At 44.8% G+C, this 1,153,433-nt stretch overlaps 2 protein-coding genes and 3 long non-coding RNA genes across 12 annotated transcripts; 1 reads left to right on the top strand and 4 right to left on the bottom strand.

Moving 5' to 3' along the window:
• Positions 1-57,196: 57,196 nt before the first annotated feature.
• On the bottom strand, positions 57,197-739,347 carry RPH3AL (rabphilin 3A like (without C2 domains)). Of its 8 annotated transcripts, XM_069757353.1 has the most exons (11): positions 526,966-527,126; positions 526,540-526,684; positions 474,507-474,602; positions 449,487-449,569; positions 433,665-433,808; positions 431,806-431,935; positions 384,310-384,396; positions 258,963-259,134; positions 97,548-97,658; positions 94,774-94,962; positions 57,197-57,918 (listed from the first exon to the last, which is right to left on the bottom strand). In XM_069757353.1, the coding sequence occupies exons 4-11, from the start codon at positions 449,561-449,563 to the stop codon at positions 57,884-57,886; spliced, it is 945 nt and encodes a 314-aa protein (XP_069613454.1). In that variant the 5' UTR covers positions 449,564-449,569; positions 474,507-474,602; positions 526,540-526,684; positions 526,966-527,126; the 3' UTR covers positions 57,197-57,883. The 8 variants fall into 8 exon arrangements, with proteins under 8 accessions (XP_069613454.1, XP_069613453.1, XP_069613456.1 ...); XM_069757352.1 differs by lacking the exon at positions 474,507-474,602 and having other exon boundaries at positions 526,966-527,117; XM_069757355.1 differs by lacking the exons at positions 526,540-526,684; positions 526,966-527,126 and adding an exon at positions 473,911-473,945 and having other exon boundaries at positions 474,507-474,524.
• Positions 381,878-383,222, bottom strand: LOC138672140 (uncharacterized). The gene is made up of 2 exons (XM_069760171.1): positions 382,777-383,222; positions 381,878-382,640 (listed from the first exon to the last, which is right to left on the bottom strand). Exons 1-2 carry the CDS (start codon positions 383,121-383,123, stop codon positions 381,914-381,916), a joined length of 1,074 nt encoding a protein of 357 aa, XP_069616272.1. The 5' UTR covers positions 383,124-383,222; the 3' UTR covers positions 381,878-381,913.
• A 124,642-nt stretch (positions 739,348-863,989) lies between the features above and the next one.
• LOC138672141 (uncharacterized) lies at positions 863,990-864,905 on the bottom strand. The gene is made up of 3 exons (XR_011319603.1): positions 864,767-864,905; positions 864,441-864,551; positions 863,990-864,259 (listed from the first exon to the last, which is right to left on the bottom strand). It is a non-coding gene; the product is annotated as an uncharacterized lncRNA (long non-coding RNA).
• Positions 864,906-866,946: 2,041 nt separating this feature from the next.
• LOC138672142 (uncharacterized) lies at positions 866,947-867,852 on the top strand. The gene is made up of 3 exons (XR_011319604.1): positions 866,947-867,085; positions 867,291-867,401; positions 867,583-867,852. It is a non-coding gene; the product is annotated as an uncharacterized lncRNA (long non-coding RNA).
• A 57,772-nt stretch (positions 867,853-925,624) lies between these two features.
• LOC138672143 (uncharacterized) lies at positions 925,625-970,204 on the bottom strand. The gene is made up of 4 exons (XR_011319605.1): positions 970,043-970,204; positions 926,315-926,375; positions 926,175-926,231; positions 925,625-925,931 (listed from the first exon to the last, which is right to left on the bottom strand). It is a non-coding gene; the product is annotated as an uncharacterized lncRNA (long non-coding RNA).
• Positions 970,205-1,153,433: the final 183,229 nt, after the last annotated feature.

The following is a 1,153,433-nucleotide window of genomic DNA, read 5'->3' on the forward strand; positions in this document are numbered from 1 at the left end:
AAGGAACTTATCTAGATGCATATTGAGCACTTTAAACCCTCAGGTGCTTCACAAATTGATCTGTAAAAATGAAAAAGTACTTTTTTTTTTCACAAAAAAATTATTTTCGCCTCAGTTTTTCATTTTCACATGGGCAATAGGATAAAATGAATCCTAAAATTTGTTGGGCAATTTCTCCCGAGTACGCCGATACCTCATATGTGGGGGTAAACCACTGTTTGGGCACACGGCAGGGCTCGGAAGGGAAGGCGCGCCATTTGACTTTTTGAATGGAAAATTAGCTCCAATTGTTAGCGGACACCATGTCGCGTTTGGAGAGCCCCTGTGTGCCTATGCATTGGAGCTCCCCCACAAGTGACCCCATTTTGGAAACTAGACCCCCCAAGGAACTTATCTAGATGCATATTGAGCACTTTAAACCCCCAGGTGCTTCACAGAAGTTTATAATGCAGAGCCATGAAAATAAAAAATAATTTTTCTTTCCTCAAAAATGATTTTTAGCCTGGAATTTCCTATTTTGCCAAGGGTAATAGGAGAAATTGGACCGCAAATGTTGTTGTCCAGTTTGTCCTGAGTACGCTGATACCCCATATGTGGGGGTAAACCACTGTTTGGGCGCACAGCAGGGCTCGGAAGGGAAGGCACGCCAATTGGCTTTTTAAATGGAAAATTAGCTCCAATCATTAGCGGACACCATGTCACGTTTGGAGAGCCCCTGTGTGCCTAAACATTGGAGATCCCCCACATATGACCCCATTTTGGAAACTAGACCCCCAAAGGAACTAATCTAGATGTGTGGTGAGGACTTTGAACTTCCAAGTGCTTCACAGAAGTTTATAACGCAGAGCCATGAAAATAAAATAAAAATTTTATTTTCTCTAAAATGATTTTTTAGCCTGCAATTTATTATTTTCCCAAGGGTAACAGGAGAAATTTGACCCCAAAAGTTGTTGTACAGTTTCTCCTGAGTACGCTGATACCCCATATGTGGGGGTAAACCACAGTTTGGGCACATGTCGGGGCTCAGAAGGGAAGTAGTGACTTTTGAAATGCAGACTTTGATGGAATGGTCTGCGGGCGTCACGTTGCGTTTGCAGAGCCCCTGGTGTGCCTAAACAGTAGAAACCCCCCACAAGTGACCCCATTTTGGAAACTAGACCCCGAAAGGAACTTATCTAGATGTGAGGTGAGCACTTTGAACCCCCAAGTGCTTCACAGAAGTTTATAACACAGAGCAGTGAAAATAATAAATACGTTTTCTTTCCTCAAAAATAATTTTTTAGCCCAGAATTTTTTATTTTCCCAAGGGTTACAGGAGAAATTGGACCCCAAAAGTTGTTGTCCAGTTTCTCCTGAGTACGCTGATACCCCATATGTGGGGGTAAACCACTGTTTGGGCACACGTCGGGGCTCAGAAGGGAAGTAGTGACTTTTGAAATGCAGACTTTGATGGAATGGTCTGCGGGCGTCACGTTGCGTTTGCAGATCCCCTGGTGTGCCTAAACAGTAGAAACCCCCCACAAGTGACCCCATTTTGGAAACTAGACCCCCCCAAGGAACTTATCTAGATATGTGGTGAGCACTTTGAACCCCCAAGTGCTTCACAGACGTTTACAACGCAGAGCCGTGAAAATAAAAAATCATTTTTCTTTCCTCAAAAATGATGTTTTAGCAAGCAATTTTTTATTTTCTCAAGGGTAACAGGAGAAATTGGACCCCAGTAATTGTTGCCCAGTTTGTCCTGAGTACGCTGATACCCCATATGTGGGGGTAAACCACTGTTTGGGCACATGTCGGGGCTCGGAAGTCAAGTAGTGACGTTTTGAAATGCAGACTTTGATGGAATGGTCTGCGGGCGTCACGTTGCGTTTGCAGAGCCCCTGGTGTGCCTAAACAGTAGAAACCCCCCACAAGTGACCCCATTTTGGAAACTAGACCCCGAAAGGAACTTATCTAGATGTGAGGTGAGCACTTTGAACCCCCAAGTGCTTCACAGAAGTTTATAACACAGAGCAGTGAAAATAATAAATACGTTTTCTTTCCTCAAAAATAATTTTTTAGCCCAGAATTTTTTATTTTCTCAAGGGTAACAGGAGAAATTGGACCCCAGTAATTGTTGCCCAGTTTGTCCTGAGTACACTGATACCCCATATGTGGGGGTAAACCACTGTTTGGGCACACGTCGGGGCTCGGAAGGGAAGGAGCACCATTTGACTTTTTGAATAAAAGATTGGCTGGAATCAATGGTGGCGCCATGTTGCGTTTGGAGACCCCCTGATGTGCCTAAACAGTGGAAACCCCTCAATTCTAACGCCAACACACCCCTAACCCTTATCCCAACTGTAGCCGTAACCCTAACCACAACCCTAACCCCAACACACCCCTAACCCTAACCACAACCCTAATTCCAACCCAACCCTAACCCTAAGGCTATGTACCCACGTTGCGGATTCGTGTGAGATTTTTCCGCACCATTTTTGAAAAATCCGCGGGTAAAAGGCACTGCGTTTTACCTGCGGATTTACTGCGGATTTCACCTGCGGATTCCTATTGAGGAATAGGTGTAAAACGCTGCGGAATCCGCACAAAGAATTGACATGCTGCGGAAAATACAACGCAGCGTTTTCGTGCGGTATTTTCCGCACCATGGGCACAGCGGATTTGGTTTTCCATAGGTTTACATGGTACTGTAAACCTGATGGAACACTGCTGCGGATCCGCAGCGGCCAATCCGCTGCGGATCCGCAGCCAAATCCGCACCGTGTGCACATAGCCTAATTCTAAAGGTATGTGCACACGCTGCGGAAAACGCTGCGGATCCGCAGCAGTTTCCCATGAGTTTACATTTCAATGTAAACCTATGGGAAACAAAAATCGCTGTACACATGCTGCGGAAAAACTGCACGGAAACGCAGCGGTTTACATTCCGCAGCATGTCACTTCTTTCTGCGGATTCCACAGCGGTTTTACAACTGCTCCAATAGAAAATCGCAGTTGTAAAACCGCAGTGAAATGCGCAGAAAAACCGCGGTAAATCTGCCATAAATCCGCAGCGGTTTAGCACTGCGGATTTATCAAATCCGCTGCGGAAAAATCCGCAGAGGACCAGAATACGTGTGCACATATCGAAACCCTAACCCTAACCCTACCCCTACCCCTACCCCTACCCCTACCCCTAACCCTAACCCTACCCCTAACCCTACCCCTAACCCTACCCCTAACCCTACCCCTACCCCTAACCCTACCCCTAACCCTACCCCTACCCCTAACCCTACCCCTAACCCTAGTTCTAACTCCAACCTTAGTGGAAAAAAAAAAAAATTCTTTATTTTATTATTGTCCCTATCTATGGGGGACAAGTGGGGGGGGGGGGGGTCATTTACTGTTTTTTTATTTTGACCACTGTGATAGATTATATCACAGTGATCAAAATTCACATTGGAACGAATCTGCCGGCCGGCAGATTCGGCGGGCGCACTGCGCATGCGCCCGCCATTTTGGAACATTGCGGCGCTCGGGGAAGAAGACGGATGGACGCCGCCAGGATCGGTAAGTATAAGGGGGGGAGATCAGGGCACAGGGGGGGGAGATCAGGGCACGGGGGGGCGTCGGAGCACGGGGGGGGAGGGATCGGAGCATGGGGGAGAGTGATCGGTGTGCGGGCGGGTGGATCGGTGTGCAGGGGGGGTGGATCGGTGTGCAGGGGGGGTGGATCGGAGCACGGGGGGGGATCGGAGTGCGGGGGGGTTTGATTGGAGCACGGGGGGTGTGATCGGAGCACGGGGGGAGCGGACAGGAGGACGGGGGAGCGGAGCACAGGACGGAGGGGAGCGGGCCACAGATCGGGGGGCTGGGGGGGCGATCGGAGGGGTGGGGTGGGGGCACATTAGTATTTCCAGCCATGGCCGATGATATTGCAGCATCGGCCATGGCTGGATTGTAATATTTCACCATTTTTTTAGGTGAAATATTACAAATCGCTCTGATTGGCAGTTTCACTTTCAACAGCCAATCAGAGCGATCGTAGCCACGAGGGGGTGAAGCCACCCCCCCTGGGCTAAAGTACCACTCCCCCTGTCCCTGCAGATCGGGTGAAATGGGAGTTAACCCTTTCACCCGATCTGCAGGGACGCGATCTTTCTGTGACACAGCATATGCGTCACAGGTCGGATTGGCACCGACTTTCATGACGCATACGCTGTGTCACAGGTCGGGAAGGGGTTAAAGATGAAATATATCCACGGAGTACATTCATAGGTGATCACTAGGTAGAAGATCCATGATAGGAGGTTTTAACTTCAAGGGCAATCCAGAGGCAATAGTAATCAATATCAAGAGAAATATATCTAAAAAATAAGTAAAAATATAAAATTATAAAAGGCGTATGCACAATATTAAAATATAAAATATAAACAAGCAGGTATATACAATAAGTGAATGAACAAAGAGAATTTATTATAAGAAGGACGCAAAAGATACAGTTATATGAAAAAGTTTGGGCACCCCTATTAATCTTAAGCTTAATGTTTTATAAATATTGTTTTTTTTTGCAACAGCTATTTCAGTTTCATGTATCTAATAACTGTTGGACACAGTAATGTCTCTGCCTTGAAATGAGTTTTATTGTACTAACAGAAAATGTGCAATCTGCATTGAAACAAAATTTGACAGGTGCATAAGTATGGGCACCCCACCAGAAAAGTGACATTAATATTTAGTAGATCCTCCTTTTGCAAAAATAACAGCCTCTAGTCGCTTCCTGTAGCTTTTAATGAGTTCTTGGATCCTGGATGAAGGTATTTTTGACCATTCCTCTTTACAAAACAATTCCAGTTCAGTTAAGTTTGATGGTCGCCGAGCTTGGACAGCCCTCTTCAAATGATCCCACAGATGTACAATGATATTCAGGTCTGGGGACTGGGATGGCCATTCCAGAACAGTGTAATTGTACCTCTGCATGAATGCCTGAGTAGATTTGGAGCTGTGTTTTGGATCATTGTCTTGCTGAAAGATCCATCCCCTGCGTAACTTCAACTTTGTCACTGATTCATTATTGTCAAAAATCTGCTGATACTGAGAGGAATCCATGCGTCCCTCAACCTTAACAAGATTCCCAGTGCCAGCATTGGCCACACAGCCCCAAAGCATGATGGAACCTCCACCAAAGTTTACTGTGGGTAGCAAGTGTTTTTCTTGGAATGCTGTGCTTTTTGGCCGCCATGCATAACGCCTTTTTGTAGGACCAAACAACTCAATCTTGGTTTCATCAGTCCACAGGACCTTCTTCAAAAAATAAATTGGCTTCTCCAAATGTGCTTTTGCATACCTCAGCCGAATCTGTTTGTGGCGTGCTTGCAGAAACGGCTTCTTTCGCATCACTCTCCCATACAGCTTCTCCTTGTGCAAAGTGCGTTGTATAGTTGACCGATGTACAGTGACACCATCTGCAGCAAGTTGATGTTGCAGCTCTCTGGAGGTGGTCTGAGGATTGTCCTTGACTGATTTCACCATTCTTCTCTGCCTTTCTGATATTTTTCCTGGCCTGCCACTTCTGGCCTTAACAAGAACTGTACCTGTGTTCTTCCATTTCCTTACTATGTTCCTTACAGTGGAAATTGACAGGTTAAATCTCTGAGACAGCTTTTTGTATACTTCCCCTGAACAACCATGTTGAATAATCCTTGTTTTCAGATCATTAGACAGTTGTTTTGAGGAGCCCATGATGCCACTCTTCAGAGGAGATTCAAACAGGAGAACAACTTGCAAGTGGCCACTTTAAGTAGCTTTTCTCATGATTGCATACACCTGGCTATGAAGTTCAAAGCTCAATGAGGTTAGAAAACCCAAAAAAGTGCTTTGGTAAGTCAGTAAAAAGTAGGTAGGAGTATTTAAAACATCTGTTTTGCATTTGCAATCTCTCTTCTGGATCTCTCCATACCTTTGGGTAAAAGGCTGCGAACACGGTTCAAAGAATCCACATCACCAGTGAGTTTTCTGTTTTCTGTTTATGTCTGTATGAGAGTTGAATAATAGAGTTATAAGATTATAATTGTTATCTGTATTTTCTGTCAATATCCTAATTGGATGTGTATTTGTTTAAGTGTGTGTGCCTAATACAGAGCTGGAATAGGCTCCGTGCAGTGTTGTTATTTTGGTCATTTTGGATTGGCACTACATTATATGAAGCTGTATTTTATATAGGGCCGTGGTTTTTGTTGTTTGGCCTTAAGGTGCTTTCAGAGTGTCAGTAGACACTGCTGCAGTTTTTTTATATTGAGTTGTGTTTATTCCAAAGAGCAAAATATGCAGGCTGTATGATCCTTATATGTCTAAGAGAACCTTTGAATGAGATGAGAGGTGAGTAAATGAATATAAAGGATTTTCTTCTTGTAAAAATCAACTGAAAAGTGAAAGGAAAAGGGAAATAACAGTCCCTGAATGAGCATGTATGAATGAATGATCACATACTGTAAGTATCATTACTTATCTTACTGTTGTTGATTGTCCAGGATGAATGAGTTGTGGATATTTTTAATGTACATGCTCTGGATAGAGCTAAAAATATAGTTAAAAAGAAAAAGCGGAGTGATATGCTCATGCCAAGAGATGAGGTGAGGAGTGACAGTCAGGGTTTAAAAACATTTTGTTCCATCAAATATAGCCCCCAATACAATATGATTAAGTCTCTCATTTTAAAAAACATTCCCATTTTGTATGAGGTTGAAATTTTATCCACTATTCTATCTTCAGGGTGTCAAGTGGTTGCAAAAAAAGCCACCACTTTATCTGACATTCTTTCTCCAAGTTTTTTTGATACTGGGAATGTTTCGCGCACCTGGCTACATCACCCTGGCTTTTACCGCTGCGGTGCTCCTAGATGCCGCACATGCGCTCATTCCGTTGTCACACATTCTTTTTATGATAGTGATAATAGACAAGAATTCAAAATACAGCAATTTATTAACTGTAATAGCAAGAATGTAGTATATATGATTACATGTACAAAATGTAAATTGCGTTATATAGGGTGTACTACTCGCATGCTTAAGACTCGTATCTCTGAGCACATTACTGATATTCTTGTCTCCACTAATAGCAATCGCTCCATGCCTTATGCTTCAAAGCATTTTATTACCTGTCACCAGAGGAGCACAGCATTTCTTCCTGTTGTCGGCATTGAGAAGCTTGCGATGTCAGCCAGGAGAGGAGACTTCAAAAGACGCTTAATGACGCGTGAAGCTTATTGGATGTTCTGACCCAACACTTGCTATCCTGCGGGCTTAAATGCTCGCAAAGAAATTATGTTCCACTATTAAGATATCACTTCTGTATTTAGTTTTTTATGTTATTTTTTGTATCTTTGCATGTCAGTTTTCTTAATTGTTCGTTATTTTATGGTTTTTGTGATGTTTTTAACGTACGAATTTACTTATGTGTCAGGTGATAGATTCATTCATTGTGATTGGTTGCATCTGGTATTTAACCATGCTCTGATGCACAATGAGCAGCTTTGAAAAAGAACACACTGTTCGAAACGCGTAGCCTGTTGCTACTCATTCTCCTGTGAACCATGTCATTGGACTTTGGATTTTATTCTCAATAAAATTTGGATATTTTTGGAAGCTGGATTTTCTCTTTTCCGGTTTGCTACATTTAATTTATATCTGAGATTCAGTTAAACCCGTTTTATATATGGTTTGACATTGGATAGGTTTCTATATGTGTTTTGGCCGGATGCGGTCAGAATCAGCTTATTCAAGTTGTGCAGTGATCTGCCTGTATAGAGAAACTGTTTTTTATTCCGAGAGGATGAATGTTTTGTAGAGATTAAATCTGAAAACTGCTACATTCTGTTTCTGTGTGTAAGACAACAAGCTCTTATCTGTGTTTATACCTGATGGGAGGGGTGAGTCGAACCCCTGCGTGAATTGCTTGTGATTTCTCCTCTCTGTGCTGTGGGCCAGAGGAAGGGGGGCATGGAGCTGCACTGAAGAATATGGAGCTGTGCATATTCTGTCCTTGGTTTACTACGCGCTGTGAGATTTGAGTTTAAAGCAATAGTACTGTATGTATTGAAGTAGAAAGGAATATTGTAAGTTGAAGTTGGACATTGAAAGTAAAAGAACTGTGCCTATTTTAGAGGAAACTTGTAAGTGATTGAAAGATTGGTAAAAGATTCACCTGCTTCAAGTTAAGTAATTGATATGTATATATAGCAAACTGAGGATCAACAGAGGAGGTAGCCAACTGCACGGCTGATGTAGTAGGTGAGAGTCTTCCTGCTACAGTCAGCTTACGGCACATAGGTGGATGTAACCTTGCCGTTCCATGGAGCTGAGCTAGCCAGCTGATCTACCGGGTGATAGGTGGATGTAACCTTCCCCGCTAAATCCTTTAGGTCTACCGGGTAATAGGTGGATGTAACCTTTCCCACTAAATCTTAACACTCGCTCTGACTTGTCACGTGTGGCCTTCTGGTGAAGGCAAGGCACACTAAAAAGGGCATTTGCAGAATAAAGGTGAGTTGTCTGAGCGAATAAGTTGAAGCGATGGGCAACTTGTTCTGTGTGCAGTCAGGACCCTCAATGGGATCCAGAACGGCTGTACAGATTAAAAAAGGAAGCAGTGAAAGATGTGAGACCAATATTGAAAAAGGCAAAAATGCCAGAGTGTGGATGTTTGGATGCACAAAAATGCACAGACAAGGGAAGAAAATAGCAAGTGAATAAATGGCATCTGAGAGAGTGCAGCAGGACGGAAGTAAGGTGTATTATGAATGTTTTGATGCTCAAAAGTCCGACTATGACTGACACATTACTGCTGCGGTCATACCTTTGCATAACCAGAGACCCAGACAAGACAGATGGATTTGTAAACACTGTGGTCAGACAAACCCAGCCTGGAGAAATACTTGTATGATCTGTGCTACAACCCGACCTAAGTGAATTGCACTGAATCCTGTCCAGACAAGATCACATGTAGTGACATAAGAAGCTGATACAGGATAGTGGTTAGTGGGTAGTGGGGACATTAACTTTTGGGAGTAAGCTGACAGTAATCCTTTTGGGAAGGAGCTGTAGACCAGCATGTCATGTCACCCCCAACCGGTCATCTAGTCACCCCCACCACATCAGGTAGTGTAAGACAGATACAAGAGTATTATCCCTGGAAGCCCTCTGACTAGCTAGCTACGCTAAAACAATTGGCTGACCCTGAGAACCAACCTTTCCCATTTTACAGACAAAGAAAGACAATATGATAAACGTATAAGTGAACCTGAGCAGACCTAGAGAGTTATTGAGCACAAAAGCAGGTGACGTACCAGGACGCAAATTAATACTTTTACAGATGTGACAAAAAGAGAGAGTGCAGAGATGTACTTTGGACGGTTACAGCTGAAATGGGCAGACATGGGGTACAGTCCAGTAAACCCACTTGATGTTAAAATATTGGTAAATACATTCATTGACGGTATGACAAAAGGCTTACGAGACACAGTACAGACAGCCAGACCTGAATGGAGAAATGTAGATCCAAAGACCTCCTGAAGGTTGCTAAAGGAGTTGAAGAAACTAGGACAATAAGATGACGTGTCATGTATGCTGGAGTACAAGGAAAACAGTAGAGACATAGTAAGGGACCTAAGGACTTAGAAACAATGAAGTGCTGGAATTGTGAAGAAAATGGATACTCAGACCAATCTTCCACCTCCTTCACCTTCAGATTAGGAAACTGACAACCCAGTGACAAATGTGTGCCCTGTTCTTGTCCCCTCCGGACCTGGTCCTGCCTTGATGACCACCATACCAATGCTGGGAGGGAAAGAGACAGAATTCTTGACTGACACTGGGGCAGCCGGAACTGTGGTACACAAAGACTTGATACTGCCAGACATGATTACTGACGAGACTGTGAAATACGTGAGGGTAGAGGGACAAGCGACTAGACAAAAAAGACTAGAGTCACGAGACAGCCAAGAGGTGCTTACAAAATTATTGTTAGTGACAATACCCCTATGAATTTGCTGGGAGTAGAGTTGAGTGCTGTCTAGGCACTATACAGTACTCTCCTGAGGGTATTACAGTCACAAGTCCCCTTTCATATTAACACTTGGGGCAGAGGGACGCCAGGGTCTTCCACGTGCACGTTATGCCACAGGTAAATCATGCCCTATTATAGTTACACTTAATTCCATTCATTTGCCAGTTTAGTAGTTTTCCTTACACAAGATGGTATAGTTACCATATATTTCTAGGTTGTCTTCATATGATATATAGTTTTTTAGCCATTCATTATATTGGCTCAAACCATAGTCACTGTTTATTCGTCTTTTCCACTTCTTATACCTTATCGCAAGCAACTGACATCGATATTTGGTATTTTTCAAATCCCTTCTTTTTGTATTTGGAACTGTTAGTTATGGATTTACATAGGGCTGCTACTTTCTTAGAATTGTGCTTTGCTGTGGCCTATGGCATTGTGCTCCCCTGTTTTATGACTCAGTATCTTTCGTAATTATATATATATTTTCTTATATATAATTTTCTTTTGGCAACATTCTGACAATCAGTATCTTTTTTCTTTCACTCATGAAGGTAAACAATACTGTTGGACGGTCCTCCCACAAGGGGGAAAGAACTCCCCAACCATCTATTCAACAGTGATGGCAGGGGTTCTTGAGAAGTGGCAACCACCTCTTCCACAGATTGTACTATTACAGTACATGGATGACCTCTTGCTCTGCTGCCTAGACCAGACGTCCTGCAAGGAAGCTACAGTTTCCTTGCTGTGTTTTTTTTTGGCAGAAAGGGGTTGCAAGTAGTGTTGAGCGATACCGTCCGATACTTGAAAGTATCGGTATCGGATAGTATCGGCCGATACCCGAAAAGTATCGGATATCGCCGATACCAATACCCGATACCAATACAAGTCAATGGGACACCAAGTATCGGAAGGTATCCTGATGGTTCCCAGGGTCTGAAGGAGAGGAAACTCTCCTTCAGGCCCTGGGATCCATATTAATGTGTAAAATAAAGAATTAAAATAAAAAATATTGATATACTTACCTCTCCGGAGGCCCCTGGACATCACCGCTGGTAACCGGCAGCCTTCTGTGCTTAAAATGCGCGCGTTTAGGGACTTCCATGACGTCACGGCTTCTGATTGGTCGCGTGCCGCTCATGTGACCGCCACGCGACCAATCACAAGCCGCGACGTCATTCTCAGGCCCTAAACTCCTCATTCTAGGAATTTAGGACCTGAGAATGACGTCGCGGCTTCTGATTGGTCGCGTGGCGGTCACGTGAGCGGCACGCGACCAATCAGAAGCCGCAACGTCATTCTCAGGTCCTAAATTCCTAAAATGAGGAGTTTAGGGCCTGAGAATGACGTTGCGGCTTGTGATTGGTTGCATGGCGGTCACATCAGCGGCACGCGACCAATCAGAAGCCGTGACGTCATGGAAGTCCCTAAACGCGCGCATTTTAAGCACAGAAGGCTGCCGGTTACCAGCAGTGATGTCCAGGGGCCTCCGGAGAGGTGAGTATGTCAATATTTTTTTACTTTAATTCTTTATTTTACACATTAATATGGATCCGATACCGATTCCCGATACCACAAAAGTATTGGAACTCGGTATCGGAATTCCGATACCGCAAGTGTCGGCCGATACTTGCGGTATCGGAATGCTCAACACTAGTTGCAAGGCCTCACGTGACAAATTACAGTATTGCCAACAAAAGGTGACATTTTTAGGACACTGTATTGCTGAAGGTACAAGAAACCTGACTGAAGACAGAAAACAGGCAATACAAATCTCCCTTTACCTAGGTCACACCAGCATCTACGCACTTTTCTAGGTTTGGTGACCTACTGTAGGCCTTGGATAAGGTCTGCTTCACAAATGATGCAACCACTCTATGACTGTTTGCCATCAGACCCCTACAATCTCACTCAAGAAACAATTGATTCCTTCCACTCTCTCAAGCTGTTCATTGTGTCAGCCCCGGCCTTAAGGCCCCGTCACACATAGCGACGCTGCAGCGATACTGACAACGATCCGGATCGCTGCAGCGTTGCTGTTTGGTTGCTGGAGAGCTGTCACACAGACAGCTCTCCGGCGACCAACGATCAGGGGAAAGACTTCGGCATCGTTGAAACTGTCTTCAACGATGCCGAAGTCCCTGGGTAACCAGGGTAAACATCGGGTTACTAAGCGCAGGGCCGCGCTTAGTAACCCGATGTTTACCCTGGTTACCATCGTTAAAGTAAAAAAATCAAACGCTACATACTTACCTACCGCTGTCTGTCCCCGGCGCTGGGCTTCTCTGCTCTGGCTGTGAGCACAGCGGCCGGAAAGCAGAGCGGTGACGTCACCGCTCTGCTTTCCGGCTGCCCGCCGCTCACAGCCAGAGCAGAGAAGCCCAGCGCCGGGGACAGACAGCGGTAGGTAAGTATGTAGTGTTTGTTTTTTTTACTTTAACGATGGTAACCAGGGTAAACATCGGGTTACTAAGCGCGGCCCTGTGCTTAGCAACCCGATGTTTACCCTTGTTACCAGCGAAGACATCGCTGAATCGGCGTCACACACGCCGATTCAGCGATGTCAGCGGGACCTCAACGATCAAAAAATGGCCCAGGCCATTCCGACACGACCAGCGATCTCACAGGAGGGGCCTGATCGCTGCTACGTCACACATAGCGAGATCGCTACTGAGATCGCTGTTGCGTCACAAAACTTGTGACTCAGCAGCGATCTCGCTAGCGATCTCGCTATGTGTGACGGGGCCTTTAGGCATTCCAAACTATGATCAGCCATTTTTCTTATTTTGCACAGAGCAGGGTGGACATGCTACCGCAGTACTGACACAACGTGGAGAGAAACAGAGACTGATAGCTTACTACTCAGCACTATTAGACCCAGTGATTAGAGGGTCTCCTACGTGTGTACGTGCTGTAAGAGCTGCTGTATTACTGTAAGGCATGTGAGCTCACACTGACTTTTTCTTTTTGACAATTTGTTCCCCACATGACATTAATGCCATACTCATACAAGTTCAACCAAAACACCTGTCTATGGATAGACAGATCAGACTTGAATGTGCTCTAATACTAATTCCTGAATACGTCACCCTCAAAAGACATAATGTTCTGAATCCAGCCACTCATCTGCCTGTGGATTCAGAAAAGGGGGAATTAGTGACAGCATTGGCAGGTGGGAAAGAGAACATGACATGACGTTGACATGACGCACGAACATGACTGCATAGGAACTGATGAGTCAGGAGACAGTGGGTTTTACATATGTTCGTGGGAAAAAAAACTGTTCCTAATGCATATTTTGAGGTTTTTTATTTTTGTAGATGGCTCCAGATACTAGATGTCCTGAAATCCATCCAGCTGCCCAAACAGAGAAGGAACACAACACTGTGGAAGAATGGGAGATGAGCTGAACTCAGAAGGCGTATGGGAGAATAAGGATAAATTGTATATACCAATGTCCTTGTTCTTAATTATGGCTCAAGCAACACATGGCCCCACTCACACCTCAAAATGTCACATGTGTCCATGGCAGCTGACCACATTCACCTCAGTGAAACTTGAGGGAAAGCCCACCTGGATCCATGCCAGTCACTGCAAAAAGATCTTTTCACCAGCAGAATGACTGTTCTCCTAATCACCTTGCTGGCAGTGGTAGGATTTTTGCACCTTACAGAGACACTGGATAAACAAACTTATTCAACATCTTGCTTTTTTTATAAAGACGCGGAAGGACAGAAACTGTTGGACTGTTGGATCTGTATACACAGCCCAGTATCTGAAAGGACTATGCTGTACTTAGCCTTACCCCAGGAGCCAAGGAAGGTATTAACAGCACACTGCATGCACAAGTGAGACTTGGACTCAGATTTTCTTGGTTCGTTAAGGCTCTTAATGAGACTAATACAATATAGAGACTCCTTTTTAATCCAGCCAATTGGCTTAGCGGCCTAGCGGGATGGATTATTTTTGGTATTTTACAGACTTGTATGTAAATTTTGTTGCTTTGCTTATTGTTTTATGTAGCCATAAAAGCGCTAATATATGTATTACCTAAGCTATTGAAGAGTGTATGTTTAAGGAAGGAATCTAAGGCTGTGCCATCCATAGCGTATCATAGACCCCGGATAACCACTGCTGACTGAGGAAGTGAGTGTCCACACTGAGGGTGGATGGGTGAAGCAGGTAGAAAGCCCCCTTGTGGGTACTAGCCCCATGAGACAGTAGCTCCTTTGTGGACATCAGCTGACCCGGTGGCAGAGGTTATACCATTTACAAAAGGGGGAAATTGATATAGCAGGGAAAATAGTTTGCCTTCAAGTGCCTTTTGCCTTTAATTGCTAGAATTACTAGAATCTGTTGATGCAGTAGTCTCATGGTCTCCACTTCAAGGAGACTACACTTCTTATTATGTATGTTCTCAATAGTCAGTCACAACATGCTCCGGGTACGTGAGAGAATAAAAGTCAGTATGACCCTGGGTGATGGTGGGGGCTACATGAATTACATTGAGAGTTACATTTGTTGTAAATGGTATAAAATATTGCTTCTTGCTCTATTACTTCAGATAAAAGTGACTTGCTCACAGAATGTGTGAGGTGTCTTTTTGTCTCCAAGCGCGCTTGTAAAATGACGGGCGTAATTCCACAATTTGGCCTCACTGGTGATCTGTCAGCTGACATTGCGTCAGAACGAAAACAGCTACGACAAAGGTAAACTTGCCCCCTTCAGCAAAAAAATTAGCCAAACAAACCACACATCCATGATGTGATCACAAAATACAGTTTAAACATTAATTTTCATAAACCTGCAGTAAGGAAAAATGACCTGCAAGTGGCACCACACTACCCCAAAGCACACTACCACAAAGCTGCTTACAGACATCACAAACAAATCCTAACATTTGCCTTGGGGGCTTTCCAACTTGCTGAACTTCTTGCCCAGCCGATTTCAGGCACATTGGAGGATTGCACACTTCACTGCAGGTGAATCACATATGCAAACACATTTGTAAACATTCACTGCCTATTCAATGGCACACTTGCTCCATTTATACTCCACCAACACACACAAATGATACATCATTTCAAAGGTCAAATTACCTGCAGGTGGCATTTGCCTTGGGGTCTTCTCAGCTTGCCGAAGTGCTTGCCCAACCTTATTTCAGGCAAATTCGAGGATTGCACACTTCACTGCAGGTGAGTCACATATGCAAATACATTTGTAAGCATGCACTGCTTTTTCGGTGATTACTTTGCCGCACACAAACAAATAATACACCATTTGAAAGGTAAACTTGCTCCTTTCAGCAAGAAAAGACACAAACAAACCACACATTCACTATTTGATCAATAAATACAGTTTAAACATTCATTTTCACAAACCTGCAGAAAAAACAACCTACAGGTGGCATCACAACCTCAAGATAGTTTTTTGCCTCTACTTATCAAACCAATTTATTATATTACTAATCTACATATATAAATACTTCTCTGTGTTCATCATCTCATTAAATACAGTACTGCCAAAAGTTTAGACACACCTTCTCATTTAAATGTTTTTCTGTATTTATATGACTATGAAAATTGTACATTCATACTGAAAGCATCAAAACTATGAATTAACACATGTGGAATTATATACTTAACAAAAAAAACATGACTATCGCAGCTGACATCCAGCACTATGTGCCAGGAGCGGTCACGGACCGCTCCTGGCACTTTAACCCCAGGCACACTGCGATCAAACATGATCGCAGCATTCCGGCGGCATAGGGAAGCATTTCTCCCTGCGTGCTTCCCTGAGACCCTGAGAGCAATGCGATGTGATCGTGTTGCTCCGAGGGTCTCTTATCTCCTCCTCCCTTCAGGCCTGGATCCAAAATGGCTACGGGGGGCCTTCCGAGTCCTGCAGGGAGGTGGCTTCCAGGCGCCTGCTCAGAGCAGGCCCGTGAAGATTCCCTGCTGTGCCTGTCAGATCGCTGATCTGACACAGTGCACAGCAAAGTGTCAGATCAGCAATCTGATCCTATATAGTCATGTTTCCCCCTGGGACAAAGTAGAAAAAAAAATTACATGTAAAAAAAAAAAAGAAATTCCTAAATAAAGAAAAAATATATATATTGTTCCAGTAAATACATTTCTTTATCTAAATAAAAACAATAAAAGTATACATATTTAGTATCGCTGCATCCGTAATGACCCGACCAATAAAACTGTCCCCTAGTTAACCCCTTCAGCGTAAAAAAAAAAACAGGCAAAAAGCGACGCTTTATTATCATACCACCAAACAAAAAGTGGAATAACACGCGATCAAAAAGACGGATATAAATAACCATGGTACCGCTGAAAACGTCATCTTGTCCCGCAAAAAACAAACCGCACACAGCATCATCAACAAAAATTAAAAAAGTTCTAGTCCTCAGAATAAAGCGATGCAAAAAGAATTATTTTATATATAAAATAGTTTTTATCGTATAAAAGCGCCAAAACATAAAAAATGATATAAATGAGGTATCACTGTAATTGTACTGACCCGAAGAATAAAACTGCTTTATCAATTTTACCAAACGTGGAACGGTATAAGCTCCCCCCCCCAAAAGAAATTCATCAATAGCTGGTTTTTGTTCATTCTACCTCACAAAAATCAGATCAAAAAATGTCACGTGCCTGAAAATGGTACCAATAAAAACGTCAACTCGTCCCGCAAAATACAAGACCTCACATGACTCTGTGAACCAAATATGGAAAAATTATAGCTCTCAAAATATGGAGATGCAAAAGCTATTTTTTGCAATAAAAAGCGTCTTTTAGTGTGTGATGGCTGCCAATCATAAAAATCCACCAAAAAAAGCTATAAAATTAAATCAAACCCCCTTCATCACCCCGTTAGTTAGGGAAAAATAATAAAATTGTAAAAAATGGATGTATTTCCATTTCGCCATTAAGGTTAGGGTTGGGGCTAAAGTTAGGGTTAGGGTTGGGGCTAAAGTAAGGGTTAGGGTTGGGGCTAAAGTTAGGGTTGGGGTTAAAGTCAGGGTTGGGGCCAAAGTTAGGGTTGGGGCTAAAGTTAGGGTTAGGGCTGGGGCTAAAGTTAGGGTTAGGGTTGGGGCTAAAGTTAGGGTTTGGATTACAATTACGGTTGGGATTAGGGTTGGGATTAGGGTTAGGGGTGTGGTTAGGGTTGTGGTTGGGATTAGGGTTAGGGGTGTGTTTGGGTTAGGGTTTCAGCTAGAATTGGGGGGTTTCCACTGTTTAGGCACATCAGGGGCTCTCCAAACGCAGCATGGTGTCTGATCTCAATTCCAGCCAATTCTGCATTGAAAAAGTAAACAGTGCTCCTTCCCTTCTGAGCTCTCCTGTGCGCCCAAACAGGGGTTTACCCCAACATATGGGGTATCAGCGTACTCAGGACAAATTGGACAACAACTTTTGGGGTCCAATTTCTCCTGTTACCCTTGGGACAATACAAAATCGGGGGCTAAAAAATAATTTTTGTGGGGAAAAAAAAAGATTTTTTATTTTCATGGCTCTGTGTTATAAACTGCAGTGAAACACTTGGGGGTTCAAAGTTCACACAACACATCTAGATGAGTTCCTTGGGGGGTCTAGTATCCAATATGGGGGTCACTTGTGGGGAGTTTCTACTGTTTGGGTACATCAGGGGCTCTGCAAATACAACGTGACGCCTGCAGACCAATCCATCTAAGTCTACATTCCAAATGGCACGCCATCCCTTCCAAGCTCTGCCATGCACCCAAACGGTGGTTCCCTGCCACATATGGGGTATCAGCGTACTAAGGACAAATTGAACAACAATGTTTGGGGTCCAATTTCTCCTGTTACCCTTGGGAAAATGCAAAACTGGGGGCTAAAAAATAATTTTTGTGGATAAAAAAGAATTTTTATTTTCATGACTCTGCGTTATAAACTGTAGTGAAACAATTGGAGGTTCAAAGTTTTCACAACATATCTAGATAAGTTCAATAGGGGGTGTTCTTTCCAAAATGTTTCAATGTTTAGGCACATCAGGGGCTCTCCAAACGCGACATGGCTTCCCATCTCAATTTCAGTCAATTTTGCATTGAAAAGTCAAATGGCGCTCCTTCCCTAAGCCTACCACATCAACTACTTAGTAAACTAACTTTGTCCTGTTCCCTTCTTCCAAATATTGTCTGTATGTGAATCTGCACCCTACTATTCATCTGTCTCCACACCCTCCATGCACACGATAACTGCACTTGATACTTGACTATTGCACTTAAACACACGGGCTGATGACCGGATCATGCAGCTTTATATGAAAATCCCTATTTATTATAATTGCCAGACCTGAAATAACAAGCACTTTTCACCTATTGTGTACCCCCATTTCCTTGTAGATTGTAAGCTTGCGAGCAGGGACCTCACCCCTAATGTCACTGTTTAAATTGTCTTAACTTGTATTGAATTTATTGTCTGTACATGTCCCCGCTTAATTGTAAATTGCTGCGGAATATGTTGGCGCTATATAAATAAAAATTATTATTATTATTATTCCCTTCTGAGCTCTGCCATGCGCCCAAACAGTGGTTTACCCCAACATATAGGGTATAAGTGTACTCAGGACAAATTGCACAACAACTTTTGGGGTCCCTTGGTAAAATAAAACAAATTGGAGCTGAAGTAATTTTTTGGTGAAAAAAAGTTAAATGTTCATTTTTTTTAAACATTCCAAAAATTCCTGTGATACACTTGAAGGGTTAATAAACTTCTTTAATGTGGTTTTGAGTACCTTGAGATGTGCAGTTTTTAGAATGGTGTCACACTTGGGTATTTTCTATCATATAGACCCCTCAAAATGACTTCAAATGTGATGTGGTCCCTAAAAGAAAATGGTGTTGTAAAAATGAGAAATTGCTGGTCAAATTTTAACCCTTATAACTCCCTAACAAAAAAAATTTTGGTTCCAAAATTGTGCTGATGTAAAGTAGACATGTGGGAAATGTTACTTATTAAGTATTTTGTGTGACAGATCGTTGTGATTTAAGGGCATAAAAATTCAAATTTGGAAAATTGCGAAATTTTCAAAATTTTCACCAAATTTCCATCTTTTTTCACAAATAAATGCAGGTAATATGAAATAACTTTTACCAATATCATGAAGTACAATATGTCCTGAGAAAACAGTGTTGGAATCATCAGGATCCGTTGAAGCGTTCCAGAGTTATAACCTCATAAATGGACACTATCATTATTATTATTATTATTATTATTTATTTATTTATATAGCACCATTAATTCCATGTCATTAACGTACAAACCACCCTTGGGGGTAAAGGGGTTAAGTTAAAGCGGCCGAATAATATTGCATGCCTCACTTTTCAGTTTTTGAATTTCCACAAAAAATTAAAATAACCAATAAATTTCGTTCAACTTCACAATTGTGTTCCACTTGTTGTTGATTCTTCACCCACAATTTACATTTGGTATCTTTATGTTTGAAGCATATAGGAACAACACCGTATGCACTACCTGAAGAGGTGCCCAAGTAGGGTCCAACACCATATATCAAGAGAAAATAAACTTAGGCTCTCAACTTTGCGGAATTTTATGATTTAATGTAGTCATCAAATTAAACGTTTCGGCCACAATAGACGGCCTTCTTCAGTAACTACAAAAGAAAATAGATATACACCAGTAAAGACATTAACATTGGTGTCCCAACACCATAGAGATCCAAAACAAAACAAACCAAAACAATAATGAAACATAAAATAAATAAAGTATATACAAAATTGTAGGGAGTTCGCATATTAGGCCACAGAAACATTATGTACATTATGAACAACAGGGAAACTGCATACATTGCTCAACACAGCATTAGTGAAAATCTTTATTGCATCGAGAGATACTGAGAAAAAAAAAGATTGCAAGAAAGATTTTCACTAATGATGTGTTGAGCAATGTATGCGGTTTCCCTGTTGTTTATAATGTACATACTGTTTCTGTGGCCTAATATTTGAACTCCCTACAATTTTGTATATACTTTATTTATTTTATGTTTCATTACTGTTTTGGTTTGTTTTGGATCTCTATGGTGTTGGGACACCAATGTTAATGTCTTTACTGGTGTATATCTATTTTCTTTTGTAGTTACTGAAGAAGGCCGTCTATTGTGGCCGAAACGTTTAATTTGATGAGTACATTAAATCATAAAATTCCTCAAAGTTGAGTGCCTAAGTTTATTTTCTCTCTCTATGTTTGAAGCATGACATGTGGGAAAAGGTTGAAAAGTTCCAGGGGGACGAATTCTTTTGCAAGGCACTGTATATGCTAACAAGATACAACTGAATGCTGCGCTGTAACAAAGAACTGGATGTGGTTTCAACTGCAGGTTGTGGATTGGAGGACTCGGCGTCTCCTTCCTGGACAGCAGTGTGTGAATGACGTAACCCATGGGAAGGGCCAGTGGTTTCACCCTCAGACACAGATTTTGTACCCAAGTGTTCCACCCACTTACTGGGTTGCTGCATATATGAGCAGGATATGGCGTATGCTAACAGGTATTATGTCAAATTTCCCTTTATAAAGGGATATGTGGGTAAGATTTTCAAACTAGCAGCATATATAGAGAATGTTTCATTACTCATATTATTATTAAGGCTGAAACATGAAGAATTGTGAGGCGCATATTAATGCATTTACATTTCAAAATGTCTAAGTGCAGACCCAGAAACAATATCAGGCTACCAGAAAGATGCTTAAAGAGACAGTGAGAAGGGCAACACAATAAAAAAATATATAATATTAGAATATATAGAGATTGAGAGTGCAAATTTTACCATTGCATAATGTGCAAAGTTTTCCAAAAATTACCCAAGGGGTCTATACACACTGAAAGACACCTTGATGGGGATATCACAATACACTTTGCAGTTATTACAAGAGGTAGAGATAGAGAGTACAAGTTTCACCATTGCACAATGTGCAAAGGTTTCAAAAAGTACAAAACAATACTCACGTGGGGTATACATAGATGAACACTAAGTACTTGTTGCAGAAGCAGGAGGAGTTGTTGATTTCCTGAACAAAATGGCATTGGATGGCAAGGGATGAACAGCACCTCCCAGGCGTACAAGGAGAGGTTGGGCCAAGTGTGTGCTGCTTGGACAACCAATAGTTAAAGGGCACTGAAGAATCAGGAAGGACACTGGTATGGGCACTTAAGTAATCCTTCACCATCTTGGTCAAATTCTCCCTCCTCCTCATAGTTTCACCCAAAAATAGCCCTTGCTGATGTGATAGTATCATGAAAATGGCCCAGTTGGTGGACATTCTCCTCCCATTACTGAGTTGCACCTGGTGTTTGTGGACCTCTCCTGTAATCTTTATGGGTGAAAAGAGCCAGTACCTCTGCCAACAGCATTTAATCTTTTCAGAAAAATCTTCCACAATGGCCCTCTGGCATGCATGCAATGAAAATGGCACAACTGCCTCAGACATTAGAGAAGCAAATGGCTCCTTGTACCGTGGCTCAAGAAAGCTGCACAGCCAGTTTTTCATGATGGACAAAATGTCTTTCAAGTGAGGGTCTTGGGAAATACATCTGGACATGATGTGGCAGACTACAAAGAGTCAAACATTCAGTATCGTCACCAATAGGGTTGAGCGACTTTTCTTTTTATAGGATCGGGTCGGGTTTCACGAATCCCGACTTTTTCAAAAGTCGGGTCGAGTGAAATCGGCCGATCCTATAGAAAAGTCGGGGTCGGCCGAAACACGAAACCCAATGCAGTGCATTGGGTTTCTAATGGTTCCCAGGGTCTGAATGAGAGGAAACTCTCCTTCAGGCCCTGGGATCCATATTTAAGTGTAAAATAAAGAATCAAAATAAAAAATATTGATATACTTACCCTCGGACGCGCCCTGGTTCTCACCGGCAGCCTTCCTTCCTAAGAATGAGCGCCTGAAGGACCTTTGATGACGTCGCAGCTTGTGATTGGTCACGTGAGCTGTCACATGGGCGTCACGCGACCAATCACAAGCCGTGACGTCATCGAAGGTCCTTCAGGCGCTCATTCTTAGGAAGGAAGGCTGCGGGTTAGAACCAGGGCGCGTCCGAGGGTGAGTATATACCTATTAGGAATATACTCACCCTCGGACGTGCCCTCGGACGCTTCCTTCCTAAGAATTAGCGCCTGAAGGACCTTAGATGACGTCGCGGCTTGTGATTGGTCACGTGACGCCCATGTCACCGCTCACGCGACCAATCACAAGCTGCGACGTCATCGAAGGCTCTACAGGCGCTCATTCTTAGGAAGGAAGGCTGCCGGTGAGAACCAGGGCGCGTCCGAGGGTGAGTATATCAATATTTTTTTATTTTTATTCTTTATTTTACACTTAAATATGAATTCCGTTACCGATTCCCGATATCTTAAACATATCGGAACTCGGTATCAGAATTCCGATTCCAGATCAGAAGATCGCCGACCTCATGGCCGACCCCACACAGGGGTCGGGTCGGGTTTCATGAAACCCGACTTTGCCAAAAGTCGGCGACTTCTGAATCTGGCCGACCCGTTTTGCTCAACCCTACTCACCAAGAACAACACTAACCATCATCTCCTACTCACGATGCATAGCCTCCTCCTCCTCTTCAGGCCATCCATGCTGGACAGGCATAAAGTTGGGATTGGGAGTCCCCTTTGTAGTGCAGAGCAAATATCTCATTTCTCCTCCTCATCATCACCCAATGTGGCCTGAGAATACTGTGTGAGGCTAGGCTGTGTGGTATCAGCCTCTGTACAATCATGCTCCATAGCCACCTGCTCGGCATTCAAAGCTTCCTCTTTCAGATTCTGCAGCAAACATTTTAATAGACAGAGAAGTTGAATGGTTACCCTCATAGTAGCATCATCAGCTCTCACCATTTTGGTGCAGTACTCCAAGTTTTGAAGAACCTCACATAGGTATCCACACCCATTCTGCAATTGTTATGCGGGGGGCTGAGTGTTACTCTGACAGGCATTGAGAAGCTGATGTGATGTCCCAGAGTCTGTCCCAGCCTCCACCAGGTTAACCCAGTGTGCCGTCAGGGAAATTGTCACAAGAGCTTGTCCACGTGTCTATGGTTAGTAGGACCTTCCCTGTGACTGCATTGGCCAGAGCATGGCTGATATTGTGTAACACATGCTTATGTACCTCCAAGGGGTGGTGGAATGACTCAGTTCCCACAAGCCGAAACATTTCCAGGGCTAGCAATCTGGCAATGTGGGTGTTTAGCGGTTTGGCCTGTTGGTGGATATTTCTGCTTCCTGTGAAATGTCTGGGGCAACTAAACGCTGTGCTGGGACAAAGAACTGGTCATGGTTGCTGACTGTTGTTTGTGTGCAACCGCTGGTTGTGGGTAGGAGGTATCAGTGCCTGCTTCATGGTCAACAGATTGGGAAGGCCGTAACACAGGGGAAGGGGCAGTGGTTTCACCCTCAAATATAGATTTGGTACCCAGGTGTCTCGCCCACCTACTGGGGTTCTTGGCTGCCATGTGCTTTTGCATGCTGGTGGAGCTCAGGTTGGCAGTGTTCTTGCCTCTTCTGAACTTGGTTTGGCAGGTGCTGCAAATTACAGTTTTATTTGAAGGATTTTTAGAAAAAAAAATTGCCATAAAGGTGAACAACGCACCCTTGCGAGGTGCTCTGTGGAACAGTTGACAAAGTTATACCTCTGGACAAACCACTACCTCTTCTTGCCTGTTTTCTTGCTACGGATACATCCCTCTCTGCACTGCTGTGCTCACCAGGCATGCCATCGTACCATGTTGGATCAGTGGCCTTATCATCAACCACGTCGTCTTCCAATTCCTCAATCTGATCATCCTATTGAGCTGTGATTTGTGGCTGACCTGATGGGAACTGTGCCGCATGATTATCCTCCACCTCTTCAGACATCAATTGATCTTCCCCAATGTGCCTTTCTCCTGACCATGGGTGCTCAAATGTTTGGGCATCACTGCACTCCACCTCCTCATGACCATTTTTAACCCCTTCAAGTCGCGGCCCTTTTTCATTTTTGCGTTTTCGTTTTTCGCTCCCCTCCTTCCCTGAGCCATAACTTTTTATTTTTCCGTCAATATAGTCATGTGAGGGCTTATTTTTTGCGGGACAAGTTGTACTTTTGAAAGACACCATTGGTTTTACCATGTCTTTTACTAGAAAACGGGAAAAAAATTCCAAGTGCGGTGAAATTGCAAAAAAAGTGCAATCCCACACTTGTTTTTTGTTTGGCTTTTTTGCTAGGTTCACTAAATGCTAAAACTAACCTGCCATTATGATTATCTAGGTCATTACGAGTTCATAGACACCTAACATGACTACGTTATTTTTTATCTAAGTGGTGAAAAAAATTCCAAACTTTGCTAAAAAAAAAAAAAAAAAAAAAAGTGCCATTTTCCGATACCCGTAGCGTCTCCATTTTTCGTGATCTGGGGTCGGGTGAGGACTTATTTTTTGCATGCCGAGCTGATGTTTTTAATGATACCATTTTTGCGCAGATACGTTCTTTTGCTCGCCCGTTATTGCATTTTAATGCAATGTCGAGGCGACCAAAAAACGTGATTCTGGCGTTTCGGATTTTTTTCTCGCTACGCCGTTTAGCGATCAGGTTAATGCCTTTTTTTAGTTGATAGATCGGGCATTCTGAACACGGCGATACCAAATACGTGTAGGTTTGTTTTTTTTTAAATTGTTTTATTTAGGATGGGGCGAAAGGGGGGTGATTTAAACTTTTATATTTTTTATATTTTTTTCATATTTTTAAAAACATTTTTTTTTTACTTGTGCCATGCTTCAATAGCCTCCATGGGAGGCTAGAAGCTGGCATAGCCTGATCGGCTCTGCTACATAGCAGCGATCATCAGATCGCTGCTATGTAGCAGAAATGCAGGTGTGCTGTGAGCGCCGACCACAGGGGGGCGCTCACAGCAGACCTGCATCAGTAACCATAGAGGTCTCAAGGACCTCTATGGTTACCTTCCTGATGCATCGCCGACCCCCGATCATGTGACGGGGGTCGGCGATGACGTCATATCCGGCCGCCCGGCCGGATGCGGTAGTTAAATGCCGCTGTCTGTGTTTGACAGCGGCATTTAACAGGTTAATAGCGGCGGGTGAATAGCGATTTCACCCGCCGCTATTGCGCGCACATGTCAGCTGTACAAAACAGCTGACATGTCGCGACTTTGATGTGGGCTCACCGCCGGACCCCACATCAAAGGGGGAGACACGATATGAGCAGTGCATGTACTGCTCATGTCATGAAGGGGTTGGTGCACATTGAGAGGCCTGATAAGTTACAAGGGAATGTAAAAAGTTCCTCAGAGTTGCCAGCATTGGGGTCATTAAAGGGTCGATCATTATAGATTTCCCCTGATCCACTTATATTTATCACAGGATGATGAAACTGCACTTGTGTAATGAAATAAATCTCTATAGGTTACGAGCCAATTTGCAATTCAGAACTGATAATGGTCTTGATTTTACAGGTGCTGAAGTGGTGTGAGGTTTGATAATGGACCCAGTGGAATATAGAAAAGTCATCAAATTCCATTTTATGATGTAGTCATGAACTGGCATCGTCATTTCAAATGTGGTCGGACTTCGGTGCAAACAGCTCCGATTCCAGGATGACCCCACTCTGCTATTGATGAACACACCATCTAGCAAGTGGAGGTCACCATTTTAGAAAGTCGCCAATAACCATTCAACACCTAGCACAAAATGTCAGGATTAGTGTGGGGGCCGTGGAAAAAAATGATCCAACACCATCTTCACATGCTGTTAGGTGTCGAGTTCCCGCCTCTGCACAGGGGGAATCTCGAACCATCTCCGCTGCAGTCTCCCATTCTTCTCCAGCCGCAGTGGAGTCTGCTCAGCGGAGACATCATTCCCAGCGTCTAGCTCAGGCTAATACTGGATGACTGGTTACTATTGCCCTTCCAGGCTCTGTTCTTGCAGCCAGCAATGTTCAGCAGCGAGCAGGTCTTTCTGGGACTAAGTCCTGCTTTTCTCGTTCTGAGCATGCCCTGAGTGAGATCTCTCAGTGGAGATCGAGGGTCACATGGTCAGATGCTGCAGCTAAGTCCATTGGTCCTTTCATGAAGGTCCTGTAGGTGCTAGGACTAAGTCCTGCTTTGCACACACTGAGCATGCCCAGGGCAAGATCTCTCAGTGGAGATTTAGGGTCACATGCTCAGGTATGGCAGTCTCTCATTGGTCCTTCTGGGAAGGTCTTTTACTTACTGCAGCTATGTAAGGCTCGCATGGCCACATGGCCATGCGCTAGTATACAATTGTTATTGTGTGTGTGTTGATGAGTGCAAGTCGTTCCTTAAAAAACCCATCCCTTGTGTATGACTGTTCGCGTAAGGTGTATGGCTGCAATCTTGCGCCCCGGCTGAACTCACAGCTTTAACACACGAAACAGCGTCTAACTGCTGTGACCGCCAGTGCAGCGCCGTGCGCTATTAGAGGGCTTACCTTACCCAAGTCTGGGTGGTTAGTGGCGTCCGCTAGTGTGGCACAGCATGCACTTCTGTGCATATTAGTTACCTCTGATACCCCATTTGTGGTGTCGATCGCAAGAGGTCTACACTAACTCTAATCCTGTGTCCTGGGATAGAGTTCTGTGGTTCCTTGCTTGCGCTCTCTGTGCGGTACCACGACCCTGTGACTTAACAGGGATCACTTTCTTCATACAGGGTGAAGTTAACCCATGTGTGTATCCTCATTGTACTGCCATATAGTCCGTCATTACTTAGCAGCAGGTTCCATCTCTGCACGGTGGACCCCGGGCTGAGAACGCACCTTATTATATCTATTTAATTATTTGGTGCGTTCCGCTAGCCCTAACACATGCATAAGGTATCCGCTTGCCGTGTTTCCAGAAAAATCGCCACATAACTATTCGACACCTAGCTCAAAATGTCAGGATTAGTGTGGGGTCAATGAAACAAAATCATCCAAGACCATCTTCACATGCATAAGGGTATCTGATTGCTGGGTTTCCCGACTGATCACACCTTTCCAGAATCAGGAACGAGTCGAATGCTCTCAGGCTCTATTGACGATGTGCCATGGAAATGAGGAGGAGACTAAAGTCCAGTGCAATGGAAGCATCATGACTCACCGCTTCCAAAGAAGGCACATGCCCAACTCTCAGCAGGCAAGGTGTTGTGAGTTCTGTTGTTGGGCTCCCTCCTGTGGTCATGAATGGTACTTCGGCTGGTTCTGTCCATGGACTTTCTCTGGTGGCTGTGGGTGTTTCTGAGTTTCCTTCCTCAGGTGACGAGGTTAATTCGTTAGCTGGCTGTTCTATTTAACTCCACTTAGATCTTTGCTCCAGGCTACCTGTCAATGTTCCAGTATTGGTCTAGTTCACTCCTGGATCGTTCTTGTGACCAGTCTTCCCAGCAGAAGCTAAGTGACTGCTTGTTTTTCTCTGGTTTGCTATATTTCTGTCCAGCTTGCTATTTCGATTGTTCTTGCTTGCTGGAAGCTCTGGGACGCAGAGGGAGCGCCTCCGCACCGTGAGTCGGTGCGGAGGGTCTTTTTGCGCCCTCTGCGTGGTCTTTTTGTAGGTTTTTGTGCTGACCGCAAAGTAACCTTTCCTATCCTCGGTCTGTTCAGTAAGTCGGGCCTCACTTTGCTAAATCTATTTCATCTCTGTGTTTGTATTTTCATCTTTACTCACAGTCATTATATGTGGGGGGCTGCCTTTTCCTTTGGGGAATTTCTCTGAGGCAAGGTAGGCTTTATTTTTCTATCTTCAGTGCTAGCTAGTTTCTTAGGCTGTGCCGAGTTGCATAGGGAGCGTTAGGCGCAATCCACGGCTATTTCTAGTGTAGTTGATAGGATTAGGGATTGCGGTCAGCAGACTTCCCACGTCCCAGAGTTCGTCCTATATTATCAGTAACTATCAGGTCATTCCGTGTGCTCTTATCCACCAGGTCCATTATTGTCCTGAGCACTAGGTCATAACAGTACAGGTGGCCAAAAGTACTAATGCATCTCAATAGAGGGATAAGAGAAGTCCTGAGACCATTTTTTTTTCTTTGTAGTGTGTTTTGTCTCTCTTTTCCCCTTTACATCTGGGTGGTTCAGAACACAGGTGTAGACATGGACATTCAAGGTCTGTCCTCTTTGATGGATAATCTCACTATAAGTGTACAAAACATTCAAGATTTTGTGGTTCAGAATCCGATGTCAGAGCCTAGGATTCCAATTCCTGATTTGTTTTTTGGTGATAGATCTAAGTTCTTGAATTTCAAAAATAATTGTAAATTGTTTCTTGCCTTGAAACCTCGCTCCTCAGGTGACCCTGTTCAACAAGTAAAGATCATTATTTCTTTGTTACGCGGTGACCCTCAAGACTGGGCATTTTCCCTTGCGCCAGGAGATCCGGCATTGCGTGATGTTGATGCGTTTTTCCTGGCGCTTGGATTGCTTTATGACGAACCTAATTCAGTGGATCAGGCAGAGAAAATCTTGCTGGCTCTGTGTCAGGGTCAGGATGAAGCGGAGATATATTGTCAGAAGTTTAGAAAGTGGTCTGTGCTCACTCAGTGGAATGAATGTGCCCTGGCAGCAATCTTCAGAAATGGTCTCTCTGAAGCCCTTAAGGATGTCATGGTGGGATTTCCCATGCCTGCTGGTCTGAATGAGTCTATGTCTTTGGCCATTCAGATCGATCAACGCTTGCGTGAGCGTAAAGCTGTGCACCATTTGGCGGTACTATCTGAGCATGGGCCTGAGCCTATGCAATGTGATAGGACTTTGACCAGAGCTGAACGGCAAGAATACAGACGTCGGAATGGGCTATGTTTTTACTGTGGTGATGCCACTCATGCTATCTCCAATTGTCCTAAGCGCACTAAGCGGTTCGCTAGGTCTGACACCATTGGTACTGTACAGTCTAAATTTCTATTGTCCGTTACTCTGATTTGTTCTTTGTCATCCTATTCTGTTATGGCATTTGTGGATTCAGGCGCTGCCCTGAATTTGATGGACTTGGAGTATGCTAGGCGCTGTGGTTTTTTGCTTGGAGCCTTTGCAGTATCCTATTCCATTGAGAGGAAATGATGCTACGCCTTTGGCCAAGAATAAGCCTCAGTACTGGACCCAATTGACCATGTGCATGGCTCCTGCACATCAGGAGGATATCCGCTTTCTGGTGTTGCATAATCTGCATGATGTGGTCGTTTTGGGGTTGCCATGGCAACAGGTTCATAATCCAGTATTGGACTGGAAATCTATGTCTGTGTCCAGCTGGGGTTGCAGGGGGTACATGGTGATGTTCCATTTTTGTCTATTTCGTCTTCCACTCCTTCTGAAGTTCCAGAGTTTTGTCGGATTATTGGGATGTATTTGATGAGCCCAAAGCCAGTGCCCTACCTCCTCATAGGGATTGCGATTGTGCAATTAATTTGATTCCTGGTAGTAAGTTTCCTAAGGGCCGATTGTTCAATTTATCTGTGCCAGAACATGCCGCTATGCGGAGTTATATAAAGGAATCTTTGGAGAAGGGTCATATTCGCCCGTCGTCGTCACCATTGAGAGCAGGGTTCTTTTTTGCGGCCAAGAAGGATGGTTCTTTGAGACCTTGTATTGATTACCGCCTTCTCAATAAAATTACAGTCAAATTTCAATATCCTTTGCCGTTGCTGTCTGATTTGTTTGATCGTATTAAAGGGGCTAGTTGGTTCACCAAGATAGATCTTCGAGGGGCGTATAATCTTGTGCGTATTAAACAAGGCGATGAATGGAAAACAGCATTTAATACGCTCGAGGGCCATTTTGAGTACCTGGTTATGCCATTCAGGCTTTCCAATGCTCCATCAGTATTTCAGTCCTTTATGCATGACATCTTCCGAGAGTACCTGGATAAATTCCTGATTGTATATTTGGATGACATTTTGGTCTTTTTGGATGATTGGGAGTCTCATGTGAAGCAGGTCAGAATGGTGTTCCAGGTCCTTCGTGCGAATTCCTTGTTTGTGAAGGGGTCAAAGTGTCTCTTTGGAGTTCAGAAGGTTTCATTTTTGGGGTTCATTTTTTCCCCTTCTACTATCGAGATGGACCCTGTTAAAGTCCAAGCCATTTACGATTGGACTCAGCCGACATCTGTGAAGAGCCTGCAAAAGTTCCTGGGCTTTGCTAATTTTTATCGGCGCTTCATTGCTAATTTTTCTAGTGTTGCTAAACCGTTGACTGATTTGACCAAGAAGGGTGCTGATGTGGTCAATTGGTCTTCTGCAGCTGTAGAGGCTTTTCAGGAGTTGAAGCATCGTTTTTCTTCTGCCCCTGTGCTGTGCCAGCCAGATGTTTCGCTCCCGTTTCAGGTTGAGGTTTATGCTTCTGAGATTGGAGCTGGGGCTGTTTTGTCGCAAAGAAGTTCTGATGGCTCGGTGATGAAGCCATGTGCTTTCTTTTCTAGAAAGTTTTCGCCTGCTGAGCGCAATTATGATGTTGGTAATCGAGAGTTGTTGGCCATGAAGTGGGCATTCGAGGAGTGGCGTCATTGGCTTGAAGGAGCCAAGCATCACGTGGTGGTCTTGACAGATCACAAGAATTTGACTTATCTTGAGTCTGCCAAACGGTTGAATCCGAGACAGGCTCGATGGTCGTTATTTTTCTCCCGTTTTGATTTTGTGGTTTCGTACCTTCCGAGCTCTAAGAATGTGAAGGCTGATGCCCTGTCAAGGAGTTTTGTGCCTGACTCTCCGGGTGTTCCTGAGCCGGCGGGTATTCTCAAAGAGGGGGTAATTTTGTCTGCCATCTCCCCTGATTTGCGGCGGGTGCTGAAAAAATTTCAGGCTGATAGACCTGACCGTTGCCCAGCAGAGAAACTGTTTGTCCCTGATATATGCACTAGTAGAGTTATCTCTGAGATTCATTGTTCAGTGTTGGCTGGGCATCCTGGAATCTTTGGTACCAGAGATTTGGTGGCTAGATCCTTTTGGTGGCCGTCTTTGTCACGGGATGTGCGTTCTTTTGTGCAGTCCTGTGGGACTTGTGCTCGGGCTAAGCCCTGCTGTTCTCGTGCCAGTGAGTTGCTTTTGCCCTTGCCGGTCCCGAAGAGGCCCTGGACGCATATTTCTATGGATTTGATTTCTGATCTCCCCGTCTCTCAAAAGATGTCGGTCATTTGGGTGGTTTGTGATCGCTTTTCTAAGATGGTCCATTTGGTACCCTTGTCTAAATTGCCTTCCTCCTCTGATTTGGTGCCACTATTTTTCCAGCATGTGGTTCGTTTACATGGTATCCCGGAAAACATCGTTTCTGACAGAGGTTCCCAGTTTGTTTCAAGGTTTTGGCGATCTTTTTGTGCTAGGATGGGCATTGATTTGTCTTTTTCCTCGGCTTTCCATCCTCAGACAAATGGCCAAACCGAACGAACTAATCAGACTTTGGAAACATATCTGAGATGCTTTGTTTCTGCTGATCAGGATGATTGGGTGTCCTTTTTGCCGTTGGCTGAGTTCGCCCTTAATAATCGGGCCAGCTCGGCTACTTTGGTTTCGCCGTTTTGTCTGCAATTCTGGTTTCCATCCGCGTTTCTCTTCAGGGCAGGTTGAGTCTTCGGACTGTCCTGGTGTAGATACTGTGGTGGATAGGTTGCAGCAGATTTGGACTCATGTGGTGGACAATTTGACATTGTCCCAGGAGAAGGCTCAACGTTTCGCTAACCGCCGGCGTTGTGTGGGTCCCCGACTTAGTGTTGGGGATTTGGTTTGGTTGTCGTCTCGTTATGTTCCTTTGAAGGTTTCCTCTCCTAAGTTTAAGCCTCGTTTCATTGGTCCGTATAAGATTTCTGAGGTTATCAATCCTGTGTCATTTCGTTTGGCCCTTCCTGCTTCTTTTGCCATCCATAATGTGTTCCATAGGTCATTGTTGCGGAGATACATGGCGCCTGTGGTTCCATCCGTTGATCCTCCTGCCCCGGTGTTGGTTGAGGGGGAGTTGGAGTATGTGGTGGAGAAGATTTTGGATTCTCGTATTTCGAGACGGAAACTCCAGTACCTGGTCAAGTGGAAGGGTTATGGTCGGGAAGATAATTCCTGGGTTTTTGCCTCTGATGTTCATGCTGCCGATCTTGTTCGTGCCTTTAATTTGGCTCGTCCTGGTCGGCCTGGGGGCTCTGGTGAGGGTTCGGTGACCCCTCCTCAAGGGGGGGTACTGTTGTGAGTTCTGTTGTCGGGCTCCCTCCTGTGGTCATGAATGGTACTTCGGCTGGTTCTGTCCATGGACTTTCTCTGGTGGCTGTGGGTGTTTCTGAGTTTCCTTCCTCAGGTGACGAGGTTAATTCGTTAGCTGGCTGCTCTATTTAACTCCACTTAGATCTTTGCTCCAGGCCACCTGTCAATGTTCCAGTATTGGTCTAGTTCACTCCTGGATCATTCTTGTGACCAGTCTTCCCAGCAGAAGCTAAGTGACTGCTTGTTTTTCTCTGGTTTGCTATTTTACTGTCCAGCTTGCTATTTCGATTGTTCTTGCTTGCTGGAAGCTCTGGGACGCAGAGGGAGCGCCTCCGCACCGTGAGTCGGTGCGGAGGGTCTTTTTGCGCCCTCTGCGTGGTCTTTTTGTAGGTTTTTGTGCTGACCGCAAAGTAACCTTTCCTATCCTCGGTCTGTTCAGTAAGTCGGGCCTCACTTTGCTAAATCTATTTAATCTCTGTGTTTGTATTTTCATCTTTACTCACAGTCATTATATGTGGGGGGCTGCCTTTTCCTTTGGGGAATTTCTCTGAGGCAAGGTAGGCTTTATTTTTCTATCTTCAGGGCTAGCTAGTTTCTTAGGCTGTGCCGAGTTGCATAGGGAGCGTTAGGCGCAATCCACGGCTATTTCTAGTGTGGTTGATAGGATTAGGGATTGCGGTCAGCAGAGTTCCCACGTCCCAGAGCTCGTCCTATATTATCAGTAACTATCAGGTCATTCCGTGTGCTCTTATCCACCAGGTCCATTATTGTCCTGACCACTAGGTCATAACAGCAAGGTCATGCTCACAGTATTTTGGGACTAGCATGGAGTAATATTGATCAATTTCCTAGCTTAGGGTACCATGATCACTGGGGCATACTATCCTTCACTGCTGCGGAAATTGCGGGAGGCCATCAAAACCAAGAGATGTGGCATGCTCACCAAAGGTGTACACCTTCTGAAAGATGATACACCATTTCACAATTCACATGTTGCCCAATTGGAAGCATGCTCCTGTGGCTTTGAAATTCTACCTCATCCCCCTTATACACCTGAGTTCGCACCATCAGACTTCCACCTCTTTACAACAATGAAGTTATTTTTGAAGGGTGGGCATTTTCCAGACGATGAGACTCTGATTTCCGAAGGTCCAACGTGGCTTTTGGAGCAACCTGTCAGCTTCTAAAAGTAAGGTGTTTACAGTTGCTTAACCCCTTTACCCCCAAGGGTGGTTAATGACCGGGCCAATTTTTACATTTCTGACCACTGTTCCTTTATGAGGTTATAACTCTGAAACGCTTCAACGGATCCTGGTGATTCTGACAATGTTTCCTCATGACATAATGCACCTCATAATAGTGGTAAAAAATTTCTTTGATATTAGCTGCGTTTATTTGTGAAAAAAAACCTGAAATTTGGCAAAATTTTTTGAAAATTTCGCAATTTTCAAAATTTGAATTTATTTGCCCTTAAATCACAGAGATATGTCACACAAAATACTTAATAAGTAACATTTCCCACATGTCTACTTTATATCAGCACAATTGTGGAACCAAATTTTTTTTATTAGGGAGTTATAAGGGTTAAAAGTTGACCGGCAATTTCTCATTTTTACAACACCATTTTTTCAAAGGGACCACATCACATTTGAAATCATTTTGAGGGTTCTATATGATAGAAAATAACCAAGTGTGGCCCCATTGTAAAAACTGCACCCCTCAAGGTGCTCAAGACTACATTCAAAGGGGTTTGTTAACCCTTTTGAAGTGTTTCACAGGAATTTTTGGAATGTTTAAATAAAAATGAACATTTAACTTTTTTTCACAAAAAAATTAATTAAGCTTCAATTTGTTTTATTTTACCAAGGGTAACAGGAGAAATTGGACCCCAAAAGTTGTTGTGGAAACTAGACCCCCTAAGGAACTTATCTAGATGTGTGGTGAGCACTTTGACCCACCAAGTGCTTCGCAGAAGGTTATAATGCAGAGCCGTAAAAATAAAAAATCATATTTTTTCACAAAAATGATATTTTCGCCCCCAATTTTTTATTTTCTCAAGCGTAAGAGAAGAAATTACCCCAAAAGTTGCTGTGCAATTTGTCCTGAGTACGCTGATACCCCATATGTGGGGGTAAACTATTGTTTGGGTGCATGGCACAGCTCGGAATGGAAGGAGCGCCGTTTGAGTTTTCGATGCAAAATTGGCTGGAATTGAGATGGGACACCATGTTGCGTTTGGAGAGCCCTGATGTGCCTAAACAGTGGAAACCCCCAATTCTAACTGAAACCCTAACCCAAACACACCCATAACCCTAATCCCAACCACACCCTTAACCCTAACCACACCCCTAACCCCAACACACCCCTAGCCCTAATCCCAACCCTAACCACACCCCATAACCCTAATCCCAACCACAACCCTAACCACACCCCTAACCCTGACACACCCCTAACCCTAATCCCAACCGTAAATGTAATCCAAACCCTAACCCCAGCCCTAACCCTAGCCCTAACCCTAATGGGAAAATGGAAATAAATAATTTTTTTAAATTTTTCCCTAACTAAGGGGGTGATGAAGGGGGGTCTGATTTACTGTTTATAGCGGGTTTTCTAGCGGATTTTTATGATTGGCAGCCATCACACACTAAAAGACGCTTTTTATTGCTAAAAATATTTTTTGCGTTACCACATTTTGAGAGCTATTATTTTTCCATATTTTGGTCCACAGAGTCATGTGAGGTCTTGTTTTTTGCGGGACGAGTTGACATTTTTAATGGTAACATTTTCGGGCATGTGACATTTTTTGATCGCTTTTTATTCCGATTTTTGTGAGGCAGAATGAACTAAAACCAGCTATTCATGAATTTCTTTTGAAATACCGTTCCACGTTTGGTAAAATGGATAAAGCAGTTTTATTCTTCAGGTCAGTATGATTACAGCAATACCTCTTTTTTTATGTTTTGGCGCTTCTATACAATAAAAACTATTTTATAGAAAAAATAATTATTTTTGCATCGCATTATTCTGAGGACTATAACTTTTTTATTTTTTCGCTGATGAGGCTGTATTGCAGCTCGTTTTTTGCGAGACAAGATGACATTTTCAGCGGTACCATGGTTATTTATATCCATCTTTTTGATCGCGTGTTATTACACTTTTTGTTCGGCAGTTTGATAAGAAAGCATTGTTTTTTGCCTCTTTTTTACAGTGTTCACTGAAGGGGTTAACTAGTGGGACAGTTTTATAGGTCAGTTAATTACAGACGCAGCGATACTAAATATGTGTACTTTCATTTTTTTTTATTTAGATAAAGAAATGTATTTATGGAAACGATATAGATTTTTTTTTATTTGGAAATTTTTTTTTACACATCTGAATTTTTTTTTTACACTATAACATTGCCCGCGGGGGGGTGAAGGGCATCATATTATAGTGTAAGATTGCTGATCTGACACTTTGCAGAGCACTGTCAGATCAGCGAACTGACGTGCACTGCAGAGAGGCTTCCCGGTGCCTGCTCTGGGCAGGCGCTGGTAAGCACCTCCCTGCAGGACGCAGGCCCGCGGCCATTTTGGATCCATAGCCTGCAGGGAGGAGATGCTCGGTACAACGCAAGCACATCGCGTTGTACCGAGGGTCTCAGGGAAGCCTGCAGGAAGCCCCCTCCCTGCACGATGCTTCCCTATGCCCCGGAACACTGCAATCATGTTTGATCGCAGTGTTTCGGGGGTTAATTTGCCAGGAGCGGTCCGTGATAGTACGTGATAGTACATCACATGTCAGAAAGCAGTTAAGGAGATGAGAGAAGTGCATGTCCCTAGGTGGCACCTATGTAGAGAAGGACTAATAACTGTGCCAGGTTTCATTGCTCTCAGTCCACAGGAAGTGGGGCAGGATAAATCTTTAATGAACTTCTCTCATATGTCTCCTGGGACTCTTGATGGTGGGAGGAAGAAGGACCAGGTTGAGGATTCAGAGGCCCAGCCTCTTGGCAACTGAGTCTTTGTGGTGCAGTTTGTCAACACACTGGAGCCTTTGCCTGCCATCCAACCCACAACATCCTTGCACTTGTTTGGGTTTGTGAGTGGTGGTACACACTGACCAAATTTTGACAGGAAACTACAACAAGATACAGTCACCTTCAGATCTGTCACATGGCCTTGGCGGGCACTACCACATCCATATTCCTTAACGTCACCCTTTCGCATCTTAAATGCGTTATACTTATGAAACAAAAAAATACTGGCCTTATTTTTCACAAGTACCCTTACAAAGGTCTTATGTACAAATTGACTGTATCTAGCAATGTGTGGCTATTTTTTTGGAGATCGTCTTGCTGACACACTTCAAATGTGGAGTAATGAAGATTATTGCCCCTGCTAAATTGTCACGTACAATTATCTGTACCTGTATTGCACCAGCCGCACAACTGGTAGATACAGATATGCAATTTTCTAGAACAATAGAAAACTACAATTTTTTTTTAATCGTCTTGCTATAACACTGCAAATGTGGAGCAATGAAGATTGATGCCCCTGCTAAATTGTCACGTACGACTATCTGGACCCGTATTGCACCAGTTGAACAACTGCTAGACAAATGTTAGGTATTTTAAGTGGAAAATAGCAGAGAGCTGCCCCAAGTACCGTATTTTTCAGACTATAAGACGCACCGGACTATAAGGCGCACCCAGGTTTTAGAAGTGGAAAATAGGGAAAAAAATATTTGAAGCAAAAAAATGTGGTAAAATATTTAATAACATACTATTATATATAATAACACCACATATAATAGTATGTTATTATGTTGGAAGCTGCGGGACCAGTGTGGTGTCTGTACAGTACTATATGAAGATGCTGGAGGGTGAGTATAAGAATGGGGCCCCAGGGCTTATATTTAAAGCACCACTCCAGCACTGCAAAATAACAATGGAGTGCTGCTTTAAAATCCAATCGGAGAACTATAACTCCCAGCATGTCCTGCAGATCCTATGATATGCTGGGAGTTATAGTTCACTAAAGAAGTGGCAGAGTGTTTTATTGTGTTTTGGAAAGACTAACCTCTTAATTGTGGCAGCCAGCCACACTGTGGTGAGGTAAAAGCATCCCATGACTGCACACAGAGCCCTCCCTCTTGTTGCCTTTCCACAGCACAGGTAATGGAAGCAAGCAGATTCTAGTGTTGGAGTCTGAAGGACCTGTGATGATGTCAAGAAGAGGGAGGGCTCTGTGCTGTCATGTGATTCTCCAGCCCGCCCACTTCTGACATCATCACAGGTCCTCCTTGTGCACACTGCACAGCACTCAGCTCCAGCCCAGGAAGGTACAGAGATCTCCTCTCCCCCGGACCCTACTGCTGCTGCCTCCTCCTGCCCCGGACACACAGATCTCCCCAGCTGCTGCACGAATCAGCGCTGGGGAAGCCATGTGTGTCCCTGCTTAAGTGCAGTATTCATTTGCCTCTCCCAGCTCACCACTCAGCTGATAGGTGGGCGGGGAGTAGCTAATGTATATTCACTGCACTTAATCATCGGGACCACATGGTTTCCCCAGCACTGATTCAGGGCAGCAGGGACATCCTGAAGTGGGATAACAGTGCGATCCCACTCACTGCTGCCCCCTTCCCCACATGCTACATCCGTACCATAAGACGCACCCACACATTCCTCCCAAATTTGGAGGAAAAAAAGTGCGTCTTATGGTCAGAAAAATACGGTAATTGCAATGATCACAACACCCAGGTGCCTGAATATACCGAGGCAAATACCTAATTACTTGGCAAGTACCAAATAGTCCGAATATAGTACTACTAGCTATTGAACCCATTCTACGCCCGGGTGTCGAGCATCTATATTGGTATATGGTCTCCATCCTGGTATGTGCTGCTCCATCCTGCGTCCCCATCCTGTCATGAGCTGCTCCATCCTGCTTCCCCATCCTGTCATGTGCTGCACTCATCCTGCACCCCCATTCTGACATGTGCTGCTCCAATCCTGCACCCCCATTCTGACATGTGCTGCTCCATCCTGCGTCCCCATCATGTCATGTGCTGCACCCATCCTGCGCCCCCATCCTGCCACGTGTTGCACCCATCTTGCGCCCCCATTCTGTCATGTGTTGCACCCATCCTGCGCCCCCATTCTTTCATGTGCTGCTCCCATCCTGCGCCCCCATTGTGACATGTGCTGCTCCCATCCTGCGCCCCCATTCTGACATGTGCTGCACCCATCCTGCGCCTCCATTCTGACATGTGCTGCTCCCATCCTGCACCTCCATTCTGTTATTTGCTTCTCCCATCCTGCGCCTCCATTCTGTCATTTGCTGCTCCCATCCTGCGCCCCCATTCTGACATGTGCTGCACCCATCCTGCGCCCCCATTGTGACATGTTCTGCACCCATCCTGTGCCTCCATTCTGACATGTTCTGCACCCATCCTGCGCCTCCATTCTGTCATTTGCTGCTCCCATCCTGCGCCCCATCCTGTCATGTGCTGCTCCCATCCTGTGTCCCCGTTCTGTCATGTGCTGCTCCCATCCTGTGCCCCTGTTCTGTCATTTGCTGCTCCCATCCTGCGCCCGTTCTGTCATGTGCTGCTTCCATCCTGCACCCCCGTTCTGTCATGTGCTGCCCTATTCTGTCATGTGCTGCTCCCATCCTGCGCCACCATTCTTTAATTTGCTTCTCCCATCCATATGCCCCATAAGCTGCTCCATTATGGTTGATGGCCCCCATAAGATGCTCCATAGTATATGCCCCGTACACTGCTCCATTATGGTTTATGGCCCCCATAAGATGCTCCATAGTATATGCCCCCCGTACACTGCTCCATAAAGGTTTATGGCCCCCATATGATGCTTCATAGTGTATGCCCCCGTACACTGCTCCATAAAGGTTGATGGCCCCCATAAGATGCTCCATAGTGTATGCCTCCGTACACTGCTCCATAAAGGTTTATGGCCCCCATAAGACGCTCCAGTGTGTATGCCCCCGTACACTGCTCCATAAAGGTTTATGGCCCCCATAAGACGCTCCAGTGTGTATGCCCCCGTACACTGCTCCATAAAGGTTTATGGCCCCCATAAGACGCTCCATTGTATATGCCCCCGTACACTGCTCCATAAAGGTTTATGGCCTCCATAAGATGCTCCATAATATATGCCCCCGTACACTGCTCCATTATGGTTGATGGCCCCATAAGATGCTCCATTGTATTATATGCCCCCCATAAGATGCTCCATTGTATTATATGCCCCCCATAAGATGCTCCATTGTATTATATGCCCCCCATAAGATGCTCCATAGTGTATGCCCCATATGCTGCTGCCATATATATAAAAAAAAATACCATACTCACTTATGGTCGCTGGGCGCCGAGTGCTGGGGGCCTGAGCAGGCGGGGACACCGGCGCGCTGTGGGGGTCAGGTGCCGGTATCTCCGCTAGCTCAGGCCCCCAGCACTTGCTATACTCACCTGTCTGTCCCGTTCCACCGCTGCGCGCCGCCATCTTCCGGCTCCTCTGGCTGTGACTGTTCAGTCAGAGGGCGGCGCCGGCGCGCATTAAGTGTGTCATCGCACCCTCTGAACTGTGAATGTCACAGCATAGGACCCGGGAGACGGAGCCGCACGCAGCGCTGGAACGGGGGACAGGTGAATATACTTACCCTCCTGGCGGTGCCTGCTATCCGGTGGAGATCGCGGTGTGCGTTCAGTGTTTACGCATAGCGCGATCTCCTGGGAGCGTGACTCTGTGGGGGCCAGACTGCGCCGGCGCATGCGCTTGCGCAGTCTATAAAGGCTTTGGACAGAGTGACGCTCCCAGCGTTATATTATAGATTAGTGCAAGTAACAAATAGTGCCAGATGTATCAGCTCATCACCATATATTATGCAATCATAGCAGCTTGCACCTGTTCACACTTGCTGAATTAGTTTTGCTCATTCAAGATAATTCACTGTCAAATGGTCTTACAGCTTGAATGCCTAGGGGAGAAAAGTAATATAGCAAGTGTTTTGCTGCAGTGCATTAAGCAGCAATGGACAAGCTGACTGGATCCCATTGAAATTCAAAGTAGAATTGTCATGAGCGACAATGCACATAACCAGAAGGTTAGTGTCTGACAAAATAACGCATTCTCCATACATTGCCCACATCCTGAATTTACTTGTGCAACATTTCTCTTATAAATTGGCTACGTCTAGAAAAACGTTAGCTCATTGCAAATGATCTTATGTTCTGCTCCTACTGGAATTTGATACTGGATATATTGCAGCATGTGTACGAGCAGTTTACAGCTGTGACAGACTACATCATGCAGCATATCAACTAGACATTTACAGCTAATGAGGAAGGATTGCATGTTGACAATTGAAACCCTTGGAAGAGGTATTAAAATTTGTCAGTAGGGACAGGTATGGAAAAGATATAACCCGCTCATATTTATTGTGTTAAAAACGCTCACCAGAATGCAATAGGGGATGGAGGAAGAACAGCAACTTGCACTTGTTCATAGCCACCAAGTGTGTGCTGATGACCTGCAAGGTCCATGTTACACGCTGCAGAATTTGGAGAAGAAAATGAAGGAGAAAGAGGATGAGGAGGAGCAGCAGCAGGTGGATATGGAGGGGTTACAGACTTTGCAGGGGATGAGGCTGACAATTGGAGTAAAAATTATGATGATGATGACAATTGCCTTAATTACCAACCAATGTTGTGGGGTGATAAAAATTAAACAATGGGGACCTTAGTCATGCTGACTAGCATCGTAAACTGTATGAATACTTTCAGGATGACAGGTGCATTGTTAACATTATTGAGCATTGGATAACCACTCTTTTAGATCCTCTCTACAAGAATAAAATAAGCAATTAATTCCAGCTTCTAAAATGGAGTCCAGATTTGTTAAAGGGAACCTGTCAGCAGGATTGTGCTGATTAACCTGCAGACAGTGTCAGGTTGGAGCCGTTATACTGATTAAAATGATACCCGGGTTGATGAAATCCGTCTTATTGTGGTTGTTGTTTAATCTTTATTTTCAGTTTTGAGATAATGGCAAGCCCGTGCTCCGGGGCGGCCTGTGGGGAGGAGTTCTTCAGGTGGTGCTCTGATTAGGTATTCATATTTATAGTATAGCTTCTGACAGGTATCTCATCCCTCAATGACCAGTGACCAGTCCCCTTTTTTACATAATGTATATATATATATATATATATGCACATATATATATATATATATATATATATATATATTTATACACACACATATGCACACAGTATATATATTGATTTTTAAATGAATTTATGGCTACCAACAAAGAAAAACTTAAATATATATATTATAGATGCAATCATTCTGCAGCGTAGGTGCTGGCGCCTGCCTGAAGGGTATTTTTTTTAAACAAATAAATATGTATATATATATATATATATCTATATATATATCTATATATATATATATAGATATCTATATATATATACAGTGGGGCAAAAAAGTATTTCGTCAGTCAGCAATAGTGCAAGTTCCACCACTTAAAATGATGAGAGGCGTCTGTAATTTACATCATAGGTAGACCTCAACTATGGGAGACAAAATGAGAAAAAAAAATCCAGAAAATCACATTGTCTGTTTTTTTAACATTTTATTTGCATATTATGGTGGAAAATAAGTATTTGGTCAGAAACAAACAATCAAGATTTCTGGCTCTCACAGACCTGTAACTTCTTCTTTAAGAGTCTCCTCTTTCCTCCACTCATTACCTGTAGTAATGGCACCTGTTTAAACTTGTTATCAGTATAAAAAGACACCTGTGCACACCCTCAAACAGTCTGACTCCAAACTCCACTATGGTGAAGACCAAAGAGCTGTCAAAGGACACCAGAAACAAAATTGTAGCCCTGCACCAGGCTGGGAAGACTGAATCTGCAATAGCCAACCAGCTTGGAGTGAAGAAATCAACAGTGGGAGCAATAATTAGAAAATGGAAGACATACAAGACCACTGATAATCTCCCTCGATCTGGGGCTCCACGCAAAATCCCACCCCGTGGGGTCAGAATGATCACAAGAACGGTGAGCAAAAATCCCAGAACCACGCGGGGGGACCTAGTGAATGAACTGCAGAGAGCTGGGACCAATGTAACAAGGCCTACCATAAGTAACACACTACGCCACCATGGACTCAGATCCTGCACTGCCAGACGTGTCCCACTGCTTAAGCCAGTACATGTCCGGGCCCGTCTGAAGTTTGCTAGAGAGCATTTGGATGATCCAGAGGAGTTTTGGGAGAATGTCCTATGGTCTGATGAAACCAAACTGGAACTGTTTGGTAGAAACACAACTTGTTGTGTTTGGAGGAAAAAGAATACTGAGTTGCATCCATCAAACATCATACCTACTGTAAAGCATGGTGGTGGAAACATCATGCTTTGGGGCTGTTTCTCTGCAAAGGGGCCAGGACGACTGATCCGGGTACATGAAAGAATGAATGGGGCCATGTATCGTGAGATTTTGAGTGCAAACCTCCTTCCATCAGCAAGGGCATTGAAGATGAAACGTGGCTGGGTCTTTCAACATGACAATGATCCAAAGCACACCGCCAGGGCAACGAAGGAGTGGCTTCGTAAGAAGCATTTCAAGGTCCTGGAGTGGCCTAGCCAGTCTCCAGATCTCAACCCTATAGAAAACCTTTGGAGGGAGTTGAAAGTCCGTGTTGCCAAGCGAAAAGCCAAAAACATCACTGCTCTAGAGGAGATCTGCATGGAGGAACGGGCCAACATACCAACAACAGTGTGTGGCAACCTTGTGAAGACTTACAGAAAACGTTTGACCTCTGTCATTGCCAACAAAGGATATATTACAAAGTATTGAGATGAAATTTTGTTTCTGACCAAATACTTATTTTCCACCATAATATGCAAATAAAATGTTAAAAAAACAGAAAATGTGATTTTCTGGATTTTTTTTTCTCAGTTTGTCTCCCATAGTTGAGGTCTACCTATGATGTAAATTACAGACGCCTCTCATCTTTTTAAGCGGTGGAACTTGCACTATTGCTGACTGACTAAATACTTTTTTGCCCCACTGTATATATATATATATATTTGTTTAAAACAAAATCCCCTTCAGGCAGGTGCCAGCACCTATGCTGCAGAATGATTGCATCTATAATATATATTTAAGTTTTTTCTTTGATCGTAGCCATAAATTCATTAAAAAAATCAGTTTGAAAATGGCGCAGGCCGCACCTGCACAGTAGCAGCTATCGGCAATCCGTGCCACCAGTTTCTGCCACTACCACTGTGCAGCCACGCCATCTCCTGGCTGCCTTTACACTGTATTTTATAGTGTTAAACTGTACTGCGGCAAATGCTGCAATTGATGGTCCTACACTGCAACACACCTCCTCGCCTGAACTATCCTAGTTCTCTATCATACCATATGGTTTCTGCTGCTGACACTTCTACTGCACAGCCATGCCACCTACGCATTTCCTGGCTGCCTGCCTCTGTTTTATATTCTTAGACTTTATTGTTGATGCAGGACTGGGGTTGCCAGTCTTACACTGCCAGACATCACCTTGCCTGCACAGTTCTAATTCTGTACTGTGTGATTGGTGCTGCTGCCACTGCACAGCCATGCCGGCAACATTTTCTGGCTGCCTTACCACCATATTTTAAAGGGCTAGAGCATAGTGTTATTACCAGGGATGCCATTGCTGACCCTAAACTGATCCACATCTCTTTGCCCCATTCGAATTCTTTATTGTAAGGGTTTCACCGCTGCTTAAAAGCCAGGCACGGTACACATCTCCCAGCTGCCTGCCCACTGTATTTTATACTTCTAGACTGTACTGCAGCCACCAGGGCTAGAATTGCTGGCTTTACACTGCTACATACAGTGGGGGAAAAAAGTATTTAGTCAGTCACCAATTGTGCAAGATCTCCCACTTAAAAAGATGAGAGAAGCCTGTAATTGACATCATAGGTAGACCACAACTATGAGAGTCAAAATTGAGAAAACAAATCAAGAAAATCACCTTGTCTGATTTGGTAAGATTTATTTAGCAAATTATGGTGGAAAATAAGTATTTGGTCATTAACCCCTTCATGACCCAGCCTATTTTGACCTTAAAGACCTTGCCGTTTTTTGCAATTCTGACCAGTGTCCCTTTATGAGGTAATAACTCAGGAACGCTTCAACGGATCCTAGCGGTTCTGAGATTGTTTTTTCGTGACATATTGGGCTTCATGCTAGTGGTAAATTTAGGTCAATAAATTCTGCGTTTATTTGTGATAAAAACGGAAATTTGGCGAAAATTTAGAAAATTTCGCAATTTTCACATTTTGAATTTTTATTCTGTTAAACCAGAGAGATACAGTGGGGCAAAAAAGTATTTAGTCAGTCAGCAATAGTGCAAGTTCCACCACTTAAAAAGATGAGAGGCGTCTGTAATTTACATCATTGGTAGACCTCAACTATGGGAGACAAACTGAGAAAAAAAAAATCCAGAAAGTCACATTGTCTGTTTTTTTAACATTTTATTTGCATATTATGGTGGAAAATAAGTATTTGGTCAGAAACAAAATTTCATCTCAATACTTTGTAATATATCCTTTGTTGGCAATGACAGAGGTCAAACGTTTTCTGTAAGTCTTCACAAGGTTGCCACACACTGTTGTTGGTATGTTGGCCCGTTCCTCCATGCAGATCTCCTCTAGAGCAGTGATGTTTTTGGCTTTTCGCTTGGCAACACGGACTTTCAACTCCCTCCAAAGGTTTTCTATAGGGTTGAGATCTGGAGACTGGCTAGGCCACTCCAGGACCTTGAAATGCTTCTTACGAAGCCACTCCTTCGTTGCCCTGGCGGTGTGCTTTGGATCATTGTCATGTTGAAAGACCCAGCCACGTTTCATCTTCAATGCCCTTGCTGATGGAAGGAGGTTTGCACTCAAAATCTCACGATACATGGCCCCATTCATTCTTTCATGTACCCGGATCAGTCGTCCTGGCCCCTTTGCAGAGAAACAGCCCCAAAGCATGATGTTTCCACCACCATGCTTTACAGTAGGTATGATGTTTGATGGATGCAACTCAGTATTCTTTTTCCTCCAAACACGACAAGTTGTGTTTCTACCAAACAGTTCCAGTTTGGTTTCATCAGACCATAGGACATTCTCCCAAAACTCCTCTGGATCATCCAAATGCTCTCTAGCAAACTTCAGACGGGCCCGGACATGTACTGGCTTAAGCAGTGGGACACGTTTGGCACTGCAGGATCTGAGTCCATGGTGGCGTAGTGTGTTACTTATGGTAGGCCTTGTTACATTGGTCCCAGCTCTCTGCAGTTCATTCACTAGGTCCCCCCGCGTGGTTCTGGGATTTTTGCTCACCGTTCTTGTGATCATTCTGACCCCACGGGGTGGGATTTTGCGTGGAGCTCCAGATCGAGGGAGATTATCAGTGGTCTTGTATGTCTTCCATTTTCTAATTATTGCTCCCACTGTTGATTTCTTCACTCCAAGCTGGTTGGCTATTGCAGATTCAGTCTTCCCAGCCTGGTGCAGGGCTACAATTTTGTTTCTGGTGTCCTTTGACAGCTCTTTGGTCTTCACCATAGTGGAGTTTGGAGTCAGACTGTTTGAGGGTGTGCACAGGTGTCTTTTTATACTGATAACAAGTTTAAACAGGTGCCATTACTACAGGTAATGAGTGGAGGAAAGAGGAGACTCTTAAAGAAGAAGTTACAGGTCTGTGAGAGCCAGAAATCTTGATTGTTTGTTTCTGACCAAATACTTATTTTCCACCATAATATGCAAAAAAAATTATAAAAAAACAGACAATGTGATTTTCTGAATTTTTTTTTCTCAGTTTGTCTCCCATAGTTGAGGTCTACCTATGATGTAAATTACAGACACCTCTCATCTTTTTAAGTGGTGGAACTTGCACTATTGCTGACTGACTAAATACTTTTTTGCCCCACTGTATGTGACACAAAATAGTTAATAAATAACATTTCCCACATGTTTACTTTACATCAGCACAATTTTGGAAACAAAATTTTTTTTTGTTAGGAAGTTATAAGGGTTAAAATTTGACCAGCGATTTGTCATTTTTACAACGAAATTTACAAAACCATTTCTTTTAGGGACCACCTCACATTTGAAGTCAGTTTGAGGGGTCTATGTGGCTGAAAATACCCAAAAGTGACACCATTCTAAAAACTGCACCCCTCAAGGTACTCAAAACCACATTCAAGAAGTTTATTAACCCTTCAGGTGCTTCACAGCAGCAGAAGCAACATGGAAGGAAAAAATGAACATTTAACTTTTTAGTCACAAAAATTATCTTTTAGCAACAATTTTTTTATTTTCCCAATGGTAAAAGGAGAAACTGAACCACGAAAGTTGTTTTCCAATTTGTCCTGAGTACGCTGATACCTCATATGTGGGGGTAAACCACTGTTTGGGCGCACGGCAGGGCTTGGAAGGGAAGGAGTGCCATTTGACTTTTTGAATCAAAAATTGGCTCCACTCTTTAGCGGACACCATGTCACGTTTGGAGAGCCCCCGTGTGCCTAAAAATTGGAGCTCCCCCACAAGTGACCCCATTTTGGAAACTAGACATCCCAAGGAACTTATCTAGATGCAGCACTTTGAACCCCCAGGTGCTTCACAAATTGATCCGTAAAAATGAAAAAGTACTTTTTTTTCACAAAAAAATTCTTTTAGCCTCAATTTTTTCATTTTCACATGGGCAACAGGATAAAATGGATCCTAAAATGTGTTGGGCAATTTCTCCTGAGTACACCAATACCTCACATGTGGGGGAAAACCACTGTTTGGGCACATGGTAAGGCTCGGAAGGGAAGGAGCGCCATTTGACTTTTTGAATGAAAAATTATTTCCATCGTTAGCGGACACCATGTCGCGTTTGGATAGCTCCTGTGTGCCTAAACATTGGCGCTCCCCCACAAGTGACCCCATTTTGGAAACTAGACCCCCCAAGGAACTTATATAGATGCCTAGTGAGCACTTTAAACCCTCAGGTGCTTCACAAATTGATCTGTAAAAATGAAAAAGTACTTTTTTTTCACAAAAAAATTCTTTTCGCCTCAATTTTTTCATTTTCACATGGGCAGTAGGATAAAATGGATCATAAAATTTGTTGGGCAATTTCTCCCGAGTATGTCGATACCTCATATGTGGGGGTAAACCACTGTTTGGGCACTCGGCAGGGCTCGGAAGGGAAGGCGCGCCATTTGACTTTTTGAATGGAAAATTAGCTCCAATTGTTAGCGGACACCATGTCGCGTTTGGAGAGCCCCTGTGTGCCTAAACATTGGAGCTCCCCCACAAGTGACCCCATTTTGGAAACTAGACCCCCCAAGGAACTTATCTAGATGCATATTGAGCACTTTAAACCCCCAGGTGCTTCACAGAAGTTTATAACGCAGAGCCATGAAAATAAAAAATAATTTTTCTTTCCTCAAAAATGATTTTTTAGCCTGGAATTTCCTATTTTGCCAAGGATAATAGGAGAAATTGGACCCCAAATATTGTTGTCCAGTTTGTCCTGAGTATGCTGATACCCCATATGTGGGGGTAAACCACTGTTTGGGCGCACGGCAGGGCTCGGAAGGGATGGCACGCCATTTGGCTTTTTAAATGGAAAATTAGCTCCAATCATCAGCGGACACTATGTCACGTTTGGAGAGCCCCTGTGTGCCTAAACATTGGAGATCCCCCAGAAATGACACCATTTTGGAAACTAGACCCCCAAAGGAACTAATCTAGATGTGTGGTGAGGACTTTGAACCCCCAAGTGCTTCACAGAAGTTTATAACGCAGAGCCATGAAAATAAAAAAAAAAAATTATTTTCTCAAAAATGATCTTTTAGCCTGCAATTTTTTATTTTCCCAAGGGTAACAGGAGAAATTTGACCCCAAAAGTTGTTGTCCAGTTTCTCCTGAGTACGCTGATACCCCATATGTGGGGGTAAATCACTGTTTGGGCACATGCCGGGGCTCGGAAGTGAAGTAGTGACGTTTTGAAATGCAGACTTTGATGGAATGCTCTGTGGGCGTCACGTTGCGTTTGCAGAGCCCCTGATGTGGCTTAACAGTAGAAACCCCCAACAAGTAACCCCATTTTGGAAACTAGACCCCCAAAGGAACTTATCTAGATGTGTGGTGAGCACTTTGAACCCCCAAGTGCTTCATAGAAGTTTATAATGCAGAGCCGTGAAAATAATAAATACGTTTTCTTTCCTCAAAAATAATTATTTAGCCCAGAATTTTTTATTTTCCCAAGGGTTACAGAAGAAATTGGACTCCAAAAGTTGTTGTCCAGTTTCTCCTGAGTACGCTGATACCCCATATGTGGGGGTAAACCACTGTTTGGGCACATGCCGAGGCTCGGAAGTGAAGTAGTGACGTTTGGAAAAGCAGACTTTGATGGAATGCTCTGTGGGCGTCACGTTGCGTTTGCAGAGCCCCTGATGTGGCTTAACAGTAGAAACCCCCCACAAGTGACCCCATTTTGGAAACTAGACCCCGAAAGGAACTTATCTAGATGTGTGGTGAGCACTTTGAACCCCCAAGCGCTTCATAGAAGTTTATAATGCAGAGCCGTGAAAATAATAAATACGTTTTCTTTCCTCAAAAATAATTATTTAGCCCAGAATTTTTTAATTTTCCCAAGGGTAACAGGAGATATTTGACCCCAACATTTGTTGTCCAGTTTCTCCTGAGTACGGTGATACCCCATATGTGGGGGTAAACTACTGTTTGGGCACATGCCGGGGCTTGGAATTGAAGTAGTGATGTTTTGAAATGCAGACTTTGATGGAATGCTCTGCGGGCGTCACGTTGCGTTTGCAGAGCCCCTGATGTGCCTAAACAGTAGAAACCCCCCACAAGTGACCCCATTTTGGAAACTAGACCCCGAAAGGAACTTATCTAGATGTGTGGTGAGCACTTTGAACCCCCAAGTGCTTCATAGAAGTTTATAATGCAGAGCCGTGAAAATAATAAATACGTTTTCTTTCTCCAAAAATAATTATTTAGCCCAGAATTTTTTATTTTCCCAAGGGTTACAGGAGAAATTGGACCCCAAAAGTTGTTGTCCAGTTTCTCCTGAGTACGCTGATACCCCATGAGTGGGGGTAAACCACTGTTTGGGCACACGTCGGGGCTCAGAAGGGAAGTAGTGACTTTTGAAATGCAGATTTTGATGGAATGGTCTACGGGTGTCACGTTGCGTTTGCAGAGCCCCTGGTGTGCCTAAACAGTAGAAACCCCCAGAAATGACACCATTTTAGAAACTAGACCCCCCAAGGAACTTATCTAGATATGTGTTGAGCACTTTGAACCCCCAAGTGCTTCACAGACGTTTACAACGCAGAGCCGTGAAAATAAAAAATCATTTTTCTTTCCTCAAAAATTATGTTTTAGCGAGCATTTTTTTAGATTCACAAGGGTAACAGGAGAAATTGGACCCCAGTAATTGTTGCGCAGTTTGTCTTGAGTATGCTGGTACCCCATATGTGGGGGTAAACCACTGTTTGGGCACACTTCAGGGCTCGGAAGTGAGGGAGCACCATTTGACTTTTTGAATACGAGATTGGCTGGAATCAATGGTGGCGCCATGTTGCGTTTGGAGACCCCTGATGTGCCTAAACAGTGGAAACCCCTCAATTCTACCTCCAACACTAACCCCAACACACCCCTAACCCTAATCCCAACTGTAGCCATAACCCTAATCACAACCCTAACTCCAACACACCCCTAACCACAGCCCTAACCCCAACACACCCCTAACCCTAACCACAACCCTAATTCCAACCCTAACCCTAAGGCTATGTGCCAACGTTGCGGATTCGTGTGAGATATTTCCGCACCATTTTTGAAAAATTCGCGGGTAAAAGGCACTGCGTTTTACCTGCGGATTTTCAGCGGATTTCCAGTGTTTTTTGTGCGGATTTCACCTGCGGATTCCTATTGAGGAACAGGTGTAAAACGCTGCGGAATCCGCACAAAGAATTGACATGCTGCGGAAACTACAACGCAGCGTTCCCGCGCGGTATTTTCCGCACCATGGGCACAGCGGATTTGGTTTTTCATACGTTTACATGGTACTGTAAACCTGATGGAACACTGCTGCGAATCCGCAGCCAAATCTGCACCGTGTGCACATAGCCTAATTCTAAAGGTATGTGCACACGCTGCGGAAAACGCTGCGGATCCGCAGCAGTTTCCCATGAGTTTACAGTTCAATGTAAACCTATGGGAAACAAAAATCGCTGTACACATGCTGCGGAAAAACTGCACGGAAACGCAGCGGTTTACATTCCGCAGCATGTCACTTCTTTGTGCGGATTCCGCAGCGGTTTTACAACTGCTCCAATATAAAATCGCAGGGGCACATTAGTATTTTCAGCCATGGCCGATGATATTTCAGCATCGGCCATGGCTGGATTGTAATATTTCACCCGTTATAATAGGTGAAATATTACAAATCGCTCTGATTGGCAGTTTCACTTTCAACAGCCAATCAGAGCGATCGTAGCCACGAGAGGGTGAAGCCACCCCCCCTGGGCTAAACTACCACTCCCCCTGTCCCTGCAGATCGGGTGAAATGGGAGTTAACCCTTTCACCCGGCCTGCAGGGACGCGATCTTTCCATGACGCCGCATAGGCGGCATGGGTCGGATTGGCACCGACTTTCATGACGCCTATGTGGCGTCATGGGTCGGGAAGGGGTTAAAAAAAGTTAGTCTCAATATTTTGTTATATATCCTTTGTTGGCAATGACAGAGGTCAAACGTTTTCTGTAAGTCTTCACAACGTTAGCCACACTGTTGGTGGTATGTTGACCTATTCCTCCATGCAGATCTCCTCTAGAGCAGTGATGTTTTGGGCCTGTCACTGGGCAACACAGACTTTCAACTCCCTCCAAAAGTTTTCTATGGGGTTTAGATCTGGAGACTGGCTAGGCCACTCCAGGACCTTCATATGCTGAAAGACTCATCCACATTTCATCTTCAATTCCCTTGCTGATGGAAGGAGGTTTGCACTCAAAATCTTACGATACATGGCCCCATTCATTCTTTCATGTACATGGATCAATCAGTGGTATTTGTTGAAGAGTATGAAAAAATTCACCTTTTCTTGTTCTGCAGCTTTCTGAATTCACATTAAGTGCCATTAATGTATAAGTACAATTTCGCTACCACACCTCCATTGAATATACTAGGAAGTTTGTGAATGGAATGCTGATTTTTGTGGATTAATTCCCTGCTAACTGGAGTTTTTCTGGGTGTAAATGATAAATATTTTTTTTCTGAATTTTGTATGAATTGGTCAAAAAGCTTTTAAAAAGTTCTTTTTAGGTTTTAAAGTGACTAGCATTTTTTCATAGAGAATGTTTTAGTGTTTTAGCATCTTTAACCAAATTATTATTATTTAGTATTAGACTTTTATTGTGTTACTAGCTGAAGAGCCCGGCGTTGCCTGGGCATAGTAAATATCTGTGGTTAGTTATAGCACGTCACTTCTCTTATTTTCCCATCACGCCTCTCATTTTCCCAATCACATCTTTAATTTTCCCCCTCACATCTCTCATTTTCTCCCTCACACCTCTCATTTTCTCCCTCACTCCTCTCATTCCCGCCTAACACTTGTCTTTTCGACCTCACATCTGTCATTTTCCGATCACTACACTATTTTCCCTCACTCCTCTCATTTTGCACTCACACCTTTTCATTTTCACCTCACACCTCTCATTTTCACCTCAGTATATACATGTTTGTCATCTCCCTTATATATAGTATACACCTGTATGTCATCTCCTGTATATAGTATATACCTGTATGTCATCTCCCCTGTATATAGTATATACCTGCTGTGTGTCATCTCCCCTGTATATAGTATATACCTGTATGTCATCTCCTCCTATATATAGTATATACCTGTATGTCATCTCCTCCTATATATAGTATATACCTGTATGTCATCTCCTCCTATATATAGTATATACCTGTATGTCATCTCCTTCTATATATAGTATATACCTGTATGTCATCTCCTCCTGTATATAGTATATACCTGTGTGTCATCTCCCTTGTATATAGTATATATCTGTGTGTCATCTCCTCCTGTATATAGTATATACCTGTATGTCATCTTCTATATATAGCATATACCTGTATGTCATCTCCTCCTGTATGTAGTATATACCTGTAGGTAATCTGCTCCTGTATATAGTATATACCTGTGTGTCATCTCCTCCTGTATATAGTATATATCTGTGTGTCATCTCCCCTGTACATAGTATATACCTGTGTGATCTCCTGTATTAGACCTCGTTAACACGTTATTTGCTCAGTATTTTTACCTCAGTATTTGTAAGATAAATTGGCAGCCTGATAAATCCCCAGCCAACAGGAAGCCATCCCCCTGGCAGTATATATTAGCTCACACATACACATAATAGACAGGTCATGTGACTGACAGCTGCTGTATTTCCTATATGGTACATTTGTTGCTCTTGTAGTTTGTCTGCTTATTAATCAGATTTTTATTTTTGAAGGCTAATACCAGACTTGTGTGTGTTTTAGGGCGAGTTTCGTCTGTCAAGTTGTGTGTGTGGAGTTGTGTGTGGCGACATGCATGTAGCGACTTTTGTGAGATGAGTTTTGTGTGGCAACATGCGTGTAGAAACTTTTTGTGTGTCGAGTTGCATGTGACAGGTTAGTGTAGCAAGTTGTGTGCAGCAAGTTTTGCGCATGGCGAGTTTTGCACGTGGTGAGTTTTATGTCTGGTGCCTTTTGAGTATGTGCAAGTTTTGTGTGAGGCAACTTTTGCATGTGTTGCAAATTTTGTGCATGTGGCAATTTTTCCGCGTGTGCAAGTTTTGCGTGTGGCGAGTTTTCCATGAGGTGAGTTTTGCACTTGTGGCGAGTTTTGCGTGAGCCTAGTTTTTGCATGTGGCGAGTTTTGCGCGTGGTGAGTTTTGAGCAGCGACTTTTGTGTTTCGACTTTTATGTGGCGAGGTTGGTGTATGTGTGGTGAAATGTGTGCTGAGGGTGGTATATGTGTTCAAGCACGTGGTAGTGTGTGGCGCATTTTGTGTGTGTGTGTTCATATCCCCATGTGTGGTGAGTATCTCATGTCGGGGCCCCACCTTAGTAACTGATCGGTATATACTCTTTGGTGCCATCGCTCTCATTCTTTAAGTCCCCCTTGTTCACATCTGGCAGCTGTCAATTTGCCTCCAACACTTTTCCTTTCACTTTTCCCCATTATGTAGATAGGGGAAAAATAGTTTGGTGAATTGGAAAGCGTGGGGTTAAAATTTCACCTCACAACGTAGCCTATGACACTCTCAGGGTCCAGACGTGTGACTGTGCAAAATTTTGTTTCTGTAGCTGCGACGCCTCCAACACTTTTCATTTCACTTTTTCCCCATTATGTAGATAGGGGCAAAATTGTTTGGTGAATTGGAAAGCGCGGGGTTAAAATTTCACCTCACAACATAGCCTATGACGCTCTCAGGGTCCAGACGTGTGACTGTGCAAAATTTTGTTTCTGTAGCTGCGACGCCAACACTTTTCCTTTCACTTTTTTCCCCATTATGTAGATAGGGGCAAAATTGTTTGGTGAATTGGAACGCGCGGGGTTAAAATTTCGCCTCACAATATAGCCTATGACGCTCTCGGGGTCCAGACGTGTGACTGTGCAAAATTTTGTGGCTGTAGCTGCGACGGTGCAGATGCCAATCCCGGACATACACACACACACACACATACACACATTCAGCTTTATATAGTAGATTTTGAAAACTATTTTTTTTATGAAATAAAACAAACTTCCCAAGTAACTATTGTACTGTGTCTTTTTGGACATAGTTTGTCAGTGTTTTCAACATATGGAATTCCCTAGTTAAAGAGAACCTGCCATCTTATTCAGGCTTCCGAATTACAGGCAGTATGAATCAGGCACTGGCTGATTTATTCCAGGCATGTATATTTTAATCTGAAATGCTGTTATTTTTGAGAAAACATGTCTTGAAAATCCAGCCGGATTTTATGTATCGCAGTTGACAAGTGCTAGACTGGTGCTCGGCAGTTTCTCCCTTCTTCTATACCTTTGACAGCTTTCTTCCTATACACACAGGGAGAGCCTATTCAGTCTAGTGGATCAGGGACAGAAAGGGGTGAGGAGAAACTGATGACCGCCGTCAGATTAGTCAATTGAAATGCATAGTCCCCAGACAGATTACTTTTTTTCTTAAATACAACATTTCACCCCTATAGGATCTAGAGTTTGCTGGACTGTCAGTATTGTGAGTGACAGCCCATTTGTCTAATCTGATGCTGGGGCGTGCTGGGCTGTCAGCATTTTATTGACAGCTCTGTTGATCAATTTAGCCTAGCCTATGGGCGTTTCCAGGTGCCTTCCAGTCTTGATTATTTGCTAGCGGTTTACTGCTTCTTTCTGCAGACTATCAAAGTAAACTGCCTATGATTTGCCATCACAGAACATGGTTGCATCATGTTTTGTTTACTAACTGACACATATCAGTACAATCTGTTAGTAGGTGTTACATCTTATTTAGGTATGAATTTAATTACATTAAAAGGCAACTTGGCCAGTGGTTTCAGGCCAGAGGCCTGTTTATGGACTCTGGCCTGCTGGTAGACCGCCGAAATGCATTTCCTGGGATAGCTGCTGGCCCTGAAACGATCAGTCAGTTTCAAGGCTTAATGATGGAAGTCCTCATCCCTGGGACAATTCCTTGTGGTCCTTAAGAATTGTCCAATGGGCACCCCTAGTCTAGTGAGTAATGAGTGAAATCTGTGATATTCAAGAAGACAATTGGTGGCAGTGGATTTTCGATAAAGATTCGTGGAAAGAGTCCTGTCACTGACTGAAACTCTAAGATCCAAGAAGGTCACTGGAGAAAAAGACATGGAATAAGTCAAAACTATGTTATGTGAATTGTTGTTAAGACATTCAATGAACATCTTGCACTCTTCTGGTAGTGTGCATACATTACAGTAGTGCTTTCTCCTCCTTTCTTGCTCATGGCCTCTAAATTTCAGACTGCCCAAAAGTAGCATATATTCTTGAAATGCAGAATAACTTTCTAAATATATTTTCTGGATGAGGTTAGCAGTCTTTAAATTTTATCAGAATGTAATTCAAAATACTGTTTGAGCTTGTTGACCAATTGTCTTTACAAGTGTGGGTGCGAATTGATTCGCAGGACCCGCTCACAACGCAATAATTATATTATGCCAGGCCAGAAAATCGAAAGAGGAGTTAGGGGACCATTAGGTATCAGGCAGTTCTCCAGACTCCAATCTAGCAGCTTGAGATTACGGTCATGGCTGATGGACCAGGTTCTACAAATTGATTCATACTAACTCTAGTCATCAGCTCTCTTGTGACATGTTCTGATGCACTGCCGCTTTTGTAAGTTCTCAGAGATAAGGAAGACAGGGTTCCAAGACAAGACAGGATTGGATGAATATCACCATCACTCAGGGATGAGCTGGAGCAGATGTTCACCAGCTGAAAAGTATCATGTCTGTGAAAAAAATATGTGCAGTGATAATGCACTAAGTAATTATCAGCCCCATATTAACGTACCCTATCAGCCATAGCCATGAAAACCATTTCTGAAAACCGATGGACTGCCTCTGGACCTCAGCTTAAGACCCTTTCTGTTTTTATTTTAATTTTCTCAACATTGCATTGTAATACATCATAAGCAATGGTGATTACTTAGCTAAAGAAAAAAAAATAAATACAGGAATTGTATAATTTTATGTACTTGTGCAGCGTCCAACTCGCCCGCGGAGACGGACATGCGGCGCATCTTTCCAGACTACAACATGTCAGTTTCACTTGTGGAGATGCTGAAGTTCGCAAGATAAATTTCACCAGTGCAATGTATTGGATGTGGTGAGTCCACATAGTTCAGTGAACATCTGCGGATTCAGCTGCGTTCAATAGACGGCAGCGCTTTGGACGCAGCGAACATGCACTGCGTCAAAAATGCTGCCACTTCTGGATCATGTGCACCCGGCCTAAGGAAAAGGAATTTTTAAGTAGACACCAACTTTAATATATTAGTATATAGTAGATTTCTAGCAAAACTATCACAAGGAATAATTTTAAAAAGACAGGATGAACTAGTATTTCTTGGACTCCCTGATAGTTAAAAGGATACTGTATATCAACATTTCAAATGCTAAATAATACAAAGAAAGATTAGCAGCATTTCCTGAAGTCGGCTTGGTATTCTTTCCATACAACTGGAAAAAATAGCAAATAAATCTTTGTAATATAGATGTGTCTCAACAAAGGAAAATGTATTTTTATAACAGATGTATTAACTAAAATATACTTAGTATGTAGTATTTTAATACAAATAAATATATTAAAGGTACAAATTTATAAATACGTGTATAATGCTGTATTTTACATTGTGTGTATTTGGTAAATCAATAACACCCACTGAATGCCCTTGTTTCTCCATATTTAGTTCCATGAAGCTATAGTCACTTGGATTCAGGGTGTAAAGGAGAAACAGTCTTGCTTGTATTGCATGTATACTTTCTTTTATCATTTCTACAGTTTCATGGCACTAAGAAAATTTGTCCTATGAACCTTACTCTGAGAAATCTGACTTAGTGGTTTACAGAGATCGGATTATCTCTACATAAATTATTGTAATTGTAAAACAAAAAATTATTGTCTGCTTCCCTTTTTCTTTGTCCTGGTGATCTATACTACAAACACCTAAAAAATACTAAAAAGGCTGAATATCAGTGTGTCACAGCTTTTATGTTTTAGATATTTTGTTTTTGCAGCCAAGTTAATTATTGTACATATTTAACGAATTTTATTAATGAATACACGGAAACATACAAGTATCCATACAATTTAGTTTAAGAAACAAATATACAGCCTTCAAAAAAGTAAATACATACAAAATTCCAAAACACACAAATTTGCCTACAATATTACCTGTATGCAATTAGATAAAACTCACACATCACATTGAAATATGGTACTTTAGACAGGTTGTCCAGGTTTGTCACATAAGTCTGCAGTTACCTTATGTGTTTGCAGACTTCTGAATCCTCACATCTCCACTACTGGCGCTAGTTGGTTATGTGACCGCAAGTATACGATATGCATACTCCCGGCCACATTCTGATGAGACATGAGTTAGCTTGCTCAACACAAGTGAATTAAGCAAAGCTGCGCATGTCTAGTCAGAATGTGGCTGCAAGTATGCATATGGCATACCTGCGGTCACATGACCACCCACACATACTGCCGACACCACAGAAACAGAGCGTGCGCTATGCACAATATGAGGATTCCCAAGTCTGCAGTCACATAGAATGACTGCAGACTTTCGTGACAAACCTGGATAACCCCGGCAATGCAAATACTCATCCAATATTCAATACAATTTACACAACACATGCTATCTATAGACCAGAACCTGAAGATCTGATGACTTATTGAAAATTACAACTGGTTTTAAGGTACTAAAATTCAATTTGACCATATCAATAATATCCTTCTTTTACATCTTTGTGTTCAGCGGCGTAGATTCAGATTTCCCCGATGCTTTCCTTAATTGGGAAAAAGCATAAAAAGGACATTATACGATTTATTATGGTATTATATGTAATATCAGAACTTTCTATTTGAACAGAAGAGCAGGATAATGATCAAGTTCTAATGGATATTTACTTAATATAAGACATTCTACACAAGCAAAGAACTTTTGGCCTTATATAAAATGTTTTTAAAAACAACATAAAATGGACATACTAGGTAAAGCACTCTGGACACAACTTTTGAAGACAAACTCAGTGATGAGTAAAACAGGTATTTATTTTGACCCTTAAGGACAACTGTCTGTACTTCTGATACACGAGCAGTTACACAGACGAGATCCCACAAAGACCAAAGGCATATGTGCAATACTGACAACCCAAGCAAGGGGCAAGGTTTTGCTGCATTCTTATTTTATTAAGCGGTAAGACCCTGTGAAGAAGCCTCTTTTTGAAAAGCTTTAAACAACATTAAGAATAAGGTTTTAGGAAGTTAATGAAGTCAATTCAAAGGTTGTGAAAAAAATGTTGAAGTGGGACTGGTGGTCAAACAAGCAAGAAATAGGAGAGTTGAACATGTGGTACTGTGAACAAGAGGGCTGCATTTTAATCTGTCTAATGGTGTATCTTCCCTCCTATGGCACCATGTAAAGTCCCAGATACTGCAAACTAATTACTAGTAAAGAATTTGGGACCAAATATTGTTCACACCTATCTGACTGTCAGCTTGGTGAACTCAGACAAGAAAATCTAATTAGGTTGACATAGTTTCCTAAACTAGTGGCATGTTGCTATACACTGTGGTCATATAGCACTAAACATGCAGTTTGTTATATTCTAAGCATTAGAAGGTGTGATAAAACTTAACAGCGCAACATGCCACTTCTTCGAGTTATTTTTGCCTTGCTGCATAATTGACTTATTACAGTCTCCTAATTGTTATCACATCCATACACCTTTCTTGTTCATGCCACATAGCTTTACATTGAAATGGGATATATAATAATATAATAATAATTTTTATTTATATAGCGCCAACATATTCCACAGCGCTTTACAAATTATAGAGGGGACTTGTACAGACAATAGACATTACAGCATAACAGAAATACAGTTCAAAACAGATACCAGGAGGAGTGAGGGCCCTGCTCGCAAACTTACAAACTATGGGGAAAAGGGGAGACACGAGAGGTGGATGGTAACAATTGCTTTAGTTATTCGGACCAGCTATAGTGTAAGGGATATCAATCAAAACTCATTGTTGGGCATGCTAGCAGTGACGAGACATGTCACATGACTAGTTCTCCACTCACTGCAGCACAGGTCAGATTCCTGGAAGAATCGTCACATTGTCACATTTAAGAGTATATTTTCTCACGCCTTCTAATGCTTCCAACTTAACTAGTGGCATGTTTGGCACCATATTACCGTAGATTAGAGTGACATGCTGCTTCATTTGGCACCTAAATTGAGCCAGCACGTTCCATCCATTTAATGTCATTCTCCCAAATGTCCTTACTTTGGAGAAGCAAATTGAAATTTCATTTCACCCAATCTGTCAGCTTCTTTATGGTTTTTTTAATGTAGTGTACAGCAAAAATGTATTACTACATTGTCCTAGAAAGTGTTGGCCTGGTTCTTAATTGCACAGTAGACCTTAACTTGTATTACACTCCTCATTCCTATGATTTCCCTAACGCCATGACTTTTCTTTCTTGGTGTGACCATTTCAATAGTTAGGAGTTTATATTTGATGCTTTGATACAATTTAGAGCCCTTACCACAATTTTGAGAACCAGTTTATTTTCCTTTATATTATACTAATACTTTACATTTATAAACATTTTGTGTTTTATTTCTTCTGTGTTTCATTACAGTAGATACCATCAGCACAGAACCAGACACATGTTTTTAATGATTACAACCATTAGTCAGTCTGAAAAGTTCAGCTAATCATTGGGCGGTAAACACAGATAATTTGCACAGTTGCTCACAGCAGATCTATTTCTATGATCAATCCATCTGAAGAGAAAAAAAAACAATGACAGAAAAACAAACCCCATGGACTTGTAGGAAAAGAACAGACATGATGATGTAACTCTGGAGATTGGCAGAAGACGCAACACATTTACAGCAGCCAAATTATATTACAGGTGCATATTTTTATTTATATCTATTTATATGGCGGATTGGTTTTTCAAGTTATAACACTCAAAGATCCTTGAACAGCTTTAACCCCTTAGTGACAGAGCCAATTTGGTACTTAATGACCGAGCCAATTTTTACAATTCTGACCACTGTCACTTTATGAGGTTATAACTGTGGAACGCTTTAACGGATCCCACTGATTCTGAGACTTTTTTTTTCGTGACATATGGTACTTCATGTTAGTGGTAACATTTCTTCGATATTACTTGCGATTATGTATGAAAAAATGGAAATATGGTGAAAATGTTTTAAATTTTTTGCAATTTTCAAACTTTGAATGTTTATGCCCTTAAATCAGAGACATATGTCACACAAAATAGTTAATAAATAACATTTCCCACATGTCTACTTTACATCAGCAACAGCACAATTTTGGAAACAAAATTTTTTTGTTAAGAAGTTATAAGGGTTAAAAGTTGACCAGCGATTTCTCATTTTTACAATAAATCTTACAAAACCATTTTTTTTAGGGACCATCTCACATTTTAAGTCACTTTGAGGGGTGTACATGACAGAAAATACACAAACTTAACACCATTCTAAAAACTACACCCCACAAGGTGCTCAAAACCACATTCAAGAAGTATATTAACCCTTGACATGCTTTACAGCAACTGAAACAATGAGAAAGGAAAAAATTATGATTTAACTTTTGTTTGCAAACATTTTAATTCAGAACCAATTGTTTTTATTTTCACAAGTGTAAAAAGAGAAAATGAACAACAAAATTTGTTGAGCTATTTCTCCTGAATACGCGGATATCCCATATGTAGGGGTAAACTACTGTTTGAGCGCACGGCAGGGCTTGGAAGAGAAGGAGCGCCGTTTGACATTTTCAATGCAGAATTGGCTGGAATTAAGATCGGTTGCCATGTTGCATTTGGTGAGCCCCTGATGTGCCTAAACAGTAAAAAAACACAAGTAACACCATTTTGGAAACTAGACCCTTTAAAGAACTTGTCTAGATGTGTGGTGAGCACTTTAAACCCCCATGTGCTTCACAGAAGTTTATAACGTAGAGCCATGAAAATAAAAAAAATCCCATTTTTTCTACAAAAATGATATTTTGCCCCCAATTTTTTTTTACAAGGGTAACAGGAGAAATTAGACCCGAAAAGTTGTTGTGCAATTTGTCCTGAGTATGTTAATACCCCATATGTGGGGGTAAACCACAGTTTGGGAGCACGGCAGAGCTTGGAAGAGAAGAAGTTCCGTTTGACTTTTTCAATGCAGAATTGGCTGGAATTTAGATCGGACGCCATGCCGCGTTTGGAGAGCCCATGATGTGCCTAAACAGTGGAAACCCCCACAAGTGACCCCATTTTGGAAACAAAACGCATTAAGAAACTTATCTAGATGTGTGGTGAGCACTTTGAACCCCCAAGTGGTTCACAGAAACTTATAACGTAGAGCCGTGAAAATAAAAAATCCTTTTTTTCCCTCAAAAATGATTTTTTAGCTCGCAATTTGTTATTTTCTCAAGGGTAACAGGAGAAATTGGACCACAAAATTTGTTGTCTAGTTTGTCCCGAGTACGCTGATACCCCATATGTGGGGGGGACCACTGTTTGGGCACACATCAGGGCTCGGAAGAGAAGTAGTGACGTTTTAAAATGCAGACTTTGATGAATGGTCTGCGGGCGTCATGTTGCATTTGCAGAGCTCCTGATGTATTTAAACAGTAGAACCCCCCCACAACTGACCCTATTTTGGAAACTAGACCCCCCAAAGAGCTTATCTAGATGTGTGGTGAACACTAAGAACCCCCAACTGCTTCACAGAAGTTTATAATGTAGAGCCATGAAAATAAAAAAATCATTTTTTCCACAAAAAAGATCTTTTCACCCCCAGATTTTTACTTTCACAAGGGCAACAGGAGAAACTGGACCCCAAAATTTATTGTGCAATTTATCCTGAGTAGGCTGATACCCCATATGTGGGGGGGACCACTGTTTGGGCGCATGGCAAAGCTCGGAAGGGAAGGTGTGCAGTTTTGGAATGCAGACTTTGATAGAATGGTCTGCAGGCGTTATGTTGCGTTTGCAGAGTCCCTGATGTACCTAAACAGTAGAAACCCCCCACAAGTGACCCCATTTTGGAAAACTAGACCCTCCAAGGAAGTTATCTAGATTTGTGGTGAGCACTTTGAGCGCTCAAGTGCATCACAGAAGTTTATAATGCAGAGTCATGAAAAAATATATTTTTTTCCACAGAAATGATTTTTTTAGCCCCCAATTTTTTATTTTCCCAAGGGTAACAGGAGAAATTGGACCCCAAAATTTGTTGTTCAATTTGTTCTGAGTACGCTGATACCCCATATGTGGGGGGACCACTGTTTGGGCACATATCAGGGCTCGGAAGGGAAGTAGTGACGTTTTAAAATGCAGACTTTGATGGAATGGTCTGCGGGTGTCATATTGCATTTTCAGAGCCCCTGATGTACCTAAACAGAAGAAACCCCCCACAAGTGACCCTATTTTGGAAACTAGACCCCCCCAAGGAACTTATTTAGATATGTGGTGAGCATTTTGAACGCCCAAGTGCTTCACAGAAGTTTGACGCAGAGCTATGAAAATAAAAAATCATTTTTTTCCCCACAAAAATGATTTTTTAGCCCCCAATTTTTTTTATTTTTGCAAGGGTAACAGGAGAAACTGGACCCTAAAAGTTGTTGTACAATTAGTCCTGAGAACGCTGATACCCTATATGTGGGGGTAAACCACTGTTTGTGTGCACGGCAGAGCTCAAAAGGGAGGGAGCACCAATTGACTTTTTGAACGCAAAATCGGCTGTCGCGTTTGGAGACCCCCTGATGTACCTAAACAGTGAAAACCCCCAATTCTAACTCCAACCGTAACCCCAACACACCCCTAACCCTAATCCCAAACCTAACCCTAATCATAATCTCAACCCTAACCTCCAACCTAACCCCAACCTTAACCCTAATCCCAAACCTAACCCTAATCCCAAACGTAACCCTAATGCCAATCTTAACCCTAATACCAACCCTAACCCTAATCTAAACCCTAATCCCAACCTTAACCCTAATCCCAACCCTAACCCTAACTTTAGCCCCAACCCTAACCCTAACTTTAGCACCAACCCTAACCCTAGCCCTAACCCTAACTTTAGCCCCAACCCTAACCCTAGCCCTAACCCTAATTGGAAAATTGAAATACATACTTTTTTTTATTTTATCATTTTTTCCTAACTAAGAGTGTGATAAAGGGGGGGTTATTTACTATTTTTTTTATTTTGATCACTGTGATAGGATCTCACAGTGACCAAAATAAAAAAAGAGGAAGAATCTTCCTCTGCCGGCCGGCACATCACAGCGGGTGCACTGCGCATGCGCTCCCCATTTTCTTCCCGGAGGAAGAAGCCGGCGGCCAGGAGGGGAAGGAAGAGGACCCAGGGACACTGGTAAGTATGATAGGGTTCCCGAATCCCCCTATTTCTCTGTCCTCTTATGTGCGATCACATCACACATAACATCACAGGACAGAGAATTACACGCCGTTTTTTTTTCTCTTTGTGGTCGCCAGTAAATGGTTATTTACTGGCAATCACAAAACAGGGGTCGGTAAAAACTGACCCCGATCATATTCTTTCAGATCGCGGCTATCCCCGGTAGCCGAGACCCCAAAGATCCACCGGGTGCCGACCGGCGGGCGCATGCGCCCGCCATTGTTTTCCCGGAAAAAGATGGCGGCGCCCATCAGGAGCCACAAGGAGCATCGGTGGAGACGGGTGAGTATCGGGGGGCTATCAGGGACCCCATTTCTCTGTCCTCTGATGTGCGATCACATCGGAGGACAGAGAAATTAAATGGGAAATCGCTGGGTTTTTTTGCGGCCGCCGGTAAACGGTTATGTACCGTGATCGCAACCCTAGGGTCAGTAAAAACCGACCCGAATCATGTTCTCTGGGGTCTCGGCTACCCCCGGCAACCGAGACCCCAGAGAAATTCAGACTCTGGGGGGCGCTATACACTTTTTCCACAGCGCCGTTAGTTAACAGCACTGTGGTTTAAGTACCCTTAACTGCCACTGTTAAAAGGCGTATCGGCGGTCGTTAAGGGATTAAGCCACTTGCAAAATATGGCAGGCACCATCGGAGAACAAAGATTTACAGCAATGTCTATGCATATATCCAATTTTCAATCTCTCACTTGATGAAATTACTAGCGGAAAATTTAATAGTGCATTCTAAAATTAATCAATTTATTTGTGTTAGATCTCTTTTCCTCATCCTCACTTCTAGAGAAGTTAATATCTCTGTAGAGACAGTTTCAATGACAACTGTTAAATATTGTGCTATACTGCTGCATAGGTCATGAAATCCGAAAAAGCTTTCTTCCTTTCATTGATTTTCCCCTTAAGTTTTTAAAATCCTGTTATTATGTAATAGAAAACACTTTACATTTTTCTGAAGCAAGGCAACAGCTAAAGTTATTTTAATATTATAGATTAGAATGGAATGAATTTTACCTGATTATTATCATTCATTCAGGTTGAGACTACTTTCTTTTCTATTAAGATTTTTTATATTTTTTTATCCAAAAAATCCACTATATTCCTTCTCCAATAATAAAGATATTAATGGGGGATTGTAAAACAGTCATTCATTGCACAGATAAGCTGATAATCGTGTTCAGCATCTAGTACTTCAGACATTTTGCTGGGAGGACCTCTGACCATGTCATCTAGTTGTGACTTAAGGTACCTTCACACATAACGATATCGTTAACGATATCGTTGCTTTTTGTGACGTAGCAACGATATCGTTAAGGAAATCGTTATGTGTGACAGCGACCAACGATCAGGCCCCTGCTGGGAGATCGTTGGTCGCTGAGGAAAGTCCAGAACTTTATTTCGTCGCTGGATCTCCCGCTGACATCGCTGGATCGGCGTGTGTGATGCCGATCCAGCGATGTCTTCACTGGTAACCAGGGTAAACATCGGGTTACTAAGCGCAGGGCCATGCTTAGTAACCCGATGTTTACCCTGGTTACCAGCGTAAACGTTAAAAAAACAAACACTACATACTTACCTTCAGCTGTCTGTCCACCGGCGCTGTGCTTCTCTGCACTCCTCCTGCATCCTGTGTCAGCGACGGCCAGCCGGAAAGTACAGCGGTGACGTCACCGCTCTGCTTTCCGGCTGACCGGCGCTGACAGTGCAGAGGAAAGCAGAGCGCCGGAGGACAGACAGATGAAGTTAAGTATGTAGTGTTTGTTTTTTTAACGTTTACGCTGGTAACCAGGGTAAACATCGGGTTAATAAGTGCGGCCCTGCGCTTAGTAACCCGATGTTTACCCTGGTTACCGGGGACCTCGGGATCGTTGGTCGCTGGAGAGCTGTCTGTGTGACAGCGACCAAACAGCGGTATCGTTGTCGGTATCGCTGCAGCGTCGCTCAGTGTGAAGGTACCTTTAAACTCACCAATTCAGGTCTCCCTTCTGACTCATAGAAATGGTTATTGACTGACGAAACCCCCTCTATGACATTCAGCTGCCCTAACAGTGAATATAGAAAGCATAGAAAAAACTAAAAAGTGGGAAAAATGAAGACCTGATACACCACCACAATAGTTAGCTATGGGTGGTATTTACTTTTTTAATTACTTAGATGAGTATATAGTGGTGCTGACTGTTCTGCATTGTTTCATAAAATACTTTTTTGATTTTTCCATGTTCCCACTTTTAAATGGGATCAGGATCGCTCTGGCGTGGGTTGAAGCAAATACCTAAAAAAAAGTTGAATAAGCATTGCATCTTGGAAAATTTGTGATAGGTGCTAATCTGCCAATAACAAGGAGTAAGTGCTTCATTTTTTATGTATGATTTTGCTTATTTGTTTCTTCTGTCTGTCAGTCAGTGTTAGATTCATGGGAGTGAGGACTCAAGATAACATTTTTTTTAATCTTTACCCTGCATTGAATAGCAAATATAGGTGTTGTTGAGACCACGCCTTTTTAACAAATAATAAATGGGCGAATACCTCTAGACCTGAGCAAATATGCTGAGATTTGAATTCAGTAAATATGCTGAGATTTGAATTCAGCAAATCACCCAAATTCAATTGGTAGCAAATACATTTTGGTGAGCTAAGCTTTCTATTCCCTTTTCCCCTTTGCAAAGTTATTCTCTGCACATTGAATGTTCCTCATTATGCTCTTGGGTCTCAATTAGGATGTAAAAGAACAATTCTTAAAAATTAATACTCAACTCACCACTCACAAGAAGCCCACCATCAGGTCCTTCACACATCATCTTTTCCTCTTCACCCGCCACGCAGAGTACCTGCGTCAGCTTCACTCCAAAACTTGGCTTTCAACACGTCTAGGCCTCAGACATCACTGCACACCATGCAGTCACTTGGTCGAAGCATTTTGTAATGTCGTAACATCACAATGTGCACCTCTACTCCACAGCTTACAGGGACATCAGAGGCCTTGTCATGCTGGAAGTCCTGGCCTGGAATGTAAGTAACAGGGAAAAGGGGAAAAGGAGAGGTGTAGCAGGAAAGGAGGGAGGGGGAGCAGAACAGGTCAGCTGTAAGGTGAGTATTATTTTTTTGCTGTTTTTTTTAAACATTTGCCTGGCCCTCTCTGGTTCCACAAAACGGCAGCCACAGCTGACAGTTATTTTGCTGAATTCGCACCTAGCAAAGAATAAAATTTTTTGTAAAAATGTAACAATTCAATTCCACAGAAATAAATGAACTCATCTCTAGCCCGCACTCTAGATCATGAGAATATTCCTTATCATTAGTGACTAGTGTTGAGCATTCCGATACCGCAAGTATCGGGTATCGGCCGATACTTGCGGTATCGGAATTCCGATACCGAGATCCGATACTTTTGTGGTATCGGTATCGGATCCATAGGGATGTGTAAAATAAAGAATTAAAATAAAAAATATTGATAAATTCACCTCTCCAACGGCCCCTGGACATCACGCTGGTAACCGGCAGGCTTCTTTGTTTAAAATAAGCGCGTTTAGGGCCTGCGAATGACGTCGCGGCTTCTGATTGGTCGCGTGCCGCTCATGTGACCGCCACGCGACCAATCAGAAGCCATGACGTCATTCGCAGGTCCTAAATTCCTAGAATTAGGAGTTTAGTGAATGAGAATGACGTCGCGGCTTCTGATTGGTCGTGTGCCGCTCATGTGACCGCCACGCGACCAATCAGAAGCCGCGACGTCATTCTCATTCACTAAACTCCTAATTCTAGGAATTTAGGACCTGCGAATGACGTCGCGGCTTCTGATTGGTCGCGTGGCGGTCACATGAGCGGCACGCAACCAATCAGAAGCCGCGACGTCATTCGCAGGTCCTAAACGCGCTCATTTTAAACAAAGAAGCCTGCCAGTTACCAGCGTGATGTCCAGGGGCCGCCGGAGAGGTGAATATATCAATATTTTTTATTTTAATTCTTTATTTTACACATTAATATGGATCCCAGGGCCTGAAGGAGAGTTTCCTCTCCTTCAGACCCTGGGAACCATCAGGATACCTTCCGATACTTGGTGTCCCATTGACTTGTATTGGTATCGGATATCGGTATCGGCGATATCCGATATTTTTCGGGTATCAGCCGATACTATCCGATACCGATACTTTCAAGTATCGGACGGTATCGCTCAACACTATTAGTGACCAAATGAAAAGCCTAGGATACAAGCCGAGTGCATTTGTAAAGGGTACAGGTCACTGAACTAAAAGAACCACAAGATATCATTTAAAAGAAAAAGATCATAACATACTTAGAATATAATCAAAATTATATCAGCCAATAACTTTCCTCTTTTATAAACAAGTAGACAATTAAATGAGAAATGGGGTCCTGTAGCAACAGAAAATTACTGATAAGGCACAGATGTGTCCTTCCAAAGTTGTCTCTAAACCTAACTTGAAAAATACATATGGATTTAATGAATGCCCCAGTGGATGATATCATTGCCCTTAGTCTACTATATTAATTTTAAAATCTATATATTTAATGTATACTTTTTTACTAGAAGGCTGGAATGGATGCCTCTAACAAATAATGGTATATGTGTTTTACTGTAGAATTTTTATCCTGAATGGGATAATGACAAATTGCATAATGTAACATAATAAAAGAAAAGTTAAGGATGGACACATCTGTCATGGATCAATAAATCTACAGAAATCACTTTGATAAACAGTATCCAACACCAACAAACAAGACACAGATGGGTTAAATCTTCAGAGTACAAAAATGTAAAGGGTACAAACATAGAGGAAGAGATGTTACATACCGTACATTGTTTACTAGATATTTTAATGTTAATATTAAAGAAAATGTTAGCAATTACTGGCTTGTAAAGTGTGTTAGTGCACCGTCATAAGGCACTACCTATTACATGACGAGCAGCATTTCTTCTTTTCAGATAAGTTGCCATCTTCTCTTCTGACAGAAATACATGCATATTAAATACTCTGGCATTTTTTAAATGTATCTGCCAACGTTGGAAAAACAAAATAACCTGCACAAATTACATACAAAATATCATCTTGTAAAACATGGATGAGTACTATACTATACTACCCCTGGTAACATGATCTGTTTACATCATTTTGCTCACTGTAAGTTTTAGTGTCATATATTTAGTTTGTGTTGACACTAGTTGCAAATTTCTATAAAACAAAGAAGGCAGCGCTTCATAGGGCAAAACATCTGTAATGAATATGGTTTAATTAGTATCCTCTTGCCCCCAGAATCGTCTCTCACCTAGGGTTGTTGCATTTAGAACACAAAATCTCAAAGCTTCCAGAAATAATGTGGAAGTTACTGCTGGTGCCCACTCACCCAGCACAAGTTTGTCCATTTAGGAATTCCGAATCAGAATGAGAAAATCACTGTGTGTACATGCCGACCTCTTCGTTGAGCGTTGAGAAAATCCTTTACTTTTGTGTATGTATAATTAATGTTTATCTCCACTGGTTGCATATACATATATATATATATATATATATATATATATATATATATATATATATATATACACAGTGGGGCAAAAAAGTATTTAGTCAGTCAGCAATAGTGCAAGTTCCACCACTTAAAAAGATGAGAGGCGTCTGTAATTTACATCATAGGTAGACCTCAACTATGGGAGACAAACTGAGAAAAAAATCCAGAAAATCACATTGTCTGTTTTTTTATCATTTTTTTTTTGCATATTATGGTGGAAAATAATTATTTGGTCAGAAACAAACAATCAAGATTTCTGGTTCTCACAGACCTGTAACTTCTTCTTTAAGAGTCTCCTCTTTTCTCCACTCATTACCTGTAGTAATGGCACCTGTTTAAACTTGTTATCAGTATAAAAAGACACCTGTGCACACCCTCAAACAGTCTGACTCCAAACTCCACTATGGTGAAGACCAAAGAGCTGTCAAAGGACACCAGAAACAAAATTGTAGCCCTGCACCAGGCTGGGAAGACTGAATCTGCAATAGCCAACCAGCTTGGAGTGAAGAAATCAACAGTGGGAGCAATAATTAGAAAATGGAAGACATACAAGACCACTGATAATCTCCCTCGATCTGGGGCTCCATGCAAAATCCCACCCCGTGGGGTCAGAATGATCACAAGAACGGTGAGCAAAAATCCCAGAACCACGCGGGGGGACCTAGTGAATGAACTGCAGAGAGCTGGGACCAATGTAACAAGGCCTACCATAAGTAACACACTACGCCACCATGGACTCAGATCCTGCAGTGCCAGACGTGTCCCACTGCTTAAGCCAGTACATGTCCGGGCCCGTCTGAAGTTTGCTAGAGAGCATTTGGATGATCCAGAGGAGTTTTGGGAGAATGTCCTATGATCTGATGAAACCAAACTGGAACTGTTTGGTAGAAACACAACTTGTCGTGTTTGGAGGAAAAAGAATACTGAGTTGCATCCATCAAACACCATACCTACTGTAAAGCATGGTGGTGGAAACATCATGCTTTGGGGCTGTTTCTCTGCAAAGGGGCCAGGACGACTGATCCGGGTACATGAAAGAATGAATGGGGCCATGTATCGTGAGATTTTGAGTGCAAACCTCCTTCCATCAGCAAGGGCATTGAAGATGAAACGTGGCTGGGTCTTTCAACATGACAATGATCCAAAGCACCCCGCCAAGGCAACGAAGGAGTGGCTTCGTAAGAAGCATTTCAAGGTCCTGGAGTGGCCTAGCCAGTCTCCAGATCTCAACCCTATAGAAAACCTTTGGAGGGAGTTGAAAGTCTGTGTGTGGCAACCTTGTGAAGACTTACAGAAAACGTTTGACCTCTGTCATTGCCAACAAAGGATATATTACAAAGTATTGAGATGAAACTTTGTTTCTGACCAAATACTTATTTTCCACCATAATATGCAAATAAAATGATAAAAAAACAGACAATGTGATTTTCTGGATTTTTTTTTCTCAGTTTGTCTCCCATAGTTGAGGTCTACCTATGATGTAAATTACAGACGCCTCTCATCTTTTTAAGTGGTGGAACTTGCACTATTGCTGACTGACTAAATACTTTTTTGCCCCACTGTATATATTGTAGTGCAGCGGATATATATATATATATATATATATATATATATATATATATATATTAAATACAGATACAAAAGGCAGAAATAACCAAAGTTTATTAAATAAATAAAGTTAATTAATTAAAGTTTATTGAGAATTAATTTAAAAATTGTGTCCACTCCCCTTGAAGAAGCACGTGGGCGAAACGCGCGTCGGGGTGTTCCTGTGCAGCGGTACACAACAATGGGTAAGCACTGAATCTATTTCTAATACTTTTACAATGCCCTTTATGCTGAATTCTCATCATCCGGGAACAATATATTTATAATTACCGTAAAGGATGTTTTTGGGAACCTCATATTGGACTGGTACCTATTATAATGTGTTTCAATGCTAAGTAGTATGGCTATATGTGTTACTTCTGCTCCATATGGAACATTGTCATATTCTCTTTGAAGATTCTCACATGGTATTATGTACAATTTTTAAATTAATTCTCAATAAACTTTATTGATTTTATGATATTTGTGCTATAGTGGTCTGTGGGTAGTTTATACTCATTTTTTGGTAGTTATATATATATATATATATATATATATATATATATATGTATATATATATATATGTATATATATACTGTAGTGCAGCGGTAGCACACTTATGCAGTGATGAAGTAGTGACCCAGCAGAGACAAAGATCTCTTTAATTTTTAACTCACAGCAAAGCACAGTACACGATATCCACGGTGGCGCAGTGGTTAGCACTGCAGCCTTGCAGCGCTGGGGTCCTGGGTTCTAATCCCACCCAGGACAACATCTGCAAAGAGTTTGTATGTTCTCTCCGTGTTTGCGTGAGTTTCCTCCGGGCACTCCGGTTTCCTCCCACATTCCAAAGACATACTGATAGGGATTCTAGATTGTGAGCCCCATCGGGGACAGTGATGATAATGTGTGCAAAACTGTAAAGCGCTGCGGAATATGTTAGCGCTATATAAAAATAAAGATTATTATTATTATATCCTCAGGATCGCAGTCGGGAACCATATCCTCTATCCTTGCAGCCAATAAACACGCCAGTCCACCTCTGAGACCAGTTGCTGTGGGCGACTGCACTGCTGTGTACGTTGTGGGTGCCAGAATTCTCAGCTCCCTTGGCTGTTTGGCTCTGCTGGCCTGTGTTGCCTCACACAGATGGAACTCTGCAGAGCCGACTGCTCTGCACTCTAGCAAACACCAAACTGGCTCTAGCCCTGACACACAAAGCCCTCTGCTTCAGGGTTTTTTACAAGCAACCTGTGGCCTTCAGCCAAATGAAAAACCCAGCCAGGAATGAAACGGACTGCACCACTACCATCCTGCCTGTAGTTTGATTCAAAATACAAAAGGCCAGCAGGTTTTCTTAAATCTGCCCTGGACAAATAGCCTGTCCAGGACTAACACTTTTTATTTTGCACTGCAATCACAGCAATGCCTGTGACTGCAATGCACTCCTATGGCCTCAATATGCCTCCGTGCACACCCTGAGGGGAACATACAGCGACCCCTACCTGTAACACCAGTCACTGCCTCACTGTGTTCAAACCTGTGGGGCTCAACACTTGTCACCCCACATGGGCATGTGACAGGGCATCCGCATGTCCTTGTGACACCCATGCCCGACACTGTACTGAGAAACCAAAGTAGGGAACGGAACCATCAGTTGATTCAAGCACCCCTCCCCTTTTCATTTCTCCTCCAGACTTTGTTACGTGAACACCCATTGCAAAACACATGCCCACTTTCTTGACTAACAGTAGATTTGTGCCAGTTTTGGGTGGTCTTGACCTTGTTTATTTGGGGTTTACTAGCACCGCAGATCATCCCGTGACCTAAGTACCTGCTTTCGGGCATTTGGTACCATTTCTTCAGCACCCTTGCCTATGGGGTAACCCAAAAGTGAAGGTGACAAAAGTCCTGTGTTCCCTAAAATGCCCCCAAGGTATAGTCGTGCTGCAGCGATCAAGTGTTAGTGGTGTCAAGGACCCAGACATGTGGCTGCCAACTGCCCACTGATATCTGAACCCATGGACTGTGGGTATACTCGCCATATGTCTATGTATGCCCAGCCAGTCTGTACTGCCACTACAGTCACTTCCGACAGCAAACCCCAGCTGTGCCAGGTATTCATGAACGGGTTCTAAACAGAGGCTCTCCTGGATTTGGGTAGCTTAATGAGTTTGGTCCATGGGACCCTTTTTGCCAGAGACAACCCCAAAAGACAGAAAGTGGAGGTGATGGTATCCATGGGGAAATCTGTGAGTACTCGACCACGGAGGTTAATTTTTCCACACCATGTGGGGACCTTAAACATGTGATGAGAGTGGTGAAAACCCTTCCATATGGGACTGTGTGGGGAAGAGACTTGTCCCTGTTTTGGTCCCTGTGGGAGACCAATGTTAACCTTCCCATGGTAAATGTAGTGCTGGGTGCAGATCCCAAAGATTCCAAGTCAGGGATACCTGCCAAAGGGGTCGCCAACCTAGGGACAGAGTGTAACCCCAATAGGTTCCCCTAGAGGTTGTGGCAGGAGAGGTCGAGGATGTTGTTCCAGGCATAGAACCCAAAGATCCCAAGTCAGGGATACCTGCCATAGGGGTCATCAACATAGGGATAGAGTGTAACCCTGATAGGTCCCCCTAGAGGTTGTGGCAGGAGAGGTCAAGGATGTTGTTCCAGGCATAGAACCCAAAGATCCCAAGTCAGGGATACCTGCCATAGGGGTCGCCAATCTAGGGACAGAGTGTAACCCCAATAGGTTCCCCCTAGAGGTAATGGCAGGAGAGGTCGAGGATGTTGTTCCAGGCATAGAACCCAAAGATCTTGAGTCAGGGATACCTGCCATAGAGGTCATCAACATAGGGATAGAGTGTAACCCTGATAGGTCTCCCTAGAGGTTGTGGCAGAGGAGGTTGTGGAGACCCCACTGAACCCAGAGTTGGAAATGTCCCCTGGTAAGTTTGGGATAGCTCAGTTCCAGGGTCCCATGCAGAGACGAAGGAATAAAAAACAACTCGCAAGAATAGAAAGCCTGGAGGAATCAGGAAGGTGTGGTCACAGAGGCAAATATGGATGTTCGCATGAGGAACCCACCGGCCAAGGATGTGGCTGGGGGTCAGGGAAAAATGGACAGAGCTCTCGCTAGACAGCAGCGTCGGGGGGTTCACGTTTGTGTGCGACATAGCACGTATGTATGCCCGGAGATGCCGGGGCAGACCTCGGTGTTTCGGTGGGATGTAGTCCAATACTAAGGATATCCTGAAAATTTTAGTTGGTGGGTCTTGTGGACTAGAGTAGAGAAACACTGCTCTATGCAATACAGGTGTGTAAGGTTGAACACAGAGCCAAGGAAAGCATAGCTGTACTCAAAAGCGATATGGCAGTGCAGTCGCCCATGGCAACAATTGTTTTGACGACTCGGCTGCCATCCGAAGGACCATAACACTCACCACAAATTTTGGAGTGCAAAGTAGGAAAAACATTTTCTTAAATAAATTGTCCATTTTAACATTAGCTTACACAGGGGTGTTGGCGGAGCAGGGTAACAGGAGGCAGGGTCATTTGTTCAGGAGGTTGGCGGGGGCAGGAATGGGACAATGCTCTGGGCCATGAGCAGAGTCTCTTTTCCCATAGCTTTTCTGGAGCATTGGGAAAAAGGCTGCCAGAGGTGACAAATGCGCAGTTTGAGATCTCGGGAGATGAAATCGTGAACTTTGTCCCCTGGTCTTGGTGTGGCCAGTCCTGAATCCGAATTCCTCTGTTCCCGATGCGGCCAGTGCCTGAACATTGTCCCCTGGCCCTGGAGCAGTCAGTTGTGTCCCAAGTTCCTCTGGTCCCTGTGTGGCCAATCGTGTTCCAGAAATCCCCTGGTCCCAGTGCAGTCAATGCCTGTTCATTGTCCCAAGGACTCTGTGTGGTCAGTCCCTAATCCAGCATCCTATATCAGTGTGTCTGAAAATAACCTTAATCCATTTCAGCAATCTTGATCCCTGGCCTCAGCAGCTGCAGTACAGGGATCTGCATAGGAGTGGTACCTGGTGGCTACCTGCAGCCCAGTTTGTCCACCACGATGGCTATTGGCATTACTGTGATTGGCCAGCCCCATTCAGTCATCAGGTCTATCTAAGATGATGCTCTGGGTCATAAATTAGCCAATTGTCTCTTGACTTTGCAGCCAATGGACTGCAGCATAGGCTGGCACTACTCCTTATTCACCTTCCCTGCCTTCAGTGCTTTTCCTCATCCTGGCGAGGGGTCTCAGGAATGACAGGTGACTGAATGGTATTCAAGCGACAGGACTTCTGGAGTCAGAGTTTGGTGACCCGGGAAAGGGATACACTTGCACATGTGCTAGTCCCTGTAAAGGGGGTCTGGGTAAGAGATGTACATGGAAATGCCAAGAACTATCCTATGGCCCAGACTGACATACGAGCAGACTGTGTGTTCCATGTTCTATTAACTGGGAGTGGTCAAGGACTGTGTTACAGAACCCCCAGCACCAAGAATATGTTATGCAGTATATATTATGTATAATAGGTTCCATGTGAAATGCATCAGTCCACAGGCTGCGCCCCTGGTCAGAGGGGACAAGATACTCTCCTTCTGACCTCCCTCACCTTTGTAATTCCCACAGTAAATATCAGCAGGCTCCGGGGAACCCAAGAGCAGAATTCACAACAAAATATCAGCAGGCTCCGGCCCCCTGCAGCTATTGTAATGTATGTCTCGCCTGCTTTTTCTATTGGCCTGCCCTGTGTATCTGTGTTATATATTCTGTGTGCTGTGAATAAAGTGTGTTCTTTTAGACTGGAAATACATGGAGTAGCAGTCAGCTTTTATATGCTCTCACGTAATCAAGGAATTCCAGCCAGCGTCCTTCATTCAGAATCCAGCAAAAGCAGAGTGGACCTCCTGAAACACGGGGGGTGCTGAAAGAGGTACTACAGCACAGTAGACCCCGTTATAGACAGGATGCATATAATTATTATTGGTTGAGACTTTATTTGTTTTGGGACTTATGGGTTAAAGCTGTAGCACCCAGTAGTTTGACTATGATATCAAAGATCCATGATGTAAATGGTCAATTTCTAGAAAGGTGAATGAGGAAGCATCCCCTGAAGCCAATATCCCTGACTTGGAGGAGTACTCAGGAAAATGTAAATGGGGATTGTCACGGATCCCTCTCCGTGCTTCCACTAATTCGTCACATGTCTGCTCTCAGCAAGTGACTTGGGGTTGTGCCTGCAAGGGTTAATCTATCTCCCCACTCAGTCCAGCATTCAACCTCTGTCATATGCTGTAATGGGAGCATAAATCACCAACCCAGACCACACAACCGCTCATACATGCTGCCACTGCTCACGGAATACACGGGCAATGAGTCCCAGAAATATTACTAATACTGTCTACCACTCATAAGGCTCACACACCTTAGGCTATGGATTCTTTAGAACATTTAAGGTTCAACTTGCTAAAGTTTTATGCTTTAATACAAAAAGATTCAGTGCTTACAGTAAAGAAAAATGTGTAAAAATATGGTAATAAAAAGACATACAGGTATGCAAAACAGTATAAAATAAACAGGAGAAAACTTACAGAAATAGCTAACGTGTAGTCTACTTCTGCTCCCTGAGGGGGGTGAATGGACTGGATCAAATCAGCTTCCCAGGCTGCCCTCACCTGTGAACACGATTCTATGTATACAGGCCTAATTTATAGATTTACTCTGGAGGTCAGATTTCTAGACAAGCCCCTCAGTTTAATACCATAATTGCTTGTTTTTGATTGGACCGCGGCCGCTCCCCCAATGAATATATTATTTGCTCTGAGATTCCCTGTGTAGAAGTTCTCACAGAAAGATAGAGTCAGGCTGTAAGTGACATCTCTCTTCAAAGAGCTAGGAAGTGTCAAATGTTCCCTTTCTTCTTGGTTCCCAGCACGACTCCCTGGTGAGATGGAGACAGAACTCTGCTGTCTCAGGAAAATGCACATTAACACCTGGGTGAGACCTGCAGCCTTCAGGACAGATGTTAAATTATTACTAGTCACTAGTGTTGAGCATTCCGATACCGCAAGTATCGGGTATCGGCCGATACTTGCGGTATCGGAATTCCGATACCGAGATCCGATACTTTTGTGGTATCGGGTATCGGATCCATAGGGATGTGTAAAATAAAGAATTAAAATAAAAAATATTGATATATTCACCTCTCCGGCGGCCCCTGGACATCACGCTGGTAACCGGCAGGCTTCTTTGTTTAAAATGAGCGCATTTAGGGCCTGCGAATGACGTCGCGGCTTCTGATTGGTCGCGTGCCGCTCATGTGACCGCCACGCGACCAATCAGAAGCCGCGACGTCATTCGCAGGTCCTAAATTTCTAGAATTAGGAGTTTAGTGAATGAGAATGACGTCGCGGCTTCTGATTGGTCGTGTGCCGCTCATGTGACCGCCACGCGACCAATCAGAAGCCGCGATGTCTTTCTCATTCACTAAACTCCTAATTCTAGGAATTTAGGACCTGCGAATGACGTCGTGGCTTCTGATTGGTCGCGTGGCGGTCACATGAGCGGCACACGACCAATCAGAAGCCGCGACGTCATTCGCAGGTCCTAAACGCGCTCATTTTAAACAAAGAAGCCTGCCGGTTACCAGCGTGATGTCCAGGGGCTGCCGGAGAGGTGAATATATCAATATTTTTTATTTTAATTCTTTATTTTACACATTAATATGGATCCCAGGGCCTGAAGGAGAGTTTCCTCTCCTTCAGACCCTGGGAACCATCAGGATACCTTCCGATACTTGGTGTCCCATTGACTTGTATTGGTATCAGATATCGGTATCGGCGATATCCGATATTTTTCGGGTATCGGCCGATACTATCCGATACCGATACTTTCAAGTATCGGACGGTATCGCTCAACACTACTAGTCACACAATAAACATATACATAGTTCACTGCACACATATATTTATTACTCCCTTGCACCACTCTAGTCTGTCCTCAACTCTGCTGCTCGGCTAATCCACCTCTCTCCTCGATACTCCCCTGCTTCACCCCTCTGCAAATTCCTCCACTGGCTCCCAATTCCCCAACGAATCCAGTTCAAACTACTAACAGTGGTCTACAAAGCTATCCACAATCTGTCCCCTCCCTATATCTCTGAACTAATCTCCCACTATCTTTCCGCACCACGTAATCTTCGATCCTCCTAAGACTTCCTACTCTCCTCCACACTTATTGATTCCTCACACAACCGCCACCAAAATTTCTCCTGAATATCTCCCATCCTCTGGAATTCCACGCCTCAACACGTCCGATTATCCACCACCCTCGGATCCTTCAGACGGAACCTGAAAACCCATCTCTTCAGGAAAGCCTACAGCCTGCAATAACCATTCTGCCTCCTCACCAACCACCCGAGCTGCCGCCTCACCAACCACCCAAGCTGCTGCGTCGCCACTGTCAGAGCTGCCGCCCCACCAAACACCAGAGCTGCTGCCTCACCACCACCAATGCTGCAGCACACAGACCTCCTGTCTCCTCCCCATTATCCCGAAGAATGTAAGTCCGCAAGGACAGGGTGCTCTCCCCTCTGTATCAGTCTGTCATTGTAAATTTGTTTACTGTTAACGATATCTATAACCCTGTATGTAACCCCTTTTCACATGTACACCACCATGGAATTAATGGTGCTATATAAATAAATAATAATAATAATACATATTTCACTACAGGGATCAACAGATGACAGCAGCTGATTGACGGCTTCTGAAAAATAATGATTTATGTCATGGAACAAAGTGAAGCAAAAGGTAAAAAAGCACCTCCTCAAGGCTCAAGAGGGACGAAAAATCCAGAGTCTATAATCGGTCAGCTCGAGAAAGATAATTTAAGCCTGGGATTGGATACTTGTGTTAGTGCCCACAGGAGAGATCAAGTTCCTTAGCCAGCTGCAGGGACCTTATAGGGTGGTTGAAAATGTGGGAGAGGTCAACTATAAAGTACGCAGTGACTAGGAAAAAGAAAGTGTTTCCCATATATTATGGCAACCTACTACCAAAATCAGTAAGACCGAAAATCAGTACCCAAAAATAAGGGCAAGTTCTTGGATGTTCTAGGTCACCCTCTTGTCATCAAGCATAAAGACTGGCCAATTTAAATCCCTGTAGGCTCTGTGTTTTGGCTGATGGTGCCCAGACTCCAGTCCTGGGCAGAGAGAAGTTGTAAGAAAGCCAGGGTTAATATAGAGCTCTGGAAAAAATAAAGAGACCACTGCACAATTTTCAGTTTCTCCGATTTTTCTCTTTATTTATATATTTTTGAGTAAAATGTAAATTGCTCTTTTATTCAATAAATTACTGAAAACATGTCTTCGAATTTCCAAGTGGAAAATTTTTTCATTATTTTCAGAAAATGAGAAATGGTCAAAAGAACAAAAAAAAATGCAGTGCTTGAGGACCTCAAATAATGAAGAAAAAAAAAAAGTTCATAATCATTTAGAAACAACAATACTAATGTTTTAACTCAGGAAGAGATCAGAAATCAATATTTTGTGGATTAACCATGATTTTTAATCACAGCTTTCATGTGTCTTGGCATGCTTTCCACCAGTCTTTCACACTGCTTTTCGGTGACCTTATGCCACTCCTGGTACAAAAATGTAAGCAGTTCTTCTTGGCTTGATAGCTTGCGATTATCCATCTTCCTCTTGATTACATTCCAGAGGTTTTCAATGGGTTCAGGTCTGAAGATTGGGCTGGCCATGACAGAGATTTGATGTGGTTGTCCTTCATCCACACATTGATTGACCTAGTTGTGTGGCATGGCTCATTGCCCTGCTGGAAAAAACAGTCATCAGAGTTAGGGAACATTGCCTAAGCAGAAGGAATCAACTGTTTTTCCAGGATAACCTGGTATGCGTCTTGATTCATACGTCCTTCACAAAGATTAACCTGACCAACTCCAGCCTTGCTGAAGCATCCCCAGATCATCACCGATCCTCCACCAAATTTCACAGTGTGGCTTGTATGCCTTTCCAGGTCTCCGTCTAACCATTAGACGACCAGGTGTAGGGCAAACCTGAAAATTAGACTCATCAGAGAATATTGCCTTACTCCAGTCCTCTATGGTCCCATCCTTATGGTCTTGGGCAAACTTCAGCCTGGCTCTCCTTTGCTTCTCATTGATGAATGGCTTTTTTCTACCTTTACATGACTTGAGCCCTGCCTCTAGGAGCCTGTTACGAACTGTTCTTGCCATGCACATCACCCCAGCTGCCATTTGCCATTCCTTTTGTAGGTAACTTGACGTCATCCTGCAGTTGCTGAGTGACATTCGAATAAGATGACGGTCATCCCAGGTAGTGGAAAGTCATTTTCACCCTCTGCCGGTCTGTAGCTTTCTTGTTCCCAATGTCTGCTGCTTGACTTTGTTGTAATGGACTGCCATCTTAGAAATTTTAAGGATGGAGGCAACGTGATGCTCACTGTATCCCTCTGCCAGTAAAGCCAGAATTGAGCCCTTCTTTTCCTCACTCAAGACTTTTCTTTTCAAATCCTTTGGCATGGTTAAAAGTTATTTTTTCATTACTATAACTTTTGGATATTACTAGCACTTGTTTTGCCATCCAGCTTGTCCTATTGCAAGAGGATTGTGAACACCACAGAAGGGTTTTTTATACTTTCCTTCGTTAAATAAGATTCTGTTCAGGTGATCACCTAATCAGAAGCACGTTAAGTAGAATGTTTTGTACTCTGGTTGGAATTCAACTGACACTGGAAGGGAATGGCTATCAGACATGTAGAGAAGCTGATTTTTATAAAATTGTGCAGTGATCTCTTAATTTTTGCAAGAACTATATATATATATATATATATATATATATATATATATATATATACATATACACACACACACACTATATATAGTGGGTAAGTATTCAGCCCCCTTTAAATTTTTCACTTTCTTTCATTGCAGCCATTTGGTAAATTCAAAAAAGTTCATTTTTTTCTCATTAATGTATACTCTGCACCCCACCCTGACTGAAAAAAACACAGAAATGTAGACATTTTTGAAAATTTATTAAAAAAGAAAAACTGAAATATCACATGGTCATAACTACTCAGACCCTTTGTTCAGACATTCATATTTAAGTCACATTCTGTCCAATTCCTTGTGATCCTCCTTGAGATGGTTCTACTCCTTCATTGGAGTCCAGCTGTGTTTAAACTGATAGGACTTGATTTAGAAAGGCACACACCTGTCTATATAAGACCTCACAGCTCACGGTGCATGTCAGACCAAATGAAAATCATGAGGTCAAAGGAATTGGCTAAAGAGCTCAGAGACAATAGTGGCAAGGCACAGATCGGGCCAAGGTTACAAAAGAATTTCTGCAACACTCAAGGTTTTTAAGAGCACAGGGGCCTCCATAATCCTTAAAATGAAAGAAGTTTGGGACCACCAGAAGTCTTCCTAGCCCTGGCCATCCAGCCTAACTGAGCAATCGTGGGAAAAGAGCTTTGGGGAGAGAGGTAAAGAAGAACCCCAAGATCACTGTGGCTGAGCTCCATAGATGCAGTAGGAAGATGAGAGAAAGTTCCACAAAGTCAACTATCACTGCAATCCTCCACTAGTCGGGCCTTTATGGCGCAACATATATGAAAGTGTTTGTGAAAAAACACATGAATGACTCCCAGACTATGAGAAATAAGATTCTCTGGTCTGATGAGACTAATATAGACCTTTTTGGTGATTACTCTAAGCGGTATGTATGGAGAAAACCAGGCACTGCTCATCACCTGCCCAATACAATCCCAACAGTGAAACATGGCGGTGGCAGCATCATGCTATGGGTTTTTTTTTCAGTTGCAGGGGCAGGATGACTTTTTGCCAGTAAAGGAAACATGAATGTGGCCAAGTACAGAGATATTACGTATGAAAACCTCTTCCAGAGTGCTTTGGACCTCAGACTTGGCCAAAGTTTCACCTTCCAACAAGACAATAACCCTAAGCATACAGCTAAAATAACAAAAGAGTGGCTTCAGAACAACTCCGTGACCATTCTTGACTGGCCCAGCCAGAGCCCTGACCTAAACCCCATTGGGCATCTCTGGAGAGACCTGAAAATGGTGGTCCACCAATGTTCACATCCAACCTGACGGAACTGGAGAGGCTTTGGAAGAAAGAATGGCAGAGGATCCCCAAATCCAGGTGTTAAAAACTTGTTGCATCGTTCCCAAAAAGACTCATGGCTGTACTAGCTCAAAAGGGTGCTTCTACTTAATACCGACCAAAGGGGCTGAATACTTCTGACCATGTGATATTTCAGTTTTTCATTTTTATTAAATTTGCACAAATTTATGCATTTCTGTTTGTTTTCAGTCAAGATTGAGTGCAGAGTGTACATTAATGAGAAAAAAAATGAACTTTTTGAAATTTACCAAATGGCTGCAATTAAACAAAGTAAAAAAATGTAACCCCTTCACCCCAAAGCTTTTTTTAGGTTTTGCGTTTTCGTTTTTCACTCCCTTCCTTCCCCTTCCCAGTGCCATAACTTTTTAAATTTTCTATCAATATGGCCATTTGTGGGCTTATTTTTTGCTGGACGAGTTGTACTTTTGAACGACCTCATATGTTGTGTACTAGAAAACGGGAAAAAAATTCCAAGTGCAGTGAAATTGCAAAAAAGTGCAATCCCACACTTGTTTTTTGTTTGGCTTTTTTGCTAGGTTCACTAAATGCTAAAACTGATCTACCATTATGATTCTCCAGGTCATTACGAGACACCAAACATGTCTAGGTTCTTTTTTATCTAAGTGGTGAAAAAATTGCGCAATTTTCCAATACCCGTAGCGTCTCCAATTTTCGTGATCTCGGGTTGCATGAGGGTTTTTTTTTGCGTGAAGATCTGACATTTTTAAATTATACCATTTTGGTGCAGATATGTTCTTTTCATCGTCCATTATTGCATTTTCATGCAATGTTGCGGGGACCAAATAAACGCACTTCTGGCGTTTTGACTTTTTTACGCCGTTAAGAGATCAGGTTAATCCTTTTTTTATTGATAGATCAGGCAATACCAAATATGTGTAAGGTTTGGTTTTTTATTGTTTTATTTAGAATGGGGCAAAAGGGGGGTGATTTGAACTTTTATTTATTTTTTTGGGATTTTTAAAAACTTTTTTTTTTTACTTTTGTCATGCTTCAATAGGAGACTAGATGCTGACACAACTAGATCGGCTCAGCTACATATAGGTGATGATCAGTTCACCTCTATGTAGCTGAATTGCTGACTTGCTATGAGAGCCGACCAATGGGTGGTGGTCATAGCAATCTGGCACTGACAACCAACTGGTTGTCATGCTGATTAACCAATGACCCCCGATCACATGACTGGATCAACAGTGCACGTATTTCCAGCCTGATGACCGAAAGCGCAATTTAAATGCCGCTGTCAGAGTTTGACAGTGGCATTTAACTAGTTAATAGCCCCGTGTGGATCACGATTCTACCCACGGCTATTGCGGACACATGTCAGCTCTTCAAAACAGCTGACATATCCCAGAAAATATGTGGGCTCACTTCCGGAGCCCACATCAAAGCGGGTGATACCGACATTGGTGTAAATGTATGCCAATCTCTGTAAGGGGATAAAGGGGTCTGAATACTTTCCGTATCCACTGTATACAAATTTATTACACACACAACCTGCAGTAAACGCCCTTCTACCATATAGCTGCATGTCCAGCTCTCCCCTGACCTATAGTATCCTCACACATCCTTCACAGCAGCTAGTTCTCAGCCTGGACGGTTGCATCTTGGAACCATCCAGGTTCAAAATGGTTTATCCCCCAGACATGAGTTCCGTTGTGGGACAGAACAACGGACAGATTAGGAATTTTTTTTTATTTTTGTTTCATTACAGGAGACAAGGAATTTAATGAAATGGGTGTTAGGTGAGTATCATAGCTCCCAACCATCCCTCATACTGCGGGACTGTCCCGATTTTGAGGCTGTGCCCTGAAGTCCCGCATGGGACTGTACTTCTCCCGCACAGCCAGGAGAAGAAGCAGCCGACACGCCCCCTTGTATTAGGCCACATCGCCTCCATATCTTCTTCTACTGGGGCAGTGGTTCAGAGAGGGAGAGAGGACATTCTGAGGTGCGTGTGTGTGTGTGCATGTGCGTGTGTGTACATACATGCAGCTGGCCCTGCTCTGCTGTGCTTACAGTACAAGGCATTATAACCAGGAGTAGTGGCAGCAGTCAGAGCAATCCAGTGCAGTCTGTTAGTCATAGGCACTATAAATATATATATATATATATATATATATATATGTATATATACAGTGGGGCAAAAAAGTATTTAGTCAGTCAGCAATAGTGCAAGTTCCACCACTTAAAAAGATGAGAGGCGTCTGTAATTTACATCATAGCTAGACCTCATCTATGGGAGACAAACTGAGAAAAAAAAATCAAGAAAATCACATTGTCTGTTTTTTTATCATTTTTTTCCATATTATGGTGGAAAATAAGTATTTGGTCAGAAACAAACAATCAAGATTTCTGTCTCTCACAGACCTGTAACTTCTTCTTTAAGACTCTCCTCTTTCCTCCACTCATTACCTGTAGTAATGGCACCTGTTTAAACTTGTTATCAGTATAAAAAGACACCTGTGCACACCCTCAAACAGTCTGACTCCAAACTCCACTATGGTGAAGACCAAAGAGCTGTCAAAGGACACCAGAAACAAAATTGTAGCCCTGCACCAGGCTGGGAAGACTGAATCTGCAATAGCCAACCAGCTTGGAGTGAAGAAATCAACAGTGGGAGCAATAATTAGAAAATGGAAGACATACAAGACCACTGATAATCTCCCTCGATCTGGGGCTCCATGCAAAATCCCACCCCGTGGGGTCAGAATGATCATAAGAACGGTGAGCAAAAATCCCAGAACCACGCGGGGGGACCTAGTGAATGAACTGCAGAGAGCTGGGACCAATGTAACAAGGCCTACCATAAGTAACAGACTACGCCACCATGGACTCAGATCCTGCAGTGCCAGACGTGTCCCACTGCTTAAGCCAGTACATGTCCGGGCCCATCTGAAGTTTGCTAGAGAGCATTTGGATGATCCAGAGGAGTTTTGGGAGAATGTCCTATGGTCTGATGAAACCAAACTGGAACTGTTTGGTAGAAACACAACTTGTCGTGTTTGGAGGAAAAAGAATACTGAGTTGCATCCATCAAACACCATACCTACTGTAAAGCATGGTGGTGGAAACATCATGCTTTGGGGCTGTTTCTCTGCAAAGGGGCCAGGACGACTGATCCGGGTACATGAAAGAATGAATGGGGCCATGTATCGTGAGATTTTGAGTGCAAACCTCCTTCCATCAGCAAGGGCATTGAAGATGAAACGTGGCTGGGTCTTTCAACATGACAATGATCCAAAGCACCCCGCCAAGGCAACGAAGGAGTGGCTTCGTAAGAAGCATTTCAAGGTCCTGGAGTGGCCTAGCCAGTCTCCAGATCTCAACCCTATAGAAAACCTTTGGAGGGAGTTGAAAGTCTGTGTTGCCAAGTGAAAAGCCAAAAACATCACTGCTCTAGAGGAGATCTGCATGGAGGAATGGGCCAACATACCAACAACAGTGTGTGGCAACCTTGTGAAGACTTACAGAAAACGTTTGACCTCTGTCATTGCCAACAAAGGATACATTACAAAGTATTGAGATGAAATTTTGTTTCTGACCAAATACTTATTTTCCACCATAATATGCAAATAAAATGTTAAAAAAACAGACAATGTGATTTTCTGGATTTTTTTTTTCTCAGTTTGTCTCCCATAGTTGAGGTCTACCTATGATGTAAATTACAGACGCCTCTCATCTTTTTAAGTGGTGGAACTTGCACTATTGCTGACTGACTAAATACTTTTTTGCCCCACTGTATATATATATAGTTATATATTTACTAGATTGTGGCCCGATTCTAACGCATCGGGTATTCTAGAATATGCATGTCCCCGTAGTATATGGACAATGATGATTCCAGAATTCGAGGCAGACTGTGCCCGTCGCTGATTGGTCGAGGCAACCTTTATGACATCATCGTCGCCATGGCAACCATTATGACATCTACGTCGATACTGTGCCCGTTGCTGATTAGTCGAGGCCTTGCGGCCTCGACCAATCAGAGACGCGGGATTTCCAGGACAGACAGACAGACAGACAGACAGACAGATGGAAAAACCCTTAGACAATTATATATATAGACATATGTATCCTTTATATACTACAGCAGTTAGTGAGTTAGTGATTGGAGCCAGTAGATAATGGTGTCGTCTGAGTGCACACAGAGTTTGCAGAGCTGGACTATATTGCAATGCGCAGGATCTGTGAGGCAGCAGTGTGGACAGCGACAGGTGGTGAAATCTTTGCCTGCATTGTAAGCAGAGCTGCTCGGACACATCTACAGCCCTGACTGTACACTGGCATTGTCATGTGTGGCCATTATACAGTATTAAGCATCATGTGTGGCCATTATACAGTATGGAGCACTGTGTGGCCATTATACAGTATTGAGCATCATGTGTGGCCTGTTATGATCTGGTGGCCTAGGAGCAGCATGAGACGTACTCTGGAGAAGGTGGTACCTGTACTGACCACAAACCCTGAACTAGCAGCGCAACTAGAAGTAGCCGTGGGGGGTACCTAACACTCCCTAGACCCCTCGACACAGCCTAAGAACTAACTACCCCTAAAGACAATAACAAGAAAACTATCTTGCCTCAGAGAAAATCCCCAAAGGATAGATAGCCCCCCACAAATATTGACTGTGAAAGGAGACGGAAATAACATACGCAGATATGAAATCAGGATTTAGCATAGGAGGCCATACTAGCTAAAAAGGAAGAATAGGACAGAGTACTATGTGGTCAGTATTAAAACACTAGAAAATATCCACCACAGTAAATACAAAACACCACATCTGACTAAAGACATGGAGGGTATATCTGCGTCTCCAGAGACACAGCTTGGCTGCAAAAAATCCTTCACAGACAAAGCTGGACAAAACAAAACATGAAAATTCACAGAACTATAAGGTCCACAGCAGGGGGACAGAAAAAACAAGGCCAGAACTTATCTTTGAAGAAATGAACAGCAGACGAGGAGAGACTAGGAATGAACGTGAATCCTCCAAAAACAATGGACAACTGGCACTGACTAAAGGATAAAGCAGGACTTAAATAGCCCAGCCCAAATTGCAAAAAATGGATACACCTGATAAATGCTGCGATCCAACTACCGCAGCACTACCACTCATAACCACCGGAGGGAGCCCAAGAGCAGAATTCACAACAGTACCCCCCCCTTGAGGAGGGGGCACCGAACCCTCACCAGAGCCCCCAGGCCGATCAGGACGAGCCAAATGAAAGGCACGAACCAAATCGTCAGCATGAACATCGGAGGCAACAACCCAAGAATTATCCTCCTGGCCATAACCCTTCCATTTGACCAGATACTGAAGCTTCCGCCTCGAAAAACGAGAATCCAAAATCTTCTCAACCACATACTCCAACTCCCCATCAATCAACAGCGGGGCCGGAGGATCAACAGAGGGAACAACGGGCACCACATACTTCCGCAACAAAGATCTATGGAACACATTATGGATGGAAAATGAGGCTGGAAGGGCCAATCGAAAAGACACCGGATTGATAATCTCAGAAATCCTATAAGGACCAATAAACCGAGGCTTGAACTTAGGGGAAGAAACCTTCATAGGAACATGACGGGAAGACAACCAGACCAAATCCCCAACCCGAAGCCGGGAACCAACACACCGACGACGGTTAGCAAAACGCTGAGCCTCCTCCTGAGACAACACCAAATTGTCCACCACATGAGCCCAAATCCGCTGCAGCCTGTCAACCACAGAATCCACACCAGGACAATCAGAAGGCTCAACCTATCCTGAAGAAAAACGAGGATGAAAACCAAAATTACAAAAAAAAGGCGAAACCAAGGTAGCAGAACTAGCCCGATTATTAAGGGCAAACTCGGCCAATGGCAAGAACGCCACCCAATCATCCTGATCAGCGGACACAAAGCATCTCAAATAAGTTTCCAAAGTCTGATTAGTTCGCTCGGTCTGGCCATTTGTCTGAGGATGAAATGCGGAAGAAAAAGACAAATCAATGCCCAGCCTAGCACAAAAGGCCTGTCAAAACCTAGAAACAAACTGGGAACCTCTATCGGACACAATATTCTCCGGGATGCCATGCAAACGAACCACATGCTGAAAAAACAATGGAACCAAATCAGAAGAGGAAGGCAATTTAGGCAAAGGTACGAAATGAACCATCTTAAAAAACTGGTCACAAACCACCCAGATAACCGACATCCTCTGGGAAACCGGAAGATCTGAAATAAAATCCATAGAAATATGCGTCCAAGGCCTCTCAGGGACCGGCAAAGGCAAAAGCAACCCACTAGCGCGGGAACAGCAAGGCTTAGCCCGCGCACAAATCCCACAGGACTGCACAAAAGAACGCACATCCCGCGACAAAGAAGGCCACCAAAAGGACCTACCAACCAAATCTCTGGTACCAAAAATCCCAGGATGGCCAGCCAACACAGAACAATGAACCTCAGAAATCATTTTACTAGTCCATCTATCAGGAACAAACAGTTTCCCCACTGGACAGTGGTCAGGTTTATCAGCCTTAAATTCCTGAAGAACCCGTCGTAAATCAGGGGAGATGGCAGAAAGAATCACCCCTTCCTTCAGAATGCCGACCGGCTCAAGGACCCCAGGAGAATCAGGCAAAAAACTCCTAGAGAGGGCATCCGCCTTAACATTCTTAGTACCAGGAAGGTACGAGACCACAAAATCAAAACGGGAGAAAAACAGGGACCATCGAGCCTGTCTAGGATTCAGTCGTTTTGCAGACTCGAGGTAAATCAGATTCTTATGATTGGTCAAGACCACAATACGGTGCTTGGCCCCTTCAAGCCAATGACGCCACTCCTCAAATGCCCACTTCATAGCCAACAACTCCCGATTGCTGACATCATAATTGCGTTCCACAGGCGAAAACTTCCGAGAAAAGAAGGCACACGGTTTCATCAAGGAACCATCAGAATTCCTCTGAGACAAAACGGCCCCTGCCCCAATCTCAGACGCGTCAACCTCATCCTGAAATGGAAGAGAAACATCCGGCTGACGCAACACAGGGGCAGAAGTAAATCGGCGTTTAAGCTCCTGAAAGGCAGAAACAGCCGCAGAGGACCAATTCGTCACATCAGCGCCTTTCTTCGTCAAATCGGTCAGAGGTTTAACCACACTGGAGAAGTTGGCAATGAAACGACGATAAAAATTAGCAAAGCCCAAGAATTTCTGAAGGCTCTTCACAGATGTGGGCTGAATCCAATCATGAATGGCCTGAACCTTAACCGGATCCATTTCTATAGATGAGGGAGAAAAAATGAAGCCCAAAAAAGAAACTTTCTGCACTACAAAGAGGCACTTCGACCCCTTCACAAATAAAGCATTATCACGAAGGATCTGAAATACCATCCTGACCTGTTTCACATGAGACTACCAATCATCGGAAAAAATCAAAATATCATCCAAATATACAACCATGAATTTATCAAGATAACTCCGAAAGATATCATGCATGAAGGACTGGAACACAGATGGGGCATTAGAGAGTCCGAATGGCATCACTAGGTATTCAAAATGGCCTTCGGGCATATTAAATACAGTTTTCCATTCGTCACCCTGTTTAATACGAATAAGATTATATGCCCCTCGAAGGTCAATCTTAGTAAACCAACTAGCCCCCTTAATCCTAGCAAACAAATCAGTAAGCAAGGGCAAAGGGTATTGAAATTTGACCGTGATCTTATTCAAGAGGCGATAATCAATACACAGTCTCAAGGAACCATCCTTCTTGGCAACAAAAAAAAAAACCTGCTCCCAATGGTGAAGAAGATGGCCGAATATGCCCCTTCTCCAAAGACTCCTTAATATAGCTCCGCATGGCGGCATGTTCTGGCACAGACAGGTTGAAAAGTCGACCCTTAGGGAACTTACAACCTGGAATCAAGTCAATAGCACAATCATAGTCCCTATGTGGTGGAAAGGAACTAGATTTAGGCTCATCGAATACATCCTGGAAATCTGACAAAAACTCAGGAATTTCAGAAGAGGGGGAAGAGGAAATTGACATCAAAGGAACGTGATCATGAACCCCCTGACAACCCCAACTAGTCACAGACATGGATTTCCAATCTAACACCGGATTATGTAGCTGTAACCATGGAAAACCCAGCACAATATCATCATGCAAATTATGCAACACCAGAAAACGACAATCTTCTTGATGGGCTGGCGCCATGCGCATGGTCAGCTGTGTCCAAAACTGAGGTTTATTTTTAGCCAACGGTGTAGCATCAATGCCCCTTAAAGGAATAGGGTTCTGCAAAGGCTGCAAGGGGAAACCACAACGTCTGGCAAATTCTAAGTCCATTAAATTCAGAGCGGCGCCTGAATCCACAAATGCCATGACAGAAAATGACGATAATGAGCAGATCAAGGTCACAGATAACAGAAATTTTGGTTGTACAGTACTGATGGTAACAGAACTAGCGATTCTCTTTGTACGCTTAGGGCAATCAGAAATAACATGAGCAGAATCGCAGCAGTAAAAACACAACCTATTCTGACGCCTAAATCCTTGTCGTTCAGCTCTAGACTAAATCCTATCACACTGCATAGGCTCAGGGTTCCTCTCGGAGGACAACGCCACAGTGTGCACAACTCTGCGCTCGCGCAAGCGCCGATCAATCTGAATGGCCAGAGACATAGAATCACTCAGACCAGCAGGCATGGGGAACCCCACCATAACATCTTTAACAGATTCAGAAAGACCCTTTCAGAAAATTGCCGCCAAGGCATCCTCATTCCATTTAGTCAGTACAGACCATTTTCTAAATTTCTGGCACTACAATTCTGCCGCTTCTTGACCCTGACACAGGGCCAACAAGATTTTCTCAGCTTAATCCACAGAATTAGGCTCATCATACAATAACCCCAATGCTTGAAAGAAAGAATCAACATTAAGCAAAGCAGGATTGCCAGATTCCAGGGAAAATGCCCAATCCTGTGGGTCACCACGCAGCAAGGATATGATGATTTTAACCTGCTGAATGGAATCACCAGAAGAACGGGGTGTCAATGCAAAAAACAGTTTACAATTATTTTTGAAACTCTAAAATTTGGATCTGTCACCAAAAAATAAATCAGGAGTGGGAATCTTAGGTTCTAAGGCAGGAGTCTGAATAATAAAATCTGAAATACCCTGTACCCTAGCAGCAAGCTGATCCACCCGAGAAACTAACTCCTGAACATTCATGTTATTACTAGATTCCGTAGCCACCCAGAGATTAAGAGGGAAGAGAACACAAAATAGACTGGAGAAAAAAAAATGGCTCAAGAGCTTCCTTCCCTTCTTCTGAGATGCAATTAACTTATTTGTGGGGGCCAGTTGTACTGTTATGATCTGTTGGCCTAGGAGCAGCATGAGACATACTCTGGAGAAGGTGGTACCTGTACTGACCACAAACCCTGAACTAGCAATGCAACTAGAAGTAGCCGTGGGGGGTACCTAACACTCCCTAGACCCCTCGACACAGCCTAAGAACTAACTACCCCTAAAGACAGAAACGGGAAAACTATCTTGCCTCAGAGAAAATCCCCAAAGGATAGATAGCCCCCCACAAATATTGACTGTGAAAGGAGAGGGAAATAACATACGCAGACATGAAATCAGGATTTAGCATAGGAGGCCATACTAGCTAAAAAGGAAGAATAGGACAGAGTACTATGCGGTCAGTATTAAAACACTAGAAAATATCCACCACAGAAAATACAAAACACCACATCTGACTAAAGACATGGAGGGTATATCTGCGTCTCCAGAGACACAGCTTGGCTGCAAAAAATCCTTCACAGACAAAGCTGGACAAAACAAAACATGAAAATTCACAGAACTATAAGGTCCACAGCAGGGGGACAGAAAAGAACAAGGCCAGAAGAACTTATCTTTGAAGAAATGAACAGCAGACCAGGAGAGACTAGGAATGGATGTGAATCCTCCAAAAACAATGGACAACTGGCACTGACTAAAGGATAAAGCAGGACTTAAATAACCCAGCCCAAATTGCAAAAAATGGACCTGATAAATGCTGCGATCCAACCACCGCAGCACTACCACTCATAACCACCGGAGGGAGCCCAAGAGCAGAATTCACAACAGTGGCCATTATACAGTATGGAGCACTGGGTGGCCATTATAAAGTATTGAGCATCATTTGTGGCCATTATCCCCTTTCTTATCTCGGACGGGATAGTATGTCCGAGGTCAGATCCCCTGCTTTCATGTGGGCTCCGGCGGTGAGGCCATATCAAAGCCGCAACATGTCAGCTGTTTTGAACAGCTGGCATGTGCATGCAATAGTGGTGAGTGGAATTGCGATCCATCCGCTGCTATTAACTAGTTAAATGCCGCTGTCAAACACTGACAGCAGCATTTAACTACCGCTTCCTGCCGCGCGGCCAGAAATGCGCTCATCGCCGACCCCCGTCACATGATCGGGGGTCAGCGATGCGTCGCTATAACAACCAGAGGTCTCCTTGAGACCTCTATGGTTGTTCATGCCGGCTTGCTGTGAGCGCCACTCTGTGGTCGGCGTTCATAACAAGCTTGTAATTCTACTACATAGAGGCGATCTATGTTTCGCCTCTATTTAGCAGAGCCGATCCAGTTGTGCCAGCTTCTAGCCTCCCATGGAGGATATTGAAGCATTGTAAAGGTTAAAAAAAAATGTTTAAAAAAATATGAAGTAAACAAAAAAATATAAAAAGTTTAAATCACCCCCCTTTTGCCCCATTCAAAATAAAACAATAAAAGTAAAATCAAATATACACATATTTGGTATCGCCGCGTTCAGAATTGCCCGATCTATCAATTGAAAAAAAGGATTATCCTGATTGCTAAACAGCGTAGCGAGAAAAAAATTCGAAATGCCCGAATTACATTTTTTGGCTCGCCGCAACATTGCATTAAAATGCAATAATTGGCGATCAAAAGGACGTATCTGCTCCAAAATGGTATCACTAAAAATTTTACCTCGGCATGCCAAAAAGAAGCCCTCACCCGACCCCAGATCACGAAAAATTGAGACGCTACAGGTATCGGAAAATGGCGTAATTTTTTCTTTTTTAGCAAAGTTTGGAATTTTTTTTCACCACTGAGATAAAAAATAACCTAAACATGTTTGGTGTCAATGAACTCGTAATGACCTGGAGAATCGTAATGGCAGGTCAGTTTTAGCATTTCGTTAACCTAGCAAAAAAGCCAAACAAAAAACACACATGGGATTGCTCTTTTTTTGCAATTTCACCGCATTTGGAATTTTTTTCCTATTTTCTAGTAAACGACATGGTAATACCAATGATGTTGTTCAAAAGTACAACTTGTCCCGCAAAAAAAATGCCCTCACATGGTCATATTTACGGAAAAATAAAAAAGTTATAGCTCTGAAAAGGAGGGGAGAGTGAAAAACGAACACGGAAAAACAGAAAATCCCAAGGTCATGAGGAGGTTATACAGTATGGAGCACTGTATGGTCATTATACTGTATTGAGCATCATGTGTGGCCATTATACAGTATGGAGCACTGTGTGACCATTATACAGTGTTGAGCATCATGTGTGGCCATTATACAGTATGGAGCACTATGTGGCCATTATACAGTATTGAGCATCATGTGTGGCCATTATACAGTATGGAACACTCTGTGGCCATTTTTTTCTTTCTATAATTATTGTTTATGGAACAGTGTAATCAGCAGTGCTAAATGGGTGTGGATGGGGTGTGGATATGGGTGTGACTAGTTGTGAATTGAGTGTGATCAGGGGTGTGGCTTAAAATGGGGTGTGGCTTAAAATGTGCAGCTGCAAGCACCGCTACCTTTGTCTCTCTATCCCTTCTTCAACTGTTGGGAGGTATGGAGTATAGCTCTGTTTGTTATTTTTAAATGAAAAAAATAAATGTGTGTTTTGTTTTATTTCAAATAAAGGACTTTATTCTGGCTGTGTTTTTATTTACCATACAACTATGGGATTAGTAATGGATAGGTGTCTTATAGACGCCTCTTCATTACTAATCAGTGGGCTTGATGTCAACCGGACAATACAAAGGTGACATCAACTCCACAAATATGAACCCCACTTTCCACCGTTACAAGGCAAGTAGGAAGAGCCAGGCAAAGCGCTTGCTCTCGCTTTTATTAACGGCAGCAGGCTTCGACTGATGGGAGTCCCATCAGCTGACACCACTAACCGGAGATAAACTTTATACCTCCGATCACAGCTGCGAGCTCACACTGTCTTTTAACAGCATGGGAACTGCAGCTGTCTGACCGGCCATGATGATTTTACCGACGATCAGAAGCACTGTTTGCCGCGCTACTATGCACATAACAGCACCACAAACATCTGGTGTTTGGGTGGCCAAACCCAAACAGTAACATGGCTTTCCTGGTGAAGTTCATGTTCAGCGTCCATGCCCATACACAGAAAGTGTTCGATACGGACGCCAAACTTTACTATTCGGGTTCGCCCATCTCCAATGTCAAACAAAAAATGTGTAAACAGTTCAATTAAGAGACTTTATTCATCAAATTGAATGGATCTAGCATAGCAATTGTCACCTTGGTTTTCTCATCTTGATTAGGAATATGTATAATTCGTAGCACTTTTACACCTTGCTATTTTGTTGTAATCTATATTCACTTAGATCTAAATATTTGTCAGCCACATACTAAGTATGGTTCAGCTGGCTAGTCAAGATTAACACTCAATTATATAAGCTGATACCAAATGACATCATTTTCACATAAAGAATTAGAACAACTAGAAGAGAAGCAAGCTATTATTAAAAGTATCAAGGGAATTGCTTATTGCTCTATAACAAAAGTGACTTTAGAAACCCTCACCTGGTGCACGCCTGCTGATGTCACTATCATAGCCTTCAATGAATTCTCCAGGACAACTCTCTGTAGCACTTACAGCACCTCGATCACTGCCAAGACTGGTCAGACTACCTGATAAACCACTGGAGAGCATTCCACCAAAATGTTTCTTGTGATTACCAACTGTAGTTATAGTGGGTTCAGTACTTGAAACTAACAGGAAAAAGACAGATTAATGTTTATACATACAGTGCTCAGCATAAATGAGTATGCCCCTTTAAAAAAATAGATTTTAATGAATACCTGTCTGAACGCAAAACAATTTCCAAAAGTTTGACAAGGTTTGAGTTTCTTAGAACATTTTTTTTTTTACTCAAAACATGAGGATAAGGTTAATAAAATAACTTTCATTACAAAATCTTCAGTTTTACTCAAATTAGTTTATGCAAAAATCAATGCACCCCACATGAAAAACTACTACATCTGGTATTTTGTAAGGCCCCCGTCATTTTTAAGAACAGCACCAAGTTCTCTAGACACAATAAACAAATTGGCAACAGATTACATCATTTTTCAAGAATGACCTCTTTTAGAGCTTTGATGGAGAGTGATGCTCAACTTGTCTCTTCAAAATTCCTCATAGGTGTTCGATTGGGTTCGGATCAGGAGACATACTTAGCCACTGACATAATTTCACCCAGTTATTCTTCAGAAATGCAACAGTGGCCTTAGATGTTTCTTTTTGATCATTGTCATATTGGAAAGTGCATGTCTGCCAAGGACATGGAGTGTTGGTAGCATCTTCTGTTTCCATATAGAGCAGTACATCTGTGACCTCATGATACCATCAATGAAATGTAGCTTACTAACAGCAGCAGCACTCGTGCAACCCAACATAAGGTTAAGTAACACCCTTTTATAGTAAACTGTCAGCTGGACACCTGATTAATGAATAATTAGACATACCTGTGTTCGCATTCTTGGTAATTAGAATTTTAGTGTCGGAACTTTAGCTTTGCTCCTAAGAGCAAATTGGGGTGTACTCATTTTTGTAACACTGACTGGAATGAATTTATTAAGAAAATTACTTTTTGGGGTGTGCCAAATAACAAACTTTGTTAGCATAATGTTACAGGTTATATACACTAGTTTCCTTGATAGGGAGTTGATCCAGGGAACTAGTCTGATTGCCGTATATGGAGTCGGGAAGGAATTTTTTCACCAATGTGGAGCTTACTGTTTGCCACACGGGTTTTTTTTTTTGCTTTCTTCTGGATCAACATGTTAGGGCATGTTAGGTTAGGCTATGGGTTGAACTAGATGGACTTAAAGTCTTCTTTCAACCTTAATAACTATGTTACTATGTCAAACTATGTTACACTGTTGTTTGCAATCAATGGTCCACATATGTGGGAGTATTATGTAGAATAGTATCCCACAGATTCTGAAACTAAAGCTTTTCTGACAAATCTGTTGGTATGTGTTATGACAAAGCATTTATTCTTAGTTATGCCAGAGGTATATATAATACACCTAGGGACATGAACTATTTGAACAATAGAATAATTTGAACACTATTAGTCTAAATGTTGACTCTTGTTGTAGAGTGAATGGATTTTTGTGAATTGTTGAACTGCTGCTATTTACCTATTGTATCAGTTCTTGCAGCTTATTGTCCTACTATCCTTGGGAAACAAAGGCACATGATCATTGAACAATTCAATGTTTGCTAATATGTTGATTACCTATGGTATAAGTCCATGTAGCTTGTTGTTCTGCAAATATTGAAGGATAGACTATGCAGGTTATTTGAACACTAGAACAATGAGAGATGATCTCCCCCTACCTTCCTCCAATATGTCTCTGTTTTGAGAGACTCTGCATGACAGTAGCCAAGGAACCATCAATCCAACCGGAGGAATACAGATTTGACTCTACAGGACATCAGATTAAGGGACCATGTCCCCAGCTGGAGGAATACAGATCTGCTTCATTGACAATCACTGAATCCTCAAACACATTTGGAGAATGCAGGTTGGGAAAATCAGGTCACCTAGCCAAATACCTCAATGCAGTTGATACCTCTCTGTGGGTGCCCGCCAAAAGCTGGTGCCATTTGCTGGGTGTAGCTGGCTCTGAAAACTCAAAGTCACAGATGTTGCTGGCTGAAGTGGGATACACGTGCTATGGTCATGCTATCCATTGTCTGGAGGAACATAGGCTGTGATGGCAAACTATTCTGGCGCGTGATATCAAAAGCTGTGAGCCAACCAAAAGTTGAGAGATCTTGGATATCACCTGGTACAGGGGCAGTGGAATTACCGATTCCAGGAAGGGATCTTGTGTATTAAAGGCATTGTATTTTGTCCATCTGCCTGGAGTTGCTGTATGACCGTAGATGGAAGAAATAAAACTAGCTGCATCATTAAGCAGCGTAGGTGATTATTACAATGCACAACCTCAAATCTTCAAAGTATGTACTCATAATGCACTGTATATACACACAGAAGAAGTAGAATTTAATCCCTATTAGAGATATACAGTATATTGCTGTCCCTAGTGAAAAGTTTTAAAGGAATTGCCCAGAAATAAAAAAAACATGGTTTCCGTTTCCCAAAAAAATTACACATCTGTCCCATCCAGGTTTTGTGTGGTATTGCTGACACCAATGGTCAGGTGTGGCACTACACACCACTATAATAATAATACTACTATATGTCCCCATATCAGTAAGAGCTACTAGAGCAGCTGGTATATGTATGTAATATATATGTTTGTAATTTACAATTACAACTTACCAGAATCAATTCGACTTTTTCTGTATTTCTCATTTTTGGAATCAAGTGACATTTTCTCATCCAAACTTGAAGAACTTACATCAGAGTCACTTTCACTGTCACTGGTAGCCACTGAAACAACAAGACAACATTTCATGGTTCTAGTTAAACTACTCACAAGTCTGATTGTAATGCAATAAACAATTATCAGAAACGTAATTCAGAAAATGTTCTTATGTTTTCCCCTGAGCAGCCAAATTATCACTTTACTGATTGAAGAAATTGACAGTAAAAAATCTCTTTGTGATTACCATATTGGTGACTATTTTTAAATGATATTTCTTTGGCAACTAATACCTGGGCTCTTTAGTGGAATTTCCTCAATTTTTTAGTGATTCATCACTATTTATTGTGCCGGAAAAATACACTTTAAAGGTATATTCCTCCTATACTCACCTCTGGTTTCAGTGCCATTTCAGCGGTGATGGTTTATGGTGATAGACAAGTGAAAACACGCCCAACATTAATGCATAACAGAGTGTCTGTAAGCGAACACCACTATCTGCTGGTCCGAGATGATAGCAAAAGGAAAAGCATAAAGAATTGCATTTTCAGGAACTCAAGAGTGAAGTGCATGTTCCCTTGGGAAAGAGATTGGAGGAGATGCCATTACAGGTGACAGCTGTGGTGCAGTTAATAATTATAATAGGCCCGGGAGGGTTTAGAAGGGAAGGACCCAGCACCTGGACCTGTATCAGCGCAGTTAGCTTACAGCTCCCATTACAAGAAACCAGACCCGAGTAAAGACCCAAGAGAGACCAGAACCGAGTGGAAACCTGAGAGAGACCAGAGCCGGGTGAGCTGAGCTGTGTGAGCAAAGGCAGGGCTGATAGAGGGACAACTAGGCCACAGCAAAGAGATGTTCGTGTGAGCCATCGCTTCCAGTGTAACATACAGTACAAAATGGGGACTGAGTCTGCTCTTCAGGAAATGAAGGTGACCAGTGTGCTGATTGTGAAGAGCCACATGTCTATCTGGGACTTGCGGCCTAGTGAGTAGTATTGTCTAACCTCAGTTTGGGCCTGTGTGAAGTTGTTAAAAGTTTAGCAGCAATTCTCATTTTTTCAACAAATTCACAAAACCTATTTCTTTAGTGATCTATTCAGATAGGAAAAATAAGTTTTATTATACTCAGCCGGCGGGCAGTCTGGTCCGATGGGTGTCGCAGGTCCGGGTCAGGCGCATCCCTTCTTCTTGCGATGCTGCCCTCCTGCTTGCTTCACAGGCTCCACGGCATCGTGATCCTGCGCAGTCATACTTATCTACCCTGGTGACAGGTTCCCTTTAAAACTTTTTTATTTTGAGGATATTTATGGAAATCCATAAGCGGGAATGAAAGGCAGTGGGTTTTTGGGAAAGTATTATAAATTTGTTTGGTGGGCAATAATCTAACACTAGTAAACCTAAACCTAGTCTAACCTTACTATTTTTTTAATTTTTTAATTTTATTATTAATTTTTTAAATATTTTATCTGCAATGTTCGAAAAAAACAATAATCCTAACCCTAGTCATAAGCCTAACAGCAAAGAATGAAATAACTAAAAATTATAAAACATAAATTAAGATCTAATCTGACTAGGGGTTGACACGGGGGGAGGAGTAGAAGTGATCTACATGATTGGGTATGTATTTATTGGAATTGATATAGAAATTCGATTTTTTTTTCTATAATAACTGGACAGCACTTGAGCATAGTGTAGAAAAAGGTAGAAAAAAATATAGATTCTCCAGTGAAAAGTAATCAGATAAGAAAAAAAAAGTTTATTTCACAAGAACACTAAAACCAGGATAGCACATAGCAGACCAGATTTTGCCTTTGAATGACCATAACCACAACAAAATGTTACTTTCTGTCTTGGGAGGGACCCTAATCATTTCTATCAGATATGCCTTTCCAGGTCAAAAGCCTACAAATTTAAAACACAGAAAGGATTCAACATAAATACAAACTTACAAAAAACAGCCTTTTCCTGCATAGGAGTGCTATCTGTGTTTTTTACTAATCGCACTTGTACCTGTGAAAATCTATGGTGCCATTCATATCTCTGTGACTTTTCATGGACTATGTGATGTAGGATTTTTATCCAAGGATCAGATCAAAATTTCGAAATACAAGTCTATCTCCGAGTGCAGTTCGATTTTCACAGACTGCAAGATAGAAGAGTAATAGAGATTTTCTTTTTTTTGACACTCAAACCAAACTCTGATGACACTGAAATGAAACTCTATGGAGATACCCTTCTCCTAAACTGGTTTATTCTAAAAAACTGTCCAACATCTCTCAACAGAATGAGACAAGTGTGAACAGATGTAAGTTGCTACAACTGATTTATTAAAACTGTAGGCTTTTGACATGGGATAAAAAAAAAATGTTGTTTCAAAAAAGTTGTATCAAAGAAAGGTTGCCTTAATGTAGCTAATTAGCACAGAGAAAATTAACTTATTTCCTCCAGAAAGCTGGTGGCTTTCAGTCATGGGGGTGGCACAGAGCAGCCACAGTCATAGTTTACAGTACTGTGAGCGGCAGCTGTAGGCATGTCTTGGGATTTTGATTGACAGCTCACTCTGCTCATTTGCTATGCAAGCCATCAATATGCATACAGACAACACTCACACTGCGGTGAACTGAGTGAGGACTGTAGCCACTTCTGTGCATTTCCCATGACTGACAGGCAGAAGCTCCTATGAGGAAATAAGTTAATTACTTTCCTGACAGCCGCACTTTCAGTATGGTGGCCAAGCGGTATTATAATGCTATATTGTATATAATGCTATATAATGGGGAGAACATCCCATGTATCTGAATGGAACTTTCAGAAATCTTTGTGCTTCCTGCAAAATCAATCCCTTTCCTAACTTTAAGTCACAGAAGTGTTCTTGGAAACCCCACTGCCACTTTTTAGCCTCATTGACCTTCACAAATACTTCACATATTATGGATGGGACTATAATAAATCTGCTATGCACATTTATTTATACTAAATTCCATTACCTTAATGAATATGTTTACTGATAGATTATCAAAGGACCTGTCTGTTATGTTGGAAATGGTGTTTGATCTACAGTCTGGAGGTAATAGACAAGGATGAGCTGATCAGATTGACTTTTTTCTGGGGAAAAAGTTTTAGTAAAACTTGCATTTTATTCTTTGAAATCCCTGGTGTTTGTTGCACACGAGTGTAGTTGGCATTCCTATTCAGTGAGTGTCAGCCCTCTCTATACATCTGTGCATACTGAAATAGCTGTCCATCACTGAATAGGAGCACCTTCTGGACTCATATACATAGAAAACACCAAGGATTTACTTGAATAAAATAAAGTTGCACTGAATCTTTTAAAACAAGTGTATATCTCCTTCTCCACAGCTTCTCTCTCTCAGTAGCATGCAACCCACAGATCCGACTTTCTTTAAGATAATTTACTTGAAAAAACAACCTTAAAACATGAATCTATTGACATTATACTGTAGTGTATGCTCATTTTTACAAGTAACAGCACTTACTTTAATATTGCTATATAGAAACTTTTACATTTTAATTGCCCACGGCTATATTCTTAACAGAAATTTGTGCAATCAATCATCCCTAGAATAGTTTACACAGTACGCATTTAGGGCTGAATGATCTAAGAATGGCTCCCGACTTAATCACTGATTAGCAGGGTGACCTTTTCTAACAGTCAATTTTATAAGCAAGGTTAGAGTGGAGCTTTATATACAGAGTGCAGCTGTTAAAATCATTTGCCACCTTGTGTACATAATTGCAGGCGTCTGCATGAAGATTTCTAAGTAGTAAAACTCAACCAATCGACCTGTGTCTGGCAGAGAGCATTTGTAAATGAGTAAGATGTGTAATCTTCAACCACATTTTATTACTTGATGCAGTGTGTGGACTGCATTAACCTTTAGCATAGCTCACCCTATATCTTGAAATAATAATCCTTTATTCTGACACCGACTTGTTTCATGTGCAGTTGACAACATCTCTTTTTGTTGATCAATCACTTAATTTATTTATTGGAGAGACTGCTTTAACCTATGCGCTACCTTGCCGTGTCTTCACTTTATTGATTTAGTTTGGACGTTTCCTGCACAGGTCAAGTTAAAGCAGCAGAAAAAAATTAGAACATCCTTTTAGAGTAAAAAAAAAAAAGGTAAATCTATTAGTAATACAGTATCTTGCCACTATACTAAGATAGGGTTGACTAAAGTGATAGAATTAATAAAAGATTTTGACGACAATTTGTCTTCTCCTGTCAGGTGCAGTTTCATGTTTCCAAATGAATAAATAAAAAACAGTTCTGTATATATAAAGGAATATCAGTCTGCAATAAAATCCTGTTTATAAATAACTGTACATACAGTGGGTACGGAAAGTATTCAGACCCCTTTACATTTTTCCCTCTGTTTCATTGCAGCAATTTGGTAAATTCAAAAACGTTCATTTTTCCCATTAATGTACACTCTGCACTCCATCTTGATAGAAAAAAAAGAAATGCAGACATTTTTGCAAATTTATAAAAAAAAAAACCCTGAAATATCACATGGCCATAAGTATTCAGACACTTTTCTCAGACACTCATATTAAAGTCACATGCTGTCCATTTCCTTGTGATCCTCCTTGAGATGATTCTACTCCTTCATTGGAGTCCAGCTGTGTTTAATTAAACTGATAGGACTTGATTTAGAAAGGCACACACCTGTCTATATGAGACCTCACAGCACACAGTGCATGTCATACCAAATCAGACTCATAAGGTCAAAGGAACTGGCCAAGGGGCTCAGAGACAGAATTTTGAATTGTGGCAAGGCACACATCTGGCCAAGGTTACAAAATAATTTCTGAAGTACTCAAGGTTTCTAAGAGTACAGTGGCCTCCATAATCCTTAAATGGAAGTTTGGGACCACCAGAAGTCTTCCTAGATCTGGCCAAACTGAGCAATCGTGGGAGAAGAGCCTTGATGAGAGAGGTAAAGAAGAACCCCAAGATCACTGTGGGTGAGCTCCAGAGATGCAGTAGGGAGATGGGAGAAAGTTCCACCAAGTCAACTGTCACTGCAGCCCTCCACCATTCGGGCCTTAATTGCAGAGTGGCCTGATGTAAATATTTCCTCAGTGCAAGAGATATGAAAGCCTGCATAGAGTTTGCTAAAAACACATGAAGGACTCCCAGACTATGAGAAATAAGATACTGTAGTCTAATGAGATGAAAATAGACCTTTTTGGTGATAATTCTAAGCGGTATGTTTGGAGAAAACCATGCACTGCTTATCACCTGCAAAATACAATCCCAACAGTGAAACATGGCGGAGGCAGCATCATGCTATGGGGGTGTTTTTCAGCTGCAGGGAGAGGACGACTGGTTGTCATTGAAGGAAAAACGAATGCGGCCAAGTAATACAGAGAGATCCTGGATGAAAACATTTTCCAGAGTGCTCTGGACCTCCGACTTGGCCAAAGGTTCACCTCCCAACAAGACAATGACCCTAAGCACACAGCTAAAATAACAAAGGAGTGGCTTCAGAACAACTCTGTGACCATTCTTGACAGGCCTAGCCAGAGCCCTGACATAAACCCAAATGAGCATCTCTGGAGAGACCAGAAAATGGCTGTCCACCAAAGTTCACCATCCAACCTGATGTAACTGGAGAGGATCTGCAAGGAATAATGGCAGAAGATCCCCAAATCCAGGTGTGAAAAACTTGTTGCTTCATTCCCAAGAAGACTCATGGCTGTACTAGCTCAAAAGGGTGTTTCTACTCAATACTGAACAAAGGGTCTGAATACTTACGACCATGTGATATTTCAGTTTTTCTTTTTTAATAAATTTGCAAAAATGTTTACATTTCTACATTTCTGTTTTTTCCAGTCAAGATGGGGTGCAAAGTGTATATTAATGTGAAAAAAATTAACTTTCTTGAATTTACCAAATGGCTGCAATGAAACAAAGAGTGGAAAATTTGAAGGGGTCTCAATACTTTCCGCACCCACTGTAAATATGTATTCAAACAATTCACAGATATTATTTTTCCAACAAGTGGATCCTATACTGGGCATGATCATAGCCCCCTGATTTATACAACTACATGCATACAGAGTTATACTGATGTGGTCAAAACTCAAAAAAGATTCCTGAAAAAATTTGAAGCATTTTTTAACAGTTTTTTTTCTAAAGGAAACGTGTCATGTAAAATAACACTAATAACCTGCAGATATGGAGCTAATCTGCAGGTCAATATATCTCAAAAGTTAAAAACAACAAGAGTACACTGGTGCTGTCCTAATAAACTATATTGTGTGAGCTGCTGGCACCCTGGCAGGTGGGATGTGCGAACCTGCCCAAGCAAATGTCCAAAACAAAAGTAAAACAGAGGGCTGCCGCGCTAAAACACATATAAATATGTAACGATGTCCACCTTGCTGTGCTTGCGATCACACGTGCCTGCACAATCCCGGAACTGTTGGAGCAGCACTGACTGGTGTGTGCCCGAAGTCACTGGTGCATCTGCTACCTGAGCTGGATCTACAGATGGGGAGCGTCCTCCCTTTGCACCATAGGTGGCTCCTGGATTCCCTTCCGTGACAACCGATGGTTTACCTCGGCCGAAGGCGCCGCCGTGTAGTAGCGAGGTGTGCAAGGGGCGTGGCTTAGCGGTGACGTCACCTGTCCGTAGAAGACGGACATGTACAGCGGCCAATGACCGACACGTTTCGAGGGAACCGTCCCTCTTTCTCAAGGTTGTTGTCCCTGTACTAACGCTGAACCTTTATACCCCCGTGCTTTCCCTGCTGATATGCCGGTTTTCCTGATTGGCTTACAAATGGCATAAAACTTATGACACGCTACTAACAAGGCCACCTATGGTGAATTGTACACTACCGCTGCACACATGTTAGAAAGAAAAATATCTCCATTAAAATAAGCAGTAGTGCTACAAAGGGGGCTATTTGTTTCTCCAGTCTCCCAAAAGCCCATTCTAAAATACGTGCCATAAAGAGATCACTGCTCATTACCCACAAATCATATATATGCAAAAATACCCACATATTGCACAATTTATACGACCCCCCCTTTTTTTCACAAGATAAAAATTCTAATTTATTAATCGCAAAAAATATATATAAAAAAATGAAAAAATGTATATAAAATTGTGTATAAATATATATATAAATATGAATAAAAACTGCTAAAATAACCCCAACCCTATATACAATTATTCATGAAGAATCTTATAAACAAACAAAATTTTATTTAACAAAAAATTATATTTAAAAACATCTGGACTGTATATATTTTTTATATATGAAATATACAATTTGTAATTGCATTAATCCAAAATATACACCCATACTTAGATTGGATCCCCCTTATACAACGTGCATTGAAATGATGGTACCACCTAATGCTACATTAAAGGGCATACAATTCTATTTCATAATTTAGTCCCTTCGGGGCCAGGCTATCGAGTGTAAAAATCCACTTAGACTCAACCTGTCATGCCAATTACGGCGATAAAGGGGCAGGACAGCGTATTTGGAACCCGCACCTGTCCCTGCCACTATAAGGGGCCCTGGCTTTCCCTTATCTTGGGGGTACCTATGAAGGTTAGGAGGCCTGAGCCACCAGCGTATCCTTGTCTCTTATGCAGGCCCTATAGTGACCCCAACTCCCCCCAAGGGAGGTGGACTGCACCAGTGAATAAACAAGAAAACAGACAATGTAAAGGAAAACCAAACTTAGCTTAATGATGCAAGGCACAGCACAGCAGAAAGAAACACAAAATACAACGGACACAGCTGTAGAACAGCAGTTCCCAGCTAGCTCCTACTCCTGGCTTGGTCGCTGAAGAATGAACTAACACCAACAGTCAGCTGATGAACCAGGTGACCTCTTAAAGGATGGAGGGAGTGGTCATCACAAGCATCAGCTGAGCCAGCAGCAATGCAGTAACATCAGCGGCCACCAGGGGGAAGAAACTGCATTAACCCCCGATGACCAGAAAGGAAAAAATGTCTTAAACTGAGGCAAACCAGATCTGCCACAGATCCAAACATGGATCGTGACACAACCCTTGACATGCTCCTCAAATAATCCCTGCCTCTAGGATTTTTTACGTACAATCTGGATACCACAAAAAGACGTTCCCTTACACGTCCGCCCATGTTTTTCTGCATAATGGCGTGACAAGGGGTGACCCCCAAACCCCTTAGTAATGTTATCCAGGTGTTCCTTTATCCTGTCTTTCAATCTCCTCTTCGTGCGGCCTACATATAGTTTGTCGCAGGGACATCTAATTGTGTAGATGACCCCCTTTGAATGACAGGATATATTATCCTTAATGATGAACGTTTCGGTCCTTTGTGTTCCAAAAACTTGTTTGGACCGACTTTTTACATTTTGTCCGTATACAGCAGGGGCAGGTTCCACAAGTAGTGAACCCCCCATTGTTCGGTCCTACATTACTTTTGGTTTGGTGCGTCCATCAATCATTCCCATACTGGCCGTCGGGGCTATAATGTTCCCAATATTCTTAGCCTTTCTGAAAACAAATCTTGGCTTGTCAGATAATAATTCTCCCACAACTCTATCGTTTTTTAAAATAGGCCAATGTTTTTAAATTATGTTAGTGAATCTTTTCCGGTTTGCATGATATTGAGTAATGAATGGTATTTTCCCAATCTCATGTGCTACACTCAAGGGTTGCGGTCTTATTTTTGTTACATGAATCAAATTCCCTCTGGGGACGGTCCTAACCTCTTGCCTGACCTTCTACAGGGATGTCTCACAGTACCCTCTTTCTAAAAATTGATTCTTTAAATAATTGGATTCCTCATCATAATCCCCATCTTTTGTACAATTCCGTCTTATGCGTGTAAATTGGCTTTTTGGAATGTTTGAAAGCCACGATGGAAGGTGGCAACTGTCTGTATGGATGTAGCTGTTACAATCTACTTCCTTTTGATAACATTTGGTGAATATAGTGTTATTTTCTATGTAAATATTCAAATCCAAAAAATTAACATTGGATGTACTTGTGATGGGCGTAAACTCCAAATCATACATGTTACCGTTCAATCCCTTAAGAAAGGTACTAAGGTCAAACGGTGTCCCTTCCCATATAAACAACACATCGTCAATAAAGTATTGCCACAAATTAGGCCTTTCCGTAATTGGCAATTCTGATAAATTTGAGACTCCTCTCACTTCCCCACATATAAATTGGCATAACTTGGGGCAAATTTTGTACCCATGGCCGTGCCCCATGTTTGCAAATAAAACTGTTTACAATAAATGAAATAATTATGTTGGAGAATGAATTTCATACTCTCCACAATCTATGCAATTTGTGTAGGGTTGTAGGAGTGTAGTTGTTCTAAAAAATATTCAGCTGATGAGCAACCCTTCTCTTGGTTGATGACCGCATAGAGAGATTTGATATCCAATGTACCAAGTATGTAATTACTCCCCCAGCTGGTGTTTTCTAAAACACGTATCGTGTCCCCTGTATCCTTTAGGAAAGCTGGAAGAAGAGTAACGCATTTCTGCAGGTGTACATCCACGTACTCTGATAGATTAGCTGTCAGGCAGTTTATGCCTGATATGATAGGTCTTCCCGGTGGGCACATGGAGTTCTTGTGCAGTTTCGGGATATGATAAAAAACTGCCACACTTGGTGTTTTATTGTTAATAAATTGAAACTCCTTTTTATTCAAAATACCCATGGACTTGCCCTTCAGGGCTAAAAAGTTCAATTTTTTTACATATTAAGCAGTTGGATCACCTAAAAGCTTCTTATACGTAACGGCATCATCTAAGAGTCTCAGTGCTTCCGTATGGTACATACTACGGTCCATGATGACTATGCCTCCCCCTTTATCGCCACCCCGGACCACGATATCATTATTGTCCTGAAGATTGACTAGAGCATTTTTTTCCTCTCTAGTAAGATTGCTTGGGGCATACCTAGGATTCACACCTTTCAAGTCACTTCTGCTCCAGATCACTCTATCCCTTTTCTCTCAAACTATGCTCACTTAGAGACACCCAAATTGCGGCACTGCTCATGTGGCACCCCAGGAGTCCGGATGCCACAATGAAGGGATCCCTTAATCAGGTAATACTGACATGCAACACCGTCCTGACTCCAGACCACAAGGGGGAGCTCTAAACCCGGTTTCACGGCAACTTCCCTGTAAAATGATGGCCTGGGGAGGGGTTAGACAGTCTGCTAGGGAGTCTGAGGGTTCACCCCAGATGAAAATGCCAAGAGACCGGACACCGGGTCCGTGGTGGTGTGGGATTTCCAGACCTAGCCACTGAACCCGGAGGGCAGGAGATTGCAAGTCTCCTTTCCCATCCAACACCTGCAAGTATTACAGCAAGTAAGGAGCCTGGGGCTGCCGGAGAGAGGACAGTGCTCACGAAAGGTTCAAGTTGTCAGCCATACAGTTTGAGAATACAGACACAGAGGACTCGTGCAGAGCTTCAGGCAGCAAGGGTCAGATATACAGCACAGAGGGAAGGCCTTCGAACTCACCTGGCTAAGTGGATCTGAAGCGGTTTTCAGGCTGCCAGGATCCCACCATCACTTGTTACCTGTATCCTGGACTGTACCTGAATTATACCAGTAAAAGGTAAAGGAAACGGCTATCCCTGTGTCCTGCAATTATTTCCTGCACCTTCAGTCCTGCACCAGACCGTCAATCATCCCTCTTACCAACTACACCAGGAGCCCTGTGGACCAAGTTCTACCTGTTGGGAGCTAAACCAACTCTGCTGCAATACCATCAGCCCCAGAGGACCCCTTTAAGCAGTATCGGTCACCTCTGGCCGAATACCACAGGTGGCGTCATGTACATACTACATTAGACTTTATTCCCATTTCCATTAACCCCCTTTTTACTGGACGCCCAGGACCACGGACCAGGTCACTGCCACCGTGACCACCCCTTTAAGAACAGAACCAGCCCGGTACCAAGTACCCCACGGTCTTAGCGGGTGCTCCAACTTGGCATCACAAACAGGATACGTACCCCGGCATTGCCGGGTGATGTGTGCCATAGACTTTGTTACACTGAGTGATAACTGCCATTGCTGTGCCGCGTGGCGCATGAGGAACAGAGGAGGTATGCCTTCTTGGACAGAGCTAGAGAAAAGAGTGTGAAAGGAAGCTGCGCTCCTTGCTCTGTGGTTGTGCGGATGAAAAGCAGGAGGCCCCAGGCTTGGGAACTGGAAGGAACACCATCCAGATCGCTGGTGGAGCAAACACTCACGCCGGTAACGGAATGCAGGGCCTGGCTGAGGTTAATTAGTGGGGAGAAGGAACATGTCCAACCCAGGTGGAGATACAGAGCCGGCGGCAGACGCAGCCACAGCCCCATAGCGCAGCAAGATTCACTGGCAGACACAGCCGCAGCCCTTATAGTACAGCAGAATCCAGCGGCAGATGCAGACGCAGCCTCCAGAGTGCAGCAAGGACTCGCCGCTGCAGTCCTCAAAATGCCGCTATCAATGCCGTATATTCCGGGAGCGGCATGGTTACCACAGTATTCAAGGGAATCACACATCCTGAGCTGAGAGATTTTAAGGAGAGACTCTGCAGTATGTTTAACCCCTTTCTACCATTGGACATACTATTTTGTCCATGTGGGGTGGGCCCTACTTCCCAAGGACGGAATAGTACGTCCAGCGCGATCAGCCGAGCTCACGGGGGGAGCGCGGCAGGTCACAGCCGGGTGTCAGCTGACTATCGTAGCTGACATCCGGGACTATGTGCCAGGCACATTAACCCCCGGCACACTGCGATTAAACATGATCGCAGTTTTCCGGCGGTATAGGGAAGCATTGCGCAGGGAGGGGGCTCCCTGCGTGCTTCCCTGAGACCCACGGAGCAACGCGATGTGATCGCGTTGCTCCGAGGATCTCCTACCTTCCTGTCCCTGCAGGCCCTGGATAAAAAAATGGCGGCGGGGCTGCATACGAGTCCTGCAGGGAGATGGCTTCACAGCGATTTATTATCATACAGCCGAACAAAAAATGGAATAACACGCGATCAAAAAGACTGATATAAACAACCATGGTACCACTGAAAACGTCATCTTGTCCCACAAAAAACGAGCCACCATACAGCGTCATCAGCAAAAAAATAAAAAAGTGATAGTCCTGAGAATTAAGCGATGCAAAAATAATACATTTTTCTATAAAATAGTTTTTATCGTATAAAAGCGCCAAAACATAAAAAAATTATATAAATGAGGTATCACTGTAATCGTACTGACCCGAAGAATAAAACTGCTTTATCCATTTTACCAAACGTGGAACGGTATAAATGCCCTCCCAAAAGAAATTCATGAATAGCTGTTTTTTGGTCATTCTGCCTCACAAAAATCAGAATAAAAAGCGATCAAAAATGGTCACGTGCCCGAAAATGTTACCAATAAAAACGTCAACTCCTCCCGCAAAAAACAAGACCTCACATGTCTCTGTGGACCAAAATATGGAAAAAATATAGCTCTCAAAATGTGGTAACGCAAAAAATATTTTTTGCAATAAAAAGCGTCTTTTAGTGTGTGACGGCTGCCAATCATAAAAATCCGCTAGAAAACCCACTATAAATAGTAAATCAAACCTCCCTTCATCACCCCCTTAGTTAGGGAAAAATAAAAAATATATATTTTCCATTTTCCCGCTAGGGTTAGTGCTAGGGCTTGGGTTGGGGCTAGGGTTACAGTTAGGGTTGGGGCTAAAGTTAGGGTTACGGTTGGGGCTAATGTTAGGGTTAGGATTACATTTACAGTAGGGAATAGGGTTGGGATTAAGTCTAAGCATTTGTCAGGGTTAGGGATGTGGTTAGGGTTAAGGTTGAGATTAGGGTTAGGGGTGTGTTTGGACTAGGGTTTCAATTATAATTGGGGGTTTCCACTGTTTAGGCACATCAGGGGCTCTCCAAACGCGACATGGCGTCTGATCTCAATTCCAGCCAATTATGCGTTGAAAAAGTAAAACAGTGCTCCTTCTCTTCCGAGCTCTCCCGTGCACCCAAACAGGGGTTTACCCCAACATATGGGGCATCAGCGTACTCAGGACACCCCAACAACTTTTGGGGTCCAATTTCTCCTGTAACCCTTTGGAAAAACTGGGGGCTAAAAAATAATTTTTGTGGAAAAAAAAAGATTTTTTATTTTCACGGCTCTGCGTTATAAACTGTAGTGAAACACTTGGGGGTTCAAAGTTCTCACCACACATCTAGATAAGTTCCTTGGGGGGTCTAGTTTCCAATATGGGGTCACTTGTGGGGGGTTTCTACTGTTTAGTTACATGAGGGGCTCTGCAAATGCAACGTGATGCCTGCAGACCAATCCATCTAAGTCTGCATTCCAAATGGCCCTCCTTCCCTTCCGAGCTCTGCCATGCGCCCAAACAGTGGTTCCCCCCCACATATAGGGTATCAGCGTACTCATGACAAATTGGACAACAACTTTTGGGGTCCAATTTCTCCTGTTACCCTTGGGAAAATACAAAACTGGGTGCTAAAATATAATTTTTGTGGGAAAAAAAAGAATTTTTATTTTCACGGCTCTGCGTTATAAACTGTAGTAAAACACTTGGGGGTTCAAAGCTCACATAAACACATCTAGATGACTTCCTTGGGCAGTCTACTTTCCAAAATGGTGTCACTTGTGGGGGGTTTCAATGTTTAGGCACATCAGGGGCTCTTCAAACGCAACATGGCATCCCATCTCAATTCCAGTCAATTTTGCCTTGAAAAGTCAAATGGCGCTCCTTCCCTTCCGAGCTCTGCCAAGCGCCCAAACAGTGGTTTACCCCCACATATGGGATATCAGCGTACTCAGAACAAATTTTACAACTTTTGGGGTCCAATTTCTTCTCTTACCCTTGGGAAAATAAAAAACTGTGGGCGAAAAGATCATTTTTGTGAAAAAATATGATTTTTTATTTTTATGGCTCTGCATTATAAACTTCTGTGAAACACTTGGTGGGTGAAAGTGCTCACCACACATCTAGATAAGTTCCTTAGGGGGTCTACTTTCCAAAATGGTGTCACTTGTCAGGGTTTCAAAGCAACATGGCGTCCCATCTCAATTCCAGTTAATTTTGCATTGAAAAGTCAAACGGCGCTCCTTCCATTCCGAGCTCTGCCATGCGCTGAAACAGTGGTTTACCCCCACATATGGGGTATTGGCGTACTCAGGACAAATTGTACAACAACTTTTGTGGTCCATTTTCTCCTGATACCCTTGGTAAAATAAAACAAATTGGAGCTGAAGTAAATTTTTTGTGAAAAAAAGTTAAATGTTCATTTTTTTTAAACATTCCAAAAATTCCTGTGACACACATGAAGGGTTAATAAACTTCTTGAATGTGGTTTTGAGCACCTTGAGGAGTGCAGTTTTTAGAATGGTGTCACACTTGGTTATTTTCTATCATATAGACCTCTCAAAATGCCTTCAAATGTGATGTGGTTCCTAAAGAAAAATGGTGTTGTAAAAATGAGAAATTGCTGGTCAACTTTTAACCCTTATAACTCCCTAGCAAAAAAAAATTTTGGTTCCAAAATTGTGCTGATGTAAAGTAGACATGTGGGAAATGTTACTTATTAAGTATTTTGTGTGACTTATCGCTGTGATTTAAGGGCATAAAAATTCAAATTTGGAAAATTGCAAAATTTTAAAAATTTTCGTCAAATTTCCTTTTTTTTCACAAATAAACGCAGGTAACATGAAAGAAATTTTACCACTATCATAAAGTACAATATGTCACAAGAAAACAGTGTCAGAATCATCAGGATTCGTTGAAGCATTCCAGAGTTATAACCTCATAAATGGACAGTGGTCAGAATTGGAAAAATTGGCCCGGTCATTAACATGCAATCCACCCTTTGGGGTTAAGGGGATAATCAGCATGCCCCTGCAGTTCCCTTGTCACCTGTAGAACAAGTTCTAAAGAGTAAAAGAAGGATGCACAAATTACAACCCCTGGCAAAAATTATGGAATCACCAGCCTTGGAGGATGTTCATTCAGTTGTTTAATTTTGTAGAAAAAAAGCAGATCACAGACATGACACAAAACTAAAGTCATTTCAAATGGCAACTTTCTGGCTTTAAGAAACACTAAAAGAAATCAAGAACAAAAAATGTGGTAGTCAGTAATGGATACTTTTTTAACCAAGCATAGGGGAATAATTATAGAATAATGAAAAACAAACAAAAAAAACACTCCAAAACATCACTAGTATTTAGTTGCACCACCTCTGGCTTTTATAAGAGCTTGCAGTCTCTGAGGCATGGACTTAATGAGTGTCAAACAGTACTTTTCATCAGTCTGGCTCCAACTTTCTCTGATTGATGTTGCCAGATCAGCTTTGCAGGTTGCAGCCTCGTCTTGGACCATTTTCTTCAACTTCCACCAAAGATTTTCAATTAGATTGAGATCCAGACTATTTGCGGGCCATGAACTTGACATTATGTGTCTTTTTTCAAGGAATGTTTTCATAGTTTTTGCTCTATGGCAGGATGCATTATCATCTTTAAAAATGATTTCATCATCCCCAAACATCCTTTCAATTGATGGGATAAGAAAAGTGTCAAAAATATCAACATAAACTTGTGCATTTATTGAAGATGTAATGACAGCCATATCCCCAGTGCCTTTACCTGAGATGCATCCTCATATCATCAATGACTGTGGAAATTTGCATGTTCTCTTCAGGATGTCATCTTTATAAATCTCATTGGAATGGCACCAAACAAAAGTTCCAGCATCATCACCATGCCCAATGCAGATTCGCAATTCATCACTGAATATGACTTTCATCCTGTCATCCACAGTCCACGATTGCTTTTCCTTAGCCCATTGTAACCTTGTTTGTTTCTGTTTAGGTGTTAATGATGGTTTTCATTTAGATTTTCTGTATATAAATCCCATTTCCTTTAGGCGGTTTCTTACAGTTTGGTCACAGACCTTGACTCCAGTTTCCACCCATTCGTTCCTCATTTGTTTTGTTGTGCATTTCCTGTTTTTGAGATATATTGCTTTAAGTTTCCAGTCTTGACGCTTTGATGTCTTCCTTGGTCTACCAGTATGTTTGACTTTAACAACCTTCCCATGTTGTTTGTATTTGGTCCAGATTTTAGACACAGCTGACTGTGAACAGCCAACATCTTTTGCAACATTGCATGATGATTTACCCTCTTTTAAGAGTTTGATAATCCTCTCCTTTGTTTCAAATGACATCTCAAGTGATGTAGCCATGATTCATGTCAGTCCACTTGGTGCAACAGCTCTCCAAGGTGTGATCACTTCTTTTTAGATGCAGACTGATGAGCAGATCTAATTTGATGCAGGTGTTATTTTGGGGTATGAAAATTTACAGGGTGATTCCATAATTTTTCTTCAGAATTGAGTGATTCCATAATTTTCCCCCTATGCTTGGTTAAAAAAAGTAACCATTACTGACTACCGCATTTATTGTTCTTGATTTCTTTTAGTGTTTCTTAAAGCCAGAAAGTTGCCATTTGAAATGACTTTAGTTTTGTGCCATGTCTGTGATCTGCGTTTTTTCTACAAAATTAACCAACTGAATGAACATCCTCCAAGGCCGGTGATTCCATAATTTTTGACAGGGGTTGTAGATGATCAGTGGGAGGCTGAACCATACACTGCCATACCCTCAAACTTTGATAATACTAAGGTGTGTCTCATCAGTAAAGATGGAGGAGAAACCTCAACAGCAGTATCAAGGGATCATCTTAAGGTATGCCCTGACCAACTGAGAGACAGAGAGAAAGACAAAGATACACCTCAACCCATGGAAGAGAAGGAAAAGAAAATCCATAATGTTCTTGGAGATTTTCCTCAGTCATGGACACAGGTAAAGAAAGCCATCGTAGTACCTGTTCTGCTCTTTCCTTAACCTACAGCACCTGACGCAGCAGAGACTCAAGATCAATATGAAGACCAGCAGGCTCAAGCAGCAGATCAGATGCTACACCAGCAGGGGAGCAAGAGAATCCACCCCCTGCTATCGGTGAATCTGTTATGCCCACAGTGAGCAGGAGTAATCAGATATACCTGTGCTACGTAGAGTCACCAGTAGCATAGCTAATAGTGAGCACACTACACCAGTGGTAGCAAGCATAGTAAATCCGGTGAGATCACTATCAATACCTGTACTGCGTAGATCTACCCGTAGTGCCAGTGGTCCGATCCCAGCATGGTACAGGGACTAAAAGGGACCCCTTTAAGCAGCATCGGCCACCCCTGGCCAAATTCCACAGGTGGCATCACGAACATACTGCATTAGACTTTATACCCATTTCCATTATCCCCCTTTTTACTGGACGTCCAGGGCTACGGACCGGGTCACTGCCACCGTGACCCTTTAAGAACAAAACCAGCCTGTACCGAATACCCAACGGTCATAGCGGGCGCTCCACTCACAATGGACCTTAGGTCCTTTTTATAAGCACTCCAGGCCCTATCTGCCTGTATGACAGGAAATTGTCACTTTCCCTTCAACTTATCCCCTTGCACTCAGGGCTAGTCTCAAATATTAACTCTCACTATTTCTATTGTATAACTACAGACATTATCAACATTTCTAAAATATTTAACGCCCATCACAATTCACATTACATCACATAACATTACACTTGTTTCTTCAAGGGGCAATGTGAGCAGCATGTCCATCTCCTTATACATATGATTTGCTCCTTAAAAAGTACATCTTGTAAAACAAGAAAGTATGATGGTTTATAAAAAGAAATTTCCACAGCAATATTAAATAATACAGAACGTCTACAGTAGTGAAAGGGATCACATCAAACTAATTCTATTAAGACTTCAATTTCGGAAACAGTCACAAAATAAAAATCTTCATGAAATATTAACTTTGTGCTTGCAGTACGCTGAGATTAATTTGTGTGATATAAAGCAGAAACCAATTGACTGACTAAATAAAGGAGGATTACAGGTACTAATATCAAATAGAAATTACTTTTATACATTTTCAAGGTGAGAAGGAACACTAAAACTAGTGTAAACTGTATGCACATACTTACTTTCCATTTTACAGACAACTTTAGCTTAATTCAGTAAGGACCCGAATTGAAACAGCGAGTATTCCTTTTGCAGTGATGCCATTCCCAGCAGTGATATGACATTGTTGTGTCATGTGCCAGCTACAGTCAATGAGCGGCCACTTGTCAGCTACATCCTCTATTATATTATTTCAGTGGACATGCACTCTGATTGAATGATGAGCTGCCGCTAACAAGCAGATGCTCATTGGCTGCAGCCAGCAAGTGACACAACAATGTCAAGTCATCACCGGGAACAACGTCGGGTGCTAGCATTGCTAACAGAAGGTGAGTGTGCACTATTTTAATTCGGGTCCATAATTGAATGAACTGGAGATTTTCAGTAGTAGCCAAGCATTTGAGAAGTCCATATAAACATAATATATATATTTATATATATATATATATTATGTACTATATATATATATATATATATATATATATATATATATATATACTGCTCAAAAAATAAAGGGAACACTTAAACAGCAGAATATAACTCCAAGTAAATCAAACTTCTGTGAAATCAAACTGTCCACTTAGGAAGCAACACTGTTTGACAATCAATTTCACATGCTGTTGTGCAAATGGAATAGACAACAGACAGAAATTATTGGCAATTATCAAGACACACTCAATAAGGGAGTGGTTCTGCACTTTTGAATGTTGGTTGTGCTTTCACACTCGTGTTAGCATGACACGGACTCTACAACCCACACAAGTGGCTCAGGTAGTGCAGCTCATCCAGGATGACACATCAATGCGAGCTGTGGCAAGAAGGTTTGCGGTGTCTGTCAGCATAGTGTCCAGAGGCTGGAGGTGCTACCAGGAGACAGGCCAGTACACCAGGAGACGTGGAGGGGGCCATAGGAGGGCAACAACCCAGAAGCAGGACCACTACCTCAGCATTTGTGCAAGGAGGAACAGGAGGACCACTGCCAGAGCCCTGCAAAATAACCTTCAGCAGGCCACAAATGTGCATGTGTCTGCACAAACGGTTAGAAACTGACTCCATGAGGATAGTATGAGTGTATAACACCTTGCAGGACGCTTGGCATTTTCCACAGAACACCAGGTTTGGCAAATTCACCACTGGCGCCCTGTGCTCTTCACAGATGAAAGCAGGTTCCCACTGAGCACATGTGACAGACGTGACAGAGTCTGTAAATGCTATGGAGAGCGATCTGCTGCATGCAACATCCTTCAGTATGAGCAACTTGGCAGTGGGTCAGTAATGGTGTGGGGTGGCATTTCTTTGGAGGGCCACACAGCCCTCTATGTGCTCGCCAGAGGTAGCGTGATTGCCATTAGATACCGAGATGAGATCCTGAGACTCCTTGTGAGACCATATGCTGGTGCGGTTGGCCCTGGGTTCCTCCTAATGCAGTACAATGCCAGACCTCATGTGGCTGGAGTGTGTCAGCAGTTCCTGCAAGATGAAGGCATTGAAGCTATGGACTAGCCCGCCTGTTCCTCAGACCTGAATCCAATTGAACACATCTGGGAGATCATGTCTCGCATCATCCACCAACATCACATTGCACCACAGACTGTCCAGAAGTTGGCGGATGCTTTAGTCCAGGTCTGGGAGGAGATCCCTCAGGAGACCATTGGCCGACTCCTTAGGAGCATGCCCAGGCATTGTAGGGAGGTCATACGGGCATTTGGAGGCCACACACACTGCTGAGCATCATTTTCTTGTTTGAGGCATTTCTACTGAAGTTGGATCAGCCTGTAACTTCATTTTCCACTTTGATTTTGAGCATCATTCCAACTCCAGACATCCATGGGATATTAGATGTGATTTATGTTGATCATTTTTAGGTTTTATTGTTCTCAACACATTCCACTACGTAATGAATAAAGATTTGCAACTGGAATATTTCATTCAGTGATATCTAGGATGTGGGATTTTAGTGTTCCCTTCATTTTTTTGAGCAGTGTATATATAAATATGAAATATTCGCAAGCTAACTGTCGAGGCTGTAATCATTGTTGTCCGGGGGAAAGCTTTCCAAAGCAGACTGACCTTTGCACTTGTGAGAAGGGGGCGTAACTAAGATAAAAGGTCCTGTGCATGGGAAAAAGAGGGCAGACTTGGCAGGAAGATGGAGTGCGCAGCAGGGAGAAGTGGATTCCCTGCATTAAGGTACACTGACTGCGAACAGAGATCTGCCAGGTACCCATTTCTTCCCGTGACTGAAAGCTACAGATGCTCCTGGCTGGTGGTTACTGCGCGCATTCTGCCTAAGACAGACCGGGTGACTGATCTAGAACTGTGTCATTTCTCACTTGCATACTACGTTTGAGCTGAGTCACGCTCCGGCATTGTTACAGACTGTGATGCACCCTGTGCAACGAACCTTGGATCCAGGACCACTCTTAGTACAAGAGGACTCACCGCTATCGCTGGGAACCGGACCTCCAGCTTCTTCAGGACGATAAGGGAGTCATCACGCGCCAGTTGCCTGGGCGTCACCATTGGTACTAAGGTCCCTGCAGCCAGGAAGCTGGTGGACTATTAAATTAACCCTTTCATGAACAGTTGCTTTATCTTTTACCACACCCAGCACTCATTCCATGCTAATATCACCTCCCACACCCCCTGCTGAACCCATTACCTCCCTGCATGGAGTATACCCCTGTTCATAAATCTGTCAACTCTTGCTCTGCCTCCTGTCTATCACTGCATCCCACGACCTGCTCACACAATCACTATATAATTAAAATAACCATCATCACATTTCCGGGATTAATAAAAAACAGCCACACTCAAGGTGTAGATTTTCAAATGTAAAAATTAAATGACATTTTATTGTATTCACCACATTAGCATAAAGGTATCAAACCTTTATCAAACCTAACTTGTTGTAGAATCAATTAAAGGGAGAAAATATTGCAGTGGAAAAGCGAAGAAACACCACAGTAGGCAAACAATAATTTGAGAGAGGCTCCTAGGTAGAGCTACTGGCACTGTATGTAGGAGTATGGTAGGGTTTGGAGAGGGAAGCGGTCCCAGGCACCTGCCTTTTCTTGTCTGAGGGCATGCCATTTTCACTCTAATTATCACATTTCCGGGAAGCAGGGATTGATAGGGTGAAAGAAGAAATTTGAGCCAGCTCACCCGTGATGCATAAACCAAACTTCAGGAGCACGGACCCGCTGTGTCCAAACTTATAAGGTCCAAAAAGAAGAGAATGTCCAGCTTCACTGAATCCGTAAAAAAGAGTTTTCTTTGTTCAAAAACTTTAACCATAGAGGATACAGACTTCAGCACGAACCATATGGGTAAGAATCTCAATGTGTTTCTGGAGACTAAGCTCCCTTAATCATGACCATTGATAGGGTGACCCAAGTGTTAGAGATAGATAAGGAGCTCCTGGCTCCAGGTATTCTGACAACAGAGTTGAGACACTGCTGTTATAAATCTTGCAAAGTCACCAGCCTGCAGCATTGGCTTATTCCTGAGCATGTCACCTAATCATGGCTATCATTGTTCTTGTTCAAATTCCATTATTTCTATTTTTAAAGGGAACTTGTCACCCCGTTTTTTCAAGATGAGCTACAAATACCGTTAAATAGGGGCAGAGCTGTGCTTTACATTAGTGTATTTTGTGAGCCTTTATTCCCCACCTATGCTGCCGAAATACCTTTGTAAAGTCGCCGTTTTGGGCTGTCACTCACGCTGGTCAGGTCATATGGGTGTGGTGACAGCGCTGTTTCTCCCCCAGATCTCCGTTGGTGGCGTAGTGGTGTGCGCATGTCCAAGTGGCGAATCCACTGCGCAGCTTCAAGGAAAATAGCGCGATCTGCGCTATTTAGCCGTTTATCGGTGGGCGCGGCCATCTTTGTGAGGCCGCGCGTGCGCAGATGGTTCTTCTCGGCTTCCCGGGGCTTCAGGAAAATGGCCGCGGAATGCCGCGCGTGCGCTGATGGAGATCGCGGTGGCCATTTTCTTGCAGCCCAGATGCGAACTCGGCTTCAGGAAAATGGCCGTCGAGATCGCCATCTGCGCACGCGCGTCATCCCGTGGCCATTTTCCCTTTAAATATTGTGATTATAGTGTAGACTCCAGAATACATTGCTTATAGCTGAGTGTGTTACAGCAAAATCTGTGCTGAACTTTAATGTTCTACTAATATTAAAATTCTGATGCTCATCTAACTCATCACTCAAGGAGTAGCGCCCAACCAACTAGAAACCAGGAAGTAAGGAGACTGCGTTGGTCAGAGAAGCTCAATACCCAACGAGAGAATACATATTTAATGTTTTGCCTGATCATTGAAACAAATCAGAGCAATGCATAGCTATAAGTATGCTTTTTGCTTGTCCATTACTACTCTTTATGGGTGGTGTCATGCTGCTGCAATGCAGGTAGGTGCAGGTTCCACTAGATGGCAGTGGAGTGGAAGCAGGACTACATCTAAACAGAGCTGGCCTGCAGTGCAGCAGTGAGACTACCACAGGTGGCAGCAGAATGTCGAGCAAGCAGGGTCAAATCGTAGACTGTAGCGCAGTACCATAGGAATAAGCAAACTCATGGTCAGAGACAAGCCAAAAGACAGAAGCAGGTCAGGATACAAGCCAAGTCAAAACCAGGGAGTCGGCACACTAACGGGAAACATGGAGTCAAGACGGGAATAGGGGAAAACAGAGACACGGGTTCAGACAGCAAAGCAGCAGGACAAATCAGAGCAATCAGAGTCAGCTACAGCAGCACTAGGCAAAAACTATAACTGACATCGCCTGCAGGAAGCAGCGGCGATAAATAGCCAACCTGAACCCAGACAGAGGCTAAGAAAAATTAACTCTTGACATGACCACACCGCGAAAAAGGGAAAACAGGACTCAAAACCAGGTCTGGATCATGATAGGTGGTACAGCAAGAGAAGCCTTATATAATGTGCTCATTGTATCCAGTTTCTGTCATTAAAAGAACTGGGCAGCAAATAATAGCTGCATGGTTTTCTTTCTCTTTGACCATCAATGATCCATATGAGCAGCTGTATATCATATCCAGCTTGGTGAGAGAAGATTACTGAAACCCAGGGAGGTATGTAAAATCTCAGACCACCAGATATACAATGTGTCCAGAGAGCATGTGGGGTGGGGGTCAAAATGCCTAATGCTTTATGTAACTTGGGAAATTAAAAGCTCTGAGGATGGGGCCCAACTGTGCACACTACTCATATTAAATCCACCATATCAAATGAAATATTGGAGGCCAAATGACTAGTGGACACATACGATACGATACGATACACTTTATTGATCCCGTGGGAAATTATGGATTATGGAAAATATAGATTAGAATCAAACTGTAACAGGTCACCCAATACAAAACATGGTTGGACCTACATTTCCACAACACATAGCTAATATTAAATATAAACCTATAGTATATGTAGTTGGCAGTGGCGGCTGCATAATTTTTTTCAGATCAGTGAACAGATCATCTGCAAATGGATATTTGATTATGCAAAAATAGCGCTCTTCAGAAAATTGAGACTAACAGTCTACCAAGGAAGTTATAATTGTTAATTAACTTTTTTGTTGTCTTAACTAATGTTGAGCGATACCTTCCGATATCAAGAAGTATCGGTATCGAATTGGATCGGCCGATATCCCAAAAATTTCGGATATCGCTGATACCAATACCCAATACCAATGCAAGTCAATGGGACACAAATATCGGAATGTAAATAAGCCCTTTCTATTCTTCTACATCCTGTTCTGGAGGGGGGAAGAGTGTGGGCGGTGCATGGGCAGACACTGTACGTGTCTGTGTGTGCAGGCGGGGTCTGTGCGGGCCTGCCGGGGATCTGTACTGGCCTCTCGGGGCTCTGTGCGGGCTTGCCGGGGCTCTGTGTGGGCTTGCCGGGCTCTGTGTGGGTTTGCCAGGGCTCTGTGCGGGCTTGCCGGGGCTCTGTGTGGGCTTGCCGAGGCTCTGTGCGGGCTTGCCAGAGCTCTGTGCGGGCTTGCCAGAGCTCTGTGCGGGCTTGCGGGGCTCTGTGCGGCTTGCCGGGGCTCTGTGAGGGCTTGCCGGGGCTCTGTGCGGGCTTGCCGGGGCTCTGTGCGGCTTGCCAGGGCTCTGTGTGGGCTTGCCGGGGCTCTCTGCGGGCTGCCGGGGGTCTGTGCAGGCATCGTCCGATGGGACTACAAGTCCCATCGGACGATGCCTGCAACAGTGACAGTGAGTGACACATTAGCCAATGATGGGAGAGTTGTAGTCCCATCATCTGGTTAATGTGTTGAATGTAAAAAAAAAAAAATACTACATACATACTACATACATACTACATACAATAATAATAATAATAATTTTATTTATATAGCGCCAACATATTCCGCAGTGCTTTACAAATTACAGAGGGGACTTCTACAGAAAATAGACATTACAGCATAACAGAAATCACAGTTCAAAATAGATACCAAGAGGAATGAGGGCCCTGCTCGCAAGCTTACAATCTATGAGGAAAAGGGGAGACACGAGAGGTGGATGGTAACAATTGCTTTAGTTATTCGGACCAGCCATAGTGTAAGGCTCAGGTGTTCATGTAAAGCTGCATGAACCAGTTAACTGCCTAAGTATGTAGCAGTACAGACACAGAGGGCTAATAACTGCATAAAGTGTATGAGAACATGTTGCGAGGAACCCGATTATGTTTTTGTTTTTTTGAATGGGCCACACAGGGATAGTTAGGTTAATGCGTTGAGGTGGTAGGCCAATCTGAACAAATGAGGTTTTAGGGCACGCTTAAAACTGTGTGGATTGGGGATTAATCGTATTTACCTAGGTAGTGCATTCCAAAGAATTGGCGCAGCACGTGTAAAGTCTTGGAGATGGAAATGGGAGGTTCTGATTATTGAGTATGCTAACCTGAGGTCATTAGCGGAGCGGAGGGCACGGGTAGGGTGGTAGACTGAGACCAGAGAGGAGATGTAGGGTGGTGCTGAGCCATGGAGTGCTTTGTGGATGAGGGTAGTAGTTTTGTACTGGATTCTTGAGTGGATGGGTAACCAGTGTAATGACTGGCACAAGGTAGAGGCATCGGTGTAACGGTTGGTGAGGAATATGATCCTGGCTGCAGCATTCAGGACAGATTGGAGAGGGGAAAGTTTGGTAAGAGGGAGGCCAATTAGTAGAGAGTTACAATAGTCCAGACGAGAATGAATAAGTGAAACAGTAAGGCTATGTGCACACATTGCAGATTATTTGCGTTTTTTAGCATTTTTGCGCTATAAAAACGCTATAAAACCACAAATAATCTGCATACATTAAGCATCCCATCATTTATAATGGAATCCGCAATTTCTGTGCACATGATGTGCGTTTTTCCGCATGAAAAACACATTGCGGAAAAATAATGAACCTGTTCATTAATTTTGCGGGTTTTTTTTGCGGTTTCCCACTTTCTAATGCATTGGGAAATGTCTGGGAAAAAGCGCGCAAAAAACGCGTAAAAACTGCATCAAAAGTGCGTCAAAACCGCGCAAAAAATGCGCAAAAAAACGTATGCGGATTTCATGCGGAAATCTGGCAGAAATGTCCGGATTTCCACAGGAATTTTCTGCATGAATTCCTGAACGCGATCACATAGCCTAAGAGTTTTTGCAGAGTTGAAAGAAAGAAAAGGGCGAATTCTAGAAATGTTTTTGAGATGCAGATAAGAAGAGCGAGCCAGTGATCAGATGTGGGGGGTGAATGAAAGCTCGGAATCAAGTATGACCCCAAGGCAGCGGGCATGTTGCTTTGGAATAATGGTGGAACAACACACGGAGATGGCAATGTCAGGCAAAGGTAGGTTAATAGAGGGAGAAAACACGAGAAGTTCAGTTTTTGACAGGTCCAGTTTCAGATAGAGGGAGGTCATGATGTTAGAGACAGTGGTAAGACACTCACTGGTGTTTACTAAAAAGGTCGGCATGATAACAGGAGAAGAAGTGTATAATTGGGTGTCATCAGCATAGAGATGGTACTGGAAACCAAATCTACTGATTGTTTGTCCAATAGGGGCAGTATACAAAGAGAAAAGGAGGGGGCCTAGGACTGATCCTTGAGGAACCCCAACAGTAAGGGGAAGGTGAGAGGAGGAGGAACCAGCAAAAGATACAGTGAAGGATCAGTCAGAGAGATAGGAGGAGAACCAGGAGAGAACGGTGTCCTTGAGGCCGATGGAGCGGAGCATAGTGAGGAGGAGCTGAGGATCCACAGTATCGAATGCTGCGGAGAGATCCAAGAGAATTAGCATGGAGTAGTGACCATTAGATTTAGCTGTTAGTAGGTCATTAGAGACTTTAGTGAGGGCAGTTTCAGTAGAGTGTAAAGAGCGGAAACCAGATTGAAGAGGGTCGAGAAGAGAGTTATCTGAGAGATAGCGGGTAAGACGGGAGTGGACCAGGCGTTCGAGGAGTTTAGAGATGAAGGGAAGATTAGAGACAGGTCTATAATTAGCGGCACAGTTTTGATCGAGGGATGGTTTTTTAAGTAATGGATGTATGATGGCATGCTTAAATGAGGAAGGAAAAATACCGGAAGTGAGAGAAAGGTTGAATATTTTTGTTAGGTGAGAGGTGACAGCCGGGGAAAGGGACTGGAGGAGATGTGACGGAATGGGGTCACTGGTGCAAGTGGTTGGGCGAGAAGATGCAAGGAGCCTGATTACTTCTTCTTCTGTAACTGGTTCGAAGTCAGAGAGTGAACTAGATGCAGTGGGGGAGGGAGGACAGTGCATGGTATGAAGAGATTGGGAGATGATTTCCTGTCGAATGTGATCAATTTTTTCTTTGAAGTAATTCGCCAGATCTTCAGCGCGGAGATCCGTGGTTGGGGCCTGCACTCTTGGGTTGAGTAGGCACTGGAAAGTGTCAAAGAGACGTTTAGGGTTATTGGACAGTGAGGTGATGAGGGTGTTGAAATAGGTTTGTTTGGAGAGGTGTATGTTTTTAGCATGAACTTATAATGGATAAAATCTTCGGGTAGATTAGATTTTCTCCACAGACATTCGGCGCACCTGGAACACTGCAGTAGGAAACGTGTTTGCAGCGTGTGCCATGGTTGTCGCCGTCTGTGCTGAGTTGTTCTATGTATAGGAGGTGCAGCTTCATCCAGGGCACTTTGCAGGGTTTCATTGTAATGCTTAAGAGCAGAATCAGGACATGAGAAGGAGGAGATTGGGGCCAATGAGGACTGCAAGTTCTTCATAAGTTTCTGGGTGTTAATGGCCTGTATGTTTCTATAAGTGTGGAAAGTGGGGGTGACCTGAGCGGGATGGCAGTTCTTGATAGAGAATGAAAGAAGGTTGTGGTCAGAGAGTGGGAGAGGGGAGTTTGTGAAATCATCCACTGAGCAAAGCCGGGAGAAGACCAAGTCGAGGGAGTTTCCATCTTCATGCGTTGGAGAGTTAGTATGCTGCGAGAGGCCAAAAGAGGAGGTTAGAGATAAAAGGTGAGAAGCAGATGGGGAGAGGAGAGAAGCAATGGGGATGTTGAAATCACCCATGATGAGGGTGGGGTGTCACAGGAGAGAAGGTATGGAAGCCATGCGGCAAAGTGATCCAGGAACTGATGAGAGGGGCCGGGAGGACGATACACCACTGCCACTCGCATGGAGAAGGGGATATAGAGTCTGACGGCATGGACCTCAAAGGAAGGGAAGACAAGTGAGGGCACTTGGGGGATAACTTGGAAGGTACATTTGGGTGAAAGGAGCAGACCAATGCCTCCACCTGCTCTGTTGTTCGATCTTGGGGTATGAGAAAATTGTAGTCCACCATATGAAAGAGCAGCAGCAGCAGCGGTGGTGTCTGCTTGCTGGATCCAGGTTTCAGCAAGAGCCAGGAGATTAAGAGAATTAGAAAGGAAGAAGTCATGGATGAAGGAGAGTTTAATACACACAGAGCGAGAATTCCAAAGGGCACAATTGAAAAAGACAGAAGGCATGCATGGAATATTAATAAGGTTAGAGGGGTTTCTGAGTGTAGCAGTTGGGAGGTTTGACTGGCTATAACATGGGGGGCCGGGGTTGGGAGAGATGTCTCCAGCAACTAAGAGAAGGAGGATAGAAAGAGTGAGCAGATGGTTAAGTGACTTGTGAGAGCGTCTCTTGTGTTGGATGGTGGGACTGAATGGATCTGCGCTGTTAAGCAATGTGAACAGTGCATGAGTGCTCTACATAGGAGAGGGAAGGACAGAGGGGCCGATATGGATGGAGTGTAAAGAGTTTATGCAAGGGTGGTGAATGTGAGTGAATGTGGCAGCCAGGATATAGAATATACAAATACATATGGTGAGTATTTGTTCTATGCCAAATGAACAGGGAATAGATTTAGATTGTCTTACCTGTCTACTGCCCTGTCTAACTGCCATGGTATAACTGCCAGCACTTAGAAAAAGCACTTTGAATAAATGTACACGAATAATAGTGCACGAATGCACCCCTGCACGAATACTTCCCCAAAGTATGTCTACATTTACTGAAGGCTAGCTCTTAGAACTGATTTCATTTTTTTGGGGGGGGTTTCCCTCTCGTTCGCAGTCAATCTAACTCAGTTGAGACAGCAGGACACAATAAATGTAGTGAACAGATAAACAAAAGTCCAGGTCTACATGGATCATAAACCGCTTTGAAACAGTTATGTGATCTCTTTGCATGAGGACAAGCAGAAGTGAGTTAAATATCTATCAACAAAAACAATTGCATACTAAGATGGCTGTTGTGAATTCTGTGGCTGAGTTCACTTCTGTGGTCACAAGTGGTATTGCAGTCTCTGGGCTTCCTCCCTCAGGTGTTTTGGTGAGCTCGTTGGCTGCCTTGCTATTTAGCTCCACCTGAGTCTGTCTTCCTTGCTCCTTGTCAATGTTCCAGTGTTGGATCTGAGCTACTGCATCTTTCCTTGGGCCTGCTGCTCTGCTAGATAAGTGCTTCTAGTTTGTTTTCTGTTTTTTCTGTCCAGCTTGCTATTAACTTTTGCTGGAAGCTCTGAGAAGCAAAGGGGTGCACCGCCGTGCTGTTAGTTCGGCACGGTGGGTCTTTTTGCCCCTTTGCGTGGTTTTCGTTTTAGGGTTTTTTGTAGACTGCATAGTTCTCTTTGCTATCCTCGCTCTGTCTAGAATATCGGGCCTCACTTTGCTGAATCTATTTCATTCCTACGTTTGTCTTTTCATCTTGCTAACAGTCATTATATGTGGGGGGCTGCCTATTCCTTTGGGGTATTTCTCTGAGGTAAGTCAGGCTTGTATTTCTATCTTCAGGCTAGTCAGCTCCTCAGGCAGTGCCGAGTTGCATAGGTAGTTGATAGGCGCAATCCACTGCTGCTTATAGTTGTGTGAGGATAGATCAGGTACTGCAGTCTACAGAGATTCCACGTCTCAGAGCTCGTCCTATTGTTTTTGGTTATTGCCAGATCTCTGCATGTGCGCTGATTACTGCACGCTGTGTTGCCTGATTGCCTGCCATAACAGTACAAGGAGCCATCCAATGATTTCCAATAGAGGGAAAAAAGAAATCCTGACATTTTTTTTTCTTAGCTCTGTCTTCAGTCTTTTTTTTCCCCTAGACATTAGAGTGCTTCAGGACACAGCTGTGGACATGGATATTCAGGCTCTGTGCTCCTCAATGGATAATCTCGTTGTAAATGTACAAAAGATTCAAGATACTATTGATCAGAAATCGATGCTAGAACCAAGAATTCCGATTCCTGATTTGTTTTTTGGTGACAGAACTAAGTTCCTGAGCTTCAGAAATAATTGTAAGCTATTTTTGGCCTTGAAACCTCATTCTTCTGGTAATCCTATTCAACAGGTTTTGATTATTATTTCTTTTTTGCGCGGCGACCCACAGGACTGGGCGTTTTCTCTTGCACCAGGAGATTCTGCATTGAGTAATGTTGATGCATTTTTCCAGGCGCTGGGATTGCTTTACGATGAGCCTAATTCAGTGGATCAAGCTGAGAAAAATCTGCTGGCTTTATGCCAGGGTCAGGATGATGTAGAAGTATATTGTCAGAAATTTAGGAAATGGTCAGTACTCACTCTGTGGAATGAATCTGCACTAGCGGCTTTGTTCAGAAAGGGTCTCTCTGAAGCTCTTAAGGATGTAATGGTGGGATTTCCTATGCCTGCTGGTTTGAATGAGTCTATGTCCTTGGCCATTCAGATCGGTCGTCGCTTGCGCGAGCGTAAATCTGTGCACCATCTGGCGGTATTGTCTGAGAGTAAGCCTGAGCCTATGCAGTGCGACAGGACTATGACTAAAGTAGAACGGCACGAACACAGACGTCTGAACAGACTGTGTTTCTATTGTGGTGATTCTACTCATGCTATTTCTAATTGTCCTAAACGCACTAGGCGGTTCGATAGCTCTGCCGTTATTGGTACTGTACAGTCCAAATTCCTTTTGTCCATTACCTTAATGTGCTCTTTGTCATCATATTCTGTCATGGCGTTTGTGGATTCAGGCGCTGCCCTGAATCTGATGGATTTGGATTATGCTAAACGTTGTGGATTTTTCTTGGAGCCTTTGCGGTGTCCTATTCCGTTGAGAGGAATTGATGCTACACCTTTGGCCAAGAATAAGCCTCAGTACTGGGCCCAGCTGACCATGTGCATGGCTCCTGCACATCAGGAAGTTATTCGCTTTTTGGTACTGCATAATTTGCATGATGTGGTCGTGTTGGGGTTGCCATGGCTACAAACCCATAATCCAGTATTGGATTGGAACTCTATGTCGGTAACCAGCTGGGGTTGTCAGGGAGTACATGGTGATGTTCCATTTTTGTCTATTTCGTCATCCATTCCTTCTGACATCCCAGAGTTCTTGTCGGACTTTCAGGATGTATTTGAAGAGTCCAAGTCTGATGCCCTACCTCCGCATAGGAATTGTGATTGTGCTATCGATTTGATTCCTGGTAGTAAATTCCCTAAGGGTCGTTTATTTAATTTGTCCGTACCTGAACACACCGCTATGCGCAGTTATGTGAAGGAGTCCCTAGAGAAGGGACATATTCGCCCATCGTCGTCACCATTGGGAGCAGGGTTCTTTTTTGTAGCCAAGAAGGATGGTTCGCTAAGACCGTGTATTGATTACCGCCTTCTTAATAAGATCACTGTTAAGTTTCAGTATCCCTTGCCATTGATTTCTGACTTGTTTGCTCGGATTAAGGGGGCTAGTTGGTTTACTAAGATTGATCTTCGTGGTGCGTATAATCTGGTGAGAATCAGGCAGGGAGATGAATGGAAAACGGCATTTAATACGCCCGAGGGTCATTTTGAGTATCTGGTGATGCCGTTCGGACTTGCCAATGCTCCATCTGTTTTTCAGTCTTTTATGCATGACATTTTCCGTGAGTATCTGGATAAATTCTTGATTGTTTACTTGGATGACATTTTGATCTTCTCAGATGATTGGGAGTCTCATGTGAAGCAAGTCAGAATGGTTTTCCAGGTACTGCGTGCTAATTCCTTGTTCGTGAAGGGATCAAAGTGTCTCTTCGGTGTGCAGAAAGTTTCATTTTTGGGGTTCATCTTTTCCCCTTCTACTATCGAGATGGATCCGGTTAAGGTTCAGGCCATCCAGGATTGGACTCAGCCGACATCTCTAAAAAGTCTGCAGAAATTCCTGGGCTTTGCTAATTTTTATCGTCGCTTCATCTGTAATTTTTCTAGCATTGCCAGACCATTGACCGATTTGACCAAGAAGGGTGCTGATTTGGTTAATTGGTCTTCTGCTGCCGTGGAAGCTTTTCAGGAGTTGAAGCGTCGTTTTTGCTGTGCCCCTGTGTTGTGTCAACCTGATGTTTCTCTTCCGTTCCAGGTCGAGGTTGATGCTTCTGAGATTGGTGCAGGGGCGGTTTTGTCACAGAGAGGTTCTGGTTGCTCAGTGTTCAAACCATGTGCTTTCTTTTCCAGGAAATTTTCTGCTGCTGAGCGTAATTATGATGTGGGCAACCGAGAGTTGCTGGCCATGAAGTGGGCATTCGAGGAGTGGCGTCATTGGCTTGAGGGTGCTAAGCATCGCGTGGTGGTTTTGACTGATCATAAGAACCTTACTTATCTTGAGTCTGCCAAGCGCTTGAATCCTAGACAGGCCCGTTGGTCGTTATTTTTTGCTCGTTTTGATTTTGTGATTTCATACCTTCCGGGCTCTAAAAATGTGAAGGCGGATGCTCTGTCTAGGAGTTTTGTGCCCGACTCTCCGGGGTTATCTGAGCCGGCGAGTATCCTCAAGGAAGGAGTCATTGTGTCTGCCATCTCCCCTGATTTGCGGAGAGTGTTGCAGAAATTTCAGGCTAATAAACCTGATCGTTGTCCGGCCGAGAAACTGTTCGTCCCTGATAGGTGGACTAGTAAAGTTATCTCTGAACTTCATTGTTCGGTGCTGGCCGGTCATCCAGGAATCTTTGGTACCAGGGAGTTGGTTGCTAGATCCTTCTGGTGGCCATCTCTGTCACGGGATGTGCGTGCTTTTGTGCAGTCCTGTGGAATTTGTGCTAGGGCTAAGCCCTGCTGTTCACGTGCCAGTGGGTTGCTTTTGCCCTTGCCGGTCCCAAAGAGGCCTTGGACACATATTTCGATGGATTTCATTTCTGACCTTCCCGTTTCTCAAAAAATGTCGGTCATTTGGGTGGTCTGTGATTGCTTTTCTAAAATGGTCCATCTGGTGCCCTTGGTTAAATTGCCTTCCTCCTCTGATTTGGTGCCTTTGTTCTTCCAGCATGTGGTTCGTTTACATGGCATTCCTGAGAATATTGTTTCTGACAGAGGTTCCCAGTTTGTCTCGAGGTTCTGGCGAGCCTTTTGTGGTAGGATGGGCATTGACCTATCTTTTTCCTCGGCCTTCCATCCTCAGACTAATGGCCAGACCGAACGAACCAATCAGACCTTGGAAACATATCTGAGATGTTTTGTTTCCGCTGACCAGGATGATTGGGTGTCATTTTTGCCGTTGGCTGAGTTCGCCCTTAATAATCGGGCCAGCTCGGCTACCTTGGTCTCTCCATTTTTCTGCAATTCTGGGTTCCATCCTCGTTTCTCTTCAGGACAGGTTGAGTCTTCGGACTGTCCTGGTGTGGATTATGTGGTGGACAGGTTGCAGCAGATCTGGACTCAGGTAGTGGACAATTTGACCTTGTCCCAGGAGAAGGCTCAGCTTTTCGCTAATCGCAGACGCCGTGTGGGACCCCGACTTCGTGTTGGGGATCTGGTTTGGTTATCTTCTCGTCATATTCCTATGAAGGTTTCCTCTCCTAAATTTAAACCTCGTTTTATTGGTCCGTATAGGATTTCTGAGATTCTCAATCCGGTGTCTTTTCGTCTGATCCTCCCAGACTCCTTTTCCATACATAATGTATTCCATAGGTCGTTGTTGAGGAGATACGTGGCACCTATGGTTCCATCTGTGGAGCCTCCTGCCCCTGTTTTGGTGGAGGGGGAATTGGAGTATATTGTGGAGAAGATTTTGGATTCTCGTGTCTCTAGACGGAAACTCCAGTATCTGGTCAAATGGAAGGGTTATGCTCAGGAAGATAATTCCTGGGTTTTTGCCTCTGATGTCCATGCCCCAGATCTTGTTCGTGCCTTTCATGTGGCTCATCCTGGTCGGCCTGGGGGTTCTGGTGAGGGTTCGGTGACCCCTCCTCAAGGGGGGGGTACTGTTGTGAATTCTGTGGCTGAGTTCACTTCTGTGGTCACAAGTGGTATTGCAGTCTCTGGGCTTCCTCCCTCAGGTGTTTTGGTGAGCTCGTTGGCTGCCTTGCTATTTAGCTCCACCTGAGTCTGTCTTCCTTGCTCCTTGTCAATGTTCCAGTGTTGGATCTGAGCTACTGCATCTTTCCTTGGGCCTGCTGCTCTGCTAGATAAGTGCTTCTAGTTTGTTTTCTGTTTTTTCTGTCCAGCTTGCTATTAACTTTTGCTGGAAGCTCTGAGAAGCAAAGGGGTGCACCGCCGTGCTGTTAGTTCGGCACGGTGGGTCTTTTTGCCCCTTTGCGTGGTTTTCGTTTTAGGGTTTTTTGTAGACTGCATAGTTCTCTTTGCTATCCTCGCTCTGTCTAGAATATCGGGCCTCACTTTGCTGAATCTATTTCATTCCTACGTTTGTCTTTTCATCTTGCTAACAGTCATTATATGTGGGGGGCTGCCTATTCCTTTGGGGTATTTCTCTGAGGTAAGTCAGGCTTGTATTTCTATCTTCAGGCTAGTCAGCTCCTCAGGCAGTGCCGAGTTGCATAGGTAGTTGATAGGCGCAATCCACTGCTGCTTATAGTTGTGTGAGGATAGATCAGGTACTGCAGTCTACAGAGATTCCACGTCTCAGAGCTCGTCCTATTGTTTTTGGTTATTGCCAGATCTCTGTATGTGCGCTGATTACTGCACGCTGTGTTGCCTGATTGCCTGCCATAACAGATGGCTAACAAATATAGATATATGCAGGGCAGGATTCAATGCCGAAGATAGAATGACTCAAATACCATTCAGACTGCTTGCTGTCAGGGACTGGAGCAGTGGACATGCAGGGTATTTCAGTTCAGAGAATGAATGATAAGTTTACCATTCAGACTGCTTGCTGTCAGGGACTGGAGCAGTGGACATGCAGAGTATTTCAGTTCAGAGAATGAATGATAAGTTTACCATTTAGACTGCTTGCTGTCAGGGACTGGAGCAGTGGACATGCAGAGTATTTCAGTTCAGAGAATGAATGATAAGTTTACCATTCAGACTGCTTGCTGTCAGGGATACAATACATTCATACATTACATACAATACATACATATAGACATACAGTACATTAAATATAGAGTTCATACTCATGATTACTTGTCACTATGATCCCCGAAGCCAGTGTCATCTGTAAAAAAAGATTAAAATAACAAACAACCAATATACTACCTGTCCGCAGAAATCCACGAGTGTCCCACGACGATCTCCCGTGGAGAACGGCAGCATCAGCTGTTGCGACCGTTCTCTAGGGGCCCCAGGAACACAATGACTGGAGGAAGGTATCCTTCCGCACTGTATTCCTCCGCCGCTGTAAAAAAATAGTCCCTAGTCTCACTTTTGGCTTTGCTGTATGAGAAATTTTCCCATGCAGCAATTGCCATAAAGTGAGACTTTGTCCTAAGGTAACCTCTCAGTGATGCCCTGCAGGAGCCATTGTCTCCTGTCAGTGTGTCATTGAGGGTCCTATAGAGCAGTGACATCACCCGATGTCACTGTTCTATAGGGGAGATCGCCGTGGGACACTCATTATTAATTGGACTATGGCGGACAGGTAGTGTACGGTTTATTATTTTACGTTTTTTGCAGGCGCTGAAGTATGGTAAGCATGGTTAAATGAAGAATATTAAAATACTTTTTTCTTAATGTGTGTGTGTTTTAGTAACCCTTTATTACTATTGGATTAATAATGGATAGGCGTCTTATTGACGCCTCTCCATTATTAACCCGGCTAAATGTCACCTTACAATAGCAAGGTGACATTAACCCCTTATTACCCCATATCCCACCGCTACAAGGGAGTGGGAAGAGAGGGGCTAAGTGCCGGAATTGGCGCATCTTACAGACTTCAGAATGGGCAGTGGATGCGTTGAAAAATTGCATCCGCTGCCCACGTCGTGCACAAATTTCACATCGGGTGATGTCACTGCTTTATAGGACCCTCAGTGACACACTGACAGGAGACAATGTCTCCTGCAGTGCATCACTGTAGTATGTATGTAGTATGTAGTATGTATGTAGTATGTATGTAGTATTTTTATTTTTTTTTACATTCAACACATTAGCCGGATCATGGGACTACTACTCTCCCATCATTGGCTAATGTGTCAATCACTGTCACTGTTGCAGGCATCGTCCGATGGGACTTGTAGTCCCATTGGACGAAGCCTGCACAGACCCCAAGCAGCCCACAGAGAGCCCCGGCAAGCCCGCACAGAGCTCCCGCAAGCTGCACAGAGCCCCGGCAAGCCCGCACAGAGCCCTGGCAAGCCCGCACAGAGCCCTGGTAAGCCCGCACAGAGCCCCGGCAAGCCCGCACAGAGCCCCCGCAAGCCCGCACAGAGCCCCCGCAAGCCCGTTCAGAGCCCCCGCAAGCCCGTACAGAGCCCCCGCAAGCCACACAGAGCCCCCGCAAGCCAGCACAGAGCTCCCGCAAGCCACACAGAGCCCCGGCAAGCCCGCATAGAGCCGCGGCAAGCCCGCACAGAGGCCCCGCAAGCCGCACAGAGCCCCAGCAAGCCCGCACAGAGCCCCGACAAGCCCGCACAGAGCCCCGACAAGTGGCACAGAGCCCCGGCAAGCCCGCACAGACCCCCGGCAAGCTCGCACAAAGCCCTCGCAAGCCACACAGACCCCCGGCAGCCCGAACAGAGCCCCCGCAAGCCGCACAGAGCCCCGCAAGCCTGCACAGAGCCCCCAAAAGCCGCACAGAGCCCCGGCAAGCCCGCAAAGAGCCCCGGCAAGCCTGCACAGAGCCCCGGCAAGCTTGCACAGAACCCTCGCAAGCCGCACAGAGCCCCAGCAAGCCTGCACAGAGCCCCCACAGGCCGCATAGAGCCCCGGCAAGCCCGGAGAGCCCCGAAAGCCGCACAGAGCCCCCGCAAGCCGCACAGAGCCCCGGTAAGCCTGCATAGAGCCCTGGCAAACCCACACAGAGCCCCCACAAGCCTGCACAGAGCCCCCGCAAGCCAGCACAGAGCCCCGGCAAGCCCGCACAGAGCCCCCACAGGCCGCATAGAGCCCCGGCAAGCCCGCACAGAGCCCCCACAAGCCTTCACAGAGCCCCGGCAAGCCCGCACAGAGCCCCCACAGGCTGCATAGAGCCCCGGCAAGGCTGCAGAGCCCCCGCAAGCCGCACAGAGCCCCCACACACATGCAGTCTCCACCCACGCACCGCCCACACTCTATTATAGTGCATCATTGCACTATGGGAACTTCCGATTCCGGTATCCGATATCGCAAAAATATCGGAACTCAGTATCGGAATTTCGATACAGTGAATATTGGCCAATACCCGATATTTGCAGTATTGGAATGCTTAACTTTAGTCTTAACCTGTCTGTGTCCTACTGTCAGGCTAACTAATAATGTGAAAAATATGAAACATCTTTAACTCTGGCTCGCCATGTGATGTTTTAAGGGTAATTTTACACTATCGTCCAGTGTGTTCATTAAGAAGTGGGTTTCTGTTAGTACAGTTGATCAGAATCACACACAAGTGATGTGATTCATTAAAGGGAACCTGTCACCCCCCTCAGGTGTTTGTAACTAAAAGATCCACCTTGTGGAGCGCTAATGCTGCATTCTGACAAGGTGGCTCTTTTAGTTATGATGCCTGCACACGCTGAAAAAAAGTTTATAAAATGTGCCCTCTCATACCCTTGTACGCGCCGGGCGCCGCCTCCTCTTGCTGCATTATCGTCCCCGGCGCCTGCGCATTAAGTTTTTTTTTCGGGAGTGCGCAGTTGCGCTGCCCTTTGTACTTACTGCGCTGGCGCCGGGTACGATAATGCAGCAAGAGGAGGCAGCGCCTGGCGCACACAGGCCTGGAGTGATGGCTGTGCTGCATTTGATTAGGAAGGAAAGACCCGCTTCCCTGGCGATTTCAGGGTATGAGGGGGCACATTTTATAAAAGTTTATTTCAGCATGTGCAGGCATCATAACTAAAAGAGCCACCTTGTCAGAATGCAGCATTAGTGCTGCACAAGGTGGCTCTTTTAGTTGCAAACGCCTGAGGGGGGTGACAGGTTCCCTTTAAGACTGCCATTTCGTATGCTAGTCTTTATGACGGACCTGCAGGAGAAAGATGCAGCTAAGCTATTAAGGCAAGCACAGAATTAATGAATTATGAGCATTTTATCACCTATCTCTGTATGCCTTGCTTGAAATGTCACTCTAGTCAGGAACTAGGATAACATTATTGGCATACTGTATGTCACAACTTATAATTATTTTGTTGGGCAGACGTTGCAACACCCCATACTCCCCCAACTCCTACTCCATTTTAGCAGAGATGGCTGAAACTACAGTAGAGTATTTTTGCAAACCATTATGTTGCACAAACATTTTTTTGTGACATTTGAAGGTGTTTTAAATCAGAATTCTGGTATAAACACCTTCATCAATCTGGTTCAAAGTCTCTATTGATTTTGCTATATCCCTACCCTCTCCCAACTTACTGGTGACTAATAGCATTTGTTTTGTTTTATATGCAACATGTACAGTTTTCTTGAATGTAGATGTTAGTATACTAGTTGAGTACATTATATAATGTTTGTATATTTTAAATATATTGCTTTATTTTATTGTGAACTTTCTGTGTTAAAAAAAATTACAAATACATAAAATATCCCGGAGCCCTGTATTGCAACACATTATGCTGTACCTATTAGTGGAAAACTATTGGTCTTGAGTCTCTTGACCTCATCAGTAAGAATATACTAACCTGTAGCGACAAGCTTTATCATAATAGCTCAAAGAGCTGCATTTCAGGCTGTCGCACACTTTTCCCCTCTCACCATCTTATTTTAAGTGGCATCATCTTTTAATGCATTTTTGATTCATTTAGGTTGTCAAGCCTGAACATTGCCATTTTAACATCTACCTGGGAGCATCAGACATCACATTTCTAATCTGGTTTAACAAATCTGGCTGTGAAAAGAGCGTTATCTATTTGCTACTGTGAATGAAATAATGTTACAAACGGGAATAATATATCATTGCCAGGAACTTTAACATAGAGACCTCTGAGAGATTGCTTGCTCTGTAAAGAGCCGTTCATTATTTAGTGCCCCATCTACTCTCAGCATCCATTCACTGACTGAAGTTAATTGTGCCTGTCATTTCTTTTATAGCATGCTGACTCGTATATTTTTTTCTTTGCAACGTCATAATTTGCTAAGATCCACTGTAGAAATTAGTATTATGTAAGCTGTGGGTGATAAGCTATATTTTAGTAGTGTGATGGTCTTCTGTATTTAACCCCTTCATGACCCAGCCTATTTTGACCTTAAAGACCTTGCCGTTTTTTGCAATTCTGACCAGTGTCCCTTTATGAGGTAATAACTCAGGAACGCTTCAAAGGATCCTAGCGGTTCTGAGATTGTTTTTTCGTGACATATTGGGCTTCATGTTAGTGGTAAATTTAGGTCAATAAATTCTGCGTTTATTTGTGAAAAAAAACAGAAATTTGGCGAAAATTTTGAACATTTCGCAATTTTCACATTTTGAATTTTTATTCTGTTAAACCAGAGAGGTAAGTGACACAAAATAGTTAATAAATAACATTTCCCACACGTCTACTTTACATCAGCACAATTTTGGAAACAAAATTTTTTTGCTAGGAAGTTATAAGGGTTAAAATTTGACCAGCGATTTCTCATTTTTACAACAAAATTTACAAAACCATTTTTTTTAGGGACCACCTCACATTTGAAGTCAGTTTGAGGGGTCTATATGGCTGAAAATACCCATTGACACCATTCTAAAAACTGCACCCCTCAAGGTACTCAAAACCACATTCAAGACGTTTATTAACCCTTCAGGTGCTTCACAGCAGCAGAAGCAACATGGAAGGAAAAAATGAACATTTAACTTTTTAGTCACAAAAATTATCTTTTAGCAACAATTTTTTTATTTTCCCAATGGTAAAAGGAGAAACTGAACCACGAAAGTTGTTGTCCAATTTGTCGTGAGTACGCTGATGCCTCATATGTGGGGGTAAACCACTGTTTGGGCGCACGGCAGGGCTTGGAAGGGAAGGAGCGCCATTTGACTTTTTGAATGAAAAATTGGCTCCACTCTTTAGCGGACACCATGTCACGTTTGGAGAGCCCCCGTGTGCCTAAAAATTGGAGCTCCCCCACAAGTGACCCAATTTTGGAAACTAGACGCCCCAAGGAACTTATCTAGATGCATAGTGAGCACTTTTAACCCCCAGGTGCTTCACAAATTGATCCGTAAAAATGAAAAAGTACTTTTTTTTTCACAAAAAAATTCTTTTAGCCTCAATTTTTTCATTTTCACATGGGCAACAGGATAAAATGGATCCTAAAATTTGTTGGGCAATTTCTCCTGAGTACACCAATACCTCACATGTGGGGGTAAACCACTGTTTGGGCACATGGTAAGGCTCGGAAGGGAAGGAGCGCCATTTGACTTTTTGAATGAAAAATTATCTCCATCGTTAGCGGACACCATGTCGCGTTTGGAGAGCCCCTGTGTGCCTAAACATTGGCGCTCCCCCACAAGTGACCCCATTTTGGAAACTAGACCCCCCCAAGGAACTTATCTAGATGCCTAGTGAGCACTTTAAACCCTCAGGTGCTTCACAAATTGATCTGTAAAAATGAAAAAGTACTTTTTTTTCACAAAAAAATTCTTTTCGCCTCAATTTTTTCATTTTCACATGGGCAATAGGATAACATGGATCATAAAATTTGTTGGGCAATTTCTCCCGAGTACGACGATACCTCATATGTGGGGGTAAACCACTGTTTGGGCACTCGGCAGGGCTCGAAAGGGAAGGCGCGCCATTTGACTTTTTGAATGGAAAATTAGCTCCAATTGTTAGCGGACACCATGTCACGTTTGGAGAGCCCCTGTGTGCCTAAACATTGGAGCTCCCCCACAAGTGACCCCATTTTTTAAACTAGACCTCCCAAGGAACTTATCTAGATGCATATTGAGCACTTTAAACCCCCAAGTGCTTCACAGAAGTTTATAATGCAGAGCCATGAAAATAAAAAATAATTTTTCTTTCCTCAAAAATGATTTTTTAGCCTGGAATTTCCTATTTTGTCAAGGGTAATAGGAGAAATTGGACCGCAAATGTTGTTGTCCAGTTTGTCCTGAGTACGCTGATACCCCGTATGTGGGGGTAAACCACTGTTTGGGCGCACGGCAGGGCTCGGAAGAGAAGGCACGCCATTTGGTTTTTTAAATGGAAAATTAGCTCCAATCATTAGCGGACACCATGTCACGTTTGGAGAGCCCCTGTGTGCCTAAACATTGGAGATCCCCCAGAAATGACCCCATTTTGGAAACTAGACTCCCAAAGGAACTAATCTAGATGTGTGGTGAGGACTTTGAACCCCCAAGTGCTTCACAGAAGTTTATAACGCAGAGCCATGAAAATAAAAAAAAAAATTATTTTCTCAAAAATAATCTTTTAGCCTGCAATTTTTTATTTTCCCAAGGGTAACAGGAGAAATTTGACCCCAATATTTGTTGTCCAGTTTCTCCTGAGTACGGTGATACCCCATATGTGGGGGTAAACTACAGTTTGGGCACATGCCGGGGCTCGGAATTGAAGTAGTGACGTTTTGAAATGCAGACTTTGATGGAATGCTCTGCGGGCATCACATAGCGTTTGCAGAGCCCCTGATGTGGCTAAACAGTAGAAACCCCCCACAAGTGACCCCGTTTTGGAAACTAGACCCCGAAAGGAACTTATCTAGATATGTGGTGAGCACTTTGATCCCCCAAGTGCTTCACAGACGTTTACAACGCAGAGCCGTGAAAATAAAAAATCATTTTTCTTTCCTCAAAAATGATGTTTTAGCAAGCACTTTTTTATTTTCACAAGGGTAACAGTAATTGTTGCGCAGTTTATCCTGAGTATGCTGGTACCCCATATGTGGAGGTAAACCACTGTTTGGGCACACGTCGGGGCTCGGAAGTGAGGGAGCACCATTTGACTTTTTGAATACGAGATTGGCTGGAATCAATGGTGGCGCCATGTTGCGTTTGGAGACCCCTGATGTGCCTAAACAGTGGTAACCCCTCAATTCTACCTCCAACACTAACCCCAACACACCCCTAACCCTAATCCCAACTGTAGCCATAACCCTAATCACAACCCTAACCGCAACACACCCCTAACCACAACCCTAACCCCAACACACCCCTAACCACAACCCTAATTCCAACCCTAACCCTAAGGCTATGTGCCCACGTTGCGGATTCGTGTGAGGTTTTTCAGCATCATTTTTGAAAAATCCGCGGGTAAAAGGCACTGCGTTTTACCTGCGGATTTCCAGTGTTTTTTGTGCGGATTTTACCTGCGGATTCCTATTGAGGAACAGGTGTAAAACGCTGCGGAATCCGCACAAAGAATTGACATGCTGCGGAAAATACAACGCAGCATTTCCGCGCGGTATTTTCCGCACCATGGGCACAGCGGATTTGGTTTTCCATAGGTTTACATGGTACTGTAAACCTGATGGAACACTGCTGCGAATCCGCAGCGGCCAATCCGCTGCGGATCCGCAGCCAAATCTGCACCGTGTGCACATAGCCTAATTCTAAAGGTATGTGCACACGCTGCGGAAAACACTGCGGATCCGCAGCAGTTTCCCATGAGTTTACAGTTCAATGTAAACCTATGGGAAACAAAAATCGCTGTACACATTCCGCAGCATGTCACTTCATTGTGCGGATTCCGCAGCGGTTTTACAACTGCTCAAATAGAAAATCGCAGTTGTAAAACCGCAGTGAAATGCGCAGAAAAAACGCGGTAAATCCGCCATAAATCCGCAGCGGTTTAGCACTGCGGATTTATCAAATCCGCAGCGGAAAAATCCGCAGAGGACCAGAATACGTGTGCACATACCGAAACCCTAACCCTAGCCCTAACCCTAACCCTAACCCTACCCCTAACCCTATTCTAACATTAGTGGGGAAAAAAATACTTTATTTTTTTATTGTCCCTACCTATGGGGGTGACAAAGGGGGGGGGTCATTTATTATTTTTTTTATTTTGATAACTGAGATATAATCTATCTCAGTGATCAAAATGCACTTTGGAATGAATCTGCCGGCCGGCAGATTCGGCGGGCGCACTGCGCATGCGCCCGCCATTTTGGAAGATGGCGGCGCCCAGGGAGAAGACGGACGGACCCCGGCAGGATCGGTAAGTATGATGGGGTGGGCGGGAGCACGGGGGGTGGATCGGAGCATGGGGGGGTGGATCGGAGCGCGGGAGGGGTGGAACGGAGCACGGGGGGATGGAACGGAGCACGGGGGGGTGGAACGGAGCATGGGGGGTGGAACGGAGCACGGGGGGGGATCGTAGTGCAGGGGGGGTGATTGGAGCATGGGGAGGGTGATTGGAGCACAGGGGAGCAGACAAGAGCACGGGGGGAGCGGAGCACAGAACGGAGGGGAGCCGGAGCAGTGTACCGGACAGATCGGAGGGCTGGGGGGGCGATCGGTGGGGTGGGGGCACATTAGTGTTTCCAGCCATGGCCGATGATATTGCAGCATCGGCCATGGCTGGATTGTAATATTTCACCAGTTATAATAGGTGAAATATTACAAATCGCTCTGATTGGCATTTTCACTTTTAACAGCCAATCAGAGCGATCGTAGCCACGGGGGGGGTGAAGCCACCCCCTCTGGGCTAAACTACCACTCCCCGTCCCTGCAGATCGGGTGAAATGGGAGTTAACCCTTTCACCCGATCTGCATGGACGCGATCTTTCCATGACGCCACATAGGCGTCATGGGTCGGATTGGCACCGACTTTCATGACGCCTACGTGGCGTCATGGGTCGGGAGAGGGTTAAGTTATGTCGTTTATGCATTACAGAACATACTTTCACTTATGTGCCATAGAGTGTGCTAATTAGTATTTGATTGGACTAGAAGTTTGATACATACATTTTTGTGTTAAAAACTACTTTTATATTTAATAAGTTTAACCTCTCATTGAAATTTAGACTAGTTTAGATAAATAGTTGATAAGGTTGGGGAGAAGACACAGGTATATCAAGTTAACTTCCTAATGCCTGGCAGGGATCAACTGTTTTGTTCATCCGGATCAATCCTTCAGGAACACTTTCTGATATTTTGTAATAAAGTCCTAACGGCGCTCATGCTGATGTCAGTGTGTTGAACGGAGTTCATTGGCTGTGAACTTGCAGGACCTTTCTGACGGCACAGCGAGCGTGCAAACCTTCCCACGCTCGAGGTGACATCAGTGAGGTGAAAGGAGGTCACCACGAGGCACTGAGCTAAGCAAGGACAACCAAGCTCAGTATCTCTGCTGGATGGCAGGCTATATGGTCGCATCATGCAACAATGCAGCCTGCCATATAGATGTAGCAGAGCTAGATGTGGCACCCCAGGAGTTCGGGTACCACAGTAGTGCTGTCTTCCTCACGGGGAGGATAGTGCAATGTCCAGAGACAAGTGAGGTTCCATTTGGTAGGTTTACAATCACAGAACACCTTCCAATTCTAGGCCAGGAGGGGGAGCTCCAAGCTCTGTTTTATGGCAGCTTCCCTCAATAAAGATCCTGGTTTGGAGGCGGAGACAGCTCAGTTTGTAGCAAAAGTCTGAGTGCGAGGACAGACAGGAGTGGAGCACAGAGGAAAAGAGAGAACTCCAGGAGGCCTTGAGCAGGCCTCTGAAGAGTATCAGCGCAAGAATCTGGGTACCGGGAGCCCAAGGCTTTTGTGGATTATAAAACACTGAGCAGAAACGGAGGGTATTGTTCTACAAGGACTTTGCCCAAAATTACCTGTGTCACAGCAGCACCTAGGAGCCTGGAGTCACCCAGAACAGACCCCAGTTCACACGGCTCGAGCTGCCGGCCATACAGGTACCTGTTCTAGGACAGCAGAACGATTAAAGACCTTGTTGAGACATTTAGTGGCAGCAGGGACTTAGAGACAGAAAGCGCAGAGTGGTAGGCCCCCACCTGACTTACCCAGGGGAACTTGCTCGTCTCTGGACTGCCCAGACTTCTCTGCCTGCACTGTGGTCTGGTGCCCTGGACTGTGGATGCTGAGGTCTTCAGTAAAGGTAGAGGCTGCAACCTTATGTCCTCATTCTTCTCTGCACCTCTCACTATACCACCATCTACACACCGGGAGCCTACTTCACCTGTGGGAAGATTTAGTTGCCATAACATCACCCCAGTGACCCCTTAAAGCAGCATCGATCCCCACTGATCGAATACCACAGGTGGCGTCACGAACATAAACCTTATCCCTTTAAAGACCTTTCCCCTTTTACATGGGCACCCGCCCTGGGTGACAGCCACCGTGACATCCCCCTGTGAACACCAGACCCGGTACGGAGTAACCCCTAGCCTATGGGGAGACTCATCTTGGGGTCACGAACAGGATGTACTGACCCTGAAAATTGGGTCATGCGCGCCTAAAGAACTGTGCCTAACTGTTTTGTGCCGGAGACTGTGTATTGTGAATTGCCGCCAAAAGCCGCCATTGCCGCGCTGCGTGGAGCGCGAGGACGAGGAGACATACCTTTGTGGGCGGTGCCAGACAAAAAGAGCGTGAAGCAGGAAAACGGGTGCTGCGCTGCTGAGAAGGCCGGAAGTGAAGACGTCGTACAGCAAAACCAGAAGAAAAGATGCTGCAAAGTGCTGAGCGGAGCACCAGAGGAACCGCCGCAGATTCTGGAGAAGAGATCCAACTTCTATCAAGTTAGAGAGTGGGAAAAGCCATGTCTAATCCGGGAGGGGAGGTGGTGGCGGTAGCAGCCGCGGACCTCATAGCACCCCCAGGCCTAGCAGCGGACGCACCTGCAGGCCCAGTGATGTCCCCGGACCCCGCGGTAGACGCAGCCGCAGGCCCCGTACTGCAACACGCCTTGCAGAGCCCGCAGCTCCTATAAGCCGGCCGGACACCACCACAACTACTGCGGCCATCATGCCCCTCTCCATGCCATACATACCTGGAGCAGCCTGGCTCCCGCAATATTCTGGCGACTCACATATGTTCATCGATTTAAAGAAAGACTCTGTAGCCTATTGGAAGTAGCAGGTGGCGAAACGTACGACGGGGTGAGTGGAAGCCGAACGGGTGTACTTGTGAGATGCGGTAAGCACTATTAAGTTTAGCTCTCTTGAGTGGCATATAGGACTACTAGTATTTGGTGACTGTCTCTATTGGGATTAGATATAGGGATCATCCTTTGTGCCCCCTCCACGGTTGAGGTAGAGTGTGTTTATATTTGTTACACATCTTGAGATATGGGCAGTATGGAATGATATCCTGTTATACCTGTAGGGTTTGTATAGCTATGGTTTTAGCCTGTATTTATGCCATGATCTATGAGTGTTACTAATTCATATTACCTATTTACATTTATGTATGGTTCTTTTCCTGTTCGACTTCCACTGAATGGTATTGTTGCTTTTTTAATTGTTATTTTAATTATGGTATAATAAAAGTTACATTTTATTCGTATTTTTGTGGGATCTCTTCATATTTCCATTTATATATTGTATAATATGGAAGATTGGTATATATAGCCTATTGGAAGTGTATCCCCTGACTGTGCATCAGAAGATTCATACTCTAACTAGCCAACTGTCTGGGGCGGCCTTGAGGGAGGTAAAATCCTGGCCGGATGTGGATAAAGGGACTGTGCAGCAGATCTTTGCTAAGCTCAGTTACTTTTGACTCCCACACCGCTGCAGAGATAAAAATGAAGTTCTTCGGATGTAAGCAAAAAGCCCAAGACAGTATACGGGACTATACACTTAATTTGCAGGAGGCACTCCGGGCTGTTGAACAAGTAGATCCTAACAGCATACAAAACGCAGATAAACTTTTGAAAGAGCAGTTCATTGAGGGGCTTCTATCTCATACCCACAAGGCTCAATTACGTATTCTGGCTTTGCAAAACCCCAACCTAGACTTTGACGCAATTTAAGGACAACGCCATCCAGGTGTTGAACGAACCTCCACCCAGCTGTGCGGTACCTCCTAAGCGGCCAGCCCTCACATACAGGAGGTGGCGTCATATCGTCAAGTCCCTGATGAGGCCGATGCCCAGGTCCTCGATTATTCTCCCGCAGGACTACGCCTCCAGATTAAAGAGCTGACCAAGAACTTTGCTGCATTAGCTCGGACCATGCAGTCCCTACAGGAGGCCCCCAAGGAGAAGATCAAGCTGGCTGCCAGACCAGAGGACGTCCCCTGGCGACGACAGAAGAGGATCCCGCCGACCAGAGGAAGGGACGATGATCGCTATCATCAGGATGGATGACCCACCTGCCGCCGCTGCGACCAAGCAGGACACATTGGAAGGTACTGTCATTTAAAACGGGAGACCCCTGGGGCAGAGGGCCAATCCCCAGGAATAGGATGACCAGGCCCAAACAATTGGCGAGCCAAATACGTTGGAGGACGACCTGTTCTCCCCATTGTAATCGACAGTATCCCCATGAATGCTTTGTTGGACACTGGTTCTCAGGTGACAACTATGCCTTACATTCTATTTAAACATTATTGGGTTGACACAGACATTACTCGTAGCCCTGATGATGATGATTTCACCATAGTAGCCAGTAACGGTCAGCCATTACCACAAGTGGGATACAAAGAGGTCACCATTAAAGTGGGACGGGTAGAGTTAAAGTCCCAGGGGATTGTGATTGTTGATATTGATCGACGTGAATGTAATCCCATGATGACCATTGGCACTAATGTTATTGAAAATTGTCTGTCCGAGGTTATTGTCTTGTTACAGCAGGTGGCTGAAACAGCTGGTTCCAGTGAACAGAGTGTCCTACAGAAAGAAATCAGGGCTCTGGTCCAAAGACAACAGGTAGAACTGTCTGGTGGAGAAATTGGCAGAGTCACAGTGAGTGATCCAATCCCCATTGCAATACCCCCCAGAAGTGAAATGTTGATATGGTGTCGGGCATCAATAGGTATCAGAGGTAAAGACTACCAGGCGCTAGTAGAACCTGTGTATTATGATAGTAGGTCTATGATCCTGATAGCCAGAGGGGTGGTTGAAGTCTGCAAAGGGAGAGTACCAGTATGTGTTCTCAACTGTGGAAAGAAAGAAGTTCACCTAACCAGATATGCCACATTTGCCAAAATGTTTACTGTTGATAATAATGTGATACAGGCGGCAGAACCCTTGGTCCCGTCGACCCAGGCGGAGGACAATGGCCCTGCAGGTCGAATGGAAGATTGGTGTCAAAAATTGCACGTGGGCACTGACTCTACACCTTCATACCAGAAGCAAGGGGCTTACAGGGTGGTTCAAGAGTATGAACGAGTCTTCAGTAAACACCCACTAGACTTCAGGCAGGTAAAAGGGGTACAACATCACATCCCCACGGGTAGTCATCCACCCATCAAGGAGAGATACCGGTCTGTACCTCCAGCTCATTACCAGTGTGCCAAAAGTATGTTGTGAGAGATGAAGGAGGCTGGGGTAATCAGAGATAGTTGTAGCCCCTGGGCAGCTCCATTAGTCCTCGTTAGAAAGAAAGACGGCACCATGAGGATGTATGTAGATTATAGGCAGATAAACCGCATTACACACAAGGATGCATACCCATTGCCCAGAATAGAAGAGTCCTTAGCTGCTTTAAAATCTGCTAACTACTTCTCTACCTTGGATCTCACTAGTGGGTACTGTCAGGTTCCCGTAGCAGAGGCGGACAAGGAGGAGACAGCCTTCACAACACCGATGGGTCTCTCCGAGTTCAATTACATGCCGTTTGGACTGTGAAATGCCCCAGGAATGTTTCAGAGGATGATGGAATGCTGTCTCGGACACAAGAACTTTGAAATTGTCTTGTTGTACCTGGACGATGTCATGGTCTTCTCCAAGATGTATGAGGATCATCTGAAACACCTGGCCGAGATGTGTTTGAAGCCCTGTCCAACTTTGGCTTGAAGGTAAAACCCTCAAAATGTCATCTGTTGAAATCCAAAGTGCAATACCTGGGCCATGTGGTGAGCTCAGAAGGAGTGGCCCTAGATCCAGACAAGGTCACACTCATCAAGAACTGGCCAAAACCCAGTAACCTCCATGAAGTGCGACAGTTCCTCGGGTTGGTAGGCTATTACCGAAGATTTGTGAAAGACTTCACTAAGATAGCCGCACCACTGCAAGACCTGTTAGTGGGTCAATCCAAGAAAACCAAGGGTTAGAATACCCCATTTGACTGGTACGACGGGCTGGAGAGATCCTTCACTCAATTGAAGTTGGCTCTCACGGGAGAAGAAGTACTGGCCTACCCAGAGTACGACCAACCGTTTGTGCTGTACATGGATGCAGGCAACGAGGGATTGGGAGCAGTACTGTCCCAAGTACAAAAAGGCAAATAGAGAGTAATCGCGTACGCCAGCAGGAAGCTGCACCCAGTGGCGGATTATAATGAGGTCAATCTGGGCGGTAGCCCATGGCCCAGTGGTGTGGGGGGGGCCCTGGGCAACTGCTCGGATTGACCGGGTGTATGGACCTGGTGGGCAGAGGGGGCCCACATCAGGCCCCATCTCATTTGCTCTCGGGCCCCTTCCAGCGCTGCGGCACGCTATTAACGTGCGGGCGCACGCTGCACGTCAATAGTTAACAGCCGCCAGCCAATCGGAGGCTGGCAGCTGACATCAGCAGCAGTGTGCACGTCGCCGACATCTGACGTCATTGCCAGTCGCCGGCGAGTGAGCGCTGCTGGAGGGAGCTTCGCCGCTGGAGCACGGACAGGTGAGGACAACTCGGGTTTTTTTTTATTGCGAACGGCAATCTGGGGGGTCCAGGGTAGAGATGCTGGACACACTGGGGGCATTATGCTGGACACACTGAGGCAGATTGCTGGACGCACTGGGGGCAATATGCTGGAGACACTGGGGCAGATTGCTGGACACACTGGGTGCAATATGTTGGACACACTGGGGCAGATTGCTGGACGCACTGGGGGCAATATGCTGGACACACTGGGGCAGATTGCTAGACACACTGGGGGCAATATGCTGGACACACTGGGGGCAATATGCTGGACACCCTTGGGGCAGGATGCTGGACACACTGGGGGCAGCATGCTGGACACATTGGGGGCATAGATGCTGGACACTGGGGGCAGAGATGCTGGACACTGGGGGCAGAGATGCTGGACACTGGGGGCAGAGATGCTGGACACTGGGGGCAGAGATGCTGGACACTGGGGGCAGAGATGCTGGACACTGGGGGCAGAGATGCTGGACACTGGGGGCAGAGATGCTGGACACTGGGGGCAGAGATGCTGGACACTGGGGGCAGAGATGCTGGACACTGGGGGCAGAGATGCTGGACACTGGGGGCAGAGATGCTGGACACTGGGGGCAGAGATGCTGGACACTGGGGGCAGAGATGCTGGACACTGGGGGCAGAGATGCTGGACACTGGGGGCAGAGATGCTATGACGCCGGTACAGTTGAATGCAATGATGAAGGAGAGAGTGTCTAACGATGCTCCCTCTCCCATCATTCTCCGCTCTGCCTCACGCTGACACTGCGGGTGCGCGATGACGTCATATCATCGCGCACCTGCTGTGTGGCCGGGCAGTGAAGCTGCAGCCGCCGAGACCGGAGCAGGGAGCAGCGTGGGCACGAGAAGAGGTGAGAAGTGTGTTTTTTTTAAACTGGACTGTGGAGCCATTCTCAGGGGGGCTGTGCTATATACTACTACGTGGGCTGTGTGTGCTGTATACTACTGCATGGGCTGTATACTACTATGTGGGCTGTGTGTGCTGTATACTACTGTGTGAGCTGTGTGTGCTGTATACTACTGTGTGGGCTGTGTGTGCTGTATACTACTGTGTGGGCTGTGTGTGCTGTATACTACTGCGTGGGCTGTGTGTGCTTTATACTACTCTGTGGGCTGTGCTGTATACTACTATGTGGGCTGTGTGTGCTGTATACTACTGTGTGGGCTGTATACTACTATGTGGGCTGTGTGTGCTGTATACTACTGTGTGGGCTGTATACTACTGTGTGGGCTGTGTGTGCTGTATACTACTCTGGGCTGTGCTGTATACTATTGCGTGGGCTGTGCTGTATACTATGTGGGCTGTGCTATATTATGCAGGCTGTGCTATATACTATGTGGGTTGTGCTATATATACTATGTGGGTTATGCTATATACTATATGGGTTGTGCTATATACTATATGGGTTGTGCTATATACTATGCGGGCTTTGCTATATACTATGGGGGTATATTATAGTCTATGGGAGAGGCCGTATTATATACTATGTGGCTGTGTTATATACTATTGTGGGGGTATATTATATTCTATGGGGGAGGCTGTGCTATATACTGTGGGGGGCTACATTATATATTATGGGGAGGTGGGCTGTATTATATTCTATGGGGGCTGTATTAGATTTTATGAAGGATGACTGCATCATACTCTTTGATGGGGCTGCATTATATTCTATGGGGAGGTGGCCTGTATTATATTCTATTCGGGGCTACATTATATTCTATGGGGGGCTGTTTTATATTTATATTCTATGAGGGGTGACTGCATCATACTCTGAGGGAGCTGCATTAAACTATGAGGGGGATGCATTATTTTCTATGGGGGTTACATTATACTCTGTGGGGGGGTAGCTGCATTATACTATATGTGGGCTGCATTTTACTGTATCAAGGACTATGGGGAATACGTTATACTATATGAAGAACTATGGGGTGCATTATACTATGGGAAGTGAATTGTACTACATGGATGACTATGGCGGGGCATTATACTATATGGAGCACTATGAGGAGTGTATTATGCTATATGGAGCACTATGAGGAGTGTATTATACTATGTAGAGAACTGAGCAGTGTATTGTAATATATGGAGGACTATAGTGAGTGTATTATACTATATGGAGGACTGTGGTTCACATTATAATATATGGAGGACTATTGTTTTGCTAAACAAGTAAAATGCTGCATATTCAGATTGTTTTTACCGGAACAAAAAATACAGGTCCTTCTCAAAAAATTAGCATATAGTGTTAAATTTCATTATTTACCATAATGTAATGATTACAATTAAACTTTCATATATTATAGATTCATTATCCACCAACTGAAATTTGTCAGGTCTTTTATTGTTTTAATACTGATGATTTTGGCATACAACTCCTGATAACCCAAAAAACCTGTCTCAATAAATTAGCATATTTCACCCATCCAATCAAATAAAAGTGTTTTTTAATAACAAACAAAAAAACCATCAAATAATAATGTTCAGTTATGCACTCAATACTTGGTCGGGAATCCTTTGGCAGAAATGACTGCTTCAATGCGGCGTGGCATGGAGGCAATCAGCCTGTGACACTGCTGAGATGTTATGGAGGCCCAGGATGCTTCAATAGCGGCCTTAAGCTCATCCAGAGTGTTGGGTCTTGCGTCTCTCAACTTTCTCTTCACAATATCCCACAGATTCTCTATGGGGTTCAGGTCAGGAGAGTTGGCAGGCCAATTGAGCACAGTAATACCATGGTCAGTAAACCATTTACCAGTGGTTTTGGCACTGTGAGCAGGTGCCAGGTCGTGCTGAAAAATGAAATATTCATCTCCATAAAGCATTTCAGCCGATGGAAGCATGAAGTGCTCCAAAATCTCCTGATAGCTAGCTGCATTGACCCTGCCCTTGATGAAACACAGTGGACCAACACCAGCAGCTGACATGGCACCCCACACCATCACTGACTGTGGGTACTTGACACTGGACTTCAGGCATTTTGGCATTTCCTTCTCCCCAGTCTTCCTCCAGACTCTGGCACCTTGATTTCCGAATGACATGCAAAATTTGCTTTCATCAGAAAAAAGTACTTGGGACCACTTAGCAACAGTCCAGTGCTGCTTCTCTGTAGCTCAAAAGTGGCTTTACCTGGGGAATGCGGCACCTGTAGCCCATTTCCTGCACACGCCTGTGCACGGTGGCTCTGGATGTTTCCACACCAGACTCAGTCCACTGCTTCCTCAGGTTCCCCAAGGTCTGGAATCGGTCCTTCTCCACAATCTTCCTCAGGGTCCGGTCTCCTCTTCTCGTTGTACAGCGTTTTCTGCCACATTGTTTCCTTCCAACAGACTTACCATTGAGGTGCCTTGATACAGCACTCTGGGAACAGCCTATTTGTTGAGAAATTTCTTTCTGGGTCTTACCCTCTTGCTTGAGGGTGTCAATGATGGCCTTCTTGACATCTGTCAGGTCGCTAGTCTTACCCATGATGGGGGTTTTGAGTAATGAACCAGGCAGGGAGTTTATAAAAGCCTCAGGTATCTTTTGCATGTGTTTAGAGTTAATTAGTTGATTCAGAAGATTAGGGTAATAGGTCGTTTAGAGAACCTTTTCTTGATATGCTAATTTATTGAGACAGGTTTTTTGGGTTATCAGGAGTTGTATGCCAAAATCATCAGTATTAAAACAATAAAAGACCTGACAAATTTCAGTTGGTGGATAATGAATCTATAATATATGAAAGTTTAATTGTAATCATTACATTATGGTAAATAATGAAATTTAACACTATATGCTAATTTTTTGAGAAGGACCTGTATTGTTCTCAGCAGCACATCGCCGGAGTAAACTGTAGATGTGCTGCTCATAAAATGATACTGTATGGTGACCTGTTAGTGACCTATTAGTGATCGTTCTGTCCCATCATTATTCCTCAGCTGGTGGAAAGAGGCCGGGAAACAAGCGTTGAACAACTTCAGTATTGTCGATCAAACTCATTTAGTGGCTTGAACTCAGCGCATGTAAATACAACCAAAATGCTTTTGTGTGATGTGCAGTATTTGCCTAAAACCGGCCCTGCCTACAAGTGTACAAAGATATTATACAGTCACCATGAGACAGGTGGGCCTGTGTAAAGGTACCGTCACACTGAATGATATCGCTAGCGATCCGTGACGTTGCAGCGTCCTGGCTAGCGATATTGTTGAGTTTGACAGGCAGCAGCGATCAGGATCCTACTGTGCCATCGTTGGTCGGCGCAGAATGTCCAGAACTTTATTTTGTCGCTGGACTCCCGCAGACATCGCTGAATCGGCGTGTGTGATGCCGATTCAGCGATGTCTTCACTGGTAACCAGGGTAAACATCGGGTTACTAAGCGCAGGGCCGCGCTTAGTAACCCGATGTTTACCCTGGTTACCAGCGTAAACGTAAAAAAAAAAAATAACCACTACATACTTACATTCCGGTGTCTGTCCCCCGGCGCTGTGCTTCTCTGCACTGTGTAAGCGCCGGCCAGAAATCAGAGCACACCGGTAACGTCACCGCTGTGCTTTCCGGCTGGCGCTCACAGTCAGTGCAGAGAAGCACAGCGCCGGGGGACAGACACCGGAATGTAAATATGTATTGTTTTTTTTTTACGTTTACGCTGGTAACCAGGGTAAACATCGGGTTACTAAGCGCGGCCCTGCGCTTAGTAACCCGATGTTTACCCTGGTTACCAAGGGACTTCGCATAGCTGGTCGCTGGAGAGCTGTCTGTGTGACAGCTCTCCAGCGACCACACAGCGACGCTGCAGCGATCTGGATCGTTGTCTAGATCACTGCAGCGTCGCTAAATGTGACGGTACCTTAACTTGAAATGCCAAGGCTGAATTTTAGTCCCAGTCCGGCCCTGCCCTGTAGTATAAGACAGCACCCCATAGGCACACCCTCTAGTATATGGCAGCAACCCATAGGCAGACCCTATAGTATAAGACAGCACCCCACAGGCAGACTCTGTAGTATAAGGCAGCACCCCCCACAAGCAGACTCTGTAGTATAACGCAGCACCCCCCAACAGGCAGACTCTGTAATATAAGGCAGCAACCCCCACACAGGCAGACTCAGTAATATAAGGCAGCACCCCCCATAGGCATCTCCCCACAGGCAGACTCTGTAATATAAGGCAGCACACCCCACTCACAGGCAGACTCTGTAGTATGAGGCGGCAGCACCCCCCACAAGCAGACTATATAGTATAAGGCAGCACCCACCCATAGGCAGACTAGATAGTATAAGGTGGCATCCCCCACAGGCAGACTCTGTAATATAAGGCAGCACCCACCCATAGGCAGACTATATAGTATAAGACAGCACCCCCACAGCAGACTCTGTAGTATAAGGCAGCACCCCCCACAGGCATACTCTGTAGTATAAAGCACCACACTGTTGTGAATTCTGTGGCAGAGCTCCCTCCTGTGGTCACAAGTGGTACTTCGGCTGATTCTCTCTGTGAGCTTCCGTTGGTGGAGGAAAGTGGTACTGCGGCTTCTGAGTTTCCTTCCTCAGGTGATGTGGTGAAGTCGTTAGGTGCTGCTCTATTTAACTCCACCTAGTGCTTTGATCCTGGCCTCCAGTCAATGTTCTAGTATTGGACCTGTTTCCTCCTGGATCGTTCCTGTGGCCTGCTGCTCTGCATAGCTAAGTTCCACTTTTGCTATTTTGTTTGCTGTTTTTTCTGTCCAGCTTGTTTATTTGTTTTTTCCTGCTTGCTTGAAGCTCTGGGACGCAGAGGGTGTACCTCCGTGCCGTTAGTTCGGTACGGAGGGTCTTTTTGCCCCCTTTGCGTGGTTTTTGTAGGGTTTTGTGTTGACCGCAAAGTTACCTTTCCTATCCTCGCTCTGTTCAGAAAGTTGGGCCTCACTTTGCTAAATCTATTTCATCTCTACGTTTGTCTTTTCATCTTAACTCACAGTCATTATATGTGGGGCCTGCATTTTCCTTTGGGGTATTTCTCTGAGGCAAGGTAGACTTATTTTCTATCTTCAGGCTAGCTAGTTTCTCAGGCCGTGCCGAGTTGCATAGGGAGCGTTAGGCGCAATCCACGGCTGCCTTTAGTGTGGTTGGAGAGGATTAGGGATTGCGGTCAACAGAGTTCCCACGTCTCAGAGCTAGTTCTTGTTTTTTGGGTTATTGCCAGGTCACTGTATGTGCGCTGACCTCTATGTCCATTGTGGTACTGAATTACCTTTCATAACAGCACACCCAAAAGGCAGATTCTGTAGTATAAGGCAGCACACCCACCACACAGGCAGACTCTGTAGTATATGGCAGCCCCTATAAAGAAAAACAATAAATAAATACACACCTCTCTTCTTCCTGGTTCCTGCGCTGCTCCCGCTTACCTCCGGACCGCGGGCGCCGGGCAGTGACGTCATCACGCCACCTGCCAGTGTCGGCATCGGTGACGTCAGACACTGACAGGGGGATGATGGGAGAAGGAGCACTGCCGCAGAATTAAACTATCAGCGAGCTGTGCGTGACAATACAGTTACAGTAGCATAACTCCAGGTGGGCCCCCTCTGAGCACCAGGCCCGTTGGCCCCCTCTGCCCCTCCCAATAGCTATGCTACTGCGCATACCGCAATCTCCTGGGCCACAATCCTCATCCCCGACCGCGTACCTCTGTGGGGTCCAGACTGCGCAGGCGCGTTGCTTGTGCAGTCTATAATGGCTTCGGACAGAGTGGCGCTCCCACCATTATATTATAGATTATAATATCACTTAATATTAATCAGAATTAATTATGCTGACATCCACCTATATGCCGTATGAGTCCACACACAGCCCCCTATATAACATATGACCCCACACACAGCCCACTACATACAGTATGAGTCCCATATAGCCTCCCATATACAGCATTAGCCTCACATAGCCTCCCTATATACAGCATGAACCCAAATAGCCTCACTATAAACAGTTTGAGCCCCACATAGCCTGTTATATACAGCATGGGCCCCACTTAACTTCCCATATACAGCATGAGCCTCACAAAGCCTCCCTATATACTGCATGAATCCTATATAGCCTCCCATATAGAGCATGAGCCCCGCATACCCTCATTATAAAACAGTATGAGCCCCACATAGCATCCCATAAACAGTATGAGCTCCACATAGCTTCCCTATATACAGCATGAGCCCCACATAGCCTCACTATAAACAGCATAAGCCCCAAATAGCCATACTATAAACTGTATGATGCCCACATAGCCTGCCAAATACAACATGGGCCCCACATAGCCTCCCATATACAGAATGAGGTCTACATAACTTCCTATATACAGCATGAGCTCCACAAAGCCTCAATATAAACTGCATGAGTCCCATAAAGCCTCCCATATACAGCATGGGCCCCACATAGCCTCCCTATATACAGCAAGAACCCCACATAGCCTCGCTACAAACAGTATGAGCCCCACATAGCCTCTCATATGCAGCATGAGCCCCACATAGCCTCATATATACAGCATGGGCCCCACATAGCTTCCCATATACAGCATGAGCCCTGCATAACCTCCCTCTATACAGCATGAGCCCCACAAAGCCTCCCTATATACTGCATGAGTCCTATAAAGCCACCCTTATACAGCATGGGCCCCACTTAGCTTCTTTATATACAGCATGAGCCCCCACATAGCCTCACTATAAACAGTATGAGCCCCATACAGCCTCCCATATAGAGCATGAGCCCCATATAGCCTCCCATAAACTGTATGAGCCCCCACATAGCCTTGCGTAGCCTCACTATATACAGCTAGAGACTCACATAGCCTCCCATATACAGCATGAGCTCCACATAGCTTCCCTAAATACAGCATGAGCCAAACATAGCCTCACTATAAACAGTATGAGCCCCCACATAGCATTCCATAGCCTCCTATATACAGCTTGAGGCCCACATAGACTCCCATATACAGGGCGAGCCCCACATAGCCTTCCTATATACAGCATGAGCATCACATAGACTTCCTTATACAGAGTGAGTCCCCCATAGCCTCCTATGTACATACAAACATCCCATACACATGAATAAAAAAAAACGCCACATACTCACCTCCCTCCCGTTCCTCTGGCACTCTGCTCCTGCACAGACTCTCTGCAGTCCACAGCTGAAGTGATATGACGTAATTGCATCAGCTGTCTCACATGCCAATTAGTGGAAGCAGGTGCCGGCGTGCCACTTCTCCAATGTATTCACCGCTGTCTGCATCCATAGGATGCAGATATCTGTGACCAGTGGCGCATGGACGGTGGGTCGAGGAGGGCACTATGCGGCCTGTGGGCCACTGTTTAAGCCCTTCTGCTGTCTCGGTCTGTGGACCAGACTGGAACAGCCAAAGGGCTTGATGTGGCCCATGGGATGCACTTTACCCAAGTCTGAGTTAAAGAATTTTATCTTTACTTAAATGGATGCAATTGTAATTGCCACTAAAAATAATTTTTTACATTGGGTTGCATTAAAGGGAATCCGTTAGCAGGTATTTTCTATGTAATATGATAGCACCATGGTGTAGAGACAGAAACCTTGATTCCAATGATGTGTCACTTTGTGAAGCAGTTATGATAGAATCAGTTTTCTTGTTGCAGATTTTGGGTAACCCCGTCCACACCACTGACTGGCAGCTTTCTGTGTACACTGTATATTGACAGAAAGCTGGTAATCAGTGGTGGGATGTAACATAGTAACATAGAAACATAGTTAGCAAAGCTGAAAAAAGACATTTGTCCATCCAGTTCAGCCTATATTCCTTCAGAATAAATCCCCAGACCTATGTCCTTCTAAAGAACCTAATAATTGTAAGAAACAATATTGTTACGCTCCAGGAAGACATCCAAGCCTCTTTTGAACCCCTCAACTGAGTTCGCCATCACGACCTCCTCAGGCAAGGAATTCCAGATTCTCACTGCCCCAACAGTAAAGAATCCTCTTCTATGTTGGTGGAAAAACCTTCTCTCCTCCAGACGCAAAGAATGCCCCCTTGTGCCCGTCACCTTCCTTGGTATAAACAGATCCTCGGAGAGATACTTGTATTGTCCCCTTATATACACTGCTCAAAAAAATAAAGCGAACACTAAAATCCCACATCCTATATATCGCTGAATTAAATATTCCAGTTGTAAATCTTTATTCATTACATAGTGGAATGTGTTGAGAATAGGGTTGAGCGAAACGGATCGAACAAATTCAAAAATCGCCGACTTTCGGCAAAGTCGGGTTTCATGAAACCTGACCCGATCCTAGTGTGAGATTGGCCATGAGGTCGGCGATCTGCGTGCAAAAGTCGCATTTCGTATGACGCTTTCAGCACCATTTTTCAGCCAATGAAGGAGGAAACAGAGTGTGGGCAGCGTGATGACATAGGTCTCGGTCCCCACCATCTTAGAGAAGGGCATGACAGTGATTGGCTTGCTTTCTGCAGCGTCACAGGGGCTATAAAGGGGCGTGCACGCCGACCGCCATCTTACTTCTGCCGATCTTAGCATAGGGAGAGGTTGCTGCAGCTTCATCAGAAGAAGGGATATAGTTAGGGAGGGAAGATTAACCCCAAACTGCTTGTGCTGTAGCAATTTCCACTGTCCAACACCACCATTTTTTTGCAGGGACAGTGGAGGCTATATTTTTGTGCATCATCTCTGTAGTTTATTAGGCTGCCTTATAAGGCTCCCTGATAGCTGCATTGCTGTTTGCACGCTGCTGTGCAAACCAACTGCTTTTTTAAAAGCAAAAATCCCGTTGCTCCTTTCTGCACAGTTATCTTGTTTATTTGTCCACACTTTTGTGTGCAGCAGTCCTTTTTATTGCTGCCATACTTTTCCTGAGATCATTGTAGGGAGATTGAAATTGTACTACAGTCCTTGTATTTTTTTATATATCTTCCAGCCACTTTCTGCCACTTACATTGTGTTGTTTTAAACACTGGGCCTGAGTTTTGATTCAGTCTCCCCCCCCCCCCAAAAAAAAAGGGAGATTCTAATTCTCACAAAGTCTATATTCTTCAGTCCTGTTAGTTTGTTGTGTATCAGCCAGCCACTTTCTGCCACTTACATTGTGTTGTTTTATGCACAGGGCCTGAGTTTTGGTTCAGTCTCCCCCCAAAAAAATGAGATTCAAATTCTCACAAAGTGGATATACTTCAGTCCTGTTAGTTTGTCGTATGTCAGCCAGCCACTTTCTGCCACTTAGATTGCGTTGTTATATACACTGGGCCTGAGTTTTGGTTCAGTCTCCCCCCAAAAAAGGGAAATTTAAATTCTCAACAAGTTTATATACACCTTCTACCTTGTTTTACAGTACCATATAACGGTTGTTATTTTGGTTAGATTTTCCAAAAAATGAGGAAGTCTGGTGGAAGAGCCCGTGGGCGGTGGTTGCCAGCTGGTACTGATGGTGGTGGTGGTGCATCTGGTGGTAGTGGCAAAAGCACAATAGCACCTAAGGCTGGAGGTGCTGAGCCAGCGTCATCGTCTGGCTACACAGCCTCGAAGGCTCCCTTATCTACCAATCCTCTCTCAATCCGCCATGTCCACCACCACCACCGCTAGTTCCTCCATATGCAGCTCTCCAGTCCAGCTCACCCTACAAGAAACTCTCATTAGGAAAAGAAAGTATTCATCCTCTCATCCGCGTACACAGGGTTTGAACGCCCACATTGCTATACTAATCTCGTTAGAGATGATGCCCTGATGTTCGTCCTTCGTTTTCGAAGATGACCATGACTTCAGGGTTAGAAAAGAATTAATAGTTATGGGTCCGGAGGTGGCTGATGAGTCCATTCCGGGCCCTGAAGGTTCGCCCACATACTTGACATACGAAAGCAGATGTGGTCAGTACACCAGATTCTGCTTGTGCATTGCGTACAGCACGCTTTCTTTTTGCGTCACAGATTTTCCTATCTTCAGCTGCACGTGCTCCTTAGGCGATCCTGCCCCACCAACCTGGACGATCCAGGGCAAGCTCTTCCCATTCATTGGTGTTGACTTCCAGGTTTTTGAGAGACACCTTAAGGCAGTCTTTATAGCGCTTCTTCTGCCCCCCAACTGCTCGCTTTCCTTGGCACAGTTCTCCGTACAGCAGTTCTTTCGGTAGTCGGATGTCTGGCATTCGGACAACTTGTCCAGCCCACCTGGCTTGGACTTTCAGCAGGAGAGTGTAAACGCTGCAGAGCCCAGTTTGTTCCAGAATTGCCGTGTCTGGGACATTGTCTTGCCACCTGATGTGGAGAAGTCTGCGGAGGCAACTCATGTGGAAATGATTAAGCTGTTTAGCATGCCGGCTGTACACTGTCCAGGTCTCGCTAGCATAGAGAAGTGTGGTGAGGACCACCGCACAGTAGACCTTCAGCTTCGTGGTAAGGCTGAGTCCCCTTCGTTCCCAGATGTTCTTACGCAGTCTCCCGAAGGCGGCACTGGCTTTGGCAATTCTGTTGTTAACCTCAGCGTCTATGGTTACTTCACGGGAAAGTGTGCCGCCTAAGTAGGTGAAGTTATCGACTGCTTTGAGGTTTTGCTCCTTCACCGTGATACGTGGCTCCTTGTACAGTTTTCCTGGAGCCGGTTGATACATAACTTCAGTTTTTCTAATGTTGATCTCGAGCCCAAAACTGTCGCAGGCTTGCGAAAAACTGTCCATTTCATGCTGCATCTGCTGTTCCGTGCTAGCGTTAAGTGCACAGTCATCAGCAAATAGTAATTAACGGATAACAGTCTCATGCACTTTCGTAACCGCCTTCAGGCATTTTGGGTTGAATAGCTTGCCATCAGTCCTGTACCTAACCTGGATTCCATCTTCACAGTTGTTAAAGGCATCACTTAACATTGCAGAGAACAGCATACTGAACAGGGTTGGAGCCAGCACACAGCCTTGTTTTACGCCATTTGTTACTGGCAAAGCCTCAGATACGTCTCCATCGTTCAGAACCTTCACCATCATGCCATCATGGAACTGCCGGATGACTGAGATGAACTTGCTCGGGCAGCCAAATTTTGCCATGATCTTCCACAGGCCATCTCTACTGACTGTGTCAAAAGCCTTGGTCAAATCAATAAAAGTTACAAATCAATACAAGTTGCAATCAGTCAATGGAAAGGTGCACCTCACAACAGATGCATGGACCAGTAGGCATGGCCAGGGACGTTACGTGTCCATCACGGCACACTGGGTTAATGTGGTGGATGCAGGGTCCACAGGGGACAGCCATCGTGGGACAGTTCTGCCTAGCCCACGGTCTAGGAAACAGTTGGCTGTAGGCTTTCGCCACCCCTCCTCCTCCTCCTCCAGAAGCGAAACCTCGTCCACAGAGCGCAGTCGCACGACCACTCCATCCGCAGCTGCCGGTGTTGCACACGAGGTGTCCCATTATCGAACAGCTAGTGGTAAGCGTCAGCAGGCTGTGTTACAAATGAAGTGTTTGGGCAACAACAGACACACCGCGGAAGTACTGGCCAAGTACTTGAAGCAACAAACTCAGTCATATCTGGGCAGTGTACATCTTGAGGCAGGCAAGGTAGTCAGTGATAACAGAAGGAATTTTATGGCTGCCTTAGCTCTTTCAGAACTTAAACACATACCTTGCCTGGCTTACACCTTGAACCTGGTGGTGAGGTGCTTCCTCAGAAATTATCCAGAGTTACCAGCCCTGCTCCTGAAGGTGTGAAGACTTTGCTCGCACATCCGCCCGTACACTCCAGCCGTATGCTGAACCATCAGTGATCGCTGAATCTTCCCCAGCACCGCCTAATAATTGATGTTGCAACAAGGTGGAACTCCACACTGCACATGGTTCAGAGGCTGTGCGAACAGAGGCGTGCTGTAATTAATTTGTGGGAGGATACACATACACGGGCAGGCACTTGGATGGCAGACATGGAGTTGTCTGGTGTGTAGTGGTCGAAGGTACAAGACCTCTGTCAAGACCTTCAGTGTTTTGAGGGATGCACACGGCTGGTAAGTGCAGACGATGCCATCATAAGCATGAGCATCCCACTAATGCGTCTGCTGATGCAAAGTTTGACGCACATCAAGGAGCAGGCGTCTGCAGCCGAGGAGGAGGGAAGCCTTGATGACAGTCAGCCATTGTCTGCTCAGGGAACTCTCCTCGATGAGGTGGCGGATGAAGAGGAGGAGGAGGAAGATGATGGGGATGAATATTTATGGGAGGAGGATGCTTCTCAGGGGGCTATACAAACTGGTGGCGTTGCAAGGTCAGGTACAGGGTTTTTGCGGGACACAAGTGATGTTGATTTGCAAGAAAGTGCTCTTCAACCCAGCAGAAGCAATGAATTGACACCTGGAACATTGGCCCACATGGCTGAGTATGCCTTGCGTATCCTAAAAAAAGGGACCCCCGCATTATTAAAATTATGACCGATGACGATTACTGGTTGGACTGCCTCCTGGATCCACGATATAAAGGAATATTACAAAATATCATGCCACATGAGAACCTTGAGCAAATATTGGCTACCAAACAAGCAACTCTTGTAGACCGTTTGGTTCAGGTATTCCCAGCACACAGCGGCGGTGATAGTTCTCACACGAGCTGTAGGGGGCAACATGGCAGAGGTGTTAGAGGTGCACAAATCCGAAGTGGCGTTGGAAAGAGGGGTTTTATGACCAGTTTGTTGTGTGATTTCGCAATGACCGCTGACACGACAGGTACTGCTGCATCGATTCAAAGTGACAAGAGACAGCATTTGTCCAGTATGGTTACGAACTACTTTTCCTCCCTTATCGATGTTCTCCCTCACAGGTTATTCCCCTTTGATTACTGGGCATCTAAAATAGACACCTGGCTTGAATTGGCAGAATATGCATTACAGGAGCTCGCTTGCCCTGCTGCTAGTGTGCTATCAGAAAGAGTCTTCAGTGCTGCTGGTTCAATACTGACCGAAAAAAGGACACGTCTGGCTACCCAGAATGTTGATGATCTAACCTTCATTAAAATGAACCAATCATGGATTTCAAATTATTTTGCCCCACCTTCCCCTGCGGACACGTAGCTTGCCTGAAAAATGTCTTGCTTTTGGCCTCCTCTTACTGACTGCTCAAATTCCTCCATTTCCAGCTGCTGAATGTTCACCATAGGCCATTTTTATACCTCCCTAAATGGGCTGACTCACCCCACAGGGCTGTGGTCACCACCTGGCCCAAGCATCCATGCGAGTGCCGTTTCCCTGGACAGGTGGGTGGGCCCACTCTTGGGCGAAGGCATTTGGCACAGGGTCCCTCATAGTACAATGAAGTGTCTCTGACGGTGGTGGTGCACAACCAACGTCAGACACACCGTCGTAATATGAGGGGCCCTGTGCCGCTCACGAGAGTGTTCCCCCCAGCGGTATGAAACGCTTAGGAAAAATCAAGATATACCATGTCCAGTCTATAGCTTACCTCTTCATAAAAACTGATTAGATTGGTTTGACAGGAGCAATTCCTCATAAACCCATGCTGACATGGAGTTAAAACAGTTATTGTCATTGAGATAATCCAGAATAACATCCTTCAGAAACCCTTCAAATATTTTGCCAAAAATAGAGGTTAGACTTTCTGGCCTATAATTTTCAGCTTCACTTTTAGAGCCCTTTTTGAATATTGGTACTACATTTGCTATGCGCCAGTCCTGTGGAACAGACCCTCTTGCCAAAAAGTCCCTAAATATAAGAAGTAATGGTTTGTCTATTACATTGCTTAGTGGGGTGGGGTTGGACTAGGAGGCAGTTTGTCTTCTAGTGATAATATCCTGCTGATAAGACACTGATTGCATTGAAATAGCAAAGCATAGTCCCGTATGGGACACATTGCTGGAATCAGGTTCTCTGCTCCTACATTATGGTGCTCTCAGATTACATTATGATTATTAATTTATATTGCACCATTAATTCCATGGTGCTGTACATGAGAAGGGGTTACATCAAAATACAAATATCACTTACAGTAAACAAAACTAACAATGACAGACTGGTACAGAGGGAAGAGGACCCTGCCCTTGCGGCCTTACATTCTACAGGATTATGGGGAAGAGGGCAGTAGGTCGAGGGTTGCAGTAGCTCCGATGGTGTTGAGGCGGCCGTGTGGTCATTACAAGCTGTAAGCTTCTTTGAAGAGGTGTGTTTTTTCAGGTTTCTTTTGAAGGATCCAATTGTGGTGGATAAGGCTACTTTCACACTTCCGTCGGCCCGACGTACCGACGGACGTTATGCTAAATTTAGCACAACGTGGGCAGCGGATGCAGTTTTACAACGCATCCGCTGCCCATTGTAATGAGCGGGGAGGAGGGGGCGGAGTTTCGGCCGCGCATGCGTGGTCGAAAATGGCGGACACGTCGCACAAAAAAGTTACATTGAACTTTTTTTGTGCTAACGGTCCGCCAAAACACGATGCGACGTGTGGCCATACGTCACAATGCATCGCTAATGCAAGTCTATGGAGAAAAAATGCATCCTGCGGGCAACTTTGCAGGATGCGTTTTTTCTCCAAAATGACACATTGCGACGTAGCCCAAATGACGGAAGTGTGAAAGTAGCCTAATCGGACGTGTTGGGGCACAGAATTCCAGAGGATGGGGGATACTCGGGAGAAGTCTTGGAGGCGATTGGGTGAGGAGCGAATAAGCGTGGAGGAGAGGAGGTGGTCTTGGGAGGACCAGAGATTACGTGAGGTAAGATATTGAGAGACTAGTTCGGAAACATATGGAGGAGAAAGGTTATGGATGGCTTTGTAGGTCAGCGTCAGTAGTTTAATCTGGATACGCTGGGAAATTGGTAGCCAGTGAAGGGATTTGCAAAGAGGGGAAGCAGGAGTGTAGCGAGGAGAGAGATTAATTAGTCGGGCAGCAGAGGTAAGGACGGACTGGAGGGGTGCGAGAGTGTTAGAAGGTAGGCCACAGAGGAGGATGTTGCAGTAGTCGAGGCAGGAGATGATTAGGGCATGCACAAGCATTTTGGTAGAGTGAGGGTTGAGGAAAGGACGGATTTTGGAAACATTTTTGATTTGGAGGGGACAGGAGGTGGCGAGAGCTTGGATGTGCGGTTTGAAGGACACGGCAGAGTCAAGGGTTACTCCGAGGCAGCGGATTTTGGGGACAGGGGAAAGTGTGATTTCCTTTATTTTGATAGATAGATCAGATAGGGAAGATATGCAAGATGGAGGAAAGATAATTAGTTGAGATTTGTCCACATTGAGCTTGAGGAAGCGAGAGAAGAAGAAGAAGAAGAAGAAGGAGGATATGGCTGATAGACACTCTGGGATTCTGGAGAGCAGAGAGGTGACACCTGGGCCAGAGAGGTAGATCTGAGTGTCATCAGCATATAGATGGTACTGGAAGCCATAGGACCTTATGAGTTGTCCCAGGCCGAGTGTATAGATTGAGAAGAGTAAGGGCCCAAGGACGGAGCCTTGAGGGACACCAACAGAGAAGGGGCGAGATGAAGAGGTAGTATGGGAGTAGGAAACGCTAAATGTGCGGTTGGCAAGGTATGAGGAGATCCAAGATAGGGCAAGGTCTTTGACACCAAAAGAAGAGAGGATTTAACTACCCGGATATTAACTGGGAAACAGAAACCTGTGAAACCCATAAAGGCAACAGGTTTCTGCTAATAACCAAGAAAAATTATCTTTCACAATTGGTGCAGAATCCAACCAGAGGAGCAGCACTTTTAGACCTAATACTATCTAATAGACCTGACAGAATAACAAATCTGCAGGTGGTCGGGCATCTAGGAAATAGCGACCACAATATTGTACAGTTTCACCTGTCTTTCACTAGGGGGACTTGTCAGGGAGTCACAAAAACACTGAACTTTAGGAAGGCAAAGTTTGACCAGCTTAGAGATGCCCTTAATCTGGTAGACTGGGACAATATCCTCAGAAATAAGAATACAGATAATAAATGGGAAATGTTTAAGAACATCCTAAATAGGCAGTGTAAGCGGTTTATACCTTGTGGGAATAAAAGGACTAGAAATAGGAAAAACCCAATGTGGCTAAACAAAGAAGTAAGACAGGCAATTTATAGTAAAAAGAAAGCATTTGCACTACTAAAGCAGGATGGCACCATTGAAGCTCTAAAAAACTATAGGGAGAAAAATACTTTATCTAAAAAACTAATTAAAGCTGCCAAAAAGAAAACAGAGAAGCACATTGCTAAGGAGAGTAAAACTAATCCCAAACTGTTCTTCAACTATATCAATAGTAAAAGAATAAAAACTGAAAATGTAGGCCCCTTAAAAAATAGTGAGGAAAGAATGGTTGTAGATGACGAGGAAAAAGCTAACATATTAAACACCTTCTTCTCCACGGTATTCACAGTGGAAAATGAAATGCTAGGTGAAATCCCAAGAAACAATGAAAACCCTATATTAAGGGTCACCAATCTAACCCAAGAAGAGGTGCGAAACCGGCTAAATAAGATTAAAATAGATAAATCTCCGGGTCCGGATGGCATACACCCACGAGTACTAAGAGAACTAAGTAATGTAATAGATAAACCATTATTTCTTATTTTTAGGGACTCTATAGCGACAGGGTCTGTTCCGCAGGATTGGCGCATAGCAAATGTGGTGCCAATATTCAAAAAGGGCTCTAAAAGTGAACCTGGAAATTATAGGCCAGTAAGTCTAACCTCTATTGTTGGTAAAATATTTGAAGGGTTTCTGAGGGATGTTATTCTGGATTATCTCAATGAGAATAACTGTTTAACTCCATATCAGCATGGGTTTATGAGAAATCGCTCCTGTCAAACCAATCTAATCAGTTTTTATGAAGAGGTAAGCTATAGGCTGGACCACGGTGTGTCATTGGGCGTGGTATATCTCGATTTTTCCAAAGCGTTTGATACCGTGCCGCACAAGAGGTTGGTACACAAAATGAGAATGCTTGGTCTGGGGGAAATTGTGTGTAAATGGGTTAGTAACTGGCTTAGTGATAGAAAGCAGAGGGTGGTTATAAATGGTATAGTCTCTAACTGGGTCGCTGTGACCAGTGGGGTACCGCAGGGGTCAGTATTGGGACCTGTTCTCTTCAACATATTCATTAATGATCTGGTAGAAGTTTACACAGTAAAATATCGATATTTGCAGATGATACAAAACTATGTAAAGCAGTTAATACAAGTGAAGATAGTATTCTGCTACAGATGGATCTGGATAAGTTGGAAACTTGGGCTGAAAGGTGGCAGATGAGGTTTAACAATGATAAATGTAAGGTTATACACATGGGAAGAAGGAATCAATGTCACCATTACACACTGAATGGGAAACCACTGGGTAAATCTGACAGGGAGAAGGACTTGGGGATCCTAGTTAATGATAAACTTACCTGGAGCACCCAGTGCCAGGCAGAAGCTGCCAAGGCAAACAGGATCATGGGGTGCATTAAAAGAGGTCTGGATACACATGATGAGAGCATTATACTGCCTCTGTACAAATCCCTAGTTAGACCGCACATGGAGTACTGTGTCCAGTTTTGGGCACCGGTGCTCAGGAAGGATATAATGGAACTAGAGAGAGTACAAAGGAGGGCAACAAAATTAATAAAGGGGATGGGAGAACTACAATACCCAGATAGATTAGCGAAATTAGGATTATTTAGTCTAGAAAAAAGACGACTGAGGGGCGATCTAATAACCATGTATAAGTATATAAGGGGACAATACAAATATCTCGCTGAGGATCTGTTTATACCAAGGAAGGTGACGGGCACAAGGGGGCATTCTTTGCGTCAGGAGGAGAGAAGGTTTTTCCACCAACATAGAAGAGGATTCTTTACTGTTAGGGCAGTGAGAATCTGGAATTGCTTGCCTGAGGAGGTGGTGATGGCGAACTCAGTCGAGGGGTTCAAGAGAGGCCTGGATGTCTTCCTGGAGCAGAACAATATTGTATCATACAATTAGGTTCTGTAGAAGGACGTAGATCTGGGGATTTATTATGATGGAATATAGGCTGAACTGGATGGACAAATGTCTTTTTTCGGCCTTACTAACTATGATTTGTAGTAGGAGGCAGTGGTCAACTGTGTCAAGGCAGAGGACAGGTCTAAAAGGAGGAGTATAGAGAATTGTCTGTTAGCTTTGGCTGTAGGTAGGTCGTTAGTAATTTTGGTCAGGGCAGTCTCAATGGAATGGTGGGGACGGAAGCCAGATTCAGCAAAATCCTGCTTAAAGACTCCCTTTAAAAGTTTTGCACCGTTTCTCTTCTATAGCCTCTGTGTAGCACTTTCTATTGCTGGCTGCAGAATATAACTTTTATCTATCTTTCCTTGAGCTTGTGTCAGCTGATTTATGATCACATACCACATCAAAATTCAATGGACAGGGAAACAAAGAACCTGTAAAAGCCAAAAGATGCAACATTTTTAATGAAATCCAACTGCAAAAAGTTTTTAGTATTTTTTTTTATTTTTTTATAAATACATGCATTTAAGTTAAAAAAAAAAATTGTCCTTAGCAATGAGCAACCCATATAATCAGTTGCCAAGTTAAAGGAATGCAGCTGGCCAACACTTAATGTGCGGCAGTATGAGAAACGCACATAAGGTAAGGGCACACTAAAAAGCACAGCAAAATTAAAGATACTCCCTATACTGTTTTCAATGTAATTAATATGGTACTTTGTTACATAAAACTTTTCTTACTTTTAAGCTTTTATATTTATTAATCATTGCTTTGTTAGTAGAAAGCAACATAATGGAGTCCACTGACTATAAATTCACACAATGGCTATACAACCACTATGGACTAAGGTTTCCATGGTACTCTAATTCATATCTACTCAGCAGGTGCTTACGTAGTAATCATTTGACCTTGATAAATATGCTTGTATCAAGCTTTTCAGTTGCCATGAATAAGTCACTAACTGCATCTATTGTATTTAGAAAATGAATTTTCTGCACAGATAAGAAAAGGCATTAGCAGGACAAAAGTAGGCAAAATCACTTTCACCGGTCAAATTTTAGATCCTTCATTTTTTATTTCTCTTTAAACCTTGCTATCTATTGTTATTTTTCAGATTGGTATAAAAATAAATAAATAAATGTCTTGGTGTTTTTTTAAACTTGTTAATATGCAGAAATTAGGAAAATTGAAATTACCATATATACTCGAGTATAAGCCGAGATTTTCAGCCCAAATTTTTGGGCTGAAAGTGCCCCTCTCGGCTTATACTCGAGTCATGGTGGGCGGCAGGGTCGGCGGGTGAGGGGGAGAGAGGGCTGAGGCATACTCACCTAGTCCCGGCGATCCTGGCGCTGTCGCTGCAGTCCCACGGTCTTCGGGTGCCGCAGCTCTTCCCCTGTTCAGCGGTCACGTGGGACCGCTCATTAGAGAAATGAATATGGACTCAACTCCCATAGGGGTGGAGCCGCACATTCATTTCTCTAATCAGCGGTAACGGTGACCGCTGATAGAGGAAGACGCTGCGGCACCCGGAGACCAGCTGTCCGGGAGAAGGAGCGGGATGCCGGGAGCAGGTAAGTATTACATATTCACCTATCCCCGTTCCACACGCCGTGCGCCGCTCCATCTTCCCAGCGCCACTCCATCTTCCCGGCGCCGCTCCATCTTCCCGGCGCCGCTCCATCTTCCCGGCGCCGCTCCATCTTCCCGGCGTCTCTCCGCTCTGACTGTGCAGGTCAGAGGGCACGATGACGCATATAGTGTGCACGCCGCCCTCTTCCTGAACTGTCAGAGCGGAGAGACTTCGGGACGAGACGCCGGGAGCTGCAAGCAAGAGAGGTGAGTATGGCATTTTTTTTTTATTGCAGCATTATATATACCGGTAGCACAGCTTTATAAGGAGCATCTATGGGGCACAAATGAACGGTGCAGAGCACTATATGGTAGAGCTTTATAAGGAGCATCTATGGGGCAATAATGAACGGTGCAGAGCACTATATGGCACAGTTTTATATGGCGCATCTATGGGGCAATAATGAACGGTGCAAAGCACTATATGGCACAGCTTTATATAGCACATCTATGGGGCAATAATGAACGGTGCAGAGCACTATATGGCACAGCTTTATATGGCACATCTATGGGGCAATAATGAACGGTGCAGAGCACTATATGGCACAGCTTTATATGGCACATCTATGGGGCAATAATGAACGGTGCAGAGCATATATGGGGCACAGCTTTATATGGAGCTTCTATGGGGCAATAATGAACAATATGGAGCATTATATGTGACACAGCTTTATACAGAGCATCTATGGGGCAATAATGAACGGTATGCAGCATTATATGTGGCACAGCTTTATACAGAGCATCTATGGGGCAATAACGAACGGTATGGAGCATCTATTTTTATTTTTGAAATTCACCGGTAGCTGCTGCATTTCCTACCCTAGGCTTATACTCGAGTCAATAAGTTTTCCCAGTTTTTTGTGGCAAAAGTAGGGGGGTCGGCTTATACTCGGGTCAGCTTATACTCGAGTATATACGGTAACAATCTCTAGGTTGTAGACTAAGACTACACATGTGCAGTATGAAATAGAGCTGAGCAAGTCCATCTGTGGAGGATTGAGCAAGTCGAATTTCCTGATATTCATTAATTTGCACGCTGCAACAACTGCCCCTGGAAAAATACCCGACTCTATTTCACACACTACTGAAGGCCTAGAGAACTCGTCAATAACATCAGGTTTGGCCCACTGGACTTCCCCATAATGCTATGCTGCTATCACATCATAAGATCTAGTTCAGCCAGAGTGGACTATTACAGCCACTATGAAAGATCGGAAAGACTGCCATTTTTGGCTTTACAAGCATAGGAATAGAAAGGTAGTGTGGACAGCTAATTTCCCAATAACATAAAAAAAGACCCAGTCTGATTGTGGTGTACGACTGCAATACTGAATCAAATTGAAAATGGGAGCGATAGTCTTACTCTGTGAATAATAATCCAAAGATTCAAATAACACATATTGAGGTGCTGGACCTGTACAGTCACTCATTCTGAGGGATGGGTCATAAGACCATTTTCTCCACATTCAAGAAAAATGGTCAGATTACTATGAGGGGAATCAATTTTTTTCAAATGTTGAGAGAGAAAAAAAAGTTTTTTACCTTTTCTGTTAGTTTGTAAAAATCGCACAACACTCGGATATCATGCAAGTGCTATCCAATTTTTGTCATGGACTTGCATTGCTGATTTTGATCCAACACTCAAATGAAAACTGGACATGTATCTGACTTTTTCCATGGACCATTTTGTTCGAGGAAAAAAATGGCTCATGTGCAGAGCCCCATAAAATATTATAGATATGAGTGCTTCCCATGAAAACCACAGAAAGAATTTTGTCCAAGAAAATTAATTATGTGCACAAGGCTAAACTGTGAATTGATGAGTTATATCCTGCAGTAACAGAACCTGAATTATAGCATTTCTTTATTTTGAAGACACTGAAAACAATGAGGGCAGTATTAAATCCCTCAGTGCTAATTTGGCTACAAAACCAAAATCCTGCGACTCAGCCTCATATACAGAGAGAGTGCTTCCTGCATTATGAGCCATCATTTTTATTATTTCTTTTTAAAAGTCAAAAGAAAATATTCCAAAAGACCTCATTCACAAATCTGCGATTAAACACAAACATGAAAAAATGTTACCAGTATCCATCAGTGTTGTACATCAGTGTATCATCAGGGTGTGTGTTTTTGCCATAAGTGTATGATACGTGAATCCATTCTTACCATTAGTGTGTCATCAGTGTTCTTCATGGATGGATAAAGAAATAAATAAATTACAAAGCTTTTTTTTATACATTGCAATGTTAAACGCAGACAGCACATGGGTGGCACACTGATGCCATCCATGTGCTGTACATGTATTTCATGGACCCATAGAATTGTATTGGCCCTTATCCTTTACGCTGAAAAAAATGATCATGTCTCTGTGTGTTTTGCAGGGACACAAGGTTCATAAAATAACATGGACATGTAAATAGCACCATAGATTATAATGGATATGTCTGGTACCTGTGAAAAAATGGATACAACACATATGAGCAACACTGATGTCTGAATGACGCTTATCTCAGAAATTTAAACACAACTGTCTACCTCACCAAGTGTGCAGGTTGTAAAAATATATATACAGTATAATTTTTGCAAACATCCTTGCAGTAGTCCAATCTTAGACTCATACATGCCACCCAAATACCCATAAAGGTTACCACTGGTTACCATTCATTTTCCCCTAGCCAGGTAGGTTGAGGTATATTGGACATTAATAAAGTTGTCTTTGCATTAAAGAGTTCAAACATTGTTCAATACACTCCTAAGAGAACTCGGAGTGTTTACACACATAAAAAAAAGGCTTCATTCAGAAGTCAGTGAATTTTCATATACACAAAAAAATACCAGTATCATCAGTGTTTTGGGTTTGATTTCTATCAGTGTTGTCAATGCACTTCTACAGGATATCCTGTGGCTAGGGTTTTTTCCCTATTCCTAAGGCTAGGGAGGGCCCTAGCAATTGCTGGTCTACGAGCTACTTATGATGGCGAAGAGGCCATGCTGAGCTCGTAAATCAGCCCTCATCTCTCTCCTCCGCCACCAAAAAAAGTGGAGAGTTGTAGTGTATAAGAATACACAAACTAGACTAACAAGGGAAGACGTACAGTGATAAATGAAAGTACCAATCATATAAATATGCACTCACAAACAACATAGTGGAACAAAGGGAAGTAAAGGGAAAAAAACATATAGGAGAGGATGAGGATATGCACACAGACAAGTTACCAAGCAACAGTCTTCTGTACAACACTCCAAATGCCTTCTCAAACATCTAACACCTTCAACTCTAGAACCAGGGAGTATGAAGCTAACACTGGCAATCACTGATTGCCAGAGGCGAGTATATATAGCAGAGGGGAATTGCCAACACTAAACAGCTGAGACCGTTAAGGAAGGAAATCTCCAGGAACTCTCAACTGAACAGATTAACTCTTGCACTGCTAGCAGAAACCTGCACTGTTTAGTATGTTGGTCAAGTGCTCCTACTTAATGCAGGAAAACATGAAAACAGACACCACAGTCTTCTGGCCCCTATCAGTCATTTTAAACTTGTGACAAGTGTTTGGTCAGTGGGTCAGTTTTTGCCATCAGTTTTTCATCCATAATATTTATGAATAAAAAAGCTTCACTTATCCATTGCAATGTAAATCACAGACAGCACATGGACTGCACACTGACATTGGTGGGTGGTCTGTGACTTTTACGAACCTATAGACTTGTAAGGATAATTTTGACGCATGATGCTGATGAAAATCATACTCGTTTCCATGACATTTTGCAGACAGTCAACAAAAAACACAGACATGTGAACGGCTTCATAGACTATAACAAGCACATGTTCTATCCATAAAAACCACAGAAGAGCACATATGTGAAAATTGGACATCTGAATGAGGCCTAAATTGACACATGAAGATGTAGTTTGTGATGCCACAGTCAGTAGACCATAGCACATAACCATTGTTCCTGTGTGACCTATGAGTTCCTCTGTTTCGGTGTTCAGATAAAAATGTAAACATTAGTGATGAGCGAACGTGTTCGCCACTACTTGGTACTCGCCCATGTATCACTGTGCTCGGTGTACTCGGCGAGCACCGAGCATTTCCAGGATTATTCGGCGGGAGCTCGGGTCTCCGCATTTAAATTTTGGCACTTTTTAGAGAGCCATTGAACATGCAGGGATTGTCTGCCATGTACTGTAATTCTGCAGCCACTTTTGTTGTGTTATTACAATGATTGGCTGGCTGCACAGCATCATCAGGACTATAAGACCTGGCGCTGCCCTGTTCTCTTCCTTCAGCTCTGGACTCAGCTAGCGTAGGGAGAGCTGCTGCTGAGATAAGGTCAGATTCTTTCTTTTATTAGTTAGTGTGGGTCTACTATTGTTCAATCCACAAATCCAGATAAATCAACAGTCCTTTTTAGGGCTAAGGGTATGTGCACACGTCAGGATTTCTTGCAGAAATTTCCTGAAGAAAACCGCATTTTTTTTTGCGTTTTTTTTTTCCCTTTTTTTCGCGTTTTTTTTAGCATTTTGCAAGCGAAACTGACTGACAGGTTGGTCACACTTGTCAAACATAGTGTTTGAACAACCAGCTAAGATAATATAAGGATATAATCAATTAGACAACCAAAAAAAACACAATATCCTAAAAAAATGTTTTATTAATAATATTTAAAAATCTCATTGATACTTAAATGTATAACTACCAACATCAAAAAACACCTGAGTCCGAGTGGGGTAGAAAAAATTCAGCAGGCAATAGTAGCCAATGTATTCCTGACACAGTCCCTGTTAGTGGCCCTATAGTAGCTCACACCTACCTAACAGCGGAGGTTGGCACCCTAAAATTTGATGTGGCGCCCCCGCTCCACGTAGACTGTTTCTTCTTGCCCTACTGGGCCCTACCGACTACCCACGCCCGGACCACAACATCATACACACAAATTGACCTAGGTCAAACTAACAAGTGAAAAAGTTAGACATGCAGCATCAATAGTAAAAGATAGAATGTTTAAAAATAATAAAAAAAATTAAAAAATGGTTATACTTACCTGCAGACAGCCGATCTCCTCAGCGGCGTCCGTTCCTATAGATGGTGTGTGTGTGCAGGACCTTCGATGACGTCACGGTCACGTGAGCGGTCACATGAGCGGTCACGCAACCAATCACAAGACGGTGACGTCATCGCAGGTCCTTCACACAGAGCATCTATAGGAATGGAAGAGAGAGCATGCACCGATGAGAGGCGGGAGGACTCCGGGGCCATCAGAGGGTGAGTATATCACTATTTTTTATTTTAATTCTTTTTTTTTACCAATTATATGGTGCCCAGTCCGTGGAGGAGAGTCTCCTCTCCTCCACCCTGGGTACCAACCGCACATGATCTGCTTACTTCCCGCATGGTGTGCACAGCCCCATGCGGAAAGTAAGCAGATCAATGCATTCCTAGGTGTGCGGAATCCCCGCAATTCCGCAAATTTAATGAACATGTTGCCTTTTTTTCCGCAATGCGATTTTTTCGCGGAAAAAAAAACAACATTTGCACAAGAAATGCGGAATACACTTTAAATAATAGGAGGCATATGTAAGCGTTTTTTTCGCATTTTTTCGCTATAAAAACGCGAAAAAAACGCGAAAAATACTGAATGTGTGCACATGGCCTAAGGGTATGTGCACACGTCAGGATTTCTTGCAGAAATTTTCCTGACAAAAACCGGACATTTCTGCCAGAAATCCGCATGTGTTTTACCGCGTTCTTGACGCGTTTTTGGTGTGTTTTTATGCATTTTTTCCCAAATGCATAGACTAGCAGGAAAAACGCAGAAAATCTGCAAAATTAATGAACATGCTGCTTTTTTTTACCGCGATGCGTTTTTTTCGCAGAAAAAAAACGCATCATGTGCACAAAACATGCAGAATGCATTCTAAATGATAGGATGAATAATGTATGCGTTTTTAATGAGTTTTTATAGCATTTTTACCACGAAAAAACGTGAAAAAAACGCAAAAAAACCTGAACGTGTGCACATAGCCTTATTCTGGGGCAGGGGAGTCTATGTGCACATATTCACATCAGTGCAAGGCATGCAGGCACTGTATATGAGTATATACAGTAGATCTCACTGCATATATCAAAAGGCTCCGTTACGGTCTGCTGCTGCGTATTTTATATATACCTAGCTGCAGGTATCAGTGGCTAGGATTTTTTTTTGCACCTCATACCCGCTAATTTTATTACAAAGCAATACATAGCCCCCTTTTTTTTCTACATTTATTTGTTTTGTCACACGACAGACTACAGCCAGGTCATTTTAAAACAACAGTGTGAAAATCTAACAATTTAAAATGTTTTTTTTTGTCCCATCAGATGTGAGTGAGCAGAAAATGTTGGCCTTTTTTTTGGTACTATAGTATTTTTTGGAGTGTCTTACAACATTTTTGGACACCATTTTGCTGACCAAAACATCTTTAGCTGGTCCAAAAATAATTAGCTACAGTTCTTATATTTATCACTGTGATTTGTATGCCACACGCATCGCATATCATTGCGCTAAATATTTTACAATTTTAGTACTCTAATTTTTTTTTAGTGTCATAGCCTACTTATTGACACAATTTTTGTGGGCCCAAAAAAATCAAGGCCACATTTTGATCAGTCTGTTATCTCCGTCAGATACCCGGTCTATCTGTGGTCAACAAATACTTGCTTTTCAAGCATACATTACACTTTTTCATCTGTCTGCTACCCAAGGTGTAAACAGTATTTTGAGATAAAAATTTTTTTTTAAAAACTCCAGGCCACATATTAAAACAGTCTGTTATCTCCACCGGATGCCTGGTCTATCTGTGCTGTACAAATACTTGCTTTTCAGGCATACATTCCACTTTTTTGTCTGTCTGCTACCCTTGGTCTATACAGTATTTTAGAGTAAAAAAAAAATTTAAAAACTCCAGGCCACATTTTGAAACAGTCTGTTGTCTCAGTCAGGCGCACAGTCTATCTGTGGTCTAAAAATACTTGCTTTTCAGGCCACATATTAAAACAGTCTGTTATCTCCGTCGGATGCCTGGTCTATCTGTGCTGTACAAATACTTGTTTTTCAGGCTTACATTCCACTTTTTTGTCCATCTGCTACCCTTGGTTTATACAGTATTTTGGGGTAAAAACAATTTTAAAAACTCCAGGCCACATATTGAATCAGTCTGTTACCTCCGTCCAACGCCTGGTCTATCTGTGCTGTACAAATACTTGCTTTTCAGGCATGCATTCCAATTTTTTGCCTGTCTGCTACCCTTGGTCTATACAGTATTTGGGGGTAAAAACAATTTAAAAAACTCCAGGCCACATATTGAATCAGTCTGTTATCTCAGTCAGACACATGGTCTGTGGTCTACAAATATATATTGAAACAGTCTGTTATCCCCATCCGACGCCTGGTCTATCTGTGCAGTACAAAAACTTGCTTTTTAGTAGTGATGAGCGAACGTGCTCACCACTACTCATTACTCGCCCGAGTATCACTGTACTGTGTATTCGGCAAGCACCAAGCATTTTCGGGATTATTCGGCGGGAACTCGGGTCTCCACCCTGCATTTTTGCCGTCTTTAGAGACCCAATCAACAAGCAAGGGTTTGTCTTCCAGGCACTGTAACATCACAGCCATCTTTGTTGTGGTCTTGCAGTGATTGGCTAGCCGCACAGCATCATCAGGGGTATAAGAGATTGGACGCCACCTTGCTCAGCACATTCAGCTCCAGAAGCAGACAGTGTAGGGAGAGCTGCTGCTGAGATAGGGTCAGATTTGGAGATTTTTTAGTCAGTGTGGGGTCTACCATTCTAAACTAATAAAATCCAGCTAAACCAACAGTCATTTTAAGGACGAATTCCACAGTATATAGGTTGCAGTGTTAGGTAGGCAGGGGAGCGTACGTCACGCTATACATATCAGTGCAAGACCTGCAGGCACTGTATGTGTGTATATAGATATCATTGCATACATTAAGAGGGTCCATTCCATTACTGTCTGCTGCTACTGCTACCTATAGAATTTATTGACTGTGTATACCTAGCCCCAGGTATAATTGGCTAGGAAATTGTTTTTTGCCGGGTTAATAGAGATAATTTTATTGCAAAGCAATCCACGGCCCTTTTTTTTCTCCATTTGCGTTTTGACACTGCACAATACAGCCAGATCCTTTTCCTAGTACAGTATGAAAATCTAGCAATTTTAAAGGGGTCACAAAAATTACTTATGAGTGCACAGAAAAATTTTTCATTTTTTTGTGGTATGGTAGAGTAGAATTTTTTTTTTAGTGTCTTACACAATTTCTTGAAACCATTTTGCTGAACCCCCCCCCCCAAAAAAAGGAAAAGGCCACATATTTTACAGTGTGGTATAGCTGTGATGCACCTCATACATCCCTGTGCTAAATATTAGGGTATTTTAGGTCGGTATTCCATTTTTTGACTGTCTGTTACTCTAGTTATATATAGCACTATTTTTCATTTAAAAAAATAAAAATACAGGCCATATATTTGTCAGTGTGGTATTTCCGTGACAGCCCTCATATATCTGCGTGCTCCAAGTTTGGGCATTTTAGGCCGTTATTCCAGTTTTTTCCTGTTTGTTACTCTACTCATACACAGCACTATTTTGCATTGAAAAAAATTAAAAAATACGGGCCACATATTTGGCAGTGTGGCATCGCTGTCAGACGTCTGATGTTTTTGTGGCCTACAAATTGTGGAAATTCAGGCCTACATTCCACTGCATTTGCTGTCTCTTACCCTAGTTCGGTCCACTATTTTGGGTTAAAAAATTAAAAAAATACAGGACACATATTGAACAGTGTTGTATCTCGGTAAAATACTTGTGTTTCAAGTTGTTATGGCTGCTTCATGACTGTCTTAAATGCTCCAACTACTACTACCATCATCATCTTCTGCCAAGAGAGTCACCGTGCAGATAGAAAGTCTGAGGAGCAGAGGTTGAACGCTTGGGTGGTGTTGTACTCGGTCTCTGAATTACGAAGGCAAAATCTTCTAGATTAAATCATGACTGGGAGAGAAAGAGAAGGTGGAAAAGCACATGGCCAGGACTTGCAATTACTAAAGCCTGGTGTTCCTGGGCTGGATTTTGACAATCCATCACCTACTAAAACTGATCTGGTTGGACGAGGATGTCAAAAAGGAGCCCCTGCATTTTCTATAACAGAAGCTAGATATTTTGACATTTCAGCTGTGTTTCAAGAGCTGTCAATTGGAGAATGTGGTGGTAGTAGATGTGACTTCTACACCACCACCCGAGCTGCCGCCTAACCACCACCTGAGCTGCCGCACCCCCGACCTTCTGTCTCTTCCCCTTATCCTATAGAATGTAAGTCTGCAAGGACAGGGTTCTCTCCCCTCTGTATCAGTTTGACATTGTAAATTTATTTTACCGTAAACAATATCTATTACTTTGTATGTAACCCCTTCTCATATACAGCACCATGGAATTAATGGCACTATATAAAAAATGAATAATAATAATTCTATATGGGTGTTTCCACAAGACAAGCCATCCAACATGTCATTGCATCAAAATCTTGTTTTTCTGACAACTCTGTTCAGCTGTGCACAAACTATGTCAAATTGGTAGCTAGACCCCAGTGGGTCTTGTCACAGTGTCAGGTTGACTACAGTCCACAGATGTTATCTAGATCCCTAATCTCACCTCTACTTTACCAGCATGATGAATTAATTGGAAAAGCACGTGGTATTGATGGAGCTGTTGTTTTCTTGCCAAAGAAACTCAATAAGATCAATGAGGTGGTTAGCCACACACGAAATGGAGTAAAAATGACAATTACATTCACATTTGAGTTAAAACGACTTCACCAACTTGCTTTCACTTTTACAACATTATATTCCGAAGCCTTGAAGAAAAATATGAATATATTGTGAAGCAAATACCGTATTTTTTGGACTATAAGACGCACCGGACCATAAGACGCACCCCAAATTTTCAGAAGGAAAATAGGGAAAAAATTAATGTGTCAAATGGGGGTCCGTCTTACAGGAGTGGAGGAGTGGTCACAGAGGTCGTTCGGTGGTCCAGGCTGGTGCAATGAACTCCGGGAAATCCAATTCCAGGCTGGTGCGGTGGCGGCGGCTCTGTGCTGGGGCAGGGGTGGTGTCTCTGTGAAGGCAGGGGCTCTGTGCTGGGGCAGGGGGGCTGCGCTGGGGTAGGGGGGCTGCGCTGGGCCAGGGGGGCTGCACTCCAGGGCAAGCTCTGTGGTGTGGTGGTGGCAGGTTGTGCTCCAATGTAGTGGCAGCGGCTCTCTGCACTCCGTGGGGGGCTCCGCCGGCATTTCGTCAAAGACCAGAGGCACCCACACATCCCTTGCTGTCATGTTGCGGTGGCCTCCGGGAACATGATCGCCGGGCCGGGGGTGATGCATGCTCAGATTCAAATCTTGGCAATGAGATCTCGTCCAGAGATCTCATCTCCCGAGATCTCAGGATGAGATCTGAATCTGAGCATGCGCTGCACCCAGCCCGGCGGCCATGTTCCCGGAGGCCTTGTTCCTGAAGGCCACCGCAACATGGCAGCAAAGGATGTGCAGGGGCCTCCGGGCTTTGACGAAATGCAGGCGGAGCCCCCATGAAGCACAGAGAGCTGCTGCCGCTGCCCTGGAACAATGCCCACCACCTCCACACCACAGAGCCTGGCCGCACCGCCTCCACTGCAGGATTAGTAAGTATATTGCGACCATAAGACGCACCCCCATTTCCCCAAAAAATTTTTGGGGAAAAAAGTGTGTCTTATGGTCTGAAAAATATGGTAGGTATGAATAATTATCACCAAAATGATGTAACATAAGTCAGAACATACACAACTAGTGTTGAGCATTCCGATACCGCAAGTATCGGGTATCGGCCGATACTTGCGGTATCAGAATTCCGATACCGAGATCCGATACTTTTGTGGTATCGGGTATCGGTATCGGATACATAGAGATGTGTAAAATAAAGAATTAAAATAAAAAATATTGATATATTTACCTCTCCAGCGGCCCTTGGACTCAGCGCGGGTAACCGGCAGGCTTCGTTGTTCAAAATCAGCGCTTTTAGGACCTGAGAATCACGTCCCGGCTTCTGATTGGTCGCGGGCCGCCCATGTGACCGCCACGCGACCAATCACAAGCCGCGACGTCACCGCAAGCTATTAGCGCGCTCATTTTTGAAAAATGAGCGCGTTAATGACTTTCAAAGACGTAGCGGCTTGTGATTGGTCGCGGCCACGCGACCAATCACAAGCCGCGACGTCACCGCAAGCTATTAACGCGCTCATTTTTAAAAATGAGCGCGTTAATGGCTTTCAAAGACGTAGCGGCTTGTGATTGGTCGCGTGGCCGCGACCAATCACAAGCCGCGACGTCACCGCAAGCTATTAACGCGCTCATTTTTAAAAATGAGCGCGTTAATGACTTTCAAAGACGTAGCGGCTTGTGATTGGTCGCGTGGCCGCGACCAATCACAAGCCGCTACGTCTTTGAAAGTCATTAACGCGCTCATTTTTAAAAAATGAGCGCGCTAATAGCTTGCGGTGACGTCGCGGCTTGTGATTGGTCGCGTGGCGGTCACATGGGCGGCCCGCGACCAATCAGAAGCCGGGACGTGTTTCTCAGGTCCTAAAAGCGCTGATTTTGAACAAAGAAGCCTGCCGGTTACCCGCGCTGAGTTCAGGGGCCGCCGGAGAGGTAAATATATCAATATTTTTTATTTTAATTCTTTATTTTACACATCCCTATGGATCCCAGGGCCTGAAGGAGAGTTTCCTCTCCTTCAGACCCTGGGAACCATGAGAATACCTTCCGATACTTGATGTCCCATTGACTTGTATTGGTATCGGATATCGGTATCGGCGATATCCGATATTTTTCGGGTATCGGCCGATACTATCCGATACCGATACTTTCAAGTATCGGACGGTATCGCTCAACACTATACACAACCTATCTGTGGGGAAATGATTTACCACCGAAATTTTGAAGTATGAGACTAGTGTCATCTTGTGGATTGATATGAGCCACAAAGTCCTTCAAAGTGAAACTGTTCTGGATGTAATGCACAATTTTATCTTGAAAATTAGAAGAACATACCTTCTATGATACTTGAATTAAAGAACTGATTCGCCAAATATGTACGGACTCAGGATGACCGGGCTGTCGGTACCTGTGCTGCACCGGGAATTGTCAAGTCTGCGTCCCCTGTTTCCTGGGTGAAGGAATAGGGGAACAGACAGGCTCTATTACCCAGGAAGAGGGGGTGTGTTTAGACAGGGAACCTGGCCGTAAGCTGAGGGAAAAAAAAGCAAAGCAGTAGTGATTCCCCAGCTGTCAGCATGTGAGCAGCAAGGAGGAAGTGCACTATGCTCCTGAAGCATCGGCGCTGTGAACAACTGCAGCCGACAGACCCGGTGACCTAGAAGCAGGGGGGTCAGCTTAAGAGAAAGCTGGCATGACAGCAGAGATTTTTGGTGTGGACAAGCAGCGCATAAAAGGCTGGGCAGCGTGCTCCGTCCTTAGAGCACTGGCGCTGCAAAGGACTGTTCCTGTTGGCTTCCACCACTAAAAGCAGTACTGCCAGAGAGTGAGGTGCCGTGTGCCCAGTGACCACCAGAGAGCGGGGCGCTGTGCGCTCCATGACCGTGAGTACAGTGCATGTGCGCAGTAGAGAGAGACAGTTCATGCTAGATGTTCAGCTTTGCTAGCAAGTAATTAAAAGGCACAGTGGAATGACAGAGGATGTTGGTACGGTCAGCAAGGTACTCCCTCAGCATTTTCCCAAACTTTGCACTCCTTGTGAGAGTCCCCCCGCGCCTCAGGGCTAGGGCGATGGGAGGGTCTGAGAAAACTCTCCCCGAACTTTGCCAGTGTTCCACTGCCTCTGCTGGATTGGAGTTGTGTCTCTCTTACCTGTACTCCTTGCTTGGCCAATGAACTGTGACCTCTGCTGCCAGTGTTTTCAGATGGGAATTTTTTAATAATTCTGCAAGAAGGACACTCTGGTCCTCCAACATTTTAGTACACCTGTCTGCCTCTGGAATAAGGGATATAAAGTTGTCCTTGTAGTGTGGGACTTAAAGTATCACCAATCAGTATTGCCTCTCACCCAAAATGTTGAGAACGCGAGGGTGACAGGAAGGGCATAGTAACATAGCAGTCTTGCACACATGGCTGAGTTTAACAGTCAATACTTCTGTGTCCTTACGAAGAGGATGACTGACCATGCTCTCCTCCTCCTCCTTGTCCTCAGGCCTCCATGACTTTCTTCAAACCTCAGTAATATCATTGTAAATACATCATTGTAAATACATTATTGTAAATACACTCCTGTAGCTTTTATCTCCCCCACCTCATTGTAGATTGTAAGTTGTCACGAGCAGGATATTTTTTGGGGGGCTTAATTATTGTTATCGTTGTTGCTTAGTGTAGATTGCAAGCTGTCATGAGCAGGCTAGTTTTATTTCTGTTTAATTATTGTATTATTGTTATTGTTGTTACTTAGGACTGTTGTGTTTGAAACTGTTAATATGTTGGGGCTGTATAAACTATAAATATTAATATTAAAACACAGAAAAGCAGGATGGAGATGTTAATTATGGCGTCATTGCTGCTTACCTTGGTGGATTTCACAAAGTTTTGGAGGATGGTACATATGTCTGACATCCATGTCCACTCCTGAGATCTTATGTGTGAAGTCAGAAATGAATACCGACGGCATTGTTGATGCTGGTAGACACCAACTGCCCTCTTCTGCTCACAAATCCTTTCCAACATCTGCAGTGTAGAGTTCCAACACGTCGGGACATCACACACCAGTAGGTGAGCCAGATGCTGCAAATGCTGCTGAAGCATGGCAAGGGCGGATGAAGCTCTAGCTGACTTTCTAAAACGGGTACGCAGAGCCTCGTACTTTTCCTAGCAGATCTGGCACCTCCATGTCGCTTTTCAGAAAATGCTGAACAGTGAGGTTAAGCATATGGGCCAGGCATATGTGAGCTGGTTTACCCACAGAGCAGCCACCAGGTTCCAGCCATTGTCATGCACGACCATGCCTGGCTGTAGATTCAGTGATGTCAGCCACAGATCTGCCTGCTCTTTCAGAGCTGTCCACAACTCTACATCATTGTGCAGTTTGTCACTTAAGCATATTAGCTTCAGCACAGCCTGTTGCCGCTTGGATGAGGCAGTGCTGCAGGGCTTCCAGCTTGTGACTGATGTGCTACTTTTGGAGATGGAGGCTGAAAAGGACACGGAGGAGGAGGAGGTGCAGGAGCTGTGGAGTGTGGGGGCAACCCACGTGTCTGTGGTTATGTGGACTTTCCCAGCAACAGCATTGTGGAGGGCACGGGTAATGTTGTGGGACACATGCATGTGTAATGCCGGGACAGCACACCAGGACAAATAGTCCCGCATATTTGTGGCCTCGGCGTGATCCTGGACTCTGCCCTCTCTTTCAAGCTACACATCCAAGCCCTTGCATCATCCTGCCCATTACAACTTAAAAACATTTCCTGGATCGTTACATTCCAAGAAACTGCAAAAATGTTTGTGCATGCCCTCATGATCTCCCGCCTAGACTATTGCAACCTTCTACTCTCTGGCCTCCCCTCTAGCACTCTTTCACCACTCCAATCTATCCTGAAGTCTGCTTCCCAAGTAATCAATTGTCCCTCCATTATTCCCAAGCCTCTCCTCTATGCCAGGCCCTTCACTGCCTTCTTATTGCTCAGATGCTACAGTTCACTATGACATACAAAGCCTTCCGCAACCTCTCCCCATACATCTGTGACATGGTCTCCCAATGTCCGACTGAGTCATGGCTTCCTCTACGCTAACCCTGCGTGCTGTCAGCAAGATGTACCATCCCTGCCCACAAACACTTGTCCACATGTCCGTGGTTTGGTGCACTTTCCCTGTAACAGCATTGTTGAGGGCCCAGGTAGTGTTGTGGGACACGTGTTTGTTTGTGTAATGTCATGACAGCAGACCATGAGAAATTGTTGTGGCTGGGGAACGAGTACGTTGTGATGGTCAAAAGCCATCAGGTTGCAGAAAGCTTCCGTCTCCCACAAGACTAAAATGCTAAATTTCGAGCGCAAGGAGATGAGAAATGTGTGAATTTAGTACTGTGGCGTTGGCTGCGTATTTCCGCTTGTGTTCCAAGGACTGGGGTATGGACAACTGAACTCTGCGCTGGGACATGGACGTGTACATGCTTGTTGATGGTGCTAGTTGAGTTTGTGTGCAACTACAGATGCAGGACATGAGGCATCTTTGCATGCACCAAGGAGAGGGAATTGGCTTGCAACAACATCAGAAGGAGAAATGGTATCACCTGCAGACACTGTTCATGGAGCCTTGCGTTCAGCCAACAAAGTCGGGTGCTTTGCTGCCATGTGCCTGATCATGCTGGTAATGGTTAGGCTGCTAGTTTTGCTAGCCCTGCTGATGCGGACATGGCCGGTGGTGCAAATGGCCTTTTTGGGGTTATTGGCAGTGTTTTAAAAAACAACCAGGCTGTTACGGGGACATTCAGTGTCTCTCTCCCACACCACCTCCTCACCTCGACCCCTGTCTTTCGGTGTTCCCCAAGGCTCAGTTCTAGACCCCCTACTCTTTTCCATCTACACCTTTGGCCTGGGACAGATGATGTAATGGCATGGTTTGCAATATCATCAGTACACCGATGACACGCAGATCTACCTATCTGTACCTGACATCACCTCCTTACTGACCAAAATCACACATCTTCCCGCTATTTCATCCTTCTTTTCTGCTTGCTTTCAAAAAGTGAACAAGGACAAAACAGAATACATCATCTTTCAACCATCTCATGCTAAATAGACATGAGAGCTGTGTATGCATCATTCGGTACCACTTTAGTAAGAGGGAAAGTTTGCCCAAGAGAAAATGATTTTCCAGACATTCACGTCATTTTCTGCACATTTTTTGCAGCTGTGATCTTCATCTTCTTGGTGTGGATGTGGAAAAATTTCAAAGTCGTCATTAATACCATCATTGTCCATATCTTGTAAAAAGGAAATCAGGTGTTTCCCAGGTTTGTGGTTATCTACGTTTAGTGGCATTCCTTTAACAGTGTTCGTTACACTAGAATAAATAATTTTTGACTGTGACATTTGGATATTATTGGGTGAAGATGAAGCAACTTGTGCCACGGGTGTGTTTATAGTTATGGATGGTGCACTCCTCTTTAAACTTAGTTTTTCAAAAGCATCCATCAGTTTGTTTGGTTTTCCTCCAACACTGATCTGCTTTCTGTAAGGGTGCGTTTCCACGGTCAGGTAACACTGTGTGTTTGACGCTGCGTAGAGCCGCAGCGTCAAACATGCAGCGTCCAGACGTTACAGCATAGTGGAGGGGATTTCATGAAATCCCATCTCCACTATGCGTTAAAAGACGCATGCGGCATACCCGCGAAAACGGACATGTGGTGCGTCTTTTTAGAACGCAGCATATCTGTTTACAATGCGGCAACACTTCGTCTCCGCACTGTAAATTTACCATACAGTATCACTAGATGCGGTAAAACCGCATCTAATTATTCGTCACATGCGTAGAAACTGCGTAAACACAGCTTACTACGCATGTCTACTAATTTACTTGCGGGCTTACCTGTCCCATCGACGGATGTCCGCGTCCACTGCAATTCTCGTGATAACTTAGCTGTGCCCTATATGCTCTGCACCGTTCATACTGCCCCATATCTGTGCCCCATATAGTGCTCTGCACCGTTCATACTGCCCCATATCTGTGCCCCATATAGTGCTCTGCACCGTTCATACTGCCCCCATATCTGTGCCCCATATAGTGCTCTGCACCGTTCATACTGCCCCATATCTGTGCCCTATATGCTCTGCACCGTTCATACTGCCCCATATCTGTGCCCCATATAGTGCTCTGCACCGTTCATACTGCCCCCATATCTGTGCCCCATATAGTGCTCTGCACCGTTCATACTGCCCCATATCTGTGCCCCATACAGTTCTCTGCACCGTTCATATTGTCCCATAGTAGTGCCCCATATAGTGCTGTGCACCGTTCATATTGTCCCATAGTAGTGCCCCATATAGTGCTCTGCACCGTTCATATTGTCCCATAGTAGTGCCCCATATAGTGCTCTGCACCGTTCATATTATCCCATAGTAGTGCCCCATATAGTGCTCTGCACCGTTCATACTGCCCCATATCTGTGCCCCATACAGTGCTCTGCACCGTTCATATTGTCCCATAGTAGTGCCCCATATAGTGCTCTGCACCGTTCATACTGCCCCATATCTGTGCCCCATATAGTGCTCTGCACCGATCATACTGCCCCCATATCTGTGCCCCATACAGTGCTCTGCACCGTTCATACTTACCCATATCTGTGCCCCATACAGTGCTCTGCACCGTTCATATTGTCCCATAGTAGTGCCCCATATAGTGCTGTGCACCGTTCATATTGTCCCATAGTAGTGCCCCATATAGTGCTCTGCACCGTTCATATTGTCCCATAGTTGTGCCCCATATAGTGCTCTGCACCGTTCATATTGTCCCATAGTAGTGCCCCATATAGTGCTCTGCACCGTTCATATTGTTCCATAGTAGTGCCCCATATAGTGCTCTGCACCGTTCATATTGTCCCATAGTTGTGCCCCATACAGTGCTCTGCACCGTTCATACTGCCCCAGAGATGCTCCACATAAATCTGTGCCACTGCTGCAATAAAAAAAAAAAAAAGCCATACTCACCTCTCTTGATTGCAGCTCCCGGCATCTCGTTCCGGCATCCGGTCCCGGCGTCTCCGCACTGACTGATCAGGCAGAGGGCGCCGCGCACACTATATGCATCATCGCGCCCTCTGACCTGCACAGTCAGAGCGGAGCGGAGCGACGCCGGGAAGATGGAGCGGCTCCCGGCGGCTGGAACGGGGACAGGTAAATATGACATACTTACCTGGTCCCGACGTCCGGCTCCCTCTGCCTGTCCCACGGTCTCCGGGTGCCGCAGCTTCTTTCTCTATCAGCGGTCACCGTTACCGCTGATTAGAGAAATGAATAGGCGGCTCCACCCCTATGGGAGGTGGAGCCGCCTATTCATTTCTCTAATGAGCGGTCCCACGTAACTGCTGAAGAGGGGAAGAGCTGCAGCACAGAAGACCATGGGACGGCAGGGGGAGCGTCAGGATCGCTGGGACTAGGTAAGTATACCTCAGCGCCCTCACCCGCTGACCCTGCCACCCACCTTGACTTGAGTATAAGCCGAGAGGGGCACTTTCAGCCCAAAAATTTGGGCTGAAAATCTCGGCTTATACTCGAGTATATACGGTATATTTGGGGGTTCACCTTGACAGTATACTCGATTGGAGGTGTCATACAGAAAAGGTTTACAAGAAGGGAATGCGCAGACTGTACTTTCTTCGGAAGCTCAGGCCCTTCAATGTGTGCAGTAAAATGCTGGAAATGTTCTACCAGCTCGTTGTGGCAAGAGCCATTTTTTTCTATCACATGCTGGGACAGTAGTGTGCGAGTAGCTGACGCTAATAAGCTCAACAAACTTATCAAGAAGACAAGCGCGGCTGTTGGCCTCCATCTGGACTCTTTTGAAGAGGTATTGGAGGATAGAATTCAGAAGGGCTATTATGAACAATAATACACACCCACTATACGAGCTGTTCTTGAAGCAGAAGAGCACATTAAGCAGCCGTCTAATCCTACTAAGGTGTTGGAAGGAGAAATTCAGGAAATCATTTGCAATGTTACTGGAGTAACAAAAAGCACAAGGTATGCGATACTCAGGGACATGGCCAAGGTAAGGAAGACTGAAAAACTACCACCTTTCAACAAGAAACATAAGATAAAACGTCAATACTGGGCCAAGAAATATCTTAAGACTGACTTTTCAAAGGTTTTATGGACTGATGAAATGAGAGTAACGCTTGATGGGCCAGATGGATGGGCCAGGGCTGGATCAGTAAAGGGCAGAGAGCTCCACTCCAACTCAGACGCCAGCAAGGTGGAGGTGGGGTACTGGTATTGGCTGGTATCATCAAAAATGAACTTGTGGGACATTTTCGGGTTGAGGATGGAATGAAGCTCAACTCCAAGACCTACTGCCAAGAAAAACATGATTTTCATGCAGTACAATGCTCCATCACATGCCTCCAACTACTCCACAGCATGGCTGGCCAGTAAAGGTCTCAAAGAAGAAAAAATAATGACATGGCCCCCTAGTTCACCTGATCTGAACCCCATAGAGAACCTGTGGTCCCTCATAAAATGTGAGAGAGGGAAAACAGTACACCTCCCGGAACATTGTCTATGGATGGAAGGATGTTGAGTGTCATCATAAAGAAAGGTGGCTATATTGGTCACTAATTTTTGGAGGTTTTATTTTTGCATGTCAGAAATGTTAATTTCTAAATTTTGTGCAGTTATATTGATTTACCTGGTGAAAATAAGCAAGTGAGATGGGAATATATTTGGTTTTTATTAAGTTGCCTAATAATTCTGCACAGTAATAGTTACCTGCACAAACAGATATCCTCCTAAGATAGCCAAATCTAAAAAAAAAAACACTCCAACTTCCAAAAATATTATGCTTTGATATGCATGAGTCTTTTGGGTTGATTGAGAACATAGTTGTTCATCAATAATAAAAATAATCCTCTAAAATATAACTTGCCTAATAATTCTACACAGTGTATAATGGCCCCACATGATGCTGCATACAGTAAAATGGCCCCATGTAATGCTCCAAACAGTATAGTGGGCCCACACGATGTTGCATACTGTCTAATGGCCTCACATGAAGCTGCATATTGTATAATGGCCTCACGCGATGTTACGTACAGTATAATGGCCCCACATGATGCTGCGTACTGTATAATGGCCTCACGTGATGCTCCATACAGTATAATGGGCCCACATAATGCTGCATACTGTATAATGGCCTCACATGATGCTTTGTACAGTATAATGTCCCACATGATGCTGCGTACTGTATAATGGCCCCACATGATGCTCCATACAGTATAATGGGCCAACAATATGCTGCGTACTGTACACTGACCCCACGTGATGCTGCGTACAGTATAATGGCTTCAATGATGCTGCATACAGTATAATGGCCCCACATGATGCTATGTACAGAATAATGGCCACACAAAGTTACCCCACCCCCATCATTGCCTTCTCTCCAACCTCCATCATTACCTTATCCATCACCACACACACACTTCCTCTCCCGCAGCGCTGAATGTTATCCAGCTGCGCCACTGACTGCTCAGGTCGCTGCAACTCTGGTACGCCACTGATAAAGACATCTCTGTGTCTCCTGTGCCAGTCAGTGTCAGAGCGAAGAGCAATATCTGCTCCGATCTGACACAGCTAGCGATCGCTCTAGCAGTTTTGAAGTGGCGGTACATTTGGTCTGAGGCCATGCGGGAAAAGGACAGCAGGACAGAGTCTCAAAATCGGGACTGTCCCACTGGATCCAGGACATATGGGAGTTATGCACATGCGACTCCGCCCCGTACACACACATGGCCCTGCTCCGTACAGCCCGTACACATGCGGCTCTGCTCCGTACACATGGGGCTGCACTCTGTACACCTCGTACACATGCGGCTCTGCTCCGTACACATGCAGCTCTGCTCTATACACCTCGTACACACGGGGCTCCGCTCTGTACACCTCATACAGACACGACTCTGCTACATCTACAATGTGAACCCCTCCTGGCCCCACACATAAACCTACCCTCCCCAGCACCATGACAACCAGCACAGCAGAGTCCTACATACACGGAGGCACCTGATCATGTGACCCCTGGCTCCTCCCCTCCTGTGAACTAATCACAGGTTCTGTGCGCACAGAGCAGCCATCCAGATGTTTTACAAAAGCTGCAGAGGAAGTTTCCCGACATCTCTTAGCAACCAGTCCAATGGATCACAGTGCAGTGCAGGGAAAAGTAAGATCCCGACAGTGACAGCGGGACAGAGTCTCAAAATCGGATTGTCCCGCTGGATCTGGGATGGTTGGGAGGTCTTCCTAAACGACTAATCATTGCAGGCTGTATCCTGGATCTCATACCTCCCATAGCCACTGCTGTTATTAATCATGTACGTTCCCATTCCTGTCATCACCATGGCCCTTTTCCTGATCACTTCATCCAACAATTCATCTGCCATATTTTTACTAAAAACCTGCACCTTCCCAGCAGGAACTATGTTGGAAAACATGTTACAGTTTTGCAAGATGTTTAGATGCCTGTAAACAATTTAAAAAAAAATTGACCCCTCGTGGGGAAATGTTTGTCAGCCCATACACTTAGTGTATGGGCATTTCAAGTCTAGAAGACCCGCTCCTTTAAATTGGGCCTATTTTTTTAATGAAGCCTTCCTCCACGTATCTTCATCCACTGCCACTAGAACACCAGGGTGAACGTGCTCTATGCTGCTACAGCCAGTCAATTTTTGGCAAGGGTGTCTATGATCCTCATAAATTTTTTTTTTTAAATGTACCCCCCCATGGGGAAATGTTTGTTAGCCCATGCACTTAGTGTATGGGCATTACAAGTCTAGGAGACCCGCTCCTTTAAATTGGGCCTATTTTTTAATGAGGCCTTCCTCCACGTCTCATCATCCACTGCCACTTGAACACCAGAGTGAACATGTTCTATGCTGCTACAGCCAGTCATTTTTTTGCAAGGGTGTCTATCATACCTATAAAAAAAATGTTTCAATGTACCCCCCATGGGGAAATGTTTGTCAGCCCATGCACTTAGGGTATAGGCATTACAAGTCTAGGAGACCGCTCCTTTGTAATGGGACAGTTTTTTTTATGAGGCCCTCCTCCATGTTTTTTCCAAGGGGAAATTGGGGTGCATGCAAATTTTTGTCAAGGCGGCCTTTGCATTCAATGCATAAGGTAACAGGAAGGCAGGGCCAACTGAAAAATGTGATGTGGGTTTTCCTGTGGCCATCCAGTACCTGGGTTCAATGGCTCCTTGGGGTTCACATGACTTGGCAGCAGGGCAGACCTTGCAATCAATACATAAGAAAACAGTATGGGAGTACAAAATGAATAATGTGAAGTGGATTTTCCTGTGGCCATCCAGTACCTGGGTTCAAAGGATTCTTGGGGTGCATATGACTTGATAGCAGGGCAGGCCTTTCATTTAATGCAACATTTTTTCAGGAAGCCCTTCTGTACCTCTTGTGAAAGGAGTATTGGGGTGCGTCGTAATTCTTGGCAGCCAGGCTATTCACTGCATAGGCAATAACAGCATAGGAAACCTACTGTTTAATAATGGCCCTTTAAGAATATTAATGCTGCCCGATGCCCCTCTAAAAATAGGTTTTGTGACTTTAACCCCTTTACCCCCAAGGGTGGTTTGCACGTTAATAACCAGGCCAATTTTTACAATTCTGACCAGTGTCCCTTTATCAGGTTATAACTCTGGAACAGATCCCGGTGATTCTGACAATGCTTTTTCACGACATATTGTACTTCATGATAGTGGTAAAATTTCTTTGATATTACCTGCGTTTATTTGTGAAAAAAATGGAAATTTTGCAAAAATTTTGGAAATTTCACAATTTTCCAACTTTGAATTTTTATGCAATTAAATCAGAGAGATGTCACACAAAATACTTAATAAGTAACATTTCCCACATGTCTACTTTACATGAGCACAATTTTGGAACCAAATTTTTTTTGTTAGGGAGTTATAAGGGTTAAAAGTTGACCAGCAATTTCTCATTTTTACAACACCATTTTTTTTAGGGACTACATCTCATTTGAAGTCATTTTGAGGGGTCTATATGATAGAAAATAACCAAGTGTAACACCATTCTAAAAACTCCACCCCTCAAGGTGCTCAAAACCACATTCAAGAAGTTTATTAACCCTTCAGGTGTTTCACAGTAATTTTTGGAATGTTTAAATAAAAATGAAGATTTAACTTTTCTTCACAAAAAATTTAATTCAGCTCTAATTTGTTTTATTTTACCAAGGGTAGCAGGAGAAAATGGACCCCAAAAGTTATTGTACAATTTGTCCTGAGTACACCGATACCCCATATGTGGGGGTAAACCACTGTTTGGGCGCATGGCAGAGCTCGGAAGCAAAGGAGCGCCATTTGACTTTTCAATGCAAAATTGACTGGAATTGAGAAGGGACGCCATGTTGGGTTTGTAGAGCCCCTGATGTGCCTAAACATTGAAATCCCCCACAAGTGACACCATTTTGGAAAGTAGACCCCATAAGGGACTTATCTAGATGTGTGGTGAGCACTTTGACCCATTAAGTGCTTCACAGAAGTTTATAATGCAGAACCGGAAAAATAAAAAATCATATTTTTTCACAAAAATGATCTTTTCGCCCCCAATTTTTTTTCCCAAGGGTAAGAAAAGAAATTGGACCCCAAAAGTTGTTGTGCAATTTGTCTTGAGTACGCTGATGCCCCATAAGTGGGGGTAAACCACTGTTTGGGCGCATGGGAGAGCTTGGAAAGGCAGGAGCGCCGTTTGACTTTTCAATGCAAAATTGACAGGAATTGAGATGGGACGCCATGTTGCGTTTGGAGAGCCACTGATGTGCCTAAACATTGAAACCCCGCACAAGTGACACCATTTTGGAAAGTAGACCCCCTAAGGAACTCATCTAGATGTGTTGTGAGAGCTTTGAGTTCCCAAGTGCTTCACTACAGTTTATAACGCAGAGCCGCGAAAATAAAAAATCTTTTTTTTTTCCACAAAAATTATTTTTTAGCCCCCAGTTTTGTATTTTCCAAGGGTAACAGTTGAAATTGGACCCCAAAAGTTGTTGTCCAATTTGTCCTGAGTTCGCTGATACCCCATATGTTGGAGTAAACCCCTGTTTGGGCGCACGGGAGTGCTCTGAAGGGAAGGAGCACTGTTTTACTTTTTCAACGCAGAATTGGCTGGAACTGAGATCGGACGCCATGTCGCATTTGGAGAGCCCCTGATGTGCCTAAACCTGTTGAAACCTCCCAATTATAACTGAAACCCTAATCCAAACACACTCCTAATGCTAATCCCAACGGTAACCCTAACCACACCCAACCCTGACACACCCCTAACCCTAATCCCAACCCTATTCCCAACTGTAAATGTAATCCAAACCCTAACCCTAATTTTAGCGCCAACCAACTCTAGCCCTAACCCTAACGGGAAAATAGAAAAAAAAACATTTTTTAAATTTTTTAATTTTCCCTAACTAAGGGGGTGATGAAGGGAGGTTTGATTTACTTTTATAGCGGGTTTTTTAGCGGATTTTTATGATTGGCAGACATCACACAGAGAAAGACTCTTTTTATTGCAAAAAATATTTTTTTGCATTACCACATTTTGAGAGCTATAATATTTCCATATTTTGGTCCACAGAGTCATGTGAGGTCTTGTTATTTGTGGGACGAGTTGACGTTTTTATTGGTAAAATTTTCTGGCACATGACATTTTTTGATCGCTTTCTATTCCGATTTTTGTGAGGCAGAATGACCAAAAACCAGCTATTCATGAATTTCTTTTGGGGGAGGCGTTTATACCGTTCCGCGTTTGGTAAAATTGATAAAGCAGTTTTATTCTTTGGGTCAGTACGATTACAGCGATACCTCATTTATATTTTTTTATGTTTTGGAGCTTTTATACGATAAAAACTATTTTATAGAAAAAATAATTATTTTTGCATCACTTTATTCTGCGGACAATAACTTTTTTATTTTTTCATTGATGATGCTGTATGGCAGCTCAATTTTTGCGAGATAAGATGACGTTTTCAGCAGTACCATGGTTATTTATATCTGTCTTTTTGATCGCATGTTATTCCACTTGTTGTTTGGCGATATGATAATAAAGCGTTGTTTTTTGCCTGTGTTTTTTTTTTACGGTGTTCACTGAAGGGGTTAACTAGTGGGATAGGTCGAGTCGTTGCGGACGCGGTGATACTAAATATGTGTACTTTTATTGTTTTTTTATTTAGATAAAGAAATGTATTTATAGGAACAATATATATACAGTCATGGCCAAAATTATTCACACCCCTGCAATTTTGTCAGATAATACTCAATGATTGCAAACACAAATTATTTGGTATTATTATCTTCATTTAATTTTTCTTAAATGAAAAAACACAAAAGAGAATGAAGCAAAAAGCAAAACATTGATCATTTCACACAAAACTCCCAAAATGGACCAGACAAAAGTATTGGCACCCTCAGCCTAATACTTGGTTGCACAACCTTTAGCCAAAATAACTGCGACCAACCGCTTCCGGTAACCATCAATGAGCTTCTAACAATGCTCTGCTAAAATTTTAGACCATTCTTCTTTGGCAAACTGCTGTAGGTCCCTGATATTTGAAGGGTGCCTTCTCCAAACTGCTATTTTTAGATCTCTCCACAGGTGTTTTATGGGATTCAGGTCTGGACTCATTGCTGGCCACCTTAGAAGTCTCCAGTGCTTTCTCTCAAACCATTTTCTAGTGCTTTTTGAAGTGTGTTTGGGTCATTGTCCTGCTGGAAGACCCATGACCTCTGATGGAGAACCAGATTTCTCATACTGGGCCCTACATTATGCTGCAAAATTTGTTGGTAGTCTTCAGACTTCATAATGCCATGCACACGGTCAAGCAGTCCAGTGCCAGAGGCAGCAAAGCAACCCCAAAACATCAGGGAACCTCCGCCATGTTTGACTGTAGGGACCATGTTCTTTTCTTTGAATGCCTCTTTTTTTCTCCTGTAAAGTCTATGTTGATGCCTTTGCCCAAAAAGCTCTACTTTTGTCTCATCTGACCAGAGAACATTCTTCCAAAACATTTTAGCCTTTTTCAGGTAAGTTTTGGCAAACTCCAGCCTGGCTTTTGTATGTCTTGGGGTAAGAAGTGGGGTCTTCCTGGGTCTCCTACCATACAGTCCCTTTTCATTCAGATGCCGATGGATAGTACGGGTTGACACTGTTGTACCCTCGGACTGCAGGGCAGCTTGAACTTGTTTGGATGTTAGTCGGGGTTCTTTATCCAACATCCGCACAATCTTGCGTTGAAATCTCTTGTAAATTTTTATTTTCCGTCCACATCTTGGGAGGTTAGCCACAGTGCCATGGGCTTTAAACTTCTTGATAACACTGTGCAAGGTAGACACAGGAACATTCAGGTCTTTGGAGATGGACTTGTAGCCTTGAGATTGCTCATGCTTCCTCACAATTTGGTTTCTCAAGTCCTCAGACCGTTCTTTGGTCTTCTTTCTTTTCTCCATGCTCAATGTGGTACACACAAGGATACAGGACAGAGGTTGAGTTAACTTTAATCCATGTCAACTGGCTGCAAGTGTGATTTAGTTATTGTCAACACCTGTTAAGCGCCACAGGTAAGTTACAGGTGCTGTTTATTACAAAAATTAGAGAAGCATCACATGATTTTTCGAACAGTGTGAATACTTTTGTCCACCCCCTTTTTTATGTTTGGTGTGAAATTATATCCAATTTGGCTTTAGGACAATTCTTTTTGTTTTTTCAGTTAAGACAAATTAAATGAAGATAATAATACCAAATAATTTGTGTTTGCAATCATTTTCAGGAAGAAACTGAGTATTATCTGACAGAATTGCAGGGGTGTGAATACTTTTGGCCATGACTGTATATATATATATATATATATATATATATATATATATATATATATATATTTTAGGATTTTTTTTTCTTACACATGTTAATATATTTTTTTTACACTATAACATTGCACCAGGGTGGGGGGGGGTACATCATGACGGGGGGGGGCATCATGACGTGCACTCCTGCAGGCTTACCAGTGCTTGCTCTGAGCAGGCGCTGGTAAGCCACCTCCCTGCAGGACCCGGATGCAGCCCCGCGGCCATTTTGGATCCGGGCCTGCTGCAGGGAGGAGGAGGTCAGAGCAACGCGATTACATCGCGTTGCTCCGGGGGTCTCAGGGAAACACGCAGGGAGCCCCCTTCCTGCGAAATGCTTCCCTATACCGCCGGAACACTGCAATCATGTTTGATCACAGTGTGCCGGGGTTAATGTGCCGGGGGCGGTCCATGACCTCTCCTGGCACATAGTGCCGGATGTCAGCTGCGATAGTCAGCTGACACCCGGCCGTGCTCACGGGGGGAGCTATGACATACTATCCCAACGGTGGGCATACGGGCCCACCCCACCTCGACGGGATAGTATGTCTAATGTCAGAAAGGGTTTAAAGGGAACCTCTCACCCCCCCCCCCCAGGCATTTGTAACTAAATGAGCCACCTTGTGCAGCACTAATGGTGCATTCTGACAAGGTGGCTCTTTTATTTCTTGTTCCTGCCACTGCTGAAAGAATAATTGAACTGCTGAAAGAATAAAAAACTAATTAAAGCTGCCAAAAAGGAAACAGAGAAGCACATTGCTAAGGAGAGTAAAACTAATCCCAAACTGTTCTTCAACTATATCAATAGTAAAAGAATAAAAACTGAAAATGTAGGCCCCTTAAAAAATAGTGAGGAAAGAATGGTTGTAGATGACGAGGAAAAAGCTAACATATTAAACACCTTCTTCTCCACGGTATTCACGGTGGAAAATGAAATGCTAGGTGAAATCCCAAGAAACAATGAAAACCCTATATTAAAGGTCACCAATCTAACCCAAGAGGAGGTGCAAAACCGGCTAAATAAGATTAAAATAGATAAATCTCCGGGTCCGGATGGCATACACCCACGAGTACCAAGAGAACTAAGTAATGTAATAGATAAACCATTATTTCTTATTTTTAGGGACTCTATAGCGACAGGGTCTGTTCCGCAGGATTGGCGCATAGCAAATGTGGTGCCAATATTCAAAAAGGGCTCTAAAAGTGAACCTTGAAATTATAGGCCAGTAAGTCTAACCTCTATTGTTGGTAAAATATTTGAAGGGTTTCTGAGGGATGTTATTCTGGATTATCTCAATGAGAATAACTGTTTAACTCCATATCAGCATGGGTTTATGAGAAGTCGCTCCTGTCAAACCAATCTAATCAGTTTTTATGAAGAGGTAAGCTATAGGCTGGACCACGGTGAGTCATTGGACGTGGTATATCTCGATTTTGCCAAAGCGTTTGATACCGTGCCACACAAGAGGTTGGTACACAAAATGAGAATGCTTGGTCTGGGGGAAAATGTGTGTAAATGGGTTAGTAACTGGCTTAGTGATAGAAAGCAAAGGGTGGTTATAAATGATATAGTCTCTAACTGGGTCGCTGTGACCAGTGGGGTACCGCAGGGGTCGGTATTGGGACCTGTTCTCTTCAACATATTCATTAATGATCTGGTAGAAGGTTTACACAGTAAAATATCGATATTTGCAGATGATACAAAACTATGTAAAGCAGTTAATACAAGAGAAGATAGTATTCTGCTACAGATGGATCTGGATAAGTTGGAAACTTGGGCTGAAAGGTGGCAGATGAGGTTTAACAATGATAAATGTAAGGTTATACACATGGGAAGAAGGAATCAATATCACCATTACACACTGAACGGGAAACCACTGGGTAAATCTGACAGGGAGAAGGACTTGGGGATCCTAGTTAATGATAAACTTACCTGGAGCAGCCAGTGCCAGGCAGCAGCTGCCAAGGCAAACAGGATCATGGGGTGCATTAAAAGAGGTCTGGATACACATGATGAGAGCATTATACTGCCTCTGTACAAATCCCTAGTTAGACCGCACATGGAGTACTGTGTCCAGTTTTGGGCACCGGTGCTCAGGAAGGATATAATGGAACTAGAGAGAGTACAAAGGAGGGCAACAAAATTAATAAAGGGGATGGGAGAACTACAATACCTAGATAGATTAGCGAAATTAGGATTATTTAGTCTAGAAAAAAGACGACTGAGGGGAGATCTAATAACCATGTATAAGTATATAAGGGGACAATACAAATATCTCGCTGAGGATCTGTTTATACCAAGGAAGGTGACGGGCACAAGGGGGCATTCTTTGCGTCTGGAGGAGAGAAGGTTTTTCCACCAACATAGAAGAGGATTCTTTACTGTTAGGGCAGTGAGAATCTGAAATTGCTTGCCTGAGGAGGTGGTGATGGTGAACTCAGTCGAGAGGTTCAAGAGAGGCCTGGATGTCTTCCTGGAGCAGAACAATATTGTATCATACAATTATTAGGTTCTGTAGAAGGACGTAGATCTGGGGATTTATTATGATGGAATATAGGCTGAACTGGATGGACAAATGTCTTTTTTCGGCCTTACTAACTATGTTACTATGTTTATCAAATTTGTCCCTGATACCTTGAAATCGCCAGGGGGGCAGGTCTTTCCTCCCTAACACAGACAAACCAAAATGAACTTACAGCGCAGGCGCCGGGGACGCTAATGAAGGAAGAGGAGGTGCACAGAGGCCCTGAGTGATGGCTGTCGTGCGTCTGTGTTAGGGGGGAATGACCTGCCCCCCTCCTTCATAAATGAAACAAGATGTGTCTGCTTATGTGTCACACAACACATGTCCAGCTAGGGCTGTTAAATGTTACAATGACTTTACCCAGTGAATGCATTTGTATTGGTTGAAAGCAATGCTAAAGTTGAAAAACGCATAAAAAACGCTGCGTGTGAACATAGCCCAAGTGGTGGAGGAACATTTTTGGTTGGGGGTAGTTATTTTACTTTATTTAATTCATTACCCCGGAAAAGATGTTCCTTGACATATTTCCCAGCAAAATCCATTTTGCTTTCGCTTTTGTATGTTTTTTAGTGCACAGAAACTATGACATTATTTACAGCTGTGACCTAGGAGTCAGAACTGCTTCCAGGGGCAATCCCCATGATGGTCCCGTGTCATTTGAGCAGTGTTTCCATCATTTTCAGACATTTTTAGACCTTAAAAGGACCCCTAGGGAGGATCGCGGTTAAAAATGCTCGGGTTTCCCATAGACTTACAGTGGGCTTGGTGCTCAGGACAAACGAAAAGAGAAAGGGTAGACTAAAAATAGTATGCACAACCCAAAATATAGAGACAATCGGTAGTACTATAAAGCAAAACACCTTTATTAAACACCTCAAAAAACATGTTAAAAACATTTAAAAACAAATGTACAAATCCCTATACCCATCATATCCCATAATAAATGACAATCCCATAATACAATAGGAAAACAGTAATATCCTACCCTAGATGCACCTAGTCACATATGCTCTCCTGCAAAAATGTGCCTATACAGGCCGCAAAGGACTCGACCACAATATGTCAGTATCCACTGCTAATAACCAAAAAATGAAACATCCATGCAGGGTGACTTCCCCTGACGAAGCTGCGGAGGCAGCGATACGCGTGGGGTGCGCTCCCACCTTATCCTTCTCCTACCTCAGGGCCATTTTGGGGCTGTTATGTTCCCTGGCTCTATGTGGATTTAACCCTTGTGGTGCTCTGTGCCCTTTGACATTGCTGCATCTCCATATACCAGAATTGACGCAGGACAGGTTGTATCCACAGCTGTTATATAGCATGCTATCACATTCCAATCTTAGGACCATGTATTGCATGGATGTTTCATTTTTTGGTTATTAGCAGTGGATACTGACATATTGTGGTCGAGTCCTTTGCGGCCTGTATAGGCACATTTTTGCAGGAGAGCATATGTGACTAGGTGCATCTAGGGTAGGATATTACTGTTTTCCTATTGTATTATGGGATTGTCATTTATTATGGGATATGATGGGTATAGGGATTTGTACATTTGTTTTTAAATGTTTTTAACATGTTTTTTGAGGTGTTTAATAAAGGTGTTTTGCTTTATAGTACTACCGATTGTCTCTATATTTTGGGTTGTGCATACTATTTTTAGTCTACCCTTTCTCTTTTCGTTTGTCCTGTTCTATTTATAGACTAAGTATTGCACCCCTTGATGGTGACTGTGACATTATATATTGGTGCGCCCCTTTCTATCTTTACTCGTGGCTTGGTGCTCAGGTCGAGTACCCAAATATTCCAATTTGCTCCACCCGAGCAATGAGCACCCGAGCATTTTAGTGCTCGCCCATCACTAGTAGACATACTTTTCTGCCAAAACACAAATGTAAATTACTTTATTTTAAGGGTAATAAAAACAAAAGCAAAGAAACAACATTATGTACTCGTAGGCTCTAAGTTAATTAGAACCAATCACCTTTAGTATCTTCTTTCTTTCATTATTCTAGATGATGAAGACTTGTAGAACGTAAATCCACTTAAATTAATGAAAGCACCTAATCAATTGTAATTAACATTGGCAATTAAATTTAAAATGTCAAATATTGGCTTGTCACATTTGCACATTTAAGAAAATAAAGATTGCCAATTAATGTAGAATAATTCCTATTAATGAAAATAAAAATGGTTTAACCTAGCAAATTCACATTTAAATTAACCCTCCAAAAATGTGTTAAAGAGATATTCACTCAAATTTGAATGAATAGGTCAATAAGCAAGAATAGCTTATATGTTGCATATGTTTATTTACAAGCTCGTATCCATAATAAAGTAATTCCATGGACAATACAGTTGAGGCCAAAAGTATTGACACCCCTGCAATTCTGTCAGATAATACTCCGTTTCTTCCTGAAAATGATTGCAAGCACAAATTCTTTGGTATTATTATTTTCATTTAATTTATCTTAAATGAAAAAATACAAAAGAGAATGAGGCAAAAAGCAAAACATTGATCATTTCACACAAAACTCCAAAAATGGGCCAGACAAAAGTATTGGCACCCTCAGCCTAATACTTGGTTGCACAACCTTTAGCCAAAATAACTGCGACCAACCGCTTCCGGTAACCATCAATGAGTTTTTTTACAATGCTCTGCTGGAATTTTAGACCATTTTTCTTTGGCAAACTGCTCCAGGTCCCTGATATTTGAAGGGTGCCTTCTCCAAACTGCCATTTTTAGATCTCTCCACAGGTGTTCTATGGGATTCAGGTCTGGACTCATTGCTGGCCACCTTATAAGTCTCCAGTGCTTTCTCTCAAACCATTTTATTGTGCTTTTCGAAGTGTGTTTTGGGTCATTGTCCTGCTGGAAGACCCATGACCTCTGAGGGAGACCCAGCTTTCTTACTCTGGGCCCTACATTATGCTGCAAAATTTGTTGGTAGTCTTCAGACTTCATAATGCCATGCACACGGTCAAGCAGCCCAGTGCCAGAGGCAGCAAAGCAACCCCAAAACATCAGGGAACCTCCGCCATGTTTGACTGTAGCGACCGAGTTCTTTTCTTTGAATGCCTCTTTTTTTCTTCTGTAAAATCTATGCTGATGCCTTTGGCCAAAAAGCTCTACTTTTGTCTCATCTCACCAGAGAACATTCTTCCAAAACGTTTTGGGCTTTTTCAGGTAAGCTTTGGCAAACTCAAGCCTGGCTATTTTTATGTCTCGAGGTAAGAAGTGGGGTCTTCCTGGGTCTCCTACCATACAGTCCCTTTTCATTCAGACGCCGACGGATAGTACGGGCTGACACTGTTGTACCCTCGGACTGCAGGGCAGCTTGAACTTGATTGGATGTTAGTCGATGTTCTTTATCCAACATCCGCACAATCTTGCGTTGAAATCTCTTGTCAATTTTTCTTTTCCGTCCACATCTAGGGAGGTTAGCCACAGTGCCATGGTCTTTAAACTTCTTGATGACACTGCGCACGGTAGACACAGGAACATTCAGGTCTTTGGAGATGGACTTGTAGCCTTGAAATTGCTCATGCTACCTCACAATTTGGTTTCTTAAGTCCTTAGACCGTGTTAGGGTTGGCGGAACGCACTGAATATATATTTATTAGAAGTTGGTGCGTTCGCAACCCAGGATCCACCGTGCAGGAAAGCACCTGCAGCTAGATATGACGGTACAATTTAGTAGTATAAACAGACTCTGTTACTTCACAGAGTCTGTTAGCAAAGATAACGCTGTGCCCTGTTTGGCTCACAGAGGTACACAGCTACTTAGTAGAGCAGATGGTGGTCATGCAGTCAAATGCAAACATGAAACTCCTCGCCGGAGGTGCCAGCATCCTAGGGGCTTATTTCAGCCGAGTACCTAACTGCATACAAACATGACCACACTGCCGCTGAGCTCATACATAAATTGATACTAGCGCATGGCCGTGTGGTCATGCGCACCTCTTATAGCTGCAGCACGTACAGGACCTTCCTAGAAGGACCAATAAAAGGCTGCCACAGATGTTAAACACCTTCAGGACCTTCCTAGAGGACCAATAGGATTTGCTGCAGTACCTGAGCATGTGACCCTTGATCTCCAATGAGAGATCTTACACTGGGCATTTTCAGAGGTGGAAAAGTTGTACTTAGTCCCAGTTACGTCTGCTCGCTGCTGACCAGTACTGGCTACAATGAAGAAGCTGGAAGGACAGCAAGAACCCTTCGCACAGTGTCAGACTGAGCATGATGCCGGGACCGATGCCTCCGCTGAGCAGGCTCCACTGCGGCAGGAGAAGAATGGGAGACCGCGATGGAGATGGCTCAAGATTCCCCCTGTGCAGAGGCAGGAACTTGACCCCTAACATTACCCCCCCTCCTAGGCCCCCCTCATTGGACCTCGCCCTGAGAGATCTTACCCTGGGCATGCTCAGAAGGAGAAAAGTAGGACTTAGTCCCAAAGACATCTGCTCGCTGCTGACCAGTACTGGCTACAATGGCAGAAGCTGGAAGGACAGCAGTAACCCTTTGCATAGTGTCAGACTGAACATGACGCTGGGACCGACGCCTCCGCTGAGCAGGCTCCACTGCGGCAGGAGAAGAATGGGAGACCACGGCGGAGATGGCTCAAGACTCCCCCTGTGCAGAGGCAGGAACTAGACCCCTAACAGACAGTTTTTTGGTCTTCTTTTTTTTCTCCATGAGAAATGTGTTACACACAAGGACACAGGACAGAGGTTGAGTCAACTTTAATCCATGTCAACTGGCTGCAAGTGTGATTTAGTTATTGCCAACACCTGTTAGGTGCCACAGGTAAGTTACAGGTGCTGTTAATGACACAAATTAGAGAAGCATCACATGATTTTTCAAACAGTGCCGATATTTTTGTCCACCCCTTTTTTATGTTTGGTGTGGAATTATATCTAATTTGGCTTTATGACATTTTTTTGTGTTTTTTCATTTAAGATAAATTAAATGAAGATAATAATACCAAAGAATTTGTGTTTGCAATCATTTTCAGGAAGATACTGAGTATTATCTGACAAAATTGCAGGGGTGTCAATACTTTTGGCCACAACTGTATATGTATGGGTCAAACATTTGAGTCTAGCATACTTTACATACTATATTATAATTTGATAGCCATCACTCACTTCTATGCATGCAGCAAGCCTACAGAATGCTTACAGAGTAATCCCCAAGATTCAGGACACCCAATAATACACAACAAGCTGTTTGGCTGTTTAGTAAAACTTAAAAGTGGTTTTCCATTATTAATATTATTTTTATGTTTTTGTATTATTGTATAAGCTTGAGGAAGGTAAAAAATGCAAAATATGCTAATGTCATCCATCAGTGCTTCATTGATGTCTTTCCATCACTGCCCCTGGTCTTTGTTGACAGACTGCAGTGGTTGCATCATGACTACATCGTATTTGACTGCTGCAGTCATTCACTGTCCTCTGCAGTCAGGCTGATGTAGATGGCACAAGACTGCTGAGCATAGTAATTGCCGGTATCCACGCACCCCGTCACCACTGTCGTCTCTCAACAAATAGGCATCATTGGAGTACTGAATGATGCATACAGCAGATTTTCATATTTGTAAACAAGACTTTAGAATCATAACATGTAATCATGAAAAACCCATTGTAGTAGTTCACTCACGTGGCGGGACAGAGAGGTAGGAAAAATGGGAACACCGTCTCTTTATTGTCAGGCAGCATACATCAACTAATGGGGAAAAAAACCTCAGCTTTCTGGCTTAAACAGGAACAAAACAACAAAAGGATAACAGCATGCTGCAACACAGTCCGTATATTGTGGGTGGCACCCCGCTATGGGGCAGCACAGGTTCAGTCTGTGCTTGACAAGTCACAAAGCCTCCTGGAGACTCCTCTGTCCAGGCTAGCTGAACCCAGACTGTCTGTAAAGCTCGGTTATTTAAACCCAAGCCTGTGACTTTCCCATCATGTGATTGATCACAGGATCATCACCTCACACAGATTCTGGCAGGTCTGCCAGGGGAGATAAAGTGGACTTTCTCCCACCCGCTCTATGAAGGTCCACATAAAACCAGCGCTTTTTAACCAACTTAAATCTCACAACATGTAGTGTACTGGAGAAAAATGCTCTGGTTTCATATCACTGACGCCGTTAAACGCAATGACACATATCTCCCCTCCAATGACGCTGTCACACCATTTAAAACATGACTGTTCTACCATAAAAGGTTTTTCCATGAAATAAAAATAGTTTTTGAAGGACTCAATACTACACTAAGTAAATAAAAAGGTGGTAGGTAATACTTCCACTCACAGAACTACTGCAGCTCCTATTCCGATGCTTAGTAACTCCAAGTCTCTACATCTTGGGTCTATCTCGCTACACTAGAAATGGTTACTTGACCAATCATTGGCTGAGTCAGATTACCTTGACTTTTAAATAGGGATGTGTGAACATGATCAGTGACACTCGGTTATCACGGGAGCATCACGGTGCTCAGATGTACTCATTACTCCGCAAGCAATTTGTTGTGCTCTACGTAAAACTTAAATCCCTGCCCCGCAATTTTGGCACCTATTACTAGTGATGAGCGAATATACTCGTTGTTCGTGTTTTCCCGAGCACGCTCAGGTGGTCTCCGAGTATTTATGACTGCTCGGAGATTTAGTTTTGCTTGCCGCAGCTGGATGATTTATGGCTGCTACCCAGCCTGAGTACATGTGGGGGTTGCCTGGTTGCTAGGGAATCCCCACATGTAATCAAGCTTTCTAGTAGCCGCAAATCATCCAGCACCGGCAAGGAAAACTAAATCTCCAAGCAGTCATAAATACTCGGAGACCACCCGAACGTGCTCCGGAAAACCGAGCAACGAGTAAATTTGCTCATCACTACCTATTACACATCCAATAAGTATGTGTTAATTGCCTGAGCATCACTGTAATGCCATAGCCCTCTTGGTTGTCGCATTACTGTGATTGGCTGGCCGTGTGACATCATCATGGGTTATAAAGAACAGGCGCTGCCCAGCTCCGCACACTGACACCATTGCACAGTTTTGTGATACTTCGTACTGGAGGGAAAAACGGTTTGTCTAAGCTTGTGTGTGCACAGTACAACGAATCACAAGCCTGTAGTGTTGATACTGGTGTTGAAGATGAGCCATTATACTAACAGCCCTTCTAAGGGCCAATCATTTGCTTTGCTTTTTGTATCACACACAATGTGCATTTAGCCTTGGGATGGAGAGAGACTAGTAGGAGCAGAGAGAGTGACATATTCTAGTCTGTAGATATGGATTAGGGCTGTGTAGTCTGTTGGCAAATATATAGCTGCAGGGTTTTTTTTGGGGGGGGTAAAGAAAGTGAATATATTTTGATCCATCGAACATTATGTGATGTGCGTTACTTTTTTGTATTATGAAAAACTCCAAAAAATCATAAAACATTTTTACAGAGTTAAATTTCCAACCCATACACTGTTCTGTGTTCTGGATTAAAAAATATAAATATTTAAATAAAAATAAATATTACTCCAATACAGTATTACATGGTCTGGAGTACATTTCCTGTGGTCTATGAAAATGAAAAAAAAAACGGTTAAAATTTTTTTCAGACATAAATTTCTCAGCCATACAGTTTGATGTGTTCTGTGCTATCTAATACACCAAAAAAGCATTAAAAAAATAGCTGGATTAAATATCTTACCCATACAGTATTCTGTCATCTGGGGTAAATATCTGTGATATTATCTAACACTGCAAAAAAGGTTACAAAATACTGGCTGGATTACAGTTCTCATCCATCGTGGTCTGAGGTCCATTTTCTGAGATCAATAAAACTGAAAAAAGGGTTACAAATTTTTGCAAGTTTACATTTCTGAGCCATACAGTATTACGTGGTCTGGGGTACTGTTGTGAATTCTGTGGCTGAGTTCACTTCTGTGGTCACAAGTGGTATTGCAGTCTCTGGGCTTCCTCCCTCAGGTGTTTTGGTGAGCTCGTTGGCTGCCTTGCTATTTAGCTCCACCTGAGTCTGTCTTCCTTGCTCCTTGTCAATGTTCCAGTGTTGGATCTGAGCTACTGCATCTTTCCTTGGGCCTGCTGCTCTGCTAGATAAGTGCTTCTAGTTTGTTTTCTGTTTTTTCTGTCCAGCTTGCTATTATCTTTTGCTGGAAGCTCTGAGAAGCAAAGGGGTGCACCGCCGTGCTGTTAGTTCGGCACGGTGGGTCTTTTTGCCCCTTTGCGTGGTTTTCGTTTTAGGGTTTTTTGTAGACTGCATAGTTCTCTTTGCTATCCTCGCTCTGTCTAGAATATCGGGCCTCACTTTGCTGAATCTATTTCATTCCTACGTTTGTCTTTTCATCTTGCTAACAGTCATTATATGTGGGGGGCTGCCTATTCCTTTGGGGTATTTCTCTGAGGTAAGTCAGGCTTGTATTTCTATCTTCAGGCTAGTCAGCTCCTCAGGCAGTGCCGAGTTGCATAGGTAGTTGATAGGCGCAATCCACTGCTGCTTATAGTTGTGTGAGGATAGATCAGGTACTGCAGTCTACAGAGATTCCACGTCTCAGAGCTCGTCCTATTGTTTTTGGTTATTGCCAGATCTCTGTATGTGCGCTGATTACTGCACGCTGTGTTGCCTGATTGCCAGCCATAACAGTACAAGGAGCCCTCCAATGATTTCCAATAGAGGGAAAAAAGAAATCCTGACATCATTTTTTTTTCTTAGCTCTGTCTTCAGTCTTTTTTTTCCCCTAGACATTAGAGTGCTTCAGGACACAGCTGTGGACATGGATATTCAGGCTCTGTGCTCCTCAATGGATAATCTCGTTGTAAATGTACAAAAGATTCAAGATACTATTGATCAGAAATCGATGCTAGAACCAAGAATTCCGATTCCTGATTTGTTTTTTGGTGACAGAACTAAGTTCCTGAGCTTCAGAAATAATTGTAAGCTATTTTTGGCCTTGAAACCTCATTCTTCTGGTAATCCTATTCAACAGGTTTTGATTATTATTTCTTTTTTGCGCGGCGACCCACAGGACTGGGCGTTTTCTCTTGCACCAGGAGATTCTGCATTGAGTAATGTTGATGCATTTTTCCAGGCGCTGGGATTGCTTTACGATGAGCCTAATTCAGTGGATCAAGCTGAGAAAAATCTGCTGGCTTTATGCCAGGGTCAGGATGATGTAGAAGTATATTGTCAGAAATTTAGGAAATGGTCAGTACTCACTCTGTGGAATGAATCTGCACTAGCGGCTTTGTTCAGAAAGGGTCTCTCTGAAGCTCTTAAGGATGTAATGGTGGGATTTCCTATGCCTGCTGGTTTGAATGAGTCTATGTCCTTGGCCATTCAGATCGGTCGTCGCTTGCGCGAGCGTAAATCTGTGCACCATCTGGCGGTATTGTCTGAGAGTAAGCCTGAGCCTATGCAGTGCGACAGGACTATGACTAAAGTAGAACGGCACGAACACAGACGTCTGAACAGACTGTGTTTCTATTGTGGTGATTCTACTCATGCTATTTCTAATTGTCCTAAACGCACTAGGCGGTTCGATAGCTCTGCCGTTATTGGTACTGTACAGTCCAAATTCCTTTTGTCCATTACCTTAATGTGCTCTTTGTCATCATATTCTGTCATGGCGTTTGTGGATTCAGGCGCTGCCCTGAATCTGATGGATTTGGATTATGCTAAACGTTGTGGATTTTTCTTGGAGCCTTTGCGGTGTCCTATTCCGTTGAGAGGAATTGATGCTACACCTTTGGCCAAGAATAAGCCTCAGTACTGGGCCCAGCTGACCATGTGCATGGCTCCTGCACATCAGGAAGTTATTCGCTTTTTGGTACTGCATAATTTGCATGATGTGGTCGTGTTGGGGTTGCCATGGCTACAAACCCATAATCCAGTATTGGATTGGAACTCTATGTCGGTAACCAGCTGGGGTTGTCAGGGAGTACATGGTGATGTTCCATTTTTGTCTATTTCGTCATCCATTCCTTCTGACATCCCAGAGTTCTTGTCGGACTTTCAGGATGTATTTGAAGAGTCCAAGTCTGATGCCCTACCTCCGCATAGGAATTGTGATTGTGCTATCGATTTGATTCCTGGTAGTAAATTCCCTAAGGGTCGTTTATTTAATTTGTCCGTACCTGAACACACCGCTATGCGCAGTTATGTGAAGGAGTCCCTGGAGAAGGGACATATTCGCCCATCGTCGTCACCATTGGGAGCAGGGTTCTTTTTTGTAGCCAAGAAGGATGGTTCGCTAAGACCGTGTATTGATTACCGCCTTCTTAATAAGATCACTGTTAAGTTTCAGTATCCCTTGCCATTGATTTCTGACTTGTTTGCTCGGATTAAGGGGGCTAGTTGGTTTACTAAGATTGATCTTCGTGGTGCGTATAATCTGGTGAGAATCAGGCAGGGAGATGAATGGAAAACGGCATTTAATACGCCCGAGGGTCATTTTGAGTATCTGGTGATGCCGTTCGGACTTGCCAATGCTCCATCTGTTTTTCAGTCTTTTATGCATGACATTTTCCGTGAGTATCTGGATAAATTCTTGATTGTTTACTTGGATGACATTTTGATCTTCTCAGATGATTGGGAGTCTCATGTGAAGCAAGTCAGAATGGTTTTCCAGGTACTGCGTGCTAATTCCTTGTTCGTGAAGGGATCAAAGTGTCTCTTCGGTGTGCAGAAAGTTTCATTTTTGGGGTTCATCTTTTCCCCTTCTACTATCGAGATGGATCCGGTTAAGGTTCAGGCCATCCAGGATTGGACTCAGCCGACATCTCTAAAAAGTCTGCAGAAATTCCTGGGCTTTGCTAATTTTTATCGTCGCTTCATCTGTAATTTTTCTAGCATTGCCAGACCATTGACCGATTTGACCAAGAAGGGTGCTGATTTGGTTAATTGGTCTTCTGCTGCCGTGGAAGCTTTTCAGGAGTTGAAGCGTCGTTTTTGCTGTGCCCCTGTGTTGTGTCAACCTGATGTTTCTCTTCCGTTCCAGGTCGAGGTTGATGCTTCTGAGATTGGTGCAGGGGCGGTTTTGTCACAGAGAGGTTCTGGTTGCTCAGTGTTCAAACCATGTGCTTTCTTTTCCAGGAAATTTTCTGCTGCTGAGCGTAATTATGATGTGGGCAACCGAGAGTTGCTGGCCATGAAGTGGGCATTCGAGGAGTGGCGTCATTGGCTTGAGGGTGCTAAGCATCGCGTGGTGGTTTTGACTGATCATAAGAACCTTACTTATCTTGAGTCTGCCAAGCGCTTGAATCCTAGACAGGCCGTTGGTCGTTATTTTTTGCTCGTTTTGATTTTGTGATTTCATACCTTCCGGGCTCTAAAAATGTGAAGGCGGATGCTCTGTCTAGGAGTTTTGTGCCCGACTCTCCGGGGTTATCTGAGCCGGCGAGTATCCTCAAGGAAGGAGTCATTGTGTCTGCCATCTCCCCTGATTTGCGGAGAGTGTTGCAGAAATTTCAGGCTAATAAACCTGATCGTTGTCCGGCCGAGAAACTGTTCGTCCCTGATAGGTGGACTAGTAAAGTTATCTCTGAACTTCATTGTTCGGTGCTGGCCGGTCATCCAGGAATCTTTGGTACCAGGGAGTTGGTTGCTAGATCCTTCTGGTGGCCATCTCTGTCACGGGATGTGCGTGCTTTTGTGCAGTCCTGTGGAATTTGTGCTAGGGCTAAGCCCTGCTGTTCACGTGCCAGTGGGTTGCTTTTGCCCTTGCCAGTCCCGAAGAGGCCTTGGACACATATTTCGATGGATTTCATTTCTGACCTTCCCGTTTCTCAAAAAATGTCGGTCATTTGGGTGGTCTGTGATCGCTTTTCTAAAATGGTCCATCTGGTGCCCTTGGTTAAATTGCCTTCCTCCTCTGATTTGGTGCCTTTGTTCTTCCAGCATGTGGTTCGTTTACATGGCATTCCTGAGAATATTGTTTCTGACAGAGGTTCCCAGTTTGTCTCGAGGTTCTGGCGAGCCTTTTGTGGTAGGATGGGCATTGACCTATCTTTTTCCTCGGCCTTCCATCCTCAGACTAATGGCCAGACCGAACGAACCAATCAGACCTTGGAAACATATCTGAGATGTTTTGTTTCCGCTGACCAGGATGATTGGGTGTCATTTTTGCCGTTGGCTGAGTTCGCCCTTAATAATCGGGCCAGCTCGGCTACCTTGGTCTCTCCATTTTTCTGCAATTCTGGGTTCCATCCTCGTTTCTCTTCAGGACAGGTTGAGTCTTCGGACTGTCCTGGTGTGGATTATGTGGTGGACAGGTTGCAGCAGATCTGGACTCAGGTAGTGGACAATTTGACCTTGTCCCAGGAGAAGGCTCAGCTTTTCGCTAATCGCAGACGCCGTGTGGGACCCCGACTTCGTGTTGGGGATCTGGTTTGGTTATCTTCTCGTCATATTCCTATGAAGGTTTCCTCTCCTAAATTTAAACCTCGTTTTATTGGTCCGTATAGGATTTCTGAGATTCTCAATCCGGTGTCTTTTCGTCTGACCCTCCCAGACTCCTTTTCCATACATAATGTATTCCATAGGTCGTTGTTGAGGAGATACGTGGCACCTATGGTTCCATCTGTGGAGCCTCCTGCCCCTGTTTTGGTGGAGGGGGAATTGGAGTATATTGTGGAGAAGATTTTGGATTCTCGTGTCTCTAGACGGAAACTCCAGTATCTGGTCAAATGGAAGGGTTATGCTCAGGAAGATAATTCCTGGGTTTTTGCCTCTGATGTCCATGCCCCAGATCTTGTTCGTGCCTTTCATGTGGCTCATCCTGGTCGGCCTGGGGGTTCTGGTGAGGGTTCGGTGACCCCTCCTCAAGGGGGGGGTACTGTTGTGAATTCTGTGGCTGAGTTCACTTCTGTGGTCACAAGTGGTATTGCAGTCTCTGGGCTTCCTCCCTCAGGTGTTTTGGTGAGCTCGTTGGCTGCCTTGCTATTTAGCTCCACCTGAGTCTGTCTTCCTTGCTCCTTGTCAATGTTCCAGTGTTGGATCTGAGCTACTGCATCTTTCCTTGGGCCTGCTGCTCTGCTAGATAAGTGCTTCTAGTTTGTTTTCTGTTTTTTCTGTCCAGCTTGCTATTATCTTTTGCTGGAAGCTCTGAGAAGCAAAGGGGTGCACCGCCGTGCTGTTAGTTCGGCACGGTGGGTCTTTTTGCCCCTTTGCGTGGTTTTCGTTTTAGGGTTTTTTGTAGACTGCATAGTTCTCTTTGCTATCCTCGCTCTGTCTAGAATATCGGGCCTCACTTTGCTGAATCTATTTCATTCCTACGTTTGTCTTTTCATCTTGCTAACAGTCATTATATGTGGGGGGCTGCCTATTCCTTTGGGGTATTTCTCTGAGGTAAGTCAGGCTTGTATTTCTATCTTCAGGCTAGTCAGCTCCTCAGGCAGTGCCGAGTTGCATAGGTAGTTGATAGGCGCAATCCACTGCTGCTTATAGTTGTGTGAGGATAGATCAGGTACTGCAGTCTACAGAGATTCCACGTCTCAGAGCTCGTCCTATTGTTTTTGGTTATTGCCAGATCTCTGTATGTGCGCTGATTACTGCACGCTGTGTTGCCTGATTGCCAGCCATAACAGGGTACATGTCTGTGATATTATTATGTGCTTTGTGGTGCATTTCTGTGGCATATAACACTCCAAAAAAGCATTTAAATATTTTTCTGGATTGAATTTGATTGTCATCCACACATTTTTGTCTTTTTTCTATTACATTATGGTGGTATTAAACTTGGAAAAACTGCTATGACTGCTGCAGCTGATCTAATGGTTTCTTTTATTAAAAATAAACTTGGATTCAAAAGACCTAGCAATTATAAAATGCGTAAGGCGTGTAGTAAGGGACGAGGAAGTGGAAGTACTTATGATGGTACATGCAGATGCAGATGCCAGGGATGTGGGGCAGGTGCGACTACATCTGTTGATGGAGTACAAGAAACAACAGACCAAACAGATCTGTGGTATTTGCTGCTGAACCTTCAACCAGGAATGGTTGTATATGGTAATGAGCATAACCTGGTGGTGGCTGTGAAGAATGGCCAGCTCACACATGTACCATGGTTGGCACTTGTGCTCAACTTGAAGTTCAGCGGTTTCTGAAAACCTACCCAGATTTGCCAGGGCTTCTGAGCAAGGTACGCTACATCAGCACCCATTTCCATAAGTCGGCTACAGCTGCCACCACTCTGGCAGTACAGCAGCAGCGCATGCAAGTGCCAGTTCACCGTCTGGTGTGCGACATCCCCATGAGCTGGTTTTCCATACTGCACATGCTGGCAAGATTTTGTGAGAAGCAGAAGCCAGTGGTTGAGTACCAGCTCCAACATGCCTGTCGGTATTCTGGTCAGAATACACACAACAACTGAAGAGCAGGCATGAATGTCTGACATTTGCGCAGTTCTCCAAGTCTTTAAGGACTCCACAAAGTTGGTGAGTGGTGATGACATCATAGTCAGCGCAACGGTCCAGCTTCTGTGCCTACTTAAACAGTCACTGCTCACAATTAAACATGAAGCTTTGCATGCGGTGGGGATGGAAAAACAAAACAGAGATATTCTAGCCAGCCCAGCACATCTCATCTGCTCAGTGCAGATTGGGTAACAATAAGGAGGTGGATGCTGAGGAGGAGGAAGAGGACTAGCAGGAGCTGGTGGCTAACAGAGTTTAGTATCCACACAACCTTTGTACTCCAACGTGGTTAGGCTGAGAATGGGAATGAGGAGGAAGAGAGGGAGGAGGAGAGGGAGTTGTCATCATGGTGGAGACAGGGAAGTGATGGCTGTATGGAGTTTGGCACATATAGCTGACTTTATGGAAAGTGGCTTTTCTCATGACCCTTCAGCTACATTCATCTTGGCCAAAAAAAAAAAAAAAGTACTGGTTGTTCATCCTGCTAGACCTATGCTACAAGGAGAACTTTGCATCTTTCCTTCTAAAGGTAGAGAGGTCTTCTAAAATGGTGTTATACCAGAAGGCCATTGCGGAAAATATGTTGAAAAAATTCCCATCAAACAACACTAGCAGCAGGGGGCAAGCTTCCTTCACAAACAAGGAGGAGAGGCCAAGGAGACACACAGCAAAGGCAAGGGTACACTGTCAAAGGTGTGGGCCAATTTAATAACACCAGTACAGTGTCCAGGGCCTGATGACTGGGTATTTTTGACAAGGAGGGAAAAGTTTTTAAAATGATGGTCAAGCAATACCTGTCCAACCAAACCAGCGTACTTCTCAATTACTCTATTGGGTCTCAAAGCTGGACACCTGGCACAAAGTGTCCCTCTATGCCTTGGAGGTGTTGTGCTGCCTTGCTGCTAGCATCTCTTCTGAGAAGGTTTTTAGTGCCACGGGGGGGTCATGGCAGACGCTTTCACCTGTCAAGTGAAAATGCTGACATACTCACTCTCATTAAAATGAGCAATGCTTGGATTAGCCCAAACTTTTCCACATCACCACATAAAGTATTCTTAATATTCAATATTTGAATAAGGCCTGCAAGTTGTTTCCTTGCAGGGGTCTAGAGATGGCACATAATTTTTGCCTGGCTTTGCACTTTCTGCAAAGCCTATAGGTATTGGACTGTATAAGTACATCAACTACACTTTCAAAATATTTATGCTCTAATTTTTTTCAAGGATTCAATGAGTCATCCATGCAGTTTAACACAATTATTATTGTATTACGGTGGTATGCAAAACTCACAAAAAGCAATGAAAATTATTTCTGGACTAGATTACTCATCCATAAATCATTATGTGCTTTCTGACACATTTTGGTGGTATATAACAGTACAAAAAATGTTAAAAATTTGGTTTGGTTACAATTTCTTACCCATATACTATTCTGTGGTGTGGGTTACATTTCATGGATACATAACACTCCTAAAAATCATTTAAATATTTTGATGGGTTATATTTTTTACCCATACACTATTCTGTGAGCTGGGGTACATGTTTGTCATGTATAACACTTTAAAACAGTGTTAAACTTTGCTGGGTTAAATTTTGCAGCCATAGTGGTCTTGGGTACATTTCTATGACATACAGTGGGTACAAAGATATTCAGACTCCTTTAAATTTTTCACTAGTTTCATTGCAGCCATTCGCAAATTCAAAAAAGTTCATTTTTCTTCTCATTAATGTACACTCTGCACCCCATCTTGACTGAAAGAAACAAATTTAGAAATGTTTGCAAATTTAAGAAAGAAAAACTGAAATATCACATGGTCATAATAAGTATTCAAATACTTTGCTCAGTTGGGAGTAGAAGCACCCTTTTGAGCTAGTACAGCCATGAGTCTTCTTGGGAAAGATGTAACAAGTTTTTCAAAACTGGATTAGGGGATCCTGTGCCATTGTTCCTTGCAGATCCTCTCCAGTTCCATCAGGTTGGATGGTGAATGTTGGAGGACAGCCATTTTCAGGTCTCTCCAGAGATGCTCAATTGGGTTTAGGTCAGGGCTCTGGCTGGGTCAGTACGTAATGGTCACAGAGTTGTTCTTGTTGGAAGGTGAACCTTTGGCCAAATCTGAGGTCCAGAGCACTCTGGAATAGGTTTTCTTCCAGGATATCTCTGTATTTGGCCGCATTCCTTCAATGGCAACCAGTCGTCCTGTCTCTGCAGCTGAAAAACACGATGTTTCACTGTTGGGATTGTATTGGGCAGGTGTTGAGCAGTGTCTGGTTTTCTTCACGCATGATGCTTAGAATTATCACCAAAAAGGTCTATCTTCGTGTCATCAGATCAGAGAATCTTATTTCTCATAGTCTGGGAGTCCCTCATGTGTTTCCTGGCAAACTCTATGCAGGCTTTCACATGTCTTGCACTGAGGAGAGGCTTCCGTCGGGCCACTCTGCCATAAATAATTAATAACTAAATCATGAAGCAACACGGTAGATGATGAAAGAGAACAAACCAAATTAGCTCTCCCAAAATGCCCAACGGGCGACAAAATGTCGGGACTGCTCCAAGCAAAATACAACACAAAACCATGGAGCAAAAATGTCCAAAACCACATAATTGTAAAAATATATAAAGTCTTTATTTATTGTAGAAATAACACACTTACAACAATTGCAATAAAGTGCTATATGCACTATGCATTTAAAAGAAGACCACATGAAGGAGACATGACGATAGCCAAGCATAGGTGGGGGTACAATGGTAAATATACATCCCTTTTCATTCAGCAAAAAAGGTTAAGCAATGATCACATGTGCAGGGTTCAGCCGGTATCCCCTTAGAAGAAGTAGCGCAAATGCAATACATTAAGTGCAGTAGATCAAGGATCAAGCTTACCCATTGCAGTCATTTGAATAATGTGCCCCCTCCTTGCCTGGCGCCCCAGGACATGCATTTTGCGTATTCACTTTCTCAGCGGGGTACACAAATAGCCAGTCTCGTGCTGTTTAAATGGCCATGGGACCGGAAATGGAGCCGCGCATGCGCGGTGGCGTCCGGGGCGCGTCACCGCTGGAGCCGTCATAGCAGGGCGGGCGTGAGGTGGAAGTCCGCCCATAGACGTAATGTGACGCACGCCCTGCTATTACAGACAGCTGCAGCAAGTGATGAGCACTCCGGGCGGCAGCGGGCATGCGTATCTCCGGCGGCCATTTTAAAGGAGACCACGGCAGCGGCCATATCTAAATGGATTGAAAGGCTGCACACTCCCACCCACCGGATTACGTGACCAACAAATGTGATAAAAACACAGTGATGTGCAATGGTGAGCTGAGTGTGTAGAGGAGAGGCAAATATATGAACAAATAGCGAATAGTCATAAAAGGCATAAGCCAGAATATATGGTAAGAGCACAATCGGAAATATATACAAATCCAAATTATCGGATTGAAAGTGACAAGTACAATAAATATTATGCAAATTCACATAAACAAACAAAAACAAAAAACAATTATAGTAAGAATGTGTTTATTCTTTTTTTCTTTTTCACTTTTCCTTTTCATTTTCTTCCTTTGTGAATACCGTATGGGGGAAAGGGGATATAATGCAGCCTAAATATCATCCAAAGCTGTGGGCAAAAATAAAACATCGCTAGAAAATAAAAACAAACACAAGACAAAATAATAATACAAATACATTAAAAAGAATGGTGGATCAATGTGAGTTACAGAGAGAAAATAGTTGGACAAATTTGTCCAGTTTTCAATAACATATCCAATGCCGCACAGGCACGACAGAGAAGACAGTAAAATACACTAGTTCCCTCTTTTCCTGGACGCGTGAGCACATACGTGATATTTTGGCGCGAAAGAAGCGGTAGATGTGTCGGGTTTAAAAACCCTGCCAAGACACTTTCGGACGTGTCATGGATCTGACCCCAGAGGCCTGAAAGTAAGAGGCATTGAGAGGATACATAGTGGGATCAGGGGTGGCAATATGGCCAAATTACTCGCACAACACGAATGTTGGTGGATTGTCACCCTTGATACCCTGGCCCCGAAGGGGCTTAATGAAAAATTAAGCTTTGCCCCGTTTCTATGAGTAGTAAGGTCTTGTACATACAAAAGAGGGAACTAGTGTATTGCACTGTCTTCTCTGTCGTGCCTGTGCGGCATTGGATATGTTATTGAAAACTGGACAAATTTCTCCAACTATTCTCTCTCTGTAACTCACATCGATCCACCATTCTTTTTAATGTATTTGTATTAATATTTTGTCATGTGTTTGTTTTTATTTTCTAGCGATGTTTTATTTTGTGCCCACGGCTTTGGATGATATTTAGGCTGCATTATATTCCCTTTCCCCCATACGGTATTCACAAAAGAAGAAAAAAGAAAATGAAAATAAAAAGTGAAAAAGAAAAAAAGAATAAACACGTTCTTACTATAATTGTTTTTGTTTGTTTATGTGAATTTGCATAATATTTATTGTACTTGTCACTTTAAATCCGATAATTTGGATTTGTATGTATTTCCGATTGTGCTCTTACCATATATTCTGGCTTACGCCTTTTATGACTATTCGCTATTTGTTCATATATATGAGGCGCGTTGCCTCTCCTCTACACACACAGCTCACCATTGCACATCACTGTGTTTTTATCACATTTGTTGTTCACGTAATCCGGTGAGTGGGAGTGTGCAGCCTTTCAATCCATTTAGATATGGCCGCTGCCGTGGTCTCCTTTAAAATGGCCGACGGAGGTGTGCATGCCCTCTGCCGCCCGGAGTGCTCGTCACTTGCTGCAGCTGTCTGTAATAGCAGGGCGCGCGTCACATAATGTCTATGGGCGGACTTCCACCTCACGCCCGCCCTGCTATGACAGCTCCAGCGGTGACACGCCCCGGACGCCACGGCACATACGCCGGCTTTCCGGCTCCACTTCCGGTCCCACGGCCATTTAAACAGCACGAGACTGGCTATTTGTGTACCCCGCTGAGAAAGCGAATACGCGAAATGCGCGTCCGGGGGCGCCAGGCAAGGCGGGGGCACATTATTCAAATGACTGCAATGGGTAAGCTTGATCCTTGATCTACTGCACTTAATGTATTGCATTTGCGCTACTTCTTCTAAGGGGATACCGGCTGGACCCTGCACATGTGATCATTGCTTAACCTTTTTTGCTGAATGAAAAGGGATGTATATTTACCATTGTACCCCCACCTATGCTTGGCTATCGTCATGTCTCCTTCCTGTGGTCTTCTTTTAAATGCATAGTGCATATAGCACTTTATTGCAATTGTTGTAAGTGTGTTATTTCTACAATAAATAAAGACTTTATATATTTTTACAATTATGTGGTTTTGGACATTTTTGCTCCGTGGTTTTGTGTTGCACTCTGCCATAAATGCCCGACTGGTGGAGTGCTGCAGTGATAGTCGACTTTTTGGAACTTTCTCCCATCTCCCTACTGCATCTCTGGAGCTCAGCCACAGTGATTTTGGGGTTCTTCTTTACCTCTCTCATCAAGGCTCTTCTCTCACAATTGCTCAGTTTGGTTGGACGGCCAGGTCTAGGAAGACTTCTGGTGGTCCCAAACTTCTTACATTTAAGGATTATGGAGGTGACTGTGCTCTTAGGAACCTTGAGTACTGCAGAAATTCTTTTGTAACCTTGGCCACATCTGTGTCTTGCCACAATTCTTTCTCTGAGTTCCTTGGCCAGTTCCTTTGACCTCATGATTCTCATTTGGTCTGACACTGTGAGCTGTGAGGTCTTATATAAACAGTTCTGTGACGTTCCAAATCAAGTCCTATCAGTTTAATTAAACACAGCTGGACTCCAATAAAGTAGTAGAACCATCTCAAGGAGGATCACAAGGAAATGGACAGCATGTGACTTAAATATGAGTGTCTGAGCAAAGGGTCTGAATACTTATGACCATGTGATATTTCAGTTTTTCTTTTTAATAAATTTGCAAAAATTTCTACATTTCTGTTTTTTTCAGTCAAGATGGAGTGCAGAGTGTATATTAATGAGAAAAAAATGAACTTTTTTGAATTTCCCAGATGGCTGCAATAAATCAAAAAGTGAAAAATTTATAGGGTCTGAATACTTTCCGTGCCCACTGTATATCTATCTATCTATCTATATATCTATATCTGTGTGTATATATATATATATATATATATATATATATATATATATATATATATATATATATCTCAATTCCAAAAAGTGTTAAAAAATGTAGCTGGGCTGCATTTCTCACCAAAACACTATTCACTGTTCAGGGGTCCATTGTTTATGATATACAATTGAGGAAATAAGTATTTGATCCCCTGCTGATTTTGTAAGTTTGCCCACTGAAAAATCATGATCAATATATAATTTTAAGGGTAGGTTAACTTTAACATTGAGAGACAGAATATCAAAAATAAAATCCAGAAAATCACATTGTATAAATTCTATAAATGTATTTGCATTTTGCAGTGAGAAATAAGTATTTGATCCCTCTGGCAAACAAGACTTAATACTTGGTGGCAAAACCCTGATTGGCAAGCACAGCAGTCAGACGTTTTTGTAGTTGATGATGAGGTTTGTGCACGTCAGGAGGAATTTTGGTAAAATCCTCTTTGCAGATAATCTCTAAATCATTAAGTTTTTGAGGCTGTCGCTTGGTTAGGCTGTGTGCATACGTTGCAGATTTGGTGCATTTTTTGTTGCATTATTTCAGCGCTGATTTGTTACAAAACCTGATGCCAGCAAAGTGAATGAGAAAGGCCGGAGTCACACATGCGAGAAACACATCTGTGTCTCGCATGTGAAAAGCAAGCTCTGGCGCCGGCACCTCAGAGCGGAGTATGCGGCCGCATAGCAACACATGGAACCGCACGCTTTGCTCCCAAGTGCCTGCGCCAGAGCTTGCTTTTCACATGCGAGACACGGATGTGTTTCTCGCATGTGTGACTCCGGCCAAAGTCTCATACACACGTTAAGACTTTTTGACTTGCAGATTTGGTGCAGAAAATAATCTGCAGCATGTCAATTCTCCGTACATTTTTTCTCTGCGTATTTCACCATTGACTAAATGCAAATCAATCAAAAACACATGTTTTTGCAACTGCGTTTTTCCTGCTACGAGATGCAGAAATAGTGCAGAAAATTAACATTACATATTCATATACAATTATCGGTATTATATTGCTCACCCATAGACTATTCCATGGTCTGGAGTACATTTCTGTAGAATATAACTCTCAAAAGTGTATAGCCTTTAGGAGTCTAGTAGTACCAATACATGACAATCAAAACAGAATGTGCATGAGGCTGTACTTTGTCTATTATAGAGTATATCTGAGTCCCTAATTTTCGGCAGCTCTTTCCGTCATAAAATTAAACTGAAATTACCTATTTTTTAATTAAAAAAATCAATTTTGGTTTACTCCAATTATATTTTTTTAAATCCTATTTAAATGTTGCCTTACATACAAGTCATTATACAGGAAAAAATGTTTTGTTTGCATTTTTTTCGTTTTGCGTTATTAAAGTGGCATAAAAGTGTGACACCATTGTTTTCAGCAGCCATCTAGAAGTCAGATGCTTCCAGGGGTCTTCAACATGGATATGGAGAGGGGAGCATGAAATGGGGGCACAGTATGAGACAGGTAAGCATGATGGGTGGACATTGTGGAGATTTAGAGAGAGTAAAGGAAAAGAGCAGAGAGGAGACAGAAATGGTATAGGCCATGGTTCATAAGGGCGGACAATGTGGCACTCATAGCTGTATGGTGGTTAAAGCTCCTTAACCCCTTTGTGACCTTAGACGTACTATGCCGTCGAGGTGCCCTGGGCCTATCTGACCCTCGATGGGATAGTACGTCATATGCGATCGGCAGCGCTCACGGGGGAAGCGCCGCCAATCGCGGCCGGGTGTCAGCTGCTTATCGCAGCTGACATCCGGCACTATGTGCCAGGAGCGGTCACGGACCGCCCCCGGCACATTAACCCCCGGCACACCGCGATCAAAGATGATCGCGATGTGCCGGCGGTGCAGGGAAGCATCGCGCAGGGAGGGGGCTCCCTGCGGGCTTCCCTGAGCCCCCCGAAGCAACGCGATGTGATCGCGTTGCTGCGAGGGTCTGACCTCCCTCCCTGCCTGTTCCAGACCCGGATCCAAGATGGCCGCGGATCCGGGTCCTGCAGGGAGGGAGGTGGCTTCACAGAGCCTGCTCAGAGCAGGCACTGTGAAACCTGCAGTGCTGCAGGTCAGATCGGTGATCTGACAGAGTGCTGTGCAAACTGTCCGATCACCGATCTGTGATGTCCCCCCCCCCCTGGGACAAAGTAAAAAAGTAAAAAAAAAAATTTCCAAATGTGTAAAAAAAATAAAAAATATATTCCTAAATAATGGAAAAAAAAAAATTAATATTCCCATAAATATATTTCTTCATCTAAATAAAAAAAAAAACAATAAAAGTGCAAATATTTAGTATCGCCGCGTCCGTAACGACCCGACCTATAAAACTGGCCCACTAGTTAACCCCTTCAGTAAACACCGTAAGAAAAAAAAAAACACGAGGCAAAAAACAACGCTTTATTATCATACCACCAAACAAAAAGTGGAATAACACGCGATCAAAAAGACGGATATAAATAACCATGGTACCGCTGAAAACGTCATCTTGTCCCGCAAAAAACGAGCCGCCATACAGCATCATCAGCAAAAATAAAAAAGTTTTAGTCCTGAGAATAAAGCGATGCAAAAATAATTATTTTTTCTGTAAAATAGTTTTTATCGTATAAAAGCGGCAAAACATAAAAAAAGATATAAATGAGGTGTCGCTGTAATCGTACTGACCCGAAGAATAAAACTGCTTTATCAATTTTACCAAACGCGGAACGGTATAAACGCCTCCCCCAAAAGAAATTCATGAATAGCTGGTTTTTCGTCATTCTTCCTCACAAAAATCGGAATAAAAAGCGATCAAAAAATGGCATGTGCCCGAAAATGTAACCAATAAAAACATCAACTCGTCCTGCAAAAAACAAGACCTCACATGACTCTGTGGACCAAAATATAGAAAAATTATAGCTCTCAAAATGTGGTAACGCAAAAAATATTTTTTGCAATAAAAAGCGTCTTTCAGTGTGTGCCAATCATAAAAATTCGCTATAAAAGTAAATCAAACCCCCCTTCATCACCCCCTTAGTTAGGGACAAATTAAAAAAATGTATTTATTTCCATTTTCCCATTAGGGCTAGGGTTAGGGCTAGGGTTAGGGTTAGGGCTAGGGTTAGGGCTAGGGTTAGGGCTAGAGTTAGGGCTAGGGTTAGGGCTAGGGGCTACAGTTAGGGTTGGGGCTAAAGTTAGGGTTTAGATTATATTTACAGTTGGGAATAGGGTTGGGATTAGGGTTAGGGGTGTGTCAGGTTTAGAGGTGTGGTTAGGGTTACCGTTGGAATTAGGGTTAGGGGTGTGTTTGGATTAGGGCTTCAGTTATAATTGGGGGTTATCCACTGTTTAGGCACATCAGGGGCTCTCCAAACACGACATGGCGTCCGATCTCAATTCCAGCCAATTCTGCGTTGAAAAAGTAAAACAGTGCTCCTTCCCTTCCGAGCTCTCCCGTGTGCCCAAACAGGAGTTTACCCCAACATATGGGGTATTAGCGTACTCAGGACAAATTTGACAACAACTTTTGGGGTCCAATTTCTCCTGTTACCCTTGGGAAAATACAAAACTGGGGGCTAAAAAATAATTTTTTATTTTCACGGCTCTGCGTTATAAACTGTAGTGAAACACTTGGGGGTTCAAAGTTCTCACAACACATCTAGATGAGTTACCTGGGGGGGTCTAGTTTCTAATATGGGGTCACTTGTGGGGGGTTTCTACTGTTTAGGTACATTAGGGGCTCTGCAAACGCAATATGACACCTGCAGACTATTCCATCTAAGTCTGCATTCCAAATGGGACTCCTTCCCTTCCGAGCCCTCCCATGCGCCCAAACAGTGGTTCCCCCCACATATGGGGTATCAGAGTACTCAGGACAAATTGGACAACAACTTTTGGGGTCAAATTTCTCCTCTTACCCTCGGGAAAATACAAAACTGGGGGCTAAAAAATAATTTTGGGGGAAAGTTTTTTTTTTTACTTTCACGGCTCTGCGTTACAAACTGTAGTGAAACACTTGGGGATTCAAAGCTCTAACACCACATCTAGATGAGTTCCTTAGGGTGTCTAGTTTCCAAAATGGTGTCACTTGTGGGGGGTTTCTACTGTTTAGGTACATTAGGGGCTCAGCAAACGCAATGTGACGCCTGCAGACCATTCCATCTAAGTCTGCATTCCAAATGGAGCTCCTTCCCTTCCGAGCCCTCCCATGCGCCCAAACAGTGGTCCCCCCCACTTATGGGGTATCAACGCACTCAGGAAAAATTGGACAACAAATTTTGGGGTCCAATTTCTCCTGTTACCCTCGGGAAAATACAAAACTGGGGGCTAAAAAATAATTTTTGTGGGAAAAAATTTTTGTTTTATTTTTACGGCTCTGCATTATAAACTTCTGTAAAGCCCTTGGTGGGTCAAAGCGCTCACCACACATCTAGATAAGTTCCTTAGGGGGTCTACTTTCCAAAACGGTGTCACTTGCTGGGGGTTTCTACTGTTTAGGTACATTAGGGGCTCTGCAAACGCAATGTGACACCTGCAGACCATTCCATCTAAGTCTGCATTCCAAATGGCGCTCCTTCCCTTCCGAGCCCTCCCATGCGCCCAAACAGTGGTTCCCCCCACATATTGTGTATAATCGCACTCAGGACAAATTGGGCAACAATTTTTGGGGTCCAATTTCTCCTGATACCCTTGGGAAAATACAAAACTGGGGGCTTAAAATATAATTTTTGTGGGAAAAAAAGGTTTCTTTTATTTTTACGGCTCTGCATTATAAACTTCTGTGAAGCCCTTGGTGGGTCAAAGTGCTCACCACACCTCTAGATAAGTTCCTTAGGGGGTCTACTTTCCAAAATGGTGTCACTTGTGGGGGGTTTCAATGTTTAGGCACATCAGTGGCTCTCTAAACGCAACATGGCGTCCCATCTCAATTCCTGTCAATTTTGCATTGAAAAGTCAAACGGCGCTCCTTCCCTTCCGAGCTCTCCCATGCGCCCAAACAGTGGCTTAACCCCACATATAGGGTATCAGCATACTCAGGACAAATTGTACAACAACTTTTGGGGTCCAATTTCTTCTCTTACCCTTGGGAAAATAAAAAATTGGGGGCAAAAAGATAATTTTTGTGAAAAAATATGATTTTTTATTTTTACGGTTCTGCATTATAAACTTCTGTGAAGCACTTGGTGGGTCAAAGTGCTCACCACACCTCTAGATAAGTTCCTTAGGGGGTCTACTTTCCAAAATGATGTCACTTGTGGGGGGTTTCAATGTTTAGGCACATCAGGGGCTCTCCAAACGCAACATGGTGTCCCATCTCGATTCCAGTCAATTTTGCATTGAAAAGTCAAATGGCGCTCCTTCGCTTCCGAGCTCTGTCATGCGCCCAAACAGTGGTTTACCCCCACATATGGGGTATCTGTGTACTCAGGACCAATTGTACAACAACTGTTGGGGTCCATTTTCTCCTGTTACCCTTGATAAAATAAAACAAATTGGAGCTGAAGTAAATTTTTTGTGAAAAAAAGTTAAATGTTCATTTTTATTTAAACATTCCAAAAATTCCTGTGAAGCACCAGAAGGGTTAATAAACTTCTTGAATATGGTTTTGAGCACCATGAGGGGTGCAGTTTTTAGAATGGTGTCACACTTGGGTATTTTCTATCATATAGACCCCTCAAAATGACTTCAAATGAGATGTGGTCCCTAAAAAAAATGGTGTTGTAAAAATGAGAAATTGCTGGTCAACTTTTAACCCTTATACCTCCCTAACAAAAAAAATTTTGGTTCCAAAACTGTGCTGCTGTAAAGTAGACATGTGGGAAATGTTACTTTTTAAGTATTTTGTGTGACATATCTCTGTGATTTAATTGCATAAAAATTCAAAGTTGGAAAATTGCGAAATTTTCATAATTTTCACCAAATTTCCATTTTTTTCACAAATAAACACAGGTACTATCAAAGAATTTTTACCACTATCATGAAGTACAATATGTCACGAGAAAACAATGTCAGAATCACTGGGATCCGTTGAAGTGTTCCAGAGTTATAACCTCATAAAGGGACAGTGGTCAGAATTTTAAAAATTGGCCTGGTCATTAACGTGCAAACCACCCTTGGGGGTAAAGGGGTGAAGGCGGGCAGTTTGGTGGGTGTAGCACATACAGGCAGACAGGTTGGAGGCTATATACCATATTAGGCTTATTTAGGGTACAGCACGGAGAGATATTTTTATGCAGAGGGCATTATAATGACACTCTGACCAGAGCATAGGAAGTCTGCATAAACAAACTGTGGGTGTAAAAGTCATAACGGTATCTGTATCTTACAACTTAATATGTGAACAGGTGAATGTCTAACTGCTTACCTAAAAAAAAACACCTAAAATGTAAATATCTTTATTAAATATACCAATGCTAAGAAAAACCTAAAAAGGGGATCGTTCCTAATTGAAAAAATTGCCTGATAACCTGGGCCCAAAAGACGACAAGTGATGCTGAGAATAATAGATTAAAGCTCAGCTATCTACATAATTAGTAACCAAAACATTGGAATACTAAAAAGACCCCTGCCATAATAAGGGTAAACAGGGGTATGCCCAGAAAAATACCTCAAAACTATTGACAGTACCTTTGATATAGAAGTAATAGTGAAAATATTCTTTGGGTGGATATACACACTCTCAACCGATGTGCAGTAAAGAGTGACTTAGCCCTAGGTGTAATTACTGTCTGGACACCTACCTAGGTGCGGAGGTTGGCACCCTAAGAAAATTTGAGAATGGCGCCCCCGCTCGTGCGATGGCTGACCCAATCTCCTGTTATAACCTATGAATATGCATTTTAATTTTGGATTTTCCCATAGACTTGAATAAGATGAGGAAAATCTGAAGGTAAAAAAACTTCTATGGGTTTTTAAAGCAGTTACCGCAATGGATGTACCGCACATGTAATGAGCACATGACTTTATCAATAAAGTTTTTATCAAAGCTAAATAACTGGAATTATCCAAAGCAAAGCAGTTTATGTAAAACATGATATACCAAGAGAAGACAAAAAACGCAAAATAAAAAACGTAATAACATAAGCAAAAAAAAACGCACTCAAAACACTATGAAAAAAAGGACATGTACCCTAATTTAATCAGTGCAGAAATGCTGTTGGAAATCTGTCACAAACAAATGAACCAAATACTCATCATAGGAATGTACACTGAAGGAATACAACATAAATAACAGCTGGTCTAATGGCCATTGTGATGGTTTTAGGCATTTTATATATATTTTACTTCTTGTTTTCAAAACCATCAAGACTACTCTGGCTACTTTTAATCTTTAAAGTGACTCACGAAAAAGGTAACAGCAATGTTCTTTATTCCATATTTAATGTTAATGTGTGGGCTTAGCTATAGCCTCAGAATTGGCATATTCTCCTCAAATGCAATCTTTCTTAGATAATTGACCATTATTCAAGGCTGCATCTGTAATACCGCTTTTCTAATTTAAAACTTAATAAATAGATGATTCTAAGAAAAGTTTTTGAATAGAGTGTCAAAAAAGTCATTCATGTTTTCTTAGGATTTGGTATGCTAATGTATTCAAAATTAAATCTAAAATCATAGGCATAAAGCTGTTAAAACTGGTTTTAGCATAGAAACACAGAATGCACACATTTTTAAATAATTTCTTCCACCTCTAACATTTACATGTACATGAAAAAGGAGCTAATTTAAATAACTATTGCATTAAAATGTTACACAAACAAGAATTGAAGGAATAACAATAAATAAATTATTTTTTAAGTAATGACAGAAATGGGAAAGCCACAAGTTTGTTTGGTCATTTTTAAAAAAAGTAATTTGGCTTAACCCCTTAGTGACTAAGCCAATTTTGACTTTAAAGTGAATCTGTCACCTAATTTTGGCCCTATAAACTGCAGCCACCGCCATCATGGGCTTATCTGTAGCATTCTGTAATGCTGTAGATAAGCCCCCGATGTAACCTGAAAGATAAGAAAACCAAGTTATATTATACTCACCTGGGGGGCGGTCCAGTCCGGTGCGATGGGCGTCACAGGTCCGGATCTGGCGGCTCCCATCTTCATGCGATGTTGTCATCCTCCTTATTTCTGTTGTGGCTCCTCCGCAGGCATACTAACTTGCCCTGTTGAGGGCAGCGTTAAGTACTGCAGTTCGCAGGGGCCAGGCCTCTTTGACCTTTCCCGATGCCAGCGCACTGCAGTACTTTGCTCTGCCATCAACAAGGCAGAGAATTATGCCTGCGCAGGAGCCACAACAGCAGCAAGGAAAAGTACGTCATCATATGAAGATGGAAGGCGCCAGACCCGGACCTGCGATGGCCCATCGGACCCGGACCGCACCGGACCGCCCCTAGGTGAGTATAATCTAACATCAGAGGCTTATCTACAGCATTACAGAATACTGTAGATAGGACCCTGATGGCGGTGGCCGCAGTTTATAGGGCCAAAATAAGGTGACAGATTCCCTTTATCAACCGGATTTTTGAAATCTGACCTGTGCCACTTTATGAGGTAATAACTCTGGAATGCTTTAACAGATCCCACTGGTTCTGAGACTGTTCTTTCGTGACATATTGTACTTCACGATCGTGGTAAAATTTCTTTGATATGGCTTGCATTTATTTGTGAAAAAAAATGAAATTTGGCAAAAATTTTAAAAAAATGTTACAATTTCCAAACTTTTAATTTTTTGCCCTTAAAGCAGAGCATTTTGTCATTCAAAATTGTTAATAAATAACATTTCCCACATCTCTACTTTACATCAGCACAATTTTTGAAATATATATTTTTTTGTTAGGAAGTTAGAAGGGTTAAAGTTGAAGTTGACCAGTGATTTCTCATTTTTCCAACAAAATTTACAAAATCATTTTATCAGATTTTAAGTGACTTTGGAGTGCCTATATGACAGAAAATATCAAAAAGTGGCACTATTCTAAAAACTGCAAAGTTCCCAAAACCACATTCAATAAGTCTATTAACTCTTCAGGTGCTACACAGGAATTAATGCAATGTGGATTGAAAAAAAATACATTTTAAATTTTCCTCCTATACAATAACAAATTGTATTGTGGTACCGTGTTTGCCAGAAAAATAGATGTGAATACTTTTCTGCCCGATGATGAAAAAAGTATTCTAGGAGTGATACCTTTATTTAGCCAATAAAGGTATCACTCCTAGAATACTTTTTTCATCATTGGGCAGAAAAATATTCACATAAATTTTCCTCCAAAATCTTCATTCAGCCCCAAATTTCTCACTTTTGCAAAAGGAAAAATCAAAAAGTGGACCCACAGTTTGCTACCCCCTTTCTTATGAGAGCAGAAATATCCCACATGTAGTCAAAAAGTTCTGTTTGGAGAAACGGCAGGGCTCGGGGCAGTAGGAGCAATATTTTAATTTTTGAACACAAATTTGGCTGAAAGATGGCGGGCATCATGTCCAATTTCAGGGCCCCTAAGATGCCTAAACAGCAAAAAACCCCAACGGACCCCACTTTGGAAACTATATCCATCAAGGATTTTATCTAGGGGTATTGTGAGCACTTTCAACCTAAAGGTACGACAAAGGATTTGATAACATTAGGTCGACATATTGAAAAAGTTAATTTTTTTCACAAAAATCTTGATTTAGTCACAAATTTCTCATTTTTGCAAGAGGTGACAACAAAAAATGGACACAGTTTGTTAATCATTTTCTTATGAACGTAGCGATACCACACATCTAGCCAAAAAGTTCTGTTTGGACAAACTACAGTGTTCGGAAACAAAGGAGCAATATTTAATTTTTGGAACACAAATTTGGCTCGATTTGGAATAGATTGTCATATTTGCAGAGCCTGTGTTGTTCCAAGAGCAACAGAAATTCCCCATAAATTTATTTTTTGTAAATTATATCCTCTAATGTATTTATCTATGGAGGTAATGAGTAGTTTGATACCACCATTTTTTATGCAATTTATACAACAGAATTTTGAAAATTTACTGCACAATTTGTAATTTTTTTCACTGTCGCTTTTATGAAACTTTTTTGAACGTTCTGAGAAACCACAATTTTTTTTACAGTAGTTTTTCAGTGTTCAGAAACACATGCAATATCAAACCAATGTGCCTATAATAATGGGTGGTGCACCATTTGGTCTTTAGAATAAATTGACGGAATTCCAGGACCCATTCAAAGCTTACAGAGACATTGAGCTACCAAATAAGAAAATCCTTCTAGGAATTATTACTCACAGAAGGAGGCATGCCCCTAAAACAAATTTGCTGATTATAAAACTTGGTCTTGCTAACAAAATGGTTGTCTTGCAATTGTGTATATTGTAGCAGGAAGAATAGACTGTGGCAGAAAATGATGCCAACTATGTGGCAAACATGAGTTTGATCCAGAGATGAAAGAATACCAGCAGGGCTAGAATGAATGACAGGTTTATCTTTCAGAGACTGGTCGTACATCGTCCATTTAGCTCCATCAATCCCTATATGAGGGACGAATGTGCCAATAGACGTGGTACACAATAGCAGGCTCCCGCCCACCAAAATAACATTCTAATATGCTCCCGATCTGGCCTGCAACAAAAGAAAAACACCTTTTATCATGCCCATCTGAAGGTGATCCACTCCAATGGGCAACTCTGCCTTGGTAAGATGCCCCCTTCTTCCTCCTCCTGTGATTCGTGTGGATAACACGTAATATGTCATCCACACAGTGTTCCTCAGCATCGCGGTCCTGCACAGGTGTACTTCTAGACCCTGACCAGGGTAGAGCAAAGTACTGCAGTGCACATGTGCCAGTAAAGTTCAAAGAGCCCCGACGCAGGTGCAGTGCAGTACTTTACTCTGCCCTAAAAATTTTACACTACAGAAAATTACAAAAGTGCTTGGTTTTACAAGCACTATCCAACAACACTTATTTATAAAGATGGGAATAGCCCTTTAAGCAATAATATACAACCTCAATTCTCCAAAAATTGTGACACTGTGTAAAATGTAAAGAAACCTAAAATGTAATAATTTCAAAATCTCTAATAGCCTTCTTTTATTCGCAACAGAACATAGAGTATAGATCAGAAGGTGAAAATTAGACATTTTTTCAATTCATTTGAAAAAAAAATAACGCATTTTAGAATTTCATGACAGGAACATATCTCAAACAAGTTGGACCAGGGTCATGTCAACCATGGTTTCCATTGTCATAGATGTAATTGTAAAATAAGACCAATCTATAAAGCCATCTCTTGAGAGCAGATGTGTCACCCTCATACTGAGGACTGAAACTTCATCACAACTTGGAAATGGAACAAGAGCTATGACTCTAAACACTCCCAATGACCCTCTGTTCAGTTATGACCCTCTGCTGTGAAGAGGTAATTGAAGTGGGTTATTCAATTGAGAGCAGAGACAAAGTCTATACCAAAGGCTGGGAGCCTACACTTTTAGCATCTGTGGAGATAGGGGTTATTATGTTCAAAAGAACTACAAACAGCTATGAAAAGCCGGATTACTCACCGGTAATGCTCTTTTAGTGAGTCCACGACAGCACCCTATTGGAGAGAGGGATCCGCCCCGCAGGAACAGGAAACCTACAGAAAGATAAAAGGGGGGCGGTCCGCCTCTCCTCCTCAGTTTTGATTTCAGAGTACCCGGAAGACCTCCAGTATTAGGCAAATATCATTTATTCCATTTTCAAACTTATTTGCTTATGTATGATTAAAAGAATTTTACTCAATAGTATACACTATATTAATCTAGGGAGGGATGTAAGAGGGTGCTGTCGTGGACTAAAAGAGCATTACCGGTGAGTAATCCGGCTTTTTACTCTTCACCACGACAGCACCCCACTGGAGATCTTACAGAGACCTTCACCTAGGGGGGGACCACCGTGCTGAGGACAGTCCTGCCAAAGTCTAGGTCAGAAGTTGACGATAGATCAAGCCTATAGTGGTTATAGAAAGTAGAAGGATTTGACCAAGTTTCCGTCTTAGATATAGTTTCAATTGGGACCTCTCCCCTTTCTGCCCAGGAGGATGCCATATCTCTGGTAGAGTGTGCTGTTATGCCTTCCGGAGGGTTTTCTTTCCTCGCGGAATAAGCCACTCTGATAGAGTCTCTGATCCACCGGGATAATGTGCTTTTTGTTACTCCATGACCCTTCTTGTGACCCTGGAAGGATATAAACAGAGCCCTACACTGTCGCCAGCTGCTGGTCCTTTCAATGTACTTTAACACTACTCTTTTAACATCTAGAGTGTGGTACTTCTGTTCCTCAGGAGTGGAAGGATTACTGAAGAAAGTGGGCAAGATTATTTCTTGTGACCTATGGAATTTCTTTGCTACTTTGGGAAGGTAGGAAGGGTCTGGTTTAAGAATCAACTTATGCTGAAAAGTTAGCAGGAAAGATGGATCTATAGAGCAAGCTTGGATGTCACTGATTCTCCTAGCTGAAGTCAGTGCTACCAAGAGGGCCGTTTTTAGTGATAAGCTTTTGATGAGTATTGAGTCTATTGGTTCGAATGGAGAGTCTGTTAGGGCTTGTAAAACTAAATTTAGATCCCAGGGTGGAATTCTAGGTATGTTAACTGGATTTATCCGTTCGCAGGCTGTGATAAATCGGGATACCCATCTATTTCCCGCAATGTTATGGCTATAGAGGGCTCCTAGTGCTGAAACATGAACCTTTAAATTGTTTACTGTTAAACCTAGTTCTCTCCCTTTTTGAAGGAATTCCAGGTTAGATTGTATCGGAATTTCTGACGTGTTGGGAGATGTATGGAATTGTAGGAATTTCTTCCATATCCTTGTACAAATTTTTGTGGTGGAATGTTTTCTACTTTGGAAGAGTGTGTCAATCAATTCCTCCGAGAACCCCCTTAATTTTAGCATCTGCCTCTCAAATTCCAGGCCGTCAGATGGAGATTGTCCACCTGAGGGTGGAAAAACGGTCCCTGGAAGAGAAGGTTGGGTGTCGAGGGGAGGACCCAAGGGTCTGAGACCGACATGGTTTGCAGCCACGAGAACCATGGTCTCTTGGGCCAGAATGGAGCTATCAGTATAACTCTCGCTCCTTCTCTGATTTTGCGTATGACCTGTGGTAGTAATATCATCGGAGGTAAGGCATATGCCAGGCTGAACTGCCAAGGGACTTGGAGAGCGTCTAGAATGTCCGGATGATACGCTGGAGATAAGGAGGCAGATCTCCGGACTTTCTTGTTTTTTCTTGTGGCAAAGAGATCTATTTGAGGCTGACCCCATAGGGATACTATATCTTGAAAGATATGATGGTTTAGGCACCACTCCCCTTGTCTCAAGGTGTGTCGACTTAAGAAGTCTGCCTGCTGGTTGCTTTCCCCTCTTATGTGAAGCGCAGTAAGGGATGTCAGGTGACTCTCTGCTATATCCAAGATTTCCCCAGCAGAAGACATCAGAGTCTCTGATCGAGTGCCTCCTTGCCTGTTTAGATACGCCACTGTGGTGGTGTTGTCGGAAAGAATTCTGACGTCTTTTCCCCGAAGCTGTGGGAGAAAATGGTATAAGGCGTATTTTACTGCATTTAGTTATTTAACCCCTTAATGACAGCCAATATGCCTTTTAACTGACCTGACATATAAGAGAATAGCCTCCCCATACAGGTAACAATCCAGCATCTGTCGGTTGTGCACTATAGCTGACAACTTTCTGCATCAGCCGCGATAAGTGTTTGCACCGTCCAAATCTGTTTAACCCCTTAGATGCTGCTCTAAATAGTGACTACATCATTATATATGGTTAACAGAGTGTGGTAGCTCCCTCTTTATCGCAATTAGTGCAGATCATGATTCTGTGGTCTTGAAGTGCCATGGCAAACATCAGGACCAAATAGTGGCCTTAGAGTCTGTCGGCTGTAGTAATCTGTTCAGAAGTTAGAGGCATTTAGGTGGTAAAAATACACATTTTCATTTCTGTCATACCACTTTGCATTAATTCCTGTAAAGCACCTGAAGGGTTAATAAACTACCTGACAGCCATTTTCAATATGTCAGGAGGTGCTGTTTTTAAAATGGTATCATGCTTTGGGGTTTCCCAATATATGAGACCCCTAAAGTCACTTCAAACATGGATAAGTCCCTAAAAAAATAAATTTTGTAAATTTCCTTGAAAAAATGAAAAATTGCTGCTACATTTTTAAACCTCCTAAAATGCTAAAAAAATAAAATAACATTTTACAAATGATGCTGATGTAAAGCCGACATGTGGGAAATGTTATTTATTAATGGTTTGCTGTGGTATGACCATCTGGATTAAAGGGATAATCATTCAAATTTTGAAAATTGCTAATTTTTTAAAATTTTTCTCAAATTTTTGATATTTTTTCTAAATAAACACAAAACATATTGACCTAAATTTACCATTATCATAAGGTATAATGTGTCACGAAAAAAACAGTCTCAAAATCACTGGGATTTGTTGAAGCGTTACAGAGTTATTACCACATAAAGTGACACTGGTCAGATATCAAAAATTTGTCTCAGTCACTAAGGGGTTAAGGTTAGATGAGTTGTAGTGTTCTTCCATGTCCCATAACCCTTGGCAAAAATCATTCCCCATATGAGCGCCCCATCCGTGAGGACTGGCGTCAGTGGTTATAGTATAAGATGGCGTTATTACCCATGGAACACCACTCATCAAATGGTCTGAATCTAGCCACCACATTAAGGAAGTTAAAACCTCCTGGGACAAGGTTATTTTTGCATTTAGGCGACCAAGTAACAGTCTTTCTTCTTGTAAAATCTGGTGTTGCAGTGTTCGGGTATGATATTGGGCCCATTTCACTGCAGGTATACAAGAAATAAGGGATCCCAGCAATGACATAGCTTGTCTTAGGGAAATACGTGGACTATTTATTGCAGCTATGACTTTGTCTCTGAGGAGTAGTATCTTTACCTGAGGGAGAAGACACTTTTGGGTTATAGAGTCTAGATGGAACCCCACGAACGCTTGACGGGAAAGTGGAGTAAGCCTGGATTTGTTGGTATTGATGATCTAGCCTAGATCCTGAAGAGAGGAAATTGCGTGAGCCAAGCGGTCAGCACATTGAGTGATTGAATTTCCGATGACCAAAAAGTCATCCAGGTAGGGCACAATTAATGTTTCTTTTTGGCGAAGATAGGCCATCACCTCTAGCATTATTTTGGTGAAGATCCTCGGCGCTGTAGATAGGCCGAAGGGCATGGCTGCGTACTGGAAATGGAATTTCTGGTATCTGTCATGGATAGGGAGATGGTAATAAGCATCTTTTAGGTCAATGCCCCCCATCATACAGTTTGGAAAAAGGAGTTTTATAGTGGACCTAATAGACTCCATTTTAAATGTATGGTTTTCAATAAATGAATTGAGTTTTTTAAGGTTTATGTTTGTCCTGAATGAACTGTCGGGTTTGGAAATCAGGAATAAGGGAGAGTAGAATCGCCTACTTTCCTGTCCTTCAGGAACCTGGACTAAAACCTTTTTTGATAATAAGGTTTGAATTTCAAGCTCAAGTGCCTGTTGTTGTGCAGGCGAGCTGAGGGATGTTATAATATATGATTCGTGGGGAAAGCGAGAGAATTGTAATTTAATTCCATCTCGGACAATATTTAAAATCCACGAACTAGATGGTATTTTTTCCCATTGGTTGGCGAAAAATTTCAATCTACCCCCTACTGGTATGTCATCAGTATTTGTTTTCTCTTGTGGGGTTGGGTCTTCTAAACATGGTACCTCTCTGTTTGTCCTCTTTAGTGATCCATGTTGTCGACCTATCCGTTTGCCTTCTTTTGCCAAACGGCCTCCTCTTAAAGGCCCTCCTGTAAAAGGGAATAGAGGAGTCAGGAAAAGCTTTTTTCCTGTCTTTTGCCTTTTTGAGTAGTTCGTCTAAGGTCTTACCAAAGAGTTACTCACCCTCACATGGGATTGCGTATATTTTAGATTTTGACTGCGCGTCCCCTTTCCAGCTTTTCATCCATAGCGCTCGTCTTGCATTATTTACAAGGCCTGCATATCTTGCTGCCAAACGGAGAGAGTCGGCAGATGCGTCCGCCATAAAAGCTGCCGCACCTCGTATTAAGGGGATGGCCTCAATTTGCTGGTCTAATTGGTCAATCCAAGTGAGCATTGACCTGGCAGCGCAAGTGCTGGCTACTGCAGGTTTGAATATTCCTGTAGTCGCTTCCCAGGATCTCTTAAGGGATGACTCAGCCTTACGATCTAAAGGGTCGACAAGTAGTCCCGCATCCTCCACAGGTAGAGTGGACTGCTTAGAAGTAGAGGCCACGGCTGCGTCGACCTTGGGGATTTTTGTCCATGCAAGAAGTTCTTCGTCACTAAACGGATATTTCCGTTTTGACGCAGAGAGTAGAAAACTTCTCTGATCCTGTTTCTCCCACTCTCTTTTAATTAATGCTTTCACTGCCAGTATGACTGGAAAACATCTTCTTTTTCTCTCTGCTAAACCCGCAAACATTATATCCTGCGTGGTTTGCGCACACTTTGTCTCCTCACACCCCATGGCATTTCTAATTGATTTTACCAAATTGTCCACACTGTCTAAGGGAAAACATGAGCGTCCCTCGATATTTGATGAAGATCATGATGATGGCGATGATGATAGGGAGGCTTCTGAGAGTACAGCTTGGTCACTTTCGGAATCTGACACAGGTGTTGGAATTTTGGATTTACTTTTATGTGGTTTATCCTAGGTCCGTAATGGACACTGCCGCTCCATGTGTTGTTTCCTTAAAACAGTCCTTGCAAAGTTTTTTGGGGTATGAGTCTGGAAGGGGCTGGCTACATAAGGCACATTCCTTATGTTTCGTCTTTTGTCGTTTTTTAGTCTGATCGTAATAAGACATAGCGAGAGAAGGAGAAAAGAGAGAGAAAGAAGGGAGACGTCAGCTTAATAGGCAGAGTTAAAAACTCACCCAGTGAAGCAATTAGTACTGGATCAGAAGGCCTAGATCCTGTCCTGGATCCGTCGCTTTTATGAGCGGTCTCAGAGGATCCTCTAGGGCGATCTTTGGCAGGAGGTACTGGATCTTCTGCTGTGGGGTCCATGGCACCTGGGGATGACATCTTGCATCGCCGAATTACCCAGGGTTAGTGATTTAAATAGTGCGCCCTTTCCGTGCGGCACTGCGCATGCGCAAGTCCGCGCTTTCTCACCCACCGCTGATGCCGGCCTGGACGCCCCCGGAAGTTCACCATCCATTTCCGGGGCAATCTAACTTACAGCGGTCGGCGCATGGGCGGTCCGGGATTTCGGCACCGGACCACAATGGGAATGCTGCCCTTACTCACCAGACTCCTGCCGGCCAGGGCTTCCTCCCGTACCACCGCCGTGTGATGCAGATGATGCCGGGCGGCCCTCCCCGGAGCCAGCTGTCTGCATGGTTCACCAGACGAGGAGGGAGCTGTCTAGCGGAACTCCCCTGACGCTGCTTCTAGGCTGCAGCCCCTGCCGTTCTCGCGGATACTGCACAGGCAGCATGCATAGCCCAGGTATATTCCTCTGTAGAAGTCCTGCTGTTCTCGCAGGAACAAGAAACCTAAACTGAGGAGGAAAGGCGGACCGCCCCCTTTTATCTTTCTGTAGGTTTCCTGTTCCTGCGGGGTGGATCCCTCTCTCCAGTGGGGTGCTGTCGTGGCGAAGAGTAAAAATTAGAATTTTTGTAATGGCATTGATTCTATAGTTTAGGGAGACATATGTTTCGCGTTGTTACGAAATGGGAAACATAACACATTTATCTATATCACTGTTTGATCAGCGCATCAGCTTCAAATTAATATCAGCCAGATGGACAAAGTTTAATTTGCTATGTCTCCTATCTATAGAAAAAAATGATGACATGGACTTATGGCATTAATATTTTCCACCTGGGAACTCTAGGAAGGCAGATATCCCATAATTTGTGGGGACCTAGCAGCATCCCAATGACCAGCCCCAATTTAAGGTAACCAAAAGGAGGTATGTGGGTGTGACATAATAAAAGCAGATTTTGAATTATTGTCCTTGTTCAGTATTGGGAGAAACAACTTTCTGTAGGACTGTAACATTTTCCAATCGGAAATTATTGTTATTCCCTTTTATTCTATGTAATTTATTTACTATATTGTTTTGTCCTCTTTTGCAAAATCTTTTGAATATATTTTAGATACCCTGCCTACTTTTCAGATTAAATATATAAAATGTAATAGCTTTCTTCCTCTTGCTCTATAAATCACATCCCAGGAGCCTCTGAATTTTGACCTAATTTTTGTAAAATAATTATATGGTATAATTTGTCATGTGTTGTTGTTTATCAGTTGTTAAATTTAACTAATTCTATGACTTTTTAAAACAAGATTTTTTATTATTATTTATAGGGTGCTCTTAGTTTTTCTCATAATTGTATGTCAGATAGATAAATACCTAAAGGGAAACTAAAGAAGGATGGCATTTAACAGAATTTAAAGTGGAGCTCAGAAATTTGCAAAAAGGTAAAAAGAGATGATGTGTTCAACTTTATATTGGTCACTCATAACTGGATTCAGTAGAGTAGTACAATGAAATGTAAACATATGGTCATGAATATTAAAAACTATATAAATAAAAAAAAGCTTTAGTCTTAACCCCTTAGTGACAGAGCCAATTTGGTACTTAATGACCAGGCCAATTTTTGCAATTCTGACCACTGTCACTTTATGAGGTTATAACTCTGGAACGCTTCAACGGATCCCGCTGATTCTGAGACTGTTTTTTCGTGACATATTGTACTTCATGTTAGTGGTAACATTTCTTCGATATTACTTGTGATTATTTATGAAAAAAACGGAAATATGGCGAAAATTTTTAAAATTTTGCAATTTTCAAACTTTGTATTTTTATGCCCTTAAATCAGAGAGATATGTCACGAAAAATAGTTAATAAATAACATTTCCCACATGTCTACTTTACATCAGCACAATTTTGGAAACAAATTTTTTTTTTGTTAGGGAGTTATAAGGGTTAAAAGTTGACCAGCAATTTCTCATTTTTACAACACCATTTTTTTTAGGGACCACATCACATTTGAAGTCATTTTGAGGGGTCTATATGATAGAAAATAATGAAGTGTGACACCATTCTAAAAACTACACCCCTCAAGGTTCTCAAAACCACATTCAAGAAGTTTATTAACCCTTTACGTGCTTCACAGGAACTGAAACAATGTGGAAGGAAAAAATGAACATTTAACTTTTTTTTGCAAACATCTTAATTCAGAACCATTTTTTTTATTTTCACAAGTGTAAAAACAGAAATGTAACCATAAATTTTGTTATGCAATTTCTCCTGAATACGCCAATACCCCATATGTGGGGGTAAACCACTGTTAGGGCGCACCGCAGAACTTAGAAGTGAAGGAGCGCCGTTTGACTTTTTCAATGCAGAATTGGCTGGAATTGAGATCGGACGCCATGTCACGTTTAGAGAGCCCCTGATGTGCCTAAACAGTGGAAACTCCCCACAAGTGACACCATTTTGGAAACTAGACCCCTTAAGGAACTTATCTAGATGTGTGGTGAGCACTTTGAACCCCCAAGTGCTTCACAGAAGTTTATAACGTAGAGCCGTGAAAATAAAAAATTGCATTTTTTCTACAAAAATGATCTTTTTGCCCACAAATTTTTATTTTCACAAGGGTAACAGGAGAAATTAGACCACTAAAGTTGTTGTGCAATTTCTCCTGAGTACGTCGATACCCAATATGTGGGGGTAAACCACTGTTTGGGCGCACCGCAGAGCTTGGAAGAGAAAGAGTGCCGTTTTACTTTTTCAATGTAGAATTGGCTGGAATTGAGATCGGACGCCATGTCGCGTTTGGAGAGCCCCTGATGTGCCTAAACAGTAGAAATCCCCCACAATTGACCCCATTTTGGAAACTAGACCCCCCATGGAACTTATCTAGATGTGTGGTGAGAACCTTGAATGCCCAAGTGCTTCACAGAAGTTTATAATGCAGAGCCGTGAAAATAAAAAATATTTTTTTTTCCACAAAAAAGATTTTTTAGCCCCCAAGTTTTTATTTTCACAAGGGTAACAAGAGAAATTGGACCCCAAAAGTTGTTGTCCAATTTGTCCTGAGTATGCTGGTACCCCATATGTGGGGGTAAACCACTGTTTGGGTGCACGGCAGAGCTCGGAAGGAAGGAGCGCCGTTTTGGAATGCAGACTTTGATAGAATGGTCTGTGGGTATTATGTTGCGTTTGCAGAGCCCCTGATGTACCTAACCAGTAGAAACCCTCCACAAGTGACCCCATTTTGGAAAGTAGACCCCCCAAGGAACTTATCTAGATGTGTGGTGAGAACTTTGAATGCCCAAGTGCTTCACAGAAGTTTAGAATGCAGAGTCGTGAAAATAAAAAATATTTTTTTTTTCACAAAAAAGATTTTGTAGCCCCCAAGTTTTTATTTTCACAAGGGTAACAAGAGAAATTGGACCCCAGAAGTTGTTGTCCAATTTATCCCGAGTACGTTGATGCCCCATATGTGGGGGTAACCCACTGTTTGGGCGCACGGCAGAGCTCAGAAGGGAGGGAGCACCATTTGACTTTTTGAGCGCAAAATTGGCTGTCGTGTTTGGAGACCCCCTAATGTACCTAAACAGTGGAAACCCCCCAATTCTAGCTCCAACCCTAACCCCAACACACCCCTAACCCTAATCCCAACCTGATCCATAATCCTAATCACTAACCCTAACCATAATCACAACCCTTACCCCAAAACAACCCTAATGTCAACCCTAATCATAACCCTAATCAAAACCCTAAATCCAACACACCCCTAATCCTAATCTCAACCCTAACCTCAAACCTAACCCTAATCCCAATACACCCCTAATCACAACCCTAACCTTAACCCTAATCCCAAACCTAACCCTAATCCCAAGCGTAACCCTAATGCCAACCCTAACCCTAATACCAACCCTAATCCAAACCCTAACCCTAATCCCAGCTCTAACCCTAACTTTAGCCCCAACCCTAACCCTAGCCCTAAGGCTACTTTCACACTTGCGTCGTTTGGCATTCCGTCGCAATCCGTCGTTTTGGACAAAAAACGGATCCTGCAAATGTGCCCGCAGGATGCGTTTTTTTGCCCATAGACTTGTATTGCCGACGGATCGTGACGGATGGCCACATGTCGCGTCCGTCGTGCACTGGATCAGTTGTGTTTTGGCGGCGCGTCGGCACAAAAAAAGTTCAATGAAACGTTTTTTTGTACGTCGCATCCGCCATTTCTGACCGCGCATGCGTGGCCGTAACTCCGCCCCCTCCTCCCCAGGACATAAATTGGGCAGCGGATGCGTTGAAAAACTACAGCTGCTGCCCACGTTGTGCACAATTTTCACAATGTGCGTCGGTATGTCGGGCCGACGCATTGCGACGGCCCCGTACCGACGTAAGTGTGAAAGAAGCCCAACCCTAAATTTAGCCCCAACCCTAACCCTAAATTTAGCCCCAACCCTAGCCCTAACCCTAGCCCTACCCCTAACCCTACCCCTAGCCCTACCCCTAACCCTACCCCTAACCCTACCCCTAACCCTACCCCTAACCCTACCCCTAACCCTAACCTACCCCTAACCCTAAGCCTACCCCTAACCCTAACCCTAATTTTAGCCCCAACTGCTGTTCTCCTGCCGGCCAGCAGATGGAGACAGATGGCGGGCGCACTGGGCATGCGTCCGCCATGTTCTTCTGCCGGCGGCCAGGAGGAGCAGCAAGAGGATCCAGGGACCTAGGTGAGTATGCTAGGGTCCCCGAATCCCCCTATTTCTCTGTCCTCTGATGTGCGATCACATCAGAGGACAGAGAATTACACTTTACTTTTTTTTTTTTTTTTTTGCGGTCGCCGGTAAACAGTTAATTACCGGTGCCGGCCGGCGGGTGCACTGCACATGCGCCCGCCATTTTGAAGATGGCGGCGCCCACCGGGAGACACGAGGAGCATCGGGGGAGCTAGGTGAGTATTGGGGGGCCACCTGGGACCCCTTTTCTCTGTCCTCCGATGTGCGATCACATCGGAGGACAGAGAAATTAAAAAGAGATCGCGTTTTTTTGTTTTTTTTTGCGATCGCCGGTAAACTGTAAATTACCGGCGATCGCAAATGCGGGGTGGGTTAAAAAACCCCCGAATCATGTTCTCTGGGGTCTCGGCTACCCTCGGCAGCCGAGACCCCGGAGAAAATCGGCCTCTGGGGGGCGCTATGGACTTTTTCCACAGCGCCGTTAATTAACGGCGCTGTGGTTTAAGTACCCTTAGCGTTAAAAGGCGTATCGGCGGTCGCTAAGGGGTTAAAACAACTTTACAATCATAAAATAAATGTTAGACTAAATTAAAGTTACCGTATAAACTCAAGTATAAACCGACCCGAGTATAAGCCGAGACCCCTAATTTTGCCCCCAAAAACTAGGAAAACTTATTGACTCGAGTATAAGCCTAGGGTGGGAAATGCAGCAGCTGCTGGTAAATTTCAAATATAAAAATAGATACCAATAAAGTAAAATTTATTGAGGCATCAGTAGGTTAAGTGTTTTTGAATATCCATATTGAATCAGGAGCCCCATATAATGCTCCATACAGTTCATGATGGGCCCCATAAGATGACCATGCCTAGAGTAGAACCTGTAGCCAACTGAGAAGTCGTCCCAGTTCTCCGGGAACCAAAACCTTTCCTTCCTATACCAATTCTCAAGCCACTTATTTATCTCCCTAATCTCCCATTGCCTCTCTGGCGTGGCACTTAGTTTAGGCAGTATTTCAAAGAATACCACCTTGGAGGTCCTTGCTTTCAGCTTGCAGCCAAATTCCCTGAAATCATCTCTAAGGACCTTCCACCTACCTCTAATGGTGTCATTTGTGCCAATGTGTGCCACGGCCTCTGGGTCCTCACCTGCCCCTCCCAGTAATCTGTTAACCCGATCAGCGATGTGTCGGACTAGAGCACCAGATAGGCAGAACACTGTTCGACGATCCCTGTCTTTGTGACAGATTGCCCTATGTGTTCCCGTCTGGCCTGCCCTGCTCGCCTCCTTCCCCCCTTACTGGAGCAGTCACTGCTCCGGCTTTCAGAGGACATGCTTTGCTGCAGCAGTGCTACCCCTGTACTGACACCCTGTACTGTACAAACTTTAGCTCTTTCCTTAATAAAAAAAAAATAAGTCATGGCTTATTTTACAAGCCAAGAAGCACATTTTTTACAAAGAAGCCTTGGTTTTAGTATTTTTCTGTAGTAGCAAAATTAGAACAGAGGGGTAATAAAACTTCCCTATTTGTTTGTGAAGAATAAAAAATAATGTTATTAAGGTGCTGTTATTGCAGTATATCACAGATCAATCAGTTCACAATCTCAATGACTATGCAAGTCCAGCCACTCAATCACTTGAATTTTTATTATTATTCACAGACTAGCACTCCCATTTTGAATGTGCATTGGCAATGCAATAGTACATCACAATCAGATTTAGGCCTTTTTCTATTCATATGTGTAATTAGATCTGACCTTCTATCCCTACACTGTAAAATCTTAAAATGGCACTCCTTGGCTGGGCTCCATCTTCTTTAGTCCCTGTGATATTTCTGCCTGATTGGCTGCATTACACAATGTGAAGTGATAGCTGCAAGGAAATTTTGGGAAAATTAGCCTGTTCTCTGACAATTTAGCTGTGTGTGAAATGGTGGTAAGAATATTTTTTTGTGTGTGTTCAGCAGGAATCCTCTGTGGATCAGTCCACTCATCTCTACTAGTTGCCGTATATCTCACTCAAAATACTAACTTGGAAAGATACTTCACTGTCCTTCCTATCCTACTCTAATATTTGCTATCTGTAGCTTTTTAGCAGCATTGTAGTACTCCTGAAGGAACAGTGGCCCCTACAAATTGAACAGAGCTATGCTGCTCAGCGTAATATAATGTTTAGATCCAAACGCCACCAGTGCTAAAAGACAGACGATCAGTGGGGGTGTTTGGTGTTGGACCCGGACAGATCTGATATTAACCAGGCTAGATCATCAATGATTTATGTCTGATATTTCAGAAATATCAGATCCATGGTGGTCTGACACTCAGCACCCACACTGATCAGCTGCTTGCTGCGTCAGTTGCATTCAGATGTACACAGAGCTGGAGTAACACAACTCTGTTGACTATGTTGTGGCTGTTCTCTGGTACTGCAGATGAGCTCGGCCTCAGAGAATGGCCACTACACTGCATACAGATGAGTCATTTCTTCTCTATTAATTGTGCACATGTTGCTTGAGGTGAACCCGAAAATGCCTCATCATTGGTGATCCAGGGTGTCGGCCCTCCACCAATGTGATTTTGATGTACAATATCGAAAGCTTAGAAAATCCCTTGAAAACACATTACAAAATATTTATATGACAGCTTTGTGTGTGTGTGTGTGTGTGAAACAGCATACATATGCCATTTATAACATTTGATTATAAGCCTAAACAAATACGACACTTGGTTAATAGCCAATACTTTGCAGATATGACCTGTGTCATAAATTCCAGTGTCTAGATGAAGCTGACAAGTAATGTGCGCAAACACTATGTTAAATTACAGCTAGAAAATGCAAACAGGAATTGTGCCCGAACCAACCTCTAGAGGCGAATGGATGAATCAATGAGTGGTGTTTGTCTTTCAGTAATTATTCTATGCCTAGTTCCCTGCTGGCAGATGATCCAGGTTAAAATGAATGACCTGTCACCTTGCACGACCACAGCTAACTTTCATTTAATTTCTGCCATAAAACAACAGCTGCAGTGTAGCAGTCAGTGGGAGAATAATTAAATCTCACTTTACCAAACTCGATAAATCAGCCTGGAGGAGTATTTTAATTCTACTCTTCTTGGCTGTTTTTATGTTCACATATATTTGCTGTAAAATAGTAGCTAAATGTACTTACATTTCTTACTGCAATTTAAAATGTAATAGCTATATTGGTTACCTGTGGACTTTATTTACTTACAGATTCTGTATAGGTAACATAGTAACATAGTTATTAACCCCTTCAAGTCGCGGCCCTTTTTCGCTTTTGCGTTATCATTTTTCACTTCCCTCCTTCCCAGAGCCATGACTTTTTTATTTTTCCGTCAATATGGTCATGTGAGGGCTTATTTTTTGCGGGACGAGTTGTACTTTTGAAAGACACCATTGGTTTTACCATGTCTTTTACTAGAAAACGGGAAAAAAATTCCAAGTACGGTGAAATTGCAAAAAAAGTGCAATCCCACACTTGTTTTTTGTTTGGCTTTTTTGCTAGGTTCATTAAATGCTAAAACTGACCTGTCATTATGATTCTCCATGTCAGTACGAGTTCATAGACATCTAACATGTCTAGGTTATTTTTTATCCAAGTGGTGAAAAAAAATTCAAAACTTTGCTTAAAAAAAAAAAAAAGTGCCATTTTCCGATACCCGAAGCGTCTCCATATTTTTCGTGATCTGGGGTCGGGTGAGGGCTTATTGTTTGCGCGCTGAGCTGACGTTTTTAATGATACCATTTCGGTGCAGATACATTCTTTTGATCGCCCGTTATTGCATTTTAATTCAATGTCACGGCGACCAAAAAACGTAATTCTGGCGTTTCGGATTTTTTTATCGCTACGCTGTTTAGCGATCAGGTTAATGCTTTTTTTTTTATTGATAGATCGGGCGATTCTGAACGCGGCGATACCAAATATGTGTAGTTTTTTTTTTTTTTTATTGTTTTATTTAGGATGGGGCGAAAGGGGGGTGATTTAAACTTTGATATTTTTTATATTTTTTTCATATTTTTAAAAACATTATTTTTACATGTGCCATGCTTCAATAGCAGCTATGTAGCTGAAATGCAGGTGTGCTGTGAGCGCCGACCAGAGGGTGGCGCTCACAGCAGGCCGGCATCAGTAACCATAGAGGTCTCAAGGACCTCTATGGTTACCTTCCTGTTGCATCGCCGACCCCCGATCATGTGACGGGGTCGGCGATTACATCATTTCCGGCCACCCGGCCGGAAGCGCCGGTTAAATGCCGCTGTCTGCGTTTGACAGCGGCATTTAACACTAGAAGTCCCAGAGACAGGTCATTTGACATTTCTACCTTTGAAACCCAGAGAAGGGTCAAATGACCTAAAGGATTTTATCTGTAGCTTATCTTATCTCTATTCACTGTCTTTTGTTCTATAATTAAGGCCATTACTGTTGCACCACAGGAGGTTGTTTGCTGTTTTCCATCCAGTTTACCCATGTAGTTTCAAGTTTCAAGTTAGTTCTGTTCAGTTTATTGTATTTGATAATATAAAGACTATACATATTGTACTTAGTTTAGTATTATTTGTGCAAAAAAGCGCTGAAACAATTAATTATTTTTTATATATTTTAAATAGAGAATTAGAAATTTTAGAGCAAGGTACAGCTGTGAGTAATGACCAGAAGCATTTGTGTCTAAGGCTATGTGCACACTTTGCGGATTCCACTGTGGATTTTTCCGCAGCGGAATTCCAAAATCCGCAGTGAAAACCCGTTGCGGTTTTACTGCGGATTTATCGCGTTTTTTACTGCGGTTTCTTCTGCGGATTTTCATCTGCAGTTTCCTATTGGAGCAGGTGAAAATCCGCAGGAAAGAATGTAATCCGCAGCGTTTCCACGCGGATTTTTCCGCAGCATGTGCACAGCATTTTTTGTTTCCCATAAGTTTACATTGTACTGTAAACTCAGGGGAAACTGCTGCGGATCCGCAGCGGTCAAAGGTACCGTTACATGTTACGATCTCGTCGACGATATAGTTAGAAATGTCACGTGATCACATCGTTCGTGCAATCAGGTTCACATCGTCCAAGAGGCGTCACATGCAACTATCTTGTTAACGCTGTAAATTTTGGCTCCGCGTTAGCCTCATTGCAAACGTTTGCAGAACGATTTTTCACAATGGCAGGAATAGGAGAATTTACACCAAAATCGTTCATCTCAGCGTTACACTGAACGATGCTGCACATCTTCTGACACATAATTGGACGAGGATCGTCAGATTTGAGATCCTGACCTCAAATCTGTGATCAGCGATCCAACGATGTGTTCGTCCGATATCTTCACGTTACACGCAACGATGTGAAAACGACATTGCATGAACGACGTGATCATGTGACGTTTTCAAACGATATCATCAACGAGATCGTAACGTGTAACTGTACCTTTAGGCCTCAATCACACTAACGAAAAAAAAATCGCAGCATGTTCATTCTTGTGCAAATTTGGCGCGAAAAAAATTCCCACAAGAGGACTGAAATTTTAGTGTGAAAAATAAACAAAAGAACAACTGTTATTTGTTTTGATGCTTTTAATTTTTTTTTAAAAACCAATAAGATTTTTTTCTCACTAAAGGGTTATTTCACACCAACATCAAACAAATAGTCACATTTTCAAGATGAGCAGTGTATAAGCGGCATGGCCAAGCAAATGCGATAAAACAATGAACAAGAAAACAATATAATCAAATTATACAACAGGGAGGGATGTTGGTGGAGGAGTGGGAAGAGGGGAGGGGGGAAAGGGTAAAGACAAATACATGGGGGTAGGGGAGTAAAGGAGCACGCATCAAAGGATGCTTTTTATTTTTGATATAAAAATGTTAAAAAAAAAACAAGGAATAAAACAATTCCACACATATTTTCCATAGGCTGCAGTGGGGGGCTGTGTGTGTGTGAGTGGCATGTCCTTGTGTGACTAGCATTTCAGCACTCACTCGGCAGTCTGTCTGAACATGTCGGAACATACCTGGCACTGCCTGGGTATGTCCCTGGTACATTTGCCACACGTGTATTTGTAGCAGTCAACACATCTCTCAGTTGCACAATTGTTCGTGCATCGATGGTTTACCTGACACTTCACCCTTTTTCCAGGGCTGGGTGTGGAAGGATGTTGCCAAAGGAGTTTCTCCTTGCGTGCCTTCTTTTCAGTCACATGACGGCCACCTAACTCTTTTGCAAGCTCAACCAGGAAGTCCACCCGTCTCTCCCGCACCCCAGTGCATGCCTGATAAAGTACATGAGCATAGAGTGCTGCCATGTCAATCATGTTGTAGAACACGGCGACTGGCCATCTCTGTGTTCCTGCACGCATGCTGTACTCCCGCACCATTTGGTCCATTACATCCACACCGCACTTTGTGTGGTTGTATTGTGTGACCGTGTTTGGCTTCCTTTTGTTGGTATCCTCAGTCTCAACCATGCTGTGCATGCTGCTGAGAATGTAGACGGCCTTCTTTCGTTTGGGTGCATACACTGTCAGTGTGGCACCAGTGGTTGAAAACACCTGAGTGGTGAATTCAGTGCGGTCCATCTGTCTAGCGGATTGAGGAATTTCCCGGCGACTCTTGTTGACTGTGCAGAGGATAGTGGTTTCCCGGCTAAGCAGTCGTTGTGCAAGTGACAATGATGCAAAGAAATTGTCCGTGGTTACAGTTCTGCGGTTTCGGGTCATAGTGGCAATGATCCTTGGGTTTCCCAGGTTTGCTGACCAGCTGTCACGTAGTGATGGAATCTTGGTCACCCCCCGCAAGATAATGACTGAAATAAATGCCATTAGTTCCGGGAGACCCATGAACTAATCCACCTGCTCCGTGTGACGTGCATGTTGAGTAGTCCATTCTTCAATGCTACGAAGCATGTCAAGACTGATAAAACAGAGGAAGCTCGGAAGGCGACTCTGGACACTTCGTCTGGCCTTAGCACTTGGCTCTCCATCTGTAGGGTACGGTTCTATTGGGGTCAAATGGAGATGTTTCCTCACTTGTACTTCATGCCACACTGTGCCATCTTTTGCGGTCTCTGTCGGCTCACTCGCCAACCGAGCTCTCTTTTTTGGTAGAGGAGGAGTCTCCTCATCTGCAAGATAAATAATTTCAAATAAGCATTTTGTTTTGGTTCAAAATAAAAAAGATAGTCAGGAAATAAAGTAGGTAACTCACACTGCCTTTTTTGGCATCCTGTTCCGTCCGTTTTTGAAACAAGCAGAACAGGATCCCTTTTGGCCCCCGTGCACCGTGGGTGATGTCCGTGTGCTATCCGTGAATCCACAGATAGCGCTGTCTGCTGTCACGACATACTCACCTCCCTCCAGCGCCTCTTCTCCTCTCACTTCCGGTTCATTCTTGGGCTCAGTGAAGTGAATATTCATAGCCTAATGAGCGGCACCGGAAGTGAGAGGAACTGTCAGCACTGGACTGAGGTGAATATGAAATTCTTTATTTTTAGGCTTTTCACTTTCCTCCGTTGTCCGTGCACACGGAAGTCACACGGATGACATCTGTGTGCATGGATGTTTTCGGCAAAAAGCGGTCCGTGCTTCCGCAAAACAACGGACATGTCTCTGTGTGGAGCAGACGGACACGCATGTGCTCCACACAGAGACACAGTTCGTGCGGAATGGGGCCATAGGGGAACATGTGTCCCGTATGTCCGTGCCTACGGCATGTGTCAGCACAGACCCCACATGTGCCGGTTGAAGGACTATGACTTCTCCATCTGAGTCTGAAGGGTTTGTGTTGCTCAGAATCAGTTCCAATGTCTCTTCAATGGTGTACCTTCTCTCCATTTTCTTTCCTGTGAACAAAATAGGTTTCTCCCCCACACTCAGTGAGAAACCAAAATAGGTTTTTCTTGTGAGCAGCAACCCCCACACTCAGGAATAGCTTGCATTATTCTGTTTACACACTCTTATCTTAGATAATCCCCCCTGCAGATTCCTCAGGCAAGAGCACATTTACAAATGAAAGGATGCTAATTAAGGTGTCACTATGGACTGAGGGTCATTTGACCCTCTCTCAGGACTTCTGGGGGGATCTTGAAATTCCCGGGACTTCTAGTGTTAACAGGTTATTAGCGGCGGGTGGATAGCGATTTCACTTGCCGCTATTGCGCGCACATGTCAGCTGTGCAAAACAGCTGACATGTCGCGACTTTGATGTGGGCTCACCGCCGGAGCCCACATCAAAGGGGGTGACACGGCATGCGCAGTAATAGTACGGCGCATATCGTGAAGGGGTTAAGGTTGAATGAAGACTTTAAGTCCATCTAGTTCAACCCATAGCCTAACCTAACATGCCCTAACATGTTGATCCAGAGGAAGGCAAAAAAAACCTATGTGGCAAATAGTAAGCTCCACTTTGGGGAAAAAAATTCCTTCCCTACTCCACATACAGCAATCAGACTAGTTCCCTGGATCAACGCCCTATCAAGGAATCTAGTGTAAATAACCTGTAACATTATACTTTTCAAGAAAGGTATCCAATCCCCTCTTAACTTTAAGTAATGAATCACTCATTACAACATCATATGGCAAAGAGTTCCATAGTCTCACTGCTCTTACAGTAAAGAACTCGCGTCTTTTATTATGCCTAAAACTTCTTTCCTCCAGACGTAGAGGATGCCCCCTTGTCCCTGTCTTAGGTCTATGAAAAAGATCATCAGAAGGGTCTTTGTACTGTCCCCTCATATATTTATACATTAGCGGATGGATGACCATTATTTCCTATTATGAGCCAAGGAACCCTTGCCTCTTAGCGTGGGTTCAGATTGCATTTAGCACAGTCCGTTAGACGGACTGCGTTACATCGTGACATAATGCGATGTAACGCAGTCCGTTAACGCTCCCATTTAGCTCAATTTCGGGCGCATCGCTAGTGCATGCCCGTAATGGGCGTGCGCTAGCAATGTGCCGTCATTGAGTGACGGACCCTGGGACGCGGGCTGCAGCATTTCCGGATCCGTCACCTCTAGTGCAGATAGAGCATCTGCTAGCTCTATCTGCGCTAGCAAGTCGGCACTTGCGTTAACGCAGCCCGTTTAACGCATGTGTTGAACGGGCTGCTGTTAACGCAGTGTGAATCCAGCCTTAGGCTACTTTCACACACATAATAATAATAATAATAATAATAATAATAATAATAATAACAATAATTAATAATAATAGTGTTTATTTTTCAAAATTACATACCTCATGGTCACCAACAGACGTTCCTCAGCAGGAATTGCTCTACGTAATTGTGTGTCCTGCCTGGTGATGGATCCTCGTACATGTTGCTGCAATTCATCGAAGCTCTGTTCACACATCCTCGTGTATTGGAAAAACTTCTCGTAGCTCAGTGTATAACGAGTGGTAGGCTCCACAGCTCTCTCGGACTTCAACGACAGGGTGTTGCCAGTAGCGTCAGGCCCGGATTTAGGGGGGGGGGGGCCCAATGGGCCTGGGCCCTGGGCCACCCACCATGCGGGGGCCTCCCACCAATATAGGGGGATAAATATCCCAAAATTTCCCCCGGGATCAATAAAGTGTATCATATCGTATCGTAAAATACACGTCTCTTTACTGTGAACCATTTCTAATGATAAGGAACATTTAACAAAAGAGAAACTATTTAAAGTGTAGGGACCTGGCTACGATCCTATGTGAAGCCCCAGGGTCCTGGTTGTCACAGTAGCATTGCTTTCCTCACGAGGAGAGTGATGTTATGTTTGGAGGCAAGAAGGGATTACTGTCACCAGGTAAACACAAGCATGCAACACATTCACACTCCAGGCCACCAGGGGGAGCTTTTGATCCTATTTACTAGGTGACTCCCCATATATATGGTAGTTTGTAGGGAAAGTGAGTCAGTTCTTGCCAGTAAGCAGACTGGAGCAGTCTGAGGCAGAAGAGGGAGTACGGAGCTGTGTAGCCACAGTGCTGTAATTCCTGGAAAGAGATTATACGAAAGCCGAATATATTGCAATGAGTGTGTAGGAGAGAGAAGCGCAGGACAGTAAGACCAGTGGGAGACCAGCCACGAGCAGGCTGCCTCCTTCTGAGGGGCAGACACCGGTAGACGGAACACCGAGGACTGTAAGGGCCTCCACGACTTACATCAGAGACCGTCAGGACAGGTGAACTGCAAGTTACCTGTCCGCCTTAATACTCAGGAGGCACGGTGACACCCTTAGAGCCCGGGGCGTGCTGGAGTCCCTATAAACAGGCTCAAGTCACCAGCCATACGGGTTGTGTCCTATCCTATACAGGGGACAGAGAGTAAGGGGGCAGTAAGAGACTACAACACCACGGCGCTAGAGGAAGGCTTTGATTTTCACTTGGATACGGGGACTCCTAACTTGCCTCCAAGCCCTCCGGACCCTGCCTGCCCTGTGATCTGGTGCCCTGGACTGTGGCTGCCTAACCGAATACCACAGGTGGTGTCACAAACATAAACTTTATTCCCTTTAAAGACCTTCCCCTTTTACATGTGAGAAAACATACTCAGAAGGGAGGTAAGAACATTTCTAAAACAATCCACAGTGAGGAGATTGGAACAAAACAAAATCCTCTAAACTGCATGCTCGCAAACGCCAGAAGCCTGACAAACAAGATGGAAGAACTAGAAGCAGAAATATCTACAGGTAACTTTGACATAGTGGGAATAACCGAGACATGGTTAGATGAAAGCTATGACTGGGCAGTTAACTTACAGGGTTACAGTCTGTTTAGAAAGGATCGTAAAAATCGGAGAGGAGGAGGGGTTTGTCTCTATGTAAAGTCTTGTCTAAAGTCCACTTTAAGGGAGGATATTAGCGAAGGGAATGAGGATGTCGAGTCCATATGGGTTGAAATTCATGGAGGGAAAAATGGTAACAAAATTCTCATTGGGGTCTGTTACAAACCCCCAAATATAACAGAAAGCATGGAAAGTCTACTTCTAAAGCAGATAGATGAAGCTGCAACCCATAATGAGGTCCTGGTTATGGGGGACTTTAACTACCCGGATATTAACTGGGAAACAGAAACCTGTGAAACCCATAAAGGCAACAGGTTTCTGCTAATAACCAAGAAAAATTATCTTTCACAATTGGTGCAGAATCCAACCAGAGGAGCAGCACTTTTAGACCTAATACTATCTAATAGACCTGACAGAATAACAAATCTGCAGGTGGTTGGGCATTTAGGAAATAGCGACCACAATATTGTGCAGTTTCACCTGTCTTTCACTAGGGGGACTTGTCAGGGAGTCACAAAAACATTGAACTTTAGGAAGGCAAAGTTTGAACAGCTTAGAGATGCCCTTAATCTGGTAGACTGGGACAATATCCTCAGAAATGAGAATACAGATAATAAATGGGAAATGTTTAAGAACATCCTAAATAGGCAGTGTAAGCGGTTTATACCTTGTGGGAATAAAAGGACTAGAAATAGGAAAAACCCAATGTGGCTAAACAAAGAAGTAAGACAGGCAATTAACAGTAAAAAGAAAGCATTTGCACTACTAAAGCAGGATGGCACCATTGAAGCTCTAAAAAACTATAGGGAGAAAAATACTTTATCTAAAAAACTAATTAAAGCTGCCAAAAAGGAAACAGAGAAGCACATTGCTAAGGAGAGTAAAACTAATCCCAAACTGTTCTTCAACTATATCAATAGTAAAAGAATAAAAACTGAAAATGTAGGCCCCTTAAAAAATAGTGAGGAAAGAATGGTTGTAGATGACGAGGAAAAAGCTAACATATTAAACACCTTCTTCTCCACGGTATTCACGGTGGAAAATGAAATGCTAGGTGAAATCCCAAGAAACAATGAAAACCCTATATTAAGGGTCACCAATCTAACCCAAGAAGAGGTGCGAAACCGGCTAAATAAGATTAAAATAGATAAATCTCCGGGTCCGGATGGCATACACCCACGAGTACTAAGAGAACTAAGTAATGTAATAGATAAACCATTATTTCTTATTTTTAGTGACTCTATAGCGATAGGGTCTGTTCCGCAGGACTGGCGCATAGCAAATGTGGTGCCAATATTCAAAAAGGGCTCTAAAAGTGAACCTGGAAATTATAGGCCAGTAAGTCTAACCTCTATTGTTGGTAAAATATTTGAAGGGTTTCTGAGGGATGTTATTCTGGATTATCTCAATGAGAATAACTGTTTAACTCCATATCAGCATGGGTTTATGAGAAATCGTTCCTGTCAAACCAATCTAATCAGTTTTTATGAAGAGGTAAGCTATAGACTGGACCACGGTGAGTCATTGGACGTGGTATATCTCGATTTTTCCAAAGCGTTTGATACCGTGCCGCACAAGAGGTTGGTACACAAAATGAGAATGCTTGGTCTGGGGGAAAATGTGTGTAAATGGGTTAGTAACTGGCTTAGTGATAGAAAGCAGAGGGTGGTTATAAATGGTATAGTCTCTAACTGGGTCGCTGTGACCAGTGGGGTACCGCAGGGGTCAGTATTGGGACCTGTTCTCTTCAACATATTCATTAATGATCTGGTAGAAGGTTTACACAGTAAAATATCGATATTTGCAGATGATACAAAACTATGTAAAGCAGTTAATACAAGAGAAGATAGTATTCTGCTACAGATGGATCTGGATAAGTTGGAAACTTGGGCTGAAAGGTGGCAGATGAGGTTTAACAATGATAAATGTAAGGTTATACACATGGGAAGAAGGAATCAATGTCACCATTACACACTGAATGGGAAACCACTGGGTAAATCTGACAGGGAGAAGGACTTGGGGATCCTAGTTAATTATAAACTTACCTGGAGCAGCCAGTGCCAGGCAGCAGCTGCCAAGGCAAACAGGATCATGGGGTGCATTAAAAGAGGTCTGGATACACATGATGAGAGCATTATACTGCCTCTGTACAAATCCCTAGTTAGACCGCACATGGAGTACTGTGTCCAGTTTTGGGCACCGGTGCTCAGGAAGGATATAATGGAACTAGAGAGAGTACAAAGGAGGGCAACAAAATTAATAAAGGGGATGGGAGAACTACAATACCCAGATAGATTAGCGAAATTAGGATTATTTAGTCTAGAAAAAAGACGACTGAGGGGCGATCTAATAACCATGTATAAGTATATAAGGGGACAATACAAATATCTCGCTGAGGATCTGTTTATACCAAGGAAGGTGACGGGCACAAGGGGGCATTCTTTGCGTCTGGAGGAGAGAAGGTTTTTCCACCAACATAGAAGAGGATTCTTTACTGTTAGGGCAGTGAGAATCTGGAATTGCTTGCCTGAGGAGGTGGTGATGGCGAACTCAGTCGAGGGGTTCAAGAGAGGCCTGGATGTCTTCCTGGAGCAGAACAATATTGTATCATACAATTATTAGGTTCTGTAGAAGGACGTAGATCTGGGTATTTATTATGATGGAATATAGGCTGAACTGGATGGACAAATGTCTTTTTTCGGCCTTACTAACTATGTTACTATGTTACTATGTTACTATGTTACATGGGCGCCCAGGGCCACGGACCCGGTCGTCACTGTGACATCCCCCTGTGAACACCAGGCCCGGTCCAGGTACCCCACGGCCCTGGCGGGCGGCTCATCTACATCTCAGTGGCTGGCACAGAGCGGCAGAGTCATGGCACCTGACCTGTGTCAGCATCCACTGACCTGGCTAGCCTAGGCCAGACTTCCTTAGTACCTTCCCTGTACCTAATGCATAGCTTATGGCATGCGGCAGCCTTCTCTGATCCCAACAGAAGCTTATAGGTGCTACCTATTCAGCTATATGATCACTCCTTCGGATTAGATCAGATGAGAGTTTGTTCAGCTACCTTCGAAGAAGGAGGTGGAGCCATGATGTCGGTGCGAGAAGAGGATTCTCCACTGGGGAGCACGGCAGGACTTCACTCTGGATCTTCAGTCACTGAAGATCCAGAGGGGAAGTGGTTCAGTCTTCACAGTGTCGCGGTGGGTGAGTATGATCTCTGTCTGTCTGTCTGTGTATCTTTCTTGCAGCTCCTGTCCTACACAGTACCATACTGTATATACAGGTCCACACTATATCCTGCATTATAGTGTGTCTGTGTATACTGTATGTATATAGTGTGGACTTGTTTACAGTATAGTGCTGTGTATACACTTTATACAGCTCTTCAGCCTCTATTCTATATACAGCCAGTACAGCAACAGCCTCTGATATATACAGGTAAACAGCCTCTGATATATACAGCCCGGCAGCAGCCCCATATTATATATATATATATATATATATATATATATATATATATATATATATATATATATGTCGCCCGCCAGGGCCGTGGGGTACTTGGTACCAGGTCCGGTACTTAAAGGGGATGTCACAGTGGCTGCGACCCGGTCCGTGGCCCTGGGCACCCAAATAAAGGGGAAAGGTCTTTTAAGGGTTTAATAAAGTTTGTGTTCGTGACGCCACCTGTGGTATTCGGTCAGTAGGGGCCGACGCTGCTTAAAGGAGTCCTCTGGGGTAATGTTATGGCAGCCAAGATGGTGTAACTTCCCACAGGTGAAGTATATCCCCAGGGCTCCCGGTGTATAGATGAGGATGGTGAGTGGTGCAGTAAAGAGCGGAGGACACAGGTTTGCTGTCTCTTTACCTGGTTTACTGAAGGCTTCAGGCAACCGCAGTCCAGGGCACCAGATCACAGGTACAGGCAGGGTCCGTCCGGCTTGGAAGCAAATTCAGAGTCCCCTTTACCAGGTGGAGTTAGAAGCCTTCCTATTAGTGTGGTGATGTTGTAGTCCCTTACTGCTTATTGCTTCTGGCAAGGTCCTCACAGTTCTCTCTGTCCTCCATGAAGGTTAGGACACAAACCGTATGACAGGTGGCTCGAGCCTTTTTATAGGGCCTCTATCATGGCCCGGCCTCTATCATGGCCCAGGCTCTATGTGCCACTGTGCCTCCTGGGTATTAGGGTGGACAGGTTACTTGTAGTCCAGCTGTCCTGACGGTTTCTGCTGTGCCTCCTAGAGTCCGACACAACCTTGGTCTTCCGGCTACCGGAATCTGCGCTCGGCCAGAGAGGTAGCCCAAATGCTGCTATGCTCCCCTGGTGTCTCTCTCCTGTGCTTCGTTCTCCTGCACACTCACTAAACACTGTTCTTCTTTCGGTATCTCACTATCTCTGGCTACATTGCCCCTTCAGTCCTTCAGACACTCACTGTCTGACTGCTCTCTTCTCTGTCCTCCTGACAGACTACCCCCTCACGTCCCCTCCAGACAGAATATATCTCTAGGGAAGTTCCCTTAAAAACCGGGTTCAGAGCTCCCCCTTCTGGCCTGGAGTGCGAACATGTTGTGTGCTTTGTGTTTACCTGATAAAAGGAATCCTTCATCGCTTCCAAGAGTGACATCACTCTCCCAGTGAGGAAAGCAATGCCACTGTGACAACCAGGACCCTGGGATGTCACATATACAGCGCAGCAACAGCCCCCTATATATATATATATATATATATATATATATATATATTTATATATATATATACAGCCAAGCAGCAGCCCCTCATATATATTCAGCCCAGCGGTGTGAAGCAGAAGGAGTGTTAAGACAAATTAATCAGCTTGGAATTGGTCTTAACACCACCTTCTGGAATGATGTCCTGCAAAGAACAGATGCTACTAGTAAAAATCTACAACACGCAAAACTCGATCTAAACACTGCTGTGGCATCACTGGCCAGCCTAAAAAACTATGTCGCATCAAAGCGTGACACCTTCAAAATTTATGAGAAGCAAGGCGAAGAGCTGTCTGGTTCATCTGAGTATGTTTAGAAGATAACTAGACACAGGCCGAAACGCACTGTGTCTCAATCCATTGGATTATGGCCATACAGAACAAGTAAAACTTAGCCCTTCTGAAAAATGCAGAACAGAAACTTTCCTGCCTATCATTGATCAGTTTATCGCTTCTCTTGACCAACGTCATCAAACTTATAAAAATATATCAAGCAAATTTAGCTTTTTTAGCCATCTTAAAGAACTGTCTTCAGACGAGCTTAAGGCCACAGCAGAGAAACTCGTTAGGTCTTATTCACATGGCTTGGATATTATATTTATCAATGAACTGTGTCAGTTTGTAACATCTGCCAATTTATTCACAGACGAGGAGCCAAAAGATATCAGCACTGAACTTCATGTACAAGCTTATCATGGAAAAGGGTGTGCAGGACACTTTCCCAAATATTGAGATAGCTCTAAGGATTAGTGATGAGCGAGTGTACTCGTTGCTCGTGTTTTCAACCAGGCAACCCCTGCATGTAATCAAGCAGGCTAGTAGCTGTAAATTATTCAGCTGCCCCGATGAAAACTAAATCTCCGAGCAGTCATAAATACTTGGAGGTCACCCGAGCGTGCTCAGGGAAAACCCAAGCAACGAGTACACTTGCTCTTCACTACTAAGGATATATCTAATTTTGATGGTAGCAAACTGTAGTAGTGAGCGTTCCTCCTCAAAACACAAATTAGTTGAAAACCAATTAAGGACATCTATGCAGCAGGCACGACTTGTAACTTTGGCTTTCATGAGCATTGAGTCAGATATAGTGTGTGAATTGGACTTTAGTGACATCATTAGTGATTTTGCAGTATGAAAATCAAGGAAAGTGCCTGAATTGTTAAAAATAAATCCTTGAAAAATGGGCCTCCCTCCAAAATGGGCCTCGGGCCACCCACCTCTTAAATCTGGCTCTGAGTAGCGACAACAATTTCTACTTCATCTTGCTCTTCTCCTTTCTTCTCCACAAGCCACAGCAAAGGCAAAAGCCAATTTCAATTCCAAATCCTGACTACGATAGAAGCTCTCCATGCCAAGGTCCATCTTGCAGCTGGATACAACAGCAAAAGATGAGGATTTCATCTGTGTAGGGTCTATATGTACAGAATCCCCATGAGACATGGCCACTGGGTATGACTTTTGTCAAGGAAATTCTCCTGGAACAGCATTTGCCGCATAACAAAATTCTTTGAAAATTCGAACACATGCGCTGAAAAAATGCAAAAACGCATGCACATGCATTGTTTTTTTGGTGTCATGCGCAAGCTGATGCGGATAAAAAATGCAGCATAACCATGAGTTTGAATGCGTTTTGGCATGCGTTTCCGCATGCAGATGATACGCTGTGCACAGAGACGCTAATGTGAACTTAGCCTTAGAGGGATTTTCCACTTTAAGAAATCATTTCCGGCATTGGCACTCTACTGCAGTAGGCACGAGCTGCTGAGCTCAATGATTGGCTGCAGCGGTGATGTTTGCTGGTTTACACACACCCTACAGCAGCCAATAAGTAAACATCATTATGCATTTAACTTTAGAAATCCTGTTGAATAATATTTGATAACTAATTACATAAAAAATTGTAACATTGCATGTACTAGAGAAAATAAGAAATAAAAGTTTAGTGAATGATGACTAGCAAGCCATTATGCAGGAAATCCTGCTAAAAACAGTACCTTTCTACTAGCTTTCACAGGTAAGCTTTCACATTGTATCACTCTGGTTTGTAGCTGGACTGATCAGGTACAGCATAAAGAGGCAACCTGTAGTGTAAGCACTTAATTTTTTTTTTTGTTAATTGTATCTTTGTGCTAGAAATATGTGGCATAGTTAAAAAGGAGCTTTCACCTGGTGAAAAGTGGACCGTTTTTCCACTTATTTTATTCCTGCAGCTTTCCCAATTATTCTGTTTTATTTGCTATTTTTTTAAAATCCTTCATACAGCTCCAGAGACATGTTTTTTTAATTTAGTTCCAATTTTCATGGTCTGTCGCCGGCCCTGACCTGTGGTATTCAGTCAGTGTGGACCGACACTACTTTAAGGGGTCCTCTGGGGTGATGTTATGACAGCTAGATGGTATAACTTCCCAGAGGTGAAGTGTATCCCCAGGGCTCACGGTGTGTAGATGGAAGATGGTGGAAGCGCAGGAAAGAATGAGGACACAGGTTTGCAGTCTCTTTACCTGGTTTACTGAAGACTTCAGGCAGCCACAGTCCAGGGTACCAGATCACAGGGTAGGCAGGGTCCGGCCAGCTTGGAAGCGAATTCAGAGTCCCCTTTACCAGGTGGAGTTAAAAGCCTTCCTGTAGTGCAGTGGTGTTGTAGTCCCTTACTGCCTATGGCTTCAGATAAGGTCCTCACAGTTCTCTCTGTCCCCCATATAGGATAGGACATAACCCATATGACTGGTGACTTGAGCCTTTTTACAGGGACTCTAGCACGTCCCGGGCTCTATATGTGTCACTGTGCCTCCTGGGTATTAAAGCAGACAGGTAACTTGCAGTTCAGCTGTCCTGCCGGTCTCTGATGTAAGTCGCAGAGTCCTTACAACCTCGGTGGTCCGCCTACCGGTTATCTGTGCTTCAGAAAGAGTCAGCCTGCTCTTAGCTGGTCTCTCCTGATGTTACTCTACTGTGCTTTGCTCTCCTGCACACTCACTGAACAATGTTCGACTTTCTGTATGTCTCTTTCCAGGAGCTGTAGTGCTTCAGACTACATGGTCCCTTCAGACTTTCTGACCCTCTAGGTTGGTCTGCTCCCTTCTGTCTCTCTGACCATCTGATAATCTTGCTTTCCCTCCAAACCACAATATATATAGGGGACTCACCTAGTAAATAGGATTAAAAGCTCCCCCTTGTGGCCTGGAGTGTGAACATGTTGTGTGTATGGTAGTTACCTGATAAGACTTATCCTTCATCGCTTCCAAATGTAACATCACTCTCCCCGTGAGGAAGGCAATGCTACTGTGACGACCAGGACCCTGGGGCGCCACATAAGCCTACCCCCCTAAAAAATAATATAGGTGCAAATAATCCAGTGACAGTTTAACTCATTGGTAACTTTAGATTGTCAATTCATAGGGGGAGCAGATCAAAGCTGACAATGTATGAGAGCTGGAGCAGTGTTTGTAATGACACTGATGTCTGCTCTCTCTGCCCCACACTAAGATTATAATCAAATGAAGAGAGGCATCAAGAATGTTAAGGAGGTAGAGTTTCCTTAAGTGCTATCTCCTGCCCTCTGCACTTAGCACCTCAATTGCATACTGCTAAAAACTTGGATTTATCGAGATTCAGGCATGGACAATATAAATGAGTTCATCTTTCACTGTATGTGTATATAAATGATTTTGGGATGGGGATCAAACTTACAGAGTAATATTTAATATATGGGTTATCTTGGTGGAAAGTACATTCTATAGTTAAAGATATTAATTACAACATTTTATGAGTGCATAGATTTTATAGAATTGTAGAGTATTACTCTAAGGGCTTGTTTCCATTTGCGAGAAACATGTCCGTGTCTCGCATGTGAAAACTAAGTTCTGGCGCCGGCACTCCAGAGCGGAGCATGCAGCCACATAGCAATACATGGAGCTGCACGCTCCGCTCCAAAGTGCCAGAGCTTGGTTTTCACATGCGAGACACGGACGTGTTTCTCGCAAATGGAATAGAGCTCTAAGTATGAAAAACTTTCCAGTAATATTATGACACCGGTGTGCTAAAGATTTTTCATGACTGCCCTCAGGGTTATAATAACAAACCACTGACCTCTTCCTTTTGCCCAAGTATATGTTCGATTTGTTACAATGGCCTTCAGATCTTGAATCTGAGGTTCGGCTTGTGCATGCCTCAGGTGAAGTTCATTCGTCTTTGAGACTTTTAACGGTAAAATATATTTTGGGATAGCTTTGAAAAACCAAGCTCCTGATCTCTTCCAAACCTGTAAAATAAAAAACAAAACAAATTTTATTATGCTTAAAGGAAACCCTGTTAGTGGATAAAATAGATCATTTAGTTTGCTTTGCATGTAGGATGTCCTGTGTTGGTTTAAGAGCGTACTACCACTTGATTCTGGGCATCCACTTTCCTGCTTGTTTCGGTTGCAGACATGAATCTTTGTGTGCCTCAAAGTTAACCATATGCTCAATGTACATTGCACAAAGCTGACAAAGTACTATTTGTTTATTTCTGATATATAAAACACGAAGAACAAGAATAATAGTGTTTCAAAACATCTGATAATTGATACAGAATCCCATCAGTACATGGAAAGAACATGAAAGCGACAGTTATTTTAATTGCCAGAACATAAAGAATATTATGGATTGAAATGCATATTATATTACCAAACCAAATACTTAATGTCCACTGCAGTCTTCAAAATATATGGAAATGTCACATTACAAGAGCAATTACAAGCACAGGCAGACTATCAAAAATGTATAATTATGCTTTATATTCTTTGACAAACAACAGTCTGTCAACTTTGAGAAACATAATAAGCACAGTTTATGCCAGTCTTTCTGCACAGCTGGGAAAGATTCAATCAAATCTCCAATATTACAAATCTCAGCCAACAGAGAAAGATGACATTTTGCAAGCAGTATGATATCAAACCTTCAACATGAAGTGGAGTTATCTGAAAACATAGCACAGTTATCATTGACTTGGATGCACCTTAAAAGCAAATTATATATAAAAAAAATTCAATTATCATTTAACATTCTACAATTGAAATATGACGTATGCTTATAAACTTGCATCAATCATATAATATTTTTAAAAGAATATACGGTACTAACTATAAATGGAAATCTGGTCCCAGACTGCAGGATTTGGCTTTGTTAAATTCCACCTGAATGGAATAGGGAACCAATGATAAGAGAGTAAATGAAGCTAAGCGTATAGCAACATGACTTGATCAAAGCTAAAACACAGTATTAAAGTATTAACCAGGAACAAGGTCGGGATCCAAACTTCTAGGAAGCAAGTATCCCTGTTCTGTAAAATGTTTTAGAAACACAATTTACAACAATATCATGTATGAGTTCACACACATTTCAAGAGCATACAAAACATCTTGGTCATGTATTTATAAGAAGCACTCTTTGGTCACAGAAAGCTTTGACTCCTACTGTATAAACCTATTATATAATTGCCAGGGTCTAGGATCTTTCCATTAAAGGGAACTGGTCACCTCCTGAAATGCTATTTACCTGCAAATATAGTGGCAATCTGCAGCTAGGTAAATGGTAATTAAATTGTGCCTAGCTGGCTTTCTGGAACAGCAGCCAAAGGGAAAAAATGAATCTATATTCTCCCTGCATCAGTTTTCTTACAGTCATTGGGATAGTGCAGTGAGCTGTTACACCACCGATCACTATACAGTAAGCAGACTGTAATCTTGAGGGAACAGTCAGAAGGGACAGGAATCCTGCAGAGTAGCCTTCTCGGAACATCCAAATAACGCGAAAAAGATGAAATGCCGGATTATCCGGTCAGCAGCACTTATTTTGAGGTCTTGATTTCTTCCAATCCTTTAACCGGGAACGGATGAAAATAAAATATAGTCCGCAAGTAGTCCTGTAGCGATCCGGATCGCAGGCACTGCCCCGGCCGGTGGCAGCGCACGTCTGCGTGCAGAGAAGTGTATCCACGTTGCTGGACAGAGCCGTTAGGTCATACTGCTCTAGCAGGACCTAGTGTGACGTCACAGTCACGTGAGTAATCACGTGACCGGCTATGGAAAGAGCTTAGGACCAATTCCAACGCGTTTCGGAGAAAAAAACGTTCTCCTTCTTCAGGGATGGTCCTCTCCAGGTATTACGCTCTTATATAGCAGACCGTGGACACACACCCCCATTTATGAGTTAAAAGCAAATAACTCAATTTCGCTATTCAGACCTCTCGGGATTAGAGTATCCAGTTTAAAGATCATCTCCGTCTCTTCCCTGGACATTTTCTTGATAAAATCCCCCCCTCTCCAACATCTTTGTACCACTTTAAGACCAGTAAAGGTGGTTCCACATGTTAACCCTTTATGTTGTGTCAGGAAGTGTTTGGAGAGAGGATGCCCCACAAATTTATTCTTTATATTTCTGACATGTTCGTTGATCCTTGTATGGAGAGCTCTTTTGGTCCTACCTATATATACTTTATCACAAGGGCATGTGATTGCGTATATAACCCCCTTAGTGTGACAAGAAATGAAGTTATTGATTTTCCAACTGATGGTCCCCTTCTCAAATAAATGTTGTTTCCTGCTTCCCAATAATTTACATGGTTTACATTTTAGGCAAGGATAAAAACCTTGCGGTGTCTTTCCAAATAGATGTTTTGTTGGGAGAAGGTTACGTGGGACTGTGGGAGCTATCTTACTACCTAGATTAAGGGCTTTTTTATATATGAACCATGGACGTTCTGGGAGTTTCTCTCCAATAATCTTGTCCTCTCTCAGGATGTCCCAGTGTCTATTTACAATTTTCTTAAACAAGTGGGTGTTTGCATTATATCTAGTTATAATAGGCACTTGATCTAACCATTCTTTCTTGTTGTTTTTTTCTTTTGTTAGCAAGAGGTTTGATCTTGGTAGTTTTTCTACCTGATTAATAGCAAGGGACAAAGAATTGTGGGAATAACCTTTCTTACTGAATTTCTCAATCAAAGTTTGGGATTCCTGCATGAAGTCCTGCTCACGAGAACAGTTTCTACGTGCCCTGATCATCTGACTTTTGGGCACGTTCAATAGCCAGTTCGGAAGATGGCAGCTATCCAAAGCAATATAGTTATTGCCATCTGTCGGTTTGTGGAATGTCCTGGTATGAATAATACCCTCCGCGATAAAAATGTTGAGATCTAAAAAGTTAATAGAAGTGGAACTGGTGGTTCCCGTAAAGTTTAAAAAATATGAATTTTTATTTAAATTATTAATAAAATCAAACAAGGATTCGGGACCACCAGACCAAATAAAAACAATGTCGTCGATAAATCTTTGCCAAAGTACCAGATTCGCACCCCAATGGGAGTCCCCATAGATAGTATCAGACTCCCATTTACCCACATAGAGATTTGCATAACTTGGTGCGAATCTGGTACCCATCGCAGTACCCCACTGCTGGGTGTAGTAGTGCGCATTGTATTTAAAATAATTGTGAGATAAAATGAAGCGCATACAGTCTAAAATAAATTGAATTTGACTCTTGGGTAATAGGCCTTGTTTGTTTAAAAAGAATTCTGCCGCTTCACAGCCTTTGTCATGCTGTATAATAGTATATAGGGAAGTAATATCCAACGTACCCAGATGTGAAGATGTGAAGGAAGTTCAGGGACCAGTTTTTTTCATCTCCAAAAACTGGTCCCTGAACTTCCTTCACATCTAAAAGACAGTACACATATTCTAAAAAAATTAGAGAATATAGAATGGAAGGATCATTTCATTATGGGTACGTTGGATATTACTTCCCTATATACTATTATACAGCATGACAAAGGCTGTGAAGCGGCAGAATTCTTTTTAAACAAACAAGGCCTATTACCCAAGAGTCAAATTCAATTTATTTTAGACTGTATGCGCTTCATTTTATCTCACAATTATTTTAAATACAATGCGCACTACTACACCCAGCAGTGGGGTACTGCGATGGGTACCAGATTCGCACCAAGTTATGCAAATCTCTATGTGGGTAAATGGGAGTCTGATACTATCTATGGGGACTCCCATTGGGGTGCGAATCTGGTACTTTGGCAAAGATTTATCGACGACATTGTTTTTATTTGGTCTGGTGGTCCCGAATCCTTGTTTGATTTTATTAATAATTTAAATAAAAATTCATATTTTTTAAACTTTACGGGAACCACCAGTTCCACTTCTATTAACTTTTTAGATCTCAACATTTTTATCGCGGAGGGTATTATTCATACCAGGACATTCCACAAACCGACAGATGGCAATAACTATATTGCTTTGGATAGCTGCCATCTTCCGAACTGGCTATTGAACGTGCCCAAAAGTCAGATGATCAGGGCACGTAGAAACTGTTCTCGTGAGCAGGACTTCATGCAGGAATCCCAAACTTTGATTGAGAAATTCAGTAAGAAAGGTTATTCCCACAATTCTTTGTCCCTTGCTATTAATCAGGTAGAAAAACTACCAAGATCAAACCTCTTGCTAACAAAAGAAAAAAACAACAAGAAAGAATGGTTAGATCAAGTGCCTATTATAACTAGATATAATGCAAACACCCACTTGTTTAAGAAAATTGTAAATAGACACTGGGACATCCTGAGAGAGGACAAGATTATTGGAGAGAAACTCCCAGAACGTCCATGGTTCATATATAAAAAAGCCCTTAATCTAGGTAGTAAGATAGCTCCCACAGTCCCACGTAACCTTCTCCCAACAAAACATCTATTTGGAAAGACACCGCAAGGTTTTTATCCTTGCCTAAAATGTAAACCATGTAAATTATTGGGAAGCAGGAAACAACATTTATTTGAGAAGGGGACCATCAGTTGGAAAATCAATAACTTCATTTCTTGTCACACTAAGGGGGTTATATACGCAATCACATGCCCTTGTGATAAAGTATATATAGGTAGGACCAAAAGAGCTCTCCATACAAGGATCAACGAACATGTCAGAAATATAAAGAATAAATTTGTGGGGCATCCTCTCTCCAAACACTTCCTGACACAACATAAAGGGTTAACATGTGGAACCACCTTTACTGGTCTTAAAGTGGTACAAAGATGTTGGAGAGGGGGGGATTTTATCAAGAAAATGTCCAGGGAAGAGACGGAGATGATCTTTAAACTGGATACTCTAATCCCGAGAGGTCTGAATAGCGAAATTGAGTTATTTGCTTTTAACTCATAAATGGGGGTGTGTGTCCACGGTCTGCTATATAAGAGCGTAATACCTGGAGAGGACCATCCCTGAAGAAGGAGAACGTTTTTTTCTCCGAAACGCGTTGGAATTGGTCCTAAGCTCTTTCCATAGCCGGTCACGTGATTACTCACGTGACTGTGACGTCACACTAGGTCCTGCTAGAGCAGTATGACCTAACGGCTCTGTCCAGCAACGTGGATACACTTCTCTGCACGCAGACGTGCGCTGCCACCGGCCGGGGCAGTGCCTGCGATCCGGATCGCTACAGGACTACTTGCGGACTATATTTTATTTTCATCCGTTCCCGGTTAAAGGATTGGAAGAAATCAAGACCTCAAAATAAGTGCTGCTGACCGGATAATCCGGCATTTCATCTTTTTCGCGTTATTTGGATGTTCCGAGAAGGCTACTCTGCAGGATTCCTGTCCCTTCTGACTGTTCCCTCAGGTAGCTATATATATTCTTTTACTTTACTTGCGGTATGAGGTAGTTTGAGCACCTTGGTCCTCTGACGGGTTTTTCAGCGCAGACAGTCTGTTTTTTATTTGTTAGATTTTTCTATTTGCTTGCGGTGGGTGGCACCGCAATTCTGTTTGCTGCAGGCATAATTTGTTGTGAGCGCTACAGGTTTTGTTTTTTAGTACAGACTGTAATCTTGCCCATTGATTGACAGCTTGCTTTGCACCCAAACGCGCTGGAGAGCAAGCGGTCAATCAAGGTGTAGAAGAGTTATAAGAGAGCTCAGTGTATATCGGTCATTGTAATAGCTCCATGCACCACTCCGATGATTGGAAGCAAGGGACTACAGAGAAAATAAAACTTATTTTTCTCCTTGTAGTTACTGCTCCAGTAAGCCAATCAGGATTTAAACACCATTTACAAATAGATCACTTTTTATATCTGCAGGAAGTGTTTCTGGAGGTGACAGGTTCGCTTTAACTGAATGTACCATTTTACCGGTGACCCAATCAAAGACTGTGGGATCCGACTGCACTCAGACCTGCAAACCTACAAGATGAGTAGAGTGACACAGATCATAATGTGCAGTACTAGTATATAGCAGCATACTAATATATTATACAAGGGATGTATCTACCACAACATGTTTTGTCAGTATTAGAGAGCTAAACTTTTCTGTGCATGTACAGACATGTCTTGACATTAAACAGATACTATAGAAAATTAGTCTTATGAAAGCACTAGAAGTGACAACATGACAAGTGCAGTACATGGTTGCTACAAACAAAGAAAGGGAATTGGAGCTATGTTTTGTGATTAAATTCCATACAAAAGGAAGAAAATAAGCTTAAAGAAATCAATGACAGGATGATTGCTGTATATGGTAGTGCTGCACCTTCCTGTTACCAAGTAAAATTTTGTGCCAAGTAGTTTAAATGAGGTAGGGAATCAAAGATTATACTGTTCAGTGCGACCTGTCAAAGCATCTTCAGAGGAAATATGTTGAAAGTGAAGGTCATGATTTTTGAAGATTGTCAAGTGGGGAGGCCTCAAACTGTCTCTGGAACCCTATCCTTGTCCAGGGATACTCTTGAAGGTAGAGAGGCCAAAGTCTCCAACCTTACTATGCTCCTGTAAAGCCATGATCTGTCCCATCCCCTAACCCATAAAGCATGGGACAGAAATGTAATGTAATCAAGACGAAGACAAAACAGGGAAAAGCCGGATTACTTACCAGTAATGCTCTTTTAGTGAGTCCATGACAGCACCCTCCAGGAGAGAGAGATCCACCCCACAGGAACCGGAAACCTACAGAAAATAAAAGGGGGCGGTCCGCCTCTCCTCAGTTTTGATTTCAGAGTACCAGGAGGACCGCCAGTATTAGGCAAATTCCATTATTTTATGTTCAAACTTATTTGCTCTATATTTGGTAAAAATTTAACTTATTAGTGCACACTATATTAACCTAGGGAGGGATGTGAGAGGGTGCTGCCGTGGACTCACTAAAAGAGCATTACCGGTAAGTAATCCGGCTTTTTACTCTTCGCCATGACAGCACCCTAATGAAAATTTTTCAGAGACCAACACCTAGGGAGGGACCACTGTGCTGAGGACAGTCCTGCCAAAGTCTAGGTCAGAAGTTGATGATAGGTCAAGCCTATAGTGGTTATATAAGGTAGAAGGATCTGACCAAGTTGCCGCCTTCCATATAGTTTGAATTGGAACATCCCCTCTTTCGGCCCAGGAAGATGCCATAGCTCTGGTAGAATGTGCTGTTATGCCTTCTGGAGGGTTTTCTTTCCTCGTGGAATAAGCCAGTCTGATAGACTCTCTGATCCATCGGGATAAGGTGCCTTTTGTGACTCCATGCCCCTTTTTGCGACCCTGGAAGGATATGAACAGTGCCCTATACTGTCGCCAGCTCCTGGTCCTTTCAATGTAACATCCTAACATCTAGAGTGTGATGCCTCTGTTCCTCAGGAGTGGAGGGATTACTAAAAAAGAGGGCAGGAGTATTTCTTGTGATCTATGAAATTTCTTTGCTACCTTGGGAAGGTAGGAGGTGTCTGGTTTCAGAATCAACTTATCCTGAAACGTTAGCAGGAAAGGTGAATCTATGAAAATAGCTTGGATGTCACTGACTCTTCCAGCAGAAGTCAGTGCCACTAAGAGGGCCGTTTTGAGTGATAGGTATTTTAGGGGTATCGAGTCTATTGGTTCAAACGGAGAGTCTGTTAGGGCTTGTAGAACTCAGGGGGAATTCTAGGTATGTTAACAGGATTTATTCGTTTGCAGGCTGTGATAAATCGGGACACCCATTTATTTCCTGCGACATTATGGCAATAGAGGGCCCCCAGTGCCGATACGTGGACTTTTAGAGTATTTACAGACAAACCTAGTTGCTTCCTTTTTTGAAGGAATTCTAAGATAGGTTGCATTAGGATTTCTGAGGTTTTGGAAGATGTATAGAATTGTAGGAATTTCTTCCATATTTTTGTATATATTTTTGTGGTGAAACGCTCTCTACTTTGAAGTAGTCTATCGATTAAACCTTCCAAGAACCCCCTTAATTTTAGCATTTGCATTTCAAATTCCAGGCCATCAGATGAAGACTGCCACTTGAGGGTGGAAAAAGGTCCCTGGAAGAGGAGGTTGGGGATCGAGGGGAGGACCCAAGGATCTGAGACCGACATGATTGTAGCCACGAGAACCATGGCCTCTTGGGCCAGAATGGTGCCATCAGTATAATCCTCGCTCCTTCTTCTCTGATCTTTTGTATAATCTGTGGTAATAATATTATCGGAGGGAAGGCATATGCCAGATTGAATTGCCAAGGGGCTTGGAGAGCATCTAGAATGTCCGGATGATCTGCTAAAGATAGGGAGGCAAATTTCCGGACTTGTTTGTTTTCCCTTGTGGCGAAGAGATCTATTTGAAGGTGATGGTATTTAGTAATGTTTAAGTGTATATGTTTATGTACTAACTCAATGGCGGTGTTCCTTATACTCTGAAACACAAACTGGAGTGGTGAGGGGGACCGCCCCTTTAAATCCTGTAGGTTCCTGTCCGGAAGGTGGGCGGATCCCCTCTCTCGTAGGGGTGCTGTTGTGGGCTCTGTAAAATCCTATTACCGGTACGTAAAAACCGGTTTCTGGGGCGTCTGCGGACTGGTATTTGTAGCCGAGGGGCAATATCCATGGCCCCTCTGTAGGCTATGAATATCAGCCCGCAGCTGTCTGCGTAGCCTTTCTGGCTATAAAATATAGGGGGACACCACGTCATTTTTGGGGGGGGTCAACCTATTTTAATAGCCAGTAAAGGCTACGCAGACAGCTGTGGGCTGATATTCATAGCAGGCTACAAATATTGGCCCCCGGCCGTCGGCTTTCTCCCTCTGGCGCAGAAAATTGTGCGGAAGCCCACGCCGTTTTTTTTTGTTTTTTTTTAGTTAACCCCTTCATGACCCAGCCTATTTTGACCTTAAAGACCTTGCCGTTTTTTGCAATTCTGACCAGTGTCCCTTTATGAGGTAATAACTCAGGAACGCTTCAACGGATCCTAGCGGTTCTGAGATTGTTTTTTCGTGACATATTGGGCTTCATGTTAGTGGTAAATTTAGGTCAATAAATTCTGCGTTTATTTGTGATAAAAACGGAAATTTGGCGAAAATTTTGAAAATTTCGCAATTTTCACATTTTGAATTTTTATTCTGTTAAACCAGAGAGATATGTGACACAAAATAGTTAATAAATAACATTTCCCACATGTTTACTTTACATCAGCACAATTTTGGAAACAAAATTTTTTTTTGTTAGGAAGTTATAAGGGTTAAAATTTGACCAGCGATTTGTCATTTTTACAACGAAATTTACAAAACCATTTTTTTTAGGGACCACCTCACATTTGAAGTCAGTTTGAGGGGTCTATATGGCTGAAAATACCCAAAAGTGACACCATTCTAAAAACTGCACCCCTCAAGGTACTCAAAACCACATTCAAGAAGTTTATTAACCCTTCAGGTGCTTCACAGCAGCAGAAGCAACATGGAAGGAAAAAATGAACATTTAACTTTTTAGTCACAAAAATTATCTTTTAGCAACAATTTTTTTATTTTCCCAATGGTAAAAGGAGAAACTAAACAACGAAAGTTGTTGTGCAATTTGTCCTGAGTACGCTGATACCTCACATGTGGGGGTAAACCACTGTTTGGGCGCACGGCAGGGCTTGGAAGGGAAGGAGCGCCATTTGACTTTTTGAATCAAAAATTGGCTCCACTCTTTAGCGGACACCATGTCACGTTTGGAGAGCCCCCGTGTGCCTAAAAATTGGAGCTCCCCCACAAGTGACCCCATTTTGGAAACTAGACGCCCCAAGGAACTTATCTAGATGCATAGTGAGCACTTTGAACCCCCAGGTGCTTCACAAATTGATCCGTAAAAATGAAAAAGTACTTTTTTTTCACAAAAAAATTCTTTTCGCCTCAATTTTTTCATTTTCACATGGGCAGTAGGATAAAATGGATCCTAAAATTTGTTGGGCAATTTCTCCCGAGTACGCCGATACCTCATATGTGGGGGTAAACCACTGTTTGGGCACACGGCAGGGCTCGGAAGGGAAGGCGCGCCATTTGACTTTTTGAATGGAAAATTAGCTCCAATTGTTAGCGGACACCATGTTGCGTTTGGAGAGCCCCTGTGTGCCTATGCATTGGAGCTCCCCCACAAGTGACCCCATTTTGGAAACTAGACCCCCCCAAGGAACTTATCTAGATGCATATTGAGCACTTTAAACCCCCAGGTGCTTCACAGAAGTTTATAACGCAGAGCCATGAAAATAAAAAATAATTTTTCTTTCCTCAAAAATGATTTTTTAGCCTGGAATTTCCTATTTTGCCAAGGATAATAGGAGAAATTGGACCCCAAATATTGTTGTCCAGTTTGTCCTGAGTACGCTGATACCCCATATGTGGGGGTAAACCACTGTTTGGGCGCACGGCAGGGCTCGGAAGGGATGGCACGCCATTTGGCTTTTTAAATGGAAAATTAGCTCCAATCATTAGCGGACACCATGTCACGTTTGGAGAGCCCCTGTGTGCCTAAACATTGGAGATACCCCAGAAATGACCCCATTTTGGAAACTAGACCCCCAAAGGAACTAATCTAGATGTGTGGTGAGGACTTTGAACCCCCAAGTGCTTCACAGAAGTTTATAACGCAGAGCCATGAAAATAAAAAAAAAAAATTATTTTCTCAAAAATGATCTTTTAGCCTGCAATTTTTTATTTTACAAAAGGTAACAGGAGAAATTTGACCCCAAAAGTTGTTGTCCAGTTTCTCCTGAGTACGGTGATACCCCATATGTGGGGTTAAACCACTGTTTGGGCACATGCCGGGGCTCGGAAGTGAAGTAGTGACATTTTGAAATGCAGACTTTGATGGAATGCTCTGTGGGCGTCACGTTGCGTTTGCAGAGCCCCTGATGTGGCTTAACAGTAGAAACCCCCCACAAGTGACCCCATTTTGGAAACTAGACCCCGAAAGGAACTTATCTAGATGTGTGGTGAGCACTTTGAACTCCCAAGTGCTTCATAGAAGTTTATAATGCAGAGCCGTGAAAATAATAAATACGTTTTCTTTCCTCAAAAATAATTATTTAGCCCAGAATTTTTTATTTTCCCAAGGGTAACAGGAGAAATTGGATCCCAAAAGTTGTTGTCCAGTTTCTCCTGAGTACGCTGATACCCCATATGTGGGGGTAAACTACTGTTTGGGCACATGCCGGGGCTCGGAATTGAAGTAGTGACGTTTTGAAATGCAGACTTTGATGGAATGCTCTGCGGGCGTCACGTTGCGTTTGCAGAGCCCCTGATGTGCCTAAACAGTAGAAACCCCCCACAAGTGACCCCATTTTGGAAACTAGACCCCGAAAGGAACTTATCTAGATGTGTGGTGAGCACTTTGAACCCCCAAGTGCTTCATAGAAGTTTATAATGCAGAGCCGTGAAAATAATAAATACGTTTTCTTTCCTCAAAAATAATTATTTAGCCCAGAATTTTTTATTTTCCCAAGGGTTACAGGAGAAATTGGACCCCAAAAGTTGTTGTCCAGTTTCTCCTGAGTACGCTGATACCCCATGTGTGGGGGTAAACCACTGTTTGAGCACACTTCAGGGCTCGGAAGTGAGGGAGCACCATTTGACTTTTTGAATACGAGATTGGCTGGAATCAATGGTGGCGCCATGTTGCGTTTGGAGACCCCTGATGTGCCTAAACAGTGGTAACCCCTCAATTCTACCTCCAACACTAACCCCCCCACACCCCTAACCCTAATCCCAACTGTAGCCATAACCCTAATCACAACCCTAACCACAACCCTAATTCCAACCCTAACCCTAAGGCTATGTGCCCACGTTGCGGATTCGTGTGAGATATTTCCGCACCATTTTTGAAAAATCCGCGGGTAAAAGGCACTGCGTTTTACCTGCGGATTTTCCGCGGATTTCCAGTGTTTTTTGTGCGGATTTCACCTGCGGATTCCTATTGAGGAACAGGTGTAAAAAGCCGCGGAATCCGCACAAAGAATTGACATGCTGTGGAAAATACAACGCAGCGTTTCCGCGCGGTATTTTCTGCACCATGGGCACAGCGGATTTGGTTTTTCATATGTTTACATGGTACTGTAAACCTGATGGAATACTGCTGCGAATCCGCAGCGGCCAATCCGCAGCCAAATCCGCACCGTGTGAACATAGCCTAATTCTAAAGGTATGTGCACACGCTGCGGAAAACGCTGCAGATCCGCAGCAGTTTCCCATGAGTTTACAGTTCAATGTAAACCTACGGGAAACAAAAATCGCTGTACACATGCTGCGGAAAAACTGCACGGAAACGCAGCGGTTTACATTCCGCAGCATGTCACTTCTTTGTGCGGATTCCGCAGCGGTTTTACAACTGCTCAAATAGAAAATCACAATTGTAAAACCGCAGTGAAATGCGCAGAAAAAAACGCGGTAAATCCGCCATAAATCCGCAGCGGTTTAGCACTGCGGATTTATCAAATCCGCAGCGGAAAAATCCGCAGAGGACCAGAATATGTGTGCACATACCGAAACCCTAACCCTAGCCCTAACCCTACCCCTAACCCTAGCCCTACCCCTAACCCTAGCCCTAACCCTAGCCCTAACCCTAACTCTAGCCCTAACCCTAGCCCTACCCCTACCCCTACCCCTAACCCTATTCTAACATTAGTGGAAAAAAAAAATTTCTTTATTTTTTTATTGTCCCTACCTATGGGGGTGACAAAGGGGGGGGGGTCATGTATTATTTTTTTTATTTTGATCACTGAGATATAATCTATCTCAGTGATCAAAATGCACTTTGGAACGAATCTGCCGGCCGGCAGATTCGGCGGGCGCACTGCGCATGCGCCCGCCATTTTGGAAGATGGCGGCGCCCAGGGAGAAGACGGACGGGACCCCGGCTGGATCGGTAAGTATGATGGGGTGGGGGGGACCACGGGGGGGGGGGATCAGAGCACGGGGGGATCGGAGCACGGGGGGGGAATCGGAGCGCGGCAGGCGTGGAACGGAGCACGGGGGGCGTGGAACGGAGCACGGGGGGGCTGGAACGGAGCATGGGGGGGTGGAACGGAGCACGGGGGGTGGATCTGAATGCAGGGGGGGGTGATTGGAGCACGGGGGGGTGATTGGAGCACGGGGGGAGCGGACAAGAGCACGGGGGGGAGCGGAGCACTGGATGGAGGGGAGCCGGAGCAGTGTACCGGCCAGATCGGGAGGCTGGGGGGGGCGATCGGTGGGGTGGGGTGGGGGCACACTAGTATTTCCAGCCATGGCCGATGATATTGCAGCATCGGCCATGGCTGGATTGTAATATTTCACCCGTTATAATGGGTGAAATATTACAAATCGCTCTGATTGGCAGTTTCACTTTCAACAGCCAATCAGAGCGATCGTAGCCACGAGGGGGTGAAGCCCCCCTGGGCTAAACTACCACTCCCCCTGTCCCTGCAGATCGGGTGAAATGGGAGTTAACCCTTTCACCCGATCTGCAGGGACGCGATCTTTCTGTGACACAGCATATGCGTCACAGGTCGGATTGGCACCGACTTTCATGACGCATACGCTGTGTCACAGGTCGGGAAGGGGTTAAACGCTCATTAAGGCCCATTTCACACTTGGGTCCATACAGGTCCGTCGCTATGCATCGGGCTGACTTACCGACGCATGTTGTGAAATTTGTGCACGACGTGGGCAGCAGATGCAGTTTTTCAACGCATCCGCTGTCCATTCTGAAGTCCGGGGAGGATGAAGTGGAGTTTCGGCCACGCATGCGCGGTAGAAAATGGCGGACGTGACGGACAAAAAAGTTTACTTGAACGTTTTTTTCGTACCGACAATCTACCAAAACACGACGGACGCGTCGTGTGGCCATCCATCGCGATCCATCGCTAATACAAGTCTATGGGTAAAAAACGCATCCTGCGAGCACATTTGCAGGATCAGTTTTTTTCCCAAAAAGATGGATTGTGACAGATTGCTAAAAACGCAAGTGTGAAAGTAGCCTTAGAAACATCGGCCTTTCTATTATATATCTATGGATATATCTATCAATAGATATATTTATAGATTGATATATCTATAGATACATAGATGTATCTATCCATATATCTGGCTGCTTTCAAGCATCAGTTTTTTTGCCATCAGGCACAATCCGGCGAGTTTTCAAAAAAATGGACCCAGCGGAAAAAAATGGATTTGGCGGGAAAAAAACGGATCCGGCGGAAAAAAACGAATCTCGCGGAAAAGAATGGATCCGGCGAAAAAGAATGGATCCGGCGGAAAAAAATTGATCCGGTGGAAAAAAATGGATCTGGCGGAAAAGAACGGATGCGGCGGAAAAAAACGGATCCGGCAGAAAAAAACGGATCCTGCAAATGTGCTCGCAGGATGCGTTTTTTCCCCATAGACTTGTATTAGCGACGGATGACGATGGATGGCCACATGTCGCGTCCATCGTGCAACAGATCCATTGTGTTTTGGTGGACCGTCGGCAGGAAAAAACGTTCATGTGAACATTTTTTTGTCCCTCGCGTCTGCCATTTTCTACCACGCAAGCGCGGCCGAAACTCAAAAAAATGATGTGGGGTCCCCCTATATTTTATAGCCAGAAAGGCTACGCAGACAGCTGCGGGCTGATATTGATAGCCTAGAGAGTGGCCACGGACATTGCCCCCCCCCCCCCGGCTACAAATACCAATCCGCAGCCACTCCAGAAATGGCGCATCTGTAAGATTCGCCAGTTCCGGCACTTAGCCACTCTCTTCCCACTCCCGTGTAGCGGTGGGATATGGGGTAATAAGGGGTTAATGTCACCTTGCTATTGTAAGGTGACAGTAAGCCGGGTTAATAACGGAGAGGCGTCAATAAGACGCCTATCCATTATTAATCCAATAGTAATAAAGGGTTAATAAAACACACACATTAGGAAAAAAGTATTTTAATAATCTTCATCTACTATTTAATTGTCTAAGGGGTACTTCTGTCTGTTCTTCTGTCTGTGTCTGTCACGGATATTCATTGGTCGTGGCCTCTGTCTATCATGGAAATCCAAGACGCTGATTGGTCACCGCAAAACAGCCACGACCAATCAGCGACGGGCACAGTCCGGAAGAAAATGGCCGCTCCTTACTCCCCGCAGTCAGTGGCCGGCCCCCGCTCCATACTCCCCGCAGTGTCCCCAGCGCTCCGCTATATACTCCCCGCAGTGTCCCCGGAGCTCCGCACCATACTCCCCGCTCCCCGCAGTCAGTGTCCCCGGCGCTCCGCTCCATACTCCCCGCAGTCAGTGTCCCCGGCGCCCGCTCCATACTCCCCTCCGGTCACCGCTAACAAAGGGTTAATGCCAGCGGTAATGGACCGCGTTATGCCGCGTGTAACGCACTCCGTTACCGCCGCTATTAACCCTGTGTGTCCCCCAACCTTTTACTATTGATGCTGCCTATGCGGCATCAATAGTAAAAAGATAATGTTAAAAATAGTAAAAAAACAAAAAGCCAGCTATACTCACCCTCCGATGTCCGCTGAGGCTCTCGCTCCTGCTGCAATCTTCCTTTCCCAGCGATGCTTTGCAAAATTACCCAGAAGACCTACATCTGGGTAATTTCGCAAGGCATCCTAGGAACGCAAGATGGCGGCAGATGGGGGTTCATCATTAGAATTCTTGGATGTGTGGGTGGAGGTGGTAGAAGGGAAGGTCTGCACTTCCATTTTTCGGAAGCCCTCTGCGGTGAATTCCATCTTACATTTTAATAGCTTCCACCCTTACCACACCAAGAAGTCCCTACCTTACAGCCAGTTGCTGAGAACACGTTGAGTAAATAATACACAGGAAGGCTTCAAACGACAGGCAGGGGAGCTTTGTGGCAGGCTCCGTGAAAGAGGATGTCCGGAGGAATTGTTAGTTTCTGCATTGGAACGGGTAGAAACTGCACATTCTGGTTCCAGAGAGAGATCGCCAGGTTCAGCGTTACAGCGTTTTTCTTTTTGTTTTCAGTATAGCCCCTTAGATAAGGAAATTAGAGCTACCCTCCGTAAGCACTGGCATGTTCTGGAGAGGGACAGAGAGCTAACCGGCAGAACAACAGGAGGTCCGCTGGTTTCTAATAGGCGGGGGATTCGTGTAAGAGATACTCTAATACAGAATCGAGTCACAAAAGACAGAACCAATTGGTTAGAGCGAGCCGTTCCGATAGGCAATCATCGGTGTGGACATTGTCAATATTGTCGGTTTCATCTATTGGGCCAGACACTGCATATCGGACCCGTGACTCATCAGGTGCGACAATTTATTTCCTGTAAAACGGAGTTCGTGGTGTATGTAATTTTTTGTCCCTGCGGGCGATTTTATATCGGTAAGACTATCCGAAGGTTATAAGTGCGGTTTAGAGAACATTTTAAATCGGTCACCTCTGGCAAAGGTGTTCCGAGATTAATTGATCATATAAAAGAGAACCATGATAGCAACCCAGAGGTTTTAACCTTTGCGGGTATTGAGAAAATAGTCTTACCAGTACATGGTGGTGATCTCCATAAGTTACTTCTAAGACAGGAGGCAAAATGGATTCTACGAATGAAAGCGACTGGTCCAGCTGGCCTCAATGACAGAATTGATATGTCTGTATTTTTGTAGGTCTATGGTTATTGAATGGTTTCTTTTCGTTTCCTCTCTTTTTTTGTTATTTTCTCTTTCTCTAATTTTCTGTTGAAATTATTTGCTATATCGTTTATATGTTCCCTGAATATAACGCCGGAAAAAGGCAAACAGGATCATGGGGTGCATTAAAAGAGGTCTGGATACACATGATGAGAGCATTATACTGCCTCTGTACAAATCCCTAGTTAGACCGCACATGGAGTACTGTGTCCAGTTTTGGGCACCGGTGCTCAGGAAGGATATAATGGAACTAGAGAGAGTACAAAGGAGGGCAACAAAATTAATAAAGGGGATGGGAGAACTACAATACCCAGATAGATTAGCAAAATTAGGATTATTTAGTCTAGAAAAAAGGCAACTGAGGGGCGATCTAATAACCATGTATAAGTATATAAGGGGACAATACAAATATCTCGCTGAGGATCTGTTTATACCAAGGAAGGTGACGGGCACAAGGGGGCATTCTTTGCGTCTGGAGGAGAGAAGGTTTTTCCACCAACATAGAAGAGGATTCTTTACTGTTAGGGCAGTGAGAATCTGGAATTGCTTGCCTGAGGAGGTGGTGATGGCGAACTCAGTCGAGGGGTTCAAGAGAGGCCTGGATGTCTTCCTGGAGCAGAACAATATTGTATCATACAATTATTAGGTTCTGTAGAAGGACGTAGATCTGGGGATTTATTATGATGGAATATAGGCTGAACTGGATGGACAAATGTCTTTTTTCGGCCTTACTATGTTACTATGTTACTATGTTAGGATCGTCTATGATGTTACTCTCTCCTCCCGTTGTCTAGATAGACATTGCGGTCACTGGTTGTGAGCAATGCCTTAGTCGTGGCATTATATACTAACATTACATATTGATTGCAGGATTGTATATATATGTATCTTCTATATGTCAGTAATATGCATTTGTTTTTAAATTGTTTTTATCGCACTGTGCACTTTTCTTATTGCCCGACGGGTTGATGACACAGGTGGAGTTCGTATTCACTTACCTAGTTAGCCTGTCGTCACTTCCCTTTTGGCTATGGACCCGTAGAAGCGCCCTGGTGTAGCGCAAAACGGCCGTCGTCTTGTCTGCCGCACTCTCCTCTGTTACCCTCTACTCCCCCGTGCCGTGAAGTATGTACCGTTTGGTGTTGCAATAAAGGACACTTGAAACTGCATCTTGGTGAGTGCATCTACGTTTCTTGTATTGCTGGATCTCTCTTGGACTTTTTTCACGCAGATAGCACCTCCATTTTTCTCTCAGACTGCCGTACACATTATTTATGTGCCACTTTTTCTCTGAATTGAGGGCTGTGCTGCTCTTTTTCTTCTTTTTGTGCTCCGCGCGCCCATCGGCACAGCTCCGTTGGATCCCAGGAGGCGCAGAGACAGGACGCTGAGGAGCAGCGACCAGAATGGTAAGTATATAAAGCCACGAATGATTGACCTCATGGAGACCAAAACATCCAACACCGCAGAGACACCATCACGTGTTTCTCAATGCAGTGATCCAGAACACTGCCCCCAAATATGCAAATGCATGTAGAGGAGCTGTGGAGACACCATCACGTGTTTCTCAATGCAGGCAGTGAATAGCCAAGCCTTTCCCTGGGAAGGAATAACCAAGGGAAGAGCAGCATCCAATAAAGGAAAACATCCAATAAAGGAAAACCACCCATGCCAAGCATGGTATCCATCCACAGACAGCTGTTTCGGGGTTTTTGCCCCTCATCAGTGTGGAATAGGAAACTGGCTGTCAGGAGCAGTGCCTAGTAGAAAGTCTATAAAGGCACGGATGATTGACCTCGTGGAGACCAAAACATCCAATACCGCATTCTGGATCACTGCGTTGAGAAACACGTGATGGTGTCTCCGCGGTGTTGGATGTTTTGGTTTTGGCTCTGTGCTGCATACTACGTAACTGGGCAATATACTACGTCACTTGGCAATATACTACGTGGCTCTGTGCTGTATACTATGTCGCTGTGCAATATACTACGTGGCTCTGTGCTGTATACTACGTAACTGGGCAATATACTACGTCGCTGTGCAATATACTATGTGGCTCTGTGCTGTATATTACGTTGCTGTGCAATATACTAGATGGCTCTGTGCTGTATACTACATCACTGGGCAATATACTACGTGGCTGGGCAATATACTACGTGGATGGGCTACATACTACGTGGCTGGGCTATATACTATGTGGCTGGGCTATATACTACGTGGCTGGGCAATATACTACGTGGCTGGACAATATACTACATTGCTGGGCAATATACTACGTGGCTGGGCTATATACCACGTGGCTGGGCTATATACTACCTGGCTGGGCTATATACTACGTAGCTGGGCAACATACTGCGTGACTCTGTGCTGTATACTACGTAAATCGGCAATATACTACGTTACTGGGCAATATGCTACGTGGCTGGGCAATATACTACGTCGCTGTGCAATATACTACGTGGCTCTGTGCTGTATACTATGTCGCTGTGCAATATACTACGTGGCTCTGTGCTGTATACTACGTAACTGGGCAATATACTACGTCACTGGGCAATATACTAGGTGGCTGGTCAATATACTACGTTGCTGGGCAATATTCTACGTGGCTGGGCTATATACTACGTGGCTGGGCAATATACTACGTCGCTGGACAATATACTACGTGGCTCTGTGCTGTATACTACGTGGCTGGACAATATACTATGTGTCTGGGCATATACTACGTGTCTGGGCAATATACTACGTGTCTGGGAAATATACTACGTGTCTGGGCAATATACTATTACTATACTATATACTATAGTTCAAAGTCTCACTTTATGACAATTGCTGCGTGGGAAAATTTCTCACACAGCAATGCCAAAAGTGAGACTAGGGACTATTTTTTTTACAGCGGCGGAGGAATATAGTGCGGAAGGATACCTTCCTCTGTCATTGTGCTCCTGGAGCCCCTGGAGAGCGGTCGCATCAGCTGATGCTGCCGTTCTCCACGGGAGATCGTCATGGGACACTCGTGGATTTCTGCAGACAGGGAGTATATTGTTTGTTTGTTATTTTAATCTTTTTTACAGATGACACTGGCTTCGGGGAACAAATTGATAAGCAATGGTGAGTATGTACTCTATGTTTAATGTACTGTATGTCTGTATGAATGTATTGTATGTAATGTATGAATGTATTGTATGTAGTATGCATGTTGTATGTAGTATGTATGTAGTATGTATGTAGTTTTTTTTTTCTTACATTCAACACATTAGCTGGATGATGGGACTACTACTGTCCCATCATTGGCTAATGTGTCAATCGCTGTCACTGTAGCAGGCATCATCCGATGGGACTTGTAGTCCCATCGGACAATGCCTGCACACACGCACAGGCCCCGGCAGCCCGCACATAGCCCCGGTAGGCACGCACAGAGCCCCAGCAGCCAAAACAGAACCCCGGAAGGCACGCACAGACCCCCAACAGCCCGCAGAGCCCTGGCAGGCACGCACAGATCCCCGGCAGGCACGCACAGACCCCCGGCAGCACGCACAGAGCCCCGAGAGGGCTGTACAGATCCCCGGCAGGCCCACACAGACCCCCGGCAGCCCACACAGAGCCCCGGCAGGCACGCACAGACCTCCCCATGGTCACGCAAGACCCCGCCTGCAAACTCAGACACGCAGTTTCCGCCCACACTCCATTATAGTGCATCATTGCACTCTGGGAACTTCCGATTCCGGTATCCGATATCGCAAAAGTATCAGAACTCGGTATAGGGATTCCGATACAGCGAATATCGGCCGATACCCGATATTTGCAGCATCGGAATGCTCAACACTATTTACAACATAGTGGATTGAACTTAAAAATCCTTGAAACCTTATATGCCTGCTCATAAGCTACCATGTTTATTTTGGTCACTACCACATCTAAGAGCAGCAAGATGTATGGGTCAGAGACTCCGATTCCAGCAAGGTATTATTTACTGAACTGCTTGCTGCAATTTCGATAGAGATCATTGTTTCATCTGCTGCAGATCTACCAGTTTCTCTGAAGGCTGAGCTCTGTATAACCTCGATCATATCAATGATTGACAGTTTTCTGTGTACACTGTGCAGAGGCAGAAAGCTGCCAATTGATGGTAGAGGCGGGGTTAAACATAGCTCATGAATATAGAGAACTACATAACCGCAAGCTTTCAAGTCGTCCACTGATAATCTCCTGCTGATAAAACAGTGATTTTATAAAAACTACAGCAATCAGCCCAATAAGTGATACCGCTAGAATCAGAGTCTCAGTCTCTACATCATGCTTCTCTCAGATCAGGTGGCAAAAACCTGGTGACAGACTTCCTTTAAAAATGTCTCATGCAATAATGTAAATGTTCATTTGAAATGTCAAATGTAATTCACACGTAATACACATGTGCACTACCTTATTTTCTTGTAAGCAACCAGAAAAAGTGCATTATGATTTTTCTTTGCATCAAAGCTATTTAATTATAACCTATAACAATTTTAAATAAATACATAAACTTGTAAATTTATGTATCTATAACAGTGAAATCCAATGACATACGATATTAAAATATAAATAAACGGATTGACCTTTTTTGATTTTGATTTGCCAACTTCTCACCCAAGGAAACAATACAGTACTAATACATACAATTATAGATACAGAAAAAAATGAGACATGATGTCTACATGTGATGAGGCACAAAAAGATGCCCCCAATTTCAAGAATTGTTAATATTACCCATAAAACGGATTTAATTCTCGCATGTTATTCTTGAATTTGTCTTAATTGATAATAAATAAAAAACTTTAGTTTATAATGCATCACACATTTTGTTTGTTTTTCTATACCCATTTAGCTCTCATGTAAAACCTTGATTCCTTTTGATCTTTGCAAAGTTTATGGAAAGATTGTACATTTTCTAAGGTAATACATCTGAATAAAAATTCACCCAACAGAAATGCTGCAGGAAGGATCATAGTGTCAGATTATGCTTTGAAGTTGAAAAATCAAAGCTTTGCATGGCTAGCCGAACTGATTTAATTACAGTATAAAACATAGTAGGATAATGTCTATTTGTATAGTAGTATACTATCAAACTAATTTGGACATGAATGGTGCAATTCATTGATCCTCGGCTTTTAGGTCAATTTATTCGTAAAACATACCAGTAATTAAAAAAAAATCAAATATCTTGTGTGTTAAGAAATGGTAAACAAATTAATAGGAACAAATTCCTCTGTCAAAGTTTTGACAATATGGACTGATTATACTAAGCATAAAGTAAAGAATGTATCGTCCACTATTGTACGTACCATAAGACAAGCTTGGCCATAATAATTAGCCCAGGTTTAGAAAGTAAAAAGTAGGAAATATATATATCACAGAGTATAAAATAAAATTTCCCTGATAGTCCAGTTTGTTTTAGAAGTGTTCTAGAGGCAATTCGCTTGAGAGTTTTGTAAAAGGTAAGATACTCAAAAATCTACTTGAAAAGTGAACTAGTCCCTAAAAAAAAGGTTTTGTACATCTCCTTAACAAAAAAAAATGTGCCCCTAAACTTTTAAGCCATCCTAAAATTAAAAATGATGTAACCATATGGGAAATCTGCTTAACTATTTTGTGTGGTTTGACTTTCACATTTTGAAAACTGATAATTTTTCTAATATTGGGGAAAATTTCATACATCTATGTAACCTAAAAATCTACTACTAATAAGTATAATGTGTCATCAGAAAATAATCAATCTTAGAATTACTGGGATGAGAAAATGTATTCTAATCTTATTACCATATACGACCAGCCAGATATGAAAAAAAAATGGCCTTTGTCTGGAAGGTCAAAAATGGTTATGGCAGGAAGGCATTACATACTTACGGTATACTTTTCATATGCCTTATTATGTTCTTATATCAGAGGCATCACATAGCACATAGTAATAAAAATTTCTATAAAATGGAAAATAAAAAAAGGACAGCAATGTATAAAGAAGGGAACTGAAGGAGACAACTGTAGCTCTTCTAGAGGTACACACTTAGGCTGTAGTAACATTATCGAACAAAACGGCAATATAAAACATCACATAGCACTCGGCCCAGTGTTATTCTATGGGGCAGCTCAGACCTGCAATTATTTTCTCATGCAGAATCAGCATGAAAGAACAATGGCAGCATGCAGCAATTGGCAACGAGACTCGGCTCACTCACACCAATATAAGTCTATGAGTGGGAGTGACAACACACAGCACTTGGATATCACCCGAGTGCTGTGCGATATACGCTTACGCCGGCAGCAAAGGAGATGGAGAAATTGATTTCTCCACCTCCCCTGCAGCTATGCTCCAATCCTCTCTGTGCGAGAGGCTCGGAGCACAGTAACATGACACTTGGCTCCCACATTGTTCTGGATCTCTTTGTTCTGCAACCTCTTAAGGTACTGTCACACTAGACGATATCGCTAGCGATCCGTGACGTTGCAGCGTCCTCGCTAGCGATATCGTCCAGTGTGGCAGGCAGCAGCGATCAGGCCTCTGCTGGGAGATCGCTGGTCGGGGAAGAAAGTCCAGAACTTTATTTCGTCGCTGGACTCCCCGTAGACATCGCTGAATCGGCGTGTGTGACACCGATTCAGCGATGTCTTCGCTGGTAACCAGGGTAAATATCGGGTAACTAAGCGCAGGGCCGCGCTTAGTAACCCGATGTTTACCCTGGTTACCATCCTAAAAGTAAAAAAACAAACACTACATACTTACCTACAGCCGTCTGTCCTCCAGCGCTGTGCTCTGCACTCCTCCTGCTCTGGCTGTGAGCGTCGGTCAGCCGGAATGCAGAGCGGTGACGTCACCACTCTGCTTTCTGGCTGCCCGGCGCTCACAGCCAGACCAGAGAAGCAGAGCGCCGAGGACAGACGGCTGTAGGTAAGTATGTAGCGTTTGTTTTTTTACTTTTTAGGATGGTAACCAGGGTAAACATCGGGTTACTAAGCGCGGCCCTGCGCTTAGTTACCCGATGTTTACCCTGGTTACCGGGGACCTCGGGATCGTTGGTCGCTGGAGAGCTGTCTGTGTGACAGCTCTCCAGCGACCAAACAGCGACGCTGCAGCGATCCGGATCGTTGTCGGTATCGCTGCAGCGTCGCTATGTGTGACGGTACCTTTATGCTAGTCCTAAATTTTAATTATTCTCCAGTGTCTATTGCTTTTGTTTTTGTTTCAGTTTTTGAACTCTGTGCAAATAAAGGCGTGGACTCCCTCTTCTTTGAGCTGGACATTATGTTTACATAGCACCCCACTGCTGGTGTCCATTAGTCGGAGTCCTGGTCCTCCCACGGCCCTTATTCACATATACGTCATTAGACACATGGTAAAGTTTTAATTAGACATTAGTACCATCCCGAACAGGGTCACCGTGATGTGGAGAGACGGCTTTTATGTTTGTTTGTTTTTTATCAAAATTATGTTAACTAAGTACTTTATATTATTTTCATGCACAATCACTATTTATTTTCCCATTTTGTTTTTATCTTAGGTTCTGTCCTTTTAAAACACACAGAAGCAAGTCAGGTGACTAAAAGAGTCTGACAGTCGTATAAACAGGAGATGCATGGATGATTTCGTAAGAATGTTTCTTACCTTAAAAAATTAATTTACGGTATATCCACTTTGTGAGAACTTGAATCTCCCCTTTTTTTGGGATACTGAACCACAACTTAGGCCCAGTGTATATAACAACGCAATCTAAGTGGCAAAAAACACAATATATACATCCTCACCTGTTGCAAGCAAACAGGTCACAGGTCACAGGTGAGGATGTTCCCTTTAGCAGCCATTCAAACCCATTTGTGTCAACTTCTGTGCATGTTATCAGGCCAAAATCACCAGGGGATGTTAACGTTTGATTAGGGTCATTTGGATGTTCTGGGTTGTCAATATGATTTAAAAAGAAAAAACACTGTAGTTTGACAATAAATGGCTTCACCCAACCACTAACCATGAGTGGAGAAAAAGTTTTGGTGTTATCATAAATATGCTCTGAAAAAAGGCCAAAAAAAGCAAAACTTCTGCTGTGGTATGTAAACTTTTGAGCATAACCGTAGTATATACCATAATTAAAAAATATATTGATAGTTATTTTTTCTATTCTCTATGTTCATATTGAAGATTTTTATTCCTTTTTTCTTTGCATGGTTCTAATCAGAAAAACTACACGTTAGAAGAGACATTTGTTTGCAGAAAATTATTTTCTCTGAAACTTTCTATAAATAAAAAAGGAAAAACTGCTTAAATGTCATGAATCTTGATTACCAGCAAGATATCTGGTAGAATTAATACATATTTAAAATGACTGTATATTGGACTGATTGCTTGAGGGTCATCACATTCAAAGCAAATTGTAATAAAGAGGGGTATGCATATTATATACGCTATCTGCCTTGACATTATGATTTGACAATAATAGATGTCGAAAAAGGCTATCCATCACTGTGGTAAACACAGGGGAAATTATTTAAAATACTGAAAATTGTGTTTTCGTTTTTTTAATAATGTATTCATATTGTGTTATATGAGCAGGAGGCCATTGCATAGCAAATGTCAAACCAGCACCAAGGACAGTAGCTCTATTCATATGGGAGCAATGCCATGAAATCATTTTGCAAATAGCGCAGTATAAATATTAGTAAATAAAAACAAAGATTTAAAATATTTAATGTAAGAATATGAGAGAAATTTTTTTAAAAAGGAGATTTTAATACACGCACACACACTTTGTCACACTTTAGAGCTGAAATCCATAAATAATCATTCAAAGCTCAAAATCTGAGCAGTTTTATTTTATTATTTGTATTCTGGGAAGTGTAGCCTTTAAAATTGGCTCTCTATCTAGTTTAGCACCTACAGTTAGGCCCAGGGATGTACCTAGAAATCATGGGGCCCCATAGCAGAAGTTCTATTTGTCTCCCTCACTCCTCAAACAAAAAACCTTAATATTTATTGGGGTCACAGAAGAGCATAATTCACAACTTTGTAGCCCTTACAAATATCATTTTCCACCTATACAGTCCCCCATACAGTATTATGGGCACCAGACAATCCTTGATACAATATTATGGACAACACAATCCTCCGTACGTCATTATTGGCAACAAATAATCCTCCATACAGTATTATGGGAACCACATAGTCCCCCATACAGTATAATGTCCCGTATAAAGTACTCCATGCAGTATTATGGGCCCCATATACTGCTGCTTCATACAGCATAATGGACCCCATATAGTTCTCCATACCGTATAATGGGCCCCATACTGTGCTTCAATCAGTATTATGGGCCACACATAGTCCTCCATACCGTATTATGGCCACCACATAATCTTTCATACAGTATTATGGGCACCACATAGCCTTCAATACAATATTATAGTGGTGCGCCCCAGGGTAATAGTCATCGCAGTGGTATTGCTTTCCTCTCGGGGAGAGTGATGCTACATTTGGAGGCAAAGAAGGATAACTGCATCCAGGTATCACAAACATGCAACACATTTCACTCTCCAGGCCACCAGGGGGAGCTCTTGCTCCTATTTATTAGGTCACTCCCCACATAGGTAAAACTGGTCGTCTGTAGGGAATGTTAGTCAGTTGCTGGCTGAGCTCCGCTCAGTTAGTTGGTCCCTGACAGGGGTGGGATCCTGTCAGAGAATGAAGGAGAAGGACATGGAGCTGTGCATGCCCTCAGAGCTGCAGCTCGAAGAAACAGACACAGAAAGGCAGAATTGTATTGCAGCGAGCGTGAAGGAAGTCATAGCAAAGGAGAGGAGTTATGACCTGGTGGTCAGGACAATAATGGACCTGGTGGTTAAGAGCACACGGAATGACCTGATAGTCACTGATAATAAGGACGAGCTCTGGGACGTGGGAACTCTGCTGACCACAATCCCTAAACATATCAAACACGCTAGAAATAGCCGTGGATTGCGCCTAACGCTCCCTATGCAACTCGGCACAGCCTAAGAAACTAGCTAGCCCTGAAGATAGAAAAATAAAGCCTACCTTGCCTCAGAGAAATTCCCCAAAGGAAAAGACAGCCCCCACATATAATGACTGTGAGTAAAGATGAAAATACAAACACAGAGATGAAATAGATTTAGCAAAGTGAGGCCCGACTTACTGAACAGACCGAGGATAGGAAAGGTTACTTTGCGGTCAGCACAAAAACCTACAAAAAGACCACGCAGAGGGCGCAAAAAGACCCTCCGCACCGACTCACGGTGCGGAGGCGCTCCCTCTGCGTCCCAGAGCTTCCAGCAAGCAAGACAACAAATTAAATAGCAAGCTGGACAGAAAAATAGCAAACCAAAGAAATACAAGCTGGAACTTAGCTTCTGATGGGAAGACAGGTCACAAGAACGATCCAGGAGAGAACTAGACCAATACTGGAACATTGACAGGTGGCATGGAGCAAAGACCTAAGAGGAGTTAAATAGAGCAGCAGCTAACGAATTAACCTCGTCACCTGTGAAACTCAGAAACACCCACCAGAGGAAGTCCATGGACAGAACCAGCCGAAGTACCATTCATGACCACAGGAGGGAGCCCGACAACAGAATTCACAACAGAGAGGATACCAAAAGGGGACCAGCCCTACACAGGCTGCCTCATTCAGAGGTGCAGAATCCCAGTAGCCGGAACACTGAGGGAGTAACGATCTTTATGCTTTGCTCCAGAGACCGGCAGGACAGCTAATTTCACGTTACCTGTCCGCCCTACACCCAGGAGGCACGGTCGCACCCCTTAGAGGCTGGGGCATGATAGAGTCCCTATTAACCGCCTCAAGCCACCAGTCATATGGGTTTGTCCTATCCTATATGGGGGACAGAGAGAAAGACATTACATCTGTGAGGACCTTATGTGAAGCCTTAGGCAGTAAGGAACTACAACACTGCAGTGCAAGGAAAGGCTACTGATTTGCACCTGGACAAGGGGACTCTGGACTTGCCTCCAAACCGGCCAGACTCTGCCTGCCCTGTGGTCTGGTGCCCTGAACTGTGGATGCTGAAGTCTTCAGTAAAGGTAAAGAGACTGCAACCTTTTGTCCTTGTTCTTCTCTGCGCCTCTCACCATCCATCATCTACACACCAGGAAGCCCTGGGGATATACTTCACCTGTGGGAAGGTATACCATCTAGCTGCCATAACATCACCTCAGTGGACCCCTTAAAGCAGCATCGGTCACCCTGACTGAATACCACAGGTGGTGTCACGAACACAAACTTTATCCCTTTAAAGACCTTTCCCTTTTACACGGACGTCCCAGGGCCACGGACCGGGTCAGCCACCATGACATCCCCCAGTGAACCACAGGACCCGGTACCGAGTACCCCACAGCCCCATGGGGGCGCTCCAATTGCACCACAGTCTTCCATACAATATTATGGGCACCACATACATAGTCCTCAATACAGTACAATGGGCCCCATATAGTGCTACATACTCTATAATGAGCCCCATACAGTCTTTCATACAGTATTATGGGCACCACATAGTCCTCCATACATTATTATTATTAGAAAAGAGAGAGCATGTTCGGATAACGTGCTATCTATGCATGGGTGCTAACAGAGTATCTTGGGCGTGATCGAGTAATATGTTCGAGTCACTGCAGATGCATGATTCGCTGCTTTTTGATAGTCTGAAACTATGAGGGGATTGCCTGCTTGCTAGGCAACTTTAGGAAGGTGATAAAGATCCAAAGGCATCAAAGGCTCTAGCAGCTTCAGAGGTTTTGGAAGTGCTTTGAGCAGCAAGGTTGATTGCAGCTGAGGGGAAAAAGAAAAAATATCTTTAAATCTCCAGCTTAGCGAGTTGAGTGTGAGCTGAGCGCAAGTGTGAACGGCGGTAAGTGTGACTTGTGATTCAGTGACTTTGGATTCAGGGAGTTTCCAAGGGAGGAATTGCTGTCTGTTTTTTATTAATACTTGGTATTTATTTTTATTTAAAGCTTTTGTCTGGTGCAATCCCCATTAGGAAATGTGCTCCACTATTGTTAATGCCATCCAGTGCACATCTTGCCACATGTATGCAGTACTTGATCAGACGGTCGAGGGCGCATACTGCTGTGCGAGATGTGAGCACGTTGTGCATTTGGAAACCCAGATTCTGGATCTAAATGTGCAGCTGGCAACACTGAGATCCATAGAGAAAATGGAGAGGAGTCTTCTGCTCACTGAGCAGACGCTCAATGGGATAGATGAGGGAGGGGATGGTAGGATGGAGCCGCAGGACAGTCAAGTAGCAAGCTGGGTGACAGTTAGGAAGCGGGGTAGAGGGAAGAGTGCCAGGGAGGCTAGTCCTGATCTGGCACACCCCAATAAGTTTGCTAAGTTGGCAGATGAGAGGGGTGCCAGTACAGGGGTAGCACTGCTGCAGCCAGGCATGTCCTCTGAAAGCCGGAGGAGTGACTACTCCAGTAAGGAGGGAAATAGGAGAGCAGGGCAGGCCAGACAGGTGCTTGTAGTGGGCGACTCAATTATTAGGGGAACAGATAGGGCAATCTGTCACAAAGACAGGGATCATCGAACGGTGTGCTGCCTACCTGGTGGTCGAGTCAGACACATCGCTGATCGGGTGGACAGATTACTGGGAGGGGCTGGTGAGAACCCAGCGGTCATGGTGCACATTGGCACAAATGACAAAGTTAGACGTAGGTGGAAGGTCCTTAAAGATAATTTCAGGGAATTAGGCTGCAAGCTGAAAACAAGGACCTCCAACGTGGTATTTTCTGAAATACTGCCTGTACCACGTGCCACGCCAGAGAGGCAATGGGAGAATAGGGAGGTTAATAAGTGGCTCAAGAATTGGTGTAGGAAGGAGGGGTTTGGGTTCCTTCAGAATTGGCCTGACTTCTCAGTTGGCTACAGGCTCTACGCTAGGGACGGGCTGCACCTCAATGGGGAGGTTGCAGCTGTGCTGGGGGAGAAAATGGGTAGAAGGTTGGAGGAGTGTTTAAACTAGGAATTGGGGGGGAGGGTATTCATTTTATAGGCGGGGAAGATAGTGCAGATAGAGACCTGGGCACAAATAAGGAAGATGGGGGTGGCGGTGGCATGGGGGGTGGGGTTAGAACAGTTAATAATTTAAGAAAGAATAGAGGTGCAGAGAGATACATAAAATGTTTGCATACTAATGCAAGAAGCCTCACCAACAAAATGGATGAATTAGAATTAATGTTGTTGGAGCATAATTATGACATGGTCGGGATATCTGAAATGTGGCTGGATGAGAGCCATGACTGGGCTGTTAATTTACAGGGTTATAGTCTGTTCAGAAATGATCGAATGGATAAGCGAGGGGGAGGGGTGTGTCTGTATGTAAAATCGTCCTTAAAACCCATCCGGCGTGATAATATAGGTGACTTTAATGAAAATGTAGAGTCCCTGTGGGTGGAGATAAGGGGAGGGGGAAAAAATAATGAATTACTGTTTTTTTTATAAATCTCCAAAAATAATGGAAGCAATGGAGAATTGTTGTGAATTCTGTGGCAGAGCTCCCTCCTGTGGTCACAAGTGGTACTTCGGCTGATTCTCTCTATGAGCTTCCGTTGGTGGAGGAAAGTGGTACTGCGGCTTCTGAGTTTCCTTCCTCAGGTGATGTGGGGAAGTCGTTAGGTGCTGCTCTATTTAACTCCACCTAGTGCTTTGATCCTGGCCTCCAGTCAATGTTCTAGTATTGGACTTGCTTCCTCCTGGATCGTTCCTGTGGCCTGCTGCTCTGCATAGCTAAGTTGCTCTTGTGTTATTTTTGTTTGCTGTTTTTTCTGTCCAGCTTGTTTATTTGGTTTTTCTTGCTTGCTGGAAGCTCTGGGACGCAGAGGGTGTACCTCCGTGCCGTTAGTCGGTACGGAGGGTCTTTTTGCCCCCTTTGCGTGGTTGTTTGTAGGGTTTTGTGTTGACCGCAAAGTTACCTTTCCTATCCTCGCTCTGTTCAGAAAGTCGGGCCTCACTTTGCTAAATCTATTTCATCTCTACGTTTGTCTTTTCATCTTAACTCACAGTCATTATATGTGGGAGGCTGCCTTTTCCTTTGGGGTGTTTCTCTGAGGCAAGGTAGGCTTATTTTCTATCTTCAGGTTAGCTAGTTTCTCAGGCTGTGCCGAGTTGCATAGGGAGCGTTAGGCGCAATCCACAGCTGCCTCTAGTGTGGTTGGAGAGGATTAGGGATTGCGGTCAGCAGAGTTCCCACGTCTCAGAGCTCGTTCTATGTTTTTGGGTTATTGTCAGATCACTGTATGTGCTCTGACTTCTATGTCCATTGTGGTACTGAATTACCAGCCATAACAGAGAATATCCTCGTAAAGCAAATAGATGAAGCTGCGACTCAAGGAGAAGTCATTATTATGGGGGACTTCAACTACCCTGAAATAGATTGGGGAACAGAAACCTGCAGTTCCAGCAAAGGTAATCGGTTTTTGACAACTATGAGAGACAATTACCTTTTACAACTGGTTCAGGACCCAACAAGAAGGGGGGCACTGCTAGACCTAATATTAACCAACAGGCCAGACCGCATATCAAATATAAGGGTTGGGGGTCACTTTGGGTATAGTGATCACAAAATAATAAGTTTTCATGTATCCTTTAATAAGATGTGTAGTAGAGGGGTTACACGGACACTAAACTTCAGGAGGGCAAATTTCCAACAGATGAGAGATCATCTTGGTGCAATTAACTGGGACGATATCCTGAGACATAAAAATACACAAAGAAAATGGGAGACATTTATTAGCATCCTGGATAGGACCTGTGCACAGTATATACCGTATGGGAATAAACATACTAGGAATAGGAGGAAATCAATATGGCTAAATAGAGCTGTAAGGGGCGCAATAAGTGACAAAAAGAAAGCATTTAGAGAATTAAAGGAAGTAGGTAGTGATGAGGCATTAAATAAATACAGAAAATTAAATAAAGTCTGTAAAACGCAAATCAAGGCAGCAAAGATTGAGACAGAGAGACTCATTGCCAGAGAGAGTAAAAATAATCCCAAAATAGTCTTTAACTACGTAGATAGTAAGAAACTAAAAAATGATAGTGTCGGCCCCCTTAAAAATAGTCTGGGTGAAATGGTGGATGAGGATGAGGAAAAAGCCAATATGCTAAATGACTTTTTCATCAGTATTTACAAAAGAAAATCCCATGGCAGACAATATGATCAGTGATAACAAAAATTCCACATTAAGTTTCACCTGCTTAACCCAGCAGGAAGTACGGCGGCGTCTAAAAATCACTAAAATTGACAAATCTCCGGGCCCGGATGGGATACACCCTCGAGTACTGCAGGAATTAAGTACAGTCATTGATAGACCATTATTTTTGATCTTCAAAGAGTCCATAATTACAGGGTCTGTGCCATAGGACTGGCGTATAGCAAATGTGGTGCCAATATTCAAAAAGGGGAGGACAAGTTTATATTACAGGATGATTTATGTAAACTAGAAGCTTGTGCTGATAAATGGCAAATGAGCTTTAATGGGAGTCATGCACTTGGGTAGAAGTAATAAGATGTATAACTATGTGCTTAATTCTAAAACTCTGGTCAAAACCGTCAATGAAAAAGACCTGGGTGTATGGGTGGATGACAAACTCATATTCAGTGGCCAGTGTCAGGCAGCTGCTACGAAGGCAAATAAAATAATGGGATGCATTAAAAGAGGCATAGATGCTCATGAGGAGAACATAATTTTACCTCTATACAAGTCACTAGTTTGACCACACTTAGAATACTGTGCACAGTTCTGGTCTCCGGTGTATAAGAAAGACATAGCTGAACTGGAGCGGGTGCAGATAAGAGCGACCAAGGTTATTAGAGGACTGGGGGGTCTGCAATACCAAGATAGGTTATTACACTTGGGGCTATTTAGTTTGAAAAACGAAGACTAAGGGGTGATCTTATTTTAATGTATAAATATATGAGGGGACAGTACAAAGACCTTTCTGATGATATTTTTAATTATAGACCTGAGACAGGGACAAATGGGCATCCTCTACGTCTGGAGGCAGTAGCGTAGCTACTGGGGGGGCAGAAGGGGCCATCGCCCCGGGCCCTTTCACATGAAGGGGCCCACTGGGAGCCAGGGAAGGGCCACTTCTGTGAGGAGGCAGAACACCGCATAGGAGCAGAGCAGTATAATGTCTGCTCCCGTCTGATGTCTGCAGGCTGCTAGCACAGTGGCCGGCTGCAGTCTCCCCCTCCTGCAGTGAATGGTTTCACCTGTCTGACTCTGACCTGATCCTGAAGCTTTTCCCAGGCTGCAGTTTTCTTCACTCTGTGCACGCTGGGTCCTAGTGCCCACGCCTTGCATTTCATTTACTTCCTGGTCCTGCCTGCAGTGCAAACTAGTGGGGATGGAACTTATTAGATTTATTAAATTCAGGTATGTCACTGTGAGACTGGGGTATTGTGGGGGCTGAAAGTGAGTGAGGGGGGACAGGGTACTGGGGGGTGAATGTGAGATGATGGGGGTTTTGTGGGGGAGGGGAGACAGGGCACGGGGGTGACTGTGAGACCATGGGGGTATTGTGGGGGAGGGGAGACAGGGCACTGGGGGGTGACTGTGAGACCATGGGGGTATTTTGGGGGAGGGGAGACAGGGCACTGGAGGGTGAATGTGAGACCATGGGGGTATTGTGGGGGAGGGAAGACAGGGCACTGGGGGGGTGACTGTGAGACCATGGGGGTATTGTGCGGGAGGGGAGACAGGGTACTGGGGGCTGAAAGTGAGACCATAGGGGTATTGTGGGGGAGGGAAGACAGGGCACTGGGGGGTGACTGAGACCATTTGGGGGTTGTGAGGGCAGAAGGTGGGTGAGGTGGGACAGGGCACTGAGGGGTGGATGTGAGATGATGGGGCATTGGGGCTGAAGTGGGGGAGGGGGGACAGGTCACTGGGGGCTGAATATTATAATATTGATACGTACCACCTGGGTCTTTTATGAGTATTAGTATACGAAGCCCCCATATAGTAACCAAGAGCTGCAGCACATTTACAGCACCACTCCGGCATTATTTTTTATTTCATTGCTGGAGCGGTGCTGAAAATCCAAGTCCGCTGCCCCCAGTCTGATACTCACCTTCTGGCATCTTCATCTGTTTTTGTCTCTGCTCGGCTCCGTCGCCTGCAGTTTGTGACCTGTCCGTGCCCCAGTGCTTCATGGAGCAGCGCAGAGGTCACTAATCAATGTGAGTCTATGGGAGCCTCATTCTGGCCTCTTTCCCACGCTTAGGCTATGTGCACACGTTGCAGATTAGCCACTGTGGATCCGCAGCAGTTTTCCATCTGGTTTACAGTACCATGTAATCCTATGGAAAACCAAATCCGCAGTGCACATGGTGCGGAAAATATCGCACGGAAATGCTGTGTTGTATTTTCCATAGCATGTCAATTATTTTTGCGGATTCCGCAGCGTTTTACACCTGCTCCTGTATAGGATTCCGCAAGTGTAAAAATGCAGGTGAAATCTGCACAAAAAAAACACAGGAAATCCGCGGTAATTCCGCACACGAATCCGCAACGTGTGCACATAGCCTCATAGTCTTTCATTGAGCGCTTGTGACATAGCTTCTAACTTCTGGCCTCTCAGAAGGCACTCATAAGTTTGAGCCACGGGACTGCAGCAGTGCCACAAAATTGTGAATACGCCAGAGGATGAGTAAATGACCGGGACATCCAAATCATGACAGGGAGCTGTGAGTCCATCACACTGTGTATAAGGAAGCTGCGGGCCCATCATACTGTGTATAAGGAAGCTGCGGGTCCATTATACTGTGTATAAGGGAGCTGCGGGCCCATCATACTGTGTATAAGGGAGCTGCAGGCTCATCATACTGTATATTGGAGCTGCAGGTCCATCACACTGTGTATACGGGAGCTGCGGGTCCATCATACTGTGTATAAGGGAGCTGCGGGTCCATCATACTGTGTATAATGGAGCTGCAGGCCCATCATACTGTGTATAAGGAAGCTGCGGGTCCATCATACTGTGTATAAGGGAGCTGCGGGCCCATCATACTGCGTATAAGGGAGCTGCAGGCTCATCATACTGTATATATGGGAGCTGCAGGTCCATCACACTGTGTATACGGGAGCTGCGGGACCATCATACGGTGTATACGGGAGCTGCGGGTCCATCATACTGTATATAAGGGAGCTGTGGCCCCATCATACTGTGTATACGGGAGCTGCGGGCCCATCATAATGTGTATAAGGAAGCTGTGGCCCCATCATACTGTGTATAAGGGAGCTGCGGGCCCATCACACTGTATATAAGGAAGCTGCAGGTCCATCATACTGTGTATACGAGAGCTGTGGGTCCATCATACTGTGTATAAGGAAGCTGCGGGCCCATCACACTGTCTATACAGGAGCTGTGGGTCCATCATACTGTGTATACGGGAGCTGCGGGTCCATCATACTGTATATAAGGGAGCCCGCAGGCCCATCATACTGTGTATAAGGGAGCTGCAGGCCCATCATACTGTGTATAAGGGAGCTGTGGGCCCATCATACTGTGTATAAGGGAGCTGTGGGCCCCATCATACTGTGAATAAGGGAGCTGTGGGCCCATCATACTGTGTATAAGGAAGCTGCGGGCCCATCATACTGTGTATAAGGGAGCTGTAGACCCATCATACTGTGTATAGGGAAGCAGCGGGCTCATCATACTGTGTATAAGGGAGCTGCGGGCCCATCATACTGTGTATAAGGAAGCTGCGGGCCCATCACACTGTGTATAAGGGAGCTGTAGCCACATCATACTGTGTATAGGGAACTGTGGGGGACATCATACTGTTTGACAGGAGCTGCAGGCCCACCAGCTGTGGGTCCATCATACTGTGTATAAGGAAGCTGCGGGCCCATCACACTGTGTATAAGGGAGCTGTGAGCCCATCATACTGTGTATAGGGAACTGTGGGGGACATCATACTGTTTGACAGGAGCTGCAGGCCCACCAGCTGTGGGTCCATCATACTGTGTATAAGGAAGCTGCGGGCCCATCACACTGTGTATACAGGAGCTGTGGGTCCATCATACTGTGTATACGGGAGCTGCGGGTCCATCATACTGTATATAAGGGAGCCCGCAGGCCCATCATACTGTGTATAAGGGAGCTGCAGGCCCATCATACTGTGTATAAGGAAGCTGTGGGCCCATCATACTGTGTATAAGGGAGCTGTGGGCCCCATCATACTGTGTATAAGGGAGCTGTGGGCCCATCATACTGTGTATAGGGAACTGTGGGGGACATCATACTGTTTGACAGGAGCTGCAGGCCCATCATACTGTGTATAAGGGAGCTGTGAAGGCATATTGTGCATATGGGAGCTGTTGGCCCATTACACTGTATATAGGGGAGCTCTAGGGGGCATTATACTTTCTATAGTGGAATTCTGCCAGCATTATACTGTGTATAGGGGAGCATTGGGCTCATACTATCTATAGGGGAGCAGTGGGATCATACTGTGTAAAGGGGAGCAGTGGGAACATCATACGGTATATTGGGGACTTATAGAATCATCATACTGTGTATAGGGGAGCTGTGGGGGCCTTATACTGTGTATATGGAAGCTTTGAGCTCACCATACTGTGTATAATGGAGCAGTACATAGGGGAACTTAGGGGACATTATTAAATGTTAAGTGGGCACTTAAGCATCATTGTTATAGGGGCACATATTGTGACCATCAAAGTTGCATATGGTCACAATAAGGTGTTAAAGTCAATGTTCGTTTTTGTATATAGATTTATTTTCAATAACAGCGCGGTCATATTCTGAGGTTCCACTATAGTCATAATTAGAGTGCGCAACCGTCACTGTAATCAGGGTTAGCTGGTAAGGGGCCCACTCAGATGTTTCGCCCCCCCTAAGTTGAAACCCTAGCTATGCCTCTGTCTGGAGGAAAGAAGGTTTAAGCATAATAACAGACGCGGATTCTTTACTGTAAGAGCAGTGAGACTATGGAACTCTCTGCCGTATGATGTTGTAATGAGTGATTCGTTACTTAAATTTAAGAGGGGACTGGATACCTTTCTGGAAAAGTATAATGTTACAGGGTATATACATACTATATTCCTTGATAGGGCATTGATCCAGGGAACTAGTCTGATTGCCGTATGTGGAGTCAAGAAGGAATTTTTTTCCCCAATGTGGAGCTTACTCTTTGCCACATGGTTTTTTTTTGCCTTCCTCTGGATCAACATGTTAGGGCATGTTAGGTTAGGCTATGGGTTGAACTAGATGGACTTAACGTCTTCCTTCAACCTTAATAACTATGTAACTATGTTTTACCTGACTGACACTAGTAGGGATGCCAGGATAAGTGAAACACTCTTAAGCCATGTTCACATGATGAAGAATATTTCTACTTGGTCACAAGTCTACAGTGAATCAACAACAGAATTTGCACGTTTCTTGCAGACTTTGTATTGGAATTAGCAGTGGAAGTTGACACACTATATTACTATCAGTGTATAAGGTGAACTCAAAAACTTGCACAAGAACAAGCATGCAGATTTGCCTAAAGAACATCTTGGGATTGTTCACTCTTCGCTGGCTCTGTTGATTGTGTGGTACCAGAGAAGGACCCCATGACAACTAGTGGCAGTGGTGGGATCAACAGAGCGTAACCTAATGGAGAACAACCCACATAGTGAGTACAGAAATTGGACTGTATCCAGTTTACAGGAGAAAGCCAGAGACCTAGGCCTGAACTACCAGGGACTGACTAAAGAGGTATTAATTGACCTACTGTTGGGTGCCAGCCCGGCCACCTCCTCCCATATGTCTGAAGGACGAGCACTAGAGATGAGGACCCCCACCCCAAAGTACGGACTTTGCCAACAGCAGGATGTCTTACTTGATGGATACAAAGTGTCGGGATTTAGAGACAAGGGGCATTCCTGACTATCGCTGACCCTCGTGTGGTTCGACCAGAGGCAATTCAGCAGGGCCCGGGAATTCCCATTGTCCTGGCGGGGGGTGTTCGCAAATATATACAGCGAGCTTTGGTACATTTGGATTATGGTTTTGGAGAAAAACTGTGTTGGATTGGAGTTATGGGAGGACTTCCTACAGATATCCTGCCTGGAAATGACATTGGGGAGTTACAAAGTCACTTTGTGGGAGCAGAAGGTCCGTGGGCCTCACTCTTCTGAAAAAACAATTGGAGGGAGATATCGCAGATACTGAAATGCCCATCATTCCCTACGTTCTATAGTTCAGAGACTGTCTCGCCCAGCTAGCTACCTTGGCTAATGAACATCAGCGAATGGCCCAGTCCAGTCAAAAAGCCTGGTATGACCATAAAGCCAGGACCCTGGAATTTATGGACAAGTGCTCATGATTATTGCAACCCCTGCCAGTGTACAAGGAACTATACACTATTGAGCAATGTGGACTAAAGTGAGCAGGCCAGAGGTCTGTGTAGACCTCATAGCGTGCTCACTTATTATGAGGGAGGAGAGGTTGTGATGGTGTGATATGCTATGTGGGTATCATTTTTGTGTATATTTCTATTTTACTTATTTTCATGGTGTTCTCTTGTAGAAGGAGTTATTTGCTAATTGATGAATGGCTGTTGCTGCCATCTGATATCAGCTCCCACAGTACTATATTGTTTGCTAATATGCCAATGACATGTTGACCTAGCTTGTTGAAGCAATGAGCCCTTGCAACCTTCCCCCTCCTGACCTGTGAATGAGGGAGACTTTTAAAAAATATCAGTGAGGTGAGACACAGTTAAGGTACCTTCACACATAACGATATTGTTAACGATATCGTTGCTATTTGTGACGTAGCAACGATATCGTTAATAAAATCGCTATGTGTGACAGCGACCAACGATCAGGCCCCTGCTGGGAGATCGTTGGTCGCTGAACAAAGTCCAGAACTTTATTTCGTCGCTGGATCTCCCGTGGACATCGCTGGATCGGCGTGTGTGACACCGATCCAGCGATGTCTTCACTGGTAACCAGGGTAAACATCGGGTAACTAAGCGCAGGGCCGCGCTTAGTAACCCGATGTTTACCCTGGTTACCATGCTAAAAGTAAAAAAAAACAAACACTAGATACTTACCTACCGCTGTCTGTCCTCCAGCGCTGCGCTCTGCACTCCTCCTGTACTGTCTGTGAGCCGGAAAGCAGAGCGGTGACGTCACCGCTCTGCTTTCCGGCTCCCAGACAGTACAGGAGGAGAGCAGAGAAGCAGAGCGCAGCGCTGGAGGACAGACAGTGGTAGGTAAGTATGTAGTGTTTGTTTTTTTTTTACTTTTAGCATGGTAACCAGGGTAAACATCGGGTTACTAAGCGCGGCCCTGCGCTTAGTTACCCGATGTTTACCCTGGTTACCGGCATCGTTGGTCGCTGGAGAGCGGTCTGTGTGACAGCTCTCCAGCGACCAAACAGCGACGCTGCAGCGATCCGGATCGTTGTCGGTATCGCTGCAGCGTCGCTAAATGTGAAGGGGCCTTAAGTCCTGTGTCGAATGATGATGTGTTCACAGCATCTCAGAGAGAAAGAAGAGTGTATGGACTATGCTATCCTCTGTCTGCTGGATTGTTGGACTTTTATCCTGTTACTGAACTGCATTCGTGTTCTGGACTATTTTATCCTTTGTGTGGTGGATAGTATATGGACCTTTTGTATTTTTGCCTAAATAACGTCTTGGGAATGTTCACTCTTCGCTGGCTCTGTTGATTGTGCGGTACCGGAGAAGGACCCTGTGACAATAATAATAATAATATATAGTACACGTGTTCTGATTGTTGATCCAGTCTGACCAACACTAAAGATCAGAACGCAAAATCTTTGGTTCAGAGGAATGTTTCACCTTTCTCTAAATCAATACTTCTCTAATTATGAGGCTGTCCTCATTGAGGCTACTTTCCTCTCCCACTTGTAACCATAGCAGATGTTGGCTGTGAGATTAGTGAGGAGAGCAGGTCTGTGTGTCATTTCATGTCTCACACAGAGAGAGACGGGTCTAAACAATTCATGGGGAGTATTATTTTTCTTTCTACTTCAGGATGCTTACAATAATTGGTCAACTTTATGTAGGGAATAAATACACGCCCCTAGAGAAGACTCTCTGCTAAAGCCCCTTTGGTCTAAGTGGAAAGTAGATTTTAAACTTTAAAAGCCAATATCTCTGTAAAGGAAATTAAAAATTAAAAAGAAAACATATATTTTATTCAACTCTGCAGCCACTATTCCATGATGTGGACAGTTTCACATGCTAAACTCTGTGAAAAAAACCTTTTTTTAAGGCCACGTTCTTATGTTCCGTATTTCGTCAGTATTTTACATCAGCATTTGTAAGCTATAATCAGCAGAGGAACAATCAGAGGAAAAACATATTAGAAACACGTGACCACTTCTGTATTTGTCACCCACATCTGGTTTTGGCTTACAAATTCTGACGCAAAACACTGACCAAATACTGAATGTGTGAATGTGGCCTAAGGGATATTTGTCAGAAGCAGTATAGTAGCATGATGCAAAAGCAGGACTTGGGAGACATTTTGCTATACTACTGAATGTGTCCTTTTCCATTTAGTTTGCGCATCCAGATGCATACTTCTTGAATGTGTTTATTTATAGTATTTATACATGTGTATGTTTACTGTATACTTATAATTGTTGGCTGCTGTCATTTGCAAACCATGACTTTTATTTCCACTGTGGCCATAACAATTACTGGAAAACATTCCTTAAAACCGCAGAGACCGTGTCACAAAATTAGGGGCTTCCAAAATACCCACTTTAGGAATCAATACTCTGGACATAGCGGATGCGCTTTTGTTTTGTATATAGCCTGAATTGACCTTTACTTTATTTATATATAATGGTTTGGTCATTTCGATCTGTGCGTTGCAATACAATCACTCACTTCAGAGTACTGTTTAGTATTGCTTTATCCTCATACTCTTTATTGTCATGAGAAGTTCACACATCTTTATAAATATCTGAGCAGTTAAGCAAAATTGAATACTTCCTTTGCAGTATAGAGCAAATGTGAAAAGTAAAAAATGTATTTTTATTAGTTATGCTAAATCTAATTTATGAATTCATGAAAACAACCATGTAGCTATATATTTACGGAATTATATTTACTTATATTGCTGGCATAAAGTTTACAGGTGCATAGAGAAAACTGTTTAGCGAACAGCATGATTTCCTGTTACTTCACGGTTGCTTTGTTAGGAAATTGCTCTTGGTAAATAGAACTCTTGTAGAACAAAAATTCAGCTTTTGCCCGGAAAGTATTCAGCCACATTTAATAATTGCAAACTCGGTGAGGTTATTTGTTACACAGCAGGGAAGAGATTTTTAAAGCTCACCTATAAAAATAAGAATATAACTTCTAAGTTCTTTCTACCTAGAGTAATTAACATGAACAAGTGCAGTAACACGTTCGTGATATTGAGAAGTCGAAGGAGGCAGAGGATGGGGAACAACTAAAGACCCTCCCAAGACACTTCAAAAGATTCCATAACTCTGAAACGAATGGCCTTAGACTTATTTGTATCGACCAGGTATCGCTGGGTATGAGGGGAGGGAACTTGCTTAAAGTTTTGTCGCAAGTGGAAAGTCGATGGATTTATAGGCTCAATACCATGGTCCCTGCGGGTTTAAATGAGAATCATGGTTTTGGATTCTTTTTTATGATTCCTGGGTATATGGTTTTAATGTGTTTTTCTATTTATAGATATGTATAGGTTGCTGGTGCTATGGGACACACGTGATGGAGACTAGAACTGGTCTTCAAGGGAAAAAGGATTCCTGTATTTTCTACTGGGGACATTGAGGTTCTACATGCTGAGTTGGCTCTTCTACTTTAAAGCACGGTCTTCAGGAAACAAGAATGGACAATCTTTGATTGGATTTTTTGTGTTTGGTTCAAATTTTGGCACAGGTCATGGCCATATATTGTATTCTGTGTTTTATGTTCAGCTAATGTACTTTATATGATTATTTGGTATACTGCCAAACGTTAATATTTATGTATTCACTATTTGGGCATATGTGCGTGTAAGTGCACATGGTGCCCTTTGCTTGCAGTGTACAATTTTTGTTTCTACATTCTGCCATTTATATTATTGTTATTGGATTATTTTGGTACATCCTTTGTTCACTTCATATTATTTATTTATGTTTCAATATTTTTCTTTTTCTTTTTTTGCACACATCTTTTTTCATTTTTTGGTCATTTCACTTTTATCTATTTTTCCCTTAACATATTTTTTCACAGGGATTACACTTTTTTATTTTTTTACCATTTTTTATTTAATTTTGTATTTTTATTATTCTTTGCTTCATCTCTCCAATCCAAGAAAATGGTGTGCGGGCATAATTATTTTTCCTTTATTGTCTGACTGCAGTCTATTGACCTCAGATTATATAAATAGCCATCTTCATACCTTTAGTCCTCTTGCTTATGGGGTAATTCCACATTTACTCCCTTTTCATGTCTAGTGCATATGCCTGGAATCGGCCCAGTCTCTAGGTCTTCCTGATGCATTCCACAGGAGTGGCAGGCTATCCGTGTTGCCAAGCAACGGCGAATTGCGTGCGCTCCAGGAGCGCAGGAGGAAGTACCCATCTTGAAGACGGCCCTGCTTTCACACATGCGCCGGTTATGACCCGACACTTTTACTATGCGGCGCTCCTTGCGCTTGCGGGCATTTATACTCACGCTGGAGCAAATTAAGCCACATCTCCTGACGAAGAAGTTGCGACATGTGCATAGGGGAGGCAGGTCTGGGGAATCCTAACCTACTGTCATCATTGTAAGTACTTTTCTATCGCCCCATGTGCTGCCATGGGACAATTTACATGTCCAACACTATTAGCCTAAGGCTATGTGCAGACGTACAGGTTTTTTTGCGTTTTTTTCGCGCTAAAAACGCTATAAAAACTCATTAAAAACGCATACATTATGCATTCTATCATTTAGAATGCATTCTGCATGTTTTGTGCACATGGATGCGTTTTTTTCCGCGAAAAAAACGCATCGCGGTAAAAAAATGAGCATGTTCATTATTTTTGCGGATTGTCTGCGTTTTTCCCGCAATTCTATGCATTTGGGAAAAAACGCACCAAAAACGCACCAAAAACGCGTCAAAAACACGTCAAAATCGCGGTAAAAACGCATGCGGATTTCTGGCAGAAATCTCCGGTTTTTGTCAGGAAAATTTCTGCAAGAAATCCTGACGTGTGCACGTACCCTTATGCTTCTCATCAGTTAGTACTAATTGAATCCCTATATGGGATAATAGGATTTTGACTTTGTGGTGTCTGCAGACTGTGAGCCCTCGCGGGCAGGGTCCTCCCTCCTTATGTACTCGTGTGCCTTGTTATCTGCTCATGTTTAATGTATTTGTCTATATTTGCCCCGTATTCACATGTAAAGCGCCATGGAATAAATGGCGCTATAAAAATGTATAATAATAATAATAATAATAATAATAAAAGGCATAATTAATAGGTTATCTATCTATGTGCTCCCTGTGGCTAATTGATTAGTTGTTTTAGGTGGTGACTTATTATATTAATCATGGATTCCCCTTCTCTTTTCTTGCCTGCTTAGCGAGTGTTCTGTTCATTGCATTTTAATCAAGTGTTGCATTATTTTTTTGTGATGAAATAAAGCATGGTTTTTTTTTGTATCTAAAATACTATTTGACCCTTCTTGTCTGAATTGACACTTTAGGGTAATTACTGATCATTCCCAAGAAGACTCATGGCTATACTAGCTCAAAAGTGTGCTTCTACTAAATACTAAGGAAGGGGTCTGAATACTTTATGAACATGTGATACTTCAGTTCTTTTTTAATAAATTTGCAAAAATTACTACATTTCTGTTTTTGTTCAGTCAAGATGGGGTGCAGAGTGTACATTAATGTGAAAAAAAATATTTTTGAATTTATGAAATGGCTGCAATGACACAAAGAGTGAAAAATTTAAAGGGGTATAAATACTTTCCATACCCACTGTATGCAGAAATGAAGAACAGTTTAGCAATTCTGAGTTCTATCATCAGTGACCAACTCCAAATTATTTAGGGGATCTAATTATGTGGACTTTGTTTTTTTGTATTTAAGTATGTATATAAATAATTTGTTGGGTTTTGTCTAGCTTTCCCTGGCCTCCCAGCTAACTCTCTTCCACCACTCCAGTCTGTCCTCAACTCTGCTGCCCGGCTAATCCACCTCTCTCCTCGCTACTCCCCTGCTTCTCCCTTCTGCAAATCCCTCCACTGGCTCCCAATTCCCCAACGAATCCAGTTCAAACTTCTAACACTGATCTACAAAGCCATCCCCAACCTGTCCCCTCCCTATATGTCTGAACTAATCTCCCAATATCTTGTTAGGATTTGAACCTGCGACTCTTATGTTTGCTAGTCTGTTCCTTTGCTTGGTTAGCTATTTGGAACTTGCTTGACTTCTGCCTGAAAACATATGATCTTCGTCTGAGATAGAGATCATCACCTGCCCTGCTGATTTGTCCCCACCCTGATTGAGCTTGATTGGACCTGCAATATATACCTGGCCCTGTGCAGCTTCCTGTTGCTGAGTATTTTGTGTGCTCAGTCTAACTGAGTGAAGCAATCTCTGAGCTCCTGGTTGGAAGGTGTCTTGCTGGCATTGTTCTGCTTCTTATTGACTTTCTGCTGCTACTACCCTGAACTCCTGCTGCTCATATGGACTTTGTGCACGTGTGTGATCCAGGCCGGCCCTGGCTCGGGCTGGTCCCTGCATCTGCGGATATATTGAACTGCCACTGCCATATATTGCATCTCCCGAGGTCTTTCCACAGTCCGGTCACTTGTATACATCTGCTTCGGCCATTGACCTTCAGTCCTGTATCGCCAGTAACATGACATATCTTCCCTCACAGAACCTTCCATCCTCCCAAGACCTCTTACTCTCCTCCACACTTATTCATTCCTCACACAACCGCCTCCAAGATTTCTCCCGAATATCCCCCATCCTCTGGAATTCCATGCCTCAACACGTCCGATTATCCACCACCCTCGAATCCTTCAGACGGCACCTGAAAACCCATCTTTTCAGGAAAGCCTACAGCCTACAATAACCATGCCGCCGCCTCCCCACCGCCAGAGCCGCTGCCTCATCGCCACCAGAGCCGCCGCCTCACCGCCACCAGAGCCACTGCCTTACCCCTATCTTCTGTCTCTTCCCCACTATCCCATAGAATATAAGTCCGCAAGGACAGGGTCCTCTCCCCTCTGTACCAGTCTGTCACTGTAAACCTGTTTACAGTAAACGATATCTATAACCCTGTATGTAACCCCTTTCTCATGTACAGCACCATGGAATTATTGGTGCTATATAAATAATAATAATACCTGCCATTCAATTTGTACTCTATTACGTCCATTCTCAAAAAGCCATCCCTCGACCGACCGCTATTGTCCAGCTATCGCCCGATATTGCTGCTGCCATTCACTTCCAAACTCCTTCAGCGGCATGTTTATGCTGAACTTTCCTTCCACCACTCATCCAACTTGCTCTTTGACAACCTAAAATCTGGCATCCACCCTCACAGTTCCACTGAAACTGCCATGACCAAAATTACTTACAGCCAAAGATCTATACTTACAGACAATTCTCTATACTCCTTCTTCTGAACCTGCCATCTGCCTTTGACACAGATGACCACTGTCTCCTACAACAGATCTTCTCTTCCTTTGGCATCAAAGACCTTGCCCTAGCCTCGATCTAATCATACCTTTCCAACCGCACCTTTAGAGTCTACCACTCCCACACTACCTCCTCTTACCACTCTCTTCCTTTTCATGTCTCTCAAAGCTCTGTCCAAGGACCCCTACTGTTCTCCATTCTTCATTTATACCCTCGGACTTGGACAACTCAAAGTCCCACGGCTTCCATTACTACCTACATGCTGATGACACTCAGATCTACTTCTCTGGCCCAGACATCCCTTCTCTGGTTTACAGAATACTGGAGTAGCTATCAGTCATATCCTCCTTCGAGAATGCTTTGTCCACAAGCTCAATGTGGACAAATCTGAACTTATTATCTTTCCTCCATCTTCCTTACTTGATCCATCAATCACAGTAAATGTGTTCTTCCCTTAACTCTACATCTACTAAAATGCTTGTGCATAACCCTCATCATATCCCACCTTGGCTACTGCAACTTCCTCCTCTGTGGCCTACCTGCTAACACTCTCACACCTCTTCAGTCTGTCCTTAAGGCCGGAGTCACACTACAGCGAGATACAGCTGAGTCTCGCAGGTTAAAAACAAGCTCTGGCACCGGCACTCCGGAGCAGAGCGTGCAGCTCCATGTATTGCTGTGCGGCCGCACGCTCCGCTCTGGAGTGCCGGTGACAGAGCTTGTTTTTAACCTGCGAGACTCGGACGTTTCTCGCTGTGTGTGATCCCGGCCTAACTCTGCTGCCCGACTAATCCATCTCACTCCTCACTCCTCAGCTTCTCCCCTTGGCAAATCCCTTCAGTGGCGCCCAATTCCCCAGTGTATTCAGTTAAAACTACTAACACTGATCTACAAAGCCATCCATAACCTGTCTCCGCCATACATCTCATAACTAATCTCTCAATATCTTCCCTCACGTAATTTCCAGTCCTCCCAAGACCTCCTTCTCTCCTCCACACTTATTCCTTCCTTGCCCAATCGCCTCCAAGACTTTTCCTGAATATCCCCCATCCTCTTGAATTCTGGGCCCCAACATGTCCAATTATCTACCATACCTGGATACTTTAGATGGAACCTGAAAACCCATCTCTTCAAGAAAGCTTACAACCTACAATTATCACACTGCTACCTATACACCACTGGAGCTACTGCAACCCCCCCAACCTACTGTTTCCTTCCCGATCATACTGTAGAATGTAAGCCCACAAGGGCCGGGTCCTCTTCCCCCTGTAACAGTCTATCATTATTAGTTTGTTTACTGTAAGTGATATCTGTATTTTGCACATAAGCCCTTCTCATGTACAGCTACACGGAATGGTGCTCTATAAATAATATAATAATACTCTAGCTGATTTGATATTTTTTTTACAGATTCTATTCAGCAGTTTGCACTATTAATGGTAGAGGTGACCCTTTAGACTTGTATATCTTAAATGCCCTTTTTATCATTATTGGTCTTTCTAGCAATAGATGTTAACCATGTGAGGTTATATTTTGCTGTCTACACTATTACCTGTAAGAATACATTTTACAGTCTGTAAGGGCTGATTTTTTGCTGGACAAGTTATATTTTTGAACGACACCTTTGGTTTTACCATGTCGTGTACCAGAAAAATGGAAAAAAAATTCCAAGTGCAGTGAAATTGCAAAAAAAAGTGCAATTCCACACTGTTTTTTTGTTTGGCTTTTTTGCTAGGTTCACTAAATGCTAAAACTGACCTGCCATTATGATTCTCCAGGTCATTACAAGTCCATAGACACCAAACATGCCTAGGTTCTTTTTTATCTAAGTGGTGAAAACAAATTCCAAACTTTGCTAAAAAAAAAATGTGCACAATTTTCAGATACCCTATGCGTCTCCATTTTTCGTGATCTGGGGTCGGGTCAGGGCTTATTTTTTCCGTGCCGAGCTGGTGTTTTTAATGATACCATTTTGGTTCAGATAGGTTCTTTTGATCACCCGTTATTACATTGTAATGCAATGTTGCGGTGACCAAAAAAACATAGTTCTGGCTTTTTGACCTTTTTTTTTTTTTTTTATCGCCACACTGTTTAGCGATCAGGTTAATCTTTTTTTTATTGATAGATCAGGCGATTTATATCAAATATGTGTATGTTTGTTTTTTTTTGTTTTATTTTGAATGGGACGAAAGGGGGGTGATTTGAACTTTTATTTTTTTTATTTTTTTTTCCATATTTTTAAAAACATTTTTTTTTTACTTTTGCCATGATTCAATAGCCTCCATGGGAGGCTAGAAGCTGCCACAACTTTGATCAGCTCGGCTACATAGAGGTAATGCTCAGATAGCCTCTATGTAGCAGAATTACAGACTTGCTATGAGCGCCGACCACAGGGTGGCGCTCATAGCAATCTGGTATCAACAACCATAGAGCTCTCAAGGAGACCTCTGGTTGTCATGCCGATGCACCGATGACCCCCGATCTGGTGACGGAGTCACCGGTGCGCACATTTCCGGCCAGATGTGCGGGGGATACTGCCATCAGACGTGCTATTCCATCCGATTGCAGTAAGGCGCTAAATCTGGCATCTTCCACAAGCTGGTCTATAAAATTATTCTGCAACAAGCTGAGGAATTTTCTCCCCTTTCCAGCTGAAGCAGAATCATTCAATCAATATCTGGGTATGTAAATTCTCCCTTAATCACTGCTTTACCAGCCTTTGGAGCCCACTCCATCTAATTATGCAGCCGAACTATCAGCTCATCAGTGATGTTGGAAGGTCTATAGATTCTACCAAAAACTAATTTTTCAGCATTTTCCCTCATTGTAATTTCATCCACAAAGTTTCAACTTCATCACAATCTCCCCAGCCCATTACCTCTACTCCACTCGCTCTAATATCACTCATAACATACAGACTTACTCCTCTTTCTTAACTCTATTTGATCAGTCTTTCTAAAAGAGCATAAAGCCAGGAAGATTTACAAACCAGTGTAGCGTAGCTAAAGGTTGTATAGTCGACAGGAGGTATGTGTTACATAGGTGGCTTGTCGCTGTGATGTAACCCAGAGTGTTTTCTTTGATGCACATAAAGCAATGAGTGGGTCAGACTACCCATATACCTCACACCTGGGTAAGGGGCATAACCATGCCTATCTATATGTGTTTCAGGACCTGTGGTGATGTCATAACCACATGACTAATCATGTGATGGGTTCCTGGGTGTGGTTAGATCTATAAAAGAAAGGCTAATGCTTAACACAGGAGGTGTGTGTGGAGGTGAAAGCCTCCAGATTGTGTTAAGGCTCCAGGACTGAACCTGAAGGACTGGACACTTGATTTTCTTTTCCGGAGCTAAAGGCTATTTGTTTTCTGTTTTTGCTATGTGGTTTATGGAGCAATAAACCTCGTGAACTTTTAATGGAACGTGCCTCCTGAGTGTCAGCCTTCGCACCTGAGCGAGTAAAACCTCTACAATTGGTGGAGAATGCGGGCAGCATTCCCAGCAGAGACGTAAGTCTGTTATTGAATGTCTTGGGTCAAGTCTGTTGCAAGCCAGCAAGCATTGCCAGGGAAAATGGAGGACCTTCTGAAACACTTGGTCCAGTCGCAGTCACAGCAGCAAGAGACCAACAGGCTGTTGCTGCAGCAGATACAACAGAGCCAGCAGGAGCAACGGCAGCAGATGCAGCTTCTGGCAACTGCCATCCAGGGAAGGACAAGCCCCCCAACCCCAGGTCTGGCTGATGACACCCACGTCCGGAAGACGGTAAGACGCGCATTGCAGAAAATGACCCCCGGGGATGATGTTGAGGCCTTCCTGACGGTGTTTGAGAGGGTCGCTGAAAGGGAAAAACTTCCGCAAGAGCAGTGGGCAGAGGTACTGGCACCATACCTGACAGGAGAACCCCAGAAGGCATACTATGACTTGACCTTGCAAGATGCCAAGGAGTATCACAAACAGAAAGCCGAGATTCTCACATGTTTGGGGTGACACTGACTGTTAGGGCACAGCGAATTCACTGCTGGGCCTATCACCGGGACAAACCGCCTCACTCCCAAATGTTTGACCTGTTGCACCTGGTCCAGAAATGGCTGCAGCCAGAGTCCTCTACGCCTGCACAGATGGTAGAACGAGTGGTGATGGATCGGTTTGTGCAATCCCTCCCGAGGCCCATACAGACTTGGGTTGCCCGGGGTGATCCCCAGAATGCTGACGAACTGATCGGACTGGTCGAGAGATACCAAGGGATGGAAGGCTCCTTCAGGAGGCAGCCCATGCCGTACTGGGGGTCCCAGAAGGGCGTTGAGTCCCAAAAAGGGGTGGGGCGTCCAAGGTCACAAAGGGTGGGGGAGGTGGTGTCCAAGGTCCCTACGGGTGATATTATTTGCTAGAGGTGCCACGGGCCAGGACATATAGCTGCCCGTTGTTCCCAGACCACTGAGCAGATGGACTGCAGCATGGGACGCCGTAGTTCATACTATGCATATCCAGCCTGCAGTGTGAACTCTCCGCCCAACGAGGGGCCTCAAGCGTGTCCCGTAAAGGTGAACGGTCGAGCAGTACCGGCACTGTTAAAATCGGGGAGCTTAGAGACCGGGGTGAGGGACACTTTTCCTCTCCACCTGCTCCCGGGAAAGAAGGTTGGCGTGCGGTGCATACATGGTGATGCAAAGGACTACCCTATGGCCAGGGTGGATATTGAAACGGCATGTGGCACTGACTCCCATGAAGTAGAATCCTATAATTATTGGGCGGGATTTCTGTTTGTTTTGGGATTTGTGAGGAAAGGGTTCTGAGGTTGCTAGCAAGAGTAGGGAACCAATGAACCCTAAAAAGGTATCGCCACACCCAGAGACAGACAGGTTTCCTTTTTGTGTCCTGGTAGGGGATGAGGAGGAAGTGTCCCCTGCATCTGACATTCTGGAGTTAGGGATGACCGGTGAAAATTTTGTGACTGCCCAACATAGGGACCCTACTCTGAGGGAAGCCTTTAATAATGTCACAGTTATTAATGGGGTTGTACAGGAGTCGGGGGCAGACACAAGATTTCCCTATTTTTTGATGAGTGGGGAGTTGTTGTTCAGGTCCCAAAAATAAGGGAGGAGTAGGTAGAGAAGTTGGTAGTGCCGGGTCCATATAGACAGAAGGTGTTGGACATGGCCCACCTAGGGGTGGAAAAAAAGCAGGAACGGGTTGTGCAGAGGTTCTATTGGCCTGGGTGTCACCGGGAAATAGTGAACTATTGCAGGTCCTGCCCTACATGTCAGTTAACTGCCCTCACTCCTCATTTCTGGAGCCCTCTTGTGCCATTGCCCATTATTGAGGTGCCATTCGAGAGAATTGCCATGGACTTGGTCGGTCCCTTAGTTAAATCAGCCCGGGGCCATCAGTATATATTAGTCATCCTGGACTATGCCACATGCTATCCTGAGGCAATTCCCCTGAGAAATTCTTCCTCGAAGAGTATAGTCCGCGAGTTGGTCCATGTGTTTTCCCAGACAGGTTTGCCGAAGGAGATCATTACTGACCAGGGGACACCTTTTATGAGCAAGGTGATGAAGGAGTTATGCAAAGTCCTGAAAGTCTCCCAGTTGAGGACTTCAGTGTACCATCCTCAGTCAGATGGCCTTGTTGAGAGATTTAACAAGACACTGAAGAGCATGCTGAGAAAAGCCATAGAGAAAGATGGTAGAGACTGGGACTGTCTCTTACCATATCTGTTGTTTTCCATTCATGAAGTTCCACAGGCCTCCACAGGGTTCTCACCGTTTGAGCTTCTGTATGGCCGACATCCACGAGGTCTCCTGCATATAGCCAAGGAAACCTGGGAAGCTGAAGTCACGCCCCACAGAAGCGTCATTGAGCATGTGGCCCTGATGCAGCAGAGGATTGCAAAGGTGATGCGTATCATGAAAGAACACCTCTGCCAGGCACAAGAAGCTCAGACCAGATTACAACCGGTCTGCAAGAGTTAGGCAGTTCAATTCGGCAGACCGAGTTCTTGTGTTAGATGGTGGAGAGCAAGTTCTTGGCCAAATGGCAAGGGCCACATGAGGTGGTCGAGAAGCTTGGTGAGGTAAACTATAAAATTCATCAACCAGAAAGACGGAAACCAATCCAAGTTTACCATGTCAACCTCATCAAACCATGGCAAGATAGAGAGCCAGCAGTAACTCCATCTTTGCTGGGCAACCCAGAAGGTGAGGTTGGAGGGGTTACTTGTTATGAACAGGTGATTCAGAACCACAATGGACCTAGTGGTTAAGAGCACACAAAGTGACCTGATAGTTACTAACATAGGACGAGCTCTGAGACGTGGGAACTCTGCTGACCGCAATCCCTAATCCTATCATACCACACTAGAGGTAGCCGTGGATTGCGCCTAACGCTCCCTATACAACTCGGCACAGCCTGAGAAACTAGCTAGCCCTGAAGATAGAAAAATAAGCCTACCTTGCCTCAGGGAAATTTCCCAAAGGAAAAGGCAGCCCCCCACATATAATGACTGTGAGTTAAGATAAAAATACAAACACAGAGATGAAATAGATTTTAGCAAAGTGAGGCCCGACTTACTGAATAGACCGAGGATAGGAAAGATAGCTTTGCCGTCAGCACAAAAACCTACAAACAACCACGCAGAGGGGGCAGAAAGACCCTCCGCACCGACTAACGGTACGGAGGTGCTCTGTCATGATCCCAATGGCAGGGGATCACAAAAAGGACAAGCACAGATACAAACAAGCTCTAGGGCGATGGAACCTGAGCTGACCGCGACCCTGAACCTAACACACAAATAAAAGTAGCCGGGGAACGTGCCTACGATGATCCTAGACGTCTCGCTCCAGCCAAAGATCTAACTTCCCCTATCAGAAGAAACACAGACCTCTCTTGCCTCCAGAGAAATACCCCACAGCAAATAGCAGCCCCCCACATATAATGACGGTGAAATGAGAGGAAAGCACATACGTAGTATGAAAACAGTTTCAGCAAAATGAGGCCCGCTAAAGCTAGATAGCAGAGGATACAAAAGTGAACTGCGCGGTCAGCGAAAAACCCTTCAAAAAACCATCCTGAAATTACTTGAACTCATGTGCCAACTCATGGTACATGAAAAGCAATTTCAGCCCACTAGAGCAACCAGCAGCAGAGAATCACATATCTGCAGGCTGGACTAAAAACCAAATTAAGCAATACACAACACAGGAAAATCCAAACTTAGCTTGTCCAGAAGGTTCTAGGAGCAGGGAGCAGAGGTAACAAGACACACTGGATACATTGATAACCGGCGAGGAAATGCCAGCAAAGCCAGGTTAAATAGGAAACTCCCATATGCTGATGGAACAGGTGGAACCCAGAAACCCAGGAAAGACAAGTCACCCAGTACCATCAGTAACCACCAGAGGGAGCCCAAAAACAGAACTCACAACAGTACCCCCCCCTTGAGGAGGGGTCACCGAACCCTCACGAGAACCACCAGGGCGACCAGGATGAGCCCTATGAAAAGCGCGAACCAAATCATCAGCATGAACATCCGAGGCAACCACCCAAGAATTATCCTCCTGACCATAACCCTTCCACTTGACCAAATACTGGAGTTTCCGTCTGGAAACACGAGAATCCAAGATCTTCTCCACAACATACTCCAATTCTCCCTCCACCAGCACTGGAGCAGGAGGCTCAAGAGAAGGAACAACAGGTACCTCATACTTCCGCAACAACGACCGATGAAACACATTATGAATAGCAAACGATGCCGGGAGATCCAAACGAAACGACACAGGGTTAAGAATTTCCAAGATCCTATAGGGACCGATGAACCGAGGCTTGAACTTAGGAGAAGAGACCTTCATAGGAACAAAACGAGAAGACAACCACACCAAGTCACCAACAAGAAGTCGAGGACCCACGCGGCGACGGCGATTAGCAAACTGCTGAGCCTTCTCCTGGGACAACTTCAAATTGTCCACCACATGACTCCAAATCCGATGCAACCTATCCACCACCATGTCCACTCCAGGACAATCAGAAGGTTCCACCTGACCAGAGGAAAAACGAGGATGAAACCCCGAATTACAAAAGAAAGGAGAAACCAAGGTAGCAGAACTAGCCCGATTATTAAGCGCAAACTCGGCCAGCGGCAAAAAGGTAACCCAGTCATCCTGATCAGCAGAAACAAAACACCTTAAATAAGTTTCCAAGGTCTGATTAGTTCGTTCAGTCTGGCCATTCGTCTGAGGATGGAATGCAGACGAAAAGGACAAATCAATGCCCATCTTAGCACAGAAAGTCCGCCAAAATCTAGACACAAACTGGGATCCCCTGTCAGAAACGATGTTCTCAGGAATCCCATGCAAACGAACCACATTCTGAAAAAACAGAGGGACCAACTCAGAGGAGGAAGGCAACTTAGGCAAGGGTACCAGATGAACCATTTTAGAAAAGCGATCACACACAACCCAGATGACGGACATTTTTTGAGAGACAGGGAGATCCGAAATAAAGTCCATGGAAATGTGCGTCCAAGGCCTCTTCGGGATAGGCAAAGGTGACAACAATCCACTGGCCCGAGAACAGCAAGGCTTAGCCCGAGCATAAACCTCACAAGACTGCACAAAAGAACGCACATCCCTCGACAAGGAAGGCCACCAAAAAGACCTGGCCACCAAGTCTCTAGTACCAAATATTCCAGGATGACCTGCCAACGCAGAAGAATGGACCTCGGAGATGACTCTACTGGTCCAATTATCCGGAACAAACAGTCTCTCAGGCGGACAACGATCAGGTTTAGCCACCTGAAACTCCTGCAAAGCACGTCGCAAGTCTGGGGAGACAGCAGACAAAATCACCCCATCCCTAAGGATACCAGAGGGCTCAGAATTTCCAAGGGAGTCAGGCACAAAACTCCTAGAAAGAGCATCCGCCTTCACATTCTTTGAACCTGGCAGGTATGAAACCACAAAATTGAAACGAGAGAAAAACAGTGACCAACGAGCCTGTCTAGGATTCAGACGCCTGGCAGACTCAAGGTAAATCAAATTTTTGTGATCAGTCAAGACCACCACACGATGTCTAGCACCCTCTAGCCAATGACGCCACTCCTCAAATGCCCACTTCATGGCCAAAAGTTCCCGATTACCAACATCATAATTCCGCTCAGCCGGCGAAAACTTTCTAGAAAAAAACGCGCATGGCTTCATCACTGAGCCATCGGAGCTTCTCTGTGACAAAACCGCCCCCGCTCCAATCTCGGAAGCATCAACCTCAACCTGAAAAGGGAGCGAAACATCTGGCTGACGCAACACAGGAGCAGAAGAAAACCGGCGCTTAAGTTCCTGAAAGGCCTCCACAGCCGCAGGAGACCAATTAGCAACATCAGCACCCTTCTTAGTCAAATCCGTCAAAGGCTTAACAACACTAGAAAAATTAGTTATAAAACGACGATAGAAATTAGCAAAGCCCAAGAACTTCTGTAGACTCTTAAGAGATGTAGGCTGCGTCCAGTCACAAATAGCCTGAACCTTGACGGGATCCATCTCAATAGTAGAAGGGGAAAAAATATACCCCAAGAAAGAAATCTTCTGGACTCCAAAGAGACACTTTGAGCCTTTTACAAACAAGGAATTGGCCCGCAGGACCTGAAACATCTTCCTGACCTGCTGAACATGAGACTCCCAGTCATCAGAAAAAACCAAAATATCATCCAAATACACAATCATAAATTTATCCAGATATTCACGGAAAATATCGTGCATAAAGGACTGGAAGACTGAAGGAGCATTAGAAAGTCCAAAATGCATTACAAATACTCAAAATGGCCCTCAGGCGTATTAAATGCGGTTTTCCACTCATCACCTTGCTTTATTCGTATAAGATTATACGCACCCCGAAGATCAATCTTAGTGAACCATTTAGCCCCCTTAATGCGAGCAAACAAATCAGTCAACAATGGCAAAGGATACTGATATTTTACGGTAATCTTATTCAAAAGACGATAATCTATACAAGGCCTCAAGGAACCATCTTTCTTGGCCACGAAAAAAAAACCTGCTCCCAAAGGGGACAAAGATGGACGGATATGTCCCTTTTCCAAGGACTCCTTAACATAATCCCGCATAGCAGTATGCTCTGGCACTGACAGATTGAACAAACGACCTTTAGGAAATTTACTGCCCGGAATTAAATTTATAGCACAATCGCAATCCCTGTGAGGAGGAAGCGAACTGAGCTTAGGCTCCTCAAAAACATCCCGATAGTCAGACAAAAACACAGGAATCTCAGAAGGAGTAGATGAAGCGATAGAAATCGGAGGTGCATCATCATGAACCCCCTGACAACCCCAGCTTAACACAGACACTGATTTCCAGTCAAGGACTGGATTATGAGTTTGTAACCATGGCAGACCAAGTACTAGAACATCATGCAAATTATACAGTACCAGGAAGCGAATCACCTCCTGATGAACGGGAGTCATACGCATGGTCACTTGTGTCCAGTACTGAGGTTTATTCATAGCCAAAGGTGTAGAGTCAATTCCCTTCAAAGGAATAGGGACTTCCAGAGGCTCCAGACTAAACCCACAGCGATTGGCAAATGACCAATCCATAAGACTCAGGGCAGCGCCTGAATCCACATAGGCATCGACGGAAATGGATGATAATGAACAAATCAGAGTCACAGACAGAATGAACTTAGACTGTAAAGTACTAATGGCAACAGACTTATCAACCTTTTTTGTGCGTTTAGAGCATGCTGATATAACATGAGCTGAATCACCACAATAAAAGCACAACCCTTTTTTCCGCCTATACTTTTGCCGTTCACTTCTGGACTGAATTCTATCCCCAGAAAACAAATCAGGAATTGGACTTCTAGGCTCTAACATCGGATTCTGAACCACAAAATCTTGAATGTTTTGTACCTTTGCCGTGAGATGATCCACACAAGAGGACAGACCCTGAATGTCCATATCTACACCTGTGCCCTGAACCACCCAGAGGTAAAGGGGAAAAGAAAGACAAAAAACACTGCAGAGAAAAAAAAATGGTCTCAGAACTTCTCTTATCCCTCTATTGAGATGCATTAATACTTTGGGCCGGTTATACTGTCATGATCCCAATGGCAGGGGATCACAAAAAGGACAAGCACAGATACAAACAAACTCTAGGGCGATGGAACCTGAGCTGACCGCGACCCTGAACCTAACACACAAATAAAAGTAGCCGGGGAACGTGCCTACGATGATCCTAGACGTCTCGCTCCAGCCAAAGATCTAACTTCCCCTATCAGAAGAAACACAGACCTCTCTTGCCTCCAGAGAAATACCCCACAGCAAATAGCAGCCCTCCACATATAATGACGGTGAAATGAGAGGAAAGCACATACGTAGTATGAAAACAGTTTCAGCAAAATGAGGCCCGCTAAAGCTAGATAGCAGAGGATACAAAAGTGAACTGCGCGGTCAGCGAAAAACCCTTCAAAAAACCATCCTGAAATTACTTGAACTCATGTGCCAACTCATGGTACATGAAAAGCAATTTCAGCCCACTAGAGCAACCAGCAGCAGAGAATCACATATCTGCAGGCTGGACTAAAAACCAAATTAAGCAAAACACAACACAGGAAAATCCAAACTTAGCTTGTCCAGAAGGTTCTAGGAGCAGGGAGCAGAGGTAACAAGACACACTGGATACATTGATAACCGGCGAGGAAATGCCAGCAAAGCCAGGTTAAATAGGAAACTCCCATATGCTGATGGAACAGGTGGAACCCAGAAACCCAGGAAAGACAAGTCACCCAGTACCATCAGTAACCACCAGAGGGAGCCCAAAAACAGAACTCACAACAGTGCTCCCTCTGCGTCTCAGAGCTTCCAGCAAGCAAGAAAAACCAATATAGCAAGCTGGACAGAAAATATAGCAAACAAAAGTAACACAAGCAAAACTTAGCTTATGCAGGGCAGACAGGCCACAAGAACGATCCAGGAGAGAGCAAGACCAATACTGGAACATTGACTGGAGGCCAGGAACAAAGAACTAGGTGGAGTTAAATAGAGCAGCACCTAACGACTTAACCTCGTCACCTGAGGAAGGAAACTCAGAAGCCGCAGCCCCACTCACATCCACCAGAGGAAGCTCATAGACAGAACCAGCCGAAGTACCACTCATGACCACAGGAGGGAGCTTGACCACAGAATTCACAACAGTACCCCCCCCCCTCTTGAGGAGGGGTCACCGAACCCTCACCAGAGCCCCCAGGCCAACCAGGATGAGCCAAATGAAAGGCACGAAGCAGATCGGCAGCATGAACATCAGAGGCAAAGACCCAGGAATTATCTTCCTGACCATAACCCTTCCACTTAACCAGGTACTGGAGTTTCCGTCTCGAAATACGAGAATCCAAAATCTTCTCCACTATATACTCCAACTCCCCCTCAACCAAAACCGGGGCAGGAGGATCAACGGATGGAACCACAGGTGCCACGTATCTCCGCAACAATGACCTATGGAATACGTTATGGATGGAAAAAGAAGCTGGAAGGGTCAAACGAAAAGACACAGGATTAAGAACCTCAGAAATCCTATACGGACCAATGAAACGAGGCTTAAACTTAGGAGAGGAAACTTTCATAGGAATATAACGAGATGACAACCAAACCAAATCCCCAACACGAAGTCGGGGACCCACACAGCGCCTGCGGTTAGCGAAACGTTGAGCCTTCTCCTGAGACAATGTCAAACTGTCCACCACATGAGTCCAAATCTGCTGCAACCTATCCACCACAGCATCCACACCAGGACAGTCAGAAGACTCAACCTGCCCTGAAGAGAAACGAGGATGGAAACCAGAATTGCAGAAAAACGGCGAAACCAAAGTAGCCGAGCTGGCCCGATTATTAAGGGCGAACTCAGCCAAAGGCAAAAAGGACACCCAATCATCCTGGTCGGCAGAAACAAAACATCTCAGATATGTTTCCAAGGTCTGATTGGTTCGTTCAGTCTGGCCATTTGTCTGAGGATGGAAAGCCGAGGAAAAAGACAAATCAATGCCCATCCTAGCACAAAAGGCTCGCCAAAACCTCGAAACAAACTGGGAACCTCTGTCAGAAACGATGTTCTCCGGAATGCCATGTAAACGAACCACATGCTGGAAGAACAATGGCACCAAATCAGAGGAGGAAGGCAATTTAGATAAGGGTACCAAATGGACCATCTTAGAGAAGCGATCACAAACAACCCAAATGACCGAAATTTTTTGAGAGACGGGGAGATCCGAAATAAAATCCATAGAGATTTTATCTCTATGGATAAAAAGATAGTAGAAGAGTCCATGGCCTCTTCGGGACCGGCAAGGGCAAAAGCAACCCACTGGCAGGAGAACAGCAGGGCTTAGCCCGAGCACAAATCCCACAGGACTGCACAAACGAACGCACATCCCGTGACAGAGTCGGCCACCAGAAGGATCTAGCCACCAAATCTCTGGTACCAAAGATTCCAGGATGACCAGCCAACACCGAACAATGAACCTCAGAGATAACTCTACTCGTCCATTTATCAGGGACAAACAGTTTCTCCGCTGGGCAACGGTCAGGTCTATTAGCCTGAAATTTTTGCAGCACCCGCCGCAAATCAGGGGAGATGGCAGACAAAATTGCCCCCTCTTTGAGAATACCCGCCGGCTCAGACAAACCCGGAGAGTCGGGCACAAAACTCCTAGACAGGGCATCCGCCTTCACATTTTTAGAGCCCGGAAGGTACGAAACCACAAAGTCAAAACGGGAGAAAAACAGCGACCAACGAGCCTGTCTAGGATTCAACCGTTTGGCAGACTCGAGATAAGTCAAGTTCTTGTGATCAGTCAAGTCCACCACGCGATGCTTAGCTCCCTCAAGCCAATGACGCCACTCCTCGAATGCCCACTTCATGGCCAGCAACTCTCGATTGCCAACATCATAATTACGCTCAGCAGGCGAAAACTTCCTGGAAAAGAAGGCGCATGGTTTCATCACCGAGCCATCAGAACTTCTTTGCGACAAAACAGCCCCTGCTCCAATCTCAGAAGCATCAACCTCGACCTGGAACGGGAGCGAAACATCTGGTTGGCACAACACAGGGGCAGAAGAAAAACGACGCTTCAACTCTTGAAAAGCTTCCACAGCAGCAGAAGACCAATTGACCACATCAGCACCCTTCTTGGTTAAATCAGTCAACGGTTTAGCAATACTAGAAAAATTATTGATGAAGCGACGATAAAAATTAGCAAAGCCCAGCAACTTTTGCAGACTCTTCAGAGATGTCGGCTGAGTCCAATCATAAATGGCCTGAACTTTAACAGGGTCCATCTCGATAGTAGAAGGGGAAAAAATGAAACCCAAAAATGAAACCTTCTGAACACCAAAGAGACACTTTGACCCCTTCACAAACAAAGAATTCGCACGCAGGACCTGGAACACCATTCTGACCTGCTTCACGTGAGACTCCCAATCATCCGAGAAGACCAAAATATCATCCAAGTATACAATCAGGAATTTATCCAGGTACTCTCGGAAGATGTCATGCATAAAGGACTGAAACACTGATGGAGCATTAGAAAGCCCGAATGGCATAACCAGGTACTCAAAATGGCCCTCGGGCGTATTAAATGCTGTTTTCCATTCATCGCCCTGTTTAATACGCACAAGATTATTCGCACCACGAAGATCTATCTTGGTGAACCAACTAGCCCCCTTAATCCGAGCAAACAAATCAGACAGCAGCGGCAAGGGGTACTGAAATTTGACCGTGATTTTATTTAGAAGGCGGTAATCAATACAAGGTCTCAGCGAACCATCCTTCTTGGCCACAAAAAAGAACCCTGCTCCCAATGGCGACGACGACGGGCGAATATGACCCTTCTCCAAGGATTCCTTTATGTAACTCCGCATAGCGGCATGCTCAGGCACATACAAATTAAACAGTCGACCTTTAGGAAACTTACTACCAGGAATCAAATCGATAGCACAATCACAATCCCTATGCGGAGGTAGGGCACCGGACTTGGGCTCATCAAATACATCCCGGTAATCCGACAAGAACTCTGGGACCTCAGAAGGGGTGGATGATGAAATAGACAGAAATGGAACATCACCATGTACCCCCTGACAACCCCAGCTGGACACAGACATTGATTTCCAATCCAATACTGGGTTATGGACTTGTAGCCATAGCAACCCCAACACGACCATATCATGCAGATTATGCAACACCAAAAAGCGAATATCCTCCTGATGCGCAGGAGCCATGCACATGGTCAGCTGGGTCCAGTACTGAGGCTTATTCTTGGCCAAAGGCGTAGCATCAATTCCTCTCAATGGAATAGGATACTGCAAGGGCTCCAAGAAAAACCCACAGCGCCTAGCATACTCCAAGTCCATCAAATTCAGGGCAGCGCCTGAATCCACAAATGCCATGACAGAATAGGATGACAAAGAGCAGATCAAAGTAACGGACAAAAGAAATTTCGACTGTACCGTACCAATGGTGGCAGACCTAGCGAACCGCTTAATGCGCTTAGGACAATCGGAGATAGCATGAGTGGAATCACCACAGTAAAAACACAGCCCATTCTGACGTCTGTGTTCTTGCCGTTCAGCTCTGGTCAAAGTCCTATCGCACTGCATAGGCTCAGGTCCATGCTCAGATAATACCGCCAAATGGTGCACAGTTTTACGCTCACGCAAGCGTCGACCGATCTGAATGGCCAAAGACATAGACTCATTCAGACCAGCAGGCATAGGAAATCCCACCATGACATCCTTAAGGGCTTCAGAGAGACCTTTTCTGAAAATTGCTGCCAGCGCACATTCATTCCATTGAGTGAGCACAGACCACTTCCTAAACTTCTGACAATATATCTCTACCTCATCCTGACCTTGACACAGAGCCAGCAAATTTTTCTCTGCCTGATCCACTGAATTAGGTTCATCATACAGCAATCCGAGCGCCAGAAAAAACGCATCAATATTACATAATGCAGGATCTTCTGGCGCAAGGGAAAATTCCCAGTCTTGAGGGTCGCCACGTAATAAAGAAATAATGATCTTAACTTGTTGAACTGGGTCACCAGAGGAGCGGGGTTTCAAAGCCAGAAACAGTTTACAATTATTCTTAAAGCTCAGAAACTTAGCTCTATCTCCAGAAAACAAATCAGGAATAGGAATTCTTGGTTCTAACATAGAATTCTGAACAACAAAGTCTTGAATATTTTGTACTCTTGCAGTGAGATGATCCACACAAGAAGACAGATCTTTAATGTCCATCACTACACCTGTGTCCTGAACCACCCAAATGTCTAGGGGAAAAGAAAGACAAAACACTGTACAGAGAAAAAAAAATGGTCTCAGAACTTCTCTTTTCCCTCTATTGAGAAGCATTAGTACTTTGGGCCTCCAGTACTGTTATGAACAGGTGATTCAGAACCACAATGGACCTAGTGGTTAAGAGCACACAAAGTGACCTGATAGTTACTAACATAGGACGAGCTCTGAGACGTGGGAACTCTGCTGACCGCAATCCCTAATCCTATCATACCACACTAGAGGTAGCCGTGGATTGCGCCTAACGCTCCCTATACAACTCGGCACAGCCTGAGAAACTAGCTAGCCCTGAAGATAGAAAAATAAGCCTACCTTGCCTCAGGGAAATTTCCCAAAGGAAAAGGCAGCCCCCCACATATAATGACTGTGAGTTAAGATAAAAATACAAACACAGAGATGAAATAGATTTTAGCAAAGTGAGGCCCGACTTACTGAATAGACCGAGGATAGGAAAGATAGCTTTGTCGTCAGCACAAAAACCTACAAACAACCACGCAGAGGTGGCAAAAAGACCCTCCGCACCGACTAACGGTACGGAGGTGCTCCCTCTGCGTCTCAGAGCTTCCAGCAAGCAAGAAAAACCAATATAGCAAGCTGGACAGAAAATATAGCAAACAAAAGTAACACAAGCAAAACTTAGCTTATGCAGGGCAGACAGGCCACAAGAACGATCCAGGAAAGAGCAAGACCAATACTGGAACATTGACTGGAGGCCAGGAACAAAGAACTAGGTGGAGTTAAATAGAGCAGCACCTAACGACTTAACCTCGTCACCTGAGGAAGGAAACTCAGAAGCCGCAGCCCCACTCACATCCACCAAAGGAAGCTCATAGACAGAACCAGCCGAAGTACCACTCATGACCACAGGTGGGAGCTTGACCACAGAATTCACAACAGGTGACCCTAGCATTTCTACCCTTCGTTTCCCTCATCCATCTAAGTGGGGCATGGGGCATGGTCGGATATCAGTCTAAATTTACATCCCAGCAGATAGTACCGTAACGTGTCCACCGCCCACTTTATGGCCAAACACTCCTCCTCTACGACTAATTCCTTTCAGACGAGGACAGCTTCCTACTCAGAGAACACGATGCTCCTCCCCATGTAGCTCTTGGGAAATGACTGCTCCTGCCCCAACATCTGAGGCATCTGTCTGAAGAATAAACTCTTAAAGTCTGGGGCCATCAGAACGGGTTGCTTACACAGAGCCCCTTTCATTTCTTGGAAGGCTGACTCTGTCTCTTCGGACCATTTAACCATTACTGATTTTGTCCCCTTTAGAAGATCAGTCAGAGGCGCAGCCACGATGGCAAAGTTTGGGATGAACCTCCTGTAATATCCCACGATCCCCAGAAAGGCTTTCACTTTCTTTTTGGAGAGTGGTTTTGGCCATGTTTGAATTGCCTCCACATTACTGATTTGGGGTTTTATTTCTCCACGACCCACTACATATCCTACATACTTAGCTTCTTCCTTACCCAAGGCACACTTCTTCAGGTTTATTGTAAACCCCGCCTCCCACTGAGCATCAAACACTGCTTGGACTTTTTCCAGATGACTCTCCCAGGCCGGCTAAAGATGACAATATCATCCAGGTACGCAGCAGTGTATGGCTTATGGGGTGCAATGATTCTATCCATAGCCCTCTGGAAGGTCACCCGAGCTCCCTGTAGGCCAAACGGCATTCGGACATACTGGAAGCATCCATCTGGTGTAGAAAACGCCGTCTTCTCCTTGGCTTCCTGTGCCATGGGGATCTGCCAATACCCCTTCATCAAATCCAAGGTGGTTATATACTTGGCGGGCCCAAGTCTTTCGATGAGCTCATCAATGCGGGGCATGGGATATGCGTCGAACTTGGAGACCTCGTTCAACTTACGATAGTCGTTGCAAAACCTCCACTCCCCATCAGGTTTTGTGACCAGGACAATTGGGCTCGACCAACCGCTCTTGGATTACTCAATGACTCCAAGCTTCAACATACGCTCCACCTCCTTGGAGATTACTTCTGGACGGGCCTCAGGAGTTTGATAGGGCTTCACGTTCACCCGCAGATGTGGCTCTGTCAGGACCTCGTGCTCTACGATCTTCGTGCATCCTGGCAACTCTGAAAACAGGTCCCTGTTCTTCTGGAGTAACTCCCGTCACTGCTGTTTCTGGGCCTTCGATAGCATCTCCGCTATAGTAACTGTTGTGAATTCTGTGGTCAAGCTCCCTCCTGTGGTCATAAGTGGTACTTTGGCTGGTTCTGTCTATGAGCTTCCTCTGGTGGATGTGAGTGGGGCTGCGGCTTCTGAGTTTCCTTCCTCAGGTGACGAGGTTAAGTCGTTAGGTGCTGCTCTATTTAACTCCACCTAGTTATTTGTTCCTGGCCTCCAGTCAATGTTCAAGTATTGGTCTTGCTCTCTCCTGGATCATTCTTGTGGCCTGTCTGCCCTGCATAAGCTAAGTTTTGCTTGTGTTACTTTTGTTTGCTATATTTTCTGTCCAGCTTGCTATATTGGTTTTTCTTGCTTGCTGGAAGCTCTGAGACGCAGAGGGAGCACCTCCGTACCGTTAGTCGGTGCGGAGGGTCTTTTTGCCCCCTCTGCGTGGTTGTTTGTAGGTTTTTGTGCTGACCGCAAAGCTATCTTTCCTATCCTCAGTCTATTCAGTAAGTCGGGCCTCACTTTGCTAAAATCTATTTCATCTCTGTGTTTGTATTTTCATCTTAACTCACAGTCATTATATGTGGGGGGCTGCCTTTTCCTTTGGGAAATTTCTCTGAGGCAAGGTAGGCTTATTTTTCTATCTTCAGGGCTAGCTAGTTTCTCAGGCTGTGCCGAGTTGCATAGGGAGCGTTAGGCGCAATCCACGGCTACCTCTAGGGATTGCGGTCAGCAGAGTTCCCACGTCTCAGAGCTCGTCCTATGTTAGTAACTATGAGGTCACTTTGTGTGCTCTTAACCACTAGGTCCATTGTGGTTCTGAATCACCTGTTCATAACAGTACTGGAGGCCCAAAGTACTAATGCTTCTCAATAGAGGGAAAAGAGAAGTTCTGAGACCATTTTTTTTTCTCTGTACTGTGTTTTGTCTTTCTTTTCCCCTAGACATTTGGGTGGTTCAGGACACAGGTGTAGTGATGGACATTAAAGATCTGTCTTCTTGTGTAGATCATCTCACTGCAAGAGTACAAAATATTCAAGACTTTGTGGTTCAGAATTCTATGTTAGAACCAAGAATTCCTATTCCTGATTTGTTTTCTGGAGATAGAGCTAAGTTTCTGAGCTTTAAGAATAATTGTAAACTGCTTCTGGCTTTGAAACCCCGCTCCTCTGGTGACCCAGTTCAACAAGTTAAGATCATTATTTCTTTATTACGTGGCGACCCTCAAGACTGGGCATTTTCCTTTGCGCCAGAAGATCCTGCATTATGTAATATTGATGCGTTTTTTCTGGCGCTCGGATTGCTGTATGATGAACCTAATTCAGTGGATCAGGCAGAGAAAAATTTGCTGGCTCTGTGTCAAGGTCAGGATGAGGTAGAGATATATTGTCAGAAGTTTAGGAAGTGGTCTGTGCTCACTCAATGGAATGAATGTGCGCTGGCAGCAATTTTCAGAAAAGGTCTCTCTGAAGCCCTTAAGGATGTCATTTTGGGATTTCCTATGCCTGCTGGTCTGAATGAGTCTATGTCTTTGGCCATTCAGATCGGTCGACGCTTGCGTGAGCGTAAAACTGTGCACCATTTGGAGGTATTATCTGAGCATGGACCTGAGCCTATGCAGTGCGATAGGACTTTGACCAGAGCTGAACGGCAAGAACACAGACGTCAGAATGGGCTGTGTTTTTACTGTGGTAATTCCACTCATGCTATCTCCGATTGTCCTAAGCGCATTAAGCGGTTCGCTAGGTCTGCCACCATTGGTACGGTACAGTCGAAATTTCTTTTGTCCGTTACTTTGATCTGCTCTTTGTCATCCTATTCTGTCATGGCATTTGTGGATTCAGGCGCTGCCCTGAATTTGATGGACTTGGAGTATGCTAGGCGCTGTGGGTTTTTCTTGGAGCCCTTGCAGTATCCTATTCCATTGAGAGGAATTGATGCTACGCCTTTGACCAAGAATAAGCCTCAGTACTGGACCCAGCTGATCATGTGCATGGCTCCTGCGCATCAGGAGGATATTCGCTTTTTGGTGTTGCATAATCTGCATGATGTGGTCGTGTTGGGGTTGCCATGGCTACAAGTCCATAACCCAGTATTGGATTGGAAATCAATGTCTGTGTCCAGCTGGGGTTGTCAGGGGGTACATGGTGATGTTCCATTTCTGTCTATTTCATCATCCACCCCTTCTGAGGTCCCAGAGTTCTTGTCAGATTACCGGGATGTATTTGATGAGCCCAAGTCCGGTGCCCTACCTCCGCATAGGGATTGTGATTGTGCTATCGCTTTGATTCCTGGTAGTAAGTTTCCTAAAGGTCGACTGTTTAATTTGTCTGTGCCTGAGCACGCCGCTATGCGGAGTTACGTAAAGGAATCCTTGGAGAAGGGTCATATTCGCCCGTCGTCGTCGCCATTGGGAGCAGGGTTCTTTTTTGTGGCCAAGAAGGATGGTTCGCTGAGACCTTGTATTGAATACAGCCTTCTAAATAAAATCACGGTCAAATTTCAGTACCCCTTGCCGCTGCTGTCTGATTTGTTTGCTCGGATTAAGGGGGCTAGTTGGTTCACCAAGACAGATTTTCGTGGTGCGTATGATCTTGTGCGTATTAAACAGGGCGATGAATGGAAAACAGCATTTAATATGCCCGAGGGCCATTTTGAGTACCTAGTTATTCCATTCGGGCTTTTGTAATGCTCCATCAGTGTTTCAGTCCTTTATGCATGACATCTTCCGAGAGTACCTGGATAAATTCCTGATTGTATACTTGGATGATATTTTGGTCTTCTCGGATGATTGGGAGTCTCACGTGAAGCAGGTCAGAATGGTGTTCCAGGTCCTGCGTGCGAATTCTTTGTTTGTGAAGGGGTCAAAGTGTCTCTTTGGTGTTCAGAAGGTTTCATTTTTGGGTTTCATTTTTTCCCCTTCTACTATCGAGATGGACCCTGTTAAAGTTCAGGCCATTTATGATTGGACTCAGCCGACATCTCTGAAGAGTCTGCAAAAGTTGCTGGGCTTTGCTAATTTTTATCGTCGCTTCATCAATAATTTTTCTAGTATTGCTAAACCGTTGACTGTTTTAACCAAGAAGGGTGCTGATGTGGTCAATTGGTCTTCTGCTGTTGTGGAAGCTTTTCAAGAGTTGAAGCGTCGTTTTTCTTCTGCCCCTGTGTTGTGCCAACCAGATGTTTCGCTCCCGTTCCAGGTCGAGGTTGATGCTTCTTAGATTGGAGCAGGGGCTGTTTTGTCGCAAAGAAGTTCTGATGGCTCGGTGATGAAACCATGCGCCTTCTTTTCCAGGAAGTTTTCGCCTGCTGAGCGTATGATGTTGGCAATCGAGAGTTGCTGGCCATGAAGTGGGCTTTCGAGGAGTGGCGTCATTGGCTTGAGGGAGCTAAGCATCACGTGGTGGTCTTGACTGATCACAAGAACTTGACTTATCTCGAGTCTGCCAAACGGTTGAATCCTAGACAGGCTCGTTGGTCACTGTTTTTCTCCCGTTTTGACTTTGTGGTTTCGTACCTTCCGGGCTCTAAAAATGTGAAGGCGGATGCCCTGTCTAGGAGTTTTGTGCCCGACTCTCCGGGTTTGTCTGAGCCGGCGGGTATTCTCAAAGAGGGGGCAATTTTGTCTGCCATCTCCCCTGATTTGCGGCGGGTGCTGCAAAAATTTCAGGCTAATAGACCTGACTGTTGCCCAGCGGAGAAACTGTTTGTCCCTGATAAATGGACGAGTAGAGTTATCTCTGAGGTTCGGTGTTGGCTGGTCATCCTGGAATCTTTGGTACCAGAGATTTGGTGGCTAGATCCGTTTGGTGGCAGTCTCTGTCACGGGATGTGCGTTCGTTTGTGCAGTCCTGTGGGATTTGTGCTCGGGCTAAGCCCTGCTGTTCTCGTGCCAGTGGGTTGCTTTTGCCCTTGCCAGTCCCGAAGAGGCCATGGACACAAATCTCTATGGATTTTATTTCGGATCTCCCCGTCTCTCAAAAAATGTCGGTCATTTGGGTTGTTTGTGATCGCTTCTCTAAGATGGTCCATTTGGTACCCTTGTCTAGATTGCCTTCCTCCTCTGATTTGGTGCCATTGTTCTTCCAGCATGTGGTTCGCTTACATGGCATTCCGGAGAACATCGTTTCTGACAGAGGTTCCCAGTTTGTTTCGAGGTTTTGGTGAGCCTTTTGTGCTAGGATGGGCATTGATTTGTCTTTTTCCTCGGCTTTCCATCCTCAGACAAATGGCCAGACTGAACGAACCAATCAGACCTTGGAAACATATCTGAGATGTTTTGTTTCTGCCGATCAGGATGATTGGGTGTCCTTTTTGCCTTTGGCTGAGTTCGCCCTTAATAATCGGGCCAGCTCGGCTACTTTGGTTTCACCATTTTTCTGCAATTCTGGTTTCCATCCTCGTTTCTCTTCAGGGCAGGTTGAGTCTTCTGACTGTCCTGGTGTGGATACTGTGGTGGATAGGTTGCAGCAGATTTGGACTCATGTGGTGGACAATTTGACATTGTCTCAGGAGAAGGCTCAACGTTTCGCTAACCGCAGGCGCTGTGTGGGTCCCCGACTTCGTGTTGGGGATTTGGTTTGGTTGTCATCTCGTTATATTCCTATGAAAGTTTCCTCTCCTAAGTTTAAGCCTCGTTTCATTGGTCCGTATAGGATTTCTGAGGTTCTTAATCCTGTGTCTTTTCGTTTGACCCTTCCAGCTTCTTTTTTCATCCATAACGTATTCCATAGGTCATTGTTGCGGAGATACGTGGCACCTGTGGTTCCATCCATTGATCCTCCTGCCCCGGTTTTGGTTGAGGGGGAGTTGGAGTATATAGTGGAGAAGATTTTGGATTCTCGTATTTCGAGACGGAAACTCCAGTACCTGGTTAAGTGGAAGGGTTATGGTCAGGAAAATAATTCCTGGGTCTTTGCCTCTGATGTTCATGCTGCCGATCTGGTTCGTGTCTTTCATTTGGCTCATCCTGGTCGGCCTGGGGGCTCTGGTGAGGGTTCGGTGACCCCTCCTCAAGGGGGGGGTACTGTTGTGAATTCTGTGGTCAAGCTCCCTCCTGTGGTCATGAGTGGTACTTCGGCTGGTTCTATGAGCTTCCTCTGGTGGATGTGAGTGGGGCTGCGGCTTCTGAGTTTCCTTCCTCAGGTGACGAGGTTAAGTCGTTAGGTGCTGCTCTATTTAACTCCACCTAGTTCTTTGTTCCTGGCCTCCAGTCAATGTTCCAGTATTGGTCTTGCTCTCTCCTGGATCGTTCTTGTGGCCTGTCTGCCCTGCATAAGCTAAGTTTTGCTTGTGTTACTTTTGTTTGCTATATTTTCTGTCCAGCTTGCTATATTGGTTTTTCTTGCTTGCTGGAAGCTCTGAGACGCAGAGGGAGCACCTCCGTACCGTTAGTCGGTGCGGAGGGTCTTTTTGCCCCCTCTGCGTGGTTGTTTGTAGGTTTTTGTGCTGACCGCAAAGCTATCTTTCCTATCCTCGGTCTATTCAGTAAGTCGGGCCTCACTTTGCCAAAATCTATTTAATCTCTGTGTTTGTATTTTCATCTTAACTCACAGTCATTATATGTGGGGGGCTGCCTTTTCCTTTGGGAAATTTCTCTGAGGCAAGGTAGGCTTATTTTTCTATCTTCAGGGCTAGCTAGTTTCTCAGGCTGTGCCGAGTTGTATAGGGAGCGTTAGGCGCAATCCACGGCTACCTCTAGTGTGGTATGATAGGATTAGGGATTGCGGTCAGCAGAGTTCCCACGTCTCAGAGCTCGTCCTATGTTAGTAACTATCAGGTCACTTTGTGTGCTCTTAACCACTAGGTCCATTGTGGTTCTGAATCACCTGTTCATAACAGTCACCCATTGGTTCTAAGCAGGACTTCAGTTTCCATGTGGAACATAGGGTTGGGAAGCTGCATGGTAAATGCTGATGCCCTATAAAGACTCCCGTGTCTAGTGAGGGAAAGTGCCAAGCCCCATGGCTTTAAGCAGAGGGGGTGGTATGTAGCGTGGCTAAAGGTTGTATAGTTGACGGGAGGTATTTGTCACATAGGTGGCTTGTCACTGTGATGTAACCCAGAGTGTTTTCTTTGATGCACATAAAGCAATGAGAGGGCCTGACTACCCATATACCTCACCCTTGGGTAAGGGGCATAACCATGCCTATCTATATGTGTTTCAGGACCTGTGGTGATGTCATAACCACATGTCTAATCATGTGATTGGTTCCTGGGTGTGGTTAGATCTATAAAAGAAAGGCTTTTCCCAAAGCCGAGTTTGCATCTCGGCTTCAGGAAAATGGCCGCCACGATCTCCATCTGCGCACGCGCGGCATCCCGCGGCCATTTTCCTGAAGCCCCGTGCAGCAGAGCACTCCATCTGCGCACACGCGGCCTCAGGAAGATGGCCACCCCCACCGATAACAAGGGTAATAGCGCAGATCGCGCGCTTTTACTTCACCTGCGCGCAGTGGATTCGGCACTTGGACATGCGCACACCACTACGCCACCAATGGAAAGCTGGGGAAGAAACAGCGATGTCACCACGCCCACCTGACCTGACCAGCCTGACTGACAGGTGAAAACGGCGACTTTGGTAATGTATTTCGCAGCATAGGTGGGGAATCAGGGTACACTACATACACTATTGTAACGCACAGCGCAGGTCCTATTTAACAGTATTTTTATCTCAATCTGAAAAAACGGGGTGACAGGTTCCCTTTAAGAAATAAAGGTCAGTCAGTCCGAAAAATTGGGCAAACTTTGAAAGTGTCCCCAAGTGCAGTGGCAAAAACCATCAAGCGCTACAAAGAAACTGGCTCAAATGAGGACCGCCCCAGGAAATGAAGACCAAGAGTCACCTCTGCTGTGTCTAAAATCAAACAACATGGGAAGGTTTCTAAAGGCAAACATACTGGTAGACCAAGGAAGACATCAAAGCATCAAGACCGGAAACTTAAAGCAATATGTCTCCAAAACAGGAAATGCACAACAAAACAAATGAACAAATGGGTGGAAACTGGAGTCAACATCTGTAACCGAACTGTAAGATACCACCTAAAGGAAATGGGATTTACATACAGAAAAGCTAAATAAAAGGCATCATTAACACATAAACAGAAAAAAAACAAGGTTACAATGGGCTAAGGAAAAGCAATCGTGGACTGTGGATGACAGGATGAAAGTCATATTCAGTGATGAATTATGTATCTGCATTGGGCAAGGTGATGATGCTGAAACTTTTGTTTGGTGCCGTTGCATTGAGATTAAATAAGATGACTGCCTGAAGAGAACATGCAAATTTCCACAGTCATTGATGATATGGGACTGCATGTCAGGTAAAGGCACTGGGGAGATGGCTGTCATTACATCTTCAATAAATGCACAAATTTATGTTGATATTTTAAATGCTTTTCTTATCACATCAATTGAAAGGATGTTTGAGTATGATGAAATCATTTTTCAAGATGATAATGCATCCTGCCACAGAGCAAAAATTATTTTTTTTCATTCCTTGAAAAAAGACACATAAGGTCAAGGTCATGGCCTGCAAATAGTCTGGATCTCAATCCAATTGAAAATCTTTGGTGGAAATTGAAGAAAATGGTCCATGACAAGGCTCCAACCTGCAAAGCTGATCTGGCAACAGCAATCAGAGAAAGTTGGAGCCAGATTGATGAAGAGTAGGGTTGAGCGAAACGGATCGGACAATTTAAAAAATCACCGACTTTTGGCAAAGTCGGGTTTCGTGAAACCCAACCCGATCCCACTGTGGGATCGGCCATGAGGTTGGCGATCTGCGCACCAAAGTCGCGTTTTGTATGACGCTTTAAGCGCCATTTCTCAGCCAATAAAGGAGCATGTAGAGTGTGGGCAGCGTGATGACATAGTTCTTGGTCCCCATCATCTTAGAGAAGGGCATGGCAGTGATTGGCTTGCTTTCTGCGGCGTCACAGGGGCTATAAAGGGGCGTACACGCCCACCGCCATCTTACTTCTGCCGATCTTAGCATAGGGAGAGGTTGCTGCAGCTTCATCAGAAGGGATATAGTTAGGGAGGGAAGATTAACCCCAAAACTGCTTGTGCTGTAGTGATTTCCACTGTCCAACACCACCTTTTCTTTGCAGGGACAGTGGAGTTTTTTTTTTGTGCATCAGCGCTGTAGCTTATTAGGCTGCCCTATAAGGCTCCATGATAGCTGCATTGCTGTTTGTACGCCGCTGTGCAAACCAACTGCTTTTTTAAAAGCAAAAATCCTGTTTCTCCTTTCTGCAGAGTTCTCTTGTTTCTTTGTCCACACTCTTTTGTGTGCAGCAGTCCTGCCACGGGGCTACCGCGACAGAGAGGTTCCAGAGAACCGCAGCGCTCTGGGCCTCGTTCACACACAGTGAACAGAAGCTCTTCTCCTGTATTTTGACCTGGCTGCTTTGTGCCAGCAGTGCAGGAGTTAACCTTATTTGCTAAGTTGCTGTGAGTTGGGTCTTGACTACAGCTAGTGTCAGTGATCAGTACTGCTGCCTGGCTTGGAGGTTGAAGGAGAGTGATATTTGGAGCTTGGAGGTTTATTACAGAGATTAGTGTCTGCGGTTTTGGTTGCTTGTTAAACCTGTTTTCCTTCCTAGTTTTCTCCTTCTCCTCCTTTCTATGTGTACCCTCTGTGGTTGTGTGAGTATTTGGTGAGTTTGAGACTTTTAGTTACCTTGTCTGTACACCCCGTTTATTGTTGTGTTTATACACGGGTGCAGTCCTCCTCCCAGGGGGGGGGAGAGGGGGCCCTGATAGGGCCTGCACAGGAGACAGGGATACGCTGGCGGCTCGGGCCTCCTAACCATCATAGGTACCCCCAAGACAAGGGAAAGCCAGGGCCCCATTAAATTGATAGGGACAGGTGCGGGTCCCAGTACGCCGTACTGCCCCTTTAACACTGCTTACGGCGTGACAGTAGAAGGGGGGGTACAGGTAGCAGAACTGATCACTGACACTAGCTGTAGTGTTATGACCTGGTGGTCAGGACAATAATGGACCTGGTGGTTAAGAGCACACGGAATGACCTGATAGTTACTGATAATAAGGACAAGCTCTGGGACGTGGGAACTCTGCTGACCGCAATCCCTAATCCTATCAAACACACTAGAAATAGCCGTGGATTGCGCCTAACGCTCCCTATGCAACTCAGCACAGCCTAAGAAACTAGCTAGCCCTGAAGATAGAAAAATAAAGCCTACCTTGCCTCAGAGAAATTCCCCAAAGGAAAAGGCAGCCCCCCACATATAATGACTGTGAGTAAGATGAAAATACAAACACAGAGATGAAATAGATTTAGCAAAGTGAGGCCCGACTTACTGAACAGACCGAGGATAGGAAAGGTTACTTTGCGATCAGCACAAAAACCTACAAAAAGACCACGCAGAGGGCGCAAAAAGACCCTCCGCACCGACTCACGGTGCGGAGGCGCTCCCTCTGCGTCCCAGAGCTTCCAGCAAGCAAGACAACAATAAAAATTGCAAGCTGGACAGAAAAATAGCAAACCAAAGAAACACAAGCTGGAACTTAGCTTCTGCTGGGAAGACAGGTCACAAGAACGATCCAGGAGTGAACTAAACCAATACTGGAACATTGACAGGTGGCCTGGAGCAAAGATCTAAGTGGAGTTAAATAGAGCAGCAGCTAACGAATTAACCTCGTCACCTGTGGAAGGAAACTCAGTAACACCCACCAGAGGAAGTCCATGGACAGAACCAGCCGAAGTACCATTCATGACCACAGGAGGGAGCCCGACAACAGAATTCACAACACTGTAGTCAAGGCTGGGTCTATATAGAGGAGGAGATTATAAAAATCCACTTCAGCTGAGAGACCCAGCTCACAGCAACTTAGCAAATAAGGTTAACTCCTGCACTGCTGGCACAAAGCAGCCAGGTCAAAATACAGGAGAAGAGCTTCGGTTCACTGTGTGTGAACGAGGCAGAGAGCGCTGCGGTTCTCTGGAACCTCTCTGTCGCGGTAGCCCCGTGACAAGTCCTTTTTATTGCTGCCATACTTGTCCTTTTATCATTGTAGGGAGATTGCAATTGTACTACAGCCCTTGTATTTTTTGATATATCTGCCAGCCACGTTCTGCCACTGACATTGTGTAGTGTACACAGGGCTTGTTTTATTGCTGCATTCTCCCCCCCAAAAAAAAAGAGTTTTAAATTGCCCACAAGTTTCTATACGTCTGTTCTGTTGGTCGTATATCTGGCAGCCACGTTCTGCCACTGATATTGTGTAGTGCAATACACAGGGCCTGTTTTTGGCTGCAGTCTTCCCGCCAAAAAAAGGGAGATATAAATTCTCCAAAAGTTAATCTACACCTTCTACCTTGTTTAACAGTACCATATAATGGTTGTTATTTTGGAAACATTTCCCCAAAAATGAGGAAGTCTGGTGGAAGAGGCCATGGGCGGTCGTTGCCAGCTGGTACTGATGGTGGTCATGGTAGTGGAGCATCTGGTGGTACTGGGAAAAGCAAGATAGCACCAAAGGCTCGAGGTGTTGAGCCAGCGTCATCGTCTGGCTACACAAGGCCTAGAAGGCTCCCTTATCTTGGAGTTGGAAAACAGCTTTTAAAGCCAGAGCAGCAGGAAGAAGTTTTGGCTTTCCTTGCTGACTCAGCCTCTAGCTCTTTCGCCTCCTCTTCAGAAGGTTCGAAATCTAAAAGCAGTGAGTCATCAGTGGCTGCTCCTGGTCCGGAAAAAGTAGCTTCCTTGTGTCCTTCACCCAAAACAAAAGTGAAGGATGCGGAAGGCAACACTACACTTTACTCCATGGAGCTCTTTACACATACCGTGCCTGGGTTAGAGAGGGAAATTGATAAAAGTCTGGTGGAAGAGGCCATGGGCGGTCGTTGCCAGCTGGTACTGATGGTGGTCATGGTAGTGGAGCATCTGGTGGTACTGGGAAAAGCAAGATAGCACCAAAGGCTCGAGGTGTTGAGCCAGCGTCATCGTCTGGCTACACAAGGCCTAGAAGGCTCCCTTATCTTGGAGTTGGAAAACAGCTTTTAAAGCCAGAGCAGCAGGAAGAAGTTTTGGCTTTCCTTGCTGACTCAGCCTCTAGCTCTTTCGCCTCCTCTTCAGAAGGTTCGAAATCTAAAAGCAGTGAGTCATCAGTGGCTGCTCCTGGTCCGGAAAAAGTAGCTTCCTTGTGTCCTTCACCCAAAACAAAAGTGAAGGATGCGGAAGGCAACACTACACTTTACTCCATGGAGCTCTTTACACATACCGTGCCTGGGTTAGAGAGGGAAATTGATAAAAGCCCATTACAAGATGAATCGGACATGGAGTGCACGGATGCACAGCCACAGCTAGATTATTATGCTGTTCCATTGACTCAGATCACTACATTGCCCTTGCTGTGTACTGAGCCAGAATCTGACCCTGATGAGACTATGGTGCCCAGTCCCGAACACTATAGCACCTTACATGGTGACACAGAGGACGGTGCACATGACATTGAAGAGGAGGTGATAGATGACCCAGTTGTTGAACCAGATTGGCAGCCATTGGGGGAAGAGGGTGCCGCTGCCTGTAGCTCAGAAGCGGAGGAGGATGATCTGCAGCAGCCATCTACATCGCAAAAGCTGTCATCTGGCAGGCCCGTATCAGGCCAAAAACCAAAAAAGGTGTAGGACAGCGTGGCCATCCGGTGACAGTAGCACAGCGTGCAAAACCTGAAAAGGTATTCCATAGTAGGACGAGTGCAGTGTGGCAATTTTTTAACCAAGATCCGAATGATCAGTCCAAAGTTATATGTAAGAAATGCTCCAAGACCTTTAGCAGAGGGAAGAATCTTCAAAATTTAAATACAACGTGCATGCGTAGACATTTAACCAGCAGGCACTTGGAAGCATGGACTAACTACCAAACGTCCCGTACCGTTGGTGCACCTGCTCATATTGAAGCTAGTCAGCAACGCAACATTGCTTCCCTCACTGGAAGCACACCGGTTATGACACCACCAGTAGCTAATGTGGAGGTATTGTCGCAAGACCAAAGCAGTCAGGGAATCACAAGGTTCTTGGTTGGAAACACTGTAGGTAGGCCCACATCAAGAATACCATCACCAAGCCTCTCTCAATCAGCCATGTCCACCACCACCCCCGCTAGTTCCACCATATGCAGCTCTCCAGTCCAGCTCAGCCTACAAGAGACTCTCGATAGGAAAAGAAAGTACTCTTCCTCTCATCCATGTACACAGGGTTTGAACGGCTACATTGCTCGACTAATCTCGTTAGAGATGATGCCCTACCGGTTGGTTGAAAGCGAAGCTTTCAAAGCCCTGATGGCCTACGCAATACCACGCTATGACCTACCCCGTCGATACTTCTTTGTGAGAACAGCCATCCCAGCACTCCACCAACATGTAAAAACGCATTGTCCATGCACTGACGCAATCGGTCAGTAGAAAGGTGCACCTCACAACAGATGCATGGACCAGTAGGCATGGCCAGGGACGTTACATGTCTATCATGGCACACTGGGTTAATGTGGTGGATGCAGGGTCCACAGGGGACAGCCATAGTATCACAGTTCTGCCTAGCCCACGGTCTAGGAAACAGTTGGCTGTAGGCGTTGCCCCCCCTCCTCCTCCTCCTCCAGAAGCGAAAGCTCGTTGACAGAGCACAGTCGCACGACCACTCCATCCGCAGAAGTGCCAGTGTTGCACCCGAGGTGTCCCATTATCGAACAGCTTGTGGTAAGTGTCAGCAGGCTGTGCTGCAAATTAAGTGTTTGGGCGACAACAGACACACCGCGGAAGTACTGGCCGAGTACTTGCAGCAAGAAACTCAGTCATGGCTGGGTAGTGTACATCTTGAGGAAGGCCAGGTAGTCAGTGATAAAGGAAGGAATTTTATGGCTGCTATAGCCCTTTCAGAACAAACACATACCTTACCTGGCTCACACCTTGAACCTGGTGGTGCAGTGCTTCCTCAAAAATTACCCTGATTTACTAGCCCTGCTCCTGAAGGTGCGCAGACTTTGCTCGCACATCCGCTGGTCGCCCGTACACTCCAGCCGTATGCTGAACCATCAGCAATAGCTGAATCTTCCCCAGCACCACCTAATAATCGACGTTGCAACAAGGTCGAACTCCACACTGCACATGCTTCAGAGGCTGTGCGAACAGAGGCGTGCTGTCATGTATTTGTGGGAGGATACATATACACGGGCAGGCAGTTGGATGGCAGACATGGAGTTGTCTGGTGTGCAGTGGTTGAAGCTCCATGACCTCTGTCAAGTCCTTCAGTGTTTTGAGGAATGCACACGGCTGGTCAGTGTAGACGACGCCATCATAAGCATGAGCATCCCACTAATGCGTCTGCTGATGCAAAGTTTGGCGCACATCAAGGAGCAGGCGTCTGCGGCCGAGGAGGAGGGAAGCCTTGATGACAGTCAGCCATTGTCTGCTCAGGGAAGTTTCCGGGACGAGGTGGCGGATGAAGAGGAGGAGGAGGAGGATGATGGGGATGAATATTTATGGGAGGAGGATGCTTCTCAGGGGGCAAATAGAAACTGGTGGCATTGCAAAATCAGGTACAGGGTTTTTTCTGGGCCACAAGTGATTAGATTTTCAAGAAAGTGCTCCTCAACCCAGCACAAGCAGTGAATTGACACCTGGAACTTTGGCCCACATGACAGAGTATGCCTTGCGTATCCTAAAACGGGACCCCCGCATTATCAAAATGATGACCGATGATGATTACTGGTTGGCCTGTCTCCTGGATCCACGATACAAAAGAAAATTACAAACTATCATGCCACATGAGAACCTTGAGCAAATATTGGCTACCAAACAAGCAACTCTTGTAGACCGTTTGGTTCAGGCATTCCCAGCACACAGCGGAGGTGATGGTTCTCACACGAGCTGTAGGGGGCAACATGGCAAAGGTGTTAGAGGTTCACAAAGCCGAAGTGGCGTTGGACAGAGGGGATTTATGACAAGGTTGTGGAGTGATTTCGCAATGACCGCAGACACGACAGGTACTGCTGCATCGATTCAAAGTGACAGGAGACAGCATTTGTCCAGTATGGCTACCAACTATTTTTCCACCATTATCGATGTTCTCCCTCACAGGTCATTCCCCTTTGATCTAAACTAGACACCTGACCCGAATTGGCAGAATATGCACTACAGGAGCTCGCTTGCCCATCTGCTAGTGTGCTCTCAGAAAGTGTCTTCAGTGCTGCTGGTTCAATACTGACCGAAAAAAGGACACATCTGGCTCCCCGAAATGTTGATGATCTAACCTTCATTAAAATGAACCAATCATGGATTTCAAATTATTTTGCCCCACCTTCCCCTGGTGACACGTAGCTTGCCTGAAAAATGTCTTGATTTTGGTCTCCTCTTACTGACTTCTCCAATTCCTCCATTTGCAGCTGCTGAATGTTTACCATAGGCCATTTTTATACCTCCCTAAATGGGCTGACTCCCCCCACAGGCCCGTGATCACCATCTGGTGCAAGCACCTGTGCGAGTGCCATTTGCCAGGACAGGTGGGTGTGCCCACTCTTGGGCTTCGGCACTGGCACAGGGTCCCACATAGTACAATGAAGTGTCTCTGACGGTGGTGGCGCACAACCAACGTCAGACACACCGTCATAATATGAGGGGCCCTGTGCCAGTACTGCCGCCCACGAGAGTGTTCCCCCCCAGCTCGAACTGTGCTCTACCACTTGTAAAACTTACCTCTCCCTGCCCCACCACTGTGTAGTCTGTGCTGTTAAATCCTTAAATGGCACTGCCATTAAAAATTTGTTGCAATGATAGATGATAGTAAAATATACAGGGGCCCTGGCCTCCATTTTGACCCCTTAATACTTTGCGCCAACTACCACTGTCTGCAACTCTGCAGAGGAGCCCACCCCTGTACCTCGCTATGCCACCAGTTTATTTATGACCAATTCCTTGGCTGACATTTACCCCACTTTAGTATTTTGGCCTACTAACTGTGTCAGCCACTTATAACAGTTTTCCTCCGCTGAACAAAGCTATGCCACCTGTGTACTCCTGTTACCAATTGTGAACTGCATGTAGCCTACTTACTTTTTTGTGCCTAGTAACTGTGTCAGCCACTTATAACAGTTGTCCTCCCACGCTGAACCAAGGTAGGCCTCCTGCTTAGTCCTGCCAGCAGTTTTGAACTGCATGAAGCCACCTTTTTTATTTTAGGCCTCTGTATGTCTGTCTGTCTGTGCCACACATTACAACTGTCCCCCCTGAAACAAGCTAGGCTGCCTGATTAGTCCTGCTAACAGTTTTGAACTGCATGAAGCCACCATTTTTTATTTTAAGCCTCTGGCTGTCTGTCTGTGCCACACATTACAACTGTCCCCCCCTGAAACCAGCTAGGCTGCCTGGTTAGTCCTGCTAGCAGTTTTGAACTGCATGAAGCCACCTTTTTTTATTTTAGGCCTCTGTCTGTCTGTATGTGTGTCTGTCTGTGCCACACATTACAACTGTCCCCCCTGAAACAAGCTAGGCCACCTGGTTAGTCCTGATAGCAGTTTTCAAATGCATGAAGCCACCTTTTTTTATTTTAGGCTTTTGTCTGTCTGCGCCACACATTACAACTGTCCCCCCCTGAAACCAGCTAGGCCGCCTGGTTAGTCCTGCTAGCAGTTTTGAACTGCATGAAGCCACCTTTTTTATTTTAGGCCTCTATCTATCTGTATGTCTGTCTGTCTGTGCCACACATTACAACTGTCCCCCCCCTGAAACAAGCTAGGCCGCCTGGTTAGTCCTGCTAGCAGTTTTGAACTGCATGAAGCCACCTTTTTTATTTTAGGCCTCTGTCTATCTGTATGTCTGTCTGTCTGTGCCACACATTACAACTGTCCCCCCCCTGAAACAAGCTAGGCCGCCTGGTTAGTCCTGCTAGCAGTTTTGAACTGCATGAAGCCACCTTTTTTATTTTAGGCCTCTGTCTGTCTGTATGTCTGTGCCACACATTACAACTGTCCCCCCCAGAAATAAGCTAGGCCGCCTGGTTAGTCCTGCTAGCAGTTTTGAACTGCATGAAGCCACCTTTTTTTTATTTTAGGCCTCTGTCTGTCTGTCTGCACCACACATTACAACTGTCCTCCGCTGAACAAAGCTATGCCGCCTGTGTACTACTCAAACAAATTTTGAACTGACATTAGCCTACTTTTTATATTTTAGACCTACTCTGTCTGTCTGAGCCACTTATTACAGTTGTCCTCCGCTGAACCAAGCTATGCCGCCTGTGTACTCCTCTTACCAATTTAGAACAGCATTTAGCCTACTTACTTATTTGGGCCTAGTAACTGTGTTAGACTCTCACAACAGTTGTCCTCCACCGCTGAACCCAACAATGCCGCCTCTGTAGTCCTCTTACCAATTGTGAACTGAATATAGCCTTCTTTTTTATTTTAGGTCTACTCAGTGTGTCAGAGCCACTAATTACACTTGTCCTCCTCCGCTGAACCACGCTATGCTGCCTGTGTACTCCTCTTACCAATTTTGAACTGCAATTAGCCACCTTTTTTAATTGTGGGCCTACTCTGTCTGTCTGAGCCACTTATTACAGAACTGCATTTTGCCTACTTACTTATTTAGGCCTACTAACTGTGTCTGCCTCCCATTACAGTTGTCCTCCACTGAACAAAGCGGAGCCTCAATTTTCATCCGGTGTCAGATATTAAACTGCATTTGGTCTACTTATTTGATTGGGCCTACTAATGGTGTCTGCGGCTGCTTGCTTATCTCAACTGAACAAAGCTGAGCTTTAATCTTCAGGCTTTCAGCCTATATCAGATATAAAACTGCATTTGGCCTACTTGTTTGGTTGGGCCTACTGACGGTGTCTGCCGCTGCTTGTTGTTCTCCTCCACTGAACAAAGCTGAGCTTCAATTTTCAGGCTTTCAGCCTGTATCAAATATTAAACTGCATTTGGCCTACTTGTTTGGTTGGGCCTACTAACAGTGTCTGCCGCTGCTTGGTGTTATCCTCCACTGAACAAAGCTGAGCTTCAATCTTCAGGCTTTCGGCCTATATTAGATATGAAACTGCATTTGGCCTACTTGTTTGGTTGGGCCTACTAACGGTGTCTACCGCTGCTTGGTGTGATCCTCGACTGAACAAAGCTGAGCTCCAATCTTCAGGCTTTCGGCCTATATCAGATATTAAACTGCATTTGGAATACTTGTTTGGTTGGGCGGACTAACGGTGTCTGCCGCTGCTTGTTGTTCTCCTCCACTGAACAAAGCAGTGCCGCCTGTTTACTCCTGTTACCAATTTTGAACTGCATATAGCCTACTTTATTCTTTGGGACTATATCTGTGTTTCCTACTCATCCTGCCCATTGCCCAGCCACTGCTAGATGAGTCTGCTGATACATTGACCCAGACCACTACATTCCCCTTGCACTCTACACAGCCAGAATCTGACACAGCTAAAAGTCAGGTTCCCCTTCCCACATACTATACCATCTAACACGGGGACAAAGAGGAATGTGCAGATAAAAGTGCAGGTTCCTTCATCAGGTGTGGGGGGGCATACTCGTTGGTGACGTCACTGACACAGGGCCCCGCATAGTACGCAAAAGTGTCTCTGCCGGTGGGAGGCGCCCCCGCCATCAAACACAACGCCGTACTTTGAGGGGCCCTGTGCCAGTGCCAATGCGAACAAGTGGGATCACAGCACTTGCAATGTTTTAATACTTACCTCTCCCTGCTCCACCGCTGAGACGCAGTCCGCGTTTCCTGGCCCACGAAAAATTTGAACCAGCCCTACCCCCCCACAACTTTAGCCAAATGACCCCCAATTTTCAATGCCTAACTATTATTATAAGGTAAATTAAGATTCACAAGCTTAAGTGACAAGAATTGATGTTTTTTGACATTACAATGGGCACTGTAGGTGTTTTTCTGTCCTCCACTCACTGCTGACTTTGATTACCCATTGACTTACATTGGGTTTCGTGTTTCGGTCGATCCACGACTTTTCGCAATAATCAGCCGATTTCACCCGACCCGACTTAACAAAGTCGGGTTTCGCGAAACCCGTCTCGATCCTAAAAAAGTAAAAGTCGCTCAACCCTAATGAAGAGTACTGTTTGACACTCATTAAGTCCATGTCTCAGAGACTACAAGCTGTTATAAAAGCCAGAGGTGGTGCAACAAAATACTAGTTATGTTTTAGAGTGTTTTTTTGTTAGTTTGTTCTTCATGATTCCATATTTTTTTCCTCAGAATTGAGTGATTCCATAATTTTTTCCCTATGCTTGGTTAAAAAAAATAACCATTACTGACTACCACATTTTTTGTTCTTGATTTCTTTTAGTGTTTCTTAAACCCAGAAAGTTGCCATTTGAAATGACTTTAGTTTTGTGCCATGTCTGTAATCTGCTTTTTTTCTACAAAATCAAACAACTGAATGAACATCCTCCAAGGCCAGTGATTCCATAATTTTTGCCAGGGGTTGTACTCACTTATGGACCTAAAATTTTCTGTATCCAGGGTTAATGTATTTTAAATGTCTATTATTAAAGGGTATAAACAATTCAAATTTTAATTACCGTAATCAAAAATCATTACATGATAAATAAAAAACAGAAAAGGGAATAGCAACCCAACAAAAACATTTTTTAAGAGAATACAAAAAATATGGATAAAAAATGCACTGGAGGTAGGTAAAAAAATATGTAAAATGTGAAAAAAAAACACACAATAAGGTATCATCCAGCAACAGGCAAGTGAAAATAAAGGGAAAAAATGTATTTCATTTAAAAAAAACCTGTGGTGGTACAATCCAAACTCGCATAAGCTGATCAATAATAACACTAAAAAATGAGTCAGCTTATCCAAAATAATTACTATATTATAATTAAGGAAAAAACCTCACAAACACAGATTTGACATAAAATTATGGTAATTATAAAGTGCTTAGTGTTTTATCAAACATATGAATGTTAATAATCAATGTAAAGATAGGTAAACATGATAGCAGAAAATAAATAAAGGTTGTGTTTAAAGTGACACATGCCTACACATTGCGGTTCTAGGATGTTTTGCCCCCAGCAGTTCGCCCCCAGCAGTTTGCGACCCCAGCAGTTCGCAACTGGGTACATTTCGCCCCCGCACATTTCGTCCCCAGCCTTTGGCCCCCAGGATGTTTCGCCCCCGCACATTTCACCCCCGCACATTTCGCCCCCAGCAATTCGCCCCCAGCAATTTGTCCATGGGTACATTTCACCCCCGCACATTTCGCCCCCAGCAGTTCGCCCCCAGCAGTTCGCCCCTGGGTACATTTCATCCCCAGCATTTGGCCCCCTATGATGTTTGTACCCTTGTGGTTCATGAATTCCCGTCCATCATCAATATTTTGCCCCCAGTCGTTTACCCCCGGTAGTTTGCCCCCAAATGTTTGTACCCTTGTGGTTCATGAATTCCCGTCCGTCATCAATGTTTCGCCCCCAGCAGTTCGCCCGCGGCAGTTCGCTCCCAGATGTGTGTACCCTTGTGGTTCATAAATTCCTGTCAGTCATCAGTTTTGCCCCCAGCAGTTTGCCCCCGGCAGTTCGCCCCCGGATGTTTATACCCTTGTGGTTCATGAATTCCCGTCCGTCATCAATGTTTCACCCCCAGCAGTTTGCCCCTGGATGTTTCAGCATTTTGTCCCTGGATGTGTCGCCACCTGATGTTTCGCACCTAACATTTTGACCCCAGATGTTTCACCCTCAACTTTTGGGGTCAACATGCAGGGATCAAAACATCTAGGGCTCACCCAGTGTCTCTTCTGGCTGGCCTTAAAGGAGTAGTATCACCCTAGAACAAAAAAATTGACATACTTACCTGTCACAGCTGCAGCTCCTTGGGTCACAGAGTGCAGTCTAGTAGTTCCCCGTGATTTCTTCTACTTCTGGCTGTCTTTTCATCTTCCCTGGATCACTGATCCATGAAGCATGATGAATGCCGCAGCAGTGAGGCCAAATGTCTCCAGGCCGCTCACTGACATGACATCACTCCTGCCCCATTCATCAGTCAATCCAGGGGGCAGGATGCCTCTCCTGTCACCAAGGAATTGCATATATAGATCAATAGTTGGCAGTTAGTAAGTAGAGCGCTGACAGTAGTCCCAGGAATGGGAAGGTAGACAGCCGAGTCCCCGCAGCTCCAGCCGAGCACCCCCAATAGAGGATATAACAACAGGTTATTGAAGAAAAAGCCGGTTCTAGGAGCGCAGAAAAAAGGACTCTGATGCCAGGTTGAGTTGAGCCACAATGCATTTCAAAGGCATACACCATCTTCTTCAGGTGGTCAACCTGAAGAAGACGGTGTATGCCGTTGAAACGCGTTGTGGCTCAACTCAACCTGGTGTCAGAGTCCTTTTTTCTGCGCTCCTAGGTCCGGCTTTTTCTTCTATCTCCTGTCACCAAGACTCATGGTGGCCTCCGGATCCAGCATGGCCATCGCCAGCCCACACAGCCAGGAGATTAGGCAAAGATGAGAAGACCTCTAGGTAAGTACCAGGAGGGGAAGATCGGCAGCATGCTTACTGCAACATGGTTGCTGAAGCATGCTGCCTTATTTTGATTTTGCTGTTCGGCATGAGAATACCCCTTTAATGCAGGCTATGTATGGAAGCAGAGGGATTGTTGACTGACTACAGGGTTAATCCCACCAACTATCTCTGCAGAACTGAGATATTGGCTTTGCTGAACTAAAGTGGTGGCTAACCAGCTTCTACAGAACCTCATTATCAGGTCTTCAGATGAGGGGTTTTGGGATTAGCCCTCACAGAACACTCTGCCAGTATACAAAAGAATGAAGCAGCAGATAAAAGTGGAATTCTCACTTCAGGATCCGTTTTTCTATAGCTACCCATTCCTCAGATTAGGCTAAGGATAGGGTCCAGTTGTATTCTGCATTGAACCAGCAGTTTATCAGCAACTTTCAGCACCAACAACAATGACAAGTGACTGGAAGCTGCAGCCATAGCTCTCCATGATTTCAGTGAGATCCAGGAAAGATGTGGCAGTGCCTGGCAAAGAGCTGATCCACAGTGCCATGCCTTTTACAGGGGCATGCACTGCTCTGTGCAGAGAAATGCATGTTCTGGACGGGACTCGGTTGTGTGCATTCGGTCTTTCAGCAACAAAAGACCCTTTGGGGACAACCATTAAATTGGTGTGGCCCTTGGTGAATATAAGTTTGACACCCCTGATCTAAGACAAGTGACCATCATTTTACTGTCATGTACTTGTGGTGTTATACTTAATGGCTTCTTTTTGTCATCCATTACATATCATACTGTATCTAGTGATGAGTAGGGTTGAGCGACTTACTTTTTTAGGATCGAGTCGGGTTTTGCGAAACCCGACTATCTCAAAAGTCGAGTCGAGTGAAATCGGCCGATTATCGCGAAAAGTCGGGGATCGACCGAAACACAAAACCCAATGCAAGTAAAATGGGGAAGCATAGTCGGCAGTGAGTGGAGGCCAGGAAAACACCTACAGTGCCCATTTTAATAGCAAAAACATCCATTCTTTTTACTGAAGCTTGTCAATCTTAATTTACCTTATAATAGTTAGGCATTGGAAATTGGGGGTCATTTGGCTAAAGTTGTGGGGGGTATGGCTGGTTCAAGTATTTAGTGGGCCCAGGAAACGTGGACCACGTCACGGCAGTGGAGCAGGGAGAGGTAAGTATTTCAACTTTGCAAGTGCTGTGATCCTGAGCAAGCAGGAGGGGCCTACTCGTTCGCATTGGCTCTGGCACAGGGCCCCTCAAAGTACGGCAGTGTGTTTGCACGGCGGGGGCGCCTCCCACCGGCAGCAACACTTTTGTGTACTATGAGAGGCCCTGTGCCAGTGACATCGTTAACGAGTATTTTCCCCCCACCTGATGAAGGAACCTGCACTTTCATCTGCACATTCCTCCTTGTCCCCATGTAAGGTGGTATAGTATGCGGGAAGGGGAACCTGACTTTCAGCAGGGTCAGATTCTGGCTGTGTGGAGTGCAAGGGGAATGTAGTGGTCTGGGTCAATGTACCAGCAGACTTATCTAGCACTGGCTGGGCAATGGGCAGGATGAGGAGGAAACACAAATATAGGCCCAAATAATAAAGTGGGCTAAATGCATTTCAAAATTGGTAACAGGACTAACCAGGCGGCATTGCTTTGTTCAGTGGAGGAGAACAGCAAGGAGCGGCAGACACCGTTCGTAGGGCCCAACCAAACTAGTAGGCCCCAACCAAAATAGTAGGCCAAATGCAGTGTAATCTAAAAACTACTTAATGAAAGCCTGAAGATCGAAGCTCAGGAAAGGAAACCAGGAGAAAACCTTGGAGCGGCAGACACCGTTAGTAGGCCCAACCAAAATAGTAGGCCAAATGCAGTGTAATCTAAAAACTACTTAATGAAAGCCTGAAGATCGAAGCTCAGGAAAGGAAACCAGGAGAAAACCCTGGAGCGGCAGACACCGTTAGTAGGCCCCAACCCAACTAGTAGGCCAAATGCAGTGTAATCTAAAAACTACTTAATGAAAGCCTGAAGATCGAAGCTCAGGAAAGGAGACCAGGAGAAAACCTTGGAGCGGCAGACACCGTTAGTAGGCCCTGTTATGATCTGGTAATTCAGTACCACAATGGACATAGAAGTCAGAGCACATACAGTGACCTGACAATAACCCAAAAACATAGAACGAGCTCTGAGACGTGGGAACTCTGCTGACCGCAATCCCTAATCCTGTCCAACCACACTAGAGGCAGCCGTGGATTGCGCCTAACGCTCCCTATGCAACTCGGCACAGCCTGAGAAACTAGCTAGCCTGAAGATAGAAAATAAGCCTACCTTGCCTCAGAGAAATACCCCAAAGGAAAAGGCAGCCCCCACTTATAATGACTGTGAGTTAAGATGAAAAGACAAACGTAGAGATGAAATAGATTTAGCAAAGTGAGGCCCGACTTTCTGAACAGAGCGAGGATAGGAAAGATAACTTTGCGGTCAACACAAAACCCTACAAACAACCACGCAAAGGGGGCAAAAAGACCCTCCGTACCGAACTAACGGCACGGAGGTACACCCTCTGCGTCCCAGAGCTTCCAGCAAGCAAGAAAAAACAAATAAGCAAGCTGGACAGAAAAAACAGCAAACAAATTGCAAAAGCGGAACTTAGCTATGCAGAGCAGCAGGCCACAGGAACAATCCAGGAGGAAACAGGTCCAATACTAGAACATTGACTGGAGGCCAGGATCAAAGCACTAGGTGGAGTTAAATAGAGCAGCACCTAACGACTTCACCACATCACCTGAGGAAGGAAACTCAGAAGCCGCAGTACCACTCTCCTCCACCAACGGAAGCTCACAGAGAGAATCAGCCGAAGTACCACTTGTGACCACAGGAGGGAGCTCTGCCACAGAATTCACAACAAGGCCCCAACCAAACTAGTAGGCCAAATGCAGTTTTCAAATTCCGATAGGCTGAAAACCTGACAATTGAAGCTCAGCTTTTTTAAGAGGAGGACAGCTGTATTGAGTGGCACAGAAAGACACAAGTAGTAGGCCTTAAACCAAAAAGTTGGCTCAAAGCATTTTAAAAAAGGTTCCAGGGGTACACGGGCAGCATTGGTGTGGTCAGCGGAGGACAATTGAAAGGAGGGACCGCAGACAGACTTACTAGGCCTAAAATAAAAAAAGTAGGGTCTATGTACTTTTAAATAGGTTCCAGGGGTACACAAGCAGCATTGGTGTGGTCAGCGGAGGACAATTGGAAGGAGGGACCGCAGACAGACTTACTAGGCCTAAAATAAAAAAAGTAGCCTCTATGCACTTTTAAATAGGTTCCAGGGGTACACAGGCAGCATTGGTGTGGTCAGCGGAAGACAATTGGAAGGAGGGACTGCAGACAGACTTACTAGGCCTAAAATAAAAAAGTAGCCTCTATGCACTTTTAAATAGGTTCCAGGGGTACACAGGCAGCATTGGTGTGGTCAGCGGAAGACAATTGGAAGGAGGGACTGCAGACAGACTTACTAGGCCTAAAATAAAAAAGTAGCCTCTATGCACTTTTAAATAGGTTCCAGGGGTACACAGGCAGCATTGGTGTGGTCAGCGGAGGACAATTGGAAGGAGGGACCGCAGACAGACTTACTAGGCCTAAAATTAAAAAAGTAGGCTCTACGCACTTTTAAATAGGTTTCAGGGGTACACAGGCAGCATTGGTGTGGTCAGCAGAGGACAACTGGAAGGAGTGTCTGACACAGTTAGTAGGTCAAAATAATAAATTGAGGTTAATTTCTGGCAAAAAAAAAATGTAACAAATAAACAGGTGGCATACCTAGGTTCAGGGGTGGGCTCCTCTGCTGACTTGCAGACAGTGGTATTTGGCGCAAAGTATTATCTGGTGTAAATGTAGGACAGGGCCCCTGAATATTTTTACTAGCATCATATATGTCAACAAATTGGTTTTGGCAGTGCCATTGAAGGATTTAACCGCATAGACTAAACAGTGGTGGAGCAGTGAGATAATTTTGCAAGTGGTAGAGCACGGTTTGAGCTTGGGGGGGACACTCTCTCGTGGCTGGCGGTACTGGCCCAGGGCCCCTCATGTGACAATGGTGTGTCTGACATTGGGTGCACACCACCACCGCCAGAGACACTTCATTGTACTATGAGGGACCCTGTGCCAGTGCCGTTGCCCAAAAGTGAGCACACCCACCTCTTCAAACAAACGGCACTCTCACGGGTGCTTGTGCCAAGTGGTGACCACGGCCCCGTGGGGGGAGTCAGCCCATTTAGGGAGGTGTAAAAATGTTGTATGCTGGACATACAGCAGCTGCAAATGGAGAAATTGGAACAGTCAGTAAGACCAGTCCAAAAGCAAGACCTTTTTACAGGAAAGCTAGGTGTCAGCCGGGAAAGGTGGGGCAAAATAATTAGAAATCCATGATTGGTAAATTTTAATGAAGGTTAGCTCATCAACATTTTGGGTAGCCAGACTACTCCTTTTTTCGGTCAGTACTGCTGAGCAAGCAAGCTCCTGCAATGCATATTCTGCCAATTCAGGCCAGGTGTATATTTTGGATGCCCAGTAATCAAATGGGAATGACGGGTGAGGGAGAACATCGATAAGGGAGGAAAAATAGTTAGTAACCATACTGGACAAATGTTGTCTCCTGTCACTTTGAATTGATGCGGCAGTACCTGTCCTGTCTGCGGTCATTGCGAAATCACTCTACAACCTGGTCAGAAAACCCCTCTGTCCAACGCCACTTCTGATTTGTGCACCTCTAACACCTCTGCCCTGTTGCCCCCTGCAGCTCTTGTGAGAACCATCACCGCCGCTGTGTGCTGGGAATGCCTGAATCAAACGGTCTACAAGAGTTGCTTGTTTGGTTGCCAATATTTGCTCAAGGTTCTCATGTGGCATGATATTTTGCAATTTCCCTTTATAGCGTGGATCCAGGAGGCAGGCCAACCAGTAATCGTCATTGGTCATCATTTTTATAATGCGGGGGTCCCTTTTTAGGATACGCAAGGCATAATCCGCCATGTGGGCCAATGTTCCAGGTGTCAATTCACTGCTTGTGCTGGGTTGAGGAGCACTTTATGGCAAATCAACGTCACTTGTCTCCCTCAAAAAACCTGAACCTGACCTTGCAACGCCACCAGTTTCTATTGCCCCCTGAGAAGCTCCTCATCCAAAAAATATTCATTCCCATCATCCTCCTCGTCCTCCTCCTCTTCACCTGCCACCTCGTCCAGTTGACTTCCCTGACCAGACAATGGTTGACTGTCATCAAGGCTTCCCTCATCCTCGGCTGCAGACGCCTGCTCCTTTATGTGCGTCAAACTTTGCATCAGCAGACGCATAAGGGGGATGCTCATGCTTATGATGGCGTCGTCTGCACTAACCAGGCATGTGCATTCCTCAAAACACTTAGGACTTGGCACAGATCTTGTAGCTTTGACCACTGCACACCTGACAACTCCATGTCTGCCATCCAACTGCCTGCCCATGTATGTGTATCCTCCCACAAATACATAACAGCACGCCTCTGTTCACACAACCTCTGAAGCATGTGCAGTGTGGAGTTCCACCTTGTTGCAACGTCGATGATTAGGCGGTGCTGGGGAAGCTTCAAAGATCGCTGATGGTTCTGCATATGGCTGGAGTGTACGGGCGAACGGCGGATGTGCGAGCAAAGTCTGCGCACCTTCAGGAGCAGGTCGAGTAACCCCGGATAACTTTTCAGGAAGCACTGCACCACCAGGTTCAAGGTGTGAGCCAGGCAAGGAATGTGTTTCAGTTGTGAAAGGGCTATGGCAGCCATAAAATTCCTTCCTTTATCACTGACTCCCTTGCCTGCCTCAAGATGTACACTGCCCAGCCATAACTGAGTTTCTTGCTGCAAGAACTGGGACAGAACTTCCGCGGTGTGTCTGTTGTCACCCAAACACTTCATTGCCAACACAGCCTGCTGACGCTTGCCACTAGCTGTTCCATAATGGGACACTTCCCACTAGCTGTTCCATAATGGGACACTTCGTGTGCAACAGTGGCAGCTGCGGATGGAGTGGTCGTGCGACTGCTGTCTGTGGATGAGCTGTCGCTTCTGCTGGAGGACGAGGAGGAGGAGGAGGGGGGCCAACTGTTTCCTAGACTGTGGGCTAGGCAGAACTGTCCCAATATGGCTGTCCCCTGTGGACCCTGCATCCACCACATTAACCCAGTGTGCCGTGATAGACATGTAACGTCCCTGGCCATGCCTACTGGTCCATGCATCTGTTGTGAGGTGCACCTTTCTACTGACAGATTGCCTGAGTGCATGGACAATGCAGTCTTTTACATGCTGGTGGAGGGCTGGGATGGCTTTTCTCGCAAAGAAGTGTCGACTGGGTAGGTCGTAGCGTGGGACTGTGTAGTCCATCAGGGCTTTGAAAGCTTCGCTTTCATCTAACCGGTAGGGCATCATCTCTAACGAGATTAGTCTAGTAATGTGGGCGTTCAAACCCTGTGTACGCGGATGAGTGGATGAGTACTTCCTTTTGCTAACTAGAGTCTCTTGTAGGGTGAGCTGGACTGGAGAGCTGCATATGGTGGAACTAGCGGGGGTGATGGTGGACATGGCAGACAGAGAGGGTTGGTGATGGTATTCTTGCAGTTGGCCTACATACAGTGTTTCCTACCACGAAACTGGTGATTCCCTGACTGCTTTGGCCTTGCGACGAAACCTCCACATTTGCTGCAGATGGTGTCGTAAATGGTGGGCTTACAATGAGGGAAGGAATGTAGCGTTGCTGACTAGCTTCATTGTGAGAGAGTGCAACAACGTTACGGGACGTTTGGTAGTTAGTCCAGGCTTGCAAGTGCATGGTGGTTAAATGTCTACGCATGCAACTTGTATGTAGATTTTTCACATTCTGACCTCTGCTGAAGGTCCTTGAGCATTTCTTACAGATGACTTTGCACTGATCATTTGGATCTTGGTTAAAAAATTGCCAGACTGCACTCTTCCTACTATCGGATACCTTTTGAGGCATTGCACACTGAGCTACTTTAACCGGATGGCCACGCTGTCTTACAACTGTTTTTGGTTTTGACACACGTTTTTGGCCAGATACGGGCCTGCCTGATTTAAGCTGTTGCGATGTTGATGCCTGCTGCGGCTCCTCCTCCTCCGCTTCAGAGCTATTGCCGGCGGCACCCTGTTCCCCCAATGGCTTCCAATCGGGGTCAACAACTGGGTCATCTATCACCTCCTCTTCTATGTCCTGTGCACCTTCTTCTGTGTCACCGTGTAAGCCGGTGCTAGAGCGTTCGGGACGGGGCCCAATATTCTCATCAGGGTCAGATTCTGGCTCAGTACACTGCGAGGGAAATGTTGTGATCTGAGTCAATGGAACAGCATAATAATCTAGCTGTAGCTGTGCATCTTTGCACTCCATGTCCGATTCATCTTGTAATGGGCATGGTCTGTTAACAATTTCCCTTTCTAACCCAGGCACGGTATGTGGAAAGAGCTCCATGGAGTAATCTGTTGTGTCGCCTGACGCATCCTTCTCTGTTGTTCTGGGTGAAGGACACAAGGAAGTGACTTGTTCCTGACCGAGAGCATCCACTGACGACGCACTGCTTTTAAATTTTGCACTTTCCTTAGAGGAGGCGAAAGAGCTAGAGGCAGAGTCAGCAAGGAAAGCCAAAACTTGTTCCTGCTGCTCCGGCTTTAAAAGCGGTTTTCCTACTCCCAGAAAAGGGAGCGTTCGAGGCCTTGTGTAGCCAGACGACGAACCTGGCTCAACATCTCCAGACTTAGGTGCTATATTGCTTTTCCTATGACCACCTGATGCTCCACCACCACTACCATCATTACCAGCTGGCAATGACCACCCACGGCCACGACCTCTTCCACCAGACTTCCTCATTCTTGGAAAAATGTAACCAAACTAACAAACGTTATATGGTACTGTAAAACCAGTTATAAGGTGTACGTAAACTTGTTGTGCGTTTAAATCTCCCTTTATAGGTGTGTGAGAATGCTGGGAAAATCAGGCCCACAGTATTACACTACACAGTTTGAGTGGCAGAAAGTGGATGACAGATGCCACAAACAGGACTGATGCAGATGCACTCAGTAGCAATACAAATCTCCCTTTTTTATGTGTGTTAGACAGCAGGAAAAAAATCAGGCCCACTGTATTACACTACAGTTTGAGTGGCAGAAAGTGGATGACAGATATATCAAAAAATACAAGGGCTGTAGTAGAATTTCAATCTCCCTACAATGATCAAAGGACAAGTATGCCAGCAATAAAAAGGACTGCTGCACACAAGAGTGTGGACAAAGAAACAAGAGAACTGTGCAGAAAAGAAGGAGCAACAGGATTTTTGCTTTGAAAAAAGCACTTGGTTTGCACAGCGGCGTACAAACAGTAATGCAGCTATCAGGGAGCCTTATAAGGCAGCCTTATAAGCTACAGAGCTGATGCACAAAAATCTAGCCTCCACTGTCTCTGCAAGGAAAAAGTGGTGTTGGACAGTGGAAATCGCTACAGCACAAGCGGTTTGGGGGTTAATATTCCCTTCCTAACTTCAGACGAAGCTGCAGCAACCTCTCCCTATGCTCAGATCGGCAGAAGTAAGATGGCGGTCGGCGTGCACGCCCCTTTATAGCCCCTGTGACGCCGCAGAAAGCAAACCAATCACTGTAATGCCCTTCTCTAAGATGGTGGGGACTGAGACCTATGTCATCATGCTGCCCACACTCTGCATCCACCTTCATTGGCTGAGAAATGGCGCTGAACGGATCATATGAAACGCGACTTTGGCGCGAAGATCGCCGACCGCGTGGCCGATCCCACACTGGGATCAGCTTGGGTTTCACGAAACCCGATTTTGCCGAAAGTCGGCGACTTATGATATTGACCGATCCGTTTCGCTCAACCCTAGTGATGAGCAAACCCGATCTGAAAAGTTCAGGGTTTCTATCGGACATTGCCTGCTCGGGTTCAACCACACCAACCCCAAACAGGCAATGTTCGGAGTTTGCTCATCAGAAAATAAAAATTACTTCTCTCCCTTTTTTTGCGAAGGTCCCGACCTGTGTGGAGAGTCTTTTTGACCAAGGGAATCCCTAGCTAGGAAGCCTGAAAGGGATTCCCTCGGGTAGGATGACCTATTCACACAATGTGGAAGTGCATGGAAGAGGACTGAAGAGGACCCTCCACGTCTGTCGGTTCCTCAGCAAAGGGGTAAGTAGCAATATATATATTTTCTTTTTACTATCTGGTTAGTGATGAGGATGTGGTGGACAGATCCTCCACTCCTCTGAGTCTCCATATCCATTTAGTTCAATGGAGATGATAGTTTGGGGGTGCTGAATCTGGCAGTTTCATTTCTCACTAATCATACTTTGGGTCTAAGATGTATAAATGTGATCAAGTTACAGGTTTTTTTTATTCCAAAACTTTGAGTTTTCTAGATAAGTAACTTTAAAAACAAACAGAAAAATATTAAAAATTGGTCAAACCAACCATCATTGCAGAACAATATATTTAAAGCGTAACTCTAAAAATAGCCTAAAAACTTGATATGTTACAGCACCTGGGTCACTGATCTTTTCCAATGGAGAACCCCTTCCAGCAGCTTTAGTTTATTTTTTAAAATATAATATTTTGTAAATTTTATTTAGGTTTGTGTGAAAAGTCACATCCAAGTAACAACAGCAGGCTCTATGTGCTGCAGGATTTCAGTGGTTACTAAGGAAGTCAGGCCCCCTTGGTTGCATAAATTGTGGGCGGATTCAGGCTTCCTGTGATACATTCAGGGCTGTTTGATCACAGCCCTCTGGAAAGTTCCCCTTCCCCCTCCCCTCATGTGCTAGGCCCTGGACAAGAGGAGGGCTTCCCCCCTGTGTAAAGCCAGTAAAGGACTGAGCACATGGGGCATCGGGGAGCTGTGCAGGGGGCTGTGAACCAGCAGCCCTGTATACATCATAGGGAGCACGTTGATGCCTCTTTCAGACTTGCTGTTTTCCTGGCGGCGGTAATTGCCAGGAAGATAGAACATTTTTTAAAATGGAAAACTGTTCGGCTTTTGCTGCACAGTTTTCCCGCGATTTGAGCCCATTGACTTGCATTGGGCAAATCGAGTGCTATGTAGCGGTTTTGCTGGCGACTACCGCCGTGGTTTTAAACTGCGGCGATAATCGCCAGCAAAACCGCTAGTCTGAAAGAGGCCTGACAGTTGCATGTCCCATGTAGCCATTCCCCCCTAGAGTCCATCCACAAGTTCTGCTACTAAGGCGAAACAACCTCCTTATTAGCCACTGAAATCCTGCACAACACATGGAGCTGCTGCTGAAACTTGGATGGGACTTTTCACACAGAAGTAAAGTTGCTGGAAGGGGTTCTTTATTGGAAAAGAAAATTAGTGTCACAGGTACTATAGCATAGCAAAACTTGTTTTTTTTTAGAGTTACGCTTTAAGTGTATAAATTTAAACTGTTAAACAAAAAACAAACGTATAGAGGGGGAAGGGTTAGAGAAAAAGAGGAAAGAAAAGTAAAATTGAGGTGTTAATGTTTGAATTATTTTACAGCTAAATATATGACCATCAACTAAAATTCAAAGCTGTAGGCGATGCCGCTCAGATAATCTATCAAGCTTCTATTGCTGAAATCTTGCACAAAATGTTTAACCCTTGCTGAAATTGCAGCGTATTTTTTGTTTCTTGCAGTGGTGGGATTTCCTGCTATTATCTGAATAATTTCTAAACTGTGGAGCTCTTGCTGATGTTTCAGACAGTTAATGAACCGGTATATATTTGGGAAAAGAGTACCACATGTTTCTTGAAAGCTACGGTGCCATCCTTCAACATTATTATTTGTTCGCTGTTGATCATTTAATGTTCGTTCATACATATTCCAAAGTTCAACTGGAAACAAAGGTGCCTGACGTCCTTTGCGAGTCATTTGACCAATATAGGTCTCTTCAAAATAGTTGGCAATGGGTATGATTTCTTGTGGAAATTCAGGATTTTCCACTAACTCTTTAAATGAAAGCACAACATTCTGTGTTGGTAGAAAGGCAAGGGCAGGTATCATGCGTATCCAACGAGCAAATTCATGGTCACCTTGATATTGCACCTTGAGTACTTCATTTTGAACTTTACGCAAAACTGACTGTGATAGGTGGAAGAAGCAACTGGTCTTCTTGAGGTTGAGGAATTCATTCTCAAATGCCTGGAATGCAGCTAGTTCAAAATCCAACATCAGGTTGTGTGGCTGCAGTCCAGGTTGCATGTTTTTCTGCTCTTGTAGCAATCTCTGGTATGTTAAACGTCTCTTGTCCGTCAGTAAGGCGTACACTACAGGAACAACAAGGCCGCTGTGGACTATATGATTTGTATAAAGTTGCTTGAAAATGGATAGCATAGTGGAAAAAATGCCATCAGCAAACCACTCTTTACTTTGGGCCAGTAGATGGAGATTGTACAGCAGTGCGCAGGCGCCGGGCCTCTCTGACCTTTCCAGGCACCTGCGCACTGCATTACTTTGCTCTGCCCTCAACATCTCAGGAAAAGTTTGTCTGCGCTGGAGCCGCAGTGTGAAGATAAGAGGACGTCATCGTAAGAAAATGGAAGGCCCCGGACCGGACACCCATCAGACCAGAACAGAACCGGGACCGCCCCTGGGTGAGTATAACCTAACCTCTTTTTCTCATCTTTCAGGATACATCGGGGGCTTATCTACAGCATTACAGAATGCTGTAGATAAGCCCCTGATGCCGGTGGCCACAGCTTATAGGTGAAAAATTGGGTGACAGGTTCCCTTTAAAGTCCATTCACATGCACTAAGTAGTTGCAGCAGACAATCTGCAGCTAATTTATAGCAGAAAATTCTACACTAAAATTAACATCTAGTGATGCGGGTTTGATGCGACAACCTTGTCCTCTGGCTGTGATTGACAATGGCTGAATACCTGCAAATCATGGTTGGTGCACAAGGTTACCACTCTGTTTATGAACATGGCAGACCACTGTATCTTAAAGGCAAGACTTCTACTTTGAATCTGAGCAGAGAATTAAACTGGAACTAAAAAGTGAGGCATAGTGGGAATCAGTAGGTCTCATCCTACATTATACTATCCTCAAAGTTTCCCTTTAAGGCAAAAAAATCACATAGTATTCTATTTCAGCTCTTTGTAATATATAATTTTTCACATTTGTGCAACATAAACTTTGCAATATTTCTGCATAATGGAAATGTTAAATGCTTACCAGAGTCATGCAGATGGAACTGCTGCTGAATGCCATCAATATTGATCCCCTGGAACTCCTGGGGAATAACATGTTGTTCAAGGGTTTGGGGCAACCTTAAAATATTGCCAAGTTGCCTTGATAATCGTATTGTTCTCTTCACTGATACTTTCTTTGGGAGAAGTGCTACAACACTAGAATGGGCTCCTGAAATGACTTCTGTGAGAATCTGTTGTGGTGTCTCCTGTGTTGTCCTTGCCCTGGTGACCGCCTCATTGACAAGTCGGATTGCTTCAGGTCTTGCTGCTTGTGCTGCGTGATTGTGAGGATTGGTTACTTTCACCACTTCATCAGTTGCTTCATTGGTTCAAACACTTCCTTTGCAAGTCGACCATTTTTTACACACCCAGATGCCATGGACATCGTCAGCCGTTCGTTTGGAAATACGTAAATGTGATTCTCATAGACCAACTTCTTCTCCCCACATTTGGATAGAACTGAATTCATACTTGTAGAAAGTGAATTGCTGTGGAAGCTGACTGATTTTTTTTGTGCTAGTACACCTCTCTCTTTGTAAAGATTTTAGACACTGCTATATTCTGATGTAAAGATGGAATAAGAGCTAGTCTAAGGTAACTTGCAGGAGGAAACCTGACATGAAAATTGTTACATCTGCAACAAAACTTGCAAATAAGCAGGTCAGTGCTGGGTCAGGTAAAAGTTCACAAAATGTTTTGATTTTAGAGTGGTTTACATTCCCCACCTAAATGAGGCCTCATTCATACTACATTTTTTTAATCCGTTTATTTTTTTTTGTGTTATGTTTTTGTAACACAAAAACGTTTTAGAAAAGTTTTGAAAAATGTCTTGTTAAATTTGCGGGCAAAATGCTCTGACACTATAATGAAATCAATTGTGAGGTTAACAGATGGAAACAGTTGATTTAACATGTCACAAAAGTGCAGCACTTTGTACAATACTTTTGTGGCATGTGGATTGATGAGGGATGGGAATTCATGAACCACAAGGACAAACTAGCAAAACATCCAAACACAAAATTCTGGGGGCAAAATAGGGTACAAACATCCGGGGGTGAACTCCCGGGGGCAAACTGCTGGGGGTGAAACATTGATGACGGACAGGAATTCATGAACCACAAGGGTACAAACATACGGGGGCGAACTTCCGGGGGCAAACTGCTGGGGGCAAACAATTAATGATGGACAGGAATTCATGAACCACAAGGATACAAACATCCGTGGGCGAACTGCCGGGGGGAGAAACATTGACGACGGACAGGAATTCAAGAACCACAAGGGTACAAACATCCAGGGTGAACTGCCGGGGGCAAACTGCTGGGGGCGAAAAACTGATGATGGACAGGAATTCATGAACCACAAGGTTACAAACATCTGGGGGCGAAATGCCGGGGGCGAAACATTGATGACGGACAGGAATTCAAGAACCACAGGGGTACAAACATCTGGGGGCGAACTGCCCGTTGCGAATTGCGGGGGGGCGAAACATTGATGAAGGACAGGAATTCATGAACCACAAGGATACAAACATCCGGGGGAGAATTACCGGTGGCTAAACATTGATGATGGACGGGAATTCATGAATCACAAGGGTAGAAACATCCGGGGGCGAACTGCCAGGGGCAAACTGCTGGGGGTGAAACATTGATGACGGACGAGAATTCATGAATCACAAGGGTACAAAGATCTTGGTGCGAACTGCCAGGGGCAAACTGCTGGGGGCGAAAAATTGATGATGGACAGGAATTCATGAACCACAAGGGTACAAACATCTGGGGGTGAACTGCCGGGGGCGAAACATTGATGACGGACAGGAATTCAAGAACCACAAGGGTACAAACATCTGGGGGCGAACTGCCGGGGATGAAATGCTGGGGGCAAGCTGCTGGGGGCGACACATTAATGACAGATGGGAATTAATGAACCACAAGGGTACAAACATCCGGGGGCGAATTGCCGGTTGCGAATTGCGGGGGGCGAAACATTGATGACGGACAGGAATTCAAGAACCACAGGGGTACAAACATCTGGGGGCGAACTGCCGGTTGCGAATTGCGGGGGGCGAAACATTGATGAAGGACAGGAATTCATGAACCACAAGGGTACAAACATCCGGGGGAGAACTACCGGGGGCGAAACATTGATGATGGACGGGAATTCATGAATCACAAGGGTAGAAACATCCGGGGGCAAACTGCCAGGGGCAAACTGCTGGGGGTGAAATATTGATGACGGACGGGAATTCATGAATCACAAGGGTACAAAGATCTGGGGGCGAACTGCCAGGGGCAAACTGCTGGGGGCGAAAAATTGATGATGGACAGGAATTCGTGAACCACAAGGGTACAAACATCTGGGGGTGAACTGCCGGGGGCGAAACATTGATGATGGACAGGAATTCAAGAACCACAAGGGTACAAACATCTGGGGGCGAACTGCCGGGGATGAAATGCTGGGGGCAAACTGCTGGGGGCGACACATTAATGACAGATGGGAATTAATGAACCACAAGGGTACAAACATCCGGGGGCGAATTGCCAGGGGCGTTCTGCTGGGGGCAAAACATTGATGACGGACAGGAATTCATGAACCACAAGGGTACAAACATCCACAGGCGAACTACCGGAGGTGAACTGCTGGGGGCGAAACATTGATGATGGACGGTAATTCATGAATCACAAGGGTACAAACATTCGGGGGCGAACTGCTGGGGGTGAAACATCCGGGGGCCAAATGTTGGGGAACTACTGGGGGCGAACTACTGGGGATGAACTGCTGGGGGGTGAACTGCTGGGCGCGAAATGTGCGGGGGTGAAATGTGCGGGGGCGAAACATCCTGGGGGCCAAATGCTGGGGACGAAATGTTCGGGGGCGAAATGTACCCAGGGGTGAACTGCTGGGGGCAACTGCGGGGGGCAAACTGCTGGAGGCGAAACATCCAAATCCCACACATTGCAGAGTTTATCATTTATGCATAAGTAGGAGTAAGAGGAGGAGAGGACTGTAAATCATACTGACCCGAATGCTCACTGCATGTGCCCAACGCGCATTTCGCTTTGTGCTTTGAAGAGTTCCCTCAGGATTTATTAAGGGATATAAATTTTTTCCTTTTATTTTCACTTACCTGTTGCTTGATGATACCATAGTGCTTTTTTTCACAATTTCCATGGTTTTTTGACCCACCTCCTGTGCATTTTGTATTCATATTTTATGTGTTGCCATCTGCCGGCCGGCAGGAGAAAGTAGCTGGGGCTAAAATTAGGGTTAGGGTTGGGGCTAAATTTAGGGTTAGGGTTAGGGTTGGGGCTAAATTTAGGGTTAGGGTTGGGGCTAAATTTAGGGTTAGGGTTGGGGCTAAATATAGGGTTAGGGTTGGGGCTAAATTTAGGGTTAGGCTTCTCTCACACTTACGTCGGTACGGGGCCGTCGCAATCCGTCGGCCTGACATACCGCCGCACGTTGCGAAAATTGTGCACAACATGGGCAGCGGATGTAGTTTTTCAACGCATCCGCTGCCCAATCTATGTCCTGGGGAGGAGGAGGCGGAGTTACGGCCACACATGTGCAGTACGTTACATTGAACTTTTTTTGTGCCGACGGTCCACCAAAACACAACTGATCCAGTGCACGACAAACGCGACGTGTGGCCATCCGTCGCGATCCATCCGCAATACAAGTCTATGGGCAAAAAACGCATCCTGCGGGCACATTTGCAGGATCCGTTTTGTTGTCCAAAACTACAGATTGCGACGGATGCCAAACGACGCAAGTGTGAAAGTAGCCTTAGGGCTAGGGTTAGGGTTGGGACTAAAGTTAGGGCTAGGGTTAGGGTTGGAGCTAAAGTTAGGGCTAGGGTTAGGGTTGGGGCTAAATTTAGGGTTAGGGTTAGGGCTAGGGTTGCGGCTAAAGTTAGGGTTAGAGTTGGCATTAGGGTTAGGGTTTGGATTAGGGTTGGTATTAGGGTTAGGGTTGGCATTAGGGTTATGCTTGGGATTAGGGTTAGGTTTGAGGTTAGGGTTGAGATTAGGATTTAGGGGTGTGTTGGATTTAGGGTTTTGATTAGGGTTATGGTTAGGGTTGACATTAGGGTTGTTTTGGGGTAAGGATTGTGATTATCGTTAGGGTTGTGATTAGGATTATGGATCGGGTTGTGATTAGGGTTAGGGGTGTGTTGGGGTTAGGGTTGGAGCTAGAATTGGGGGGTTTCCACTGTTTAGGTACATCAGGGGGTCTCTAAACACGACAGCCAATTTTGCGCTCAAAAAGTCAAATGGTGCTCCCTCCCTTCTGAGCTCTGTTGTGTGCCCAAACAGTGGGTTACCCCCACATATGGGCCATCAGCATACTCGGGATAAATTGAACAACAGCTTTTGGGGTCCAATTTCTCCTGTTACCCTTGTGAAAATAAAAACTTGGGGGCTACAAAATCTTTTTTGTGGAAAAAAAAATATTTTTTATTTTCATGACTCTGCATTATAAACTTCTCACCACACATCTATATAAGTTCCTTGCGGGGTCTAGTTTCCAAAATGGGGTCACATGTTGGGGGTTACTACTGCAAACACAACATAACGCCCACAGACCATTCTATCTAAGTCTGCATTCCAAAACGGCGCTCCTTCCCTTCCGAGCTTTGCCGTGCGCCAAAACAATGGTTTATCCCCACATATGGTGCATCAGCGTACTCGGGATAAATTGGACAACAACTATTGTGGTCCAATTTCTCCTGTTACGCTTGTGAAAATAAAAACTTGGGGGCTACAATATCTTTTTTGTGGAAAAAAATAATATTTTTTATTTTCACGACTCTGCATTATAAACTTCTGTGAAGCACTTGGGCATTCAAAATTCTCACCACACATCTAGATAAGTTCCATGGGGGGTCTAGTTTCCAAAATGGTGTCACTTGTGGAGGGTTTCTACTGATTAGGCACATCAGGGGCTCTCCAAACACGACATGGCGTCCGATCTCAATTCCAGCCAATTCTACATTGAAAAAGTAAAACGGCGCTCCTTCACTTCCAAGTTCTGCTGTGCGCCCAAAAAGTGGTTTACCCCCACATATGGGGTATTGGCGTGTTCAGGAGAAATTGCATAACAAAATTTATGGTTACATTTCTGTTTTTACACATGTGAAAATAAAAAAAAATGGTTCTGAATTAAAATGTTTTTAGAATGGTGTCACACTTCGTTATTTTCGATCATATAGAACCCTCAAAATGACTTCAAATGTGATGTGGTCCCTAAAAAAATGGTGTTGTAAAAATGAGAAATTGCTGGTCAACTTTTAACCCTTATAACTCCCTAACAAAAAAAAAATTTTGTTTCCAAAATTGTGCTGATGTAAAGTAGACATGTGGGAAATGTTTTTTATTAACTATTTTTCGTGACATATCTCTCTGATTTAAGGGCATAAAAATACAAAGTTTTCAAATTGCAAAATGTAAAAAATTTTCGCCATATTTCCATTTTTTTCATAAATAATTGCAAGTAATATCGAAGAAATGTTACCATTATCATGAAGTACAATATGTCACGAGAAAACAATCTCAGAATCACTGGGATCCGTTGAAGCGTTCCAGAGTTATAACCTCAAAGTGACAGTGGTCAGAATTGTAAAAATTGGCTCGGTCATTGGGTACCAAAGTGGCTCTGTCACTAAGAGGTTATAAAAGGTGGCAGACCTATATTTATTGGTTCGGCCTCCACAATAGTCACGGTCTGTAATGTGGCTTGGGAAAATTAATCTCCCACCACTCCTCTATTTTCTATAGTGCTATGTTATTTAAAATGCTGTACATAAAGGGAAATTTTGTGCACGCCGCTATCTCTGTCGCTTTCCGTGTACGGATGTGCCCCAGAGTACCTGTATTAACTAGCAGGGATCATGTAACATGTCAAATGATACATCAGGTACCTCCAAGGTCATGGGGGGGGGGGTGATTCTATATGGTGATTCTCTTGGTGGAATCCCTTATATCCATTATGTTATTTGAGACATGTTTTACTACTACTACACAGTCGCTGCCACCCACAACTGCAATGTATTTATATTGCCTGATATATATTGTTTTAAAACAAATTATATACTTTTCAAATATCCCAGAATGAAGTTATTCACATATAATTTTAGCAACTAAATACATTAGCTAGCAATTTAGCAGGAGGAGACATTACTTAAACTGCAATAAATTAAATTTCTCTGTAAGAATGCAAATTTTTATTTGATAGATTGTTTAAATAAATGTAAGCAAAAGCTTTATATGACAGCATATGAATACGTTGAGGTCAAATGTGCTACGAAATGAGTCTTACTCAGAACCTATCAGCAGCTGCATTTCGTTCACCAAGTAATCCTCGGAAATAGTGAATTTCTTCTGTGATATAAACATAAAAGTGAGTTCCAGACTAAGCCATTTACCGCATTTCTTGACAGGCACACTTTTTTTTTTTCACACATGCAGTTGAATTGCTGTGAGCTGTGCCACTGGCACTGAAGTAGGGAGGAGCTGTAATCAGCTTCCTGCTTTGCTGGGAACTCCAGCAGAACACAGGCCACTTCCATTCTGTGCCCTGTTGGAGACAGTGCATGCAGGGGACGTCGGATGGTGCGATACAGTGATATCATCATGCCATAGAACTCCCACTGCTGTACGACACAGCAGAGATGGAGCTGCAATGGATGGGAAGTCTGGATTAGGGGAGTATTAGTTTTTTTTATTTTAGATTAGTTTGCCACTGAATGGGGCTGGCTGTGGGGACATATATACGTGGGACTGGTTGGGGTGACATGTATATGTGGGACTGGCTGTGGGGGCACATGTACTGATGGCAGTATGACCTAATTATTTACTAATTTTAGTTCTGGTGCCGTATTTATGTACTGATGATGGTATTGGTGCTGTATTTGTTTACTGATTATAGCTTAGGTGCAGTATTCATGTACGTATGATGGTTCTGGTAATGTATTCACGTGCAGATGGTGACTCTGATGACCTATTTATTTACTGATGATGGTTCTGTTGCCTTTCTCATGTACTATTGATGGCTCCGGTGTTCTATGTATGTACTGGTGATGATTTTGGTTTTGTTTTCTTGTACTGATGATGGTTCTGGTGATAAATACAGCACCAGAATCGTCATCATTACATGAATACATCAACAGAAACACCATTAGAACAGGAATACGTTATAAGAAAATCAGATTTATTGCAAACTGCATTTGTCTCATGATAGATGTAAAAACCATCATACAGTAAGTATCCCTTTATCTATAGTGGAGCATGCTTAGTTTCCATTAGTGTATTTGCCTAATGCTGGACACCTTAATTGAAACTACTTGGCCACCATTATAGTCAAGTCATCTTAGTTTCCATGATCATCCTTGAGTCTCACATTTAAATATCGGATGTCAGGGATGAATATCATTATTTGTCCTTGGTATTGTATAAATGGTTCTGAAATAATGATTTCATACTGAACTTTGACTCTGTTGAGCGTCATCCCTAAACTAAATAACTTTTTTGTTTTACTTTTCATGGTATTGTTTGGTGAAAAAGGGAACAATTCTATTAGAAGTGGTAATCAAAGCTTGCTACCTGACCCATCGGAGGGAAAGGGGAGTGCGTTCGGGCTCCTTTTACTTTAGTCTTCACCCATTCCTTTATTTGGGGGATGAAGGTTCATCTGGTGTGGGTTGGGGAGGCACCATTGGTTTCATCTACCTAAGGCACCAAAATACCTTGTCCCGGCCCTGGTGGCGCAGGCATGCTGTAAACATAGAGCCTGCTTGTGATGCGCATGCCTCACCTTGTTACCCATGCAGGTTGGGATTGCAGGGTGGCCAGAAGCCTAAACAACAAGCTGTACATCAAAAATCCCTCTGCCCTTGTGAACAGAAGGATTTTTAATAAGAGGTACATTTCAAATTTGCTTGTTTTTACAAGCACTGTGAAATTTTACCCATTCATGAGCATCAGATAAAGTCTCTAATAGATGATCTACAAATACATATAAACCACCTTACTCATCTCATACCTATATTATGATTTGTTAAGGAGGTATTTAATCCTTTTACAAATTGTCATTTTCCTAGAGTCTAAAATACCGTATTTTTCGGACTATAAGGCACACTTTTTTCCCCAAAATTTTTTTGGGAAAATGGGATGCTTCTTATAGGCCGGATGCACTTACCAGGAGACACATCCCAGGCTGATGCGTGGAAGTTTCGCAGATGATCGGAGCCCCTGCACCATCGAGCATCTACAAAAGTGCGCCCACCAGCCTGGGATGGATGTGTGGAAGCTCCGTTATTTCCAAAAATGCAGGCGGAGCCCCCACACCACCAATTATCTGCGAAACTGCTGTGCATCAGCATGGGATTGATGTGTGGAGGCTTTCACAAAATGGCGAAGCCCCAGCACCACTGAACACCTCCTGTGAAACCGCTCTACCAGCGCTCCTTATCACACCCTACCCCCCCAGTTAAGCTGAATAATTCAGCCAGTAAACGGACACTCATTTAACGCATTAATTTTTTTCCCTATTTTTCTTCTTAAAATTTGGTGTGCGTCTTATGGTCCGGTGCATCTTATAGTCCGAAAAATATGGTAGGTGTAACAACTTAGAACACAACCAAAACTCATTTAATTCCAAACAACATGCTAAGTTTATTACATATTAAATTAAGAAACTCCACCAGGACTGATCACTTATTTTCAAAATTCTCTAGTCATGGGTAAAATCTGGAAAATGTAGATGACATTACCGACTGACAAGATTCTGACAAGATTCTATGTAGATGGAATGCCTCTAGCTCCTCCCTTTTCCTCCATCCCCTCTGCATAGAATACTATCAGTATGAATTGCCATTTCTTATCTCAGTAATGTAACATTCTGTCTTCACTGAAGACAGATTTTACCTGAGAATTGGGAATTTTGATAATGACTGATCATTTCTAGCAGAGAAAGAAGTCAATTTCTCTGATAAGATATATTATAAAGTCAATTATCTTAAAGTGGTTTATTTACTCTCTGTAAGAGCAAAGCTGGAGTCACACATAACGATATCGTTAACGATATCGTTGCAACGTCACGCTTTTGGTGACGTAGCAACGATCCCGCTAACGATCTCGTTATGTGTGACAGCGACCAACGATCAGGCCCCTGCTGGGAGATCGCTGGGAGATCGTTGGGGAATGATCAGGACCATTTTTTGGTCGCTGATCACCCGCTGTCATCGCTGGATCGGTGTGTGTGACGCCAATCCAGCGATGTGTTCACTTGTAACCAGGGTAAATATCGGGTTACTAAGCGCAGGGCCGCGCTTAGTAACCCAATATTTACACTGGTTACCATTGTAAAAGTAAAAAAAAAAAAAAAAGTACATACTCACATTCTGATGTCTCTCACGTCCCCCGGCGTCCACATGGTTAAAACTGCTTTCGGCAGGAGCGCTGCTAATGCACGTTCTCTGGCCGAGAGCTTCCCTGTGTCAGCGCCGGCCATAAAGCAGAGCACACGCTGTTACTGCCGGCGCTGACACAGTCAGTGCAGGGAAGCTCTCGGCAGCAGCGCGTGCATTAGCAGCGCTCTTGCAGAAAGCAGTTTTAACCCTGTGAACGCCGGCGGGGGACGTGACAGACATCAGAATGTGAGTATGTAGTGTTTTTTTTTTTTTTTTACTTTTACAATGGTAACCAGGGTAAATATCGGGTTACTAAGCACGGCCCTGCACTTAGTAACCCGATGTTTATCCTGGTTACCCGGGTGCTGCAGGGGGACTTCGGCATCGTTGAAGACAGTTTCAACGATGCCGAAGTCGTTCCCCTGATCGTTGGTCGCTGGAGAGAGCTGTCTGTGTGACAGCTCCCCAACGACCACACAATGACTTAAAATGATCACGGCCATGTCGTATCGCTGGTCGTGATCGTTGGCAAGTCGTTTAGTGTGACTAAAGCTTAGAACAAATGTTACACTAATATGTTACTTAATTGTATCATTTAATCAAGGGTGTACTCATTTTGCTACCCTGGTTTAGAGAAAAGTTGTTTAATGATCTATGACATTCATTTTTTATCACAGGTTACTGCAGGGTGTATTATCAATTCCTGACAGTGGACACACTGGATCAGGATGACTCTCCCTTGCCAGCTAGAGTGGTCCTCACTAGAGTTAAGCGACCTTGACCTTTTTAAGGTCGAGCCGGGTTTTGCGAAACCCGACTATCTCAAAAGTCGAGTCGAGTGGAATCGGCCGATTATCGCGAAAAGTCGGGGATCGACCGAAACACGAAACCCAATGCAAGTCAATGGGGGAGCATAGTCGGCAGTGAGTAGAGGCCAGGAAAACATGTACAGAGCCCATTGTATTGGCAAAAACATCCATTCTTGCTAATGAAGCTTGTCAATCGTAATTTAGCTTATAATAATTGTAAGGCATTTGAAATTGGGGGTCATTTGGCTAAAGTTGTGGGGGGTAGGGCTGGTTCAAGCAATTAGTGGGCCAAGGACATCTGGACCACGTCACGGCAGTGGAGCAGGGAGAGGTAAGTATTTCAACTTTGCAAGTGCTGTGATCATGAGCAAGAGGGGGGGCCCACTCGTTGGCATTGGCACTGGCACAGGGCCCCTCAAAGTACAGCAGTGTGTTTGCACGGCGGGGGCGCCTCCCACCGGCAGCAACACTTTTGCGTACTATGAGAGGCCCTGTGCCAGTGACGTCGCCGAGTATTCCTCCCCCCACCTGATGAAGGAACCTTCACCTTCGTCTGCACCTTCCTCTTTGTCCCCGTGTAATGTGGTATGGTATGCGGGAAGGGGGACCTGACTTTCAGCAGGGTCACAATCTTGCAGTGTAGCGTGCACGGGGAATGTTGCGTTATGGGTCAGTGTACCAGCAGACTCATCTATCACTGGCTGGGCAATGGGCAGGATGAGGAGGAAACACAGATATAGGCCCAAAGAATAAAGTGGGCTAAATGCAGTTCAAAATTGTTAACAGGACTAACCAGGGGGCATTGTTTTGTTCAGTGGAGGACAACTGGAATGAGAGGCTGACACAGAGAGTAGGCCCAAATCTGTAAGTAGTCTAAATGCAGTTCAAAATTGGCAAGAGTAGTAAACAGGCGGCACAGCTTTGTTCACTGTAGGAGAACAGCAAGGAGCGGCAGACACAGATAGAAGGCCCCAACCCAACTAGTAGGCCTAATGCAGTGTAGTTTTCAACAACCACTAAATGAGAGTCGGAAGACCGAAGCAATGTAGACGAAACCTGGGGAACACCTTGGAGTGGAACACACAGTCTCTACACCCCATACCAAATGTGCAGGCCTAATGCAGTATAGTTTTCAACAACTACTAAACGAGAGTCGGAAGACCGAAGCAATGGAGAGGAAACCTGGGGAACACCTTGGAGTGGAACACACCGTCTCTACACCCCATACCCAATGTGCAGGCCTAATGCAGTGTAGTTTTCAACAACTACTAAACGAGAGTCGGAAGACCGAAGCAATGTAGACGAAACCTGGGGAACACCTTGGAGTGGAACACACCGTCTCTACACCCCATACCCAATTTGTAGGCCTAATGCAGTGTAGTTTTCAACAACTACTAAACGAGAGTCGGAAGACCGAAGCAATGGAGAGGAAACCTGGGGAACACCTTGGAGTGGAACACACCGTCTCTACACCTCATACCAAATGTGCAGGCCTAATGCAGTGTAGTTTTCAACAACTACTAAACGAGAGTCGGAAGACCGAAGCAATGGAGAGGAAACCTGGGGAACACCTTGGAGTGGAACACACCGTCTCTACACCCCATACCCAATTTGTAGGCCTAATGCAGTTTAGTTTTCTACAACTACTAAACGAGATTCGGAAGACCGAAGCAATGGCGAGGAAACCTGGGGAACACCTTGGAGTGGAACACACAGTCTCTACACCCCATACCCAATTTGTAGGCCTAATGCAGTGTAGTTTTCTACAACTACTAAACGAGAGTCGGAAGACCGAAGCAATGTAGACGAAACCTGGGGAACACCTTGGAGTGGAACACACCGTCTCTACACCCCATACCCAATTTGTAGGCCTAATGCAGTGTAGTTTGCAACAACTACTAAACGAGAGTCGGAAGACCAAAGCAATGGAGAGGAAACCTGGGGAACACCTTGGAGTGGAACACACCGTCTCTACACCTCATACCCAATTTGTAGGCCTAATGCAGTGTAGTTTTCAACAACTACTAAACGAGAGTCGGAAGACCGAAGCAATGGAGAGGAAACCTGGGGAACACCTTGGAGTGGAACACACCGTCTCTACACCCCATACCCAATGTGCAGGCCTAATGCAGTGTAGTTTTCAACAACTACTAAATGAGAGTCGGAAGACCAAAGCAATGTAGACGAAACCTGGGCAACACCTTGGAGTGGAACACACCGTCTCTACACCCCATACCCAATTTGTAGGCCTAATGCAGTGTAGTTTTCAACAACTACTAAACGAGAGTCGGAAGACCGAAGCAATGGAGAGGAAACCTGGGGAACACCTTGGAGTGGAACACACCGTCTCTACACCTCATACCAAATGTGCAGGCCTAATGCAGTGTAGTTTTCAACAACTGCTAAACGAGAGTCGGAAGACCGAAGCAATGGAGAGGAAACCTGGGGAACACCTTGGAGTGGAACACACCGTCTCTACACCCCATACCCAATTTGTAGGCCTAATGCAGTGTAGTTTGCAACAACTACTAAACGAGAGTCAGAAGACCGAAGCAATGGTGAGGAAACCTGGGGAACACCTTGGAGTGGAACACACCGTCTCTACACCCCATACCCAATTTGTAGGCCTAATGCAGTGTAGTTTTCTACAACTACTAAACGAGAGTCGGAAGACCGAAGCAATGTAGACGAAACCTGGGGAACACATTGGAGTGGAACACACCGTCTCTACACCCCATACCCAATTTGTAGGCCTAATGCAGTGTAGTTTGCAACAACTACTAAACGAGAGTCAGAAGACCAAAGCAATGGAGAGGAAACCTGGGGAACACCTTGGATTGGAACACACCGTCTCTACACCCCATACCCAATTTGTAGGCCTAATGCAGTGTAGTTTGCAACAACTACTAAACGAGAGTCGGAAGACCGAAGCAATGGAGAGGAAACCTGGGGAACACCTTGGAGTGGAACACACCATCTCTACACCCCATACCCAATTTGTAGGCCTAATGCAGTGTAGTTTGCAACAACTACTAAACGAGAGTCGGAAGACCGAAGCAATGGAGAGGAAACCTGGGGAACACCTTGGAGTGGAACACACCGTCTCTACACCCCATACCCAATTTGTAGGCCTAATGCAGTGTAGTTTTCTACAACTACTAAACGAGAGTCGGAAGACCGAAGCAATGTAGACGAAACCTGGGGAACACCTTGGAGTGGAACACACCGTTTCTACACCCCATACCCAATTTGTAGGCCTAATGCAGTGTAGTTTTCTACAACTACTAAACGAGAGTCGGAAGACCGAAGCAATGTAGACGAAACCTGGGGAACACTTTGGAGTGGAACACACCGTCTCTACACCCCATACCCAATTTGTAGGCCTAATGCAGTGTAGTTTTCTACAACTACTAAACGAGAGTCGGAAGATCGAAGCAATGGAGAGGAAACCTGGGGAACACCTTGGAGTGGAACACACCGTCTCTACACCCCATACCCAATTTGTAGGCCTAATGCAGTGTAGTTTTCTACAACTACTAAACGAGAGTTGGAAGATCGAAGCAATGGCGAGGAAACCTGGGGAACACCTTGGAGTGGAACACACCGTCTCTACACCCCATACCCAATTTGTAGGCCTAATGCAGTGTAGTTTTCTACAACTACTAAACGAGAGTCGGAAGACCGAAGCAATGTACACGAAACCTGGGGAGCACCTTGGAGTGGAACACACCGTCTCTACACCCCATACCCAATTTGTAGGCCTAATGCAGTGTAGTTTTCAACAACTACTAAACGAGAGTCAGAAGATTGAAGCAATGGCGAGGAAACCTGGGGAACACCTTGGATCGGCAGACACCATTAGTAGGCAATACCGAAGTAGTAGCCCCAATGCAGTTTTAAAATTCCTAGAGGCTGAAAACCAGACTATTGACGCTCAGCTTTTTTCAAAGGAGGACAGCTGTATTGAGTGGCGCTGACAGACACAGGTAGTAGGCCTTAAACCAAAAATGTGGCTCAATGCAGTTTAAAAAAGGTTACAGGGGTACACAGGCAGAATTGGTCTGGTCAGTGGAGGACTATTTCAATTATGGACCGCAGACAGACTTTGTACGCCTATTAAAAAAAGGATGCTCTATGCAATTAAAAATAGGCTCCAGGGGTACACGGGCAACAGTGGTGTGGTCAGTGGAGGAGTATTGGAAGGAGGGACCACAAACAGGCGTAGTAGGCCTAACATAACAAAATTTGTCTGTAGGTACTTTAAAATTGGTTCCAGGGGTACACGGGCAGCAGTGGTGTGGTCAACGGAGGACAATTTGAATAAGGGACTGCAGACAGACTTTGTAGGCTGTCCCCTGTGGACCATGCATCCAACACATTAACCCAGTGCGCCGTAATGGACACGTAACTTTTTGTGGACATGCCTACTGGTCCATGCGTTTCTTGTCAGGTCAGGTGCACCTCTCTACTGTTTGATTGCCTGAGTGCTATGACAATGCAGAATTTTTCATGCTGGTGGAGGGCTGTGATGGCTTTTCTCGCAAAAGAAGTGACGACTGGGTAGCTTGAACCGTGGTACAGAGTAGTTCATCTGGGCTTTATAAATATAAAACAAAGAAAAAAAGTAGGCTACATGCACTTTCAGCTGGGTTCCAGGGGTACACGGCCAGCATTGGTCTGGTCAGTGGAGAACTATTGGAAGGAGGGCCCGCAGACAGGCTTCGAAGGCCTAACATAAAAAAATTGGGCTGTAGGCACTTTATAATTGGTTCCAGGGGTACACGGGCAGCAGTAGACAGGTCAGTGGAGGCCTAGTGGAAGGAGGGACCGCAAACAGGCTTCGAAGGCCTAACATAATAAAAGTGGGCTGTAGGCACTTTGAATTCTCTTGCAGGGGTACACAGGCAGCATTGGTGTTGTCAGCGGAGGCCGATTGTAATGAGTGTCTGCCAGTTAGTAGTCCCAAACAATACATAAATGTTAATGTCTCGCATTACAACAAAACAAAAACACAAAATGGTGCAATCATTAGGTACAGGGGTGGGCTCCTCTGCGTAGTTTCAGACCTAGTAATTTGGCACAAAGTATTTACTTGGGTAAATATAGGACACTGCCCCTGACGATGTTAAGTACCATCATACATGTCAACACAATGGTATTGTCAGTGGCAGGAATTTACGGATGTCAGCGCATAGACTAAACATTGGTGGAACTGTGAGAGATAATTGTGCAAGTGGTAGAGCAATGTTTGAGCTGGGGGTGGGGGAACTCTCTTGTGGCCGGCGGTACAGGCCCAGGGCCCCTCATGTTACAACAGTGTGTCTGACGTTGGGTGCGCACCACCACCGCCAGAGACACTTTATTGTACTATGAGGGACCCAGTGGCAGTGCCGTCCACCAAAAGCGGGCACACCCACCTCTTCAGACAAACAGCACTCTCACGGGTGCTTGCGCCAAGTGGAGATACCACGGCCCCGTGTGGGGAGTTTGGCTATTTAGGGAGGTGTAAACATGTCGTATGCTGGACAATCAGCTGCTGCAAATTACAAGATTGGTAAAGTCATTCAGAGTAGTCCGCAGGCAATACCTTTTCATAGGAAAGGTAGGTGTCGGCCGGGCAAGGTGGGGCAAAAGAATTCAAAATCCAGTTGTGGTTCATTTTAATGAAGGTTAGATCATCAACATTTTGGGTAGCCAGACGAGTCCTTTTTTCGGTTAATATTGAACTTGCAGCACTGAATACTCTTTCTGATAGGACACTAGCTGCCGGGCAAGCAAGCTCCTGCAATGCATATTCTGCCAATTCTGGCCAGGTGTCTAATTTGGATGCCCAGTAATCAAATGGGAATGACGGTTGAGGTAGAACATCGATAAGGGATGAAAAATAGTTAGTAACCATACTGGACAAATGTTGTCTCCTGTCACTTTGAATTGATGCAGCAGTACCTGTCCTGTCTGTGGTCATAGCAAAATCACTCCACAACCTGGTCAGAAAACCCCTCTGTCCAACGCCACTTCGGATTTCTGCACCTCTAACACTTCTGGTCTGCTGCCCCCTGCAGCTCGTGTGAGAACGATCACGGGCGCTGTGTGCTGGGAATGTCTGAAGCAAACGGTCAACAAGAGTTGATTGTTTGGTTGCTAATATTAGTTCCAAGTTCTCATGTGGCATAATATTTTGCAATTTGCCTTCATAGCGAAGATCAAGGAGGCAGGCCAACCAGTAATCGTCATCGTTCATCATTTTCGTAATGCGTGTGTCTCTTTTGAGGATACGTAAGGCATAATCCGCCATGTTTGCCAAAGTTCCATTTGTCAAATCTGCGGTTGTGCTTGGTTGAGGGGCAGTTTCAGGCAAATCTACGTCACTTGTGTCCCTCAAAAAAACAGAACCCGGCCTTGACACGCCACCAATTTCCAGTGGCCCCGGAGAAGCTTCCTCATTAACAAAATACTCATCCCCATCATCCTCCTCGTCCTCCTCCTCCTGTTCGCCCGCTACCTCGTCCTGTACACTGCCCTCACCAGACAATGGCTGACATCAAGGCTTTCCTCTTCCTCAGCTGCAGATGCCTGCTCCTTTATGTGCGTCAAACTTTGCATCAGCAGACGCATTAGGGGGATGCTCATGCTTATTATGGCGTTGTCTGCACTAACCAGCCGTGTGCATTCCTCAAAACACTAAAGGACTTGACACATGTCTTGTATCTTCGACCACTGCACACCTGACAACTCCATGTCTGCCATCCTACTGCCTGCCCGTGTATGTGTATCCTCCCACAAAAACATAACAGCCCGCCTCTGTTCGCACAGTCTCTGAAGCATGTGCAGTGTTGAGTTCCACCTTGTTGCAACATCTATGATTAGGCGATGCTGGGGAAGGTTCAAAGACCGCTGATAGGTCTGCATACGGCTGGAATGTTTGGGCGAACAGCGGATATGTGAGCAAAGTCCGCACACTTTGAGGAGCAGGCCGGATAACCCCGGATAACTTTTCAGGAAGCACTGCACCACCAGGTTTAAGGTGTGAGCCAGGCAAGGAATGTGTTTCAGTTGGGAAAGGGAGATGGCAGCCATGAAATTCCTTCCGTTATCACTCACTACCTTGCCTGCCTCAAGATCTACTGTGCCCAGCCACGACTGCGTTTCTGTCTGCAGGAACTCGGACAGAACTTCTGCGGTGTGTCTGTTGTCGCCCAAACACTTCATAGCCAATACAGCCTGCTGACGCTTGCCAGTAGCTGGCCCATAATGGGACAACTGGTGTGCAACAGTGGCAGCTGCGGATGGAGTGGTTTGCTGACTGCGGTCTGTGGACGAGCTCTTGCTTCTGCAGAAGGACGAGGAGGAGGAGGGGGTGCGAACACCTACAGCCAACTGTTTCCTAGACCGTGGGCTAGGCAGAACTGTCCCGAAATTGATGTCCCCTGTGGACCCTGCATCCACCACATTCACCCAGTGTGCCGTGATGGACACGTAACGTCCCTGGCCATGCCTACTGGTCCATGCATCTGTTGTCAGGTGCACCTTTGTACTCACAGATTGCCTGAGTGCATGGACGATGCGCTCTTTAACATGCTGGTGGAGGGCTGGTATGGCTTTTCTCGAAAAGAAGTGTCGACTGGGTAGCTCGTAGCGTGGTTCAGCGTAGTCCATCAGGGCTTTGAAAGCTTCGCTTTCAACTAACCGGTAGGGCATCATCTCTAACGAGATTAGTCTAGCTATGTGGGCGTTCAAACCCTGTGTACGCGGATGCGAGGATAAGTATTTCCTTTATCTAACCAGAGTCTCATGTAGGGTGAGCTGGACCGGAGAGCTGGAGATCGTGGAACTAGCGGGTGTGCCGGTGGACATGGCAGAATGAGAGACGGTTGGAGACGGTATGGTTTCCGCTGGTGCCCTACATGCAGTGTTTCCTACTACGAAACTGGTGATTCCCTGACCCTGACTGCTTTGGCCTGGCAAAGAAACCTGCTCAGATACTGCAGGTGGTGATTCTGGATCAGTACCCTGCGAGGGCAATGTTGTGGTCTGAGTCAAAGGACCAGCATAGTAGTCTGGCTGTGGCTGTGCATCAGTGCACTCCATGTCAGATTCAACTTGTAATGGGCATGGCCTGTTAACTGTTTCACTTTCTAAGCCAGGGATGGTATGTGTAAAGAGCTCCATGGAGTAACCCGTTGTGTCGCCTGCTGCATCCTTCTCTGTTGTTGTTTTTGCTGAAGAGGACAAGGAAGCGACTTGTCCCTGACCGTGAACATCCACTAACGACGCGCTGCTTTTACATTTACCAGTTTCAAAAGAGGAGGCAAAAGAGCTAGAGGCTGAGTCAGCAAGGTAAGCCAAAACTTACTCTTGCTGCTCCGGCTTTAAAAGCGGTTTTCCTACTCCCAGAAAAGGGAGCGTTCGAGGCCTTCTGTAGCCAGACGACGAACCTGGCTCCACAGCTCCAGACTTAGGTGCAATATTTTTTTTCCCACGACCAACTGATGCTCCACTACCACTACCATCATTACCAGCTGACAATGAACGCCCACGGCCACGACCTCTTCCACTAGACTTCCTCATTGTTTTAAAAACTTAACCAAATTAACGGTATTTGTTGCTGTCAAACAACTTACACGGTGAGCTATAACTTCAGTATGATTTAGATATCCCTTTACAGGTGGGTGAGACCGCAAGGAAAATCAGGCACAATGTTACACACTCTGTTTTCTGTGGCACCAAATGAGAGAGATGCCACACACGCAGGACTGTCACTCAAGCACAAATGTCAATATTGATCTCCCACTTTTTTTTTTATTTTTTCAGGGAGAATTTAGAAACCAAATTAAAAAAAAAGATTTTTTCAGGGAGAATTTAGAAACCAAATAAAAAAAAAATAGGCTTTCTATGGCACACTATTTGAGAGAGAGAGAGATGGCACACCCAGGAGTCAAGACTGGCACACAAGCAGAAAGGCCAATATTAATCTCCCACTGATTTTTTTGTATTTTTTCAGGTTGAATTTAGAAATCAAATTAAAAAAAAAAAAATAGGCTTTCTATGGCCCACTATTTGAGAGATGGCACACTCAGGACTGGCACACAAGCCCAAAGGCCAATATTAATCTCCCACTGTTTTTTTTTTTTTATCAGGGAGAATTTATAAACCTTACAAAAAAAAACAGAAAAATAAAAAGGCTTTCTATGGCCCACTATGTGAGAGAGATGGCACACACAGGGATGGCACTCTAGCAGAAATGCCAATCTTAATCTCCCACAATTTATTTTTTTAGGGAGAATTAAAAAAAAAAAAAAAAAACAGGGACTGTCCCACAATTACTATCTCCCTGCAGTAATCTCAGCCAGGTATGGCAGGCAGCAATAAGGAGTCGACTGATGCACAAATTAAATAAAAAGTGTGGACAAACACAAGATAGCTGTGCAGAAAGGAAGAAACAACAGGATTTGTGCTTTGAAAAAAGCAGTTGGTTTGCACAGTGGCGTACACACAGCAATGCAGCTATCAGGGATCCTTCTAGGGCAGCCCAATGAGCTACAGCGCTGAGGAAAAAAAAATGTAGCTTCCACTGTCCCTGCAAACAAAAGGTGGTGTTGGACAGTAGAAATCGCTACAGCACAAGCGGTTTGGTGGTTAATGGACCCTGCCTAACGCTATCCCTGCTTCTGACAAAGCGGCAGCAACCTCTCCCTAGGCTCAGATCAGCAGCAGTAAGATGGCGGTCGGCGGGAACGCACCTTTATAGCCCCAGTGACGCCGCAGACAGCAAGCCAATCACTGCAATGCCCTTCTCTAAGATGGTGGGGACCAGGACCTATGTCATCACGCTGCCCACACTCTGCGTCCACCTTCATTGGCTGAGAAATGGCGCTTTTCGCGTCATTGAAACGCGACTTTGGCGCGAAAGTCGCGTACCGCATGGCCGACCCCACACAGGGGTCAGGTTTCATGAAACCCGACTTTGCCAAAAGTCGGCGACTTTTGAAAATGAACGATCCGTTTTGCTCAACCCTAGTCCTCACATAACCAACAGCATACAATTTGCATAGTTGCAGTTACAAGCCAAGTAGAAACTTTACCTGCTTCTCTCAATGTTCTATTAAGGCCGGTTTCACATTTGCGGTTGTGTCCGCAGCGTTTCTTCCGCATATATCCGCATGCATTGTGTATTCCTATATTTAACATTAGGGACGCATGCGTCTGCGATCGTTTGCTTTTTGCCGCGTTTACATGTAGTAATTTTTAGAGGTGTCAATTTGCCACCTATAAACGTATGCGGTCGATTGCGTAAGGAATGCACCAAAAAAACCGCATTGCTGTCTATGTGAACGCATGCGTTCACAAGCACATGCGTTTGCTTGCGTTCGTAAAAGCATGCGTTGCACCAGAGAAAAACATGTCCAGACACTGATAAGCCATCCCCCACATATAAGGTGATAAAGGGAGGTAGTGGACATTTGCAGGTCACTACTCAGCAGACAGCCAAGCAGAACAGACGGACCACAGCAGACAGCCAAGCAGAGCATACAGACCACAGCACCTTTGAGAAAACAAGCCTCTGAACAATATGAGTATATCCTAGCCAATGCCTTTATTTTCTATTTTCTGTCTCTACTAGTGTTGAGCGATACCGTCCGATACTTGAAAGTATCGGTATCGGATAGTATCGGCCGATACCCGAAAAATATCGGATATCGCCGATACCGATATCCGATACCAATACAAGTCAATGGGACATCAAGTATCGGAAGGTATTCTCATGGTTCCCAGGGTCTGAAGGAGAGGAAACTCTCCTTCAGGCCCTGGGATCCATAGGGATGTGTAAAATAAAGAATTAAAATAAAAAATATTGATATGCTCACCTCTCCGGCGGCCCCTGGACTTCACACTGCTAACCGGGAGGCTTCTTTGTTTAAAAAGCGCGCCTTTCGGACCTGTGAATGACGTCCCGGCTTCTGATTGGTCGCGTGCCGCCCATGTGACCGGCACGCGACCAATCAGAGGCCGCGACGTCATTCGCAGGTCCTCAATTCCTAGAATTAGCAGTTTTGTGAATGAGAATGACGTCGCGGCTTCTGATTGGCCGCGTGCCGGTCACATGGGCGGCACGCGGCCAATCAGATGCCGCGACGTCATTCTCATTCACAAAACTGCTAATTCTAGGAATTGAGGACCTGCGAATGACGTCGCGGCCTCTGATTGGTCGCGTGCCGGTCACATGGGCGGCACGCGACCAATCAGAAGCCGGGACGTCATTCACCGGTCCGAAAGGCGCGCTTTTTAAACAAAGAAGCCTCCCGGATAGCAGCGTGAAGTCCAGGGGCCGCCGGAGAGGTGAGCATATCAATATTTTTTATTTTAATTCTTTATTTTCCACATCCCTATTGATTCGATACCGATACCCGATATCACAAAAATATTGGATCTCGGTATCGGAATTCCGATACCGCAAATATCGGCCGATACCCGATACTTGCGGTATCGGAATGCTCAACACTAGTCTCTACATGTCCTAATTTCTGCCATTTCTTTCTTTCTGCATGCATCAGAATGTCTTCTTCTTCTGATGAGGGGCAACGTCCTGGGCCTTCCGAAGTAGAACATGTCAGTGAAGTGAGTACTCACTGTCATGATATGTACTTTTGCCCTGTCCTGTATTTGAATAATATGCCATTTGATGTATGTAACTGTTCTCTGGTTTCTATTAGCTGTAATTTATGTATTTTCTTGGCTGGGAGTTCACCTGTAACAAGGTCTCCTTCCCCCAATACTTGCAGCCCTAAGCTCTAATGTAATTAAGCTTTGTCAACATCACTAGTGGAGGAATAGCCATTCTTCCTCACAGCAGGTGGCGTCAAATGTACACATTACATAGACTGCCTGGAGCCCACCAGTCTAGAATTTTCTAGTGGACTCAACCATTGAATAGAAGGTGTGACCCCTACCCCTTCATGGGCGGATCTCCCAGGAGCTCAGACAATCCATTCTTATTTTGAGATCAGATGTGAGTTGAACCTGGAAGGAGGAGTGGGGATTCTTAGCTGAGGCAAGACCCCACGTCCAGCTGTGACTGCGGAAGCGAACGGGGCGAGACTTGAGCTGAGGACATATCTCGTTGTTCGTGAGATTGTTTTGGGATCCATTGTACTAATTGTGGACTATTGCTTTGTTACCTGGCACAAGGATTATCGGGAGGTGCCCCCGAACCTGTTCCGTTGGACTAATTGTGGACTCTGTAGATCTACCTGCATGTGTTGTTCCAGCGTTCTTGATAATAAATCTGTGGAATCATCCCTTGGTTTGCTGTCTCTTCTTGCTCTGCCGTACACCCCGTCACACTCACCTCCTCAGATTGGTAAGTATTCACTGTCAAATCTACACGTATGACAATTTTTTGTTTTTCATTTTTTTTAGAGCACTTCTACTGCGGCAGAGACTGGGCAGGAGCAGCGGAGTCACGGTCGGGTGGCAAGGCGGCAGCATGTACGTATACAAGGCTGACTGCTGTATCCTCACTGTTGTATTCTTTAAATCTTCCTTTCTGTACTTTACTCTTTCTTTTTAATTCTCTTCTGGAGTACTTTTGTATCTTGACTTTCTTTATTCATGCCATTTCTCAGCCTCTGTTTTCTTTCTTTTCCTTATGTTAATGTATCCAACATTAATGTCTTTATTTAATTTTTATGTTCCAGAACGGGATGAAGACCTCATAGAAAATGACCTCCTCATCTCCCTGGTCCAGGAGCGAGTCCCGTTGTGGGACATCAGGGATCCACTGGACTCAAACAATGTAACGATCCGGCGCCTATGGAATGAGGTTGCCAAAGCGATGTGGGATGGCTGGGACAATGCCCTAACTCGGGTCCAAAATGCATTTGGTAAGTATTGCACTGCAGTGTGAAGCAGCAGATACCTTGGCTGTGCTCACTCAACTGTGTGTGATGAAAGAAACTCTCAGGAGTTTCTCTCATCACACACAGTTATGTGAGCACGGGCAAAAGTCCATTTTCTGTCCATTATGCTTTTTTTTGTTTTTTTAACATTGGCCAAAGTCAAAACACGTTGGCGTTCGATTAAGGACCGCTTCAACAAGGACCTGCATCAAGAGAGCCGTGTTCCCAGTGGTTCAGGAGCAAGGATCCAAAAGTACAAATACCATCGTGTTCTGGCATTTTTAAGACCGGTCCTTGCCCAGAGAACGTAAGTATTTATCCCGTGCATTAGATTGTGTTGTATTGCCATAATCTGTATGTTTCTATTCCACAGGAGTTGTCGTCTGTTTAATTTTTGGTATTATTTTTTTTCTTTTTTCACAGCACATGGAGCACTACTGTTGGCCCAGGTTCTGGAGCGGTCCTTCATCAAACAGCCACGGACCCGTCCCAGCCATCCAGCAGCGCTGCAGCAAGTGGGCCTGCCACACTAACTGGAGACCAGGAAGCTGGTCCATCAGGTCTTCCCCTTTCCCAGTCCTCTGCCACTGCCCCTTTTTTTGGGCTCCTCCCGGCAGCGGCAGAGGGCATCGGACAGGTCCCTCATGCCCGAGTTTCTGCACTTGAGCTTGGTTTTCCATGAAGGACTCAAGGCTTTGGGTAACCGAATGGATATTTCCCTTAGCCACATAAATACACGTATCCAGGAGGTCACCAAAAGCCTACCAAAAAAACAACTAAAAGCTGACCTCCAGAGGCCAGCACATCATTTTTTAACCAAATTGAGCAGGGCATGTCGGAACACCTTACTACTGATCTCCAGCTTAGTGTCATACAGGCCTGCAATGCTGCTTACGTGCAGGCTATGCAGCAGAGTCGGTATTTTCAGCAGACAGTGGCGGCATATCCACCTGTGCCTTCACTGTCATGATTAACCTCAATGCCGACCTCTGCTGCATACCACTGCATTGCCACCTCTATTCCTAGCACTGCCGGACACCAGTACAGCACCACCACCATGCCGAGTGCTGTTGGACAGCCCACCGCCACCACCATGACAACCGCTGCTCCTGCTTGGACCTCCTCCACTGACACCACGATGCAGCAGGACCCTGGCATGGGCTTCCGTACCGCCACCACCATGATGCAGCAGGACCCTGGCATGGCCTTCCGTACCGCCACCACCACGATGCAGCAGGACCCTGGCATGGCCTTCCGCTCTACAAGCACTATGGACTCTGGCATGGCTGCACGCTGTACGAGCACTATGGACTCTGGCATGGCTGCACGCTCTATGAGCACTATGGACTCTGGCATGGCTGTATGCTCTACGAGCACTATGGACTCTGGCATGGCTGCACGCTCTACGAGCACTATGGACTCTGGCATGGCTGCAGACTCTATGAGCACTATGGACTCTGGCATGGCCGCACGCTCTACGAGCACTATGGACTCTGGCATGGCTGCACGCTCTACGAGCACTATGGACTCTGGCATGGCTGCGCGCTCTACGAGCACTATGGACTCTGGAACAGTGCAGCCAGACCCCAACAGGTCACCCACCACGACCATGCCACGACAAATGAGTCCTCCGAGGCTTCCTAGAACCCGGCAATCCCAGAAAGGAAAAAAAAAAAAAAACAGCGGACTCAGTATTCCTCCCCCTTCACCTCCCAGTGTGTCTGTAATGTCAGGTTTGTCTCACCCATCCCGTGCGTCTCAGGCCTCTCATGTGTCAAGCCCTATCCCCGAACTACCAGACCCCTCAAGTTTCATTGCCCCTTCTCCAGCCAACCCTGCGTCGTCCACGGTTAGCCAGGCCTCACTGCTTCACACCCCCCGTTTACATCACTCTACCCCAAGCAGGCGCAGTTAAATTTAAAGTTTGTGTAAAAAAAAATAATAATATTATGATTTGCCCCCAATTATGTGTGGTTTATTGTGTCTTTCGCCGCTGTCAACACACACCGTGCGCCGAGCACTTAATTTTTTGGCCACATGATAGCTCCAGTAGTTAGCAAATAAATGACTGCAGCTTCGTGTGTCTTTAGTATAGAGATATGAGGTGGGCCAAAAAATTAATTCATGTATTATCTCCATAATCTCTTCCTTTAGTCTGTGGCTAGTGTTGCAGACTGAAGAGAAAATGGCCGAAATACAATGCAGAACTATACTCAACAGGTCAGGGGTCCAAAAACTCATTAGTTAGGACACCTGACCTGGTGAGTAGAGAACTGCCTTGTATAACCTCCATTTTCTTGTCTGTTTACGTAATATTCCACACAAAGTAAAGGGACGATGGTGGTCATAAACACGGCATATCTATGCTCACCTGTACATGTGTCAGAAATAGTGAATTCATGAGGCTGTTATATGTGCATCATGAATTCATTATTTCTGACACTTGACTTGATGAGTATAGATCTGTTTTGTATGACAGTCATTGTCTCTTCAGTCTGTGTCCAATGGATACTGCATAGCAATCAGGACGCAATGACGTCAACAACCTAAAGCACTAAAGCAACATCGCTGCCGTCACAATAGCAGTATGTGGTCAGTGTTTTATATCAGTATTTGTAAGCCAAAACAAGGAGTGAAACAATTAGAGTTAAATTATAATATTAACATAACTAGCACCTCTGCCTTTATCACCCACTCCTGGTTTTGGATTACAAATACTGATATTAAGTACAGACCAAATACTGCTAGTTTGAGGACAGCCTTGGTTTGTAGAGGAAATACATAGGAGACACGCTCAAGACAACAAAAAATAAAGTTTATTAATGAGAAATATTATTAACATTTAAGAAAATTACTGGTACAGATAAAATTACAATAGGACATTTACACAACATTGTCCTGCCATGACACACGTCCAATATCAGTATCAAAAAAGGCGGTAAATTGGTCCCGCATGTGACCAACTGCAGCGGGTGATGATGGTAATCGGGCAGTGGGTGTGCAACTGGTTCATCCAGTTCAATGTTGGGTCACTCCTTAGCCATTATGTAATTGTGCAGAACCACACAGGCTTTGACCACCTCATCGACTGTCTCCATTTTTAGATTAATGGCTGATGCAAGAATGCGCCATTTTGAGACTAGAATGCCAAAGGTACACTCTACTGTTCTTCGGGCCCTGGTCAGTCTGTAGGTAAAGATCCTGTTAGTGTGGTTCAAGTCCCGACTGGAATATGGCTTCAGTAGGTTTTCACACATCTGAAAGGCCTCATCCCCAACCATAACAAATGGCATCTGTGGACCTTGAGTGCTGGGGAGCGGTTGTGGCCGTGGAAAATTACAATTTTTGCCATACACACGGCGGCCCATATCAGAGTTCTTAAAAGTCTGGGAATTGTTGCCACGGCCAAAAGCTCCAATGTCCACGGCGATGAAGCGACAGTCCGCATCGGCTATTGCCATGAGCACAACAGAAAAATATTTTTTGTAATTGAAGTACTCCGATCCTGTTCTGGCTGGTTTTATAATGCGGATGTGCTTTCCATCAACCGCTCCCAAACAGTTGGGGAAACCACACACACTCCAGAATTTTTCCGCAATTTCAAGCCACATGTCCAAGGTGGGTAGGGGTATAAACTCATCCCGGAAAACATTCCACAAAGCCTGACAGGTGTCCGCAACTATTCCAGACAGGGTGGAAATTCCAAGCCAGTATTGGAAGTGGAGGGATGATAAACTTTCTCCGGTTGCCAGAAATCTGTAAGAAAATAAAAAATTTACAATCTATTCTATTTATGGTGTGGTTATGCTAAAAACAGAAAGGAAAATACCCAAAAAATACATGTCTGAACACCCAAAATTTGGACTGTCATTGGTTTAGATTTGGAACGTACCTTAATGTAACCAGCAGACGTTCCTCGGGTGGAATCGCTCTACGGAGCTGGGTATCCTGTCTCCGTATGGTTCCTTGGACACGAGCAAGCAAATCCCGGAATGAGTCTTGCGACATCCTTGTATATTCTTGGAATTTCTCCAGGTTGGCATTAAGCTCGCCATACAGCGTGTGATAGGCTCCACGTCTCTCACGTAATTCAATAATGGGATGTCTCCAAAAACGCCAACGCCATCTCCTTCTCAATCTTTCGCGATTTCTGTCTTGCTCCCAAGCAAACGCACAGGCAAGAAACAGCTTGATGCTTAAATCCAGGTTGAAATAAAAGCTCTCCATGCGAAGATCCATTATGACACAGCATACAGGAGCAAAATCTGAAGATTTCAGCTGTTCAAGGGTCTATATATAGAGATCCCATAATACACGCCCTCTGTAGTCCCATTGGTGCTGTCTGGTTATCTAGATTTTTCTCCTGTTAAATTTTTCACCCTGTGCACCAAAAACACAAACGCAGAAAAAAAACGCATAGAAACACGTACAAAAGCGGCGTTTTTTAACCGCATGCGTTTCCCGCATGCATCTAAAAAACGCCGCGTTTGTACGTGTTTCTATGCATTTTTTCCAGCCCTTGCAGATGCGGATTAAACGCTGTGGATTCTACCGCAAATGTGAAATTAGCCTAAGACATGCAAATAAGAAGTTTGTTAGTATGTGTAAGTATGCAAATCGCATAGGTGCAGTAATGTGAGGGGACTTGAACCTAGCAAGAGAAAGCCAACTTCATTCATAGAGTGAGTGCAGAAATGTATGTTCAGTCAGAAAACCCCTTTCATTTGTCTATTTCACAGTATTACGGAATATATATATATATATGTATATATATATTTATTATATACAGTATATATTTATTATATATACATATACATTTATATACTGTATATATATATATATATATATATATATACACACACACACACTATATATATTTAAAAATAAGTTTGAAATCTCATCTATCATTATGTACAGACGTAGTGTACCTATTTATGCTGCTTATAGTATTCAGTACTATTATTATAATGCATATTGTTATTTTATAGTGTGACCTTGTGTTACTCACAGACAGAATAACGGTAATTTTCCCATTTTTACAGATCCTAATAGTTTTTATGTACTGCCATCGCCCCAGCTTGAGACCGAGGGAAAAAGATAATCGTATTTCTCCCTTATTTAGAGACTAAACTCTATTTTCTAGAGTACCAAAACTCTATCCATGATGAATAAGAAGTGTAAACAACATCTGGTATTACACCGAATAGTTTTGCTAAGCAGAAATCCAGTGATCCCACCACCACACTATACTTGTTTGGGCAGGAGCTGAAATCTGAAAGACGGTACAGGTAAATGTGATTAATATGTGAAGAATATAGACAGAATATTTTACAGTTGCAAATTATTGCATTTTAGCCACCAAATAATTTACAAGATATACCATTCTCCCAAATGTACAAAATACAAATATAAGACAGCCATGTACCTCTCTCTGCTCACTACATATTTTACAGAGCCAGGTGGGCCGCTTCAGGTTGCTGACTGTTTCAATTCCACATTTTGTGCAGACTTTCTAAGACAAAAACAGGGAAATTACAGATTAATAAAATAGGCTTTTAAATATTTTTTTGAGATCCAACATCAAAATAGATTTTCAAAAAACGAATAGCTTTTTGATAGTGGCTTACAATTTCTAGATAGCCAACTGAAGTTCTTAGCTATTTACGGTGCACAATAAAGAACCCAATTGGTTAACCCCTTCACAACGTGACCAAATTCAGTTTTGGCGTTTTCGTGTTTTTCTCCCCTTCGTACCAGAGCCATAGCGTTATTATTTTTCTGTCCACATAGACATATGAGGGCTTGTTTTTTGTGGGGTGAGTAGTACTTTTGAGTGACTCAATTCATTTAACACCTAGTATATTGAAAAAAAGGAAAAAAAAATCCAAATGGGGAGAAATTGTGAAAAGAAATGCAATCCTGACTTTTTGGGAATTGAGTAAAATTGACTTTGCAATAGTATTCTATGGTATCTATCAGTACGAGTACAATGAAACTAAACAGATCAATTTTTTCAACTATTTTAATAGTAAAAAAAATCTGAAGTTTGAAAAAAAAAATACATTTTTGGGGTTGTGTCGTCATTTGCCAAGACACCTAAAATTATTTTTGGTCATTTTAATTATTATTATTATTTATTGTTATAGCGCCATTTATTTCATGGTGCTTTACATGTAAGGAGGGGTATCCATAATAAAAACAAGTACAATAATCTTAACCCCTTCCCGACCTTTGACGCCACGTAGGCGTCATGAAAGTCGGTGCCAATCCTACCCATGACGCCTATGTGGCGTCATGGAAAGATTGCGTCCCTGCAGATCCGGTGAAAGGGTTAACTCCAATTTCACCTGATCTGCAGGGACAGGGGGAGTGGTAGTACAGCCCAGGGGGGGTGGCTTCACCCCCCCCCCTGTGGCTACGATCGCTCTGATTGGCTGTTGAAAGTGAAACTGCCAATCAGAGCGATTTGTAATATTTCACCTATTATAACTGGTGAAATATTACAATCCAGCCATGGCCGATGCAATATCATCGGCCATGGCTGGAAACACTGATGTGCCCTCGCCCCACCCCACCGATCGCCCCCCCCCAAGCCACCGATCAGTCCTGCACACTGCCCCGCTCCCCTCCGTTTTGTGCTCTGCTCCCCCAGTGCTCCAATCCCACCCCCCGTCCTCCGATCCAACCCCCCTGCACTCTGATCCACTCCCCGTGCTCCGATCCACCCCCCATGCTCCGATCCACCCCCGTGCTCCGATCCACCCCCCGCGCTCCGATCCACCCCCCCATGCTCCGATCCACCCCCCTGTGCTCCCCCCCACCCCATCATACTTACCGATCCTCCCGGGGTCCGTCCATCTTCTCCATGGGCACCGCCATCTTCCAAAATGGCGGGCGCATGCGCAGTGCGCCCGCCGAATCTGCCGGCCGGCAGATTCGTTCCAAAGTGCATTTTGATCACTGAGATATAACCTATCACAGTGATCAAAATAAAAAAAATAGTAAATGACAACCCCCCCTTTGTCACCCCCATAGATAGGGACAATAATAAAATAAAGAATTTTTTTTTTCCACTAAGGTTGGGGTTAGAACTAGGGTTAGGGTTAGGGTTAGGGTTTCGATAAGTGCACATGTATTCTGGTCCTCTGCGGATTTTTCCGCAGCGGATTTGATAAATCCACAGTGCTAAACCGCTGCGGATTTATGGTGGATTTACCGCGGTTTTTCTGCGCATTTCACTGTGGTTTTACAACTGCGGTTTTCTATTGGAGCAGTTGTAAAACCGCTGCGGAATCCGCAGAAAGAAGTGACATGCTGCGGAATGTAAACTGCTGCGTTTCCGTGCAGTTTTTCTGCAGCATGTGTACAGCGATTTTTGTTTCCCATAGGTTTACATTGAACTGTAAACTCATGGGAAACTGCTGCGGATCCGCAGCGTTTTCCGCAGCGTGTGCACATACTTTTAGAATTAGGCTATGTGCACATGGTGCGGATTTGGCTGCGGATCCGCAGCGGATTGGCCCCTGCGGATTCGCAGCAGTGTTCCATCACATTTACAGTACCATGTAAACCTATGCAAAACCAAATCTGCTGTGCCCATGGTGCAGAAAATACCGCGCGGAAACGCTGCGTTGTATTTTCCGCAGCATGTTAATTCTTTGTGCGGATTCCGCAGCGTTTTACACCTGTTCCTCAATAGGAATCCGCAGGTGAAATCCGCACAAAAAACACTGGAAATCCACGGTAAAACGCAGTGCCTTTTACCCGCGGATTTTTCAAAAATGGTGCGGAAAAATCTCACACGAATTCGCAACGTGGGCACATAGCCTTAGAGTTAGTGTTGGGATTAGGGTTGTGGTTAGGGTTGTGATTAGGGTTATGGCTACAGTTGGGATTAGGGTTAGGGGTGTGTTGGGGTTAGTGTTGGAGGTAGAATTGAGGGGGTTCCACTGTTTAGGCACATCAGGGGTCTCCAAACACAACATGGCGCCACCATTGATTCCAGCCAATCTTGTATTCAAAAAGTCAAATGGTGCTCCCTCACTTCCGAGCCCCGACGTGTGCCCAAACAGTGGTTTACCCCCACATATGGGGTATCCGCATACTCAGGACAAACTGCACAACAATTATTGGGGTCCAATTTCTCCTGTTACCATTGTGAAAATAAAAAATTGCTTGCTAAAACATAATTTTTGAGGAAAGAAAAATGATTTTTTATTTTCACGGCTCTGCGTTGTAAACGTCTGTGAAGCACTTGGGGGTTCAAAGTTCTCACCACATATCTAGATAAGTTCCTTAGGGGGTCTAGTTTCCAAAATTGGGTCACTTGTGGGGGGTTTCTACGGTTTAGGCACACCAGGGGTTCTGTAAACGCAACGTGACGCCCGCAGACCATTCCATCAAAGTCTGCATTTCAAAAGTCACTACTTCCCTTCTGAGCCCCGATGTGTGCCCAAACAGTGGTTTACCCCCACACATGGGGTATCAGCGTACTCAGGAGAATCTGTACAACAACATTAGGCATCCAATTTCTCCTGTAACCCTTGGGAAAATAAAAAATTCTTGGCTAAAAAATTATTTTTGAGGAAAGAAAACGTATTTATTATTTTCACAGCTCTGCGTTGTAAACGTCTGTGAAGCACTTGGGGGTTCAAAGTGCTCACCACATATCTAGATAAGTTCCTTTTGGGGTCTAGTTTCCAAAATGGGGTCACTTGTGGGGGGTTTCTACTGTTTAGCCACATCAGGGTCTCTGCAAACGCAACGTGACGCCCGTAGAGCATTCCATCAAAGTCTGCATTTCAAAACGTCACTACTTCACTTCCGAGCCCTGGCATGTGCCCAAATAGTAGTTTACCCCCACATATGGGGTATCACCGTACTCAGGAGAAACTGGACAACAACTTTTGGGGTCAAATTTCTCCTGTTACCCTTGGGAAAATAAAAAATTGCGGGCTAAAATATCATTTTTGAGAAAAGAATTTTTTTTTTTTTATTTTCACTGCTCTGCGTTATAAACTTCTGTGAAGCAGTTGGGGGTTCAAAGTGCTCACCACACATCTAGATTAGTTCCTTTGGGGGTCTAGTTTCCAAAATGGGGTCAGTTGTGGGGGATCTCCAAATGTTTAGGCACACAGGGGCTCTCCAAACGTGACATGGTGTCCGCTATTGATTGGAGCTAATTTTCCATTTAAAAAGCCAAATGGTGTGCCTTCCCTTCCGAGCCTTCGCGTGCGCCCAAACAGTGGTTTACCCCCACATATGGGGTATCTGCGTACTCAGAACAAACTGGACAACAAAATTTGTGGTCCAATTTCTCCTATTACTGTTGGCAAAATAGGAAATTCCAGGCTAAAAAATCATTTTTGAGGAAAGAAAAATTATTTTTTATTTTCATGGCTCTGCGTTATAAAATTCTGTGAAGCACCTGGGGGTTTAAAGTGCTCAATATGCATCTATATAAGTTCCTTGGGGGGTCTAGTTTCCAAAATGGGGTCACTTGTGGGGGAGCTCCAATGTTTAGGCACACAGGGGCTCTCCAAACACGACATGGTGTCCGCTAAGAATTGGCGTGCCTTCCCTTCCGAGCCCTGCCGTGTGCCCAAACAGTGGTTTACCCCCACATATGAGGTATCGGCGTACTCGGGAGAAACTGCCCAACAAATTTTAGGATCCATTTTATCCTATCGCCCATGTGAATATGAAAAAATTGAGGAGAAAAGAAATTTTTGGCAAAAAAAAAGTACTTTTTCATTTTTACGGATCAATTTGTGAAGCACCTGGGGGTTTAAAGTGCTCACTATGCATCTAGTTAAGTTCCTTGAAGCGTCTAGTTTCTAAAATGGGGTCACTTGTTGGGGAGCTCCAATTTTTAGGCACACGGGGGCTCTCCAAACGTGACATGGTGTCCGCTAAAGAGTGGAGCCAATTTTTCATTCAAAAAGTCAAATGGCGCTCCTTCCCTTTCAAGCTCTGCCGTGCACCCAAACAGTGGTTTACCCCCACATATGAGGTATCAGCGTACTCAGGACAAATTGGACAACAACTTTCGTGGTTCAGTTTGTTTCTCCTTTTACCATTGGGAAAATAAAAAAATTGTTGCTAAAAGATCATTTTTGTGACTAAAAAGTTAAATGTTCATTTTTTCCTTCCATGTTGCTTCTGCTGCTGTGAAGCACCTGAAGGGTTAATAAACTTCTTGAATGTGGTTTTGAGCACCTTGAAGGGTGCAGTTTTTAGAATGGTGTCACTTTTTGGTATTTTCACCCATATAGACCCCTCAAACTGACTTCAAATGTGAGGTGGTCCCAAAAAAAATGGTTTTGTAAATTTCGTTGTAAAAATGAGAAATCGTGGTCAAATTTTAACCCTTATATCTTACTAGCAAAAAAAAATTTTGTTTCCAAAATTGTGCTGATGTAAAGTAGACATGTGGGAAATGTGGGAAATGTTATTTATTAACTATTTTGTGTCACATACCTCTCTGGTTTAACAGAATAAAAATTAAAAATGTGAAAATTGCGAAATTTTCAAAATTTTTGCCAAATTTCCATTTTTATCACAAATAAACGCAGAATTTATTGACCTAAATTTACTACTAACATGAAGCCCAATATGTCACGAAAAAAGAATCTCAGAACCGCTAGGATCCGTTGAAGCGTTCCCGAGTTATTACCTCATAAATGGACACTGGTCAAAATTGCAAAAAACGGCCAGGTCATTAAAGTCAAAAGAGGCTGGGTCATGAAGGGGTTAAACAATACAAGTCATAACTGGTACAGGAGGAGAGAGGACCCAGCCCGCGATAATTGCTTCTTACAACATTTTTGTGCATAAAAGCAACCAAATAAATGTAATTTTGGTGTTAAATATTTTCCACCTCACGGTGTTTACCAATAGAGTTAATTATTTTTATATTTTAATAGATCAGACTTTTATGATCCCTGCAATACCACATGTTTATTTATATTATTTTTATTATCTTTAATTTTTAATGCAGTAAAAAGGGAGTGATTTGAACTTTTATGACTTTCATATCTTTAAAAACTTTTTTTTACTTTTCACTGTACTTGTTGGTCTCCTTTGAGACTTGAACCTGCGAGCGCCTGCTGCATATAGTAAAAGTCATGGTTACCTTTGAACCCCAGCCACAAGCACGATGGAGGTCTGTAATGACAAGCAGAGAGGTCTTCAACAGACTCCTGTCTGTCATAGCAACCCATCGGTAACTTGCGATCCCACCACTATTAAGGTACTATCACACTCAGCAACTTTAGAATGAGAACGACAACGATCCGTGACGCTGCAGCGTCCTGGATAGCGATCTCGTTGTGTTTGACACGCAGCAGCGATCTGGATCCCGCTGTGCCATCTGTGCACTCTAACGCACTTAGGCATATGTTAGCCATATTTGTTATGGACCTGGTGGTTAGGAGCACCCGGCAAGACCTGATAGTTAAACTCACACAGGACAAGCTCTGGGATGTGGGAGCTCTGCTGACCGCAACCCCTAATCCTATCACACAACTAGAAATAGCCGTGGAGCGCTCCTGACTCTCCCTAGACGCCTCTTCACAGCCTAAGAGCTAGCTAGCCCTAGAGATAGAAAATAAAGCCTACCTTGCCTCAGAGAAATTCCCCAAAGGAAAAGGCAGCCCCCCACATATATTGACTGTGAGTAAAGATGAAAGTCACAAACGCAGAAATGAAACAGGTTTCAGCAAAGGGAGGCCAGACTTACTAAACAGACAGAGGATAGGAAAGGTATCTTTGCGGTCAGCACAAAAAACTACAAAAGACCACGCAGAGTGTGCAAAAAGACCTCCGCACCGACTAACGGTGCGGAGATGCCACTCTGCATCCCAGAGCTTCCAGCTAGCAAGACAAAATCATGATAACCAGCTGGACAAGGAAACAATGAACAAATAATAACAAGCAGGAACTTAGCTTCTGCTGGAGTAGACAGATCACCAGAAAGATCCAAGAGCAAACTGAACCAATGCAGGAACATTGACAGCTGGCATGGAGTAACGATCTGAGTGGAGTTAAATAGAGCAGCCAAACCACAGCGCCTGGCAAACTCCAAGTCCATCAAATTCAGGGCAGCGCCTGAATCCACAAATGCCATAACAGAATAGGATGACAGAGAGCAAATCAGAGTAACGGACAAAAGAAATTTAGACTGTACCGTACCAATGGTGGCAGACCTAGCGAACCGCTTAGTGCGCTTAGGACAATCGGAGATAGCATGAGTGGATACACCACAGTAAAAACATAGCTCATTCCGACATCTGTGTTCTTGCTGTTCAGCTCTGGTCAAAGTCCTATCACATTGCATAGGCTCAGGCCTATGCTCAGAGAATACCGCCAAATGGTGCACAGCTTTACGCTCACGCAAGCGCCGATCGATCTGAATGGCCAAGGACATAGACTCATTCAGACCAGCAGGCGTGGGAAATCCCACCATGACATCCTTAACCCCTATCTGACCTCGGACGGGATAGTACGTCCAAGGTCAGATCCCCTGCTTTGATGCAGGGCTCCGCGGTGAGCCCGCACCAAAGCCGGGACATGTCAGCTGTTTTGAACAGCTGACATGTGCCCGTAATAGGCGCGGGCAGAATCGCGATCTGCCCGCACCTATTTACTAGTTAAATGCCGCTGTCAAACGCAGACAGCGGCATTTAATTACCGCATCTGGCCGGGCGGCCGGAAATGACGTCATCGTCGACCCCCGTCACATGATCGGGGGTCGGCGATGTGTCTCCATTGTAACCATAGAGGTCCTTGAGACCTCTATGGTTACTGATCGCCGGTGGCTGTGAGCGCCACCCTGTGGTCGGCGCTCACAGCACACCTCCATTTCTGCTACATAGCAGTGAACAGCAGATCGCTGCTATGTAGCAGAGGCGATCGAGTTGTGCCTGCTTCTAGCCTCCCATGGAGGCTATTGAAGCATGGCAAAAGTAAAAAAAAAAAAGTTGAAAAAAATGTTAAAAAAATAAAAAAAATATAAAAGTTTAAATCACCCCCCTTTCGCCCCAATCAAAATAAATCAATAAAAAAAATATAAAATCTACGCATATTTGGTATCGCCGCGCTCAGAATCACCCGATCAACTAAAAAAAGCATTAATCTGATCGCTAAACAGCGTAGCGGGAAAAAATTCAAAACGCCAGAATTACGTTTTTTTGGTCGCCGCGACATTGCAGTAAAATGCAATAACGGGCGATCAAAAGAACGTATCTGCACCTAAATGCTATCATTAAAAACGTCATCTCGGCACGCAAAAAATAAGCCCTCAACCGACCCCAGATCACGAAAAATGGAGACGCTACAGGTATCGGAAAATGGCACAATTTTTTTTTTTTATTTTAGCAAAGTTTGGAATTTTTTTTCACCACTTAGATAAAAAATAACCTAGTCATGTTAGGTGTCTATGAACTCGTACTGACCTGGAGAATCATAATGGCAGGTCAGTTTTAGCATTTAGTGAACCTAGCAAAAAAGCCAAACAAAAAACAAGTGTGGGATTGCACTTTTTTTGCAATTTCACCGCACTTGGAATTTTTTCCCCGTTTTCTAGTACACGACATGCTAAAACCAATGATGTCGTTCAAAAGTACAACTCGTCCCGCAAAAAATAAGCCCTCACATGGCCAAGTTGACGGAAAAATAAAAAAGTTATCGCTCTGGGAAGGAGGGGAGTGAAAAACGAAAACGGAAAAACGAAAAATCCCAAGGTCATGAAGGGGTTAAGGGCTTCAAAAAGACCCTTTCTGAAAATTGCCGCCAGGGCACACTCATTCCACTGAGTAAGCACAGACCACTTTCTAAACTTCTGACAGTATACCTCCGCTTCATCCTGACCCTGACACAAAGCCAGCAAGATTTTCTCTGCCTGATCCACTGAATTTGATTCATCATAAAGCAATCCAAGCGCCAGAAAAAACGCATCAACATCACGCAATGCAGGATCTCCTGGCGCAAGGGAAAATGCCCAGTCTTGAGGGTCACCACGCAACAAAGAAATAATGATTTTCACTTGTTGAACGGGGTCACCAGAGGAGCGGGGTTTCAAAGCTAGAAACAGTTTACAATTATTTTTGAAATTCAAGAACTTAGATCTATCCCCAGAAAATAAATCAGGAATTGGAATTCTAGGCTCTAACATCGGATTCTGAACCACAAAATCTTGAATGTTTTGTACCCTTGCAGTGAGACGATCCACACAAGAGGACAGACCTTGAATGTCCATATCTACACCTGTGTCCTGAACCACCCAAAGGTTTAGGGGAAAAGAAAGACAAAACACAGTGCAAAGAAAAAAAAATGGTCTCAGAACTTCTCTTATCCCTCTATTGAGATGCATTAATACTTTGGGCCAGCTGTACTGTTATGGACCTGGTGGTTAGGAGCACCCGGCAAGACCTGATAGTTAAACTCACACAGGACAAGCTCTGGGATGTGGGAGCTCTGCTGACCGCAACCCCTAATCCTATCACACAACTAGAAATAGCCATGGAGCGCTCCTGACTCTCCCTAGACGCCTCTTCACAGCCTAAGAGCTAGCTAGCCCTAGAGATAGAAAATAAAGCCTACCTTGCCTCAGAGAAATTCCCCAAAGGAAAAGGCAGCCCCCCACATATATTGACTGTGAGTAAAGATGAAAGTCACAAACGCAGAAATGAAACAGTTTTCAGCAAAGTGAGGCCAGACTTACTAAACAGACAGAGGATAGGAAAGGTATCTTTGCGGTCAGCACAAAAAACTACAAAAGACCACGCAGAGTGTGCAAAAAGACCTCCGCACCGACTAACGGTGCGGAGATGCCACTCTGCATCCCAGAGCTTCCAGCTAGCAAGACAAAATCATGATAACCAGCTGGACAAGGAAACAATGAACAAATAATAACAAGCAGGAACTTAGCTTCTGCTGGAGTAGACAGGTCACCAGAAAGATCCAAGAGCGAACTGAACCAATGCAGGAACATTGACAGCTGGCATGGAGTAACGATCTGAGTGGAGTTAAATAGAGCAGCCAACCAAAGGATAAACCACGTCACCTGTGTAAGGAACCTCAGAAGCAGCAGCTCCACTCACAGCCACCGGAGGGAGTCCATGGACAGAACTCGCCGAAGTACCATTCACGACCTCAGGAGGGAGTTCGACAACAGAATTCACAACACATATTGTGCACTTTACATACCATAATCTTTTATTTTTGCCCAGGTCACTTTATCACGTTATCATTTGTTGATCCTATTACTTTGCAGATTATATCCGGCTTATATATTTTTTTTTTTCACGCATCACATCACCATTTGTCTTATATATTTTCTCGTCTTCTGTTTTTATAAGTGTTACTTTTTACATTCACATTTTTTATATTCATATACATTTGGTATTTTTTCTGTATATGCATATTTTGTTGCATAGGTTTGCACTATTTTTTTCTGTATCTGATTGCAGTGTTCATTATTATGGAGATGTGATGTTACATCCATAGTTTACTTGGCAATATGCACTTTTTTTACGTGGTTGCACATACCTAATTACTACCCCTTTGTATGGATACTGGCGAATATTTGGATAGCCACATTTATAATGAGTCAGTGCATGTTTTATTTTAAGGTTTGACTAACTGTATATAGTCCGTCCGTAATATATATCTTTATTCTTTTATATATATACTTTTTGTCTCCAAGTACAGGCACAGTGTTAGTGCCATTGCCATATATATTTTAATAAAGGCATTTTCTGTATACTTGCTTGTCCTTACTATTTTATATTTTTTACCTTGTTTTCCCTCTATCCTTGGTTCTTTTTTGCTGTTGTTTCCTATGAAGCTAACAACCAGCGAGAACGATAAGTGAGTCGCCGTTACGTCACTGGATCCCTCCTGCATCGTTCTGGAGTTACTGTATTTGACGTCTCTACAGCAACCTAAACAGCGACGCTCCAGCGATCAGCTCGTTGTCTATATCGCTGCAGCGTCGCTGAGTGTGACGGTACCTTTAGCCCCGGTGAGCTTACTCACACATGATGATAGTTGTCATTGTAACCCAAGGTCATCTGATGACTAGTGTTGAGCCACCTCCCTAGTGTTCGGGTTCGGTTCGGTTTGTCAAACAGGGACATGTTCGACAAATTGTTCGTCAAATGTTCGACGAACACCGTCGAATCCCATTGAAACCAATGGCAGGCAAACACAAACACATACAAACACATAGAAAACACATAGAAAACACCTTAAAAGGTGTCCAAAAGCTGACAAACTGCTCAAAAGACACAACAAACACATGGAAAAGTCACAACCACATATAGTCATGCGAAAAGAAATGAGGTGGATGAGTAAAAGGAGGAGGAGACACAGATATAGGCATGTCATGCCCTTCTAAAATCAAGAAAGGCTGGAGTAAAAATCTAAAATCACTCTACCAACACCCAGACGTCTTGACAAAAAAAAGAAAAAAAAGAAATATCTTTAGGTAGAATGGCGGCGGGTCCATTCAGAACACTTTCATTAGAAGACGTAGTGGTACCCCCGTTGAGAGTTGTGCCAAAAAATGAACTCAATACATTCATACTAATCCACCATTTGTCATATCCAAGGGGCAGGTCAGTAAACGACAACATCGACGTGGAACCAAGTACAGTACTATGTACTGTACCTCCTTTTATGAGGCAATCAGCCGGGTCAAGAAGTTGGTAAGGGGCACCCTAATGGCCAAAATAGACATTGAGGGGGCATTCCGGTTACTACCTGTGCCTCCGAATAGTGTCCTCCCATTGGGCTGCTTCTGTAAAGGAGCATACTACATAGATCGCTGTTTGCCCATGGGGTGCTCCATATCCTGCTCAGTATTTGAGGCGTTCAGTTGCTTCCTCGAATATGTCGTCATGGACGTTTGTAAGGGGGCACATATTATCCATTACCTCGACGACTTCTTATGCCTGGGCCCAAAAGATTCGCCACAGTGTGAAAACACGCAGTAGTCCACCTGTGAGAAGGAGAGAGCTGGAGGGAGAGTGGACACCCCAGAGCCGAGGGGTTAGATTGGGAAAGAAAGAAGGAGGTGTAGCGTGCTTCATGGGTGGGGTACTCTGCTGAGTAGCAGAAATTGCTACTAGGCCCAAAAGGATTTCCTGGGCCAGATGCCATTAAAAAATAGTAGTTAGGTAAACAGGCGGTATAGCTTGCTTCATGGGTGGGGTACGCTGCTTAGTAGCACTAAATTCTACTAGGGCAAAAAGGATTTCCTGGGCCAGATGGCATTAAAAATAGTACTTAGGTAAACAGGCGGTGGGTGGCTGGGCTACTCTGCTGACTAGCAGACACTGAAGCTTTGGAGCAGACCTCTGAATCCCAGGCCATAGTATGAGTAAACAACTCTGCAGATGACCCCACCCACCTGGAATTGACGATGGCAACGTCATGTAAAACTCAGCAAGGGGACTAAACAAAGAGTCTCCATTTTTTCCCAAAATTTGGCCACAGACACCACTTAAGTGGCATCAATTTTGCCAGAGTTTTTTTGGTGAGGTGATTTTCAAAAATCATCAAGCTTTTAGTCTTCCCAAGATGACACAGGGGTAGAAAGTCCTTGCAGATCCTGGATTTGTTCATCTTGATGAACGTTAGTCTGTCTACATTGTCCCTGGACAGCCGCGTGCGCTTATCTGTCAGCACACCACCAGCAGCGCTGAACACACGTTCAGAGAGAACGCTGGCTGCGGGGCACAACAAGATCTCCAAGGCGTGAGTGGCGAGCTCAGGCCATTTTTCAAGATTGGAAGCCCAAAATGAGCAAGGGTCCAGTTCCACAGTCATGGCATTGATGATAACTTGGATATACTCTTGTACCATCCTCTCTAGGCGTTGGCTGTGCGTCAGGCTTCTTGTCTCCTGTGGCCTTGCAAAGGATGGTCTAAAAAAATCTTGAAACGATTGGAACAAATTGCTGTTACCACCAGATACAATGTTACTGTGACGGTTTGAGTGATGACTCGATAGTCCCACGGTTGGCAAGTTAGAACTCAGAGATTCACTACGTGCACCACTGGTGTTTTGTGGAAAAGCAGATGTTAGATTCTGTAACAGTCTCTGCTGAAACTCCTGCATGTGTGAATCCCTTTCTATGGCAGGAATAATTTCGCCAAATTTACTTTTGTACCGGGGATCTAAGAGTGTGGCAACCCAGTAGTCAGCATTACTTTGGATTCTGACAATCCGAGGGTCATGTTGCAGGTATTGCAGCAAGAAGGCACTCATGTGTCTTGCGCATCCAGGAGGACCAAGTCCTTGTTGTCTTGGTGGTGGCGAGGTGAGAATCATGCTTCCTTCGTCTGCCCTCTCCCCCCAACCTCGCACAACAGAAATTTGATCAAGGTCTCCCTCATCTGATGAGTTTTCCATGCCCAGCGCCAGTTTGTCCTCTACTTCTTCCTCGCCTCCTGCACTTTCCTCAACAGTTTGGCTGCTACCATGCGCCCTCGGTAATCCCTCTTCCCCAGCCTCCAATGCCAGCCGCCTTGGTGCTGCCAATCTTCTTGACCTTGGAGATATTATCCCTTCCGCATATGATTACTCCTGTTCCTCCTCCTCCTCTTGTTCCACAACCTGACTCCGAACACTGTGTAAGGTGTGCTCCAGCATGTAAATCACCAGAATGGTCATGCTGGTAATGGCATCTTCAGCACTAAACATCTTCATTGCTATATCAAAACTGTGCAGAAGGGTGCATAAGTCCCTGATCTGAGACCACTCCTGCAGCGTGATTTGCCCCACCTATTGATCTCGTTGGCCCAAGCTATACATCATAACATATTGCACCAGGGCTCATTGGTGCTGCCACAGTCGCTGCAACATGTGCAGAGTTGAATTCCACCATGTGGGCACATCACATTTCAGCCGGTGAACTGGCAGGCCCAACGACTTCTGTAGAGATGCAAATCGTCGAGCTGCGGGATGTGAACGTCGGAAGTGAGCACACAGCGACCGTGCCCTCTGCAAGAAGCCCATCTTGTCTGGGATAGTGGGATAAAAATTGCTGGACAACCAGGTTCAAAACGTGAGCCATACAAGGCACGTGTGTGACATTGCCCCGGCGAAGGGCCGCACCGAGGTTTGCAGCATTGTCGCACACAGCCTTCCCTGGCTGCAGGTTGAGAGCAGACAACCATTGATGGAACTCTGTCTCCAGAGCTGACCACAACTCCTCAGCTGTGTGACTCACATTTCCCAGACATTTCAATGTAAACACTGCCTGATGCCGTTGAGCCCTGGTGACAGCATAGTGAGTAGGTGTGCAGGATTCCTTCTGCGCAGTTACAACACGGGTGGCATTACCAGACAAGCTTTGGGTGCAGGTGGAGGACTGAGAGGAGGTTGAGGAGGCATTAGCAGTGAAAGAACTTCTAGATACAGAGGATCGACGAGCAATTCGTGGTGACAGCAAGACTTGGACAGCAGCCCCTTCTCCTGATGTCGTCGTAGTTACCCAATGCCCAGTCACCGACATGTAACGCCCCTGTCCATGTCTACTCGTCAAAGTGTCTGTGGTGAAATGCACCCTGTCACACACAGAGTTTCTCAAGAAAGCGGTGATGTTGTGTGCGACATGCTGGTGTAGCACAGGCACAGCTTTCTTTGAGAAGTAGTGGCGACCGGGCATCTGGTACTGGGGCACTGCGACGGACATAAGGTTTAGAAAATCCTCTGTGTCCATCAGGCGGAAAGGCAGCATTTCTGTAGCCAAAAGCTTGCAGATGGAGAAATTCAACCTCTTAGCTTTGTCATAGCTAGGAGGAAATGGTCTTATACTTGTCCCCGTCTGAGGAACTGAGGGCTGGCTGCCGTGCTTAGACGGAGTTGAATAGGGTGTCCCCGGCTAACTGCTGGTCTGTGAGGAAGGTGCAGGCGGAGATGTTATGTTGCCTTGATCAAAATGTGGTGTCAATGTCGGAGAGTGCTCAACAGCAGGTGTTTCCACTTGCAAATGTCCTGACGACCTGCCAATCACACTGGCTGTTGCGGGTAAAAAGGTGTAAGGTCTGCATCCAAACCATGTGCGACTGCTGTTCCCACAGTCACAGAGGATGAAGAGGACCACTTGATGGGGCAGACGGTGGTTGACCTGGCCCACTAGGCTGCATTGTAGCACAGTGAGCTTCCCACTGCAACTTATGCCTCATATCCATGTGACGGTTCATGTATGAAGTACTCAAGCTAGTGATTTTTTGGCCTCTACTGAGATTTTGTTGACAAATCTTAGACAGCATGAGTTGGGTCATCCTTTGCAATATCAAAAAATGCCCAGGCTATGCAAGGCTTAGAGCCCGTGTGACCTGAAGAGCCACCACGACTTCTGGTCTGAGGCACAGTTGGGGTTGAGGATGCAGTTGTTGACGTGCTTCCAGTACTCCGTCTCTGTCCAGGAAGGCACAGCGTTACCTCGTCGTCAGACTCGTCACTAGCATCCTCCTCCACCTCCTCTGCTGAACTCATGGACTGGCGGACTGGGGGTTGACAGTAAGTGGGGTCTACAACCTCGTCATCATCATCCTGTGTGTTCTCACACCAGTCGTCCTCAGAACCAATCTCTTCCTGCCCTGACCGAAAAGTCAAGTTTTCATTCCAATCAGGTATCTCAGTCTCATCATCATCTTCCTCATTGTCTCCACCAACAGGAGTTACAGTTTGGGAACGAGGGTCTACATTATGCTCAGAACCTCCTTCATCTGGGCCTGGATCCAACTCTCAAAGATTCTGGGCATCAGTGCAGATCATTTCCTCGTCTGGATTCACAGGAGCTCTAAAGCAGACCTCTGAAACTCAGGGCATAGTATGCGTAAACAGCTCTACATACTCAACCATGTGTGTTACGCCATGCTCAGACGGGTGGCTGGAGACTTGGGAGCTGTGAGGAAGCAAGTGCGATTGGGGTGACAACTCTGAGGACTGGAGTAGTTGTGATGTTGAATTTGACATGGAGGAGAGCCCACCTGAACGAGCACTTTATATCCATTCAAGCACCTGCTGTTTTTGTGCCTCATCTGGAATTTTTGGCGATACTTGTAGCGATGGTCATAAGAAAGGGATCATATCAGATTGTCCATGAAAAGAAGAAGACATCTTACTTTGGCTGGAAGATGGTCTTTCTTCTGCAGATGTCACTGTTGCTTTACCACCTACCCCACGAACACAACCTTTTTTTCCCTTTCTAACACGCCTATTCCCCTTTCCACCAGCAGCAGGCCTTTTGCCACTCATTTTAGTGCTTAACTAATTGGCAACTTTATCTGTAGTTGTTGGCACAACAACCGATGGATGAAAACCCGAGCAGAACTGAGTGGTCAAACTGTGGTACTAGGCCTAAAACTATTAACTGGGTTAGATACAGTAAAAATTTAGATACACAGGCGGTGTAGTTAGTTTCACAGGCGGGCTACTCTGCTGATGTGCAGACACTGCTCCTAGGCCCAAAACTATTAACTGGATTAGATGAAGAAAACAGAGATACACAGCCGGTATAGTTAGTTTCACAGGTGGGCTACTCTGCTGACGTGCAGACACTGCTCCTAGGCCCAAAACTATTAACTGGGTAAGATGCAGTGAAAATAGAGATACACAGGCGGTATAGTTAGTTTCACAGGCGGGCTACTCTGCTGACGTGCAGACACTGCTCCTAGGCCCAAAACTATTAACTGGATTAGATGAAGAAAATAGAGATACACAGCCGGTATAGTTAGTTTCACAGGCGGGCTACTCTGCTGACGTGCAGACACTGCTCCTAGGCCCAAAACTATTAACTGGGTAAGATGCAGTGAAAATTGAGATACACAGGCGGTATAGTTAGTTTCACAGGCGGGCTACTCTGCTGACGTGCAGACACTGCTCCTAGGCCCAAAACTATTAACTGGATTAGATGAAGTAAAAATAGAGATACACAGCCGGTATTGTTAGTTTCACAGGCGGGCTACTCTGCTGACGTGCAGACACTGCTCCTAGGCCCAAAACAACTGGGTAAGATGCAGTGAAAATTGAGATACACAGGCGGTGTAGCTAGCTTCACAGGCGGGCTACTCAGATGACTATCAGACAATGCTACTAGCCCAAAAGGATTGGCTGAGCTAGATTACACCAAATGCTGTGACAAACACTTGCACAGCACTGGCACAGACCTGCCTGGCAAACAATGCTATGAACTGCTGTAACCTAGCCTGAAGCTGCCGTCACACTAGCAGTATTTGGTCAGTATTTTACATCAGTATTTGTAGCCAAAACCAGGAGTGGGTGATAAATGCAGAAGTGGTGCATATGTTTCTATTATACTTTTCCTCTAATTGTTCCACTCCTGGTTTTGGCTTACAAATACTGATGTAAAATACTGACCAAATACTGCTAGTGTGACGGCAGCCTGAAAAGGGCTGATATTACAACTAGTCCCGACTCTTCCAGACTCCCTAAACCTATCTCTCTGATAATTCGCTCAAAAAAAACACTCTTAGACTGTATAGCGCCCACAGCAGCAGCGGTGCCGTCTAACACTAAGCTGCAGCAGTGAGGAAATGGTGGCGACTGGGCAAATGGCTGGTTATTATAGGGCAAGGACATGTGACATACACAGCCAATGACACATGCCCTTGTGTGCATCACATGCACATTGCTGTGTGTGTGTGCACTGCTGATAGGCTGAGAGACTGCACCACCCCACTGTAAATGCGGGAAAGAAAAAAATGGAGATCGGCATTATTTCAGCACAAATCTATCCCCCGCGCCCCTTCCCCCCACCACTATACACTGAAACAGTCTATTAACAATGATAAACAGTTTTAATGTGCAAATCAAGTTAGGCTTTTGGTGAACGAACAGTTATCGAACAGAAACTCGAACAGACAAATTTTAAGCAAATTGTTTGAGTTCGTCGAACGACTCGAACACCGCCTAAAACAACTCGAATTTGAAATTGGCGAACAGTTCGACTCAAACACTGCTCATCTCTACTAATGACCCCAGGGAACGGTGGCTGAAATTAAATTTGTAAAAAAGTTTAAAAAAAACACAAATCACTAAAAACACAACCTCTGAAAAATAAACAAAAAAACTGCACAAATAATTGATATTGCAAAAATTCAGAACGACCCATAGTATGAAAATGGTATTTGCTATTTACGAACACTGTAAAAAAATTTTTTACAAAAACCACCAAAAATGTAGCGAACACAAAAAAAACAATAAGAGATCAAAAATTCATATGTAAAAAAAATGGTATAAGTGAAAATGGCAAATTGTCCCTCAAAAAATAAGCCCTAATATGGCTCATTTACTTAAAAAAAATCTAAAAAGAGTTTCAACTCTCAGTATATGGTGATGCAAAACCATTTAATTTTTGTAAAATATTTTTTAGTGTGCAAAAGTAGCAAAGCATAAAAATATACAACTCTGGTATCGCTGTAATCGCATTGACCCAAAGAATAAATCAGTTTTACCATCAGTTTTACCATTTTACTGCAAGGCAAACCGTAAAAAATATATACGGTATATAAAAAAAAACCTCTTTGTTTTCGTTCATTTTAGGTCATAAAAATCTGAATAAAAAGCAACCAAAAATGTAATGCATATAAAATGGCACCAAAAAAATCTTCAGCTTGCCCCACAAAAAATAAGCCCTCCAACTTCTGTTTGCAAGAAAATAAAAGTTACAGCACTTAGAATATGGCGAGGAAAATATTTATATTTAATTTTTATAAAAAAGCATTTTTAGTGTGTGATAGTAGCAAAACATAAAAAAACTATTAACATCTGGTACTGCTATAATCTGATTGACCCGAAGAAAGAAACCTTTATATCGCTTATACTACATGAAAATCAGCATAAAAATAAAAATTAGATCTACTGCTGTCTGATTGTTCATTCTACCTCCCAAAAATAGGAATAAGGCTAGGTTAACACTTACCCTGCCCTCTCCGTTGAGCATTTATGTCTGGATTTCCATCAAAATCCTTAAGACCCCAAATGGAACCAGTCACTATAATAAGGCAGATGTAGCGATTTTGGGCTGTCTGATATTTGTTCCAGCAATGTCCCATCTTTATAGGCATCTTTTTAGCACACAAGTGTGGTACCAAGCCAAACGGAGTCCAGTGTGTCTACATCTGCCTAATTATAGTGTGTGGTTTCGTCTGAAATGTTGTCTGAATAGTATTTTTGTGAGATTTAGATGAAAATCCCATCGTACGTGCTCAGTGTAGAACACACGAATGTGATCCTAGGATTATATTTAATGTGATTAAAAATGTTAGGTACCCCAAAATGTTACCAAAAAACCCTTAACTTAGCCTGGACGAAAACAGCACCCACTAAGGTCCGTCATCTGTCACTGGAACTATAGGGGAATTCCATGTTAGTGGTAGAATAAAGTCTCTTAAAAAGGGGCATGGCTCTCACTTCTTCAAATAAAATCCAGTGCAATCTGTGCTCCCAAATCCAAATGCCCCCCTTCTTTTGAACCCCACAATGCATATGCTGCAGTAAGTGGTCACATGTTTGGCACTATTGTAGAGGGGAGAGCACAATTAACAATTTACAGGGTGCACGTCTCCAGAAGCACAAGCTGGGCACAATGTATGTACACTAAACTGGCAGATTTGCAATTTTACAGAAAAAAAGCATGGTGAATGGTGTAATTTCTGAAATTTGGTAACTTTGGTGGTTTTTCTGCTACTCTGGCACCTTAGAGGCTCTGTAAGTGTTGCCGACAAACTATTCTAGGAAAATCTGTTCTCCAAAAGCTAAGTAGCTTCTCAGCCCTGACATGTAGCCAAGCAGTAGTTTCTGATGATATATAGGGCATCACCACAGTCAGGAACAATTGTGCAGTTCAATGAGGGCTCTCGTTTCCAAAATGGGGTCACTTGCGGGGTTTTCTGCTGCTTTGTTACCTCTGGGGTTCTGCAAATGAGACACTGTCTGTAATATATTCCAGCCAAACTTGTGTTTCAATTAGCGCTGCTTCCATTCCAAGCTCTGTAATGAGCAGTTTTTGACCATTTATAAGATATTGCTATGTTCAGGTGAAATTGCATAATACATTTTAGGGTCCATTTTCCCCTATTATTCCTTATGAAAATGAAAAAATTGAAACAAAGCAATATTTTTTCTTAATTTATTTCTATTTACTTTGCCTTAATTCCTGGAAGCACTTGAAGGATTATCAAATTTCCTAACAGCAGTTCAGAATAATTTGAGGGGTGCAGTCTTTAAAATGTTATCAATTATGGGAGTTATCCGATAGAGGAGCCCCTCAAAGTCCCTACAAAACTGAACAGGTCTAAAAAAAGTGATTTTTAAATATTCTTGAAAAAAAGTGAAAATTACTGCTAAATTTGAACCTTTTTAACATTGTAACTAGAAAAAGTGACATTTGAAAAAATGATGCTGACATAAAGTAGACATGTGAGAAAAGTTATTTATGAACTATTTTGTTTGGTATGACTACCTGGTTTAAGGTTATAAAAATTCAAAGCTTGAAAATCGCTAATTTTTAAAAAATGTCTTCAAATTTAAGCTCACAAAAAAAACTTATCAAGCCAAATTTACTATGAACAAAAAGTATAATGTGTAATAGACATATATGAAGTATGGATATACAGGTGCTTCTCGCTAAATTAGAATATCATCAAAAAGTTAATTTATTTCAGTTCTTCAATACAAAAAGTGAAACTTCACAAAATGTGAAACTCCTATATTATATACGAGGGGCGATCCAAAAGTAATGATAATCGGTTATTTCTATTGCACACAGAAATTAAAATAAAATGTTTTCTTCTCTCTTAGGTACCCACTAGTCCAGGAAAAAAAAATTACTTAAATAGACCACGATTCCCGGGAGCTACATTCATTTGAATATGAACTGCCGAGGAGTGAACATCAAAATGGAAAAACGAGCTCAGAGCTGTCATCAAATACCTCTGCTTGAAAAAAATGACTACCAAAGACATACACAGCGACTTGGTGGAAACATTGGGGGACTCTTCTCCTCCATATTCCACAGTTGCACGCTGGGCCAAGGAATTTAAGCTGGGAAGAACATCGACGGAAAATGAACATCGTGAATGACGCCCATCCACGTCCCTCAATGAAGAAAACGTGAAAAAAGTTGAAGAAATTGTATTGGCAGATCGAAGAGTGACTATCAGGCATGTAGCTGAGGTCACAGGGATCTCATATGGCAGTATTCAAAGAATCCTTGCAAAAGAATTGCATATGAGAAAGGTCTCCGCGCGTTGGGTGCCAAAAATGTTAACCGACGAACAAAAGAAGAAACGAGTTGATACAATAGTATGATACAATAGTAACATAGTTAGTAAGGCCGAAAAAAGACATTTGTCCATCCAGTTCAGCCTATATTCCATCATAATAACAAATGACATTTCAATAGCAAATCTCGAAAAGTTCCAAGCAGACAAGGAAAATTTTTTGTCACGTTTTTTGACCATGGACGAGACCTGGATCCACCACTTTGATCCCGAAACTAAACAACAATCGATGACATGGAAACGAGCCGACGCCGAAGAAATTCAAAGTGTCAAGCTCAGCATGGAAGGTTATGGCGTCCGTTTTTTGGGACGCTGAAGGAATTATTATGGTGGACTATTTGGAGAAGGGAGCCACTATTACGGGCTCCTACTATGCAGAACAAATAAGAAGATTGCGGGAGGCTATCAAGGAGAAAAGGCGCGGCAAACTGCGGGCTAGAGTGTTGTTTCACCAAGATAACGCGCCGGCTCACAAAGCTGCTGTTGCCATGGCTACCATTCAAGAAGCGGGCTTTGAACTGGTGGAACACCCCCCCCTATTCACCAGATCTAGCCCCCAGTGACTTCTTTCTCTTTCCTCGGCTCAAGGAACACCTCCGGGGCAAGAAATTTCACGACAATAGCGACGTGATAACCGCTGTTGGGGATTTTTTTGAGGGTCAAGATCAAGAATTTTTTTCAAAGGGAATTCTAAGTTTAGAAAAGAGATGGACTAAATGTATAGACTTGTTAGGAGACTATGTAGAAAAATAAATTTATTTTTTGACTATATTCATTGTGTTTAGTATTATCATTACTTTTGGATCGCCCCTCGTAGAGTAATTACAAACAGAGTGATCTATTTCAAGTGTTTATTTCTGGTAATGTTGATGATTATGGCTTACAGCCAATGAAAGCCTAAAAGTTATTACCGTATTTTTCAGACTAGAAGATACACTTTTTTCCTCCAAAAATGTGGAAGGAAATGGGAGGTACGTCTTATAGTCCAGATGTACCGACTCTGGCTGTGGTGGCGAGGTTGGGGAGTGGCATCAGCTGAGCAGCGGGCCAGAGGCAGGAGCCGGCTGCTGCGGCTAACTCCTGTGCTTGCTGCTAAACAGAAATTAATATTCACTGCATTCCACGTCCATGGGCGTGGAGGACAATAAATATTCATTTCTCTTTAGCATCCTGTAGGATTGGCCCCCATTCCAGTCCTGGTATGCTTGGCCCCATCCTTATTCTGTATGATTGGTGCCCACCCCCATCCTGGTATGCATGGCCCCATCAGAAAACATTTTAAAAAAGCAAACTATTACACTTACATTCCCAGTGCTCTCTCGTAGCATCTTGTTCCGATGCCAGAAGCTGCTTTATGCTTGTATGCTGCGCATGGCAGGGATGTCATGTGCTGTTGCAAGCTGAAGGGCAGCTGCCGGAATACTCACTGCTCTGCATGACAAGATTGTGTGCACCCAGAGCAGTGAGTATTCATTACTCTGCAGCGGCATGCACAGTGTCAGTCGCCGACTTCCTGCAGCTGCAGGCGGTCATGTGTGCCGCTACTAAAGGGAATGAATATTCACCGCATTCCACGCCCATGGGAATGAAATGCGGTGGATATTCATTTCTCTTAAGCAGCAGCACATGTGACCGTGGGCAGCTGCAGGAAGTCGGTGGCTATCACTGTGCACGCTACTGAAGAGCAATGAATGCTCACTGCTCTGCGTGCACACAGTCACGGCGTGCAGAGCAGTGAGTATTCCAGCAGCTGCCATTTGGCTTGCAAGCAGCTCATGACATCCTTGCCATACGTTGCTTACATGCATAAAGCAGCTGCTGGCATCAAAACAAGATGCTGCGAGGGAGCACTGGGAAGGTAAGTGTAATGGTGTGGTTTGTTTTATGTTTTCTGATGGTGTAATGCATACCAGGATGGGGGTGGGGGCAAATCATGCCAGGTTAAGGATGGGGCCCTGCATACCAGGATAGTGATGGGGGCCCTACATACCAGGATAGGGAGGAAGGCAATCATTCCTGCCAGGATAGGGATGAGTGGGACCATTCCTACCAGGATAAGGATGAGGGGGCCACGCCTACCAGGCTAGAGAAAAAGGGGACATGCATACCAGGCTAGGGTTAAGGAGGCATGCATATCAGGATGGGAATAAGGGCCATACATATCAGGATAGGGATAAGGGTGCCATGCACACCAGGATAGGGTTGAGGGAGCCATGCATACTAGGATAGGGATAAGGGGGCCATACATACTAGGGTGGGGATGAGGGGGCTATGTGTGTTAGGGGTCGAGTTCCTGCCTCTGCACAGGGGGAATCTCAAGCCATCTCCACTGCGGTTTCCCATTCTTCTCCTGCCGCAGTGGAGCCTGCTCAGCGGAGGCGTCGGTCTCAGCGTCATACTCAGTCTGACACTGTGCGAAGGGTTACTGCTGTCCTTCCAGCTTCTGCCATTATAGCCAGTACTGGTCAGTAGCGAGCAGACGTCTTTGGGACTAAGTTCTACTTTTCCCCTTCTGAGCATGCCCAGGGTAAGGTCTCTCATTGGAGATCAAGAGTCACATGCTCAGGTACTGCAGCAAATCCTATTGGTCCTCTAAGAAGGTCCTGAAGGTGTTCAACGTCTGTGGCAGCCTCTCATTGGTCCTTCTAGGAAGGTCCTGTACGTGCTGCAGCTATAAGAGGTGCGCATGACTACACGGCCATGCGCTAGTATCAATTTATGTATGAGCTCAGCGCCAGTGTGGTCATGTTTGTATGCAGTCAGGGACCCGGCTGAAATAAGCCCCTAGAATGCTGGCACCTCCGGCGAGGAGTTTCGTGTGTGTGTATTCAGGGACCGCACCTCCGGCGAGGAGTTTCATGTTTGAGTTTGACTGCATGACCACCATCTGCTCTACTAAGTAGCTGTGTGCCTCTGTGAGCCAAACAGGGCACAGCGTTGTCTTTGCTAACAGACGCTGTGAAGTAACAGAGTCTGTTTATACTACTATATTGTACCGCCATATCTAGCTGCAGGTGCTTTCCTGCACAGTGGATCCCGGGTTGCGAACGCACCAACTTCTTCCAATAAATATATATTCGGTGCATTCTGCCAACCCTAACAGTATACTAGCGCCAGGGTCTGGCTAGTCATGGCGGACACACAGCAATCCATGCGGTACATCCAGCAGCTGGAGGGTAGGTTGGCGGCTCTTGAGCGCACAGCCTCAGCTGTGGATGTAACCGCAGTTGCTGTTCAGGCTGCTAGCGTGGCTGCAGCAACCATGTCCACTGCCACCCCTGTTCCGACTCTATCTCACCTCCCGCTGCCAGAAAAATTTTCTGGTGATAGTAAATCTTGTAGGGGTTTTGAGAGGCAGTGCTCTATACATCTCGAGCTTCTGGCCGCATGTTTCCCCACAGAGCGGGCTAAGGTGGGATTTATTGTGTCTCTCCTGTCGGACAGGGCGTTGGAGTGGTCTACGCCGCTGTGGGAGCGTGGCGATCATGTGGAGCAGAGTGCTCCGTTGTTCCTGAGCACTCTGAAACAGGTCTTTTTAGGACCTCGTGTCACCCATGATACTACGCTCCAGCTGTTGGCATTGACTCAGGGCTCGTCCTTGGTCAGCCACTTTGCCATCCACTTTCACACCCTAGCATCTGAGCTGGAGTGGGTGGATAAAGCCCTTATTCCGATATTTTGGAGGGGGCTGGCTGACCACGTGAAGGACGCTCTGGCCACTAGGGAGATTCCCGCCACACTGGAGGAGTTAATAACTGTATCCACTCGTATTGACCTCCGTTTTCACGAGCGGAGGTTAGAGCGAGCCCAGTGTAGGCAGAGGTTTTTGCAGGCTCACACCTTTGCCAAACCTTTGGAATCTCCAGTCCTGGTCCCGGAGTCACATGAGGCCATGGTAGGGTCACGAGCGGAATCTAAGTCCCGGACCGCTCGTGCACTCCAGGTTTGTCATGTTTGCCAGCAGTCAGGACATCTTGCCACCAGCTGTCCTCAGCAGTCGAGGGAACGTCAGCGTCTAGTGGTAGTAGGTGGAGGTACACTAGACACGGCGACGTTTGCCTCCAAATTGTCCTTTAAGGGGACAATTACTATAGGCTTATTTACCCACTCGGTAGAGCTCTGCATGGATTTTGGGGCGGAGGGCAAGTTTATGTCTTCTGCTTTCGCCCAACGTCATGCAATTCCCCTGGTAATGTTAGCTCAACCAGTAACCGTACGAGTGGTAAATGTGTCGACACTGCCCTCACAGATAACACACCAGACTGTTATGAACTGGTGGCCTAGGAGCAGCATGAGACGTGCCCTGGAGAAGGTGGTACCTGTACTGACCGCAGACCCTGAACTTAACACTGCAACTAGAAGTAGCCGTGGAATGTACCTAACACTTCCTAGACATCTCGACACAGCCGGAGGACTAAATAACCCTAGAGATAGAAAAGGGAAAACTATCTTGCCTCAGAGAAAATCCCCAAAGAATAGACAGCCCCCCACAAATATTGACTGTGAGAGGAGAGGGAAATAACATACGCAGACTGAAATCAGGATTTAGCAAAGTAGGCCACTCTAGCTACATAGAAAGGATAGGACAGAGTGCTAAGCGGTCAGTATTAAAACACTAGAAAATATCCACCACAGAAAATACAAAATCTCCACAACTAACTAAAGGCATGGAGGGTATATCTGCATCTCCAGAGATACCAGCTTGGCTAAACAAATCCTTATACAGACCAAGCTGGACAAGACAAAACATGGAAAAGAACTGAACAATAAGGCCCACAGCATGTGGACTGCAAAAATCAAGGCCAGAACTTATCTTTGTTGAAATGAACAGCAAAGCAGGAGAGACCAGGCAGGAATGTGAATCCTCCAGGAACATTGGACAACTGGCATTGACCAAACGGTCAAGCAAGACTAAATAGCCCAGTACGAATTGCAATAAGTGGACACACCTGATGAATGCTGCGATCCAAAGACAGCAGCGCTACCACTTATAACCACCGGAGGGAGTCCAAGAGCAGAATTCACAACAGTACCCCCCCTTGAGGAGGGGTCACCGAACCCTCACCAGAGCCCCCAGGCTGATTAGGACGAGCCAAATGAAAGGCACGAACCAAATCGTCAGCATGAACATCGGAGGCAATAACCCAAGAATTATCCTCCTGACCATAACCCTTCCTTTTGACAAGATACTGAAGCTTCCGCCTCGAAAAATGAGAATCCAAAATCTTCTCAACCACATACTTCAACTCCCCATCAATCAACACCGGGGCAGGAGGATCAGCAGAAGGAACAACGGGCACCACATATTTCCGCAACAAAGATCTATGAAAAACATTATGGATGGTTAAAGAGGCTGGAAGGGCCAAACGAAAAGACACTGGATTGATAATCTCAGAAATCCTATAAGGACCAATAAACCGAGGCTTAAACTTGGGGGAAGAAGCCTTCATAGGAACATGACGGGAAGACAACCAGACCAAATCCCCAACCCGAAGCCGGGAACCAACACACCGGCGACGGTTAGCAAAACGCTGAGCCTCCTCCTGAGACAACACCAAAATTGTGCACAACATGAGCCCAAATTTGCTGTAACCTGTCAACCACAGAGTCCACCGCAGGACAATCAGAAGGCTCAACCTGCCCTGAAGAAAAACGAGGATGAAAACCAGAATTACAAAAGAAGGGTGAAACCAAGGTAGCAGAACTAGCCCGATTATTAAGGGCAAACTCGGCCAATGGCAAGAAAGCCACCCAATCATCCTGATCAGCAGACACAAAGCATCTCAAATAAGTTTCCAAAGTCTGATTAGTTCGCTCAGTTTGGCCATTTGTCTGAGGATGAAATGCAGAAGAAAAAGAGAAATCAATGCCCAGCCTAGCACAAAAGGCCCGCCAAAACCTAGAAACAAACTGGGAACCTCTATCGGACACAATATTCTCCGGAATGCCATGCAAACGAACCACATGCTGAAAGAACAACGAAACCAAATCAGAAGAGGAAGGCAATTTAGGCAAAGGTACCAAATGAACCATCTTAGATAACCGGTCACAAACCACCCAGATAACCGACATCCTCTGGGAAACCGGAAGATCTGAAATAAAATCCATAGAAATATGCGTCCAAGGCCTCTCAGGGACAGGCAAAGGCAAAAGCAACCCACTAACGCGAGAACAGCAAGGCTTGGCCCGCGCACAAGTCCCACAGGACTGCACAAAGGAACGCACATCCCGTGACAAAGAAGGCCGCCAAAAGGACCTACCAACCAAATCTCTGGTACCGAAAATTCCAGGATGGCCAGCCAACACAGAACAATGAACCTCAGAAATCACTTTACTAGTACATCTGTTAAGAACAAACAGTTTCCCCACTGGACAGCGGTCAGGTTTATCAGCCTGAAATTCCTGAAGAACCCGTCGTAAATCAGGGGAGATGGCAGAAAGAATGACCCCTTCCTTCAGAATGCCAACCGGCTCAAGGACCCCAGGAGAATCAGGCAAAAAGCTCCTAGAAAGGGCATCCGCCTTAACATTCTTAGAACCCGGAAGATACGAGACCACAAAATCAAAACGGGAGAAAAACAGGGACCATCGGGCCTGTCTAGGATTCAGCCGTTTGGCAGACTCGAGATAAATCAGATTCTTATGATCGGTCAAGACCACAATACAGTGCTTGGCCCCCTCAAGCCAATGTCGCCACTCCTCAAATGCCCACTTCATAGCCAACAACTCATGATTGCCGACATCATAATTGCGTTCCGCAGGCGAAAACTTTCGAGAAAAGAAGGCACACGGTTTCATCACGGAACCATCAGAATTCCTCTGAGACAAAACGGCCCCTGCCCTAATCTCAGAAGCGTCAACCTCAACCTGAAATGGAAGAGAAACATCCGGCTGACGCAACACAGGGGCAGAAGTAAATCGGCATTTAAGCTCCTGAAAGGCAGAAACAGCCGCAGAGGACCAATTCGTCACATCAGCGCCTTTCTTGGTCAAATCGGTCAGGGGTTTAACCACACTGGAGAAGTTGGCAATGAAACAGCAATAAAAATTAGCAAAGCCCAAAAATTTCTGAAGGCTTTTCACGGATGTGGGCTGGAAGGCTTTTCACGGATGAATGGCCTGAACCTTAACCGGATCTATTTCTATAGATGAGGGAGAAAAAATGAAGCCCAAAAAAGAAACCTTCTGTACTCCAAAGAGGCACTTAGACCCCTTCACAAACAAAGCATTATCACGAAGGATCTGAAATACCATCCTGACTTGTTGGACATGAGACTCCCAATCATCTGAAAAAATCAAAATATCATCCAAATATACAATCATGAATTTATCAAGATAATTCCGAAAGATATCATGCATGAAGGACTGAAACACAGATGGAGCATTAGAGAGCCCAAATGGCATCACAAGGTATTCAAAATGGCCTTCGAGCGTATTAAACGCAGTTTTCTATTCGTCACCCTGCTTAATACGAACAAGATTATATGTCCCTCGAAGGTCAATCTTAGTAAACCAACTAGCCCCCTTAATCCTAGCAAACAAATCAGAAAGCAAAGGCAAAGAGTATTGGAATTTGACCGTGATCTTATTCAAGAGGCGATAATCAATACAGGGTCTCAAGGAGCCATCCTTCTTGGCAACAAAAAAAAAAACCTGCTCCCAATGGTGAAGAAGATGGCCGAATATGCCCCTTCTCCAAAGACTCCTTAACATAGCTCCGCATGGCGGCATGTTCTGGCACAGACAGGTTGAAAAGTTGGCCCTTAGAGAACTTACAGCCTGGAATTAAGTCAATAGCACAATCACAGTCCCTGTGCGGTGGAAGGGAACTGGACTTGGGCTCATCAAATACATCCTGAAAATCAGACAAAACTCAAGAATTTCAGAAGGGGAGGAGGCAATTGACATCAAAGGAACGTCACCATGAACCCCATGACAACCCCAACTAATCACAGACATAGATTTCCAATCTAATACTGGATTATGCACCTGTAACCATGGGAAACCAAGCACAATAGCATCATGCAAATTATGCAACACCAGAAAACGACAATCTTCCTGATGGGCTGGCGCCATGCACATGGTCAGCTGTGTCCAAAACTGAGGTTTATTTTTAGCCAACGGTGTAGCATCAATGCCCCTCAAAGGAATAGGACTCTGCAAAAGCTGCAAGGGGAAACCACAACGTCTGGCAAATTCTAAGTCCATTAAGTTTAAAGCGGCACCTGAATCCACAAATGCCATGACAGAAAATGACGATAATGAGCAGATCAGGGTCACAGATAACAGAAATTTAGGTTGTACAGTACTGATGGTAACGGAACTAGCGATTCTCTTGGTACGCTTAGGGCAATCAGAAATAGCATGAGCAGAATCGCCGCAGTAAAAACACAACCTATTCTGACGTCTGAATCCTTGTCGTTCAGCTCTAGACACTATCCTATCACACGACATAGGCTCAGGACTCCGCTCGGAAGACAACGACATAGTGTGCACAACTCTACGCTCATGCAAGCGCCGATCAATCTGAATGACCAGAGACATAGAACCCACCATAACATCTTTAACGGATTCAGAAAGACCCTTTCTGAAAATTGCCACCAAGGCATCCTCATTCCATTTTGTCAGCACAGACCATTTTCTAAATTTCTGGCAATACGATTCTGCTGCTTCTTGACCCTGACACAGGGCCAACAAGGTCTTCTCAGCATGATCCACTGAATTAGGTTCATCATACAATAACCCTAGCGCCTGGAAAAAGGTGTCTACATCAAGCAATGCCGGATTCCCAGATTCCAGGGAAAATGCCCAATCCTGAGGATCACCACGCAGCAGAGAGATGACTATCTTAACCTGCTGGATGGAATCACCAGAGAAATGGGGTTTCAGAGCAAAAAACAGTTTACAGTTATTTTTAAAGCTCAAAAATTTGGACATGTCCCCAAAAAACAAATCAGGAGTTGGAATTCTAGGTTCTAAAACCGGAGTCTCAACGATATAATCGGAAATACCCTGTACTCTAGCAGCAAGTTGATCCACATGAGAAACCAATCCCTGAACATCCATGCCAGCGCCAAACTCCTGAGCCACCCAGAGGTAAAGAGGGAAAAAAAAACACAAAAGACTACAGAAAAAAAAATGGCTCAGCACTTTCCTTCCCTTCTTCTGAGATGCGATTAACTCATTGATGGCCAGTTGTACTGTTATGAACTGGTGGCCTAGGAGCAGCATGAGACGTACCCTGGAGAAGGTGGTACCTGTACTGACCGCAGACCCTGAACTTAACACCGCAACTAGAAGTAGCCGTGGAATGTACCTAACACTTCCTAGACATCTCGACACAGCCGGAGGACTAAATAACCCTAGAGATAGAAAAGGGAAAACTATCTTGCCTCAGAGAAAATCCCCAAAGAATAGACAGCCCCCCACAAATATTGACTGTGAGAGGAGAGGGAAATAACATACGCAGACTGAAATCAGGATTTAGCAAAGGAGGCCACTCTAGCTACATAGAAAGGATAGGACAGAGTGCTAAGCGGTCAGTATTAAAAACACTAGAAAATATCCACCATAGAAAATACAAAATCTCCACAACTAACTAAAGGCATGGAGGGTATATCTGCATCTCCAGAGATACCAGCTTGGCTAAACAAATCCTTATACAGACCAAGCTGGACAAGACAAAACATGGAAAAGAACTGAACAATAAGGCCCACAGCATGTGGACTGCAAAAATCAAGGCCAGAACTTATCTTTGTTGAAATGAACAGCAAAGCAGGAGAGACCAGGCAGGAATGTGAATCCTCCAGGAACAATGGACAACTGGCACTGACCAAAGGGTCAAGCAAGACTAAATAGCCCAGTACGAATTGCAATAAGTGGACACACCTGATGAATGCTGCGATCCAAAGACAGCAGCGCTACCACTTATAACCACCGGAGGGAGCCCAACAGCAGAATTCACAACACCAGACCATCCCTTTTTCTCTGTCCATGTCGCCATCTCATCAGTAAATTATATCTCTGCTCGTCATTCCTGAGGGAATTGATGAGGTCCTGTTAGGGATACCTTGGCTACAGTACCACTCTCCTCATATTAAGTGGTCCACAGGCAGAATTTTGGGATGGGGTGAATCTTGTGGGGGTAGATGTCAGACGGAATGTGTTCAGGTTGCTACTACTGAGGTGCCTGCAGATCTATCCTCTCTCCCCAAGCAATATTGGCCCTATGCAGATGTGTTCTCCAAAAGAGCTGCGGAGACCCTTCCGCCTCACCGCCCCTATGACTGTCCTATTGACCTCTTGCCTGGTGCTGAGCCTCCCCGGGGTCAAGTTTATCCGTTATCTCTCCCGGAGACGGAGGCAATGTCACAGTACATCCAGGAAAATCTAGCAAGAGGATTCATTAGGAAGTCAGTGTCACCTGCAGGGGCTGGGTTCTTCTTCGTGCAGAAGAAGAACGGGGAACTATATCCATGCATAGATTACAGGGGTCTTAACGCCATCACCATTAAGAATAAGTATCCTCTGCCCCTGATATCTGAGCTTTTTGATAGGCTTCGGGGAGCAAGGGTGTTTACTAAACTAGATCTGCGGTTGCTTACAACCGGATTCGCATCCGTGAGGGGGACGAATGGAAGATGGCTTTTAACACCAGGGATGGGCACTATGAATATCTAGTGATGCCCTTTGGGCTCTGTAATGCCCCAGCCGTTTTCCAAGACTTTGTAAACGATATCTTCCGGGATATGCTCTCCACCTCGGACGTAGTCTATCTGGATGATATTCTCATCTACTCTCCAGATATTGACTCCCACCGGAGAGATATTTGCAGAGTCTTTGACCTCTTACGAACTAATTCCCTCTACGCCAAGTTGGAGAAATGTGTGTTTGAGCAGGAGTCTTTACCTTTCCTGGGCTATATCATCTCCGCCCAAGGATTGGCTATGGATCCTGCCAAACTACAGGCTGTGATGGACTGGCAAGAACCCAACTCCCTTAAAGCGGTGCAGCGCTTTATGGGGTTCATTAACTATTATCACCAGTTCATTCCTCATTTCTCAACTTTGGTAGCTCCCTTGGTAGCCCTCACCAAGAAGAGAACAAATCCCAAATTGTGGTCTGTGGAGGTCTCCAAGGCTTTCACTTCTATTAAATCTCATTTTGCTAGCGCTCCCATTCTACATCGCCCCGATGTAGATAAGCCGTTTATAATGGAGGTGGATGCCTCTTCCGTTGGTGCTGGAGCAGTCCTCTTCCAAAAGGATGCTCAAGGTCGGAAGCATCCTTGCTTCTTCTTTTCCAAAACCTTCACACCAGCGGAGAGGAATTATTCCATCGGGGACAGGGAGTTGCTAGCAATGAAGTTAGCCTTCTCAGAGTGGAGACATCTCTTGGAGGGGGCTCGTTTTCCCTTCCAAGTATTCACTGACCACAAGAATTTGGTTTATTTACAGACTGCCCAGCGGTTAAATTCTCGCCAGGCCAGATGGTCCTTGTTCTTCTCTCGGTTCCATTTCACCCTCCATTTTCTTTCTGGGGAGAAGAACATTCGTGCCGACGCTCTCTCTCGCTCCGTTGTATCATCTGAGGAGGAGGAAGAGGAGCCTCGGCTTATTGTCCCTTCTGAGAGCCTGAGAACTGTGGCCCCGGTTTCGCTAGAGTCTGTGCCTCCGGGCAAAACTTTTGTACCATCCAGTTTGCATCCAGAGGTTCTCTCTTGGGCTCACTCTTCTAGGGTGGGTGGACATTTTGGGACTAAGGAAATCTTAGCTACTGGCGAAGACATATTGGTGGCCGCATATGGCCCGTGATGTCGCAGACTATGTTCAGGCATGTGTCTCTTGCGCCAGGAACAAGTCTCCTCGTCAACGGCCAGCTGGGTTGCTTCATCCCCTGCCGGTGGCAGACAGAACCTGGGAGATGGTCGGGATGGATTTTGTGGTGGGCTTACCCAAATCTCGTAGCTGCACCATTATTTGGGTTATCACCAACCATTTTTCCAAAATGGTGCACTTGGTGCCTCTTCCACGGTTACGTTCTGCACGGGCTCTGGCGGCATTGTTTATCAAACACATATTTTGCCTACCATTCCAGCAAAATTTGAAATCTAATATGGTTCTTCCTCCCTTTGAGCTTTGCACTTTGACCACATATGGAGTATTGGCATACTTAGACATTTCGAAACTTATTATACCATTCATTTTCTCCCATTTTCTCTTCTGAAAATTAAAAACTTGTGGCCAAAGCAACATTTTAGTGGATAAAAATTGCAATTTTCTATTTAATTAGCCCAATATTATACAATTCTGTGAATCGCCTGAAGGTTAAAAATGCTAACTACACCCCTAGATGAATTCCTCAATATACATAGTTTCCAAAATGGGGTCACTGGTTGGAATTGGTTCTGTTCTGGTATGTCAGAGGCTCTTCAAAGAGTTCTATTGGGTTTCCTTCTGAAAACTGATGTGTACCCAAACAGTAGTTTTCCACCACATATGGGGTGTTTGGGTACTCAGGAGAAATTGGAATCAAAATTGTACTGTCCCATTTTCTCCTTTTACCTTTACGGAAATTAAAAATCTGGGGTTAAAACAATTTTGTGGGAAAAAAGGTAATTTTTTATTTTCACAGCTCAACGTTATAAAATTCTTTCTGTCGGTTCAAGGTGCTCACCACATACCTCTAAATAAGTTCCTTGAGGGTTGTAGTTCCAAATGGGGTCACTTGTGGTGGGGCTTTCCACTGTTTGGGCACATCAGGTGCTCTGCAAATGCAACATGGTGCCCGCTATCTATTCTAGTGATTTCTGTGCAACAAAAGTCAAATGGTGCTCCTTCCATTCCAAGTCCTGCAGTGCTCCCATACAGTAATTTTGTACAACATATGGGATATCCGTGTACTCAGGAGAAATGGACCATACATCTTTGGGACTAAAGCAATATGTTTTTGGGAAAAATTTTAATTTCATTTATTTCTTCCACATTGCTTTAATTCCTGTTAAGCACCTGAAGGGTTAATAAACTTCTTTAATGTGGTTTTGAGCACTTTGAGGGGTGCAGTTTTTAAAATGCTGATATTTGGGAGCATTTTCTATCACATAAGTCCTTCAAAATCACTTCAATTGTGATGTAGTCTCTAAAAAAATTGGTTTTGTAAACTTCCTACCAAAAAACATAGGTTTCAAAATGGTTGTAATATAAAGTAGACATGTGGTTAATGTTATTTGTTATCTATTTTGTGTGGTATAACTATTTGGTTTAAGGACATAAAAGTTTGAAAATTGCTACATTTTCAATTTTTATGTCAATTTTTTGATATTTTCCTAAACAAATTAACTCATATTGATCAAAGTTTACCACTTAAAAAGTACATGTCTCACAAAAACAAATCTCAAAGTTTACCAAGATATGTTGAAACGTTCCAGAGTTATTACCTTTTAAATTGACGCTTGTGATAATTGTAAAAATTAATATTTCAATTTAGCAACCATATGCCCAACAACTATATTGTGGGCAGTGGCAGCATTTTCTGCCATGTCCCTACTGTAAGATCTTTTGAAACTCCGGGTGTGGACCCGCAGATCCACGGCAACGAACCTCCCAAGGGCGAGCTGACCAGGTGGACCACCCTCTATACAGGGAGCGTTAGGGGCAGTCCCAAGGGAGACTATCGCCGCAGAAGTGGAACCCGGACACAGGCAGTAGGAAACACTAAACAGAGAAGCTGGACGTAGGACGGACAGAGCGGGGTAAGATGTGGTATAGTTTGATATATGTAGAGAACAGACGGGACCAGAGGAGCACAGGGATGGGGAAGACACAAAGGAAGAGAAACAGGACAGAGGCACCAGACTGGATACAGAGAGAACACTGGGAGAACTGGACTGGACGAGGAGATAAGGAAGCCTGGGAAGGGCAGAGAAACTGAACTGACTGGTCAGAGCGGAGACTCAGAACGGGCAGCGCAAGACGAAAGTGGATCTGAGTCAAAGTAACACAAATGACAGACAGGCAAGGAGCGAAGGAAGGAATTACCTTAAATATATGGCATGCTGGGGAACTTCTGGGTCACAGTCCACCAGGAAGACAGAGATGAGATACAGAGCGTCTGTAAATCACAAAGAGGAAGTGCGCATGCACAGAGGAGTGCTGGAGTGGGTGGTGCGCACGCACACCCGACGAGATCCAGGGAGTGAAGAAGACAGAGAGAGCGCACGCCTGCAAGAGGAGCGCACCGAAACTGGTAAGTATGAGCGGAGATGGCAGCGGTGGACCCAACAGCAGGGACAACAGGAGGAGCATGCCGCGGCAGGTAAGTATGAGCAGGGAGAGCGGCGGTGGTCCTGGCAGCAGGCACGGCCGCAAAAGAGGCAGCCGTGACACCTACCCAGTCACATTTGATGTTAAAGTACATGGACCACTTTAATAATTTATTCATTTTTACTTCAGCAACTGGGGGTTGCCTGTTGTGAATTCTGTGGCTGAATTCACTCCTGTGGTCACAAGTGGTACTGCAGCTTCTGAGCTTCCTCCCTCAGGTGTTCTGGTGAGCTCGTTAACTGCTTCATTACTTAACTCCGCCTGATGCTGCTATCCTTGCTCCTTGTCAATGTTTCAGTGTTGGATCTGAGCTTCTCCTGATTGTTCCTGTGACCTGCTGCTCTGTATAGCTAAGTGCTTTTTGCTTTTTTGTTGCTTTTTTTTCTGTCCAGCTTGTCTTTTGTTTTGCTGGAAGCTCTGAGACGCAAAGGGTGTACCGCCGTGCCGTTAGTTCGGCACGGTGGGTTTTTTTTGCCCCCTTTGCATGGTTTTGCTTTAGGGTTTTTTGTAGACTGCAAAGTTCGCTTTACTGTCCTCGCTCTGTCCTAGAATATCGGGCCCCACTTTGCTGAATCTATTTCATCCCTACGTTTTGTCTTTTCATCTTACTCACAGTCATTATATGTGGGGGGCTGCCTTTTCCTTTGGGGAATTTCTCTGGGGCAAGTCAGGCCTATTTTTCTATCTTCAGGCTAGCTAGTTTCTTAGGCTGTGCCGAGTTGCCTAGGTAGTTGTTAGGCGCAATCCACAGCCGCTTTTAGTTGTGTTTAGGATAGGATCAGGTGTGCAGTCTACAGAGTTTCCACGTCTCAGAGCTCGTTCTTGTATTTTTGGGTATTTGTCAGATCACTGTGTGCGCTCTGATCGCTAAGCACACTGTGTTTCTGGATTGCCTTCATAACACCTGTCATTAGCAAACATAACAGTTGCCATATGCATTTGGTGGTGTGTAAGGATGGGGACCATATACCAGGAGAAAGGACATATACCAGAATGAGGAACATATAGCAGGATGAGTGACATTTGCAAGGATGGTTTACTGTGGAGCACTATATGGGGCCATTATACAATGGAGCACTATATGGGGCTATTAATTTATGGCGTGCTGCATGGGGACATTATACTGTGGTGCACGCTTTGGGGGCAATTATACTGTGGGGCACTTTAGGAGGCTATTATACAGTGGGGCACCGCTTTTAGTTGTGTTTAGGATAGGATCATGTGTGCAGTCTACAGAGTTTCCACGTCTCAGAGCTCGTTCTTGTATTTTTGGGTATTTGTCAGATCACTGTGTGCGCTCTGATCGCTAAGCACACTGTGTTTCTGGATTGCCTTCATAACACCTGTCATTAGCAAACAGTACAAGGAGCCAAACTAATGATTCTCAATAGAGGGAAAGAAAAAGTTCTGACATCATTTTTTTTTTTTTTTTCTGCTCTGTGTTCACTTTTTTTCCCCTAGACATTTGGGTGATTCTGGACACAGGTGTGGACATGGATATTCAGGGTCTGTGCTCTTCAATGGATAATCTCGTTATAAATGTACAAAAAATTGAAGATACTATTGATCAGAAATCTATGTTAGAACCAAGAATTCCTATTCCTGATTTGTTTTTTGGAGATAGAACTAAGTTTCTAAGTTTCAAAAATAATTGTAAGCTATTTCTGGCCTTGAAACCTCATTCTTCTGGTAATCCTATTCAACAGGTTTTGATTATTATTTCTTTTTTGCGCGGCGACCCTCAAAACTGGGCATTTTCTCTTGCGCCAGGAGACCCTGCAGTGAGTAGTGTCGATGCGTTTTTCCTGGCGCTCGGATTGCTGTACGATGAGCCTAATTCAGTGGATCAGGCTGAGAAAAATTTGCTGGCTTTGTGCCAGGGTCAGGATGATATAGAAGTATATTGTCAGAAATTTAGGAAATGGTCAGTACTCACTCAGTGGAATGAATCTGCGCTGGCAGCTTTGTTCAGAAAGGGTCTCTCTGAGGCTCTTAAGGATGTCATGGTGGGATTTCCTATGCCTGCTGGTTTGAATGAGTCTTTGTCTTTGGCCATTCAGATCGGTCGACGCTTGCGCGAGCGTAAATCTGTGCACCATTTGGCGGTACTGCCTGAGGTTAAACCTGAGCCTATGCAGTGCGATAGGACTATGACTAGAGTTGAACGGCAGGAATACAGACGTCTGAATGGTCTGTGTTTCTACTGTGGTGATTCCACTCATGCTATTTCTGATTGTCCTAAGCGCACTAAGCGGTCCGCTAGGTCTGCCGTCATTGGTACTGTACAGTCCAAATTCCTTCTGTCCATTACCTTGATATGCTCTTTGTCGTCGTTTTCTGTCATGGCGTTTGTGGATTCGGGCGCTGCCCTGAATCTGATGGATTTGGATTATGCTAAACGTTGTGGGTTTTTCTTGGAGCCTTTGCGGTGTCCTATTCCATTGAGAGGAATTGATGCTACACCTTTGGCCAAGAATAAACCTCAATACTGGGCCCAGCTGACCATGTGCATGGCTCCTGCACATCAGGAAGTTATTCGCTTTCTGGTGTTGCATAATCTGCATGATGTGGTCGTGTTGGGGTTGCCATGGCTACAAACCCATAATCCAGTATTGGATTGGAATTCCATGTCGGTATCCAGCTGGGGTTGTCAGGGGGTACATGGTGATGTTCCATTTTTGTCGATTTCGTCATCCACCCCTTCTGAGGTCCCAGAGTTCTTGTCTGATTATCAGGATGTATTTGAAGAGCCCAAGTCCGATGCTCTACCTCCGCATAGGGATTGTGATTGTGCTATCAATTTGATTCCTGGTAGTAAATTCCCTAAAGGTCGATTATTTAATTTATCCGTGCCCGAACACGCCGCTATGCGCAGTTATGTGAAGGAATCCCTGGAGAAGGGACATATTCGCCCATCGTCATCACCACTGGGAGCAGGGTTCTTCTTTGTAGCCAAGAAGGATGGTTCGCTGAGACGTGTATTGATTACCGCCTTCTTAATAAGATCACTGTTAAATTTCAGTATCCCTTGCCATTGTTATCTGACTTGTTTGCTCGGATTAAGGGGGCTAGTTGGTTCACTAAGATAGATCTTCGTGGTGCGTATAATCTGGTGAGAATCAGGCAAGGAGATGAATGGAAAACTGCATTCAATACGCCCGAGGGTCATTTTGAGTATCTAGTGATGCCGTTCGGACTTGCCAATGCTCCATCTGTGTTTCAGTCTTTTATGCATGACATCTTCCGTGAGTATCTGGATAAATTCCTGATTGTTTACTTGGATGACATTTTGATCTTCTCAGATGATTGGGAGTCTCATGTGAAGCAGGTCAGAATGGTTTTTCAGGTCCTGCGTGCTAACTCTTTGTTTGTGAAGGGATCAAAGTGTCTCTTCGGTGTGCAGAAAGTTTCATTTTTGGGGTTCATCTTTACCCCTTCTACTATCGAGATGGATCCAGTTAAGGTCCAAGCCATCCAGGATTGGATTCAGCCGACATCTCTGAAAAGTCTGCAAAAGTTCCTGGGCTTTGCTAATTTTTATCGTCGCTTCATCTGTAATTTTTCTAGCATTGCCAAACCATTGACCGATTTGACCAAGAAGGGTGCTGATTTGGTTAATTGGTCTTCTGCTGCTGTGGAAGCTTTTCAGGAGTTGAAGCGTCGTTTTTGTTCTGCCCCTGTGTTGTGTCAGCCAGATGTTTCTCTTCCGTTCCAGGTCGAGGTTGATGCTTCTGAGATTGGAGCAGGGGCGGTTTTGTCACAGAGAGGTTCTGATTGCTCAGTGATGAAACCATGTGCTTTCTTTTCCAGGAAGTTTTCGCCCGCTGAGCGTAATTATGATGTGGGCAATCGAGAGTTGCTGGCCATGAAGTGGGCATTCGAGGAGTGGCGTCATTGGCTTGAAGGAGCTAAGCATCGCGTGGTGGTATTGACTGATCATAAGAACTTGACTTATCTCGAGTCTGCCAAGCGCTTGAATCCTAGACAGGCCCGTTGGTCGTTATTTTTTGCCCGCTTCGACTTTGTGATTTCGTACCTTCCGGGCTCTACAAAATGTGAAGGCGGATGCTCTGTCTAGGAGTTTTGTGCCCGACTCTCCGGGTTTATCTGAGCCAGCGGGTATCCTCAAGGAAGGAGTCATTGTGTCTGCCATCTCCCCTGATTTGCGGCGGGTGCTGCAAAAATTTCAGGCGAATAAACCTGATCGTTGTCCAGCAGAGAAACTGTTCGTCCCTGATAGGTGGACTAATAAACTTATCTCTGAACTTCATTGTTCGGTGTTGGCTGGTCATCCTGGAATCTTTGGTACCAGAGAGTTAGTGGCTAGATCCTTCTGGTGGCCATCTCTGTCACGGGATGTACGTACTTTTGTGCAGTCCTGTGGGATTTGTGCTAGGGCTAAGCCCTGCTGTTCTCGTGCCAGTGGGTTGCTTTTGCCCTTGCCGGTCCCAAAGAGGCCTTGGACACATATTTCGATGGATTTCATTTCTGACCTTCCCGTTTCTCAAAAGATGTCAGTCATTTGGGTAGTCTGTGATCGCTTTTCTAAAATGGTCCATCTGGTGCCCTTGGCTAAATTGCCTTCCTCCTCTGATTTGGTACCTTTGTTCTTTCAGCATGTGGTTCGGTTGCATGGCATTCCTGAGAATATTGTTTCTGACAGAGGTTCCCAGTTTGTTTCAAGGTTTTGCGAGCCTTTTGTGGTAGGATGGGCATTGACCTATCCTTTTCCTCGGCTTTCCATCCTCAGACTAATGGCCAGACCGAACGAACCAATCAGACCTTGGAAACATATCTGAGATGTTTTGTTTCTGCAGACCAGGATGATTGGGTGTCCTTTTTGCCGTTGGCTGAGTTCGCCCTTAATAATCGGGCCAGCTCGGCTACCTTGGTTTCTCCATTTTTTTTGCAATTCTGGGTTCCATCCTCGTTTCTCTTCAGGACAGGTTGAGTCTTCGGACTGTCCTGGTGTGGATTCTGTGGTGGATAGGTTGCAGCAGATCTGGACTCAGGTAGTGGACAATTTGATCTTGTCCCAGGAGAAAGCTCAACTTTTCGCCAATCGCAGACGCCGTGTGGGTCCCCGACTTCGTGTTGGGGATCTGGTTTGGTTATCTTTTCGTCATATTCCTATGAAGGTTTCCTCTCCTAAATTTCAACCTCGTTTTATTGGTCCGTATAGGATTTCTGAGGTTCTCAATCCTGTGTCTTTTCGTTTGACCCTCCCAGACTCCTTTTCCATACATAATGTATTCCATAGGTCGTTGTTGCGGAGATACGTGGCACCTATGGTTCCATCTGTTGAGCCTCCTGCCCCGGTTTTGGTGGAGGGGGAATTGGAGTATATTGTGGAGAAGATTTTGGATTCTCGTGTTTCTAGACGGAAACTCCAGTATCTGGTTAAATGGAAGGGTTATGCTCAGGAAGATAATTCCTGGGTTTTTGCCTCTGATGTTCATGCTTCCGATCTTGTTCGTGCCTTTCATGCGGCTCATCCTGGTCGGCCTGGGGGCTCTGGTGAGGGTTCGGTGACCCCTCCTCAAGGGGGGAGTACTGTTGTGAATTCTGTGGCTGAATTCACTCCTGTGGTCACAAGTGGTACTGCAGCTTCTGAGCTTCCTCCCTCAGGTGTTCTGGTGAGCTCGTTAACTGCTTCATTACTTAACTCCGCCTGATGCTGCTATCCTTGCTCCTTGTCAATGTTTCAGTGTTGGATCTGAGCTTCTCCTGATTGTTCCTGTGACCTGCTGCTCTGTATAGCTAAGTGCTTTTTGCTTTTTTGTTGCTTTTTTTTCTGTCCAGCTTGTCTTTTGTTTTGCTGGAAGCTCTGAGACGCAAAGGGTGTACCGCCGTGCCGTTAGTTCGGCACGGTGGTTTTTTTTTGCCCCCTTTGCGTGGTTTTGCTTTAGGGTTTTTTGTAGACTGCAAAGTTCGCTTTACTGTCCTCGCTCTGTCCTAGAATATCGGGCCCCACTTTGCTGAATCTATTTCATCCCTACGTTTTGTCTTTTCATCTTACTCACAGTCATTATATGTGGGGGGCTGCCTTTTCCTTTGGGGAATTTCTCTGGGGCAAGTCAGGCCTATTTTTCTATCTTCAGGCTAGCTAGTTTCTTAGGCTGTGCCGAGTTGCCTAGGTAGTTGTTAGGCGCAATCCACAGCCGCTTTTAGTTGTGTTTAGGATAGGATCAGGTGTGCAGTCTACAGAGTTTCCACGTCTCAGAGCTCGTTCTTGTATTTTTGGGTATTTGTCAGATCACTGTGTGCGCTCTGATCGCTAAGCACACTGTGTTTCTGGATTGCCTTCATAACACCTGTCATTAGCAAACATAACAGTTGCCATATGCATTTGGTGGTGTGTAAGGATGGGGACCATATACCAGGAGAAAGGACATATACCAGAATGAGGAACATATAGCAGGATGAGTGACATTTGCAAGGATGGTTTACTGTGGAGCACTATATGGGGCCATTATACAATGGAGCACTATATGGGGCTATTAATTTATGGCGTGCTGCATGGGGACATTATACTGTGGTGCACGCTTTGGGGGCAATTATACTGTGGGGCACTTTAGGAGGCTATTATACAGTGGGGCACTATGTAGTGTCATTATATTGTGGGGCACTATATGATGCCATTATACTGTACCGCATCATATGGGGCCATTATATTATGGCATGCTATATGGGGCCATTATACTGTGGAGCACTATATGAGGCCATTGTACTGTGGGGCAATATGTGATTTGTGGAGCTCCAAATGGTGCCAGAACAGAAGGAAAAAAAAAAGGGTCCCCATTATAGAAACTGCACCTCTCAATGAATTCATCTTTGGCTGCAGTGACTATTTTGTAACATCCATGCCAGACTTTTTTTTTTTTGAAGATTTGCAAATCTGCCAGTCTAGTACCTATACATTGCGTCCGTATACAGTGTACAGCCCCCATATATTGTAGCACCCACCCCCATACATTGGGCCCAGCTTGTGCTTCTGATGATACGCACCCGTAAATTAAGTGCCCTCTCTCCATTACAATAATGTCAAACATGTGGCTGCTTAGTGGTGGTTTAGGCACAGTGGGGCTGATAAGAAACAGGGCATTTGGATATGGGAGCGCAGAATTCACTGGATTCTATTTGAAGGGGAGGGAGTCATGTCGCTTTTCCAGAGAATTTGCTCTACCAGTAACGTGGGAACTCCCTATAGGTCCAGTAACAGATGACGAACCTGAGTGGGGGCTAGTTTTGTGCAGGATAAATTAGGGTTTTAATCTGTAACATTTTGGGGTACATAACATTTTTGATCGCTTCCAGAACAAAGCTAGATCACTTTGTTACGCTCTGCGCTGAGCACTTATGTGGGGGCTTCCATGTAAATACCACAAAAATGCGATCCAGACGAAACCCCCTATGGAGTCACCCACCATAATAAGGCAGTTGGATAAACTTCGTACTCCGATTGTGGTGTGCTTCGGTGGTATCCATCTGTTTAGGAGTGCACAGATCTGTGGTGGACCACACGTGTTCTCTAAAAAGATGCCCAAGTCCATTTCAAAGCGACTCCATCTGTCTCATAAATGTATGGTTCCGTTAGAAGTTTTGTATGAATCGCAGTTTTGGTGAATTTACACGGAAACCCTGATGTAAGCACTCAGCGGAGAGCGCAGGATAAATATGAGCCGAACCTTATCCAGATTTTTGGAAGGTAGAATGAAGAAATAGACAGCAATACAAGAATAGTTCTTTTTCTTTTGTGCTGTAAACCATGTTGTATAAGTCAGTGATAAGATGGATTTATTCTTCGGGTCGGTGCGAGTCCAGGGATACCAGATTTATATGGTTTTTTTTTGTTTTTTTGTTTTTTTAGGTTTTGCTTCTATCACACAGTGAAAATGCTTTTTTTCATATAAAAAGTAGCTTTTATTGTTGCCATATTCTGAGAGCTGTAACTTTTTTACATTTTTCAAACACAGAGTGAACAAAAAGAAGCAATTCAGTTATTGCTTTTACTTTTTTTCACCATTCACCATGTGTGTGCTTTGCTATTGTTACAGACTAAAAACAATATTTTAGCAAAATGAATTAATTTTTGCATTGTCCTATTATGAAAGACATCATTATTTTAATTCTTTTCCGAATGGGTAATACTAAGACTTGTTTTTGCGGGACGGTTTGGCGCTTTCATTTGTACAATTTTTTTTCTTACATATTACTTTTTTTTATCGCTTTTTTTTCACTTTTTCATTATAATGAAAAAGCAACATTTTTGACTTTTTTTAAAATTATTTTTATACAGCGTTCGCCATACTGAAAAATAAATAAGGTGCCAGTTTTATAGAGCGGGATGTTCCAGACACGGTGATACCGATTACACACATGGTCAAAATTGTTGGTACCCCTCGTTTAATGACAGAAAAACTCAATGATCACAGAAATAACTTTAATCTGACAAAAGTACGGTAATAATAAATAAAAAAATCTATGAAAACGAACAAATGAAAACCAGACATTGCTTTTCAACCATGCTTTCACAGAATTTAAAAAAAATAGAACTCATGAAATAGGCCTGGTCAGAAATGATGGTACCCTTAACTTAACCCTTAACAATTCTGCAATCAAACGATTCCTGTAACTCTCAATGAGACTTCTGCACCTCTCGACAGGTATTTTGGCTCACTCCTCAAGAGCAATCTGCTCCAGTTGACTCATGTTTGAAGGTTGCCTTTTCCAGATGACATGTTACAGCTCTTTCCAAAGATGCTCAATAGGATTTAGGTCAGGGCTCGTAGAGGGCCAATTCAGAATAGTCCAATGTTTTCCTCTTAGCCATTCTTGAGTGTTTTTAGCTGTGTGTTTTGGGTCATTATTCTGTTGCAAGACCCATGACCTGCGAGATTTCTCTCTAAAATCCCTTGATGGTCTTGAGATTTCATTGTATCCTGCACATATTCTAGATACCCTGCGCCAGATGCAGCAAATCAGCACCAGAACATAACAGAGCCTCCTCCATGTTTCACAGTAGGGACAGTGTTTTTTTTCTTGATATGCTTCATTTTTCTGTCTGTGAACATGGAGCTGATGTGCCTTGCCAAAAAGTTAAATTTTTGTCTCATCTGTCCATAGGACATTCTCCCAGAAGCTTTGTGGTTTGTCAACATGTAGTGTGGAAAATTCCAGCCTGACTTTTTTTATGATTTTTTTTTTCAACAATGGTGTCATCCTTGGTCATCTCCCATGAAGTCCACTTTGGCTTATACAATGACAGATGGTGTGATAGGACACTGATGTTCCTTGAGCTTGAAGTTCACCTTTAATCTGTTTAGAAGTTTTTCTGGGCTCTTGTTACCATTCGTATTATCCGTCTCTTTGATTTGTCATTAATTTTCCCCCTGTGGCCATGTCCAGGGAGGTTGGCTACAGTCCCATGGATTTTAAATTTATGAATAATATGTGCAACTGTAGTCACATGAACATCAAGCTGCTTGGAGATGGTCTTATAACTTTTACCTTTAACATGTTTGTCTATAATTTTCTTTCTACTCTCCTGAGACAACTCTTTCCTTCACTTCCTCTGGTCCATGTTGAGTGTGATACACCCCATGATACCAAACAGCACAGTGAGTATCTGTAGCCCTATATACAGGCCCACACACTGATTCCAAGATTGTACATGCCCGAGATGCATGTTAGTTAGTGGACACACATTGATTTGACATGTTCGTTTTGTCACATTATTTTCAGGAGTAACATCATTTCTGTCCAGGCCTATTTCATAAGTTTTAATTTTTTTCATTTTTTTTTTAATTCTGTGGAGGCATGGTTGAAGAGCAATGTCTGACTTTCATTTGTTCATTTTCATAGATTTTTTATTTATTATTACTTTTGTCAGATTCAAGTGACCATTGTGGGTTTTTCTGTCATTAAACGAGAGGTACCAACAATTTTGACCACGTGTGTATGTGTACGTTTTTTGTTTAATTTTGCTTGATCACAAACGCTGCATTTTGAGTGGCAAAACGGATATTCTTGATTTGTGTCTGCTTTTTGTGTGTTTTTGTTACTTTTTTTTTTTACATATTTTATTTTAATTTTTCACTTGTTTTTTTTACACCTTTTCACTGTGGGACATGCATAATTTTTACTTTGATCACTGGTTTCATACAGTGCTGTACTTATGTACAGCAATGGTGAGACTCAGACTCAGCTTATTCCTAGATCTCATAAGCTACTGTTCTCAGGGGGCATCTCATGAACTCAGGGTACCATGGTAACCATCAGTACTCACAATTGTCATCGTGAGTGTGTGTTGGTTACTAAGGCAGTCTTGTGACGCCCTTGTAACAACTTAAATACCACTGTCGCGTTTGCTAGTGGTATTTAAGGGGTTAATCGGCCCGAGTTGGTTGGAAAACTGTCTAGGGCCGATACAGCTGACACCGCTATACTCTTATTCCTCAGAGCCGTTAAATAGTGGCACTGAGGAATAAGTACCTTTATTGGCTGCTGTTAAAAGACGTATTGGTGCTCATTAAGGGGTTAACTGTGCAGGTCTGTTTTGGCACACCTCTTAAAATTGTCAAGTTGGAAGCACAAACAACCACATTGATAATACAGGCAGACTGGTGTTATAATAGCCTTTCTGGCAGTCATGTGAACCCAACATATGATTTCTGGTTGATTGTATATTTTTCAAGGGCAGGCTAATTGTGATAATATTTTTACATTATTCTTAGGACTAAAATGTTAAACCAAAATGTTGCATTAATGGACGAGGTACTGTGAGAGAAACAAAAACTCATGCAATGGAATAATATTTCAAAATATGTGGGAGCTGCTAGCAGCAGCAGCAGCACCACCGGCTTTATTTGTCTTCCATAAAGTTCTGCTGCCGCCAGTGCCAGTGGCCCATGCGCAGTCCAATATCTATTCCCTGTCCATCATGTCATCTATACCATAGTACTAGTGCTGTGGGGCTATTGTTACTGGCCCTAAATTGCCAGACACCTCCCTGCTTGTCTTTTCTACTGTGCAACTTCGGACACTGCAACTGCCAATGCACGATCACGCCAGTCACAAATCTCCTAGCTGCTACTATGTTTTACAGTGCTATACTGTACTGCTGCTGCTACTGTTGCTGCCACTGCCAATCCACAGTCACAAAAGTCACATCTCCTGGCTGTCCACCCATCATATTTTTATAAGGTGTGGCATCTGAAAATTCCATTGCTGCCAGATGCCCACACATCTTCCATGCTTTTCTACTGAGTTAAATAGATATACTGTACGGCTTCTGGGAAGTGTACTTATTGAGGGTACAAAATATGAAAGATGTCCTAAAATAGGGCTAAGCTTTGGATAGGTTTAATGACAAGACATGAGTAACGCAGTGTTTGGATAAAAGAGCTCCAAAGTGGTTCATTAGAGTCCTTTATTAAGGCTATTACGTTTTCTTTCTATCTTTTCCAGGAAATTATAAGCTCTTCAGCATGAAGATTAGCTGGAAACTTATTTGCAGCAAATAACATTTGAGGGTAAAAATAAAGGTACCTTCACACTGAACGATATCGCTAGCGATCCGTGACGTTGCAGCGTCCTAGATAGCGATATTGTTCAGTTTCACACGCAGCAGCGATCTGGATCCTGCTGTGATGTCGTTGGTCGCTGCAGAAAATCCAGAACTTTATTTCTTCGCTGGACTCCCTGCAGACATTGCTGAATCGGCGTGTGTGACGCCGATTCAGCGATGTCTTCACTGGTAACCAGGGTAAACATCGGGTTACTAAGCGCAGGGCCGCGCTTAGTAACCCGATATTTACCCTGGTTACCAGCGTAAAAGTAAAAAAAAAAAAACACTTCATACTTACCTTCCGCTGTCTGTCCCCCGCTGTGCTTCTCTGCACTGTGATTGCCGGCCAGCCGGAAAGCAGAGCACAGCGGATTTTCTGCAGCGACCAACGATATCACAGCAGGATCCAGATCGCTGCTGCCTGTCAAACTGAACGATATCACTATCCAGGACGCTGCAACGTCACGGATCGCTAGCGATATCGTTCAGTGTGACGGTACCTTTAGTCTGATAGAATATACTCTCTTTAACAAAGATGTCTTATCGTGATAAGTGGGCAGATATGAATTGGGAAGTTTGTGCAATAAGTACCTCAAATTCATAAATATAGTCTAGATAGCATTTCAATAATTATATATTTGCATATATCTTTACATACACAGTGTGCGGTATTGAAGAATTCCGCTATGAAGATAGGTATCCTAAATTACCTTTTTACAGTCTTGGCAAAAGACAGAAGTGGTACCCAGTAATCCAAGATGCTCCCCACACAGCAGGCATTGCGACATTCCATTGCCCATCACATTTTTCCTCATGTTTTCTAGTCTTTCCACAAGGCGTCTACAAGTAAAAGCATATATTTAACTAAATTATCCAAATTAATTTCCTGAAAAGTCAAATGGCTTGCAAACAAACAAATATGCAATATGAATGTAACATCTTGAAGAAACAACTTTACACAATGTAACTATTAAGTACCATTTATCAGTAACACGTTTCTGATGATGATAATGATGATGATAATGAACAAATTAGAAATGGGAAAAGAAGGGGAAGACAGTACAAAGAACAAGTAGAAGAAGAAGAAATTCTTAAAATAAATGGAGAATAACATTTGACCGGTATAAAACACTTCCAGTAAACCACTAATTTTATGTAGACAAGATTTAATAGGTTTTCCAGGCTCAGTCACCATGTGAATGCCGATTTACGAATCTTTACAGTGTGCAAGGTGCCAAACTGTCAGGATTCCGCTCTATGCCAGCCCAAGTGGGCTGTCATATGGAAGCAAGTATGCCATTTGCATAGTTGCAGTCATCATGTGCAGACTAGATTTTCATCCAATTCTCTCAATGGCATTATTCAGAAAAGTGGATACAAATCTAATGACATCTGACTGTAATTACAGTGTGTTAATCACTTTCAGTCACTTGACAGCCTATGGGCACTGGAGATAGAGGGGAATCCTGACAGTGGGTGCATTGCACACTGTTGTGATTTGACAGTCAAAGTGATTGCAGAAATTTCTGCTTGGGCTAGAAAACCCTTTTTGGCTTGATAAATTGAACCCATCAGAGCTAAGCAAATAAACATAGGGCCCTGGCAGTTCAACAATGGTTATATTGGTTTGAAGATAATATTAACTTGCCTGAAAGTAGAGAATGGATGATTGACAAAATAATTTATACTCATTTAGTATATCCCCTGCCACTATAGCACCTCCATGCTGCAAGTCCTGCGGGTCTTTGCTCGCTATCCTGTAGTAATGATGTTTTGGCTTTTGTCAGGTAACCACTGCAGTTGACCTGAGTGGTGATGGAAACACTGTCAGTATGTGACTGCCGACCACAGAAACAGGTAACTGAGCAGTGGATGGGAATTAGTAGGCTAGTATAATTTGTTTTTAAAGCATTTCCTGCTTTTTGGCCATTTTCTATATTGTAAAACCATTTAAAAGCAGCTTGCAGTGTCCTATATTCTATTAGATTGACTGACCTAACTAATTTCACAGCTCACAATTGCTAGCAGAAACAATGGATATGCTATATGATGAGCTAGGGAAATGAATGAAAGAAAATGAATGCAGTTAATAATAGCATTACTGATGATTTATTTGTCTATAATAAATAATAATTGAAGAATAAAACCAGCACTTTATATGAGGGAAGGCAAGAATACAAAAAAATTAGCATATAGCTCAATCTGTTGTTAAAGAATAAGCTCGGAGGAAACGCCTGTATTAGTGAATGAAGTTCAGTTTTGTACCAGAAGATGGCAGTAAAGAAGCATTGCTCGAATAGTGAAACAGTATGCGTTAGGTGCAATATAAAAATATTTAGAATTGAGAGTCCTCAGTGCAGGTGCAATATACGTTTTCTATTTTTTAACTTAACGTTAAAAGGGAATAAAATAGAAGACAATGCTTCAATCAGACATTCCATCTACGCTCATATTATTACAGTATATACATATTTAAAAAATGTTTAATACAACCAGATCTTTTACGGTTAATGCCATAATCTGCTGATGTGTAATAGCAATAATATGTCCTTAAACAGCCCAGACATACCCAATTCTCTGTTGTTCCAGGGTATCTACTTTCTCAGCTCTTCTAATGACTTGAATGATTGACTCTATCTCATTTTGGTCAAGAGACTGATTCTTCCTCTTCTTGTCTGTTTGGTAGGTGTGCACTGACCAGCCTGAGTGTAGCCTAAAAATTTAGGTTAGAGTTTATTATAAGCATTATAATAATGATTTTTTCTAAAATTTATACTAAAAGAACTTTGATTTGACAGATGATATACAAATATATCATGAAATGGTGAACAGAAAACATGGTATCTAAAGAAAGTGACATGGCCAAAAGCATACCCCTCATAACATTTATGCAGTCGTCTTTTGAACCCCGATTGCAGAAAAAATGCAGGGATGGGATCAGCAATTGTATTCAAGCAAAACAAGAATTACGAATTACACTGTGGTGATAGCACTGTACACAGTAACAGGGAGTAAGCTGTCAATCAATTTTGAAACAATAGGGAGAATTTGCATCTTGTAAGTACATCGGACACCTCATTCATATTTCTGGTTTGTTGCAGCTATTAAAGAGGTTATCCAATTTACAACATTTTTATTTAAAAAAAAATGTCTGCAAATTGTATAAAATAACAAAATACACAGTAATCTTTCTTCATGTTTCAGTGTTGATGCAGTGCACATGCAGTCTTCCTGGTTTTAGCTTAAAAGTGGACAGTTTGTCACCCCTGCAGCCAATCAGTGAGTGCTCGAACTCCATTCTGGTTCACACTGCTGAGTCAGTAAGATAGAACGGTTGTGGCCATGAGCTGGAAGAGAAATAAATTATTTTGCTGTTTTATACCATTTTCAACTTTTTGGTGTTTTTGTTTTTTCTATTCAAGTAGGAGTTTAGCCAAAATACACATGCTGATTACAGAAAGAAAAACCACAGGAATACAATTAACATGTCTGACACTACTGAAGAGCCCCTTTATAAAGAACTAGATGGTGGCCCGATTCTAACGCATCGGGTATTCTAGAATATGCAAGTCCACGTAGTATATTGCCCAGCCACGTAGTATATTGCCCAGCCACGTAGTATATTGCACAGTCACGTAGTATATTGCCCAACCACGTAGTATATTGCCCAGCCACATAGTATATTGCCCAGCCACGTAGTATATTGCCCAGTCACGTAGTATATCGCCCAGTAATGTAGTATATTGCCTTGTGACGCAGTATATTGCGCAGCCACGTAGTATATTGCCCAGCCACGTAGTATATTGCCCAGCCACGTAGTATATTGCCCAGCCACGTAGTATATTGCCCAGCCACGTAGTATATTGCCCAGCCACGTAGTATATTGCACAGTCACATAGTATATTGCACAGTCACATAGTATATTGCACAGTCACATAGTATATTGCACAGTCACGTAGTATATTGCCCAGCCACGTAGTATATTGCCCAGTGACGTAGTATATTGCCCAGCAACGTAGTATATTGCCCAACCACGTAGCATATTGCACAGTCACGTAGTATATTGCCCAACCACGTAGCATATTGCACAGTCACGTAGTATATTGCCCAGTTACATAGTATAATGCCCAGCCACGTACTATAATGCCCAGTCACGTAGTATATTGCCCAGTTACGTAGTATATTGCCTTGTGACGCAGTATATTGCCCAGTGACGTAGTATACAGCACACAGCCCCTGTTGAGGGCAGAACAAAGTACTGCAGTGCGCAGGCGCCGGAAAGGTCAGAGAGGCCCGGCGCCTGCGCACTGCAGTACTTTGCTCTGTCCTCAACAGTGCAGACAAAGTACGCCTGCGCCGGAGCCGTGGCTGAAGATCAGAAGAGGACGTCTTGGAATGAAGATGGGAGGCGCCACAGCGGACCAGAGACACCCATCCGACCGGACCAGCAGCGGGACCGCCCCTGGGTGAGTATAATCTAACGTCTTTTTATCCTTTTTCAGGTAACATCGGGGGCTTATCTACAGCATTACAGAATGCTGTAGATATGCCCCTGATGACGGTGGGCTTACCTCACCCGCGATTTTCGGGGTGACAGGTTCCCTTTAAGGAATCTAAAGTACAACACACATTCTTGTTTGCTTCATATGTGTTTTTTTAGTTCTTGTTTTCAAGAGTTCCTTTATGGCTTTGAAGCCTTCAGTTGGAATCTATAATGCACATATTTCAATTTTTTGCAATTATTTTCTAAAATAGGACTCAAATTCAACTATCTTTTATCAGTTTCCAATTCCTGTTACTGGTGTGGTGTAGTTCTTTTATTTATGCCATTTGCTGATTTTGATACAAAAAGAAAATAAAAAGGATCAAACAGAGAAAGAACAAATATCAGAAATGAAAGATGGTAAACGCTGCCGGCAATACTGACAGAGAAAACCTTCCACAGATGTGCCTCAAATAGTAAAAATAGAATTATTCTTACCGTTAATTCGGTTTCTAGGAACCTTCCACGACAGCCACTTCGGAGGTTGTCTTCCCCGCCCTAATAGGGACAGGAACACAAGAGGTTAAATACCCCTCCCCATCCTGCACCGCCAGTGTTTTCTTGGACACAGTAGCATGTATAGTTACCACAAAAGTGCAGGAATCATCCAATAAGAATATCAGGTAGGGAGGGAAATTAGTGCTGTCGTGGAAGGTTCCTAGAAACCGAATTAACGGTAAGAATAATTCTATTTTCTCTAGTCACTTTCCACGACAGCCACTTCGGAGTAGTACCAACAGCTAATTTCTCTAGGGAGGGATCACAGCCTGCAGAACACGTCTGCCAAATGTTAAATCCCTATTGAAATTTAGCCGGTAATGTCTGGTGAACGTATGGATGGACGACCAGGTGGCGGCTCTGCATATCTGCTCTGATGAGGCATTCCCCCTCTCTGCCCACGATGTTGCCATTGCTCGGGTAGAGTGTGCTTTCAGAGAGGCAGGTGGATCCAGTCCCTGCGATGAATAAGCCAAGCAAATAGACTGTTTGATCCAGTTTGCGATGGTGTTTTTTGCCGCCTTCTTTCCCTTGTTTTGTCCCGAGAACTGAATGAATAAATTTTGATCAATTCGCCAGGTTTCAGTTTGTTGTAAGTAAAATAAGACCACCCTGCGAACATCCAAGGTGTGGAAGGTCTGTTCTTTAGGGTTGGAGGGGTTTGGGCAAAAAGAAGGTAGTAGAATGTCCTGATCTCTGTGGAAATTCGAGACCACCTTAGGTAAAAAGGACCGGTCTGTTTTAGTACAATGCTATCTGCAGTGACCGTTAAATAGGGTTCCTGTATTGACAGGGCCTGTAATTCACCAATACGTCTAGCCGTAGTGATTGTGACTAGAAAGACTGTTTTCAAAGTTAAGTTTTTTATGGTTATAGCATCCAGGGGTTCAAATGGATCCTGGGTTAGTGCGTTAAGTACAGTATTGAGGTCCCAGGAGGGTACCCTATTACGGAGTGTAGGACGAATTCTGGATGCGGCTGTCATAAATTGCTTGATCCAGCGGTGATTGGCTAAATTCGAGTCAAAAAAGCTACTAAGGGCCGATACTTGCACTTTGAGTGTGCTAGGGGTAAGGCCTATATCCAAGCCCTTCTGTAAAAATTGTAAGATCCTCGCTATATCAGGATTGAAGGGGTCTGGAACTTCTGGGGAGCACCAGGACGTAAATTTTTTCCAGACCTTAGTGTAGATGGCATTGGTTACCGCCTTTCTGCTATTTTGAAGGGTCTGGATTACGTCATCTGAGAGTCCTTTAGCTTTTAAGATTGTGGCTTCAGTAGCCATGCCGCCAAGTTCAATCTGTTCAGGGCCGGATGTAGTAGGGGACCCTGGTGTAGGAGATCGGTCTTTTGAGGTAGAAGGCAGGGACCTTCCAGGGCCATATCTAATAGGGCGCCGTACCAACTCCTCCCGGGCCACAATGGGGCAATCAAGATTGTGGTCACTTCGTCTGTCCTGATTTTTTGCAGAGTTCTCGCCAGCATGGGAATGGGAGGAAAGGCATATGCAAGGTTGAATTTCCACTGGTGTGAAAAGGCATCTATTCCCTGTGCCTTGTCTCTGTGATGAAGGGAGAAAAATGTTTCTACCTTCGCATTTTGCCTGTTGGCGAATAAATCCACCTCTGGAGTACCCCATTTTTCGGTTAGGGACTGAAACACTGTTTGGTCTAGGGACCACTCTCCTGGATGAACGTCTTTCCTGCTGAGGAAATCCGCCTGAGTGTTGTCCAATCCCCTCAGATGTACTGCTGTGACCGATAGAAGGTTTTTCTCTGCCCAGAAAAATATTCTTGCAGCTACTTCTTTTAGAGAGGCATACTTTGTCCCCCCTGGTGTCGTAGATAGGCTACTGTGGTCATATTGTCCGAGTAAATACGAACGTGATGATTTTTGATCAGTGCAGATGATGCCTTTAGGGCCTCCTCCACAGCTTTCAATTCTCTTAGATTCGAGGAGCTGCTGCTGATGTTCGATGTCCATTGTCCCTGAAAGTGGAAACCCTCTACCACCGCACCCCAGCCTCTTTTGCTGGCATCTGAGCGGAGTGTTTTTAGGGGAAGGTGGTCCCAGCTGACCCCTCTCTGGAGATTTTGCTAATCTAGCCACCATTTTAGCGCTGATTTCACATGGCCAGGGAGAAGTATCTTCTGACTCAATGGAGTCTGTCGTCTCCTGGAATGTAGGAGCACGTAAGTCTGGAGAGCTCGTGTGTGAGCTTGGGCCCAGGAAACCGATTGTATAAATGCTGTCAGGGACCCTAGTACAGACATCGATTCTCTGAGGGTCGGTGCACGCTGGCCTCTGAACTTGGCTACCTTGCGGACAAGGTTGATTTGATGACCTTTGGGTAGAAAAGATGTTCTTACATCCGAGTCCAGTAGCACCCCCAGAAATATCCTTCTTGTGGAGGGATGGACCTCTGATTTTTCAAGATTTGGGATCCAACCCAGGGTTTGTAATATCTCTAGGGACTTTGATACGTCTGTTTCCAGACGGGAGGCAGATGGAGCCATGATAAGCAGGTCGTCTAAATACGGGACTATGCATATTCCCTGTTGATGGATGAAGATTATCGCTTCCGCCATAATCTTTGTGAAAACCCGTGGGGCCGAAGAGATGCCGAAGGGGAGAACATTGAACTGGAAATGTTTGATCTGGTGACCCTTGGAGACTGCGAACCTGAGGAATTTCCTGTGCTCTGGATGGATTGGCACATGGTAATACGCATCCCTCAGGTCCACAGTCGCCATCATCCAATTTTGACCGATGAGGGGGATTACTGATTTGACTGTCTCCATTTTGAATCTCCTGTATCGGACCGATTCGTTTAAGGGTTTCAAATTTATGATAATTCTGTTTTTCCCCGATGGCTTGGTTATCAGAAAAAGGCGTGAATAATGACCACATCCTTCCTCTAACTTCGGCACCTGAGAAATCACATTTGATTGCATTAGTTTTTGTAGATCTTGTAACAAGGAGTTTTGGAGATCTGGGTTTTGGAGGGAGGTTATCTTTAAGCATTGTGGGGGAGGTCTCACAAATTCTATTTTTAATCTCTCTTGAATGGTACGAAGGACCCACTGATTTGTGGAGATGGTTTGCCACTCGGTGAAAAATCGTGAGATTCGACCCCCGACCGGAGCACAGTCATTGCTTATCTGGGGTTTGCTGGGCCTGAGGGGCCAGGATATTTTTGCCCCTGCCTCCCTTAGGATAACTCCACCTTCCCGTTTTGCCTTTTCCTCTCTGCGAGGATTGGTCACGGGAGGGACAAAAAAAAGCGTTTTTTTGGGATCTTCTGCTCAGGGAGAGATTTCTTTTTATCTGCCGCCTTATCCAAAATATCGTCCAGAACGGGTCCAAATACATTATGACCCTGAAAGGGTATGCTACATAATTTGGACTTGGAGACAAAATTGCCTCCCCAGGATTTTATCCAGAGTGCTCTCCTGGACGAGTTAGAGAGAACGGCAGCTTTCGCGGCTACTCGAACCGATTCAGCAGAAGCATCGGCTAGGAACCCCGTTGCTTTCTGTAGCAAGGGTAGGGAGTCTAAAATCTCCTCTCTTGGGGTGCCTTGAGTCAAGTGATCCTCAAGTTTGCGTAACCAGATAAACAGAGATCTGGCCACGCAAGTAGAGGCTATATTAGACTTTAGCAGATTTGTGGAGGTGTCCCAGGACTTTTTTAATAAACTCTCTATTTTACGATCCATCGGATCCTTGAGTTGCGAAGAGTCCTCAAAGGGAAGGGCAGTTTTTTTAGTTACCCATGACACCTGTACATCCTCTTTCGGGGTCTCCCATAAGGAGTTATCCCCATCCAATGGGTACCGGTTTTTTAGTTCCGATGGTACAGTCAGACCTTTTTCAGGGAGGTCCCATTCATGCAGAATTAGATCTAGTAAATTCTTATGTACTGGAAACCCTTTTTGATCTTTGGGTTTCAGACCCTCAAACATCTCATCATGTACTGTGAGTGTAACTTCTTCATCCTCTACCCCCATGGTGCCTCTTACTAAACCGATTAGGTCACTCATGTCCTCAGAACTAAAATAATATTTTTTGCTTTCTGATTTACAGGTGGGGGTAGAAGTGGAGCCTTCGTTTTCCCAGTTATCCTCTGAACCTGAGGACTGGATCTCTCCCGAGTCCGGGTCAGATTCTACTGGGGCTTTTTTTCCTCTTTTTTTGGAGGGGTGGCTGAGGCACCGACATCTGTGAGAAGGTAGCCATAGAAGAATGGACCTCATCTTTAATGAGGGATCCAATGCTATCCAGCAGCGAGGGTTGTTCAGCACGTAGGACCTCATCCGTACAGGACTGGCAGAGCTTTTTCCTGTATGTTGATGGGAGTTTGGCCGTACACACTTTACATTTGCAGCTTGACTTTTTAGGATCAGAAACCTTTTCTCCCTATGAGAGAGAGAGAGGGTTTGCTAAGCCACTTAGGGGTATATAGCTCCATATACATATATACATGAATGCACATACGTATATAAGGGATAGCTGGGCCCGACACCTGCTACTTACTTTGGTAGGAGGGGGAACGCTGGCATCTGCAGATGCAGAGCAAGGGGGTCTGTCACCGTCCATGTCCGTCAGTGTAACAGTCAGACAGCTTACCTTGCTACCCGGATCTCTTTATAAAGGATTGGTGGTCCCAGCGTGATAGTGCTCCTCCCCCCACGTGTAGCCCGATTGGGGTAGGGTCCTGGAACGCCCCCGAAAACGCTGCTGTATGGCGTGTTTTGCTGCCAGGACGCCATTGCCGGCCGGCGTGCGCTCCATGGAACGCTTCCTGATTGAACCGGAAGTGACGCGCGTTAACCCGGAAGTAGTCAGGCCCCTCCAGCGCTGCAGCCATGGGAGGAGGGAACCGGGGGGCTGCAGGAGGCCCCCGGCAAGCACATCACCGCCCCGCATTACTCCCGAAGGGAGCGCCGGAGGGGCGGGAAGGTCCCGAGTCCCTCCGAAGAGAGGAGACGGGAGCAGCATTATTTGAGGAGGGAAGCCCGACCTCCATTCCGCCCGGCTTTCCCGGTAAGTGGAGCTCCGTCGCCAGCCACGGCAGCTCCTTCAGAATCTCTTCATGCCCCATAGGGGACAGGAAAACACTGGCGGTGCAGGAAGGGGAGGGGTATTTAACCTCTTGTGTTACTGTCCCCTATTAGGGCGGGGAAGACAACCTCCGAAGTGGCTGTCGTGGAAGGTGACTAGAGAAATTGCTCCCTTCTCACCGTTCAGTTTGAATATTTACCAACTCAACAAAAGGACAAACATACATAAACAGTATAAAGGGAAGGTAATAGATGGGATCATATGAATGGATGCAAGTTTACTATATTATTTGCTTGGGTCAAGCTGATCCCAGCTTACTTTATTTTTCATATAGTAGAATTGATTCAAAATCAACAATTATATAATAATGTTACTGATGAAAGCAGGGGTAGGCATAGGCAACCCTGGGAAGGCAAAGATCTTCTGTAATACTACAGAATGAACAAAAGATCTACCATCACAAAAAAGTTTTTTTACCACACGATAGAAAACAATCATGCTTATAGAAGATGCTCACCAGCATGAGTATGAGCACCAGTCAAAGAAATACACACCACTAGATGCGCTCAACGGGAGAAAAGTCTAGAGGTGAAGCAGGCCATGGTTGGATGTTTAGGCAGTGCAAGCTGCTTACAGTATCACCATCAATATGGAGCCTGACAATCTCGTGTTGTAAAACAGCTCCTGAAACACTTTGAAGAAACGTCCATGCCACTGGTTCCATAACAAAAGCAATGTAACCTTGAACTGGTTGTGTATCTGGAATGAAGACTAGATGGGTGCAGCTACCGTTTCATATGCCACACCACACTATAATCCCTGGTGTAGGATTATTGAGACGTTTCCTTGTGAACATTTTTTCCTCACGTTGCCCTTGTCATCTCATCAGATGTGAAAATGGCATGTAATGATCCATTTTCTACTGTAAAAAGAAATTAGGCATACTATACCAAGCCTAAGACATCAAACAGTGTCTATACAAACATCAGAAGACATTTGCACAATATTGGGCTATGCACCAGATGTCCAGTTACAAATTTTCCTTTGACCTCATGCCACTGTTCTCAAAGGATACCAGGGGCAGAGAAATACACTAATGGAGGCTGAAATATAGATCTATCCCCTTCAGCAATTAGTCTTGATTTGTCTTGGACACAGTGATAGCTGGAAATATACCAAATGGACAGCACAAAAAGGCCTTCACAAGGGGAACAGAAAAGGTTTTCAACATGATCACGCTTGACCACATGTTTCTCATGTTATTGTGAGCAATCTGCATGGCCTTAAAAGTATCAAAATGATCTGCAGGGTTTCCAGACATGTTTCCTATCGAGCATATCATTAAGGGATTTGTGGCAGCTCTGGGTCTGTGGAAATGTAATTTTTTTTCTTCCTTTTAGTCCAGCAGTCTCTTGCTGGTTGTTCTTTTAGACTGGTCAGCTGGTGTTGGTTGGTAACCACTCCCACCTCCCTTTAAATAGTCGCATGACATATTAGCTGATTGTCGGTTATAGAGTTTTTGTTCTGTGCAGACCAGCTTGATGTGTGGAGCTTGTGTGTGATACTGGTGTTGCTGCTGAGGGAGGTCTGCTGTCCTGATGCCGTTTTATCTGTTGCTTTGGAGCTTAGCAGCAGAGTCGGAGTTGAGTATTTCCCTTTCTGTCTGTCCCATGTTTGTCTATTCCCCTATGTATTACCATCTGCAGTGGTGAGGCTACCGTCCTTACTGGCCAGTGCACTAGCCAGGGTACATTGAGATGACAGTCAAGGACTAGGCATGTGATGGTGGCGGGGGGAGAAGGACCCGTTTAAGGCATTAGAGAAGCTTAGAAACAGGCACAGGTTGGTGTCAGGAGGTGTCCCTTCCCACACTCCCCATCATTAGGGTCCACCTCAGTGGAATGACCCTGCTCTTAGGAGTCATTTTTGTCAGGGTCTGTCAGCTAGGCTTCAGGATTCTCTGGTACAATATGCTACTCCAAGGTCATTAGAGGTTGCTATGGCCCTTGCTATCAGGGTGGATAAATGCCTCAGGGAGAGACCGAAATCTACTCTGCCACCTGTTGTTCTTCCTAGGGAAAAGGTCACACAGGTGCTGTCTGACCAACCCATGCAGTTGGGGGGTGTCACCTCTCATACTAAATTGCCTGCAGTTCACAGTGGGATGGGGGCATGTTTTTACTGTGGTCTTATGGATCATTACATTAAAGTCTGTGTCTGTCTGTCTGTCTTTCTCGCACTAAAAATGGTACTCCATTGTAAAAGCTGCGTTCTCCTACTCGTGGAGGGAAGACGACCATGGGGTGTACATTTTCCTCCACTTTTACATCTCAGTTTACCATTTTGACTGAAATAGTGGTTGGTGGGAAAACGGAGACTATTCCAATTCTTCTGGATAGTGGAGTCCATTTGGTGGATTATCGCTTTGCATAGACCCATGGTCTCATTGGTAGGATGCTAGCGAGATCCATTCCTATTTGTGCTATTGATTCTGCTCTTTTCAGCCAGAAGAGTTTGACCCAAGTCGTACATAATGTGAACTTGCGCATAGGGACTCTTCATGAAGAGTTCCTGTTGGGCTATGTCTTGGAGGGTAGGCCTTCCCTGGCTGAAGAAACACAATACAGTCATAGATTGGCGGTCCAGAGAAGTAGTCAGTTGGGCAAGTTTTGTTAAAACTGTTGCCTGGGTGCTACGATCTCTGCCGATCTCTTATTACATCTACCCCTTCTTCCCCAATGGAGGTAGCTAAGGTATTACCGGAGAATAGGGGTAAGACTCTTCTCACTCCTCAGGTAAACTCTGAATCTCGGTGTCCTCCTGGGAAATTTGGTCAGAGGAGGGTGGTAGCTCTCTGTGAGTATCCTGAGGATAAGAGTTTTGTGACACAGAGGGTTCGCCTCTGGCACAAGATGGCACTCTCCTTGAAGGACAGACAACAAACGTACTCGTGATAATAAATATTCAGGAAGGGCCTGTGTGTGAATGAGTACGTGTGGGTATCCACTAAAAACATCAGGTGGAAGTACGCATCTGGGACTTCTAGGGTGATTGGGCCTCATAGGGTGGTGGTAGTTCTCAGCCCTGGGACCTTCCAGTTAGAGTTACCCCCAGTGATGCATGTAAATAAAAAGTTCCACAGGTTGTCGCTCAAGAGATTTGCTGCGACTCCGGAGCCTACGTTATTACCATCAGGCTGAGCATTGCTATGACTTTGAGGACCAGGTGACTACGTAGGTGAATACTGGTGGTGTGATGCGTCCTTGCTGTATGTCAGTTCCAGTAAAGTGTGGTCTTAAGGGTCCAAAGGTCCCTCGTAGAAAGGGGGGTAGTCACAAATCAGCTCTGGATCTGTTGAAATTTAAATGCTTTTTTATTTTGGTCCATCAAGAGTTAATATCCGTCTCTTGCTGGCTGTTCTTTTAGGCTGGTCAGCTGATGTTGGTTGGTAACCACTCCCACCTCCCTCACATGATTTCGAACACTCACATGTGTTCTTTATCACAGCTGTGATAAAGAACGCAAGCGAGCGTTCAAAACGCGTCTTGCTCCCTCGCCTTGTCTATGCAACCATTGCAATTTTTACAAGTGTTAAAGGATTTAAAATAAAGGAAGAACTAATTTTACCAGATTCTGGAACAATCTCTTTTTTTCTTTGAGCACATCATCTGGTGTGGATCCACCTGGTTCCGTGCAAACTGGACTTCAAGTACTAGGTGAGCTGGCTTTCTTTTTACTATATAAGAACTCTGGAACACTTCAACAGATCCTGATGATTCTGACATTGTTTTCCTGTGATTTATTGTGCTTTATGATAGCGTTTGTTACATTTTTCAAACATTTAGTTTTAATGCCTTTAAATCAGAGTCATATTGCACAAAATAGTTAATAAATAACATTTCCCACATGTCTACTTTGCTACAGCACAATTTTTGCATCAATTTCTTTGCAGGAAGTTATAAGGGTTAAAAGTTGACCAGCAATTTCTTATTTTTACAAAACATTTTGCAAAACCATTTTTTTAGGGACTATCTCACATTTGAAATGATTTTGAGAGGCCTATATGACAGAAAATACCCAAAAATGACACCATTCAAAAAAACTACACCCCTCAAGGTACTAAAAACCACATTCAAGAAGTTTATTAACCCTTCAGGTGCTTCACAGGAATTTTTGGAATGTGGAAGGAAAAAATAAACATTTACTTTTTTTCACAAAAAAACTTACTTTTAGACCTATTTTTTTTTTTACCTTTGCAAGGGTAACAGGAGAAAATGGACAAATATTTTGTTGTGCAATTTCTCTTGAGCATGGCAATACCCCATATGTGGGGGAAATCTACTGTTTGGGCATATAGCAGGGCTCGGAAGGGAAGGAGCGCCATTTGACTTGTTGAATGTAAATTATGCTGGAATAATTAGTGGTTGCCATGTCACGTTTGGAGAGCCCCTGATGTGCCTAAACAGTGGAAACCCCCAACAAGTGACACCATTTTGGAAACTAGACCACTTATGGAACTTATCTAGATGTGTATTGAGCACCTTGAACCCCCAGGTGCTTCAGAGAAGTTTGTAGTGTAGAGCAGTGGAAATTTAAAAAAAAAAAAATCAAATTTTTCTTAAATAAATCTTTTTAGCTCCATAATTTGCATTTTCATAAGAATAAGAGGGGAAATTGCCCCATACAATTTGTTGTGCAATTTCTCCTGAGTACGCAGATCCCCCATATGTGGGGGAATACTACTGATTGGGCACACGGCAGGGTTTGGAAGGGAAGGAGTGCCATTTGACTTTCTGAATGCAAAATTTGATGGAATAATTAGCGGACTCCATGTCACGTTTGAAGAGCCCCTGATGTGCGTAAATAGTGGAAACCCTCCACAAGTGACACCATTTTGGAAAATAGACCCCTTATGGAACTTATCTAGATGTATATTGAGCACCCTGAACCCACAGGTGCTTCACAGAACTTTATAACGTTAAGTCGTGAAAATAAAAAAAAATCACATTTTTCCCGCAAAAATGTTTCTTAAGCTACACTTTTTGTATTTTCATGAGGGAAAAGGGATAAACTGGACCCCAAAGTTTGGTGTGCAATTTCTCCTGAGTTCACGGATACCCCATATGTGGTCGAAAACTACATTGGAGGCACAGTGCAAAGCTCAGAAGGGAAGTAGCACCATACTACAGTCCAATTTTTGCTGCACTTGTTTGTAGGTGCCATGCTACATTGTCAGAGCCTCTGAGGTGCGAGAACAGTAGAACCCCCATAAGAGACACCATTTTACCAAATAAACCTTTCAATAAATTCATCTAGGGGTGCAGTGATCATATTGACACCATATGTGGAAAGTGAAGAAAAAATAATTTACATTTTTACCACCAAGATTGTGTATTAGCTCCAAGTTTTACATTTTCACACTGGGAAATGGGTACAAATGGCACCAGAATCTGTCCCACAATTTCTGCTGAATGTTTAAAAACCCCATATGTCACTGTACAGTGCTACTTTGCCATACGGAGTGACCAAGCGCTATTTGCCTCCTGGAGCACAGATTTTCCTAGACTAGTTTGTGGATTCCATATAAAGAGCCCCTATGTGGTAGAAAACCAGAATCCCCCTTCCTTTTGGAAATTATAAGCCTTTGAGAATTTATCTACAGATGTAGTGATGATATTGACTCCATTAGTGTTTTCCAGAAATAGGCAGCAGTGGATGTTGCTGAACGAAAATTGCAAATTGCCGTTGTAGTGACCAGTACATTATGCCCAGCACTTGCTTCTGGAGGCATGCACCTGTAAATTAGGTGGACTCATCACTACAGCAATACCAAACAAGTGGGCAATAAATGCTATTTAGGAACACTTGGGTTCAGAATGGAGGGGGGCATTTGGATTTGGGAACCGAGAATTTGCTGTATTTCTTTTGGGGTGCAAGGAGCCATTTTGTGTTTCCAAGACATTGTACAACCAATAATGTGGAAGAAATTTGACAGATGGCAGACGTGAACGGAGACTTGCTTTTTTGTGGATTGAGTGGAAGCTTTTATTGGGAACATTTTACATAACGTTTGGGATCACAGTTATCTGGCGTCTATGCTGAGCACTTACTTTGAAGTTTCCATCTAAATCTCTTAGTGACGTGATTCAGATGAAACCTCCGATGGATCCATTCACTTTAGTGAGGTAGCAGAGTTACTCTGGACTCTGTCTGGCCTCTGTTCCACGGTGTCCTTTTTTTCCCAGAAGTGCACAAAACTGTGGCTGACGGCACTTTTACGCAATCCTAAAAAGATGGACACCCCTGGATCACAGGTCCTATGGCGCCCACAGTGCCTCATTATAGGGAATCTTCCGCCAGAGGTTCTGTCTGAATCATGTATTTCAGCGATTTACACAGAAACCCCAGTGTAAGCGCTCAGCATAGAGCAAAGGATAAATGTGCACAAAGCCTTACTGCAATCTTTGGGAGGCAGAATGAAAAGATCAACAGTATGTGAAGAATTGGTTTAATTTATTTTTTATGCCGCTCCTGGTGCGGTATAAGTGATTAGGCGACTTAATTCTTCAGGTCGGTGCGACTACAGCGATACTAGATTTATATCGGTTTTTATGTTTGGCTTCTGTCACACATTAAAAGACAATTTTTATTGGGAAAACTAGTTTTTACATCACCATATTTTGAGAGCTATAATTTTTTCATGTTTCGGTCGACAGTCATGTGAGGGCTTGTTTTTTGCGGGATTAGCTGACGTTTCAATTGGTACCATTTTTGGGTACGTGACCTGTTTTGATCGCTTTTTATTCCGATTTTTGGGAGACAGAATGAACAAAAAACAGCAATTCAGGAGTTTTTTTGTTTACTATGTTCACTATACAGTAAAGCTGACCTGACCTGACCTGACCTGACTATATGATTCTCCAAGTCAGTTTAATTGTGCAGCTACCAAACATGCATAGTTTTTATTTTTTAAAAGTACTGAAAATAAATTTGGAAATTTGTAAAAAAACAATATGCTTGTGTCACCATTTTCTGAGACTCATAACATTTTCAAATTTTGATAAATGGGGCTGAGTGAGGGATTATTTTTTTGAGCCCTGAGCTGATGTTTTTACGGATACCATTTTTTGCCTGTTATTGCATTTTATTGAAGTGCCCAAAAAAACATAATTCTGGTGTTCCATCTTTTTTTCTCAATAGGAAATTTACCGATTAGGTTAATTTATTTTATATTTTGATAGATTGGACTTTTACAAACACAGCAATACCCAACATATGTATATTTTTCTATTTTTTTTGTAATTTCTTTATTTTTAATGGGGTAAAAAAACTTTTTTTTTTTCATTTTTACTGTACTACTTAGTTCCTTAGGGGACTTGAACCTGCCATCAGTCGATTGCTTGTACTATACACAGTAGTGGCTGGCCAGCGACAGGCTGGCTTTCACAGGAGTACTGTAATGACAGGTACAGAGGTCTTCGGTAGACCCTCGGCTGTTAGGGCAACCCATCGGCGACCTGCAGTCACGTCACAGTCGTGTCAATGGGCGCTTAGAATGACGCACCCCTGGCCAGCGTGTGTTAAATATCGCAGTCAGAGATTGACAACAAAGTTTAACAGGTTAACATCCACGGGCGGCGTGCAGCTCCATCTGTGGCTGTTAGAGGCAGATGATGGGTAAGGCATGATTGTTAGAGGCAAATGATGGCTTGTGAGCCTACATCAAAGTCAAATAAATGACATGTGATGTTAACTGTACATCATATGTCGAGAATGGGTTAAAATTAGCCCTGGACAGATTCTCAGTGAAATGCTTCTGGCCAACAGTTCTCAATAGCTCATTTACATGTTGAGTGTTCACAAATTGATGGGTGTTTTTAACTAGTGGATTTCTCTGGAAAAAGACATATGATCGCAGTTATCAAGGTATCATTTTATTCAACTTTCTGTGACCTGCATGCCCATATTGATGGCTAAGGAGGGTTGATCCTACTGACAGATTACCTTTAATAGTTTGTATACGTGTTTTTAAGAACTATTTTAATAAAAAAATAACAATAAATGAGTATTTAGAATGGTAGCATAAAAATAGGAATATTTAGAATGATGTCATAATGTCAACAAGGTGATTAAATTGTAGCTGGTAATGATAATGAAAAAATTATGGTAAGGTATATTCATTCCTCTGCTTTTGATGAATACCAAAGATAAATAAAATGACAATTCAAAGAGCATTAAAAATAATTATATTAATGGCAACAGAAATGTATAAAATAAGGAAACTTACTTGGCTCTAAGAGCTAATTGTCTATCATTTGGGCACACCCATTGATCGGTTTCATTGCCAAAAATGGTATCTGTCATGATGATCTGATAAGACACAAACAATTTTCCTTGAAACATTCATTACACTGTACATACAACATAGTAAGATAAATTTGCATATCTTATCAACCATTATTAATTAGGTTAGGGGACTTTAATGTATAAAGGAATGTATGGCAGCCAGCAGCATTCTTTCAGAAGGGAGGACATAATACCAATTAGCCAAGGAATTCAATTTCAAATCAATAGCCACAAAAACAGAAATAGACCGCATCCAATTGGGTTGAATAGAAAAAAAAAACTAAAAAAACTAAAAAAAAGTTTATTCTATTCAGTACATCTTTGCCACGTTTCAACTTAGTGCAGGTTTTTTATTTATGTGGATATACTGGTGATTTATTGGACAGAATAAACTTTTTTTTCTATTTTTTATACAACCTGATTGGACAGCGTCTTTCTGTATGGGGGGGAATTGTGTGACAACCATAAGAATTTACTTAAAATGAACTGTCCCATTAGGATATCCAGGTAATGTTTACAAGGAATGAAAATGTAAATGGTAAAAAAAAAGACTATAAAAAAGAGCCTCTTTTGTAAAAGCAAAAAATAGCTTAGACAAACAATACAAAATGATTCCATTTTACATATTTCACATAAATATATACATAAACTCTGTAAAATATAATTATAGCAAGACCCTGGTGATTATTAACAAATCTTTTTAACACAGGTAAGCTGACATGAGAATTTAAATGTCAAATCTATTTGAAGAAACAAGTGCCTTCCATTTTATCTCCACTTCCTGGAAACATGTTTATGGAAGAGCTCTTTGTACTATTTAGCCATCTAACATACTGTGAATGGGACTGTATGACTGATTAATTAGCAGGTGCTGCTGTTGTCAAGGTGCTTAGGATACATATTACATTCTGCATGGTGTTTTCTGAAGCTTCTACTGTAGATACATTATAATGATAGTAATAGATGTTCTTATTACAAAACCCAATAACATAAAATCTGTTTTACACTTGCTTTTATGGGGCCCTAAAATGCTGAAATATTGTACCAACACCAGTCATAGTCAAATCAGAAGATTTTGTACAGAAAGTGGCATCTCTGATCTTCATTCCTTCTAGTGCCTATTGTTGATTCATGTCTCCTCATCACTGCACCTAATGTGTGTCTGTCAGGAGTTGCACATTGCTCACAAATATTGCACTTTAGAAATTATTGTGTCATACCAATATTTCCTCAGAGAATTTGTAGGGATTGACAAAAATAGTTGAGGGCCTGAATGCCTCTCATTCCAAATAAGGAACCATAAGAACAGCAAATAAATATTGCCATAATTATTAGCGATGGCCGAACATGCTCAGATAAGGTGGTATCAGAGCATGCTAACTGAGTGTATTTGGTGTGCTCAAAAATTATATTTGACTCACAGCTGTTCGACAACTGCAAAACATGCAGGGATTGCCAGTTGGTTAGGCAATCCTTGCATGAGTTGCAGTTGTCAAACAGCTGCAAGGCATGTAGGCGCGTTGCCTCGAACATATTATTCAAGCATGCCGAAGACACTCGGTTAGCACCTGAGCATGCTCGGATAACACCTTATCAGAGCACGTTCACTTATCACAAATAATTATTTAAGGTAGTTAATGAATAGCTCCCAACTGTCCCAGATTCATCGGGATTGTCTCGGAACTTCATGGCTTTTTCCCGGCTTCTAATACTCACCCCATACAGATAAGACTGTTGGTCAACCCTGCTGATATAGGCAGATTTGGATGACTTTATTTTGATAAATATGGTCCCTTTACCTTCAACTAGCTTTTCCTGGTGGTTTATGGCAATAAAATATTTATTGCAGCTGGATAGGAGAACTACAAATCCTCTTATCTGCATGTTCTTCTTTTGATTAGCCAGGCTGACAACATCATGTGTGTGTCAAGCCACAATGATGATTTCGTACTAGCCCAGCTAATCAAAATAAGAGACAAAATTTACCTGGCTGATGGACTGGAGCCCTGCAAATCAATTCTCACATTTGCAGTTTTAACATTATTGATTTCTGGTGGGCAATTCACTAGAATGGACAAACATCACTCAATTCACATTTGCTTCTTCCTATGTCAAACATACTGATTCCCATGCCTTCATTTAACACAAAACTGTTCTCAGCTCTCTCACAAACTGCCAGCCACAGTCTCCTCTCTCACACAGATTCATCTCCATGCCCCAAATATTCCAAGACTATTTCCCTAGCTTTTGCTTTTCCACAAAGAGCTTCCCTATATACCCTGCATGTAAATTGCTCTCCATATTCCCCCTTCTCACGGACTTCTCCCTATGCTCTCTCACACACACATACACACTGTTCCCTACGCTTTTCACAGAGTCTTCAACATGCCTGCCACCTCTCTCCTCTCACTTACATCACACAGACTGTTCTTTACGTCCCCTCTCTACTAGAGGTGGCTAAACACAGTAAAGTTCAGCGTCTGTACCAAACACCTTCAGTTCATGCACAGACACCGAACACTGACTTTACCAGGAAGTTTGTGTTATTGCTCGGGTGACTGTCGCACTGTCATGTGTATGATAGCGCGGCAAACACCGCTTCTGATCGGCGGTAAAATCATCACCGCTGGTCAGACAGCAGCAGTTCCCATGCTGTCGAATGACAGAGTGAGCCTGCAGCTATGATCAGAGGTATAAAATTTACCTCTGGTCATTGGTGGACTACTGCTCCCATCAGCCGACGCCTGCTGCAGCTAAAAACAGTGAGAGCAGGTGTGGCTGCTGATGGGAGTATTCATCAGCCGATGCCTATGCTCTAAATTTAAAAAAATGGCATGGGTTCCACTGTAATTTTGATAACTAGATGGGGTCCCGATTCTAACGCATCGGGTATTCTAGAATATGCATGTCCACGTAGTATATTGCCCAGCCCACATAGTATATTGCCCAGCCACGTAGTATATTGGCCAGTCACATAGTATATTGCCCAGCCACGTAGTATATTGCACAGCCCATGTAGTATATTGCCCAGTCACATAGTATATTGCCCAGCCACGTAGTATATTGCCCAGCCACGTAGTATATTGCCCAGCCACGTAGTATATTGCCCAGCCACATAGCATATTGCCCAGCCACGTAGTATATTGCCCAGCCACGTAATATATTGCCCAACCACGTAGTATATTGCCCAGCGACGTAGTATATTGCACAGCCCACGTAGTATATTGCCCAGGCACGTAGTATATTGCCCAGTGACATAGTATGTTGCCCAGTGACGTAGTATATTGCCCAGTGACGTAGTATATTGCCCAGTGACATAGTATATTGCCCAGTCACATAGTATATTGCACAGCCACATAGTATATTGGCCAGTCACAAAGTATATTGCCCAGCCACGTAGTATATTGCCCAGCCACGTAGTATATTGCCCAGCCACATAGTATATTGCCCAGCCACATAGTATATTGCCCAGCCACATAGTATATTGCCCAGTCACGTAGTATATTGCCCAGCCACGTAGTATATTGCCCAGCCACGTAGTATATTGTACAGCCCACGTAGTATATTGCCCAGCCACGTAATATATTGCCCAACCACGTAGTATATTGCCCAGTTATGTAGTATATTGCCCAGTGACGTATTATATTGCCCAGTGAAGTAGTATATTGCCCAGCCACGTAGTATATTGCCCAGCCACATAGTATATTGCACAGCCCACGTAGTATATTGCCCAGTGACATAGTAAGTTGCCCAGTGATGTAGTATATTGCCCAGTGACGTAGTATATTGCCCAGTGACATAGTATATTGCCCAGTGACATAGTATATTGCCCAGTGACATAGTATATTGCCCAGTGACATAGTATATTGCCCAGTCACATAGTATATTGCCCAGTCACGTAGTATATTGCACAGCCCACGTAGTATATTGCATAGCCCACGTAGTATATTGCCCAACCACATAGTATATTGCCCAGTGACGTAGTATATTACCCAGTCACGTAGTATATTGCCCAGTCACGTAGTATATTGCCCAGCCACGTAGTATATTGCCCAGCCACATAGTATATTGCACAGCCCATGTAGTATATTGCACAGCCCATGTAGTATATTGCACAGCCCATGTAGTATATTGCCCAACCACATAGTATATTGCCCAGTGACGTAGTATATTGCCCAGTGACGTAGTATATTGCCCAGCCACGTAGTATATTGCCCAGCCACGTAGTATATTGCCCAGTCACGCAGTATATTGCCCAGTGATGTAGTATATTGCCCAGGCACGTAGTATATTGTCCAGGCACGTAATATATTGACCAGCCATGTAGTATATTGCCCAGCTATGTAGTATATTGCCCAGTGACGTACTATATTGCCCAGTGAAGTAGTATATTGCCCAGCCACGTAATATATTGCCCAGCCACGTAGTATATTGCACAGCCCACATAGTATATTGCCCAGGCACGTAGTATATTGCCCAGTGACGTAGTATATTGCCCTGTGACGTTGTATATTGCCCAGTCACATAGTATATTGCACAGCCACGTAGTATATTGGCCAGTCACGAACTATATTGCCCAGCCACATAGTATATTGCCCAGCCACGTAGTATATTGCCCAGCCACGTAGTATATTGCCCAGCCACGTAGTATATTGCCCAGCCACGTAGTATATTGCTCAGCCACGTAGTATATTGCCTAGCGACGTAGTATATTGCCCAGCGACGTAGTATATTGCCCAGCCACGTAGTATATTGCACAGCCCACGTAGTATATTGCCCAGGCACGTAGTATATTGCCCAGTGACGTAGTATATTGCCCAGTGACATAGTATATTGCCCAGTGATGTAGTATATTGCCCAGTGACATAGTATATTGCCCAGTGACATAGTATATTGCCCAGTGATGTAGTATATTGCCCAGTGACATAGTATATTGCCCAGCCACGTAGTATATTGCACAGCCCACGTAGAATATTGCCCAGTGTCATAGTATATTGCCCAGTGATGTAGTATATTGCCCAGTGACGTAGTACATTGCCCAGTGATGTAGTATATTGCCCAGTGACGTAGTACATTGCCCAGTGACGTAGTATATTGCCCAGTGACGTAGTATATTGCCCAGTGACGTAGTATATTGCCCAGCCACGTAGTATATTGCACAGCCCACGTAGAATATTGCCCAGTGTCATAGTATATTGCCCAGTGATGTAGTATATTGCCCAGTGACGTAGTATATTGCCCAGTGACGTAGTATATTGCCCTGTGACGTAGTATATTGCCCAGTGACTTCGTATATTGCCCAGTGACGTAGTATATTGCCCAGTGCCATAGTATACAGCACAGAGCCACGTAGTATATTGCACAGAGCCACGTAGTATATTGGCCAGTCACGTAGTATATTGCCCAGCTACGTAGTATATTGCCCAGCCACATAGCATATTGCCCAGCCACATAGCATATTGCCCAGCCACATAGCATATTGCCCAGCCACGTAGCATATTGCCCAGCCACGTAGCATATTGCCCAGCCACGTAGCATATTGCCCAGCCACGTAGCATATTGCCCAGCCACGTAGTATATTGCCCAGTCACGTAGTATATTGGCCAGTCACGTAGTATATTGCCCAGCTACATAGTATATTGCCCAGCCACGTATGTCACAGGTTAAAAAATAAAAAATAAACATATACTCACCTTCTGAGGGCCCGTTGTAGTTCGGTCACATGACTGTGACATCATGGCAGGTCCTTCTCGCGCAGGACCTGTCATGACGTCGCGGTCACATGACTGTGACCCGAATCTAACGCATCGGGTATTCTAGAATATACATGTCCCCGTAGTATATGGACAATGATGATTCCAGAATTCGCGGCAGACTGTGCCCGTCGCTGATTGGTCGAGGCAACCTTTATGACATCATCGTTGCCATGCTGTGCCCGTCGCTGATTGGTCGAGGCCTGGCAGCCTCGATCAATCAGAGACGCGGGATTTCCAGGACAGACAGACGGAAAAACCCTTAGACAATTATATATATAGATAGAGGGGTCCCCACACCATATTTTTTAATTATTTAAAACAAATCATTTAAAAAAAGGCATGGGGTCTCCCCATTTTTGACAACCAGCCAAGCTAAAGCAGGCAGCTGGGGACTGGTATTTTCTGGCCAAGGATATTTCCCCCTCCACCTAAAAATAGCAGCCCGCAGCTGCCCAGAAAAGGCGTAACTATCAGATGTGACATTTTTGGCGCTTTGTCCGGCTCTTCCCACTTGCTCTGTATTGTCAGGTGACATCAAGCCCATGGATTACTAATGGAGAGGCCAAATAGAAATTTGAGGTTGACAGCACAACTGACAAAACGAATGCCCTAGTTCCACTGGACCCAAGTGGAGGAGTACATACCATGCATTGAAGTGAAGGACAGCATCCCATCCAGGTGAAAAAAATCTTACTTTATTGTGCCAAAATGCAATGTTTCAACCACAAGGGTCTTTATCAAGCATACATAACGCATGCATATTGGTCAATCGCATGCATGAACGTCACTGTGGACCTGGTGATTGGTCCTGATAGGACAGATGGTATTTATTTACGTTCTGATTTTCTGCATGTGACAGTTGTATTATATATGGGTGGAATTATGCATTATATGGCATGTATATGGCAATGTGAATAGTTTTTAACATTATATGTTGTATAGGATGTAAGTTTTATACTGTTAATGTTATTATCAAACACTTATGTAAATTGTGTGGGCAGTTCTTATTGGTGGGTGATTTTCCACTTCCTATTTAAGGCTGCCATTTTTGACTTATGTATGCTTGATAAAGACCCTTGTGGTTGAAACGTCGCATTTTGGCACAATAAAGTAAGATTTCTTCACCTGGATGGGATGCTGTCACTTCAATGCATACTAATGGAGAGGCGTCTATAATACACCCATCCATTACTAGTCTTAAAATTACATGGTAAATAAAGGCACACCCAGAATAAAGTCTTTTATTTGAAATAAAACAAAACACTTTTACTTTTTTGTTTAAAAATAACAAACACAGTTATACTCACCTAACGACTAATTCCACTGAATCCCTCATCTACTGTAATAAAACAAGCAAACAAAAAAAAATATCCCTCACCTGTTGGACGTTCTGTCCCACGCCGTAATCCATGTCTGGGGGATAAACAGTTTTCAACAGTGACTAGCGGTGAAGTCATCGAGGTTACTGCTGGTCAATGAGGCTGCGTTCCCAGCCAGGCTGAACTGCGGTGACCTTAGGGAGATCCCCGCTAGCACCGTGAGAAAGTCTCACGGTGGAGAGGCGATTTCATCGCAGTTCACTGGGAGAATTTCACTGAGGTGAACTCGCCTCCGCACAGTGAGACTTTCTCAAGGTGCTAGCAGGGATCTCAAAGAAGTCACCGCAGTTCAGCCCAGCTGGGAATGCAGCCTCAGAGACCATCAGTAACCTCGATGATGTGATCGCTAGTCACTTATGCTGCGCTCACAGCAACTTATTCACCAGATGTTCTCAACCTGGACGGTCGCATTTTGTCACCGTCCAGGTTGAAAACTGTTTATCCCTCAGAGATGGATTACAGCGTAGGACAGAATGACGGACAGGTGAGGGATATTGTTGTTTTTTATTTAAATTTTTTTAATTATAGTAGATGAGTGATTCAGTGGAATTAGGCGTTAAGTGAGTATAAAGTGTTTTGACCTATTTAAATAAAAGACTGTCTTTATTTACCATATAACTATATGATTAATAATGGAGAGGTGTCTTATAGACACCTCTCCATTATTAATCCATGGGTTTGATGTCATCTGACAATACAATGTTGACATTGTTAGGGCGGTCTGCAAGTCAGACCCTCAGGGATATTGGATGGCTGCCAAATGTGTGAGTTTCTCCAGAGAAATGACGGACCGGGACAAATGGAGATCTGTATCAAGCCGTAAGTTTATTCCAGGAAGTACATTCAGTTATATACACTTTTGAGTAGGCGTATACATCATGTTTGAGCGCAAATCAGCTGTTTATTACATATGAGATCATCCTTAATTCGTATGTTTATTCCTAATAAGGCCAGAACGGTAGACAGGTGATTCTTACACAAGAAGTGGACTATGGATAGACATGTAGTGTTGGAGGTCCTAAGTTCCATCTAGATTGGCCTTACCCTGTCAACAACTTTAGTCAATAGTCAGCAGAATCAGTCTCAGCAAAGGTGAAACATGTCTGGACATATTCAGAGACATATGTATGAATTATGAGAATACATTAAGGTGGTCCCTGATTTCCCTATCAACATCAACTGCACAAATATGAACCTCACTTGCCACAGCTACAGGGCAAGTGAAAAGAGCCAGGCAAAGCGCCAGAATTGGGGAATCTAAGGCCAGCGTCACACTCAGAGTATAAAAATACGGTCTGTATTTTACGGCCGTAATACACCAGAAAAGTAAAAAAATGGTGATCCGTAAGTACTCCGTAGGCAGGGTGTGTCAGCATATTTTGCGCATGGCATCCTCCGTATGTAATCCGTATGGCATCCGTACTACGAGATTTTCTCGCAGGCTTGCAAAACCGACATACGGACATACAATGGATCCATGTGTTAAAAAAATCATAAAAACATATATACTGATTATATATATATATATATATATATATATATATATATATTTCATACAGCGCTAGATAGCGTAAAAGCCGGTAATTCAATTGCCGGCTTTTGCTATCTCCTTCCTAAACCCGACATGATATGAGACATGGTTTACATACAGTAAACCATCTCATATCCCTTTTTTTTTGCATATTCCACACTACTAATGTTAGTAGTGTGTATGTGCAAAATGTGGGGTCTGTAGCTATTGATTTAAAGCGTTAGATCGCGGAAAAAATTGGCGTGGGCTCCCGTGCAATTTTCCCCGCCAGAATGGTAAAGCCAGTGATCCCAGGCTTGAGTTCATATGAGGACAGCCAGCAGAGGGCGCATCACCGCAACTGAAGGTAAATCCAGGTCATTGACCTACATTCCATTCATTTGCTGGGGTTTTACAGACAGAAGCACAGCTGCATTATAGCAGAGCTTCTGCTTGTAAAAATAGTTAACCCCTTCAGATGGATTTACAGCATGGGACGTTACAGAACAACGGAATGTATGGGATATTGTTGTTTTTTTATTTTACCTTTTTTACAGGACGAGGGTCTTCAGGTGGATTACCAGAATAATAAAATATTACAAAAACCTGTGTATTTATTTCATTAAAATACTTTGGAATAATGTGTGTGTGTGTGTGTGTGTGTGTGTGTGTGTGTGTGTGTGTGTGTGTGTGTGTTTTTTAACCATTTCCAACTATTGGATTAATAATGGATAGGTGTAATAATTGACGCCTCTCCATTATTAATCTGGCTTAATGTCACCTTACAATAGCAAGGTGACATTAACATATTACCCCATATCCCACCACTACACGGGAATGGGAAGAGAGTGGCCAAGTGCCAGAATAGGCGCATCTTCCAGATGTGCCTTTTCTGGGGTGGCTGGGGGCAGATGTTTTTAGCCAGGGGGGGCCAATAACCATGGACCCTCTCCAGGCTATTAATATCTGCCCTCAGTCACTGGCTTTACCATTCTGGCGGAGAAAATTACGTGGGAGCCCACGCCAGTTTTTTCCGTGATTTAACCCTTTAATTCAATAGCTACAGAGCCCACATTTTGCACATACACACTACTAACATTAGTAGTGTGGAATATGCAAAAAAAAAGGGATATGAGATGGTTTACTGTATGTAAACCATGTCTCATATCATGTCGGGTTTGGGGAGGAGATGGCAAAAGCCGGCAATTGAATTACCGGCTTTTAAGCTATCTAGCGCTGTATGAAATATTAATATATATACATATATGTGTCTCACTTACATATATATATATATATATATATATATATATATATATATATACATACCCCTATACTATGTGTAGACATTTATCTTAGCCATTCTATTCTAACCTGTCAGTGTGATTTTACTGTACACTGCACTGAATTGCCGGCTTTTCTAGAGAACACCGCTGCGTATTTCTCGCAAATCACACTATTGGTCCGTGTGTAATCCGTATTTTTCTCGCCCCCATAGACTTTCATTGGCGTATTTTTTGCGCAATATGGTGACAAACGCAGCATGCTGAGATTTTCTACGGCCGTAGAAGACCGTATAATACGCATCAGTAAAATACGGCTGATAGGAGCAGGGGCATAGAGAAGCATCGTACCGTATGCAATCCGTATTTTCTGCACCTCTCTTACGTCCGTAAAACACGGTAGTGTGAAGCCAGCCTAATAGATGCACCTTTTCTGGGTGGCTGCGGGCTGCTATTTTTAGACTGTGGGGTCAATATCTATGGCCCCTTACCATCGTGAGAATACCAACCCCCAGCTGTCTGCTTTAGATGGCCTGATTGTCAAAAATGGGGGGGACCTCATGCCGTTTTTTAAAAATGTATTTAAATAATTAAAAAATACGGCATGGGGACCCCTCTATTCTAGATAACCAGCCTTGCTGAAGCTGACAGCTGAGAGTTTTGCTTGGCTGGTTATCAAAAATCAGGGGAACCCAAGCCATTTTTTTAATGTTTTTTTTTAAATTTATTCACAGCGCAGGCGCTGGCTTATGAATACACTCATCAGCAGCTCCTGCTCTCAATGTTATTGGTGTCAACAGCAGTCGGCTGATGGGAGCAGTAGTCCATCAGCTAACACCAGTGACCAGAGATAAACTTTATACCTCCGATCACAGCTGCATGCTCACGCTGTCTTTTGACAGCATGGGAACTGCGGTTGTCTTACCAGCGGTAATGCTTTCACCGCCGATGAGAAGCTGTGTTTGCTGTGCGGTCATGCACATGACAGCGTGGCAAACACTGGATGTTCGGGCCCCCAATCAAGTGAAGAGGGTCCAGGATCGGGTCTGGGTACTGTCCTGGTACCCAAACTTTTTGTAACTGTTCGGCCAAATCCGCCAGACCCGAACATTCAGGTGTCTGCCCAGCTCAACTCTCATCCACTACCTTTTTGTGGCTAAAGACCAGAAGCTTAAGGCCAGGGTCACACTTGCGACTGCAATGCAAGAAACTCAAGCGCGTCTCTCACATCAATACCTGGCACTGCCGCCAACACTCAGGACCGGAGCATTCAGCTGCATAGAAATACATGCAGGTGCATGCTCCGGTCTCGAGTGCCGGCGGCAGTGCCGGGTATTGATGCGCGAGTTTCTCACATTGCACTCTTAAGTGTGACCCTGGCCAAACAAAAACATCTGTCCTATTATTCAAAAAAGCTTCACATTTAAAAAGCAGATGACTTCTCGTGCTAGGTGGCACTTTCAGCCCATCAACATGTTTGACAGTTTCACAAATAACTGAATAATTATAAAGTAGGTGGCTTACATTATAGTTAAACTATAACAGAATATTCAGTGAATATTCTTAACGTGCTAAAGTCATCACAAATTAATAGAAATCCAGTGGTTCAGTGGTCAGTACTATTGCTTTACAGAATAGCGGACTTGGGTTCAAATCCCTCCAAGTACAACATCTAAATGGTGTTTGCATGTTCTCCTTGTATATACGTGAGTTTCCTCCTGGTTGCTTTAGTTTCCTCCCACACTCCAACAGCATATTGATAGAGAATTTAGATTGTGAGCCTCAATGGGAAAAAGATACGTCTGTAAAGCGCTGTGCAATATGTTGACGTTGTGGCAGCGATGACTTAAAGGCCTCCTTAGCACCATCTGCTCACCATGCGGTTTATCTTCATGTCTGACCATCCCACTGAGTCTGCTTCATGCAGCACTGTTGCACCTGCATGTGACTTCAATCTAGCCTTAAGGGGTCATGGCTGGTCTCTGCAGGAATTTAACTCTGCTGTTTCCTGCAGAGATTAGGTATCCCAGCATATCCTGTGCCAGCAGCTCCTATAATTGAATGCGCCTCCTATCATTCCTCGCACAAACATTGGTGCCTGCTCCAATAGTAGCCGTGATGTTGGGCTGTCTTACTACCCTCGTTTTGACCTTCAGTAACTCACACCTGCCCATCTGACTCTGGTCAACTGTTGCTGAGACTGCCTTGGGAGTGGCACATTGTTATTACTGGTGGAAAAGTCTATTCTCACCATTAGAGGCTTTAGCAAATACCTGGTAGTCACTAAGTTACACTCCTTCAAAGTAATCGTGGCAAAGTGGGTCCACACCCACCAGTTTTACAGATGCTTTATAAACAAACATAATACCACATAGCTCATTGCCACCACTTTTTCTGTAACTACAGGAAGATAGCTGCCGGACAAGTTCTCGACGGGAGATATGCATCATCAAGATTAGTAGCCTTCATGATGTAAGCCCGAAAAGTAAAGGGCAGAGCAGAGCCTCCCCCCACGGCGTGGGAGGAGGCTAGCATGACAATGGGTTGGAGTAGGTGGGGGCATCTGTTAGTGGGGGTGGTACTTTTGGGGATCAATTATATGGCAAGGTTATGGGTGGGGCCCCCTCACTGGGGTCAATTTTGGTCCCTCCCAAGCGCACTTGATGGTTCTTGGATATATTTTGGTATGGATTTAAGGGGAATTTTGGGGGGTCATGGTGGCTCTTGGCGATAGCTTAAAGTGGGTTATAGATTGGTCTGGGGGACCCATTGGGATATGGATTCAACAAATTTGGAATTTAATATGATTCTGGATCTGGTGAAATGTGGAGGGGAGTTACGGCAAGGGTTGGCGAATTCCCAGGAAGTTCAAATGAACATTGGAACCGTTGTGGTTATGGTGCTCCTGAGCCAGTGGGGTAATGGCTGGGAGTAATTGATTGTATAATTTATTTTCACTTTTTATGGTTTGGTAATCACCAGATTTTGGGAGCTTCAAGGACCCTCTTCCCAGCATGTTCTTGTTATTCATTGTTTAATGTTTATTATTGCATGTTTTATTTTATTAAAGGCTGCTGTGACCATAATTATCCAAAAGAATTACTGTTTTATTTTAAAGGGTTAGTAAATAAGGGGAGGTATAGTTAACCCCTTCGTGACAGAGCCAATTTTTACAACTCTGACCACTGTCAATTTATGAGGTTGTAACTCTGGAATGCTTTAACTGATCCCGCTGATTCTGAGATGGTTTTTTCGAGACATATTGTACTTCATGTTAGTGGTAAAATTTCCACGATATGACTTGCGTTTATTTATGAAAAAAATGGAAATATGACTAAAAATTTTTTACATTTCACAATTTTCAAACTTAATTTTTATGCCTTTAAATCAGAGATATGTGGCACAAAATAGTTAATAAATAACATTTCCCAAAATGTTAACCTGTCCCCAAAACTGTTTCTGTCCAGGTTTATTTCATGAGTTTTTTTTTTTTTATTCTGTGGAAGCATGGTTGAAAAGCAATGTCTGACTTTCATTTGTTCATTTTCATAGATCTTTTATTATTACTGTTGTCAGATCCAAATTACTTCTGTGACCATTGTGGATTTTTCTGCCATTATAGGAGGGGTAACAACAATTTTGACCACATGTGTATATTTATATTGTAAGGGGTTGGCATGCTTAGCTGCTTCCTCAGGTAGACACAGGAACCATTCTGGTAGAGAATCACCTGCTGGTTTATTGGGGAGAATATAAACCATGGCAGGGTTCAGCAAAATAAAGAGAGCCTTACTGGCATAACCATAAAACAAAACAAAAACACAGTCCATTCCCTGCAGGATTCACCTGCAGTTATCTAGCACAGTCCTATAGCTCTTCCGGGAGCTATGTGGGAGTTCCTGCTCTCCCAGTACACAACACATACTGACTCGCATGGCCAGGTACTGTATTTAACGCCCATGTGATGGTCACATGACCTTGACCTCACAGGTCCTGTCAGAACTCTGCATGTCGAGATACGGTGGTACTCCACCCACCCGCTCTATGGAGGTCCACTAAAACCAGCCTATAACATAGTTTTCTATTAAACCTCTCAGCACTTAGCGTGCTGCAGGCAAAAACACTCTGGTTTTACATCACTGACTGCAGTATGTGCAGTGACACGCATCTCCCTTCACATAGTATGCCAGCGACTCTGTCACATATTCCCCCCTCTGCCCAAAGCCGGGAGTTTTGGCATCTTCAAACACCAAACAGGGAATACGGGAGAGAGAGCATCCGCATTGCCATGTAACTTCCCTGACCTATGCTGTGAGAGTTTCCCAATCCAACTTCTGAAATATCGGTTTGGACCACGAAATCCTTGCTGAAGTCTGGTGCAACCAGAACCGATGCTTTCACAGAGCCCGCTTCAGCTCTTGAAACGCTATCTCTGTGTGAGGAGTCCATTTCACCATCGTTGACTTGGTGCGCACCAGGAAATCTGTTAACAGTGCAGCAATTATGGCAAAGTTTGGGCTAAAATGCCGGTAGTACCCCACAATCCCAAGAAACGCCCTCACTTGCTTCTTGGAGAGCGGTTGCGGCCACTCCTGAATTGCCTCCATTTTATTCAACTGGGGCTCGATTTGGCATTTCCTGATGTTGTAGCCTAGGTACCTGGCCTCTTCCTTCCCTATGGCACACTTCTTGGGATTTATGGTAAATCCCGCTTTCTTCAATGCATCGAGTATCACCTGTACCTTGGGCAGGTGCGAACTCCAGTCAGGGTTAAAGATGACAATGTCATCCAAGTAGGCTGCTGCATATTTCTGATGTGGAGACAAGATTCGATCCATCGCCCTCTGGAAGGTAGATGGGGCCCCCCGGAGTCCGAAGGGCATTCTGGTGTATCACGCTACAGAGAGAAGAAATAACCTGGGAGTAGACCCTCTGGGTCACAGTCCCAGAGCCCCCAAGGGCGAGCAAACCTGGTGGATGCGCCCCCTATACAGGGAGCGTTAGGAGCACGATCTAGGAGGATGTAACCACAACTGCCAGAGCCAAAGGGATGACTGGGTCAAGACGAAGTAGCAGGATGAAAGGGAATATGCAGGAACCAATGATGGCTGAGGCGGAGAGCTGAAAGTAAAACAGAAATGGTAAATGACGGTAACACTGGAGAAAACGGACACAGGGAAGGACCATAGGACATAGACAGGACAAGACTGGGAAAGGACGGAGATAGGCATCCATGGCCTGTGAATACTTATCACGCTACAGAGAGATGAAATAACCCAGGAGTGGACCCTCTGGGTCACGGCTTCTAAGCCCTCAAGGGCAAGCAAACCTGGTGGAAGCGCCCCCTGTACAGGGAGCATTAGGAGCAGGCCCTAGGAGGATGGAATTGCAACTGCCGGAGCCAAAGGGACGACTGGGTCAAGACGAAGTAGCAGGACGAAAGGGAATATGCAGGAACCAATGATGGCTGAGGCGGAGAGCTGAAAGTAAAACAGAAACAGTCAATGACGGTAATACTGGAGAAAATGGACACAGGGAAGGACCATAGGACATAGACAGGACAAGACTGGGAAAGGACGGAGATAGGGAACACAAAGGAGTGGTAAAAAACTAGCAAAGAAGGACAAGGGCACGTAAGGCCGATATCAGAGAGAAGGGCCTGAGGACGACAAAGGGACACCAAACCAAAAGGCAAAGATTTACAGGCGCCTTACCTGAACAGAAATACTTGGTGGGTGCCACAATATATTGGAGGCGGAGCCACCGGGTCACGACCTCCCAGAATCCCAGGCAGCGGAAGAAGCGCTACGGCACATGCGCGAACCGCCGAAGCACCTGGAGCCGGAGAAGCTGGGCAGAATGCGGCCAGGAGAGATGTCGGGAGCATGCCGGCCAGATAGGTAAGTATGAGCAGTCGTGACATGGTGTACTGAAAAACACCCATTCGGCATCAAGAAGGTTATCTTCTCCTTGGCGCTCTGTGACATGGGGATCTGCCAGTTGTGATGTACCTTGCAGGTCCCAGTCGCTCAGTGAGTTCATCCACACAGGGAATCGGGTACGCGGCAAAACGGGGCACCTCATTGAGATTGCGGTAGTTATTACAAAACCATCATTCACTATTGGTCTTCGGTACGAATACAATGGGACTTGACCGGCCACTTCTTGATACCTCTATCACCCCGAGGACCAGCATTCTCTTCACCTCCTTTGAGATCATCTCCTGGCTTGCTTTGGGGATTCTGTAGGGTTTGAGGTTTACCTTTACATGCAGTTTCGTAACATCTTGTTCCACGACCTGTGTGCGCCCTGAAAACTCCGAGAACAGGTCATGGTTCCACTGCAGCCGTTCTCAACACTGTTGTTTCTGGGCCAGCATTAGCATCTCAGAGATCATGACCTCCTCAGTCTTGGCTTTGGGACGGCATACAGGCAAGGTGCTTCCAGCGGTTCATGGTCCCACCAAGGTTTGAGTGGGCTCACGTGGTATACCTGGTGTGTACTGTTGAGCATTCCGATACCGCAAGTATCGGGTATCGGCCGATACTTGCGGTATCGGAATTCCGATACCGAGTTCCGATACTTTTGTGGTATCGGGAATCAGTATCGGATCCATATTAATGTGTAAAATAAAGAATTAAAATAAAAAATATTGATATATTCACCTCTCCAGCGGCCCCTGGACATCACCGCTGGTAACCGGCAGGCTTCTTTGTTTAAAATGAGCGCGTTTAGGACCTGAGAATGACGTCGCGGCTTCTGATTGGTCGCGTGCCGCTCATGTGACCGCCACGCGACCAATCACAAGCCGCGACGTCATTCTCAGGCACTAAACTCCTCATTCTAGGAATTTAGGACCTGCGAATGACGTCGCGGCTTCTGATTGGTCGCGTGGCGGTCACATGAGCGGCACGCGACCAATCAGAAGCCGCGACGTCATTCTCAGGTCCTAAACGCGCTCATTTTAAACAAAGAAGCCTGCCGGTTACCTGCGGTGATGTCCAGGGGCCGCCGGAGAGGTGAATATATCAATATTTTTTATTTTAATTCTTTATTTTACACATTAATATGGATCCCAGGGCCTGAAGGAGAGTTTCCTCTCTTTCAGACGCTGGGAACCATCAGGATACCTTCCGATACTTGGTGTCCCATTGACTTGTATTGGTATCGGATATCGGTATCGGCGATATCCGATACTTTTCGGGTATCGGCCGATACTATCCGATACCGATACTTTCAAGTATCGGATGGTATCGCTCAACACTACTGGTGTGGCTTCCTGTGACCTGGCTGGTCTACCTTGTAATTCACGTCTCCGAGTTTTTCCACCATCTCATGTGAGCCTTGCCATTTTGCCAAAAATTTGCTCTCGACCATAGGTCTCTGGACTGAAGTTTCCTTAGCCTCGCTGATCGGTTGTATACCCTCGCTTGGGCCTCCTGTGCCTGGAGAAGATGTTCCCTTATGATAGGAATTACATGTTCCATCCTTTCTAGCAGCTGGGCGACATGCTCAATGATACTCCGGAGCGGTGTGACCTCAAGTTTCCTTGGCAATGTCCAGTAGCCGTCGTCCATGTCGGCCGTACAGAAGCTCAAAAGGAGAGAAGTCAGTGGAGGTCTGTAGGACTTCTCTGATAGAAAAAAGCAAGAATGGGAATAGATAGTCTCAGTCCTGTCCATCCTTCTCAATGACCCTCTTGAACATGGCCTTCAAGGACTTGTTGAAGTGCTCCACCAGCCCATCAGTCTGAGGATGGTAAACAAAGGTTCGTAGCTGGGTGATCTGTAGGACTCTGCACAGCTCCAGCATCATTTTGCTCATAAATGGGGTCCTCTGGTCCATCAAAATCTCTTTGGGCAAACCGGTCCTGGCAAAGATATGGACAAGCTCCTGGGCTATACTCTTAGCTGAGGCATTCGGCAGTGTCGCTGCTTCCGGGTATCTGGCCATGTAGTCCATGACCACTAAGACATACTGATGGCTGCGTTCTGATTTAATGAGGGGACCTACCAGGTCAATAGCAATCCTCTCAAAGGGGATTTCTATCACAGGCAAAGGCACTAAGGGGCTTCAGAAGTGAGAGGTAGGAGCAGTTATCTGACAGGTGGGGCAGATCTCTCTATAACACCCTGGCCAATAGAACCTCTGTAACACTCCCTCCTGAGTTTTCTCTACCCCCAGATAGCCACCCAAAACACATGAATGGGCCAAGTCTTCCCTCCACCGGTAGGAACTAACAGCTGCTCTACTATCTCTCCTCCCCTCAGTTTGGTCACCTGATACAATAACTCGCCATATACTGTAAAATGAGGAAGCCTGGTGTCTGCCCCAGCTCTTGAGCAACCCCATTGCATACAGTCACATTCTCAAATGCTCCCTTCAATGTAATGTTGAGTAGTCCCAAAGTTCTCTTTGGGCTCCTCTAAGTCAGGGAAGCTGGGCTCCTCTATTATCGTCTCCTCCTCCTCTCCAGCGAGGACGCATTGGGGAGACTCATTCACTTCTCATTTTGATGTAGTCGCCATCAGAGGGGCCTGGCTTTTGACCGGGACACTCTGTACATCCCCCTTTTGCCACAAGTTCCAAAACAGAGTAAAATCCCGCCCCAGGATGACAGGATGGATTAAGTCCTTTACTACCTCAACCTCATGGACTCTATCAACACAGTCTGTTCCAATGGTTACGCGGGCTACAGGGTAGTCCTTGACATCTCCGTGTATGCAGCAGGCACCCACAAAATTATTAAAGAATAACTGGTGGGCCAGTGCAGCGCTGTTTAGGGTCACCAGACTTCTAGAGTCCAACAGTCCTAGAACCATTACCCCATTGACGGATATGGCACACGACTGGGGACCCTCGCCAGATTGACAGTCCACACAGTAGGCTGGTTAGGCATAGTAGGAGCAGCTTCGGTCTACGCTACAGTCCACAGACTCAGGGGGCACATGACTCCAGGCAGCGACGTGTCCAGAATTGTGACACCGCCAACAGACCACATCCTTCATAACAGGCTTATGTGACCCCTCAGCAGGGTTTGGACACCCCCAGTTGTGGGTCTAGATACCCTCTGTGGTGAGCCTGCCCCTTTTGGGTATCCCAGTATGGTGAAGTAGTGGGTCTGGTTTCCCAAGGGATTTCTCCACAACACACTCAAAACACCATGTGTAAGGGGTTGGCACGATTAGCTTCTTCCTCAGGTAGACACAGGAACCTTTATGGTTTACTGGTGATGACATAAACCTTAGCAGGGTTTAGCAAAATAAGCAGAGCCTTGCTGGCATAATAGTAAAACAAACAAAAACACAGTCCATTCCCTGCAGGGTTCACCTGCAGTTATCCAGCACAGTTATTTAGCTGCTCCAGGAGCTATGCGGAAGTTCCAGGAAGCAGGGATCCCTCAGCAGCTTATTCGGTAAGCACTATAACTTGCTGAATAAGCCCTGACCCAATCAAATTCGCTAATCTCTAGTTATCACCAGCCCTATTGATCGCAGTAATCCACCCTCCATTTGCCTGCCTATGTGATGACAGTCTGGAACTTAGAGAAAATGCTATCCCTTCCACATCCTCCTCTGCTTCCTTCGCTTCTTCTAGTACCGCCATCTCCTCCCGCAGGCTATCCAAAGTCTGCTCCAGCATATAGATGACCGGAATAATGATGCTGATGACAGCGGAGTCAGTGCTAACCAGCTTAGTAGCCATTTTGAAACTGTGCAGAAGGGTGCAAAGGTCCTTAATCTGTGCCCACTCTGTAAACATGGTATGTACAATGTCCATAATGCATTGGCCCAGGCTATACAGCATGACATACTGCGTCAGGGCTCATTGCTGCTGCCACAGTAGCTGCAACATGTGCAGAGTGGATTTACACCGTGTCAGCATATCGCATGTATACCTGTTAGCATGGACAAAGACCTCTGTATCGATGCAATTTGATGACCTGAGGGGAGCGAATGGCGGAAATGAGCACACAGCTGATGTGCTTTCTGGAGCAGCTCATCCAGGCCAGGATAGTGGCAGAGAAATCGCTGTACCACCAGGTTGAGGATGTGAGCCATGCAAGGAAGGTGTGTGAGCTTGCCTCGCCATAGGGCTGCCACCAGGTTCATGCCATTATTGAACATGGCCTTTCCTGGATGCATATTCAGCTGAGACAGCCATAGATCAAACTCAGCCTGGAGAGCTGTCCACAACTATTCAGCTGTATGACTGCGATCTCCAAGGCATATCAATTTTAAGACTGCCTGATTGTGGTGAGCTCTGGCTGCGCAGTACAGAGGTGGTGGTGATTTGCTCTGCACTGTTGGAACATGTGTCTCATTAAGGCAGAGGATGAGAGTGCAGGCGGAGACCCTAGAGGAGATAGAAAAGGAGACAGAAGCAGTGGAGGAAATGTTAAATGTAGAGGTTTGTCCTGCTAGCCTTGGGGATTTCAAGACTTGTGGAGCAGCGCCTGCCCCCACAGCCACCAGAGTCACCCAGTGCCCAGTCAGTGAGATGTACCTCCCTTGGCCGTACATATTCATCCAAGTGTCTGTGGTGAAATGCACCCTGGCAGAGATTTAGTCAAGATGTAGTGCAGGCAAAACTTTCTTAGAAAAGTAATGGCAACTGGGCAATTGATACTGGGGGACTGCGATGGCCATCAGCTTTCGGAAACCACCTCTATCTACCAGGCAGAAAGGCAGCATTTCCATGGCCAACAAATTGGAGATGGTGGAGTTCAACCTCTTAGCTTTGTCATGCATAGGAGGAAACAATCTTTTACGTCACCACAACTGCGGAACCATGGGCTGGCTGCAGTGCTAAGAGAGGGCAGAGTATGTTGAACCATAAAAAGTGCTGGACTGTGAGAGAGGTGCAAGCGGAGAATTTAAGGTGGATTCAGGAAGTTGTGGTGTGATTGTTCTCGGAGATCGGTCAAAAACAGGAGGCATGTCTGCTCCATTATAGCTGAAGGCAGCCTCTCAGTCAGCATGACTGGAGCCAGTAAAGTACCTGAGGTTCTGCGGTTGAAGACCTTTGTCTCAATAGTTGGCACGGTAACAGAGGAGGAGGAAGAAGCAGCAGATGCGATTGATGGGGCAGCTGACAGTTGTTGAGGTCTGCTGGTCTGCATTTTTGCTCAGTGGGATTCCCAAAGTAACGCATGTTGATTGCGCATGTGAAGGTTCATACATGTAGTAGGCAAATTATTGCACTTTTTACCTCGACTCAGTTTTTTTTTGCAAAGTTGGCAGATTATGTGAGTTGGCTCATCCTTTGCAGTGTCAAAAAAGGCCCAGTATAGGCAACCCTTGCCACCACTGCGAGCTGCTGGTCACAGCCACAGTTGTGGCTGAGGATGCATTGCTCATCATGGCTGTATCATTACAGGTCTGCAATGTAGTACAGTCCGTGTGAGCCTCAGATATCTGAGTCTCATCAGGATCACTTCCCCCTTAGGGGTTAACGTCTGATGACGAGGGTCAGGATGCTGTCAGATCGTACTTCGTCCCGCCCCAGATCCAAGAAAAAAATATTTTGGGCATCGGTACAGATTTCCTCCTCTTGACTCTGTGAAGCTTTTGAGTACACTTCTGAGGACCATTTCATAGAATGTGTGAACAGCTCTTCAGACTCACCCATCTGTGGTTCCATATAGTTAGTTGTACGGTTGGAGAGTCAGGACGCAGAGGGAAGCAAGGGGAATTAAGGGGAATTTGGGTGCCACCTCTGTGAACTGTACTGGGTGTGATGTTGAGGTGGAGAAAGAGAAATAGAGGCCACTTGAAGCTGCGCGTGCCATCCACTCGAGCACATGCTGTTTCTGGCGCTCATCAATAAGGAGTACCGCTGTGCGGCTGCCAAAGAAAGTGGAGTAGCCCATCCAGTAACAGAAATCGTCAGTTGTCTTTGCATAGGAAATGATGTTGGTTCACTAGTGCTTTCACAAACATTACCACCTACCCCATGTACACCTTGAACACCAAATCTAATTCCCCTTCCACCACAGCCTCGCTTTTCTGCAGGCATGTTGCTCAGAAAGTGTGGTAGGAGCACAGTATTAGCAACAAAAAATTAGATTTTAAACTCTGCACCACCTCTGCAAACAGTTGAATTTAAGCGACAGTAAATTCCAAGGTGAAATATGGCATGCTGTATCGTGTTAGTCACAGAAGAAAGAATTGTTTAAGTGTGAATGAGGCCTATATGACAAAGATATGCTACAAACAATTTGAAAGTCACTGTATGACGTTAGGAACAGAAGAATTTTTTGGTGGCCTCTGGATAAGGTATCTATAACACACTAGATGCTGCAAACTATTTGAAAGTCAAGTCTCCAACTATATGACACTAGGAACAGAAGAAATTTTTGTTGCCTCGGGATCAGGCCTCTACAGCTTAATTTTAACTCCGCAAAATGACAAAGTGTGATACGGTGGGCTGTCTAACTTTTTGCAACTGAAAAATTATAATGTTTTTTTAATGTCCCTTAGGTCTACAGACAGATTCATGTCACCTCAGCACTTAATGACAAGGTTGGATACAGCAGGCTGTTTCAAATTTAGCTAGTGAAAAATATTATTTAGAATGCTATACTAGTGAATCTAGCACAACAGAAGCAGTGCACAACACACTTGTAGGACATGTGCCCTGCTGGCTTTGTCTGTGGACCTCAGTAATGGCAACGACAAAAAATACTGGAAGGTAAATTAAACAGCCACACTGGACACTAATTAGCTACACTATCTGACTGAAATACAACCGCCTAAAGGTACCGTCACACTAAGCGACGCTGCAGCGATACCGACAATGATCCAGATCGCTGCAGCGTCGCTGTTTGGTCGCTGGAGAGCTGTCACACAGACAGCTCTCCAGCGACCAACGATCCCGAGGTCCCCGGTAACCAGGGTAAACATCAGGTTACTAAGCGCAGGGCCGCGCTTAGTAACCCGATGTTTACCCTGGTTACCAGCGTAAAAGTAAAAAAAACCAAACACTACATACTTACCTTCTGCTGTCTGTCCCCGGCGCTGTGCTTTCCTGCACTGACTGTGAGCACAGCGGCCGGAAAGCAGAGTGGTGACGTCACCGCTCTGCTTTCCGGCCGCTGTGCTTACACAGGGCAGAGAAGCAGAGCGCCGAGGGATAGACAGCGGAAGGTAAGCATGTACTGTTTGGTTTTTTTTTACTTTTACGCTGGTAACCAGGGTAAACATCGGGTTACTAAGCGCGGCCCTGCGCTTAGTAACCCGATGTTTACCCTGGTTACCAGCGAAGACATCGCTGAATCGGCGTCACACACGCCGATTCAGCGATGTCAGCAGGAAGTCCAGCGACGAAATAAAGTGCTGGACTTTCTGCAGCGACCAACGACATCACAGCAGGATTCTGATCGCTGCTGTGTGTCAAACTGAACGATATCGCTAACCAGGACGCTGCAACGTCACGGATCGCTAGCGATATCGTTTAGTGTGACGGTACCTTAACTAAATACAGTAGCTGAAATCTTGCTGCTAACAGTGCCAGCATCAGGAGCAGCCTCTCTGCGCTGTCAGTCTCAAAATGGCGCTAAAACAAGGTGTCTAATATTTATATGGAGAGGGACATGTGATAGCAGTCAATGACACAAGCCGTTGTGTAAGGTCATTGTGGGTGCTCCCTGCCCTTGATTGGTTCGCCGCAATGTGCACACAAAGTTAGGAAAAAAAAGAATTACTGTTTATAAGAACGCCATGCCTCTGAGCTCTGTAAACCCCTTCCCCTCAAACACGTGACAAATGCTCATGATACACCACCATTATAATTGCTAAAGTGCTGAAAATACTTTTGTGGCAACCTAGATATTTTCCTCCAATTTTTACCTAATATTACAGATTTTTCCAGATTTTTAAAAACTTTGATCATGTTTCTGATCACTAATCCGAGTGTGCCATATTTGTGCCAAATTTATGTTTGGCTATCATTTTACGAATATATTTGCTCATCAATAGTTACCACTATTTCCAGCAGGCCAAGTGAATTTCTTGGCAACAACTTTCAGTGTAGATGAGCCCTTAATTGACGAGTTACAGCCAATCTGCCACCTCTGATTACCTGCAGCAGGCCCGTGACTGCTATGTTTAATTAATAAAAAACAGATACAACTGTAAACCAATCTAATAAAACAATGTCTCCAGACTACCTAACAGCATTCTCATTGACCTGATAGCTGTGATGTAGTACACAATGTTGGGGGAATATGAACAAACTAAAGTTCCCTAGTGCTTTTGATTCTTTTTTTTTATGAATTGTTATACAAAATAATTAGCACAAAAGAATACAAGCTGACATCTATAAGAACTGTAAACCTACAGAAAGGCTACTTCATATTTTAATTAGCATTTATCACAAAAATAATGTAAAGTATTGCTAATACATTCACAAATTGAAGCTCAAGTTAAATATTACTCACCCACTATAATCCTGACAAGACGCAAACTTCCGTCACTGACAATACATTAAGGAAGTAATATTGTAAAAAAAAAAAAAACAGAGCTCACTGAATATGACCTACTGCTTGGATTTATGTCTGCCTTTATGTAGAATAGAAGGACGTAGAAAGATTCATTGCTCTAAGGGTTGTGAAGGAATTCAGCACAAAAACCAGTCTTACCAGTAAAATTGAGAACTCAACAGCTAAGGCGCATGTGTACCTAAGCCAATAATTTTCAAAGCTAAACTTTTTTTTTTTTAAACAAAGCAATACAGCAATATGACTGTTATTCTGAACAGTTAAGCAAGTTGAAGATGAAATGATCTCTAAAAGGGCTAAAGTTAAAGATGACATTTCCTTTGTATTTTAGGTAAAACAATTACATTTTCATGTTTAACACCTATTGTGAGGTATTGTAAAATGTTTAAAGCCGTGGTCTCCAACATGTTACATGTGTATGGAGAATAGAACATAGTGTAACTTCGTACAATATATAAAGCAAAAAGGTAAAAGTTGTTCAATACTTGGCTTTAACTGTGGAATGTTCAAAATTGTGGTTCAACAGAGGGGCATACCTTTAAATGGATGGTTTTGTGTGAGTGTAAGCAGGTCAATTGGATGCAACAACGCAGACAATGAGCTTGAAGTGGTAGTCAACCGACACGATGTGTCTAACAGAGAAAAAAAAACTAGTTATGGTTATATTTGAATACGCAAGTACACAAGATATGATAGGTAATAAGAGTAATATAGCTTTTTATGACGCTTACTACATTAATAGGGATATCGTATTTATTAATTATAAAAATATTTAGAATTGAGAGTCCTCAGTGGTTTATACCTTTTAGTATCAACCACTGAGGACTCAATTCTAAATATTTTTCTATCTACTGGCTAGCACGGTACCAAGATATATATCTTTCCTGTATCACTCTATTTATATACACTATCCTTAATATCTGGCAATTGAACGACTAATTGGGCCTGTATATCTCAACTGAACAAGCACCACTCCAAGTACTAGACCAATCATCGTCATATGCTTTCGTAGGTGCCTCTGTTTGTTACACTGGTCCTAAGGGGGGGTTACCAGTATTTCCAGTTAGGCCGCAAGTCCCCAATATGCGAGTCACTTGGTACCCAGTGGGTTCCTCGCACTGACCGTCTTCATTTCCTGAAACACCGCCCCAGTCCACACCCTGTTCCATACTTCTACTCTGGAGCCAATCGCCTGATTCACCCTGGACTTCTCAGCACAATAGACGTTCCATTCTATCCAAAGACTATCGTCTGACCTTTCAATGCTTAATAGGCAGAGAAAGGATTTTGGGTCTTGACCGGCAAAGTCTGAACTTTGGTGATTGAACAAGAATGCCTCACTTGCTCTGGTATCCAGTCACTCTCAGGTGACTCTACTCTGGGTTTAACCCAAACTCTTTATTCTGCTCATACATCCCCCCCTTCTCAGGTCATGGCACCAACTGAGTTCCCACTTCGCCATCCCTTTATATTTAGTAATTGCACCGAGGAAGCCCACGCAAAACGCGCATCAGGGCTGGTTCCACAGCACTTCCATACACAGGTCATAATGGGTGAGACGCCCTTAGGCTACGTTCACACTAGCGTTCCGCTAGTGTGCGTCGCCTTAGCGTCGGGCGACGCAGCGGCGACGCACGCGTCATGCGCCCCTATGTTTAACATGGGGGACGCATGCGTTTTTGTGTGTTGCGTTTTGCAACACTTGCGTCTTTTTTGCCGCTAGCGTCGGACCAAGAAAACGCAACAAGTTGCATTTTTCTTGCGTCCGATTTTCGGCAAAAAACGACGCACGCGTCGCAAAACGCAGCGTTTTTGCGTGCGTTTTGCCGCGTTTTTGTGTGCGTCGTGCGTTGCGTCGCCGACGCAGCGGCGCGCAACGCTAGTCTGAACGTAGCCTTACTTGGTTAATTATCCCTGCCATGATCTGATTCTATGATGTGGATATTTCTGGGTCTGTTGTCCTTTTCTTACCTATAATATTTGACAATATAACTTTATGATGATATGGATTTTTCCCAGTTTGTTGTATAAACGACTCTGATCTCTTGATTTTTTGGCAGTGGATCAATATGCATTATTTGTACTGTTATATACCATGCCATCATTGATTATGTATATTGGTTTTTACGTCTCTTACCCCATACCTGATATGTTATTTATGGATTTGTGCAGTGGGAATTTGTTGACACTGTGCGCCACTTTTTTCATCGCCTTTTCTTATTATATGTGAGTTAGAACTTCTAATTTTGTAATAAAAATTGATATATATTTTTTTACATATATGGACTTTTTATAGGTTGTAGGTTTTGGTAGAGTGTCCGTTTTTTTGTCCAATACAATGACACTAGAGTGTGTCTTTAATCTTTTGTTTGGTTGATATTGAATATATGCACCACAGCTGTCACCTGACCCAGCGTACCCTTCAAGTTCTCCATAACTTTCAGTTCCCGTCTGTTCACCTCAACCAGCAGATGGCAGCATTTGGTGGTGAATGCTGTGGAACGTTGACTAACTTCATCTTCTACTTTTCACCTTCTTATATTCCTCTTTCCTTTTAACTCGCCAGGTGTCAGGTGGGAAGAACCTGCACAACTCTTGCCGTTCTTCAGGGGTGGTCCCACTGTTGCCAATAAATGAGCACACTCGTTAGTCTTCTGCATGATGTGCTGCCATATGAACTTATCCTATACATACCTTGCACGTGGGATACTAGGACTTTGGGTGCTTTAGGCAGAGATTCATTTTTCGGGCCCTTTTCCAATTCAGCAGAGGGTGGTGGTGCTGCCTTCCTGGGTTCATTGGGCACCGCAACCCACTCATTCTTGTCATCAGTAGCCCTCTCTGATGCAGCATTCCAATGGTCTTTCGAGGTTCTATTCTGATCTATTCTCCTCCTGAAAGACAGTAATGGAACATAATCTTGTGTAACACAATACTAGGGGCTTCTTTCTCTCCTTCAGCTTGAACTTCATACACTGGGTTATCATATTGAATCCTTCTCATCACCCGAGTTGCCTCCCATTGATAATCAAACTTGTCTTTAGGGTGCTTAACCCATACCAATACCCGATCTCCCGGTTGGAATGGTACCTCCTGCACTGGGGACACGTTTTAGTGTTCCTGCTCCTGAAATTTGTCTCAAAAGCCTTCTCAGTGTCTGTAGTCAATGTCTATGTTCTCGCACCAAGGGACTTGGACTGATTTTACTACAATCTTCCTCTGGGTCGAGTTCCAGTTCGGTGATTTCATGGACCCTCTGACCAAATAGCATAGCAGAATATATGACATGTACCCGATGGTGGCATGGACCCAGTTGTTGTACACCCAGACTAGCTCTGATACAAATTCAGGCCACCTGATCTTCTGATCCTCTTCTAGGGTGCTTAACATCTGAAGCAATGTCCTATTGAAGTGTTCACAGGCCCTGTTCCGTAAAGGATAGTAAGGTGTTGTTTGGGACTTACCAATGCTATAGAGTCGGTGCAATGCCTCCCTGACTCTCCTTTGAAAGCAGACCCCCTGGTCAGAGTGGATTCTTTTCATGCACATGACTAATGTCTCAGCATATCGCTCTGTCCACCACCTTAGCCGTCTGGTCTCTGGTTGGAGTCATAACTGCAAATTTGGTGATGCGATCTGTCATTATCAGACAGTACTTGTAACCATTGTGGGAAAAACTGATCATCAGGTAGTCGGCCTTTATCATCTCCAGCAGTGCAGATGTCCAGATCACAAGGTTGGGTGCCCTTTGCTCTGGGAGATTGTACAGTTCACATCGTCGGCACCTTCAACCAACTTTCTCCACTACCTGGCATATTTGGGGCCAATACACAAGTCACTGAAACCATCGGAAAGGTGGTCCTTTTTGCCTCAAAGTGTGCTCCTTAATCATGAGCATCCTTTGCCTTTGTATCCATTCGTCTCTTGAGTGTCCCAAAATTACATGATTTTCACAGGAGTTCTAGTTAAAACTGGCTTAGTTGTGATATTGTTAGTTTATTTCCTTCCATACTTTATAAAACTGAGTGTAACCTTACTTCTTGAAAAATATAGTACATATACTAATTCCATAAATATTTTTTGATCTCTGCTGTTTATTTCCTACTGACTAACCGTTATTTCATATTTAATCAAAAGGTTTTTTTGTTTTTTTGCTTTTACAAAAACAAGGGGTCAGTATGTTAGGTAAATTCTCACCTTACCTTATAGGAAAGTTCGGGGTCCGTACCAGACAGCTAGTGTTCGTTAACAAATCACGAACATGGACTTTTTACTGTTTGTCTGGTTTTCTGTTTGGGTTTGCCAGTTTAATAAAGCTTTTTGAAAGGCTTTACCGAATAATGAATACAATGCAAGTCAATGGGAAAGCCAAGTATTTTTCTACTGGACACATCAAACAGGTCTGGGGGCCTGATAAAAAGGCTGAAATTGATGGAAAAAGAGCATAGACTAAATGGGAACATCATGGATAAGATGCCTACATGCCTTTCTGACTCGCATATGGTATCTGGGAATAATGTTGTCAGACTATTACGCCAGAACATTTTGGCTTTAGTTTTTCCTTTAACATTTGTGAGGGCTCTCACTCCTACATTTGGGAGGTCCCTCCCTCATTCCAAATTGTTAGCTAGATATTGGAATACATATTTCCCCATCACAGAAATGATGAGACCCTTAACTTAATATTTTGTTGCACAATCTTTTGAGACAATCACTGCAATCAAACAATTCCTGTAACTGTCAATGAGACTTCTGCACCTATCGACAGGTATTTTGGCTCTCTCCTCAAGAAAAAACTGCTTCAGTTTTCTCGTGTTTGAAGGTTGCCTTTTCTAGATGGCATGTTTCAGCCCCTTCCAAAGATGCTCAATAGAATTTAGGTCAGGGCTCATAGAAGGACACTTCAGAATAGTCCAATGTTTTCCTCTTAGCCATTCTTGGGTGTTTGCAGCTGTGTATTTTGGGTCATTATCCTGTTGCAAGACCCATGACCTACGACTGAGACCAAGCTTTCTGACACTGAGCAGCACATTTCTCTCTAGAATTCCTTGATAGTCTTGAGATTTCATTGTACCCTATACAGATTCTAGACACCCTGTGCCAAATGCAGCAAAGCAGCCCCTGAACATAACAGAACTTCCTCCATGTTTCACTGTAGGGACAGTGTTCTCTTCTTGATATGCTTCATTTTTCTGTCAGTGAACATAGAACATAGAGCAGATGTGCCTTGCCAAAAAGTTAAATTTTTCTCTCATCTGTCCATAGGACATTCTCCCAGAAGCTTTGTGGCTTGACAACATGTAGTTTGGCAAATTCCAGTCTGGTTTTTTGATGATTTTTTTTTCAACAATGGTGTCCTCCTTGGTCGTCTCCCAAGAAATCTACTTTGGCTCAAAAAACGACGGATTGTGTGATCTGACACTTGAGCTTGAAGTTCACCTTTAATCTGTTTAGAAGTTTTTCTGGGCTTTTGTTACCATTCGTATTATCCGTCTCTTTGATTTGTCATCAATTTTCCCCCTGCGGCCACATCCAGGGAGGTTGGCTACAGTGCCATGGATCTTACATTTCTGAATAATATGAGCAACTGTAGTCAGAGGAACATCAAGCAGCTTGGAGATGGTCTTATAACTTTTACCTTTAAACATGTTTGTCTATAATTTTCTTTCTAATCTCCTTCGCTTCCTCTGGTCCATGTTGAGTGTGATACACACCATGTCACCAAAAAGCACAGTGAGTATCTGTAGCCCTATATACAGGCCCACTCACTGATTCCAAGATTGTAGACACCCATGATGCTAGTTAGTGGACACACCTTGATTTAACATGTCTCTTTTGTCAAATTATTTTCAGGGGTACCATCATTTCTGTCCAGGCCTATTTCATGAGCTTTATTTTAATATTCTGTGGAAGCATGGTTGAAAAGCAAAGTCTGATTGTCATTTGTTCACTTTCATAGATCTTTTATTTATTATTACTTTTGTCAGATTCATGTTATTTCTATGACCATTGTGGGTTTTTCTGTCATTAATCGAGAAGTACCAACAATTTTGACCACATGTGTACAAACAAATTCCCTGTATCTAGCAATGTGTGGGTATTTTAATTTCAGATATCAGCTTTATTATACACAGCAACAGGAGACTCAGGAAAATTACAGGTAGTCACATTGGCGTATCTCAGGAGGCTTTGCGCCAGTCGCACAACTGCTAGATAAAGATATGCTATTTATTTAACCAATAGAAAATTCAAATTTGTTTTTAAATCACCTTTCTGACACACAGCAACAGCAGAATAAAGAAAATTATTGCCACTGGTAAATTGTGATGTTTGCGTATCTCTGTAGGGTTTGTGCCAGTCGCACAACTGCTAAAGATACGCTATTTATTTAACAAATATAATTTTTTTATATCGTGTTTATGAGACATGCCAACAGCAAACTCAGGGAAATTACTGGTAAATAGTGATGTTTCCGTAGCTCAGCAGGGTTTGCACCAGTCTCACAACTACAGTACAGACCAAAAGTTTGGACACACCTACTCATTTAAAGATTTTTCTGTATTTTCATGACTATGAAAGTTGTATATTCACACTGAAGGCATCACAACTATGAATTAACACATGTGGAATTATATACGTAACAAAAAAGTGTGAAACAACTGAAATTATGTCTTATATTCTGGGTTCTTCAAAGTAGCCACCTTTTGCTTTGATGACTGCTTTGCACACTCTTGGCATTCTCTTGATGAGCTTCAAGAGGTAGTCACCGGGAATGGTTTTCATTTCACAGGTGTGCCCTGTCAGGTTTCATAAGTGGGATTTCTTGCCTTATAAATGGGGTTGGGACCATCAGTTGTGATGTGCAGAAGTCTGGTGGATACACAGCTGATAGTCCTATTAAATAGACTGTTGGAATTTGTAGTATGGCAAGAAAAAAGCAGCTAAGTAAAGAAAAACGAGTGGCCATCATTACTTTAAGAATTGAAGGTCAGTCAGTCCGAAAAATTGGAAAAACTTTGAAAGTGTTCTCAAGTGCAGTGGCAAAAACCAACAAGCGCTACAAAGAAACTGGCTCACATGAGGACCGCCACAGGAAAGCAAGACGAAGAGTCACCTCTGCTTCTGAGGATAAGTTTATCCGAGTCACCAGCCTCAGAAATTGCAGGTTAACAGCAGCTCATATTAGAGACCAGGTCAATGCCACACAGAGTTCTAGCAGCAGACACATCTCTACAACAACTGTTAAGAGGAGACTTTGTGCAGCAGGCCTTCATGGTAAAATAGCTGCTAGAAAACCACTGCTAGGGACAAGAAACAAGCAGAAGAAACTTGCTTGGGCTAAATAACACAAGGAATGGACATTAGACCAGAGGAAATCTGTGCTTTGGTCTGATGAGCCCAAATTTAAGATCTTTGGGCCCAATCACCGTGTCTTTGTGCGCGCCCAGACAAGGCGAACAGATGGACTCTACACGCCTGGTTCCCACAGTGAAGCATGGAGGAGGAGGTGTGATGGTGTGGGGGTGCTTTGCTGGTGACACTGTTGGGAATTTATTCAAAATTGAAGGCATACTGAACCAACATGGCTACCACAGCATCTTGCAGCAGCATGCTATTCCATCCGGTTTGCGTTTAGTTGGACCATCATTTATTTTTCAACAGGACAATGACCCCAAACACACCTCAAGGCTGTGTAAGGGCTATTTGACCAAGAAGGAGAGTGATGGGGTGCTACGCCAGATGACCTGGCCTCCATAGACTTCAGGCCTGAACCCAATTGAGATGGTTTGGGGTGAGCAGGACCGCAGAGTGAAGGCAAAAGGGCCAACAAGTGCTAAGCATCTCTGGGAACTCCTTCAAGATTGTTGGAAGACCATTCCCAGTGACTACCTCTTGAAGCTCATCAAGAGAATGCCAATAGTGTGCAAAGCAGTCATCAAAGCAAAAGGTGGCTATTTTGAAGAACCTACAATATAAGACATAATTTCAGTTGTTTCACACTTTTTTGTTACGTATATAATTTCACATGTGTTAATTCATAGTTTTGATGCCTTCAGTGTGAATGTACAATTTTCATAGTCATGAAAATACAGAAAAATCTTTAAATGAGGTGTGTCCAAACTTTTGGTCTGTACTGTACAAGATAAATATTTGTTATTTCAGCAATAAACGAGGAATATTATTTAGCAATTAGGTTTTAAAAAGGATGTTACTATATGCTGGCACTGATGAATATTATTTAGGTGTAAACAAACTAAAATGTTATACATGCTGATATGCAGGAATATTATGTAGCTACAAAAAATTTTGTTTAGTATATGCTGGTACTAATATTATTTGGTTCCAAAAAGAGCTGCTTTGTATATTATGGTAGTGGATGAAACCCCTGCCTATCTTCCCCTAATCTCACAGTCTGTTCCTAAATTATACAACACAATGTAAACTAGCAGAGATCTCCAGCATGTACTTGCAATGATGATAACACCAAGGTGCCTTCCTTTCACTCTCCCTAGTATTGAATCTCTCCCTAGTATTAAATCTCACCCTACACTATCTCAACCTAACAAAGAACTAATCTTAACCCTCAGTAGCTCTTAAAAGAGCTTTTTGGAATAACAAACTCTCCCTATACACTGCTTTTAATCACCCTATACTCACACTACGCTCTCACTATGCTGTTTCCAGCTGTAATGTGTGCAGGATGGCGCCGGAAAGGATTACCTATCCCCTATGATGCTGTAAAGCCAGCCAATCACAGTAATTACACACCAAAGATGGCGCTGGCATTACTGTGATTGGCAAGCAAGCCCAGCATGTTCTTTGGCTGCAAATAAAGCGCTAAACATGCTGGGCGGGTCACTTGAATATACCAAGGCGAATAGTAAAATTACTCTAAGTCAGAGGTCTCTAACGTTTCTGACCTTGAGAGCCACATTCAGCCACATTCAGCTCTGAGAGAGGGTCGCGAGCCACATTCAGCTCCTGCCCCCCTCACAATAGTGGCAACCAAAGCCCCCATTATAGGCATAATGGTAACCAAAGCTTTTCCACAAAAATCAATCACTCCAAAGCAGCATGCAAAGATCCAGGCGTTCCTACAATACCCCCAATTCGGTATTCTCATATCAAGCACTCCCAAGTCACTGTCACATCGAGCTTCAAACACCTCCTCTGACAGGTGGTGTCATCTTGTCTCCAGCGTACCATAATTAAATCATCTCAAAACCCCTAACACCAGTATATGTGCATCCAGATCTGCTCTTCTGTGCAGGGCTACTCACAAAATTCACCATTTTCAGATGTGCTCTTCATACCGGTTTGCTAGTACTGGAGCTAATGCACCAAGCTGGCAGGCAGCCGCGAACAACAATTCATGGGCCCGCGAGCCACATGTGGCTCCCGAGCTACAGGTTGGGGACCCCTGCTCTAAGTGATGAATAGCCCGAATAGCGTACTATTTGTGCGAGTAAGGAACAGTGCCAAATGTATTCGCTCATCACTTTGCAACACATATTTGTGGTAGTACTGTGCTACTACTGTGTTAAATGGCGCAGTATGTACTCTGCAGCCATATCTGTGGGAATACTGTCCTTTAGGCTGCTGTGTGTACTCTGCACCCCCCGCCTGTGGAAGTATTGCCCTTTAAACTGCTGGGTGAACTCTGCATTTCCCTGCCTGTTGGAGAACTGTCCATTAAGCCGCTCTGTGTTTTCTAGTACTCTGAGAAATGAATAATTGGCATCAATCATCTTGTTGTAATTTCTAGACCCAAAAAATAATGTTTCTAGACTAGTGTGTTTTTTAGTAGTCTGAGAAATAAATAAGTTGTATCAACCGGCTTCTTGAAATTTCTAGACCCCCCAAAAATGTTTTTTTTTTCAGGACTGCTGTGTGTTTTCTAGTACTGGCGATTGGTGGAGCAGCTTAACATACTTTTTTTGCAAAAAAACGTATTAACTAAATACCCTGTATTTTTTCATTTTTTGACTAGCACTTGCTTATTTACTGTGACTTTTTTACAACAGAGTATTTTTTTACTTCTCTGTGCGCTTTTGTGTCTTCAAGTTCTTTGGTGGTGTGAACAGGTTTCTACAGACTTGTTCACTTTGCAAGTAGCCCATGTGTTTTTGGTTTTATTTTTGTGTTTTCTAGTACTGTTGCAAATAAATCTACTCTTCTGCCATCTTTTTGTGAGTGGTGTTTAGAAAAAAAAACACTTCCAAAAATGAGAAGAGCATGGTGCTCCTGTACATGCTGATGGTGGTGGTGCCAATGTAGCTGAGGACGTGGTTGTTCTGCAGCCGCTACATGCCCAAATAAAACTCATTCCTCTGGAATAGTAACATAGTAACATAGTTAGTAAGGCCGAAAAAAGACATTTGTCCATCCAGTTCAGCCTATATTCCATCATAATAAATACCCAGATCTACGTCCTTCTACAGAACCTAATAATTGTATGATACAATATTGTTCTGCTCCAGGAAGACATCCAGGCCTCTCTTGAACTCCTCGACTGAGTTCGCCATCACCACCTCCTCAGGCAAGCAATTCCAGATTCTCACTGCCCTAACAGTAAAGAATCCTCTTCTATGTTGGTGGAAAAACCTTCTCTCCTCCAGACGCAAAGAATGCCCCCTTGTGCCCGTCACCTTCCTTGGTATAAACAGATCCTCAGCGAGATATTTGTATTGTCCCCTTATATACTTATACATGGTTATTAGATCGCCCCTCAGTCGTCTTTTTTCTAGACTAAATAATCCTAATTTCGCTAATCTATCTGGGTATTGTAGTTCTCCCATCCCCTTTATTAATTTTGTTGCCCTCCTTTGTACTTATGCAACAGGACATTATGGGTCCTATAGTAGGCTTGAATACCCCTGCATGAATGGTGAGGGCACAAGATGTTGAAAAGGTGTTAGATTGGATGACAAAGTGCCTCCAGTTCCTTCAAATTAAGTCCACTCGCTCCCTGCAGAAAGGGCACAGTTGGCACTTTTAACTGTGTCGGTGGGAGTGATGTGCATCTGAACAAATTTTGCTACTCTTATGCAACCAGGTCTGTGATAGTACTGTGCCAAAAGATGCTGTGTGTATTCTTTAACATATATCTGTGGGATTACTGTGCCAAAAACCACAGTGTATTCTTTAAGACACATTTAAGCCGCTGTATGTACTCAGCAATACTGCCTGTAGGGGTACTGTGCCCCATTGTCTTGGTGTGAAATTTTCTCAGAGAAATGTGAAAACATGCTCTGTAAGTGAAATTTACAGTAATGTTATGTGGGGATACTGTCCCCCTGCTTTGAGGTTGAAATTTTGATTAAAATTGTAAGGGACCCCAAAAAAAGGTTGCATAATCATCTAATCCAGACTGGTGCTAAAATCCATAATTTAGTCGTGTTTGCCTGCTTTGAACAGTAATTTTTTCAAGGTAAACTCTTTGGGATTCGGGACCTACTATGTTTTCCTCAGATGCATTTGCAGTACACCGGGTCCTGCAGCATACATTATTAAACATTTGGGGTATCATGCCCCATGTTCTGTGGCTGAAATTTAGTGTAATCTCATGTGGGGGTAGTGCCCCATGGTTTGGGGTGAAGCTTGTAAGCTGCTTCTGTGGGGATATGCTCCCCCATACTCTGTGGGTTACATTTTTAACTGGACTCGTGGTAGCAAGTCTCAGTCTTAGTGGAGGCATTGTTAACAAATTTTATGTTATTTATTTACTAATTTTTACCATGATTGTAATGATGAAACAACCCCTTTAAATAATTTTCCAATTCATATTTGTTTGCAGGGCAATTGTTCTGCTCTTCCCCCCATTTTATCTCCTTTTGTAGCCCCCTAGCCCTCACTCCAACCATTTTAGAGCAATTTTACAGCACTAAAGTTCCCCATTAACTTATCTGGGGTTCGGTGTCTGGGGTCAAGTGCGGATCCCGAACCAGACTTTTAAAAAAGCCTGGCTCTGAACAGCCACTGGTTTGCTCATCACTTTTCCCTAGCCAATTTAGTGGTTCATATATGGGAGGAGGAATTTTTATATAGTGAATCAAATCCTTGCCTTCATCTAATACATTTTTATGATTGCTATATAGATGACTTGAGCTTTGTTTGGAAAGGCACTTCAGCATAAGCAGAAGAATTTGTGACTTATCTCAAAACAAATTCTTTGAAACTGAAATTCACACATTGCTTTGAAAAAACACACATTAATTACCTAGACATCATTCTCACAGGTAATTCTTATCGTGAAAGAATTGATATCACTTCCTACAGAAAACCAACCGGTAGTAATTCTATACTACAAGCGCATTCCTGTTACCTCCACACATAATAAAAAAATATCCCAGTGGAGGAATTGATCAGAACAAAAAACTGAACTGTTTACACATGAACAGTTTTCCCATGGATTTTCACAAAGGTGATAATGAGATTACAAAAAAAGAGGGTACCCAAAATGGATCTTGAAAACAGCCAATTTCATAGTGGCAGATATCGACAGAAATAATTTACGGTAAAAAAAACCATACAAAACAAATTCCCAATGAAATAGAGTTAATAATTATAAAACAATATTACTTTCTCTACATCGTACAGTCCTCAGTAAGATAACACTGTCAATATTATTAAAAATTACTCGTTTTGTATCAGGATAGAAAACATTTTACATTGTAAATAAAATGTTATGTAAGATTTGTGGCCAACAGAGCATCTATCTTGGGTATTGTATGGTCTTCAAGATACCTTACAAATAATATGCTTAATCAAACAAAAACATGGCTTTCTGCAAAAGGTTTTTTCAAATGTGGACATTCACAAGGTAGTGGCGACCAAAAGTTTTGAATTTTTTTAAAAGTGTGATTACTTCTGTCTGGTTGTTGTGATGCCATTTTCCTGGTGATTTTAGTAAACCGGCAGCAAATGATCAGCTATAAAGATGAAAATTGTGTTTGACATTGTTTTATCACCCCTTAGGCCGGTGTCACACTAGATAGTTTTACAACGTATGAGAGGCACAAAAACAACGCATTGCACACGAACCAATGATTCTCTATGGGGCAGCTCCTATCTGGCGTATATATCGCAGCTGTATTTTACAGGCATAGAAAATCGCAGCATGCTACGTTTGTCAGTGTAGTGCGCAAAAATTCCGCCAATGAAAGTCTATGGGTGCGAGAAAAATACGGATTACACACGGAACATCAGTGTGACTTGCGTAAAATACGCCAAACTTCTCCAGGTGACAGTAAATGTGCCAAGCCCTCAATCAGGAAGCTTAGACATGCTAATTAGCTTAAAAAGCCAGACAGACTTCCCGGAAGTCTGCTGCACGCCTCCACGGAGTCTCAAACAGCATTGCATCCATCATTAACGTGAATATGCTTTTGATTCTGGTCCAAGAGAGGCCAGAAATTTGGGACCAGCGGGATGCCAATTATTCCAATCGGGCCAAAAAAGAATCTGCTTGGAGGAGCATTTGTGGGATACTTTTCCCTCATTATGAGCAGCGGCCACATTAGGGCCAGAGGCAAATAAGTAAGTACACTCATGTTTCTCAATTAATATTGTAAACTGCAGGAAGAACAATATTTTGACACTATTATTATTTTTATTATTCTTATTATTTATGTATATAGCACCATTAATTTAATGGTGCTGGACATGAGAAAGGGGTTACAGTAAGCAAATTTACAATGACAGACAGGTACAGAGGGGAGAGGACCCTGTCCTTGTTTGCTTACTTTCTATGGGGTTCCCTTTTATCGTATTGTGCTATTTGTGTGTTTAATTTTATTACTGAAGATATTTAGTAAGAAATGCAGCTTACTAGGGCAGATTAAAATCTGTTAAATCACTGACACCTTTTGGTACCACTGTGCACAATGGCCTTATACATTATTTTCTTCTCTGTCATTGCAGTGGAAGATGTTATGATATGATGGCGCAGTATTTGGGACGAGTACCGGAGAGAAAGGCAGCAGCGGGCCAGAAGTGAGTCATCTGCTCCGGCAAAACGGAAATACATATATTTTGACCGGCTGTCCTTTCTGGATCCCAGTATGGATCTCAAACCGTAAGTGCAAACCTCACACCACATTACACATATGTTTGGAATGCTCATAGCTGATTTTTTAAATTAAATTTTTACATTTTCATAATAGAACGCAATACAACCTCACTGAGAGGGAGACAACAGGGTCCAAATCCGACCCATTGATAGATCCTGTTGGGGAAGGAGAAGAGGTGGCTGGCCCATCTATGGCTCCTTCCATGTGTATCCCTCCGGATCCATCTTTGGCTGCCCCTCATGTTCCACAACCACCTGGGCCAGATGCTACAGCCCCACCCAAAGATGCTTCAGCTTCAGTGATGCCCGACAATCATCGCCACAGCAGCAGCCCCACTGTTTCGCTGGAAACCTCACCACAGCCTGCTGTGACCTCACGCTGTAGCTGCAGAAGGAGAGAGATAATTGAAAGTCGAAGGAATGTGGACACTGGTGTGTTAAATTATCTGGCCAGGGCTGCTCAGGATGAGGGTGAGGAGGCATTTTCGCGTATCCTGGCCCGGTATCTCCGTCCCCTACCCCGTGAGGTAAGGCTACGTGTGAGAGGGTGCTTTCAAATCCTTCCTGATGCATGCACACCCCCAATTGAACCTTATGAGTTGTTTGAGTACATTGAGAGGTGGCAGCTGTCACCAGTGAACCTCATGCGTATGCAAACAACTCAACAAGTGCATGCTCAAGAGGGATCTGAAGCACCTCCTCCACATGTGCCTACACCTCAACCCTTTCCCCACCAAAACCCACCAATGCCTACACCTTACCAAATGGCATCCTATCAGCAACCTTACCAATATGGACACTTGTCTAGACAAACTGTTGGAGGCTGGTACCAACCTGCATTTGGACGACATGGCCATATTGGTGGTGGTTATGACTCACTTGACTTGTACAGTCATGGCCAAAAATTTGGAGAATGACACCAAAATTATATTTTCACATGATCTGCTGCCCTCTGGTTTTTATTCGTGTTTGTCTAATGTTTATATCACATACAGAAATATAATTGCAATCATATTATGAGTACCAATAGGTTATATTGACAGTTAGAAGGAGACCTTTGAGGTCCATGTGGTCAGACTCTACGTCCCCTTCTCCATGCGAGTGGCGGTGGTGTATCGTCCTCCCGGCCCCTCTCATCAGTTCCTGGATCACTTTGCCACCTGGCTTCCACACTTTCTCTCCTGTGACACCCCCACCCTTATCATGGGTGATTTCAACATCCCCATTGCCTCTCCCCTCTCCCCATCTGCTTCTCACCTTTTATCTCTATCCTCCTCTTTCGGCCTCTCGCAGCATACTAACTCTCCAACACATGAAGATGGAAACTCCCTTGACTTGGTCTTCTCCCGGCTTTGCTCAGTGGATGATTTCACAAACTCCCCTCTCCCACTCTCTGACCACAACCTTCTTTCATTCTCTATCAAGAACTGCCATCCCGCTCAGGTCACCCCCACTTTCCACACTTATAGAAACATACAGGCCATTAACACCCAGAAACTTATGAAGAACTTGCAGTCCTCATTGGCCCCAATCTTCTCCATCTCATGTCCTGATTCTGCTCTGAAGCATTACAATGAAACCCTGCAAAGTGCTCTGGATGAAGCTGCTCCTCCTATACATAAAACAACTCGGCACAGACGGCAACAACCGTGGCACACGCTGCAAACACGTTTCCTGCAGCGGTGCTCCAGGTGCGCAGAACGTCTGTGGAGAAAATCTAATCTACCCGAAGATTTCATTCATTATAAGTTCATGCTAAAGACATACAATTCTGCCCTTCACCTCTCCAAACAAACCTACTTCAACACCCTCATCACCTCCCTGTCCAATAACCCTAAACGTCTCTTTGACACGTTCCAGTCCCTACTCAACCCAAGAGAGCAGGCCCCAACCACGGATCTCCGTGCTGACGATCTGGCCAATTACTTCAAAGAAAAAAATTGACCACATTCGACAGGAAATCATCTCCCAATCTCTTCATACCATGCACTGTCCTCCCTCCCCCATTGCATCTAGTTCACTCTCTGACTTTCAAGCAGTTACAGAAGAAGTAAGCAGGTTCCTTGCATCTTCTCGCCCGACCACTTGCACCAGTGACCCCATTCCGTCACATCTCCTCCAGTCCCTTTCCCCGGCTGTCACCTCTCACCTAACAAAAATATTCAACCTTTCCCTCACTTCTGGTATTTTTCCCTCCTCATTTAAGCATGCCATCATACATCCATTACTTAAAAAACCATCCCTCGATCAAAACTGTGCCGCTAATTATAGACCTGTCTCTAATCTTCCCTTCATCTCTAAACTCCTCGAGCGCCTGGTCCACTCCCGTCTTACCCGCTATCTCTCAGATAACTCTCTTCTCGACCCTCTTCAATCTGGCTTCCGCTCTTTACACTCTACTGAAACTGCCCTCACTAAAGACTCTAATGACCTACTAACAGCTAAATCTAATGGTCACTACTCCATGCTAATCCTCTTGGATCTCTCTGCAGCATTCGATACAGCTCCTCCTCACTATGCTCCGCTCCATCGGCCTCAAGGACACCGTTCTCTCCTGGTTCTCCTCCTATCTCTCTGACCGATCTTTCACTGTATGTTTTGCTGGTTCCTCCTCCTCTCACCTTCCCCTTACTGTTGGGGTTCCTCAAGGATCAGTCCTAGGCCCCCTCCTCTTCTCATTGTATACTGCCCCTATTGGACAAACAATCAGTAGATTTGGTCTCCAGTACCATCTCTATGCTGACGACACCCAATTATACACCTCTTCTCCTGTTGTCACGCCGACCTTTTTAGAAAACACCAGTGATTGTCTTACCGCTGTCTCTAACATCATGTCCTCCCTCTATCTGAAACTAAACCTGTCAAAAACTGAACTCCTCATGTTTTCTCCCTCTACTAACCTACCTTTGCCTGACATTGCCATCTCCGTGTGCGGTTCCACCATTACTCCAAAGCAACATGCCCGCTGCCTTGGGGTCATCCTTGATTCTGACCTTTCATTCACCCCCCACATTCGATCACTGGCTCGCTCTTCTTACCTGCATCTCAAAAACATTTCTAGAATTCGCCCTTTTCTTACTTTCGACTCTGCAAAAACTCTTACTGTTTCACTTATTCATTCTCGTCTGGACTATTGTAACTCTCTACTAATCGGCCTCCCTCTTAGGCTACGTTCACATTAGCGTTACGCTAATGTGCGTCGCTGTTGCGTCGGCGACGCAGCGGCGACGCGCCCCTATGTTAAACATAGGGGACGCGTGCGTTTTTTTGTTTGCGTTTTTCGACATGTGCGTCGTTTTCGACGCTAGCGTCGGACGCACGAAAATGCAACAAGTTGCATTTTTCGTGCGTCCGATTTCCGTCAAAAAACGACGCACGCGTCGCAAAACGCAGTGTTTTTGCGCGCGTTTTTGGTGCGTCGCGCGTTGCGTCGCCGACGCACCGGCGCGCAACGCTAATGTGAACGTAGCCTTACCAAACTTTCCCCACTCCAATCTGTCCTGAATGCTGCTGCCAGGATCATATTCCTCACCAACCGTTACACCAATGCCTCTACCTTGTGCCAGTCATTACACTGGCTACCCATCCACTCCAGAATCCAGTACAAAACTACTACCCTCATCCACAAAGCACTCCATGGCTCTGCACCACCCTACATCTCCTCTCTGGTCTCAGTCTACCACCCTTCCCGTGCCCTCCGCTCCGCTAATGACCTCAGGTTAGCATCCTCAATAATCAGAACCTCCCACTCCCGTCTCCAAGACTTTACACGTGCTGCACCGATTCTTTGGAATGCACTACCTAGGTTAATACGATTAATCCCCAATCCCCACAGTTTTAAGCGTACCCTAAAAACTCACTTGTTCAGACAGGCCTACCGCCTCTATGCATTAACCTAACGATCCCTGTGTGGCCTATTTATACAAAAAAAAAAAGGTTCCTCGCATCATGTTCTCATTCACTTTATGCAGTTAATAGCCCTCTGTGTCTATACTGCTACATACTTAGGCAGTTAACTGGTTCATGCAGCTTTACATGAACACCCGAGCAGTGGCGTAGGAAGGGGGGTGCGGGGGGGGCGGTCCGCCCCGGGCGGCACAATGCTGGGGGCGGCCGGCGCTGCAGGAGAAGAAGATTAAAAAAAAAAAAAAAAAAAAAAGACGCCCCTTTAAATCTTCGGGCGGCGCCGTCCGCCGCCACGACCAGGGCCAGCTCCCCCCACCCCCGGGTCCCGCCCCCCGCTCTATACTCACCTCTCCTGGTTCCTGCGGCGCCGGCAGCTGCAGCGTCCTCTGACTCTGCGACGTCTCAGAGCAGAGGGCGCGATGACGTCACTACTGTGCGCGCCGCTCTGCCTCTCTGTCCTGAGCGTCGCAGAGCCGGAGAGACGCTGACTGCACCGGACCTGCGCTGGGAACGGGAGAGGTGAGGATTTTACTTTTTTTTTTTTTTTCTTTATGTCTGACTGTCTGGGGCTGGGGCAATGCTGGACACACTGGGGCAATACTGGAGACCATGGGGCAGATTGCTGGACACACTGGGGCAGTACTGGAGACCATGGGGCAGAATGCTGGACACACTGGGGCAATACAGGAGACCATGGGGCAGATTGCTAGACACACTGGGGCAATACAGGAGACTATGGGGCAGATTGCTGGACACACTGGGGCAATACAGGAGACCATGGGGCAGTACAGGAGACCATGGGGCAGATTGCTGGACACACTGGGGCAATACAGGAGACTATGGGGCAGATTGCTGGTCACACTGGGGCAATACTGGAGACCATGGGGCAGAATGCTGGACACACTGGGGCAATACTGGAGACCATGGGGCAGAATGCTGGACACACTGGGGCAATACTGGAGACCATGGGGCAGAATGCTGGACACACTGGGCAATACTGGAGACCATGGGGCAGAATGCTGGACATACTGGGGCAATACTGGAGACCATGGGGCAGAATGCTGGACACACTGGGGCAATACAGGAGACCATGGGGCAATACTGGAGACCATGGGGCAGAATGCTGGACACACTGGGGCAGTACAGGAGACTATGGGGCAGAATGCTGGACACACTGAATACTGGAGACCATGGGGCAGATTTCAGGACACATTGAGGCAATGCTGGAGACCCTGGGGCAGACTTCTGGACATACTGGGGCAATACTGGAGACCATGGGGCAGATTGCTGGACACACCGGGGCAATACTGGAGACCATGGGGCAGAATGCTGGACACACTGGGGCAATACAGGAGACCATGGGGCAGATTGCTGGACACACTGGGGCAATACTGGAGACCCTGGGGCAGATTGCTGGACACACTGGGGCAATACTGGAGACCCTGGGGCAGATTTCTGGACACATTGAGGCAATGCTGGAGACCCTGGGGCAGACTTCTGGACACACTGGGGCAATGCTGGACACTGGGGGTAATATGCTGGACACACTGGGGCAATGCTGGACACTGGGGGTAATATGCTGGACACACTGGGGCAGACTGCTTGACACACTGGGGAAAGGCTGGACACTGGGGCAGATTGCGGGACACACTGAGGGCAGATTGCTGGACACACTGGGGGTAATATGCTGGACATACTGGGGCAGATTGCTGGACACACTGGGGGTAATATGCTGGACACACTGGGGCAGATTGCTGGACAACATGGGGGTAATATGCTGGACACACTGGGGCAGATTGCTGGACAACATGGGGGTAATATGCTGGACACACTGGGGGCAGGACTTGAGGCATGGGCAGAATGTAGATACGGGGCATGATTGGAGACACGGGGCAGGATTGGATCATGGGGCAGGACGGATACGATGGAGGCTGGTGGGGCAGGATGGGGAGATCATATGGGGTAGAATGGATACTCATGAGGGCAGGATACGACAACATATGGCTGGAGCCAGGAATGAGATAAACGGGGCCAGGGTGGGGAATATTATTACCATAGGGGATAATTAAGGGATATTATTACTGCAGTGATGTATTTATTTTATTTTTTGAGTATACTGTTTTAAATGGGGGGGCGGTCCTGTTACTGTGCAGAGTGACACTATATCACCTTTTTTTCTTCATGTGGTGTAATGTAGAAGTTGTGAAAAATTAAGTAATGTGTTCTGCAAGCGGAGCTCGAGATAACTGTGTTATTTCCTGCAGAAACGAGTCCTGGCTGGAAGGAATGATGGCGGTCTGTGCTGGATGAAAGATGAAGGACTTCACCTAGAGACGTCACTGGTGAGTCAGTGTTACCTATACACTGACACTATACACTGTATACTATATAGAGGTCCTGTGTATAATGTCACCAGTGATCTCTGTATTACCTCTACACAGACACTGCATACTAAGTACAGATCTCCTGTGAATACTGGCACTTATGGTGATAGTATTGTGGTTTTTTTTTTATTACTGATCAGTATTGTAGTATTCAGTCACTATGTGGTGGTAATATGTGGTCTGGAAATGGTGCGGTGGTATTTGTCCCTTGTATGTAGTATTATTCGGTCACTATGTGGCCTGGTCATGGTGTGGTGGTATTAAGTCACAGGTGTGGCATGTGGGGGTGACACCATTAGGCCCAGTTTAAGTTCTACAAAACAGGAAAACCATTTTTGGTAACCTTTGTGTGTATTGAGCTGGGGGGGGGGGGGCGCCAAACTCGGGATCAGCCCCGGGCGGCAAAAGCTCTAGCTACGCCTCTGCACCCGAGCCTTACACTATGGCCGATCCGAATAACTAAAGCAATTGTTACCTTCCACCTCTCGTGTCTCCCCTTTTCCTCATAGATTGTAAGCTTGCGAGTAGGGCCCTCATTCCTCCTGGTATCTGTTTTGAACTGTATTTCTGTTATGCTGTAATGTCTATTGTCTGTAAAAGTCCCATCTATAATTTGTAAAGCGCTGCGGAATATGTTGGCGCTATATAAATAAAAATTATTATTATTAACCCCTTAGTGACAGAGCCAATTTGGTACTTAATGACCAGGCCAATTTTTGCAATTCTGACCACTGTCACTTTATGAGGTTATAACTCTGGAACGCTTCAACGGATCCCGCTGATTCTGAGATTGTTTTTTCATGACATATTGTACTTCATGTTAGTGGTAACATTTCTTCGATATTACTTGCGATTATTTATGAAAAAAACGGAAATATGGCGAAAATTTTTAAAATTTTGCAGTTTTCAAACTTTGTATTTTTATGCCCTTAAATCAGAGAGATATGTCATGAAAAATAGTTAATAAATAACATTTCCCACATGTCTACTTTACATCAGCACAATTTTGGAAACAAAATTTTTTTTTGTTACGGAGTTAAGGGTTAAAATTTGACCAGCAATTTCTCATTTTTACAACACCATTTTTTTTTAGGGACCACATCACATTTGAAGTCATTTTGAGGGGTCTATATGATAGAAAATAACGAAGTGTGACACCATTCTAAAAACTACACCCATCAAGGTTCTCAAAACCACATTCAAGAAGTTTATTAACCCTTTACGTGCTTCACAGGAACTGAAACAATGTGGAAGGAAAAAATGAACATTTAACTTTTTTTTGCAAACATCTTAATTCAGAACCATTTTTTTTATTTTCACAAGTGTAAAAACAGAAATGTAACCATAAATTTTGTTATGCAATTTCTCCTGAATACGCCAATACCCCATATGTGGGGGTAAACCACTGTTAGGGCGCACCGCAGAACTTAGAAGTGAAGGAGCGCCGTTTGACTTTTTCAATGCAGAATTGGCTGGAATTGAGATCGGACGCCATGTCACGTTTAGAGAGCCCCTGATGTGCCTAAACAGTGGAAACTCCCCACAAGTGACACCATTTTGGAAACTAGACCCCTTAAGGAACTTATCTAGATGTGTGGTGAGCACTTTGAACCCCCAAGTGCTTCACAGAAGTTTATAACGTAGAGCCGTGAAAATAAAAAATCGCTTTTGTTTACACAAAAATGATCTTTTTGCCCACAAATTCTTATTTTCACAAGGGTAACAGGAGAAATTAGACCACAAAAGTTGTTGTGCAATTTCTCCTGAGTACGCTGATACCCAATATGTGGGGGTAAACAACTGTTAGGGCGCACCGCAGAGCTTGGAAGAGAAGGAGTGCCGTTTTACTTTTTCAATGTAGAATTGGCTGGAATTGAGATTGGACGCCATGTCGCGTTTGGAGAGCCCCTGATGTGCCTAAACAGTGGAAACCCCCCACAAGTGACACCATTTTGGAAACTAGACCCCTTAAGGAACTTATCTAGATGTGTGGCGAGCACTTTGAACCCCCATGTGCTTCACAGAAGTTTATAACGTAGAGCCGTGAAAAAAAAAATTGCATTTTTTCTACAAAAATGATCTTTTTGCCCACAAATTTTTATTTTCACAAGGGTAACAGGAGAAATTAGACCACAAAATTTGTTTTGCAATTTCTCATGAGTACGTCGATACCCAATATGTGGGGGTAAACCACTGTTTGGGCGCACCGCAGAGCTTGGAAGAGAAAGAGTGCCGTTTTACTTTTTCAATGTAGAATTGGCTGGAATTGAGATCGGACGCCATGTCGCGTTTGGAGAGCCCCTGATGTGCCTAAACAGTAGAAATCCCCCACAAGTGACCCCATTTTGGAAACTAGACCCCCCATGGAACTTATCTAGATGTGTGGTGAGAACCTTGAATGCCCAAGTGCTTCACAGAAGTTTATAATGCAGAGCCGTGAAAATAAAAAATATTTTTTTTTTCCACAAAAAAGATTTTTTAGCCACCAAATTTTTATTTTCACAAGGGTAACAAGAGAAACTGGACCCCAAAAGTTGTTGTCCAATTTGTCCTGAGTATGCTGGTACCCCATATGTGGGGGTAAACCACTGTTTGGGCGCACGGCAGAGCTCGGAAGGAAGGAGCGCCGTTTTGGAATGCAGACTTTGATAGAATGGTCTGCGGGTATTATGTTGCATTTGCAGAGCCCCTGATGTACCTAACCAGTAGAAACCCTCCACAAGTGACCCCATTTTGGAAACTAGACCCCCCAAGGAACTTATCTAGATATGTGGTGAGAACTTTGAATGCCCAAGTGCTTCACAGAAGTTTAGAATGCAGAGTCGTGAAAATAAAAAATATTTTTTTTTCCACAAAAAAGATATTGTAGCCCCCAAGTTTTTATTTTCACAAGGGTAACAGGAGAAATTGGACTGCAATAGTTGTTGTCCAATTTATCCCAAGTACGCTGATGCGCCATATGTGGCGGTAAACCACTGTTTGGGCGCACGGCAGAGCTCGGAAGGGAAGGAGCGCCTTTTTGGAATGCAGACTTTGATAGAATGGTCTGTGGGCATTATGTTGCGATTGCAGAGCCCCTGATGTACCTAAACTGTAGTAACCCCCCACAAGTGACCCCATTTTGGAAACTAGACCCCCCAAGGAACTTATCTAGATGTGTGGTGAGAACTTTGAATGCCCAAGTGCTTCACAGAAGTTTAGAATGCAGAGTCGTGAAAATAAAAAATATTTTTTTTTCACAAAAAAGATTTTGTAGCCCCCAAGTTTTTATTTTCACAAGGGTAACAAGAGAAATTGGACCCCAGAAGTTGTTGTCCAATTTATCCCGAGTACGCTGATGCCCCATATGTGGGGGTAACCCACTGTTTGGGCGCACGGCAGAGCTCAGAAGGGAGGGAGCACCATTTGACTTTTTGAGCGCAAAATTGGCTGTCGTGTTTGGAGACCCCCTGATGTACCTAAACAGTGGAAACCCCCCAATTCTAGCTCCAACCCTAACCCCAACACACCCCTAACCCTAATCCCAACCTCATCCATAATCCTAATCACTAACCCTAACCATAATCACAACCCTTACCCCAAGTCAACCCTAACCATAACCCTAATCAAAACCCTAAATCCAACACACCCCTAATCCTAATCTCAACCCTAACCTCAAACCTAACCCTAATCCCAATACACCCCTAATCACAACCCTAACCTTAACCCTAATCCCAAACTTAACCCTAATCCCAAGCGTAACCCTAATGCCAACCCTAACCCTAATACGAACCCTAATCCAAACCCTAACCCTAATCCCAGCTCTAACCCTAACTTTAGCCCCAACCCTAGCCCTAACTTTAGCCCCAACCCTAACCCTAGCCCTAGGGCTACTTTCACACTTGCGTCGTTTGGCATTCCGTCGCAATCCGTCGTTTTGGACAAGAAACGGATCCTGCAAATGTGCCCGCAGGATGCGTTTTTTGCCCATAGACTTGTATTGCCGACGGATCGTGACGGATGGCCACACGTCGCGTCCGTCGTGCACTGGATCAGTTGTGTTTTGGCGGAGCGTCGGCACAAAAAACGTTCAATGAAACGTTTTTTTGTACGTCGCATCCGCCATTTCTGACCGCGCATGCGTGGCCGTAACTCCGCCCCCTCCTCCCCAGGACATAGATTGGGCAGCGGATGTGTTGAAAAACTACAGCTGCTGCCCACGTTGTGCACAATTTTCACAACGTGCGTCGGTATGTCGGGCCGACGCATTGCGACGGCCCCGTACCGACGTAAGTGTGAAAGAAGCCTAACCCTAAGTTTAGCCCCAACCCTAACCCTAAATTTAGCCCCGACCCTAACCCTAAATTTAGCCCCAACCCTAGCCCTACCCCTAACCTAACCCTACCCCTAACCTAACCCTACCCCTAACCTAACCCTACCCCTAACCCTACCCCTAACCTAACCCTACCCCTAACCCTACCCCTAACCTAACCCTACCCCTAACCTAACCCTACCCCTACCCCTAACCTAACCCTACCCCTAACCCTACCCCTACCCCTAACCCTACCCCTAACCCTACCCCTACCCCTAACCCTACCCCTAACCCTAACCCTACCCCTAATTTTAGCCCCAACTGCTGTTCTCCTGCCGGCCGGCAGATGGAGACAGATGGCGGGCGCACTGGGCATGCGTCCGCCATGTTCTGCTGCCGGCGGCCAGGAGGAGCAGCAAGAGGATCCAGGGACCTAGGTGAGTATGCTAGGGTCCCCGAATCCCCCTATTTCTCTGTCCTCTGATGTGCGATCACATCAGAGGACAGAGAATTACACTTTACCTTTTTTTTTTTTTTTTTTTTTGCGGTCGCCGGTAAACAGTTAATTACCGGCGATCGCAAAACAGGGGTCGGTAATACCGACCCCGATCGTGCTCTTTGGGGTCTCGGCTACCCCCGGCAGCCGAGACCCCAAAGATTCTCCCGGTGCCGGCCGGCGGGCGCACTGCGCATGCGCCCGCCATTTTGAAGATGGCGGCGCCCACCGGGAGACACGAGGAGCATCGGGGGAGCTAGGTGAGTATTGGGGGGCCACCTGGGACCCCTTTTCTCTGTCCTCCGATGTGCGATCACATCGGAGGACAGAGAAATTAAAAAGAGATCGCTTTTTTTTTTTTTTTTGCGATCGCCGGTAAACGGTTAATTACCGGCGATCGCAAATGCGGGGTGGGTTAAAAACCCCCCGAATCATGTTCTCTGGGGTCTCGGCTACCCTCGGCAGCCGAGACCCCGGAGAAAATCGGCCTCTGGGGGGCGCTATGGACTTTTTCCACAGCGCCGTTAATTAACGGCGCTGTGGTTTAAGTACCCTTAGCGGCCGCCGTTAAAAGGCGTATCGGCGGTCGCTAAGGGGTTATATTATTATAGTTAATACAGCAAGTCAATATTTGCAGTGTTGACCCTTCTTCTTCAAGACCTCTGCAATTCTCCCTGGCATGCTCTCATATCAACTTCTGGACCAAATCCTTACTGATAGCAGTCCATTCTTGCATAATCAATGCTTGCATTTTGCCAGAATTTGTTGGTTTTGGTTTGTCCACCTGTCTCTTAATGATTGACCACAAGTTCTCAATGGGATTAAGATCTGGGGAGTTTCCAGGCCATGGACCCAAAATCTGTATGTTTTGTTCCATGAGCCATTTAGTTATCACCTTTGCTTTATGGCAAGGTGCTCCATCATGCTGGAAAAGGCATTGTTGGGCACCAAACTGCTCTTGGACGGTTGGGAGAAGTTGCTCTTGGAGGACATTCTGGTACCATTCTTCATTCATGGCTGTGTTTTTAGGCAAGACTGTGAGTGAGCCGATTCCCTTGGCTGAGAAGCAACGCCACACATGAATGGTTTCAGGATGCTTTACAGTTGGCATGAGACAAGACTGGTGGTAGCGCTCACCTCTTCTTCTCCGAATAAGCTGTTTTCCAGATGTCCCAAACAATCGAAAAGGGGATTCATCAGAGAAAATGACTTTGCCCCAGTCCTCAGCAGTCCACTCCCTGTACCTTTTGCAGAATATCAGTCGGTCACTGATGTTTTTTCTGGAGAGAAGTGGCTTCTTTGCTGCCCTCCTTGAAACCAGGCCTTGCTCAAAGAGTCTCCGCCTCACAGTGCGTGCAGATGCACTCACACCAGCCTGCTGCCATTCCTGAGCAAGCTTGGCACTGCTTGTCGTCCGATCCCGCAGCTGAAACAGTTTTAAGATACGGTCCTGGCGCTTGCTGGTCTTTCTTAGGCGCCCTGGAGCCTTTTTGACAACAATGGAAGCTCTCTCCTTAAAGTTCTTGATGATGCGATAGATTGTTGACTGAGGTGCAATCTTTGTAGCTGTGATACTCTTCCATGTTAGGCCATTTTTGTGCATTGCAATGATGGCTGCACGTGTTTCTTTAGAGATAACCATGGTTAACTGAAGAGAAACAATGATACCAAGCATCAGCCTCCTTTTAAAGTGTCCAGTGATGTCATTCTTACTTAATCATGACTGATTGATCGCCAGCCCTGTCCTCATCAACACCCACACCTGTGTTAATGGATCAATCACTAAAACGATGTTAGCTGCTCCTTTTAAGGCAGGACTGCAATGAGGTTGAAATGTGTTTTGGGGGTTAAAGTTCATTTTCTGGGCAAATATTGACTTTGCAAGTACAGTAATTGCTGTTAAGCTGATCACTCTGACATTCAGGAGTATATGCATATTGCCATTAGAAAAAATGAAGCAGTAGACTTTGGAAAAATTAATATTTGTCTCATTCTCAAAACTTTTGGCCATGACTGTACTCATAAGGCCCATAACATCAACCCTTATGGCCAGTACTCAACTGGGCAATCCGAGCATGTCCAGAATTTGGAGCAGACCCAACAGAGATCACACCAACAGGGTGAAGGCTAATTGGCCCAACAAAGGCCACAAGAGCAGCAACCCGAACTGCCACCATCACCTCCACAAACGTATCGGAATGTTTAAAAATTTATGTTTTTCTGGTTGCAAATTTTGTGGGATATCCACAAATTGTTAACCTGCTGTGATAGCAATGTTTGTTTTGTTCTTTAATTTTGTTCGGCCACAAAAGCCATATGATGGCAATATAGTCTTATAAAAAACAAATTTGGCTTATGCTATAGTTTATAAAAAAAAAAAATCAACCAGCCAATTTATGCTTGTTTGACCAATCATTATAACACCATACACAATTCCTAGAATGTTAAACATCTCTAAAATAAGTCAATTCAAAACACACAGTATAGTAACAATGTTATATTTGCAGATGTATATATAGATAAAAATTAACAAATCACAACATAGAGACAGCATTATCTTGTCAGGGAGTAATAATAATAATAATCTTTATTTATATAGCACCAACATATTCCGCAGCGCTTTACAGTTTAAGGCCGGCGTCACACTTGCGAGTTTTATGGACGTAAGAGCGCAGAAACTACGTCCGTAAAACTCGCAAAAAATACGGCACAATTATTTTCTATGCCCCTGCTCCTATCTACCGTATTTTACTGATCAGTATTATACGGCCGTAGAAAATCACAGCATGCTGCGTTTGTCACCGTATTGCGCAAATAAAACGCCAATGAAAGTCTATGGAAGCCCCAAAAATACGGATTACACACGGACCAGCAGTGTGACTTGCGAGAAATACGCAGCGGTGTTACAGAGAAAAGCCGGTAATTCTGTGCGCTGTACAGTAAAATCACACTGACAGCTTACAATAGAATAGGTAGAATAAATGTCTACACATAGAATAGGTATATATATATATATATATATATATATATATATATATGTCAGTAGACACATATATGTATATATATTCTTACTTCATACAGCCGCGATATAGCAGAAAGCTGGTAATTCAATTACCGGCTTTTGCTTTCTCCTTCCTAAACCCGACATGATATGAGACCTGGTTTACATACAGTAAACCATCTCATATCACCATTTTTTTGCATAATCCACACTACTATTGTTAGTAGTGTGCCTATGCAAAATTTGGCCATTCTAGCTCTTAAAATAAAGGGTTAAATGGCGGAAAAAATTGGCGTGGGCTCCCGCGCAATTTTCTCCGCCAGAGTAGTAAAGCCAGTGACTGAGGGCAGATATTAATAGCCTAGAGAGGGTCCATGGTTATTGGCCCCCCCTGGCTAAAAACATCTGCCCCCAGCCACCCCAGAAAAGGCACATCTGGAAGATGCGCCTATTCTGGCACTTGGCCACTCTCTTCCCATTCCCGTGTAGCGGTGGGATATGGGGTAATGAAGGGTTAATGCCACCTTGCTATTGTAAGGTGACATTAAGCCTAATTAATAATGGAGAGGCGTCAATTATGACACCTATCCATTATTAATCCAATTGAATGAAAGGGTTAAAAAACACACACACATTATTAAAAATTATTTTAATGAAATAAAAACAAAGGTTGTTGTAATATTTTATTTAACGCCCAATCCAATCACTGAAGACCCTCGATCTGTAACAAAAAAAAAACATAATAAACCAACAATATACATACCTTCCGCAGATCTGTAAAGTCCAACGATGTAAATCCTTCTGAAGGGGTTAAAACATTTTGCAGCCAGGAGTTCTGCTAATGCAACGCTACTCCTCGCTGCAAAACCCCGGGGAATGAAGGTAAAGTAGGTCAATGACCTATATTTACCTGCATTTGCGGTGAGGCGCCCTCTGCTGGCTGTTCATAGATCGTGGGAACTTTCCTAGAAAGCCTGGGAGCTAGTAAGTAAGCTAAGAACCTGGGAGCTAAGAAGTAAGAATATATATACATATATGTGTCTACTGACATAAATATATATATATATATATATATACACAGTATATATGTTTGTTTGTTTTTTTACACATGGATCCCTTGTATAGCCGTATGTTGGTTTTGCAAGCCTGCAAGAAAAACACGCAGTGCGGCTGCCATACGGATTACATACGGAGGATGCCATGCGCAAAAAAACGGTGACACACCCTGCCTACGGAGGAGCTACGGACCACTATTTTGGGGACTTTTCAGCGTATTACGGCCGTAATATACGGACCGTATTTTCATACGCTGTGTGTGACGCCGGCCTAACAGTATCAAACACAACAGACATAAGTAACAACGTTAACAATACAATAATTAAAGCGAAATAAAACGACCCTGCTCGTGAGAGCTTAGAATCTACAATAAGGTGGGGGAGATACAAAGCACAGGTGTGTATTTACAATGATGTATTTACAATGATGGTCCAGCCATCTTCAGAGGGTGGGGGATAGATGGGGATAGTGAATGGGCTACACACACACAAACATAAAATGAGTTTGATTAGTGACCGTGGTAGGCCGCTCTGAACAAATGTGTTTTGAGCGAGCGCCTAAAACTATGCAAATTGTGGATGGTCCTAATTTCTTGGGGTAGAGCATTCCAGAGGATTGGTGCAGCATGGGAGAAGTCTTGGAGTCGGGAGTGGGAAATACGGATTAGCGCAGAGGTTAATCGAAAGTCATTTGCAGAGTGCAGCGGTCGGTTAGGCCTATAGACAGAAATGAGGGAGGAGATGTAAGGGGGTGCCGCACTGGGGAGAGCTTTGTGGGCGAGAACAAGTACTTTGAATTGTATCCTGTAATGAATGGGCAGCCAGTGTAATGACTGGCGAAAAGTGGACGCGTCTGAGTAACGATTAGCCAGATGGACAACCCTGGCTGCTGCATTAAGGATGGACTGGAGAGGGGAAAGTCGCGTGAGGGGGAGGCCAATTAATAGAGCATTACAGTAGTCCAGACGGGAGTGGATCAGGGCGACAGTGAGGGTTTTTGTTGTTTCCATGGTGAGAAAAGGGCGGATTCTAGAGATGTTCTTTAGGTGTAAGCGGCACGAGTGGGCGAGAGATTGTATATGGGATGTGAAGGAGAGATCGGAGTCAAACATAACACCCAGACAGCGCACCAGCTGCCGGGGTGTTATTATGGTGCCGCCCACGGAGAGGGAAATGTCAGATTTAGGGAGGTTAGTAGATGGCGGGAGCAGAAGTTCCGTTTTGGAGAGGTTGAGTTTCAGATAGAGAGCGGACATGATGTTGGAGACTCCAGACAGTCAGTGGCGTTCTGTAGTACAGCTGGGGTAAGGTCAGGGGATGACGTGTATAGTTGTGTGTCATCAACATAAAGATGATACTGAAAGCCAAATCTGCTGATGGTCTGTCCAATTGGGGCCGTGTAGAGGGAGAAGAGAAGGGGGCCAAGGACTGAGCCCTGAAGTACCCCAACAGTGAGAGGAAGAGGAGAGGAAGTGGAGCCAGAAAACAGAAGTAGCACTCTGAGATGAAAGAAAAAAATTTGCATAAATATCCCGCACTTTGATTCCAGAAAGGGGACGACGTTGAGGAAGGACATGTGGTGTAGGGCTACCCACATTGGGCAACATGCCTTCAGCATTGTCAGTTGAGGAGCATTCATGTAGTCTTGTGAAGTTATGTAAAACTACGCAAGCTTTAACAACTTCATTGACGTTTCCTTCACTCAACTGTACTGCAGACTGGAGGACCTGCCATTTGGCACACAGAATGCCAAAGGCATACTCCACCAGTCGCCATGCTCGTCATAGCCGAAAATTGAAGACCCGTCGCCGGTGGTCCAGGTTGCCACGGAGATAAGGCCTCAAGACATGCCTTGTCAACTGGAATGCCTCATCTGCCACAAGGATATATGGCACTGCTTTAACATTGGAGCCTGGGAGTTGTCGTGGAGGTGGTAGGTCCAACTGGTTCTCACGCAGCCGCCGACCCATAATGGATGAATTGAAGACTCTAGAGTCTCCAGTTCGACTATAGACCCCAATATCTACAATTATAAACCTGTAGTTACTGTCAACTACAGCTAACAGTACTACAGAGAAAAACGGTTTATAATTGTAGAATTGGGATCCTGAATTCGGCGGCTTACATACCCAGATAGGTTTCCCATCAAGGGCTCCAATACAGTAGGAGAAATCACAATTGTCCTGAAATCCACGTGCTATCTTCACCCAATCCTTCATTTTGGGCTCAGGCATCACCAGTTTTGTGTAGTCTTGCCCACAGTTCTATACACGTATCCCGCACTATGCTGGAAATAGTGGACCTCCCTATTAGAAATTCAAGATAGAGTCCAGCATATGATAATCCAGTGGACAGGAAGCTGAAAGCACACAAAAAAAAACAAATATTACCAATGTAAGAATGCTTGTGTAAAAGCATATTAAAAACAAGTAAAGTGTGTATCTAAAAAGGCAGGATACCAGTGTATATTCAAAATAAATACACTGGCTACATAAATTTCACAATAACTACATTTTTGGTTTTTTAATTTGGTTTAATTTAGCCATATAATTTAAACCAAATTTAATCAGCAGCTGGGACACAGAAAAAAAACTAACTTCCATTACATAAACATCATCAACATACAGTATGTGAGGATGGTGAATACATACCATAAAGTAAGGAGAAGACGCTCTTCTGCGGATATACATTTCCGCATCCTGGTGTTCTGATACGTAATGCCTGGTCATACTGTCTCCAACAAAATGTCAAAGGTGGCTATGGTCATGCGACAGTACTGATAGAATTTGTCCGGATGTGTCCGCAGAGAAGTATACAGCCTGTGAAAATGCCCTTTAGCGAGGTGTTATCTCAAAAGTGGATGCACCCACATTCTTCTCCTCCTTCATGGATCCACTATCACGGGATATGGCTGGCCAAAGCAACGTGACAACACCCAGTTAAATAACACCCGCTGAGTTGGGGTGAAATGCAGCAGGTCACACATGTTGCCAAAGTACCACCAACAGAAGCAAAGCACCAAAATGGCCAGATTGGAGGCTGCCACCTGTTGTAAAGGCCTTAAATAGGGTTGCTGATGATGATTTAAATGAATTTCAGGCCTGAAAACCGTTAAATGTCCATTTTGGAAGGTTGCGAAAAAAAAAGCATTACGGATGCCATACAGATTACATACGGAGATTTACATGTGCAAAATACGCAGCCACACCTTGCCTACGGATTACATACGGATCACTGTTCATGGAACATTTCTGCGTATTATGCCTGTAAAAAAACGGACCGTATTTCCCTACGGTAAGTGTGACCCCGGCCTTAATGTGTTCGCTTTCAACATTTGCTGGGCCAAATGTTTTGCAAATTTTGTCATCGGTAGTTGTGTTTTGCCTAAAATTTGAATTTTTTTTTTTGATTGTGTGTTTTTTGGTTAAAAAAATGGCAAAGAAAGCCAAATTTAAAACCAGATGTCAGGAAGCTTATTATTCAGAGAGTAAAGTCAGGCAAGAGACAAAAAGAGGTAGCTCAACTGCTCTGCTCTTAGAGTCAATGTCACGTATAATAAAGACAGAGAAAGAAGTTTATGGAACATCTGATAAACTCAGAAGTGGATGACCATGGAAAACTTCCTCCAAAGTTATTATTATTTATTATAGCACCATTTATTCCATGGCGCTTTACATGTGAAAAGGGGTATACATAATAAAAAAACAAGTACAATAATCTTAAACAATACAAGTCATGACTGGTAAAGGAGAAGAGAGGACCCTGCCAGTGAGGGATCACAATCTACAAGCGATGGGTGAGGATACAATAGGCAAGGGCAGAGCTGATCGTGCACTGGTTTGGTGGATCGGTGGTTACTGCAGGTTGTAGGCTTGTCAGAAGTTGATCACATTATTAAGAAAAATTCAGTCTCTCATGCCAATAAAACTGCTGTACAGATTTTGCGCAAAATGAACAAAGAATATAGGGTGAAAGTTAATCACCAAACTGTGGTGTGACATCTAAGAGCAGTAGGGTTGACTGCACGAGTTACAGTCAAGAAGCCTTTCATCTCTGCAAAGAGCCAGAAGGTCCGACTTGAGGTTGACAAAAAACACATCCAATGGAAAAATACAGATTGGTCAAAGGTGTTGTGGTCAGATGAATCCAAGTTCAATCTGGTTGGTAGTGATGGAAAGCACTACATATACACCTCCCAATTCGAAAACGTAATGATGCAAGGTACCAAACACCTACAGTGAAACATGGTGGTGGCAATGTCATGGTTTGGGGCTGCATTTCTGCATCTGTAATTGTCTCTCTGTTTAGAATTGATAAAAATATGCTACCATGTACAAGGATATACTGCAGAATGTAATATTGCCACATGGTAAAACTAAAGAAAGCAAGGACTGGAAATTCCAACAAGACAATGATCCTAAGCACACATCCAATTTCTTAAAAAAAAAAAAATGGATACCAAAGAAAAATATTTACCTGTTGCAATGGCCAAGCCAATCACCACTTGATTTAAACCCTATAGAGCACCTTTGAGCTGAGTTAGGGCGATGAGTTGGGGCCCATACCTATGTTAATAAAGATGAATTGTTTGCAGAATTGCAAATGGAATTGAGCAAGATCCCTCAGGAGGTCTTTAATACTCTAGTAGCTTCAATGCCCCATCTGTGTTGTGCAGTAAATAAAGCAAAAGGTTATGCTACAAAATACTAAATTATGGCATTGTAAACAATGAATTACTCTCTATGTTCTGATTAATAAATAGCATATGCAAAACTTTTGGCAGTATGACAACTTCATGTACTTTCAATTCATCACCAGGAAAATGGCATCCTAACAACCAGACATAAGTAATCACACTTAAAAAAAAAAAAAAAATACAAAGCTTTTGGTCACCATTGTATCTCCTGTGAACGTGTGATTAAATAAAAAAAAAAGTTCACATAAAATGAGGGAAGTTTTTCAAACATTTTAATTATTGCAAAACCACTGGAGTCATATTTAATAGAATTCTCACTTATGTAAGAACCAATACGTAGGATGTACTATAGGACCTTTAATCCTTCTATATTATTTGAAAACACTCTTTTTAACCCCTTAGCGACCGCCGATACGCCTTTTAACGGCGGCCGCTAAGGGTACTTAATCCACAGCGCCGTTAATTAACGGCGCTGTGGAAAAAGTAAATAGCGCCCCCCAGAGTCGGATTTTCTCCAGGGTCTCGGCTGCCGGGGGGCCCAGAGAACATGATTCGGGGGGTTTTTAACCCACCCCGCATTTGCGATCGCCGGTAATTAACCGTTTACCGGCGATCGCAAAAAAAAAAAAACGCGACCTTTTTAATTTCTCTATCCTCCGATGTGATCGCACATCAGAGGATAGAGAAAAGGGGTCCCAGGTAGCCCCCCAATACTTACCTATCTCCCCCGATGCTCCTCGTGGCTCCCGGTGGGCGCCGCCATCTTGAAAATGGCGGGCGCATGCGCAGTGCGCCCGCCGGCCGGCCCCGCGAGAATCTTTGGGGTCTCGGCTGCCGGGGGTAGCCGAGACCCCAAAGAGCATGATCGGGGGTCGGTTTTAGCGACCCCTGTTTTGTGATCGCCGGTAATTAACTGTTTACCGGCGACCGCAAAAAAAAAAAAAAAAAAAAGCTAAGTGTAATTCTCTGTCCTCTGATGTGATCGCACATCAGAGGACAGAGAAATAGGGGGATTCGGGGACCCTATCATACTCACCTGTGTCCCTGGATCCTCCTGCGGCTCCTCCTGGCCGCCGGCATCTTCTGGGCAAAAGAAAATGGCGGGCGCATGTGCAGTGCGCCCGCCATCTGTCTCCATCTGCCGGAGGGCAGGAGAAGAACAGTTGGGGCTAAAATTAGGGTTAGGGGTAGGGTTAGGGGTAGGGTTAGGGGTAGGGTTAGGGCTAGGGGTAGGGTTAGGGGTAGGGTTAGGGCTAGGGTTAGGTGTAGGGTTAGGGCTAGGGTTAGGGCCAAGGGTAGGGTTAGGGGTAGGGTTAGGGGTAGGGTTAGGGGTAGGGTTAGGGCTAGGGGTAGGGCTAGGGTTAGGGCTAAATTTAGGGTTAGGGTTGGGGCTAAATTTAGAGTTAGGGTTGGCGCTAAATTTAGGGTTAGGCTTCTTTCACACTTACGTCGGTACGGGGCCGTCGCAATGCATCGGCCCGACATAGCGACGCACGTTGTGAAAATTGTGCACAACGTGGGCAGCGGATGTAGTTTTTCAACGCATCCGCTGCCCAATCTATGTCCTGGGGAGGAGGGGGCGGAGTTACGGCCACGCATGCGCAGTCAGAAATGGCGGATGCGACGTACAAAAAAACGTTACATTGAACGTTTTTTTGTGCTGACGGTCCGCCAAAACACTGATCCAGTGCACTACGGACGCGACGTGTGGCCATCCGTCACGATCCGTCGGCAATACAAGTCTATGGGCAAAAAACGCATCCTGCGGGCACATTTGCAGGATCCGTTTCTTGTCCAAAATGACGGATTGCGACGGATGCCAAACGACGCAAGTGTGAAAGTAGCCTTAGGGCTAGGGTTAGGGTTGGGGCTAAAGTTAGGGTTAGAGTTGGGATTAGGGTTAGGGTTTGGATTAGGGTTGGTATTAGGGTTAGGTTTGGGATTAGGGTTAAGGTTAGGGTTGTGATTAGGGGTGTATTGGGATTAGGGTTAGGTTTGAGGTTAGTGTTGAGATTAGGATTAGGGGTGTGTTGGATTTAGGGTTTTGATTAGGGTTATGGTTAGGGTTGATATTAGGGTTGTTTTGGGGTAGGGGTTGGGATTATCGTTAGGGTTAGTGATTAGGATTATGGATCGGGTTGGGATTAGGGTTAGGGGTGTGTTGGAGTTGGGCTGGAGCTAGAATTGGGGGGTTTCCACTGTTTAGGTACATCAGGGGGTCTCCAAACACGACAGCCAATTTTGTGCTCAAAAAGTCAAATGGTGCTCCCTCCCTTCTGAGCTCTGCCATGCGCCCAAACAGTGGGTTACCCCCACATATTTGGCATCAGCATATTTGGGATAAATTGGACAACAACTTCTGGGGTCCAATTTCTCTTGTTACCCTTGTGAAAATAAAAACTTGGGGGCTACAATATCTTTTTTGTGAAAAAAAAAAAATTTTTATTTTCACAACTCTGCATTCTAAACTTCTGTGAAGCACTTGGGCATTCAAAGTTCTCATAAAAACATCTAGATAAGTTCCTTGGGGGGTCTAGTTTCCAAAATGGGGTCACTTGTGGGGGGTTACTACAGTTTAGTTACATCAGGGGCTCTGCAAACGCAACATAATGCCCGCAGACCATTCTATCAAAGTCTGCATTCCAAAACGGCGCTCCTTGCTTCCGAGCTCTGCCGTGTGCCCAAACAGTGGTTTACCCCCACATATGGGGTACCAGCATACTCAGGACAAATTGGAAAACAACTTTTGGGGTCCAATTTCTCTTGTTACCCTTGTGAAAATAAAAATTTGGGGGCTAAAAAATCTTTTTTGTGGAAAAAAATAATATTTTTTATTTTCACGACTCTGCATTATAAACTTCTGTGAAGCACTTGGGCATTCAAAGTTCTCACCACACATCTAGATAAGTTCCATGGGGGGTCTAGTTTCCAAAATGGGGTCACTTGTGGGGGATTTCTACTGTTTAGGCACATCAGGGGCTCTCCAAACGCGACATGGCGTCCAATCTCAATTCCAGCCAATTCTACATTGAAAAAGTAAAACGGCACTCCTTCTCTTCCAAGCTCTGCGGTGCGCCCAAACAGTGGTTTACCCCCACATATTGGGTATCAGCGTACTCAGGAGAAATTGAACAACAACTTTTGTGGTCTAATTTCTCCTGTTACCCTTGTGAAAATAAAAATTTGTGGGCAAAAAGATCATTTTTGTAGAAAAAAATTTGATTTTTTGTTTCACGGCTCTACATTATAAACTTCTGTGAAGCACATGGGGGTTCAAAGTGCTCACCACACATCTAGATAAGTTCCTTAAGGGGTCTAGTTTCCAAAATGGGGTCACTTGTGGGGGGTTTCTACTGTTTAGGCACATCAGGGGCTCTCCAAACGCGACATGGCGTCCAATCTCAATTCCAGCCAATTCTACATTGAAAAAGTAAAACGGCGCTCCTTCAATTCCAAGCTTTGCGGTGCGCCGAAACAGTGGTTTACCCTCACATATGGGGTATCGACGTATTCAGGAGAAATCGCACAACAACTTTTGTGGTCTAATTTCTCCTGTTATCCTTGTGAAAATAAGAATTTGTGGGCGAAAAGATCATTTTTGTGTAAACAAAAGCGATTTTTTATTTTCACGGCTCTACGTTATAAACTTCTGTGAAGCACTTGGGGGTTCAAAGTGCTCACCACACATCTAGATAAGTTCCTTAAGGGGTCTAGTTTCCAAAATGGTGTCACTTGTGGGGGGTTTCCACTGTTTAGGCACATCAGGGGCTCTCTAAACGTGACATGGTGTCCGATCTCAATTCCAGCCAATTCTGCATTGAAAAAGTCAAACGGCGCTCCTTCACTTCTAAGTTCTGCGGTGCGCCCAAAAAGTGGTTTACCCCCACATATGGGGTATCGGCGTATTCAGGAGAAATTGCATAACAAAATTTATGGTTACATTTCTGTTTTTACACTTGTGAAAATAAAAAAATGGTTCTGAATTAAGATGTTTGCAAAAAAAAGTTAAATGTTCATTTTTTCCTTCCACATTGTTTCAGTTCCTGTGAAGCACGTAAAGGGTTAATAAACTTCTTGAATGTGGTTTTGAGAACCTTGAGGGGTGTAGTTTTTAGAATGGTGTCACACTTCATTATTTTCTATCACATAGACCCCTCAAAATGACTTCAAATGTGATGTGGTCCCTAAAAAAAAATGGTGTTGTAAAAATGAGAAATTGCTGGTCAAATTTTAACCCTTATAACTCCCTAACAAAAAAAAATTTTGTTTCCAAAATTGTGCTGATGTAAAGTAGACATGTGGGAAATGTTATTTATTAACTATTTTTCGTGACATATCTCTCTGATTTAAGGGCATAAAAATACAAAGTTTGAAAATTGCAAAATTTTAAACATTTTCGCCATATTTCCATTTTTTTCATAAATAATCGCAAGTAATATCGAAGAAATGTTACCACTAACATGAAGTACAATATGTCACGAAAAAACAATCTCAGAATCAGCGGGATCCATTGAAGTGTTCCAGAGTTATAACCTCATAAAGTGACAGTGGTCAGAATTGCAAAAATTGGCCTGGTCATTAAGTACCAAATTGGCTCTGTCACTAAGGGGTTAAGCGATTCCTTTGTATCTCCGTTCATACTGCACCCACACACACACAAATGATACACCATGTGAAAGGTAAACTTGCCTGTTTCAGCAACAAAATAGCCAAACAAACCACACATCCACGAGGTTATCACAAAATACATTTGAAACATTAATTTTCATAGAACTGCAGTAAGGAAAAATGACCTGCAGGTGGCACCACACTACCCCAAAGCTGAAACAAATCCTAACATTTGCCTTGGGGATTTCCAGCTTGCTGAACTCCTTGCCCAGCCGATTTCAGGCAGGTACATATAAAATATTTACTACATACAGTGGGGCAAAAAAGTATTTAGTCAGTCAGCAATAGTGCAAGTTCCACCACTTAAAAAGATGAGAGGCGTCTGTAATTTACATCATAGGTAGACCTCAACTATCGGAGACAAACTGAGAAAAAAAAATCCAGAAAATCACATTGTCTGTTTTTTTTAACATTTTATTTGCATATTATGGTGGAAAATAAGTATTTGGTCAGAAACAAAATTTCATCTCAATACTTTGTAATATATCCTTTGTTGGCAATGACAGAGGTCAAACGTTTTCTGTAAGTCTTCACAAGGTTGCCACACACTGTTGTTGGTATGTTGGCCCATTCCTCCATGCAGATCTCCTCTAGAGCAGTGATGTTTTTGGCTTTTCGCTTGGCAACACGGACTTTCAACTCCCTCCAAAGGTTTTCTATAGGGTTGAGATCTGGAGACTGGCTAGGCCACTCCAGGACCTTGAAATGCTTCTTACGAAGCCACTCCTTCGTTGCCCTGGCGGTGTGCTTTGGATCATTGTCATGTTGAAAGACCCAGCCACGTTTCATCTTCAATGCCCTTGCTGATGGAAGGAGGTTTGCACTCAAAATCTCACGATACATGGCCCCATTCATTCTTTCATGTACCCGGATCAGTCGTCCTGGCCCCTTTGCAGAGAAACAGCCCCAAAGCATGATGTTTCCACCACCATGCTTTACAGTAGGTATGGTGTTTGATGGATGCAACTCAGTATTCTTTTTCCTCCAAACACGACAAGTTGTGTTTCTACCAAACAGTTCCAGTTTGGTTTCATCAGACCATAGGACATTCTCCCAAAACTCCTCTGGATCATCCAAATGCTCTCTAGCAAACTTCAGATGGGCTCGGACATGTACTGGCTTAAGCAGTGGGACACGTCTGGCACTGCAGGATCTGAGTCCATGGTGGCGTAGTGTGTTACTTATGGTAGGCCTTGTTACATTGGTCCCAGCTATCTGCAGTTCATTCACTAGGTCCCCCCGCACGGTTCTGGGATTTTTGCTCACCGTTCTTGTGATCATTCTGACCCCACGGGGTGGGATTTTGCGTGGAGCCCCAGATCGAGGGAGATTATCAGTGGTCTTGTATGTCTTCCATTTTCTAATTATTGCTCCCACTGTTGATTTCTTCACTCCAAGCTGGTTGGCTATTGCAGATTCAGTCTTCCCAGCCTGGTGCAGGGCTACAATTTTGTTTCTGGTGTCCTTTGACAGCTCTTTGGTCTTCACCATAGTGGAGTTTGGAGTCAGACTGTTTGAGGGTGTGCACAGGTGTCTTTTTATACTGATAACAAGTTTAAACAGGTGCCATTACTACAGGTAATGAGTGGAGGAAAGAGGAGACTCTTAAAGAAGAAGTTATAGGTCTGTGAGAGCCAGAAATCTTGATTGTTTGTTTCTGACCAAATACTTATTTTCCACCATAATATGCAAAAAAAATGATAAAAAAACAGACAATGTGATTTTCTGGATTTTTTTTTCTCAGTTTGTCTCCCATAGTTGAGGTCTACCTATGATGTAAATTACAGACGCCTCTCATCTTTTTAAGTGGTGGAACTTGCACTATTGCTGACTGACTAAATACTTTTTTGCCCCACTGTATGTGGAAGTAGAATAAAAGTAAAACTTTACCTGTTTAAGACTTCAGCTTTAAAACTGAAGATATAAATGAATGCAGCCTAAAAGTGACAGGACAGGTTCTGATTCTGAACCATCAGATTTTCCGTATTATTGGACAGTCATTGAAAAGTCTATCTTTCTTCTAAGGTTTCAGCTTATTGATGACCTGGAGTCACCTCTGGTTCCAAGAAAAAAAAACTGCAGCGTTGACATAATTCAGACTGTACATTGTTTCCCGATGGGAGAGATTTGTGGAAACAACCTTGCAAAAATTGAAGGAAAAAAAAAATCCAACCGTAGGGGAAAAAAAAAAAAAGGTAAAATGATGCATGATGCTCTTTAGTTAAAGATATAAAGGGGAAGTTTTATTTACATTCATCAGTTTCCAGTGCTGGAGATTTTTTTTTCCTTCCTGCAATATACTGTGACCCAAACCAGGGCGGCTCTGTGCATTGACTGTCTCATATCCAGGTGCATCAATTATGGTGAGCAGCTGATTTTCTCTCTTTTTGCAATATTCAGGTGGATTGGGGTTTTTCTCCGGACTCCTGAGCTGTTACCAAGGCTGTTGCAAGGCGCTTGAAGTTTGGGGTCTAGTCTCACTCTAAATCTTCATTCGTATCATGTGTTGGTCGTTCTTGGGTCACCCTGCATAGTACATCAGCATACGTATTCCTGGCATTTGTCGGGATTCTTCTGCGTGTTCTTCAAGGATCGAGTATCATAGGCAATCATCCATTCTAGTCCTTCCTGGACCTGAGCTTCTGTCAATCATTTTTCCAAGCAATGCTACAGATCACTTTGAAAACGCTAGCATTCTGCAAGCTAATTACGCTTGCAAAACGCTAGTGTTTAGTGGGAATACGCATGCCAATTCTGCATGCGTTATACCCGCGGCAGGGAGTTGCAGAACTGCTGTGGAAATTTCCGCAGAAATTCTGCAATTTGTGCATATAGCCTAAAGGGATCCCGGGGGGGGGGGAGAGGGGGAATCGCGGTAAAAATACTCGGGTTTCCCATAGACTTACATTGGGTGCGTTGCTCGTGTCGAGTACCCGAGTATTCCAATTTGCTCGCCCTGAGCAACGAGCACCCGAGCATTTTAGTGCTCACTCATCACTACATAGGACCTGTGATCCGGCGGGGTCCATATTTTTAGAATTGCATAAAAGTGTCGTTGGCCAAAGCTTTGTGCACTTCTGAAAAGACACCACTAAACAGAGGCCAGACGTAGTCCAGAGTAACTCTGCTGCCTCATTATAGTGAATGGATCCATCGGGGGTTTCATCTGTCACATCACTCAGAGGTTTAGATGGAAACCCCAATGTACGTGATCAGTGTAAAGCACCAGATAAATGTGATCATAAATGTTATGTAAAATGTTCCCAATAAAAGCTTCAACTCAATCCACAAAAAAAGCAAGCCCACACTCAGGTTCATCATCTGTTAATGGAAATATAGGGGGCTTCCACATTACTGGTAGTACAAAGGCTCTGGAAAAGCAAAATGGCTACATAACCCTCCAAAAGAAATTTAGCAAATTCTCCGCTCCCAAATCCAAATGCCCCCACTTCTGAGCCCCAGTGTCTAAATCACATTTAGCGCCCACATGTTTGGCTTTTCTGTATTGATGCCCACCTAATTTACAGGTGTGTGTCTCCAGAAGCACTTGGCTGGGCATAATTTAATGGACACTACAACATACTGGTCACTACAAGGGCAATTTGCAATTTTCACTCAGCAACATCTACTGCTGCTTGTTTCTGGAAAACGCCCATGGGGTCAAAATCATCACTACTTCTGGAGATAAATTCACAAATGGTTATAATTTCCACAATGGGGTCACTTGAGGGGGGATTCTGCTTTTCTAGCACTTAGGGGCTCCTTATATGGAATCCGCAAACTATTCTAGGAAAATCTGTGCTCCAGGAGGCAAATAGCGCTCCGACCCTCTCTGTATGGCTAAGTAGTACTGTACAGCGACGTATGGGGTATTGCTACGTTCAGTAGAAATCGTGGGGCAAATTTTGGTGCCATTTTTACCCATTTCCCTGTTGGAAAATGTAAAACATGGGGCTAACACACAATCTTGCTGGTAAAAATGTAAATTATTTTATCTTCACTGCTCAATGGTATAAAAGTCTATGAAACAGGTGTGGTGTCAATATAAATCACTGTACCCCTAGATGAATTCATTGAGAGGTTTAGTTTGTAAAATGGGGTATAGATGGGGGATTCCGCTGTGTTAGCACCTCAGGGGCTCTGCCAATGTAACATGGCACCCTTAAACAAGTGCAGCAAAATCTGCACTGTAATATGGTGTTTCTTCCCTTCTGAGCTTTGCACTGTGCCACAAAAGTAGTTTTCAATGACATATGGGCCATCGGTGAACTCAGGAGAAATTGAACAACAAATTTTGGGGTCCATTTTTCCTGTTACCCTTGTGAAAATACAAAATTTGGAGCTAAAAAAGATTTTTGCAGGAAAAATGTGATTTTTTTATTTTTATGGCTTAACGTTAAAAACGCAAGTGGGGGTGCACGCTAGCGTCCCAGAAGCAAAGCGTCACAGAAGATAAGCATCGTGATACCGCAGTTATTCCATGGCACAGAACTAACATCCATCTTAACCTCCCTCTGCTTGCTGTCTCCTGCATTACAATCAAATGGTGCAACTTCCTACCTCTGATAGCTGTCCCATCTGCTGCAATAGACTCTAATGGTATAACCTCCCACCTCTGCTTGCTGTCTGTCATCTGCTGCTTTATCATCTAGAAACATAACTTAATGTGTTTGCTAATTCATTGGTATAATTCGTCTGTTGCATTGTACTTAAAACTTACTGTTGCATATCCATGACTGGGATCAGTGTAGATCTTATCTGGTGGAAGGTGTGAAAGTAGATTTTACCAGGCTGAGTGTTTTTGATCATCTTTAAAAAAAAAAAATCCTCTGGTGTGCAAGCCAGCTGCCAAATTATCCTCAACCAGTTCCCACAATCCATCTCTTCTCGACTATAAATTTAGAACCATCCTTAGGGGTGCACGCTAGCATCCCAGAAGCAAAGCGTCGTGATACCGCAGTTATGTCAGGTAACCCACACTCTGCCCTCCCCTCTATCCATGTGCTTTATTCCTATCCTCCTATGCTCCCTTGCAATCCACTTTCACCGCCCCATCCCCCCTCCACAACGACTCATATACATCAGCCCCTCTATACTTCCCTCTCCCATGTACAGCTCCCATGCACTTCTCACCTTCTTGAAAAAGCTCACTACATCTTACCCAAACACACTGCATAAAAAAATTTCATACAATTCCAAAAGCTACTTGCTTTTTATCTTCCTACTCCTGCTGATTTCAGGGGACATCTCCTCAAACCCCGGCCCACCATCCACCAACCTCAACCCCTACCCTACCTCACATCGAAACCTTAATAATCTTACTAATATTAATTGCGCTCCTTCAGCCCCTTCTTTTAATTATGCCCTTTGGAATCCACGGTCTGTATGCAACAAGCTTCCTTTCCTTCACAATTACTTTCTGAAAAACTCTCTGAATCTGCTGGCCCTCACCGAAACCTGGATTCAAGATTCTGACACTGTCTCTCCTGCTGCCATTACCCAGGTCATCCCCGCAGTTCTATCACTCTCATTCCCTTCTTTTGAGGTCCACACCATCAGGCTCTTTCGTCCCCTCTCCCTCAGAGTAGCGGTCATATGCCAGCCCCCAGGCTCACCCACCCACTTCCTGGACCACTTCTCAGCCTGGCTGCCGCATTTCATGTCCTCAGAACTACCAACCCTTATCCTGGGAGACTTCAACATCCCCATTAACAGCCCCACTTCCACATCTGCATCCCAGCTTCTATCACTAACCACTTCTCTCGGCCTCTCACAGCTCTCAACCTCTGAAACACACAAAGACGGTAACACCCTGGACATGGTTTTTGCCCGGCTCTACTCAATCTCCTACCTAGATAACTCACCGCTTCCGCTCTCTGACCACAACATTCTCTCCTTCACGCTCACAAATCCTCGCTCACCCCAGCACCCTCCTACCTACCATTCAGTCATAAATCTACAAGCCATTAACTCTCATACACTTTCAGACTCCCTACACTCATCATTGTCCCCAATCTCTTTTCCTGTCCTGATCTGGCTGTACATCACTTCAATGACACTCTTAGAAGCACCCTTGACCAAGTAGCTCCCCTCACCCTAAGAACCTCCAAACAGAGTGAAACAGCCCTAGCTCACATCGCAAACCCGATTTCTCCAGCGATGCTCTAGGTGTGCTGAACGCTTATGGAGGAAAACACGCACACCGGAAGACTTCATACACTTCAAATTTATGTTAAGGACCTATAACTGCCCTTCACCTCGCCAAACAGACCTACTTCACCACCCTGATCTCCTCACTATCCAACAACCCCAAGAAACTTTTTGACACCTTTCACTCCCTCCTCAGGCCAAAAGCACAAGCCCCTATCACAGACATTTGTGCTGATGACCTGGCCTCCCACTTTATACAGAAAATAGACAATATCCATCAGGAAATCCGCTCCCAACCACTAAGTTCAGTGACTCCCATCCCTCCCCTCATTTCCCCTGGCTCACTCTCCACATTCGATCCCATCACAGAAGTCTCCAAACTCCTCTCCTCTTCTCGTCCAACTACATGCACTACCGACCCCATTCCCTCACATCTCCTCCAGTCTCTCTCTCCAGTAGTCACAAGTCACCTAACTACAATCTTTAATCTCTCCATCTCCTCTGGCATTTTCCCCTCCTCCTTCAAACACTCTATCATTACTCCATTACTAAAGAAACCCACCCTCGACCCATCCTGCACAAACAACTACAGACCGGTCTCCAATCTCCCCTTCATCTCTAAACTCTTGGAGCGCCTGATATACTCCCGCCTTACCCGTTACCTCTCCACTCACTCCCTCCTAGACCCTTCACAGTCCAGTTTCCGCCCCCTACATTCGACAGAAACTGCACTCATCAAAGTGACCAATGACCTTCTGACAGCAAAACGTAATGGTGACCACTCTCTGCTCATTCTTCTTGACCTTTCTGCAGCTTTTGACACTGTTGACCACCCTCTCCTACTCTCTAGGCTCCAGTCACTTGGCATTAAGGACACTGCTCTCTCCTGGTTCTCCTCCTACCTTTCTGACTGTTCCTTCAGTGTTCTGTTCTCTGGCTCCACTTCATCTCCTCTTCCTCTCGCTGTTGGGGTACCTCAGGGCTCAGTCCTTGGCCCCCTTCTCTTCTCCCTCTACACGGCCCCAATCGGACAGACCATCAGCAGATTTGGCTTTCAGTACCATCATTATGCTGATGACACACAACTATACACGTCATCCCCTGACATTACTCCCGCTGTACTACAGAACACCACTGACTGTCTGTCCGCAGTCTCCAACATCATGTCTGCTCTCTATCTGAAACTCAACCTCTCCAAAACTGAACTTCTTCTGCTCCCGCCATCTACTAACCTCCCTAAATTTGACATTTCCCTCTCCGTAGGTGGCACCATAATAACACCCCGGAAGCAGGCACGCTGTCAGGGTGTTATGTTTGACTCCGATCTCTCCTTCACCTCCCATATACAATCTCTTGCCCGCTCATGCCGCTTATACCTAAAGAACATCTCTAGAATCCGCCCTTTTCTCACCATGCAGACAACTAAAATCCTCACTGTCGCCCTGATCCACTCCCGCCAGGACTACTGCAATGCTCTATTAATTGGCCTCCCCCTCACTCGACTTTCCCCTCTCCAGTCCATCCTTAATGCAGCAGCCAGGGTCGTCCATCTGGCTAATCGTTACTCGGACGCGTCCGCTCTTCGCCAGTCGTTACACTGGCTACCCATTCATTACAGGATACAATTCAAAGTACTTGTTCTCACCCACAAAGCTCTCCACAGTGCGGCACCACCCTACATCTCCTCCCTCATTTCTGTCTATCGGCCTAACAGACCACTGCGCTCTGCAAATGACTTTCGACTAACCTCTGCACTAATCCGTACCTCCCACTCCCGACTCCAAGACTTCTCCCGTGCTGCGCCAATCCTCTGGAATGCTCTACCCCAAGAAATTAGGACCATCCACAATTTGCATAGTTTTAGGCGCTCGCTCAAAACACATTTGTTCAGAGCGGCCTATCACGTTCACTAATCAAAGTCATTTTATGTTGTTGTGTGTGTGTGTAGCCCATTCACTATCCCTATCTATTCCCCAACCCGATGTTTACCCTGGTTACCAGGGGACTTCGCACAGTTGCTCTCCAGCGACCACACAGCGACGCTGCAGCGATCGGGATCGTTGTCTAGATCGCTGCAGCGTCGCTAAATGTGACGGTACCTTAAGTTCGCAAAACATTTATACACTTCAGTGTGCTGTCCCTTCTTTTCATAGACAGAGCAAGCTCAAAGTTTCATTGATCTATACATACATCTGTTTCTAAAACAGATCTGTGCGTTTAATGTCAGAGAATGAGCTACTTTGATCCATTTTGTCATTCAGACTTGACCATTATAATCTATGGAGATCCGGTAATAATGGATGAAAAAGGTTTGTGTTTTGTCCTTTGTTACTTGATCCACTATTATGAGACAATAGATAAAAAAAATAGTTCAGTCTACATGGTTTAGTTTTTTAAAAATGATCAGAAACAAAAAGGATGCAGCACAGGAGTAAAATTAATACAAAGCAAAAGCAAATTGGATGACACTTGAGAAGTAAAAAAAAAAACAGTTAATTTTGTTATACGTATAAAAATGTAAAAGTGTGTGAAGGTAGCCTTACCATGAACCATACACCTATTGAGCAGAGTTCAACCTGCCCTTTCACAGGGGAAAAAATAGAATTGCATGATTATACCATTTTGAGATGTCAGAAAATATAAAAAAAAGTTATTTGCTAAAAATTACAAAAAGAAAATGGGCTGATGCAAAAGTTTCGGCACTCTTAGAGATTTGTGTGATTAAGTTTCAGACATTAATTTGCCTGTTAGGATTATGGCTTGTTCACTATCATTGTTAGGAAAGACCAGGTGATTCACATTTCCCAGCTTTATAAAAACCCAGCCTCCTCTAACCTTGTGCCAAAAAACAGCAGCAATGAGTTCTTCTGAGCAGCTGCCTAGCACTCTGAATATGAAAATGACTGAGGCCCAAAATGGTAGTTACCAGGAACAGTGGAGGTGAAGATATGGTCTGTAAATTTCAGTGAGAGCTGATAGCATGATTGCTAGAGAGTCAAATCAGAACCCTCGCTTGACTGCAAAAGACCTTCAGAAAGATTTAGAAGACTCTAGAGTTGATTCACATTGTTCTACTGTTCAGAGATGCCTGCACAAATATGGCCTTCGTGGAAGAGTCATCAGAATAAAACCTCTCCTGTGTCCTCATCATAAAATTCAGTGTCAGTAGTATGCAAAAGTACATCTAAACAAGCGTGATTAATTTTGGAAACAAGTCATGTGGACCAATGAAGTTAAAATTTAACTCTTTGGCCATAATGATCAAAGGAATGTTGGAAAAAAGGGCACAGATTTTCAGGAAAAGAAAATCTCGCCAACCAGTAAGAAAGGGGGTGGATCAATCATGCTTTGAGGTTGTGTTGCAGCCAAAGGCATAGGAACATTTCATAAGTAGAGGGAAGAATGGAGTCAATTAAAATTCAGAAAAGAGGATGGCTTCTACAAATGGATAATAATCCTAAACACAAATCAAAATCCACAATAGGAGCAAGCTGAAGGCTTTACAATGGCCCTCACATTACTCTGAGCTGAACATCATTGAAAATCTCTGGCTATACCTCAAAATAGCAGTGCAGGCAAGACAACCTTGGAATCTCACAGAACTAGAAGAATTTTATAAGGAATAATGGATGAAAATCCCTCAAAAAAGAATTGAAAGACTCTAGGCTGGCTATAAAAAAGCATTTACAAGCTGTGATACTTTAAACACGGGAGTGCTAGTAGGTACTAACCATGCAGGGTGCCCAAACTTTTGCATTGGCCCATTTTCCTTTTTTTCATTTTTAAAATATAAAAGATGACAAAAATATATATTTTTTTTGACTAAAATACAAAGGAAATGTGTCATCTTTAAGTTTAGGCCTTTTAGAGATCAGTTCATCTTCAACTTCCTTATCTGTTCGCAATAACAGTAATTTTGACAACTGGTACCCAAAGTTTTACATACCACTGTATACAAGGTACAATAAGGTATATTCTGGAGGTGTTCCCTTATGTGCATAGTATTTCCAACAGGCGTATGCAGTACTGGGAAATACAGAGCTCTAAAGATTAGTTTTTCAGACTCACTCAGCAGTTTTGTGTGAGCCTGGTGTGATGGGGTTTTCCACATCTAATTTTTTTTTTATCCCACTGCCATGCCTAAGACTATCTAAAAATTACAAAATCAGCAGTAATTCCCTTTCCCCCTTGCTTCAGCGCTGGGTCTCTGCCACTGCTCTAGTGATGTCACACCTACAGCACAAGAGACTGCTGCAATTAATCACTGGGCTTGAAGGCTATGCCGGTGTAAATGGCACAAGACACGGAGCTGTTTGACTGTAAGGCTATGTGCACGATGCGGATTTGCTGCTGATCCGCAGTGGATTTTTCCGTGCAGAATCGCTGCAGATTCGCACTGTGATTTACAGTACAATGTAAATCAATTAGTAAAAAAAAAGCTGTGCAGATGGTGCGGAAAAATCAGTGCGTAATTGCTGCGGATTTAAAAGAAGTGCATGTCACTTCTGTTATGCCGATCTGCAGCGTTTCTGCACCCTTCCATGATAGAAATCCGCAGTGGCAAAAACTGCAGAAAATCTGCACAAAATTCGCATCAATTCCGCATAAAAACTGCACAAAATCCACATAAAAACCGCACAAAATTCTGCACCACATTTCCTGCGTGTGCACATAGCCTAAGGCTATGTGCACACGTTGCAGATTGTATGCATTTTTGCCACGTTTTTTCGCCGCAAAAATGCATACACAACACAGCCCATTGAATTCAATGGGATTCCGCAATGGTGTGCTAATGCTGCGTATTTTTCCGTGGCGGAATCTCATCGCGGAAAAATATGCAGCATGCTTATTCTATGTGCAATAGCGGAGATTCCGCACACATAGGACTGCATTGATCCGCTTACTTCCCGCATGGGGCTATGCCCACCATGCGCAAAGTAAGCGGATTATGTGCGGTTGGTACCCAGGGTGGTGGAGAGGAGACTCTCCTCCAGCCCTTGGGAACCATATACCTGTAAAATAAAAAAATGATTAAAATTAAAAAATCATGATATTCTCACCTTCCGGCGGCCCCTGCAGCCTTCCCGCTCCTCGCGATGCTCCCGTTCCCAGTAATGCCTTGCGACAATGACCTGTGATGACAAAGTGGTCTCGCGTGATGCTATGTCATCTGGGGTCATTGTCGTGAGGCATCACTGGGAACGGGAGCTGCCGGGAGCATCACGAGGAGCGGGAAGGCAGGGGGGGATGCCAGAAGGTGAGAATATCACGATTTTTTAATTTATTATTTTTAACATTATATCTTTTTACTATTGATGCTGCATGTGCAGCATCAATAGTAAAAAGTTGGTCACACTTGTCAAAAACAGTATGTTTGACAAGTGTCACCAACCTGTCAATCATTTTTCCAAGAGATGCTACAGATCGCTTGGAAAATGCTAGCAGTCTGCAAGCTAATTACTCTTGCAAAATGCTAATGTTTAGCGGGAATACGCATGCCAATTCCGCATGCGTTATACCAGCGGCAGGGAGCTGCAGAATTGCGGCGGAAATTTTCCATGGCAATTCTGCAACGTGTGCCTAACAGTCATGTGCTCTGTAGTCATGACTCCACAGCAGCAGATTCTAAAAAAAAAAAAAAATTACAAGGAGCAATGGCAGAGAGTTGGCCCTGGACCTAAGGACTGGAGCATATCTGGGTTTTTTTTATTATTATTTTTTACATAGTGCAAGCCAATGGGGTAAAATAATTGAAGATAAAAAAAGCTCCTTTAACCATGTTCCCACAGTCAAAACAGCTGCTTACTTTCTGCAGCATTCTTTCCAGTAGGTATCTGCACCAAAATATACAATCTGGATTTTCTCCCTTTTTAGGGTAAGTCCCATAATGAGTTTTTGACACTGCATATTTTAGCTTACAAGGCCTTTTTTTTCTTTTACACAACAAAAACTGATTTGCTGTGCATTTTTGAAGTCTAAAGAAAAAAAGGGGTTTGGTACTGTGTTTGCAAGTTGAAAACATAAGGGCAGTCTCACACGTCCAGATAATTCCAGTACCGGAAAAATCGGTACCGGAATTATCCGTGTGCCCGTGCGTTTCTGTGGCACATCAGTGTGGCACACGTGTGCCGCCCGTGTGCCCACTGGGTACCACACGCACCGTGCAGGAGACAGCGCTAAAGTTTAGCGCTGTCCCCTGCATCTGGTGCTGAAGCTGCCATTCATATCTTCTTTGCAGCAGCGTTTGCTGTTGAGAAGATCTGAATAATCATGTTTACAATAAATATCCATGTCCCCACCCCCCTCCCACCCCCTGTGCGCCCGCCCGCTGTTCTTAAAATACTCGCCCAGCTCCCTTGCTGACTGGCGCTGCTTCCTGTCCTGGCCACACCTTCTACTGTATGAGCGGTCACGTGGGGCCGCTCATTTACAGTAATGAATATGCGGCTCCACCCCTATGGGAGGTGGAGCCGCATATTCATGACTGTAATCGGCCGGGTGAGTATTTTAAGAACAGCGGGCGGGCGCACAGGGGGTTGGAGGGGGGTGGGGACATGGATATTTATAGTAAACACGATTATTCGTATCTTCTCTACAGCAAACGCTGCTGCAGGGAAGATATGAATGGCGGCTTCAGCACCAGTGGGGGGGACAGCGCTTAATGTTGCGCTGTCTCCTGCACGGCACACAGACTGCACACGGACAACGTCCGTGTGCGGTACGTGTTTTACACAGACCCATTGACTTTAATGGGTCCGTGTAATACGTGCGCTCCCACGAACACTGACATGACTCCGTGTTTGGCACACGGAGACACAGTACGCAAAAAATCAATGACATCTGCACAGAAATGCATTGATTTTAATGTGTCTACGTGTGTCAGTGGCTCCGGTACGTGAGGAAACTGTCACCTCATGTACCGGAGTCACTGACGTGTGAAACCGGCCTAATGCAGCGTTACATTTTATTTTAAGTCTGCAACATGTCAACTTCTGCTGCGGACACGCTGAGTTTCATGTGTATTTTTTCCCCATAGAATTGCATTATATGCTGAAAATCCACAGGTAAAAAACGCATGTAAACAAAGCATGATTGTATCAATAAAGTTTTGAAAAGCCAAATACCAGGAAGCATCAAAAACATAACAGTTTAATACATACCAAATGAGACAAAAACGCATGTAAAAAACTGCAAGTAACGTACCATGATTTACCTAAAGCTATTTTTGCTGCATTTTTTCTGTGCCTCAAAACTGCTCTCTTGGCTGTAAAAAAAAAAGCTACATAATGCAGGTTTTGTTGTGTTTTTGATGCAGATAGTTTAATTTGTCTACAGTATATGGCTAATAAAGTTAATTTCACTAACCAAAAAAAAGCAGTGAAAAATAAGTAAAAACAAGTGGTTGTATTTTTTTGCACTTTCTCGATACTTTCTATTCTCCAGCTTTTAATATCCTTAGGCTATGTGCTCATGGTCAGGAATAGCAGCGTTTTGCTTCCAGCGTACTTTCGCTGCCTCCAAAATGCTGCTTTCTAATCATGCAGTTTAATCTGCATGTTCTTAGCGAACCATTCCGATTTATTGCATCTGATGAGTGGCTATGGGGAGGGAAACTACGCAGCGGAAATTAGATTCACCGCTGCAGATTATTAACATGATGCAGCTCATAAATCTGCACCACTGGTGTGTTTCCGCAGTATTAATCCCATCCTCTATGCTTCCAATGTAGAACGCAGCATTTTAGATGCAGCGCAAATGCGCTGCGTCCAGAACGCCGCTATTCCTGAGCATGGGCACGCAGCCTAATAGGTGCAGAAATGATGCAGAAAATCTGCAAAATCAAAAACTCACCAACTGCTCATAGTGGGAACGTAGCTTTATACATTCTTGGTGCAGATTTGGAGCAGCATTTTTTAATGCTTCTTTACTGCAAAAACACTGCCATTGAAAATTTCAACACTTTTTCATGCATTGCATTCAGGTTCCCGATTGAATCCTGTAGGGAAAAATCATTGAATAGTATGACATGTGTACAAATCAGCTTTTAAAATGTACTGCTTTTCATGACAGCACAACTGATGTGAACTATTCTCTCAGCAGATTGCTACCATTCTTAATATAAGTTTTTTGCTTTGTTTCTTTTCACTTTGCTTTATAACGTGTCCCTCTGCCAATAATCCATTCATTTCTGCCACCTGTATATCTATTCTGCTCACCATGAAAAGTTACACTACACTGAACTTGAACATGTAAAAAATAGAAGAAATAACCCCTTACCTGTGGTATATTTTACAGCTTGCCGTTTATTGACTGCCCTTTCATTACAAGCCAGAGTGAAGTTAACCGAGCTGAAACATTTACCACCTGCTTGTGGATTTAGACCTTGCTACTAGGTGGAAATGTTACAGTGGAAATCCACGCCTGAAAAGAGAAAAGAGATCCTCCCAACAGTTGAGAATCTGGGAGCAGACTATCACGTGGTACAATTGTTCAACTAACATCCTGTTACTACTTGAACAGTGTGCACTTGTTAAAGGTACAGCAGCTGCAGGCACACAAGATCTAAAGGAGAGGTTCCTGTTTGCTTATTATAGAAAAGAAGGATCCTGCACCATTCATCTACAATAGTCTACAATACTGTGAATGAGCAGGGCTAAAAATATTTCTACTTACATAGGGAAGACTTAGGCTAGGTTCAGATTGCGTTAGTGCAATCCGTTTAGCGCCTAGCGCTAGCGGATTGTGCCAACGCAATGTTTTGTAAAGGGGTCGCGTTAAACGTCCCCGCTCTCGCAGATCTCCGATCTGCAAGAGCGGGGAACGGACCTCGACCGCGCCTTGGACGCTGAAAGCAGCGTCCGCGGCGCGCCACAAAACACCGGCACATCGCTAGCGCGTGCCGAAAATGGCACGCGCTAGTGATGCGCGTCCCCATTGCTGTGAATGGGCGCGCTAACGGCCGCGTTGCACGGCGTTAATTTCGCCGTGCAACGCTGTCCGTTAGCGCGGTCCCATTAACACAATGGGAACCTAGCCTTAAATATTTAATACATTTTAACATAAATCTGCAAAACAGATTTCGCTTTCCAAAAAAAACACACAATGGATTTGGCAATACTCGCTCAATACTTCATCAATTAAGGTTTCTGTTTCTATGACGAAGCAGAAAAACACTAAATGACCATATGGACAAAGGCTAGAACAAGGTTCCCACTGTGCTTTTCTGTTGTGTTGTTAACACCTTTAAACCCCCCCCCCCCCCCAGACTGTTTTCACCTCCCCGAACAGACCAAATTTTACAATACTGACTAGTGTCACTTTAAGGCCGGCTTCACACTTGCGTGTTTTACGGACATAAGAGCGCAGAAACTACGTCCGTAAAAATCGCAAAACATATGGCACAATTATTCTCTATGCCCCTACTCCTATCTGCCGTATTAAACTGATCAGTATTATACGGCTTTCTACGGCCGTAGAAAATCGCAGCATGCTGCGTTTGTCACCGTATTGCGCAAATAAAACGTCAATGAAAGTCTATGGAAGCCCCAAAAATACGGATTACACACGGACCAGCAGTGTGACTTGCGAGAAATACGCAGCGGTGTTAGCGAGAAAAGGCGGTAATTCATTGCGGTGTACAGTAAAATCACACTGACAGCTTACAGTAGAATAGGTAGAATAAATGTGTACACATAGAATGGGTATATATATATATATATATATATATATATATATAATGTCAGTGAGACACATATATATATATATTTATATTTCTTCCAGCGCTAGACAGCTTTAAAGCCGGTAATTCAATTACCGGCTTTTGCTTTCTCCTTCCTAAAACCCGACATGATATGAGACCTGGTTTACATACAGTAAACCATCTCATATCACCATTTTTTTGCATATTCCACACTACTAATGTTAGTAGTGTGTCTATGCAAAATTTGGCCGTTCTAGCTAGTAAATTAAGGGGTTAAATGGCGGAAAAAATAGGCGTGGGCTCCCGCACAATTTTCTCCGCCAGAGTAGTAAAGCCAGTGACTGAGGGCAGATATTAATAGCCTGGAGAGGGTCCATGGTTATTGGCCCCCCCCCTGGCTAAAAACACCTGCCCCCAGCCACCCCAGAAAAGGCACATCTGGAAGATGCGCCTATTCTGGCACTTGGCCACTCTCTTCCCATTCCCGTGTAGCGGTGGGATATGGGGTAATGAAGGGTTAATGCCACCTTGCTATTGTAAGGTGACATTAAGCCAAATTAATAATGGAGAGGCGTCAATTATGACACCTATCCATTATTAATCCAATACTAGTAAAGGGTTAAAAAAACACAAACACATTATTAAAAATTATTTTAATGAAATAAAAACAAAAGTTGTTGTAATATTTTATTTAACGCCCAATCCAATCACTGAAGACCCTCGTTCTGTAACAAAAAAACATAATAAACCAACAACATCCTTAACTTCCGCAGATTTGTAAAGTCCAACGATGTAAATCCATCTGAAGGGGTTAAAATATTTTGCACACATGAGCTTTGCTAATGCAACGTTGCTCATGTCTGCAAAACCCCGGAGAATGTAGGTAAAGTAGGTCATTGACCTATATTTACCTGCATTTGCGGTGAGGCGCCCTCTGCTGGCTGTTCCTAGATCGTGGGAACTTTCCTAGAAAGCTCCCTGGCTCGAGATCACAAGAGGGCGCCCTCTGCTGGTTGTCCTCATATGATCTCGAGCCAGGGAGCTTTCTAGGAAAGTTCCCACGATCTAGGAACAGCCAGCAGAGGGAACCACAGCATGACAGTTAACTCTAGGTTGGCTGTCTCACCTAAATCACCTAAGCAGACAAAGGAGGCAAGTGTGGGAGAGGGGCGACTCTAGGGTCCCGGAAGAACTCCAGGCCTACCCCGTCATACGGGTGCGTCCTAGCCATATCATCTGGGGGATGGAGAGAGGAAAGAACATCAGAAACAGACACGACAGTTGTGAGGACTATCCCGTGGTGCTTAGCAGGGAAGGACTACAACACACAGGCGCTAGTTGGTGGGCACTGATTTCCACATGCAAAGGGAACTCTGGATGTGCCTTCGGACCAGCCGGTCTCAGCCAGCCTTGTTAGCAGTGCTCTGGATTGCGGATCCCTAAGTCTCCAGTAAAGAGGTAAAGAGACTGCAACCCTGTGTCCTCGTTATTCATTGCACCTTGCACCATGCACCAAACCACCACCTTTCATTGGACGCCCCTTAGCAGGGTCACTGACCGGGTCTAGCCACCGTGACATCCTCAGAACAGAAGAAGAGGCCCGGTACGGAGTACCCTGTGGCCCTGGGGTGCTCCAATTTGGCATCACAAACAGGATATACTTAAGCCTGAAGAATCAGGTCATGTGTGCCTTGGAACTGTGATTGAACTGTGACTTATTGCAAAGACTGTGTATCGCTATTTGCCGCCAAAAATCCGCCATTTCAGCGCCGTGTGGAGCGCGAGGGGACGAGCCAGTAAGGTGCCGATCCCGGAAGAAGAACCCCGACCCCGACAAGGTTAGCAAGGGGGGAAGAATGGCCATGTCGGATCCCGGAGGAGCGGAGGCGGCGGCCACAGCTGCAGACTCGGAAGCACTTCCAGATTCCGTGGTAGACGCAGCCACGGGTCTGGTAACCGGCCAACTCTTTGGAGAGGCATTGAGGGAAGTGAAGTCCCGGCCCGCTGCAGACAAGAAAACAGCGCAACAGGTATTTGCAAAGCTTAAAACCACCTTTGACACCTGCACCGCTACGGAAATTAAATTGACGTTCTACAGGTGCAAGCAGAGGCCGCAGGATAACGATAAACTCCTGAAGGAGCGGTTCATCGAGGGGCTCCTGTGCAGTAACCAAAGGGCCCAGCTACCCTTCCTGGCCATGCAGAATCCGGACCTAACTTTTGCGCAACTCAAAGATAAAGCCATCCAGGCACTACCAGAGCAACAGCCCAGCCGCGCCACACTTCCCAGGCGTCAAGCCCTCACGTACCACTAGGAGGTGGCGCCGGACGCACCAGTCTCTGCCGAGGCCGATGCCCAGATCCTGGAAGATGACTCCCCTGTAGGACTACGTCTCCAGGTACAGGAACTGACCAGGAGCGTTGCTGCCCTAGCCCGGACCGTCCAGTCCCTACAGGAGGCCCCCAAGGAGAAGTTAAAGCTGGCATCCAGAGCAGAAGATGTCCCCTGGCAGCGACCAAGGAGAGTTCCATCGACCAGAGGCAGAGACAACGATCGTTTTCATCTGGATGGACGACCTATCTGCCGCCGCTGCCACCAGGTGGGCCATCTTGCAAGGTACTGTCAGTTAAACGAGCAACCCCTGAGGCCAAGGGCCGACCCCCAGGAGTAGAATGCTCAGGCCCGCAAAATTGGAGAGCCAAATAGATCGGGGAGCGACCAGTTCTCCCCATCGTGATCGACGGTATCCCCATGAACGCTTTGCTGGACACCGGTTCCCAAGTGACAACTATGCCCTACATTCTTTATAGACGTTATTGGGAGGACACCGACATTACCCGTGCCCCCGATGATGATTTTACCATAATAGCTAGTAACGGTCAGCCGCTGCCGCAAGTGGAGTATAAAGAGGTCACTATTAAGGTGGGGCAGGTAGAATTGGAGGCCCAGGGAATTGTCATTGTTGATATTGACCGACGTGAACGTAACCCCATGATGACCATCGGTACTAATGTCATAGAAAATTGTCTTGCAGAAGTTATTGTCTTGTTGCAGCAGGTAGCAGAGACAGCTGGTTACAGTGAACAACGTGCCTTGCAGAAAGAAATCAGAGCCCTAATTCGGAGACAGCAGGTGGAGCTGACTGGTGGTGAAATTGGCCGGGTCACAGTAAGTGATTCGAATCCCATTGCAATACCCCCCAGGAGTGAAATGTTAATATGGTGTCGGGCAGCCATAGGCCTCGGGGGTAAAGACTATCAGGCCCTGGTAGAACCCGTGTATTCGGAGAATAGGCCTACCCTCCTGACAGCCAGAGGGGTGGTTGATGTCCGCAAGTGGAAGGTGCCAGTATGTGTCCTTAACTGCGGAGAGGAGGAAGTCCACCTAACCAAATATGTCACACTTGCCAAGCTGTTTACTGTTAATAATAGCGTGATACAGGCACCCGGGCCCTTGGCTCCATCCAAGTCGGCGGAGGACAACGGCTCTGCAGAGCAATCAAAAGATTGGTGTCAAGAATTACATGTGGGCACTGATGCTATTCCATCTCACCAGATACAGGGGGCCTACAGGGTGGTTCACGAGTATGAGCGGGTATTCAGCAAAGATCCCCTTGATTTCGGGCAGGTAAAAGGGATTCAACATCACATCCCCACAGGAGATCACCCACCCGTAAAAGAAAGATACCGTCCTGTACCCCCAGCTCATTATCAGTGTGCCAAGGACATGTTGCGAGAGATGAAGGAGGCTGGGGTAGTGAGAGACAGCTGTAGCCCCTGGGCAGCTCCATGAGTCCTCATTAGGAAGAAAGATGGCACCATGAGGATGTGTGTGGATTATAGGCAATTAAACCGCATTACACATAAGGACGCATACCCCCTGCCTAGGATAGAGGAGTCCTTGGCTGCGTTAAAGTCTGCTAATTACTTCTCTACCTTAGATCTCACCAGTGGGTACTGGCAGGTTCCCGTGGCAGAGGCAGACAAGGAAAAGACAGCCTTCACGACGCCGATGGGTCTCTGCGAGTTCAACTACATGCCCTTCGGATTGTGTAACGCCCCGGGGACGTTCCAGAGGATGATGGAGTGCTGTTTGGGACACAAGAACTTTGAGACCGTGCTGCTATATCTGGACGATGTCATTGTCTTCTCTAAGACCTATGAAGACCATTTGAAGCACCTGGCCGAGGTATTTGAAGCGCTGTCCAACTTTGGCTTAAAGGTGAAACCGTCCAAATGCCATCTGCTGAAACCCAAAGTACAGTACCTGGGCCATGTGGTGAGTGCCGAAGGAGTGGCCCCAGACCCCAACAAGGTCACGGTGATCAGGGACTGGCTCGGTAACCTTCATGAAGTCCGTCAGTTCCTCGGGTTGGTGGGCTACTACCGGAGGTTTATCAAGGACTTCACCAAGAAGGCCGCGCCGTTGCAAGACCTGTTGGTGGGCCAGCCCAAGAAACCCGAGGGTAAGAATATCCCGTTGGATTGGAACGACGGACTGGAAGGATCGTTCTCTTGCTTAAAATCGGCACTGACGGGAGATGAAGTACTAGTCTACCCTGAATACGACCAACCGTTTGTATTGTATACAGATGCCAGCAACGTGGGGCTGGGAGCTGTGCTGTCTCAGGTCCAGAAGGGCAAGGAACGAGTAATCGCTTATGCCAGCAGGAAACTTCGCCCCACTGAAAGGAACCCGGACAACTACAGTTCCTTCAAGCTGGAGTTCCTCGCCGTCGTTTGGGCCATGACGGAGAGGTTCAAGCACTATCTGGCCTCAGCAAAATTCACCGTCTTCACGGATAATAATCCACTAACGCACTTGGACACAGCGAAACTCAGTGCCTTGGAGCAGCGGTGGATGGCCCGCTTGTCCAATTACGACTTCACCATCAAGTACCGGGGGGGGCACAAGAATGCGAATGCCGATGCATTGTCCCGAATGCCTCACCTGCCTGAAATGGAGGAAGATCCAGAAGCATTTGAAGAAGTAGAGCTGCCCGCCTTCCATAACCCCAAGGCAACTCAGTGTTCCCATCAGGTGGAGAACAGGTGCAGGAACAAACAGGGCGCCCCGTTGAATGCCCTGCCCCACCACGGGTGGACAGAGAACCAGGATGGTGACCCTGTGGTCCGTCAGGTGAAAGAGCTCCTGACGCAGGCGGGTTTGCATCCCGGCCCGGATGACCCACCGGAGGCATTACAGTTGTGGAAGGAGAGGGGCAAACTGTTTATTCACGATGGCAAGCTGTGCCGAAGGAGCATCGACCCCCGCACTCATGAATTGGTTTGGCAGATCGTGGTCCCAAGACAAGATGTGCCAATGGTCCTGGGAGCATACCACAATGGGGCAGGACACTTCGGATGGAAGAAGCTGGAGAGGCTACTCCGTGGGAGGTTCTACTGGATTGTCATGAAGAAAGCCATCGAGAAGTGGTGTCGAGAGTGTGGTCCCTGTAGCCTACGCCGGAAGGATCGTGACAGCCAACGGGCTCCCTTGCAGCCCATCATCACCAAACGGCCGCTCGAGTTGGTCGCGCTGGATCACGTAAAGCTAACACCTAGCCAGTCAGGTTATATCTACACTCTCACCATTGTAGACCACTATTCCAGATTCCTGGTAGTCGTACCAGTCAAAGATCTAACGGCTAGGACGGCTGCCAAAACCTTCCAGCAGTACTTCTGTAGACCCCATGGGTACCCAGAAAAGGTGTTGACCGATCAGGGGCAAGCTTTTGAAGCGGAGGTGTTCCAGGAGTTCTGCAATCTGTACGGGTGTAAGAAGATCAGAACCACGCCGTACCATCCACAGACCAACGGGATGTGTGAGAAGATGAACCAAGTGGTGATCGACCTACTGAAGACCTTACCTGTAGAGGAGCAGAACTTGTGGCCCACAAAGTTACCAGACTTGGTAGATATGTACAACCACATCCCGGTGAATTCCACCAACTGCATCCCAGCGTACCTGATGCGAGGAAGGTCTAGCAAGTTACCCATAGATCTGGACATGGGGGTCCTGACCCCCGAAGAGATATCGCCAGATGCGGATTGGGATACCGAGAGGCAGCAAAGGTACCGCAAAGTACAGGAATGTGTAGAAAGGAGTCTCGCTCAAGCCAGACAGAAGCAAGAGAGGGACTACAACCAGTATGCTCCCGCGGCTCCATTGTCACCTGGTGAGCAGGTACTCAAACGAAAGAGGAGACTACACAAGCTTGATGATCAATGGGAAGCGGAACCGTATACCATTCTGTCCTCCGATTTCGACAATACAAAGGTCTGTCTCATCAGTAAAGACGGAGGGGAGACCTCAACGGCCATATCCAGAGACCACCTGAAAATATGCCCTGATAAGCTGAAAGATGGGGAAACAGATCCCAGGACTTCTCCGCCCATGGACTCAAATAAATCAGGCCATTGTGGTACCTGTCTTAACGTTTCGTCAACTGAGACCGCCAGAACTAGATGTGGTGCCAGAACATGCGGGCCCGCAAGCGCAGCCGAACCCACCAGAAGAAGGGATGCCAACAGTCGAACCAGCAGGTCCTCCCTCTGCCATCGGTGAATCTGCCATGCCCACCACTGGTAGTGGCAGCACTGAGAACTCCAGCATGCCAGTGATGCCCAGACTCACTAGAAGTGTAGCTGGAAGTCAGTGCACTACACCAGCGATAGCAAGCGTAGCGGGCCCTGTCAGGCCAATAGCAACCCCTGCGCTGCGAAGGTCTACGCGTAGCACCCAGAATCAGACTCCACTTCGCTATAAAACCTGGAGATATTAACGATAGTTGCTATTTGGTTGAAAATGCTGTGTAAATATCTGTGTTATAGGTTTAAAAATGGACAATGGTGTGATGGACAGTGAATCACTCCAAAACTTTCACAGGGGCCCCTTTTTTTACCCGGGGTCCCTGCTGTTCTATGGTTGCACCTACTGAACTGGGAGTCATGGACTGTACATGACCAATCTTTTGCAACGTTCAAGCGTCCTTACCTTCCATAACGGAAAGCACTGTTATATTTACTTGTTCATAGTATGTAAACATTTTGTGTGTTTTCTATTAACATGTATTGTTATTCTTCTTTTCCCAGTCCGGTAGTACTGGATTTAACCGGGGGGAGTGCAGCGCCCCAGAGTTCTGGTCATTGCAGTAATGTCGCTCTGCCACTAAGGGGAGCGATGTTATGTCTGATTGCACTAAAGGAGTTCCTCTGACCAGGTATCACAAACACACATTACACTTCACACTCCAGCCACCAGGGGGAGTGGTTCTATCTACTAGGCCACTCCTCACACTATGGTAAAACTGGGGGTTGGACGGGAAGTTAGGCAGAAAGAGCCCGGGAGAGGACCTGTCAGGGGTGGGATCCTGACAGCGGCCAAGAAAGAAGACAGATCGTTACGGAGCCGCGACTGCACTACCTTGCGGTGGCATCTTAAGAAAGGACACGAAGCGAAGTATAGTGTGGGGAAGTGAGAAGCGTGATCAGAGCACAAAGGAGATAGAACCAGAAGGAGTCGTGCCCCTGAGATCGTGGCAACATCCTTCTGAGGCGCGTAGCCGGTGGCCGGAGCACCGAGAAAGTAAGAGACTCTACGCATTACTTTCAACCACGGCAGGACAGTTAACTCTAGGTTGGCTGTCTCACCTAAATCACCTAAGCAGACAAAAGAGGCAAGTGTGGGAGAGGGGCGACTCTAGGGTCCCGGAAGAACTCCAGGCCTACCCCGTCATACGGGTGCGTCCTAGCCATATCATCTGGGGGACGGAGAGAGGAAAGAACATCAGAAACAGACACGACAGTTCTGAGGACTATCCCGTGGTGCTTAGTAGGGAAGGACTACAAACACACAGGCGCTGGTTGGTAGGCACTGATTTCCACCTGCAAAGGGAACTCTGGATGTGCCTTTGGACCGGCCGGTCTCAGCCAGCCTTGTTAGCAGTGCTCTGGATTGCGGATCCCTAAGTCTCCAGTAAAGAGGTAAAGAGACTGCAACCCTGTGTCCTCGTTATTCATTGCACCTTGCACCACGCACCAAACCGCCACCTTTCATTGGACGCCCCTTAGCAGGGTCACTGACCGGGTCTAGCCACCGTGACATCCTCAGAACAGAAGAAGAAGAGGCCCGATACCGAGTACCCTGTGGCCCTGTGTCTGGGGGCGCTCCATATGCCTCAGCAAATTTTCTGCTGAAGTGTTCAACCACTGGCCGAATTTTATATAGACTATCAAAGTTAGGATCGTCTTGGGGAGGACACTGAGCATTATGAGCATTATCATTATGATGCAAAAATTTATGGATCCCTTCAAAACGTTTCTTTGTCATGGCCATGCGGAATACCGGTGTAATGTAGAGAATATCAGTACTCCAGTATTGACGAATCTCTGTTTTTTTTATTATGCCCATATGCAGTAAAATTCCCCAAAATGTCATCATCTCTGCTGCATTTACGTGGGTCCATCTGGCGTATGATGACGTGGGATTTTGGGTGAAAAATTCTTGGGCATACAGGTTCGTCTGGGCCACCATAAGATTTATTATTTCATCACTGAAAAAGAATTTGAAGAAGTCAATTTCAGTGAGGCCAGCGGTGTCAAACTGGATTCCTGAGCTGCTGCTGAAATCCGGAATGACAGGCTGAAAATTTTCAGGGGGTGCAATCCATACGGGATCGATTGCTGCAGGAGTTGCCTGGGTCCTAGGGCGCCTTGCTGGGGGTCCTTCCTCACCAGATGAGGAGGAGGAATAGAGGAATGTGGGATCTTCCTCACTGGCTGAATCCGTGTCGGACGCAAGGATGGCGCAAGCCTCCCTCTGGTGAATAGCGCCTTGTTGACGAATGGGCGATTTTTTTTTTTTTCCCCAAACCCTGGGGATGTGTGTGTAAGTGGTGCTTTTACACGTGTAATGTGTGTGTGGCTTGTGTAATAGGGTACTCTGTATTATAACAAAACGGAGAGAAAAAAAAGTAGAGAGATGAAATGTAGAAAAGAAAAAAATGAAAAGAAAAATCAGATGTAAGAAAAAAAAATGTTTGTAAAAAAAAAAATTAGATGTTCACTACACTAATGCCCTCCCTATAAATTTACCCCCTGCAAATAATTATTTTTTATAAAAGAAAAACGGACGTCACCAACAATATGACGTACGCTCCCCTAATGCACTAGAAATTACCCGGCGATAGCAACAAACACAGACGCTGGCAAAACCTAACACACTACCTATAAAACTAATCAGTACAATTTTTTCCCTACAACAAGATCAGACGTCACCAAACACTGACGCCGACAATACCTAAGGGTACCGTCACACTATAACATTTCGATCGCTACGACGGTACGATTCGTGACGTTCCAGCGATATCGTTACGATATCGCTGTGTCTGACACGCAGCAGCGATCAGGGATCCTGCTGAGAATCGTACGTCGTAGCAGATCGTTTAGAACTTTCTTTCATCGCTGGATCTCCCGCTGTCATCGCTAGATCGGTGTGTGTGACACCGATCTAGCGATCTAGCGATGCGATCCAGCGATGCGTTTGCTTGTAACCAGGGTAAACATCGGGTAACTAAGCGCAGGACCGCGCTTAGTTACCCGATGTTTACCCTGGTTACAAGCGTTAAACTAAAAAAAAACAAACAGCACATACTTACATTCTGGTGTCCGTCAGGTCCCTTGCAGTCTGCTTCCAGCACTGTGACTGCCGGCCGTAAAGTGAAAGCAGAGCACAGCGGCTGTGCTTTCACTTTCACTTTACGGCCGGCAGTCACAGTGCGGGAAGCAGAGACTGCAAGGGACCTGACGGACACCAGAATGTAAGTATGTGCTGTTTGTTTTTTTTTAGTTTAACGCTTGTAACCAGGGTAAACATCGGGTAACTAAGCGCGGTCCTGTGCTTAGTTACCCGATGTTTACCCTGGTTACCCAGGGACCTCGGCATCTTGGTCGCTGGAGAGCGGTCTGTGTGACAGCTCCCCAGCGACCACACTACGATTTACCTACGATCACGGCCAGGTCATATTGCTGGTCGTGATTGTAGGTAAATCGTATAGTGTGACGGTACCCTAACACACTACCTTTAACCCCTTTACCCCCAAGGGTGGTTTGCACGTTAATGACCAGGCCAATTTTTACAATTCTGACCACTGTCCCTTTATGAGGTTATAACTCCGAAACGCTTCAACGGATCCTGGTGATTCTGACACTGTTTTCTCGTGACATATTGTACTTCATGATAGTGGTAAAATTTCTTTGATAGTACCTGCGTTTATTTGTGAAAAAAACGGAAATTTGGTGAAAATTTTGAAAATTTCGCAATTTTCAAACTTTGAATTTTTATGCAATTAAATCACAGAGATATGTCACACAAAATACTTAATAAGTAACATTTCCCACATGTCTCCTTTACATCAGCATAATTTTGGAACCAATTTTTTTTTTTGTTAGGGAGTTATAAGGGTTAAAAGTTGACCAGCAATTTCTCATTTTTACAACACCATTTTTTTTTAGGGACCACGTCTCATTTGAAGTCATTTTGAGGGGTCTATATGATAGAAAATGCCCAAGTGTGACACCATTCTAAAAACTGCACCCCTCAAGGTGCTCAAAACCACATTCAAGAAGTTTATTAACCCTTCAGGTGTTTAATAGGAATTTTTGGAATGTTTAAATAAAAATGAACATTTAACTTTTCTACACAAAAAATTTACTTCAGCTCCAATTTGTTTTATTTTACCAAGGGTAACAGGAGAAATTGGACCCAAAAAGTTGTTGTCCAATTTGTCCTGAGTACGCTGATACCCCATATGTGGCAGTAAACCACTGTTTGGGCGCATGGGAGAGCTCGGAAGGGAAGGAGCGCTATTTGACTTTTCAATGCAAAATTGACAGGAATTGAGATGGGACGCCATGTTGCGTTTGGAGAGCCACTGATGTGCCTAAACATTGAAACCCCCCACAAGTGACACCATTTTGGAAAGTAGACCCCCTAAGGAACTTATCTAGAGGTGTGGTGAGCACTTTGACCCACCAAGTGCTTCACAGAAGTTTATAATGCAGAACCGTAAAAATAAAAAATCATATTTTTTCACAAAAATAATATTTTTGCCCCCAATTTTTTATTTTTCCAAGGGTAAGAGAAGAAATTGGACCTCAAAAGTTGTTGTCCAATTTGTCCCGAGTACGCTGATACCCCATATGTGGCAGTAAACCACTGTTTGGGCGCATGGGAGAGCTCGGAAGGGAAGGAGCGCCGTTTGACTTTTCAATGCAAAATTGACAGGAATTGAGATGGGACGCCATGTTGCGTTTGGAGAGCCACTGATGTGCCTAAACATTGAAACCCCCCACAAGTGACACCATTTTGGAAAGTAGACCCCCTAAGGAACTTATCTGGATGTGTGGTGAGCACTTTGACCCACCAAGGGCTTCACAGAAGTTTATAATGCAGAGCCATAAAAATAAAACAAAATTTTTTTCCCACAAAAATTATTTTTTAGCCCCCAGTTTTGTATTTTCCCTAGGGTAACAGGAGAAATTGGACCCCAAAAGTTGTTGTCCAATTTGTCCTGAGTACGCTGATACCCCATATGTGGGGGGGAACCACCGTTTGGGCGCATGGGAGGGTTCGGAAGGGAAGGAGCGCCATTTGGAATGCAGACTTAGATGGAATGGTCTGCAGGCGTCACATTGCGTTTGCAGAGCCCCTAATGTACCTAAACAGTAGAAACCCCCCACAAGTGACACCATTTTGGAAAGTAGACCCCCTAAGGAACTCATCTTGATGTGTTGTGAGAGCTTTGAACCCCCAAGTATTTCACTACAGTTTATAACGCAGAGCCATGCAAATAAAAAATATTTTTGTTTTCCCACAAAAATTATATTTTAGCCCCCAGTTTTGTATTTTTCCAAGGTTAGCAGGAGAAATTGGACCCTAAATGTTGTTGTCCAATTTGTCCTGAGTACGCTGATACCCGATATGTGGGGGGGAACCACCGTTTGGGCGCATGGGAGGGCTCGGAAGGGAAGGAGCATCATTTGGAATGCAGACTTAGATGGAATGGTCTGCAGGCGTCACATTGCGTTTGCAGAGCCCCTAATGTACCTAAACAGTAGAAACCCCCCACAAGTGACACCATTTTGGAAAGTAGACCCCCTAAGGAACTCATCTTGATGTGTTGTGAGAGCTTTGAACCCCCAAGTATTTCACTACAGTTTATAACGCAGAGCCATGCAAATAAAAAATATTTTTTTTTCCACAAAAATTATATTTTAGCCCCCAGTTTTGTATTTTTCCAAGGTTAGCAGGAGAAATTGGACCCTAAATGTTGTTGTCCAATTTGTCCTGAGTACGCTGATACCCGATATGTGGGGGGGAACCACCGTTTGGGCGCATGGGAGGGCTCGGAAGGGAAGGAGCATCATTTGGAATGCAGACTTAGATGGATTGGTCTGCAGGCGTCACATTGCGTTTGCAGAGCCCCTAATGTACCTAAACAGTAGAAACCCCCCACAAGTGACCCCATATTGGAAACTAGACCCCTCAATGAACTTATCTAGATGTGTTGTGAGAACTTTGAACCCCCAAGTGTTTCACTACAGTTTATAACGCAGAGCCGTGAAAATAAAAAATCTTTTTGTTTTCCCACAAAAATTATTTTTTAGCCCCCAGTTTTGTATTTTCCCAAGGGTAACAGGAGAAATTGGTCCACAAAAGTTGTTGTCCAATTTGTCCTGAGTACGCTGATACCCCATATGTTGGGGTAAACCCCTGTTTGGGCACACAGGAGAGCTCGGAAGGGAAGGAGCACTGTTTTACTTTTTCAACGCAGAATTGGCTGGAATTGAGATCGGACGCCATGTCGTGTTTGGAGAGCCCCTGATGTGCCGAAACAGTGGAAACCCCCCAATTATAACTGAAACCCTAATCTAAACACACCCCTAACCCTAATTCCAACGGTAACCCTAACCACACTTCTAACCCTGACACACCACTAACCCTAATCCCAACCCTATTCCCAACTGTAAATGTAATCTAAACCCTAACCCTAACTTTAGCCCCAACCCTAACTGTAGCCCCAACCCTAACCCTAACCCTAGCCCTAGCCCTAACCCTAGCCCTAACCCTAACCCTAGCCCTAACCCTAGCCCTAACCCTAGCCCTAGCCCTAACCCTAGCCCTAACCCTAGCCCTAACCCTAGCCCTAACCCTAGCCCTAACCCTAACCCTAACCCTAATCCTAGCCCTAATGGGAAAATGGAAATAAATACATTTTTTTTTATTTTTCCCTAACTAAGGGGGTGATGAAGGGGGGTTTGATTTACTTTTATAGCGGGTTTTTTAGCGGATTTTTATGATTGGCAGCCGTCACACACTGAAAGACCCTTTTTATTGCAAAAAATATTTTTTGCAATACCACATTTTGAGAGCTATAATTTTTCCATATTTTGGTCCACAGAGTCATGTGAGGTCTTGTTTTTTGCGGGACGAGTTGACGTTTTTATTGAAAACATTTTTGGGCACGTGACATTTTTTTATCGCTTTTTATTCCGATTTTTGTGAGGAAGAATGACCAAAAGCCAGCTATTCATGAATTTCTATTGGGGGAGGCGTTTATACCGTTCCGCGTTTGGTAAAATTGATAAATCAGTTTTATTCTTCGGGTCAGTACGATTACAGCGATACCTCATTTATATCATTTTTTTATGGTTTGGTGCTTTTATACGATAAAAACTATTTTACAGAAAAAATAATTATTTTTGCATCGCTTTATTCTCAGGACTATAACTTTTTTATTTTTTTGCTGATGATGCTGTATGGCGGCTCTTTTTTTGCGGGACAATATGACGCTTTCAGCGGTACCATGGTTATTTATATCTGTCCTTTTGATCGCGTGCTATTCCACTTTTTGTTCGGCGGTATGATAATAAAGCGTTGTTTTTTGCCTCGTTTTTTTTTTTTTTTTCTTACGGTGTTTACTGAAGGGGTTAACTAGTGGGACAGTTTTATAGGTCGGGTCGTTACGGACGCGGCGATACTAAATATGTGTACTTTTATTGTTTTGTTTTTTTTATTTAGATGAAGAAATGTATTTATGGGAATAATATTTTTTTTTTTTTCATTATTTTGGAATATTTTTTTTTATTTTTTTTACACATTTGGAAATTTTTTTTTTTACTTTTTTACTTTGTCCCAGGGGGGGACATCACAGATCAGTGATCTGACAGTTTGCACAGCACTCTGTCAGATCACTGATCTGATAGGAGTGCAGGCTGCTTCACAGTGCCTGCTCTGAGCAGGCTTCTGTGAAGACACCTCCCTCCCTGCAGGACCCGGATCCGCGGCCATCTTGGATCCGGGGCTCGAGCAGGGAGGGAGGTGAGGAGACCCTCGCAGCAACGCGATCACATCGCGTTGCTGCGGGGGGCTCAGGGAAGCCCGCAGGGAGCCCCCTCCCTGCGCGGTGCTTCCCTGCACCGCCGGCACATCGCGATCATCTTTGATCGCGGTGTGCCAGGGGTTAATGTGCCGGGGGCGGTCCGTGACCGCTCCTGGCACATAGTGCCGGATGTCAGCTGCGATAAGCAGCTGACACCCGGCCGCGATCGGCGGCGCTCCCCCCGTGAGCGCTGCCGATCGCTATGACGTACTATCCCGTCCAGGGTCAGATAAGCCCAGGGCACCTCGACGGGATAGTACGTCTAAGGTCACAGAGGGGTTAAAACTACTCTGTACGATTTTTTTCTCTACAACAAGATCGGACGTCACCAAACACGGACGTCGACTATACCTAATACACTTCCTATAAAACTACTCTATACGATTTTTTTTTCTATAAAAGATCGGTCGTCACTAATGCTGTGACGCTGGCTACGCTACCTTGCTCTGTCTAAATCTACACTGTTCTAACTACTATTATTTTTTTTTTCTAAATAAAAAAAAATCGGACGCCACTTAGACTGTGATGTCCGCTACGCTAACTAGCTAACAAGAGAAAAATTCCTGTGGCACAGTCTTTGATCAGCAGCGATACTGATCAGAGCGCTGCGGACACAGGAAGTGCACAAATGCTCTGCGCAGGATGCAGCGCACACAAAAAAGCGCAAAAAAAAGTGCGCTAAAAATTCAATTGGAGGTGGGGAGGGGGTACCGGAGCAGGGATGGGGGGACTGGGAAAGGGGACATCACCAAACACTGACACCAGCTATGCTACGTCTAAAAATACACTGTACTAACTACTATTATTATTTTCTAAAAAAAAATAAAAAAATCGGACGTCGCTTAGACTGCGAACTCCGCTATGCTATCTAAAAAAATGCTCTGTGCGGGATGCCGCACACAGGAAAAAAAGCGCAAAAAAAGTGCACTAAAAAAATCAATTGGAGGGTGGGGGAGGGGGGTACTGGAACAGGGATGGGAATGGGAAAGAGGTGGGGGAGGTGCTGCTGCTCTGCTGTGATCACTGGAGTCACACAGCAGGCAGAGCACAGCAAAAAGCAGAAAGCACAGCAGGAAGCAGGAGCTGGAGGATGAAGCAGGAGGCAGGAGATCGCTGGGTTGGTCACACTGGCCACCAATCGATTCTTTGACTCAGGTGCTCAGAGGGGCTTGGACAACCGCTCTGCATGCCAAATCTGAGAGAAAGATGGCGTGCAGGGCGGTGATCGCTATTTTAAATTAACCTCTTTGGCGCTGATTGGCTAGAAGCTATTGTTCAGCCAATCAGCACCATAGGGGTTAATCAGGTGAGGTGATGTGGTGATCACCCCACCCACTGTGACGATTGTGATTGGTGCTACGTCACTCAGCACAGATCACAGCCGTTCACATGCTTTTTTTAAAATAACTATTGTTTAATTGCTGTGATTGGCTGGTCAGAATTGACCAGCGAATCACAGCGATCGCCGATGTGGGGGGAAGGGCAGCCCCCCGGGGCTACGTGCGGAGATGGTCTGCTGTCATGGACAGCAGCCATCGGAACCCTGTCACGGTGCGATGCCGTGTGGTGACCGGAAAATGGCGGCGCCGTACTAGTACTGCGCTGGTCAGAAATGGACCTCCCACAGCGCAGTACTAGTACGGCGGAGGTCGGGAAGTGGTTAAACCAGAGTTATATCACACAAAATAGTTAATAAATATAATTTCCCACATGCATACTTTATGTTAGAACAATTTTTGAAGCATAAGTTTTTTTTTATTAGGAAGCAAGAAAGGCTGACAGTTGACCACCTCATTTTTGCAACAAAATTTGCAAAACCATTTTTTTAGGGACCACATTATATTTGAAGTGACTTTGAGGGGCCTATATGACTGAAAATACCCAAAAGTTACACCATTCTAAAACTGCATCCCTCAAACTGCTCAAAACCACATTTAAGAAATGGATTAAACCTTCAGGTGCTTCACAGAAATTAATGGAATGTGGAAGGGAAAATGAGCATTTAACTTTTCTTCATAAAAATGTTTCTTTAAACCCAAATGTTTTTATTTTGACAAGGGTAACAGAATAAAATGGAAAGTAAAATGTGTTGTGCAATTTCTCTTGAGCACACAAATACCCCATATGTTGGGGAAAACTACTGTTTGGACACACAGCAGGGCTTAGAATGGAAGGAGCACAGATTGACTTTTTGAACGCAAAATTGGTTAGAATCGAGAGCGGTCGCCAAGCCGCATTTGGAGAGCTCCTGGTGTGCCTTAACAGTGGAGATCCCCCCTCATTTTGGAGACTAGACCCCTCAAGGAACTTATTTAGATATGTGGGGAGCACCTGGTATCCCAAGGTGCTTCACAGAAATTTATAAAGTTAAATCGTGAAAATAAAAAAAAAAAATCAACTTTTTTCCACAAAAATGTTATTTTAGCCCCATTTTTTTATTTTTACAAGGGTAACAGGAGAAAATGGAACCCAAAAGTTGTTGTGCAATTTCTCATGAGTACACAGATACCCCAAATGTGGAGGAAAACTACTGTTTGGGCACACGGCAGGGCTCAGAAAGGAAGGAATGCAGACATTGATGGAATAGTCTGCAGATGTAATGTCGTGTTTGTAGAGCCCCTAAACAGTGGAAACCCCCCACAAGTGACCCCATTTTTGGAAACCAGACCTCTCAAGGAATGTATCTAGATGTGTGGTGAGCACGTTAAACCCACAGGTGCTTCACAGAATTTTACAGCATTGATCTGTCAAAATTAAAAATAAATATTTTTCCCACAAAAATGTTTTTAGCCACAAATTTTGTCATTTTCACAAGGAAAGCATGAGAAAATTGTCACCCAACTTTGTTGAGCAATTCCTCCTGAGTACACCGATACCCCACATGTGGTCAAAAACTACTTTTGATGCACAGCACAGAGCTCACAAGGGAAGAAGAGCCATATTGGAGTTCAGATTTTGCTGGAATGGTTTGAAAGTGCAATGTCATATCGGCAGAGACCCAGAGGTGCCAGGACAGCAGAAAACCCATATAAGTTATTGTACCTAATTTTACAAACTACACATCATATTGACACCACATGTGCCTTACAGAATTTTATACAATTTGGTGGTGAAGATAGAATAATTACATTTTTTCCACTAATATTTAAATTTTGCCCCAATTTTACTAAGGGCTAGTTGGAAAAAAATGACCTTAGTTTGTAGTAAAAATTTCTCCTGATTGCGCCAATACCCTAAATGTAATCAGGAAATGCTTTTCAGGCACAGTGCAAAGATCAGATGGGAAGGAGCGCCGTATTGCAGTGCAGTTTTTACTGCTATGGCTTGCTGATGCCAGGACAACAGAACCCCCCATGAGTGACCCCATTTTACAAACTACACCTCTCAATAAATTCATCTAAGGGTGCAGTGATCATATTGACACCACACATGTGTCACAGAATTTTATACCATTGGGCAGTGAAGAAAAAATAACTACATTTTTATCACCCAAATTTTGTTTTAGCCCAGGATTTTACATTTTCACACTGGAAAATGGGTAAAAATGGCACCAAAATTTATCTCAATTTCTGGTAAATGTAGAAATACCCCATATGTGGCTGTAAAGTACTGCTTAGCCACATGGCGAGACTCAGGAGGGATGGAGTGCTATTTGCCTCCAGGATTGCAGATTTTCCTAGAATAGTTTGCAAACTCCATATGCAGAGCCCCTAAGTGCCAGAAGAGCAGAATACCCCCTAAAGTGACGCCATGTTGCAAATTATACCGCTTTTGGAATTTATCTACAGGTGTAGTGATGATTTTGACACTATGGGTATTTTCCAGAATCAAGCAGCAGTGGATGTTGCTGAGTGAAAATTCCATACTACCTTTTTAATGACCAGTACATTGCAGTGCCAGCTCGTGCTCCTGAAGACATGCCTCTGTAAATTAAGCAGGCTCTAATTGCTATAGGAATGCCAAACGTGGACTCTAAATGTGGTTTAGTCATACTGGGGCAAAGAAGGGAGGGGGCATTTGGATTTGGGAGTGCAGAATTTGCTGAATTTCTTTTGGGGGACAAGGAGTCGTTTCACTTTTTCAGGGCCTTTGTACTATCAGTAACATGGGAGCCCCCATATTTCAAATAACAGATGATGGACCTGAGTGGCAGGGCTGCCACTAGAAATTTTGGGGCCCCATACTGGCAAAATTTTCGGGGCCCCCTTGAAACTCCGCCCAGGCTCCACCCCAGCCCCGCCTCCAGGCTCCACCCCACGAACTGTCTACAGTCCCACCGCGCTCTCTTGGAAAATCTCCACTTCTCACCTATCACACATTAACAGTTCCCATCACCAGATCACACATATAGCCGGCAGCTTTTGTTTTGGCCAAAAGATTTTTTAAGCCGCCACCATAACACAGTAGACACTTTTGGCCGGGCCCTACTCTACTGTAACCTACTAAATATTTTTTAAAATATGCAATACAATTTAGGTATATTTTTATTTATTTTTCAATTTTTAAAATGATCTATAATACTACATACAAGGAACAAATACCACCGCACTATGACCAGATGACATATTACCACCACAGTGATCGAATAATATAAAATACAAGGAATAAATACCGCTACACCATGACCAGACCGCATATAACCACAAATGACTGAATACTACAATACTGATCAGTAATAAAAAAAAAAACCCACAATACTATCACCATCAGTGCCATTATGCACAGGAGATCTGTAATTAGTAAGCAGTGTCTGTGTACAGGAAATACAGTGATCACCGGTGACATTATACACAGGAGCTCTGTATATAATGTATAGGTAATACAGTGATCACTGGTGACATTGTACACAGGACTTCTGTATATAGTATACAGTGTATAGTGTCAGTGTATAGGTAACACTGACTCACCAGTGACGTCTCTAGGTGAAGTCCTTCATCTTTCATCCAGCACAGACCGCCATCACTTCATCCAGCCAGGACTCGTCTCTACAGGAAATAAAACAGTTATCTCGAGTTCCGCTTGTAGAACACATTACTTAATTTTTCCAACTTCTACATTATACCACATGAAGAAGGCAACATAGTATCACTCTACACAGTAACAGGACCGCCCCCCCATTTAAAACAGTATACTCAAAAAATAAAATAAATACATCACTGCAATAATAATATCCCTTAATTAGCCCCTATGGTAATATTCGCCATCCTATCCCCCGTGTGTCTCATTCCAGGCTCCAGCCATATGTTCTCCCATCCTACCCTCATGAGTATCCATTCTGCCCCATATGATCTCCCCATCCTGCCCCATCTGTCTCCATCGTATCCATCCTGCCCCATCTGTCTCCAATCTTGCCCCATCTGTCTCCATTCTGCCCCATCTGTTTCCAATCCTGCCCCATCTGTGTCCAGCACTCTGCCCCATCTGTGTCGCACTCTGCCCCATCTCTGTCCAGCACTCTGCCCAGTCTGTGTGCAATCCTGCCCCATCTGTGTCCAGCACTCTGCCCCATCTGTTTCCAATCCTGCCCCATCTCTGTCCAGCACTCTGCCCCATCTCTGTCCAGCACTCTGCCCCATCTCTGTCCAATCCTGCCCCATCTGTGTCCAATCCTGCCCCATCTCTGTCCAGCACTCTGCCCCATCTCTGTCCAGCACTCTGCCCCATCTCTGTCCAGCACTCTGCCCCATCTCTGTCCAGCACTCTGCCCCATCTCTGTCCAGCACTCTGCCCCATCTCTGTCCAGCACTCTGCCCCATCTCTGTCCAGCACTCTGCCCCATCTCTGTCCAGCACTCTGCCCCCCGTGTCCAGCTTTCTGCCCCCCCCCGTGTGCAGCCTTCTGCCCCCCCCCGTGTCCAGCTTTCTGACCCCCCCGTGTCCAGCTTTACTGCCCCCCCTCCCTGTGTCCAGCTTTACTGCCCCCCCCTCCCTGTGTCCAGCTTTACTGCCCCCCCTCCCTGTGTCCAGCTTTACTGCCCCCCCTCCCTGTGTCCAGCTTTACTGCCCCCCTCCCTGTGTCCAGCTTTACTGCCCCCCCTCCCTGTGTCCAGCTTTACTGCCCCCCCTCCCTGTGTCCAGCTTTACTGCCCCCCCTCCCTGTGTCCAGCTTTACTGCCCCCCCTCCCTGTGTCCAGCTTTACTGCCCCCCCCCTTCCCTGTGTCCAGCTTTACTGCCCCCCCTCCCTGTGTCCAGCTTTACTGCCCCCCCTCCCTGTGTCCAGCTTTACTGCCCCGTGCCCCCCCCTCCCTGTGTCCAGCTTTACTGCCCCCCCTCCCTGTGTCCAGCTTTACTGCCCCCCCTCCCTGTGTCCAGCTTTATTGCCCCCCCTCCCTGTGTCCAGCTTTACTGCCCCCCCTCCCTGTGTCCAGCTTTACTGCCCCCCCCTCCCTGTGTCCAGCTTTACTGCCCCCCCCCTCCCTGTGTCCAGCTTTACTGCCCTAGGCTCCCTGTGTCCAGCGGGAGCAGGTAAGTATGCCTCAGACCTCTCTCCCCCTCGCCCACCGACCCCACCGCCAACCGCGACTCGAGTATAAGCTGAGAGGGGCACTTTCAGCCCAAAAATTTGGGATGAAAATCTCGGCTTATACTCGAGTATATACGGTAGCCTAAATATCTGTCTGAAGGAAACAAAAATCCCTGCATGCCTGAATATGACCAGATATTCGGATCACAGTCAGCCTTGCAAGTCAATGAGTACGTGGACAACATCGCATTACACTCGAATGATATCTGAGTGCAGTCCAATTTCCGCAACCTCACAGAATGGAGAAGATGGAGACATTGTTTTCTCCATTTTCAACTCTTCCAAGAGAATCAGATCGCACTCTGATGATTGCCATTTGCACATTCAGACCGATCTCTCAAATGAGAGAATTTATTGCCGCTTGCATCTAATGTTAACAATAATTACTATTCTTGGCCTATTACAAACATGTCAGCGAGCATATGATCAGTCACATGATCACTGCTATTCATGGTTTTGTAGGGTTTGGTATATGCAAGAGGCTTCTAGGATGCTGGCTAGAGGTGGGCGGACCAAAACAGTAAAGTTCAACATCCATACAGCACACCTACTGTTTGGGCATGGACACCAAACACGAACTACATCAGAGAATCCGTGTTAGGCCAGTGTCACATGGCGCGCCTGCCATGGCAGTGAGATACTCGGAACCAGGCTGGTTCTTACAGGGATGTGTCACGGCGGCAGTGACCTGGTCCGTGGCCCTGGGCGTCCAATAAAAGGGATTGATATATGGATATAAAGTCTATGATAATAGTGTTCGTGACGCCACCTGTAGTATTCGGTCAGGGATGACCGACGCTGCTTAAAAAGGTCCTCTGGGGATGATGGTACTGCAGCAGGGATGGTATGACTTCCCACAGGTGAAGCTTAGTTCCCAGGGCTTCCGCTGTAGTGGGTAAAGATGGTGTGGTGCCAGAAAGAATTAAAGGACACAAGGTTGCAGTATCTTTACCTTTTACTGGTATGAAGCAGCCACAGTCCAGGGTACGGATCACAGGTGATGGTGCGGTCCGGCCAGCCTGGAAGCAATTCAGAGATCCCCCTAGCCAGGTGGGGTTGGAAGCCTTCCTTTCTGTGCTGTGTTGTAGTCCCCTGCTGCCTAAGGCTCCACACAAGGTCCTCACTTTCTCTCTGTCCCTTTTGGTAGGACACTACCAGCATGGCAGGCAACTTGAGCATTTTTACAGGTGCTTCTGATTATGACGCCAGGCTCTATGTGCTGCTGTGTCTTTGGGTGTTAATGGTGGTCAGGCAACTTGCAATCTCCTGTCCGCTGATTTCTGCTGTGGGGCATACAGTTACCCCCACAACCTCTGTCTTCCGGCCACCGGTTTCTTGCGCATCAGCGTGGAGGAAGCTCAGTCGCAGCTCCCCTCCAACTCTTTTCTCTCCTTTGTTCTCTTCCCCTATCAGTCTCCTACAGACTGCTCCGTCTCCCTCTCTTCTTTCCAAGAGCTGCAGAAGAACTTGACTGCATGGCCCCAGCTTTCCACTCCCCACTCTCCTCTCACAGTCTCACTAACTCCTCCTCCAGCCAGAATATATAGGGAAATTCCCCTGAATCCGGGTCTTGAGCTCCCCCTTCTTGCCTGGAGTCAGAACAGTACTGCATGTACTGGTTACCTGTTAAAGGGATCCTTCCTCGCTTCCAGGCATGGCATCACCCTCCCCATAAGGAAGGCAATACCACAGTAACAATCGGTTACCTGGGGTGTTACACTCCTCCCCGTTAAATCCAGTACTCCCGGACTGGGAAAAATAACAAACAATAACAGGTTAGATTTTGCAAACATTTTTGAAGTTCAAATTCACCCCAGTGAAATTCTCCTGGTGTACTACGGTGAACTCTCCTCTGCGTCGTGAGACTTTTTCCCACTGTGCTAGCGAGGATTTCACCGAGATAACCGCTGTTCAGCCAGGCTGGGAATGCAGCCTCAGTGACTGGCACTAACCTTGAGGACATCAACGCTAGTCACTGATGCTGCTTGAAAACGGTTTATCTCCAAGACATGGATTACGGCATGGGACAATGGGACAGAGTGACAGACAGGTGAGGGATATTGTTTTTTATTTTTTATTTATTACGGAAGTCAAAAGATTCAATGGAATGGGTGCTAGGTGAGTATACCTGTCCTTTCCATTACTAATCCGTGGGCTTCATGTCACCTGACGATACAAAGGTGACATCAACCCCACAAATATGTACTCCACTTGCCACCGCTACAGAGCAAGTGGAAAGAGCCAAGCAAAGCACCACAATTGGTGCATGTAATAGATATGCCTTTTCTGGGCGGTTGCAGGTTGCTATTTTTAGGCTGGGGGGCAATACTCATGGCCCCTTACCAGCCTGAGAATATCAGTCCCCAGCTGTCTGCTTTAGAAAGGCTGGTTGTCAAAAATGGGGGGACCTCAAGCCATTTTTTCACAATTATTTATTTAAATAATTTATAAAAAATCGGAGTGGGGACCCCTCTATTTTTGATAGCCAACCTTACTGAAGCTAATAGCCGAGGGTTACAGCCCCCAGCTGTGAGCTTTGCCTGCTCCTGCTCTCACTGTTATTAGCGGCAGCAGGCGTTGACGGATGGGAGCAGTAGTCCCATCAGCTGACACCAGTGACCGAAGGTAAACTTTATATCTCCGATCACAGCTGCGTGCTTAAGCTGTGAGAACTGTGTTTATCTGACCAGTGGTGATGATTTTACCACTGATCAGAAACTGTTTGTCGCGCTGTCATGCACATGACAGCGTGGCAAACACTGGATGTTTGGGTCCCACATTCAAGCGAATGAGGTCTGGGTTTGGGTACTGTTCTGGTACCTGAACCCAAACTTTTTGCAACTGTTCGGCCGAACCTGCCGAACTCGCCGGACATGAACATCCACTGGTCCTCCAAGCCCATGATGGCTCCAGAAGTGACGACTGTCAATGAATAACTGCCACAAAGGATCAGTCTGGATCATGGAAACACATTTTTTCTCAAGTGTACTGTACAGTTTTTCAGGCTATCTAGCTCTTGGTATGCAAAATAAAGTGATTGACTAGCGATCAAAAACTGCACTAGTTTAATGCAGCTGTGATTTTTGATTGAGTAAAATCCTTACCCTAAGGCTAGGTTCACATGTTGCGTTTTTGCAATTTTTTTCCCCAAATTAAAAGCTGCTTTTTACAGTATCAGCAAAAATTATGAGATTTCAGAAATCTCGTGCCTACTCCTACCCTCCCTTCCCCAGCTGAATTGGAAAACGTTTTGAATTCTGTAGCATGTCAATTCTTTCAGCTTTTTTTAATCCCTAGAAAGTAATGAGAGTGCTAAACCATAACTAAGTGTTTTGGTGAATAAAACTAACTTTATTAAACACATACTGTGGACAAATCACACTAGTAATGCAGCGCCCCAGAGTCCTGGTCGTTGCAGTAATGTCGCTCTGCCACTAAGGGGAGTGATGTTATGTCTGATTGCACTAAAGGAGTTCACCTGACCAGGTATCACAGTCACACATTACACTTCACACTCCGGCCACCAGGGGGAGCAAAAGGCACTATGTATTAGGCCACTCCTCACACTCTGGTAAAACTGGGGGTTGGACAGGAAGTTAGAGAGAACGCAGCCTGGGAGAGCTCCAGGGAGGACCTGTTAGGGGTGGGTTCCTGGCAGGTACCTAGCAGAAAGGACAGAACGTTACGGAGCCGTGCCTGCACTACCTTGCGGCGGCATCCTAAGGAAGGACACGAACCGAAGGATATTGTGGAGAAGTGAGAAACGAGATCACAGCACAAGGAGATAAAACCAGTAGGAGTCGTGCCCCGAGATCGGCAACATCCTACTGAGGCGCGTAGCCGGTGGCCGGAACGCCGAGGAAGTAACAGACTTCAAGCATTACTTCAAACAGCAGCAGGACAGTTGATTATAGGTTGGCTGTCTACCTTAACCCCTTCCTGACCTGTGACACAGCGTATGCGTCATGAAAGTCGGTGCCAAACCGACCTGTGACGCATATGCTGTGTCACAGAATGATCACGTCCCTGCAGATCGGGTGAAAGGGTTAACTCCCATTTCACCTGATCTGCAGGGACAGGGGGAGCGGTAGTTTAGCCCAGGGGGGGTGGCTTCACCCCCCGTGGCTACGATCGCTCTGATTGGCTGTTGAAAGTGAAACTGCCAATCAGAGCGAATTGTAATATTTCACCTAAAAAACTGGTGAAATATTACAATCCAGCCATGGCCGATGCTGCAATATCATCGGCCATGGCTGGAAACACTGATGTGCCCCCACCCCACCGATCGCCTCCCCAGCCCTCCGATCTGTGGTCCGTTCCTCTCCGTCCTGTGCTCCGCTCCCCCGTCCTCCTGTCCGCTCCCCCCATGCTCCAATCCCACCCCCCGTGCTCCAATCCAACCCCCCCGCACTCCGATCCACCCCCCCGCACTGCGATCCACCCCCCGTGCTACAATCCACCCCCCCGTGTTCCGATCCACCCCCCGTGTTCCGATCCACCTCCCCATGCTCCGATCCACCCCCCGTGCTCCCTCCCCCACCCCATCATACTTACCGAGCCTCCCGGGGTCCGTCCGTCTTCTTTCCTGGGCGCCGCCATCTTCCAAAATGGCGGGCGCATGCGCAGTGCGCCCGCCGAATCTGCCGGCCGGCAGATTCGTTTCAAGTGCATTTTGATCACTGTGATAAAACCTCACAGTGATCAAAATACAAAAAATACTAAATGACCCCCCCCCCCCCTTTGTCACCCCATAGGTAGGGACAGTAATAAAATAAATAAATTTTTTTTTTCTTCCACTAAGGTTGGGATTAGAACTAGGGTTAGGGTTAGGGTTAGGGTTTTGGTATGTGCACACGTATTCTGGTCCTCTGCGGATTTTTCCGCAGCGGATTTGATAAATTCGCAGTGCTAAACCGCTGCGGATTTATCGCGGATTTACCGTGGTTTTTCTGCGCATTTCACTGCGGTTTTACAACTGCGGTTTACTATTGGAGCAGTTGTAAAACCGCTGCGGAATCCGCAGAAAGAAGTGACATGCTGCAGAATGTAAACCCCTGCGTTTCCGTGCAGTTTTTCCGCAGCATGTGTACAGCGATTTTTGTTTCCCATAGGTTTACATTGAACTGTAAACTCATGGGAAACTGCTGCGGATCCGCAGCGTTTTCCGCAGTGTGTGCACATACCTTTAGAATTAGGCCATGTGCACACGGTGCGGATTTGGCTGCGGATCCGCAGCAGATTGGCCGCTGCGGATTCGCAGCAGAGTTCCATCAGGTTTACAGTACCAAGTAAACCTATGGAAAACCAAATCCGCTGTGCCCATGGTGCGGAAAATACAGCGCGGAAATGCTGTGTTGTATTTTCCGCAGCATGTCAATTCTTTGTGCAGATTCGGCAGCGTTTTACACCTCTTCCTCAATAGGAATCCGCAGGTGAAATCCGCACAAAAAACACTGGAAATCCGCGGTAAATCCACAAGTAAAACGCAGTGCCTTTTACCCACGGATTTTTCAAAAATAGTGTGGAAAAATCTCACACGAATCCGCAACGTGGGCACATATCCTTACGGTTAGGGTTGGAATTAGGGTTGTGGTTAGGGTTGTGATTAGGGTTATGGCTACAGTTGGGATTAGGGTTAGGGGTGTGTTGGGGTTAGGGTTGTGATTAGGGTTATGGCTACAGTTGGGATTAGGGTTAGGGGTGTGTTGGGGTTAGTGTTGGATGTAGAATTGAGGGGTTTCCACTGTTTAGGCACATCAGGGGTCTCCAAACGCAACATGGCGCCACCATTGAATCCAGCCAATCTTGTATTCAAAAAGTCAAATGGTGCTCCCTCTCTTCCGAGCCCCGACGTGTGCCCAAACAGTGGTTTAGCCCCACATATGGGGTACCAGCGTACTCAGGATAAAACTGCGCAACAATTATTGGGGTCCAGTTTCTCCGGTTACCCTTGTGAAAATAAAAAATTGCTTGCTAAAACATCATTTTTGAGGAAAGAAAAATGATTTTTTATTTTCACGGCTCTGCGTTGTAAACGTCTGTGAAGCACTTGGGGGTTCAAAGTGCTCACCACATATCTAGATAAGTTCCTTGGGGAGTCTAGTTTCCAAAATGGGGTCACTTGTGGGAGGTTTCTACTGTTTAGGCACACCAGGGGCTCTGCAAATGCAACGTGACGCCCGCAGACCATTCCATCAAAGTCTGCATTTCAAAAGTCACTACTTCCCTTCTGAGCCCCGACGTGTGCCCAAACAGTGGTTTTCCCCCACACATGGGGTATCAGCGTACTCAGGAGTAACTGGACAACAACTTTTGGGGTCCAATATCTCCTGTACCCCTTGGGAAAATAAAAAATTCTGGGCTAAAAAATTATTTTTGAGGAAAGAAAACGTATTTATTATTTTCACGGCTATGCGTTATAAACTTCTCTGAAGCACTTGGGGGTTCAAAGTGCTCACCACACATCAAGATAAGTTCCTTTCGGGGTCTAGTTTCTAAAATGGGGTCACTTGTGGGGGGTTTCTACTGTTTAGCCACATCAGGGTCTCTGCAAATGCAACATGACGCCCACAGAGCATTCCATCAAAGTCTGCATTTCAAAACGTCACTACTTCACTTCTGAGCTCCGGCATGTGCCCAAACAGTGGTTTACCCCCACATATGGGGTATCACCGTACTCAGAAGAAACTGGACAACAACTATTGGGGTCAAATTTCTCCTGTTACCCTTGGGAAAATTAAAAAAATTCTGGGCTAAAAAATTATTTTTGAGGAAAGAAAACGTATATATTATTTTCACTGCTCTGCGTTATAAACTTCTGTGAAGCACTTGGGGGTTCAAAGTGCTCACCACACATCTAGATTAGTTCCTTTGGGGGTCTAGTTTCCAAAATGGGGTCATTTGTCGGGGATCTGCAATGTTTAGGCACACAGGGGCTCTCCAAACGCGACATGGTGTCCGCTAATGATTGGAGCTAATTTTCCATTTAAAAAGCCAAATGGTGTGCCTTCCCTTCCGAGCCCTGCCGTGCGCCCAAACAGTGGTTTACCCCCACATATGGGGTATCAGCGTACTCAGGACAAACAGAACAACAACATTTGGGGTCCAATTTCTCCTAATATCCTTGTAAAAATAGGAAATTCCAGGCTAAAACATCATTTTTGAGGAAAGAAAAATTATTTTTTATTTTCATGGCTCTGCGTTATAAACTTCTGTGAAGCACCTGGGGGTTTAAAGTGCACAATATGCATCTACATAAGTTCCTAGGGGGGTCTAGTTTCCAAAATGGGGTCACTTGTGTTGGAGCTCCAATGTTTAGGCACACGGGCTCTCCAAACGCGACATGGTGTCCGCAAACAATTGGAGCTAATTTTCCATTCAAAAAGTCAAATGGCGCACCTTCCCTTCCGAGCCCTGCCATGTGCCCAAACAGTGGTTTACCCCCACATGAGGTATCGGCGTACTCGGGAGAAATTGCCCAACAAATTTTATGATCAATTTTATCCTTTTGCCCATGTGAAAATGAAACAATTGAGGCGAAAAGAAATTTTTTGTGAAAAAAAAAGTACTTTTTCATTTTTATGGATCAATTTGTGAAGCACCTGAGGGTTGAAAGTGCTCACTAGGCATCTAGATAAGTTCCTTGGGGGGTCCAGTTTCCAAAATGGGGTCACTTGTGGGGGAGCTCCAATGTTTGGCACACAGGGGCTCTCCAAACTTGACATGATGTCCGCTAAAGAGTGGAGCCAATTTTTCATTCAAAAAGTCAAATGGCGTTCCTTCCTTTCCAAGCCCTGCCGTGCGCCCAAACAGTGGTTTACCCCCACATATGAGGTATCAGCGTACTCAGGACAAATTGGACAACAACTTTCATGGTTCAGTTTCTCCTTTTACCATTGGGAAAATAAAAAAATTGTTGCTAAAAATCATTTTTGTGACTAAAAAGTTAAATGTTCATTTTTTCCTTCCATGTTGCTTCTGCTGCTGTGAAGCACCTGAAGGGTTAATAAACTTCTTGAATGTGGTTTTGAGCAGCTTGAGGGGTGCAGTTTTTAGAATGGTGTCACTTTTGGGTATTTTCAGCCATATAGACCCCTCAAACTGACTTCAAATGTGAGGTGGTCCCTAAAAAAAATGGTTTTGTAAATTTCATTGTAAAAATGAGAAATCACTGGTCAAATTTTAACCCTTATAACTTCCTAGCAAAAAAAAAAGTTGTTTCCAAAATTGTGCTGATGTAAAGTAGACATGTGGGTAATGTTATTTATTAACTATTTTGTGTCACATAACTCTCTGGTTTAACAGAATAAAAATTCAAAATGTGAAATTTTCGCCAAATTTCCGTTTTTATCACAAATAAACGCAGAATTTATTGACCTAAATTTACCACTAACATGAAGCCCAATATGTCACGAAAAAACATTCTCAGAACCGCTAGGATCCGTTGAAGCGTTCCTGAGTTATTACCTCATAAAGGGACACTGGTCAGAATTGCAAAAAACGGCCAGGTCATTAAGGTCAAAATAGGCTGGGTCATGAAGGGGTTAAATCACCTAAGCAGACATAGGGGGCAATTGTGGGAGAGGGGCGTGTCTAGTGTCCCAGAATAACTCCAGGCCTTCCCGTCAAACGGGTGCGTCCTATCCAGATAAACTTGGGGGATGGAGAGAGAACGAACGAATACGAAAGTTGTGAGGACTATCCCGAATGCTCAGCAGGGAAGGACTACAACACACAGGCGCTAGTTGGTAGGCACTGATTTCCACCTGCAAAGGGTATACCATCTAGCTGCCATTCCATCACCCCGCGGGCCCCTAAGCAGCGTCGTTCACCCTGACCGAATACCACAGGTGGCGTCACAAACCCTGGACAAACTTTCATCACCCTTTCATTGGACGCCCATTAGCAGGGTCACGGAGCGGGTCCAGCCACCATGACAACCCCAGCACCGAGACAGAGAGGACCGGTACCGAGCAACCCGCGGCCCTGCGTCTGGGGGCGCTCCAGTAATATACACCAAAAAATGCTGTGAAAAAGGTTGTGAAAAAAAATAGAAAAATGGACATTTTGAACTCAATTTTTAATGCCAAGAAAGCAGATTTTGGCTGCTGAAAAAAAACGCTGCTACAATTCAACATGTGAAAATACCCAAATATTTATCACTTTGCTCACACTTAGGCCTCATTTATACATCTATGTTTAAACACGTTCTGTTTTTACCATCAATATGTAATCAGTGTTTTTCACAGATGGATAAATAAAATATAAAGCTTTGCAAAGCCTTTGCAATGTTAACCCCTTTCTGACATTAGACGTATCCATTCATCCAAGTGGCCTGGTACTTACTGATCTGTGCTGTATGGATTTGTCTAGGCGATTTTGTGTGCACAGACACTGTGCGAGTGCGATCGCCACTGGGTGTCAGCTGATACCCGACACTCAGTGCCAGGAGAAGTCCCGCATGGATCCCAGCACATTAAACCCTTAAATGCTGTTATCAAACTAGTTCGAAGCATTTCGACCGCAGGCAGAGGGAAGAAAGCCCCTCTGCCCTTGGATGGAAGACCTTGCGACGTCATCAAGTGATCAGCAAATAAAAGGGGAAAAGTTCTGGTTGCATATTCCTCAATCACCAAAAAACCACAGTTAATTAGAGATAGCAAAAAAGCCGAACTAAACTTAACTTTTTCTTATTTTAAAAGAATTTTCACAAAAATAGAGGAATCCGTGATACAAATCCCATAAAATCACATATAAACATATACACAGCCCATCTCCCTGTCTGGGAAGAAAAAGGTTATGATAATGGTCATGCAATATAAAGGGTTAATATGTCAATGTCCTGACATATGGAAAAAGCATATGAATCAGAATTCTGGCTCAAAGACATAAAGATTAAGAAATGGTAGAAAAAGTAATGGTCTCACCAATTTTGTGTTTTCTGAGATTCTCCTCTGCCACTTCTGAAAAAGGTCCTGGTATTGTCCCTGCTGACATGCTGACCATGACACCCCGAGACTCCTGTCCTTACAAGGGCAGTCCACAGCTAACCCTTTTCATGCAGACCAGCCAGTGTGCCTCCTCATACAAGCGATCAGCCCGGAAAAAAAGAAAGTCTCATAGTAGGACAAAGTAAAAAAGTAAAAAAAAAAATGTAATATACACTGCTCAAAAAAATAAAGGGAACACTTAAACAACAGAATATAACTCCATGTAAATCAAACTTCTGTGAAATCGAACTGTCCATTTAGGAAGCAACACTGTTTGACAATCAATTTCACATGCTGTTGTACAAATAGAATAGACAACAGATGGAAATTATTGGCAATTATCAAGACCACATCTCAGTACCAATGCTTTCTAGCTGATGTTTTGGTCACTTTCGAATGTTGGTTGTGCTTTCACACTCGTGGTAGCATGAGACGGACTCTACAACCCACACAAGTGGCTCAGGTAGTGCAGCTCATCCAGGATGGCACATCAATGCGAGCTGTGGCAAGAAAGTTTGCTGTGTCTGTCAGCATAGTGTCCAGAGGCTGGAGGCGCTACCAGGAGATAGGCCAGTACACAAGGAGATGTGGATGGGGCCGTAGGAGGGCAACAACCCAGCAGCAGGACCGCTACCTCAGCCTTTGTGCAAGAAGGACCAAGAGGAGCACTGCCAGAGCCCTGCAAAATGACCTCCAGCAGGTAACGAATGTGCATGTGTCTGCACAATTGGTTAGAAACCGACTCCATGAGGATGGTCTGAGTGCCCGACGTCCACAGATGGGGGTTGTGCTCACAGCCCAACACCGTGCTGGACACTTGGCATTTGCCACAGAACACCAGGATTGGCAAATTCGCCACTGGCTCTTCACAGATGAAAGCAGATTCACACTGAGCACATGTGACAGACTTGACAGAGTCTGGAGATGCCATGGAGAGCGATCTGCTGCCTGCAACAACCTTCAGCATGACCTGTTTGGCAGTGGGTCAGTAATGGTGTGGGGTGGCATTTCTTTGGAGGGCTGCACAGCCCTCCATGTGCTCACCAGACGTAGCCTGACAGCCATTGGATACCGAAATGAGATTCTGAGACCCCTTGTGAGACCATATGCTGGTGCGATTGGCCCTGGGTTACTCCTAATGCAGGACAATGCCAGACCTCATGTGGCTGGAGTGTGTCAGCAGTTCCTGCAAGATGAAGACATTGAAGCTATGGACTGGCCCGTCCGCTCCCCAGACCTGAATCCGATTGAACACATCTGGGACATCATGTCTCGCACCATCCACCAACGTCACATTGCACCAGACTGTCCAGGAGTTGGCAGATGCTTTAGTCCAGGATCAGGAGATCCCTCGAGACCATCCGATGCCTCATCAGGAGCATGCCCAGATATTGTAGAGAGGTCATACAGGCACTTGGTGGACACACACACACACACCTGAGAATCATTTCCTTGTCTTGAGGCATCTCCACTGAAGTTGGATCAGCCTGTAATTTGATTTTCCACTTTGATTTTGAGTATCACTCCAAATTTAGACCTCCATGGGATATTAATTTTGACTTACATTGATCATTTTTATGTTTTATTCTTCTCAACGCATTCCACTATGTAATGAATAAAGATTTGCAACTGGAATATTTAATTCAGTGATATCTAGGATGTGGAATTTTAGTGTTCCCTTTATTTTTTTGAGCAGTGTATGTGTGTGTGTACGTTTTGATGAATATTTCCTTTGAAAACGATGTGTAAATGACAGAGAATTGCTGTATGTAAAAGCTCATGTTAAAATTGCATTGCAGTCGGATAGCAATTGCACTGCACTCGGATGTAAATCGGATCGGATCTATTCTAGTCTAACCTGTCAGTGTGATTTTACTGTATGCGTCCATGATTTACCGGCTTTTCAAAAGACACCAGTGCATAAAAATCGGATAGCACTCACATAGTCAGATTTTTTCCTCGCACCCATAGGCTTGCATTAGCAAGTCTCGGCCGAGTCTCGGTGACAATTGCAGCATTACTCGGCAAGAAGTCGGGTCTCCACCCTGCATTTTTGGCGGTCTTTAGAGACCCAGTCAACATGCAGGGATTGTCTGTCAGGCACTGTAATGCCGCAGCCATCTTTGTTGTGGTCTTGCAGTGATTGGCTGGCCGCCCTGCTCGGCGCATTCAGCTCTGGAATCAGACAGTGTAGGGATAGCTGCTGCTAAGATAGGGTCAGATTTGGGAATTTTTTAGTCAGTGTGGGGTCTACCATTCTAAACTACTCAAAACCAGCTAACCAACAGTCCTTTTAAGGACTAATTCCGGAGTATATAGGTTGCAGTGTTAGGCAGACAGGGGAGTGTACGTCACTCTATATACAGTCATGGCCAAAAGTATTGACACCCCTGCAATTCTGTTAGATAATACTCAGTTTCTTCCTGAAAATGATTGCAATCACAAATTCTTTGGTATTATTATCCTCATTTAATTTGTCTTAAATGAAAAAACACAAAAGAGAATGAAGCAAAAAGCAAAACATTGATCATTTCACACAAAACTCCAAAAATGGGCCAGACAAAAGTATTGGCACCCTCAGCCTAATAATTGGTTGCGCAAAATAACTGCGACCAACTGCTTCCAGTAACCATCAATGAGTTTCTTACAATGCTCTGCTGGAATTTTAGACCATTCTTCTTTGGCAAACTGCTCCAGGTCCCTGATATTTGAAGGGTGCCTTCTCCAAACTGCCATTTTTATATCTCTCCACAGGTGTTCTATGGGATTCAGGTCTGGACTCATTGCTGGCCACCTTAGAAGTCTCCAGTGCTTTCTCTCAAACTATTTTCTAGTGCTTTTTGAAGTGTGTTTTGGGTCATTGTCCTGCTGGAAGACCCATGACCTCTGAGGGAGACCCAGCTTTCTCACACTGGGCCCTACATTATGCTGCAAAATTTGTTGGTAGTCTTCAGACTTCATAATGCCATGCACACGGTCAAGCAGTCCAGTGCCAGAGGCAGCAAAGCAACCCCAAAACATCAGGGAACCTCCGCCATGTTTGACTGTAGGGACCGTGTTCTTTTCTTTGAATGCCTCTTTTTTTCTCCTGTAAACTCTATGTTGATGCCTTTGCCCAAAAAGCTCTACTTTTGTCTCATCTGACCAGAGAACATTCTTCCAAAACGTTTTAGGCTTTTTCTGGTAAGTTTTGGCAAACTTCAGCCTGGCTTTTTTATGTCTCAGGGTAAGAAGTGGGATCTTCCTGGGTCTCCAACCATACAGTCCCTTTTCATTCAGATGCCGACGGATAGTACGGGTTGACACTGTTGTACCCTCGGACTGCAGGGCAGCTTGAACTTGTTTGGATGTTAGTCGAGGTACTTTATCCAACATGCGCACAATCTTGTGTTGAAATCTCTTGTCAATTTTTCTTTTCCGTCCACATCTAGGGAGGTTAGCCACAGTGCTGTGAGCTTTAAACTTCTTGATGACACTACACAGGACACAGGAACATTCAGGTCTTTGGAGATGGACTTGTAGCCTTGAGATTGCTCATGCTTCCTCACAATTTGGATTCTCAAGTCCTCAGACAGTTATTTGGTCTTCTTTCTATTCTCCATGCTCAATGTGGTACACACAAGGACACAGGACAGAGGTTGAGTCAACTTTAATCCATGTCAACTGGCTGCAAGTCTGATTTAGTTATTGTCAACACCTGTTAGGTGCCACAGGTAAGTTGCAGGTGCTGTTAATTACACAAATTAGAGAAGCATCACATAATTTTTCGAATAGTGCCAATACTTTTGTCCACCCCCTTTTTTATGTTTGGTGTGGAATTACAGTATATTCAGTTTGGCTTTAGGACAATTCTGTTTGTGTTTTTCATTTAAGACAAATTAAATGAAGATAATTATAACAAAGTATTTGTGTTTGCAATCATTTTCAGGATGAGTATTATCTGACAGAATTGCAGGGGTGTCCATACTTTTGGCCACAACTGTATCTAGCCCCAGGTATAATTGGCTAGGAATTTTTTTTTTCTCCAGGTTAAAAGAGATTATTTATTGCAAAGCAATCCAGCCCTTTTTTCTCCATTTGCTTTTGACACTGCACAATACAGCCAGATCCTTTTCCTAGCACAGCGTGAAAATCCAACCATTTTAAGGGGGTCAGAAAATTGACTTACAAGTGCGCAGAAAAATCTTTCATTTTTTTGAGGTACGGTAGAGTAGAATTTTTTTTGAGTGTCTTACACAATTTCTTGGCATAAAATGGCATAATTTTGCTGGCCACATATTTTACAGTGTGGTATGTCTGACATGCCTGATACATGTGTGCTAAAAATTTGGGCATTTTACGCAGGTATTCAATTTTTTTGCTGTCTGTTACTCTAGTTATATATAGCACCATTTTTACTAAAAAAAAATACAGGCCACATATTTGGCAGTGTGGTATTTCCGTGACAGGCCTCACATACATGTATCTGCGTGCTCCAAGTTTGGGCATTTTAGGCCGTTAGTCCAGTTTTTTTTCTTGTCTGTTCCTCTACTTATATACAGCACTATTTTGCATTGAGAAAAAAATAATACAGGCCACATATTTGGCAGTGTGGTATCGCTGTTAGGCCAGCATCACACTCAGCGTATAAAAATACGGTCCGTAATTTACGGCCGTAATACGCAGAAGAGTCCCCAAAATAGTGGTCCGTATCTCCTCCGAAGGCAGGGTGTGTCAGCGTATTTTGCGCATGGCATCCTCCGTATGTAATCCGTATGGCATCCGTACTGCGAGATTTTCTCGCAGGCTTGCAAAACCGACATACGGACATACAATAGATCCATGTGCTCCAAAAAACATACAAACATATATACTGTGTATATTGTGTGTATATATATATATATATATATATAAAATGCTGGGAGCGTCACTCTGTCCAAAGCCTTTATAGACTGCGCAAGCGCCGGCGCAGTCTGGACCCCACAGAGTGACGCTCCCAGGAGATCGCGGTATGCGTAAGCACTGAACGCACACCGCGATCTCCAATGGAGAGGCAGGGACCGTGGACGCGCCAGGAGGGTAAGTATTATATTCACCTGTCCCCCGTTCCAGCGCTGCGTGCGGCTCCGTGTTCTGGGTCCTCTGCCTGTGACGTTCACAGTTCAGAGGGCGCAATGACGCGCTTAATGCGCGCCGCCCTCTGACTGAACAGTCACAGCCAGAGGAGCCGGAACACGGAGCGGACGCTCCATAGGCAGGGTGTGTCAGCGTATTTTGCGCATGGCATCCTCTGTATGTAATCCGTATGGCATCCGTACTGCGAGATTTTCTCGCAGGCTTGCAAAACCGACATACGAACATACAATGGATCCATGTTCTCAAAAAATCATAAAAACATATATACTGTATATATATATATATATATATATATATATATAACGCTGGGAGCGTCACTCTGTCCGAAGCCTTTATAGACTGCGCAGGCGCAAGCGCCGGGGAAGTCTGGGCCTCACAGAGTGACGTTCCCGGGAGATCGCGGTGTGCGTTCACACTGAACGCACACCGCGATCTCCAACAGAGAAGCAGGGACCGCCAGGAGGGTGAGTATCGGCCATATTCACCTGTCCTGCGTTCCATCGCTGAGCGCCGCCATCTTCCCGGTCTTCGGCCTGTAACCTTCAGTTCAGAGGGCGCGATGACGCGCTTAATGCGCGCCGGCGCCGCCCTCTGACTGAACAGTCACAGCCAGGAGACCGGGAAGATGGCGGCGCTCAGCGATGGAACGCAGGACAGGTGAATATAGTAAGTGCTGGGGGGCCTGAGCTGGCGGCGATACCGGCACCTGACCCCCACAGCGCGCCGGTGTCCCCGCGCCTGCTCAGGCCCCCGGATGGATGCAGCACATACCAGGATGGGGATGCAGGATGGGTGCAGCACATGACAGGATGGGGACGCAGGATGGGGACGCAGGATGGGGACGCAGGATGGGAGCAGCGCATCACAGGATGGGGACGCAGGATGGGAGCAGCGCATCACAGGATGGGGACGCAGGATGGGGACGCAGCACATACCAGGATGGGGACGCAGGATGGGTGCAGCACATGACAGGATGGGGACGCAGGATGGGTGAAGCACATGACAGGATGGGGACGCAGGATGGGGACGCAGGATGGGTGCAGCACATGACAGAATGGGGGTGCAGGATGGAGCAGCACATGACAGAATGGGGCGCAGGATGGGAGCAGCACATGACAGGATGGAGACGCAGGATGGGTGCAGCACATGACAGGATGGGGACGCAGGATGGGTGCAGCACATACCAGGATGGGGATGCAGGATGGGTGCAGCACATGACAGGATGGGTGCAGCACATACCAGGATGGGGACGCAGGATGGGTGAAGCACATGACAGGATGGGGACGCAGGATGGGGACGGAGGATGGGTGCAGCACATGACAGGATGGGGACGCAGGATGGATCAGCACATACAAGGATGTAGACCATTTACCAATATAAATGCTCGCCACCCGGGCGTAGAACGGGTTCAATAGCATATATATATATATATATATATATATATATATATATATATATATATATATATATATATATTTATCCAGACCAGAAAAAGAAAAAAAAGAAAAAAAGTAAGCGGCACAGCTCGACTTTGCAGAGATTATAAACTCAATGTGGAGAGTTTTCCAACAAAAGGTAGTCCGATCAGGTGAAAGGCGGTGCTTGCGTGAAACAAAATGTCCATGTAAATAAAAAAATAGAAAAAATGCAATAGCACTCACCAATCAGTGGCAATTCAAACGTCCTTTATTAGAACATGCAGCAAATCATCTTCACGGTTCAAGGGAGGGAGTGAAAGTAGGAGTGCGACAGGCAAGACGACGACGATTGTTTCGCGCTAATACCAAGCGCTTCCACGGGTCTCCATTGAGACACACATATATATATTTATTTCAGCGCGATATAGCAGAGAGCCGGTAATTCAATTGCCGGCTTTTGCTATCTCCTTCCTTAACCCGACATGAAATGAGACATGGCTTACATACAGTAAACCATGTCATATCCATTTTTTTGCATATTCCACACTACTAATGTTAGTAGTGTGTATGTGCAAAATTTGGGCGCTCTAGCTATTAAATTTAAGGGTTAAATGGCGGAAAAAATTGGCGTGAGCTCCCGCGCAATTTTCTCCGCCAGAGTAGTAAAGCCAGTGACTGAGGGCAGATATTAATAGCCTAGAGAGGGTCCACGGTTTTTGGCCCCCCCCTGGCTAAAAACATCTGCCCCCAGCCACCCCAGAAAAGGCACATCTGGAAGATGCGCGTATTCTGGCACTTGGCCACTCTCTTCCCATTCCTGTGTAGCGGTGGGATATAGGGTAATGAAGGGTTTATGTCACCTTGCTATTGTAAGGTGACATTAAGCCAGATTAATAATGGAGAAGCGTCAATTCTGACACCTATACATTATTAATCCAATAGCATGAAATGGTTAATAAAAACACACACACATTATTAAAAATTATTTTAATGAAATGAAGACACAGTTTGTTTGAATATTTTATTGTTCTCTCAATCCACCTGAAGACCCTTGCTCTGTAACAAAGGAAACATAATAAACCAACAATATACATACCTTCCGATGATCTGTAACGTCCCACGATGTAAATCCATCTGAAGAGGTTAAAATATTTTACAGCCAGGAGCTCTGCTAATGCAGCTGTGCTTGTGGCTGTAAAACCCCAGCGAATGAATGGAAACTAGGTCAATGACCTGTAGTTACCTTCATTCGCGGTGATGCGCCCTCTGCTGGTTGTCCTCATATGAACTCGAGCCTGGGAACTTGTCTGATTTTTTTCCCACGCTCGAAGGACATCCAGCAGAGGGCGCATCACCGCAAATGAAGGTAACTACAGGTTACATTTGGTTTTTATTAAGTTGCCTGATAATTCTGCACAGCAATAGTTACCTGCCCAAACAGATATCCTCCTAAGATAGCCAAATAAAAAAAACCCACTCCAACTTCCAAAAATATTACGCTTTGATATTTATGAGTCTTTTGGGTTGATTGAGAACATAGTTGTTGATCAATAATAAAAATAATCCTCTAAAATACAACTTGCCTAATAATTTTGCACAGTGTACTTCCTCTGAGATAATATAACTGGAGGAATACCTGCATTATTGTACCAGGTGCTAAAGGACTCTTTTCACTACCCATACCTCTACCCCAGTGGTGGGCCAAAGACGTTTAACTTATTGCCTGAATGCACAAATTAACACAAAATTACTTTTTACAGGTTTTGAGTGCTAAGTTTTGTTTCTGAACAAGCCTGGCTATAGGTTCAGCGGTGTCAGCCACAGATCTGCCTTCTTTTTCAAAGCTGTCCACAACTCTTTATCATTGTGCGGTTTGACACCTAAGCATATTAGCTTCAGCACAGCCTGTTGCCGCTTGGACTAAGCAGTGCTGCAGTGCTTCCAGCTTGTGACTGATGGAGGCTGAAGAGGCGAAGAAGGAGGCGCAGGAGCTATAGACTGAGGGGGCCACCCAGATTGACGTAGGGCCCGCAATGCTTGGGGTTGGGAGGATGTGCACCATCCCAAGGTCGGACAGGGTCCCAGTTTCACTATGTTAACTGTTATGATCCGGTGACCTTGGAGCTGCATGAGAACTTTCACTGGAGAAAGTGGCCACTATACTGACCGCAAACCTAAACTTAACACCGCAACTAGAAGTAACCGTGGAGTGTACCTAACACACCTAGACACCTCGTCACAGCCGGAGGACTAAATATCCCTAAAGATGGAAATCGGAATACTGTCTTGCCTCAGAGAAAATCCCCAAAGGATAGACAGCCCCCCACAAATATTGGCGGTGAGTCGGAGAGGAAAAAACATACACAAGCAGAAAAAACAGGATTTAGCACAGGAGGCCACTCTAGCTAGATAGGACAGGATAGGACAGAGTTCTGTGCGGTCAGTATTAAAACCCTTCAAAAAACCACAGCAGAATATACAAAAAACCTCCTACATCTAACTAAATATGTAGGAGCGTATATCTGCAACTCCAGTGAAACCAATCAGACTGAGAAAACACAAACACAGTCTAATCTGGACAAAAGAAAAAACAAACGAATAGTACTGAAAATAAGCACACTGCATGTGTGCCACAGGAAAAGAAACAACCACTTATCTTTGCTGAACTGGCAGATAAGCAGGAGAGGCCAGGCTGAGATCCAACACTTCCAGAGAAACATTGACAACTGGCAAGGGATAATGAATCCTGCACACTTAAATATCCCAGTCAGAACAGCAATTAGCAGATACACCTGGCCAGGACTGTGACTCAGAGACAACTGCATTCCCAGCTACAACCACTGGAGGGAACCCAAGAGCAGAATTCACAATAGTTAACACAGTGTGCCATCAGTGAGATGTACCGTCCCTGACCACAAGAACTTGTCCACGTGTGTGGTTAGGTGGATTTTCCCAGTAACAGCATTGTGGAGGGCATGGGTAATGTTGTGAAATACGTGCCTGTGTAATACTGGGACGTCCCACATGTTCGGGGCCTTGGGGTGATCCTCAACTCTGCCCTCTCTTTCAGGCTACATATCTAAGCCCTTGCCTCCTCCTGCCAACTACAGCTCAAAAACATTTCCAGGATCTGTACATTCCAAGAAACTGCAAAAATGTTCGTTCTCGCCCTCATGATCTCCCGCCTCAACTATTGCAACCTTCTACTCTCTGGCCTCCCCTCTAGCACTCTTGCACCACTCCAATCTATCCTAAAGTCTGCTGCCCAAGTAATCCAACTGTCCCTCCGTTATTCCCCAGCCTCTCCTATTGCCCAGAGGCTACAGTTCAAAACCCTAACTATGACATACAAAGCCTTCCACAACCTGTCTCCATACATCTGTGACATGGTTTCCAAATGTCTGACTGGGTCATGACTTTCTCTACGCTAATCCAGCGTACCTTCAGCGAGATGTACCTTCCCTGCCCACAAGCACTTGCCACGTGTCTGTGGTTTGGTGCACTTTCCCTGTAACAGCATTGTTGAGGGCCCGGGTAATGTTGTGGGACACGTGCTTGAGTGTTTAATGTCGTGACAGCAGACGGGGAGAAATTGTGGCGGCTGGGGAATGAGTACCTTGTGACGGTCAAGCTTCCATTTCCCACAAGCCTAAAATGCAACATTTCAAGAGCAAGCAGACGAGAAATGTGTAAACTTAGTACTGTGGTGTTGGCTGCGTATTTCCGCTTGCATTCCAAGGACTGGGGTATGGACAACTGAACGCTGTGCTGGGACAAGGACGTGGATGTGCTTGTTGATGGTGCTAGTTGAGTTTGTGTGCAACTACAGATGCATGGCATGAGGCATCTTTGCATGCACCATGGACAGGGTATTGGCTTGCATGCACAATATTGGAAGAAGCAGTGGTATCACCCGCAGACACTGTTCATGGAGCCTTGTGTTCAACCAACAAAGTAGGGTGCTTTGCTGCCATGTGCCTGATCATGCTGATGGTGGTTAGCCTGGTAGTTTTGCTACCCCTGCTGATGTGGGCATGGCCGGTGGTGCAAATGGCCTTTTTGAGGTTATCGACAGTCTTTGAAAAACAACCAGGCTGTTACAGGGACATTCCGTGTCTCCCTCTCCCACACCACCTCCTCACCTCGACTCCTGCCTTTCCGTGTTTCCCAAGGCTCAGTTCTAGGACTCCTACTCCTCTTTTGCTGGAAAAATGAAAAATTGTTGGTCACCTTTTAACCCTTTTAACTTCGAAAGAAAAACAAATTTAAAAAGTTAAGCTGATGTAAAGTAGACATGTGGGAAATGTTTTTTATTTACTATTTTGTGCGACATATCTCACTAATTTAAGGGCATATGAATTCAAAGTTTGAAAATTGAAAAAAAAATGTTTTCACAAATAAATGCACATCATGATGAAGATAGGTTACCCCTATCATGTCACAAAAAAACAATCACAGAATCAGTGGGATCCGTTGAAGCGTTCCAGAGTTATTACCTCAAAGTGACAGTAGTCAGAATTGAAATAATTGGCCTGGTCATTAACGTGCAAACCACCTTTGGAGGTAAAGGGGTTAATTATGGATGGCACACAGATGACATTGATGTGCTGTATGTTTTTGTATTTTTTCAAGGACCTGTAGTTTTGCATTGGCCCTTTTCATGCGTGACATTAGAGAAAGAAAAAGGACATGTCTCTGTACGCTTTGCCCATTCAAACTGTCCGTGAAAAAAATAAGACATGTAAATAGCACCATAGATTATAATGGGTATGTGTTCTATCAGTGGAAGAAAAACAGAACATATATGCCTGATTAAGTTCTCAAGTGCATAACTGTGACAGCCGAGTACCTGTCCATCAGCTGCAGTCATGAAATACAGTGGGTACGGAAAGTATTCAGACCCCTTTAAATTTTTCACTTTGTTCCATTGCAGCCATTTGGTAAATTCAGAAAAGTTCATTTTTTTTCTCATTAATGTACACTCTACACCCCATCTTGACTAAAAAAAAATAAAAATGTAGTAATTTTTTCAAATTTATTAAAAAAGAAAAATTGAAATATCACATGGTCATAAGTATTCTGAGCCTTTGCTCAGTATTGAGTTTTTCACACCTGGATTTGGGGATCCTCTGCCATTCTCCCTTGCAGATCATCTCCAGTTCCATCAGGATGGATGGTGAACGTTGGTGGACAGCCATTTTCAGGTCTCTCCAGAGATGCTCAATTGGGTTAAGGTCAGGGCTCTGGCTGGGCCAGTCAAGAATGGTCACAGAGTTGTTCTGAAGCCACTCCTTTGTTATTTTAGCTGTGTACTTAGGGTTGTTGTCTTGTTGGAAGGTGAACCCTTGGCCAAGTCGAAGGTCCAGAGCACTCTGGAAGAGGTTTTCATCTAGGATATCTCTGTACTTGGCCGCATTCATGTTTGCTTCAATCACAACCAGTCGTCCTGTCCCTGCAGCTGAAAAACACCCCCATTGCATGATGCTGCCACCACCATGTTTCACTATTGGGATTGTATTGGGCAGGTGATGAGCAGTGCCTGGTTTCGCCACATATACTGCTTAGAATTATCACCAAAAATGTCTATCTTAGGCTACTTTCACACTAGCGCCATTTGGCCTCCGTTGCAATGCATCATTTTCCAGAAAAAACACATCCTGCAAAGTTGTCTGCAGGATGCGTTTTTTCTCCATAGGCTTGTATTAGCGACGCATTGCGACGCATTCCCACACGTCGCAACCATCGTGTGACGGTTGCGTCGTGTTGAGTCGGACCGTCGACACCAAAAAAACATTGCTTGTAACGTTTTTTGGTGCGTCGTGTCCGCCATTTCCGACCGCGCATGCGCGGCCGGAACTCCGCCCCCTCCTACCCGCAACTCACAATGGGGCAGCGGATGCGTTGTAATAATGCATCTGCTGCCACCGTTGTGCAGCGTTGAGACAGGATGCATCGGTACTTTGGCCTGACGCACTGCGACGGGCCGACACTAGTGTGAAAGTCTTAGTTACTCACCGGTTAACGGTGTTTTTCGGAATCCATGACAGCACTACAGAGAGGGGATCCGCCCTTCAGGAACAGGAAACCTACAGATACATAAGGGCGGCACCTCTCCCACGCATCAGTTGGTTTACAGAGCACAAGAGGACCACCAAGGTTAATAGCATACATAATAAACAATGATACAATAACTAACTATTCACTACCCGTGAATTATATAAACAAAGGAAGAGGTGTACACCCAGAAATTAAGAAGACGGGATGGTATGTACAGGTGCTGTCATGGACTCCGAAAAACACAGTTAACCGGTAAGTAACTAAGACTTTATTCGGTCGTCCATGACAGCACTACAAAGAGAATTACAGAGAGTAACTAACTAGGGAGGGACTACAGCTTGCAGCACCCTTACACCAAAAGAGAGGTCAGAAGAGGCACCCAAGTTCAATCTATAGTGGTTATAGAATGTGTTTGGGGAAGACCAAGTAGCAGCCTTACAAATTTGGTCGATTGATACCTCCAATCTTTCCGCCCACGAAGCCGCCATAGCTCTAGTGGAATGCGCTTTCAGACCTTCAGGCGCCGGCTTGCCCTTTGAGACGTATGCCAGCGAGATAGCCTCCCTGATCCATCTAACTAAAGTAGATTTCGAAGCTCTATGACCCTTCCTACTACCCTGATAGGACACGAATAGGGCGTTATCTTATATTACTGCTAGATATTCCAAGATACATCTTTTTACATCTAAAGTGTGTAACTTCCTTTCCTTATCGTTAGTAGGATTGGGGAGGAAAGATGGATCAAAAAAATAATATGCACCAGTCTAATATAATGTCGGAAGCAGGGTGTGATCAATAGTATTAAAAATTAACTTTTAATCAATATATACTAAAAAGTTGGTATGTCCAACTAAGTAAAAACATAGAAGACTCAACAAGAAAAGAAATTCCCAAACCAGGGGAATAGTATCAAAATTCAACCCCCAAGGTCTCTAAATTCACATTAGTGTATCAGTAACCAAAGGGGCACAATATACACTCCTGTATGGGAGTATTTGAACACAAACATAAATCACAAGGTTCATATAGGATATATTAGGATCGGTGATATGATTTGAATTCCATACCCTGTATAAATGGTGCGATGCTGTCTATTGTATTTAGCAACCATGGAGGGGCTAATATCTTTTTGTGTTTATCGCGGCATCTGAGCTCGTGTAGAGACAGATGCAGGGCGATTATAAGACTCCGGAAAGTGGCTTACAACGTGAACGCCTGGACTTGAGGTTACGGTCGGGCGTCATGTTGTCATGGCAACTGGACAGGGCCAGGGCACCAGTTGGTGATATACACGGCCCCATGGTTTGCTTTAGGACATGAAAAAGCACGCTACCATAGCAACCTTACCTAACATATACCGCCGGAAATGACGTGGGCGATACATGACATAACTCTAAGAGCTGCGATAGGAGTGGATAGCGCGCTACCTTAGCAACCTGATGAGTACGCGCCGCCGGAAGTGACGCGTGCGGTCCAGCACTAGCGTTCCAAATGGGGCGCTTTGAACCTACGTCACGAGACCCAGCCCAGAAGACTCTGGGCGGGTTATTTAAACACGCGCAACGCTGACTCACAGTGATTGCCGGTATACCCCTATATTGCGGATCCCCCACGGAGCTGGCAGGGATCCCTTTCTAACTTTCCCCTGATGAGTTGATCACAACGAAACGCGTAGGGAAACATGCGGTGATTATTGGGGTCTATATTATTCGCTCAAACAGTGTGGACGGGTTGATGTGCGGCCAGAATCACAGGCCCCCCCCCTCTGTATGCTGTTACTACGGGAACTCTCACCCACATCACAAGAAATTCTGAGGTGAGATCGTTCCAATTATTTTGGCATTTTATCGCATTTACTGCATCTCCATATGACAGGTGGGGGCAGCTGACATGCGATAGGTCACAGATATATGAACCTTGTGATTTATGTTTGTGTTCAAATACTCCCATACAGGAGTGTATATTGTGCCCCTTTGGTTACTGATACACTAATGTGAATTTAGAGACCTTGGGGGTTGGATTTTGATACTATTCCCCTGGTTTGGGAATTTCTTTTCTTGTTGAGTCTTCTATGTTTTTACTTAGTTGGACATACCAACTTTTTAGTATATATTGATTAAAAGTTAATTTTTAATACTATTGGTCACACCCTGCTTCCGACATTGGGGAGGAAAGATGGAAGAACTATTTCCTGTGTTCTGTGGAATCTGGACACTACTTTAGGAAGATATGCTGGATCAGGGGATAGTATCACTCTATCATCCTTAAGCTGCATGTAAGGGGGAACCCTGGATAATGCTTGTATGTCACCTATCCTACGCGCCGATGTTATGGCCACCAGGAAGGCTACTTTAAGAGATAAATTTTTAATAGAGGCTGAGGAAACTGGCTCAAATGGGGCCTCTGTCATGGCTGAGAGGACTAGGTTCAGGTCCCAAGGCATGACTCTATTCTTCACCATTGGCCTAGACCGTTTTGTCGCCGTGATGAATCTGCTGACCCAGTGATTCTCAGCAATGTTGCAGCCAAAGAGGGCCCCTAAGGCTGACACCTGCACTTTAAGAGTATTTGGGGACAACCCCATATCTAACCCCTTTTGTAAGAATTCCAAGATCTGGACAATCGGTATTGACTGTCCAGCTGTTGCCCCCGAGTTCTGAAGAAATCTCTTCCAGATCCTGACAGATTTTTTGTGGTTATCATTTTTCTGCTCTTCAGCAGCGTGTTAATGAGGGCCGGAGAGAACCCCCTACCTTTTAACAGCGCCCGCTCAAAATCCACGCCGTCAGATGAAGGCCAACCGCCCAAGGATGGTAGACTGGGCCCTGGGATAGGAGATCCGGGATGTCTGGCAAGACCCATGGATCGGATATCGACATAGCCCTTAGGCATGGAAACCACGTCCTTCTGGGCCAGAAGGGGGCAATTAATATCACTGTGGCTTTGTCCTTCATGATTTTCCTCACCACCAGAGGAAGTAGAGACAGGGGAGGAAAGGCGTAGGCTAGCCTGAAGTTCCAGTCTATGAGGAGGGCGTCTACTGACAGGGGATTTTCTCTGGGGTTCAGAGAGCAGAATTGTGCCACTTTCCTGTTTTCTTTTGTGGCAAACAGGTCTACCTCAGGCTGACCCCATCTTTCCACGATGAGGTTGAAGATGGAGCCGTTCAGGGACCACTCTCCCTGCCTCAATGTGTTGCGGCTTAAGAAATCCTCCGTAGTGTTTTCTGCCCCTCTTATGTGAAGAGCCGTCAATGAGAGAAGATGTTGCTCTGCTAGATGAAACAGACGATCTGCTACACACATCAGGGATTTGGAACGAGTCCCGCCTTGGTGATTTATGTATGCCACGGTGACCCGATTGTCTTAGAATACCCGCACGTGGTGGCCCTGTAGATAGACAAGGAGTGTTTTAACCGCCTGTTCCACAGCCGTTAACTCCTTTAGATTGGAAGACATCTCCATCTGACCCCGATCCCAAAGCCCCTGGACCAATGTATCCCCCATGTGAGCCCCCCACCCAGAAGGGCTAGCGTCCGAGGTGACAATACGAGTTACATTATATTCCCAGGGGACCCCTGTGGACAGATTCTCTTGGTCTAACCACCATCCGAGGGATACAATAGCATCTTGAGATAGGGTCAGCAGGCTCTCCAGACATCCCCCCAACCTTTTTTGATGTAACAGCACCTCGCCCTGAAGTATCCTCGTATGATACTGGGCCCATCGGACCGCTGGAATACAGGATGAGAGAGAGCCTAACAGAGACATGGCTCTTGTAAGGGACATGGTGGGGATTTTAGAGGCATTCAGCACTTGAAGGTGCAGGCGATCAATTTTTTCTTGAGGCAAACGGCATTCCTGAACCTGGGAATCCAGGGCCAGGCCTAAAAATCGCTGCACCGTCATGGGCTGTAACCGTGATTTTTTAACGTTTAGCATCCACCCCAGACGCTCTAGAGCCGATATCACTTTATGTAACTGCTCCAGACAGTGATCCGCCGTTTTACCTACGATAAGGAGATCGTCCAGGTAGGGGATTATTAGAATGTTGGACTCATGCAGGTGTGCCATAACTTCCGCCATTACTTTGGTAAACACCCGAGGGGCGACCGAAATACCAAAGGGAAGGGCCCTATACTGGAAGTGTCTGACTACCCCATCCAACCGTACCGCCACCCTCAGGTATCGTTGGTGACCTGCATAAATAGGGATATGGTAATAGGCGTCCTTCAAATCCAATACTACCACAAAGCAGTTTTTAAACAGCAGCTTTATTGCGGTGTTAATAGTTTCCATTTTAAATGATTGAACGGTCAGGAAATTATTCAGAGCTCTAAGGTTAATAATTGTTCTGAAGGAGCCATCCGGTTTACTTATTAGGAATAGAGGAGAGTAGAATCCACTACCCTGTTCTCCTTCCGGAACCTCTGACAGGACATTCTTATTGAGCAGGTTTTGAACTTCCGCTTCCAGGGCCGCCTGTTCTGCTGGAGAGGACCTGAGAGGGGTGATTCTGAAGAAGTTCTGAGGGATAGAGGAGAACTCTAGCCGCAGACCCATAGCTATTAACCCCAAAATCCAATCACTACTGGAGATTTTGGACCAGGCCGGGTAGAAGGCAGATAGTCTACCTCCCACCGGGGCGACTAGTCATTGGGGTGGTTTTTTGATTTCACGGGATGGCTCCTGACGTCCTCCACCTCCAAACATGAACCCAGTACCTTTCTTCTTTTTATCGTCCCATCTGCTCTGGTCTCTGGCTGATCTCCTCTGAAAGAATCTTTTCCCTGCGAAGGGACGCCTGTAAGAAGTAGTTGGTAGATTGGGAAACTTCTTCTTCTCGTCTCCGGCTTTCTCTAGCAGTTCGTCTAGGACTGGGCCAAACAGGTATTCCCCTTCGCATGGGATAGAGCACAGACGGGATCTGGATTGAAGGTCATCCGGCCAACATTTCAGCCATAGGGCCCTGCATGCTGCGTTTGATAATCCTGCCGCTCTAGCCGCCATTCTTGCCGAATCCGCAGAAGCGTCCGCGAGAAAGGCAGCGGCATTTTGAATTGTTGGCAGGAATTTCAACATAGAATCTCTGGAAACACCCTCTTCCAATTTTGACCCTTGCTGAGCCAGCCAGACCATCATCGATCTAGCTGCACATGTCGCAGCTACAGCAGGTCTCAGGGCACCCGCCGACATTTCCCATGTCCCTTTAAGGAACGAGTCAGCCTTCTTATCGAGAGGATCCTTTAGGGAAGCCATGTCGTCAAAGGGGATAGATGATTTCTTAGATGCCTTAGACACCGCCGCGTCCAATTTAGGCGCCTTATCCCATGTGTTCACCATGGGGTCTTCAAAGGGGTATCTACGTTTAAAGGCCGGTGGAAAAGAGCCTTTTTTCTCTGGCTTTTTCCATTCCCTTTTGATGAGGTTCTGAACCTTGTCATTGAGCGGAAAAGACCTACGCTTTTTAGGGTCTAGACTGCCAAACATTAGGTCCTGCGCTGAAAGTTCTGGCCTTTCGTCAGCCACCCCCATGGTGGGTCTAACTGATTTAATTAGTTTGTCCATTTGGTCCAATGGGAAACAGAAACGGTTAGACTCTTCTTCCGAAGAGGACGCTGAGGAGACAGAGGCGTCAATCATTCTCCCTACTAGGGCCAGCGGACGAATCCGAATTTGAGGCGCTAGGCTCCCTTCTTCTTTTGGAAGGCTCCCCCCGGGACAGGGATTTCAGGGAATCATTCACCTCCTTCCTGATAATCTCCCTAAGATTTGATGTGAAATCAGGAGACTCCTCCGCCACCTATGGGAGCGGAGAAAAGGCTATGTAACTTATCCGGTGCTACCGCTATACAGTATCCCATTCATCTATTTCCTACCGTCTGCCACACACACGACTGACAAAGTCTTTTAGGGTAGGCGTCTGCCAAAGGGCAAGCGCATAGCGCGCACTCCTTGTTTTTTGATTTACCAGCGCATTTTTTCCCCTATGGAAATAAACATAGGAAAAGACTGCATCAGGGTACATTCACGAATATCTCTTACCCAGGCAGTAGCGGTAGGTACCGGATTACTGGGGGGTCGGTCCAGATCCTTCTGCCTTGATCTGCGACTGGCCTGATTACTGTGCCCGCGGGTCTTCTGCTGGGGGTTCGCATGGGTCTCCGAGGATCTGTCTTGCTCCAGCAGACCGACGGCAGCTTCCGGCTCATCCATAGCTGCAGATGGGCTCACAAGCAGCCCTGGCAGCATTCTGTTCGGCTATATATAGCCCTTCCCCCAGATCCGGAACATGTGCAGGTGTGCGTGTGTGGCCAGTAATCCATCCCCCCACGTGCAGGACCCTGCTCCACCCCCCTCCGCCTCTGAACGCTCCCCCCCGCCGCTCCTACCGCATGCAGGACCGCGGCATTCCCAGCCAAAGCCGGCGTTTGACTTCCGGTCCCGGCTCCGCCCCCCGCGTCACTAGTGCACTCAGGGACGCGGCCGGAAGCCGGGGACGGCGCCGCCGGACCCCCCAGCCGCACACTGCTACACCATCGCCGCACACGGCCACAGCACAGCGGCGATCGCGGCGGAAGCTGGCGCCCGACACCCGGATCCGCCCCGATCCGAAAGGAGCGCAGAGGGGCGTTTCAGGAAGCCTGCGCCACATCGACAGGACCAGAGGTAGGGAAGACAGAGGCACAGGAGAGCGAACGGACCCGAGGGGGGAGACATACTCACCTTGCTGGCCTCTAGAGACAGACCTCCTCCGGACGCTGCTCCCATCGGCACCGCTCACTGTCGTGGAGCCCTACCCGGGCCCACCGTGGCGCTTCCAGGGACCCGCACTGCCCGAGGTAGGAAACCCCTCGTTACCTGGGTCGGACAGCCGGCCTGGGTATTTGATAGGTGAACTGAAGATAAATCTGTAGGGAATCCTGTCCTCCAGAAACAGGAAACCAACTGATGCGTGGGAGAGGTGCCGCCCTTATGTATCTGTAGGTTTCCTGTTCCTGAAGGGCGGATCCCCTCTCTGTAGTGCTGTCATGGACGACCGAATAAAGTAGCCTTAGTCTCATCAGACCAAAGAATCTCATTTCTCATAGTCTAGGAGTCCTTCATGTGCTTTTTAGCAAACTCTATGTGGGCTTTCATATGTCTTGGACTGAGGAGAGGCTTCTGTCGGGCCACTCTGCCATAAGGGCCCGACTGGTGGAGGGCTGCAGTGATAGTTGACTTTGTGGAACTTCCTCCCATCTCCCTACTGCATATCTGGAGCTCAGCCACATTGATCTTGGGGTTCTTCTTTACCTCTCTCACCAAGGCTCTTCACCCATGATTGCTCAGTTTAGCTGGACGGCCAGGTCTAGGAAGACTTCTGGTTATCCCAAACTTCTTCATTTAAGGATTATGGAGGTGACTGTGCTCTAAGGCTAGGTTCACATTGCGTTAGGGCAGTCCATCTAGTGCATAGCGCTTCGGACTGTGCTAACGCAATGTCCCAAAAGGGATCACGTTAGCCGATCCCGCTAGCGCAGATGCCCGATCTGCACTAGCGAGGAACGGACCGCGAACGCTGCAAGCAGCGTTCAAGGTCCGTCACTCAAATGACGGCACATCGCTAGCGCACGCCCAATGTGGGTGTGCGCTAGCGATGCATTCGCCATTACAATCAATGGCGGCGTTAACGGACTACGTTACACCGCGTTATGCCGTGGTGTAACGTAGTCCATTAAACGTACCGCCATAACGCAATGGGAACCTAGCCTTAGGAACCTTGAGTACTTAAGGAATTCTGTTGCAACCTTGGCCAGATCTGTACCTTGCCACAATTCTGTCTCAGCTCCTTGGCCAGTTCCTTTGACCTCATGAGTCATTTGGTCTGACATGCACTGTGAGCTGTGAGGTCTTATATAGACAGGTGTGTGCCTTTCCAAATCAAGTCCTATCAGTTTAATTAAACACAGCTGGACGCCAATGAAGTAGAACCATCTCAAGGAGGATCACAGGGAAATGGACAGCATGTGTCTTAAATATGAGTCTCTGAGCAAAACGTCTAAATAGCTATGACCATGTGATATTTCAGTTTTTTTTTAATACATTTGCAAAAATTTCTACAGTTCAGTTTTTTTCAGTTAAGATGGGGTGCAGAATGTACATTAATAAGTAAAAATATTAAGTTTTTTGAATTTACCAAATGGCTATATTGAAACAAAGATAGAAAAATTTAAAGGGGTCTGAATACTTTCACTGTATATGTAGCCATGAACATAAATGTCTCAGCCATTCTATAAATGAGGTTTATACAAGTGAAACAAGTTTGAAAATTATAATGCTTGATTCACACACTTTGTTCAGCACAGCTGTGGTGTTTTAACTGGTCCTTAAATAATTACTTAATTTTTCAACTAACCATCTGTGTTACAAAATTCAAGTCCTGTAGCCAAAGATCGCTGTGTGCTGCTGTTAAATTGCAGGTTTCTGGGGTTGCATTGAGACCTCTAAGGTACTGCGACCAAAGCAAACAATCCACAAGGAGCATGTGCACAGTTAAACAAGCAGCACATAGTACAGTCATGGCCGAAAGTGTTTGAACCCTTGAAATTATTCCAGAGTATGAAGTATTTCTCCTAGAAAACTATTGCAATTACACATGTAAAAAACTGAGGAAAAAAAGGCCAATTGGACAAAATTTATCAACCCGAAAAACGGGCTGGACAAAATTGTTGTCACCTGTCCAAAGAGGTGGGTAAACAACTTTGCTTCAAGCATGCGATGCTTGGGCAATATGAAAATCACACCAGAAACCCAATAAAAAGGGAGAAGTTGACTCAATCTTTGCATTTTGTGCCACACTAAGCCAAAGAAAACATAAAAAAGAGAAGATAACTGTCTAAGGACTTGAGAATCAAAATTGTCAAAAAATATCAACAATCTCAAGGTTACAAGTCCATCTCCAGAGATCTTGATGTTCATTTGTCCATGGTATGCAACATTACAACCCATAGCACTGTAGCTAATCTCTCTGGACATAGACAGCAGAGAAAAATTGAGGAAAGGTTGCAACTTGGGATAGTCCAGATGGTGGATAAGCAGCCCCAATCAAGTTCCAAAGAGATTCAAGTTGACCTGCCGTCACGCACAGTGTAGGACAGACTAAGTGCAACACAAAGGGATAAGGGGAAGGGGGGCCCAACGCTAGGGAAGCAAGGAGTGGAGAACCCTAAGCAGATCTAACGTCACCCTGTCTGCCCTAAGAGACCTTAAATAGGTTCCTTACCCATCGCCGAGCAGGATACCTAGTCCCTGTCAGACGCTAGCGGTATGCCCTGCACCCAATAGGTCAGGATGCACACTAGTCAATCCCCACTACCTTCCCAAGGGGAACACTTAGCTTGAGTAGACTCAGAGAGAAACACCAACGTCCTCCAAACTTCAAAGAGCACGATAGCCGACTCCTACACCTCCAAGCCTTAACAGGGAAATGCAAATGGAAATATCACCTGCAACTCCCAACTGCAAGTCTGCAGCCTGTGACACATCTGTGACAGTACCGCTCCTTCTACAAGTGGCCTCCGGACACTCAAGACCAGGATTCTCAGGATAAGAGGTTTGGAATGAATGAACCAGCATGGGGGCGTTCACCTCTGATGCACAAACCCACATCCTTTCTCTGGACCACAACCCCTCCAATGCACCAAGTATTGTAAGGAACGACATAGGAGACGATAATCTACAATCCTCGAAATTTGAAGCTCGAGGCTACCATCAACCATTATTGGGGAGGCGGTGGGGGTGAGGGCTCAAGGGGTTCCACATATTTCTTGAACAAAGAGCTGTGAAAAAAGTTGCATATCTTAAGAGCCTGAGGTAGCTCAAGACAAAACACTGCTGGACCAATGACAGCGGTTATCTTATAGGGACCAATGAATCTAGGTTCCAACTTCTAGGAAAGAATGCTCAACCTGAAATTCCTGGTAGACAACTGTTATGATCAGGTGACCTTGGAGCAGCATGAAAACTTTCCCTGGAGTAGGTGGTAACTATACTGACCGCAAACCCTGATCTTAACATCGCAACTAGAAGTAGCCGTGGGGTGTGCCTAACAAAACCTAGACACCTCGACACAGCCGGAGGACTAAATACCCCTATAGATGGAAATAGGAATACTATCTTGCCTCGGAGCAGAACCCCAAAGAATAGACAGCCCCCCACAAATAATGACTATGAGTAGTAGAAGAAAAGACACACGCAGGCAGGAAACAGGATTTAGCAAATGAGGCCACACTAACTAAATAGGAAAGAATAGGACAGGATACTAAGCGGTCAGTATTAAAAATCCTACCAAAAAAATCCACAGCAGAAAATACAAAAACTCCACAATCTAACTAAAGATGTGGAGTGTATATCTGCAACTCCAGAGAATCCAACAAGACTGAGAAAACACTGACACAGTCTAAGCTGGACAAGAGAAAAACAAATGAATAGCACAGAATACAAGCACACTGCATGTGTGCCACAGGAAAAGAAACAAACACTTATATTTTGCTGAATTGGCAGCTGAGCAGGAGAAGCCAAAAAGTGATCCAACACTTCACAAGAAACATTGACAACTGGCAAGGACTAATGAGTCCTGCAAACCTAAATACCCCAGTCAGATTTGCAATCAGCAGATACACCTGTCCAGAACTTCAGGCCAGGGACAACTGCATTACCATCTACAGCCACCGGAGGGAGCCCAAAAGCAGAATTCACAACAGACAACCACACAAAGTCATTCACCTTTAGGCTTGGACCTGGCACACATTTACTGACAGTCATGTTTATACCTGGCTCCCCTGACCATAAGGAACAGGTAGTGGCATAACAGGACTAGATGGATGAGTAGGCGGTACCTTAGAACGTGCGCAAAAACTGCAGAAAGCCACTTGTTCAACCACACCCTGATTCAATCCCGGCCACCAAAAATCACGAGAAAGGAGGTCCGTGGTTGCTTTACCACCTGGGTGGCCAGCAGGTACAGAGTAATAAAATTCTCTAGTTAACTTGTGGCGCAATTTAGACTTCACAAATAACCTCCCCAAAGGGCAGGAAGCAGGGGTATCCCACAGAGCCTCCAACACTAGTGATGAGCGAATACTTTCAGCACAATTCGTTACTCACAGGAATAGTATGGTATTCAGGCTAGTTGTTACTCTGCGATTAATTAGGTATTTACCTCGGTATATTCGAGTGATCTGCCTGGCATGTTTGGCACTTTATTTGCAGCCAATTAACATGCTGGGCTGGCTTGCCAATTACAAGTAATGCCAGTGCCATCTTTGGTGTGGTATTACTTTGGTTGCCTGGCCTTCCAGCATCATAGGGACTATTCAAATGCTGCCGGCACCATTTTGCATACACTGCAGCTGTTAAAAGTGTAGGGAGAGCGCAGTTTCAGCGTAGGGAAAGTGATAGGAAGTTACAGTAAGTGTTATTTATTCCAGAAAGCTCTTTTAAAAGCTGAAGAATGGAGAGATTTAATAGGAGGGATAGAGGGTGGCTGAAAGGCAGGTACCTGGGTGTTCTCATCATTGGAAGTACATGCTGCAGCTCTCTGCTATTTTCCACTTTAAATAACTAATATTTGTCTACTAGTTGTGCGACTGGCGCAATCTGGGTAGAGGTAATTGTACATGACAATTTAGCAGGGGCAATTATTTTCAATGCTCCGCATTTGGAATGTGTCAGCAAAATGATTGAAAAAAATCATAATTTTTCTATTGTTTTAAAAACTAGCGTATCATTATCCAGGAGTTGTGCGACTGGCGCAATCCGGGTACAGATAATCTTTCGTGACAATTTAGCAGGGGCAATAATCTTCATCGCTCTGAATTCGGAGTGTGCCAGCAAGACGATGTCCAAAAAAATATCCACACATTGCTAGAGTGAATCTATCTATATAATCGTCTGTCTGTCTGCTTGGCAGTTTGTAATGGAAATCCTGCGTCGCTGACTGCCGGCCATGACCAATCAGTGACAGGCTTAGTCCGGCCGAGAATTGGCCCCTCCCTACTCTCCTCCAGTCAGTGCCCCCTCCATACTCCCTTCCAGTCAGTGCCAGTGTGTCGCCCTATCCCGGACCAACTCTTTACTATTAATGCTGCCTATGCAGCATCAATAGTAAGAAGATATGTTAAAAATAATAAAAAAAATTTGTGCTATTCTCACCTTCCACCGACCACTGATGCGCGCGATGCTGCCAGCTTCCGTTCCCAGTGATGCATTGCCAAATTACCCACATGACTTAGCGGTCTCACGAGACCGCTAAGTCATGTGGGTAATTTAGCAATGCATCACTGGGAACGGAAGCTGGCGGCAGCATCGCGCGCATCGGTACAGCTTTGGTGGACGCCGGAGGGTGAGTATATAACTATTTTATTTTTTTTTAACAGGGATATGAGGCCCACACTGCTATATACTATGTGGGCTGTGTTATATACTGTGTGGGCTGTGTTATATACTACATGGGCTGTGTTCTATACTATGTGGGCTGTGTTATATACTGCCAGGCTGCTATATACTACGTGGGCTGTGTTATATACTGCATGGGCTGTGTTATGTACTATGTGGGCTGTGTTATATACTGCCTGGCTGCTATATACTTCGTGGGCAGTGTTATATACTGCGTAGCCTGTGTTATATACTACATGGCCTGTGCTATATACTGCATGGGCTGTGCTATATATTACATTGGCTGTGCTATATACTATGTGGCTGCTATATACTGCGTGCCTGTGCTATATACTACGTGGCTGTGCTATATACTACGTGGCTGTGTTATATACTACGTGGCTGTGCTATATAGTACGTGGCTGTGCTATATACTAGGTGGCTGTGCTAAGCGCGAAATTCATACATACATACATACATATTCCAGAATACCCGATGCGTTAGAATAGACTTGTGAAAAATAAAGCCAGTATTTTGTTGTTACATAAGCATAACGCATTCAAGATAAGAATGGGTGATGTTAAGGGACGTGGATGTGGTGATGCCCACCAAGGCTGTGTGATAGATCCAAAGGTGACTGCATCTTGTTCTAGGTTCCTGTCACTCAAAATTTGGCCATTGCGCTACAAAACTAACGATCCCAGACAAGTGCGAGGATTTGGAAGATGACGTGATCGATGATGAAGTCGCTGAATCAGCCTGGCATAATGGCATGCCTAGCGAGCACAGCAGTGCAGAGAGGGATGGATTGGTAGCAAGAAAGCGGGCAAGAAGAGGTAGTGGTTTGCATAGAGGTAGAACTCGGTCAATTGTTCCACAGATCTTCCCCCACTCAGCTAGATAACAGGCCAATAGTGCATTGTTCCCCTGTATGACAGTTTTTTCATGAAAGTCCTTCAGATAAAACAACTCTAATTTGCAGCATCTGCCATACCAAGCTAAGAAGAGGCAAGAACACTGCCAACCTCAGCATCACCAGCATGCAAATGCACATGGCAGTCAAGCACCTCAGTAGGTGGGCAGAACGCCTGGGTACCAAATCTGTGTCTGAGGGTCAAACCCCTACCCGTGTTATGGCCATCCCAATTTGCTGACCATGAAGTAGGCATTGTTGTCTCCTGCCCACAATCAGCAGTTGCACACACACACAACAGTCAGCAATCAAGTCCACTTCATTGTCCCAGTGCATCGTTCAGTTGTCCCTGCCCCAGACATTTAGTGGAAAGCAGAAATAACCAGTCACCCACACACAGGCCCAAATGCTAAAGACTCCGCATTGCCAGACTGCTAGCCCTGGAAATGCTGCAGTTTCGACTTCTTGGCAGTGGCAGCCTCACGGTACTCAATTCCCAGCCGACACTATTTTTCCCAGTATGCCGTTCCCGCGTTACATAAGCACGTGTTAAATAATATCAGTCGTGCTCTGGCAAACGCAATCTCAGGGAAGGTCAATCTAACCACAGACACGTGGACATGTTCTTGTGGACAGGGATGATACATTGCCCTGACGACACACTAGGTTAACCTGGTGGAGTCTGGGACAGAGTGAGAAGCTCGGAGATCGCACATCTTACACACATCATGAATAGAGGGCCCAACTTCCATCAAGGTTTTGGTGTCCTTGTATTCCAGCTCCTGTCTCTCCTCCTCCTCATCCTCAGTGGAACTAGCCTCCCCATCACTCTCCAGATGGGAAATCTGCAGCACTGCCTTGGCAAAGTGGCAGCATGCTCTGTTGAACCTCTTCTGTTTAGGTGATAAAGCTCACAACGCAGCTGAGCTGTTTAAAGGGATAAAAAAAAGAGACCGATCAGTGGCTCTTCAACCTCCAACCAGGTCTGGTTGTGTGCGATAATGGGCGTAACTTGGTGGCAGCTTTAAAGCAAGCTGGTACACGTTCCATGCATGGCCCACGAGCTGAACTTAGTAGTACAGCAGATTTTAAAAACATACCATAACTTAACTGACCTACTTGCCAAAGTACGCCGTGTCAGCGCACATTTCTGAAAGGCATCTAAGGTTTTCGCTGGTCTAGCTTCACTGCAGTAGGGCTTTAATTTGCTTAGTCACCTACTAATTTGTGACCTGCCCACACGCTGGAATTCAACCATCCATATGTTGGCAAGGCTTAGTGAGCAGCAGAGGGCAGTCTTTGAATTCCAGCTTCTCAATGCCCATCAGAGTAACACTCAGCCCCCCACACGTAACAACTGATGAGTGGGTGTGGATCGCTGACCTATGTGGAGTTCTTCAAAACTTTGAGTACTGCACCAAGATGGTGAGCGTTGATGACGCTATTATGATCGTAACCATCCCACTGCTCTGTCTATTAAAATGTTCGCTGTAAAATCTGAAAGAGGAAGCTTTGAATGGTGGCTACGGAGCAAGGTTGTACAGTGACTGATACCACACAGCCCAGCCTCACACTATATTCTCAGACCACATTAGGTGATGACGAGGAGGAGGAGGAGGAGGAGGAGGAGACGGAACAGGATTTTTTGCTCAACGCTACAGAAGGGACTCCCAATCCCAGGTTCATGCCTGTCCAGCATGGATGGCCGGAAGAGGAGGAGGAGGCTATGCGATGTGAGGAGGAGTGAATGGTTAGTGTTGTTCCTGGTGAGGGCACTGAATGTTTGACTTTTTGTAGTCTGCCACACATGGCAGAGTTCATGTCCAAATGCCTTTCCCGAGACCCACACGTGAAAGACATTTTGTCCACCATGAAATACTGGCTGTGCGTCTTCTTTGACCCACAGTACAAGGAGAAATTTCCTTCTCATGTCAGAGGCAGATGTGCCATTTTCAGTACATGCATGCCAGAGGGCCATTGTTGAAGAGCAGCTGAAAACATTACCCTCAGACAACGCTGCTGTAAGGATTCCGGACTTTCCTGGTGCCTGTTTGCCCTGATCCAAGAAGGAGTCTTGGATCTCACTCTGTCATGGAACTTCCTGTCTGTCCTGAATATTTAAGTCCGGGTCATGTTTTCTCCTGTGCCTGAGTACTTTGTGCTGCTGGCTCATCTGCATCTGCAAATTATTGGACTCCTACTAACAAGTACTGTGCACATGTGTGATCAAGTTTTGCTAGACTTCCTCATTTAAGTACTGTTTGCATTCGCACTAACAACATTATTGGACTTCCTTGTTTAAATATCTGTTCGTCTCTCAGTTTGCTGTGATTTACTATATTGTGCTGAGGACCTTATTACTATTGCAGGAATATCTGTATTATGTTCTGTTTATTATCTACTATATAATTGTCTAAGGGTCACTTCCGTCTTTCTGTCCTTCTGTCTGTCACGGATATTCATTGCTCACGGCCTCTGTCATGGAAATCCAAGTCGCTGATTGGTCACGGCAAAACAGCCACGACCAATCAGCGACGGGCACAGTCCGGAAGAAAATGGCCGCTTCTTACTCCCCGCAGTGCCCAGTGCCCACATACTCCCCTCTGGTCACCGCTCACACAGGGTTAATGCCAGCGGTAACGGACCGCGTTATGCCATGGGTAACGCACTCCATTACCGCCATTAACCCTGTGTGTCCCCAACTTTTTATTATTGATGCTGCCTATGCGGCATCAATAGTAAAAAAATGTAATGTTAAAAATAAAAAAAATAAAAAACCTGCTATACTCACCCTCCATTGTCCGCCAAGCCGCTCGCGCCTGCCGCCATCTTCCGTTCCCAGCGATGCATTGTGAAATTACCCAGAAGACTTAGTGGTCTTGCGAGACCGCCAAGTCATCTGGGTAATTTCGCAATGCATCCTGGGAACGGAAGATGGCGGCAGCCGTGCGCTCATCACCTGCGCCAGAGCCTTGCTGGATTCAATCTCGGCGGGTGAGTATATAACTATTTTTTATTTTAATTATTTTTTTTAACAGGGATATGGTGCCCACACTGCTGTATACTACGTGGGCTGTGTTAGATACTGCGTGGCTCTGTGCTGTATACTACATAGGCAGTGTTATATACTATGTAGGCTGTGTGATATACTCCGTGGGCTGTGTTAGATATTACGTGGCCACTGTTATATACTGTGTGGGCAGTGTTATATACTACGTGACTGGACAATATACTACGTGGCTCTGTGCTGTATACTACTTCTCTGGGCAATATACTATGTGGCTCTGCGCTGTATACTACGTCACTGGGCAATATACTACGTGACAGGGCAATATACTACGTGACTGGGCAATATACTACGTGACTGGGCAATATACTACGTGATTGGGCAATACACTACATGACTGGGCAATGTACTACGTGACTGGGCAATATACTATGTAGCTGGGCAATATACTACGTGGCTGGGCAATATACTACGTGTCTATGCTGTATACTACGTCGCTGTGCAATATACTACGGAGCTGGGCAATATGCTACGTGACTGGGCAATATACTACGTAGTTGGCCAATATACTATGTGACGGGGCAATATACTACATAGCTGGGCAATATACTGCGTGGCTGGGCAATATACTGTGTGGCTGGGCAATATACTATGTAGCTGGGCAATATACTACATGGCTGGGCAATATACTGTGTGGCTGGGCAATATACTACGTGGCTGGGCAATATACTACGTGACTGGGCAATATACTACGTGACTGGGCAATATACAGTCATGGCCAAAAGTATGGACACCCCTGCAATTCTTTCAGATAATACTCATTTTCTTCCTGAAAATGATTGCAAACACAAATTATTTGGTATTATTATATTCATTTAATTTGTCTTAAATGAAAAAACACAAAAAGAATTTTCCTAAAGCCAAATTGGATATAATTCCACACCAAACATAAAAAAGGGGTGGACAAAAGTATTGGCACCGTTCGAAAAATCATGTGATGCTTCTCTAATTTGTGTAATTAACAGCACCTGTAACTTACCTGTGGCGCCTAACAGGTGTTGGCAATAACTAAATCACACTTGCAGCCAGTTGACATGGATTAAAGTTGACTCAACCTCTGTCCTGTGTCCTTGTGTGTACCACATTGAGCATGGAGAAAAGAAAGAAGACCAAAGAACTGTCTGAGGACTTGAGAAACCAAATTGTGAGGAAGCATGAGCAATCTCAAGGCTACAAGTCCATCTCCAAAGACCTGAATGTTCCTGTGTCTACCGTGTGTAGTGTCATCAAGAAGTTTAAAGCCCTTGGCACTGTGGCTAACCTCCCTAGATGTGGATGGAAAAGAAAAATTGACAAGAGATTTCAACGCAAGATTGTGCGGATGTTGGATAAAGAACCTCGACTAACATTCAAACAAGTTCAAGCTGCCCTGCAGTCCGAGGGTACAACAGTGTCAACCCGTACTATCCATCGGCGTCTGAATGAAAAGGGACTGTATGGTAGGAGACCCAGGAAGACCCCACTTCTTACTCCGAGACATAAAAAAGCCAGGCTGGAGCTTGCCAAGACTTACCTGAAAGAGCCTAAAACGTTTGGGAAGAATGTTGTCTGGTCAGATGAGACAAAAGTAGAGCTTTTTGGGCAAAGGCATCAACAAAGAGTTTACAGGAGAAAAAAAAAGAGGCATTCAAAGAAAAGAACACGGTCCTTACAGTCAAACATGGCAGAGGTTCCCTGATGTTTTGGGGTTGCTTTGCTGCCTCTGGCACTGGACTGCTGGACCCTGTGCATGGCATTATGAAGTCTGAAGACTACCAATAAATTTAGCAGCATAATGTAGGGCCCAGTGTGAGAAAGCTGGGTCTCCCTCAGAAGTCATGGGTCTTCCAGCAGGACAATGATCCAAAACACACTTCAAAAAGCACTAGAAAATGGTTTGACAGGAAGCACTGGAGACTTCTAAGGTGGCCAGCTATGAGTCCAGACCTGAATCCCATAGAACACCTGTGGAGAGATCTAAAAATGGCAGTTCGGAGAAGGCACCCTTCAAATATCAGGAACCTGGAGCAGTTTGCCAAAGAAGAATGGTCTAAAATTCCAACAGAGCAGTGTAAGAAACTCATTGATGGTTACCGGAAGCGGTTGGTCGCAGTTATTTTGGCTAAAGGTTGTGCAACCAAGTATTAGGCTGAGGGTGCCAATACTTTTGTCTGGCCCATTTTTGGAGTTTTGTGTGAAATGATCAATGTTTTGCTTTTTGCTTCATTCTCTTTTGTGTTTTTTCATTTAAGACAAATTAAATGAAGATAATAATAGCAAATAATTTGTGTTTGCAATCATTTTCAGGAAGAAAATGAGTATTATCTGAAAGAATTGCAGGGGTGTCAATACTTTTGGCCAAGACTGTACTACGTGTCTGGGCAATATACTACGTGGCTGGGAAATATACTACGTGGGCTGTGCAATATACTACGTGGACATGCATATTCTAGAATACCCGATGCGTTAGAATCCGGCCACCATCTAGTTTACTATATAGAGCTGATGACCTTGCTACAATTGCAGAAATATCTGGGTTAATTCTGTTGACATTTCTGTTTCGAGTAAATACATTCTTTGCTGCAACTTTGCTCTCGGACTGGCTTTATCCCATGGTATCAGATTCCGTAGTACCCATATAATTATTACAGCTGCTGGCAGAGGTACAGGCTCTTTTCACCCTTTTCAACTGCTCTGGTGCATTGTGAGCTTTGTCACCTGAACAGATGAGCTTCAGCAGAGCATGCTGCTGCTTAGCCAAGGCAGTGCTGCAGACCTCCTGGCTGGGGAGTGATGGGGAGGCTAGTTCTGCTGAGGAGGAGGAGAGACAGGAACTGGTATACGAGAAGATTGAAACCCTGATGGAAGTTGGGTTCGCTATTCTTGGTGTGTGTAAGAAGTGTGATGTCCCAGCTTCTTACTCTGTCCAATACTCCACCAGCTTTACCCAGTTTGTTGTCCGGACACTAAAACATTGATGGAAGTTGGGCCCTCTATTCATGATGTGTGTAAGATGTGTGAACTCCGAGCCTCTGACTCTGTCCCAGACTCCACCAGGTTAACCTAGTGTGTTGTCAGGGCAATGTATCATCCCTGTCCACAAGAACTTGTCCACGTGTATGTGGTTAGATTGACCTTCTCTGTGACTGCGTTGGCCAGAGCACAGCTGATCTTGTGTAACACATGCTTCTCTAATGCGGGGACGGCACACAGGAAAAGTAGTGATTGCTAGGAATAAAGTACCATGGGGCTGCCACCGCCAAGAGGTCATGGAAAAACTCTGTTCCCACAAGCCAAAAAGGTAATATTTCCAGCAATAGCAATCTGGCAATGTGGGTATTTAGCATTTGGCCTGTGGGTGAGTGGATATTTCTGCTTCCTGTGAAACGTCTGGGGCAGGGACAACAGAACGCTGCACTAGGACAACGAAATGGACGTGGTTGCTGACTGTTGTGTCTGTGTAACCACAGGTTGTGGGCTGGCAGCATCAGCGCCTGCTTTCTGGACAGCGGATCGTAACATGGGATGGGACAGTGGTTTGACCCTCACAGATTTTGTACCCACCTACTGGGGTGCATGTGTTGTGAATTCTGTTGTCGGGCTCCCTCCTGTGGTCATGAATGGTACTTCGGCTGGTTCTGTCCATGGACTTCCTCTGGTGGGTGTTTCTGAGTTTCCTTCCACAGGTGACGAGGTTAATTCGTTAGCTGGCTGCTCTATTTAGCTCCACTTGGATCTTTGCTCCAGGCCACCTGTCAATGTTCCATTATTGGTCTAGTTCACTCCTGGATCGTTCTTGTGACCTGTCTTCCCAGCAGAAGTTAAGTTCCTGCTTGTTTTTCTTTGGTTTGCTATTTTTCTGTCCAGCTTGCTATTTTTATTGTTGTCTTGCTTGCTGGAAGCTCTGGGACGCAGAGGGAGCGCCTCCGCACCGTGAGTCGGTGCGGAGGCTCTTTTTGCGCCCTCTGCGTGGTCTTTTTGTAGGTTTTTGTGCTGACCGCAAAGCAACCTTTCCTATCCTCAGTCTGTTCAGTAAGTCGGGCCTCACTTTGCTAAATCTATTTCATCTCTGTGTTTGTATTTTCATCTTACTCACAGTCATTATATGTGGGGGGCTGCCTTTTCCTTTGGGGAATTTCTCTGAGGCAAGGTAGACTTTATTTTTCTATCTTCAGGGCTAGCTAGTTCCTTAGGCTGTGCCGAGTTGCATAGGGAGCGTTAGGAGCAATCCACGGCTATTTCTAGTGTGTGTGATAGGTAGTGTTGAGCGATACCGTCCGATACTTGAAAGTATCGGTATCGGATAGTATCGGCCGATACCCGAAAAATATCGGATATCGCCGATACCGATATCCGATACCAATACAAGTCAATGGGACATCAAGTATCGGAATGTATCCTCATGGATCCCAGGGTCTGAAGGAGAGGAAACTCTCCTTCAGGCCCTGGGATCCATATTAAAGTGTAAAATAAAGAATTAAAATAAAAAATATTGTTATATTCACCTCTCCGGCGGCCCCTGGACATCAGCGGGAGGATCCGGCGTCCGGCACGGCTTCTTTCTTCAAAATGCGCGCCTTCAGGACCTGTGGAATGACGTCCCGGCTTCTGATTGGTCGCGTGCCGCCCATGTGACCGCCACGCGACCAATCAGATGCCGCGACGTCATTCCTCAGGTCCTAAAAGGCGCTCATTCTAGGACTATAGCTGAGGAATGACGTCGCGGCTTCTGATTGGTCGCGTGGCGGTCACATGGGCGGCACGCGACCAATCAGAAGCCGGGACGTCATACCACAGGTCCTGAAGGCGCGCATTTTGAAGAAAGAAGCCGTGCCGGACGCCGGATCCTCCCGCTGATGTCCAGGGGCCGCCGGAGAGGTGAATATAACAATATTTTTTATTTTAATTCTTTATTTTACACTTCCGATACCGATACCCGATATCACAAAAATATCGGATCTCGGTATCGGAATTCCGATACCGCAAGTATCGGCCGATACCCGATACTTGCGGTATCGGAATGCTCAACACTAGTGATAGGATTAGGGATTGCGGTCAGCAGAGTTCCCACGTCCCAGAGCTCGTCCTTATTATCAGTAACTATCAGGTCATTCCGTGTGCTCTTAACCACCAGGTCCATTATTGTCCTGACCACCAGGTCATAACAGTACAGGTGGCCCAAAGTACTAATGCATCTCAATAGAGGGATAAGAGAAGTTCTGAGACCATTTTTTTTTTCTTTGCAGTGTGTTTTGTCTCTTTTCCCCTTTACCTCTGGGTGGTTCAGGACACAGGTGTAAACATGGACATTCAAGGTCTGTCCTCTTGGATGGATAATCTCACTACAAGGGTACAAAACATTCAAGATTTTGTGGTTCAGAATCCGATGTCAGAGCCTAGGATTCCAATTCCTGATTTGTTTTTTGGTGATAGATCTAAGTTCTTGAATTTCAAAAATAATTGTAAATTGTTTCTTGCTTTGAAACCTCGCTCCTCAGGTGACCCTGTTCAACAAGTAAAGATCATTATTTCTGTTACGTGGTGACCCTCAAGACTGGGCATTTTCCCTTGCGCCAGGAGATCCGGCATTGCGTGATGTTGATGCGTTTTTCCTGGCGCTTGGATTGCTTTATGACGAACCTAATTCAGTGGATCAGGCAGAGAAAATCTAGCTGGCTCTGTGTCAGGGTCAGAATGAAGCGGAGAGATATTGTCAGAAGTTTAGAAAGTGGTCTGTGCTCACTCAGTGGAATGAATGTTCAGTGGCAGCAATCTTCAGAAAGGGTCTCTCTGAAGCCCTTAAGGATGTCATGGTGGGATTTCCCATGCCTGCTGGTCTGAATGAGTCTATGTCCTTGGCCATTCAGATGGATCGACGCTTGCGTGAGCGTAAAGCTGTGCACCATTTGGCGGTACTATCTGAGCATGGGCCTGAGCCTATGCAATGTGATAGGACTTTGACCAGAGCTGAACGGCAAGAACACAGACGTCGGAATGGGCTATGTTTTTACTGTGGTGATTCCACTCATGCTATCTCCGATTGTCATAAGCGCACTAAGCGGTTCGCTAGGTCTGCCACCATTGGTACGGTACAGTCTAAATTTCTATTGTCCGTTACTCTGATTTGCTCTTTGTCATCTTATTCTGTTATGGCATTTGTGGATTCAGGCGCTGCCCTGAATTTGATGGACTTGGAGTATGCTAGGCGCTGTGGTTTTTTCTTGGAGCCCTTGCAGTATCCTATTCCATTGAGAGGAATTGATGCTACGCGTTTGGCCAAGAATAAGCCTCAGTACTGGACCCAATTGACCATGTGCATGGCTCCTGCACATCAGGAGGATATCCGCTTTCTGGTGTTGCATAATCTGCATGATGTGGTCGTTTTGGGGTTGCCATGGCTACAGGTTCATAATCCAGTATTGGACTGGAAATCTATGTCTGTGTCCAGCTGGGGTTGCCAGGGGGTACATGGTGATGTTCCATTTTTGTCTATTTCGTCTTCCACTCCTTCTGAAGTTCCAGAGTTTTTGTCGGATTATCGGGATGTATTTGATGAGCCCAAAGCCAGTGCCCTACCTCCTCATAGGGATTGCGATTGTGCAATTAATTTGATTCCTGGTAGTAAGTTTCCTAAGGGCCGATTGTTCAATTTGTCTGTGCCAGAACACGCCGCTATGCGGAGTTATATAAAGGATTCCTTGGAGAAAGACCATATTCGCCCGTCGTCATCACTGTTAGGAGCAGGGTTCTTTTTTGTGGCCAAGAAGGATGGTTCTTTGAGACCTTGTATTGATTACCACCTTCTTAATAAAATTACAGTCAAATTTCAGTATCCTTTGCCGTTGCTGTCTGATTTGTTTGCTCGTATTAAAGGGGCTAGTTGGTTCACCAAGATAGATCTTCGAGGGGCGTATAATCTTGTGCGTATTAAACAAGGCGATGAATGGAAAACAGCATTTAATACGCCCGAGGGCCATTTTGAGTACCTGGTTATGCCATTCGGGCTTTCCAATGCTCCATCAGTATTTCAGTCCTTTATGCATGACATCTTCCGAGAGTACCTGGATAAATTCCTGATTGTGTATTTGGATGATATTTTGGTCTTTTCGGATGATTGGGAGTCTCATGTGAAGCAGGTCAGAATGGTGTTCCAGGTCCTTCGTGCGAATTCCTTGTTTGTGAAGGGGTCAAAGTGTCTCTTTGGAGTTCAGAAAGTTTCTTTTTTGGGGTTCATTTTTTCCCCTTCTACTATCGAGATGGACCCTGTTAAAGTCCAGGCCATTTACGATTGGACTCAGCCGACATCTGTAAAGAGCCTGCAAAAGTTCCTGGGCTTTGCTAATTTTTATCGGCGCTTCATCGCTAATTTTTCTAGTGTTGCTAAACCGTTGACTGATTTGACCAAGAAGGGTGCTGATGTGGTCAATTGGTCTTCTGCAGCTGTAGAGGCTTTTCAGGAGTTGAAGCGTCGTTTTTCTTCTGCCCCTGTGTTTTGCCAGCCAGATGTTTCGCTCCCATTTCAGGTTGAGGTTGATGCTTCTGAGATTGGAGCAGGGGCTGTTTTGTCGCAAAGAAGTTCTGATGGCTCGGTGATGAAGCCATGTGCTTTCTTTTCTAGAAAGTTTTCGCCTGCTGAGCGTAATTATGATGATGGTAATCGAGAGTTGTTGGCCATGAAGTGGGCATTCGAGGAGTGGCGTCATTGGCTTGAAGGAGCCAAGCATCGCGTGGTGGTCTCGACTGATCACAAGAATTTGACTTATCTTGAGTCTGCCAAACGGTTGAATCCAAGACAGGCTCGATGGTCGTTATTTTTCTCCGGTTTTGATTTTGTGGTTTCGTACCTTCCGGGCTCTAAGAATGTGAAGGCTGATGCCCTGTCAAGGAGTTTTTTGCCTGACTCTCCGGGTGTTCCTGAGCCGGCGGGTATTCTCAAAGAGGGGGTAATTTTGTCTGCCATCTCCCCTGATTTGTGGCGGGTGCTGCTTAAATTTCAGGCTGATAGACCTGACTGTTGCCCAGCAGAGAAACTGTTTGTCCCTGATAGATGGACTAGTAGAGTTATCTCTGAGATTCATTGTTCAGTGTTGGCTGGGCATCCTGGAATCTTTGGTACCAGAGATTTGGTGGCTAGATCCTTTTGGTGGCCGTCTTTGTCATGGGATGTGCGTTCTTTTGTGCAGTCCTGTGGGACTTGTGCTCGGGCTAAGCCCTGCTGTTCTCGTGCCAGTGCTTTGCTTTTGCCCTTGCCGGTCCCGAAGAGGCCCTGGACGCATATTTCTATGGATTTTATTTCGGATCTCCCCGTCTCTCAAAAGATGTCGGTCATTTGGGTGGTTTGTGATCGCTTTTCTAAGATGGTCCATTTGGTACCTTTGTCTAAATTGCCTTCCTCCTCTGATTTGGTGCCATTATTTTTCCAGCATGTGGTTCGTTTACATGGTATCCCGGAAAACATCGTTTCTGACAGAGGTTCCCAGTTTGTTTCGAGGTTTTGGCGATCCTTTTGTGCTAGGATGGGCATTGATTTGTCTTTTTCCTCGGCTTTCCATCCTCAGACAAATGGCCAAACCGAATGAACTAATCAAACTTTGGAAACATATCTGAGATGCTTTGTTTCTGCTGATCAGGATGATTAGGTGTCCTTTTTGCCGTTGGCTGAGTTCACCCTTAATAATCGGGCCAGCTCGGCTACTTTGGTTTCGCCGTTTTTCTGCAATTCTGGTTTCCATCCTCGTTTCTCTTCAGGGCAGGTTGAGTCTTCGGACTGTCCTGGTGTAGATACTGTGGTGGATAGGTTGCAGCAGATTTGGACTCATGTGGTGGACAATTTGACATTGTCCCAGGAGAAGGCTCAACGTTTCGCTAACCGCCGGCGCTGTGTGGGTCCCCGACTTCGTGTTGGGGATTTGGTTTGGTTGTCGTCTCGTTATGTTCCTATGAAGGTTTCCTCTCCTAAGTTTAAGCCTCGTTTCATTGGTCCGTATAAGATTTCTGAGGTTATCAATATTGTGTCATTTCGTTTGGCCCTTCCTGCTTCTTTTGCCATCCATAATGTGTTCCATAGGTCGTTGTTGCGGAGATACGTGGCGCCTGTGGTTCCATCCGTTGATCCTCCTGCCCCGGTGTTGGTTGAGGGGTAGTTGGAGTATGTGGTGGAGAAGATTTTGGATTCTCGTATTTCGAGACGGAAACTCCAGTACCTGGTCAAGTGGAAGGGTTATGGTCAGGAAGATAATTCCTGGGTTTTTGCCTCTGATGTTCATGCTGCTGATCTGGTTCGTGCCTTTCATTTGGCTCATCCTGGTCGGCCTGGGGGCTCTGGTGAGGGTTCGGTGACCCCTCCTCAAGGGGGGTTACTGTTGTGAATTCTGTTGTCAGGCTCCCTCCTGTGGTCATGAATGGTACTTCGGCTGGTTCTGTCCATGGACTTCCTCTGGTGGGTGTTTCTGAGTTTCCTTCCACAGGTGACGAGGTTAATTCGTTAGCTGGCTGCTCTATTTAGCTCCACTTGGATCTTTGCTCCAGGCCACCTGTCAATGTTCCAATGTCAATTGTTCCTGATCAAACCACTACCTCTTCTTGCCTGTATTCGTGCTATGGATCCATCCCTCTCTGCATTGCTGTGCTTGCTATGCGTGCCACCGTGCCAGGTTGGATCAGTGACATCAACCACGTCGTCTTCCAATTCATCAATCTGATCCTCCTTCGGAGTTGCGATTTTAGGGTGAACTGATGTGAACTGTGTGTCATGATTATACTCCACCTCTTCAGACATGAATTGACCTTCCCAAATGTGGCTTTCTTCTGGCCATGGGTGCTCAAATGTTTGTGCATCACTGCACTCCACCTCCTCATGACCCTCCTTAATGGTGCACCGTGAGAGTCCAGAATAATTACAAGGAAACGTAAACAGTTCCTCGGAGTGGCCAGCGTTGGAGTCATGTCACCTTGGATTCTTAATTGTGAGGAATGTGGACCAAGTTGAGGACTGTGATGCTCAGCCTCTTGGCTAATAAGACTGGACTGTGTGGAAAACTTTGTGGTGCTGTTTGTCAACACACTGAAGCATTTGTCTGCCATCCGTTGCTCGGGTTTTCCCGAGCACACTCGGGGGGCATCCGAGTATTTGTAACTGCTTGGAGATTTAGTTTTAGTTGCCTCAGCTGCATGATTTACAGCTGCCGGAAAGCTTGAATACATGTGAGGATTCCCTAGCAACCAGGCAACCCCCACATGTACTCAGCCTGGCTAGAAGCCATAAATCATGCAGCTGCGTCAACAAAAACGAAATCTCAGAGCAGTTACAAATACTCGGAGATCACCCCAGCGTGCTCGGGAAAACCCGAGCAACGAGTACACTCGCTCATCACTAGTCCTCAGTTTATTAGTCTTTTCAAGGTGGTCAAGCAAACAAATGCTGCATTCTACAAGCTTCCAGTTTCTTTACATGTCCCCAACTCATTTCACGTGTCTCTTCTCAAGCCTCTCATTTGAAACTCCTTCTCTAATGACCGGGCACCAGTCCTGCTCTATTCGGCTCTGAAGAAGTCTTTGAAGTAGAGAATATGCTGGCTACTAAGAGGGTATGAGGAAAAACCTTTTTTCTAGTAGATTGGAAAGGATTCGGTTTTGAGAAGAGGTAATAGGAACCCAAGTAGAATATCCATGCCTCTCTCCTCCTAGAACATTGTTCCCGAACTCTGGTCCTCAAGACCCACCAACAGGTCATATTTTCAGGATTTCCGTAGTATTGCACAGGTGATAATTGCATCACCTGGACAGGCAAGCATTCAATCACCTATGCAATACTAAGGAAATCCTAAAAACATGACCTGTTGGTGGCTCTTGAGGCCGGAGTTGGGGAACACTGTCCTAGAGAGATTTCTTGCCAGCTTGAAGATGAGGGTGCATAAATGGGAGGTACTGTATCGCTGGCGTCCCTACACGTTTCCACCTTCCTCTTCCACAGCAAGGACGCCAAATCACTCTAGACGCCCTAGACCACGGCATACATGTTATCTTCCTGCTACTTCTTCCCGGGATCTGCCCATGCCTGGCAGATCCCTATGCACCATATTTAGGTCATGCACTCACATCTCTTAAAAGGGACAGTGTGCATCATCCTAAAGTGTCCACAGCCAATTTCTGGGAAACACTTATTATTTAAGCCACCTCCACTTGTTTCGGAGGTGCCTGAGCAACATGTTAAGTCAGATGTCTGCATGCTTTCTGGTTCTCAGGTCACCAGTGTTTACATCTCAGTTTAGCTGCTGCGCCAGTCTGTATACCAGCCGTACCTGCCAGCATCTGCTGTGCCAGTCTGTATACCAGCTGTACTTGCGTGCACCTACCGTTCCAGTCTGTATACAAGCTGTACCTGCCTGGACCTGCTGTGCAAGTCTGTATACCAGCCATACCTGCTAGCACATGCCGTGGCAGTCTAAATACCAGCCATACCTGCCTGCACTTGCCATGTTAGTATGTACAGTTGTGCTCAAAAGTTTACATACCCCGGCAGAATTTTTGCTTGCTTGGCCTTTTTTCAGAGAATATGAATGATAACACCAACACTTTTTCTCCACTCATGGTTAGTGGCTGGGTGAAGCCATTTATTGTCAAACTACTGTGTTTTCTCTTAAGGATCAGGGGTATTTTCATTTTTGCATTTCCATTTTTTGATCCCCTTATTCCTATGGCCATACCTTTTTTATTTTTTGGTAAAAATGGCCATGTGAGGGCATTTTTTTTGTGGGACGAGTTGTACTTTTGGAAGACTCCTTTGGTTTTACCATGTCATCAACTAGAAAACGGGGAAAAAATTCCAAGTGCAGTAAAATTGCACAAAAAGTGCAATCCCACACTTGTTTTTTGTTTGGCTTTTTTACTTGGTTCACTAAATGCTAAAACTGACCTGCCATTATGATTCTCCAGGTCATTAAAAGTTTACAGACACCAACATGTCTAGGTTCTTTTTTGTTTAAGTGTTGAAAACACATTCTAAACTTTGTTAAAAAATAAATTGTCCCATTTTCTGATACCCGTAGCGTCTCCATTTTTCAGGATTTCAGGTTAGGCGAGGGCTTATTTTTTGCATGCCGAGCTGACGTTCTATTGATACCAATTTTGTGCAGATACCATCTTTTGATCGCCTGTTATTGCATTTCAATGCAAAGTCATGGCGACCAAAAAAACGTAATTCTGGCGTTTTGACTTTTTTTCTTGCTACACCATTTAACAATCAGGTAAATTCTTTTTTCATAGATCGGGCGATTCTGAACGCGGCGATACCAAATATGTGTATGTTTGATTTTTCTTAATGTTTTATTTTGAATGGGGCGAAAGGAGGGTGATTTGAACTTTTTATATGTTTATATTTTTAAAAACAGTTTTTTTTACTTTTGGCATGCTTCAATAGTCTCCATGGGAGACTAGAAGCTGCCATAACTCGATCAGCTCTGCTACATACAGGCGATGATCAGATCGCCTGTATGTAGCAGAATTGCTCACTTGCTATGAGCGCCGACCACCAGGCAGCGCTTATAGCAATCCAGCAGAGACAACCATAGAGGTCTCCAGGAGACCTCAGGTTGTAATGCCGACCCATCGGCAACCCAGAGTCATGAGACATGGGCACCGATGGAAGGAGGTAATGACACGTTTCCTGCGCGTGCAGGTTAAATGCTGCTGTCAAAGTTTGACAGCGGCATTTAACATGTGAACAACCACAGGTGGATTGCGATTCTACCCGTGGCTGTTTGGGGCACATGTCAGCTGATATGATCAGCTGTCTTGTGCAGGAAAAGGTGCAGGCTCATTGCTAGAGCCCGCACCAAATGGAGAGAGGCGGACTATGTCTGTCATTGGACATTAAGGGGTTAAATCATGACAACCCAAATGACCCTGATTGGCCTGACAACATGCACAGAAGTTGACACAAATAGGTTTGAATGGCTATTAAAGGCAACATCCTTACCTGTGTCCTGTTTGCTTGTAATCAGTGTGTGTGCATAAAAGCGGAGTGACTTACTGGTATCCAGACAGATTCTTGCATCTTTCATCAAGCCACTGACTTTCTGGATTGTGAGTCATGGGGAAAGCAAAAGAATTGTCGATAGATCTACAGGAAAAGGTAGTTGAACTGTATAAAACAGGAAAGGGATACAAAAAGATATCCAAGGAATTGATAATGCCAGTCAGCAGCGTTCAAACTGTGATTAACAAATGGAAAATCAGGGGCTCTGTAAAAACAACACCACGGTTAGTTAGACCAACAAAAATGTAATCCACAACTGCCAGGAAAATTTTTTGGGATGCGAAGAAAACCCACAAATAACATCAGCTAACATACAGGACTCTCTGAAAACTAGCAGTGTGGCTGTTTCAAGATGCCCAATAAGCAGGCACTTGAAGAAAAATGGGCTGCACGGTCGAGTCACCAGAAGAAAGCTATTACTGTGCAAATGTCACAAAGTATCTCGCCTACAATACACAAACCAGCGCACAGACAAGCCTCAAAACTTCTGTAGTAAGGTAATTTGGAGTGATGAGACCAAAATTTATCTTTTTGGCCACAACCATAAACGTTCCATTTGGAAAGGTCACAAAGGCCTATGATGAAAGGAACAACATTCCTACTGTAAAGCACGGAGGTGGATCACTGATATTTTGGGGATGTGGGAGCTACAAAGGCACAGGAAACTTGGTCAAACTTCAAAGAAAGATGAATGCAGCATGTTATCAGCAAATACTGGAGGCAAATTTGCTCTCATCAGCCCGGAAGCTGCACATGGGACATACTTGGACGTTGCAACATGACAACGATCCAAAACACAACTCCAAGTCGACCTGTCATTGGCTACAGCAGAGCAAAGTGAAGATTTTGGAATGGCCATCTCAGTCTCCTGACCTCAATATCTATGGATATGATATATATGGAAAATGGATTGGTCGTCGTGGGCCAGTTGAATGGCCACCAAGGTCTCCCGATCTGGCCTCCTTAGACTTTTATCTTTGGGGTCATTTGAAGGCAATTGTCTATACTGTGAAAATACGAGATGTGCAGCATCTGAAACAATGGATACTGGAAGCCTGTGCTAGCATTTCTTCTGCAGTGTTACTATCAGGGTGTCAAGAGTGGGAGAAAAGGGTTGCGTTGAGAATCCAACACAATGGGCAGCACTTTGAATACATTTTATAAGTGGTCATAAACTTGTAAATAACTCATGACATAATAAAGTTATGTTAAAACCAATTGTTTTTCTTGTGAAATTCTCAATAAGTTTGATGTGTCACATGACCTTCTTCCAGTCGGAAAAAATAAAGTTGGATCCAAAATGGCCAAATTCAAAATGGCACCATGGTAATCACCCATCTTGAAAAGTTTTCCCACTCCCATATACTAATGTGCCACAAACAGGAAGTTGATATCACCAAACATTCCCATTTTATTTAGGTGTATCCATATAAATAGCCCACCCTGTATAAGGAGGAGAAATGTTATGTATGGCTTTGTAGGTCAGTGTTAGTAGTTTAAGCTGGATATGCTGGGAAATTGGGAGCCAGAAGGGATTTGCAAAGAGTGAAAGCAGGAGTGTAGCAAGGAGAGATTAATTAGTCGAGCAGCAGAGTTAAGGACGGACTGGAGGGGTGCGAGAGTGTTAGACGGTAGGCCACAGAGGATGATTTTGCATTAGTTGAGGCGGGAGATGATTAGGGCATGCACAAGCATTTTGGTAGAGTGAGAGTTGAGGAAAGGACAGATTCTGGAAATATTTTTGAGCTGGAGGCAACAGAAGGTGGCGAGAGCTTGGATGTGCGTTTTGAAGGACAGAGCAGAGTCGAGGGTTACTCCGAGCGGGACGGGGAAAGTGTAAATTCATTTATTGTGATACAAAGAGCAGGTAGGGAAGGTACAGTATGTGAGATGGAGGAAAGATAATTAGTTCAGATTTGTCCACATGGAGTTTGAGGAAGCTAGAGAAGAAGGAGGATATGGCTGATAGACACTCTGGGATTCTGGAGAGTTGAGAGGTGACATCTGTGCCAGAGAGGTAGATCTGAGTGTCATCAACATATAGATGGTACTGGAAGCCATAGGACTTCATGAGTTACTTTGGGTCTGGTTATTCCCTATTTATTCATCTGAGTTTCATCCAGAAAATTTGGACAATTTTCATCCATATTGTCATCTGTGTGTTCATATTTTACATCCATATCACATCCGATTTTATACATCAACAGTTTAAAATGTACATGATCAAATAGTTTCCTAGGTTAAGAGCGATGTATCCATAAAAATCAGAAGCTACACAGATGATATAACAATGTATTATTCATATTATTTTAAACAAATTCTTTGTTTTAGACCAGTAATTGGGGCACCAGACTACACTGGAGTCTAAAGGTACCGTTACACTAAGCGACGCTGCAGCGATATAGACAACGAGCCGATCGCTGCAGCGTCGCTGTTTAGGTCGCTAGGAGACGTCAAACACGGCAGCTCCAGAACGATGCAGGAGCGATCCAGTGACGTACTTATCGTTCTCGCCGATTGTTAGCTCCATGTTAAAACATTGCTGGCATCGTTGCTTTTGCTGTGAAACATGAAGAATCACGCCGACCTGACGACCAAATAAAGTTCCGGACTTCTAGCTACGACCAGCGATGTCACAGCGGGATCCTGATCGCTGCTGCGTGACAAACATAACGAGATCGCTATCCAGGACGCTGCAACGTCACGGATCGTTGTCGTTCTCGTTGTAAAGTTGCTCAGTGTGAAGGTACCTTAAGGAGTTAAGTAATCCACTAAACACCAGGTGATTGCCTCAGTAATGTGTTCTTTAAAGTGGTTTTCCAAGAATGTAATAAAATGGACCCTTTAAGTAATTCAGATGACAGTCAATCCTAGTCAGGTGTCAGGATAGATTGTAGTCTGAAGATGTACAGCTCACAAGACCTAGGAGCTGTATCATAAGTACACATACAAGTGAGCTGTCAGGGAAGGGCTGTCACAGGAGAAGAAATAAATCTTCTCCTTGACTGACTGAACACAAAGATTTTTTTCTCCAGCCTCAGTCCTCCATGCTCAGTCAGCCTATTAGAAGATTTATTTCATTTCCCATCACAGCCATTCTCTGGCAGTTCACTGAGGTATGTATGCTCACGATACTGGTTTTCTGTCAGTTGAGACACAGATCTCAGAAACTGTGTTTTTTCAGACTGCAGCCCATCCTGACACGTGACTAGGATAGGCTGATACTTGAATTATTGCAGCAGGGGGACTTTTTTTTTTTTTCAATTTGTGGAGAACCCCCATTTATCCATTCACTTACCCAGTCCAGCAAGGATGGTACCTCTAAAGATCAACAATACTTTATTTTTTACTTAACTGAGGAATAAAGCTCCTCATTGGACAAACATGCAGCAGAATCAACTGTGTACTATAGCTTATGCATTAGCCACAATTTGTTTTAACCCCGATCTTGGCTGTTTAACCTAGATGCTGCTGTCAAAGGCAAAAGCTACATGTTGATAATTAACACGGGTGTTGCAATTTTAATTTCATCAGTACCCTGCAATCGCAATTGTGTAGTTCCAGTAGTTGCCAGTTATTGAAAATTGACCCCATTCACTTGTTTAGCACTGCATTGTAGCAGTTCTACCTAGTAAAATTTGGCTGACTAACAGGTGTCGAGGCCAAAGTCGCCATGTAGCCACTGCCTAAGCCTCTGTTTAAATTAAAAAGCTCAAATAGGGTTCAATACAGTCCTAGGAGACACTTAAAAGCTATGGACCTATTTCCAGGCAATTAGAAACTTTTCAGTATTAAGATTGGCAAATATATACATCACAAATTAAATTGTTTGGGAAAATTTAGTGAGGCTAGTGAATTAAAAATTCAAAGATTCACCCACTCTAGTTATAGTTCCGCACAAAATGCATGTTGAAAAGCCATATTATTAAATAGCAGAATTTTGCCACTTTGCTTTTTGTCTTCTGCACATTACTAGCATATGTACAGTACTTCTACGATTTATCTCAACCTGCAATATACTATAAATAACATGGCTACAACAGTATACACAGCACACCTGAATGAGATTTACTGTAAGCCTAAAAGGAAAACTAACATGTGCCAAACAAAACAGCAGAATACACAGTTAACTTGGCAGCTACAAGTTCTAACAATAATGAACAAATATGACTTAAACCAAACAGACTGCTTACAATTGCATACTAATAAATACACCTTTATAAAAATAAGGTGTGCTCAGCATTTGTAGAAGTATTAATTTAGATGGGTAAGTAACGAGTATAAGGGGAGTCAATAGGAAATCCGGGCTTTTTTTCCGGCAGACCCTAAAAATAGGTCTGGGGGGCAGTGAAAATGTTGAAATGGATGGGAAAAGTGCTGAATGGAAAGAGAACAGCATGGGGAAGACCCTTGGAAGCATATTTGACTCCTAGTTCACTGCTGAAAAAAAATGGTGTCACACTTTAACTCCACTTTAAAGGAGTGAAAATAAAAGATACAAAAATCGACGAGAAATTGCATTTTACAGGAAAAAAATAAACATTTTTCCCATATATAAGGCAACATTTTAAAAAGGATTTTAAAAAAGCATACCGTATATACTCGAGTATAAGCCGAGATTTTCAGCCCAAAATTTTGGGCTGAAAGTGCCCCTCTCGGCTTATACTCGAGTCAAGGTGGGTGGCAGGGTCGGCGGGTGAGGGGGTGAGGGCGCTGAGGCATACTTACCTAGTCCCAGCGATCCTCGCGCTGTCCCTGCCGTCCCACGGTCTTCTGTGCTGCAGTTCTTCCCCTCTTCAGCAGTCACGTGGGACCGCTCATTACAGAAATGAATAAGCGGCTCCACCTCCCATAGGGGTGGAGCCGCCTATTCATTCCTCTAATCAGCGGTGCCGGTGACCGCTGATAGAGAAAGAAGCTGCGGCACCGAAGACCAGGCAGAGGGACAGCGCGAGGATCGCCAGGACTAGGTAAGTATAGCATATTCACCTGTCCTCGTTCCAGCCGCCGAGCGTCGCTCCATCTTCCCGGCCGGCGCCTCCATCTTCCCGGCGTCTGCGCTCTGACTGTTCAGGCAGAGGGCGCGATGACGCATATAGTGTGCGCGGCGCCCTCTGCCTGATCAGTCAGAGCAGAGACGCCGGGAAGATGGAGGCGCCGGAACGAGACGCCGGGAGCTGCAATCAAGGGAGGTGAGTATGTGTTTTTTTTTTTTTAATTGCAGCAGCAGCGGCGGCAGAGATTTATGTGGAGCATCTATGGGGCACAGTGAACGGTGCAGGGCACCGTATATGGCACATCTATGGGGCACAGTGAACGGTGCGGAGCACCGTATGGGGCACAGTGAACGGTGCAGGGCACCGTATATGGCACATCTATGGGGCACAGTGAATGGTGCAGGGCACCGTATATGGCACATCTATGGGGCACAGTGAACGGTGCAGAGCACCGTATATGGCACATCTATGGGGCACAGTGAACGGTGCAGGGCACCGTATATGGCACATCTATGGGGCACAGTGAACGGTGCAGAGCACCGTATATGGCACATCTATGGGGCACAGTGAACGGTGCAGGGCACCGTATATGGCACATCTATGGGGCACAGTGAACGGTGCAGGGCACCGTATATGGCACATCTATGGGGCACAGTGAACGGTGCAGAGTACCGTATATGGCACATCTATGGGGCACAGTGAACGGTGCAGAGCACCGTATATGGCACATCTATGGGGCACAATGAACGGTGCAGAGCACCGTATATGGCACATCTATGGGGCACAATGAACGGTGCAGAGCACCGTATATGGCACAGCTATGGGGAAATATGAACGGTGCAGAGCACTATATGGCACATCTATGGGGCACAGTGAACGGTGCAGAGCACCATATATGGCACATCTATGGGGCACAATGAACGGTGCAGAGCACCGTATATGGCACATCTATGGGGCACAATGAACGGTGCAGAGCACCGTATATGGCACAGCTATGGGGAAATATGAACGGTGCAGAGCACTATATGGCACAGCTATGGGGAAATATGAACGGTGCAGAGCACTGTATGGCACAGCTATGGGGAAATAATGATCTATTTTTATTTTTGAAATTCACCGGTAAATGCTGCATTTCCACCCTAAGCTTATACTCGAGTCAATAAGTTTTCCCAGTTTTTGTGGCAAAATTAGGGGGGGTCGGCTTATACTCAGGTCGGCTTATACTCGAGTATATACGGTATGTAAAATTTTTTTATTAAAAACTAGGAAATTTTCATTTATGAAGGAAGCAAGAACTGCCAAAAATTAGGGAATCAGATACACCCTGTATAAGACATAAAAATAGGGCCTCATACACATTCTGTTCAAATTGTAATGTATTGGTACTCAGACTCAAAGGAGATGTAAGTACAAATCTTTCCAAGCATTACAAGCAGGCTAATCCATATATCTTGAGGGCACCAGCTGTGTTTCTTCATTCAAATATTGTGACCAAAGTGTAGTTGTAATAATCTTACCCTTCTACCCTTTCCACAAAGCCAAAGCATGAAAAAAATTATAAGTAGGGTCATCTATAGACCCTAGACAGCAACAACTGACAGACCTCATGCAAATATAGAACATTAAAACACTTTATGTGCTGCTATCATCTGATGGTGTGTAAAAGTCAGGTCTAAGCCAGGCTTTGCTCATTGCTATCAGAGTGAGACTGTCAGCACTTTCTGTTGACTGGCAAAAGCGTCTGTCTGTTATGACCCCACTATGGCACTAAAAATATGCTCAGACAAGATGGTAGCCCCTGGCAGCCCAACACTTCCAAGGTGTAGAGGGACAGCTCATGCCAGGTGTCAAGCTTTGAAACCCAATAGCTGAAAGTCACAGAGGAATCAGTGAGTATGCTGGTTTGGTCGGCCAGGTATTGCTTGACCATCTTTGAAAACTTTTCAATCCTTGTCAAAAATACATGGTCATGAGGGCATGGACACTAGAAGGGTGTCATGACATTGGCCCAGACACTTGACAGTGTACGCCTGCCTCTGCTGTACCTGGGCATAAATAGAGAAAAAATGAAGAGACTGGATCATAAATAATTTAAACTATAAAAACCATCTATTTATTAATTACAAAAATATAAAAACAACATGACATAACACTTACAATAACAAAGTGAGAAACGGTCACACAAACGGAGTCTTCACAGAGCCAAAGGCTGACATCCCCTCCCTCCAAATAGAGTGACTACAGGTTAAGGTATAACTAGTCCAGCTGCACACTAGTAGCATACTGTCATAACGAGTCACTGGTGCAATGGCGCAGCTAAATACACCACATGTAACGCCTCAACCTAATCTAAATATAATAGCTCATACAAGTTGATAGAGTACTAGGTGCGTGGCAAAGGCTGCACATATGGTGAAGTAAACGCGGTGATAATACCTGTAGTCATGTTGGTCAGACCCAGAAGAGAGGGGACACACAACCTGGAGCCTGAGGTACTCACCTAGTACTCTATCAACTTGTATGAGCTATTATATTTAGATTAGGTTTAGGCGTTACATGTGGTGTATGTATTTAGCTCATGTTGTTTTTATATTTTTGTAATTAATAAATAGATGGTTTTTATAGTTTAAATTATTTATGATCCAGTCTCTTCATTTTTTCTCTATTTATGCCCATTATATATTAATGGAGGGATCCTAGCAATATTATGAGGATATTTGTAGCCATTATATACTCTGCTGTACCTGGTTTGCCTCTCCCTTACCGCTTTTCTTTGGTTGGGCCAGGAAACATGCCCCCTGCTGCTAGAGTTGTCTAATGGAACTTTTTTCAGCATATTTTCCACAGTGGCATTCTGGTATAGCACCATTTTAGAAAACCTCTCCACCTCAGGAAGAAGATATGTAAAGTTCTCCTTGTAGCATGGGTCTAGCAGGGTGAACAACCAGTACTCCTTTTTGGCCAAGAAGAATGTAACGCGAGAGTCATGGGAAAGGCAGCAGTACATAAAGTCTGCCATATGTGCCAAGGTCACAACCCTGTCTCCACCATGATGACTACTCTTCATTTCCTCTTCCATCTCTTCCTCCCTATTCCCCTTCTCTGTCCATCCATGTAGGAGAGACGAGGCAAAGCTTGTGTTTAGTAGCCTCTTTTGCACTCAGCCAGCTACTGTTCCCCCTCCTTTTCTTCAGCCACAACCTTCTCATTGTTATCCAATCTGTGCTGAGCAGATGAGATGAGATGACATGAGGCTGGGTAGTATCTTCCTGTCTAATGTCTTCCTCCATCTCCACCTGGTTCGCATACGTCTTTGCTGTTTATCATCTTTGTGGAGTTCTTTAAGCCTTGGAGAACCGCACAAATGTCAGACATCCATACCCACTCTTCCCCTGTGCTAGGTGCTTCCCAATCCCCTGTCCAAAATACAGGCACAGACGTCTCCTGCCCTTCACCTGTCCTTGTACATTCTGACTTACCATCATCAGGCAATTGCAAATCCTTGTCCGAGGACAGCATTCAGTTGTCCCTACCCCAGGGCTTAGAACAAAAGAGAAAGTTTGTAGACAACCACCCACAGGTCCAAATGCTAAATGGACACATTTCCAGGCTGTTTGCTATGCAAATGTTGCCGTTTTGGTTTGTTGACAGGTAGGATTTCAACTCATGGCGGCAGCTGTCCCTCAGTACTTGATCCTCAGTTGCCACTTTTTCTCCCAGTGTGGCGTCCCCACCCTGTACCAGCAAATGTCCAAGAACATCACCCGTATCTTTACCAATGCGGTTACTAGAATTGTCCACTTAACTACCAACACACAGGATTGCTGGCCCTACTTCGATCAGAATTTCCGCCACCTCCTACACAAGTTCCTGCACTTCCTCCTGCTCCACTTCCTCCATTATGACATTTAATAAACCGGAATAGACTGTTTAAGTGGAGAAATCATGCCTGTATGCGTTATTCCCGTGCCAAGCGAGTGTCCCCCAAGACCCGAAGTAAGGGAAACGCTACACCGTGTATTTTTCACTAGAGCGGAAATGTTTTTAAAGATGGTCAAGCAATACCTTTCCAACCAAACCAGCATACTCCCTACTTCCTCTGCAACTTTCAACTATTGGGTCTCAAAGCCGGACACCTGTCTTGAACTGTCCCTCTATGCCTCTATGGATTCAGTGAGTCATCCACACAGTTTAACATGGTTGTTATTATTGCATTTCGGTGGCATGTAAAATTCAAAAAAAGTGTTGAAAAATATTTCTGAGTTAAATTATTCATCCACAGATTATTATGTACTTTCTGTCACATTTTGGTGGTATATAACAGTACAAAAAAAAAAAAAAAACCTTAAAAAAATTTGGCTTGGTTACATGTCTTACCCTTACGCTATTCTGTGGTCTCAGGTACATTTTTGTCATATACAGTTTGAAAAAGTGTGTGCCCCCTTCGTGATTTCCTATTCTTTTGCATGTTTGTCACAGTTAAATGTTTTAGATCACCAAACAAATTTAAATATTAGCCAAAGACAACTCTAGTAAAGCACAAAATGCAGGTTCTAAATGAAGGTCTTTATTATTGAGGGGAAAAAAAATCCAAACCTATGGGACCTGCAGGGAACCAGAAAGGGGACAAATGCTTTTTCACACAATTGTTTTACACTCAAAAAAAGCAATAACAAATTTTGCTGGGTTGAATTTTGCAGCCATAGAGTATTGTGTAGTCACGGGTACATTGCTATGATATAGAACACACCCAAAAAGTGTTGAAAAAAAAAATTAGCTGGGTTAAATTTCTCACCCATACTCTATTCTGTCTTCTTTGATATATTTCATTGTTATATAACCCTCAAAAAATGTGTTTTTTTAAAAATTTTATCATTATATTGCTCATTCATAGACTATTCCGTGGTCTGGATAACATTTTGTTGGTATATGACCTTCAAAAACGTATTTAAAAATGTATTGGTATTATATTACAAATCCATAAGGCATTACATCTTGGGTATATTTCATTGGTATTTAACCCTCATAAAACTTGTTAAAAAAAAGTGTCAGTATTATCAAGGGGATCGCAGTCTAATCTAAGGTTGTCCTCAGGAAAAAGATAGAATATAATATATTAGAGCAACCCAAGGCAAAAAAGGTATTCAATGCCAAAAAAGTTTATTTAAAATGACCAGTCATACAACACCAACGTTTTGGTCGAGACGTAATTATCCACAAAATATAATGTAACATGATAAGAAAATAGAGTGCAAAACATAATCGTAATCAGCAGCTGGTCAAGTATTAACAAAGAAACAAAATCCCATAGAACTGTAAGAGAATATATATATATATATATATATATATATATATATATATATATATATATATATATATATATATAGTGACAAAACACTCTGGGATCGCCTTTGCTGGGGTCAAAGGTCACGTGGTTTGTGCATTGAATCTGAGGCGTACAGCAGGTTTCTGAGCAGGCTGACCTCAGGTCAGATTTATTAACGTGAAAGCAACACAAAAAACAAAACAAAAATAAATCCTAGCCTGTCCGGCACTAACTAAACAAATACGTTGCTATCTCAACAACTGGGGGGGCTTCTCCCACCCAGCTAACATCACCCAATTCTTAAGCAGAGCTCTTCACTCACGTTTGTCCCACACAGGCAGGAAATCTGTGTGCCCCAGGCAGACACTGGAAACACCCAGCTGGTCATCTTTTATTCCTGCAATCATTAACCCATTAGCACCCTGAAGATACTGAGTGGCCTAATTCACATAGGACAAACACCTGGGCGAGATATACCTGCCTCCAACTACCACACCAGCATGAGTCTTACATATCCCCCCCCCCTTGCTCAGACCACTCCGGTCGAGCAAGAACACTTTTGAAACAGTGCACTCGGGATAGGGCATCGGCGTTCCCCATCTGCACCCCAGGTCGGTGCTCCACCGTAAAAGAGTAAGCCTGCAGGGCAAGGAACCACCGGGTTACCCGACTATTACGGTCCTTGTGGAGGTGCATCCACTTGAGAGGGGCATGGTCTGTGACCAGCCTAAACTTCCTACCAGCCAGGTAATACTTGAGGGAGTCGAGAGCCCATTTAATGGCTAGGCACTCTTTTTCAACCACCGCATACTTCTGCTCATGTACATTCAGTTTCCGAGTGAGATAGAGGACCGGGTGTTCGACTCCGTCCCTCACCTGGGAAAGTACAGCTCTGACACCAGTATCAGAGGCATCAGTTTGTACCACAAACTCGCTGCTGAAATCAGGAGTCACTAGTACGGGCTGAGAGCACAAAGCCCGTTTCAGGCTGTGGAAGGCCTCTTCAGCAGCTGAGGTCCATTTTACCATGACGGAACCCTTCCCCTTGGTAAGATCCGTCAAGGGAGTAGCCATGGCTGCAAAATTGGGTATGAACCGGCGATAATAGCCGGCAATCCCCAGGAAAGCCTGCACTTGTTTCTTGTTCACTGGTTGTGGCCAGCCCTGAATTGCCTGTATTTTGTCGATCTGGGGTTTAACCACTCCTCGGCCAATCACGTAGCCCAAGTATCGGGCTTCTTCAAGCCCGATGTGGCATTTCTTGGGGTTTGCCGTTAAACCTGCATCTCGCAGGTCATCAATCACCGCTTGTACCTTCTGGAGATCAGTCCATGCTGTAAATTACGATGTCATCCAGGTAGGCAGAGGCGTACTGTCTGTGAGGCCTCAAGACTCGATCCATCAATCTCTGGAACGTTGCGGGAGCTCCGTGAAGTCCAAACGGCATATAGACATACTGGAACAGACCTTCCGGTGTAGCAAATGCCGTCTTCTCTCTGGCCGCCTCGGCCAGAGGAATCTGCCAGTACCCCTTTGTTAAATCCAGGGTTGTAATGTATCGGGCTTTACCAAGCCGGTCGATCAACTCATTGACCCGGGGCATAGGGTACGCATCAAATTTAGAAACTGCATTCAGTTTCCTAAAGTCATTACAAAACCGGATGGAGCCATCCGGTTTAGGTATCAACACAATTGGACTGGACCAGGCGCTGTGTGACTCCTCAATGACTCCTAAGTCCAACATTGCCATCACTTCCCGGGAGACGGCTTCACGTCGGGCTTCCGGAATCCGGTAGGGCTTCACATGAACAGTGACGCCAGGCTCTGTGACAATCTCATGTTTCACCAATTTAGTCCGGCCAGGTTTTTCGGAGAAAAACTGTCGGTTCTGTAACAAAAATTGCTTAACCTCAGATTTTTGTCGTTCTGAGAGAGTCTCAGCAACCTGCACCTCTGGTACAGTAGGTGAACAAACCGGACGGGGCAGATCCGCCGTTAGGGCAGAGCGGTCTTTCCAGGATTTTATCAGATTCACATGATAAATCTGTTCCGGTTTTCTCTTACCCGGCTGGTACACTTTACAGTTCACTTCACCAACTCTTTCTCGGACCTCAAATGGGCCCTGCCATTTCGCCAAGAATTTACTATCCACCGTAGGGATTAGGACCAACACCCTATCGCCGGGTGCAAATGTATGGACCTTAGCGCCTCTATCATAACTTTGCCTCTGGGCTCCCTGGGCCTGTAACATATGGTCCCTAACAATGGGCATGACAGCGGCAATACGATCCTGCATTTGTGTTACATGGTCGATCACCGTTTTAAAGGGAGTGACTTGACCTTCCCAGGTTTCTTTTGCGACGTCCAGCAGTCCCCGGGGACGACGGGCGTACAACAGTTCGAAAGGCGAAAACCCTGTGGAAGACTGGGGAACTTCCCTAATGGCAAACAGCAAATAGGGTAACAAGTAATCCCAGTTCTTCCCATCTTTGTCTATCGCCTTCCGGAGCATCTGTTTTAAGGTTTTGTTGAAGCGCTCAACCAGGCCATCTGTTTGAGGGTGATAGACAGACGTACGCAACGGGTCTATTTGTAAGAGCCTGCAGAGCTCCTTCATTACCCTCGACATAAAGGGAGTCCCCTGGTCGGTGAGTATCTGTTTTGGAATTCCCACCTGACTAAACACTTGTACCAATTCCTTGGCGATCGTCTTGGTAGCTGTGTTACGCAAAGGGACGGCTTCCGGGTAACGAGTGGCATAGTCCACGATGACGAGGATATGTTGGTGCCCACGTGCGGATCGTGGAAGGGGCCCAACCAAATCCATCCCAATTCTCTCAAAAGGGACCCCGATGATAGGAAGGGGTACCAAAGGGCTACGGAATTGAGATTTAGGGGCCGCGATTTGGCACTCTGGACAGGACTCACAATAGTTACGCACATCACAATGTATTCCAGGCCACACAAAACAATGCAATATCCTTTCTGTGGTTTTCTGTACCCCCAGATGTCCCCCCATTATATGTCCGTGGGCCAAATCCAGTACCTTCCGCCGATAAGGTTTGGGTACCACTAACCGTTGCACTGTGTCTTCCCCTTTTTTTTCTACCTGGTAACATAGTTAGTAAGGCCGAAAAAAGACATTTGTCCATCCAGTTCAGCCTATATTCCATCATAATAAATCCCCAGATCTACGTCCTTCTACAGAACCTAATAATTGTATGATACAATATTGTTCTGCTCCAGGAAGACATCCAGGCCTCTCTTGAACCCCTCGACTGAGTTCGCCATCACCACCTCCTCAGGCAAGCAATTCCAGATTCTCACTGCCCTAACAGTAAAGAATCCTCTTCTATGTTGGTGGAAAAACCTTCTCTCCTCCAGACGCAAAGAATGCCCCCTTGTGCCCGTCACCTTCCTTGGTATAAACAGATCCTCAGCGAGATATTTGTATTGTCCCCTTATATACTTATACATGGTTATTAGATCGCCCCTCAGTCGTCTTTTTTCTAGACTAAATAATCCTAATTTCGCTAATCTATCTGGGTATTGTAGTTCTCCCATCCCCTTTATTAATTTTGTTGCCCTCCTTTGTACTCTCTCTAGTTCCATTATATCCTTCCTGAGCACCGGTGCCCAAAACTGGACACAGTACTCCATGTGCGTCTAACTAGGGATTTGTACAGAGGCAGTATAATGCTCTCATCATGTGTATCCAGACCTCTTTTAATGCACCCCATGATCCTGTTTGCCTTGGCAGCTGCTGCCTGGCACTGGCTGCTCCAGGTAAGTTTATCATTAACTAGGATCTCCAAGTAACATAGTAACATAGTAACATAGTTAGTAAGGCCGAAAAAAGACATTTGTCCATCCAGTTCAGCCTATATTCCATCATAATAAATACCCAGATCTACGTCCTTCTACAGAACCTAATAATTGTATGATACAATATTGTTCTGCTCCAGGAAGACATCCAGGCCTCTCTTGAACCCCTCGACTGAGTTCGCCATCACCACCTCCTCAGGCAAGCAATTCCAGATTCTCACTGCCCTAACAGTAAAGAATCCTCTTCTATGTTGGTGGAAAAACCTTCTCTCCTCCAGACGCAAAGAATGCCCCCTTGTGCCCGTCACCTTCCTTGGTATAAACAGATCCTCAGCGAGATATTTGTATTGTCCCCTTATATACTTATACATGGTTATTAGATCGCCCCTCAGTCGTCTTTTTTTCTAGACTAAATAATCCTAATTTCGCTAATCTATCTGGGTATTGTAGTTCTCCCATCCCCTTTATTAATTTTGTTGCCCTCCTTTGTACTCTCTCTAGTTCCATTATATCCTTCCTGAGCACCGGTGCCCAAAACTGGACACAGTACTCCATGTGCGGTCTAACTAGGGATTTGTACAGAGGCAGTATAATGCTCTCATCATGTGTATCCAGACCTCTTTTAATGCACCCCATGATCCTGTTTGCCTTGGCAGCTGCTGCCTGGCACTGGCTGCTCCAGGTAAGTTTATCATTAACTAGGATCCCCAAGTCCTTCTCCCTGTCAGATTTACCCAGTGGTTTCCCGTTTAGTGTGTAATGGTGATATTGATTCCCTCTTCCCATGTGTATAACCTTACATTTATCATTGTTAAACCTCATCTGCCACCTTTCAGCCCAAGTTTCCAACTTATCCAGATCCATCTGTAGCAGAATACTATCTTCTCTTGTATTAACTGCTTTACATAGTTTTGTATCATCTGCAAATATCGATATTTTACTGTGTAAACCTTCTACCAGATCATTAATGAATATGTTGAAGAGAACAGGTCCCAATACTGACCCCTGCGGTACCCCACTGGTCACAGCGACCCAGTTAGAGACTATACCATTTATAACCACCCTCTGCTTTCTATCACTAAGCCAGTTACTAACCCATTTACACACATTTTCCCCCAGGCCAAGAATTCTCATTTTGTGTACCAACCTCTTGTGCGGCACGGTATCAAACGCTTTGGAAAAATCGAGATATACCACGTCCAATGGCTCACCGTGGTCCAGCCTATAGCTTACCTCTTCATAAAAACTGATTAGATTGGTTTGACAGGAGCGATTTCTCATAAACCCATGCTGATATGGAGTTAAACAGTTATTCTCATTGAGATAATCCAGAATAACATCCCTCAGAAACCCTTCAAATATTTTACCAACAATAGAGGTTAGACTTACTGGCCTATAATTTCCAGGTTCACTTTTAGAGCCCTTTTTGAATATTGGCACCACATTTGCTATGCGCCAGTCCTGCGGAACAGACCCTGTCGCTATAGAGTCACTAAAAATAAGAAATAATGGTTTATCTATTACATTACTTAGCTCTCTTAGTACTCGTGGGTGTATGCCATCCGGACCCGGAGATTTATCTATTTTAATCTTATTTAGCCGGTTTCGCACCTCTTCTTGGGTTAGATTGGTGACCCGTAATATAGGGTTTTCATTGTTTCTTGGGATTTCACCTAGCATTTCATTTTCCACCGTGAATACCGTGGAGAAGAAGGTGTTTAATATGTTAGCTTTTTCCTCGTCATCTACAACCATTCTTTCCTCACTATTTTTTAAGGGGCCTACATTTTCAGTTTTTATTTTTTTACTATTGATATAGTTGAAGAACAGTTTGGGATTAGTTTTACTCTCCTTAGCAATGTGCTTCTCTGTTTCCTTTTTGGCAGCTTTAATTAGTTTTTTAGATAAAGTATTTTTCTCCCTATAGTTTTTTAGAGCTTCAATGGTGCCATCCTGCTTTAGTAGTGCAAATGCTTTCTTTTTACTGTTAATTGCCTGTCTTACTTCTTTGTTTAGCCACATTGGGTTTTTCCTATTTCTAGTCCTTTTATTCCCACAAGGTATAAACCGCTTACACTGCCTATTTAGGATGTTCTTAAACATTTCCCATTTATTATCTGTATTCTTATTTCTGAGGATATTGTCCCAGTCTACCAGATTAAGGGCATCTCTAAGCTGGCCAAACTTTGCCTTCCTAAAGTTCAGTGTTTTTGTGACTCCCTGACAAGTCCCCCTAGTGAAAGACAGGTGAAACTGTACAATATTGTGGTCGCTATTTCCTAGATGCCCGACCACCTGCAGATTTGTTATTCTGTCAGGTCTATTAGATAGTATTAGGTCTAAAAGTGCTGCTCCTCTGGTTGCATTCTGCACCAATTGTGAAAGATAATTTTTCTTGGTTATTAGCAGAAACCTGTTGCCTTTATGGGTTTCACAGGTTTCTGTTTCCCAGTTAATATCCGGGTAGTTAAAGTCCCCCATAACCAGGACCTCATTATGGGTTGCAGCTTCATCTATCTGCTTTAGAAGTAGACTTTCCATGCTTTCTGTTATATTTGGGGGTTTGTAACAGACCCCAATGAGAATTTTGTTACCATTTTTCCCTCCATGAATTTCAACCCATATGGACTCGACATCCTCATTCCCTTCGCTAATATCCTCCCTTAAAGTGGACTTTAGACAAGACTTTACATAGAGACAAACCCCTCCTCCTCTCCGATTTTTACGATCCTTTCTAAACAGACTGTAACCCTGTAAGTTAACTGCCCAGTCATAGCTTTCATCTAATGAATTTCAACCCATATGGACTCGACATCCTCATTCCCTTCGCTAATATCCTCCCTTAAAGTGGACTTTAGACAAGACTTTACATAGAGACAAACCCCTCCTCCTCTCCGATTTTTACGATCCTTTCTAAACAGACTGTAACCCTGTAAGTTAACTGCCCAGTCATAGCTTTCATCTAACCATGTCTCGGTTATTCCCACTATGTCAAAGTTACCTGTAGATATTTCTGCTTCTAGTTCTTCCATCTTGTTTGTCAGGCTTCTGGCGTTTGCGAGCATACAGTTTAGAGGATTTTGTTTTGTTCCAATCTCCTCACTGTGGATTGTTTTAGAAATGTTCTTACCTCCCTTCTGAGTATGTTTTCCTGGGTCGTCTTTGTTCGAGTCTAATGTTTTTCTTCCCGTCCCCTCTTCTTCTAGTTTAACGCCCTCCTGATGAGTGTAGCGAGTCTTCTGGCGAATGTGTGTTTCCCAGGTTTGTTGAGGTGTAGTCCGTCTCTGGCGAGGAGTCCATCATACCAGTAATTCACACCGTGGTCCAGGAATCCAAATCCTTGTTGTCTGCACCATCGTCTTAGCCAGTTGTTTGGATCAAGGATCCTGTTCCATCTCCTGGTGCCATGCCCGTCTACTGGAAGGATAGAAGAAAAAACTACCTGTGCATCCAGTTCCTTTACTTTCTTCCCCAACTCTTCAAAGTCCTTGCAGATTGTCGGTAGGTCCTTCCTTGCCGTGTCATTGGTGCCAACATGTATCAGAAGAAATGGGTGGACGTCCTTGGAGCTGAAGAGCTTTGGTATCCTATCGGTCACATCCTTGATCATCGCACCTGGAAGGCAGCATACTTCTCTTGCAGTTATGTCCGGTCTGCAGATGGCTGCTTCTGTGCCTCTCAGTAGTGAGTCTCCCACCACCACCACTCTTCGTTGCTTCTTGGCTGTACTTTTTGCTGTCACTTGTTGCTGTGTGCCCTTTTCTTTTTTGCTTGCTGGTATTGCTTCATTCTTAGGTGTACCATCTTCATCCTCTACAAAGATTTGATATCGGTTCTTCAGTTGTGTGGTTGGTGATTTCTCCATGGTCTTCTTGCTTCTTTTGGTCACATGCTTCCACTCACCTGCTTTTGGAGGTTCTCTGACACTTTTTTCACCTTCTGTGACCAGTAGAGATGCTTCTGTTCTGTCTAGAAAGTCTTCATTCTCTTTGATGAGTTTCAAAGTTGCTATTCTTTCTTCCAGACCCCGCACCTTTTCTTCTAAAAGGGCCACTAGTCTACACTTCTGACAGGTGAAATTGGATTCTTCTTCTGGTCGATCTGTGAACATGTAGCACATGCTGCAGCTCACCATGTAGGTTGTCACATCTGCCATGTTGCTCCTAGATCCTGCTGACTTGCTGTGTGTTTTCCTTCTTGTGTAATCTACTCAGCCAAGCTCTCTTGCAATAATGTCCTACAGGCAAAAATTTGCGCGCCGTAAGGCGCGCGGTTTGGTGATGCTTTCGAAGCAGCTGGTCCCGGCTGTACCCAACGATCTTCTAGCTTAGGGAGACTTCGCTTCTCCCAGAAGGCACCTGGAATATGCAAATTAGCCTCCTGAAGCTTGAATCCTTGGTTTGGTGATGCTTTCGAAGCAGCTGGTCCCGGCTGTACCCAACGATCTTCTAGCTTAGGGAGACTTCGCTTCTCCCAGAAGGCACCTGGAATATGCAAATTAGCCTCCTGAAGTCCTATTTCTGCTTCTAGTTCTTCCATCTTGTTTGTCAGGCTTCTGGCGTTTGCGAGCATGCAGTTTAGAGGATTTTGTTTTCCAATCTCCTCACTGTGGATTGTTTTAGAAATGTTCTTACCTCCCTTCTGAGTATGTTTTCCTGGGTCTTCTTTGTTCAAGTCTAATGTTTTTCTTCCCGTCCCCTCTTCTTCTAGTTTAACGCCCTCCTGATGAGTGTAGCGAGTCTTCTGGCGAATGTGTGTTTCCCAGGTTTGGTAGAGCAAATCATTTTCAAGAACCATATACGGGTACGCTAGCCTAGTGTCAGGTTCTACGGGTACCCCATCTATCATTTTTACATTTTTCCTAGCCGGAGTCAGGGTAGGATCTTTCATTTGCTCGCTGTGGAAGTCATCCACCTGGACTCCCAAATCTGGCAGGCAGGGTGCCGGATGGCTGTCTGCCTCCGCCTCTCGCTGAGGTTCCTCAGTTTCCCCCGCCATGACGGAGAAGGGGTACTGAAGGTTAGATTCTCCCACAACTGCCAGAAATAGGGAAAATCCCTGCCCAGGATTACATCCTGTAATAATGCGGGAACGAGTCCCACTTTGTGCTGCACTGACCCATAGGGAGTAGAAATCCATATGACCGCTGTTAAGTACGAGCGGGTGTCACCATGCACACACGTCACAGAAAACTTGTCAGACGGACCAGACAGAAGTGCCACCAGACTAGCTTTCACCAGAGTCACCACACTTCCAGAGTCTAGTAATGCCACAACATTTTTCCCATCAACAGATAATTCACACAGGTGTTTCGCTGTATCATTTTGACCCGCATTCACACTCACTAGCTGTGTAACCAAAGACATGCGTTTTCTAGAGTCTATAACGTCGCACTGCATGGGTTCAGCGGTAACAGGACAGTTCGCAGAAACATGACCCTTCTCATGGCAGCGGAAACACCTAACAGGTCCCCTACTGAGACCACCGTCCAATACTCTTGGTCTCAGAGTGCGAGCAGTCCCGGACTCCTCCCCCACAGTTTTAAGCGATTTTCCTTCACACGTGGTCCCTGGAACAGTCTTACCGGTTCCACGAGGAGGAGGCACAGACCGGGGGTTGGCGGTGTCGTCGGGAAGTCCTTCTGCCACGGAATAACGCTCGACCAACTCCACAAGTTGATCCACTGTCGTGGGATTTCCTTGGCTTACCCACCTTTTCAGCGCTGGGGGTAGTACTCTCAGGTACTTGTCCAGGACAACCCGCTGGATTATTTCGGGTATTGTCAGTACCTCGGGTTGCAGCCATTTCTTTGTCAAGTAGATCAGGTCGAACATCTGAGACCGCGCCGGTTTATCTTGCTGGTATGTCCACTGATGTACCCTCTGTGCACGGACAGCCGTCGTCACACCCAGCCGGGCCAGGATCTCAGCTTTCAGCTTCTCAAAGTCCTGAGCGACCTCCGGGTCCAAATCATGGTAAGCTTTTTGGGCCTCGCCGGAGAGAAACGGGGCAATCAAATCGGCCCATCGTGCCTTCGGCCACTTCTCTCTCAATGCCGTCCGCTCAAACGTTGTCAGGTATGCCTCGACGTCATCTTCTGCAGTCAGCTTTTGCCAGTATCGACTCACATGGATCCTTCTGGACTGCTTCCGGGTCAGCGTCAGGCATGCTCACCAGGCGCTGCGCCACCTGTTGGAGAAGTTGGCGGTCTGCAACCGTCATGTCCAGTAACTCCTTCAGCTGTGCGGCCATCAAGCGATTAGCTTCGTGCTGTGCGGCAGTGGCCTGCTGCTGTACGGCAGTGGACTGTACTAAGGCTTTCACGTCTTCCATGCTGTCGCCTGTGCCACGGTATGCCCGCATTCTCCACCACAATGTGACAAAACACTCTGGGATCACCTTTGCTGGGGTCAAAGGTCACGCGGTTTGTGCATTGAATCTGAGGCGTACAGCAGGTTTCTGAGCAGGCTGACCTCAGGTCAGATTTATTAACGTGAAAGCAACACAAAAAACAAAACATAAAAATAAATCCTAGCCTGTCCGGCACTAACTAAACAAATACGTTGCTATCTCAACAACTGGGGGGGCTTCTCCCACCCAGCTAACATCACCCAATTCTTAAGCAGAGCTCTTCACTCACGTTTGTCCCACACAGGCAGGCAATCTGTGTGCCCCAGGCAGACACTGGAAACACCCAGCTGGTCATCTTTTATTCCTGCAATCATTAACCCATTAGCACCCTGAAGATACTGAGTGGCCTAATTCACATAGGACAAACACCTGGGCGAGATATACCTGCCTCCAACTACCACACCAGCATGAGTCTTACAATATATATATATATATATATATATATATATATATATATACACACACATACACTCATATATATGAGTGCTTGTGTTATTTTTGTTTGCCATTTTTTCTGTCCAGCTTGCTATATTGGTTTTTCTTGCTTGCTGGAAGCTCTGGGACGCAGAGGGAGCACCTCTGTACCGTTAGTCGGTGCTGAGGGTCTTTTTGCCCCCTCTGTGTGGTTGTTTGTAAGGTTTTGTGTTGACCGCAAAGCAATCTTTCCTATCTTTGGTCTGTTCAGTAAGTTGGGCCTCACTTTGCTAAATCTATTTCATCTCTGCGTTTGTATTTTCATCTCAACTCACAGTCATTATATGTGGGGGGCTGCCTTTTCCTTTGGGGTATTTCTCTGAGGCAAGCTAGGCTTATTTTTCTTTCTTAGGGCTAGCTAGTTTCTCAGGCGGTGCTCGAGGCGCATAGGACTGGTCAGGAGCGCTCCATGGCTACCTCTAGTGTGGTTGGATAGGATTAGGGATTGTGGTCAGCAGAGTTCCCACGTCTCAGAGCTCGTCCTATGTTTTTGGTAACTGTCAGGTCACTTTGTGTGCTCTGAACTTCCAGGTCCATTGTGGTTCTGAATTACCTGTTCATAACACTGTATGTCATCTCCTCCTATATATAGTCTATACCTGTATGTCATCTCCTCCTATATATAGTATATACCTGTATGTCATCTCCTCCTGTATATAGTATATACCTGTGTGTCATCTCCCCTGTATATAGTATATATCTGTGTGTCATCTCCTCCTGTATATAGTATATACCTGTATGTCATCTTCTATATACAGCATATACCTGTATGTCATCTCCTCCTGTATATAGTATATACCTGTAGGTAATCTGCTCCTGTATATAGTATATACCTGTGTGTCATCTCCTCCTGTATATAGTATATACCTGTATGTCATCTCCTCCTGTATATAGTATGTACCTGTATGTCATCTCCTCCTTTATATAGTATATACCTGTGTGTCATCTCTCCTGTATATAGTATATATCTGTGTGTCATCTCCCCTGTATATAGTATATACCTGTGTGATCTCCTGTATTAGACCTCGTTAACACGTTATTTGCTCAGTATTTTTACCTCAGTATTTGTAAGATAAATTGGCAGCCTGATAAATCCCCAGCCAACAGGAAGCCCTCCCCCTGGCAGTATATATTAGCTCACACATACACATAATAGACAGGTTATGTGACTGACAGCTGCCGTATTTCCTATATGGTACATTTGTTGCTCTTGTAGTTTGTCTGCTTATTAATCAGAATTTTATTTTTGAAGGCTAATACCAGACTTGTGTGTGTTTTAGGGCGAGTTTCGTTTGTCAAGTTGTGTGTGTTTAGTTGTGTGTGGCGACATGCATGTAGCGACTTTTGTGAGATGAGTTTTGTGTGGCGACATGCATGTAGCAACTTTTTGTGTGTCGAGTTGCATGTGACAGTTTAGTGTAGCAAGTTGTGTGCAGCAAGTTTTGCGCATGGCGAGTTTTGCGCGTGGTGAGTTTTATGTCTGGTGCCTTTTGAGTATGTGCAAGTTTTGTGTGAGGCAACTTTTGCATGTTAATTAAAGAATATACACTGGCGCTATAACTGTTGATGTGGGCTACACAAGTGTCGCTGGTGCTCCTGTCAGATGAAGTGCCCAATCTGACAAACAAGGATAAAAAACCAATGAACAAATAAAGAGTACCGCGCTACAAGTGGTTACTATGGCTGGATGCCGTCAGTGATTCCAGCGTAATGACACAGAACTCCTTATGTCCGTGAATGGCCACAAATACTAACAGATCACTTTGTCAATTTGCATATACTTGGAAAAAAGAGAGGTGCGCTGACCTTCTGTATGCGTGATGTAACTAATTGTGGTTTGCCTGCTAAGCTGGTAATACTATACTGGTACACCGCATTAGTAGATGGTAACTAGTAATATTGCCGTTACCTACTGTGTGCCGCCGTATGGGGATCCCAAAGCTGCTCGGCTACTTGCGTCGGATCCAGCTGGCTGATCAATGCATCTAGAGGTCCGCTCTGTCGGAGGGCTGATTCCGTCTGCTTGGAGGGTAAGTATGCGGGTGCTAGCCTCGGTCGATATCGGCGGCTTTGGGTACTGCAGGTGGGGACTGCGATAGCTGCGTGTAGCGCCAGAGACGTCCCGGCCGGAGGCGTCACTGGATACACGTGCAGAAATGGCCGACACTGCGAAGCAGTGAGTGACGTCACTGGCCTATGGAGCCTCAATGGGATCAAACCTAACCTACGCGTTTCAAAGTGACACGCACTCCATCAGGGTTACCGCCCACTGACTACATCCCCATATATATACACACGCCCTGTATATCCCCATATAGTGCCAACTTTTGCATGTGTTGCAAATTTTGTGCATGTGGCAATTTTTCCGCATGTGCAAGTTTTGCGTGTGGCGAGTTTTCCATGAGGTGAGTTTTGCACTTGTGGCGAGTTTTGCGTGAGCCTATTTTTTGCATGTGGCGAGTTTTGCGTGTGGTGAGTTTTGAGAGGCGACTTTTGTGTTTCGACTTTTATGTGGCGAGGTTGGTGTATTTGTGGTGAAATGTGTGCTGAGGGTAATATGTGTTCAAGCACGTGGTAGTGTGTGGCGCATTTTGTGTGTGTGTTCATTCATATCCCCGTGTGTGGTGAGTATCCCATGTCGGGGTCCCACCTTAGCAACTGTATGGTATATACTCTTTGACGCCATCGCTCTCACTCTTTAAGTCCCCCTTGTTCACATTTGGCAGCTGTCAATTTGCCTCCAACACTTTTCCTTTCACTTTTTTCCCCATTATGTAGATAGGGGCAAAATTGTTTGGTGAATTGGAACGCGTGGGGTTAAAATTTCGCCTCACAATATAGCCTATGACGCTCTCGGGGTCCAGACGTGTGACTGTGCAAAATTTTGTGGCTGTAGCTGCGACGGTGCAGATGCCAATCCCGGACATACACACACACATACACACACACACACACATTCAGCTTTATATACTAGATATCCATATATACTTTATTTATTCAAATGTAAGAATAATACAAATAAATAAATAATAGTAAGAAAGAACAAAAAATGGCTGCACTCACCAGCTCTTGACAATTCTTGTTATTTAAGGTACAGTTACACAGGATCCATGAACATGCTTATGAGGGGAGGGATGAAAGACATCAGACGACAACTTTGCGTGTTGTGGCAAATGCCACAACAACGGTTCTTTGCTTAAGAACAATAATGTAAATAATAAATAATATGTATCAATAACTATGTATATTGGTATGTTCTATGACATTTTAAAATATTTCATTATTATGTGGAAAGGCTCTTAGTACCCATACTGGCGCATACTTGTGTGCCCATCAGGTATTTTCACAGTAATTTTACATCTGATGGGTTGGTATGAAACGTTTTTAATCATCTCTTGGGCTTAGCTAAGCCTTCATTTTAAATAATTCTAATAGGTACAACAGAAATAAAAGCCTTTTTGTGTACCCAAATTTTTTGTGTTTATTTTTACAGAAGTGTAAGATTTAAGAAATCAACGTTCATAGTACACCGATGGGCTAATATAAGCATGCCCATCAACCACATCACGGTAGCCTTTGAACTGATGGGTCCTAACTAACTGATTCCTATTTCTTAATACTCAGACCTCTTTCACATCTGCATGTTTCTGATATTTGCAGAAGTAATGTTAAAAACAATACAACTTCCACACTTGGCACCAAAGAACTGACCTACAACACTTTCAGCAAGTGCCATGCAATGTAGATGAAGCTTGGAGTTAACTTGCAGTAAATGCAGCAAACGCGGCTTCGGCAATTGCATTAAATGCAGCCACAACAAAAACACTGGTAAGTGGAGATTTTGTGGCGAAAACAGCAGAAACCACATGTGCCGCACCTGCCGCAAGTGAAGTACAAATTCCGTATACATTGCATGCAACTTACAGCAAGAGTGGCGTGGGTCAGCCCTTAGGCAGGAAGTGCAGAAATAGCCTTTTATCCACCATAAATTCTCCAAATAGCAGAAAAATGTTGATGTGAAAGCAAAATCTCTATTCTTTCCCTATCTATCTAAAAATGTACCTATCTATATATCTATTTCTATGTACAGAACACACCTGAAGATAGAGATGTGTGTGAACAGCCATCCCACCCGTCTCTTACCTGTTCACAAAAACCTCACCCTTTTTAAAAACAAAATGAAATCTCTCAGCAGCTATACTGCTGGAGCTTCAAATACAGGTTCCTATCACCAAATACAGGCATTTGAATGATACACATCTTACATCTTGTACTTAATGTGGGTTCTACTTACCTATAAAAATATGTATTGATATATCATATTTCTAAATTTATGTAGATATGATATAGAGTTATTAACACTATATGCTAATGAGTACGTATGTTATATACGTATTTCCTACATAAGTACTTAAAATCTATATGTCTATGGCTACACTAATTTTTTTTTTTTTTTTTTTTTCCTTATCTCTACACATAGAATTTGCCTATTGCTGTCTGTTATTAGAAAAACTGAATAATGAAAAAAAAGAAAATTAAGTTTAAACTAAAATATTTTTGTACACAATATTACGTGTGAAGACTTTAGTACTATCAGCCAATAATTGTCCTTGAAGTGGTATATTAACCACTTTAACCCTCACATTGCAACATTGCTTCACCCTGGAAAAAGCAACATACAATTGACCATGGGCAAAAGCAGGTTCTGGTAGATAAATGCCAACTCGATGGAGGGTCTGGCCTTGAGATTTATTTATGGTCATTGCAAATGCGGGCTTGATGGGAAATTGTCTCCGTCTTAATTTAAAAGGTAATCCAGTCTCTGATGGACACAAATCAATTCGTGGAATGAATAGCACATTTCCTGCTGCTGACCCACTAATTACTTTAGCCAGTATGATATTGGCATGTAAGGCAGTGACAATGAGCCGCGTACCATTGCAGAGACCTTTGTTCGTGTTCACATTACGTAATAACATGACAATGGTGCCAATTTTAAGTTTCAGCCGATGTGAAGGCATACCAGTTGGTGTTAGTGAATTCAAAAACTCAAGTGGGTATTGATCGAGGTCATCAGCTTCATCAGGATCGATGGAATCATCACTGATATATTCAGTATAGTCACCTATCAATAAATCCATGACTTGGGAATTGACTTTCTCAACGTCCTCATTTTTTGGACATAAAATTGCATGAGATGCAGCTGTATTTATACTTTCGGTGTCACTCACATCAATACAAAGATTATCTCCAAAAATTTCAATTATTAAAGAGCCAGTACATACCATGTCTGGAGGAATTTCAATTACATCATCTCCAAGGTTATGTTCATTAGATAGTTCACCATTTCCCAGTTGAAGCAACCAACTGCTGTAGTGAGGATCAATGGAGCGCATGTTGTTAATAAGTGGCAGGCGAGTAAAATGTTGCCAGTGTTGTGAATATTTTATACAGCTCTCTACAACATCAGTTCTTGTCACATGAGGGATGACAGGAAGACATTGTCTAAAGTCGCCTCCAAAAACAATCACTTTACCTCCAAACGGTGTTTTTTCTTTGTGAGCTACATTTGTTGTCATGACATCACGTAAAACTCTATCAATGACATGCAATGCATATTTGGATAGCATTGTGCACTCATCAATAAAAAGTTTAGTGCTGTGCAAATCTTTTGCTGCATCGGTATCATTCTTAATCCTGGAAACAGATGTTTCATTCACAGGAATTGGAATCCCATAAAGAGAATGAATGGTTCGTCCATCTTGTAGCAAGTTGGCGGCAATTCCAGTAGTGGCAGCAGGTGACACAATGTCTCCTTGTCCTCTTAGCTGATGTAGGAGTAGATGATATAGGTACGTTTTTCCGCTGCCACCAGGACCATCAAGGAAAAAACACTTTGCTGTAGAATTAGTGTCTTCTAAAGCTTGAGTGATAGCATCAAAAGCAAAAAGTTGGTCCTCATTTAGAGTAGCTTTCATTTCAGCAGCTGCTGATAACTCATAATGTTTATCATACTGTGGGAGGAGGTGTTGTTTCTTGACTGGACGTGGCAAATTAAAATCAATATAAGTTTTGCCATGAGCTTTAAGAACATGTTGGACATCTGTCATAGCATAGCCTTCACAATTGACACACTCCAGAGTGTCGGAGTGGTATGCATGGCAGTAGTCTTCTACAAAGTGTTCCTTAAATTCATCCCATAAGTCCCGAGGTTTAGCTGGAGGACCAAAAATACAAATGTAGGCAAACATGTCACGTAGCTCTGCTGGCATGTTGAGAATACTGGCATCAAGTAATGTATTTCTCCACAGACTATCATCAAATAGTAAGCCAAGAGCTAATGCCGCATCTTTGAAGGTTTCATGTGTGACTCCGTGTACAGTTTTTATGCTGTCAAAACTGGTTGCACCTTTGACATGTAACAATAACAATCTTAAATAGTAGCGTTCTTGGTCTTTCACACTGACAGTATACATTCGTCCAATCACAGAACCACCTGCTCGCTTTCTAACTTCCCAAGAACCTTCTTTCCAAACATAGTTTTCGGGAATTTCACGGTATAAATAAATATGAGCATGATGGTCGTTCTGATTAAGCTTGAAGTAGGCCATAAGTGTAGAATTTTGATGGAGCTTTTGTTTGATGTTTTCAATAGAGTCATCCTCATGAAAATAGAGTGGCTGAGAATGCGGTAGATGTACAGCAAGGCGAATGATGCTATGAGATTGTTTATGCATTGGATATGAGAATATTCGCAAAGCTGCCTCTGGTGCACTGACATATCTTGAATCTATGAATTGGTGTGTTTCATCATGTTGGATGTTAGTCTGGCAGATTTCAAGATTGGCTTTATCATGTCCTTTGTAGACATATTTAAATAAATATTTCACAGCCTGAATGGAACCACAAACTTCGACATTTATATGGCACTTGTATTTTAATAGCAGGAACGGATTATATGGAACCACCCACGAATTATCAATCATGTTAGAATGGTGTTGAAAAGATGGGCCAAAGTGTCTGCGGTAAGTAGGATAGGCGTCCTTAGCTATGATGGTTCTTGGTTGCAAATCTTTAGGGAAACCTTTTGTACACTTCCCCAGATCCATACAGGGAGAATTTGGGTTGTGTTCTCCACACGGACCATGAATCATATGTTGGAGAACAATTTTATGGAGCTGAGGGTAGTGGGTAGGATTGGGAATTTCAGCCCACACTGTATTGTCTATGTCCTCCTCAGTCCTTAATTTGGAGTTGCTGTCCAGAATAATCAAAATGTGAGCGTGTGGAAGGCCACGTTTTTGAAATTCAAATTACATGAACCATAGCGCAAACTTTCCCAAATAATCCATTGTTAATGTCTTTTAAGAGTGCTTCCAGTTTTATTTTGAAAACACGTGCCACCAAATCAGGTCTATGTTCCACACGCTGCCAAGGTTCCAAATTCTCAGTAATCTCATTCCATTTCGGATTACAGGTCATGGTGATGAATAGATCAGGACGACCATATTTAGTCACAATAGCCATGGCATCCTGGTACCGCTGCTGCATATTCCTGGGACTGCCTTCAAACGAAGATGGTAAAATGACTGTTTTTCCAATGGGGATGCTCTTCTCAATGGATTTTTTCTGGAGATGTTCCTGGAGTACACAATAATCCTCTACTTTCAAATCCTTTTGGTGTTGACGGATATAATTTAGGCGATTTGCCTCGATTTTCACATAAGCATCCACTAAGTACTGCTGAGTGAGTTTGCCACCATTCAGGAGTGGATTAAACTGATTACGGACAGACAGCACATAGCAGTAATATTGCAGTTGTGTAACTCTGCGTGGACTTTGCCCTTGTTGCTTGAGGCCATCATGCCAGCCCTGGTCTCCGTAAGGGAAAAATAAAGGATAGAGTAAAGCATCTAAATTACTGTGTAGAATGCTGACCTGTTGTGTTCTTGGCGCCAAAGGATTTTTGGGGTCCGGTTGTAAATGTATTAAAATATCACGATTAAATGGTGGCTCTCCATTGTCATTTTCAAATACGACAGCAACTTCATTGACAGTTGGATTATTATATCGGCGAGGGTCTTGATTCCGATCTTGTTTAAGGGCCATGTTGATATTTGGCATGAGAGTGCCATTAGCTTCAGCTTTAAGATGTTCTTCATGTTCCACATCTCGTAACATTTTGTAGGCAGCAACAAAGGGATTCACATTGTCTAACTGAAGAGCAATTATACTCATCAAAGTGGGATGACATTTTTGATTTTGTTCACAGTTTAAACGTTCATTCGCGGTAGCGGTATCCAAAATATACAGTTGGGCATAAGCTGGAACTTGATCATCACTGGGATGTAGAGTTCCAGTACGATGATATATTTGTCCATGTATACGGAAACAGTAAGGGCCATGTCCAGGTGGAGGGGATATATTGGCACCCATGGAGGCGAAAGCAAATGAGCTGTTAATACTACGAATATTTTCCATGAGATTCTTACTGAACTCACTCTCCCCTGTCAGCAATCATTTAAAGACCTCGGGATATTGGGGTATAGGTATATGCACTTTACTCTTGTGACAACACAGAGTAAAATTTTTATCTGCTGGTATCTCAGCATTAAAATGTAATGCTTCACAATGTTCACATAAATAGTTCATAGGACCACAGGAGTGTTCTACTATGGTACTGTCATCATTAGTAAAACCTGTACGATGTTGAGGTACAGGTTGTGATAACGGAGCATTGGAATGTTTCTGTAAGCCAACATATATAAAGCGTGGACCTGGTAGAGGATCTTCACTGTCCACAGATTCAATCACTGAGGAGTTGGAAGGTGTATAGTGGTCAGAGTTTATTAATATGGATGTGCAAGCGGTTTTTTTGCGTCATTCACGGCGTGCACCAGCTGCATTTGGTAATGGTTTGTTTGTTGCCTTAGAAGAGTCAGGTGTGAAGCATGTCTTATAAGCAGACTTAACAGTGTGCAGGCGACGGCATTTATCATTTGGAGTGTAAGTAGGACAGTGTTTGCGCTTACGTGCAGATTTACCAACGGTTAAAGGAGCTTCAAGCTGCACACATTCTATGAATGGAGACAAAGAAGCTGTATTGTGGGCAGAATCTATGACTGAGGACGTGGAAATATTATGTATGCAACGTTAAGAGCGTGCAGCAGCAGCTTTATTACTTAATCGATTAGTTTTGTCCTCAAAAGACTCATTAGTAATGCGTTTATTGCAAGTAGCATTAACAGTGTCCAGGCGCTTATGTCTGTCCTCTGTAGTCTCGTTAGCACGCTGTTTGTGCTTACGTGCGGCATCGGCGGCTTTTCGCTCAGCGTCATTGGTATACTTATTATCAGACCTGATGTTACGTGCGCCATCAGCAGCTTTGGGCTCTGTGTCATTAGTATACTTAACAGTGTGCAGGCGCTTGCATCTCTCCTCTGTACTCTTGTTAACACGCTGTTTGCACTTACGTGCGGCATCGACGGCTTTTCGCTCTGCATCATTACCATACTTTATATCAGACCTGATCTTACGTGCGCCATCAGCAGCTTTGGGCTCTGTGTCATTAGTATACTTAACAGTGTCCATGCGCTTGCATCTATCCTCTGTACTCTTGTTAGCACGCTGTTTGCGCTTACGTGCGGCATCGGCGTCTTTTTGCTCTGCATTATTAGTATACTTTCTATCAGACCTAATCTTACGTGCGCCATCAGCAGCTTTGGGCTCTGTGTCATTAGTATCCTTACTATTAGAGCTCATGTTGGCTAAGCTAAACAGCTTTAAGCGTGGTGGTGGCAAACAACAGGTTAATAAGAGGCAGTGTCAGGTAGTAGGAAAATAGCCAGTTAATAATAGGCAATAGTTCTTTGCAGGAATGCAGATATTAATAAATAGGCAGTTTATATTGCAGAGAAATTGCTGGGCAATAATGGACAATGTCCTTATGTGGCAAATAATAGAGCAATATACCCAATGTGGCAAAGAAGAGGTTAATAAACGGCAGTCTCTCAGTATAACAGTCAGTGAATAATAGGCAGTATATGGAGAAAACACCAAACAAAAGTTCAAAATTGGTGTGAAAATGTCACTGAACCACTTCACAACTAAATATATATAGTTTTGGTAAATGGTATTATCATTTTTTTGACGAAATTCGGCAGGAGCTTGAAGAGCAACGTCATTGGGCCCGCCTCCACGCAGTAGAAACTTGCTGTGAGGTAAAAATTCAAAAATCACACCAAAATGGCGGGCGGAGTGTGTCACAGTACGGCACGTTTCTGATTGGTCGCTCGCAGCAGGCGGCAACCAATCAGACACTGGACACTGTTGACTCTTCCTGGAGCAGAACAATATTGTATCATACAATTATTAGGTTCTGTAGAAGGATGTAGATCTGGGTATTTATTATAATGGAATATAGGCTGAACTGGATGGACAAATGTCTTTTTTCGGCCTTACTAACTATGTTACTATGTTACTATGTTACTATGTTACTATGTTACTATGACGTCACTTATCTCCGGACATTAGCTCCGGACATTAGCTCCGGACAAAGCCACGGAAGTTGGCACAAATTGCAGGAAGTAGTATTCTAGGCAATTAATCTCCGAACATTAGCTCCGGACATTAGCTCCGGACAAAGCCACGGAAGTTGGCACAAATTGCAGGAAGTAGTATTCTAGGCAATTATATATTAGATAATTAGATATCTAATATATAATTGCCTAGAATACTACTTCCTGCAATTTGTGCCAACTTCCGTGGCTTTGTCCGGAGCTAATCAGATATCTAATTAGATAATTAGATATCTAATATATAATTGCCTAGAATACTACTTCCTGCAATTTGTGCCAACTTCCGTGGCTTTGTCCGGAGCTAATGTCCGGAGCTAATGTGCGGAGCTAATGTCCGGAGCTAATGTCCGGAGCTAATGTCCGGAGATAAGTGACGTCAACAGTGTCCAGTGTCTGATTGGTTGCCGCCTGCTGCGAGCGACCAATCAGAAACGTGCCGTACTGTGACACACTCCGCCCGCCATTTTGGTGTGATTTTTGAATTTTTACCTCACAGCAAGTTTCTACTGCGTGGAGGCGGGCCCAGTGACGTTGCTCTTCAAGCTCCTGCCGAATTTCGTCAAAAAAATGATAATACCATTTACCAAAACTATATATATTTAGTTGTGAAGTGGTTCAGTGACATTTTCACTCCAATTTTGAACTTTTGTTTGGTGTTTTCTCCATATACTGCCTATTATTTTTGTTCTTTCTTACTATTATTTATTAATTGTATTATTCTTACATTTGAATAAATAAAGTATATATGGATTCTAGACTCCCGATTCTTTAGAATCGGGCTGCCATCTAGTATATTTATATTTATTTTTATTTTTTTTAATTCTATGGAATTTTGTTTCATTTTGAGGATCCTCCGGTGGGCCCAGGCACTGACCCCTGCTGGCACACAGGGTTGGCAGCTACCTTGGGCCACTGCTGCCTCAAGGACCCCAGCGGCACACTAAGCAACCCATGAGTGAGGGAAGGGGGAGCAGCGGGACACAGAGGCAGGAGCTGCTGCTGAGGCTAAACCTGTGCCCGCTGCTAAAGAGACATGAATATTCACTGATTTCCAGGCCCATTTTTCTTTCGCAGCGGCACACCTGATCAGCCTTAGGAAGCCGGCTAACACTGCCTGCTATTGAAGAAGAATACTCACTGCCACCCAGGCTGGTCTTAGAGGCAGTTTTGGGCTCCCTCATGCTTTAGACATGCTGCTCCTTTAAATGTAAATGACCGGCTACATTCCTCTACAGAAGACAGGCCTCTCTCACACTGCCAGCATGAGGGGAGCGCCTGGGAGATATCAGGATCACTAACATGCCAGTAGAGCAGTAACTGGGAGCAGCAGACTAAAGAGAGGTGAGAAAAGTGTTTAAGGCTAGGTTCACATTGCGTTAGTGCAATCCGTTTAGTTAGTGCAATCGAGGCTGGGAAAATATTCAGATAAGTTCCCACACTCGAGTTCATATGAGGACATCCAGCAGAGGGCGCATCACCGCGACTGAAGGTAACTACAGGTCATTGACCTACATTCCATTCATTACCCGGGGTTTTACAGGCACGAGCACAGCTGCATTATAGCAGAGCTCCTGCCTGTAAAATAATTTAACCCCTTCAGATGGATTTACATCGTGGGACATATCGACGGAAGGCATGAGATATTGTTGGTTTATTATTTTTAATTTGTTACAGGTCGAGGGTCTTCAGGTGGATTGAGAGTGGAATAAAATATTATAACAACCTGTGTGTTTATTTCATTAAAATACTTTGCAATATTGTGTGTGTGTTTTTAACCATTTAATGCTATTGGATTAATAATGGATAGGTGTCAGAATTGACGCCTCTCCATTTTTAATCTGGCTTAATGTCACCTTACAATAGCAAGGTGACATTAACCCTTCATTACCCCATATCCCACCACTATACGGGAATGGGAAGAGAGTGGCCAAGTGCCAGAATAGGCGCATCTTCCAGATGTGCCTTTTCTGGGGTGGTTGGGGGCAGATGTTTTTAGCCAGGTGGGGGGGGGGGCAATAACCATGGACCCTCTCCAGGCTATTAATATCTGCCCTCAGTCACTCGCTTTACTACTCTGGCGGAGAAAATTGCACGGGAGCCCACGCCAATTTTTTTCGCCATTTAACCCTTTAATTTAATAGCTAGAACGGACAAATTGTGCATATACACACTACTAACATTAGTAGTGTGGAATATGCAAAATAAAAGGGGATATGACATGGTTTACTGTATGTAAACCATGTCTCATCATGTCGGGTTTAGGAAGGAGATAGCAAAAGCCGGCAATTGAATTACCGGCTTTTAAGCCCTCCCGGGCTGGATGAAATATTAATATATATATATATATATATATATATATATATATATATATATATATATATATATATATATACACACATATATACACATACAAAGAGAAAAACAGTCGGGCGGCACCACCGCCAAAAGATACTGTGGGAACCGCTCACCTGTGTCTTGGAGGAGAGGCTCAGTCCTGGGTGCGAGGCTCCGCAGAAAGCAGCCACAAGTGAATAACGAGTATGACGACCGGCGCACACTGACCCGTTGAAGCGCCGGTCGGGCGCGAAACGGCCGTCGTCCAGCTTTGCCGCACTCCTTTCACAGCACCCCCGGTCGTGAAGATGTCTTTTATGCTTTTGCAATAAAGTTCACCCGCAGCGTAAGTCCAGGTGGTGCGCTCCTTTCTTCATACTCGTTATATATATATATATACACACCGGTGTATGTATGTATGTATGCATGCATGCATGCATATATATATATATATATATATATATATATATATATATATATATATATATATATATATATATATATATATATATATATATATATATATATATATATATACACACACACACACACCTATTCTATGTGTACACATTTATTCTACCTATTCTATTATAAGCTGTCAGTGTGATTTTACTGCACACTGCACTGAATTGCTGGCTTTTCTCTCTAACACCGCTGCGTATTTCTCGCAAGTCACACTGATGGTCCGTGTGTAATCCGTATTTTTCTCGCCCCCATAAACTTTCATTGGCGTATTTTTTGCGCAATACGGTGACAAACGCAGCATGCTGCGATTTTCTACGGCCGTAGAAGACCGTATAATATGGATCAGTAAAATATGGCTGATAGGAGCTGGGGCATAGAGAAGCATTGTACCGTATGCAATCCGTATTTTCAGCACCTCTCTTACGTCCATAAAACACGGTGTGACGCCGGCCTTAGACTGTATAGCGCCTACGGCAGCAGCGGTGCCGTCTAACACTAAGCTGCAGCAGTGAGGAAATGGTGGCGACAGGGCAAATGGCTGGTTCTTATAGGGCAAGGACATGTGACATACACAGCCAATGACACATGCCCTTGCTTATGTGCATCACATGCACATTGCTGTGTGTGTGTGCACTGCTGATAGGCTGAGAGACTGCACCACCCCACTGTAAATGCGGGAAAGGAAAAAAAATGGAGATTGGCATTATTTCAGCACAGATCTATCCCCCGCCCACTATACACTAAAACAGTCTATTAACAATGATAAACAGTTTTAATGTGCAAATCAAGTTAGGCTTTTGGTGAACGAACAGTTATCGAACAGAAACTCGAACAGCCGAATTTTAAGCAAATTGTTCGAGTTCGTCGAACAACTTGAACACCGCCCAAAACAGCTCGAATTTGAAATTGGCGAACAGTTCGACTCGAACACCGCTCATCTCTAGTTGCTACTCAAAACAAGCATGCGAGCATTAGGAATTGGTCGGTTCGAGCAACAAGCACCTGAGCATTTTAGTGCTCGCTCATTTTTAATTGCAATGCATTATACCTGTAAGGGTATGTTCACACTGGGCGTTTTTTGCTGCTTTTTTTTTTCTGCAGCAAAACCTGATTTCTTGGCAGGAAAGAAGCTGCGGCAAAAACACAGGTTTAGGTGCGATTTGGGTGCATTTTTTTGAGATAACTTGTGTCTCTTTGTCCATGCTAATGTCAGGGCTGCCATCAGGGCATGACGGCCGTGACTGGCGTATGGGGCCCGGTGGGCAGAGGGGGCCCACATTGGACCCCGTCTCATCTGCTCACCGGGCCTCTACCGGCAGCCGCAGGCTAACCGGGCCTTTAGCGCCGACGCTGCAGCTGTTTAAAGCTATTGATGTGCAGGTGCGGGCCCGCACGTCAATAGTTAACAGCCGCCAGCCAATCTGAGGCTGGCAGCTGTGTGGAGACAGAGAACTTCGCCTGCCGCAGGAGCACGGCCAGGTAAGAACTTTTTTTTTCTTCTTGAGAGCGGCGATCCGGGGGGCCCAGGGAAGAACGCTGGACACAGGGGCAAAAAGCTGGACACAGATGGGGCAGAGTGCTGGACACAGATGGGGCAGAGTGCTGGACACAGATGGGGCAGAGTGCTGGACACAGATGGGGCAGAGTGCTGGACACAGATGGGGCAGAGTGCTGGACACAGATGGGGCAGAGTGCTGGACACAGATGGGGCAGAGTGCTGGACACAGATGGGGCAGAGTGCTGGACACAGATGGGGCAAGATTGGAAACAGATGGGGCAGAGTGCTGGACACAGATGGGGCAGGATTGGAAACAGATGGGGCAGAATGGAGACAGATGGGGCAGGATTGGAGACAGATGGGGCAGGATGGATACGATGGAGACAGATGGGGCAGGATGGGGAGATCATATGGGGCAGAATGGATACTCATGAGGGTAGGATGGGAGAACATATGGCTGGAGCCTGGAATGAGACACACGGGGGCTAGGATGGCGAATATTACCATAGGGGCTAATTAAGGGATATTATTATTGCAGTGATGTATTTATTTTATTTTTTGAGTATACTGTTTTAAATGGGGTGTGGTCCTGTTACTGTGTAGAGTGATACTATGTCGACCTTCTTCATGTGGTGTAATTTAGAGGCTGGGAAAATTAAGTAATGTGTTCTACAAGCGGAACTCGAGATAACTGTGTTATTTCCTACAGAGACGAGTCCTGGCTGGATGAAGTGATGGCGGTCTGTGCTGAATGAAAGATGAAGGACTTCACCTAGAGAATTCACTGGTGAGTCATTGTTACCTATACACTGACACTATACACTGTATACTATATACAGAGGTCCTGTGTACAATGTCACCAGTGATCACTGTATTACCTATACATTATATACAGAGCTCCTGTGTATAATGTCACCGGTGATCACTGTATTACCTGTACCCAGACACTGCTTACTAATTACAGATCTCCTGTGTATAATGGCACTGATGGTTATAGTATTGTGGTTTTTTTTTTTTTATTACTGATCAGTATTGTAGTATTCAGTCATTGGTGGTAATATGTGGTCTGGTCATGATGTGGTGGTATTTATTCCTTGTATTTTATATTATTCGATCACTGTGGTGGTAATATGTCATCTGGTCATAGTGCTGTGGTATTTGTTCCTTGTATGTAGTATTATAGGTCATTTTAAAAATTGAAAAATAAATAAAAATATACCTAAATTGTATTGCATATTTTAACAAATATTTAATAGGTTACAGCAGAGTAGGGCCCAGCCAAAAGTGTCTACCGTGTTATGGTGGCGGCTTAAAAAATCTTTTGGCCAAAACAAAAGCTGCCGGCTATATGTGTGATCTGGTGATGGGAACTGTCAATGTGTGATAGGTGAGAAGTGGAGATTTTCCAAGAGAGCGGTGGGACTGTGGACAGTTCGAGGGGTGGAGCCTGGAGGCGGGGCTGGGGTGGAGCCTGGGCGCAGTCTCAAGGGGGCCCCGAAAATTTTGCCAGTATGGGGCCCCAAAATTTCTAGTGGCAGCCCTGGCTAATGTCCATGACTTTTTTTTGCAGAAAAAAGGCTGCAAATAAAGATTCCTGCATTTTTGCTGTGTTTTTTCAACACCTATTAAAGCCAATGGGTGAAAAATGCTGCTAAAATGTTGAAAAAAGTGACATGCTCTATGTCCAAAAAAAGCAGCAAAGCTCAAAATCCTGATGACAAAAGAAAAAACAATGTGTGTGCATGAGATTTCTGAAATATCATAGGCTGGTACTGTAAAAAGCAGCTGAAAATCAGCATTAAAAAAGATGAAGAAAAAAAAACAGCAAAAATGCCCAGTGTGACCATACCCTTAGTTGTGCACTGAGAAACCTCTCAGACCATGCTCTGAGCATGGTCTAACAAGATTTCCATAGTTGAGTGACCCAGATATTGTCATGATGACCTCGGGTTGCCATGACAATGATCAGGTCCTTGTGATGACGTCGACAGGGGGATCAATCGGATGGGAGGGGGATATCGATCACAGCATTTAGGGGACTAAAATGCACTTGGCGGTGCAGGCACCACTTCTGGCATTGACAGCCAGGTCTTGGCTTTATGTTAAGCAGAACCCCCAGTGGTGATTGCGTGGGCACAGCTCCTGTGCTCGATTCTTGCTTTGACGTACCCATACGTCAAAGGTGGGGAACTTTTTCCATCTGATGTATGGTTGTGTCATGAAGGGTTTAACCCGCTAACGACCAGGGGTATTTCAGTTTTTGAATTTCTGTTTTTTGTTCCCCTTCTTCCCAGAGCCAGAACTTTTTGTTTGTTTTTTACAGTCAGTATGGCCATTTGAGGGTTTGTTTTTTAAGGGACAAGTTGTACTTTTAAACGACTCCATTGATTTTAACATATCGTGTACTGGACAATGGGAAAACAATTCCAAATGCAGTGAAATTGCAAAAAAGTGCAATTTCACAGTTTTGTTTTGTTGTTTTTTTTTTACAATGTTCACTAAATGCTAAAACTGACCTGCCATTATGATTCTCCAGATCATTACGAGTTCAGAGACACCAAAAATGTTCAGGTTCTTTTTTATTTAAGTGGTGAAAAAAAATTCAAAATTTGTAAAAAAAAAAAAAAAGAAAGGTGCCATTTTCTGAGACCTGTAGCCTCTCCACTTTTTGTGATCTGGGGCTGGGTGAGGGCTTATTTTTTGCATGCTGAGCAGAAGTTTTTATTGATACCATTTTGGTGTAGATATGATCTTTTGATGGCCCGTTGCATTTTATTGCAATGTAGAGGCAACCAAAAAAAACAATTCTGCGGTTTAAATTTTTTTCTTGCTACGCCATATAGCGATCGGGTTAATTTTTTTATATTTATAGATCGGGCGATTCGGAACATGGCAATACAAGATATGTATATATTTGATTTTTTGTATGGTTTTATTTTGAATGGGGTGAAAGGGCGGTTATTTGAACGTTTATATTTTGGGATTTTTTAATTTTTTTTAATTTATTTTTTGCATGCTTTAATAGTCTATATGCTACACACAGGCTTTCTGATCATTTGCTATGAGCGCTGACCACGGGGCAGCGCACATAGAAATCAGGCAATCACAACCATAGAGGTGTGCTGCAGACCTCTGGTTTTCATGCTGACTCATTGGTGACCCGTGATCATGTGACGGAGTCACCGATGGGCGGGATTAGTGACACGCTTCTTGTAAGCATAAGTTAAATGCCACTGTTAGAGATTGACAGCGGTATTTAACTAGTTAACAGCAGCGGGTCGATCAAGATTCCACTCGCGGCAGTTGCGGGCACATGTCAGCTGCATAGATCGAGTCCAACAAGGGCATACTATTACGCCACATGTCGGAAAGGTGTTAAGGGCATGTGCACACGTTAAATATTTAGTGCAGAAAATTCTGCACAATTTCTGCATCTCTTGGTAGGAAAAACACATTGTATAATATAAACGTTTTTGCCATGTTTGTGATGGTTTTTTATTACATGTGTATTTGCTGCAGATTGTTCCCCACAAATCTGCACCAAATATGCAAGTCATAAAAGCGTGCGCATGAGACTTCAGGATTCTCATTCACTTTGGTGGTGTCAGGAAACCCTTCAGGTTTTGAGTGACAAATCAGCGTATAAAAAAGCAACATATCTGCAACATGTGCACAGGCCCTAAAGAGTTAATTTAAACGTACAGAAAATCTTCACACACATACAGTAAAATACACAAATTATGAAAGTAAGCATACTAGAAGCTTAAAAGGTTGAAACTACATTACAGCTTAAATTCCATCTGTAAGACCAGCATCAAATGCACCACACATAACTGCAGCATTTTCAAATTAATGGAGTACTGCAGGAAAAAAATGTCTAAATGGAAGGCATTTCTAATTTTAAAGCAATTTATATCAAACATAATAAGAGTTTTTTTCTACTTTTTTTTAAAGGAACATTTTTAGAACATGGATGATCTGGAAAATTCAGTGCATGCAGTGTGTATGTATATTAGCGATTTACAAATTTTGATAGTGACATGTCTATAACCCCTTTCTGACATATGACGTACTATCCCGTCGAGGTGGGGTGGGCCTGTATGACCACCGACAGGATAGTACGTCAGACACGATCGACCGCGCTTCCGGGAGGAGCGCGGCCGAGTGTCAGCTGCCTATCGCAGCTGACATCCGGCACATTAACCCCTGGCACACCGTGATCAAACATGATCGCGGTGTGCCGGCGGTATAGGGAAGCATCGCACAGGGAGGGGGCTCCCTGCGGGCTTCCCTGAGATCCCCGCAGCAACACGATGTGATCGCATTGCTGCGATGTTCTCTTACCTATCCTCCCTGCAGCAGGCCCGGATCTAAAATGGCTGCGGCATCCGGGTCCTGCAGGGAGGAAGGTGGCTTACCAAGTGCCTGCTCAGAGCAGGCGCTTGGTAAGCCTGCAGTGCTGTAAGTCAGATCGCTGATCTGACAGAGTGCTGTGCAAACTGTCAGATCAGCGATCTGTGATATCTCCCCATGGGACAAAGTAAAAAAGTTAAAAAAAATATATTTCCACATGTGTAAAAAAAAAATAACAATAAAAAATTCCTAAATAAAAAAAAAATATATATATATTATTCCCATAAATAGATTTCTTTATCTAAATAAAAATCCGCTAAATAACCCGCTATAAAAGTAAATCAAACCCCCCTTCATCACCCCCTTAGTTAGGGAAAAATAAAAAAAATGTATTTATTTACATTTTCCCATGAGGGTTAGGGTTAGGGCTAGGGTTAGGGCTAGGGTTAGGGCTAGGGTTAGGGCTAGGGTTAGGGTTGGGGCTAAAGTTAGGGTTAGGGTTTGGATTACATTTACGGTTGGGAATAGGGTTGGGATTAGGGTTAGGGGTGTGTCTGGGTTAGAGGTGTGGTTAGGGTTACCGTTGGGATTAACCCCTTCATGACCGTGGGATTTTTCGTTTTTCAGTGTTCGTTTTTCACTCCCTTCCTTCCCAGAGCCATAACTTTATTTTTCCGTCAATTTGGCCATCTGAGAGCTTATTTTTTGCGGGACGAGTTGTACTTTTGAGCTACATCATTGGTTACACCATGTCGTGTACTAGAAAACGGGAAAAAAATTCCAAGTGCAATGAAATTGCAAAAAAAGTGCAATCCCACACTTGTTTTTTGCTTGGCTTTTTTGCTAGGTTCAATAAATGCTAAAACAGACCTGCCATTATGATTCTCCAGGTCATTACGAGTTCATAGACACCTAACATGACTAAGTTATTTTTTACCTAAGTGGTGAAAAAAAATTCCAAACTTTGCTAAAAAAAAAAAAATTGCGTCATTTTCCAATACTCGTAGCGTCTGTATTTTTCATGATCTGGGGTCGGTTGAGGGCTTATTTTTTGCGTGCCGAGCTGGCGTTTTTAATGATTCCAATTTGGTGCAGATATGTGCTTTTGATCGCCCACTATTGCATTTTAATGCAATGTCACGGCGACCAAAAAAACGTAATTCTGGCGTTTCGATTTTTTTTCTCTTTACGCCGATCAGGTTAATGCTTTTTTTTTAATTGATAGATCGGGCGATTCTGAACGTGGCGATACCAAATATGTGTAGATTTGATTTTTTTTATTGATTTATTTTGATTGGGGCGAAAGGGGGGTGATTTAAACTTTTATATTTTTTTATTTTTTTCACTTTTTTTTTTTTTTTTACTTTTGCCATGATTCAATAGCCTCCATGGGAGGCTAGAAGCAGGCACAGCACGATCGCCTCTGCTACATAGCAGCGATCTGCTGTTTGCTGCTATGTAGCAGAATTGCAGGTGTGCTGTGAGTGTTGACCACAGGGTGGCGCTCACAGCTACCGGCGATCAGTAACCATAGAGCTCTCAGGGACCTCTATGGTTACAATGGAGAAGCATCGCTGACCCCCGATCATGTGACGGGGGTCGGGGTAGTTAAATGCCGCTGTCTGCGTTTGACAGCTGCATTTAACTAGTTAATAGCAGCGGGTGAATCGCGATTTCACCCGCCGCTATTGCGGGCACATGTCAGCTGTTCAAAACAGCTGACATGTCCCGGCTTTGATGCGGGCTCACCGTGGAGCCCTGCATCAAAGCAGGGGAGCTGACATCGGACGTACTATACTGTCCGATGTCAGTAAGGGGTTAAGCCTAGGTTAGGGGTGTGTTTGGATTAGGGTTTCAGGTATAATTGGGTGGTTTCCACTGTTTAGGCACATCAGGGGCTCTCCAAACGCGACATGGCGTCCGATCTCAATTCCAGCCAATTCTGCGTTGAAAAAGTAAAACCGTGCTCCTTCCCTTCCGAGCTCTCCCGTGTGCCCAAACGGGTTTACCCCAACATATGGGGTATCAGCGTACTCAGGAGAAATTGGACCCCAAAAGTTGTTATCCAATTTGTCCTGTTACCCTTGGGAAAATACAAAACTGCGGGCTAAAAAATAATTTTTGGGGGAAAATATTTTTTATTTGCACGGCTCTGCATTATAAACTGTAGTGAAACACTTGGGGGTTCAAAGTTCTCACAACACATCTAGATAAGTTCCTTGGGGGGGTCTAGTTTCCAATATGGGGTCACTTGTGGGGGGTTTCTACTGTTTAGGTTGATTAGGGGCTCTGCAAATGCAATGTGACGCCTGCAGACCATTCCATCTAAGTCTGCATTCCAAATGGCGCTCCTTCCCTTCCGAGCCCTCCCATGCGCCCAAATGGTGGTTCCCCCCCACATATGGGGTATCAGCGTACTCAGGACAAATTGTACAACAACTTTTGGGGTCCAATTTCTTCTCTTACCTTTGGAAAAATAAAAAATTGGGGGCGAAAAAATAATTTTTGTGGAAAAAATATGATTTTTTATTTTTACGGTTCTGCATTATAAACTTCTGTGAAGCACTTGGTGGGTCAAAGTGCTCACCACACCTCTAGATAAGTTCCTTAGGGGGGTCTACTTTCCAAAATGGTGTCACTTGTGGGAGGTTTCAATGATTAGGCACATCAGTGGCTCTCCAAACGCAACATGGCATCCCATTTCACATAGCCACATAGTATATTGCCCAGCCCCGTAGTACATTGCCCAGCCATGTAGTTCATGTAGTATATTGCCCAGTCACATAGTATACTGCCCAGCTACGCACAGAGCCACGTAGTATACAGCACAGAGCCACGTAGTATACAGCACAGAGCCACGTAGTATACAGCACAGAGCCACGTAGTATACAGCACAGAGCCACGTAGTATACAGCACAGAGCCACGTAGTATACAGCACAGAGCCACGTAGTATACAGCACAGAGCCACGTAGTATACAGCACAGAGCCACATAGTATACAGCACAGAGCCACATAGTATACAGCACAGAGCCACATAGTATACAGCACAGAGCCACATAGTATACAGCACAGAGCCACATAGTATACAGCACAGAGCCACATAGTATACAGCACAGAGCCACATAGTATACAGCACAGAGCCACATAGTATACAGCACAGAGCCACATAGTATACAGCACAGAGCCACATAGTATACAGCACAGAGCCACATAGTACAGCACAGAGCCACATAGTATACAGCACAGAGCCACATAGTATACAGCACAGAGCCACATAGTATACAGCACAGAGCCATATAGTATACAGCACAGAGCCACATAGTATACAGCACAGAGCCACATAGTATATTGCCCAGTCACGTAGTATGCACCATATCCCTGTTAAAAAAAATAATTAAAATAAAAAATAGTTACATACTCACCTCCTGAGCCTGTGGATCGAAGCGGCCTGTTCCCGATGCTTGGCGCGCGGTCCGGTCCCAAGAGTGCATTGCGGTCTCGCGCGATGATGACGTAGCGGTCTCGCGAGACTGCAATGCATGCAGCGGATCATCGGGACGTCGCGTGGAGCGGAAAAGGCCGGTTCTTGATCCGGCGGGGGCACCAGAGGGTGAGTATGTAACTATTTTTTATTTTTTTATTATTTTTAATATTAGATATTTTTTCTATTCATGCTGCATAGGCAGCATGAATAGTAAAAAGGTGGTCACACAGGGTTAATAGCAGTGTTAGCCGAGTGCGTTACACCGCGGTCAATGCTGCCATTAACCTTGTGTGAGCGCTGACCGGAGGGGAGTATGCGGACGCCAGGCACTGACTGCGGGGAGGAAGGAGCGGCCATTTTTTTCCGGACTGTGGCCGTCGCTGATTGGTCGTGGCAGCTATCTATGACAGGCAGCTGCCGAGACCAATCAGTGAATGAATAACCGTGACAGAAGGACAGACAGACGGAAGTGACCCTTAGACAATTATATAGTAGATAAATCACTTCAACATTTCCTGTTTATGCCACAGCATTTTCAGGTGTGTGACTTCCTTAACCACATGCAGACCACACACTCAATGCATAGATCATCGACCACATGCTCTAAATACCTGTCACAGCACTGTTGCAGGATATACCCTGGGGCTAGGGGCTTCTTCATTATTTCTAAAGCTAGGGGCACCCTAGCTATACCTGCTCCCAAGATTATTTCTGATGGTGAAGATGTAAGCAGGTTGCAGACAGAAGGCAGAGCAAGGGTTAGGCTACTTTCACACTTGCGTCCTTTGGAATCCGTCGCAATGCGTCGTTTGGGGGAAAAAAACGGATCCTGCAAATGTGCCCGCAGGATGCGTTTTTTCCCATAGACTTGTATTGCCGACGGATCACGACGTATGGCCATACGTCGCATCCATCATGCACTGGATGCGTCGTGTTTTGGCGGACCGTCGGCATGAAAACGTTCAATGTAACGTTTTTTCGTACGTCGCGTCCGCCATTTCCATTTGCATCCGCTGCCCACGTTGTGCCGAATTTGCACAACGTACGTCGGACAGACGCATTGCGACGGCCCCGTACCGACGCAAGTGTGAAAGAAGCCTTAACCAAATGTAACAATTTAATAGAACAAGGTATTCACTTCTGTCAGGGAGGTAAATAGTTAAAGTATAGTTAATAAGAATAATGAAGGTAAAACTATAGCAGTCCAGTTAAACTTATCGTGTCCTTTATGCTCCTCCTCAGCAGGGAATCCCGCATGGGTTGTGGCACCGGGAGCGTCCGGGAAGATGTTCTCAGAGGAGCTTCTTTAAACAAGGGTCCGTCTTTTGGCGGCAGCAGTTTGTCTCCGGTACTTTCCGCTGAGACCCTAGTCTATAAACACGAGCGGCCGAAGCAAACTAGGCCGTGGCACTTCCAGTGTCAATCAGGAACAGGCACAAAGTCACTGGCAGGGTAGGCCGCACAATTCTGTCCGGTGGTCGTCCTTCTCTCTTCAGGTACTCTCAATCACTGAGCGCATGGTACCTCTCTCCTCAGTAGCCCCCCTGGAAATAGCGGGGACCAACCAACGCAGCCTGTCGCGGCGCCGATACTCAGGGGATGGAGTACGCTGCTTACCCGACTGTGCACTGCTGCTGCTTCATGCCAAACTGCCGGTTGCTGCGCACGCTTTTCCTTTTATCTTGCCCCTCCTTCCCGGGTCATGAGGTTGGTCCCGCTCCTCATTCTTTCTCTCAGGCAACAAGGGAGGCAGCCTCAATAGTTCTGAAACTGGCTCGGTACAGGTACCCACAGTCTGGTCTTCCTCTTTACACTCCCCTTCTCCTTTAGCTTGCCATTCCATGGGCAGAGTTCTTGCAGCAGGCGGTGACACTCTTCCATCTCTTGAATGATCCACTGCCAAATAAATTCATCTGGCTCATAATGATTGGGAGGCATTCCAGATGTCATTTGTTCTGTGCAGCGCAAGTCAGGTTGGGTGGTCGAGTCAGGTTGAACAGTTGAGGACGAGGAAGCGTCCGGGTCCAATGGAGCAGCCATATCGGGAGTTTCAGGTCTTCGTACTTCCCCTGGGCCCGTGGACCGTCTAGATCAGAAGGTGAGGCAGGATCTTCTTCTTCATCACCATCAAAGGTCGCTGGAGTGGACACTTCGGGAACACTTGGTGCTCTCCCTTCTGCTTCGGGATCCCGTGACAGGCAAGGACGTAGCATGCGTCGGTGGACTACTCAGGTAGGGGCTCCCTCTTTCCCCTCAGGTTGCACTTCATATATGGGACAAGCAGATCCAATCTGGCATTTCACCCGCTATGGTGTTTTTTCCCAACGATGTTCTAATTTGCCTCGAGGTCATTTGTCTCGGACCAATACTCGGTCTCCAGCCTTGAGATCTGTTCCTCGCAGAGGCATTGTCTCATGGTGCTCCTGTTCCCGAAACTTGGTCTGCACCAATCAATGTAGAGTCTGCAGTCAGTGTCAATGCTCACGGACTCAGGTGAACACCTCCATCCGTGGGTAGTCGTCCTCCTCTGGGTCCAACTCCAGCTCGGTAATTTCTAGTCCTTTTCGACCGAATAACAGGGTGCATGGCATGTATCTGGTTGTGCTATGCACTCTGTTGTTGTACACCCAGACTAACTCGGCCACATACTCAGTACTCAGGCCAATAGACTTTCCGATCTCCCTCCAATGTTCTCAACATCTGGATCAGCGTTTGGTTGAAATGCTCACAGGCACCATTACCCAGCGGATGATGGGGTGTCGTCCTGGAATTTTCGATTTGATACAGGCGATGGAGATCCTCCATCACTCGACCTTGAAAGCAGGTGCCTTAATCGGAATGAATTTTTTGGGCAACGATACACCTGGATGAAATCGCGGCAGATGGCCTGCACAGCTGACTCACTTGGCCATCTGATCCCGAGTCAGAGTCACCACAGCGAACTTCGTGAAGTGATCAGTCATCTCAAGGCAATGTACGTGTCTGAGATAAGCAGGACCTACAGTCAAGTAGTCAATCATTAACAGTTATAGAGGCAAGGAGGTAACAATGGTCTTCGTAAGAGCCCTCTGTTCAGGAGGTTTGGCTAATTCACAACTTCAGCATTGTCAACAGGCTTCCTCCACCGCAGTCTTCAAACGGGGATGATAGACCAACTTCTGCAGCCATTGGAATGTCTTCTCCTGGCCAAAGTGGGCCCCTCTCTCATGAGCATTTGTGGCCACCTCGCTGATCAACTTTTATGGGAGTACTACTTGCCAAGTGACTCACAACTCCCATACTAACTGCACCTTCCAAAGCAACAAGCCACCTTCCAATTGGAGCATCTCCCACTGCCGGAGGATCTGCAATGTTCCTGGGTACAGGGCATCTCTCACTTCAGCTGGGGAGCTGCTTCATAGCCACCCACCATCTCAACTGAGCGAGTTCCCCATCTTTTTGCTGGAGCTGCACCCAATCATCATGAGGTCGTCCCAGCATGTGTTCCCTCGACGCCTCTCTGATCTGTTCCGCGTCACCGCCAATGTCCTGGCAGAGATTCAGAGCCCACGGATCTTTTCTGCCTTGCCTCCAGCTCTTCATCTCGGTTATGTCCAGGCCGCTTGTGAGTCACACTGGACAAAGCATTGGCATGTGTATTCTCAGCTCCTCTTCGATATGTAAACTTGAATCGGTAATCCGCCATACGGGCCACCCATCTTTGCTCCAAGGCCCCGAGTTTTGCATTTTCCAGGTGGGCCAGAGGATTGTTATCGGTGCGTACCAAGAATTCGGACCCTGACAGGTACTTGTCCAATTTCTCGGTCATTCCCCACACTAGCATCAGTAGTTCCAGCTTGAAAGAACTGTAGTTATGTGGATTTTGTTGGAGAGTCGTGGAGAGATCGGCTTGCATAAGCAATCACCTGCTCTCTTCCGTCCTGCATCTGTGACAATACGACTCCTAGCCCATGTAAGCTTCCATCAGTGTGAAGGATGAAGGGTTGCGTGAAGTCGGCATAGGCCAGAATGGGTGCTTCCATATGGGTCAGGGTAATATGGCTAAGGGTGATGGCGAACTCAGTCGAGGGGTTCAAGAGAGGCCTGGATGTCTTCCTGGAGCAGAACAATATTGTATCATACAATTATTAGGTTCTGTAGAAGGACGTAGATCTGGGTATTTATTATGATGGAATATAGGCTGAACTGGATGGACAAATGTCTTTTTTCGGCCTTACTAACTATGTTACTATGTTACTATGTTTAAGGCTTCTTCCTGGCTGTTTCCCCTTTGGATGATCCGATTCTTTGCACCGGACAGCACTCCTTTCAAGAACTCCAGCAGATTAGCTATATGAGTGAAATTTTCACGAACAGTCGATAGTATCCAGTAAGTCCCAGAAAGGCCTGGACGTCCTTCACAGTCATCGAGATGGGCCAGTCCTGCACTGTGGCTATCTTCTCTCGTGCAGGTCGCACCCTCTCAGCAGATACAACATGCCCCAGATATTCAATTTGCTTGCGAAAGAGGTGACACTTTTTGGGCTTCACTTTCAGCCCATGTTTCTGCAGTTGACTCAGCACTTGCTCCAGCCACTGGAGATGGTCCTCAAAGGTAGCTGCATATACAATGATGTCATCCAGATAAATATGGGTGGCTTCGAAGATCAGGTCGCCCAAATATCATTCTACTAGTCGTTGAAAGGTATCAGGGGCGTTGGTAAGACCGAAAGGCATCTGATTGAATTCAAACAATGCCAAGGGTAGGATGAACGCATTCTTTGATCGATCATGTTGAGCCATGGTCACCTTCCAATATCGGCTGACTAGATCTAGGGACGAGAAATACTTTGCTTTGCCCAAGGCAGGCAAAGACTCTTCAATTCGGGGCAAGGGATATGAATCTCGCACGGTGCAGGCATTCAGTCGCATATAATCGACACAAACACAGGGTCCCGTCCTTCTTCCGCACCAGCATGATGGGAGCTGCCTACGGACATTGACTCTCCCAAATGACTCCACTCTGCAGCATATGTGACATTTCTTTCTGCTCCTGATACATCTGAGGTGGAATCTGGCAGAATCTCTCCTGGATCGGTGCGGCACTTCCTGTGGCTATCTCGTGAGTTATGGCTATAGTGTATCTGAAGTCATCCTCATGATGGGCGAAGACATTCTGGTAACGCTCTAGCACAGCTTCCAATTGTTGCACCGGTTGTGGGGAGAGCTCGAACAGTTCAGCTCACATTTGTTCCAGGATTCCATGCCCCTCTTTCGTGCTTTCAGGCGAGTACTCTGGGGCCAGGGTCACAGCTACAGTCCATGGATCTCCTTGTCTCACCGCTAACTGGACAGCCTCTGGTTGCATCAGTTCTTCGGGCATGTCCAGCACCTGTGCCACTTCACTCTTGGGCGAGAGGGTGAGGTCATCTCCCCTAAGTTGACACACCGCACCACTACATTACCGTCACGGACTATGGCTAAGGTTTGAGCAATGAGGAGTCCTGGGGGCATTTGATCCACTACAGTGGGCTCAATCTGGACTTCCACTCCCTCAAGCAGCATGCAGGCCCATACAAGCAGTGTGAGCATGGTAGGATGAGTGTAGCAGCGGCGGGGACTACCACCTTCCCCAAGATCTTCCCTGCACTGGACATCTCTTGAGCCTGGGCAACTCATATCAGTTGTTAAAACACTTGACTCTGGGGAATTTGGGGGCTCCATCGATCAAGAAAAGTGTCCGGCGAATCGCTGATCATAAGAGTTCCAAGTTCTTTTAGTACATTCATCCACAAGGCCAAGGTGGGCCATTGTCGGAGTCTCCAGCAGTTAATACAATTCATTTTTGGCCCACAACGTTGCCACACACGGTAACCTGCATCCAGACCACCCTGTGACTGGGATGAGCAACTGGTTGGCCGCTGTCAACTTAATCACCAGGCCCCATTAGGGCCGCGTCACCTCCGAAAAATGCTGTCTGAAGTAAATTTCTGGCATGGTAGTCACTTGGGAGCAAGTGTCAACAAGACAATGGATGGCCCGACAATCCATTTCGGCCCATACAAGAGGACTCCGGGAAATCAAACTTGTGACTTCCTTCTCTCCTTCTTGGCTGCTCAGGCTCCAGGCGGCATCCCCCAGCTACGGAGCCCACTAGTTTAATGGCCGGCGAGTAAGAGACCTCCCCAGTCGGGTGCATTCTTGGGCATAATGAGCAGTGTCCCCGCACCTAAAGCAAATTGGCTGTCTGTGTTCGTGACTGTCCCATTCCCTGACGAAGCTTGGGGTTGGTTCGGCCTCTGATGGAGTCCGGAATCACTAAGGGTCTTTTTTAAGTCAGTCCACTCTTCCCACATGTCCTGTATTTACTTCCAAATTTTTCTCACCCAACCTGGTTCAGCTGCGGGCAGAGCGGATACCTCGCCACTCTGGATCTTCCCTGTCAAGACCACCATCCCCTGCTCTTGCTCGTGCGCTTCCACCCCAACTTCCAGAAAAGACAAGCAGATTGGCTTGCAACACTCCCGCAGGGCCTGTCTAATCAGCACATCCTTCAAGCCTGCTACGAGTTGGTCTCTCAAAATTACATTGGGGGCCCACACCCACATCATCCCGCTTAGCGATCGTGGCATGGATCTCCTGCAGTGCATTCATATATTGGGTCCCAGACTCCCCCTCCCTTTGACGTGGCTAAACAAGCTCATTCGCAATTCACAGATATACGTGGGGTCCCCATGTATCTCTTCCAAGATCTGTAAAACTTTGGTGAACGCGTTCCGCTCGTGCAAGGAGTGGACCATAACATCTTTCCAAAGCAAACAAGGCCTTCCAGTGTCAACCGGGAACGGGCGCAAAGTCACTGGTAGGGGAGACCGCACGATTCTGTCCGGGTGTCAGCCTTCTCTCCTCGGCTCGTGCGTGGTACCATGCTGCACTCAGGTACTCTTAGTCACTGAGTGCATGGTACCTCTCTCATCAGCAGCCCCACTGGAGATGGAAGAGACCAACCAACACAGCCTGTTGCGGCGCTGGTACTCAGGGGATGAAGCACGTTGCTCATCCAGCTGAGCGTTTCTGCTGGTTTGCGCCAACTGCCGGCTGCTGCACGCTTTTCCTTTTTATATCTTGCCCCACCTACCCGGGTCATGAGGTTGGTCCCGCTCCTCATTCTTTCCCCCAGGCAACAAGGGAGGCAGCCTCAACAGTTCTGGACCCAGCTAGGTACAGGTACCTGCAGCCCGGTCTTCCCCCTTAAAAGACAGGACCACATGCCTTGCTGAGCTCCTTAATCAGCCCTTATCTCTCCCGTCCCCCACTCAGGGAAGTGGGGAGCTGTAATGTATAAGAATCTGCAAGCAGTTTGTATGTTCTCCCCGTGTTTGCGTGGGTTTCCTCCAGATACTCTGGTTTCCTCCCACATTCCAAAAACATACTGATAGAGAATTTAGATTGAGAACCCCATCGGGGACAGCGATGATAATTTGTGCAAAAACTGTAAAGCGCTGCAGAATATGTTGACGCTATATACAGTGCAGACCAAAAGTTTGGACACCTTCTCAAAGATTTTTCTGTATTTTCAGGACTATGAAAAGTGTACATTCACACTGAAGGCATCAAAACTATGAATTAACACATGTGAAATTATATACGTAACAAAAAAGTGTGAAACAACTGAAATTATGTCTTATATTCTAGGTACTTCAAAGTAGCCACCTTTTGCTTTGATGACTGCTTTGCACACTCTTGGCATTCTCTTGATGAGCTTCAAGAGATAGTCACCAGGAATGGTCTTCCAACAATCTTGAAGGAGTTCTCAGAGATGCTTAGCACTTGTTGGCCCTTTTGCCTTCACTCTGCGGTACAGATCACCCCAAACCATCTCGATTGGGTTCCGGTCTGGTGAGTGGGAAGGCCAGGTCATCTGGCGTAGCACCCCATCACTCTCCTTCTTGCTCAAATAGCCCTTACACAGCCTGGAGGTGTGTTTTGGGTCATTGTCCTGTTGAAAAGTAAATGATGGTCCAACTAAACGCAAATTGGATGGAATTGCATGCCGCTGCAAGATGCTGTGGTATGCATTCTGGTTCAGTATGCCTTCAATTTTGAATAAATCCCCAACAGTGTCACTAGCAAAGCACTCCCACACCATCACCCTCCTCCTCCATGCTTCACGGCGGGAACCAGGCATGTAGTGTCCATCCGTTCACCTTTTCTGCGTCGCACAAAGACACGGAGGTTGGAACCAAGGATCTCAAATTTGGACTCATCAGACCAAAGCACAGATTTCCACTGGTTTAATGTCCATTCCTTGTGTTCTTTAGCCCAAACAAGTCTCTTCTTCTTGCTGCCTGTCCTTAGCAGTGGTTTCCTAGCAGCTATTTTACCATGAAGGCCTGCTGCACAAAGTCTCCTCTTAACAGTTGTTGTAGAGATGTGTCTGCTGCTAGAACTCTGTGTGGCATTGACCTGGTCTCTAATCTGAGCTGCTGTTAACTTGCTATTTCTGAGGCTGGTGACTTTGATAAACTTATCCTCAGAAGCAGAGGTGACTCTTGGTCTTCCTTTCCTGGGGCGGTCCTCATGTGAGCCAGTAACTTTGTAGCACTTGATGGTTTTTGCCACTGCACTTGGGGACACTTTCAAAGTTTTCCCAATTTTTTGGACTGACTGACCTTCTTTCTTAAAGTAATGATGGCCACTCGTTTTTCTTATAATTTGAATTATGGTAAGAAAAAAGCAGCTAACAGTCTATTCAGTAGGACTATCAGCTGTGTATCCACCAGACTTCTGCACAACACAACTGATGGTCCCAACCCCATTTATAAGGCAAGAAATCACACTTATTAAACCTGACAGGGCACACCTGTGAATTGAAAACCATTCCCGGAGACTACCTCCTGAAGCTCATCAAGAGAATGCCAAGAGTGTGCAAAGCAGTCATCAAAGCAAAAGGTGGCTACTTTGAAGAACCTAGAATATAAGACATAATTTCAGTTGTTTCACACTTTTTTGTTAAGTATATAATTTCACGCGTTAATTCATAGTTTTGATGCCTTCAGTGTGAATGTACAATTTTCATAGTCATGAAAATACAGAAAAATCTTTAAATGAGAAGGTGTGTCCAAACTTTTGGTCTGTACTGTAAATAAAAGATTATTATTATTATTATTATTATTATTATTAACACACAAACTAGACTAACAAGTGAAGACGTACAGGGAAATATGAAAAATACCACTCATACAAATATACACTCACAAACAACAGAGTGTAACACCGGGAACTAAAGGATTAAAAAAACAAATAGGAAGGGAAGAGGATATGCACACAGATAAATTAAGAAGCAACAGTCTTCTGAATAACACTCCAAATGCCTCTTCAAACAACCAACACCAACAACTCCAGAACCAGGCAATATGAAACTAACACTGACAATCCCTGATTGCCAGAGACGAATATATATAGCAGAGGGGCAAGGCCAACACTGAATTGCAGAGATCATTAAAGCAGGACAGCTCCAGGGGCTCTCAACTGAACAGATTGACCCCTGCACTTCTAGCAGAAACCTGCACTGGTGAAGTGCTTCTACTTAGTGCAGTAGTACATGAAATCAGACACCACGGTCTTCTGGCAGATCTCTGTCATGGTAAACCCGTGACAATACTCATAAATGCAGATTTGCTAAATTAACCCCTTAAGGTACCTTCACACTGAACAATATCGCTAGCGATCCATGACGTTGCAGCGTCATGGCTAGCGATATCGTTCAGTTTGACACGCAGCAGCGATCTGGATCCTGCTGTGATATCGTTGGTCGCTGCAGAAAGTCCAGAACTTTATTTTGTCGCTGGACCTCCTGCAGACATCGCTGAATCGGCGTGTGTGACGCCGATTCAGCGATGTCTTCACTGGTAACCAGGGTAAACATCGGGTTACTAAGCGCAGGGCTGCTCTTAGTAACCCGATGTTTACTCTGGTTACCAGCGTAAAAGTTAAAAAAAAAAAAACTATATCCGCTGTCTGTGCCCCGCTGTGCTTCTCTGCATTGTGAGCGCCGGCCAGCCGGAAAGCAGAGCACAGCGGTGACGTCACCGCTCTGCTTTCCGGCCGCTGCGCTTACACAGTGCAGGAAAGCACAGCGCTGGGGGACAGACAGCGGAAGGGAAGTATGAAGTGTTTTTGTTTTTTTTAGCTTTACGCTGGTAACCAGGGTAAACATCGGGTTACTAAGCGCGGCCCTGCGCTTAGTAACCCGATGCTTACCCTGGTTACCGGCATCGTTGGTCGCTGGAGAGCTGTCTGTGTGACAGCTCTCCAGCGACCAAACAGTGACGCTGCAGCGATCCGGATTGTTGTCTGGATCGCTGCAGCGTCGCTTAGTGTGAAGGTACCTTTAGTGACAGAGCCAATTTGGTACTTAATGACCGAGCCAATTTTTACAATTCTGACCACTGTCACTTTATGAGGTTATAACTCTGGAACGCTTTAACGGATCCCGCTGATTCTGAGACTGTTTTTTTGTGACATATTGTACTTCATGATAGTGGTAACATTTCTTCGATATTACTTGTGATTATTTATGAAAAAAATGGAAATATGGTGAAAAATTTAAAAAATTTTGCAATTTTCAAACTTTGTATTTTTATGCCCTTAAATCAGAGAGATATGTCACACAAAATAGTTAATAAATAAAATTTCCCACATGTCTACTTTACATCAGCACAATTTTGGAAACATTTTTTTTGTTAGGGAGTTATAAGGGTTAAAAGTTGACCAGCAATTTCTCATTTTTACAACACCATTTTTTTAAGGACCACATCACATTTGAAGTCATTTTGAGGGGTTTGTATGATAGAAAATAATGAAGTGTGACACCATTCTAAAAACTGCACCCCTCAAGGTTCTCAAAACCACATTCAAGAAGTTTATTAACCCTTCACGTGCTGCACAGGAACTGAAACAATGTGGAATGAAAAAATGAATATTTAACTTTTTTTTGCAAACATTTTACTTCAGAACCATTTTTTTTATTTTCAGTGTAAAAACAGAAATTAAACCATAAATTTTGTTGTGCAATTTCTCCTGAATACGCCGATAACACATATGTGGGGGTTAACCACTGTTTCGGCGCACCGCAGAGCTTGGAAGTGAAGGAGTGCCGTTTGACTTTTTCAATGCAGAATTGGCTGGAATTGAGATTGGTTGCCATGTCACGTTTAGAGAGACCCTGATGTGCCTAAACAGTGGAAACCCCCCACAGGTGACACCATTTTGGAAACTAGACCCCTTAAGGAACTTATCTAGATGTGTGGTGAGCACTTTAAACCCCCAGGTGCTTCACAGAAGTTTATAACGTAGAGCCGTGAAAATAAAAAATAAAAATTTGGGGGCAAAAATATCATTTTTGTAGAAAAATTGCTATTTTCACAAGGGTAAAAGGAAAAATTAGACCACAAAAGTTGTTTTGCAATTTCTCCTGAGTATGTCAATACCCCATATGTGGGGGTAAACCACTGGAGTGTCGTTTTACTTTTTCAATGTAGAATTGGCTGGAATTGAGATAGGACGTCATGTTGCATTTGGAGAGCCCCTGATGTGCCTAAACAGTAGAAACCCCCCACAAGTGACACCATTTTGGAAACTAGACGCCCCAAGGAACTTATCTAGATGTGTGGTGAGAACTTTGAATGCCCAAGTGCTTCACAGAAGTTTATAATGCAGAGTCGTGAAAATAAAAAATATTTTTTTTTTCCACAAAAAAGATATAGTAGCCCCAAGTTTTTATTTTCACAAGGGTAACAGGAGAAATTGGACCACTAAAGTTGTTGTCCAATTTATCCCGAGTACGCTGATACCCCAAATTTAGCCCCAACCCTAACCCTAGCCCTAACTTTAGCTCCAACCCTAACCTTAGCCCTAACTTTAGCCCCAACCATAACCCTAAGGCTACTTTCACACTTGCGTTGTTTGGCATCCGTTGCAATCCGTCGTTTTGGACAAAAAACGGATCCTGAAAATGTGCCCGCAGGATGCGTTTTTTGCCCATAGACTTGTATTGCCGACGGATCGCGTCGGATGGCCACACGTCACGTCAGTCGTGCACTGGATCAGTTGTGTTTTGGCGGACCGTCGGCACAAAAAAAAACAGAGTTCAATATGACGATTTTTTTGTACGTCACGTCCGCCATTTCCGACCACGCATGCATGGCCGTAACTCCGCCCCCTCCTCCCAGGACATAGACTGGGCAGCGAATGTGTTGAAAAACTGTATCCGCTGCCCACGTTGTGTAAAATTTTCATGTGCGCCGGTATGTCGGGCCGACGCATTGCGACGGCCCCGTATCGACGCAAGTGTGAAAGAAGCCTAACCCTAAATTTAGCCCCAACCCTAACTGTTGTGAGTTCTGTTTTTGGGCTCCCTCTGGTGGTTACTGATGGTACTGGGTGACTTGTCTTTCCTGGGTTTCTGGGTTCCACCTGTTCCATCAGCATATGGGAGTTTCCTATTTAACCTGGCTTTGCTGGCAGTTCCTCGCCGGTTATCAATGTATCCAGTGTGTCTTGTTACCTCTGCTCCCTGCTCCTAGAACCTTCTGGTCAAGCTAAGTTTGGATTTTCCTGTTTTGGTGTTTTGCTTTATTTGGTTTTTAGTCCAGCCTGCAGATATGTGATTCTTGCTGCTGGTTGCTCTAGTGGGCTGAAATTGCTCCTCATGTACCATGAGTTGGCACATGAGTTCAAGTAATTTCAGGATGGTTTTTTGAAGGGTTTTTCGCTGACCGCGCAGTTCACTTTTGTATCCTCTGCTATCTAGCTTTAGCGGGCCTCATTTTGCTGAAACTGTTTTCATACTGCGTATGTGCTTTCCTCTCATTTCACCGTCATTATATGTGGGGGGCTGCTATTTCTGTGGAGGATTTCTCTGGAGGCAAGAGAGGTCTGTGTTTCTTCTAATAGGGGAAGTTAGATCTTCGGCTGGAGCGAGACGTCTAGGATCATCGTAGGCACGTTCCCCGGCTACTTTTATTTGTGTGTTAGGTTCAGGGTCGTGGTCAGCTCAGGTTCCATCGCCCTAGAGCTTGTTTGTATCTGTGCTTGTCCTTTAGTGATCCCCTGCCATTGGGATCATGACAGTATAACCGGCCCACAAAGTGTTAATTGTATTGGCTGAAGTAGGAGGATAAGTAGTCTGAGGAAGTTTTTTTTTTTTTTTTTTTTTCCCCTCAGAGTTTGCTGCCTAGCCTTATTGCAGCCTGGCTACTTCCTCCTCCTCTTAATCTTTGAATGGCTCTGATCCCAGCTGTTTATCATGGACGTCCAGAGTTTGGCTTCCAGCCTGAATAATCTTGCCACTAAGGTTCAAAATATACAGGATTTTGTTGTACATGCTCCTATGTCTGAACCTAGAATTCCTGTCCCAGAGTTTTTTTCTGGAGATAGATCTCGTTTTCTGAATTTTAGGAACAATTGCAAGTTGTTTCTTTCTTTGAAATCTCGCTCCTCTGGAGACCCTGCTCAGCAAGTCAAGATAATTATATCTTTCCTGCGGGGTGACCCTCAGGATTGGGCATTTGCATTGGCACCAGGGGACCCTGCGTTGCTTAATGCGGATGCGTTTTTTCTGGCATTGGGTTTGCTCTATGAGGAACCTAGCCAAGAGATTCAGGCTGAAAAAGCTTTGTTGGCCCTCTCTCAGGGGCAAGATGAAGCAGAAATTTATTGTCAAAAATTTCGAAAGTGGTCGGTACTTACTCAGTGGAATGAGTGCGCTCTGGCTGCAAAGTTCAGAGATGGCCTTTCTGAGGCCATTAAAGATGTTATGGTGGGGTTCCCTGCGCCTGCTGGTCTGAATGAGTCTATGACTATGGCTGTTCAGATTGATCGGCGTTTACGGGAGCGCAAACCTGTGCATCATTTGGCGGTGTCGTCTGAACCGTCACCTGAGATAATGCAATGTGATAGAATTCAGTCCAGAAGTGAACGGCAAAAGTATAGGCGGAAAAAAGGGTTGTGCTTTTATTGTGGTGATTCAGCTCATGTTATATCAGCATGCTCTAAACGCACAAAAAAGGTTGATAAGTCTGTTGCCATTAGTACTTTACAGTCTAAGTTCATTCTGTCTGTGACTCTGATTTGTTCATTATCATCCATTTCCGTCGATGCCTATGTGGATTCAGGCGCTGCCCTGAGTCTTATGGATTGGTCATTTGCCAATCGCTGTGGGTTTAGTCTGGAGCCTCTGGAAGTCCCTATTCCTTTGAAGGGAATTGACTCTACACCTTTGGCTATGAATAAACCTCAGTACTGGACACAAGAGACCATGCGTATGACTCCCGTTCATCAGGAGGTGATTCGCTTCCTGGTACTGTATAATTTGCATGATGTTCTAGTACTTGGTCTGCCATGGTTACAAACTCATAATCCAGTCCTTGACTGGAAATCAATGTCTGTGTTAAGCTGGGGTTGTCAGGGGGTTCATGATGATGCACCTCCGATTTCTATCGCTTCATCTACTCCTTCTGAGATTCCTGTGTTTTTGTCTGACTATCGGGATGTTTTTGAGGAGCCTAAGCTCAGTTCGCTTCCTCCTCACAGGGATTGCGATTGTGCTATAAATTTAATTCCAGGCAGTAAATTTCCTAAAGGTCGTTTGTTCAATCTGTCAGTGCCAGAGCATACTGCTATGCGGGATTATGTTAAGGAGTCCTTGGAAAAGGGACATATCCGTCCATCTTTGTCCCCTTTGGGAGCAGGTTTTTTTTTTTGTGGCCAAAAAAGATGGTTCCTTGAGGCCTTGTATAGATTATCGTCTTTTGAATAAGATTACCGTAAAATATCAGTATCCTTTGCCATTGTTGACTGATTTGTTTGCTCGCATTAAGGGGGCTAAATGGTTCACTAAGATTGATCTTCGGGGTGCGTATAATCTTATACGAATAAAGCAAGGTGATGAGTGGAAAACCGCATTTAATACGCCTGAGGGCCATTTTGAGTATTTGGTAATGCCTTTTGGACTTTCTAATGCTCCTTCAGTCTTCCAGTCCTTTATGCACGATATTTTCCGTGAATATCTGGATAAATTTATGATTGTGTATTTGGATGATATTTTGGTTTTTTCTGATGACTGGGAGTCTCATGTTCAGCAGGTCAGGAAGGTGTTTCAGGTTCTGCGGGCCAATTCCTTGTTTGTAAAAGGCTCAAAGTGTCTCTTTGGAGTCCAGAAGATTTCTTTCTTGGGGTATATTTTTTCCCCTTCTACTATTGAGATGGATCCCGTCAAGGTTCAGGCTATTTGTGACTGGACGCAGCCTACATCTCTTAAGAGTCTACAGAAGTTCTTGGGCTTTGCTAATTTCATCCTCGTTTTTCCTCTGGTCAGGTGGAACCTTCTGATTGTCCTGGAGTGGACATGGTGGTGGATAGGTTGCATCGGATTTGGAGTCATGTGGTGGACAATTTGAAGTTGTCCCAGGAGAAGGCTCAGCAGTTTGCTAATCGCCGTCGCCGCGTGGGTCCTCGACTTCTTGTTGATGACTTGGTGTGGTTGTCTTCTCGTTTTGTTCCTATGAAGGTCTCTTCTCCTAAGTTCAAGCCTCGGTTCATCGGTCCCTATAGGATCTTGGAAATTCTTAACCCTGTGTCGTTTCGTTTGGATCTCCCGGCATCGTTTGCTATTCATAATGTGTTCCATCGGTCGTTGTTGCGGAAGTATGAGGTACCTGTTGTTCCTTCGCTTGAGCCTCCTGCTCCAGTGCTGGTGGAGGGAGAATTGGAGTATGTTGTGGAGAAGATCTTGGATTCTCGTGTTTCCAGACGGAAACTCCAGTATTTGGTCAAGTGGAAGGGTTATGGTCAGGAGGATAATTCTTGGGTGGTTGCCTCGGATGTTCATGCTGATGATTTGGTTCGCGCTTTTCATAGGGCTCATCCTGGTCGCCCTGGTGGTTCTCGTGAGGGTTCGGTGACCCCTCCTCAAGGGGGGGGTACTGTTGTGAGTTCTGTTTTTGGGCTCCCTCTGGTGGTTACTGATGGTACTGGGTGACTTGTCTTTCCTGGGTTTCTGGGTTCCACCTGTTCCATCAGCATATGGGAGTTTCCTATTTAACCTGGCTTTGCTGGCAGTTCCTCGCCGGTTATCAATGTATCCAGTGTGTCTTGTTACCTCTGCTCCCTGCTCCTAGAACCTTCTGGTCAAGCTAAGTTTGGATTTTCCTGTTTTGGTGTTTTGCTTTATTTGGTTTTTAGACCAGCCTGCAGATATGTGATTCTTGCTGCTGGTTGCTCTAGTGGGCTGAAATTGCTCCTCATGTACCATGAGTTGGCACATGAGTTCAAGTAATTTCAGGATGGTTTTTTGAAGGGTTTTTCGCTGACCGCGCAGTTCACTTTTGTATCCTCTGCTATCTAGCTTTAGCGGGCCTCATTTTGCTGAAACTGTTTTCATACTGCGTATGTGCTTTCCTCTCATTTCACCGTCATTATATGTGGGGGGCTGCTATTTCTGTGGAGGATTTCTCTGGAGGCAAGAGAGGTCTGTGTTTCTTCTAATAGGGGAAGGTAGATCTTCGGCTGGAGCGAGACGTCTAGGATCATCGTAGGCACGTTCCCCGGCTACTTTTATTTGTGTGTTAGGTTCAGGGTCGCGGTCAGCTCAGGTTCCATCGCCCTAGAGCTTGTTTGTATCTGTGCTTGTCCTTTAGTGATCCCCTGCCATTGGGATCATGACACCTAACCCTAAATTTAGCCCAACCCTAACCCTAAATTTAGCCCCAACCCTAACCCTAAATTTAGCCAACCCTAACCCTAAATTTAGCCAACCCTAACCCTAAATTTAGCCCCAACCCTAACCCTAATTTTAGCCCCAACTGCTCTTCTCCTGCCGGCCGGCAAATGGCGATAGATGGCGGGCGCACTGCGCATGCGCCCGCCATTTTCTTTCCAGATGAAGACGCTGGCAGGCAGGAGAGGACGCAGGAGGACCCAGGGACACCGGTAAGTATAATAGGGTCCCCGAATCCCCCTATTTCTCTGTCCTCTGATGTGCGATCACATCAGAGGACAGAGAATTACACATCGCTTTTTTTTTTGCGATCACCGGTAAACAGTTAATTACCGGCGATCGCAAAACAGGGGTCAGAAAAACAGACCCCGATCATGTTCTTTGGGGTCTCGGCTACCCCCGGCAGCTGAGACCCCAAAGATCCTCCCGGTGCCAGCCGGCGGGCGCACTGCGCATGCGCCCGCCATTTTTTTGCCGGAAAAAGATGGCGGCGCCCATCGGGAGCCACGAGGAGCACCGGGGGAGACAGGTGAGTATCGAGGGCTATCTGGGACCCCATTTCTCTGTCCTCTGATGTGCGATCACATCAGAGGACAGAGAAATTAAAAGGGAAATCACGTTTTGGGTTTTTTTGCGATCGCCGATAAACGGTTAATTACCGGCGATCGCAACTCGGGGGTCGGTAAAACCCCTCCAAATCATGTTCTCTGGGGTCTCGGCTACCCTCGGCAACCGAGACCCCAGAGAAAATCCGACTCTGGGGGGCGCTACTCACTTTTTCCACAGCGCCATTAATTAACGGCGCTGTGGTTTAACTACCCTTAACTGCCGCCGTTAAAAGGCGTATCGGCGGTCGTTAAGGGGTTACTATGGACCCTTAAATACAACCTTGCTAAATTAATATGAAACCCAGAATACTGCATTACTGTATCACGGGGGCCCAATTGATGCCATGGTGACCTTATGTCATCATGAGGAAATCCGGGCACCAACAAGTTAGCTAGAGCATGATCTAATTTACAGTTGTACTCAAACCCCAACAGAATTTTGTCTTTCTTGGCCTTTTTTCAGAAAATATGAACGATATGCACAGAAGTTGATACAAATGGGTTTGAATGGCTGCTAAATGTAACATCCTGACCTGTGACCTGTTTGCTTGTAATCAGGGTGTGTGCATAAAAGCAGAGTATCTTACTGGGATCCAGACAGATTCTTGCATCTTCCATCCAGTCACTGACGTTTCTGGATTGTGAGTCATGGGGAAAGCAAATTGTCAATGGATCTACGGGAAAAGGTAGTTGAGCCGAATAAATCAGGAAAGGGATAAAAAAAGATATCCAAGGAATTGATAATGCCAGTAAGCAGCGTTCAAACTGTGATTAACAAATGGAAAATCGGGGGCTCTGGAAAAACAAAGCCACGGTCAGGTAGACCAATAAAAATTTCGTCCACAACTGCCAGGAAAATTGTTCGGGGTGAAAAGAAAAAAACAGAAACAACAAAAGCTGAAATACAGGAATCTCTGAAAACTAACAGTGTGGCTGTTTCAAGATGCACAATAAAAAGGCACTTGAAGAAAAATGGGCTGCATGGTCGAGTCGCCAGAAGAAAGCCATTAATGCACAAATGCCACAAAGTATCTCGCCTACAATTGCAAAACAGCAGACAAGCCTCAAAACTTCTGGAATAAGGTAATTTGGAGTGATAAGATCAAAATTGAACTTTTTGTCCACAACCATAAACGTTACATTTGGAGAGAGGTCAATAAGGCCTATGATGAAAGGAACACCATTCCTACTGTAAAGCACAGAGGTGGATCGCTGATGTTTTGGGGATGTGGGAGCTACAAAGGCACAGGAAACTTGGTCAAAGTTGAAAGAAAGGTGAATGCAACATGTTATCAGCAAATACTGGAGGCAAATTTGCACTCATCAGCCCGGCAGCTGCGCATAGGACGTACTTGGACGTTCCAACATGACAACAATCCAAAACACAAGAGCAAAATCCGCAACGTGTGCACATAGCCTAACCATGATTGGAGAAAAAGGTTTTGTGTTATCTTTCATATTCTTTGAAAAAAAGCCAAGAAAGCAAAATTCTGCCAGGGTATGTAAACTTTTGAGCACAATTGTATGTCTGCAGGGATGAGAGTTCTAATGCTGGCGCGTTGCAATGCATTAGAGAACTGCGATCAGACTGCAGAAAGTTAAAGCCTATTGAGGGACTTCATAAAAAAATTAAAATAAGTTTTAAAAAGTTGGAAATAATAATAATAATAATAAAAAAATAATCACAAAATAATGACAAAATAAATATATTGTACCCATAAATTAAATATTTTTATAAAAAAAAGTACACATATTTGGTATGGTCGCCTCCAGAATGACCAGATCTATCAAACTGCAAACTGTACCACCAGTTAACCCTTTTAGTTATCACTATAAAAAAAAGCAAAAAATAATGCTTTTTCATTATATCGCTCATCAAAAAGTGGAATAAAACGCGATCAAAAAGATGAATGTAAATAAAAATAGTATCATACAAAAAAAAAAATCATCTCATCTTACAAAAAACAAACCACCCTACAGCTTAATCAGCAGGAAAAAAAAAAATCATAGCTCTCAGAATAAAGCGATGCAAAAATATTTTTTTCTATAAAAAAAAAAAAAAAAAAAAAAAAACTTTTTTGGGTCTTTTTCTTAATTGAAACTCCCTTATGTGATATAAATGTGGTATGGTTGTAATCATACTGACCCGAAGAATAAAGTTGCCTTATCAATTGTACCTACGTGGAATCGCATAAAACCCCCCTCAAAAAATACAATTCCTGAGTTGGTGTTTGTTTATTCTGCCTTCCAAAAATGGGAATAGAAAGCAATCAAAAAATGTAATGTGTCCAAAAAGGTACCAATAAAAACGTGAACTCATCTCGCAACAAGCCATCACATGACTGTTGGCAGAAATATGGAAAAATTATGGCTCTCAAAAAATGGCAATTTAAAAACTTTTGCAAAAAAAGCATCTTTTAGTGTGTGACAGCAACCAAACATAAAAAACAAATAGATAAATATCAAAGACAAAAGGTGTCTAATCACTTAGATCGCATGAGATACAGTGTAAAAATAAATAAAAACAATGCTTCACCTGCTGTTCCTTTGTACATTCCTCTTCTCGAAGATCGCAATTAAGTTCAGCGCATATGTATCCTGCACTCTATGCTGAGTGCTTACACCAGGGTTTCCGTGTAAATCTCTGAAATATGTGATTCAGACGGAACCCCCAGACCAAGATTTCCTATAATGAGGCAGATGGAGGCACTGTAGACGCTGTCTGGCCTATGATCCGGCAAGGTCCGCCTTTTTAGGCTTGCATAAAAGTGCCCTCAGCTACAGTTTTGTGCACCTCTGAAAAGAAGAACAACACTGAACAGAGGCCAGACGGAGTCCAGAGTAACTCTGCTGCCTCATTAGGCTTTGTGCATACGTTGCGGATTTTGCTGCAGATCTGCAGCTGCAGGTCCGCAGCAGCTTTCCATGCGTTTACAGTACAATGTAAACCTATGGAAACCACAATGCCCATGCTGCGGAAAAAAATGTGCGGAAACGCTGCGGGTTACATTCTGCAGCATGTCAATTCTTTGTGCGGATTCCGCTGCGGTCTACACCTGCTCCATAATAGGAATCCGCAGGTGTAAAACCATAGGTGGAATCCGTACAAAATCCGCATAAAAACCGCGGTAAATCCGCAGGTAAAATGCAGTGCCTTTTACCTGCGGATTTCTAAAATCCGCTGCGGAAAAATCAGCAGAGCACCTTTCTACACGTGTATATACCCTTATAGTGATGGCGACACAGAGATTTAGAAGGAAACCCTGAAGTAAGTGCTCAGCATAGAGCGCCGGATAAATGTGTTCGTAAACATTATGTGAAATGTTTCTAACAAAAGCTTCAAATCAATCTACAAAAAAGCAAGTCCCCTCTTAGCTCTGCCACCTATGAATGGAAATTTAAGGGGCTTTCACATTACTGGTAGTACAAAAGCACCTAGTTCCCAAATCCAAATGCCCCTCTTTTTCTGAGCCCTGTAGTGTGCCTAAACCAAATTTTAGCATCCACACGTTTGACATTTCTAAAGCGATGAGAGCCTGCCTAATTTGCAGATGCATGTCTCCAAAAGCATGAGCATAACATCCACTACTGCTTGTTTCTGGAAAACACTCATGGAATCAAAATCGTCCATACACCGATAAAGATAGATAAATTCCTACATTGATATAATTTTCAAAATGGGGTCACTTGAAGGGGGATTCTGCTGTTCTATCACTTAGGGGTTCTGTATATCGCGTCTGAATACTATTCTAGGAAAATCTGCGCTCCAGGAGGCTAATAGCTTGCCATCCTTCTCGAGTCTTGCCGTATGGCTAAGCAGCACTGTACAGCCACATAAGGTGTATTTCTACAGTCAGCAGAAATTGTAGGAAGAATTTGGTGCCATTTTTACCCATTTTCCAGTGTGAAAATGTAAACATTAGGGCTCAAATAAAATTTTGGTGGTAAAACGCTATAGTATATACTCGAGTATAAGCTGACCCGAGTATAAGCCGAGACCCCTAATTTTGCCACTAAAAACTGGGAAAACTTAATGACTCGAATATAAGCCTAGGGGGGAAAATGCAGCAGCTACTGGTAAATGTCAAAAATAAAAATAGATACCAATAAAAGTAAAATTAATTGAGACATCAGTAGGTTAAGTGTTTTTGAATATCCATATTGAATCAGGAGCCCCATATAATGCTCCATACAGTTCATGATGGGCCCCATAAGATGCTCCATATTAAAATATGCCCCATATAAATGCTGCACAAATGTTGCTAATGGCCCCATAAGATGCTCCATAGAGATATTTGCCCCATATAATGCTGCACAAATGCTGATTATGGCCCCATAAGATGCTCCATAGAGACATTTGCCCCGTATAATGCTGCACAAATGGTGATTATGGCCCCATAAGATGCTCCATAGACACATTTGCCTGGTATAATGGTCTGTTATGATCTGGTGATTAGGGAGCGACATGCGTCTAGCTCAGATCAGGTGGCAATTATACTGACCGCAGTCCCTAAGCTCAACACAACACTAGAAGTAGCCGTGGAATGCTCCTAACTAGGCCTAGGCATCTCGTCACAGCCTAAGAGCTAACTACTTGCCTCAGAGAAAATCCCCAAAGGATAGATTAGCCCCCCACAAACAATGACTGTGAGAGGAGAAGGAAATGACATACGTAGTATGAAACAAGATTTAGCACAGGAGGCCACTTCTAGCTACCGTATATACTCGAGTGTAAGCCGACCCGAGTATAAGCCGACCCCCTAATTTTGCCACCAAAAACTGGGAAAACTTATTGACTCGAGTATAAGCCTAGGGTGGAAATGCAGCATTTACCGGTGAATTTCAAAAATAAAAATAGATCATTATTTCCCCATAGCTGTGCCATATAGTGCTCTGCACCGTTCATTTTGTCCCATAGCTGTGCCCCATACTGTGCTCCGCACCGTTCATTATTGTCCCATATCTGTGCCCCATATACAATGCTCTGCACCGTTCATTTTGTCCCATAGCTCTGCCCCATACAGTGCTCTGCACCGTTTATTTTGTCCCATAGATGCTCCACATAAATCTGTGCCGCCGCTGCTGCTGCAATTAAAAAAAAAAAAAAAAAAAACACATACTCACCTCTCTTGCTTGCAGCTCCCGGCGCCTCCATCTTCCCGGCGTCTCCGCACTGACTGATCAGGCAGAGGGCGCCGCGCACACTATGTGCGTCATCGCGCCCTCTGACCTGAACAGTCAGAGCGCAGACGCCGGGAAGATGGAGGCGCCGGGAAGACAGAGCGGCGCCCGGCGGCTGGATCTTGGACAGGTGAATATTACATACTTACCTGGTCCCGACGTCCGGCTCCCTCTGCCTGTCACAGCTGTATTCGGTGCCGCAGCTTCTTTCTCTATCAGCGGTCACCGTTACCGCTGATTAGAGAAATGAATACGCGGCTCCACCCCTATGGGAGGTGGAGCCGCCTATTCATTTTTCTAATGAGCGGCCCCACGTGACCGCTGAAGAGGGGAAGAAGCTGCAGCACCGAAGACCGTGGGACGGCAGGGGGAGCGCCAGGATCGCCGGGACTAGGTAAGTATGCCTCAGCGCCCTCTCCCCCTCACCCGCTGACCCTGCCACCCACCTTGACTGAAGTATAAGCCGAGAGGGGCACTTTCAGCCCAAAAATTTGGGCTCAAAATCTCGGCTTATACTCGAGTATATACGGTAAATAGAAATAGTACAGAACAGAACGCTGTGCGGTCAGTAAAAAAAAAAAAAAAAAAAACTAGAAAAAGTCCACCGCAGAGAAATGCAAAAATCTCCACACCTGACTAAAGGTGTGGAGGGCAAACTCTGCTGCCCAGAGCTTCCAGCTTAACTGAATAGATGCATACTGAAAAGCTGGACAAATGAACAAAAACAAAGAAAGTGCTGAACAACAAAGTCCACAACAAGAGAACCACAAAAGGACAAGCAAGGACTTAGCTTTGATGAACTGGTCAGAGTGTCAGGAAAGTCCTAAGAGCAATGACTCCAGGCAGGAACAATTGACAACTGGCATTGAATGAGGGATAAGGCCAGACTAATATAGCCGAGCCAGAAAGACGATCAGTGAAAACAGCTGCTGAAGCTAAATCCAAGAAGCAGCCATACCACTCAAAACCACAGGAGGGAGCCAAAGAGCAGAACTCACAAAAATGCTACTTACAACCACCGGAGGGAGCCCAAGAGCGGAATTCACAACAATGGTCCACAAATGCTGATTATGGCCCCCATAAGATGCTCTATAGAGATATTTGCCCCATATAATGCTGCACATGGCCCCATAAGATGCTCCATAGAAATATTTGCCCCGTATAATGCTGCACAAATGCTGATTATGGCCCCATAAGATGCTCCATAGACTATTATGCCCCATATGCTGTTGCTGCAATTAAAAAAAAAAAAAAAAAAAAAAAAAATCACATACTTGCCTCTCGTCGCTCAGGCCCCCGACATATAGTCACCTGTCCACGTTCCACCGCCGGGGGCGCAGCTGCGTCTTCCATGTCCTCCGCACTGACTGTTCGGGCAGAGAGCGGTGCGCACGCTAATAGCGTCATCGTGCCCTCTGATCTGAGCGTCACTGCAGAGGATGCGGAAGATGGAGTGGCGCCGATGGTGGAACGAGAATAGGCGAATATCGTGTACTGCCCCCTTCATACTCACCTGCTCCCAGCGCGGTCCCTGCATGTCCCTGGTTCTCCGGACGCCGGCAGCTTCTTCCTGTATTGAGCGGTCACATGGTACCGCTCATTACAGTAATGAATATGCAGCTCCACCCCTGTGGGAGTGGAGTCGGGTCCATATTCATTACTGTCATGAGCGGTACCATGTGACCGCTCAATACAGGAAGAAGCTGCCGATGCCCGGAAAACCAGGGACGTGCAGGGACCGCTCCAGGAGTAGGTGAGTATGATTAGACAGCTGTTGTGAATTCTGTGGCTGAGTTCACTTCTGTGGTCACAAGTGGTATTGCAGTCTCTGGGCTTCCTCCCTCAGGTGTTTTGGTGAGCTCGTTGGCTGCCTTGCTATTTAGCTCCACCTGAGTCTGTCTTCCTTGCTCCTTGTCAATGTTCCAGTGTTGGATCTGAGCTACTGCATCTTTCCTTGGGCCTGCTGCTCTGCTAGATAAGTGCTTCTAGTTTGTTTTCTGTTTTTTCTGTCCAGCTTGTTATTATCTTTTGCTGGAAGCTCTGAGAAGCAAAGGGGTGCACCGCCGTGCTGTTAGTTCGGCACGGTGGGTCTTTTTGCCCCTTTGCGTGGTTTTCGTTTTAGGGTTTTTTGTAGACTGCATAGTTCTCTTTGCTATCCTCGCTCTGTCTAGAATATCGGGCCTCACTTTGCTGAATCTATTTCATTCCTACGTTTGTCTTTTCATCTTGCTAACAGTCATTATATGTGGGGGCTGCCTATTCCTTTGGGGTATTTCTCTGAGGTAAGTCAGGCTTGTATTTCTATCTTCAGGCTAGTCAGCTCCTCAGGCAGTGCCGAGTTGCATAGGTAGTTGATAGGCGCAATCCACTGCTGCTTCCAGTTGTGTGAGGATAGATCAGGTACTGCAGTCTACAGAGATTCCACGTCTCAGAGCTCGTCCTATTGTTTTGGGTTATTGCCAGATCTCTGTATGTGCGCTGATTACTGCACGCTGTGTTGCCTGATTGCCAGCCATAACAGACAGCTGCCGCACCCCTTCCCTGCCGACCCTGGGAATGATTCAAGTATAAGCCAAGAGGGGCAATTTCAGCCTCAAAAATGGGCTGAAATTCTCGGCTTATACTCGAGTATATACAGTAATTATTTTTTCCTTCACAGCCCAATGGTATAAAATTCTGTGACCCACCTGTGGTGGCAATATGATCACGACACTCACCCCTAAATTAATTTGAGGTTTACTTTGTAAAATGGGGTCTTTTATGGGGGGGGGGTCTGCTGTTCTGGCTCTTTAGGGACTGTGCAAATGTGACATGGCACCCTCTAACCAGTCCAGTAAAATCTCAACTCCAATATGGCGTTTCTTCCCTTCTGAGCGGTGCACTGTGCCTCAAAAGTAGTTTTTGTAATAATTATACTGGAGGACTCAGGATTCTTTTTGTGTGGAGCAACCGAAAAACATTCTGCATAACCAAGTTCACTGTATCCTTAGCTGGGGGAGGCCGGTGCATGGAACAAAATGAGCGGCCTTAGTCAGGCAATCAACCACCACCAGGATCGTATTCATGCCCCCCGATGTAGGCAGCTCCACAATGAAGTCCATCGAGATAGACCCCCATGGGTGGGACGGAACAGGCAATGGTTGCACAAGACCTGTAGGTGCCACACGAGGAGTCTTGTAATGAGCACATACCTCGCAATAGAAAGCATAGTCCTTAGTATCCTTCAGGCAAGTTGGCCACCAGAAAAATCGGCTTAGGAACTCTTGAGTCTTCTGTACCCCCCTGTGACAAGCCAACTTGGAGTCATGGACAAACTTGAGGATCTGCAGACGGACGGCCTCAGAGACATAGATACGTCAATCTCTGAACCACATGCCACCCTAAAAGACAAGATTGATATCAACAGGTGGATTGGCCAGAAATACATCACTGTCATAAGCCTCCCTGCACTCCTTTCACAAGTCCTGATCGTGGATAACTCCTATGAAGTTGGCATCAGATAGAATGGTCTTGGATGGGCTCCAGGTATGGAATCTGCAGTATAGATTTGGGATAAAGCATCAGCCTTCCCATTACGAGAACTTGGACAATACGAGATAACAAAACTAAACATTTAAAAATAAATTCCAACGCGCCTGATGAGGAGAAAGACATCTAGCGGATTTAATGAACTCTAAATTGCGATGGTCAGTCCGCACTACGATCTGTTGTGCGGCTCCTTGCAGATGATGCCTCCAATCCTTGAAAGCCGCAATAATAGCCTGCAGTTCCCTGTCTCCCACGTCGTAGTTCTTCTCTGCTGAACTTAATCTACAGGAAAAGAAAGCACAAGGATGCAGCAGACCCTTCTCTCCAATATAGGTGCCCCTGCTGGTGAAGAAAAAGGACGTATGAAGCCTTTGGCCAGATTTTCATCAATGTACTCCTTCAAGGCTTGAAGCTCAGGTGCTGCCAAAGGGTATACATTACCGAAAGGAATAGCTGCCCCAGGAAGTAGCTCAATGGGACAGTCATAATGCCTATGTGGAGGAAACTGACCTGCATTCTTCTTGTCGCAGATGTCAGAGAATTCTTTATATGCTGAAGGTAAAATAAATACCTGTACAGGTGGTTTCGTAACCGTGGACTCAGGGACAGCTTCAGTTATTGCTGAGTATGCTCCTTGTTGGAAAGGTAATCTCCTTGGTCTCCCAGTTAATAGTCAGGTTTTGAGAACGCAACCAAGGTGAGAGCTTGTGAGGTCAACAGCATAATTACACACAATAATTTGGATCTGTCAGTAAGGAAGCAGTCAGCATAAACATCAAAATATAGCATACACTGATTCACAAGCCGCGGAATTTAATGCGTCGCCAGAGGGTAAAGTCACTTGTGCCGCCATTTGCGTACTTATATCCTGGAAAGCGTGTCCGTACTGGGACTCCACGCCAGTTTGTTTTCCTGGGCCCCCATTTGGGTGCTTAGGTCCAGTAAAGACTGTTTAAACATTTGTTCATTGCTTTCAATGCCTCCCAGTTTCTTTTGCAGACCTTCCACATCTTACTGCAAAGATCTAATTACGGCAAACACCTGCTCTAGTTTGCTTTCTGCATTGTTCCAGCTGACTCCATTTTGGCTAGAGTGTCCTGTAATAATTATACTGGAGGACTCAGGAGTCTTTTTGCATGGAGCAAGACACTACAGAACATAGTTTGTAGGTGAAAAAGTCTATATTATAAACGCACAGTGCTTCAAACAAGTGCAGAGAAAACTCAAGTCCATAACACTTAGAATAACTAATAAACAAGTATGTGGGAAACCTCAGAGAGAAATGCAATCAGCAAAACAGTTTGTGAAGTGAAGTTTGCACTTGAGAATTCTGGAAACAAGTAGGTCCATGTCTAGTCCATGCATGGATAAGCAAGTCCAAACAAGGTGTTAGATTATCCAGGAAGGCCTGGGTAAAAAGTCTCAGATTAATTAAGCAGAGCAGTCCAGAGCTTTGCAGCTAATTAAACAAAGGCAGAACCAGAGCAGCAGCCAGCTTACGTGTTGCAGGTGAAGGTCAGCGGGACAGAGGAAGCAGCATGAGTTGTTAGGAGCAGGAGGAACATTGGCATAGATGAATACAGCAGAACTCAGAGCGAGGGGCAGGATATTCACACAGGTTTGCAGGAGCAGCTGGAAAGCCAGGAAACCACCAGAAGAGCAGAACACAGGCAGAATACTCTAGCACAGACTAGAGTATGGGGTGGAGTTATAAGGCAGGAAGACAAGGGGCACATGAAACAAAATACACCATCTTGAAAAAGGGCAGGCATGCCCAAAAGGTAACCAAAAATATTCAGAGTCCTGACAGTTTTCAAGTTATCAGCGTGCTCACGAGAAATTGCACAAACAATTTTCAGGTCCATTTTCTCCTGCCATCCTTGTGAAAAGGAAAAAAATTGGAGCTAAAACAACATTTTTGGGTAAAATTATTGGTTTGGAGCATCTGCAAGGATCACTTTATATACTTTCACTCACTCCAGCACTCAACCACTGTAATAGGCTATAAAGTGAGCATAAATAACACCTAGACACATACTACACACCCTGGCTACACAACATGCTGCCACCACTTATTGAACATATAGGGGCAATGAGACCCTGAAATATACTACTGCCAGACAAAAAGGTCACTCTCTGAAAGGGTACAAATTCTTTAGAGCATACAAAGATTTTAGCTTTAATATAAAAAAGTACAGTGCTTATATGATAGAGAAAAAAAGAAAAATAAAATGACACGCAAATATGCAAAACAGTTGTAAAATAAGAAAGGAGAAATAACAGAAAATACCTACCATATTTTTCAGACTATAAGGTGCACTTTTTTCCCAAAATTTTTTGGGGGAAAATGGGGGTGTGCGTCTTATAGTCGGAATATACTTTCAAGTAGTGTGGCGGCAGCAGGAGTCAGGTGACTCTGCAGCTGTCCAACGCTGCAGGACGATGATCACACTCCCTTCCCAGGCTGGTGCGGCAGGTTTTGCGGTGCTCTGTGGTGCAGGGGCTGCGCCAGCATTTTGTGAAATCCCGGAGGCCTTGCACATCCATTGTTGCGATGCGGTTGTGCCCCGGAAAATGGCTGCCTGGGGCGACGCATGCTCAGATTGGGATCTCTGGTGCCGAGATCTCAATCTGAACATGCACCACCCCTAGTGGCCATTTTCCCGGAGCCCCCCGCACATCCGTTACTGTGATGCAGTGTCCTCAGGGAAAATGGCTGCTGGGGGGCGCATGCTCAGATTGAGATCTTGTTGTCAAGCATGCACTGCCCCCATTTTCCCGGACGCCACTGCATCGCAGCAATGGATTTTTGGGGCCTCAGGGCTTTCACAAAATGCCAGCGCATCACAGAGCACCCTCAAACCTGCAGCACCAGCCTGGGATGGGATTTCCCAGAGGCCACTGTATCACAACAATGGATGTGCAGGGGCTCCGTGCTTTCCCAAAATGCCGACGCAGCCACCGGACCACAGAGCACCGCCGAACCTGCCGCACCAGCCTGGGATGGGATTTCCCAGAGGCCACTGCATCACAGCAATGGATGTGCAGGGGCTCTGGGCTTTCAGAAAATGTTGGCAGAGCCCCCGCACCTTTAGCACCACCAAACCTGCTGCACCATTCTAAGATGGGAGTCATATCGCCGGACCACCGATCACCCCCTGTGTCCATACTCCACCAGCAAGCTGAATTCGGACTGTAGGATGGTCCGGTGCATATTATAGACTGAAAAATAAAGTAGTTCTTCTTTGGTTTCCTTGGGGGAGAATTTTGCATCACAACCAACATTGGCCGAACCCTAAATGTGAACCCTTTTCCATTCTGTAGCTCAGCTTTTATACGCCTGGCCCTAAGGTCGGGTATCCAGGACTACCTAGATTGGACTATTCTAAAAATTTGCTTTTTGTGATGGACGGTTGACTAATCTAGGGGCCAAGCCCTTGCATTTCAAATATCCTGTGTCTCTAGCTACTTCCTCCATACATTACATAGGAAATATTCATCTTAGTTATAATGACCATCTGTATCTCGTTGAAGACTGACCAGGGGGGGATGTCTGGATTGACACTTCTGTACTTATATGAAGAAGACTCCTTTGTTCTGAATTCTTGCAAAACTGGTAAATTCAAAGTGACCATTTGGTGTAGGAGCAGTTTGCTGATGGCACACTCATGTAAATACTTTTCCCTTACATGGATAAACCCACATTCCGAATAATTAGATGCAAAAAGAAAACTTGTCTACATGTGAGCAGGTAAGGAACAATGCTGTGAAAGACAATATTGACTGATTTATATGCATTAATTAGCCTATTTTATCTTTTGGTTACCAAAAACATAAAGCCCTTTTAGAAAAGAAAAATAATCGATTATAAAAAAAACTAACCAGTTAATGGCGTGGCAGACATCAGTTAGGTTCTTACTGTGAGTAATATAAGTGTGTGACAAAAGGGTTTTAAAATGTTTAATGCTTCTTTCTAAATGCCAATCCATATAATAAGGGATACCCATGAAATTTACCGCAAGGGATATTATTACTGTCATGTAACAAATGTCACCATTACATGGCACTACTCTTGTACGAGCATTTTCTTGCCATTCACACCAAGAAGAACTCAACTGATCTACATTAATAACTATTCAAGTATCAGGAAACTGAATTACGGATTTTCTTGTTTGTACATATTAATTGTACGTATATAAAATATAGATAACAAATTTTCAAATTCATATAACTTCAGAAGTGTTGAAGGATCACATTCTTGCTTTCAAATTGTGTAGTTTGTCCACCATGTCAATGTGGTCAAGAACTGATAAAATGTGTGAGTCATGCACTTTGATGAGTGGCAAAAGCTTTCACATGCTAATTTATAGCAACATTTCCCAATTCTTCTTGATAAGCGGAAAATTACACACAATAAAAAAAACAGACATGAGGATTTTATATTTCCTGACATTCAGTAAATGTCAGAGTCGTTTAATCAATCTAAATGCCCCTCCGTTTATGGATCGTCCAAACAGGTGGATTTTAAGTAACACTTAACCTTGATTTATGATGACATATGCCATTAGAAAATATGTCAAACTTTTTAAAGTCAACGAAAAATATCTATATCAGTATTTATTAATCTACTTTCAGTGACACTGCAGTAAGTTGAAAAAAATGGTCTAGCATCAGTAATGATGTAAAAATTCTTCAATCTTTATTGTGAAGTGAAACAAACCAGATAAAAGGTGCTCCCGTCGAGATAAAAAGGCAAATGGATCCAATAAATGTAGACAAAACAAAAGTATTATGCAAAAAATACTTTTTATTAAAAAAACCGATGTGTTGTGGCTGCATATAGCCTTCCTCAGGAATATAATGGCATTGCTGGAATCCGCTATAGAGCAATTGGAGTTGTGTTTATTGTACAACTTTGCCAGGTGAGAAAATTTCCTACTATTGGTTTTATAGTTTTAACTTGATATGCTCAGAAAGCGCTTCGCTCTCTCCTTTTTACCATTTGACAAGAAAAAGTGTATGCATAGAAATTGGGATCACCACAACAATTCTCTCAAAGTATCAAAATCTTTATTTGGGAACAATACACAAAGAAACATTAAAAACACTTAAAAGCCCATAACGTGAATCAGGGTAATGGGTCCACGACAATAACAGGTAAATACCAGCAAAATATGCATGTCACACAGCTAATTAGTACAATAGAGCACAGTTTAGCAAAGACAGATCACATATGCCCATCAATGACCCATAACATACATATAAAATCACTATATATGCTACTGCTAAATAGAAGCAATCTGCTTGGTAAGTGTGTGGGAACCACTATAACCCATGGTCTCACCACCAAATAACCCCCAGAAAGGGAACAACAGAATTGGCATCCATATATTGTTAGTTCCACTCACTTTACCCCCTAGATCCCAGGGAGACTCCTACCCATCCTAGCGCAGTAACCGTGCTCTGCGGTCATGAAATAACAGGCCCATCAGATCTGTAGAGCTGTGTGAGTGCAGAGATCCACGCATATCGACGCTCAAGGCGTCTTTCTCAAGGTCAGCATAATAGAGATCAGTGCGCTCCCAAGTATTTATAGCAACAAATAATACTGTAACACCTACTGGGTGTGTAGGAGTATGGCGGTGCCGATGCATCATTCCTGCGTGGTAATGGGTTAGCTGCGCAGGCGCTGGAAAGTTTCCCATAGTCCTAGCCGCAGCAGTCCATGTATGCGCCGAACGCCAATGCAATTCCCCCAGTGTCCAAGAGATCCTCGATCTCCGCCCCTAGTTACGGCGTTTTGCTTGGATCATTCCAACCACCGTAGATACTGGCAGCAGAAGGGGTGTATCGTCCAGACAGATATAAGCATTCATGTGCAGGCATTACTCAAACTCCCCTGGCCAGGGAACATACAGTCCAACCGTCCACATCCAAACTATTGGGGTTTGCTTATCACAAAGGTATAATGTACCCCCTCGCCAAAATAGGCTATTGTGCAAACATAGGGCTAGGACTAAAATCCCCCACAGAAGTACATTATCACAGATCGATAGTGTGATGCTGTGAATTCTGCTCTTGGGTTCCCTCCAGTGGTTGTAGATGGGAATGCAGTTGTCTCTGACTCGCAGTCCTGGCCAGGTGTATCGGATGATTACAATTCTGACTGGGATATTTAGGTGTGCAGGATCCTTTACCCCTTGCCAGTTGTCAATGTTCTGTTATGTTTGCTAATGACAGGTGTTATGAAGGCAATCCAGAAACACAGTGTGCTTAGCGATCAGAGCGCACACAGTGATCTGACAAATACCCAAAAATACAAGAACGAGCTCTGAGACGTGGAAACTCTGTAGACTGCACACCTGATCCTATCCTAAACACAACTAAAAGCGGCTGTGGATTGCGCCTAACAACTACCTAGGCAACTCGGCACAGCCTAAGAAACTAGCTAGCCTGAAGATAGAAAAATAGGCCTGACTTGCCCCAGAGAAATTCCCCAAAGGAAAAGGCAGCCCCCCACATATAATGACTGTGAGTAAGATGAAAAGACAAAACGTAGGGATGAAATAGATTCAGTAAAGTGGGGCCCGATATTCTAGGACAGAGCGAGGACAGTAAAGCGAACTTTGCAGTCTACAAAAAACCCTAAAGCAAAACCACGCAAAGGGGGCAAAAAAAACCCACCGTGCCGAACTAACGGCACGGCGGTACACCCTTTGCGTCTCAGAGCTTCCAGCAAAACAAAAGACAAGCTGGACAGAAAAAAAGCAACAAAAAAGCAAAAAGCACTTAGCTATACAGAGCAGCAGGTCACAGGAACAATCAGGAGAAGCTCAGATCCAACACTGAAACATTGACAAGGAGCAAGGATAGCAGCATCAGGCGGAGTTAAGTAATGAAGCAGTTAACGAGCTCACCAGAACACCTGAGGGAGGAAGCTCAGAAGCTGCAGTACCACTTGTGACCACAGGAGTGAATTCAGCCACAGAATTCACAACAGTACCCCCCCTTGAGGAGGGGTCACCGAACCCTCACCAGAGCCCCCAGGCCGACCAGGATGAGCCGCATGAAAGGCACGAACAAGATCGGAAGCATGAACATCAGAGGCAAAAACCCAGGAATTATCTTCCTGAGCATAACCCTTCCATTTAACCAGATACTGGAGTTTCCGTCTAGAAACACGAGAATCCAAAATCTTCTCCACAATATACTCCAATTCCCCCTCCACCAAAACCGGGGCAGGAGGCTCAACAGATGGAACCATAGGTGCCACGTATCTCCGCAACACCGACCTATGGAATACATTATGTATGGAAAAGGAGTCTGGGAGGGTCAAACGAAAAGACACAGGATTGAGAACCTCAGAAATCCTATACGGACCAATAAAACGAGGTTTAAATTTAGGAGAGGAAAACTTCATAGGAATATGACGAGAAGATAACCAAACCAGATCCCCAACACGAAGTCGGGGACCCACACGGCATCTGCGATTAGCGAAAAGTTGAGCTTTCTCCTGGGACAAGATCAAATTGTCCACTACCTGAGTCCAGATCTGCTGCAACCTATCCACCACAGAATCCACACCAGGACAGTCCGAAGACTCAACCTGTCCTGAAGAGAAACGAGGATGGAACCCAGAATTGCAAAAAAATGGAGAAACCAAGGTAGCCGAGCTGGCCCGATTATTAAGGGCGAACTCAGCCAACGGCAAAAAGGACACCCCATCATCCTGGTCTGCAGAAACAAAACATCTCAGATATGTTTCCAAGGTCTGATTGGTTCGTTCGGTCTGGCCATTAGTCTGAGGATGGAAAGCCGAGGAAAAGGATAGGTCAATGCCCATCCTACCACAAAAGGCTCGCCAAAACCTTGAAACAAACTGGGAACCTCTGTCAGAAACAATATTCTCAGGAATGCCATGCAACCGAACCACATGCTGAAAGAACAAAGGTACCAAATCAGAGGAGGAAGGCAATTTAGCCAAGGGCACCAGATGGACCATTTTAGAAAAGCGATCACAGACCACCCAAATGACTGACATCTTTTGAGAAACGGGAAGGTCAGAAATGAAATCCATCGAAATGTGTCCAAGGCCTCTTTGGGACCGGCAAGGGCAAAAGCAACCCACTGGCACGAGAACAGCAGGGCTTAGCCCTAGCACAAATCCCACAGGACTGCACAAAAGTACGTACATCCCGTGACAGAGATGGCCACCAGAAGGATCTAGCCACTAACTCTCTGGTACCAAAGATTCCAGGATGACCAGCCAACACCGAACAATGAAGTTCAGAGATAAGTTTATTAGTCCACCTATCAGGGACGAACAGTTTCTCTGCTGGACAACGATCAGGTTTATTCGCCTGAAATTTTTGCAGCACCTGCCGCAAATCAGGGGAGATGGCAGACACAATGACTCCTTCCTTGAGGATACCCGCTGGCTCAGATAAACCCGGAGAGTCGGGCACAAAACTCCTAGACAGAGCATCCGCCTTCACATTTTTAGAGCCCGGAAGGTACGAAATCACAAAGTCGAAGCGGGCAAAAAAATAATGACCAACGGGCCCGTCTAGGATTCAAGCGCTTGGTAGACTCGAGATAAGTCAAGTTCTTATGATCAGTCAATACCACCACGCGATGCTTAGCTCCTTCAAGCCAATGACGCCACTCCTCGAATGCCCACTTCATGGCCAGCAACTCTCGATTGCCCACATCATAATTACGCTCAGCGGGCGAAAACTTCCTGGAAAAGAAAGCACATGGTTTCATCACTGAGCAATCAGAACCTCTCTGTGACAAAACCGCCCCTGCTCCAATCTCAGAAGCATCAACCTCGACCTGGAACGGAAGAGAAACATCTGGCTGACACAACACAGGGGCAGAACAAAAACGACGCTTCAACTCCTGAAAAGCTTCCACAGCAGCAGAAGACCAATTAACCAAATCAGCACCCTTCTTGGTCAAATCGGTCAATGGTTTGGCAATGCTAGAAAAATTACACATGAAGCGACGATAAAAATTAGCAAAGCCCAGGAACTTTTGCAGACTTTTCAGAGATGTCGGCTGAATCCAATCCTGGATGGCTTGGACCTTAACTGGATCCATCTCGATAGTAGAAGGGGTAAAGATGAACCCCAAAAATGAAACTTTCTGCACACCGAAGAGACACTTTGATCCCTTCACAAACAAAGAGTTAGCACGCAGGACCTGAAAAACCATTCTGACCTGCTTCACATGAGACTCCCAATCATCTGAGAAGATCAAAATGTCATCCAAGTAAACAATCAAGAATTTATCCAGATACTCACGGAAGATGTCATGCATAAAAGACTGAAACACAGATGGAGCATTGGCAAGTCCGAACGGCATCACTAGATACTCAAAATGACCCTCGGGCGTATTGAATGCAGTTTTCCATTCATCTCCTTGCCTGATTCTCACCAGATTATACGCACCACGAAGATCTATCTTAGTGAACCAACTAGCCCCCTTAATCCGAGCAAACAAGTCAGATAACAATGGCAAGGGATACTGAAATTTAACAGTGATCTTATTAAGAAGGCGGTAATCAATACACGGTCTCAGCGAACCATCCTTCTTGGCTACAAAGAAGAACCCTGCTCCCAGTGGTGATGACGATGGGCGAATATGTCCCTTCTCCAGGGATTCCTTCACATAACTGCGCATAGCGGCGTGTTCGGGCACGGATAAATTAAATAATCGACCTTTAGGGAATTTACTACCAGGAATCAAATTGATAGCACAATCACAATCCCTATGCGGAGGTAGAGCATCGGACTTGGGCTCTTCAAATACATCCTGATAATCAGACAAGAACTCTGGGACCTCAGAAGGGGTGGATGACGAAATCGACAAAAATGGAACATCACCATGTACCCCCTGACAACCCCAGCTGGATACCGACATGGAATTCCAATCCAATACTGGATTATGGGTTTGTAGCCATGGCAACCCCAACACGACCACATCATGCAGATTATGCAACACCAGAAAGTGAATAACTTCCTGATGTGCAGGAGCCATGCACATGGTCAGCTGGGCCCAGTATTGAGGTTTATTCTTGGCCAAAGGTGTAGCATCAATTCCTCTCAATGGAATAGGACACCGCAAAGGCTCCAAGAAAAACCCACAACGTTTAGCATAATCCAAATCCATCAGATTCAGGGCAGCGCCCGAGTCCACAAACGCCATGACAGAAAACGACGACAAAGAGCATATCAAGGTAATGGACAGAAGGAATTTGGACTGTACAGTACCAATGACGGCAGACCTAGCGGACCGCTTAGTGCGCTTAGGACAATCAGAAATAGCATGAGTGGAATCACCACAGTAGAAACACAGACCATTCAGACGTCTGTATTCCTGCCGTTCAACTCTAGTCATAGTCCTATCGCACTGCATAGGCTCAGGTTTAACCTCATGCAGTACCGCCAAATGGTGCACAGATTTACGCTCGCGCAAGCGTCGACCGATCTGAATGGCCAAAGACAAAGACTCATTCAAACCAGCAGGCATAGGAAATCCCACCATGACATCCTTAAGAGCCTCAGAGAGACCCTTTCTGAACAAAGCTGCCAGCGCAGATTCATTCCACTGAGTGAGTACTGACCATTTCCTAAATTTCTGACAATATACTTCTATATCATCCTGACCCTGGCACAAAGCCAGCAAATTTTTCTCAGCCTGATCCACTGAATTAGGCTCATCGTACAGCAATCCGAGCACCAGGAAAAACGCATCGACACTACTCAATGCAGGGTCTCCTGGCGCAAGAGAAAATGCCCAGTCTTGAGGGTCGCCGCGCAAAAAAGAAATAATAATCAAAACCTGTTGAATAGGATTACCAGAAGAATGAGGTTTCAAGGCCAGAAATAGCTGACAATTATTTTTGAAACTTAGAAACTTAGTTCTATCTCCAAAAAACAAATCAGGAATAGGAATTCTTGGTTCTAACATAGATTTCTGATCAATAGTATCTTGAATTTTTTGTACATTTATAACGAGATTATCCATTGAAGAGCACAGACCCTGAATATCCATGTCCACACCTGTGTCCAGAATCACCCAAATGTCTAGGGGAAAAAAGAAAAGTGAACACAGAGCAGGAAAAAAAAAAAAAAAAAAAAAAATGATGTCAGAACTTTTTCTTTCCCTCTACTGAGAATCATTAGTTTGGCTCCTTGTACTGTTATGTTTGCTAATGACAGGTGTTATGAAGGCAATCCAGAAACACAGTGTGCTTAGCGATCAGAGCGCACACAGTGATCTGACAAATACCCAAAAATACAAGAACGAGCTCTGAGACGTGGAAACTCTGTAGACTGCACACCTGATCCTATCCTAAACACAACTAAAAGCGGCTGTGGATTGCGCCTAACAACTACCTAGGCAACTCGGCACAGCCTAAGAAACTAGCTAGCCTGAAGATAGAAAAATAGGCCTGACTTGCCCCAGAGAAATTCCCCAAAGGAAAAGGCAGCCCCCCACATATAATGACTGTGAGTAAGATGAAAAGACAAAACGTAGGGATGAAATAGATTCAGCAAAGTGGGGCCCGATATTCTAGGACAGAGCGAGGACAGTAAAGCGAACTTTGCAGTCTACAAAAACCCTAAAGCAAAACCACGCAAAGGGGGCAAAAAAAAACCACCGTGCCGAACTAACGGCACGGCGGTACACCCTTTGCGTCTCAGAGCTTCCAGCAAAACAAAAGACAAGCTGGACAGAAAAAAAGCAACAAAAAAGCAAAAAGCACTTAGCTATACAGAGCAGCAGGTCACAGGAACAATCAGGAGAAGCTCAGATCCAACACTGAAACATTGACAAGGAGCAAGGATAGCAGCATCAGGCGGAGTTAAGTAATGAAGCAGTTAACGAGCTCACCAGAACACCTGAGGGAGGAAGCTCAGAAGCTGCAGTACCACTTGTGACCACAGGAGTGAATTCAGCCACAGAATTCACAACAATGTTCCTTGTGAAGTGTTGGATCACTTTCTGGCTTCTCCTGCTTGCTGCCAAATTCAGCAAAGATAAGGGTTTGTTTTTTTGTATCTGTGGCACACTGCTGTGTGCTTGTTTCAGTTTTATTCCTGCTCTGATTGTAGGATTCACTGGAGTTGCAGATTTACGCTCCTACATCTTTAGTTAGATGTAGGAAGTTTTGTGTATATTCTGCTGTGTATGTTTTGAAGGGTTTTAATACTGACCGCACAGAACTCTGTCCTATCCTGTCCTATCTAGCTAGAGTGGCCTCCTGTGCTAAATCCTGTTTTTCTGCCTGTGTATGTTTTTTCCTCTCCGACTCACCGCCAATATTTGTGGGGGGCTGTCTATCCTTTGGGGATTATCTCTGAGGCAAGATAGTATTCCAATTTCCATCTTTAGGGGTATTTAGTCCTCCGGCTGTGACGAGGTGTCTAGGTGTGTTAGGTACACTCCACGGCTACTTCTAGTTGCGGTGTTAAGATCAGGATTGTAGTCAGTATAGTGCCACCATCTCCAGTGAAAGTTCTCATGCAACTCCAAGGTCACCGGATCATAACAGTGTGATTATAGTGCCCCTCACAGGCAACTAGGGACGTACATTACCCCCCTCCTTTCTCTCTCCCCCCCCATATCATCATTCCATCCATTGTCCATATATAAAGGAAATGTAATCCTGGGGGCATTCCATTCCCAATAAGAGTGTCATACAGGATCTTCCAAATGTTTAGCTGTAGTTGCCAAGAAAGACCTTATCTTGGCAATCCCTAGGGCAACACTATACCAAACCCTTAAAATAAGGGAATACAGAATAAGTCTACTCAGCAAAATCCCATAAGGACACATGTATTGGCAGGAAAATGTGTTACAGACACTGATGTACCGAATAGTCCCCAGACCTTCACAATGGTACATAAGCATAGAGTAAGTATAAAGCAATAATGGGGTTAAAGAGGACTATGTAGTGTATTATAGACGTTATACCAGCAACGTATCCCAAAATATTCCCAAAAGAGTATATACATAGGATAACAGTACCCGTTGCTGTATTTCTCCATATAGCGCAAAAAAAAAAAAAGAGAGAGAGGAGGAGAGACAGGGAGGGGGATCTCCAACAGAGGGAAGAAGGGCCAACCCTCCCCAAATCAATTTTTGGAGAAAGTTGAAGACAAAATATGTCCCGAGTAGGCTAGTCCTCGATTAACCAAAATAGCCCACCGCACAAAATGCATATGTTAAAGAGCAATTCATGGCTGCTTTCATCAATCACTACCTATCATACAGCTAGTGCTGCACAAGTCAATAGATGAGGGAAGTCGGCCACTACGGACAATATGCATGTATCTCTCCAATCCAAAGGACAGAACCTGTGTCCATCCCCAGTTCTTCTCCAGATATTAGTTTCTTCTCTAGAGAGTCCATATCCGCAATCATCCAGCAAAACATCTCCCAACTGGACTTTAAGTTGCCCATAGGACCACCTATAGCACCTAGGGTAAAACAAGGAATAAAATATAAGTTCAGATGTCCCCGCAACAATAATGCAGTATAGAACAAAGTACACGGTAATCCACAAAACGACCATACAGGTCCTTCTCAAAAAATTAGCATATAGTGTTAAATTTCATTATTTACCATAATGTAATAATTACAATTAAACTTTCATATATTATAGATTCATTATCCACCAACTGAAATATGTCAGGTCTTTTATTGTTTTAATACTGATGATTTTGGCATACAACTCCTGATAACCCAAAAAACCTGTCTCAATAAATTAGCATATCAAGAAAAGGTTCTCTAAACGACCTATTACCCTAATCTTCTGAATCAACTAATTAACTCTAAACACATGCAAAAGATACCTGAGGCTTTTATAAACTCCCTGCCTGGTTCATTACTCAAAACCCCCATCATGGGTAAGACTAGCGACCTGACAGATGTCAAGAAGGCCATCATTGACACCCTCAAGCAAGAGGGTAAGACCCAGAAAGAAATTTCTCAACAAATAGGCTGTTCCCAGAGTGCTGTATCAAGGCACCTCAATGGTAAGTCTGTTGGAAGGAAACAATGTGGCAGAAAATGCTGTACAACGAGAAGAGGAGACCGGACCCTGAGGAAGATTGTGGAGAAGGACCGATTCCAGACCTTGGGGAACCTGAGGAAGCAGTGGACTGAGTCTGGTGTGGAAACATCCAGAGCCACCGTGCACAGGCGTGTGCAGGAAATGGGCTACAGGTGCCGCATTCCCCAGGTAAAGCCACTTTTGAACCATAAACAGCGGCAGAGGCGCCTGACCTGGGCTACAGAGAAGCAGCACTGGACTGTTGCTAAGTGGTCCCAAGTACTTTTTTCTGATGAAAGCAAATTTTGCATGTCATTCGGAAATCAAGGTGCCAGAGTCTGGAGGAAGACTGGGGAGAAGGAAATGCCAAAATGCCTGAAGTCCAGTGTCAAGTACCCACAGTCAGTGATGGTGTGGGGTGCCATGTCAGCTGCTGGTGTTGGTCCACTGTGTTTCATCAAGGGCAGGGTCAATGCAGCTAGCTATCAGGAGATTTTGGAGCACTTCATGCTTCCATCGGCTGAAATGCTTTATGGAGATGAAGATTTCATTTTTCAGCACGACCTGGCACCTGCTCACCGTGCCAAAACCACTGGTAAATGGTTTACTGACCATGGTATTACTGTGCTCAATTGGCCTGCCAACTCTCCTGACCTGAACCCCATAGAGAATCTGTGGGATATTGTGAAGAGAAAGTTGAGAGACGCAAGACCCAACACTCTGGATGAGCTTAAGGCCGCTATTGAAGCATCCTGGGCCTCCATAACATCTCAGCAGTGTCACAGGCTGATTGCCTCCATGCCACGCCGCATTGAAGCAGTCATTTCTGCCAAAGGATTCCCGACCAAGTATTGAGTGCATAACTGAACATTATTATTTGATGGTTTTTTTGTTTGTTATTAAAAAACACTTTTATTTGATTGGATGGGTGAAATATGCTAATTTATTGAGACAGGTTTTTTGGGTTATCAGGAGTTGTATGCCAAAATCATCAGTATTAAAACAATAAAAGACCTGACAAATTTCAGTTGGTGGATAATGAATCTATAATATATGAAAGTTTAATTGTAATCATTACATTATGGTAAATAATGAAATTTAACACTATATGCTAATTTTTTGAGAAGGACCAGTAGACTGAAATGCCTATATCCCTTTGCAGAAGCCCATATATAGTAACTCCTCATTCAACACCTCGATGCCAGGCTCTTAAGTTCAAAGATCAGACAGGATTCCCTCCTCAGCAATTCATCCGTTACCCTGCCACCCCTAATGTTAGAGGTCACCCCCTCTAGGCCCATAACCCGAAGGGTCCTGTGGTTATCATTATGGTGTTCCAAGAAATGGGTTGCCACAGATGTAATCTTTTTCCCCCTTTTCCCTACTACTTTTGGCCATAGTGATGTTCGAAATGTGCTGTTGCACCCTGCGGTGCAACTCCTGGGTAGTTTGGCCCACATACACTTTCTGGCAACCACAGATAAGGGCATACACCAAATTCCTTGTGCGGCAATTGAAATATGATTTCGATTTCACCTGAAAAGGCAGAGAAGGGATAAAGGTCCCCACCTCAGCCAACATAAGTGGGCAAATGGAGCAACTCCAACATGGAAAGGAACCAATGACAGTTTTACCTGAACATGTTCTAGTAGTCGGCCGCCTGTAGTGGCTCCTTGATAGACAATCCTTCAAGTTCATCGCTCTCCTTACCACCAACCTCGGTCTGCTCGGCATGAGTGTCTTCAATCTCGTATCACTAAGCAAGATCCCCCAATTTGACTCCATTATGTGATGTACATCATTCCACTGGTTATTGAACTTAGTTACAAGACTGAGTTGGTTCTTGTTGGTTCTCTGTTGTGTTCTAAGGACCTCTTCTCTTGATTTTTGCCGTGAAAATTCAAATGCCCTTGAGATGACTCTGCGTGGGTACCCCCGTTCCTGGAAGCGTTTTGTAAGCAGTTTTGATTCCTCCTGAAAATTCGCCATGGTACTGCAATTCCTTCTGACACGTAGGAACTGTCCTTTTGGGATACTGTTCCGTAGGTGATTTGGGTGAAAGCTGGAGTAGTGCAAGATATTATTGGTGGCCGTTTCCTTATGGAAGAGAGCAGTGTTAATCTGGTTGTCCTTGATTATGACCTTCAGGTCCAGGAAGTCCACCGTACTCCCGGAGTAGCACGACGTCAACAGAATACCACATTGGTTGGTGTTCAACTCCTTTGACAAAGTCCTCCAGGGCTTCCGCCGTACCTGTCCATAAAACAATAATATCATCAATGAATCTGTACCATTTCAGAACATACTCTCGAAAGTACCGATTATTGGACGCCTGAGTCTCCTCCCACCACCCCATAAAGAGGTTTGCATATGGGGGCGCGCACCTAGCCCCCATAGCTCTACCAGGCACCTGTTTATAAAAGACCCTATCAAAAATAAAATCGTTCTTTTCCAAGATAATTCTGAGAAGGTCCAAAACAAATGAGTCGTGACCCCTGTTCCCCGTTGAAAATTTATTCAAAAAGTGCCCCACAGCTGAAATACCTAAATCATGGCTGATGTTAGTATATAACGCCTACACGTCAAATGTGGCCAGGATGGTGTCATCTGGTAGCTCCAAGGGGTCCAACTGCTGGATCAAAAATGAAGAGTCCTGTATATATGAGTCCAGTTTAAGCACAATAGGCTGCAGAAAAAAGTCCTAATAAATACACGACTTCTCATAAAGTCCTCCAATCCCCGAGACTATGGGTCTACCAGGAGGTTCTGACAGAGATTTATGCACCTTTGGTAACATGTAAAATGTCGGAACCACCGGGTGCTTTACTGTCAGAAAATCCAGTTCCTTTTTGTTAATAATACTGTGGGCATGGGCACTATTCAAAAGCCCATCCAAAATCGATTTGAATACTGGAGTTGGGTCCGAGGGCAGGGCAACATAGTGCCGTGGATTATCAAGTTGCCTCCTCGCCTCCCTGCAATACATGTCCTTGGGCCAAAGCACTATGTTGTCCCCCTTGTCTGCCTCTTTAATCTCAAAGGCCTCATCAGATCTCAATCCCTTGAGTGCCCGTTTTTCTTCCCCTGACAAGTTATTATGGCCCAATCCGTCCAACCTCAGGTCCTGGATGTCTCTACTTACTTTCTCAAAAAAAACTTGAATAGCGGGGAATAAGGTAAAGGATGGAGTTGCCTGTGATGGTAGCCTTCCACTAAACTTCCGCCTACTTTGGTAGTTCTCACTTTCTTCCAACAACTCTGTTATGTCCCGTAATAATTGTCTGTCCGTATCCGTTAAATCATCCAATGCTGAGGGATTCTGATACAACATCTTAAAAGTCAGTTGTCTGCAGAACAAATACAGATCTTTGGTTAACTCGAACTTGTCCAGGGTGCTCATTGGGGAGAAGGACAGGCCCCTAGACAATAACTTCTTTTCAGCATCGGAAAGATTATATGAGGACAAATTGATAATGCTCAACTCCCCCATACCAAACTCTGGCATGGTGTCCCCCTCTACCGCTTGTGGTTGTTGTGGCGAGTGACCCGCTTGAAACTCGGTAACCAGTCTCTGTGTCTGCCACTCCTCTTTTTCCGGCCTATGATGCTTCCTTCTCCCGCATCTGTGCTGCTTTCGCGGTCGCTGGTGTCGGTGGATAAAAAAAAAAGTCACTCGAGACTATTTCCTGAGTCCCACTACCAACGTTCACATCCTGGACCAGTCATCTCCTATTGACGATCCTGTTATTGCCCTGGTGCGTCCATGTTATGATCAGGTGGCCTTGGAGCAGCATGAAATGACCTTCGCTGGAGCAGTGGTAACTTTATTGACCGCAACCCCTGATCCTATCACCGCAACTAGAAGTAGCCGTGGGGTGTGCCTAACCAGACCTAGACACCTCGACACAGCCTAAGGACTAAATATCCCTAAAGATGGAAATAGGAAAACTCTCTTACCTCAGTAGACCCCCAAAGGATAGAGGAAAAGACACACGCAGACAGAAAACAGGGATAAGCAAAGGAGGCCACTTCTACCTAGATAGGAAAGGATAGTACAGGATACTATGCGGTCAGCATAAAACACTACAAAATATCCACAGCAGAAAAATACAGAAACTCCACCACCTAACTAAAGATGTGGAGAGTATATCTGCGACTCCAGCGAGTCCAACTAGACTGAGAAAAACATCAGACACAGTCTAGCAGGAACAAAATAGAAACAAGACAAGCACAGAAAATAAACACACAGCAGTGTGTCTAAAAAAAATGAAGAAAACACTTATCTTAGCTGAATTGGCAGCAAGCAGGAGGGGCCAGGCAGAGGACCAACACTTCCAAAGGAACATTGACTACTGGCAAGGACTAATGAGTCCTGCACAGCTAAATACCCCAGTCCGAATTGCAATTAGCAGAAACACCTGTCCAAGACTGCTGCTCAGGAATAACTGCATTACCATCAACAACCACCGGAGGGAGCCCAAGAGCAGAATTCACAACAGTCCATCTAAATGCCCTTCCTTCCGCATAATCAGTTCTATCCCTTTGAAATTTATCCTTCTTGCCTTTAATTATATCTTTCTCAAACTTATCAATGATCACTTTAAGATCACTTTAAGGTGCTCCTTAAAAGGGTTAACTTTGTCCTTTTTGTCAAATGCCTCCAGCTTCACCTCTTTGTTTCTAATCTCCTCCTTCAAATTTGCTAATAACTTATAATCATGTGCAATAAGTAAATCAATGAGAATATACGTACGAACAGCTATGTAGACCTTTTTCCCAGGTCCCCCTAAATTCAGAGTCAACCTCCCAGGAAGGGAAGATCTGGACCCTTAAGCCCCTGGTGGTAAGGCCCTGTTTCTTGTATCCTTCCAACGTTTTGACATTCCACCATGTCTTCATTAGATTTTTGTGTAAATTTGTAACTTCTGATGTAAGGCTCTCAAAACCATCATCCCTTACAGCACCTGCCTCCGCTCCCACTTCCACCTGTCCAAAGATATCAGTTTCCTGATTCCGCCATGCTGCTTCCCTGGCACTCAAATCCATATTCAAAAAACACCAGGATGTGCCACCGCTCCAGAAAACCAACTAAAGGAGCCAGTCAAATAATCCACAACAACACTAGGTCGAGCGGGCACCATCCAGCTAATACTGAAATAAGGGGATCACCATTTGCATACCCAACATAAATACCATTTGACAAGAAAAAGTGTATTCATACACTTTTTCTTGTCAAATGGTATTTATGTTGGGTATGCAAATTGTGATCCCCTTATTTCAGTATTAGCTGGATGGTGCCCGCTCGACCTAATGTTGTTGTAGATTATTTGACTGGCTCTCTCCCTTTTGCCACAAACAAAAATCCACTATTGGATCAGTTTTTATAGTGAATATCTATTAAAATTCATGCAGACACAGAAATTACCATTACACATTTCGAACACCAGAAGTTGTTTTTAAAAGAAGTCTGTCCGCACAGAAGGACTGTTCAAACCAAGTATAGGCGCACACTGCATCATGGCAGGGCCAATTATTTAAATACACCTTGCTTGGTTTCTATCTATCAAGCCAGAGCTGTCAAAGAGGAAGTGGTAGGTTGAGATAGAGGGAAAAGCAATCAGGTAAGAAGGTATACGTAGTTAAATGTTTGGCCACGTCATGATACACCGAGCGCCTGTACTTTGCTTGAACAGTCATTTTGTCCCTTTAATTATAGCTATTGGTAACTTAATTTTTTATTAGTTGAGACGTGTGATATATTTCCATCACAAACACTGAAATTGAATCGGCAAGGTAATACAATTAAAAAACATGATGGTGAACATCTGAATCAATGCAATAGATTTAATCTTGATTCTTTCGGAGATGAAACAGTTAATGTTGCAAATATGTTATATTGCAGGGGTCGGCAACCTTTTCGGCTCAGAGAGCCATGAACACCACATGTTTTAAAATGTAATTTCGTGAGAGCCATACAATATGTATATATGCAATAATTATCTTTGCCGGATTTGAAGCTGCATACCAGTGCGGAAGCAGTGAGGAGATGCTGTTTGTAGGTATTGCTGTGGAGTAGATGAGGCAAGGAGAGGAGCAGGGCGCTCTCTCAGCCGGTGACAGACACTCTGTGCGGCTCTACTGGGCAGGCATAGATGTTCAGGTCCCGCGGTCGAGTCCTGTGGTAGGATGGTGACCGGAGATTGCAGGAGCTGGTAAATGGTCACGTGTAGCTCACGTGACTGCCGCAGGAACAAGGACCAAACTTATCCTACGTGTTTTGGAAATCAGCGGTTTACTTCATTATTTCTTTTTGTTAAAGAATAAAGATGGGTGAACCCGGAAAAGTAAAGTTCAGAGTCCGTACTGAACACTTACTGTTCAGGCACGGACCCCGAACACTGACTTCACCATGATACTGTTTGGGTTTGGCTGCCCAAACGCTGGGTGTTTGTCGCGCTGTCAAGTGCATGAAAGCGAGGCAAACACTGCTTCTGATGGGCGGTGAAATTATCCCCGCCGGTCAGAGAACCATGGTTCCCACGATGTCAAAAGACAGCGAGAGCGCTCAGCTGTGATCAGAGGTATAAAGTTTACCTCGGGTCACTGGTGTCAGCTGATGGGACAACTGCTCCCATCATCTGACACCTGCTGCCACTAATAACAGCGAGAGCAGGAGTGGCGAATGGGAGTATTCATCAGCGGCTCCTGCGTTGTAAAATAATTAGAAAAACTGTGTGGGGTCCCCTCCATTTTTGACAACCAGCCATGCTAAAGCAGATAGCTGAGGGCTGGTATTCTCAGACTGGTAAGGGACCATGGATATTGATCCCCCCAGCCTAAAAATAACAGCCCGCAGCCACCCAGAAAAGGCACAGCTATTAGATCTGCCAATTCTGGTGCTTCCTGGCTCTTCCCACTTGCGCTGTAGCGGTGCCAAGTGGGGTGATAGTTGGGGAGGTTGAGGTCACCTTTGTATTGTCCAGTGACATCAAGCCCCAAGGTTAGTAATGGAGAGGCGTCAATAAGACGCCCCCATTACTAACCCTATAGTCACACTGTATGAAAACACAGACACCAAGAATAAAGTCCTTTAATTGAAAAAATGACACAGACTCCTTTAATAATCTCAATTAAACCATACTTATGACATTGCTTAATTCCGCCGAAGCCCTCGTTCTCCTGTAATAAACCAAAAATAAAAAACAACAATATCCCTCACCTGTCAGTCGTTCTGTCCCACGCCGTAATCCATGTCTGGGGGAAAAACAGTTTTCAATCTGGATGGTGCCAAAATGTGACCGTCCAGGCTGAGAACCACTGGAGCCTGAACTGCTGGAGGTGACATCATCAAGGTTACCTACGGTCAATGAGCCTCCGTTCTCAACCAGGCTGAACAGCCGTGACCTCGGCGACATCCCTGCTAGTACTGTCAGGTTTCCCTTTAAATCTTTGAGTGACTTAATTCAGATGAAACCCCTGAGGAAAGCACTCACTATAATGAGACAGCAGTGATAGGCCAGGTGCTCACGATCTGGAACTAGCAGCGCTTTGGACTCAACATATGTTTGCTGCGTTCAAAGCGCTGCCTTCTATTGAACGCAGGTAAATTCGCATGTTTTCACTGAATTATGCTGACCAACCACATCCAATAAATTCTATTGGTGAAATTTTTCTTGTGAAATAGAAAGAGAAAAGTGACTTGAAAGACGTGCCGCATATCGGTCTCCGTGGGTGATCCGCAGGTGTCTGTGGACGCATAATAGACATGTGATTTCTTGAAATTTTAACCACTATTCTGTCACAGCTGGCCACTACAGGTTTGACGCTAAATAAATACGCAGCCACAAATTCACAGCAATTACTGATCATAGGCACATACCATTACTCTAGACTCCATCTGGCCTCTGTTCAGCGGTGTCCTTTTTTTCAGAAATACAGAAAACTCATCTACGGCACTATTATCCACAGTTAATAAAAACTTGGACACCCCATGGATCACAAGTCCTATGGCATCCAGAGTGTCTATCTGCCTCATTATGGGGAATCTTCTGCAGAGTTTCGTCTGAATCATATACTTCAGAGATTTACACGGAAACCTCTCATACCTCTGAGGCCAACCTCCTGAGTGACGCATATCTCCCCTCCAGTGTTTTACCAGTGACCTCACACATCCCCCCCTCTACCCAAAGCCGGGAGTTTTGGCACCTTTAATCACTAAACAGGCAAGTCTACACAGGGCATCTGCATTAGCGTGTAGTTTCCCAGGCCTATGCTCCACATAGAAGCTGAAGTCCTGAAGTGATATAAACCACCTAGACTCCTTGGCATTCTTCCCCTTCCTTTCTCTCATTCATCTCATTGGCACATGGTCTGCATTAGGCTGAATTTTCTGCCTAGCAGGTAGTACATCAAAGTGTCAATTGACCATTTTATGGCCATGCATTCTTTCTGCAAGATAACATAATTCTTTTCACAGGACAGTTTCCTACTTACAGTAGGTATACAATTGGATGTTCCTCACCATTTTCTGGGGCAACAGCTCGAAACCTGACCTCTGAGGCATATGTCTGAACCACTAACTCCTTATTGAAGTCATGTGCAACAAAGACCGGCTGTTTACACAGGGCGAGCTTCAACTCTTGTAATGCCATCTCTGCTTCAACAGTCAACTTGTCCATCAATGTCTTTGTGCCCTTAAGGAGGTTGGTCAGGGTTGTGGCTATCATGGCGAAATTCGGGATAAACTGCTGAAATTATCCCATAATTTCCAGAAATGCACTAACCTGTTTCTTTACGATCGGTTGGAGCCAGTCTTGAATTGCTTCTATTTTTGTTCACTTGTTGTTTTATTTTGCCCCTCCTGATGATATAGCCTAAGTATTTGGCCTCCTCCCTCACCATGGAGCACTTTTTGGGGCATATGATAAACAATGTCTTCTTCAGCATCCAGAACCACCTGGACCTTCTGCAGGTAGCTTCCCAAATCTAGGCTGAAGATCACAATACCATCCAGGTAAGCTGCGGTGTAGTGGAAGGTGGCTGGGGCTCCCTGCAGCCCAAAAAGCATTCTCGTGTATGTCAACTGTCAGGTGTAGAGGCCGATTTCTCCTTGGCACTATGTGACGGGAGAATTTACTTATACTCTTTCATTCGGTCAAGGCTGGTGAAGTATCTGGCTGACCCTAGCCTCTCAGTTCATCTACCTGAGGCATCGGATACGCATCAAACTGTGACACCTCATTCAGCTTCTTATAATCATTACAAAAGCACCATTTTCCATCAGGCTGCGGCACAAGGACAATGGGGCTGGACCAGCCGCTCTTTGACTCCTCAATGGCATCCAGGCTCAACATTCTATCCTCCTTCTAAATCTACTCACGGCTGACTTCTGGAAATTGATATGGCTTTTGGTTTACCTGCAAAAGGGGTTCCATAAGGATTTCGAGCTCGATGACCTGCATATATTTGGCAACTCTAAAAACAGAAATACAGCAGAAAAAGGGGCAGCACCACTTACCTGCCCAAGTCTCTGAACAATTGCACTACAGGATGCAGCCAGCCCATTTAAGAAAGATGTTGGCAACACAGGTGCAAAATACTAGACAGCCACTCTCAGCCTACCAATTAACCCCTTAACCCCGATGGTGGTTTCCATGTTAATAACCAAGCCAACTTTTACAATTCTGACCACTGTCTCTTTATGAGGTAATAACTCTGGAACGCTTCAATGGTGGTTCTGATATTGTTTTTTCGTGACATATTGTACTTCATGAGAATGGTAAAATTTCTTTGCTATGACTTGCGATTATGTGTGAAAAAAATGGAAATTTGGGGGAAAATTTCGCAATTTTCCAACTTAGAATTTTCATGCCCTTCACCCCTTCATGACCCAGCCTATATTGACCTTAATGACCTGGCCATTTTCTGCCATTCTGACCAGTGTCCCTTTATGAGGTAGTAACTCAGGAACGCTTCAACAGATCCTAGCGATTCTGAGACATTTCCCACATGTCTACTTTACATCAGCACAATTTTGTAAACAAAATTTGTTTTTGTTAGAAAGCTATAAGGGTTAAAATTTGACCAGCGATTTCTCATTTTTACAACAAAATTTACCAAACTTTTTTTAGGGACCACCTCACATTTGAAGTCAGTTTGAGGGGTCTATGTGACAGAAAATACCCAAAATGACATCAGTCTAAAAACTGCACCCCTTAAGGTGCTCAAAACCACATTCAAGAAGTTTATTAACCCTTCAGGGGTTTCACAGCAGCAGCTTTTTAGTCAAAAAAATGATTTTTAGCAACAATTTATTTTCCCAAGGGTAAACGGAGAAAGTGAACTCCAAAAGATGTTGTACAATTTGTCCTGAGTATGCTGAAACCCCATATGTGGGGGGAACTACTGTTTGGGCGCACAGCAGGGCTCAGAAGGGAAGGAGCGCCATTTGACTTTTGTAATGGAAAATTAGCTCCAATCGCTAGCAGACCATGTCGCGCTTGGAGAGCCCCTGTGTGCCTAAACATTGAAGCACCTACACAAGTGACCCCATTTTGGAAACTAGACCCCCAAGGAACTTATCTAGATGAATAGTGAGCACTTTGAACCCCCAGGTGCTTCACAAATTGATCCGTAAAAATGAAAAAGCACTTTTTTTTTTTACAAACATTGTTTTTAGCCTCAATTTTTTCATTTTCACATGGGCAACAGGATATAATGGGCCCTAGACTGTGTTGAGCAATTTCTCCTGAGTACACTGATGCCTCATATGTGGGGGGTAAACCACTGCTTGGGCACATGGCAGGGCTCGGAAGGGAAGGAGCACCATTTGACTTTTTGAAGGGAAAATTAGCTCCAATCATTAGTGGACACCATGTCGCATTTAGAGAGCCCCTGTGTGCCTAAACATTGGAGCTCTTCCACAAGTGACTCAATTTTGGAAACTAGACCTCCAAAGGAACTAATCTAGATGTGTGGTGAGCACTAGGGTTGAACGAAACGGTCATTTTCATAAGTCGCCGACTTTTGGCAAAGTCGGTTTTCATGAAATTTTTTTTTATTTATTTTCTGGGAATAGATCTAAGTTTCTGAATTTCAAAAATAATTGTAAACTGTTTCTAGCTTTGAAACCCCGCTCCTCTGGTGACCCCGCTCAACAAGTAAAAATCATTATTTCTTTGTTGCGTGGTGACCTTCAAGACTGGGCATTTTCCCTTGCGCCAGGAGATCCTGCATTGCGTGATGTTGATGCATTTTTTCTGGCGCTTGGATTGCTTTATGATGAACCAAATTCCGTGGATCAGGCAGATAAAATCTTGCTGGCATTGTGTCAGGGTCAGGATGAAGCAGAGGTGTACTGTCAGAAGTTTAGAAAGTGGTCTGTGCTTACTCAGTGGAATGAATGTGCCCTGGCGGCAATTTTCAGAAAGCGTCTTTCTGAAGCCCTTAAGGATGTCATGGTGGGATTTCCCACGCCTGCTGGTCTGAATGAGTCTATGTCCTTGGCCATTCACATCGATCGGCGCTTGCGTGAGCGCAAAGCTGTGCACCATTTGGCGGTGTTCTCTGAGAATAGGCCTGAGCCTATGCAGTGTGATAGGACTTTGACCAGAGCTGAACGGCAAGAACACAGACTTTGGAATGGGCTGTGTTTTTACTGTGGTGAATCCACTCATGCTATCTCCGATTGTCCTAAGCGCACTAAGCGGTTTGCTAGGTCTGCCACCATTGGTACGGTACAGTCTAAATTTCTATTGTCTGTTACTCTGATTTGCTCTTGGTCGTCCTATTCTGTTATGGCATTTGTGGATTCAGGCGCTGCCCTGAATTTGATGGACTTGGAGTTTGCCAGGCACTGTGGTTTCTCCTTGGAGCCCTTGCAGTATCCTATTCCATTGAGAGGAATTGACTCTACACCTTTGGCCAAGAATAAACCTCAATACTGGACGCAATTGACCATGTGCATGGCTCCTGCACATCAGGAGGATATTCGCTTTTTGGTGTTGCATAATCTGCATGATGTGGTCGTTTTGGGGTTGCCATGGCTACAGGTCCATAATCCAGTATTGGATTGGAAATCTATGTCTGTGTCCGGCTGGGGTTGTCAAGGGGTACATGGTGATGTTCCATTGTTGTCAATTTCGCCTTCCACTCCTTCTGAAGTCCCTGAGTTTTTGTCAGATTACCGGGATGTATTTGAGGAGCCCAAATCCGGTGCCATTGTTTTTCCAGCATGTGGTTCGTTTGCATGACATTCCGGAGAACATCGTCTCGGACAGAGGTTCCCAGTTTGTTTCAAGGTTTTGGCGGTCCTTTTGTGCTAAGATGGGCATTGATTTGTCTTTTTCTTCGGCTTTCCATCCTCAGACTAATGGCCAAACTGAACGAACTAATCAGACTTTGGAAACATATCTGAGATGCTTTGTTTCTGCTGATCAGGATGATTGGGTGTCCTTCTTGCCTTTGGCTGAGTTCGCCCTTAATAATCGGGCCAGCTCGGCTACTTTGGTTTCTCCTTTTTTCTGCAATTCTGGTTTCCATCCTCGTTTCTCTTCAGGGCAGGTTGAGCCTTCGGACTGTCCTGGTGTGCATACTGTGGTGGACAGGTTGCAGCAGATTTGGACTCATGTGGTGGACAATTTGACATTGTCCCAGGAGAAGGCTCAACGTTTCGCTAACCGCCTGCGCTGTGTTGGTCCCCGACTTCAGGTTGGGGATTTGGTTTGGTTGTCATCTAGTCATGTTCCTATGAAGGTTTCCTCTCCTAAGTTTAAGCCTCGTTTCATTGGGCCATATAAGATTTCTGAAATTCTTAATCCTGTGTCATTTCGTTTGGACCTTCCAGCTTCTTTTGCCATCCATAATGTGTTCCATAGGTCGTTGTTGCGGAGATACGTGGTGCCTATGGTTCCCTCCGTTGATCCTCCTGCCCCGGTGTTGGTCGAGGGGGAGTTGGAGTATGTGGTGAAGATTTTGGATTCTCATGTTTCAAGACGGAAACTCAAGTACCTGGTCAAGTGGAAGGGTTATGGTCAGGAGGATAATTCCTGGGTTTTTGCCTCTGATGTTCATGCTGCCGATCTAGTTCGTGCCTTTCATTTGGCTCATCCTGATCGGCCTGGGGGCTCTGGTAAGCTTTTGGTGACCCCTCAAGGGGGGGTACTGTTGTGAATTCTGTTGTCGAGCTCCCTCCTGTGGTCGTGAATGGTACTTCGGTGAGTTCTGTCCATGGACTCCCTCTGGTGGCTGTGAGTGGAGCTGCTGCTTCTGAGGTTCCTTACACAGGTGACGTGGTTTATCCTTTGGTTGGCTGCTCTATTTAACTCCACTTAGATCGTTACTCCATGCCAGCTGTCAATGTTTCTGCATTGGTTCAGTTCGCTCTTGGATCTTTCTGGTGACCTGTCTACTCCAGCAGAAGCTAAGTTCCTGATAGTATCTAATTCGTTCATTGTTTTCTTGTCCAGCTGGATATCATGATTTTGTCTTGCTAGCTGGAAGCTCTGGGTTGCAGAGTGGCATCTCCGCACCGTTAGTCGGTGCGGAGGCCTTTTTTGCACACTCTGCGTGGTCTTTTGTAGTTTTTTGTGCTGATCGCAAAGCTACCTTTCCTATCCTCTGTCTATTTAGTAAGTCTGGCCTCCCTTTGCTGAAACCTGTTTCATTTCTGCGTTTGTGACTTTCATCTTTACTCACAGTCAATATATGTGGGGGGCTGCCTTTTCCTTTGGGGAATTTCTCTGAGGCAAGATAGAAAATAAAGCCTATCTCTAGGGCTAGCTAGCTCTTAGGCTGTGACGAGGCGCCTAGGGAGCGTCAGGAGCGCTCCACGGCTATTTCTAGTGTGTGTGATAGGATTAGGGATTGCGGTCAGCAGAGCTCCCACATCCCAGAGCTTGTCCTGTGTGAGTTTTAACTATGAGGTCATTCCGGGTGCTCCTAACCACCAGGTCATAACAGCGTGCACACCGACCGCCATCTTACTGCTGCCGATCTGAGTATAGGGAGAGGTTGCTGCAGCTTCGTCAGAAGCAGGGATAGCGTTAGGCAGGGTACATTAACCCCCAAACCGCTTGTGCTGTAGCGATTTCCACTGTCCAACACCACCTTTTCTTTGGAGGGACAGTGGAGGCTAGATTTTTGTTCCTCAGCTCTGTAGCTTATTGGGCTGCCCTAGAAGGCTCCCTGATAGCTGCATTGCTGTTTGTGCAAACCAACTGCTTTTTTTCAAAGCACAAATCCTGTTGCTCCTTCCTTTCTGCACAACTATCTTGTTTGTTTGTCCACACTTTTGACTTTTGTGTGCAGCAGTCCTTTTTAATGCTGCCTGCCATACTTTTCTGAGATTACTGTAGGTAGATAGTAATTGTAGTACAGTCCCTTTTTTTGTTATATATCTTCAAGCCACTTTCTGCCACAGAAAATATACTCTAATACAGTGGCCCTGATTTATTAACTATTCTCCCAGAAAAAATAAAAAAGTGGGAGATTAAGATTGGCAAATCTGCATCTGTGCCAGTCCTGTTTGTGGCATCTGTCTGTCATTTTCTGCCACAGAAAATATACTGTATTACAGTGGGCCTGATTTATTCACTATTCTCCCAGAAAAAATAAAAAGGGGGATATTTTTATTGGCAGTGTGTGCATATGCGTCAGTCCTGTTAGGGGCATATCTGTCTGCCACTTAAGCTGTGTACTGTTATACAGTGGGCCTGATTTTCCCTGCAGTCTAACCCACCTATAAAGGGAGATTTAAATTCACCAAAAGTTTGCGTACACCTTGTAATTGTTCTTACAGTACCAAATACCGTTTGTTTGTTTGGTTACATTTTTCAAAGAATGAGGAAATCTGGTGGAAGAGGTCGTGGCCGTGGGCGGTCATTGCCACCTGGTAATGATGGTAGTGGTGGTGGAGCATCAGGTGGTCGTGGGAAAAGCAATATAGCACCTAAGTCTCGAGTTGTTGAGCCAGCGTCATTGTCTGGCTACACAAGGCCTCGAACGCTCCCTTTTCTGGGAGTAGGAAAACCGCTTTTAAAGCTGGAGCAGCAGGAACAAGTTTTGGCTTTCCTTGCTGACTCTGCCTCTAGCTCTTTCGCCTCCTCTAAGGAAAGTGCAAAATGTAAAAGCAGCGCGTCATCAGTGGATGTTCCCGGTCAGGGACAAGTTGCTTCCTTGTGTTTTTCACCCAAAACAACAGAGAAGGATGCGTCAGGCGACAACGGGTTACACCATGGAGCTCTTTACACATACCGTGCCTGGGTTAGAAAGGGAAATTGTTAACAGTCCATGCCCATTACAAGTTGAATCGGACATGGAGTGCACAGATGCACAGCCACAGCTAGATTACTATGCTGTTCCTTTGACTCAGATCACAACATTGCCCTCGCAGTGTACTGAGCCAAAATCTGACCCTGATGAGACTATGGAGCCACGTCACGAACGCTATAGCAGCGGCTTACATGGTGACACAGAGGAAGGTGCACATGACATAGAAGAGGAGGTCATAGATGACCCAGTTGTTGACCCAGATTGGCAGCCATTGGGGGAACAGGGCGCAGCCGGCAGTAGCTCTGAAGCGGAGGAGGAGGAGCTGCAGCAGGCATGAACATCGCAACAGGTTCCATCTGGCAAGCCCGTATCTGGCCAAAAACGTGTGGCAAAACCAAAAACAGTTGTAGGACAGCGTGGCCATCTGGTTAAAGTAGCTCAGTGTGCAATGCCTGAAAAGGTATCTGTAACAACTCTGCTGGCATCACAGCATGGCCTCACATCTCTCACACAATCTTACCCACTGCTCCAGGCCATGATGTGCTTTCTCTTTAATGCCAGCTCCATGTTCTGTGTCTCTGCTCTCTGCATGTCTCATGGCTGTGTTTAGGGGGCCGGCGCCTGAACTCTCTGGTTCTTATAGGAATCAGGTGCACCTGTCCAATCAGTTCCTGACCAATTACCAAGAGGCCTCCTGTATATAGTGCAGCTCCACCCTGTGGTCTGGGCCTGTGCAATGTGTTAGCTCAGTTAGTGTTTAGCTGCTGAGTTTGCCTGGCCTTGCTCTGAGTTACTCCCTCTGGAGGCTTTTCTCTGTGCTATTGCCTTGATTTTGTAGTCCGCCCTCCAGGAGGCAGAATATCCTGGTCCCTGTGTCTTTGTCCCTGTGTCTTGTTCTATTACCTTGTCTGTACTTTGTCTTTTCTCGGTCTCCTTGTCTGTGGCTTCCTTCCCTGCTTTCTTTCCTTGTGTTTTCTGTCTGCTTACACTCCGCGCTCTTGCGGCTCTGCACTCAGACCTTGCTTCGCACTCTCTGGCTTTGCTCTGTGGCTCCGCTCTTTGCGGTTCTATCTGGCTCCGCCTCCTGTGTTTCTGCACTTGGCTCCGTCTCTGCTCTTGGCATTACCTCCAGCGGCTCCGCCTCCAGCTTCTCCGCTCTTGGCTCCGCCTCCAGCGTCTCCGCTCTTGGCTCCGCCTCCAGCGTCTCCGCTCTTGGCTCTGCCTCCAGCGTCTCCGCTCTTGGCTCCGCCTCCAGCGTCTCCGCTCTTGGCTCCGCCTCCAGCGTCTCCGCCCTTGGCCCTGCCTCTTGCGGCTCCATCCTTGGCTCTGCCTTCTCCTTCTCTTCTTAGTTCCACCTTCTACTTGTTACTTGGTCCTCCTTCTGTGTGTACAGGTCCCTACCTGTTCCTTCATCACACTCACAATAGGACTGCACTCGGGTGTCATCTGAGTGCAGCCTGATTCATACACCACATCAACCAGTCCTGTGTATCCTGTGTTCCTGCCAGTCCTGCCGTTCCTGCCCTGCCTTCCAGTCCTGTGTTCTCTGCAGTGCCTCCCAATCCTGTGTTCCTGCTGTCCTAGCCAGTCCTGTTTCCTGCCGTGTCTCTGCCAGCCCTGTCTCAGCCGTGCCAGCCTACTCGTCTGTGTTCCAGCCGTGCTCTTCTGCCAGTCCTGCCTAATGCCCGCACCAATCCTGGTGTTCCTGTCTCCCAAGTGGGATCAGCAGCCACAGCCAGACACCACCCTGGAGTAGCACCTGGCAGCTGCCTGCTGCACAAGCCTGTCCTCACCATCAGAGGCTCCAGTGAAAACCCAGGCAGCTGTCATAGTCATGCCCCTTCCAGGGTAGTCTGGTTTGTGGCTCAGTGGGGCCACAAACCCCCCGAGCTCACGCCCACCAGTCAGGGCGTGAGCGTGACAGTTTGCACAGGCCATGGCCTCCGCTGTATCCCATGTCCTACCGCTCGCAGAGCATGATGAACTTTCTTTCTACCAGTATGAGCAAGCTGAAGAATTTGTTCCGCCCTGTGTCGTTCCAATTGAGGAGACCTCAGGCCCAATCATAATTTCAAACGCTCTCTACGATCAACTTCGGGCCTATGAGGAGGAGCACGACCCAGCTGACCCACCTAGGTTCTATGGGAATCCAGAAGAATGCCAAAGCTTCCTGGAACAGTGCTTGCGCTACATCCTGCAGAATGCAGCTTGTTTTCCCTCTGACCGGATTAAGGTGGCCTACATCATGTCCTACCTAGCAGGAGATGCTTTATTATGGATTTGTCCCCTCTGGGAAGCAAGGGATCCTATCGTCATGAGTCTTGGGGCCTTCCTGGTGGCCTTCCGTAAAGTCTTTGACAAAGCCTCGTCCTGCTGCTCCTGTGAAGTCTTCCCCATCTAGATCCGAGAGGCGCTCCAGACGGGCGAAACCCGTGAAGAAACCTCCACGTCAAGCCATGACCGTCTGTGATCCTCCAGTTCCTCTACCCGTTAAAGCAGCTACTCTAATAGAACCCAAAAAGACTGTCAAGAGTGGACTGGCAAAGCACCAGTCTAAGACCAGTCGTAAGAAGGGCTTACTATGTCGCTGCTGTTGTGAGGAACACCTGGAAGACCTCTGTCCAGGGGATCTAAAGCTCAAAAACCTCGGGCCAGTAGGAGAGACTGCCCTTGGTGAGAATAACTCCCTTCCGCTAAAGTCAGTCTGTTCCGGTGCCTTGTGGGAGCTTCGGTCCTGCAGATGTGTTAAAGCTGCTAACCAGACGGAGTCTAAGTGTGATTCCTGTTCCACTGCTCCAGAATCCTGTGAAGGTGTTTGGTGATTGCCGAGTCCTACTTATGAACAGTCCAGTGTTGAAGGGACAACTACAGCTCCAAATTGGAGCATTGTATGCGGAGAGATTTGTTTTCCACTTGTTGACCAGTCCGCCCATCGGTCGTTCTGAACCGGATACTCTGCTGCCCGTTCCGGTCCAAAGACCCAGCGTGGTTCTGCGTTTGGAACTATCAAGTCTCCAGAAGTTTCTTGTTCCTAGACTGCTAGGTCAACCTACAGTGTTGATATCTTCTCCACCCAATCAGCTGGCTATTGAGTCACGGTGTGCTGACCTCACTGTAGTAAAGGAAACAGTGGCGTCCTCTCCGCACACCTCCAGTGTCAATACCTGTGACCAGTTCCCAGGAACATCCCTGTCATTTAAAAAATTTTCTATGAACTTTGGGAAGAAGATGCTTCCTGTAATGATGCCTTCGGATTCCATGTGGCAGGTGGATGAAGAAATTGAAGCTGAAGCTCTTGCATCTCTATTCTTCACCAATCCGGAGGAAGAAATGGTCCAGTCTCGTCAGAGCAACTGGCTGATGGGGCTTGCTAAATGTATGTCTTCTGCTTCCAAGTGGCTACTTGCTGATAATACTAAGACAGAGACTTACTCATCCTCTAATCTTGAAGAGGAGGTCCAGTTTTTTCAGGGTACCAGGTTGAAGATGTTTCCTGTATGTATGCCACCAGTTTCCATCTGGCTATCGGGCGAAGATCCCAAGACTGAAGTGTTCTCATCTCTGCTTCCCACCGGTCTAAAGGAGGAGGTCCAATTTTCTTGTGATGATGGACTCAAGTTGGATCCAGTGAAGGTGTCTTCTGTGTCCAAAGAATCAGACTATGTTGTGGTCAAATCACAAGCTTCCAAGTCCCTGCTTTCTGTTGACCAGGTGAAAGAAGTCCTGTCCCTTGTGTCTTCTGAGTGGGAGGCTGATCTTACTGGACTCAAAGAGACTGAGCATCCTGAGATCTTTAATGTCTCAAATACCTCATTCTACGAGAGGAATGTTGTGATGGCTATGACTATGTGTCCTCCTATCCTTCTTCTACAGTTTGTTCTGGCGGTCTTGAAGAGGAGGGGCCGTAAAGTGGGGGGTACTGTAACAACTCTGCTGGCATCACAGCATGGCCTCACATCTCTCACACAATCTTACCCACTGCTCCAGGCCATGATGTGCTTCCTCTTTAATGCCAGCTCCATGTTCTGTGTCTCTGCTCTGCATGCAGACCTCATGGCTATGTGTATAGGGGGCCGGTGCCTGAACTCTCTGGTTCTTATAGGAATCAGGTGCACCTGTCCAATCAGTTCCTGACCAATTACCAAGAGGCCTCCTGTATATAGTGCAGCTCCACCCTGTGGTCTGGGCCTGTGCAATGTGTGCAGTGCCTCCCAATCCTGTGTTCCTGCCAGTCCTGCCGTTCCTGCTGTCCTAGCCAGTCCTGTTTCCTGCCGTGTCTCTGCCAGCCCTGAGTTCTCTGCCGTGTCTCTGCCAGCCCTGTCTCAGCCGTGCCAGCCTACTCGTCTGTGTTCCAGCCGTGCTCTTCTGCCAGTCCTGCCTAATGCCTGCACCAATCCTGGTGTTCCTGTCTCCCAAGTGGGATCAGCAGCCACAGCCAGACACCACCCTGGAGTAGCACCTGGCAGCTGCCTGCTGCACAAGCCTGTCCTCCTCACCATCAGAGGCTCCAGTGAAAACCCAGGCAGCTGTCATAGTCACGCCCCTTCCAGGGTAGTCTGGTTTGTGGCACAGTGGGGCCACAAACCCCCCGAGCTCACGCCCACCAGTCAGGGCGTGAGCGTGACAGTATCCAATAGTAGGAAGAGTGCAGTCTGGCATTTTTTTAACCAAGATCCAAATGATCAGTGCAACGTCATCTGTAAGGCTAGGGTCACATTGCGTTAGTGCAACCCGTTTAGCGCTAGCGGGTTGCGCTAACGCAATGTTTTTACTGTGGCCGCGTCCCGGGGTCGCGGTAACGTCCCCGCTCTCGCAGATCCCCGATCTGCGAGAGCGGGGAACGGACCGCGGGCGCGTCTCGGACGCTGCAAGTCCCATAACGTTGCAGCACCCTCTCACAATGAAGCTAGTCAGCAACGCTACATTCCTTTCCTCACTGTAAGCCCACCGTTTACCACACCACCTGCAGCAAATGTGGAGGTGTCGTCGCAAGGCCAAAGCAGTCAGGGAATCACCAGGTTCGTGGTAGGAAACACTGTATGTAGGCCAACAGCAAGAATACCATCGCCAACCCTCTCTCAGTCTGCCATGTTCACTGGCACCCCCGCTAGTTCCACCATATGCAGCTCTCCAGTCCAGCTCACCCTACATGAGACTCTCGTTAAGAAAAGGAAGTACTCATCCTTGCATCCGCATACAAAGGGTTTGAACGCCCACATTGCTAGACTAATCTCGTTAGAGATGATGCCCTACCGGTTAGTTGAAAGCGAAGCTTTCAAAGCCCTGATGGACTACGCTGTACCACGCTACGAGCTACCCAGTCGACAATTCTTTTCGAGAAAAGCCATGCCAGCCCTCCACCAGCATGTAAAAGACCGCATTGTCCATGCACTCAGGCAATCTGTGAGTAGAAAGGTGCACCTGACAACAGATGCATGGACCAGTAGGCATGGCCAGGGGCATTACGTCTCCATCACGGCACACTGGGTTAATGTGGTGGATGCAGGGTCCACAGGGGACAGCAATATTGGGAGAGTTCTGCCTAGCCCACGGTCTAGGAAACAGTTGGCTGTAGGCGTTGGCCCCCTCCTCCTCCTCCTCCAGCAGAAGCGAGAGCTCGTCCACAGACCGCAGTCGCACGACCACTCCATCCGCAGCTGCAACTGTTGCACACGAGGTGTCCCATTATGGAACAGCTAGTGGCAAGCATCAGCAGGCTGTATTGGCAATGAAGTGTTTGGGCAACAACAGACACACCGCGGAAGTTCTGTCCGAGTTCTTGCAGAAAGAAACTCAGTTATGGCTGGGCACTGTACATCTTGAGGCAGGCAAGGTAGTCAGTGATAACGGAAGGAATTTTATGTCTGCCATAGCGCTTTCACAACTGAAACACATTCCTTGCCTGGCTCACACCTTAAACCTGGTGGTGCAGTGCTTCCTGAAAAGTTGTCCGGGGTTACCCGACCTGCTACTCAAAGTGCGCAGACTTTGCTTGCATATCCGCCGTTCGCCCGTGCACTCCAGCCATATGCAGAACCATCAGCGATCTTTGAACCTTCCCCAGCATCGCCTAATCATCGACGTTGCAACAAAGTGGAACTCCACACTGCACATGCTTCAGAGACTGTGCGAACAGAGGCATGCTGTTATGTATTTATGGGAGGATACACATACACGGGCAGGCAGTTGGATGGCAGACATGGAGTTGTCAGTTGTGCAGTGGTCGAAGCTACAAGACCTGTGTCAAGTCCTACAGTGTTTTGAGGAATGCACACGGCTGGTTAGTGCAGACAACGCCATAATAAGCATGAGCATCCCCCTAATGCGTCTGCTGATGCAAAATTTGACGCACATAAAAGGAGCAGGCGTCTGCAGCCGAGGACGAGGGAAGCCTTGATGACAGTCAGCCATTGTCTGGTCAGGGAAGTCTACTGGACGAGGTGGCGGGCGAGGAGGAGGATGATGGGGATGAGTATTTTTTGGATGAGGAAGCTTCTCAGGGGGCAAAAGAACCTGCTGGCGTTGCAAGGCCAGGTCCAGGGTTTTTGAGGGAGACAAGTGACGTTGATTTGCCCGAAAGTGCTCCTCAACCCAGCACAAGCAGATTTGACAACTGGAACATTGGCCCACATGGCGGATTATGCCTTGCGTATCCTCAAAAGGGACCCACACATTATAAAAATGATGAACGATGACGATTACTGGTTGGCCTGCCTCCTGGATCCACACTATAAAAGGGAAATTGCAAAATATCATGCCACATGAGAACCTTGAACAAATATTGCCAACCAAACAAGCAACTCTTGTAGACCGTTTGATTCAGGCATTCCCAGCACACAGCGCCGGTGATGGTTCTCACACGAGCTGCAGGGGGCAACAGGGCAGAGGTGTTAGAGGTGCACAAATCAGAAGTGGCGATGGACAGAGGGGTTTTCTGACCAGGTTGTGGAGTGATTTCACAATGACCGCAGACAGGACAGGTACTGCAGCATCAATTCAAAGTGACAGGAGACAACATTTGTCCAGTATGGTTACTAACTATTTTTCCTCCCTTATCAATGTTCTCCCTCAACAGTCATTCCCATTTGATTACTGGGCATCCAAAATAGACACCTGGCCTGAATTGGCCGAATATGCATTGCAGGAGCTTGCTTGCCCAGCAGCTAGTGTGCGTTCAGAAAGAGTCTTCAGTGCTGCTGGTTCAATACTGACCGAAAAAAGGACTCGTCTGGCTGCCCAAAATGTTGATGATCTAACCTTCATTAAAATGAACCACTCATGGATTTCTAATTATTTTGCCCCACCTTTCCCGGCTGACACCTAGCTTTCCTGTAAAAAGGTCTTGCTTTTGGACTGGTCTTACTCACTGCTCCAATCCCTTATTTTGCAGCTGCTGTATGCCCAGCGTACGACATGTTTACACCTCCCTAAATGGGCTGACTCCCCCCACGGGGCCGTGGTCGCCACTTGGCACAAGCACCCGTGAGAGTGCCGTTTGTCTGAAGAGGTGGATGTGCCCACTTTAGGGCGACGGCACTGGCACTGGGTCCCTCATAGTACAATGAAGTGTCTTTGGCGGTGGTGGCGCGCACCCAACGTCAGACACATCGTTGTAACATGAGGGGCCCTGGGCCAGTACCGCCGGCCACGAGAGAGTGTCCCCCCCCAGCTCAAACAGTGCTCTACCAATTGCAAAATTATCTCTCACTGCTCCACCACTGTTTAGTCTATGCAATGAAATCCTTCAATGCCTGGCACTAACAATACCAAATTGTTGACATGTATGCTGCTAGTTAAAATATTCAGGGGCCCTGTACTATATTTACACCAGTAAATACTTTGCGCCAAATAACAATGTCTGAAAGTCAGCAGAGGAGCCCACTCCTGTACCAAACCAAAGTATGCCACCCTTTTTTTTTGTTTGTTTTTTTTGCGAGACATGAACATCCATTTATTATTTTGGAGTACTAACTGTGTCAGACACTACTTCCAATTGTCCTCCGCTGACCACACCAATGCTGCCTGTGCACCCGTGCAACATAATTGAACCTGCATTGAGCCTATTTTTTTATTTTAGGCCTACTAAGTCTGTCTGCGGTCCATCCTTACAATTGTCCTCTGCTGACCACACCAATGCTGCCCGTGTACCCATGTAACCTTTTTTAACCCCTTCATGACCTTGGGATTTTTCATTTTTCCGTGTTCGTTTTTCACTCCTCTCCTTCCCAGAGCCAAACTTTTTTATTTTTCCGTCAATATGGCCATGTGAGGGCTTATTTTTTGCAGGATGAGTTGTACTTTTGAACGACATCATTGGTTTTAGTATGCCGTTTACTAGAAAACGGGAAAAAAAATCCAAGTGCGGTGAAATTGCAAAAAAAAGTGCAATCCCACACTTGTTTTTGTTTGGCTTTTTTGCTAGGTTCACTAAATGCTAAAACTAACCAGCCATTATGATTCTCCAGGTCAGTACGAGTTCATAGACACCTAACATGACTAGGTTATTTTTTACCTAAGTGGTGAAAAAAAATTCCAAACTTTGCTAAAAAAAAAAAATTGTGCCATTTTCCGATACCCGTAGAGTCTCCATTTTTCATGATCTGGGGTCGGTTGAGGGCTTATTTTTTGCGTGCCGAGATGACGTTTTTAATGATAGCTTTTTGGTGTAGATACATTCTTTTGATCGCCCGTTATTGCATTTTAATGCAATGTTGCGGCGACCAAAAAAACGTAATTCTGGCGTTTCAATTTTTTTTTCTCGCTACGCCGTTCAGCGATCAGGTTAATGCTTTTTTTTAGTTGATAGAACGGGCGATTCTGAGCGCGGCGATACCAAATATGCGTAGATTTGATTTTTTTTTTTTATTGATTTATTTAGATTGGGGTGAAAGGGGGATGATTTAACCCCTTCATGACCCAGCCTATTTTGACCTTAAAGTCCTTGCCGTTTTTTGCAATTCTGACCAGTGTCCCTTTTTGAGGTAATAACTCAGGAACGCTTCAACGGATCCTAGCGGTTCTGAGATTGTTTTTTCGTGACATATTGGGCTTCATGATAGTGGTAAATTTAGGTCAATAAATTCTGCGTTTATTTGTGATAAAAACAGAAATTTGGCGAAAATTTTGAAAATTTCGCAATTTTCACATTTTGAATTTTTATTCTGTTAAACCAGAGAGATATGTGACACAAAATAGTTAATAAATAACATTTCCCACATGTTTACTTTACATCAGCACAATTTTGGAAACAAAATTTTCTTTTGTTAGGAAGTTATAAGGGTTAAAATTTGACCAGCGATTTGTCATTTTTACAACGAAATTTACAAAACCATTTTTTTTAGGGACCACCTCACATTTGAAGTCAGTTTGAGGGGTCTATATGGCTGAAAATACCCAAAAGTGACACCATTCTAAAAACTGCACCCCTCAAGGTACTCAAAACCACATTCAAGAAGTTTATTAACCCTTCAGGTGCTTCACAGCAGCAGAAGCAACATGGAAGGAAAAAATGAACATTTAACTTTTTAGTCACAAAAATTATCTTTTAGCAACAATTTTTTTATTTTCCCAATGGTAAAAGGAGAATCTGAACCACGAAAGTTGTTGTGCAATTTGTCCTGAGTACGCCGATACCTCATATGTGGGGGTAAACCACTGTTTGGGCGCACGGCAGGGCTTGGAAGGGAAGGAGCGCCATTTGACTTTTTGAATCAAAAATTGGCTCCACTCTTTAGCGGACACCATGTCACGTTTGGAGAGCCCCCGTGTGCCTAAAAATTGGAGCTCCCCCACAAGTGACCCCATTTTGGAAACTAGACGCCCCAAGGAACTTATCTAGATGCATAGTGAGCACTTTGAACCCCCAGGTGCTTCACAAATTGATCCGTAAAAATGAAAAAGTACTTTTTTTTCACAAAAAAATTCTTTTAGCCTCAATCTTTTCATTTTCACATGGGCAACAGGATAAAATGGATCCTAAAATGTGTTGGGCAATTTCTCCTGAGTACGCCGATACCTCATATGTGGGGGTAAACCACTGTTTGGGCACATGGTAAGGCTCGGAAGGGAAGGAGCGCCATTTGACTTTTTGAATGAAAAATTATTTCCATCGTTAGCGGACACCATGTCGCGTTTGGAGAGCTCCTGTGTGCCTAAACATTGGCGCTCCCCCACAAGTGACCCCATTTTGGAAACTAGACCCCCCAAGGAACTTATTTAGATGCCTAGTGAGCACTTTAAACCCTCAGGTGCTTCACAAATTGATCTGTAAAAATGAAAAAGTACTTTTTTTTCACAAAAAAATTCTTTTCGCCTCAATTTTTTCATTTTTCACATGGGCAGTAGGATAAAATGGATCATAAAATTTGTTGGGCAATTTCTCCCGAGTACGCCGATACCTCATATGTGGGGGTAAACCACTGTTTGGGCACACGGCAGGGCTCGGAAGGGAAGGCGCGCCATTTGACTTTTTGAATGGAAAATTAGCTCCAATTGTTAGCGGACACCATGTCGCGTTTGGAGAGCCCCTGTGTGCCTATGCATTGGAGCTCCCCCACAAGTGACCCCATTTTGGAAACTAGACCCCCCATGGAACTTATCTAGATGCATATTGAGCACTTTAAACCCCCAGGTGCTTCACAGAAGTTTATAACGCAGAGCCATGAAAATAAAAAAAAAAAAAATATTTTCTCAAAAATGATTTTTTAGCCTGGAATTTCCTATTTTGCCAAGGATAATAGGAGAAATTGGACCCCAAATATTGTTGTCCAGTTTGTCCTGAGTACGCTGATACCCCATATGTGGGGGTAAACCACTGTTTGGGCGCACGGCAGGGCTCGGAAGAGATGGCACGCCATTTGGCTTTTTAAATGGAAAATTAGCTCCAATCATTAGCGGACACCATGTCACGTTTGGAGAGCCCCTGTGTGCCTAAACATTGGAGATCCCCCAGAAATGACCCCATTTTGGAAACTAGACCCCCAAAGGAACTAATCTAGATGTGTGGTGAGGACTTTGAACCCCCAAGTGCTTCACAGAAGCTTATAACGCAGAGCCATGAAAATAAAAAAAAATAAATTATTTTCTCAAAAATGATCTTTTAGCCTGCAATTTTTTATTTTACAAAGGGTAACAGGAGAAATTTGACCCCAAAAGTTGTTGTCCAGTTTCTCCTGAGTACGCTGATACCCCATATGTGGGGGTAAACCACTGTTTGGGCACATGCCGAGGCTCGGAAGTGAAGTAGTGACGTTTTGAAATGCAGACTTTGATGGAATGCTCTGCGGGCATCACGTTGCGTTTGCAGAGCCCCTGATGTGCCTAAACAGTAGAAACCCCCCACAAGTGACCCCATTTTGGAAACTAGACCCCGAAAGGAACTTATCTAGATGTGTGGTGAGCACTTTGAACCCCCAAGTGCTTCATAGAAGTTTATAATGCAGAGCCGTGAAAATAATAAATACGTTTTCTTTCCTCAAAAATAATTATTTAGCCCAGAATTTTTTATTTTCCCAAGGGTTACAGGAGAAATTGGACCCCAAAAGTTGTTGTCCAGTTTCTCCCGAGTACGCTGATACCCCATGTGTGGGGGTAAACCACTGTTTGGGCACACGTCGGGGCTCAGAAGGGAAGTAGTGACTTTTGAAATGCAGACTTTGATGGAATGGTCTGCGGGCGTCACATTGCGTTTGCAGAGCCCCTGGTGTGCCTAAACAGTAGAAACCCCCCACAAGTGACCCCATTTTAGAAACTAGACCCCCCAAGGAACTTATCTAGATATGTGGTGAGCACTTTGAACCCCCAAGTGCTTCACAGACGTTTACAACGCAGAGCCGTGAAAATAAAAAATCATTTTTCTTTCATCAAAAATGATGTTTTAGCAAGCATTTCTTTATTTTCACAAGGGTAACAGGAGAAATTGGACCCCAGTAATTGTTGCGCAGTTTGTCCTGAGTATGCTGGTACCCCATATGTGGGGGTAAACCACTGTTTGGGTGCACGTCGGGGCTCGGAAGTGAGGGAGCACCATTTGACTTTTTGAATACAAGATTGGCTGGAATTAATGGTGGCGCCATGTTGCGTTTGGAGACCCCCTGATGTGCCTAAACAGTGGAAACCCCTCAATTCTAACTCCAACACACCCCTAACCCTTATCCCAACTGTAGCCGTAACCCTAATCACAACCCTAACCCCAACACACCCGTAACCCCAACACACCCCTAACCCTAACCACAACCCTAATTCCAACCCAACCCTAGCCCTAAGGCTATGTGCCAACGTTGCGGATTCGTATGAGATTTTTCAGCACCATTTTTGAAAAATCCGCGGGTAAAAGGCACTGCGTTTTACCTGCGGATTTACCGCGGATTGCCAGTGTTTTTTGTCCGGATTTCACCTGCGGATTCCTATTGAGGAACAGGTGTAAAACGCTGCGGAATCCGCACAAAGAATTGACATGCTGCGGAAAATACAACGCAGCGTTCCCGCGCGGTATTTTCCGCACCATGGGCACAGCGGATTTGGCTTTCCATATGTTTACATGGTACTGTAAACCTGATGGAACACTGCTGCGAATCCGCAGCGGCCAATCCGCACCGTGTGCACATAGCCTAATTCTAAAGGTATGTGCACACGCTGCGGAAAACGCTGCGGATCCGCAGCAGTTTCCCATGAGTTTACAGTTCAATGCAAACCTACAGGAAACAAAAATCGCTGTACACATGCTGCGGAAAAACTGCACGGAAACGCAGCGGTTTACATTCCGCAGCATGTCACTTCTTTCTGCGGATTCCGCAGCGGTTTTACAACTGCTCAAATAGAAAATCGCTGTTGTAAAACCGCATTGAAATGCGCAGAAAAAACATGGTAAATCCGCAGCGGTTTAGCACTGCGGATTTATCAAATCCGCAGCGGAAAAATCCGCAGAGGAACAGAATACGTGTGCACATACCGAAACCCTAACCCTACCCCTAACCCTACCCCTAACCCTAACCCTAGTTCTTACCCCAACCTTAGTGGAAAAAAAAATAATATTTTTTTTATTGTCCCTACCTATGGGGGTGACAAAGGGGGGGGGGGGGTCATTTACTGTTTTTTATTTTGATCACTGAGATATAACCTCTCAGTGATCAAAAATCACTCTGGAACGAATCTGCCGGTCGGCAGATTCGGCGGGCGCACTGCACATGCGCCCGCCATTTTGGAAGATGGCGGCGCCCAGGAAAGAAGACGGACGGTCCCCGGGAGGCCAGGTAAGTATAAGCTGTTCGCTGCTATGTAGCTGAAAATCAGGTGTGCTGTGAGCTCCGACCACAGGGTGGCGCTCACAGCTGCCGGCGATCAGTAACCATAGAGGTCTCAAGGACCTCTATGGTTACAATTCTGAAGCATCGCCGACTCCCGATCATGTGACGGGGGTCGGCGATGACGTCATTTCCGGCCGCCCGGCCGGAAGCGGTAGTTAAATGCCGCTGTCTGCGTTTGACAGCGGCATTTAACTAGTTAATAGGCGCAGGCAGATCGCGATTCTGCTCGCGCCTATTACGGGCATATGTCAGCTGTTCAAAACAGCTGACATGTCCCGACTTTGGTGCGGGCTCACCGCCGGAGCCCGCATCAAAGCAGGGGATCTGACCTCGGACGTACTATACCGTCCAAGGTCAGAAAGGGGTTAAACCTGCAGCGAGCCAACTTTGTGGTGTAAGGCCTACTAGCAGTGTCTGTCTGCGCCACTCAATACAGCTGTCCTCCTCTTAAAAAAACTGAGCTGCAATTGTCAGGTTTTCAGCCTGTCGGAATTTTAAAACTGCATTGGGGCCACAAGTTTGGTTGGGGTCTACAAACTGTGTCTGCAGCTCCAAGGTGTTCTCCACTAGTTGCCTTTCCTTAGCTTCAATCTTTAGGCTCTCGTTAAGTAGTTGTTAATATAACACTGCATTAGGCCTACAAGTTGGGTTGGGTTCTAGAAACGGTGTCTGCGGCTCCAAGGTGTTCTCCTGGTTGCATTTCCTGAGCTTCTATCTTGAGGCTCTCGTTAAAGAGGTTTTTAATTGAACAATACCATGACATAGGAAGAAAAAAAGAATGCAGCACTCACCCACGACTTTCATGAAAAAGTGTGTCCTTTTATCAGCGACGATAGCTTTACAGGACATTAAGCGGCATCAGCAGGGAAGTGAAAGGGAGCGGGAGTGGAGAGAGACCCGACGACGGCCGTTTCGCGCTACGGCGCTTCTACAGGTTCGTCGTTTTTTGTGCACATGCTGCGGAAAAAAATGTGCGGAAATGCAGCGATTTACATTCCGCAGCATGTCACTTCTTTCTGCGGATTCCGCAGCGGTTTTACAGCTGCTCCAATAGAAAACCGCAGTTGTAAAACTGCAGTGAAATCCGCAGAAAAACCGCAGTAAATCCGCGATAAATCTGCAGCAAAAACACAGCGTTTTTGCCCTGCAGATTTATTAAATCCGTAGCGAAAAAATCCGCAGTGGACCATTCTACGTGTGCACATAGCCTGAATCTCCGAACACTAACAAATACTCGGAGGTCACCCGAGCAACAAGTACACCCGCTCATCACTAGTAGCAATCACTTGCCAATCCAAGCATTTGCTTTTGAGTTATGACCCTCCCTTGTCTTCTAATACACACTGGATCCTCTACTCTGCGTCTGGCTGAAAGTTAAAGCAAGCCTGGAGTGCTAACTCCATGTGCAGCATACATCACAGAGCCCTTCCCTGCAAGGAAACCATGTCCCTAAGTAGCGTCACTCCCCAACAACACAGTGGAACCCCCCCATGACTCTGATTCGAGTCCCTATCGCCCATTATGTCATCACAATACAGTGCCAACCAGGGTCGGACTGAGACTAAAATTCAGCCCTGGCATTTAAAGTTACACAGGCCCACTTGTCACATGGTGACTGTATAATATCTTTGTAGGCAGGGCCGGTTTTAGGCAAAGTGGGGCCCTAGGTAAAGTTTAAAATGGGGCCCCAAATGCTAACATATTGCACATCACACAAAAGCATTTTGGTTGCGTTTACATGCGCTGAGTTCAGGCCGCTAAATGAGTTTGATCGACAATACTGAAGTTGTTCAACGCTTGTTTCCCGGCCTCTTTCCACCGTCTGAGAAAGAATGATGGGACAGAACCATCACTAATAGATCACTAACAGATTACTATACAATATCATGTTATCAGCAGCACATCTACAGTTTACACCGGCGATGTGCTGCTGAGAACAAGGATTTTTGTTCCGGAAAAAACAATCAATAGTGGCCGGAGCTGGAGCCGCCCCTCCCCCCCCCCAGCGGCGTAAGTGGAGGTAAAACATGACCATGGGATGGAGGGAGGGGTTAGGGTTAACTGGTGGGGTGGGGTTAGAAAGAGCGGGAGCTTAAATAGCGGTGAGGGGGGGTGGGGCCAGGCAGTTCCCGCTTTCTGGGCAGCTTGAGTGCACCTTACCAATGTCCGCTGTCGACAGGATCCTGGAGAACCTGAGGGCTGCGGTGGCTTTGCACCCTCCCGACTGGCTGGACCAACAGGTGGCGGGCTTTATAGGGAGCAGCGGTCAGGCTGCGGCATCTCCCCTGTGGCGCTCGTGCAGGGCCAGGCCCCCAGAACGACTCTCCCCCGATTCAGCTCCCCGGGCCCCCTGTAGGCTTAGGAGCCCCTCTAGGGACCCTCCAGGCCGGGCGCCATCGATTCGCGGTGCCAGTGGGCCCCGGCCTGGGAGTAATCCGGTAGCCAGGAGGGGTCCATCTTCGGCTGCTAGGCCTTCGCCTCGCAGCGTGTTGGGGTGGAGCCTGTGCGAGCCGGGCAGCGTGGAAGGCCTCGTGCGACGGGGGGCCACGGCGGTGATGTCCCTGCCGCGCGGCCTGCCTCAGCTTCACCTAGGAGCGGGCAGAGGGGCAGTTACGGAACGGGTGGCCCCGGAGCCCACGTATTGGGGCCAGGCCCATTTGCTGCGGCAGGACTCTCATCTGCGCCGGGAGTGCAGGACATTATGGCGGTCTCATCAGGGCCTGATGGTAGCTACGCCGGTGCAGCCGTTTGGTGGGCGGCTGGCACCAGATACTTCATCAATTGCTGGAGTGTCGCAGGGATTGCAGCTGGATTCAAGCCAAGAGCCCTTCTGGTCATCCCTCTCAGACGGATCGTTTTCCACGGGACGGAGTCGTCAGGACCCTGGTACTCTGGCTGGGATCACAGCGCCCTCGCAGCCTGGTGAGTGTGCGTCTTTGTCTTTATTATCTGCTCAATTGTTATCCCCTTCAGTGGTTCGGGGGCTGCAAGGGGATGCGGGGTCTGTTTATGGGGCCGTGGTCCCGAGTGCGGGGGATACGGGGGGTGTAGGTGCGGTATTAGCAAATGTTAGGGATTTATTGGTGAGGCTGGAGAGGGGTATGAATGATCAGAGGCACTTGGCGGCCTGGATTGGTGCTGGCGGGGGGGGGGGGGGCATTGGTGCGAGGGAAGTGGCGGTTAGCCCTGTGGCTCCTGTTTCGGTTTCAGTTCAGACGGAGAAAGAAAAAGAATGTCGCATTCACTTGGATGATAAGGCACATGGGGAGGTATATGTCTGTCTTGAGGGCCCGTTGGGGGCGCACCTTAAAAAAAGAGGTGAAGGAAAAAATTGTAAAAGACGAGTATGTGGAGATTTTTTCGTTGCGTCCCCTGGAGAAATTTAACCTGGATAAGGGGAAGAAGGAGGACAGCAAGAAGGAGGAGGAGGAAAAGCGCAGATGGCGTCTAATTCCTCAGACTTTTGTCAATTGGCTGAAAGCTTTTGCTATATTGGCTAGTGTGATTGGTGAAAAGGCGCCGGAGAATTGTTCGGGCCTGTTCTGCTATATGGACTCTATTGGGGAAGCTCATAGGGTGTATGGGGGGGCAGGCGTGGTTGAGGTACGACGAACAATTTCGGCAGCGGAAAGCGATTCGTCCGACATTGCGTTGGGACCAAAAGGACATAGGGCTTTAGCTACGGATGATGGCGCAGTATAAATTTGGTCATTCCTTTCAGGGGGGGGGGCGGATCTTCTGGTCAGGGTAGTCAGTCCAGCAATACAGGGGCATCAGGCCAGTCTAGTCAGTCAGGGGGGCACAAAGCGGGTTTGTGTTGGCAATACAATGATGGACAGTGTAAGTTCGGGGTTAACTGCAAGTTTAAGCACTTGTGCTCCCATTGCAGTGGCTCCTCACACGGGGCCTCAAAATGCTTTAAGAAAGCTAAGTCGAAGTCAGGGGCAGGGAATTCCCATGGGGGTGACGCCGGTGAGTCTGGAAAGGATGGCCCCCTATCTAAGTAGATATCCAAAGAGAGAGGCGGCGGATTTGTTTTTCAGGGGTTTTCAGGTTGGTTTTGTTATCCCGGCCCCGTCGTTTGAGGTGCCTCGGGTCATTAAGAAGTTGCGGTCAGCTTTGGTGCATAGGGAGATTGTTTCGGAAAAGTTGAATAAGGAGGTGGCTTTGGGGAGGATGTCCGGCCCGTTTTTGTCTCCTCCGTTTGAGGATTTGGTAGTCTCTCCCCTAGGTGTGGTGCCCAAGAAGGAGGTGGGCAAGTTTCGTTTGATTCACCACCTGTCTTATCCTCGTGGGTTATCTGTTAACGACGGTATTGCTCCGGAGCTTTGCTCAGTGGTATATGCGTCATTTGATGAGGCCATCGGGTGGGTTTGCAAGTTTGGAAAGGGGGCTCTGTTGGCGAAAACGGATATTGAGGCGGCATTCCGGTTGCTGCCAGTCATCCAGATAGTATTAGACTTCTCGGTTGTTTTTGGGAGGGGGGTTTCTTCGTGGATAGATGTTTGCCCTTGGGTTGCTCTTTATCGTGTGCTTTGTTTGAAACTTTCAGTTCGTTTTTAGAATGGGCAATTAAGGACATTTCGGATTGTGATTCGGTGATACACTACCTGGATGATTTTTTTGTGTGTGGGCCCGGCTGGGTCGGATCGTTGCAGTAGGCTTTTGAAGGCGGTTGAATGGGTGGCTGAGCAGTTTGGGGTTCCGTTGGCCCCTGGGAAAACGGAAGGCCCGTGCACGTGTTTGAGTTTTTTGGGCATTGTCATAGATACTGTGGCTTGGGAGTTCCGGCTGCCTGTGGAGAAGACAGAGGGATTGCGTGAGGATTTGGCTCGGGCGCGTCGGGTGAAGAAACTGACATTACGGGATCTGCAATCATTGCGGGGGAAACTCAATTTTGCTTGTAGGGTGATGCCGATGGGGAGAGGTTGGCGAGTGCCACGGCTGGAGTCCGCGCTCCGCATCATTTTGTTCGGTTGTCAGCCGATTTAAAGGAGGATTTGGAGGTTTGGAGCACTTTTTTGGAAACTTACAATTGCCGTTCGTTGATGATGGAGGAGGTAGTGGGTAACGAGTCGTTGGATTTGTTCACGGATGCAGCTGGCAGCAGTGGTTTTGGAGCGTACTTCAGAGGGCAGTGGTGTGCGGCACCCTGGCCTGAGGAATGGTTCTCGGCGGGGTTGGTGCATAATGTCACGTTATTGGAACTTTTTCTGATTTTGGTGGCAGTCCATTTGTGGGATCATGAATTTCGTAACAGGCGCATTCGTTTCAACTGTGATAATATGGGGGTGGTTTGTGCAGTGAATGGTCTCACAGCATCGTCACCACCGGTTGTGAGGGTTCTGAGACAGCTGGTTCTTCATTGTTTGGAATTGAATTCACAGGTTACAGCGACTCATGTGCCTTGGGTGTGTAATTCAATAGCTGACTCTCTTTCTCGTTTTCAGTTCGACCGTTTTAGGTCCTTGGCTCCGGAAGCAGAGATCAGCGGTTTGGAATGCCCGGCGGAACTTTGGCTTGTGGTATCCGGGATGCAGAAGATCTGATAAGGTCGTCGTTGGCTCCCAAAATATGGGAGGCTTATCAGGCGACTTGGCTGTCATGGGAAAGGGAGTTGTCGTCTTACCCAGGTGTGGGTGATTTCGATCTGCAAGTTGGTGTCCTGTTGTCATGGCTGAGTCGGGGGTTTTCCAAAGGTTGGTCTTGGTCCAAAGTGTCGCGTTTGTTAGCTGCTCTGGCTTTTGGTTTTAAACTAAGGGGACAGCGGGATTTGTCTAAAGTGTTTTTGGTAAAGCAGGCAGTTAAAGGTTTCCATAGACAGTATAGTCGTTTGGATTCACGGCGTCCCGTGTCTTTCGTGATGTTGGAGCGGTTAGGCGAAGTGTTGGGAGATTGTTTAGACTGGCGTTTTCTTTTGCCTTTTTCGGCGCGATGAGAATTGGGGAGTTGGTGTCTCCCAGCAAGAGAGTGGCGGGAAGAATTTTGGCGCGCGATGTATTTTTGTCCGACGGGCGTGTGGAGTTTTGGTTACGTTGCTCTAAGACGGACCAGGTAGGTCAAGGTAGGAAGGTTGTGCTCGGTCCGGTTGCGGGGGTCGAGAATGTGCTCAGTCGATTGTTTGAGATGTTTTTGGGGGCGGGTTCCTTCCAGGGCGGGTTCGTTACTTTGCCACGTGGATGGTTCCTCGCTGTTGCGATATCAGTTTCATATGGTTTTCAAAAGGGCGATTAGAGCCTTAGGTTTAGATGATTCTCGTTTCGCTCCTCATTCGTTTCGTATTGGGGCAGCGACTGCTGCTGCTGAGGGTGGTTTGGAATCCGAGGTTATCAAGCGTATTGGTAGATGGAAGTCTAACAGATATCGCAGTTACGTTAGGTATTGATGGGAGGGTTATCCGGGTGCCTGGTGGCATCAGTTGTTTGTGGTTTGGATCTCTTTAGCAGTGGTTTAACTGCATGTGTTTGTATTTTTCAGATTCCCTGCCACTGCTTGTGTGGATTTTCGGCCATTCCTATGTAGACAACTGGGCTACGATCGGTCGGTGGCGGTGGTCCGATGGATTGGCTTTAGGGGCATGGCCTGGAGCAGGGTTCTGAAGGAAATTCACAATGCGGTCATTTTGGATAAGTCACCAGATATTTTGGTGTTGCATGTGGGGGTAATGACTTGGGGGTAAGACCCTTTAGAGAGTTAATTAGGGATATAAAACAAGAATTGCTATGGTTATGGCTTTTATATCTGGGTCTGGCAGTGGTTTGGTCCGAGATCGTGCCGCGGAAGCGCTGGCGGAATATGCGGTCTTTGGACAAGCTTAATAAAGCGAGGATCAAGGTAAACAGAGTGGTGTCTGCTTTTGTTGTTCGGAATGGTGGAGTTGCCGTACGGCATTTTGAATTGGAGAAAGGTGAGGGGGCCTTTTGGCTGGCCGATGGGGTGCACCTAAATGCGGTGGGAATGGATTTCTGGGCGTTTGGGCTGCAGGAAGGTGTTGAGAAGGCCATAGCGTTTCGTTTTGGTGGGGTGTCGGGCCTTTGAGGTATTCAAAGTCCCTCGTTGTGGTGGCTGGGGGGAGTCCTTGGAGTTGGTGGAGCCATTGGCTGATGGCTCCTCTGTATTTAGAGGTCAATTGGTTTTGGATCTGGTGACTGGGGTGGGGGTTACAGCAGGGGTGGTCATTTCCCCTGGATTTTAGCGTGAACAGTGAACCCGCTGGGGTAATTTGGTGCTCCCGAGCCAGTGTGGTAATGGCTGGGAGTAATTTGGTTTTTGATAAGTCACGCTATGCTGTGTGGATCACCAGATTCTTGGGAGCTCCAAGGACTCCTTCACAGTTTTAATTGTTGGTGGTTTTTATATATTTCAATGTTTGTTGTTTATGTTAAATAAATAAAAGGCTGCTGTGGCCGATACTATTCCAAAAGAATCTGTTGTATGCGTTTTATTGGTGGTTAACGGGTTTGCACTTTGAGGTATGTGCAATCATGGGTGGGGGTGGGGTGGGTTACCCTTACCCCAATCGCTCGACATTACCAGGGTCATGAATATGCAGCATTTTACTTGTTTAGTAAAATACACCCCATAGTCCTCCATATATTATAATGTACACCACAGTCTTCCATATAGTATAATACACTCCCTATAGTCCTCAATATATTAAAATACACTGCTCAGTCCTCCACATAGTATAATATACTCCTCATAGTCCAACATATAGCATAATACACTCCTCATAGTGCTCCATTTAGTATAATGCACCGGCAAGGTCATCCATGTAGTACAAGTCACTTCCCATAGTATAATACACCCCATAGTTCTTCATATAGTATAACGTATTCCCCATAGTCCTCGATACAGTATAATGCAGCCAACATACAGTATAATACAGCCACCACCCTACAGAGTATAATGCAGCCACCCCAGTGTATAATGCAGCCACCCCAGAGTATAATGCAGCTACCCCAGAGTATAATGTAACCCCCCATAGAATATAATGCAGCCCCCTCATAGTTTAATGCAGCCCCCCATAGAGTATGATGCAATCACCCCTCATAGAATATAAATATAATACAGCCCCCCATAGAATATAATGTAGCCCCGAATAGAATACAGCCCACCTCCCCATAGAATATAATGCAGCCCCACCAAAGAGTATGATGCAATCATCCCTCATAAAATCTAATACAGCCCCCCATAGAATATAATGCAGCCCCCATAGTATATAAGACAGCCTCCCCTATAGAATATAATATACCCCCACAATCTATAATATAACGCTGGGAGCGTCACTCTGTCCGAAGCCTTTATAGACTGCGCAAGCGCCGGCGCAGTCTGGACCCCACAGAGTGACGCTCCCAGGAGATCGCGGTATGCGTACGCACTGAACGCACACCGTGAGGAGGAGGGCACACGTGCCAGGAGGGTAAGTATGCTATATTCACCTGTCTGTCCCGTTCCAGTGCTGCGCGCCACTCCATCTTCCGGGTCCTCTGCCTGTGACGTTCACAGGGCGCGATGACGCCCTCTGACTGAACAGTCACAGCCAGAGGACCCGGAACACGGAGCGGCGCGCAGCGCTGGAACGGGACAGACAGGTGAATATAGCAAGTGCTGGGGGGCCTGAGCTAGCGGCGACTCCGGCACCTGACCCCCACAGCACGCCTGTGTCCCCGCCTGCTCAGGCCCCCCAGCACTTGGCGCCCAGCGGCGATAGGTGAGTATGATATATATATATATATACATATATATATATATATATACATATACATATATATATATATATATATATACATATATATATATACATATATACACATATATATATATATATACACACACACACACACACTAGATTGTGGCCCGATTCTAACGCATCGGGTGTCCTAGAATATGCATGTCCCCGTAGTTTATGGACAATGATGATTCCAGAATTCGCGGCAGACTGTGCCCGTCGCTGATTGGTCGAGGCAACCTTTATGACATCATCGTCGCCATGGCAACCATTATGACATCTACGTCGATACTGTGCCCGTCGCTGAATCAGAAACGTGAGATGTCTATGTCCTTTATGACATAATCGTCGCTGTGCCCGTTGCTGATTGGTCGAGGCCGCCAGGCCTCGACCAATCAGAGAGCCGGGATTTCCAGGAGAGACAGACAGACAGACGGAAAAACCCTTAGACAATATTATATATATATATATATATATATATATATATATATATATATATATATATATATATATATATATATATATAATCGCAGCAGCATACGGGGCATATAATATAATGGAGCATCTTATGGGGCCATCAACATTTATGGAACAGCATACGGGGCATATAGTATGGAGCATCTTATGGGGGCCATAAACCTTTATGAAGCAGTGTACGGGGCATATACTATGGAGCATCTTATGGGGGCCATAAACTTTATGGAGCAGCATACGGGGCATATACTATGGAGCATCTTATGGGGGCCATCAACCATAATGGAGCAGCATATGAGGCATATACTATGGAGCATCTTATGGGGCCATCAACCTTTATGGAGCAGCGCATGAGGCATATGGATGGGAGCAGCAAATCACAGAACGGGGGCGCAGGATGGGAGCAGCAAATGACAGAATGGAGGGGCAGGATGGGTGCAGCACATGTCAGAATGGAGGCGCAGGATGGGTGCAGCACATGTCAGAATGAGGGCGCAGGATGGGTGCAGCACATGTCAGAATGAGGGCGCAGGATGGGTGCAGCACGTCAGAATGGGGGCACAGGATGGGTGCAGCACATGACAGGATGGGGCGCAGGATGGAGCAGCACATGACAGGATGGGGACGCAGGATGTAGCAGCTCATGACAGGACTGTTGTGAATTCTGTGGCAGAGCTCCCTCCTGTGGTCACAAGTGGTACTTCGGCTGGTTCTCTCTGTGAGCTTCCGTTGGTGGAGGAAAGTGGTACTGCGGCTTCTGAGTTTCCTTCCTCAGGTGATGTGGTGAAGTCGTTAGGTGCTTCTCTATTTAACTCCACCTAGTGCTTTGATCCTGGCTTCCAGTCAATGTTCTAGTATTGGATCTGTTTCCTCCTGGATCATTCCTGTGGCCTGCTGCTCTGCATAGCTAAGTTCCTCTTTGCTATTTGTTTGCTGTTTTTTTCTGTCCAGCTTGTCAATTTGTTTTTTTCTGCTTGCTGGAAGCTCTGGGACGCAGAGGGTGTACCTCCGTGCCGTTAGTTCGGTACGGAGGGTCTTTTTGCCCCCTTTGCGTGGTTTTTGTAGGGTTTTGTGTTGACCGCAAAGTTACCTTTCCTATCCTTGCTCTGTTCAGAAAGTTGGGCCTCGCTTTGCTAAATCTATTTCATCTCTACGTTTGTCTTTTCATCTTAACTCACAGTCATTATATGTGGGGGCTGCCTTTTCCTTTGGGGTATTTCCCTGAGGCAAGGTAGGCTTATTTTCTATCTTCAGGCTAGCTAGTTTCTCAGGCCGTGCCGAGTTGCATAGGCAGCGTTAGGCGCAATCCACGGCTGCCTTTAGTGTGGTTGGAGAGGATTAGGGATTGCGGTCAACAGAGTTCCCACGTCTCAGAGCTCGTTCTTGTTTTTTGGGTTATTGTCAGGTCACTGTATGTGCGCTGACCTCTATGTCCATTGTGGTACTGAATTACCTTTCATAACAGTACTGGAAGCCAAAGTACTAATGATTCTCAATAGAGGGAAAAAAGAAGTTCTGAGACCATTTTTTTTCTTTGCACTGTGTTTTGCCTTTTTTTTCCCCTAGACATTTGGGTGGTTCAGGACACAGGTGTAGCAATGGACATTAAAGGTCTGTCTTCATGTGTGGATCAGCTCACGGCAAGAGTTCAAAATATTCAAGACTTTGTGGTTCAGAATTCTATGTTAGAACCGAGAAATCCTATTCCTGATTTGTTTTTTGGAGATACAACTAAATTTCTGAGTTTCAAAAATAATTGTAAACTATTTCTGGCTTTGAAACCTTGCTCCTCTGGTGACCCAGTTCAACAAGTTAGGATCGTTATTTCTTTTTTGCGTGGCGATCCTCAGGACTGGGCATTTTCCCTTGCGCCAGGGGATCCTGCATTAGGTAATATCGATGCATTTTTCCTGGCGCTCGGATTGCTGTACGATGAGCCTAATTCTGTGGATCAGGCAGAGAAGAATTTGCTGGCTCTGTCAGGGTCAGGATGAAATAGAGGTATATTGTCAGAAATTTAGAAAGTGGTCCGTACTCACTCAGTGGAATGAAGGTGCGCTCGCAGCTATTTTCAGAAAAGGTCTCTCTGAAGCCCTTAAGGATGTCATGGTGGGATTTCCTATGCCTGCTGGTCTGAATGAGTCTATGTCTTTGGCCATTCAGATCGGTCGACGCTTGCGCGAGCGTAAATCTGTGCACCATTTGGCGGTATCACCTGAGCTTAAACCTGAGCCTATGCAGTGCGATAGGACTTTGACCAGAGTTGAACGGCAAGAACACAGACGTCTGAATGGGCTGTGTTTCTACTGTGGTGATTCCACTCATGCTATCTCTGATTGTCCTAAGCGCACTAAGCGGTTCGCTAGGTCTGCCACCATTGGTACGGTACAGTCAAAATTTCTTCTGTCCGTTACCTTGATCTGCTCTTTGTCATCGTATTGCAGTGGTCCCCAACTCCAGGCCTCGAGGGCCGCCAACAGTGCAGGTTTTCAGGATTTCCTTAGTATTGCACAGGGGTTGGAATCATCACCTTTGCCGATGATCACATTACCACCGATGCAATACTAAAGAAATCCTGAAAACCTGCACTGTTGGTGGCCCTCGAGGCCTGGAGTTGGGGACCCCTGTCGTATTCTGTCATGGCATTTGTGGACTCAGGCGCTGCTCTGAATTTGATGGACTTGGAGTATGCTAGGCGTTGTGGGTTTTTCTTGGAGTCCTTGCAGTGTCCTATTCCATTGAGAGGAATTGATGCTATGCCTTTGGCCAAGAATAAGCCTCAGTACTGGACCCAGCTGACCATGTGCATGGCTCCTGCACATCAGGAGGTTATTCGCTTTCTGGTGTTGCATAATCTGCATGATGTGGTCGTGTTGGGGTTGCCATGGCTACAAGTCCATAATCCAGTATTAGATTGGAAATCCATGTCTGTGTCCAGCTGGGGTTGTCAGGGGGTACATGGTGATGTCCCATTTCTGTCTATTTCGTCATCCACCCCTTCTGAGGTTCCTGAGTTCTTGTCTGATTACCGGGATTTATTTGATGAGCCCAAGTCCGATACCCTACTTCCGCATAGGGATTGTGATTGTACTATCGATTTGATTCCTGGTAGTAAATTCCCAAAAGGTCGACTGTTTAATTTATCTGTGCCTGAGCACGCCGCTATGCGGAGTTATGTGAAGGAGTCTTTGGAGAAGGGGCATATTCGCCCGTCATCGTCGCCATTGGGAGCAGGGTTCTTTTTTGTAGCCAAGAAGGATGGTTCACTGAGACCTTGTATAGATTACCGCCTTCTAAATAAGATCACGGTTAAATTTCAGTACGCCCTTGCCATTGTTATCTGATCTGTTTGCTCGGATTAAGGGGGCTAGTTGGTTCACCAAGATAGATCTTCGTGGTGCGTATAATCGTGTGCGTATTAAGCGAGGCGATGAGTGGAAAACTGCATTTAATACGCCCGAGGGCCATTTTGAGTATTTAGTAATGCCATTCGGACTTGCCAATGCTCCATCAGTGTTTCAGTCCTTTATGCATGACATCTTCCAAGAGTAACAGGATAAATTCCTGATTGTGTACTTAGATGACATTTTGATCGTCTCGGATGATTGGGAGTCTCATGTGAAGCAGGTCAGAACGGTGTTTCAGGTCCTGCGTGCTAATTCTTTGTTTGTGAAGGGATCAAAGTGTCTCTTTGGTGTTCAGAAGGTTTCATTTTTGGGGTTCATCTTTTCCCCTTCTACTATCGAGATGGATCCTGTTAAGGTCCAAGCCATCCATAATTGGACTCAGCCGACATCTCTGAAAAGTCTGCAAAAGTTCCTGGGCTTTGCTAATTTTTATCGTCGCTTCATCTGCAATTTTTCTAGTATTGCTAAACCATTGACCGATTTGACCAAGAAAGGTGCTGATTTGGTCAATTGGTCTTCTGCTGCGGTGGAAGCTTTTCAAGAGTTGAAGCGTTGTTTTTCTTCTGCCCCTGTGTTGTGTCAACCAGATGTTTCGCTTCCGTTCCAGGTCGAGGTTGATGCTTCTGAGATTGGAGCAGGGGCTGTTTTGTCGCAGAGAAGTTCTGATTGCTCGGTGATGAAACCATGCGCCTTCTTTTCCAGGAAGTTTTCGCCTGCTGAGCGAAATTATGATGTTGGCAATCGAGAGTTGCTGGCCATGAAGTGGGCATTCGAGGAGTGGCGTCATTGGCTTGAAGGAGCTAAGCATTGCGTGGTGGTCTTGACTGATCATAAGAACTTGACTTATCTCGAGTCCGCCAAGCGGTTGAATCCTAGACAAGCTCGTTGGTCGTTGTTTTTTGCCCGTTTTGACTTTGTAATTTCATACCTTCCGGGCTCTAAAAATGTGAAGGCGGATGCTCTGTCTAGGAGTTTTGTGCCCGACTCTCCGGGTGTATCTGAGCCGGCGGGTATCCTCAAAGAGGGAGTAATTGTGTCTGCCATCTCCCCTGATTTGCGGCAGGTGCTGCAAAAAATTCAGGCTAATAAACCTGATCGTTGCCCAGCGGAGAAACTGTTTGTCCCTGATAGGTGGACGAATAAAGTTATCTCTGAGGTTCATTGTTCGGTGTTGGCTGGTCATCCTGGAATCTTTGGTACCAGAGAGTTGGTGGCTAGATCCTTTTGGTGGCCATCTCTGTCGCGGGATGTGCGTACTTTTGTGCAGTCCTGTGGGATTTGTGCTCGGGCTAAGCCCTGCTGTTCTCGTGCCAGTGGGTTGCTTTTGCCCTTGCTGGTCCCGAGGAGGCCTTGGACACATATCTCTATGGATTTTATTTCAGATCTTCCCGTCTCTCAAAAGATGTCAGTCATTTGGGTGGTCTGTGATCGCTTCTCTAAGATGGTCCATTTGGTACCCTTGTCTAAATTGCCTTCCTCCTCTGATTTGGTGCCATTGTTTTTCCAGCATGTGGTTCGTTTACATGGCATTCCAGAGAATATCGTTTCTGACAGAGGTTCCCAGTTTGTTTCGAGGTTTTGGCGAGCCTTTTGTGGTAGGATGGGCATTGACTTGTCTTTTTCCTCGGCTTTCCATCCTCAGACTAATGGCCAGACCGAACGAACCAATCAGACCTTGGAAACATATCTGAGATGCTTTGTTTCTGCTGATCAGGATGACTGGGTGTCCTTTTTGCCTTTGGCTGAGTTCGCCCTTAATAATCGGGCCAGCTCGGCTACCTTGGTTTCACAGTTTTTCTGCAACTCTGGGTTCCATTCTCGTTTCTCTTCAGGGCAGGTTGAGTCTTCGGACTGTCCTGGTGTGGATACTGTGGTGGACAGGTTGCAGCAGATTTGGACTCATGTGGTGGACAATTTGACTTTGTCCCAGGAGAAAGCTCAACGTTTCGCTAATCGCAGACGCTGTGTGGGTCCCCGACTTCGGGTTGGGGACTTGGTTTGGTTATCTTCTCGTCATAGTCCTATGAAGGTTTCCTCTTTTAAGTTTAAACCTCGTTTTATTGGTCCGTATAGGATTTCTGAGGTTCTTAATCCTGTGTCTTTTCGTCTGACCCTTCCAGATTCATTTTCCATACATAACGTATTCCATAGGTCATTGTTGCGGAGATACGTGGCACCTATGGTTCCATCTGTTGATCCTCCTGCCCCGGTTTTGGTGGAGGGGGAGTTGGAGTATATTGTGGAGAAGATTTTGGATTCTCGTGTTTCAAGGCGGAAACTCCAGTATCTGGTTAAGTGGAAGGGTTATGCTCAGGAAGATAATTCCTGGGTCTTTGCCTCTGATGTCCATGCTCCCGATCTTGTTCGTGCCTTTCATATGGCTCATCCTGGTCGTACTGGGAGCTCTGGTGAGGGTTCGGTGACCCCTCTTCAAGGGGGGGGGGGGGTACTGTTGTGAATTCTGTGGCAGAGCTCCCTCCTGTGGTCACAAGTGGTACTTCGGCTGGTTCTCTCTGTGAGCTTCCGTTGGTGGAGGAAAGTGGTACTGCGGATTCTGAGTTTCCTTCCTCAGGTGATGTGGTGAAGTCGTTAGGTGCTTCTCTATTTAACTCCACCTAGTGCTTTGATCCTGGCTTCCAGTCAATGTTCTAATATTGGACCTGTTTCCTCCTGGATCGTTCCTGTGGCCTGCTGCTCTGCATAGCTAAGTTCCTCTTTGCTATTTGTTTGCTGTTTTTTTCTGTCCAGCTTGTCAATTTGTTTTTTTCTGCTTGCTGGAAGCTCTGGGACGCAGAGGGTGTACCTCCATGCCGTTAGTTCGGTACGGAGGGTCTTTTTGCCCCCTTTGCGTGGTTTTTGTAGGGTTTTGTGTTGACCGCAAAGTTACCTTTCCTATCCTCGCTCTCTTCAGAAAGTTGGGCCTCGCTTTGCTAAATCTATTTCATCTCTACGTTTGTCTTTTCATCTTAACTCACAGTCATTATATGTGGGGGCTGCCTTTTCCTTTGGGGATATTTCTCTGAGGCAAGGTAGGCTTATTTTCTATCTTCAGGCTAGCTAGTTTCTCAGGCCGTGCCGAGTTGCATAGGCAGCGTTAGGCGCAATCCACGGCTGCCTTTAGTGTGGTTGGAGAGGATTAGGGATTGCGGTCAACAGAGTTCCCACGTCTCAGAGCTCGTTCTTGTTTTTTGGGTTATTGTCAGGTCACTGTATGTGCGCTGACCTCTATGTCCATTGTGGTACTGAATTACCTTTCATAACAGGGGATGCAGGATGAAGCAGCACATACCAGGATGGAGACCATATACCAATATAAATGCTCGCCACCTGGGCGTAGAACGGGTTCAATAGCTAGTAGTATATAACAGCCACATAGTATATAACATGGCCTCCCCCATAGAATATAATATACCCCCATAGCACACAGCACAGCCCGCATAGTAGCACACAGCACAGCCCGCATAGTAGCACACAGCACAGCCCGCATAGTAGCACACAGCACAGCCCGCATAGTAGCACACAGCACAGCCCGCATAGTAGCACACAGCACAGCCCGCATAGTAGCACACAGCACAGCCCGCATAGTAGCACACAGCACAGCCCGCATAGTAGCACACAGCACAGCCCGCATAGTAGCACACAGCACAGCCCGCATAGTAGCACACAGCACAGCCCGCATAGTAGCACACAGCACAGCCCGCATAGTAGCACACAGCACAGCCCGCATAGTAGCACACAGCACAGCCCGCATAGTAGCACACAGCACAGCCCGCATAGTAGCACACAGCACAGCCCGCATAGTAGTATACAGCACAGCCCGCATAGTAGTATGCAGCACAGCCCGCTTAGTAGTATATACAGCACAACTGTAACTGAGGCAATGACAGACTAGCACAGCCCACATCTCATCTCTCCTCCTCCCCCCTTCCCGAGAATGGCCCCACAGTCCAGTAAACAACAAAAAAAAAACCACTTTCCTCACCTCTCCTCTTGCCTGCGCTGCTCCCTGCTCCTGTCTCGGCAGCTGCAGTCTGTCCGGGACACAGCAGATGCGCGATGATATGATGTCATCGCGCACCCGCAGTGTCAGAGGCAGAGCGGGGAATGATGGGAGAGGGAGCGTCAGCGGACGCCCTCTCCTCCATCATTGCATTCAACTGTACCGGCATCATAGACGCCGGGATAGTTGAATGCGGTGGCAGCACTGGCAGGGGGAGGGGGGGAAGCGTGCAGCGGCCCACTACTGGCACCAGCTCTTCTGGCATTTGCCAGAAGTGCCCGATGGCCAGTCCGGCCCTGGTGCCAACATAGTTCTTTATCTTCAATACATCGATTATTTATTCCTGCTCTGGAGGGGTTCAAATGCAGAAGCTTTCAAATTCACAAAATATCTCAATAGAAATTCCTGGGAGTTAACTTTCTCTGCACAAATTTCTGAAGAAAAAAAATGTGTTTCTTGATCTTGAATTAGGCCGGCGTCACACTACCGTGTTTTACAGACGTAAGAGGGGTGCTGAAAATACGGATTGCATACGGTACAATGCTTCTCTATGCCCCTGCTCCTATCAGCTGTATTTTACTGATCCGTACTATACGGTCTTCTACGGCCGTAGAAAATCGCAGCATGCTGCGTTTGTCACCGTATTGCGCAAAAAATCCACCAATAAAAGTCTATGGGGGCCAGAAAAATACGGATTACACATGGACCAGCAGTGTGACTTGCGAGAAATACGCAGCTGTGTTAGAGAGAAAAGCCGGCGCGGTGTACAGTAAAATCACACTGACAGCTTACAATAGAATAGGTAGAATATATATATACAGTGGGGCAAAAAAGTATTTAGTCAGTCAGCAATAGTGCAAGTTCCACCACTTAAAAAGATGAGAGGCGTCTGTAATTTACATCATAGGTAGACCTCAACTATGGGAGACAAACTGAGAAAAAAAAATCCAGAAAATCACATTGTCTGTTTTTTTAACATTTTATTTGCATATTATGGTGGAAAATAAGTATTTGGTCAGAAACAAACAATCAAGATTTCTGGCTCTCACAGACCTGTAACTTCTTCTTTAAGAGTCTCCTCTTTCCTCCACTCATTACCTGTAGTAATGGCACCTGTTTAAACTTGTTATCAGTATAAAAAGACACCTGTGCACACCCTCAAACAGTCTGACTCCAAACTCCACTATGGTGAAGACCAAAGAGCTGTCAAAGGACACCAGAAACAAAATTGTAGCCCTGCACCAGGCTGGGAAGACTGAATCTGCAATAGCCAACCAGCTTGGAGTGAAGAAATCAACAGTGGGAGCAATAATTAGAAAATGGAAGACATACAAGACCACTGATAATCTCCCTCGATCTGGGGCTCCACGCAAAATCCCACCCCGTGGGGTCAGAATGATCACAAGAACGGTGAGCAAAAATCCCAGAACCACGCGGGGGGACCTAGTGAATGAACTGCAGAGAGCTGGGACCAATGTAACAAGGCCTACCATAAGTAACACACTACGCCACCATGGACTCAGATCCTGCAGTGCCAGACGTGTCCCACTGCTTAAGCCAGTACATGTCCGGGCCCGTCTGAAGTTTGCTAGAGAGCATTTGGATGATCCAGAGGAGTTTTGGGAGAATGTCCTATGGTTTGATGAAACCAAACTGGAACTGTTTGGTAGAAACACAACTTGTCGTGTTTGGAGGAAAAAGAATACTGAGTTGCATCCATCAAACACCATATATACTGTAAAGCATGGTGGTGGAAACATCATGTTTTGTGGCTGTTTCTCTACAAAGGGGCCAGGATGACTGGTCCGGGTACATGAAAGAATGAATGGGGCCATGTATCGTGAGATTTTGAGTGCAAACCTCCTTCCATCAGCAAGGGCATTGAAGATGAAACGTGGCTGGGTCTTTCAACATGACAATGATCCAAAGCACACTGCCAGGGCAACAAAGGAGTGGCTTCGTAAGAAGCATTTCAAGGTCCTGGAGTGGCCTAGCCAGTCTCCAGATCTCAACCCTATAGAAAACCTTTGGAGGGAGTTGAAAGTCCGTGTTGCCAAGCGAAAAGCCAAAAACATCACTGCTCTAGAGGAGATCTGCATGGAGGAATGGGCCAACATACCAACAACAGTGTGTGGCAACCTTGTGAAGACTTACAGAAAACGTTTGACCTCTGTCATTGCCAACAAAGGATATATTACAAAGTATTGAGATGAAATTTTGTTTCTGACCAAATACTTATTTTCCATCATAATATGCAAATAAATTGTTAAAAAAACAGACAATGTGATTTTCTGGATTTTTTTTTCTCAGTTTTTCTCCCATAGTTGAGGTCTACCTATGATGTAAATTACAGACGCCTCTCAACTTTTTAAATGGTGGAACTTGCACTATTGCTGACTGACTAAATACTTTTTTGCCCCACTGTGTATATATATATATATATATTCTATGTGTCATTGAGACATATGTATATATATTAATATTTCATACAGCGCTAGATAGCTTTAAAGCCGGTAATTCAATTGCCGGCTTTTGCTATCTCCTTCCTAAACCCGACATGATTATGATTTGAGACATGGTTTACATACAGTAAACCATCTCATGTCCCCATTTTTTTGCATATTCCACACTACTAATGTTAGTAGTGTGTATGTGCAAAATTTGGGCACTCTAGCTATTAAATTTAAGGGTTAAATGGCGGAAAAAATTGGTGTGGGCTCCCGTGCAATTTTCTCCGCCGGAGTAGTAAAGCCAGTGACTGAGGGCAGATATTAATAGCCTGGAGAGGGTCCACGGTTTTTGGCCCCCCCTGGCTACAACCATCTGCCCCCAGCCACCCCAGAAAAGGCACATCTGTAAGATGCGCCTATTCTGGCACTTGGCCACTCTCTTCCCATTCCCGTGTAGCGGTGGGATATGGGGTAATGAAGGGTTAATGTCACCTTGCTATTGTAATGTGGCATTAAGCCAGATTAATAATGGAGAAGCGTCAATTCTGACACCTATCCATTATTAATCCAATAGCATGAAATGGTTAAAAAAAAAAAAATACACACACATTTCATTAAAATAATTTAAAAAATAAAATACGCTGACACACCCTGCCTACGGAGGAGATACGGACCACTATTTTGGAGACTTTTCTGCATATTACGGCCGTAAATTACGGACCATATTTTTATACGCTGAGTGTGACGCCGGCCTTATACTGTATCGACCATTTGATCGGAAGTAGAGCACACTTTTAGGGTATGTACACATGTTGCGGATTCCATTGCGGATTTTTCAGTGTGGATTCTGCAGAATCCGCAGGTTAAACGCCCTGCATTTTATCTGCGGATTCCCTGTAGATTTTGTGCGGAATTCGCCTGCGTTTTTACACCTGTGGATTCCTATTATGGAATAGGTGTAAAACGCTGCGGAATTTGCACAAAGACTTGACATGCGGAAAATAAACTGCAGCACTTCTGCGCTGAATATTCCACAGCATGTGCACTGCGGATTTGGTTTTCCATAGGTTTACATGGTACTGTACACCGCAGGGCCAAATCCGATGTGGATCCGCAGCGAAATCCGCAATGTGTGCACATACCCTTAATCTGTGGATGCTAATGGCTACCTTGAATATTCCAGCTCCTATTATTCAAAGTGGATTAAAAATATTCCGAAAAAGCCAATTCAGACGCATCAGACACAATTGCACATCCACACACAAAATAATTAGAACTAGAGATATATGTGGGAGTTTTCCCCTCCTGTGATAGTTTACCCTGTATATGGAGCCCCACACATTGAAATGGGAAAAATATAAATTTGTGCTAGGGGTTTTTCACCTCCAGGACCTGATGAAGGCTTTGTTAAGCCGAAACACATATGGAGTCTCCTTTTGGAATGGAAGAGCCTGCCAAAAATTTCTACTTTTAGCTCATTATATTCCCCACAGTAAGGCTGGAGTCACACTCAGCGTAAGACAATACGGTCCGTATATTACAGCCGTAATACGCTGAAAAGTCCCCAAAATAGTGGTCCGTAGCTCCTCCGTAGGCAGGGTGTGTCAGCATATTTTGCGCATGGCATCCTCCGTATGTAATCCGTATGGCATCCGTACTGCGTGTTTTTCTCGCAGGCTTGCAAAACCGACCTACGGCTATACAAGGGATCCATGTGTAAAAAAAAAAAAAAAAAAAAAAAAAAAAAAACACACAACACATACCGTATATACTCGAGTATAAGCCGACCCGAGTATAAGCCGACCCCCCCTAATTTTGCCACAAAAAACTGGGAAAACCTATTGACTCGAGTATAAGCCTAGGGTGGAAATGCAGCATTTACCGGTGAATTTCAAAAATAAAAATAGATCATTATTTCCCCATAGCTGTGCCATATAGTGCTCTGCACCGTTCATTATTGCCCCATAGCTGTGCCATATAGTGCCCTGCACCGTTCATTATTGCCCCATAGCTGTGCCATATAGTGCTCTGCACCGTTCATATTTCCCCATATCGTGCTCTGCACCGTTCATATTGCCCCATATCTGTGCCCTGTATGCTCTGCACCGTTCATATTGCCCCCATATCTGTGCCCCATATAGTGCTCTGCACCGTTCATACTGCCCCCATATCTGTGCCCCATATATGCTCTGCACCGTTCATACTGCCTCCATATCTGTGCCCCATATAGTGCTCTGCACCGTTCATACTGCCCCCATATCTGTGCCCCATATAGTGCTCTGCACCGTTCATACTGCCCCCATATATGCTCTGCACCGTTCATACTGCCCCCATATCTGTGCCCCATATAGTGCTCTGCACCGTTCATATTGCCCCCATATCTGTGCCCCATATATGCTCTGCACCGTTCATACTGCCCCCATATAGTGCTCTGCACCGTTCATACTGCCCCCATATCTGTGCCCCATATAGTGCTCTGCACCGTTCATACTGCCCCATACATGCTCCACATAAATCTGTGCCGCTGCTGCAATAAAAAAAAAAAAAAAAAGCCATACTCACCTCTCTTGATTGCAGCTCCCGGCGTCTCGTTCCAGCGTCCGGTCCCGGCGTCTCTCTGCGCTGACTGATCAGGCAGAGGGCGCCCCGCACACTATATGCGTCATCGCGCCCTCTGACCTGAACAGTCAGAGCGCAGAGACGCCGGGAAGACGGAGCGGCATCGGGAAGATGGAGCGACGCCCGGCGGCTGGAACGGGGACAGGTAAATATGACATACTTACCTGGTCCCGACGTCCGGCTCCCTCTGCCTGTCCCACGGTCTTCGGTGCTGCAGCTTCTTTCTCTATCAGCGGTCACCGTTACCGCTGATTAGAGAAATGAATAGGCGGCTCCACCCCTATGGGAGGTGGAGCCACCTATTCATTTCTCTATTGAGCGGTCCCACGTGACCGCTGAAGAGGGGAAGAAGCTGCAGCACAGAAGACCGTGGGACGGCAGGGACAGCGCCAGGATCGCTGGGACTAGGTAAGTATGCCTCAGCGCCCTCACCCGCCGACCCTGCCACCCACCTTGACTCGAGTATAAGCCGAGAGAGGCACTTTCAACCCAAAAATTTGGGCTGAAAATCTCGGCTTATACTCGAGTATATACGGTATTTACTGACATAGATATAGATATAGATATATATATATATATACAGTATATATGTCAGTAGACACATATATGTATATATATTATTACTTCATACAGCGCTAGATAGCTTTAAAGCCGGTAATTCAATTGCCGGCTTTTGCTATCTTCTTCCTAAACCCGACATGATATGAGACAGGGTTTACATACAGTAAATCATCTCATATCACCATTTTTTTTGCATATTCCACACTATTAATGTTAGTAGTGTGTATCTGCAAAATTTGGCCGTTCTAGCTATTAAATTAAAGGGTTAAATGGCGGAAAAAATTGGCGTGGGCTCCCGCGTAATTTTCTCCGCCAGAGTAGTAAAGCCAGTGACTGAGGGCAGATATTAATAGCCTGGAGAGGGTCCATGGTTATTGGCCCCCCCCTGGCTAAAAACATCTGCCCCCAGCCACCCCAGAAAAGGCACATCTGTAAGAAGCGCCTATTCTGGCACTTGGCCACTCTCTTCCCATTCCCGTGTAGCGGTGGGATATGGGGTAATGAAGGGTTAATGCCACCTTGCTATTGTAAGGTGACATTAAGCCAAATTAATAATGGAGAGGCGTCAATTATGACACCTATCCATTATTAATCCAATACTTGTAAAGGGTTAAAAAAAAACACACACACACACATTACTAAAATTATTTTAATGAAATAAAAACAAAGGTTGTTGTAATACTTTATTCTACGCTCAATCCATCTGAAGACCCTCGCTCTGTAACAAAGTAAAAATAATAAACCAACAATATACATACCTTCCGAAGATCTGTAACGTCCCACGATGTAAATACATCTGAAGGGGTTAAAATATGGCCGCTCCTTCCTCCCCGCAGTTAGTGCCCGCTCCATACTCCCCTCCAGTCAGCGCTCACACAGGGTGAATGGCAGCATTAACGGACCACGTTATGCCGCGGTGTAACGCACTCCGTTAACACTGCTATTAACCCTGTGTGACCAACTTTTTACTATTGATGCTGCCTATGCAGCATCAATAGTAAAAAGATCTAATGTTAATAATAATAAAAAAAATAAAAAATACTTATATTCTCACCCTCCGTCGGCCCCTCGGATCCAGAACAGGCCTTTCCCGCTCGCGAGATGATGACGTAGCGGTGTCGCGATACCGCTACGTGATCATATCATGAGACTGCAATGCATGGAGCGGTCACTGGGGCGTCGCGAGGAGCGGGAAAGGCCTGTTCTGGATCCGAGGGGCCGACGGAAGGGGAGTATATCACTATTTTTTATTTTATTTCTTTTTTTTTTTTTAACAGGGATATGATGCCCACATTGCTATATACTACGTGGGCTATGCAATATACTAGGTGGGCTGTGCAATATACTACGTGGCTGTGTTATACACTACGTGGGCAGTGCTATACACTACGTGGGCTGTGCTATACACTACGTGGGCTGTTATATTCTACGTGGGCTGTGTTATACACTACGTGCGTGGGCTGTTATATATGCTACGTGGGATGTTATAAACTACGTGGCTGTGTTATATGCTATGTGGGCTGTTATACACTCCATGGGATGTACTATATCCTCCGTGGGCTGTGTTATATACTACGTGGCTGTGCTATATACTACGTGGCTGTGCTATATACTGCGTGGTTGTGCTATATACTATGTGGCTGTGCTATGTACTATGTGGGCTGTTATATATTACGGATTTGAACCACGCTTCGCTAATTGGTCGAGGTTGGCCGAATCCAGTGTATTCAATGTATTATTCTAAAATCTTCATAAATAAACTACATACATAGTCTAGAATAACCGATGCATAAAGGACTTCGTTTACTCAGCTCATGGGTGTGTGCTGCATCTTTTTCTGCTTTTACATTTTTGATAAAAATGTTAAATGTTTTGTGCAATTGCGAACTGTGCAAAAATTTGTGACATTTCAAACAGTTTTATGACAGAGTTCTGCAGCAACCTTTAGGCTATGTGCACACGTTCAGGATTTCTCGCAGAAAATTCCTGAGAATTCCGGACATTTTCTGCAAGAAATCCGCATGCGTTTTTGCCGCGATTTTGCCGTGGCTTTGACGCGTTTTTGCCACGGTTTTTTCCGGACACTTCCCAATGCATTTTGGAGTGGGAAATCCGCAAAAAAAACGGAAAATTAATGAACATGCTGCGTTTTTTGCCGCGATGCGTTTTTTTCGCGGAAAAAAACGCATCATGTGCACAAAACATGCGGAATTCATTCTAAATGACGGGATGCTTATTGTATGCGGTTTTTTTGTGGTTTTATAGCGTTTTTATCGGGAAAAACCGCGAAAAAACCGCAACGTGTGCACACAGCCTTATGATAAGTTTGCATAAAATAATATTTATCAACATGGCTCATATATAAAACAAATTGGTGATCCCTGATGGCGCATTTTGATATTCCAATGAATACTTCCAAATTTCAATTCCTTTGAGGCATCCAATCCACAAAGCTGGCAGAGAAGAGCAATGTACCGCAGGCGTCGGAAATGTAGGAAAGAGTGATATGAATGCGTACGGCTGGTTTGGGCGCTATGCACCTTAGTTTATCCTTCCCATCCATTTTATTTGTTTCAGGAAAAGGGGAAATATATTTCAGCCAACAATGCTGCAGCCAATCACTGAATTCAATAGCGCAGATGTGACAGTCACCGCTGCAGCCAAACAGAGACTGGGGCAGTGACACAGACACAGCACTGGAGCCAGAAAGGATTTAAAAAAAACATAGTTTGTTTTTACATCTAACTGAGCCTGAGGACACAATTTTTTGAAAGGGGACAGCCCCTTTAAATTGGCAACACATTTTTGTCATAGTAAACGCTTTACGTCCTCATTTCTGAAAACTGCAGCTGTGGAAAGAGAAGCTTTTCTTAATGTTCCCAGTAGAATACAAGTAGTATTGGTACCTGCACTTTTCAGTGATGTTTCTCATACAAATCATTAATTTTTGTCAGGTTACAAACAAATTAAACCATTTTCATCTGCAAAAGTGAATTTGTATAAATGTGCCCCATTCTGAGCATGGCTGCCCCCAGCACACCTACTCCCATAACACATTTGCTGGAATTGTATAATGATGGAGCACTTTTATAAGTATAATGCAAACAAAAATTGGAACTTAGAAGCTGCACAAGCAAAACAAAAATTCAATGAGAGAAAACAAAAGCAAAGAACCTGAATGTTTTGTAAATGTAATCCAGAAACTTACCTCAGCAGCTGGCCGTGTGTCTCCTGCTCCAGCCCCCGGCACTGTGAGGACAGCCTGCTGTGAGCCTGTAGCAGAGAAGTGAGCAGCTGGCGGAAACAGCGGACCTGGCCAGTCAGTCACACCGGAGCCGGCGCACGTCACAAGGACAGGCTGAGTCACAGGTGGAGGCGGCGAAAGCGTGTGTGTCCTCTGGACATATGTCTCCGAATGACTGAGTGCTGCTGCTCTGCTGTCTGTATACTCAGGCCGCTGTGACGTCACAGCAGTGCAGTATACTGGAGCTGTACTCCTGGAACTGCCTGCTGCCATGCTACCCTGGGGTTTCCTTCTCCTGCTTATAACCTGGTGTGATACAGATAGAGGACAGTTCATACTGAGCAATACCTCAGTCACAGAGGGAATATAGGAAATGGAAGGTTCTGGCTCTCCAGGACGATGAGGCAAACTGCACCCCACCAACACGCACTAAAATAAGCCGGAATTCTGCCACAAGACCAAACACTAACAATATACCCACTCTGCACTAAATTCAATTTGTCACACTGTTTGTTTTTTTTTCAGAAATGATTCATTATTGCTTTTGCACCCATTTTGTCAAGTTTTTAGTGTTTTGTGCCTCTTTTTGCCATTTTCCTCTTTCCATTTTCATCTTTTAAGGCTATGTGCACACGTTGCGGATTAGGCTTAGGAATTTCTGGTGCGGATTCTGCCTCTCCTGGCAGAAAACGCAGCTTCGGATTTGTCGCGTTTTTTGTGCGGATCCGCAGCGTTTTTTTCTGCGTTTTTTTTTTTTTGCGGATTTGCTGCGTTTTTTACCCCTGCGGTTTTCTATAATGGAATGGGTACAAAAACTTTGCAGATTCGCAAAAAAGAAGTGGCATGCTACTTCTTTTAAACCGCAGCGAATATTCCGCAAAGTGTGCACAGCTTTTTGTTTTTCTCATTGATTTACATTGCACTGTAAATCAATTGCGGATCTGCAGCGTTTCTGCACCGCAAAAAGCGCTTCGGATCCACAGAGAATCCACAACGTGTGCACATAGCCTTAAAGTCACCTTTTATACATCCACCTGTTTTTATTAGTTTGAGGCCTCGCTGATATGAGTGTATAACACGGCCGAGTGCTATTTGACGTTTTATCGCACAGCACTTGGCCCAATGTTATATTATGGGACAGCACGGATCTGCAATTACTTTCTCATACCGATTGGGCAGCATGCTGCTGGTGGCAGCGAGACTCAGCTCACACGCACCCATACAAATCTATAGGTGCGCGTGAAACATCGGACTGCACACGGATGTTGGCGAATACAAGACAAAAAAAGTAAAGTGTCACAAGAAAATTGTATATGGTGAATTATGGTCTTTGGAATCAATAAGAAATAAGGAATGAATCAGACACTTCAGGAAAGTGACATGCGCTTCTTCCCTGACTTGAGTCAGATTTGCACAAAAAAGTTTGCACTCTATTGTGCTAAAGCATGTCAATGTGAAATATGAATAGTAATACGGCTTTTGAATATTAGGAAAAAATGAATGAGATGCTTTGCACAAAATTTGGTAAAATAATGTCTGCCCATCAACCAACGTCAAGGTGGTCCCATAAGACTGATGGGTTCCTAACCAGTGTGAATACCTCTCTTAGGCTGGAAAAAAAAATCGGTCCCATATTGTCATCCGAGAATGGCACAAATGTTCCATGAACAGTGATCCGTGTGTAATCCGTATGTTTGCAATGCGAGGATGCGAGTAAGTGTGACATCCGTATGGCATCCCTATGCAAAACAATTTTAACATGCGCTTTTACATACAGCAGTTCTCTCTATGTAAAACCTCATGTTAAAATTGCATTGTAAAACACAACTGTAAACATTGTTTTAATACCAAAACACACATATATATACATATATATATACCGTATATACTCGAGTATAAGCCGACCCGAGTATAAGCCGACCCCCCTAATTTTGCCACAAAAAACTGGGAAAACTTATTGACTCGAGTATAAGCCTAGGGTGGAAATGCAGCATTTACCGGTGAATTTCAAAAATAAAAATAGATCATTATTTCCCCATAGCTGTGCCATATAGTGCTCTGCACCGTTCATATTTCCCCATAGGTGTGAACCATATAGTGCTCTGCACCGTTCATTGTGCCCCCTAGCTGTGCCATATACGGTGCTCTGCACCGTTCATTGTGCCCCATAGATGTGCCATATACGGTGCTCTGCACCGTTCACTGTGCCCCATAGCTGTGCCATATACGGTGCTCTGCACCGTTCACTGTGCCCCATAGCTGTGCTGTGCCATATACGGTGCTCTGCACCGTTCACTGTGCCCCATACATAGCTGGGCCATATACGGTGCTCTGCACCGTTCATTGTGCCCCATAGATGTGCCATATACAGTGCTCTGCACCGTTCACTGTGCCCCATAGCTGTGCCATATACGGTGCTCTGCACCGTTCACTGTGCCCCATAGCTGTGCTGTGCCATATACGGTGCTCTGCACCGTTTACTGTGCCCCATAGCTGTGCTGTGCCATATACGGTGCTCTGCACCGTTCACTGTGCCCCATAGCTGTGCTGTGCCATATACGGTGCTCTGCACCGTTCACTGTGCCCCATACATAGCTGTGCTGTGCCATATACGGTGCTCTGCACCGTTCACTGTGCCCCATAGCTGTGCTGTGCCATATACGGTGCTCTGCACCGTTCACTGTGCCCCATAGATGTTCCACATAAATTTGTGCTGCCGCTGCTACTGCCGCAATAAAGAAAAAAAAACACATACTCACCTCCCTTGATTGCAGCTCCCAGCGTCTCGTTCCGGCGCCTCCATCTTCCCGGCGTCTCTGCTCTGACTGATCAGGCAGAGGGCGCCGCGCACACTGTATGCGTCATCGCGCCCTCTGCCTGAACAGTCAGAGAGCAGAGACGCTGGGAAGATGGAGGCGCCGGCCGGGAAGATGGATCGGCGCCCGGCGGCTGGAACGAGGACAGGTGAATATGCTATACTCACCTAGTCCTGGCGATCCTCGCGCTGTCCCCTCCTGTCTTCGGTGCCGCAGCTTCTTTCTCTATCAGCGGTCACCGGCACCGCTGATTAGAGAAATGAATAAGCGGCTCCGCCCCTATGGGAGGTGGAGCCGCTTATTCATTTCTGTAATGAGCGGTGCCGGTGACCGCTGAAGAGAGGAAGAAACTGCAGCGCCGAAGCCCGTGGGACGGCAGGGACAGCGCGAGGATCGCTGGGACTAGGTAAGTATACCTCAGCGCCCTCTCCCCCTCACCCGCCGACCCCACCGCTACCGTGACTCGAGTATAAGCCGAGGGGGGCACTTTCAGCCCAAAAATTTGGGCTGAAAATCTCGGCTTATACTCGAGTATATACGGTATATATATATATATATATATATATATATATATATATATTTATTAGATAGATTAAAAGCCGGCAAATGATCTGCCGCGTATAGAATAGAATAGGTAAGGAATATAATAGATAGAATGGATATATACACATGGAATAGGTGTTATATATACAGTATATATATATATATATATATATATATATACAGTATATATATATATATATATACATATATATATATATATATATATATATATATTAGATGGTGGCCCGATTCTAACACGTCGGGTATTTTAGAATATGTATAGTAGTATATAGCACAGCCCACGTAGTATGTAGCAGAGCCCACGCAGTATATAACACAGTCCACATAGTATATAACACAGCCCACGTAGTATATAACACAGCCCACGTAGTATATAACACAGCCCATGTAGTATATAGCACAGCCACGTAGTATATTGTACAGCCCACGTAGTATATAGCACAGAGATGTAGTATATAGCACAGAGACGTAGTATATAACACTGCCCACGCAGTATATAACACAGCCCACGCAGTATATAACACAGCCCATGCAGTATATAACACAGCCCACGCAGTATATAACACAGCCCATGCAGTATATAACACAGCCCACGCAGTATATAACACAGGCCACGCAGTATATAACACAGCCCATGCAGTATATTACACAGCCCACGTAGTATATAACACAGCCCATGTAGTATATAACACAGCCACATAGTATATAGCACAGAGATATAGTATATAGCACCGCCCATGTAGTATATAACACAGCCACGTAGTATATTGCACAGCCACATAGTATATAACACAGGCCACGCAGTATATAACACAGGCCACACAGTATCTAGCAAAGCCCATGTAGTATATAATACAGCCACGTAGTATATAGAAATGTGGGCACCATATCCCTGTTAAAAAAATAATTAATATAAAAAATAGTTATATACTCACCTTCCAGCGACCCCCGGATCCAGCCCAGGCCTTTAGCCATTATGCTGCGGTGTAACGCAGTCCGTTTATCGGACTGCTAAACTGCTATGGGGGCACTGACTGGAGGGCAGTAGGGAGGGGGCACTGACTGGAGGCCGCAACCAATCAGCGACGTGGGATTTCCGTGACAGACAAACAGACGGAAGTACCCCTTAGATGATTATATAGATAGATATAGATATACAGTATATCTTTATATTTCATAGAGAGATTAGAGAATAGCCGGTAATTCATTTGTCAGCCTCTGTAAAATCATTGCAGAAGCCGACAGGATAAATCTAACTGTTCTGTAATGGTTTACCTACAGTAAACCATTGCAGAAAAGTTAGATTTATATATATCAGTGACTAATACTGTTAGTAGTATCTGTGTGTAAAATTTCGGATCTGTATGTATTTAATAAAAGAATGTATTCATGGAAAAAACTGGTGATATTTTCTGTGCAGGAGTGGGAAAGCCAGTGACTGAGGACAGATATTAATAGCCTAGAGAGGGACCACTGTTATTTCCTCCCCCCCGGCTAAAAACATCTGCCCCCCAGCCACCCCAGAAAAGGGGCATCTGTAAGATGCGCCAATGCCAGCACTTAGCCTCTCTCTTCCCACTGCCCTGTAGTGGTGGCAAATGCGGTAATAAGGAGTTATTGTCACCTTTGTATTGTAAGGTGACATTAAGCCCATTAGTAATGGAAAGGTGTCAATAAGACACCTATCACTTACTAATCCTAAAGTTTGTAAAGGGGTCAATAAACACACATGCAGAATAAAGTATTTTAATGAAATGAAAGAACACACAGTTTTGCCATATTTATTCTTCTGCCAAACCTAAACGATGCCCTCGATCTCCTGTAATAAATAAAAATACAATAATATACCCATACCTGTCCGGCCTACAGTCAGTCCCATGGCGTAATCCATATCTGGGGGTTAAATAGTTTACAACCGGGAGCGGTGCTAATGCTACACAGTCCATGCAGTATATAACACAGCCCACGCAGTATATAACACAGCCCATGTAGTATATAACACAGGCCACATAGTATATAGCACAGAGACGTAGTATATAGCACCGCCCATGTAGTATATAACACAGCCACGTAGTATATAACACATGCCACGTAGTATATAAACACAGGCCATGCAGTATCTAACACAGCCCACGTAGTATATAACACAGCCCACGGAGTATATAGCAATGTGGGCACCATATCCGTGTTAAAAAAAGATTTAAAATAAAAAATAGTTATATACTCACCTTCCGGCGGCCCCCGGATCCAGCCCAGGCCTTTAGCGAAGCTCGTCGCGACGCTCCGTTCCCAGTAATGCATTGCGGCAATAACACGTGATGATGTAGCGGTCTCGCGAGATCGCTACGTCATCTTCGGTCATTGCCGCAATGGATTCTTGGGACCGGAGTGTTGCGAGGAGCTGGAAAGGCGCCGGAAGATGAGAATATAATGATTTTTTATTATTATTATTTTTAACATTAGATCTTTTTACTATTGATGCTGCATATGCAACATCAATAGTAAAAAGTTGGTCACATAGGGTTAATAGCAGCGTTAACAGACTGCGTTACACCGCGTTATGCTGTGCTGTAACGCAGTCCGTTTAACGGACTGCTAAACCGCTATTGGGATACTGACTGGAGGGCAGTAGGGAGGGGGCACTGACTGGAGGGGAGTAGGGAAGGGGAATTCGCTGCCGGACTGTGGCAGTCGCTGATTGGTCGCGGGATTTCCGTGACAGACAAACAGACGGAAGTACCCCTTTGACGATTATATAGATAGATACAGGTCCCAAATTTTACATACACGTGCTACTAACCATATTAGTCACTGACATATTTAAATCTAAGTTTTCTGCAATGGTTTACTGCAGGTAAACCACGTCTCCTATCCTGTCGGCTTCTGCAATGATTTTACAGAAGCCGACAAATGAATTATCGGCTATTCTGCTATCTGTCTCTCTATGAAATATAAAGATATATAATATATATATATATATATATGTCACTGACATATATATATATATATATATGTGATAATGTGTGCAAAAACTGTAAAGTGCTGTTTAATATGTTAGCGCTATATACAAAATAAAGATTATTTAAATAAAGATTTATTATATACTGTATATATATATATAAGTGTGGTGCCCCAGGGTCCTGCTCGTCACAGGAGCATTGTTTTCCTCACGGCGAGAGTGATGTTACACTTGAAGGCAAGCAGGGATAACTGCAACCAGGTACCACAAACATTCAACACATTCACACTCCAGGCCACCAGGGGGAGCTTTTGATCCTACTTGCTAGGTGACTCCCCATATATATATATAAATGATAGCCTGTAGGAAACGTCAGTGAGTTCCAGGCAGGACCAGTCAGGAGACGGACTGGACCAGTCTGAGGCAGCAGAAGGTTTACGGAGCTGTGTAGTCTGTTGTGAATTCTGCTCTTGGGTTCCCTCCAGTGGTTGTAGGTGGGAATGCAGTTGTCTCTGAGTCGCAGTCCTGGCCAGGTGTATCTACTGATTACAATTCTGACTGGGTTATTTAGGTGTGCAGGATTCATTAGCCCTTGCCAGTTGTCAATGTTCCTTGTGAAGTGGTGGTTCACTTTCTGGCTTCTCCTGCTTGCTGCCAAATTCAGCAAAGATAAGTGTTTGGTTTTTTGTGTCTGTGGCACCCTGCTGTGTGCTTGTTTTTGTTTGTATTCCTGCTCTGATTGTAGGATTCCCTGGAGTTGCACATATACGCTCCTACATCTTTAGTTAGATGTAGGAAGTTTTTGTATATTCTGTTGTGGATATTTTTGAAGGGTTTTAATACTGACCGCACAGAACTCTGTCCTATCCTGTCCTATTTAGCTAGAGTGGCCTCCTGTGCTAAATCCTGTTTTTCTGCCTGTGTATGTTTTTTCCTCTCCGACTCACCGCCAATATTTGTGGGGGACTGTCTATCCTTTGGGGATCTGCTCTGAAGCAAGATAGTATTCCTATTTCCATCTTTAGGGGTATTTAGTCCTCCGGCTGTGACGAGGTGTCTAGGATTGTTAGGTACACTCCACGGCTACTTCCAGTTGCGGTGTTAAGTTCAGGATTGCGGTCAGTATAGTTACCACCTTCTCCAGTGAAATTTCTCATGCTGCTCCAAGGTCACCGGATCATAACAGTAGTCGCAGTGCTCCAGCTCCTGGAAAAAGACATTGAGAAAGCCGAATACATTGCAGAGAGCGTGCAGGAGAGCAAAGCACAGGAGAGAATACCAGGGGGAGACCAGCCCCCAGCAAGCTGCCTCCTTCTGAGGCACAGAGACCGGTAGCCGGAACACTGAGGGTGTAAGGACCTCTATGGCTTACATCAGAGACCGGCAGGACAGCTGAACTCTACGTTACCTGTCCGACCTAACCCAGGAGGCACAGTGGCACCCCTCAGAGGCCGGTGGCGTGCTAGAGTCCCTATAAACAGCCTCAAGCCACCAGTCATACGGGTTATGTCCTATCGTACCCGGGGGACAGAGAGAGAGATAACATCTGTGAGGACCTTATGTGGAGCTTTAAACTAAAAGAAACTACAACACCATGGCACTAGAGGAAGGATTTTGATTTCCACCTGGGTAAGGGGACTCCTAACTTGCCTGCAAGCCAGGCTGTTCCTGCCTGCCCTGTGATCTGGTGCTCTGGACTGCGGATGCTGAAGTCTTCAGTAAACCAAGGTAAAGAGACTGCAACCTTGTATCCTCATTCTTTACTGCACTCCTCACAATCTTCCATCTACACACCGGGAGCTCTGGGGACATACTTCACCTGCGAGAAGTTATATCATCTAGCTGCCATACCATCACCCCAGAGGACCCCTTAAAGCAGCGTCGGTCCACACTGACCGAATACCACAGGTTGCGTCACGAACAGAAACTTTATTCCCTTTAAAGACCTTTCAATCTTTTTACATGAGTGCCCAGGGCCACGGACCGGGTCGCAGCCACTGTGACATCCCCCTGTGAACACCACCGGACCCGGTACTGAGTACCCCATGGCCCTGGCGGGCGACTCATATATATATATATATATATATATATATTGTAGCGTGGCTAAAGGTTGTATAGTCGACGGGAGATATGTGTCACATAGGTGGCTTGTCGCTGTAACATAACCCTGCCTATCTATGTGTGTTTCAGGATATGTGGTGATGTCACACTCACCTGACTGGCCATGTGATAGGTACCTGGGTGTGGTTACACCTATGTAAAGGAGATGTGTTTAGCCTGAGTGCCCACAGGCCTGAGAAGAGCAGAGCTCTTCTATGGACTTTTATGCTATGTCGGCCTGATATACGGACTGTTTTCCTTTCTGTTGCTGCCTTGCTGGTTTATTGAGCACATAAACCCACATGAACATTAAAGAGAATGTGCCTCCTGTTTCCTCCTACGCATCTGAGCAGGTACAATCCTTACAATTGGTGTTTCGAATGCTGGCAACGATCCAAGGAGCACCTGTTGCAGCGCTGGCTGGTCTGAGCCAGAAGAGTGGACGGTCTTGACAACCATGAGTAATACTTACTGGGGTCAGTGAGAAACTGTGTTTGGGCTGTAAAGGCGGGTGTGTAACAGACAGGAGTCATGGGCTGTGCTGACCGGGGTCAGTGAGAGACTGTGTTTTTCCTATAAAGTCAATTAATTATTGTTTTTTTTCTTCTCTGATCAACTTGCTGTGGCTCGGCGGGGCCACGAAGACTGAAGGCGTCTGGCGGTAACTCGGCGGGGTTACGAAGTTTGCTGTGGATCGGCGGGTCCACGAAGTCTGTGGTGGTTGCGTGCAGTGCAGTTGCATCAAGAGGTTCTGCAGCAGCCGGAGTTGCTGTGGCAGCAGCAGCGGCTTGTGATCGGCAGCAGGAGGTGCCGGTGGTTTGACTACAGCAGAAGCTGTGGCAGTGCCAGCAGGGGCTGGTGAAGTGTTGAAGAAAAAAAAAAATTGTGCTCCAGCTCGTGCAGACTCTTAAAGGGCCAGTGCCGACCTAAAGAGACATATACTGTGGTACTGTTGGGGCCTGAGAGTACCGTGGGGGTGTCCACGGGGTGTACCCCAGAGTGGCGTGGTGTTCCTAAAGGGGGTGGAGTCCCAAAACAGAGCGGTGACCCCAAATAATTATGGTTGGCCAAAAAGGGCTGCATCCCAAAAAGGGGTAGTTGCCCAAAAGGGGGTGGAGTCCCTAAAAGGGGTGGGGCCCTAAAGGAGAAAATGGTCCACAAGGGGGCGGTAACCCAAAAGGGGGTGGTGACCCAAATAGAGGTGGTGGCCCAAAAAGGGGCGGCGGTGAATTCACTGATGAACTGTTGCCGGGTTCAGCGTTCGAACAGCGCGTGTCCAGAATATTGTATTGACTTTCCATCTGACAAGATGTCACAGAGCTGTTCTGTAGAAGTCAATGGAGTGTGCGTGACTGGACTTCTGGACTCAGGGAGCCTGGTGAGCGCCACACTCCCTGTTTATCTGATTCCCGGAAGGAAGATGGAAGTTCACTGCATTCATGGGGTCGCTAGGGATTATCCAGTGTCCAGGGTAATCATTGAGACGCCCACTATTATTTCTAGCCATGATGTCCCTGTTGTCCCAGATTTGCCATTCCCTGTAGTAATAGGCCAGGACTTTGAAAGGTTTTGGGACTTGTGGGAGGAAAGGGGAGTGTCTGATGGCTCAGAAGGGAGCCGGAATGACTCTAGGGAAGCCTCACCACAACAGGCGGCTGTAGTAATTCCGGATTGTGTGATGTGTGAAAAGGAGATAGCGACACCAAAGGTCCAGAGTTCCGGGTGATTGGAGGAAAGTGTGGGTCTGACACTGTTTTAAGTGGGGAATTGCTGTTCCAGGATGACAGAGTGAAAGGGGGTGACTCCTATTCAGACTGTGACTCAAGCACAAGGGAAAAAGAGTGCAGTAAGGAGGAGCCGAGTAAAAATCACAGATCTTCATCTCGTCGCGGGGGCCGCAGAAAGGCGGGACAGGTTACACCCTCTGAGAAGAGGGATGATGAGGAGGAGACACGGTCAGGTGCAGATCACATTATTGTCCTTGATGAGGTCACTTTATCTCTGACAAACCCTAGCACTGAGGTAGTTAGTGACGGGCTGGGGTTAGAACAGACCTGTAGTAGATCCACATCTGCAATGCCCGGAAAGGGTGAAGTGGCTCAGTGTGATGAAGGCTCCAGAATACCTGATGCTGAAGATATGGAGAACTCTGAAGTTACCAAGAGTCAAGAGGTACCTAAGGGTAAACAGACAGAGAGCCCTGCAGAGACCATAGATGTGGGTGCAGAAACAGATGGAACCCTGAAGAGGCAGAGTGTGGGTGAGCAAGAGACCCCATCTGAAAGTTTAATTAAAGAACTGGTGGTGCAACATGTGCTAGCCAAAAGAGAGCAGGACCATAACATAGAGCTGCTTAAAGAAACAGTCGAACGAGAAAGGGTCTTGAGGCAAGCAATTGAGCACAGAGTGGGTGACCTAGAGAAGGAAGTCTCTGAGCTCAGAGGTCACCTATCAGCGTGTCAAAACAAGAACAAGGCCATGTTGAAAGATATGGAGGTGTTCAGAGAGGCCCAAGAGAAGAATCAGCAAGAGCTTCTCCAGAGAGAGGATGAGTGTCGCTGCTCGGTAGAGGAGCAAGATAAAGTTCTCCAAGAGCTCAAGACAAAGGAGACTAATCAACAACTCCAGAAATCCACGGATGACCGGGAAATCAAACTGCTGCGCTCTCCCAATCTGATCGCTATGAAGGAGCGTGAGCTGGAGAGGCTGACCAAAGAAGGGGCCTCCACGGAGGAAGAATTCCAGCAAGGGAAGTGCCACGCAGATGGCCGAACAAAGGACATCGAGGTCTTGGAAAACTGCGCTGTTGCTAAGGATGAGGAGATCCAACGATATGACCAAGAAGGTGAGACTTCGATTTTCAAGTGCGTAATAGACGTACCCGAAGACATGCAAGAAGCGTGTGCCAGTGAGGAGGTGCATGAAGCTTTTAAAAAGGCGGTCGAGGCGTGTAGGGTACACTGCGCACCTGAGTCTCATCAACTGGTCATACTGTCGACTAGGGAAGTCACAGTGAAGCGGGTGGCTGTCCTGAGAGAGATGCATCTACAATGCCTCCGCACAAAACAAATGATCACGTTGAAGAATGAGGGTCGGTTGGGTATTGTAGAAGACATTGTGCAAGTGGCCAGAGGTCTGGTGAGGAAAGTCATCGGAAGATTTGATGCATGAGATGGTGAATAGGTCCGGTGTTATGAGAGTGAGCATTCCGGCTGATGACGAAGTCCAGGTCGTGGGTGAAGATGGGATGGTTCCATTCCTGGTCGTCGGATCCATAGAGAGCCTTGGGAATATCCGATTGCTCCTGGGGTATCGCGTGGTATACCTGAAACAGATAGAGCAGCTAAGACGTGAGAGGGAGCAGATCAATATAGAGCTGCGGGAATTGGCAAACAGATTGCCACCACCTTCAACTTGCGGTATAGAGAGACAAAGAGGTTCTCTAAAGACTGGAAGTCCTCAAGCTAACAGTGGATATAGAGATAAAGGGAAGAACTGCTCTTTGGAGAAAGACATTAGGAGAGATCACCAACAGAGGGAGAACGAAGGTGGCCAGATGGAAGAGCTAGAAATAGTGACTCCTCAGTTAGCTCAGAGCTCTGTGACCTAAGCGGGAGATCCTGTAGCAGACGAAATGACAAGGGGTCATCTTTATCAAAGGATGTGACGGAAATGGTTGATGAATGCCGACGAAAGGGTTCGGTAACAGGCCCTGTCTTAGACAGACGGCTTGACTGTTAGGGACGACTGAGAAGGATCTCTGGTCAGGTAATAGAAAGTGCCAAGCCCCACGGCTTTAGGCAGAGGGGGGGAGGTATGTAGCGTGGCTAAAGGTTGTATAGTCGACGGGAGATATGTTTCACATAGGTGGCTTGTCGCTGTAGCATAACCCTGCCTATCTATGTGTGTTTCAGGACCTGTGGTGATGTCACACTCACCTGACTGGCCATGTGATAGGTACCTTGGTGTGGTTACACCTGTGTAAAGGAGATGTGTTTAGCACATGGAGTGAGTGTTTGGGAGTCTGTCGGTGTGGACAGATTTCCATGTGTCCAGGCTGGACACTACAGACAGGAGTCTGTGTATTGAGAGGAAGAAGCCCTTCTGTGTCTGTGGCTTCAGATAGGGCCTGAGTGCTGGACATTGCACAGCCTGTGTGCCCACAGGCCTGATAAGAGCAGAGCTCTTCTATGGACTTTTATGCTATGTCGGCCTGATATACGGACTGTTTTCCTTTCTGTTGCTGCCTTGCTGGTTTATGGAGTAAATGAACCCACATGGACATTAAAGAGAATGTGCCTCCTGTTTCCTCCTACGCATCTGAGCGGGTACAATCCTTACAATATATTCTATGTGTATATATCTAGTCTTTCTTTTCTATTCACATGTCAGTGTGATTTTACTGTTCACCGGACATGAATAGCCGGCTTTTCAAAGGACACCGGTGCGTAAAAATCAGACAGCACTCGCATGATTTTTCTCGCACCCATTGACTTACATTGGCGGGTCTCGTCCAAGATACGCAGCCTGCTGCAATTTTTTTTTTCTCAGTCCGATTTCAGCTGAGAAAGAAAATTGCAGATGAGATGTAACTCATTGAATAAGATTGGTCCGAGTGCAATCCAATAAATGTTGTAGTTGAATTGTTCTGTCCCCACATGAGGCGAATGGTGGTGAATGTGGTTGACTGTTAAGAGTTGTGAGAGAGATAATCGTACCTTCAGTATTTCTTCTATGTGAGGCAGACAGGACCAATGCTGTTCAGCGTCCGGAGAGATGATGCACACCAGGGATTGTGCAGTCCAGACTTGTTTATTTTCTAAATCTGGACATACAGCGTATAACTGGTAATACAGTACTTTCTCCAGAAATGCAAGTGTAGACAAGGTACAGTAAGATGTAGCACCAAGTATGACTGCAAGTGTAAGCAGCAAGAGGTCGAAAGACTGATGCCTTCCTAAGCCCGGTTAAAGAGCGTCCTCTCACAACAACATGAAACTGAAACGGCTGCCAGAGGAAGAGAAGACTTGACCCTTGAACCGGATGTGAAAGACATGCCCACAAGAATTAATGCATAACAAGCTGCCATACGGAAAAAGACCACTGGGTGGCTGCAGAGAAAAGTATAACAACATACATAGCATGAAGATACATAAAACTAAAGAACACAACTTACATGGAACAGCACATGAATTGTAACCCTCTATATTGTTTATTCTGTAAGAAGTGTAATGATGTATGTTAATTGTACTTGTGATGCTTTTTATATCATTCTGTAAGAATTTGTATATTGAAATCTTTGAGCTGTATTTAATAATACTTTTTATATTATTCTGTATGAACTTTATGGTATTGAAATGTCTTTGAGATGTATTTATTTTATTACAATAAAATCTTTTAAAACTTACAATACCGTGTCTTTGCTTTTTTACAAATGTATAAAACACGTGCTTTATACTTGGTGGTGTTGTATTGTAACATGGCCATATACATAATCTGCCCATACAATGAGCCTGGTGTGTTATAAAACTCATATAAAATGAGAATCACAGTATCAAATAATGCTGCAGAAACACAGGCTCATTTGCTCATCGGGTTATCAAATAAGAGTAAACACACTGGTAGACTATAAGGGGAGGAGTTACAAACTTTGAGATAAATTTGATAGGGGCGGGGCACCTGTCAAATTAAGTTTGACGAATGATAGGTCATCTCTACTACTTACCTGAAATCAGCAATGGGAAGCCCGGCATCACACTAGAGAGAAATACAGACGAGGAGAGGCGCAAAAACAACGCATTGCACACGGACCAATGTTTCTTCCATCAGCCGTATATTTCTCGGCCATATTTAACAGGCTGAGAAAATCGTATTACTCCAAAAATACGCCAATGAAAGTCGATGGGGTGAGAAAAATACGGATTACACACGGACCACACTTGTGACTTAAACTCATTTGAACTGTAGAGTGGGAAGTCACCGACGCTTCCCTGCATTCCATTCATTCCCCTGTCTTTTACAGCCTAGAGCAGCTGTATTAGCAGGCTCCTGGTTGTAAATGTATTTAACCTCTTCAGATGGATTTACAGCGTGGGACATGAGAGTATGGCAGACAGGTATGGGATATTGTTGCTTTTTTATTTTCCTTTTTTTTCAGAAGAACGAAGGGTCTTAAGGTGGATTGAGCATACAATAAAGATTTTAAAATCCCATGTGTTTATTTATTTCATTAAAATACTTTATTCATAACGTGTGTGTTGTTAACCCTTTACTACTATTGGATTAATAATGGATAGGTGTTTTATTGACATCTCTCCATTATTAACCAGGCTTAATGTTACCTTACATTAGCAAGGTGACATTAACCCCTTATTACCCCACATCCCAACGGTACTCGGGAGTGGGAAGAGAGTGGCTAACTGCCAGAATAGGCGTATCTTACATATGTGCCTTTTCTGGGGTGGCTGGGGGCAGATGTTTTTAGCCGGGGGGGGGCAATAACCATGGTCCCTCTCTAGGCTGTTAATTTCTGCCCTCAGTCACTGGCTTTCCCACTCTGGCGCCAGTTTTTTCCATGATGTAACCCTTTATTTTCAAACCTAGAGCTCCCAAATTTTGCACACACAAACTACTAACATTATTAGTGAGGAATATGTAAAAATATAACGGATATGAAATGGTTTACTGTAAGGTTTGGCAAGGAGTTAGCAAAAGCCGGCAATTGAATAACTGGCTTTTATGCTATCTAGCTCTGTAAAATATATACACACGCAGTACAGACTAAAAGTTTGGACACACCTTCTCATTTAAAGATTTTCCTGTGTTTTCATGACTATGAAAATTGTACATTCACACTGAAGGCATCAAAACTATGATTTAACACATGTGGAATTATATACTTAACAAAAAGGTGTGGAACAACTGAAAATATGTCTTATATTCTAGGTTCTTCAAAGTAGCCACCTTTTGCTTTGATGACTGCTTTGCACACTCTTGGCATTCTCTTGATGAGCTTCAAGAGGTAGTTACTGGTAATGGTCTTCCAATAATCTTGAAGGAGTTCCCAGAGATGCTTAGCACTTTTGGGCTTCACTCTGCGGTCCAGCTCACCCCAAACCATCTCGATTGGGTTCAGGTCTGGCGACTGTGGAGGCCAGGTCATCTGGCGTAGCACCCCATCACTCTCTCCTTCTTGGTCAAATAGCCCTTACACAGCCTGGAAGTATGTTTGGGGTCATTGTCCTGTTGAAAAATAAATGATGGTCCAACTAAATACAAACCGGATGGAATAGCATGCCGCTGCAAGATGCTGTGGTAGCCATACTGGTTCAGTATGCCTTCAATTTTGAATAAATCCCAAACAGTGTCTGTACTGTACTGGTCTGTACTGTATGTGTCTCACTGATATATATATATATATATATATATATGACTGTATATATGTTTTCACGAATATTTGAGCCCATGGATCCATTATGTGTCCATTTTGCAAGCTGGTGAGAAAATCTCACCTTACAGATGCCATACGCATGACACACGGATACTTTTTTGGGCGAAAAAAATCGCATCCTCGCATTGAATACGGAGCACTGTTCAGGAACTTTTCTGGTATATCGGCCGTAAAAAACGGACAGTATTTTTATACGTTAGGTGAGACCCCGGCCTAAGGGTGTAAATATAGTCTCTGAGAAACTATTATAGGTAAATAGTCCAGTATAGAGTCTTCCATAACACTATATTATGTATCAGCCATATTATCTTAAATGTGGATCTACCTGGGGTCTCAACTAATAGTATCCCACACTTGAGCTTTCTTCTGCACAGCAGCTAGTCTCACACATCCTGTCAGCTTGTTATTTTCACCTGTATAGTGGTATATCGCAGCATGAGTCACATTGTGATTGAGGAAGAAGTAATGGGCCTCTTCTGATTCTCATCTATCCAGAGGATTAATCAGGGCTCTACTAGGACAGCATGTTTTCTAACCCTCTATAAGGATCAAAGGCCGTCCTTCAGATTCTCCTGACTTTAATAGGTCTACAAAAACTATTATTAATTTCAGCTTTCAGCAGTGCTCATTAAAGGGTTATTTCTTTTGAAATTATTGATTATTAAGGTCCTTAGATTTTATTATAAATGTTTATTTTATCATATCATACACTGTTTTCATCAAGCAAAGCCAGAAAAACCCCTGGGCAATTTGAAGGTGGCCATATATTTTCCTTTTAAAAGCCAATGTTGTATAATCAAATGAATAAATGATATTGTAATACGAGGATGAGCGAAGACCAGCAGAGCAAGAGCTGTCATTTGTTAACTGCAATCCAGAGCAGGGGAATCCTTTCTGAGACATGCAAATACCCTAGCAGGAAATACAAAAAAGGGCTGTTGTTATCAATAGTATGTGACATCCCCATTAAGCTCTTTCATTGGTAAAATTCCAAATACTTGCAAAAAAAATAACAACTTTGCAAATGTAAAATTATTTGCCGTTCTTAAGAAATATAGAATTTTTTTTATTGTTAGTGGTTTATTGACTAGGTTATTGGCTACCTCTACAGTCTGGCAATGGTGGCCAAGCTTGTGTTGTGCTTTACATGCTCTTTCCAATAGAGCTTGTAAGGGTATGTACCCATTTGTGAGAAAAAAAACGGTCCGATTTCCAGACTGAAAAAACGGACAAGTGCTATGCTAGTGTCATGCGAGTGTAATGCAATTTACGTGAAATTATTTTTTTTTTCTCGGAACATCTGTATCACATGCGTATGCAATGCGATTTTTAACATGAGCTTTTACATACAGCAGTTCTCTGTAAGTAAAAGCTCATGTTAAAATCGCATTGTAAAATACAACTCTACACATCGTTTCAAAACCAAACAGTCTTCAAAACATATATTTTTATATATATATATTAGATAGATTAAAAGCCATCAGATGCCGCGTACAGTATACAATAGGTTAAAATAGAATAGATAGAATAGAAATATACACATAGTATAGGTGTGTGTATGTATGTATATATATATCTATATACGGTGTATATATATATATATATATATATATATATATACACAGTATATAGATATATATAATCAGTTACACACACATATATATCTTAATATTTCATAGAGATAAATAGCAGAATAGCCGATAATTAATTTGTCGGCTTCTGCATAATCATTGCATGCAGAAGCCGACAGGATATGACACATGGTTTACATACAGTGAGCCATTGCAGAACAGTTAGATTTTTAAATGTCCCTCGCTAATAATGTTAGTAGTATGTGTGTGTGTGTAAAATTTTGGAGCTGTAGGTGTTAAATTAAAGGATTAATTCATGGAAAAAACTGGCGTGGGCTCTCGCAATTTTCTCTGCCAGATGGAAAGCCAGTGGCTGAGGGCAGATATTAATAGCCTCGAGAGAGACCGGCTAAAAACATCTTCCCCAGCCACCCCAGAAAAGGCGCATCTGTAAAATGTGCCTATTCCGGACCTTAGCCTCTCTCTTCCCATTACCCTTTAGCGGTGGCATATAGGGTAATAAGGGGTCAATGGCACCTTGCTATTGTAAGGAGACATTATGCCTGGTTAATAATGGAGAGGTGTTAATAAGACACCTATCCATTATTAATCAAATAGTATGAATGGGTTAAAAAAATACACACACATTAAGAATAAAGTCTTTTAATGAAATGATTAAACACACAGGTTTTCCATCTTTATTACACTCTCAAACCAAGTAAAGCCCTCGTTCTTCTGTAAAAATCCAAAATAAAAAAGCAACAATATCCCATACCTGTCTGCTGTACAGTCAAGTTCCACGCTGCAATCCATTTCAAGGGGTTAAATAGTTTTCAACTGGGAGCGGTGCTAATGCTACCGTCCCGACTGTAAACCACTGTGTAATGATTGAAAAGCTGCCTGCGCAGCCTCCCCGCCGTACTACATGGGCACCAAAGTTTTGCTGGCCCAGATGGAACCATCGGTATGGCCCAGATGGTGATTAGATGTCCTATCTTTTACCCACAGGTACTGAGACAGTGATCTGGTGCAAAGCACAAATAGGACTGTGAGGTCAAAACGAAGATGTTGTGGTGGAACCGATCCCTCTGAATGGTGAAATGTGCATTCTGGTAGCACAGAGTCTAGCTACGATAAAAGGAGGGAGAGTCCCTATTTTAACTTTTTGCATGCTTCAGTAGTCTCCATGGGAGATTAGAAACTGCAGTTGTCCGATCGGCTCTGCTACATTTCTAAATTTATTTTGGGTTTTGCCCCTTTTGGGGATATTGAGCTCTTTAAGTGGACTGTTGTCTTGCCTATTTTGTTAGTCTGTTTGTTGGGTGGGAGGTTGATTTTTTAGGTATTTTTGTATGTTATATTCGCTTTCATTTGCCAATTGCAGCTGCGTGAATTGCTATTGTTAACAATGGAACGCAAGCTCCGGTTCCTGGGCATCAGTGGAACGCATGCTGGTCCTCTATGCATGCGCAGCAGCTAATTTCCGGTTGATGGAATGCATTGTCCACTTCCTGCATCCTTGGAACGTGGAATACCTCACTGCGCATGCATGGTCAAGCGAATTGCCTGATATGACGCTATAAACTTACCGCAGGTATGTTAGATCTTTGCCGCTTATTGCACATGTCCCTTATTCTGGACAGTCCTCTCAATGCCCTGTGATTGCTACCAACAGGTGCTAATAATCACAGTTGCATTAGTAAGTGCACTTACAGTACAATTATATAAGAGCGATAAGACTGTTCCCATATGACTTCCCCTGACGAAGCTAGACCCACTAGCGATACGCGATGGGATGAGATGACTGTCAGGCTTCACCATCATTGACAGGCCTTTTCTTCAATTGAGGCAAGTATGTGAGTCGCCCAGCCTGGGCAGTGAAGTACTCGGTACCGGGTCTGGTCTCAAGGGAGGATGTCACGTGGCTGCGACCCGGTCTGTGGCCCTGGGGCTCAACGTTAAAGGGGAACGGTCTTTAAAGGGGAAAATGTTCAAAGTCTGTTGTGACTCCACCTGTGGTGTTCGGTCAGTAGTGGGACCAACGCTGCGTTAAAGGGGTCCCCTGGAGGATGTTGTGGCAGCACGGGTGTTACACTTCCCACAGGTGAAGTGGGGTCCCCAGGTGTCCTATGGTGTGTGGCCAAGATGATGGTATGTGGCGATGAATAAATGGAGAAGACAAGTTGTAAGTCTTTACCTGGTTTACTGTAGTTGGTAAGCTACAGTCCAGGGTACCAGGCACGGGTGATGGTGGTCCAGCCGGCTCAGAGGCAATGGAGGGTTCTCTTTTCCAGTAGAGGTCCGTGAGCCTTTCCAACTAGCGCCGTTAAAGGTGAGATCCCTGCTGCCTGAAGCTTCTTGCAGAGTCCTCTATTCCCCCGTCCTAAGACAGGTACCTGCATGACGGGCAACTTGAGCCTTTTTGCAGGGACTCTATCATGCCCCGGGCTCCTGAGGTGCTGCTGCGTCTCAGGTGTGGTGCGGTGTTATGATGCGGTGGTCTAGGAGCAACATGGAACGAGCTCTGAAGGAAGTGGTAACTGTACTGACCGCAATCCCTAAGCTCAACACAACACTAGAAGTAGCCGTGGAATGCTCCTAACTCTCCCTAGGCATCTCGTCACAGCCTAAGAGCTAACTACCCCTAAAGACAGAAGCAGGAAAACTATCTTGCCTCAGAGAAAATCCCCAAAGGATAGATTAGCCCCCCCACAAATAATGACTGTGAGTGGAGAGGAAAAAGACATACACAGAATGAAACCAGGATGAGCACAGGAGGCCAGTCTAGCTTGATAGATAGGACAGGATGGAATACTGTGCAGTCAGTATAAAACACTACAAAAATCCACGCAGAGTTTACAAAAAAAATCTCCATACCTGACTAAAGGTGTGGAGGGTAAATCTGCTTCCCAGAGCTTCCAGCAAGACAGAATTAATTCATACTGATAACGCTGGACAAACATAGAAAGCACTGAACGGATAAGTCCACAATCTGTGAACAGAAAAGCACAAGCAAAAACTTAGCTTTGCAGAACTGGTCAGGATAAAAGGGAAATCCAAAGACATGTGAATCCAACCAGGAACCATTTACAAGTGGCACTGGCTGAAGGAACAGCCAGGCCTAAATAGCCGAGCAGAAGAAACGATAAGTGGAGGCAGCTGATGACAGCTAACTCCAAGGAGCAGCCATACCACTTGAAACCACAAGAGGGAGCCCAAGAGCAGAACTCAAAAAAGTGCCACTTACAACCACCGGATGGAGCCCAAGAGCGGAATTCACAACAGTACCCCCCCCCCCCATGAGGAGGGGTCACCGAACCCTCACCAGAGCCCCCAGGACGAGCCAAATGAAAAGCATGAACCAAATCGGTGGCATGGACATCGGAGGCAACAACCCAAGAATTATCCTCCTGGCCATAACCCTTCCACTTGACAAGATACTGAAGCCTCTGCCTCGAAAAACGAGATTCCAAAATCTTCTCAACCTCATATTCCAACTCTCCCTCAACCAACACCGGGGCAGGAGGGTCAACCGAGGGAACAACGGGCACCACATATCTCCGCAACAAAGATCTATGGAAAACATTATGAATGGCAAAAGAGGCTGGAAGAGCCAAACGAAAAGACACCGGATTAATAATTTCAGAAATTTTATAAGGACCAATAAACCGAGGCTTAAACTTAGGGGAAGAAACCTTCATAGGAACATGACGAGAAGACAACCAAACCAAATCCCCCACACGAAGCCGGGGACCAACACACCGACGGCGGTTAGCAAAACGTTGAGCCCTTTCCTGAGACAACGTCAAATTGTCCACCACATGAGTCCAAATCTGCTGCAGCCTGTCCACCACAGAATCAACACCAGGACAATCAGAAGGCTCAAACTGCCCAGAAGAAAAACGAGGATTAAAACAAAAATTACAAAAGAAAGGTGAAACCAAAGTAGCCGAACTAGCCCGATTATTAAGGGCAAACTCGGCCAACGGCAAGAAAGACGCCCAATCATCCTGATCAGCAGACACAAAGCATCTCAAATAGGTCTCCAAGGTCTGATTAGTTCGCTCAGTTTGGCCATTAGTCTGAGGATGAAATGCCGAAGAAAAAGACAAATCAATGTCCATCCTAGCACAAAAGGCCTGCCAAAATCTAGAGACAAACTGAGAACCTCTGTCAGAGACAATATTCTCCGGAATGCCATGCAAATGAACCACATGCTGAGAAAATAATGGAACCAGATCTGAGGAGGAAGGCAACTTAGGCAAAGGTACCAGATGGACCATTTTAGAGAACCGGTCACAAACAACCCAGATAACAGACATCTTCTGGGAAACAGGAAGATCCGAAATAAAATCCATGGAAATATGCATCCAGGGCCTCTCAGGGACCGGCAAAGGCAAAAGCAACCCACTAGCGCGGGAACAGCAAGGCTTGGCCCGGGCGCAAGTCACGCAGGACTGCACAAAAGCACACACATCGCGCGACAAGGAAGGCCACCAAAAGGACCTAGCAACCAAATCTCTGGTACCAAAAATCCCAGGATGACCAGCCAACACTGAACAATGAACCTCAGAAATAACCTTACTTGTCCATCTATCAGGAACAAACAGCTTCCCCACTGGACAGCGGTCAGGCCTATCAGCCTGAAATTCCTGAAGCACCCACCGCAAATCAGGGGAGATAGCAGAAAGAATCACCCCTCCTTAAGAATGCCAACCGGCTCAAGGACTCCAGGAGAATCAGGCGAAAAACTCCTAGAGAGGGCATCAGCCTTAACATTCTTAGATCCCGGAAGATACGAGACCACAACATCAAAGCGGGAGAAAAACAGGGACCATCGAGCCTGTCTAGGATTCAGCCGCTTGGCCGACTCGAGGTAAATCAGATTCTTATGATCGGTCAGGACCACAACGCGGTGTTTAGCTCCCTCAAGCCAATGTCGCCACTCCTCAAACGCCCACTTCATAGCCAACAACTCCCGATTGCCAACATCATAATTGCGTTCCGCAGGCGAAAACTTTCTGGAAAAAAAAGCACACGGTTTCATCAAAGAACCATCAGACTCCCTCTGAGACAAAACGGCCCCTGCCCCAATCTCAGAAGCGTCGACCTCAACCTGAAAAGGAAGAGAAACATCCGGCTGACGCAACACAGGGCCAGAAGTAAATCGGCGTTTAAGCTCCTGAAAGGCCTCAACAGCCTCAGAGGACCAATTCGTCACATCAGCGCCTTTCTTCGTCAAATCAGTAAGGGGCTTAACCACACTGGAAAAGTTGGCAATGAAACGGCAATAGAAATTAGCAAAGCCCAAAAATTTTTGAAGGCCCTTCACAGATGTGGGTTGGATCCAGTCATGAATAGCTTGGTCCTTAACAGGATCCATTTCTATAGACGAGGGAGAAAAAATAAAACCCAAAAAAGAGACCTTCTGAACTCCGAATAGGCACTTAGACCCCTTCACAAACAAAGCATTATCACAAAGGATCTGGAACACCATCCTGACCTGCTTCACATGAGACTCCCAATCATCGGAAAAAATCAAAATATCATCCAAATATACGACCATGAATTTATCAAGATAATTGCGGAAAATATCATGCATGAAAGACTGGAACACAGATGGAGCATTAGAGAGACCAAATGGCATCACAAGATATTCAAAATGGCCTTCGGGCGTATTAAATGCAGTTTTCCATTCGTCACCCTGTTTAATACGAACAAGATTATATGCCCCTCGGAGGTCAATCTTAGTAAACCAACTAGCCCCCTTAATCTGAGCAAACAAATCAGTAAGCAAAGGCAAGGGGTATTGGAATTTGACCGTGATCTTATTAAGAAGACGATAATCAATACAGGGTCTCAAGGAGCCATCCTTCTTAGCAACAAAAAAGAAACCCGCTCCCAATGGTGACGAAGAGGGCCGAATATGCCCCTTCTCCAAAGACTCCTTAACATAACTCCGCATGACGGCATGCTCTGGCACAGACAGATTGAAAAGTCGGCCCTTAGGGAACTTGCAACCAGGAATCAAGTTAATAGCACAATCACAGTCCCTGTGCGGAGGAAGGGAACTGGACTTGGGCTCATCAAATACATCCTGAAAATCCGACAAAAACTCAAGGACCTCAGAAGAGGGGGAAGAGGAAATTGACATCAACGGAACGTCACTATGTACCCCTTGACAACCCCAACTAGTCACCGACATAGTTTTCCAATCCAGCACCGGATGATGTTCCTGTAACCATGGAAAACCCAGTACAACAACATCATGCAGGTTATGCAACACCAGAAAACGGCAATCTTCCTGATGTGCTGGAGCCATGTACATAGTCATCTGTGTCCAGTACTGAGGTTTATCCTTGGCCAAGGGTGTAGCATCAATACCCCTCAAAGGAATAGGGCTCTGCAAAGGCTGCAAGGAAAAACCACAGCGCCTGGTGAATTCTAAGTCCATTAAGTTCAGGGCAGCGCCTGAATCCACAAATGCCATGACAGAAAAGGACGACAATGAGCAAATCAGGGTCACAGATAAGAGAAATTTAGGCTGTATAGTACTAATGGTAACATACCTAGCGACTCTCTTAGTACGCTTAGGGCAATCAGAGATAACATGAGCAGAATCACCACAGTAAAAACACAGCCTATTCTAACGTCAGAATTCCTGCCGTTCTGTTCTAGTCAAAATCCTATCACATTGCATAGGTTCTGGACTCTGCTCAGAGGATACTGCCATATGGTGTACAGCTTTGCGCTCGCGCAGACGCCGATCGATCTGAATGGCTAGAGACATAGATTCGCTCAAACCGGCAGGCGTAGGAAAGCCCACCCACCATAACATCTTTAAGGGCTTCAGAAAGACCTTTTCCTGAAAATAGCAGCCAGAGCCTCTTCATTCCATTTAGTGAGCACAGACCATTTTCTAAATTTCTGGCAGTATAACTCTGCCGCTTCCTGACCTTGACACAAGGCCAACAGGGTTTTTTCTGCATGATCCACAGAATTAGGTTCGTCATACAATAATCCGAGCGCTTGAAAAAATGCATCAACATTCAATAATGCCGGATCCCCTGTTTCAAGAGAAAAAGCCCAGTCTTGAGGGTCACCACGCAGCAAGGATATGATGATTTTTACTTGCTGAATGGGATCACCAGAAGAACGGGGTTTCAAAGCAAAAAACAATCTGCAGTTATTTTTAAAGTTCAAAAACTTGGATCTGTCCCCAAAAAACAAATCAGGAGTAGGAATTCTAGGTTCTAAAGCCAGAGTCTGGACAACATAGTCCTGGATACTCTGTACTCTTGCAGCAAGTTGATCCACACGAGAACACAAACCCTGAACATCCATGCCAAAGCATATATCCTGAACCACCCAGATATCAAGAGGAAAAAAAAGACAAACCAGAGCACAGAAAAAAAAAATGGTTCAGAACTTTCTTTTCCTTCTTTTGAGATGCATTTAATTCATTTTTGGCCACTTGTGCTGTTATGATGCGGTGGTCTAGAAGCAACATGGAACGAGCTCTGAAGGAAGTGGTAACTGTACTGACCGCAATCCCTAAGCTCAACACAACACTAGAAGTAGCCGTGGAATGCTCCTAACTCTCCCTAGGCATCTCGTCACAGCCTAAGAGCTAACTACCCCTAAAGACAGAAGCAGGAAAACTATTTTGCCTCAGAGAAAATCCCCAAAGGATAGATTAGCCCCCCACAAATAATGACTGTGAGTGGAGAGGAAAAAGACATACACAGAATGAAACCAGGATGAGCACAGGAGGCCAGTCTAGCTTGATAGATAGGACAGGATGGAATACTGTGCGGTCAGTATAAAACACTACAAAAATCCACGCAGAGTTTACAAAAAAAATCTCCACACCTGACTAAAGGTGTGGAGGGTAAATCTGCTTCCCAGAGCTTCCAGCAAGACAGAATTAATTCATACTGATAACGCTGGACAAACATAGAAAGCACTGAACGGATAAGTCCACAATCTGTGAACAGAAAAGCACAAGCAAAAACTTAGCTTTGCAGAACTGGTCAGGATAACAGGGATATCCAAAGAGATGTGAATCCAACAGGAACCATTTACAAGTGGCACTGGCTGAAGGAACAGCCAGGCCTAAATAGCCGAGCAGAAGAGACGATAAGTGGAGGCAGCTGATGACAGCTAACTCCAAGGAGCAGCCATACCACTTGAAACCACAAGAGGGAGCCCAAGAGCAGAACTCACAAAAGTGCCACTTACAACCACCAGAGGGAGCCCAAGAGCGGAATTCACAACAGTGCGGGCAGTTAACGTGTAGTGTCGTGCCCTCTGGTTCTGCCAAGTGTCATACAGCTCCACTAAGGCCTCAGGCTCCCAGTACCTGGCTTCGGCGCTATTGAGCCCCATTCCTCTCCTTTGCTCCTTCCCTTCCGGCTACTCCACATTCAACCCTTCCAGGTTATATGTCCTTCCAGAGGCTGCAGCTCTCTTGTGGCTCCCAGGCCTCTCTGTCTGCACTCAGTTCCAGACTTCCTTCTACTTCAGTGTCTCTCCCGGACTAAACTAGCTCCTCCTCCAGTTCAGGATATATATAGCCTACCCTTAGCTCCCCTGAATCTGGGTCCTGAGCTCCCCCTCCTGGCCTGGATTTGGAATATGTTGTGCGTGGGTGCCTTACCTGGTGAAGAGAACTCCATTGCCTTTGAGCATGACGTTACCTTCCCCGAAGGAAAAACAACATCACTGCAGCAATCGGTTACCTGGGGTGCTGCACTCCGCCCACCCCCCCCCCCCCCCCGTTAACACCAAAACTCCCGGACTGGGAAAAGAAAAACAGGCATTACAGGCTAAGACTATTTTTTTTTTTTAAATGCATTTCAACAGGTACACAGGTTAACTTAAGCATGCCTTTATGGGAGATATGATTCTTGAGCGTTGCATAACATAACATTAAATATAAGTGCACATGGGTGAAAGTGCAAACATTGTAATAAGCAAGGCACATTGACCAGTCCTGGTCTCTTCTGTGCCATGCGGTTCTGCTCCTGAAAAGCAAAACAGGTATTCACATACAGTTCTGCTCGCGCTACCAGCGCGGCAACATCTAAGCAAAGGGGCACTGGAACAGGTGCCAGACTATTTAGAAAACAGTTTCCAGAGAACATCTTGTCCATACGTACTGCAAAAGAAAAGCATCAAAACAACATATTTACAGTGGTTCTTTCACGCAGGTGAATATCTTTTACTTCTGCTTTTTCCAGGGCAGGTCCTGGTGCGTACGGCTTCCTGACTGGGGAAGTTCATTAACGTGTCACAACTGGTGACTCTGTGTTAAGACCTGGTGGTCAGGACAATAATGGACCTGGTGGTTAAGAGCACACAGAATGACCTGATAGTTACTGATAATAAAGGACGAGCTCTGGGACGTGGGAACTCTGCTGACCGCAATCCCTAATCCTATCAAACACACTAGAAATAGCCGTGGATTGCGCCTAACGCTCCCTATGCAACTCGGCACAGCCTAAGGAACTAGCTAGCCCTGAAGATAGAAAAATAAAGCCTACCTTGCCTCAGAGAAATTCCCCAAAGGAAAAGGCAGCCCCCCACATATAATGACTGTGAGTAAAGATGAAAATACAAACACAGAGATGAAATAGATTTAGCAAAGTGAGGCCCGACTTACTGAACAGACCGAGGATAGGAAAGGTTACTTTGCGGTCAGCACAAAAACCTACAAAAAGACCATGCAGAGGGCGAAAAAAAGACCCTCCGCACCGACTCACGGTGCGGAGGCGCTCCCTCTGCGTCCCAGAGCTTCCAGCAAGCAAGACAACAATAAAAATAGCAAGCTGGACAGAAAAATAGCAAACCAAAGAAATACAAGCTGGAACTTAGCTTCTGCTGGGAAGACAGGTCACAAGAACGATCCAGGAGTGAACTAGACCAATACTGGAACATTGACAGGTGGCATGGAGCAAAGATCTAAGTGGAGTTAAATAGAGCAGCCAGCTAACGAATTAACCTCGTTACCTGTGGAAGGAAACTCAGAAACACCCACCAGAGGAAGTCCATGGACAGAACCAGCCGAAGTACCATTCATGACCACAGGAGGGAGCCCGACAACAAAATTCACAACAACTCTGATAATAGTTCAGCATTTGGAGATTGTGTAGCCTGGATCTGTGTTTCAGTTCCACTTTTAGGCGCTACACAGGTGTGATTATGCTGTCCATGGCACCGTTTAACGTGTAGGGCGTAGTATACCCTTTCTCTGTGGTGTCGGGTATAAGTGACTTTGTCACCAGGTTACAAATCGTGATCAGGATGTCCTCTTAACAAGTGTGACTCCACATCCTTGCGGTTAACAAACAGTTCTCTATGTCCAATTTGCTCCCTTATGAATCCCCAACCTCTGTCCAAGTTCTAATGGGTCCTCGACTGGCAGGTTTAATGTTGCAAGATTGAGCTTTGGCTAACAAGTTCTTTTGCTCCATGGCCTCCCATTTAATTTGGCGTTGCCTTTCTTCAGCTGTTAACTTAAGGATCTGCTGTTTACAATAGTCCTCCTTGTCAGTTAGTTGTACACCATTAGCTGCTGATAGGGCCTCCATTGGGAATCCCATAAGGTCTGTGCTGGGATGTTTCCAGTGTACTGGCTCTTTGGGCCTGCATACCTTTAAAGGCAATGCTTCTGGGGTCATTGGCTCAGTCAATGTGTCACATGCATCAGTTATGCGGTCCCAGGTTATGGCCGTAGTTATTTGTCTAAGCATCAGCATTGGTGAGGTGTTATGATCAGGTGGCCTTGGAGCAGCATGAAATGACCTTCACTGGAGCAGTGGTAACTTTACTGACCGCAAACCCTGATCCTATCACCGCAACTAGTAGTAGCCGTGGGGTGTGCCTAACCAGACCTAGACACCTCGACACAGCCTAAGGACTAAATATCCCTAAAGATGGAAATAGGAAAACTCTCTTGCCTCAGAGTAGATCCCCAAAGGATAGATAGCCCCCCACAAATAATGACTGTGAGTGGGAGAGGAAAAGACACACGCAGACAGAAAACAGGGATAAGCAAAGGAGGCCTCTTCTACCTAGATAGTCAGCATAAAACACTACAAAATATTCACAGCAGAAAAATACAAAAACTCCACCACCTAACTAAAGATGTGGAGAGTATATCTGCGACTCCAGCGAGTCCAACTAGACTGAGAAAAACATCAGGTACAGTCTAGCAGGAACAAAATAGAAACAAGATAAGCACAGAAAATAAGCACACAGCAGTGTGTCTAAAAAAATGAAGCAAACACTTATCTTAGCTGAATTGGCAGCAAGCAGGAGAGACCAGGAAGAGGACCAACACTTCCAAAGGAACATTGACTACTGGCAAGGACTGATGAGTCCTGCACAGCTAAATACCCCAGTCAGAATTGCAATTAGCAGAAACACCTGTCCAAGACTGCTGCTCAGGAATAACTGCATTACCATCAACAACCACCCGAGGGAGCCCAAGAGCAGAATTCACAACAGTGGGGGTGCTAGTGTTCCCACTAAGGTGTCTTCATCTTCCGGGGCGGTGAACATACCTGTCTCACCGGTGCCGGTGTCTTGTTTTGCCTCCTCCGCTGGGGTCAGGATCACTTGTTGCTGCTCCTGGTCTGCAGGCTGCAGGGCCTGGTGCTGCGGCGTGGTCATCTCTGTGTTCGGCGTCTCACCTTCTGGCTGGGTCTCACTTTCCGGGTTTGTCGGGGAAGCAGTCGCGAAGTCAAGGTTCGGCGGCGGCGGTGTCTTCTCCTCTATCAGCGTGTCGCCTTCCGGCTCCACCGAGGTTGACGGTGCAGTTTCTGCCGGGGCTGGGGACGCGGCTGGTAAGTGCTGGCGTGGCAGCTGGGCGGTCTTCATTCTCCGGACCAGGGAATCTTTCCAGGCAGCCACCGCTGTCATCTGGGTCTTCATGAGTTGCTCGGCCAGTTCCTCCATCTCTGCGGTGAGGAGCTCTGAGTCCAGGGTGGGTTGCAGGTCCGAAGTTTCTTGCAGCTGCGGACCGGGAACATCTTTCAGGGTATCTCTTTGTTCTGACAGCGCTTCTCTGCTATTCACCGGGGTCTTAACCAGGGAGCGTGCAGCCATCCTGCTACCACGCTGTTCTACGTACGTCTCCATCGCATGGTCAAAGTGTTCTCCCTTTCTGTGCCTCACTCACTTTCTCGCCAGCTCCCTCCAGGGACGGACCCATCCTGGTGACGGACATCTTTGTTTTGCATTACAGTCTCTGTAGGAGGCGGATCCTGCTTTCGCGACGGTCCTTGAACTCCACCCATGGCAACACATCTTCCTGCTTTTTCCGCCTCGTGGTGCAGCAATGGCGGCCATATTTCAATCTAACACAGTCCATTGTAATCCATGGCGCACAGTACCCGGCGATGCCAGGGCACAAAATCCTGTTTGTGGCGTCAAAGTTCAGTCGCCCAGCCAGGGCAGTGGGGTACTCAGTACCGGGTCGGGTCTCAAAGGGGGATGTCACGGTGGCTGTGACCCGGTCCATGGCCCTGGGGCTCAACGTTAAAGGGGAAAGGTCATTAAAGGGGAAAATGTTCAAAGTCTGTTGTGACTCCACATGTGGTGTTAGGTCAGTAGTGGGACTGACGCTGCGTTAAAGGGGTCCCCTGGAGGATGTTGTGGCAGCACGGGTGTTACACTTCCCACAGGTGAAGTGGGGTCCCCAGGTGTCCTATGGTGTGTGGCCAAGATGATGGTATGTGGCGATGAATAAATGGAGGAGACAAGTTGTAAGTCTTTACCTGGTTTACTGTAGTTGGCAGGCAACAGTCCAGGGAAGCAGGCATGGGTGATGGTGGTCCAGTCAGCTCAGAGACAATGGAGGGTTCTCTTTTCCAGTAGAGGTCCGTGAGCCTTTCCAACTAGCACCGTTAAAGGTGAGATCCCTGCTGCCTGAAGCTTCTTGCAGAGTCCTCTATTCCCCCTGTCCTAAGACAGGTACCTGCATGACGGGCAGCTTGAGCCTTTTTACAGGGACTCTATCATGCCCTTGGCTCCTCAGGTGCTGCTGCGTCTCAGGTGTGGTGCGGGCAGTTAATGTGTAGTGTCGTGCCCTCTGGTTCTGCCAAGTGTCATACAGTTCCACTAAAGCCTCGGGCTCCCGTTACCCGACTTCTGCGCTATGGCTCTGAGGGTGCTCCTTCCCTTCCGGCTACTCCACATTCAACCATTCCAGGTTATCTGTCCTTCCAGAGGCTGCAGCTCCCTCGTGGCTGCCAGGCCTCTCTTTCTACACTCAGTTCCAGACTTCCTTCTACTTCAGTGTCTCTCCTGGACTAAACTAGTTCCTCCTCCAGGTCAGGATACATATAGCTTAGGAAAGCTCCCCTGAATCTGGGTCCTGAGCTCCCCCTCCTGGCCTGGATTTGGAATATGTTGTGCGTGGGTGCCTTACCTGGTGAAGAGAACTCCATTGCCTTTGAGCATGACATTACCTTCCCTGAGAGAAAAGCAACATCACTGCAGCAACCGGTTACCTGGGGTGCTGCATATGCATGTTGGGGTACCATTTTTTTCAACTTGGTTTACCTATTCACATTGCTGTGGTTATGTTGTGGGTACTTTACCTGGGATGAACTTCCATTGCACCTGTCACTTTTTTCATAGTGCATCTTGATTTATGACCATTGGAATGTGTATTGTATGATTATCTGACATAATTCATTACAAAAATTCAATCTTTATTATATTTTTAGATCTTTGTATTTCTTCAACATACCCTGTTGCAATATGATGTCTACATCACTATAGTGGATTATTATTTGTACTCCATATACTTGTCATAAATCTTTTATACAACCCCTGGCAAAAATTATGAAATCACCGGCCTCAGAATTGAGTGATTCCATAATTTTTCCCTTATGCTTGGTTAAAATAAGTAACCATTACTGACTAACACATTTTTTGTTCTTGATTTCTTTTAGTGTTTCTTAAAGCCACAAAGTTGCCATTTGAAATTACTTTAATTTTGTAGAAAAAAAGCAGATCACAGACATGGCACAAATCTAAACAGCTGATTGAACATCCTCCAAAGCCAGTGATTCCATAATTTTTGCCAGGAGTTGTATATTTGAACCTCACTTTGGATGGCACTGTTTATTATATCTGTGGTTTATTGTACCTCATTTCCGCCTGTTCTATGTGCACCTTTATTGTAGATGCACATGTATTCTCTGTGTTTTTATTTGTTTTTAAAGTTTGTTTGTGCATTTGATATTTCAATAAAGGCTTTTTTTTCATGTTTCTATTTTTGGTGTGTGCACCGTTTATTGCGCAACTATAGAGAGCTTCACAGCCTTAAGGTCAGCTGCATTCTTCTCGGCATTGGACCTGACCAGCGGGTACTGGTAAGTACCAGTAGCCCGAGAAGACAGAGAGAAAACCACCTTCAAAACACCAATGGGCCTGTTTGAATTCAATTTTATGCCATTTGGACTGTGCAATGCCCCAGGAACTTTCCAGAGGCTGATGGAATACTGCCTAGGTCACAAGAACTTTGAGACAATTTATCTGGATGAGGTGATTATGTTTTCCAAAACATATGAAGAACACCTTGAGCACTTGTCAAATGTCTTCAAGACTGTCACTAGCTATGGCCTGAAAGTCAATCCATCCAAGTGCCACCTATTGAAACCCAGAGTTCAATATCTAGGCCACACAGTGAGTGCCGAAGGAGTGCTTTCAGATCCTGAAAAGATTTATTTTGTCCACAAGTGGCCTGTCTTTACTACTGTCCGAGTAGTCAGAAGTTTCTTGAGATTTGCACTACTACTGGCACTTCATCAAAAATGGTTCTGTGCAGTTTAACAATGTGAAAAAAGTGTGATTGCTATACATAGGAGAGGGGAGGACTGAGGGGCCGATATGGATGGAGTGTAAAGTGTTAATGCAAGGATGGTAGATGTGAGTGAATGCAGCATCCAGGATATAATGGATACAAATGCATATGGTGAACATTTGTTGCAATCCAAATGTACTGGGAATAGGTTTGCTTAAATGTTACCTCTCTCCTGCCCTGTCTAACTGCCATGAAATAGCTGCAAGGTACTTTGAAAAATGTACTTAGAATAAATGTACATAAATGCTACCCCAACATATGACATTCAAGATCCCTCCAGAGATGACAGCGGAGATGACATCGCCAACCATCCACCAGATGGTTGGCGATGTCTGAACACGGCGAGGTTAATTAAAGGGAACCTGTCACCCCCAAAATCGAGGGTGAGCTAAGCCCACCGGCATCAGGAGCTTATCTACAGCATTCTGTAATGCTGTAGATAAGCCCCCGATGTACCCTGGGCGGGCCGTCCGATCTGATGGGCGTCGCGATCCGGGACCTCCCATCTTCTTAGGATGACGTCCTCTTCTCGTCTTCATGCTGCGGCTCCGGCGCAGGCGCACTTTGTCTGCCCTGTTGAGGGCAGTGCAAAGTACTGCAGTGCGCAGGTGCCGGGAAAGGTCAGAGAATATTTGCAGAAGAGTTTTCTACAGCAAAAAACTGTGTTAGCAGGAGAAAAAGTATTTTTTACTCGCCTTTGAGTGCATTTTTACTTGTGTTTTTTGTCTCATTCTTTTGAATGGGTGAAAAATGCAAAAACGCTGAAATAAATGACATACTTCAGATTTGAAAAAGTGGTTTGATGGCTCAAATCTGCAAGGAAAAATTAAACAGCATGTGCAAATTTCATTCAATTTGCTGGTACTGAAATGCTGCGTTTTCTGCAGGCAGTAAGGAAGCTGCTTACAAAGGTTTGGCTTTGTTTTTTTTGCTGCATTTTTGCTGCTTTTTTCATGCACACTTGTGTCTTGTGCATGCTGGTAAAGTTTAGTGCCCCCCCAAAAAACATGATGCAACTTCCTTAATTTTTGTGCACCAAAAACACAGCAAAACTTGATTCCTTCCTTTTTTGCAATTACTCATTGCTTTCTATGGGTGAAAAAATGCTGTAGAACACTAAGGCTATGTGCACACATAGAATGGTCCTCTGCGGATTTTTCCGCTGTGGATTTGATAAATCCGCAGGGCAAAAACACCGTGTTTTCCTGCGGATTTATATCAGATTTACCACGGTTTTTGTGCGGATTCCACTGCGGTTTTCTATTATAGAGCAGGTCTAAAACCGCTGCGGAATCCGAACAAAGAATTGACATGCAGCGTTTCCGCGTGTCTTTTTCCGCAGCATGGGCACAGCGTTTTCGGTTTCCCATAGGGTTTACATTGTACTCTAAACTCATGGGAAACTGCTGCGGACCCATGAGTTTACAGTACATAGCCTAAGGCTATGTGCACACGTTGCGGCTTTGGGTTTTTCTGCATATTTTTTTAAAAATGGAAAACAGCTGTGAATCCGCAGCAGCCAATCCGCAACGTGTGCACATAGCCTCAAAGAAGTGATATGCTGCAGTTTTCAAAGCCTCAGCAGTTTTCCAATTCAGTCAGGAAAAAAAACAATTTGTGTGCATGAGATTTCTAAAATATCATAGCATTTGCTGGTACTGAAAAATGCAGCTTAAAATTTGCATTAAAAAGCAGCAAAAGCACAGTGTGTGAACATAGCCAGTGGAATTTCACGCTGCATCAAGGAGCTTGAATACAGAAACGTGAATAAAGTAAGGTTTGTTTATTTTGTTGCAAAAACAGAGCTCTGGAGAAATGCCTAGTGTGAACTTAGCCTAAATGTATTGGTGTCAATGTAGCTTTTGTATTTTAACCCCTTAACCCTCAAAGTCATTTTCGTTTTTGTTTTTTGTCCCCTTCTTCCCAGAGCCATAACTTTTTTTATTTTTCAGTCAATATGGTCATGTGAGGGTTTGTTTTTTGCGGGATGAGCTGTACTTTTGAATTACATCATTGGTTTTAACATATCGTGTACTGGAAAATGGGAAGAAAAATCCAAATGTGGTGAAATTACAAAAAAGGTGCAATCCCTCAGTACTTGTTTTTTTTTTGTTTTTTTTTATCATGTTCATTAATTGCTAAAACTGGCCTGCCATTATGATTCTCCAGGTCAGTACAAGTTCATAGACGCCAAACATGTCTAGGTTCTTTTTTATCTACGGCCGGCCTCACACTCATTATTTTACGGCCGTAATAATTCCAAAAATGGTGATCCATATGTAATCCGTAGGCTAGGTGTGGTCGCGTATTTTACGCATGTAATGTTGCGTATGTAATCCGTATGCCCACCGTAATGCGTATTTTTCACGCAACCTGACAAAATGGACATTTAACGGTTGAAATTGATTTAAATCACCATAATCAACCCTATTTAAGTCCTCTACAACAGGTGGCTCACTCCCATATGACCATTTTGTGGTTGTGCATCTGTTGGTGTGTTGTGGTAACGTTTGCACCATGTCTGACCTCCTGCAGTTCACCCCAACGCAGCGGGTTTTGTTTAACTGGGTCTTGTCGCGTCGGTTTGGCCAGCCATATCCTGTGATTGTGGATCCGCGAAGGAGGAGAAGAAGAATGTGGGTGCATCCTCTTTTGACTAAACGCCTCACTAAAGGCCATTTTCATAGGCTATATACAGCTGTGCGGGAACATCCTGAAAAATTCTACCTCTACTGTCGCATGACAATCCGAACATTTGATATATTGTTGGAGATATTATGTCCAGGTATCACATATCAGGACACAAGGATGCGCAAAGCCATATCCGCAGAGGAGCGTCTTCTCCTTACCTTACGGTATCTATTCAACATACTCAAATACTGTATGTTGTATCTTTTTTTTTATGTGTTTGTTTCTATCAGGTATTTTCATGTATATGTGTACATTAGGTCACAAGCAGATCTAAAAAAGTTGGGGAAATGTTAAGGTACCGTCACACTAGACGATATCGCTAGCGATCCGTGACGTTGCAGCGTCCTCGCTAGCGATATCGTCCAGTGTGACAGGCAGCAGCGATCAGGCCCCTGCTGTGCTGTCGCTGGTCGGGGAAGAAAGTCCAGAACTTTATTTCGTCGCTGGACTCCCCGCAGACATCGCTGAATCGGTGTGTGTGACACCGATTCAGCGATGTCTTCACTGGTAACCAGGGTAAACATCGGGTAACTAAGCGCAGGGCCGCGCTTAGTAACCCGATGTTTACCCTGGTTACCAGCGTAAAAAAACATACACTACATACTTACATTCAGCTGTCTGTCCCTTGCCGTCTGCTTCCTGCACTGACTGCTGGCCGTAAAGTGAAAGTGAAAGCACAGCACAGCGGTGAGTCACACAGCGGTGACTCACCGCTGTGGCTGTGCTGTGCTTTCACTTTACGGCCAGCAGTCAGTGCAGGAAGCAGACGGCAAGGGACAGACAGCTGAATGTAAGTATGTACTGTTTGTTTTTTTACGCTGGTAACCAGGGTAAACATCGGGTAACTAAGCGTGGCCCTGCGCTTAGTTACCCGATGTTTACCCTGGTTACCAGGGACCTCAGTTTATATACTGCGTGGGCTGTGTTATACACTACGTGGCTGTGCTATATGCTACGTGGGCTGTGTTATATGCTATGTGGCTATGCTATATTTCTCTGCTGTATCTGTGCATCATGAATCATGCTATGTGTTAAAGGGGTGACCACTGAGACTCTTTCGCCCGGGGCCCTCTAAAACCTGGAGCCGGCCCTGGGTTGAGGTGTAAACATACGTGGAGTAGGTGCTTCAAATCCTGATTGATCCTGCAGTCTCAGTGATCCTGATTGAGTGAATTGAAGGCGCAAGAGGTTTATTTGGGAAAGCTGCCTTTGCTCCAAAAATTCAAACACCTCATAGGGGTTATTTGGAGGGGTGCTTAAATCAATCAGGATTTGAATACACCCTCTCACACGTAGCCTCACCTCACGAGGAAGGGGTCGAAGGTAACGGGCAAGGCTGCGAGCAAAGGCCTCCTCTCCATCATCCGTGGCTGCCCTGGCCAAAAAATTGAGGACCCCAGCATCCACATCACTCCTTGTGGCTTGCAGCTCTCTCCTTCTGCGGCCTCTATGTAAAGCCCCAGCTGCCTGTGGGGAGGACACCAGTGGGCCTGTAGGGCTGCTGCTATGGGCATGTTCCTCATGGCTTCCCCGATCATGTGCTGCTGAGGGTGGTGGTGCTGCATCTTCCTCACTTGCAGCTGGCTGTAGTGATGTCAAAGCCTATGGCCCTTCAAGGATGGATGTAGAAGAGGCCAAAGATGGGCCTGCCACCTCTTCTTTAAGACTTACGGGATCTATTACAGCCTCCGAATCAGAAGCGGTCTCCCTCTCTGTGAGGTTGGACTGTGTTCTGTTATTAAACAATAAAGCAAATAAAAATTAATTAAAAGGTGATTTATTTGTGAGCATTATTTTACACATCTGTGAGCTCGTCTCACAATAATTACCTACACACAACCTCAAATCAGCACAAGATCTCCTTCTATACTCCCCTCTTATCTCCTATTCCCACAATGGTAGACAAGATTTATCTTGTGTATCACCCCTACTGTGGAAACCACTACCACAACACATCATACTGTCGCCTATCATTGAAAGCTACACAAACAGCATGAAGACCCACCTCTTCAAACAATCAGATAACCTGCAGTAACCACCCATCGACCAAACCACTGCATGAACATCTCTAACCTTGCCTACTATATTCTAACCCATCCCTTGTTGCAGCTTGTGAGGCTTTGCGGGCAGGGTCCTCTCTCCTCCAGGACCCTTTTGTCATTTTTTGGTGTAAACATTATTTTTGGGACTAGGTTTACCCATCCTTACATGTAATTCGCCATGGACTAACCATAGCAAATAATGTTAATAGGAATATTTTTTTGAAAAAATGTGTTGTGTGGTTATTACTTAGGCTGGTTTCACACTTGCGTTTTTGAACGCATGCGTTTAAAAAAAAAAACGCATGGTGCAAAAACGCATGTAAACGCAGCGTTTTTTTTACGCATGCGTTTAACGCATGCGTCCAAAAAACGCAGCGTTTACACGCGTTTACATGCGTTTGCGTTTTTTTAGCATTTCCCCCCAAAAAAAAGAAGCAAAAAAAAGGTAACCAGACACAACCAATGGGAATAGAGAGGGCGTATATGATTGTCTCTCAATATATTGACCCTAGGGGTACAGAAATTTTCACAGCTTGCTACTGTTTCTGGTGTCATGATGGATCTTTCCATGGAGAGCTTTTATTTCAACCTGGATTTCAGCTTCAAGATTTTCCTGGCCTGTGCTTTTGCTTGGGAGCAAGACCGAAACTGCCAAAGATGGAGAAGGAGACAGCGTAGGCGTTTTTGGAGGCACCCCATTATTGAAGTGCGTGAGAGCCGTGAAGCCTATCACACGCTCTATGCGGAGCTGAATGCCAACCCGGAGAAATTCCAGGATTACACGCGAATGTCACAAGAATCGTTCCGGAATTTACTTTCTCGTGTCCAAGGATCCATACGGCGACAGGACCCACGGCTCCGTAGAGCGATTCCACCCGAGGAACGTCTGCTAGTGGCATTACGGTACGTTCCAAAACTAAACCAATGACAGTCCAAATTTTGGTTATGACATGTATTTTATGTTTATTTTTCTTTTTGTTATTTTTAAACACACCATAAAAAGAGTAGATTTTAAATTTTTTTTTTGTTTATTTTTCTTCTAGATTTCTTGCCACAGGAGAGAGTTTATCTTCCCTCCACTTCCAATACCGCCTTGGAATATCAACCCTGTCCGGAATCGTTGTGGACACCTGTCGTGCGTTATGGAATGTACTCCGTGAGGAGTTTATACCAGTACCCACCGTGGACATGTGGTGTGAAATTTCTGATAAATTTTTGAACGTGTGTGATTTCCCCAACTGTTTAGGGGTGGTGGATGAAAAGCACATCCGCATTATCAAACCTGCCAGAACCGGATCTGAGTTTTTTAACTACAAAAAATATTTTTCGGTAGTGCTCATGGCAATAGTGGATGCGGAGTGTCGCTTCATCGCCGTGGACATTGGAACTTTTGGCCGTGGCAATGATTCCCAGACTTTTAAGAGCTCGGATATGGGCCGTCGTGTGTATGGCAACAATTTTAATTTTCCCCTTCCACAGCCTCTCCCCAACACTCAAGGCCCACCGCTGCCATTTGTTATGGTTGGGGATGAGGCCTTCCAGATGTGTGAAAATCTCCTGAAGCCATATTCTAGTAGGGACTTGGACCACACTAGAAGGATCTTCAACTACAGACTGACCAGGGCCAGAAGAACAGTAGAGTGCACCTTTGGCATTCTGGTTGCTAAATGGCGCATTCTTGCAACAGCCATCAATCTAAAAGTGAAAACAGTGGACGAGGTGGTCAAAGCCTGTGTGGTTCTACACAATTACCTCATTGCTAAGGAGCGACCCCACATTGAACTTGATGAGCCAGTTTCACACCCACTGCCTGATTTTCAGCATCACCCGATGCGGTCAACTGCAGCCGTTGGTCTTATGCGTAACCAATTTGCGGCCTATTTTGTTTCCGATATTGGACGGGTGTCATGGCAGGACAATGTTGTGTAAATGTCCTGTTGTATGTTTATCTTTACCAATTATTAACCCCTTCCCGACCTTTGACGCCACGTAGGCGTCATGAAAGTCGGTGCCATTCCGACCCATGACGCCTATGCGGCGTCATGGAAAGATCGCGTCCCTGCAGATCGGGTGAAAGGGTTAACTCCCATTTCACCCGATCTGCAGGGACAGGGGGAGTGGTAGTTTAGCCCAGGGGGGGTGGCTTCACCCCCTCGTGGCTACGATCGCTCTGATTGGCTGTTGAAAGTGAAACTGCCAATCAGAGCGATTTGTAATATTTCACCCATTATAACGGGTGAAATATTACAATCCAGCCATGGCCGATGCTGAAATATCATCGGCCATGGCTGGAAATACTAGTGTGCCCCCACCCCACCGATCGCCCCACCACCCCCCCGATCTGGCCGGTACACTGCTCCGGCTCCCCTCCGTCCAGTGCTCCGCTCCCCCCCGTGCTCGTGTCCGCTCCCCCCGTGCTCCAATCACCCCCCCCGTGCTCCAATCACCCCCCCTGCACTCCGATCCACCCCCCCCGTGCTCCGTTCCACCCCCCCGTGCTCCATTCCAGCCCCCCCGTGCTCCGTTCCACGCCCCCCGCGCTCCGTTCCACCCCTCCCGCGCTCCGATTCCCCCCCCCGTGCTCCGATCCCCCCCCTGTGGTCCCCCCCCACCCTATCATACTTACCGATCCAGCCGTGGTCCCGTCCGTCTTCTCCCGGGCGCCGCCATCTTCCAAAATGGCGGGCGCATGCGCAGTGCGCCCGCCGAATCTGCCGGCCGGCAGATTCGTTCCAAAGTGCATTTTGATCACTGAGATATAATCTATCTCAGTGATCAAAATAAAAAAAATGATAAATGACCCCCCCCCCTTTGTCACCCCCATAGGTAGGGACAATAAAAAAATAAAGAAATTTTTTTTTTTCCACTAATGTTAGAATAGGGTTAGGGGTAGGGTTAGGGTTAGGGGTGGGGTTAGGGTTAGGGTTAGGGCTAGGGCTAGGGGTAGGGTTAGGGGTAGGGTTAGGGGTAGGGTTAGGGGTAGGGTTAGGGTTAGGGGTAGGGTTAGGGCTAGGGTTAGGGTTAGGAATGTGCACACGTATTCTGGTCCTCTGCGGATTTTTCCGCTGCGGAATTGATAAATCCGCAGTGCTAAACCGCTGCGGATTTATGGCGGATTTACCGCGTTTTTTTCTGCGCATTTCACTGCGGTTTTACAATTGCGATTTTCTATTGGAGCGGTTGTAAAACCGCTGCGGAATCCGCACAAAGAAGTGACATGCTGCGGAATGTAAACCGCTGCGTTTCCGTGCAGTTTTTCCGCAGCATGTGTACAGCGATTTTTGTTTCCCATAGGTTTACATTGAACTGTACACTCATGGGAAACTGCTGCGGATCCGCAGCGTGTGCACATACCTTTAGAATTAGGCTATGTGCACACGGTGCGGATTTGGCTGCGGATCCGCAGCAGTGTTCCATCAGGTTTACAGTACCATGTAAACATATGAAAAACCAAATCCGCTGTGCCCATGGTGCGGAAAATACCGCGCGGGAACGCTGCGTTGTATTTTCCGCAGCATGTCAATTCTTTGTGCGGATTCCGCAGCGTTTTACACCTGTTCCTCAATAGGAATCCGCAGGTGAAATCCGCACAAAAAACACTGGAAATCCGCGGAAAATCCGCAGGTAAAACGCAGTGCCTTTTACCCGCAGATTTTTCAAAAATGGTGCGGAAATATCTCACACGAATCCGCAACGTGGGCACATAGCCTTAGGGTTAGGGTTGGAATTAGGGTTGTGGTTAGGGTTAGGGGTGTGTTGGGGTTAGTGTTGTGGTTAGGGGTGTGTTGGGGTTAGGGTTGTGATTAGGATTATGGCTACAGTTGGGATTAGGGTTAGGGGTGTGTTGGGGTTAGTGTTGGAGTTAGAATTGAGGGGTTACCACTGTTTAGGCACATCAGGGGTCTCCAAACGCAACATGGCGCCACCATTGATTCCAGCCAATCTCGTATTCAAAAAGTCAAATGGTGCTCCCTCACTTCCGAGCCCTGACGTGTGCCCAAACAGTGGTTTACCCCCACATATGGGGTACCAGCATACTCAGGACAAACTACGCAACAATTACTGGGGTCCAATTTCTCCTGTTACCCTTGTGAATCTAAAAAAATGCTTGCTAAAACATAATTTTTGAGGAAAGAAAAATGATTTTTTATTTTCACGGCTCTGCGTTGTAAACGTCTGTGAAGCACTTGGGGGTTCAAAGTGCTCACCACATATCTAGATAAGTTCCTTGGGGGGTCTAGTTTCTAAAATGGGGTCACTTGTGGGGGGTCTCTACTGTTTAGGCACACCAGGGGCTCTGCAAACGCAACGTGACACCCGCAGACCATTCCATCAAAGTCTGCATTTCAAAAGTCACTACTTCCCTTCTGAGCCCCGACGTGTGCCCAAACAGTGGTTTACCCCCACATATGGGGTATCAGCGTACTCAGGAGAAACTGGACAACAACTTTTGGGGTCCAATTTCTCCTGTAACCCTTGGGAAAATAAAAAATTCTGGGCTAAATAATTATTTTTGAGGAAAGAAAACGTATTTATTATTTTCACGGCTCTGCATTATAAACTTCTATGAAGCACTTGGGGGTTCAAAGTGCTCACCACACATCTAGATAAGTTCCTTTCAGGGTCTAGTTTCCAAAATGGGGTCACTTGTGGGGGGTTTCTACTGTTTAGGCACATCAGGGGCTCTGCAAACGCAACGTGATGCCCCCAGAGCATTCCATCAAAGTCTGCATTTCAAAACGTCACTACTTCAATTCCAAGCCCCGGCATGTGCCCAAACAGTAGTTTACCCCCACATATGGGGTATCACCGTACTCAGGAGAAACTGGACAACAACTTTTGGGGTCAAATTTCTCCTGTTACCCTTGGGAAAATTAAAAAATTCTGGGCTAAATAATTATTTTTGAGGAAAGAAAACGTATTTATTATTTTCACGGCTCTGCATTATAAACTTCTATGAAGCACTTGGGGGTTCAAAGTGCTCACCACACATCTAGATAAGTTCCTTTGGGGGTCTAGTTTCCAAAATGGGGTCACTTGTGGGGGGTTTCTACTGTTAAGCCACATCAGGGGCTCTGCAAACGCAACGTGACGCCCACAGAGCATTCCATCAAAGTCTGCATTTCAAAACGTCACTACTTCACTTCCGAGCCCCGGCATGTGCCCAAACAGTGATATACCCCCACATATGGGGTATCAGCGTACTCAGGAGAAACTGGACAACAACTTTTGGGGTCAAATTTCTCCTGTTACCCTTGGGAAAATAAAAAATTGCAGGCTAAAAGATCATTTTTGAGAAAATAATTTTTTTTTTTATTTTCATGGCTCTGCGTTATAAACTTCTGTGAAGCACTTGGGGGTTCAAAGTCCTCACCACACATCTAGATTAGTTCCTTTGGGGGTCTAGTTTCCAAAATGGTGTCATTTCTGGGGGATCTCCAATGTTTAAGCACACAGGGGCTCTCCAAACGTGACATGGTGTCCGCTAATGATTGGAGCTAATTTTCCATTTAAAAAGCCAAATGGCGTGCCATCCCTTCCGAGCCCTGCCGTGCGCCCAAACAGTGGTTTACCCCCACATATGGGGTATCAGCGTACTCAGGACAAACTGGACAACAATATTTGGGGTCCAATTTCTCCCATTATCCTTGGCAAAATAGGAAATTCCAGGCTAAAACATCATTTTTGAGGAAAGAAAAATTATTTTTTATTTTCATGGCTCTGCGTTATAAACTTCTGTGAAGCACCTGGGGGTTTAAAGTGCTCAATATGCATCTAGATAAGTTCCTTGGGGGGTCTAGTTTCCAAAATGGGGTCACTTGTGGGGGAGCTCCAATGTTTAGGCACACAGGGGGCTCTCCAAACGCGACATGGTGTCCGCTAACAATTGGAGCTAATTTTCCATTCAAAAAGTCAAATGGCGCGCCTTCCCTTCCGAGCCCTGCCGTGTGCCCAAACAGTGGTTTACCCCCACATATGAGGTATCGGCGTACTCGGGAGAAATTGCCCAACAAATTTTGTGATCCATTTTATCCTACTGCCCATGTGAAAATGAAAAAATTGAGGCGAAAATAATTTTTTTGTGAAAAAAAAGTACTTTTTCATTTTTACAGATCAATTTGTGAAGCACCTGAGGGTTTAAAGTGCTCACTAGGCATCTAAATAAGTTCCTTGGGGGGTCTAGTTTCCAAAATGGGGTAACTTGTGGGGGAGCGCCAATGTTTAGGCACACAGGAGCTATCCAAACGCGACATGGTGTCCGCTAACGATGGAAATAATTTTTCATTCAAAAAGTCAAATGGCGCTCCTTCCCTTCCGAGCCTTACCATGTGCCCAAACAGTGGTTTACCCCCACATGTGAGGTATTGGTGTACTCAGGAGAAATTGCCCAACACATTTTAGGATCCATTTTATCCTGTTGCCCATGTGAAAATGAAAAAATTGAGGCTAAAAGAATTTTTTTGTGAAAAAAAAGTACTTTTTCATTTTTACGGATCAATTTGTGAAGCACCTGGGGGTTCAAAGTGCTCACTATGCATCTAGATAAGTTCCTTGGGGCGTCTAGTTTCCAAAATGGGGTCATTTGTGGGGAGCTCCAATTTTTAGGCACACGGGGGCTCTCCAAACGTGACATGGTGTCCGCTAAAGAGTGGAGCCAATTTTTGATTCAAAAAGTCAAATGGCGCTCCTTCCCTTCCAAGCCCTGCCGTGCGCCCAAACAGTGGTTTACCCCCACATATGAGGTATCAGCGTACTCAGGACAAATTGGACAACAACTTTCGTGGTTCAGTTTCTCCTTTTACCATTGGGAAAATAAAAAAATTGTTGCTAAAAGATAATTTTTGTGACTAAAAAGTTAAATGTTCATTTTTTCCTTCCATGTTGCTTCTGCTGCTGTGAAGCACCTGAAGGGTTAATAAACTTCTTGAATGTGGTTTTGAGTACCTTGAGGGGTGCAGTTTTTAGAATGGTGTCACTTTTGGGTATTTTCAGCCATATAGACCCCTCAAACTGACTTCAAATGTGAGGTGGTCCCTAAAAAAAATGGTTTTGTAAATTTCGTTGTAAAAATGACAAATCGCTGGTCAAATTTTAACCCTTATAACTTCCTAACAAAAAAAAATTTTGTTTCCAAAATTGTGCTGATGTAAAGTAAACATGTGGGAAATGTTATTTATTAACTATTTTGTGTCACATATCTCTCTGGTTTAACAGAATAAAAATTCAAAATGTGAAAATTGCGAAATTTTCAAAATTTTCGCCAAATTTCCGTGTTTATCACAAATAAATGCAGAATTTATTGACCTAAATTTACCACTAACATGAAGCCCAATATGTCACGAAAAAACAATCTCAGAACCGCTAGGATCCGTTGAAGCGTTCCTGAGTTATTACCTCATAAAGGGACACTGGTCAGAATTGCAAAAAACGGCAAGGTCTTTAAGGTCAAAATAGGCTGGGTCTTGAAGGGGTTAAATTCTGATACAAATTTTTCAAATTAATAAACTTGAGTGTTGGTTGTGTTGACCGTGTCTCCTATCTTTTTCCTCTTTAAACAAAGGTTGACCAAAGATGGGCAGTAGATATGTATGTATATCATATTTTGTAATCCAAAACCAGGAGTGGGTGAGAGATGATGAGGTATTAGTTATTATTTTAATATCATAATTGACCTCTTATATTGTTGCACTCCCTATTTTGGTTTACAAATAATGATATAAAACACTGGCCGCATACTTCTAATAATGGCAACCATGTTGATTTATTGGTAACCATGTTGATTTATTGGTAATCTTGTTGACGTCATTGCGTCAAGACTGTCACGCTCTCTGTACCCATCAAGTCAAGTGTAAGAAATAATGAATTCATGATAAACATATACATGCTCATGAATTCACAATTTTTTATACCTGGCCAGGTGAGCATAGATATGTAGCGTGTGACAACCATTGTCACATCAGTGTGACAACCATTGTCACATAATTTGTTATATAAATAAGAGAATATGGTGAATATACAAGGCAGTAATCAACTCAATAGGTCAGGTGTCTTAACTTATGAGTTTTTGGTCATCTGACCTGTTCAGTTGAGTACTGAACTTGATTTCCACCATTTTCTCTTTGTACAGTGACACTACACTAGGTACAATAATAAGAGTATGGAAATAACTAATTTTTTTTTAGCCAACTCGTATCTGTATACTGAAGAAACACATATAGATGTAGTCTTGTATTTTATACTACTGGAGATATGTTTTGGCCAAAAGAAAGTGTGTGGCGAAGTTTATTGTTGTGTATTGACAGCGGTGAAAGACACAAATAAACCAAACATAATTGTTGCAAATTAACTTTTTTTTTTATTGAATTAACAAAGAAATTTCAACATTTATTTTTTGGTACCGCGACGCGTTGTACCGCGACGGCTTGGGGTAGAGTGACGTAACCGGGGGGTGTTAAGAACTGAAGCCTGGCTCACCGTGGAGGAGGCAGAGGTGGCAGGAGAAGGGGCAATAAAACTGGAAGGGTCTGGAAGTTCGGGGATGGGCCTTAACACATGAGAGGCTTGAGACACACTGGAAGGGTGAGACACAACAGACAATACAGACACATCGGTAGGTGATGGGGAGGAATACTAAGAGTTTTTTGTTTTTTATGTGTTTTTTGACTTTTCCTTTGTGTTTTCCTGGTAGGGGGATGTCTTCTTGGGCTATGTTGTTGAGTGTTGGCGGGAGACACGTCAGGGTCCGGCTCCACAATTTCACAGTCCGTTTCCATTGTGGATCGCTCGGCAACGCCAGAGTCCAACTGCATCGTAGTGGGGGGGAAACATAAAGCCCTGCCAGGGTCCTGGTGCATTGTTGGGGGGGGGGACATAAACCCCTCCCAGGGTCCTGCTGCATTCCTGAAGGGGGGGAACATAATGCCCTCCCAGGGTCCCGCTGCATTGCTGGTGGGGGGGAACATAAAGCCCTGGCAGGGTCCTGCTGCATCGGGGTGGGTCCTTCCCGGAAAGCCATGGCTGGGTACTGCTGCATCGTGGGGGGGCCGGTGCGATACGCCATGCCTGGGTCCTGCTGCATGGGCCAGAGGGCGGTCCTATACGCCAGGCCTGGGTCCTGCTGCATCGGGGGGTGTCCTGCCCAGAAAGTAATGCCTCAGTCCTGCTGCAACGGGGGGGGGGGGGGGGGGGGGCCGGTCCGATATGCCATGCCAGGGTCCTGCGTCATCGTGGTGTCAGCGGAGGAGGTCCAAGCCGGAGCAGCGGTTGTCACGGTGGTGGCGGTGGGATGTCCAACAGCACTCGTCATCGTGTTGGCGCTGTAGTGGAGTACACCTGTGGATGGAATAGAGGTGGCCGTGCAGTGGTATGCAGCAGAGGTAGGAATGGTGGTTAATCGTGACAGTGACGGCACAGTTGGATATGCCGCCACTGTCTGCTGTAAATTACGACTCTGACTCTGCTGCATAGCCTGCACAAAAGCAACATTGCAGGCCTGCATCACACTCAGCTGGAGATCAGGGCTAAGGTGTTCCGACATGCCCTGCTGTATTTGGTTAAAAAAATGATGAGCTGGCCTATGGAGGTCAGCTTTAACTTTATCAAGGCTTTTGGCGACATCCTGGATCCAGCAATCTAAGAGGTTATGGGACACATCCATTCTGTCACCTAAAGCCTTGATTGCTTCGTGTAAAACCGAGCTCAAGTGCAAAAACTCGGGCATGAGTGACCTATCCGAAGCCCTCTGTCGCTGCTGGGATGAGCCCGCAAAAATGGGTGCAGTGAAAGAGGACTGCGAAAGGGGAATACCTGATGGGCCAGCTCCCTGGTCTCCAGTGAGTGTGGAAGGCCCACCTGCTGCTGCGCTGCTGGATGGCTGGGACGGGTCCGTGGCTGCCGGCTGAAGGACCGTTCCAGAACCTGTTGCGACAGTCGTGCTGTGTGTGCTGTGAAAAAAGAAAACAGAAAATTAATACCAAAATATAACAAGACGGTACATCCTGTGGAATTTAAAATTACATATTATGTCAATGCAATACAAGCGGAAGCATGTGAGAAATACTTACGTTCTCATGAGAAGGACCGGTCTTAAAAAGGCCAGCACACGGTGGTATTTGTACAGCCGGTGCCTTGCTCCGGAACCACTTGCAGCACGATTCTCTGCGCGAAGGTCCTTGTTGAAGCGGTCCTTCATGGAACGCCAACGTGTTCTTATTTTGTCCACTGTGAAATAACAATAAAATATAATGGTCAGAAAATGTACTTTTGGCCGTGCTCTCTTGACTGTGTGTGATGACAGAAACTCCGAACAGTTACTTTCATCACACACAGTCTAGAGAGCCCGGCCAAGATCTCTGCTGCTTCACACTGCATTGCAATACTTACCAAATGCATTACGGACCCGTGGCGGGGCATTCTCCCAGCCATCCCACAACGCTTGGGCCACCTCACTCCACAACCGACGGAGCGTACTGTTGACTGCGTGCTGTGGATCCCGGAAGTCCCACAACGGGACTCGCTCCTGGACCAGGGTGATCAGGAGGTCATTATCGATCCGGTCATCGTCCCGTTGTGAAACCTAAAATTAAAAGAAAATCATATAAGTTTGCTCAATCACATTGGGAAAAAAAAATACCTGAAGATGAGAAATGGCATGAATATGAAAGTCAACTTTCAGAAAAGGATCATACAAGAAAAATTAAAAGAAAATCAAAGGTACAGAAAGGAAGATTCAAGAATACTACAATGAGTACAGTCTGCCTTGTATACATACCCGCTGCCGTCTTCCCACCGGACCTTGACTCCGCTGCTCCGTCCCTCTCTGTCCCTCAGTAGAAGTGCTCTATAAAAAAAATAAAAATAAAATTTTCTCATGTGTCGATGTGACAGTCAATACTTACCAAGCTGAAGGACAAAAAACTAACCTCACTCACATGATCCACTTCTGACTGACGTGGCTCAAACTCCTCATCAGATGAAGACTCCGCAGAAGACATTCTGATGCATGTTGAAAGTAAAAAAAGGAAGAAATTAGGACATGTAGATCCAAAAAATTGAAAATAAATGCATTGGCTAGGATATACTCACATTGCTCTGGGTCTTGTCCACCAATGCGTCCGGGCAGTGTCTTGTCTTCTTTGGAGTCTGATGAGAAGTGACCAGAAACTTCCCCCAACCTTCCTTTTATCACCCTGCTGCTATGGGGGAGGCTTATCAGTGTCTAGACAACCTTATCTACATTCTAGTCAACGTTTGTTAAAAAAAACGCATGCGTCCAAAAACGCATGCAAACGCATGCACAAAAAAACGCATGCGTCCCCATTGACTCCAATGTATTTTTTGACCCCCCAAAAAACGCATGAAAACGCATGCGTTTTTATGTGTCCAAAAAACGCCTCTCAAAAATACTACAAGTTGCATTTCTGAAAATGAACGCATGCAGTAAAAAAATGCATGCGATTGAAAACGTGACCAAACGCGTACACAAAAAAACGCATGCGTTTTCAATGTTAAATATAGGAAAAAAAAGCATGCGTTTTTTTGTGCAAAAAACGCTGCAGACAAAACGCAATGTGAAACCACCCTTACTGTCTTAGATCCATACTGCCATTCAAAAAGGAAAGACGGTCGTAATAAATATATTTTTTCTTTTTCGGTGGGGCTGCTGACCCACTTCTTGCACGCTGCTGCCTTTCCCGCCGGTACTGGTCCCTGATGCTGCGCCATCGTGTCATTACATCATCCACTGCAATGACATGGTAACAAATATTGTTGAAGCTCATTATGCACATTGCTTAATACAGTTGTCAGTGATGTATTATTATTATTCTTTATTTATCTAGCACCATTATTTCCATGGTGCTGTACATGAGAAAGGGGTTACATACAGAATTCTAGATATCGTTCACAGTAAACAACTTTACAGTGACATATGAGTCACAAAACTGCCATTTTAAGAATATAAAAGTTACAACATTTATTAATTACCATCATATATTAAAAATACTCAGATGAAATACAAAACTTTCAATCATAATAGGGTAACTATGTGAATCACGGATAGGTAACAACAACCACATGCCACACCTAAGATCTACGACTTGAGGTCACAGGTTCACTTGGAAAAAGTATACCATGAGTAGTTACACATTAATTGTCCCACTGAGGACCCATCAACAGTGCAAGTCTATACCAACATAAAGGACTGGACCTCACCCATGTCAGTCGTGGTGTGTATGTGGCAGCGGCAGCCCCTATGCGTGTTTCACATAGGCTTCTTCTGGGGGCTGTACAGCGTGTGTCACTAGCTGGATTTTTATAAGGCCACCGCACCTGAAGCTAATTAAGGGACTCAGTCAGCGGCGCATGCGCAAATGACGTCAGCGCCGGAACTAGCATCACCGCTCGGCTGTCCGGGCGAAGCGATAAGCCAGGGAGCCATTGCCATGGCAACCGTGACTCACATGCCTGAGCCAATGGGCGCCGGCGGTGATGCACCGTCACACCGACGTCACAGTCTTGCGCACAAGTCCCAAATAAGAGAACAGTGTGAGCGGAAACTGGTATGTATTACACAGTGTATAGAGTTGTATAAGGTGAAAGTGCTAAAGTGCAGAGTGCTGTGCAAGGTTAAATCATACATCCATAACATCTAATACATAATATACAATAGTGAGCAAATCCCGTTTTATACAAAAGACGGAAATAACATAATTCTGTGGTGGTATCATGAAGTCCATAACTTCATATGATTCTCCAAAGTTGTATAATATACAAGTATCTGGACTTAGATTTTTATGTCTTCGTGTGTCTGTTTATGTTTTTATTCATATGTTGCCTTTTGTATTTTTTATTCTTAGTTATTCATGATGGGAGTATTAGTGCTATTGATATCCACCTCACCATGATATGAGATACTGAAAGCGGGAACTGTACCTATTTATCTGTTCACAACACAACTTTGGAGAATCATATCAGGCGTGTGAGTCACAGTTGCCATGGCGATGGCTCCCTGGCTTATCGCTTCGCCCGGACAGCCGAGCGGTGATGCTAGTTCCGGCGCTGACGTCATTTGCGCATGCGCCGCTGACTGAGTCCCGTAATTAGCTTCAGGTGCGGTGGCCTTATAAAATCCAGCTAGTGACACGCTGTACAGCCCCCAGAAGAAGCCTACGCGAAACACGCGTAGAGGCTGCCGCTGCCACATACACACCACCACTGACATGGGTGAGGTCCAGTCCTTTATGTTGGCATAGACTGTTGATGGGTCCTTAGTGGGACAATTAATGTGCAACTACTCATGGTATACTTTTTCCAAGTGAACCTGTGACCTCAAGTCGTAGATCTTAGGTGTGGCATGTGGTTTTTGTTACCTATCCGTGATTCACATAGTTACCCTATTATAATTGAAAGTTTTGTATTTCATCTGAGTATTTTTAATATATGATGGTAATTAATAAATGTTGTAACTTTTATATACTTAAAATGGTTTTGTGACTCCTTTTTTTTCGGATTATATATACATATTGCTTGGGAGTTCGTTCTGTCCGCCTGAGGACTTATATGTGGCTCTGTTCTAATTATTTATATAACTTTACAGTGACAGACTGGTACAGAGGGGAGAGGACCCTGTCCTTTCGGACATACATTATCTAATATTTGACTGAGGATAAGAAAATGCCTTATTAACTAATTATCATAAAGTTAAAATTTATGGAAATAAAAAGAACAGGGTCAACACCCCTCTGGACGAGTTTTGACTTTTGAGTAAAAAAAAAAAGAGTACCCAACGCAACATCAATATTTGCTATGTACCTAAACACTTTATCATGTTAACCAACTTTGTTTTTTGGCCAAAATGCCAAAAAATAACATAGTAAGAGAAAAAAGATTATTCCAGTAATCATGTAGGGAAAGCATCTTTCAAAGTAAATTATTGTCAATACATTAGTGTACTTACAAAGTTGTGTCTGCTCCGCACGTGGCCGTTGGGCATAATCTGGGAATAGGATCCCACAGATGGTCCTCCAAGCTGCCTCTTTCCTGGCATGGTTCGGATAATTAGGATCCCGCTGGTCCCATATTTCTGGCCTTTCTTGGACCAGGATGAGGAGCATATCCACGTTTATGATGCTGGCCATGCTGCTTGCAACTCCGTGGAGGCGAGCGGCAGACTTCTGGGTTGTCTGTGTGTCTTTTTGAGCTAATTAGCATGTCGGAGCTTCCTGATTGAGGGCTTGGCACAATTCCTTGCACCTGGTGATGTCTAGAGATGTCTGGCGTATTTCTCGCAAGTCACACTGTTGGTCCATGTGTAATCCATATTTTTCTGGCCCCCATAGACTTTCTTTGGCGTATTTTTTGCGCAATATGGTGACAAACGCAGCATGCTGCGATTTTCTATGGACGTAGAAGACCGTATAATACGGATCCGTAAATTACGGCTGATAGGATCTGGGCCATAGAGAATCATTGTACCGTATGCAATCCGTATTTTCTGCACCTTTCATACATCCGTAAAACTCTCTAGTGTGAGGCCGGCCTAAGTGGTGGAAAAAAATCCAAAGTTTGTTTAAAAAAAAATTGCGCCATTTTCCGATACCCATAGCGTCTCCATTTTTCGTGATCTCAGGTTGTTTGAGGACTTATTTTTTTTTGTGTGACGAGCTGACGTTTTTAATGATACCATTTTGTTGCAGATACGTTCTTTGGATCGTCCATTATTGCATTTTAATACAATGTTGCGGCTACCAAAAAAGTAATTCTGGAGTTTTGACTTTTTTTCTTGTTACGCCGTGTAGTGATTGTGTTAATTCTTTTTTTATATTTATAGATTAGGCAATTCTGAGCGCGGCGATTCCAAATATGTGTATGTTTGATTTTTTTTATTGTTTTATTTTGAATGGGGCAAAAGGTGGGTGATTTGAACTTTTTATACCTTTTTATTTTTTTTATATTTTTAAAAACTTTTTTTTTTGCTTTTAGCATGTTTCAATAGTCTCTATGGAAGACTAGAAGCTGCCATAATCCAATCGGCTCTGCTACATGCAGGCGATGTAGCAGAATTGCTTACTTGCTATGAGCACCGTCCACTGGCGGCGCTCATAGCAATCCGGCAGTGACAATAATAGAGGTCTGCTGGAGACCTCTGGTTGTCATGCCAACCCATCGGCGACCAGCGGTCATGTGACACGGGCACCGATGGGCGAGATTTCCAGCACGCTTGCCGAAAGAGCGTGTTAAATGCCGCTGTCAGAGTTTGACAGTGACATCTAACTAGCTAACAGCCACGGGTGGATTGCAATTCCACCTGTGGCTGTTAGAGGCCCATATCAGCTGTTCAAAACATGTGCCGGAAAAGATGTGGGCTCAGCGCCGGAGCCCACATCAAAGGGAAGGAGTCTGACATTGGTGTACTATTACGCCTGATGTCGGAAAGGGGTTAATTTAAAAACCCTGTCATCGAAAGGGCTAGTTAACCCAGTTTGGTGCTATGGACAATGGATTTATAAATACATAATTTTATTTCAGATTGACAAAAGCAGACTATTAGTTTGTCAGTGAGAATCACTTGTGCACAAAAATGGAGAACGATAACTAGGTTATTGACTATTTAAAGTAAATGCTGCAACAGTTTTGATATAGTTATTTGAACAGCTGCACCAAGAATACAAAGGTTAAAATAGCACACTGCCTGCAGCGGAAACCTTCCTGTAACTTCACCTGCCCGGAGATAACACAGTGCAGTCTCTGTATTATGCCAACCAACCAACCATGATTCAACTATTTCATTGAAGCAAATACAGTAGACGGTGGGACGGTGGGGGGGGGGGGTGGGGGGCGGGGTTGTGAATACATGTGTAGTTTTATATTATTTTGTCCATTAAGTATTTACAACTGTGATTAGCTATATTTTTGTTTCTAATCCGCGATTCACAAAAAAAATGTAAGACAGCATAAGGTAAAGGCTATGCATACTAGTTCTATCTGTTCTAAATCAAATAAGGGCACACATCATAGCTTTGGGCTTGAAAGCTTGGTGCACCACTTTAGGCCCCCTTCACTTGTCAGTGTTTCCAGTACGCATGGTGTTATTTTTCACAAGTACCGGAGACACTTACACATGCACACCCATTATAATCTATGGGGCTGCGCACATGTCCGTGTTTTCACACAGACTGTGTAACCCACGCATATAGACATGCCCATTTTTTTTTTCCGGCAGCATGGATATCAATACATCCTGCTCAAGTGTACACAGATGACTCAGGGTATGTGCACACGTAGAAAGGAGCTCTGTGGACTTTTCTGCAGCGGATTTCAGAAATCCGCAGGTAAAAGGCACTGCGTTTTACCTGAGGATTTACCGCATTTTTTATGCGGATATTGTGTGCATTCCACCTGCGGTTTTACACCTGCGGATCCCTATTATGGAGCAGGTGTAAACCGCAGTGGAATGCGCACAAAGAATTGACATGCTGCGGAATGTAACCCGCAGTTTTTTTCCGCAACATGGGCACTGCAGATTGCATTTTCCATAGGTTTACATTGTACTGTAAACACATGTGGAGCGCCCCCAGTAGGGCAGTGGGGTACTCGGAGCCGGGCCCTTCGGTTCTCAAGGGAGATGGCACGGTGGCTGACCCAGTCGGTGGCCCAGGGGTGTTGTGAATTCGGTGGCAGAGCTCCCTTCTGTGGTCACAAGTGGTACTTCGGCTGATTCTCTCTGTGAGCTTCCGTTGGTGGAGGAAAGTGGTACTGCGGCTTCTGAGTTTCCTTCCTCAGGTGAAGAGGTTAAGTCGTTAGGTGCTGCTCTATTTAACTCCACCTAGTGCTTTGATCCTGGCCTCCAGTCAATGTTCTAGTATTGGACCTGTTTCCTCCTGGATCGTTCCTGTGGCCTGCTGCTCTGCATAGCTAAGTTCTGCTTTGCTATTTTGTTTGCTGTTTTTTCTGTCCAGCTTGTCTATTTGTTTTTTCCTGCTTGCTGGAAGCTCTGGGACGCAGAGGGTGTACCTCTGTGCCGTTAGTTCGGTACGGAGGGTCTTTTTGCCTCCTTTGCGTGGTTTTTGTAGGGTTTTGTGTTGACCACAAAGTTACCTTTCCTATCCTCGCTCTGTTCAGAACGTCGGGCCTCACTTTGCTAAATCTATTTCGTCTCTACGTTTGTCTTTTCATCTTAACTCACAGTCATTATATGTGGGGGCTGCCTTTTCCTTTGGGGTATTTCTCTGAGGCAAGGTAGGCTTATTTTCTATCTTCAGGTTAGCTAGTTTCTCAGGCTGTGCCGAGTTGCATAGGTAGCGTTAGGCGCAATCCACGGCTGCCTCTAGTGTGGTTGGAGAGGATTAGGGATTGCGGTCAGCAGAGTTCCCACGTCTCAGAGCTCGTTCTATGTTTTTGGGTTATTGTCAGGTCACTGTATGTGTTCTGACCTCTATGTCCATTGTGGTACTGAATTACCTTTCACAACAGTACTGGAGGCCCAAAGTACTAATGATTCTCAATAGAGGGAAAAAAGAAGTTCTGAGACCATTTTTTTTTCTCTGCACTGTGTTTTGCCTTTTTTTTCCCCTAGACATTTGGGTGGTTCAGGACACAGGTGTAGCGATGGACATTAAAGGTCTGTCTTCATGTGTGGATCAGCTCACCACAAGAGTGCAAAATATTCAAGACTTTGTGGTTCAGAATTCTATGTTAGAACCGAGAATTCCTAATCCTGATTTGTTTTTTGGAGATAGAACTAAATTTCTGAGTTTCAAAAATAATTGTAAACTATTTCTGGCTTTGAAACCTCGCTCCTCTGGTGACCCAGTTCAACAAGTTAGGATCATTATTTCTTTTTTACGTGGCGACCCTCAGGACTGGGCATTTTCTCTTGCGTCAGGAGATCCTGCATTAAGTAATATCGATGCGTTTTTCCTGGCGCTCGGATTGCTGTACGATGAACCTAACTCAGTGGATCAGGCAGAGAAAAATTTGCTGGCTCTGTGTCAGGGTCAGGATGAGATAGAGGTATATTGTCAGAAATTTAGGAAGTGGTCCGTACTCACTCAATGGAATGAAGGTGCGCTCGCAGCTATTTTCAGAAAAGGTCTCTCTGAAGCCCTTAAGGATGTCATGGTGGGATTTCCTATGCCTGCTGGTCTGAATGAGTCTATGTCTTTAGCCATTCAGATCGGTCGACGCTTGCGTGAGCGTAAATCTGTGCACCATTTGGCGGTATTACCTGAGCTTAAACCTGAGCCTATGCAGTGCGATAGGACTTTAACCAGAGTTGAACGGCAAGAACACAGACGTCTGAATGGGCTGTGTTTCTACTGTGGTGATTCCACTCATGCTATCTCTGATTGTCCTAAGCGCACTAAGCGGTTCGCTAGGTCTGCCACCATTGGTACGGTACAGTCAAAATTTCTTCTGTCCGTTACCTTGATCTGCTCTTTGTCATCGTATTCTGTCATGGCATTTGTGGATTCAGGCGCTGCCCTGAATTTGATGGACTTGGAGTATGCTAGGCGTTGTGGGTTTTTCTTGGAGCCCTTGCAGTGTCCTATTCCATTGAGAGGAATTGATGCTACGCCTTTGGCCAAGAATAAGCCTCAGTACTGGACCCAGCTGACCATGTGCATGGCTCCTGCACATCAGGAGGTTATTCGCTTTCTAGTGTTGCATAATCTGCATGATGTGGTCGTGTTGGGGTTGCCATGGCTACAAGTCCATAATCCAGTATTAGATTGGAAATCCATGTCTGTGTCCAGCTGGGGTTGTCAGGGGGTACATGGTGATGTCCCATTTCTGTCTATTTCGTCATCCACCCCTTCTGAGGTTCCAGAGTTCTTGTCTGATTACCGGGATGTATTTGATGAGCCCAAGTCCGATACCCTACCTCCGCATAGGGATTGTGATTGTGCTATCGATTTGATTCCTGGTAGTAAATTCCCAAAAGGTCGACTGTTTAATTTATCTGTGCCTGAGCACGCCGCTATGCGGAGTTATGTGAAGGAGTCCTTGGAGAAGGGGCATATTCGCCCGTCATCGTCGCCATTAGGAGCAGGGTTCTTTTTGTAGCCAAGAAGGATGGTTCACTGAGACCTTGTATAGATTACCGCCTTCTAAATAAGATCACGGTTAAATTTCAGTACCCCTTGCCGTTGTTATCTGATTTGTTTGCTCGGATTAAGGGGGCTAGATAGATCTTCGTGGTGCGTATAATCTTGTGCGTATTAAGCGAGGCGATGAATGGAAAACTGCATTTAATACGCCCGAGGGCGATTTTGAGTATCTAGTAATGCCATTCGGACTTGCCAATGCTACATCAGTGTTTCAGTCCTTTATGCATGACATCTTCCGAGAGTACCTGGATAAATTCCTGATTGTGTACTTGGATGACATTTTGATCGTCTCGGATGATTGGGAGTCTCATGTGATGCAGGTCAGAACGGTGTTTCAGGTCCTGCGTGCTAATTCTTTGTTTGTGAAGGGATCAAAGTGTCTCTTTGGTGTTCAGAAGGTTTCATTTTTGGAGTTTACCTTTTCCCCTTCTACTATCGAGATGGACCCTGTTAAGGTCCAAGCCATCCATGATTGGACTCAGCCGACATCTCTGAAAAGTCTGCAAAAGTTCCTGGGCTTTGCTAATTTTTATCGTCGCTTCATCTGCAATTTTTCTAGCATTGCTAAACCATTGACCAATTTGACCAAGAAGGGTGCTGATGTGGTCCATTGGTCTTCTGCTGCTGTGGAAGCTTTTCAAGAGTTGAAGCGTCATTTTTCTTCTGCCCCTGTGTTGTGTCAACCAGATGTTTCGCTTCCGTTCCAGGTCGAGGTTGATGCTTCTGAGATTGGAGCAGGGGCTGTTTTGTCGCAGAGAAGTTCTGATTGCTCGGTGATGAAACCATGCGCCTTCTTTTCCAGGAAGTTTTCGCCTGCTGAGCGAAATTATGATGTGGGCAATCGAGAGTTGCTGGCCATGAAGTGGGCATTCGAGGAGTGGCGTCATTGGCTTGAAGGAGCTAAGCATCGCGTGGTGGTCTTGACTGATCATAAGAACTTGACTTATCTCGAGTCTGCCAAGCGGTTGAATCCTAGACAGGCTCGTTGGTCGCTGTTTTTTGCCCGTTTTGACTTTGTGATTTCGTACCTTCCGGGCTCTAAAAATGTGAAGGCGGATGCTCTGTCTAGGAGTTTTGTGCCCGACTCTCCGGGTTTATCTGAGCCGGCGGGTATCCTCAAAGAGGGAGTAATTGCCATCTCCCCTGATTTGCGGCGGGTGCTGCAAAAATTTCAGGCTAATAAACCTGATCGTTGCCCAGCGGAGAAACTGTTTGTCCCTGATAGGTGGAAGAATAAAGTTATCTCTGAGGTTCATTGTTCGGTGTTGGCTGGTCATCCTGGAATCTTTGGTACCAGAGAGTTAGTGGCTAGATCCTTTTGGTGGCCATCTCTGTCGCGGGATGTGCGTACTTTTGTGCAGTCCTGTGGGATTTGTGCTCGGGCTAAGCCCTGCTGTTCTCATGCCAGTGAGTTGCTTTTGCCCTTGCCGGTCCCGAAGAGGCCTTGGACACATATCTCTATGGATTTTATTTCAGATCTTCCCGTCTCTCAAAAGATGTCAGTCATTTGGGTGGTCTGTGATCGCTTCTCTAAGATGGTCCATTTGGTACCCTTGTCTAAATTACCTTCCTCCTCTGATTTGGTGCCATTGTTCTTCCAGCATGTGGTTCGTTTACATGGCATTCCAGAGAATATCGTTTCTGACAGAGGTTCCCAGTTTGTTTCGAGGTTTTGGCGAGCCTTTTGTGGTAGGATGGGCATTGATTTGTCTTTTTCCTCGGCTTTCCATCCTCAGACTAATGGCCAGACCGAACGAACCAATCAGACCTTGGAAACATATCTGAGATGCTTTGTTTCTGCTGATCAGGATGACTGGGTGTCCTTTTTGCCTTTGGCTGAGTTCGCCCTTAATAATTGGGCCAGCTCGGCTACCTTGGTTTCGCCGTTTTTCTGCAACTCTGGGTTCCATCCTCGTTTCTCTTCAGGGCAGGTTGAGTCTTCGGACTGTCCTGGTGTGGATACTGTGGTGGACAGGTTGCAGCAGATTTGGACTCATGTAGTGGACAATTTGACCTTGTCCCAGGAGAAGGCTCAACGTTTCGCTAATCGCAGACGCTGTGTGGGTCCCCGACTTCGTGTTGGGGATTTGGTTTGGTTATCTTCTCGTCATATTCCTATGAAGGTTTCCTCTCCTAAGTTTAAACCTCGTTTCATTGGTCCGTATAGGATTTCTGAGGTTCTTAATCCTGTGTCTTTTCGTCTGACCCTTCCAGATTCTTTTTCCATACATAACGTATTCCATAGGTCATTGTTGCGGAGATACGTGGCACCTATGGTTCCATCTGTTGATCCTCCTGCCCCGGTTTTGGTGGAGGGGGAGTTGGAGTATATTGTGGAGAAGATTTTGGATTCTCGTGTTTCAAGACGGAAACTCCAGTATTTGGTTAAGTGGAAGGGTTATGCTCAGGAAGATAATTCCTGGGTCTTTGCCTCTGATGTCCATGCTCCCGATCTTGTTCGTGCCTTTCATATGGCTCATCCTGGTCGTCCTGGGGGCTCTGGTCAGGGTTCGGTGACCCCTCCTCAAGGGGGGGGTACTGTTGTGAATTCTGTGGCAGAGCTCCCTCCTGTGGTCACAAGTGGTACTTCGGCTGATTCTCTCTGTGAGCTTCCGTTGGTGGAGGAAAGTGGTACTGCGGCTTTTGAGTTTCCTTCCTCAGGTGATGTGGTGAAGTCGTTAGGTGCTGCTTTATTTAACTCCACCTAGTGCTTTGATCCTGGCTTCCAGTCAATGTTCTAGTATTGGACCTGTTTCCTCCTGGATCGTTCCTGTGGCCTGCTGCTCTGCATAGCTAAGTTCTGCTTTGCTATTTTGTTTGCTGTTTTTTTCTGTCCAGCTTGTCTATTTGTTTTTTCCTGCTTGCTGGAAGCTCTGGGACGCAGAGGGTGTACCTCCGTGCCGTTAGTTCGGTACAGAGGGTCTTTTTGCCCCCTTTGCGTGGTTTTTGTAGCGTTTTGTGTTGACCGCAAAGTTACCTTTCCTATCCTCGCTCTGTTCAGAAAGTCGGGCCTCACTTTGCTAAATCTATTTCATCTCTACGTTTGTCTTTTCATCTTAACTCACAGTCATTATATGTGGGGGCTGCCTTTTCCTTTGGGGTATTTCTCTGAGGCAAGGTAGGCTTATTTTCTATCTTCAGGTTAGCTAGTTTCTCAGGCTGTGCCGAGTTGCATAGGTAGCGTTAGGCGCAATCCACGGCTGCCTCTAGTGTGGTTGGAGAGGATTAGGGATTGCGGTCAGCAGAGTTCCCACGTCTCAGATCTCGTTCTATGTTTTTGGGTTATTGTCAGGTCACTGTATGTGTTCTGACCTCTATGTCCATTGTGGTACTGAATTACCTTTCACAACACAGGGGCGTCCGTTGATAATTGGGGGAAAGGTCTTTAAAGAGGAAATGTTCGTGACGCCACCTGTGGTATTCGGTCTGCTGGGGTGATGTGATGGCAGCTAGTTGGTATACCTTCCCACAGGTGAAGTATGTCCCCAGGGCTTCCCAGAGTGTAGATGGTGGATGGTGTGATGCACAGTGAAGAACGAGGACACAAGAGTGCAGTCTCTTTACCTTTTTACTGAAGGCTTCAGCATCCACAGTCCAGAGCACCAGATCACAGGGTAGGCAGAGTCCGGTCGGTCTGAAGGCAAATCCAGAGTCCACCTATCCAGGTGGAAATCAGTAGCCTTCCTCTAGCGCCTGGATGTTGTAGTACTTTACTGCTGTGCTTCTCATAAAGTCCTCACAACTGTTGGTGGTGTTCTAGATGTTATGTCTTTCTCTCTGTCCCCCAGATGGATAGGAACAACCCGTATGACTGATGGCCTGGGGCTTTTTACAGGAGCTCTTAGATACCCTGGCCCACACAGTTGCCACCGTGCCTCCTGGGTAAAAGGTCGGGCAACTAATATGGAATTAGCTGTCCTGCTGGTCTCTGGAGCCAGGCTTGGAGACAATGACTCCCTCGGTGTTCCGGCTACCGGCTACGGCGCCTCAGAAAGGAGGCAGCCTTTTACAGGGCAGAACTCCTTCTGGTTTCCTCTCCTTTTGCTATGACTTCGTTTCTCACTCTCTGCAACACAATTCTCCTTCAATGTCTCTTTCTTAGGATGCTGCCGCAAGTCGGGCCGACGTAGCTCCGTGGCCTTCTGTCTAGGCCTCTGACAGGATCCCACCCCTGTCAGGGACCCACTACCTGAGCATAGCCAAGATAGCAGCTCACTGGGTGAAGCCCAGCTTGCTTCGGCTTTGGTCAAAACCCAGTCAGCTTCTGCCTCACTTCCTATCCAGACCACCAGTTTTACCTAATTGTGAAGAGTGCCCTACTAAATAGGAGCATAGCTCACCCTGGTGGACTGGAGTGTGAAGTGTGTTGTGTGATTTGTGATACCTGGTAAAGTGATCTCCTTTATTGCCTTCAGATGTAACATCACTCCCCCCTGGTGGAAGAATGACATCACTGCAATGACCAGGACCCTGGGGTGCTGCACATGGAAAGCTGCTGCAGAGCCGCAGCTGCAGATCCGCTGCGGATCCACAGCAAAATCCACAACGTGTGCACATAGCCTTAAGGATTGACATCCATGTGCTGTCCATGTGACACATATCGGAATAGAAAACAGAATAGAAATTTTAGATATTTAGGTGTAAAAGATGTGCAAAGATAGATATGGGGTAGATAGCTAGATAAATATAAGGGCAATATATAATTAGTGGCTTGCATATGTAGTTTACTGTACATTAAATAAATAAATAAATAAACAAAATGACGTGGGGTCTCCCCCCACTTTTGATAACCAGCAAAGCTGATATTAACAAACTGGGAAGATCCAAAATTATTGGACCCTTGTCAGCCTAAAAATACTATCCGCAGCCACCCCAGTGGTGCATCACATTAATAATGGAGAGGTCTCTATCAGACACTCCCATTACTAATGTCACGGCGCCGCTCAGCACCGCCACTCCAGCCGCACCACCTGCCGCTCCACCCCCCGCTCGCCGACATACTTACCCTCTCTGGCGCACTCCTCCTGCAGGTGCGCGTTCTTCCTTCTTCTCCTCCTGATTCACCAAAGCTTCCTGGTGTCCGTCGGGTGCGCGTGCGCACTCCATCTCCCTCTGCGCATGCGCACTTCCTCTTTGATATACTGGTGCACTACTTCTCCTCTCTGTGGCATGGAGGACCCTGACCCGGAAGTCCTCCTGCACGCCATGTATTTAAGGTACACCCTTCCTCTGCTCTTTGCCTGATTGTCATTTGTGCTTCTTATGACCCAGGTCCTCTCTTGTGTCCGCTCGGTTTGTCCTCTGTCATTGCTCAGTGCAGCCTGTCCAGTTTGTTTGCCGTATTTAGTCTTCCCCATCGCAACGTCCAGTCCAGCCTGCCCTGTGTCCACCTCCGTACCTGTTCCACCACCTCTGTGCAACCATCATTCCAAGCTTTCCTTGTGTCTCGCTTGTGTCCAGTCCATTCTGCGTCTTCTTCTGTTCAGTCTAGTCCTACGCTCTCCCACTCTCTTTTGAATCTCCTATTCCCTGTCCCCAGGTGCCAGCTTCTGCGGCAATAGTCTCCCTCGGGCCTGCCCCTAACGCTCCCTGTATAGGGGGTGGTATATCTGGCTAGCTCACCTTTGGGAGGTTAGTTGTCGTGGATCTGCGAGTTCACTCTAGGAGTTCCAAAAACCTCACAACTAACCTAGTAATAAACACACACACACACACAAAATACTTAACTTGAATAAACTCTCCCCGACACTTTCCCTGGTTCATCAAATTATTAAAAAAGAAAATCCCATGCAGCCTGGGATTCCAACATAGTCAACCGAAAATACCAGAAAAACATAAAAAGAGAGAAACAATACATTGTCTACAATACAAAAAGAAAATACAAAACAATTATTCTCAATAAAACAGCAGTGGTGCCTGTGAGTAGGATCTATCATGTTCTGATAGGTGCTACTGCGCAGGCGCCTACACCATTTTGCTAGAGGAAAAAGAATGGTTCCATCAAGATGGCACTGGCTATGCCAGTAGCATGTATCGGATCGTGATAGATGCTACTGGCAGGCTCCGCCACCGCCAATTTGCTATTGGAAAAAATATTTTACTCCAACAAAATGGCACCAGCAATGGCACCTGTGTTGTAGCATCTATCGGCGGTGAAGCTGCAATAAAAGCCATTTATCTACAGAACCGACTTTTTAGGATAGGTGGAGAAGACACCCTATGAACTGTGACATTGTGAGAAACCAAGTGTGAATTGCTTAAGAGTTTTTGGTTGCTAAGCATTTGCATTTATTTACACAACACAATGACAACATATGAAACATTAAATGAGAAAACCAATGATTAAAAGATTACGATAACACATGTGGCATGGTCTCTGGCACGGAATATGAGGGGAGATATGTGTCACGAAGATTGCTTTCTTCCGTGATCTATAAACCCATAGGTTTCTCTTCAGCATACTAGGTGCTGAAGGAGTTAATTGGTCATGTTATGGGCTGGTTTGTAGGTGAGCAGGTAAAAGATAGGGGCAGGACGCCTACTCACCACATCTCCACCTCAAGTGTGTGGCTGGGATGTTAAATGTACAGCCACTGTTTTTTTTCTCTGTGTTGTGGTTTGGAAAGGAAACTCCAAACAATAGCTCCAGGTGGAGCTGAAGACACATAGGAGTCTGAGCGGGCAACTCCCTCAGATAATTGGACTTTGCTACATGTTATCTTTTTGTTTTGCTGTTATGCCGGAGGCCATGTTTACATTGCTGATCCCTGCTAAGTTTTATGCTGTTCGACAATAAACCAGCATTTGATTTACCACAAAAAGCATTCCTGTGTCTGCCTTTGGAAGCAGCTGAATGAGTCAACCCCTTACATGTGGTGTTTTGAATGCGGGCAGCGTTCCAGGAACATGCATAGAGGCTGTTGACAACTGTATGTCCTGGGTAAAATCAGCCATCCAGCATGAGATGTCCAGAAGCATGGAGGAGCTTGTGAAGCATCTGGTCCAGGTTCAATAGCAGCAGCAGCAGCTCGCCAGTTAACAGCAGCAAATGGCGCAACAGGAAACAAATAAACTGTTGGCACAGCTGCTTCAACAACAACAACAGCAGCAGCAATAAAAGCAGCAGGAGGCGCTAATGCAGCAAATGGAACTCCTCGCAGAGGCGGTTTGTGAGAGGCAGGCGGTCTCCTACCAACTTCAGGTGATGACTCGTATGTCCAGAAAGCGATAAGATGAGCCATGCAAAAAATGACCTTGGGGTTGAAGTAAATGCTTTTCTGACTGTTTTCGAGAGGGTGGCTGAATGGGAGAAACTTCCGCCAGAGCAGTGGGTGGAGGTGCTAGTGCCATATTTGTCGGGAAAACCTCAAAAGTTGCATTATGACTTGGCATTCCAGGATACCAAGAAATGCACCAAATTAAAGAATGACAAACCTCCTTGCTTGCAAATGTTTGACTTGTTGCATCTAGTCCAAAAGTGATTGCAGCCAGAGACTTCCACTCCGGCCCAGATGGTCGAGCGTGTGGTGATGGACATGTTCATCCATTCCCTTCCCAGGTCAATACAGACCTGGGTTGCCCATGGAGACCCTTGGAATGCGCACGACCTGGTTAGCCTGGTAGAGAGATATCAGGTTGTTTAGAAATCCTTCGGGAAACCAGACATTGCCACTTCCCCATACTGGGATAACCAAAGTGGGGTGGGCTCACCATGGAGGGTGGCTAGGCCTACAAAGTTGGGGTGTCCCAATCCCACTGAGGGGTCCTCTACGGCTGTTAAATATGTGGTCTGTTTGCGATGTCACAATCCTGGACACATAGCCGTCCAGTGTCATGTGTCCCCTGAACCAATGGACTGCAGCCTAGGCAGGCGGTACTTCTATCATGCTTATCCAGCCTGCAGTGTGGACTATCATCCTGGTGAGGGGCCACAGGCATGTACCCTGTCCATCAATGGGGTGCTGGTTCTTGGACTTTTGGACTCTAGAACTCTAGTGACCCTAATTAGTGCTACACTGCCCCATCAGTTGATCCTGAACAAGTTTGTGGACATCCGGTGCATACATGAAGACGCCAAGGACTACCCTGTGGCCAGAGTGACCATGGGAGCAGACTGTGGTACTAAGTCCGACGAAGTTGGGGTAGTTAAGGATTTGATATATCCTGTCATACTAGGAAGGGATTTTGCATTATTTTGGAAATTATGGCAAAAAGAAGCTGCACAGAATATCCTGGACAAAAGCCAGGTCCCTCGGGAAGAGACTCCATCAAAAGCAAAGATCGAGGAGTTTCCCCTATGTGTTCTCGCTGGAGTAGAACGAGACGGTGACAGAGGAGCCCAGCTTTCCTAACTTAGAGGTGCCCGAAGAGAACTTTGGGACTGCTCAACTTAGAGATCTTACATTAAAGGGGCATTTGATAATGTTACCCTATGTAATGGGGTTGCTCAAGAGCGGGGGCTGACACTAGGTGAGGTGAGATAGTGGAGCAGTTGTTAGTTCCAGGACCCTACCAGCGAAGGGTTTTAGACATGGCTCATTCACATGTTTTGGGGGGACATGTAGGGGTAGAGAAAACTCAGGAGAGAATATTATGGAGGTTATATTGGCCAGGATGTTATTGGGAGATCTTAAATTATTGTAGGTCCTGTCCCACTTGTCAGATAACAACTCCTACTTCTCACTTTTGAACCCCCTTAGTCCCGTTGCCTGTGATAAAGATCCTCTTTGAGAGGATTGCCATGGACCTAGTAGGTCCCCTAGCTACAGTAAATCTACATGGGGCCAAAAACACATCTTAGTGGTCATGGACTATGCGACCCGATACCCAGAAGCGGTACCACTAAGGAACTCTTCGGCTAAGAGTATCGCCAGGGAGCTTGTCTATATTTTTGCTAGGATGGGCCTACCAAAGGCGATTTTGATGGACCAAGGAACCCCTTTCATTAGGAAAGTGATGAGAGAGCTGTGCAGAGTCCTCCAGATTGCCCAGTTGTGAACTTCGGTTCACCATCCGCAGACCGATGGCCTGGTGGAGCACTTCAATAAGATCTTGAAGGCCATGCTCAAGAACATCGTTGAGAAGGATGGTCGAGACTAGGACTATCTGCTTATGTTTCTGCTCTTTTCCATCAGAGAGGTCCCTCAAGCCTCCACTAACTTCTCGCCGTTTGAGCTCCTGTACGGTTGACATCCGCGAGGACTCCTGGACATTGCGAAGGAAACCTGGGAAGCCGAGGTCACACCACACCGGAGCGTCATTGAGCATGTCGCCTTGTTGCAGCAGAGGATGGAGCACGTGATGCTCTTCTCCAGGCCCAGGAGGCAAAGGCAAGGGTATACAACCGATCAGCAAGGCTGAGGCAGTTCTAGCTCAGGGACCGCATGCTAGTGCTTATCCCCACGTTGGTAAGCAAGTTCCTAGCCAAGTGGCAAGGCCCATACGAGGTGGTGTAAAATCTCGGTGAGGTGAATAACAAGGTACACCAACCCAGTCGCAGGAAGCCACACCAGGTGTCCTGGGCAACCCAGGATTGCACCGGCCTGGGCAGAGAGTGTAATAATCTGTCCATGACAACCTTCTCTACTATCTGTGCTGGGGAGGAGGATTCCGGTTGCAACCATTTTTGGACCAGGTGTAGGAGATTGAACATTTGGGACCAGGGAGGTTTGTCACTGCGATATACCCACTCATGTACCAATTGTGCCAATTGTACCAAGTCACTCCTAAGCATGACAAGATCTCAGCATTTAACTTGGCGTATTCTTTTGCTTCCTGCAACGCCAAGTCATAATACGCCTTCTGTGGTTCACCTGTCAAATATGGTGCCAGAACCTCAGCACACTGCTCTGGAGGCAATGTCTCTCGCTTTGCCACCCTCTCAAACATGACCAGGAATGCCTCGAAGTCATCCTCCTTACGTAAGAGTCATCAGCCGGACTTTGGGTTGGGGTGCTCATCCTGCCCTGGATGGTGGTCACCAGAAGCTGCATCTGCTGACGTTGCTCCTGCTGGCTCTACTGGATCTGATCCCGCTGCTCCTGCTGGATCTGCTGTAACAACAGCCTATTTGTCTCCTGCTGTTGCTGCTTCGCTTGGGCCAGGTGTTTCAGCACCATAGTACACGCCTGCGCAAGGCAAGATTGCCTTGTGCAGGCATGTACTACGGAGGACAGAGAATGAACTTCAATCCAATATTGCAGCCAGCATGCAGCCAGCAGGTAAGGAAAGGGTGAATCAAACACCCGAAAACCCCGCCCCTATGGCTGAAGATGGTTCCCTCCAAATTCAGGTGACAGAGTCCCTTTAACTGTTTTTCTTTAAATGTTACTCTCTAGTATAACAGCCATCTTAGGCTAAGTCTCGTTTTCCTCTCCATTGATGATTTGTAGAGTTCCTACTGTATATGTCTCAAGTAAACTCTTGTTTCTCCCACAAACATCTGATTGCTGTTAATTCTGCTGAAGTAGAACAAATCTGCGACAACGGATAGCATTATTTTTTCCAGTACCGGATAAATCAGAACGTGTAATTTAGGCCTAATGATATCTTCATTGTTTTCTATCCTAAAAGCAATTCTACCACTGATGCATTATTAGAGCATGTCGTAATTTCTGCTATTAAATTAATATGGAATATGTGCCAATATGTTGTGTCTATGTGATAGGGCTAGCGGAACGCACAAAGTAATAGGGTGATAGATACGAGGTGCGTTCGCAGCCCGGGGTCCACCGTGCAAAGGTACCTGCTGCAAGTAATGGCGGGGGGACACTGAGCTCACACATGGGTTAAACTTCACCCCGTGTGAAATGAAAGTGAGCTCTGCTGCCTCACAGATTCGCGCTGTACACAGGAACTAAAACCCTAAAAGTTGTGCTTGCTCTGGAACTCTTCTGTCCTAACCGCACACATGAAGGAACCAGATGCTAAGCCAAGGCTAATTGCCCCCACTGACGCTAGTTGCCTGCCTGAGTGTACAGCCCCAAGGCTAAACAGACTCACACCACGTACCTGTATATACAGTGTGGCAGAGTATCCACTGGCAACTGCCAAACACAAATGATACTAGCGCATGGCCGTGCAGCCATGCAAACCTTTTATAGCTGTAGCAGTTCAGGACCTTCCTAGTGGACCAATAGGATCTGCTACAACACCTGAGCGTGTGACCCCCGACCTCCAATGAGAGGTCTTCCCCTGGGCACGCTCAGGAGGGGAAAAGCAGGACTTAGTCCCAGGAGTGCCTGCTCGACGCCGAACAGCACTAGTTATAATGGCTGAACCTGGAAGGGCAGCAGTAACCAAACATGCAGTATCTGTCCTGGCCAGGCACTGGGACCGATGTCTCCTCTGAGCAGGCTCCAATGCGGCTGGAGAAGAATGGGAGACTACAGAGGACATGGCTCGAGATTCCCTCTGTGCAGTGGCAGAAATCGACGCCTAACATTACCCCCTCTCCTTGGGCCTCACTACGCTCAAAGGCTGCAATGAGCTGCGGAGCCCAAATGTGCTCCACAGGCTTCCAGGTTCGATCTTCTGGGCCGTGGCCCTTCCAGTCCACCAGATAGTATTTTTTGCCAGGTACCACCTTGCACCCCAAGATAAAATTCACCTCGTACTCATCCATGGATGAACCCAATGTCCTGGCAGATGACTCAGAAAACTGGGACATGTAGACGGGCTTTAAGAGGGATACATGAAAAGTGTCGGTGATACCTAGGTGCGGAGAAATAGCCAAACGGTAGATGACAGGGTTGACCTGTTCCAGAACCTTGAAGGGGCCTATGTAACAAGGCGCAAACTTAGTGGACTCAACTCGCAGCCTGATGTTACGGGCGGAGAGCCACACTAAGTCGCCAGGAGTAAAGGTCGGAGAGGGGCGCCGGTGTGCACCAGCAAAAAACCTCATTCTCTCCTTGGAGGCCCGGATAGCATCCTGTGTGCGGTCCCAAATGTTACGTGCCTCCACCGCCCAGTCTGCCACCCTAGAATCGGTGGATGACACGGGCATGGGCACAGGGACACGCGGCTGCTGGCCGTAATTAAGGAGAAATGGAGTCTGCCCGGAAGAATCGGCTACGGCGTTGTTCAAAGCAAATTCCGCCCAAGGTAAAAAAAGATGCCCAGTCATCCTGCCTGGTGGAGAAAAAATGGCACAAGTATGAGACCAGAGTCTGGTTGGCCCTTTCTACCAACCCATTCGTCTTCAGATGGTGTGCAGAAGAGATTCAGCTCAATGCTGAGTAAACGACAGAGCTCTCTCCAGAACCAAGAAACAAACTTAGGAACCCGGGCACTGACAATTTTGTCAGGCATGCCATGTAGACGGAAAACATGTCTAATGAACAATGCCGCTAAGGCCCGTGCAGAAGGTAACCGTGGAAGAGGAGCCAAGTGCACCATTTTAGAAAAATGGTCGGTGACTACCCAGATAACTGTGCAGCTGCGAGACTTGGGTAATCCTGCCACAAAGGTCATCCTGACCATCTCCCAGGGCCTGTCTGCCACCAGCAGGGGGTAAAGTAGCCCAGCAGGCCATTGCCGAGGAGTCAGATTCTTGGCGCAGGAGACACACGCCTGAATATAGTCCCCGACATCACAGGCCATATGCGGCCACCAGTACATCCTCGCCAAAAGCTCAGATGTCCTCTTGGTCCCAAAATGTCCACCCACCCTGGATGAGTGAGCCCAAGATAGAACCTCCGGTCGCAAATTAGATGGAACGTCTTGCCTGGGGGCACAGACTCTAGCGAAACTGGAGCCACAGTTCTCAGGCTCTCTGAAGGGACAATAAGCTGAGGCTCCACCTCCTCCTCCTCTGATGACACTAAGGAGCGGGAGAGAACATCGGCACGAGTGGTCTTCTCCCCGGAGAGAAAATGAAGGGTAAAGTGGAACCGGGAGAAGAACAGGGACCATCTGGCCTGGCGAGAGTTTAGTGAGAGTTTAGCCACTGGGCGGTTTGCAAATACACCAAATTTTTGTGGTCGGTGAAAACCCGGAAGGGAAAACGAGCCCCCTCCAGGAGGTGTCTCCACTCCGAAAAGGCCAACTTCATAGCTAGCAACTCCCTATCCCGGATGGAATAATTCCTCTCCGTCGGTGTGAAGGTCTTGGAGAAGAAGAAGCAAGGATGCTTCCGACTTTGAGCATCCTTCTTGAAGAGGACTGCTCCAGCACCGACGGAAGAGGCATCCACCTCCATGATAAGTGGTTTATCAACATCGGGGCAATGAAAAATGGGAGCACCAGCGAAGTGTGACTTGATAGAGAGGAAGGCCTTGGAGACCTCCTCCGACCACAATTTGGGATTAGCTCTCTTCTTGGTGAGGGCAACCAGAGGAGCTACCAAAGTTGAGAAGTGGGGAATGAACTGGCGATAATAGTTGATGAACCCCATAAAGCGCTGCACCGCTTTGAGAGAATGGGGTTCCTACCAGTCCATCACAGCCTGTAGCTTGGCGGGATCGATAGTCAATCCTTGGGCCGAGATGATATAGCCCAGGAAAGGTAAAGACTCCCGCTCAAACACACACTTCTCCAACTTGGCATAGAGGGAATTTGCCCTTAGGAGGTCGAAGACTTTGCAAACATCTCTCCAGTGGGAGTCTATATCTGAAGAGTAGATGAGAATATCATCCAGGTAGACTACAACTGAGGAGGAGAGCATATCCCGGAAGATATCGTTCACAAAGTCTTGGAAAACGACTGGGGCATTATAGAGCCCGAAGGGCATCACCAGGTATTCATAGTGCCCATCCCTGGTCTTAAAAGCCGTCTTCCATTCGTCCCCCTCACGGATGCGAATCAGGTTGTAAGCACCCCGCAGATCCAATTTAGTAAACACCCTTGCTCCCCGAAGCCTATCAAAAAGCTCAGATATCAGGGGCAATGGGTACTTGTTCTTAACGGTGATGGCTTTAAGACCCCTGTAATCTATGCATGGATGTAATTCTCCGTTCTTCTGCACGAAGAAGAACCCAGCCCCTGCAGGTGAAACTGACTTCCTAATGAATCCTCTTGCCAGATTCTCCTGGATGTACTCCGGGAGAGACAACGGGTAGACTCGACCCCGGGGAGGCTCAACACCAGGCAAGAGGTCAATAGGACAGTCATAGGGGCGGTGAGCCGGAAGGGTCTACGCATCCTTTTTGGAGAACACATCCGTATAGGGCCAATATTACATGGAGAGAGAAGAAAGATCTGCGGGCACCTCAGTAGTAGCAACCTGAACGCATTCCCTCTGACATCTACCCCCAAAATATTCACTCCATCCCAAAATTCTGCCTGTGAACCACTCAATATGAGGGGAGTGGTACAGTAGCCAATGTATCCCTAACAGGACCTCATCAATTTTCTCAGGAATGGCGAGCAGAGATATAATCTCCTGATGAGATGGCAACATAGATAAAGTAAATGGGATGGTCTGGTGTGTTATCTGTGAGGGCAGTGTCGACCCATTCACCACTTGTACGGTCACTGGTTTGGCGAGCATCACCAGGGGTATTGCCTGTCGTTGGGCGAAGGCAGATGACATAAAATTGCCCTCTGCCCCGTAATCCACGCAAAGCTCTACCGAATGAGTGGATGAGCCTATGGTATTTGTCCCCTTAAAGGACAGTTTGGAGGTAAACCTCGCTGTGTCTAGTGTACCTCCACCTACTACCACTAGATGCTGACGTTTCCCCAACCGCTGGGGACATCTGATGGCAAGATGTCCTGACTGCCGGCAGACATGACAGACCTTGAGTGCACGAGTGGTCCGGGACTTAGATCCCGCTCGTGATACCTCCATGGCCTCATGTAACTCGAGCCCCTGGATCGGAGATTCCAAAGGTTTGGCGAAGGTGGGAGCCAGCCGCAACCTCTGCCTACACTGGGCTCGCTCTAACCTCCGCTTGTTAAAATTGAGGTCAATGCGAGTAGATACAGCTGTTAGCTCCTCCAGTGTGGCGGGAATCTCCCTAGTGGCCAAAGCATCCTTCATAGGGTTAGCCAGCCCCCTACAAAATACAGGGATGAGGGCTTTATCCGACCACTCCAGCTCAGATGAAGTGGACGGCAAAATGGCTGACCATGGATGAGCCCTGAGTCAATGCCAACAGTTGGAGTGCCATATCATGGGTGACTCGAGGTCCCAAAAAGACCTGTTTCAGAGTGCTCAAGAACAGCAGAGCACTCTGCACCACATTATCACCACGCTCCCTCAGCGGTGTAGCCCACTCCAATGCCCTGTCCGACAGAAGAGATATAACGTATCCCAACTTTGCCCGCTTTGTGGCAAAAAGTGCAGCCAGGAGATCTAGGTGTATTGCGCACTGGCTCACAAAGCCCCTACAAGATGCACTATCACCAGAGTATTTATCTGGCAGCGGGAGGTGAAATAAGGTGTCCACAGGGGTGTCAGTGGACAAACTTGCTGCAGCCACGCTTGCAGCCTGAACATCTACGGCGAAAACCTCCACAGCTTAGGTTGTGCGCTCGAGAGCCGCCAACCTGCCATCGAGCTGCTGTATGTACCGCAGCAGTTGCTGTTCATCTGCCATTACTAGCCAGACCCTGGCGCTAGTATACTGTTAGGGCTAGCGGAACGCACCAAGTAATAGGGTGATAGATACGAGGTGCGTTCGCAGCTTGTGGTCCACCGTGTAGAGATACCTGCTGCAAGTAATGGCGGATGGACACTGAGCTCACACGTGGGTTAAACTTCTCCCGGTGGGAAATGAAAAGAGCTCTGTTGCCTCACAGAGTCGCGCTGTACACAGGGACTAAAGCCCTAACTGAAAGTTGTCCTTGCTCTGGGACTCTTCTGTGCTAACCGCACACATGAATGAACCAGATGCTAAGCCAAGGCTAATTGCCCCCACTGACGCTAGCTGCCTGGCTGAGTGTACAGCCCCAAGGCTAAACAGACTCACACCACTTACATACAGTGTGGCAGAGTATCCACTGGCAACTGCCAAACACAAATGATACTAGCGCATGGCCGTGCAGCCACGCGAACCTTTTATAGCTGTAGCACTTCAGGACCTTCCTAGTGGGCCAATAGGAGCTGCTACAGGACCTGAGCGTGTGACCCCTGACCTCCAGTGAGAGGTCTTCCCCTTGGCATGCTCAGGAGGGGAAAAGCAGGACTTAGTCCCAGGAGCACCTGCTTGCCGCCGAACAGCACTAGTTATAATGGCTGAACCTGGAAGGGCAGCAGTAATCAAATGTGCAGTATCTGTCCTGGCCAGGCGCTGGGACTGACGTCTCCGCTGAGCAAGCTCCACTGTGGCTGGAGAAGAATGGGAGACCGCAGCGGACATGGCTCGAGATTCCCTCCTGTGCAGCGGCAGGAACTCGACGCCTAACATCTATGTATTCAGTTATTGTGACAAAGTATAAACTCAGCATTGCTGTATTATGGATCTGTAACAGACAAATATGTAAAACCCATATACACTGGTCAAAAAAATAAAGGTAACATTTAAACAACAGAATATAACTCCAAGTAAATCAAACTTCTGTGAAATCAAACTGTCCACTTAGGAAGGAAGCAACACTGTTTGACAATCAATTTCACATGCTGTTGTTCAAATGGAATAGACAACAGATGGAAATTATTGGTAATTATTAAGACACACTCAATAAATGAGTGGTTCTGCAGGTGGGGACCACAGACCACATCTCAGTACCAATGCTTTCTGGCTGATGTTTTGGTCACTTTTGAATGCTGATTGTGCTTTCACACTCGTGGTAGCATGAGATGTACTCTACAACCCACACAAGTGGCTCAGGTAGTGCAGCTCATCCAGGATGGCACATCAATGCGAGCTGTGGCAAGGTTTGCTGTGTCTGTCAGCGCAGTGTCATGAGGCTGGAGGCGCTACCAGGAGACTGGCCAGTACACCAGGAGATGTGGAGGGGGCCATAAGAGGGCAACAACCCAGCAGCAGGACCGCTACCTCAGCCTTTGGACAAGGAGGAACAGGAGGAGCACTGCCAGAGCCCTGCAAAATTACCTCCAGCAGGCCACAAATGTGCATGTGTCTGCACAAACGGTTAGAAACCGACTCCATGAGGATGGTCTGAGTGCCTGACATCCACAGATGGGGGTTGTGCTCACAGTCCAACACCGTGCAGGACGCTTGGCATTTGCCACAAGATTGCCTTGTGCAGGCATGTACTACGGAGGACAGAGAATGAACTTCAATCCAATATTGCAGCCAGCATGCAGCCAACGGGTAAGGAAAGGGTGAATCAAAAACCCCAAAACCCCGCCTCCATGGCTGAAGATTGTTCCCTCCAAATTCAGGTGACAGTGTCCCTTTAAGTTGGATCAGCCTTTAACTTCATTTTCCACTTTGATTTTGAGCATCATTCCAACTCCAGACCTCCGTGGGATATTAGTTGTGATTTACATTGATAATTTTTAGGTTTTATTGTTCTCAAAACATTCCACTATGTAATGAGTAAAGATTTACAACTGGAATATTTAATTTGATGTTATCTAGGATGTGGGATTTTAGTGTTTTTTGAGCAGAGTAGCTAAAGTTCATGATCCTCCCTAAATATGTAACTCCAAGTTGTTTTGTGCCTATGATCTTTCATGGCCGACTGTGTCTGTACATATCCGGTCAGGTCTTCAGTCGCAGCAGGGCTTCTGGCTTTGTCACCTTCTGCACTAACTAGGCCTCGCAATGTTATGAGGCCTCAAATGTTCAGGCAAAAGATTAACATGATGTTTCTAAAACCAGAAAACACAACATAATTGTAGAGCTAATAAAAGTAAATACAAATGGTGGCGCAAAATGTAAGAAAAAGGAGGGGAAAGGCTATAAATCCTTGCTGCAATACCAAACCAACCTCCACACTAGGTTGGTAAGAAAGTAAATAATACAATAAAATGATGCACCTAAGTGCAAACAGGTGTGCGCTTGATAATAGCCTCTAAAATATCAATAGCTCCAATAGGTGGTGGAAATAGACCGTAGTTGCTCTATATATATACCACAAAGGTAGTTATAGATATCTGTAGTGGATATGTAGGATTACAACATAGAAGTTCCTACCTTCAAAGGAAGGACTGTAATGAATAAAGAGTCCGTGATGAATAAAATCCTTCTCGTGCTGCCGCTGTATTTTCAGGAGGCTCCAGGTACAGAGCGCCGTAATAAAGTCCACATAGGTGGCTACCCCGGCCGGTAGCAGCCACCTGAAACGAGCCTTCGGGTTGGAGCGGGGTCCCGGAACAACAGACGCCGCGCGGTGCAGGAGCGGTGAGTCTAAGTGAACCGAAGGACCTGTGTGACGTGCGCAGTCACGTGACCGTTCCCAGAGCCCGAGAGTGAGTACGGAACGATGTAAGGGTCAATCTACCAACGCGTTTCTGAGACTGCTGTCTCCTTCTTCAGGGTTAACCCTTACCCCGTACTCTTCCTCTTTATATAGTTTCTCCTGGCAAAGTCCCATTATTGAAATCCAAAAAGTTCAGAGCCGATATTCAAGCCTCTAGGTGCAATAGTGTCTAGGACAAAGATCCACTTTGTTTCGGCTCTGGACATAGCTTTGATGTAATCGCCTCCTCTCCAGTGGCGTACCACTTTCGCTATACCTGACACTTTCATCTGATCTGTCCTCCCTTCATGATGTTCAATAAAATGCTGAGACAGTGGGTGACCCATAAATTGATTTTTGATATTACGGATATGTTCCCCTATTCTGGTTTTCAACGGTCGTTTTGTCCTCCCTACGTATAATTTTCCACACGGACATTCTATGATGTATATTACTCCGGAGGTTGTGCATGTCACAAAGTCCTTAATTGGGAATTCTCTGTCCCCTTTTCTGATGTTTGTGCATTTCTGTGTAATGGTTTGATTGCATATATTACATTTGTGACATGGAAAAAATCCTTTCAATTTAGTGTGGAAAATGGAGGACTGTATAAAAGACGGTTTATTTTGAATAGTTGGTGCAATCAAATTCCCCAAATTTTGGGACTTTTTATATATAAACCGGGGTTTTTCCGTAATCACGTCTCCCAGTATCTTGTCACTTTTTAAAATGTGCCAATGTTTCCTAACAATTTTACGTCAAATATTAGAGTTAGTATTATATTTAGTAATAATAGGAACGCAATCTGTGTTTTCTGCAATTTTTTGGGGGGCGGGATGAATAAGTTCCTCTCTTGTTCTGGAGAGGGCCATATCTCTCGACTTCTCCAACATGTTCATATCATACCCTTTCTCCAAGAATTTATTTGTTAATTTAGATGCCTCCATATTGAAATCCTGGGATCTCGAACAATTACGATGAATCCTGATGTACTGGCTTTTAGGAATATTAAGCAGCCAGTTTGGCAAGTGACAACTGTCCAGCGGGATGTAACTATTTGTGTCCGTTGGTTTACTGAAAGTGCATGTTTGGATTTTATGGTCCTCAATAAAAATTCTTAAGTCTAAAAAATGAATATTTGTGGTACTGGTGGTGGAGGTGAAATTTAAAAAAATATGAATTTTTATTAATATCCTTTAAAAACTGGTTAAGAGAATCCCACCCACCAGACCAAATAAAAATGACATCATCTATAAAACGCCGCCAGAGGACCAGGTTCGCGCGCAGACACCCCCCCGGGTAGATAAAGGACTCCTCCCAGCTACCCACATAGAGGTTTGCATAACTGGGCGCGAACCTGGTCCCCATAGCGGTACCCTACTGCTGGGAGTAGTAGTCCTCCTCATACAGGAAGTAATTGTGAGTTAAAATAAAGTGCATAAGTTCCCCCAAAAATTCTATTTGTGTAGGAGGAACCTGAGAAAACCTATTTAAAAAGTACATAGCGGCCTCGCAACCTTTTTTATGGTCTATGACAGTATAGAGAGAGGTAATGTCCAAAGTGCCCAAAATAAAATCCTTTTTCCATTCCACTTTTTGTAAAAGATTTAAAATATGTGCACTATCTTTAAGATGTGAGGGTAAAAGGGGAACAATAGGTTGTAAATGAGAATCAACTAATTTGGACATATTTGCTGTAAGACAATTAATGCCCGAGACAATAGGTCTGCCGGGTGGATTGGCAGTATCTTTATGGATTTTGGGTAGGTAATAGAATACTGCCAATCTGGGGGGTCCATAATTAATAAAATCAAGTTCCTGTTTATTAAGGAATCCCATATCAAAACCCTTCTTGGTGAGGGCCCTCATTTCTTTGGTGTATTTCTCCGTAGGATTTTGGTTTAATTTCCTATAAGTCTTAGAGTCCCCCAATAGTCGGAGTGCTTCTTTATGATAGGATTCCTGATCCAAAATTGGTATATACATAGAGCAACTACGGTTATGAGTGATGGTAGAGGTAGATGGCAGAGATTCCTGGGGTAATTGCACCTCCTGGATATCTAAAGAAGGATTACTATCCTGATTGTGTATCACATTAGGGGTTAATATTCCAGGAGAAAGAGGGGGTGTAGCATGTATGGTGAAATCTTCCAGGATAGAGCTGGATTCCAAAATACTCCCTTCCACCTGATCTATTGTCTCAAATATAGAGTCATTGGGTGGACTGTCCCTAAATGAACAAACAGGGACTGCATCTCTACCGAATTTCTTCTTTTTCCTCTCAATAATCTCCTGTTCCTTCTGTTTGATCCTAATGCGGATACTGTTTGATATTTTAATAATCTCTGGATGTTTCCCAAATGGTTTTATGGTTTCAAATAATTTGGAGATAGAGTTTTTGCTAATCATTAATTGTTTTCTCCTTTTATCAATGATAAATTCCACTGCTTGCTTAGAGAAGTCTTTGAACATAGCATTCCACTGAGAAAGTGTGTCCGGGTCTCCAATATCCCCTGAGAGAGCCTTCACAACTTTTAACCCTTTAGGGATACAATCGTAGGCTATATAGCGTTCTAGAGTAGCTACTTCCCACATATCTCTCATTTCTTTAAGGAGTAGCTGTTCTAATATTTTCAGTGATTCCTTAATATGTGTAATATCGTCTTTGACAGGGTCTAAGGAATTGGTATGCTGTGAGAGATTAAAGAATCTTTGAATATTAGTGATCCTATCCTTTCTGTCATTCCAGAGGTCGCCCATGTTAAAATACACACTTGCTGCCAACCCAAAAAAATGTGGAAAAGATATATAACAAAAGTAAATACAAATGGTGGCGCAAAATGTAAGAAAAAGGAGGGGAAAGGCTATAAATCCTTGCTGCAATACCAAACCAACCTCCACACTAGGTTGGTAAGAAAGTAAATAATACAATAAAATGATGCACCTAAGTGCAAACAGGTGTGCGCTTGATAATAGCCTCTAAAATATCAATAGCTCCAATAGGTGGTGGAAATAGACCGTAGTTGCTCTATATATATTCCAATTTTGGATCAGGAATCCTATCATAAAGAAGCACTCCGACTATTGGGGGACTCTAAGACTTATAGGAAATTAAACCAAAATCCTACGGAGAAATACACCAAAGAAATGAGGGCCCTCACCGAGAAGGGTTTTGATATGGGATTCCTTAATAAACAGGAACTTGATTTTTATTAATTATGGACCCCCCAGATTGGCAGTATTCTATTACCTACCCAAAATCCATAAAGATACTGCCAATCCACCCGGCAGACCTATTGTCTCGGGCATTAATTGTCTTACAGCAAATATATCCAAATTAGTTGATTCTCATTTACAACCTATTGTTCCCCTTTTACCCTCACATCTTAAAGATAGTGCACATATTTTAAATCTTTTACAAAAAGTGGAATGGAAAAAGGATTTTATTTTGGGGACTTTGGACATTACCTCTCTCTATACTGTCATAGACCATAAAAAAGGTTGCGAGGCCGCTATGTACTTTTTAAATAGGTTTTCTCAGGTTCCTCCTACACAAATAGAATTTTTGGGGGAACTTATACACTTTATTTTAACTCACAATTACTTCCTGTATGAGGAGGACTACTACTCCCAGCAGTGGGGTACTGCTATGGGGACCAGGTTCGCGCCCAGTTATGCAAACCTCTATGTGGGTAGCTGGGAGGAGTCCTTTATCTACCCGGGGGGGTGTCTGCGCGCGAACCTGGTCCTCTGGCGGCGTTTTATAGATGATGTCATTTTTATTTGGTCTGGTGGGTGGGTGTTGTGAATTCTGTGGCTGAGTTCACTTCTGTGGTCACAAGTGGTATTGCAGTCTCTGGGCTTCCTCCCTCAGGTGTTTTGGTGAGCTCGTTGGCTGCCTTGCTATTTAGCTCCACCTGAGTCTGTCTTCCTTGCTCCTTGTCAATGTTCCAGTGTTGGATCTGAGCTACTGCATCTTTCCTTGGGCCTGCTGCTCTGCTAGATAAGTGCTTCTAGTTTGTTTTCTGTTTTTTTCTGTCCAGCTTGCTATTGTCTTTTGCTGGAAGCTCTGAGAAGCAGAGGGGTGCACCGCCGTGCTGTTAGTTCGGCACGGTGGGTCTTTTTGCCCCTTTGCGTGGTTTTCGTTTTAGGGTTTTTTGTAGACTGCATAGTTCTCTTTGCTATCCTCGCTCTGTCTAGAATATCGGGCCTCACTTTGCTGAATCTATTTCATTCCTACGTTTGTCTTTTCATCTTGCTAACAGTCATTATATGTGGGGGGCTGCCCATTCCTTTGGGGTATTTCTCTGAGGTAAGTCAGGCTTGTATTTCTATCTTCAGGCTAGTCAGCTCCTCAGGCAGTGTCGAGTTGCATAGGTAGTTGTTAGGCGCAATCCACTGCTGCTTATAGTTGTGTGAGGATAGATCAGGTACTGCAGTCTACAGAGATTCCACGTCTCAGAGCTCGTCCTATTGTTTTTGGTTATTGCCAGATCTCTGTATGTGCGCTGATTACTGCACGCTGTGTTGCCTGATTGCCAGCCATAACAGTACAAGGAGCCCCACCAATGATTCCCAATAGAGGGAAAAAAGAAATCCTGACATCATTTTTTTTTCTTAGCTCTGTCTTCAGTCTTTTTTTTCCCCTAGACATTAGAGTGCTTCAGGACACAGCTGTGGACATGGATATTCAGGCTCTGTGCTCCTCAATGGATAATCTCGTTGTAAATGTACAAAAGATTCAAGATACTATTGATCAGAAATCGATGCTAGAACCAAGAATTCCGATTCCTGATTTGTTTTTTGGTGACAGAACTAAGTTCCTGAGCTTCAGAAATAATTGTAAGCTATTTTTGGCCTTGAAACCTCATTCTTCTGGTAATCCTATTCAACAGGTTTTGATTATTATTTCTTTTTTGCGCGGCGACCCACAGGACTGGGCGTTTTCTCTTGCACCAGGAGATTCTGCATTGAGTAATGTTGATGCATTTTTCCAGGCGCTGGGATTGCTTTACGATGAGCCTAATTCAGTGGATCAGGCTGAGAAAAATCTGCTGGCTTTATGCCAGGGTCAGGATGATGTAGAAGTATATTGTCAGAAATTTAGGAAATGGTCAGTACTCACTCTGTGGAATGAATCTGCACTAGCGGCTTTGTTCAGAAAGGGTCTCTCTGAAGCTCTTAAGGATGTAATGGTGGGATTTCCTATGCCTGCTGGTTTGAATGAGTCTATGTCCTTGGCCATTCAGATCGGTCGTCGCTTGCGCGAGCGTAAATCTGTGCACCATCTGGCGGTACTGCCTGAGAGTAAACCTGAGTCTATGCAGTGCGACAGGACTATGACTAAAGTAGAACGGCAAGAACACAGACGTCTGAACAGACTGTGTTTCTATTGTGGTGATTCTACTCATGCTATTTCTAATTGTCCTAAACGCACTAGGCGGTTCGATAGCTCTGCCGTTATTGGTACTGTACAGTCCAAATTCCTTTTGTCCATTACCTTAATGTGCTCTTTGTCATCATATTCTGTCATGGCGTTTGTGGATTCAGGCGCTGCCCTGAATCTGATGGATTTGGATTATGCTAAACGTTGTGGATTTTTCTTGGAGCCTTTGCGGTGTCCTATTCCGTTGAGAGGAATTGATGCTACACCTTTGGCCAAGAATAAGCCTCAGTACTGGGCCCAGCTGACCATGTGCATGGCTCCTGCACATCAGGAAGTTATTCGCTTTCTGGTACTGCATAATTTGCATGATGTGGTCGTGTTGGGGTTGCCATGGCTACAAACCCATAATCCAGTATTGGATTGGAACTCTATGTCGGTAACCAGCTGGGGTTGTCAGGGAGTACATGGTGATGTTCCATTTTTGTCTATTTTGTCATCCATTCCTTCTGACATCCCAGAGTTCTTGTCGGACTTTCAGGATGTATTTGAAGAGTCCAAGTCTGATGCCCTACCTCCGCATAGGAATTGTGATTGTGCTATCGATTTGATTCCTGGTAGTAAATTCCCTAAGGGTCGTTTATTTAATTTGTCCGTACCTGAACACACCGCTATGCGCAGTTATGTGAAGGAGTCCCTGGAGAAGGGACATATTCGCCCATCGTCGTCACCATTGGGAGCAGGGTTCTTTTTTGTAGCCAAGAAGGATGGTTCGCTAAGACCGTGTATTGATTACCGCCTTTTTAATAAGATCACTGTTAAGTTTCAGTATCCCTTGCCATTGATTTCTGACTTGTTTGCTCGGATTAAGGGGGCTAGTTGGTTTACTAAGATTGATCTTCGTGGTGCGTATAATCTGGTGAGAATCAGGCAGGGAGATGAATGGAAAACGGCATTTAATACGCCCGAGGGTCATTTTGAGTATCTGGTGATGCCGTTCGGACTTGCCAATGCTCCATCTGTTTTTCAGTCCTTTATGCATGACATTTTCCGTGAGTATCTGGATAAATTCTTGATTGTTTACTTGGATGACATTTTGATCTTCTCAGATGATTGGGAGTCTCATGTGAAGCAAGTCAGAATGGTTTTCCAGGTACTGCGTGCTAATTCCTTGTTCGTGAAGGGATCAAAGTGTCTCTTCGGTGTGCAGAAAGTTTCATTTTTGGGGTTCATCTTTTCCCCTTCTACTATCGAGATGGATCCGGTTAAGGTTCAGGCCATCCAGGATTGGACTCAGCCGACATCTCTAAAAAGTCTGCAGAAATTCCTGGGCTTTGCTAATTTTTATCGTCGCTTCATCTGTAATTTTTCTAGCATTGCCAGACCATTGACCGATTTGACCAAGAAGGGTGCTGATTTGGTTAATTGGTCTTCTGCTGCCGTGGAAGCTTTTCAGGAGTTGAAGCGTCGTTTTTGCTGTGCCCCTGTGTTGTGTCAACCTGATGTTTCTCTTCCGTTCCAGGTCGAGGTTGATGCTTCTGAGATTGGTGCAGGGGCGGTTTTGTCACAGAGAGGTTCTGGTTGCTCAGTGTTCAAACCATGTGCTTTCTTTTCCAGGAAATTTTCTGCTGCTGAGCGTAATTATGATGTGGGCAACCGAGAGTTGCTGGCCATGAAGTGGGCATTCGAGGAGTGGCGTCATTGGCTTGAGGGTGCTAAGCATCGCGTGGTGGTATTGACTGATCATAAGAACTTGACTTATCTCGAGTCTGCCAAGCGCTTGAATCCTAGACAGGCCCGTTGGTCGTTATTTTTTGCTCGTTTTGATTTTGTGATTTCATACCTTCCGGGCTCTAAAAATGTGAAGGCGGATGCTCTGTCTAGGAGTTTTGTGCCCGACTCTCCGGGGTTATCTGAGCCGGCGAGTATCCTCAAGGAAGGAGTCATTGTGTCTGCCATCTCCCCTGATTTGCGGAGAGTGTTGCAGAAATTTCAGGCTAATAAACCTGATCGTTGTCCGGCCGAGAAACTGTTCGTCCCTGATAGGTGGACTAGTAAAGTTATCTCTGAACTTCATTGTTCGGTGCTGGCCGGTCATCCAGGAATCTTTGGTACCAGGGAGTTGGTTGCTAGATCCTTCTGGTGGCCATCTCTGTCACGGGATGTGCGTGCTTTTGTGCAGTCCTGTGGAATTTGTGCTAGGGCTAAGCCCTGCTGTTCACGTGCCAGTGGGTTGCTTTTGCCCTTGCCGGTCCCGAAGAGGCCTTGGACACATATTTCGATGGATTTCATTTCTGACCTTCCCGTTTCTCAAAAAATGTCGGTCATTTGGGTGGTCTGTGATCGCTTTTCTAAAATGGTCCATCTGGTGCCCTTGGTTAAATTGCCTTCCTCCTCTGATTTGGTTCCTTTGTTCTTCCAGCATGTGGTTCGTTTACATGGCATTCCTGAGAATATTGTTTCTGACAGAGGTTCCCAGTTTGTCTCGAGGTTCTGGCGAGCCTTTTGTGGTAGGATGGGCATTGACCTATCTTTCTCCTCGGCCTTCCATCCTCAGACTAATGGCCAGACCGAACGAACCAATCAGACCTTGGAAACATATCTGAGATGTTTTGTTTCCGCTGACCAGGATGATTGGGTGTCATTTTTGCCGTTGGCTGAGTTCGCCCTTAATAATCGGGCCAGCTCGGCTACCTTGGTCTCTCCATTTTTCTGCAATTCTGGGTTCCATCCTCGTTTCTCTTCAGGACAGGTTGAGTCTTCGGACTGTCCTGGTGTGGATTCTGTTTTGGACAGGTTGCAGCAGATCTGGACTCAGGTAGTGGACAATTTGACCTTGTCCCAGGAGAAGGCTCAGCTTTTCGCTAATCGCAGACGCCGTGTGGGACCCCGACTTCGTGTTGGGGATTTGGTTTGGTTATCTTCTCGTCATATTCCTATGAAGGTTTCCTCTCCTAAATTTAAACCTCGTTTTATTGGTCCGTATAGGATTTCTGAGATTCTCAATCCGGTGTCTTTTCGTCTGACCCTCCCAGACTCCTTTTCCATACATAATGTATTCCATAGGTCGTTGTTGAGGAGATACGTGGCACCTATGGTTCCATCTGTGGAGCCTCCTGCCCCTGTTTTGGTGGAGGGGGAATTGGAGTATATTGTGGAGAAGATTTTGGATTCTCGTGTCTCTAGACGGAAACTCCAGTATCTGGTCAAATGGAAGGGTTATGCTCAGGAAGATAATTCCTGGGTTTTTGCCTCTGATGTTCATGCCCCAGATCTTGTTCGTGCCTTTCATGTGGCTCATCCTGGTCGGCCTGGGGGTTCTGGTGAGGGTTCGGTGACCCCTCCTCAAGGGGGGGGTACTGTTGTGAATTCTGTGGCTGAGTTCACTTCTGTGGTCACAAGTGGTATTGCAGTCTCTGGGCTTCCTCCCTCAGGTGTTTTGGTGAGCTCGTTGGCTGCCTTGCTATTTAGCTCCACCTGAGTCTGTCTTCCTTGCTCCTTGTCAATGTTCCAGTGTTGGATCTGAGCTACTGCATCTTTCCTTGGGCCTGCTGCTCTGCTAGATAAGTGCTTCTAGTTTGTTTTCTGTTTTTTTCTGTCCAGCTTGCTATTGTCTTTTGCTGGAAGCTCTGAGAAGCAGAGGGGTGCACCGCCGTGCTGTTAGTTCGGCACGGTGGGTCTTTTTGCCCCTTTGCGTGGTTTTCGTTTTAGGGTTTTTTGTAGACTGCATAGTTCTCTTTGCTATCCTCGCTCTGTCTAGAATATCGGGCCTCACTTTGCTGAATCTATTTCATTCCTACGTTTGTCTTTTCATCTTGCTAACAGTCATTATATGTGGGGGGCTGCCTATTCCTTTGGGGTATTTCTCTGAGGTAAGTCAGGCTTGTATTTCTATCTTCAGGCTAGTCAGCTCCTCAGGCAGTGTCGAGTTGCATAGGTAGTTGTTAGGCGCAATCCACTGCTGCTTATAGTTGTGTGAGGATAGATCAGGTACTGCAGTCTACAGAGATTCCACGTCTCAGAGCTCGTCCTATTGTTTTTGGTTATTGCCAGATCTCTGTATGTGCGCTGATTACTGCACGCTGTGTTGCCTGATTGCCAGCCATAACAGGTGGGATTCTCTTAACCAGTTTTTAAAGGATATTAATAAAAATTCATATTTTTTAAATTTCACCTCCACCACCAGTACCACAAATATTCATTTTTTAGACTTAAGAATTTTTATTGAGGGCCATAAAATCCAAACATGCACTTTCAGTAAACCAACGGACACAAATAGTTACATCCCGCTGGACAGTTGTCACTTGCCAAACTGGCTTCTTAATATTCCTAAAAGCCAGTACATCAGGATTCATCGTAATTGTTCGAGATCCCAGGATTTCAATATGGAGGCATCTAAATTAACAAATAAATTCTTGGAGAAAGGGTATGATATGAACATGTTGGAGAAGTCGAGAGATATGGCCCTCTCCAGAACAAGAGAGGAACTTATTCATCCCGCCCCCAAAAAAATTGCAGAAAACACAGGTTTTGTTCCTATTATTACTAAATATAATACTAACTCTAATATTTTACGTAAAATTATTAGGAAACATTGGCACATTTTAAAAAGTGACAAGATACTGGGAGACGTGATTACGGAAAAACCCCGGTTTATATATAAAAAGTCCCAAAATTTGGGGAATTTGATTGCACCAACTATTCAAAATAAACCGTCTTTTATACAGTCCTCCATTTTTCACACTAAATTGAAAGGATTTTTTCCATGTCACAAATGTAATATATGCAATCAAACCATTACACAGAAATGCACAAACATCAGAAAAGGGGACAGAGAATTCCCAATTAAGGACTTTGTGACATGCACAACCTCCGGAGTAATATACATCATTGTCATGATCCCAATGGCAGGGGAAGCCAAACTCTGGACGTCCATGATAAACAGCTGAGGTCAGAGCCATTCAAGGATTAAGAGGAGGTAAGACGCAGCCAGGCTGCAATTAAGGCTATGCAGCAAACTCTGAGGGGAGAAAAAAAAAAAAAAAAACTTCCTCAGACTACTTTTCCTCCTACTTCAGCCAATACGATTACCACTTTTTGGCCGGCTATACTGTCATGATCCCAATGGCAGGGGATCACAAAAGGACAAGCACAAAAAACAAAACAAGCTCTAGGGTGATGGAAACTGAGCTGACCGCGATCCTGAACCTAACACACAACTAGCTGTAGCCGGGGAACGTGCCTATGATGATTCCTAGACGTCTCGCGCCAGCCGAAGAACTAACTTTCCCTATTAGAAGAAACACAGACCTCTCTTGCCTCCAGAGAAACACCCCACAGAAATAGCAGCCCCCCACATGTAATGACGGTGAAATGAGAGGAAAGCACATACGTAGTTATGAAAACAGATTCAGCAAAATGAGGCCCGCTAAAGCTAGATAGCAGAGGATACAAAAGTGAACTGCGCGGTCATCGAAAAACCCTACAAAAAACCATCCTGAAATTACTTGAACTCATGTTCCAACTCATGGAACATGATGAGTAATATCAGCCCACTAGAGCAACCAGCAAAAAGGAATCACATATCTGCAAGCTGGACTAAGACAAAAATTAAGCAAAACGTGGAACAGGAAAATCAAAAACTTAGCTTGTCCTGAAGAATACAGAAGCGGGAAGCAGAGGTAACAAGACACACTGATTACATTGATAGCCGGCGAGGAAATGACAAGAAAGCCAGGTTAAATAGGAAACTCCCATATCCTGATAGAACAGGTGGACACCAGAGACCGCAGAGAACACAAGTCACCCAGTACCATCTGTAACCACCAGAGGGAGCCCAAAAACAGAATCCACAACAGTACCCCCCCCTTGAGGAGGGGTCACCGAACCCTCACGAGAACCACCAGGGCGACCAGGATGAGCCCTATGAAATGCACGGACCAAATCAGCAGCATGAACATCAGAGGCAACCACCCAAGAATTATCCTCCTGACCATAACCCTTCCACTTGACCAAATATTGGAGTTTCCGTCTGGAAACACGAGAATCCAAGATCTTCTCCACAACATACTCCAATTCTCCCTCCACCAGCACCGGAGCAGGAGGCTCAAGCGAAGGAACAACAGGTACCTCATACTTCCGCAACAACGACCGATGGAACACATTATGAATAGCAAACGATGCCGGGAGATCCAAACGAAACGACACAGGGTTAAGAATTTCCAAGATCCTATAGGGACAACTCTCCTGGGACAACTTCAAATTGTTCACCACATGACTCCAAATCTGATGCAACCTATCCACCACCATGTCCACTCCAGGACAATCAGAAGGCTCCACCTGACCAGAGGAAAAACGAGGATGAAACCCTGAATTACAAAAGAAAGGAGAAACCAAGGTAGCAGAACTAGCCCGATTATTAAGGGCAAATTCGGCAAGCGGCAAAAAGGTAACCCAGTCATCTTGATCAGCAGAAACAAAACACCTTAAATAAGTTTCCAAGGTCTGATTAGTTCGTTCCGTCTGGCCATTCGTCTGAGGATGGAATGCAGACGAAAAGGACAAATCAATGCCCATCTTAGCACAGAACGTCCGCCAAAATCTAGACACATACTGGGATCCCCTGTCAGAAACGATGTTCTCCGGAATCCCATGCAAACGAACCACGGTCTGAAAAAACAGAGGGACCAACTCAGAGGAGGAAGGTAACTTAGGCAAGGGTACCAGATGAACCATCTTAGAAAAGCAGTCACACACAACCCAGATGACGGACATTTTTTGAGAGACAGGGAGATCCGAAATAAAGTCCATGGAAATGTGCGTCCAAGGCCTCTTCGGGATAGGCAAAGGTGACAACAATCCACTGGCCCGAGAACAGCAAGGCTTAGCCCGAGCGCAAAGTTCACAAGACTGCACAAAAGAACGCACATCCCTCGACAAGGAAGGCCACCAAAAAGACCTGGCCACCAAGTCTCTAGTACCAAATATTCCAGGATGACCTGCCAACGCAGAAGAATGGACCTCGGAGATGACTCTACTGGTCCAATTATCCGGAACAAACAGTCTTTCAGGCGGACAACGATCAGGTTTATCCGCCTGAAACTCCTGCAAAGCACGTCGCAAGTCTGGGGAGACAGCCGACAAAATCACCCCATCCCTAAGGATACCACTGGGCTCAGAATTTCCAGGGGAGTCAGGCACAAAACTCCTAGAAAGAGCATCCGCCTTCACATTCTTTGAACCTGGCAGGTATGAAACCACAAAATCGAAACGGGAGAAAAACAGTGACCAACGAGCCTGTCTAGGATTCAGACGCTTGGTAGACTTAAGGTAAATGAGATTTTTGTGATCAGTCAAGACCACCACACGATGTCTAGGACCCTCAAGCCAATGACGCCACTCCTCAAATGCCCACTTCATGGCCAAAAGCTCCCAATTACCAACATCATAATTCCGCTCAGTGGGCGAAAACTTTCTAGAAAAGAACGCACATGGCTTCATCACTGAGCAATCGGAGCTTCTCTGTGACAAAACCGCCCCCGCTCCAATCTCGGAAGCATCAACCTCAACCTGAAAAGGAAGCGAAACATCTGGCTGACGCAACACAGGAGCATAAGAAAACCGGCGCTTAAGTTCCTGAAAGGCCTCCACAGCCGCAGGAGACCAATCAGCAACATCAGCACCCTTCTTAGTCAAATCCGTCAAAGGCTTAACAACACTAGAAAAATTAGTTATGAAACGACGATAAAAATTAGCAAAGCCCAAGAACTTCTGTAGACTCTTAAGAGATGTAGGCTGCGTCCAGTCACAAATAGCCTGAACCTTGACGGGATCCATCTCAATAGTAGAAGGGGAAAAAATATACCCCAAAAAAGAAATCTTCTGGACTCCAAAGAGACACTTTGAACCTTTTACAAACAAAGAATTGGCCCGCAGGACCTGAAACACCTTCCTGACCTGCTGAACATGGGACTCCCAGTCATCCGAAAAAACCAAAACATCATCCAAATACACAATCATAAATTTATCCAGATATTCACGGAAAATATCGTGCATAAAGGACTGGAAGACAGAAGGAGCATTAGAAAGTCCAAAAGGCATCACCAAATACTCAAAATGGCCCTCAGGCGTATTAAATGCGGTTTTCCACTCATCACCCTGCTTTATCCGCACAAGATTATACGCACCCCGAAGATCAATCTTAGTGAACCATTTAGCCCCCTTAATGCGAGCGAACAAATCAGTCAACAATGGCAAAGGATACTGATATTTAACTGTAATCTTATTCAAAAGACGGTAATCTATACAAGGCCTCAAGGAACCATCTTTTTTGGCCACAAAAAAAACCCTGCTCCCAAAGGGGACGAAGATGGACGGATATGTCCCTTTTCCAAGGACTCCTTAACATAATCCCGCATAGCAGTATGCTCTGGCACTGACAGATTGAACAAACGACCTTTAGGAAATTTACTGCCAGGAATCAAATCTATAGCACAATCGCAATCCCTGTGAGGAGGAAGCGAATTGAGCTTAGGCTCCTCAAAAACATCCCGATAATCAGACAAAAATACCGGAACCTCAGAAGGAGTAGATGAAGCGATAGAAATCGGAGGTGCATCATCATGAACCCCCTGACATCCCCAGCTTAACACAGACATCGTTTTCCAGTCCAAGAGTGGGTTATGAGTTTGTAACCATGGCAGACCAAGCACTAAGACATCATGTAAATTATACAGTACCAGGAAGCGAATCACCTCCTGATGAACGGGAGTCATACGCATGGTCACTTGTGTCCAGTACTGAGGTTTATTCATAGCCAAAGGTGTAGTGTCAATTCCTTTAAAAGGAATAGGGACTTCCAGAGGCTCCAGACTAAACCCACAGCGGTTGGCAAATGACCAATCCATAAGACTCAGGGCAGCGCCTGAATCCACATAGGCATCGACGGAAATGGCTGATAATGAACAAATCAGAGTCACAGACAGAATGAACTTAGACTGTAAAGTACTAATGGCAACAGACTTATCAACCTTTTTTGTGCGTTTAGAGCATGCTGATATAACATGAGCTGAATCACCACAATAAAAACACAACCCATTTTTCCGCCTATAGTTTTGCCGTTCACTTCTGGACTGAATTCTATCACATTGCATTATCTCAGGTGCCTGTTCAGAAGACACCGCCAAATGGTGCACAGGTTTGCGCTCCCGTAAACGCCGATCAATCTGAATAGCCATAGTCATAGACTCATTCAGACCTGTAGGCGCAGGGAACCCCACCATGACATCTTTAATGGCCTCAGAAAGGCCATCTCTGAATCTTGCAGCCAGGGCGCACTCATTCCACTGAGTAAGCACCAACCATTTCCGAAATTTCTGACAATATATTTCTGCTTCATCTTGCCCCTGAGAGAGAGCCAATAAAGCTTTTTCAGCCTGAATCTCTAGGTTAGGTTCCTCATAGAGCAAACCCAATGCCAGAAAAAACGCATCCACATTGAGCAACGCAGGATCCCCTGGTGCCAATGCAAATGCCCAATTCTGAGGGTCACCCCGCAGGAAAGATATAACAATCTTGACTTGCTGAGCAGGGTCTCCAGAAGAGCGAGATTTCAAAGAAAGAAACAACTTGCAATTGTTCCTAAAATTCAGAAAACTAGATCTATCTCCAGAAAAAAAACTCTGGGATAGGAATTCTAGGTTCAGACATAGGAGCATGTACAACAAAATCTTGTATATTTTGAACCTTAGCAGCAAGATTATTCAGGCTGGAAGCCAAACTCTGGACGTCCATGATAAACAGCTGAGGTCAGAGCCATTCAAGGATTAAGAGGAGGTAAGACGCAGCCAGGCTGCAATTAAGGCTATGCAGCAAACTCTGAGGGGAGAAAAAAAAAAAAAAAAACTTCCTCAGACTACTTTTCCTCCTACTTCAGCCAATACGATTACCACTTTTTGGCCGGCTATACTGTCATGATCCCAATGGCAGGGGATCACAAAAGGACAAGCACAAAAAACAAAACAAGCTCTAGGGTGATGGAAACTGAGCTGACCGCGATCCTGAACCTAACACACAACTAGCTGTAGCCGGGGAACGTGCCTATGATGATTCCTAGACGTCTCGCGCCAGCCGAAGAACTAACTTTCCCTATTAGAAGAAACACAGACCTCTCTTGCCTCCAGAGAAACACCCCACAGAAATAGCAGCCCCCCACATGTAATGACGGTGAAATGAGAGGAAAGCACATACGTAGTTATGAAAACAGATTCAGCAAAATGAGGCCCGCTAAAGCTAGATAGCAGAGGATACAAAAGTGAACTGCGCGGTCATCGAAAAACCCTACAAAAAACCATCCTGAAATTACTTGAACTCATGTTCCAACTCATGGAACATGATGAGTAATATCAGCCCACTAGAGCAACCAGCAAAAAGGAATCACATATCTGCAAGCTGGACTAAGACAAAAATTAAGCAAAACGTGGAACAGGAAAATCAAAAACTTAGCTTGTCCTGAAGAATACAGAAGCGGGAAGCAGAGGTAACAAGACACACTGATTACATTGATAGCCGGCGAGGAAATGACAAGAAAGCCAGGTTAAATAGGAAACTCCCATATCCTGATAGAACAGGTGGACACCAGAGACCGCAGAGAACACAAGTCACCCAGTACCATCTGTAACCACCAGAGGGAGCCCAAAAACAGAATCCACAACACATCATAGAATGTCTGTGTGGAAAATTATACGTAGGGAGGACAAAACGACCGTTGAAAACCAGAATAGGGGAACATATCCGTAATATCAAAAATAAATTTATGGGTCACCCACTGTCTCAGCATTTTATTGAACATCATGAAGGGAGGACAGATCAGATGAAAGTGTCAGGTATAGCGAAAGTGGTACGCCACTGGAGAGGAGGCGATTACATCAAAGCTATGTCCAGAGCCGAAACAAAGTGGATCTTTGTCCTAGACACTATTGCACCTAGAGGCTTGAATATCGGCTCTGAACTTTTTGGATTTCAATAATGGGACTTTGCCAGGAGAAACTATATAAAGAGGAAGAGTACGGGGTAAGGGTTAACCCTGAAGAAGGAGACAGCAGTCTCAGAAACGCGTTGGTAGATTGACCCTTACATCGTTCCGTACTCACTCTCGGGCTCTGGGAACGGTCACGTGACTGCGCACGTCACACAGGTCCTTCGGTTCACCTAGACTCACCACTCCTGCACCGCGCGGCGTCTGTTGTTCCGGGACCCTGCTCCAACCCGAAGGCTCGTTTCAGGTGGCTGCTACCGGCCGGGGTAGCCACCTATGTGGACTTTATTACGGCGCTCTGTACCTGGAGCCTCCTGAAAATACAGCGGCAGCACGAGAAGGATTTTATTCATCACGGACTATTTATTCATTACAGTCCTTCCTTTGAAGGTAGGAACTTCTATGTTGTAATCCTACATATCCACTACGGATATCTATAACTACCTTTGTGGTATATATATAGAGCAACTACGGTCTATTTCCACCACCTATTGGAGCTATTGATATTTTAGAGGCTATTATCAAGCGCACACCTGTTTGCACTTAGGTGCATCATTTTATTGTATTATTTACTTTCTTACCAACCTAGTGTGGAGGTTGGTTTGGTATTGCAGCAAGGATTTATAGCCTTTCCCCTCCTTTTTCTTACATTTTGCGCCACCATTTGTATTTACTTTTATTTGTTATATATCTTTTCCACATTTTTTTGGGTTGGCAGCAAGTGTGTATTTTAACATGGGCGACCTCTGGAATGACAGAAAGGATAGGATCACTAATATTCAAAGATTCTTTAATCTCTCACAGCATACCAATTCCTTAGACCCTGTCAAAGATGATATTACACATATTAAGGAATCACTGAAAATATTAGAACAGCTACTCCTTAAAAAAATGAGAGATATGTGGGAAGTAGCTACTCTAGAACGCTATATAGCCTACGATTGTATCCCTAAAGGGTTAAAAGTTGTGAAGGCTCTCTCAGGGGATATTGGAGACCCGGACACACTTTCTCAGTGGAATGCTATGTTCAAAGACTTCTCTAAGCAAGCAGTGGAATTTATCATTGATAAAAGGAGAAAACAATTAATGATTAGCAAAAACTCTATCTCCAAATTATTTGAAACCATAAAACCATTTGGGAAACATCCAGAGATTATTAAAATATCAAACAGTATCCGCATTAGGATCAAACAGAAGGAACAGGAGATTATTGAGAGGAAAAAGAAGAAATTCGGTAGAGATGCAGTCCCTGTTTGTTCATTTAGGGACAGTCCACCCAATGACTCTATATTTGAGACAATAGATCAGGTGGAAGGGAGTATTTTGGAATCCAGCTCTATCCTGGAAGATTTCACCATACATGCTACACCCCCTCATTCTCCTGGAATATTAACCCCTAATGTGATACACAATCAGGATAGTAATCCTTCTTTAGATATCCAGGAGGTGCAATTACCCCAGGAATCTCTGCCATCTACCTCTACCATCACTCATAACCGTTTTCAAACCTTAAGTGATATATGTCAGTCACCAAGGAATGAGAATGATAGCAGTAATGAGGCTCGGACGTCATCGAGGCCGAGAATCCATGGAGGCCAACCTGACCATAACCACAGGAATATTAGGGACAAAGATAATAATAATAAACAGAATAATACCAAATCTACTAAACATCCTTTTTTCCGTGTGGTAGGACAAAAATTAGGAAAAGGGGTTGTAGAAGCGGGAAACTCGCCAAAAAGAAAAGGTCACTAAATATACCCAGTAAGCATGTCCCTACTATTTTTAATTTGAGTAAACAAAAACTAAATGGGGACACATTATCATTACTTCAGAAAGGTCTCAAGTTTGCTCCCGCCAATAAATTTAACAAATTTGAAGCCTATATAGGTATAAAATTATTTATGAGAAAATTGGCAATAAAGAGACATTTTATAAAGAATCCGGTGACCACATATGAAGAAACAACCCAAAATAATATCTTTATCCATACTAATCTTAAAAATTGATCCAAATTTCATCCAATTAATGAATATTCAACACATATGAACACGTTCCAAAATAACGTTACAGACGAAATTAGAAAGATTAGCGACAAAAAATGTGGGAAATTTAAATTTAATCTTAATAAAAAAGAAAGAGAGGCAATTATTTCCTTGCAACAAAATAAAAAATTGGTCATTCGCCCAGCCGACAAAGGAGGGGGGGTAGTAATTTTGGATCAGGAATCCTATCATAAAGAAGCACTCCGACTATTGGGGGCAGGGCCGCCATCAGGGCATTACAGGCATCACTGCCGTATGGGGCCCGGTGATGAGGAGCAAAAAGGGGGGCCCGAGCGAGCACGCTGGCAGCCGGTCCGGTCCGAGCTCTGCTCGGGCCCCCCCTGACATTTTTATTCAGGCTGCGGCTGCCAGTGCCACTGTGCTGTGCCTGCTGTCTCTAAATGAGCCTTGTACCTTTAAGGCGGCCGGGCCCGCGGTGTTTCATGGGCCCGCCCGCCGCAAGTTAGTGACGTCACACGCTGCCCTGCTCCACTTCCTCATTCCGGGACCAGAGCAGAGCAGCGTGCGGCGGCACACCACGTGGACGGCGGAGGCCAAGGGAGCAGAGAAGAGGCAGCGGGGGACCACCGGACGACGAGGGACCCGGCGGAGGAGAAGAGGTAGGCGGCAGCGGGGGACAGGTCACCGGCAGAGGAGAAGAGGGCAGAGGCAAGCGCCGGCGGCAGTGGGGCCCTGGGGACCGGCAGAGCAGAGGAGAAGAGGCAAGCATCGGCGGCAGCGGGGGACCGGCGGTCAGCGGGGGACCAGTCAGACGGCGGAGGAGAAGAGGCAGGCGGGGGAGGGGACCACCGGACGACGAGGGACCCGGCGGAGGAGCAGACGGCAGCGGGGGACCACGGTCACCGGACGACGAGGGACCAGACGGACGAGGGGACGGGGCCGGGGGGACACTGTCTGGCAGCAAGTGGAGGCGGCAGCCGCAGGCAAGCAGAGGGTGAGTACCGTCCGTCCGGACATGGGACCTGGGACCAGGGGTGGGGGTGGGGGGGGATTTGCCTGCACCGTGCACGGATTAAAACTGGGCCCGGAGGGGGGGGGTTTGCCGCCTGCACCAGCACCGTACCGCACACCACACGGATTAAAACTGGGCCCGGGGGGGGGGGTTTGCCGCCTGCACCAGCACCATACCGCACACGGATTAAAACTGGGCCCGGGGGGGGTTTGCCGCCTGCACCAGCACCGTACCGCACACCACATGGATTAAAACTGGGCCCGCGGGGGGGGGGTTTGCCGCCTGCACCAGCACCGTACCGCACACGGATTAAAACTGGGCCCGGGGGGGGTTTGCCGCCTGCACCAGCACCGTACCGCACACCACACGGATTAAAACTGGGCCCGGGGGGGGGGGGGTTTGCCGCCTGCACCAGCACCGTACCGCACGCGGACTAAAACTGGGCCCGGGGGGGGGGCTTGCCACCTGCCCCAGCACAGTACCACACACCACACGGATTAAAACTGGGCCCGGGGGGGGTAGTTGCTGCCTACACCAGCACCGCAAACAGGGCCCGGGGGGGGGTAGTTGCTGCCTACGCCAGCACCGCACCGCACACGGATTAAAACAGAGCCCGGGGGGGGTAGTTGCTGCCTACACCAGCACCGCACACGGATTAAAACAGGGTCGGGGGGGGGGGGTAGTTGCTGCCTACACCAGCACCGCACCGCACACGGATTAAAACAGGGCCCGGGGGGGTAGTTGCTGCCTACACCAGCACCGCACCGCACACGGATTAAAACAGGGCCCGGGGGGGTTTGCTGCCTGCACCGCACCGTACGCGCACGGATTAAAACAGGGCCCGGGGGGGGGGGTAGTTGCTGCCTGCACCAGCACCGCAAACAGGGCCCGGGGGGGGGGTAGTTGCTGCCTACACCAGCACCGCACCGCACACGGATTAAAACAGGGCCCGGGGGGGGGGGGGTTTGCTACCAGCACCGTACCGCACACGGATTAAAACAGGGCCCGGGGGGGGGGTAGTTGCTGCCTACACCAGCACCGCACCGCACACGGATTAAAACAGGGCCCGGGGGGGGTTTACTGCCTGCACCGCACCGTACGCACACGGATTAAAACAGGGCCCGGGGGGGGGGGGTAGTTGCTGCCTGCACCAGCACCGCAAACAGGGCCCGGGGGGGTAGTTGCTGCCTACACCAGCACCGCACCGCACACGGATTAAAACAGGGCCCGGGGAAGGGGGGGGGGTTTGCTGCCTGCACCAGCACCGCACCGCACACGGATTAAAACAGGGCCCGGGGGGGGGGGGTTGCTGCCTACACCAGCACCGCACCGCACACGGATTAAAACAGGGCCCGGGGCGGGTAGTTGCTGCTGCCTACACCAGCACCGCACCGCACACGGATTAAAACAGGGCCCGGGGCGGGTAGTTGCTGCCTACACCAGCACCGCACATGGATTAAAACAGGGCCCGGGGGGGGTTTGCTGCCTGCACCGCACCGTACGCACACGGATTAAAACTGGGCCCGGTGGGGGGGGGGTTGCTGCCTGCACCGCACCGTACGCACACGGATTAAATCAGGGCCCGGGGGGGGGTTTGCTGCCTACACCGGCCGCACCACACGCACACGGATTAAAACAGGGCCCGGGGGGATTGCTGCCTGCACCGCACCGTACGCACACGGATTAAAACTGGGCCGGGGGGGGGTTTGCCGCCTGCACCAGCACCGTACCGCACACGGATTAAAACTGGGCCCGGGGGGGGTTTGCTACCAGCACCGTACCGCACACGGATTAAAACAGGGCCCGGGGGGCGTTTGCTGCCTACACCAGCACCGCACCGCACACGGATTAAAACAGGGCCCGGGGCGGGTAGTTGCTGCTGCCTACACCAGCACCGCACCGCACACGGATTAAAACAGGGCCCGGGGCGGGTAGTTGCTGCCTACACCAGCACCGCACACGGATTAAAACAGGGCCCGGGGGGGGGGTTTGCTGCCTGCACCGCACCGTACGCACACGGATTAAAACTGGGCCCGGTGGGGGGGGGGGGTTGCTGCCTGCACCGCACCGTACGCACACGGATTAAATCAGGGCCCGGGGGGGGGTTTGCTGCCTACACCGGCCGCACCACATGCACACGGATTAAAACAGGGCCCGGGGGGGTTTGCTGCCTGCACCGCACCGTACGCACACGGATTAAAACTGGGCCGGGGGGGGGGTTTGCCGCCTGCACCAGCACCGTACCACACACGGATTAAAACTGGGCCCGGGGGGGGGGTTTGCTACCAGCACCGTACCGCACACGGATTAAAACAGGACCCGGGGGGGGTTTGCTGCCTACACCAGCACCGTACCGCACACGGATTAAAACTGGGCCCGGGGGGGGTTTGCCGCCTGCACCAGCACCGCACCGCAGACGGATTAAAACAGAGCCCGGGGGGTTTGCTGCCTGCACCGCACCGTACGCACACGGATTAAAACAGGGCCCGGGGGGGGGTTTGCTGCCCACACCAGCACCGTACCACACACTGATTAAAACTGGGCCGGGGGGGGGGGTTTGCTGCCTGCACCACACCGTATGCACACGGATTAAAACTGGGCCCGGTGGGGGGGGGTTTGCTGCCTGCACCGCACCGTACGCACACGGATTAAAACAGGGCCCGGGGGGGTTTGCTGCCTACACCGGCCGCACCGCACGCACACGGATTAAAACAGGGCCCGGGGGGGTTTGCTGCCTGCACCGCACCGCACCGTGCAGCACACGGATTAAAACAGGGCCCGGGGGGGTTTGCTGCCCGCACCGCACGCACACGGATTAAAACAGGGCCCGGGGGGTTTGCTGCCTGCACCGCACCGCACCATACGCACACAGATTAAAACAGGGCCTGGGGGGTTTGCTGCCTGCACCGCACCGCACCGTGCAGCACACGGATTAAAACGGCCCGGGGAGGGGGTTTGCTGCCTGCACCGCACCGCACCGTGCACGGATTAAAACAGGGCCGGGAGTGGGTGGGTTTGCTGCCTGCACTGTGCGCGGATTCAAACAGGGCCCTGGGGTGGGGTGGTTTGCTTGCTACCTGCACGTATTCAAACGGGGCCCGGGGGTGGGGGGGTTTGTTTGCTGCATGGATTATAACATATTTGTTTTTCAGGCTGAGGTGGGCAGGCTGAGAGGACCATTATTCTTGACTGGGTGGTGAGCGCGGCGGCAACTCCAGCTGTGTGAGTAAATAACAAGTCCATGTATTCGTTTGTTCACAATATCAGTATGTGATTGTATGATACAGTCATACCTTCCCCCTTACCTTCCTCCTCCCCAACAGCAATGTACAGTATAAGCTACTGGATGATCCTGACCTGCAAAACCAAATGCCCAATTATAACATCAGGCAGCAGCTCAGGATCATCCAGTAACTTATAAATTTTGGTTCACCTAAGTCAAGGACGGTACTTGGTGCTTCCCGGTGGGCAATCATTTAAGTACATCTTCCCACCTGCTTGGTTTCCCTCTATCTCCAACCTTCTCCGTTGATATGAAGCCAGAACTGTCTAGTGAAGGAGAGCGGATGGACATAGAGGGAAAACATGAAGGTGGCAAGGTGAACGTAAATGATTGGCTCCGCTGTGAAGCTGAATGGAATGCCTTTTTTTGAACAGTCACTCTATGCTGACAGCCCCCATTAAACCGAAGTTCCCTCTCATACTCACCGTCCGACATATTCATAAATTTTCAGCGCCACTCTGGTATTTCGGTGCCACCTTGTAAGTGCAGGTTCTAACTGGCTGGAAGTCAGAAGCTATGTCATAAGTAGAGTAGAGCGAATTTGTTCGTGACCTTGCTTATTCGGCAAGCTGTAGCGCTTACCAATTAAGCTACAGCAGTAACCCAGATAACGGGAGCACTCCCGATGATCACGTTTGGCGCCGCAGGTGTTGCGGCTGTGACAGTCACTCAGAATAAAGCGATGCAAAAATAATAATTTTTTCTATAATAGTTTTTATAGTTTAAAAGCGCCAAAACATAAAAATGATATAAATGAGGTATTGATGTAACCGTACTGACCCTGACCCAAAGAATACAACTTCTTTATCAATTTTACCACACGTAACATAGTAACATAGTAACATAGTAACATAGTAACATAGTAACATAGTAAGGCCGAAAAAAGACATTTGTCCATTCAGTTCAGCCTATATTCCATCATAATAAATCCCCAGATCTACGTCCTTCTACAGAACCTAATAATTGTATGATACAATATTGTTCTGCTCCAGGAAGACATCCAGGCCTCTCTTGAACCCCTCGACTGAGTTCGCCATCACCACCTCCTCAGGCAAGCAATTCCAGATTCTCACTGCCCTAACAGTAAAGAATCCTCTTCTATGTTGGTGGAAAAACCTTCTCTCCTCCAGACGCAAAGAATGCCCCCTTGTGCCCGTCACCTTCCTTGGTATAAACAGATCCTCAGCGAGATATTTGTATTGTCCCCTTATATACTTATACATGGTTATTAGATCGCCCCTCAGTCGTCTTTTTTCTAGACTAAATAATCCTAATTTTGCTAATCTATCTGGGTATTGTAGTTCTCCCATCCCCTTTATTAATTTTGTTGCCATCCTTTGTACTCTCTCTAGTTCCATTATATCCTTCCTGAGCACCGGTGCCCAAAACTGGACACAGTACTCCATGTGCGGTCTAACTAGGGATTTGTACAGAGGCAGTATAATGCTCTCATCATGTGTATCCAGACCTCTTTTAATGCACCCCATGATCCTGTTTGCCTTGGCAGCTGCTGCCTGGCACTGGCTGCTCCAGGTAAGTTTATCATTAACTAGGATCCCCAAGTCCTTCTCCCTGTCAGATTTACCCAGTGGTTTCCCATTCAGTGTGTAATGGTGATATTGATTCCTTCTTCCCATGTGTATAACCTTACATTTATCATTGTTAAACCTCATCTGCCACCTTTCAGCCCAAGTTTCCAACTTATCCAGATCCATCTGTAGCAGAATACTATCTTCTCTTGTATTAACTGCTTTACATAGTTTTGTATCATCTGCAAATATCGATATTTTACTGTGTAAACCTTCTACCAGATCATTAATGAATATGTTGAAGAGAACAGGTCCCAATACCGACCCCTGCGGTACCCCACTGGTCACAGCAACCCAGTTAGAGACTATACCATTTATAACCACCCTCTGCTTTCTATCACTAAGCCAGTTATTAACCCATTTACACACATTTTCCCCCAGACCAAGCATTCTCATTTTGTGTACTAACCTCTTGTGCGGCACGGTATCAAACGCTTTGGAAAAATCGAGATATACCACGTCCAATGACTCACCGTGGTCCAGCCTATAGCTTACCTCTTCATAAAAACTGATTAGATTGGTTTGACAGGAGCGATTTCTCATAAACCCATGCTGATATGGAGTTAAACAGTTATTCTCATTGAGATAATCCAGAATAACATCCCTCAGAAACCCTTCAAATATTTTACCAACAATAGAGGTTAGACTTACTGGCCTATAATTTCCAGGTTCACTTTTAGAGCCCTTTTTGAATATTGGCACCACATTTGCTATGCGCCAGTCCTGCGGAACAGACCCTGTCGCTATAGAGTCCCTAAAAATAAGAAATAATGGTTTATCTATTACATTACTTAGTTCTCTTAGTACTCGTGGGTGTATGCCATCCGGACCCGGAGATTTATCTATTTTAATCTTATTTAGCCGGTTTCGCACCTCTTCTTGGGTTAGATTGGTGACCCTTAATATAGGGTTTTCATTGTTTCTTGGGATTTCACCTAGCATTTCATTTTCCACCGTGAATACCGTGGAGAAGAAGGTGTTTAATATGTTAGCTTTTTCCTCGTCATCTACAACCATTCTTTCCTCACTATTTTTTAAGGGGCCTACATTTTCAGTTTTTATTCTTTTACTATTGATATAGTTGAAGAACAGTTTGGGATTAGTTTTACTCTCCTTAGCAATGTGCTTCTCTGTTTCCTTTTTGGCAGCTTTAATTAGTTTTTTAGATAAAGTATTTTTCTCCCTATAGTTTTTTAGAGCTTCAATGGTGCCATCCTGCTTTAGTAGTGCAAATGCTTTCTTTTTACTGTTAATTGCCTGTCTTACTTCTTTGTTTAGCCACATTGGGTTTTTCCTATTTCTAGTCCTTTTATTCCCACAAGGTATAAACCGCTTACACTGCCTATTTAGGATGTTCTTAAACATTTCCCATTTATTATCTGTATTCTTATTTCTGAGGATATTGTCCCAGTCTACCAGATTAAGGGCATCTCTAAGCTGGTCAAACTTTGCCTTCCTAAAGTTCAGTGTTTTTGTGACTCCCTGACAAGTCCCCCTAGTGAAAGACAGGTGAAACTGTACAATATTGTGGTCGCTATTTCCTAGATGCCCAACCACCTGCAGATTTGTTATTCTGTCAGGTCTATTAGATAGTATTAGGTCTAAAAGTGCTGCTCCTCTGGTTGGATTCTGCACCAATTGTGAAAGATAATTTTTCTTGGTTATTAGCAGAAACCTGTTGCCTTTTTGGGTTTCACAGGTTTCTGTTTCCCAGTTAATATGCGGGTAGTTAAAGTCCCCCATAACCAGGACCTCATTATGGGTTGCAGCTTCATCTATCTGCTTTAGAAGTAGACTTTCCATGGTTTCTGTTATATTTGGGGGTTTGTAACAGACCCCAATGAGAATTTTGTTACCATTTTTCCCTCCATGAATTTCGACCCATATGGACTCGACATCCTCATTTCCTTCGCTAATATCCTCCCTTAAAGTGGACTTTAGACAAGACTTTACATAGAGACAAACCCCTCCTCCTCTCCGATTTTTACGATCCTTTCTAAACAGACTGTAACCCTGTAAGTTAACTGCCCAGTCATAGCTTTCATCTAACCATGTCTCGGTTATTCCCACTATGTCAAAGTTACCTGTAGATATTTCTGCTTCTAGTTCTTCCATCTTGTTTGTCAGGCTTCTGGCGTTTGCGAGCATGCAGTTTAGAGGATTTTGTTTTGTTCCAATCTCCTCGCTGTGGATTGTTTTAGAAATGTTCTTACCTCCCTTCTGAGTATGTTTTCCTGGGTCTTCTTTGTTCAAGTCTAATGTTTTTCTTCCCGTCCCCTCTTCTTCTAGTGTAACGCCCTCCTGATGAGTGTAGCGAATCTTCTGGCGAATGTGTGTTTCCCAGGTTTGTTGAGGTGTAGTCCATCTCTGGCGAGGAGTCCATCGTACAAGTAATTCACACCGTGGTCCAGGAATCCGAATCCTTGTTGTCTGCACCATCATCTTAGCCAGTTGTTTGCATCAAGGATCCTGTTCCATCTCCTGGTGCCATGCCCGTCTACTGGAAGGATAGAAGAAAAAACTACCTGTGCATCCAGTTCCTTTACTTTCTTCCCCAACTCTTCAAAGTCCTTGCAGATTGTTGGTAGGTCCTTCCTTGCCGTGTCATTGGTGCCAACATGTATCAGAAGAAATGGGTGGACGTCCTTGGAGCTGAAGAGCTTTGGTATCCTATCGGTCACATCCTTGATCATCGCACCTGGAAGGCAGCATACTTCTCTTGCAGTTATGTCCGGTCTGCAGATGGCTGCTTCTGTGCCTCTCAGTAGTGAGTCTCCCACCACCACCACTCTTCGTTGCTTCTTGGCTGTACTTTTTGCTGTCACTTGTTGCTGTGTGCCCTTTTCTTTTTTGCTTGCTGGTATTGCTTCATCCTTAGGTGTGCCATCTTCATCCTCTACAAAGATTTGATATCGGTTCTTCAGTTGTGTGGTTGGTGATTTCTCCATGGTCTTCTTGCTTCTTTTGGTCACATGCTTCCACTCATCTGCTTTTGGAGGTTCTCTGACACTTTTTTCACCTTCTGTGACCAGTAGAGATGCTTCTGTTCTGTCTAGAAAGTCTTCATTCTCTTTGATGAGTTTCAAAGTTCCTATTCTTTCTTCCAGACCCCGCACCTTTTCTTCTAAAAGGGCCACTAGTCTACACTTCTGACAGGTGAAATTTGGAACGGTATAAACGCCCCACCCAAAAGAAATTCCTGAATAGCTGTTTTTTGTTCATTCTGCCTCCCAAAAATTGGAATAAAAAGCGATCAAAAAATGTAATGTGCCCGAAAATGGTACCAATAAAAACGTCGACTTGTCCCGCCAAAATAAAACCTTACATGACTCCGTGGGCCAAAATATGGAAAAATTCTAGCTCTCAAAATGTGGAGATGCAAAAACAATGTTTTGGGCAAAAAAAAGAGAGCTTTTAGCATGTGACAGCTGACAAACATAAAAACCCACTAAACATAGTAAATCAAACCCCCCTTTATCACCCACTTAATTAGGGAAAAATAAAAAAATAATAAAAATGTATTTATTTCCACGTTCCCATTAGGATAAGAGTTGGGGCTATGGTTGGGGTTGGGGCTATAGTTGTTGTTGGGGCTATCATGGTTAGGGGTGTGTTGGGGTTAGGGTTGGAGTTAGAATTGGGGGTTTCCATTGTTTAAGCACATCAGGGGCTCTCCAAACACGACATGGCGTCCGATCTCAATTCCAGTCAATTCTGCGTTAAAAAAGTCTAACGGCGTTCCTTCCCTTCCAAGCTCTGCCATGCACCCAAACAGGGGTTTACTCCGGCATATGGGGTGTCGGCGTACTCAAAACAAATGGCACAACAACTTTTGGGGTCAAATTTCTCGTTATCCTTGGTTACCCCAAAAAAATGGGGCAAAAATCATTTGAAAAAATAAGATTTTTTTATCTTCATGGCTCTAATTTAATTTGTAGTTAATTTTTGGTAGTGTATAACCAGTGATTATATATGCAATAATATACACCTTCCAGTTATTTATTTATTTGTTTTGCAGGCTGAGGTGGCAGAGGTGGGCAGGCTAAGAGGACCATTATTCTTGACTGGGTGGTGAACGCGGCGGCAACTCCAGCTGTGTGAGTAAATAACAAGTCTATGTATTCGTTTGTTCACCATATCAGTATGTGATTGTATGATACAGTCATACCTTTCCCCTTACCTTCCTCCTCCCCAACAGCAATGTATAAGCTACTGGATGATCCTGACCTGCAAAACCAAATGCCCAATTATAACATCAGGCAGCAGCTCAAGCTCATCCAGTAACTTATAAGTTTTGGTTCACCTAAAGGTACTGTCACATTTAGCGACGCTGCAGCGATCTAGACAACGATCCCGATCGCTGCAGCATCGCTGTGTGGTCGCTGGAGAGTTGTCACACAGACAGCTCTCCAGCGACCAACTATGCGAAGTCCCCTGGTAACCAGGGTAAACATCGGGTTACTAAGCGCAGGGCCGCGCTTAGTAACCCGATGTTTACCCTGGTTACCAGTGGTAATGTAAAAAACAAACAAACACTACATACTTACATTCCGGTGTCTGTCCCCCGTCGCTGTGCTTTCCTGCACTGACTGTGAGCGCCGGCCGGCCGTAAAGCACAGCGGTGACGTCACCGCTGTAATCTGCTTTACGGCTGGCCGGCGCTGACAGTGCAGGGAAGCAGAACGCCGAGGGACGCGACAGACACCGGAAGGTAAGTATGTAGTGTTTGTTTTTTTTTTACATTTACACTGGTAACCAGGGTAAACATCGGGTTACTAAGCGCGGCCCTGCGCTTAGTAACCCGATGTTTACCCTGGTTACCAGTGAAGACATCGGTGAATCTGCGTCACACACACCGATTCAGCAATGTCTGCGGGAGTCCAGCGATGAAATAAAGTTCTGGACTTTCTGCTCCGACTAACGATGTCACAGCAGGATCCAGATCGCTGCTGCGTGTCAAACACAACGATATCGCTATCCAGTACGCTGCAACGTCACGGATCGCTAGCGATATCGTTGTGAAGTTGGTCAGTGTGACGGTACCTTAAGTCAAAGTACTTGGTGCTTCCCGGTGGGCAATCATTTAAGTACATCTTCCCACTTGCTTGGTTTCCCTCTATCTCCAACCTTCTCCGTTGATATGAAGCCAGAACTGTCTAGTGAAGGAGAGCGGATGGACATAGAGGGAAAACATGAAGGTGGCAAGGTGAACGTAAATGATTGGCTCCGCTGTGAAGCTGAATGGAATGCCTTTTTTTGAACAGTCACTCTATGCTGACAGCCCCATTAAACTGAAGTTCCCTCTCATACTCACCGTCCGACATATTCATAAATTTTCAGCGCCACTCTGGTATTTCGGTGCCACCTTGTAAGTGCAGGTTCTGACTGGCTGGAAGTCAGAAGCTATGTCATAAGTAGAGTAGAGCGAATTTGTTCGTGACCTTGCTTATTCGGCAAGCTGTAGCGCTTACCAATTAAGCTACAGCAGTAACCCAGATAACGGGAGCGCTCCCGAATCCCGATGATCAGATGTTTGGCACTACAGGTGTCGCGGCTGTGACGATGACACAGCCGTGACACATGCAGCTGTGGTGCTCCAGTCCATGTATCCGGGTTGCTGCTGTAGCTTATTCGGTAAGCGCTATAGCTTGAAGAATAAGTGGGGACCTGAACAAATTCACTCATCTCTAGTCATAAGCTCTCAATGCAAGTATATGAGAGCCTCAACGATGTTCTCATAGATTTGATCTGGTCCAATACAGATTAATTACTTGAACATTTAACCTCTCCTTGTCATGTGACTATTCTATTTGACAGTATCAGTTATACACTCATAGAGGTTCTCTGGTGAATAAAAGGAATCGCCTAAACTAAGGACATGTTCTGTATTTGGCCAGTATTTTACATCTGCATTTAATTTATCACCAACTCCTGACTTTGGCTTATAAATACTGAACTGGTGACGTGTTTGTATTATACTTTTCCTCTCTGTACCACGTTTGATTTTGGCTTATAAAGAAGTGATGTAAAACACTGAACATGTGAACTTGGTCCCCATCCAAGGATAAGTGATAACTTATTGCTGGGGGGAGGGGGGTGACTCAAGCAAGGCAGTCTTGGTTGAGTTGTCACTTCTGCTCACTGCCTGCGACCCTACACACGGTTTGCCCCTTGTTCTGCTGTGTAAGTGGCGCTTACCACTTACTTCTGGCCACAGGCCTTTGCTTACTCCAGGAATCCCTCTCCTGGAACCAGGGCAGCAATCAATCCAGGTGACTCATCATTTTGACAGCCCAAAATAAACGGTCAGCAAAGCGTTTTTTCTTTTTTTTTTTGCCTGTCAAAATGACTGCACTTCGTAGCGTAGGTAAACTGCAGCACTTCCGCTTGTTCTCATCAGCGTTGAGTAACTTGAGTCAATGGTGACAAAAAACAAAGCATCTGTTTTAAACTGTTATTTAAATCTTATTTGACATCCCCGAACCAGTATGATGATGAAGTGTTGCAATTTCCAAGTTAATTTTGATTTGGAATTCTTACATGTAGGTAATCCTCGTTTACAAATCACCTTGTAATCTGTAATTGTTTGTACTTGGACCAAGAAAGATGTACAAACATAAATCAGGCTCTCAAAAACGAAAGGAGAAAAGGGATCGTAATGAAGAGGAGGAAAGGCTTAAAAAGAAAAGCTTTTTATCTCATTACTTTAAAAAGCCACAAAGCACCAAGGGAGGTCATGATGACACTGGTGAACCGGCTGCCTCGTCCAGCTTTTCTTCAGTAATGCAAGAAGAGGCTCCAACTATGTCAACTGATGTGGAAACAGAAGAATGTGCAGAAACACGGTCCACAACCATGCAAAAAGAGGCTCCAACTATGCCAACTGATGTGGAAACAGAAGAATGTGCAGAAACACGGTCCACAACCATGTCACTTTCTCCCAGTCCTTCTCACAAAATGCTCTCTTCCACTGTTTGTATACAGATGGAAAAAGAGGAAATGCCTTCATGTTCAAGTTCCATTATTGAAGATGTGTGTGAAGAACCATCTTGCAGCCAGAGTGCAGAGACTCTTTTTCCAGAGACGTGCACTCTGGTAACAGAAGAAGGCGAAGACGGAGGCGAAGACGGAGGCGAAGACGAAATTAATTGGAAAGACCCAGCCATGTGGCCAGATGACATCAAGGATAAGGAACGAGAGAAGATCGTTCTTTCAGGGCTTTCAAATGAAGAAGAATTGAAGCAGATGGTAAAATCTTTGCCTAAGGATGTTGATGACCGTTCCTTTAGTGACTTTCTCCTATATGCAAAGTCATCTAATGGCCGTGAAAAATTTATAAGGGATTGGCTACGATGGAGCCCAAGTAAAAAGGTAATGTATTGTGTTGCATGTATGGCATTTTCAGATGATAAAAGAAGCATCCTTTGCCGGAAAGAAGGTTTTAATCCTATGGTTTCCAAATGGCATCGTCTGTACCTCAAGCTACCGGAGCATGAACATAGTGCACTGCACAGGAAGCACTACTGGAGTTGGAGAACACGCCAAAAGGCCCAAGTTGGCCATGGTGTTGACTTCGAGATGCAAAGAAGTTTAGCAAAGGAAGCAGAGAGGCTTGTGGCTCTTCTAGAAAGACTTTTGGATGTGACACTGCATTTAGCTTCACGCAACATGGCTTTCAGGGGAACATCACAGAGAATTGGAGACCTACATAATGGCAATTTTCTTGGAACACTGGAAATCTTGTCAAGATATGACAGTGTTCTAAAAGAGCACCTAGAAAAGGTAAAGATTAGTCAAGAAAAGGGGAAAAAAATGCCAGCTCATTATCTATCTTGGGCAACACAAAACGAATTTATAAATATTTGTGGAAAACATGTCCTGGATGCCATACTTTCAGAAAGGAAAGAAGCAATTTTTCTGTTATTTGTGATGCTACTCCAGATGTCTCACACACTGAACAGAATGTAATAGTTTTAAGGTATGTATCTAGAGACCCCCAAACAGGAATTTGGCAAGTGCAAGAAAGGTTTTTGGAATTTTTTGATTTTTTTAAGAAGACTGGAGAACAAATTGCAGACATGATTATATCAAGACTGCATGAGCATGCCATTGACCTTAAAGACTGCAGAGGCCAGGGATATGATAATGGGGCAAACATGTCTGGTAGGATTAAAGGTGTGAGGGCTAAAATTCTAGAGAAATTTCCAAGAGCTCTCTTTTCTCCTTGTGCTGCCCATTCTTTAAACCTCGTGGGTGTTCATGCTGCTGCAAGCTGCCCAGAAATGAAGACTTTTTTTGGAAGTGTAAACCGTCTATACATTCTGTTTAGCAACAGCCCTGTGAGATGGAACACCTTGCTTGAAGTAGTTGGAAGGTCTTTGCATGGTCTAAGTGACACCCGATGGAGCTCAAGAATAGAGGCTGTACGTCCCATTGCTCAAAGCCTACCAAGTATTTTGAAGGCTCTTCATCAAGTTATTTCTTCCGGAAAGCTCACAAATGATGCACATTCAGAAGCTGAAGGTCTCTCTGACTATTTTTCATCTTTCAGGGCAGTGGTTTTGGCTACATTTTGGGTAAAAGTTCTTACCAGTTTTGAGGAGAGAAACAAAATACTACAGTCTAGATCTGTCTCCTTGGAAGTCGGAGCTGCCAACATTAAAGCTCTCTCTGAGGAAATGAAACTACTTAGAGAAAAGTGGCCCACTCTGCTTTCTGAAGCCAGTTTGGTTGCTGATTGTATGGGCATTCCAAAGGATCTATTGAATGCTCAACAATTGCGCCAAAGAAGATCAAAGCATCATGAAGCTGCTAGTCCTGAAGAGCACTTCAAAGTTAATGTCTTTCTTGTGGCAATGGACACAATAATATCGGATCTTCACCAGCGCTTCAGATCGATGGAAGATATCTGCAAGTTGTTTGCTCCAATTCTTAAGATGACGACAATTAGTGAAGAAAATCTGGTGGCATCCACTGAAGAATTGATAGCTGCATACCCTGAAGATTTAACATCATCGTTACTCTCTGAGCTGCAACATCTTCGGAAAGTTTATGAAGCTACATTTACAGACAACATGGGTCCACTGGATTTGCTAAATGCCATCTACAAATTTGAGCTGCAAGGAATATTTGGAGAGGTGTGTATTGCTCTCAGAATTTTCATCACCCTACCACTTTCAGTCGCAGAAGGAGAGAGAGCATTCAGCAAACTGTCATTGGTCAAGAACTATCTGCGCTCTACCATGACAGAACAACGATTGAACAGCCTAGCCCTGCTATCGATTGAACATGAGCTTGCCAGACACCTGAATTTTAAAGATCTGATAACAGATTTTGCGAAACAGAAGGTAAGACGACTGCCTGTTCCACAAATGTAACCGTAGACAATTTTACATTAGTCTATTATTGCCACATATGTCCCCCTCTATTTTGGATGAGTAGCCTTGCCTGACTGTGGGTTTACTGACCCAATGTCATAAACATTAGAGAAATGTAACATATCAGTTAATGTTTCAGCTATGGGATTTTCACCTATCTGTACTCCAGATTTGAATGGCCCTTTAATATTAGGCCTCAGTTATTGGCACAGTGTTTGTTTTGCTTATATTTATAATTATGTCCCTTTTTAAGATTGGGGCTCAGTTCTTAACTTTGTGTGCACTGTTGTTACATTTTTATAAATAGTTATTAATTATTATGGTTCAGTTCCATAGATTGTGTGCAATACTCTGTTTATCATTGTTTTTCTGACCTCACAAAATCACCTTATATTCGTTGTACTGATTGGTTATTTGTGTTTGTTTTCTTTGTTTGTTTGTTTCTTGTTTTATTTGCACTTAAATTTTGCACTTAATTCATAATTGACCAAAGGATTTCACTAAATGACTCTTATGAATAATAGATTTCAATAGCAAAATGTTTAGTGGGGAATGTGTTACGAACCTTTTGTTAAGGGAATTGACCACTCTGGTTATTGTTAACCAATGTTGAGATGACTAAAAGGCACTTGGAGCACATATTCAGCATAGCCTATATTTCTGTCTCCCATTCTTCATATTTGGTGCCAAAATTAAAGAAATGCAGTATTAGTTCCTTACCTAAAACACTTTTGACAATAATATCCATAAAATGTCCAATCCTTTTATCAATAGCTCGTTATGGAATAATTTAAACTATGTTGTTGCTTATATCATAAAATAATTAACAGAAACCACTTTTATAGTTCGCTGACACTTCCATAAGACATCCCTCTTCAGCAGGTTCCTCATTATCATCATAAGCAGCAGGATTACAATGACAGATAACAGAATCCACCATTCACAATAGGCAGTGTCATGATTACCTCTTCCCCTTCCTGCACAATTGCATATGCATGTCAGTAAACATAAGAACATGTATAGAAAACTCTCACAAGATGATAGTCCCCTATAATGTCTTAAGATAGAATGAATATATATTCATCTAATATATAAAGCTGAATGTGTGTGTGTGTGTATGTATGTATGTACAGGGTGGAGCGCGGTAATTTGCTGATTTGGGAATGAAATAAAAAAATTATGATCATTAGAAAAATTTTATTTTATATTTTAATTATACTGAACAGTAATGGAATTTTTAAATTACATGGTTTTAAATAGTGTATCTGGCAAATGTCGACCTTCGCTATCCACACACTGCTGCATACGTTTTCTGAAGTTTTCATGAACTCTATCAAGCATGTCCACTGGTATTCTGCCAATTTCAGCTTCAATATTGTTCCTTAGGTCTTCCAAGGTGTTGGGACGGTTGATATACACCTTAGACTTCAGGTAACCCCAAAGGAAAAAATCGCATGGGGCTAAATCTGGTGAGCGTGCTGGCCAGTTCACATCTCCCCTCAAAGAGATAAGCCGTCCAGGAAACATTTGCCTCAAACAATTCATGGTAACCCTCGCTGTGTGTGCAGTGGCACCATCCTGTTGGAACCATGTATCCTCTAGTTCCATTGCCTCAAGAGCCGGCTGAAAATAATCCTGTATCATAGACAAGTACCGTTCGGAGTTCACAGTTATGGCACGACCATTATCCTGAAAAAAGTAAGGACCAATGATGCCTACTCGTGATATGGCACACCACACAGTGACGCGGTCCGAATGCAGATGTCTCTCGTGAACTTCTCTGGGGTTTGTTTCACTCCAGTAACGCATATTTTGTTTGTTTACACACCCACTGAAGTGAAAATGTGAAAATTCACCCAATTTACAATTGATTGCCGTCCAGGAACACGTCCGCGTGGAGGAACAGCGAATTGTAAACGAAAAGCACGCTGCACTGCAATGATCGAGTGGGCATTTGAAAAATACGCTTCAACACAAAATGACCTCTCCTCACGTGTCCACTGCATGATGGCAACTGAAAGGCAGAGGAATACAAATCTCCCATCAGCCACTGTAAGCCACACCCACTCTCCCCTCTCTTCGACCGACAGTGCCGCCACAGCATGCAGTGCAAAAAAGCAAATTACCGCGCTCCACCCTGTATGTATGTCCGGGATTGACATCTGCACCGTCGCAGCTACAGCAACAAAATTTTGCACAGTCACACGTCTGGACCCCGAGAGCGTCATAGGCTATGTTGTGAGGCGAAATTTTAACCCCGCGCGTTCCAATTCACCAAACAATTTTGCCCCTATCTACATAATTGGGAAAAAAGTGAAAGGAAAAGTGTTGGAGGCGTAGCAGCTACAGCCACAAAATTTTGCACAGTCACACGTCTGGACCCTGAGAGCGTCATAGGCTATGTTGTGAGGTGGAATTTTAACCCCGTGCTTTCCAATTCACCAAACAATTTTGCCCCTATCTACATAATGGGGAAAAAATGAAAGGAAAAGTGTTGGAGGCAAATTGACAGCTGCCAGATGTGAACAAGGGGGACTTAAAGAATGAGAGCGATGGCGCCAAAGAGTATATACCGTACAGTTGCTAAGGTGAGGCCCCGACATGGAATACTCACCACACATGGGGATATGAACACACACACAAAATGCGCCACACACTACCACGTGCTTGAACACATATTACCCTCAGCACACATTTCACCACAAATACACCAACCTCGCCACATAAAAGTCGAAACACAAAAGTCGCCACTCAAAACTCGCCACGCGCAGAACTCACCACATGCAAAAACTAGGCTCTTGCAAAACTCGCCACAAGTGCAAAACTCACCTCATGGAAAACTCGCCACACGCAAAACTTGCACACGCGGAAAAATTGCCACATGCACAAAAGTTGCAACACATGCAAAAGTTGCCTCACACAAAACTTGCACATACTCAAAAGGCACCACACATAAAACTCACCACGCACAAAACTCGCCATGCGCAAAACTTGCTGCACACAACTTGCTACACTAACCTGTCACATGCAACTCGACACACAAAAAGTTGCTACACGCATGTTGCCACACAAAACTCATCTCACAAAAGTCGCTACATGCATGTCGCCACACGCAACTGAACACACACAACTTGACAAACGAAACTCGCCCTAAAACACACACGAGTCTGGTATTATCCTTCAAAATTAAAAATCTGATTAAAAAGCAGACAAACTACAACAAATGTACCATATAGGAAATACGGCAGCTGTCAGTCACATGACCTGTCTATTATGTGTATGTGTGAGCTAATATATACTGCCAGGGGGAGGGCTTCCTGTTGGCTGGGGATTTATCAGGCTGCCAATTTAGCTTACAAATACTGAGGTAAAAATACTGAGCAAATAACGTGTGAACGAGGTCTAATACAGGAGGAGATGACATACAGATATATACTATATACAGGAGAGATAACACGTATATACTATATACAGGGGAGATGACAGGTATATACTATACACAGGGGAGATGACACACATATATACTATACACAGGGAAGATGACACACGTATATACTATATACAGGGGAGATGACACACAGGTATATACTATATCGAGGAGGAGATGACATACAGGTACATATATATATATATATATACAGTGGGGCAAAAAAGTATTTAGTCAGTCAGCAATAGTGCAAGTTCCACCACTTAAAAAGATGAGAGGCATCTGTAATTTACATCATAGGTAGACCTCAACTATGGGAGACAAACTGAGAAAAAAAAATCCAGAAAATCACATTGTCTGTTTTTTTAACATTTTATTTGCATATTATGGTGGAAAATAAGTATTTGGTCAGAAACAAAATTTCATCTCAACACTTTGTAATATATCCTTTGTTGGCAATGACAGAGGTCAAACGTTTTCTGTAAGTCTTCACAAGGTTGCCACACACTGTTGTTGGTATGTTGGCCCATTCCTCCATGCAGATCTCCTCTAGAGCAGTGATGTTTTTGGCTTTTCGCTTGGCAACACGGACTTTCAACTCCCTCCAAAGGTTTTCTATAGGGTTGAGATCTGGAGACTGGCTAGGCCACTCCAGGACCTTGAAATGCTTCTTACAAAGCCACTCCTTCGTTGCCCTGGCTGTGTGCTTTGGATCATTGTCATGTTGAAAGACCCAGCCACGTTTCATCTTCAATGCCCTTGCTGATGGAAGGAGGCTTGCACTCAAAATCTCACGATACATGGCCCCATTCATTCTTTCATGTACCCGGATCAGTCGTCCTGGCCCCTTTGCAGAGAAACAGCCCCAAAGCATGATGTTTCCACCACCATGCTTTACAGTAGGTATGGTGTTTGATGGATGCAACTCAGTATTCTTTTTCCTCCAAACACGACAAGTTGTGTTTCTACCAAACAGTTCCAGTTTGGTTTCATCAGACCATAGGATATTCTCCCAAAACTCCCCTGGATCATCCAAATGCTCTCTAGCAAACTTCAGACGGGCCCGGACATGTACTGGCTTAAGCAGTGGGACACGTCTGGCACTGCAGGATCTGAGTCCATGGTGGCGTAGTGTGTTACTTATGGTAGGCCTTGTTAAATTGGTCCCAGCTCTCTGCAGTTCATTCACTAGGTCCCCCCGCGTGGTTCTGGGATTTTTGCTCACCGTTCTTGTGATCATTCTGACCCCACGGGGTGGGATTTTGCGTGGAGCCCCAGATCGAGGGAGATTATCAGTGGTCTTGTATGTCTTCCATTTTCTAATTATTGCTCCCACTGTTGATTTCTTCACTCCAAGCTGGTTGGGTATTGCAGATTCAGTCTTCCCAGCCTGGTGCAGGGCTACAATTTTGTTTCTGGTGTCCTTTGACAGCTCTTTGGTCTTCACCATAGTGGAGTTTGGAGTCAGACTGTTTGAGGGTGTGCACAGGTGTCTTTTTATACTGATAACAAGTTTAAACAGGTGCCATTACTACAGGTAATGAGTGGAGGAAAGAGGAGACTCTTAAAGAAGAAGTTACAGGTCTGTGAGAGCCAGAAATCTTGATTGTTTGTTTCTGACCAAATACTTATTTTCCACGATAATATGCAAATAAAATGTTAAAAAAACAGACAATGTGATTTTCTGGATTTTTTTTTCTCAGTTTGTCTCCCATAGTTGAGGTCTACCTATGATGTAAATTACAGACGCCTCTCATCTTTTTAAGTGGTGGAACTTGCACTATTGCTGACTGACTAAATACTTTTTTGCCCCACTGTATATACAGGAGGAGATGACATATAGGTATATACTATATACAGGAGATGACACACAGGTATATACTATATACAGGAGCAGATGACCTACAGGTATATACTATATACAGGAGGAGATGACATACAGGTATATACTATATAAGTAGTGTATAATTCATAGGTTTCGTCAAACTCAATCTGACAGGTGCCCCGCCCCCTATCAAAGTGTATCAAAGTGTGTAACCCCTCCCCTCCCCTTGTTTGACGGCTGGTATCCAGCTGTCCCGCCTTGTTTGATTTCCCCTTTTGATATCGTTTATATAACACATGTTTATAATTATAGCCTAGTCGTGTATTTATTTTACACGTGGTTTATAACACCTTTCTCATTTGTTTTATATTAGATTTTATACGTAGCCCGAGACTGGTGTTTCTGTATGCAATCCTACATCCTGTTATGTGAAAAGTATTCTCATATTATACCAGTATTTCTTTTTATATTTTATTCACAGTGTATCCATATAGTGAATAGGGCTGACGTTTCTGTATGCAATCCTACATCCTGTTATGTGAAAAGTATTCTCAAACACTAACTAAATGGTGAACATTACCTAAATTAGGTTAACTGTGGGTCAGAGGTTTATAGCACCTAGGTCAAGCAATTGTTGTTGTATTTGCGTACCCCATAAATGTTTATTTTCACAAACAGAAAAGTTATTGTGTCCTGAAGATGGCATCTGAGGTTATTTGTTTTTTATATTAGCTTTCTCAGAAAACAGCTGTGTTATCTGAGGGTCAGATATTTTTGTACAAACTCATGCTGTTTGGTGATCTTTGTGAAGCAGAACTTTGTTTTATAACACATTTGTACCTGTATTGTACCTGAATTGATATTTGCTTTCTCTTTTTTTGTGTCCTGAAGATGGCATCTGCAAAGTTATTTGTTATCTACTGAGGCCATTGCAAGTTGTGTTTATTCACATTGTAGCAGGTTTTATCCTTGTGGCTGCCTTATATACACAGAATGGCTGCCTTATATACACAGAAGAGATATGCACCAATGTCACAACACAAGTTATAATATGACCCAATGTTACAACACAAGTAAGAAGCGGCGTGTTTTATACGAATAAAAACCAAAGACACGATATTGTAAAAAAAAAAATTTAAAAGATTTATTTCTCACGATAAAACAACAGCTCAAATTTTAAGTTAGCTGTGGTTGCCTTATATACACAGAAGCGATATGCACCAATGTCACAACACAAGTTATAATATGACCCAATGTTACAACACAAGTAAGAAGCGGCGTGTTTTATACGAATAAAAACCAAAGACACGATATTGTAAAAAATTTAAAAAGATTTATTTCTCACAATAAAACAGCATCTCAAAGACATTTCAATACTATGAATCCCAACCCGGCGGTAAATTTCTACTGTTCAGAGCATGGCTCTGCGTTGTACTACGTACCAAATCCAGTAAGTTAGACCCTGGTATTACGGATCCTTTGAAAATAAATTCAGCATTATTATTCCATGCTGTGACATTTTTATTCTGCAGCAACCTGTTTAGTAAAAATTCAGCATTCTTTTTATATCTTTGGTTTATATTATATTAGCTTTTTGTCATAGGTCAGGGATTTTTTTTTTTTGCACTTTATTAATATGCGGTTATTAGTCATTTAGGACTTATGTTATCATGTTTTTTGCACTTTATTAATATGCGGTTATTAGTCATTTAGGACTTATGTTATCATGTTTTTTGCACATGTTTGTACATGTATTGTACCTGAATTGATTAGTTCGGCCATAGCCTGCATAAATGAATCCCAACCCGGCGGTAAATTTCTACTGTTCAGAGCATGGCTCTGCGTTGTACTACGTACCAAATCCAGTAAGTTAGACCCTGGTATTACGGATCCTTTGAAAATAAATTCAGCATTATTATTCCATGCTGTGACATTTTTATTCTGCAGCAACCTGTTTAGTAAAAATTCAGCATTCTTTTTATATCTTTGGTTTATATTATATTAGCTTTTTGTCATAGGTCAGGGATTTTTTTGCACTTTATTAATATGCCGGCCACATAGGTCAGTGATTTTTGCACTTTATTAATATACAACACACAAGAAATAGACATTTAGAACTTATTTATGATTAATATGCGGTTATTAGTCATTTAGGACTTATGTTATCATGTTTTTTGCACTTTATTAATATGCTGAACACATAGGTCAGGGATTTTTGCACTTTATTAATATGCGGGCCACATAGGTCAGTGATTTTTGCACTTTATTAATATGCCGGCCACATAGGTCAGTGATTTTTGCACTTTATTAATATACAACACACAAGAAATAGACATTTAGAACTTATTTATGATTAATATGCGATTATTAGGCATTTAGGACTTATGTTATCATGTTTTTGCACTTTATTAATATGCTGACCACATAGGTCAGGGATTTTTGCACTTTATTAATATGCGGGCCACATAGGTCAGTGATTTTTGCACTTTATTAACATACAACACACAAGAAATAGACATTTAGAACTTATTTATGATTAATATGCGATTATTAGGCATTTAGGACTTATGTTACCATGTTTTTGCACTTTATTAATATGCGGTTATTAGTCATTTAGGACTTATGTTATGTTTTTTGCACTTTATTAATATGCGGTTATTAGTCATTTAGGACTTATGTTATCATGTTTTTGCACTTTATTAATATGCTGAACACATAGGTCAGGGATTTTTGCACTTTATTAATATGCGGGCCACATAGGTCAGTGATTTTTGCACTTTATTAATATGCAGGCCACATAAGTCAGTGATTTTTGCACTTTATTAACATACAACACACAAGAAATAGACATTTAGAACTTATTTATGATTAATATGCGATTATTAGGCATTTAGGACTTATGTTATCATGTTTTTGCACTTTATTAATATGCTGACCACATAGGTCAGGGATTTTTGCACTTTATTAATATGCGGGCCACATAGGTCAGTGATTTTTGCACTTTATTAACATACAACACACAAGAAATAGACATTTAGAACTTATTTATGATTAATATGCGATTATTAGGCATTTAGGACTTATGTTATCATGTTTTTGCACTTTATTAATATGCGGTTATTAGTCATTTAGGACTTATGTTATCATGTTTTTGCACTTTATTAATATGCTGACCACATAGGTCAGGGATTTTTTGTACTTTATTAACCCCTTCATGACCCAGCCTATTTTGACCTTAATGACCTGGCCGTTTTTTGCAATTCTGACCAGTGTCCCTTTATGAGGTAATAACTCAGGAACGCTTCAACGGATCCTAGCGGTTCTGAGATTGTTTTTTCGTGACATATTGGGCTTCATGTTAGTGGTAAATTTAGGTCAATAAATTCTGCGTTTATTTGTGATAAAAACGGAAATTTGGCGAAAATTTTGAAAATTTCGCAATTTTCACATTTTGAATTTTTATTCTGTTAAACCAGAGAGTTATGTGACACAAAATAGTTAATAAATAACATTTCCCACATGTCTACTTTACACCAGCACAATTTTGGAAACAAAATTTTTTTTTGCTAGGAAGTTATAAGAGTTAAAATTTGACCAGCGATTTCTCATTTTTACAACGAAATTTACAAAACCATTTTTTTTAGGGACCACCTCACATTTGAAGTCAGTTTGAGGGGTCTATATGGCTGAAAATACCCAAAAGTGACACCATTCTAAAAAATGCACCCCTCAAGGTGCACAAAACCACATTCAAGAAGTTTTTTAACCCTTCAGGTGCTTCACAGCAGCAGAAGCAACATGGAAGGAAAAAATGAACATTTAACTTTTTAGTCACAAAAATTATCTTTTAGCAACATTTTTTTTATTTTCCCAATGGTACAAGGAGAAACTGAACCACGAAAGTTCTTGTCCAATTTGTCCTGAGTACGCTGATACCTCATATGTGGTGGTAAACCACTGTTTGGGCGCACGGCAGGGCTTGGAAGGGAAGGAGCGCCATTTGACTTTTTGAATGAAAAATTGGCTCCACTCTTTAGCGGACACCATGTCACGTTTGGAGAGCCCCCGTGTGCCTAAAAATTGGAGCTCCCCCACACGTGACCCCATTTTGGAAACTAGACGCCCCAAGGAACTTATCTAGATGCATAGTGAGAACTTTGAACCCCCGGGGGCTTCACAAATTGATCCGTAAAAATGAAAAAGTACTTTTTTTTCACAAAAAAATTCTTTTAGCCTCAATTTTTTTCATTTGCACATGGGTAACAGGATAAAATGGATCCTAAAATTTGTTGGGCAATTTCTCATGAGTACGCCGATACCTCACATGTGGGGGTAAACCACTGTTTGGGCACATGGTAAGGTTCGGAAGGGAAGGAGCGCCATTTGACTTTTTGAATGAAAAATTATCTCCATCGTTAGCGGACACCATGTCGTGTTTGGAGAGCCCCCGTGTGCCTAAACATTGGAGCTCCCCCACAAATGACCCCATTTTGGAAACTAGACCCCCCAAGGAACTTATCTAGATGCATATTGAGCACTTTAAACCCTCAGGTGCTTCACAAATTGATCTGTAAAAATGAAAAAGTACTTTTTTTTCACAAAAAAATTCTTTTCGCCTCAGTTTTTCATTTTCACATGGGCAATAGGATAAAATGAATCCTAAAATTTGTTGGGCAATTTCTCCCGAGTACGCCGATACCTCATATGTGGGGGTAAACCACTGTTTGGGCACACGGCAGGGCTCGGAAGGGAAGGCGCGCCATTTGACTTTTTGAATGGAAAATTAGCTCCAATTGTTAGCGGACACCATGTCGCGTTTAGAGAGCCCCTGTGTGCCTATGCATTGGAGCTCCCCCACAAGTGACCCCATTTTGGAAACTAGACCCCCCAAGGAACTTATCTAGATGCATATTGAGCACTTTAAACCCCCAGGTGCTTCACAGAAGTTTATAATGCAGAGCCATGAAAATAAAAAATAATTTTTCTTTCCTCAAAAATGATTTTTAGCCTGGAATTTCCTATTTTGCCAAGGGTAATAGGAGAAATTGGACCGCAAATGTTGTTGTCCAGTTTGTCCTGAGTACGCTGATACCCCATATGTGGGGGTAAACCACTGTTTGGGCGCACGGCAGGGCTCGGAAGGGAAGGCACGCCAATTGGCTTTTTAAATGGAAAATTAGCTCCAATCATTAGCGGACACCATGTCACGTTTGGAGAGCCCCTGTGTGCCTAAACATTGGAGATCCCCCACATATGACCCCATTTTGGAAACTAGACCCCTAAAGGAACTAATCTAGATGTGTGGTGAGGACTTTGAACTTCCAAGTGCTTCACAGAAGTTTATAACGCAGAGCCATGAAAATAAAATAAAAATTTTATTTTCTCTAAAATGATTTTTTAGCCTGCAATTTATTATTTTCCCAAGGGTAAAAGGAGAAATTTGACCCCAAAAGTTGTTGTACAGTTTCTCCTGAGTACGCTGATACCCCATATGTGGGGGTAAACCACAGTTTGGGCACATGTCGGGGCTCGGAAGTCAAGTAGTGACATTTTGAAATGCAGACTTTGATGGAATGCTCTGCGGGCGTTACGTTGCGTTTGCAGAGCCCCTGATGTGGCTAAACAGTAGAAACCCCCCACAAGTGACCCCATTTTAGAAACTAGACCCCGAAAGGAACTTATCTAGATGTGAGGTGAGCACTTTGAACCCCCAAGTGCTTCACAGAAGTTTATAACACAGAGCAGTGAAAATAATAAATACGTTTTCTTTCCTCAAAAATAATTTTTTAGCCCAGAATTTTTTATTTTCCCAAGGGTTACAGGAGAAATTGGACCCCAAAAGTTGTTGTCCAGTTTCTCCTGAGTACGCTGATACCCCATATGTGGGGGTAAACCACTGTTTGGGCACACGTCGGGGCTCAGAAGGGAAGTAGTGACTTTTGAAATGCAGACTTTGATGGAATGGTCTGCGGGCGTCACGTTGCGTTTGCAGAGCCCCTGGTGTGCCTAAACAGTAGAAACCCCCCACAAGTGACCCCATTTTGGAAACTAGACCCCCCAAGGAACTTATCTAGATATGTGGTGAGCACTTTGAACCCCCAAGTGCTTCACAGACGTTTACAACGCAGAGCCGTGAAAATAAAAAATCATTTTTCTTTCCTCAAAAATGATGTTTTAGCAAGCAATTTTTTATTTTCTCAAGGGTAACAGGAGAAATTGGACCCCAGTAATTGTTGCCCAGTTTGTCCTGAGTACGCTGATACCCCATATGTGGGGGTAAACCACTGTTTGGGCACATGTCGGGGCTCGGAAGTCAAGTAGTGACGTTTTGAAATGCAGACTTTGATGGAATGGTCTGCGGGCGTCACGTTGCGTTTGCAGAGCCCCTGGTGTGCCTAAACAGTAGAAACCCCCCACAAGTGACCCCATTTTGGAAACTAGACCCCCCAAGGAACTTATCTAGATATGTGGTGAGCACTTTGAACCCCCAAGTGCTTCACAGACGTTTACAACGCAGAGCCGTGAAAATAAAAAATCATTTTTCTTTCCTAAAAAATGATGTTTTAGCAAGCAATTTTTTATTTTCTCAAGGGTAACAGGAGAAATTGGACCCCAGTAATTGTTGCCCAGTTTGTCCTGAGTACGCTGATACCCCATATGTGGGGGTAAACCACTGTTTGGGCACATGTCGGGGCTCGGAAGTCAAGTAGTGACGTTTTGAAATGCAGACTTTGATGGAATGGTCTGCGGGCGTCACGTTGCGTTTGCAGAGCCCCTGGTGTGCCTAAACAGTAGAAACCCCCCACAAGTGACCCCATTTTGGAAACTAGACCCCCCAAGGAACTTATCTAGATATGTGGTGAGCACTTTGAACCCCCAAGTGCTTCACAGACGTTTACAACGCAGAGCCGTGAAAATAAAAAATCATTTTACTTTCCTCAAAAATGATGTTTTAGCAAGCAATTTTTTATTTTCTCAAGGGTAACAGGAGAAATTGGACCCCAGTAATTGTTGCCCAGTTTGTCCTGAGTACACTGATACCCCATATGTGGGGGTAAACCACTGTTTGGGCACACGTCGGGGCTCGGAAGGGAAGGAGCACCATTTGACTTTTTGAATGAAAGATTGGCTGGAATCAATGGTGGCGCCATGTTGCGTTTGGAGACCCCTGATGTGCCTAAACAGTGGAAACCCCTCAATTCTAACGCCAACACACCCCTAACCCTTATCCCAACTGTAGCCGTAACCCTAACCACAACCCTAACCGCAACACACCCCTAACCACAACCCTAACCCCAACACACCCCTAACCCTAACCACAACCCTAATTCCAACCCAACCCTAACCCTAAGGCTATGTACCCACGTTGCGGATTCGTGTGAGATTTTTCCGCACCATTTTTGAAAAATCCGCGGGTAAAAGGCACTGCGTTTTACCTGCGGATTTACTGCGGATTTCACCTGCGGATTCCTATTGAGGAATAGGTGTAAAACGCTGCGGAATCCGCACAAAGAATTGACATGCTGCGGAAAATACAACGCAGCGTTTCCGTGCGGTATTTTCCGCACCATGGGCACAGCGGATTTGGTTTTCCATAGGTTTACATGGTACTGTAAACCTGATGGAACACTGCTGCGGATCCGCAGCGGCCAATCCGCTGCGGATCCGCAGCCAAATCCGCACCGTGTGCACATAGCCTAATTCTAAAGGTATGTGCACACGCTGCGGATCCGCAGCAGTTTCCCATGAGTTTACATTTCAATGTAAACCTATGGGAAACAAAAATCGCTGTACACATGCTGCGGAAAAACTGCACGGAAACGCAGCGGTTTACATTCCGCAGCATGTCGCTTCTTTCTGCGGATTCCACAGCGGTTTTACAACTGCTCCAATAGAAAATCGCAGTTGTAAAACCGCAGTGAAATGCGCAGAAAAACCGCGGTAAATCTGCCATAAATCCGCAGCGGTTTAGCACTGCGGATTTATCAAATCCGCTGCGGAAAAATCCGCAGAGGACCAGAATACGTGTGCACATACCGAAACCCTAACCCTACCCCTAACCCTACCCCTACCCCTACCCCTAACCCTACCCCTAACCCTACCCCTAACCCTACCCCTACCCCTAACCCTACCCCTAACCCTACCCCTAACCCTAACCCTAGTTCTAACTCCAACCTTAGTGAAAAAAAAAAAAAATTCTTTATTTTATTATTGTCCCTATCTATGGGGGACAAATGGGGGGGGTCATTTACTGTTTTTTTATTTTGACCACTGTGATAGATTATATCACAGTGATCAAAATTCACATTGGAACGAATCTGCCGGCCGGCAGATTCGGCGGGCGCACTGCGCATGCGCCCGCCATTTTGGAACATGGCGGCGCTCGGGGAAGAAGACGGACGGGACCCCGCCAGGATCGGTAAGTATAAGGGGGGGAGATCAGGGCACAGGGGGGGGAGATCAGGGCACGGGGGGGCGTCGGAGCACGGGGGGGGAGGGATCGGAGCATGGGGGAGAGTGATCGGTGTGCGGGCGGGTGGATCGGTGTGCAGGGGGGGTGGATCGGTGTGCAGGGGGGGTGGTTCGGAGCACGGGGGGGGATCGGAGTGCGGGGGGGTTTGATTGGAGCACGGGGGGGTGTGATTGGAGCACGGGGGGAGCGGGCAGGAGGACGGCGGAGCGGAGCACAGGACGGAGGGGAGCGGGCCACAGATCGGGGGGCTGGGGGGGCGATCGGAGGGGTGGGGTGGGGGCACATTAGTATTTCCAGCCATGGCCGATGATATTGCAGCATCGGCCATGGCTGGATTGTAATATTTCACCATTTTTTTAGGTGAAATATTACAAATCGCTCTGATTGGCAGTTTCACTTTCAACAGCCAATCAGAGCGATCGTAGCCACGAGGGGGTGAAGCCACCCCCCCTGGGCTAAACTACCACTCCCCCTGTCCCTGCAGATCGGGTGAAATGGGAGTTAACCCTTTCACCCGGCCTGCAGGGACGCGATCTTTCTGTGACACAGCATATGCGTCACAGGTCGGATTGGCACCGACTTTCATGACGCATACGCTGTGTCACAGGTCGGGAAGGGGTTAATATGCGGGCCACAAACACTTCTGCACCCACGGGCGCTTCTCAACCAACCATGCATCCGGTACTCATCAGGCACTGTGAAATAATGCAAAAATACATCTGTGCGCGGCTGTCGGCATCAACATTTTGCTATTATAAGTTTATGGTTCTGTAAAGAACACGCAACACATACAGAACTCACACACACACACAAATACACACAGCACACAACACGCACACATTTCTCAAAATGCCATACACTTCAGAATATATTTGCAATTCACTACGCATGTAACACATATTTCTTCGCCCCACACGCATTTAACAGTCTTTCATATGTATCGCAGAAAGATTTTAGTTCCAACTGCGGGTCAGCGGCTTAAAGAAAAGTTATTGTGGCCTTGATTCTGGGGTAACACATGTTTATAAATATAGCCTAGTCGTGTATTTATTTTACACATGGTTTATAACACATTTCATTTGTTTTTGTTGTTTGATTGTCATGTAAGAAGCGTTGTGTTTTATACGAATATAAAAGTGACACATTACCATATATTATTACAGCTTTCATTAATTCTACATTATTTTAGCACATATTAATTTTACACTATTAATTTTACAGGAGCCTGTGCTGCCTATAATTTGACTCCTTTTTATACAAAGACATCTAACATATACAGACTTTTAATATTTTTGTGTAAAATCGCGGTCAGACAGGCACAAACACACACACACACACACACACGCACACAACACAGAACCACACACAACAAACACACAGAACCCACACACACACACACACACACACAAGAAATAGACATTTAGGACTTATTTATGTTATTATCTTTATGCACTTTGGATGTGCTGTCTATAATTTGACTCTATCCTTGTTTTGTTGAAAATAACTGGACATACATAAGAAACCGGGCAATATATCTTTATAGAAATAACACTTCTGCACTCTTTGTGTATTTCTATCAGTTTTATTCAGGCATTTATAACACAACATGTTTGATATTGGTAATTTGATTCTGGGAACACATTTTAAGTTACTGCTGCACATGTATTACTGTTTTTCTTGTTTTTTTGTGTAAAATTTCGTTGTTGGCTTACAAAGACATTTCTTTGAGAAATGTGTAGCATAACCAATTACCCATCATGGCCACTAGATGGCAGAATATCATATTAATTATTCTGGGATAACATTTCTCTTTGTGCATTTCTATCAGTTTTATTTATGCTTTTATAACACAACATGTCTGCTATTGTTAATTTGATTCGGGGATAACACATGTTTATAAAAATAACGCTATAGCAAGCGGTAATGTCAAATTCTGAAAATAGCCATTTTATATTGAATTACTAACATTTTTCTATTTTAGCGCTGACACAGCCACATATATTATTCCAGCGTTCTTTAATTCTGCATTATTTTATCACATGATGAAAATAGTCATTTTATATTGAATTACTGCAGCTCGCGGCGCGTTACCACTGGACTCGTTTCTCAATTAATTTCCCAGCTGGCGACGCTATCTATAATTCTGCGTATACCTTAGGCGTGTATTTACATGGCAGTGTAATTATTTCTCACAATAAAACAACAGCTCAAATTTTAAGTTAGCTAACAGCATAATGATGACAAATGCATCTTTGCGGAATCTGATAACGACACGCTGAACAAAGGACGGAGCCTGACAAATACACACAACACACAACACGCACATATTATGAAAAATGACAACCATTGTATGTGATTTAAAAGACTTTAGTTAGATTTATCAGGGGTGATTTAGTTTGAAAGCACGCAGCTCCTCGGTAATGTCATGTGTTGGACACGCATTTAACAGTCTTTCATATGTATCGCAGAAAGATTTTAGTTCCATCTGTGCGAGTTTGCTTTGAGCGTACTGCGCAGACATGTCAGTAAACATTTTGACATGGTCAGCATCCCACGAAGGACGACCTGTGTAAGGTGTATGTACAGCAACTTTCTGCTTTCTACCTACACGGCGTCGGGATACGGTTCGTTTCTTTAGAGGTAATACAGGGGCAAAAACGCTAGAAGAGTCTGCAAGAGCAGTATCTGCAGATTGCACAGTCTGGCACACAGGTATATTGAGGGGCTCTGTGGGTGACCACATACCCTCGGAGAGCTGTTCAATTTCTCTGTTTTCAGGCGTAACTCGGGGTATGGCGCCTGTGCTATTGGCGGGCCGAGTTATGCGGGGCCTAGCGTTCGGCGCTGCACGTTTCTCTCTTGAAACGTTCGTATATTTCTGATGTGAAATCTTGGGGCTTGGATTCCCGGGTTGTTTTGGTGCAGCGTAGCATTCATCACGATCCACAACACAGATGGGCGAGAGAGATGTTGTTCGCACCGCCGTATTAGCTCTTTGTGGTTGATTCTCTTCAGTGTCGTAATTACGCCGGTGCAAAACTCGTTGTTGAAGAGGCGACGTATCTAAAAGAAAAGATACAAGTGGCGGTTAGCCGCGAAACGGCGCAAAATTGGAAAAGCTAAACGGCGACGCATAGCTATGATCATACGTAATATTTGAAAAGTTAATGGGGACAGGTATCCATGAAATCATTGTAACAATATTTACATAAACCTGTATAGAGCAGTCCAGATATATACTTACAAGTATGAAGCGGGAATTGTCCCACATCAGCTCCTGGTTTAACGGGCGGCGCAATGCTCAAACTCGCAGAGGCGGGAATATTCTCTTTTTCAAGCTGTATTTTCCGGGCAACTAGATTAGCGGGTGTAAGTAAAAATATAACGATTAGCGAACACAGAATTGATTTTCTACACAAAACTGCAGCGGTGAGAAGAATATATATATATATATATATATATATATATATATATTCAAAAATGAATTTTCTGACAGTTAGCTAGCAGCTGTAAGTAAATATGAGTATTACACAAAAGTGAGAATCGACTGTATTTCAAGTGAACAGATACCTTTTCTATTCTTGAAACATCGGCGTAACGAGTTGCCGCGTCTTTTAGGCGCATCGGGTTTCGCTGAAGTTGCAGGGTTCTTGACATCTATGATCTCCACGTCTGAACCCAGCGTATCGCGTGGTTCGGGAACACACCAGTTTTCAGCCATATCGCCAGATGTCTCCGTGTCAGTATCTGTATGAGAAATTGCGCGTAGTTCGTGTTTACATACAAAGGATTAAAGCAACTGATATAGTATAATATAGTTTTACGGTATAAACATATTTGCGGTGTAAATTAATATAGCAAGACTTATGCCGCTATATATTAATAATTCAGTATTATATTGATGGCTACCGCTATTATTTGTTTTATTAATTTAATCATATATTTATTATGCCATAATTTGTGTAATACAATAGTTAATAGATGCTATAGTTTTACGTCATAAACAGTATATATTAACATAGATAATATATATATATATATATATATTTAGCTTTCTTACATGTGATACATGAAAGATAAATATCTTTGTACCGTGTTACAATGACATTTTTCCCTATCTAAAAGCAAAAAGGTGCTCCTAATTACCCATGATGAGATGAAGAGCAGGCCCATTATCGGCTATCGGCGCCACGGCTTCAATGCGCGCATAATTCTGCGTTATGAAATTATTGCGCCAATCGGGCGACATACACGGCTCTTAAATAAGAAAGAATGCATGAATATATAATTAATATAATTTACTTATAATATAATGACACAATCAGAATGAGTCAATACTCTGTACATTATACGCGTATAATACCTAATTGTGTGCTTGCAAGAAGGGGGCTGCATTGCTCGCGAGAGTATTGGGCTTCCATCTTAAATAAATAGGGGATAAGTTTTATCTATAACTGCGCCGCCAATAAATACAGTTTAAAACTACGTTACAAAAATATGCTTTACAGGCATTGATAATATTAGACCGCAAATAAAACAGTAAACACCTACTTTTCAGAGAGTAGCGCAACTGTTCAGAGAGAAATTACCACCCACCGTGAACACACCTACAGGAAACCGCATTATACGGCACCCGTGACTAATTGTGCGCACATGTCAGATAACAATGGTTGTTATGACCCAGCCATAAGCCTTTCTATATTAATTATGTCCCACAAATATTGCTTATACAGTAAAAACTATATTATACATCGCTACTAAATATGCAGTTAGCTGCCAGTATAACACTAACTTATTAAACAAATAACATCCTTAATTATGGTTTAGAGATGCATAGTTAAATATAATTATGCATTTGCGAATAATAACACAACTGTCTTATATACTTACATTTAGAATAGCTCTGCTTTTTATCCTAGTCGGACTTCTGGTGTATGTCTGTTGTACTGTAGTGGGACAGACAGCTGTATTTATCCTGAGTGTCAGAAAGCAACTCAGGTGTTAACACCCAGAAACACACCCAGTTACACCACATCACACGCCTTCTGTTAACACCCAGAACACAGTCATACATGCAATTAATGCATGTATTAACTCGGTATTATACGCGTATAATGTACAGAGTATTGACTCATTCTGATTGTGTCATTATATTATAAGTAAATTATATTAATTATATATTCATGCATTCTTTCTTATTTAAGAGCCGTGTATGTCGCCCGATTGGCGCAATAATTTCATAACGCAGAATTATGCGCGCATTGAAGCCGTGGCGCCGATAGCCGATAATGGGCCTGCTCTTCATCTCATCATGGGTAATTAGGAGCACCTTTTTGCTTTTAGATAGGGAAAAATGTCATTGTAACACGGTACAAAGATATTTATCTTTCATGTATCACATGTAAGAAAGCTAAATATATATATATATATATATTATCTATGTTAATATATACTGTTTATGACGTAAAACTATAGCATCTATTAACTATTGTATTACACAAATTATGGCATAATAAATATATGATTAAATTAATAAAACAAATAATAGCGGTAGCCATCAATATAATACTGAATTATTAATATATAGCGGCATAAGTCTTGCTATATTAATTTACACCGCAAATATGTTTATACCGTAAAACTATATTATACTATATCAGTTGCTTTAATCCTTTGTATGTAAACATGAACTACGCGCAATTTCTCATACAGATACTGACACGGAGACATCTGGCGATATGGCTGAAAACTGGTGTGTTCCCGAACCACGCGATACGCTGGGTTCAGACGTGGAGATCATAGATGTCAAGAACCCTGCAACTTCAGCGAAACCCGATGCGCCTAAAAGACGCGGCAACTCGTTACGCCGATGTTTCAAGAATAGAAAAGGTATCTGTTCACTTGAAATACAGTCGATTCTCACTTTTGTGTAATACTCATATTTACTTACAGCTGCTAGCTAACTGTCAGAAAATTCATTTTTGAATATATATATATATATATATATATATTCTTCTCACCGCTGCAGTTTTGTGTAGAAAATCAATTCTGTGTTCGCTAATCGTTATATTTTTACTTACACCCGCTAATCTAGTTGCCCGGAAAATACAGCTTGAAAAAGAGAATATTCCCGCCTCTGCGAGTTTGAGCATTGCGCCGCCCGTTAAACCAGGAGCTGATGTGGGACAATTCCCGCTTCATACTTGTAAGTATATATCTGGACTGCTCTATACAGGTTTATGTAAATATTGTTACAATGATTTCATGGATACCTGTCCCCATTAACTTTTCAAATATTACGTATGATCATAGCTATGCGTCGCCGTTTAGCTTTTCCAATTTTGCGCCGTTTCGCGGCTAACCGCCACTTGTATCTTTTCTTTTAGATACGTCGCCTCTTCAACAACGAGTTTTGCACCGGCGTAATTACGACACTGAAGAGAATCAACCACAAAGAGCTAATACGGCGGTGCGAACAACATCTCTCTCGCCCATCTGTGTTGTGGATCGTGATGAATGCTACGCTGCACCAAAACAACCCGGGAATCCAAGCCCCAAGATTTCACATCAGAAATATACGAACGTTTCAAGAGAGAAACGTGCAGCGCCGAACGCTAGGCCCCGCATAACTCGGCCCGCCAATAGCACAGGCGCCATACCCCGAGTTACGCCTGAAAACAGAGAAATTGAACAGCTCTCCGAGGGTATGTGGTCACCCACAGAGCCCCTCAATATACCTGTGTGCCAGACTGTGCAATCTGCAGATACTGCTCTTGCAGACTCTTCTAGCGTTTTTGCCCCTGTATTACCTCTAAAGAAACGAACCGTATCCCGACGCCGTGTAGGTAGAAAGCAGAAAGTTGCTGTACATACACCTTACACAGGTCGTCCTTCGTGGGATGCTGACCATGTCAAAATGTTTACTGACATGTCTGCGCAGTACGCTCAAAGCAAACTCGCACAGATGGAACTAAAATCTTTCTGCGATACATATGAAAGACTGTTAAATGCGTGTCCAACACATGACATTACCGAGGAGCTGCGTGCTTTCAAACTAAATCACCCCTGATAAATCTAACTAAAGTCTTTTAAATCACATACAATGGTTGTCATTTTTCATAATATGTGCGTGTTGTGTGTTGTGTGTATTTGTCAGGCTCCGTCCTTTGTTCAGCGTGTCGTTATCAGATTCCGCAAAGATGCATTTGTCATCATTATGCTGTTAGCTAACTTAAAATTTGAGCTGTTGTTTTATTGTGAGAAATAATTACACTGCCATGTAAATACACGCTTAAGGTATACGCAGAATTATAGATAGCGTCGCCAGCTGGGAAATTAATTGAGAAACGAGTCCAGTGGTAACGCGCCGCGAGCTGCAGTAATTCAATATAAAATGACTATTTTCATCATGTGATAAAATAATGCAGAATTAAAGAACGCTGGAATAATATATGTGGCTGTGTCAGCGCTAAAATAGAAAAATGTTAGTAATTCAATATAAAATGGCTATTTTCAGAATTTGACATTACCGCTTGCTATAGCGTTATTTTTATAAACATGTGTTATCCCCGAATCAAATTAACAATAGCAGACATGTTGTGTTATAAAAGCATAAATAAAACTGATAGAAATGCACAAAGAGAAATGTTATCCCAGAATAATTAATATGATATTCTGCCATCTAGTGGCCATGATGGGTAATTGGTTATGCTACACATTTCTCAAAGAAATGTCTTTGTAAGCCAACAACGAAATTTTACACAAAAAAACAAGAAAAACAGTAATACATGTGCAGCAGTAACTTAAAATGTGTTCCCAGAATCAAATTACCAATATCAAACATGTTGTGTTATAAATGCCTGAATAAAACTGATAGAAATACACAAAGAGTGCAGAAGTGTTATTTCTATAAAGATATATTGCCCGGTTTCTTATGTATGTCCAGTTATTTTCAACAAAACAAGGATAGAGTCAAATTATAGACAGCACATCCAAAGTGCATAAAGATAATAACATAAATAAGTCCTAAATGTCTATTTCTTGTGTGTGTGTGTGTGTGTGTGTGTGGGTTCTGTGTGTTTGTTGTGTGTGGTTCTGTGTTGTGTGCGTGTGTGTGTGTGTGTGTGTGTGTGTTTGTGCCTGTCTGACCGCGATTTTACACAAAAATATTAAAAGTCTGTATATGTTAGATGTCTTTGTATAAAAAGGAGTCAAATTATAGGCAGCACAGGCTCCTGTAAAATTAATAGTGTAAAATTAATATGTGCTAAAATAATGTAGAATTAATGAAAGCTGTAATAATATATGGTAATGTGTCACTTTTATATTCGTATAAAACACAACGCTTCTTACATGACAATCAAACAACAAAAACAAATGAAATGTGTTATAAACCATGTGTAAAATAAATACACGACTAGGCTATATTTATAAACATGTGTTACCCCAGAATCAAGGCCACAATAACTTTTCTTTAAGCCGCTGACCCGCAGTTGGAACTAAAATCTTTCTGCGATACATATGAAAGACTGTTAAATGCGTGTGGGGCGAAGAAATATGTGTTACATGCGTAGTGAATTGCAAATATATTCTGAAGTGTATGGCATTTTGAGAAATGTGTGCGTGTTGTGTGCTGTGTGTATTTGTGTGTGTGTGTGAGTTCTGTATGTGTTGCGTGTTCTTTACAGAACCATAAACTTATAATAGCAAAATGTTGATGCCGACAGCCGCGCACAGATGTATTTTTGCATTATTTCACAGTGCCTGATGAGTACCGGATGCATAGTTGGTTGAGAAGCGCCCGTGGGTGCAGAAGTGTTTGTGGCCCGCATATTAATAAAGTACAAAAAATCCCTGACCTATGTGGTCAGCATATTAATAAAGTGCAAAAACATGATAACATAAGTCCTAAATGACTAATAACCGCATATTAATAAAGTGCAAAAACATGATAACATAAGTCCTAAATGCCTAATAATCGCATATTAATCATAAATAAGTTCTAAATGTCTATTTCTTGTGTGTTGTATGTTAATAAAGTGCAAAAATCACTGACCTATGTGGTCCGCATATTAATAAAGTGCAAAAATCCCTGACCTATGTGGTCAGCATATTAATAAAGTGCAAAAACATGATAACATAAGTCCTAAATGCCTAATAATCACATATTAATCATAAATAAGTTCTAAATGTCTATTTCTTGTGTGTTGTATGTTAATAAAGTGCAAAAATCACTGACTTATGTGGCCTGCATATTAATAAAGTGCAAAAATCACTGACCTATGTGGCCCGCATATTAATAAAGTGCAAAAATCCCTGACCTATGTGTTCAGCATATTAATAAAGTGCAAAAACATGATAACATAAGTCCTAAATGACTAATAACCGCATATTAATAAAGTGCAAAAAACATAACATAAGTCCTAAATGACTAATAACCGCATATTAATAAAGTGCAAAAACATGGTAACATAAGTCCTAAATGCCTAATAATCGCATATTAATCATAAATAAGTTCTAAATGTCTATTTCTTGTGTGTTGTATGTTAATAAAGTGCAAAAATCACTGACCTATGTGGCCCGCATATTAATAAAGTGCAAAAATCCCTGACCTATGTGGTCAGCATATTAATAAAGTGCAAAAACATGATAACATAAGTCCTAAATGCCTAATAATCGCATATTAATCATAAATAAGTTCTAAATGTCTATTTCTTGTGTGTTGTATATTAATAAAGTGCAAAAATCACTGACCTATGTGGCCGGCATATTAATAAAGTGCAAAAATCACTGACCTATGTGGCCCGCATATTAATAAAGTGCACAAATCCCTGACCTATGTGTTCAGCATATTAATAAAGTGCAAAAAACATGATAACATAAGTCCTAAATGACTAATAACCGCATATTAATCATAAATAAGTTCTAAATGTCTATTTCTTGTGTGTTGTATATTAATAAAGTGCAAAAATCACTGACCTATGTGGCCGGCATATTAATAAAGTGCAAAAAAATCCCTGACCTATGACAAAAAGCTAATATAATATAAACCAAAGATATAAAAAGAATGCTGAATTTTTACTAAACAGGTTGCTGCAGAATAAAAATGTCACAGCATGGAATAATAATGCTGAATTTATTTTCAAAGGATCCGTAATACCAGGGTCTAACTTACTGGATTTGGTACGTAGTACAACGCAGAGCCATGCTCTGAACAGTAGAAATTTACCGCCGGGTTGGGATTCATTTATGCAGGCTATGGCCGAACTAATCAATTCAGGTACAATACATGTACAAACATGTGCAAAAAACATGATAACATAAGTCCTAAATGACTAATAACCGCATATTAATAAAGTGCAAAAAACATGATAACATAAGTCCTAAATGACTAATAACCGCATATTAATAAAGTGCAAAAAAAAAAAATCCCTGACCTATGACAAAAAGCTAATATAATATAAACCAAAGATATAAAAAGAATGCTGAATTTTTACTAAACAGGTTGCTGCAGAATAAAAATGTCACAGCATGGAATAATAATGCTGAATTTATTTTCAAAGGATCCGTAATACCAGGGTCTAACTTACTGGATTTGGTACGTAGTACAACGCAGAGCCATGCTCTGAACAGTAGAAATTTACCGCCGGGTTGGGATTCATAGTATTGAAATGTCTTTGAGATGCTGTTTTATTGTGAGAAATAAATCTTTTTAAATTTTTTACAATATCGTGTCTTTGGTTTTTATTCGTATAAAACACGCCGCTTCTTACTTGTGTTGTAACATTGGGTCATATTATAACTTGTGTTGTGACATTGGTGCATATCGCTTCTGTGTATATAAGGCAACCACAGCTAACTTAAAATTTGAGCTGTTGTTTTATCGTGAGAAATAAATCTTTTAAATTTTTTTTTTTACAATATCGTGTCTTTGGTTTTTATTCGTATAAAACACGCCGCTTCTTACTTGTGTTGTAACATTGGGTCATATTATAACTTGTGTTGTGACATTGGTGCATATCTCTTCTGTGTATATAAGGCAGCCATTCTGTGTATATAAGGCAGCCACAAGGATAAAACCTGCTACAATGTGAATAAACACAACTTGCAATGGCCTCAGTAGATAACAAATAACTTTGCAGATGCCATCTTCAGGACACAAAAAAGAGAAAGCAAATATCAATTCAGGTACAATACAGGTACAAATGTGTTATAAAACAAAGTTCTGCTTCACAAAGATCACCAAACAGCATGAGTTTGTACAAAAATATCTGACCCTCAGATAACACAGCTGTTTTCTGAGAAAGCTAATACAAAAAACAAATAACCTCAGATGCCATCTTCAGGACACAATAACTTTTCTGTTTGTGAAAATAAACATTTATGGGGTACGCAAATACAACAACAATTGCTTGACCTAGGTGCTATAAACCTCTGACCCACAGTTAACCTAATTTAGGTAATGTTCACCATTTAGTTAGTGTTTGAGAATACTTTTCACATAACAGGATGTAGGATTGCATACAGAAACATCAGCCCTATTCACTATATGGATACACTGTGAATAAAATATAAAAAGAAATACTGGTATAATATGAGAATACTTTTCACATAACAGGATGTAGGATTGCATACAGAAACACCAGTCTCGGGCTACGTATAAAATCTAATATAAAACAAATGAGAAAGGTGTTATAAACCACGTGTAAAATAAATACACGACTAGGCTATAATTATAAACATGTGTTATATAAACGATATCAAAAGGGGAAATCAAACAAGGCGGGACAGCTGGATACCAGCCGTCAAACAAGGGGAGGGGAGGGGTTACACACTTTAATACACTTTGATAGGGGGCGGGGCACCTGTCAGATTGAGTTTGACGAAACCTATGAATTATACACTACTTATATATAGAAGGAGATGACATTCAGGTATATACTATATATAGGGGAGATGACACACAGCAGGTATATACTATATACAGGGGAGATTACATACAGGTATATACTATATACAGGAGATGACATACAGATGTATACTATATATAAGGGAGATGACAAACATGTATATACTGAGGTGATGAGGTGAAAATCAGAGGTGTGAGGTGAAAATGAAAAGGTGTGAGTGCAAAATGAGAGGAGTGAGGAAAAATTGTGGAGTGATCAGAAAATGACAGATGTGAGGTTGAAATGACAAGTGTTAGGGGGGGGAATGAGAGGAGTAAGGGAGAAAATGAGATGTGAGGGGGAAAATGAAAGATGTGATTGGGAAAATGAGAGGCGTGATGGGAAAATAAGAGAAGTGAGGTGCTATAACTAACCACAGATATTTACTATGCCCAGGCAACGCCGGGCTCTTCAGCTAGTCTAATATATAAAGCTGAATGTGTGTATGTGTGTATGTATGTCCGGGATTGGCATCTGCACCGTCGCAGCTACAGCCACAAAATTTTGCACAGTCACACGTCTGGACCCCGAGAGCGTCAAAGGCTATGTTGTGAGGCGAAATTTTAACCCCGCGCGTTCCAATTCACCAAACAATTTTGCCCCTATCTACATAATGGGGAAAAAAGTGAAAGGAAAAGTCTTGGAAGCGTCGCAGCTACAGCAACAAAATTTTGCACAGTCACACGTCTGTACCCTGAGAGCGTCATAGGCTATATTGTGAGGCGAAATTTTAACCCCGTGCGTTCCAATTCACCAAACAATTTTGCCCCTATCTACATAATGGGGAAAAAAGTGAAAGGAAAAGTGTTGGAGGTGTCGCAGCTACAGCAACAAAATTTTGCACAGTCACACATCTGGACCCTGAGAGCGTCATAGGCTACGTTGTGAGGTGAAATTTTAACCCCGCGCTTTCCAATTCACCAAACAATTTTGCCCCTATCTACATAATGGGGAAAAAGTGAAAGGAAAAGTGTTGGAGGCGTCGCAGCTACAGAAACAAAATTTTGCACAGTCACACGTCTGGACCCTGAGAGCGTCATAGGCTACGTTGTGAGGTGAAATTTTAACCCCGCGCTTTCCAATTCACCAAACAATTTTGCCCCTATCTACATAATGGGGAAAAAGTGAAATGAAAAGTGTTGGAGGAGTCGCAGCTACAGCCACAAAATTTTGCACAGTCACACGTCTGGACCCTGAGAGCGTCATAGGCTATGTTGTGAGGTGAAATTTTAACTCCGCGCTTTCCAATTCACCAAACTATTTTTCCCCTATCTACATAATGGGGAAAAGTGAAAGCAAAAGTGTTGGAGGCAAATTGACAGCTGCCAGATGTGAACAAGGGGGACTTAAAGAATGAGAGCGATGGCGCCAAAGAGTATATACCGTACAGTTGCTAAGGTGGGGCCCCGACATGAGATACTCACCACACATGGGGATATGAACACACGCACAAAATGCGCCACACACTACCACGTGCTTGAACACATATACCACCCTCAGCACACATTTCACCACACATACACCAACCTCGCCACATAAAAGTCGAAACACAAAAGTCGCCGCTCAAAACTCACCACGCGCAAAACTCGCCACATGCAAAAACTAGGCTCACGCAAAACTCGCCACAAGTGCAAAACTCACCTCATGGAAAACTCGCCACACGCAAAACTTGCACACGCGGAAAAATTGCCACATGCACAAAATTTGCAACACATGCAAAAGTTGCCTCACACAAAACTTGCACATACTCAAAAGGCACCAGACATAAAACTCACCACGCGCAAAACTCGCCATGCGCAAAACTTGCTGCACACAACTTGCTACACTAACCTGTCACATGCAACTCGACACACAGAAAGTTGCTACACGCATGTTGCCACACAAAACTCATCTCACAAAAGTCGCTACATGCATGTCGCCACACACAACTCAACACACACAACTTGACAAACGAAACTCACCCTAAAACACACACAAGTCTGGTATTAGCCTTCAAAAATAAAAATCTGATTAATAAGCAGACAAACTACAAGAGCAACAAATGTACCATATAGGAAATACAGCAGCTGTCAGTCACATGATGATAATAGACATATTATGTGTATGTGTGAGCTAATATATACTGCCAGGGGGAGGGCTTCCTGTTGGCTGGGGATTTATCAGGCTGCCAATTTATCTTACAAATACTGAGGTAAAAATACTGAGCAAATAACGTGTTAACGAGGTCTAATACAGGAGATCACACAGGTATATACTATATACAGGGGAGATGACACACAGATATATACTATATACAGGAGAGAAGAGATGACACACAGGTATATACTATATACAGGAGGAGATGACATACAGGTACATACTATATACAGGAGGAGATGACACACAGGTATATACTATATACAGGAGCAGATTACCTACAGGTATATACTATATACAGGAGGAGATGACATACAGGTATATGCTATATATAGAAGATGACATACAGGTATATACTATATACAGGAGAAGATGACACACAGATATATACTATATACAGGGGAGATGACACACAGGTATATACTATATACAGGAGCAAGGTGACACACAGGTATATACTATATATAGAAGGAGATGACATGCAGGTATATACTATATATAGGAGGAGATGACATACAGGTATATACTATATATAGGAGGAGATGACATACAGGTATATACTATATATAGGAGGAGATGACATACAGGTGTATACTATATACAGGGGAGATGAGACACAGCAGGTATATACTATATACAGGGGAGATGACATACAGGTATATACTATATACAGGAGATGACATACAGGTGTATGCTATATATAAGGGAGATGACAAACATGTATATACTGAGGTGAAAATGAGTTGTGAGGTGAAAATGAAAAGGTGTGAGTGCAAAATGAGAGGAGTGAGGGAAAATAATGTAGTGATCGGAAAATGACAGATGTGAGGTCGAAATGACAAGTGTTAGGCGGGAATGAGAGGAGTGAGGGAGAAAATGAGTGGAGTGAGGGAGAAAATGAGAGATGTGAGGGGGGAAAATGAGAGATGTGATGGGGAAAATGAGAGATATGAGGGGGAAAATGAAAGATGTGATTGGGAAAATGAGAGGTGTGATGGGAAAATAAGAGACATGAGGTGCTATAACTAACCACAGATATTTACTATGCCCAGGCAACGCCGGGCTCTTCAGCTAGTATTCTATAAACGTGCATATGTCCTATGTCCATATCTCAAAACAGGCGATAGAGCTGCTTCCATAAATGTCCAGAATACAATAATCTGTAATCAGAAATATATATAGTTTACAAATGTATGTGACACATTCCCTTGAAGAAAGATAATTAAAATATAGCCAAAAAAAAAGTTAACTGTTTAATAGGTTAGAGTAGAGTAGGGCCCTGCCAATAGAGTCTACCTTGTCGTGGTGGCAGGCTTAAAAATCTTTTAGTCAAAACAAAAGCTGATGGCTGTGTGTGTGATATGGTGTTAATGTGTGATTGGTGAGGATGTGGTGCAGAAGTGGAGTGTTTCAAAGAAAGGGCGGAGGGACTGTGGAAAGTTCGCGAGGTGGAGGCGGAGCTAGGGTGGAGGCGGGGCTGGGGTGGAGCCTGGGCGTAGTCTCAAGGGGGCCCCGAAAATTTTGCCAGTATGGGGCCCCGAAATTTCTAGTGGCAGCCCTGAGTGGGAGCAATGGATGCATATACAGTGCCTACAGGCCTTGCACTGATGTGGATATGCTGTCCCCTGCCTACCTAGCGCTGCAATATCGGGACCCACGAATTAGCCCCAAAAAGGACTTTTGGTTTCTGAGGAGTTGTGGATGTAAGAGTTGCAGATCTACACTAACTCTAAAACCATGATTCTGACCCTATCTCGGCAGCAGCTCTCCCTACTCTTGCTGAAACAGGAACAGAATGCGGCAAGCAGGGCGGCGCCTGGTCTCTAAGGCTACTTTCACACTAGCATTTTTGTGGAAACTTCTAAATGTGTCGTTTTGTGAAAAAAACGGATGCGTCAAAAATAGTGAAAAACGGATGCAACGCACACACTATTTTGATGGATCCGTCGCGAAACCGCTAAACGGTTCCGTCGAAATGCTGTATGCGTTGCATCCGTTGCATCCGTTTTTACCATCCGTTGCATCCGTTTTCATGACGGATCCGTTTTTAAAATGGGAGTCTCCCAAATGTGATTGGCTACTGGAAAATAGGGAAAACTATATACTGACTGTATTTACAGCCCATCTTTGAAAGGGTTTAGAGAAAGTGGCCGAGATGGAAGGAGTACTTGGGAGAATTGCGAGTGTGGTAACTGATGTTATTTTCGAGACAAATCGCCTGGATATTATAGTGCGGGAGAAGGAGGAACAAGTGAGACAGAGGATTCTTCTTCCACAACGCCGATGGAGAAGACTATGGATACATCCGATTAATGAACTGCGGATGACCCGGGGCGTTCAGTCAACCCTCTATCTGGAGTTGCGGCAGAACCCAGACAAATTCTATAACTATGTTCGGATGAGGCAGGAGCATTTCGACTATTTGCTGGAATTACTTGGGGATGCCATCATGAAGCAGGACACACGGATGAGGCTTGCCATCACACCGGCAGAACGGCTCCTGGTGACACTGCGGTAAGCCTTTTTGTTATTGCTCAGATTTAATGTCATGTAACATGCTGCAGAAAATACTGCGCTGAAACATTGCGTTGCATTTTCTGCAGCATGTAATTTTTTTAATTGTTTCTGGCCATTACACTGCCTTTTTTTTAATTTCATTGCTCATATGTAATGTAACATGCTGCAGAAAATACTGCGCTGAAACATTGTGTTGCATTTTCTGCAGCATGTAATTTTTTTTATTGTTTCTGGCCGTACAACTGTTTTCTGTTCAATGCATTTTTTATTGTGTGGCCTGGCAGAACAACACTTTCCACAGTGCCATTTATTGAAACTTAACCAGAAAAAATAAAAAACAGTTTGTGTGTGCAATTTAATTTTTACAATTATTTTTTTTCACAGCTTCCTTGCTACGGGTGAATCCTTGACGTCACTCCATTATCAATTCCGGCTTGGGATTTCTACTATTTCAGGAATAGTGAAAGAGACCTGTCGGGCGATCTGGGACACTTTGCAGCCGGAGTATATCCCCCAACCAACACTGAACATCTGGCTGACAAGCGCAGACCTGTTTGAGAAAATTTGCCATTTCCCAAATTGCATTGGTGCTGTTGATGGGAAACACATACGGATGGGAAACACATACGGATTGCAAAACCGGCAGGATCTGGATCACAGAACTACAATTATATAAAGTACTTCTCTATCGTCCTAATGGCTATAGCAGATGCCAACTGCAGATTCCTGGCTGTCGACATAGGAGCCTATGGACGGTCCAATGACTCTCAAGTGTTCAAAAACTCTCCGATGGGACGTTGCTTGTATGGAGATGCATACAATTTCCCGCCAGATAGACCACTCCCAGGAACAACAGAACCACCCATGCCATACCTGTGTGTTGGTGATGAGGCTTTCCAATTATCGACACACCTCCATAAACCATATGGTAGCAGAGACGTAACCAGAACAAAAAGGGTATTTAATTACCGCCTTACTCGAGCCAGACGTGTGGTCGAGTGTGCCTTTGGATTATTGACTGCAAAGTGGAGAGTTCTGCTCACTGCCATCAAACTGCACACCCAAACCGTTGACGAGGTGGTGAAGGCCTGTGTGGTGCTCCATAACTTTGTACTTTCAAAGGAACCAGTGTTGGTTGATGATGAAGAATTGGAGACAATCTTGTGGGATTACCGCAGCAGCTCCGTTCGCTCCGCTGGTTCTGTTACAAGAATGAGAGACCAGTTTGCGGAGTATTTCGTGTCACCTGTTGGTCAGGTTCCATGGCAAGACCAAATTGTGTGACATCTTTTTGTTATATTTCATGAATGTGTTTCTGTAACAAATGTGTTGACATACCCCCAAAAAAACTGTTTTTACAAAGTGTGGTTTTCTTGGTAATAAAACCAATATGTTTATACCGTGTGGTGTTGTTTTTACCTTTGCTTAGTTACACTAGTAGCTTACGTAAATGAATGCACAGACACAAAGAGTTGAGTTTAAAATCAAAAAACAATTTATTTAATTTTTTTATTTTTGCATTAGTGATCAAATTTTCACTTATTTCTTTTTTGTAGTGAAAAAATAAACTTTTTTATAAACATTTTTAACAAACAAACTTTTTTATTACACCTTTTTAACAAAAAAAACTTTATAAACCTTTTTACAAAAAAAAAAACATTTAAAGGTCTTGATAGTGGGGGGTGGAGATAGTAGCGGAGGTAGTAGTGGAGGTGTCTGAAGTTTGGACCACGTCGATAGGTGGGGAAATCCTGCTTGTTTGGGGTGCAGTGGAAGGGGGGAGGGGGAAGTAGTAAGCTGACCAGAGGGGGGGAAGGGGAAGTAGTAAACTGACCAGAGGGGGGGGAGTAGTAAACTGACCAGAGGGGGATGGTGTTGGGGTAGTCGGTATGCTTAATGGGGAAGAAAAGCTGGGCAAGGAAGAAAACAGTGGGGAAGGCATTTGGTTTGTGGAATGGGATGGGTATTGTGACTGGGGTGGATATTGTGACTGGGGTGGATATTGCGAATGGGGTGGATATTGGGATTGGGTTTGGTAATGGGGGGACTGGGTTGGAAATCGGGCCTGGGATGGGGCATGGTGTGTAGATGGGGCCGGGGTGGCAATGTACTAGTGGCTGTGTGGGGAGGTGCGTGGGTAGTTTGGGGTTCATTCAGGGCCTTAAGAAGAGCATTATGGCAGCTATTCATTACCTGCATCTGCTGCTCAAAAGTTAGCTTTTCCTGAGCATGGATTGAAAAAGAAAAGGTTGGCTGGAGATTGACTTACATCTGAATGCAGCCTATCCAAGCGACTGCTGGTTTCACTGATCCGAGCTTGCACCATGTTGAAACCAGCAGTCACTTGTTCTCCCAAAATCTTGAAAGATCCTTGAAAGGATGCATTCAGATGCCAGAATTTAGGAGCATAGCTCCTTTCCTGACCCCTCTGTCGCTGCCGCCACGAACCTAATGGTGGTCTAGAGGTGGCAGGATCAGAGGGGTGGGGTAAAGGGAACGCTAACTGTTGAGCATCAGATGCAAGTAAGGAAGGCTGCAACGATGCTCCAGTGTTTGGGGCGGTGGAAGTGGATGGGGCGGTGGAAGTGGATGGGACAGAGGGGTCAGAGGTGTGGGGCCTACCGACGTGGCCCTCGGTGGCGGAGTCAGAGATCGCTCCAGAGGGTGCCGAGGTCAATGCAGGTGCCCGATGGCTGCTGAAGGTGCTGTGAAAGAAAAAACACAAACAATTAATATATTGATAGGAAAAAGCCCTGGCTGAAGCCAAACAAAGTTAGACAGGTTAACATGGTTATTTAATGGGCTGTTGAATACTTACTCGTTCCAGCATGGTTTGCCTGAGGAAGAACAGGGCAGGGCCATGTTTATATCGAGCCCTTTTCCTCCCTGATGAGCCACTCGGGACCTGCATATCCTCATTAAACTCCCTCTTGTAGCGATCTCTGAGTGACCTCCACCGCTTCTTTACCTTTTCACCTGTGAAGACAAGAATGAATAAAAAAAAAAAATTGTTAATTACAATACATTACATTCAGCTCAAAACATCACTGAGAAGTGAATACTTACATTCTTTGCTCTGCTGCCTTGGAGAAAGGTCCTCCCACCTTGGAAACAGGTTTTGACACACTTCTTCCCAGAGTCGGCAGGTCACATGGGTATCAGCATGCCTGCGGTCAGCCATGTTCCACAGCGGCTCCCGCTCGCGGACCTCCTCAATGAGGTTATCCACATTGATGCCCTCCTCCTCATCTGTTTCGGGAGCACGCTGTGAAGACTGTGAAAATTAACCAAAAAAAAAAATCAGTACACTGAAACAAAAAGTTTCCAATAGAAGAAAAAAAAAAAAACACTCACCGATGCCCGACCGCGGCGGCGATTATGTCGACTCTGGGAGCGGCTGGGAGGACCTTCACGCTGTTCTGGTTCGGCAGCAGCAGCAGACTGAAAAAAAAGGAAAATAATCTTTAATGTAGGCACATGTTTATGTGTACAGTGATGTCTGAAGATCATTTTTTGTGTTGGATGCACTTTGATGTGTGAAGCAACTTTCACCACTACTTACACTCTGTTCCTCCGCTATCTGCATCTCTCCACCCGTCTCGTCCCCTTCTGACAGCTCCTCTGCCACTTCAGTTTCCTGTTCAAACATAATGCATGTAGTGCTGTAACAGAAATTTTAAGTGTAAAAATACATTTTTGAATTTTTGGTAACTTACCGATACATGCAGTTGCTCTGGTGGGGAGCTGTCAGAAGAGGACTTTGTGGCTGTGGTCCCTGGTCCTGTGGTAGTTGTGGTACTCTTGGCTCTGTAAGTAAAAAGACACTTGTACTCTGCTATACACATTGATTTGGCAGTTTTAGGGTCTTTAATACTTAAGGTACAAGATGAAGATGTGTGGACGTCTGGGTGGTCCCTGTCGGATAGCCGAGGTGGCTGTGGTTCCTGTCGGATGGCCGAGGTGGCTGTGGTCCCTGGTCCTGTGGTAGTTTAGTACTCTTGGCTCCGTAAGTAAAAAGACACTTGTAATCTGCTATACACATTGATTTGGCAGATTTAGGGTCTTTAATACTTACTTAAGGTACAAGATGAAGATGTGTGGACGTCTGGGTGGTCCCTGTCGGATGGCCGAGGTGGCTGTGGTTCCTGTCGGATGGCCGAGGTGGCTGTGGTCCCTGGTCCTGTGGTAGTTGTGGTACTCTTGGCTCTGTAAGTAAAAAGACACTTGTAATCTGCTATACACATTGATTTGGCAGATTTAGGGTCTCTAATACTTACTTAAGGTACAAGATGAAGATGTATGGACGTCTGGGTGGTCACTGTCGGATGGCCGAGGTGGCTGTGGTTCCTGTCGGATGGCCGAGGTGGCTGTGGTCCCTGGTCCTGTGGTACTCTTGGCTCTGTAAGTAAAAAGACACTTGCAATCTGCTACACACATTGATTTGGCAGATTTAGGGTCTTTAATACTTACTTAAGAAAAAAGATGAATATGTGTGGACGTCGGGGTGGTCCCTGTGGGCTGGCTAGGGTACCTGGTGGATCTGTAGGTATAAAGAATTTTTAGTTAGATCCACCACCCGAACTAGGTAATGTTAACGATAACCACCCTGCTCAAATTTTGTGAGCTTTGTTCATGCAGGCCAACACCCAAAACAAATACACCACATGCACCTAAACATTTACACCCACCCCAAATAAAATATAAAAATGTTATTGAAATGTCACCCCACCATTTAAGAAAGGTATTATCCACATATTTGATTTTCAAAGATCCCTTGAAAAATTCCCCCTACCCGAAAAAAAACTTTTCCAAAATAACATTTTGTTTATTTTAAAAAACAGCAACCAACTCTGTATTGATTGTGTGGTCATTTGTACATACACCAGTTTTAAATTTACCTGAAATGATACAGCGGACATTTTTTTTTAAAACACCTTTTATTAATTTTTTTTGTTGTTTTTTTTTTTATAACATCACAATTAGGAGCTAAAATGCTCTTTATTTTAAATACAAGTACATCAACAGTGAATGGTTTCAACAGTAAAAAATCAAGTTTAAACTGGGAAAAAACACACACAACACATGCTCACATGCAGCACAGACCACTACAATGCAACAAAACCAACAATTTTAAACTGAAAAAAAAAAAAATTCACACAATGAAACCACATGCTGCACAGACCACTAAAATACAGTATATCTGATTTACAATAAAATTACATTTTTAAACATGAAAAAACACACACAACACACGCTCACACATGGAAACCAAATGCAGCAGCACAGACCACTTTTAAATGCATCAGATTTAACATTTAAAAAACCAACAATTTTAAATTGAAAAAAAAAAAAAGGTCACACAATGAAACCACATGCTGCACGGACGCATGCACATGCAATGAAAGACGCGCACACACACACATGCATAACAGCACACAGGTTGCACATACACAAACGCACATTCATGCAAACACAGGCACACAGGCAGACCCAAATTGAAGACACATACAAACACGCACACATACAAAAGACACAAATCACACTGTTTGGGATGCTGGCACTCCTCCGGCTGGAGATGGATCTCTTCAGTGGCAGGCCTCAGGGTGGATCTGGACGCTGGCAAGACGCTGGCTGTTGCAGGACGATGGCAGGCCTCTGGCTGTATTTTGGTTTTTAGCTCTTGCTGAAGTCAGTACGTCATATGCACACGCACACATGGACATGCAGACACATGCACACAGACGCACACAAAAAGGGCAATACTCACACTGGCTCTATGGTGGCAGTAGTCTCGCTGGCAGGCTGGGGTCTCACTGGCAGGCCGGGGTCTCGCTGGAAGACCGGGGTCTCGCTGGAAGACCAGGGTCTCGCTGGCAGGCCGGGGTCTCGCTGGCAAGCCGGGGTCTCGCTGGCAGGCTGGCTGGGTCTTGCAGGCAGGCTGGAGTCTGGAGGCTTCTTCTCTTCTCTGGGTCTTGCTGGCATATGTGGGGTTGAAGGCCCAGGCCAGGTTTAGATTTGGGGGTCGTCTGGTGATTAGCTACAAAATCCTGAATCTGAGCATGCTCAGTGCAAAAAAACATATTGCAGCTCTGCATTGCGTCGTACGACGTGTCTCGACGGATCCGTCGCTCATAGGCTTCCATTGTAGCCAACGACGCATGCCGCAGGACGACGTGTCGCAAAATTTCGATGCATCCATCGCAATGCGTCGCCAATACAAGTCTATGGGCAAAAAATGCATCCGTCGGGAGATTTTGCAGGATGCGTTTTTTGCACAAAACGACGGTTTTCGACGTCTGGAGAAAAACACTAGTGTGAAAGTAGCCTTATACTCGGGTTGATGCTGTGCGGCCCAGCCAATCACTGCATGACCACAGCAAAGATGGCTGCGGTGTTTCATGGCCTGGCAGACAATCCCTGCACCATGATTGGGTCTCTAAAGTCCGCCAAAAATGCTGGGTGGAGACAACAGTTACCGCCGAATAATCCCGGAAATGCTCACTGCTCGCCAAGTACACAGAGCATAGTGACACTCGGGCGAGTAACGAGCAGTGGCGAGCATGTTCGCTCATCACTAGAGAACAGCTTTTATTTGTTCTGCAGCACCCGGTAGTGGCCATTGCACATTGAATAGAGCTACACTTTGCAGATCTATTATATGTGTTTACATCCAGCCACTGCCTGAGTAAATGATATTAGATTAGTGAGGGTACCAGATGTCAGAACCTACCAGTCTCATGTTGATGACCTATTCTATGGATAGGTCATCAATATGTTATGAACAGAAAACTTCTTTAACCCGTTCACCCCAAAGCCTGTTTTCACCTAAGTGACAGGGCCAATTTTTACAATTCTGACCACTGTCAATTTATGAGGTCATAACTCTGAAACGCTTCAACGGATCCTGGTGATTCTGACACTGTTTTCTCGTGACATATTGTACTTCATGATAGTGGTAAAACTTCTTCGATATGACTTGCATTTATTTGTGAAAAAAACTAAAATTTGTCAGAAATTATGAAAATTTAGCAATTTTCAAACTCTTAGTTTTTATGCCCTTAAATTAGAGAGTTATATCACATAATATAGTTAATAAACAACATTTCCCACATGTCTACTTTACATCAGCACAATTTTGGAAACATAATTTTTTTTTGTTAGGACGTTATAAGGGTTAAAAGTTGACCAGCGATTTCTCATTTTTGCAACAAAATTTGCAAAACCATTTTTTTACGGACCACCTCACACTTGAAGTGACTTTGAGGGGTCTATATGACAGAAAATGCCCAAAAGTGACACCATTCTAAAAACTGCACCCCTCAAGGTACTCAAAACCACATTCAAAAAGTTTATTAACCCTTCAGGTGCTTCACAGGAATTTTTTGAATGTTTAAAAAAATTGAACATTTAACTTTTTTTTTTACAAAATTTTTACTTCAGGTCCAATTTGTTTCATTTTACCAAGGGTAACAGGAGAAATTGGACCACAAAAGTCGTTGTACAATTTGTCCTGAGTACGCCGATACCCCATATGTGGGGGTAAACCACTGTTTGGGCACATGGCAGAGCTCGGAAGGGAAGGAGCGCCATTTGACTTTTCAATGCAAGATTTGCTGGAATTGAGATCGGAGCCCATGTCACGATTGGAGAGCCCCTGATGTGCCTAAACAGTGGAAACCCCCACAAGTGACACCATTTTGGAAAGTAGACCCCCTAAGGAACTAATCTAGATGTGTGGTGAGCACTTTGAACCTCCAAGTGCTTCACAGAAGTTTATAATGTAGAGCCGTAAAAAAAAATTTTTTATTCATTTTCACAAAAAATGATCTTTTTGCCCCAAATTTTTTATTTTCCCAAGGGTAAAAGGATAAATTGGACCCCAAAAGTTGTTGTGCAATTTGTCCTGAGTACGTCGATACTTCATATATGGGGATAAACCACTGTTTGAGCGCATGGCAGAGCTCGGAAGGGAAGGAGTGCCATTTGACTTTTCAATGCAAAATTGGCTGGAATTGAGATCGGACGCCATGTCGCATTTGGAGAGCCCCTGACGTGCCTTAACAGTGGAAACCCCCCACAAGTGACCCCATTTTGGAAAGAAGACCCCCTAAGGAACTTATCTAGATGTGTGGTGAGCACTTTTAACCCCCAATTGTTTCACTAAAGTTTAGAATGTAGCATTGTGAAAATTAAAAAATCATTATTTCTTTCCACAAAATGATGTTTTAGCCCGCAATTTTTTTTCCCAAGGGTAACAGGAGAAATTGGACCACAAATGTTATTGTCCAATTTGTCCTGAGTACGCTGATACCCCACATGTGGGGGGGGACCACCGTTTGAGTGCATGGCAGAGCTCGGAAGGGAAGGAGCACCGTTTGAAATGCAGACTTAGATGGAATGGACTGCAGGTGTCATGTTGCATTTGCAGAGCCCCTGATGTACCTAAACAGTAGAAACCCACCACAAGTGACCCCATATTGGAAACTAGACCCCCCAAGGAACTTATCTAGATGTGTTGTGAGAGCTTTGAACCAACAAGTGCTTCACTACAGTTTATAACGCAGAGCCGTGAAAATAAAAAATATTTTTTTTCCACGAAAATGATATTTTATCCCCTATGTTTTTATTTTCCCAAGGGTAACAGGACAAATTGGACCCCAAAAGTTGTTGTCCAACTTGTCCTGAGAACGCTGATACCCCATATGTTGGGGGGAACCACTGTTTGGGTGCACGGCAGAGCTCGGAAGGGAAGGAGCGCCATTTGAAATGCAGACTTAGATGGATTGGTCTGCAGGCGTCATGTTGCATTTGCAGAGCCCCTGATGTACCTAAACAGTAGAAACCCCCCACAAGTGACCCCATATTGGAAACTAGACCCCCCCCAAGGAACTTATCTAGATGTGTTGTGAGAGCTTTGAACCAACAAGTGTTTCACTACAGTTTATAACGCAGAGCCGTGAAAATAAAAAAAAAAATTTTTCCCACGAAAATGATATTTTATCCCCTATGTTTTTATTTTCCCAAGGGTAACAGGACAAATTGGACCCCAAAAGTTGTTGTCCAACTTGTCCTGAGAACGCTGATACCCCATATGTTGGGGGGAACCACTGTTTGGGCACACAGGAGAACTCGGAAGGGAAGGAGCCCTGTTTTACTTTTTCAAAGCAGAATTGGCTGGAATTGAGATCAGACGCCATGTCGCGTTTGGAGAGCCCCTGATGTGCCTAAACAGTGGAAACCCCCAATTATAACTGAAACCCTAACCCCAACCCTAACCCTAGCCCTAACCCTAACCCTAGCCCTAACCCTAGCCCTAACCCTAGCCCTAACCCTAGCCCTAACCCTAGCCCTAGCCCTAACCCTAGCCCTAACCCTAGCACTAATGGGAAAATGGAAATAAATACATTTTTTTACATTTTATTATTTTTCCCTAACTAAGGGGGTGATGAAGGGGGGTTTGATTTACTTTTATAGCGTTTTTTTGGCGGATTTTTATGATTGGCAGCTGTCACACACTAAAAGACGCTTTTTATTGCAAAATATAGTTTTTGCATCACCACATTTTGAGAGCTATAATTTATCCATATTTTGGCCCACAGAGTCATATGAGGTCTTGTTTTTTGCGGGATGAGTTGACGTTTTTATTGGTAACATTTTTGGGCAGATGACATTTTTTGATCGCTTTTTATTCCGATTTTTGGGAGGCGGAATGAACAAAAACCAGCAATTCCTGAATTTCTTTTAGGGGGGGCGTTTATACCGTTCCACGTGTGGTAAAATGGATAAAGCAGTTTTATTCTTCGGGTCAGTACGATTACAGCGATACCTCATTTATGTAATTTTTTTTATGTTTTGGCGCTTTTACACAATAAAAACTATTTTATATAAAAAAATAATTGTTTTTGCATCGCATTATTCTGAGAGCTATAACTTTTTTATTTTTCTGCTGATGATGCTGTATGGAGGCTTTTTTTTTGCGGGACAAGATGACGTTTTCAGCGGTGCCATGGTTATTTATATCCGTCGTTTTGATCGCGTGTTATTCCACTTTTTGTTCGCCTGTATGATAATAAAGCGTTGTTTTTTGCCTTGTTTTTTTTTTTTTTTTTTGCGGTGTTCACTGAAGGGGTTAACTAGTGGGATAGTTTTATAGAGCGGGTCGTTACGGACGCGGCGATACCAAATATGTGTACATTTATTGTTTTTTTTTTTTTTTACATAAATAAATGGATTTATTGGGAAATGTTTTTTTTTTTTTTATTTGGCGATTTTTTTTTTTTTTTTTTTTTTTTTTTACACATTCTATTTTTTTTTTTTTTACTTTCTAACATTGTCCCAGGGTGGGACATCTCTGTATTAGATCAGATCGTTGATCTGACACTGTGCATAGCACAGTGTCAGATCAACGATCTGACAGGCAGCTTAGCTGGCTTCCAGCGCCTGCTCTCAGCAGGCGCCGGCTAGCCAGGTCACTTCATGACCCGGAAGGAGTCCGGCGGCCATCTTGGATCCGGGGACTCCTTCCGGGTCACCGGAGCAACGCGATCTCATTGCGTTGCTCCGGTGGGAGAGCGCAGGGAGCCCCCGTCCCTGCGCGATCCCCCTCTATGCCGCTGTCACTACTGACAGCGGCATCAGAGGGTTTAAATGCCCGCGATCGGCGATAGCGCCGATCGTGGGCATTGCTGCGGGGTGTCAGCTATCGTATACAGCTGACACCCACACCCGATCACCGCGGCGCTCAGCGCGAGACCGCGGTGATCGGTGCGCCGTACTAGTACTGCTGCTGGCACTAATGCAGTGCCGGCAGCGCAGTACTAGTACGGCGCATGTCGCGAAGGGGTTAAAGAGAATCTGTCACCCCTAGGACATTTTTACCTATTAATTTAGGTATACAGGTAATAGAATGGTATAAATAGTCATACCTGTATGCCCATATCTGCGGTCTTGATGTGCAGAAATTGTTCTTTATTTGTTTACTGTATTGAATTCATCCAGGGTCCGAGGCATGCGGTACCTGGGAGAAAACTCAGCTTCCTGTCTTCATTTACATACTACCCCCCTCCCATCAGTGTCACAGTGTCCTGTGACATGTATTGCTGACCCCGGAATCCTGCACCCTGCAATCACGAGATTATACTTACCTTTTCCGTTCTGCATTGGCTTCATTGTTCTTCGGCGCAGGCACTGGCAAGTCACTGCTACTTCAATGTGGAGGGTGGAGACAGATGAATAGGATGGAGAAGATTCCGTAAAATATTTGAAGGAGGAAACGGGAGAGTTAGGTTTCTGAGTTGAGGTGATAGGCTTGCTTAAAGAGATGTGTTTTTAAAGCACACTTAAAAGCATGGGGGCTAGGTATCAGTCAGATCGTCTGAAGTAGTGCATTTAAGCAGACTGGCACAGGAGAAGTCTTAGAGACAGATTATGGAGGATGTTAGTCTAAGGTCAATTTCAGAACTGAGGGAATGTGTAGAACGATACAAAGAAATGAGGAAGGAGATATAGGGTGGTGCAACTGTGGAGGGCTTTTGTTATGGCTGGCAATCAGGCAACACAGCGTGCAGTAATGAGCGCACATACAGAGATCTGGCAATAACCAAAAACAATAGGACGAGCTCTGAGACGTGGAATCTCTGTAGACTGCAGTACCTGATCTATCCTCACACAACTATAAGCAGCAGTGGATTGCGCCTATCACTACCTATGCAACTCGGCACTGCCTGAGGAGCTGACTAGCCTGAAGATAGAAATACAAGCCTGACTTACCTCAGAGAAATACCCCAAAGGAATAGGCAGCCCCCCACATATAATGACTGTTAGCAAGATGAAAAGACAAACGTAGAAATGAAATAGATTCAGCAAAGTGAGGCCCGATATTCTAGACAGAGCGAGGATAGCAAAGAGAACTATGCAGTCTACAAAAAACCCTAAAATGAAAACCACGCAAAGGGGCAAAAAGACCCACCGTGCCGAACTAACAGCACGGCGGTGCACCCCTTTGCTTCTCAGAGCTTCCAGCAAAAGTTAATAGCAAGCTGGACAGAAAAAACAGAAAACAAACTAGAAGCACTTATCTAGCAGAGCAGCAGGCCCAAGGAAAGATGCAGTAGCTCAGATCCAACACTGGAACATTGACAAGGAGCAAGGAAGACAGACTCAGGTGGAGCTAAATAGCAAGGCAGCCAACGAGCTCACCAAAACACCTGAGGGAGGAAGCCCAGAGACTGCAATACCACTTGTGACCACAGGAGTGAACTCAGCCACAGAATTCACAACAGTACCCCCCCCTTGAGGAGGGGTCACCGAACCCTCACCAGAACCCCCAGGCCGACCAGGATGAGCCACATGAAAGGCACGAACAAGATCTGGGGCATGGACATCAGAGGCAAAAACCCAGGAATTATCTTCCTGAGCATAACCCTTCCATTTGACCAGATACTGGAGTTTCCGTCTAGAGACACGAGAATCCAAAATCTTCTCCACAATATACTCCAATTCCCCCTCCACCAAAACAGGGGCAGGAGGCTCCACAGATGGAACCATAGGTGCCACGTATCTCCTCAACAACGACCTATGGAATACATTATGTATGGAAAAGGAGTCTGGGAGGGTCAGACGAAAAGACACCGGATTGAGAATCTCAGAAATCCTATACGGACCAATAAAACGAGGTTTAAATTTAGGAGAGGAAACCTTCATAGGAATATGACGAGAAGATAACCAAACCAGATCCCCAACACGAAGTCGGGGTCCCACACGGCGTCTGCGATTAGCGAAAAGCTGAGCCTTCTCCTGGGACAAGGTCAAATTGTCCACTACCTGAGTCCAGATCTGCTGCAACCTGTCCACCACAGAATCCACACCAGGACAGTCCGAAGACTCAACCTGTCCTGAAGAGAAACGAGGATGGAACCCAGAATTGCAGAAAAATGGAGAGACCAAGGTAGCCGAGCTGGCCCGATTATTAAGGGCGAACTCAGCCAACGGCAAAAATGACACCCAATCATCCTGGTCAGCGGAAACAAAACATCTCAGATATGTTTCCAAGGTCTGATTGGTTCGTTCGGTCTGGCCATTAGTCTGAGGATGGAAGGCCGAGGAGAAAGATAGGTCAATGCCCATCCTACCACAAAAGGCTCGCCAGAACCTCGAGACAAACTGGGAACCTCTGTCAGAAACAATATTCTCAGGAATGCCATGTAAACGAACCACATGCTGGAAGAACAAAGGCACCAAATCAGAGGAGGAAGGCAATTTAACCAAGGGCACCAGATGGACCATTTTAGAAAAGCGATCACAGACCACCCAAATGACCGACATTTTTTGAGAAACGGGAAGGTCAGAAATGAAATCCATCGAAATATGTGTCCAAGGCCTCTTCGGGACCGGCAAGGGCAAAAGCAACCCACTGGCACGTGAACAGCAGGGCTTAGCCCTAGCACAAATTCCACAGGACTGCACAAAAGCACGCACATCCCGTGACAGAGATGGCCACCAGAAGGATCTAGCAACCAACTCCCTGGTACCAAAGATTCCTGGATGACCGGCCAGCACCGAACAATGAAGTTCAGAGATAACTTTACTAGTCCACCTATCAGGGACGAACAGTTTCTCGGCCGGACAACGATCAGGTTTATTAGCCTGAAATTTCTGCAACACTCTCCGCAAATCAGGGGAGATGGCAGACACAATGACTCCTTCCTTGAGGATACTCGCCGGCTCAGATAACCCCGGAGAGTCGGGCACAAAACTCCTAGACAGAGCATCCGCCTTCACATTTTTAGAGCCCGGAAGGTATGAAATCACAGAATCAAAACGAGCAAAAAATAACGACCAACGGGCCTGTCTAGGATTCAAGCGCTTGGCAGACTCAAGATAAGTAAGGTTCTCATGATCAGTCAAAACCACCACGCGATGCTTAGCACCCTCAAGCCAATGACGCCACTCCTCGAATGCCCACTTCATGGCCAGCAACTCTCGGTTGCCCACATCATAATTATGCTCAGCAGCAGAAAATTTCCTGGAAAAGAAAGCACATGGTTTGAACACTGAGCAACCAGAACCTCTCTGTGACAAAACCGCCCCTGCACCAATCTCAGAAGCATCAACCTCGACCTGGAACGGAAGAGAAACATCAGGTTGACACAACACAGGGGCACAGCAAAAACGACGCTTCAACTCCTGAAAAGCTTCCATGGCAGCAGAAGACCAATTAACCAAATCAGCACCCTTCTTGGTCAAATCGGTCAATGGTCTGGCAATGCTAGAAAAATTACAGATGAAGCGACGATAAAAATTAGCAAAGCCCAGGAATTTCTGCAGACTTTTTAGAGATGTCGGCTGAGTCCAATCCTGGATGGCCTGAACCTTAACCGGATCCATCTCGATAGTAGAAGGGGAAAAGATGAACCCCAAAAATGAAACTTTCTGCACACCGAAGAGACACTTTGATCCCTTCACGAACAAGGAATTAGCACGCAGTACCTGGAAAACCATTCTGACTTGCTTCACATGAGACTCCCAATCATCTGAGAAGATCAAAATGTCATCCAAGTAAACAATCAAGAATTTATCCAGATACTCACGGAAAATGTCATGCATAAAAGACTGAAAAACAGATGGAGCATTGGCAAGTCCGAACGGCATCACCAGATACTCAAAATGACCCTCGGGCGTATTAAATGCCGTTTTCCATTCATCTCCCTGCCTGATTCTCACCAGATTATACGCACCACGAAGATCAATCTTAGTAAACCAACTAGCCCCCTTAATCCGAGCAAACAAGTCAGAAATCAATGGCAAGGGATACTGAAACTTAACAGTGATCTTATTAAGAAGGCGGTAATCAATACACGGTCTTAGCGAACCATCCTTCTTGGCTACAAAAAAGAACCCTGCTCCCAATGGTGACGACGATGGGCGAATATGTCCCTTCTCCAGGGACTCCTTCACATAACTGCGCATAGCGGTGTGTTCAGGTACGGACAAATTAAATAAACGACCCTTAGGGAATTTACTACCAGGAATCAAATCGATAGCACAATCACAATTCCTATGCGGAGGTAGGGCATCAGACTTGGACTCTTCAAATACATCCTGAAAGTCCGACAAGAACTCTGGGATGTCAGAAGGAATGGATGACGAAATAGACAAAAATGGAACATCACCATGTACTCCCTGACAACCCCAGCTGGTTACCGACATAGAGTTCCAATCCAATACTGGATTATGGGTTTGTAGCCATGGCAACCCCAACACGACCACATCATGCAAATTATGCAGTACCAGAAAGCGAATAACTTCCTGATGTGCAGGAGCCATGCACATGGTCAGCTGGGCCCAGTACTGAGGCTTATTCTTGGCCAAAGGTGTAGCATCAATTCCTCTCAACGGAATAGGACACCGCAAAGGCTCCAAGAAAAATCCACAACGTTTAGCATAATCCAAATCCATCAGATTCAGGGCAGCGCCTGAATCCACAAACGCCATGACAGAATACGATGACAAAGAGCACATTAAGGTAATGGACAAAAGGAATTTGGACTGTACAGTACCAATAACGGCAGAGCTATCGAACCGCCTAGTGCGTTTAGGACAATTAGAAATAGCATGAGTAGAATCACCACAATAGAAACACAGTCTGTTCAGACGTCTGTGTTCTTGCCGTTCTACTTTAGTCATAGTCCTGTCGCACTGCATAGGCTCAGGTTTACTCTCAGACAATACCGCCAGATGGTGCACAGATTTACACTCGCGCAAGCGACGACCGATCTGAATGGCCAAGGACATAGACTCATTCAAACCAGCAGGCATAGGAAATCCCACCATTACATCCTTAAGAGCTTCAGAGAGACCCTTTCTGAACAAAGCCGCTAGTGCAGATTCATTCCACAGAGTGAGTACTGACCACTTCCTAAATTTCTGACAATATACTTCTACATCATCCTGACCCTGGCATAAAGCCAGCAGATTTTTCTCAGCCTGATCCACTGAATTAGGCTCATCGTAAAGCAATCGCAGCGCCTGGAAAAATGCATCAACATTACTCAATGCAGAATCTCCTGGTGCAAGAGAAAACGCCCAGTCCTGTGGGTTGCCGCGCAAAAAAGAAATAATAATCAAAACCTGTTGAATAGGATTACCAGAAGAATGAGGTTTCAAGGCCAAAAATAGCTTACAATTATTTCTGAAGCTCAGGAACTTAGTTCTGTCACCAAAAAACAAATCAGGAATCGGAATTCTTGGTTCTAGCATCGATTTCTGATCAATAGTATCTTGAATCTTTTGTACATTTACAACGAGATTATCCATTGAGGAGCACAGAGCCTGAATATCCATGTCCACAGCTGTGTCCTGAAGCACTCTAATGTCTAGGGGAAAAAAAAGACTGAAGACAGAGCTAAGAAAAAAAAATGATGTCAGGATTTCTTTTTTCCCTCTATTGGGAATCATTGGAGGGCTCCTTGTACTGTTATGGCTGGCAATCAGGCAACACAGCGTGCAGTAATGAGCGCACATACAGAGATCTGGCAATAACCAAAAACAATAGGACGAGCTCTGAGACGTGGAATCTCTGTAGACTGCAGTACCTGATCTATCCTCACACAACTATAAGCAGCAGTGGATTGCGCCTATCACTACCTATGCAACTCGGCACTGCCTGAGGAGCTGACTAGCCTGAAGATAGAAATACAAGCCTGACTTACCTCAGAGAAATACCCCAAAGGAATAGGCAGCCCCCCACATATAATGACTGTTAGCAAGATGAAAAGACAAACGTAGGAATGAAATAGATTCAGCAAAGTGAGGCCCGATATTCTAGACAGAGCGAGGATAGCAAAGAGAACTATGCAGTCTACAAAAAACCCTAAAACGAAAACCACGCAAAGGGGCAAAAAGACCCACCGTGCCGAACTAACAGCACGGCGGTGCACCCCTTTGCTTCTCAGAGCTTCCAGCAAAAGTTAATAGCAAGCTGGACAGAAAAAACAGAAAACAAACTAGAAGCACTTATCTAGCAGAGCAGCAGGCCCAAGGAAAGATGCAGTAGCTCAGATCCAACACTGGAACATTGACAAGGAGCAAGGAAGACAGACTCAGGTGGAGCTAAATAGCAAGGCAGCCAACGAGCTCACCAAAACACCTGAGGGAGGAAGCCCAGAGACTGCAATACCACTTGTGACCACAGGAGTGAACTCAGCCACAGAATTCACAACAGGCTTTGTGGGTGAGAGATTCGAGTGTATATTGTATTCTGTAGCAAATGGACAAGCAGTGTAATTACTGGCACACGATGGCGGCATCAGTGAAGCAACTGGACAGAAATACATCCCTGGCTGCGCATTCAAGATGGATTGGAGAGGAGAGAGTTTGGTTAGAGGATGACCAATCAGAAGAGAGTTGCAATAGTCCAGACGGGGCTGAATAAGAGCAACAGTAAGAGTTTTAGCAGTTTCAAAGGTGAGAAAAGGTTCCCAATAGTAAGGGGATGAGGAGAGGAGTAAGATACATTGAAGGAGCAGTCAGAGAGGTAGGAGGAGAACCAGGAGAGAACAATGTGCTTGAGCCCGATAAAGCGGAGCATAGTGAGGAAAAGCTGCTGATCCACAGTGTTGAATGCTGCAGAGAGATCCAGGGAAGTCAGCAGGGCACAGTAACCTTTGAATTTTGCTGTTATTAGATCGTTAGAGACTTTAGTAAGGGCAGTTTCAGAAGGGTGTGAACAGCAGAAACCAAATTGTAGAGAGTCAAAAAGAGAGTAATCTGATAGATATCGAATTAGATGGAAGTGGACCAAGCGTTCATGGAGTTTAGAGATGAAGGGAAGATTATAGACAGTTCTGCAGTTAGCAGTGCAGTTCTGGCGAGGGACTTTTTTTAAGTAAAGGGGTTATGATAGTGTGTTTAAATGAAGAGGGAAAGATACTGGAAGAAAGAGAGAGGTAACATTTTTTAGTTAGGTGAGCGGTGATAACCGGTGAGAGATTGCAGGAGATGTGACGGAATATGGTCAATATTGTAGGCTGAGGATAAGTGAGGAGTTGGGTAACTTCTTCTGTAACAGGCTCAAAGTTGTAAAATTAGCTTGAAGTGCAGCAGGGAAGGGATCCAGGCACTAAAGAGATTGGGCAGAAATGTCCTGTTGATGGATTGGTTGATTTTTTTTCTAGGAAACGAGTGGTCAGATCCTTACCACTGAGGTTGGTGATGGTGGTCTGTGCTTTAGGGCTCAGGAGGGAGGGTAAAGTTTCAAAAAGTTGTTTTGGATTGTTAGGTAGTGAAGTGATGAGGGTAGTGAAGTAGAAATGTTTGGCTAGATAAAGGACAGAGTTATACGTTTTCAGCATGAACTTATAGTGGATGAAATCCTCTGCTAAAAGAAATTTCCTCCACTGAAGCTCAGCGCAACGCTGTAGAAAATGTGTTTGCATTGTGTACCTGGGTTGCCGTTGTCTGTGTCAGGTCTTCCTGTGTGTAGCAGGTGCTGCTTCATCCAGGGCACTCTGCAATGTATTATTGTAGTGTAAAAAGAAAAAAAGGGGTTTGGTCTTGTGTTAGCCAGTTGAAAAAATAATGCTATCGGTGTGAAAAACAAGATAATCTTATGGTTAATTATACCTTTTAATGGCTAACAAAATTAAAATAAATGATGTTACAAAGCAAGCTTTCGAGACTTCTTGGGTCCCTTCCTCAGGCATGGTATAACAAAGTTTCTCATGAAACACAAATATATTTACACAAGATGATGTGCTGTTGAGAACAAACGTTTTGTTTATCCGTCGGGTGGCTGGCAGCCTATTTACACTGGCTGATTATCGGGAATCTAAGGCAGGGTTCACATTGCGTTTTGTAGAATCCATTTAATAAATCCATTAAACGGATGTGTTAAAAGTAGCCAAATTTTGTCTAAATTTGCCCTCGCATGTGACTGCGTTTGTCACTTTGATGTCCGTTCCTGAAGCCTCATTTGTCTGCCTTCAGGCACTGTCAGTAAAGTTGGAAGTAGGGTTGAGCGAAACGGATTGGACAAATTCAAAAATCGCCGACTTTCAGCAAAGTCAGGTTTCATGAAACCTGACCCGATCCTAGTGTGGGATCGGCCATGAGGTCAGCGATCTGCGCGCAAAAGTCGCGTTTCATATGACGCTTTCAGCGCCACTTTTCAGCCAATGAAGGAGGACGCAGAGTGTGGGCAGCGTGATGACATAGGTCTCGGTTCCCACCATCTTAGAGAAGGGCATGACAGTGATTGGCTTGCTTTCTGCGGCGTCACAGGGGCTATACAGGGGCGTGCACGCTGGTCACCATCTTACTTCTGCCGATCGTAGCATAGGGAGAGGTTGCTGCAGCTTCAACAGAAGAAGGGATATAGTTAGGGAGGGAAGATTAACCCCCAAACTGCTTGTGCTGTAGCGATTTCCACTGTCCAACACCACCATTTTTTTTGCAGGGACAGTGGAGGCTATATTTTTGTGCATCAGCTCTGTAGCTTATTAGGCTGCCTTATAAGGCTCCCTGATGGCTGCATTGCTGTTTGCACGCTGCTGTGCAAACCAACTGCTTTTTTAAAAGCAAAAATCCTGTTGCTCCTTTCTGCACAGTTATCTTGTTTCTTTGTCCGCACTTTTGTGTGGAGCAGTCCTTTTTATTGCTGCCATACTTTTCCTGAGATCATTGTAGGGAGATTCAAATTGTACTACAGTCCTTGCATTTTTTCATATATCTTCCAGCCACTTTTTGCCACTTACATTGTGTTGTTTTATGCACTGGGCCTGAGTTTTGGTTCAGTCTCCCCCAAAAAAAGTGAGATTCAAATTCTCACAAAGTGAATATACTGCAGTCCTGTTAGTTTGTCGTATGTCAGCCAGCCACTTTCTGCCACTTACATTGTGTTGTTTTATGCACTGGACCTGAGTTTTGGTTCAGTCTCCCCCAAAAAAGTGAGATTCAAATTCTCACAAAGTGGGTATACTGCAGTCCTGTTAGTTTGTCGTATGTCAGCCAGCCACTTTCTGCCACTTAGATTGCGTTGTTGTATACACTGGGCCTGAGTTTTGGTTCAGTCTCCCCCCCAAAAAAGGGAGATTTAAATTCTCAACAAGTTTATATACACCTTCTGCCTTATTTTACAGTACCATATAACGGTTGTTATTTTAGTTAGATTTTCCAAAAAATGAGGAAGTCTGGTGGAAGAGCCCGTGGGCGGTGGTTGCCAGCTGGTACTGATGGTGGTGGTGGTGGTGCATCTGGTGATAGTGGCAAAAGCACAATAGCACTTAAGGCTGGAGGTGTTGTGCCAGCGTCATCGTCTGGCTACACAAGGCCTCGAAGGCTCCCTTATCTGGGAGTAGGAAAACAGCTTTTAAAGCCGGAGCAGCAGGAAAACGTTTTGGCTTTCCTTGCTGACTCAGCCTGTAGCTCTTTCGCCTCCTGTTCAGAAAGTTCCAAATATAAAAGCAGCAAGTCATCAGTGGATGCTCCCGGTCAGGAACAAGACGTTTCCTTGTGTCCTTCACCAGAGGCGTATCTAGGTTTTCTGGCACCCGGGGCAAGAATTCATTTTGGCGCCCCCCCAGGACATATGCGATTTGCACACTCAGTCATGTACCGACGAGCTCCTCTCCCTAATGCTCCCAATGTTCAGTGAAAAACAGAGAAGCAGGAAGAGGAGCTCGATGTCACCAGACCATAAGTGTGAAAGTCGCATGTGAGTGAAGTGTCCATCTGACGAATACTGGAACCTGCAGAGCTGAATCCTGACATCGCAGCTACTGAATTCTCACAACAAATGCACTGCACACTTTTAGGATTCTCCCTTGCCGGTGGACAGTCATGTCAGCACAAGTATGTGATTTGTATACTTCTGATCACATTCCAACTAGATGTGCCCAGCCTCGCTCAGTTCATTTTCATAGAGTGGGGCCACACATGTCTAGTCAGCATGTGACCACATGTATGTAAATCCCCAACATGATAGAATCCTGACAGCGTGCAGTGCGCACTGTGAGAAGTCAGAAGTCTGTAGTCACAAAGAATGACTGCAGACTCATCACAAACCTGGACATTCCCTTTAATGCTCCTAACATAAATAAAAACATGAGAATTAGTATCACAAATAACATTTACATCCAGGAACCTTATAGATGACGTCATCTCTGGAGCCGTTCTCCTTCCTTTCTTCATCTTGTCCAGACCCCATGATGAGTTTTCTCATCCACAGCCGTCTCTGCAGACTTCCATCTTCTCCGCTCTTTTGCAGAAAGTCTCCACAAGACGCCCTTAAAGATACAAGTGTCATTATAATGCTCCTGTATAAAACATTGCCCCTCACTATATTGTCTGCACAAAATATGACCCCCACACTGTCCCTCTTATGGTACATGCTCTTCACACTGACCTCTCCTTTCCATACCGGCCCCCTCTTCACACTGACCTCTCCTTTCCATACCGGCCCTCTTCACACTGTCCTCTCATACTGTGTCCCCCTATAGGGCCCAGTATTTATACTGTACTCTCTCATCACACTCCCCCTCCTTGGTATACTGTCCCCTCCTGGCTGTGCCCTTACACTGTCCCCCCATGCTATGCGCCCACTGCTCAGTTTCTATTCTGTGCCCACTCATTTTTCTCCCCCCATACTATCTCATCACACTATTCCCCTTCCTTCTCATTCCACAACCTCCCATTCCTTCCCCTCTCATTCCACCACCCCCATCATTTCCTCCTTTGCCTATTCCACCATACCCATCATTTTCTCTTCCCCCACCATCCCCATCATTTTCTCTTCCCTCACAATCCCCATCTTGGCCCTTTCCACCACCATCATCATTGTCCTTTCCGCCGCCATCACCACATCACCATATTTGCCCATTCGACCACCTCCATCATTTTCCCCCCCTCCAATATCATCAGTGTGCTTTCCACCACCACCATCCTTGTCCATTCTACCACCTCCATCATTTCTTCCCCCCTCATTATTGCCCTTTCCACCACCTCCATGATTTCCTTCTCCCCCACCACCATCTTTGCCCATTCCAATTTCCCCCTCCATCATTGCCTCTCCCCATCATTGCCCATTCCACCACCTCCATCATTTCCTCCCCCTAACCCCATCATTGCCCATTCCACCTCCATCATTGCCGATTCCACCACATCCATCATCTCCTCCTCCCCCTCCATCCCAATTATTGCCCTCTCCCCATCATTACCCTCACCTCTCCTCCCCATACGCACACACAAAACCATTTACATCTCTGCTACGCATGCACGCACACACAAAACACACAGAGCACCTCTCACCTATATACACACACACACAACACACACACAGCACCTCTCACTTATATACACACACGCACAACACACACACAGCACCTCTCACTTATATACACACACGCACAACACACACAGCACCTCTCACTTATATACACACACAACACACACACAGCACCTCTCACTTATATACACACAGGCACAACACACACACACAGCACCTCTCACTTATATACACACAGGCACAACACACACACACAGCACCTCTCACCTCTATATACACACACACAATTTACTACCGACCATTGCCCCTGCTCCCTCCCTATCCTGGCTGCAGGCTCCATATAGCCGACCAACCCCCCAACCCAACCAGCCCCCTTAAATATCAAATGTTATCAGATTCTAATCCAGGTTCGGACGGTAGGTGTCTTCAGCTCCATTACCCAGCCGGTCCCCGCGGTCTGGAGCTGGAGCACACTTACCACCGTCCAACACCGCAAAGCAGCAGCCTGTGCTTCGCCTGCCCTGCTGTGTCTGTGTGAAGAGAGAGTGACGTCACCGCTGCTGGCGCTTCACTGATGCGGAAGTGCCAGCAGCGGTCAGCGGCACCTCAGCGGTCGTCAGAAGGGATCACAGTTCACAACAGCCAGGCAAGCCAAGGGTACTAGCGACAGCGGCGGCACAGCCGCGGCGTCGCTGTACACCTTGGGATTTGACTACGGCGCCCAGCACTTTCTCTGAGCCGGCTGTCAATTTGACAGCCGGCTCAGAGAACGGGATTATCTCAGACTGTGGGGGCAGCAGAATGCCGCCGACTGGGAGCCTCCTTGGACCGCCACATCATCAGGCGGCCCGCTGGCGCCCCCCTGTCGGCTGCGCCCGGGGCACATGCCCCGGCTGCCCCCCCCTGGATACGCCACTGTCCTTCACCCAAACCAAAAGTGAAGGATGCGTCAGGCGACACTACAGGTTACTCCATGGAGCTCTTTACACATACCGTGTCTGGGTTAGAAAGGGAAATTTTTATCTGCCCATTACAAGATGAATCGGACATGGAGTGCACTGATGCACAGCCACAGCTAGATTATTATGCTGCTCCATTGACTCAGATCACTACATTGCCCTCGCAGTGTACTGAGCTAGAATCTGACCCTGCTGAGACTATGGTGCCCAGTCCTGAACGCTATAGCACCTTACACGGTGACACAGAGCAAGGTGCACATGACATTGAAGAGGAGGTGGTAGATGACCCAGTTGTTGACCCAGATTGGCAGCCATTGGGGGAAGAGGGTGCCGCTGCCAGTAGCTCAGAAGCGGAAGAGGATGATCCGCAGCAGCCATCTACATTGCAACAGCTGTCATCTGGCAGGCCTGTACCAGGCCAAAAACAGTTTTAGGACAGCGTGGCCATCCAGTGAAAGTAGCACAGCGTGCAATGCCTGAAAAGGTATTCCATAGTAGGAAGAGTGTAGTGTGGCAATTTTTTAACCAAGATCTGAATGAACAGTCAAAAGTTATCAGTAAGAAATGCTCAAAGACCTTTACCAGAGGGAAGAATCTTCAAGATTTAAATACAACGTGCATGCTAAGACATTTAACCAGCATGCACTTGCAAGCCTGGACTAACTACCAAACGTTCCGTACCTTTGGTGCACCTGCTCAGGATGAAGGTAGTCAGCAACGCTACATTGCTTCCCTCACTGTAAGGCCACCGGTTAGGACACCACCAGCAGCAAATGTGGAGGTATCGTCGCAAGGACAAAGCAGTCAGGGAATCACAAGGTTATTGGTAGGAAACACTGTATGTAGGCCAACATCAAGAATACTGTTCTGCCCATTCTAGCGAAGGACAGGTTTCATATCTTGCATTAAAAAGGTTTAATACCATAGTGTTGGTTTTGCTGTGTTATAGCACCACCCAGTGGTGGTTAACCCCTTTACGCCCAAGGGTGGTTTGCACGTTAATGACCGGGCCAATTTTTACAATTCTGACCACTGTCCCTTTATGAGGTTATAACTCTGGAACGCTTCAATGGATTCCAGTGATTCTGACATTGTTTTCTCGTGACATATTGTACTTCATGACAATGGTAAAAATTCTTTGATAGTACTTGCGTTTATTTGTGAAAAAAACTGAAATTTGGCGAAAATTATGAAAATTTTGCAATTTTCCAACTTTGAATTTTTATGCAATTAAATCACAGATATATGTCCCACAAAATACTTAATAAGTAACATTTCCCACATATTTACTTTACATCAGCACAATTTTGGAACCAAAATTTTTTTTTGTTAGGGAGTTATAAGGGTTAAAAGTTGACCAGCAATTTCTCATTTTTACAACACCATTTTTTTTTAGGGACCACATCTCATTTGAAGTCATTTTGAGGGGTCTATATGATAGAAAATACCCAAGTGTGACACCATTTTAAAAACTGCACCCCTCATGGTGCTCAAAACCATATTCAAGAAGTTTATTAACCCTTCTGGTGCTTCACAGGAATTTTTGGAATGTTTAAATAAAAATGAACATTTAACTTTTTTTCACAAAAATTTTTATTCAGCTCCAATTTGTTTTATTTTACCAAGGGTAACAGGAGAAAATGGACCACATAAGTTGTTGTACAATTTGTCCTGAGTACACCGATACCCCATATGTGGGGGTAAACCACTGTTTGGGCGCATGACAGAGCTCGGAAGCGAAGGAGCGCCATTTGACTTTTCAATGCAAAATTGACTGGAATCGAGATGTGACACCATGTTGCGTTTGGAGAGCCCCTGATGTGCCTAACCATTGAAACCCCCCACAAGTGACAACATTTTGGAAAGTAGACCCCCTAAGGAACTTATCTAGAGGTGTGGTGAGCACTTTGACCCACCAAGTGCTTCACAGAACTTTATAATGCAGAACCGTAAAAATAAAAAATCATATTTTTTCACAAAAATTATCTTTTCGCCCCCAATTTTTTATTTTCCCAAGGGTAAGAGAAGAAATTGGACCCCAAAAATTGTTGTACAATTTGTCCTGAGTACGCTGATACCCCATATGTGGGGGTAAACCACTGTTTGGGCGCATGGGAGAGCTCGGAAGGGAAGGAGCGCCGTTTGACTTTTCAATGCAAAATTGACAGGAATTGAGATGGGACGCCATGTTGCGTTTGGAGAGCCACTGATGTGCCTAAACATTGAAACCCCCCACAAGTGACACCATTTTGGAAAGTAGACCCCCTAAGGAACTTATCTAGATGTGTGGTGAGCGCTTTGACCCACCAAGGGCTTCACAGAAGTTTATAATGCAGAGCCGTAAAAATAAAACAAAAATTTTTTCCCACAAAAATTATTTTTTAGCCCCCAGTTTTGTATTTTCCCGAGGGTAAAAGGAGAAATTGGACCCCAAAATTTGTTGTCCAATTTGTCGTGAGTGCGCTGATACCCCATAAGTGGGGGGGAACCACTGTTTGGGCGCATGGGAGGGCTCGGAAGGGAAGGAGCTCCATTTGGAATGCAGACTTAGATGGAATGGTCTGCAGGTGTCACATTGCGTTTGCAGAGCCCCTAATGTACCTAAACAGTAGAAACCCCCCACAAGTGACACCATTTTGGAAAGTAGACCCCCTAAGGAACTTATCTAGATGTGTGGTGAGCGCTTTGACCCACCAAGGGCTTCACAGAAGTTTATAATGCAGAGCCGTAAAAATAAAACAAAAATTTTTTCCCACAAAAATTATTTTTTAGCCCCCACTTTTGTATTTTCCCGAGGGTAAGAGGAGAAATTCGACCCCAAAAGTTGTTGTCCAATTTGTCCTGAGTAGGGTTGAGCGAAACGGGTCGTTCATTTTCAAAAGTCGCCGACTTTTGGCAAAGTCGGGTTTCATGAAACCCGATCCGACCCCTGTGCGGGGTCGGCCATGCGGTACGCGACTTTCGCGCCAAAGTCGCGTTTTAATGATGCGAAAAGCGCCATTTCTCAGCCAATGAAGGTAAACGCAGAGTGTGGGCAGCGTGATGACATAGGTCCTGGTCCCCACCATCTTAGAGAAGGGCATTGCAGTGATTGGCTTGCTGTCTGCGGCGTCACAGGGGATATAAAGGGGAGTTCCCGCCGACCGCCATGTTACTGCTGCTGATCTGAGCTAAGGGAGAGGTTGCTGCCGCTTCGTCAGAAGCAGGGATAGCGTTAGGCAGGGTCCATTAACCACCAAACCGCTTGTGCTGTAGCGATTTCCACTGCCCAACACCACCTTCGGTGTGCAGGGACAGTGGAAGCTACATTTTTTTTTTTTCCCCTCAGCGCTGTAGCTCATTGCGCTGCCCTAGAAGGCTCCCTGATAGCTGCATTGCTGTGTGTACGCCGCTGTGCAAACCAACTGCTTTTTTCAAAGCACAAATCCTCTTGTTCCTTCCTTTCTGCACAGCTATCTTTTTTGTTTGTACACACTTTTTATTTAATTTGTGCATCAGTCCACTCCTTATTGCTGCCTGCCATACCTGGCTGAGATTACTGCAGGGAGATAGTAATTGAAGGACACTCCCTGTTTTTTTTTTTTTTTTGTGGGAGATTAAGATTGACATTTCTGCTAGAGTGCCATCCCTGTGTGTGCCATCTCTCACTCAGTGGGCCATAGAAAGCCTATTTATTTTTTTGCTTGATTTGGGTTATAAAATCTACCTGAAAAAATCACTACATCAATCAGTGGGAGAAAAATATTGGCCTCAGGGCTTGTGTGCCACTCTTGACTCCTGTGTGTGCCATCTCTCAGTCAGTGGGCCATAGAAAGCCTATTTATTTTTTTGCTTGATTTTGGTTCTAAAATCTACCTGAAAAAATCACTACATCAATCAGTGGGAGAAAAATATTGGCCTCAGGGCTTGTGTGCCACTCCTGACTCCTGTGTGCATCATCACTCACTCAGTGGGCCATAGAAAGCCCATTTTTTTTTTTCTGCTTTATTTGGGTTCTAAATTCTACCTGAAAAAATCAATAAATCAATCAGTGGGAGATTAATATTGGCCTTTGGGCTTGTGTGCCAGTCCTAAGCGTGCCATCTCTCTCTCTCAGATAGTGGGCCATAGAAAGTCTATTTATTATTTTTTTTATTGGGTTTATAAATTTTCCCTGGAACCAAAAAAAAAAAAGTGGGAGATTAATATTGGCCTCTGGGCTTGTGTGCCAGTCCTGAGCGTGCCATCTCTCTCACAAATAATGGGCCATAGAAAGCCTATTTATTTTTTTGCTTGATTTGGGTTCTAAAATGTACCTGAAAAAATCACTACATCAATCAGTGGGAGAAAAATATTGGCCTCAGGGCTTGTGTGCCACTCCTGACTCCTGTGTGCATCATCACTCACTCAGTGGGCCATAGAAAGCCCATTTTTTTTTTTTTGCTTTATTTGGGTTCTAAATTCTACCTGAAAAAATCAATAAATCAATCAGTGGGAGATTAATATTGGCCTTTGGGCTTGTGTGCCAGTCCTAAGCGTGCCATCTCTCTCTCTCAGATAGTGGGCCATAGAAAGCCTATTTATTATTTTTTTATTGGGTTTATAAATTTTCCCTGGAAAAAAAAAAAAAAAAGTGGGAGATTAATATTGGCCTCTGGGCTTGTGTGCCAGTCCTGAGCGTGCCATCTCTCTCACAAATAGTGGGCCATAGAAAGCCTATTTATTTTTTTTTTTTTGTTTTATAAATTCTCCCTTAAAAAAAAAAGGGAGATTAATATTGGCCTTTGGGCTTGTGTGCCAGTCCTAAGCGTGCCATCTCTCTCTCTCTCTCTCTCAGATAGTGGGCCATAGAAAGCCTATTTATTATTTTTTTTATTGGGTTTATAAATTTTCCCTGGAACAAAAAAAAAAAAGTGGGAGATAAATATTGGCCTCTGGGCTTGTGTGCCACTCCTGACTCCTGTGTGCGTCATCTCTCACTCAGTGGGCCATAGAAAGCCTTTTTTTGTTTTATTTGTTTTCTAAATTCTCCCTGAAAAAATCATTTTATTTTATTTGGTTTCTAAATTCTTCCTGAAAAAATCATTTTATTCTATTATTTTTTTTTCCTAAAGTCTCCCTGAAAAAACAAACAAAAAACAAATCAGTGGGAGATTAATATTGCCCTTTCTGCTTGTGTGCCAGTCTTGACTCCTGGGTGTGCCATCTCTCTCTCTCTCTCTCCAATTTTGGGCCATAGAAAGCCTATTATTTTTTTAGCTTGATTTGGGTTCCAAAATCTGCCTGAAAAAATCACTACATCAATCAGTGGGAGATAAATATTGGCCTCTGGGCTTGTGTGCCACTCCTGACTCCTGTGTGCGTCATCTCTCACTCAGTGGGCCATAGAAAGCCTTTTTTTGTTTTATTTGTTTTCTAAATTCTCCCTGAAAAAATCATTTTATTTTATTTGGTTTCTAAATTCTTCCTGAAAAAATCATTTTATTCTATTATTTTTTTTTCCTAAAGTCTCCCTGAAAAAAAAAACAAAAAACAAATCAGTGGGAGATTAATATTGCCCTTTCTGCTTGTGTGCCAGTCTTGACTCCTGGGTGTGCCATCTCTCTCTCTCTCTCCAATTGTGGGCCATAGAAAGCCTATTATTTTTTTAGCTTGATTTGGGTTCCAAAATCTACCTGAAAAAATCACTACATCAATCAGTGGGAGATAAATATTGGCCTCTGGGCTTGTGTGCCACTCCTGACTCCTGTGTGCGTCATCTCTCACTCAGTGGGCCATAGAAAGCCTTTTTTTGTTTTATTTGTTTTCTAAATTCTCCCTGAAAAAATCATTTTATTTTATTTGGTTTCTAAATTCTTCCTGAAAAAATCATTTTATTCTATTATTTTTTTTTCCTAACGTCTCCCTGAAAAAAAAAAAAAAAAACAAATCAGTGGGAGATTAATATTGCCCTTTCTGCTTGTGTGCCAGTCTTGACTCCTGGGTGTGCCATCTCTCTCTCTCTCTCTCCAATTGTGGGCCATAGAAAGCCTATTATTTTTTTAGCTTGATTTGGGTTCCAAAATCTACCTGAAAAAATCACTACATCAATCAGTGGGAGATAAATATTGGCCTCTGGGCTTGTGTGCCACTCCTGACTCCTGTGTGCGTCATCTCTCACTCAGTGGGCCATAGAAAGCCTTTTTTTGTTTTATTTGTTTTCTAAATTCTCCCTGAAAAAATCATTTTATTTTATTTGGTTTCTAAATTCTTCCTGAAAAAATCATTTTATTCTATTATTTTTTTTCCTAAAGTCTCCCTGAAAAAAAAAAAAAAAAAAATCAGTGGGAGTTTAATATTGCCCTTTCTGCTTGTGTGCCAGTCTTGACTCCTGGGTGTGCCATCTCTCTCTCTCTCTCCAATTGTGGGCCATAGAAAGCCTATTATTTTTTTAGCTTGATTTGGGTTCCAAAATCTACCTGAAAAAATCACTACATCAATCAGTGGGAGATAAATATTGGCCTCTGGGCTTGTGTGCCACTCCTGACTCCTGTGTGCGTCATCTCTCACTCAGTGGGCCATAGAAAGCCTTTTTTTGTTTTATTTGTTTTCTAAATTCTCCCTGAAAAAATCATTTTATTTTATTTGGTTTCTAAATTCTTCCTGAAAAAATCATTTTATTCTATTATTTTTTTTTCCTAAAGTCTCCCTGAAAAAAAAAAAAAATCAAATCAGTGGGAGATTAATATTTACATTTGTGCTTCAGTGACAGTCCTGCGTGTGTGGCATCTCTCTCATTTGTTGCCACCAACAACAGAGTGTGTAACATTGTGCCTGATTTTCGTTGTGGTCTCACTCACCTGTAAAGGGGTAGCTAAATCATACTGAAGTTATAGCTCACCGTGTAATTTGTGTGACAGCAACAAATACCGTTAGTTTGTTTACGTTTTTAAAACAATGAGGAAGTATGGTGGAAGAGGTCGTGGCCGGGGGCGTTCATTGTCAGCTGGTAATGAGGGTAGTGGTAGTGGTGGAGCATCAGCTGGTCGTGGGAAAAAAAATATTGCACCTAAGTCTGGAGCTGTGGAGCCAGGTTCGTCGTCTGGCTACACAAGGCCTCGAACGCTCCCTTTTCTGGGAGTAGAAAAACCGCTTTTAAAGCCGGAGCAGCAAGAGCAAGTTTTGGCTTATCTTGCTGACTCAGCCTCTAGCTCTTTTGCCTCCTCTCGTGAAACTGGTAAATGTCAAAGCAGCGCGTCGTTAGTGGATGTTCACGGTCAGGGACAAGTCGCTTCCTTGTCCTCTTCAGCAAAAACAACAACAGAGAAGAATGCAGCAGGCGACACAACGGGTTACTCCATGGAGCTCTTTACACATACCGTCCCTGGCTTAGAAAGTGAAGCAGTTAACAGTCCATGCCCATTACAAGTTGAATCTGACATGGAGTGCACTGATGCACAGCCACAGCCAGACTACTATGCTGGTCCTTTGACTCAGACCACAACATTGCCCTCGCAGGGTGCTGATCAAGAATCAGACCCTGATGAGACTATGTTGCCCCATCACGAACGCTATACCACCGACCAACACGGTGACACAGACGAAGTTGCACATGAGCTACAAGAAGAGGTAATAGATGACCCAGTTCTTGACCCCGATTGGCAGCCATTGGGGGAACAGGGTGCAGGCGGCAGCAGTTCTGAAGCGGAGGAGGAGGGGCCGCAGCAGGCATCAACATCGCAACAGGTTCCATCTGCCGGGCCCGTATCTTGCCCAAAACGCCTGGCAAAGCCAAAACCTGTTGGAGGACAGCGTGGCCATCCGGTTAAAGCTCAGTCTGCAATGCCTGAAAAGGTATCCGATGCTAGAAAGAGTGCAGTCTGGCATTTTTTTAAACAACATCCAATTGATCAGCGCAAAGTCATCTGTCAAAAATGTTCAACTACCGTAAGCAGAGGACAGAATCTGAAAAGTCTCAATACAAGTTGCATGCATAGACATTTAACCACCATGCATTTGCAAGCCTGGACTAACTACCAAACGTCCCTTAAGGTTGTAGCACCCTCGGCCAATGAAGCTAGTCAGCAACGCAACATCCCTTCCGGCAGTGTAGGGCCACCATTTTCCGCACCACCTGCAGTATCTGTGCAGGTTTCTTTGCCAGGCCAAAGCAGTCAGGGTCAGGGAATCACCAGTTTCGTAGTAGGAAACACTGCATCTAGGGCACCGGCGGCAACAATACCATCTCCCACCGTCTCTCAGTCTGCCATGTCCACCGGCACCCCCGCTAGTTCCACGATCTCCAGCTCTCCAGTCCAGCTCACCCTACATGAGACTATGGTTAGAAAAAGGAAGTACTTAGCCTCGCATCCGCGTACACAGGGTTTGAACGCACACATAGCTAGACTAATCTCGTTAGAGATGATGCCCTACCGGTTAGTTGAAAGCGAAGCTTTCAAAGCCCTGATGGACTACGCTGTACCACGCTACGAGCTACCCAGTCGACACTTTTTTCCAGAAAAGCCATCCCAGCCCTCCACCAGCATGTTAAAGAGCGCATCGTCCATGCACTCAGGCAATCTGTGAGCACAAAGGTGCACCTGACAACAGATGCATGGACCAGTAGGCATGGCCAGGGACGTTACGTGTCCATCACGGCACACTGGGTAAATGTGGTGGATGCAGGGTCCACAGGGGACAGCAAGTTTGGGACAGTTCTGCCTAGCCCACGGTCTAGGAAACAGTTGGCTGTAGCCGTTCGCACCCCCTCCTCCTCCTCTTCGTCCTCCTGCAGAAGCGAGAGCTCGTCTACAGACCGCAGTCGCACAACCACTCCATCCGCAGCTGCCACTGTTGCACACCAGGTCTCCCATTATGGGGCAGCTACTGGCAAACGTCAGCAGGCTGTATTGGCTATGAAGTGTTTGGGCGACAACAGACACACCGCGGAAGTTCTGTCTGAGTTCTTGCAGAAAGAAACGCAGTCGTGGCTGGGCACTGTAGATCTTGAGGCAGGCAAGGTAGTGAGTGATAACGGAAGGAATTTCATGGCTGCCATCTCCCTTTCCCAACTGAAACACATTCCTTGCCTGGCTCACACCTTAAACCTGGTGGTGCAGTGCTTCCTGAAAAGTTATCCGGGGTTATCCGACCTGCTCCTCAAAGTGCGTGGACTTTGCTCACATATCCGCCGTTCGCCCGTACACTCCAGCCGTATGCAGACCTATCAGCGTTCTTTGAACCTTCCCCAGCATCGCCTAATCATAGACGTTGCAACAAGGTGGAACTCAACACTGCACATGCTTCAGAGACTGTGCGAACAGAGGCGGGCTGTTATGTTTTTGTGGGAGGATACACATACACGGGCAGGCAGTAGGATGGCAGACATGGAGTTGTCAGGTGTGCAGTGGTCGAAGATTCAAGACATGTGTCAAGTCCTTCAGTGTTTTGAGGAATGCACACGGCTGGTTAGTGCAGACAACGCCATAATAAGCATGAGCATCCCCCTAATGCGTCTGCTGATGCAAAGTTTGACGCACATAAAGGATCAGGCGTCTGCAGCTGAGGAAGAGGAAAGCCTTGATGACAGTCAGCCATTGTCTGGCCAGGGCAGTGTACAGGACGAGTTAGCGGGCGAAGAGGAGGAGGAGGACGAGGAGGATGATGGGGATGATTATATTTTTAATGAGGAAGCTTTTCCGGGGCCACTGGAAATTGGTGGCGCGGCAAGGCCGGGTTCTGGTTTTTGGAGGGACACAAGTGACGTGGATTTGCCTGAAACTGCCCCTCAACCAAGCACAACCGCAGATTTGCGAACTGGAACTTTGGCCCACATGGCGGATTATGCCTTACGCATCCTCAAAAGGGACACACGCATAACTAAAATGATGAACGATGACGATTACTGGTTGGCCTGCCTCCTTGATCCTCGCTATAAAGGCAAATTGCAAAATATAATGCCACATGAGAACTTGGAACTAATATTAGCAACCAAACAATCAACTCTTGTTGACCGTTTGCTTCTGGCATTCCCTGCACACAGCGCCCGTGATCGTTCTCACACGAGCTGCAGGGGCCAGCAGACCAGAGGAGTTAGAGGGGCAGAAATCAGAAGTGGCGTTGGCCAGAGGGGTTTTCTGACCAGGTTGTGGAGTGATTTTGCTATGACCGCAGACAGGACAGGTACTGCAGCATCAATTCAAAGTGACAGGAGACAACATTTGTCCAGTATGGTTACAAACTATTTTTCATCCCTTATCGATGTTCTCCCTCAACCGTCATTCCCATTTGATTACTGGGCATCAAAATTAGACACCTGGCCAGAATTGGCAGAATATGCATTGCAGGAGCTTGCTTGCCCGGCAGCTAGTGTCCTATCAGAAAGAGTATTCAGTGCTGCAGGTTCAATACTAACAGAAAAAAGGACTCGTCTGGCTACCCAAAATGTAGATGATCCAACCTTCATTAAAATGAACCACAACTGGATTTCGAAATCTTTTGCCCCACCTTGCCCGGCTGACACCTAGCTTTCCTATGAAAAGGTCTTGCCTGTGGACTATTCTGAATGCCTTTTCCAATCTCGTAATTTTCTGCACCTGATTGTCCAGCATACGACATGTTTACACCTCACTAAATGGCCAAACTCCCCACACGGGGCCGTGGTATCGACACTTGGCGACAGCACCCGTGAGAGTGCTGTTTGTCTGAAGAGGTGGGTGTGCCCGCTTTTGGTCGACGGCACTGCCACTGGGTCCCTCCTAGTACAATAAAGTGTCTCTGGCGGTGGTGGTGCGCACCCAACGTCAGACACACCGTTGTAATATGAGGGGCCCTGGGCCTGTACCGCCGGCCACAAGACAGTTCCCCCCCCCAGCTCAAACAGTGCTCTACCACTTGCAAAATTATCTCACAGCTCCACCAATGTTTAGTCTATGCGCTGACATCCTTCAATGCCTGCCACTGACAATACCATTGTATTGACATTTTTGTTATGTTAGGCCTTCGAAGCCTGTCTGCGGTCACTCCTTCCACTAGGCCTCCACTGACCACACCACTGCTGCCCGTGTACCCCTGGAACCAATTTAAAATTGCCTACAGCTAGCCCAATTTTTTTATTTTAGGCCTTCGATGCCTGTCTGCGGTCCATTCTTTCTACTACTACTACACTGACCAGGCCACTGCTGCCCGTGTACCCCTGGAACCAATTTAAAATTGCCTACAGCCATGTGTTATTATTTTAGGCCTTCGATGCCTGTCTGCGGTCACTCCTTACAATATGCCTCCACTGACCACACCACTGCTGCCCGTGTACCCCTGGAACCAATTTAAAATTGCCTACAGCCATGTGTTATTATTTTAGGCCTTCGATGCCTGTCTGTGGTCACTCCTTCCACTAGGCCTCCACTGACCACACCACTGCTGCCCGTGTACCCCTGGAACCAATTTAAAATTGCCTACAGCCATGTGTTATTATTTTAGGCCTTCGATGCCTGTCTGCGGTCACTCCTTACAATATGCCTCCACTGACCACACCACTGCTGCCCGTGTACCCCTGGAACCAATTTAAAATTGCCTACAGTCATGTGTTATTATTTTAGGCCTTCGATGCCTGTCTGCGGTCACTCCTTCCACTAGGCCTCCACTGACCACACCACTGCTGCCCGTGTACCCCTGGAACCAATTTAAAATTGCCTACAGCCAGCCCAATTTTTTTACTTTAGGCCTTCGATGCCTGTCTGCGGTCACTCCTTCCACTAGGCCTCCACTGACCACACCACTGCTGCCCGTGTACCCCTGGAATCAATTTAAAATTGCCTACAGCCATGTGTTATTATTTTAGGCCTTCGATGCCTGTCTGTGGTCACTCCTTCCACTAGGCCTCCACTGACCACACCACTGCTGCCCGTGCACCCCTGGAACCAATTTAAAATTGCCTACAGCCATGTGTTATTATTTTAGGCCTTCGATGCCTGTCTGCGGTCACTCCTTCCACTAGGCCTCCACTGACCACACCACTGCTGCCCGTGTACCCCTGGAACCAATTTAAAATTGCCTACAGCCAGCCCAATTTTTTTACTTTAGGCCTTCGATGCCTGTCTGCGGTCACTCCTTCCACTAGGCCTCCACTGACCACACCACTGCTGCCCGTGTACCCCTGGAACCAATTTAAAATTGCCTACAGCCATGTGTTATTATTTTAGGCCTTCGATGCCTGTCTGCGGTCACTCCTTCCACTAGGCCTCCACTGACCACACCACTGCTGCCCGTGTACCCCTGGAACCAACATCAGAAAATATAAAAATAAGTATTTTGCTTATAAAAAAGAAAATACTGGAGAGATATCAAATGCAGACATTTTAACATTAAAAACAAACACATACAACAAAAATCTGGTACAGTACTAAAAATGGCCACCAGCTACAATAACTTTCTCCTGCAAGTAGTTAACTGAAAGGTTTTTTCAATTTTAAACACAGATATGGCATCCACCGAGTGTTGTCCTGTCGCGTCTTCTTTATATTATTGCCAAGAAGATGCAAAACAATGAAAATAATAAAATCATTATTTACCAAAAAAATAGAGTAAGTCAAAACCACATTGCAAATAAACATTCATTACAAATAAAGAAGCAGGGCGCGTCCAAGGGTGAGTATATACCTAATAAGAATATAATCACCCTCGGACGCGCCCTGCTTCTTTCCGACAGCCTTCCTTCCTAAGAATCAGCCCTTCCGTGGTGTAGAGAGAGGGTTTGTTACACTCCAAAGTGTTCCCCAGGTTGCCTTTCCTGAGCTTCGATCTTCATGCTCTCGTTTAGTAGTTGTCGGAAAGTAGGCTGCATTAGGCCTACAAATTGGGTATGGGGTGGAGAGAGATGGTGTGTTACACTCCAAGGTGTTCCCCAGGTTTCCTTGCCATTGCTTCGGTCTTCCGACTCTCGTTTAGTAGTTGTAGAAAACTACACTGCATTAGGCCTACAAATTGGGTATGGGGTGTAGAGAGATGGTGTGTTCCACTCCAAGGTGTTCTCCAGGTTGCCTTTCCTGAGCTTGGATCTTCCGGCTCTCGTTTAGTAGTTGATGGAAACTACGCTGCATTAGGCCTACAAATTGGGTATGGGGTGTAGAGAGATGTTGTGTTCCACTCCAAGGTGTTCCCCAGGTTTCCTCGCCAATGCTTCGATCTTCATGCTCTCGTTTAGTAGTTGTTGGAAACTACGCTGCATTAGGCCTACAAATTGGGTATGGGGTGTAGAGAGATGGTGTGTTCCACTCCAAGGTGTTCCCCAGGTTTCCTCGCCAATGCTTCGATCTTCATGCTCTCATTTAGTAGTTGTTGGAAACTACGCTGCATTAGGCCTACAAATTGGGTATGGGGTGTAGAGAGATGGTGTGTTCCACTCCAAGGTGTTCTCCAGGTTGCCTTTCCTGAGCTTCGATCTTCCGGCTCTCGTTTAGTAGTTCTTGGAAACTACACTGCATTAGGCCTACAAATTGGGTATGGGGTGTAGAGAGATGGTGTGTTCCACTCCAAGGTGTTCTCCAGGTTGCCTTTCCTGAGCTTCGATCTTCCGGCTCTCGTTTAGTAGTTCTTGGAAACTACACTGCATTAGGCCTACAAATTGGGTATGGGGTGTAGAGAGATGGTGTGTTCCACTCCAAGGTGTTCTCCAGGTTGCCTTTCCTGAGCTTCGATCTTCCGGCTCTCGTTTAGTAGTTCTTGGAAACTACACTGCATTAGGCCTACAAATTGGGTATGGGGTGTAGAGAGATGGTGTGTTCCACTCCAAGGTGTTCTCCAGGTTGCCTTTCCTGAGCTTCGATCTTCCGGCTCTCGTTTAGTAGTTCTTGGAAACTACACTGCATTAGGCCTACAAATTGGGTATGGGGTGTAGAGAGATGGTGTGTTCCACTCCAAGGTGTTCTCCAGGTTGCCTTTCCTGAGCTTCGATCTTCCGGCTCTCGTTTAGTAGTTCTTGGAAACTACACTGCATTAGGCCTACAAATTGGGTATGGGGTGTAGAGAGATGGTGTGTTCCACTCCAAGGTGTTCCCCAGGTTGCCTTTCCTGAGCTTCGATCTTCCGGCTCTCGTTTAGTAGTTGTTGGAAACTACGCTGCATTAGGCCTACAAATTGGGTATGGGGTGTAGAGAGATGGTGTGTTCCACTCCAAAGTGTTCCCCAGGTTTCCTCGCCAATGCTTCGATCTTCCGGCTCTCGTTTAGTAGTTGTTGGAATCTACGCTGCATTAGGCCTACAAATTGGGTATGGGGTGTAGAGAGATGGTGTGTTCCACTCCAAGGTGTTCCCCAGGTTTCCTCGCCAATGCTTCGATCATCATGCTCTCGTTTAGTAGTTGTTGGAAACTAAGCTGCATTAGGCCTACAAATTGGGTATGGGGTGTAGAGAGATGGTGTGTTCCACTCCAAGGTGTTCCCCAGGTTTCCTCGCCAATGCTTCGATCATCATGCTCTCGTTTAGTAGTTGTTGGAAACTACGCTGCATTAGGCCTACAAATTGGGTATGGGGTGTAGAGAGATGGTGTGTTCCACTCCAAGGTGTTCTCCAGGTTGCCTTTCCTGAACTTCTATCTTCAGGCTCTCATTAAATTGTGGTTAAACGGAACAACTGCATTTGGCGTACTAGTTGGTTTGGGGCCTACTATCGGTGTCTGCCACTCCTTGCTGTTCTCCTGGTTTCCTGTCCTGAAATTCCGTTTTCAGGCGCTCGTTAAGTAGTTGTTAATGTTAGACTGCATTTGGCCTACTAGTTGGGTTGGGGCCTACTATCGGTGTCTGCCACTCCTTGCTGTTCTCCTCCACTGAACAAAGCTGTGCCGCCTGTTTACTACGGTTGCCAATTTTGAACTGCATTTCGACTACTTACTGATTTGGGCCTACTCTCTGTGTCAGCCTCTCATTCCAGTTGTCCTCCACTGCAATGCCCCCTGGTTATTCCTGTGTTACCAATTTTGAACTGCATTTAGCCAACTTTATTCTTTGGGCCTATACCTGTGTTTCCTCCTCATCCTGCCCATTGCCCAGCCAGTGATAGATGAGTCTGCTGGTACATTGACCCATAACGCAACATTCCCCGTGCACGCTACACAACAACATTGTGACCCTGCTGAAAGTCAGGTTGCTCTTCCCGCATACCATACCACCTTACACGGGGACAAAGAGGAAGGTGCAGATGAAAGTGCAGGTTCCTTCATCAGGTGGGGGGAGGAATACTAGTTGGCGACGTCACTGGCACAGGGCCTCTCATAGTACGCAAAAGTGTTGCTGCCGGTGGGAGGCGCCCCCGCCGTGCAAACACACCGCTGTACTTTGAGGGGCCCTGTGCCAGTGCCAATGCCAACGAGTGGGCCCCCCCTGCTTGCTCAGGTTCACAGCACTTGCAAAGTTGAAATACTTACCTCTCCCTGCTCCACTGCCGTGACGTGGTCCAGATTTCCTGGGCCCACTAATTACTTGAACCAGCCCTACCCACCACAACTTTAGCCAAATGAACCCCAATTTCAAATGCCTTCCAATTATTATAAGGTAAATTACGCTTGACAAGCTTCATTAAGAAGAATGGATGGTTTTGACATTAAAATGGGCACTCTAGGTGTTTTCCTGGCCCCCACTCACTGCCGACTATGCTGCCCCATTGACTTGCATTAGGTTTCGTGTTTCAGTCGATCCCGACTTTACGTCATAATCGGCCGATTTCACTCGACCCGACTTTTGAGATAGTCGGGTTTCGCGAAACCCGGCTCGACTCCAAAAAGGTCAAGGTCGCTCAACTCTAGTCCTGAGTACGCTGATACCCCATATGTGGAGGAAACCACCGTTTGGGCGCATGGGAGGGCTCGGAAGGGAAGGAGTGCCATTTGGAATGCAGACTTAGATGGAATAGTCTGCAGGCGTCACATTGCGTTTGCAGAGCCCCTAATGTACCTAAACAGTAGAAACCCCCCACAAGTGACCCCATATTGGAAACTAGACCCCCCAGGGAACTCATCTAGATGTGTTGGGAGAACTTTGAACCCCCAAGTGTTTCACTACAGTTTATAACGCAGAGCCGTGAAAATAAAAAATCTTTTTTTTTTTCCCACAAAAATTATTTTTTAGCCCCTAGTTTGTTTTTTCCCAAGGGTAACAGGAGAAATTGGACCCCAAAAGTTGTTGTCCTATTTGTCCTGAGTACGCTGATACCCCATATGTTGGGGCAAACCCCTGTTTGGGCACACGGGAGAGCTCGGAAGGGAAGGAGCACTGTTTTACTTTTTCAACGCAGAATTGGCTGGAATTGAGATCGGACGCCATGTCGTGTTTGGAGAGCCCCTGATGTGCCTAAACAGTGGAAACCCTCCAATTATAACTGAAGCCCTAATCCAAACACACCCCTAACCCTAATTCCAACGGTAACCCTAACCACACCCCTAACCCTGACACACCCCTAATCCCAACCCTATTACCAACTGTAAATGTAATCTAAACCCTAACCCTAACTTTAGCCCCAACCCTAACTGTAGCCCCAACCCTAACTGTAGCCCCAACCCTAACCCTAACCCTAGCCCTAACCCTAACCCTAGCCCTAACCCTAACCCTAGCCCTAACCCTAGCCCTAGCCCCAACCCTAACCCTAGCCCTAATGGGAAAATGGATATAAATACATTTTTTTAATTTTTCCCTAACTAAGGGGGTGATGAAGGGGGGTTTGATTTACTTTTATAGCGGGTTTTTTAGCGGATTTTTATGATTGGCAGCCGTCACACACTGAAAGACGCTTTTTATTGCAAAAAATATTTTTTGCGTTACCACATTTTGAGAGCTATAATTTTTCCATATTTTGGTCCACAGAGTCATGTGAGGTCTTGTTTTTTGCGGGACGAGTTGACGATTTTATTGGTAACAAAAAAATTGATAAAGCAGTTTTATTCTTCGGGTCAGTACGATTACAGCGACACCTCATTTATATAATTTTTTTATGTTTTGGCGCTTTTATACGATAAAAACTATTTTACGGAAAAAATAATTATTTTTGCATCGCTTTATTCTCAGGACTATAACTTTTTTATGTTTTTGCTGATGATGCTGTATGGCGGCTCGTTTTTTGCGGGACAAGATGACGCTTTCAGCAGTACCATGGTTATTTATATCCATCTTTTTGATCGCGTGTTATTCCACTTTTTGTTCGGCGGTATGATAATAAAGCGTTGTTTTTTGCCTCGTTTTTTTTTTTTTTTTTTACGGTGTTTACTGAAGGGGTTAACTAGTGGGCCAGTTTTATAGGTCGGGCCGTTACGGACTCGGCGATACTAAATATGTGTACTTTTATTGTTTTGTTTTTTTTATTTAGATAAAGAAATGTATTTATGGGAATAATATTATTTATTTTTTTTCATTACTTTGGAATATTTTTTTTTAATTTTTTTTTTACACATTTGAAAAATTTTTTTTTTACTTTTTTACTTTGTCCCAGGGGGGACATCACAGATCGGTGATCTGACAGTTTGCACAGCACTCTGTCAGATCACCGATCTGATAGGAGTGCAGGCTGCTTCACAGTGCCTGCTCTGAGCAGGCTCTGTGAAGCCACCTCCCTCCCTGCAGGACCCGGATCCGCGGCCATCTTGGATCCGGGCCTGGAGCAGGGAGGGAGGGAGGGAAGACCCTCGCAGCAATGCGATCACATCGCGTTGCTGCGGGGGGCTCAGGGAAGCCCGCAGGGAGCCCCCTCCCTGCGCGGTGCTTCCCTGCACCGCCGGCACATCGCGATCATCTTTGATCGCGGTGTGCCGGGGGTTAATGTGCCGGGGGCGGTCTTTGACCGCTCCTGGCACATAGTGCCGGATGTCAGCTGCGATAGGCAGCTGACACCCGGCCGCGATCGGCGGCGCCCCCCCCGTGAGCACTGCCGATCGCATATGACGTACTATTGCGTCCTTGGGAAGTAAAGCCCACCCCACATGGACGCAATAGTACGTCTAATGGCAGAAAGGGGTTAAATTTATTACCTGTGTTTTTCAGTAATTATTAGAGTGTTGCATTCTGGGATTCACCAAGGTATCATGGGATAGGGAAATTCCCCATTTTCTCTCTGTGTATTTCCCTGGACACAAGTGTTAATCTGCTGTGTTGGAACTACCTCACTTACTTGCCATCTGGTTAAGTTTATCCGGTAAGATCATTATCCCTGTTCTTGCTATGTAATGTTGTACAGAGTGTGATTAACTGTATAGCAGCCAGTACACAGGAAATGTGATTATCAGTTACCAGCCGTATGTAGTTATATATAGAATTTGCATCATCCTGTATGCTTTCCCTGTTAGTTGCAGTCATGTTATTATTTGCCCAAATCATTTGTATTCTTATAGTTTTACCGCGCTCATGTTTACCAATAAACAAGTTAGACTACAGAGAACAGTCTGCTTATTTGGGAGGCAGAAGTGGTTTATGCCATATGTCGGATCACACACCGTATCAACGTGTATGAAGACAGAACAAATACCATCACCAACCCTCTCTCAATTACGCATGTCCACCACCACCACTGCTAGTTCCACCATATGCAGCTCTCCAGTCCAGCTCACCCTACAAGAGACTCTCGTTAGGAAAAGAAAGTACTCATCCTCTCATCCACGTACACAGGGTTTGAACACCCACATTGCTATACTAATCTCGTTAGAGATGATGCCCTACCGGTTGGTTGAAAGCGAAGCTTTCAAAGACCTGATGGCCTACGCAGTACCACGCTATGACCTACCCAGTCGGCACTTCTTTGCAAGAAAAGCCATCCCAGCCCTCCACCAGCATGTCAAAGACCGCATTGTCCATGCACTGAGGCAATCAGTCAGTGGAAAGGTGCACCTCACAACAGATGCATGGACCAGTAGGCATGGCCAGGGACGTTACGTGTCCATCACGGCACACTGGGTTAATATGGTGGATGCAGGGGCCACAGGGGACAGCCATAGTGGGACAGTTCTGCCTAGCCCACGGTCTAGGAAACAGTTGGCTGTAGCCATTTGCCACCCTTCCTCCTCCTTTTCCTCCTCCTCCAGAAGCGAAAGCTCGTCCACAGAGCGCAGTCGCCCGACCACTCCTTCCGCAGCTGCCAGTGTTACAAACAAGGTGTCCCATTATCGAACAGCTAGTGGTACGCGTCAGCAGGCTGTCTTACAAATGAAGTGTTTGGGCGACAACAGACACACCGTGGAGGTACTGGCCGAGTACTTGCAGCAACAAACTCAGTCATGGCTGGGCAGTGTACATCTTGAGGCAGGCAAGGTAGTCAGTGATAACGGAAGGAATTTTATGGCTGCCATAGCCCTTTCAGAACTTAAACACATACCTTGCCTGGCTCACACCTTGAACCTGGTGGTGCAGTGCTTCCTCAAAAATTATCCGGAGTTACCAGCTCTGCTCCTGAAGGTGCGAAAACTTTGTTTGCACATCCGCCGGTCGCCCGTACACTCCAGCCATATGCTGAACCATCAGCGATCGCTGAATCTTCCCCAGCACCGCCTAATAATTGACGATGCAACAAGGTGGAACTCCACACTGCACATGGTTCAGAGGCTGTGCGAACAAAGTCGTGCTGTAATTAATTTGTGGGAGGATACACATATACGGGCAGGCACTTGGATGGCAGACATGGAGTTGTCTGGTGTGCAGTGATCGAAGCTACGAGACCTCTGTCAAGTCCTTCAGTGTTTTGAGGAATGCACATGGCTGGTAAGTGCAGACGACGCCATCATAAGCATGAGCATCCCACTAATGCGTCTGCTGATGCAAAGTTTGACGCACATTAAGGAGCTGGCATCTGCAGCCGAGGAGGAGGGAAGCCTTCATGACAGTCAGCCATTGTCTGCTCAGGGAACTCTCCTGGACGAGGTGGCAGACGAAGAGGAGGAGGATGATGGGGATGAATATTTATGGGAGGAGGATGCTTCTCAGGGGGCAATACAAACTGGTGGCGTTGCAAGGTCAGGTAGTGTTTTTGCTGGACACAACTGATGTTGATTTGCAAGAAAGTGCTCCTCAACCCAGCACAAGCAGTGAATTGACACCTGGAACATTGGCCCACATGGCTGAGTATGCCTTGCGTATCCTAAAAAGGGACCCCAAGCATTATCAAAATGATGACCGACGACGATTACTGGTTGGCCTGCCTCCTGGATCCACGATATAAAGGAAAATTACAAAATATCATGCCACATGAGAACTTGAGCAAATGTTGGCTACCAAACAAGCAACTGTTGTAGACCGTCTGGTTCAGGCATTCCCAGCACACAACAGCGGTGATGGTTCTCACACGAGCTGTAGGGGGCAACATGGCAGAGGTGTTAGAGGTGCACAAATCTGAAGTGGCGTTGGACAGAGGGGTTTTATGACCAGTTTGTGGAGTGATTCCACAATGACCGCTGACACGACAGGTACTGCTGCATCGATTCAAAGTGACAGGAGACAGCATTTGTCCAGTATGGTTACGAACTACTTTTCCTCCCTTATCAATGTTCTCCCTCACAGGTCATTCCCCTTTGATTACTGGGCATCTAAAATAGACACCTGGCCAGAATTGGCAGAATATGCATTACAGGAGCTCGCTTGCCCTGCTGCTTGTGTACTATCAGAAAGAGTTTTCAGTGCTGCTGGTTCAATACTGACCGAAAAAAGGACATGTCTGGCTACCCAGAATGTTTATGATCTAACCTTCATTAAAATGAACCAATCATGGATTTCAAATTATTTTGCCCCACCTTCCCCTGCTCACACGTAGCTTGCTGGAAAAATGTCTTGCTTTTGACCTCCTCTTACTGACTTCTCCAATTCCTCCATTTGCAGCTGCTGAATGTCCACCATAGGCCATTTTTATACCTCCCTAAAAGGGCTGACTCCCCCCACAGGGCCGTGGTCACCACAAGCACACGTGCGAATGCCGTTTGCCTGGACAGGTGGGTGTGCCCACTCTTGGGCGACGGCACTGGCACAGGGTCCCTCATAGTACAATGAAGTGTCTCTGATGGTGGTGGTGCACAACCAACGTCAGACACACCGTCGTAATATGAGGGGCCTTGTGCCAGTACCACCGCCCACAAGAGAGTGTTCCCCTCAGCTCAAACAGTGCTCTACCACTTGCAATACTTACCTCTCCCTGCTCCACCACTGTGCTGTTAAATCCTTCAATGGCATTGCCAATACAAATTTGTTGAAATGATAGATGATAGCTAAAATATACAGGTGCCCTGGCCTCTATTTAGACCAGTTTAAACTTTGCGCCTACTACCACTGTCTGCTACTCAGCAGAGGAGCCCACCCCTGTACCCAGCTATGCCACCTGTTTAGTCCTGTTACCAATTTTGAACTGCATTTAGCCTTTAGTAATTGAGCCTACTAACTGTGTCTGCCACTCATTACAGTTGTCCTCCACTGAACAATGCAATGCCGCCCGTTTAGTCCTGTTACCAATTTTGAACTGCATTTAGCCTACTTTAGTATTTGGGCCTACTAACTGTGTCTGCCACTCATTACAGTTGTTCTCCACTGAACAACTTCTACTTTATTATTTGGGCCTATATCTGTGTTTCCTCCTCATCCTGCCCATTTCCCAGCCACTGCTAGATGAGTCTGCTGGTACATTGACCCAGACCACTACATTCCCCTTGCACTCTACACAACCAGAATCTGACCCTGCTGAAAGTCAGGTTCCCCTTCCCGCATACTATACCACCTTACACAGGGACAAAGAGGAAGGTGCAGATGAAAGTGCAGGTTCCTTCATCCTTCATCAGGTGGGGGGGCATACTCATTGGCGACGTCACTGGCACAGGGCTCCTCATAGTACGCAAAAGTGTCTCTGCCAGTGGGAGGTGCCACCCGCCGTCAAACACACCGCCGTACTATGAGGGGCTCTGTGCCAGTGCCAACGAGTGGGGCCCCCCTGCTTTCTCAGAATCACAGCACTTGCAAAGTTGAAATACTTACCTCTCCCTGCTCCACCGCCGTGACGTATTCCGCGTTTTCTGGGCCCACGAAAATCTTGAACTAGCCCTACCCCCCCCACAACTTTAGCCAAATGGCCCCCAGTTTTCAATGCCTAACTATTATTATAAAAATTTAAGATTGACAAGCTTAAGTAATAAGAATTGATGTTTTTGGCATTAAAATGGGCACTGTAGGTGTTTTCCTGTCCTCCACTCACTGCCGACTTTGATTCCCCATTGACTTGCATTGGGTTTCGTGTTTCAGTCGGCCCCCGACTTTTTGCAATAATTGGCCGATTTCACCCGACCCGACTTTTGATCCAAAAAAAGTAAAAGTCGCTCAACTCTAGTTGGAAGCATTGAGTGAACTTCTGCTGCAAGCAAGATGTTTGTGTCTCAGCTTGTTAGATTTCACTTGATGCAGTTGCGACGTCGTCAGAGTAGGCATGTTTCCCAAAGGAGATATTGGATTCATGAAGTGAATTCTCTCCAGAATACGTATGGTGCCTTTCACACCCTGTATGTTCAACTTATGATCATCCCTTTAAATTTCAGCGTTATCTTCAGATGTCCATCGAAACTTTTGATATTCTGCTTTCGCATGTGAAGTATCAGATACATCATCAATGCAGCACTTGCCGGGACAGAATTTCTGCGGAAGAACGGTTAATGTTCATCCTGAGGTAATTTTCCCTTTATTGACATTGTGCCAGAGTCAAAGACAGGATGTAATTTATCATTGTGCATGTCTTGTGATGTAATACACTTAGCCAACTGTCCTAGTCCATTTTCAGTTGCCTTTCTGTCTATTGTCCGACAAAATCTGTACCATATGTCCATAGTCATATATTTTATTTTTTTTTGATAGATACCTGGCTATGGGAGAAACTTTTGCGTCACTGCACTTTCAATGGGGAAATCGACCATTTGCCAACTAGCTCAGGAAACCTGTGATGCCATTTGGAATAACTTACAACCCCTTGTACTACCAACCCCAACAACAGAAATGTGGCTATCGATTTCCCAAAATTTTGAGGTTGTGGCTAATTGTCCCAATTGCATTGGTGCCATGGACAGGAAGCACATTCGGATTCAGAAGCCAGTGCTAATACTTTTCAATTGTATTAATGGCTATTGTGGATGCTAGATACTGGTTTATTGCAGTGGATATCGGTGCCTATGGATGGACGAACAATTCCAGAATCTTCAGAGAGTCCAACATGGGGAAATGTTTGTACAGCAACTGCTTCAACATACACGCAGCACGACCTCTACCATGCACGGAAGGCCCAAGTTTGCCCTATGTTTTAGTTGGGGATGAAGCATTCCAACTCGGAAGAAATCTCCTGCTTGTTGACCCTGATGACTGTGAGTCGAACCTCATGAGCGTTGATTCGACTACTGTTTGTTCCCCAGTTGAGGTTATGCAGATTCGTGAACAATTTGCTATTTATTTCATCAATGAATGACTGGTTCCATGGCAAAACATCCATGTGTGATACTTTTAACACCTGTTATTTATTGGTATATGTGCGATGTGTGTGGCTAGTGATTTAATTTTTTTTTTTTTTTTTGGTCTTTCATTTGTGATACCTTATTACATTTTCAAACGCTTATTAAATTTTTAAAACATTTAAATTTTTAATAATAAAACAGTTTCAAAAAAATTCTGGAAAACAATGAGCTTCCACTCAGAATGTTGGTAGACATTTTAAACATATGCGATCCCATAGGGATGTACAAAAATATTCAAATTTAAATTATTTAAATGTAAACAAAAATTGTCAAGGTTATATTGCCGAAATATGTAACTTTAAAAAAAAAAATGTTCTACAAATTGTGGTATTGTGCGGGCGTATTGTCGGGCCAACTGTACTCTGGACTGCTACATTGCCTGTGCATTTCCATACACGTTTCAACCTGGCCTCTGAATTGTGTTGGTGCTTGGCATGACGTCATGTCCATGGTACAATGGCCTACACTTGTTTTTGTTCTAGGGGAAATGGGTTCCTGAGGGACCAAAAATTCATCGAAAAGATGATGAAATCTTTGCCTAAACAGTAACTTTCTGTGCATCTTTTGGGCAACAGGGACATACGATAGAAACAGGAGCATCCTCTCATTGGCTGCATACACTGATTCTCGTGATTGCAAGTCCTTAATTTCTCACCTTGTATCTCTGTGCTCGCTGCGACACAGATCCTTTAACTGTTGGTGTCCATCGACAATTATGGCATCAACTTAATCTTTGGCAGATGATCGCTTGCATCCGCGCTGTGCTTGCAAATAGGCACTGACAACAGGAGCCACAGTACTACTCTCCATTGATCGTGGCTCGCCTAGGACAGACACATCTTCAGTACCCATCTGTTGGCTTGTTTCCTGTTGAGATGGCTCTAGTTCCTCTGCACAACTGTACTGCAGATCGTTCCACCAAAATAAAAAAAACTATATAGATTTTCAGAAAAACTTGTTGCTCTCACACATTTTACCCACACAAACAAGAACATTATGTTTGCTTACGATCGCTGGGTCAATGTTTTCTGTAGAAAGATTGATTGTAATGAACATATGGGGTGATTCGTTTGCCTGAAGATCCACTGGGGGTGTTTTGGCTGTTCCGGTAGTCCCGGACAAATCTATCTCTAATGGATCTCCACTGGGTATGGACTGCATCGGCTACAATGAAAAATACAAACCCACAAAAATATATTTCTCTTTAACAATATTTTTAATGAACATTTTAACAATTTAAGTTGACCGTTAATTACCAATTTTTTTTTTAAAGGAGGCGGACTTCTCCCACAACCTCCGGTTTTTACTAAGATCATTGTCCGAACTGTAACTTTGATCCCATATGGACGGATTCGCTTCCACCAATGCTGTCAGGGTCTCATTTGCAATGTCCAAGGGCTCTTCATCAACCTCAATGTGCCTTTTTTTTTTTAGATGGTTTCTTTGACTATGAAAATATAAAGTTTTTAATAAAAATGTTTATTCGTTTATAGTAATTTGTTTAGGGGGTGTCCATGTACTGTTTGTTTTGGTTAATTTTATGAAATGAATGTAGTTTGTTTAAAAAAAAAAGGTTTTAAACGTTATTATATTGTGGCTTTTCATGTGTTTTGTATCTATAAAGATTTGATGAAACAAAAAAAAAATACATTTTGGTTGGTTAAAAATGTATACTTTGTGTGATAATTACCACTTCAAGGTGAGGTGATGAAACACGGGGCGGCATTTTTTTTTCTTTTGGAATAACCTACAATTTTGGAAAAAAAATTAGTTTTTTACGATTCATGTTTGAATTTATGTTAAACAAAGAACATATTTTCTGGCATGTACCTTTTTGGCCACTTTAGACTTTTTTGGGGGGTGGCCTGGTCGGTTTCAGATCTGAAGATTCCTATTATTTGCAAGAAAACAAGATTACACATGATTCCTCTCAATACAATAGAGTGTAACACAACATTTTTTAGGGCTTTTTATAAATGGCAAAACTTTATCGATTGAGATGAGAAGACGGCAGGCACACTGCTGCGGCTTGATCCCTCACTATCTGACATCTGTGAACATATAAAACCATACATTTAGTACACACTCAAAGAAAGCATAAAAAAATGCAGCAAAAACGTGCCTACTTTACACAGCATTTTTCTTGGCAAGAGATGCAGAAAAGGTGCAGAAATTTCTAAGACATCTTTTTTATCCTTTTTGACACAATTTCTATTTTTCCTTACAGCTCCCTTTTACTTCTTTCAAACATCTCTAAATATCTAGAGCATCTTTAATGCTATTTCATGTAATTATTATGGATTTTTCAGTAAATCGTTAATTTCATCTCATACGGTTCATGAAAAAATAACCCTTGAAAAAGACCCATCCGTTACAGATGTCAAAACTTGAACATTACTTTGTATGTTAATACTGGGAGGATAATGATGGATTGTTAAATGTGGATTCTTTGGCTACACTTGACTTTGTAGAACGATTCTTTGCGAGTAAGGAGCAGCCCATTTTCAGACGTGCATGTGTACATTTTTGGAAGCCCATCCTGTCCCACACAAATTTTATCACAAACTTATTAGACATTTTTCTTTCTAGTTATCTAATGTTTTAATGGATGTTTCATTATGCATCCTACATCTCACCATCAATCTCTCATGACTCGTCGTAATTACTTCTTTTCCCTTTTCGATAATTAGATTATTTTAGATGCAGTGCTAACCTTTCGTTGCGATGGCAGATAATGATCTAAAACTAAATGCATTCTCATTTTTTCAGGTATACACTAGAAGAGTACCTTTTAACAATATTTTTATTTGAAACTGTATACATAATTCAACAGGAGCAGAGGGACCAATTAAAACATTTTTATTTTTGCTTTTTAACTCTCCACCGCATTGCAGAGATATAGGCTATCAGCTATAGCTTGGTCTTCCTCTTCATGTTAAGTTTTTCCGAAGACAGGGACAGCGATGCCAGCACTGACTGGGCGCCGGTGTGTCACATGTCACAACATCGCATCACAGCCGAGTGCCGACACCGCAGGAACAGCGCCGGCACGTGAGGTGAGTATAGGCTTTATTATTTTATCGGGGAAGAATATTTGGTTTAAGATGGGGTTGTCCTAATAGTGGACAACCCCTTTAAAGACCAGGCCAAATTTTTTTAACCTTGACTAGTGTCACTTTATATGATAATAACTCCGGAGCATTTCAACGGATCTCACTGATTGTGAGATTGTTTTTTCATTTACCATGTTAGTGGTAAATTTTGGTTGATATGATTGGCATATATTTATTAAAATATCTAAATTTTACAAAAATTTTAAATTTATATGTTGGTAAATCTTATAGATTATACCATACAAAATAATTACTAAATAACCTTTACCACATGTCTACTTTACATCAGCACAATTTTAGAAACATTATTTTTTTAATAGGAAGTTAAAGGGGTTGAAACTTTTCAATTTTCTAACATGCAAATTGCCTCTTCTGAGAAAAAGAGGACTTAAACTATATAGCGCCACCTGTTGGAAGTAGCGATCCTACAAGTCACAATTAACTCTTTAATGAGTCGTGCAATGTGACTTAGGATAAAAGCCTATATTGCACGACTCGTTAAAGGGTTGATTGTGACTTGCAGGATCGCTACTTCCAACAGGTGGCGCTATAGAGTTTAAGTCCTCTTTTTCTCAGAAGAGGCAATTTGCATATTTTATATACTTGAGTATAAGCCGACCCGAGTATAAGCCTACCCCCCTAATTTTGCCACAAAAAACTGGGAAAACGTAATGACTCGAGTATAAGGCTAGGGTGGGAAATGCAGCAGCTACCGGTAAATGTCAAAAGTAAAAATAGATACCGATAAAAGTAAAATTAATTGAGACATCAGTAGGTTAAGTGTTTTTGAATATCCATATTGAATCAGGAGCCCCATGTAATGCTTCATAAAGTTTATGATGGCCCCATAAGATGCTCCATATTAAAATATGCCCCATATAATCCTGCATAAAGGTTAATAATGGCCCCATAAGATGCTCCATAGACACATTTGCCCAATATAATGCTGCACAAATGTTGATTATGGTCCCATAAGATGCTCCATAAAGATATTTGCCCCATATAGTACTGCACAAATGTTGATTATGGCCCCATAAGATGCTCCATACAGACACTTGCCCCATATAATGCTACACAAATGTTAATTATGGCCCCATAAGATGCTCCATAAAGATATTTGCACCATATAGTGCTGCACAAACATTGATTATGGCCCCATAAGATGCTCTGTAAAGATATTTGCCTCATATAGTGCTGCACAAACGTTATGGCCCCATAAGATGCTCCATACAGACACCTGCCCCATATAGTGCTGCACAAACGTTGATTATGGCCCCATACAGACACTTGCCCCATATAGTGCTGCACAAACGTTGATTATGACCCCATACAGACACTCGCCCCATATAGTGCTGCACAAACGTTGATTATGCCCCATACAGACACTTGCCCCATATAGTGCTGCACAAATGTTATGGCCCCATAAGATGCTCCATACAGACACTTGCCCCATATAGCGCTGCACAAAAGTTGATTATGGCCCCATACAGACACTTGCCCCATATAGTGCTGCACAAAAGTTATGGCCCCATAAGATGCTCCATACAGTCACTTGCCCCATATAGTGCTGCACAAGCGTTATGGCCCCACAAGATGCTCCATACAGTCACTTGCCCCATATAGTGCTGCAAAAACGTTATGGCCCCATAAGATGCTCCATACAGACACTTGCCCCATATAGTGCTGCACAAACGTTATGTGTTATGATCCGGTGACCTTGGAGCAGCATGAAAACTTTCACTGGAGTAGGTGGTAACTATACTGACCGCAAATCCTGATCTTAACACCGCAACTAGAAGTAGCCGTGGGGTGTACCTAACAAGCCCTAGACACCTCGTCACAGCCGGAGGACTAAATACCCCTAAAGATGGATATAGGAATACTATCTTGCCTCAGAGCAGAACCCCAAAGGATAGGCAGCCCCCCACAAATATTGGCTATGAGTAGGAGAGGAAAGACACACACAGAAAACAGGATTTAGCACAAGAGGCTGCTCTAGCTAAAATAGGAAAGGATAGGACAGAGTTCTGTGCGGTCAGTATTAAAACCCTTCCAAAAATATCCACAGCAGATTATACAAAAATTCCTCCATCTAACTAAAGACGTGGAACGTATATCTGCAACTCCAGAGACTACTAAACTCAGAGCAGGAATTCAATCAAAAACAAGCACACGGCTTGTGTGCCATAGAAAAAGAAACAGACACTTATCGTTGCTGATACACCTGTCCAGAACTGCAGCCCAGAGACAACTGCATTACCACCTACAACCACCGGAGGGAGCCCAAAAGCAGAATTCACAACAGTACCCCCCCCTTGAGGAGGGGTCACCGAACCTTCACCAGAGCCCCCAGGCCGATCAGGATGAGCCAGATGAAAGGCATGAACCAAATCAGCGGCATGGACATCAGAGGCAAAAACCCAAGAATTATCCTCCTGGCCATAGCCCTTCCATTTGACAAGGTACTGAAGCTTCTGCCTCGAAAAACGGGAATCCAAAATCTTCTCAACAACATATTCCAACTCCCCATCAACCAACACAGGGGCCGGAGGATCAACAGAGGGAACAACGGGCTCCACATATTTCCGCAATAAAGATCTATGGAAGACATTATGGATAGCAAAAGAGGCCGGAAGCGCCAGTCGAAAAGACACCGGATTAATAATCTCAGAAATCCTATAAGGACCAATAAACCGAGGCTTAAACTTAGGAGAAGAAACCTTCATAGGAACATGACGGGAAGACAACCAGACCAGATGCCCAACCCGAAGCCGGGAACCAACACACCGACGACGGTTAGCAAAACGTTGAGCCTCCTCCTGAGACAACACCAAATTGTCCACCACATGAGCCCAAATCTGCTGCAACCTGTCAACCACAGAATACACACCAGGACAGTCAGAAGGCTCAACCTGCCCAGAAGAAAAATGAGGATGAAAACCAAAATTACAAAAGAAAGGCGAAACCAAAGTAGCCAAACTAGCCCGATTATTAAGGGCAAACTCGGCCAATGGCAAGAAAGCCACCCAATCATCCTGATCAGCAGACACAAAGCATCTCAAATAAGAGACCCGTAGAAGCTCAGGAGAGCGAAACGGCCGTCGTCTTGGAACCACAAGTTCTCCCTGCTATGTCCTGCTGTTTTAATATGAAGCCTCAATAAAGGAAGGACACTTTTTGCACGGATGGTGAGTGCTCGTTTTCTTTTACATTTCGTCATTACAGAACTTTCACCTGTTTTCTACGAGCACCGCATTCCGTAGTGGCTTATTATAACGCCGACTGGTCTGAGGGTTTTATAATTGGTGGTTTGGAGCTGATAGTGCGTCTGCTTTTTTTCTTTGGATCCTTGCATCTAAAATAAGTCTCCAAAGTCTGATTAGTTTGCTTGGTCTGACCATTTGTCTGAGGATGAAACGCAGAAGAAAAAGACAAATCAATGCCCAGCCTAGCACAAAAGGCCCGCCAAAATCTAGAAACAAACTGGGAACCTCTGTCGGACACAATATTCTCCGGAATACCATGCAAACGGACCACATGCTGAAAAAACAACGGAACCAAATCCGAAGAGGAAGGCAATTTAGGCAAAGGCACCAAATGAACCATCTTAGAGAACCGGTCACAAACAACCCAGATAACCGACATCCTCTGGGAAACCGGAAGATCGGAAATAAAATCCATAGAAATATGCGTCCAGGGTCTCTCAGGGACCGGCAATGGCAAAAGCAACCCACTAGCACGGGAACAACAAGGCTTGGCCCGCGCACAAGTCCCACAGGACTGCACAAAAGAACGCACATCATGCGACAAAGAAGGCCACCAAAAGGACCTACCAACCAAGTCTCTGGTACCAAAAATGCCAGGATGGCCAGCCAACACGGAACAGTGAACCTCAGAAATCACTCTACTAGTCCATCTGTCAGGAACAAACAGTTTCCCCACAGGACAGCGGTCAAGTTTGTCAGCCTGAAATTCCTGAAGAACCCGGCGTAAATCAGGGGAAATGGCAGAAAGGACCACCCCTTCTTTCAGAATACCGACCGGTTCTAAGACCTCAGGAGAATCAGGCGAAAAACTCATAGAGAGGGCATCAGCCTTAATGTTCTTAGAACCCGGAAGGTACGAGACCACGAAATCAAAACGGGAAAAAAACAAGGACCATCGAGCCTGTCTAGGATTCAGCCGTTTGGCAGACTCGAGGTAAATCAAATTCTTATGATCAGTCAAGACCACAATACGGTGCTTAGCTCCCTCAAGCCAATGTCGCCACTCCTCAAACGCCCACTTCATAGCCAACAACTCCCGATTGTCGACATCATAATTGCGTTCAGCAGGCGAAAACTTACGGGAAAAGAAGGCACACGGCTTCATTAAGGAACCAACAGGATCCCTCTGAGACAAAACGGCCCCTGCCCCAATCTCAGAAGCGTCAACCTCAACCTGAAACGGAAGAGAAACATCCGGTTGGCGCAACACCGGAGCAGAAGTAAATCGACGTTTAAGCTCCTGAAAGGCAGAGACAGCCGCAGAGGACCAATACACCACATCAGCGCCTTTCTTTGTCAAATCGGTCAAGGGTTTAACCACGCTGGAAAAATTAGCAATGAAACGGCGATAAAAATTTGCAAAACCCAAAAATTTCTGAAGGCTCTTCACGGATGTGGGCTGAATCCAATCATGAATGGCCTGAACCTTAACCGGATCCATCTCTATAGACGAGGGAGAAAAAAAAAAGCCCAAAAAAGAAACCTTCTGCACCCCAAAGAGACACTTAGACCCTTTCACAAACAGGGCATTGTCACGAAGGATCTGAAATACCATCCTGACCTGTTCCACATGAGACTCCCAATCATCGGAAAAAATAAAAATATCGTCCAAATATACAATCAAGAACTTATCAATATAAGTCCGGAAAATATCATGCATGAAGGACTGAAAAACAGATGGAGCATTAGTGAGCCCGAATGGCATCACAAGGTATTCAAAATGGCCTTTGGGCGTGTTTAACGCAGTTTTCCATTCATCACCCTGCTTAATACGAACAAGATTATATGCCCCCGAAGGTCGATCTTCGTAAACCAACTAGCTCCCTTAATCCTAGCAAACAAATCGGTAAGCAAAGGTAAAGGGTATTGAAACTTGACCGTGATTTTATTCAAGAGGCGATAATCAATACAGGGTCTCAAGGAACCATCTTTTTTAGCAACAAAAAAGAACCCCGCTCCCAACGGTGAAGAAGATGGCCGAATATGCCCTTTCTCCAAAGACTCCTTAATATAGCTCTGCATGGCGGTATGTTCAGGCACAGACAGGTTGAAAAGTCTAGCAGCAAGCAGGTCTACACGAGAAACTAATTCCTGAACATCCATGCTTGCACAAGGCTCCTCAGCCACCCAGAGATAAAGAGGGAAGAGAAGATAAAGCAGACTGAAGAAAAAAAATGGCTCAACACCTTTCTTCCCTTCTTCTGAGATGCATTTAACTCATTATTGGCCAGTTGTACTGTTATGATCCGGTGACCTTGGAGCAGCATGAAAACTTTCACTGGAGTAGGTGGTAACTATACTGACCGCAAATCCTGATCTTAACACCGCAACTAGAAGTAGCCGTGGGGTGTACCTAACAAGCCCTAGACACCTCGTCACAGCCGGAGGACTAAATACCCCTAAAGATGGAAATAGGAATACTATCTTGCCTCAGAGCAGAACCCTAAAGGATAGGCAGCCCCCCACAAATATTGGCTGTGAGTAGGAGAGGAAAGACACACACAGTCAGAAAACAGGATTTAGCACAAGAGGCTGCTCTAGCTAAAATAGGAAAGGATAGGACAGAGTTCTGTGCGGTCAGTATTAAAACCCTTCCAAAAATATCCACAGCAGATTATACAAAAATTCCTCCATTTAACTAAAGACGTGGAACGTATATCTGCAACTCCAGAGACTACTAAACTCAGAGCAGGAATTCAATCAAAAACAAGCACACGGCTTGTGTGCCATAGAAAAAGAAACAGACACTTATCTTTGCTGAATTGGCAGCTAAGCAGGAGAAGCCAGGCAGAGATCCAATACTTCCCAAGAAACATTGACAACTGGCAAGGACTAAAGAGTCCTGCAAACCTAAATACTCCAGTCAGAACTGCAATCAGCAGATACACCTGTCCAGGACTGCAGCCCAGAGACAACTGCATTACCACCTACAACCACCGGAGGGAGCCCAAAAGCAGAATTCACAACAGTTATGGCCCCATACAGTGGTGTAACTACAAAGTGAGGGGCCCCGATGCGAATTTTCAAATGCCCCCACCCCCCCGCGGCAAAATATTTCCCACCAAAATTCACATTTCCCCTATTCATTTCGCACACTATAGTTTTGTTGCAATGTTGTATAGTCTGACCTATTACTGCCCTGTAATCGCTGAGTAAAATGATTTTATAACTAACATGTCTCTATACTAATTAGGGCGATGTCTTCGGAAGTGCAGACTCTGGGCGTTCATGTCCTCCCTCGCTCTAATTCCAAGCGCACTCCCGGAGTTTGAAATCTGTGTGCTGTTTCTTCCTGCTATGACGCTGCAGTGCTTCATTTCCGGACCTGTGCAGTGTGGGGGTGAATGGGTGTACTGGTTGCCTCCGGAGCATGCGCACTGCACATTCTGACGCTGGCGAGTACACGCAATACTCCCCAACAGTGCACATGCTGGGCTCTGCCCACAGCAGTGTACCATTCTTCCCGACTCGGAAATTTACAGCCCATACACACATGGCTTCGCTCCGAGAACCCCGTACACACACGGCTCTGCTCCGTACACCTTGTACACACGCGGCTCTGCTCCGTACACCTTGCACACACGGCTTCGCTCCGAGAACTCCGTACACACGCGGCTCCTCTCCTTACACCCGCGGATCTGCTCCGTACACCTCACACACAGCTCCGCTTTGTACACTCCATACACACGCTTCTCCGCTCCGTCCACCCCATACACACGCGGCTCCGCTCCATACACCTCATAAACACACAGCACCACTCCATACACCCCATACATACACGACTCCGCTCACCTCTTTCACCCTCGGCTCAGCTTTGTACACCTCATACACACCTGACTCCACTCCGTACACCTTGTACACATTGCTCCACTACACACATACACGGCTCCGCTCTGTACACCTTGTACACACACGGCTCTGTTACATCCACACTGTAAACCCATCCTGACCCCACACTTAAACATCCCCTTATTCAGCACCATGACAATCAAGCACAGCAGAGTCTTGTATACACTGAGGCCACTGATCATGTGACCCCTGACTCCTCCCCTCCTGTGACCTCATCATAGGTCCTGTGCGCACAGAACAGGTGTGTGTATACGTGTGTATGCGCATGTGTCAGGTGTAAGCAGCACATCAGCACTTTACAGCCGCTTCACTCAACAGCTGCTGCCTTCCATCTCTGTCAAGCTTCAGTGATACGCCCAGCCCTTCTGCTAGGTCACATGTCCTTCACGGACACGCCCACTCACCGCACACTGCTGGAATCTGGGGAAGCTGCCCCTTGTGGGCGTGGCCAGCAGGGTGCGTGACTTGTCTGCTTGTTTGCTGGACAGGGCAGTCCCCTAAACACTCGGGCCCAGTCGCAGCTGTGACCCCTGCGACCGCAGTTGTTGCACCCCTGGCCCCGTAAGATGCGCCATATAGACACTTGCCCCATTTGCTGTTGCTGAGATAAAAAAAATCACATACTCACCTCTCCATCGCTCAGGCACCCAGCACTTTCAATATTCACTTGACTTCGTTCCGGCGCCACTCCATCTTCAGCGTCTTCTGCACTGACGCTCAGGCAGAGGGCGCGCACTAACCACATCATCGCACCCTCTGACCTGAGCGTCACTGCAGAAGACGCTGAAGATGGAGCGGCGCCCGGAACGGGGAGCAGGTGAATATCGCGCTGCGCTCACCTCTCCATTATACTCACCTGATCCTGGCACTGTGCAGTCCCTGGTTCCCCAGCTTCTTCCTGTACTGAGCGGTCACCGTTACCGCTCATTTCAGTAATGAATATGCGGCTCCACCCCTATGGAAGGTGGAGCTGCATATTCATTACTGTAATGAGCAGTACCATGTGACCGCTCTGTACAGGAAGAAGCTACCGGCGCTGGGGAAAAGGCATGCAGGGACCGCGCCAGGAGCAGGTGAGTATAATTAGACAGCCCCTGCTCCCCCTCCCCTGCCGACCCCTGGGTATGACTCAAGTATAAGCCGAGAGGGGGACTTTCAGCCTGAAAAAATGTGCTTAAAATCTCGGCTTATACTCGAGTATATACGATAATTTCTCAGAGGAGCATTGAAACGGCGAATAAACCTCCTTACCTTGACAAGCCAACTGGTATTTCCCTCTCCATAAGGAGAAACGTTACCCCTTAGACCTCAATTTTCCAACAAAACTTACAAAACCATTTTTAGGGACCACATCACATTTGAATTGACTTTAAGGTGCCTATATGATAGCAAATACCCAAAAGTAACACCATTCTAAAAACTGCAATCTTCAAAGTCCTCAAAACCACATTCAAGAAGTTTATTAACCCTTCAGGTTTTTCACAGGAATTACTAGAATTTGGGAGGAAAAAATTACCATTTTACTTTTTTTCACAAAAATTTAGCTTTAGACTCAAATGTTTTAGTTTCACAGGGTAACAGAAAAAAAGTACCCCAAAGATGGTTGTGCAATTTCTCCTGAGTACACCGATACACCATATGTGGAGCAATCTACTGTTTGAGCACACAGCAGGGCTTGGAAGGGAAGCATCACCATATGACTTTTTGAACGCAAAAATGGCTGGAATCGAGATTGGACGCCATGTCATGTTTGGAGAGCCCCTGATGTGCCTAAACAGTGAAAACCTCCCACAAGTGACCCCATTTTAGAAACTGCACCCCTCTAGGATTTAATCCAGGGGTATAGTGAGAATTTTTAACCCAAAGGTAATATACAGAATTTAATTACAATTGTTTATCACATTGAATATGTCGTCATTAGTGTTGAGTGCAAATGCTCGCTACTTGAGTTTGCAGAACCGGGCAGTATGAAACTAACACTGGCAATCTTTGATTGCCACTGGCAAGTATATATAGCAGTGAAAAGCTGAGACCGTCAAAGCAGGAAAAGCTCCAGGAGCTCTCAACTGAACAAATTAACCAGTGCACTACTAGCAGAAACCTGCACTGTTTAATATGATGGTGAAGTGCTTGGTGAAGTGCAGGAGTACATGAAATCAGACACTGCGGTCTTCTGGCCCTTCTTTGTCGCGGTAAACCCATAACAGCTATGAGACACAACCATAAATTTCAAGCATTTGTGTAACGCTAGCGCCCTGACTGGTTCATGCAGGAATGCTCAAACCTGACACCTATAATGTGGTGGTGCACCATCTTGGGAGTCAGGTCCAAGCATTCCTACATGAACAGTTTCCTGGAAAGTGGATTGGTCGTCGTGGGCCAGTTGAATGGCCACCAAGGTCTCCCAATCTGACCCCCTTAGACTTTTATCTTTGGGGTCATCTGAAGGCAATTGTCTATGCTGTGAAGAGACGAGATGTGCAGCATCTGTGCATCGACATGTGCAGTCCTCCCTCCTTATGTACTCGTGTGCCTTGTTATCTGCTCATGTTTAATGTATTTGTCTATATTTGCCCCGTATTCACATGTAAAGCGCCATGGAATAAATGGCGCTATAAAAATGTATAATAATAATAATAATAATCTGAAACAACGGATAGTGGAAACCTGTGCTAGTATTTCTTCTGTGGTGTTGCTATCAGTGTGTCAAGTGTGGGAGAAGAGGGTTGCATTGACATTCCAACACAATGGGCAGCACTTTGAACACATTTTATAAGTGGTAATAAACTTGTAAATAACTCATGGAACCTCATGTTTTCTATGTACGCCACTGCTTACCTGGTAAAACCTTTTTTTGTGTCACTAGAGCTTTTCTAACTGAAACCTACCTTTGAAATCAGCATAGTTAACCCCTTATCAACATATGTTGAACTTTTATGCCTTATGTTTGCTCTCTGTCTTTGATGTGGTCTCAGGAGCTGAAACTGCATCTTTTCCTGGCAGATGTTGACAGTGTCATTTAGCTGTCATCGTCCTTTAACAGCTGTGAGTGGAGCGGAGCTCCGCTCGTGGCTGTTAATCTGTTAAATGCCACTGCCAACCCATGACGATGTCTATTTAATTTTTTTTACCTCGCTGCTCAGGGGATAAACTGTCCTGACCACTCATTAGCGCCCCCAATGGGTTGCCATGATAGCCAGCTAGATGGTGATTTTTGCTATACACTGCAATACTGTGGTATTGCGTATGCTGCTTCATGAATGATGGGTGGTATGCACCTCAGTGTCTAACTCACCACAAATCTTATTCCAGCCACTGTTGGAGTTAGATTTGAGCTATGGTGAACGTCAACACTCCTCATGAAGTTGATGAGTGATGGTAGCCGCGCCAATTCTTTACCCCAGCTCTACCCATTTTGTTGAAGCTAGGCAAAAAGTGTTGTGGCAGGTCGGCTCACTCAGCTGCTTCCCGAGGTAGACACAAGAAAACGTTATAGTAAAGTATCTGGCTTGTTTATAGCTTCATAAACCATCAAGTTAAAATAGTAACACAAAAACGGCCTTTCTGGCACAAATGAAAATAAAAACTCCATACAAAGTCCTTCCCACTATGGCTCCGGCCTTCTGGGACAAACACATGGCAAGTCTCATCGGAGCTGCAGCCTGTAGGTTTCCTACATCGAAACAGGCCAGACCGAAAAAAAAATAGTGGCTGGACAATTAACTCCTTTCAACCACACCTTTGCGGGGAAGATATGGCATCCCGCCGATCTCTGACCTACTCATAGTGAAACCCAGACCTTGGTAATGACTGGTTTACTCTCAGCACATATCATGCTGGAGGGAAACTTATGGGTTTCGCATCACGCAGAATAAAAACCTTGGCGACACATATCTCCCCTCACATACAGCACCAGTATCTTTGTCACAGTCTGAAAATGCCACAGGTTGCAAAATGATAGCACAGCCTCAAGTGGAGCCACAATTTTATGACTTTTTTAAGCCGGTGGAGTAAAAATTTTGATGAATTGGGCCCATACTGTACAAGTGACTGATATAGGACTAGAATGAAATTGTGTTTTTCTTTTAGAACTATTTGTCTCTAATTAGGTTAGAAATTAAATAAGAGACTAAATAATAAAATGCACATTGGTAAGAGGTTTCGGTTTAGTACCGCTACTGTCTTCTATGTATCGCTTCTGTAAACTAATGTTTTGATTTTTTTCTCTCAATTTTACAATGGAAAATTCATTCATAGACTGTGACAAGTATTCTGCCTGCATGCTTCAAATATAACATTAGATTAGAGGTTGCCATGGCAACTGATTCATGACTGAAGAGTAGAGTTGCTTTTAATTGCTATGACGCCATTTATGTTTCCAGAGACAAAAATTGATAACAGAAGCATTTAGCGCACACCCACATTGACATTGCTTGATTCTTCTTTACGTACAATGTAAGTCAAGATTATAGCTGATGATAATGATATTTTCATTTGTGAAGTGTACCACTAATCGTCTTTATACGTCAAATGATGATCTGGTAAAATATACAGCATTCTGTTTCTGAGAGTCAGAGGTGCTGTATGGTCAAGGCAACCAAATTGAGCTTTGCTGCATAGATCTGGTTCTTAACTCCATAATGACCACAATATTTCGGTACACAAAAAATAGATACTCTGGGTGAAATTTATGAAGACTGGTATTTTATACGTGAGTCTTACGCAAGTCTGTTGGAGTAAGGTGCTCCAAATTCATTAAAGGGAATCTGTCACCCCAAAAATCGTATATGAGCTAAGGCCACCGGCATCAAGGGCTTATCTACAGCATTCTGTAATGCTGTAGATAAGCCCCCAATGTAACCTGAAAGGTGAGAAAAACAGATTATATTATACTCACCCAGGGGCGGTCCCGCTGAGGCCCGGGTCCGATGGACGTCGTGGTCCGGGTCCGGCGCCTCCTATCTTCATACAATGACGTACTCTTCTTGTCTTCCTGCCGCGACTCCGGCGCAGGCGTACTTTGTCTGCCCTGTTGAGGCACCGGAGCCGCGGCAGGAAGACAAGAAAAGGACGTCATCGTATGAAGCTAAGAAGCGCCGGACACAGACCGGCATAGAGCAGTTTTGCTCTATGGCAGGATGCATTATCTGGAAAAATGATTTCGTCATCCCAAACATCTTTTCAATTGATGGGATAAGAAAAGTGTCCAAAATATCAACATAAACTTGTGCATTTATTGAAGATGTAATGACAGCCATCTCCCCAGTGCCTTTACCTAACATGCAGCCCCATATCATCAAAGACTATGGAAATTTGCATGTTCTCTTCACGCAGTCATCTTTATAAATCTCATTGGAATGGCACCAAACAAAAGTTCCAGCATCATCACCTTGCCCAATGCAGATTCATGATTCAGCACTGAATTTGACTTTCATCCAGTCATCCACAGTCCACGATTGCTTTTCCTTAGCCCATTTTAGCCTTTTTTTTCTGTTTAGGTGTTATTGATGGCTTTCATTTAGCTTTTCTGTATGTAAATCCCATTTCCTTTAGGCGGTTTCTTACAGTTCGGTCACAGACGTTGACTCCAGTTTCCACCCATTCGTTCCTCATTTGTTTTGTTGTGCATTTCCTGTTTTGGAGACATATTGCTTTAAATTTCCGGTCTTGAATTTGGTCCAGATTTTAGGCTAGTTTCACACTAGCGTTTCCCTGATGTGCGGAGGGCTGCGGACTTCCTCCGTGAAGCCCCGCCCTCCGCTGCACCTCCGCTTGTAGGTCCGCCTACATCTGCATGCGGCCCGCATGCAGCCTGCGTACCTACATTTAACATTAGGTACGCAGGTCGTGCGGCTGTATGCGGATGGTGCCGCAAGCATTGTTTTGACGATGCAGAAAAAAAAAATGCTACGTGGCTGCGTCTCCGCTGGTCGCCGTATCGTCAAAACGACGCATCCGGCACCATCCGCATACAGACGCACGACCTGCGTACCTAATGTTAAATATAGGTACGCGGGCCGCATGCGGGCCGCATGCAGATGTAGGCAGAGCTACAAGCGGAGGTGCGGCGGAGGGCGGGGCTTCACGGAGGAAGTCCGTAGCCCTCCGCACATCAGGGAAATGCGAATGTGAAACCGGCCTTAGACACGGCTGACTGTGAATAACCAACATCTTTTGCAACATTGCATGATGATTTACCCTCTTTTTAGAGTTTGATAATCCTCTCCTTTATTTCAATTGACATCTCTCGTGTTGGAGCCATGATTCATGTCAGTCCTCTTGGTGCAACAGCTCTCCAAGTTGTGATCACTCTTTTTTAAATGCAGACTAATTTGACAGATTTGACAGATTTAATTTGATGCAGCATGCAGGTGTTATTTTTGGGTACGAAAAATTACAGGGTGATTCCATAATTTGTTCCTCAGAATTGAGTGATTCCATAATTTTTCCCCTATGCTTGGTTAAAAAAAGTAACCATTACTGACTACCACATTTTTTGTTCTTGATTTCTTTTAGTGTTTCTTAAAGCCAGAAAGTTGCCATTTGAAATGAGTTTAGTTTTGTGCCATGTCTGTGATCTGCTTTTTTTTCTACAAAATTAAACAACTGAATGAACATCCTCCAAGGCTGGTGATTCCATAATTTTTGCCAGGGGTTGTATATGCGATCATGCTGCAGCACAGTTGCCACCGCCAGCGCCTGCCTGCGGAAGGGTTTTTTTCCCCAATATATATAATATTTATTATGTAAACTAGGGGACAGGTCACTGAGGGATCAATGACCTGTCAGAAGCCATTCACATGAATACATCATCAGAGTACCACATGAAGATCCCACACAGGTGCCCCGAAGCACGAACATGTCATTAACTGAAAACTGAAAATAAAGATTAAAAAAAGAACCACAGGATGGATTTTATCAACCAAAATGTCATTTTAAATAGGAATAACGGTGCCGACCTGGCACTGTCTGTAAAATACTGTGCACAATCCTGCAATCTACAAAATTAAACAACTGAATGAACATCCTCCAAGGCTGGTTGTGGTGAAATATGTGTGTATATATATATATCTGTGTGTGTGCAGTGGACTATATATAGATAATTTCTTTTGTTACTGGCAAATGTAACATCTGTCTTGGAAGCTGTAAGTCGCACCTAGGTGGTAATAGGGACTTGAGACTAGTAGAGATGGTGTCTCCATATCTCACCAGGAGGTCTAGCTAGGGCCAAAAAGCACTTGACACCTCCTAGCGCTTGGAGGGGAGATGTTAATTGTGGCCTGAGATTATCTATTCCTGAGAACCTTTTCACAAGTGTCTCAAGAGAAAAATAATTTATTCATTAGTAGCGCGGCCGTGGCCAATCAGAAAGCCAGCAATTATGATATTAACCTGAGGGGCCGGGCTAGAAACCTGACCTCCAGACCAAAGTTATAAATTTAGGTTGCAGACAGAGAATTGTATTCACATGATGGGGGAGCCTGAGAAGCTGGTGTGATCCAATCTACATTCATCCTACCCTCAGGGAACAGAAGCAACTAACAGTTAGATAATTTCTGTAAGTTTCTCCTCTTTATTTTATACTGTTTTGCATAAGTTATATGTCTTTTTATTATCATATTTTTATACCTTTTTCTTATTGTAAGCATTGAACCTTTTGTTATTAAAGTATAAAACTTTAACAAGTTGAACCTTGAATGTTCTAAAAGAATCCATAGCCTAAGGTGTGTGAGCCTTATGAGTGATAGACATATTTTTATTAGTATTATTATTTCCGGGACTCATCGCCCGTGTGTTCGGTGAGTGGTGGCAGCGTGTATGAGCGGGTGTGTGGCCTGGGTCGGTGTGTGATTTATGCTCCCATTACAGAATAGGACAGAGGTTAAATGCTGGACTGAGAGAGACAGATAGATAACCCTTGCAAGCACAACCCCAAGTCACGTGTGAGAGCGGAACACGTGACGAATTAGTGACACCACGGAGTAGAGATCCGTGACATCGGTGATTCCGTAATTTTTGCCAGGGGTTGTATAATGAATTATATACACATTTGTTTGAAGAAATCCGGAAGTTCTTAAAAAAAAAATCCATTTGAAAATGGTGTCAGTTGCGCCTGCACAGTAGCAGCTATCAGTGATCCAAAAGGTGCTACTGTGCAGGCAATGGCAGCGCCGTCTTGCTAGAGAACAAAAAAAAATTTCCTCCTCCAAGATGGTGCCATTGGCGCCTGTGCATTAGAAGCTATCGGTGATCGCCGATAGCTGCTATTGCACAGGCGCCGGTGGCACCATCTTGCTAGAGAAAAAAAAATACTCCTCCAAGATGGCGCCACTGGCGCCTGCATAATAGCAGCTATTGGCAATTGCCACTATGTGGTATTATTGGTCACCATGTGGGGGCAATATGTGATGTGGTATGGTTATGATGTGGAGGTATTTGTCCCTTATATTATACAGTTAGGTCCATATATATTTGGACAGAGACAATATTTTTCTAATTTTGGTTATAGAAATTACCAAAATGAATTTTAAACAAAACAATTCAAATGCAGTTGAAGTTCAGACTTTCACTTTTCATTTGAGAGTATCCACATTAAAATTAGATGAAAGGTTTAGGAGTTTCAGCTCCTTAACATGTGCCACCCTGTTTTTAAAGGGACCAAAAATAATTGGACAATTGACTCCAAGGCTATTTCATGGACCGGTGTGGGCAATCCCTTCCTTATGTCATTCTCAAATAAACAGATAAAAGGCCTGGAGATGATTTGAGGTGTGGTGCTTGCATTTGGAAGGTTTTGTTGTGAAGTAAACATGCGGTCAAAGGAGCTCTCCATGCGGGAGAAACAAGCCATCCTGAAGCTGCGAAAACAGAAAAAACCCATCCGAGAAATTGCTACAGTATTAGGAGTGGCAAAATCTACAGTTTGGTACATCCCGAGAAAGAAAGAAAGCACTGGTGAACTCATCAATGCAAAAAGACCTGGGCGCCCACGGAAGGCAACAGTGGTGGATGATCGCAGAATAATCTCCATGGTGAAGAGAAACCCCTTCACAACAGCCAACCAAGTGAACAACACTCTCCAGGAGGTCGGCGTATCAATATCCAAATCTACCATAAAGAGAAGACTGCATAAAAGTAAATACAGAGGGATCACTGCACGGTGCAAGCCACTCATAAGCATCAAGAATAAAAAGGGTAGACTGGACTTTGCTAAAAAACATCTAAAAAAGCCAGCACAGTTCTGGAAGAACATTCTTTGGACAGATGAAACCAAGATCAACCTCTACCAGAAAGATGGAAAGAGAAAAGTATGGTTTAGGCGTGGTACAGCTCATGATCCAAAGCATACCACATCATCTGTAAAACACGGCGGAAGCAGTGTGATGGCTTGGGCATGCATGGCTGCCAGTGGCACTGGGTCACTAGTAGTGTTGAGCGATACCTTCCGATATCGGAAAGTATCGGTATCGGTTTGGATCGGCCGATATTCAAAAAATATCGGATATCGCCGATACCGATACCCGATCCCAATGCAAGTCAATGGGACCAAAATATCGGAATTAAAATAAACCCTTTCTTTCCTTGTAGGTTCATTCTACCTGAAGGAAAACAACTAAGAATAATGTAGGATGTATGGGGGAGGTGGCGGAGACATTAAAGGCAATGAGGATTAGTCCAATCAAATAGAATAGCATGTTTTTTTTTTTTTTTTAAAGACGTTCGGATTGAAAAAGATATTGAGTATGTAAATTTTTTTTATTTTGTCAGATATTGATGTTTCACTATTCCACGCCCTTCCCCTTCTTTTTTTTCTTTTTTTTTTTTTCTTTTCCCACACTTTCATCTTCATCATCATCAGCATCCTTGACATCAACTTCTTCACCTTATTCATCTTCTTCTTCATCTTCTACCTATTTTTTTTTTTTATTACATTCTTCATATTCATTTTCTTCAACTATTATTATTCTTCCTATTCTACATATTCTTTTTATTCCACTGTTATTATTCTTCCTATTCTACTTCTTCATCATATTCTCATTTGTGACAGGCATTCCCGTAGTTGTTATCTATAAAAGTTGGAAGATTACACCTTCCGTTCTGCCAGTCACAAAAGTTACATTTGTCCGCGTTCAGTTTGGCCTGCAGCATCAGGCTTTATCCAGGGGCACCACGAGGAGGAACGGACTCACCCCCATACACTGCTTAGTCTTCTTCTGCATATAATTTAGATAATATCTTTTGCTCTGATATTAAGTCTTATGCTTAATGTTCTTCTGCTCTTTGTTCTGCAGCCTCTTGTTCTTCTGCTTCTCGGTCTTCCATGTTGTCGTCTCCAGGGTCTTCGTCTCCAGTGTCGTCATCTCCGCCGTCGTCGTCTCAGCCGTCGTCGTCTCCGCCGTCGTCGTCGTCATCGGGGTGGTCTTCCGGGTCGTCGTCATCGGGGTGGTCTTCCGGGTTGTCGACGTTAGGGTCTTCAACTTGGAAATGTAGCAGAAGGTACAAGAAGGCTGAGAAAATGCCAAGAACCAGCTGATGGAACTGGAACTCGGATGGCTACCCGAAGGTTCAAGAGCCTATGGAACTACCGAGGACCAGCTGACGTTACTGGAACCCGGTTACTAAGCAGGAGGTACCCGTGCTAAAAAGCACTACCAAGGACCGCCTGACGTTGGCGGAACTCGGATACCCAGAAGGAGGCACCTAAGCCAAAGGCTCTGCCCGGAACCAGATGACGTTACTGGAACCAGGATGGGGAGCAGAAGGTACAAGAGCAAAAGACACTGCCGAGAACCAGCTGACGGTACTGGAACCCGGATGGGTAGCCGAATGTCCAAGAGCCAATGGAACTACCAAGGACCAGCTGACGTTACTGGAACCCGGTTACTAAGCAGGAGGTACCCGTGCCTGAAAGCACTACCAAGGACCACCTGACATTGGTGGAACTTGGATACCCAGAAGGCGGCACCTAAGCCAAAGGCTCTGCCCGGAACCAGCTGACGGTACTGGAACCAGGATGGGGAGCAGAAGGTACAAGAGCAAAAGACACTGCCGAGAACCAGCTGACGGTGCTGGAACCAGGTGGTGGACCCGAAGGCCCACAGGAGAGGAGAGAACAGCTAGGCCGCGAGGCAGCCGCAGTTACCGAACCCCAACAGTCCTACAGGGGGAGCTGGGCCTACTGGCACTACAGAACCAGCCTTGACTACCAGTTCACGCAGCCCACATAGGAAGCTCCTAAACTGGAGGCACCCTGGAGTTGGCTAACTCGACCGCCCCACGACGGGGCAAGCATAGGCGTCTCAGTGAAGTTGACACAACCCGGAAACAGCTGACGGTGCTGAAACCAGGCTTGGCACGAGGGAGTACCTGTGACAAGAACACTGCCGAGAACCAGCTGGCGGTGCTGGAACCCGGATGCGTTGCCCCAGTGTGCAAGAGCCAATGGCACGACCGAGGACCAGCAGACGGTGCTGGAACCCGGTTACTAAGCTGTAGGTGCCCGCGCTTAAAAGCACTACCAAGGACCGCCTGGCGTTGGCGGAACTCGGATACCCAGGAGGAGGCACCTAAGCCAAAGGCTCGGCCCGGAACCAGCTGACGGTGCTGGAACCAGGTGGTGGACCCGAAGGCCCACAGGAGAGGAGAGAACAGCTAGGCCGCGAGGCAGCCGCAGTTACCGAACCCCAACAGTCCTACAGGGGGAGCTGGGCCTACTGGCACTACAGAACCAGCCTTGACTACCAGTTCACGCAGCCCACATAGGAAGCTCCTAAACTGGAGGCACCCTGGAGTTGGCTAACTCGACCGCCCCACGACGGGGCAAGCATAGGCGTCTCAGTGAAGTTGACACAACCCGGAAACAGCTGACGGTGCTGAAACCAGGCTTGGCACGAGGGAGTACCTGTGACAAGAACACTGCCGAGAACCAGCTGGCGGTGCTGGAACCCGGATGCGTTGCCCCAGTGTGCAAGAGCCAATGGCACGACCGAGGACCAGCTGACGGTGCTGGAACCCGGTTGCTAAGCTGTAGGTGCCCGCGCTTAAAAGCACTACCAAGGACCGCCTGGCGTTGGCGGAACTCGGATACCCAGGAGGAGGCACCTAAGCCAAAGGCTCGGCCCGGAACCAGCTGACGGTGCTGGAACCAGGTGGTGGACCCGAAGGCCCACAGGAGAGGAGAGAACAGCTAGGCCGCGAGGCAGCCGCAGTTACCGAACCCCAACAGTCCTACAGGGGGAGCTGGGCCTACTGGCACTACAGAACCAGCCTTGACTACCAGTTCACGCAGCCCACATAGGAAGCTCCTAAACTGGAGGCACCCTGGAGTTGGCTAACTCGACCGCCCCACGACGGGGCAAGCATAGGCGTCTCAGTGAAGTTGACACAACCCGGAAACAGCTGACGGTGCTGAAACCAGGCTTGGCACGAGGGAGTACCTGTGACAAGAACACTGCCGAGAACCAGCTGGCGGTGCTGGAACCCGGATGCGTTGCCCCAGTGTGCAAGAGCCAATGGCACGACCGAGGACCAGCTGACGGTGCTGGAACCCGGTTACTAAGCTGTAGGTGCCCGCGCTTAAAAGCACTACCAAGGACCGCCTGGCGTTGGCGGAACTCGGATACCCAGGAGGAGGCACCTAAGCCAAAGGCTCGGCCCGGAACCAGCTGACGGTGCTGGAACCAGGTGGTGGACCCCAAGGCCCACAGGAGAGGAGAGAACAGCTAGGCCGCGAGGCAGCCGCAGTTACCGAACCCCAACAGTCCTACAGGGGGAGCTGGGCCTACTGGCACTACAGAACCAGCCTTGACTACCAGTTCACGCAGCCCACATAGGAAGCTCCTAAACTGGAGGCACCCTGGAGTTGGCTAACTCGACCGCCCCACGACGGGGCAAGCATAGGCGTCTCAGTGAAGTTGACACAACCCGGAAACAGCTGACGGTGCTGAAACCAGGCTTGGCACGAGGGAGTACCTGTGACAAGAACACTGCCGAGAACCAGCTGGCGGTGCTGGAACCCGGATGCGTTGCCCCAGTGTGCAAGAGCCAATGGCACGACCGAGGACCAGCTGACGGTGCTGGAACCCGGTTACTAAGCTGTAGGTGCCCGCGCTTAAAAGCACTACCAAGGACCGCCTGGCGTTGGCGGAACTCGGATACCCAGGAGGAGGCACCTAAGCCAAAGGCTCGGCCCGGAACCAGCTGACGGTGCTGGAACCAGGTGGTGGACCCCAAGGCCCACAGGAGAGGAGAGAACAGCTAGGCCGCGAGGCAGCCGCAGTTACCGAACCCCAACAGTCCTACAGGGGGAGCTGGGCCTACTGGCACTACAGAACCAGCCTTGACTACCAGTTCACGCAGCCCACATAGGAAGCTCCTAAACTGGAGGCACCCTGGAGTTGGCTAACTCGACCGCCCCACGACGGGGCAAGCATAGGCGTCTCAGTGAAGTTGACACAACCCGGAAACAGCTGACGGTGCTGAAACCAGGCTTGGTACGAGGGAGTACCTGTGACAAGAACACTGCCGAGAACCAGCTGGCGGTGCTGGAACCCGGATGCGTTGCCCCAGTGTGCAAGAGCCAATGGCACGACCGAGGACCAGCTGACGGTGCTGGAACCCGGTTGCTAAGCTGTAGGTGCCCGCGCTTAAAAGCACTACCAAGGACCGCCTGGCGTTGGCGGAACTCGGATACCCAGGAGGAGGCACCTAAGCCAAAGGCTCGGCCCGGAACCAGCTGACGGTGCTGGAACCAGGTGGTGGACCCCAAGGCCCACAGGAGAGGAGAGAACAGCTAGGCCGCGAGGCAGCCGCAGTTACCGAACCCCAACAGTCCTACAGGGGGAGCTGGGCCTACTGGCACTACAGAACCAGCCTTGACTACCAGTTCACGCAGCCCACATAGGAAGCTCCTAAACTGGAGGCACCCTGGAGTTGGCTAACTCGACCGCCCCACGACGGGGCAAGCATAGGCGTCTCAGTGAAGTTGACACAACCCGGAAACAGCTGACGGTGCTGAAACCAGGCTTGGCACGAGGGAGTACCTGTGACAAGAACACTGCCGAGAACCAGCTGGCGGTGCTGGAACCCGGATGCGTTGCCCCAGTGTGCAAGAGCCAATGGCACGACCGAGGACCAGCTGACGGTGCTGGAACCCGGTTGCTAAGCTGTAGGTGCCCGCGCTTAAAAGCACTACCAAGGACCGCCTGGCGTTGGCGGAACTCGGATACCCAGGAGGAGGCACCTAAGCCAAAGGCTCGGCCCGGAACCAGCTGACGGTGCTGGAACCAGGTGGTGGACCCCAAGGCCCACAGGAGAGGAGAGAACAGCTAGGCCGCGAGGCAGCCGCAGTTACCGAACCCCAACAGTCCTACAGGGGGAGCTGGGCCTACTGGCACTACAGAACCAGCCTTGACTACCAGTTCACGCAGCCCACATAGGAAGCTCCTAAACTGGAGGCACCCTGGAGTTGGCTAACTCGACCGCCCCACGACGGGGCAAGCATAGGCGTCTCAGTGAAGTTGACACAACCCGGAAACAGCTGACGGTGCTGAAACCAGGCTTGGCACGAGGGAGTACCTGTGACAAGAACACTGCCGAGAACCAGCTGGCGGTGCTGGAACCCGGATGCGTTGCCTTGCCTATTAAAGATTGTCTTCCTAGAGCCCCAACTAGCGGTGTTGGAGCAAAGGGTAAGCAGGGGGAGATGAGTGTAGGCCGAAGCCTGCACTGGAGGCAGCTTTGTGTCTGCGTTGCGTTTGCAGGACACTTTGCCGGCTACACACTGGGGGAACAGCTGGCGTTGCTGAACCCCACTAACACAATGGCGTGTGTTTTTATCTGTGCAGCTAGCACTTGCGGGCAAAAACTAGCGATGTTAGAGCCCGTGTTGAAGCAGGAGGAGGAGGAGAGGAGCAGAGTGTAGGCCGAAGCCTAGTTGAACCAATTTCAAAGGAAACCTTTAACCCCCCCCTCAGGTGTTACAAAGTACAAGAGACACACCTTGTGCAGTATTAATGCTGCACAAGTGAAAGGTTGCTCTATTAATTTGTCTACTTGCACACGCTGAATGAAAGACATACACAATTTACCCCATTCTACAGTCAAACTGTAGTGGATGCGTGACTTGGTTTTTTGATGAGACGCAGCACAGGTGTCCAAAATAACGCCTTGGTGCTTGGCGCAGCTTCCTGAGCGTTGTTATTTGCTGTACAGGAGTCTGCGCTCTTGTGTTATCCCTTGGCAATGCCCTGTTAGCGCTGCCCATCTTATGACCTCATTTCATGTTGGCCGGTGCGGTTAACGATGGCCATAAATCCCAGACCCACAGTGTCTTTTCATAAAGCCACACTGCGGTGCTGGGATTCGTGGCCTTGAGCAGTAAATATTTTGGCCGCTCACACACGTCCTTACACCTGCTTCAGACTGGGCGGCCTCTGCTGATCCCTTCTCGCATGCCGCGGCCATGAGGCTGCACAGTCTGAAGAAGGCGGAAGGAGATGAGTTAAGACAGGCGAAGATATGCACTGCTCGTGCCCATCAATCACACCCTCGCAGTCAAAATAATTAAGACAACGAGGAGCATTTTATTCAGGCAGGGCGGACGAACAGGCGCAAGTAGCCAACCAATGATGTCAGAAGACGGGAAGCGCTACCAAGGGGGGTGCTGCGTATCATTAGAAAGGAAAGTCACACCTCAGGGACAGTGGAATGGTCTCAAAGAGACACATTTTGTACGTGTTGAGTTCCACGTGGGCAAGGAGAAAACATCAGCCACCTTGTACAAATGCAGCAGTACTGCTGTACAAGGTGGCTGTTATACATAGAAACACCTGGGGGGGTGGGGGGCAGGCTCCCTTCAATTTCAGTTCATGTGCCTGCGTGGCGTTTGCAGGTCACGTTGCAAGCTACACAGCAGGGGAACAGCTGGCGTTGCTGAACCCCACTGACACATTGACTGGTGTTTTTCTCTGTGCAGATTGCATGTCCGGGCAAAAACTAGCGGTGTTAGAGCCCAGGGTCAGCAGGAGGAGGAGGAGAGGAGCAAAGTGTAGGACGAAGCCTGCACTGGTGGCAGCTTTTGGTCGGTTGTGCCAGCGTGGCTTGTGCTGGACACGATGCCGGCTACACAGCGGGGGAACAGCTGGCGGTGCTGAACCCCACTAACACATTGGCTGGTGTTTTTCTCTGTGCAGCTAGCATGTCCGGGCAGAAACTGGCGTTGTTTGAGCCCAGGGTCAGCAGGAGGAGGAGAGGAGCAAAGTGTAGGCCGAAGCCTGCACTGGTGGCAGCTTTTGTTCTGTTGTGCCAGCGTGGCTTGTGCTGGACACGTTGCCGACTACACAGCAGGGGAACAGCTGGCGGTGCTGAACCCCACTAACACATTGGCTGGTGTTTTTCTCTGTGCAGCTAACATTTCCGGGCAAAAACTAGCGGTGTTTGAGCCCAGGGTCAGCAGGAGGAGTAGAGGAGCAGAGTGTAGGCCGAAGCCTAGTTGAACCAATTTCAAAGGTTACCTTTAACCCCCCCCTCAGGTGTTGCAAGGTACAAGAGCCACACCTTGTGCATCATTAATGCTGCACAAGTAAAAGGTTGCTCTATTTGTTTTGCTCCTTGCACACGCTGACTAAAACACGTACACTATTTAGCCCATTATACTGTCAAACAGTTGTGGAGGCGTGACTTGTCTTTTTAACGAGACGCAGCACAGGTGTCAAAATTTGCACCTAGGTACTGGGCGCAGATTCCTGAGCGTTGTTATTTGCTGTACAGGAGTCTGCGCTATTGTGATCCCTTGGCCATGCGCTGTGAGCGCTTCCTGTCTTCTGACCTCATTTCATGTCGGCCGTTGCGGTTAGCGATGGACATGAATCCCAGACCCACAGTGTGTTTTTAAAAAATCACACTGCGGTGCTGGGATTCGTGCCCTGGTGCACTAAATATGTTTGCCGCTCACACATGTCCTTACACCTGCTTCAGACTGGGCGGCCTCATCTGATCCCTTATCGCCTGCCGCGGCCATGAGGACACCCAGTCTGAAGAAGGCGGAAGGAGATGAGTGAACACAGGCAAACATATGCACTGCACATGCCCATCAATCACACCCTCGCTGTCCAAAAAAATAAGACACCGAGGGCCGTTGTTTCGAGCAGGGGAGATGCACAGGCGCAGCCAGCTAACCAATGATGTCAAAAGACGGGCAGCGCTAACAAGGGTGGTGCTGCGTGTCATTACAAAGGAAAGTCACACCTCAGGGACATTGTAATGGTCTCTAATGAGACACATTTTGTACGTGTTGAGTTCCACGTGGGCAAGGAGAAAAAGTCAGCCACCTTGTACAAATGCAGCAGTACTGCTGTACAAGGTGGCTGATATACATAGAAACACCTGTGGGTGGGGGGCAGGCTCCCTTCAATTTCAGTTCATGTGCCTGCGTGGCGTTTGCAGGTCACGTTGCAAGCTACACAGCAGGGGAACAGCTGGCGTTGCTGAACCCCACTGACACATTGACTGGTGTTTTTCTCTGTGCAGATTGCATGTCCGGGCAAAAACTAGCGGTGTTAGAGCCCAGGGTCAGCAGGAGGAGGAGGAGAGGAGCAAAGTGTAGGCCGAAGCCTGCACTGGTGGCAGCTTTTGGTCGGTTGTGCCAGCGTGGCTTGTGCTGGACACGATGCCGGCTACACAGCGGGGGAACAGCAGGCGGTGCTGAACCCCACTAACACATTGGCTGGTGTTTTTCTCTGTGCAGCTAGCATGTCCGGGCAGAAACTGGCGTTGTTTGAGCCCAGGGTCAGCAGGAGGAGGAGAGGAGCAAAGTGTAGGCCGAAGCCTGCACTGGTGGCAGCTTTTGTTCTGTTGTGCCAGCGTGGCTTGTGCTGGACACGTTGCCGACTACACAGCAGGGGAACAGCTGGCGGTGCTGAACCCCACTAACACATTGGCTGGTGTTTTTCTCTGTGCAGCTAGCATTTCCGGGCAAAAACTAGCGGTGTTTGAGCCCAGGGTCAGCAGGAGGAGTAGAGGAGCAGAGTGTAGGCCGAAGCCTAGTTGAACCAATTTCAAAGGTTACCTTTAACCCCCCCCTCAGGTGTTGCAAGGTACAAGAGCCACACCTTGTGCAGCATTAATGCTGCACAAGTAAAAGGTTGCTCTATTTGTTTTGCTCCTTGCACACGCTGACTAAAACACGTACACTATTTAGCCCATTATACTGTCAAACAGTTGTGGAGGCGTGACTTGTCTTTTTAACGAGACGCAGCACAGGTGTCAAAATTTGCACCTAGGTACTGGGCGCAGATTCCTGAGCGTTGTTATTTGCTGTACAGGAGTCTGCGCTATTGTGATCCCTTGGCCATGCGCTGTGAGCGCTTCCTGTCTTCTGACCTCATTTCATGTCGGCCGTTGCGGTTAGCGATGGACATGAATCCCAGACCCACAGTGTGTTTTCAAAAAATCACACTGCGTGGCTGGGATTCGTGGCCTTGTGCAGTAAATAGGTTTGCCGCTTACACATGTCCTTACACCTGCTCCAGACTGGGCGGCCTCAGCTGATCCCTTATCGCCTACCACGGCCAGGAGGCCGCACAGTCTGAAGAAGGCGGAAGGAGATGAGTTAAGACAGGCGAACATATGCACTGCTCGTGCCCATAAACCACACCCTCGCTGACAAAATAAATATGACAACGAGGGGCGTTGTTTCTAGCAGGGCGGATGCACAGGCGCAGCCAGCTAACCATGATGACAAAAGACGGGAAACGCTACCAAGGGGGGTGCTGCGTATCATTACAAAGGAAAGTCACACCTCAGGGACAGTGGAATGGTCTCAATGAGACACATTTTGTACGTGTTGAGTTCCACGTGGGCAAGGAGAAAAAGTCAGCCACCTTGTATAAATGCAGCAGTACTGCTGTACTAGGTGGCTGTTATACATAGAAACACCTGGGGGGGTGGGGCCAGGTTCCCTTTTAATTTCAGTTCCTGTGCCTGCATGGCGTTTGCAGGTCACGTTGCCGGCTACACAGCAGGGGAACAGCTGGCGTTGCTGAACCCCACTAACACATTGGCTGGTGTTTTTCTCTGTGCAGCTAGCACTTCCGGGCAAAAACTAGCGGTGTTTGAGCCCAGGGTCAGCAGGAGGAGGAGAGGAGCAGAGTGTAGGCCGAAGCCTGCACTGGTGGCAGCTTTTGTTCTGTTGTGCCAGCGTGGCTTGTGCTGGACACGTTGCCGACTACACAGCAGGGGAACAGCTGGCGGTGCTGAACCCCACTGACACATCACCTAGTGTTTTTTTCTGTGTAGACAACACTTCCAGGTGGCAACTGACAGTGTTGAAACCCAGGGAATCAAAGAGGAGCAGAGTGTAGGCCGAAGCCTGCAGTGGAGCAAGTTGAAAGGGAACCTTTAACCCCCCCCCCCAGGCATTTGTTGCTGAAAGAGCCATCTTGTACAGCAGTAATACTGCACATGGAAAATGGTGGCTCCGAAAATTATGCTCCTTGCAAACGCTGAAGTACACACTCATATAATGTGTCCCCTCACACCGTCAAACCATCCCGGAAGTGGGACTTTCCTTTGTAATGTGACACAGCACAGCCGTCATTCCAACCCCCTTGGTGCCGGGCACCACCTCCTCAACGTTGTTTGGTTCTGTCACGGAGCCCGCACTGTAATGTTATCCCTTGGCCATGCACAGTTAGCGGTGCCCGTCTTCTGACATCATGTAGGTGTCAGGCTGGCAGTGCCTGTGCGTCCAAGCTGCCCGAGATCCAACCTTGCAGTGTCATCTAATGTAGTCCCACTGCGGGCCAGGGATCCATGGGCATGCGCAGTGCATATCATCGCCTCTCACTCACCTCCTTCCTGCTTCTTCAGACTGTGCGGCGTCACGGCCGTGGCATGCTATTAGGGATCAGCTGACGCCGCCTAGTCTGAAGAAGCGTGAAGAAGGGGAGTGAGAGGCTAGTATATGCACTGCGCATGGCCATGGATACCAGGCCCACTGTGGGATCACATTAGACGACACTGCGAGGTGTGATTTCGGGCAGCGTGGACGCACAGGCGCAGCCAGGACGACAACAAATGATGTCAGAGGACGGGCAGCGCAAACTGTGCATGGCCAAGGGATAACATAACAGCGCAGGGTCCATGACGGAATCAAACAACGCTAAGGAGGCAGCGCACGGTGCCAAGGGGGTAGCAATGACGGCTGTGCTGCGTCACATTACAAAGGAAAGTCCCACCTCCGGGACGGTTGGACGGTGTGAGGGGACACATTACATGAGTGTGTAGTTCAGCGTTTGCAAGGAGCATAATTTCAAGAGCGACCTTTCCCTTGTGCAGTATTAGTGCTGCACATGGTGGCTCTTTCAGTAACAAACGCCTAGGGGGGGGCGGGGACAGGTCCCCTTACATTTTAGTTGTGCCAGCGTGGCGGTCGCATGACACGTTGCCGGATACACAGCTGGGGATCAGCTGACGTTACTGAACCCCAATAACAGAGGAGCGACTGTTGACTGTGCACACAGCACTTCCAGGCACCAACTGGCGGTGTTAGAGCCCAGGGACAGCAGGAGGAGCAGATTGGAGGTATTGCCGCACACACAGCTGGGGATCAGCTGACGTTACTGAACCCCAATAACAGAGGAGCGACTGTTGACTGTGCACACAGCACTTCCAGGCACCAACTGGCGGTGTTAGAGCCCAGGGACAGCAGGAGGAGCAGATTGGAGGTATTGCCGCACACACAGCTGGGGATCAGCTGACGTTACTGAACCCCAATAACAGAGGAGCGACTGTTGACTGTGCACACAGCACTTCCAGGCACCAACTGGCGGTGTTAGAGCCCAGGGACAGCAGGAGGAGCAGAGGAACAGAGTGTAGGCCGAAGCCTGATTGGAGCAAGTTGAAAGGAAACCTTTAACCCCCCCCCCCAAGACGTTTGTAGCTGAAAGAGCCATGTTGTGCAGCACTAAGGATGCAAAAGGAAAAGGTTGCTCTTTTAATTATGCTCCTTGCAAACACCGAAGTAAACACTAAAAATGTGTCCCTTTATACCGTTAAACCGTTCCGGAGGTGCGAATTTCCTTCGTAATGGGACACAGCACAGCTGTCATTCCTATCCCCTTGATGCCGTGCGCTGCCTCCTCAGCGTTGTTTTAAGCTGCCACGGAGCCTGCGCTGTTTTGTTAGCCCTTGGCCATGCCCAATTAGCGCTGCCTGTCTTCTGACATAATTTGGTGTCAGGCTGTCAGTGCCTGTGCGTCCACGCTGCTCCAGATCCCACCTCGCAGTCTCATCTAACGTAATCCCACTGCGGGCCTTGGAACCATGGGCATGCACAGTGCATAACCTCGACTCTCACTCCCCTCCTTCCCTCTTCTTCAGACTGTGCGGTGTCACGGCCGTGGCATGCTAGGGATCAGCTGACAGCGCACAGTCTAAAGAAGGCGGAGGGAAATGAGCGAGAGCCCGAGGGGAAGATATGCACTGCGCATGCCCATGGATCCCAGGCCCGCAGTGTGACTCAATCAGAAGACACTGCGAGGCGGGATCTCGGGCACCGCGGCCGCACAGGCGCAGCCAGCCTGACACCAAATTATGTCAGAAGACAGGCAGCGCAAATAGGGCATGCCCAAGGGATAACAGAACAGCGCAGGCTCCGTGACAGCTTAAAACAACGCTGAGGAGGCAGCGCATGGCACCAAGGGGGTAGGAATGACGGCTGTGCTGCGTCACATTACGAAGGAAAGTCCCAGCTCCGGGACGGTATAACGGTATCAGTGAACACATTTTATAAGTGTTAAGCTCTGCGTGTGCAAAGAGCTAAAAAAAAAGAGCTACCTTTTCCTTGCGCAGCATTACTGCTGCACAAGATGGCTCTTTCAGTAACAAACGACGGGGGGGGGGGGGGGGAGAGGTTCCCTTACATTTAGGTTGTTGTGCCAGCGTGGCGGTCGCAGGACACATTGCCGGCTACACAGCTGGGGATCAGCTGACGTTACTGAAACCCAATAACACTGGGTCGTATGTTTTTACTGTGCAGCCTGCACTTCTGAGCCGCAACTGGCGGTGTTGGAGCCCAGGAATAGCAGTTCAGGTGGTAGAAAGATGAACACAGCAGGAGACCTGGATGACACCCAATTACTTAATCAGGCAGAGGAGTGGCAAATTCCTGCGAGATCCAGGCCTGGTTCATTTTCAGGAAAGTAAGCCGGTCAACGTTATCGGAGGATAGTCGCATGCGACGGTCTGTTAGTACACCACCTGCGGCACTAAAGACACGTTCCGATAAGACACTAGCCGCAGGGCAAGCCAGCACCTCCAATGCATACTGGCTTAGCTCTGGCCATGTATCCAGCTTAGAGACCCAAAACTTGAACGGGGAAGAGCCGTCTGGGAGTACAGTAAGAGGGCAAGCCATGTAGTCTGTCACCATCTGACGGAACCGTTGCCTCCTGCTGACTGGAGCCGCCGGTGATGGTGTAGACATTTGGGGCGGGCACACAAAAGTGTGCCAGAGTTGTGCCATACTGGGCTTGCCTTGGGCAGAGGCACTGCTTCTGCTCCCTCTTTGGGCAGAGCCTCCCCCACTGCCTCGATGCACTGAGCTGCTTTGTAAAGCACTAGCAGCACTCCTCTCAGTTGGACAGGAGAAGATGATGGAATTCACCAGTGTGTCGTGGTACTCCCGCAATTTACGCTCCCGGGTCAACGCAGGGATGAGGTTTTGGACGTTGTCCCGGTAGCGAGGATCGAGGAGGGTGAACACCCAATAATCAGGCATGTTGAGAATGTGGTCGATGCGGCGGTCGTTTCTCAGGCACTGCAGCATGAAATCCACCATGTGCTGCAGAGTGCCAACCGGCCCAGAAACGCTGTCCCCTGCTTGAGACATGATCTCTGCCCGCTCGTCATCACCCCACCCTCGCTGTACACACTGACCACTGGACAATTGTGTCGCTCCCTCCTCTGGACGGAGCTCTTCCTCCTCCATTGACTCCTCCTCATCCTCCTCACAAATTGGCCCCTGCGTACCCCTTTGTGAGGAACCACGTGGCGCTGACTCTCCAGAAGCTGATGGAAAAGGTGACTCCTCATCCTCCACCTCTTCCACCACATCATCCCTTAACCCTTGCAAAGTTTGCTGAAGCAGGCAGATAAGGGGGACAGTCATGCTGACTAGTGCATCATCTGCACTTGCCATCCGCGTGGAATAATCAAAAGGACGCAAAACCTGGCAGACGTCCTTCATAGTGGCCCACTCTGTGGTTGTGAAGTCTGATCGGCGCTGACTGCGACTTCTTTGCGCCTGATGCAGCTGGTACTCCATAACTGCTTGCTGCTGCTCACACAACCGCTCCAACATATGTAACGTGGAATTCCACCGGGTAGGTAGGTCACATATGATGCGGTGTTCCGGAAGGCGGAATCGGCGCTGCAGAGCAGCAATGCGGGATCTGGCCAAGCTGGAACGCCGCAAGTGAGCACACTCTAGGCGGACCTTGTGCAGCAGGGCATCAAGATCCGGACAGTCCCTCAGAAAACTCTGCACAACCAAATTGAGCACATGTGCCAGACATGGGATGTGAGTGAGGTTGCCAAGGGCCAAAGCTGCCACCAGATTTCGGCCATTGTCACACACTACCATGCCTGGCTGGAGATTCGCTGGCAGTAACCACACATCGCTCTCCTGCTTTATGGCATTCCAGAGCTCCTGCGCTGTGTGGCTTCGATGCCCCAATGAAACTAGTTTCAAGACGGCCTGCTGACGTTTGGCCACGACTGTGCTCATGTCGGTCATAGGTAAACGTTCACGGGTCCATGTGGGGGTGGACTGTGACGGATCCTGCAGAGAGGAATCAGAGGAACTGGTGTAAGAGGAGGAGTCGATGCGTACAGACTGGATTCCTGCAATCCTTGGAGTGGGCAGGACACGTCCTGCGCCACTCGCACGATCTGTACCTGGCTCAACAACATTAACCCAATGGGCAGTGAGGGAAACATATCGCCCCTGTCCATGCTGACTGGTCCACGCATCGGTGGTGAGGTGGACCTTGCTACTGACGGCGTTCAGTAGCGCATGTTTTATGTTTGCCTCAACATGCCTGTGCAGGGCAGGGACAGCCTGCCTGCTGAAGTAAAAGCGGCTGGGCACCTTGTACTGTGGGACTGCCAATGCCATCAAGTCACGGAAGCTGTCAGTCTCCACCAGCCTGAACGAGAGCATTTCCAGGGACAACAGTTTGGCAATGCCTGCATTCAGAGCCTGTGCTCGGGGGTGGTTGGCCGAGAATGCCCGCCTTTTCTCCCATGCCTGGACTACCGATGGCTGTAGAGTAGACTGGGAGTGTGAGGATGACTGGGAAGGTGGTGCTGTGGGTGGAATTACACTAGGTCTCTGGGAGGAAGCCAAACCAGCTGTGCGTGAGCTGGAGGAAGAGGCAACACGAGCTGAAGAGGTGGTAGCTGCCGCTGTTGGTTGGCCTACATCTTCAGTGTGTTTCTGTAACTCCACCGCGTGCCTGGTCCGCACATGTTTCCACATATTTGTGGTATTGAGGTTGCTGACATTTTTCCCTCTTTTTACTTTATGATGACACAGCTTGCATTTGACAAAACAAATGTCATCTGCAACTGTGTCAAAAAAGGACCAGGCACTGCAAGTCTTGGGAGCGCCCTTTTTGGCTTTGGAAAGAGACAGGCTCCTAACGGGTGCCAAAGTGGAGGCTACAGGCTCCGCAGTCTTCCCCCTCCCTCTCCCTCTTTGGCCCGTAAGAGGAAGCTCTTCCTCTGAGCTGCTCCCACCACCTTCCTGTTCCTCACGCCACGATGGGTCAAGGACCTCATCATCTCCACTACCCTCTGCCACCAACTGCTCCTCCTGGGTAGTCTCAGCAGCACAGTACGCACGAGAAAGCGGCACCTGAGTTTCATCATCAGATGCGTACTGCGCTGTGGTCACCGGAGGCACTGGCCCACCTGCCTCTTCAGAGTCAGAGAGAAAAAGGTGTTGGGCATCACTGCACACTGCCTCTTCTTCCATTTCTCCAATGCTGCTTGGCTGGCCCCCTGTTTCCAAGCCAAGAGATTCAGAGAACAGAAGTAGAGACGGCTCCTGTCCTGGGCTCTCTGACTGCCTGGCCAATTTGGCAGGTGGTGAAGAGACAGATGGCTGCTCTCCAGTGCTCTGTGCCTGAGAGGATGTGGCACTAACTGAAGTCGATGCCGAGGCGTTAGCTGCCATCCACCCGACAACGGCTTCAATTTGGTCTTCACGCAGCAGCGGTGCACGGCGCTCTCCGACAAAGCTGCGCATGAAGGACTGTTCCCTGCTGAAACTGAGTGACGACGAGTCACCGGCGCCCGCAGCAGGCACAGAATCACCACGTCCTCTCCCTGCTCCTCTCCCTGCTCCGCGCCCACGCCCACGTGCCTTACTCCCTGCCCTCTTCATCTTGGTTGACAGATAAAGATAAGCAGAAAAGTACTAAGGCCTTAGTGTGCTTATTCCTGTAATGCTCCTCCTAACAGGTGTAAGAAACACTAATGTTGTAAATTGTGGACTAAACTTTATTATTTTTCAAATGTGGCCTACACAAGTGTAAGTTGTGTTTGGTGAACTTAACCTTTTTTTTGGTGCAGATCGGGCTACAGAGCTAGTTTAAATCACACGGAGACCGTGCAGACAGCCGTAAACGGCGCTGCAAGGCCAAGAAACCCTCCTCTAGGTTATCCTATATAGTGTTTTTCCACTATTTAGCTGGATACAAGTGGAAAGACACTAATAGGAATTTTTTTTTTCAAATTTTAAACTGGCTGCACTATTTGAAAAAAAGGAAATTGTTTTTCAAGGTATGAGGCAGTAACGCACCCTGAGCTGAATCCAACCGGCTATGGCTGCACACAGACTACAGGGCGAGCTGCGCTCACACAGAGACCGTGCAGACAGCCGTAAACGGCGCTGCAAGGCCCCCAAAAAAACCTCTAGGTTATCCTATGTAGTGTTTTTCCACAATTGAGCTGGAGACTGGTGGAAAGACACTAATAGGAATTTTTTTTTTTTTCAAATTTTAAACAGGCTGCACTATTTGAAAAAAAGGAAAATTTTTCTCAAGGTATGAGCCAGTAACGAACCCTGAGCTGAATCCAACCGGCTATGGCTGCACACAGACTACAGGGCGAGCTGGGCTCACACGGAGACCGTGCAGACAGCCGTAAACGGCGCTGCAAGGCCAAAAAACCCTCCTCTAGGTTATCCTATATAGTGTTTTTCCACTATTTAGCTGGATACGAGTGGAAAGACACTAATAGGAATTTTTTTTTTCAAATTTTAAACAGGCTGCACTATTTGAAAAAAAGGAAAATTTTTCTCAAGGTATGAGCCAGTAACGAACCCTGAGCTGAATCCAACCGGCTATGGCTGCACACAGACTACAGGGCGAGCTGGGCTCACACGGAGACCGTGCAGACAGCCGTAAACGGCGCTGCAAGGCCCAAAAACCCCCCTCTAGGTTATCCTATGTAGTGTTTTTCCACAATAGAGCTGGAGACTGGTGGAAAAACACTAATAGGAAATTTGAGAAAAAATGTGCAGCAGGCTGCACTAAGAGCAAAAAAGAACAACTGTGTGAGGCAGTGTGAACCCCCCCTGAGCTGAATACAACCGGGTATATGGCTGCACACAGACTACAGAGTGAGCTGCACACACACACACACACACACAGAGACCTTGCAGAACGCTGTTAAAACAGCGCTGCAAGGCAAGAGCAAGGTGAACAGTGAAGAACACACAGCGTTTTGCTAAATTAGCCTTTGGAAAGGAAAATAAAGCAATTAGCTAGCTCAACTGGCCCTCAGTTAGAACACAGCGTCCTGTCCCTAACTGAAATCACAGCAGAGTGAGCGCAAAATGGCGGCAGCGCTTTTTTATAGTGCAGAGTGACATCATTTCAGCAGCCAATCCAAGCCTTGCCAGTACTTACATGCCCACCATGCTAAACAGGATGTGCCCACACTTTCATTCATTCCTCATTGGCTGCTGCGTTCAATTTGAATTCTGGGAACTTCCGATTCCGGTATCCGATACGCGGGAAGTATCGGAATTCAGTATCGGAATTCCGATACCGCAAATATCGGCCGATACCCGATACTTGCGGTATCGGAATGCTCAACACTAGTCACTAGTGTTTATTGATGATGTGACACAGGACAGAAGCAGCCGAATGAATTCTGAGGTATTCAGAGCCATACTGTGTGCTCAGATCCAGCCAAATTCAGCCAAACTGATTGGTCGTTGTTTCATACTACAGATGGACAATGACCCAAAACATAAAGCCAAAGCAACCCAGTAGTTTATTAAAGCAAAGAAGTGGAATATTCTTGAATAGCAAAGTCAATCACCTTATCTCAACCCAATTGAGCATGCATTTCACTTGTTAAAGACTAAACTTCAGACAGAAAGGCCCACAAACAAACAGCAACTGAAAACCACCGCAGTGAAGGCCTGGCAGAGCATCAAAAAGGGGGAAACACTGCGTCTGGTGATGTCCATGAGTTCAAGACTTCAGGCAGTCATTGCCAACAACGGGTTTTCAACCAAGTACTAGAAATGAACATTTTATTTAAAATTATTTAATCTGTCCAATTACTTTTGGTCCCTTTACCAACAGGGTTGCACATGTTAAGGACCTGAAACTCCTAAACCCTTCATCCAATTTTAATGTGGATACCCTCAAATGAAAGCTGAAAGTCTGAACTTCAACTGCATCTGAATTGTTTTGTTTAAAATTCAATGTGGTAATGTCTATAACCAAAATTAGAAAAATGTTGTCTCTGTCCAAATATATATGGACCTAACTGTATGTGGTATTATTCAGTCACTATATGGTGGTAATATGTGGTCTGCTTGTAGTGTGGTGGTATTTGTTCCTTGTGTGTGGTATTATTGGTCACTATGTGGTGGTACTATGTGATTCGGTCATGGTGTGCTGGTATTTGTCCCTTGTATGTGATATTATTGATAATTTTAAAAATTGAAAAATACATAAAAATATACCTAAAAAGATTGGATATTTTAACAGATGTTTAATAGGTTACAGTAGAGTAGGGCCCGGTCAACAGAGTCTACGGTGGCTTAAAAAATATTTTGGCCAAAACAAAAGCTGATAGCTTTGTGTGTGATATGGTATTCTATGGGAACTGTTACTGTGTGATTGGTGAGGACGTGGTACAGAAATTGAGTTTTTCCAAGAGTGGGCAGTGGGACTGTGGAAGGTTTGAGGGGTGGAGGCAGAGCTGGGGTGGAGTCTGGACAAATCACATGTAATGGTTTAATGTGAAATAAAAGCCATTCTGTGCAACGTGTTAGCAGCTAAGAAGCCTATTATGAGGATCTACAGCAGCTGAGATTTGTATTATGAGGTTTTGCAGCAGCTGAGGTGTGATATCAGGTTCTGCAGCAGATGAGGGGTAGTATGAGGTTCTGCAGCAGTTGAGATGTGTTTTGAGGTTCTGCAGCAGCTGAGGTGTATTATGAGATTCTGCAGCAGCTTAGGTGTGTATTATGAGGTTCTTCAGTAGCTAAGGTGTGTATTATGAGGTTCTTCAGCAGCTGAGGTGTGTATTATAAGGTTCTGCAGCAGCTGAGGTGTGTATTATAAGGTTCTGCAGCAGCTGAGGTGTGTATTATGAGATTCTGCAGTACCTGAGGTGTTAAACACACTAACCAGGTCCATTGCCTCAATTAACGGAAGAGAAACACTCCGTAAGGCCTGTTTCACACGTCAGTGCCTCCGGTATGTGTAGTGACAGTTTTCTCATGTACCGGAGACACTGAGACATGTAGACTCATTCAAATGAATGGGTATATACACGTCAGCGTGTTTTGACAGACTGTGTGTCCATGTGCAAAACACGCAGACATGTCCGTTTTTACCCAGACACACGGACCGCCAAACGTGCCACACATGTGCACATGGAAAACAGTGTACACTGTCCTCCGTGTGCACAGAAGACCATGGGGAAAGCAGCGCTACTGTAAGCGTTATTCCCATGCGTATGCACCTGAATGAGCAGCGCAAGCAGCGGACAATGATTGAAAGAAAAAACCGACATGGGGTCCCCCCTATATTTTAAAACCAACCAGGCAAAACTCACAGGTGCAAGCTGCTAATCTCAGGCTGGAAAGGGGCCATGGATATGGGGGCCCCCAGCCTAAAAACAGCAGCCCACAGCTGATTTTCCCACGCTGAAGAGTTCATTTTAGTTCAGGCCGGCAGGGAGCGCAGTTTCAGTGACGTCAACGCTAGTCAATGAAGCTCTGCTCCCAGCATTTCATTCATTCCACAGTAGTTTACAGCTGGGAGTGGTTGCATTAGCAGCGCTCCCGGTTGTAAACTGTACATTCCCCTAGAGAGGTATGGGTATATTGTTTATTTATTATTTTGACATTTTTTATAGGAGATCGAGGGCTTTGCTTGGAATGGCAGACTAATAAAGATGGAAAAAGTGTGTATATTGTTTTAATTCATTAAAAGACTTTTATCTGACTGTGTGGTGCTTCATTAACCCTTTAACAACTATAGGATTAGTAATGGATATGTGTCTTATTGACACCTCTCCATTACTAAGCCGGCTTAATGTCACCTTACAATAGGAAGGTGACATTAACCCCTCATTACCCCATTTGCCACTGCTACAGTGCAAGTGGGAAGAACAAGGCAAAGCTCCAGAATTGGTGCATCTAATAGATGCGCCTTTTCTGGGCAGCTGCGGGCTGCTGTTTTTAGGCTGGGGGGGCCCCATATCCATGGCACCTTACCAGCCTGAGAATAGCAGCCCACACCTGTGAGAGTTTTGCCACATTGGTTTTAAAATATAGGGGGGACCCCACGTCGGTTTTTCTTTCATCCCTTCTCCCTTGCTCGCCGGCCAAGCAGGCGAGAAGGGATGACAGCCGGCTTCAGCACCACATGCAGGGGAATAGCGCTTATTGTAGCGCTTCTTCCTCTGCGGCCGTCCGCGTGGTACTGATGTGGCACACGGGTGGCACACGGTTGCCACATGTGAGCCGCATGTAGGACACACACATGGACACTGATATCTCAGGTACCGTGTTTACTGGTACAGGAAATATCATGATGTGTGAACAGGCCTAATATAGGCTACCATACTGATCAGGCAGCAAATGATCAGCACAAGGATCAAAGAAGTGTTAACAGTAAAAACAAAATTAAAGTCTTTATTTATACCAAATTTAAATCATACGCAGTATATAAAACATAAAGAAGTTAACCCCTTCCTACCATTGGACATACTATTCTGTCCATGTGGAGTGGGCCCTACTTCCCATGGATCGAATAGTACGTCCAGCGCGATCAGCCGTGCTCAGGGGGGGAGCGCAGCCGATTGCGGCCGGGTGTCAGCTTACTATCGCAGCTGACATCAAGCACTATGTGCCAGGAGCTGTCACGGACTGCTCCTGGCACATTAACCCCCGGAACGCTGCGATCAAAGATGATCTGAAGACACAAAAGAGAATAGTGAAACCAAAAACACTCAGTTTGAAAAAATGTTGCAGTAATCCGCAAGTGCTAGTAAAAGATGTAAAAAACAGGGTATTTGGTTGATACGTTTTTTGCAAAAAATGTATACTAAGCTGCTCTACCAATCTTCACGGTATACCCTTATCAGAGCAGTCCTAACTAATGTATGCAATCCCTATCTGATGTATTTAAAAACCTGATCATCTGTATATAACCTGTGTGAACAGGGTTCAGAGAGGAAAAATCCATGTGTGCATACAGGGTAGAACAGCTTTTGTGCAGATAGCCCAAGAGGAGTGGTGGAACTCCCCAGTCTTGTAGACACAAGAGAACAATTATGGAAACAGGAACACATGGGCTACTTGCACAGTGGTTTGGTTGATACGTTTTTTTGCAAAAAATGTATACTAAGCTGCTCTACCAATCTTCACGGTATACCCTTATCAGAGCAGTCCTAACTAATGTATGCAATCCCTATCTGATGTATTTAAAAACCTGATCAAAAAACGTATCAACCAAATACCCTGTTTTTTACATCTTTTACTAGCACTTGCGGATTACTGCAACATTTTTTCAAACTGAGTGTTTTTGGTTTTACTATTCTCTTTTGTGTCTTCAGGTTTCTTGGTGGTGTGTGAACATGATCATACAGACTTGTTCACTGTGCAAGTAGCCCATGTGTTCCTGTTTCCATAATTGTTCTCTTGTGTCTACAAGACTGGGGAGTTCCACCACTCCTCTTGGGCTATCTGCACAAAAGCTGTTCTACCCTGTATGCACACATGGATTTTTCCTCTCTGAACCCTGTTCACACAGGTTATATACAGATGATCAGGTTTTTAAATACATCAGATAGGGATTGCATACATTAGTTAGGACTGCTCTGATAAGGGTATACCGTGAAGATTGGTAGAGCAGCTTAGTATACATTTTTTGCAAAAAACGTATCAACCAAATACCCTGTTTTTTACATCTTTTACTAGCACTTGCGGATTACTGCAACATTTTTTCAAACTGAGTGTTTTTGGTTTTACTATTCTCTTTTGTGTCTTCAGGTTTCTTGGTGGTGTGTGAACATGATCATACAGACTTGTTCACTGTGCAAGTAGCCCATGTGTTCCTGTTTCCATAATTGTTCTCTTGTGTCTACAAGACTGGGGAGTTCCACCACTCCTCTTGGGCTATCTGCACAAAAGCTGTTCTACCCTGTATGCACACATGGATTTTTCCTCTCTGAACCCTGTTCACACAGGTTATATACAGATGATCAGGTTTTTAAATACATCAGATAGGGATTGCATACATTAGTTAGGACTGCTCTGATAAGGGTATACCGTGAAGATTGGTAGAGCAGCTTAGTATACATTTTTTGCAAAAAACGTATCAACCAAATACCCTGTTTTTTACATCTTTTACTAGCACTTGCGGATTACTGCAACATTTTTTCAAACTGAGTGTTTTTGGTTTTACTATTCTCTTTTGTGTCTTCAGGTTTCTTGGTGGTGTGTGAACATGATCATACAGACTTGTTCACTGTGCAAGTAGCCCATGTGTTCCTGATCAAAGATGATCGCAGCGTTCCGGCGGCACATGGAAGCATCTCGCAGGGAAGGGGCTCCCTGCGTGCTTCCCTGAGACCCTCGGAGCAATGCGATGTGATCGCGTTGCTCCGAGGGTCCCCTACCTCCTCCTCCCTGCAGGCCTGGATCTAAATTGGCTGCGGGCGGCCTTCCGGGTCCTGCAGGGAGCTGGCTTTCAAGCACCTGCTTAGAGCAGGCGCCGGGAAGCCTCCCTGCAAAGTGTCAGATCAGCGATCTGATCATATATATAGTGATGTCCCCAATGGGGCAATGTAAAAAAGTAAAAAAAAACAAAAAACATTTACATGTGTAAAAAAAAATTACTAAATAAAGAAAAATATATATATATATAGTTCCAATAAATACATTTCTTTATCTAAATAAAAAAAACAATAAAAGTACACATATTTAGTATCGCCGCGTCCGTAACGACCCGATCTATAAAACTGTCCCACTAGTTAACCCCTTCAGTGAACACTGTAAAAAAAAGAGTCAAAAAACAACGCTTTATTATCATACCGCCAAACAAAGTGGAATAACACGCGATCAAAAAGACGGATATAAATATCCATGGTATCGCTAAAAACGTCATCTTGTCCCGCAAAAAACGAGCTGCCATACAGAATCATCAGCAAAAAAATAAAAAAGTTATAGTCCTCAGAATAAAGCGATGCAAAAATAATTATTTTTTATAGAAAATAGTTTTTATCGTATAAAAGCGCCAAAACAAAAAAATTATATAAATGAGGAATCGCTGTAATCGTTCTGACCTGAAGAATAAAACTGCTTTATCAATTTTACCAAACGTGGAAGGGTATAAGCGCCAACGCCCCAAAAGAAATTCATGAATAGCTGGTTTTTGTTCATTCTACCTCACAAAAATCGGAATAAAAAGCGATCAAAAAATGTCACGTGCCCGAAAATGGTACCAATAAAAACGTCAACTTGTCCCGCAAAGAACAAGATCCCACATGACTCTGTGGACCAAAATTTGGAAAATTATAGCTCTCAAAATATGGAGACGCAAAAACTATTTTTTGCAATAAAAAGCGTCTTTTAGTGTGTGACAGCTGCCAATCATAAAAATCCACTAAAAAACCCACTATAAAAGAAAATAAAACCCCCTATCATCACCCCCTTAGTTAGGGAAAAATAATAACATTTTAAAAAATGTATTTATTTCCATTTTCCCATTAGGGTTAGGGTTAGGGCTAAAGCTAGGGTTAGGGCTAAAGTTAGGGTTAGGGCTGGGGCTAAAGTTAGTGTTGGGGTTGGGTCTAAAGTTAGGGTTAGGGTTGGGGTTAAAGTTAGGGTTGGGGCTAAAGTTAGGGTTTGGATTACATTTACGGTTGGGATTAGTGTTGGGATTAGGGTTAGAGGTGTGTTTGGATTAGGGTTTCAGTTACAATTGGGGGGTTTCCATTGTTTAGGCACATCAGGGGCTCTTCAAACGCGACATGGCATCCGATCTCAATTTCAGCCAATTCTGCGTTGAAAAAGTAAAACAGTGCTCCTTCCCTTCCAAGCTCTCCCGTGCGCCCAAACAGGGGTTTACCCCAACATATGGGGTATCAGCGTGCTTAGGACAAATTGGACAACAGGTTTTGGGGTCCAATTTCTCCTGTTACCCTTGGGAAAATACAAAACCGGGGGCTAAAAAATAATTTATGTGGAAAAAAAGATTTTTTATTTTTACGTCTCTTTGTGATAAACTGTAGTGAAACACTTGGGGGTTCAAAGTTCTCACAACACAACTAGATAAGTTCCTTGGGGGGTCTAGTTTCCAACATGGGCTCACTTGAGGGGACTTTGTACTGTTTGGGTACATCAGGGGCTCTGCAAACGCAATGTGACGCCTGCAAACCATTCCATCTAAATCTGCATTCCAAACGGAGCTCCTTCCCTTCCGAGCTCTGCCATGCGCCCAAACGGTGGTCCCCCCCCCACATATGGGATATCAGCGTACTCAGGACAAATTGGACAACAACTTTTGGGGTCTAATTCATCCTGTTACCCTTGGGAAAATGCAAAACTGGGGGCTAAAAAATAATTTTTGTGGAAAAAAAAAACTTTTATTTTCATGGCTCTGCATTATAAACTGTAGTTAAACACTTGGGGGTTCAAAGTGCTCACCACACATCTAGATAAGTTCCTTAGGGGGTCTACTTTCTAAAATGGTGTCACTTGTGGGGGGTTTCAATGTTTAGGCACATCAGGGTCTCTCCAAACGCAACATGGCGTCCCATCTCAGTTCCAGTCAATTTTGCATTAGAAAGTCAAATGGCGCTCCTTCCCTTCCGAGCTCTGCCATGCGCCCAAACAGTGGTTTACCCCCACATGTCGGGTATCGGCGTGCTCGGAACAAGTTGTACAACAACCTTTGGGGTCCAATTTCTCCTGTTACTCTTGGTAAAATAAAACAAATTGGAGATAAATTAAATTTTTTGTGAAAAAAGGTTAAATGTTCATTTTTTTTAAACATTTCAAAAATTCCTGTGAAGCACAAGAAGGGTTAATAAACTTCTTGAATGTGGTTTTGAGTACCATGAGATGTGCAGTTTTTAGAATGGTGTCACACTTGGGTATTTTCTATCATATAGACTCCTCAAAATGACTTCAAATGAGATGTGGTCCCTAAAAAAAAAAAAAATGTTGTAAAAATGAGAAATTGCTGGTCAACTTTTAACCCTTATAACTCCCTAACAAAAAAAAATGTTTGTTCCAAAATTGTGCTGATGTAAAGTTGACATGTGGGAAATGTTACTTATTAATTATTTTGTGTGACATAACTCTGTGATTTAAGGGCATAAAAATTCAAAGTTGGAAAATTGTGAAATTTTCAACATTTTCGCCAAATTTCCATTTTTTTTCACAAATAAACGCAGGTAATATCAAAGAAATTTTACCACTAACATGAAGTACAATATGTCACGAGAAAACAATGTCAGATTCACCGGGATCCGTTGAAGCGTTCCAGAGTTATAACCTCATAAATGGACAGTGGTCAAAATTGTAAAAATTGGCCCAGTCATTAACTTGCAAACCAGCCTTGGGGTAAAGGGTTAAAAAGGTGTCTCAAACCAAAACACAGTGAAGGCAGCTGCAATGCACACTATTAATTGTCATAAATATGACGGTGGTGAGTGGTTTAGACAAATACAGAAAGCAGTGCAGGTAAACCCAGAATCAAATAAGCATATTGCTAACTTACAGTCAAATATCAAAGACTCTCCACGGAAAAGAAGTAGTCTCCCAGCATCAATATAATCAGATAATGTGAGGGTGAAAAGTTACAGCCCTCCACGAATATAACTAGTATTCTATATACGGTATTAAACTTGGTTTCTGGAGATGAGATACTGTCCATACAGAGTGGCTGCTAAATGCAACTAACCAGGATATACACAACTGCACAGGCTCATGAGATCACAAAACAGTTTCCCTTGACGCGCTGCCAACTTACAAACAATATCGCAAAGGGGCGTAAACTGCAGAGACAAGTGTCAAAGTACAACAAGTAAATTTGTAACCGTTGCTAGTGTCTGATGAACTAGAAAATATACATACCACCTGTGGGAATCACGGGTGACCTGTGGAAACTGGCTGCATGCTGCCTCTCCCAAACCCCAACACGCGCTTCGCTGATGCTTCTTCACACGCGCCCAGGAAGAAGCATCAGAAAAATGCTAAAGTGTGTGTTATGAGGTTCTGCAGTAGCTGAGGTGTATTATGAGGTTCTGCAGCAGCTTAGGTGTAAGATGAGGGTCTGCAGCAGCTGAGGTGTATTATGAGATTCTGCATCAGCTTAGGTGTGTATTATGAGGTTCTTCAGTAGCTGAGGTATATTATGAGGTTGTGCAGCAGCTGAGGAATTATGAGGTTCTGCAGAAGAGCATTTGAGAATCTGCAGCAGCTGAGGTGTATTATGAGGTTATGTAGCAGCTGAGGTATCTAATATGAGATTCTGCAGCCACTGAGTTTTCTTAATATGAGGTACTGCAGTAGCTGAGGTGTCTAATATAAGGTTCTGCAGCAGATGAGGTTTCTAGTCTGAGATTCTGCAACAGCGGAGGTAGCTGATATGAGGTTCTGCAGCAGTTGAGGTATCTGATATCATATGAGATTCTGCAGCAAGTGAGGTATCTGATATGAAGTTCAGCAGCAGCTGATGTAACTGATATGAGGTTCTGCAGTAGCCGAGGTATCTAATATGACGTTCTGCAGCAACTGAGGTATCTGATATGAGATTCTGTAGCAGGTGAGGTATCTGCTATGACGTTCCGCAGCAGTTGTATCTAAGATGAGGTTCTGCAGCAGTTGTATCTAAGATGAGGTTCTGCAGCAGTTGTATCTAAGATGAGGTTCTGCAGCAGTTGTATCTAAGATGAGGTTCTGCAGCAGTTGTATCTAAGATGAGGTTCTGCAGCTTAAAAAAGTGCCTTGTGTCCTGGGAAACTGGGTCAAATGAATAGGGTGGGGGCACCAAACAGTAGTTTTTCGCAGATCACCATTCAGGCTAAGGCCGGCCCTGCTGCCAGCCATACCCTGCCCTGTGGTTATCACTGGGGGATCAGTAGGCAGTGCAGCGCCCTGCCCTGTTACCTAGGAGACGCGTCCTACTACTCCACGTGTTCCAGTTACTGCAGGACACTGAGGACCAGCAGCAGCCACTGAGCCCGCGGGCTGCACACCATGGAGGAAGCACCGAGTCACACTCAGCGCATCTCAGCAAAGCACAGGAGTCAGCAAGGAAGAGAGTCCTGCAGGCAGCCAGCGGAGAGGAGCAAGAACCCCAAGAAGAAGGACAAACTCCAAACTAAACCTAGCAAGAAGAGAGGCCATGTCTCCAGCACTCCATCCACTGCAGACGAGGGGGGTGAGGTGCTCTACTTATCAGCGGCCCTGCTGCTTCTCTGCCATTATCCTGGGAATATGCTATAGGGATATATAGGGGCAGCCTGCTGCTTCTCTGCCATTATCCTGGCATTATACTATAGGCATATATAGGGGCCAGCCTGCTGCTTCTCTGTCATTATCCTGACATTATACTATAGGCATATATAGGGGCAGCCTGCTGCTTCTCTGCCATTATCCTGGCATTATACTATAGGCATATATAGGGGCAGCCTGCTGCTTCTCTGCCATTATCCTGGCATTATACTATAGGCATATATAGGGGCAGCCTGCTGCTTCTCTGTCATTATCCTGGCATTATACTATACGGATATATAGGGGCCAGTCTGCTGCTTCTCTGTCATAATCCTGGCATTATACTATAGGCATATATAGGGGCCAGTCTGCTGCTTCTCTGTCATTATCCTGGCATTATACTATAGGGATATATAGGGGCCAGTCTGCTGCTTCTCTGACATTATCCTGGTATTATACTATAGGGATATATAGGGGTCAGTCTGCTGCTTCTCTGACATTATCCTGGTATTATACTATAGGGATATATAGGGGCCAGTCTGCTGCTTCTCTGCCATTATCCTGGGAATATGCTATAGGGATATATAGGGGCAGCCTGCTGCTTCTCTGCCATTATCCTGAGATTATACTATAGGGATATATAGGGGCAGCCTGCTGCTTCTCTGTCATTATCCTGAGATTATACTATAGGGATATATAGGGGCCAGCCTGCTGCTTCTCTGTCATTATCCTGGGATTATAGTATAGGGATATATAGGTGCAGCCTGCTACTTCTCTGCCATTATCCTGGGATTATACTATAGGGATATATAGGGACAGCCTGCTGCTTCTCTGTCATTATCCTGAGATTATACTATAGGGATATACAGGAGCAGCCTGCTGCTTCTCTGCCAATATCCTGGGATTATACTATAGGGATACATAGGGGTAGCCAGCTGCTTCTCTGACATTATCCTGACATTATACTATAGGAATATATAGGGGCCAGTCTGCTGCTTCTCTGTCATTATCCTGGCATTATACTATAGGGATATATAGGGGCCAGTCTGCTGCTTCTCTGACATTATCCTGGCATTATATTATAGGGATATATAGGGGCCAGCCTGCTGCTTCTCTGTCATTATCCTGGCATTATACTATAGGCATATATAGGGGCCAGTCTGCTGCTTCTCTGACATTATCCTGGCATTATATTATAGGGATATATAGGGGCCAGCCTGCTGCTTCTCTGTCATCATCCTGGTATTATACTATAGGGATATATAGGGGTCAGTCTGCTGCTTCTCTGACATTATCCTGGTATTATACTATAGGGATATATAGGGGTCAGTCTGCTGCTTCTCTGACATTATCCTGGTATTATACTATAGGGATATATAGGGGCAGCCTGCTGCTTCTCTGACATTATCCTGGTATTATACTATAGGGATATATAGGGGCAGCCTGCTGCTTCTCTGCCATTATCCTGGTATTATACTATAGGGATATATAGGGGCCAGCCTGCTGCTTCTCTGTCATTATCCTGGGATTATACTATAGGCATATATAGGGGCCAGTCTGCTGCTTCTCTGACATTATCCTGGCATTATACTATAGGCATATATAGGGGCCAGTCTGCTGCTTCTCTGTCATCATCCTGGTATTATACTATAGGGATATATAGGGGTCAGTCTGCTGCTTCTCTGACATTATCCTGGTATTATACTATAGGGATATATAGGGGCAGCCTGCTGCTTCTCTGCCATTATCCAGGTATTATACTATAGGGATATATAGGGGCCAGCCTGCTGCTTCTCTGTCATTATCCTGGCATTATACTATAGGCATATATAGGGGCCAGTCTGCTGCTTCTCTGACATTATCCTGGCATTATATTATAGGGATATATAGGGGCCAGCCTGCTGCTTCTCTGTCATTATCCTGGCATTATACTATAGGCATATATAGGGGCCAGTCTGCTGCTTCTCTGACATTATCCTGGCATTATACTATAGGCATATATAGGGGCCAGTCTGCTGCTTCTCTGTCATCATTCTGGTATTATACTATAGGGATATATAGGGGTCAGTCTGCTGCTTCTCTGACATTATCCTGGTATTATACTATAGGGATATATAGGGGCAGCCTGCTGCTTCTCTGCCATTATCCTGGTATTATACTATAGGGATATATAGGGGCCAGTCTGCTGCTTCTCTGCCATTATCCTGGGATTATACTATAGGGATATATAGGGGTCAGTCTGCTGCTTCTCTGACATTATCCTGGTATTATACTATAGGGATATATAGGGGCAGCCTGCTGCTTCTCTGCCATTATCCTGGCATTATACTATAGGGATATATAGGGGCCAGTCTGCTGCTTCTCTGCCATTATCCTGGGATTATACTATAGGGATATATAGGGGCAGCCTGCTGCTTCTCTGTCATTATCCTGGGATTATACTATAGGAATATATAGGGGCCAGCCTGCTGCTTCTCTGTCATTATCCTGGTATTATACTATAGGGATATATAGGGGCAGCCTGCTGCTTCTCTGCCATTATCCTGGGATTATACTATAGGGATATATAGGGGCAGCCTGCTGCTTCTCTGTCATTATCCTGGCATTATACTATAGGGATATATAGGGGCCAGCCTGCTGCTTCTCTGTCATTATCCTGGGATTATACTATAGGCATATATAGGAGCAGCCTGCTGCTTCTCTGTCATTATCCTGGTATTATGCTATAGGGATATATAGGGGCAGCTTGCTGCTTCTCTGCCATTATCCTGGGATTATACTATAGGGATATATAGGGGCAGCCTGCTGCTTCTCTGCCATTATCCTGGGATTATACTATAGGCATATATAGGAGCAGCCTGCTGCTTCTCTGCCATTATCCTGGTATTATACTATAGGGATATATAGGGGCCAGCCTGCTGCTTCTTTGCCATTATCCTGGTATTATATTATAGGGATATATAGGGGCAGCCTGCTGCTTCTCTGTAATTATCCTGGCATTATACTATAGGGATATATAGGGGCAGCCTGCTGCTTCTCTGCCATTATCCTGGGATTATACTATAGGCATATATAGGAGCAGCCTGCTGCTTCTCTGCCATTATCCTGGTATTATACTATAGGGATATATAGGGGCAGCCTGCTGCTTCTCTGTCATTATCCTGGTATTATACTATAGGGATATATAGGGGCAGCCTGCTGCTTCTCTGCCATTATCCTGGTATTATACTATAGGGATATACAGTTAGGGCCAGAAATATTTGGACAGTGACACAATTTTCGCGAGTTGGGCTCTGCATGCAACCACATTGGATTTGAAATGAAACCTCTACAACAGAATTCAAGTGCAGATTGTAACGTTTAATTTGAAGGGTTGAACAAAAATATCTGATAGAAAATGTAGGAATTGTACACATTTCTTTACAAACACTCCACATTTTAGGAGGTCAAAAGTAATTGGACAAATAAACATAACCCAAACAAAATATTTTTATTTTCAATATTTTGTTGCAAATCCTTTGGAGGCAATCACTGCCTTAAGTCTGGAACCCATGGACATCACCAAACGCTGGGTTTCCTCCTTCTTAATGCTTTGCCAGGCCTTTACAGCCGCAGCCTTCAGGTCTTGCTTGTTTGTGGGTCTTTCCATCTTAAGTCTGGATTTGAGCAAGTGAAATGCATGCTTAATTGGGTTTAGATCTGGAGATTGACTTGGCCATTGCAGAATGTTCCACTTTTTGGCACTCATGAACTCCTGGGTAGCTTTGGCTGTATGCTTGGGGTCATTGTCCATCTGTACTATGAAGCGCCGTCCAATCAACTTTGCAGCATTTGGCTGAATCTGGGCTGAAAGTATATCCCGGTACACTTCAGAATTCATCCGGCTACTCTTGTCTGCTCTTATGTCATCAATAAACACAAGTGACCCAGTGCCATTGAAAGCCATGCATGCCCATGCCATCACGTTGCCTCCACCATGTTTTACAGAGGATGTGGTGTGCCTTGGATCATGTGCCGTTCCCTTTCTTCTCCAAACTTTTTTCTTCCCATCATTCTGGTACAGGTTGATCTTTGTCTCATCTGTCCATAGAATACTTTTCCAGAACTGAGCTGGCTTCTTGAGGTGTTTTTCTGCAAATTTAACTCTGGCCTGTCTATTTTTGGTATTGATGAATGGTTTGCATCTAGATGTGAACCCTTTGTATTTACTGTCATGGAGTCTTCTCTTTACTGTTGACTTAGAGACAGATACACCTACTTCACTGAGAGTGTTCTGGACTTCAGTTGATGTTGTGAACGGGTTCTTCTTCACCAAATTAAGTATGCGGCGATCATCCACCACTGTTGTCATCCGTGGACGCCCAGGCCTTTTTGAGTTCCCAAGCTCACCAGTCAATTCCTTTTTTCTCAGAATGTACCCAACTGTTGATTTTGCTACTCCAAGCATGTCTGCTATCTCTCTGATGGATTTTTTTTTTCAGCCTCAGGATGTTCTGCTTCACCTCAATTGAGAGTTCCTTTGACCGCATGTTGTCTGCTCACAGCAACAGCTTCCAAATGCAAAACCACACACCTGGAATCCACCCCTGACCTTTTAACTACTTCATTGATTACAGGTTAACGAGGGAGACGCCTTCAGAGTTAATTGCAGCCCTTAGAGTCCATTGTCCAATTACTTTTGGTCCCTTGAAAAAGAGGACGCTATGCATTACAGAGCTATGATTCCTAAACCCTTTCTCCGATTTGGATGTGGAAACTATCATATTGCAGCTGGGAGTGTGCACTTTCAGCCCATATAATATATATAATTGTATTTCTGAACATGTTTTTGTAAACAGCTAAAATAACAAAAATTGTGTCACTGTCCAAATATTTCTGGCCCTAATTGTATAGGGGTCAGTCTGCTGCTTCTCTGACATTATCCTGGTATTATACTATAGGGATATATAGGGGCAGCCTGCTGCTTCTCTGCCATTATCCTGGTATTATACTATAGGCATATATAGGGGCCAGTCTGATGCTTCTCTGCCATTATCCTGAGATTATACTATAGGGATATATAGGGGCAGCCTGCTGGTTCTCTGTCATTATCATGGGATTATACTATAGGAATATATAGGGGCCAGCCTGCTGCTTCTCTGTCATTATCCTGGGATTATACTATAGGGATATATAGGGGCAGCCTGCTGCTTCTCTGCCATTATCCTGGGATTATACTATAGGGATATGTAGGGGGCAGCCCTGCTGCTTCTCTGCCATTATCCTGGTATTATACTATAGGGATATATAGGGGCAGCCTGCTGCTTCTCTGCCATTATCCTGGTATTATACTATAGGGATATATAGGGGCAGCCTGCTGGTTCTCTGTCATTATCATGAGATTATACTATAGGAATATATAGGGGCCAGCCTGCTGCTTCTCTGTCATTATCCTGGGATTATACTATAGGGATATATAGGAGCAGCCTGCTGCTTCTCTGCCATTATCCTGGGATTATACTATAGGGATATGTAGGGGGCAGCCCTGCTGCTTCTCTGCCATTATCCTGGGATTATACTATAGGGATATGTAGGGGGCAGCCCTGCTGCTTCTCTGCCATTATTCTGGGATTATACTATAGGGATATATAGGAGCAGCCTGCTGCTTCTCTGTCATTATCCTGGGATTATACTATAGGGATATATAGGGGCCAGCCTGCTGCTTCTCTGTCATTATCCTGGGATTATACTATAGGGATATATAGGGGCAGCCTGCTGCTTTTCTGCCATTATCCTGGTATTATACTATAGGGATATATAGGGGCAGCCTGCTGCTTCTCTGTCATTATCCTGGGATTATACTATAGGGATATATAGGGGCCAGCCTGCTGCTTCTCTGCCATTATCCTGGGATTATACTATAGGGATATATAGGGGCAGCCTGCTGCGTCTCTGCCATTATCCTGGGATTATACTATAGGGATATGTAGGGGGCAGCCCTGCTGCTTCTCTGCCATTATCCTGGTATTATACTATAGGGATATATAGGGGCAGCCTGCTGCTTCTCTGTCATTATCCTGGGATTATACTATAGGGATATATAGGGGCAGCCTGCTGCTTCTCTGCCATTATCCTGGTATTATGTTATAGGGATATATAGGGGCAGCCTGCTGCTTCTCTGCCATTATCCTGGGGTTATGCTATAGGGATATATAGGGGCCAGTCTGCTGTTTCTCTATCATTATCCTGGTATTATTCTATAGAGATATATATGGGCAGCCTGCTACTTCTCTGCCATTATCCTGGGGTTATACTATAGGGATATATAGGGGCAGCCTGCTGCTTCTCTGCCATTATCCTGGGATTATACTATAGGGATATATAGGGACAGCCTGCTGCTTCTCTGCCACTATCCTGGGATTATACTATAGGAATATATAGGAGCAGCCTGCTGCTTCTCTGCCATTATCCTGGGATTATACTAGAGGGATATATAGGGGCCAGTCTGCTGCTTCTCTGCCATTATCCTGGGATTATACTATAGGGATATATAGGGGCCAGCCTGCTGCTTCTCTGCCATTATCCTGGGATTATACTATAGGGATATATAGGGGCCAGTCTGCTGCTTCTCTGTCATTATCCTGGGATTATTCTATAGGGATATATAGGGGCAGGCTGCTGCTTCTATGCCATTATCCCGGGATTATACTATAGGGACATATAGGGACAGCCTGCTGCTACTCTGCCATTATCCTGGGATTATACTATAGGGATATATAGGAGCAGCCTGCTGCTTCTCTGCCATTATCCTGGGATTATACTATAGGGATACATAGGGGCCAGTCTGCTGCTTCTCTGCCATTATCCTGGGATTATACTATAGTGATATATAGGGGCCAGCCTGCTGCTTCTCTGCCATTATCCTGGGATTATACTATAGGGATATATAGGGGCCAGCCTGCTGCTTCTCTGCCATTATCCTGGGATTATACTATAGGGATATATATGGGCCAGTCTGCTGCTTCTCTGTCATTATCCTGGGATTATACTATAGGGATATATAGGGGCAGCCTGCTGCTTCTCTGCCATTATCCTGGGATTATACTATAGGGATATATAGGGACAGCCTGCTGCTTCTCTGCCATTATCCTGGGATTATACTATAGGGATATATAGGAGCAGCCTGCTGCTTCTCTGCCATTATCCTGGGATTATACTGTAGGGATACATAGGGGCCAGTCTGCTGCTTCTCTGCCATTATCCTGGGATTATACTATAGTGATATATAGGGGCCAGCCTGCTGCTTCTCTGCCATAATCCTGGGATTATACTATAGGGATATATAGGGGCCAGCCTGCTGCTTCTCTGTCATTATTCTGGGATTATACTATAGGGATATATAGGGGCCAGTCTGCTGCTTCCCTGCCATTATCCTGGGATTATACTATAGGGATATATAGGGGCCAGCCTGCTGCTTCTCTGCCATAATCCTGGGATTATACTATACGGATATATAGGGGCCAGCCTGCTGCTTCTCTGTCATTATTCTGGGATTATACTATAGGGATATATAGGGGCCAGTCTGCTGCTTCCCTGCCATTATCCTGGGATTATACTATAGGGATATATAGGGGCAGCCTGCTGCTTCTCTGCCATTATCCTGGGATTATACTATAGGGATATGTAGGGGGCAGCCCTGCTGCTTCTCTGCCATTATCCTGGGATTAAACTATAGGGATATATAGGGGCAGCCTGCTGCTTCTCTGTCATTATCCTGGGATTATACTATAGGGATATATAGGGGCAGCCTGCTGCTTCTCTGCCATTATCCTGGTATTATGCTATAGGGATATATAGGGGCAGCCTGCTGCTTCTCTGCCATTATCCTGGGCTTATGCTATAGGGATATATAGGGGCCAGTCTGCTGCTTCTCTATCATTATCCTGGTATTATGCTATAGAGATATATATGGGCAGCCTGCTGCTTCTCTGCCATTATCCTGGGGTTATACTATAGGGATATATAGGGGAAGCCTGCTGCTTCTCTACCATTATCCTAGGATTATATTATAGGGATATGTAGGGACAGCTTGCTGCTTCTCTGCCATTATCCTGGGATTATACTATAGGGATATATAGGAGCAGCCTGCTGCTTCTCTGCCATTATCCTGGGATTAAACTATAGGGATATATAGGGGCAGCCTGCTGCTTCTCTTCCATTATCCTAGTATTATGTTATATGGATATATAGGGGCAGCCTGCTGCTTCTCTGCCATTATCCTGAGGTTATGCTATAGGGATATATAGGGGCCAGTCTGCTGTTTCTCTATCATTATCCTGGTATTATGCTATAGAGATATATATGAGCAGCCTGCTGCTTCTCTGCCATTATCCTGGGGTTATACTATAGGGATATATAGGGGCAGTCTGCTGCTTCTCTGCCATTATCCTGGGATTATACTATAGGGATATATAGGGCCAGTCTGCTGCTTCTCTGCCATTATCCTGGGATTATACTATATGGATATATAGGGGCAGCCTGCTGCTTCTCTGCCATTATCCTGGGATTATACTATAGGGATATATAGGTACAGCCTGCTGCTTCTCTGCCACTATCCTGGGATTATATTATAGGGATATATAGGAGCAGCCTGCTGCTTCTCTGCCATTATCCTGGGATTATACTATAAGGATATACAGGGGCCAGCCTGCTGCTTCTCTGCCATTATCCTGGGATTATACTATAGGGATATATAGGGGCCAGCCTGCTGCTTCTCTGCCATTATCCTGGGATTATACTATAGGGATATATAGGGGCCAGCCTGCTGCTTCTCTGCCATTATCCTGGGAATATACTATAGGGATATATAGGGGTCAGCCTGCTGCTTCTTTGCCATTATCCTGGGATTATACTATAGGGATATATAGGGGCCAGCCTGCTGCTTCTCTGCCATTATCCTGGGATTATACTATAGGGATATATAGGGGCCAGCCTGCTGCTTTTCTGTCATTATCCTGGGATTATACTATAGGGATATATAGGGGCAGCCTGCTCCTTCTCTGCCATTATCCTGGGATTATACTATAGGGATATATAGGGACAGCCTGCTGATTCTCTGCCATTATCCTGGGATTATACTATAGGGATATATAGGAGCAGCCTGCTGCTTCTCTTCCATTATCCTGGGATTATACTATAGGGATATATAGGGACAGCCTGCTGCTTCTCTGTCATTATCCTGGGATTATACTATAGGGATATATAGGGGCAGCCTGCTGCTTCTCTGTCATTATCCTGGTATTATGCTATAGGGATATATAGGGGCAGCCTGCTGCTTCTCTGCCATTATCCTGGGGTTATGCTATAGGGATATATAGGGGCCAGTCTGCTGCTTCTCTATCATTATCCTGGTATTATGCTATAGAGATATATATGGGCAGCCTGCTGCTTCTCTGCCATTATCCTGGGGTTATACTATAGGGATATATAGGGGCAGCCTGCTGCTTCTCTACCATTATCCTGGGATTATACTATAGGGATATATAGGGACAGCCTGCTGCTTCTCTGCCATTATCCTGGTATTATACTATAGGGATATATAGGGGCAGCTGTTGTGAATTCTGTGGCTGAGTTCACTTCTGTGGTCACAAGTGGTATTGCAGTCTCTGGGCTTCCTCCCTCAGGTGTTTTGGTGAGCTCGTTGGCTGCCTTGCTATTTAGCTCCACCTGAGTCTGTCTTCCTTGCTCCTTGTCAATGTTCCAGTGTTGGATCTGAGCTACTGCATCTTTCCTTGGGCCTGCTGCTCTGCTAGATAAGTGCTTCTAGTTTGTTTTCTGTTTTTTCTGTCCAGCTTGCTATTAACTTTTGCTGGAAGCTCTGAGAAGCAAAGGGGTGCACCGCCGTGCTGTTAGTTCGGCACGGTGGGTCTTTTTGCCCCTTTGCGTGGTTTTCGTTTTAGGGTTTTTGTAGACTGCATAGTTCTCTTTGCTATCCTCGCTCTGTCTAGAATATCGGGCCTCACTTTGCTGAATCTATTTCATTCCTACGTTTGTCTTTTCATCTTGCTAACAGTCATTATATGTGGGGGGCTGCCTATTCCTTTGGGGTATTTCTCTGAGGTAAGTCAGGCTTGTATTTCTATCTTCAGGCTAGTCAGCTCCTCAGGCAGTGCCGAGTTGCATAGGTAGTTGATAGGCGCAATCCACTGCTGCTTATAGTTGTGTGAGGATAGATCAGGTACTGCAGTCTACAGAGATTCCACGTCTCAGAGCTCGTCCTATTGTTTTTGGTTATTGCCAGATCTCTGTATGTGCGCTGATTACTGCACGCTGTGTTGCCTGATTGCCAGCCATAACAGTACAAGGAGCCACCAATGATTTCCAATAGAGGGAAAAAAGAAATCCTGACATCATTTTTTTTTCTTAGCTCTGTCTTCAGTCTTTTTTTTCCCCTAGACATTAGAGTGCTTCAGGACACAGCTGTGGACATGGATATTCAGGCTCTGTGCTCCTCAATGGATAATCTCGTTGTAAATGTACAAAAGATTCAAGATACTATTGATCAGAAATCGATGCTAGAACCAAGAATTCCGATTCCTGATTTGTTTTTTGGTGACAGAACTAAGTTCCTGAGCTTCAGAAATAATTGTAAGCTATTTTTGGCCTTGAAACCTCATTCTTATGGTAATCCTATTCAACAGGTTTTGATTATTATTTATTTTTTGCGCGGCGACCCACAGGACTGGGCGTTTTCTCTTGCACCAGGAGATTCTGCATTGAGTAATGTTGATGCATTTTTCCAGGCGCTGGGATTGCTTTACGATGAGCCTAATTCAGTGGATCAAGCTGAGAAAAATCTGCTGGCTTTATGCCAGGGTCAGGATGATGTAGAAGTATATTGTCAGAAATTTAGGAAATGGTCAGTACTCACTCTGTGGAATGAATCTGCACTAGCGGCTTTGTTCAGAAAGGGTCTCTCTGAAGCTCTTAAGGATGTAATGGTGGGATTTCCTATGCCTGCTGGTTTGAATGAATCTATGTCCTTGGCCATTCAGATCGGTCGTCGCTTGCGCGAGCGTAAATCTGTGCACCCTCTGGCGGTATTGTCTGAGAGTAAGCCTGAGCCTATGCAGTGCGACAGGACTATGACTAAAGTAGAACGGCAAGAACACAGACGTCTGAACAGACTGTGTTTCTATTGTGGTGATTCTACTCATGCTATTTCTAATTGTCCTAAACGCACTAGGCGGTTCGATAGCTCTGCCGTTATTGGTACTGTACAGTCCAAATTCCTTTTGTCCATTACCTTAATGTGCTCTTTGTCATCATATTCTGTCATGGCGTTTGTGGATTCAGGCGCTGCCCTGAATCTGATGGATTTGGATTATGCTAAACGTTGTGGATTTTTCTTGGAGCCTTTGCGGTGTCCTATTCCGTTGAGAGGAATTGATGCTACACCTTTGGCCAAGAATAAGCCTCAGTACTGGGCCCAGCTGACCATGTGCATGGCTCCTGCACATCAGGAAGTTATTCGCTTTTTGGTACTGCATAATTTGCATGATGTGGTCGTGTTGGGGTTGCCATGGCTACAAACCCATAATCCAGTATTGGATTGGAACTCTATGTCGGTAACCAGCTGGGGTTGTCAGGGAGTACATGGTGATGTTCCATTTTTGTCTATTTCGTCATCCATTCCTTCTGACATCCCAGAGTTCTTGTCGGACTTTCAGGATGTATTTGAAGAGTCCAAGTCTGATGCCCTACCTCCGCATAGGAATTGTGATTGTGCTATCGATTTGATTCCTGGTAGTAAATTCCCTAAGGGTCGTTTATTTAATTTGTCCGTACCTGAACACACCGCTATGCGCAGTTATGTGAAGGAGTCCCTGGAGAAGGGACATATTCGCCCATCGTCGTCACCATTGGGAGCAGGGTTCTTTTTTGTAGCCAAGAAGGATGGTTCGCTAAGACCGTGTATTGATTACCGCCTTCTTAATAAGATCACTGTTAAGTTTCAGTATCCCTTGCCATTGATTTCTGACTTGTTTGCTCGGATTAAGGGGGCTAGTTGGTTTACTAAGATTGATCTTCGTGGTGCGTATAATCTGGTGAGAATCAGGCAGGGAGATGAATGGAAAACGGCATTTAATACGCCCGAGGGTCATTTTGAGTATCTGGTGATGCCGTTCGGACTTGCCAATGCTCCATCTGTTTTTCAGTCTTTTATGCATGACATTTTCCGTGAGTATCTGGATAAATTCTTGATTGTTTACTTGGATGACATTTTGATCTTCTCAGATGATTGGGAGTCTCATGTGAAGCAAGTCAGAATGGTTTTCCAGGTACTGCGTGCTAATTCCTTGTTCGTGAAGGGATCAAAGTGTCTCTTCGGTGTGCAGAAAGTTTCATTTTTGGGGTTCATCTTTTCCCCTTCTACTATCGAGATGGATCCGGTTAAGGTTCAGGCCATCCAGGATTGGACTCAGCCGACATCTCTAAAAAGTCTGCAGAAATTCCTGGGCTTTGCTAATTTTTATCGTCGCTTCATCTGTAATTTTTCTAGCATTGCCAGACCATTGACCGATTTGACCAAGAAGGGTGCTGATTTGGTTAATTGGTCTTCTGCTGCCGTGGAAGCTTTTCAGGAGTTGAAGCGTCGTTTTTGCTGTGCCCCTGTGTTGTGTCAACCTGATGTTTCTCTTCCGTTCCAGGTCGAGGTTGATGCTTCTGAGATTGGTGCAGGGGCGGTTTTGTCACAGAGAGGTTCTGGTTGCTCAGTGTTCAAACCATGTGCTTTCTTTTCCAGGAAATTTTCTGCTGCTGAGCGTAATTATGATGTGGGCAACCGAGAGTTGCTGGCCATGAAGTGGGCATTCGAGGAGTGGCGTCATTGGCTTGAGGGTGCTAAGCATCGCGTGGTGGTTTTGACTGATCATAAGAACCTTACTTATCTTGAGTCTGCCAAGCGCTTGAATCCTAGACAGGCCCGTTGGTCGTTATTTTTTGCTCGTTTTGATTTTGTGATTTCATACCTTCCGGGCTCTAAAAATGTGAAGGCGGATGCTCTGTCTAGGAGTTTTGTGCCCGACTCTCCGGGGTTATCTGAGCCGGCGAGTATCCTCAAGGAAGGAGTCATTGTGTCTGCCATCTCCCCTGATTTGCGGAGAGTGTTGCAGAAATTTCAGGCTAATAAACCTGATCGTTGTCCGGCCGAGAAACTGTTCGTCCCTGATAGGTGGACTAGTAAAGTTATCTCTGAACTTCATTGTTCGGTGCTGGCCGGTCATCCAGGAATCTTTGGTACCAGGGAGTTGGTTGCTAGATCCTTCTGGTGGCCATCTCTGTCACGGGATGTGCGTGCTTTTGTGCAGTCCTGTGGAATTTGTGCTAGGGCTAAGCCCTGCTGTTCACGTGCCAGTGGGTTGCTTTTGCCCTTGCCGGTCCCGAAGAGGCCTTGGACACATATTTCGATGGATTTAATTTCTGACCTTCCCGTTTCTCAAAAAATGTCGGTCATTTGGGTGGTCTGTGATCGCTTTTCTAAAATGGTCCATCTGGTGCCCTTGGTTAAATTGCCTTCCTCCTCTGATTTGGTGCCTTTGTTCTTCCAGCATGTGGTTCGTTTACATGGCATTCCTGAGAATATTGTTTCTGACAGAGGTTCCCAGTTTGTCTCGAGGTTCTGGCGAGCCTTTTGTGGTAGGATGGGCATTGACCTATCTTTTTCCTCGGCCTTCCATCCTCAGACTAATGGCCAGACCGAACGAACCAATCAGACCTTGGAAACATATCTGAGATGTTTTGTTTCCGCTGACCAGGATGATTGGGTGTCATTTTTGCCGTTGGCTGAGTTCGCCCTTAATAATCGGGCCAGCTCGGCTACCTTGGTCTCTCCATTTTTCTGCAATTCTGGGTTCCATCCTCGTTTCTCTTCAGGACAGGTTGAGTCTTCGGACTGTCCTGGTGTGGATTATGTGGTGGACAGGTTGCAGCAGATCTGGACTCAGGTAGTGGACAATTTGACCTTGTCCCAGGAGAAGGCTCAGCTTTTCGCTAATCGCAGACGCCGTGTGGGACCCCGACTTCGTGTTGGGGATCTGGTTTGGTTATCTTCTCGTCATATACCTATGAAGGTTTCCTCTCCTAAATTTAAACCTCGTTTTATTGGTCCGTATAGGATTTCTGAGATTCTCAATCCGGTGTCTTTTCGTCTGACCCTCCCAGACTCCTTTTACATACATAATGTATTCCATAGGTCGTTGTTGAGGAGATACGTGGCACCTATGGTTCCATCTGTGGAGCCTCCTGCCCCTGTTTTGGTGGAGGGGGAATTGGAGTATATTGTGGAGAAGATTTTGGATTCTCGTGTCTCTAGACGGAAACTCCAGTATCTGGTCAAATGGAAGGGTTATGCTCAGGAAGATAATTCCTGGGTTTTTGCCTCTGATGTCCATGCCCCAGATCTTGTTCGTGCCTTTCATGTGGCTCATCCTGGTCGGCCTGGGGGTTCTGGTGAGGGTTCGGTGACCCCTCCTCAAGGGGGGGGTACTGTTGTGAATTCTGTGGCTGAGTTCACTTCTGTGGTCACAAGTGGTATTGCAGTCTCTGGGCTTCCTTCCTCAGGTGTTTTGGTGAGCTCGTTGGCTGCCTTGCTATTTAGCTCCACCTGAGTCTGTCTTCCTTGCTCCTTGTCAATGTTCCAGTGTTGGATCTGAGCTACTGCATCTTTCCTTGGGCCTGCTGCTCTGCTAGATAAGTGCTTCTAGTTTGTTTTCTGTTTTTTCTGTCCAGCTTGCTATTAACTTTTGCTGGAAGCTCTGAGAAGCAAAGGGGTGCACCGCCGTGCTGTTAGTTCGGCACGGTGGGTCTTTTTGCCCCTTTGCGTGGTTTTCGTTTTAGGGTTTTTGTAGACTGCATAGTTCTCTTTGCTATCCTCGCTCTGTCTAGAATATCGGGCCTCACTTTGCTGAATCTATTTCATTCCTACGTTTGTCTTTTCATCTTGCTAACAGTCATTATATGTGGGGGGCTGCCTATTCCTTTGGGGTATTTCTCTGAGGTAAGTCAGGCTTGTATTTCTATCTTCAGGCTAGTCAGCTCCTCAGGCAGTGCCGAGTTGCATAGGTAGTTGATAGGCGCAATCCACTGCTGCTTATAGTTGTGTGAGGATAGATCAGGTACTGCAGTCTACAGAGATTCCACGTCTCAGAGCTCGTCCTATTGTTTTTGGTTATTGCCAGATCTCTGTATGTGCGCTGATTACTGCACGCTGTGTTGCCTGATTGCCAGCCATAACAGGCAGCCTGCTGCTTCTCTGTCATTATCCTGGTATTATACTATAGGGATATATAGGGGCAGCCTGCTGCTTCTCTGCCATTATCCTGGTATTATACTATAGGGATATATAGGGGCAGCCTGCTGCTTCTCTGTCATTATCCTGGCATTATACTATAGGGATATATAGGGGCAGCCTGCTGCTTCTCTGCCATTATCCTGGGATTATACTATAGGGATATATAGGGGCAGCCTGCTGCTTCTCTGTCATTATCCTGGGATTATACTATAGGGATATATAGGAGCAGCCTGCTGCTTCTCTGACATTATCCTGGTATTATACTATAGGGATATATATGGGCAGCCTGCTGCTTCTCTGTCATTATCCTGGTATTATACTATAGGGATATATAGGGGCAGCCTGCTGCTTCTCTGCCATTATCCTGGTATTATACTATAGGGATATATACGGGCAGCCAGCTGCTTCTATGCCATTATCCTGGTATTATACTATAGGGATATATAGGGGCAGCCTGCTGCTTCTCTGTCATTATCCTGGGATTATACTATAGGGATATATAGGAGCAGCCTGATGCTTCTCTGCCATTATCCTGGGATTATACTATAGGGATATGTAGGGGGCAGCCCTGCTGCTTCTCTGCCATTATCCTGGGATTATACTATAGGGATATGTAGGGGGCAGCCCTGCTGCTTCTCTGCCATTATCCTGGGATTATACTATAGGGATATATAGGAGCAGCCTGCTGCTTCTCTGTCATTATCCTGGGATTATACTATAGGGATATATAGGGGCCAGCCTGCTGCTTCTCTGTCATTATCCTGGGATTATACTATAGGGATATATAGGGGCAGCCTGCTGCTTTTCTGCCATTATCCTGGTATTATACTATAGGGATATATAGGGGCAGCCTGCTGCTTCTCTGTCTTTATCCTGGGATTATACTATAGGGATATATAGGGGCCAGCCTGCTGCTTCTCTGCCATTATCCTGGGATTATACTATAGGGATATATAGGGGCAGCCTGCTGCTTCTCTGCCATTATCCTGGGATTATACTATAGGGATATGTAGGGGGCAGCCCTGCTGCTTCTCTGCCATTATCCTGGGATTATACTATAGGGATATATAGGAGCATCCTGCTGCTTCTCTGTCATTATCCTGGGATTATACTATAGGGATATATAGGGGCCAGCCTGCTGCTTCTCTGCCATTATCCTGGGATTATACTATAGGGATATATAGGGGCAGCCTGCTGCTTCTCTGCCATTATCCTGGTACTATACTATAGGGATATATAGGGGCAGCCTGCTGCTTCTCTGTCATTATCCTGGCATTATACTATAGGGATATATAGGGGGAGCCTGCTGCTTCTATGCCATTATCCTGGTATTATGCTATAGGGATATATAGGGGCAGCCTGCTGCTTCTCTGTCATTATCCTGGGATTATACTATAGGGATATATAGGAGCAGCCTGCTGCTTCTCTGCCATTATCCTGGGATTATACTATAGGGATATGTAGGGGGCAGCCCTGCTGCTTCTATGCCATTATCCTGGGATTATACTATAGGGATATGTAGGGGGCAGCCCTGCTGCTTCTCTGCCATTATCCTGGGATTATACTATAGGGATACATAGGAGCAGCCTGCTGCTTCTCTGTCATTATCCTGGGATTATACTCTAGGGATATATAGGGGCCAGCCTGCTGCTTCTCTGTCATTATCCTGGGATTATACTATAGGGATATATAGGGGCAGCCTGCTGCTTCTCTGCCATTACCCTGGTATTATACTATAGGGATATATAGGGGCAGCCTGCTGCCTCTCTGTCATTATCCTGGGATTATACTATAAGGATATATAGGGGCCAGCCTGCTGCTTCTCTGCCATTATCCTGGGATTATACTATAGGGATATATAGGGGCAGCCTGCTGCTTCTCTGCCATTATCCTGGGATTATACTATAGGGATATGTCGGGGGCAGCCCTGCTGCTTCTCTGTCATTATCCTGGGATTAAACTATAGGGATATATAGGGGCCGCCTGCTGCTTCTCTGTCATTATCCTGGGATTATACTATAGGGATATATAGGGACAGCCTGCTGCTTCTCTGCCATTATCCTGGTATTATGTTATAGGGATATATAGGGGCAGCCTGCTACTTCTCTGCCATTATCCTGGGGTTATGCTATAGGGATATATAGGGGCCAGTCTGCTGTTTCTCTATCATTATCCTGGTATTATGCTATAGAGATATATATGGGCAGCCTGCTGATTCTCTGCCATTATCCTGGGGTTATACTATAGGGATATATAGGGGCAGCCTGCTGCTTCTCTGCCATTATCCTGGGATTATACTATAGGGATATATAGGGACAGCCTGCTGCTTCTCTGCCATTATCCTAGGATTATAATAGAGGGATATATAGGGGCCAGTCTGCTGCTTCTCTGCCATTATCCTGGGATTATACTATAGGGATATATAGGGGCCAGCCTGCTGCTTCTCTGTCATTATCCTGGGATTATACTATAGGGATATATAGGGGCAGCCTGCTGCTTCTCTGCCATTACCCTGGTATTATACTATAGGGATATATAGGGGCAGCCTGCTGCTTCTCTCTCATTATCCTGGGATTATACTATAGGGATATATAGGGGCCAGCCTGCTGCTTCTCTGCCATTATCCTGGGATTATACTATAGGGATATATAGGGGCAGCCTGCTGCTTCTCTGCCATTATCCTGGGATTATACTATAGGGATATGTCGGGGGCAGCCCTGCTGCTTCTCTGCCATTATCCTGGGATTAAACTATAGGGATATATAGGGGCAGCCTGCTGCTTCTCTGTCATTATCCTGGGATTATACTATAGGGATATATAGGGACAGCCTGCTGCTTCTCTGCCATTATCCTGGTATTATGTTTTAGGGATATATAGGGCAGCCTGCTACTTCTCTGCCATTATCCTGGGGTTATGCTATAGGGATATATAGGGGCCAGTCTGCTGTTTCTCTATCATTATCCTGGTATTATGCTATAGAGATATATATGGGCAGCCTGCTGCTTCTCTGCCATTATCCTGGGGTTATACTATAGGGATATATAGGGGCAGCCTGCTGCTTCTCTGCCATTATCCTGGGATTATACTATAGGGATATATAGGGACAGCCTGCTGCTTCTCTGCCATTATCCTAGGATTATACTAGAGGGATATATAGGGGCCAATCTGCTGCTTCTCTGCCATTATCCTGGGATTATACTATAGGGATATATAGGGGCAGCCTGCTGCTTCTCTGCCATTATCCTGGGCTTATGCTATAGGGATATATAGGGGAAGCCTGCAGCTTCTCTACCATTATCCTGGGATTATACTATAGGGATATATAGGAGCAGCCTGCTGCTTCTCTGCCATTATCCTGGGATTATACTATAGGGATATATAGGGGCAGCCTGCTGCTTCTCTGCCATTATCCTAGTATTATGTTATAGGGATATATAGGGGCAGCCTGCTGCTTCTCTGCCATTATCCTGAGGTTATGCTATAGGGATATATAGTGGCCAGTCTGCTGTTTCTCTATCATTATCCTGGTATTATGCTATAGAAATATATATGGGCAGCCTGCTGCTTCTCTGCCATTATCCTGGGGTTATACTATAGGGATATATAGGGGCAGTCTGCTGCTTTTCTGCCATTCTCCTGGGATTATACTATAGGGATATATAGGGCCAGTCTGCTGCTTCTCTGCCATTATCCTGGGATTATACTATAGGGATATACAGGGGCCAGCCTGCTGCTTCTCTGTCATTATCCTGGGATTATACTATAGGGATATATAGGGGCAGCCTGCTGCTTCTCTGCCATTACCCTGGTATTATACTATAGGGATATATAGGGGCAGCCTGCTGCTTCTCTGTCATTATCCTGGGATTATACTATAGGGATATATAGGGGCCAGCCTGCTGCTTCTCTGCCATTATCCTGGGATTATACTATAGGAATATATAGGGGCAGCCTGCTGCTTCTCTGCCATTATCCTGGGATTAAACTATAGGGATATATAGGGACAGCCTGCTGCTTCTCTGTCATTATCCTGGGATTATACTATAGGGATATATAGGGGCAGCCTGCTGCTTCTCTGTCATTATCCTGGTATTATGCTATAGGGATATATAGGGGCAGCCTGCTGCTTCTCTGCCATTATCCTGGGGTTATGCTATAGGGATATATAGGGGCCAGTCTGCTGCTTCTCTATCATTATCCTGGTATTATGCTATAGAGATATATATGGGCAGCCTGCTGCTTCTCTGCCATTATCCTGGGGTTATACTATAGGGATATATAGGGGCAGCCTGCTGCTTCTCTACCATTATCCTGGGATTATACTATAGGGATTTATAGGGGCCAGTCTGCTGCTTCTCTGCCATTATCCTGGGATTATAGTATAGGGATATATAGGTGCAGCCTGCTACTTCTCTGCCATTATCCTGGGATTATACTATACTGATATATAGGGACAGCCTGCTGCTTCTCTGCCATTTTACTGGGATTATACTATAGGGATATATAGGAGCAGCCTGCTGCTTCTCTGTCATTATCCTGGGATTATACTTTATGCATATATAGGAGCAGCCTGCTGCTTCTCTGTCATTATCCTGGTATTATGCTATAGGGATATATAGGGGCAGCCTGCTGCTTCTCTGCCATTATCCTGGGATTATACTATAGGCATATATAGGAGCAGCCTGCTGCTTCTCTGCCATTATCCTGGTATTATACTATAGGGATATATAGGGGCAGCCTGCTGCTTCTCTGCCATTATCCTGGTATTATACTATAGGGATATATAGGGGCAGCCTGCTGCTTCTCTGTCATTATCCTGGCATTATACTATAGGGATATATAGGGGCAGCCTGCTGCTTCTCTGCCATTATCCTGGGATTATACTATAGGCATATATAGGAGCAGCCTGCTGCTTCTCTGCCATTGTCCTGGTATTATACTATAGGGATATATAGGGGCAGCCTGCTGCTTCTCTGTCATTATCCTGGTATTATACTATAGGGATATATAGGGGCAGCCTGCTGCTTCTCTGTCATTATCCTGGGATTATACTATAGGGATATATAGGGGCCAGCCTGCTGCTTCTCTGCCATTATCCTGGGATTATACTATAGGAATATATAGGGGCAGCCTGCTGCTTCTCTGCCATTATCCTGGGATTAAACTATAGGGATATATAGGGACAGCCTGCTGCTTCTCTGTCATTATCCTGGGATTATACTATAGGGATATATAGGGGCAGCCTGCTGCTTCTCTGTCATTATCCTGGTATTATGCTATAGGGATATATAGGGGCAGCCTGCTGCTTCTCTGCCATTATCCTGGGGTTATGCTATAGGGATATATAGGGGCCAGTCTGCTGCTTCTCTATCATTATCCTGGTATTATGCTATAGAGATATATATGGGCAGCCTGCTGCTTCTCTGCCATTATCCTGGGGTTATACTATAGGGATATATAGGGGCAGCCTGCTGCTTCTCTACCATTATCCTGGGATTATACTATAGGGATTTATAGGGGCCAGTCTGCTGCTTCTCTGCCATTATCCTGGGATTATAGTATAGGGATATATAGGTGCAGCCTGCTACTTCTCTGCCATTATCCTGGGATTATACTATACTGATATATAGGGACAGCCTGCTGCTTCTCTGCCATTTTACTGGGATTATACTATAGGGATATATAGGAGCAGCCTGCTGCTTCTCTGTCATTATCCTGGGATTATACTTTATGCATATATAGGAGCAGCCTGCTGCTTCTCTGTCATTATCCTGGTATTATGCTATAGGGATATATAGGGGCAGCCTGCTGCTTCTCTGCCATTATCCTGGGATTATACTATAGGCATATATAGGAGCAGCCTGCTGCTTCTCTGCCATTATCCTGGTATTATACTATAGGGATATATAGGGGCAGCCTGCTGCTTCTCTGCCATTATCCTGGTATTATACTATAGGGATATATAGGGGCAGCCTGCTGCTTCTCTGTCATTATCCTGGCATTATACTATAGGGATATATAGGGGCAGCCTGCTGCTTCTCTGCCATTATCCTGGGATTATACTATAGGCATATATAGGAGCAGCCTGCTGCTTCTCTGCCATTGTCCTGGTATTATACTATAGGGATATATAGGGGCAGCCTGCTGCTTCTCTGTCATTATCCTGGTATTATACTATAGGGATATATAGGGGCAGCCTGCTGATTCTCTGCCATTATCCTGGTATTATACTATAGGGATATATATGGGCAGCCTGCTGCTTCTCTGTCATTATCCTGGCATTATACTATAGGGATATATAGGGGCAGCCTGCTGCTTCTCTGCCATTATCCTGGGATTATACTATAGGGATATATAGGGGCAGCCTGCTGCTTCTCTGTCATTATCCTGGGATTATACTATAGGGATATATAGGAGCAGCCTGCTGCTTCTCTGACATTATCCTGGTATTATACTATAGGGATATATATGTGCAGCCTGCTGCTTCTCTGTCATTATCCTGGTATTATACTATAGGGATATATAGGGGCAGCCTGCTGCTTCTCTGCCATTATCCTGGTATTATACTATAGGGATATATAGGGGCAGCCTGCTGCTTCTATGCCATTATCCTGGTATTATACTATAAGGATATATAGGGGCAGCCTGCTGCTTCTCTGTCATTATCCTGGGATTATACTATAAGAATATATAGGAGCAGCCTGCTGCTTCTCTGCCATTATCCTGGGATTATACTATAGGGATATGTAGGGGGCAGCCCTGCTGCTTCTCTGCCATTATCCTGGGATTATACTATAGGGATATATAGGAGCAGCCTGCTGCTTCTCTGTCATTATCCTGGGATTATACTATAGGGATATATAGGGGCCAGCCTGCTGCTTCTCTGTCATTATCCTGGGATTATACTATAGGGATATATAGGGGCAGCCTGCTGCTTCTCTGCCATTATCATGGTATTATACTATAGGGATATATAGGGGCAGCCTGCTGCTTCTCTGTCTTTATCCTGGGATTATACTATAGGGATATATAGGGGCCAGCCTGCTGCTTCTCTGCCATTATCCTGGGATTATACTATAGGGATATATAGGGGCAGCCTGCTGCTTCTCTGCCATTATCCTGGGATTATACTATAGGGATATGTAGGGGGCAGCCCTGCTGCTTCTCTGCCATTATCCTGGGATTGTACTATAGGGATATATAGGAGCAGCCTGCTGCTTCTCTGTCATTATCCTGGGATTATACTATAGGGATATATAGGGGCCAGCCTGCTGCTTCTCTGTCTTTATCCTGGGATTATACTATAGGGATATATAGGGGCCAGCCTGCTGCTTCTCTGCCATTATTCTGGGATTATACTATAGGGATATATAGGGGCAGCCTGCTGCTTCTCTGCCATTATCCTGGGATTATACTATAGGGATATGTAGGGGGCAGCCCTGCTGCTTCTCTGCCATTATCCTGGGATTATACTATAGGGATATATAGGGGCAGCTTGCTGCTTCTCTGCCATTATCCTGGGATTATACTATAGGGATATGTAGGGGGCAGCCCTGCTGCTTCTCTGCCATTATCCTGGGATTGTACTATAGGGATATATAGGAGCAGCCTGCTGCTTCTCTGCCATTATCCTGGGATTATACTATAGGGATATATAGGGGCAGCCTGCTGCTTCTCTGCCATTATCCAGGTATTATACTATAGGGATATATAGGAGCAGCCTGCTGCTTCTCTGACATTATCCTGGGATTATACTATAGGGATATGTAGGGGGCAGCCCTGCTGCTTCTCTGCCATTATCCTGGGATTATACTATAGGGATATATAGGAGCAGCCTGCTGCTTCTCTGTCATTATCCTGGGATTATACTATAGGGATATATAGGGGCCAGCCTGCTGCTTCTCTGTCATTATCCTGGGATTATACTATAGGGATATATAGGGGCAGCCTGCTGCTTCTCTGCCATTATCCTGGTATTATACTATAGGGATATATAGGGGCAGCCTGCTGCTTCTCTGTCTTTATCCTGGGATTATACTATAGGGATATATAGGGGCCAGCCTGCTGCTTCTCTGCCATTATCCTGGGATTATACTATAGGGATATATAGGGGCAGTCTGCTGCTTCTCTGCCATTATCCTGGGATTATACTATAGGGATATGTAGGGGGCAGCCCTGCTGCTTCTCTGCCATTATCCTGGGATTATACTATAGGGATATATAGGAGCATCCTGCTGCTTCTCTGTCATTATCCTGGGATTATACTATAGGGATATATAGGGGCCAGCCTGCTGCTTCTCTGCCATTATCCTGGGATTATACTATTGGGATATATAGGAGCAGCCTGCTGCTTCTCTGCCATTATCCTGGGATTATACTATAGGGATATATAGGGGCAGCTTGCTGCTTCTCTGCCATTATCCTGGGATTATACTATAGGGATATGTAGGGGGCAGCCCTGCTGCTTCTCTGCCATTATCCTGGGATTGTACTATAGGGATATATAGGAGCAGCCTGCTGCTTCTCTGCCATTATCCTGGGATTATACTATAGGGATATATAGGGGCAGCCTGCTGCTTCTCTGCCATTATCCTGGTATTATACTATAGGGATATATAGGAGCAGCCTGCTGCTTCTCTGACATTATCCTGGGATTATACTATAGGGATATGTAGGGGGCAGCCCTGCTGCTTCTCTGCCATTATCCTGGGATTATACTATAGGGATATATAGGAGCAGCCTGCTGCTTCTCTGTCATTATCCTGGGATTATACTATAGGGATATATAGGGGCCAGCCTGCTGCTTCTCTGTCATTATCCTGGGATTATACTATAGGGATATATAGGGGCAGCCTGCTGCTTCTCTGCCATTATCCTGGTATTATACTATAGGGATATATAGGGGCAGCCTGCTGCTTCTCTGTCTTTATCCTGGGATTATACTATAGGGATATATAGGGGCCAGCCTGCTGCTTCTCTGCCATTATCCTGGGATTATACTATAGGGATATATAGGGGCAGCCTGCTGCTTCTCTGCCATTATCCTGGGATTATACTATAGGGATATGTAGGGGGCAGCCCTGCTGCTTCTCTGCCATTATCCTGGGATTATACTATAGGGATATATAGGAGCATCCTGCTGCTTCTCTGTCATTATCCTGGGATTATACTATAGGGATATATAGGGGCCAGCCTGCTGCTTCTCTGCCATTATCCTGGGATTATACTATAGGGATATATAGGGGCAGCCTGCTGCTTCTCTGCCATTATCCTGGTATTATACTACAGGGATATATAGGGGCAGCCTGCTGCTTCTCTGTCATTATCCTGGCATTATACTATAGGGATATATAGGGGGAGCCTGCTGCTTCTATGCCATTATCCTGGTATTATACTATAGGGATATATAGGGGCAGCCTGCTGCTTCTCTGTCATTATCCTGGGATTATACTATAGGGATATATAGGAGCAGCCTGCTGCTTCTCTGCCATTTTCCTGGGATTATACTATAGAGATATGTAGGGGGCAGCCCTGCTGCTTCTATGCCATTATCCTGGGATTATACTATAGGGATATGTAAGGGGCAGCCCTGCTGCTTCTCTGCCATTATCCTGGGATTATACTATAGGGATACATAGGAGCAGCCTGCTGCTTCTCTGTCATTATCCTGGGATTATACTCTAGGGATATATAGGGGCCAGCCTGCTGCTTCTCTGTCATTATCCTGGGATTATACTATAGGGATATATAGGGGCAGCCTGCTGCTTCTCTGCCATTACCCTGGTATTATACTATAGGGATATATAGGGACAGCCTGCTGCTTCTCTGCCATTATCCTAGGATTATAATAGAGGGATATATAGGGGCCAGCCTACTGATTCTCTGCCATTATCCTGGGGTTATACTATAGGGATATATAGGGGCAGCCTGCTGCTTCTCTGCCATTATCCTGGGATTATACTATAGGGATATATAGGGACAGCCTGCTGCTTCTCTGCCATTATCCTAGGATTATAATAGAGGGATATATAGGGGCCAGTCTGCTGCTTCTCTGCCATTATCCTGGGATTATACTATAGGGATATATAGGGGCCAGCCTGCTGCTTCTCTGTCATTATCCTGGGATTATACTATAGGGATATATAGGGGCAGCCTGCTGCTTCTCTGCCATTACCCTGGTATTATACTATAGGGATATATAGGGGCAGCCTGCTGCTTCTCTTTCATTATCCTGGGATTATACTATAGGGATATATAGGGGCCAGCCTGCTGCTTCTCTGCCATTATCCTGGGATTATACTATAGGGATATATAGGGGCAGCCTGCTGCTTCTCTGCCATTATCCTGGGATTATACTATAGGGATATGTCGGGGGCAGCCCTGCTGCTTCTCTGCCATTATCCTGGGATTAAACTATAGGGATATATAGGGGCAGCCTGCTGCTTCTCTGTCATTATCCTGGGATTATACTATAGGGATATATAGGGGCCAGTCTGCTGCTTCTCTATCATTATCCTGGTATTATGCTATAGAGATATATATGGGCAGCCTGCTGCTTCTCTGCCATTATCCTGGGGTTATACTATAGGGATATATAGGGGAAGCCTGCAGCTTCTCTACCATTATCCTGGGATTATACTATAGGGATATATAGGAGCAGCCTGCTGCTTCTCTGCCATTATCCTGGGATTATACTATAGGGATATATAGGGGCAGCCTGCTGCTTCTCTGCCATTATCCTAGTATTATGTTATAGGGATATATAGGGGCAGCCTGCTGCTTCTCTGCCATTATCCTGAGGTTATGCTATAGGGATATATAGTGGCCAGTCTGCTGTTTCTCTATCATTATCCTGGTATTATGCTATAGAAATATATATGGGCAGCCTGCTGCTTCTCTGCCATTATCCTGGGGTTATACTATAGGGAAATATAGGGGCAGTCTGCTGCTTTTCTGCCATTCTCTTGGGATTATACTATAGGGATATACAGGGCCAGTCTGCTGCTTCTCTGCCATTATCCTGGGATTATACTATAGGGGTATATAGGGACAGCCTGCTGCTTCTCTGCCATTATCCTAGGATTATACTAGAGGGATATATAGGGGCCAGTCTGCTGCTTCTCTGCCATTATCCTGGGATTATACTATAGGGATATATAGGGGCCAGCCTGCTGCTTCTCTGTCATTATCCTGGGATTATACTATAGGGATATATAGGGGCAGCCTGCTGCTTCTCTGCCATTACCCTGGTATTATACTATAGGGATATATAGGGGCAGCCTGCTGCTTCTCTGTCATTATCCTGGGATTATACTATAGGGATATATAGGGACAGCCTGCTGCTTCTCTGCCATTATCCTGGTATTATGTTTTAGGGATATATAGGGCAGCCTGCTACTTCTCTGCCATTAACCTGGGGTTATGCTATAGGGATATATAGGGGCCAGTCTGCTGTTTCTCTATCATTATCCTGGTATTATGCTATAGAGATACAGTGGGGCAAAAAAGTATTTAGTCAGTCAGCAATAGTGCAAGTTCCACCACTTAAAAAGATGAGAGGCGTCTGTAATTTACATCATAGGTAGACCTCAACTATGGGAGACAAACAGAGAAAAAAATCCAGAAAATCACATTGTCTGTTTTTTTATCATTTTTTTTGCATATTATGGTGGAAAATAAGTATTTGGTCAGAAACAAACAATCAAGATTTCTGGCTCTCACAGACCTGTAACTTCTTCTTTAAGAGTCTCCTCTTTCCTCCACTCATTACCTGTAGTAATGGCACCTGTTTAAACTTGTTATCAGTATAAAAAGACACCTGTGCACACCCTCAAACAGTCTGACTCCAAACTCCACTATGGTGAAGACCAAAGAGCTGTCAAAGGACACCAGAAACAAAATTGTAGCCCTGCACCAGGCTGGGAAGACTGAATCTGCAATAGCCAACCAGCTTGGAGTGAAGAAATCAACAGTGGGAGCAATAATTAGAAAATGGAAGACATACAAGACCACTGATAATCTCCCTCGATCTGGGGCTCCACGCAAAATCCACCCCGTGGGGTCAGAATGATCACAAGAACGGTGAGGAAAAATCCCAGAACCACGCGGGGGGACCTAGTGAATGAACTGCAGAGAGCTGGGACCAATGTAACAAGGCCTACCATAAGTAACACACTACGCCACCATGGACTCAGATCCTGCAGTGCCAGATGTGTCCCACTGCTTAAGCCAGTACATGTCCGGGCCCGTCTTAAGTTTGCTAGAGAGCATTTGGATGATCCAGAGGAGTTTTGGGAGAATGTCCTATGGTCTGATGAAACCAAACTGGAACTGTTTGGTAGAAACACAACTTGTCGTGTTTGGAGGAAAAAGAATACTGAGTTGCATCCATCAAACACCATACCTACTGTAAAGCATGGTGGTGGAAACATCATGCTTTGGGGCTGTTTCTCTGCAAAGGGGCCAGGATGACTGATCCGGGTACATGAAAGAATGAATGGGGCCATGTATCGTGAGATTTTGAGTGCAAACCTCCTTCCATCAGCAAGGGCATTGAAGATGAAACGTGGCTGGGTCTTTCAACATGACAATGATCCAAAGCACACCGCCAGGGCAACGAAGGAGTGGCTTCGTAAGAAGCATTTCAAGGTCCTGGAGTGGCCTAGCCAGTCTCCAGATCTCAACCCTATAGAAAACCTTTGGAGGGAGTTGAAAGTCCGTGTTGCCAAGCGAAAAGCCAAAAACATCACTGCTCTAGAGGAGATCTGCATGGAGGAATGGGCCAACATACCAACAACAGTGTGTGGCAACCTTGTGAAGACTTACAGAAAACGTTTGACCTCTGTCATTGCCAACAAAGGATATATTACAAAGTATTGAGATGAAATTTTGTTTCTGACCAAATACTTATTTTCCACCATAATATGCAAATAAAATGTTAAAAAAACAGACAATGTGATTTTCTGGATTTTTTTTCTCAGTTTGTCTCCCATAGTTGAGGTCTACCTATGATGTAAATTACAGACGCCTCTCATCTTTTTAAGTGGTGGAACTTGCACTATTGCTGACTGACTAAATACTTTTTTGCCCCACTGTATATATGGGCAGCCTGCTGCTTCTCTGCCATTATCCTGGGGTTATACTATAGGGATATATAGGGGCAGCCTGCTGCTTCTCTGCCATTATCCTGGGATTATACTATAGGGATATATAGGAACAGCCTGCTGCTTCTCTGCCATTATCCTATGATTATACTAGAGGGATATATAGGGGCCAATCTGCTGCTTCTCTGCCATTATCCTGGGATTATACTATAGGGATATATAGGGGCAGCCTGCTGCTTCTCTGCCATTATCCTGGGCTTATGCTATAGGGATATATAGGGGCCAGTCTGCTGCTTCTCTATCATTATCCTGGTATTATGCTATAGAGATATACAGTGGGGCAAAAAAGTATTTAGTCAGTCAGCAATAGTGCAAGTTCCACCACTTAAAAAGATGAGAGGCGTCTGTAATTTACATCATAGGTAGACCTCAACTATGGGAGACAAACTGAGAAAAAAAAATCCAGAAAATCACATTGTCTGTTTTTTTAACATTTTATTTGCATATTATGGTGGAAAATAAGTATTTGGTCAGAAACAAACAATCAAGATTTCTGGCTCTTACAGACCTGTAACTTCTTCTTTAAGAGTCTCCTCTTTCCTCCACTCATTACCTGTAGTAATGGCACCTGTTTAAACTTGTTATCAGTATAAAAAGACACCTGTGCACACCCTCAAACAGTCTGACTCCAAACTCCACTATGGTGAAGACCAAAGAGCTGTCAAAGGACACCAGAAACAAAATTGTAGCCCTGCACCAGGCTGGGAAGACTGAATCTGCAATAGCCAACCAGCTTGGAGTGAAGAAATCAACAGTGGGAGCAATAATTAGAAAATGGAAGACATACAAGACCACTGATAATCTCCCTCGATCTGGGGCTCCACGCAAAATCCCACCCCGTGGGGTCAGAATGATCACAAGAACGGTGAGCAAAAATCCCAGAACCACGCGGGGGGACCTAGTGAATGAACTGCAGAGAGCTGGGACCAATGTAACAAGGCCTACCGTAAGTAACACACTACGCCACCATGGACTCAGATCCTGCAGTGCCAGACGTGTCCCACTGCTTAAGCCAGTACATGTCCGGGCCCGTCTGAAGTTTGCTAGAGAGCATTTGGATGATCCAGAGGAGTTTTGGGAGAATGTCCTATGGTCTGATAAAACCAAACTGGAACTGTTTGGTAGAAACACAACTTGTCGTGTTTGGATGAAAAAGAATACTGAGTTGCATCCATCAAACACCATACCTACTGTAAAGCATGGTGGTGGAAACATCATGCTTTGGGGCTGTTTCTCTGCAAAGGGGCCAGGACGACTGATACGGGTACATGAAAGAATGAATGGGGCCATGTATCGTGAGATTTTGAGTGCAAACCTCCTTCCATCAGCAAGGGCATTGAAGATGAAACGTGGCTGGGTCTTTCAACATGACAATGATCCAAAGCACACCGCCAGGGCAACGAAGGAGTGGCTTCGTAAGAAGCATTTCAAGGTCCTGGAGTGGCCTAGCCAGTCTCCAGATCTCAACCCTATAGAAAACCTTTGGAGGGAGTTGAAAATCCGTGTTGCCAAGCGAAAAGCCAAAAACATCACTGCTCTAGAGGAGATCTGCATGGAGGAATGGACCAACATACCAACAACAGTGTGTGGCAACCTTGTGAAGACTTACAGAAAACGTTTGACCTCTGTCATTGCCAACAAAGGATATATTACAAAGTATTGAGATGATATTTTGTTTCTGACCAAATACTTATTTTCCACCATAATATGCAAATAAAATGTTAAAAAAACAGACAATGTGATTTTCTGGATTTTTTTTTCTCAGTTTGTCTCCCATAGTTGAGGTCTACCTATGATGTAAATTACAGACGCCTCTCATCTTTTTAAGTGGTGGAACTTGCACTATTGCTGACTGACTAAATACTTTTTTGCCCCACTGTATATGGGCAGCCTGCTGCTTCTCTGCCATTATCCTGGGGTTATACTATAGGGATATATAGGGGAAGCCTGCAGCTTCTCTACCATTATCCTGGGATTATACTATAGGGATATATAGGAGCAGCCTGCTGCTTCTCTGCCATTATCCTGGGATTATACTATAGGGATATATAGGGGCAGCCTGCTGCTTCTCTGCCATTATCCTAGTATTATGTTATAGGGATATATAGGGGCAGCCTGCTGCTTCTCTGCCATTATCCTGAGGTTATGCTATAGGGATATATAGTGGCCAGTCTGCTGTTTCTCTATCATTATCCTGGTATTATGCTATAGAAATATATATGGGCAGCCTGCTGCTTCTCTGCCATTATCCTGGGGTTATACTATAGGGAAATATAGGGGCAGTCTGCTGCTTTTCTGCCATTCTCTTGGGATTATACTATAGGGATATATAGGGCCAGTCTGCTGCTTCTCTGCCATTATCCTGGGATTATACTATAGGGGTATATAGGGACAGCCTGCTGCTTCTCTGCCATTATCCTGGGATTATACTATAGGGATATATAGGGGCCAGCCTGCTGCTTCTCTGTCATTATCCTGGGATTATACTATAGGGATATATAGGGGCAGCTTGCTGCTTCTCTGCCATTACCCTGGTATTATACTATAGGGATATATAGGGGCAGCCTGCTGCTTCTCTGTCATTATCCTGGGATTATACTATAGGGATATATAGGGGCCAGCCTGCTGCTTCTCTGCCATTATCCTGGGATTATACTATAGGAATATATAGGGGCAGCCTGCTGCTTCTCTGCCATTATCCTGGGATTATACTATAGGGATATGTCGGGGGCAGCCCTGCTGCTTCTCTGCCATTATCCTGGGATTAAACTATAGGGATATATAGGGGCAGCCTGCTGCTTCTCTGTCATTATCCTGGGATTATACTATAGGGATATATAGGGACAGCCTGCTGCTTCTCTGCCATTATCCTGGTATTATGTTTTAGGGATATATAGGGGCAGTCTGCTACTTCTCTGCCATTATCCTGGGGTTATGCTATAGGGATATATAGTGGCCAGTCTGCTGTTTCTCTATCATTATCCTGGTATTAAGCTATAGAGATATATAGGGGCAGCCTGCTGCTTCTCTGCCATTATCCTGGGGTTATACTATAGGGATATATAGGGGCAGCCTGCTGCTTCTCTGCCATTATCCTGGGATTATACTATAGGGATATATAGGGACAGCCTGCTGCTTCTCTGCCATTATCCTAGGATTATACTAGAGGGATATATAGGGGCCAGTCTGCTGCTTCTCTGCCATTATCCTGGGATTATACTATAGGGATATATAGGGGCAGCCTGCTGCTTCTCTGCCATTATCCTGGGCTTATGCTATAGGGATATATAGGGGCCAGTCTGCTGCTTCTCTATCATTATCCTGGTATTATGCTATAGAGATATATATGGGCAGCCTGCTGCTTCTCTGCCATTATCCTGGGGTTATACTATAGGGATATATAGGGGAAGCCTGCTGCTTCTCTACCATTATCCTGGGATTATACTATAGGGATATATAGGGACAGCTTGCTGCTTCTCTGCCATTATCCTGGGATTATACTATAGGGATATATAGGAGCAGCCTGCTGCTTCTCTGCCATTATCCTGGGATTATACTATAGGGATATATAGGGGCAGCCTGCTGCTTCTCTGCCATTATCCTAGTATTATGTTATAGGGATATATAGGGGTAGCCTGCTGCTTCTCTGCCATTATCCTGGTATTATGCTATAGGGATATATAGTGGCCAGTCTGCTGTTTCTCTATCATTATCCTGGTATTATGCTATAGAAATATATATGGGCAGCCTGCTGCTTCTCTGCCATTATCCTGGGATTATACTATAGGGATATATAGGGCCAGTCTGCTGCTTCTCTGCAATTATCCTGGGATTATACTATAGGGGTATATAGGGGCAGCCTGCTGCTTCTCTGCCATTATCCTGGGATTATACTATAGGGATATATAGGGACAGCCTGCTGCTTCTCTGCCACTATCCTGGGATTATACTATAGGGATATATAGGAGCAGCCTGCTGCTTCTCTGCCATTATCCTGGGATTATACTATAGGGATATATAGGGGCCAGCCTGCTGCTTCTCTGCCATTATCCTGGGATTATACTATAGGGATATATAGGGGCCAGCCTGCTGCTTCTCTGCCATTATCCTGGGATTATACTATAGGGATATATAGGGGCCAGCCTGCTGCTTCTCTGTCATTATCCTGGGATTATACTATAGGGATATATAGGGGCAGCCTGCTCCTTCTCTGCCATTATCCTGGGATTATACTATAGGGATATATAGGGACAGCCTGCTGCTTCTCTGCCATTATCCTGGGATTATACTATAGGGATATATAGGAGCAGCCTGCTGCTTCTCTGCCATTTTCCTGGGATTAAACTATAGGGATATATAGGGACAGCCTGCTGCTTCTCTGTCATTATCCTGGGATTATACTATAGGGATATATAGGGGCAGCCTGCTGCTTCTCTGTCATTATCCTGGTATTATGCTATAGGGATATATAGGGGCAGCCTGCTGCTTCTCTGCCATTATCCTGGTGTTATGCTATAGGGATGTATAGGGGCCAGTCTGCTGCTTCTCTATCATTATCCTGGTATTATGCTATAGAGATATATATGGGCAGCCTGCTGCTTCTCTGCCATTATCCTGGGGTTATACTATAGGGATATATAGGGGCAGCCTGCTGCTTCTCTACCATTATCCTGGGATTATACTATAGGGATATATAGGGACAGCCTGCTGCTTCTCTGCCATTATCCTGGGATTATACTATAGGGATATATAGGAGCAGCCTGCTGCTTCTCTGCCATTATCCTGGGATTATACTATAGGGATTTATAGGGGCCAGTCTGCTGCTTCTCTGCCATTATACTGGGATTATACTATAGGGATATATAGGGGCCAGCCTGCTGCTTCTCTGCCATTATCCTGGTATTATACTATAGGGATATATAGGGGCCAGTCTGCTGCTTCTCTGTCATTATCCTGGGATTATAGTATAGGGATATATAGGTGCAGCCTGCTACTTCTCTGCCATTATCCTGGGATTATACTATAGGGATATATAGGGGCAGCCTGCTGCTTCCCTGCCATTATCCTGGGATTATACTATAGGGATATATAGGGGCAGCCTGCTGCTTCTCTGCCATTATCCTGGGATTATACTATAGGGATATATAGGGGCAGCCTGCTGCTTCTCTGCCATTATCCTGGTATTATGCTATAGGGATATATAGGGGCAGCCTGCTGCTTCTCTGCCATTATCCTGGGGTTATGCTATAGGGATATATAGGGGCCAGTCTGCTGCTTTTCTATCATTATCCTGGTATTATGCTATAGAGATATATATGGGCAGCCTGCTGCTTCTCTGCCATTATCCTGGGGTTATACTATAGGGATATATAGGGGAAGCCTGCTGCTTCTCTACCATTATCCTGGGAGTATACTATAGGGATATATAGGGACTGCCCTCACTAACGTCTCTAATGACCTACTAACAGCTAAATCTAATGGTCACTACTCCATGCTAATTCTCTTGGATCTCTCTGCAGCATTCGATACTGTGGATCATCAGCTCCTCCTCACTATGCTCCGCTCCATCGGCCTCAAGGACACCGTTCTCTCCTGGTTCTCCTCCTATCTCTCTGACCGATCCTTCACTGTATGTTTTGCTGGTTCCTCCTCCTCTCACCTTCCCCTTACTGTTGGGGTTCCTCAAGGATCAGTCCTAGGCCCCCTCCTCTTCTCGTTGTATACTGCCCCTATTGGACAAACAATCAGTAGATTTGGTTTCCAGTACCATCTCTATGCTGACGACACCCAATTATACACTTCTTCTCCTGATATCACACCGACCTTTTTAGAAAACACCAGTGATTGTCTTACCGCTGTCTCTAACATCATGTCCTCCCTCTATCTGAAACTAAACCTGTCAAAAACTGAACTCCTCGTGTTCTCTCCCTCTACTAACCTACCTTTGCCTGACATTGCCATCTCCGTGTGCGGTTCCACCATTACTCCAAAGCAACATGCCCGCTGCCTTGGGGTCATCCTTGATTCTGACCTTTCATTCACCCCCTACATCCGATCATTGGCTCGCTCTTCTTAACTGCATCTCAAAAACATTTCTAGAATTCGCCCTTTTCTTACTTTCGACTCTGCAAAAACTCTTACTGTTTCACTTATTCATTCTCGTCTGGACTATTGTAACTCTCTACTAATCGGCCTCCCTCTTGCAAAACTCTCCCCGCTCCAATCTGTCCTGAATGCTGCAGCCAGGATCATATTCCTCACCAACCGTTACACCGATGCCTCTACCCTGTGCCAGTCATTACACTGGCTACCCATCCACTCCAGAATCCAGTACAAAACTACTACCCTTATCCACAAAGCACTCCATGGCTCAGCACCACCCTACATCTCCTCCCTGGTATCAGTCTACCACCCTACCCGTGCCCTCCGCTCCGCTAATGACCTCAGGTTAGCATCCTCAATCAGAACCTCCCACTCCCGTCTCCAAGACTTTACACGTGCTGCGCCGATTCTTTGGAATTCACTACCTAGGTTAATACGATTAATCCCCAATTCCCACAGTTTTAAGCGTACCCTAAAAACTCATTTGTTCAGACTGGCCTACCGCCTCAATGCATTAACCTAACGATCCCTGTGTGGCCTATTTATAAAAAAAAAAAAAAGGTTCCTCGCATCATGTTCTCATACACTTTATGCAGTATTAGCCCTCTGTGTCTGTACTGCTACATACTTAGGCAGATAACTGGTTCATGCAGCTTTACATGAACACCTGAGCCTTACACTATGGCTGGTCCGAATAACTAAAGCAATTGTTATCATCCACCTCTCGTGTCTCCCCTTTTCCTCATAGTTTGTAAGCTTGCGAGCAGGACCCTCATTCCTCCTGGTATCTGTATTGAACTATATTTCTGTTATGCTGTAATGTCTATTGTCTGTACAATTCCCGTCTATAATTTGTAAAGCGCTGCGGAATATGTTGGCGCTATATAAATAAAAATTATTATTATATTATTATTATATACTAGATGGCAGCCCGATTCTAAAGAATCGGGAGTCTAGAATCCATATATACTTTATTTATTCAAATGTAAGAATAATACAATTAATAAGTAATAGTAAGAAAGAACAAAAATAATAGGCAGTATATGGAGAAAACACCAAACAAAAGTTCAAAATTGGTGTGAAAATGTCACTGAACCACTTCACAACTAAATATATATAGTTTTGGTAAATGGTATTATCATTTTTTTTGACGAAATTCGGCAGGAGCTTGAAGAGCAACGTCACTGGGCCCGCCTCCACGCAGTAGAAACTTGCTGTGAGGTAAAAATTCAAAAATCACACCAAAATGGCGGGCGGAGTGTGTCACAGTACGGCACGTTTCTGATTGGTCGCTCGCAGCAGGCGGCAACCAATCAGACACTGGACACTGTTGACGTCACTTATCTCCGGACATTAGCTCCGGACATTAGCTCCGGACATTATCTCCGGACAAAGCCACGGAAGTTGGCACAAATTGCAGGAAGTAGTATTCTAGGCAATTAATCTCCGGACATTAGCTCCGGACATTAGCTCCGGACATTAGCTCCGGACAAAGCCACGGAAGTTGGCACAAATTGCAGGAAGTAGTATTCTAGGCAATTAATCTCCGGACATTAGCTCCGGACATTAGCTCCGGACATTAGCTCCGGACATTAGCTCCGGACAAAGCCACGGAAGTTGGCACAAATTGCAGGAGGTAGTATTCTAGGCAATTATATATTAGATAGGGACAGCTTGCTGCTTCTCTGCCATTATCCTGGGATTATACTATAGGGATATATAGGAGCAGCCTGCTGCTTCTCTGCCATTATCCTGGGATTATACTATAGGGATATATAGGGGCAGCCTGCTGCTTCTCTGCCATTATCTTGGTATTATGTTATAGGGATATATAGGGGCAGCCTGCTGCTTCTCTGCCATTATCCTGAGGTTGTGCTATAGGGATATATAGGGGCCAGTCTGCTGTTTCTCTATCATTATCCTGGTATTATGCTATAGAGATATATATGGGCAGCCTGCTGCTTCTCTGCCATTATCCTGGGGTTATACTATAGGGATATATAGGGGCAGTCTGCTGCTTCTCTGCCATTATCCTGGGATTATACTATAGGGATATATAGGGCCAGTCTGCTGCTTCTCTGCCATTAACCTGGGATTATACTATAGGGATATATAGGGGCAGCCTGCTGCTTATCTGCCATTATCCTGGGATTATACTATAGAGATATATAGGGACAGCCTGCTGCTTCTCTGCCACTATCCTGGGATTATACTATAGGGATATATAGGAGCAGCCTGCTGCTTGTCTGCCATTATCCTGGGATTATACTATAGGGATATATAGGGGCCAGCCTGCTGCTTCTCTGCCATTATCCTGGGATTATACTATAGGGATATATAGGGGCCAGCCTGCTGCTTCTCTGCCATTATCCTGGGATTATACTATAGGGATATATAGGGGCCAGCCTGCTGCTTCTCTGTCATTATCCTGGGATTATACTATAGGGATATATAGGGGCAGCCTGCTGCTTCTCTGCCATTATCCTGGGATTATATTATAGGGATATATAGGGACAGCCTGCTGCTTCTCTGCCATTATCCTGGGATTATACTATAGGGATATATAGGAGCAGCCTGCTGCTTCTCTGCCATTATCCTGGTATTATACTATAGGGATATATAGGGGCAGCCTGCTGCTTCTCTGCCATTATCCTGGTATTACACTATAGGGATATATAGGGGCAGCCTGCTGCTTCTCTGTCATTATCCTGGCATTATACTATAGGGATATATAGGGGCAGCCTGCTGCTTCTCTGCCATTATCCTGTGATTATATTATAGGCATATATAGGAGCAGCCTGCTGCTTCTCTGCCATTATCCTGGTATTATACTATAGGGATATATAGTGGCAGCCTGCTGCTTCTCTGTCATTATCCTGGGATTATACTATAGGGATATATAGGGGTAGCCTGCTGCTTCTATGCCATTATCCTGGTATTATACTATAGGGATATATAGGGGCAGCCTGCTGCTTCTCTGTCATTATCCTGGGATTATACTACAGGGATATATAGGGGCCAGCCTGCTGCTTCTCTGCCATTATCCTGGGATTATACTATAGGGATATATAGGGGCAGCCTGCTGCTTCTCTGCCATTATCCTGGGATTATACTATAGGGATATATAGGGGCCAGCCTGCTGCTTCTCTGTCATTATCCTGGGATTATACTATAGGGATATATAGGGGCAGCCTGCTGCTTCTCTGCCATTATCCTGGTATTATACTATAGGGATATATAGGGGCAGCCTGCTGCTTCTCTGTCATTATCCTGGGATTATACTATAGGGATATATAGGGGCCAGCCTGCTACTTCTCTGCCATTATCCTGGGATTATACTATAGGGATATATAGGGGCAGCCTGCTGCTTCTCTGTCATTATCCTGGGATTATACTATAGGGATATATAGGGGCCAGCCTGCTGCTTCTCTGTCATTATCCTGGGATTATACTATAGGCATATATAGGAGCAGTCTGCTGCTTCTCTGCCATTATCCTGGTATTATACTATAGGGATATATAGGGGCAGCCTGCTGCTTCTCTGCCATTATCCTGGTATTACACTATAGGGATATATAGGGGCAGCCTGCTGCTTCTCTGTCATTATCCTGGCATTATACTATAGGGATATATAGGGGCAGCCTGCTGCTTCTCTGCCATTATCCTGTGATTATATTATAGGCATATATAGGAGCAGCCTGCTGCTTCTCTGCCATTATCCTGGTATTATACTATAGGGATATATAGTGGCAGCCTGCTGCTTCTCTGTCATCATCCTGGGATTATACTATAGGGATATATAGGGGTAGCCTGCTGCTTCTATGCCATTATCCTGGTATTATACTATAGGGATATATAGGGGCAGCCTGCTGCTTCTCTGTCATTATCCTGGGATTATACTACAGGGATATATAGGGGCCAGCCTGCTGCTTCTCTGCCATTATCCTGGGATTATACTATAGGGATATATAGGGGCAGCCTGCTGCTTCTCTGCCATTATCCTGGTATTATACTATAGGGATATATAGGGGCAGCCTGCTGCTTCTCTGTCATTATCCTGGGATTATACTATAGGGATATATAGGGGCCAGCCTGCTGCTTCTCTGCCATTATCCTGGGATTATACTATAGGGATATATAGGGGTAGCCTGCTGCTTCTATGCCATTATCCTGGTATTATACTATAGGGATATATAGGGGCAGCCTGCTGCTTCTCTGTCATTATCCTGGGATTATACTACAGGGATATATAGGGGCCAGCCTGCTGCTTCTCTGTCATTATCCTGGGATTATACTATAGGGATATATAGGGGCAGCCTGCTGCTTCTCTGCCATTATCCTGGTATTATACTATACGGATATATAGGGGCAGCCTGCTGCTTCTCTGTCATTATCCTGGGATTATACTATAGGGATATATAGGGGCCAGCCTGCTGCTTCTCTGCCATTATCCTGGGATTATACTATAGGGATATATAGGGGCAGCCTGCTGCTTCTCTGTCATTATCCTGGCATTATACTATAGGGATATATAGGGGCAGCCTGCTGCTTCTCTGCCATTATCCTGGTATTATACTATAGGGATATATAGGGGCAGCTTGCTGCTTCTCTGTCATTATCCTGGCATTATACTATAGGGATATGTAGGGGGCAGCCCTGCTGCTTCTCTGCCATTATCCTGGGATTATACTATAGGGATATATAGGAGCAGCCTGCTGCTTCTCTGTCATTATCCTGGGATTATACTATAGGGAAATATAGGGGCCAGCCTGCTGCTTCTCTGTCATTATCCTGGGATTATACTATAGGGATATATAGGGGCAGCCTGCTGCTTCTCTGCCATTATCCTGATATTATACTATAGGGATATATAGGGGCAGCCTGCTGCTTCTCTGCCATTATCCTGGGATTATACTATAGGGATATGTAGGGGGCAGCCCTGCTGCTTCTCTGCCATTATCCTGGGATTAAACTATAGGGATATATAGGGGAAGCCTGCTGCTTCTCTTTCATTATCCTGGGATTATACTATAGGGATATATAGGGGCAGCCTGCTGCTTCTCTGCCATTATCCTGGTATTATGTTATAGGGATATATAGGGGCAGCCTGCTGCTTCTCTGTCATTATCCTGGGGTTATGCTATAGGGATATATAGGGGCCAGTCTGCTGTTTCTCTATCATTATCCTGGTATTATGCTATAGAGATATATATGGGCAGCCTGCTGCTTCTCTGCCATTATCCTGGGATTATACTATAGGGATATATAGGGACAGCCTGCTGCTTCTCTGCCACTATCCTGGGATTATACTATAGGGATATATAGGAGCAGCCTGCTGCTTCTCTGCCATTTTCCTGGGATTATAGTAGAGGGATATATAGGGGCCAGTCTGCTGCTTCTCTGCCATTATCGTGGGATTATACTATAGGGATATATAGGGCCAGTCTGCTGCTTCTCTGCCATTTTCCTGGGATTATACTATAGGGATATATAGGGGCAGCCTGCTGCTTCTCTGCCATTATCCTGGGATTATACTATAGGGATATATAGGGACAGCCTGCTGCTTCTCTGCCATTTTCCTGGGATTATACTATAGGGATATATAGGGGCAGCCTGCTGCTTCTCTGCCATTATCCTGGGATTATACTATAGGGATATATAGGGACAGCCTGCTGCTTCTCTGCCACTATCCTGGGATAATACTATAGGGATATATAGGAGCAGCCTGCTGCTTCTCTGCCATTATCCTGGGATTATACTATAGGGATATATAGGGGCCAGCCTGCTGCTTCTCTGCCATTATCCTGGGATTATACTATAGGGATATATAGGGGCCAGCCTGCTGCTTCTCTGTCATCCTGTGATTATACTATAGGGATATATAGGGGCAGCCTGCTGCTTCTCTGCCATTATCCTGGGATTATACTATAGGGATATACAGGGACAGCCTGCTGCTTCTCTGCCATTATCCTGGGATTATACTACAGGGATATATAGATGCAGCCTGCTGCTTCTCTGCTATTATCCTGGGATTAAACTATAGGGATATATAGGGGCAGCCTGCTGCTTCTCTGTCATTATCCTGGGATTATACTATAGGGATATATAGGGGCAGCCTGCTGCTTCTCTGCCATTATCCTGGTATTATGCTATAGGGATATATAGGGGCAGCCTGCTGCTTCTCTGCCATTATCCTGGGGTTATGCTATAGGGATATATAGTGGCCAGTCTGCTGCTTCTCTATCATTATCCTGGTATTATGCTATAGAGATATATATGGGCAGCCTGCTGCTTCTCTGCCATTATCCTGGGGTTATACTATAGGGATATATAGGGGCAGCCTGCTGCTTCTCTACCATTATCCTGGGATTATACTATAGGGATATATAGGGACAGCCTGCTGCTTCTCTGCCATTATCCTGGGATTATACTATAGGGATATATAGGGGCCAGCCTGCTGCTTCTCTGTCATTATCCTGGGATTATACTATAGGCATATATAGGAGCAGCCTGCTGCTTCTCTGTCATTATCCTGGTATTATGCTATAGGGATATATAGGGGCAGCCTGCTGCTTCTATGCCATTATCCTGGGATTATACTATAGGGATATGTAGGGGGCAGCCCTGCATCTTCTCTGCCATTATCCTGGGATTAAATTATAGGGATATATAGGGGCAGCCTGCTGCTTCTCTGTCATTATCCTGGGATTATACTATAGGGATATATAGGGGCAGCCTGCTGCTTCTCTGTCATTATCCTGGGATTATACTATAGGGATATATAGGGGCCAGCCTGCTGCTTCTCTGCCATTATCCTGGGATTATACTATAGGGATATATAGGGGCCAGCCTGCTGCTTCTCTGTCATTATCCTGGGATTATACTATAGGGATATATAGGGGCCAGTCTGCTGCTTCCCTGCCATTATCCTGGGATTGTACTATAGGGATATATAGGGGCAGCCTGCTGCTTCTCTGCCATTATCCTGGGATTAAATTATAGGGATATATAGGGGCAGCCTGCTGCTTCTATGTCATTATCCTGGGATTATACTATAAGGATATATAGGGGCAGCCTGCTGCTTCTCTGCCATTATCCTGGTATTATGCTATAGGGATATATAGGGGCAGCCTGCTGCTTCTCTGCCATTATCCTGGGGTTATGCTATAGGGATATATAGGGGCCAGTCTGCTGCTTCTCTATCATTATCCTGGTATTATACTATAGAGATATATATGGGCAGCCTGCTGCTTCTCTGCCATTATCCTGGGGTTATACTTTAGGGATATATAGGGGAAGCCTGCTGCTTCTCTACCATTATCCTGGGATTATACTATAGGGATATATAGGGACAGCTTGCTGCTTCTCTGCCATTATCCTGGGATTATACTATAGGGATATATAGGGGAAGCCTGCTGCTTCTCTACCATTATCCTGGGATTATACTATAGGGATATATAGGGACAGCTTGCTGCTTCTCTGCCATTATCCTGGGATTATACTATAGGGATATATAGGAGCAGACTGCTGCTTCTCTGCCATTATCCTGGGATTATACTATAGGGATATATAGGGGCAGCCTGCTGCTTCTCTGCCATTATCCTGGTATTATGTTATAGGGATATATAGGGGCAGCCTGCTGCTTCTCTGCCATTATCCTGAGGTTATGCTATAGGGATATATAGGGGCCAGTCTGATGTTTCTCTATCATTATCCTGGTATTATGCTATAGAGATATATATGGGCAGCCTGCTGCTTCTCTGCCATTATCCTGGGATTATACTATAGGGATATATAGGGGCAGTCTGCTGCTTCTCTGCCATTATCCTGGGATTATACTATAGAGATATATAGGGCCAGTCTGCTGCTTCTCTGCCATTATCCTGGGATTATACTATAGGATTATATAGGGGCAGCCTGCTGCTTCTCTGCCATTATCCTGGGATTATACTATAGGGATATATAGGGACAGCCTGCTGCTTCTCTGCCTCTATCCTGGGATTATACTATAGGGATATATAGTAGCAGCCTGCTGCTTCTCTGCCATTATCATGGGATTATACTATAGGCATATATAGGGGCCAGCCTGCTGCTTCTCTGCCATTATCCTGGGATTATACTATAGGGATATATTGGGGCCAGCCTGCTGCTTCTCTGCCATTATCCTGGGATTATACTATAGGGATATATAGGGGCCAGCCTGCTGCTTCTCTGTCATTATCCTGGGATTATACTATAGGGATATATAGGGGCAGCCTGCTGCTTCTCTGCCATTATCCTGGGATTATACTATATGGATATATAGGGACAGCCAGCTGCTTCTCCGCCATTATCCTGGGATTATACTATAGGGATATATAGGAGCAGCCTGCTGCTTCTCTGCCATTATCCTGGGATTAAACTATAGTGATATATAGTGGCAACCTATGCTTCTCTGTCATTATCCTGGTATTATGCTATAGGGATATATAGGGGCCAGTCTGCTGCTTCTCTGCCATTATCCTGGTATTATACTATAGGGATATATAGGGGCAACCTGCTGCTTTTCTGCCATTATCCTGGGATTATACTATAGGGATATATAGGGGCCAGTCTGCTGCTTCTCTGCCATTATCCTGGGATTATACTATAGGGATATATAGGGGCCAGCCTGCTGCTTCTCTGCCATTATCCTGGGATTATACTATAGGGATATATAGGGGCCAGCCTGCTGCTTCTCTGTCATTATCCTGGGATTATACTATAGGGATATATAGGGGCCAGTCTGCTGCTTCTCTGCCATTATCCTGGGACTATACTATAGGGATAAAGAGGGGCTCGTCTGCTGCTTCTCTGCCATTATCCTGGGATTATACTATAGGCATATATAGGGACAGCCTGCTGCTTCTCTGCCATTATCCTGGGATTATACTATAGGGATATATAGGGGCAGCCCTGCTACTTCTCTGTCATTATCCTGGGATTATACTATAGGGATATATAGGGGCAGCCTGCTGCTTCTCTGCCATTATCCTGGGATTATACTATAGGGATATATAGGGGCCAGCCTGCTGCTTCTCTGGCATTATCCTGGGATTATACTATAGGGATATATAGTGGTAACCTAATTCTTCTGTGTCATTATCCTGGTATTATGCTATAGGGATATATAGGGGCCAGTCTGCTGCTTCTCTGCCGTTATCCTGGGATTATACTATAGGGATATATAGGGGCAGCCTGCTGCTTTTCTGCCATTATCCTGGGATTATACTATAGGGATATGTAGGGACAGCCTGCTGCTTCTCTGCCATTATCCTGGGATTATACTATAGGGATGTATAGGAGCAGCCTGCTGCTTCTCTGCCATTATCCTGGGATTATATTATAGGGTTATATAGGGGCCAGTCTGCTGCTCCTCTGCCATTATCCTGGGATTATACTATAGGGATATATAGGGGCCAGCCTGCTGCTTCTCTGCCATTATCCAGGGATTATACTATAGGGATAAATAGGGGCAGCCTGCTGGTTCTCTGCCATTATTCTGGGATTATACTATAGGGATAAATAGGGGCCAGTCTGCTGCTTTTCTACCATTATCCTGGGATTATACTATAGGCATGTATAGGGGCCAGCCTGCTGCTTCTCTGCCATTATCCTGGGATTATACTATAGGGATATATAGGGGCCAGCCTTGTTGTGAATTCTGTTGTCGAACTCCCTCCTGTGGCCGTGAATGGTACTTCGGCGAGTTCTGTCTATGGGCTCCCTCTGGTGGCTGTGAGTGAAGCTGCTGCTTCTGAGGTTCCTTACACAGGTGACGTGGTTTATCCTTTGGTTGACTGCTCTATTTAACTCCTCTCAGATCGTTACTCCATGCCAGCTGTCAATGTTTTTGCATTGGTTCAGTTCGCTCCTGGATCTCTCTGGTGACCTGCCCTTTCCTGCAGAAGCTAAGTTCCTGTTAGTCATTATTTGTTCATTGTTTTCTTGTCCAGCTGGTTTTCATGATTTTGTCTTGCTAGCTGGAAGCTCTGGGATGCAGAGTGGCCCCTCCGCACCGTGAGTCGGTGCGGAGGTCTTTTTTGCACACTCTGCGTGGTCTTTTGTAGGTTTTTGTGCTGATCGCAAAGTTACCTTTCCTATCCTCTGTCTATTTAGTTACCTTTCCTATCCTCTGTCCTCTGGCCTCCCTTTGCTGAAACCTGTTTCATTTCTGCATTTGTGACTTTCATCTTTACTCACAGTCAATATATGTGGGGGGCTTCCTTTACCTTTGGGGAATTTCTCTGAGGCAAGGTAGGCTTAATTTTCTATCTCTAGGGCTAGATAGTTCTTAGGCTGTGACGAGGCGCCTAGGTCTGGTCAGGAGCGCTCCACGGCTATTTCTAGTGTGTGTGATAGGATTAGGGCTTGCGGTCAGCAGAGCTCCCACATCCCAGAGCTCGTCCTGTATGAGGTTTAACTATCAGGTCATTCCGGGTGCTCCTAACCACCAGGTCATAACAGTACAGCTGGCCCAAAGTATTAATGCATCTCAATAGAGGGATAAGAGAACTTCTGAGACCATTTTTTTTTCTTTGCACTGTGTTTTGTCTTTCTTTTCCCCTAGACCTTTGGGTGGTTCAGGACACAAGTGTAGATATGGACATTCAAGGTCTGTCCTCTTGTGTGGATCATCTCTCTGCAAGGGTACAAAACATTCAAGATTTTGTGGTTCAGAATTCTATGTTAGAGCCTAAAATTCCTATTCCTGACTTATTTTCTGGGGATAGATCTAGGTTATTGAATTTCAAAAATAATTGTAAACTGTTTCTAGCTTTGAAACCCCGCTCCTCTGGTGATCCCGTTCAACAGGTAAAAATCATTATTTCTTTGTTGCGTGGTGACCCTCAAGACTGGGCATTTTCCCTTGCGCCAGGAGATCCGGCATTGCGTGATGTTGATGCGTTTTTTCTGGCGCTTGGATTGCTTTATGATGAACCAAATTCAGTGGATCAGGCAGAGAAAATCTTGCTGGCTTTGTGTCAGGGTCAGGATGAAGCGGAGGTGTACTGTCAGAAGTTTAGAAAGTGGTCTGTGCTTACTCAGTGGAATGAATGTGCCCTGGCGGCAATTTTCAGAAAGGGTCTTTCTGAAGCCCTTAACCCCTTACCGGCATCGGACGTACTATACCGTCCGATGCCGGCTCCCCTGCTTTGATGCAGGGCTCCGCGGTGAGCCCTCACCAAAGCCGGGACATGTCAGCATGTGTGCCCGTAATAGGCGCGGGCAGAATCGCGATCTGCCCGCACCTATTAACTAGTTAAATGCCACTGTCAAACGCAGACAGCGGCATTTAACTACCGCTTCCGGCCGGGCGGCCGGAAATGACGTCATCGCCGACCCCCGTCACATGATCGGGGGTCGGCGATGCTTGTGAATGGTAACCATAGAGGTCCTTGAGACCTCTATGGTTACTGATTGCCCGTCGCTGTGAGCGCCACCCTGTGGTCGGCGCTCACAGCACACGTGCAATTCTGCTACATAGCAGCGATCAGCAGATCGCTGCTATGTAGCAGAGCCGATCGTGCTATGCCTGCTTCTAGCCTCTCATGGAGGCTATTGAAGCATGGCAAAAGTAAAAAAAAAAAGTTTAAAAAAATGTGAAAAAAATAAAAAAAACATAAAAGTTTAAATCACCCCCCTTTCGCCCCAATCAAAATAAATCAATAAAAAAAATATCAAATCTACGCATGTTTGGTATCGCCGCGCTCAGAATCGCCCGATCTATCAATTAAAAAAAAGTATTAACCTGATCGCTAAACAGCGTAGCGGGAAAAAGATTTGAAACGCCAGAATTACTTTTTTTGGTCGCCGCGACATTGCATTAAAATGCAATAACGGGCGATCAAAAGAACGTATCTGCACCGAAATGCTATAATTAAAAACGTCATCTCGGCACGCAAAAAATAAGCCCTCAACCGACCCCAGATCACGAAAAATGGAGACGCTACGAGTATTGGAAAATGGCGCAATTTTTTTTTTTTTTTTTTTTTTTAGCAAAGTTTGGAATTTTTTTTCACCACTTAGATAAAAAATAACCTAGTCATGTTTGGTGTCTATGAACTCGTAATGACCTGGAGAATCATAATGGCAGGTCAGTTTTAGCATTTAGTGAACCTAGCAAAAAAGCCAAACAAAAAACAAGTGTGGGATTGCACTTTTTTTGCAATTTCACCGCACTTGGAATTTTTTTCCCGTTTTCTAGTACACGACATGCTAAAACCAATGATGTCGTTCAAAAGTACAACTCGTCCCGCAAAAAATAAGCCCTCACATGGCCAAATTGACGGAAAAATAAAAAAGTTATGGCTCTGGGAAGGAGGGGAGCGAAAAACGAACAAGGAAAAACGAAAAATCCCCTGGTCATGAAGGGGTTAAGGATGCCATGGTGGGATTTCCCACGCCTGCTGGTCTGAATGAGTCTATGTCTTTGGCCATTCAGATCGATCGGCGCATGCGTGAGCGCAAAGCTGTGCACCATCTGGCGGTATTCTCTGAGCATAGGCTTGAGCCTATGCAGTGTGATAGGACTTTGACCAGAGCTGAACGGCAAGAACACAGACGTCTGAATGGGCTGTGTTTCTACTGTGGTGAATCCACTCATGCTATCTCCGATTGTCCTAAGTGCAGTTAGCGGTTCGCTAGGTCTGCCATCATTGGTACGGTACAGTCTAAATTTCTTTTGTCCGTTACTCTGATTTGCTCTCTGTCGTCCTATTCTGTAATGGCATTTGTGGATTCAGGCGCTGCCCTGAATTTGATGGACTTGGAGTTTGCCAGGCGCTGTTTTTTTCTTGGAGCCCTTGCAGTATCCTATTCCATTGAGAGGAATTGATGCTACGCCTTTGGCCAAGAATAACCCTCAGTACTGGACTCAATTGACCATGTGCATGGCTCCTGCACATCAGGAGGATATTCGCTTTTTGGTGTTGCATAATCTGCATGATGTGGTCGTTTTGGGGTTGCCATGGCTACAGGTCCATAATCCAGTGTTGGATTGGAAATCTATGTCTGTGTCCAGCTTGGGTTGTCAGGGGGTACATGGTGATGTTCCATTGCTCTCAATTTCACCTTCCACTCCTTCTGAAGTCCCTGAGTCTTTATCAGATTACCGGGATGTATTTGAAGAGCCCAAATCTGGTGCCCTACCTCCTCATAGGGATTGCGACTGTGCTATTGATTTGATTCCTGGTAGTAAGTTTCCTAAGGGCCGTCTGTTTAATTTATCTGTGCCAGAGCACGCTGCTATGCGGAGTTATATAAAGGAATCCTTGGAGAAGGGTCATATTCGTCCGTCGTCGTCACCATTGGGAGCAGGGTTCTTTTTTGTGGCCAAGAAGGATGGTTCTTTGAGACCTTGTATTGATTACCGCCTTCTTAATAAGATCACAGTCAAATTTCAGTATCCTTTGCCGCTGCTATCTGATTTATTTGCTCGGATTAAGGGGGCTAGTTGGTTCACCAAGATAGATCTTCGTGGTGCGTATAATCTTGTGCGAATTAAACAGGGTGATGAATGGAAGATGGCATTTAATACTCCCGAGGGCCATTTTTAGTACCTGGTTATGCCATTTGGGCTTTATAATGTTCCATCTGTGTTTCAGTCCTTTATGCATGACATCTTCCGAGAGTACCTGGATAAATTCCTGATTGTGTACTTGGATGACATTTTGGTCTTTTCGGATGATTGGAAGTCTCATGTGAAGCAGGTCAGAATGGTGTTCCAGGTCCTTCGTGCGAATTTCTTGTTTGTGAAGGGGTCAAAGTGTCTCTTTGGAGTTCAGAAGGTTTCATTTTTGGGTTACATTTTTTCCCCTTCTACTATCGAGATGGACCCTGTTAAAGTCCAAGCCATTTACAATTGGACTCAGCCGACATCTGTGAAGAGCTTGCAGAAGTTCCTGGGCTTTGCTAATTTTTCTCGTCGCTTCATCGCTAACTTTTCCAGTGTTGCTAAGCCGTTGACTGATTTGACCAAGAAAGGTGCTGATGTGGTCAATTGGTCCTCTGCGGCTGTAGAGGCTTTTCAGGAGTTGAAGCGTCGTTTTGCTTCTGCCCCTGTGTTGTGCCAGCCAGATGTTTCGCTCCCTTTTCAGGTGGAGGTTGATGCTTCTGAAATTCGAGCAGGGGCTGTTTTGTCGCAAAGAAGTTCTGATGGCTCGGTGATGAAACCCTGTGCCTTCTTTTCTAGAAAATTCTCGCCTGCTGAGCGCAATTATGATGTGGGCAATCGGGAGTTGTTGGCCACGAAGTGGGCATTCGAGGAGTGGCGACATTGGCTTGAAGGAGCTAAACATCGCGTGGTGGTCTTGACGGATCACAAGAATTTGACTTATCTCGAGTCTGCCAAACGGTTGAATCCTAGACAGGCTCGATGGTCGCTCTTTTTCTCCCATTTTGATTTTGTGGTTTCATACCTTCCGGGATCTAAGAATGTGAAGGCTGACGCCCTGTCAAGGAGTTTTGTGCCTGACTCTCCGGGTGTTCCGGAGCCGGCGGGTATTCTTAAAGAAGGGGTAATTTTGTATGCCATTTCCCCTGATTTGCGGCGTGTGCTGCAAAAGTTTCAGGCTGATAGACCTGACCGTTGTCCTACGGAGAAACTGTTTGTCCCTGATAGATGGACTAGTAGAGTTATCTCGGAGATTCATTGTTCAGTATTGACTGGTCATCCTGGAATCTTTGGTACCAGAGATTTAGTGGCTAGATCCTTTTGGTGGCCTTCTTTGTCACGGGATGTGCGTTCTTTTGTGCAGTCCTGTGGGATTTGTGCTCGGGCTAAGCCCTGCTGTTCTCGTGCCAGTGGGTTGCTTTTGCCCTTGCCGATCCCGAAGAGGCCCTGGACGCATATTTCCATGGATTTTATTTCTGATCTCCCTGTTTCTCAAAAGATGTCGGTCATTTGGGTGGTTTGTGATCGCTTCTCTAAGATGGTCCATTTGGTACCCTTATCTAAACTGCCTTCCTCCTCTGATTTGGTGCCATTGTTTTTCCAGCATGTGGTTCGTTTGCATGGCATTCCAGAGAACATCGTCTCGGACAGAGGTTCCCAGTTTGTTTCGAGGTTTTGGCGGTCCTTTTGCGCTAAGATGAGCATTGATTTGTCTTTCTCTTCGGCTTTCCATCCTCAGACTAATGGCCAAACCGAACGAACTAATCAGACTTTGGAGACATATCTGAGATGCTTTGTTTCTGCTGATCAGGATGATTGGGTGTCTTTCTTGCCTTTGGCTGAGTTCGCCCTGAATAATCGGGCCAGCTCGGCTACTTTAGTTTCTCCTTTTTTCTGTAATTCTGGTTTCCATCCTCGCTTCTCTTCAGGGCATGTTGAGCCTTCGGACTGTCCTGGTGTGGATGCGGTGGTGGACAGGTTGCAGCAGATTTGGACTCATGTGGTGGACAATTTGCCATTGTCCCAGGAGAAGGCTCAACGTTTCGCTAACCGCCGGCGTTGTGTTGGTCCCCGACTTCGTGTTGGGGATTTGGTTTGGTTGTAATCTCGTCACGTTCCTATGAAGGTTTCCTCTCCTAAGTTTAAGCCTCGTTTCATTGGACCATATAAGATTTCTGAAGTTCTTAATCCTGTGTCATTTCGTTTGGATCTTCCAGCTTCTTTTGCCATCCATAATGTGTTCCATAGGTCGTTGTTGCGGAGATACGTGGCGCCTATGGTTCCCTCCGTTGATCCTCGTGCCCCGGTGTTGGTCGAGGGGGAGTTAAAGTATGTGGTGGAGAAGATTTTGGATTCTCGTGTTTCGAGACGGAAACTCCAGTACCTGGTCAAGTGGAAGGGTTATGGTCAGGAAGATAATTCCTGGGTTTTTGCCTCTGATGTTCATGCTGCCGATCTTGTTCGTGCCTTTCATTTGGCTCATCCTGATCGGCCTGGGGGCTCTGGAGAGGGTTCGGTGACCCCTCCTCGGGGGGGGGGTACTGTTGTGAATTCTGTTGTCGAACTCCCTCCTGTGGTCGTGAATGGTACTTCGGCGAGTTCTGTCTATGGGCTCCCTCTGGTGGCTGTGAGTGAAGCTGCTGCTTCTGAGGTTCCTTACACAGGTGACGTGGTTTATCCTTTGGTTGACTGCTCTATTTAACTCCTCTCAGATCGTTACTCCATGCCAGCTGTCAATATTTTTGCATTGGTTCAGTTCGCTCCTGGATCTCTCTGGTGACCTGCCTTCTCCTGCAGAAGCTAAGTTCCTGATAGTCATTATTTGTTCATTGTTTTCTTGTCCAGCTGGTTTTCATGATTTTGTCTTGCTAGCTGGAAGCTCTGGGATGCAGAGTGGCCCCTCCGCACCGTGAGTCGGTGCGGAGGTCTTTTTTGCACACTCTGCGTGGTCTTTTGTAGGTTTTTGTGCTGATCGCAAAGTTACCTTTCCTATCCTCTGTCTATTTAGTAAGTCTGGCCTCCCTTTGCTGAAACCTGTTTCATTTCTGCGTTTGTGACTTTCATCTTTACTCACAGCCAATATATGTGGGGGGCTTCCTTTACCTTTGGGGAATTTCTCTGAGGCAAGGTAGGCTTAATTTTCTATCTCTAGGGCTAGATAGTTCTTAGGCTGTGACGAGGCGCCTAGGTCTGGTCAGGAGCGCTCCACGGCTATTTCTAGTGTGTGTAATAGGATTAGGGCTTGCGGTCAGCAGAGCTCCCACATCCCAGAGCTCGTCCTGTATGAGGTTTCGGATGGCATACACCCACGAGTACTAAGAGAACTAAGTAATGTAATAGATAAACCATTATTTCTTATTTTTAGGGACTCTATAGCGACAGGGTCTGTTCCGCAGGACTGGCGCATAGCAAATGTGGTGCCTATATTCAAAAAGGGCTCTAAAAGTGAACCTGGAAATTATAGGCCAGTAAGTCTAACCTCTATTGTTGGTAAAATATTTGAAGGGTTTCTGAGGGATGTTATTCTGGATTATCTCAATGAGAATAACTGTTTAACTCCATATCAGCATGGGTTTATGAGAAATCGCTCCTGTCAAACCAATCTCATCAGTTTTTATGAAGAGGTAAGCTATAGGCTGGACCACGGTGAGTCATTGGACGTGGTATATCTCGATTTTTCCAAAGCGTTTGATACCGTGCCGCACAAGAGTTTGGTACACAAAATGATAATGCTTGGTCTGGGGGAAAATGTGTGTAAATGGGTTAGTAACTGGCTTAGTGATAGAAAGCAGAGGGTGGTTATAAATGGTATAGTCTCTAACTGGGTCGCTGTGACCAGTGGGGTACCGCAGTATTGGGACCTGTTCTCTTCAACATATTCATTAATGATCTGGTAGAAGGTTTACACAGTAAAATATCGATATTTGCAGATGATACAAAACTATGTAAAGCAGTTAATACAAGAGAAGATAGTATTCTGCTACAGATGGATCTGGATAAGTTGGAAACTTGGGCTGAAAGGTGGCAGATGAGGTTTAACAATGATAAATGTAAGGTTATACACATGGGAAGAAGGAATCAATATCACCATTACACACTGACTGGGAAACCACTGGGTAAATCTGACAGGGAGAAGGACTTGGGGATCCTAGTTAATGATAAACTTACCTGGAGCAGCCAGTGCCAGGCAGCAGCTGCCAAGGCAAACAGGATCATGGGGTGCATTAAAAGAGGTCTGGATACACATGATGAGAGCATTATACTGCCTCTGTACAAATCACTAGTTAGACCGCACATGGAGTACTGTGTCCAGTTTTGGGCACCGGTGCTCAGGAAGGATATAATGGAACTAGAGAGAGTACAAAGGAGGGCAACAAAATTAATAAAGGGGATGGGAGAACTACAATACCCAGATAGATTAGCGAAATTAGGATTATTTAGTCTAGAAAAAAGACGACTGAGGGGCGATCTAATAACCATGTATAAGTATATAAGGGGACAATACAAATATCTCGCTGAGGATCTGTTTATACCAAGGAAGGTGACGGGCACAAGGGGGCATTCTTTGCGTCTGGAGGAGAGAACGTTTTTCCACCACCATAGAAGAGGATTCTTTACTGTTAGGGCAGTGAGAATCTGGAATTGCTTGCCTGAGGAGGTGGTGATGGCGAACTCAGTTGAGGGGTTCAAGAGAGGCCTGGATGTCTTCCTGGAGCAGAACAATATTGTATCATACAATTATTAGGTTCTGTAGAAGGACGTAGATCTGGGGATTTATTATGATGGAATATAGGCTGAACTGGATGGACAAATGTCTTTTTTCGGCCTTACTAACTATGTTACTATGTTACTATGTTACTATGTTTAACTATCAGGTCATTCCGGGTGCTCCTAACCACCAGGTCATAACACAGCCTGCTGCTTCTCTGTCATTATCCTGGGATTATACTATAGGGATATATAGGGGCCAGTCTGCTGCTTCTCTGCCATTATCCTGGGATTATACTATAGGGATATATAGGGGCAGCCCTGCTGCTTCTCTGTCATTATCCTGGGATTATACTATAGGGATATATAGGGGCCAGCCTGCTGCTTCTCTGCCATTATCCTGGGATTATACTATAGGGATATATAGGGGCAGCCTGCTGCTTCTCTGCCATTATCCTGGGATTATACTATAGGGATATATAGGGGCCAGCCTGCTGCTTCTCTGTCATTATCCTGGGATTATACTATAGGGATATATAGTGGCAACCTAATGCTTCTCTGTCATTATCCTGGTATTATGCTATAGGGATATATAGGGGCCAGTCTGCTGCTTCTCTGCCATTATCCTGGGATTATACTATAGGGATATATAGGGGCAGCCTGCTGCTTCTCTGCCATTATCCTGGGATTATACTATAGGGATATATAGGGGCAGCCTGCTGCTTCTCCGCCATTATCCTGGGATTATACTATAGGGATATATAGGGGCCAGCCTGCTGCTTCTCTGCCATTATCCTGGAATTATACTATAGGGATATATAGGGGCAGCCTGCTGCTTCTCTGCCATTATCCTGGGATTATACTATAGCGATATATAGGGGCCAGTCTGCTGCTTCTCTGTCATTATCCTGGGATTATACTATAGGGATATATAAGGGCCAGTCTGCTGCTTCTCTGCCATTATCCTGCGATTATACTATAGGCATATATAGGGACAGCCTGCTGCTTCTCTGCCATTATCCTGGGATTATACTATAGGGATATATAGGAGCAGCCTGCTGCTTCTCTGCCATTATCCTGGGATTATACTATAGGGATATATAGGGGCAGCCTGCTGCTTCTCTGTCATTATCCTGGGATTATACTATAGGGATATACAGGAGCAGCCTGCTGCTTCTCTGCCATTATCCTGGTATTATGCTATAGGGATATATAGGGGCCAGTCTGCTGCTTCACTGCCATTATCCTGGGATTATACTATAGGGATATATAGGGGCAGCCTGCTGCTTCTCTGCCATTATCCTGGGATTATACTATAGGGATATATAGGGGCAGCCTGCTGCTTCTCTGCCATTATCCTGGGATTATACTATAGGGATATATAGGGGCCAGCCTGCTGCTTCTCTGCCATTATCCTGGGATTATACTATAGGGATATATAGGGGCAGCCTGCTGCTTCTCTGCCATTATCCTGGGATTATACTATAGCGATATACAGGGGCCAGTCTGCTGCTTCTCTGTCATTATCCTGGGATTATACTATAGGGATATATAGGGGCCAGTTTGCTGTTTCTCTGCCATTATCCTGGGATTATACTACAGGCATATATAGGGACAGCCTGCTGCTTCTCTGCCATTATCCTGGGTTTATACTATAGGGATATATAGGAGCAGCCTGCTGCTTCTCTGCCATTATCCTGGGATTATACTATAGGGATATATAGGGGCAGCCTGCTGCTTCTCTGTCATTTTCCTGGGATTATACTATAGGGATATACAGGAGCAGCCTGCTGCTTCTCTGCCATTATCCTGGGATTATACTATAGGGATATATAGGGGCCAGCCTGCTACTTCTCTGTCATTATCCTGGGATTATACTATAGGGATATATATAGGGGCAGCCTGCTGCTTCTCTGTCATTATCCTGGGATTATACTATAGGGATATATAGGAGCAGCCTGCTGCTTCTCTGTCATTATCCTGGTGTTATACTATAGGGATATATAAGGGCCAGCCTGCTGCTTCTCTGTCATTATCCTGAGATTATACTATAGGGATATATAGGAGCCAGCCTGCTGCTTCTCTGTCATTATCCTGGGATTATACTATAGGGACATATAGGGGCCAGCCTGCTGCTTCTCTGTCATTATCCTGAGATTATACTATAGGGATATATAGGGGCCAGCCTGCTGCTTCTCTGTCATTATCCTGGGATTATATTATAGGGATATATAGTGGCAACCTAATGCTTCTCTGTCATTATCCTGGTATTATGCTATACGGATATATAGGGGCCAGTCTGCTGCTTCTCTGCCATTATCCTGGGATTATACTATAGGGATATATAGGGGCCAGTCTGCTGCTTCTCTGCCAGTATCCTGGGATTATACTATAGGCATATATAGGGACAACCTGCTGCTTCTCTGTCATTATCCTGGGATTATACTATAGGGATATATAGGAGCAGCCTGCTGCTTCTCTGCTATTATCCTGGGATTATAGTATAGGGATATATAGGGGCAGCCTGCTGCTTCTCTGCCATTATCCTGGGATTATACTATAGTGATATATAGAGGCAGCCTGCTGCTTCTCTGCCATTATCCTGGGATTATGCTATAGGGATATATAGGGGCCAGTCTGCTGCTTCTCTGCCATTATCCTGGGAGTATGCTATAGGGATATATAGGGGCAGCCTGCTGCTTCTCTGTCATTATTGTGGGATTATACTATAGGGATATATAGGGGCAGCCTGCTGCTTCTCTGCCATTATCCTGAGATTATACTATAGGGATATATAGAGGCAGCCTGCTGCTTCTCTGCCATTATCCTGGAATTATGCTATAGGGATATATAGGGGCCAGTCTGCTGCTTCTCTGCCCATATCCTGGGATTATACTATAGGGGTATATAGGGGCAGCTTGCTGCTTCTCTGCCATTATCCTGGGATTATAGTATAGGGATATATAGGGGCCAGCCCTGCTGCTTCTCTGTCATTATCCTGGTATTATACTATAGGGATATATAGGGGCATCCTGCTGCTTCTCTGTCATTATCCTGAGATTATAGTATAGGGATATATAGGGGCCAGCCCTGCTGCTTCTCTATCATTGTCCTGGTATTATACCATAGGGATATATAGGGGCCAGCCTGCTGCTTCTCTGTCATTATCCTGGGATTATAGTATAGGGATATATAGGGGCCAGCCCGGATGCTTCTCTGTCATTATCCTGGTATTATACTATAGGGATATATAGGGGGCAGCCCTGCTGCTTCTCTGCCATTATCCTGGGATTATACTATAGGGATATATAGGGCCAGCCTGCTGCTTCTCTGTCATTTGTCATTATCCTGGAATTATGCTATAGGGATATGTAGGGGCAGCCTGCTGCTTCTCAACCATTATCCTGGGTTTATACTATAGGGATATATAGGGGCAGCCTGCTGATTCTCTGTCATTATCCTGGGATTATACTATAGGGATATATAGGGGCAGCCTGCTGCTTCTCTGTCATTATCCTGGTATTATGCTATAGGGATATATAGGGGCAGCCCTGCTGCTTCTCTGCCATTATCCTGGGATTATACTATAGGGATATATAGGGGGCAGCCCTGCTGCTTCTCTGTCATTATCCTGGTATTATGCTATAGGGATATGTAGGGGCTGTCTGCTGCTTCTCTGCCATTATCCTGGGATTATACTATAGGGATATATAGGGGCCAGTCTGCTGCTTCTCTGCCATTATCCTGGGAATATAATATAGGCATATATAGGGGGCAGCCCTGCTGCTTCTCTCTCATTTTCCTGGTATTATGCTATAGGGATATATAGGGGCAGCCTCATGCTTCTCTGTCATTATCCTGATTTTATGCTATAGGGATATATAGGGGCAGTCTGCTGCTTCTGTGCCATTATCCTGGGATTATGCTATAGGCATATATAGGGGCAGCCTGCTGCTTCTCTGTCACTATCCTGGTATTATGCTATAGGGTGTAGCATGGCTAAAGGGTGTGTAGTCGATGGGAGGTATGTGCCACATAAGTGCCTTGTTGCTATAATGTAGCCCGGAGTATTTCTTTCTTGCACATAATCTTGTATATATATGTATTTCAGGACCTGTGGTGATGTCAGACCACATGGCTAATCATGTGATGGGTTACTGGGTGTGGTTAGCTCTATATAAGACTGGCTAATGCTTTACACAGCAGATATGTGTGGAGGTGGAACCCTCCTGAGTGTGTTACGGCTTCAGGACTGAGCCGGATGAACTGGACACTTGTTTTTTCTTTGCCTGAACCAAAGGCTATTTGCTTTCTGTTGTTTTGCCATATGGTTTATGAAGCAATAAACCCAGTGAACTTTAAAGGAACACGCCTCCTGAGTGTCAGCCGTCGCAGCTGAGTGAGTGGAACCCCTACAATTGGTGGTAGAAGTGCTGGCAGCGGTCCCAGCAGAGACGTAAGTCCATTGCTTAATGTCCTGGGTCAAGTCTGTTGCAAGTCAGCAAGCATCGCCAGGGAAAATGGAGGACCTGCTGAAACACTTGGTTCAGTTACAGTCACAGCAGGAGCAACGGCAGAGCCAGCAGGAGCAAAGGCAGCAAGAGACCAACAGGCTGTGGATGCAGCAGATGCAACAAAGCCAGCAGGAGCAACGGCAGCAGATGCAGCTTCTGGCAACCGCCATCCAGGGCAAGATGAGCGCCCCAACCCCAGGTCTGGCTGATGACACCCACGTCCGGAAGACGGTAAGACGTGCATTGCAGAAAATGACCCCCGGGGATGATGTTGAGGCATTCCTGACGGTGTTTGAGAGGGTCGCTGAGAGGGAAAAACTTCCGCCAGAGCAGTGGGCAGAGGTATTGGCGCCATACCTGACTGGAGAACCCCAGAAGGTGTACTATGACTTGACCTTGCAGGATGCCAAAGAGTATCACAAATTGAAAGCCGAGATTCTCGCACGTTTGGGGGTGACACTGACTGTCAGGGCACAGCGAGTTCACGGCTGGGCCTATCACCGGGACAAACCACCTCGCTCCCAAATGTTTGATCTGTTGCACCTGGTCCAGAAATGGCTGCAGCCAGAGTCATCTACTCCTGCACAGATGGTAGAACGGGTGATGATGGATCGGTTTGTACATTCCCTCCCAAGGCCTATACAGTCTTGGGTTGCCCAGGGTGATCCCCAGAATGCCGACGAGCTGATCGGACTGGTTGAGAGATACCAAGGGTTGGAAGGCTCCTTCGGGAGGCAGCCCATGCCATACTGGGGGTCCCAGAAGGCAGCTGAGTCCCAAAAAGGGGTGGTGCGTCCAAGGTCACAAAGGGCGGGGGAGGTGGTGCCCAAGGTCCCCACCGGTGATGTTATTTGTTGGAAGTGCCACAGGCCAGGACATATAGCTGCCCGTTGTTCCCAAACCACTGAGCAGATGGACTGCAGCATGGGACGCCGTTGTTCATACTTTGCGTATCCAGCCTGCAGTGTGAACTCTCCGCCCAACGAGGGACCTCAAGCGTGTCCCGTAAAGGTGAACGGTCGAGCAGTAATGGCACTGTTAGACTCGGGGAGCCTAGTGACCCTGGTGAGGGCCACTTTTCCTCTTCACCTGCTCCCGGGAAAGAAGGTTGGAGTGCGGTGCATACATGGTGATGCAAAGGACTACCCTATGGCCAGGGTGGACATTGAAACGGCATGTGGCACTGAATCCCACATAGTTGGCGTCGTTCAGGACTTGTTGCACCCTATAATTATTGGCCGGGATTTCTGTTTGTTTTGGGATTTGTGGGGGAAAGGTTCTGAGCTCCCTAACAAGAGTAGGGAACCAATGAACCCTGGAGGGGTGTCGCCACACCCAGAGACAGACAGGTTTCCTTTTTGTGTTCTGGTTGGGGATGAGGAGGAAGTGTCCCCTGCATCTGACATTCTGGAGTTAGAGGTATCCGATGAAAATTTTGGGACTGCCCAACATAGGGACCCCACTCTGAGGGAAGCCTTTAATAATGTCACAGTTATTGACGGGGTGGTACAGGAGCCGGGGGCAGACACAAGATTTCCCCATTTTCTGATGAGTGGGGAGTTGTTATACCGGGTCACAAAAATAAGGGAGGAGTTGGTAGAGCAGTTGCTAGTGCCGGGTCCATATAGGCGGAAGGTGTTGGACATGGCCCATTCACATATCTTGGGTGGACACCTAGGGGTGGAAAAAACGCAGGAACGGGTTATGCAGAGGTTCTATTGGCCTGGGTGTCACCGGGAAATAGTGAACTATTGCAGGTCCTGCCCTACATGTCAGCTAACTGCTCCCACTCCTCATTTCCGGAACCCCCTTGTGCCACTGCCCATTATTGAGGTACCGTTCGAGAGAATTGCCATGGACTTGGTCGGTCCCTTAGTTAAATCAGCTCGGGGCCATCAGTATATATTAGTCATCCTGGACTATGCCACACGCTATCCTGAGGCAATTCCCTTGAGAAATTCTTCCTCCAAGAGCATAGCCCGTGAGTTGGTCCATGTCTTTTCCCGGACAGGTCTGCCAAAGGAGATCCTGACTGACCAGGGTACACCTTTCATGAGCAAGGTGATGAGGGAGTTATGCAAAGCCCTGAAAATCTCCCAGTTGAGGACCTCGGTGTACCATCCCCAGTCAGATGGTCTTGTTGAGAGATTTAACAAGACACTGAAGAGCATGCTGAGAAAAGCTATAGAGAAAGACGGTAGAGACTGGGATTGTCTCTTACCCTATCTGATGTTTTCCATTCGTGAAGTTCCACAGGCCTCCACAGGGTTCTCACCGTTTGAGCTTCTATATGGCCGACATCCACGAGGACTCCTGGATATAGCCAAGGAAACCTGGGAAGCCGAAGTCACGCCCCACAGAAGCGTCATTGAGCATGTGGCCCTGATGCAGCAGAGGATTGCAAAGGTGATGCCTATCGTGAAAGATCACCTTCTCCAGGCACAAGAAGCTCAGGCCAGGGTCTACAACCGTTCTGCAAGAGTGAGGCAGTTCAATCCGGGAGACCGAGTTCTTGTGTTAGTTCCGACGGTGGAAAGCAAGTTCTTGGCCAAATGGCAAGGGCCATATGAGGTTGTCGAGAAACTTGGTGAGGTAAATTATAAAATTTACCAACCAGGAAGACGGAAACCATTCCAAGTTTACCATGTCAACCTCATCAAGCCGTGGCAAGAGAGAGAGCCGACAGTAACTCCATCGTTGTTAAGCAACCCAGAAGGTGAGGTTGGAGCGGTCACTATAGCAGAGACGCTATCGAAGACCCAGAAACAGCAGTGCCGGGAGTTACTCCAGAAAAACAGGGACCTGTTTTCAGAGTTGCCAGGACACACGAAGGTCATAGAGCACAAGGTTCTGACAGAGCCACATGTGCGGGTGAACGTGAAGCCCTATCGTATTCCTGAGGCTCGTCGGGAAGTTATCTCCAAGGAAGTGAAGCGTATGTTGAAGCTTGGAGTCATTGAGGAATCCAAGAGCGGTTGGTCGAGCCCAATTGTCCTGGTCCCAAAACCTGATGGAGAGTGGAGGTTTTGCAACGACTATCGGAAGTTGAATGAGGTCTCCAAGTTTGACGCTTATCCCATGCCCCGCGTTGATGAGCTCATCGAAAGGCTTGGGCATGCCAGATATATATCCACCTTGGATTTGACAAATGGGTATTGGCAGATCCCCATGGCACAGGAAGCCAAGGAGAAGACGGCCTTTTCGACACCTGATGGATGCTTCCAGTATGTCCGGATGCCGTTTGGCCTACAGGGAGCTCCGGCGACCTTCCAGAGGGCTATGGATAGAGTCCTTGCACCCCATAAGGCCTACGCTGCTGCGTACCTAGATGATATCGTCATCTTTAGCCCGGACTGGGAGAGTCATCTGGAGAAAGTCCAAGCGGTGTTTGATGCTATAAGAGAGGCCGGATTTACAATAAACCCGAAGAAGTGCGCCTTGGGTAAAGAAGAAGCTAAGTACCTTGGATACATAGTGGGTCATGGAGCAATAAAACCCCAAATCAGTAAAGTGGAGGCAATTCAAACATGGCCAAAACCAGTTTCCAAGAAGCAAGTTAAAGCCTTCCTGGGAATCGTGGGATATTACAGGAGGTTCATCCCAAACTTCGCCACGATGGCTGCGCCTCTGACTGACCTGCTAAAAGGGACAAAATCAGTAATGGTTAAGTGGTCCGAAGAAACAGATTCAGCCTTCCAAGAAATGAAAGAGGCTTTATGTAAGCAACCCGTTCTGATGGCCCCAAACTTCAAGAAAGAGTTTATTCTTCAGACAGATGCCTCAGATGTTGGGGTGGGAGCAGTCCTTTCCCAAGAACTACATGGGGAGGAGCATCCTGTTCTCTATCTGAGAAGGAAGCTGTCCTCATCTGAAAAGAACTACTCAGTCGTTGAGAAGGAGTGCTTGGCCATAAAATGGGCAGTGGACACATTACGGTACTATCTGCTGGGACGTAAATTTAGACTGATATCCGACCATGCCCCACTTAGGTGGATGAGGGAAACAAAGGGTAGAAATGCTAGTCACCCGTTGGTTCTTAGCCCTGCAGGACTTCAGTTTCCATGTGGAACATAGGGCCGGAAAGCTGCACGGTAATGCGGATGCCCTATCAAGAATCCCTTGTTTAGTGGGGGAAAGTGCCAAGCCCCACGGCTTTAGGCAGAGGGGGAGGTATGTAGCATGGCTAAAGGGTGTGTAGTCGATGGGAGGTATGTGCCACATAAGTGCCTTGTTGCTATAATGTAGCCCGGAGTATTTCTTTCTTGCACATAATCTTGTGTATATATATGTATTTCAGGACCTGTGGTGATGTCAGACCACATGGCTAATCATGTGATGGGTTACTGGGTGTGGTTAGCTCTATATAAGACTGGCTAATGCTTTACACAGCAGATATGTGTGAAGGTGGAACCCTCCTGAGTGTGTTACGGCTTCAGGACTGAGCCGGATGAACTGGACACTTGTTTTTTCTTTGCCTGAACCAAAGGCTATTTGCTTTCTGTTGTTTTGCCATATGGTTTATGAAGCAATAAACCCAGTGAACTTTAAAGGAACACGCCTCCTGAGTGTCAGCCGTCGCAGCTGAGTGAGTGGAACCCCTACAAGGGATATATAGGGGCAGCCTGATGCTTCTCTGTCATTATCCTGGTATTATGCTATAGGGATATATAGGGGCAGCCTGCTGCTTCTCTGTCATTATCCTGGGATTATACTATAGGGATATATAAGGGCCAGCCTGCTGCTTCTCTGCCATTATCCTGGTATTATACTATAGGCATATATAGGGGCAGCCTGCTGATTCTCTGTCATTATCCTGGGATTATACTATAGGGATATATAGGGCCATCCTGCTGCTTCTCTGCCATTATCCTGGGATTATATTATAGGGATATATAGGGGCAGCCTGCTGCTTCTCTGTCATTATCCTGGGATTATACTATAGCGATATATAGGGGCCAGCCTGCTGCTTCTCTGTCATTATCCTGGGATTATACTATAGGGATATATAGGGGCAGCCTGCTGCTTCTCTGTCATTATCCTGGGATTATACTATAGCGATATATAGGGGCCAGCCTGCTGCTTCTCTGTCATTATCCTGGGATTATACTATAGGCATATATAGGGGCCAGCCTGCTGCTTCTCTGCCATTATACTTGGATTATACTATTGTTAGGACTGGTGGAATGCACCAAGTCTAAGATGAAATAGTATTAGGTGTGTTCGCAGTCCGAGGTCCACTGTGCAGATGAAACCCTGCTGCTAGTAGTGACGGACGATATGGCGGTACAATGTGAATACACACACGGGTTAACTTCACCCTGTGTGAAGGAAGCGAACCCTGTTGCGTCACAGGGCCGCGGTACCACACCAAGAGCGCAAGCAAGGAGTCTCAGAACTCAATCCCAAGCCACAGGATTTGAGCTCATAAAGACCTCATGCGCTAGACACCGCAACTGGGGTGTCAGAGTGACAGAAATAATAGTATTTAAGATGCACAAGAGTGCGTGCGGTACCGCACTGGCAGACGCCACTAACCACCCAGGCTTGGGTCAGGAAAGCGCAGAGAAAGCGCATGGCGCCGCACTGGCGGTCACAGCAATTAGATGCTGTAATGTGTGTAACGTGCTGATGACTTGGGCGCTAGATAGCTTCCATCATTCGCGAACAGTCATCAACACTAGGAATGGGAATGATTTAGGAGCTTTCATCCCTCGACATACATCCATCTACACACATACATTATAAAGTCAATACTAGCGCATGGCCGTGCGGTCATGCGAAGCTTATATAGCTGTAGCACGTTCAGGACCTTCCAATAAAGGACCAATGGGTAGCTGTCACCGAAGTTTAGCACTTTCAGGACCTTCCAGGAGGACCAATGGTATGTGCTGCAGTATCTGAGCATGTGACCCTCGATCTCCAACGGGAGATCTTGCCCTGGGCATGCTCAGAAGGAGAGAAGCAGGACTTGGTCCCAAAAGCATCTGCTCACCGCTGCCCAACACTGACTTCAATGGCAGAAGCAGGAAAAGCAGCAGTAACCCTATGCACAGAGTGAGACTGAGCAAGACGCTGGGACCGATGTCTCCGCTGAGCAGACTCCACTGCGGCTGGAGAAGAATGGGAGACTGCAGCAGAGACGGTTCGAGATTCCCCCTGTGCAGAGGCGAGAACTCGACACCTAACATTACCCCTCCTCCTAGGGCCCCCCCCTCCCTGGACCTCGCCACGCTCGAAGGCAGCAATGAGCTGTGGAGCTCGAATGTGTTCAGCAGGCTCCCAGGACCTGTCCTCAGGGCCATAACCCTTCCAATCCACCAAATAGAATTTTTTACCACGTACCACCTTGCACCCCAAAATAGCGTTCACCTCATAATCATCCGTAGACGAACCCGATGTCCCGGCAGATGACTCAGAAAACCGGGACATGTATACGGGTTTTAAGAGGGACACATGAAAGGTGTCGGTGATACCCAAGCATGGAGGAAGGGCCAGACGGTAGACCACAGGGTTAATCTGTTCGAGGACCTAAGTAGCGAGGTGCAAACTTAGTGAACTCAACTCGCAGCCTGATGTTACGGGCGGAGAGCCACACTAAGTCGCCAGAAGCAAAAGTCGGAGCGGGGCGCCGATGTGCATCGGCGGAGGACCTCATTCTCTCCTTGGAAGCCCGAATGGCATCCTGAGTGTGATCCCAAATGTCCTGTGCCTCCACAGCCCAGTCTGCCACCCTGGAATCGGCGGAAGACACGGGCATGGGCACAGGTACCTGCGGATGCTGACCATAGTTAAGGAGGAATGGAGTCTGTCCAGTGGAGTCGGCTACAGCGTTGTTCAGAGCAAACTCCGCCCACAATAGCAAAGATGCCCAGTCATCTTGCCTAGCAGAGACAAAATGTCGCAGATATGTGACCAAGGTCTGGTTGGATCTCTCTACCAACCCATTTGTCTCGGGATGATAGGCAGAAGAGAGATTTAACTCAATCCTGTGAAGATGACAAAGCTCTCTCCAGAACCGAGACGCAAACTGGGGATCCCGGTCACTGACAATTTTGTCCGGCATACCGTGAAGGCGGAAGATATGTTTAATAAACAACGTTGCCAAGGCCCGTGCAGAAGGTAGCCAAGGAAGCGGCACCAAATGCACCATTTTAGAAAAATGGTCGGTGATTACCCAAATGACGGTACAGCCACGAGACTTGGGCAAACCCACCACAAAGTCCATCCCGACCATCTCCCTAGGCCTGTCTGCCACCGGCAGAGGGTATAACAAATCAGCTGGCCGTTGTCGAGGAGACTTATTTTTGGCGCAGGAGACACAGACAGCTCTCTCCAGCGACCAACGATCAGGGGAAAGACTTCGGCATCGTTGAAACTGTCTTCAACGATGCCGAAGTCCCCCTGCAGCACCCGGGTAACCAGGGTAAACATCAGGTTACTAAGTGCAGGGCCGCGCTTAGTAACCCGATATTTACCCTGGTTACCATTGTAAAAGTAAAAAAAAAAAAAAAACACTACATACTCACATTCTGATGTCTGTCACGTCCCCCGCCGTCAGCTTCCCGCACTGACTGTGTCAGCGCCGGCCGGAAATTTCATTCTCCAGCAGGACTTGACATCTGTCCACACTGCTAAAAGTATCAATACCTGGTTTAAAAACAACAGTATTACTGTCAGGGGCGTAGCTAGGGTTTTGGCTCGGGGAGGGGGGTGCAAAACTTCTGAGTGGGCCCCTAACCAGGTAACCTTGATTACAGCTGGGTGACGCACCCTAAAGGCCCCTTCACATTAAGCGACGCTGCAACGATACCGACAACGATCCGGATCGCTGCAGCGTCGCTGTTTGGTCGCTGGAGAGCTGTCACACAGACAGCTCTCCAGCGACCAACGATCCCGAAGTCCCCGGGTAACCAGGGTAAACATCGGGTTACTAAGCACAGGGCCGCGCTTAGTAACCCGATGTTTACCCTGGTTACCAGCGTAAAAGTAAAAAAAAAAAAACAATACATACTTACCTACCGCTGTCTGTCCCCAGCGCTCTGCTTCTCTGCACTCCTCCTGCACTGGCTGTGAGCACAGCGGCCGGAAAGCAGAGCGGTGACGTCACCGCTCTGCTTTCCGGCTGACCGACGCTCACAGCCAGTACAGGAGGAGTGCAGAGCACAGCGCCGGGGACAGACAGCGGTAGGTAAGTATGTAGTGTTTTGTTTTTTTTTTACTTTTACGCTGGTAACCAGGGTAAACATCGGGTTACTAAGCGCGGCCCTGCGCTTAGTTACCCGATGTTTACCCTGGTTACCAGTGAAGACATCGCTGGATCGGTGTCACACACGCCGATCCAGCGATGTCCACGGGAGATCCAGCGACGAAATAAAGTTCTGGACTTTGTTCAGCGACCAACGATCTCCCAGCAGGGGCCTGATCGTTGGTCGCTGTCACACATAACGATTTCCTTAACGATATCGTTGCTACGTCACAAAAAGCAACGATATCGTTAACGATATCGTTATGTGTGAAGGTACCTTAAGGCTGCCGTCACACTATCAGTATTTGTCAGTATTTTACATCAGTATTTGTAAGCCAAAACCAGGAGTGGAACAATTAGAGGAAAAGTATAATCGAAACATATGCACCACTTCTGCATTTTTCACCCACTCCTAGTTTTGGCTAACAAATACGGGCTCCTTTCCACTTGCGAGAATCACGTCCAATGCAGCTCCATGTGTTGTTGTGCGGCCGCACGCTCCACTCTGGATTGCCGGCGCCACAGCATGGTTTTAACCTGCGAGAATCGGACATGATTGGAAAGGAGCCCGCCTGGTTTTGGCTTACAAATACTGATGTAAAATACTGACCAAATACTGATAGGGTGGCTGCAGCCTAATAGTGTGGGAGAACCTCAGCAGTTGACCGCGATGTTACTGAAAATAATCTCTATATAAAGACCAATATTGATATTACCGCCATATGGTCAGTGGTAGATACCAGCCCTACAGAACACATAAGAGATCACAGTGCAGTTACATATAATGACTTACCGCTGACATTCTTTCTGGTGGAATTGTTCATTTTTCCCATCTTTTACATCTGGCCCAGACCGACATGACAACGTCTTCCATCCAGGACTCAGCTGCAGAGATTACAACAAAGACACATTTCATATTCCAGCCCCATCACCATCTATTCCCAACCTGCACAAACTCCTCATCCTGCTGATACCCCAATACTGAGCCGCTGCTGCCGTATGAGTCCCTATTACTGCACCTGACACCCCAATACTGAGCTGCTGCTGCCGTATGTGTCCCTATTACTGCACCTGATACCCCAATACTGAGCCACTGCTGCCGTATGTGTCCCTATTACTGCCCCTGATACCCCAATACTGAGCCGCTGCTGCCATATGTGACCCTATTACTGCACCTGATACCCTAATACTGAGCCGCTGCTGCAGTATGTGACCCTATTACTGCACCTGCTGTGTGGTTCTCGGTACCCTCTAAATTCTAAAGCACCCCTCTATAACATAGTAATGCTGGATGCAAGTGCCCTAGAAAACAGTGCCTATATTTTACCCCCTAGAAAGTAATATTGCCCTATGTGCCCCTTTGATAGTCACAGTAACATGAGTTCCCCTATAACAATAAGTGTCCACTTTACATTTAATAATGTCCCGAGTCTCCCCTTTTACAGCTCCACTATACACAGTAGGATGCCCCCTCACTGTATAGTATCACCCACACAGTATACTGAGCCCTTAACTGTTTAATGGCTCCAGCACTGTATGATGGCCCCTAGATAGCCTCCATATAGCATAATACACCAGATAGTCCTCAATATAGTATAATGCACTCCCCATAGGAAGACTCTATAGTAGACTGCACCCCACATAGGCAGACTGTATAGTAGACTGCACCCCACATAGGCAAACTCTATAGTATAACGCACTCCCCATACGCAGCCTATATAGCGTAATGCATCCCCATAGGCAGCCTCTCTATGGAAGGCTGTAAGTCTGTCCGCAATCCCCTCTGCAAGGCATAAAAATGACCTTTCATTATACTCACCAACTGCGCTCACCAAGGCATAGCTGGTGTTGACTTAAGATCGCCATCCTCCATCACTGCTTCATCTGGATGACACATCTCACATCATCCACACCGTGTCACCCATCGCGCTCCTGTGCAGGTGCACTTCTCTCTGGGCTGCTGAGTGCAGAGCTAAGTACTGTAATGTGTATGCACTGGGAAAAGCCAAAGGGCGCTGATGACCTGGAAATAAAGTCGGCACATGCGCACTACAATACTGTGCTCTGAATTCAGCAGGGCAAAGAGAAGTGCGCCTGCACAGGAGTGCGATAGAGGATACTGAATGCATGATGTAGGATGCACCTTCCACACGAAGACCAGAGACGCCCAGACCGCGCTCTGTGAGTATAATAACAGCTGGTTTTTGTGCCTTGCATAAATGATTGGGGACATATAGAGTGCATTCTAGAACACTATGTGAGGGCGTACAGATGCTGGCCACACCTTATATGGGTACAAATTTAAAAAAACTGACCGTCACATCCAAACATAGACTAAGTGTGAACAGGTGCTGAACCTAGAGTCACCAACTCGTATACAGTCAAGTAAATAAGATGCCTTAATGTGGCTACCAGGTACACATAAATTGGCCAATTTATGCGCTAAATGCTCTCATTTTTTCATATTTCTAGTGCAGCAATGCAGTTCAATTTTCATGTTTGCATGTTTTAGCGCCGCAGTGCGATGCCTTATTTATTTGACTAGACCTTATATGGGGATAGCCTCCCTTTATTCTGTAAGACCTGTAGCCACCATCTTCTAGACACATGTAAAAGCCGTCCTGCAAGATTCCAGCCGCTTGCAAAGTTAAGAAAGTAATAATTGTCCTTCTTGTAAGCTAATCAGCAACATCTATGGTCCCGGCTCAGTGCCTCCTCTGACCCCACAATTGCCATCTTCCTGCCTTTACTGACGTCTCCGATGTCATCCAGTCTGGTGTGCTGCGCAGCTCCTGTTCCCTCCTGTGCAGGTGTGAGAGACGGACAGACAGTGGATAACATAGGAGACGTCACGTCAGCTATGTCAACCAAGGCAGGATAGACGGTGAATCAGGCCCATAGTGAGCAACTGTTGACTACACAACCCCTATATCCAGGGAGCTGGCTCAGCCCCCCTTTCTGTTAACTAGTGCTCTCTGTTATCAGCTTCTCATTTCGTGCCATATTGGCCATTTAGATACTTCAGATTACAGAGTATATAGTTTTACAAGGGTACAGGACTAACTTCTAATATAAGCATCCCCTAAAATATAAAATTTATTAAGAAACTTTTAAAATGTCCAAACAAAAACTCCACCGAAAGCAGATGTGAAAAAACGTGCAAAAAGATAAATATTATTACACTTTGAGTCCGTACCGCAGCCAATACAATCATTGATCCTGAGTCACTGGTCTAACGTGGCCATCTCGTCCCCATGATCAATGCAATGGCCACTGCCATAGAGGATCTCCATATTAATGTAAGTTAGTGGATGTATATATAGCATAACCCACCAGATGGGGCTCGCATCATAGGCAAAATCTATAAAACTGAAAAGCCAAATGGTTTCTAGAACTTATATGCCTATCTTTTTATGCTTTGATCTGCCTACATATAGTGTCGTTTGTCAAGATACTTGTCAGTCCACATGTCAGTCTTTCATTTTTATCTTGTCAGGCAAGAAACTTTCCAAAACCTAGTCTGTGTTTATTCACACCAACATATCTGATATATCTTTGTGCTATTGTAAACTCATGAAATGAATTCTATGTACCAAGACACTTATCGATCACATATCAGTTTTCAGAGTCTGTCCTGATTGCAGGATTAACAGGACATACAAGAACCTTCATTGCTTTATATACCTGTATGTATGTATTCAAAGCAACAGATTAGACATATAAAAATACTAAATGACATGTGCCAGGATACTCCTCAGTTCTCCTGCTCTGTGCAGTGTGTCCTCTGGTCCTGGGTGCTGCTCCTCGGCTCTCGGGCTCCTCCTGGTCAGAAGCCAACAGTGAGCTTAGCTCAGAGGCAGAGTCTCCCTGCATCCTGGCTGGAGCTCAGGACTTCTCTGCAGCAGGGAGCTTTGAAGGAGAGCGCTCAGCCAGGATTGGGTAAGTGACCGCACTTCCCTCTCTCCTCCACAGACTGCAGAGTGGTCACATGACTCAATCCCTGCACTCTGATTGGAGGCCTGTCATTCCTTGATTTCTTCTCTGTTGACTCCCTGTGTGTGTGTGATCACATTTGTACCGTGCATTTAGATACATGCGCAGTCCAAACCCAGGGGAAATAAAAGATAATCCATGACCGGAGGCAGGGGCCCCTAACGCCAGCCCTGACAGTAGCGTAGCTCCAGCTGGGCCCCCTTAAAGCACAGGGCCCGGGGCCACCGCCCCCTTTGCCCCCCTGGTAGCTATGCTACTGATTACTGTGCTTGATTGGCCATGAAACTTGTCTGACCTTAACCCCATAGAGAATCTGTGGGGTATTGTCAAGAGGAGATTGAAAGACACCAGATCCAACAATGCAGATGAGCTGAAGGCTGCTATCACAGCAACCTGGGCTTCCATAACACCTCAGCAGTGCCACAGGTGGCACCGCATTGACGCAATAATTGATGCAAAGGGAGCCCCGACCAAGTATTGAGTGCATTTACTGAACATACATTTCAGTAGCCAACATTTCAGATTTTAAAATAATTTTTCAAGCTTATGTTACAAAGTATTCTAATTTACTAAGATAATGACTTTCGGGTTTTCATTGGCAGTAAGCCATAATCATCAACATTAAAAAAATAAACACTTTTTGTATTGAAGAACTGAAATAAATTAACTTTCTGATGATATTCTTGTTCTGTCCTCACTAGCTGAGGCAGGCTCATACGTAGCTATACAGTCAGCTAAACCGCTATACCGGGGTCCAATAAGGAGACTGTGGTTGAGTCTGTGCTTTATTAAACGTAGTGGTATATTGATGCGGTGAAACTGTGAACAATGATATACATAGAATCAGTGCATGGCATAGAAGATACATAATACACATGATATACATTATGCATAACATTTAGAAAGCTAGTGACTAAACTAGGAGTACAACTGGTTAAACTAAGCTAATATAGAGCAGGAATATCTATATGAAGCATAAAGACATACCGGCAATGCAATCGCAAGGGGGATGAAGTGAAGCGTCTTTCCTTGAAGGCAGACTGAGGAAAGTGAAAGGAAAAATGGAGGGAAATGGAGGCTGAGCTACCATAATGCATTGCAAAGGAGGAGGAGAATCAGACATGGATAATACAAAAACAAGATTGAACTGCCAACATAACTCTGGCCGCTAGAGGGAGCCAAAGCATCACAGATGAATAAAGGCATGAATATATCAATACTGTATACTGAGGAAACTGCAATTATGCAAGCAAATAATCAGGGTAACAATATTAGATGGCGGAGACAGAACACTCCCCGTCTGGCATCAACGGATGTCACTACTCCTTTCTTCCGAAGGCAACAATAGGACCAGTTCAGATACCAGTCTGGAAAATGTCTTAGGTTCATTCCCTTTGGTCATCCGTAGCTCAACTTTGCGGACGTTGCCGTCCTTGCTCGGGAACGTTGCGGTAACTAGACCAAGTGGCCACTGGTTCCGGTGAATCTGACAGTCTTTCACAAGAACAAGGTCACCTATGTTCAGATTAGGTTTAGTAGATTGCCACTTCGTCCGTGGCTGCAGGGTAGACCAATATTGTTTGCGCCACCTGTCCCAGAAAGTATTTGCAAGACTTTGTACCTGTCTCCATTGTCGCTTGTAGAGGTCCTTCGCGTAGAATCCTCCTGGAGGGGCACTGGACAGTCCTGTTTTCTGGGTAAGTAAAGTAGCTGGAGTCAATAACAAAGGCTCCTCCGGGTCGTTAGGAACTGGAACCAGGGGTCTTGCATTGATTATTGTTGCAGCTTCAGCCATGAAGGTGATTAGGCTTTCGTGAGTGAGCCTTGCTGCTCCTTTACATTTTTCCATGTCACGAGTTCTGGTGGTCCTGAATGAGCGAGCTATATGTGTCAGGCAGGTAATGGCTCGAGTAAGTGACTTCCAACTTGAGAATCTGTCGAACCTGCAAGATCCAAGCTGGATAACAGAGGTCATTGTATGTAGTGTAGACACCTGAGGGCGGATTTCAGCATCTGAGTCCTCTCCTACAAGTTCAAAGGTGTCTGGAAAACATTCCTCAATGTACAATAGTTTTGGTCCAGAGAGCCACGTTGTGCTTCCTAGTCGACTTGCGTCAACTGCTCTAGTTGCATGATCTGCGGGATTCTGGTCTGTGGGTATGTAATGCCACTGCTGTGGGTGAACTGATCTCCTGATTCGTAGCACTCTGTTATTGACATAAACGTAGAATCGCCTGGTTTCGTTGTGGATATATCCCAGGACTACTTTGCTGTCTGAGTAGAACTTGGCCTGTGTCAGGTCGATATCCATTTCGGATGCGATGAACTCCGCTAACTCAACGGCTAAGACTGCGGCACAAAGCTCTAACCTGGGTATAGTGTGCTCTGGTTGTGGTGCGAGTTTGGCCTTTCCCATGACGAAACCAATGTGGCACTGACATTTGGAGTCTACAGTTTTGAGGTAGGCAACAGCGGCAATTGCTTTGACAGAAGCATGTGCAAATACGTACAGTCTTTGGCTCTGCATCTCAGTAGATGGCACAGGGGTGTATGGTCTTGGCATATGCAAGTTGGAGAGTGCCGCTAACGAGTTCTTCCACTCTTCCCACTGGATCCTCTTATCAGGTGGCAGAGGTGCATCCCAGTCAGATGTTTCTCTAGTTAAGTCTCTTAGTAGGGCCTTGCCTTGTATAGTAACAGGAGCTGCGAAACCCAAGGGGTCGTACAGACTGTTGATAGACAGGACGCCTCTACGTGTGAAAGGCCTTTTTTCCTGGCTGACCTGAAAGGTGAAAGTGTCTGATTGTAGATTCCAGAGAAGCCCGAGGCTGCGTTGCATTGGTGCGGGGTCTGACCCCAGGTCCAAGTCTCTGAGACCATTACATAGGTCCTGAGATGGGAACGCTTGCATGAGTTCTTGGCTGTTTGAGGCTATTTTATGAAGCCTAAGGTTTGAGCAGGCAAGCATGTCCTGGGCTCTCCTGAGAAGACTGATGGCAGTCTCATTTGAAGGCATGGCTTTTAGACAGTCGTCGACATAAAAGTCCTTTTCTATGAATTGTCTGACATCTGCTCCGTATTCTGCTTCTCCTTCCTGAGCCGACCTTTTGAGTCCGTAAATGGCGACTGCAGGTGAAGGACTGTTGCCAAAGATGTGCACTCTCATGCGATACTCTGTGACTTCTTTAGTAGGATCATTGTCTCTGTACCAGAAGAATCTTAGGAAGTTCCTGTCTCTCTCACAAGGAAACAATGGAACATTTGCTGGATGTCAGCGATGAAGGCAATGGAATCCTTACGGAAGCGCATAAGTACACTCAGTAGTTTGTTATTGAGGTCTGGTCCTGTCAGCAGAACGTCATTCAGGGAGACATCATTAAATTTAGCACTGGAATCAAACACGACTCTGATCTGGCCTGGTTTCTTAGGGTGGTATACTCCGAACATGGGTAGGAACCAGCATTCTTCAGAGTCTTTGAGAGTGGGAGCTAGTTCTGCGTGACGGTTTTCAAAAATCTTTGACATGAAGGAGAAAAAGTGATCTTTCATCTCTGATTTCTTTTGCAGATTACGAATGAGAGAGGAGAAACGTTGTAATGCCTGATTTCTATTGTTCGGTAGACGTGGTCGGTGGGTTTTGAAGGGAAGAGGTGCGACCCAGCTGTTGGTCTCATCTTTAACGAGTCCCTTGTCCATTACCTCTAAGAACAACTTGTCCTCTACCGACATTGCCACTTGGTTGTCCTGCTTAGTTCTTTGGAAGACTGTGCACCCTAACTGATCCTCATAGCTTCCCGACACTATACTGCTGTCGTGAGTAAAGTCTATTAAATGGTTGGGCAGTTGGATGCTGTGTGGCAGTTCCCTGACATGGAACTCATTGTTACAAGGTTGAAACAGAGATGGACGTCCTTTCTCCAATGTATTTGTCAGCATGCTTGTCACAGAAGATGGGGCGTGCATGCGTTCCAAGCATACGTTGCCAATTATGACCCATCCTAGGTCTAGCCTTTGGGCATAGGGAGCATTGTGGAGTCCATTGATATGACGTCTCACTTTATGAACCTGTAGGATATCTCTCCCCAACAGCAGAATTATCTGGGCCTGATGGTCGAGTTCCGGTATAAGGTGTGCTATTCGTTTTAAGTGAGCGTGATGGATTGCTACATCTGGTGTAGGGATTTCAGATCTATTGTGTGGGATCTGGTTACATTCGATGATCGTAGGTAGTGGTAGGCAGAATTGTCCGTCTAAAGACTCGATCTGGTAGTCAGTAGCTTTCCTGCCTGCTGTTGTCACAGTACCTGCACACGTCTTTAAGGAGTAGGGAGTGCTTGGCCCTTTGATGTTGAATGTTACTATAGGCCTGGATGTCTTCCTGGAGCAGAACAATATTGTATCATACAATTATTAGGTTCTGTAGAAGGACGTAGATCTGGGGATTTATTATGATGGAATATAGGCTGAACTGGATGGACAAATGTCTTTTTTCGGCCTTACTAACTATGTTACTATGTTACTATGAATAGGTCAAAGAACGTTGATCTAGCCAAGGATCGATTACTTTGATCATCCAAGATAGCATACAGTCTTACAGCTTGGTCTCTATGGCCCTTCGGGTATACTTTGAAGAGGCATATTTTTGAACAGGACCTACTGTCTATTGTCCCTTTGCAGACCTCGGTGCATTGTGAAGTGATCTCTGGCGTAGCTGTATCAGTGTTCCTTTCCTCCCCGCCATGCTCACTTTCAGCTGGCGTGTTTTGTGTACTCCATGGAGCTGGGCCAGGGTGTAGAGCGGTGTTATGGTCTGTGGTGCCACATTCTGTGCATTTTACACTGACCTTGCAATCCTTGGCGAGATGAGCTGTGGACGAGCAGCACTTGTAGCAGATACTGTTTTCTTTCAGGAAGCTTCTGCGATCTGGCATAGATTTTCCTCTGAAGGCTTTGCATTTCAGGAGAGGATGAGGCTTCTGATGAAGTGGGCACTGCTTGTCAGGGTCCTGTACCTTTGTCTCTGATTGGGAGCAGCCAGCAGACCTGTAATTAGAACCTGAAGAAGAAACATAAGTCTTGTGTACTGCCACAGATGTTCTGCGTGGATTTGCAGGTGGTGACGGTGTGGCATATGGTATTGCAAAGTCAAAGCTGGGATCGTTTCTAATTCTCGCTTGTTGGTGTATGAAGTCTACAAAAACGGAGAAGGGAGGGAATGGAACGCTGTGTTTGTATTTGTACGTGGAACCATGTGTGAGCCACCTCTCCTGTAGATTGTAGGGCAACTTCTGGACTATAGGGTTAACACCTCTGGCTGTGTCGAGAAATGCAAGTCCCTGTAGGTCGTCCTCATATTTGGCAACTTGGACTTCCTTCAGCAGGTCGCTTAGCTCTCTAAGTTTCTGGAGACCTTTGTTAGATATTTTAGGAAAGTCATCGATTCTTTTGAACAAGGCTCTTTCTATTACTTCTGCTGAGCCGTAACATTCATCCAGCCTTTTCCAGATCTCTTTGAGGCCAGTCTCAGGGCGGTTTATATTAATGTCTCTGATCCTTACTGCGTGTTTGACTGACTCTTCTCCCAGGTATTTGACTAACAGGTCTATCTCTTCCCTGTGTTGTAGCCCCAAGTCTCTAATGACATTTTGGAAGGAAGCTTTCCAAGCTCTGTAACCTTCAGCTCGGTCAGTGAATTTCATGAGTCCCTTGGCAACCAGTTCACATCGTGTGAAGAACTTGGCAAATTCTGTCGTGAACCGGTTGTCAGCAGAGTATACTGGTGATGGGTCGCCCTGATAGTGATGTGAGGTGCGTTCGTACCTGTTAGTGTCCTCATGGTGGCGCCAGCCGGTGTCGTATTGCTTCGGCCTGATGTACGGTGCGTCAGCAGGGTGATCCACGTTGGTTACCTGATGAGGGGCAAGGTAGTCATTAGCAGAGTTGTTTTGCCTCACATTTTCGAGTTTGTTTCTGTCCTGAGCCTCGTGACGACTCTCGCTCACTTCGCTGGAGGTGTCGTATTCTGGTTTTGGTTCAGGGTTATAGTTTGGATCAGGAAGGTCATTAACATACTGAGATGTGCGTTGTGGTGAGTCTTGCAGTGGAAACTCCAGACTCGACGTACTGCTTTGGCTATGCAGCTTGGGATTTTGCGCGGCTTCTAGTGATTCTGCTTCGGCGAGGGCTGCGGCAGCTTCCCTTTTTGCTGCTAGGCTTTCTAAGGCGGCATCCACACGTGCCTTCTCTAACTGCGTTCTTCTCTCTTGGTCGGCTCTCTCTAACTGCATTCTTCTCTCTTGCTCGTCTCTCTCTAAGCGCAATCTTCTCTCTTCATCATCTAGTTGTGCTTTTTCTAATTTAAGTTGCATCTCTTGGTCAGCAAAGCTCGCTCGTATTTTGGCGGCTTCAGCATTTGCGCGGGCAATGGCGACCGCGCTGCTGATGGATGTTGTCTTTGAGGAGACGGAAGTAACAGATCTTGTCCTATGTGATTTGTGAGACATGGTGTCTTGGGAAAGTGCTTGGCTGTGCAGAGATTGCTGCAGCTGTCTTTAGTCCCTGTGTAGCCGGTGACTTGAATCCCACTAGTTGGATGGCTGCCGTTTCACTGTTCTGTCCTCACTAGCTGAGGCAGGCTCATACGTAGCTATACAGTCAGCTAAACCGCTATACCGGGGTCCAATAAGGAGACTGTGGTTGAGTCTGTGCTTTATTAAACGTAGTGGTATATTGATGCGGTGAAACTGTGAACAATGATATACATAGAATCAGTGCATGGCATAGAAGATACATAATACACATGATATACATTATGCATAACATTTAGAAAGCTAGTGACTAAACTAGGAGTACAACTGGTTAAACTAAGCTAATATAGAGCAGGAATATCTATATGAAGCATAAAGACATACCGGCAATGCAATCGCAAGGGGGATGAAGTGAAGCGTCTTTCCTTGAAGGCAGACTGAGGAAAGTGAAAGGAAAAATGGAGGCTGAGCTACCATAATGCATTGCAAAGGAGGAGGAGAATCAGACATGGATAATACAAAAACAAGATTGAACTGCCAACATAACTCTGGCCGCTAGAGGGAGCCAAAGCATCACAGATGAATAAAGGCATGAATATATCAATACTGTATACTGAGGAAACTGCAATTATGCAAGCAAATAATCAGGGTAACAATATTAGATGGCGGAGACAGAACAATTCTAATTTAGTGAGAAGCACCTGCATAGGGACCAGCCTGCTGCTTCTGTCATTATCCTGGGATTATAATATAGGCATATATAAGGACCAGTCCTGCTGCTTCTCTGTCATTATTCTGGGATTATACTAAAGGCATATATAGGGTAATTTTTGGAATACAGGGAAAAAAAATGAACATTTAACTTTTTTTCACAAAAAAATTTACTTTAGACCCAAATTCTGTTTATTTTCACAAGGGCAACAGGAAAAAATGCACCCCAAAACTTGTTGTACAATTGCTCCTGAGTACTCCAATATTATGTGGAGGAAAACCACTGTTTGGGCGCACGGCAGAGCTCAGAAGGTAAGGAGCCCCATTTGACTTTTTAGATGCAGAATTGGCTGGAAAAGTTAGTGGACACCATGTCGTGTTTGAAGAGCCCCTAAAGTGCCTAAACAGTGAAAATCCTCCATAATTGACACCATTTTGGAAACTAGACCCCTCAGTGAACTGATCTAAATGTGTGGTGACCACATTGAACCCTCTGGTGCTTCACAGAAATTTATAACATTGAGCTGTGAAAATTAAAAAAAAATATTTTCCCCACAAAAATGATTTATAACCTCAAATTTTGCATTTTCATAAGGATAACAGGAGAAATTGTACCATACAACTTGTGTAATTTCTCCTGAGTATGCCGATACCCCATATGTGGGGGAATACTACTTTTGAGGCACAGTACAAAGCTCACTGCACCATACAGTTTGTTGTACAATGTCTCCTGAGTACGCCGTCACCTCATATGTGGGAGAAAAGTACTGTTTGGGCGCACAGCAGGGCTTGGAAGGGAAAGAGTGCCATTTGACTTATTGAATATAAAATTTGCTGGAATCATTAGGGGACCTGTTATGCTGTGCTATCAGGCAACACAGTGTGCAGTAATCAGCGCACATACAGTGATATGGCAATAACCCAAAAACAATAGAACAAGCTCTGAGACGTGGAATCTCTGCAGACTGCAATACCTGAACCTATCCTCACACAACTAAAAGCAGCAGTGGATTGCGCCTAACACTACCTATGCAACTCGGCACTGCCTGAGGAGCTGACTAGCCTGAAGATAGAAATACAAGCCTGACTTGCCTCAGAGAAATACCGGAAAAGGAATAGGCAGCCCCCCACATATAATGACTGTTAGCAAGATGAAAAGACAAAACGTAGGAATGAAATAGATTCAGCAAAGTGAGGCCCGATATTCTAGACAGAGCGAGGATAGCAAAGAGAACTATGCAGTCTACAAAAAACCCTAAAGCAGAACCACGCAAAGGGGGGCAAAAAGACCCACCGTGCCGAACTAACGGCACGGCGGTGCACCCTTTGCGTCTCAGAGCTTCCAGCAAAAGAGAATAGCACAGCTGGACAGAAAAAACGGAAACAAAAACAAAGTAACACTTATCTAGCAGAGCAGCAGGCCACAGGAAAGATGCAGTAGCTCAGATCCAACACTGGAACATTGACAAGGAGCAAGGAAGACAGACTCAGGTGGAGTTAAATAGCAAGGCAGCCAACGAGCTCACCAAAACACCTGAGGGAGGAAGCCCAGAGGCTGCAATACCACTTGTGACCACAGGAGTGAATTCAGCCACAGAATTCACAACAGTACCCCCCCCTTGAGGAGGGGTCACTGAACCCTCACCAGAACCCCCAGGCCGACCAGGATGAGCCACATGAAAGGCACGAACAAGATCTGGGGCATGGACATCAGAGGCAAAAACCCAGGAATTATCCTCCTGAGCATAACCCTTCCATTTGACCAGATACTGGAGTTTCCGTCTAGAGACACGAGAATCCAAAATTTTCTCCACAATATACTCCAATTCCCCCTCCACCAAAACAGGGGCAGGAGGCTCCACAGATGGAACCATAGGTGCCACGTATCTTCTCAACAACGACCTATGGAATACATTATGTATGGAAAAGGAGTCTGAGAGGGTCAGACGAAAAGACACCGGATTGAGAATCTCAGAAATCCTATACGGACCAATAAAACGAGGTTTAAATTTAGGAGAGGAAACCTTCATAGGAATATGACGAGAAGACAACCAAACCAGATCCCCAACACGAAGTCGGGGACCCACACGGCGTCTACGATTAGCGAAAAGCTGAGCCTTCTCCTGGGACAAGGTCAAATTGTCCACTACCTGAGTCCAGATCTGCTGCAACCTGTCCACCACAGAATCCACACCAGGACAGTCCGAAGACTCAACCTGTCCTGAAGAGAAACGAGGATGGAACCCAGAATTGCAGAAAAATGGAGAGACCAAGGTAGCCGAGCTGGCCCGATTATTAAGGGCGAACTCAGCCAACGGCAAAAATGACACCCAATCATCCTGGTCAGCAGAAACAAAACATCTCAGATATGTTTCCAAGGTCTGATTGGTTCGTTCGGTCTGGCCATTAGTCTGAGGATGGAAGGCCGAGGAAAAAGATAGGTCAATGCCCATCCTACCACAAAAGGCTCGCCAGAACCTCGAGACAAACTGGGAACCTCTGTCAGAAACAATATTCTCAGGAATGCCATGCAAACGAACCACATGCTGGAAGAACAAAGGCACCAAATCAGAGGAGGAAGGCAATTTAACCAAGGGCACCAGATGGACCATTTTAGAAAAGCGATCACAGACCACCCAAATGACCGACATCTTTTGAGAAACGGGAAGGTCAGAAATGAAATCCATCGAAATATGTGTCCAAGGCCTCTTCGGGACCGGCAAGGGCAAAAGCAACCCACTGGCACGTGAACAGCAGGGCTTAGCCCTAGCACAAATCCCACAGGACTGCACAAAAGCACGCACATCCCATGACAGAGATGGCCACCAGAAGGATCTAGCCACTAACTCTCTGGTACCAAAGATTCCTGGATGACCAGCCAGCACCGAACAATGAAGTTCAGAGATAACTTTACTAGTCCACCTATCAGGGACGAACAGTTACTCGGCCGGACAACGATCAGGTTTATTAGCCTGAAATTTCTGCAACACTCTCCGCAAATCAGGAGAGATGGCAGACACAATGACTCCTTCCTTGAGGATACTCGCCGGCTCAGATAACCCCGGAGAGTCGGGCACAAAACTCCTAGACAGAGCATCCGCCTTCACATTTTTAGAGCCCGGAAGGTACGAAATCACAAAATCAAAACGAGCAAAAAATAACAACCAACGGGCCTGTCTAGGATTCAAGCGCTTGGCAGACTCGAGATAAGTAAGATTCTTATGATCAGTCAATACCACCACGCGATGCTTAGCTCCCTCAAGCCAATGACGCCACTCCTCGAATGCCCACTTCATGGCCAGCAACTCTCGGTTGCCCACACCATAATTTCACTCAGCAGCAGAAAATTTCCTGGAAAAGAAAGCACATGGTTTCAACACTGAGCAACCAGAACCTCTCTGTGACAAAACCGCCCCTGCTCCAATCTCAGAAGCATCAACCTCGACCTGGAACGGAAGAGAAACATCTGGTTGACACAACACAGGGGCACAGCAAAAACGACGCTTCAACTCCTGAAAAGCTTCCACGGCAGCAGAAGACCAATTAACCAAATCAGCACCTTTCTTGGTCAAATCGGTCAATGGTCTGGCAATGCTAGAAAAATTACAGATGAAGCGACGATAAAAATTAGCAAAGCCCAGGAATTTCTGCAAACTTTTCAGAGATGTCGGCTGAGTCCAATCCTGGATGGCCTGGAACTTAACCGGATCCATCTCGATAGTAGAAGGGGAAAAGATGAACCCCAAAAATGAAACTTTCTGCACACCGAAGAGACACTTTGATCCCTTCACGAACAAGGAATTAGCACGCAGTACCTGGAAAACCATTCTGACTTGCTTCACATGAGACTCCCAATCATCAGAGAAGATCAAAATGTCATCCAAGTAAACAATCAGGAATTTATCCAGATACTCACGGAAAATGTCATGCATAAAAGACTGAAAAACAGATGGAGCATTGGCAAGTCCGAACGGCATCACCAGATACTCAAAATGACCCTCGGGCGTATTAAATGCCGTTTTCCATTCATCTCCCTGCCTGATTCTCACCAGATTATACGCACCACGAAGATCAATCTTAGTAAACCAACTAGCCCCCTTAATCCGAGCAAACAAGTCAGATATCAATGGCAAGGGATACTGAAACTTAACAGTGATCTTATTAAGAAGGCGGTAATCAATACACGGTCTTAGCGAACCATCCTTTTTGGCTACAAAAAAGAACCCTGCTCCCAATGGTGATGACGATGGGCGAATATGTTCCTTCTCCAGGGATTCTTTCACATAACTGCGCATAGCGGTGTGTTCAGGCACGGACAAATTAAATAAACGACCCTTAGGGAATTTACTACCAGGAATCAAATTGATAGCACAATCACAATTCCTATGCGGAGGTAGGGCATCAGACTTGGGCTCTTCAAATACATCCTGATAATCAGACAAGAACTCTGGGACCTCAGAAGGGGTGGATGACGAAATAGACAAAAATGGAACATCACCATGTACTCCCTGACAACCCCAGCTGGTTACCGACATAGAGTTCCAATCTAATACTGGATTATGGGTTTGTAGCCATGGCAACCCCAACACGACCACATCATGCAGATTATGCAGTACCAGAAAGCGAATAACTTCCTGATGTGCAGGAGCCATGCACATGGTCAGCTGGGCCCAGTACTGAGGCTTATTCTTGGCCAAAGGAGTAGCATCAATTCCTCTCAACGGAATAGGACACCGCAAAGGCTCCAAGAAAAATCCACAACGTTTAGCATAATCCAAATCCATCAGATTCAGGGCAGCGCCTGAATCCACAAACGCCATGACAGAATACGATGACAAAGAGCATATCAAGGTAATGGACAGAAGGAATTTGGACTGTACAGTACCAATGACGGCAGAGCTATCGAACCGCCTAGTGCGCTTAGGACAATTAGAAATAGCATGAGTGGAATCACCACAGTAGAAACACAGCCTGTTCAGACGTCTGTGTTCTTGCCGTTCAACTTTAGTCATAGTCCTGTCGCACTGCATAGGCTCAGGTTTACTCTCAGACAATACCGCCAGATGGTGCACAGATTTACGCTCGCGCAAGCGACGACCGATCTGAATGGCCAAGGACATAGACTCATTCAAACCAGCAGGCATAGGAAATCCCACCATGACATCCTTAAGAGCTTCAGAGAGACCCTTTCTGAACCAAGCCGCCAGTGCAGATTCATTCCACAGAGTGAGTACTGACAACTTCCTAAATTTCTGACAATATACTTCTACATCATCCTGACCCTGGCATAAAGCCAGCAAATTTTTCTCAGCCTGATCCACTGAATTAGGCTCATCGTAAAGCAATCCAAGCGCCTGGAAAAACGCATCAACATTACTCAATGCAGGGTCTCCTGGCGCAAGAGAAAACGCCCAGTCCTGTGGGTCGCCGCGCAAAAAAGAAATAATAATCAAAACCTGTTGAATAGGATTACCAGAAGAATGAGGTTTCAAGGCCAGAAATAGCTTACAATTATTTTTGAAGCTCAGGAACTTAGTTCTGTCACCAAAAAACAAATCAGGAATAGGAATTCTTGGTTCTAACATAGATTTCTGATCAATTGTATCTTGAATCAATGTCACCATTACACACTGAATGGGAAACCACTGGGTAAATCTGACAGGGAGAAGGACTTGGGGATCCTAGTTAATGATAAACTTACCTGGAGCAGCCAGTGCCAGGCAGCAGCTGCCAAGGCAAACAGGATCATGGGGTGCATTAAAAGAGGTCTGGATACACATGATGAGAGCATTATACTGCCTCTGTACAAATCCCTAGTTAGACCGCACATGGAGTACTGTGTCCAGTTTTGGGCACCGGTGCTCAGGAAGGATATAATGGAACTAGAGAGAGTACAAAGGAGGGCAACAAAATTAATAAAGGGGATGGGAGAACTACAATACCCAGATAGATTAGCGAAATTAGGATTATTTAGTCTAGAAAAAAGACGACTGAGGGGCGATCTAATAACCATGTATAAGTATATAAGGGGACAATACAAATATCTCGCTGAGGATCTGTTTATACCAAGGAAGGTGACGGGCACAAGGGGGCATTCTTTGCGTCTGGAGGAGAGAAGGTTTTTCCACCAACATAGAAGAGGATTCTTTACTGTTAGGGCAGTGAGAATCTGGAATTGCTTGCCTGAGGAGGTGGTGATGGCGGACTCAGTCGAGGGGTTCAAGAGAGGCCTGGATGTCTTCCTGGAGCAGAACAATATTGTATCATACAATTAGGTTCTGTAGAAGGACGTAGATCTGGGGATTTATTATGATGGAATATAGGCTGAACTGGATGGACAAATGTCTTTTTTCGGCCTTACTAACTATGTTACTATGTTACTATGAATCTTTTGTACATTTATAACGAGATTATCCATTGAGGAGCACAGAGCCTGAATATCCATGTCCACAGCTGTGTCCTGAAGCACTCTAATGTCTAGTGGGGAAAAAAAAAAAAAAAACTGAAGACAGAGCTGAGGAAAAAAAAATGATGTCAGGACTTCTTTTTTCCCTCTATTGAGAATCATTGGTTTTGGCTCCTTGTACTGTTATGCTGTGCTATCAGGCAACACAGTGTGCAGTAATCAGCGCACATACAGTGATATGGCAATAACCCAAAAACAATAGAACAAGCTCTGAGATGTGGAATCTCTGCAGACTGCAATACCTGAACCTATCCTCACACAACTAAAAGCAGCAGTGGATTGCGCCTAACACTACCTATGCAACTCGGCACTGCCTGAGGAGCTGACTAGCCTGAAGATAGAAATACAAGCCTGACTTGCCTCAGAGAAATACCCCAAAGGAATAGGCAGCCCCCCACATATAATGACTGTTAGCAAGATGAAAAGACAAAACGTAGGAATGAAATAGATTCAGCAAAGTGAGGCCCGATATTCTAGACAGAGCGAGGATAGCAAAGAGAACTATGCAGTCTACAAAAAACCCTAAAGCTGAACCACGCAAAGGGGGGCAAAAAGACCCACCGTGCCGAACTAACGGCACGGCGGTGCACCTTTTGCGTCTCAGAGCTTCCAGCAAAAGAGAATAGCACAGCTGGACAGAAAAAACGGAAACAAAAACAAAGTAACACTTATCTAGCAGAGCAGCAGGCCACAGGAAAGATGCAGTAGCTCAGATCCAACACTGGAACATTGACAAGGAGCAAGGAAGACAGACTCAGGTGGAGTTAAATAGCAAGGCAGCCAACGAGCTCACCAAAACACCTGAGGGAGGAAGCCCAGAGGCTGCAATACCACTTGTGACCACAGGAGTGAATTCAGCCACAGAATTCACAACAGGGACCCCATGTCCCATTTGGAGTGCCCCTGGTGTTCCTAAACAATGGAAATCCCCCACAAGTGACATTTTGGAAACTAGACCCCTCCAGCAATGTATTTAGATGTGTGGTGAGCACAATGAACCCCCAGGTGCTTCACTAAAGTTTATACCGTTGAGTCATGAAAATAAAAAAAAAATCAAATTTTCCCCTCAAAAATGTTATATTAACCACAAATTTTGCATTTTCATAGGGATAACAGGAGAAATTGTACCATACAACTTGTTGTGTAATTTCTCCTGAATATGCTGATACCCCATATGTGGGGGAATACTACTTTTGAGGCACAGTGCAAAGCTCAGAAGGGAAGAGGCGCCACACTGGAGTTTCGATTTTTGCTGGAATGGTTTGAGGGTGCGATGTCACATTGTCAAAGCCTCTGAGGTGCCAGAACAGCAAAACCCCCCATATGTGAACTCATTTTACAAACTACACTCCCCAATGAATTCATCTAGGGGGGCATTGATAATATTGACAACACATGTGCCTCACACAATTTTATACCATTGAGCAGTGAAGAAAGAATAAATTTACATTTTTCTCACTAAAATGTTTTAACTTCAAGTTTTTAATTTTTCTAAGGGCTAATAGGAAATTTTGTTTACAACAAACTGAGGTCCATGTTCTCCTCAGTGCGCCAATACTCTACATGTAATCAGGAAATATTTTTCCGGCACAGTGCAAAGCTCAGAAGGGAAGGATCGCCATACTATAGTGCAGATTTTACTGTTATGGTTTGAGGGTGCCATGACCCACTGGGAGAACCCCTGCGTTGCCAGAACAGCAGAACATCCACATAAGTGACCCCATTATACAAACTACACCTCTCAACTAATTCATTTAGGGGCTCAGTGATCAAATTGACACCACGGGTGTGTCACAGAATTTTATACCATTGAGCAGGGAAGACAAAATAACTACATTATTACCACCAAAATTTTTTACATTTTCACCCAAGAAGTGGGTAAAAATGCCACCACTATTTGTCCCACTATTTCTACTCAAGGTGGCAATACCCCACATGTGGCTGCACAGTACTGCTTAGCCATTCGGAGAGACTCGGGAGGGACGGAGCGCTATTTGCCTCCTGGAGCACAGATTTTTCTAGAATAGTTTGCGGATTCCATATAAATACAGAGCCCCTAATTGCTAGAAGAGCAGAATTCCCCCTCAAGTGACCCCAGTTTGGAAATTATACCCCTTTGGGAATTTATCTAAAGGTGTAGTGAAGATTTTGTCTCCCATGGGTGTTTTCCAGAAACAAGCAGCAATGAATGTTGCCAAGAAAAAATTGCAAACTACTGTTGTAGGGACCTGTACATTGTAATGACCAGTATGTTATACCCAGCTCATCCTTCTGGAGACATGCACGCGAAAGTTAGGCGGGCTCTCATCGCTTCAGAAATGCCTATCATGTCGACATTATATGAGGCTTAGGTACACTGTGGAGCTCAGAAGGGAGGGAGGCATTTGGATTTGGGAGAACAGAATTTGCTGAATTTCTTTTGAGGGACGAGGGGCCTTATCAATTTTCCAAAGCCTTTTGTACTACCAGTAACGTGTCAAACGATCATTTTGCCGACAGTTATCTCACCCAACTGTTCCATACAGAGAAGCATTCACTCTGCCGAGCGCTCCTGTGTTCTCTATGAGAGAGGTGTTGTCAGACTCCTCTGGAGGCAGCTTACAAGAGCACATAAGGGTAAGGAGTCCAAAATCAGACATGCTGGATCCCAATCTCCCTCGACATCATCTGTTGGGGAAGAATCAGGGTTTTCCCGTACACCATAAGACTATGGGGGCTTTAACCCTGGATTGCCGTGTCTCCTTCTTTGTCTACTCCTGCATAGCAGCACCTCAACAGAACAGATTTTCTGTGTTTGGTACTGCACCTATACCCCATTATTATAGAGAATCTGACAGGTCCATGTACTGCGTGGTTGACCTATTTATTTAATTGAGATTTGTATAATGCCTAATTTACCTAGTTGATGAGGAAGGTTACAGCACATTTACGTAGACAAGACAATAGTCAAATGAACGCGTGTTCCCAGTTATTGGCCTATGTTAAATTGCTGGTGAGCAAAAAACTTATAGGTCTAGTGAACGCCAAAATTGTTTTTTTTTTGTTTCTGCAGTATAACAAAAAATGCTGTAACAAGCGATCAAAACATCACATCTATCCCAAAATACGGTAGTATCAATAAAAACATCTCTCTCTGCAAAAACTAAGCCATCGTACAGCTCTATCAACTGAAAGAATGAAAACGTTGCAGCTCTCAAAAAATGGCAACACAACTCAAGAACAATTATGGGGGTAAATTTCTGAATTTTTTTTTAACCGCTAAAATAATTTAAAAAAAATGGACATGTTTGATATCGCTGTAAACGTACTCATGGGCAGAGTCATATTGCGAAGTCATTTTACCACAAAATGTGCACCTTAAAAACAATTCCCAAAAAACATCAGAATTGCGTTTTTATCACAGATTCTCCTCACTTCAATTTTTTTTACTGTTTTCCAGGACACTATGTGATAAAATAAAAGGTGTCCATCAAAACTACAACTTGTCCCACAAAAAACAAACCCTCATATGTCTGTGTAGACAGAAAAATAAAAATTATGGCTCTGGGAAAAAGTGGAGGAAAAAAGGAAAATAGAAATTGGTCATGTCATGAAGGGGTTAATGCGATGGAATGGCGAAGCAGAGTGCTGGCGCTCTGATACACATTGGGTCGTATCTAAATAACAACTTCTTTAGCTAACCCTTTTTAAAATGTTCTGATTTTGTTTTCTGCCCTGAGCTGCTTTTCTCAAAGCACTATGGTTATCACATTCACAGCGTTGGTCATGGATTCCAGTAGTGGCAGCATGGGGTAGACAGGCGGGTGAGAGGCTGTAATAATGCCCGTAATTAGCTTTTAGCGCAATGTCAGTGAACTGAATGGACAAGCACAGCTTGTGGTGTCACTCACCAGTGTCTGCCCACTCACTTCTCAGGTCGGGAGCCACAAGCGTATCATCAGAGTAACAGAGAAGACTATTCATTTATATTTAATACAGGATATAACATTTTTAATCTGAAGACTCGCAAAAGGTCTGTAAAGTAGTTTGCATTCAGCGTAATGAGCAGCAGCATGAATGGCTCGGTCCCTTCCTGGTACAGCTTTCTTTTTCCGTGTATTAGCAGATTAGTCTACGTGATAAAAACCCTTTGATACCTTTTAAAGCCAGTAATAGAAATTGTGATTTACACAAAATTATCTAATGTTGATGGGCAACATAAATGTAACCTGAAACATTAAGATCTCTTTGTGTTTGTTCTAGAAATATGAGAACATTAGGAGATCACTCTTCTACTTCTCTGGTTATATGAAAGATTAGCCATTAGAGATAGTTAATTATTAAATTACAACTATTGAAATGTTGTGTACTGTATTTGTAAAGCTAATATTTAAAAAGATTATGACCCAATGAGAGACTTTCCAAATGTAACCTAAGCAATCTCCTAATAGCTGTTGGTGATAGAGTTTGGAACTTTGCCTAGTTTATTAGGCTTTGTTAATTGTCTCTTCAGAGAGGAAGAAGACTTGAACCCTAGTGTCACCTAAAGTTCAAGTCCTCTTCCTCTCTGAAGAGAGAATTTTCTTATTTTACTTGCCACAGGAGCATTGCATGGCTTATAAGTCTCCTTACACTGGCTTGGCTCTCTACACAAGAAGAGATGTTACCCCTTAGTCACTGTCTGAGACCACTTACTTTGCACTGATGAGGTGTTAGCTCTGCTGTCGTAAGTTATGATCTCAGTGCAGAGCTTTGTGTGGTTATGGGACCAAAGTGTCAGTCATTGCATGCCTCACACTGTTAATGCCCACTTTTATTTAAAATAATCTCTGGAGGCAGATCTCAGGGAGATTTATGTCCAACCGACAGATCTCAACAGCTCATTTACATATAAGAAAAATGTGGATTTAAACATCAGATGGCAAATATCAAGGTATCATTTGATTCAGTTTTCTATGACCTGCGTGCCCATATAGATGGCTTAGGATGTTTGATCCTACTGACAGATTCCCTTTAAAGTATCTAAACTGACTTTTTGGATTGTTACATCCAATAGGTAGCACTAGAATTCAAGTCCACTTCCTTTCTAAAGAGACCATTTGCATATTTAATTTCTAAAATGAGCATTTCATGGCCCATAAGTCTCCTTACACCATCTTGGCATGCTCTACAAGGAGGAACATTACATTCACTTTATTCACATTCTCTTTTCTGGGCACCATTTTCATATAGCTTTGGGTTGCATTTAATGATCAATTTTGGATTTTTTTTTAATGACCGTTGCGTTGTAAATGTTGTGGGTTACATATTGCAACACAATCCCACTAACAAATATATGATACAATTAAGTACTATAGTCTTTGTGTTAGCCTAAATTTTATGGAGTCATGAAACCATGAATATCCCAATTGATAATGAAAATTTACTTTACTTAAAAAAATAAATTTAGCTGAATAAGATTATATAGTAGCTATTATATTCTATCTCAGATATTCTTGTGTACAAAGCTAGGACATTGCAACTTGAACACAAATTTCATGGATTAAAAAGTATTCCTCTGACGACGTGCTGATATTTACTTTGCCAATGACTATCAAACGGATAAATCAATGGTTGTTGGGACCATCGCTTAGCAGTGAATATCTTAGACAAGCTTAAGTAGATGGATCACCTTTAGCTATCGCATAGTCTCCTGTACAAGATCTTTAATTCCTTTACAATTGCTATTCACAATGGTCAGGTACAAAGAGGTGCAGCTCATAATTTGGCAACCCTTTCCTTGCATACCATAAACAAACTGGAACAGACTGTCAAGGAGGTTTATGTATGAATGTAACAGTACTTCTCATATCTGAAACAGAGTCAGTAAATGGTGTAAATTGAAGTTTCTCATTTTGATGCTAAATTTACTTTAAGGCCGGGGTCACACTTGCGAGTGTGATGCGAGGAACTCGCGCATCAATACCTGGCACTGCCGCCGGCACTCGGGACAGCCGCAAACTCCAGTCCCGAGTGCCGGCGGCAGTGCTGGGTATTGATGCGATAGACTCGTGCCAGTTTATCGCATCACACTCGCAAGTGTGAGACCCAGCCTAACTCTGAAGAGTGCTATTTGTTATGTCTTTTCCCACCTATTTGTCTTACATTCCTCGTGTTGTCGTATTGTAGTAGGGTGACTAGTTTCTCACTGCCTATGCATTAGTCAGGGTGAGTTCAGGTCCTGCCAAGGCCTAGGCATGTGATCGCGAACAGGGGAAAAGGACTCATCTAGGGATGTTAGCAAGTGCAGGGATCTGACAAAGGTGTCTGTTAGGAGGTGACGTCTCTTCCCTCTCCCTATTGCCAGGGCCTTCCTAGTACATCTTTCCTGGTGTTCTCTTCATGTTGCACTGCATGCTGGCATGTACCTCCAGCGTGACATTATAACCTGCCATTTTTGGTCTGAAAGGTTAAAAGATGCACTGGTGTTATATGAAACTCCTGAGTCATTAGAGATCGCTGTGTCTCTTGCCATACAATTGGATAGACACCTCAGAGATAGACATGTGACGACTCCACCTCCAGTTGTACTTCCTAAGGCTGAAAATGTTCCTGTGTGCTCTGATGAATCAATGCAGTTAGGGCTGGCCTCTCGGTATCGTTCTCTTGCAGGTCACCGCAAGACGGGGGGGGGGGGGGAAGGTGTTTATTTAGAGGTTGAAAAGGTAATTTTATTGGGGGCCTGGCCTACTGTACCTAAGTATAAGAAACGGTCAGAACATTTCTGACTCCAGGTTATGTGGAGGATTAAAACCTGGGCATATATATATCTCATCCACATGTACATCTCAGTTTATTTTGCTTGCAGGGGTGGATTTAGGTATGAAAACGGAGATCCTATCTGTCCTCTTGGATAGTGAAGCGGGAGCCAATGTGGTGGGTGATTGGTTCGCCCAGACCCACAGTCTCTCCTGCAGCGTGCTGACGAAGTCCATCTCCATATTTGCGATTGACTCTGCACCAGTCAGTCAGGGAAGTTTTACTCAAGTTGTGTAAAATATGAACTTTCACATAGTGGCTCATTTCTTGGAAGGTCTCCCTACTCCAATCATACTGGGCCTTCCCTGGTTAGTGATGCATAATCCTGTAGTTGACTGGTAGTCCAGAGAAATGGTTAGGAGGAGTGATTTCTGCAAGAATAATTGCCTGAGTACTATTATCTCTACCGTCTCCACTAAAACCATACTCTCTTTTCTATCCAACTTTGTGGATGTATTCTAGGAAAAGGGGTTCCAAGAACTACCTCCCCATTGTGCATATGATTGCCCTGTTAACTTGATCCCTGGAGAGAAACTACCCAAGACCAGTTTATATAATCTTTCAGACCCCGATAGGCAGGCAATGAAAGATTACATCTCTGAGAGCCTTGCTAAAAGATCCATTAGACCCTCCTCTTGGCAGAGGGGTTCTCATTTGTTAAGAATAAAAATGGGGGTCTGCATCCCAGTTTAGATTTTCGCTAGTTGAATCGCGTTACCATCAGAGACACATGCTCTCTGCCACTCATTTCTAACTTATTTAATCAGATTGTTGAGGCTAAATGGTTCTCCAAGATGGATCTCAGGGGAGGCTATAATGTGATTAATCATATTTCTGACCCTGAGTTTTATGGTGAAAGTGCAGAAGAATTTTTCTTTTGATGACTCTTCCATGAAGGCCATGCTTTTCCGGGTGTACTCTGCAAAATGGCCTCTGTGGATGTACTCTGCAAGACGGCCTTGTTGGGGGTATTCTGAAAAACAGCCTCGTTGGGGGTACTCTGCAAAACAGCCTAGTTGGGATTCTCTGCAGATCAGCCCCTGCGGGGTGCTCTGCAAATCAGCCCCTGTGGGGGTACTCTGCAAATCAGCCTCTGCGGTGGTGCTCTGCAAAACAGCCTCTGCTGGGGTGCTCTGCAAAACAGCCTCTGCGGGGGTGCTCTGCAAACATCCTATGTGGCTGTTGGGGAGTTCCCTGCAAAATGGCCTCGTGGGGGCACCCTGCAAAGCAGCCTCTGTGGGGGTACTGTATACAGGCCTTGTAGTAATCTGCACTTTTTTGGGGGTGCAAAGAATGAGGAGATCATCAAATAGGAGACGTAACCGTGGTGGTGGTGTAGCTGCTGTAAGGAGAGGATGTGGTCATTCATTGCTTGATATGCGCCCAAATGAAACGCCTCCCTGTGGTGCATGCAGGTGGCAGGACGTTCTGCATAATTTTGTATGCCCGAGTACCGCTTGATGAATGGTGAGGCCAGAACAAGTAGAGTTGGTTTTAGATTGGATGGCTGAAAGTGCCTCTAGTTCCTTCACTTTGTCTTCCATCCGGTTCCCTTTTGAAAACAGAGTTTGCACCTGCAGCCCATGGGCCAAGCAGCCTGAGCTCCAAGTTATGCAGCAGTCACTTCTGCTTTTCGATGACTCTGTTGGCTGTGGTTCTATGGGCCATCCACCTTGCCCTGCCCCACAAGTAGAAGAGATTTAGGCCACTGATGCCCATCCAATTTGTTTGAGTATGTAGGTGGGGTAGTGCGAACTGTCAGCGGACCACTGAATCACATCTTTGATGAGGAAACGCTGGTGGCAACTGCTGCGGCTTTCTGCAGTGTGTAGACCGGCAAGAAAGGCAGGGGTGAGGAGTGGGTGGAAGATGATGCTGAGGATGGTAAGGTCCTAGACTCCACATGAAATCAAGGCTATCCAAGTGACATGGGAAATTTGGAGGAAGAGGTAGTGGTCAAGCTGCCCCAACTGCAGAGCAAAAGAGGGAGCAGGGTGTAAAAGCACGGCGACTGGCCCCTAACCAGTACATCAACTGCTACTGCCCACTGCGCCAATGAACTGAGCGCACCGAAGTAATCTCGAGGGAGCTCCCTGGCGTGGATAGAGAGAGAAAGAGGAAGTACCCACCTTCCCACCCATGAGAACTTGTCCTGAATAATAGGATTTGAAAATTGAAATGCTGCCATTCCAGATGGTGCAGACGAACACTTTAAAAAAAAAAAAAAAAACTTGTGGTAGTGGCTATTACACAGTACGTGGTTCTCAGACACAAATACTTTTCTATATAAAGTGACTAGCACACTCCAGGGTGTTGTGATGCAAAAAAGTGGGGATTTATTACATACAGTAAATCACAAACGTTTCGGTCGATTCTGGACCTTCATCAGTGTGCTACAAAAAAGGAATTATATACAGAACAAAAAACAATAAATGTGTTGTACATATGAAAGACAAAAACAAATGTCTTTCATATGTACAACACATTTATTGTTTTTTGTTCTGTATATAATTCCTTTTTTGTAGCACACTGATGAAGGTCCAGTATCGACCGAAACGTTTGTGATTTACTGTATGTAATAAATCCCCACTTTTTTGCATCACAACACCCTGGAGTGTGCTAGTCACTTTATATTGTATACGTTCAGGTTTGGGCACCTATGACTGTGCACCTCCCCTATTTAGGCTGTGCTTAGCATCTTCTATATCACAAATACTTTTCTAGGCAGGCCATCCCTGTCAAAGACAAAATCGAGTGTACACTGCACAATACCATTAGTCGAAAGGTTCAGGTAGCCATCAATACGTGGACCAGTAAGCATATCCAGGGACTTTGTATCTCCCTAAGTGCCCACTGGGTAAATGTAGTGGCAGCTGGATCTGAGGCGGATAACTTTTTGCCGTATTTTCTACCACCACAGAGGATTGCTGGATGTTTCTCTGTCCATGTTGCCTCCACCGCTTCTTCCACCGCCTTCTCATCAGGTCAGCATAACACCTGCATGACCAACTTCAGCACAGCCAGGGGGAACGACAGCAGGCTGTTCTGAATGCCACACTGCACAGAATCTGTGAACAGATCAAACAAGAGACCGATGAGTCGTTGGTGCCGCTGAACCTCAAGCCCGGCATGGTGGTCTGCGATAATGGGAAAAATCTCGTAGCAGCTATGGGCCTAGCCGATTTGACACACATCCTGTCACAGGGTTACCGCAACAGTGTGGAGCCAGAAGACCGCAGCATCCCCTGAGAAGAAGCTTGTCTCCTTTATTTTAAATGTGTTTAGTTCTTCTGGCAGGACAGGGGTTAATCGACCACGTTGGAAATCCCTGTGCTACCAGCTGAGCTCGGTTAGCCACATCCTTCCCTTTTATAATCTGGGCTCTGTTACAAATCCTTTATGTAAAATGCAAGTGACTAGCACACTCCAAAAGTGTTGTGATGCAAAGTGGGGTTTTTATTTACATACAGTATTCACAAACGTTTCGGTCGTTACTGGACCTTCATCAGTGTGCTAATATACTAGTGCGCATGAGGTAGAAACAAGCTACTGAGATAGGGTAGTGTGTCAAGAATAGTGCGCACTATCCGCCTCATCAGCAACAGGAAGTACGCGGTGCCTGCACTTGCGGTGGACACCGCGTGCTTCCTGTTGCTGATGAGGCGGATAGTGCACACTATTCTTGCAGCCCAGACTGGCGGTGTATACTGTGTGGCCCCTGCTTCATTCAGCAGTTTATGCCTACCCCTTGAGCACTATTTTGCAGCCCATACTGGCGGTACATACCACGTGCCTCCTGCTTCATTCCGCAGATAGTGTCACTTATGACACACCATTGTATCTCTGCGGCTTGTGCCTACCCCCGCGACCTATATGTCTTCAGGCTTCTTATTGATGCAATCTAACTTTGCTACTCGGGGCTTCTCTAAGCATACTAGTATATTAGCACACTGATGAAGGTCCAGTAACGACCGAAACGTTTGTGAATACTGTATGTAAATAAAACCCCCACTTTGCATCACAACACTTTTGGAGTGTGCTAGTCACTTGCATTTTACATAAAGGCTTGGGAACCTATGACCGTGCACCTCCTCCTTTTGGCTGTGCTGAACATTTTCTATATACAGTGGGGCAAAAAAGTATTTAGTCAGTCAGCAATAGTGCAAGTTCCACCACTTAAAAAGATGAGAGGCGTCTGTAATTTACATCATAGGTAGACCTCAACTATGGGAGACAAACTGAGAAAAAAAAATCCAGAAAATCACATTGTCTGTTTTTTTAACATTTTATTTGCATATTATGGTGGAAAATAAGTATTTGGTCAGAAACAAAATTTCATCTCAATACTTTGTAATATATCCTTTGTTGGCAATGACAGAGGCCAAACGTTTTCTGTAAGCCTTCACAAGGTTGCCACACACTGTTGTTGGTATGTTGGCCCATTCCTCCATGCAGATCTCCTCTAGAGCAGTGATGTTTTTGGCTTTTCGCTTGGCAACACGGACTTTCAACTCCTTCCAAAGGTTTTCTATAGGGTTGAAATCTGGAGACTGGCTAGGCCACTCCAGGACCTTGAAATGCTTCTTACTAAGCCACTCCTTCGTTGCCCTGGCGGTGTGCTTTGGATCATTGTCATGTTGAAAGACCCAGCCACGTTTCATCTTCAATGCCCTTGCTGATGGAAGGAGGTTTGCACTCAAAATCTCACGATACATGGCCCCATTCATTCTTTCATGTACCAGGAATCAGTCGTCCTGGCCCCTTTGCAGAGAAACAGCCCCAAAGCATGATATTTCCACCACCATGCTTTAAAGTAGGTATGGTGTTTGATGGATGCAACTCAGTATTCTTTTTCCTCCAAACACGACAAGTTGTGTTTCTACCAAATAGTTCCAGTTTGGTTTCATCAGACCATAGGACATTCTCCCAAAACTCCTCTGGATCATCCAAATTCTCTCTAGCAAACTTCAGACGGGCCCGGACATGTACTGGCTTAAGCAGTGGGACACGTCTGGCACTGCAGGATCTGAGTCCATGGTGGCGCAGTGTGTTACTTATGGTAGGCCTTGTTACATTGGTCCAAGCTCTCTGCAGTTCATTCACTAGGTCCCCCCGCGTGGTTCTGGGATTTTTGCTCACCGTTCTTGTGATCATTCTGACCCCACGGGGTGGGATTTTGCGTGGAGCCCCAGATCGAGGGAGATTATCAGTGGTCTTGTATGTCTTCCATTTTCTAATTATTGCTCCCACTGTTGATTTCTTCACTCCAAGCTGGTTGGCTATTGCAGATTCAGTCTTCCCAGCCTGGTGCAGGGCTACAATTTTGTTTCTGGTGTCCTTTGACAGCTCTTTGGTCTTCACCATAGTGGAGTTTGGAGTCAGACTGTTTGAGGGTGTGCACAGGTGTCTTTTTATACTGATAACAAGTTTAAACAGGTGCCATTACTACAGGTAATGAGTGGAGGAAAGAGGAGACTCTTAAAGAAGAAGTTACAGGTCTGTGAGAGCCAGAAATCTTGATTGTTTGTTTCTGACCAAATACTTATTTTCCACCATAATATGCAAATAAATTGTTAAAAAAACAGACAATGTGATTTTCTGGATTTTTTTTTTCTCAGTTTGTCTCCCATAGTTGAGGTCTACCTATGATGTAAATTACAGACGCCTCTCATCTTTTTAAGTGGTGGAACTTGCACTATTGCTGACTGACTAAATACTTTTTTGCCCCACTGTAACTACTGTTACAAATCCTTGTCAGAGCAAGCATTTGGTTATTTCCTATCCTTTATTTTGGTTTATTCTTCTATGTCCTCACCCTGGTGCATTCCTCTGTTATATGTGAGTGAATATTTTGTATGCCTGGATTTTCCTGTTAACTCTTGTTTGTGTTGCCTTGTTTGTCAGGTTGGTGTACTACAGTGCACAGTAGTGCCCCTTCTTCCCTGGGTGGGGGAGAAGAACAGACGGAGGGCTAAGGCTATGTGTGCATGTTGAGTATTGCTTGCAGAAATTTCTGCAAGGTTTCTGCATCTCTTGGCAGGGCAAACACTGCGGAAAAAATGCAAAAACGCATACAAAAAAGCATACAAAAACATGCAAGTGCTTTTTAGAGCTACTGTATATAAAGATCCTTTTTTAAAAAGTTTTGTGTTGTAATTTATTGGTTCAACACCGCCTTTTTCATGTTGATGGTAGGGCTTGGTGTCATCAGCTGTCATTGACACCTAGCTCTAGGCTTAGTAATGAAATTGTCAGCCCGACTCCCTCATTAATAAGCTGATAAGTAAACACAAACACACACTATGTCACCAGCCTACGTAAGAGCATTAACAGAATGAACATACATAGGCTGTAACCAGACAGCAATTTTAAATTTAAAGAAAAAAAATGAAAAAAAAAATGTGTGGGCTCCCACGTAATTTTAATGACCAACAGAGTGAAAGCCGACGGCTGAGGGCTGATGTTAATAATCTGGGAAGGAGCCAATAGCCATAAAGGTTCCCAGGCTATTAATATATTCTCACAGTTGTTTGCTTAGACTTTACTGGCTAGTTTACAGGGGGAACCCAGAAAAAAAATTAACATTGTGTCCCCCTATAAAATGTAACCAGCAAAGGCTAGGCACACAGCTGCTGGCTGATATTAATAGCCTAGGAAAGGACCATGGATGTTGACCCTCCCAGACTAATAACATCAGCTCTCAGCCACCCCAGAAAAGGCGCATCTATAAAATACGCCAAATCTGGTGCTTAGCCTTGCTCTTCCCACTTGCCCTGTAGCGGTGGCATGTGGGGTTCATATTTGTGGGGTTGATGTCATCTTTGTATTGTCATGTGACATCAAGCCCACAGGTTAGTAATGGAGAGGCATCTATTAGACACCTATCCATTACTAACTACATAGTGATAGTGTATAAAAAGAGAGACACCCAGAATACATTTTTTATTTGAAATAATGACACAGACTCCTTTAATCTTAATTAAACCATACTTACCGAACACATAATCCACCAATGCCATTGTCTCCTGCAACAAAAATAAAATAATAAACCATAATATTCCTCATCTGTCCACCGTTAAGATAATCCATAATCTCCCACAACGATCCTGATCACTTTGAGAGCAGTCGCATCAGTGATGTGACTGCGCTCAAAGAGATAAGGCAATACACTGACAGGAGGTAATGGCTGCCACAGTGTATCACTGAGCTGCCATGAGAATTTAATGATCGAGTCAATCAATACTTTAGAACAGCAGCAACGAAGCGAGGGACCTGTCTTAAACCCCCAATGTTGTTCTTGGGCGGGTTACAAGGCATGTATCCAGACCTGGAATCCTGCCGCGCCAAACGGGTTTTTCTTCAGGTCTCTGTAAAACAAAGCAACTTTCACAGCAAGATTAGAAACAGTCTCCTTAAAAGCTTCTTTGTAAAACCAGTAGGAAGCACCTTTAAGAAGGTGCAACTATTTACAAATGGAAAGTTCCTGATCATGCACAGTTCATGATTCACAGTTCTGTAAACGATCAAACTTGACGATGAATGGTAAATGATTACCTGGCCAGGTAAAACAAAACTTTTAAATTGTAGCAGTGATTTTAAACTTCCAGCAATAATGGGTTAACTTCCAACTATGTACAGTCATATTCCTTCTTTCTATTTACTTTGGCTGTTTCCAAGGTAATACTTGATGCTGGATACTTCCTGGCCTGGGAAGGTCTTGAGTCAAAATTACCCCTGGTAACAAATAAATGTCATGGGTCTTGAATTCATGCACCGTCAGGTCGTGTCCTGCAATGGGGGTCTGCGTAGTCTGAGTACATGTGATGGTTGGCATAGTGGCTACTGCGGTTTCAATAGTGGTGATGGTACAGACCGTCATCTTGGTAGTGGTGCAAGCTGGGGTTATAGTGGGAGTGGTGGTGGTGGTAGCTATTTTGGCGCTAGGTGGCGCTGCTTGTGTCTTCAGCTTAGCTGGCTTTGGGGCATTGTCTCTGCATCTGTGCACATTTAGAGCATACCACCCTTTATTACCTAGGTGCCTAGTGTAAGTTATGTGGTCACCGGGGTAAAGATCTCTGTCTGGGTGTCCTTCCCATAGGTGAGACTCCACGTCCCTCCTGTTCACAAAGATTTCCACATATAACCCTGGCTCCAGAATGAATCCCCAGCCCTTCTTCAATCTGAAGGCTACCACTGTGCCCTGCTTCAGCGGGGCCTGGTTGATATGGCGGTCCTTGCGGGCTTGGGCCTTAGCACATAAGTCCCTCTGGTCAAAGGCTTTGCGCCGGGCCTGGTATTCCTCCTCCTTAGCCTCCCATTTGCGGCCGAGTTGCTGCTGGTATTCGTCCCAGCTTAGGACTTCTCTCCCTCCTTCTTAGTTGTCCCGGGGAACCCCATAAGGTCTGGTCCAGGATTTACCCAGCGGTAAACGGTTTTCTCCGCATAAATTTCAAGGTGGTGGGCTGGATCGGGGCCTCCATAAAGCGTTCCATCCCCGTGACCTGGTCACATTCCCCTAGGATCTGGAGCCGGGTGGACCCATAACAGGGTGGTGCAGCCACAGGGCCCACTAAGAGGTCTTCGGCTACCGGGGAAGGCTTGTTGTTCCTACCTTCCGCAGCATCTCCGGTGCAAGGCTCCTCCGCTGGTGTTGGGGTCTGTTGGACGGGACACAGCTCCTGCACTTCCCCTGCTGGCACCGCCTGGCACGTGGTTTCCCTGTCCAGCTGCATCCGCAGGAGCTGGTTGATTAACTCCTCCACTCCAGTCTGCAGGAGTCCATGGACGGCTGGTGATGGCTCACCGCAGCTTCCTTCCAGGTTGCTGGGGGAGTCCTCTGCTTCCACCCCATGCTCTGGTTCCGGGCTGCTGGCCATGGCGTCCTCCACGTGGCTCTCTGCATCCAGGTCTCTTTCCCGCTCTCTCCTTCAGTGGCAGTTCCTTCTTCTTGGTTTCCCGCCATTTAGGATCAGGAGGCGCATCTCTGCCGCTGACGGACATGTCCTCAGGGTACCGAGATACTTGGACTGGGAGGCCATTATTTTTCGCACTTCTCAGTTAGTTCCCGCCCACGATGGGGCACTTGTCTTTTCTGGTGTTCATCACAGCGCTGCAATGGCGCCGGTTTTCTTTTAGGTGCACATGACCTAATTTCCAGGGTCAGTCCATCCTGTTCGTGACGCCAAGTTGGAGCGCCCCGTCAGGGCAAGGGGTTACTCGTTAACCCAGGAAGATGTCACGGTGGCTGACTCGGTCCGTGGCCCTGGGACGTCCGTATAAAAGGGAAAGGTCTTTAAAGGGGTAGAGTTTATGTTCGTGATGCCACCTGTGGTATTCGGTCAAGGTGACCAACGCTGCTTTAACACTAGGACTACTGGACTCGTGATCCCGACTAGAACTACTGAAGTGCAAGTTGTCAAAATGACTATACCAGTAGTCCTAGTGTTAAGGGGTCCACTGGGGTGATGTTATGGCAGCTAGATGGTATACCTTCCCACAGGTGAAGTATATCCCCAGGGCTTCCCAGTATGTAGAGGTGAAAGGTGAATGGCGCAGTGAAGAACGAGGATACAAGATTGCAGTCTCTTTACCTTTACTGAAGACTTTAGCATCCACAGTCCAGGACACCAGACCACAGGGCAGGCAGAGTCCGGCCAGTTCAGAGGCAAGTCCAGAGTCCCCTTGTCCTGTTGGAAATCAATAGTCTTCCCTTGTGCTGTAGTGGTGTAGTCCCTTACTGCATAAGCTTCAAATAAGGTCCTCACAGATGTAATGTCTCTCTCTCTGTCCCCTGTATAGGATAGGACAAAACCCGTATGACTGGTGACTTGAGCCTGTTTATAGGGTCTTTTAGATAACCCGGCTCTGTGGGGTGTCACCGTGCCTCCTGGGTGTAAGTGCGGATAGGTAATATGCAATTAGTTGTCCTGCCGATCTGTGAAGTAAGGCGCAGAGGTCCTTACTACCTCGGTATCCCAGCTACCGGTGTTCTGCGCCTCAGAAGGAGGCAGCCTGTTCGGGGCTGGTTCCCTTCTGGTATCCTCTCCTTTGCTTTGCCTTCCTTCACGCTTGTTGCAATACAGTTCTGCCTTCAAAATGTCTCTTTCTGGGAGCTGCAGCTCTGAGGGCATGCACAACTCCGTGGACCCTCTGTCCTCATGTCTGGAACTTTCTAACTCTCCCTACAGACTACCAGTTCTATATGTGTATGTATATAAATATATATATATATATATATATATATACTGTATATATATATATTGTAGCGTTTCACCCGCTACGGGTCTTGGGGATATTCGCTTGGCAGCAGGATAAACACTTCAGGCATGATATCTCACACATATCAGTCCATATGGTTTATTTAAACACCGCATAAACCAGACAGGGTACAGTCCATTTCATTACAGCCATGAAACATTGGACAGTTCACGTAGCAGATATGCTTCTCTGCTGTATATTATAATCCTGTTGTCCGGGGTTACCTCTCAGAAGTTCCACTCCTTACACTGACTTCAGGTCAGTCCCAGGTCTTCAACACAGACCATCCAGGTCTATGGTCTCCAGGTGCTTCCAGGACAACTCCACTCACAGGAGCCTCCAACACCGACCGTCCAGGTCTACGGTCTCCAGGTGCTTCCTGGACGACTCTACTCCCAGGAGTCTCCAACACCAACCATCCATGCTATGTCCAGCACGCAGGCTCTCCAGCCTGGAATGGTCTCTGTGTGCTTCCAGGACGTCCCCACTTGGAACCGTCCAACACACAGGCCATTCTGCAGTGTCCTGCCAGGACACACGGAAGTGTGTCCACCCTGACAGACACTCACTCAATCTCTCTCACCATGTGCTACACACACCTCTTTTACATAGGTGTAACCACACCCAGGTACCTGTCACATGGCTAGTCAGGTGAGCGTGACATCATCACAGGTCCTTACACACAAAACCATCTTACATGTTAAGACACGCCTCTTTAGCTGGGTTTGTAGGTGACTGAACCCACCCATCTCTCCAATCACCTGGAAGCCTTCCCAATGTAAACAAATCCCTAAGCAGTAGATCTGCTTGAGCAAAACATACCCAGGCTTCCATCACAGGGCCACCCACCTTTGCGATACATACCATCCATCATTCACATGACCAGTCGCTATGCTACATATTCCCCCCCCTCTGCCTAAAGCCGTGGGGCTTTGGCACTTTCTATTACCCGACCAGAGACCCTTCTCTGTCGTCCCTGACAATCAAACTGTCTGTCAACCATTTCCGTCACACGCTTTGATAAGGATGACCCCTTGTCATTTCTTCTGCTACAGGATCTCCCGCTTAGGTCACTGAGCCCTGAGCTAAATGAGGAGTCACTGCCTCTAACTCTTCCATCTGGCGTCAACATCTGAATGGGAGTCACCACCACCCAATCGGTCATCCTTTAACCTGCAGTAGCCCCTCACACTGGTCACAATTTCTATTATGGCTACCCCTGCCATCCTGACTTTACCTTGGGGAGCACTATCCTTCCCCTGTGTCAGTGCCTCCATCCGCACAACCTCGTACTCAGCTCTAGTGGTTGCTACTGCTAATGACACGTCACAGTCACCTTGCCCTACCAGTCGAGAGAACCGTCCCAGTCGGTTTTGAGCATCACATATCAACATCTCCTTGTTTGGTTTGCCCCGCCCCCAGTGGTCACCACGTAGGCCTAGCGCTTTGGCCGTTACGTCACAGTATGTCTGTGTTACCAAACCTTTAGTCACTACACTTTGCTACAAGGTCTTCCACCTATGTCACTCATCCCTGAGTCAACTTCAGGCCCCACTCCATTGGTGGCCTCCTCCACTTCTTCACAAAGTGCAACAGGTACCATTTTTTTTGCACCCTTTACGTCTCCAGCGACGGGAAGACATTTCCTTTTGGCGGGGCTCTTCACTGTACTCCCTAACTTCCTCAGAGTCACAGTCAGCCGCATAGTCTGTGTCATAGCCCACAGTATGGTGAACCCCCAAGTCACACTCTTTCTGGGCGTCAGCTCCACACGGTTTATCTATCACGCCACAAACAGTCATTTCGGTGTACACATTTGGTGACATCATGTTGGTAAGTTGGGCAGACGAACCCTTCACACTGGTCACCCCGATGTCTGACCCGTCAATTTTGGGACCCATTACTGACTTAACGTATGCCTCTGCAACAGTAATGAGACTTCCACCCTCCAGCTGTAGAGGAACCCCCTCCTCCCACAAGTCTGAGGATAACTTACAGTCCGGCCTACTATCCAATGATGCATTCACCACCGCCTCTTTTTTCCGCCATCCCTATTCGGGTTACCGCCCCTTTTTGGACTCCACCCCCTTCTGGGTTACCGCCCCCTTGTGGACCATTTTCTCCTTTAGGGCCACCACCCCTTTTAGGGACTCAACCCCCTTTTGGGCAACTACCCCCTTTTGAGACACAGCCCCTTTTTGGCCAACCATAATTATTTGGGGTCACCACTCTGTTTTGGGACTCCACCCCTTTAGGGACACCACCCCACTCTGGGGTACACCCCGTGGACTTCCCACCGTACTCTCAGGCTCCAGTTCGCACAGCACACCAATGTGACTCTGGCCCTTTAAGAGTCTTCACACACTAAACCATTTATTTTATTTTTTTTCTCTTTAACCTTCACCAGCTCTTGCTAGCACTGCTACAGCCCCTGCTGCAGTCCCAAATCACTGGCACCTCCGGGTGCTGATCACAAACAGCTGCTGCCGCCACTGCAGCTCCTGCTGCTGTGGAACCTCTTGCTGCAACCGCACTGCACGGCTCAACCGCAGACTTCGTGGATCCGCCGATCCACAGCAAGCCGCTTGTCACCTTCGTGGACCTGCCAATCCACAGCAAGCCGCTTGTTACCTTCGTGACCCCACCGAACCACAGCAAACTTCGTGACCTCACTGAGCCACAGCAAGCTGACTCTCAGGAAAAAAAACTCAGTCTCTCACTGACCTCTGGGCAGCATAGCACAGACTCCTGTCTGTTACAAAAAATAATTACTGATCCCGATCAGCACAATACACGGTTTTCAGACCGTTACCCGCTGGCAACCTGCACGGGTTCCTGGACACCTCTTGGCCTCAGAGGTGCCCCAGACACAATGTCTCTTTCTTTGTTTCACACTGACCCCGGTCAGCACAACACGGATCTCCATCCGTTCTCAGCTTTACAGCCCAAACACATTTTCTCACTGATCCCAATCAGCAACGCCTTCAGTCTTCGTGGCCCCACTGAGCCACAGCAAGTTGATCACAGAAGGAAAAAAGAAATACGTGGACTCGCCGGTCCACAGCAAGCACCTGCACACGTGCTTCACAGAAAAAAAACCACAGTCTTTCACTGACCCCGGTCAGAACAACACAGACACTGGTCTGTTTCACACCCGGCTTTAACACAGCCCAAATATAGTTTCTCACTGATCCCGATCAGCATAATACACGGTTTTCAGACCGTCACCCGTTGGCAACTTCAGGGGTTCCTGAACACCCCTCGGCCTCAGAGGTGCCCAGACACAACAGTTTTCTCACTGACCCCGGTCAGTATTTACTCACGGTTTTCAAGACCGTCCACCTGTCATTACCACACAGGTTCCCGGATCCCTCTTCTCCTCAGAGGTATCCCATAAACAGCAGTTCCTCACTCAGTCTTTCCTTTTCTCTGACCCCGGTCAGTATAACACGAATCTCCATTCGTTACCTGCCATTGCTGCACATGTGCTCCTTGGATCTTTGCCCGCATTCGAAACACCAATTGTAGCGTTTCACCCGCTACGGGTCTTGGGGATATTCGCTTGGCAGCAGGATAAACACTTCAGGCATGATATCTCACACATATCAGTCCATATGGTTTATTTAAACTCCGCATAAACCAGACAGGGTACAGTCCATTTCATTACAGCCATGAAACATTGGACAGTTCACGTAGCAGATATGCTTCTCTGCTGTATATTATAATCCCGTTGTCCGGGGTTACCTCTCAGAAGTTCCACTCCTTACACTGACTTCAGGTCAGTCCCAGGTCCTCAACACAGACCGTCCAGGTCTATGGTCTCCAGGTGATTCCAGGACAACTCCACTCACAGGAGCCTCCAACATCGACCGTCCAGGTCTACGGTCTCCAGGTGCTTCCAGGACGACTCCACTCCCAGGAGTCTCCAACACCAACCATCCATGCTATGTCCAGCACGCAGGCTCTCCAGCCTGGAATGGTCTCTGTGTGCTTCCAGGACGTCCCCACTTGGAACCGTCCAACACACAGGCCATTCTGCAGTGTCCTGCCAGGACACACGGAAGTGTGTCCACCCTGACAGACACTCACTCAATCTCTCTCACCATGTGCTACACACACCTCTTTTACATAGGTGTAACCACACCCAGGTACCTGTCACATGGCTAGTCAGGTGAGCGTGACATCATCACAGGTCCTTACACACAAAACCATCTTACATGTTAAGACACGCCTCTTTGGCTGGGTTTGTAGGTGACTGAACCCACCCATCTCTCCAATCACCTGGAAGCCTTCCCAATGTAAACAAACCCCTAAGCAGTAGATCTGCTTGAGCAAAACATACCCAGGCTTCCATCACAGGGCCACCCATCTTTGCGATACATACCATCCATCATTCACATGACCAGTCGCTATGCTACAATATATATATATATATATATATATATATATATATATATATATATATATATATATATATAGTCACCTAGTAAATAGGATCAAAAGCTCCCCTGGTGGCCTGGTGTATGAAATGTGTTGCATGTTTGTGATACCTGGATGCAGTTATCCTTCCTTGCCTCTGAATGTAGCATCACTCTCCCCGAGAGGAAAGCGACATTACTGCGGACGATCAGGACCCTAGGGCGCCGCACATAGCTGTACAAATACCCAGCCTCCTCTAACCTTGTGCCAAAAAACAGCAGTCATAGGTTCTTCTAAGCAGCTGCCTAGCCCTCTGAAAATGGTAGAGATCCACAAAGCAGTAGAAGACTATAAGAAGAGAGCATAGCGTTTTCAAGTTGCCCTTTCATACATTCTCCTGACCAGGGCCCATCTAGTGGGCATGGCCTTGCTCCATACACTAGTGATGCTGCCAGCCAGTGGGCGCAACCTCATTCCATACAAGTATATGGAAGCGAGACCATGCCCACTGGCCGGGAGTATGTATAACTCATACATACCCCCGGTCCCGAGTCAGAAATCACCAGATCCACACACCGCACAGTGCGTGCGCTGGGGGGATTCATACCTCTGCAGTCACACAGAGTGATTGCCGACTTATCGATTTGGACAGGACAACCTCTTTAAGGACCGGCTAATGTCACTACAATATACCACTCGATACCTTCAGAAGTGTTCCTTTGCCCATGCTTCTATGGTTAGCAAATGTTTAGGTGCCATGAGGTGAACTTAGATAATATTTGGCTGGTTGTGTAAATTGTTTTGGCTAATTGGGGTACACACTAGGACAGGTGGTCTGACTTTTATAAGGGAACCTGTCAGCAGGATTGTGCACAGTAACCTACAGACACTGTCAGGTTGGCGCCGTTATGCAGCTTAAAATGATACCTGGGTTGATTATATTCATCTTGTGGTTGTTTAATCTTTATTTTCAGTTAATGATATGTTCGTGCTCTGGGGCGGCCTGTGGGGGGTCTTCATGTGGTGCTCTGATTAGGTATTCATCTGCATGGCTTCTGACAGGTCACTGATCCCTCACTGACCTGCCCCCTAGTTTACATAATGAATATTATACCTATAGCTTGGAAAAAAACAAAACCCTTCTGCAGGCAGGAACTAGCGGTGACGCCTGCTCTGCAGCATAATCGCATATGTACTATTCTTATAGTTAATTTGCTTGACGTAATCCTGTTATTCTTAAAAAAAAAAAAATAAATCTGTTTGAAAATGGCGCCGGCTGTGCCTGCACAGTAGCAGCTATTGGTGATGCACCAGCGGTGACATCTTGCTAGAAAAAAATTCCTCCTCCAAGATGGCGCTGCCAGGCCTGCACAGTAGCAGCTATCAGCAATAGGTAAAAGTGCTAGCTTTGGACAGTAGCTGAACTTAATACCAAAAGAGTCATAAATATTTCTGAATAAGCGAGACACCCAGCTGTTGCAAGGGAATATTACAAAATGTTTTTAAGTGTCTGAACGCTATTTTACACATTGCATGTTAAAATAATTTAACTTAAAAATACATTCTAAACCAGAGCTGACTTCTCACAGCAGTCCATGTTTTAGTATCTGCATAGAGCTTTAATTCTAGGAAATGTGTGCTTTACCCCAGGCGCTGTACTGGGCACTTGCTTTATGTTCCTTAAAGTAAAGCACAATAAGCATACCGTATATACTTGAGTATAAGCCGAGATTTTCAGCCCCAAAAAATGGGCTGAAAGTGCCCCTCTCGGCTTAGGGTATGTGCACACGTTGCGGATTCTCTGCGGATCCGCAGCGTTTTTTTGCAGTGCAGAAACGCTGCAGATCCGCAATTGATTTACAGTACAATGTAAATCAATGAGAAAAAAAAATGCTGTGCACACTTTGCGGAAAATCCGGTGTGGAAACGCTGCGGTTTAAAAGAAGTAGCATCTCACTTCTTTTTTGTGAATCTGCAGCGTTTTTGTACCCATTCCATTATAGAAAACCGCAGTGGTAAAAAACGCAGCAAATCCACAAGAAAACCGCAGCAAAAACGCACAAAAAAAGCTGCAGAACTGCACAAAAACCGCGACAAATCCGCAGGTGCGTTTTCTGCCAGGAGAGGCAGAATCCACACCAGAAATTCCTAAGCCTAATCTGCAATGTGTGCACATAGCCTTTTACTCGAGTCACGGTCGGCGGGTGAGGGGGAGCGACGACTGTCAAATACTCACCTGCTCCTGGCGCTCCTGACGCGGTCCCTGCATGTCCCACGGTCTCCGTGCGCGGCAGCTTCCCCTGTTCAACGGTCTCTGGTATCGCCCATTAAAGTAATGAATATGGACTCCACTCCCATAGGGGTGGAGCTGCATATTCATTACTGTAATGAGCGGTACCATGTGATCGCTCACTACAGGAAGAAGCTGCAGCGCCCGGAAACCGTGGGACATGCAGGGACCGTGGCAGGAGCAGGTGAGTATTTCATATTTACCTTCCCTAGTTCCACTGATGCTCCGTCTTCCCGTCCTCTGCAGTGACTGTTCAGGTCAGAGGGCGCGATGACGTATTAGTGTGCGCGCCGCCCTCTGCCTGAACGGTCAGTGCGGACTGTAGAGAGACGGGACGCTGAGGAGCAGCGGGCAGCTACGAGAGGTGAGTATGTCATTTTTTATTTATTTTTTTGTGCAGCAGCAGCATTACATGTGGCACAATGTTATATGGAGCATCTATGGGGCCATAATGAACTGCATGGAGCATTATATGGGGCATCTATGGGGCCATAAAGAACTGCATGGAGCATTATATGGATTATATGCAGGTGGGGATCACAGACCACATCCCAGTACCAATGCTTTCTGGCTGATGTTTTGGTCATTTTTTAATGTTGGTTGTGCTTTCACACTGGTGGTAGCATGAGACGGACTCTACAACCCACACAAGTGGCTCAGGTAGTGCAGCTCATCCAGGATGGCACATCAATGCGAGCTGTGTCAAGAAGGTTTGCTCTGTCAGCGTAGTGGCCAGAGGCTGACAGAACACCAGGATTGGCAAATTCACTGCTGGCGCCTGTGCTCTTGACAGATGAAAGCACGTTCACACTGAACACATGTGACAGACGTGAGAGAGTCTGGAGACGCCGTGGAGAGTGATATGCTGCCTGCAACATCCTTCAGCATGACTGGTTTGGCAGTGTGTCAATAATGGTGTGGGGTGGCATTTCTTTGGAGGGCCGCACAGCCCTCCATGTGCTCGCCAGAGGTAGCCTGACTGCCATTAGGTACCGAGATGAGATCCTCAGACCCTTTGTGAGACCATATGCTGGTGTGGTTGACCCTGGGACCCTCCTAATGCAGGACAATGCCAGACCTCATGTGGCTGGAGTGTGTCAGCAGTTCCTGCAAGATGAAGGCATTGAAGCTATGGACTGGCCCACCCGTTCCCCAGACCTGAATCCGATTGAACACATCTGGGACATCATGTCTCGCACCATCCACCAATGTCACTTTGCACCACAAACTGTCCAGGAGTTGGGGGATGCTTTAGTCCAGGTCTGGGAGGAGATCTCTCAGGATACCATCCGCCGCCTCATCAGTTGCATGACCAGGCATTGTAGTGAGGTCACACAGGCACGTGGAGGCCACACACACTACTGAGCATCAGTTCCTTGTCTTGAAGGCTTTTCCACTGAAGTTGGATCAGCCTGTAACTTCATTTTCCGCTTTGATTTTGAGCATCATTCCAGACCTCCGTGGGATATTACTTGTGATTTACGTTGATCATTTTTCGGTTTGATTGTTCTGAACACATTCCACTATGTAATGAATAAAGATTTACAAATGTAATATTTCATTCAGTGATATCTAGGATGTGGAATTTTAGTGTTCCCTTTATTTTTTTGAGCAGTGTATAAAACTAGTACTAAGAAATTGTTCCGATGTTTCTTTATAAGACCAGCAGGTGGCACTTGCATCATTTCTTTCATTATAAGTGATTTTTCTTTTCTGTGAATTCATTTTTGTAGTTTGCACTTCATTAGTAATGTCAGCATTTCAAGAAAAATTTCTCACTTGAGCATTTTTCAAAATTACTTAATATCGTACTTCATAAAAAGGTTGCGATAGTCCAATGCTTACCGAGTATATCTATTTTTTTGTTTCTCTTTTTTACTTTGTGATTAAATTTGGAATTAAATGTTCTACAAAACGAATTCTCTAGCTAAAGTTCTATACAGGCAACAAAAAATAAAGAAAATTCAAACTTATGATAATATTTATAACACATCAAAAGATTCCACACTGGGTGAAATGGTGAAAATAGCAAAACCCAGAAACGCAATTTTTGCCATTGTTTTTTTGTGTTTTGTTTTACAGTTTTCGTTGTGCTGTAACAAATGAGTATGATTCTCAGATCACCACAATTCATATGGTACCAAACTTGTATATTTTTTTTCTTATATTTATGTATTTTAGTAATTAAAAAATGTTAGAACTTTGTACTTTTTATTTTTCCATTGATGGAGCAGTGTAAGCTCTTATTTTTATTAGCACCATTTTGGGGTATTGCTGATGGTTGCATTGTCTCCTGCTCCATAGCTAATCCGCCACTCTTAAATACTGTTCACATTACAAAAATAGCACTTAAAGGGAACCTGTCACCCCCAAAATCGCGGGTGAGGTAAGCCCACCGGCATCATGGGCTTATCTACAGCATTCTGGAATGCTGTAGATAAGCCCCCGATGTATCCTAAAAGATGAGAAAAAGACGTTAGATTATACTCACCCAGGGGCGGTCCTGCTGTTGGTCCAGGTCCGGCGCCTCCCATCTTCATCAGATGACGTCGTCTTCTGGTCTTCACGCTGCGGCTCCTGCGCAGGCGTACTTTGTCTGCCCTGTTGAAGGCACAGCAAAGTACTGCAGTGAGCAGGCGCCGGGAAAGGTCTGCAGTACTTTGCTCTGCCCTCAACAGGGCAGACAAAGTACGCCTGCGCAGGAGCCGCAGCGTGAAGACCAGAAGAGGATGTCATCTGATGAAGATGGGAGGTGCCGGACCCGGACCAACAGGGGGAACGCCCCTGGGTGAGTATAATCAAACGTCTTTTTCTCATCTTCCAGGTTACATCAGGGGCTTATCTACAGCATTCCAGAATGCTGTAGATAAGCCCCTGATGCTGGTGGGCTTACCTCACCCGCGATTTTGGGGGTGACAGGTTCCCTTTAAATAGCAAATCATGCATTTCACAAACTGACTGATGCCATAGGTCACCTTTCATAGTGGCACATTAAAAGCCATTGAGGTTTTCAGTGCAACAAGTATATTTGCACCACATTCTTTGTGTTTGACACTTGGTTTTGCAGGAAAGGGCTCAACAATATTAAAGTAAGCTAATGGGTGGACTAGACTTAACCTAGACAGTCTAAAGCTGTAGCAAATGTATTAAGCATGAGCTACTCTGATAAATTTGGTGTTTAGTCTGTTTATACTGTCTAAAAATTATAAAGGGAGTCTACTAGCCATAATATAAAGATCACGCTAACTACATAGCCTTGCAAGGGATTTAGCTTGTCTTCTGTGCTGACTGACCGTACTGGCTGTCATGTACTGCCCATGTTCAGAAGTGAAGGCACACATCACTCTCTGTCTCTGCAGGCATGAATCTGCATTTTAATCAATATGCAAGTGAAGCTGAAGTGCTTTAGACATACAGAAGCTCTTCCCAAGTCTTTGTCACTATATCTTCTGCCTAGCGCTACCTTCTCCTGCTTTTAGAGGGAAGGTGTACATATCTATTTATATAATTGTCTTGTAATGTTTTCATTTCCTGTTCTGTCCAGATGTCACCGTATCCCAGAATTCCAAGCGGAGGAAGTTCACCGACCGCCATATTGGGACACCCAAGTGATGGACGCCTAAATATGGAAACTGCTGCTGGTACCAACCTATTGCGCGGTACCACCAGCAGAACACCGTCGCACCACACACACACACTCTATACGCCGTACGCAACTCACACACACACACTCACCAACTCACACACACTCACACACGCAGCCTCTTGCGCGGTACCACCAGCAGAACATCGTCGCAAACACGCTGCCGCCAGGATCAGCCGAATGATTCACTGACTGCTGCCATCTTTGCACAGGAGGAACGCATGCTCTGTTTTAATGTGACTGCCGCTATCTGTCTGCACAAAGAAGGCGGCGGTCTGATTTACTGCGCCTGCGCGAATTATCCCAGGTGCATTGACTTATTCGGCTGATCCCGGCGGCAGGTGCGTGACGTGTCTACAGGCAGAGGAAGCCTTCACATTAAAGGGGTTTTCCCATGAACGAAAGTTCATTTTAAAAATTGACTGTGTCTGACCGTGTATCGATAATACCACATCTCCTGGGCAGGGGAGGAAGCAAAAGACAATACTGACATTACAGCAGGGATCACAGAATTCATTTTGTGAGGTAAAATATTTCACTGACTTTTTAAAATATATTTTACCTCACAAAACGTATCCTCTGCGATCTCCTGCTGTAATGTCAGTATTGTCTTTGAAGGGAGAATACAGCACAGGAAGGAAGGGGGATAGCAGGGTAGACAGGTCAAAGAGAGCACAGCCGAAATAAGTCAGCACATGGGGAAAGAGAGTGAATCGGTGGGTGAGCACATGGGGGAGAGATTCTCAACGCTGCAAAGTAATGATTATATTGCACATAAAAACATTTCACATCATATATTCAACGCTACAGATTTGCAACACAAATTAGAAATAAAATACTATCAATACTTGGGTAATCATTTAGCTAACTTTTTCAAGATCCTTTTGATAAACAACTTTTTTAGGTTTTTTCTTCCGGTGCAAAGATGAACAGATTTTTGGCAGTTCCAACTCTTGAACAAGCCACATAAAGTTGACCATGAGAAAAGCATGGAGATTGAAAAACGATCCCTACTACTTTCAAGGACTGTCCCTGAGCCTTGTTAATAGACATTGTAAATGTCGAACTGGAAACTGGAGGCGTTTAAAGGGACACTGTCACCTGAATTTGGAGGGAACAATCTTCAGCAATGGAGGTGGGGTTTTTGGGTTTTTGATTCACCCTTTCCTTACCCGCTGGCTGCATGCTGGCTGCAATATTGGATTGAAGTTCATTCTCTGTCCTCCGTAGTACATGCCTGCACAAGGCAATCTTGCCTTGCCCAGGCGTGTACTACGGAGGACAGAGAATGAACTTTGTTCCAATGTGCACTTTGATCACTGTGATAAAACCTATCACAGTGATCAAAATAAAAAAAATAGTAAATGACCCCCCCCCCTTTGTCACCCCCATAGGTAGGGACAATAATAAAAGACATTTTTTTATTTTTTTTTCCACTAAGGTTGGGGTTAGAACTAGGGTTAGGGTTAGAGTTTCGGTATGTGCACACGTATTCTGGTCCTCTGCGGATTTTTCCACAGTGGATTTGATAAATCCGCAGTGCTAAACCGCTGCGGATTTATCGTGGATTTACCGCGGTTTTTCTGCGCATTTCACTGCGGTTTTACAACTGCGATTTTCTATTGGAGCAGTTGTAAAACCGCTGCGGAATCCGCAGAAAGAAGTGACATGCTGCGGAATGTAAACCGCTGCGTGTCCGTGCAGTTTTTCTGCAGCATGTGTACAGCGATTTTTGTTTCCCATAGGTTTACATTGAAATGTAAACTCATAGGAAACTGCTGCGGATCCGCAGCGTTTTCCGCAACGTGTGCACATACCTTTAGAATTAGGCTATGTGCACACGGTGCGGATTTGGCTGCGGATCCGCAGCAGTCTTCCATCAGGTTTACAGTACTATGTAAACATATGGAAAATACCGCGCGGAAACGCTGCGTTGCTTGCTAAAACATCATTTTTGAGGAAAGAAAAATGATTTTTTATTTTCACGGCTCTGCGTTGTAAACGCCTGTGAAGCACTTGGGGGTTCAAAGTGCTCACCACATATTTAGATAAGTTCCTTGGGGGGTCTAGTTTCCAAAATGGGGTCACATGTGGGAGGTTTCTACTGTTTAGCCACATCAGGGGCTCTGCAAACGCAACATGACGCCCGCAGAGCATTCCATCAAAGTCTGCATTTCAAAACGTCACTACTTCACTTCCGAGCCCCGGCATGTGCCCAAACAGTGGTTTACCCCCACATATGGGGTATCATCGTACTCAGGAAAAACTGGACAACAACTTTTGGGGTCAAATTTCTCCTGTTACCCTTGGGAAAATAAAAATTTGGGGGCTAAAAAATCAATTTTGAGAAAATAATTTTTTTTTTATTTTCATGGCTCTGCGTTATAAACTTCTGTGAAGCACTTGGCGGTTCAAAGTGCTCATCACACATCTAGATTAGTTCCTTTGGGGGTCTAGTTTCCAAAATGGGGTCATTTATGGGGGATCTCCAATGTTTAGGCACACAGGGGCTCTCCAAACGTGGCATGGTGTCCGCTAATGATTGGAGCTAATTTTCCATTTAAAAAGCCAAATGGCGTGCCTTCCCTTCCGAGCCCTGCTGTGCGCCCAAACAGTGGTTTACCCCCACATATGGGGTATCCGCGTACTCAGGACAAACTGGATAACAACATTTGTGGTCCAATTTCTCCTATTACCCTTGGCAAAATAGGAAATTCCAGGCAAAAAAATCATTTTTGAGGAAAGAAAGATTATTTTTTATTTTCATGGCTCTGCGTTATAAACTTCTGTGAAGCACCTGGGGATTTAAAGTGGATAAATTGCCCAACAAATTTTATGATCCATTTTATCCTATTGCCCATGTGAAAATGAAAAAATTGAGGCGAAAATAAATTTTTTGTGAAAAAAAAGTACTTTTTCATTTTTACGGATCAATTTGTGAAGCACCTGAGGGTTTAAAGTGCTCACTAGGCATTTAGATAAGTTTCTTGGGGGGTCCAGTTTCCAAAATGGGGTCACTTGTGGGGGAGCTCCAATGTTCAGGCACACAGGGGCTCTCCAAACGCGATATGGTGTCCGCTAACAATTGGAGCTAGTTTTCCATTCAAAAAGTCAAATGGCGCTCCTTCCCTTCCGAGCCTTACCATGTGCCCAAACAGTGGTTTACCCCCACATCTGAGGTATCGGTGTACTCAGGAGCAATTGCCCAACAAATTTTAGAATCCATTTTATCCTGTTGCCCAAGTGAAAATGAAAAAATTGAGGCTAAAAGAATTTTTTTGTGAAAAAAAGTACTTTTTCATTTTTACGGATCAATTTGTGAAGCACCTGGGTGTTTAAAGTGCTCACTATGCATCTAGATAAGTTCCTTGGGGCGTCTAGTTTCCAAAATGGGGTCACTTGTGGGGGAGCCCCAATTTTTAGGCACACGGGGGCTCTCCAAACGTGGCATGGTGTCCGCTAAAGAGTGGAGCCAATTTTCCATTCAAAAAGTCAAATGGAGCTCCTTCCCTTCCAAGCCCTGCCGTGCGCCCAAACAGTGGTTTACCCCCACATATGAGGTATCAGCGTACTCAGGACAAATTGGACAACAACGTTCGTGGTTCAGTTTCTCCTTTTACCATTGGGAAAATAAAAAAATTGTTGCTAAAAGATCATTTTTGTGACTAAAAAGTTAAATGTTCATTTTTTCCTTCCATGTTGCTTCTGCTGCTGTGAAGCACCTGAAGGGTTAATAATCTTCTTGAATGTGTTTTTGTGCACCTTGAGGGGTGCAGTTTTTAGAATGGTGTCACTTTTGGGTATTTTCAGCGATATAGACCCCTCAAACTGACTTCAAATGTGAGGTGGTCCCTAAAAAAAATGGTTTTGTAAATTTCGTTGTAAAAATGAGAAATCGCTGGTCAAATTTTAACTTATAACTTCCTAGCAAAAAAAAATTTTGTTTCCAAAATTGTGCTGATTCCATTTTTATCACAAATAAACGCAGAATTTATTGACCTAAATTTACCACTAACATGAAGCCCAATATGTCACGAAAAAAACAATCTCAGAACCGCTAGGATCCGTTGAAGCGTTCCTGAGTTATTACCTCATAAAGGGACACTGGTCAGAATTGCAAAAAACGGCCAGGTCATTAAGGTCAAAATAGGCTAGGTCATGAAGGGGTTAATCAAGAGTCTTGTTCCATTACACAGGTTTGGTGGATCTAAATTTCTCAACAGCAGAATAGGTGCTCCAGGTTTTAGAAAGAGTTTATGCGGAGGAAGTCCTTGTGGTTCCAAGAAGTTGAGGAACTCTATTGGATGCTTGATCAGGGTCCGTTACTGTATCCACTGACTTGTAGGTCATGCACATACCTGGAAGGAGACTTAAAATTTGAAGATTGATCTTGTTGACACTATAATTTTTCGGACCTAGAATTAGCCTTTTACACAGCCGGCCATACTTTCTGAAGTTGCATTGAATGTTTGGAAAAACGTTTTCTTTTAGCTCCTTAATTGATGTAACGATGTAGCAAAAGTTGCTGGAAATATGATCTGTCCAGTGGTTGAGTTTACTAGTGCCTTGCCATCTCCAATAGTCAACAGCTGGCTTGAAAACAGTCCAGCAGAAACATCGGCTGTCATGTGGACCCTCATGTTTGTGTTCAGCAACATTTTCTTCACTTGTCTCCAAAGGTATGATGCTTTTAGGCAGGCATTGAGTTCATCTGCAGGGATTGATCTTGGTATAACGGGTAGTGTTTGTCAAACGTCACCTGCCAAAACAACAACTGCACCTCCGATGATAGATCATTCTGGGCTTAAATGACAGTTCACTGAACATTCAGTGACGTGCTTACTATTTTAAATACTGCGCCTGCACAATTAATATTGTGGTATTCAAAAAATAAAAAATTAGCTTCAACAAAACAGTGGTGGCGCATGCACAATAGCATCTATCGGCAAGCAATGCTCTCAATCTGCACATGCGCAGCCCACTGTGTTCCAAGGACCAGTGTTGGAACGTGCACAAGAAAAATAAATTGTCACTGTTGAACAAAGCAATGCTCCCGCACTGGTACACAGATCATAACCGGCGCCATTTTGAGGAAGCAAAAGGTTTTTTTTAACACAATATTAACCCTTTAACGACTGCCGATACAATTTTTAATAGCAGTTAAGGGGCCTTATTCCTCCTGCACCTTCATATTTCCACAGCTTCCTCCTGCACCTCACACTCCTCCTTTATACACAGCATTTTTCTGCAGCACAGCTTTTCTCCTTTATAGTCGCCTCCTCCGGCAGCACCTCACACTCCACTTCCATATACAATTGGAAACACTTGATCCTGAGAGAAATTGCATTAATTCAATAAAGCATATCGTATACACAGCCTACTTCTTCTGCAGCACCACACTTTTCTCCTAGACGTCATTCACACGTTATTTGGTCAGTATTTTTACCTCAGTATTTGTAAGCTAAAACTTGAAAACAATCGGAGGAAAAGTATATTAGAATCCAATCACCAATTCGGTATTTTTCTCCTACTCGTGGTTTTGGCTTATAAATACTGAGGTAAAATACTGACCGTGTGAATGTAGCCTTATACACAGCCTCCACCTGCAGCACCTCACTCTTCTCTATACTCAGCCTCACACTGCAGCAGCACCTCACTTCTCTCATTTTCACCCTCACATCTGTCATTTTCCCCTCACATCTCTTATTTTCCTCACTCCTCTTATTTCCCCCTCACACCTGTCATTTTGACCTCACATCTGTAATTTTCCGATCACTACACTATTTTCCCCTCACTCCTCTTGTTTTCCACTCAAACCTTTTCATTTTCTCCTCACACCTCTCTTTTTTCCCTCACTCCACTTTGCATGTGGAGTGAGTGTGGCTATGCAGAGTGGGCGGGGCTATGTGGAGTGGGCATGGCTTGATACATGCATACACACACACACACACACACACACACACACACACACACACCCACACTCAGTTTTATATATATATATATATATATATATATATATATATATATATATATATACATAGCAGGGTGTCCACATATATATGCACCCTGCTCAGGAACTCAGAGAATCTGATATGACATCACAGGAAGCCAGTGGATTTTCAGCTAGAGATCATGTGACCAGTAGAGAACATTGGGTTCAGAAGGATTTGGGAAAGCAAAATAGTTAGTGAAGTGCTTATTAGTTAGTTCACTTGAAAGTGGCCAACCCCTCTAATGTGCAATATATTGTATTCTACAGCAGATTACACTCAGTGTTTAAATTGTCTTCCTCAAAACGGCACAGGCCACGTCTATGCAGTAGCTTAATTCAGAACATGATAGATGCCACTGTGCAGGTGCAGCCGGCGCCAAATTTGATTATTCCTGTTGCAAAATGGCAGTGATGCCTGTGCAGTAGCATCTCTCGCGTCTCAAATTATGCTGCTGCGCATGCACGGCCGGTGGCATTTTAAGGAAGATTTTTTTTTCTCAAGCAGTTTATATCACTAAATAAAACAAAAATATGAATATTATAGATGTGATCATGCTACAGCGCCTGCATGATGAATATAATTTTTATATTTTTCCCAAACTATAACATATACATTATGTAAAAAAGCCATACAGATGAATATGTAAGCACATAAAGACCCTCCACAGGCCGCCCTAAAGCAGGAAAATCTCATTAACTGAAAACTACAAATAAAGATCAAACAACAACCACAAGACGGATTTAATCAACCCAGGTATCATTTTAATCAGTATAACGGCGCGAACCTGACACTGTATGTAGGTTACTCAGCACAATCCTGTTGACAGGTTCTCATTAACTATTTTATCAATATTATATCTGATATCCGACTTTTACTTTTCCAGAAAATGCTAAGAATGTGCCAGGCATTCCTGCATCATCAGACCTGCAAACTTCTACCAAAAGCGACTCGAAGGACAAATTGGATAAATCAAAAACCAAGGAAGAGATTAAATCTGCATGTTTATCTCCAGTGGTGCAGGAAGGCCTAGTAAGCGAAAGCTTGAGATGGGAAGGAGTTCTCGAAGATCCTGTAGCAGAAAAAGAAAGGATCCATCAATATAAAATCAACAGGCGGAAGCGATATTTGTTAGCTGCCCAGACGTCCTCCTCAGCACTTTCAGCAGATCTTGAACAGCCAGGCCATGTAAATCGAAAGCAAGTTCACTGCATAAAGGTGGACAGTAGAAATTAATGCATTTCAAAGAATGATATAGAATGCACAAATGCCCTAAAGCCGAGCTCTCACATGACACAGCTGCCAGTGCTTAAAAACATATTGAAAAAATGGTATTTAAATGCATGAAAATCTATCTTGAGATAAGGTTAAGTAACACAGAAAGGAATAGAGGGAACCTGGATATATAAAGCTGAAAAATATATAACTACAATACTAAAGAGGACAAACGAAAACTTTGCATGTAAACGGAAGTAACTCAGACTTGCCATACTAGGGCATCTGAGATACAACCCTACTCTGTTTTACCTTTAGAATTATTTTGTGACTACTATTACCTAATATTTATACAGTGTCTTATCAAATCAACAGTGTTGAAAATGTTTTTTAATAAATTGTAAAACAATATCCTCTTATGAGGAAATTTAGAGCAAAAAGGTCATAAACAGCACAAACTAAAGCAATAATATAACGATTAATGGATACAGAATTGAATTAAATACTATAGTTGCTATATCTTGACAGTGGCTTTAAAGTGGTTGTCCGGTCCAACCACTCTGTGTGCAGACTTGTGAATGTCCACAGTGCACTGGTTTCTGAGCCAGGAACAGCGGTGATGTATGCATTATGAAAAAATGCATGATACATACTTCCGGCCACAACCCTACTAATGGGTATGGCCTTGCTCCATACACTTGTATTGAACGAGGCCGTGCCCACTAGCTGGACATGCCCATTGGATTACCGCGTCATGATACAGTGCGCAGCCTTGCTCAATATAGGAGTTTTTAGTGAGGTCGCTCTCAAAAGTCGGGCTCTGGCTGGGAGTATGTATAACTCATACATACCCACCACTCCCAGCTCAGAAACCAGCAAATTCCCATAGTGCACAGTATGTGCGCTGGGGGATTCATAAGTCTGCAGTCACACAGAGTTTCTGCAGACTTATCATTTTGGACCGGACAACCCCTTTACTTTTTACATTTTAACCTATTCTGCAGTCTGTTATGTACTGTGATACATAGAAGCTGTAGAAACCAAATGATCCAGTATTTTAATGGAAACCTACTTAAAAAATGTTTGTATATAAAATGTAAAAAAAAAAAAAAAAAATGCTGCCAAAATTGTCCATATCCTATAACATACTGTTATTAAAGGAGTGTTTTATGGTGACCTTTGGGACCCCACTGATCTTGACAATCGATGGACCACAGCTGCTGTGCTTATGGCTACCGGCTTGTCAGAAAACTGCGACACCCTTCCATTAAAGTGAATGAATTCCTTGAACAACAATTGATAGAGAGTGCTGCTGTGCCATAACATAAACTTTGAATATACCACAGCGCTACACCAGCAATGGGGTCTTCATTCGGCAGGGATCCTAGAGATCATACTCCCACTGACCAGTAACTGATTACAAATCCTAGCAATATACTAGCAGTATGATGGGAAACTCACTTTAAAGTCAATGAAAACCATCAATCCTGAATATTGTCACCAATCCTGTAAACGGGTGCGCCGTTTCCCACACAGAAGTCACATGTTCTTTGTGCTGTTTCCATATATCCATATAACTGTGTGCAGTCAGGAGCTCAATGGCTGCCCTAGACTTTACTGGTATATTGGATATGAGAGCAAAGTACAGAGGAAAACTCCTATTCAAACTAAAATTATGAACTTGTTTGACATGAGAAAGATAATATTTCATCATACAATCTAATTTTAGGCACCCAGTCCTAAATTATATGATACAACTTGAGTAAGTAAATACAGGTGAAGAAAAGACATTACATATTTTATTGCATGTGAATAAAAAATAAATCCATTAAATAATGAATATATGATTGCAATGCTCAGCATAAATGAGTACATTCCCTTTAAAAAGTAAGATTTTAATCAACATCCCAATAAATACAAGAACAATTTACAACCTTTTGACAAGACTGAGTTTTATAGAACATTTTTTTAACCCATAATACTGTATGAAAGTAAGGTTAATAATATAACTTTCACTACAAAATCTTCAGTTTGCGACAAATTATTTGATGCAAAAGTGAATACACCCTTCGTCAAAAACTACTACATCTAGTATTTTGTTTGACCTCCATATCTTTTAAAGGGAATCTGTCACCACATTAGACCTATCTATACTATTAATATAGGCATACAGGTTATAGAATGCTGAAGATAATACCTGTGTGCCTCATATCAGATGCCTTGCTGTTGAGAAATCATCTTTTATCACTTTATATAACTGACCTCTTCCAGGCTCTGAAAGATAACTCTGCCTTATTTTGCATGAAAGGGAGTTACCATCGAGACAAATAACTAACACAGAACAGGAGAAATTAACTTTGTCATCTTGCAAACACATTTTTTGTAGCTCTCTCAGCTCTGCTGCATTGCAACAATATTATAACCTTGTCTGCCTGTGAGATGGAAGCTGAGAGGAACCTGCAGATGTGTCAGGTATAATCACACACAGCTCTGCAGTGAGATCAGGAGAGCAGAATGCGGACATCACAGTGGTAACTCCCCCTTCATGTAAAATAAGCTCTGGAGGCAGAGTTAACTTCCAGACAGCGTCCTCCTCATAGTTTAGAAGACGGCATTTATATAAAGTGATAAAAGATTATTTCTCAGCAACAAAGCATCTGATATAAGGCACACAGGTAGGGTTTTTTTCAGCTTTCTATAGCCTGTATGCCAATGGTAATAGTTTAAATGGGTCAAATGTGGTGACAGATTCCCTTTAAGGCCAGCACTCAAAAACAACATTGTCATTACTGTCTTCATCAGAGCACTCAGTCTAAATTCCGCATCAGTATGCCTTTGGAGTGTGGGAGGAAAACAGCATACACAGGCAAACACAGGGAGATATACAGTGTGTCCGTAAAGTCATGGTGCACTTTTGACCAGTCAAAGGATCTATTTATAGTTTACATTTTGGTGCCCTTTCTCTGGCCCAATCTTATCAGACCTGTTCATGAGGAGAAATAACAAGAACCAATCAAACAACACAAACTCATTTAAGCTGTTGCTGAGCCCCCAGTCAGACTAACCCCTGATAAACTGAACTCTGATAAATGCACTGCCAGGTCTGTGACATCATGTAACCACAAGCTTATGCCAGCAGTGTGGTTTTCCATGCCAGTCAAGATGTGGACGGTACAGAGGAAAGTTCTGTGTGTTCTGTGGCTCGCTAAATTCAAATCCGAGACCAAAGTGCTGCTTCAATATCGTCGCGTTAAGCAGTTGAAGGAAACCGGCAGTTTGGTGGCGAAACCCTGTGATACGCCCATTTTTTTCGCGGAGCGGTTTGTGACAGCAAAAACGTATCTTAGTCTCCACAAAGGGACAGCGCTCCACCGGGTGTATAAATCAAAATAAATCCTTTATTCAGCCATTAAGCACAAGCGACGTTTCGACCATATGCTGGTCTTTTTCAAGCATACAAATATGGCTGACAGGCGGTCTTAAATAGTGTGGACACCACGCAGGGAGCCAATCACTAATAAGTCCCACCCATCTCACAATATAAATCAACATTATATAAACATAAACAAAATAAACATCAGGTATTATAATGTATAAACAAACATTATCAAACAATCATCCGCATTTAAATACCGGTGAAAAAGTATAAAGAACACTAAAACCAAGTGCTTATTTACAATTCAGCTTTCCTCGATCTCACCATGTATACTCGTTGCCATAATGATCAATTCCTTATCTGGCGTAGACCTTCCTGTGTGGGGTTAGTAGATGTTACAGGCTAAATATGGCCAATCCCGTCCAGCCTGACATATAGCACCTAAGATTTACCCAATCATATGACCCCTTACAGCAGCATCCCCACATACCTACGTCGGACTCCACCAACGTCATGACCGCCAGACATGCCTGAAGGCAGAGGGGCGCAGGCACAGTCACGTCATACCGGAGCTGCGCCTCGTCACCTGACCCGACAGAGGCCGCGCCCGGAGATGACCAAGACTGATGCCGCACCTCCATACAACTCCAAGCCGAGCAGGTCACCAGGGGAACGCTGGTAAACATTACCGCGTCATCCCTAGGCCACGCCCCCCAGTCAGTCCAGGACAAGGAGCATCGGCACAGGCGCAGTGCGCCATGACCGGAGCACAAAGAGCCGCTCAGACGCAATGCACACCCGTGCTCACAATACTCCTATCCCGGCACTGTCTAGCAGGTTAGAGACTAAGAAAGTGCATACTTTATAATGGAGCTCCTCTACTAGGAGATACTAAATAATCCTCTCAAAAATCACTAATACATAGTGTACTTCATTAAACTTTAACAGCACAGGTCAAATCATGAATACAGATCAAGGAAAAACATAAATATAATATATCTACCACCACTGTAGTGAACATACAATATAAAACATATAACAGCAACACTGTGGCAGTCGGGAACTTGGAGAAGTATCATCTTTGTTTATTATTCTTAATCCACGTAAATTATCCAATTTTAATATATCGCAGTATCTTCATCCATATCCATCCACCGACTGTCACATGTGTGTCTGATCCAATAAAAACATAAAAAATACCGACAATGTTAAAAACATGACGAGCAACATATACAACATAGAAGGGGGAAAAAATATATTTTTATATATATATACCACAAAGGGGGACAAAGATTCAATAAACACATCCTTGAAGATTGAAATCAATATTGAGTCCCCCTGGTTGTAATGAACCTAAGGTATAGATCCATTTCATCTCTTTTGTTTTAAGCATTTGTAACCTATCCCCACCCCTTCTCAAAATAGGAACATGATCTATGACCCTGAATCTTAACTGATTCACTGAATGTTTCCTATCAACAAAGTTTTTTGGTACTGGCAACTCAGTGAGTCCCGTTCTGATTGTACTTTTATGTTTGGTGATGCGGGCTTTCACCTCCATTGTTGTTTCGCCAATATAGGCGAGTCCACAAGGGCAGGTAATCATGTAGATCAGAGGTCCCCAACTCCAGTCCTCAAGGCCCACCAACAGGTCATGTTTTCAGGATTTCCTTTGCATTGCACAGGTGATGCAATTATTACCTGGGCAAGACTAAGGAAATCCTGAAAACATGACATGTTGGTGGGCCTTGAGGACTGGAGTTGGGGACCTCTGATGTAGATGACATAGCTAGACATACATGTATACCTCTCCTTTAAGAAGAATTTCTTCCCAGTGTGGGGATGGCAAAAAAAGTCCCCCTTCAGCATATTATTGCAACAAGCGCATCCGAGGCATGGGAAGTTCCCATGTCTCGGTGTACTCAATGTTGTCTGGATCACATTCCTGGAGGTACCGAAATCGGATCTAATTAGTCTATCCCCTAGATTCTTTCCCCTTCTGTATGACATCATAGGGGGCAATTTAAAACCTGACACCTGTGGTAGGCCACGTTGTAGGAGGGCCCAATGCTTTTTTATTACACTACCAATACGATTACTTACAGAGTTGTAAGTGGAAACAAACGGAATGCGATCACACACGTTTTTGTAGATTTTCTTACGGACACTTTCCCTTGTTGAGCTTCGAGCTTTAATCTTAAATGCCTCCACATTTTTTCTTGGATAGCCCCTAGTCACAAATTTCAAACACATGTCCTCCAACCGTTGATCAACTAAATTTTCATCAGATACAATTCTTCGTACCCTTAATAATTGGCTCCATGGGAGCGAATCCACCATCCTTCTAGGATGGTTACTGTTGAATGACAATAAACTATTTTTATCCGTGTCCTTAATAAATATGTCCGTTTTTAATCTATCTCCATTTTTATAAACTAAAGTATCCAAAAACTGAATCTGTGATACCGAGTGTGACAAAGTAAATTGCAGTTCTGGATATATTTCATTGAGGCTAGCATGAAACTCCTCCAGATCGATCAGACTCCCTTCCCAAACAACAAGAATATCATCAATGTAACGCCACCAGGCTCTGACATGGCGCCAAAGGATGGAATGGTACACAAACCTGTCCTCAAATACCGCCATGTAGATGTTGGCATACGTGGGGGCCACATTGGACCCCATGGCGGTACCTCTTAACTGAAGGAAAAACTCATCACCAAAGAGGAAGTAATTCCTCCTCAGGATGAGCTCCAACAGTGTGAGGACAAGCTGTGCACACTCTGGGGCCACGTCAGAGCCCGATAACGCACACTGAACAGCCTCTAATCCTTTATCATGTTCGATTGACGTGTAAAGCGATGTCACATCGAACGATGCTAAGATGGATGATTCAGATACTGTCAAACTCTCAATTTTTTCAAGGAAATCACCTGTATCCCTTACAAATGATCGTGCTGACACTGCAAAGGGACGTAACACTTTATCCAGGAACACAGCTGTTTTACTGAATAGTGAACCCCTCCCGGAGACTATAGGTCTACCGGGGGGGGTTCTCCAGATCTTTATGGATTTTTGGTAACACATATAGCACTGGTATAACTGGTGCTTCAACAGTTAAGAACTCTGGAGAACCCCCCGGTAGACCTATAGTCTCCGGGAGGGGTTCACTATTCAGTAAAACAGCTGTGTTCCTGGATAAAGTGTTACGTCCCTTTGCAGTGTCATGATAAAGGATTAGAGGCTGTTCAGTGTGCGTTATCGTGCTCTGACATGGCCCCAGAGTGTGCACAGCTTGTCCTCACACTGTTGGAGCTCATCCTGAGGAGGAATTACTTCCTCTTTGGTGATGAGTTTTTCCTTCAGTTAAGAGGTACCGCCATGGGGTCCAATGTGGCCCCCACGTATGCCAACATCTACATGGCGGTATTTGAGGACAGGTTTGTGTACCATTCCATCCTTTGGCGCCACGTCAGAGCCTGGTGGCGTTACATTGATGATATTTTTGTTGTTTGGGAAGGGAGTCTGATCGATCTGGAGGAGTTTCATGCTAGCCTCAATGAAATATATCCAGAACTGCAATTTACTTTGTCACACTCGGTATCACAGATTCAGTTTTTGGATACTTTAGTTTATAAAAATGGAGATAGATTAAAAACGGACATATTTATTAAGGACACGGATAAAAATAGTTTATTGTCATTCAACAATAACCATCCTAGAAGGATGGTGGATTCGCTCCCATGGAGCCAATTATTAAGGGTACGAAGAATTGTATCTGACGAAAATTTAGTTGATCAACGGTTGGAGGACATGTGTTTGAAATTTGTGGCTAGGGGCTATCCAAGAAAAAATGTGGAGGCATTTAAGATTAAAGCTCGAAGCTCAACAAGGGAAAGTGTCCGTAAGAAAATCTCCTCCAAAAACGTGTGTGATCGCATTTCGTTTGTTTCCACTTACAACTCTGTAAGTAATCGTATTGGTGGTGTAATAAAAAAGCATTGGGCCCTCCTACAACGTGGCCTACCACAGGTGTCAGGTTTTAAATTGCCCCCTATGATGTCATACAGAAGGGGAAAGAATCTAGGGGATAGACTAATTAGATCCGATTTCGGTACCTCCAGGAATGTGATCCAGACAACATTGAGTACACCGAGACATGGGAACTTCCCATGCCTCGGATGCGCTTGTTGCAATAATATGCTGAAGGGGGACTTTTTTTGCCATCCCCACACTGGGAAGAAATTCTTCTTAAAGGAGAGGTATACATGTATGTCTAGCTATGTCATCTACATGATTACCTGCCCTTGTGGACTCGCCTATATTGGCGAAACAACAATGGAGGTGAAAGCCCGCATCACCAAACATAAAAGTACAATCAGAACGGGACTCACTGAGTTGCCAGTACCAAAACACTTTGTTGATAGGAAACATTCAGTGAATCAGTTAAGATTCAGGGTCATAGATCATGTTCCTATTTTGAGAAGGGGTGGGGATAGGTTACAAATGCTTAAAACAAAAGAGATGAAATGGATCTATACCTTAGGTTCATTACAACCAGGGGGACTCAATATTGATTTCAATCTTCAAGGATGTGTTTATTGAATCTTTGTCCCCCTTTGTGGTATATATATATAAAAATATATTTTTTCCCCCTTCTATGTTGTATATGTTGCTCGTCATGTTTTTAACATTGTCGGTATTTTTTATGTTTTTATTGGATCAGACACACATGTGACAGTCGGTGGATGGATATGGATGAAGATACTGCGATATATTAAAATTGGATAATTTACGTGGATTAAGAATAATAAACAAAGATGATACTTCTCCAAGTTCCCGACTGCCACAGTGTTGCTGTTATATGTTTTATATTGTATGTTCACTACAGTGGTGGTAGATATATTATATTTATGTTTTTCCTTGATCTGTATTCATGATTTGACCTGTGCTGTTAAAGTTTAATGAAGTACACTATGTATTAGTGATTTTTGAGAGGATTATTTAGTATCTCCTAGTAGATGAGCTCCATTATAAAGTATGCACTTTCTTAGTCTCTAACCTGCTAGACAGTGCCGGGATAGGAGTATTGTGAGCACGGGTGTGCATTGCATCTGAGCGGCTCTTTGTGCTCCGGTCATGGCGCACTGCGCCTGTGCCGATGCTCCTTGTCCTGGACTGACTGGGGGGCGTGGCCTAGGGATGACGCGGTAATGTTTACCAGCGTTCCCCTGGTGACCTGCTCGGCTTGGAGTTGTATGGAGGTGCGGCATCAGTCTTGGTCATCTCCGGGCGCGGCCTCTGTCGGGTCAGGTGACGAGGCGCAGCTCCGGTATGATGTGACTGTGCCTGCGCCCCTCTGCCTTCAGGCATGTCTGGCGGTCATGACGTTGGTGGAGTCCGACGTAGGTATGTGGGGATGCTGCTGTAAGGGGTCATATGATTGGGTAAATCTTAGGTGCTATATGTCAGGCTGGACGGGATTGGCCATATTTAGCCTGTAACATCTACTAACCCCACACAGGAAGGTCTACGCCAGATAAGGAATTGATCACTATGGCAACGAGTATACATGGTGAGATCGAGGAAAGCTGAATTGTAAATAAGCACTTGGTTTTAGTGTTCTTTATACTTTTTCACCGGTATTTAAATGCGGATGATTGTTTGATAATGTTTGTTTATACATTATAATACCTAATGTTTATTTTGTTTATGTTTATATAATGTTGATTTATATTGTGAGATGGGTGGGACTTATTAGTGATTGGCTCCCTGCGTGGTGTCCACACTATTTAAGACCGCCTGTCAGCCATATTTGTATGCTTGAAAAAGACCAGCATATGGTCGAAACGTCGCTTGTGCTTAATGGCTGAATAAAGGATTTATTTTGATTTATACACCCGGTGGAGCGCTGTCCCTTTGTGCAGACTGTGACGTGTTACCCAGGTGGGTTCCCTGGATATGGAACGAGCGCCCGAATAAGGGAGTGCTGTCGGTCATCTACATTTGATTTAAGCAAAAACGTATCTTGACATGTTGGAATTGTATGCAGTGCCACAATTTCCAGAAGGTGTCATCTTTCAACAGGACAACGCTCCTCCACACTATACCACCATTGTTTGTGAGTTTCTAGATAGAACATTCCCCCAGCGGTGGATAGGCGGGGGTTCTGTCAAGCCATGGCCACCACTATCCCTGGATTTGATGCCCTTGGACTTTTACTTTTGGGGTTGTGTGAGGCAACATGTACATTGAACGTATCAATGACATTAATCACTTAAAACAGAGAGTCACAGACGTTATTCACTCTATTAGGCTAGTTTTACATTTGCAGAGGAGGGCTTAGCGGAGGGCTGCCCGACCCACTGCCGCCCCTCTTTTTTCAGTGCCGACTACGTCGGCATGCGTCCTGTGTACCCTATCTTTAACATTGGGTACGGAGGCCATGTTGCCTTCGACGCAGGTTGGCACAGCGTCAAAACGACGTATGCGGAGGCATCCGCATAGATCTGCATGGCCTGCGTACCCAATGTTAAAGATAGAGGACGCATGCCGACGTAGGCTGAGCTGAAAAAAAAGGTGCGGCAGTGGGCGGGGCTTAACGGAGGAACTACGCAGCCCTCCGTAAAGCCCTCGTCCGCAAATGTGAAACCAGCCTTACACCAGATGTCCTTACCTGTGTGTGGCAAGAACTTCACTATCATTTGCATGTGTGTAGGACAACAAATGGAGCCTATATCAAACTGCACTGAATAGGTATGAAACTGGAAGCATTTTTCTTTTATTTGGAGCAGATTTCACATTTCTATTGTTTTTTGTTGCTTTCCAGTGACTGGTCAAAAGTGCACCATGACTTTACGGACACACTGTATACTAACTCCTTGCAGATGATGTTCTTTGTTGGATTTGAACCCAGGACCCCAACACTGTAATTCCACAGTACTAACCACTGAGCTACTGTGCTGCCCTAAATTTAGAACTAAGATGCTGGATAGAGAGTGATGCTCAACTTGCCTATTCAAAATTCCATATAGGTCTTTTGGTGGGTTCAGATCAGGAGGAGACATACTTGTCCACTGAATCACTTTCACCCTGTTCTTCTTCAGAAATGCAACAGATGTGTGTTTTGGATGATGGTAATGGTGGAAAAGTGAACGCCTACCAAAGGCACAGAGTGATGGCAGCATCTTATTTTTCAATATAGACCAGTATATCTGTGAATTCATGATATCATCAATGAAATGTAGCTCCACGATACCAGCAGATCTCATGCAGCCCCACATAAGGACACTGCCACCACCATGTTTCACTGTGGGTACCATGCATTTTTTGAACTTCATTTTTTTAAATGCGTGGCACCTACAGTGAAACATGGTGGTGGCAATAACCTTATGTAAGGCTGCATGAGTGCTGTTGGTGTTGGAGAGCTACATTTCATTGATGGTGTAATGAATTCACAGATGTACTGCTCTAAATTGAAAGAGAAGATGCCGCCATCCCTCCATACTCTTGGTAGATGTGCACTTTCCCAACCTAATAAGGAGCCAAAACACACATCTTTTGCATTTCTGCTGAAGAACAGGATTAATGAGGATCGATGGCCAAGTTTGTGTCCTCCTGAACTAAAGCCAAATAAACACCTATGGAGAATTCTGAAAAGACAAGTTGAGCGTCACTCTCCATCCAGCATCCAGGCTCTAAAAGGGGTCATTCTTGAAGAATGAAAAAAGATAGCTGTTGCAATATGTCGCTAACTTGTTAATTCCATGCCTAGAAGACTTGGTGCTGTCCTTAAAATCATGGAAGTCATACAAAATACTAGATGTAGTAGATTTTGATGTGGGATGTATTTAGATTTGTATCAACTAATTTGAGTAAAACTAAACAATCTTTAATTAAATAATTATATTATTAATGTTACTTTCATGTTATATGTTAAAAAATGTTCTATGAAACTGTCTTGTCAAAATGTTCTAAATTGTTCTTATGTTCAGTGACATATTGATTAAAATCTTACTTTTCAAAGGGGGTGTACTCATTTAGACTGAGCACTATACATATTGTTTGTATGAGTGAAACTAGTTTATTAATGTCTTCTGTGTTTTGGAATAAACGTTGGAATTGATTTCTGCCAGAACCCTCAAGCCTACTTGTTTTACACCCTCCCATCAATACTTGTGTCCAAAATAGTTTCCTAAGAATCTGAACATTACCAATACATAGTTTTCTGGATTAGAAGAATGATAAATTGCTTTTGTAATGTATTTTTTTCCAACCAGTGTTTTTAGATAAGATGCCAAATGTGTTTCTAATTTAGTTTATGTAGAGTCCAGCCAGATAGTACATGTTATACCGTGGTCTTCCTGAAGATCCAAATTATTTCTCTCCTGCCTGTTCCTTCAGAAACCTTGACAGGCATGCTGCTAAAACAGTTAGGCAACTTCTACAGTATCTCACTGTTCATTTGTCCTCAGGGCCTTCTTGAGTAAATACTGTATCAGATCTGAACATGCTCATTGGGAAAAGAAGGGAAAAAAAGTCACCAAAAAATGCAAAAATCTGTTTAAAATATAATTCTGGATTTCTCATCAGGTTGCCTACTACTGAGACACAAATGGCATTATTCTTTGTTAGACATTTTTACACATGTACGCAGGAAATAAAATGTGGGCCTACACTTCCAGATATCACTGATGGAATGTCTATTTGTCCAGCTCACAACAGTGCTGAAGATGGAATTCTTTCACTAACTGCCATCTTGTCAGCATCTTACTGGTGTTCGGGGAGGCTTGAGTAAAAGATCTCTGCACTAACAAGATGTATAATGCACATTAGAAGACACATGATGATGCTTGTAAGTGGAAACTTTCTTTCAAGTTCACAACATTGTGAGTTGAGGATATAATATGCTCTTGGCTGGTATCAATGTGTTTAGGTTACCTGCCTACAATGGTGAAAGAAGTTCCATATGCTTCTTTTAAGCTATACAAAACTGAAAATATATATTTATATAAAAAGTAGGAAAAAGGACCATGTACAGGGAATGTATTGCCTTTTTTACCAATTAAAACACAATATGAAACATCCATTTTTCTATTCCTATTATCACGCTCGCGAGTGGAGCACGTGGTTCGTGGACCTACTGTGCCATGTGGCCGGGCTTACCTAGGACTGGCCATAGCTAAGCAGCTACCTGTTTTTCACTGGAGTGCCTGATGGTGGAGTCAGGCTTGAGCTGCAGGTAGCCGCCAGGTACCACTCCTAGGCAGTTCCCAGTACTGCATCTGATGACCCCAAAGGTAAGCTACACTGACATGGACTGGGCTCGGGGTTATTGGCAGGACAAGATTCGGGCTCTGTTCAGACTACATGGATTCTGGATTCTTGGGCAGAATGGATACTGACACAGACAGCGCTTGATTCAGATACTGGTATAGGCTCCAACAGTACAGACTCTGGAATACTAACAAGGACTGACACCTGGTGCACTTCTTAGTTCTGACGGAACAGTTACATGTTCGGGGACTGCCGGTGCGGCTTCACAGATCTCAGGGCTAGCTAAGGACAATACCACATGGGAAACTACAACAGGTTCGGGATAAGACTTGGGCCACACAGAGACAGTAACCTGGCAACACACTAGTTGCATAAACACTAACAAGAGAGAATGTTGCACAGGCACCTTCCTACTGAGAAGGGTACCTTTTATACAAGATGCTTCCCAGCTATTGGCTGAAAGGCATTTTCAAAGTGTGCTCACTGCCTCTTTAAGAACAGTGGAATGCGCCATCGGGAAGCCTGTGCGGCATGCACAGGAAGCAGGGGAGCAGAAAATGTGGAGGTCACTGTTCGGCTTGGGCGGTGAATATGTCAATGATACTGCATGGAGAGGAAAGGGGAACCATGCAGGAGTGCCGGCATTATTGTTACACCTAAATGGAAGACTATTGTGGGAATGATCTAGACTATAACATGTACAGAGAGCCCATTGTAGGGCGAGACAAGGCGCTTTTTAGTTTACGAAAAGTATAGCAGATAAACCTCATTATAGTCAATGGGGAACTTTTGCTCCAGTTTGTAACTGTTTTGTAATGATAATGAATCAGTTTTCCTAAAGAGTTTCTGAAATAGAACAGAGAAACTTAATTACATATTTTTAAAAGCTCAAGATAAATTTTGATTTAAAAATCCAGCATTCTACAGTCAAGAAATAACATCAGTGATAATAGTACACCGTGGCACAACTGTACAAGCGCGCAAGAAGGGTCCCAAACCAAATAGTATAATAAAAGAAACTTGTCGCTCAGCTTGATGATGTGTAGAAAATACATTTTCTATGCAGTCTAAAGTGTGGTACAAACGTTTCGGTCATATGGCGACCTTCATCAGTGAACTACAATATAAGTATGAAGACAATGAAACAATATATACATCAACTTTTCAGAATAATCTTGATAGCAATCATGAAAAAATATAGCGAGGTGTTTCCAATCAGGAATCATAATAGCAAATAAAACAATAATCTAATATAATAATTGCCTAGAATACTACTTCCTGCAATTTGTGCCAACTTCCTGTCCGGAGATAATGTCCGGAGATAATGTCCGGAGATAAGTGACGTCAACAGTGTCCAGTGTCTGATTGGTTGCCGCCTGCTGCGAGCGACGAATCAGAAACGTGCCGTACTGTGACACACTCCGCCCGCCATTTTGGTGTGATTTTTGAATTTTTACCTCACAGCAAGTTTCTACTGCGTGGAGGCAGGCCCAGTGACGTTGCTCTTCAAGCTCCTGCCGAATTTCGTCAAAAAAATGATAATACCATTTACCAAAACTATATATATTTAGTTGTGAAGTGGTTCAGTGACATTTTCACACCAATTTTGAACTTTTGTTTGGTGTTTTCTCCATATACTGCCTATTATTCACTGACTGTTATATTGAGAGACTGCCGTTTATTAACCTCTTCTTTGCCACATCTAATAATATAATTGCCTAGAATTCTACTTCCTGCAATTTGTGCCAACTTCCGTCCGGAGCTAACGTCCGGAGCTAACGTCCGGAGATAAGTGACGTCAACAGTGTCCAGTGTCTGATTGGTTGCCGCTTGCTGCGAGCGACCAATCAGAAACGTGCCGTACTGTGACACACTGCTGCGGCGCGGTCCCTGCAGTCCCTGGCTTCTCCGGCGCTGCAGATTCTTCCTGTAATTGAGCGGTCACATGGCACCGCTGATTACAGAAATGAATAGGCGGCTCCACCCCCATAGGGGTGGAGCCGCATATTCATTGCTGTAAATGATCGGTGCCATGTGACCGCTCAATTACAGGAAGAAGCTGCAGCGCCGGAGAAGCCAGGGACTGCAGGGACCGCGCCGCAGCAGGTAAGGGGAGCGCAGCGCTATAATTACCTGCTCCTCGCTCCGGTGCGGCTCCGTCTGCAGCGTCCTCTAGCAGTGACGCTCAGGTTAGAGGGCGCGGTGACGTAGTCAGTGCGCGCCCTCTGCTGAGCGTCAGTGCTGGAGACGGAGCCGCACGAGGAGCAGGTAATTATTGAAAGCGCCGGCGTCCTGAGAAGAGAGGTGAGTATGTGATTTTTTTTTTTTTTTATGGCAGCACCAGCAGCATTCTAAGGAGCACCTATAGGGCCATAATGAAAGGTGCAGAGCATTAAAGGGGCAGCATTCTAAGGAGCACCTATGGGGCCATAATCAAAGGTGCAGAGCATATATGGGGCACAGCATTCTAAGGAGCACCTATGGGGCCATAATCAAAGGTGCAGAGCATATATGGCACAGCATTCTAAGGAGCACCTATGGGGCCATAATCAAAGGTGCAGAGCATATATGGGGCACAGCATTCTAAGGAGCACCTATGGGGCCATAATCAAAGGTGCAGAGCATATATGGCACAGCATTCTAAGGAGCACCTATGGGGCCATAATCAAAGGTGCAGAGCATATATGGCACAGCATTATAAGGAGCACCTATGGGGCCATAATCAAAGGTGCAGAGCATATATGGCACAGCATTATAAGGAGCACCTATGAGGCCATAATCAAAGGTGCAGAGCATATATGGGGCAGCATTCTAAGGAGCACCTATGGGGCAATAATCAAAGGTGCAGAGCATATATGGCACAGCATTATAAGGAGCACCTATGGGGCCATAAAGGTGCAGAGCATATATGGCACAGCATTATAAGGAGCACCTATGGGGCCATAATCAAAGGTGCAGAGCATATATGGCACAGCATTATAAGGAGCACCTATGGGGCCATTATCAAAGGTGCAGAGCATATATGGCACAGCATTATAAGGAGCACCTATGAGGCCATAATCAAAGGTGCAGAGCATATATGGCATAGCATTATAAGGGGCACCTATGGGGCCATAATCAAAGGTGCAGAGCATATATGGCATAGCATTATAAGGGGCACCTATGGGGCCATAATCAAAAGTGCAGAGCATATATGGCACAGCATTATAAGGAGCACCTATGGGGCCATAATCAAAGGTGCAGAGCATATATGGCACAGCATTATAAGGGGCACCTATGGGGCAATAATCAAAGGTGCAGAGCATATATGGCACAGCATTATAAAGAGCACCTATGGGGCCATAATCAAAGGTGCAGAGCATATATGGCACAGCATTCTAAGGAGCACCTATGGGGCCATAATCAAAGGTGCAGAGCATATATGGCATAGCATTATAAGGGGCACCTATGGGGCCATAATCAAAGGTGCAGAGCATATATGGCACAGCATTATAAGGAGCACCTATGGGGCCATAATCAAAGGTGCAGAGCATATATGGCACAGCATTATAAGGGGCACCTATGGGGCAATAATCAAAGGTGCAGAGCATATATGGCACAGCATTATAAGGAGCACCTATGGGGCCATAATCAAAGGTGCAGAGCATATATGGCACAGCATTATAAGGAGCACCTATGGGGCCATTATCAAAGGTGCAGAGCATATATGGCACAGCATTATAAGGAGCACCTATGAGGCCATAATCAAAGGTGCAGAGCATATATGGCATAGCATTATAAGGGGCACCTATGGGGCCATAATCAAAGGTGCAGAGCATATATGGCATAGCATTATAAGGGGCACCTATGGGGCCATAATCAAAAGTGCAGAGCATATATGGCACAGCATTATAAGGAGCACCTATGGGGCCATAATCAAAGGTGCAGAGCATATATGGCACAGCATTATAAGGGGCACCTATGGGGCAATAATCAAAGGTGCAGAGCATATATGGCACAGCATTATAAAGAGCACCTATGGGGCCATAATCAAAGGTGCAGAGCATATATGGCACAGCATTCTAAGGAGCACCTATGGGGCCATAATCAAAGGTGCAGAGCATATATGGCATAGCATTATAAGGGGCACCTATGGGGCCATAATCAAAGGTGCAGAGCATATATGGCACAGCATTATAAGGAGCACCTATGGGGCCATAATCAAAGGTGCAGAGCATATATGGCACAGCATTATAAGGGGCACCTATGGGGCAATAATCAAAGGTGCAGAGCATATATGGCACAGCATTATAAGGAGCACCTATGGGGCCATAATCAAAGGTGCAGAGCATATATGGCACAGCATTATAAGGAGCACCTATGGGGCCATTATCAAAGGTGCAGAGCATATATGGCACAGCATTATAAGGAGCACCTATGAGGCCATAATCAAAGGTGCAGAGCATATATGGCATAGCATTATAAGGGTCACCTATGGGGCCATAATCAAAGGTGCAGAGCATATATGGCATAGCATTATAAGGGGCACCTATGGGGCCATAATCAAAAGTGCAGAGCATATATGGCACAGCATTATAAGGAGCACCTATGGGGCCATAATCAAAGGTGCAGAGCATATATGGCACAGCATTATAAGGGGCACCTATGGGGCAATAATCAAAGGTGCAGAGCATATATGGCACAGCATTATAAAGAGCACCTATGGGGCCATAATCAAAGGTGCAGAGCATATATGGCACAGCATTCTAAGGAGCACCTATGGGGCCATAATCAAAGGTGCAGAGCATATATGGCACAGCATTCTAAGGAGCACCTATGGGGCCATAATCAAAGGTGCAGAGCATATATGGCATAGCATTATAAGGGGCACCTATGGGGCCATAATCAAAGGTGCAGAGCATATATGGCACAGCATTATAAGGAGCACCTATGGGGCCATAATCAAAGGTGCAGAGCATATATGGCACAACATTATAAGGGGCACCTATGGGGCAATAATCAAAGGTGCAGAGCATATATGGCACAGCATTATAAGGAGCACCTATGGGGCCATAATCAAAGGTGCAGAGCATATATGGCACAGCATTCTAAGGAGCACCTATGGGGCCATAATCAAAGGTGCAGAGCATATATGGCACAGCATTATAAGGGGCACCTATGGGGCCATAATCAAAGGTGCAGAGCATATATGGCACAGCATTCTAAGGAGCACCTATGGGGCCATAATCAAAGGTGCAGAGCATATATGGCACAGCATTCTAAGGAGCACCTATGGGGCCATAATCAAAGGTGCAGAGCATATATGGCACAGCATTATAAGGGGCACCTATGGGGCAATAATCAAAGGTGCAGAGCATATATGGCACAGCATTATAAGGAACACCTATGGGGCCATAATCAAAGGTGCAGAGCATATATGGCACAGCATTCTAAGGAGCACCTATGGGGCCATAATCAAAGGTGCAGAGCATATATGGCACAGCATTATAAGGAGCACCTATGGGGCCATAATCAAAGGTGCAGAGCATATATGGCACAGCATTATAAGGAGCACCTATGGGGCCATAATCAAAGGTGCAGAGCATATATGGCACAGCATTATAAGGGGCACCTATGGGGCAATAATCAAAGGTGCAGAGCATATATGGCACAGCATTATAAGGAGCACCTATGGGGCCATAATCAAAGGTGCAGAGCATATATGGCACAGCATTATAAGGGGCACCTATGGGGCAATAATCAAAGGTGCAGAGCATATATGGCACAGCATTATAAGGAGCACCTATGGGGCCATAATCAAAGGTGCAGAGCATATATGGCACAGCATTATAAGGAGCACCTATGAGGCCATAATCAAAGGTGCAGAGCATATATGGCATAGCATTATAAGGGGCACCTATGGGGCCATAATCAAAGGTGCAGAGCATATATGGCATAGCATTATAAGGGGCACCTATGGGGCCATAATCAAAAGTGCAGAGCATATATGGCACAGCATTATAAGGAGCACCTATGGGGCCATAATCAAAGGTGCAGAGCATATATGGCACAGCATTATAAGGGGCACCTATGGGGCAATAATCAAAGGTGCAGAGCATATATGGCACAGCATTATAAAGAGCACCTATGGGGCCATAATCAAAGGTGCAGAGCATATATGGCACAGCATTCTAAGGAGCACCTATGGGGCCATAATCAAAGGTGCAGAGCATATATGGCACAGCATTCTAAGGAGCACCTATGGGGCCATAATCAAAGGTGCAGAGCATATATGGCATAGCATTATAAGGGGCACCTATGGGGCCATAATCAAAGGTGCAGAGCATATATGGCACAGCATTATAAGGAGCACCTATGGGGCCATAATCAAAGGTGCAGAGCATATATGGCACAACATTATAAGGGGCACCTATGGGGCAATAATCAAAGGTGCAGAGCATATATGGCACAGCATTATAAGGAGCACCTATGGGGCCATAATCAAAGGTGCAGAGCATATATGGCACAGCATTATAAGGGGCACCTATGGGGCCATAATCAAAGGTGCAGAGCATATATGGCACAGCATTATAAGGAGCACCTATGGGGCCATAATCAAAGGTGCAGAGCATATATGGCACAGCATTATAAGGGGCACCTATGGGGCCATAATCAAAGGTGCAGAGCATATATGGCACAGCATTATAAGGAGCACCTATGGGGCCATAATCAAAGGTGCAGAGCATATATGGCACAGCATTATAAGGGGCACCTATGGGGCAATAATCAAAGGTGCAGAGCATATATGGCACAGCATTATAAGGAGCACCTATGGGGCCATAATCAAAGGTGCAGAGCATATATGGCACAGCATTATAAGGAGCACCTATGGGGCCATTATCAAAGGTGCAGAGCATATATGGCACAGCATTATAAGGAGCACCTATGAGGCCATAATCAAAGGTGCAGAGCATATATGGCATAGCATTATAAGGGGCACCTATGGGGCCATAATCAAAGGTGCAGAGCATATATGGCATAGCATTATAAGGGGCACCTATGGGGCCATAATCAAAAGTGCAGAGCATATATGGCACAGCATTATAAGGAGCACCTATGGGGCCATAATCAAAGGTGCAGAGCATATATGGCACAGCATTATAAGGGGCACCTATGGGGCAATAATCAAAGGTGCAGAGCATATATGGCACAGCATTATAAAGAGCACCTATGGGGCCATAATCAAAGGTGCAGAGCATATATGGCACAGCATTCTAAGGAGCACCTATGGGGCCATAATCAAAGGTGCAGAGCATATATGGCATAGCATTATAAGGGGCACCTATGGGGCCATAATCAAAGGTGCAGAGCATATATGGCACAGCATTATAAGGAGCACCTATGGGGCCATAATCAAAGGTGCAGAGCATATATGGCACAGCATTATAAGGGGCACCTATGGGGCAATAATCAAAGGTGCAGAGCATATATGGCACAGCATTATAAGGAGCACCTATGGGGCCATAATCAAAGGTGCAGAGCATATATGGCACAGCATTATAAGGAGCACCTATGGGGCCATTATCAAAGGTGCAGAGCATATATGGCACAGCATTATAAGGAGCACCTATGAGGCCATAATCAAAGGTGCAGAGCATATATGGCATAGCATTATAAGGGGCACCTATGGGGCCATAATCAAAGGTGCAGAGCATATATGGCATAGCATTATAAGGGGCACCTATGGGGCCATAATCAAAAGTGCAGAGCATATATGGCACAGCATTATAAGGAGCACCTATGGGGCCATAATCAAAGGTGCAGAGCATATATGGCACAGCATTATAAGGGGCACCTATGGGGCAATAATCAAAGGTGCAGAGCATATATGGCACAGCATTATAAAGAGCACCTATGGGGCCATAATCAAAGGTGCAGAGCATATATGGCACAGCATTCTAAGGAGCACCTATGGGGCCATAATCAAAGGTGCAGAGCATATATGGCACAGCATTCTAAGGAGCACCTATGGGGCCATAATCAAAGGTGCAGAGCATATATGGCATAGCATTATAAGGGGCACCTATGGGGCCATAATCAAAGGTGCAGAGCATATATGGCACAGCATTATAAGGAGCACCTATGGGGCCATAATCAAAGGTGCAGAGCATATATGGCACAACATTATAAGGGGCACCTATGGGGCAATAATCAAAGGTGCAGAGCATATATGGCACAGCATTATAAGGAGCACCTATGGGGCCATAATCAAAGGTGCAGAGCATATATGGCACAGCATTCTAAGGAGCACCTATGGGGCCATAATCAAAGGTGCAGAGCATATATGGCACAGCATTATAAGGGGCACCTATGGGGCCATAATCAAAGGTGCAGAGCATATATGGCACAGCATTCTAAGGAGCACCTATGGGGCCATAATCAAAGGTGCAGAGCATATATGGCACAGCATTCTAAGGAGCACCTATGGGGCCATAATCAAAGGTGCAGAGCATATATGGCACAGCATTATAAGGGGCACCTATGGGGCAATAATCAAAGGTGCAGAGCATATATGGCACAGCATTATAAGGAACACCTATGGGGCCATAATCAAAGGTGCAGAGCATATATGGCACAGCATTCTAAGGAGCACCTATGGGGCCATAATCAAAGGTGCAGAGCATATATGGCACAGCATTATAAGGAGCACCTATGGGGCCATAATCAAAGGTGCAGAGCATATATGGCACAGCATTATAAGGAGCACCTATGGGGCCATAATCAAAGGTGCAGAGCATATATGGCACAGCATTATAAGGGGCACCTATGGGGCAATAATCAAAGGTGCAGAGCATATATGGCACAGCATTATAAGGAGCACCTATGGGGCCATAATCAAAGGTGCAGAGCATATATGGCACAGCATTATAAGGGGCACCTATGGGGCAATAATCAAAGGTGCAGAGCATATATGGCACAGCATTATAAGGAGCACCTATGGGGCCATAATCAAAGGTGCAGAGCATATATGGCACAGCATTATAAGGAGCACCTATGAGGCCATAATCAAAGGTGCAGAGCATATATGGCATAGCATTATAAGGGGCACCTATGGGGCCATAATCAAAGTTGCAGAGCATATATGGCATAGCATTATAAGGGGCACCTATGGGGCCATAATCAAAAGTGCAGAGCATATATGGCACAGCATTATAAGGAGCACCTATGGGGCCATAATCAAAGGTGCAGAGCATATATGGCACAGCATTATAAGGGGCACCTATGGGGCAATAATCAAAGGTGCAGAGCATATATGGCACAGCATTATAAAGAGCACCTATGGGGCCATAATCAAAGGTGCAGAGCATATATGGCACAGCATTCTAAGGAGCACCTATGGGGCCATAATCAAAGGTGCAGAGCATATATGGCACAGCATTCTAAGGAGCACCTATGGGGCCATAATCAAAGGTGCAGAGCATATATGGCATAGCATTATAAGGGGCACCTATGGGGCCATAATCAAAGGTGCAGAGCATATATGGCACAGCATTATAAGGAGCACCTATGGGGCCATAATCAAAGGTGCAGAGCATATATGGCACAACATTATAAGGGGCACCTATGGGGCAATAATCAAAGGTGCAGAGCATATATGGCACAGCATTATAAGGAGCACCTATGGGGCCATAATCAAAGGTGCAGAGCATATATGGCACAGCATTCTAAGGAGCACCTATGGGGCCATAATCAAAGGTGCAGAGCATATATGGCACAGCATTATAAGGGGCACCTATGGGGCCATAATCAAAGGTGCAGAGCATATATGGCACAGCATTCTAAGGAGCACCTATGGGGCCATAATCAAAGGTGCAGAGCATATATGGCACAGCATTCTAAGGAGCACCTATGGGGCCATAATCAAAGGTGCAGAGCATATATGGCACAGCATTATAAGGGGCACCTATGGGGCAATAATCAAAGGTGCAGAGCATATATGGCACAGCATTATAAGGAACACCTATGGGGCCATAATCAAAGGTGCAGAGCATATATGGCACAGCATTCTAAGGAGCACCTATGGGGCCATAATCAAAGGTGCAGAGCATATATGGCACAGCATTATAAGGAGCACCTATGGGGCCATAATCAAAGGTGCAGAGCATATATGGCACAGCATTATAAGGAGCACCTATGGGGCCATAATCAAAGGTGCAGAGCATATATGGCACAGCATTATAAGGAGCACCTATGGGGCCATAATCAAAGGTGCAGAGCATATATGGCACAGCATTATAAGGAGCATTTATGGGGCCATAATCAAAGGTGCAGAGCATATATGGCATAGCATTATAAGGGGCACCTATGGGGCCATAATCAAACGTGCAGAGCATATATGGCACAGCATTATAAGGAGCACCTATGGGGCCATAATCAAAGGTGCAGAGCATATATGGCACAGCATTCTAAGGAGCACCTATGGGGCCATAATGAAAGGTGCAGAGCATATATGGCACAGCATTATAAGGAGCACCTGTGGGGCCATAATCAAAGGTGCAGAGCACATATGGCACAGCATTATAAGGAGCACCTATGGGGCCATAATCAAAGGTGCAGAGCATATATGGCACAGCATTATAAGGAGCACCTATGGGGCCATAATCAAAGGTGCAGAGCATATATGGCACAGCATTATAAGGGGCACCTATGGGGCAATAATCAAAGGTGCAGAGCATATATGGCACAGCATTATAAGGAACACCTATGGGGCCATAATCAAAGGTGCAGAGCATATATGGCACAGCATTATAAGGAGCACCTATGGGGCCATAATCAAAGGTGCAGAGCATATATGGCACAGCATTCTAAGGAGCACCTATGGGGCCATAATCAAAGGTGCAGAGCATATATGGGGCACAGCATTCTAAGGAGCATTTATGGGGCCATAATCAAAGGTGCAGAGCATATATGGCACAACATTATAAGGAGCATCTATGGGGCCATAATCAAAGGTGCAGAGCATTATATATGGCACAGCATTATAAGGAGCATCTATGGGGCCATAATCAACGGTGCAGAGCATTCTATATAGCACAGTTGTATATGGAGCATCTATGGGGCAATAATGAGCGGTATGGAGCATCTATTTTTATTTTTGAAATTCACCGGTAGCTGCTGCATTTTCTACCCTAGGCTTATACTCGAGTCAATAAGTTTTCCCAGTTTTTTGTGGCAAAATTAGGGGGGTCGGCTTATACTCGGGTCGGCTTATACTCGAGTATATACGGTATATATGGATTCTAGACTCCCGATTCTTTAGAATCGGGCTTCCATCTAGTTATACATAATTGCTCTGATCCGCAGTAACCAAAGAGTGTGTAGAGAGGAACAGAAAAGGGGAGGAAAAAAGGGGGAAGAGCCTACCTGACTCCTTGTTTATCACGAAAATTGCATGTTAATCTCTAGGTATAAGGTGGTAGTGAAGCCTGTGGGGAGGATAGGATGGTAAATGAATAGGCAGTGCAATGTGCACAGATGACCATATGGTAAATTTATGTACCCACCTATAGTTACAATGCTCTTGTGTGTGGAGACTATGTTTTATTTTTATAAATCATATGCCCTGGATCCTCTGGCCAACCGGACTGTAACAGACCAGAGGGTTAAAAAAGGAGGCAATAATCTGTAATATGTAGTTAAATAGTGGACCTACCTAGGTCTTAAATGCAGAGTCAAAATTGTTAAATGGTGCGGTGAAGATCCGGTATCCACCGGTTATCTAAATAGTGGTAATCAACAAGTGAACAAAGTGAAAATACAGTATATACTGTGGTGCTATAGTAGGCAATAAGGGGCTATTGGATACCAGTGGTGTTCTGTGGAATAGATGAAGCTCCTCCAACATGATGTCTGCCACGTGTCAGGGTGGCGTTAATTACTACAGTACACGCAGCGTTTAAATGGAAGGAAAGTGGGATCAGTCACAATGCGTTTGGCAGATGTGGATCACCGGAAGTGACGTGCCTTTGCGTTCCAGGATCAGGAGGAACTCGCTATATGCGTTCCATGGCCATGGTAACATGGAAGAGTGCGTTCCGGTGCCGCATGTGGATGCGTTCCACTGTGGTAAGTGTGGAACCAGAAGTTTGCTTGCTTTCCACCTACAGCTATGTAGGTAACAGTGTGAGAGTGTGTTTGCATTCCACCAGGGAGAACAAGTCGGCCGCTAGTTAGGAAGAATATTCTATGAAAGAGAAGCTGAAAATACATGTCTGGCAGTCGTGTAGGAGGATGAGGAATGGGTTAAAGGGAACCCATGCTGGCCGCAATATTGGATTGAAGTTCATTCTCTGTCCTCCGTAGTACACGCCTGCGCAAGGCAAGAACTTCAATCCAATATTACGGCCAGCATGCAACTAGCGGGTAAGGAAAGGGTGAATCAAACACCTGAAAACTCCGCCCATATGACCGAAAACCGGTCCCACCAAATTCAGGTGACAGGTTCCCTTTAAACCGAGGTAGAAGACCAAGAGGTAGGGAATTGCATGAAGAAGTCAGTATAATCGGCTCTGAAAAAAGGAATACACAGAATTTGTAATGACAAAAGACAGTGCATACATATGTGTTAAGCAACCCTTGACCATTATGGAGACATTTCTTTAACCCCTTTTCCCAGAAGCCTGTTTTCACCTTCCTGACCATTCCAATTTTTACAATTCTGACCACTATCAAATTATGAGGTCATAACTCTGAAACGCTGCAACGGATCCTAGTGATTCTGATATTCCTTTCTTGTGACATATTGTATTTAATGATAGTGATAAAATTTATTTGATATGACTTGTGTTTATTTGTGAGAAAAATTGAAATTTGGCTAAAATTTTGAAAATATCGCAATTTTCAAAGTTTTAATTTTTAGGCCCTTACATCAGAGAGTCATATCGCACAAAATAGTTAATTAATAACATTTCCCACATGTCTACTTTACATCAGCACAAATTTGGAAACGTCATTTTTTTGTTTAGGAAGCTATAAGGGTTAAAAGCTAACCAAAGATTTCTCATTTTTACAACAAAATTTGCAAAACCATTTTTTATAGGGACCATCTCACATTTGAAGTGACTTTGAGGGGCCTATATGACAGAAAATACCCAAAAATGACACCATTCTAAAAACTGCACCCTTTAAGATACTCAAAACCACATTCAAGAATTTTATTAACCCTTCAGGTGCTTCGCAGGAATTTTTGGAATGTGGAAGAAAAAAATAAACATTTTACTTTTCTTTCACAAAAAATTTCCTTTAGACCTAATTCTTCTTTCCCTTTGCAAGGGTAACATTAGAAAATGGACCATACATTTTGTTGTGGAATTTATGCTAAGCATGCTGATACCCCATATGTGGGGGAAATCTACTGTTTGGGCATATAGCAGGGCTCGGAAGGGAAGGAGCGCCATTTCACTTTTTGAATGTAAAATTTGCTGCCAAAATTTGTGGATGCCATGTCATGTTTGGAGAGCCCCTGATGTGCTTAAACAGTGGAAACCCCCAACAAGTGACACCATTTTGGAAACTAGACCCCTTAGGGAACTGATCTAGATGTGTATTGAGCACCTTGAACCCACAGGTGCTTCACATAATTTTATAACGTTAAGCTGTGGAAATAAAAAAAAATCACATTTTTCCCAGATAAATCTTTTTTAGCTCCAAATTTTGCATTTTCATAGGGGTACCAAGAGAAATTGATCCATACAATTTGTTGTGCAACTTCTCCTTAGTGCGCAGCTACCCAAAATGTGGAGGAAAACAACTGTTTGGGTGTACAGCAGGACTTGGAAGGAAAGGAGCGCCATTTGACTTTTTGAATGTAAAATATGTTGGAATAATTAGCGGTGGCCATGTCGCATTTGGAGAGCCCCTGATGTGCCTAAATAGTGGAAACCCTCCACAAGTGACACCATTTTGGAAAATAGACCCTTAGGGAACTTACCTAGATGTGTATTGAGCACCTTGAACCCACAGGTGCTTCACAGAAGTTTTTAACATAGAGCCGTGGAAATAAAATCACATTTTTCCCAAATAAATCTTTTTTAGCTCTATATTTTACACTTTCATTATGGTAACAGGAAAAATTGCTCCATACAATTGTACTGCAATTTCTCCTGAGTAAACAAATACCCCATATGTGGGGGAATACTACTGTTTAGGTGTACGGCAGGACAGGGAAGGAGCACCAAGTGACTTTTAAAATGCAAAATTTGATGGAATAATTGGCGGACGCCATGTCATGTTTGAAGAGCCCCTTATGTGTCTAAACAGTGGAAACTCCACATAAATGACACCATTTTGGAAACTAGACCCCTTAGGGAACTTATCTAGATGTGTATTGAGCACCCTGAACCCACAGAAATTTATAACGTTAAGCCGTAAAAATAAAAAAAAAAACATTTTTCCCACAAAAATCTTTTTTTAGCTACAAATTTAGTATTTTCACAAGGGCAAAAGGAGAAAATAGACGACAACATTTGTTGTGTAATTTCTCCTGAGTTCACCGATACCCCATATATGGGCGAAAAGTACTTTTGAGGCACAGTGCAAAGCTCAGAAGGGAAGTAGCGCCATATTACAGGGCAGATTTTGCTGCACTTGTTTGAGAATGCCATGTTACATTGGCAGAGTCCCTGAGGTGCCAGAACAGCAGAACCAAGAAGTGTACCAAAACCAAATAGTATAATAAAAGAAACTTGGCACTCTGCTTGATGATGTGTAGAAAATACATTTGTGGCACCAGCGCATTGGTTGGGCATCAGTATGGGTAACATGATTTGGAGTGACTATCTTTAATGCATTTGTGGCGACCTATAGGCCATCATCACTAACTGGAGCTTCTATTTTGTAGCTATAATCATATGACATTGCATGTTTGGTAAAGTAAATTTTGCCTGGCATTGTATAATAATTTTGATCTTTTTGCCCTGCTTCCTTGTGACCTGTGGTGGTGCCTCAGTACATGTATTCATACATTGATTTATGTAGTATGCACTATGTACTTTTTTAATGAACAGCATTTTTGACTTGCATGTCTGGGGTTCCCCCATATGTTCACATTGTTTGCCTTCCATTGCCTTCATGGTTATATTGCTGCCCTCTTGTTCTTTTAATATAAACTGACTTTTGATATGTACTTAATTTCTCATTTGGTATGTGGTTTATTTGTAATTTTTGTATTAATAAAGACATTTTGTAACTTTACAGAATTTGTCTGTGGTGACTAACTTATAGGTAAACTCACTTTGTAGTGTATTTATATTATTTACACAGGACTTAGAGCTCTATGTGGTCTTTATGAATTTTGTATAATAGCACACCGTGGCACAACTGCACAGGTGCGCAAGATGGGTCTCAAACCAAATAGTACAGTAAAAGAAACTTGGCACTCAGCTTGATGATGTGCAGAAAGTAATTTTTTATGCAGTCCAAAGTGTGGTACAAACGTTTCGGCCATATGGCAACCTTCTTCAGTGAACTACAATGTAAGTATGAAGGCAATGAAACGGATGTGCCTAAACAATGAAAACTCCCCACAAATGACACCATTTGGGAATCTAGACCCCCCAAGGACCTTATCTAGATGTGTATTGAGCACCCTGAACACTCAGGTGCTTCACAGAAGTTTATAGCGTTAGGGCTGTGTGCACACGGTGCGGTTTTTTCACGTTCTTTTTGCGGTTTTTCCCGATCAAAACGCTATAAAACCGCAAAAATAACGCATACAATAAGCATCCCATCATTTAGAATGAATTCCGCATGTTTTGTGCACATGATGCGTTTTTTCCGTGAAAAAAACGCATCGCGGTAAAAACCACAGCATGTTCATTAATTTTGCGTTTTTTTTTCTCGGATTTCCCACTACAAAATACATTGAGAAGTGTCCGGGAAAAAACGCGGCAAAAACGTTTCAAAACCGTGGCAAAATCGCAGCAAAAACGGATGCGGATTTCTTTTTTCTCAGGAATTTTCTGCGAGAAATCCTGAACGTGTGCACATAGCCTAAGCCGTGAAAATTAAAAAAAACAAAACATTTTTCCCACAATAATCTTTTATTAGCTACAAATTTTGTATTTTCCCAAGCTCAAAAGGAGAAAATGGACCCCAAAGTTAGTTGTGCAATTTCTCCTAAATTCGCCGATACCCCATATGTGGTCGAAAACTACTTTTGTGGCACAGTGCAAAGCTCAGAAGGGAAGTAGCGCCATATTACAGGGCAGATTTTGCTGCACTTGATTGAGGATGCCATGTTACATTGGCAGAGCCAATGAGGTGCCAGAACAGCAGAACCCCAAATAAGGGACCATATTTTGGAAATTATAACAATGTAGGAATCTATCTACAGATGTAGTGATGATTTTGATTCCATGGGTGTTTTCCAGAAACAGGCAGCAGTGGATGTTGCATAGTGAAAATTGCAAACTGCCATTTTAGGGACCAGTATGTTGCAGTCACCAGTAGATTATGCCCAGCTCATGCTTCTGGAGACATGCGCCTGTAAATTAGGCGGGCTCTCATCACTACAGAAATGCCAAACTTGAGGGCGCAAAATGTTGTTTAGGCACACTGGGGCTCAGAAAGGAGGTGGGGCATTTGGATTTGGGAGCGGAGAATTTGCTGAATTTCTGTTGGGGAGCTGTAGATGTCCCCTATATTTCCGGTAACAGATGACAGACCTGAGTGGGGCTTGCTTTTTTTGTGGATTGAGTTGAAGCTTTTATTGGAAACATTTTACATAATGTTTGGGATTACATTTATCTGGCGCTCTACGCTGAGCACTTACTTTGGGGTTTCCATCTAAATCTCCGAATGACATGACAGATGAAACCCCTGAGGGATCCATTCACTATAATTAGGCAGCAGATTAACCCCTTCCCGACCTTTGACGCATACGCTGCGTCATGAAAGTCGGTGCCATTCCGACCCATGACGCAGCATATGCGTCATGGAAAGATCGCGTCCCTGCAGATCGGGTGAAAGGGTTAACTCCCATTTCACCCGGCCTGCAGGGACAGGGGGAGTGGTAGTTTAGCCCAGGGGGGGTGGCTTCACCCCCTCGTGGCTACGATCGCTCTGATTGGCTGTTGAAAGTGAAACTGCCAATCAGAGCGATTTGTAATATTTCACCTAAAAAAATGGTGAAATATTACAATCCAGCCATGGCCGATGCTGCAATATCATCGGCCATGGCTGGACACACTAATGTGCACCCGCCCCCCCAGCCCCCCGATCTGTGGTCTGCTCCCCTCGGTCCTGTGCTCCGCTCCCCCGTCCTCCTGCCCGCTCCCCCCGTGCTCCAATCACACCCCCCCGTGCTCCAATCAAACCCCCCCGCACTCCGATCCCCCCCCCGCACAGCGATCCCCCCCGCCCGCGCAGCGATTCCCCCCCCGTGCTCCGATCCACCCGCCCGCACAGCGATCCCCCACTCCGTGCTCCAATCCACCCCCCCGTGTTCCGATCCCCACCCCCCGTGCTCCGACGCCCCCCCCGTGCCCTGATCTCCCCCCCCTTATACTTACCTGGCCTCCCGGGGACCGTCCGTCTTCTTTCCTGGGCGCCGCCATCTTCCAAAATGGCGGGCGCATGTGCAGTGCGCCCGCCGAATCTGCCGGCCGGCAGATTCGTTCCAGAGTGAATTTTGATCACTGAGATATAACCTATCTCAGTGATCAAAATAAAAAAAAAAGTAAATGACCCCCCCCCCTTTGTCACCCCCATAGGTAGGGACAATAAAAAAAATATATATTTTTTTTTTCCACTAAGGTTGGGGTAAGAACTAGGGTTAGGGTTAGGGTTAGGGGTAGGGGTAGGGTTAGGGGTAGGGTTAGGGTTAGGGTTAGGGGTAGGGTTAGGGGTAGGGTTAGGGGTAGGGGTAGGGTTAGGGTTAGGGGTAGGGGTAGGGTTAGGGTTAGGGGTAGGGTTAGGGGTAGGGTTAGGGGTAGGGTTAGGGTTAGGGTTAGGGTTTCGTTATGTGCACACGTATTCTGGTCCTCTGCGGATTTTTCCGCTGCGGATTTGATAAATCCGCAGTGCTAAACCGCTGCGGATTTATCACGGATTTACCATGTTTTTTCTGCGCATTTCAATGCGGTTTTACAACAGCGATTTTCTATTTGAGCAGTTGTAAAACCGCTGCGGAATCCGCAGAAAGAAGTGACATGCTGCGGAATGTAAACCGCTGCGTTTCAGTGCAGTTTTTCCGCAGCATGTGTGCAGCGATTTTTGTTTCCCATAGGTTTGCATTGAACTGTAAACTCATGGGAAACTGCTGCGGATCCGCAGCGTTTTCCGCAGCGTGTGCACATACCTTTAGAATTAGGCTATGTGCCCACACTGCGGATTGGCCGCTGCGGATCCGCAGCAGTGTTCCATCAGGTTTACAGTACCATGTAAACATATGGAAAGCCAAATCCGCTGTGCCCATGGTGCGGAAAATACCGCGCGGGAACGCTGCGTTGTATTTTCCGCAGCATGTCAATTCTTTGTGCGGATTCCGCAGCGTTTTACACCTGTTCCTCAATAGGAATCCGCAGGTGAAATCCGGACAAAAAACACTGGAAATCCGCGGTAAATCCGCAGGTAAAACGCAGTGCCTTTTACCCGCGGATTTTTCAAAAATGGTGCTGAAAAATCTCATACGAATCCGCAACGTTGGCACATAGCCTTAGGGCTAGGGTTGGGTTGGAATTAGGGTTGTGGTTAGGGTTAGGGGTGTGTTGGGGTTAGGGTTGTGATTAGGGTTACGGCTACAGTTGGGATAAGGGTTAGGGGTGTGTTGGAGTTAGAATTGAGGGGTTTCCACTGTTTAGGCACATCAGGGGGTCTCCAAACGCAACATGGCGCCACCATTGATTCCAGCCAATCTTGTATTCAAAAAGTCAAATGGTGCTCCCTCACTTCCGAGCCCCGACGTGCACCCAAACAGTGGTTTACCCCCACATATGGGGTACCAGCATACTCAGGACAAACTGCGCAACAATTACTGGTGTCCAATTTCTCCTGTTACCCTTGTGAAAATAAAGAAATGCTTGCTAAAACATCATTTTTGAGGAAAGAAAAATGATTTTTTATTTTCACGGCTCTGCGTTGTAAACGTCTGAGAAGCACTTGGGGGTTCAAAGTGCTCACCACATATCTAGATAAGTTCCTTGGGGGGTCTAGTTTCTAAAATGGGGTCACTTGTGGGGGGTTTCTACTGTTTAGGCACACCAGGGGCTCTGCAAACGCAATGTGACGCCCGCAGACCATTCCATCAAAGTCTGCATTTCAAAAGTCACTACTTCCCTTCTGAGCCCCGACGTGTCCCCAAACAGTGGTTTACCCCCACACATGGGGTATCGGCGTACTCAGGAGAAACTGGACAACAACTTTTGGTGTCCAATTTCTCCTGTAACCCTTGGGAAAATAAAAAATTCTGGGCTAAATAATTATTTTTGAGGAAAGAAAACGTATTTATTATTTTCACGGCTCTGCATTATAAACTTCTATGAAGCACTTGGGGGTTCAAAGTGCTCACCACACATCTAGATAAGTTCCTTTCGGGGTCTAGTTTCCAAAATGGGGTCACTTGTGGGGGGTTTCTACTGTTTAGGCACATCAGGGGCTCTGCAAACGCAACGTGATGCCCGCAGAGCATTCCATCAAAGTCTGCATTTCAAAACGTCACTACTTCAATTCCGAGCCCCGGCATGTGCCCAAACAGTAGTTTACCCCCACATATGGGGTATCAGCGTACTCAGGAGAAACTGGACAACAACGTTTGGGGTCAAATTTCTCCTGTTACCCTTGGGAAAATAAAAAATTGCAGGCTAAAAGATCATTTTTGAGAAAATAATTTTTTTTTTTTATTTTCGTGGCTCTGCGTTATAAACTTCTGTGAAGCACTTGGGGGTTCAAAGTCCTCACCACACATCTAGATTAGTTCCTTTGGGGGTCTAGTTTCCAAAATGGGGTCATTTCTGGGGGATCTCCAATGTTTAGGCACACAGGGGCTCTCCAAACGTGACATGGTGTCCGCTAATGATTGGAGCTAATTTTCCATTTAAAAAGCCAAATGGCGTGCCATCCCTTCCGAGCCCTGCCGTGCGCCCAAACAGTGGTTTACCCCCACATATGGGGTATCAGCGTACTCAGGACAAACTGGACAACAATATTTGGGGTCCAATTTCTCCTATTATCCTTGGCAAAATAGGAATTTCCAGGCTAAAAAATCATTTTTGAGGAAAGAAAAATTATTTTTTATTTTCATGGCTCTGCGTTATAAACTTCTGTGAAGCACCTGGGGGTTTAAAGTGCTCAATATGCATCTAGATAAGTTCCTTGGGGGGTCTAGTTTCCAAAATGGGGTCACTTGTGGGGGAGCTCCAATGCATAGGCACACAGGGGCTCTCCAAATGCGACATGGTGTCCGCTAACAATTGGAGCTAATTTTCCATTCAAAAAGTCAAATGGCGCGCCTTCCCTTCCGAGCCCTGACGTGTGCCCAAACAGTGGTTTACCCCCACATATGAGGTATCGGCGTACTCGGGAGAAATTGCCCAACACATTTTAGGATCCATTTTATCCTGTTGCCCAGGTGAAAATGAAAAAATTGAGGCTAAAAGAATTTTTTTGTGAAAAAAAAAGTACTTTTTCATTTTTACGGATCAATTTGTGAAGCACCTGGGGGTTCAAAGTGCTCACTATGCATCTAGATAAGTTCCTTGGGGCGTCTAGTTTCCAAAATGGGGTCACTTGTGGGGGAGCGCCAATGTTTAGGCACACAGGAGCTCTCCAAACGCGACATGGTGTCCGCTAACGATGGAAATAATTTTTCATTCAAAAAGTCAAATGGCGCTCCTTCCCTTCCGAGCCTTACCATGTGCCCAAACAGTGGTTTACCCCCACATATGAGGTATCGGCGTACTCAGGAGAAATTGCCCAACACATTTTAGGATCCATTTTATCCTGTTGCCCATGTGAAAATGAAAAAATTGAGGCTAAAAGAATTTTTTTGTGAAAAAAAGTACTTTTTCATTTTTATGGATCAATTTGTGAAGCACCTGGGGGTTCAAAGTGCTCACTATGCATCTAGATAAGTTCCTTGGGGCGTCTAGTTTCCAAAATGGGGTCACTTGTGGGGAGCTCCAATTTTTAGGCACATGGGGGCTCTCCAAACGTGACATGGTGTCCGCTAAAGAGTGGAGCCAATTTTTGATTCAAAAAGTCAAATGGCGCTCCTTCCCTTCCAAGCCCTGCCGTGCGCCCAAACAGTGGTTTACCCCCACATATGAGGTATCAGCGTACTCAGGACAAATTGGTCAACAACTTTCGTGGTTCAGTTTCTCCTTTTACCATTGGGAAAATAAAAAAAATGTTACTAAAAGATAATTTTTGTGACTAAAAAGTTAAATGTTCATTTTTTCCTGCCATGTTGCTTCTGCTGCTGTGAAGCACCTGAAGGGTTAATAAACTTCTTGAATGTGGTTTTGAGTACCTTGAGGGGTGCAGTTTTTAGAATGGTGTCACTTTTGGGTATTTTCAGCCATATAGGCCCCTCAAACTGACTTCAAATGTGAGGTGGTCCCTAAAAAAAATGGTTTTGTAAATTTCGTTGTAAGAATGACAAATCGCTGGTCAAATTTTAACCCTTATAACTTCCTAACAAAAAAAAAATTTGTTTCCAAAATTGTGCTGATGTAAAGTAAACATGTGGGAAATGTTATTTATTAACTATTTTGTGTCACATATCTCTCTGGTTTAACAGAATAAAAATTCAAAATGTGAAAATTGCGAAATTTTCAAAATTTTCGCCAAATTTCCGTTTTTATCACAAATAAACGCAGAATTTATTGACCTAAATTTACCACTAACATGAAGCCCAATATGTCACGAAAAAACAATCTCAGAACCGCTAGGATCCGTTGAAGCGTTCCTGAGTTATTACCTCATAAAGGGACACTGGTCAGAATTGCAAAAAACGGCAAGGTCTTTAACCCCTTTACCCCCAAGGGTGGTTTGCACGTTAATGACCGGGCCAATTTTTACAATTCTGACCACTGTCCCTTTATGAGGTTATAACTCTGGAACGCTTCAATGGATCCTGGTGATTCTGACATTGTTTTCTCGTGACATATTGTACTTCATGACAATGGTAAAAATTATTTGATAGTACCTGCGTTTATGTGTGAAAAAAACGGAAATTTGGCGAAAATTATGAAAATTTCGCAATTTTCCAACTTTGAATTTTTATGCAATTAAATCACAGAGATATGTCACACAAAATACTTAATAAGTAACATTTCCCACATGTCTACTTTACATCAGCACAATTTTGGAACCAACATTTTTTTTTGTTAGGGAGTTATAAGGGTTAAAAGTTGACCAGCAATTTCTCATTTCTACAACACCATTTTATTTTAGGGACCACATCTCATTTGAAGTCATTTTGAGGGGTCTATATGATAGAAAATACCCAAGTGTGACACTATTCTAAAAACTACACCCCTCAAGGTGCTCAAAACCATATTCAAGAAGTTTATTAACCCTTCTGGTGCTTCACAGGAATTTTTTGAATGTTTAAATAAAAATGAACATTTAACTTTTTTTCACAAAAAATTTAATTCAGCTCCAATTTGTTTTATTTTACCAAGGGTAACAGGAGAAAATGGACCCCAAACATTGTTGTACAATTTGTCCTGAGTATGCCAATACCCCACATGTGGGGGTAAACCACTGTTTGGGCGCATGGCAGAGCTCGGAAGCGAAGGAGTGCCATTTGACTTTTCAATGCAAAATTGACTGGAATTGAGATGGGACGCCATGTTTCGTTTGGAGAGCCCCTGATGTGGCTAAACATTGAAACCCCCCACAAGTGACACCATTTTGGAAAGTAGACCCCCTAAGGAACTTATCTAGAGGTGTGGTGAGCACTTTGACCCAACAAGTGCTTCACAGAAGTTTATAATGTAGAACCGTAAAAATAAAAAATCATATTTTTTCACAAAAATTATCTTTTCGCCCCCAATTTTTTATTTTCCCAAGGGTAAGAGAAGAAATTGGACCCCAAAAGTTGTTGTACAATTTGTCCTGAGTACGCTGATAGCCCATATGTGGGGGTAAACCACTGTTTGGGCGGATGGGAGAGCTCGGAAGGGAAGGAGCGCCGTTTGACTTTTCAATGCAAAATTGACAGGAATTGAGATGGGACGTCATGTTGCGTTTGAAGAGCCACTGATGTGCCTAAACATTGAAACCCCCCACAAGTGACACCATTTTGGAAAGTAGACCCCCTAAGGAACTTATCTAGAGGTGTGGTGAGCACTTTGACGCACCAAGTGCTTCACAGAAGTTTATAATGTAGAACCGTAAAAATAAAAAATCATATTTTTTCACAAAAATTATCTTTTTGCCCCCAATTTTTTATTTTCCCAAGGGTAAGAGAAGAAATTGGACCCCAAAAGTTGTTGTACAATTTGTCCTGAGTACGCTGATACCCCATATGTGGGGGTAAACCACTGTTTGGGTGGATGGGAGAGCTTGGAAGGGAAGGAGCGCCGTTTGACTTTTCAAAGCAAAATTGACAGGAATTGAGATGGGACGCCATGTTGCGTTTGAAGAGCCACTGATGTGCCTAAACATTGAAACCCCCCACAAATGACACCATTTTGGAAAGTAGACCCCCTAAGGAACTTATCTAGAGGTGTGGTGAGCACTTTGACCCACCAAGTGCTTCACAGAAGTTTATAATGCAGAGCCGTAAAAATAAAACAAAATTTTTTTCCCACAAAAATTATTTTTTTAGCCCCCAGTTTTGTATTTTCCTGAGGGTAACAGGAGAAATTGGACCCCAAAATTTGTTGCCCAATTTGTCCTGAGTGCGATGATACACCATATGTGGGGGGAACCACTGTTTGGGCACATGGGAGGGCTCAGAAGGGAAGGAGTGCCATTTGAATGCAGACTTAGATGGAATGGTCTGCAGGTGTCACATTGCATTTGCAGAGCCCCTAATGTACCTAAACAGTAGAAACCCCCCACAAGTGACACCATTTTGGAAAGTAGATCCCCTTAGAAACTTATCTAGATGTGTGCTGAACGCTTTGACCCACCAAGGGCTTCACAGAAGTTTATAATGGAGAGCCGTAAAAATAAAACAAAAATTTTTTCCCACAAAAATTATTTTTTAGCCCCCAGTTTTGTATTTTCCCGAGGGTAACAGGAGAAATTCGACCCCACAATTTGTTGTCCAATTTGTCCTGAGTGCGCTGATACCCCATATGTGGGGGGGAACCACTGTTTGGGCGCATGGGAGGGCTCGGAAGGGAAGGAGCTCCATTTGGAATGAGGACTTAGATGGAATGGTCTGCAGGTGTCACATTGCATTTGCAGAGCCCCTAATGTACCTAAACAGTAGAAACCTCCCACAAGTGACACCATTTTGGAAACTAGACCCCCTAAGGAACTCATCTAGATGTGTTGTGATAGCTTTGAACCCCCAAGTGTTTCACTACAGTTTGTAACGCAGAGCCGTGAAAATTAAAAAAAAAAATCTTTCCCCCCAAAATTATTTTTTAGCCCCCAGTTTTGTATTTTCCCGAGGGTAAGAGGAGAAATTCGACCCCAAAAGTTGTTGTCCAATTTGTCCTGAGTACGCTGATACCCCGTATGTTGGGGGAAACCAACGTTTGAGCGCATGGCAGAGCTCGGAAGGGAAGGAGCGCCATTTGGAATGCAGACTTAGATGGAATGGTCTGCAGACGTCACATTGCGTTTGCAGAACCCCTAATGTACCTAAACAGTAGAACCCCCCACAAGTGACCCCATATTGGAAACTAGACCCCCCAGGGAACTAATCTAGATGTGTTGTGAGAACTTTGAACCCCCAAGTGTTTCACTACAGTTGATAACGCAGAGCCGTGAAAATAAAAAATCTTTTTTTTTCCCACAAAAAATATGTTTTAGCCCCGAGTTTTGTATTTTCCCAAGGGTAGCAGGAGAAATTGGACCCCAAAAGTTGTTGTCCTATTTGTCCTGAGTACGCTGATACCCCATATGTTGGGGTAAACCCCTGTTTGGGCACACGGGAGAGCTCGGAAGGGAAGAAGCACTGTTTTACTTTTTCAACGCAGAATTGGCTGGAATTGAGATCGGACGCCATGTCGCGTTTGGAGAGCCCCTGATGTGCCTAAACAGTGGAAACCCCCCAATTATAACTGAAACCCTAATCCAAACACATCCCTAACCCTAATCCCAACAGTAACCCTAACCACACCTCTAACCCTGACACACCCCTAACCCTAATCCCAACCCTATTCCCAACCGTAAATGTAATCTAAACCCTAACTGTAACTTTAGCCCCAACCCAAACTGTAGCCCTAGCCCTAACCCTAGCCCTAACCCTAATCCTAACCCTAGCCCTAACCCTAGCCCTAACCCTAACCCTAGCCCTAGCCCTAGCCCTAACCCTAGCCCTAACCCTAGCCCTAACCCTAACCCTAGCCCTAACCCTAACCCTAACCCTAGCCCTAACCCTAGCCCTAACCCTAGCCCTAACCCTAGCCCTAACCCTAGCCCTAACCCTAGCCCTAACTCTAGCCCTAACTCTAACCCTAGCCCTAATGGGAAAATGGAAATAAATACATTTTTTTAATTTTTCCCTAACTAAGGGGGTGATGAAGGGGGGTTTGATTTACTTTTATAGCGGGTTTTTTAGCGGATTTTTATGATTGGCAGCCGTCACACACTGAAAGACGCTTTTTATTGCAAAAAATATTTTTTGCGTTACCACATTTTGAGAGCTATAATTTTTCTATATTTTGGTCCACAGAGTCATGTGAGGTCTTGTTTTTTGCGGGACGAGTTGATGTTTTTATTGGTAACATTTTCGGGCACGTGACATTTTTTGATCGCTTTTTATTCCGATTTTTGTGAGGCAGAATGACCAAAAACCAGCTATTCATGAATTTCTTTTGGGGGAGGCGTTTATACCGTTCCGCGTTTGGTAAAATTGATGAAGCAGTTTTATTCTTCGGGTCAGTATGATTACAGCGATACCTCATTTATATCATTTTTTTATGTTTTGGCGCTTTTATACGATAAAAACTATTTTATAGAAAAAATAATTATTTTTGCATCGCTTTATTCTCAGGACTATAACTTTTTTATTTTTTTGCTGATGATGCTGTATGGCGGCTCGTTTTTTGCGGGACAAGATGACATTTTCAGCGGTACCATGGTTATTTATATCTGTCTTTTTGATCGCGTGTTATTCCACTTTTTGTTCGGCGGTATGATAATAAAGCGTTGTTTTTTGCCTCGTTTTTTTTTTTTTTTCTTACGGTGTTTACTGAAGGGGTTAACTAGTGGGCCAGTTTTATAGGTCGGGCCGTTACGGACGCGGCGATACTAAATATGTGTACTTTTATTGTTTTTTTTTTTTTATTTAGATAAAGAAATGTATTTATGGGAATAATATTTTTTTTTTTTTTTTGATTATTTTGGAATATTTTTTTTTATTTTTTTTTACACATTTGAAATTTTTTTTTTTTACTTTTTTACTTTGTCCCAGGGGGGGACATCACAGATCAGTGATCTGACAGTTTGCACAGCACTCTGTCAGATCACTGATCTGACATGCAGCGCTGCAGCCTTCACAGTGCCTGCTCTGAGCAGGCTCTGTGAAGCCACCTCCCTCCCTGCAGGACCCGGATCCGCGGCCATCTTGGATCCGGGGCTGGAGGGAGCAGGGAGGGAGGTGAGACCCTCGCAGCAACGCGATCACATCGCGTTGCTGCGGGGGGCTCAGGGAAGCCCGCAGGGAGCCCCCTCCCTGCGCGGTGCTTCCCTGTACCGCCGGCACATCGCGATCATCTTTGATCGCGGTGTGCCGGGGGTTAATGTGCCGGGGGCGGTCCGTGACCGCTCCTGGCACATAGTGCCGGATGTCAGCTGCGATAAACAGCTGACACCCGGCCGCGATCGGCGGCGCTCCCCCCGTGAGCGCTGCCGATCGCATATGACGTACTATTGCGTCCTTGGGAAGTAAAGCCCACCCCACATGGACGCAATAGTACGTCTAATGGCAGAAAGGGGTTAAGGTCAAAATAGGCTGGGTCATGAAGGGGTTAACTTAGGACTTCATCTGTCCTTTTCAGAAGTGCACAAAACTGTGGTCGACGTAACTTTTATGCAATCCTAAAAAGACAGACACCGCGGCTCACAGGTCCTATGGCGTCCACAGTGCCTCCATCTGCCTCATTATAGGGTATTTTCCATCAGGAGTTCTGTCTGAATCACGTATTTCAGAGATTTACAAGGATAAATGTGCGCCAAGCCTTACTGCTACCTTTGGGAGGCAGAACGAAAAAAATCAACAGCATGTGAAGAATTGGTTTTATTTATTTTTTACGCCGTTCCTCGTGCAGTATAAGTGATTAGGCGACTTTATTCTTCGGGTCGGTGCGATTACAGCGATACCAGATTTATAGCAGGTTTTCTTCTTTGGCTGTGGCCACACACTAAGGCTACGTTCAGACTAGCGTTGTGCGCCGCTGCGTCGGCGATGCAACGCACGACACACGCAAAAACGCGGCAAAACGCACGCAAAAACGCTGCGTTTTGCGACGCGTGCGTCGTTTTTTGCCGACAATCGGACGCAAGAAAAATGCAACTTGTTGCGTTTTCTTGATCCGACGCTTGCGGCAAAAAAGACGCATGCATCGCAAAACGCAACAAACAAAAACGCATGCGTCCCCCATGTTAAACATAGGGGTGCATGACGCGTGCGTCGCCGCTGCGTCGCCCGACGCTAACCCGACGCACACTAGCACAACGCTAGTCTGAACGTAGCCTAAGAGATGCTTTTTATTGCGAAAACTAGTTTACATAAATAAATGTATTTATTGGAAATATATTTATTTTTCTTTATTTAGGGATTTTAAAAAAAAATATTTTTACACTTTTGAATTTTTTTTTTACTACATTGTCCCAGCACAATGTAATAAAACTGCAGACTGTACAAACTGCAAAGTTTCAGAACAGCGATCTGAAAGGCAAGGAAGGAGGCAAGACATGCCAGCGCTTACTCCCAGCAGGTTCTCACAAGCCACCTTCCCTGCAGGACCTGGAAGGACCCCACAGCCATCTTGGGAAAGGGAGTCTCCATGGAGACCATCAGAACAAAGCAATCGCATATTGCTATGATTAACCCCTTTACACCCAAGGGTGGTTTGCACGTTAATGACCGGGCCAATTTTTACATTTCTGACCACTGTCCCTTTATGAGGTTATAACTATGGAACGCTTCAACGGATCCTGGTGATTCTGACATTGTTTTCTCAAGACTTATTGTACTTCATGATAGTGGTAAAATTTCTTTGATATTACCTGCGTTTATTTGTGAAAAAAACGGAAATTTGGTGAAAATTTAGAAAATTTCGCAATTTTCCAACTTTTAATTTTTATGCCCTTAAATCACAGAGATGTCACACAACATACTTAATAAGTAACATTTATCACATGTCTACTTTACATCAGCACAATTTTGAAACCAACATTTTTTTTGTTAGGGAGTTATAAGGGTTAAAAATTGACCAGCAATTTCTCATTTTTACAACACCATTTTTTTTTAGGGACCACATCTCATTTGAAGTCATTTTGAGGGGTCTATATGATAGAAAATACCCAAGTGTGACACCATTCTAAAAACTGCACCCCTCAAGGTGCTCAAAACCACATTCAAGAAGTTTATTACCCTTCAGGTGTTTCACAGGAATTTTTGGAATGTTTAAAAAAAAATTAACATTTAATTTTTTTTCACAAAAAATTTGCTTCAGCTCCAATTTGATTTATTTTACCAAGGGTAACAGGAGAAAATGGACCCCAAAAGCTGTTGTACAATTTGTCCTGAGTACCCAGATACCCCATATGTGGGGGTAAACCACTGTTTGGGTGCATGGCAGACCTCAGAAGGGAAGGAGCGCCATTTGACTTTTCAATGCAAAATTGGCTGGAATTGAGATGGGACGCCATGTTGCCTTTGGAGAGCCCCTGATGTGCCTAAACATTGAAACCCAATCAATAGTTAAGATATCAGGTGCACCACTATCCCACAATAATATATCATTCTAGTAAACACAAAAGCAGGGTGCTACTAAATGCATGGAGTATACGATATCAGACAAAGGAAAGAAAAAGCCCATGCATAAACATGTGCACACCTGCTCCAAAAATATGAAAAAGTATAAATTTTATTTATATGAACACCCAAAAACACAAGAATATAAAACCAATTAAAACCAACAGCAATACACCCTTCCCCACATAGAGATGTACAATACAATGCCCTCTATATACATACACATGAAGATTATATTGAGCAAAAGAATATATATGACCCAATTTGTGCTACAATAAGCAATAACATGTACACATATCCCCCAAATAACAAGGATAATATATAATGATCAAGTACCTAGTCCTGTATCAGAAAACCAAATGAGGGCGTCCCCAAATTTGTTCAAGGAAAATGGCCACAGCACATATAAATATGGGGAAATGTATGAATAAGTAGAATCCCTGCTGGAGTCAGAGAAAAAATGTATAGAGTTGCACCCTGGAATTGCCCAACATATGGAACATACCAATGATGAAAAATCCACGGTCCATAAATATGCCGATGGACTAAGCACAAAAAAGTGCAAAAAAACCTATCCTGGGTGCAGATAGCTCATGGAACACCACCGCCTACAATGAAATAAACCTGCTAACGTGCAGAGTAAAGCTGTGGGAATTCCGGCTCCAGTATCAGGGCTAAGAGGGAATGAGGGGAAAAAAGAAGGTGGTGTGGGATTCTATACATTTTTTCTCTAACTCCAACAGGGATTCTACTTATTCATACATTTCCCCATATTTATATGTGCTGTGGCCATTTTCCTTGAACAAATTTGGGGACGCCCTCATTTGGTTTTCTGATACAGGACTAGGTACTTGATCATTATATATTATCCTTGTTATTTGGGGGATATGTGTACATGTTATTGCTTATTGTAGCACAAATTGGGTTATATATATTCTAAACATTGAAACCCCCCACAATTGACACCATTTTGGAAAGTAGACCCCCTAAGGATCATATGTAGATGTGTTGTGAGAGCTTTGAACCCCCAAGTGTTTCACTACAGTTTATAACGCAGAGCCATGAAATTAAAAAAAAAATTTTCCACAAAAATTATTTTTTAGCCCCCAGTTTTGTATTTTCTTAAGGGTAACAGGAGAAATTGGACCCCAAAAGTTGTTGTCCAATTTGTCCTGAGTACGCTGATACCCCATATGATGCCCCAACCCTAGCCCCAACCCTAACCTTAGCCCTAACCCTATCCCTAGCCCTAACCCGAGCCCTAAGGCCGGCGTCACACTAGCGAGTTTTACGGACGTAAGAGCGCATAAAATACGTTCGTAAAACACGCCTAACAAACGTCCCAATTATTCTCTATGCCCCTGCTCCTATCTGCCGTATTTACGGATCAGTATTATACGGCTTTCTACGGCCGTAGAAAATCGCAGCATGCTGCGTTTGTCACCGTATTGCGCAAAAAAACGCCAATGAAAGTCTATGGAAGCCAGAAAAATACGGATTACACACGGACCAGCAGTGTGACTTGCGAGAAATACGCAGCGGTGTTAGAGAGAAAAGCCTGCAATTCAGTGCGGTGTACAGTAAAATCACACTGACAGCTTACAGTAGAATAGGTAGAATAAATGTGTACACATAGAATAGGTATCTATAATATAACGCTGGGAGCGTCACTCTGTCCGAAGCCTTTATAGACTGCGCAAGCGCCGGCGCAGTCTGGCTCCCACAGAGTGACGCTCCCAGGAGATCACGGTATGCGTAAGCACTGAACGCATACCGCGATCTCCACCGGAGAGTCAGGGACCGTGGACGCGCCAGGAGGGAGGGTAAGTATATTCACCTGTCCTCCGTTCCAGCGCTGCGTGCGGCTCCGTCTTCCGGCTCCTCTGCTGTGACAGAGTCCAGTCACAGGCAGAGGAGCCGGAGTGTGTGTTCAAGAAAATGGTGCCGGAAAGCGCGGACTGCGCAGGCGCCGATTCCTGCTGCCGGAATCGGCGCCTGCGCAGTCCGCGCTTTCCGGCGCCATTTTCTTGAAGACACACTCCGGCTCCACTGCAGGTGTGTCTTCAAGAAAATGGCGCCGGAGAGCGCGGACTGCGCAGGCGCCGATTCCTGCTGCCGGAATCGGCGCCTGCGCAGTCCGCGCTTTCCGGCGCCATTTTCTTGAAGACACACCTGCAGTGGAGCCGGACGATAGGTGAGTATGGTATTTTTTTTTTTTTTTTATATGGCAGCAGCATACGGGGGCATATAATACAATAGTGGCACAGGATGGGAGCAGCACATGACAGAACGGGCGCAGGATGGCAGCAGCACATGACAGAACGGGCGCAGGATGGCAGCAGCGCATGACAGAACGGGCGCAGGATGGCAGCAGCACATGACAGAACGGGCGCAGGATGGCAGCAGCACATGACAGAACGGGCGCAGGATGGCAGCAGCACATGACAGAACGGGCGCAGGATGGCAGCAGCACATGACAGAACGGGCGCAGGATGGCAGCAGCACATGACAGAACGGGCGCAGGATGGTAGCAGGATGGGAGCAGCACATGAGAGAACGGGCGCAGGATGGCAGCAGCACATGACAGAACGGGCGCAGGATGGCAGCAGCACATGACAGAACAGGCGCAGGATGGCAGCAGCGCATGACATAACGGGCGCAGGATGGCAGCAGAACATGACAGAACGGGCGCAGGATGGCAGCAGCGCATGACATAACGGGCGCAGGATGGCAGCAGGATGGGAGCAGCACATGACAGAATGGGCGCAGGATGGCAGCAGCACATGACAGAACGTGCGCAGGATGACAGCAGCACATGACAGAACGGGCGCAGGATGGCAGCAGCACATGACAGAACGGGCGCAGGATGGCAGCAGCACATGACAGAACGGGCGCAGGATGGCAGCAGCGCATGACATAACGGGCGCAGGATGGCAGCAGGATGGGAGCAGCGCATGACAGAACGGGGGCGCAGGATGGGAGCAGCACATGACAGAACGGGCGCAGGATGGGAGCAGCACATGACAGAACGGGCGCAGGATGGCAGCAGCGCATGACAGAACGGGCGCAGGATGGCAGCAGCGCATGACAGAACGGGCACAGGATGGCAGCAGCACATGACAGAACGGGCGTGGGATGGCAGCAGCACATGATGGAGACCATATACCAATATAAATGCTCGCCACCCGGGCGTAGAACGGGTTCAATAGCTAGTATATATATATATATATATATATATATATATGTCAGTGAGACACATATATGTATATATATTAATATTTCATACAGCGCGAGATAGCTTTAAAGCCGGTAATTCAATTGCCGGCTTTTGCTATCTCTTTCCTAAACCCGACATGATATGAGACATGGTTTACATACAGTAAACCATCTCATATCACCTTTTTTTTGCATATTCCACACTACTAATGTTAGTAGTGTGTATGTGCAAAATTTGGCCATTCTAGCTATTAAATTAAAGGGTTAAATGGCGGAAAAAATTGGCGTGGGCTCCCACGCAATTTTCTCCGCCAGAGTAGTAAAGCCAGTGACTGAGGGAAGATATTAATAGCCTGGAGAGGGTCCATGGTTATTGGCCCCCCCTGGCTAAAAACACCTGCCCCCAGCCACCCCAGAAAAGGCACATCTGGAAGATGCGCCTATTCTGGCACTTGGCCACTCTCTTCCCATTCCCAATCCATCTGAAGACCCTCGCTCTGTAACAAAGAAAAAATAATAAACCAACAATATACATACCTTCCGAAGATCTGTAATGTCCTATGATGTAAATCCATCTGAAGGGGTTAAAATATTTTACAGCCAGGAGCTCTGCTAATGCAGCGGTGCTCGTGGCTGCAAAACCCCGGAGAATGAAGGTAAAGTAGGTCAATGACCTATATTTACCTTCATTCGCGGTGAGGCGCCCTCTGCTGGTTGTTCCTCGAGCGTGGGAACTTGCCTAGAAAGCTCCCAGGCTCGAGCTCATATGAGGGCAACCAGCAGAGGGCGCCTCACCGCAAATGAAGGTAAATATAGGTCATTGACCTACTTTACCTTCATTCCCCGGGGTTTTGCAGCCACGAGCACCGCTGCATTAGCAGAGCTTCTGGCTGTAAAATATTTTAACCCCTTCAGATGGATTTACATCGTGGGACGTTACAGATCTTCAGAAGGTATGTATATTGTTGGTTTATTATTTTTTCTTTGTTACAGAGCGAGGGTCGTCAGATGGATTGAGCGTAGAATAAAATATTACAACAACCTTTGTTTTTATTTCATTAAAATACTTTTAAATAATGTGTTTGTGTTTTTTTTAACCCTTTACTACTATTGGATTAATAATGGATAGGTGTCATAATTGACGCCTCTCCATTATTAATTTGGCTTAATGTCACATTACAATAGCAAGGTGGCATTAACCCTTCATTACCCCATATCCCACCACTACACGGGAATGGGAAGAGAGTGGCCAAGTGCCAGAATAGGCGCATCTTCCAGATGTGCCTTTTCTGGGGTGGCTGGGGGCAGATGTTTTTAGCTGGGGGGTGGGGGGGGCAATAACCATGGACCCTCTCCAGGCTATTAATATCTGCCCTCAGTCACTGGCTTTACTACTCTGGCGGAGAAAATTGTGCGGGAGCCCACGCCAATTTTTCCCGCCATTTAACCCTTTAATTTAATAGCTAGAACGGCCAAATTTTGCATATACATACTACTAACAATAGTAGTATGTAATATGCAAAAAAAAGGTGATATGAGATGGTTTACTGTATGTAAACCATGTCTCATATCATGTCAAGTTTAGGAAGGAGATAGCAAAAGCCGGCAATTGAATTACCGGCTTTAAAGCTATCTCGCGCTGTATGAAATATTAATATGTCTACTGACATATATATATATATATATATATATATATAGACAGTATATATGTTTTTATGTTTTTTTTTTACACATGGATCCCTTGTATAGCCGTATGTCGGTTTTGCAAGCCTGCGAGAAAAACACGCAGTACGGATGCCATACGGATTACATACGGAGGATGCCATGCGCAAAATACGCTGACATACCCTGCCTACGGAGGAGCTACGGACCACTATTTTGGGGACTTTTCAGCGCATTACGGCCGTAATATACGGACCGTATTGTCTTACGCCGAGTGTGACGCCGGCCTAACACTAACCCTAGCCCTAACCCTAATGGGGAAATGGAAATAAATACATTTTTTAATTTTTTTTTTCCCCTAACTAAGGGGGTGATGAGGGGGGTTTGATTTACTTTTATAGCGGATTTTTTAGCGGATTTTTATGATTGGCAGCTGTCACACACTAACAGACGCTTTTTATTGCAAAAAATATTTTTTTGTGTTACCACATTTTGAGAGCTATAATTTTTCCATATTTTAGTCCACAGAGTCATGTGAGGTCTTGTTTTTTGCGGGACATTTTTTGATTGCTTTTTATTCCGACGCTGTATGACCAAAAACCAGCTATTCATGAATTTCATTTGGGGGGCATTTATACTGTTCCGCGTTTGGTAAAATGGATAAAGCAGTTTTATTCTTCGGGCCAGTACTATTACAGCGATACATCATTTAGATTATTTTTTTATGTTTTGGCGCTTTTATACGATAAAAACTATTTTATAGAAAAAATATTTTTGCATCGCTTTATTCTGGGGACTATAACTATTTTATTTTTTCAATGATGATGCTGGATGGCGGCTGGTTTTTGCGGGACAAGATGACGTTTTCAGCGGTACCATGGTTATTTATATCTGTCTTTTTGATCGCGTGCTATTCCACTTTTTGTTCGGTGATATGGTAATAAAGGGTTGTTTTTTGCCTCCTTTTTTGTGTTCATTGAAGGGGTTAACTAGTGGGACAGTTTTATAGGTCGTGTCATTACGGATGCGGTGATACAAAATATGTGGACTTTTATTGTTTTTTTATTATTTAGATAAAGGAATGTATTTATGGGAACAATATTTTTTTTTCTATATTTAGGAATTTTTTATTTTTTTTTACACATTTGAATATTTTTTTTTTTACTTTATAACATTGCCCCCCGGGGGGGCATCATGTTATAGTGACAGATCACTGATCTGACACTTTGCAGAGCACTGTGTCAGATCAGCGATCTGACATGCAGGGCTTCAGGCTTACCAGCGCTTGCTCTGAGCAGGCGCTGGTAAGCCACCTCCCTGCAGGACCCGGATGCAGCAGCGCGTCCATTTTGGATCCAGGGTCTGCAGGGAGAAGACGCTCGGTACAAGGTGAGCACATTGCCTAGTACCGAGGGTCTCAGGGAAGCCCGCAGGGAGCCCCCTCCCTGCACGATGCTTCCCTATGTCGACGGAACGCTGCGATCATGTTTGATCACAGTGTGCTGGGGTTAAAGTGCCGGGGGCGGTCCGTGACCGCTCCTGGCACATAGTGCCGGATGTCAACTGCGATAGTCAGCTGACACCCGGCCGCGATCGGCTGCGCTCCCCCCGTGAGTGCGGCCGATCGCTATGATGTACTATCCCGTCGAGGTGGGGTGGGCCCGTATGCCCACCGACGGGATAGTACGTCTGATGTCAGATAGGGGTTAATGACAGCGGCATCAGAGGGGTTAAATGCCCACAATCGGTGGTAGCACCGATCGTGGGCATTGCTGCTGGATGTCAGCTGTCACATGCAGCTGACACCTGTACGCGATTGCTGCGGCGCTCAGTGAACGTACCTCCCACAGAGCAGTACTAGTATGGCGCATGGCGCGAAGGGGTTAAAAATTAGTAATAGACAAATTAAATAAATAAAGGCAATAGATTGTATTCTCTGTTGAAACCTTTAGGAGACAGTCTTCAGCTCATGTATCCAATAGGCCTTCTTCTGTTTGAGGATACGTACACGGTCACCCCCTCGTCTGTGGAGAGGCACATGCTCAATTACCTGAAATTTTAGCTGTGAGATGTTATGTACTGTAGAAATAAAATGATAAGGTAGGGGTAACAGAAGATTCTTACATCTAATAGTAGACTTGTATTTAGAGATTCTGTCCTTAATGGATTGTGTGGGATCTCCAATGTATAGTAGGCCACATGGACATTTGATCAGGTAAACAACAGGTGGTATCGCCTCTATTGCTATATCTTTTGCCGGAATGTGGATGGTAAATGATATTACCCTTGAGTATGTTATTGCATTGGTTGCACTGTAGACATGGAAAAGTGCCAGTTTGAGTTATGCAGAAAACGTTGTATGGAAGTGCAACCTGATGTGCCCATGTCAGCCCTAACTAAAGTGCCCCTGACACTTGGGTCAAGTTTGAAGCAGGATAAAAAGGCATTTTGGAATTCCGTAATGTTGGGGTGTGCAGTTTGTAGAATACTCCAGTGTCTCCTGATGGCCTAGTGTAAAATATAAGTGTAAGGATGGTAAGTATGGCCAAATGGTATACGTCTCATAGTTTCTGGTCACCTAACATTTGTAGGGTTAATTGTATCCCTTAGTAGTTCTGAAGGGTAACCCCATTCCTCAAACTCATTAAGGCTCTGTGTACACAAGGTTGAGTCAGACACAATCCTGTGGATGTGATGGAACTGACCCTTAGGGATAGATTTCTTGATTGATGAAGGATGTAGTCTTTGGTAATGTGGTAATGTAGCAGACTATTGTGATACGTATTTTTAACCCCTTATCGACGGCCAATACTCCATTTAACGGCAGTAGTTAAGGGTACTTAAACCACAGCGCCGTTAATTAACAGCGTTATGGGAAAGCTGTATAGTGCCCCCCCCCCCCCCCAGAGTCGGATTTTCTCCAGAGTCTCAGCTGTCGGGGGTAGCAGAGACCCCAGAGAACAGGATTTGGGTCGGTTGCGATCACCGTTATTAACCGTATAACGGCGACAGCAAAAAGTAGTGCAATTTGCCATTTAATTTCTCTCTCCTCCAGAGAAATAGGGTCCCTGATCCTCCCCCCCCCCCCCCCCGATACTTACCAGTGTCTCTCGGTGTCCCTGGGACCTCCTGCTTCCCTCCACGGCTGCTGGCATCTTCTTCCGGTAAGAAAATGGTGCGCCCGCCAAGATCTGCCGGATGGCACCCAGCAACAATAACAAGATTTCTCGTATTGGTTCATTTCGGTCACTGTGATAGACCTATCACAGTGATCAAAATAAAAAAAATAGTAAATGAAGCCCTCCTTTATTACCCCCTTAGTTAGGAAAAATAATAAAATAAAGAAAATATATTTAATTCCATTTTCACATTAGGGTTACAGTTGGGTTAAAAGTGAGTTGAGCTAAAGTTAGGGTTAGGGTGGGGGCTAAAATTAGGGTAAGGGTTGGGGCTAAAGTTAGGGTTAGGGTTGAGATTATGGTTAGGGTTGGGATTAAGGTTGGGATTAGGGTTTGTATTAGGGTTAGGTTTTGGGATTAGGGTTAGGGGTGTGTTGGGATTAGGGTTGGGTTATGGTTGGGATTAGGGTTAGGGTTGTGTTGGAGTTAGGGTTGAGATTAGGGTTATGGTTAGGGTTGGGATTAGGGTTAGGGGTATGTTGGGGTTAGGGTTATGGTTAGGGTTGGGATTAGGGTTAGGAGTGTGTTGGGGTTAGGGTTGTGATTAGGGTTATGGTTAGGGTTGGGATTAGGGTTAGGGGAGTGTTGTTGTTAGAGTTGGAGTTAGAATTGGGGTGGGTTTCCACTGTTTAGGTACATAAAGGGGTCTCCAAATGGCACCACATTGGCGCCACAGCCAATTTTACGTTCAAAAAGTCAAAAGGTGCTCCCTCCCTTCTGAGCTTTGCCGTGTGCCCAAGCAGTGGTTTACCCCCACATATGGGGCATCAGCGTACTCAGGACAAATTGTACAACAACTTTTGACGTCCAATTTCTCCTGTTACCCTTGGGAAAATAAAAAATTGGGGCTAAAAATCATTTTTATGGAAAACAAAATTATTTTTTATTTTCACGGCTCTGCGTTATAAACTTTACTGAAACAATTGGGGGTTCAAAGTTCACACAACACATCTAGAAAAGTTCTTTTGGGGGTCTAGTTTCCAAAATGGGGTCATTTTTTTCTGTTTAGGCACATCAGGGGATCTGCAAATGCACCATGACGACTGCAGACCATACTATCAAAGTCTGCATTCCAAAATGGTGCTCCTTCCCTTCTGAGCTCTGCCATGCAGCCAAACAGTGTACTTAGGACAAATTTTTCAGCAACTTCCGTGGTCAAATTTCTCCTGTTACCCTTGTGAAAGTAAAAATTTGGGAGTGAAAAGATCTTTTTTGCGGAAAAAATATTTTTATTTTCACGGCTCTTCGTTATAAACGTCTGTGAAGCACTTGGGGGTTCATAGTGCTCACCACACATCTGTATAAGCTCCGTGGGGGGTCTAGTTTCCAAAATGGGGTCACTCGTGGGGGGTTTCTACTGTTTAGGCACATCAGGGGCTCTGCAAGCACAACATAACGCCCGCAGACCAGTCTATCAAAGTCTGCATTTCAAAACGTCACTACTTCCATTCCGAGCCACGATTTGTGCCCAAACAGTGGTCCCCCCACATATGGGGCAGCGACGTACTCAAGATAAACTGGACAACAACTTTCAGGGTCCAATTTCTCCTATTACCCTTGTGAAAACAAAAAAAATTGTCGGCTACAAAATAATTTTTGAGGAAAAAAATATTTTTTTATTTTCACGGCTCTGCATTGTAAACTTCTGTGAAGCACTTGTGGGTTCAAAGTGCCCAACACACATCTAGATAAGTTCCTTAAGGGTCTAGTTTCCAAAATGGTGTCACTTGTGGGAGGTTTCCTCTGTATAGGCACATCAGGGGCTCTCCAAATGTGACATGGCGTCCAGACAATTTTGCATTGAAAAAGTCAAACGGAACTCCTTCCCTTCCGAGCTCTGCCGTGCACCCAAACAGTGGTTTACCCCCATATATGGGTATTGGCTTACTCAGAACAAATTGCACAACAACTTTGGTGGTCTAATTTCTCCTGTTACCCTTGTGAAAATAATTTGGGGGCGAAAAGATATTTTTTGTGGAAAAAATATGATATTTTATTTTTACATTATAAACTTCTGTGAAGCACTTGGGGGTTCAAAGTGCTCAACACACATCTACATAAGTTCCTTAAGGGGTCTAGTTTCCAAAATGGTGTCACTTGTTGGGGACTTCCACTGTTTAGGCACATCAGGGGCTCTCAGACGCGACATGGCGTCCGATCTCAATTCCAGCCAATTCTGCATTGAAAAAGTCAAATGGTGCTCCTTCCCTTCCAAGCTCTGACGTGCGCCCAACCAGTGGTTTACCCCCATTTATGGGGTAGCGGCTTACTCAGGACAAATTGCAAAACAACTTTGGTTGTCTAATTTCTCCTGTGAAAATAAAAATTTGGGGGAGAAAAGATCATTTTTGTGGAAAAAATATATATTTTTTATTTTTATGGCTCTAGGTTATAAACTTCTGTGAAGCATTTGGGCATTCTAGTTATGATGCAGCACGTATATAGTGGTGTGTCAGTGTCACTATATTTATTCTTGTCACTGTAAACCATATGTAGGGTACACATTTAGGTTTTGGTTAAGTATCACTGCACATAGAGTAATAATAATGCAAATATTAAGTCCGTAACACATATCACACATAAATACCCAACGACTAGGTACAAATTACCATGCTGAGACTGCGTGCATGCGCTGTTTTAGTCGCTCTGGATTTCCTGTTTCTGGCAACCAACGGTGGCACTCGACTTCCACCCTGCTCGCACAGGGTGGAACGCTTGCGTTCCATCGGCCGGAAGTGGAATGTCTCTTGATGAGTGATGCGAACACCGGATGCGCCGTCATGTCTCAATATGTATGCAGGCCCCAAGGGCACAAGTGCAATGGCATTGCGAGATTAGCACATTGGATTCTGATAGAACAATGGACATTTACAAAGTTCTCCTGGCCTCCTCACTAATACACGCCCCCAGAAGAAGAATAGGCGAAACACGCATCGAGGTGAGACGCGGCAGCATTGGCACACCACACAGGTATTATTATGTGACTCCATGCACCTTATTTCTTGAAAAGAGAGTAGCACTCTGCACGTAGACACTTTATTATATCATGTTTATGGATGGTGACTATTTATAAATAGATTGTCACTAGGTCAAACCATTTAATTTGTAAAAATGGCACCTGGACCCACTTTAGGCTAGAGTTATATTTCCTTTTCCGTAGTTACCATATGATCACAACACGTATCATGGTATATACCTTTATGTGAATCAATGTGACATCCTGCTGTTGGTCTTTAGTCGTTTTTTTGAGGCATCCATTAAAGACTGTTAACAAGATTGTATGGATATTTATTTGAAATAAACTTTATTGATTGTTTTGTATACACTTCATGTGCTATCATTGGTTCTAAGGAAAGAAGTTCCTTAAGGCGTCTAGTTTCCAAAATGGTGTCACTTGTTGGGGGCTTCCACTGTTTAGGCACATCAGGGGCTCTCCAAACGCGACATGGCATCCGATCTCAATTCCAGCCAATTCTGCATTGAAAAGGTCAAATGGCGCTCCTTCTCTTCCAAGCTCTGCGGTGCGCCCAAACAGTGGTTTACCCCCACATATTGGGTATTGGTGTATTCAGGAGAAATAGCACAACAAACTTTGTGTTCATTTTCTCTTTTTACACTTGTGAGGGTATGTGTCCACATTCAGAATTGCATCAGGATTTGGTTAGGATTTTATGCAGGTAAAATCCAGACCAAATCTGCACCTGAGGTCACTGGCAGGTCACCTGCGTTGTCCTTGCATCGTTTATGCACTGCAAGGACATGCTGCATTCTTAAAAGACGCGCCGCATGTGCGTATTCGCGGGTATGCAGCATGCGTCTTTTAATGCATAGTGGAGACGGGATTTCATGAAATCCCCTCCACTATGCTGTAACATCTGGACGCTGTGTTTTTGACGCTGCGGCTCAACACAGCGTCAAAAACGCAGTGTTTCCTGAACGTGGAAACATATCCTGAAAGTAAAAAAAATTGGTTCGGAAGTAAAATGTTTGTAAAAAAAAGTTACATTTTTTCCTTCCACATTGCTTCAGTTCCTGTGAGGCATGTAAAGGGTTAATAAACTTCTTGAATGTGGTTTTGAGCACCTTGAGGGGTGCAGTTTTTAGAATGGTGTCACTTTTGGGTATTTTCTGTCATGTATATCCCTCAAAGATGGTCCCTAAAAAAAATAGTTTTGTAAATTTTGTTGAAAAAATCAGAAATCACTGGTCAACTTTTAACCCTTATAACTTCCTAAAAAAAATGTTGTTTCCAAAATTGTGCTGATGTAAAATAAACATGTGGGAAATGTTATTTATTAACTATTTTATGTGACATATCTCTCTGGTTTAAGGGCATAAAAATTCAAAGTTTGAAAATTGCTAAATTTAAAAAAATGTTGCCATATTTCCATTTTTTTTCATAAATAAACACAAGTAATATTGAAGAAATGTTATGACTAAAATGAAGTACAATATGTCAGGAACAAACAGTCTCAGAATCAGCGGGATCCGTTAAAGCATTCCAGAGTTATTATCTCATAAAGTGACAGTGGTCAAAATTGTAAAAATTGGCCTGGTCATTAAGCTGCAAATTGGCTCCGTCATTAAGGGGTTAATATAGAGATCAGTGGAAAGTATGCCCTGTGTATCCTTTAATACCAAGGTGCCCAAAAAATGTACTTGGTGGTCATCTCTTGTCATTGTAAAGCTAAGGCCCAACCAAGCGATATTAATTCTGTGAAAGAGGATATCTAGGTTCTCAAATGTGCCGGTGTAACAGGTCAGTTTAACCCCCCGCCCAGAATATACCCGGGGTTAAAGTGGCCTAGGCCAGATTATACCCGGGTATATTCTAGCCTAGCCCAAACTATACCCCGGGGTATAAATTGGACTAGTCCAGATTATACCCCTCCAGGTCAGAATATACCCCAGCTGCTGTAGATCAGGCAGCACACAGGGCCCCAGGCAGCACACGGGGCCCCAGGCAACACACGAGGTCCCAGGCAGCACACAGGAGCCCCAGGCAGCACACGGGGCCCCAGGCAGAGCACGGGGCCCAAGGCAGCACATGGGGCCCCAGGCAGAGCACAGGGGCCCCAGGCAGCTCACAAGGCCCCAGGCAGCGCACATGGCCCCAGGCAGCGCAGGGGGCTCCAGGCAGCGCACGGGGCCCCAGGCAGAGCACGGGGGCCCAGACAGCGCACAGGGGCCCCAGGCAGCGCACAGGGCCCCAGGCAGTACACAGGGCCCCAGGCAGTACACGGGCCCCAGGCAGCGCACATGGCCCCAGGCAGCGCAGGGGGCCCCAGGCAGCACACAAGGCCCCAGGCAGAGCACAGGGGCCCAGACGGCGCACAGGGCCCCAGGCAGCGCACAGGGCCACAGGCAGCACACAGGACCCCAGACAGCACATGGGGCTCCAGGCAGAGCACGGGGGCCCAGGCAGCACACAGGGCCCCAGGCAGCACACGGGGCCCCAGGCAGCACATGGGGCCCCAGGCAGAACACGGGGCCCCAGGCAACACACGAGGTCCCAGGCAGCACACAGGGGCCCCAGGCAGCACACAAGGCCCCAGGCAGCACACAGGACCCCAGGCAGAGCACAGGGCCCAAGGCAGCACATGGGGCCTCAGGCAGAGCACAGGGGCCCCAGGCAGCGCACATGGCCCCAGGCAGCACACAGGGGCCCCAGGCAGCACACGGGGCCCCAGGCAGAGCACGGGGGCCCAGACATCGCACAAGGGCCCCAGACATCGCACAGTGACCCTAGACATCTTAAGCTAGTTTCACATTTGTGCTTGGCTGTATACGCTCTCAGTGAAGCCCCTCCCATTGTTGCGCCCGCCAATTAAGCTCCGCCCAGGTGCACATGCGGCCGCATGCGGCCTGTATACCCTATCTTTATCATTGGGTGCGCAGGCCCTGCGGATGTTTGCATTTACGACCGCATGCGTTGTTTTGACGATTCGGTAAACGCAAGAAAATCCAACTTGTTGCCTTCGCCGCAGTTTGCAGCACCGTCAAAAGAACGTCGGCGCAGCAGTGGTCAAGGCTTCACTGAGAACGTGCACATGCGCACGGCTGTACGCAAATGTGAAACTAGGATTGAGTGATATACTCAAGAGCAGGGCCCCAGACATCGCACAGGGGGTCTCAGACAGCATACAGTGGGTCCCAGATAGCGCACAGGGGGGCCCAGACAGCGCACAGGGGACATGCACTCTGTCTATTCCCCCCTTGCGTGCTCTTACCCCCTTGCTCACTGTCTCTGCCCCCCTGTGCGCTATCTGGGACCCCCTGTGGGCTGCCTGGGGTCCTGTGGGCTGCCTGGGGCACCGTGCGTTGTTTGGGGCTCTGTGCGCTGCCTGGGGCGCCTGTGTATCTGCCTGGGGCCCCTATGTGCTGCCTGGGGCCCCTGTGTGCTGCCTGGGGCTCTGTGCACTGCCTGGGGCCCGTGTGCTGCCTGGGGCCCTGTGGGCTGCCTGGTGCCCCTGTGGGCTGCCTGGGGTCCTGAGCACTGCCTGGGGCTCCGTGCGCTGTTTGGGGCTCCGTGTGCTGCCTGGGGCCCCTGTGTGCTACTTGGGGCCCCTGTGTGCTGCTTGGGGCCCCTGTGTGCTGTTTGGGGCCCCTGTGTGCTGCATGGGGCCCTGTGCGCTGCCTGGGGTCCTGTACACTGCCTGCGGCCCCTGTGGGCTGCCTGGGGCCCTGTGGGCTGCCTGGGGCCCCTGTGGGCTGCCTAGGGTCCTGTGCACTGCCTGGGGCACAGTGCACTGTTTGGGGCTCCGTGCGCTGCCTGGGGCCCCTGTGTGCTGCCTGTGGCCCCGTGTGTGCTGCCTGGGGCCCCGGTTTAACGCAAACACACTCTCACATTGTTATGTACATAGCTGTAGGTGGAACACAAGCAAACTTCCGGTTCCATACTTACCACAGTGGAACGCATCCACATGTGGCCCCGGAGCGCACTCTTCCATGTTACCATGGGCATGGAACGCATTATAGTGAGTTCCTCCTGACCCTGGAATGCAATGACACGTCACTTCCAATGATCCGGACGCATAGTGACTGGTCTCGCCTTCCTTTCATTTAAACGCGGCGTGTAGTAATTGACGCTACCCCAACAGGCGGCGGACACTCCGTTGGAGGAGCCTCATCTATTACACAGAACAACATCATTGGTAGGCAATAGCCCCTTATTGCCTACTATAGCACCACCATATTTTTTTTTCACTTTGATCACTTGTTGGTTTGTTTATTGTAGGCATTACCACTCTTTAGATAACCGGTGGATACCGGATCTGCATCGCACCATTTAACAATTTTGACTCTGCATTTAAGACCTTGGTAGGTCCACTATTTAAGTTAATATTACAGATTATTGCCACCTTTTTTTAACCCTGTGGACTGTTACAGGCCCGTTGGCCAGAGGATCCAGGGCATATGATTTATAAAAATAAAACATAAATAGCCTCCACACACAAGAACATTGTGACTATAGGTGGGTACATAAGTTTACCATATGGTCATCTGTGGACATTGCATTTCCCATCCTATCCTCTCCACAGGATTCACTACCACCTTATACCTAGAGACTAGGGTTGAGCGAAACGGGTCGTTCATTTTCAAAAGTCGCCGACTTTTGGCAAAGTCGGGTTTCATGAAACCCGATCCGACCCCTGTGCGTGGTCGGCCATGCGGTAGGCGACTTTCGCGCCAAAGTCGCGTTTCAATGACGCAAAAAGCGCCATTTCTCAGCCAATGAAGGTGAACGCAGAGTGTGGGCAGCGTGATGACATAGATCCTGGTCCCCACCATCTTAGAGAAGGGCATTGCAGTGATTGGCTTGCTGTCTGCGGCGTCACAGGGGCTATAAAGAGGCGTTCCCGCCGACCGCCATGTTACTGCTGCTGATCTGAGCATAGGGAGAGGTTGCTGCCGCTTCGTCAGAAGCAGGGATAGCGTTAGTCAGGGTCCATTAACCACCAAACCGCTTGTGCTGTAGCGATTTCCACTGTCCAACACCACCTTCGGTTTGCAGGGACAGTGGAGGCAACATTTTTTTTTTTTTTCTCTGCGCTGTAGCTCATTGGGCTGCCCTAGAAGGCTCCCTGATAGCTGCATTGCTGTGTGTACGCCGCTGTGCAAACCAACTGCTTTTTTCAAAGCACAAATCCTCTTGTTCCTTCCTTTCTGCACAGCTATCTTTTTTGCTTGTCCACACTTTTCATTTCATTTGTGCATCAGTCCACTCCTTATTGCTGCCTGCCATACCTGGCTGAGATTACTGCAGGCAGGGAGATAGTAATTGTAGGACAGTCCCTGTTTTTTTTTTTTTTTTTTTTGGTGGGAGATTAAGATTGGCAATTTGGCATTTCTGCTAGAGTGCCATCCCTGTGTGTGCCATCTCTCTCACATAGTGGGCCATAGAAAGCCTTTTCATTTTTCTGTATTTTTTGTGGGGTTTATAAATTCTCCCTGATAAAAAAAATACAGTGGGAGATTAATATTGGCCATTGGGCTTGTGTGCTAGTCCTGAGTGTGCCATCTCTCTCTCAAATAGTGGGCCATAGAAAGCCTATTAATTTTTTTTTTATTGTGTTTCTAAATACTCCCAGAAAAAATAAAAAAAAATCAGTGGGAGATTAATATTGCCCTTTCTGCTTGTGTGCCACTCCTCACTCCTGGGTGTGCCATCTCTCTCTCTCAAATAGTGGGCAGTCACTGGGCCATAGAAAGGCTATTTTTTTTCTTTTTGTTGATTTGGTTTCTAAATTCTACCTGAAAAAATCAATAAATCAATCAGTGGGAGATAAATATTGGCCTCTGGGCTTGTGTGCCACTCCTGACTCCTGTGTGTGCCATTTCTCACTCAGTGGGCCATAGAAAGCCAATTTTTTTGGGGGGGTTGATTTGGTTTCTAAATTCTACCTGAAAAAATCAATAAATCAATCAATCAGTGGGAGATAAATATTGGCCTCTGGGCTTGTGTGCCACTCCTGACTCCTGTGTGTGCCATCTCTCACTCAGTGGGCCTATTTTTTTTTTGTTTCTAAATTCTTCCTGAATAAATCATTTTATTTAATTTTGTTTCTGAAGTCTCCCTGAAAAAAAAAAAGTCAGTGGGAGATTAATATTGCCCTTTCTGCTTGTGTGCCACTCCTGACTCCTGGGTGTGCCATCTCTCTCTCTCAAATAGTGGGCACTGGGCCATAGAAAGGCTATTTTCTTTTTTTTTTGGCTTCTAAATTCTCCCTGAAAAAATCATTTTATTTTATTTTGTTTCTACATTCTTCCTGAATAAATCATTTTATTTAATTTTGTTTCTAAAGTCTCCCTGAAAAAAAAGGTCAGTGGGAGATTAATATTGCCCTTTCTGCTTGTGTGCCACTCCTGACTCCTGGGTGTGCCATCTCTCTCTCTCAAATAGTGGGCAGTCACTGGGCCATAGAAAGGCTATTTTTTTTCTTTTTGTTGATTTGGTTTCTAAATTCTACCTGAAAAAATCAATAAATCAATCAGTGGGAGATAAATATGGGCCTCTGGGCTTGTGTGCCACTCCTGAATCCTGTGTGTGCCATCTCTCACTCAGTGGGCCATAGAAAGCCTATTTTATTTTTTTGGTTGATTTGGTTTCTAAATTCTACCTGAAAAAATCAATAAATCAATCAGTGGGAGACTAATATTGCCCTTTCTGCTTGTGTGCCACTCCTGACTCCTGGGTGTGCCATCTCTCTCCCTCAAATAGTGGGCACTGGGCCATAGAAAGGCTATTTTCTTTTTTTGGGGGTTTCTAAATTCTCCCTGAAAAAATCATTTTATTTTATTTTGTTTCTACATTCTTCCTGAATAAATCATTTTATTTAATTTTGTTTCTAAAGTCTCCCTGAAAAAAAAAAGTCAGTGGGAGATTAATATTGCCCTTTCTGCTTGTGTGCCACTCCTGACTCCTGGGTGTGCCATCTCTCTCTCTCAAATAGTGGGCAGTCACTGGGCCATAGAAAGGCTATTTTTTTTCTTTTTGTTGATTTGGTTTCTAAATTCTACCTGAAAAAATCAATAAATCAATCAGTGGGAGATTAATATTGGCCTCTGGGCTTGTGTGCCACTCCTGACTCCTGTGTGTGCCATCTCTCACTCAGTGGGCCATAGAAAGCCTATTTTATTTTTTTGGTTGATTTGGTTTCTAAATTCTACCTGAAAAAATCAATAAATCAATCAGTGGGAGATTAATATTGCCCTTTCTGCTTGTGTGCCACTCCTGACTCCTGGGTGTGCCATCTCTCTCTCTCAAATAGTGGGCACTGGGCCATAGAAAGGCTATTTTCTTTTTTGGGGGGGTTTCTAAATTCTCCCTGAAAAAATCATTTTATTTTATTTTGTTTCTACATTCTTCCTGAATAAATCATTGTATTTAATTTTGTTTCTAAAGTCTCCCTGAAAAAAAAAAAAGTCAGTGGGAGATTAATATTGCCCTTTCTGCTTGTGTGCCACTCCTGACTCCTGGGTGTGCCATCTCTCTCTCTCAATTAGTAGGCACTGGGCCATAGAAAGGCTATTTTCTTTTTTGGGGGGTTTCTAAATTCTCCCTGAAAAAATCATTTTATTTTATTTTGTTTCTAAATTCTTCCTGAATAAATCATTTTATTTAATTTTGTTTCTAAAGTTTTCTTAAAAAAAAAAAATAAAAAAAAACAGTGGGAGATTAATATTGACATTTGTGCTTGAGTGACAGTCCTGCGTGTGTGGCATCTCTCTGATTTAGTGCCACAGAAAACAGAGTGTGTAACATTGTGCCTGATTTTCCTTGCGGTTTCACCAACCTGTAAAGGGATATCATAGTAACATAGTAACATAGTAACATAGTTAGTAAGGCCGGAAAAAGACATTTGTCCATCCAGTTCAGCCTATATTCCATCATAATAAATCCCCAGATCTACGTCCTTCTACAGAACCTAATAATTGTATGATACAATATTGTTCTGCTCCAGGAAGACATCCAGGCCTCTCTTGAACCCCTCGACTGAGTTCGCCATCACCACCTCCTCAGGCAAGCAATTCCAGATTCTCACTGCCCTAACAGTAAAGAATCCTCTTCTATGTTGGTGGAAAAACCTTCTCTCCTCCAGACGCAAAGAATGCCCCCTTGTGCCCGTCACCTTCCTTGGTATAAACAGATCCTCAGCGAGATATTTGTATTGTCCCCTTATATACTTATACATGGTTATTAGATCGCCCCTCAGTCGTCTTTTTTCTAGACTAAATAATCCTAATTTCGCTAATCTATCTGGGTATTGTAGTTCTCCCATCCCCTTTATTAATTTTGTTGCCCTCCTTTGTACTCTCTCTAGTTCCATTATATCCTTCCTGAGCACCGGTGCCCAAAACTGGACACAGTACTCCATGTGCGGTCTAACTAGGGATTTGTACAGAGGCAGTATAATGCTCTCATCATGTGTATCCAGACCTCTTTTAATGCACCCCATGATCCTGTTTGCCTTGGCAGCTGCTGCCTGGCACTGGCTGCTCCAGGTAAGTTTATCATTAACTAGGATCCCCAAGTCCTTCTCCCTGTCAGATTTACCCAGTGGTTTCCCGTTCAGTGTGTAATGGTGATATTGATTCCCTCTTCCCATGTGTATAACCTTACATTTATCATTGTTAAACCTCATCTGCCACCTTTCAGCCCAAGTTTCCAACTTATCCAGATCCATCTGTAGCAGAATACTATCTTCTCTTGTATTAACTGCTTTACATAGTTTTGTATCATCTGCAAATATCGATATTTTACTGTGTAAACCTTCTACCAGATCATTAATGAATATGTTGAAGAGAACAGGTCCCAATACTGACCCCTGCGGTACCCCACTGGTCACAGCGACCCAGTTAGAGACTATACCATTTATAACCACCCTCTGCTTTCTATCACTAAGCCAGTTACTAACCCATTTACACACATTTTCCCCCAGACCAAGCATTCTCATTTTGTGTACCAACCTCTTGTGCGGCACGGTATCAAACGCTTTGGAAAAATCGAGATATACCACGTCCAATGACTCACCGTGGTCCAGTCTATAGCTTACCTCTTCATAAAAACTGATTAGATTGGTTTGACAGGAGCGATTTCTCATATCGAAATCATACACAAGTTATAGCTCACCGTGTAAGTTGTTTGACAGCAACAAATAAAGTTACTTTGGTTAAGTTTTTAAAACAATGAGGAAGTCTGGTGGAAGAGGTCGTGGCCGTGGGCGTTCATTGTCAGCTGGTAATGATGGTAGTGGTAGTGGAGCATCAGGTGGTCGTGGGAAAAAAATTATTCCACCTAAGTCTGGAGCTGTGGAGCCAGGTTCGTCGTCTGGCTACACAAGGCCTAGAACGCTCCCTTTTCTGGGAGTGGGATAACCGCTTTTAAAGCCGGAGCAGCAACAGCAAGTTTTGGCTTACCTTGCTGACTCAGCCTCTAGCTCTTTTGCCTCCTCTTCTGAAACTGGCAAATCTAAAAGCAGCGCATCGTTAGTGGATGTTCACGGTCAGGGACAAGTCGCTTCCTTGTCCTCTTCAGCAAAAACAACAACAAGAGAGAAGGATGCAGCAGGCGACACAATGGGTTACTCCATGGAGCTCTTTACACATACCGTCCCTGGCTTAGAAAGTGAAGCAGTTAACAGGCCATGCCCATTACAAGTAGATTCTGACATGGAGTGCACTGATGCACAGCCACAGCCAGACTACTATGCTGGTCCTTTGACTCAGACCACAACATTGCCCTCTCAGGGTACTGATACAGAATCAGACCCTGATGAGACTATGTTACCCCGTCACGAACGCTATACCACCGACCTACACGGTGACACAGACGAAGTTGCACACGAGCTAGAAGAGGAGGTTATAGATGACCCAGTTGTTGACCCCGATTGGCAGCCATTGGGGGAACACGGTACAGGCGGCAGTAGTTCTGAAGCGGAGGAGGAGGGGCCGCAGCAGGCATCAACATCGCAACAGGTTCCATCTGCCGGGCCCGTATCTGGCCCAAAACGCGTGGCAAAGCAAAAAACTGTTGGAGGACAGCGTGTCCATCCGGTTAAAGCTCAGTCTGCAATTCCTGAAAAGGGATCCAATGCTAGGAAGAGTGCAGTCTGGCATTTTTTTAAACAACATCCAATTGATCAGCGCAAAGTCATCTGTCAAAAATGTTCAACTAGCTTAAGCAGAGGTCAGAATCTGAAAAGTCTCAATACAAGTTGCATGCATAGACATTTAACCACCATGCATTTGCAAGCCTGGACTAACTACCAAACGTCCCTTAAGGTTGTAGCACACTCGGCCAATGAAGCTACTCAGCAACGCAACATCCCTTCCGTCACTGTAAGGCCACCATTTTCTTCACCACCGGCAGTATCTGTGCAGGTTTGTTTGCCAGCCCAAAGCAGTCAGGGTCAGGGAATCACCAGTTTCGTTGGAGGAAATACTGCATCTAGGGCACCGGCGGAAACAATACCGTCTCCAACCGTCTCTCAGTCTGCCATGTCCACCGGCACACCCGCTAGTTCCACGATCTCCAGCTCTCAAGTCCAGCTCACCCTACATGAGACTCTAGTTAGAAAAAGGAAGTACTTATCCTCGCATCCGCGTACACAGGGTTTGAACGCCCACATAGCTAGACTAATCTCGTTAGAGATGATGCCCTACCGGTTAGTTGAAAGCGAAGCTTTCAAAGCCCTGATGGAGTACGCTGAACCACGCTACGAGCTACCCAGTCGACACTGTTTTTCCAGAAAAGCCATCCCAGCCCTGCACCAGCATGTTAAACAGCGCATCGTCCATGCACTCAGGCAATCTGTGAGTACAAAGGTGCACCTGACTACAGATGCATGGACCAGTAGGCATGGCCAGGGACGTTACGTGTCCATCACGGCACACTGGGTGAATGTGGTGGATGCAGGGTCCACAGGGGACATCAATTTCGGGACAGTTGTGCCTAGCCCACGGTCTAGGAAACAGTTGGCTGTAGGCGTTCGCACCCCCTCCTCCTCCTCCTCCTCGTCCTCCTGCAGAAGCGACAGCTCTTCCACTGACC

Source organism: Ranitomeya imitator, chromosome 3, assembly GCF_032444005.1.
Source record: "Ranitomeya imitator isolate aRanImi1 chromosome 3, aRanImi1.pri, whole genome shotgun sequence".
NCBI lineage: Eukaryota > Metazoa > Chordata > Amphibia > Anura > Dendrobatidae > Ranitomeya > Ranitomeya imitator.

Coding starts and splice junctions, on each gene's coding strand:
- LOC138672140 (XM_069760171.1), bottom strand. CDS start 383,123: ATGGATCTTCGCATGGAGAGCTTTTATTTCAACCTGGATTTAAGCATC. Junction 382,641..382,776: donor CGTCTGCTGGTTACATTAAG/GTACGTTCCAAA, acceptor ATTTTCTTACAG/ATTTCTGGCAACCGGAGAAA.
- RPH3AL (XM_069757358.1), bottom strand. CDS start 449,563: ATGACAGATACCATTTTTGGCAATGAAACCGATCAATGGGTGTGCCCA. Junction 384,397..431,805: donor TTTGCCAAGACTGTAAAAAG/GTAATTTAGGAT, acceptor TTTTTGTCTTAG/AAAGTCTGCACAAAATGTGG. Junction 94,963..97,547: donor AAAAAGTCGAATTGATTCTG/GTAAGTTGTAAT, acceptor TTTTCCTGTTAG/TTTCAAGTACTGAACCCACT.